This window comes from Ranitomeya imitator, chromosome 6 (genome assembly GCF_032444005.1).
Source record: "Ranitomeya imitator isolate aRanImi1 chromosome 6, aRanImi1.pri, whole genome shotgun sequence".
Classification (NCBI taxonomy): Eukaryota; Metazoa; Chordata; class Amphibia; order Anura; family Dendrobatidae; genus Ranitomeya; species Ranitomeya imitator.
Genome location: NC_091287.1, coordinates 493,964,726 through 495,118,158, shown reverse-complemented (window position 1 = coordinate 495,118,158; position 1,153,433 = coordinate 493,964,726). Strand labels below are relative to the sequence as shown.

Sequence of the window (1,153,433 nt, the reverse complement as noted above, 5' to 3'; positions counted from 1 at the left end):
ATGACGTACCTATACGTCATGTCGTGTATGTCGTGTACGTCATACCTATATATGTAACCCCTTTCTCATGTACAGCACCATGGAATTAATGGTGCTATATAAATAAATAATAATAATAATATGTTGTGAAGGGGTTAATGGTTGAAAATCCATTTGGCCATTATCAACAACTAAGAAATTTGCATTTAATTTCTAATTATACAGTGGAAAGATGCTGCAATTTGAATCCAACTGAATCACGATCATGTACCCCTGTGCAGTAATAACCCTGTTTGGTATAATAATAAATCACCAACCCCCTCATTATAATTTCACATTCAATTGCAGTGATCATCTGTAGTATATTAATCTGCTCCAACCAGGTTATTATAACATATTTCCCTGCAGTGCCAGTCATCTCTTCCCCCAGATTATAATCACACCCCCCGTAGTATAATATTTAATCACCAGGTAACTCTGATTACAACTATGGTAGCGCTCCATAATAGTAGATGTAGGAGAACCTCAGCAGATGACCGCACTGTTACTAGTAAAAATATCTATACAAAGAGTAACACTGATAATACTGACATATGGTGACATAATGGTAGACACCAGTCCTGCAGGACATGTGACTGATCACAGTACAGTTACAGATAATGACTTACCGCTGACGTTCTCTGATGGAATCGTTCACTTTTCCCGTCTTTTCCATCTGGCCCAGACCGACATGACAACTTCTCCAGCCAGGACTCATCTGCAGAGATTACAACAAAGACACATTTCACTTCTCAGATTTCAATCACCGTCCCCATCTATCCCCAACCTGCACAAACTCCACATCCTTCTAAAACCTCAAGCTGAGCCGCTGCTGCCTTATGTGTCCCCATTACTGCACCTGGTGTGTGCTACTGTGGGCCCCCCTATATGGTAAAACAAACGTCTAGAATATATTAGTGCCCTGTGAAAGTGCCCTAGAAAACAGTGCCCACATTTTGCCCCCTAGAAAGTAATAATTCCCTTTGTGCATCCTATTTGACAGTCACAATAATAACCAGAGTGCCCCTTGTGGTAGAGCAGCTCATTCATCTGGACACAGAGGTATAACCAGAACCCTGTCTCTTTAAGAAATTGCTTGGTTTATTGGAAACAGCAAAAACCAAGCTTGGGAAAATAAAGACGGCCCTCTGGGCAAAACAGCAAAACAAAGAAACCAAAAGAAACACAGTGCTTTTCCTAGCGGAGATGAGCACGCTCACAGGTAGCAATGTCCACAGTTCAGGTTTAGCACACACCTTCGTAGAGTGCTCCCTCTCCAGGCACACACTGAACACTGAAAGCTTTGGCAGTCAGCCATTTAGGTCCAGACTATGTGACTCCTCCATCATATAATTGATCACATGATCTTGACATCACGCAGGTCCTGTCAGGACAATGCAGGTAGCGATATGTGGACATTCTCCCTCCCGCTCTATGAATGTCCACTAACACAAGCTCATAATATAACTTTCAATAAACTGTCCCAACACGTATCTCCCCTTCATCACTTCACCAGTGACTCTGTCACACCCTATAAAAATAAGTGCCCACTTAAAATTTAATAATGTTCTGCGTCTCCCCCCTTCACAGCTCCCCTCTACACAGTATGATGCTCCCAAATACACGGTATAATTCTACCACACAGTATGCTGACCCCTTAGTAGCCTACAAACTGTTTGATGGCTCCAACACTGCATGATGGGCCCCCTCACTGTAATCCCCACACTGTATGATGTTCCCCTAAATAGCCTCCATATCGTATAATGCAGCCTATACTCCTCCATATAGTATTCTGCACTCCTCATATGTCTCTATATAGTACAATGCATTCCCTAAAGGCTTCCATTTAGTATAATGCATCCTATAGTCCTTCATAAAGTATAATGCACTCCCCATGGGCCTCCATATAGTATAATGCACTCCCCATAGACCTCCAAATAGTGTAATGCACTCCACATAGGCCTCCATACGGTATAATGCACTCCCCATAGGCCTCCATACAGTATAATGCACTCCCCATAGGCCTCCATATAGTATAATGTACTCTTCATAGGCCTTCATATAGTATAATACACTCCCCATAGGCCTCCGTATAGTATAATATTTTCCCATAGGCCTCCATATACTATAATGCACTCCCCATAGGCCTTATATAGTACTAGCTATTGAACCCGTTCTACGCCCGGGTGGCGAGCATTTATATTGGTATATGGTCTCCATCCTGGTATGTGCTGCTCCATCCTGCGTACCCATCCTGTCATGTGCTGCTCCATCCTGCGTCCCCATCCTGTCATGCGCTGCTCCCATCCTGCGTCCCCATCCTGTCATGCGCTGCTCCCATCCTGCGTCCCCATCCTGTGATGCGCTGCTCCCATCCTGTGATGCGCTGCTCCCATCCTGCGTCCCCATCCTGTCATGTGCTGCTCCATCCTGCGTCCCCATCCTGTCATGTGCTGCTCCATCCTGCGTCCCCATCCTGTCATGTGCTGCTCCATCCTGCGTCCCCATCCTGTCATGCGCTGCTCCATGCTGCGTCCCCATCCTGTCATGTGCTGCTCCATCCTGCGTCCCCATCCTGTCATGTGCTGCTCCATCCTGCGTCCCCATCCTTATGTGCTGCTCCATCCTGCATCCCCATCCTGTCATGCGCTGCTCCCATCCTGCGTCCCCATCCTGTGATGCGCTGCTCCCATCCTGTGATGCGCTGCTCCCATCCTGCGTCCCCATCCTGTCATGTGCTGCTCCCATCCTGCGTCCCCATCCTGTCATGTGCTGCTCCATCCTGCGTCCCCATCCTGTCATGTGCTGCTCCATCCTGCGTCCCCATCCTGTCATGCGCTGCTCCATCCTGTGTCCCCATCCTGTCATGTGCTGCTCCATCCTGCGTCCCCATCCTGTCATGTGCTGCTCCATCCTGCGTCCCCATCCTGTCATGTGCTGCTCCATCCTGCGTCCCCATCCTTATGTGCTGCTCCATCCTGCGTCCCCATCCTTATGTGCTGCTCCATCCTGCGTCCCCAATCCTTATGTGCTGCTCCATCCTGCGTCCCCATCCTTATGTGCTGCTCCATCCTGCGTCCCCATCCTTATGTGCTGCTCCCATCCTGCGTCCCCATCCTTATGTGCTGCTCCATCCTGCGTCCCCATCCTTATGTGCTGCTCCATCCTGCGTCCCCATCCTTATGTGCTGCTGCATCCTGCGTCTCCATCCTGCGTCCCCATCCTTATGTGCTGCTCCATCCTCCGTCCCCATACTGCCTCTGACCCGCTCGGCGCAGAGTGCTGGGGGTCTGAGCAGGCGGGGACACCGGCACGCTGTGGGGGTCAGGTGCCGGTATCACCGCCAGCTCAGGCCCCCCAGCACTTCCTATACTCACCTGTCTGTCCCGTTCCAGCGCTGCGCGCCGCCATCTTCCCGGTCTCCTGGCTGTGACTGTTCAGTCAGAGGGCGGCGCCGGCGCGCATTAAGCGCGTCAACGCGCCCTCTGAACTGAAGGTCACAGACCGAAGACCGGGAAGATGGCGGCGCTCAGCGGTGGAACGGGGACAGGTGAATATGGCCGATACTCACCCTCCTGGCGGTCCCTGCTTCTCTGTTGGAGATCACGGTGTGCGTCACTCTGTGAGGCCCAGACTGCGCCGGCGCAGTCTATAAAGGCTTCGGACAGAGTGACGCTCCCAGCGTTATATTATAGATAATGCACTCCCTATAGATTTCTATATAGTATAAAGCACTACATATATGCCTCCATACAGTATAATGCACACCTCATAGTCCTCCATATAGTATAATGCACTCCCTATTCGCCTCTATATAGTATAATGCACTCCTCATCGGCCTCCATATAGCATAATGAATTCCCCATAGGCTCTCTCTTAGTCCTCTGTATAGAGCACACATTGCTTCTTTCAGCCTCCAGTATAAACCGCACCCATCCTGCAGTTCATTGCTTCCCTCTGCACCCTATATAAACAGCCACCATCCCCTCTATATACTATCTCATCTGGCAATATATTGCTCCTCAGCCCCATCATGCAGCACATCACTTCCCCTCTACATACAGCTCCATCTCAAAGTATATCACTCTTCTCAGACCCTCAAATTAAAGCTCCATCCTGCACTTCTGTATACAGGTCCAATTACACAGCATGTCAATATATCACGAATCCCACAGTACATTGCTCCTCTAAGGCCTCTGTATATACAGCTCTCATCCTGCAGTATATTGCTCCTCTAAGGCCTCTGTATATACAGCTCCCATCCTGCAGTATATTGCTCCTCTAAGGCCTCTGTATATACAGCTCCCATCCTGCAGTATATTGCTCCTCTAAGGCCTCTGTATATATAGCTCCCATCCTGCAGTATATTGCTCCTCTAAGGCCTCTGTATATACAGCTCCCATCCTGCAGTAATCTGCTACTCTGGGTACACTACATATACAGTCCCCGGGAAGGGAGGGGGCATCTGCTTCTATACCCACCCTGTTCATAGGACAAGGGCCCTACATAACCGTGGATCTGGGGCCCTGCACTTTACCATGGTGTACACAAGAGGGCTGGGCACCAACCTGTTGAGGAATAGAAAGGGCACACTAAGGCCGGCGTCACACATGGCGTAAGACAATACGGAACGTATTATACGTCCGTACTACGCGTTCAATACGCCAAAATGTCCCCGTAATCTACTTCCGTAGTTAATGCGTTGCTTAGGTGTGGTCGCGTATTTTGCGCATGTGCTTGTGCGTGTGTAATCCGTATGTGATCCGTATGGCGTATTTTTCACGCACCATCACAAAATGGACATTTAAGGGTATGTGCACACGTCAGGTTTTTTTCCTGACAAAATCCTGAGAATTCTGCCAGAAATTCGCGTTTTTTTCAGCGCGGATTTCTCGCGGAATTTGCGCGTTTTTTGCGCGGTTTTTGTGCGGAGTTTTTGCGTTTTTTTTTTTTTTTCCTGAATGTCAGTTTTGCTATTAAATCCGCAAAAAATCCGCAAAAAGAATGAGCATGTCCATTCTTATTGCGGATTGCGTTTTTTTTGCGGAAAAAAACGCATACATCTGCACAAAAAATGCGGAATGCATTCTAAATGATAGAATGCATAACTTTAGCGTTTTTTATGTGGATTTATAGTGTTTTTATAGCGAAATTCCGCAAAAAAAAACGCTAAAAATCCGGACGTGTGCACATACCCTAACGGTTTTCAGGCCTGCAAATCATTTAAACCATCATTAACCACACTATTTAAGCCCTCTACAACAGGTGGACCCCTCCCATCTGCCCTATATGTTCTCTAGCATATTTTGGCTGTGTTGCTTTGACCGTACAAACATGTCTGACCCTGTGTATTTAACCCCTTCATGACCGGGGGATTTTTCGCTTTTCCGTGTTCGTTTTTCGCTCCCCTCCTTCCCAGAGCCATAACTTTTTTATTTTTCCATCAATTTGGCCATGTGAGGGCTTATTTTTTGCGGGACGAGTTGTACTTTTGAACGACATCATTGGTTTTAGCATGTCGTGTACTAGAAAACGGGAAAAAAATTCCAAGTGCGGTGAAATTGCAAAAAAAGTGCAATCCCACATTGGTTTTTTGTTTGGCTTTTTTGCTAGGTTCACTAAATGCTAAAAATGACCTGCCATTATGATTCTCCAGGTCATTACGAGTTCATAGACACCAAACATGACTAGGTTATTTTTTATCTAAGTGATGAAAAAAAATTCCAAACTTTGCTAAAAAAAAAAAAAAAATTGCGCCATTTTCCGATACTCGTAGCGTCTCCATTTTTCATCATCTGGGGTCGGTTGAGGGCTTATTTTTTGCGTGCCGAGATGACGTTTTTAATGATAGCATTTCGGTGCAGATACGTTCTTTTGATCGCCCGTTATTGCATTTTAATGCAATGTCGCGGCGACCAAAAAAACGTAATTCTGGCGTTTCGAGTTTTTTTCCTGCTACGCTGTTTAGCGATCAGGTTAATACTTTTTTTTATTTGATAGATCGGGCGATTCTGAGCGCGGCGATACCAAATATGCGTAGATTTGATATTTTTTTATTGATTTATTTTGATTGGGGCGAAAGGGGGGTGATTTAAACTTTTATGTTTTTTTTATTTTTTTCACATTTTTTTAAACTTTTTTTTTAAACTTTTGCCATGCTTCAATAGCCTCCATGAGAGGCTAGAAGCAGGCACAACCCGAACGGCTCTGCTACATAGCAGCGATCTGCTGATCGCTGCTATGTAGCAGAATTGCACGTGTGCTGTGAGCGCCGACCACAGGGTGGCGCTCACAGCGACGGGCAATCAGTAACCATAGAGGTCTCAAGGACCTCTATGGTTACAATATACAAGCATCGCCGACCCCCGATCATGTGACGGGGGTCGGTGATGACGTCATTTCCGGCCGCCCGGCCGGAAGCGGTAGTTAAATGCCGCTGTCTGCGTTTGACAGCGGCATTTAACTAGTTAATAGGTGCGGGCAGATCGCGATTCTGCCCGCGCCTATTACGGGCACATGTCAGCTGTTCAAAACAGCTGACATGTCCCGGCTTTGGTGCGGGCTCACCGCGGAGCCCTGCATCAAAGCAGGGGAGCCGGCATCGGACGGTATAGTACGTCCGATGCCGGTAAGGGGTTAAGCACAACTCAGCGGGTGTTGCTTCACTGGGTGTTGTCTCGTCGCTTTGGCCAGCCATATCCGGTCAATGTTGATCCGCGAAGGAGGAGACGAAGATTGTGGGTACATCCTCTATTGACCCAACGCCAGAGTAAAGGACATTTTCAGAGAATATATTCAGCTTTGAGGGCACATCCTGACAAGTTTTACCTGTATAGTCGCATGTCCATCAGGACTTTTGACATGTTGTTGGAGATCTTACGTCCTGGGATCACCTATCAGGACACCTGGATGAGAAAAGCCATCTCTGCTGAGGAGCGTCTGCTCCTAACCTTACGGTATGTATTCAACATTCGCACATACTGTTTTTTTTTTGTTTTTTTTTAAATGTGTTGTGTCCTACTATGTTTCATTAACTTTACTTGGACATGAAGCCACAAGCACATAAAAAAAAATGGTGTTAATATTCTAGTATAGTAAGAATGTTAAATGAACCTTTTTATATTGTAACTAATGTCATAGTAAAAGAAATATACACTTGTGCTTATTCATGTTTTCTTAGTCCTCATGTTAATGTTTTTTATTAATTTTTCTTGTATTTCAGCTTCCTGTCCACAGGCTTGTCCTATGCGGGTCTACACCTGGAGTTTCTGATTGGACGGTCGACTATTTCAGGCATTGTTAGGACAACCTGTTCCCAAATATGGCAGAAACTACAGGAAGTTGTGATGCCTGAGCCCAAACAGGAGGATTGGCTCAAAATCGCCACTGGTTTCAAAAATACTTGTGACTTCCCTAACTGCATTGGAGCTGTGGATGGGAAACATATCAGGGTGCATAAGCCGCCGAACTCTGGTTCCCAATTCTACAATTATAAGCAGTTTTTCTCTGTAGTTCTGTTAGCAGTTGCTGTCAGCAACTACAGGTTTATAATTGTAGACATTGGGGCCTATGGGCGAACTGGAGACTCTAGGGTCTTCAATTCGTCCATAATGGGTCGGCGGCTACGTGACAACCAGTTGAACCTCCCACCACCACAACAACTCCCAGGCTCCAATGCGGAAGCAGTGCCTTTTGTTTTGGTTGGAGATGAGGCCTTCCAACTGACGAGGCACGTCATGAGGCCTTACCCCAGGCGCAACCTTGACCACCGGCGGAGGGTCTTTAATTTGAGACTTTCCAGGGCACGGAGACTGGTTGAGTGCGCCTTTGGGATTCTTGTTGCCAAATGGCGGGTTCTTCAGTCTGCCATCCACCTGAGTGAGGCTACAATCAATGAAGTGATCAAAGCCTGTGTAATTCTACATAATTTCACCAGAATACATGATTGTTCATCTCCTAATTTAGAAGATCACCTCATGAGCAATGTTAGTAGGCCTACCCCATATGTCCCTCCTCCGCGTCGTCCACTTTCTGGTCTCAAAAATCGTGATGTCTTGACAAATTATTTTTTGACTCCTCAAGGTGCTACTCCCTGGCAAGACTATGCAATTTTGCATGTGTAATTAGTTAGATATATAAAGTTTGTGTTAACCAATTTTGAAACTAGGTCTGTTGTATTTAATTATTTCACATATGGTTATCAGCATATCATGTGTGTGTGATGTAAGAATGAATAGAGCGCATCCAGAGTTTGATTGTTATTAACGAAAATTTTACTTATGTAATTTTTTTGGGTGCTTGGTTATTGTTTTGGCATAAACATTTTTTTAAATCTAAATTCCACATTTTTTTGTGGCCAAACAAATTCTGAACAACATCCACATTCAAGATTGCTATGTAAGCACAAGCTAAAACAATATTGTGTATACAAATCAAAGATAAAAACAAAACAAAATTGTTAAATTAAAAATAAACAACCAAACAAAAAGAAAACAAAAAAAATGACAAGTCCTGGTAGGTAGGTGCGGGAGATGTAGATTGCTCAGGGTCAGCATCAGGTGGCCTTTGTAAGCCCAATTGTCCAGTACCCTGTGCGGATGTGGTAGTGGCCTGAGGATCATTAGGCCTGTTATGATGCTGGGCACTTTGAAGAGTGGGGAGAGGATTTTGGAGATACCCCTGATGTTGATGACCATATGGGCGGGAATCATACCCCAACCCAAAATGACTATATTGTCCAAACCCAGGTTGGGACCAGCCTCCAGCACTGGGTGTGGACAAGTGGCCATATTGGGATGGTTGCTGATATCCCGCCATATGGTGCTGAGGTTGCCATTGTGGGTTCATTGTGGGTTGGTGTTGAGGTGTTGGCTGACGTGGAGGGGGTGCTTCAGATCCTTGTTGAGCATGCATGCCTTGTAATCTCTGAGGCCGCAGAATATTTTCGGGTGACATCTGCCACTGTTCAATCATCTGCAAGAGATTGTATGGGTTATTTGGGGGGGTGCATGCGTCAATAAGGATCTGAAAACACCCTCTCACACGAAGCCTCAACTCCCGCTCTATGGACCATAAGTACTGGGCAAGGCTACGTGTAAATCCCTCCTCCCCATCATCCTGTCGAACCCGTGCCAAATAGTTCATGACCCCAGCATCAATGTTTCGCCGGCTTTGGATCAGCTCTGTGCTGCGGCGTGAACGCTGTGGTCTGACTGCAGCCTGTGGGGATCGCTCCAGGGCAACAGTTGGGCTGCTGCTATTTCCAGGGTCATCCTGGCTAGGTGGTGGTGCTGCTGCTGCTGATGATGCTGCAGATGCGAACTGTGGGGCCTCTTGCTGGTGTTCTGCTGCAGCTGGAGCTGGATGGCCAGATGAGGAGGATCCTGGAGGGATGGAGCCTGAGGGAGCAGCAGATGGACCAGCCACCTCTTCACCTTCACCAACTGGGTCAATGACCAGTTCTAAGTCAGACCCTGTCTCCCTGTCAGTGAGGTTAGACTGAGTTCTGAAAAAGAAAAATTTATTTAGTTTCAATTTTATTTGGAATCATTTCTCCAAATTAAAAAATTACAAAAGTTTGTGATGTTTTTACTTACCGCCTGAGGTCCATGCTGGGGTTCAGAAAGATTAGGCGGTCGAAATAGACGTATTTACGTTTTTTAGGAGGTGCCCCGGCTCCACTTCTCTCCCGCTGCTGCCTCTCCCTCCTATACTGGTCACGGATACTCCGCCACCTTGTTGTAACATCACCCACTGAAACCACAAAAAATTAAACACAATGATTAGCCCATTATGCAGATTGCTCACACAAGGTGTAATTGACTACACAGATTTAAGTGTAGCATAGAAATAGGCATTTGTGGAGCACATTTAGTCTAAAATTTGAAAAACTCACACAATTATGAAGCAAGGCCACAAGGACAGAGTCCGCTACCCTCTATCCCAGAAAGCACAATTACTGGGAAACACTGTTAGTAAGGGACACCTGTTCAAAACATTACTGAAATCCGTTTATCATGTACAACACCATGTATCTACTGGTGTGCTTTCTATTTCTTACATTAATAATTTAAAAATTCTTGTTTAGAAATTCAAAGTAGTACGGGCCTGCTGTTTAACAAGAACATTACATTTCAAACATGGGTGTACTTACTTATTTGTCGCTGTGCCTCACGTGGCTGCTGGTCATAATGTGGGAAGAGGGACCCACACGCGCTCCTCCATGCTGCCTCTTTTTGTGCCCTGTTGGCATAGTTTGGGTCTCTTTGGTTCCAGATTACAGGCCTCTCTTGGACCAAAATGATCAGCATGTCGACATTAAAGGGACACTGTCACCTGAATTTGGAGTGAACAATCTTCAGCCATGGAGGCGGGGTTTTTGGGTGTTTGATTCACCCTTTCCTTACCCGCTGGCTGCATGCTGGCTGCAATATTGGATTGAAGTTCATTCTCTGTCCTCCGTAGTACACGCCTGCACAAGGTGCAATCTTGCCTTGCGCAGGCGTGTACTATGGAGGACAGAGAATGAACTTCAATCCAATATTGCAGCCAGCATGCAGCCAGCGGGTAAGGAAAGGGTGAATCAAACACCCAAAAACCCCGCCTCCATGGCTGAAGATTGTTCCCTCCAAATTCAGGTGACAGTGTCCCTTTAATTATGCTGGCCATGCTGAATCTCACTCCGTGGAGGCGTGCAGCAGACTTCCGCGTACACTGTCTGGCTTTTTCAGCTAATTAGCATGTCTCACCTGCCTGATTGAGGCCTTTGGACATTTCCGGACATCTGCCAGTGAGTTGCGTATTTCTCGCAAGTCACACGCATGGTCCGTATGCATTCCATATTATACGCTCTCCCATAGACTTGCATTGGCGTATTTTTTGCGCAATACGCTGACAAACACAGCATGCTGCGATTTTGTGCGGCCGTAGAACGCTGTATATTACGGATCCGTAATATACGGCTGATAGGACTAGACCCATTGAGAATCATTGTGCCGTAAACCAGGGATTCAAGCTTCAGGAGGCTAATTTGCATATTCCAGGTGCCTTCTGGGAGAAGCGAAGTCTCCCTAAGCTAGAAGATCGTTGGGTACAGCCGGGACCAGCTGCTTCGAAAGCATCACCAAACCAGGGATTCAAGCTTCAGGAGGCTAATGTGCATATTCCAGGTGCCTTCTGGGAGAAGCGAAGTCTCCCTAAGCTAGAAGATCGTTGGGTACAGCCGGGACCAGCTGCTTCGAAAGCATCACCAAACCAGGGATTCAAGCTTCAGGAGGCTAATTTGCATATTCCAGGTGCCTTCTGGGAGAAGCGAAGTCTCCCTAAGCTAGAAGATCATTGGGTACAGCCGGGACCAGCTGCTTCGAAAGCATCACCAAACCAGGGATTCAAGCTTCAGGAGGCTAATTTGCATATTCCAGGTGCCTTCTGGGAGAAGCGAAGTCTCCCTAAGCTAGAAGATCGTTGGGTACAGCCGGGACCAGCTGCTTCGAAAGCATCACCAAACCGAGTGATTCAAGCTTCAGGAGGCTAATTTGCATATTCCAGGTGCCTTCTGGGAGAAGCGAAGTCTCCCTAAGCTAGAAGATCGTTGGGTACAGCCGGGACCAGCTGCTTCGAAAGCATCACCAAACCAGGGATTCAAGCTTCAGGAGGCTAATTTGCATATTCCAGGTGCCTTCTGGGAGAAGCGAAGTCTCCCTAAGCTAGAAGATCGTTGGGTACAGCCGGGACCAGCTGCTTCGAAAGCATCACCAAACCAGGGATTCAAGCTTCAGGAGGCTAATTTGCATATTCCAGGTGCCTTCTGGGAGAAGCGAAGTCTCCCTAAGCTAGAAGATCGTTGGGTACAGCCGGGACCAGCTGCTTCGAAAGCATCACCAAACCAGGGATTCAAGCTTCAGGAGGCTAATTTGCATATTCCAGGTGCCTTCTGGGAGAAGCGAAGTCTCCCTAAGCTAGAAGATCGTTGGGTACAGCCGGGACCAGCTGCTTCGAAAGCATCACCAAACCAGGGATTCAAGCTTCAGGAGGCTAATTTGCATATTCCAGGTGCCTTCTGGGAGAAGCGAAGTCTCCCTAAGCTAGAAGATCGTTGGGTACAGCCGGGACCAGCTGCTTCGAAAGCATCACCAAACCGCGCGCCGTAAGGTTTGCCTGTAGGACATTATTGCAAGAGAGCTTGGCTGAGTAGATTACACAAGAAGGAAAACACACAGCAAGTCAGCAGGATCTAGGAGCAACATGGCAGATGTGACAACCTACATGGTGAGCTGCAGCATGTGCTACATGTTCACAGATCGACCAGAAGAAGAATCCAATTTCACCTGTCAGAAGTGTAGACTAGTGGCCCTTTTAGAAGAAAAGGTGCGGGGTCTGGAAGAAAGAATAGCAACTTTGAAACTCATCAAAGAGAATGAAGACTTTCTAGACAGAACAGAAGCATCTCTACTGGTCACAGAAGGTGCAAAAAGTGTCAGAGAACCTCCAAAAGCAGATGAGTGGAAGCATGTGACCAAAAGAAGCAAGAAGACCATGGAGAAATCACCAACCACACAACTGAAGAACCGATATCAAATCTTTGTAGAGGATGAAGATGGCACACCTAAGAATGAAGCAATACCAGCAAGCAAAAAAGAAAAGGGCACACAGCAACAAGTGACAGCAAAAAGTACAGCCAAGAAGCAACGAAGAGTGGTGGTGGTGGGAGACTCACTACTGAGAGGCACAGAAGCAGCCATCTGCAGACCGGACATAACTGCAAGAGAAGTATGCTGCCTTCCAGGTGCGATGATCAAGGATGTGACCGATAGGATACCAAAGCTCTTCAGCTCCAAGGACGTCCACCCATTTCTTCTGATACATGTTGGCACCAATGACACGGCAAGGAAGGACCTACCGACAATCTGCAAGGACTTTGAAGAGTTGGGGAAGAAAGTAAAGGAACTGGATGCACAGGTAGTTTTTTCTTCTATCCTTCCAGTAGACGGGCATGGCACCAGGAGATGGAACAGGATCCTTGATGCAAACAACTGGCTAAGACGATGGTGCAGACAACAAGGATTTGGATTCCTGGACCACGGTGTGAATTACTGGTATGATGGACTCCTTGCCAGAGACGGACTACACCTCAACAAACCTGGGAAACACACATTCGCCAGAAGACTCGCTACACTCATCAGGAGGGCGTTAAACTAGAAGAAGAGGGGACGGGAAGAAAAACATTAGACTCGAACAAAGACGACCCAGGAAAACATACTCAGAAGGGAGGTAAGAACATTTCTAAAACAATCCACAGTGAGGAGATTGGAACAAAACAAAATCCTCTAAACTGCATGCTCGCAAACGCCAGAAGCCTGACAAACAAGATGGAAGAACTAGAAGCAGAAATATCTACAGGTAACTTTGACATAGTGGGAATAACCGAGACATGGTTAGATGAAAGCTATGACTGGGCAGTTAACTTACAGGGTTACAGTCTGTTTAGAAAGGATCGTAAAAATCGGAGAGGAGGAGGGGTTTGTCTCTATGTAAAGTCTTGTCTAAAGTCGACTTTAAGGGAGGATATTAGCGAAGGGAATGAGGATGTCGAGTCCATATGGGTTGAAATTCATGGAGGGAAAAATGGTAACAAAATTCTCATTGGGGTCTGTTACAAACCCCCAAATATAACAGAAAGCATGGAAAGTCTACTTCTAAAGCAGATAGATGAAGCTGCAACCCATAATGAGGTCCTGGTTATGGGGGACTTTAACTACCCGGATATTAACTGGGAAACAGAAACCTGTGAAACCCATAAAGGCAACAGGTTTCTGCTAATAACCAAGAAAAATTATCTTTCACAATTGGTGCAGAATCCAACCAGAGGAGCAGCACTTTTAGACCTAATACTATCTAATAGACCTGACAGAATAACAAATCTGCAGGTGGTCGGGCATCTAGGAAATAGCGACCACAATATTGTACAGTTTCACCTGTCTTTCGCTAGGGGGACTTGTCAGGGAGTCACAAAAACATTGAACTTTAGGAAGGCAAAGTTTGACCAGCTTAGAGATGCCCTTAATCTGGTAGACTGGGACAATATCCTCAGAACTAAGAATACAGATAATAAATGGGAAATGTTTAAGAACATCCTAAATAGGCACTGTAAGCGGTTTATACCTTGTGGGAATAAAAGGACTAGAAATAGGAAAAACCCAATGTGGCTAAACAAAGAAGTAAGACAGGCAATTAACAGTAAAAAGAAAGCATTTGCACTACTAAAGCAGGATGGCACCATTGAAGCTCTAAAAAACTATAGGGAGAAAAATACTTTATCTAAAAAACTAATTAAAGCTGCCAAAAAGGAAACAGAGAAGCACATTGCTAAGGAGAGTAAAACTAATCCCAAACTGTTCTTCAACTATATCAATAGTAAAAGAATAAAAACTGAAAATGTAGGCCCCTTAAAAAATAGTGAGGAAAGAATGGTTGTAGATGACGAGGAAAAAGCTAACATATTAAACACCTTCTTCTCCACGGTATTCACGGTGGAAAATGAAATGCTAGGTGAAATCCCAAGAAACAATGAAAACCCTATATTAAGGGTCACCAATCTAACCCAAGAAGAGGTGCGAAACCGGCTAAATAAGATTAAAATAGATAAATCTCCGGGTCCGGATGGCATACACCCACGAGTACTAAGAGAACTAAGTAATGTAATAGATAAACCATTATTTCTTATTTTTAGTGACTCTATAGCGACAGGGTCTGTTCCGCAGGACTGGCGCATAGCAAATGTGGTGCCAATATTCAAAAAGGGCTCTAAAAGTGAACCTGGAAATTATAGGCCAGTAAGTCTAACCTCTATTGTTGGTAAAATATTTGAAGGGTTTCTGAGGGATGTTATTCTGGATTATCTCAATGAGAATAACTGTTTAACTCCATATCAGCATGGGTTTATGAGAAATCGCTCCTGTCAAACCAATCTAATCAGTTTTTATGAAGAGGTAAGCTATAGGCTGGACCACGGTGAGTCATTGGACGTGGTATATCTCGATTTTTCCAAAGCGTTTGATACCGTGCCGCACAAGAGGTTGGTACACAAAATGAGAATGCTTGGTCTGGGGGAAAATGTGTGTAAATGGGTTAGTAACTGGCTTAGTGATAGAAAGCAGAGGGTGGTTATAAATGGTATAGTCTCTAACTGGGTCGCTGTGACCAGTGGGGTACCGCAGGGGTCAGTATTGGGACCTGTTCTCTTCAACATATTCATTAATGATCTGGTAGAAGGTTTACACAGTAAAATATCGATATTTGCAGATGATACAAAACTATGTAAAGCAGTTAATACAAGAGAAGATAGTATTCTGCTACAGATGGATCTGGATAAGTTGGAAACTTGGGCTGAAAGGTGGCAGATGAGGTTTAACAATGATAAATGTAAGGTTATACACATGGGAAGAAGGAATCAATGTCACCATTACACACTGAACGGGAAACCACTGGGTAAATCTGACAGGGAGAAGGACTTGGGGATCCTAGTTAATGATAAACTTACCTGGAGCAGCCAGTGCCAGGCAGCAGCTGCCAAGGCAAACAGGATCATGGGGTGCATTAAAAGAGGTCTGGATACACATGATGAGAGCATTATACTGCCTCTGTACAAATCCCTAGTTAGACCGCACATGGAGTACTGTGTCCAGTTTTGGGCACCGATGCTCAGGAAGGATATAATGGAACTAGAGAGAGTACAAAGGAGGGCAACAAAATTAATAAAGGGGATGGGAGAACTACAATACCCAGATAGATTAGCGAAATTAGGATTATTTAGTCTAGAAAAAAGACGACTGAGGGGCGATCTAATAACCATGTATAAGTATATAAGGGGACAATACAAATATCTCGCTGAGGATCTGTTTATACCAAGGAAGGTGACGGGCACAAGGGGGCATTCTTTGCGTCTGGAGGAGAGAAGGTTTTTCCACCAACATAGAAGAGGATTCTTTACTGTTAGGGCAGTGAGAATCTGGAATTGCTTGCCTGAGGAGGTGGTGATGGCGAACTCAGTCGAGGGGTTCAAGAGAGGCCTGGATGTCTTCCTGGAGCAGAACAATATTGTATCATACAATTATTAGGTTCTGTAGAAGGACGTAGATCTGGGTATTTATTATGATGGAATATAGGCTGAACTGGATGGACAAATGTCTTTTTTCGGCCTTACTAACTATGTTACTATGTTACTATGTATGTTATGCGAGTTTTACGCATGTAGTTTCTGCGCTCTTACGTACGTAAAACTCGCAAGTGTGACGGCGGCCTAAGGCAGGGGGAATCTTTTTTGCTGCCAAGGGCCATTTGGATATGTATACCATCCCTCGGGGACCGTACAAACTGCGCGCTAACTCTGCTCGCAAAGTACATACTGGCGCTGGCACTGGTGTCAGGATGTAATCTTTTATTGCATGCGTCCTTACAGAACCGCAGGTGGCAGTGAAACGCACGTTGAGGTGTGCAGCAGTAGGTCTCCTCTCTTCCACAATGGCCGCAAGAAATGCAAGGATTGCCTAACAGCCACGAGACATACAGGGATTGCCTAACAGCCACGAGACATGCAGGGATTGCCTAACAGCCACGAGACATACAGGGATTGCCTAACAGCCACGAGACATGCAGGGATTGCCTAACAGCCGCGAGACATGCAGGGATTGCCTAACAGCCGCGAGACATGCAGGGATTGCCTAACAGCCGCGAGACATGCAGGGATTGCCTAACAGCCGCGAGACATGCAGGGATTGCCTAACAGCCGCGAGACATGCCAGGATTGCCTAACAGCCGCGAGACATGCAGGGATTGCCTAACAGCCACGAGACATGCAAGGATTGCCTAACAGCCACGAGACATGCAGGGATTGCCTAACAGCCACGAGACATGCAGGGATTGCCTAACAGCCACGAGACATGCAGGGATTGCCTAACAGCCACGAGACATGCAAGGATTGCCTAACAGCCACGAGACATGCAGGGATTGCCTAACAGCCACGAGACATGCCGGGATTGCCTAACAGCCACGAGACATGCAAGGATTGCGTAACAGCCACGAGACATGCCGGGATTGCCTAACAGCCACGAGACATGCAGGGATTGCCTAACAGCCACGAGACATGTCGGGATTGCCTAACAGCCACGAGACATGCAAGGATTGCCTAACAGCCACGAGACATGCAAGGATTGCCTAACAGCCACGAGACATGCTGGGATTGCCTAACAGCCGCGAGACATGCCAGGATTGCCTAACAGCCACGAGACATGCAGGGATTGCCTAACAGCCACGAGACATGCAGGGATTGCCTAACAGCCGCGAGACATGCAGGGATTGCCTAACAGCCGCGAGACATGCCAGGATTGCCTAACAGCCGCGAGACATGCCAGGATTGCCTAACAGCCACGAGACATGCAGGGATTGCCTAACAGCCGCGAGATATGCAGGGATTGCCTAACAGCCACGAGACATGCAAGGATTGCCTAACAGCCACGAGACATGCAGGGATTGCCTAACAGCCACGAGACATGCAGGGATTGCCTAACAGCCACGAGACATGCAGGGATTGCCTAACAGCCACGAGACATGCCGGGATTGCCTAACAGCCGCTAGACATGCAGGGATTGCCTAACAGCCACGAGACATGCCAGGATTGCCTAACAGCCGCGAGACATGCCAGGATTGCCTAACAGCCACGAGACATGCAGGGATTGCCTAACAGCCGCGAGACATGCAAGGATTGCCTAACAGCCACGAGACATGCAGGGATTGCCTAACAGCCACGAGACATGCAGGGATTGCCTAACAGCCACGAGACATGCAGGGATTGCCTAACAGCCACGAGACATGCAGGGATTGCCTAACAGCCACGAGACATGCCGGGATTGCCTAACAGCCGCTAGACATGCAGGGATTGCCTAACAGCCGCGAGACATGCAGGGATTGCCTAACAGCCACGAGACATGCAGCAGCGGGGACTTGCACATATTTTTTGTGCACGCCAGAGTCACTTGATTACCACACGAGCATGCTCAGATAACACTTTATCTGAGCACGCTCGCTCATCATTAGTGGTGGTGACTAGAGTTGAGCGACCTTGACCTTTTTAGAGTCGAGCCGGGTTTCGCGAAACCCGACTATCTCAAAAGTCGGGTCGAGTGAAATCGGCCGATTATGACGTAAAGTCGGGATCGACCGAAACACGAAACCCAATGCAAGTCAATGGGGCAGCATAGTCGGCAGTGAGTGGGGGCCAGGAAAACACCTAGAGTGCCCATTTTAATGTCAAAACCATCCATTCTTCTTAATGAAGCTTGTCAAGCGTAATTTACCTTATAATAATTGGAAGGCATTTGAAATTGGGGGTCATTTGGCTAAAGTTGTGTGGGGTAGGGCTGGTTCAAGTAATTAGTGGGCCCAGGAAATCTGGACCACGTCACGGCAGTGGAGCAGGGAGAGGTAAGTATTTCAACTTTGCAAGTGCTGTGATCCTGAGCAAGCAGGGGGGGCCCACTTGTTGGCATTGGCACTGGCACAGGGCCCCTCAAAGTACAGCGGTGTGTTTGCACGGCGGGGGCGCCTCCCACCGGCAGCAACACTTTTGCGTACTATGAGAGGCCCTGTGCCAGTGACGTCGCCAACTAGTATTCCTCCCCCCACCTGATGAAGGAACCTGCACTTTCATCTGCACCTTCCTCTTTGTCCCCGTGTAAGGTGGTATGGAATGCGGGAAGAGCAACCTGACTTTCAGCAGGGTCACAATGTTGTTGTGTAGCATGCACGGGGAATGTTGCATTATGGGTCAATGTACCAGCAGACTCATCTATCACTGGCTGGGCAATGGGCACGATGAAGTGGAAACACAGATATAGGCCCAAAGAATAAAGTGGGCTAAATGCAGTTCAAAATTGGTAACACAGGAATAACCAGGGGGCATTGCAGTGGAGGACAACTGGAATGAGAGGCTGACACAGAGAGTAGGGCCAAATCAGTAAGTAGTCGAAATGCAGTTCAAAATTGGCAACCGTAGTAAACAGGCGGCACAGCTTTGTTCAGTGGAGGAGAACAGCAAGGAGTGGCAGACACCGATAGTAGGCCCCAACCCAACTAGTAGGCCAAATGCAGTCTAACATTAACAACTACTTAACGAGAGCCTGAAAATGGAATTTCAGGACAGGAAACCAGGAGAACAGCAAGGAGTGGCAGACACCGATAGTAGGCCCCAAACCAACTAGTACGCCAAATGCAGTTGTTCCATTTAACCACAATTTAATGAGAGCCTGAAGATAGAAGCTCAGGAAAGGCAACCTGGGGAACACCTTGGAGTGTAACACACCATCTCTCTCCACCCCATACCCATTTTGTAGGCCTAATGCAGTGTACTTTTCTACAACTACTAAACGAGAGTCGGAAGACCGAAGCAATGGCAAGGAAACCTGGGGAACACCTTGGAGTGTAACACACCATCTCTCTCCACCCCATACCCAATTTGTAGGCCTAATGCAGTGTAGTTTCCAAGAACTACTAAACGAGAGCCGGAAGATCGAAGCTCAGGAAAGGCAACCTGGGGAACACCTTGGAGTGTAACACACCCTCTCTCTACACCCCATACCCAATTTGAAGGCCTAATGCAGTGTAGTTTCCAAGAACTACTAAACGAGAGCCGGAAGATCGAAGCTCAGGAAAGGCAACCTGGGGAACACCTTGGAGTGGAACACACCATCTCTCTCCACCCCATACCCAATTTGTAGGCCTAATGCAGTGTAGTTTCCAAGAACTACTAAACGAGAGCCGGAAGATCGAAGCTCAGGAAAGGCAACCTGGGGAACACCTTGGAGTGTAACACACCCTCTCTCTACACCCCATACCCAATTTGAAGGCCTAATGCAGTGTAGTTTCCAAGAACTACTAAACGAGAGCCGGAAGATCGAAGCTCAGGAAAGGCAACCTGGGGAACACCTTGGAGTGTAACACACCCTCTCTCTACACCCCATACCCAATTTGAAGGCCTAATGCAGCGTAGTTTCCAACAACTACTAAACGAGAGCCGGAAGATCGAAGCTCAGGAAAGGCAACCTGGGGAACACCTTGGAGTGTAACAAACCCTCTCTCTACACCCCATACCCAATTTGTAGGCCTAATGCAGCGTAGTTTCCGACAACTACTAAACGAGAGCATGAAGATCAAAGCTCAGGAAAGGCAACCTGGGGAACACCTTGGAGTGTAACACACCCTCTCTCTACACCCCATACCCAATTTGAAGGCCTAATGCAGTGTAGTTTCCAAGAACTACTAAACGAGAGCCGGAAGATCGAAGCTCAGGAAAGGCAACCTGGGGAACACCTTGGAGTGGAACACACCATCTCTCTACACCCCATACCCAATTTGAAGGCCTAATGCAGCGTAGTTTCCAACAACTACTAAACGAGAGCCGGAAGATCGAAGCTCAGGAAAGGCAACCTGGGGAACACCTTGGAGTGTAACACAACGTCTCTCTACACCACGGAAGGGCTGATTCTTAGGAAGGAAGGCTGTTGGAAATAAGCATTGCGCGTCCGAGGGTGATTATATTCTTATTAATAATAATAATAATAATCTTTATTTTTATATAGCGCTAACATATTCCGCAGCGCTTTACATTTTGCACACATTATCATCACTGTCCCCGATGGAGCTCACAATCTAGAATCCCTATCAGTATGTCTTTGGAATGTGGGAGGAAACCGGAGTGCCCGGAGGAAACCCACGCAAACACAGAGAGAACATACAAACTCTTTGCAGATGTTGTCCCGGGTGGGATTCGAACCCAGGACCCCAGCGCTGCAAGGCTGCAGTGCTAACCACTACGCCACCGTGCTGCCCTGCTTCTTTATATTAGGTATATACTCACCCTCGGACGCGCCCTGCTTCTTTATTTGGAATAAATGTTTATTTGCAATGTGGTGTTGACTTTCTCTATTATTTTGGTAATTAATGATTTTATTATTTTCAATGTTTTGCATCTTCTCGGCAAAAATATAAAGAAGACGCGACAGGACAACACTCGGTGGATGCCATATCTGTGTTTTCAATTTAAAAAACCTTTCAGTTAACTACTTGCAGGAGAAAGTAATTGTAGCTGGTGGCCATTTTTAGTACTGTACCAGATTTTAGTTGTGTGTTTGTTTTTAATGTTAAAATGTCTGCATTTGATATCTCTCCAGTATTTTCTTTTTTATAAGCAAAATACTTATTTTTATATTTTCTGATGTTGGTTCCAGGGGTACACGGGCAGCAGTGGTGTGGTCAGTGGAGGCCTAGTGGAAGGAGTGACCGCAGACAGGCATCGAAGGCCTAAAATAATAACACATGGCTGTAGGCAATTTTAAATTGGTTCCAGGGGTACACGGGCAGCAGTGGTGTGGTCAGTGGAGGCCTAGTGGAAGGAGTGACCACAGACAGGCATCGAAGGCCTAAAATAATAACACATGGCTGTAGGCAATTTTAAATTGGTTCCAGGGGTACACGGGCAGCAGTGCCCTGGTCAGTGTAGTAGTAGTTGAAAGAATGGACCGCAGACAGGCATCGAAGGCCTAAAATAAAAAAATTGGGCTGGCTGTAGGCAATTTTAAATTGGTTCCAGGGGTACACGGGCAGCAGTGGTGTGGTCAGTGGAGGCCTAGTGGAAGGAGTGACCACAGACAGGCATCGAAGGCCTAAAATAATAACACATGGCTGTAGGCAATTTTAAATTGGTTCCAGGGGTACACGGGCAGCAGTGCCCTGGTCAGTGTAGTAGTAGTTGAAAGAATGGACCGCAGACAGGCATCGAAGGCCTAAAATAAAAAAATTGGGCTGGCTGTAGGCAATTTTAAATTGGTTCCAGGGGTACACGGGCAGCAGTGCCCTGGTCAGTGTAGTAGTAGTTGAAAGAATGGACCGCAGACAGGCATCGAAGGCCTAAAATAAAAAAATTGGGCTGGCTGTAGGCAATTTTAAATTGGTTCCAGGGGTACACGGGCAGCAGTGGTGTGGTCAGTAGAGGCCTAGTGGAAGGAGTGACCGCAGACAGGCATCGAAGGCCTAAAATAATAACACATGGCTGTAGGCAATTTTAAATTGGTTCCAGGGGTACACGGGCAGCAGTGGTGTGGTCAGTGGAGGCCTAGTGGAAGGAGTGACCGCAGACAGGCATCGAAGGCCTAAAATAATAACACATGGCTGTAGGCAATTTTAAATTGGTTCCAGGGGTACACGGGCAGCAGTGGTGTGGTCAGTGGAGGCCTAGTGGAAGGAGTGACCGCAGACAGGCATCGAAGGCCTAAAATAATAACACATGGCTGTAGGCAATTTTAAATTGGTTCCAGGGGTACACGGGCAGCAGTGGTGTGGTCAGTGGAGGCCTAGTGGAAGGAGTGACCGCAGACAGGCATCGAAGGCCTAAAATAATAACACATGGCTGTAGGCAATTTTAAATTGGTTCCAGGGGTACACGGGCAGCAGTGCCCTGGTCAGTGTAGTAGTAGTTGAAAGAATGGACCGCAGACAGGCATCGAAGGCCTAAAATAAAAAAATTGGGCTGGCTGTAGGCAATTTTAAATTGGTTCCAGGGGTACACTGGCAGCAGTGGTGTGGTCAGTAGAGGCCTAGTGGAAGGAGTGACCGCAGACAGGCATCGAAGGCCTAAAATAATAACACATGGCTGTAGGCAATTTTAAATTGGTTCCAGGGGTACACGGGCAGCAGTGGTGTGGTCAGTGGAGGCCTAGTGGAAGGAGGGACCACAGACAGGCATCGAAGGCCTAACATAACAAAAATGTCAATACAATGGTATTGTCAGTGGCAGGCATTGAAGGATGTCAGCGCATAGACTAAACATTGGTGGAGCTGTGAGATAATTTTGCAAGTGGTAGAGCACTGTTTGAGCTGGGGTGGGGGGAAACTGTCTTGTGGCCGGCGGTACAGGCCCAGGGCCCCTCATATTACAACGGTGTGTCTGACGTTGGGTGCGCACCACCACCGCCAGAGACACTTTATTGTACTAGGAGGGACCCAGTGGCAGTGCCGTCGACCAAAAGCGGGCTCACCCACCCCTTCAGACAAACTGCACTCTCACGGGTGCTGTCGCCAAGTGTCGATACCACGGCCCCGTGTGGGGAGTTTGGCCATTTAGTGAGGTGTAAACATGTCGTATGCTGGACAATCAGGTGCTGAAAATTACGAGATTGGAAAAGGCATTCAGAATAGTCCACAGGCAAGACCTTTTCATAGGAAAGCTAGGTGTCAGCCGGGCAAGGTGGGGCAAAAGATTTCGAAATCCAGTTGTGGTTCATTTTAATGAAGGTTAGATCATCTACATTTTGGGTAGCCAGACGAGTCCTTTTTTCTGTTAGTATTGAACCTGCAGCACTGAATACTCTTTCGGATAGGACACTAGCTGCCGGGCAAGCAAGCTCCTGCAATGCATATTCTGCCAATTCTGGCCAGGTGTCTAATTTTGATGCCCAGTAATCAAATGGGAATGACGGTTGAGGGAGAACATCGATAAGGGATGAAAAATAGTTTGTAACCATACTGGACAAATGTTGTCTCCTGTCACTTTGAATTGATGCTGCAGTACCTGTCCTGTCTGCGGTCATAGCAAAATCACTCCACAACCTGGTCAGAAAACCCCTCTGGCCAACGCCACTTCTGATTTCTGCCCCTCTAACTCCTCTGGTCTGCTGGCCCCTGCAGCTCGTGTGAGAACGATCATGGGCGCTGTGTGCAGGGAATGCCAGAAGCAAACGGTCAACAAGAGTTGATTGTTTGGTTGCTAATATTAGTTCCAAGTTCTCATGTGGCATTATATTTTGCAATTTGCCTTTATAGCGAGGATCAAGGAGGCAGGCCAACCAGTAATCGTCATCATTCATCATTTTAGTTATGCGTGTGTCCCTTTTGAGGATACGTAAGGCATAATCCGCCATGTGGGCCAAAGTTCCAGTTCTCAAATCTGCGGTTGTGCTTGGTTGAGGGGCAGTTTCAGGCAAATCAACGTCACTTGTGTCCCTCAAAAAACCAGAACCCGGCCTTGCCGCGCCACCAATTTCCAGTGGCCCCGGAAAAGCTTCCTCATTAAAAATATAATCATCCCCATCATCCTCCTCGTCCTCCTCCTCCTCTTCGCCCGCTACCTCGTCCTGTACACTGCCCTGGCCAGACAATGGCTGACTGTCATCAAGGCTTTCCTCTTCCTCAGCTGCAGACGCCTGATCCTTTATGTGCGTCAAACTTTGCATCAGCAGACGCATTAGGGGGATGCTCATGCTTATTATGGCGTTGTCTGCACTAACCAGCCGTGTGCATTCCTCAAGGACTTGACACATGTCTTGAATCTTCGACCACTGCACACCTGACAACTCCATGTCTGCCATCCTACTGCCTGCCCGTGTATGTGTATCCTCCCACAAAAACATAACAGCCCGCCTCTGTTCACACAGTCTCTGAAGCATGTGCAGTGTTGAGTTCCACCTTGTTGCAACGTCTATGATTAGGCGATGCTGGGGAAGGTTCAAAGAACGCTGATAGGTCTGCATACGGCTGGAGTGTACGGGCGAACGGCGGATATGTGAGCAAAGTCCACGCACTTTGAGGAGCAGGTCGGATAACCCCGGATAACTTTTCAGGAAGCACTGCACCACCAGGTTTAAGGTGTGAGCCAGGCAAGGAATGTGTTTCAGTTGGGAAAGGGAGATGGCAGCCATGAAATTCCTTCCGTTATCACTCACTACCTTGCCTGCCTCAAGATCTACAGTGCCCAGCCACGACTGCGTTTCTTTCTGCAAGAACTCGGACAGAACTTCCGCGGTGTGTCTGTTGTCGCCCAAACACTTCATAGCCAATACAGCCTGCTGACGTTTGCCAGTAGCTGCCCCATAATGGGAGACCTGGTGTGCAACAGTGGCAGCTGCGGATGGAGTGGTTGTGCGACTGCGGTCTGTGGACGAGCTCTCGCTTCTGCAGGAGGACGAAGAGGAGGAGGAGGGGGTGCGAACGGCTACAGCCAATTGTTTCCTAGACCGTGGGCTAGGCAGAACTGTCCCAAACTTGCTGTCCCCTGTGGACCCTGCATCCACCACATTTACCCAGTGTGCCGTGATGGACACGTAACGTCCCTGGCCATGCCTACTGGTCCATGCATCTGTTGTCAGGTGCACCTTTGTGCTCACAGATTGCCTGAGTGCATGGACGATGCGCTCTTTAACATGCTGGTGGAGGGCTGGGATGGCTTTTCTGGAAAAAAAGTGTCAACTGGGTAGCTCGTAGCGTGGTACAGCGTAGTCCATCAGGGCTTTGAAAGCTTCGCTTTCAACTAACCGGTAGGGCATCATCTCTAACGAGATTAGTCTAGCTATGTGTGCGTTCAAACCCTGTGTACGCGGATGCGAGGCTAAGTACTTCCTTTTTCTAACCATAGTCTCATGTAGGGTGAGCTGGACTGGAGAGCTGGAGATCGTGGAACTAGCGGGGGTGCCGGTGGACATGGCAGACTGAGAGACGGTGGGAGATGGTATTGTTGCCACCGGTGCCCTAGATGCAGTGTTTCCTACTACGAAACTGGTGATTCCCTGACCCTGACGGCATTGGCCTGGCAAAGAAACCTGCACAGATACTGCAGGTGGTGCGGAAAATGGTGGCCCTACACTGCCGGAAGGGATGTTGCGTTGCTGACTAGCTTCATTGGCCGAGGGTGCTACAACCTTAAGGGACGTTTGGTAGTTAGTCCAGGCTTGCAAATGCATGGTGGTTAAATGTCTATGCATGCAACTTGTATTGAGACTTTTCAGATTCTGTCCTCTGCTTAAGGTAGTTGAACATTTTTGACAGATGACTTTGCGCTGATCAATTGGATGTTGTTTAAAAAAATGCCAGACTGCACTCTTTCTAGCATCGGATACCTTTTCAGGCATTGCAGACTGAGCTTTAACCGGATGGCCACGCTGTCCTCCAACAGGTTTTAGCTTTGCCACGCGTTTTGGGCAAGATACGGGCCCGGCAGATGGAACCTGTTGCGATGTTGATGCCTGCTGCGGCCCCTCCTCCTCCGCTTCAGAACTGCTGCCGCCTGCACCCTGTTCCCCCAATGGCTGCCAATCGGGGTCAAGAACTGGGTCATCTATTACCTCTTCTTGTAGCTCGTGTGCAACTTCGTCTGTGTCACCGTGTCGGTCGGTGGTATAGCGTTCGTGATGGGGCAACATAGTCTCATCAGGGTCTGATTCTTGATCAGCACCCTGCGAGGGCAATGTTGTGGTCTGAGTCAAAGGACCAGGATAGTAGTCTGGCTGTGGCTGTGCATCAGTGCACTCCATGTCAGATTCAACTTGTAATGGGCATGGACTGTTAACTGCTTCACTTTCTAAGCCAGGGACGGTATGTGTAAAGAGCTCCATGGAGTAACCCGTTGTGTCGCCTGCTGCATTCTTCTCTGTTGTTGTTTTTGCTGAAGAGGACAAGGAAGCGACTTGTCCCTGACCGTGAACATCCACTAACGACGCGCTGCTTTGACATTTACCAGTTTCACGAGAGGAGGCAAAAGAGCTAGAGGCTGAGTCAGCAAGATAAGCCAAAACTTGCTCTTGCTGCTCCGGCTTTAAAAGCGGTTTTCCTACTCCCAGAAAAGGGAGCGTTCGAGGCCTTGTGTAGCCAGACGACGAACCTGGCTCCACAGCTCCAGACTTAGGTGCAATACTTTTTTTTCCCACGACCAGCTGATGCTCCACCACTACCACTACCCTCATTACCAGCTGACAATGAACGCCCCCGGCCACGACCTCTTCCACCAGACTTCCTCATTGTTTTAAAAACGTTACCAAACGAACGGTATTTGTTGCTGTCACACAACTTACACGGTGAGCTATAACTTCAGTATGATTTAGCTACCCCTTTACAGGTGAGTGAGACCACAACGAAAATCAGCCACAATGTTACACACTCTGTTGTTGGTGGCAACAAATGAGATGGCACACACGCAGGACTGTCACTGAAGCGCAAATGTAAATATTTATCTCCCACTGATTTGTGTTTGTTTTTTTTAAAAGGGAGACTTCAGAAAAAAAAAAATTATTTTTTACAGAAGAATTTATAAAACAAATAAAATGAAATGATTGTTTCAGGGAGAATTTAGGAAAAAAAAAAAAAAAAGGCTTTGTAGGGCCTTTGTAGGGAGTCAGGAGTGGCACACAAGCCCAGAGGCCAATATTAATCTCCCACCGATTGATTTAGTTATTTTTTTTGGTAGATTTTGGAACCCAAATCAAGCAAAAAAATTAATAGGCTTTCTATGGCCCACAATTGGGGAGAGAGAGATGGCACACCCAGGAGTCAAGACTGGCACACAAGCAGAAGGGGCAATATGAATCTCCCACAGATTTTTTTTTTTTTTTTTTCAGGGAGACTTGAGAGAGAAAAAAATACAAAAAAAATGATTTTTTTCAGGAATAATTTAGAAACCAAAGAAAATAAAATGATTGTTTCAGGGAGAATTTAGAAAACAAATAAAACAAAAAATAGGCTTTCTAGGGCCCACTGAGTGACAGATGATGCACACAGGAGTCAGGAGTGGCACACAAGCCCAGAGGCCAATATTAATCTCCCACTGATTGATTTAGTGATTTTTTTTGGTAGATTTTGGAACCCAAATCAAGCAAAAAAATTAATAGGCTTTCTATGGCCCACTATTTGTGAGAGAGATGGCACGCTCAGGACTGGCACACAAGCCCAGAGGCCAATATTAATCTCCCATTTTTTTTTTTTCCAGGGAAAATTTATAAACCCAATAAAAAAAATAATAATAAATAGGCTTTCTATGGCCCACTATCTGAGAGAGAGAGATGGCACGCTTAGGACTGGCACACAAGCCCAAAGGCCAATATTAATCTCCCACTGATTGATTGATTGATTGATTGATTGATTTTTTCAGGTAGAATTATGAACCCAAATCAACCAAAAAAATAAATAGGCTTTCTATGGCCCACTATTTGTGAGAGAGATGGCACGCTCAGGACTGGCACACAAGCCCAGAGGCCAATATTAATCTCCCACTTTTTTTTTTTTCCAGGGAAAATGTATAAACCCAATAAAATAATAAAAAAATAGGCTTTCTATGGCCCACTATCTGAGAGAGAGAGAGATGGCACGCTTAGGACTGGCACACAAGCCCAAAGGCCAATATTAATCTCCCACTGATTGATTTATTGATTTTTTCAGGTAGAATTTAGAACCCAAATCAAGCAAAAAAATAAATAGGCTTTCTATGGCCCACTGAGTGAGAGATGACACAGACAGAGATGGCACTCTAGCAGAAATGTCAATCTTAATCTCCCACAAAAAAAAAAAAAAAAAAAAAAAAGGAACTGTCCTTCAATTACTATCTCCCTGCAGTAATCTCAGCCAGGTATGGCAGGCAGCAATAAGGAGTGGACTGATGCACAAATTAAATAAAAAGTGTGGACAAACAAACAAGATAGCTGTGCAGAAAGGAAGGAACAAGAGGATTTGTGCTTTGAAAAAAGCAGTTGGTTTGCACAGCGGCGTACACACAGCAATGCAGCTATCAGGGAGCTTTCTAGGGCAGCCCAATGAGCTACAGCGCTGAGGAAAAAAAAAAAAATGTAGCTTCCACTGTCCCTGCACACCGAGGGTGGTGTTGGGCTGTGGAAATCGCTACAGCACAAGCGGTTTGGTGGTTAATAGACCCTGCCTAACGCTATCCCTGCTTCTGACGAAGCGGCAGCAACCTCTCCCTAAGCTCAGATCAGCAGCAGTAACATGGCGGTCGGCGGGAACTCCCCTTTATAGCCCCTGTGACGTCGCAGACAGCAAGCCAATCACTGCAATGCCCTTCTCTAAGATGGTGGGGACCAGGACCTATGTCATCACGCTGCCCACACTCTGCGTTCACCTTCATTGGCTGAGAAATGGCGCTTTTCGCGTCATTGAAACGCGACTTTGGCGCGAAAGTCGCGTACCGCATGGCCGACCACGCACAGGGGTCGGATCGGGTTGCATGAAACTCGACTTCGCCAAAAGTCGGCGACTTTTGAAAATGTTCGTCCCGTTTCGCTCAACCCTAGTGGTGACGTGTTTCTATAATTTTCCTGATTGTTCTGCTCCTGGTTTTGTCTTCCAAATACTGAGGTAAAATACTGACCAAATACTGAGTGGCCACACAAGGCACCAACTTTAGGGAATGGGCTTCGCACCAGCGGCTTTTTTAGTGCAAAGTTTGGCAGAAACATTGCTGAATCCTATTAGGTTGGTAGAGGTGGTCCTACGCCTGTACACGGTGCCCCCCATACCTGCCCCTTAGTGTTTTGCATGTGAATTTGTAATAAGAAAAGAAAGAACTGTGGATTGTAGTGACTGTATAGGAGGAGGAGGAGGAGGAGGGTCATGGAGGGAGCTGTGAGGAGGAATGTCACTTCCTGCGCTGCTCATTCTCCCGGGTTTTAACTAGGAGTCGCACTACTCCATCTACAGATCGCTGAGGAGACTGAGGGAGGAACAGACGGCAGCGGGAGCGGAGCCTCATTCTGCAGCCGCCGCACACTCCGGGGAGCGCGGGAGACGGCGCTGTGATAGCAGAGGGTGCGGTGCGGTGCGGTGTGATAGCAGAGGGTGCGGTGCGGTGCGGTGCGGTGCTGCAGCGCCCGGGCACACAGGAGGCAGCACACATTGCCGGGGAGTCCTACAGCAACAAGTGACAGAGCTGCACAACTTTCTCCTGGGTCTCCGGTGTCACCCGCTCAGCCTTACTGGGGAATCATGAGGAATATGTGGATACTACTAAGCTTTGCCTCGCTGGCGCTGGTGTCTGCGGAGACGGTGAGCTTCATGGGCGATTTACGCAAGATTATACAGTTTATAGTAACAGTGTGCACTACAAGTCCCAGGATGCAGGCTGACAAGGCATGCTGGGAGTTGTAGTTCAATAAATAACCCCCTGGGTGAAGTCTCAGCGGGTTAATGTGTAGACGAGAAGCAAATGCTGCGGAAAGTTTCCTGCTGCTTTTCTTTCCAATTCTTGAAGCTTTTAATGCATTTTGTAGACTCCTTATTAAATAAAAAAAAAGTAGTTTTTTTTTTTTTTATGAGTCCCATAGTAAAGTGCACAGCTAATTAGGAAAAGGAGGAAAGTGCAAAACACTTTGGTTTAAAGGGTCATTTCATATATTGCTGAGGTCTATAAAGTGCTGTATACAATAAATGGTTGTCAGGGATCATACAGCGGAGGTTTGGTGCTTGTATCTGATCGGCGAGGGATCATGTAATGAGATTCTATATTCTGATATTTTGGATTCTAAATGAATAGAATTTCACTTTTCCCACATTAAATCATTTTTATAAAAGGGTTTTAATTGCTCATGTGTAGTCAGTTTAGGTTTGTTTTACAGGATTTAATTTACATCCAATCATCTGCTTGGAATTTTTAGGATTGCCCCTGGACATGTCTGATCGGTTTGGGATTGTTATGGTTGCTCTTGGTCGGTTTGGGATTATTAGGGTTGCTCCTGGTCAGGTACGGTTTGGGATTATTTGGGTTGCTCTTGGTCGGCTTGGGATTGTTATGGTTGCTCTTGGTCGGTTTGGGATTATTAGGGTTGCTCCTGGTCGGTTTGGGATTATTAGGGTTGCTCCTGGTCAGGTACGGTTTGGCATTATTTGGGTTGCTCTTGGTCGGCTTGGGATTGTTATGGTTGCTCTTGGTCGGTTTGGGATTATTAGGGTTGCTCCTGGTCGGTTTGGGATTATTAGGGTTGCTCCTGGTCAGGTACGGTTTGGCATTATTTGGGTTGCTCTTGGTCGGTTTGGGATTATTTGGGTTGCTCTTGGTCGGTTTGGGATTGTTATGGTTGCTCTTGGTCGGTTTGGGATTATTTGGGTTGCTCTTGGTCGGCTTGGGATTGTTATGGTTGCTCTTGGTCGGTTTGGGATTATTAGGGTTGCTCTTGGTCGGTTTGGGATTATTTAGGTTGCTCTTGGTCGGTTTGGGATTATTTGGGTTGCTCTTGGTCGGTTTGGGATTGTTATGGTTGCTCTTGGTCGGTTTGGGATTATTTAGGTTGCTCCTGGTCGGTTTGGGATTATTAGGGTTGCTCCTGGTCAGGTACGGTTTGGGATTATTTGGGTTGCTCTTGGTCGGCTTGGGATTGTTATGGTTGCTCTTGGTCAGTTTGGGATTATTAGGGTTGCTCTTGGTCGGTTTGGGATTATTTAGGTTGCTCTTGGTCGGTTTGGGATTATTTGGGTTGCTCTTGGTCGGTTTGGGATTCTTTGGGTTGCTCTTGGTCGGTTTGGGATTATTTGGGTTGCTCTTGGTCGGTTTGGGATTATTTGGGTTGCTCTTGGTCGGTTTGGGATTATTTGGGTTGCTCTTGGTTGGTTTGGGATTATTTGGGTTGCTCTTGGTCGGTTTGGGATTATTTGGGTTGCTGTTGGTCAGGTACGATTTGGTTTGAGATTATTAGGATTGCACTTGAACACATCTGATACTTGAGGGATTAGGATTGCTCCTGTTCTCATACAATTGGTTGGAATCATATTTTGTTTTGTTTTCAGTTTATCTAATCACTTGAGGATCATATATGTTACAGGGATTACCGTAATCAAATTGATCCCGTCAGTAAAATTCCACTGATCAGATTCCTAAATGCAACAAACGTCATCTTCGCTCGTTACGTGTGACAAGTGACCCAACCCTAATGACAGATGAAAGTGGTTCTGTGACATCAGCCGGGGGAACAATAGCTGTAATTGGGCTAATTATGGTCTCATTTACTAAATATGGACTTTTCCAAACGGGAGTCTTAACGGCTAATTGGATCTCATCTACGTGTCTGTGGGTTTTCTTCTGATCGTAGGAAACGGATTCTCCCATCAATTCCCCAACCAAAGTGATCTGTATTAATGTAAAGTACATTGTGCGGACTGGTGCCCCCCATATCTCTAGGGACTGTGCAGCACACTGTATGATCAGAGCATGGAGTCGGGGGCACTTGATGCGTTACATTTAGCGACTGTCAGTCTGGTGGGATCTATAACCTGCGTCCATATAAAAAGTTGTTTCTTGCAGGGTTAATCGTTTCCACCATCATCCAAGTGATGGAATTGTAAAAGCCTAACGTTAGAAAATGCAGAAATGCCATTAGGATGTAACTCTCCTGGACTGGGCTGATGACTGATCCTGTGCACAGGCTTTCCACGGTATTGGAGGGGGGTCCCTTTAAGAGCTGCTAAAGTTTCAGTAACTTATTAATTGATGGCTGGAAGTATTAGCCCCCCTAGTGCTTCAGCTGTGTTTATGATCTCCAGCGCCCCTCCCCCACTTCCTGCTGGAGCTTCATCCCCTCCAGATCCCCCCCTTTGTTGACAGAGCCTGCAGACCAGTGAAAACTTCTTTGGAGAGTCCCAGTTTGCAATGGGAGGGGGGGTGGAATGCGCTGCAGCTTTTTGTGCTGTTGTCTTGTTTTTTTTTTTTTCCTGCAGATTTGGTTACAGATGCCCTGGATAGCCTGACATTGCTTGTGCTTACCAGAAGGAAATCAGATTAATTTTTTGCTGTTTTTAGTGGATGTCATCCGAGACCTCAGGGCACTTGTGAAAATTTTTCGACAAGCATAAATAATAAATCTTGAGATTTTTTTTTTTTCCACCCATTAGTTTATAGGAAAGAACAGCACAGATTGCAATCAGAATGTTGACTGCAGGGTCCTGCCCCGGAGTGCAGACTGTCTAGACTGCCGAGAGCTGGTGAAATCCCCACAAACTGCAGCTCTGGAGGAAAGTGCGCCTGTTCCATGCTTATTCTCCTAATCTGACCTACAGACCATACAGGATCCTGGATTATATTCTTCTATGGCTGCTCCCGGGTTACAGCGGCAACGTGTCATCCCTGTTTGCAGTTGGACTTGATCTAAAGATCCCGTACATATTAGATTAATAGCGTCCCATGTTTGTATATTGGGTGGGGAGCGTTAAAATTCAACATTTTTGATCCTGAGGGAAATACTCCTCCATCAGAGGTGCCTGACAGCTGCTTGCACCCCTTTTGCTATTGGAAACAGGTACACAATCATCCCAACTGAGCGTTCCTGTGTGCTTAGGAAGAACAGCTACCTGTCAATTTTGGCTGGACTGGGTGATGTAAAGTGTATGGGGTCCTCATGACTCCTGGTGGATCATGTTGGAGATGAGAAGGGTTGGACATATTGAATTTCAACTACAAATCATTGGGAATTTCTTCCCAGGGAGAATCCACAGCCAAAGGTGTGACATTATTTCCCTCCCCCGTTATACAGAACACATATGCCAAGCATGCATGTCTGTGTGGCATCAGAAGTAGTCGTGAGGTGGTGGTGTCAACAGCCACCCGCCAGATATCGACAGGTCTCGTAAATGTCCGATGTGTTCTTGCACCAATTCTGTTACCTATGCCTGCCAGATGGGCAGAAGACTAGCTCCTTTTTGTGTAGATTCTTGTTTTCTCCTGTTGCCCAGCCACCAATATTGGTATTTTACAGCAGGCCTGGACAAATCTTGTGAAATTCTCGGAGCCAGCCTCATATTTTAGAAGCCAACACCTGATTGTGCTCCTCTAACGTAAGGCCTCATTCAGACGCCGATGATTTTTCAAAGTATGCAAAAATTGGTCATCAGTGTTTTTAGTTAGTTTTTACCATCTGTAATTTTCATATATTGTAAGAAGACCTTAGACGCTGTCTTCTCTTTAGGCCAGAGCGACAAATACAGTATTTCTAGAAGACCATATAGCTGGCAAGAAGAACTGGGGTCCCGTGCCCCCTGTTTGAAAGAATGGCGACAGGCGATTGTTTGGACCCCCAGAGATCAGACCCTTATCAGCTACATTATTTCCGGGATTGTTGATTAGTGTTTATATATTACTTTTGTCCATAACTTTATAAAAGTTGGTATCTTTTCAAGGTTTAATTTTCTTGATTGAAGGAAAATTTACTAAGACACCCTCCCCTCCCCCCCCCCCCCCCAACTGAAGTGGTCTGTGACAATCTACAGAATTACTTTTCAGTCGAAATTAATTTTTCTGCTAGCGTTGGTTCATGTGAAACTTTTTTTTTTATGGTGTCTCATTGTATCCGCTTGTTGGCCTTTAGTCATGGAGTATCGATGTTGGACTATTAGGGGGCTTTTACACTTTGCTTGAGATTCGCCCCATAGAATTCAATGGATGCGGTTAAAAAAAATAAAGTACTTTAGAAACTGAATTAGGCTGTGCATTTTTTTTGGGTGGAGTTGATGTGGTGTGAATGTCTTCTTACTATGCGTAGAACAGAAATTCCGCTCCACTTCCATGGAATTTTAGTAAATCTGATATTTTTCAATATATAAAAGAAGTTATGTAGAAAATAAATCTGATTAACAAATCTCCATGTTCAAGAGTATGAAGGGGGGAATGTTGTTCTGCAACTTTAGTTGTGATATTTTTTTTTTTTTCTATTACCGTATTTTGTTTTAACAAAGGTTCTGGAAGCAATTGAGGGAAAATGAGATTCCTGAACAAAACCAGCTGCGCTCTTGGCCCCCATTCCTGAAAACTTCTATTGTCATCCACTGTAGAGACTTTTGTCTTCTCATATAGTATGAAGCTGGATCGTTGGGGACGGTGCAGCCAGAGCTCTGCCCACCGTGATGGCCAATTCCCAAACAACTTTGTTTCACAATCTTGTGGCCATTGGCCCCCATTGCAGGTGGGCGGAGGTTCAGTCATGCTCTTTGTCAGTTTTGCCTAAAATTCTCAATTTCACCTAAAGGTCTCCATACACATTGGACTAAAGTTGGCTCAATCGGCCGATTCCGTCAGGTTTTGCCAACCATCTGATATGTAAAGTCTTACCTAGAAGAAGACGATGGGGAGAGACAGTTTATATTTAACCTAATTAAATTTGTGCTCAGGAAGGATAAGCCGATGTCATCATGGGCCAACAGAGGGGTCATGAGAACTTTCGTTCCTGATCGCTGACTTGTGTAAACGTGGCAGCGATCAGATCACATGGGGAAGTTAGTACGTGGTGTGTGTATGTAGATGTCAATGGTCTATCTGCTCAAAAACTGCTCCACCCTTGTATAAAACTATATCTAGAATTCATCATAGCTAACAGACCGGACATTCAGCGTCTCCCACTCACACACCACCTCCTCACCTCGCCCCCTATCTGTCAGAGTCCCACAAGGTTCAGTCCTTGGGCCCCTGCACTTCTCCATTTACACCTTTTGGCCTGGGACAGCTCATAGAATCTCACGGCTTTCAGTATCACCTCTATACTGATGACACACAGATCTACATCTCTGGACCAGATATCACCTCCCTACTAACCAGAATCCCTCAATGTCTGTCCACTATTTCATCCTTCTCCGCTAGATTTCTGAAACTTAACATGGACAAAACAGAATTCATCATCTCTCCCCCATCTCACGCAAATCCCCCCCCCCCCCCCCAACGAACCTATCCATTACAGTAAATGGTTGCCCACTCTCCCCAGTCCCACAAGCTCGCTGCCTCGGGGTAATCCTTGACGCTGATCTCTCCTTCGAAACCACATATCCAAGCCCTTTCCACTTCCTGCCGACTTCAACTCAAAAATATTTCACGAATCTGTTCATTCCTCAACCAAGAATCTGCAAAAACCCTAGTCCATGCCCTCATCATCTTTTGCCTTGACTACTGCAACCTCCTGCTCTGTGGCCTCCCCTCGAACACTCTCCCACCCCTCCAATCTATTCTAAACTCTGCCTGACTAATCCACCTGTCCCCCTGCTATTTCCCGGCCTCTCCCCTCTGTCAATCCCTTTACTGGCTCCCCATTGCCCAGGGACTCCAATACAAAGCCCTAACCATGACGTACAAAGCCATCCGCAACCTGTCTCCTCCATACATCTGTGACCTCGTCTCCCGGTACTTACCTACACGCAACCTCCGATCCTCACAAGATCTTCTTCTCTACTCCCCTCTTATCTCCTCTTCCCACAATCGTATACAAGATTTCTCTCGCGTATCACCCCTACTCTGGAACCCTCTACCACAACACATCAGACTCTCGCCTACCATCAAAACCTTCAAAAAGAACCTGAAGACCCACCTCTTCCGACAAGCCTACAACCTGCAGTAACCACCGATCGACCAACCAAACCGCTGCATGACCAGCTCTATCCTCACCTTCTGTATTCTCACCCATCCCTTGTAGATTGTGAGCCCTCGCGGGCAGGGTCCTCTCTCCTCCTGTACCGGTTATGACTTGTATTGTTTAAGATTATTGTACTTGTTTTTATTATGTATACCCCTCCTCACATGTAAAGCGCCATGGAATAAATGGCGCTATAACAATAAATAATAACAATAATCTAGAATTGATGTTCATCCCCATTCAAGCGAGCAGAACTGTGTTCTGTGGGACGGACCGTGAATTCCCCGACTGACCACGGGTCTCCGGACCCAAACTCCACAGCCGCGTCCAGTCTGGGAACTCGCCCAAGTTCTGATACTCGGATGTCTGAATTCAGCACAAGGTTTCACTTACGTGGCTATATTACATTTTTCTTGATCAGATCCCACTAGAGGTTTGCATTTTTAACCTTTTTTAAACTATATTCACATGGTGCATTTTTGGTACTATGTTTTATGGTGCTATACTCTCTTATAGCCGATCATATCTTCACTTGTGCGGTGTAATGGGACCAATTATTCCAGCTAGGCACAAGCTTGGCAAGTGGGAAAACTACAGCCAGGAGCTCCAAAGTATGTTTCTTCCCAACATCATTTGTTTCTGGGTAGCTACAAAATGCCGATGACACCGTGCAGTTTTTTTTAATTTTTTATTTTTTTTAGGCTAGGAAAGAAAAACTGCACCGAACTGTCCATGTGAACCAGGCCATCTACCTATGTGTGAATGACATTAGTGGGTCTTTGGATAAGCTGCTTTTTTTTTTCTAATCTGTAGAGTTTAGGATTAATGGCCTTTTAAGGCTAGTGCTACTGTCTGACTTTTTTTTTTTTTTTTTTGACATATTGATTGGCATTTGACTTTTTCTATTTTCAGTTTTTCTTGCAGTTTTGATATTTTACAATTTTAATATTTCTGATGAATGAAGAAACAAAGCTCCCATTATTAGGAGTGGTTCCAGCTTGTTTAATTTACGGGGCTTTGACATCTGTTCAATTGCAGTGCAGTCGTCCCAGGCCAGATTAGTGTACCCGGTCCTCTCGGTCAACATTGCATTAGACAGTTTCCATGATGTGCAGTTTGTTTTGCAACAGTAGTTGCCTGTGACCAGTCTAAAGAAGCAATGATGGTGGAGATCGCAATGTAGCCTTGATGACCTAAACCTAAATCTTTAATGCTTAACCATGGTGGGCCCTGAAGTAGTAGTGAAAAGTATAATTCAGTCTGGAAAACTTGGATAGTTTCCCATCATGGTTGTCTTTAACGTGGTGTCCATGTGTGGTAACCCTATGCATTGCAACTTGGTCAGGTCACTTTGATCAGTGCCTCCAAAACATGGGCCTGTCAACAGGACGCCAGCACAGACGCTCCATGCCTTAGTATTTCATTGTCAGTACTGCCTTTAGTAGCAGAATGGGGGATCAAATCTACAAAACTGAGCAGAGGACCACTGGAGGGTTTGGGGAGTTTAGTTTAACCCCTTTACCCCCAAGGGTGGTTTGCACGTTAATGACCAGGCCAATTTTTACAATTCTGACCACTGTCCCTTTATGAGGTTATAACTCCGAAACGCTTCAACGGATCCTGGTGATTCTGACATTGTTTTCTCGTGACATATTGTACTTCATGATAGTGGTAAAATTTCTTTGATAGTACCTGCGTTTATTTGTGAAAAAAACGGAAATTTGGCGAAAATTTTGAAAATTTCGCAATTTTCAAACTTTGAATTTTTATGCAATTAAATCACAGATATATGTCACACAAAATACTTAATAAGTAACATTTCCCACATGTCTCCTTTACATCAGCATAATTTTGGAACCAATTTTTTTTTTTGTTAGGGAGTTATAAGGGTTAAAAGTTGACCAGCAATTTCTCATTTTTACAACACCATTTTTTTTTAGGGACCACGTCTCATTTGAAGTCATTTTGAGGGGTCTATATGATAGAAAATGCCCAAGTGTGACACCATTCTAAAAACTGCACCCCTCAAGGTGCTCAAAACCACATTCAAGAAGTTTATTAACCCTTCAGGTGTTTAATAGGAATTTTTGGAATGTTTAAATAAAAATGAACATTTAACTTTTTTACACAAAAAATTTACTTCAGCTCCAATTTGTTTTATTTTACCAAGGGTAACAGGAGAAATTGGACCCAAAAAGTTGTTGTCCAATTTGTCCTGAGTACGCTGATACCCCATATGTGGCAGTAAACCACTGTTTGGGCGCATGGGAGAGCTCGGAAGGGAAGGAGCGCTATTTGACTTTTCAATGCAAAATTGACAGGAATTGAGATGGGACGCCATGTTGCGTTTGGAGAGCCACTGATGTGCCTAAACATTGAAACCCCCCACAAGTGACACCATTTTGGAAAGTAGACCCCCTAAGGAACTTATCTGGATGTGTGGTGAGCACTTTGACCCACCAAGTGCTTCACAGAAGTTTATAATGCAGAACCGTAAAAATAAAAAATCATATTTTTTCACAAAAATTATATTTTTGCCCCCAATTTTTTATTTTTCCAAGGGTAAGAGAAGACATTGGACCTCAAAAGTTGTTGTCCAATTTGTCCTGAGTACGCTGATACCCCATATGTGGCAGTAAACCACTGTTTGGGCACATGGGAGAGCTCGGAAGGGAAGGAGCGCAGTTTGACTTTTCAATGCAAAATTGACAGAAATTGAGATGGGACGCCATGTTGCGTTTGGAGAGCCACTGATGTGCCTAAACATTGAAACCCCCCACAAGTGACACCATTTTGGAAAGTAGACCCCCTAAGGAACTTATCTGGATGTGTGGTGAGCACTTTGACCCACCAAGGGCTTCACAGAAGTTTATAATGCAGAGCCATAAAAATAAAACAAAATTTTTTTCCCACAAAAATTATTTTTTAGCCCCCAGTTTTGTATTTTCCCTAGGGTAACAGGAGAAATTGGACCCCAAAAGTTGTTGTCCAATTTGTCCTGAGTACGCTGATACCCCATATGTGGGGGGGAACCACCGTTTGGGCGCATGGGAGGGTTCGGAAGGGAAGGAGCGCCATTTGGAATGCAGACTTAGATGGAATGGTCTGCAGGCGTCACATTGCGTTTGCAGAGCCCCTAATGTACCTAAACAGTAGAAACCCCCCACAAGTGACCCCATATTGGAAACTAGACCCCTCAATGAACTTATCTAGATGTGTTGTGAGAACTTTGAACCCCCAAGTGTTTCACTACAGTTTATAACGCAGAGCCGTGAAAATAAAAAATCTTTTTGTTTTCCCACAAAAATTATTTTTTAGCCCCCAGTTTTGCATTTTCCCAAGGGTAACAGGAGAAATTGGTCCACAAAAGTTGTTGTCCAATTTGTCCTGAGTACGCTGATACCCCATATGTTGGGGTAAACCCCTGTTTGGGCACACAGGAGAGCTCGGAAGGGAAGGAGCACTGTTTTACTTTTTCAACGCAGAATTGGCTGGAATTGAGATCGGACGCCATGTCGTGTTTGGAGAGCCCCTGATGTGCCGAAACAGTGGAAACCCCCCAATTATAACTGAAACCCTAATCTAAACACACCCCTAACCCTAATTCCAACGGTAACCCTAACCACACCTCTAACCCAGACACACCCCTAACCCTAATCCCAACCCTATTCCCAACTGTAAATGTAATCTAAACCCTAACCCTAACTGTAGCCCCAACCCTAACCCTAGCCCTAACCCTAGCCCTAACCCTAGCCCTAACCCTAGCCCTAACCCTAACCCTAGCCCTAACCCTAGCCCTAACCCTAACCCTAGCCCTAACCCTAACCCTAGCCCTAACCCTAGCCCTAACCCTAGCCCTAACCGTAACCATAGCCCTAGCCCTAGCCCTAACCCTAACCCTAGCCCTAACCCTAGCCCTAACCCTAGCCCTAACCCTAGCCCTAACCCTAGCCCTAGCCCTAGCCCTAACCCTAGCCCTAATGGGAAAATGGAAATAAATACATTTTTTTTTATTTTTCCCTAACTAAGGGGGTGATGAAGGGGGGTTTGATTTACTTTTATAGCGAGTTTTTTAGCGGATTTTTATGATTGGCAGCCGTCACACACTGAAAGACCCTTTTTATTGCAAAAAATATTTTTTGCAATACCACATTTTGAGAGCTATAATTTTTCCATATTTTGGTCCACAGAGTCATGTGAGGTCTTGTTTTTTGCGGGACGAGTTGACGTTTTTATTGAAAACATTTTTGGGCACGTGACATTTTTTTATCGCTTTTTATTCCGATTTTTGTGAGGAAGAATGACCAAAAGCCAGCTATTCATGAATTTCTATTGGGGGAGGCGTTTATACCGTTCCGCGTTTGGTAAAATTGATAAATCAGTTTTATTCTTCGGGTCAGTACGATTACAGCGATACCTCATTTATATCATTTTTTTATGGTTTGGTGCTTTTATACGATAAAAACTATTTTACAGAAAAAATAATTATTTTTGCATCGCTTTATTCTCAGGACTATAACTTTTTTATTTTTTTGCTGATGATGCTGTATGGCGGCTCTTTTTTTGCGGGACAATATGACGCTTTCAGCGGTACCATGGTTATTTATATCTGTCCTTTTGATCGCGTGTTATTCCACTTTTTGTTCGGCGGTATGATAATAAAGCGTTGTTTTTTGCCTCGTTTTTTTTTTTTTTTTCTTACGGTGTTTACTGAAGGGGTTAACTAGTGGGACAGTTTTATAGGTCGGGTCGTTACGGACGCGGCGATACTAAATATGTGTACTTTTATTGGTTTTTTTTTTTTATTTAGATGAAGAAATGTATTTATGGGAATAATATTTTTTTTTTTTTTTCATTATTTTGGAATATTTTTTTTTATTTTTTTTACACATTTGGAAATTTTTTTTTTTACTTTTTTACTTTGTCCCAGGGGGGGACATCACAGATCAGTGATCTGACAGTGTGCACAGCACTCTGTCAGATCACTGATCTGACATGCAGCGCTGCAGCCTTCACAGTGCCTGCTCTAAGCAGGCTCTGTGAAGCCACCTCCCTCCCTGCAGGACCCGGATCCGCGGCCATCTTGGATCCGGGGCTCGAGCAGGGAGGGAGGTGAGGAGACCCTCGCAGCAACGCGATCACATCGCGTTGCTGCGGGGGGCTCAGGGAAGCCCGCAGGGAGCCCCCTCCCTACGCGGTGCTTCCCTGCACCGCCGGCACATCGCGATCATCTTTGATCGCGGTGTGCCAGGGGTTAATGTGCCGGGGGCGGTCCGTGACCGCTCCTGGCACATAGTGCCGGATGTCAGCTGCGATAAGCAGCTGACACCCGGCCGCGATCGGCCGCGCTCCCCCCGTGAGCGCGGCCGATCGGCTATGACGTACTATCCCGTCCAGGGTCAGATAAGCCCAGGGCACCTCGACGGGATAGTACGTCTAAGGTCACAGAGGGGTTAAGGCAAAAAAAAAATGAAATGATCAACATGCTCTGTTGAGATCAGAGATAATTTAACAAGTAGGAGGAATCGAAAAGAGTGCCAATCAAAGGCACACCGGTCACAGGGCGGAATCTGGTCAGCCAGGCTACTAAGGAACAAGTTTAATCTTATTTGGTCGGCCATTTTAAACATATTTGCGTGTCAGGTGATGATATGGGACAACCCCTATTAATGTTAACGTGATATTCTTTCTAAACAGAAGTTTTAGACCACGATTTGGGAACACGGCAATAGTTTTCAGGGAGAAAACGAGAGTGTGGCCCCATTCGAGTGAATGAGGCGGCCTACAGGCTAAAACCCTACCAGCATTGTGAACCTTTGGCGGATCCCTCAGGAATCATTGTGGCTGCTAGATGACAGACCACCACCGATCCTGGGCCGTTACTTAACAAAATGTGATTTCCTGTAGTCAGTTTATCAGGGACCCCTTTTTATAACAAAACAGAACGGACAACCAGTTTTGAGGGTCCCCCCTCAAAATAATCTCATTGCACCTTAAGCAGTGAGTACAGGACACCATCTTGTGTAGAATCATTTCTCGCTTTGCTCCCTACAACTACTTTCATGTCACGTTCACACGGCCGTTATCCCCGAGGTTTGCCTTTATGATTGCTTTTCGTTCCGTTTCCCCCTATTTTGTCCTTCACGCCTTCAAAGGGTCCCTGGTCCTCCAGGTCTCCACGTAATCCAGATGTCAATGATCTCACTGGGGAGGGGGTGGCCTAATGTCTTTGTGTAAGTCACAAGATGAATCCAGTCAAAAAAAAAAAAAGTGGAGTTTTATTTTCTTAGGTGTCTGCCTAATGGGAAGTGGTAAATTCTAGCTTACTATAAAGCCATGATGGATGGAAAGAAAACTCCTGCAGGCGATAGGGGCTGTTTATGAGACGCTATTACCTCAATTTAGTTCTCCCGTATGTTTTGGAACCTTTCTTTGCCAGCCTCTCCCTTCTCCGCTTGGTAGAAAAAAATATTTTCACCTATTTGCTTTTTTTTACTTCCCATGTTTCAGGGGATGAAAATTAGATATGTCTGTTTTGTCTGAGACTGTTTCTATTTAAAGGGGATGTGTGAAAAACATTACTGCCCCCTTTTAGTGACGGCACCCCTCCTGTCTATAGGATGAGTGCAATTGCAGTCGCTTAAATGAGGCTCATCTGCAATACCACAGGCCGCCCATGGGCTAGAGGCACTATACCATATTTGTTAATACACTTAAAGGGAATCTGTTGGCAGGTTTTTTGCTATTTAATCTGAGAGGGGGATAATGTAGAACAAGAAAGACTGATTGCAGTGATGTCACTTACTGGGCTGTGTGTTGTAGTTTCAATACAATCAGTGTTTTATAAGCAGGAGATTCACTGCTGGACTATGTCTCATGTGCACAGCAGTCCAGGCAATCTGTGTAACCCCGCCCCCACCACTGATTGGGCACAGGAAGCTGCGAATCAGAGGTGTGGGCGGGATTACACACAGCTCATCATTCTGACCACTGCGACATCTACAGTAGAGAAAGCGGATTCTAACAAAACTGCACAAAGCAGCCCAGTAAGTGATACATGCCTGGAATTAGGCTTTCTTGCTGTATATAAAGCTGCTTTCAGATTACATAACAAAAAAACTTCTGACAGATTCTCTTTAAATCTCAAAAATCAAAATCTTAAAAATGAGATATTAATCATTTCTCAATTCAAGAACAATTAGACCTAATATTTTGGTCACACTTAAGATTTGAACCTAGAGAATCCCTTTATCGTCCATAAAGTAACAAACTGAGCTTTGCCAGCACAGTACTGTGCACGATAGCCTTATAGCTTTGGGGCCCTGGGTTTAAATCCCACCACGTACAACACCTACAAGGAGTTTGTATGTTCTCCCCGTGTTTGCGTGGGTTTCCTCCAGATTCTCCGGTTTCCTCCCACACTCCAAAGACATACTGATGGAGGATGTAGATTGTGAGCCCCAATGGGGACAGCGATGATGTCTGTATATCGCTGCGGAATATATCTCGCCTATTCTACCATGGAAATTTTTCCTATTGAAGATGACTGATGGAAATTTTCTTCTGTTTTGGACACTTTAGCATCTTTGAATATGAGCTCCATGTGTTTTTATTTTTAGGCTTCTTTTACATTTTGCTACCCTCCTTCTATGGCTGAATACAAGCTGCCGATTATTTTAGGACATCTTGAAAGGCTTTTCAGAAGAAACCTTTTGTAATGATGAATGATGTTGGCTACGGTACATAATCCTCCAAACGTCTCACCTGTGGACACATTCTTGGTGGACAAAGCTCCTCTATTTAAGAAATGCAGGAGAGCGGTGTGTAGTCAGCTTACCGACACAGGATTTATACCATGTTATTGCAGCAGTTCATCAAAAAAGCTTAAAAAACAAAACACACCTCCTACCCCTTCATCTCTACAAAAATGCACAAAATCCCCATGCATCCGTTTTGGCTTCAAGGACTAGGAAGAGTTGCAGCCACGGAAGTCTCCTGAAACGTTCCGGAAACCAGTTGAAACTTTCTTATTCCCCAATGTCCATTTTCAAAAGTGTAGGCGTAAAAGGTTTTGAAGTGGGATATGGGGGCGCAGCATCTAAAAGTGGGTGTTACTATTTATTTCCCCTCCCCCAGTGAGACAATAAGGTGTTTACAAAGAATTTTTCTGGGGGGTGGACAAATTCTTTGAGTTTTTCAAGAGAAAACTGCTTTGGAAATTCATTTGTTTTGGGGCATGTTCACACAATTTTTTTTTTACAGGCAGATTTTGCCTGAAAAAGCCTTTTGCAAAGACCCTTGGAGAGAAGTTTAAGAAACTTTTTTTTTTTTTCTTTTCCTAAAGCTCACGAACCCATAAGGAAGTGGATTTGACTTAAAAATGAACTGGAAGATTTTTTCCATGAGGATTTTTAGGTGGAATTTTGGAGCAGAAGGAACAAAAAAACAAAAAAAAAAACTTATCTGAAAACTGTGTGAACATAGTCTTAATGAGGTATTCCCATCTCCAAGATCCTATCCCAATATGTAGGTGTAATATTAGTTAATAACTCCGATTAGAAATGTAGTCTAGGTTTTTCTGACTTGCGATGTCTCGTTCCTCATGTGCAGGACCTTAGGTATCCATGGTTACGACCACTAGCAACTAGCTGTCACTAGATCAGAGCGGTCAGGTTTCCATGGTTATAAGGTCCTGCAATGCCTGCACATGAGGAAAGAGACATGGCAAAAAAGAAAAAAAACTATACTACATTTCTAATTGGAGGTATTTGCTAATATTATTGCACCTACCACATTTTGGGATGAGATCTTGGAGATGGGAGTACCCTTTTAAATGGAAAAAACAAAACAAAACCCCAGCTTATTTTGGGAAACAGGTTGTGGGTGACCTTCTCACAGTTGTAATGCTGCGATTTGTTACTGTGACATTTGGGCAAGCAAAGGTCGACATGTAACCCTTCCCTATGTTTAAAGCATTCCTCATAGGAATTTTAAGCTTTGACGTGTGAAAGTCGCACCTGACGGAGTAATAATGGGGTAGGTTACAAGTATCGTCCTTCGGATCACATTGACCCAACCATTCCCCACCCTCCTGCTATCCATGCTTAGTAATGTGTGGAATGGTGCGGAGGGGTTGGACATGACCCTCTGGAGTAAGTCAGGTGCCACTGTAATTTGCATTTTTTTTTTTTTAAGGTGTGGGTTTTTTTTTTTTTTTTTTTTTTTTTTTTTTATGGCCACTTTGGGACCTGCAACACCTGGTTGGAAACTGAACTGAACCTGATTGGAAGACTGCTAATGGGAAGCAGAAAACATGAATGCGTTATAGATTCACGGGGCTGATGTGATCGCTGACAGCATTGGGGCGTTATGCAATCATCTGCATTTTATAAATGTTTCATTTGGTTGGAAATTAAAATTCTAATTTGACTTTGGCAGCGACTAAATGTTTATTTCTTCCGAAAGGCAGAATGTCACTAATTAAAGTTTTATTGCATGTAAACGCAATCATTGCGATGGATCTACTGATATAAATATTAGATCAGTTCAGTTCTCTTGTCGGTTTTTTTTCTCTTTGCTGATGGGATAATTGCTGTTTTTTTTTTTGTTTCTGTGTAAGGTCTCTCTTCTTGGATTCTCACCTACCTGCTGAATTGCAACTCTTCTATTGAATTTGGAAACTAGAGCCCCCGCCATACACATGAGATGGCTGTCGGCCAAACGGTGCTTCGGGCGATCGTTCGGATGGCAGCCATCTTTGCCGGCTCATTTTATTTATTTTTTTTCTTAATGTTCTTCAGCTCAATTTCGAGGCATGGTAACTTTAATGGATGAACGCTCTGTAGGAAGACTTGTGCAAGCCTAGATAGATCCACCAGGGTCTTGATAGTATCTCTCCATCGGGTTGCTGGTCTTCCTCTTCGCCTTCTTCCGTCTATTCTTTTGACCCTTCTTCAGTGACTGCCCTCTTTGTATGTTGTGTCCGAAGTAGACAAGTCGTAGCTTGGTGATCATGTCTGGCTGGATTTGTTCCAAAATAGTTTTTTGTTCTTCTTGCCATCCATGATATTGATAACCTCCTTCTCCAGCACATTTCTAAAGTGTCGATTCTTCTGTCTTGATTCTTTATTGTCCAGTTTTCACATCTGTACGTTACAGATGCGAGTGCCAAACTATGTCTTTGCCGTCAGTGAAATGTTCCTCGATTTTTGAAGATCTCTCCAATGACTTTATTGTTGACTTGTCCATAGCTATTCTCCTATCGACTTCCGGTGTTGTTGGTGCATCTTGAATAGAGGGCTTTAAGTTGAGGGATTTCTTATTTTATTTATTTTTTTCCCTTTTAATTGTATAAGATCGTAGCTGCAGTTGAGTTTTCAATTCTCTTTTGAACAAGTTGAAATATCGATATCCAACTGGTGGGGTTTTTGCACTTGGCACCACCAATTGGCTGATAACTAGTCTCGAGACAGCTGTACGCAGTTGTACCACTGTTATCTACTGCAGCTTAGCTACTATTCACTTTTATTAGACCCAACTGCACTTCCTGACACTGGCCACGTCGTAGTCTTTAGCAAGGTTCTGTGGTCTTCTGGCTGTTTTTGCTTTTGGCCACCACAGGGACTGCCAGCAGCTGACCGTTGCCAGTGCCGGTTGTCAAATCTCCGATTTATGAGCAGTCAGGATATGTTATCAGTATCATACTGCTTGGTATTTCCCATAAAAAAAAAAATGATCGTCAATAGTCCTTTAGACCAGGGGTCCCCAACTCCAGTCCTCAAGGCCCACCAACAGGTCATGTTTTCAGGATTTCCTTTGCATTGGACAGGTGATGCAATTATTACCTGGGCAAGACTAAGGAAATCCTGAAAACATGATATGTTGGTGGGCCTTGAGGACTGGAGTTGGGGACCCCTGCTTTAGACCACAAATTGAAAGAACGTCCACATGGAATTGTTTATTCTAAGGGGGGTGCAAAGTTTCTTTCTGAAGTAGGTTCATACTATACTATTGAACCAATTCAGAAATTGGTAATAAATGCGTAATATGTGAACTTGGGGTAAGGGGCCCAAAAAGGTCCCTCTGTCCTGTATGAGGTGATGAGTATTTGAATGGCACTGAATCCATATTACAGATTTCAGTGAAAGGATCCACGATGTGAACGGACGGCACGCTGAGGCCGTCGTCGCTGCATCCTGTGCTGTTACGAACACGCAACAATCGGTCCATGCACGCTATGCTAAATCTGGTTTTGCGCCCTCCCCACACCCCCGCCCTGCTTTTACGGAGATCTGTGCATTTGTCACCATCATTCGCTATGAAGTTAATACGTTGCTCCAGGCTTTTCATTTATCACCACCGTGCCTGGTGTATCGTGTGTAAGTAATAATGTCCCTCTAATGCAGTGTCTCGCTGCGTCCTCCTGCCTGCAGGTTCCAGTAGATGTAATTTTACGCCTCTAAGTTATCTTCCTCATCATCTTCCGGTGATCACGGTCTTAACAGCCTTTGGATTACCGTGTATAAAGATCTCATGAATGTATCCAGATGGGTGGCCAGACTGATTTAGGATCCGAATAGCTCCTCACGCAGTCATGCTTGGAAGCCATATTGCTTGGGTCGGGAATATGGCTTTTATTTCGTAGGTTTATGGCATATTTACCAGTTATTCTCGGATCTCCCATACACATGACTGGAGAGCGCCGCACATTCACTAAAACGTCTCTACACACAGTAGCATGTGATGGGTCCCCGATCTGGAGACTGGCGTAATCACCGTGCTTGGACACACTGGTGTCTTATGCAATGGATATGCCATAGGACTTCACCTTTCTAATGTTTCCGTGTACTTGTGTATGAAGATCCGACCTTTGGGAATAGAGTGGAACAGGCTGCCACTGAAGGTGGTGAGTTCTCCTTCAATGGAAGACTTCAAACAGAGGCTGGACAGACATCTGTCTGGGATGGTTTATTGAGTCCTGCATTGAGCAGGGGGTTGGACAGGATGACCCTGGAGGTCCCTTCCAACTATAAGGTTCTATGATCGCAGGTGTCAGAAGTGGGTCGCTCCATTTTCTGGAGAATACTTCTTCTTTTTGTTTCCTCCCTCCATTTACCTGTAAGTGAGCTGACACTCTTAAGTTTATTCTATTGTTTGGCTTCATAGTTGCTCATAACAACCCGGTGTGTTTGTTCTAGTCATTATCTGTTGCCTGTCTGGATACAAGGTCTTCTGCGTGCTGACTGCTTTCCATAGGATTCAATGATTAATCATCAGCCCGAGTATCTGTGTTTACACTGTACAGAGAAATCGGCTTGCATAGATCAGCAACTCTAAAGGGAATTTGTCATAAAAAATGACCTATTTCTGTGTTTTTTTTTTTTTAATGTATTTTTTTTCCCCCCCCTACATTACATTCTTTATTAAAGGAAAATAATGTGCAACTCTCACTCTGGCCACTAGGGCCATTTTAGACTTGTGATCCCTGTCCTTTCAGACAGCGTTTCCAGCACGCTCCTATACAGAACTGATAACACCGGATCCACCAATCACAATAGCCGATGTCACAGCTCACCCTCCCTGCACAATGACATTTGCATTGGCGTGCTGGTGCCAGTGTGTAGCCACTACTCCCGTTTTGTATTTCGATGGGGCCTTGAAGAGTCCTAATCTGTGCCAGCGGTCACAACCCCCTCTGATTTTTATAAAAAAAAAAATTAACTTATTTTTTTTAAATTCCTTCTCCTGTGAATCGGTGATAACTTTTAATGTTTAAAAAAAACCTTTTCTAGGAATAAAGGGGTATTCCCATCTCCAAGATCCTATCCCAATATGTAGTAGGTATAATAATAATATTCGCAAATGCCTCTAATTAGAAATGTATAGTTCTGATTCCCTATGTCTCTTACCCCATGTGCAGGGCATTGCAGGACCTTGGGTATCCATGGTTACAACCACTCATAGAGTACCAGATAGTTGCTAGTAGTTGTAACCATGGATACCTTAGCTACTGCAATGCCCTGCACATGGGGTAAGTGACATAGATAATTGGGAGAATTATGATAGATTTCTAATAGGAGGTATTTGATAAGCTCAGCTCCGTCTGCCCTATAACATGTCGCCCATGGATCGGACTATATACCCCCAATGCGACACGTTCCCTTTAAGGCCAGAACCAGCGCTAATCTACCCTGCATATCATATAATGATGGCTATCACTTATTGCCATCTGATCAGTGCTTAGTGAGGGGGTTTCATCTGTGATGGGGTGTCGGGGATTATAGTGAATCAATGAGTGCGCTCCCCACCTGCTGCTGCGGCTCAGCGTTTCCGTGCCTGTCACATTGTGACTTTCAGCATATCCCTGCTTTCTGTTCTGTCGCCTCAAGCTGAGTCATACCGAAAATATAATTCCCTCTTGGACATGTTAATTAAGCCGCACAAGATAAAATGTGGCGCAGCTTCTCTCCGGGGATCCAGGTTGGGCCCGCTCGCTCGGCCATGTGCTGTAAGGCTGACTTTATTCCATGTCCCCGGTCACATCTGACTTTCACCTAGGTCACATTCATGCTCCCTTAGCACCAGTCATTTTCTAAATTTAACCCTGCTATTTTAAGGATCAGGACCGCTCACTAGGCACCTCTTTATCTGCAGGCACAGTCACCAGTAATGCGCAGATGAAAGCCTCAAAGCTGGGCCAAGATCAAACCGTAACCGAATCCAGCCCGAGTATATCGCCCGCCACGGTGGAAGCCGCGAAAATGTGTTATAGAGCGATGGATAGAAACCAAAGCAACCTGCACCACAGAAACAAAGTGGGAGACAGGTTATCTGTGTGCGGGAGCTTTAATTGCTCCAAATAGTGGAATTTTCATAAAAGTAAAAAACATTTTTTTTTTTTATAGATAAAATAAAAAATGCGCTATATATATATATATATATATATATATATATATATATATATATATATATATATATATATATATTTTTTTTTTTTTATATTTTTATTTTTTTTTTTGCTATCCACCTACAGTCTCTGTCGCCATTTGTGTCAGAACTAATATTCTGGAAACCTGCATTACCTGTATTTTTTTCTTTTTTTTTTTTTCTTTACATTTTGTGGGCAGATTTGTTATTTAAAGACTCTTGACATGAAAAACATTAATTTTACCTATGTCTGTTACATATAGTTGATAAATTTAATTTTCTTTCCGAGCCTCCTGATATGGAGTGTGATCTAAGTTTCAGCTTTTCCCTTTGTGGGAGGAGTGTCCTCTCCCAGTAATACAGGCTGGATGTGCCGCTGTCTTCATCAGCTCCTATATCCGCACAGCTTCTATCCTCCGATCTCATTTTCATGTTTGTTCCTCCTTTTTGTTCCACACTATTTTCTTTGCCCTTCGTGAGATGGTTCCCTACCACCACCCGCCCATTCTGTGGCGACCTGCGTTTAACTCCATCCTTGCTGCTATCACTAAGAGCCCATCCAGATGTCCGCTTTTCACGTGCAAGTTCCATCCATGTTTTTTATTGATGGACTATGATGGGCACATATTCTAAGGGACTGTTCACAGACATACACAGTAGTTTTATTTGCTGACTGAGCAGTACGGACGAAAACATGAAGTCCAATTATGATCAGAATCACAGCTCAGTCTCTCCTATGGGAGTCTGGGTCTGTGGGGGGAAAAAAAGGATATTGCCTAAATCTATCCTGTCTGCTTGATAGAAGCTTTTGATTACTTCTGATCCGCAAACAAAAACATATGAATCACTGATCGTGAAAACTGACAGACTGAGCAAACACTGATGAACATCGTTCACATATTTTTTTATTTTTTTTTGCGTCCATGAAAATCACTGACATCTGAACCAAGCCTTAAAGGGAATGTCATTAGGTATTTGCTACCCCTCATTTGGAAGCAGAATGATGTAGGAGCAGAGACCCGGATTCCATTGATGTGTCACTTACAGGGCTGTTTGCTGCAGATTTTATTAAAAGCGGTTTTATCTGCTGCAGATCTAGCAGAGCTCTGAATGCTGAGCTCTGTATATACCCGCTTTCAGACTTGTAAGTAAACAGGAGGAAGTCAGAGCTGCGGCTGCTCCACCGCCTCTTGATTACATATACGTCTGAAGGCGAGGCGCGTGACAACAGCACTGATTGGGCGCAGGTCTCGCGTGACATAACAACCAACCTCACGTGAGCCGCGGGAACTCTAGCGCCGGCACTGCTGGAAAGGCGTCAGCACGGGATGCGAGTATAAATGCCAGACATTCAGATTGAGGAGGGTTTGTACTAATAGTGGACCATGCTTTCACGGATCATGAAATCTGAGACAGTGCATCCTTAAATTCCACTAACCAGAATCTCTAGTTTTAAGGTTAACTACTCCATTTCCACCCCCCCCCTCTTCAAAAAAGAAAAAGGAGGGGGGTGAAAGCATATGCACCAAAACCATTTATTAAGTGAAAATTGACTCCAATAAACCAAGAAAGATCGTGATCAGGCACAGTCAGATGGCCACACAGATTGGACCACAATGCACGGACTGGCTGCGGCTCTTTCGGCCTGTGCGACAGCTGCATAGTAATACATGAAGCTGTCACTCTCGGGGATGGAGAGCCACCAGCCAGCCTGTGCACTGCGTTACGACCTCAGTCCGATTTATACGGCCGTTTGACTGCGTCCTAATGTCCTACAACTGCTGCCAGAATCCCCTGTCCGTTGTAGGTTGCCCATACTTGCTCAACTTCTGCATATCTTCTCCTCCCAGCTGTGATTTCGGATGGGTCCTTGCAGCAGCACAGATTTATTTTTGTCACGTTCATATCAGGGCTGTGGAGCTGGGGTCGGTATAAAATGGGCCGACTCCTAAAATAAATATATAACACATTGGGTACGGTAGTACAATGCAGGATGTGCTGTAAATTGTTTCCTAAGAATTTAGGAAAGATATGAAATGTCCTATAAATGTCTGTTCTGTTCCTGATCTAAGGATCTGGACTTTTAGTTCAGATGAATCTGTGCTGCACTTTACGGGCAAGCTCATGAATCTGTGCTGCACTTTACGGGCAAGCTCATGAATCTGTGCTGCACTTTACGGGCATGCTCATGAATCTGTGCTGCACTGTACGAACATGCTCATGAATTTGTGCTGCACTTTACGGGCAAGCTCATGAATCTGTGCTGCACTTTATGAACATGCTCATGAATCTGTGCTGCACTTTACGAACATGCTCATGAATCTGTGCTGCACTTCATGGACATGCTCGTGAATCTGTGCTGCACTTTACGGACATGCTCGTGAATCTGTGCTGCACTTTACGGACATGCTCGTGAATCTGTGCTGCACTTTACGGACATGCTCGTGAATCTGTGCTGCACTTTACGGACATGCTCGTGAATCTGTGCTGCACTTTACGGACATGCTCGTGAATCTGTGCTGCACTTTACGGACATGCTCGTGAATCTGTGCTGCACTTTACGGACATGCTCGTGAATCTGTGCTGCACTTTACGGACATGCTCGTGAATCTGTGCTGCACTTTACGGACATGCTCCTGAATCTGTGCTGCACTTTACGGACATGCTCCTGAATCTGTGCTGCACTTTACGGACATGCTCATGAATCCGTGCTGCACTTTACGGACGTGCTCCTGAATCTGTGCTGCACTTTACGGACATGCTCATGAATCTGTGCTGCACTTTACGGACATGCTCATGAATCTGTGCTGCACTTTACGGACATGCTCATGAATCCGTGCTGCACTTTACGGACGTGCTCAGTACTGAGTCAGTGCTGTGGAATCGGGGAAGAAGATTTGGCTTACTGACTCCACAGCCATGGTTCATATGCTTTCCCCTTACTATGTAGCCTTTTATGTTTCTTACAAGACCCCTCATGCCCTCCTTGCTCTCATGCTGCCTTTAAGCTTTAACCCATACTCCTCCTGCCGCTGTAGAAGGGGCTTATATGGGACAGTGCGGACCAGACGGTTACATTGCTGCATTGGACTCATGATACATGATGGACTGGTGTTTACCATCCTGCAAGAAATAAAGCCTTGGGGAGAGTTAGCGCTCGCACAGTAGACAGAATCCGGCCATATTAGGAGATGATGTAACCAGCGTGTCCGTGCATGCAGCCTCCGAGCCGATGGCTGGGGAGCATTGTTGTGTAAGTGCAGAGGATGGCATGCTACCAGCCAGGTATGAATGGAGTATTGTGCAATGTCGCCCCACCTGCACGTGAAATCAGCTTTTGCTTTGTTACGAGATACCGGTGATGGGGAACAATCCGAATTACTTTGCGTACATTTTCATATCGACATCCCGTCACCTGGTGTATCTGCGTCTTCCATCTTCTGACCTTCTACCTGACGTACATCTCACAAGGTGCTATTTTAGACCCCGTTGACTTGGTCTGAGACACGATATTCTGGCAGAGGGTGGCTGCACTCCTTGTTGTTTTAGCAGAGGGGGCATCTTGTGTCCTCGGCGCTGATGTGTTTCTTTTGCATCCTCCTTGTTGTTACAGCCATCGCCCCAACATGTCCGTGTATTCAAGACTATTCACTAAAGGACGTCACTGTACAGACATACGCGTTGCTCTGAATTGCTTTTTGTGCCTCATGAATGGTAAATAATGATTGATTGAATGACAGGTGCCTCTGCGTATAACCGCAGAGACGACTGAACCTGTCCATTTCGGTAGGCCCAGTCCCAGTTTTCTTTTACAAGTGGCAGGAAAAATTGTTAAATTTCACCATGCCCCATTCTTTATTCTCACGGGAGATAAAAAACCTTTCCAGAGGTGTCAGCCAGATACATTTTTTTTTTTTTCCTTCTGATAAATCATGCCTGCTCGTCGGAGCGGAGCATGCATGTCAATGGAAAAGGTTTGGGTGGAACCGATCAGACCCCGCAGTTAGTGGAGGCGTACACTAATCTTTACTGTGAACTTTAAAATGCATGTGACAATTTTTTTTTTCTTTGTTTTTCCATCACGAGCGCTAGATGGGATTACCTCCACTTTTTTTTTTTTTTTTTTTTTATCTTAATTTTTTTAAAATTTTTAGTCATTTATGGGAATTTATAAGTTGTTGGCAATCCTTGTAGGCGACTGGGTCTAAAAATCCAATATACATTAAGGTTGGCCAAAACCACCCATTTTTTTGGAAGGACCAAATTATCTGATCTGTAAGGGGTGTCCTAAATCTCCCCTGACGGATGCCGCTGGGGAGGGTGAAATCCTTCGGTGTCTGGCCGTGCATTTGTCCCCATTGAAAATGCATAAAAGCTTGGCGAGTCACATGTATGGGGCAGTCTGAAGAGCTCTGCCCGTCTGTGTATGGGGCACCTTTTAAAAGCATTGGTAAGGTTTTTCCTCTGTAATCTGACTGATGTAGGGACAGAGATTCTGATTCCAGCAATTTATCACTTAGTTTACTGGGTTCAGCATTTGTGAAACAATCCATTTTCACTGCTGCAGAGCTCAGAATGCTGAGCTCTGTATAACCCCGCCCACACCGGTGATTGGCTGCTTTCAGTGTACATTGTGCATAGACAGCTGCCAATCAGTGATGAGGGCGTGGCTGGACTAGGAGATACCTAGTCCTGTAGTGATAATCTCCTGCTGATAAAACGCTGATTTTTATTGAAACAGCCTAGTAAGGGACGCCTTGCTGGAATCGGGGTCTCTGCCCCTACATCAGATTACATAATAAAAACCTGTTGATATATTCGCTTCAAGAGCTTTTATAATGTCCACACGTCATACCTGGACAGAGGCTGTTGATAATCCCTTTTTAAAGTCCGTGGATAACAAAAAAAAACAGCGGTGCCAATCTTAAATGTATATTTGCCCAATAGTATGACCTCTAGGGTGTGTGATTCTGTGCAAAATGCTGTTGACGCTATCAGGACCTGGTCTATAAGATGGAAATCACCGTGTCAGCCTTTGGGAAGAGTCCCAGCACGGGAACTCGATGTCTTCCAGATTTCCCCCGTGTCCCATCTGTACCTGTATTTATCACCCACATCGCTCTGCTGTCTGACGCCGCAGTATAGCGTCCGGAGCCGCGTGTCTGACTATGGGTTTTCCTGGGCTCGAAATGAAATTTTGTGCGGAGATTTATGGAGGCCGCGGATTACAGCGTGTCAGACTTATAAATGACCGCCGCTCGCCTGATCCCAGGTGCGCCGGGCCGCTGACTCCATTGTGGAAGGATATTGCTTCATGTATCACGGCCGCAGATTGTCCCCGCGCGCTGCCGTCTTATTGCCCATTTATACACTTCAGCCTCCGCTTGCACCAAGCTAATAATATCCCATACACGCGTCTGTCCGGGCTGCGGAAACAAATCTCCCTCGCCCCAGTTGGTGTAATATTATGACCGGCTTAATCGATCGCATAGATTCTGTTACCAGCAGTGATTAAACACATTGCAAGTGAATTATCCAGGGTGAGAACAGGTGTCTGCACCCGACCTGCGATATTGACGGGTGTCAGACGCCCGATACCATCCCTGCCGAAGAATTACCGCCTTCGCCACAGCTGCCTCTGCCCCCAATCTGTGGCTGCCTGGCGTCTGCATGCTGCGGAAAGTCATCCAGTCTGAGCGTGGGTCACAATTAAAGGGTTGGTCCACTCCTTTAAGGAGAACCAGTCACCAGCTCACAACTGGACAGTGTTTTGTTTTTTCTTGTGGTTGTGGTGTTTTGTTTTTTTTAAATCCGCCCTCCTACCGTTCCGGAGATGTAGGCCATTTTAATTTAGTGCACATTTTTATGCTCACAGAATAATCTGAAAAAGACCACCCCAGAGGATCCTGTGAGTTACACCCCCCCCTTGTTATACGACCATGAAAATGAACACAAAAGGCCTAGATCTCTGAAACTGCAAACTTAAAAAGACGAAAAAAAACAACAACAAAATCCTCATGGGAGCATAAAGAAAATAAAGTAAAGGCAAAAGCTATCCACTTGACTTGGTGATACCTCCTCTTTAAATGTGTTTATTTGGAACAAAAAAAAATCATTTTTACAATTGGGTTTCAATAAAAAAAAACAAAAAAAAAAACTTTGGTTGCAGAATGAGCTAACTGAGAATCCATCAGTGAGTTCTCCGTCTAAGGTGAGCGTTCATAACTCCTTTTATCGGTCTTTTCTGAGCACTTTTCACGTTGATTGAGTAGAGGCCACATCAAAGTTGAATATGCAGGGAAACACAATTAAAAAAGATAATTTAAGTAAAAAAAATAAAATAAATGTGGTATGTAAGTAGCGGTGTGCATAGTGGTAGTGGTTTTTTTTTTTTTTGGTTTTTTTTTCATAGATGATCTGGGGTCCTGTTTTTGTTTTTTTTTGTTTTGTTTTTTTTTTTAAATAAAATGAAGGTTCTTTTTATTGGCGTATGATTATATTTGCGGATCATTCAGTGGCTGGTGCTCTCTCGATCTGCACCGGCACACTTGATGATGGTACATTTTGAATTCTTCTTATGTTTGTTTTTTGGTTTGTTTTTTTTCCCCTATAAAGTAATACTTTAGCTTTAGCTGAGATTTTTTTTTTTATGTATATATATAATTTTTTTTTTTTTGCCTCTGAGGCTTAAAAAAAATGACGTAAGCGGATAACAAAACTAATGGAGAGGCCTTTAGATGCCAATTAGCAAATGCTGCATCTCCAATGAGACGCCTAAGAAGAATACGGCCTGTAGTGGCCGGCTAAGTGCGCCACCGTGTCTTCAGAGTGTTCACTTTACAAAAGAGAAAAAGTTTAAAAAAAAAAAAAAGCAGGAAATTGAGATTTTTTTTTTCTTCGCCTTTTGAATACTAATTACGGTACTTACCGTAAATGTGATTTTTAAAGAGGCACTTACATGACTTCCTGTGGGTTGAAGAGTTGTTTTTTTCCTTTGAACAGGAGAAAGGTGCTGCAGAATATTTTTGTGACCAGCAGTCTGTTGGATTTGAGAAGACCCTAATATTTTGGCCAGACTTTCCACTGCCTTTGAAAATAAAATTGTGCCCGTGCTCCATATTGACCACCCCTGATTGTTTCCGCCAGTTATCACTCGGTGGAAATGGCAGTGACCATAGTACACATGAAAATAAAGGTACCGTCACATTTAGCGACGCTGCAGCGATCCAGACAACGATCCGGATCGCTGCAGCGTCCCTGTGTGGTCGCTGGAGAGCTGTCACACAGACAGCTCTCCAGCGACCAACGATGTCGGTCCCCTGGTAACCAGGGTAAACATCGGGTTACTAAGCGCAGGGCTGCGCTTAGTAACCCAATGTTTACCCTGGTTACCAGCGTAAACGTAAAAAAAAAACACACTACATACTTACATTCCGGTGTCTGTCCCCCGGCGCTCTGCTTCTCTGCACTGTCAGCGCTGGCCAGCCGTAAAGCAGAGCGGTGACGTCACCCCTGTGCTTTACGGCTGGCCGGCGCTTACACAGTGCAGGAAGCAGAGCGCCGGGGGACAGACACCGGAATGTAAGTATGTAGTGTTTTTTTTTTTTTTTTTTTTTTTACGTTTACGCTGGTAACCAGGGTAAATATCGGGTTACTAAGCGCGGCCCTGCGCTTAGTAACCCGATGTTTACCCTGGCTACCAGTGAAGACATCGCTGAATCGGTGCCACACACGCCGATTCAGCGATGTCTGCGGGGAGTCCAGCGACGAAATAAAGTTCTGGACTTTCTGCTCCGACCAACGACATCACAGCAGGATCCAGATCGCTGCTGCGTGTCAAACTGAACGATATCGCTATCCAGGACGCTGCAACGTCACGGATCGCTAGCGATATCGTTCAGTGTGACGGTACCTTTAGAAACTTTAATTTACTCCTGTCACCTCGTGGACTGATTGTTCACTCAGTTTGTGTGTAAAATCTGTATTCAGTGAAGACCGATATAGAGAGAATTTTAAAGGCACCAATTGTCGTCATCTCCTATGGAAGGAGGCGCTGGAGGCAGAACCCAGACATTCTACGGCAAGTCCTCCTGTAAGGTGGTTCTCCATAGAACACTATGAGCACCAACTGTTCTCATATTTCAGTAAGGGGGAAAATATCCAGTCACTGGAAACTGATTTCACCTGAGAATTGATCATTTTGAAAATAAATGATCAATCCTCTCCATAGCTCCCATTGGGCGTGAAAACTCAGTATGCCACTTGGTGCCAGTCATGTACCCCCGGCGGGGTGCTGTGATGCATACTGTAGAGCCTAGCAAAGTAAGAAATGTCACAATTTCATGAGAAAATCGCCGTAAGATTTGGGCGCCACTAACCAGATTTCCAGAATCCAGCTGTTTGTCTAGGTCGGCCAAGGGTTTACGAACGCGGAAAGGGCTTGCCCGTTTATTTCCAGTCTGACTGTATTCTTAGTTCTCCATGTTTGTGCTGGTATAGAAGTTGTCATCATGGGGTTATTTTGTAGAATACCAGTTCTGATTTCTGAGCTGCTTTAATAATATTTATTTATTATTATTTATTTTATAGTATATTATTATTTTATAATATAATATTTATTTTATAATATATTTTATAATTTATTATAATTATTTATCTAGAATTATTATTTATAACATTTGCCAGGTTGAGATGCAGAATTTCGTAACTTTAGTAGGCTCTGTGGAGCTTAAAGGGAATCCGTCAGCAGGTTTTTACTGCCTCATTTGAGATCCACATAATGTAGGCAAACAGTAGCTGAATCCAACGATATATCACTTAGTTTACTGGGTGCAGCAGTTGTGACAGAATCAGTTTTTTAGATTTAGCATGCAGCAGAGCCAAGAAAGTTAACCCCGCTCACCCCAGGCTGTGTGTACATAGTCTATAGACAGTGAGCTGCTTATCATAGCAGTGTTTTCAACCTTTTCTCATGCTGTCCTCGGATTACAAAGCAAAAACCTGCTTGCCGATTCCCTTTTTTAAATGGGTTCTTCAGGCATATTGTATTGATGACCTATCTTTAGGTAGTCAATAACAGCTGATCAGTGGGGGTGTCGGACCACCACCAACCTGATAATGATGCCCTATCCTAGCAATAGGGTTTTCAATATCTTTCACTAGGAGAACCCCATTGAAGATGAATCTTGAATGTTTTAGTAAGTGCTGGTGGGTCTTAGGCGGCATTGTGACTTTTGTTGTTCCTCCTTGTGTCATTGGGACGCGTCCTCCCAGGGTCTGACACTATTGGCACAGATGTGACACATTTACTAACACAGTAATGGTAACGCTCAGTTATCCGTTTATATGAATATCTTTTCGGAAGGAATAACAGGAGCGCAGCGTTCCAGGTAATGATCCAGAATCATTTCATAGACATTACAAGTAAATACTAAGGCGGCCATGATGGCAGTGGGGACGGATCATGTCGGTAGTGGGGACGGATCCTCTTCTGTTGGCCCCAAGGAGGGATTAACTTGTGATTTGCATTGGGGTCTCCAACTCCTAAACTAATTACCGTGTGGAATTTGCCCCCTCCATGGAATAAGATGCATCGCATGCCTGCTTCATTGCCGCTTATTAAGCCACCCTTGGGCTGCTATTCATAGAGCGAAGCCAAGCTCGAGCTTCAGCTCACCATTAGATTGACAGATCCAGCTGACCCCGTCCTTGAGCGTACACTAGATACAACACGTGGTGGTCACACAGACCGAAGTGGAGGGAAGTATGGAAACGTTCCACAGGTAAACGACACTGACGCCTAGACTGGCTGACGGGTGCCTAAACTTTCCTGGCTTCTTCAGACACCTTGTGCCCAGATGTGGGTGAAGTTGGCCTCAAAAATCTTCCAATATAGGAAATGTGTAAAAAAAAAAAATAAATATTTTTTTTATATATATATACATACACACACACACACACACACACACACACACACACACACACACACACACTAGCTGAAGAGCCCGGTGTTGCCTGGGCATAGTAAATATCTGTGGTTAGTTACAGCACGTCACTTCTCTTATTTTCCCAATCACATCTTTAATTTTCCCCCTCACATCTCTCATTTTCTCCCTCACTCCTCTCATTCCCGCCTAACACTTGTCATTTCGACCTCACATCTGTCATTTTCCGATCACTACACTATTTTCCCTCACTCCTCTCATTTTGCACTCACACCTTTTCATTTTCACCTCACACCTCTCATTTTCACCTCAGTATATACATGTTTGTCATCTCCCTTATATATAGTATACACCTGTATGTCATCTCCTGTATATAGTATATACCTGTGTCATCTCCTGTATATAGTATATACCTGTATGTCATCTCCTCCTATATATAGTATATACCTGTATGTCTGTTATGTTTGCTAATGACAGGTGTTATGAAGGCAATCCAGAAACACCGTGTGCTTAGCGATCAGAGCGCACACAGTGATCTGACAAATACCCAAAAATACAAGAACGAGCTCTGAGACGTGGAAACTCTGTAGACTGCACACCTGATCCTATCCTAAACACAACTAAAAGCGGCTGTGGATTGCGCCTAACAACTACCTAGGCAACTCGGCACAGCCTAAGAAACTAGCTAGCCTGAAGATAGAAAAATAGGCCTGACTTGCCCCAGAGAAATTCCCCAAAGGAAAAGGCAGCCCCCCACATATAATGACTGTGAGTAAGATGAAAAGACAAAACGTAGGGATGAAATAGATTCAGCAAAGTGGGGCCCGATATTCTAGGACAGAGCGAGGACAGTAAAGCGAACTTTGCAGTCTACAAAAAACCCTAAAGCAAAACCACGCAAAGGGGGCAAAAAAAAAACCCACCGTGCCGAACTAACGGCACGGCGGTACACCCTTTGCGTCTCAGAGCTTCCAGCAAAACAAAAGACAAGCTGGACAGAAAAAAAGCAACAAAAAAGCAAAAAGCACTTAGCTATACAGAGCAGCAGGTCACAGGAACAACCAGGAGAAGCTCAGATCCAACACTGAAACATTGACAAGGAGCAAGGACAGCAGAATCAGGCGGAGTTAAGTAATGAAGCAGTTAACGAGCTCACCAGAACACCTGAGGGAGGAAGCTCAGAAGCTGCAGTACCACTTGTGACCACAGGAGTGAATTCAGCCACAGAATTCACAACATATGTCATCTCCTTCTATATATAGTATATACCTGTATGTCATCTCCCCTGTATATAGTATATATCTGTCATCTCCTCCTGTATATAGTATATACCTGTATGTCATCTTCTATATATAGCATATACCTGTATGTCATCTCCTCCTGTATATAGTATATACCTGTAGGTAATCTGCTCCTGTATATAGTATATACCTGTAGGTAATCTGCTCCTGTATATAGTATATACCTGTGTGTCATCTCCTCCTGTATATAGTATATACCTGTATGTCATCTCCTCCTCTATATAGTATATACCTGTGTGTCATCTCTCCTGTATATAGTATATATCTGTGTGTCATCTCCCCTGTATATAGTATATACCTGTGTGATCTCCTGTATTAGGCTTCGTTCACACGTTATTTGCTCAGTATTTTTACCTCAGTATTTGTAAGATAAATTGGCAGCCTGATAAATCCCCAGCCAACAGGAAGCCCTCCCCCTGGCAGTATATATTAGCTCACACATACACATAATAGACAGGTCATGTGACTGACAGTTGCTGTATTTCGTATATGGTACATTTGTTGCTCTTGTAGTTTGTCTGCTTATTAATCAGATTTTTATTTTTGAAGGCTAATACCAGACTTGTGTGTGTTTTAGGGCGAGTTTCGTTTGTCAAGTTGTGTGTGTTGAGTTGTGTGTGGCGACATGCATGTAGCAACTTTTTGTGTGTCGAGTTGCATGTGACAGGTTAGTGTAGCAAGTTGTGTGCAGCAAGTTTTGCGCATGGTGAGTTTGGCGCGTGGTGAGTTTTATGTGTGGTGCCTTTTGAGTATGTGCAAGTTTTGTGTGAGGCAACTTTTGCATGTGTTGCAAATTTTGTGCATGTGGCAATTTTTCCGCGTGTGCAAGTTTTGCGTGTGGCGAGTTTTCCATGAGGTGAGTTTTGCACTTGTGGCGAGTTTTGCGTGAGCCTAGTTTTTGCATGTGGCGAGTTTTGCGCGTGGTGAGTTTTGAGCGGCGACTTTTGTGTTTCGACTTTTATGTGGCGAGGTTGGTGTATGTGTGGTGAAATGTGTGCTGAGGGTAATATGTGTTCAAGCACATGGTAGTGTGTGGCGCATTTTGTGTGTGTGTGTTCATATCCCCGTGTGTGGTGAGTATCCCATGTCGGGGCCCCACCTTAGCAACTGTACGGTATATACTCTTTGGCGCCATCGCTCTCATTCTTTAAGTCCCCCTTGTTCACATCTGGCAGCTGTCAATTTGCCTCCAACACTTTTCCTTTCACTTTTCCCCATTATGTAGATAGGGGAAAAATAGTTTGGTGAATTGGAATGCGCGGGGTTAAAATTTCACCTCACAACGTAGCCTATGATGCTCTCAGGGTCCAGACGTGTGACTGTGCAAAATTTTGTGGCTGTAGCTGCGACGCCTACAACACTTTTCATTTCACTTTTTTCCCCATTATGTAGATAGGGGCAAAATTGTTTGGTAAATTGGAATGCGCGGGGTTAAAATTTCGCCTCACAACGTAGCCTATGACGCTCTCGGGGTCCAGACGTGTGACTGCAAAATTTTGTGGCTGTAGCTGCGACGGTGCAGATGCCAATCCCGGACATACACACATACATACATACACACATTCAGCTTTATATAGTAGATATATATATAATTTTTTTTTTTTTTTTTTCAAAAAAGTTTGGACACACCTTCTCATTTAAAGATTTTTCTGTGTTTTCATGACTCTGAAAATTGTACATTCACACTGAAGGCATCAAAACTATGAATTAACACATGTGGAATTATATACTTAACAAAAAAGTGTGAAACAACTGAAATTATGTCTTATATTCTAGGTTCTTCAAAGTAGCCACCTTTTGCATTGACTGCTTTGCACACTCTTGATGAGCTTTTAGAGGTAGTCACCGAGAATGGTTTTCACTTCACAGATGTGCCCTGTCAGGTTTAATAAGTGGGATTTCTTGCCTTTTTTTTTTTTTTTTTTGCGAATTCTCCATTTTTATCTATGGTCAGTCCTTGAAATCTTACTGCTATCTGATGTCATCCGAGTGCAGACCGATTGTTTCCACAGACTCATTGACTTGCATGGCCGAGTGCGATCTGAATATCGGATGAAACTGTCGTGCAGTGAGGAAAAACCCTGAAATATGCACGACATTAATCCGAGTGCGAACTGATCTTTCTTGTAAAGGAAAGTGGTTCCCATAAGGAGAAATGTAACCATGGAGACACACAGGTCTCCAGTAGAGCTGCATACACCAACTAGAAAGAAGAGGTTTGATTGAGTTTTTTTGCACAATTACTGTACTCATTTTAGTTGCATTAGAACAAAAAGTGCAAATGTTGGATGTTTTCTTTAACATTTCAACTAATTTCTGGCAGAAGTCAGTCTCCCACTGTGTTATCTGCAGGTTTTTCTTTTTAGTTCTTTTGTTTGTCGTCGTTTCTAGAGATTAATGGCCAGAGGAGAAAATGCTTTTGGTTCCTGCAATCTGCGAGGCACATGTTCAAATAAGAACATTGGTGATTCACCGATGTACAAGCGAGGAGCCGGGGTTTAGAGATTGCTTTTATTTTATTTTTTTCTTATTTTTTGGGGGGGTCCATGGTTGGTGCTCATAACATGGCTCCTGTGTATTGTATATTCCCAATTACCACCACATAATTACATTGCGGTAAAATATTTCATTATTAGCCATCATTGTAGCTAGAGGGATGAAAGACAACAATTAAGCTATACAGTGTGTGTGATAGAGATTATATATATATATATATATATATATATATATATATATATATATATATATTTTGATTCTCACGTGAGAGCTTTCATCAGTTAGTTAAAGGGACTCTGTTGGCACAGACTGACTGTCCAAACCAAGCACACGCACTTGGTTCATCATGGTGCGGCCAAATGTTTAAATGCGCCCTTCCACCTATTTATGTTCCTCCATCCTCTCCCCTCCTCTTCTTTGAGTGACAGCACTGGCTTCATAGCGCCAGAGGAAGGCCAAAGATAGATAGGAAACATGTAGGTGAGAAGGTGTACCTAAATGTTTGGCCCACCAAAGTGCATCGAGCGTCTGTGCTTGGTTTGAACAGTCATTCAGTCCTGACAGAAACCATTTCACTGGAACATCCGAGCACAACGGGAAATTGAGGACCAGTCGCCATCTTTCAGTCTGGGGCTTCCTGGCTCTCCCTGGACAGATGTAGCAGAGGGAGATGAGGATCAAATAGTTTATATTGTGCAATCCTTATGCCCTGCGGGCAGATAAACCACTGCAGATAAGTCTGACCTCCGCTTACTCTGCTCTCCCCATAGAAAACACATGAACGCTCGATGGACATCGGGTGTCTCTTCCAAACTGCACCTTCCAATCATAATTCTTAACATTGATGTATCCCGTTTAAAAGATGTGCGAATTAGTGACTGCAGTGCCACTTCTGAATGCAGAGGAGGATGAGCATGTGCACCACCGCTCAATTCATTGTCTGTTGGACCGCCAGAGAAAGCCTAGAGCTATACTCTCTAAGCCAGTCCCATAGAGAATGAATGGAGTAGCACTGGGAGTCCCTCACCGGTCGGACCCTCGGCGATCAGCAAGTTATCACCCACTCCCATTGATGGGTAAAAACTTTAAAACTTGGTACAACCCAACCCCTTCATTACTTCAGAATTTGAGGCCTCATTGCTGCCAAGCAGTTGTCAAAATGTGAGACCTTGAACGTCTGGTGACATTGCTGAATCCTCACTCTTCTGTATATGCTCAACATTAAGTCTGGGGCCAAATATTCCCACAGTCTACCAGTCCTGATGTTACACAACAGAAAGATGACGGCGGCCCCCAGCCCAGCACCGCACTTCTTGACCTTCATTTTGACCTTGGTGTCCTCGTACTGCCTAGATGCCGTCATATTACTCTGTTTAGTAAAATCTTTTCCAGTGTCTTTTGCCTTCTGATTCTGTGAAGAACTTCTGTAATGTGATTACAGGACTGATTAGATCTGAGGGATTCTTGCGCGGACTCTCGTGATCCTAATAGCGGTGGATCTCGAGGTAAACTGTTTATCTAACCAGAACAGATTGAGGTAGGAGCTAAGCAAGGATGACGGTAGTAATCTGGCCGCACTGTGTGGCTGCCGTCCCGGGTACGTTTTATGGTACACAGGGTATTGTGTGATTGCTGTGTCCATTGTATACTACAGCGCACCCATTGCCATTTGTGAAATTTGCCATTAAGTGCCTTTTTATCTACTTTTAGGCTCTGTTGAAGTTCACAATGTGCTTCTTCTGGTGCATTACTGCCCCTGTAATGTTTGATAATGGGTATAAACGAACAGACCCCTAATCATCTGATATTACTGTCCTATCTAAAGGATGGCTCATCAATGTAATCCCATATAAATGGTTTCTGTAAATGTCTCCATGACTTTAAGCAATTCTCACCCCCTGACAAAGCCGTGTGTGAAACGCTTCAGATTTGGTGGCTAAACCATGACCAGATACTACGTCCTTTCCCTGTTTTCAGAACAGTTACTTTACTTAGGGGAAATTACCCTCTGTTTCTCTATATGGTCAATGCGTAATATGGATTCTTGGGGTTTCAGCCCTATAACATATTTTGACTTTTATTCAATATATCGATCACTTATGGCTTTGTAGAGACGCTCCTATGTGGTACAACCACTTGGCTCAGCTGTGTAATATATATATATATATATATATATATATATATATATATATATATATATATATATATATATATAATTTTTATGCATGCTTTAATAGGTTATACAAATAAAAATTGTTCAATTTTTGATCCCACTTATCGACGTATTTTGGTCTTAGTTCTCAACATTTGCTGAAGTATAGTTTTGCAACTTGACCTTTTGAGAATTAGGAAAGTAGCGTCTACCCATGTTACCAAGGTGTGGCATATGGTGCCACCGTAATGCTTCCCAAATTCATTTTATGGCCTTTGAACTCAAGCCCTCAAAGCAATTATTACATACATGAGCCCGATATTTCATTCAAGGGCAAAAAAAAACTTTAGGAAAGACTTTACCAAGCTGACGAGGAGGAATCTGATCCACTTATTGGCCTAGGGTCCCAAGGGTGTCCGAGCTGCCAGAGGGATGCACCCGCATCGGTCCTGGTGCTCGTAAAGTCAGTCTGCTGACGTAAAGCCGATGTCCGCTTGCCGATAAAGTAGTAGATCATCTCATCCCAGACAGGTGGCAAAGCAGAACTTTGTTTTCGCGTCCTCAACAAATCTACTTCCTCAGTAGAAATGCAAGAATGAAATAACACGCTAATAACGTGTAAATCTATTCTATATGTTAATGTAGACTCGTTAACGCGTTGTCGGAGCACAGAATGTGGGTAGCGGGGAAGAAAAAATGGCTGCTGTAAAGGTGTAGAACCTCTGGGGGTTGTGGCACAAATGTGTACATTATTCTTCTTGATTTGTGGAAAATCTTTACTGAAAGGAGTGGAAGAAACCGCATCGATGTGATCTACTAATCGGTCAGGAAACTTTCAGGAATAATATTCCAGCGTCGAGAGTAAAGAAAAAGCATCCCCCATAAAACGCCTTTTCCAGTTAATTTGCCGATACGTTGTGATGTGTGAATCCAACTTTGTCAACTGGTGATGTGCAGTACTAGTCCATATTGTATAGATAAGCAGTGTGCCCATATGATACCCCTACATCCCTCCTGGATTATATGGTTGCACACTGATGTTGACATGATGACATAGTCCATTGTTTGCTGTTTTTATGGAGGTTTACTCCCCTCTTTCTTTTAATTATTCAGGGTCTCCATGCACACAGGGAAACATGGTGGCATCTGAACAAGCTGATATAGTTTCCTCTTTGCTGCAATCTGTAGATTGTCCCACCATCGTTGCTCATAGACGTTTATACATGAATGTGACATTTATACCAATGCTGATATTCTATATTTATGTACAGATGATGGCAGGACCATTATGTTTTTCGTCTCGCTATACAAGCTCGGCACTTGTAATCGATGAGGAGGATTTGGTGTTTCTTGTTGCTCTTCCCATGGGAATCTGACACACACGCTCCAGTTCGGCTCCTGTTTGTAGCTGTCTATTTTTATGACCTAGTTTCTCTGTCAACTCCTATTGTTCACCATTTCCTGAATCACCTGAGGCCTGGGCTGCGAGGAAGCCAGACGCAGCGATATTTATAGAACATTTATATTTCTTCACCTAATGCCAAGCAGCAAGCTGAATAAATATTCTTTTTACGTTCTATGATATTTGCTCACGGAGACAAGTCACATACTGGTCCCTGTGACTAGAAAAGCCCAGACTTGGAGGATCTGTTAGCTCTCGCGTCTAGATTTCTGAACACCTCCATCATTCATGTAATAACCATCCTGAAGCATCTTTTCTTACATCTTTGCATTGCTCGGTCCCTCTCTTATTCTTCCTAGAAAATGTATATATGTACAGTGTTATCAGAAGAAATGCTCTAGAATTATTACTTATAAGACCTGGGGAGAGGAGTGACTTGTCGTCTTATTCTACAGCTGATCTGTATATTTGTTAGCGGCTCTGTAAATACGTTCTTTTTTTTTTTATCCTGTACTATTTTTAGGTTTTGTCTCTTGTGTATAATTAAAGGTGTTTTCTGCTCCTTTCTCTAAGCCTATAAATGACTCCGGTCTGATATAAAAATAATAAACTGCAGAACTTACCTACTGATCATCCGCCGCACCTCCGTCCCACCGGCCTTGACTTCTGGCAGTTTCCTTCTCTTTCGACGTGGCTGCATTTGCTGGTCACGGTGGAAGAGAACAGGAGGCTGTCTGTGGACACGACCAGCCAACGGGGGAGGAATGGGGCATTGAGAGGGGAGTAAGAATGACCTCTTTAATTTTATAGAGCCAGAGAAGGGTGGCGATAGATGAGAAATTAGTAAGTGGGAAGGTGCACTGAAATTTTTGGCCACACCAAGGGTGCACCGAGCGCCTGTGCTTGGTTTGGACAGTCAAGTATATTCTTGCAGACTACAGAAGCCAGCTCAGTACAGATGTTACTCCAACAGCCTCTGGCTTTATCATGGGTGTGGGCCGGTGAGGCTTAAGTCACCACTCAATACATAGTGAGCAGCAGCTTGTAGCCACGCCCCAGCACTGACTGACAGCTTGTAGCCACGCCCCAGCCCGACTGCTTGTAGCCACGCCCCAGCACTGACGAGCAGCAGCTGTAGCCACGCCCCAGCACTGACTGACTGCTTGTAGCCACACCCCAGCACTGACTGCTTGTAGCCACGCCCCAGCACTGACTGACAGCTTGTAGCCACGCCCCAGCACTGACTGACAGCTTGTAGCCACGCCCCAGCACTGACAGCGTGTAGCCACGCCCCAGCACTGACGAGCAGCAGCTGTAGCCACGCCCCAGCACCTACTGACAGCTTGTAGCCACGCCCCAGCACTGACTGACAGCTTGTAGCCACACCCCAGCACTGACTGCTTGTAGCCACGCCCCAGCACTGACAGCTTGTAGCCACGCCCCAGCACTGACTGACAGCTTGTAGCCACACCCCAGCACTGACTGACTGCTTGTAGCCACACCCCAGCACTGACTGCTTGTAGCCACGCCCCAGCACTGACTGACAGCTTGTAGCCACGCCCCAGCACTGACAGCGTGTAGCCACGCCCCAGCACCTACTGACAGCTTGTAGCCACGCCCCAGCACCTACTGACAGCTTGTAGCCACGCCCCAGCACTGACTGACAGCTTGTAGCCACGCCCCAGCACTGACTGACAGCTTGTAGCCACGCCCCAGCACTGACTGACAGCTTGTAGCCACGCCCCAGCACTGACAGCGTGTAGCCACGCCCCAGCACTGACGAGCAGCAGCTGTAGCCACGCCCCAGCACCTACTGACAGCTTGTAGCCACGCCCCAGCACTGACTGACAGCTGGCTGAGAATTAGAGCTGGCTGTCAGTCAGTGCTGGGGGTGCAGTTACAGCCACCCTCAATGATCCAAGCGGTGACTGAAGTCGCGGCTGTCCACACCCACAACTGAAAGCCCGAGGTAGCCGGGAGAAAGTTATTTTCCTCCTGGCAGCGATGCTCTCAGTTTGCGTGCTGCTTCAGGACACTATTACCCTGCAGTTTAAACCCATATCTGAAGGTTAATATTGGGGGGGGGGGGTTTAATTTTTTTTTTTACATGACAGATTCCCCCTAAATGGTCACTGCTGCAGCAAACTTTGCATAAATCAATAGCACAAGCTAATAAAGGGAACTTTGGAATATATATTCATAATATGGATTCACAGCAACACTGTTCAATAACTTAATGTACGCCATGCTTCTATCTGTGTGCAATAACGAATAGCAGGGCCCTCTCATATCGGTTTACTGTGCATTTCAGTTGTCTCTAAGCTACTTTTCTCCCACTAGCTTAGAGACAACTGAAATGTTGACAAAACAGATGAAAAATGCAGAATTCAAGTGATAGAATGGCCAGAAAGTGTTATTTCTCATGTATTTCCGTGCCTACGTTACAAACTTGCCTGAAATGACGGGTACACTTTAACACTAATTGAATAAGGTCAATAAGGGTCAACCACTGAGACCCTCACTGACGCCTTGAAAATACATGATGTGTCACTTGGGAAAGTGGTATTTAAAGGGGTTTTCCAGATTCAGAAAACTCCTCTCAGCTGCGTATTTTTAAATAAAACAAACTGTGCCATAGCTTTGAGCAAAACCGCGGAGCTCCTAGATTGGCTGCAGCGCTGTCGACATGACGTCAGCACTGCAGACAATAGCAAACACTGGGAGCAGCGGATAGGACTTGGCGCCTGACCCAATGAGGGTGAAAAACAAATTTAAAAAAAACACAAAAAAAACTACATCGTGGGACAGTGGTTTCCAGAAAACTCCTTTTTTAGTGTTTGTTTTTGTTTTTTTTTTCCCCTCCAAAGTAATTATCCACTGACTCGGTGATCACTGGGGGCCCAATTACAAGAACAAAGGTCCAGACTCTTTCTCTAACCGTTGTAGAGCTGCAATGACCCCCATTTTGTACGGGGGACTGATGAGGGATGACTATCTCTGTGCTGCGCCGCAGTATGTGTTGTCGCTATGATCATAAAGGAAGACACAAAAACTGAATGATTCGCGAGCAGATGAGTTGCAGTGATGTCACTATTCTGCATTTTATTTTTCTGCCTCCCAGCAGGTTTGTGGAGGCCTTTTTCCATCCCATCATGGCGCTGGCATTCTTGAGTATTGTCTGCAGGAATGTGCGCAGATGTAGGGGAGCGCAGCGCTCGGGGGCCCCCCTCACTACAGCCAAAGTGGAGGGGAAGTCTGCCAAGCACTTTATGACCTCGTCATTGTTCTCCCACAGGAAATCCATTCTCATTTATTCTCTCCTTCATCCCACATGTGGCCCCCTCCCCCCATATCTCGCACACGTGCGTGGGTTAATCCTGCCCTGCTCTGGTTGTTATCGCTGTCCATGTAATGTTCTGCGTATCTTCCCTTTACCAAAATCGCTGCTCACAGCTGGTGCGACCATCTGTTGGGCGCAAAGCAGATTTCGCTCATGTTTGACTAACAAATCGTAGAGCGAGCCGCCCGGACCGGTAACACACCCTGGATATCTGTGAAGCCATGAATGTTGGGGTAGAACTAGAGCCTGGAGTGTAGGTGCACCCCCCGACCTGTGATTTGGGGCAATGCTTTATCCAAAACCTAATAAATCCATCCACGATTCAATTAAGACTGCAATGTCGTACGTTACTTCAGATCTTTAAGGCTTTATTCGTTCCCTCGAGCTTTTGGCGAGGGTTTGATATTACAGATTTTCTGCACCCATCAAATAAAAAAAAAAAAAAAAACTTGCCAAGAACTCATTGTGGGAACGTAGCCCTAAACTTTACTTGGGGTCTATTCTCGACGCTCGGTCATATGGTGGTTTTGCTGGATTTTCCAACTTTTTACAGTCTCAAATCTGATTAAAAAAAAAAAAATTGTTAAAAAAACAATTTGCATACGAAAAGCCAGCATCAAAATGCTACACACTGAGCTGCGCCAAGAGTTGTTAAAAGCTCAGTTTTCTCATCAGGTGGTGAAAAACTCAGACTGTTCCTACTATGGTAGTTAGCCGGGTCTCGGTGAGGTGTCCTAACTTAAAAAGAGGAAAACTACAGAGCATTATAAAAATTGGCGAGGGGGGATAACCCCTTTTGAAATTATCATTAGTGATGGGATAAGGTGTTCTCAGATCACGCTTGTGTACTAACAGAGGGTCTTCAGCGTGCTCGAAAAATATGTTCAAGTCCCGTGTGTGTTAGACAGCCATATCACATGGAGGGATTGCCGAACAGCAAGCGTCTCAGGGATTCGAACATATTTTTTTCTGCATGCTGAAGACCCTCTGTTGGCACTCGAGCACGCTCAGATAGCACCTTATCAAAGCACATTTGCTTATTACTAGTTCTACCAAGACGGCCCTTTCCAAAAACCATTCAGAACCCATGGACCCGCCATGGGTTCCTCCTCAAAGAGGCTGACTGGAGGGCTACTATTCAGAATCTGATCATTTGTTGGTCAGATTCTGGATAGTAGTCCTCCAGTCAGCCTAACAAATGGTCAGATTCTGGATAGTAGTCCTCCAGTCAGCCTATTTGTTAGGCTGACTGGAGGACTACTATCCAGAATCTGACCATTTGTTAACGGAGCATTCCGCCTCGGCTCCTGGGAGGACGTGTATAATACCTGCCCATTGGCCATCTTTTATGATTTCCTTTGATACTCCAGCACTCCAGATGGGACAGTGTGACTAGGGGCTCAGCTATTGTACACTGTAAATCTGAAGAACTAGATATGAGATAGTAGGGAATGTTATTTGCCTTCCAAAAGTGAGTGCACAACGTTTTGGTCATTGAAGAAGACCTTCATCGGGTGACAGATGTTTGTTTTTTCTCAGTCCAGTACGTCTGCTGCCTTCTGGATGGCAACTACATCTCCTAAGATCTCCTAACTAGTGCCTAGTTCTTTGGATTTACGGCCCTTGTTACATGGACCTGGTGGCTACCTATGAATAATTGTCTTATGCCATAGTAAATGTTAAGTTCCAGATTTTTTTATTTTTTTTGTTACCTTTTACTTACCATACTCATTTTCTCTTGGCTGACGCGTCATGGACTTGAGGTTCTGAGTTTCTGCATATTTTCCCTTTAACCTTGGAACTTTTTGCTTGAAATGCTTCCAGTCTTTGGGATCTGGAAAAAAAAAGTATTGTGTTTAACAAAACCTATAGTGTTCCTTCAGTTAGAGCCGGGGGCAACAATCTGTGTGCAGGGAACGTATCTGTGCCTTAAATAACGCCTGCATTGCCAGACTTTGTGACAATGATCTGTGCACATTAATATAATTCTATATATCCATTATCTTAAGCTTCTTCTAAAGAAAAGATGGGCGACCGCTGCAAATCCATCAGCAGTCACTGTTGGGGTTTCCTTTGTTTGGCTCCATGGTGGGTTATCGTTGGCCCTGGCTGTAGCCGCACCTTGTAGAGATGCACTTTAATTATTAATCTCCTTGTCATGCTTTATTACAGCAGACCATGACCCAGGTACAGGAGACCACACTACGTGCCCTGCTCACACAGGCTCATGGTGCCGAAGGAAAACATGGCGTTACTAGTAACAGACACTGGTACAGAGACCTCGACCTCCCAGCGAGCGGCATCGCAGCTTCTGTCAGCACCGTTCCTTCTCCTTAATCCATCCAATCTCAGACACACGGAGGTGCGGCACAGGCGGATAACCTGCGTGGATTCTCACATTTCCACCCACGCTTCAAAAATGCACAGGAAAAAAACCCACAATGAGCAGAATATACACGTCACATAAATGTGAATGTGACCGAGGACAATACACTGAAGGCCCTGCTGCAGAGCAACCGTGCTAACCCCTGTGTGACTGCTCCGCTGCTGCAGAGCAACCGTGCTAACCCCTGTGTGACTGCTCCGCTGCTGCAGAGCAACCGTGCTAACCCCTGTGTGACTGCTCCGCTGCTGCAGAGCAACCGTGCTAACCACTGTGTGACTGCTCCGCTGCTGCAGGGCAACCGTGCTAACCCCTGTGTGACTGCTCCGCTGCTGCAGAGCAACCGTGCTAACCCCTGTGTGACTGCTCCGCTGCTGCAGAGCAACCGTGCTAACCACTGTGTGACTGCTCCGCTGCTGCAGAGCAACCGTGCTAACCCCTGTGTGACTGCTCCGCTGCTGCAGAGCAACCGTGCTAACCCCTGTGTGACTGCTCCGCTGCTGCAGGACAACTATGCTAACCACTGTGTGACTGCTCCGCTGCTGCAGGGCAACCGTGCTAACCACTGTGTGACTGCTCCGCTGCTGCAGAGCAACCGTGCTAACCACTGTGTGACTGCTCCGCTGCTGCAGGGCAACCGTGCTAACCACTGTGTGACTGCTCCGCTGCTGCAGAGCAACCGTGCTAACCACTGTGTGACTGCTCCGCTGCTGCAGAGCAACCGTGCTAACCACTGTGTGACTGCTCCGCTGCTGCAGGACAACCGTGCTAACCCCTGTGTGACTGCTCCGCTGCTGCAGGGCAACCGTGCTAACCACTGTGTGACTGCTCCGCTGCTGCAGGGCAACCGTGCTAACCCCTGTGTGACTGCTCCGCTGCTGCAGAGCAACCGTGCTAACCACTGTGTGACTGCTCCGCTGCTGCAGGGCAACCGTGCTAACCACTGTGTGACTGTGCTCCGCTGCTGCAGAGCACCCGTGCTAACCACTGTGTGACTGCTCCGCTGCTGCAGAGCAACCGTGCTAACCACTGTGTGACTGCTCCGCTGCTGCAGGACAACTATGCTAACCACTGTGTGACTGGGCTCTGCTGCTGCAGAGCAACCGTGCTAACCACTGTGTGACTGCTCCGCTGCTGCAGGACAACTATGCTAACCACTGTGTGACTGGGCTCTGCTGCTGCAGAGCAACCGTGCTAACCACTGTGTGACACTGCTCCACTGCTGCAGAGCAACCGTGCTAACCACTGTGACTGGGCTCCGCTGCTGCAGAGCAACCGTGCTCACCACTGTGTGACACTGCTCCACTGCTGCAGAGCAACCGTGCTAACCCCTGTGTGACTGTGCTCCGCTGCTGCAGAGCAACCGTGCTAACCACTGTGTGACTGGGCTCTGCTGCTGCAGAGCAACCGTGCTAACCACTGTGTGACACTGCTCCACTGCTGCAGAGCAACCGTGCTAACCCCTGTGTGACTGTGCTCCGCTGCTGCAGAGCAACCGTGCTAACCACTGTGTGACTGTGCTCTGCTGCTGCAGAGCAACCGTGCTAACCACTGTGTGACACTGCTCCGCTGCTGCAGAGCAACCGTGCTAACCCCTGTGTGACTGGGCTCCGCTGCTGCAGGACAACCGTGCTCACCACTGTGTGACTGGGCTCCGCTGCTGCAGGACAACCGTGCTCACCACTGTGTGACTGTGCTCCGCTGCTGCAGAGCAACCGTGCTAACCACTGTGTGACTGTGCTCCGCTGCTGCAGAGCAACCGTGCTAACCACTGTGTGACTGTGCTCCGCTGCTGCAGAGCAACCGTGCTAACCACTGTGTGACTGTGCTCCGCTGCTGCAAAGCAACCGTGCTAACCACTGTGTGACTGTGCTCCGCTGCTGCAGAGCAACCGTGCTAACCACTGTGTGACTGTGCTCCGCTGCTGCAAAGCAACCGTGCTAACCACTGTGTGACTGTGCTCCGCTGCTGCAAAGCAACCGTGCTAACCCCTGTGTGACTGTGCTCCGCTGCTGCAGGACAACCGTGCTAACCCCTGTGTGACTGTGCTCCGCTGCTGCAGGACAACCGTGCTAACCACTGTGTGACTGGGCTCCGCTGCTGCAGGACAACCGTGCTAACCCCTGTGTGACTGTGCTCCGCTGCTGCAGGACAACCGTGCTAACCACTGTGTGACTGTGCTCCGCTGCTGCAGAGCAACCGTGCTAACCCCTGTGTGACTGTGCTCCGCTGCTGCAGGACAACCGTGCTAACCCCTGTGTGACTGTGCTCCGCTGCTGCAGGACAAAGTGTTGACAATGATGTGTGAGCAATGGGCCGTTTGTATGTTGTTTCATTGATTCGGAGGAATCTGCGTTCCTGGGTGCAATGCTCTGCAGGAGCGACACTCTGTAGGCCTCATTCAGATGTTGGTGAGTTTTCCTGTACACGTTACGAGTGTCATCAGTGTTTGGTCAGTGTCAGTTTTCACCATCGGTGTTTAATCAGTGCAAAAAGTAAATTGCAAAGTTTTTCCTGTTCCTTACAGAGTTAATCATGGACCGCACATGGATCACAGACTTACATGGGGGACCTTAATCTTTGTCAAATCATAAACTGATGTATCTGATCTTTTTTTTTTTTTTTTTCTTGTGGACATACAATCCAGAAAAACCATGGACTTGTCAATAACTCCATATCTAACGAGTCTCCTCCGCTCTGCATAGAATCCTATGAGCACCAACAGACCTCTCCTATATCAGTAATGGAAAAATCTGTCTTCGCTGAACACAGATTTTACCTGTCAATTGAAAGTGAAAGATCCGTCCAGGAGGAGAAAGGAGATTATTTTTTTTCTCATAAGTTTCGATATGAAGTTGCTTATAAAATCTTCATTTAAAACTACAGTTGCTCTTTAAAGTGGCCGTGTAAAATCTGCCTAAGGTGTGCACCCGGTGTCTTTAAGACGCTAGCAGAAATGTTTCAGGAAAGCGCCAGCTGTTAAGTTTCTTGAGTCTTCTGTCTGCTGTGCGGTGAGTGACGCCACCATCTTTGCGTCATTCCAAAACGAATCACCTATAGAAGGAACATAGTAACATAGTAACATAGTTAGTAAGGCCGAAAAAAGACATTTGTCCATCCAGTTCAGCCTATATTCCATCATAATAAATCCCCAGATCTACGTCCTTCTACAGAACCTAATTGTATGATACAATATTGTTCTGCTCCAGGAAGACATCCAGGCCTCTCTTGAACCCCTCGACTGAGTTCGCCATCACCACCTCCTCAGGCAAGCAATTCCAGATTCTCACTGCCCTAACAGTAAAGAATCCTCTTCTATGTTGGTGGAAAAACCTTCTCTCCTCCAGACGCAAAGAATGCCCCCTTGTGCCCGTCACCTTCCTTGGTATAAACAGATCCTCAGCGAGGATGTTACAGCTTTTAACTGCTCCAAAGTTTCCAAACTCCAAAGTGGTTAAAAGTATAGAAACATTCAACATGTGCCTAGAGGTGTCATTTTGCCATTGCTATGTTCATGTTTCGCTGTGCTTCTTCAGGCGGTATGCGCATACCCTCAGGCTGATTCTAACACACTTGTGCCATTTGTTTTAATCAGCTGTTTGTGTTTCTCTCCCCCAAGTCAATGGAAATGATCAGATAGTCTATAGGCACAACATTTTTTGTTTAGTGTTCTGGTACCTATTGTTTTTTTTGTTGTTGTTTTTTCAGTAGATGTCTGTGTAGGACTTTAGAACCGACAATAAAACCTTTCCATGTAACATCATAAAAACCTAATTCATAATACATACAATGCATAATAAAAAAAGGTAAAAACATAATACATACCGTTAATAAAAAAAAAGTCACCAATAAAGATGATTTTTTTTTAATTATTTTTATACAAGAACTTAGAAAACTTGTGTGTGCGGACATTACAATGATTTTTAGGCAAGAGAATAAGATGTCCTACTAAAGGATTAACCTGTCGCGCCCCGGCTAATGCGTCGTCTGATTAATCAGCACTTCTGGTACAGTATCGTTTTTTTTTTTTTTTTTTAACGGAGCCATTTGTAAATTAGCGTGAAGTCTCTCGTTTAGTTGTAGCGGTTGTTAATTTACCCTAAAAAGCAAATGTTTGTCGTGATTACTGTATTGTTGCCGCATGGAGGGAACAGATAATCTGCCGGACCGTGATCCATCTTTGTATCCGACTACTTTGCTTAAGCCGGGATAAAGCAAATGAAAATTCCTCGTGCTTCTTGAAGCATCCTTGCCTTTGTGAAGATCTAGTGTTTCTTCAATTCATTAAGCCGCTGAGTTCCTTGCTCCTGAATAAAAAGAATTGCTGGCATTTTAGGAATCTATGAATAGCAATATTGGCAATAAAAAGCCTGATCGGGAAGCGGCTTAGCTCTCCGGAGAACGTGTGTTCCTTCAGACAGACCGTCTTATTGTTGTCTTCCTGGTGGCTTCTCGATTATCTGGTGCTGCAAGTTTTCTTTATGAAGAGGAAAGGCCTTTAAATTAAGTTTTCAGAAAAGCTAAGTCACTGATGCCTCATCTGGCTTTAAAGGATACGATATTAATCCGCTAAAGACTGGGAGTTATTGGCGGCGGTGCTTAAGTGCTAATCCCGAAATCAAAACTCCGCTCAAGGAGGCATGGAGTGGTCTAAATTTGGTGGCGACATTGAAAAAATTGCATAGATATGATGTAGTCCGCCAGGATTTCTTCTCTTTTGTAATTTATTTATTTTTTTTGTGTTGAACAAAGGGTTCAGTTTTTGTATTGCAGAAACAGTGCCCCCTTGTCCGCTGGCTGAGCTTAGTATTGCAGCTCAATGAGACTGTTGTATCACGACTGGTTTTCTTTTAGAATACGTTGCTCATCCAGAATTTACAAACTTTCATCCCTAAACGGCGCCAAACCTGTCTGCAAGTTTGGATTACACATTGACGTCAATAGAGCTGATTGGCAATACCAAGAACAAACATGAGACAGGTGTCGCCTTATTTTTTGGGGGTGGGAAAAATGCAATTTTTTAATTAATTTGGTCAACCCCTTGTAAAGTCATGTTCTTTGTTCAGGAGTGCCCTGCTTTTCTCCCTCTGGATTCCTGCTTACTGGGGGTGGGGAGGATGGTGGGCTTCTGAATGATGGACAAATCGGGCTGGTGGCATTGGTGACCGGTTGACCCAGCACCAGAGGAGCAGACGTGCATGGATTTCGCCAGCTTTAGTAGTGATTGCAAGCTTTATGGGTGCCATCAGACGGCCTTATAAATCACACCGAGACTAACCGGCGGCTCCACCGACCTGAGCCTGACAGCCACATTGAAATGCATGAAGCTGTCGCGCTTGGGTCACACGAGCCGCCGGCCAGTCCGTGCACGGTGTTCCAATCTCTGTCTGAATTACGCAGCTGTCTGACTGCAACCCAAAAGCAAGGCGCTTACAAACCCAACCTCCTTAGGCACCTGTTACCACCCCTCTCTGCAGTAAAACCTAGGCAACAAACAGTAAACTGTAGGTTAAAAAATCCCGCCACTGTTCAGAACAGAGAGGGTTTTTAAAAAGAAGCAATTGCAAAGTTGCTTTTTTTTTTTTTGCATTTTATCCCATATTTTAACTAGATGCAACGACTCCTTTAACCAAAAAGCAAGGTTTGTTTGGAGTCTGACCTCTGGCCCTCCCCATTCTTGTTTGCCTTCCAAAAAGTTGACTTTAGAGAGTTGGAAACCTGTTGACCAGGATTGGAAAAACTTGTCTGCTTCCCTTTGCAAACAGTGCCACCCCTGACCCAATCCTGGACCATGAAGGTTGTGTGGAATTGCAGCCCAACTCCACTCACTTCCATGGAAATGAGCAGCAATACCCTACATTTTTTGGTCATGTAGGCAAAATACTACAGAATCCACCATAACAGAACCATATGGACCAGAAAGTTTCATGGGAAAAATTCTGGGGTTGTAATGGGTATGCGTATTGTAGTATAGTACCTGCTCCATTGTCTATTGGAGGAAATGGTGGACTAAAACCAATGTCTGGTGATCGTGCCGGGAAGATTCCAGCATACTGATGTCCATAACCTGATTCTGCTCCCTGCAGCACAATGTAATTTTTTTTTTTACCATGCATGAAGGACCTGCTCATTGACGGTACGTGGCAAAAGTCTCCAGTGTTTAGTTCTTGATTGATTTTGCACATTTGTTGTATGATGTTATTCATTTTTACATTTAAAAATGACTTGATGTGATGACTTGAGTATTCATAAAGTCTTCCATTGCTCCGTATAGGCTCAGAGGAGGAAGAATCATGAACGCTATCTGCACACATAGCTGACAGGTGGAGCAGATCACATGTCATCACTTTCCCCGATGTTGTACAAGCCTCTCCGGGAAGTAGACATTGAGTGGTTGTGATCCTATTTCCATCAAGCTAGAGAACTATGTCCATGGGGACAATGCACCGAGGACAGATCCTTCATTTTTGGAAATCAGGACTTACAGACTTTTTTTTGTTTTTCTTTTAATTCAGTTTTTAAAAGACCAGTAACCGATATAAGCAGTTGTAGTAAAGGACTGGTTAGCTGTCTATAAATGCACGCCTGTAGTTTTACCTTTTAGAATGGCTTATATGGTCTCTGAATTGACTTAAAGGGAATCTGTCAGTAGGGTCAACCCTCTATAAACCTTCTATATGGTCAACTTCGTTATACCAAGAAACAGAAAGATGATCGGCACAGAGCTTCACTATAGCGCAATTGGAGCTTTGCTTAAACGATCTGTTTCAGAAGGACAGATGAGGTCTCCCTTGCTGTGAGCTGCGGGTGGTGCTATAAATCATCAGAGTTTTGTACAAGACCATATAATGAGAAGAAAAATGATGCAGCACTCACCCTTGCGCTTCTTCCAAGTGTGCTCTTTATTCAGCAAAACATACTATGCATAGTATGAACCGGCATACGCAGTGATCTGTGAGGGAGCGGGAGTGAGGAGAGACCGGACGACGGCCGTTTCGCGCTACGGCGCTTCTACGGGTCCATCATGGACCCATCATCATCCAGCATGGACCCGTAGAAGCGCCGTAGCGCGAAACGGCCGTCGTCCGGTCTCTCCTCACTCCCGCTCCCTCACAGATCACTGCGTATGCCGGTTCATACTATGCATAGTATGTTTTGCTGAATAAAGAGCACACTTGGAAGAAGCGCAAGGGTGAGTGCTGCATCATTTTTCTTCTCATTATATGGTCTTCTATATGGTCACACCGGTCATAAAAAGTTGAATAAACTGATACATTGATTTTTGCGATCTGATGTCTTGTTCCCAAATAATTCACACTTTTCTTCATTTTAAAAGCTCTTTTACCTATTACTTGCCGGACATAAGATCTATGGGACTCAGGTTATTTTAAATGAAAGGGAGAGTTACCAGTGTGAGTCATGTAGATCAGGAGAGCAGACTCAGTCATTACATGGCTCACACTGGTAACTCCCCTTTCATTTAGAAGATCTTAGCAGCTAATTTACATATTAATAAAAATGTGAATGTCTCTGGAATAAAAAAAAAAGTAGGATTGCAGATTTCAAGGTATCATTTTATTCAACTTTATATGTGCATGTAGGTCATAGAGACGGTTTTAGAGGGTTGCTCCAACAACAGATTGCTCCAAAAGTGACCCAACCTCTTGTGCCGCAATTCTGCCTTGATTTTACATTTCTTTAAAGCATCCCTAAATGTCTATCGGGGGGGACATTTGGAGCTGAAGTCCCCATTGGATTCCCTCCTTTGGGATCTGTACGGTTTTTATGATACAGCCCTACTCTTTGCTTCCTATTTCCCAACTATTCAGTATCTGTGTCCGCATTAGACCCGAGATAATGGAATGAAGCCCCTTGCATTTAACTGTGTATACACTCTGCAAAAATAGTTAAAAAAAAAAAAAAAAAAAAAAAAAATGTTTTCTCCTAACAAAACAAAAAATATTGGCAAACCAGTACTAGTTCATAACCAGTCAGTCACTTGCTTCTGCTATAATCCCATTGATCTGACCTTGCATGTAGAAGATGCCTTTTTTCTGGTGGGCACTTTATCCTTTAGTGGATATAGCAGCATTTTAAGAAAGATAAACATTCTTACAGATCATTGGATCCATGAGTTAAAACGCCCACGGGCAAAAGCAATTCTTTATCTTTCGGGTCGGTGGGGAAAGTGGATTATTGCCTTATTGTTAACATTCGTGTGCCGTTTGTACGATATAATGTATGAAGCTTTCTCCAGTCCTCCATGCTCTCACCCTCAGGTGAACTCTTAATAGCTTTTTCTATAGCCATGCGGAGTCCACCGTGAGTTTTATGTATTTCTTTTTTTTTTTTTTTACCTCTGAAGGATTTGTGCAGCTTACTAACAAATTTGGAAACAAAAGCGGAGCACCGTCTGCAAGCTGTATATCAAGCATTATCTTGACAGCCTTTCCTTTCAGGAAGTAATTCTGCCAGGAGAATGTTGAACTTAAAACATTGGTGAACATATCAAATCCCATTCTTTGCAGCCTGAACATTCTGGCAGCAAATCAAGTTATTTGGTTTATTACCGTAATTTATTTTTCAGTGATTTAGTAATAACCTTTTTGCTCTTCAAGAACTTGATTTGTGGGAGTGTTGAACACTTTACATAGCTAGGAAGCTTGGAGGAGCAACTCCTTGGACAAGACTGATCAAGATAAGAGTTACATGGTCAATTGCTATGAGGATATATGAGCTTAGAAGGAAACCACTTCCTTCAGAGTCTGTATTCCCCCTCTCCTCCATCTCTCTAAAGAAATTATCCAACATCTATGTTCTTACCAACGTCTTTTCAGGCGAGCACAAGAAGCACAAATTGAGCCTAAAGTTTCATTCTTTGGACTACTTTGGTCTTCTACAACTCAGTGCTTTTGACAAAGGCATGTCCGAACCTCATTTTTCAGGCATTGACCCCGGGTGGCGGGAACAAGGCACTGCAAAACATAGTGTGAACAGCTCTCTTCTGTGACATTTGAGTAGACCGGTTAGCTTCTGCTCCTCACGTGCATCAACGAGCTTCTGGCATCCATGACTCCTTTGCCAATTCATAGGTTGACCTTTCTTGAACTACTTCTGCTAGGAACCAACCACTGAACACCCCAGAGGACCGGCTGTTTTGGAAATATTCTGATCCAGTATCCTCGCGATTAGGCAAACACCAGGAACCCGCCAAGAACCTTCTGTCTTTTGGAGATGCTTTGAAACAAGTCATCTAGCCATCATGATCCAAAATAAGAATCTATACGACTGACCCATTTTTCTGGTTTCTAACATTACCGTATATTAAGTTTAAGAATTGACTGTTTAATTTCTCACCATCATAATCCAGGCCCTTCATCACAAGATAATCAATGTTTTTCTCATCTGTGAGTACTCTTTTTATTGTATGGGTGACCAGTGTAAGTATGTGTGTATTTTATATATTGAGATGCTGCTTGGTTTGCATATTTGGTGGAAATCTCTTTTCTATGACTCCGAATTAAACCTTGGTCTAATTCATAATCGGGTGAGCAAGTTCTCCTTGTCAACAGAACAAATTGTGCATGGTGAATAGATGGCCAGTAATTCTTGTGACTTGTGTAACCTAACTGAAGTACCATACTTGATCCTTGATGCTAGTTTTCCTGCCATTTCACATGTCCTCTTTAAAGAAAATCTTAATGGAATTTTTCCCTAAAATATTAAAAACCGTTTTCGAAAAGTCTAGTGATACTCGTTTAGGGCCACATAACAGATTTACTGTCCTGGAGGTGGGAGAATCTGGCTAACGAACCCTGTGAGAGCTGTAAAAGTGGCAAAGTTGGTATCCACCCATCGTTCCCTGAAACATGGTCAATAAGACGTCCACGGAGGTACTCAAATGCGGCCCAGGACTGTCCATCAGTTAGATGAGGGCTGTCTGTTGCTCCCAGTGGACTAAAGAGAAATCTAGATGCTGCTTTCTTGATTTTGCTAGGAAATACTATTAATATTTTGACCTTCTTTCAGCCCTACGTGAGCTTTTTTTTTTTTTTTTTTCTCCTTCTGCATAATACACAGAGGTTGTTTGCATAGCACCATGATTAATTGCTTTACCCAAGTCTCCGAACAACGTGGTTGTTGATCTGTTACACGTCCATTTGTACACACTGACTTTCCTTCCAAGGGACATAAGAGGGGAAAGCAAATCTAAGCTACAGTGTCATTGCTTCTCGGAGGAGTTTACACCCAGGTGGTGATTGATTGGTATTTTGTTCTAGCCATGGATTCACAGCAGATGTGCTATGATCTAAGCACGTACGTCCTCTCCCACCACAAAAATGTTGCGTTAAATCGATGAGATCCTTTTTGTGAGAGGTGTTCTCATAAGTCTCTCCCAGACCACATTCTGGTGAAGTGAGCTGTCAGTTGATGCCAATGGTATGAGAAGCATTGGGCTGTATGAACAAATGCCCTTCTGTCTTGCTTGCATGCCTTCTGGTGAACATACGTGTACCTTTTTGGTCTGTTTATTGATTTTGAGGGAAAAACGCTACTCTTCTGCCCCTCTCCTTACAGTTCTCAACTGTTTTTATATTTGAGGAGGAGGTCTGAGTGGTGGAGGATACTTTGGAGCTCAGTGTTGGACAAAATGTCTTCTACAGATATCCTCGTTTTGTATCAAAAGTAGAAGGCCTGATTGGGCTTTGTATATTTTGTATATTTAAAAAAAATAAATAAATGGATATTTTTTTTAATTTTACCATACATACTAAAGTTATGTTAACACTGAGTTTGTGTCTGAGGTCCTGAAAAATGATTTTTAATGTTAGCGCTGACTGGGCCATTGGCTTTAATGATGGAGTCACTTTGTGTTGTTGGACATAATTTTTGGCAATATGAGTCTAGTTGGTGTTTCCACCAAAACTTCCAAAAATTATGTCTGACTGCGCACAAAAGTGACTGTACAGTAAATGTCCCCATCAACGCAAACATATGAATTCCACTTTTTTAGGGATTGTGACCTAAGCCCCAACAGAGCCATTTATTTGTGGCTAAAATGTGATGTGAACTCGGCCGAAGACCAATTTCAGACATTTGTAATAAGGATATCGTTATCATGCCATATGAACCAGACCTTGTGCACTGCGTAGGCTTTCAGATGAACCGCTGGTGCCGTTGTCCTTGATTGGGGCACAACTAAATGCTCCTACTACATTCTTAAAGCTGTTTTCATTTTGGTTGTATATTAACGCCTGTATTGTGGCTGGAAGACTTGAACCCCCCACAATTCTAGTTAAATTGACCATAGATCCCTACAGAACCCTGGTGGCAAAGAATATTCTACCCTAGGGCAAAAATCTTACTAGAGAATACCTTCATGTTGTGATGTCCAGTGAACCATGCCATAATGTGGAGGTTTATTAAGGTAGATCATTATAGACTTCTACGGGGGCTTTATTACGTCTGCATATTGCTCTGAGATGGTGCAGAGCCTTACACAGCTGTGTGCATGAGACCTATAGCTTGATTCACATAAACATATGAAAGGTCCATTTAAATCGCATATTTTATTAGATACTTGAGAATCGGGGAACCCTCACCTTTTTGGATAAATGTTGGTCAAACCAACTAATTTTAGTGGTACTGGTCGGTTATCTAACGTTCATGTTGGTGTCCTGATTTTTCCCACTTGGCGGTAGGTCTTGGTAAAGAAGGGCTGGACAACATTCCAAATTCTTCATCTGTCCAACGCATCTGGAAGCGGTTTATTCTCTTCTTTCTATTGAGGACACATGCTCGATCGGATGAGTCAGCCGGGGTATGGAGGAAGAGATGGCTAATCTAATGTGCTGGGCCATTTTTAATCCAGTATTCCTTAGCGACAAAGATCTGTTATGTTCTGCCACATTAGGGAAAGTGGAAACGCGTGCCTGATGCTTTTTATTTATTCTGATTGACTAAATGTGTTGTAGCGACTCCATAAAAGCTTCCATTAACCGGCTTAACCTCTTCCAGGACTATGTGCATGTTTATTATCGCTTTAAAACCCACGGTTGGTTTTATTTGATGGATTGAAGGGTCACTTTTTTTTTTTTTTTTTAAATACCTAGTTCCCAGGTTGGACTTTAAACATTAAAAAACAAGGGGCCTTTTGAAGCCGGGTTCTAGTCAATAAATTGTATTAGTCTCTGAACATCATTTTAAGGGTCCTGTTCAACTTGATCAAACCAAGCCGGACAGAGCATGGCTTGAGGGGGAGCCACTGATGGGACTTTTTATCCCTTGCATGCCTTTCTCAAACGGTTTTCTCAAAAATGCCATAGTGTTCCTGAGAAAAACCTACTTTATTGCTGCTCAACAGAATTGTATGCCGCCCGTGGTTAGGACAACATGACATTGATATAATAGTTGAAATGATGGCTGTGTCGTTCTGATCTTTAGTTGAAATTCATGTTAGGATTGTTGCTACTCGCTAAAACGTTTTAGGCATTGCATGTGTCCTTCAAAATATTATTTTATCTCCATTCCCTTAGGCTACAGGTTCCGGCTTGATGATCTTTGTCAGGATGATTCAATGGTGACCACTTTCCACCAGCTCTGTTGTTACCTATTGTATGATGATACCTCACGGGGAAACATACCACATACTTATCTCGCATAGCTTCCCTGGTCTCCTAAATGTAGCAGTATGAATTGCATGAGAGCCACATGCTTTGTTCCAGAAACTGGAACCAGTCCCATTAGAAAAGAGCACGGAAGCCATTCCCAAACGATCAGGTTCCCTGCCTTGTTCTGATGGGATCTGATTACTATTTCTGTTAAAAAAAAAAAAAAAAAGTACAGCTGTCATGAGGATGTAAAAATGAGGCTATAAAAAGTGAATCCATGATTCACAGTAGGGCTAGGTGCACTCTTTGCCTACAGTATACATTCGGAGATTTTCCGTAAAGTAACGTTGGCCATAAACCTAGCGTAGACCTAGTCTAAAGGACTGTGCCTAGAATCTCCACCGTTCCTACAAACTAGGGTATGGAGAATTAACCCAGTGTAATGTATGGAACAACCAGTAAGACTGCCTTATTAAATGTATTCTGGTCATATGATCTAGCCGGACATTAGCAATATGTCAATATCGTCCAGTATCCATGTGTCCGGCTTGTAGTATGAGGGCACGTTCCTCTAACGCTGTGGGAAGACATCCACACGCAAATTGAAATGCTTTGTAAATTTTATTTCCTCTGCTTGTCAATTCTTCCCACTTATTTCACTTTTTGCAGAGCGTAGGGTAAAATGGTCAAGTAAATTCTACTTAATTTAACCCACGCCCTACAGTTTACCTCACCTATTTACATCACACATGAAAATAATTTGTATGAAGTGCACAGTGTAATGTTTTCATGGAGCACAGAGGCCAAATGTCACGTTTATCCAGCTCCACATGAAGGGAGCCACAGTGGGTGGTAATGGGAAATGGCCGTTTTACAATCTTTCCAGTACCCGGGTCATAGGAAACGCAGCTTAATAGTAATGCGGTGATTATCCGAGCGTTGTGAGACCGCCCACCAACAGCAACCCGGAAAACACGGAGCGCCTGTTTCACATTGGATTCTTAGTTTGGCTGGTTTTCCTAAATTTCGATGTTACAAGAAGATTGCTGGAGAGGGATGTCGGATTTTTGGAATGTATCATGTAAACTTTTTAATTTAATTTTACGCCATTAATTTTACATTCAATCACTACTTTCCCCATTGGGGCTCACAATCTAAATTGCCTATCACCATGTCTTTACAGTGTGGGAAGAAACCCACGCAAACACGGGAAGAACATACAAATTCCTTGCAGATGTTTTCTTTGGTGGGATTTGAACCAAGGAACCCAATACTGCAAACTAACCGTGCTAACCACTGAGCCACCGTGCTGTGCATGGCTGCATAACTACGCCTCTGTAGGAGTCCTATATAATTCTCTGGGTCATACTGTTCATCTGTATCTGTGAGTTCATCATTGAATGTGAAGGCACATTTACTTTTTTCTATAGTATGAATGTATTCGTTCATCAGATCCACATTATGATGGTATAGTTCCTTTAAAGGAGTTATGTCGTGAGATATTGATAACATGCCTCATCAATCTCATCTGGCGCTCCCATCGGTCAGCTGTTGTTAGCTCCAGTGGCAGATAGATGTAAATGCATTGTACAGAATTGCAATGTTCAGCTCCATTTATTATGTAGCAGCCACTGCTAGGTACTGCAGAACATCTCCGGCTTTACACATTAAAGTCAGTGGCCAAATGTAAACGCCAATCCACCAAGACCGGTGTGTTGCACGTCTGTCTTGACGAAGAGTGCGCCGGATTAAGATATGTAAAATTGGAAAAATAGATGTGCTCCACTTAATTTGTCAAGCTTTTCAGTTGCTGTCCAGCATCCACATGTACTCTAGTCAGAAACTGGAGCACATTTATGGCGTAAATTTTGAAGAACTTGCTGTTCGCACTTGGCCATGCCACATCCCCATTAAACTCCATCAATTGGCGCTACAAGTTGTGCAAATAATGTGCTACCTCACAGTTGTGTCAAAAAAAGAGCTAAAATGGGCAGCCTAAAGTATTGTGTAGAGCCCACTGCTGGTTACTGCAGAACAGTTTGTATTCTCCTGAATGATGGGGCATCAATATTTTGTGATTGGACAATCCTTTTTATTACGGTGCCGTATAAAGGCGCTCTACATGGCAGCACATGGGGTGGCTATGGCTCCTTGGTACTCTGCTGCCTTGTGGATGAAGCCCCGCTCTACACCATGCCCATGGCAATCATAGACTACTGGAAAGGTTGAATGAAAACCTCTAGCGACCTTTCACGGTGGCCCAGAGACGTAACTAACAAATTGCTGACTAGAATTGAACGAACGATGGCTGTGGTAATTCTGGTTTGACTTTTCACTCCATGGGGCGCATCGGGACTAATACTGCTCGCGTTATTGGGCACATTTATACCAAAGTCTCTAGTGAGAGTGACGAATTGGTCTTTACTGGTGACCAGATGTTACGTTTACAATGTTTACTATAGCCGGCGGGTGATTGATACAACTGTCCATCTTCACAAATTGCAACATTGCCCACTACATAATATAATTTTTGGCTGTCCAGGGCATGCTGATACTTTTTGTCCAACCGAAGCTTAATACACTGGACATGGGCTAGGCAAATGTTGATATCCTGCTGTACTAGGGAGAGATACCTGGTCGGTCGGGTTTTGCCTAGAAACGTCTTTCTAAAACTCGACTTGTTGATCGTAGATCAGCATTTCCTTAACATAAAACCGTTCCCATGTGTTATGAGAATGCATGATGTTTTGCTTTTGGCGTGGAATTTTATTTTTTTTCCCTTGCAATCATTGTATAATACACCATTTGTTGATCAGGAAAAAAAAGTCAACTTTTTACTAGAAACAGAGCCACTCTTGTGTATAGGTTGTCTGCCATTGTTTTCATATTATCTACTAATAAAAAGTGGCTAGTATTGAAAACCATACAGAATTTATTTATTTTTTAACCCTTAAATCCTGCGATAAGTGACTGTGTTGGCTGACTTTATCTTAGCAACTTTTCTACCCTGAGAACAAAAGGTTTGAGCATTGAAAATCCCACAGCCCAATGATTCCTCCCACCCCACCAAGATGCAGCCGAGTGTAGTCAGGACATCTCTCTGGAGGTTAAAAGGGACTGAAAAGTGACTATACATCTCTCATGTATCACTGTACATGAGATGTCCTACCTGATGTCCTTGGTTTGCCTCATCGCGCCTTCTCTGCTCAGACCGGCCTGCATTTCCTACTGCTTCTAAGATGTCCACCGCAATGATGAGCCTAAACCATGCCTTACTTGTCCACCGCAGTGATGAGCCTAAACCATGCTTTACTTGTCCACCGCAGTGATGAGCCTAAACCATGCCTTACTTGTCCACCGCAGTGATGAGCCTAAACCATGCCTTACTTGTCCACCACAGTGATGAGCCTAAACCATGCTTTACTTGTCCACCGCAGTGATGAGCCTAAACCATGCCTTACTTGTCCACCACAGTGATGAGCCTAAACCATGCCTTACTTGTCCACCACAGTGATGAGCCTAAACCATGCCTTACTTGTCCACCACAGTGATGAGCCTAAACCATGCTTTACTTGTCCACCGCAGTGATGAGCCTAAACCATGCCTTACTTGTCCACCGCAGTGATGAGCCTAAACCATGCCTTACTTGTCCACCACAGTGATGAGCCTAAACCATGCCTTACTTGTCCACCGCAGTGATGAGCCTAAACCATGCCTTACTTGTCCACCGCAGTGATGAGCCTAAACCATGCCTTACTTGTCCACCGCAGTGATGAGCCTAAACCATGCCTTACTTGGCTTTTCTGTGTTGTGAGAAAGGAAAGGCAGGGGATGTGTGGTTTAGACTTATCACTACACCCTCATATGGAATTGTGGTGGCCATTGTGGAAGTAGGAAGAAATGCAGGCCAATTTGAGCAGAAGAGGCACTGGGAAAGAGGGAAGCACTTGGCTCAGTTTTTAGCAATGTTGGCCTTGCAGCGCTTTGGTCCTGGCTTCAAATCCCACCAAGGACAACACCTGTTAGGTGTATGTTCTCCCAGTGTTTGCGTAGGATTACTGCGGATCCTCTCACACTCCAAAGACATCCTGATTTAGCTTGTGAGCCCCAATGGGGACAGTGACGATAAAGCGCTGGGGAATTAATGGTGCTGAGGGCACCAGTTAGGGTGATGTGTAGTGTGTTTTTCACTAGAGGATGCTGGATATGCACCAATCAGGCTATGTTTAAAGCTTTGCCCCTTCAGTCAGTGAGGAGAAACCAAGCTGTAGTGTAGATATTACGATACACTTGAGGGAAATTATGGAGTTTGGGCACTGGAGATATTAGGGAGCCTTTACTCGCTGCAGATCTTTGTTGCTGAAATGTCTGCAATGCATAGGGTGACTTGTGTAACCTAGCACACCATTTAAGCAACCATTCTAAGGGTAAAATCCACGTGAGATCGGCAGCACGAATTCTGATGGTGTGGATATTCCCTGGTACAATCCTGGTAGTATCATACATGGTGGACTTTCCTTCTGGGGCACCTTGGGCGCTCTCTGTAGCTCCATACTTCTGTAAGGAGTCCTGGCACCATGGTACAGTACTGTCTGGATACCACGTATGGTCTCCTTCACACGTCCGTATAAAACGCGTACGAGAAAAACTGGTCCTGCTGCCATCAGTGTTTCATCCGTGTGTCCTTTTTATACCATTGGTGTTTTTTCGGTATGGATAAAAGAATTGAAGAGATAAAGCTGCTTCTGTAATATGCAATGTTAAGTACGGTCTGTAGACTGCTGCCATCCGTGTGCTGTACATGGTTTTCATGGACCCCTAGACTTGTATTGGCCCATGTCATCTTTGCTGATGGGGGGGGGAGACATGTCTCCGTGTGGTTTCCAAAGACACATGGTCCATGAAAAACACGGCCATAGGTTATAATGGTTACGTATGGTATCTGTGGAAAAAAAAAACCATGCCGGAAGGAGGAGGCCTAGAAGTAATGACATAGTTGGCATTCAGTGGAGCACTCTGGGGGGGTTTCACTGTTGGTTTCTGAAGAACATCTTGAACCCATTGGTTGCCAACAAGACCTCTTTGTTGTCCTGTTTTCGGTGCTTGTGTGTATTTCTTCTCCACCAGGATAATCATGTGGAAACTTTTACATTTGAGACCTTTTTTTAGTTTTGAGATACAAAAAGCAGATGTTTCAGAAGTGATGGCCATAACAGACAAATCTACATTTAGATGGAAGTCTTATTCTAGGACATTGAAGATCTCCATCTGCCTTTTGTACACGTAGTTTGGGCACTGGAGATAGCGGTACAGTTAAAGGTACCGTCACACTAGACGATTTTACAACGAGAACGACAACGATCCGACCAAAATAAGATCGCTGGAACGTCGCTGTTTAGGTCGCTGCAGAGATGCCAAACACACCAACCTACGAACGATGCTGGAGCGATATAGTGACGTAACAGCGACTCACAGATCGTCCTCGCTAGTCGTTTGCTCAGTGTCACACAGCAAGAGTGTAACGATCTAACGATGCAGACGTAGCCAGATAGGTGTGTTTTCTGCACAGGGAGACACCCAGGATGTGACGTTAGAAGCCCATCACCATCTTGGAGATAGTGGTACAGTTAAGAAGCCCATCACCATCTTGGAGATAGTGGTACAGTTAAGCCCATCACCATCTTGGAGATAGTGGTACAGTTAAGAAGCCCATCACCATCTTGGAGATAGTGGTACAGTTAAGAAGCCCATCACCATCTTGCCAAATGTATTTGTTTTTTAAATTCCATGCTTGGTTTTTGTTCTGCTTTGTTGTTAATTGAAGACGATGGGGAATCGACAAAATCAGGGCTATGAGTGGCACGCTCGTCAGATGTGCCATGGATCCAGGTTTCTTTGCATAATGTGTTGGGCAAAGGTAGTGAAAATGCCACGTATACAGTATATATGTGTAACAACTTGGGGTCCCCTCTGCCATGTTGGGGGCTTAATCTAATTTCTTTTTAGCTCTTGGATGTAAAATCAACGAACCAAAAATGAGAAATCTCTCTTCATTTCTTCTTCCGATTTGCTTTCATCTGGTTAAATACGATGTTCACATTAGGAGCAGCGGGAACATCCGGGATGTATGAAGCCGCTCCAGGAGCCGGCACTCATGCTTGCTTTTAGAAAAGGCCGTCTGCCATTATTTTGTTAGTATTGATCTGTATTACGCAGAACCAGATCGGTAAAAAGATTACACCTTTTTATGAAGGCATTTAACTTGCGTGGGCTCAGTGGCAAAACATTATGATGTGATTTCCTGGAGCAAATGAAAACATTTAGCAAGTTGTCAGATTAGATTAATGGATTTTTTTTCCTGCCGGTGTTAGTGCTTGTGTAGTAGGTTTTAAATGGATTTATGTTTGTCCTTTTTTTTTTTTTTTTTTTTTTTACAATTTTGTTGTGTTTAATACATTTAAAAAAAAAAAAAAAGAGGCACCCCATCTTTTTAATGTTTGACCTAAAATACATTTTTACTTTAAACCTTTTTGGCACTGCCGTCATAATGGTTCCTCCATAATGGTAAAAGCCCAAGTAAATGTTCCCTTGTCTCTTCCTCTACACGTGACTTTTAGCTATTTTTTTGACACGTAAATAACTGGGAGCCCAAGCAGCGCCCCACACTGGCCACCAGGCCCAGAACAAGCTAGTCGACAACACAGGAGAATGGTCACACGTGGCTTCAGCCCAGTAGGCTTCCTCAAGTGCCACTTGCAACTTCTTACAGTAAGGCTATGTGCACACGTTCAGGATTTCAATTCCTGAGAAAAAACAGACATTTTCTGCAAGAAATCCGCAAGAAAACCGCATGCGGTTTTGACGCGGTTTTTCCCGGACACTTCCCAATGCATTTTGTAGTGGGAAATCCGCAAAAAAAAAAAAGCAAAATTAATGAACATGCTGCGGTTTTTACCGCGATGCGTTTTTTCGCGGAAAAATACGCATCATGTGCACAAAACATGCGGAATTCATTCTAAATGATGGGATGCTGATTGTATGCGTTTTTTTGCGATTTTATAGTGTTTTTATCGGGAAAAAACCGCAACGTGTGCACACAGCCTAAAGGTCCTTGGCCGCTCTTCTAAACCGTTAGGCTATGTGCACACGTTTAGGATTTTTTGCGTTTTTTCGCTATAAAAACCCATAAACATGCATCCTATCATTTAGAATGCATTCCGCAATTTTTGAGCACATGTGTTTTTTTCCACGAAAAAAAACGCATCGCGGTAAAAAAAAAAGCCGCATGTTCATTAATTTTGCGGATTTTTCGTGTTTTTCCTGCAATTTAATGCATTGGGAAAGCTCTGGAAAAAAAACGCGAAAAATCTGCAAAAAAACCCCCAGAAAGCGCGTGTGAAACGCATGCGGATTTCTGGCAGAAATGTCTTGTTTTTGTCATGTGCACATACCTTTAGTCCTCATCGTTGCCCAGTGATCAGCCAACAAGAAGGCAAACTCTTGTTTGACAGCTGATATCATCCTTAGGGGGGTGGTCCGACACTAACATTTTATGTCAATCCTAAATGGCTGTCTGTCATCTTTTCTAATATACCCTCTACTGTTTTATTTATTTACTGTTTGAAGCTTTGTTTGAGAATCCCCAGTGCATGCTGGCAAGAGTGCACTGTCATCGCGCATTGTAAAGAGAAAACCCAATGAGCAGGAAAAGAGTCCCTTGCGAGTGCGGCGCTGGTCTCTGCTTTTTTTACACACCAGGTTTTCTGCTTATCATGCGCACTGACGGTTCGTAACTTTTCATCAAAGACGGTGAGCGAGCGCACTGTCACTTTGCCTGTTGCACTCATCCGAGAAAATCAGTTTTGTGCATGAGCCCAAAGATGAATATTTTGACACCAATTCTTATTGGAAATCATTATGACTTATGGCACCATTTTATAAAACTTTCTCAGAGTAGCTTTTTTTTTTTTTTCTTTTTTCTCTTTTCAAGTTTCAGTTGTACAAATTGTATTTTGTACTGTGAACTTACTCATTGTAGAACTATCTTGCTGTGACCAGTAGTTATATGGATGACCGAGTGGGACCAGAGTCTTAGAAGTGTACATCACCAAATAAACCAAATCACATGGCGCCATCATCAACATTACACAGAACTAAGGAAAGAAGAGACAAAAGCGACTTCAAAACAGGACAACAGCGGCTCTGCTGCAGCCGGCAGACCATGTGGAGATGAGAGGGATCTCTCTTCATTGTGCTCCTGGTTGGAGTCCTCTCTCCAGCAGTGAGAAGATAAAGAAAATAACGTGTTTCACATCAGAGCGGATTATTTTTGCAGATGAAATGCAACAGATTGAAGAAAACTTATATGGTTCACCCTAGGATTGTCGGGTGCGTTTTACATCTTTTTGTAATTTGTATGATTACAAGCTTTTTATTATTTTTTTTATTCTTTTTAAGACTGAATAAGTGTGGGTTCTTCTTTTTATGTTTTTTGTTTTGTTTTGTTTTTTAGTTTATTTTATGCATATAGGTAATTAGGTAATATTCTGCGGCGCTGTGTTAGAAAGAGACTTGTGGACCGATTTCCTTATCTCGAGAGCACCTGCCATGGGCGCCAATTTCATGCCAATTCCCATAGCCTCAAACATTGAATCCCCAATTTATTTTTCCAATGTTAGGACTTATTCACACAGATATGAGAAAAACGGACCGATTTATGTACATCAGAATGTGGTCTGAGCGTCATCAATTTTTTTAAGATCAGATCGTGATATGAAGAAAAAAAGTAAAAACTTTTTTTTCCTACGTATAAGACAAAAACTTGAGTTAAACAATAGGTCATTTTCTGACGATGGCTTCCTCATAAGGGTCTGTTCACAAATGAAGATAAGTTGGTAAATCGGAGATGCGATTGTCGGCATGTGGAATGTATGCATTTATGTGGAAGACTAGGATGACCGTCCGTCCGTCCTTCTTTGCTCCTGTCTCATCTACCGACGAGTATCAGATACCTGTTTACATCGGCAGAGAACACCAAAAAGCAATAATTTTTCGGCAGTTTTGAAAGGATGTTTTCCCCAGTGTTCTGATATTGTTGACCAATACATCGGCTATAGGTCATCATTATCCAATAGTTTGGTGGGGATCCAACACCAGTTACCCCTATTGGCTCTTTCCAGCTCCGGCACCAGGTTAATAAAAAATGAGGCCTGAATGTTCAGCAACACATCCCTAGTATAAACTGAAGTTCCAAATAACTGGACTGACTGTAAAAATCTCTTCAAGGGTTTTTCCAATACTATGATATTGACGACCTATCCCGAGGATCGGTCATCAGTGTCTAGGGCTCCGACACCCGTGCCGAGATCGGCTCTTTCCAGCACCAGTTGTAAGTCATGTAGAGAGGTGAACACCAGTAGTAAGAAAAAATGGCGTACACTCCTCAGTCACTTCTCTTCAGATGCATAGCCCGCTGCGCCGGCTGTCAGTCAGTGCTGGAGTGTGGTCGTTGTGCCCTGACCGGCGACTGAAGCCGCGCTGGCCGCACCTCTATGACTGAAAGCATGAGGCTCTAGGGAGGAATTTATTTATTTTCCTCCTGGCAGCGGGGCTTTCAGTGCCGGCGCTGGGCTGCTTCAGAACGCTATTAACCTTCAGACTAATCCCATATCTGGACGGTAATTTTTTTGTTTTTTATGTGAACGGTTCACTTTAATATCCAAAATTCTACCTATTGGCTTTTTGTACACATTTTTTTTATTGGATGATGTACTACAGTTACTAGTTTGATCGCCCACCGTTATTAAATCACAGCTGGCTGGGTCCAAATAATTATGGCCTGCCCAGTTACTTCATTCCATATGATCTGTAGTAGAGATCAGTCGGTTCACAGTAGTGGGGCATAACATCCAGTTAAAAGCAAAGGGAGTTTGTCACCAGGGATTTACCATTTAATCTGAGAGAATCATAATGTAGGGGCAGACACATTGATTCTAGCAATGTGTCACTTACTGCTTGCCGTAGTTTTATCAGCTGGAGATTATCACTAGAGGACTAGTAAACCTGCTGCCATGTAGTCCTCCATATTCATGTGCTCGGTGTAACCCCGCCCACACAACTGATTGGCAGCTTACTGCACCGTGAACACAGCTGCCAATCAGTTGTGTGGGCGGGGTTATGCAGAGGTCAGCAATCAGAACTGCTAAATCTGCAGCGGAGAAAGGAGGGATTTTATCCAAGCAGCCCAGTAAATGATACATCACTGGAATCTGCATCTCTGCCCTAATATTATGCTCAGATGGGGTAGCAAAAACCTGGTGACAGATTCCCTTTAATTTTGCTATAAAGATACAGGTTCCCCCACTTTGCATTTTGTTGGCAGCCGGGAGCTTGGAGAGTCTACTGATCAGGCTGCCCATCAGGGCCACCTGCTGGGGGAGCAGTGTACTGCAGGTGATGTACAGAGCCCAATATAGGGCTTCATTCACATTGTGCCTTGGCTGGTTGCTGATATATTTAGGACGTACCTTGCAAAGTGTCGATCTCCAATTTCTTGTTCCGGATCCGCAGCAGAAAATTCTACTGCAAATCCTGATATGTTGGCAGGAAAAACGCTGCGTAAATTAATCGCGTATTTTGCATGCGATTTTGTCGCTCGTTAGTACGGGTCAAATCTGCAGCAAAAAACAATTAAATCTGCAAGAAAAAACAAATAAGCAACGTGTGCATGAGGCTTCTGGATTCTCAGTCACTTTGCTGGTACTAGGAAATCCTTCAGGTTTTGTACCAAAACCGCACAGAAAACACAACATGTGCATTTACACTTGGCTTTTCTTTAAATCTTTCTCCGTGGGGCAGATCTGTTCTCCGTAGCCCTGTATCTCATGGTAAACTCTGCTGTGCAGTGATTACAGGGTTAAAAGCGATTTTACGGGGTTTGTAGGACGAGATTATTTAATTAAATTTTTTTTTTTAACCTCCAAACAGCGCCTCTGTTGTATGAAGGACGCATCGGGTATTGCAGTGCTACACCACTGAATTAGGATGGGTTACAATACTAGACACGGAATATGGACAAGAGGGCGGGGGATAGACGAGCGTCATACTCGGGGAAGGGACTTTGAAGAAATTTAAAAAAAACTTTTAACTCTTAAATAACTTAACAAAATCCTGAAAACACAACTAATATTCTTACATCAAAATCTTGGCTGTAAGAACCACTGGTTTATTAAGAATAAGGATTATTATAACCGGTAATGTAATAACTCGTCATTATTATTTTATTATAGCACCCTTTCTTGTATGGACTATACTTTGCAGCTGTTTTAAACTGGAAGTAAGCAAATACTCCTTTTCCCCAAAAAATCTTTTAGGGGGCCAACCACAATCACCTTGGTAAAAATTTAATAATTTCAGGCTAATAGATTTTATTTTGTGTGGATTGATAAAGTAATTTAAAACTAATCATTCCAAATACTTAATCTGTCAGCATGTTTTTGCTATATCATCTGAAGGTGGCATAATGTAGGGGCAGAGACCCTGATTCAAACGAGGTTATCATTTATTGGGCTACTTTTTGTAGTTTTTTTTTTTTCCTAAGATCCCTGTTTTATCAACTGCAGATCTATCAGTTCTCCAATGCTGAGCTCTATGCAGCCCCGCCCACACCTCTGATTGGCAGTTTTCTGTGTACACTGTGCGTAGGCAGAAAGATGCCAATCGGGTTTGTGGTGAGGTTACGCAGAGCTCATAAATATGGAGGACTATATTGCAGCAGGTTTACGAGTTCTCTGGTAATCATCTCCTGCTGATAAAACTGTGACTTTTAACTTAACAAAAGTACAGCGAGCAGCCCACTAAGTGATACATGGCTGCAATCCGTGTCTCTGGCTCTGTTATGCTGCTCTCCAATTGGGTGGCAAAAACATAAAAAAAAAATCAGTTTATATCAGTTTTTGGTGGAAATTAAGTCACAAAAAAAAAATTGAAAAGGCTGAAAAGAAAGTTGCAAAAAGTTCCACATTCTGCAATGTTTTCCCTTTCTGTAATATGCTCACCAAAACGTATGAAAGTATGAAGTGTGGAAAGTACGGTCGAACTTTTTAGGGTATGTGCATGCAATGTGTTTTTTTTTTTTTTTTTTAAGCAGCACAGCCGTCACAACAATTGAACAATTGTGCACAGCAAAATCAAAATGACATTGCTGTGTACATGTTCCATCTTGTTCTACTGCTTCAGGTTTCGTCAGTGGTTAAAAGAAGGAATTTGCTCGTTCTTCAGGCGGCCGTGTGAACATACACTTATATGCTGACTTCTTGAGATTAACTAAATTCACAATGATGACGAACAATTGGGTTCATTTTGTTGGCTTCTGTCAACCGCAGATGATGGGTCTTGGAACGGCACGATGACCTGACGGAGGATTCCCTAATCTGCAAAGCTCTGGCTTGGCTACAGCTGACACCTCCTTCCAGCACGGTTCTTAGGACTTTAGCACTAAAGACTCCCCTTCAACCCAATAAGTCTCAATTTGCCCCCTCTAAACACTCCCCGATGGAGCACCGATGATTGTAGCTTGACAAAAATCCAAGAACCTTATGGGTACGTGCACACGTTCAGGTTTTTTCGCGATAGGATGCATATGTATGCGTTTTTATCATTTAGAATGCATTCCACAATTTTTGTGCACATGTGTTTTTTTTCCACGGAAAAAAACGCATTGCGGTTAAAAAAAAGCAACATGATTAATTTTGCGGATTTTTCACATTTTTCCCACTATTTAATGCACTGGGATAAAACGCACAAACACGCAAAAAAACGCATGCGGATTTCTGTCAGAAATGTGCTGTTTTTGTCAGGAAATTTCTGCAAGAAATCCTGACGTGTGCACATAGCCTAAAAAGTCAGGTAGTATGTATTAGTCAAGACATTAGAGGTTGAATGTCTACTGATTGATCATCTATTGATGATGGAAGGCGCAGCTGCCTGGCCCACAGACCGCCCCGTGGTTTCATTTTGTGTGATAAAGTACTTTGCAGGCACTTTGTAAGGTGCATTTTATCATTTTCAGAATTTATTGGCCTGCGTGATGTTTAATCACAAAATGATGGCATGTTGAGAGCTCGGAACAAACCTCTGATTTACAGCCTTAACACTTGGCCGAGATCTCCTGATTAGCACCCAACTTATTCAATTACAGGAGTCAAACACCTCCTCTGTGGACTGGCTTATAAAGACAGACTGGCCGGGAAATAAAAATCGCATGTGAAAACGAGAGAGAAGGGAGAGAGGAACGGCAAAACAATGACTAAATCGTACACTATCTGCTTCCGAGAGGGAGCCAGTAGGTCTTGACGTGAGGACACAGTTGTCCTCTCTAGGAGAGACCACCTTCTGGTCGCTCCGTGTTTCTTGCATGTAGATATATGTATTGAATGTGATCCTTCTTTTTCCAGTTATCTGTCGTTGATGTACATTTTTGAGGCCCCTTAACATGATCAACCAACATTTTTTTAATGTGCCCTATACGGGACGTATTTGTTGTCAGATCTGGCCACCTTACACATTCACCGATGCCACCTAAGTTGGCTAGATCTACTAAAACATGTCTCCAGATCATGGCCAGAACAGACGCTGACAAAAAGTTATTTACTGTTCCACTGAAGACTACAGGTCCTTCTCAAAAAATTAGCATATAGTGTTAAATTTCATTATTTACCATAATGTAATGATTACAATTAAACTTTCATATATTATAGATTCATTATCCACCAACTGAAATTTGTCAGGTCTTTTATTGTTTTAATACTGATGATTTTGGCATACAACTCCTGATAACCCAAAAAACCTGTCTCAATAAATTAGCATATTTCACCCATCCAATCAAATAAAAGTGTTTTTTAATAACAAACAAAAAAACCATCAAATAATAATGTTCAGTTATGCACTCAATACTTGGTCGGGAATCCTTTGGCAGAAATGACTGCTTCAATGCGGCGTGGCATGGAGGCAATCAGCCTGTGACACTGCTGAGATGTTATGGAGGCCCAGGATGCTTCAATAGCGGCCTTAAGCTCATCCAGAGTGTTGGGTCTTGCGTCTCTCAACTTTCTCTTCACAATATCCCACAGATTCTCTATGGGGTTCAGGTCAGGAGAGTTGGCAGGCCAATTGAGCACAGTAATACCATGGTCAGTAAACCATTTACCAGTGGTTTTGGCACTGTGAGCAGGTGCCAGGTCGTGCTGAAAAATGAAATCTTCATCACCATAAAGCATTTCAGCCGATGGAAGCATGAAGTGCTCCAAAATCTCCTGATAGCTAGCTGCATTGACCCTGCCCTTGATGAAACACAGTGGACCAACACCAGCAGCTGACATGGCACCCCACACCATCACTGACTGTGGGTACTTGACACTGGACTTCAGGCATTTTGGCATTTCCTTCTCCCCAGTCTTCCTCCAGACTCTGGCACCTTGATTTCCGAATGACATGCAAAATTTGCTTTCATCAGAAAAAAGTACTTGGGACCACTTAGCAACAGTCCAGTGCTGCTTCTCTGTAGCTCAAAAGTGGCTTTACCTGGGGAATGCGGCACCTGTAGCCCATTTCCTGCACACGCCTGTGCACGGTGGCTCTGGATGTTTCCACACCAGGCTCAGTCCACTGCTTCCTCAGGTTCCCCAAGGTCTGGAATCGGTCCTTCTCCACAATCTTCCTCAGGGTCCGGTCTCCTCTTCTCGTTGTACAGCGTTTTCTGCCACATTGTTTCCTTCCAACAGACTTACCATTGAGGTGCCTTGATACAGCACTCTGGGAACAGCCTATTTGTTGAGAAATTTCTTTCTGGGTCTTACCCTCTTGCTTGAGGGTGTCAATGATGGCCTTCTTGACATCTGTCAGGTCGCTAGTCTTACCCATGATGGGGGTTTTGAGTAATGAACCAGGCAGGGAGTTTATAAAAGCCTCAGGTATCTTTTGCATGTGTTTAGAGTTAATTAGTTGATTCAGAAGATTAGGGTAATAGGTCGTTTAGAGAACCTTTTCTTGATATGCTAATTTATTGAGACAGGTTTTTTGGGTTATCAGGAGTTGTATGCCAAAATCATCAGTATTAAACAATAAAAGACCTGACAAATTTCAGTTGGTGGATAATGAATCTATAATATATGAAAGTTTAATTGTAATCATTACATTATGGTAAATAATGAAATTTAACACTATATGCTAATTTTTTGAGAAGGACCTGTATGAAAAGTGGGATCTATCTAGGGGACAAGATGGAGCAATAGGGTTTTATGCAGATAACAATGTTGGTCATATAAGGCTACGTTCACATTAGCGTTGCGCGCCGGTGCGTCGGCGACGCAACGCGTGACGCACCAAAAACGCGCGCAAAAACGCTGCGTTTTGCGACGCGTGCGTCGTTTTTTGACGAAAATCGGACACACGAAAAATGCAACTTGTTGCATTTTCGTGCGTCCGACGCTAGCGTCGAAAACGACGCACATGTCGAAAAACGCAAACAAAAAAACGCACGCGTCCCCTATGTTAAACATAGGGGTGCGTCGCCGCTGCGTCGTCGACGCAACAGCGACGCACATTAGCGTAACGCTAATGTGAACGTAGCCTAAGCAACTATATGCTCACCTGATGTGGTCGCGTGAAACACATCACTAAACTGGCATGGATATTGGTGATCCCAGCTGCGGAGGCACTTCAGGTTGGAGGATCCAACCTAATAGTAGATTTGTAGCAGAAAACTGGTATCCTGCGCTGCTGGTATCTATCCAATCAAAAATCCATTTAGCCATCAGTTTTATTTTCTACACTTTTTTTGAAGTTCTCCAACTTCTTCATGAAGAAATGGGCTTCTTGGTGTTTTTTCTTTTTCCTGAAGAAGTTGGATTACTTTCGAAACACATAGAAAATAAAACCATTAGCTTACTGGATTTTTTTTTTTACAGGATTGATACCAGCAGCGGAGGTTATTAGTTTCCCACACATTGAAAATAAAACCGTATTGCCAATGGCTAATTGATTTTTTTTTTTTATTGGAGCAATACCACAAGCGCAGGATAAGTGTTTTTCACTACTAAGCTGTAGACAATAAAACAGATTTATGGAAACTAGCAATTCATATCGCAAAAAAAATTGTTGGTGTACGCTTACATTGTGCAGGATTGAATGTGCAGGATTGAATGTCCATGATTTTCTGTAAGGTGCATGTCTCAATGTATCGGATGAGGCGCAAAGTGGTGTGTAATCGGCCACTTGCATAAGATTTGTAATATATAGAATGATACCGCTCATCATGAATTTGACAAGTGGGCGTCTCCATGCCTCCCGCCCTGCCCCAGTACTTTGTCCGAGTTGGATGAAAATAACATGAAACCGACAAGCCCATATTGAGCAGCATCGAAGTGCACACAAATGTTGGGACTTTTCGATGCTTTTTACACCAGTTCTCTGGCATAAACCCTGTGATGGATCAGGGCCATTCTTTGAATAAGCTTCCTATTGATTTCCAACTTTGTGGATTTTGCAGCAGTAACGGTTCCCAAATCCATGTAAGAAAATAAGTGTGAGCATATGTTACTGGAATATATGTTAATATCTATGTGACGTCACCTCTATTCTATGCATACAGCGTATTAATAAAGCATCGTATGCGGGTACAGGCAGTCTAGCAGACAATATGTGGCATTTGGCCCCGTTCCACAGTTTGTATTGGCTCGGAACAAGTCGAATCCTTGATAATGATCTCTTTGAAAAGTCAGGCTGTGTATGATGCCAACTCAACAGATTGCCATGAAGCCGGAGTTGATCTCTCCACATCTTTTGAGTTGACATTCTCTTAGATGCAGTGCACATGTACCACAATAAATTGTTCCCAAACTGTATACGGTAATTATTCTGGCCAAAATCGTACCTGCCATGTCTCCTTTACCATGTGCCATTTTATATTTTTTATATTTTTTTTGTTCCTTTTTTTTATTTTTTATATGGCTGAAGAGATTTTGGGTGCCCTCGCGCAGCGGGGCATGAGTGGAACAGCCATCTCTGTACTCCTCCTATAGCTTTGGCACCTGAGATAAGATAGTCTGTGATAATCAGCGATGGGGCTCGTTCAGACATTGGGTTTTTTTTTTCGTACGAGTTCTATCAGCGTTTTTCACGGATGTATCTCGTACCTATTCTAGTGACTGGTGCTGCTCCACGTATGCTTGCGGACTGAATGATCCTCACATAATCGCGGAGACTTGTTCCATCTTGATCCAAATCCCTGATCAAATTCATCAATACAAGTCTATGGGTCCGTGAAAAAAAAAAAAAAAAAATCAATGCCATCTGTGTGTTGTCCATTTTTCACGGATTGTGGTGAGAGAAGCTCAAGAAACCTCCATCAGTTTTGTTTTGTTTTTTTTCCAGACTGGAAAAACTGATGAAACTGACCAAACTGGTAAAAACGGACACTGGCCAAACGCTAAAGATAAAAAAATATATATATATATATATATATATATATATATATATATATTAAAAATCACCGACCTCTGAGGCTATAGTCACGTACAGCAGCGCTACACTGAGGTATTTTATTGTTTTGCCAACCACCTTTAATCTCTGCTGTTCTGAAAAAAAATGACATAAGATGCTGCTTTCTTTTTTTTTTAAATTTAATTGCATCAACTAGGCGTAATTGTTACACGCTCGCAGCACTGTAAGCAATAAATTAGCTGTTTGGTGTGAGATCACAAGATTACATGAAGCTGTAAATCACCGGATGACACAGGAATTAATTGTGCAACATGTGAAACTACATGGGTCAAACAAATACTGTTTGTCGGGGAAGACAGCCGTGAAATATTGATCCAGGTATTAAAGTTTCAGGGGAGACACTGATGTGAGAGCATAAGGGGATTAGATGACGACATTGTGTCCTGATGGATTACGTGGGATGTATATTCTCATCATACAGGTCTCTGGTTTTATCATGCAGCTGCAGAAAGATGGTCTCCACCGATGGTAGCATCCTTCTACATCACTGCCGGTAGTCTTCTGCTCCAGTGTGGGGGTCCAGTGGCTATCTTCTCCAGTCCTTGGGGCAAGAGTATTGGTGCTGTCTAAAAGTACTTTATATATTTTTCCAAGAAAAAAAATGTCCTGTGTAGTAGATGGCAGGCATAATCCACGATGTCTCAGGGTAATGTCCAGCCGTTCCCCTCTTCTTAAAGGGAACCTGTCACCCCAAAATCGAAGATGAGCTAAGCCCACCGGCATCAGGGGCTTATCTACAGCTTTCTGTAATCCTGTAGATAAGCCCCAGATGTATCCTGAAAGAGGAGAAAAAGAGGTTATACTCACCCAGGGGCGCTCCGGTCTGATGGGTGTCGCGGTCTGGTCCGGGGCCTCCTATCTTCTTACGATGACGTCCATTTCTTGTCTTCACGCTGTGGCTCCGGCGCAGGCGTACTTTGCCCTGTTGAGGGCAGAGCAAAGTAATGGAGTGCGCAGGCAACGGGAAAGGTCAGAGATGCCCGGCGCCTGCGCACTGCAGTATTTTACCCTGCCCTCAACAGGGCAAAGTACGCCTGTTATGGAGCCGCAGCATGAAGACAAGAAATGGACGTCCTCGTAAGAAGATAGGAGGCCCCGGACCGCGACGCCCATCGGATTGGATCGCCCCCCCAGGTGAGTATAATCTAACCTCTTTTTCTCATCTTTCAGGATACATCGGGGGCTTATCTACAGCATTACAGAATGAATTCCAGCATTCAGAAAAGCAAAGAAATCCAGCATACCTTCCTACTGTATCCTCAGGAATTATAATTCTGCAACACAATTGACTGGACTTTTTTTTTGGTGTCTTAGGCTACTTTCACACTTTTGACGGCCCGACGGACGTTATGCTAAATTTAGCATAACTTGGGCAGCGGATGCAGTTTTAAAACGCATCCGCTGCCCATTGTTATCGGGGAGGAGGAGGCGGAGTTTCGGCCACGCATGTGCGGTCAAAAATAGCAGACACGTCGCACAAAAAAAGTTACATTGAACTTTTTTTGTGCGTCGTGTCCGCCAGAACACGACGGATCCGTCGCACGACGGATGTGACGTGTGCCGATCCGTCGCTAATACAAGTCTATCGGCAAAAAACGCATCCAGCGAGCCCATTTGCAGGATGCATTTTTGCCCATAACGACGGATTGCGACGGAGCCCAGAAGACAGAAGTGTGAAAGTAGCCTTAAGGGCTCCACACTCAAGTACAGACTCAATGTAGCCTTAGGTTTAACAGCGTTGAGCTTGTTTGGCCAAATACTATAAGGGACAGGGAGCCAACCCACTGCCAAACCCCCTTTGTTTAGTCTATTGACCTCCCATACACTGGATGGTAGCCCGAGTCCCTGAAGTCATCAGATTCCGACATTTTCAACATTGTGAGCTTGTGAAGACCTCCCCATCGTGTGTATAGTTTTAGTTGATGATTTGGGCACTATCAAGTGACCATATGTATTCAATGTTCCTCCACCCGTTGTTGGGTGGAAGAACAGGAATGTTGAAATTTACCATGCATGATCCTTTGTTCCCACGGTATTTTTCAGTGCTTTAAGGCCTTTTTACATGGGCCAAAAATCTGCACAACCTGGCTTGGAAAAATGGTCATTCCCGAATACTAACCCAGTTAATCATGGCCACAATCTGCGAATGTTAATGTCGTTTTTTATGGAACTTTAACATTCGTTGCTGTCAGTAGCTCATCTCTCTGTGAGTGGTGGACGTGCTGCCGACAGTATGCAAACGGTATAAGGACTAATTAAAGTGTAATAAAACTTTGCTGTTTCCTTTTATGCTTTGTAGCCCCTCAAATTTCTTGTAAATCTGTGGGGGTCGAGGTTCTGAGACCCCCACAATCACTGAAAAGCACGAAGCTCAGGAGGCAGAAATGCTCACCAGCCGCCTGAGCGACGCACAGAGCACAGTATGGACCCAATGGAAAGCTTCATCGGACATGCAATTTTGAGAATTAAACAGCGGCATCGAACAGTTCTACGACCGCCGTGGCTCAGTCCCAGTGCATTTTTTTGTTTGTTTTTGGTCACAAGCGTTAACGGGTGACTGGTGTAAATATGCGCCAATGAAGATAGTAGTATATTGTCAATCCATGCTTGTTCTAGGCGGAATGTGCCTTCACACATTCCGAGCTCTTACACATGGCTGAATAGTGCATGCATGTATGTGGGGGGGGATCGGGAGAGAGGGACGTCCACATCTACTGAATGTGACAGCTGCCGATAGTAGTCCATTCTTTATTTTATTTTTGAGTGGAATAACTAGTAAAGGAGATGGATTGTTCTAATATTTTCAAAGCCTACCAGGATAAAGGCGTCCTGGTCGGGTCATTTCTGTGGAGTGATGGTTTGATGGTGAAGTAATGAGATAATGAAGGTAATGAATCCCATTTTGTCAGGTACTATCGCAGCTCTTTAATCCTCCGCTGTCTATTTTCTAGATGAAACGCCGGTTCTATTTTTGATTCTCCTTACATATGAGGATGGTAATTGTGCCTCGTGTGCTCTGGGGAGTACCAACAATTGTTGTGATCAGGACAATTACTAACTAATTTCACAGTTAAAGAATTTGTAGTAATTTAGTGCGTACACAAATGTTATGCAGTTTCTCATTGCATGGATCTTCTACTCTATTCCTTCGAGATAACAACTAAAGTCTTAATGACCATAGTAATATGAGCCGGTATTCCCCACCAGACCAAAAAAAACTAAAATTGGTGGTAGTTTTATAGCTTTAAGTGTTTAGCTGGCTCAACATTTTGGATGAAAGCCGGGATAGTCTGATGAGGGGATGTGTCAGACAGCAGATAATCTTGGCCACTCACCACTCCGGGGCATGCACATCTATGGGATAATTTAGACATGATGACTTTACTTCACATGATTAATGTTGGAGTTGGTGCACATTTATTTGACTATCCCAGTCTTTTGGCCACATTAATGGTCTGTGGCTGCTGGAACGGCTGAGGGATTTATGCCTCTTACCTACTGACAGCCACGACTCTTCTTCTGATTAGCCAGATTTGGTATGACGTCATCGTGACGCACAAGTGATATCGTGCCAGGCTGGCTAATCAAAAGAAGACGACCGCAAGTAACAGACAACACTGCCTCTCCAGTGCAGTGACCACTATCGTGGCCGATGGACTGAGAGGTGCGGATCGAATTGCCCCAACTTTTATATGTTGCAGATTTTACCTTCTACTTTTTTCTTTCAGGTTACTGTCCCAATTAGGCCCATGTCACATGCCACTTTTCGTTGGTGAAACATATCCATAAAGGGGTTGTCTAGTTTATAAACGCTCTCTGCATGAGATTTGGAGCCGATGGGGGAACCCAATTGAGGACCCTTAAATTCGGCTAACACAGACAGCCCAATGATTTTTATGGTTGAGACGTCATGTTGGAGACTGTTCTTTTCGAAAGGTGGCCCCTTGGTTGGCCCGGGTTTTCGGCTCTCCTGGTAACCCCAGCTGACAACTAATTTTGATGTAGAAGATGAATTGTAGTAATTACTATATGGTGGCTATTCAGATGAGTGAATGACCTTGAACTACAGGCGCTGACATATCTGCTAGTAGGGCAGCCGCTCATGCAAAGTGAGGCTCATATATGGTGGTCCCAAGAAGATCCCAGTCTTCCTCTTTCATTTTGTCTGTATGCTGTAATGGCGCACATGTACCAGGGCTTTCTTCATAGAATAAACCCTTTAAAGACGTAAAATATTGTAGGGAACATTTTCTTAACCTTAGAAAGTGTCATATGGTAGTGGTGCTTTACACAGTGATTCTCTATCTCAGTTGGGTATGTGGATGTATTAATGGACTGTATGGACGTAAGTGTATACAGACAACCGTACAGGTCGCAAGTTTCAGTCATGGAGGTTCTCGTATGTTAACAGACCAAGAGCTAACGCCAATTGTCCCAAGGTTTGTGTAGCTACGGTACATGGATACACAGGGATAGATGTTATTTCACCTATTTAGCCATATGAGAAAACTCTTTGCATTAACATTTATCACAGATTACAGTATATTTTTTAAGTAAAGCAGCTTTGCATAATTGAGAAATTTAAGTGTCTAGCAAAGTTTAGTAAGCAGTTAGCATTCTGGTACTTCTACGGGACCTATGCCGGGGCACATTAATCCATCGCCGCTCTCCGTGATTTCATTTTAATCTGTGTGATGACCACAGAGCCAATTTAATAGCAATGTGTAGACCTGGACATGAGCGGTAAATCCACATGGCCTCAATCCTAGCGATTTTTTTTTTTTTTTTTCCAGTGATGTAGGTCAGAGTTCTTGGTGTTTTTTTTATACACAATGTGGCAGCCAACAAAGTTGGGCTCCCCTGCTTTCCATTTTTTGATAACATTTCTTGATGATTTAGGCTCGCAGGATAGCTGTGCCACCATATAGTCCAAATACAATTAGGTGTTTTTTGTGCTTAAAGGGACATTCCAGCCTATACAAGTCCATTGGCTAGGTGAGAACTGTTAGGTCAATGTCGGTCCGCTGACTGCAAGAACAGAGGACTTGTATCATCTCGTTCTCTCCTTATTGCAAGGTAGGAACGGAGGAGTTGAATATTACGGCAGGTCGTGCATGCACCTCGACCCTCCATTACAGTATGTTATTGATGATACCTACAGATGGCTAGGCATTGTGCTGCTCTCTGTTCGGGTCATAGACTTAAATGAAGTGTCAAGACAACAAAGAACATCAAAACACTTAGCTATGGTCAGTGTCATACTTTAATGGAGCTTCAAGGTGCACATGTGAGTGGCCATAATATTCAGCTGCTCCTGGCTATGAAGGGAAGAATGGGGGACACAATCTTCCAGTTTTGGCAATCCGTGATTGTCTCCGGCGTAGCACCCACATTTAACAGGAAAGGTGGGTGATAACATTTTTAATGCCTCTTTAAATGGGTTGTCCGACCTGAGGCCACAAGTCTGCAGTCAGTCAATGGGACTGCAGACTTGTGAATCCTCACATTGCGCTGTCAGGATTCTCTTGTGCGGCGAGCGGGCGGTGATGTGACGGAAAGTGTCATTTGCATACTTCCAGCCGCACTCCTGACTAGACGTGTCCGGCCTCGCCCAATACACTTGCTGCGCCCATCTAGTCTGCATGTGACCGCATATCAGATCTATTGATGAGCGAACGTGCTCGGATAAGGTGTTGTCAAAATATGCTCGTGTGCTAAGTGTCTTCAACGTGCTTGAAAAATTATATTCGAGTCCCCGTAGCCACATGTCCGACGGCTGTTAGACAGCCGGAACACCTGCAGGGATTGCCTAACAGCCGTGAGACATGCAGTCGAGGGGACTCGAACATATTTTTCGTGCACGCCGAAGACAGTCGGTTAGCACACGAGTGTGCTCGGATAACGCCTTATTCGAGTACGTTTCCTCATCACTAATCACATCGCATACTCCGGTCATGCGCCCTCAACGTGAGTGTTCACAAGTCTGCAGACATATAAAGTGACTGCAGACTTGTAGCCTAAGACCGGACAACCCTTTTAAGGTTACTTACAGAACCTGGTTAACTTTGGTGAGACAATACCCCCTCCATGGTGTTCTTAACATTGGCAAAGATCTATGCCATCAGTGATGATCATACTCTCTGTAATCGCTGTGTCTTTATGGGTGGTGTACCTCTAAATATATGGTAAGAAGCGCGGATGCAAGATATACCGCTCCCACTTGTGTGACCTTACACTTAGAAACCTGAATTTGTGGGAAAAAATATAGGCGGGTCCCTCTAATAGTGTGTGAACTTTACAAGTGTTAACAGGTTTCTGGTGCTGTTGCATAGGAGTAGCCTGCGTTTTCTCTATAGATTCACTTTTAATTGGCACCTCTGGGCATAGCGCAGCTTTGTTTATATCTTGTTATAGCAGTCAGACCAGAGATTAAGAGGATTCTTAATTGATTCACAACAACATAAATCTGATTTCTTTTATTTATTTTTTTTTATTATTATTCTTACTCCTTTTAAATCTGCATAGGTGCTGAGGCTTGTCGGCCTTAATTATTTTCTGTGCTGTCACACAGCGTGACGTTTATAGATTCGTTTGTTTGATTGTGCCAATAACAAAGCAATTGCTACTTGCCAAAGTACAGCGAAAGATGAATGAAGTATTGTTCTGCCTCAGCAATTTCCAAAATGTGTTCATGTAAAAGACAAATGATTATGACTTGTACCTTGGGGCTCAACCAACGCCTTTTTTTATTTTTATATCTGACTTTAGTTTTGTTAACGTTTTTAAAGGTGTATTAGTCCTACCAGTATCCTAATTGTGGTACCTACAATATCCATGTCCGATCTTACAGATGGTGGCCACCACATCAGACAAAGACTTGTATATCGACAACACTTCGGTTGAAGAATCCTCCGGAGTAAACCCAATTGATGATGAGGACTACTCATCTGGTTCAGGATCAGGTACAGTGATGATCAATTACCATTTTTTAGTGCTAGGGTTGAAGGCAGCTTTTTGAATTGTGGTATAGTCCACATACTGGATGCTCTCCTGCCATTCTTGCTGTATTCTGAAGCCCCATTTACTTCTTCACAACCTGTCCACCATTGTCTTAGGAAGCCCGAGACCTGCCTCTTCTTCCAACAGAGTATGATTAAGTTGGCCCTGGTTCTATCAGAGGGCGGTGGAGGGATTGAGTCTTGGGAAGCCTAAGATCAATTTCCGTAGGGAATCTGAGAAAGCGGTGGCCAGTTTGTGAAGAAGACAACAGAGCTCCAACTGGGAGGAATGGTGTCCTGGAAGGATACCATGTATGATACCTGTTCCACGTATCTTCACAATTTATTTGTTTTTGTTAATAATCAGCATCCACAGTCTGCCTTAGTTTACTGGTTGGTTTTGTTTCGCTTCCCTCTAAGCCGAACCTACTTTACACTAAACTACACCTACATGGTTTTATGGCGATAGTCTCCATGACATGTAATCAATGTGGTACATGGAATACACACCAGGTCTTGGCATAAATCGGAGTCTGAATTCGGAGATATTTATCTTGTCAAATCTTCCCATTCAGTTCTGTTTTTTATAAACTCTGGGAGGAGGGTGAACGAGCACAGAACTAAGAATTATTGGGGTAGGTGCACACAGTTTTTAATTTTTAATGCAGGTTTGCTTAAAAAAAAAAAGCCTGAAAAATCATTTGACAATTCCCATTTTATTTCTATTGTAAAAACACTTGGCTGTTCATATATTCAGATTTTGGAGTGGTGTTTTTTTTTTTCTCTGCTTTTGTATTTTGAAAAACACTTGCTGGAGGGAAAATAAGAGTGCACGTCGCTTATGTTATTTGAAGCGGCTCCTGATGGAATCCACTCCAAACTAGGCACTGTCCAATCAGAAGGCTGCAAAAAAAAAACACTTCCAAAAATGCAGAGGAGTGTTTCCCAAAGCCGTTCATCCTAGAAAACTTTTGTCTTTGACCACCTCAAAAAAACAAACGAAAAACCTTGGGCATTGGGTGCATGTACCCTTATAATCCCCTCAAAATCCATGTATAAGTAAAGGGGCCATTATTACCTATTGATAATGGTGAGGACAAGATTGTAGCATTAGAACCATGATTATTGTGTTCATGAGACCATGTAGAAAAATTGTTCTGTAATTTTTTTGTACTAGATGTGTATCAATCACAAAATACGGTAGTTTTCAGAATGTTCATGGTAATGTTTTCCCAGGAGTTGTAGACATTGAAGACCAAGAGATGGCAGTAGAACTTACGACCCTTAAAGCACTTCCAGAAGATCTACCAACCAGTCGTGCTCCAGTAGTAGAGATGACCACGCCAAAGATGCAGACAAACTTGGTCGTAAATCCAGAGGTATGTCCGTACTTCAACACGATTCTTTTGGCCAATTGATCCAACAACATTATCTTAAAATATGGTAGGGGCAACTTATCAAAAGTGACCGATTCACTTTATATTTACACAGTAACATAGACTACCTCAAATTGAGTGGAAAAAATAAAAGCTTTGTCCTGGTATTTTTTAGGTTTTTTTGTAGCATAGATGTGTTGAAATATAAGTGGCTTGCCTAGGCACCTACCTGCCTTCACCAGGCTTCCTCTATCACGTATACAAACACTCAACATTTGGGCCCACTCAGTTTATTGTCCATGATGAGTTAAGGGATGACATTTTCGGGCCGGCCACTTACGTCACATTGTTGAATCTGTATGTAATTCTTATTTAGGAGCCTGTGGAAAAGAGTAATAAAGAACTATTAGAACGTAACGCTGAGGTGGAGGTGTACACAGAGAAGCAGTCAGAGAACCTATTCCACAGAACAGAAGTCCTTGCAGGTGAGCATTTGAAGTTGGGTATAAATGTGTTTATCGCGGAATTAAAACCCCCAATTTTTGACATGAATACAGTCAGTACAAATCTATTTTACTTTCCGAAAGTACATACCTCAAAGAGACTTGTGGCCAGATTAACATGCCGGTAGTAAGGGTAGGGTCAAACAAACGTTTTTGCCACATCTGAGAAAAAATCAACTTTAGTCTGATCAAGACTTTGATCAGAGTGGCATCTGTTTTTCTCAGACGTGGAGAGAAAAAAAAGTTTCTCCAATTTCAGCATTGGAGAAAACTTATAGAGAAATTACATTTTGAAAATGTGTAGCTCCATGACTAATAAAGAAGTCAGACGTAGAGTAAAACAAAAAGATTTGAAGGACCCTTATAAGGTGTCTACATCAGTCCTCCTCGGTAGCTGGACATTGAGGGGCATTGAGAACTGGAATGATTGGGACCTTTTATGAATACTGGCCCCCGTAATGTCATGATGTGTGTAGACCTCACACAAGATGGGGCAATAATCATACGAGATGTTCAGAATGCTGGCAAGAAGGTCCACCTGCCCCAGCGCCATGAATCATCTTCAGATTGCTCTCAGTGGGAAACACAACATAGTCTTGTAAATGTTACAAAGCAAGTTTTCAGGACTTTTTAGGTCTCTTCTTCAGGCATGGTATAACAAAATATCTGAAGAAATATATGTACAAAAAAAGTGTTTTGGTTTTGCTTGTTTTTTCGGGAAATATTTTTGTTTCTTCAGATACTTTTGTTATAACATGCCTGAGGAAGAAACCTAAAAAGTCTTGAAAGCTTGCTTTATAACATTTATTTTATTTTTGCTAGCCACCAACAAGTATCATAACTACAAGATTAACTTGTGTTCCCCACTGAGAGCAGCAATCTTTTTTTTCGACTGCCAAGCACGGTACCAAACCCTTTTCTGTTTTGTGTTTTTTTTTTTTTTATTCTTTTAACTAAATGGAAGCACGGGCATGAACACCAGACCAGGGTACCTGAATTGAATTGCTTAATTTTAGTCTGAACCATTCCACAAGTTGAATTTGAGCTAATGCCATTACAGAAAGAAACTTTTTCCTTTTTCAGTGTGAAATGGTGAATGAGGATCACATGACTCTGGTTTTCGTGTTATCTGACTTCACCATAGAATTCAGTAATGAGATGGCTGAAGGAATTATGGAAAGAAAACTCCACATCGATTTCTATAGAAGTAGCTGATGGCGTGAATTATGTGGACCGCTTTTTAGTCCTCTTGTTGGCTCCAAGTCCCACCTATTCCATTATCCCATTCTACCCTGGCGCCAAACTCTGCTGACAGAGACCGCTCCTGCCAGTGATTCTTCGGCTTCCGCCTACCTCCCGTTGACAGAGCATCGGCTACTCTTCTTCTCTGCTCTGCTAATGGGGTGTGACTACCAAGGTCATGCAGATTGAAATCTGGCTCCCTGCTGCCTAGCTGCGGGGAGCCAGCTGTCAATCAGCATGACATCAGCAGCAACACCCCATCAACAGAGCAACCCGGAGGAAGAAGAGCTGCTCTGTTGATGTGGAGCAGCTGAATCGCTGGCTGAAAAATTAGAACACTGATTGCATTCTCTAGCAATCTGTACATGAAGGATAACCATTCAGTGTAGCACTTGGAGCTCCGACCACAAGACTACTTCTAAGATAACACGCATCTAATCTTGTTTTGCAGCGGTCATTGCCGGCGGAGGTATCGGTTTCCTTTTTGCAGTTTTCTTAATCCTGCTGCTGGTTTACCGCATGAGAAAGAAGGATGAGGGCAGCTACGACCTTGGAGAACGAAAACCATCCAGTGCTGTCTACCAAAAGGCACCAACTAAAGAGTTTTATGCATAAAATCTACTATCGTGTCTCTCTTTTATGAGATCACTGAACTTCTTTTTTTTTTTTTTTTTTTTCCTTATAAATAAAGCTTTTGCATAGAATAATGATTTCATTTTTTTTTTTTTTTTTTTTTTAATTAAAGAGCCTCGGAGGCAACTTTATAATATGAGAAAAAAAAATCCCATTGTATTAAAAAAAAGAAAAAAATGAAAACACTTTTCATGTATTCCTTAATATAAAAAAAAATTAAAAACAAAAAAAAACCTGAATTTTGAGTTGGATAGCAGTGGCAGAGTATTATCTTCTAAGACCATTGGTTTTCACCAAGATGTCTCAGACCTTTATGCATAAACATGCAAATTAACCCCCTGAGAAAAAACGGTTTCTTTTCCCATAGTCGGGTCTATGGCAGGTTGTTGAATATTTTTAGCATGTCTCAGATCTTTCAAAATTTAGTTCTATTTCATTAATTTATCTGTTTCCAAATAAATGCCTTTAGTAGTTGTCATGGTGCAATTGTCTTAGAATTCAGATATACAGAATAATAGTGTAAATGTACTTTTTATTTTTTTCCTTCCTATGTAAACAAAGGAAATCTGTATAAATCTGTGTAATGATGATCATTTTTTTTTTTTTTTTTTACACTTCTGCTGTTTTGTTTTGTTTGTTTTTTTTCAGTGTACTTTCTGACCGATTTATGCTGACTAATATGTAAAAAGAGAAATGGAATAGCTGTATACAAGCGGTTACTTAAAGAAGTAAAGCTACTCTTTTAAAGGTGCATGTTCTCTTTAAGTGAAATTTGGATTTTGGATATTTTGGGAACCTCCTGCAGTACGCACGTTCTAACTGAGGTTTACAGGAGACAATTCGTTACATTTTTTTTTTTCACCTGTTCAAGTTCACAATACAATTTATTTTTATGTTTTTATTTTTTTGTTACAAAAAATAAAAAAAATTAAGATTTTTTTTTTCCTTGCAGGCTCAATAGTTTATGGCTATTCTGATATTTCCTGATTTTATATATATATATTTTTTTCTTATTTTCAGTACAGGAGTTGATAAAATGGAAGCTGTAGTTTCTATTCTTTTTGTTTACATTGTTTTATGTAGCAATATTTAGTTGTTGTATTTTTTTTTTTTTTTTGCATTTACTTTATGGTTTTCCAATTTAGTCACAGCATGTAAATGTCCAAAATTGGGACAAAAAAAAAAACATTGTTGGTGGGGAGAAGGATCTAGCAATTTTCTTTGGGCTCGATGGTAAATTTTCTCAAATTCCACTGTATCAAAACTTTCAAACAGTGTAAGACCCTATTCTGGTCAACCCAAAAAGTTTAGTTTTTCTTTTTTTTCTTTTTTTTTAATTGGAATACATTTTTTTGTTTTTGTTTTGCTTTGGTTTTTTTTTTTTTTTTTGGTTTTTTTTTTTTAAACCTGCTGGGCAGCCGGTAGTGTTAACAAGATTTTTTTTTTTTTTTTTTTTTTTTTTTTTTTCAGCTTGTAAAAATGAAAAAAATTAGGTCTAATTTTCAGAGAGGTACTTCAATTTTTGTCGGATTTATTTTTCGCTTATCTACAAAACATTTAAAGCCCGTTCCTTTCACAGGGCACGTTATAATTTTTAGGTTTGATATTGGCGTGAAAATGGGGGGAAAATGGAAACTTATTCTCTCCAATCCAAAGCCAAGCCTTAGAATATGATGTTCCCTTCATTTTTAGGAGTGGATGCACCTTTACCGACTCCTGCGCAGGAGCGGGCCGGTCATACATCGCATACAATGATGTGCGGGTGAATCTGGCTACTATGTATTACATGTGTGATGAACCAGAATGAGACAATAGGAGGCTCCTCAGGAGTCGGAAAGCCACAGGATGCTGAATCCTGGTATGGACAATGGGGAGGAGCCAAATCCAAAGACTATAACAGTATTCTGACAAAGTCCACGGCCACTGTACAAACTCCTTCCCATTAGATTTTCACTTTTTTCTGAAGGTACGACTAGGAGTTTCGAGAGCAATTTTTGTCGTTTTCACCATGCATTTAAGTTGTAAAGTCTTTTTAAGCCTTTAAAGTGCCTATGATTCCATGTAAATTGTCGCAGACTGTGTTACAGAGTGTATGACGGTAAACAAAAACAAAAAAAAAATGTTGGTATTTTATAAGCACAGAAAAAAAAAATATTGGTAATTTTGTAGTCTTACATCAATAGACAAAAAAATGTAACTTGGGAACATAAACACTACTAAATAATAATAAAAAAAAAACAAAAAACATGTGGCCTAACAGCGGCTGTTACGTGTCATTATTTCTCGCGGCTTTGTAATAACGAGCTGGAATTGGGTTTCTTTTGTAGTTTGCAGGCTTTTAGCAAATGCGTGTGTGAATTTTAAATCAAAGGTTGAAGAAAAGCATTCCCGCACTTAAGACATTCCAACTCTTCTGGAAACATTTGGTCACCTTTTAGGAAACGACTAGATGCAATGGCACAATGTGATTTCAGTGTTGCGTCACAAATGTCGCCAACGTAACCCTAGCCCGATTGTTACAGACCCTAAACCAGATGATCTTCAATAAAAAGGCTCTACGGGGAATCTGTCAGCAGGCTTTAGCTATGTAATCTGACAGCAGCATGATGTAGTGGAAGTGATCTATCGCTTGCTTTTTCAATTCGATCAGTGTTTTATCAGCAGGAGATTATCACTAAAGGACAAGCTGCCTCGTAGTCTAATCCTGCCCACCCCACACTGATTGGCTGCTTTCTGTCACTATATAACATACACAGAAAGCTGCCAATCAGTGGTGTGGGCGCGGTTATACAGAGATCAGCATTCTGAGAACTGCTAGATCTGCAGCAGAATCACAGTTTTCTCCATCACAACTGCTGCACCCAGTAAAGTCAGTGATGCATTCCTGGAATCAGGGTCTCTGTCCCTACATCATGCTGCTAAAATCTGCTGATAGATTCCCTTTTAAAAGCAGTGTGACAGCACAAAATGTTCAATCCTAGCATCGGTGCTTTGTGTACCCTTGGGTGGTCTGACGGTTCAGCGCACCTTCCCACTCCCTTGCTGTCCCTCTATCTCTGCCCTTCTCTGGATTATTTAAAGCCAGAGCTGCCAACCAGAGAGGAGAGAGCAGGTATATATGGAAACAGGTGAGCAGGTGTACTGAGCTCTTGTGCTTGGTTTGAACAGTCATTTTCTGCTGTCACTCCATTCATATCTAGCTTTCCAAGTACTATTTAACTTTAAAAAATTTTATTTATTTATTTTAGAAAAAATACTGCAAAAAGTTGAATTTTGGTTGCGTGCATCATCACCTGTGAAGGAGTATGATCGATTTCCAGAATTAACGACTCTTCTTATTCCACAGCTGGGGTCAGTTCACACACATTTTTTTTTTTTTTTTATCATCAGTGGTTGAGGCCGTCCCCATGAACATGTTGCACCTGTCACTAAAATGAATTATTGCACAGAGGTCCATCAATTAAAATAACCAATCTACTCAATCAAATATAGGGCACAGCAGACGGTTCAAAAACAAGACGAGCGCCAGACGATCCAGTGAAATTCAAGTGTTCTAATAACACCGAGAAGGAAACTGTTTTATTAAACATTATGCCTTTCTTTCAACCCAAGCATTCTTGATACTGCCAAGACAAAGTCTGCCATGCCCCTGCTAATATTCCATGGGTGCCGTTGACAGATGCCTACATTTTTCGCATTCTTTCACAATGTGAAGATGAAGTTTCCAATGGAACAAAAATTAAAACAGTTTAGTGCTGAAAAACATAATGGATTGTGGGGTCTGGAGGAAGATCATTAGCAACACCTATCGTCCTGAATGTGGATGCAGCAAGATGAATTAAAGGAATTTTCCATTTTACTATGAATATACAGTACAGACCAAAAGTTTGGACACACCTCATTTAAAGATTTTTCTGTATTTTCATGACTGAAAATTGTTCATTCACACTGAAGGCATCAAAACTATGAATTAATACATGTGGAATTATATACTTAACAAAAAAAGTGTGAGACAACTGAAATTATGTCTTATATTGTAGGTTCTTCAAAGTAGCCACCTTTTGCTTTGATGACTGCTTTGCACACTCTTGGCATTCTCTTGATGAGCTTCAAGAGGTTGTTGAGGGAGAATCTAAATTGATCCTTCACGGTTGACTCAGTGATTTCCAGTCTGTACGTCAAAGTCTCGTTGAACAAAACACCCTCAGTCTCATGTCCTGCCCAGATTGCAACAATCAAGTTCTCATAACAGCTGTGAACTTTAGCCTAGTAACAAAATTTATCTTAAAACAGCAAAATGTAGTCGAAAAGCACAAAATGGATGATCTTAATTTGTTCCTTCACATTCCCCCCTAGATAAATTTTGTTAACTAATATGCAGCATCAGAGGTACTATCCCGAGCTATAAGCTCGAGGGGTACGGTCTTTACATGACTGGTGCCATGTTACCAGCCATGTCTGTTGCGGCGCACCCGTCCCCCCTGTATACTAGAATTTACGAATAACAATTATTGATAACAGTGGTTTTGAAGACAGCCATGCACTTGGCTTCAACATCTTCATCAGGTAACTGTGAAATCGGTGTAGAGAAGAGAAGGGGTGGTAACGCTTTTGGTATCATTAGCTGTCCTAGTGCAGAATTTCCTAATACATACAGAAATACACCAAAGAACAAGTTTTAGTATTACATGCATGACAAGGATAAAGACAGCGATATGTAACAAACTTTGCAAGATTCCAGTTATCCAGCCCCAAATCCCTTAAACCAATTGGCTGGATTAAGAAAGGAGAAGGTGTCTGCCCACCAACTGTCCCTATTACGATCATTGTCTTTATTATATTGATCTCTGAGTCTTTAAATGTCTTCTAACTTTAGAGTACTATTGGGATCTATACTATGACAGAAAGCGGGTCCAATAACCTGACACATACCACCCGGTGCTGCTGTTAAGTAATCCAGAACTACAGTATGTTGATTAATGACTATGATAAGTTGGTTTTGGATGGCAACAGTAGTATTAAGTATATCCAATATATCCCAAACTTGATCATCTGGATAGGCTGTGGCCCTAACCAATTTATCCCACATTTGTGTAATCATAGGGTAAATGAAAATAGAACTGACAATTTTATTGGCTATAACCATCTGTACTACTAATCTTTCATGACATTGTACAAACTTATTATTCAAGGATATTGGGCAATTTAGGCTGTCCCATGCGGTTATCAATGTTATTATATGGAAAAACCAAAACATGATCCCTTATTTGCTACTAGTCTGTTTAACCAGCTTGCAGTGCGATGCATGGATCCACGTCGGCCTTCCTTCCAGTTTCACTGACGTAGGAGTGAGAAGAAGTACCTGCTAGGGACCGTCATACAAGAGTTCTAGTCCGTGTTTTCTGACATGCCTTTTCACGACCACAAAACCACCAGACTTTAAGTTGTGACAAGTGTCGATCTCTGCTGAATCTGGAAGGGAAGAAGAAACTAAAGCATGGGCGTTAGCAAGATTTTTACTAAGTTGAATAACATATTGAACAGTACAGTCAGTTTCCTCTGATAACTGCTGAGGCTGAAAATTTGCAAGTGGGGGCCTGGTACCAAACAATATATTGGGGACAGGCCATGTTTTGCAATAGGGGTAGTACAAATGTGGTACAGCACATTGGGTAGGAGCTCTGGCCATGGAGCATCATTTTGGTCAATTGTCCCTTCAGTGTGCCTCTCAACTTTCCCACTAGATTGTGGATGGTACAAAGTATGGAGGGCTACAGTGGATCCAAGCATTATCAAAACCTCCTGATACACAGAGAAGAAAAGGCCGGGCCTTGGTCACTTTCGACGACTTCTGGAACACCATATCTGCATATGACTTCCATCACCAGCTTCTTTGCTGTGGTTTTTGCAGTCATGTTGGAAACGGGGAATGCTTCTGGCCAACTGGAGAACATGTCGACAACCACCAGACAATATTCATACCTTCCAGACATAGGCAACGTGATGTGGTCCACCTGGAGCCTTTGGAAAGGATAGTCGGGCTTAGCAAGGAGCTTTGGTGGTACACGTTGAAGTTGACCAGGATTGCAGGTCTGACAGATATTACATGCACGGTTGATTGCTGTCAGGACTGTAGAAATACCTAGAGCCCAGTAGAATTTTTGTACCAGGGCTAGGGCCTGGTTTTTTTCCTCAATGTGTGGGCCCATGTGCCCACGTGGCAATAGCAGGGCACATTCGCTTAGGGAGACACACAAGTTGGTCCTCTTTCCAGAGACCATTGTCCATACATGCTCCATCAGCCTTCCACTGCTTCACGTCTTTCTCTGGAGACATTCTCCGCATCGTCATTAAGCGGTCTCGCGGGGTCCGGCAGAAGACCTCAGCCTGTCTTGGATCATCAGGTTCCTGTAGAGTCAGTATTTCTTGTAACTATTTACGCTGACAGCGTGTGGTCATCATAGTTGGTATGGTCAGTTCAACGGGTAGGAGAGCAGCAGCTTTTGCTTGCATATCCGTATAGGCGTTACCAACAGTCTGTGGACTGTTCCTAGGACCGTGCGCCTTTACTTTGATAATGGCCACCTGGGTAGGTAATTTGATTGAGTCCATGAGGGTTTTAACAGCTTCAGCATTCTTCACTGGAGTCCCGGCAGTAGTAACAAATCCTCGATTGGCCCATAGGGCACCGAAATCATGAGCAATACCAAATGCATACTGTGAGTCCGTGTATATATTAGCCTGCCTGTCTTTGGCCAGAACACATGCAGTAGACAGAGTCTGAAGTTCTACTTCTTGTGCTGACAGTGAGGGAGGGAGTGCAGCTCCGTGCACTACAGTGTCTTCCGTAGTAACATTGTATCCGGAGTGGAATCTGCCAAAATCATCAGCATATCTTGAACCGTCTTTCAGGGCATTGTAGAGAGGTTGCATTATGCGGGATGCGTCCAGTATCCACTGACGACAATAAGTACATAGTCCAAGAAAACGCTGGAGTTCAGTCTCATCTTTCGGAAAAGGAAGGGAACTGACGGCTATTTTTCTTTCTTTTGCGAGGTGTCTGACACCCTGAAGGAGACAGTGACCCAAAAAATGTCATTTTACCAAGGCAGAACTGAAGTTTCGAGGCCGAAACCCGACAGTTCAGATCTGCCAGATACTTGAGGAGGCTAACAGTGGCAGCAATGGCTTCCCACTCTGTTCTTGCACACAACAAAAGATCATCCACATACTGAAGCAGCGTGACAGGGGTGATCTAACTGCCAGGGTGAAAGACACTCGCCCATATTTTTTTTGCAAACTGATTGAGACTGTTTTGGGTCCCTTGTGGCATAACTGTCCACGTCAATTGTCGTCCCTGAGAAGTGAATGCAAACAGAAACTGGCAATCTGGGTGTAATGGAATGCTGAAGAAGGCATTGGCAAGGTCGATAACTGTGAACCAAGCAGCATCCTGAGATATCTGGGACAAAAGAGTATGTGGATTAGGCACCACCGGAGTTTCTAGAACAGTAGCTGCATTAACTGCCCGTAGATCTTGTACCATCCGGTACACAGGGGGTTGGCCGGGTGCGGTCATTTTCTTAATGGGAAACAAGGGCGTGTTACATGGGGAAAGACAGGGTACCAGGGCACCATTATCGAGTAACGTTTGTATTTGACCCTTGAGGCCCCGCTCCTGATCATGTTTCAAAGGGTATTGATGGACTTTGGGAAAAGGGGCACCAGGTTTGGGGCTATCAGGGCCATCATAATCATTGCACGCCCAACGCAAGTGTGCGCCTTACTTCCGGTAAGTGGACCGCACGATCAGGATCAATAGCGCATTTCCAGTGGCTGGAACGCACAGTGCCGGCACTGACACGCATGCGTCATGTCTGTCACTGGCACCCGTAATGTCGCGCTGTTTGGTCCTGGATGTTGCGAGGGCAACCATGCGATGGCAGGTCACCGTTGTTGGTCCCTATTCCCTAGAACTATGAGAAATTATGACCCCCATATCTAAAACTGGCAAGAATTGGACATGATAACAGGAACAAGATATAACAGTAGGCAGAACCCGTTCAAATCCTGTAAAGCCTAGCGCCGACTCCTAATTAGGTAAATCCGAAAAATCAGTGATCACAACAAGGTACATTCAGACAGTCACACACAAAAAAAACAGTAAGAGGCCAAATTGTTTTTTTGCTGTTTTTTTTTTTTTTTTCTTTTTTTTTTTAACCAAGCATATGGAAAAATTATGGAGTCACTCAATTCTGAGGAAAAAATTATGGAATCATGAAAAATGAACGAAAAAACACTCCACCACATCACTAGTATTTCGTTGCAGCACCTCTGGCTTTTATAACAGCTTGCAGTCTCTGAGGAATGGACTTAATGAGTGTCAAACAGTACTCTTCATCAATCTGGCTCCAACTTTCTCTGATTGCTGTTGCCAGATCAGCTTTGCAGGTTGGAGCCTTGTCATGGACCATTTTCTTCAACTTCCACCAAAGATTTTCAATTGGATTGAGATCCGGACTATTTGCAGGCCATGACATTGACCTAATGTGTCTTTTTTCAAGGAATGTTTTCACAATTTTTGCTCTATGGCAGGATGCATTATCTTGAAAAATGATTTCATCATCCCCAAACATCCTTTCAATTGATGGGATAAGAAAAGTGTCCAAAATATCAACATAAATTTGTGCATTTATTGAAGATGTAATGACAGCCATCTCCGCAGTGCCTTTACCTGGCATGCATTCCCATATCATCAATGACTGTGGAAATTTGCATGTTCTCTTCAGGCAGTCATCTTTATAAATCTCATTGGAACGGCACCAAACAAAAGTTCCAGCATCATCACCTTGCCCAATGCAGATTCGCGATTCATCACTGAATATGACTTTCATCCAGTCATCCACAGTCCACGATTGCTTTTCCTTAGCCCATTGTAACCTTGTTTTTTTCTGTTTGGGTGTTAATGATGGCTTTCGTTTAGCTTTTCTGTATGTAAATCCCATTTGCTTTAGGCGATTTCTTACAGTTCGGTCACAGACGTTGACTCCAGTTTCCACCCATTCATTCCTCATTTGTTTTGTTGTGCATTTCCTGTTTTGGAGACATATTGCTTTAAGTTTCCGGTCTTGACACTTTGAGGTCTTCCTTGGTCTACCAGTATGTTTGCCTTTAACAACCTTCCCATGTTGTTTGTATTTGGTCCAGATTTTAGACACAGCTGAATGTGAACAACCAACATCTTTTGCAACATTCTGTGATGATTTACCCTCTTTTAAGAGTTTGATAATCCTCTCCTTTGTTTCAATTGACATCTCTCGTGTTGGAGCCATGATTCATGTCAGTCCACTTGGTGCAACAGCTCTCCAAGGTGTGATCACTCCTTTTTAGATGCAGACTAACGAGCAGATCTAATTTGATGCAGGTGTTAGTTTTGGTTATGAAAATTTACAGGGTGATTCCATAATTTTTTCATCAGAATTGAGTGACTCCATAATTTTTCCCCTATGCATGGTGAAAAAAAGTAACCATTATTGACTACCACATTTTTTGTTCTTGATTTCTTTTAGTGTTTCTTAAAGCCAGAAAGTTGCCATTTGAAATTACTTTAGTTTTGTGCCATGTCTGTGATCTGCTTTTTTTTCTACTAAATTAAACAACTGAATGAACATCTTCCAAGGCCGGTGATTCCATAATAATTGCCAGGGTTTGTATTATATAAAAAAAAGAGTATGACAATGCAGAGTATTCAGAACACTTACAAAACATACATGTCAGGAGAGATTTTCCATACGCCTACAGGACCAATCTGCTGAATTATGCAGGGACGCATCATTCCCACCCAGCCCACCTACTAGTAGACACATTTGCTTTTCACTAGTCCATGGAAGCAGAAATGACGCTCATACCACCTGCAAAGCCAGCAAGCTGCAAGCTTTACCCAGAATATAGATATAAAGGAATGTCTAATAAAAGCCGTGTGATTTTAGTAGGAAAATATATGATCATTCAATGCTCGATTTCTTGCATATAATTTTGTAAATCTCATAACAATTGTATCAGTTGAACGCTTTATCTTTTTAACAGCATTGCACATAAAAGTTGCTCAAGGACTCGGGAGTAAAAGACTTTTGCATAATTTCTTTTACTTGGGTGACATTGATCTATATTCCTGATCATGTGAATAACGACCTTCACATTCCTCACTGGCGTGTAGGTGATATGTACTGAGCAGAAGTTAAAGATATCATGCTCATGTTACACGGAAATATAGGCCAGACGTATTTATAGATATCAGGGAGGGCCTGTTAGGTAATTCTATAAAAGAAAGCAGAAAAATCACCTTGTATAATTGTCAGCATAGTCATTGTATACAGTATGGAGCAGGGACACAGTAAATGGGCTTCTTAAAAGCCTCACAAGACTATGTGGTTCCAATCAATACATTAATGAACTATTAATTGCGGGCAGTGAAAATATGTAGTCACCTCAATCATTGTGCTGTCACATGAATAGATTTCCATAATAAAAGTTCTAACAACTTTTACTAAGATATATTTAATTAAAAAAAAGAGATTTGTATGATATACAGTACAAACCAAAATTTTGGACACACCTTCTCATTTAAAGATTTTTCTGTATTTTCATGACTATGAAAATTGTTCATTCACACTCAAGGCATCAAAACTATGAATTAACACATGTGGATTTATATACTTAACAAAAAAGTGTGAAACAACTGAAATGATGTCTTATATTATATTCTTATATTCTTCTTCAAAGTAGCCACCTTTTGCTTTGATGACTGCTTTGCACACTCTTGGCATTCTCTTGATGAGCTCCAAGAGGTAGTCACCGGGAATGGTCTTCCAACAATCTTGAAGGAGTTCTCAGAGATGCTTAGCACTTGTTGGCCCTTTTGCCTTCACTCTGCGGTCCAGCTCACCCCAAACCATCTCGATTGGGTTCAGGTCTGGTGACTGTGGAGGCCAGGTCATCTAGTGTAGCACCCCATCACTCTCCTTCTTGGTCAAATAGCCCTTACACAGCCTGGTGGTGTGTTTGGGGTCATTGTCCTGTTGAAAAATAAATGATGGTCCAACAAAACGCAAACCAGATGGAATAGCATGCCGCTGCAAGATGCTGTGGTAGCCATGCTGGTTCAGTATGCCTTCAATTTTGAATAAATCCCCAACAGTGTCACCAGCAAAGCACCCCCACACCATCACACCTCCTCCTACATGCTTCACGGTGGGAACTAGGCATGTAGAATCCATCCGTTCACCTTTTCTGCGTCGCACAAAGACATGGTGGTTGGAACCAAAGATCTCAAATTTGGACTCATCAGACCAAAGCACAGATTTCCACTGGTCTAATGTCCATTCCTTGTGTTCTTTAGCTCAAACAAGTCTCTTCTGCTTGTTGCCTGTCCTTAGCAGTGGTTTCCTAGCAGCTATTTTACCTTCAAGGCCTTCTGCACAAAGTCTCCTCTTAACAGTTGTTGTAGAGATGTGTCTGCTGCTAGAACTCTGTGTGGCATTGACCTGATCTCTAATCTGACCTGCTGCTAACCAGCGATTTCTGAGGCTGGTGACTCGGATAAACATATGTTCATAAGCAGAGGTGACTCTTGGTCTTCCTTTCCTGGGGTGGTCCTCATGTGAGCCAGTTTCTTTGTAGCGCTTGATGGTTTTTGCCACTGCACTCATATTTGAAGGAGCCTTCAAAAAGTAATTTTAAGATCTCTCCGCAGGTGTTCGATGGGATTGAGATCCGGACTCATTGCTGCCACTTCAGAACTCTCCAGCACTTTGTTTCCATCCTTTTCTGGGTGCTTCTTGAAGTATGTTTGTGCCATTGTCCTGCTGGAAGACCCATGACCTAGGACACAAACCCAGCTTTCTGACACTGGACACTACATTGCGAACCAAAATCCTATGGTAATCTTCAGATTTCATGATGCCTTGCACATAATCAAGGCACCCAGTGCCAGAGGTAGCAAAACATCCCAAAAACATATTTGAACCTCCACCATATTTGACTGCAAGTACTGTATTCTTTCCTTTTTAGGCCTCATTCCGTTTTCGGTAAACAGTAGAATGATGTGCTTTGCCAAAAAGTTCTATCTTGGTCTCATCTGTCCACAAGACTTTCCCAGAAGAATTTCGGCTTACGTACATTTTGGCATCCTGCAGTCTAGCTTATTTTATATGTCTCTGTGTCAGCAGTGGTGATCTCCTTGGTCTCCTGCCATAGCGCTTCATTTCATTCAAATGTCAAAGAATAGTTCGTGCTGACACTGAAGCACCCTGAGACTGCAGGACAGCTTGCATTTTTTGGGGAACTTGATTGAGGCTGTCTATTCACCATCCCAATCATCCTGCGTTGACATCCACATCCTGGGAGATTAGCTACAGTGCCATGGGTTGTAAATGTCTTGATTATGTTGCGCACGGTGGACAAAGCAACATTAAAATATCTGGAGATATACTTGCAACCTTGAGATTGTTGATATTTTTCAACAATTTGGTCCTCGTCCTCAGACTGTTCTCTTCTTCTCCATGCTAAGAGTGACACACAGACACACAATGCAAAGATTAAGTCAACTTCTCCCCTTTTTATATGATTTCAGATGTGATTTTCATATTGCCCGCACCTGTTACTTGCCACAGGTGAGTTTGAAAGAGCACCACGTGCGTGAAATAAAGTTGTTTACCCACAATTTTGTAAAGGTGCTAACAATTTTGTCTTGTGTTGTTTGTGATTTCCAATACACACAAAGGAAATTAACATATGTATAACAAAACATGTGTAATTGCAATAATTTTCTTTAAAAAAATACTTTATTTTCTGAATCAATTTCAAGGGTGCCAACACTTTTGGCGTGACTGTATATGGAATCCAGAGGGTGCAAATGCATTAAAAAATGATAAATGAATAGGGAGTCCACAGTTGTATTTTTCTGGAAAATAAGACAACTGACAAATATGTAATTTAGGAAGACATGTGTCTTCTTTGTAATGACAGCAACAACATAAAAAGATTTTAAGTTTATTGAACCCCCATAGAATTCCTCTTGGTATCAAGAACCTGCACTTTCGGTGGTGTTGCTTTGCTTTTTATCTCTCAAGTCCAACAAATTTGGCATGTCTTCTAATGTATATCCCTATTTAAGAGCTATCATCTGTCCAATGAGATGAATTATTATCTATAGACCAGGGGTGGGGAGTCATTTTGCCAAGGGCCATTTGGATATTTATACCATCCTTCGGGGGCCGCACAAACTCTGCCCACAAAGTACATCCTGACTCTGGCACTGATGTCAGGACGTAATCTTTCGTTGCATGCCCTTCAATGTTCAGTAGTGAACACTGCATGTGTGTGCTAACAAAGCAAGAAGAAATTAATGAGCTGGTGGCAGTCAAAAGACACCTCCCTGCCCAAGAATGCGGTACCTGAGAATCCTCTCCGGGGCCTGATAAAAGGTCTTCGAGGGCCGTAAATGGCCCTGGGGCCTGAGGTTCCCCACCACTGCTATAGACCATAACTTCTAGGATGAGAGTATTATTTCTGTTAATATTGCTTTTTAAAGGGAACCTGTCACCCCCAAAATCGATGGTGAGGTAAGCTCACCGTCATCAGGGGCTTATCTACAGCATTCGGTAATGTTGTAGATAAGCCCCGATGTAACCTGAAAATGGAGAAAAAGGTTAGATTATACTCAGGGGCGGTCCCCATGCGGTCCGGACAAATGGGTGTCTCAGGTCCACTCCGGCGCCTCCCATCTTCATTCCATGACGTCCTCTTCTGGTCTTCACGCCGCGGCTCAGACGCAGGCATACTTTGTCTGCCCTGTTGAGGGCAGAGCAAAGTACTGCAGTGCACAGGCGCCGGGCCTCTCTGACCTTTCCGGCGCCTGCGCACTGCAGTACTTTGCTCTGCCCTCAACAGGGCAGACAAAGTACGCCTGCGCCGGAGCTGCAGCGTGAAGACCCGAAGAGGACGTCATGGAATGAAGATGGGAGGCCCCGGACCTGAGACACCCATCGGAGCAGGACCGCCCCTGGGTGAGTATAATCTAACCTCTTTTTCTCCTCTTTGAGATAACATTGGTGGCTTATCTACAGCATTACAGAATGCTGTAGATAAGCCCCTGATGACGGTGAGCTTACCTCACCATCGATTTTGGGGGTGACAGGTTCCCTTTAACTATTTGGGGTTTTTTTTTTTTGTATCTTTGCAACTATGGATTTTTTTTACTGCTACTTTATTTTGTTTTCACAAGTAAAGATCTTTTTTTTATTATTATTTCTCCAGGACTTTCAGCATGAAAATTTCAAGGGATCTTAAATAATGTAGGCCACAAAATAACAGTGTCCACCTCATGCCAGTCACAAAGCTGCTATGACGGAAAATTTGCATAATTGTTTGTTAACCTTCCTTAACAAATGCTTGTAATTCCTGTCACATCCATGCGAGCTGAACATTCACAGTTTGATTTAAGGAGCCAAAAAGTTTCCTTTTCTTTTTCTTTTTACTTCTTTTGGAGATCAGTAATTGTGCTGCTATATACTCCAGTGAATGTGGGACAGTATTCAATGACGGGAAAAAAAGCAAAACACTGTGATTCCAACTACAGAGATGGATGTTTCACCATAAAAATGAAATAATATAAAAACGTCACATTTCCTGTTACATCCAAGTACACGGGGCAGGTTGGCATAATAATGTCCTGTGTGATAAACGACTGCAGCCCCCCAAAAAATCACATGTGAAAACGTAATGACAATTTTACACAGAAAACAAGGCTTCAGACTAATATGATATAATAAGGATAAAACTTATGGCGGCTTTGATAGTGCAGCCATAAATTGCCAGTGTCTCTGCTACATTGTAGCACGATAAAAGTAAATGGAGTCGAAATACACCCCCAAAGGACCAGAACAAGCAAGTAGCACAAAATTCAACCGGGTCCAATTTTTTGCGACTTGCTTGTTACGGTACCTTCAAGGTCACAATGTGACCCCATTCACTTGTATTGCACTGCGATGTAGCAGCGACACTTTGCCTAAGGCTGGTTTCACATTTGCGTTTTTTTTTTGCGTTTTTGCGCAAAAAACGCATGCGTTTTTTCCCCTATACTTAACATTAAAAACGCATGCGTTTTTTTGCATGTGTTTTGACGCGTTTTGACAACGCATGCGTTTTTTCTCTGCATGCATTGTGTTGCAGAAATGCAACATGTAGTAATTTTAGCAACTTTTTTGCCGCAAAAAAAACGTATTGATGTCTATGTAAACGCATGCGTTTTTAAGCACATGCGTTTGTATGCGTTTTTATAGAAAAACACAAGAATACACACTGAAAAGCCACCCCCCAACCCTAACCCTAACCTTAACCCTAAGGGATCCTAACCCTAACCCTGAGAGTTAGGGTTAGGATCCCTAGGGTTAGGGTTAGGATCCCTAGGGTTAGGGTCCCTAGGGTTAGGATTAGGGTCCCTAGGGTTAGGGTTAGGGTCCCTAGGGTTAGGGTCCCTAGGGTTAGGGTTAGAGTTTGTGTTAGAGTTTGTGTTAGAGTTTGTCTTAGAGTTAGGGTTAGAGTTTGTGTTAGAGTTTGTGTTAGAGTTTGTGTTAGAGTTAGGGTTAGAGTTTGTGTTTTAGGGTTAGAGTTTGTGTTTTAGAGTTAGGGTTAGAGTTTGTGTTAGAGTTTGTGTTAGGGTTAGGGTTAGAGTTTGTGTTAGAGTTTGTGTTAGGGTTAGAGTTTGTGTTAGGGTTAGAGTTTGTGTTAGGGTTAGAGTTTGTGTTAGAGTTAGGGTTAGGGTTAGAGTTAGGGTTAGAGTTTGTGTTAGAGTTTGTGTTAGAGTTTGTGTTAGGGTTTGTGTTAGGGTTACGGTTAGAGTTTGGGTTAGGGTTAGAGTTTGTGTTTTAGGGTTAGGGTTTGTGTTAGGATTAGGGTTAGAGTTTGTGTTAGAGTTTGTGTTAGAGTTTGTGTTAGAGTTTGTGTTAGGGTTAGAATTTGGGTTAGGGTTAGAGTTTGTGTTTTAGGGTTAGGGTTAGAGTTTGTGTTTTAGGGTTAAGGTTTTAGAGTTAGGATCCCTAGGGTTACTAGGGATCCTAACCCTAACCCTAGGTATTTCTGTTTATAGTGGGTTTTCTAGTTGATTTTGATGATTGGCAGCTGTCACACACTTCTCATCATGCGTTTCAAAAACGCAAACGCAGGAAAAAATGCATGTAAACGCGTCAAAACGCCACGTTTGTGTTAAAACATGCAAAAACGCATGCGCCTAAAAACCGCAGCGTTTAAACGCGTTTAAACGTGTTTTTTCACCAATGCGTTTGCGTTTAAAACGCTGCATTTTTAAACGCAAATGTGAAACCAGCCTGAGCGACCTGATAATCATCCTTTTTATGTGATGTCACTAGGTGCGTTGTCCTTGTTCTGTGATATCACTAGGTGTTTTCTTTGTTCTGTGATGTCACTAGGTGAGTTGTCCCTGATATTGCGTGAGGGAAGATATCGGGAGATTAGTTCAGAGATATATGGAGGAGACAGGTTATGGATGGCTATGTAGGTCAGTATTAGTAATTTGAACTGGATAGGCTGAGGGAATGGGAGCCAGTGAAGAGATTTGCAGAGGAAGGAAGCAGAGGAGTAGCAAGGAGAAAGAGATGAATTATTCGGGCAGCAGAGTAAAGGATGGACTGGAGAGGTGCAAGGGTGTTAGCAGGAAGGCCACAGAAAAGGATGTTGCAGTAGTTGAGGCGGGAGATGATGAGGGTGTGCACAAGCATTTTAGTAGATTGAGGTTGAGGAAAGGACAGATTCTGGAGATATTTTTGAGCTGGAGGAGACAGGAGGTGGAAAGAGCTTGGATGTGCGGTTTGAAGGACAGGGCAGAGTCAAGGGTTACTCCAAGGCAGCGGAAAAATCTGTTTTGTGATTCTTCTTTAATCACCATTTGAAGTTTTCTGAAGATTAGATTTTGGTGCACAGGGGCCGGACTGTTTACTGGGTCTTCTCCTCCAAGTCTGTGATTGGCTTCCTCAGCAGTGACCTGTAATTCACTGACCGGAGGCAGCGGAGGGGCCAGGGAATCACAGACACTTACTGTAGATACCCCTGTTAAATAACATTAAAACCAAAGGTCATGTTCACAGTGGATTATCCTTTTATTGTAACCAGCATTTTAATTTTGTGGCTAACTTTAAAGGGGTTGTCCAGTACTTTTATACTGATGATCTATCTTTGGACAGGTAATCAACACTAGATCGCTGGGGGTGCAACACCCAACAACCCCCACTGATCGGCTGTTCCTGGTGCCGTTGGCGGCCAGATGTGATCAGTTGAGGAGCTTCACAGTACAGCTTCATCATCTGCATAGTAGCCATGGCTGGGTCCTGCTCATTTTTAAATGCGAACACTATACAGTTAACGGAGCTGTGCTGTTCCGCTACACAAATAAGCACATTTGGCCGGCACTGGGAACAGCTAATTGTCAGGTTGTCAGGTAGTACACCCCCACCGATCTGGTATTGATGACCTTTCTCAAGGATAGGTCATCAATATAAAAGTTCCGGACAATCCTTTTAAGTTCAATCCGCTCACCAAGTTCTCATGCCCTATGAGAGGACTAAGATTATCAGTTTGGACAGTGCCAGAATCTACAAATATACGTGAAATGTGAAGGAGATATCCAAAATAGCTTTACTCTTTTTCCCTCTTGCACTTTCCATATTTTTATGAGAACATTTATGATATACCCTTTTGAAACAGAACCTCTTTGTGCTGTATAAAGATTACCAATAAGTGCATGCATGCTGTTTCCAAACTGTGCTAATTACTCGCTTCCCCCATCGTTAAGTTAATGTAAATATCCCCATGCTTTCCATTAAGACTAAATCCATTACTGGAACCTTGAGCTGTGAAAATATCATCGCGGACATAATGTCCAGATTCTCCATCTTGGGTCCGCGGGCGTTCTGCAGATGAACAATGTTATTTTAGGGGAATACGAGTTCACAAATCAGAATCAAACATTAGATGATTTGTTATTTTGTTTTAACTCGTCTGTAGAGCCAGACGCTGTATAGATTACATCATGTATCTGGGCCATCACTTTCGCTCTGTACATTTTGACACCAGACTTATAAATTATGTAGAAAGGTTGGAAACATGAATTCTTTTTTTCTTGTCCTCTTCATGTCAAGAAAAATGCAGCTTTTACCACCTGATGCACTGGTATTTTGGTCCAATAAGACAGACAGGACAATGGAAATCCCCCTCTTACTATGCAACTATTGTCCTAATGAATTGAGAAGAGCATTATATACCATGGTGACATGCAAAATACTCCATGGATGGTAAAACAAAAATATTCAAGACAAACTCTCCTGGTGCCCAAGGAAGGGGTTTCAGAATGCACCATTCTTCCCTTCCTGACATGCCGTATAACAGCTGCCATTTACTTAGTTACCCCATGCCCCTCGACTAATCCATAGCATTATTATTTACAAATCTCATTTACCACCATCCACCAATATAGCACAACCTTAAACCCATCTGCCTAAAATTTTGAAGGACCACATTTGAGCAGCTAACGACACTCAGATTCATTGAGGCTTGGACTCCTCAAGACCTCTGATCTCCTCAAGATCTCTACCATTGTCATGGAAGTTTTATAGTAAGTCCTCAATGGATTATACACTTTTTTTTAGCAGATACACAAATGGAATGAGACCTGGGGATTTGGAAGTTAAGTCATCACATTGAACTCTGCCATTATTACACACCTGTCCTGGGTCTGAGCTTTAGACCCCTCTCCCCGGTCCACTAAACTTTCTTGTCATCTACTTTGGCTTTGCAAGTAGCCCAGCGGGCTCCCATGTGATCAACTATCTAGGCGTCTAAAAAACAAAAGGAAAACATCGAACATATGGCCAAAAGAGAATCTGGAGCATAGGTTTAATTAATAAAAATCCTTTATTAGACAAACTATGGTTTAAGGAGGCAGTAAAGAAAACAAATGCCCTCACTTAGATAAAGAACAAAGTAATGTACAACAGTGATTAAAAGGTTAGTCTAGGACCACACAAGTCAAATACATATATGGATCCAATCAAATATATATACAATATTGGCTCACAAATGCCATCCATATGATGGATATAGCGGAGTACAATGGATTGACACAACACAAATAGAATTACTATATTAGAGATGGTAGCCCTCTATGCGAACACCTACTGCTGGAATGAAAAGCTATCTATGCCGTGAAACTACAATGAGGCTCACAATATGGAGAAAAGGTAGATGTGGATTATATACATGTCAAAAGGACTCACACAACGGTATAACTGGTAGTCACAGAAAAAAATACATACCACAAAGGCTCTAATCATAATCGGATGGTTGTACTCAGAGCAATGTACAGTTGACAGTGTAGATAAACATGCCTGAGATACATATGATGCAGGACTTGTTCCAAAACACGAGTCGGGGTGTGCGCCGCACTTGATCCGTGGACCACATAGGTAATCCATACACCTCTGTATGTTTGCCTCCTTTGTCTGCATTATAATGGCCATATTAACCACTTCTTTTGCTTCTCTCTTAAGGTACCGTTACACTAAACGATTTACCAACGATCACGACCAGTGATACGACCTGGCCGTGATCGTTGGTAAGTCGTTGTGTGGTCGCTGGGGAGCTGTCACACAGACAGCTCTCCAGCGACCAACGATGCTGAAGTCCCCGGGTAACCAGGGTAAACATCGTGTTACTAAGCGCAGGGCCGCGCTTAGTAACCCGATATTTACCCTGGTTACCATTGTAAATGTAAAAAAAAAAAAAACACTACATACTTACATTCCGGTGTCTGTCGCGTCCCCCGGCGTCAGCTTCCCTGCACTGTGTAAGCGCCGTCCGTAAAGCAGAGTGGTGATGTCACCGCTGTGCTCTGCTTTACGGCTGGCCGGCGCTGACACAGTGCAGGGAAGCTGACGCCGGGGGACGCGACAGACACTGGAATGTAAGTATGTAGTGTTTGTTTTTTTTTACATTTACAATGGTAACCAGGGTAAACATCGGGTTACTAAGCGCGGCCCTGTGCTTAGTAACCCAATGTTTACCCTGGTTACCAGTGAACACATCGCTGGATCGGCGTCACACACGCCGATCCAGCGATGACAGCGACCAAATAAAGGTCCTGATAATTCGCAGCGACCAACGATCACCCAACAGGGGCCTGATCGTTGGTCGCTGTCACGCATAACGATTTAGTTAACGATATCGTTGCTACGTCACAAAAAGCAATGATATCATTAACGAAATCGTTATGTGTGACCTTTACACCCATTGAGCACCTAGTTATCTCCTCTGCATCATATGTATCTCATAAGGGAACAGGGGTGAGCATAAGCACTCTGACCAGGATGCAGCCCCCACACACAGCAATCTGCAATGCTCAGTGAGTTCTGTCACCTTCACATCATAGGCTTGTGCTAGAGTGACTCTTTTGTTGGATTGGACCAACCAGTTAGTATTTGCTCCTCAAATCCCCCAACAAGCCTTTTTTTTACCCACGACTTAACTGTTAGTTTAAAACGTTACCCTTCCATGGGTCACTTTGGTAGATACTAAACCCACAAGAGCTATTGACCCAATCATAATACCATTATGATTAGGCCCTTGACAAAGTCGCTTGCACATTTTTTTCGACTTCAAAACCTGACTGTTCCCTTGCTAAATAATATCCATTGTCCCAGGATACTCAGATATTAATTCCTCCTGGACTTAATGCACGGCAGTGAGGCTTTCGCTCATGGCATTGCAAAAAAAGAAAGCCAGGAGATATGTCAAATGACTTTTCAATGAAGATGAAATAAAAGTTGAAGTTGTAATTTGTGGTGTTGGAATTCCTTTTTCTCATGAAAAACAAAACAAAACAAAGTATTTCCTGGTAATGGGAATTGGCATTGTTATGAGGTTTGGAAGGAATGTTGCCTTTAGTGGCAAGGCAAAAGAATTCATGTTCACACATACAATATACTGTGGAAAAATGCATAGCAAACAATAACAACATTTTTTTCATTAAATTCTATATCTTTCCACAATAGTGACAAATTCTTCTGTGCTGTCATAGCGCTCGAAATATGTAAAGTCCTTGTACTGAAGCTATTCATGTAAATGGAGGTAAAAAATTAAAGTAGTCACCACATGAAAGGAATTAGTTATCAGAGAATGGCCTATTGTTTAACTCATGTTTTTCTGATAAATGTATTGTAAGCATTTTTTATATTTTATAAAGTGATCTGTATTAAAAAAAACCTCTTGCCTTAAACCAGACTCATACTTAATAAAAAAAAATAATAAAAAAATCTTGCAATCTTGCCTTATGCCAGACTCATACTTAATGTTCTTTCATGAAAACCACATCCTGTCTGTGATGATAACGAAACTGCTGAAATGTCTTCTGTACAGAACAGGAGGTGTGAGTCTAGGGGACAGACTTTTCATTGTTTTTTTTTAAAGAGATTCTGACATTAAAAAATGTAAAAAAATTGTAAAGAATATATTGAAGAAAATAAATTTTACATAAAACAAGATTTAAACAGTGGGTCATTTTTCTGATTATATGTTCCCTTAAATTACTTTCTGTAGCCTAATTAAATAAGACTTACGGGAACCCTGCATACAGCAGCCAATATCTCTGCTTCCTGGACTCCTGGTCATATACGGTAACTTAAAGCGAACCTGTAAGCAGGATTTTGTTCATTAACCTACAGACATTGACAGGTTGGCAATGTTCAATCAACTGATTAAAATTATACTTCAGGTGAAGAAATCCATCGTGTGGTTCTGGTGTAATCAGTGTTAGACGTTTTCAGTTAATGATATGCGGTGTATCGGGGTGGGACTGTAGGCAGAGCCTTCTCTTCCTGATCTAAGCCTGAGAAACCAAGGAAAGACCCGTCCAGTCCCGCCACGATACTGTTGTGAATTCTGCTCTTGGACTCCCTCCGGTGGTTATGAGTGGTAGTGCTGCTGTCTTTGGATCGCAGCATTTATCATGTGTGTCCACTTATTGCAATTTGGACTGGGCTATTTAGTCTTGCTTGATCCTTTAGTCTGTGCCAGTTGTCCATTGTTTTTGGAGGATTCACATCCCTGACTGGTCTCTCCTGTTTTGCTGTTCTTTTCAACAAAGATAAGTTCTGGCTTTGTTTTTGCTGTCCACATGCTGTGGGCCTTATAGTTCTGTGCATTTTCATGTTTTGTCTTGTCCAGCTTTGTCTGTGTAAGGATTTTTTGCAGCCAAGCTGTATCTCTGGAGATGCAGATATACCCTCCATGTCTTTAGTCAGATGTGGAGATTTGTATTTTCTGTGGTGGATATTTTCTCTGTCCTATTCTTTCTTTTTAGCTAGAAAGGTGTTGTGAATTCTGTGGCAGAGCTCCCTCCTGTGGTCACAAGTGGTACTTCGGCTGATTCTCTCTGTGAGCTTCTGTTGGTGGAGGGAAGTGGTACTGCGGCTTCTGAGTTTCCTCCCTCAGGTGATCTGGTGAGGTCGTTTGGTGCTTCTCTACTTAACTCCACCTAATGCTTTGATCCTGGCTTCCTGTCAATGTTCCAGTGTTGGACTTGCTTTTCCTTGGATCATTCCTGTGGCCTGCTGCTCTGCATAGCTAAGTTCTTCTTTGCTATTTGTTTGCTATTTTTTCTGTCCAGCTTGTCTAATTTGTTGCTGGAAGCTCTGGGACGCAAAGGGTGTACCTCCGTGCCGTTAGTTCGGTACGGAGGGTCTTTTTGCCCCCTTTGCGTGGTTTTCTTTAGGGTTTTGTGTAGACCTCAAAGTTACCTTTTCTATCCTCGCTCTGTTAAGAAAGTCGGGCCTCACTTTGCTGAATCTATTTCATCTCTACGTTTGTCTTTTCATCTTAACTCACAGTCATTATATGTGGGGGGCTGCCTTTTCCTTTGGGGTATTTCTCTGAGGCAAGGTAGGCTTATTTTCTATCTTCAGGCTAGTTAGTTTCTCAGGCTGTGCCGAGTTGCATAGGCAGAGTTAGGCGCAATCCACGGCTGCCTCTAGTGTTGTTTGGAGAGGATTAGGGATTGCGGTCTGCAGAGTTCCCACGTCTCAGAGCTCGTTCTATGATTTTGGGTTATTGTCAGATCACTGTATGTGCTCTGACCGCTATGTCCATTGTGGTACTGAATTGCCTTTCATAACAGAAAGGCCTCCTTTGCTAAATCCTGATTTCAGTCTGCGTATGTCATTTCCCTCTCCTCTCACAGTCAATATTTGTGGGGGGCTGTCTATCCTTTGGGGATTTTCTCTGAGGCAAGATAGTTTTCCCGTTTCTATCTTTAGGGGAAGTTAGTCCTTAGGCTGTGTCGAGGTGTCTAGGGAGTGTTAGGTACATCCCACGGCTACTTCTAATTGCGGTGCTAAGTTCAGGGTCTGCGGTCAGTACAGGTACTACCTTCTCCAGAGTACGTCACATGCTGCTCCTAGGCCACCAGATCATAACAGATACACAGCATATCATTAGCTGAAAACCTCCAACACTGATTACACAAGAACCACAAGCCAGATTTCTTCACCTCAGGTATGATTTTAATCAGTTTAACAGCACCAACCTGCCAGTGTCTGTAGTTTACTTAACAAAATCCTGCAGACAGGTTCACTTTGAAGGGAGAAGGCTTAGTGATTAACATGAACTAAACTTGATTTGAAATTAAACGCAGGAATATATAAATAGGAATAAATTAAAATAATAAATAATGTCCTTGTGGCAATCTTTATTACAACCACATTTAGGCATCTATTACTTTCACCCTGAAATTTTAAGTAAAAAGACAATAACAATAATTATATACATTAACAAGTACCATTCCCTCCAAAATGAAAGGACGCCCCCTTTCTGGCACTCAAAAATGGCTATACATTATGTTCCGGAGTTACATTACCGTCCTTCTGCATTCAAGACTGCAGTGGCATAAGGAGCAGTGGTAAATCTGAACCATATCTCTGCAGTACAGATAATACAAGGTTGGCGTGGTCAAGGCCATGCATACTATTACACATAATGATGCCTTCCCCTGGGTCCACAGCCCTCTGCTGTGCTCCATATCGGGTTTTGCAGGTTGCCCCAAGTGGATGAGTGACATCATCTCCCTGGACCTAATGAAGGCCCATTGACACACACCTGTGTCTTGGGAGTAAGACTCCTATTCCTATGCTTGTGTGCTCCACCATGTGTGCTTGGTGTGTTTTGTGTTTGTGTTTGCATTTATCCTTGCTGGGTTCCACTTCATCCATTCTACTGCTCTTGAGATTCCAAGTTGTGAGTCTTTGCAGTCCTTGCTGCCCACATGCCTTCCTGCTTGCTGTATCAAAGCCCATCCAGACCTAAGGTTTAGATGATCCACCTCACCTAGTGAGCCTAACACTGGTCCACTGTTACTAATCACTGGCTTGTTTAACTGCACTCTAGATCACCTGTCTCTCCGTCCTATACTACTCTATAGGATTCTAGCTACTTGTTCTATTTGGCATTGCCTACAATAACCATTCTCCCAACTATTCCTCTTGCACTTATGTCTAGTGGTTGGTCAAGTACCTAATGTAGAACCAAAGCTGTAAGAAATAGGGTACTACAGGTAAATTGTGCCATCTGCCTGACCGGGTGTACACAGGGAACCATATCAATAGAGTATAGATACTAGGAAGACCGTCTAGTTTACCTTTGGTCATTTGGAAGTTGGTGTAGACCCCCATTAGCTGCTGGACCCCATGTGTTTTGCGGCATTTATGGTGGAATTATCTGATAACAATAAACCACCTTGATTGCTATAGGGTTTATAATCTGCATGTAGACGTCTTACGGGAAAAGGATAGTTGAATGCTAAACAGTCAATTTATCCCACAATAAGAAACGCGTCTGACAAGCCGAAATTACAGCAGATAAAGCAACCTATGTGACTGAACAGAATACGAAATTCACATTAACCTCCAACCCATAAATTAATGGCATTTTACTGAATGCAAGTTAAGCAACGTCTATCTCAGTCTAGAAAGCCGTCTGTATTCTTAGTCGAGACAGAGGTGGAAGCTCAGTAGGAAATTTGTTTGTACAAAGAAGCAAATAATGGCAATCTTTTACATCTCAGCAGGAGTTTTTATAATACAAATTAAAAGAGGCACAAATGATCAAAACACATTTGGCAACAATAGGAAAATAATGATTAAGATGTCTTTTGAAGAACACCACAACACCACGGGGGACCCCCTACTGGAAAACAAAATATCAAACTTTAAGATTAAACATATTTACAGTTTGATGTTGGTAAATGTCATAAATCCACTTCAACTTGTCTATTATCCATGAGTTATAAAGTACCAACACTCAACAAACAGAGGTCCCAGCTCTACAATAGTTGAGCTTTAACACTAGGACTACTGGTATAGTCATTTTGACTACTTGCACTTCAGTAGTCGGGGTCACGAGTCCAGTAGTCCTAGTGTTAAAGAATAGCTATCACAAGATCAAAAGTGCCCAGTTTTTGCTCTTATTTTATTGTCTTCTACCCTGAGAACTCTATTTTTTGTTGTTTTTAAATCTGTCGTACTGTTCTAGAGATGTGTGCCCTTTTATTTCGTATTACATTTTTTGGACTTTACAAGGGGCTCACAGGTTAGTAGTGCCAAGCAGCCTAAAGACATGCCCCAGAGGACCATGTGAGCCACACACCCTTAAAGACGATAAAAATTAGCACTAAATTAAAAAATTCTTGAACCATGTAGCATGAAGTTCCTGTACCCAAATGCAAAATTTCTACCTGCCCAATCCTTACACATCAAACCAATAGAAACATTATCTGAACTAAATTCTATCATGTCATTTAGGATCCATACACGAAATAAACATGAAGCCATCATTTATGTTCTGATGGACCAATATACCACTATAATACTACCATAACATTATCACTCATTTACTCTGCACATAATATGGGGGTAGTATGGTTGCCCCAGGGCACTATTTTGGAATACTATTATATTATGAAAGTCCTGTCATCTCTCTGGGAGCAATAAAGGGGACTGGTCTCACACCAGTTGCCCAAATGTGAACAAAATGTTGTCTCCCTAAAGAGAATCTATCAGCACGATTCTGTAATGTAAAGTATCGACATGGCTGAAATAGCGCTGTAATATAGATTACGTAGATACCTTTGGTGAAGAAATCCACTTTGTTGTTCTTCTGTAATTCCTATTTGAAGTTTTCTTATTGTTAGATTTCAATGCACAGGGGCCGGACTATGCACTGGGTCTCCTCCCCATGTCTGTGATTTTGTGACCCCTCCGCCTGCCTCCAGTCTGTGAATGACCTGCCTTCTTTGTTTGAAATCTCAGCACTGACCTGTCATTCACAGAATGGAGGCAGGCAGAAGGGTCGGGGAATCACAGACAGAGAGGGGAAGACCCAGTGCACAGTCCGGCCCCTGTGCACCGAAATCTGATATGCAGAAAACTTCTAACTGTGATTACAGAAGAACCACAAAGTGGATTTCCTTACCAAATGTATCAAGGTAATCAGTACCACAGCGCCATTATAGCCATGTCTTTAATATTATTACAAAACTGTGCTGACAGGTTCTCTTTAAAATGTGGGCCCCAAGGATGATTTTCACTGGGGCATCCGATGTATTCCAGTCCAACAGTTTTGGGGACTTTTTACCTTCTGGTAAACCATTACAACTAAATGTGAATGTTTGGTTTAAATGAGTATTAGTTGATTTAAAAAAAGGCTAATTTTCTTTTCATATAATTGTTGAGCTTTTCATTTTTCAGTTTTCCCAATCTTTTCACAACATGTGTACAGCGGCTTAATCTGAGAATAAAAATACTGAGCCAACGGAACCATCTGCTGACACAAACACTGACCTTTGGAGCTCAACTCTGCAAATTAATTATATCTGCTTTATGCTGGCAGCCAAGGATAAAGCGTTTAAATAAAATAAATTCACCTTTATATCAATAATGAGTAAAAATACAGCTGCTTGTTATCGGAGGAGGAAGGCAACGTAAGAAAAACACTGAGAAGTACAAGGGAAGGAGAAAAAGGAAAATCCGGTAAAGTTAGAATAAGTTTTGGTTACATTACACATGATCAAGGGCATCTTTGCTGTCCATGCATGGGGGAATAGCTCGAAGCTCAATGTAAACTCTCTAACAGGTGGCAATTATAAAACTGGCGTTTTCCTATGTAGCCGATGAGTCTTTGGGCCTCTCCCCATGAACCATGGCTTGTATTCAACTACAGTCCCCATAGATATGCTCCTGTCCAAAGGGCTAAAAATTCAAAAAGTGACATGATACCCATTCTATGGCCATTCGAAAAGTCAAGGTGTCATGTCGCCATAAACTTCAAGGGAGTCTTTCTGACGCTATAAAAATCGGATTTTTAGTATTCTAATCACTGACTCCAATACCATTGGCATGGTCAAGAGGCTCAGTGCATGACCCCTAACAGCTTTCTCGGCAGGCAGTGCTTACTCCAGGCAAACAAGTGCTGTCACTCACCAGTGAGGGAGGTGGGTGCAAGCAAAATCCATCTGCAGAATAGTGCGCTATGTTACAAACCGCAAGAAGGATGCGCCAAGCACACTAATTAGCACACTTGATTACACTTCAGGCTCTGGAGGCAGTGATTAGAATATTAAAGGGGCATTTTTGATTGAAGCTATATCCCCTAAATGGGCTTTGTGATTATTTTACACCATCAGTTTGGGCTGACAGAATCCCTTTATAGGGGCTGTCGATCTCTTTTTTTATTTTACAAATTGGCCCAGCGGAAAGTTAAAAAAGAACCATATACTCATCTACTCTTCTATACCACTGTGCAGATTTAGGTCTCCATGTTTCCATTCGGCAGGGACAGTATGTGATTGCGGCAGCTGTTTTTAATAATTAAATTTTACATCGAGTTAGGGGTCATTTGTTTTTCTCAGATCAGTTTTATTGATTTTCATATATAAAAGTTACAAACAGACAGCAAAAAGATAACGGCAAAAACAACAGTCCCAAATAATACAAAAAAAATAAAAGAAATCGACAAATCTAGTAATGTCCCACAGCCAAACCCATCCTCTAAGTATTGTACATGAATATGTATGCTAGGCTTAGCCACTTTAGGTTAAGACCCGACAACCCCTTTATTTGGTTGCGTTTGCGGTTCCCATCTTCATGAAAAGAATAGCGCTGCATCCTACAAACTGTTCTTGCTGACAAATGTGAAGGAACCCCTTGATAAATGTAGAAGTTTTTCTCTATTATCATTATTATTATTATTATTATACATTTTTATAACGCCATTTATTCCATGGTGCTTTACATGTGAATGGGGAAAATATAGACAAGTACAATAAACATGAGTAAAACAAGGCACACATAAGTACAGGAGGAGCGAGGACCCTGTGCGCGAGGGCTCACAGTCTACAGGGGATGGGTGAGGATGCACTAAGAGAGGGTAGAGTTGGTCATGTGGCGATTCAGCAGACAGAGGTCCGCTGCAGGTTGTAGGCTTTTTGGAAGAGATGGGTCTTCAGTTTCCTTTTGAAGGTTTCCGTGGCAGGCAAGAGTCTGATGTGTTGGGGTAGAGAGTTCAAGAGTATAGGGCAAGCAAGGGAGAAGCTATAAATTCTACTCTTCAACAGATCCACCATCAAGGTATTAATGTCCTTACTGGTGTATGGGGCGTGGTGAGCAGAATCAAGGAGGGGGCCCCTCTCTCTTTGCTTCTGCTCACCGGGCCCTGGGGCAGAAATCAACTGGTTCAGTAAAAGCACATGAATCATGGGACGTACAGTTAAAACTATTGCTGGGCAAGAAGCCACCAGTTTCTTGCACAGCAATAGTTAATAGATTCCAGCCAATCAGAGGCTGGCAGCGCCTTAAATGCATGAGAAAGAGGACACCGTTGGACCACAGCCAGGTAAAGAGAAACTTTTTTTTTACTTTTTTGTACTGAAAACAGAAATATGAGGCAGGATGGAAACATATGGGGGCAGGATGGAGACATATGAGGGCCAGAATGAGAGGACATATGGGGGCACGATGTTGACACATGGGGCCAGGATGTGAGGACATATGGGGGCAGCATGGAGACTTATGAGGCAAGGATGGGAGAAGATATGGGGGCAGTATGAGCATTCATGAGGCCAGGATGGGAGAACCTATGGGGGCAGGATGGGAGGACATGTGGGGCCAGAATGGGAGAACATATGGGGCCTGGATGGGAGAACATATGGGGTCAGGGTGGGAGAATATATGGGGCAAGATGAAGACACATGGGGCCAGAATGTGAGAACATATCGGGGCGGGATGGAGACATGGGTCCAGGATGGGAGGACATATGGGGACAAGTTGAAAACATATCGGGCCAAGATGGGATAACATATGGGGCCAGGATGGGAGGACATATAGGGCAGGATTTAGACATATGAGGCCATAATGGTAAGACATGTAGGGCCAAAATGGAGATATATGAGACCAGGATGCCAGAACATATGGGGGCAGCATGAAGAGAAATGGGGCCATGATTGAGACACAAGGGGCCAGGAATGACAAACAATGGCACCAGGAATGACACACAATGGGGCCAAGAATTGAGATAAAAGGGGGCCAGAATGAGACACAAAGGGGACAGGATGGGGGACGTTATTATGGGAAGAGGCTAGGATGTGGGACATTATTACTATATGGGCTCTTTAAGGGATATTATTTCTGCTGTGATGTATTTTATTTTTGGGGATACTATGTTGCTTTTTTTTCTTCAACTAGTGTAGAGTAGAAATTGGGGAAAATTGGGGAATGTGCTCTGGAAGCGGTGCTCTAGATAACTGTGTTATTTTCTGCAGTGACAAATCCTGGCTGGAAGAAGTGATGGAGGTCTGGGCTGAATGAAGAAGAAAAGCAAAGATGAAGTACTTCAACTAGAGCTGGTGAGTCAGTCTGTTACCTATACTCTTATACTATATACAGAGCTCCTATGTATAATGTCACTGGTGGTCACTTTTTTTTTACCTGTACACTATATACTATACACAGAGCTCCCATGTACAATGTCACTGGTGATCACTGCATTACTGACACTATATATAGAGCTCCTGTGTATGTCATTGGTGATCACTGTATTACCAGTACACTGACACTACTTACAGAATTCCTGGGTATAATGTCACCGGTGAATCACTGTATTACCTGTACACTTACACAATACACTAAATACTATGTACAGAGCTCTTGTATATAATGGCACTTATGATAATATTAATATTATGTTTTTTGCTAATGATCAGTATTGTCTAAACAATAATTAGTAAGCGCATCAAAAAAATGGGGTCGAGAGAAAACCACTCGTGTAACCCCCTTATTAATATTGCCCAGATGTCTCGGGTTATAAGGACAACTCCAATAAACATATAAAACCAAAGAAAGGAGTAAACTAGTCCCACAAAACATAATAAAAATCAATAATGCTTTATTATTACAGAAAATCATATCCACAAAAACACATACAACACATAAATCCAGTAAACTGCTGTCATAGCAAATAAGGAAGGAAATCAGGAAGGGAACATACCGGTAAGCTGGATAGCCTACAGGGGAACTAGTGCATCCACAGGGAAGCACATGGGAATGACGGATAAGTATAAAGTGCAAATGCCAATACAAAGTGCTTTAGCACACCATCAGTGCTGCCGACATGTAAGTTATATACTCATTCCCAAAAGCTTACCCATCATGTGAACGGATGGCTCCCCACGGCTCCCAGCTGCCCCTTAATTAATTATGTGGTTTTGATATGTGGTCTGGTCATGATGAGATGGTATTTGTTCCTTGTATGTGGTATTATTCTGTCACTATATGGTAGTAATATGTTGTCTGGTCATGGTGAACAGTATTTGTCCCTTGTATGGGATATTATTTGGTCACCATGTGGTGGTAATATGTGGTCCGGCCATGGTGTGATGGAAATTGTCCCTTGTATGTGGCATTATTGGTCATTTTAAAAAATGTATGTGACACAATCCCTTAAAGAAAAATAAACATATACCTAAAAATAGTATTGGGTATTTTAAGAAATGTTTAATTGGTAGAGTCTACCTTGCCTTGGTGGCAGGCTTAAAAATCTTTTGACCGAAACAAAAGCTGATGGCTATGCATGTGATATGGCGTTCAATGGGAACTGTTAATGCATGATTGGTGAGGATGTGGTGCAGAAGTGGTTTTTCCAAGAGTGGGAGGTAGGATTGTGGAAGGTTCGAGGGATGGAGGCAGAACTAGAGAGGGGCGTTGGCGGAGTCTCAAGGGGGCCTGAAAGTTTAGCCAGTGTGGGGCCCTGGAATTCCTGGTGGCAGCTCTGTCCTTCAATAGTACCCTGGTTAGATGTGTACCCCAATTGTCCCTTGAGCCAGCCCAGTGATAACATGCAGGTCTGACAAGGTCTAGGTTAGCTGCACAGTTCCCATAACTGGGATGTTATGGCAGCAAACAAAAAAAAATTAGGGTAAAATGGGAAAATTAAAAAATATTTTTGATATAGGCACAATACCACTGAGGGGTCTGCCAACTTGGCACTACAGTACAGCACATGCTTAGTCTTCTTATGAAGCATATAATGCAGCTACTAAACAATGCCAAGTTATTTTTTCTACTGCTTAAAACAATTCATACGTGTCAGTATAAAAGGCTAGGGAAATTGAATTTGGTGTTCCTGCTGAACACAATACGATTACGCCAGAAAAAAGGGCATTGATAAATGTTTCCGATAATGCTTCTTCATTTAAAGATGCACATATTACTAAAATGTGATTTTTGGAAGGATGGGCAACATTAAAATAGGGGGTCGCTTCATTTTAACTCATTCCAGACCTATGAAGAAAATGTACTTGATGGTCAGGTACTGGCTTTACAGGTTGATCTTGTGAGTGCTGTCAGTGCATCTGCAGGATCTTTCAGCTGCACTGGAGCTGTAATGCACAAAACCTGCTCCTGCTGAAACTGCCAGGAGTTTACCTGCTTAGATGCCATGGACAGCAGCGACAATTTAGGTCATTAGACAAATGGAGGGAGGCTCCCTCTTAACAAACCAGCACCCACTATTAACTGATTGCGGGAGGCTGAGCAGTGAATCGATTCGATGAGAATCAGCCACCGAAGGCTGACATAACCTCAGGAGCGATTGTGCAGGCTTCTCCATAATGTCTTGCATCTATCACGTGGAATATCACAGAGCTTGTATAAAAGCATAAGCAGGGAATGCAGAAGCCATTTGAGGGTGATTTAAGAAAATGAAGTAAGTTAGAGCTCAAAGTTCAGAGAGCAAGCCCTAAAACATTGAACAGATATGCCAGACACTAATATGTTGTGCAACCGCAGCACTGAAGATGAGTAGTAGTCTGAGAATAATCTAAAGACTCAATTGATAGGCGGAGATAGAGATAGAAAAGATGCCAACAGCAGCAGTGCCAGACTCAGTGTGATTGATCAGTGATATAGTGTAGCTGGCATTAATGCTGTTACATTTGAATTGCAATTACACATTTTTTTTCTTCATTCTTAGGGTATGTGTCCACCTTCAGGATGGCTAGCGCTTTGGACGGAGCCGAAAACTCGCTCCGCCCAAAGCCCCGCTCCCTTCTGGAGACGCGATGATGCCGGATGTGTTCATTGCACACATCCGGAATCATCGCACCCCACACATAGGGTCCTTGATTTACCTTGTGACGGTGCAGCGTCGCCGCAAGGTAAACGGACATGCTGCAATCTAAAAAGACGCGCCGTATGTCCGGAATCGCAGGGCCGCCGGATGCGTGTTACCATGCATAGTGGAGACGGGATTTCATAAAATCCCCTCCACTATGCTGTAACATCTGGACGCTGCGGATTGAACGCTGCGGCTCCACGCAGTGTTCAATCCGCAGCTAGTCCGGATGTAAAACGGCCCGTTTAGGCTACTTTCACACATCAGATTTTTTCATTCCGGCTGATTACGGCTCTTTTGTGAAAAAACGGAACCGGCGAAAATAAAAACTGGAACCGGTTTTTCCCCATTGATTTGTATTAGCGCCGGATTGCGGGGCATGGTCCAGCGTTCCTTATGTTTTTTTCCGGATCCGGCGAAAATTTTGATTCCGGTGTCTGGAAAAAACGTCTACTGTAACGTTTTTTGTCCGAAAAAGCAGGAAGGACCGGATCTGGCTCTTCCGGCTTTTCACTACAATGCATGTCTATGGACGCCGGAATGCACCGGATCCAGAAAAAAGCGGATCCGGCGGCCTGATCCGTTTTTTTAATCTGAGCATGCTCAGAACCTATAGGCCTGCCCCCAGGACACATATATAAAACTGCCTGCCAGCTAGAGCCTGCCTGCCTTCCAGCAAGAGCCTAGCCTGCCTTCCAGCAAGAGCCTGCCTGCCTGCTAGAGCCTGCCTGCCTGCAAGAGCCTGCCTGCCTGCCATCAGCCATGTCTTCTGGGAGCCCTCCCTCTCGTCGACAGCGCACTGAGGTAAATATGTTTTTTATATAATTTTTCGCTCTCGCGCTCTCTCTCTAGCGCTCTCTCTCACGCTCTCTCGCGCGCTCTAGCTCTGTCTAGCTCTCTCTCTCTGTCTAGCTCTCTCTCTGTCTATATATATTAATGTATTTCACCATCTTTCATTTTTGTAGGAAGCCTCTGCTGCAGCAGAAGAGGTGCTTCCGGAAGAAGACCGAAGGGGTGGAGAAAGACCTGGAGCGGGATCACAATTGGTATGTTTCTTTCATGCATCACGGAACCAAAAAAAAACACACTACACCCAACACATAAAAACAAAAGATCCTTACAGAAAGAACAATGCAGACAACACATAGAAACAGATCATTGGACACATCACACAACATAAACAGAATGATCATTATAGATATTAAAATGTACACAACACATAAAAAGGCTAACTACAAGCACATAATTTTTATGTTATTTTTCTTTTAGAGTTCGGATTCTGGTGCTCGATCCAGAGGTCCTCCGAGTGGCTCCCAGGGTCGTCGGCGTGAGAGTCGTGGCGTCCGTCATTGTGTAAGCAGCATTTTTTGTTTTTGTTTTTGGAATTTCTTTATGTTGTTTTGAATCTAAATTTATTTTTTTTGTCCTTTTTTATAACAGGCTTCACAGCGTGCTCCTGATTCGGATGGTGATGAGGTCGGCCTCAATATTGACCTCCTCATCGATCTGATCCGAGACAGGGAGCCGCTGTGGAACATGGGTGACCGCCGCCATGCTGATGTCATAGTGACCCGTCGACTCTGGGAGCAAATATGCCAACAGCTTATAGTAAAGTGGAAGGACCTCGATGTTCGGGCCAAGAATCAAGAACATAAGTATACACAGTTCAGTTATGTTGATGCATTCTAAGTATTGTATCTTAACCAATTTGTGTTTCTCTTTTTTTTACAGGTGAGAGGATTGTGAAGCGGTGGCGGTCTCTCAGGGATCGCATTAAGGAGTTCAACAAAGAGATGCAGGCCCCGAGTGGTTCTGGAGGATGCATTAGCAGACACAAATATGTCCAAGCCCTGTCGTTCCTCAGGTCAACTATGGTGACCCGAAGGTAAATATTACCCACCACATGTAATAACCAATGTTTTACATGTCTAACCCTCTTTTGCTGTTTCAGCAAGGACCATGCAATATCAGTATATTAATTAAATTTTTTTTCTCTTTGTTCCACAGTACTGTCGGGAGCACTTGGGAGCCTTCAGCTGAGTTGACCCCTTCAGGGGTGATCCCTCAGGAGTCCGCCACCGAGGGACACTTCGACAGTCCTGGCCCCTCTGCACCTTCCCAGCCTTCCCACCCATCTGATCCCTCGGTCCCATCCACCAGCACTGGAGCATCCTGGCCGGTTCCATTGCATGAATCTGCTGGTGAGGATATAGCTTTTCCTATACCCCACCCCTCTGCTCCTGCCACCTCTAGTACACCTGTGGCTTCGGGGTGCCAGCTGCAGAGGAGTCAGGTACAGAGCTATGTGCCCGAATTCTTGCACCTGAACGCATCCTTCCAGAACTGTCTCAAAGTTTTGTCCAAACAAATGGCTGCAGGTTTCAATTTAAATAAAAGCATACTCGAGTTGCATACACTTCTGCTAACAATGCGTTCAGAGGCAAGTCAGTCACCGAACCACACTTTTTTCTGGTCGGTACTCGAGCAAACGGAGAAGCTATCTACTGATCAGCAGATACAAGTAATGGAAGCCTGCCAGTCTACTCTTGCGCTCATTGCCTCCAAAGCCACCGCACTTGCCACCCCTCCTGCACCTGCCCCCCTTCACCCACTGTCCATCACTACAGCCACTACCATCCTCCTGACCCATACCATCAACCTGCCCGTGCCCCGTCCCACCAACCTCACCATTACCCACATCATGCCCATGCCCCGTCCCACCATCCAGACAACTACCAGCATCCCGCCCGTGCCCCTTCCCACCATCCACACCAGTATGAACATCCCTCCCCATACCAGTACCCAACAACATCCTCCGCGCCTCGTCTCCCTGCCCACTACCACCAGCCTCCTTCACCCGTCATCTCCCAACTCTCTTCTCCACCAATCTCCGCTTCTGCCTCCCAAACCATCAGCTACACCCCTCCATCATACCAAATTCCTAACCCAACTCCCAGTTTCCTGTCCACCCGTTCACTTGCTTTCTCCGCCCCTTAACCACTACCTATTGATCCTTCACCACCACCACCACATTCCTCTCTCCACACTCCCACTGTCAAAGTGTCCCTATCTGACAGCCCCTCCAGCACTATCTCCACCCCGACTTATTCAAACATCTAAGTTTTTAACGCAGCCAAATAAAGTTTATTTTTGTGTTGCTAAAGAGAAGCTTACTTTTGTTTTGTTAAAAAAAATTGTAATAAAACTGTGCTTTTAAAGCAAATTTGTATTTTCTTTAGAAGGTATAGTTAACACTTGGGTTAAACAAGGTTTATTGGTTAGAGGTAAAATACTTTGGGTGGAACCCAAACAGGTACACAACTTGGGTAAAAGAAGGTAATATACTTTGGGTAAAACCCAAACAGGTACACAGCTTGGGTAAAAGAAGATAATATACTTTGGGTAGAACCCAAACAGGTACACAACTTGGGTACAATATGGTAAAATACGGTTGTTCAAACTTTCTCATCCTGCCATAAAGTATTCTTCGAATTGGTCCCTAATTTGGGAAACTGTAACAGAACTTCTATACGTAATGTTGTTATAATCAGCCAAGGTGGTTTCTTCAGAGTGGTCCTCAATGGAAATCTGTTCCTTGGATATCACATAATTGTGCAGGACAACACAAGCTTTCACCACCTCATCAACAGTGTCTGTCTTCAAGTTTATAGATGGCAGTAGAACTCTCCATTTGGTGGTCAAAATCCTAAAAGCGCACTCCACCATTCTCCGAGCACGTGTGATGTGGTAGTTAAAGATTCTTTTAGTTTGGGTTAATCCACGGCTGGAGTAGGGTTTCAGCAGATGTTCTGACAGCTGGAAGGTTTTATCCCCAACACAAACAAAAGGCATTGGTGGCCCAGAGGTTTGAGGCAGTGGTCTTGGGGGGGGGAATTGAAAGGTGTTTCCATACAAATGACGCCCCATAGAAGACAGTTTGAAAACTTGGGAATCATTTGAGCAGCCATACGCCCCAATATTCACCGCTACAAATTTGGTACTCCGCATCGGCGATGGCCATCAGCACAATGGAAAAGTACTTTTTATAGTTAAAATATTCTGATCCCGAACCAGCCGGTTTAAAGGGACTCTGTCACCTGAATTTGGCGGGACTGGTTTTGGGTCATATGGGCGGAGTTTTCGGGTGTTTGATTCACCCTTTCCTTACCCGCTGGCTGCATGCTGGCTGCAATATTGGATTGAAGTTCACTCTCTGTCCTCCATAGTACACGCCTGCACAAGGCAAGATTGCTTTGCGCAGGCGTGTACTATGGAGGACAGAGAATGAACTTCAATCCAATATTGCAGCCAGCATGCAGCCAGCAGGTAAGGAAAGGGTGAATCAAACACCCGAAAACTCCGCCCATATGACCCAAAACCAGTCCCGCCAAATTCAGGTGACAGAGTCCCTTTAATGATACAGATAAGTTTCCCGTCCACCGCGCCCAAACAATAGGGAAACTGACACACTTGCTGGAATTTCTCGGCTACCTCCAACCAAATCTCCATTGTGGGATGTGGTATAAATTCATCATGCAAAGAGTCCCACAGTACACGGCAAGTGTGCTTTACAATTCCGGAGATGGTGGAAACTCCCAGTCTGAACTGGAAATGTAGTGACGAAAGGGATTCTCCAGTAGCAAGGAATCTGTGAACAAAACCTAGGCAGAAATTGCTACAAAATCAAATTGCAATCTATTAAAGTGTACTACAGGAGTACATACAATAAAAATGGCTTACCGAAGAGTGACCATCAGAAGCTTGGCCGGTGAAATAGAGAATCGGCAATACGTATCACTCCTTCGGATGAGATGTTCAATTTGGTCCACCAATAGATCAAAGTTCATCCGCACATATGAGAAAAATTTCTCTGGGTCTCCTCGTAGCTCCATGTGCAGTGAAGAAAAAACACCCCATGTGTCATTCTCTGTGCGGTGATGGGGTGGATCCACAAACGGCGTCGGCGCAGACGCATGATGCGTTGTCTCTCTCGCTCCTTCTCCAGAACAATTGCTTTCAAGCGATTCGCCTCTACAATGAAATCCACGTTGTTCTGCAGAATCTTCGCAATAACGATATCCATCTTTCTCTCAAAACACTGATGTGTGAAACTAGCCTAACTGCTCTAGAAAGCAACAGCAGGACACCGGAAAAAAAATTCTGAAATCAGTGTCAGAGACGGTGTACTTACTTGTTAAAAGTCACAGAAAAAAGCAGAGATGTTTTACCTGCTGAAGCCTCCAACTGAATGCATCAGCAGGGCGCAGCGGACCCGATAAATGATGGCAAACTCACAGGTGCAAAAAATACCGATGAAACAACCACTTTCAATCCAGTGTTGGCTGTTTGGCATTAGTGCACAAAAAGATAAGAGATACTAGTCTGTATATGGCATAATTCACACACGCAATGCAAGGCATCTGGTTTACAGCCTATTAGTAACGCACATACAGGCGGGCTGCCCAGTGCTACAAAATGCATGCTGTGTGAACAGTGGCCAATAGTTTACAGAGCCATCATGGTCCGACTGCGCCCTGCAAGATAAAGTGCAAAAAGAAAACCACATATCAATGTATGTAAGGTATTAGTTTATATTGGGGCCTCAATACGTAAGCTGGCAACCCACGTCAAGGGTCCTTACAATTTGCCAGTCCTAACGCTAAACATTGAGTAAAAGCTCACCGACACAAAAAGAGGACTTACAAATCCTCCAAAAAATTCAAAAAATAGGCTGTAAACCAGATGCCTTGCATTGCGTGTGTGAATTATGCCATACACAGACTAGTATCTCTTATCTTTTTGTGCACTAATGCCAAACAGCCAACACTGGATTGAAAGTGGTTGTTTCATCGGTATTTTTTGCACCTGTGTGTTTGCCATCATTTATCGGGTCCGCTGCGCCCTGCTGATGCATTCAGTTGGAGGCTTCAGCAGGTAAAACATCTCTGCTTTTTTCTGTGACTTTTTTGAATTTTTTGGAGGATTTGTAAGTCCTCTTTTTGTGTCGGTGAGCTTGTACTTACTTGTTACAACGATTGTACTGAGGTTTCACATTTCATGTGCAATCCTTTATTTTAAGGGAAAAATAATTGTTTTTTAAAATAGAAAAGAAAATTTCCCATAATACAGACATTTAACTGTGATGGCCTACCACACATAGTGTGCAAGTTGCCGATAATTTTTTTTTCACACTTGTGTTGCTAGATAAAGGCTTTCAGATTTTCAATAACCACCCCCTCCCTTCCTTTTTTGTGTTAAGAAGCATGACTGCCCTGGTTTTTCATCCCCCAGTCACTGTCTGGTAATGTTTGTTAGGCTACTTTCACACTTGCGTCGTGTGACATCCATCGCAATGCCTCGTTTTGGAGAAAAAACGCATCCTGCAAAGTTGCCCGCAGGATGCGTTTTTTCTCCATAGACTTGCATTAGCGACGCATTGCAACATATGGCCACACGTCGCATCCGTAGTGTGACGGATGCGTCGTGTTTTGGCGGACCGACGGCACAAAAAATGTACCATGTAACTTTTTTTGTGCGTCACGTCCACCATTTTCGACCGTGCATGTGCGGCCGAAACTCCGCCGCCGCCGCCGCCTCCTCCCCGGACTGCAGAATGGGCAGCGGATGCGTTGAAAAACTCCATCCGCTGCCCACGTCGTGCAGTTATTTTCACAACGTACGTCTGGCCGACGGTTTGCGACGGCCCCATACTGACGGAAGTGTGAAAGTAGCCTTACTCTGTTGCAGGTTTTGGCTTTTTAGACTTATTCCTGACTAGCATTTCTTTTTTTTTCCTCATTTTTGGGAAGAGGTTTACATTTTGTAAAAAAATATATATATTTTTTAAATGAAGACATTTACCTGTGCATGTCTATTTTTGCACACCTGGTTTACTAGTAAAATTTGACAACAGTACATGGCACACCTATACGGTGGCCAATTGCAATATTTTTTGCTTTCCATACGTTTACCTACATATTTAGCATTTTTTGTTATATCTTTATTGGCAAGGATTGAATAATTGGAGTTGATAAAATTGTCAAAAGATAATAAGAATATTGTACAAAATGTATGGTAAAAGAGGAAGAAGCAATGGCAATGGGCGGGGTATTGTAAGAGAAATAAAAAAAAACACACCATGGCTAAGACTATGCTAACATAGGTCACAATTAGTCTCCTTTGCCTCGGGCAACCATATTGGTGTGGAGGAAGTGAAGAGCGTCATGGAATTTATGGCACCTCACAGCAGAATGTTACCTCTGACAACGACATTATCAGTTTTGATTAATGTTCTCTAATGAATTGTTTGCCTCATCACACACAACTAAAAAGGATCATTTTTGGACTATTTTTTAATATAAAACTTGAAAAGTTTGTCAATATTATTAAATTGGCTGTTGGCTACTTCTGAGTTTCTATCTGTTTCTATGGCGAGGTCATTTTGACATTATTAAGGCTGTGTTTTTGTTAAAGAGCTTAAAATAGTTGGATAAAATCCTGGGACACCTTAGGCTACGTTCACATTAGCGTCATGCGACGCAGCGTCGCCGACGCAAGGCATGACGGATCGGAAACGCACGCAAAAACGCACCATTTTTGACGCATGCGTCGAACGGATGCGTCGTAAAACGCAGCATTTTTTGTGCGTTTTTGTTGCGTTTTCCCAAAAAACGCAGCGTTTTACGACGCATGCGTTGTCAAACAATGATGTTATCTTTCCACACAATTTAGTGTCTAGACACTAGATAACACCACCAATGAATAGAAGAGGGTGGGTCTAGTGTCTAGACACTAGATAATGCCACCAATGGGTAGATGAGGGTGGGTATTAATGTAATAGTGGTATATATACCCCGGCATAGATTATTTCCAACCATACAGCATCAGGATGGAGCGTACCATGGAGAGTATCTACCTCAATATTGAGCTGGAATTAGCACTTGCTATTGCTTATGCTATTGCCTGTCATGAACAGAGGAAAAGAGACAAACTACGGAGAAGGAGTCGTCGGCGTTTTTGGCTACACCCTATAGTGGAAGTCCGAGAGAGTCGTGGAGCCTACCATTGTCTGTTTGGCGAATTAAATGAGAACCAGGAGAAATACTTTGAATACACCAGGATGTCACAAAACAGCATCCGATATCTGCTGCGTCTGGTGGAAGGAACCATTTCCAGGCAGGACACGCAGCTCCGAAAATCGATTTCCCCCGAAGAACGTCTGCTGGTGACTCTACGGTACGTAATGCAATGTGAAGGATTTATATGTTCTTGCCATTTTTTAAAGTAACGTGTTTTGGTTTTGTGGGGTGGGGGATTGTAATTAAGAATGAAAAATTCTTTCATAACAATTTAATTAATTACATTTATTTCTTTTTCTACTTGTCAGTTTCCTTGCTACCGGAGAGACCTTGAGATCACTGCATTTCCAGTTTCGGATTGGAGTCTCCACACTGTCGGGTATTATTGCCGACACATGCCGCGCATTGTGGGACAACCTCCGTGAGGAATTTTTACCCATCCCTACAACAGAATTATGGCAGGCCAACGCCCAAAAATTCGAACAAGTGTGTTCTTTCCCTAACTGTATTGGAGCCGTGGATGGGAAGCACATTAGGATTACCAAGCCTTCCAGAAGTGGATCTCTGTTTTTTAATTATAAAAAATACTTTTCCACCATGCTCATGGCAATTGCAGGTGCGGACTGCAGGTTTCTCGCTGTGGACATTGGAGCGTTTGGCCGTGCAAATGATTCACGGACATTTAAGGAGTCTGATATGGGCCGAAGATTGTACGATAACAATTTTAATTTCCCCCAGCCACGACCTCTTCCCAACACCGAAGGCCCGGCCCTGCCATTTGTTGTGGTTGGGGATCAGGCTTTTCAAATGAGTGGCAACCTACTTAAACCGTACTCCAGTCGGGGGTTGGACCGCACCAAAAGTATATTTAATTATAGACTGTCCAGGGCCAGAAGAACTGTGGAGTGCGCCTTTGGAATCCTTGTCTCCAAATGGCGAATCTTAGGATCCGCTATAAATTTGAAAATTGAGACAGTGGATGAGGTGGTGAAGGCGTGTGTGGTTCTCCACAATTTTATTATTGATAAAGAGAGAGTCAACGTGGAACTCGATGAACCCATACCAAATCCATTGCCTGATTATCAAGATCATCCTCTGCGGACAACTGTGGAGATTGCTCATATGAGGGACCAATTTGCTGCATACTTTGTTTCAGATGTTGGCCGTGTTTCATGGCAAGATCAAATGGTTTAATTCATCTTGGTATTATGATGTCATGTAAACACTGTGGAGTCCATGTCATTTTACCATCCTATGTAATGTGATTGTTATAATGTCCCCTGATTTTCTAATGCGTTGTGTTTTGAAATAAAGTTCTTGTGCCTTTCCGTTTTCACAAAACAAATCTCCCATATGTTTTTCCATAGTAATCAAATTGTAAAATCCAATGTTATGTAAAGTAATGTGTGTCCCACAAAATTTATGTGAGCACCAGTACCCAAATGGACTGTGACAAAACAAAAAAATATTTCAGCCGTGTTTTCCATAGTTTTGACATAAACATGATCGGCTCCCACCTTGTCAACCATTTTTAATCCTGCAGACTATTTGCATAATGAACCTGGCTTGACAAGGACGGAGACGATCATGTTTGCAAAACTCTACAGAGTTAACACTATTGGACTCAGGATGCTAGAATTCGTCCAGAGTCAAATAGTGGCGACACTGTGAACATTGCTACCACCTCACCTGACCAATATTCTTAAGGTACCATAATAAAACTATTATCCAACGATACCGACCAGTGATACGACCGGACCGTGATCGTTGTTTAGTCGTCGCGTGGTTGCTGGAGAGCTGTCACATAGACAGCTCTCCAGCGACCAAAAAAGAGCAAGTCCCCGTGTAATCTGGGTAATGTTATGAAGCGCATGGCCGCACTCACGATGTTTTCCCTTTTAATGTAATTTAAAAAAATAAAAAAAACCTTACATTCCGGTGTGTGACACGTCCATCGCCGTCATCTTTCCGTACTGTGCCAGCCCTAAAGCACAGCGTTTATTAAGTCAACGGTGTGCTCTGCTTTACGGGCAGGAATCACAGTGTCAGTCACTGCGGAAAGATGATGGCGAGGGACGTTGTTGACACCTTTTTTTTACTTATATTTGAGTGTTAAAAACACTGCGCTAGTAACCCAATATTCCCGTGTGTAAAACAAAGACATCGCTGGATCGGTGTCAAACACGCAGATCCAACAATGACAGCGTGTGATCAGTTACCCCAAAAAATTCCTAATCATTCGCTGACACCAATAATCTCACAGCAGGGGTCTAATCGTTGTACGATTTCAGAAAAGATAACGTTGGTTACACACAAAAACCAACTATATCGTTACTGAAATAGTGGTGTGATGGTACATTTTAAACTTGATATATTGAGCAATGCTGTTTGTAACATCTCATAGTACAATGAGCGACAGCCCTTTAAAAAAATGAAAAAAAAAATTATAAAATATTGTCAGACATTGCACATCAGGTGTTACAAACACAATATTTGTGTATACGGCGCACGGTGTGATTTGGTGCAAACTTTATTTGAGACAATAAAAACTCAGTATTTTCAAAAAAAATAACAATTTATTAGGGACACAAAATAAAAGAAAAGGGAAATGTTAAGGGGTATCTATGTCAGCAATTAAGGGGGATTGATATACCCCACTTTGGGGGGGTGTTGAGGAGACCGAGGAGGAGGACGAGGGGGAGGAAGCAGCATAGTCTATGACACTAGACGGGATGCTGACATCAATCCAGCCAGTTGACGGTGGCGAGACTGCCAAAGCAGGAGGTGAGGGAGGAGGAGGGACGACCAGTGTCCTTGGCTGGCTACTCTGCTCCGGGTAGACCCAGGCTGTGTACTCCTTGTAGACCCAGGCTGGGTACTGGGTGTACTCCGTGTTGACCCAGGCTGGGTACTTGGAGTGCTCCGGGTCGACCCAGGCTGTGTACTGGTGGTTGTTTTGGGAGCAGCCATAGCCAAGGTCGTAGTGCTTGTCGTCGTCGTCTTCTTTTTTTTTTCCTCCTCTCTCCCTCTGGGTGTTGGTCGGCTTCCCGTCTGTGTGCCCTTGAAGGCCTGGCATGATCAGAACTTTGGGGCTGTGTTCTGTGGTGGCGGTGGCGGTGGCCCTCGGCACGCGGAGCTCTGTGGTGGTGCTCTGCAGCAGGAGTCGGAGTCATGGCAGCCAGCGATGGTACTGCGGGCACTGTAGTCGCTGACTGCATGACCCGAGCCTGCTGCAGAGCAGTGACATATGCGTTGTTGCAGCCCTGCATGACCGAAATCTGGAGTTCCGGCGTAAGATGTTCAACCATGCCCTTGTGAATGGCACTAAAAAAATGTTTGGCCGGCCTCGAGAGCTCCGATTCGATGTTTTCAAGACGCCGGTCGATATTGGACATTTTATCGCACAGCGCCTTGAAACCATTCTGAAATACGGTGCTCAAATGTAAAAATTCGGGCATGACCACCCTGTCCGAGGCCCGCTGACGCTGTCGGGAAGACCCGAAGGAAGGAGCGACAGAGGCCTCGGCCAGGGGAACATCTGATGGACCGGCTGCCGGTTCGCCAGATTGTGGTGGTGCAGACCTGCTCTCGCTGTGGGATGGCTGCGACGGTTCAGATGGCGCTTCACGAAGGACCGCTCCAGAGGGTCGGACAGTCTCGCGGGTGCTGCTGTGTGTTCTGTGAAAACATAAGGAAACCATTAGTATACTAAATATAACATTTCACATGCGTCATTAATTAACTTTACCGGCGGTATCCATTGCCGCCGTTAATATTAACCTATTTTTAATATTGACACTGCATATGCCGCATCAATCTTAAAATAAAAAATGCATTTATTGATTCCAAAATAGTCACCCATGGTTGCGGTTTGTAACGCCCGACAGTTACGCTTACCGTTGGAACTGCCATGACGTCACGGTCATGTGACCGAGACGTCATCACAGGTCCTGCGAGCTGAGCAACCATGGGAACATAACCTGCCTTGCAGTAGAAGGTATGCCGTGTCTATTATATTTTAAGTTTTTGTGTGTAAAAAAAACTGAGATACACCTGGATGGGCACTATACTACTCCACTATGAAATATTGCCCGGGCATGGCCAATCTACTATCTTTCTGTGTTCTGTATACTTCTGATTTCAGGGAAAGAAATAGTAAGTCAAGCTCACCATTGTAGTAATCCCAGAAGGCTCGGAGCACGGAGCCGCTGTGTCAAGCGTGAGAAGACCAGAAATTAATAAAAAATACGAGGTCACCGAGGCGTGAAAAGTAAAAACTAAATACTTTATTCACTTCAATCAGAAACAGAGGATGAAACATCAGCACAATACAATAAAAACACTATCTACGCGTTTCAGGTCTGATGTTCCCTGTCACCTGAAACGCGTAGATAGTGTCTATTGTATTGTGCTGATGTTTCATCCTCTGCTTATGATTGAAGTGGATAAAAGTATGTATTTTTTACTTTTCACGCCTCTGCGAGCTTGCATTTTTTTCTTCATTTCTATTCTTCGTACTTGCCAAAATAAATGGCTGGGCAATAAGCTACGTGGCTGGAATATAGTAGGTGAATATGCATGTTGTAAAAACTAGGTGTGTGCGTAGGTACTATACTTACTCTCTGCTTTCAAGGACCGGTCGCAAGAACTGCAATATACGGTTGTATTTGTACACAGAGGTCCTTGACGCTGCAGCACCACTACGGATCTGTCCCTCCTTTTTCAGGCCCCTCCTGAAACGGTCCTTCATGGAGCGCCATCTGGTCTTCAATTGTTTAACTGTGTATAAAAAAATAAGTTTTAGAGAATATATTGAAAACGATTACGCAACCGTGTGCAATCCCAATAGAAGACATCACAGACGGTTGTGTAATCCTGGCCTGATGGGTCACAGCAGCATTTTGGAAATACTTACGAAATTTAGCTTTGGCCACGGGGGAAGCGCTGTCGAAGCCATCCCACAGCAATTGTGCCACCTCTATCCACAAACGGCGCAATATGCCCTGGTCCGCGTGCCGGGGGTCACGGCTGTCCCACAACGGGCCCCGTTCCTCTATGGATGCCACCATCATGTCAATATCGAGTTGGTCATCATGGGCCCGTTGTGAAACCTAGAATAAATGTAAAATGTTAATGTTTGCAAGATAAACAATGTTGTCCCTATCTCCTCCACCGCCACCTACCACCTCCACCACCACCCCCCATACCCGCAAAAACAAAAAAATTTAAGAAAAAAAAAGGAATAGGTTTGACATAAAAACTTACTCGCCGTCCTGCAACCACAGCTTGGCCCCGTGGTCCCTGCTGCTGCTCCCTCTCTTCCTCCTGGTTCTCCTCCTCACTTGAAGAAGCCTGCAAAATAGTTTACCAAAAAGTTGAGTGACCCATCTACAAATGACAGCGAATAGTAAGCAATAGTTGATCATGTACTCACCGGACTCCTCAGCGGTGGGGTGTTGCTGGAATCGCTGGCCATAATGCAATTCTGAAATAAAGAACAAAATAACATTTGTCCTATGCTCCTTGGCACAATACAGCAATTTAAAAAAAAACAAAAAACATTTACATTTCAACCACAAAGAACATTGCACTCCAACTGAACTAACGCTGTGCAAACAACACTGCCACATTGATTAAAAGAAACAATGGCAGAGTAAACAAAAGCCTAAAGATAACAAAACAAAACAAAACAAATATACAACAGACCCAAGTGGTAATCACAAAAGAGAGTTTTTTTTTTTAAAAAAAAGGACAGTATGCACGGAGCAACCCAAAAAACACAATAGATTTTTGAAAGGAAAAAATTAACAACCCCCAAAAATTAAGGGCAGAAACGTTAATAACACACCATACTTTACAATAAAACCGACAGGGCCGGAGACAATAAAAGGCCATACAACGCCATACATCACAACCAGAAACATACAACAATGTCTTTACACAACCACAGTGCAGAAAAAAAAATACACAACTTGCAATATAAATTATTACATTTAATAAAAGTGCGCAGAATCATTCTATACTACCATACTTTACAATAAAACCGACAGGGCCGGAGACAATAAAATTCATATAACGCAAGAATAAAACATCACAACTGAATCCAAAAAACACCACCAAACCAATAAATGGAAAAGAAAAATCTATCCTGGAAAGAACAATAATCAAGGCCGGAGACAATGAAACGCCATCCTATACCACGCCATAAATCACAACGAGACTAAAAATACAACAATATCTTTAAACAACCACAGTGCAGAATATAATACACAACTTGCAAAAACAATTTTAAAAAACATGTAGAAAATGCAGAGAATCATTCTATACTTACATCTCTGGACAGCGGATGAAAAGACAGTCTGGTCTGATGTAGTCTGATGTGTAGCCTGCAGCAGAAGTGACAAACAATCCAACATTTTCTTTATATATGGGGGATGTTTTTATCACTGTTTGCACTGTCTAGACACTGTCTAGACACTTTTTTGTTTAATTTTATTTAACGACGCATGCGTCGCACGACGCACACACGCGACGCAAGTGCGTTGTCAATAGGTTTCAATGGGAAATTGTAACGCAATGACGACGCACGAGCGATGCAAGTGCGACGCGTGCGTTTTTTTGACGCTACAAAAATGCAACATGTAGCGTCTCCGACGCCACCCAGGTGCGGTGAAACGACGCATGCGTCGTGCGTTTTTCCGAAAACACACGACAACGCAACGCATGCGTCCCCAATGATAAAGATAGGGGCGCATGACGCATGCGTTGTCGTGCGTCGACGACGCTGCGTCGCATGACGCTAATGTGAACGTAGCCTTAGAATGTTACACACAACTTTTCAGGGCAGTTGGAGGCTTTTCATTATTGTGATTCATGGCAAAGCAATTTTTGGGGAAAAATCTGTTGAGCTTGGAAACTTCAAAATTCAATAGATTGGCTCATCTCTAGTTGCTATGACAGCTGGGGACCTAACAGTGGCCCCCATGGCAACCAGGTAATTATGTTAGAAGAATTATTATTATTATTATTTATTATTATAGCGCCATTTATTCCATGGCGCTTTACATGCGAGAATGGCCTAATAGATTGCCTGTGATTTTTACACTAAAATACTACAAGTGATCAAGCTCATACATGTTCGAGTCCCAAAGTGGGGCTAAAAATAAGATAAAAAGTTTAAAGTGAAAAAAAAAGCAAAAAAAAAAGCAAAATATTTTCCCTAATATAAATTAGTATATGACATTAAAAAAAGTAAGAAAAGCAAACACATACAGTATTCTTCGCACTATAGGATGCAGTTTACTATAAGAAACAACTTAGGTTATTTCCTAATATTTAGGGTATGTGCACGCGTCAGGATTTTCTCCTGACAAAATCCTGAGATTTCTGCCAGAAATCCGCGTTTTTTTGCGCGGTTTTCTCGTGGAAATTGCGCGTTTTTTGCGCTGATTTTTTGCGGAATTTTTACAGATTTTTTTTTTTCCGGAATGTCATTTTGGCTTAGAAATCCGCAAAAATTCCGGAAAAAGATAGAGCATGTCCGGATTTTTAGCGGTAAGCGGTTTTTTTGCGGAAAATCTGCACAAAAAATCCGGAATGCATTCTAAATGATAGGATGCATAATTTTAGCGTTTTTAATGCGGAATTATAGCGTTTTTATAGCGAAATTACGCAAAAAAAACGCTAAAAATCATGACGTGTGCACATACCCTTACCATAAAACTTCCCTCTTGGTGTAGAGAAGTTTAGGGGTCAAAATCACAAATTTCCATACTCTATTATAGAATAGGGAGGTAGTAGTTCTGTTAGTTTTTCTCTGCAGAATGTAAATTAGGCAAGGTTAACTCAACACTGTGGGTCTCCAGACACAAACCTACCACCACACACGTATCTATGAGACTGTAAGTTTAGGTAGGGAGACCCACTGTCTGTTGGGGCATTGCTCTCCGTATATATGGACCGTGAAATATGCTCAAGTGAACCCAGCTCTACAGCTCTTTCTGCAGCGTGCACACATATACACCACACTGCTGCATACACAGTACATGCAAACTCACTTCTAGTACTTTGGGGAAAATAAGCATTTTATACACTGCCGATTTTGCAAGTTTTCCCACCTACAAAAAGTGGAGAGGTCTGTAATTTTTTTCGTAGGTGCACTACAAGTGTGAGAGTCAGAATCTAAAAACAAAATAAAAAAACAGAAAATAACATTGATTTTTAAATAATTAAATTACATATTGCATGAAACAAGTATTTGATCACCTACCAACCAGCAAGAAGTCATGTTAGATTTTCTTTAAGAAGCCCTCCTACCTGTATTAATTGAACTCATTACTAGAAATAACCAAATATTTCAATATCCGGTTCGGATTACCGAACATGTTCATCGAACATAGCCGAACGCTATTGGAGTCAATGGGAGTACAGATGAGCGAGCATGTTTGGAAACGATCGTCAAACATAAATTCGGAACAAATATGGCACAAATATGGTAAATTCGTATTCAGTGATCCTTTTCTGAACATATTCGCCCATCTCTACACATTACTTGCTTAAAAGACATCTGTCCACACACTCAAGGACACCAGGGACAATATTGTAGACCTACACAAGGCTGGGATGGGCTACAGGACAATAGGCAAGCAGTTTGGGGAGATGGCAACAACTGTTGGCACAATTATTCCAAAATGGAAGAAACACAAGATGACTGCCAATCTTCCTCAGTCTGGGGCTTCATGCAAGATCTCGCCTCGTGGGGTAAGGAGGATTTTGAGAAAGATCAGGAATCAGCCCAGAACTACATGGGAGGACCTGGTCAATGACCTGAAGAGAGCTGGGACCACAGTCTAAAACATGACCGTTAGTAACACACTACACCGTCATGGATTAAAATCCTGCAGGGCACGCAAGGTCCTCCTGCTCACAGCAGAACATGACCAGGCCCGTTTGAAGTTCACCAGTGACCATCTGGATGATCCTGAGGAGGCATGGGAGAAGGTCATGTGGTAAGATGAGACCAAAATAGAACTTTTTGGTATCAAATCTACTCGCTATGTTTGGAGGAAGAAGAAGGATGATTACAACTCCAAGAACACAGTCCCAAATTTGAAGCATGGTGAGGGAAACCTCATACTTTGGGGATGCTTTTCTACAAAGGGGACAGAAAGACTGCACCGTATTATGGGAGGATAAATGGGGTCATGTATCGCAAGATACATGAGCATTGAAGACGGGTTGTGGCTGGGTCATCCAGCATGACAATGGCCTGAAACACACAGCCAGGGCAACTAAGGAGTGGCTCCATAAGAAGCATTTCAAGGTCCTGGATTGGCCTAGCCAGTCTACAGTCCTGAACCCAATAGAAATTCTTTGTAGGTAGCTGAAACTCAATTTTGCTCAGCAACAGCCCCGAAACATAAAAGATCTGGAGAAGATCTGTATAGAGGAGTGGGCCAAAATCACTGCTGCAGTATGTGCAAACTTGGTCAAGAACTACAGAAAATGTCTGACCTCTTTAATTGCAAACAAGTTGTGTTTTTCTATTGTATCAAATACTTATTTCATGCAATAAAGTGCTGATTAATTATGTAAACATCATACAATGGGATTTTCTGGATTTTATTTTTGATTCTGTCTCTCACAGTTGAAGTGTACCTATGATAAAAATGACAGACCTCTCCATTCTTTGTAGGTGCAAAATCGGCAGTGTATCAAATGTGTATTATCCCCACTGTATATGCACACGCAGCTTTTCTACATTTACATAAATAATTAAGCTACATACACAGCTCTGCTACATGTGCACACACATACTCCGCTACATCAACACATCCAATTTATGACCACATCAAATTTAAATTTGCGTAAGAGGAGACAGAAAAATAATAAGAGTTTCCAGAGTTCCAGATTCTCAGTTAACTCATTTTGTAGACCTCAATATACAATGCAACATGGAGCCTATAGAAGTCAAATGAGGAAAATATTTTCATGAAATCCAACAGCATTTTTTTTTTTGAGCCTCAAATACATGCATTTAAATAAAAAATAGTCCCTAAGGGTGGACAACCCCTTAAAAGGGAACCTGTCATGTCATTTTAGCATGTCAACTGTCACAAGTCTATTGTTAGTGATGCTATGTGCATCACTAACAAGTTTTTTCATTAAAACTTTTTTTGAACGTATACTTTGTACCTTGTGTTAGTCATGTCTTGTCACTGTGGTTTGTGCTTTTTTATTCATTTTAAAGGCTAAATTTTATATTCACTGTAAAGAATGGTGAGGAAGAATATTTTTTAATGTATTAATTCTTTTCTAGGGTCTTTTGTGTTACCATTTTTGCAGGTTACCATTTTTAATCAGATGTAAGAGTAATGCACCGCAGATAAAGAAGTCGTTCAGTCCAACAGATGATAGAACTATCAGTTCCAAGTCAACGGACAAGAATTCGTCAAAGACAATCAATAAAGATTAGTCAGCATTTCGTAGGTGTTCTTTACACGAGAAATACTGATTCCTAAAGAAAGTAATGTGTCAGAAGCCCTGAACCGAATGAAGATTATAGCAGAGCAATCAGTCACTTGTTACAGAAGCCCCCGTCCTTTTAAAGATGACTACAATGGAACTTGAGGATGGATTTTCTAAAACCGGCTATTTTATTATCTATTTTTTATTTAGTCCTTGAATACTTCAATATATAGGGAGTCTGATGGAGGAAGCCACTTTTTGATGCTGGGTTCATACAGAATCAAACAAAAAAAATCTGCATAATTCTATGTGAAATCGAATACAATTGGCGGAATAAGGCTATGGTCACACTATCGGTATTTAGTCAGTATTTTACATCAGTATTTGTAAGCCAAGATCAGGGTTAGGAACAATCAGAGGAATAGTATAGTAGAAACGTGTGCATCAATTCTGCATTTTTTTTGGCTTACAAATACTAATGTGAAATACTGACCAAATACTGCTAGTGTGACGGCAGCCTAAGGGAGTATATGGCAAATGGAGCCGTAATATTGTCATGTGCATGAGCGCCAAGTGTTCACGATGCTGAATATTTGCTCTGTGAATGTCTTTGAAGGGAATTCAGCAAAGAGAGAACAAGAGGAAAAGATCCAGCACGCCTTGCGGTGTTGCAGAAAACAAACTTTAATGGTGTAATTTAGATAAATAACGTTTCGGTCTAGTTTAGACCTTCATCAGGCAGATTACCAAGTATAAAAGTGGAGAGAATATAGTGATTCACTGAGTGAGAAACGCTCCTCCCTGGTGCATCTCAGCTCACCTGTCCCAGTCAGCGCTTGGTCTATAATAATCTCTTCACTTTTTACACAGTATTCTGTCTGATGAAAGTCTACAGTACATCGAAACGTTATTTTTCTGAATTGCACCATTAAAGATTAGGAGGTTGAGAAAAACAAGGAGCTCCGGATCTTTTTCTATTGCTTAATATGGGGTGGTTCAGCCCCCATCCTGCAGTATATTGCTCCTTTGTATATTCAGCCCCCGTCCTGCAGTATATTGCTCCTTTGTATATTCAGCCCCCGTCCTGCAGTATATTGCTCCTTTGTATATACAGCCCACATCCTGCAGTATATTGCTCCTTTGAGGTCCTTTGTATATACAGGTCCTTCTCAAAAAATTAGCATATAGTGTTAAATTTCATTATTTACCATAATGTAATGATTACAATTAAACTTTCATATATTATAGATTCATTATCCACCAACTGAAATTTGTCAGGTCTTTTATTGTTTTAATACTGATGATTTTGGCATACAACTCCTGATAACCCAAAAAACCTGTCTCAATAAATTAGCATATCAAGAAAAGGTTCTCTAAACGACCTATTACCCTAATCTTCTGAATCAACTAATTAACTCTAAACACATGCAAAAGATACCTGAGGCTTTTATAAACTCCCTGCCTGGTTCATTACTCAAAACCCCCATCATGGGTAAGACTAGCGACCTGACAGATGTCAAGAAGGCCATCATTGACACCCTCAAGCAAGAGGCTAGACCCAGAAAGAAATTTCTCAACAAATAGGCTGTTCCCAGAGTGCTGTATCAAGGCACCTCAATGGTAAGTCTGTTGGAAGGAAACAATGTGGCAGAAAACGCTGTACAACGAGAAGAGGAGACCGGACCCTGAGGAAGATTGTGGAGAAGGACCGATTCCAGAACTTGGGGAACCTGAGGAAGCAGTGGACTGAGTCTGGTGTGGAAACATCCAGAGCCACCGTGCACAGGCGTGTGCAGGAAATGGGCTACAGGTGCCGCATTCCCCAGGCAAAGCCACTTTTGAACCATAAACAGCGGCAGAGGCGCCTGACCTGGGCTACAGAGAAGCAGCACTGGACTGTTGCTAAGTGGTCCCAAGTACTTTTTTCTGATGAAAGCAAATTTTGCATGTCATTCGGAAATCAAAGTGCCAGAGTCTGGAGGAAGACTGGGGAGAAGGAAATGCCAAAATGCCTGAAGTCCAGTGTCAAGTACCCACAGTCAGTGATGGTGTGGGGTGCCATGTCAGCTGCTGGTGTTGGTCCACTGTGTTTCATCAAGGGCAGGGTCAATGCAGCTAGCTATCAGGAGATTTTGGAGCACTTCATGCTTCCATCGGCTGAAATGCTTTATGGAGATGAAGATTTCATTTTTCAGCACGACCTGGCACCTGCTCACAGTGCCAAAACCACTGGTAAATGGTTTACTGACCATGGTATTACTGTGCTCAATTGGCCTGCCAACTCTCCTGACCTGAACCCCATAGAGAATCTGTGGGATATTGTGAAGAGAAAGTTGAGAGACGCAAGACCCAACACTCTGGATGAGCTTAAGGCCGCTATTGAAGCATCCTGGGCCTCCATAACATCTCAGCAGTGTCACAGGCTGATTGCCTCCATGCCACGCCGCATTGAAGCAGTCATTTCTGCCAAAGGATTCCCGACCAAGTATTGAGTGCATAACTGAACATTATTATTTGTTGGTTTTTTTGTTTGTTATTAAAAAACACTTTTATTTGATTGGATGGGTGAAATATGCTAATTTATTGAGACAGGTTTTTTGGGTTATCAGGAGTTGTATGCCAAAATCATCAGTATTAAAACAATAAAAGACCTGACAAATTTCAGTTGGTGGATAATGAATCTATAATATATGAAAGTTTAATTGTAATCATTACATTATGGTAAATAATGAAATTTAACACTATATGCTAATTTTTTGAGAAGGACCTGTACAGCCCCCATGCTGCAGTATATTGCTCCTTTGTATATACAGCCACCATCCTGAAATATTGCTCCTTTGAGGCCCTTTGTATATGGAGCGCCCCCAGACACAGGGTCACAGGTTACTCAGTACCGGTCCTCTCTGTCTCAGTTCTGGGATTGTCACGGTGGCTGGACCCGGTCCGTGACCCTGCTAAGGGGCGTCCAATGAAAGGTGATAGGAGTCTGTCAAGGTTTCGTGACGCCACCTGTGGTGTTCGGTCAGGGTGACCGACGCTGCTTGGGGTCCACTGGGGTGATGTGATGGCAGCTAGATGGTATACCTTCCCACAGGTGAAGTATGTCCCCAGGGCTTCCCAGTAAGGTGGATGGTGATGGTGTGAGGTACAGACAATAACGAGGACACAAGGTTGCAGTCTCTTTACTGAAGACTTCAGGATCCTCAATCCAGAGCACAGTTAAAGGGATTCTGTCACCTGAATTTGGAGGGAACAATCTTCAGCTATAGGGGCGGGGTTTTCGGGTGTTTGATTCACCCTTTCCTTACCCAATGGCTGCATGCTGGCTGCAATATTGGATTGAAGTTCATTCTCTGTCCTCCATAGTACACACCGGCGCAAGGCAAGATTGCCTTATGCAGGCATGTACTATGGAGGACAGAGAATGAACTTCAATCCAATATTGCAGCCAGCATGCAGCCAGCGGGTAAGGAAAGGGTGAATTAAACACCCGAAAACCCCGCCCCTATGGCTGAAGATTGTTCCCTCCAAATTCAGGCGACAGAATCCCTTTAACAGGGCTGTCTGAGACCGGCCGGTCCGATGGCACATCCAGAGTTCCCTTTACAGGTGGAAATCGTTGCCTACCAATAGCGCCTGTGTGTTTTAGTGCTACCCTGCTGAGCATTCGGAAAAGTCCTCACAACTTTTGTTCTCGTTCGTTCTTTCTAGTTCTGATTCTTTCTCTTTCGTTCCAGATGTTTCTAGTTTCTCGTCCCCCAGGTATGTTATGGCTAGGACGCACCCGTATGACGGGAAGGCTCGGAGCTCTTCCGGGACCCTAGAGACGCCCCTCTCCACGCGTTGCCCCCTATGTCTGCGTAGGAAGTTTAAGGTAGACAGCCAACCTATAATTAACTGTCCTGCGGAGTTTGAAGTAAGGCATAGAGTCAGTTACTTCCTCGGTGTTCCGGCCACGCGCCTCAGTAGGATGTTGCCGTTCTCGGTGCACGACTCCTACTGGCTCTCCTTTGTGCTTGATCTCGTTTCTCACTGTTCCACAATATCCTTCGCTTCATGTCTCTTTCTTAGGATACCGCCGCAAGGTAGTGCAGGCGCGGTTCCGTAACGTTCTGTTCGCTAGGTACCTGCCAGGTTCCCACGCCTGATAGGGACCCCCCTGAATCTTCTCCCTGCAACACCCCCTGCCACGGGATGTTGCCTGAATCCAACCCAGTCAGCTTCTGAATAACTTCCTATCCAACCCCTAGTTTTACCAGTGTCAGGAGTGGCCTAGTAAATAAAACCTTTTGCTCCCCCTAGTGGCCAGAGTGTGAAGTGTAATGTGTGCTGGTGATACCTGGTCAGAAGAACTCCTTTAGTGCCATCAGATGTACCGCTGCTCCCCTTAGCGGCAGAGCGTCATACTGCAACGACCAGGTGTCTGGGGCACTGCATATACAGCCCACATCCTGCAGTATATTGCTCCTTTGTATATACAGCCACCATGCTGCAGTATATTGCTCCTTTGTATATACAGCCACCATCCTGCAGTATATTGCTCCTTTGAGGTCCTTTGTATATTCAGCCCCCATCCTGCAGTATATTGCTCCTTTGTATATACAGCCACCATCCTGCAGTATATTGCTCCTTTGAGGTCCTTTGTATATTCAGCCCCCATCCTGCAGTATATTGCTCCTTTGTATATTGTCACGCACGCGCCCAGACTGGTTGGCGCGGGCATACGGGGGTGTGGCCCCACTGGACCACAGACCAAACTTCCCTGGAAGGGGCGTAACTAAGTAGCTTCCTAGGTGTTCGCTGGAGCCTCTGATGGTGAGGTCAGACTTGTGCAATAGGAAGCTACCAGGTGCCACTCCAGGGTGATGTCTGGCTGTGGCTGCTGATCCCACAAAGGAATGGAGCGGGCACGGCTGGCACTCTGGCTGACAGGCGGGCACGGCTGGAACACAGGTAGGCAGACGGGTACAACAGAGACACTGGCGGGCAGGCGGACACGGCTGGCTCTCTGGTAGGCAGGCGGGTACGGCTGGAACATAGGAAGAACCGGTAGGGACCGGTCTGCAGGCAGGTATGAGAAACAGGTCGGAACCTGTTCAGACAGGAGGACCAAGTAACAAGTAGAAGGTGGAACTAAGAGAAGAGAAGGAGAAGGCAGAGCCAAGGGCGGAGCTGCAAGAGGCGGAGCCAAGGGCGGAGACGCTGGAGGCGGAGACGGAGCCAAGAGCGGAGACGCTGGAGGCGGAGCCAAGAGCGGAGACGCTGGAGGCAGAGCCAAGGGCGGAGACGCTGGAGGCGGAGCCAAGAGTGGAGACGCTGGAGGCGGAGCCAAGAGCGGAGACAGAGCCAAGTGCAGAAACACAGGAGGCGGAGCCAGATAGTACCGCAAAGAGCGGAGCCACAGAGCAAAGCCAGAGAGTGCGAAGCAAGGTCTGAGTGCAGAGCCGCAAGAGTGCGGAGTGTAAGCAGACAGAAAACAAGGAAAGAAAGCAGGGAAGGAAGCCACAGACCAGGAGACCGAGAAAAGACAAAGTACAGACAAGGCAATAGAACAAGACACAGGGACAAAGACACAGGGACCAGGATATTCTGCCTCCTGGAGGGCGGACTACAAGATCAAGGCAATAGCACAGAGAAAAGCTCAGAGGGAATAACACAGAGCAAGGCCAGGCAAACTCAGCAGCTAAACACTAACTGAGCTAACACATTGCACAGGCCCAGACCACAGGGTGGAGCTGCACTATATACAGGAGGCCTCTTGGTAATTGGTCAGGAACTGATTAAACAGATGCACCTGATTCCTATAAGAACCAGAGAGTTCAGGCGCCGGCCCCCTATACACATAGCCATGAGGCATGCAGAGAGCAAAGACACAGAACATGGAGCTGGCATTAAAGAGAAAGCACATCATGGCCTGGAGCAGTGGGTAAGATTGTGTGAGAGATGTGAGGCCATGCTGTGATGCCAGAGTTGTTACATATATACAGCCACCATCCTGCAGTATATTGCTCCTTTGAGGTCCTTTGTATATTCAGCCCCCATCCTGCAGTATATTGCTCCTTTGTATATACAGCCACCATCCTGAAATATTGCTCCTGAGGCCCGTTATATACAACCCACATCCTGCTACAGTATATTGCTCCTTTGAGGTCCTTTGCATATACAGCCCCCATCCTGCAGTATATTGCTCCTTTAAGGCCCTTTGTATATTCAGCTCCCATCCTGCAGTATATTGCTCCTTTGTATATACAGCCACCATCCTGAAATATTGCTCCTTTAAGGCCTGTTATATATACAGCCACCATCCTGCAGTATATTGCTCCTTTGTATATACAGCCACCATCCTGAAATATTGCTCCTTTGAGGCCTGTTATATATACAGCCACCATCCTGCAGTATATTGCTCCTTTGTATATACAGCCACCATCCTGCAGTATATTGCTCCTTTGTATATACAGCCACCATCCTGCAGTATATTGCTCCTTTGTATATACAGCCACCTTCCTGCAGTATATTGCTCCTTTGTATATACAGCCACCATCCTGCAGTATATTGCTCCTTTGTATATACAGCCACCATCCTGCAGTATATTGCTCCTTTGTATATACAGCCACCATCCTGCAGTATATTGCTCCTTTGTATATACAGCCACCATCCTGCAGTATATTGCTCCTTTAAGGCCCTTTGAATATTCAGCTCCCATCCTGCAGTATATTGCTCCTTTGTATATACAGCCACCATCCTGAAATATTGCTCCTTTGAGGCCCGTTATATATACAGCCACCATCCTGCAGTATATTGCTCCTTTGTATATACAGCCACCTTCCTGCAGTATATTGCTCCTTTGTGTATACAGCCACCATCCTGCAGTATATTGCTCCTTTGTATATACAGCCACCATGCTGCAGTATATTGCTCCTTTGTATATACAGCCACCATCCTGCAGTATATTGTTCCTTTGTATATACAGCCACCATCCTGCAGTATATTGCTCCTTTGTATATACAGCCACCATCCTGCAGTATATTGCTCCTTTGTATATACAGCCACCATGCTGCAGTATATTGCTCCTTTGAGGCCTCTTTTATATGCAGCCCACATCCTGTAGTATATTGCTCCTCTCACCCTCTTTATATAAAGCCCATTTGGCAGTATATAGATCAGGGGTGTCAAACTGCATTCCTCAAGGGCTGCAGCCAGGTCATGTTTTCAGGATTTCCTTGTACTGCGCAGGTGATAATTTAATCACCTACACACATAATGATTACAGCACCTTGTGCAAAGCTAAGGAAATCTTGAAAACACGCATGGTTTGCGGCCCTCGAGGAATGCAGTTTGACATCCCTGATGTACCTCAGAGACCTCCCTCTCCAACAGTAGCAAGAAGTTTCTACAGCTCCAGATTCTGTTTTTAGTCCATATACTTATAAAGCACAAAGACACAAAAACATGGGCAGCTGGATGGCTTTAACCCTTTAGTGACAGAGCCAATTTTTACAATTCTGACCACTGTCAATTTATGAGGTTATCACTCTGGAACGCTTTAACAGATCCTGCTGATTCAGAGACTGTTTTTTCGTGACATATTGTACTTCATGTTAGTGGTAACATTTCTTCGATATTGCAATTATTTATGAAAAAAAAAAACGGAAATATGGCGAAAATTTTTAAAATTTTGCAATTTTCAAACTTTGTATTTTTATGCCCTTAAATCAGAGAGATATGTCACAAAAAAATAGTTAATAAATAACATTTCCCACATGTCTACTTTACATCAGAACAATTTTGGAAACAAAATTTTTTTTTTGTTAGGGAGTTATAAGGGTTAAAAGTTGACAAGCGATTTCTCATTTTTACAACACCATTTTTTTTTTAGGGACCACATCTCATTTGAAGTCATTTTGAGGAGTCTATATGATAGAAAATAACCAAGTGTGACACCATTCTAAAAACTACACCCCTCAAGGTACTCAAAACCACATTCAATAAGTTTATTAACCCTTTATGTGCTTTACAGGAACTGAAACAATGTGGAAGGAAAAAATGAACATTTAACTTTTTTTTGCAAACATTTTACTTCAGAACCATTTTTTTTCTTTTCACAAGTGTAAAAACAGAAATTTAACCATAAATTTTGTTGTGTAATTTCTCCTGAATACGCCGATACCCCACATGTGGGGTAAACCACTGTTTGGGCGCACGGCAGAGCTTGGAAGAGAAGGAGCGCCGTTTGACTTTTTCAATCCAGAATTGGCTGGAATTGAGATCATAGTAACATAGTAACATAGTTAGTAAGGCCGAAAAAAGACATTTGTCCATCCAGTTCAGCCTATATTCCATCATAATAAATCCCCAGATCTACGTCCTTCTACAGAACCTAATAATTGATAGGGAGAGCCCCTGATGTGCCTAAACAGTAGAAACCCCCCACAAGTGACCCCATTTTGGAAACTAGACCCCTTAAGGAACTTATCTAGATGTGTGGTGAGCACTTTAAACCCCCAAGTGCTTCACAGATTTTTATAAAGTAGAGCCGTGAAAATAAAAAATCCTTTTTTTCTATTCGCCACGACAGCACCCACGAGAGAGGGGATCCGCCCCTAGGAACAGGAAACCTACAGAGAGATAAAAGGGGCGGCCCCCCTCGCTCCTCAGTTGGTTTCCTGTTCCTGGATGGGAACCCACAGAGAAGACTCTATGGAGTTGTTAAGAAGAGGAAAACTCGCCTGGATGCCGCCTGTGCGTCTCTGTTGAGCAACAGGGGGCTCCAGAGTGGGTAGACAGAGTCGGGAGTTCCTGCTGGCTCCCCCCTCATCTGCGGTGGCCTGCTGAGAGGCCTGAAGTTTAGCAACGATCTCCCTGATGGGACACCGTTGTAGGGGACGACCGACAAAGCAGCATGTACCTGGACCGACCCGGACCTCGGTCTGGTAGCGGTGGCCTCCGGGTGATGTGGAGCTTTCCCCAGTCCCTCAGGTATGATGGCGGCATGGTGGGTGTAGCGCTTCTGCCGGCAGACTGTGGGGACGCCGGCGCATGCGCGGTACAGGCGGTTTCCGGATGTAGTTCCCTGAACCTCTAAGGTCGGCGTTCCATTTCCGGGGGACCGCCATATTGGTACAGGCGGTTCTGGTTTTCCCTGACGCTACTGAAGGCCGTGCACAGGTAAAAAAAAAAAAAAAAAAACGGCAGGAAGGTGTGTGTGTCCTCCGGCGCTATAAATCACAGCTCAGCTGTGCAGAGGGTGCGTCACCATGTCGTCCCATGAGGAGGTCTGTGAGAGCCCTGTGGAGGAGGTGGTTGCACCCAGTGGCAATGTCAGAAAGAGAGGCAGTGGATTATCCAAAGTGAGCGACTCCACTGACAAGTCAGGAAGGAGGTCGTCCCATAGCACACCCCAGGCCGAGCAAAGGAGCCGAGTCCCGGTATACAAGTATACTTCAGGCTGAGTGTTTTATTTAGCTTCATGGAAGCTAAATGGGACGGGAAGAAAAACATTAGACTCGAACAAAGACGACCCAGGAAAACATACTCAGAAGGGAGGTAAGAACATTTCTAAAACAATCCACAGTGAGGAGATTGGAACAAAACAAAATCCTCTAAACTGCATGCTCGCAAACGCCAGAAGCCTGACAAACAAGATGGAAGAACTAGAAGCAGAAATATCTACAGGTAACTTTGACATAGTGGGAATAACCGAGACATGGTTAGATGAAAGCTATGACTGGGCAGTTAACTTACAGGGTTACAGTCTGTTTAGAAAGGATCGTAAAAATCGGAGAGGAGGAGGGGTTTGTCTCTATGTAAAGTCTTGTCTAAAGTCCACTTTAAGGGAGGATATTAGCGAAGGGAATGAGGATGTCGAGTCCATATGGGTTGAAATTCATGGAGGGAAAAATGGTAACAAAATTCTCATTGGGGTCTGTTACAAACCCCCAAATATAACAGAAAGCATGGAAAGTCTACTTCTAAAGCAGATAGATGAAGCTGCAACCCATAATGAGGTCCTGGTTATGGGGGACTTTAACTACCCGGATATTAACTGGGAAACAGAAACCTGTGAAACCCATAAAGGCAACAGGTTTCTGCTAATAACCAAGAAAAATTATCTTTCACAATTGGTGCAGAATCCAACCAGAGGAGCAGCACTTTTAGACCTAATACTATCTAATAGACCTGACAGAATAACAAATCTGCAGGTGGTTGGGCATTTAGGAAATAGCGACCACAATATTGTGCAGTTTCACCTGTCTTTCACTAGGGGGACTTGTCAGGGAGTCACAAAAACATTGAACTTTAGGAAGGCAAAGTTTGAACAGCTTAGAGATGCCCTTAATCTGGTAGACTGGGACAATATCCTCAGAAATGAGAATACAGATAATAAATGGGAAATGTTTAAGAACATCCTAAATAGGCAGTGTAAGCGGTTTATACCTTGTGGGAATAAAAGGACTAGAAATAGGAAAAACCCAATGTGGCTAAACAAAGAAGTAAGACAGGCAATTAACAGTAAAAAGAAAGCATTTGCACTACTAAAGCAGGATGGCACCATTGAAGCTCTAAAAAACTATAGGGAGAAAAATACTTTATCTAAAAAACTAATTAAAGCTGCCAAAAAGGAAACAGAGAAGCACATTGCTAAGGAGAGTAAAACTAATCCCAAACTGTTCTTCAACTATATCAATAGTAAAAGAATAAAAACTGAAAATGTAGGCCCCTTAAAAAATAGTGAGGAAAGAATGGTTGTAGATGACGAGGAAAAAGCTAACATATTAAACACCTTCTTCTCCACGGTATTCACGGTGGAAAATGAAATGCTAGGTGAAATCCCAAGAAACAATGAAAACCCTATATTAAGGGTCACCAATCTAACCCAAGAAGAGGTGCGAAACCGGCTAAATAAGATTAAAATAGATAAATCTCCGGGTCCGGATGGCATACACCCACGAGTACTAAGAGAACTAAGTAATGTAATAGATAAACCATTATTTCTTATTTTTAGGGACTCTATAGCGACAGGGTCTGTTCCGCAGGACTGGCGCATAGCAAATGTGGTGCCAATATTCAAAAAGGGCTCTAAAAGTGAACCTGGAAATTATAGGCCAGTAAGTCTAACCTCTATTGTTGGTAAAATATTTGAAGGGTTTCTGAGGGATGTTATTCTGGATTATCTCAATGAGAATAACTGTTTAACTCCATATCAGCATGGGTTTATGAGAAATCGCTCCTGTCAAACCAATCTAATCAGTTTTTATGAAGAGGTAAGCTATAGACTGGACCACGGTGAGTCATTGGACGTGGTATATCTCGATTTTTCCAAAGCGTTTGATACCGTGCCGCACAAGAGGTTGGTACACAAAATGAGAATGCTTGGTCTGGGGGAAAATGTGTGTAAATGGGTTAGTAACTGGCTTAGTGATAGAAAGCAGAGGGTGGTTATAAATGGTATAGTCTCTAACTGGGTCGCTGTGACCAGTGGGGTACCGCAGGGGTCAGTATTGGGACCTGTTCTCTTCAACATATTCATTAATGATCTGGTAGAAGGTTTACACAGTAAAATATCGATATTTGCAGATGATACAAAACTATGTAAAGCAGTTAATACAAGAGAAGATAGTATTCTGCTACAGATGGATCTGGATAAGTTGGAAACTTGGGCTGAAAGGTGGCAGATGAGGTTTAACAATGATAAATGTAAGGTTATACACATGGGAAGAGGGAATCAATATCACCATTACACACTGAACGGGAAACCACTGGGTAAATCTGACAGGGAGAAGGACTTGGGGATCCTAGTTAATGATAAACTTACCTGGAGCAGCCAGTGCCAGGCAGCAGCTGCCAAGGCAAACAGGATCATGGGGTGCATTAAAAGAGGTCTGGATACACATGATGAGAGCATTATACTGCCTCTGTACAAATCCCTAGTTAGACCGCACATGGAGTACTGTGTCCAGTTTTGGGCACCGGTGCTCAGGAAGGATATAATGGAACTAGAGAGAGTACAAAGGAGGGCAACAAAATTAATAAAGGGGATGGGAGAACTACAATACCCAGATAGATTAGCGAAATTAGGATTATTTAGTCTAGAAAAAAGACGACTGAGGGGCGATCTAATAACCATGTATAAGTATATAAGGGGACAATACAAATATCTCGCTGAGGATCTGTTTATACCAAGGAAGGTGACGGGCACAAGGGGGCATTCTTTGCGTCTGGAGGAGAGAAGGTTTTTCCACCAACATAGAAGAGGATTCTTTACTGTTAGGGCAGTGAGAATCTGGAATTGCTTGCCTGAGGAGGTGGTGATGGCGAACTCAGTCGAGGGGTTCAAGAGAGGCCTGGATGTCTTCCTGGAGCAGAACAATATTGTATCATACAATTATTAGGTTCTGTAGAAGGACGTAGATCTGGGTATTTATTATGATGGAATATAGGCTGAACTGGATGGACAAATGTCTTTTTTCGGCCTTACTAACTATGTTACTATGTTATGTTACTATGTTACTTATGTGGGTCTCCCCTCCTTATGTTTTAATAGGCGAAGAGGACTGGGAAGACTAAGCACAAGCAATGTGCAATATGTACTGAGCCCTTACCTGACTCATATAGTAAAAAACTATGTCAGGCTTTTATAGAGAACACCCTGCGGCAGGAAGAGTCCGTTAAAATGAATGAAATACGCCTTATGATTCGGGAGGAGCTTCAGAGTTTAAAAGGAAGTAGTCCATCCATAAATATTGAAAGGAGATTTAGCAGAGCATCCTCACCAAAAGCTGACACGTCGGCAGAAAGCGGGGAGGTCGAGTCAGATGTCTCTCAGTTATCGGGGTCATCAGATGAGGAGGACTATGTCTGTTTTCCTACGGATGGCATAAATAACCTGGTTAAGTCGGTGAAAAGTACTATGGGGGTTTTAGAATCAAAAAAACCCCAGACCCAGCAGGAGGTGATGTTCGCGGGTCTTTCTCAACGGAAGGGCCATGTGTTTCCAGTAAACCAGGCGATAAAAGACCTTGTCAAGAAAGAATGGAGTAAAGGTCAGAAGGGGTTTGTGCCAGTGTCCTGTAAAAGACGCTACCACTTTGATGACGAGGACTTGGCCTCCTCGGCTAAAGTTCCAAAAGTTGATGCAGCTGTAGCATCTACCGCTCGCCGCTCCTCTTTGCCAGTAGAGGATGCGGGTTCCTTGTCCGACCCAATGGACAGAAAGTCTGATGCGCTTCTCAAAAAATCATGGGAAGCCTGTGTTACTGCATTTAAGCCAGCAATTTCAGCTAAATGTACTAGTAGATCCATGTTGGTCTGGCTTGAACAACTAGATCAAGATATCAGGAGTGGCGTTTCCAGAGAGAAGTTGCGAGCCTCTATTCCATTGATTAAGGGGGCTGCGGCGTATATATCCGATGCATCAGTAGACTCACTCCGCCTGGCGGCTAGATCAGCTAACCTCTCTAATACGGCTCGTCGGGCATTATGGCTAAAGAACTGGAAGGGAGACCCCCAGTCCAGGTCTAAGTTGTGTGCCATACCCTGTCAGGGTGACTACCTCTTTGGAGCTGTCCTGGATGACATACTCACTAAGGCGGGCGAAAGGAAAAAAGGGTTTCCTAATCAATTTATTCCTTCCTACAGAAGGGCGTTCAGGAAGCCACCATTTGGAAAAAAAGGAGGCTTTAAAGACCGCTGGAGTAACAGGGAGTTCAGGCAGAAGGGCAATTTGTTCAATAAGCGGATAAGTTCCGTGAACCCTATTCCACCGGTGAGCGGTAGACTACTACAATTTGTTGAACAGTGGAAAAAGATAACGGCCAATACATGGGCCTTAAATTTAATTTTGTCAGGTCTCACCTTAGACCTTATCCGGACGCCTCCGGATTCTTTTCTTCTTACATCCCTAAAATTCGGGCTACAGCAAGAGGCACTGGAAACTGAAGTCAAGTCTCTTTTGTCCAAACGAGTATTAATAAAAGTTCCATCATCTGAAATAGGAAAGGGCTTTTATTCTCCCTTATTTCTAATAACTAAGCCTGATGGGTCCTTTAGAACTATATTTAATTTGAGGAAGTTGAACACCTTCATAAGACCTAAAGCCTTTAAAATGGAGTCCATTCGGTCAGCCATTAAAAATTTATTTCCCAATTGTTACATGGTGGTACTGGATCTTAAAGATGCTTACTACCATCTGCCTATACACCGGTTACACCAGCAGTTTCTTAGGGTAGCAGTTGTAATAGATGGTCAGGTTTGTCATCTGCAATACAGGGCAATGCCCTTTGGCCTATCATTGGCTCCGAGGGTGTTCACTAAATTATTGTTGGAAGTAATGTCATTTTTGCGGTTAAAGGACACACTAGCCATCCCGTATCTAGATGATCTACTAACAGTGTGAACAGAGATTACAGGAGGTAGTTTTTTTCCTTACAATCTCTTGGCTGGATTATTAACCCCTTCATGACCGGGGGATTTTTCATTTTTCCGTGTTCGTTTTTCACTCCCCTCCTTCCCAGAGCCATAACTTTTTTTATTTTTCCGTCAATTTGGCCATGTGAGGGCTTATTTTTTGCGGGACGAGTTGTACTTTTGAACGACATCATTGGTTTTAGCATGTCGTGTACTAGAAAACGGGAAAAAAATTCCAAGTGCGGTGAAATTGCAAAAAAAGTGCAATCCCACATTGTTTTTTTGTTTGGCTTTTTTGCTAGGGTCACTAAATGCTAAAACTGACCTGCCATTATGATTCTCCAGGTCAGTACGAGTTCATAGACACCAAACATGACTAGGTTATTTTTTATCTAAGTGGTGAAAAAAAATTCCAAACTTTGCTAAAAAAAAAAAAAAAATTGCGCCATTTTCCGATACTCGTAGCGTCTCCATTTTTCGTGCTCTGGGGTCGGTTGAGGGCTTATTTTTTGCGTGCCGAGATGACGTTTTTAATGATAGCATTTCGGTGCAGATACGTTCTTTTGATCGCCCGTTATTGCATTTTAATGCAATGTCGCGGCGACCAAAAAAACGTAATTCTGGCGTTTCGAGTTTTTTTCCCGCTACGCTGTTTAGCGATCAGGTTAATACTTTTTTTTATTTGATAGATCGGGCGATTCTGAGCGCGGCGATACCAAATATGCGTAGATTTGATATTTTTTTTATTGATTTATTTTGATTGGGGCGAAAGGGGGGTGATTTAAACTTTTATGTTTTTTTAATTTTTTTCACATTTTTTTAAACTTTTTTTTTTAACTTTTGCCATGCTTCAATAGCCTCCATGAGAGGCTAGAAGCAGGCACAACCCGATCGGCTCTGCTACATAGCAGCGATCTGCTGATCGCTGCTATGTAGCAGAATTGCACGTGTGCTGTGAGCGCCGACCACAGGGTGGCGCTCACAGCGACGGGCAATCAGTAACCACAGAGGTCTCAAGGACCTCTATGGTTACAATATACAAGCATCGCCGACCCCCGATCATGTGACGGGGGTCGGCGATGACGTCATTTCCGGCCGCCCGGCCGGAAGCGGTAGTTAAATGCCGCTGTCTGCGTTTGACAGCGGCATTTAACTAGTTAATAGGTGCGGGCAGATCACGATTCTGCCCGCGCCTATTACGGGCACATGTCAGCTGTTCAAAACAGCTGACATGTCCCGGCTTTGGTGCGGGCTCACCGCGGAGCCCTGCATCAAAGCAGGGGAGCCGGCATCGGACGGTATAGTACGTCCGATGCCGGTAAGGGGTTAATTGGGAGAAATCCAGACTCCGGCCTGTTACATGTCAGAAATTCCTTGGTCTCCTTTTGGATTCGGTGGATCAAGTATGTTGGCTGCCAGATAGTAAAAAAACCTCCATAATTGATAAAGTGGGCTTAGCAATCAATAGGCGTAGTATGACCTTGAAAAGTGCCATGTCATTGCTGGGGTCTTTAACTTCTTGTATTCCTGCAGTTGAGTGGGCACAATTTCATTCCAGGCAGCTGCAGAAATTTGTATTATAAGAGAGTATTAAAAATCAGGGCGTTTAGATCACATAGTTTTTCTACCGTCAGAAGTGGTACACTCCCTTACATGGTGGTTGGATTGGGGAAATCTGTCAAAAGGAGTCCTATGGGTAATCTCTCCTTCAAATATAGTCACCACGGATGCTAGTCCTGAAGGTTGGGGGGCACATTTTCGGGATCAAATGGTTCAGGGTCTCTGGTCCAAATCAGAGTATAATAATTCTTCTAATGTTAAAGAGTTAAGAGCTATATATTATTCCCTGCTCCACTTTCTTCCTCAGCTGCGAGGCTCTCACACAAGGGTCCTCTCCGACAACACCTCTGCGGTGGCCTATCTAAACCGTCAAGGAGGTACACGGTCAGACACTCTTATGTAGGTGGCATCAGACATCATGTTAGCTGAAAGTCATCTGTTGTCCTTGTCAGCGGTACAGAGGCGTAGCTAGAGCTTTTGCCGCCCGGGGCTGCTCCCGAGTTTGGCGCCCCCCCCCCCTGCTCAATACACACAAAGGTACCAAAAATAGTTTTCCTGTTTTGTAGAACTTAAACTGGGCCTAATGGTGTCACCCCCACATGCCAAACCTGTGACTTTTAAATAATTAAAATCAGAGAGAACAAATGACCGCCATACACAACAGAATCCACTATACCAAGACCAATAATATCACATACAGGAAGAAACACCACCACACCATGACCAGACCACATAGGGACCAAATAATACTATATACAAGGGACAAATACCGCCTCACCATGACCAGATCACATATTACCACCACTTGGTGACCAAATAGTACATACAAGGGACAAATACCACAACACCATTTCCAGACCACATATTACCACCACATAGTGACTGAATACTACAATACTGATCAGTAATAAAAAAAAAGCACCATACTATCACCATAAGTGCCATTATACACAGGAGATCTGTACTTAGTATGCAGTGTCTGTGTAGAGGTAATACTGAGATCACTGGTGATATTATACACAGGAGCTCTGCATATAATGTATAGGTACAGTGATCACTGGTGACATTGTACACAGGACCTTTGTATATAGTATACAGTATATAGTGTCAGTGTATAGGTAACACTGACTCACCAGTGACGTCTCTAGATGAAGTCCTTCATCTTTTATCCAGCACAGACCGCCATCATTTCTTCTAGCCAGGACTCGTTTCTGCAGGAAATAACACAGTTATCTCGAGCTCCGCTTGTAGAACACATTACTTAATTTTTAACAACTTCTACATTACACCACGAAGAAAAAAAGGCGATATAGTGTCACTCTGCACAGTAACAGGACCGCCCCCCATTTAAAACAGTATACTCAAAAAAAAAAATAAATACATCACTGCAGTAATAATATCCCTTAATTAGCCCCTATGGTAATATCCCCCATCCTGGCCCCGTTTATCTCATTCCTGGCTCCAGCCATATGTTCTCCCATCCTGCCCTCATGAGTATCCATTCTACCCCATATGATCTCCCCATCCTGCCCCATCAGTCTCCATCGTATCCATCCTGCCCCATGTCTTTCATTCTGCCCCGTGTCTCCAATCATGCCCCGTATCTACATTCTGCCCATGCCTCAAGTCCTGCCCCCAGTGTGTCCAGCATATTACCCCCATGTTGTCCAGCAATCTGCCCCAGTGTGTCCAGCAATCTGCCCCAGTGTGTCCAGCAATCTGCCCCAGTGTGTCCAGCAATCTGCCCCAGTGTGTCCAGCAATCTGCCCCAGTGTGTCCAGCATTGTCCCAGTGTGTCCAGCATTGCCGCCAGTGTGTCCAGCAATCTGCCCCAGTGTCCAGCATTGCCCAGTGTGTCCAGAAATCTGCCCCAGTCTGTCCAGAAATCTGCCCCAGTGTCCAGCATTGCCCAGTGTGTCCATAAATCTGCCCCAGTCTGTCCAGAAATCTGCCCCAGTGTCCAGCATTGCCCAGTGTGTCCAGAAATCTGCCCCAGTCTGTCCAGAAATCTGCCCCAGTGTCCAGCATTGCCCAGTGTGTCCAGAAATCTGCCCCAGTCTGTCCAGAAATCTGCCCCAGTGTCCAGCATTGCCCAGTGTGTCCAGAAATCTGCCCCAGTCTGTCCAGAAATCTGCCCCAGTGTCCAGCATTGCCCAGTGTGTCCATAAATCTGCCCCAGTCTGTCCAGAAATCTGCCCCAGTGTCCAGCATTGCCCAGTGTGTCCAGAAATCTGCCCCAGTCTGTCCAGAAATCTGCCCCAGTGTCCAGCATTGCCCAGTGTGTCCAGAAATCTGCCCCAGTCTGTCCAGAAATCTGCCCCAGTGTCCAGCATTGCCCAGTGTGTCCAGAAATCTGCCCCAGTCTGTCCAGAAATCTGCCCCAGTGTCCAGCATTGCCCAGTGTGTCCATAAATCTGCCCCAGTCTGTCCAGAAATCTGCCCCAGTGTCCAGCATTGCCCAGTGTGTCCATAAATCTGCCCCAGTCTGTCCAGAAATCTGCCCCAGTGTCCAGCATTGCCCAGTGTGTCCAGAAATCTGCCCCAGGGTCTCCAGCATTGCCCCCAGACAGACATAAAGAAAAAAAAAAAAAAGTAAAATCCTCACCTCTCCCGTTCCCAGTGCAGGTCCGGTGCAGTCAGCGTCTCTCCGGCTCTGCGACGATCAGGACAGAGAGGCTGAGCGCGCAGTGATGATACAATCGCACCCTCTGCCCTGAGACGTCGCAGAGTCAGAGGGCGCTGAAGACGCTGGCTGCAGCTACCGCGCAGCCGCAGGAACCAGGAGAGGTGAGTATTATTAGCGCTGGCACCGGGGGAAGGGGGCGGGCGCCCGAAGACTTAAAGGGCCCACGTTTTTTTTTTTTTCTCCTCCTTCTGCAGCGCCGGCCGACCCGCCCCCCGCAGTGTGCCGCCCGGGGCGGCCCGCCCCCCCCGCACCCCCCTTCCTACGCCACTGCAGCGGTACACATAAGAGGGATAGACAACTTTCAGGCCGATTTCCTCCGTCGTCACACGCTTCATCAAGGAGAATGGATGCTCAACAGGAGGATTTTCAAAATGATAACAGCTCGATGGGGCATGCCTCAAATAGACTTGTTCTCAACAAGATCCAACCGTCAGGTCAGAATGTTTGCCTCCCTATGCAGGCTAGACTATCCAGACATATTAGATGCCCTTCAGGTACCATGGACATTCGACCTGGCATACGCATTTCCCCCATGGAATCTATTGCCCATGGTGATAAGAAAGATAAGAGAGGAAGGAGCAAGAGTTCTGTTAATAGCCCCCTTTTGGCCCAAGAGGCCATGGTTTTCATGGCTCAGAGCCATGTCGATTACAGACCCGTGGATTCTGCCTCTGACCGACAACCTGCTGTCTCAAGGTCCGTTTTTTCATCCTCAGGTGAAAGGCATGAACTTAACTGCCTGGAATTTGAGAGGCAATTACTAAGTAGGAGGGGGTTTTCTAGTGGGTTGATAGATACCCTTATGAAGAGTAGAAAGCCTTCTACCACCAAAATTTATGTTAGGGTCTGGAAAAAATTTCTTCAGTTTCACACTACACAAATTTCTTCAGAGGTACCTATATTTTCAATATTAGAGTTTTTGCAAAAAGGACTAGAATTGGGACTTTCGGTTAATACTTTGAACGTTCAGGTTTCTGCGTTAGGGGCCCTCTTCAGTTATGATGTCGCAGGTGATAGATGGATATCCCGTTTTATATCTGCTTGTGAACGGTCAAAACCAATAAATATACCACAGGTGCCCCAGTGGGATCTATCTTTGGTCCTGGATGCATTGACACAAAGCCCATTTGAGCCTATTCATGCAGCCTCATTAAAGAACATCTTGTTGAAAGCGATATTATTAGTAGCTTTAGTATCAGCTAGAAGAGTGAGTGATCTGCAGGCGTTGTCAATCGATCCTCCATACTTATCTATAACACCTGATAGAATAGTTTTGAAAACAGACCCATGTTACCTACCTAAGGTGGCCACTAGTTTTCATAGATCCCAGGAGATCCTATTACCTACCTTTTATAAAGACCACTCGTCTCCAGAGGAAGTAAGACCTCATACCCTAGACGTTAAAAGGACTATTCTGGCCTATTTAGAGAGAACTAGGGACTGGAGGAAGAGTAGGGCCCTGTTTGTGTCTTTTCAGGATAAAACCAAAGGATCCAGAGTCAGGAAGGGGACGTTATCTCGTTGGATCAGAGAAGCCATAATCTTGGCTTATAGGGCCAAAGGAAGAGATCCTCCAATGCATGTGGGGGCGTATTCTACAAGGGCCTTGCCGACTTCCTGGGCAGAAAGGGCGAACGTGCCAATAGAGCTTATATGTAAGGCTGCAACTTGGGCTTCGCCTGGCACCTTTTATAGGCACTATAGATTAGACCTATCTGCTGCTTCTGATCTGACCTTTGGGGTTTCGGTTCTTGACTCAGTTAACCCACCCAATCTATAGTCTCTGTAATTCTCTCGTGGGTGCTGTCGTGGCGAATAGAAAATACCGGATTACTCACCGGTAATGCTCTTTTATAGAGCCCACGACAGCACCCATTCACATCCCTCCCTTTTCTTTATGTAGTTGCACGTGGTGCTTTTTGGTGAGGTGTAAATATTAGAAAGATATAGTATAAGGTTGTAAATATGTATATATATATATATATATGTACCTGAACCTATTAACTAAAACCTGGCGGCGGTTCCTCCTATTCTCTGTAAAACAACTGAGGAGCGAGGGGGGGCCGCCCCTTTTATCTCTCTGTAGGTTTCCTGTTCCTAGGAGCGGATCCCCTCTCTCGTGGGTGCTGTCGTGGGCTCTATAAAAGAGCATTACCGGTGAGTAATCCGGTATTTTTTCCTCAAAAATGATTTTTTAGTATGCAATTTTTTATTTTCTCAAGGGTAATAGGAGACATTGGACCCCAAAATCTGTTGACCAGTTTGTCCTGAGTATGCTGATACCCCATATGTGTGGGGGGGGCACTGTTTGGGCACCCATCGGGGCTCGGAAGGGAAGGAGCGCCGCTTGGAATGCAGACTTTGATGGGATCGTCTGCGGGCGTCATGTTGCTTTTGCAGAGCTCCTGATGTACCTAAACAGTAGAAACCCCCCACAAATGACTCCATTTTGGAAACTAGATCCCCCAAAGAGCTTATCTAGATGAGTGGTGAGCACTATGAACCCCCAACTGCTTCACAGAAGTTTATAATGTAGAGCCATGAAAATAAAAAAATCCTATTTTTTCCACAAAAATGATCTTTTCACCCCCAAATTTTTACTTTCACAAGGGTAACAGGAGAAATTGGACCCCAAAATTTATTGTGCAATTTATGCTGAGTAGGCTGATACCTCATATGTGGGGGGTCCACTGTTTGGGCGCATGGCAGAGCTCGGATGGGAAGGAGCGCCGTTTTGGAATGCAGACTTTGATAGAATGGTCTGCGGGCGTTATGTTGCATTTGCAGAGCCCCTGATGTACCTAAACAGTAGAAACCCCCCACAGATGACCCCATTTTGGAAACTAGACACCCCAAGGAACATATCTAGATGTGTAGTGAGAACTTTGAACCACCAAGTGCTTTACAGAAGTTTATAATGCAGAGTCGTGAAAATAAAAAATATTTTTTTTTCCACAAAAAAGATTTTTTAGCCCCTAAGTTTTTATTTTCAGAAGGGTAACAAGAGAAAATGGACCCCAAAAGTTGTTGGCCAATTTGTCCTGAGTATGCTGGTACTCCATGTGTGGGGGGGACCACTGTTTGGGTGCACGGCAGAGCTCGGAAGGGAAGGAGCGCCGTTTTGGAATGCAGACTTTGATAGAATGGTCTGTGGGCGTTATGTTGCGTTTGCAGGGCCCCTGATGTACCTAAACAGTAGAAACCCCCCACAAGTGACCCCATTTTGGAAACTAGACACCCCAAGGAACTTATCTAGATGTGTGGTGAGAACTTATCTAGATGTGCCCAAGTGCTTCACAGAAGTTTATGATGCAGAGTCGTGAAAATAAAAAATATTTTTTTTTCCACGAAAAAGATTTTGTAGCCCCCAAGTTTTTATTTTTACAAGGGTAACAGGAGAAATTGGACCCCAAAAGTTGTTTTCCAATTTATCCCGAGTACGCTGATGCCCCATATGTGGGGGTAAACCACTGTTTGGGTGCACAGCAGAGCTCAGAAGGGAGGGAGCACCATTTGACTTTTTGAGCGCAAAATTGGCTGTCGTGTTTGGAGACCCCTGATGTACCTAAACAGTGGAAACACCCCAATTCTAACTCCAACCCTAACCCCAACACACCCCTAACCCGAATCCCAACCCGATCCATAATCCTAATCACAACCCTAACGATAATCACAACCCTAACACCAAAACAACCCTAATCTCAACCCTAACCATAACCCTAATCAAAACCCTAAATCCAACACACCCCTAATCCTAATCTCAACCCTAACCTAAAACCTAACCCTAATCCCAATACACCCCTAACCCTAATCCCAACCCTAACCTTAACCCTAATTCCAAACCTAACCCTAATCCCAAACGTAACCCTAATGTCAACCCTAACCCTAATACCAACCCTAATCTAAACCCTAACCCTAATCCCAACTCTAACCCTAACTTTAGCCACAACCTAGCCCTAACTTTAGCCCCAACTCTAGCCCTAACCCTAACTTTAGCCCCAACCCTAACCCAAGCCATAACTTTAGTCCCAACCCTAACACTAGCCCAACCCTAACCCTAACTTTAGCCTCAACCCTAACCCTAAGGCTAATTTCACACTTGCGTCGTGTGGCATCTGTCACAATCCGTTGTTTTGGACAAAAAAACGGATCCTGCAAATGTGCCAGCAGGATGCGTTTTTTGCCAATTGACTTGTATTGCCGACGGATCGCGACGGATGGCCACACGTCGCGTCCCTCATGCACTGGATCCGTTGTGTTTTGGTGGACCATCGTCACAAAAAAGTTCAATGTAACTTTTTTTGTATGTCGTGTTCGCCATTTCCGACCGCGCATGCGTGGCCATAACTCCGCCCCCTCCTCCTTAGGACATAGACTGGGCAGCGGATGCGTTGAAAAACTGCATCTGCTGCCCACGTTGTACACAATTTTCACAACGTGCGTCGGTACGTTGGGCCGATGCATTGCGACGGCCCCGTACCGACCCAAGTGTGAAAGAAGCCTAACAGTAGCCCAAACCCAAAAATTAGCCCCAATCCTAACCCTAAATTTAGCCCCAACCCTAACATTAACCCCAACCCTAAATTTAGCCCCAACCCTAACCCTAAATCCGCAGGAAAAACCGCAGCGGTTTTGCACTGCGGATTTAAAAAAAATCTGCTGCAGAAAAATCCGCAGCCCTCACAGATACGTGTGCACATACCCTAACCCTAAATTTAGCCCCAACCCTAACCCTAAATTTAGCCCCAACTCCTCTCTCCTGCCGGCCGGCAGATGGCGGGCGCACTGCGCATGCGCCCGCCATTTTCTTACCAGATAAAGAAGCCGGTGGGCAGAAGAGGAAGCAGGAGGACCCAGGGACACCGATAAGTATTAACAGGGTCCCCGAATCCCCCTATTTCTCTGTCCTCTGATGTGCGATCACATCAGAGGACAGAGAATTACATCGCTTTTTTTTTTGCGGCCGCCAGTAAACAGTTAATTACCGTCGGTCGCAAAACAGGGGTCGGTAAAAACCGACCCCGATCATGTTGTTTTGGGTCTCGGCTACCCCCGGCAGCAGAGACCCCAAAGATCCCCCTAGTGCCGGCTGGCTGGCGCACTGCGCATGCGCCCGTCATTTTTTGGCCGGAGCAAGATGGCGGTGCCCATCGGGAGCCACAAGGAGCACCGGGGGAGACAGGTGAGTATCGGGGGGCTATCGGAGACCCCATTTCTCTGTCCTCTGATGTGCGATCACAGAGAAATTAAAAGGGATTTTTTTTTTTGCGATCGCCGGTAAACGGTTAATTGCCGGCGATCGCAACCCGGGGTTCGGTAAAAAAAACCCTGAATCATGTTCTCTGGGGTCTCGGCTACCCTCGGCAACAGAGACCCCAGAGAAAATCTGACTCTGGGGGGGCGCTATTCACTTTTTCCACAGCGCCGTTAATTAACGGTGCTGTGGTTTCAAGTACCCTTAACTGACGCCGTTAAAAGGCGTATCGGCGGTCGTTAAGGGGTTAAACAATTACTATCCTAGCAAATGTTTAAGGTCACCCGGCACTTTAGTAGCATTGTCCTTTGCTTTAAAGAAGCACTCCTCCTCCCATTAAAGTTTTTATCCTCTTAATATATTGCAGCCATCTTATTACAGTTGTGCCCAAAAGTTTACATACCTCGGCAGACTTTTTGCTTTCTTGGCCTTTTTTCATAGAATATGAATGATAACACCAAAACTTTTTCTCCACTCATGGTTAGTGGTTGGTTGAAGCCATTGATTGTCAAACTACTGTGTTTTCTCTTTTTAACCCCTTCATTACCTTGGGCGAAAGGGGGGTGATTTAAACTTTTATATTTTTTTTATTTTTTTCACTTTTTTTTTTTTTTTTTTTTACTTTTGCCATGCTTCAATAGCCTCCATGGGAGGCTAGAAGCTGGCACAACTCGATCGGCTCTGCTACATAGCAGCGATCACTAGATCGCTGCTATGCAGCAGAAATGCAGGTGTGCTATGAGCGCCGACCACAGGGGGGCGCTCACAGCAGGCCGGCACCAGTAACCATAGAGGTCTCAAGGACCTCTATGATTACCATCCTGATGCATCACTGACCCCCGATCATGTGACGGGATCGGCGATGCGCTCATTTCCGCCCGGCCGGAAGCACCGGTTAAATGTCGCTGTCAGCGTTTGACAGCGGCATTTAACTAGTTAATAGTGGCGGGTGAATCATGATTTCACCCGCCGCTATTGCGGGCACATGTCAGCTGTTCAAAACAGCTGACATGTCCCGGCTTTGATGCGGGCTCACCGCCGGAGCCCTGCATCAAAGTGCGGTATCTGTCCTCGGACGTACTATCCCGTCCGAGGTCAGAAAGAGGTTATATCATAATGACAGCCCAAAACATCCAAATGACTCTGATCAAAAGTTCACATACCCTGATGATTTTGGCCTGATAACATGTACAGAAATTGACACAAATGGGTTTGAATGGCTACTAAAGGTAACATCCTCACCTGTGACCTGTTTGCTTGTAATCAGTGTGTGCATAAAAGCTGAGTGAGTTTCTGGGATCCAGACAGACTCTTGCATCTTTCATCCAGTCACTGATGTTTCTAGATTGTGAGTCATGGGGAAAGCAAAAGAATTGTCAACGTGAAAAGGCAGTTGAACTATACAAAACAGGAAAGAGATACAGAAAGATATCCAAGGAATTGATAATGCCAGTCAGCAGCATTCAAACTGTGATTAACAAATGGAAAATTAGAGGCTCTGTAAAAACAAAACCACGGTCAGGTAGACCTACAAAATGTTTTGTCCACAACTGCCTGGAAAATTGCTCAGGATGGAAAGAAAAACCCACAATAACATCAGCTGAAATACTGGGCTCTCTGAAAACTAGAGGTGTGGCTAAATAAGGACAATAAGGAGGCACTTGAAGAAATACCGGATTACTCACCGGTAATGCTCTTTTATAGAGCCCACGACAGCACCCACTAGAGAGAGGGGATCTGCCCCTAGGAACAGGAAACCTACAGAGAGATAAAAGGGGCGGCCCCCCCTCGCTCCTCAGTTGTTTTACAGAGAATAGGAGGAACCGCCGCCAGGTTTTAGTTAACAGGTTCAGGTATATCCATATATATATATATATATATACATATTTACAACCTCATGCTACACCTTTCTAATATTTACACCTCACCAAAAAAGCACCATGTGCAACTATATACAGAAAAGGGAGGGATGTGAACGGGTGCTGTCGTGGGCTCTATAAAAGAGCATTACCGGTGAGTAATCCAGTATTTTCTATTCGCCACGACAGCACCCACTAGAGAGAATTACAGAGACTATAGACTGGGTGGGTTTACTGAGTCAAGGACCGATACACCAAAGGTTAGATCAGAAGTAGAGGATAGATCTAATCTATAATGTTTATAGAAGGTATTAGGTGAAGACCAAGTTGCAGCCTTACATATAAGGTCTATTGGCACATTCGCCCTTTCTGCCCAGGAAGTCGACAAGGCTCTTGTAGAGTGTGCTCCTACATGCATTGGAGGATCTCTTCCTCCAGCTTTATACGCCAAGATTATGGCCTCTCTGATCCAGCGAGATAATGTGTTCTTTGTGACTCTGGCACCCTTGGTTTTACCCTGGAAAGACACAAAGAGAGCCCTACTCTTCCTCCAGTCCCTAGTTCTCTCTAAATAGGCTAGGACAGACCTTTTTACATCTAGGGTGTGAAGTCTTTCTTCTTCTGGAGTTGAGTGGTTCTCATAAAAGGTGGGTAACAAGATCTCCTGGGATCTATGAAAGGTAGAGGCCACCTTAGGGAGATAACAAGGATCTGTTTTTAAAAGTATCCTATCTGATGTCACCGCTAAAAAGGGAGGATCTATAGATAAAGCATGAAGATCACTTACTCTTCTAGCAGAAACTAACGCCACTAATAATACAGTCTTCAAAGAAATATTTTTTAGTGAGGCTGCATGGAGAGGCTCAAAAGGTGGTTGTGTCAATGCATTTAGAACTATCGATAGATCCCACTGAGGAACCTGTGGTATGCTAATTGGTCTCGATCTTTCACAAGCAGATATAAACCGGGATATCCATTTATTACCCGCAACATCATAATTAAAAAGAGCTCCTAAGGCTGAAACCTGAACCTTCAGAGTGCTTACGGAGAGTCCTAATTCCAGACCTTTTTGTAGAAATTCTAACATTGGAAATATAGGAACTTCAGAGGAAAGTTGTGTAGTATGAAACTGAAAAAATTTCCTCCAAATTTTAACGTAAATCCTGGTAGTTGAAGGTTTTCTGCTCTTCATAAGAGTATTGATTAACCCATTAGAAAACCCCCTGAGATTTAGTAACCGCCTCTCAAACTCCATGCAGTCAAGTTCATGCCCTTTGCCTGAGGATGGAGGAATGGACCCTGAGAGAGCAAGTCCTTGGACTGAGGCAGAATCCATGGATCTGATACTGACATCGCCCTCAGCCATGAGAACCATGGCCTTTTGGGCCAGAATGGGGCTATTAATAGAACTCTTGCGCCTTCCTCCCTTATTTTTCTTATTACTATAGGTAATAGGTTCCATTGGGGAAAAGCATAAGCCAGGTCGAATGTCCATGGTATCTGGAGGGCATCGAGTATGTCCGGCTTGTCCTCCCTGCATAGAGAGGCAAACACCTTGACCTGCCGGTTGGCTCTTGTGGCAAACAAGTCTATTTGAGGAACACCCCATCGGGCTGTTATCAATTTGAAAATTTTTCTGTTTAGCATCCATTCCCCCTGATGAAGAGTGTGACGGCTGAGGAAATCGCACGAAAGTTGTCTGTGCCTCTGATGTGCACTGCTGACAGGGATAGCAGATGACCTTCGGCTAACTCCATGATGTCTGATGCCACCTCCCTGAGTTTGTCCGACCGTGTACCTCCTTGATTTTTCAGATAAGCCACCGCAGTGGTGTTGTCGGAGAATACTCTTGTATGAGAGCCGCTGAGCTGAGGAAGAAAGTGAAGTAGGGAATAATAAATAGCCCTCAACTCTTTGACATTCGAGGAACTATTAAGTTCTGAGCTGGACCAAAGATCCTGAACCCACTGATCCTGAAAATGTGCCCCCCAGCCTTCAGGACTAGCATCTGTGGTCACTATACTAGAAGGGGTGATTACCCATAGAACCCCCTTTGAAAGATTTTCCTGATCCAACCACCACTTAAGGGAGTGTAATACTTTTGACGTTAGGAAAACTGTTTTATCCAGACATCCTCTATTTTTAATGTCCTCCTCCAATACAAATTTTTGTAGCTGCCTAGTATGGAACTGTGCCCACTGGACCGCCGGAATGCACGATGTTAGAGAACCTAGTAATGACATGACCTGTCTTAGTGACATACTACGCTTTTTTATTGCTAAGGATACCTTATCAACTATGGAAATTTTCTTATCCTCGGGCAGCTTACAAATCTGGTCAACCAAATCCAGAAGGAGCCCAAGGAATTTCTGACACGTTACAGGCTGAAGTCTAGATTTTTCCCAATTTACCAGCCAACCCAGGGATTGTAAGGACAACACTACCTCCTGTAACCTCTGCTCACACTGTAGGGGTTTTTTACCTACAATCAATAGGTCATCTAGATATGGAATGACCAAAGTATCCTTTACCCGTAAAAAAGACATTACTTCCAACAGTAATTTTGTAAAAACCCTTGGGGCCATAGATAACCCGAAGGGCATTGCCCTGTACTGTAGATGACGAATTTGCCCTTCTATACAAACTGCTACCCAAAGAAACTGCTGGTGTAAATGATGTATAGGAATATGGTAGTAAGCATCCTTAAGATCCAATACTACCATGTAACAGTTTGGAAATAGATTCTTTATAGCTGAACGAATGGAGTCCATTTTGAATGTTTTAGGTCTTATAAAGGAATTCAGCTTTCTTAAATTAATTATAGTTCTGAAAGAGCCATCCGGCTTACTAATCAGAAACAAGGGAGAGTAAAATCCCCTCCCTATCTGGGAAGATGGAACCTCCACTAGGACTTGTTTGCGTAGGAGGGTTTTAACCTCTGTTTCAAGTGCCTCTTGCTGAGGCCTGGATCTTAAGGTGGTAAGAAGGAAAGAATCCGGAGGAGTTCTAATAAAGTCTAATGTGAGGCCTGAAGATATTAATTCAATAGCCCATGGATTAGTTGTTATTTCTTTCCATTGTTGACTAAATTGTTTTAGTCTTCCACCCACCGGAGAAATATCATAACGGAATTTATCTGCTGGCTTGAAGGACGTTTATTAAACAAATTTCCTTTTTGTTTAAAATCATTACTATTCCATCTGTCTCTGAAGCCTCCCCTCCTTCCAAATGGTGGCTTCCTGAACACCCTTCTGTAAAACGGAATAAAGGGATTAGGAAATCCTTTCTTCCTTTCGCCCGCCTTAGTGAGTATATCATCAAGGACTGTTCCAAAAAGGTACTCACCCTGACAGGGTATGGCACATAATTTGGATCTAGACTGGGCATCCCCCTTCCAGTTTTTTAGCCATAAAGCACGTCGAGCCGTATTGGAGAGATTAGCTGTTCTGGCCACCAGGTGGAGGGAATCAATTGAGGCATCCGATATAAAAGCCACAGCACCCTTAAAGGGATAGATGCTCGTAATTTCTCCCTGGATACGCCACTTTTAATATTTTGATCCAGCTGATCCAGCCAGACTAGCATTGATCTGCCAGTACACGTGGCTGAAATTGCTGGCTTGAATGCCGTGACACAGGCTTCCCACGATTTTTTAAGGAGTGCGTCTGATTTTCGGTCCATGGGATCTGATAAGGAACCTGCATCCTCCACGGGTAAGGAGAAACGGCGAGATGTAGACGCAACTGCCGCATCAACTTTTGATATTTTGGCCCAGGTATTCAAATCTTCGTCATCGAAGGGGTAGCGCCTCTTACAGGATATTGGCACAAACCCCTTTTGACCTCTACTCCATTCTTTTTTAACGAGGTCTTTTATGGCCTGGTTTATCGGAAATACGTGGCCTTTCCTCTGAGAAAGACCAGCGAACATGACTTCCTGTGGTGTTTGGGGTTCTTTTGACTCAGATACCCCCATCGTATTTCTCACTGATTTAACTAAGTTGTTTATGCCCTCAGTTGGAAAACAGACAAAGTCTTCTTCCTCTGAAGAATTGGACAGCTGAGAGATATCCGAGTCGACCTCCCCACTCTCTGCTGACGTGACAGCTTTAGGTGAGGATACTCTTCTCCTTCTTTTCCCAATATTTACTGAAGAACCACCTCCCAACGACTGAAGTTCTTCCCGAATTATAAGCCGTATGTCATTCATTTTAACCAACTCCTCCTGCCGTAAGGTGTTATCTATACATGCCTGACATAGATTTTTAAGATAGGAGTCAGGTAGGGGTTCGGTACATATAGCACATTGTTTGTGCTTGCTCTTCCCCGTCCTCTTTGCCTAGAAACAATATAAGCAAAGGAATCAATATAAGCTTCAGTGAAGCTATATATACACTCACCCAGCGTATTATTTTATACCGGCTGCGGGGTTGCCTTAGCTTGGGATGTGGAACGGGACGATTTCCTTCCTGATTTGTCAGTGGAGTCACTTATTTTAGAGTGTCCACTACTCCTTTTTCTGGCTTCACCACTAGGAACTAATGGCTCTTCCATAGGGTGCACACAGACCTCCTCTTGGGACGACATAATGGCACACTGACTGCACTACTGACTCCACTTTATAGTGCAGTAACTCCCTGTACACACCCCCTTTCTTTTTTTTTTTTTTTTACTCACAAGTCCGGTGTCAGGGTAATGGCACCGCATGGAGGAATCCAATATGGCGGTTCCCCCGGAAATGATACTCCAACCCCGTGACCCCGGAAGTTCAAGTCCTCCATTTCCGGGACGCCGACGCTACCGCGCATGCGCCCGCGTCTCTGCTGTACACCGGAAGACGCCGCAAGTGCTTCCCCTACCACCATATCGCCTATTACCTTGGAGGGACAGGAGGGAAACCCGGACCGAGGAGTCATCACCCCGCCGCTCAGTTCACATACCGGAGGGCGTCATCTACCTGCTCCAGGCCCGGCCAGACAAGGTACCCGCACTGTCAGCACCTCACACAACGGTGTCCCAGCAGGGAGACCGTTGGTTACCTTCAGGCTGCATGTCAGCCACTCCAGATGAGGGGGGAGCCTGCAGGATCATTCCCCCGACGCTGTCTACCTGCTCTGGGACCCCTGTCGCTCAGCAGAGTCGTACAGGCGGTAGTCCAGGCAGGTCTTCCTCTTCTTAGATCCATAGAGTCTTCTCTGTGGGTTCCCATCTAGGAACAGGAAACCAACTGAGGAGCGAGGGGGGGCCGCCCCTTTTATCTCTCTGTAGGTTTCCTGTTCCTAGGGGCGGATCCCCTCTCTCTAGTGGGTGCTGTCGTGGCGAATAGAAAAAATGGGCTTCATGGTCGAGTCGCCAGAAGAAAGCCATTACTGGGCAAATGCCACAAAGTATCTCGCCTACAATATGCAAAAGAGCACTGAGGCAAGCCTCAAAACTTCTGGAACAAGGTAATTTGGAGTGATGAGACCAAAATTGAACTTGGCCACAACCATAAACGTTACATGATGAAAGGAACACCATTCCTACTGTAAAGCACGGAGGTGGATCAGTGATGTTTTGGGGATGTGTGAGCTACAAAGGCACAAGAAACTTGGTAAAAGTTGAAGGAAAGATGAATGAAGCATGTTATCAGCAACTACTGGAGGCAAATTTGCAATCAGGAGCCCAGAAGCAGCGTATGGGACATACTTGGACGTTCCAACATGACAACGATCCAAGACACAAGGCCAAGTCGACCTGTCATTGGCTACAGCAGACAAAGTGAAGGTTGTGAAGAGGCCATCTCAGTCTCCTGACTTCAATATGATTGAGCCACTCTGGGGAGATCTCAAGCGCGCAGTTCATGCTAGACAGCCCAGGAATTTACAGGAACTGGAGCCTTTTTGCCAAGAGTCGGCAAAAAATAAAGAACCTCATCCACAACTACCGCAAAAGTTTTCAAGCTGTCATTGATGTTAGTGGGGGCAATACACGGTATTAAGAAATGGTGTATGTAAAATTTTGATCAGGGTCATTTGGATGTTTTGGGTTGTTATTATGATTTAAAAAGAGAAAAGACAGTAGTTTGCCAATAGATGGCTTCACCCAACCACTAAGCATGACTGGAGAAAAAGTTTTGGTGTTATCATTCATATTCTCTGAAAACAGGCCAAGAAAGCAAAAAATCTGCCGGGGTATGTAAACATTTGAGCACAACTGTATATAGCACTATGCACTTACAATTGCTGATTTTGCCTTTCTACCCAATAAATTATTCTCTTTTCTCTGCGCTATGTAGTGTAGAAACAGGAAGTCTCTTTTCCCTGCAGAAATCATTCCCCTCTTCAACTCCTGACCCAGCTGTTCCCTTGACCCCCTTGACTCCCCGAGGTCATTCATCCTTATGTATATAGTCCTTTTACTAGGCACTGCTCCTAATAGCCAGTTTCCTATTCCACACTGATGAGGGGCAAATACCCCGAAACAGCTGTCTGTGGATGGATACCATGTTTTGGCATAGGTGGTTTTCCTTTTTGGATGCTGCCCTTCCCGTGGTTGTTCCTTCCCGGTGAAAGACCTGGCTATTTATTGCTTGCGTTGAGAAACACGTGATGGTGTCTCCGCGGCTTTTCTACATAGAGGGAAAATTGACCTGTTTCCCCGGTGATGTAAATGTAAATGCTGTTATGGTCCGGTGACCTTGGAGCTGCATGAGAACTTTCACTGGAGAAAGTGGCCACTATACTGACCGCAACCCTGAACTTAACACCGCAACTAGAAGTAGCCGTGGAGTGTACCTAACACACCTAGACACCTCGTCACAGCTGGAAGACTAAATACCCCTAAAGATGGAAATCAGAATACTATCTTGCCTCAGAGAAAACCCCCAAAGGATAGACAGCCCCCTCACAAATATTGGCGGTGAGTCGGAGAGGAAAAAACATACACAGGCAGAAAAATCAGGATTTAGCACAGGAGGCCACTCTAGCTAGATAGGACAGAATAGGACAGAGTTCTGTGCGGTCAGTATTAAAACCCTTCAAAAAATCCACAGCAGAGTATACAAAAAACTTCCTACATCCAACTAAAGATGTAGGAGCGTATATCCGCAACTCCAGTGAAACCAACCAGACTGAGAAAACATAGACACAGTCTAATCTGGACAAAAGAAAAACAAACGAACAGTACTGAAAATAAGCACACTGCATGTGTGCCACAGGAAAAGAAACAGACACTCATCTTTGCTGAACTGGCAGATAAGCAGGAGAGGCCAGGCAGAGATCCAACACTTCCAAAGAAACATTGACAACTGTCAAGGGCTAAAGGATTCTGCACACCTAAATATCCCAGTCAAAATTGTAATTATCCGATACACCTGGCCAGGACTGCGAGTCAGAGACAACAGCATTCCCACCAACAACCACTGGAGGGAACCCAAGAGCAGAATTCACAACAGTACCCCCCCTTGAGGAGGGGTCACCAAACCCTCACCAGGGCCCCCAGGACGATCAGGACGAGCCAGATGAAAGGCATGGACCAAATCAGCAGCATGGACATCAGAGGCAAAAACCCAAGAATTATCCTCCTGGCCATAACCCTTCCATTTGACCAGGTACTGAAGCTTCCGCCTCGAAAAACGGGAATCCAAAATCTTCTCAACAACATATTCCAACTCCCCATCAACCAACACAGGGGCCGGAGGATCATCAGAGGGAACAACAGGCTCCACATATTTCCGCAACAAGGATCTATGGAAAACATTATGGATAGCAAAAGAGGCCGGAAGCGCCAGTCGAAAAGACACCGGATTAATAATCTCAGAAATCCTATAAGGACCAATACACCGAGGTTTAAACTTAGGAGAAGAAACCTTCATAGGAACATGACGGGAAGACAACCAGACCAGATCCCCAACCCGAAGCAGAGAACCAACACACCGACGACAATTAGCAAAACGTTGAGCCTCCTCTTGAGACAACACCAACTTGTCCACCACATGAGCCCAAATCTGCTGCAACCTGTCCACCACAGAATCCACACCAGGACAGTCAGAAGGCTCAACCTGCCCAGAAGAAAAACGAGGATGAAAACCAAAATTACAAAAGAAAGGCGAAACCAAGGTAGCAGAACTAGCCCGATTATTAAGGGCAAACTCGGCCAATTGCAAGAAGGCCACCCAATCATCCTGATCAGCAGACACAAAGCATCTCAAATAAGTCTCCAAGGTCTGATTAGTACGCTCGGTCTGGCCATTAGTCTGAGGATGAAATGCAGAAAAAAAAAGACAAATCAATGCCCAGCCTAGCACAAAAGGCCCGCCAAAACCTAGAAACAAACTGGGAACCTCTGTCGGACACAATATTCTCTGGAATACCATGCAAACGAACCACATGCTGAAAGAACAACGGAACCAAATCAGAAGAGGAAGGCAATTTAGGTAAGGGCACCAATTGAACCATCTTAGAGAACCGGTCACAAACAACCCAGATAACAGACATCCTCTGGGAGACCGGAAGATCAGAAATAAAATCCATCGAAATATGCGTCCAGGGCCTCTCAGGGACTGGCAATGGCAAAAGCAACCCACTAGCACGGGAGCAACAAGGCTTGGCCCGCGCACAAGTCCCACAGGACTGCACAAAAGAACGCTCATCACCTGACAATGAAGGCCACCTAAAGGACCTACCAACCAAATCTCTGGTACCAAAAATGTCAGGATGACCGGCCAACACGGAACAGTGAACCTCAGAAATCACTCTACTAGTCCATCTGTCAGGAACAAACAATTTCCCCACAGGACAGCGGTCAGGATTGTCAACCTGAAATTCCTGAAGAACCCGTCGTAAATCAGGGGAAATGGCCGAAAGGACCAACCCCTCTTTCAGAATACCAACTGGCTCTAAGACCTCAGGAGAATCAGGCAAAAAACTCCTAGAGAGGGCATCAGCCTTAATATTCTTAGAGCCCGGAAGGTACGAGACCACGAAATCAAAACGGGAAAAAAACAAGGACCATCGAGCCTGTCTAGGATTCAGCCATTTAGCAGACTCGAGGTAAATCAAATTCTTATGATCGGTCAAGACCACAATACGGTGCTTAGCTCCCTCAAGCCAATGTCGCCACTCCTCAAACGCCCACTTCATAGCCAACAACTCCCGATTGCCGACATTATAATTGCGTTTAGCAGGCGAAAACTTACGAGAAAAGAAGGCACACGGTTTCGTTAAGGAACCAACATGATCCCTATGAGACAAAACGGCCCCTGCCCCAATCTCAGAAGCGTCATCCTCAACCTGAAATGGAAGAGAAACATCCGGTTGGCGCAACACTGGAGCAGAAGTAAATCGACGTTTAAGCTCCTGAAAGGCAGAGACAGCCGCAGAGGACCAATTCGCCACATCAGCGCCCTTCTTCGTCAAATCGGTCAAGGGTTTAACCACGCTGGAAAAATTAGCAATGAAACGGCGATAAAAATTTGCAAAACCCAAAAATTTCTGAAGGCTCTTCACGGATGTGGGCTTAATCCAATCATCAATGGCCTGAACCTTAACCGGATCCATATCTATAGACGAAGGAGAAAAAAATGAAGCCCAAAAAAGAGACTTTCTGCACCCCAAAGAGACACTTAGACCCTTTCACAAACAGGGCATTGTCACGAAGGATTTGAAATACCATCCTGACCTGTTGCACATGAGACTCCCAATCATCGGAAAAAAACAAAATATCGTCCAAATATGCAATCAAGAATTTATCAAGATAAGTCCTGAAGATATCATGCATGAAGGACTGAAAAACAGATGGAGCATTAGAGAGTCCGAATGGCATCACAAGGTATTCAAAATGGCCTTCGGGCGTGTTAAATGCAGTTTTCCATTCAGCACCCTGCTTAATACGAATAAGATTATATGCCCCTCGAAGGTCAATCTTGGTAAACCAACTAGCTCCCTTAATCCTAGCAAACAAATCGGAAAGCAAAGGTAAAGGGTATTGAAACTTGACCGTGATTTTATTCAAGAGGCGATAATCTATACAGGGTCTCAAGGAACCATCTTTTTTAGCAACAAAAAAGAACCCCGCACCCAACGGTGAAGAAGATGGCCGAATATGCCCTATTTCCAAAGACTCCTTAATATAGCTCCGCATGGCGGTATGTTCAGGCACAGATAGATTAAAAAGTCGACCCTTAGGAAACTTACAGCCTGGAATCAAGTCAATAGCACAATCACAGTCCCTGTGCGGTGGAAGAAAACTGGACTTGGGCTCATCGAATACATCCTGAAAATCAGACAAAAACTCTGGAATCTCAGAAGGTGAAGAAGAGGAGATTGACATTAAAGGAACATCATTATGAACCCCCTGACAACCCCAACTAGTCACAGACATGGACTTCCAGTCCAACACAGGATTATGTACCTGCAACCATGGAAAACCCAGCACGATAACATCATGCAAGTTATGCAACACCAGAAATCGACAATCTTCCTGATGGGCTAGCGCCATGCGCATGGTTACCTGAGTCCAAAACTGGGGCTTATCTCTAGCCAAGGGTGTAGCATCAATGCCTCTTAAAGGAATAGGGTTCTGCAAAGGCTGCAAGGGAAAACCACAACACTTGGCAAACTCTAAATCCATTAAATTCAAGGCGGTGCCTGAATCCACAAACGCCATGACAGAAAATGATGACAATGAGCAGATCAAGGACACAGATAACAGAAATTTAGGTTGTACAGTACTGATGGTAATAGAACTGGAGATCCTCTTTGTCCGCTTAGGGCAGACAGAAATGACATGAGAAGCGTCGCCACAATAATAACACAACCTATTTTGACGTCTGAAACCTTGTCGTTCCGTTCTAGACAGAATTCTATCACATTGCATAGGCTCAGAAATTTGCTCTGAGGATAACGCCACAGCGCGCACAGTTCTGCGCTCCCGCAGGCGTCGGTCAATCTGAATGGCCAGAGACATAGAATCACTCAGACCGGAAGGCGTGGGAAACCCCACCATAACATCTTTAACGGATTCAGAAAGCCCCCTTCTGAAAATTGCCGCCAAAGCATCATTATTCCATTTAGTCAATACAGACCATTTTCTGAATTTCTGACAATACAATTCTGCCGCCTCTTGACCCTGAGACAGGGCCAACAAGGTCTTCTCAGCTTGATCCACAGAATTAGGTTCATCATATAATAGTCCTAAAGCCTGAAAAAAGGAATCAATATTAAGCAAAGCCGGATTCCCAGATTCCAGGGAAAACGCCCAATCCTGCGGGTCAACACGCAGCAGGGAGATTACGATCTTTACCTGCTGAATGGAATCACTAGAGGATCGAGGTCTCAGGTCAAAAAACAGTTTACAGTTGTTTTTAAAACTCAAAAATTTAGACCCGTCACCAGAAAACAAATCAGGAGTAGGAATCTTCGGTTCTAAAGCAGGAGTCTGAACAATATAATCAGAAATACCTTGCACCCTAGCAGCAAGCTGGTCTACACGAGAAGCTAATTCCTGAACACTCATGCTTGCACCAGGCTCCTCAGCCACCCAGATATTAAGAGGGAAGAGAACACAAAACAGACTTGAGAAAAAAATGGCTCAAGAGCTTCCTTCCCTTCTTCTGAGATGCATTTAACTCATTGTTGGCCAGTTGTACTGTTATGGTCCGGTGACCTTGGAGCTGCATGAGAACTTTCACTGGAGAAAGTGGCCACTATACTGACCGCAACCCTGAACTTAACACCGCAACTAGAAGTAGCCGTGGAGTGTACCTAACACACCTAGACACCTCGTCACAGCCGGAAGACTAAATACCCCTAAAGATGGAAATCGGAATACTATCTTGCCTCAGAGAAAATCCCCAAAGGATAGACAGCCCCCCACAAATATTGGCGGTGAGTCGGAGAGGAAAAAACATACACAGGCGGAAAAAACAGGATTTAGCACAGGAGGCCACTCTAGCTAGATAGGACAGAATAGGACAGAGTTCTGTGCGGTCAGTATTAAAACCTTTCAAAAAATCTACAGCAGGATATACAAAAAACTTCCTACATCCAACTAAAGATGTAGGAGCATATATCTGCAACTCCAGTGAAACCAACCAGACTGAGAAAACATAGACACAGTCTAATCTGGACAAAAGAAAAACAAACGAACAGTACTGAAAATAAGCACACTGCATGTGTGCCACAGGAAAAGAAACAGACACTTATCTTTGCTGAACTGGCAGATAAGCAGGAGAGGCCAGGCAGAGATCCAACACTTCCAAAGAAACATTGACAACTGGCAAGGGTTAAAGGATTCTGCACACTTAAATATCCCAGTCAGAATTGTAATTATCCGATACACCTAGCCAGGACTGCGAGTCAGAGACAACAGCATTCCCACCAACAACCACTGGAGGGAACCCAAGAGCAGAATTCACAACAAAATGCTACTAAATGACCCATGGCCTGGTTGCTTTAAACAGTTACTAGGGTACCAGCTCGGGGGACATCTGACACTCTGTTCCCCGTCCCAACCTACCCCTGGTTGGAATTCTGACATTACACTGTGCTGGAAACCACTGGCTAACACAGACAGAAAAGTGCCCATGTGCAAGAACAATATATTGGCCCTTTCCAGCCCAAGAGCTCCTAGAAATGCCAATTTTTCACCTGCGTAGGAGGTAGAAATGGGCCTCGTTACTATTTGGGCCCCTGTGGGGCCATACAGGTTGCGTCAATGATATGTCCGCCTCTGCTGGGAACCATCTCTGGGCCTCATCTCTGTCATTTTGTAGATACGGCTCTGTTATATAAATCCAGTATGGCAAACTCAGCTCTATTACATCAGTTCCACATCACTTTGTCAATTCTGCTACATCATAGTGCCTACTCCGCATCATCGTGGATTCCAGCTCAGATACTCTCTCGTTGCTGATGTTCCACCTCTACCACTACTGCCATGGTTGTTCAAACTTGGGCCCACTGCTGCGCCAGCGCCAGCTGTCCGTGCCACGTTAGAGCTGCCCATCCAAACTTAGGGTTAGAAGATCCACATCAGCAGGTGAGATGTAACATTTTATCATTGGGGGATTGCTAATGGAGGAGAATACAGCGCTGCACAAAACACCAGTACCTACCAGTGATTCCTTCGAGAGACTATATAACGAAGTAATAGGATCACCAAATAGAATGATCGCACTTATTATGTAAATTCGGAGATACAGAAAGATAACACAGGTTTCCATTCCCACATTTACAGTGTAGTAACATCAGACGGGCTGTACAATCACTGACATCAGTCAGACAGAAGTTACAAATTGTCATTGCACAGAACCGTTTTTGATTTGCTCGGAACCTATTGAATAACCACAGGACAAAATTCCCTTTCCTATCAATGGGTATATTACCATTTGACCTTCATTTTGTTGCTCATCTGATTGAAGTCCACTCTGCATGATATCAGCGCTATAAAATGACTTACTGAAAGTGGCTTTCAGATGATATGAATTGAAGTGTTCTGGAGATAAGAGATTTTCTCTTACCAATAGGCAGAGAAGTGCGCAGAACAAAATTCATCCTCTAATATTTCCAGACGCTGGAGCTGGCAAGCAGCTATTATAGACGCTTATCGCTGATTTTTCAGGAAATATCGTAAATGCAGCCAGCATGAAAGGGATTAAGCTATGAAAATCAAGCTGCTTGGACTTGAGAAGTGATTCAGCTTATTATTCAGGAGTTCCACACTACATGACTTGTTCTATGTAGCTGGTAACAGCTTGTAATATGGTGCCAGTAGCTCACGGGGTGTCTGTTGTTACATCCATACCGATGAGGGCAAAAGCTAAAAAAATCATATAATTAAAGGGAGTCTGTCAGCCCAAAATGACTGCTCAAACCAAGCATAGGTACTCGGTGCACCCTTGGTGTGGCCGAACAGTTCAGCGCGCCTTCCCAACTACTCACTTTTCATCTATCTCCATCCTTGATGGACAGCTCTGACGTCACAGGAGCCAGAGGAGTGTAGAGATAGATGTATAACAAGTAGAGTGCTTGGTTTGAACAGTCAAACAGTCATTTTGTGATGTCAGACTCCCTTTAAAGGAAGAGCACTATGACTCCCTTTAAATCTGAGAGCACTATGATGTAGAACCACAGACCCCGATTCCAGTGATGTGTAACTTACTAGAATTTGTTTTATCAATAGGAGATTATCAATACAGGACTAGGTGTCTTGTGCAGCCTGGTCCAAACCCGTCCCCCAGCACTGATTAGCAGCTTTCTGTTAATGTACAGTGTGCACAGAAAGCAGCTAATCAGTGGTGTGGTTGGGGTTATACCGGGTTCAGCATTCAGAGATCAGCTACATCTGCAGTAAAGAAAACTGTGATTATATCACAACTGCTGCAACCAGTAAACTAAGTGACACATCACTGGAATCAAGTCTCTGTCCTTACACCATGCTGTTGTCACATCACACAACTAAAATCTGCAGACATATTCCCTATAAAGTGATTTCCATTATGTTTTATAGCTGCACACACATTTCATGCATTTGCTTTCAAATTTCCAGGAACTTTCAAAGATCTGGAGAAAGATCTTTCAACAGTGTCTGGTCAGTGTTCACACCAAAGATCCGTGTAACATATATACAGCGTGCACTAGCCTGATCTGGTTTTTGGTTAAGACTCGCCTAATAAACTTAGATGATGGGTGCCATATGCAGGGCTGCCACTAGAAGTTTCGGGGCCCCATACTGGCAAAATTTTCGGGGCCCCCTTGAGACTCCGCCCAGGCTCCACCCCAGCCCCGCCTCCAGGCTCCACCCCAGCGCCGTCTCCAGGCTTGACCCCTCGGACTGTCCACAGTCCCACCGCTCTCTCTTGGAAAAACTCCACTTCTCACCTATCACACATTGACAGTTCCCATCACCAGATCACATACATAGCTGGCAGCTTTTGTTTTGGCCAAAATATTTTTTAAGCCGCCACCATAACAAGGTAGACACTTTTGGCCGGGCCCTACTCTGCTGTAACCTATTAAATATTTGTTAAAATATGCAATACAATTTAGGTATATTTTTATTTATTTTTCAATTTTTAAAAGGAAGGAAGGAACAAATACCACAACACCATGACCAGATGACATATTACAACCACAGGGATCGAATAATATCACATACAAGGAACAAATACCACAACACCATGACCAGACCACATATTACCACCACATAGTGACTGAATACTACAATTCTGATCAGTAATTTAAAAAAAAGCACCATACTATCACCATAAGTGCCATTATACACAGGAGATCTGTAATTAGTAAGCAGTGTCTGTGTACAGATAATATAGTGATCACTAGTGAAATTATACACAGGAGCTCTGTATACAGTATACAGTGTATAGTGTCAGTGTATAGGTAACACACTGACTCACCAGTGACGTCTCTAGGTGAAGTCCTTCATCTTTCATCCAGCACAGACCGCCATCATTTCATCCAGCCAGGACTTCTCTCTGCAGGAAATAACACAGTTATCTCGAGCTCCGCTTGCAGAACACATTACTTAATTTTTCACAACTTCTACATTACACCACATGAAGAAGGCGACATAGTATCACTCTATACAGTAACAGGACCGCCCCCCATTTAAAACAGTATACTCAAAAAATAAAATAAATACATCACTGCAGTAATAATATCCCTAAATTAGCCCCTATGGTATTAATATCCCCCATCCTGGCCCTGTGTGTCTCATTCCTGGCGTCAGCCAGATTTTTTCCCATCCTGCCCTCATGAGTATCCATTCTGCCCCATATGATCTCCCCATCCTGCCCCATATGATCACCCCATGTGATCTCTCCATCCGGTCCCATCTGTCTCCATCATATCCATTCTGCCCCATGATCCTGCACGCTCTGTCTCCAATCATGCCCCATGTCTCCATTCTGCCCCCTATGTCTCCAACCATGCCCCCATGTCTGCAATCCTGACACTTGTCTCCAATCATGCCCCCTGTGTCTCCATTCTGCCCCATCTGTCTCCAATCCTGCCCCATCTGTCTCCAGTCATGCCCCATCTGTCTCCAGTCATGCCCCCATGTCTTTCATCCTGCCCCGTGTCTCCAATCATGCCCCGTATCTCCATTCTGCCCCGTGTCTCGCATTCTGCCCCAATGTCCAGCATTCTGCCCCTGGGTCTCAGTCTGCCCCTGTGTCCAGCATTCTGCCCGTCACTGTGTCCAGCATTCTGCCCCTGTCACTGTGTCCAGCATTCTGCCCCACTGTGTCCAGCATTTCTGCCCCTGTCTCCAGCATTTTGCCCCTGTCACTGTCTCCAGCATTCTGCCCCACTGTCTCCAACATTCTGCCCCACTGTGTCCAACATTCTGCCCCACTGTGTCCAACATTCTGCCCCACTGTGTCCAACATTCTGCCCCACTGTGTCCAGCATTCTGCCCCACTGTGTCCAGCATTTCTGCCCCACTGTGTCCAGCATTTCTGCCCCACTGTGTGTCCAGCATTTCTGCCCCAATGTGTGTCCAGCATTCTGCCCCACTGTGTCCAGCATTTCTGCCCCTGTGTGTCCAGCATTTCTGCCCCACTGTGTGTCCAGCATTCTGCCCCACTGTGTGTCCAGCATTCTGCCCCACTGTGTGTCCAGCATTCTGCCCCACTGTGTGTCCAGCATTCTGCCCCACTGTGTGTCCAGCATTCTGCCCCACTGTGTGTCCAGCATTCTGCCCCACTGTGTGTCCAGCATTCTGCCCCACTGTGTGTCCAGCATTCTGCCCCACTGTGTGTCCAGCATTCTGCCCCACTGTGTGTCCAGCATTCTGCCCCACTGTGTCCAGCATTTCTGCCCCTGTGTGTCCAGCATTCTGCCCCCCGGGCCCCCCTGGATGCCGCTCTCAGAAAAAAAAAAAAACACGACTTCTTACCTGGCCATGCTCCAGCGCCGGGCGAAGATCCCCCCAGGCTCCACACAGACGCACTCGCCGGGCCCGGCGGCTGACAATGACGTCAGACACCGGCGAGTGCGCACTGCGGCCGGGGCCCTATTCAGCTGCCAGCCTCAGACTGGCTGGCAGCTGTTAACTATTGACGTGCGGGCGCGGGCCCGCACGTCAATAGTGTGCCGCCCGCAGCGCCTGCAGGGGGGGCCCGGTGAGCAGATGAGACGGGGCCCGATGCGGGCCCCCTCTGCTCACCGGGCCCCATACGCCAGTCACGGCTGTCATGCCCTGATGGCGGCCCTGGCCATATGGACACCATGTACTTGACATCCATTTTTACAGATCTGTCACAATTAATAACAGGGAACTGTATGTGGGCAAATATATTTTAAATTGTTGTCACACAAAAATGAACATACGGTTGATAAACTGATGGCATCCAGATGACAATATGGATGTCAAATCACTCTTTATCTGGATGATTAAAAACGGATTTTCATATGCTCATCTGAACTCGACTGCAATGCCTGCTGCCATGCAGTAGCACACAACCTCCACCAGGGGGTGTGGTTGAAGGAAAACAGGTACACTCACAGAGAAATCACAGAGCAGCAGGCAGAAGCCACTTGGTGGCAAAAGAGTAGTCAGAAAAAGACGTCTCAGCAACACAGAGGGAATGATGTACAAGAGGTCACAGTAATACACGTAGTCAGAAACAAGCCAAAAAGTCAGAGCCGATCGGGAGCAGGAAAACCAGAGACACAAGACAGTCAAACAGGACAGAGGACAGCCAAGTCAAATATCAAGGGGTCACAACACTGAGAGCGAGTACTACAACGAGCGAAGTCACAGGGGAACACAGGAACGGGACCTAGGTAAACGGGCAAATCAGGGTATAACGGGTCAGCTGCTCAAGCCAGAGACAGGAACTATAACTGACACTGCTTGCAGGTAACAGCAGATTGAAATAGCCAGACAGATCCCAAAATGAGGCAAGGAAGATTAACCCCCGCTTGACCATCCCAGGGAGAGAATAATCAGAAACAAACCCCAGACTGGATCATGACATTGACTTTAGTATTGAGGCAATTTTAAGCCATTAACATGCCTTGTTTTTCCCTTTTGCATTGGGAAATGGAAAAAAAAACCAGTACATTGATTGCTATTCCAATAAACGGGAGCCTCGCTGAATAGGAAAGTTTATGAGATTGAGAAGCACAAACAGTAAGTAAATCTGCTCTATTTTTGTTATAGGGACTAATGGTAAAACTGCAACCAGGAATTATAGAGAAAAATTATAATTGAAAGATTGACCCTTGTTCTGCATTGCATGACCACAGGAGAAATGAATTATTGCACAGTCACTTGTGGTATCATAAAGTTTCCAGGTCCTCCAGAGACAGGACGCTCCTTGGAGGTTCCCTCTCCATTCTGGATACATAGTCTCCTCTTGACACCCATGTTCTGGAGATAAGTGCAGGTCCCACAGGTGACATTCATGGCACATCCAAAGCAAATGCCACAGATTGTTATGAGATAACCCATTTAAGTTGCTTTTTTTTACCTGAACATTTTCCAGGACTACATCAACCTCATGCTCGGCATGTTGGCACATATGTCCCAAGATACAAATGGCCATTGTGTTCTACAAAGTGTACTGGAATATGAGCTTTATGTCATCAGGCAGAATAATGTTCTGGTGGTTTTCAGGTACTTGTCACAACACGTTAGACTGAACAATACACACGGCGTTCACATTTTTCTTCTTTGAAGACACAATATAGCTACATATTATGGCTTGACACATCACTTAGACTCCAGCTCCTTCTTTCAGGCAGGAAATTGTGCCGCATCCTACGGCTTTTGTTTGGAATAACTTTGTCCAGCTGCTGTGGAAGGTGAAATAGAACCATCGGATCCTGTCAAATATAAGCGCTAATAATTATTACATAAAATAAGCTGCCATTTCACTTCATTTGACTCATTGTTGGTTCATTGGGTTTGATTACTTGACATTTTACATGTGTATTATCTCTCTAATTGTAAAGCTGCAGAATATGTGGTGTGCAGTCCATCAACGTAAAGGGAACATGTCAGATTGGATAATGATATTACCCTACAGATATAGGGTTAATCTGCAGGTTAATAGTGTTATGAAGGTTCCTGGCCACTGTACTGAAAGTGCGGCACCTGGGAGAAAATTAACTTTATTCCTCCCGGGAGCCGCCGGCTTTCAGTCATACAGGAGCGCCAGAGAGACTTGAGTCATCACTCACAACACTGAGAGTAACAGCTGTAAACATGTCCTGGCACACTGACTGAAAGCTGGCTCAGAAGTGCATCAGTGCAGAGGATGGTGGTTTCAACTGGCCCACAATGACCAATCCACTTTCCTGGAAACTGTTCATGTAGGAATGCTCAGACCTGACACCCATAATGTGGTGGTGCACCATCTTACTAGAAGAACTCAGGAAACGTGCCATCTTCAGGGCAACACATCATCATGATGGTCATTGTGGGCCAGTTGAATGGCCACCAAGGTCTCCCAATCTGACCACCTTAGACTGAGACTTAGGCAATAGTCTATGCTGTGAAGATACAATATGTGCAGCATCTGAAACAACGGATAATGGAAGCCTGTGCTAGCATTTCTTCCTGTTGCTATCAGTGTGTCAAGAGTGGGAGAAGAGGGTTGCATTGACAATCCAACACAATGGGCAGCACTTCGAACACATTTTATAAGTGGTAATAAACTTGTAAATAACTCATGAAAGAATAAAGTTATGTTAATACCAAGCACACCACTGTTTTTCTTGTGAAATTCTCAATAAGTTTGATGTGTCACATGACCCCTCTTCCCATTGGAAAAAATAAAGTTGGATCCAAAATGTCTGACTTCAAAATGGCCGCCATGGTCACCACCCATCTTGAAAAGTTTTCCCCCTCCCATATACTAATGTGCCACAAACAGGAAGTTGATGTCACCAACCATTCCCATTATATTTAGGTGTGTCCCCATAAATGGCCCACCCTGTAGTGTGTAATTCCTGGATAATTAAAGGGTGATTCCCAAGACATTAAGATTGCGGATGACTTACTGATTCTTGAAGGTCTGACTGCTTGGACCGCTAGTAATCCAGAGACCGGGGCTTTGGAAAACAGTAACCAGGTTTTGCTGAACAATGTCTTGATGTAATGTCGGAGCATATTTTCCTCCATTCTCTATGGGACTGTGGGAGGAAGTCGAGCACAGCAATCCTTTATTTCCAGCAGTGCCATAGACAATAAAAGCAGTGGTCGAGCATGCACTCCATTCCAGACGGGACTCTGCAGAACTTGGTTCATGGATTCCAGAGCCCCATCCTAGGGATCGCTGGGGGGTTGTCCGATATCCTATCTTGTGAATAACCCTTTAAATTACAAAGGGTGAAATCGGTAATGAAATTAGCACAAAAGATTGACGTGCTGAGGATTTTAATCTGCACAGCATGATAACTTCCATGTGAAATCTTTCTGCATGTTTAGAGGAGATATTAAAAAAATCTTCTCCATGTTGCAGAAACTGTATTCCACTGTGGGTTTCCTGCTTGCTAAAACTTGTGGAAAATATGCAACAAATACACTTCATGTGCCTGCAGCTTAAACACTTCAGTCCTGATGAACGCAATGCCAAGGTGTGAAAAAGGGAGCCCCCTCTCTTTGCAATAATCGGAACCTGAATCGTTAGCAATATGGAAAAGATTAACCCGCCAGTATTGACGTTTCTTTGATTGCAACCATTAACACTGGAGGGGGACTGTCAATTAGTTGTCTTAACAGTGATTGACCGTCATGGACACAAAAGTTGTCATTTTCACCATCACATACATGGACATTGGTCTACGGGAATTGGCCCCTTACCACACTGTTGTAACGTACCTGCCCTGGGTATACCTGGCTCTACTTCCTTCACCATGGGCCACTGCTCTCTGTTGTGCTCCACGTCGGGTTTTGCAGGTTGTCCAGCATGGCTCAGTGATGTCACCTCCCTAATTCCTTTTCAGACCCATTAGGACACACACCTGTGTCTTAGGATTGAGACTCTAGGCTTCTGTTGGGTGTGCTCCACCTTCTATGCAGACTGTACTTTACTTGATTCATCCCTGCGGGGTTCTACTTGATCCTGAGATTTCTGAACATGCCAAGTCCTTGTTTCCCACGTGTCTTCCTGCACCAAAGCCCAGGGTCCGGTTTCCCACCCAGACCTAAAGGTACATTCACACACAACGATTTCGTTAACGATATCGTTGCTTTTTGTGACGTAGCAACGATATCGTTAACGAAATCGTTATGCGTGACAGCGACCAACGATCAGGCCCCTGCTGGGAGATCGTTGGTCGTTGGGGAATGATCAGGACCTTTTTTTTGGTCGATGATCACCCGCTGTCATCGCTGGATCGGCGTGTGTGACGCCGATCCAGCGATGTGTTCACTGGTAACCAGGGTAAATATCGGGTTACTAAGCGCAGGGCCGCGCTTAGTAACCCGATGTTTACCCTGGTTACCATTGTAAAAGTTAAAAAAAACAAACAGTACATACTTACATTCCGGTGTCTGTCCCCCGGCGTCAGCTTCCCTGCACTGTGTCAGCGCCGGCCGGCGTCACCACTGTGCTCTGCTTTACGGCCGGCCGGCGCTGACACAGTCAGTGCGGGAAGCTGACGCCGTGGGACAGACACCGGAATGTAAGTATGTACTGTTTGTTTTTTTTTAACTTTTACAATGGTAACCAGGGTAAACATCGGGTTACTAAGCGCGGCCCTGCGCTTAGTAACCCGATGTTTACCCTGGTTACCCGGGGACTTCGGCATCGTTGGTCGCTGGAGAGCTTTCTGTGTGACAGCTCTCCAGCGACCAAACAGCGACCTAAACAGCAACACTGCAGCGATCGGCATCGTTGTCTATATCGCTGCAGCGTCGCTAAATGTGACGGTACCTTAAGGCTTAGAGGATCCACCTCACCAGGAGATCCTAAACAACTGGACATGTATGTGATACTATGGAAAGGGGATAAGACACCTGAAAGGTAGTAGATCCAAATAGTTTGCATTATAGACTACAGAATGTTCCCCTGGGTGCTGGAAAATGTTCCTAAAGAAGACATTAGGTTCTCTCTATAATTTACTAGAACAAAATATAAATATATTGGGAAAGAATTGACCCATAATATAGTTATAAAACCCCCGCCCTTTCCATTTATCTGTATTATCCTCATATTAGATTATCTGTAAGACTCGTGACATTGTAGAAATACCACATTGATGGTCGTTAACGTAATGCCCATTGTCCAAGCTAAATCAAATCAGCGCCTGACGCAGGGTCAAATGAATTGGATTTATCCAAAGAAACAAACCATGCTGCCGGCCTTGCCGGGAAAGTGGCGATTAGGTGAAAGCCTATTCTTCAAGCCATAAACAGGGGCTAATGTAATCAGCGAGAGTACAGCGAACAACATACACGGAGCGGTCTGTCGCTGAGTGCGCGGGACATATCCACCATCACAGCCGGCAATTCTGTACACGGGAAAAGTCTTATCTCCAGCTGAGGCAATCAATAAAGACATTCTCCCGTGATTTTCTTATGTTTATGTAGAGCTCAGTTTTCGGTGTCTGGAGCCACATGGTTTCTGGGCAAAATAACTCCATTTCTTTATGATTCAATTTTCAAGCATTTCCATTTTATCTGTAATATTAAATCTTAGAATCAGTATATATTATATACCGTACATATATTATCATCCAATATGATCATTATTAATTGTTATTAATTGCATGTATTACATGACGTACATAATAATATATTGCGCCTGTGTGTAATATTTAACTTGAATAATGGTTGTAGGGGAACCTGCATGTTGTATGTCCCCCTACAACCATTATTGTTGTAGAGAAGGACGAGCTGAACAGATTAATATATAGTTTTCTAAAGAAAGATTCAGCATAATTTCAGCATTGCCACTTTTGTGATTAGGAGTCCAGTAGGCGGTCCTATCCGTTGACTGACTCTCAAAGTGCAGGCTGTAAAATCACTAAGAACGACCAGTGTTAGCAAGAAATACAAGTCATGAATCATTCTCCATAAATTGAATTCTTACCTCCGCCTGTTCTGTACCATTCTGCTGGCAGTTTGCACACCATGCTTAACATGACAGGTTCTCTTTAATTCGGTAAAGGGGTTGTCCGGTGCTTTAATACTGACGGCCTATCATTAGGATAGGTCATCAGTATGGGGGTGTGACAGCGGGAATCCCCGCCGATCAGCTGTGATCAGTTGCAGTGCGGAACAGCACAGCTCCCTCATCTGCATAGTGGCCGCAGTGAGGTACTGCACACCTGCCTTTATTCATATGAATAGGAGTGGATCTGCAGCAGTTATTTTTATTTTTTTATTTTACTCCATTAATTCCCCAGCGCTTTACAGACATTATCACCACTGTCCCCATTGGGGCTCACAATCTAGAATCCCTATCAGTATGTGTTTGGAGTGTGGGAGGAAACCGGAGAACCTGGAGGAAACCCACAGAAACATGGGGAGAACTTATAGACTCCATAGGCATAGGGGGCTGTGAACGCTGCCAAACTGTATATAGTGGGCTGTGGGGGACATGACACTGTGTGTAAAGAGCTATGGGGCACATCATACTGTATTTAGGGAGCTGAGGGTGGAACCCACGCCAGGGCAGCAGGGCACTCGGTACCGGGTCCTGTACTTAAAGGGATGTGTGACGGCAGTGCGACCCGGTCCGTGGCCCTGGGCGCCCATGTAAAAGGGTAAAGTCTTTAAAGGGGTTTTGAGAATAAAGGTTGTTTGTGACGCCACCTGTGGTTGTCGGTCAGAGGTGACCGACGCTGCTTAAAGGGGTCCTCTGGGGTGGTGTTATGGCAGCTGAGATGGTATGGCTTCCCACAGGTGAAGAGGTGAAGCTGGGTCCCCAGGGCTCCCGGTGTGTAGATGAAGATGGTGAATGGTGCAGTAAGACACGGAGGACACAGGTTTGCAGTCTCTTTACCTGGTTTACTGAAGACTTCAGGCAGCCACAGTCCAGGGCACCAGATCACAGGTACAGGCAGGGTCCGGCCGGCTTGGAAGCGAGTTCAGAGTCCCCTCTACCAGGTGGAGTTAGAAGCCTTCCTACCAGCGCTGTGGTTGTGGTGTAGTCCCTTGTTGCCTGTGGCTTCTGTCCAGGTCCTCACTGTTCTGTCTCTATCCTCCTTAAAGGGTAGGACACTAAGGCTACTTTCACATTTCCGTTTTTTTTAATCCATCACAATGCGTAGTTTTGGGAAAAAACTCATCCTGCAAATTTGCCCGCAGGATACGATTTTTCCCATAGACTTGTATTGCCGACGGATCTCGACGTATCGCCACACGTTGCGTCCGTCGTGCACTGGTTGCGTTCAAGGGATCGTTTTTCTGTACGTCGCATCCAGTGTTTCAGATTGCGCATGCCCAGCAGGAAATATCGCTCTCACGATCTTTCCTCACACTGCAGTCTGACAGAAATGTGAAAGCACACACTTCCGTCGGTACGTTGCGCCGACGCTTCATGACGGCCCGGTACCGACGGAAATGTGAAAGAAGCCTTACCCGTATGACAGGTGGCTCAAGCCTTTTTACAGGGCCTCTATTACAACCCGGGCTCTATGCGCCACGGTGTCTCCAGGTATTAGGGCGGACAGGTGACGTGTAGTCCAGCTGTCCTGCCGGTTTCTGCTGTGCTTCTTGGAGTCGACACAACCTCAGTCGTCCGGCTACCGGTATCTGCGCTCAATCGCAGCTATTCTCCCCAGTTCTCACTCTCCTGTACTTCGCTCTCCTCCACGCTCACTACAAGCTGGCCTTCTTTCTGTGTTATCTCTGTCCAGGAGCTGCAGTACCTTCGTGGCTGCACTGCCCCTCAGTCTCCCATGTCTGCTCAGCTGCACTCCTCTCTTACCAATTACGCTTAAGCTGATGTTTCTCGACAAGCTCCCCTTTAGCAATCTCTGTCTAGCCCCCTCTGACAGGGAGCTCCTTCTTAGCACATCTTTCTGCTTCACTGTCCTCTCACAACCTGACTACTTTCCCTCCAGATCAGAATATATATAGGGGAGCCACCCATAAGCTGGATCAGAGCTCCCCCTTCTGGCCTCGAGTGTGAACATGTTGCATGCTTGTGTTTACCTGATAAAAGAATTTCCCTTGCTTCCAAGCATGACATCACTTTCCCCGTGAGGAAAGCAATGCCACTTGTTGTGAATTCTGTGGCAGAGTTCACTCCTGTGGTCACAAGTGGTACTTCGGCTGATTCTCTCTGGGATCTTCCGTTTGTGGAGGAAAGTGGTACTGCAGCTTCTGAGTTTCCTCCCTCAGGTGATCTGGTGAGCTCGTTAGCTTCTTCTCTACTTAACTCCACCTGATGCTTTGATCCATGCTTCCTGTCAATGTTCCAGTGTAGGACTTGTTTTTTCCCTGGATCATTCCTGTGGCCTGCTGCTCTGCAAAGCTAAGTTTTGCTTATGTTATTTTGTTGTTATTTTTCTGTCCAGCTTGCTTTATTGGTTTTTCTCGCCTGCTGGAAGCTCTGAGACGCAGAGGGACCACCTCCGTACCGTTAGTCGGTGCGGAGGGTCTTTTTGTCCCCTCTGCGTGGTTATTTATAGGTTTTTGTGCTGACCGCAAAGTTATCTTCCCTATCCTCGTTCTGTTCAGCTAGTCGGGCCTCACTTTGCTAAATCTGTTTCATCTCTATGTTTGTGTTTTCATCTTACTCACAGTCATTATATGTGGGGGGCTGCCTTTTCCTTTGGGGAATTTCTCTGAGGCAAGGTAGGCTTATTTTTCTATCTTCAGGACTAGCTAGTTTCTCAGGCTGTGACGAGGCGCCTAGGTTCTGGTCAGGAGCGCTCCACGGCTACCTTTAGTGTGGTTTGATAGGATTAGGGATTGCGGTCTGCAGAGTTCCCACGTCTCAGAGCTCGTTCTATTATTTTGGGTTATTGTCAGATCACTGTATGTGCTCTGACCTCCATGTCCATTGTGATTCTGAATTGCCTTTCATAACAGTACAGGAAGACAAAAGTGCTAATGATTCTCAATAGAGGGAAAAAAGAAGTTCTGAGACCATTTTTTTTTCTTTGCACTGTGTTTTGTCTTTTTTTCCCCTAGACATTTGGGTGGTTCAGGACACAGGTGTAGCAATGGACATTAAAGGTCTGTCTTCATGTGTGGATCAGCTCACGGCAAGAGTTCAAAATATTCAAGATTTTGTGGTTCAGAATTCTTTGCTAGAACCGAGAATTCCTATTCCAGATTTGTTTTTTGGAGATAGAACTAAATTTCTGAGTTTAAAAAATAATTGTAAACTATTTCTGGCTTTGAAACCTCGCTCTTCTGGTGACCCAATTCAACAGGTTAGGATCGTCATTTCTTTTTTGCGCGGCGACCCTCAGGACTGGGCGTTTTCTCTTGCGTCAGGAGATCCTGCATTGAGTAATATCGATGCGTTTTTCCTGGCGCTTGGGTTGCTGTACGATGAGCCTAATTCATTGGATCAGGCAGAAAAAAATTTGCTGGCTCTTTGTCAGGCTCAGGATGAGATAGAGGTATATTGTCAGAAATTTAGAAAGTGGTCAGTGCTCACTCAATGGAATGAATCTGCGCTGGCAGCAATATTCAGAAAGGGTCTCTCTGAAGCCCTTAAGGATGTCATGGTGGGATTTCCTATGCCTGCTGGTTTGAATGAGTCTATGTCTTTGGCCATTCAGATCGGTCGACGCTTGCGTGAGCGTAAATCTGTGCACCATTTGGCGGTATTACCTGAGCTTAAACCTGAGCCTATGCAGTGTGATAGGACCTTGACCAGAGTTGAACGGCAAGAACATAGACGTCTGAATGGTCTGTGTTTCTACTGTGGTGATTCCACTCATGCTATCTCTTATTGTCCTAAGCGCACTAAGCGGTTCGCTAGGTCTGCCACCATTGGTACTGTACAGTCAAAATTTCTTCTGTCCGTTACCTTGATCTGCTCTTTGTCATCGTATTCTGTCATGGCATTTGTGGATTCGGGCGCTGCCCTGAATTTGATGGACTTGGAATATGCTAAGCATTGTGGGTTTTTCTTGGAGCCCTTGCAGTGTCCTATTCCATTGAGAGGAATTGATGCTACGCCTTTGGCCAAGAATAAGCCTCAATACTGGACCCAGCTGACCATGTGCATGGCTCCTGCACATCAGGAGGTTATTCGCTTTCTGGTGTTGCATAATCTGCATGATGTAGTCGTGTTGGGGTTGCCATGGCTACAAGCCCATAATCCAGTATTAGATTGGAAATCCATGTCGGTGTCCAGCTGGGGTTGTCAGGGGGTACATGGTGATGTTCCATTTCTGTCAATTTCGTCATCCACCCCTTCTGAGGTCCCAAAGTTCTTGTCTGATTACCGGGATGTATTTGATGAGCCCAAGTCCAATACCCTACCTCCGCATAGGGATTGTGATTGTGCTATCAATTTGATTCCTGGTAGTAAATTCCCAAAAGGTCGATTGTTTAATTTGTCCGTGCCTGAGCACACCGCTATGCGCAGTTATGTGAAGGAATCCCTGGAGAAGGGGCATATTCGCCCGTCATCGTCGCCATTAGGAGCAGGGTTCTTTTTTGTAGCCAAGAAGGATGGTTCGCTGAGACCTTGTATAGATTACCGCCTTCTTAATAAGATCACGGTTAAACTTCAGTACCCCTTGCCATTGTTATCTGATCTGTTTGCTCGGATTAAGGGGGCTAGTTGGTTCACAAAGATAGATCTTCGTGGTGCGTATAATCTGGTGCGAATTAAGCAAGGCGATGAATGGAAAACTGCATTTAATACGCCCGAGGGTCATTTTGAGTATCTCGTGATGCCGTTCGGACTTGCCAATGCTCCATCAGTGTTTCAGTCCTTTATGCATGACATCTTCCGAGAGTACCTGGATAAATTCCAGATTGTGTACTTGGATGACATTTTGATCTTCTCGGATGATTGGGAGTCTCATGTGAAGCAGGTCAGAACGGTTTTTCAGGTCCTGCGTGCTAATTCTTTGTTTGTGAAGGGATCAAAGTGTCTCTTTGGTGTGCAGAAGGTTTCATTTTTGGGGTTCATCTTTTCCCCTTCTACTATCGAGATGGATCCTGTTAAGGTCCAAGCCATCCATGATTGGACTCAGCCGACATCTCTGAAAAGTCTGCAAAAGTTCCTGGGCTTTGCTAATTTTTATCGTCGCTTCATCTGCAATTTTTTTAGTATTGCTAAACCATTGACCGATTTGACCAAGAAGGGTGCTGATGTGGTCAATTGGTCTTCTGCTGCTGTGGAAGCTTTTCAAGAGTTGAAGCGTCGTTTTTCTTCTGCCCCTGTGTTGTGTCAACCAGATGTTTCTCTTCCGTTCCAGGTCGAGGTTGATGCTTCTGAGATTGGAGCAGGGGCTGTTTTGTCACAGAGAGGTTCTGGTTGCTCAGTGATGAAACCATGCGCTTTCTTTTCCAGGAAGTTTTCGCCTGCTGAGCGAAATTATGATGTGGGCAACCGAGAGTTGCTGGCCATGAAGTGGGCATTCGAGGAGTGGCGTCATTGGCTTGAAGGAGCTAAGCATCGCGTGGTGGTATTGACTGATCATAGGAACTTGACTTATCTCGAGTCTGCCAAGCGCTTGAATCCTAGACAAGCTCGTTGGTAGTTGTTTTTTGCCCGTTTTGACTTTGTGATTTCGTACCTTCCGGGCTCTAAAAATGTGAAGGCGGATGCTCTGTCTAGGAGTTTTGTACCCGACTCTCCGGGTTTGTCTGAGCCGGTGGGCATCCTCAAGGAAGGAGTAATTGTGTCTGCCATCTCCCCTGATTTGCGGCGGGTGCTGCAAAAATTTCAGGCTAATAAACCTGATCGTTGCCCAGCGGAGAAACTGTTTGTCCCTGATAGGTGGACGAATAGAGTTATCTCTGAACTTCATTGTTCGGTGTTGGCTGGTCATCCTGGAATCTTTGGTACCAGAGAGTTAGTGGCTAGATCCTTTTGGTGGCCCTCTCTGTCGCGGGATGTGCTTACTTTTGTGCAGTCCTGTGGGATTTGTGCTCGGGCTAAGCCCTGCTGTTCTCGTGCCAGTGGGTTGCTTTTGCCCTTGCCGGTCCCGAAGAGGCCTTGGACACATATCTCTATGGATTTTATTTCTGACCTTCCCGTTTCTCAAAAGATGTCAGTCATTTGGGTGGTCTGTGATCGCTTTTCTAAGATGGTCCATCTGGTACCCTTGTCTAAATTGCCTTCCTCCTCTGATTTAGTAACATAGTAACATAGTTAGTAAGGCCGAAAAAAGACATTTGTCCATCCAGTTCAGCCTATATTCCATCATAATAAATACCCAGATCTACGTCCTTCTACAGAACCTAATAATTGTATGATACAATATTGTTCTGCTCCAGGAAGACATCCAGGCCTCTCTTGAACCCCTCGACTGAGTTCGCCATCACCACCTCCTCAGGCAAGCAATTCCAGATTCTCACTGCCCTAACAGTAAAGAATCCTCTTCTATGTTGGTGGAAAAACCTTCTCTCCTCCAGACGCAAAGAATGCCCCCTTGTGCCCGTCACCTTCCTTGGTATAAACAGATCCTCAGCGAGATATTTGTATTGTCCCCTTATATACTTATACATGGTTATTAGATCGCCCCTCAGTCGTCTTTTTTCTAGACTAAATAATCCTAATTTCGCTAATCTATCTGGGTATTGTAGTTCTCCCATCCCCTTTATTAATTTTGTTGCCCTCCTTTGTACTCTCTCAAGTTCCATTATATCCTTCCTGAGCACCGGTGCCCAAAACTGGACACAGTACTCCATGTGCGGTCTAACTAGGGATTTGTACAGAGGCAGTATAATGCTCTCATCATGTGTATCCAGACCTCTTTTAATGCACCCCATGATCCTGTTTGCCTTGGCAGCTGCTGCCTGGCACTGGCTGCTCCAGGTAAGTTTATCATTAACTAGGATCCCCAAGTCCTTCTCCCTGTCAGATTTACCCAGTGGTTTCCCGTTCAGTGTGTAATGGTGATATTGATTCCCTCTTCCCATGTGTATAACCTTACATTTATCATTGTTAAACCTCATCTGCCACCTTTCAGCCCAAGTTTCCAACTTATCCAGATCCATCTGTAGCAGAATACTATCTTCTCTTGTATTAACTGCTTTACATAGTTTTGTATCATCTGCAAATATCGATATTTTACTGTGTAAACCTTTTACCAGATCATTAATGAATATGTTGAAGAGAACAGGTCCCAATACTGACCCCTGCGGTACCCCACTGGTCACAGCGACCCAGTTAGAGACTATACCATTTATAACCACCCTCTGCTTTCTATCACTAAGCCAGTTACTAACCCATTTACACACATGTTCCCCCAGACCAAGCATTCTCATTTTGTGTACCAACCTCTTGTGCGGCACGGTATCAAACGCTTTGGAAAAATCGAGATATACCACGTCCAATGACTCACCGTGGTCCAGCCTATAGCTTACCTCTTCATAAAAACTGATTAGATTGGTTTGACAGGAGCGATTTCTCATAAACCCATGCTGATATGGAGTTAAACAGTTATTCTCATTGAGATAATCCAGAATAACATCCCTTAGAAACCCTTCAAATATTTTACCAACAATAGAGGTTAGACTTACTGGCCTATAATTTCCAGGTTCACTTTTAGAGCCCTTTTTGAATATTGGCACCACATTTGCTATGCGCCAGTCCTGCGGAACAGACCCTGTCGCTATAGAGTCACTAAAAATAAGAAATAATGGTTTATCTATTACATTACTTAGTTCTCTTAGTACTCGTGGGTGTATGCCATCCGGACCCGGAGATTTATCTATTTTAATCTTATTTAGCCGGTTTCGCACCTCTTCTTGGGTTAGATTGGTGACCCTTAATATAGGGTTTTCATTGTTTCTTGGGATTTCACCTAGCATTTCATTTTCCACCGTGAATACCGTGGAGAAGAAGGTGTTTAATATGTTAGCTTTTTCCTCGTCATCTACAACCATTCTTTCCTCACTATTTTTTAATGGGCCTACATTTTCAGTTTTTATTCTTTTACTATTGATATAGTTGAAGAACAGTTTGGGATTAGTTTTACTCTCCTTAGCAATGTGCTTCTCTGTTTCCTTTTTGGCAGCTTTAATTAGTTTTTTAGATAAAGTATTTTTCTCCCTATAGTTTTTTAGAGCTTCAATGGTGCCATCCTGCTTTAGTAGTGCAAATGCTTTCTTTTTACTGTTAATTGCCTGTCTTACTTCTTTGTTTAGCCACATTGGGTTTTTCCTATTTCTAGTCCTTTTATTCCCACAAGGTATAAACCGCTTACACTGCCTATTTAGGATGTTCTTAAACATTTCCCATTTATTATCTGTATTCTTATTTCTGAGGATATTGTCCCAGTCTACCAGATTAAGGGCATCTCTAAGCTGTTCAAACTTTGCCTTCCTAAAGTTCAATGTTTTTGTGACTCCCTGACAAGTCCCCCTAGTGAAAGACAGGTGAAACTGCACAATATTGTGGTCGCTATTTCCTAAATGCCCGACCACCTGCAGATTTGTTATTCTGTCAGGTCTATTAGATAGTATTAGGTCTAAAAGTGCTGCTCCTCTGGTTGGATTCTGCACCAATTGTGAAAGATAATTTTTCTTGGTTATTAGCAGAAACCTGTTGCCTTTATGGGTTTCACAGGTTTCTGTTTCCCAGTTAATATCCGGGTAGTTAAAGTCCCCCATAACCAGGACCTCATTATGGGTTGCAGCTTCATCTATCTGCTTGATTTGGTGCCTTTGTTCTTCCAGCATGTGGTTCGTTTGCATGGCATTCCAGAGAATATTGTTTCTGACAGAGGTTCCCAGTTTGTTTCGAGGTTTTGGCGAGCCTTTTGTGGTAGGATGGGCATTGACTTGTCTTTTTCCTCGGCTTTCCATCCTCAGACTAATGGCCAGACCGAGCGAACCAATCAGACCTTGGAAACATATCTGAGGTGCTTTGTTTCTGCTGATCAGGATGACTGGGTGTCCTTTTTGCCTTTGGCTGAGTTCGCCCTTAATAATCGGGCCAGCTCGGCTACCTTGGTTTCACCGTTTTTCTGCAATTCTGGGTTCCATCCTCGTTTCTCTTCTGGACAGGTTGAGTCTTCGGACTGTCCTGGTGTGGATACTGTGGCGGACAGGTTGCAGCAGATTTGGACTCAGGTAGTGGACAATTTGACCTTGTCCCAGGAGAAGGCTCAACTTTTCGCTAATCGCAGACGCCGTGTGGGTCCCCGACTTCGTGTTGGGGATCTGGTTTGGTTATCTTCCCGTCATATTCCTATGAAGGTTTCCTCTCCTAAGTTTAAACCTCGTTTATTGGTCCGTATAGGATTTCTGAGGTTCTTAATCCTGTGTCTTTTCGTCTGACCCTTCCAGATTCTTTTTCCATACATAACGTATTCCATAGGTCATTGTTGCGGAGATACGTGGCACCTATGGTTCCATCTGTTGAGCCTCCTGCCCCGGTTTTGGTGGAGGGGGAATTGGAGTATATTTTGGAGAAGATTTTGGATTCTCGTGTTTCAAGACGGAAACTCCAGTATCTGGTTAAATGGAAGGGTTATGCTCAGGAAGATAATTCCTGGGTTTTTGCCTCTGATGTCCATGCTCCCGATCTTGTTCGTGCCTTTCATGTGGCTCATCCTGGTCGGCCTGGGGGCTCTGGTGAGGGTTCGGTGACCCCTCCTCAAGGGGGGGGGGGTACTGTTGTGAATTCTGTGGCAGAGTTCACTCCTGTGGTCACAAGTGGTACTTCGGCTGATTCTCTCTGGGATCTTCCGTTTGTGGAGGAAAGTGGTACTGCAGCTTCTGAGTTTCCTCCCTCAGGTGATCTGGTGAGCTCGTTAGCTTCTTCTCTACTTAACTCCACCTGATGCTTTGATCCATGCTTCCTGTCAATGTTCCAGTGTAGGACTTGTTTTTTCCCTGGATCATTCCTATGGCCTGCTGCTCTGCAAAGCTAAGTTTTGCTTATGTTATTTTGTTGCTATTTTTCTGTCCAGCTTGCTTTATTGGTTTTTCTCGCCTGCTGGAAGCTCTGAGACGCAGAGGGACCACCTCCGTACCGTTAGTCGGTGCGGAGGGTCTTTTTGTCCCCTCTGCGTGGTTATTTATAGGTTTTTGTGCTGACCGCAAAGTTATCTTCCCTATCCTCGTTCTGTTCAGCTAGTCGGGCCTCACTTTGCTAAATCTGTTTCATCTCTATGTTTGTGTTTTCATCTTACTCACAGTCATTATATGTGGGGGGGCTGCCTTTTCCTTTGGGGAATTTCTCTGAGGCAAGGTAGGCTTATTTTTCTATCTTCAGGACTAGCTAGTTTCTCAGGCTGTGACGAGGCGCCTAGGTTCTGGTCAGGAGCGCTCCACGGCTACCTTTAGTGTGGTTTGATAGGATTAGGGATTGCGGTCTGCAAAGTTCCCACGTCTCAGAGCTCGTTCTATTATTTTGGGTTATTGTCAGATCACTGTATGTGCTCTGACCTCCATGTCCATTGTGATTCTGAATTGCCTTTCATAACAGCCACTGTAACAACCAGGACCCTGGGGTGTTACATGGGGACACCATACTGTGTGGAAGACACAGTGGGGGCATCATGCTGTGTGTGGAGTACAGATGTTATGTCATTGTACTGTGTGGTAGGAGCTATAGGGCCTATTATTCTGGGCTGGGGGGTCTGCATGACAGTGTGTGGGTCCTGTCTGGACATTATAATGTAGGGGTGGGGGTGAATGTTGGGGACATGACAGTGGTCACATACTGTGCGAAAACACTCATAGGCTTTACTAGAATACTTTAGGTTGGGCGCATACACCGGACCGGGTGAGGTTAGGGTACTGACTGATAGAATTTGCTCATGGGTGCGATACTTAAAACTGTGTCCTTCTATCATATGTGTAAAAGTTGTGAGGTAAATTTACAAGGACTTTTCTCCTGGGCAGATGAAGAATGGGCACGTATGAAGCAATATGGTGGCATTTCTGATGTCGCCAGCGACTATTGGGAAGAGCTGAGGAACATGATGCTGATCACAGTGTGTGGCTGAATGTTAGTAGTAGGGGGGATGGCGGCCATGTTAGTGGAGCAGTGTGTATGTGATGTGACCAGCGTCTCTCGAGCTGCTGCTCCTGCTTCCTCACTTAGGCTACTTTCACACTAGCGTCGGAATCTCCCCGTCGCAATGCGTCGGGGAGAGATTCTGACGCTAGCGTTTAACGCACTGCACAACGGAGGCAGCGGATGCATTTCTCCGGCGCATCCGCTGCCCCATTGTGAGGTGGGGGGCGGAGTTCCGGCTGCGCATGCGCGGTCGGAAAAAGCGGTCCGTCAGGAGCAAAAAACGTTACATGTAGCGTTTTTTGCTCCCGACGGTCCGCCAAAGCACGACGCATCCGTCTCACGACGGATGCGACGTGTGGCAATCCGTCGCAATGCGTCGTCATTACAAGTCTATGGGGAAAAAACGCATCCTGCAAGCACTTTTGCAGGATGCGTTTTTTTCTGCAAAACGACGCATTGTGACGGATTGCAGTTAACGCTAGTGTGAAAGTAGCCTTACTGACAAGTATCAGAAATGTGTGTTTTGAGAACTGTGTCCCTCAGGACCGTACCACTTTATAATAGGGGTGTTTAAAGAAAAGAGATTCAGGATGTAATAAGAAAACCTTTACCCCCCAGTATCGTCACATTGAGAAACCTCACAGTCTCCTGCGTGTGACGTGTGAGCCGCTATTACCACGCACGTCATGTTGTCATTAGGGTAACACTGGTCTGGATAAACACTTCCCCCCTTTCTGGCACTTGGGACGGCCGGTTCAGGAAGTAAACGAAACGTAGTCTGAAATTAAAGGGAAATATTTGTTAGATTACTGGAGCACGGGAATGTCCTGCACTGTATGACGTAAAGCTTGGGTGACGGCCATTTTACTGGAGTCCAAAACTGATGCAGTGAGTGAGCAGCAGCAGCGCCGGTGCTGGAGACTCAGAAGTTACAGTCAGTGCGGCCTCTTGTGGCAGAGGGACACTTGAATGGTTCTTGGTAAGTTTTTGGGGTGGTCACGTAGTAATGGGGGGTTATTGGGTATAAAGATCTGCTGTGGGAGCTCAGGGCATTCTGGAACTTGTGGTGAACTGTTAATATCTTACATTTCTGGCGTAAAGGTGTAGATGTGATTTACTTTCACTTACATTTGCATAATCTAATCTAATGATTTAAGGGATTTTCTAGGACTTTTTTTTTTAATTTGGCCAAAAGTTGAGACAGTTAATGAATTGAGCATTACTTATAGCATCAATTCCTGATGCTCTGGGACGGCCGTTTCTATGGAAGTGATGACATCCGTCCATCAGTCGCCTGACCGCTGCAACCAGTCACATGCATACACCGCAAAGACACGTGATTGGCTGCAAGGATCAGGTGACTGGCACATGCTGATATCCAATACCAGTGCAGAGCAGGGTGTCGGGGTGCCGGAGCATTGGGGGAAGGAGATTGCTGGATTTTCGGTCAGTTACTTTTTTGTTTAAATTAGAGGGGTAATAACAAAATTATCATGGAATTACGAAATGACAAATACCAACAGCGACAGACAGACCCCATTGACTGTAATAGGGATCAATTGGGGTTTTAATAATTTTGTCCGGTGTTTTGAGCAAAATCTGCAACGGGTGCTGCAAGCAAGGACTCCAACACGGGTGTGAACCGAGCCTTATCTGCTGTGCAGTCCGGTGTGCTCTACTGTACTCTGTTATCAGCCACAACACGCAGTCATTCTCACGCAGGCATATATTTGGTCAGTGTTTCCTATCAGTACCTGTACAGTTGTGTTTACATCGATTTTGGAACCGACATGACAGAACCCAAATGAAGCCCACCATAGTCATCACGTAGGTGTCCGTCCTATTATGGATTCAAGACTGCCGCTGTTTCCATCTTTTTTTTTTTTAAAGCCGCAACTTTAAAGGGTTTTTTGCTACTCGGACAAACAACCTTCTCAATCCCTATATTATTCTCCAGTAACATAATATCACTTATACTCACCTCCAGTAGCAGCGCCTTTCTAGCAGTGCCAGATTTTCCTGGGATTGCATGACATAATAATTAGTGATGAGCGAGTACTCGTTGCTCGGGTTTTCCTGAGCACGCTCGGGTGGTCTCCGAGTATTTATGACTGCTCGGAGATTTAGTTTTAAAGGCGGCAGCTGAACGATTTCCAGCTACTAGCCAGCCTGAGTACATGTGGGGGTTGCCTGGTTGCTAGGGAATCCCCACATGTAATCAAGCTGTCTAGTAGCTGTAAATCATGTAGCTGCATCAACAAAAACTAAATCTCCGAGCAGTCATAAATACTCAGAGGTCACCCGAGCGTGCTCTGGAAAACCCGAGCAACGAGTAAACTCGCTCATCACTAATAATAATCCCTGCGGCATATGATAATGTCGCGTGATCCCCGGGAGAGACATAGCTGGAACAGCGCAGGCATCGGAGGTGAACATAAGGCCGGTGTCACACTACCGTAGAATTCGGCAACTGCTATGCGAGAAAATGACACATAGCACTGGACCCAGTGCTAATCTATGGGGCAGCTCACATCACTGTTTATTTTCTTAGGCGTATTCGACGTGCGTGTAAAATCGCAGCATGCGGCAATTGTCACCGAGACTCGGCCAATGCAAGCCTATGGGTGCGAGAAAAATATCTCTCAGCACTCAGACCATGCGAGTGCTGTCTGATTTTTACGCACCGGTGTCCTTTGAAAAGCCGGCAATTCATGTGCGGTGTACAGTAAATTCACAGAGTGACAGGTTAGAATAGATATATACCAATAGAATATATAGATATATAGATGTCAGTGACACACACATATATCTGTATATATGTATTTATATTACATACATAGACGGAAAGCCGGTAATTCTGCAGCCGCGTAGTGTAAAATCACAGCAGGAACCGACAGGATAGAAGAGATGGATTACATACAGTATATACACATAGAATAGGTAGATATACAGATGTCTGTGACATACACGATTAGTACAAGATAAATAATAAAATTATTAATAAAAGATTATTTTTCAGAAAAATGGCGTGGGCTCCCGCTTAATTTTCTTAACCAGCAGAGGGAAAGCCGATGGCTGGGGCCCAATGCTTATAGCCTGGGAAGAAGGGGGTAATACCCATGGAGCTTCCAGGCTGTTAATATCAGCTCACAACTGTATACTTAGCCTTTACTAGCTATTAACATGGGGGACCCTAAAAAAAATGACGTTGGGTCCCCCTATAATTAATTACCAGCAAAGGCTATGCAGACAGCTTTGGCTGATATTAATAGCCTAGATAGGGGTCATGGATACTTCTTCCCCCCAGGCTAAAAACATCAGCTCTCAGCCGCCTCAGAAAAGGTGCATCTCTAAGATGTGCTGTTTCTGGCACGTAGCCTCGCTTTTCCCACTTGCCCTGTAGCGGTGGCAAGTGGGGTGATAGTTGTGGGGTTGATGTCACCTTTGTATTATCTGGTGATATCAAGCCCCGAAGATAGTAAGGTTAGTAATGAAGATGCGTCTATAAGACGCTCCCATTACTAACCCCATAGTCACATTGTATAAAAACACAGACACACACACACAGAAAAAAGTCCTTCAATTGAAAGAATGACACCGACTCCTTTTAATAAATCTTAATTAAACCATACTTACCACCTCGCCCATTCCCCCAATGCCATTGTCATCTGCAAAAGAGTTAAAAAACAAACAACAATATTCCTCACCTTTCCACAGAGAAGATAATCCATTTGTCCCACGACTGGTTCAGCTCTGCTACATCTAGATGGCAGGCTGCATGGTTGCATGATTTGACCATACAGCCTGTCATCTAGCAGAGACACTGAGCAGCGAGTGCCCAGTGTCTCCATGTGAACGCCTATTACCTGTCTGACGGCACCCAGAGCGTGAGAAAGTTCTCCTGCTCACGGTGCTGTCAGACAGGTCCTGTGAGTTCACAGCCAATTAACTCACTTCACCTATGTGACGTCAGCGCGAGTACGGTGGGAAATTTTACCTCAGGATAGGTCATCAATGTCTGATTTGGTAGTGGACAACCTCTTTAATCACATCAGATTTTTAGCACAAAAAATGTAATGGAAGAAATATGGCATTTGTGCCTCTTGGGAACATGGCCTTACTCCTATGATGGTACAGAAAATCAGAAATGTTTAGTGCAGATGTGAACATAACCTAAGCCAGTGTTCCCCAACTCCGGTCCTCAAGAGCCACCAACAGGACAGGTTTTCAGGATTTCCTTAGTATTGCCCAGGTGATAATTGCATTACCTGGAAAGGCATTAATTACATCACAATACTAAAGGTACTGTCACACTAGACGATATCGCTAGCGATCCGTGACGTTGCAGCGTCCTCGCTAGCGATATCGTCCAGTGTGACAGGCAGCAGCGATCAGGATCCTGCTCTGCCATCGCTGGTCGGGGAAGAAAGTCCAGAACTTTATTTCGTCGCTGGACTCCCCGTAGACATCGCTGAATCGGCGTGTGTGACACCGATTCAGCGATGTCTTCACTGGTAACCAGGGTAAACATCGGGTAACTAAGCGCAGGGCCGCGCTTAGTAACCCGATGTTTACCCTGGTTACCAGCGTAAAAAAACAAACAGTACATACTTACATTCAGCTGTCTGTCCCTTGCCGTCTGGTTCCTGCACTGACTGCTGGCCGTAAAGTGAAAGCAGAGCATAGCCACAGCGGTGAGTCACCGCTGTGTGACTCACCGCTGTGCTGTGCTTTCACTTTCACTTTACGGCCAGCAGTCAGTGCAGGAACCAGACGGCAAGGGACAGACAGCTGAATGTAAGTATGTACTGTTTGTTTTTTTACGCTGGTAACCAGGGTAAACATCGGGTTACTAAGCGCGGCCCTGCGCTTAGTTACCCGATGTTTTCCCTGGTTACCGGGGACCTCGGGATCGTTGGTCGCTGGAGAGCTGTCTGTGTGACAGCTCACCAGCGACCAAACAGCGACGCTGCAGCGATCCGGATCGTTGTCGGTATCGCTGCAGCGTCGCTAAGTGTGACGGTACCTTAAGGAAATCCTGAATATGTCACCTGTTGGTGGCTCTTGAGGACCGGAGTTGGGGAGCACTGACCTAAGCTATAAGTGTGAAGGAGGTCATAAACTGTGAGTATCCCAGCCATAGCTTCCCAGAGATATATTGTTTAAGATTATTGTACTTGTTTTTATTATGTATACCCCTCCTCACATGTAAAGCGCCAGGGAATAAATGGCGCTATAACAATAAATAATAATAATAGATATTCTGATGGTGTCTCTGTCGGAAGCTGCAGATTTGTTGCAGAAATTACAGGGACTGATCAATGTGCTTGCAACCACAACAAACCAGTTTACCAGTATGGATCTGATACTTAGTTGCAGAGATTTCTGCTATACGTGAACTGGCCTATAGTCAGGATAGCTCATCGATATTTTACTGATGGGATTCGGACATCCTGAACCTGTACAAATGAGATGTTATCACCTCCAGCAGCTGCATCTAAACAATATACTGCTCTGCAGTACTCGGCAGTGGCCACTACACAGAATTGTAAAGTGCAGCCCCATTAAATGTTTACATGTGGCCACCACCGGAGCTAATAACAGCTGATTAGTAGGGATGTCTGACCTCCATCTATCTGATACTGACACCCTATCGTATGGATCAGGCCCCATTCATTCATCCATCCTAGTTTATTGTATGAGTGTTATAGGTAGTTTTCATGGGTAGCACTCGTACCTGTGATAGTTTATGGGGTTGTTCACGGAAAATGTCGGAGACATGTTCGATTTTGATCCAAGCGTCGGATCTAAATCGGCAATGCTAGTCGTAATACACAGACGAATAACTGAGGCTTAGGAGATTGTGCTCATGCGTCTTGTTTCACAAGGAAACCCTGGTAACCTGGAACTGTGTTTTTGTTTTTTTCTTGTCAATGTTGGCTGACATGCCATTGTTAGTAGTATTTTACCTGATGAAGTCATGGTGAAATAAGGGCACTGGGGAATCTTGTAAACTTGTGATCTTTCTTTAGCTTAATTGTTGGATCTGCATACCATTATTTTTTATGAATTCATGCCTACACCTTGATTTGTCCCATCATTTTTCAAAAGTTTCTTTAACCGTTGTGCTTTATATTTGTTTTGGAGCTTTGGACCTCTTTTAATACCTTGCTTGTAGTTAGATGGCCTATGTGCTTTCAGACATCTTGATTTTATGTGAGAAATAAACTATCTGTTAATCACTATTTAAAGGGTACATTGTCTTAACCCTGAGAAGCAGCCGGAAATGACTAGGTGTCTCATTCCCTTATAACTTGCTGTTCACTGCCTATTGTCAAGTATAATCTGTCTCTAGCAGCAGAGACAAAGTACAGAAAGTGGGGCTTTATCCGTCCACTCCTACTCTACTGTTTGTCCGCTCCTGCTCTCCTGTCTGTCTGCTCCTGCTCTCCTGTCTGTCCACTCCTGCTCTCCTGTCTGTCCGCTCCTGCTCTCCTGTCTGTCCGCTCCTGCTCTCCTGTCTGTCCGCTCCTGCTCTCCTGTCTGTCCGCTCCTGTCTGTCCGCTCCTGCTCTCCTGTTTGTCCGCTCCTGCTCTCCTGTCTGTCCGCTTCTGCTCTTCAGTCTGTCCGCTCCTGCTGTCCTGTCTGTCCGCTCCTGCACTCCTGTCTGTCCACTCCTGCACTCCTGTCTGCCCACTCCTGCAATCCTGCCTGCCCACTCCTGCAATCCTGCCTGCCCTGCTGTCTGTCCGCTCCTGCTCTCCTGTCTGTCCGCTCCTGCTCTCCTCTTTGTCCGCTCCTGCTCTCCTGTCTGTCCACTCCTGCTCTCCTGTCTGTCCCCTCCTGCTCTCCTGTCTGTCCGCTCCTGCTTTCCTGTCTGTCCGCTCCTGCTCTCCTGTCTGTCTGATGCTCTCCTGTCTGTCCGCTCCTGCTCTCCTGCCTGTCTGCTGCTGCTCTTCTATCAGACCTGCATTACCATCAAATGGCCACTATAAAAAAGCTGTAAACAGCTGATAGGTGAAGGTGTCACCTGTCGTACCCAACTGATCTGATGTAGATGACTTGTAATAAGGGTAGGTTCACACTACAGATGTCTCCACATCTGTGAAAAACGATCCGATTATTCTGATCAGTGTCATCAGTTTTTCTAGGAAGTGGAGAGAAAAAAAAAGTTTCTCGTTTCGGTCAGTCCATGAAAATTGTCTCGTACTCAGATCTCATCTGAGTACGGTCTGATTTTTTTCACGGACCTATAGACTTGCATTTCCAATTTTCATCCAATACTTGGATTAAGATTGGACATGTGTTTGAATTTTTCCTAGGGACAGCTCCATAGAACATCATACATACGAGTGCTATCCTTGAAAACCGCTGGGTAGCACTGGTCCCAAAAAAATTGGTTGTGTACACTAACCCTAAGAATAGGTCATTAATATCTAATTTCGTGTTTTCAAGTTTACATGTTTTAGCGCTGCAGTGTGCTGCCTTATTTACTTAACTATATACGAGTTGGCGACTCTAGGTTCAGCACCTGTTCACACTTAGTCTATGTTTGGATGTGCAGGTCAGGTTTTTGAAATGTATTCTTTAGCCTTCTGATCGTGCACTCCGCCTCCTAGCTTCAGGTGTTTTAATTACAGCAGGCCCAATACCCCTCCACAGAGAGAGAGAATTTTAGTCTAAGAAGAGGTTTCACATGCACCCATTCAGATGGAGACGTTTATTCTCAGCGAGGTAAGGCAAGTTTTAGGACCTGGTATAAGAGAGATGCCGTAAAGGGGCTACCAGGTACACATAAAATTGGCCATTTTTATGCGCTAAAAGCTCTCATTTTTCATATTTCTAGTGCAGTAATGCAGTTCAATTTTCGTATTTCATGTTTGCATGTTTCAGCGCTGCAGTGTGCTGCCTTATTTACTTAACTATATACGAGTTGGCGACTCTAGGTTCAGCACCTGTTCACACTTAGTCTATGTTTGGATGTGCCAGTCAGGTTTTTGAAATGAATTAATATCTAAGTCTTGAACAACATTAACCTTGTATTTTTCAAGTAGCCTGGTACAAAAGTCACGGCATTTAGTGACGGTTGCCACCACATTGACGATGTGATGGGTTATGTGATTGCATCAGACTGTAACATCAGGATCTCATGACTGATGATCACAGGGTCTTTCATGGACAAACATCACATTGCTCTCATTTCCCTGAGCCCCGTTTTCCAGGACTCTCCCTAATGAGAGTCTGAATGCTGTTATTTTCATGTGGGAGAAGTTGCGGTTTGCAGCTAATGAGGGCTTATTACAATCAGCTGGTGCAATAATCATAATCGTCTATTCATGGGAAAAAATACATTCAGACAAAAATTTCAAGAACAATTTAGCAGATGAGATTCTGTGCCGTCCTCACAGCTCCTTTTAGTCTATTGTCAATTTAATCATTTGGTTTAAGATCCCATCTGCATTTTTACTGGAGCTTGAAAATCTACATAGGAAATATATTCAAACCCAAAATGGAATATAAGCTGAAATTTTAGGAAACTGATATGTAGAAACAGCATAAAAGTGGAAGGCTGGAAAGTTTCAGCAAGTTTTAGCTTAAAGGGGTATTTAAGCTAAACTGGCACAATCAGTTCTCAATCAAGAAATCACTTAAGTAGCACCTGCCTGGCAGTGTGATGTAGACCAAAAGATCCTCAAAAGCTAGACATCAAGAAATTTTGGGACAAATGAGAAACAAAGTAATTAAGATCTATCAGTCTGGGAAAGGTCATAAAGGCATTTGTCAAGCCTTGGGACACCCGCAAACCACAGTGAAAGCCATTATACACAAATGGTGAAAACATGAAACAGTGATAAACCTTCTCAGGAGTGGCCAGCCAACCAAAATTAACCTAAGAGTTCAGCGACGACTCATCCAAGAGGTCACAAAAGACCCCACAAGAACATCCAAAGAACTGCAGGCCTGACTTGCCACAGTTAAGGTCAATGTTCATGACTCCACCAGGTTCCCTTTAAGCTTCACACACCTATCGTTACTTCCAAAGAGAGAGTTTATAAGAGGCTGTTAAGAGTACAAAGGATCAGTCATATTGAAATCCAGCATGCACTATCGTAGATTTCTCCATACAGTAGAGGTTGTGGACAATTAGACTGCCCCCATAAAGTAATTGTTCGGTTAAAATAAGCCACAGGATAAATTGCTGATCGGTGGGTGTCCCACCGCTAGGACCCACACTGATCTCTAGAACAGGGAATTTTGATCTCTAATAGGGGAACTTTTCTCTCTATTGCAAGATGCCTTGACAAGTCAGATGCCGATCACCGGCTTCCCTTTACGTCTCCACACTGGAAGCGGCTTCTTACCCAATGGCTAAATTCTTGTAAGCAATATGCTGAAGGCGGAGGACGGTGTTGTAAGAGATCTGGGTACTTCTTGCAATATTACACTTTCTGAATGTGATCGTGTCCCTTTACACCCGTAGTGATCTGTCCACGTCAGGCATGTGTGGCCCCCGGAGCACTGACATAATGACAGACAGTAGCTGGGAGCTTTCTAGTCATAGTGACATTGAAAATGTTCTAATATGAAGCTTTAAATATCCGTGTGATATTGATCCTAAGTGAAAGGGTTGATATTTTCATGTTCCCGCTGTCCTTATTTCAGCTGAAAAGTGCAGCCATTATCCAAAGCTGGAAATTCAAAGTTGTCCTTTTTCGCTCCATGGCAGACAGTAATCGTGTGTATATTTCTTATTGTCTGATGAACGATGCTTTGGCCGACAGCCATCTTGGCCATCTCTTCCATACACAGGAGCGTTCACTTGTCCGAGCTTCCTTGTATCCGCTATGATAAAGCCACTGACAGACCTCTTTGCTGGCGGTTTATCTCCGAGAGAACAATATGATGGGGATTTCATCAATGGGTTTACATCATACACGTTGAATATGTTTGTACAACACATACAGCTCTTGCGAAAGTATTCACCCTCCTTGGCTGGTTACCTACAACCTGTGTTTAAATATTTTTGTAATCCGATTTGTGTGTGATGCATCAGCGCTAAATAGTCTAAGATGGTGAAGTGAGAAAAATAAAGGTATAAATTAAATTTCTGAGATCAAATAATGAAAAATTGGTATGTATTCAGCCATTTTGCTATGTCACATTGGCAGTGCCCCTGACCTGCCACAACAGCAGAACCCCCCATAAGTGACCCCATTTTTCAACCTAAACCTCTCAATGAATTCATCTAGGGGTGCAATGATTTTATTGGGCAGTATGGTGGCTCAGTGGTTAGCACAGAAGCCTTGCAGCGCTGGAGTCCTGGGATCAAATCCCACAAAGGACGACATCTGCAAAGAGTTTGCATGTTCTCTCCGTGTTTGCGTGGGTTTCCTCCAGGTTCTCCGGTTTCCTCCCACATTCCAAAGACATACTGATAGGGAATTTAGATTGTGAGCCCCATCGGAGACAACGATGATAATGTATGCAAACTGTAAAGCGTTGCGGAATATATTAGTGCTATATAAAAAAAAAAAAAAATAAAGATTATTATTATTATTGACACCATAGGTGTATCACAGACTTTTATACCATTGGGCAGTGAATTTTTATCACCAAAATTGTGTGGTAGCCCCAGATTTTATATTTTCATACTGGGAAATGGGTACAAATGGCACCAGAATATGTCCCACTTCTGCTGAATGTAGAAATACTCCATATGTGGCTGTACTGTACTACTTAGCCATACGGCGAAACTCAGGAGGGATAGAGAGCTATTTGCCTCCTGGAGCACAGATTTTCCTACAATAGTTTGCAGAGTCCATATACAGAGCCCCTAAGTGCTAGAAAAGCAGAATCCCCCCTCAAATAACCCCATTTTGGAAATGATACCCCTTTGGGAATTTATCTACAGGTGTAATGATGATTTTGACTCCAATTGGTGTTTTCCAAAAGCAGGCAGCAGTGGATGTTGCTGAGTGAAATTTGCAAACTGCCTGTGTGGTGACCAGTACGTTGTAGTGATCAATACGTTGTAGTGACCAGCACATTATGCCCAGCCCGTGCTTCTGGAGACACGCACCCGTAAATTAGGTGGGCTCTCCTCACTACAGAAATGACAAACATGTGGACGCTGAATGTTGTTTAGACACTCTGGGGCTCAGAAGGGAGGGGGGGCATCTGGATTTGGGAGCAGAGAATTTGCTGAATTTCTGTTTCTTTCCAGAGCCTTTTAGCCACCAGTAATGTGGAAGCCCCCTATATTTCCGATAACAGATGAAGGTCCTGAGTGGGGACTTGCTTTTTTGGGGGGATTGAGCTGAAGCTTTTATTGGAAACATTTTACGTGACTTTCGGGATCACATTTATCCAGCACTCCACGTTGAGCACTTACTTTGTGCTTTCCATCTAAATCTCCGAGTGACATGATTCAAATGAAAACCCCGTGGGATCCATTTACTATAATGAGGCAACAGAATTACTGTGGCCTCCGTCTGACCTCTGTTCAGAGTTGTCATTCTTTTCAGAAGTCCACAAAACTGTGGCCAATGGCACTTTTATACAATCCTAAAAAGACAAAACATCGCCAGATCACAGGTCAGACGGCATCCACAGTCATTTTCTGCCAAAGGTTCGACTGAATCACGCGTTTCAGAGATTCACACGTAAGCGCTCAGCGCAGAGCACAGGATAAATGAGCGCCGAGCCTTACTGTGATCTTTGGGAGGCAGAATTAAAAAATCAACAGCAGATGAAGAATTGGTTTTATTTATTTTTTACGCTGTTCCTCGTGCGGTATAAGTGATTAGATGACTTTATTCTACGGGTCGGTGTGATTACAGCCATACCAGATTTATTTGGGGTTTCTATGTTTAGCTGCTGTCAAACACTAAAAGTCGCATCCCCATATTTAGAGAGCTAGTCATGAGAGGTGTTGTTTTTTTGCGGAAGAGTTGACATTTTTATTGGTGCCATTTTTAGGCACATGACATTTTTTGATCACTTTCTATTCCGATTTTTTGGAGGTAAAATAAACAAAAACCTGCAATTCAGAAAATGTTTTTTTTTAATACCGTTATACTTGTGGTAAAATTCTTTGGGTCAGTACGACTACAGCAATACCCGATTTTACAGAAAAAAAATATTTTTTTATTTTTCTGCTGATGGAGCTGTAGGGCAGCTTTTTTGTTGCCGGACAAATGACGTTTTTAGAGGTGCCATTTTTATTTACATTTGATTGCGTGTTATCACACTTTTCATTCGGCAGTATGATGATAAAGCATTGTTTTTTGTGTCTTTTTTATGTTGTTCACTGAAGGGGTTAACAAGTGGGATAGTTTTATAGAGCGGGTCGTTAAGGAATCGGCGATGCAAAATATGTGTACTTTTTTTTTTTAAATAAATGTATTTATTGTAATAATATTTGTTTCTTTTTTGGGGGGAATTTGTAAAAGTATTTTGACACTTTAATAACTTTTTTTTTAAACTTTTTAGATTGGCCCAGGATGGGACATCACTGCACAGTGACAGAACGCTGATCTGATACCCTGCAATACTTCTGTACTGCGGAGCATCAGATCAGCATCTGACAGGCAGGGAAGCAGGTGTGTCAGGTCTTGCTCTGAGCAGGCACTGACAGGCCATCTTCCCTGTAGGACCCTGAAGGACCTCGCAGCCATCTTCCGCCCAGAGGTCTCCATGGAGACCATCAGACCATCGTGTTGTTCTGATGGGAGCACACAGAGAACCCCCTCCCTGCATGATGCTCCTCAATGTCGCTGTCACGACTGACAGCGGTATCAGAAGGGTTAATGGCGCGTGATTGTTGCTTGCACTGATTGTGGGCATTGTTGCAGGGTCTCGACTCTCACATAGCGCTGACACCCGCACCTGATTGCCGCAGCGCTCAGCGTGAAGCTGCGCTATCAATGCTCCGTGTATATACTGCTCTTTGTGGGAACGATAGCATCATAGTGTCGGGTCAGAGACCCTGATTTCAGTGACGTGTCACTTACTGGGCTGCTTGGTGCAGTTATGATAGAATCCCTGTTTTCTCTACTGTAGATGTAGCAGTGGTCAGAATGCTGAGCTGGGTATAACTCCGCCCACACCCCTGATTGGCAGCTTGCTGACAGTGTATACTGGAAGTTGCCAATCAGTGGTGGGGGGTGGGGTTTCACAGACTAGCTGGACTGTTTACATGCAACCCCTAAAGTACCTTCACACTGGCCAACTTAACAACGATATCGCTAGCGATCCGTGATGTTGCAGCGTCCTGGATAGTGATATCATTGTGTTTGACACTCAGCAGCGATCAGGATCCCGCTGTGACATCGCTGGTCGGGGCAGAAAGTCCAGAACTTTATTTAGTTGCTGGATCTCCCGCAGACATCGCTGAATCGGCGTGTGTGACGCCGATCCAGCGATGTGTTCACTGGTAACCAGGGTAAACATCGGGTTACTAAGCGCAGGGCCGCGCTTAGTAACCCGATGTTTACCCTGGCTACCATTGTAAATGTAAAAAAAAAAAAAACTCTACATACTCACATTCCGGTGTCTGTCCCCCGGCGTCAGCTTCCCGCACTGACTGTGAGCGCCGGCCGGCCGTAAAGCAGAGCACAGCGGTGACGTCACCGCTCTGCTTTACGGCCGGCCGGCGCTGAGACAGTGCAGGGAAGCTGAGGCCGGGGGACAGACACCGGAAGGTAAGTATGTAGTGTTTTTTTTTTTACGTTTACGCTGGTAACCAGGGTAAACATCGGGTTACTAAGCGCGGCCCTGCGCTTAGTAACCCGATGTTTACCCTGGTTACCCGGGGACTTCGGCATCGTTGGTCGCTGGAGAGCTGTCTGTGTGACAGCTCTCCAGCGACCACACAGAGACGAAGCAGCGACGCTGCAGCGATCGGCATCGTTGCCTATATCGCTGTAGCGTCGCTTAATGTGACGGTACCTCTAGTCCTGCCATAATAATCTCCTGCTGATAAAACACTGATTGTATTGAAACTACAGCGAAAAGCCTGATAAGTGACACATGCCTGGAATCAGGCTTTATCCACTACATTATGCTACTCTCTGATTAAATATAGCAAACATTTTCCAACAGATTCCCTTTAAGTTACTCCTTTATGTCACGTATATTAGCAAGCTGCTTTTTTTGACAGCACTTGTATAAAGTCATGTGACCTGTAGAACGGGTTTTTCTTTTCTTCAAGGATTCTGCTTGCACTTTTGTGCTTACTCAAGTGGGTACATAGGCAGACAAGTGTCCAAGAAGAAGTGACCACTACCCACCTCACCCCCCAGCCATCTATATATATATATATACCGGTATATAGTTTCTCGCATGTTGAATCATCAAGTTTATAACACGACGGCAGAGCTCCGGTGATCCTCATAGTGGTCGGTAAGCGTCTGTAATCATTGTATAAATCTTCATCTGAAATGTGCAGAAAAAGCAAAACTAGTGGTAATTGGAGAGGAAGGAAGTCTGCGGCCCGATAGGTTGATTTTCTCTTGTGATACATCCACACAGGACTGATACACAAGTTTTCCACAGCAAAAAAAAAAAAATCTGCACCAATTTACCCAAGTTCTTGTTACAGATTTTTTTTTTTTTTGCAGAAATGCTACTGATTTTTTGCAGATTTAACTCTTTGCATTGTAAAGTGAGAAATGGACTGTTGTGTGTGTGTGTTTTTTTTTTTAATCTGATCGGTGTGGTTTTGGACATTTTTGATGATTAAAGGGAATCTGTCACCTGAATTTGGCGGGACTGGTTTTGGGTCATATGGGCGGAGTTTTTGGGTGTTTGATTCACCCTTTCCTTACCCGCTGGCTGCAATATTGGATTGAAGTTCATTCTCTGTCCTCCATAGTACATGCCTGCGCAAGGTAACATTACTTTGTGCAGGCATGTACTACGGAGGACAGAGAATGAACTTCAATCCAATATTTCAGCCAGCATGCAGCCAGCAGGTAAGGAAAGGGTGAATCAAACACCCGAAAACTCCGCCCATATGACCCAAAACCAGTCCCGCCAAATTCAGGTTACAGGTTCCCTTTAAGAGGGAGGAGAAGGCAGAAGATTTTACTAGATTACATAGTAGAATGGTAAAAACTGTGAGTTCAGCCCTTTATTAAATATCGGTGTTGACCAATGTAGTAAAGTGTGCTGTATAAAATATTTGGTTTTGATAAAAATGTCAGATTTCTTTATTTGTGGGTTGGATATAAATGCCGGTCCTTGCAGATAGAGCCCATCGCTGACCGGTAACATTAGACATGAAGGAAACTGAAATCGTAGGAAGCTGAGGGTCCAACGGCAGAATTATTCTATGTATAATTCTAATTAATGTAACAAGTAGCTGCTGATATTTGCTAACATTAATTAGTCCTAGGTTCTTTTGTCTCGGCGCTGTTTGACAGCCTCAACACATGCAGAAATTCCCTGTTAGACAATCCCTGCATGTGTTGCAGCTGTCTAACAGCCGTGAGACATGCAGCCGCAGGGACTCGAACATAGTATTCGAGCACGCCGAAGTCACTCTGTTAGCACCCGAGCATGATCAAATAACGCCTTATCCCAGCACGCTCGCTCAACACTAATAATAACCAAATTGACGTCATCGTGCAGAGGTAATGCACACAGTAATGTCACCTAGAAATGATAATTAACTCAATTAAGGTTTGGCTTAAAAGGGTTGTTCCATCTCAGATAATGTTCAGTTCTGGCTGAAGTTCTTTATCTATATATAACAAACTTTCCTCTACCCGCTGTCTCTGGGTCCACCGGCAAGTCTCCACCGGCAAGTCTCCACCGGCAAGTCTCCACCAGCAAGTCTCCACCGGCAAGTCTCCACCGGCAAGTCTCCTCTGGCAAGTCTCCACCAGCAAGTCTCCACCAGCAAGTCTCCACCGGCAAGTCTCCACCAGCAAGTCTCCTCTGGCAAGTCTCCTCTGGCAAGTCTCCACCAACAAGTCTCCACCAGCAAGTCTCCACCGGCAAGTCTCCACCAGCAAGTCTCCACCAGCAAGTCTCCACCAGCAAGTCTCCTCTGGCAAGTCTCCACCGGCAAGTCTCCACCAGCAAGTCTCCTCCGGCAAGTCTCCACCAGCAAGTCTCCATTGGCAAGTCTCTATCGCTGCTACTGATGTCTGACATTGACTGCTTCTCCTGAGCGGAAGCAACTGAGCTCACTGACTTGCTGCTGCCCTGTCAATGTGACGTCTGCGCCACAGCCAATACCAGATGCCAGGAGCAACAGCAGAGACTCACCGGGGGACCTTGGGAAGGTGAGTACAGGACAGTTTATTTTTAAAAAATTGCAGCTGGGGCTGAACAATTAACTGATTGGGAACAACCCTTTTAAGCCAAACCTTCATGGAGTTAATTGTAATTTATAGATGACATTATTGTGTGCATTCTCTCTGCACAGTGACACCATTACTTGAAAGGTAACAACCCCTTTAAGAATACTGCAAACAGTGATGTTACAGCACAGAGGTACTGTCACAGTAAGTCCACGTTCAGTATGTGGTCAGTATTTTACCTCAGTATTTGTAAGCCAAAACCAGGTGTTAGTGATAAATACAGAAGTGGGGACGTGTTTCCATTATACTTTTCCTCTGATTGTTGCACTCCTGATTTTGACTTGCAAGTACAGAGGTAAAATACTGACCAAATACTGACCATGTGACCGTGGCCTTACAAATACTGATGTAAAATACTGAGCAAATACTGAACGTGTGATTGTGGCCTTAAAAGGACAAATAACTAAAGCTGGTCATACACATCTATATACATAATTGTCTAAGGGTCACTTCCGTCTGTCTGTCCTTCTGTCACGGTTATTCGTTCGCTGATTGGTCTCTGCAGCTGCCTGTCATGGCTGCCGCGACCAATCAGCGACGCGCACAGTCCGGAAGAAAATGGCCGCTCCTTACTCCCTGCACTCACTGCCCAGCGCCCGCATACACCCCTCCAGTCTGTCCTCACACAGGGTTAATGGCAGCGGTAACGGACCGCGGTGTCATGCAGCCTATGCAGCGTCAATAGTAAAAACATCGAATGTTAAAAATAATTAAAAAAATAAAAAATTATTATATACTCACCTACGCCGCCTTTCCCGCTCCTCGCGGCGATGCAACCCACACGCTCCGGTCGCACGGATGGTCTGGCAGAAGGACCTGCCATGACGTCACGGTCATGTGACCGCGATGTCATCACAAGTCCTGTGCGCCTGCGCGAAAAGGACCTGCCGTGAAGTCACGGCCATGTGACCGCGACACGGTCACGTGACCGCGATGTCAGCACACCCTCGGACCGGAAGATGCCGCCTGCACCCCACAGAGGCGACAGTGCTACAACGCGCCTGCGGAAGGTGAGTATGTTTATTTTTTATTTATTTTAACCTGTGTTATACGTGGCTGGGCAAAATACTTCATGGGCTGTGCAATATGCTACGTGGCTCTGTGCTGTATACTACGTCACTGGCCAATATACTACGTCACTGGGCAATATACTATGTGGCTCTGTGCTGTATACTACGTCGCTGGGCAATATACTACGTGATTGAGCAATATACTACGTGGCTGGACAATATACTACGTGGCTCTGCTATATACTACATAGCTTGGCAATATACTACGTGGCTGAGCAATCTACTACGTGGCTGGGCACTATACTACGTAACTAGCCAATATACTACGTTACTGGGCAATATACTACTTGTTAATATAAAACATAGCTTGGCAATATACTACGTGGCTGCACAATATACTACGTGGCTGGGCAATATACTACGTGGCTGGGCAATATACTACGTGGCTGGGCAATATACTACTTGGCTGGGCAATATACTACGTGAACATACATATTCTAGAATACCCGATGCGTTAGAATCGGACCACCATCTAGTCTACTATATAATTGTCTAAGGGTCACTTCCGTCTTTCCTTCTTTCTGTCATGGATATTCATTGGTCGCGGCCTCTGTCTGTCATGGAATCCAAGTCGCTGATTGGTCTCGCCAGCTGCCTGTCATGGTTGCCGCGACCAATCAGCGACGGGCACAGTCCGATTAGTCCCTCCCTACTCCCCTGCAGTCAGTGCCCGGCGCCCGCTCCATACTCCCCGCAGTCACCGCTCACACAGGGTTAATGCCAGCGGTAACGGACCGCGTTATGCCACGGGTAACTCACTCCGTTACCACCGCTATTAACCCTGTGTGACCAAGTTTTTACTATTGATGCTGCCTATGCAGCGTCAATAGTAAAATGATCTAATTTTAAAAATAATAAAAAAAAATAAAAATCATTATGTACTCACCTTCCGCCGCCTTTCCCGCTCCTCGCGACGATCCGGTAACCGCTCCATGCAAGCGGCAGGTTTCGGTGGCAAGGATGGTATGCGACAAGGACCTGCCATGACGTCACGGTCATGTGACTGCGATCTCATCACAGGGCCTGCGCGAGAAGGACCTGCCATGACGTCACGGTCATGTGACCATGACGTGATCATGGGTCCTGCGCTACAAACCCTGGGACAGGAAGCTGCCAAGTGCACGGCACACAGGCGACATGACTACAAGGGCTCCCTCGGAAGGTGAGTATATGTTTATTTTTTAACCTGTGGCTGGGCAATATACTACGTGGCTCTGTGCTGTATACTACGTCGCTGTGCAATATACTACGTGGCTCTGTGCTGTATACTACGTCACTGGGCAATATACTACGTGACTGGGCAAAATACTACGTGACTGGGCAATATACTATGTGGCTGGGCAGTATACTATGTGGCTGGGCAATATACTATGTGGCTGGGCAATATACTGTGTGGCTGGGCAATATACTACGTGGCTGGGCAAAATACTACGTGACTGGGCAATATACTATGTGGCTGGGCAGTATACTATGTGGCTGGGCAATATACTATGTGGCTGGGCAATATACTGTGTGGCTGGGCAATATACTACGTGGCTGGGCAATATACTACGTGGCTGGGCAATATACTACGTGGCTGGGCAATATACTACATAACTGGGCAATATACCATGTGGCTGGGCAATATACTACATAACTGGGCAATATACTACGTGGCTGGGCAATATATTATGTGGCTGGGTAATATACTACGTGACTGGGCAATATGCTACGTGAATGGGCAATATACTACGTGGCTGGGCAATATACTACGTGGGCTGTGCAATATACTACGTGGACATGCATATTCTAGAGTACCCGATGCGTTAGAATCGGGCCACCATCTAGTTACATGTAACAGTCATTTTTACTGACTCCATATGAGGGCGCCAATGCTAGAGTCATCTGTCAAACATCAGGTGATCAAAGCTCAACCGTCTGCTCTTTGTGTCCTTCTTAATCTGTCAAGGGACAATCTGGAGGCCCTTATACACATCAGATTATCAGCAGATCACGTTGACTTTGGCGGGTTCGTACAACTTTTTTCTAATGTGGCCTTAAGTTTCGGTGTTATGCACACAGTAATGTCAGCACAAAAATAATATGCATGATAATGTGACCCAATGGCTTTATCTGAACACCCAGCCCAAACACCGGGTCTCCTGACCTGAACGCACTGCTTCATTGGCATGAATGAGGCAATTAGCTAAAGCCAGGCTGGGTATTCCCCATCTGAGCATTGGACCATTTTTGATATGTGAACTTAGCCTCACTCAATGATGTTTTAGGTTTAGGTATTGTGCACACAGTGATGTCACAGAGCTCATTGCTCTGCAGTAATTCATACAGTTATGTCACAACATTAAGATAATTCTCATAGCAAAGTTACAGAGCAAGGATTAATTGAAAATAATGTCACCATGCAAGTATAATACACACAGTGATGTCATAGCACAGGGATAAGGCGAACATAGTACCACAGTTAAAGCAGTTGCTTTGTTGGTATTTGCTGACCTCTGCTTTGTTAGTATTCACATAGATAAAATTCAGAATAAATGGCATACGAGTTTCAGAAGATTACTAAATGTTCTGGATTTAAAGGGAACCTGTTGTGTAAAAAACTTAACCGGCAAATTAACTCAATTTCTGCAGGTTAATAGCGCTCTACTGCCGTACAGACACCACACTGGAAGCCTGGCTACAAGGAGGAAATCAACTTTATTCCGCTAAGCAGCCTTGGGCTTTCAGTCACGGGTGCGGCACCGGCACAGCTTCAGTCACCACTAGGTATACACTGAGCAGCAGCTGTAACGGCACCCCGACACTGATTGACAGCCGGCTCTATACTGATGCATTGCTGAGCCAGTTGTCAGCCAATCCCGTTGTGCCTGTACAGCCGCCGCTCATTGTATATCGAGTTGTAACTGAAGCCACGCCTCTATGACTGAAAGCCACAGGCTGTCGGGGGGGAATACATTTAATTTCTTCCAGGCAGCGGGGCTTTCAGTGCTGCGGCAGCACAGCTTCAGAATGCTGTTAACCTGAAGATTAACCTCATATCTACAAGTTAGTAGCGTTTTGGGATAGGACTGGTTCCTTTTAACCTTCTGAGAAGAATTGAAGCTGTAAAGGTCTCTCTGTAGAATCCACCTCTGGTTTTCTGAGTCTCACAATTGTTTGATCACTCTTTTGCCTCTGATCTATCTATCTATCTATCTATCTATCTATCTATCTATCTATCTATCTATCTATCTATCTATCTATCATCTATCTATTGTAGTGCAGCGGTAGCCACATTGTGCAGTGATGAGGCAGTGACCCAACAAAGTTCAAACAAAAGTCTCTTTAATGTTCAACTCACAAAATCACAGCACACGATCGCAGCCAGCAATCATATCCTCTAGATTGCAGCCAATCCACCTCCGTGACCAGTTACCGTGGGCGACTGCACCGCCGTGTACAATGTTTCTTTAATGTTCAACTCACAAAACACAGCACACGATATCCTCTGGATTGCAGCCAATAAACACGCCAGTCCACCTTCATGACCTGCCGTGGGCGACTGCACCGCCGTGTTAATGTTCAACTCACAGCACTACACAGTACACGATATCCTCCGGATCGCAGCCGGGAACCATATCCTCAAGATTGCAGCCAATATACACACCAGTCCACCTCCTGAGACCAGTTGCCGTGGGTGACTGCACCGCTGTGTACGCTGTGTGTGCCAGGCTTTCCAGATGCCTTGGCTGTTTGGCTCCTCTTGCCTGTGTTGCCTCACACAGGTGGAGCTCTGCAGAGCTTTCTGCTCTGTACTCCTCCAAACTGACACTGAACCTGACACAATCAAACCCTTTACTGCAGGGATTTTAAGTGGAATCTGTGGCCTTGGCCACATGGAAAACTTGGGCTGGGAATGAAACGGACTGCCCACTACCATCCTTTAGTCCGTTTAAAAAACATATCTATTATCTATCAATCTATCTATCATCTATATATCCATCCATCCATCTGTTCTTTTTCCTGTATGCTTTAGAAAGTTTGTTTTACAATATTGCTTTCCGATAGCCGGAGCAGACTGATGAGCTGCAGTCCCACCATGTCTGGGGGGCTGGAGGCTGCTTACGTCTGATATACGCTCCCCATATCTAGACATGGCTCCTTTCATTACTCATTAACAAGTAATTTCCTGCTGTGTGATTACACAGTGCCAGTAATAACTAGAAGTCATTTTGCTCTACAGAAGCCAGTGAATCAGAGAAACAAATGTGACTGTGACTCAAAGTTGATCGCTACTCCTTCAGCCCGAACAGTAGACGTCGTCTTATGACTTTCATGCCAAGAGTGTTGTTTTCCCAGAACCCCCCTCTCTGTAGTTCCAGAACCCCCCTGTGTTTTGGGGGAATTCTGGGCATGCAGACTTTTATCTCCTTCTCGGCAGCAGCAGCCGCTCACGTTGCCAGTAAAGTTTAGCGGCTTGTATTTGCATTTGTTCCATTGACATTACATTTTGGAATTGTAGTCTTCGCTCCGAGTTCATATCTTACCAGCACAGACTCAAAGGTTGACAGCTGCTGGATTCCCACGTAAGGACACTAACCCAGTTTTGGTGGGAAACAATAAAGCAAACAGCTCATATGGGAGCGATGCTTAGTAATGGAGGGGATTACACTAAGTGATGCCGGCTACATGCTGAGAATTACGACTAACACCAGTAAACTGCATAGGACATTTGTGCAATGCTTTGTGTCATTGTTTCTAGCTTTTAATATTCTTAAAAAATCTTTATCCACTTTTCTGTGTTTTCTGCCGATTCTCTTGACAATGCAGTATGACTGCGAAACGCACTGGCTATCTAACGGAACACTAGTGAATACTACTTCCCCCTCCATATAACAACTTATTAATGAGAAATTTGGGTTTCATAGCTGTATAAAACTGATTAAAAAGTGGTCTGCTGACATCTGCTTTGTCTCCATCACATACTTCATCAATGATAACCGATGAGAAGAATATGAAACTCACCAGAGGAAGAAAACAGGGTCTATAGTGCTACCTAATAGAAGAAGCAAGCCTTTAAAGGGAATACAGTGGGTATGGAAAGTATTTAGACCCCTATACATTTTTCACTTTGTTTTATTTCAGCCATTTGGTACATTCAAAAAAGTTAATTAATTTCTCATTAATGTACCCCATTTGACTGAAAAAAAAGTAGAAATTTTTGCGAATTTAATAAAAAAACCAAACTGAAATATCACATGGTCATAAGTATTCAGGCCCTTTGCTCAAACACTCATATTTAAGTCACATGCTGTCTATTTCCTTGTGATCCTCCTTGAGATGGTTCTTCTCCTTCGTTGGAGACCAGCTGTGTTTAATTAAACTGATAGGACTTGATTTGGAAAGGCGCACACCTGTCTATAGAAGACCTCACAGCTCACAGTGCATGTCAGACCAAATGAGAATCATGAGGTCAAAGGAACTGGCCAAGGAGCTCAGAGACAGAATTGTGGCAAGGCACAGATCTGGCCAAGGTTACAACAGAATTTCTGCAGTGCTCAAGGTTCCTAAGAGCACAGTGTCCTCCATAGTCCTTAAGTGGAAGAAGTTTGGGACCAACAGAAGTCTTCCTAGATCTCACTGTCCAGCCAAACTGAGCAATCGTGGGAGAAGAGCCTTGGTGAGAGAGGTAAAGAAGAACCCCAAGATCACTGTGGCTGAGCTCCAGAGATGCAGTAAGGAGATGGGAGAAAGTTCCACAAAGTCAACTATCACTGCAGCCCTCCACCAGTCGGGCCTTTATGGCAGAGTGGCCAGACGGAAGCCTCTCCTCAGTGCAAGACATATGAAAGCCCGCATAGAGTTTGCTAAAAAAAACATATGAAGGACTCCCAGACTATGAGAAATAAGATTCTCTGGTCTGATGAGAGGAAGATAGACCTTTTTAGTGACAATTCTAAGGTATGTGTGGAGTAAACCAGGCACTGCTCATCACCTGTCCAATACAATCCCAACAGTGAAACATGGTGGTGACAGCATTATGCTATAGGGTGTTTTTCAGCTATAGGGACAGGATGACTGGTTGTCATTGAAGGAAACATGAATGCGGCCAAGTTCAGTCAAGATGGGGTGCAGAGTGTACATTAATGTGAAAAAATGAACGTTTTTGAATTTACCAAATGGCTGCAATGAAACATAGAGTAAAAAATTTAAAGGGGTCTGAATACTTTCCGTATCCACTGTATGTCAGCAGATTTTTGCTATGTAATTCAACAGCAGCATGATGTAGTGTCAGAGACCCTGGTTCCAGCGATGTAACACTTAGTTTACTGGGTGCAGCAGTCGTGATAGAATCATAGTTTTCTCTGCTGCAGATCTAGCAGAACTCTGAATGCTGAGCTGTGTATAACCCCGCCCACACCACTGATTGGCTACTTTCTGTGTACTTTGTATATTGACAGAAAGCTGCTAATCAGTGGTGGGGGTGTGGTTGGACACGTAGTCCTATAGTGATAATGTCCTGGTGATAAAACACTGATTGTATTGAAACCTCAAAACACAACCAAATAAGTGACACATTGCTGGTATCAGGGTCTCTGTTGTGGATTCTGTTTTTGGGCTCCCTCTGGTGGTTACAGATGGTACTGGGTGACTTGTGTTCTCTGCGGTCTCTGGTGTCCACCTGTTCTATCAGGACATGGGAGTTTCCTATTTAACCTGGCTTTCTTGTCATTTCCTCGCCGGCTATCAATGTAATCAGTGTGTCTTGTTACCTCTGCTTCCCGCTTCTGTATTCTTCAGGACAAGCTAAGTTTTTGATTTTCCTGTTCCACGTTTTGCTTAATTTTTGTCTTAGTCCAGCTTGCAGATATGTGATTCCTTTTTGCTGGTTGCTCTAGTGGGCTGATATTACTCCTCATGTTCCATGAGTTGGAACATGAGTTCAAGTAATTTCAGGATGGTTTTTTGTAGGGTTTTTCGCTGACCGCGCAGTTCACTTTTGTATCCTCTGCTATCTAGCTTTAGCGGGCCTCATTTTGCTGAATCTGTTTTCATAACTACGTATGTGCTTTCCTCTCATTTCACCGTCATTACATGTGGGGGGCTGCTATTTCTGTGGGGTGTTTCTCTGGAGGCAAGAGAGGTCTGTGTTTCTTCTAATAGGGAAAGTTAGTTCTTCGGCTGGCGTGAGACGTCTAGAATCATCGTAGGCACGTTCCCCGGCTACAGCTAGTTGTGTGTTGAGGTTCAGGATCGCGGTCAGCTCAGTTTCCATCACCCTAGAGCTTGTTTTGTTTTTTGTGCTTGTCCTTTTGTGATCCCCTGCCATTGGGATCATGACAGGTCTCCATGCCTACATCATGCTGCATTTAGATTACATATCAATAACCTGCTGACAGATTTCATATAAGGAGCCTTGCCACATGACTTAGGATACACAGCCAAAGCAAAGTCTCAATTTGCATACCCCTGTTTTGGTGATTTTGTTTCTTAACAGTGCAAAGAAACCTTAGTTGGGTAAGAAGCTGTCGATGGGGGTCTAAGTGTTGCATAGTTTGGTCACAGAAGAAACTTTTGAGAGTAGATTATATGGAGTAATTCAACTTTTGTCTTCACAGAACATGAGGTACATGCATCAGCTTCTTAATACAGCATAACAGGAAGTGTGGAGGACATTTTACCAGAGAGAAAGTGAAACCAAAGTACAACAAGTATATGCATTACATTTAACTAAACATATGACAGTAACATGCGGACAGTAAGGTTCTATCTGAAGAGACTGCCAAACTGGGGTTTGGAAATTTGAACGCCATGTAATGCATCCCCTGGGAAATAAAATTTGGAAATAGCAGTTTCATAGAGGAAGAGAACATGGAATCTAGTGCCGCCTATTGGAAGTAGCACGAAAAGTCAGTATGAACAGTGGTATAAGCCTTGCCTCTACGTTCTGCAAGTTCGTGTTGACCATTTGCAGAGCCGGCTATAAAGCCCGACCAGAATCTCCATTTGCACACTGCAACACTATTTTTCCTACTAAATTAAAGGGTCGCTTCACTATTTTCCTGAGCGTAGGAACTTAATCTCCGATCGGTGGTGGTCTGCCATCTGGTACCCCATCGATCAGCTGTTATGGTGGCTGGATGTTGGCTGTTGTGGAGTTGAACAGCACAGTTCTGTCAGATGTGTAGTGGCCGCAGCAGGGTACTGCAGAGCTGGCTCTGTCCGGATGAATAACTGTGGATCTGCAGGGGCCGCTACACAGTTGATGGCGCCATGCTGTTCAGCTCAGGAACTGCTATCACTCGGCTGCCGCGGGTAATTTTGAGATGTCATAGAGCATTTATTTGTAGCCACAGTATATAAATCATCATCATGGAGTCCGTCTGGCTTTTTTCCTATTTGCGATACTATTCTGTTACTCAGTAATGACAAGTATATTTGGCTTTATTTTGTAATTATTGCTATTTTTCTGTTGGCTTTGCCCATAGTGATAAGTATCAGTATGGCAGTGAACATTATGCGTCTAGAAGAAGGAAGCAATTTGCCGTCCTGTAGCGCGCTGCTTATAGTAAATGAAGGTTGCGTTTGAAATAACACAATTTCAGAGCTTCAATGTCACTTTTATTACATTATATGGGAAATAATGGAATATAATAACATGCACTCTAAGACAAGCTTCAAGTGTGTGGACATAATACTGTGATCCCCTGATCCTCCAGAAATGCAAGCTTCTCCCTGCGGTGTCACAGCACTATCTGTGCGCTAATGTCATCCTCCATATCCGGGGAAATCTAAACGCTAAATGGAAAATTTTAGAGTCCAATGTTATTAGCGATGTTCGTCTTATTTAAATGAATAATCTTCCGGATATTTGAGGTAATGTCCTTTCACTTATCAGAAAAGCTTCAAAATTTTCCATATTAAAGATAATTTACTCTGATATGAAATTTAAAAAAAAAATCATCATTAAATATAAGCCACTGCATAGAAATGTAGCTTAAAAGGGGTATTTACATTTTAGGCTTACACACTGCTCAAAAAAATAAAGGGAACACTAAAATGCCACATCCTATTCATTGCATAGTGGAATGTGTTCAGAACAATAAAACATAACAATTATCAATGTAAACCAAAATGAATATCCCATGGATGTCTGGATTTGGAATGATAGTAAAGGGTAAGACGTGCACTCTCGCTATAGGTGGTGCAGACTGAACATGGAGGGGTTCTCCAAACTATCGTCTTGGATAACAACAGTCGCACTCAAAACAGAAAGTCTTGAAATTTCTTTGCCAAAAAAACGTGGTTTTTTATTGTAGTAAGTGAACACCAATTTAAGAAATATCACCGCAGTATTTACAGAGTGTTTCAAAGTTTTCAGGGTAACGTTTCGACCCACCGGGTCTTTTTCAAACCCCACTTAAAGAAGAAATCATGAAGGGCACAGATCCCTGGAGGATAGCAGGAGTCCCGTTAGGGACTAGATTACGGCTGCAGCAGGTTTCTGCGGTGGTGGTGCACCACCGCAGAAACCTGCTGCAGCCGTAATCTAGCCCCTAACGGGACTCCTGCTACCCTCCAGGGATCTGTGCCCTTCATGATTTCTTCTTTAAGTCGGGTTTGAAAAAGACCCGGTGGGTCGAAACGTTACCCTGAAAACTTTGAAACACTCTGTAAATACTGCGGTGATATTTCTTAAATTGGTGTTCACTTCAATAAAAAACCACTTTTTTTGGCAAAGAAATTTCAAGACTTTCTGTTTTGAGTGCGACGGTTGGATTTGGAATGATGCTCAAAATCAAAGAGGAAAATCAAATTACAGGCTGATCCAACTTCAGTGGAAATGCCTTATCACAAGGAAAAGATGCTCAGTATTGTGTGTGGCATCCATGTACCTGTATGACATCCCTACTGTACAACTCCTGGGCATGCTCCTGATGAGGCGGCGGATGGTCTCCTGAGGGATCTCCTCCCAGACCTGGACTAAAGCATCTGCGCATCCGCCAACTCTTGGACACTCTGTGGTGCAACATGACGTTGGTGGATGGAGCGAGACATGATGTCCCAGATGTGCTCAATCGGATTCAGGTCTGGTGAACGGCGGGCCAGTCCATAGCTTCAATGTCTTCATCTTGCAGGAACTGCTGACACACTCCAGCAATATGAGGTCTGGCATTGTCCTGCATTAGGAGGAACCCAGGTCCAACCGCAACAGCATATGGTCTCACAAGGAGTCTGAGGATTTCATCTCGGTATCTAATGGCAGTCAGGCTACCTCTGGCGAGCACATGGAGGGTTGTGCGCCCCTCCAAAGAAATGCCACCCCACACCATTACTGACCCACTGCCAAACCGGTCATGCTGAAGGATGTTGCAGGCAGCAGATCGCTCTCCACGGCGTCTCCAGACTCTGTCATGTCTGTCACATGTGCTCAGTGTGAACCTGCTTTCATCTGTGAAGAGCACAGGCCGCCAGGTGTGAATTTGCCAATCCTGATGTTCTGTGGCAAATGCCAAGTGTCCTGCATGGTGTTGGGCTCTGAGCACAACCCCCATATGTGGATGTCGGGCACTCCTCATGGAGTCTGTTCCTAACTGTGCAGAGACATGAACATTTGTGGCCTGCTGGAGGTCATTTTGCAGGGCTCTGACAGTGCTCCTCCTGTTCCTCCTTGCACAAAGGCGGAGATAGCGATCCTGCTGCTCGGTTGTTGCTCTCCTACAGCCCCCTCCACATCTCCTGGTGTACTAGCCTGTCTCATGGTAGCGCCTTCAGCCTCTGGACACTACGCTGACAGACCCAACAAACCTTCTTGCCACAGCTCGCATTGATGTGCTATCCTGGATGAGCTGCACTACCTGAGCCACTTGTGAGGGTTGTAGAGTCCGTCTCATGCTACCACGAGTGTGAAAAAACAACCAACATTCAAAAATTACCAAAACATCAGCCAGAAAGCATTGGTACTGAGATGTGGTCTGTGGTCTCCACCTGCAGAACCACTCCTTTATTGAGGGTGTCTTGATAATTGCCAATAATTTCCATCTGTTGTCTATTCCATTTGCACAACAGCATGTGAGATTGATTGTCAATCAGTGTTGCTTCCTAAGTGGACAGTTTGATTTCACAGAAGTTTGATTTACTTGGAGTTATATTCTGTTTGTGTTCCCTTTTTTGAGCAGTGTATATTCACAAGATATACCTTAAAAGCCTGTTATTTACTGGCCCCATTTAGGTATATTTTCCTATCTGGTGAATGAGGTCTACTGTCCACTGCCAATGTCCAGCCACTGGTTCTTCATACACTTCACTAGAGAAGTGTCCATGTTGCTCTTTTGTTAGGTCTGTCAGAGTCTGTTCTATAATGGAACTAGAGAGAGTACAAAGGAGGGCAACAAAATTAATAAAGGGGATGGGAGAACTACAATACCCAGATAGATTAATAACCATGAATAAGTATATAACGGGACAATACAAATATCTCTGAGGATCTGTTTATACCAAGGAAGGTGACGGGCACAATGGGGCATTCTTTGCGTCTGGAGGAGAGAAGGTTTTTCCACCAACATAGAAGAGGATTCTTTACTGTTAGGGCGGTAAGAATCTGGAATTGCTTGCCTGAGGAGTTGGTGATGGCGAACTCAATCGACGGGTTCAAGAGAGGCCTGGATGTCTTCCTGGAGCAGAACAATATTGTATCATACAATTATTAGGTTCTGTAGAAGGACATAGATCTGGGTATTTATTATGATGGAATATAGGCTGAACTGGATGGACAAATGTCTTTTTTCGGCCTTACTAACTATGTTACTATGTTAGATCAAAATAGCGACCTCATTCAGATTTGGCACCGGCCCCTCACTAGCAGATTTCAGCAGAAATCTCAGCCTTCCCCTTTAGCCCTTATACAGGAATTTGGACGTAGAAACGGGTCCCCTGGGTTGCTTCCACAGAGTGGCTTCTGGCTCGAAGAGCAAGTCTGAGGCAAGAGAAGCCTAGCTAACAAAGTCCGTAACTGGAGTGAAAACACAGAAAGAAAGCCAAATTCAGAAGTATAGTTGTGGTCAGTTGCCAGGTAATCAGCCAGAACAAAGTTAAACAGGCCTAGGTTGGGATAGATGAATTAACAGAAATAGATTTAGGGCTTATGCACACAACCGTAAAAATCGGGCGAGTGCTATCTGCGGTTTTGAGGGATAGCACTTGTATCCATGATATTCTATAGAGCTGTGCAGATGTCCAATTTTTTTTTTTTTGGACTGCGGGGTACAATGAAAAAAATCACAGCATGAACAATTTGCCGCCGAGAATTGGATGGAACTTTCCCGTTTGAGTCTATGAGTCTGATTAATAGATCCCCCTCTGATTAAACTCTGAGTCTGAGAAGCATACGGGACTGTTTTTTTCGGATGGAGAGAAAATGGTTGTGTGACCCTCAGGGTACACACCGAGTCTATGACAGGAATCGAGAACAACTAAACACCAGCTTTCAGACACAATATCTGGCAACGTCACCAGTGTGCTCAGAGTTTAAACAGGGTGTGCTACTTTCTCATTGGCTTCTCATGGAGGTGATTAGTCCTGCTGGACTGCACACACACCTATTAACCTGGCCGACTAATCCCTGGCTGGACGGTGTCTGTACTGTCCAGAGATGCAGGTTATGACGCCTATTCTATTACCAGCGCTACCCATATAGTGAATATGGTAGCGACTGAAGCAGACTCTGAGCAGTTCCAAGTAGAGATGTGACATCTCTCCATTAAAGTCTGTAGGAGCTGTAGAAACAGCCTAGCACCGCTGCTGATTTTTTTCCTCAAATGTTTGTAGACTTCAATAGAGAGTACACATACTTATGGACCCCATACTTCCGATACAGAAGTGTCTCAAAACAAAAAAGCAACAGAATACTCAAGGGAGCAGCGGGAATAAAATTACAGCAAACATGGGAGACTTTTAGCCTTTTAAGCAGAAGACATCTATAAGCTTGGTGACATCTTGCTTGGTAGCACGTTGTAGCATGTCCCTATTTTATTTTACTTCTCTGTTTGACATCAAGACCAGACCTGATAGAGGACAGATCCATCATTGCTAATATTTTCACATTACTGACTCTTTTTAAAGAAATTTTTTAGTGTGTACTGCCTATCTCCTAGAGTCATTAAAAAAATACCCAAACTTTATTGTTTAAAGGGAACCTGTCAGCAGGATTGTGCACAGTAACCTACAGACAGTGTCAGGTCGGCGCCGTTATACTGATTAACATGATGCCTGGTGATGAAATCCGACTTGTGGTTGTTTAATCTTTATTTTCAGTTTTATGTTAATGAGATTCTCGTGCTCCGGGGCGGCCTGTAGGTGGTTCTTTCTGTGGTGCTCTGATTAGATATTCATAATGCAGCCTGCCGACAGGTCACTGAACCCTCACAGACCTGTCCCCTAGATTGCATAATGAACATCACGGATTTCATCAACCAAGGTATCATTTTAAAAAGGAACAGCGCCGACCTGACCCTGTGTGTAGGTTACTGTGAACAATCCTGCTGACAGGTTCCCTTTAAATCATCAATACGGTTCCAGAGATATGGGCCTTTCCTTTGTATCTAGTGCTAAGTTTTCTGGTCTTTAGCAAGGGGGCGTAGCTCAGAGGATCCTCAGGGGCGTGTCTTTAGTCTGCTCCGCATTATTAACATGTGAGCCACGCCCCTTGTAAAAAAACTGAGTACTAAATTTAAACTTGTGCCTGCAAATGGAGAAAAAAGGAGACACATCTGATTTGGATCTTAGTCACAAATCAGTATTGCAGATTCAAGTTTATCGGTCCTTGAAAAACTCAAATTCCACTCAGCTGCCATCCTAGTTGCATCCTAGTGCTGTCCATATTCACGGACTGTTTGATAGTAAACTCTTGAGAAACATCTGTTGATTTTTGTTGAACAATAGAAAAATTGTTGAATCTCTGATGATAAAGAAGCCTAAATCGGACTTCAGTGGAGAGGCATAAAATTCAAATTTTTTTTTAAACTATATGAAATGTTATATCTTTATTTTAGATGCATCTGAAAAATAAACAATTATTGTGTTTATGTATTATCCTATAAAGTCTGTGTAAACCCTTATGGACACTGAATGTCTGTGGTTTTCTATCACAGAGGCGTAGGCCATCTATGTGTCGCTATACAGCGCCTCCATATGGCACCAGGAGGTAGAGTTCCTTTTTGATATACCGGTAACATGATTTAGAACATTTTCTCATGAATAAGGAGGAATACAAAAGTATGGGCCCATGGATTTCTATACGTGCCAATTATCTGGTGCGTATAACAAGGTCTCTAGGCCTAAAACAATACAGTTGTCATGATCCAGTTCAGGTTTTTTTTTCTGCCATCATCTCTCTGGACTGGTCATGCGGGCATTAATCCCCTCGGACTCATTTTGGAGCTGGCTGGGCTTTTTCAGTCCTCTGCAATAATTGGAATAATTTGGCTAGCGTCAGTGATAGTTCATGCTTCCAGGCTAGAGTAGCTGACCCCGGTGATCCTTCTGCCTCTGACTTCTCGTATTTCTATTAGACCCATTCCCTATCCCTGATTTAGTGTTCGTCTGGTTGTTTCCCTACAGTGTATCCAAATTTCTGAACCCCGCCTCTTGTTTTCCATCTCTGATACCACGTTCCCCGACCGGCTTTAACTCTCTGGCTTGTACCCCGACTTCGTCTTACATCTCACGTTTTGGATACCGCACTCCTGTTTGGCTCTGACTTCTGGCTTGTCTCTGACTACGTGCATTGCTGCTACTTCTGGTACTTCTACTCCTGATAGGTTCTGACTCAGCCCGTCTGACCACTCTTTTATTATCTGTGACTCCTGTGCGGCTGCTCAGTGTTGCTGCGCTGTTAGGCTGCTGTCACACTAGCAGTATTTGGTCAGTATTTTACATCAGTATGTGTAAGCCAAAACCAGGAGTGGGTGATAAGTGCAGAAGTGGTGCATATGTTTCTATTATACTTTTCCTCTATTTGTTCCACTCCTGGTTTTAGCTTACAAATACTGATGTAAAATACTGACCAAATACTGCCAGTGTGACGGCAGCCTTAGTGTGTGGTCTCTCTTCCCTTGCCAGCACCCAGTGGTGGAGATTGCGCTGCACTGTACTGCAGCCGCATCACAATAGTAAGACTACTACCTCCCTTCAGTAAGGCCAGGACCAGATGGTCGTATTGCAAGTCAGGCCAGTTGTGACCGTAAATTGTGGACGTGACTGGCTCCGTGTGCGGCATCGGGTGGACGGCTGCCGGAGCTGTCATTCGTTGCACGCGTAATTAGGGTCCATGAAAAAGATCAAAGTCGAGCATGCTGCAATGTTTTTCCACACTTCCCATCGGTTTTCCTGAAAATCGTCCAAAAAACTACTACGGAAATACAGTGTGTTCCAAATTATTATGCAAATTGGATATAAGTGGGCAGCACGGTGGCGCAGTGGTTAGCACAGCAGCCTTGCAGCGCTGGAGTCCTGGGTTCTAATCCCACCTTGGACAACATCTGCAAAGAGTTTGTATGTTCTCTCCGTGTTTGCGTGGGTTTCCTCCGGGCACTCCGGTTTCCTCCCACATTCCAAAGGCATACTGATAGGGAATTTAGATTGTGAGCCCCATCGGGGACAGCGATGATAATGTGTGCAAACTGTAAAGCGCTGCGTAATAGGTTAGCGCTATATAAAAATAAAGATTATTATTATTATAAAGATTATTATAAGTGTCAGAAATATTTGTTTTGTTTGTCAAATAAACTCGTGGATGGCATAGTGTCTCAGGGCTCAATGGATCAATGAAATCAATGTTAAACACGTGATAATTAGTTTTCCAGGTGATTCTAATTAAAGGAAAACTACATAAAAATGATGTTCCACATTATTAAGCAGGCCACAGGTTTCAAGCAATATAGCAAATAAAAAGTATCTCTCTGCTGCTGAAAAGCGTTATATAGATCAGTGCCTTGGACAAGGTATGAAAACATTAGATATTCCACGAAAACTTAAGGGTGATCATCATACTGTGAAGAGATTTGTGACTGAAACAGAGCACAGACAGAGTTCATGCAGATAAAGGTATAACGAGGAAGGTTTCTGCCAGACAAATTCATTGGATTAAGAGAACAGCTGCAAAAATACCATTACAAAGCAACAAACAGTTATTTGAAGCTGCTGGTGCCTCTGGAGTTCCTCGAACTCAAGGTGTGGGATCCATCAAAGGCTTGTTGTGGTGCATAAACCTGCTATTCGGCCACCCCTAAACAGTGTACACAAGCAGAAATGGTTGCAGTGGTCCCAGACATACATGAAGATTAATTTTCAAACAGTATTGTTTACTGATGAGTGTCGAGCAACCCTGGATGGAGTAGTGGATGGTTGGTGGATGGCCACCATGTCCCAACAAGGCTGCAACGTCAGCGAGGAGGTGGAGGAGTCATGTTTTGGGCTGGAAACATTGGAAAACAGCTGGTAGGGCCCTCTAAGGTTCCTGAAGGTTTGAAAATGACCTCTGCAAAGTATTTAGAGTTTCTGACCGACAACTTCTTTCCATGGTATAAAAAGCAGAAACGTGCCTTCAGGGGCAAAATCATCTTCATGCTGACAATGCACCATCTCATGCTGCAAAGAATACCTCTGAGTCATTGGCTGCTATGGGCATAAAAGGAGATAAACTCATGGTGTGGCCACCATCTTCCCCTGACCTCAACCGTACAGAGAACCTTTGGAGTATCATCAAGCAAAAGATCTATGAGGGTGGGAGGCAGTTCACATCAAAAGAGCAGCTCTGGGAGGCGATTCTGACTTCATGCAAAGAAATACAATCAGAAACTCTCCAAAAACTCACAAGTCCAATGGATGCAAGGATTATGAAGGTGATATCAAAGAAGGGCTCCTATGTTAACATGTATCTTGGCCTGTTAGGATGTTTTGGAGTTAAATAGCTTTTTTTGTTCAGTGAATGTGACCTCCTAATGCTGCAAATTCCACAAATGAGCATTTTCAGTTCTTTAAAACATATCAAATGTTTAGAAATTCTACTGTGCCTAATAATTTTGAACAGTGCATTTTGAGTTTTTGTTCTTTTTGGAGATTATACTGTTACTAGATGGTGGCCCAATTCTAACGCATCGGGTATTCTAGAATATGCATGTCCACGTAGTATATTGCCCGTCCACGTAGTATATTGCCCAGTCACGTAGTATATTGCCCAGCCACGTACTATATTGCCCAGCCACGTACTATATTGCCCAGCCACGTAGTATATTGCCCAGCCACGTACTATATTGCCCAGCCACGTACTATATTGCCCAGCCACGTAGTATATTGCCCAGCCACGTAGTATATTGCCCAGCCACGTACTATATTGCCCAGCCACGTAGTATATTGCCCAGCCACGTAGTATATTGCCCAGTCACGTAGTATATTGCACAGACACGTAGTATATTGCCCAGCCACGTACTATATTGCCCAGCCACTTAGTATATTTCCCAGTCACGTAGTATATTGCCCAGTCACGTAGTATATTGCCCAGTCACGTAGTATATTGCCCAGCCACGTACTATATTGCCCAGCCACATAGTATATTTCCCAGTCACGTAGTATATTGCCCAGTCATGTAGTATATTGCCCAGCCACGTGGTATATTGCCCAGCAACGTAGTATATTGCCCAGTCACGTAGTATATTGCCCAGCCACGTACTATATTGCCCAGCCACATAGTATATTTCCCAGTCACGTAGTATATTGCCCAGTCATGTAGTATATTGCCCAGCCACGTGGTATATTGCCCAGCAACGTAGTATATTGCCCAGTCACGTAGTATATTGCCCAGTCACGTAGTATATTGCCCAGCCACATAGTATATAGCAGAGCCACGTAGTATATTGCCCAGTCACGTAGTATATTGCCCAGCCACGTAGTATATTGCCCAGCCACGTAGTATATAGCAGACCCACGTAGTATATTGCCCAGTCACGTAGTATATTGCCCAGTCACGTAGTATATTGCCCAGCCACGTAGTATATTGCCCAGTCACGTATATTGCCCAGTCACGTATATTGCCCAGCCACGTAGAATATTGCCCAGCAACGTAGTATATAGCACAGCCACGTAGTATATTGCACAGCCACGTAGTATGTAGTATATTGGTCAGCTACATAGTATATTGCCCAGTCACGTAGTATATTGCCCAGTCACGTAGTATATTGCCCAGTCACGTAGTATATTGCCCAGCCACGTAGTATATTGCACAGCCACGTAGTATGTAGTATATTGGTCAGCTATGTAGTATATTGCCCAGTCACGTAGTATATTGCCCAGCCACGTAGTATATTGCACAGCCACGTAGTATGTAGTATATTGGTCAGCATTGTAGTATATTGCCCAGTAATGTAGTATATTGGCCAGTGACATAAAATAAAAAATAAACATACTCACCTTAGTCCTGGCTCCTGTGTACGGTGCACGCGGCAGCTTCCGGTGCCAGGGTTGATATGACTGAGCGCAGGACCTGTGATGACGTCGCGGTCACATGACCGTGACGTCATGGCAGGTCCTTCTCGCGCAGGCACGCAGGACCTGTGATGATGACGCGGTCACATGACCGTGACGTCATGACAGGTCTTCTCCCATAGCATCCTTAGCACCGGAACCTGCCGGCGGACAGGACGTGACGTCGGAGGGTGAGAATAACTTTTTTTTTAAAATTATTATTATTTGTAATATTAGATTGTTTTACTATTGATGCTGCATACGCAGCATCAATAGTAAAAAGTTGGTCACACAGGGTTAATAGCTGCGTAATCGGAGTGCGTTACACCGCGCTCCGGTAACGCTGGCATTAACCCTGTGTGAGGGCTGACTGGATGACTGGAGGGGAGTATGGAGCGGGCACTAGTGCGGGGAGGAAAGAGCGGCCATATTGCCGCCTGACTGTGGCCGTCGCTGATTGGTTGTGGGCGTTTTGCCACGACCAATCAGCGACTTGGATTCCATGACAGACAGAGGCCGCGACCAATGAATATCCGTGACAGAAAGACAGACGGAAGTGACCCTTAGACAATTATATAGTAGGATCATTGTGAGGTTTCTTCAACAAAATTCAATGTATAGTCTAATGGGTGATGACTTTTATTAGACTGACTGTCATTTGCACCGACCATTTACGAAAATCCGAGAAAAATGTAATTTGCATAATAATTTGGAACATGGTGTATGTGTTCTTTGTGTGTGGCCTGGACTAAATATAACTTTGTCTGAACAAGCCCTAAAATGTCTATCTAGTGCAGCATTATTTTTACTTCTAATCCAGTAGGGAGTTAAAGCAATGAAAGCTGCACGGTCGGCCCCTCCTGTGACATACATGTGTTTTTGTCTACGTCTCTAAGCCCCTTAAACCTCCATAGTATCAGATAGAAAATGCAATCTCAACGACGACATTCTTGTCGAGGTAAAGTGATATTAACAGAATGTGCTCCATTAAATGGACAATATCCCATTATATAAGACCCTGGGTTGTAATCACTTTCCAGCTTTATAAACTGTAATCCCGTGTCCTCACGGTTTAGGAATTCACATAAATGTGGTCGATGTATCTGCGCTCCAATTTCACGCTTTTCGCGTCCATTTTTCTCATTCCTTCTTCGTGCAATCATGGAAATAAATATCTGACACTTTGTAATGCCTTGTCCCTACTTATAAACACAGCCGTAAGTGATCTGCAAAGGTTTCCGTGCTGTTCTAGCTGCTGTGCAATTCTGATTCTGACAAAGCCGATTGACACAGTATGGCCACCACTGTTTTCTTTAACGGTCTTTTCACATACTGTTTTTTTAGAAACCGGCACACCCGCTGAGTGTTACAAGAGGAAGACACCCCAAAAAATGATTGGAGCTTCTTTTTATACTGTAATTTAGTTTTTTTGTTTGTTTCTTTAGCTGTTTTTTGGGGGGCAGGGGAACATTTTGATAAAAACGATTCATAGGTTTTCAAGGCCTTAAGAATGGGCAGGTCACAGTTTTTTAAGCGCGTTAAACAAGCTAAAAAAAACGCTGAACATATGCACAATAGGTCATTTTGACATTGCAGAGCATATAGTGCATTCCTTTTATCCTTTTTCAGGTGGGATCCTGTGCTGGAAAAGTCCACAAAAAAGAAGTCGTGTGCAAATGCCCCTAAGGGGTTTTCTCAGACTGGAGTTCTTCAGCCGATCTTCCAGAAATAGGTTGAAATAATAGTAGTAGTTGTTCCCCTGTACAGCTCTGCCTCTCTGCTGCTGTTCCTCCACCACACTTGCTTGGCTGGCTCGGCTGAGCATTCATGTATATTCCAGAAAGATGCTGGTATCGGGCAGCGGCCTATCCTTGTAGAGCGCTATAGGATTGGGCAATGAAATTCAAGAAGCCTATCCTTCTCCCCAAAATCGTTTGTCAGGACTGAGTCCAGATGCCTCTCATGCACTTCAAATGGTTAGTCAATCTTGCTGACAACAATGCATTTATCTGACTTTTTCTTTAATGTTTATGGGGCCTATAGGCGTTGGGCACATTACTTAAAGTGAACCTGTCAGCAGGATTTTGCTAAGTAAACTACAGGCAATATCAACTTGGCGCTGTTATACTGATTACAATGATACCTAAGGTAAAGAAATCCGTCTTGTGGTTCTTGTGTAATCAGGATTAGAAATTTTCAGTTAATGTGATGCCTGTGCTCCAGGGCAGGACTGTAGGCAGAGTCTTATCTTCCTGCTCTAAAACAGAGAAACCAAGGAAAGATCTCCCGAAAGGCCACCCCGAAGCACAAACATGTTCCTCTTCATAGAGAGAGAGAGACACAGACTGTGCTTCGGGGTGACCTGTGGGCAGATCTTTCCTTGGTTTCTCTGGCTTAGAGCAGGAAGATAAGACTCTGCTTACAGTCCTGGAGCACGGGCATCTCATTAACTGAAAACTTCTAACACTGATTACACAAGAACCACAAGAAGGATTTCTTCATCCCAGGTATCATTTTAATCAGTATAACAGCACCAACCTGATAATACCTGTAGTTTACTTAGCAAAATCCTGCTGACAGGTTCACTTAAAAGGTATTTTTCTCAAAATCGCGAATTACTTCATAATATTGAGTAACTTGTTAATCACTGGGGGTCCAATTGCTTTGAACGCAGCTCCGGAAACCCCTTGAGCAGGGTTCTTAATTGGAGTTGAGCTCAGGGCTGTGGAGTCGGTAAGCTACAGTTGCGACTCCGACTCCTACTCCTGGATTTTATCAGGTTCCGACTCCGACTCCGGCTCCGACTCCTTCATAAATGGCCAATTGGTAACAATAAATTTACTGTTGTCAAATATTAACATTGTGCTTATTCTGTTTCTCACCATCATATAAGTAATCAGACCACTTAGAGCAAAAACTATATTTATAAGGGTATGTGCACACGATGCAGATTTAGTGCAGAACTGCAGCAGATTTTTCTGCAGCAGAAACGCTGCAGAACTGCACTGTGATTTACAGTACAATGTAAATCAATGTGAAAAAAAAAGCTGTGCACATGGTGCAGAAAAATCTGCGCAGAAACGCTGCAGATATGAAAGAAGTGCATGCCACTTCTTTTGTGCAGTTCTGCAGCGTTTCTGCACCCTCCATAATAGAAATCCATTGGTAAAAAAACGCATAAAAAATGCATCAAAAACGCACCTGCGGATTCTGACAGGAGATGCAGATTTAGTGCAGATTTTATGCAGAAAATTCTGCACCAAATCTACATCGTGTGCACACAGCCTTAGAATACAATTGGAATATAGCAAATAACTTTTATAAACTTTTCTAAACTCTTGTAAGTAAATATGCAATAAACACTGTTATGCAGTTAATAAGAAGAAATCTATAAATTTGTCCTCAGAAAAAGTATTGCCTCTGTCAGATCCTCCTTCATGGATGCCCTGAAATCTGATCTAATTATTTTGAGAGCAGAGAACAACCTCTCTACACTAACTTGGGTTGGTGGCAAAGCAGTAACCACATGGGCAACATCTCTGACAATGTCTAGATACAGAGGAATCGCTTGTTGCACTGTTATTTTTTGATGAACGGTCAAATTTCTCAATTTCTTTTAGTGCACATGAAAAATTCTGCTGAAATGTACTGGCTGTGTTCTTTGATGGGGATGATTCTTCTATGCGGGAACGCTTTGCACGGTCCTTGTGATCCAAATATTTTTTTAAATTAAATTCTTCATCAGTTGATGAGGGTGAAGATGTGGCAGGACGACCAAATTCTTCTTGTTCCTCCTGACTGTTCTGCAACCCTATCATTCTTACTGCTATTTCAAACAGAGCTTCTTTTCCTTTAGTTAGCTGTTGATCATCTAGAAGAATCCGATGCATTGGGTCTACATAAACAGCTGCCAAAAGAATGTTATTTTGTAATAGTAGCTCCTCTCTCCGTTTCATTGATGTAGCAATGCCACTTGCAATTAACCCTCCTCTTTGGGACAGGCGAAACATCAGGTTCTTCCACTCCTTTAAGAAAATACCTGGAGTTAAGTCCTCTGCTTGTAATTTTTTAGTCACTGTAAATGGGTGCTCTAGCAATTTTTCCAGCTCAGTCACCTGATTCCACTGACTTTCATTTAGCGTCAGTTGATGGTTAGCCATGTCTACAAGAAAGGTTTTCAGTTCAACCAAGCGCTGAATCATTAAGTAAGTACTGCCCCATCGTGTGGCTTGATCAATAATTGCCCCTTTTCCAGCACATCTCTTCAAAATTGAGTCAACTTTAGGGGTTCTGGCAACAGTAGCCAATTTTCTCACCTTGCCAATCAGTGTAGCAGCATGTCCTTCTTGCAGACTGTCTCTTATAGCCAGCTGTAGCGTATGCATAACACAGCGCATGTGATGAATGAAAGAACGTATTGACACAGTTTCAACAAGATCATCTAAACTATCATGTTGCTGTTCACCTGAAGCAACTTCAGTTTGCTCCTCAGTTACAATACTGTGTTCCTCTATTTCAAACATTTCTGTGTCTTTCGACCCTGAATGTTCTTCTGGCTGCTGGTCACCATCATTACTCTCATTCATTAGCTTAATAGTACTTATCATATTTGAAGCATTGTCAGTTACGACAGAAAAAACTTGCTCTTTATTAAGTTCATAGTCTTGCAGAACCTTTTCCACCAAGACCTGGAGAAACTCACTGGTGTGATGAGCTTTGGTATCTTTTTTTTCTGCCAAGGTCTTGGTAACTATTTCATTTTTGTCACAAACAAATCGGACATTGATGGCAAAATAGTTCACTCTGTGACCCGTGCAGGCATCCATTTTAAGAACCAGAAAGCGTCCCTTGAGAGTTTTTTTAAGTTCTTCCTTTTGTTTAAAAGCTTCTTCGATTACTAATTTTCTAATACTCTCTCTCTCCCGAGAAACACCAAGCTTGCGGGCCATTTCCCCATTCAGACACATAAAAGCTGGTCGTGAAAATAATGAAATAGGCACACTATCCTTTACAACAAGCTCTATGATCTGTTTTTTTTTAAATATCTACTGTCATTGTCACAGTAAATTTGTCACTGACAAAATATCTTGCAACTGATGGCTGCAAAGTTCTCTGCTCCTTTGTTTGGCTGGAAGAACTGGGCACTGGTTCATTGGTTTGGATGCAGTCTTTCTCATCCACTGCTTTCAGTACTTCTGGATGAAAGCGCTGTAAATGTCTCTTTAGATTAGAAGCTCTGGTAGGAGCATTTTCATCTTTGCCTGAATATGCACTGATCTTGGCTTCACAGCATTTGTTTTCATCTGGATCATTTGTCATACAGTGACAGACATAATGTTTTCTATCTTGAGTGATGGTGAAATGTTCAAATACAGCTGATTTAATGTGACGCTTCTTTGACATTCTCAGGTTTTTAATTCTGCATTCACAATCCAAATGACAATTGTTTTTCCTAAAAACAAATGTACAAAATTATTGCCAGGTCGTACAACTGATATAGTGGTCAGTAATACTGTTATTCCTCATGTACTCACAGTTAACTGATGCAAAGTTTGTTGAAAGGATAATACTTCTTACAGTCTTCCTCTTCTGAGTAGCAGCTGTGAGATGCTTGGAAGACACACACCAAACATCTAGTCTAGAGGAGGAGCTTTACTACTGAGAATTTGCAACACATTTTCACTTTCAGTTTCATACATTGTAAGTAGGGGGGATGCGGCAGCATGAGGTTAACCAAGTATAAGATTAGATAAGGGCAGTGGAGAACAGTGACACACAAGAAGTAAGAAATGTCTCTATCTCCAGCAGAACTGCTTATCACTGTTGTTCATAGTTTGATAGAACATATATATTTGAGTAAAATTTATAAAATTCATATGAAAGTTCAATTATGAAATATTAATACATTTTCTTTAAAGCTGGAGTCGGTACATTTCTACCGACTCCGACTCCAACCAAAACTAACTCTGACTCCACGACTCCGACTCCACAGCCCTGGTTGAGCTATGCATCCTTGGCTTTCGCTCTGTTTGTTGTTAATTGGACTGATGGAAATAGCCGAGCTCTGTACTTGGCTTTCTCTGGCAGTCCCAGGCAATGAATGAAGCGAGGGTTGAGCACGTGCACCTATAATTCTCAACAAATTACACAATTTATATCAGCAAAGATTTTCAAGTTTGAAGTTGAAAATCTTTGCTCATATAAATTGTGTAATTTGTTGAGAATTGAGAAAGAGTCAAACTTTAATTCTTCAAGACACAGTTCAACCCCTCCCTGATATTGGAGGTAGCGGTACGTCCTATATTGTGAAAGCAAATGGCGTAGATGATGCATGGGCTTCATAGCTATGCCAGGAGTGATCAATAGGAACCACTGCATCTAGCTGATTGTGTGGGGGAGTGCTCGCCCTCTTTAACCCCTTCAGTGTAAAACTGACAAGGATAATACGCTGCAATACATGGCTATTCTGTTGAAGTCTGTACAAAAGGTGAAATAAAACTTGATAAAAAAGACATATGTAAAGAAAAATGGTATCATAAAAAATGTCAACTCATCCTGCAAAAAAGCCCCCACTCCAATCTATCATATGTTAATAGAAAATAAGGGGTTTCCATTTTATTGGTAGCTCTGGAAAAGCGACATGACATCCAAAAAATATCCGTGCTTGCGAAGCCAAATTCTCTTCTTAGTTCCTGCTCAAACTACAGTTAGCGTCCACGTGTTTGGCATTGCTGTAGCAGGGTGAACACCCGTAACAATTTACAGAGTGTATGTGTCCAGAAGCACAAGCTAGACACAATATTTTGGGAACTGCAATGTATTGGGCACTACAGTGTATTGGGCACTACAATGTCATATATGCAATTTTACGCATTGAAATATTTCTATTACTAGAAAGCACTTGCGGTGTCAAAATAGTTTTTATACCTGTAGATGAATTCCCATAGGGGTGTAATTTCCAAAATAAGGTCACTTTTGAGGCTACCGTGTTTTTAGAGGGTGTTTGCACAAGGCACCTGCAAACTATTACATAAAATCTGAACTTTACATAGTAACATAGTAACATAGTAAGGCCGAAAAAAGACATTTGTCCATCCAGTTCAGCCTATATTCCATCATAATAAATCCCCAGATCTACGTCCTTCTACAGAACCTAATAATTGTATGATACAATATTGTTCTGCTCCAGGAAGACATCCAGGCCTCTCTTGAACCCCTTGACTGAGTTCGCGATCACCACCTCCTCAGGCAAGCAATTCCAGATTCTCACTGCCCTAACAGTTAGAATAAGAATTTGAAAGTCAAAAAACATTATTTCCTTTCCTAGACCTACCATGCACCCAAAAAGTAGATTTTGACTGGATAATGGGGTACTACTAATTCCAAGAGAAGTTGTGTAACAAATTGTGGGGCCCATTTTCTCAAATTGCACCTTAAAAAACTGAAAAATCTAGAGCTAAACCAACATCTTCATGGCCTAATGGTGTAAAATTCTGTGAAACACCTGCAAAGTCAAAATGCTCACTGCACCGCTAGATTAATTCCATGCAGGTTTTGTAAAATGAGGTCATTTTTTGGGGGGGGGGTGGAGGGTGGGATGTTTGCTGTTATGGCAACTCAAAGAGTCTACGAATGTGACATGGTACCTGCAAACCTTTTCTGCAAAATCTGAACTCTAAACTGACACTTACTGACTTATAGGCCCCTCAAAGTCTCTTCAGAAGTAAAGTGGAGCCTAAAAAACAGGGTTTTTTAAATTTTGTTGTACAAAAAAACCCTGCTGTTAAACATTTAAGCCTTCTAGTATCTTAACAAAATGAAAGGACATTCGTAAATGATGCTGACATAAACATTTGGTAAATGTTATTGATTTACTGTTTTTGTGCTATGACTGCCTGATTTAAATGCACAATGACTTCAAATTTTAATAATTGATAATCACAGACGGTGATTCTTCATTGTAAGAGCGGCAACATGAGACTCCGAATTCCTTATTGTAAGAGCAGTTGGACTATGGACCTCTTTGCCATGTGATGTTTATTCACTAAGCAAGTTCACAGAAGGCTTTATGGATACTAGATTTCTGGATTTAGGACATTGATCCAGAGATTTATTCTGATTTGATATTTAGAGTCGAATAGTCTTTTTTCTCTTAACATGGGGCACTTCGCATCTACTGCATTGGGTTTTTGGCTTTTTTTTATCAACATAATAGGACTATCGGTTGAGCTTGATGTGGACCCATACATCCTTGTAAAATGCCCATGTGCTGTCATCGGACACCAGATTGACCAATAGAGTTGAAAGCATCCATTCACACATCTATAAAAATCAATGATCCGAGAGCGAGATCCGTGAAACTAAGAGTATATCCTTTTCTGTTCCATGTGTGTGGATCAGACGCAGCCATACAAATTAGCAGGGATACATAAAACTCCAGAATGCTTCCGATTCGCATCTGTTATGAATTGGAATAAGAGAAGAGAGTCAATTGGCCATATAACTCCGACAGGGATCGCATTGCAAAGCTCGGACTGGCTGGCAGCTTTCCTGACCCAACCATTGTAGCATGTATATCTAGGCAGGTGACATGATCGGGTCAGGAGTGCCGCCGGCCAGTCCAAGGATTACATTGCGATCCCCGTCCAAGTTTTACGGCCATCTGATTCTTCCTTAAAAGGCAACTTTCCAGGGGTCCGTTTGTTTACTTGGAAAGAAGCACATCTATTTAGTGAGAAAAAAAATCTAGAATAGAATAAAAACGGAAGCAACTATTATAACCCCTAGGAAAAAAAAATCAATCCATGTCTCTTGGCTGTGGGAATGCAGCTGGGTTCACACAAACCTTTTGTCTGTTTTGTTTTAGAACCCAACAAACGGAATTCATGTTCAAAACGATTCTGTTGCCCAACTGATGCAAACAACAGCAAGAACTGCTGCGTTGATTAGTACCGAGTCCGTCTGGGTTCATTTTCCTTTTGTCGGAAAGAAAATCTGATCTATTTCAAACTTGAATTCTGTTTGTCTGATCCTGGAACGGAAAAGACAAATGAAATCCCCGAACGCGGATGTCAACCCGACCTTACAGAGTGTTTGACCATCTTCACGGTACAACATCATAGATGGCGGAGTAATGCAACCCAGACCATTTGCTATTTCAGTTTTCCAGTCTCTGCTGATGTGGCAGGCGTTTTGTATCCAACTGACTGATTAAATACTTCAGCCATTCGTTACCATCCTGTTACAGTTTGTCTATCTGGTTCAGTTGTTTTCGTTCACTAAGTCTGATTAATAGTCTGATTAATATCTAACAGGGAGAATATGTGCGGATCAGCAGATTATCTTTCCACTGAATTTACTTACAAAGAATGAGTTTCCTGGTTATAGATGTAGACGACAGATACTCGGCCGGTGGTAGGGAAGTGTGTGTGATCCCTGAATAACATAGCTAAACATTTTATATTTCTAGAAATGGTGTAGAAATGGAATAGAATTTCTAGAAATGGTGTTACAGAACTGATACTAAGCATTGACATCCTTGTCCTGCATCCGCAGATTTTTTTTTAGACGTCTTATGAGTGGGTTCCGTTCTGTAAATAATCAGAAAAAGCGCTCAGAAAAAGTTTAAAAGACTATTCATTTTATTGTTAAACAACTTGCTGTTCATATATTCAGAGATTTGAGGTTTTTTTTTACCACTTCAGGTTTCCAAGTGATAAACCAAGTGACCTGACCGTTCCTAAGGCTACTTTCACAATAGCGTGGTACTTGGGCCGTCGCAGTGCGTCGGGCCGACGTACCGACGCATACTGTGGAAGCGCCGCACAACGGGGGCAGCAGATGCATTTTTCCAACGCATCCGCTGTCCCATTCTGAGCTGCGGGGAGGAGGGGGCGGAGTTCCGGCCACGCATGCGTGGTCGGAAATGGCAGGCACAACGCACCAAAAAACGTTACATGCAATGTTTTTTGGTGCCGATGGTCCACCACAACACGACGCAACCGTCGCACGACGATTGCGATGTGTGGCAAAGCATCGCAATGTGTCGCTAATGTTAGTCTATGGAGAAAAAACGCATCCTACAAGCAATTTTGCAGGATGTGTTTTTTCTCCAAAACGACGCATTGCGACGTGCGTCGTACGACGCTAATGTGAAAGTAGCCTAATTCATTTCCAGCTGCGAAGCCACTCCATGATTTACAAAAGAAATTAATGAGATGGCGAAAAAAAAATCCATGAGGTTCATGTAAGCGATTTTCCTTAAAGAGAATGCTAGCATTTTATTTATTGCTTAACGGATTTTAAAAAAAAGTTAACAGAAAACACCCAACAAAAACATTAACAAAACGCTACAAGAAATACTAAGCCAGTCACAAAAATACTTTGGGCCAAACAAAAAAAAATCCCAGCATTTCATATAGCGCTTACAAAATGTATTGTTTTTCACCATTGGAAAAAAAACGTAATTTGAACGTATCCTAAATTTCCAATAAAATTTAGCTGCAACAGGATTTCAGAAAAAAATTCCAAAAGTGGCCCAGGATAAAGAAAAATTAAAAAAAAAAAAAAAATAGCAAAAACTGTAATAGGGTAAAAGAAAAGCTATGCAGTACTCACCTGTTTTGTATACTTATCTTATGTGCCCCAAAATGATATTAATAAAAATATCTTGTCGCCAAACAGGCCCTCATACATGTTCATTGCCAAAAAAAGGTACAGCTCTCAGAAAATAGCCACACAAAACAAACTTTTTTTTACAGAGTTATACTTGTTGGTTTTCACTAATAAAATATATAAAAATCTTTTACAAGTTTGGTATCGACGTTATCATATTGAGCTGAAGAATCATATTGACAGGTCATTGTTTTCATACATTGAATGCCATAAAAACAGAAACCTCAAAAAACAATGGAAGAATTGCTATTTTTTCACCATTTCATGGCTCTTGGCATTTTGTTCCTGTTTTTATTAAATTATATGGTAAGAGGTTAAGCTGGGCATACAAATATCAAGGAACCTTCGTTCAGCAGAATTCTCTCTTACCAGTCACTTTTATTTCACTAGGGTTGTCAGGGTTCCCCCTGGCTGAAGTGTAATTCGTGAATCTTAAACACCGGGGTCACTGAGCGTGTGCACATGTGATTGCCTCAATTGCTATCACTCCCAGACTGCACGCGGCCATATTATGGAGCAAGTCGTGGCCTTTTGTTGTCATGAAAAATGAGCTACACCTTATTAATAAAATAAACTCTTGCCTACTTGATCTTAGAACTACAACAGGTAGTAGGTAAAACACTTGAATTCGTCATCTGCATTACATTACAGAGGTACAAACATTTTGGTTACGGACAGCGGCACTTAACTTGTGAAGAACATTGCTGAAGAACAACAGGGTAAGCTAAGGACCTACATCTTGCCAGCACAGGGCCAGATAGATGTATTTTGCTGGGCCCACTGCACCCAGTACTACACTATGTGGACTATATTAGGGAGCTCTTTCGACTTCTATACCGTAGGGATTTGTCCCAGCCTGGTTGATCCAATATTCCTTTATTAATACCTCCAGGTCTGGCAAACGCTAAAATTTGTGCTTAAAAGTGTCTTTCACTATGAACCCAACTTGCCTGCTACTGAAGAACTGCCCCCACTCTTACTTGAAGGGCTTTTTTCCATTTGCGAGGAACACGTCCGTGTCTCGCATGTAGAAACCGAGCTGTGGCGCCGGCACTCCAGAGCGGAGCGTGCAGCCGCATAGCAACACATGGAGCCGCACGTTCCGCTCCCACGTGCCGGCGCCAGAGCTTGGTTTTCACATGGGAGACACGGACGTGTTTCTCGCAAATGGAAAAGAGCCCGAACTTGAACTTCTGTAAGTCTGCTCTGTTTCCATACAGCTGTCACTGCTGAGAGCATCTTCCATCTCTGAAGCGGAACGTGAATTGGCTATAAAAACAGGAACTAAGCTCCTAGTGCCCACTTACACTTCTCCAAACAGGCTGGCCTTACAGTTAACCCTGTCAACCCTGAACACAAGAAAACTGCAGCCTACATGAGGATAGCAGACACAATAAAATACAGGTCACACAATACATAAAAAGTCTTCAGAGAGGGTGTTCAACATCTTCCCCACCTTTACAGGGAGAGAAAAATGCCTTAAAAATTGCTAATGTCAACATTTTCTTAGATTTCGCATCCACACATAATTTTAGAAAATTCAGACATAGAGTTGAATTGCAGCAGTAAGAATAGTCGGCTCTGTTGCTGAACATACAGATTTCATACTGTCTTCCATGCATAATGTTGACTTATGGAGAAAATGATGTGAAGAATTTCTTTATAACACAGAATCTTGTCTTCAGTCGCAGCCAAGGTGTCAGGAATAAACTTGTTTCCCAGAGATGAAATGCAAAGTTCTATTTACGTCTGAATATAGTTATATTATTAATATGAGAAGTTCTTCTTGAATGAGGAATCTAAAAGAAGGTTTGATTTATTGTCTTGTATATTCAGCCGCTGTGTTATTTCCTACCTGGAGGGATGAGGCTAGATTTTACTTATTTAGGGCAGTGTCGTGATTACTGTGTGAGGGACACACGGGTCAAGATGGAGCGCTGCCAACATAGTGACCAGTGAAACGGGGCTCTGGGTGTGTTTGTGTGTTGATGTCTCCTTTCATGATTTTACTCTCAGACCATAAGGCAATAACCTCATAAGGAAGGAGTCACTCAGGGATAGAAGAATAAACTGTTGTGTGCTGAACATGTGGGTGGAACATACAGTATATGTAATAGACAGCAGGAATCAAGCTTGATTTTAGCATCTTTTACACAATACAGAGGTTCTCGCTTTATGGTTTAAGCTGGAGGCACTCGTGAACATCTTTGCAGTCATACAGTAGACTGGGGGAAAATGTGTGTAAATGGGTTAGTAACTGGCTTAGTGATAGAAAGCAGAGGGTGGTTATAAATGGTATAGTCTCTAACTGGGTCGCTGTGACCAGTGGGGTACCGCAGGGGTCGGTATTGGGACCTGTTCTCTTCAACATATTCATTAATGATCTGGTAGAAGGTTTACACAGTAAAATATCAATATTTGCAGATGATACAAAACTATGTAAAGCAGTTAATACAAGAGAAGATAGTATTCTGCTACAGATGGATCTGGATAAGTTGGAAACTTGGGCTGAAAGGTGGCAGATGAGGTTTAACAATGATAAATGTAAGGTTATACACATGGGAAGAAGGAATCAATGTCACCATTACACACTGAATGGGAAACCACTGGGTAAATCTGACAGGGAGAAGGACTTGGGGATCCTAGTTAATGATAAACTTACCTGGAGCAGCCAGTGCCAGGCAGCAGCTGCCAAGGCAAACAGGATCATGGGGTGCATTAAAAGAGGTCTGGATACACATGATGAGAGCATTATACTGCCTCTGTACAAATCCCTAGTTAGACCGCACATGGAGTACTGTGTCCAGTTTTGGGCATCGGTGCTCAGGAAGGATATAATGGAACTAGAGAGAGTACAAAGGAGGGCAACAAAATTAATAAAGGGGATGGGAGAACTACAATACCCAGATAGATTAGCGAAATTAGGATTATTTAGTCTAGAAAAAAGACGACTGAGGGGCGATCTAATAACCATGTATAAGTATATAAGGGGACAATACAAATATCTCGCTGAGGATCTGTTTATACCAAGGAAGGTGACGGGCACAAGGGGGCATTCTTTGCGTCTGGAGGAGAGAAGGTTTTTCCACCAACATAGAAGAGGATTCTTTACTGTTAGGGCAGTGAGAATCTGGAATTGCTTGCCTGAGGAGGTGGTGATGGCGAACTCAGTCGGGGGGTTCAAGAGAGGCCTGGATGTCTTCCTGGAGCAGAACAATATTGTATCATACAATTAGGTTCTGTAGAAGGACGTAGATCTGGGGATTTATTATGATGGAATATAGGCTGAACTGGATGGACAAATGTCTTTTTTCGGCCTTACTAACTATGTTACTATGTTACTATGTTAGACAATTTACAGGCAGTATTTACTTTTAATTTATAATCATAAAGCCTTTCATTTTTTTGTAATCATTTTGTCCAGCATGGAAAGTTATGAACCTTTACAAATCACTTTATTAGGGTCACTGCCAGCATCTGTACTCCAAGTGAGAACATTCTGATATCCATGCAGCCAAAACTAGGCAAATAGACGAGGAAAAGCAGGCGTTTGGAAGCCACTTACGGTACATGCCATTTTATTTTTTACAGGAATGATGGCAAATCCCTTAATAAGGTGATTTGTAAAGTTTCATAGCTTTCAATGATGGTCAAAATTATTAAAATAAAAAGCGGTCCGTCAGGAGCAAAAAACGTTACATGTACCGTTCTTTGCTCCCGACGGTCCGCCAAAGCACGACGCATCCGTCGCACGAAAGATACGATGTGTGGCAATCCGTCGCAATGCGTCGTCAATACAAGTCTATGGGGAAAAAACGCATCCTGCAAGCACTTTTGCGTTTTTTCTGCAAAACGACGCATTGTGACGGATTGCAGTTATCGCTAGTGTGAAAGTAGCCTAATGGCTACAGAGTTGTAAACTCAGACCATATGATCATTGGCACTGTGTCGGTGGGGATTTTCACCCCTCCCCAAAATCCATGTCGGGAGCTTTGAGTGGTTTCAGGGGCTGAACTCGCTCCACACATGGTATATGGTGGTCATATTTACGGCCAGCACCGACCATTAATAGCAGAAGCTGTTGCTATCAGCCCCTTTAATTCATGCAATCAACCAATCACTGACAGAGACCTTTAAGGGTGGCACGTAGATTTGGTGATGGCCTTTTCCATATAGCTGCCAGCTTTGTGCTATCTGGATCACCATTGTGTCTACTTACTGCAATACTATACTTTTCTGGTTTAAAATAAATATTATTAATAAGATTAACTGAAAAAAAATTAAACATCTTTTTTTCCCAATTAAATGTAAAAAAATAAAAAAAAATGTTATATCACAATATAAAATTATTTAACCTGTATGATAAAGAATATTAAGCAAAAAAATTACCCGTTTTTCTATCACTGGTTACAAAAAAAAAGCAATAAAAGTCTTTCAAAATGTTTTACGTATCCCAAAATGGAATCAATAAAAACACCACCTCACCAGGCAAGAAACAAGCTCCACAAAGGAAAAATAAAATACTGTAGTTGCTAGTCTCAATGGCGGCAAAAACAAATTATTTATTTATTTTTTTCAAATTTCTGAACCGAAAAAACAATAACGGAACTGTGTTTTTTTTTTCCCCACAACTTCACCTCCACTTGGAAATTTAATTGCGTTTTTCAGTACATGATATGTTAAGATAAATGGTGTCATCCAAAACTACAGCTCATCCAACAAAGCCTTTACATGGTTGTGTTGCACAAAAAAAAAAGTTATGGCTCTTGGAAGAAGGGGAGGAAAAAAAAAAAAGAAAAAGAAAAATTATCCAAGGTTGGACGGGGTTAAAAGTTTGTATGTGAACTACTATAAGCAGCTACCAGAATGTTTTTTTACAGCTGGAAACCTCCTATAATTCAGTGTAGTAATGTAATTACTTCATTATTTTTTCGGAGACTAATTTAGCCAATTCTACTTTTCTTCTCCCCTAGGGGCTCCGTCATTGGAAGCGGTAGGATGAAGCCTTCTGTATTGACTAGTGGGCTTATGCTCTATATTCTGTATATATGTGTAGAGATCGGCAATCAACAAAAGGTCAGCCCAAGAAAGTTAAAACAGATAAAAAAGGAGGTTGCCAACTATAGAGATATCGCTAAATCCATTATCGACCTTGCCGTCTATGGCAGTGCCCAGAACAGATCCTACGAGAGGTTGGCACTCTTTGTTGACACCATTGGGAACAGAGTCAGTGGCTCTGATAATCTCAAAAATGCAATTAAGTACATGTATAATGCCCTGCAAGACGACAAGTTACAGAATGTGTCACTAGAGCCTGTCAAAATCCCACACTGGGAACGTGGAAAAGAGTTGGCCATGATGATCCAGCCACGGAAGAAAAATCTGGCTATACTTGGACTTGGAGGCAGTGTCGGAACTCCAGTGGAAGGTAGGACACATGTTTGCACTAGATCAGATTCATGTTCCATCCCCTGGCTTCACATCAAAATTACATGATCTAGATTTATAACATATGGCTTACAGGGGATCTGGCATGAGGTCAAGAGTGACCAGGTTTTGTTTTTATTTTATTCCCGCTGCTCCTTTGAGTATTACATTTTTTGATTTTTTCAAAATCTGCTACAAAGTTCCAGAGATTTAGGCCTTTTAGTTAGTTCTAATTGTTATGATGTTTTTCAAGAGGCGTGGATCACAAGGTAGTTATGCAGATAAACCTAAAGACACCCCTACAGAATATCGTTAGGACCGCCCTCTTAGTGAAGACCATGTAAATAAACACTAAATAAAAAGGCCCAAATCTCTGGAACTGTATGGTGGATTTTGAAAAAACTAAAGGAAAACTCAGGGGGGAAATGAGAATAAAACAAGAGTAAAAACTGACCACTTTGACTCGGTGATTGGTCCCAGTAATGCGATGCACCTGTGCTGAGAAATTGTGTACTGAAGCTACATGCACTTACACCGCCATACAAGTAGTTGCAACGTTACTACAAGAGTGGTCTCAATTTTATTGAGCGCTTCTACAAGAGTGGTCTCCTTTTTATTGATTGTTACTACAAGAATGGTCTCAATTTTATTGAGCATTACTACAAGAGTGGTCTCAATTTCATTGAGCGTTACTACAAGGGTGGTCTCAATTTTATTGAGTGCTACTACAAGAGTGGTCTCATTTTTAGTGAGCGTTACTACAAGAATGGTCTCATTTTTATTGAGCGTTACTACAAGAATGGTCTCATATTTATTGAGCTTTACTACAAGAGTGGTCTCATTTTTATTGAGCATTACTACACGAGTGGTCTCAATTTTATTGATCGCTACTACAAGAGTTGTCTCCTTTTTATTGATCGTTACTACAAGAGTGGTCTCATTTTTATTGAGCATTACTACAAGAGTGGTCTCATTTTTATTGAGCGTTACTACAAGAGTGGTCTCAATGTTATTGAGCATTACTACAAGAGTGGTCTCATTTTTAGTGAGCGCTACTACAAGAGTGGTCTCATTTTTATTGAGCGTTACTACAAGAGTGGTCTCCTTTTTATTGAGCACTACTTCAAGAGTCGTCTCCTTTTTATTGAGCGCTGCTACAAGAGTGGTCTCATTTTTATTGAGTCTTACTACAAGAGTGGTCTCAATTTTATTGAGCGTTACTACAAGAGTGGTCTCAATTTTATTGAGCATTACTACAAGAGTGGTCTCATTTTTAGTGAGCGCTACTACAAGAGTGGTCTCATTTTTATTGAGTGTTACTACAAGAGTGGTCTCAATTTTATTGAGCATTACTACAAGAGTGGTCTCATTTTTATTGAGCACTACTACAAGAGTGGTCTCATTTTTATTGAGCGTTACTACAAGAGTGGTCTCATTTTTATTGAGCGCTACTACAAGAGTGGTCTCAATTTTATTGAGCATTACTACAAGAGTGGTCTCATTTTTAGTGAGCGCTACTACAAGAGTGGTCTCATTTTTATTGAGTGTTACTACAAGAGTGGTCTCAATTTTATTGAGCATTACTACAAGAGTGGTCTCATTTTTATTGAGTGCTACTACAAGAGTGGTCTCATTTTTATTGAGCGTTACTACAAGAGTGGTCTCACTTTTATTGAGCGCTACTACAAGAGTGGTCTCATTTTTATTGAGCGTTACTACAAGAGTGGTCTCAATTTTATTGAGCATTACTACAAGAGTGGTCTCAATTTTATTGAACGTTACTACAAGAGTGGTCTCATTTTTATGGCGCATTACTACAAGAGTGGTCTCATTTTTATTGAGCGTTACTACAAGAGTGGTCTCATTTTTATTGTATTGTTGTATTGGGAACGATACAGCCATAACGCCAGGTATAATTGTTAAAGCCTCCTGACAGATTATTTTTAAGGGTATGGTCACTTATAATTTATAAGCTGCCGATCTTCGGTCTCGATTTGCATGCAGGAGTCTGCTGCATTCTGCATTAACCCAACGGAGAGAAATGACTTGGAGTACACGTTGGTATACATTCAACGTGTAAGAGCATGTTCACACTGGCTCTTAAACAGACAAAACCTAAGATACTTCTACTCCCGTTCATTTTGCCTTAGGTTTTCACACTCAGTGCACACTTTCTTTAAGCTAGACATTACGTTATTTAGCTTCTCATTGCTGGGTGTCCACAGTTAGACCTCGTTCCTGCTTGGCCCTCATTTGCATTGAGGTCATTTTTGACACATGTTAAAGTTTTAATACTAGCGGTTAGGACTATCCCGATTTGGGTACACCTTGTCGCTGTTATGATGGCTTTACTCTGGAGCAAAAGCTATTTGCAAAAAGTGTTTTTTTTCCCTCAGGAGTTGCAGATTACCCCCAGATCTGCACTATCAACCATTCCTAAAAAGTGCACTTTTTTTGCAAAGTTTAACCCCTTTACCCCCAACGGTGGTTTGCACGTTATGGACCGGGCCAATTTTTACAATTCTGACCACTGTCCCTTTATGAGGTTATAACTCTGGAACGCTTCAACGGATCCCGGTGATTCTGACATTGTTTTCTCGTGACATATTGTACTTCATGATAGTGGTAAAATTTCTTTGATATTACCTGCGTTTATTTGTGAAAAAAACGGAAACATGGCGAAAATTTTGAAAATTTTGCAATTTTCCAACTTTGAATTTTTATGCAATTAAATCAGAGATACGGTATGTCACACAAAATACTTAATAAGTAACATTTCCCACATGTCTACTTTACATCAGCACAATATTGGAACCAAATTTTTTTTTTGTTAGGGAGTTATAAGGGTTAAAAGTTGACCAGCAATTTCTCATTTTTACAACACCATTTTATTTTAGGGACCACATCTCATTTGAAGTAATTTTGAGGGGTCTATATGATAGAAAATACCCAAGTGTGACACCATTCTAAAAGCTGCACCCCTCAAGGTTCTCAAAACCACATTCAAGAAGTTTATTAACCCTTCAGGTGTTTCACAGGAATTTTTGGAACGTTTAAATAAAAATTAACATTTAACTTTTTTTCACAAAAAATTTACTTCAGCTCCAATTTGTTTTATTTTGCCAAGAGTTACAGGAGAAAATGGACCCCAAACCTTGTTGTACAATTTGTCCTGAGTACGCCGATACCCCATAAGTGGAGGTAAACCACTGTTTGGGCGCATGACAGAGCTTGGAAGCGAAGGAGCGCCATTTGACTTTTTAATGCAAAATTGACTGGAATTGAGATGGGACACCATGTTGCGTTTGGAGAGCCACTGATGTGCCTAAACATTGAAACCCCCCACAAGTGACATCATTTTGGAAAGTAGACCCCCTAAGGAACTTATCTAGAGGTGTGGTGAGCACTTTGACCCACCAAGTGCTTCACAGAAGTTTATAATGCAGAACCGTAAAAATAAAAAATAATTTTTGTGAAAAAAAATTGATCTTTTCGCCCCCGATTTTTTATTTTTCCAATGGTAAGAGAAGAAATTGGAACCAAAAAGTTGTTGTACAATTTGTCCTGAGTACGCTGATACCCCATATGTGGGGGTAAACCACTGTTTAGGCGCATGGGAGAGCTCGGAAGGGAAGGAGCGCCGTTTGACTTTTCAATGCAAAATTCACAGGAATTGAGATGAGACGCCATGTTGCGTTTGGAGAGCCACTGATGTGCCTAAATATTGAAACCCCCCACAAGTGACACCATTTTGGAAAGTAGACCCCCTCAGGAACTTATCTAGATGTGTGGTGAGCACTTTGACCCACCAAGAGCTTCACAGAAGTTTATAATGCAGAGCCGTAAAAATAAAACAAAAATTTTTTCCCACAAATATTATTTTTTAGCCCCCAGTTTTGTATTTTCCCAAGGGTAACAGGAGAAATTGGACCCCAAAATTTGTTGTGCAATTTGTCCTGAGTGCGCTGATACCCCATATGTGGGGGGGGAACCACCGTTTGGGCGCATGGGAAGGCTCGGAAGGGAAGGAGCGCCATTTGAAATACAGACTTAGATGGACTGGTCTGCAGGCGTCACATTGCGTTTGCAGAGCCCCTAATGTACCTAAACAGTAGAAACCCCCCACAAATGACCCCATTTTGGAAACTAGACCCCCAAAGGAACTTATCTAGATGTGTTGTGAGAACTTTGAGCCCACAAGTGTTTCACTACAGTTTCTAACGCAGAGCTGTGAAAATAAAAAAAAAATTCCCCCCAAAATTATTTTTTAGCCCCCAGTTTTGTATTTTCTCGAGGGTAACAGGAGAAATTGGACCCCAAAATTTGTTGTCCAATTTGTCCTGAGTGCGCTGATACCCCATATGTGGGGGGAACCACTGTTTGGGCGCATGGGAGGGCTCGGAAGGAAAGGAGCTCTATTTGGAATGCAGACTTAGATGGAATGGTCTGCAGGCGTCACATTGCGTTTGCAGAGCCCCTAATGTACCTAAACAGTAGAAACCCCCCACATGTGACCCCATATTGGAAACTAGACCCCCCCACGAACTTATCTAGATGTGTTGTGAGAACTTTGAGCCCCCAAGTGTTTCACTACAGTTTATAATGCAGAGCCGAGAAAATTAAAAAATCTTTTTTTTCCCACAAAACTTATTTTTTAGCCCACAGTTTTGTATTTTCCCAAGGATAACAGGAGAAATTGGACCCCAAAAGTTGTTGTCCAATTTGTCCTGAGTACGCTGATACCCCATATGTTGGGGTAAACTCCTGTTTGGGCACACGGGAGAGCTCGGAAGGGAAGGAGCACTGTTTTACTTTTTCAACGCAGAATAGGCTGGAATTGAGATCGGACGTCATGTCGCGTTTGGAGAGCCCCTGATGTGTCTAAACAGTGGAAACCCCCCAATTATAACTGAAACCCTAATCCAAACACACCCCTAACCCTAATTCCAACGGTAACCCTAACCACACCTCTAACCCAGACACACCCCTAACCCTAATCCCAACCCTATTCCCAACCGCAAATGTAATCCAAACCCTAACCCTAACTTTAGCCCCAACCCTAACTGTAGCCTTAACCCTAACTGTAGCCTTAAGCCTAACTGTAGCCTTAACCCTAACTGTAGCCTTAACCCTAACTGTAGCCTTTACCCTAACTGTAGCCTTAACCCTAGCCCTAACCATAACCCTAGCACTAACCCTAGCCCTAACCCTAGCCCTAACCCTAGCCCTAGTCCTAACCCTAGCCCTAACCCTAGCCCTAACCCTAACCCTAACCTTAACCCTAACCCTAGCCCTAACCTTAACCCTAACCCTAGCCCTAACCCTAACCCTAGCCCTAACCCTAAAGGGAAAATGGAAATAAATACATTTTTTAAATTTTTTTTATTTTTCCCTAACTAAGGGGGTAATGAAGTGGGGTTTGATTTACTTTTATAGCGGGTTTTTTAGCGGATTTTTATGATTGGCAGCCATCACTCACTGAAAGACGCTTTTTATTGCAAAAAATATTTTGAGAGCTATAATTTTTCCATATTTGAGTCCACAGAGTCATGTGAGGTCTTGTTTTTTGCGGGACGAGTTGACGTTTTTATTGGTAACACTTTCGGGCACGTGACATTTTTTGATCGCTTTTTATTCCGATTTTTGTGAGGCAGAATTAGCAAAAACCAGCTATTCATGAATTTCTTTTGGGGGAGGCGTTTATACCGTTCTGCGTTAGGTAAAATTGATAAAGCAGTTTTATTCTTCGGGTCAGTACGATTACAGCGACACCTCATTTATAGCATTTTTTTTAATGTTTTGGCGCTTTTATACGATAAAAACTATTTTATAGAAAAAATAATTATTTTTCCATCGCTTTATTCTGAGGACTATAACTTTTTTATTTTTTTGCTGATGTTGCTGTATGGCGGCTCGTTTTTTGCGGGACAAGATGACGCTTTCAACGGTACCATGGTTATTTATATCCGTCTTTTTGATCGCGTGTTATTCCACTTTTTGTTTGGCGGTATGATAATAAAGCGTTGTTTTTTGCCTCGTTTTTTTTTTTTTTTTCTCTTACGGTGTTTACTGAAGGGGTTAACTAGTGGGCCAGTTTTATAGGTCGGGTCGTTACGGACGCGGCGATACTAAATATGTGTACTTTTATTGTTTTGTTTTTTTTTATTTAGATAAAGAAATGTATTTATGGGAATAATATATATATTTTTTTCATTATTTAGGATTTTTTTTTTTTTTTTACACACTTGTAAAATTTTTTTTTAACTTTTTTACTTAGTCCCGGGGGGGGGGGGGGGGGGGGACAATACAGATCGGTGATCTGCCAGTTTACACAGCACTCTGACAGATCACCGATCTGTCAAACAGCGCTGCAGCGTTACCAAGTGCCTGCTCTGACCAGGCACTTGGTAAGCCACCTCCCACCCTGCAGGACCCGGATCCGTGGCCATCTTGGATCCGGGACTTGCTGCAAGGAGGAAGGTAGGAGACCCCCGGAGCAACGCGATCACATCGCGTTGCTGCGGGGGTCTCAGGGAAGCACGCAAGGAGCCCCCTCCCTGCGCGATGCTTCCCTGCACCGCCGGCACATCGCGATCATGTTTGATCGCGGTGTGCCGGGGATAATGTGCCGGGGGCGGTCCGTGACCGCGGGCGATCGCCTATGACGTACTATTCCGTCCTTGGGAAGTAAAGCCCACCCCACATGGACGGAATAGTACGTCTAATGGCAGAAAGGGGTTAACATAAGAGTTGACTACACAGATCCCCGTGCACTTTCGCGCTCCCTAGCTTCATTTCTAGCCTCTGTCTGTATAATTTGGCCTCTTGTGATCGTGTCTCTTCCAATGTGACTGCTGCAGCCAATCACAGGCATTTTTTTTTTCATTTTTGCCATATTTGCGCAAGGTGAACTTTAGACCAATCTTTGGAAAAAGTTGTATGAATAAATGTGTGTTTCTTGCTGTGGATGTCTCCACAGGTTCTAGCTTACTTGCTGCAGGAATTCTGACCCGTGTGACTGAACCATAAAATGGTGACCTGTTGCTGAAACCCTCTGTCCATACAGATCTTACTTTTAAGTTGCAGTCCAAACATAAAGACGACCCAACACTTGTCATAAATATATCATTTTGTTACCTGGTGATAAATAAATCCGCCATTGTTTTTCTTTTGTTCTTGCTCCTTTCCGTTCCTGAGATAGTTCCTCCTCTTCCTTGTATGCAAATCTAGTCTTGTTAGCCAAGTGGGTGTGTTACTCGACTGTTCTCTGTTTGAGTCTTCTTGAAGAACATGCCCAATTGGTTAAAATACTTTTTATATACTGGAAATAGAGGGCCATATCTCAGGAATATAGAGGCACAGGAAGAAAAGGAAAACAACGCCAGAGTCAGCGGGATTTATACCAGGTAGAAAAATGACTGGTCCGATTTAAAGGCCTCATGAACATGGCAGAGTTGGGGTCAGTAAGACAGAGCATGTTGTACAATGCAATTCCATCCTTTCTGCGTCACCATATGGCTCTCTGTGTGATGCTTCTAGGGGATTGTGGCTTTGTAATATGTCATGTAAGAGAATATATCATACATTTTTTAGTTGGATTTCTTATGAATCAGATTAAAAAATGTAAAAACTCAGTATACTTCAGTATGAAGTTGGGGGAATGTTGAGGTACAAAAGTGTGTAGGTGACCCATTATGGCTCCATACAACTCTTAACTTTGTACATAGCAGTAATACAACCATGCAAGTTTTCCAAAATATCTATTAATTGTAATTATATTTGACTATATAATTAATAATTACTAGAAGTCATTGAAGCTAACCAGTTACAAGTATTCAACAACCAAGTCCATATTTTCATCATATGAAAGACTGCACTAAAATCGGTTCCCAAATCTCAGATAAGCGGGAGTGGTAAGAGCACAGCAGCCCAATAGTGGCCGCTGACTGGCTGCAGGGTTCATGTGGCATAAGAATGTCACGCGAGCTTCAGGAGCCGACATCACCAGTGCAGGAATGAGTATAAGGTGTTATTATTTTACAAGGGGGACTACTTTATTTGGAAAAGGGGTTGTCCACGTAGTGGACAACCCCCTTAAATGCCCCTGTCATTGGTGGGGACCAAAAGGTCCTTTTGGCCCATATGAGAAGACCAATACTATTATAGACCCTTGATAGTTGAAGACCCTGTTGGACATTTTGAATTGGTGCCCACTAATTTCAAGTTACACCACTGGCCACTTCAAAAACCAAAAATCTTCATTTGGTGGCTATGGGTACACGGATTGTAATGCTGAAAATGTGAACACAATTAGGTACACAGATGAAATGCAGCGGTTCTGGGCACTGTTAACAGGTTATGGGCGCGAGTATTGTTTTTTTAGGGTTCTGGTTTTTCTGTGGCCCACCGTGTATTGACAATGTTAGGGCTGCAGACCAAACCCTAAGCTGCTCCCATTATTGGGATCCACCCACTATCCTTGATAGATTACCAAGGCATTGATGGAAAACTGATGGAAAAATGTGAACATACGCCCTTAAATTCAACAGAAATCTCATGAATGATGAATAGTTGGGGGTGCATCGTACATAGACTCTATATTGCGAGGTCTAACATTGAAACAAATATTTGCCTAGTGCCGTAAATATCTTGTAAAAAATTAAAGTATAGAAACAAAATCAGGGAAAATCAGGTAACAGTGCTGCTATTGTTCCAACTACAAAAGTGAGAAGTGCATTGTAGCAGCCCCAGGCAGGGCTCACATGTAAAGAAAGCATATTAGCAATAAAAATAGAAAATAAAGCATGGATGACAAAATGAACCCTTTGGGGGTGACGAATGTTTCTAAATCATTTGAGCGTTCACAGAAGACAGGCAGCGCTTACTCCCCTGACAGCTAATTTAGACAGAACTCAAGCTAAGGTGACAAAACCAAAACAAGCGTTACCCAGTATTGTTCTCGGCACACAATGCAGGATTATACAAGGCTGCATATCGTGGCTTATTGTGAAGTTCTACTGTTATACATGTTCTTTTTTATCTTGAGTCTGACTTTCTCAAATATTCCGTGTTCCATCATTTTATATAGCCTCTGTCGGTGACCTGCTTGAAATTATTTAAAATATATGGTGACTATAATGCATACTTCTATGTACAGTAAATGGGTTCTCCAGGAAAAAAAACACATAAATAACTAAAAGTAATGTTGTTTTAAATAAGCTTCTAAATACATCTAAGTAGCAATTGTATTGTCTAAGGAAGTTATTAAAATAGAATAAAAATGGTTGCCAACTTGTTACCCTGACAAAAACCTGTCTCAGAATGATTATAGTCCGGGTGCATGTGAGCAAGTGTAGTAGGAAGCACTTCCTAGTAATACTGGAAATACCATAAGTGCTGAGGTAAGTAGATGCTGCTCACACTGCTGTCCACCTTGTTTGATCTAACACTGGAGATACCAGAGGTGCTGAGGTAAGAAGATGCTGCTCACACTGCTGTCCACCCTGTCCATCTAATCTAACGCTGGAGATACCACAAATACAAAGATAAGAAGAGGCAGCTCATAGTGCTGTCCACCCTATCTGATCTACTGTAATACTGGAGATACCAGGAGTGCTGAGGTAAGAAGATGCTGCTCACACTGCTGTCCACCCTGTCCATCTAATCTAATGCTGGAGATACCAGAAATGCTGAGATAAGAAGAGGCAGCTCATAGTGCTGTCCACCCTATCTGATCTACTGTAATACTGGAGATACCAGGAGTGCTGAGGTAAGAAGAGGCTCCTGTAAGATTGTAGTAGCATCATACGCAGTGAAGAGGCAGTGACCCACAAAGTTCAAACACAAAAGTCTCTTTTAATGTGTTTCCTCTCAGCATTAAAGTCCAATTCACATAAATGCACATAACTTCAGTGTATATTATCAGTATTCAGTTTACACCAGTTCATAGCAATACAAATCATATGGCTTTAGATTGCGGTCCCTAAACAGGCCAGACTTCCCTTGTCCAGTTTCCCTGGGTGACCGCACGCCATATTACAGTCTCCATACGTCTCCATACCCACAGCCTCATATGTTGCAGACACTACACACGCCAGCCCTCCTCTGACTAGTTCTCGTGAGTGTCCTGCATTGATGTATCACAGTCTCTTTACTCACACAGTCGTACACAGTCCAGCATATCCTCCGGATAGCAGCCGGGCACCATATCCACCTATTTGCAATCATTACACATGCTAGTCCTCCCTCGGGCACAGGACATCCACCTCCGGGCACAGGACTTGTCCACATCCGAGACCAGTACCATGGACGACTTGCATGACTGTATACTCTGTGGGTGCCAGGCTATTCAGCTTCCCTGGGTGCTTGCTCTGCTGGCCTTTGCCTCCATGCACTTAGCTAGCGCTCTGCAGGCCTCTGCTCTGCACACCAGCGCACACCAGACTGGCACTGACGTGCACCTCACACACCTGACACTTGACACACCCATACCCCTTACTGCTGGGCTTTTAACACACACAAACCTGTGGCTTTCAGCCACATGGAGAACCCGGATCGGAAATCCGTGGCTCCCATGCACACCTATGGACTTCATCCTTCTGCATGCACATTCTGGGGAGCACAAACAGCGCCCCCTAGCTGTAACAGAGGCCACAGCTTCACACTGCTCACACTGCTGTCTGCCCTGTTTGATCTAATCCTGGAGATACCAGAGGTCCTGAGGTAAGAAGATGCTGGTCACACTGCTGCCCACCCAGTCCATCTGATCTAATACTGGAGATACCATGAATGCAGAGTAAAGAGAAGTTGGTTACTTAAGCTGCTGCCATCGTATCTGATCTACTACTGAAGACATCATGAGTGCTGAGGTAAAAAGAGGCTGCTCACACTGCTATCCACCCTGTATTTTTGATCTACTGCCGGAGATACCACGGTTGCTGAGGTAAGGAGAGGCTACTCACACTGCTGTACACCTTATTTAACCTAATACTGGAGATACCAGGGATACTGAGGTATGAAGAAGGTACTCATGCTACTGTCCACCTTACCTTACCTAATACGGAAGATACCAGAGATACTGAGGTAAGAAGAGTCTGCTCATGTTGCTGTCCACCCTATCTATTAGAAATTTCTAATGACATTTCCTTTAGTTATTTTTTTTCTATATAGCAGACATTTAGAGGGGGTTACCCTTCAACAGGATAGATAATAAATGTATGATCAGTGGGGGGTCTGATCAATCCTGGGAAGAGAGGTCCCAAAGTCTTGTATGACTAGAGGGGTAGTCTATATGCGTGACTATTTCTCCAGACACTTCTCTGTGAGTAATAGTGTTCATGGGTGACTGTCACTTCCATAGATGGTAAATACAACGGTAGTCACACGTGTGTGTTACACCGCCCTTCACAAATTTGAACACATGACTCGCGTTCTAGTAATTAATGGGGGTCCCAGTTGTTGGATGTCCACTCATCCATTCTGTGGATAGGTGAGCAGTGTTGTTAGTTGGTTGACCACTGTGAGGCCTTTTTAGCCCTTCTTGCCCTAATCTTCCTACTTACTGTGGATTTGTAATACCTAGTAATGTTAAGAGTCCACCTACTCCCAAGGGCAATGCAACGACTTCTGCTGTAAGTAGACACCAGATTTTGGTAGCCAAAGATGTGGCCAGTCAGGAATATCCCTTTCATTGGCCAATAGATGGGACATGGATTGGATGGTTGAATTGTTGTCCATATAATACATCTCGAGTTTGCCAGAACCAAAGCCGCTCATAGATCCTAATAAAGGGCCTTCCTCTATGCATCCATGAGACCTAAATAGTCTGTAGGGAAACAAAAATAAAAGAACGCGCTTTATAGGACAACACTGTATGGATTTGAAATATGTGTGTGAATATCTATGATGAGAGTCATCTTTTCAGGTTATGATGGGATCATAACATCCAGACAAGCTTGTAGTTAGAGGACAGATAGCTGCCAAGTCTCTCCTCACTGATTACTCAGTCGGGGTTTGGTATTCAATAGCATTTATTGGGGTAAAAAATAATGTGTTTTGGTGTCTTATCAATAAAAAGGATCTTAATTGTATAGCTCATGAAGAGGGTGTTTTTTCCTGAAATGTGTTGTTTTTACACCCTCAATAATGGACACATCCATAACTTTTATTTAAAGGGAACCTGTCACCCCGAAAATCGCGGGTGAGGTAAGCCCACCGGCATCAGGGGCTTATCTACAGCATTCTGTAATGCTGTAGATAAGCCCCCGATGTTACCTGAAAGAGGAGAAAAAGACGTTAGATTATACTCACCCAGGGGCGGTCCCGCTGCTGGTCCGGTCGGATGGGCGTCTCTGGCGCCTCCCATCTTCATTCCAAGACATCCTCTTCTGATCTTCAGCCACATCTTTTTCTCCTCTTTCAGGTAACATCGGGGACTTATCTACAGCATTACAGAATGCTGTACATAAGCCCCTGATGCCGGTGGGATTACCTCACTCGCGATTTTCGGGGTGACAGGTTCCCTTTAAGATCCTCTTAATTGGATAAGGTGACCTGAAAAACCTTAATTAGCTACGATTTTGTATGACCTAGATGGACATATGCACCATACCTCCACTTACTATGATGGGGAAACCCTTTAGGGTATGTGCACATGTGCACACATCAGGATTTCTTGCAGAAATTTTCCAAAACCGGACATTTCTGCCAGAAATCCGCATCCGTTTTTACCGCGATTTTACCGCGATTTTGACACGTTTTTACGTGTTTTTGGTGCGTTTTTTTGTGCGTTTTTTCCCAAATGCATAGAATTGCGGGAAAAATGCAGAAAATCTGCAAAAATAATGAACATGCTCATTTTTTTTTACCGCGATGCGTTTTTTTCGCGGAAAAAAACGCATCCATGTGCACATAACATGCAGAATGCATTCTAAATGATAGAATGCATAATGTATGCGTTTTTAATGAGTTTTTATAGCGTTTTTACTGCGAAAAAACACGAAAAAAAAAAAAACACAAAAAAACCTGAACGTGTGCACATAGCCTTACATGGATTTTAGTCTCTTAGGCTACGTTCACATTGGCGTTCCGCCAATGTGCGTCGCTGTTGCGCCGGCGACGCAGCCGCGACGCAGCGGCGACGCGCCCCTATGTTTAACATAGGGGACGCGTGCGTCGTTTTGGTGGCGTTTTTCGCCACGTGCGTCGTTTCCGACGCTAGCGTCGGACGCAAGAAAACGCTACATGTAGCATTTTCTGTGCGTCCGATTTTCGTCGGAAAACGACGCACGCGTCGCAAAACGCGCGCGTTTTTGCGCGCGTTTGCGCGCGTTTTAGTGTGCGTCGCGCGTTGCGTCGCCGACGCACGGCGGCGCAACGCTAATGTGAACGTAGCCTTAGGCTGTTGAAAATGATCAGTTTTTCCTGAAGCGTTTTGCTGTTTTCATGTTTGATGCTTTGTATTGCACAGAAAGAATAGACAATAGTCCCCTGCACTGACGGGAGGGAGAGAACATTATTCAGACATGAAATATAAGAGGTAGGAATAAAAGAGTCAATTATAATATGATACAAAAGCACCGATGTTTCTGCAAGAAAATTACCATGAATATTTTTTTGTAAGAAACCAGCAGCATAACTGGTTTGTGGCACTTAAAACAAAAATAGTGATATATACATACGTTCTCGATTAGGCAGATGTAATTTCCATTCTTTAGTTCAACGATTGCAAATAGGGATTTTCTGGGCACATAGATTATTAAAGCTTTGTAAGGCTGCAGATGATCATATTAAAATTGTCTGCTTTTCATCCAGAAATAGATGAACAGTTTTGAATGGTTTTTCATCCATGTCTCCATTTTTTACATCCATATGGCATCAAATTCTATACAGTGCCTTGCGAAAGTATTCGGCTCCCTTGAACTTTTCAACCTTTTGCCACATATCATGCTTCAAACATAAAGATACCAAATGTAAACTTCTGGTGAAGAATCAAAAAGTGGAACACAATTGTGAAGTTGAACGAAATTTATTGGTTATTTTAATTTTTTGTTGAAAATCAAAAACTGAAAAGTGGGGCGTGCAATATTATTCGGCCCCTTTAACTTAATACTTTGTTGCGCCACCTTTTGCTGCGATTACAGCTGCAAGTCGCTTGGGGTATGTCTCTATCAGTTTTGTACATCGAGAGACTGAAATTCTTGCCCATTCTTCCTTGGCAAACAGCTCGAGCTCAGTGAGGTTTGATGGAGATCGTTTGTGATCAGCAGTTTTCAGCTTTCCACAGATTCTCGATTGGATTGAGGTCTGGACTTTGACTTGGCCATTCTAACCCCTGGATATGTTTATTTGTGAACCATTCCATTGTAGATTTTGCTTTATGTTTGGGATCATTGTCTTGTTGGAAGATAAATCTCCGTCCCAGTCTCAGGTCTTTTGCAGACTCCAACAGGTTTTCTTCAAGAATGATCCTGTATTTGGCTTCTTCCATCTTCCCATCAATTTTAACCATCTTCCCTGTCTCTGCTGAAGAAAAGCAAGCCCAAACCATGATGCTGCCACCACCATGTTTGACAGTAGGGATAGTGTGTTCAGGGTGATGAGCTGTGTTGCCTTTACGCCAAACATATCGTTTGGCATTGTTGCCAAAAAGTTCGATTTTGGTTTCATCTGACGAGAGCACCTTCTTCCTTATGTTTCGTGTGTCTCCCAGGTGGCTTGTTGCAAATTTCAAACAACACTTTTTATGGATATCTTTGAGAAATGGCTTTCTTCTTGCCACTCTTCCATAAAGGCTGAAGACACAAAAGAGAATAGTAAAACCAAAAACACTCGGTTTGAAAAAATGTTGCAGTAATCCATAAAGACCAGATTTGTGCAGTGTACGACTGATTGTTGTACAGACTGTCCCACCTCAGCTATAGATCTCTGCAGTTCATCAAGAGTGATCATGGGCCTCTTGGCTGCATCTCTTATCAGTCTTCTCCTTGTTTGAGATGAAAGTTTAGAGGGACGGCCGGGTCTTGGTAGATTCGCAGTGGTATGATACTCCTTCCATTTCAATATGATCGCTTGCACAGTGCTCCTTGGGATGTTTAAAGTTTTGGAAATCATGTTGTATCCAAATCCGGCTTTAAACTTCTACACAACAGTATCACGGACCTGCCTGTTGTGATCCTTGGTCTTCATGATGCTCTCTGTGCTTCAAACAGAGCCCTGAGACTATCACAGAGCAGGTGCATTTATACGGAGACTTGATTACACACAGGTGGATTATATTTATCATCATTAGGCATTTAGGACAACACTGGATCATTCAGAGATCCACAATGAACTTCTGGAGTGAGTTTGCTGCACTGAAAGTAAAGGGGCCGAATAATATTGCAAGCCCCACTTTTCCGTTTTTGAATGTCCACAAAAATTTAAAATAACAAATTTAATTTAACTTCACAATTGTGTTCCACTTGTTGTTGATTCTTCACCAAAAATTTACATTTGGTATCTTTATGTTTGAAGCATGATATGTGGGAAAAGGTTAAAAATTTCCAGGGTGCCGAATGCTTTCGCAAGGTACTGTACATCAACATTTATTAAAATGTACAAAGCCGAAAACAGTTTCCTATTATTTACGTGCTTATATAATTCTGTTGTGTTTCTGAGCTGTTGTATGTAGTCATGTAACCACAAGCCTCTTCCTGGTACAGTCAGTTCTAAGCACAGAGTACAGAGATTTCCTGTCTGTGCTTTGAACGGAACATAGCATGCAGGAGGCAGGACTCAGCCAGTAGCTGTCAGATCAGTGTGCGGTCAATGGTGATATCATGGGAGTATGGCCATATGAACCCTCTGCAAATTGTGAGTGACTGGGGATATGCACATGGAGTGAGAGCATAGAGGCAGTGCAGGCTCCACAGAGAATAGTAATCTTATCAACTAGTGACTTTGGCCAAAGGGTGCGGTGCTGGGTGTTCCTGAGTGCTAGATTACATTATAATATGTGTTCAAGTGCTTCTCACTACATTAGAATATCATCAGAAAGTGAATTTATGTCAGTTCTGCAATACAAAAAGTTAATCTCATATATTATATAATCTTTTAACTATTTATTTCTGTTAATGTTGATGATTATGGCTTACAGCCAATGAAAATGTCATGATCCAGGCCAGAGTTTGTGTCTTATTTTTCTCTCCCTGGTCTGGTCATGCGGGGGTTAACCTTCTTTGCCTCGTTTTGGGTTCTGTGGGGCTATTTCAGTCTGCTGTGGCCTGCAGACCAATGTCAGTGATAGTTCATGCTACCAGGCTAGAGCAGCTGACCCCTTGATACCGTGTTTTATCCTCTGCCCGTTAACTCTGTTCCCATGATTTCCCTTTACTTACACCCCGATTGTCTTAGTGTTCACTCCCTTTGCTTGGACCTCTTGGTATGTGACCTGGCTTGTCTTCTGACCTGTTTTACTGTCTCACGTCACCTTTGCTCCCGTATGGCTCTGACTTCTAGCTTGTATTATACACATGTATTGCTGTGACCTCTGTTACTCATTGGCCTGACTGTTTCTGACTCAGCTCTTCTGACCATTCTCTTGCCACTTGGTGGCGCCTGTGCTGCTACTCAGTGGTGCTACACTGTGTGTGCAACCTCTTTTCCCTCACCAGCATCCCCTGGTGGAGGTTGCGCTATACTGCACTGCAGCAGCATTACAGAAAACCCAAAAGTCATTATCTCAGTAAATTAGAATAATTAGCAAAAAACACCTGCAAAGGCTTCCTAAGTGTTTAAAAATGTCCCTTAGTCTGTTTCAGTAAGCTGAACAATCATGGGGAAGACTGCTGACTTGACACACTCCAAAAGGAGGGTAAGCCACAAAAGGTCCTTTTAAAAAAGCTGGCTGTTCACACAGTGCTGTATCCAAGCATAATAATGGAAAGTTAAGTGGAAGGAAAAAGTGTGGTAGAAAAAGGTGCACAAGCAACCGGGATAACCACAGCCTTGAAAGGATTGTTAAGAAAAGGCCATTCAAAAATTTTGTTGAGATTCACAAGGAGTGGACTGCTGCTGTAGTCATTGCTTCAAGACCACCACACACAGACGTATCCAGGACATGGGCTACAAGTGTCACATTCCTTGTGTCAAGCCACTCATGACCAATAGACAACGCCAGAAGCGTCTTACCTGGGCCAAGGAGAAAAAGAACTGGACTTTTGCTTAGTGGTCCAAGGTTTTGTTTTCAGATAAAATTAACTTTTGCATTTCATTTGGAAATCAAGGTCTCAGAGTCTGGAGGAAGAGTGGAGAGGTCACAATCCAAGCTGCTGGAGGTCTAATGTGAAGTTTCCACAATCAGTGATGGTTTGGGGAGCCATGTCATCTGCTGGTGTAGGTTCACTGTGTTTTATCAAGACCAAAGTCAGCACAGCCATCTACCAGGAAATTTTAGAGCACTTCATGCTTCCCTTTGCCGACAAGCTTTTTGGAGAAAGAAATTTAATTTTCCAGCAGGACTTAGCACCTGTCCACACTGCCGAAAGCACCAATACCTGGTTTAAAAATGGCAGTATCACTGTGCTTGATTGGCCATCAAACTCGCCTGACCTTAACCCCATAGAGAATGTGTGGGGTATTGTCAAGAAGAAGATGAGAGACACCAGACCCAACAATGCAGATGATCTGAAGGCTGCTATCAAAGCAACCTGGGCTTCCATAACACCTCAGCAGTGCCACAGGCTGATTGCCTCCATGCCACGCCGCATTGATGCAGTAATTGATGCAAAAGGAGCCCGGACCAAGTATTGAGTGCATTTACTGAACATACATTTCAGTAGGCCAACATTTTGGATTTTAAAATAATTTTTCAAGCTGGTGTTATAAAGTATTCTAATTTACTGAGATAATGACCTTTGGGTTTTAATTGGCTGTAAGCCATAATCATCAACATTAACAGAAATAAACACTTGAAATAGATTACTCTGTTTGTAATGACTCTATATAATATAGGGGTTTCACTTTTTGTGTTGAAGAACTGAAACAAATTAAGTTTTTGATGATATTCTAATTTAGTGAGAAGCACCTGTATATACATATACATTTCTTTCCTGCCATACATTGAGCCTGTGTGGTACCAGTGCCAACATCTGTAATATTGAATGCAGGAGATCATTAGGCTAGCATACACTAGTTGAAGTGGGAGGAATGTGATGAGGACTATGTGTGCTGCAATTTTTCCATATTGAGACTGTATAGGAGTCTCAGATTGGTACTTTGCAGTGCCTATGCAGTAAAGATGTAAATTAGCTAAAAAAATGAGACTTTTTAGAAAGTTGAAATGGTCAATTAGACTAACACATCTAGAATTTGTCAATCACACCGACAAACAGTAAAGAAAAGTGTCAAATGCATAAACCGGATAACAGCTAAGCTCCGTAGTATAACTGTGTTTGGTCCTAGGCTTTTACCTTGTGCTATTGTACATTTATGGTGTGGGATTAAAGATGATCTTTCATCAGTTTGAGCATGTTAAAGGGAACCTGTCACCTGAATTTGATGGGACCGCAATCTTGATAGCCTTGCGCAGGCGTGTGCTACGGAGGACAGAGAATGAACTTCAATCCAATATTGCGGCCAGCATGCAGCCAGCGGGTAAGGAAAGGGTGAATCAAACACCCGAAAATTCCGCCCATATGACCGAAAACCGGTCCCACTAAATTCAGGTGACAGGTTCCCATTAAAGTGACGAAATCAAGGAATTTTGGCTTAAAAAAAAACAAAACAGGTTTTATTTTTTAATTTCTCTCTTGTGGAGATTTTCGCTTGCAAAATTTAGGTTATAATTTATGATATGCTCTACGGGGCATAATGAGAATGTGTCTTTGGGGGCGTGTACTGCTTCTCCTGCATGTAGTTGACCAATCATAAAGAGGCAGCAATACACAGGAGAAAGAAGAACACACCCCCACAATAGATTAGAGAAGGTGTAATGGCAGTCAAATTCAACGATGCATCGCCCACAAAGTCGTCTATGTATTCCAATATAGAGACATCTTGCAATACAAAAATATACTAAACCGTGTACATTTGGCAGTCTGTGAGCGTCATATGTGCATGTATTGGAATTATCCTGTTGTGCACCCCGAGCGTAAATCAGAAACGCGTTGTGAATAGACACAGTAATTTGGGCGGTCATAGTTTATTGTAGACTTTATATTCCTTTATCGTGTGGTGTTTTTTTTTTCCTTCATGGATGAAGACTCTCACTTTATGCGCACTTCTCTCCCTGTCAAGCTTCAGGCACTTATTGATTAATGATTTATACTATTTGAGCAGCATATTTTCTATGCGCACTTTGATTACTGCGTGAACCTCAGGATATTAACACTAAACCACCACACACATCACTTTCAAGGCTTGTGTGATGTGCGGGGGAGTCAGGGACGCACATATGCTTGTGATGATTTGTGTTTACTGGAAACCGTAAATCCTCTGTGTGATCTAAAGGATTATTAGACTCTTCTCTAAAAGTGATTTAATCTCTAATCAAAAGACCTGCAGCTCGGATTGGAACCCATGTTCCTGGCGTTGCGTCTGGTGCCTATGGGGAGAGGTCCCTCTGGTCACAGATGGAGACAGGACCTTTCAGTCACGGAGCTTGATGTTCAGCAACAGGTTCATTGTACAGTATTTGTGTCACGCTGATTTGGCAGATATTGCACATTGTGAATGTCTCTAGTTGCTTACTCTCACTTTTAATACAAATTAGTTCTCCTCATTGTAAGCAAAGGAAACTATCCTGCTAGTGCCACTTTGTAAATCTTTGTTTTTGCTTTGACATTTAAGATCAATGTCAAAAAGTTTAGAAGAAATTCTTTGTTCTTTTACAATAAAACTGGAAGAAAGGAAATGAGGAGCCACTTTCCATATCACCTAAATAAAAAAAAACTCATGCCGCGTAATATTTGACAGGTAGCTAGAACAGAAAGACTCCTCATCAGTTTGATTTGTGAAGCACCGTGACCCGGGTCATGCTCTCCAGGTGTTTGACGTGACTTTGCCAAGGATTTCTATGTTGCAACCTGATAAAGAATTGACACTGTTCCCTCAACTTATAACAATTTCTGGATGTCCATTGTAGCTTGAAATTTGTAACTCTGTGAAAAAAAAAATAGAAATTAATGCGGAAGCTAATAAATATGCAATTAAAAGATTAATTATAGCTACACCGCTTCTGTATGCAGATGGATATGGAGAGATCCTAAATTATTCCATTGACTTATAATAGAGTGCTGGTGCAAAGTGCACTGTCAGAAGTATCTATATACATAATTGTCTAAGGGGTACTTCCGTCTGTCTGTCCTTCTGTAACGGTTATTCATTCGCTGATTGGTCTCGCCAGCTGGCTGTCATGGCTGCCGCGACCAATCAGCGACGGCCACAGTCCGATTAGTCCCTCCCTACTCCACTGCACTCACTGCCCGACGCCCGCTCCGTAATCCCCTCCACTCACCGCTCACACAGGGTTAATGACAGCGGTAACGGCCCGCGGTGTAACGCACTCCGTTACCGCTGCTATTAACCCTTTGTGACCAAGTTTTTTTTACTATTGACGCGGCCTATGCAGCGCCAATAGTAAAAACATCTAATGTTAAAAATAATTAAAAAAATAAAAAACGATTATATACTCACCTACGCCGCCTTTCCCGCTCCTCGTGATGCAACCGCCACGTTCTGTTGGCACAGATGGTCTGGCAGAAGGACCTGCCATGACGTCACGGTCACGTGACCGCGACGTCATCACAGGCCCTGCACGTCTGCGTGAGCAGGACGTGCCGTGACGTCACGGTCATATGACCGCGACGTCATCACAGGCCCTGCGTGCCTGCGTGAGCAGGCTGGGACCGGAAGCTGCCGCCTGTATCTCGCACAGGTGACAGAACTACAAGTATGGTGAGTATGTTACAACTACAAGGGGCCCTCGGATCGGAAGGTGAGTGTTTATTTTTTATTTTTTTAACCTGTGACATACGTGGCTAGCCAATATACTATGTGGCTGGGCAATATATTACGTAGCTCTGTGCTGTATACTACATCGCTGTGCAATATACTGCGTGGCTCTGTGCTGTATGCTGCATCACTGGGCAATATATTACGTCGCTGGGCAATATACTACATGGCTGGGCAATATACTACGTGGCTGGGCAATATACTACGTGGCTGGGCAATATACTATGTCGCTGGGCAATATACTACGTGGGCAATATACTACGTCACTGGGCAATATACTACGTCGCTGGGCAATATACTACGTGGCTGGGCAATATACTACGTGGCTGGGCAATATACTATGCGGCTGGTCAATATACTACGTGGCTGGGCAATATACTACGTGGCTGGGCATTATACTACGTGGCTGGGCAATATACTACGTGTCTGGGCAATATACTACGTGGCTGGCCAATATACTACGTGACTGGGCAATATACTACGTGGACATGCATATTCTAGAACACCCGATGCGTTAGAATCGGGCCACCATCTAGTCTACTATATTATTGTCTAAGGGTCATTTCCGTCTTTCTGTCTGTCCTTCTGTCACGGTTATTCATTTGCTGATTGGTCTCGCCAGCTGCCTGTCATGGCTGCCGGGACCAATCAGCGACGGACACAGTCCGGAAGAAAATGGCCAGTCCTTACTCCCCGTAGTCAGTGCCTGTCGCCTGCATACGGTCACCGCTAACACAGGGTTAATGCCGGCGGTAACGGACCGCGTTATGCTGCGGGTAACGCACTCCGTTACTGCCGCTATTAACCCTGTGTGTCCCCAACTTTTTACGATTGACGCTGCCTATGCGGCATCAATAGTAAAAAATATAATGTTAAAAATTATATAAAAAAAAAAAACCTGCTATACTCACCCTCCGTAGTCCGCTGATCCGCTCCCGCCGGCCGCCATCTTCCACTGCACTTTCCGGTGGCAAAGTTGGTATGGCAGAAGGACCTGCCATGGTGTCACGGTCATGTGACTGCAACGTCATCACAGGCCCTGCGCGACAAGGACCTGCCATGACATCACGGTCATATGAACGCGACGTCATCACAGGCCCTGCGCGCCTGCGCTAGAAAGACCTGCCATGAAGTCACGGTCATGTGACCGCGACGTCATCACAGGTCCTGCGCCCACACCAACGCTGGGACTGGAAGCTGCCGTGAACTACAAGGGGCCTTCGGAAAGGTGAGTATATGTTTATTTTTTATTTTTTCACCTGTGACAAACCTGACTGGGCAATATACTACATAGCTGGGCAATATACTACGTAACTGGCCAATATACTACGTGGCTCTGTGCTGTATACTACGTTGCTGTGCGATATACTACATCACTGGGCAATATACTACGTAACTGGGCAATATACTACATGAATGCGCAATATACTACGTGGCTGCGCAATATACTACGTGACTGGCCAATATACTACGTAACTGGCCAATATACCACGTGGCTGCGCAATATACTACGTGACTGGCCAATATACTACGTGGCTGGGCAATATACTATGTGGCTGGGCAACATATTACGTGACTGGGCAATATACTACGTGGCTGGGCAACATACTACGTGGCTGGGCAATATACTACGTGGCTGGGCAATATACTACGTGGCTGGGCAATATACTACATCACTGGGCAATATACTACGTGGCTGGGCAATATACTACGTAACTGGTCAATATACTATGTGGCTGGGCAATATACTACGTGGCTGGGCAATATACTACATCACTGGGCAATATACTACGTGGCTGGGCAATATACTATGTGGCTGGGCAACATATTACGTGACTGGGCAATATACTACGTGGCTGGGCAACATACTACGTGGCTGGGCAATATACTACGTGGCTGGGCAATATACTACGTGGCTGGGCAATATACTACATCACTGGGCAATATACTACGTGGCTGGGCAATATACTACGTAACTGGTCAATATACTATGTGGCTGGGCAATATACTACGTGGCTGGGCAATATACTACGTGGACATGCATATTCTAGAATACCCGATGCGTTAGAATCGGGCCACCATCTAGTCAATAATAATGATGGAAATTAAACTATTCAAGAGTGAAAGAAGCTAAAAAAAAGGCTCTAACATAAAGAAGCAGAAACGGAAGCTGTGACCCGCGTGCCACCTTATACGTTGAAAACAGGCGCTGCCATATATAATATACAAGTATATTAATAGTGTCCAGTTGAGCACCTACAGAGGTAAATAACAAGGGCACCGTTCTCTTCTGGTTCTCCTCCTACCTCTCACCACTCCATCACTGTACCTTTTGCTGGCTCCTCTTACTCTCCTTTTCCCCTTACTGTCATAGTTCCTCAGGGTTCAGTCTTAGGCCTTAGAGCAGGGGTGGGGAACCTCAGGCCCCAGGGTCATTTCCGGCCCTCGATGACCTTTTTTCAGGCCCCCGGGCAGATTCTCAGGGACCTCATTCTTGGGCAGGGAGCTGTATATTGATTGCCACCAGCTCATTAATTTTTTCTTGCTCTGTTAGCACACACACAGTGTTCACTACTGAACACTGAAGGGCATGCAATGAAAGATTTCGTCCTGAAACCAGAGCCAGAGTCAGGATGTACTTTGTGGGTGGAGTTTGTTCGGCCACCGAAGGATGGTATAAATATCCAAATGTTCCATGGCGGTAAAAAGTTTCCCCACCCCTGTCTTAGAGCTTAGACTAACATCCTCAATAATGTAAGCCTCCCACTCCGATCTCTAAGACTTCTTTTGAGCTGCACCAATTCTCTAAATTCTCTAGAATACACTACCCATAACTATTTGATTTTTTTCCCAATACAGTTTTTAGTGTGCCCTAAAAATATGCTTCTTTAGGCTGAGCTATTTCTTTATGTCACTGATTCTTGTTTTTCACTTCCAGATTTTTCTTCCAAAACAGGACCCTTGTAGCATCTGTTCACACCCCCTCCATGCAGTTAATAGCCCTTTGTGTCTGTACTTATACAGACACTGGCTGGAGACCGGTTCATGCAGCTTTATGTGAACACCTTATTTACAATGCAAGCACTTATCACTATTTACCTCCATATATTTCGGTACTAATCTCAATATCTTCCCTCACGTAATCTCCAGTCCTCCCAAGACCTCCTTCTCTCCTCCACGCTTATTCGCTCCTCACCCAACCGCCTCCAAGACTTCTCCCGAATATCCCCCATCATCTGGAATTCTGTGCCCCAACACGTCCAGTTATCCACCACATTTTAATCCTTCAAATGGAACCTGAAAACCCATCTGTTCAAAGAAGCTTACAACCTGTAATGACCACACCTCAACACCATCGGAGCTACCGCAACCCCCGACCTACTGTCTCCATCCCCACCATCCTGTAGAATGTAAGCCCACAGGGCAGGGTCCTCTCCCCTCTGTATGAGTCTGTCATTGTTAGTTTTGTTTACTGTAAGTGATATCTGTATTTTGATGTAACCCTGTCTCTTGTACAGCATGGAATCAATGGTGCTATATAAATATAATAATAATAATAATGTAGTACAGGTAGACAGTGGTGCACCATATTATGGGTGTCAGGTCCGAGCATTCCTACATGATCAGTTTCCTGGAAAGTGGATTGGTTGTTGTGGGCCAGTTGAATGGCCACCAAGGTCTCCTGCTCTGACCCCTTAGACTTTTATCTTTGGGGTCATCTGAAGTCAATTGTCTATGCTGTGAAGATACAAGATGTGCAGCATCTGAAACAACGGATCCTGGAAGCCTGTGCTAGCATTTCTCCAGCAGTGTTGCTATCAGTGTGTCAAGAGTCGGAGAAGAGGGTTGCACAGAGCACCCAACACAGAGCGCACAGCACAGAGCACTCAGCATAGAGCACACAGCACTCAGCATAGAGCACACAACACAGAGCGCACAGCACAGAGCATAGAGCACCCAACATAGAGCACTCAGCATAGAGCACCCAACACAGATCGCAGAGCACTCAGCATAAAGCACACAGCACTCAGCATAGAACATACAACACAGATCGCACAGCACAGACCACTCAGCATAGATGGCACAGCACTCAGCATAGAGCACACAACACAGATCGCACAGCACAGAGCACTCAGCATAGAGGGCACAGCTCTCAGCATAGAGCACCCAACACAGAGCGCACATCACAGAACACTCAGCATAGAGCACACAACACAGATCGCACAGAGCACTCAGCATAGATGGCACAGCACTCTGCATAGAGCACCCAACACAGAGCACTCAGCATAAAGCGCACAGCACTCAGCATAGAGCACACAACACAGTACTCAGCATAGAGCACACAGCACTTATCATAGAGCGCACAGCACTCATCATAGAGCACCCAACACAGAGCGCACAGCACAGCACTCAGCATAGAGGGCACAGCTCTCAGCATAGAGCACCCAACACAGAGCGCACAGCACAGAGCACTCAGCATAGAGCACACAGCACTCAGCATAGAGCACACAACACAGATCACACAGCACAGAGCACTCAGCATAGATGGCACAACACTCAGCATAGAGCACCCAACACAGAGCACTCAGCATAAAGCGCACAGCACTCAGTATAGAGCACACAACACAGAGCGCACAGCACAGAGCACTCAGCATAGAGCACACAGCACTCAGCATAGAGCACACAACACAGATCACACAGCACAGAGCACTCAGCATCGATGGCACAGCTCTCAGCATAGAGCACCCAAAACAGAGCGCACAGCACAGAACACTCAGCATAGAGCGCACAGCACTCAGCATAGAGCACACAACACAGATCGCACAGAGCACTCAGCATAGAGCACCCAACACAGAGCACTCAGCATAGAGTGCACAGCACTCAGCATAGAGCACACAACACAGAGTGCACAACACAGAGCACTCCGCATACAGCATAGAGCACACAACACAGAGCGCACAGCACTCAGCATAGAGCACCCAACACAGAGCACTCAGTATAGAGTGCACAGCACTCATCAGAGCGCACAGCACAGATCATTCGGCATAGAGCGCACAGCACTTAGCATAGAGCACCCAACACAGCGCACAGCACAGAGCACTCAGCAATGAGCGCACAGCACTCAGCATAGAGCACACAACACAGATCGCACAGAGCACTCAGCATAGATGGCACAGCACTCAGCATAGAGCACTCAGCATAAAGCGCACAGCACTCAGTATAGAGCACACAACACAGCACAGAGCACTCAGCATAGAGCACACAGCACTCAGCATAGAGCACACAACACAGATCACACAGCACAGAGCACTCAGCATCGATGGCACAGCTCTCAGCATAGAGCACCCAAAACAGAGCGCACAGCACAGAACACTCAGCATAGAGTGCACAGCACTCAGCATAGAGCACACAATACAGAGTGCACAGCACAGAGCAATCCGCATACAGCATAGAGCACACAACACAGAGCGCACAGCACTCATCATAGAGCACCCAACACAGAGCGCACAGCACAGAGCACTCAGCATAGAGCACACAGCACTCAGCATAGAGCACACAACACAGATCACACAGCACAGAGCACTCAGCATCGATGGCACAGCTCTCAGTATAGAGCACCCAAAACAGAGCGCACAGCACAGAACACTCAGCATAGAGCGTACAGCACTCAGCATAGAGCACACAACACAGATCGCACAGAGCACTCAGCATAGAGCACCCAACACAGAGCACTCAGCATAGAGTGCACAGCACTCAGCATAGAGCACACAACACAGAGTGCACAGCACAGAGCACTCCGCATACAGCATAGAGCACACAACACAGAGCGCACAGCACTCAGCATAGAGCACCCAACACAGAGCACTCAGTATAGAGTGCACAGCACTCATCAGAGCGCACAGCACAGATCACTCGGCATAGAGCGCACAGCACTTAGCATAGAGCACCCAGCACAGCACAGAGCACTCAGCATAGAGCGCACAGCACTCAGCATAGAGCACACAACACAGATCGCACATCACAGAACACTCAGCAATGAGCGCACAGCACTCAGCATAGAGCACACAACACAGATCACACAGAGCACTCAGCATAGATGGCACAGCACTCAGCATAGAGCACCCAACACAGAGCACTCAGCATAAAGCGCACAGCACTCAGTATAGAGCACACAACTCAGAGTACTCAGCATAGAGCACCCAACACAGAGTATTCAGCATAGAGCGCACAGCACTCATCATAGAGCACCCAACACAGAGCGCACAGCACAGAGCACTCAGCATAGAGCACACACAGAGCGCACAGCACAGAGCACTCTGCATACAGCACTCAGCATAGAGCACACAACACAGAGCGCACATCACTGAGCATAGAGCACTCAACACATCGCACAGAGCACTCAGCATAGAGCACCCAACACAAAGCGCACAGCACAGAGCACACAACATCCAGTATACAGTACAGAGCATCCACCATAGAGCACTCAGCATGGAGCACAACCCACACAGCACAGAGCACCCAGTGTACAGCGCAGAGCACACAGCACCAGTATACAGCACAGAGCTCACAGCATAGAGCACAGAGCATCCAGTATACAGTACAGAACATCCACCATAGATCACTCAGCATACAGCATACAGTATAGAGCACACAGCACCCAGTATACAGCACAGAGCACACATTACTGAGTACACAGCACAGGGCTGACTTGTGCACTTTTTAAAACTGCAAAATCAGTTTCAGCTCTAAAATGTGGTGAGTAGTTGAAATAATAATGGAATTTATGATCTACATGACATTGATCCTGTTTGGAGTGTTGATTATATTTTCTTAAAATTTATACGAATGTTGAAAAGAAAATATTCTTTAATAGACATTTCATAGAAAATCTATGGATTGTGATACTGTGAATTAAACCAAAATGTACCTTAAATTAAAAGTCAATACAAATAGTTTGAAATGAAAAAGTGTTACTGTAAATTATATGTATAACTTCAAAACTAATACAACCTCCCCTTGGGCATTTCTCGAAGTTTATTACATGTGGCACAACCAGAAATGTGTATCTTGCAGTTTTTGAGTACTTATTTTCCTCCATTGGTTTCTTTAATATACACATTCATCTGTCAGCAGAATTTTGCTATGTAATCTGACATCAGCATGAGGTAGGGACAGAGACCCTGATTCCAGTGATGTGTCACTTACTTTACTGGGTGCAGCAGCTGTGATAAAATCACAGTTGTCTCTGCTGCAGATCTAGCAGAGCTCAGAATGCTGAGCTGTGTATATGCCGCCCACAACACTGACTATCAGTGTTGTGTGTACTTTTATATTCCCAGCTGATAATCAGTGATTGGAGCAGGGTTGAACTAGTAGCCATAAGACACCTAGTTCTCTAGTGATAATCTCCTGCTGATAAAACACTGATTTCATTGAAACAGCAAAACACTGGATAGTAAGTAATGATCGCTGGAATCAGGATCTCTGCCCTTACATCATGCTGCTCACAGATTACACACCAAAGATCTGCTGTCAGATTCCCTTTCATACTTGCAGAGCAGGTGGTGTCAGACCTGTGCACTGAGATGTCCCCTTACACCCAGACCATCACTGGGCTACAAGATGCTGTTGCTGCTTTGATCTTTTTCCCAATTTTTCATTTTCTGTTTGTTTTTTTTCCTTCATTTTTTTCGAAGACCAGTGAGTTTTCTGAACATTAAAGGCTTATTCCAGCCCCAGCATTAAATGGCTGATTCAGGAATAACTATGAGTACATGATGTGGGGCTACATCACTTCTTTATACATTTACAGTATCAGAATTACATAAATGGTTATTCTCACATTCAGTCTTCAGGAGCGCACTGCTCCCCAGCCCCCGGCGCTTCACTCCTGGGGACTGACAGTTTGGACCAGGGGCATCACTGTGTCACTGGCCCAAACTGTGCACTCGTCAATGCTGCAAGCAGAGGCAGCTTTAAGTCTGCGACATCAGAGTAGCGCAGGTGGACTGAAGCCAGCCACATAGAGCCAGCCTCCGAGCAGCACGGGCAAGCTCTATATCACAGATCCTGCCAGCCACATAGAGCCAGCCTCCGAGCAGCACGGGCAAACTCTATATCACAGAGCCTGCCAGCCACATAGAGCCAGCCTCCGAGCAGCACGGGCAAGCTCTATATCACAGAGCCTGCCAGCCACATAGAGCCAGCCTCCGAGCAGCACGGGCAAACTCTATATCACAGAGCCTGCCAGCCACATAGAGCCAGCCTCCGAGCAGCACGGGCAAGCTCTATATCACAGAACCTGCCAGCCACATAGAGCCAGCCTCCGAGCAGCACGGGCAAGCTCTATATCACAGAACCTGCCAGCCACATAGAGCCAGCCTCCGAGCAGCATGGGCAAGCTCTATATCACAGATCCTGCCAGCCACATAGAGCCAGCCTCCGAGCAGCACGGGCAAACTCTATATCACAGAGCCTGCCAGCCACATAGAGACAGCCTCCGAGCAGCACGGGCAAGCTCTATATCACAGAACCTGCCAGCCACATAGAGCCAGCCTCCGAGCAGCACGGGCAAGCTCTATATCACAGAGCCTGCCAGCCACATAGAGCCAGCCTCCGAGCAGCACGGGCAAGCTCTATATCACAGAACCTGCCAGCCACATAGAGCCAGCCTCCGAGCAGCACGGGCAAGCTCTATATCACAGAGCCTGCCAGCCACATAGAGCCGGCCTCCGAGCAGCACGGGCAAGCTCTATATCACAGAGCCTGCCAGCCACATAGAGCCGGCCTCCGAGCAGCACGGGCAAGCTCTATATCACAGAGCCTGCCAGCCACATAGAGCCAGCGTCCGAGCAGCACGGGCAAGCTCTATATCACAGAGCCTGCCAGCCACATAGAGCCAGCCTCCAAGCAGCACGGGCAAGCTCTATATCACAGAACCTGCCAGCCACATAGAGCCAGCCTCCGAGCAGCACGGGCAAGCTCTATATCACAGAGCCTGCCAGCCACATAGAGCCAGCCTCCGAGCAGCACGGGCAAGCTCTATATCACAGAGCCTACCAGCCACATAGAGCCAGCCTCCGAGCAGCACGGGCAAGCTCTATATCAGAGCCTGCCAGCCACATAGAGCCAGCCTCCGAGCAGCACGGGCAAGCTCTATATCACAGAGCCTGCCAGCCACATAGAGCCAGCCTCCGAGCAGCAAGGGCAAGCTCTATATCACAGAGCCTGCCAGCCACATAGAGCCAGCCTCCGAGCAGCACGGGCAAGCTCTATATCACAGATCCTGCCAGCCACATAGAGCCGGCCTCCGAGCAGCACGGGCAAGCTCTATATGACAGAGCCTGCCAGCCACATAGAGCCAGCCTCAGCAGCACGGGCAAGCTCTATATGACAGAGCCTGCCAGCCACCTAGAGCCAGCCTCCGAGCAGCACGGGCAAGCTCTATATCACAGAGCCTGCCAGCCACATAGAGCCAGCCTCCGAGCAGCACGGGCAAGCTCTATATCACAGATCCTGCCAGCCACATAGAGCCAGCCTCAGCAGCACAGGCAAGCTATATATGACAGAGCCTGCCAGCCACATAGAGCCAGCCTCCGAGCAGCACGGGCAAGCTCTATATCACAGAGCCTGCCAGCCACGTAGAGCTAGCCTCCGAGCAGCACGGGCAAGCTCTATATCACAGATCCTGCCAGCCACATAGAGCCAGCATCCGAGCAGCAAGGGCAAGCTCTATATCACAGAGCCTGCCAGCCACATAGAGCCAGCCTCCGAGCAGCACGGGCAAGCTCTATATCACAGATCCTGCCAGCCACATAGAGCCGGCCTCCGAGCAGCACAGGCAAGGTCTATATCACAGAGCCTGCCAGCCACATAGAGCCGTCCTCCGAGCAGCACGGGCAAGCTCTATATCACAGAGCCTGCCAGCCACATAGAGCCAGCCTCAGCAGCACGGGCAAGCTCTATATCACAGAGCCTGCCAGCCACGTAGAGCCAGCCTCCGAGCAGCACGGGCAAGCTCTATATCACAGATCCTGCCAGCCACATAGAGCCGGCCTCTGAGCAGCACAGGCAAGCTCTATATCACAGAGCCTGCCAGCCACATAGAGCCAGCCTCAGCAGCACGGGCAAGCTCTATATGACAGAGCCTGCCAGCCACATAGAGCCAGCCTCAGCAGCACGGGCAAGCTCTATATGACAGAGCCTGCCAGCCACATAGAGCCAGCCTCCAAGCAGCACGGGCAAGCTCTATATCACAGAGCCTGGAGACGAGCCACATAGAGCCAGCCTCCGAGCAGCACGGGCAAGCTCTATATCACAGAGCCTGGAGACGAGCCACGGCTAACAGCCTGCAGAGGTGGCCGGTAATCAAGGTAACAAGCAGTAAACTGTGGAATTAAAAATTCTTCAGTCCTTGTGAGCAGGATTAATTTTTAACAAAAAATAAACTTGAAAGTTACAAGCACTTTGCAATTTTACCCATGTAAAGAGGACAGGTCACCATCTAAAAAAATGAGCTCTAAATTTATTCCTACTGTTCTCCTGAGTATTCCATTTTTATTATATGGTTCCAGAGATACGGGCACTTTTTATTTAGTGCAACACAATTATGGTCTTTACGCTGGCGGACGTGCTCACAGGATCCTCATGGGCGTGTCTTTAGGCTGACAGTCACCATAAAATGCAGTACTGTATAAAAAAGGTCCATGGTTTTGGAACCATATGGTGGATTTAAAAAAAAAAAAAAAAAAATGGAACACAGAGAAGAACAGCAGGAATAAGATAAGATCCTAAAATGGCCTCTTTTCACTCACCAACAAGGTAGCGAGGCAGTGACTCTGGTAAGCAGGTAACGTCCATATTCAGTTCTGCACCGTATCCGTATGTACCTGCACTGCTATAGTAATCCTTATTGTGGCGTCGGCTTTACCCAGGACTCGGGCACCGGTCTGTGTTCAAATTTTGTTTGAATGCAGATTGCACATTTTCTGTTAGTACAATAAACCTCATTTCAAGGCAGAAACATTAATGTGTCCAACAGTTATTAGATATATGAAACTGAAATAGCTGTTGCAAAAAAACAAATTTTTATAAAACATTAAGCTTAAGATTAATAGGGGTGCCCAAACTTTTTCATATAACTGTGTATATATATATATATATATATATATATATATATATATATACAGTTAGGTCCATATATATTTGGACAGAGACAACATTTTTCTAATTTTGGTTATAGACATTACCACAATGTATTTTAAACAAAACAATTCGGATGCTGCTGAAGTTCAGACTTTTCGCTTTCATTTGAGGGTATCCACATTAAAATTGGATGAAGGGTTTAGGAGTTTCAGCTCCTTAACATGTGCCACCCTGCTTTTAAAGGGACCAAAAATAATTGGACAATTGACTCCAAGGCTATTTCATGGACAGGTGTAGGCAATCCCTTCGTTATGTCATTCTCAATTAAGCAGATAAAAGGCCTGGAGTTGATTTGAGGTGTGGTGCTTGCATTTGGAAGGTTTTGCTGTGAAGTAAACATGCGGTCAAAGGAGCTCTCCATGCAGGTGAAACAAGCCATTCTCAAGCTGCGAAAACAGAAAAAACTAATCTGAGAAATTGCTACAATATTAGGAGTGGCAAAATCTACAGTTTGGTACATCCTGAGAAAGAAAGAAAGCACTGGTGAACTCATCAATGCAAAAACACCTGGGTGCCCACGGAAGACAACAGTGGTGGATGATCACAGAATAATCTCCATGGTGAAGAGAAACCCCTTCACAACAGCCATCCAAGTGAACAACACTCTCCAGGAGGTCGGCGATCAATATCCAAATCTACCATAGAGAGAAGACTGCATGAAAGTAAATACAGAGGGTTCACTGCACAGTGCAAGCCACTCATAAGCATCAAGAATAAAAAGGCTCGACTGGACTTTGCTAAAAAACATCTAAAAAAGCCAGCACAGTTCTGGAAGAACATTCTTTGGACAGAAGAAACCAAGATCAACCTCTACCAGAATGATGGAAAGAGAAAAGTATGGCGAAGGCGTGGTACAGCTCATGATCCAAAGCATACCACATCATCTGTAAAACACGGTGGAGGCAGTGTGATGGCTTGGGCATGCATGGCTGCCAGTGGCACTGGGTCACTAGTGTTTATTGATGATGTGACACAGGACAGTAGCAGCTGAATGAATTCTGAGGTATTCAGAGACATACTGTGTGCTCAGATCCAGCCAAATGCAGCCAAACTGATTGGTCGTCATTTCACACTACAGATGGACAATGACCCAAAACATAAAGCCAAAACAACCCAGGAGTTTATTAAAGCAAAGAAGTGGAATATTCTTGAATGGCCAAGTCAGTCACCTGATGTCAACCCAATTGAGCAGCATTTCACTTGTTATAGAGTAAACTTCAGACAGAAAAGCCCACAAACAAACAGCAACTGAAAACCACCGTAGTGAAGGCCTGGCAGAGCATCAAAAAGGAGGAAACAGCGTCTGGTGATGTCCATGAGTTCAAGACTTCAGGCAGTCATTGCCAACAAAGGGTTTTCAGCCAAGTACTAGAAATAAACATTTTATTTAAAATTATTGAATCTGTCCAATTACTTTTGGTCCCTTTAAAAACAGAGTGGCACATGTTAAGGAGCTGAAACTCCTAAACCCTTCATCCAATTTTAATGTGGATACCCTCTAATGAAAGCTGAAAGTCTGAACTTCAACTGCATCTGAATTGTTTTGTTTAAAATTCATTGTGGTAATGTCTATAACCAAAATTAGAAAAATGTTGTCTCTGTCCAAATATATATGGACCTAACTGTATATATATATCTATATATATAATTGCCTAAGGGTTTTTCCGTCTGTCTGTCTGTCTTTCTGTCTGTCTGTCTGTCTTTCTGTCTGTCTGTCTGTCCTGGAAATCCCGGCTCTCTGATTGGTCGAGGCCGCCAGGCCTCGACCAATCAGAGACCGGCACAGCATCGACGTAGAAATCCCGCGTCTCTGATTGGTCGAGGCCGCCAGGCCTCGACCAATCAGCGACGGGCACAGCGACGATGATGTCATAAAGGACGTAGACATCCCGCGTCTCTGGTCGGGCACAGCGACGATGCTGATTGGTCGAGGCCGCCATGGCGACGATGATGTCATAAAGGTTGCCTCGACCAATCAGCGACGGGCACAGTCTGCCGCGAATTCTGGAATCATCATTGTCCATATACTACGGGGACATGTATATTCTAGAATACCCGATGCGTTAGAATCGGGCGACAATCTAGTATATATATATATATATATATATATATATATATATATATATATATATATATATACTGTATGGTATTTGTGTTTAGTTTATTTATGTGTATACTATGCATACATGAGATATATATATATATATATATATATCTCATGTATGCATAGTATACACATAAGTAAACTGAACACAAATACCATTGAAATGCAAGAAGCAGCAGATACTTCAATTTGGCCATAAGAATTTCTAGCAAAATTCCGTGTTGAAATAAGTGTTCAAAACATCCTGTAATCCTAATCAGTTGTAGTCGTTTAATTACCATAAAAAAGATTGATGCTTTGATGCAGTTGAAACGCATGTTTCCCATCAGTTCTGCCTCTGAGCTCTCAGACAGAGTGACATCAGAGGAAACTTGCTTGAAATGTAACCGAAAGAAACAAAGGCGAGATAATGGAACAACCTGTAAACAATTAACACAAATGCTTCATCCAAGAAGAGACAGGAATGAAAATGTATTGTTTGGTGGTTCAATTCATATGATTCATTACCCTTGTGGACTTAAAAAAAGGAATCTGTCAGCAGGTTTTTGGCCACCAAATGTCAGAGCAGCATGATATAGAGTCAGAGACCCTGATTCCAGTGATGTGTCACCTACTGGGCTTCTTAGTGTAGTTTTGATTAAATCACTACTTTATCAGGTGGAGATTCACTCTAAGACTATTAGATCTGCTGCCATGTAGTCCTGCACATTCATGAGCTTTCTTTAACCCTGCCCCCATCACTGATTGACAGCCTTCTGCCTATGCACAGTGTACACAGAAAGCTGCCAATTAGTGGTGCAGGTTATACAGAGCTCAGCATTCAGAGAACTGATACATTTTCAGCAGATAAAGCAGGGATTTCTTCAAAGCTTCAATAATCAGCTTAGTAAGTGATACATCAGTAGAATCAGGGTCTCTAGACTTACATCATCCTGCTCTCAGATGCAGTAGTGATACCCTGGTGACAGATTCCCTTTAAGGGTTATTATTAGTGATCAGCGAACGTGCGTGGATACGGCGTTATCCGGGATCCGCGGGTGCTAACCGAGTGACGTCAGCGTGCTCGAAACATATGTTCTGATTGGCTGCAGGGCTCATGAGATCAGTGCCGTTATTGCTGGAGCGGCGCTGGAAATGGAGGTGACTATAGGCTGATTTTGTTTTATAAGGGAGAATAGAGCAATTTAGAAGGGGTTGTCTGAATAGTGGACAACCCCTTTAAAGAGAGTCTGGCTGCACAAAATGACTGTTCAAACCAAGCACATGTACAAAAAATAATTAGTTTTCTGAAATACACAGCCCGTCAGATTTATAGTTTAGTAACAATTTAAAAAGTTTCCAGTCGACAAATGTTTGTTGTCACAGTGACCGGAGTTTTATTTGCTTTCCAGTTACAAACTATCCTTTATCAGTGACATTTTGTAACAGTGAAACGTGTCAGATCCGCTCTTCCCATTTGTAGCGATGTCTAGGAAGTCTTCTGTCACAATGTTTTTCTTTGTATGTGTTTTTCTAAATTACCTGGATTTTAGCACCTCACGCTCACAAGAAAGCGAGGAAAGACAAGTTATTGTTACAAGAATTGATAAACCTTGTTTTTTGTAATGTTAAATATATTTTTGCTTAAAGGGCTTGCCTCTAGTGATGAGCGAACGTGCTCGAATAAGGTGTTATCTACCATGCTCGGGTGCTAACCAAGTGACCTTGGCGTGCTCTTAAAATGTGTTCAAGTCTCCACGGCTGCATGTCTCGCGGCTGTTTGACAGTTCAGGGATTGCCTAACAAACAGGTAATCCCTGCATATGTTTCTGCTCTGCTGTGTTGATACCTATCTCCCCTCACTTAGGCTACGTTCACATTAGCGTTGCGCCGCTGTTGCGTCGGCGACGCAGCGGCGACGCAGCGGCGACGCGCCCCTATGTTTAACATAGGGGACGCGTGCGTTTTTTGGGTGGCGTTTTTCGCCACGTGCGTCGTTTCCGACGCTAGCGTCGGACGCAAGAAAATGCAACAAGTTGCATTTTCTGTGCGTCCGATTTTTGTCAAAAACGACGCACGCGTCGCAAAACGCGCGCGTTTTTGCGCGCGTTTGCGCGCGTTTTAACATGCGTCGCGCGTTGCGTCGCCGACGCAGGGCGGCGCAACGCTAATGTGAACGTAGCCTTACATTGCCAGTGACCCTGTCACATTCCCCCTCTCTGCCTAAAGCAGGTGGTTGTGGCACCTTCAGACACCAAACAGGGAATTCGGGAGAGGGCATCCGTGTTACCGTGTAACTTCCCAGGTCTATGCTCTACTTGGAAACTAAAGTCATGGAGGCTTAAGAACCACCTAGTCACCTGGACATTCTTACCCTTCTTTTCCCTTAACCATCTCATAGATGCATGGTCTGACACTAGTTTGACCTTATATCCTAGTAGGTAATACTTCAGCATATCCACGGCTCAGTTTATGGCTATGCAGCACCCCAGGTAACCGCTTGATGCAGTGATGTTGCCTTCCTTTCGGAGAGGGTGATATTACGCTTGGAGGCAAGGAGGATTCTCTTGATCAGGTAAGGCATCCACATTCAACATATTCCGAATCCTGGCCAGAAGGGGGAGCTCAGGACCCGGATTCAGGGGAGTTCCCTTAGATTATATGTGTTCTGGTCTGGAGGAGGAGTTAGATCAGTCTGGAGGAGACAGTGAGGAGAGAGGAGTGAGAGCAGAGAGTGCAAAGCCGTGCAGCCAAGACTGAGCTGCAGATCTGGGAAAGGTACAGAACCCGAGGGGTTGAATGGTAGAGGAGCTTAGAGGAAAGGGGAACAGCGGCAGGACACTCTCAGAGCCAGAGCGTAGTAACCGGGCACCGGGAGCCCGAGGTCATGTTCTCCAGGAGGCGTGACAGAACCGGAGGGCATAGGACTGTATGTCAATTGTCCATACCAAGTCTGAGGTGATGCAGTAACCTGAGAGCCTGGGTTGTGATAGAGACCCTGTAAAATGGCTCACACTGCCTATTGTACAGACATCTGTCTCAGGACAGGAGAGAGAGGACTCTGTCAGCAAGCTACAAGCAGCAGGGACCTCACCATCTAGTGCATGTAGGAAAGGCTTACGGACCTCACCTGGGACAGAGACCCTCTATTGCCTCCAAGCCGGCCGGACCACAGCTTCCCTTCACCTGGTATCCTGGACTGTGGACTGTTGCCATCAGTAAACCAGGTAAAGTCTACAACTCTGTGTCATCCATTATTTCCCAGCATACAACATCTTGCCATACACCTTGGGAGCCCTGGGGACCTACTTCACCTGTGGGAAGTTACACCATCTAGCTGCCATACCATCACCCCAGAGGACCCCTTTAAGCAGCGTCGGTCCCTACTGATCGAATTCCACAGGTGGCATCACGAACAATAGACTTTATTCACATGTCTCCTTGAAAGACCATTCCCCTTTAATTGAGCACCCAGGGCCACGGACTGGGTCACAGCCACCGTGACATCCCCTTTAAGTACCGGACCCGGTACTGAGTACCCCACGGCCCAGGAGGGCAACTCAGCTATATATTCTTTCTTGACAATGGTATAATTTTTCTCGTGGGAAGAGAGCTTCTGGCTCAGATACAGGATGGGATGTTCTTCACCATTTATCTCTTGAGACAGCTCTGCTCCTAAACCGACTTCTGAAGCATCTGTCTGGACCAGGAATTCAGCTGCTCCTCGATTTCTCCTCCCCTCAGTTTAGTCACCTCATACAATACCTCCTCATTAATTGCAAAGACTGGGAACCTGGTGTCTGACTCCGGCTCTTCAGCAACTCCGTTACTGATGGAAACATTGTCAAATGCCCCCTTTAAGGTAAGGTCTCTACTTTGGGCAGTCCCAAAGTTCTCTCCAGACACCCTCAAATCAGGGAGGGTAGCCTCCTCGGACACTGTCTTGTTCACTCCAGATCTGCCGAGAGAAAAGCTTCCACATCATCCCTTGGGATCATCTCCTGCAAGGCCCGTCCTACCGCCTTCTGGACGTCGGTGTTGTGACCTGACCTTGGTGGAGGATCGGTTCCTCTGCTGCGGACATTCCCTGCCAGGATAATTAATTATAGTAGAAACTCCGGCACTCAATAAAGAAGAAATTATTCACTTGTTCACGAATTTTTTATTTCGAAGAAAAATATTAATGTTGGTGGGATTCCACATGCAAATTCTCTGTAGATTTTTTGATAAACAGTTTGTGTACAATTTTCATTTGTGTACAATTCTCAACGTTTCGGCTTATTAAAAAGCCTTTCTCAAGAGATCACTGTCTGCAATACATACAAAAACGTATAAATGAAAAAAGTGTACAATTAAGATATACAAATAAACAATATAAGAGATATGAGATACTGCAGTGCTCCCTAGAATCAGGGATGTGCCAAATGTGCTCCATTTTATAACTGTAGGCACTTATTGGATCCACCAACTCTACTGTCATATCAGAAGACTGAGAAAAATAAGGTTATATTAGTAATAACAGTAAAGAACGAAACAGCAAAACTCCTCATAAATATCAAGAGAAGCAAAAAAGGAATGCTACATGACCCCAAACGAGGGGGAAATCCAAGAATAAAAATAAAAAGTGATCACAGGCCAAAATCCTGAAAAGATGCATACAGTTCAAAAATGAGCAATACCAAAGAGTCATAACTCCATTAGTCTCAGGGAATATCCAGTACCGTAAATCTAATAGCGCTAATATATGTGAAAACGAGCACTTAATATATGTGAAAAAATAATACTGAGTACGCTACCGCAGAGATATACTATATAGAGGCCATATAGTGAATTCGCATACCTTGATGGAAAGTGCAAATGCCCACCTCTAACTATAAATACTGGCATCACATAGTGTGCAAACAAAAAGAAAAGGAGAAAAGCAAAAGAAAGAGGGAAGGACATTACTTATCAGCATATGGAACAGGGGTGGAACCCCACTGTAAAAAATAAAAGATAAAGAGAGGACATGTAATAACAGCTTAGCTTGCAACAAATTAAAGGAAGAAGCTGGTGAGAGGTGTACCTTCAAGACAAATGCCGCAAGAGTATCCGGTATGGAGGTCCGGGAGGCTGTGACCGCTTGGTATGGAGGTGAGTGATATCTGGCGTATCGGCTTTTTATCCGATGCAGTGAGCGTGCGAGTCTAAGTATTTCCGGGTTAAAAATTGACCCCATTGTGTGGAGCGCAAGATAGTGAGTGTGTCACGGCTCGGAAGAGCCGAATGCCGCCGAACAAAGCCGAAGCCGAAGAACCGCGCATGCGCTGAAGTAGTGGCGCTCTAGTTTTAGCTCCCGCCTGTATGCTGCAAGAAAGAAGAAAAGGAGAAGAAAATATAAGATAAATTTGTACAAATTATAAAATTAATGATTATTAAGTAACTATCTCATTGCGGTAGGACTATAAATGTACCAATAAAAGAAAATGAAGAATAAATGACTGTTATTACATGTCCTCTCTTTATCTTTTATTTTTTACAGTGGGGTTCCACCCCTGTTCCATATGCTGATAAGTAATGTCCTTCCCTCTTTCTTTTGCTTTTCTCCTTTTCTTTTTGTTTGCACACTATGTGATGCCAGTATTTATAGTTAGAGGTGGGCATTTGCACTTTCCATCAAGGTATGGGAATTCACTATATGGCCTCTATATAGTATATCTCTGCGGTAGCGTACTCAGTATTATTTTTTCACATATATTAAGTGCTCGTTTTCACATATATTAGCGCTATTAGATTTACGGTACTGGATATTCCCTGAGACTAATGGAGTTATGACTCTTTGGTATTGCTCATTTTTGAACTGTATGCATCTTTTCAGGATTTTGGCCTGTGATCACTTTTTATTTTTATTCTTGGATTTCCCCCTCGTTTGGGGTCATGTATCATTCCTTTTTTGCTTCTCTTGATATTTATGAGGAGTTTTGCTGTTTCGTTCTTTACTGTTATTACTAATATAACCTTATTTTTCTCAGTCTTCTGATATGACAGTAGAGTTGGTGGATCCAATAAGTGCCTACAGTTATAAAATGGAGCACATTTGGCACATCCCTGATTCTAGGGAGCACTGCAGTATCTCATATCTCTATATTGTTCATTTGTATATCTTAATTGTACACTTTTTTCATTTATACGTTTTTGTATGTATTGCAGACAGTGATCTCTTGAGAAAGGCTTTTTAATAAGCCGAAACGTTGAGAATTGTACACAAATGAAAATTGTACACAAACTGTTTATCAAAAAATCTACAGAGAATTTGCATGTGGAATCCCACCAACATTAATATTTTTCTTCGAAATACAAAATTTGTGAACAAGTGAATAATTTCTTCTTTATTGAGTGCCGGAGTTTCTACTGTAATTAAAATTGGACTATTTTTCTCCTGGCAACTACACTGCAACAGTTGAGCACCCTCTTTAACCGTTAATATTCCCTGCCAGGAATTCTATCTGCTGCATCAGGACTTTATCTCCTGCTGGGCCTGCTGCTTCTCTCGGTGCTGCTGCTCTTGGCCCTGCTGGTGCTCTTGGTGCTGCTGGAGCTGTTGCTGGCTTAGGATCAGGCGCTTGATCAGTTCCTCCATTTTATATGACCACTGTTCCATCCCTGTAGCCACCTTTATCCAGTACATGCAGGTTCCTGTAGCCGCTACATGTGTTCCTGGAACGTTGCCCGCATTCGAAATACCAACTGTGGTAATGTGACTCACTCAGCTGCTCACAGAGGTAGACACAGGGACATTTCTTCTGCTGGTTTATTCAAACACGGCTTAAACCAGTGCAGGGTTCAACAACACAAACCTGGCATTTTCTGGCAAAACAGGAAAACAAAAGATAACGTATCGTACAGTCCTTAGGCCTGCAGAGATCTGTCCGCTCAGGGTACAATCAACAGAGTCCAGTGCAGTTGTACATGGAACACTTCACTGGAGCTTCCTGCCTCTAGACATCACAGTGGTCAGACATTTAACTTTTGGAACCACGCCCTTCTAGTGGAGATATGGTGAGTTGCCGGCCCGCCCATATCTTACAGCCACTCACAAAAACGCCCATTCCCAAGGCTGATTAACCCCTCTCAGCACATAACATGCTGGACCAAAACTTCTGGGTTTTTACATCACAGAAAATAGCAATCTTCGTGATACATATCTCCCCTCCAGTGACCCTGTCACAATATGCTTTAGGTAGGTCTAGTGAAATCTGTGTGTGTCCTAGTGAACAGAATATCTGACTAGCTAGCCTATGAACTGTAGTTATAGAGGAGATGGCACTGAGTCAGTACTAATATCAGATTAATCATTGCACTACTGTATATAGCTCCTCGAGACTTAATGCTATAGTAATACATACCAGTGTTAGGAGACTTATAAGCCATGCAATGCTTTTCTGAGAAGTAAAAATAGACAAATTGTCTCTTCAGAGAGGAAGAGGAATGGAACACGTATGCCAACTATTGGAAGTAGCAATCTTAAAAGTCAATGTTGACTCTTCAATGTGTCTTGCTACATGACTTATGACTGACTTTTATCCTGTCATATATGGCAAGGCTCGTTAAAGGGTCAATATTGACTTTTGAGATCGTAATTTTCAATAGTTGGCAATGGAGTTCAAGTTCTCTTCCTCTCTGAAGAGAGAATTTGCGTATAAACTGTGCGGGAAAACATTCCCCAACTGATGCTTGCAGAAATACATCTACTTCATGCCAAACCAACCTTATTCAGAATGGAACTGAGTTTCATTTGCAGAAATTTCTGCAACAGAATCTGCAGTGTACCAATCCAGCCTTTAACGAAGCACGCCCATCAAAGTTTGTATCCTCTTAATATATTGCAAGTACATGAGACTGTGTACTTACAATTGCTCATTTGCCTTTCTATCCAGTAAATTCTCTTTTCTCTGCTCTAAGTAGAAACAGGAAGTCTGTTGTCCCTGCAAATATCGTTCCCCTCTTCACCTCCTGACCCAGCTGCTTCCTATTCCCACCTTTCCAGGGACTTTTGCAGTGACTTATGGCTTATACAGGGAAAATTGACCTCCTGTTTCTACATAGAGTTTAGAAGGATTCATAGTCAATTTTTAATTACGTGATGTCACAGACCTGTGCCAGTACAGGGGTAGCACTGCTGCAGCCAGGCATGTCCTCTGAAAGCCGGAGGAGTGACTGCTCCAGTAAGGAGGGAAATAGGAGAGCAGGGCAGGCCAGACAGGTGCTGGTAGTGGGGGACTCAATTATTAGGGGAACAGATAGGGCAATCTGTCACAAAGACAGGGATTGTCGAACGGTGTGCTGCCTACCTGGCGCTCGAGTCCGACACATCGCTGATCGGGTGGACAGATTATTGGGAGGGGCTGGTGAGGACCCAGCGGTCATGGTGCACATTGGCACTAATGACAAAGTTAGAGGTAGGTGGAAGGTCCTTAAAGATGATTTCAGGGAATTAGGCTGCAAGCTGAAAGCAAGGACCTCCAACGTGGTATTTTCCGAAATACTGCCGGTACCACGTGCCACGCCAGAGAGGCAACGGGAGATTAGGGAGGTTAATAAGTGGCTCAAGAATTGGTGTAGGAAAGAGGGGTTTGGGTTCCTGCAGAACTGGGCCGACTTCTCAGTTGGCTACAGGCTCTACGCTAGGGACGGGCTGCACCTCAATGGGGAGGGTGCAGCTGTGCTGGGGGAGAGAATGGCTAGAAGGTTGGAGGAGTGTTTAAACTAGGAATTGGGGGGGAGGGTATTCATTTTATAGGAGGGGAAGATAGTGCAGACAGAGACCTGGGCACAAATAAGGAAGTTGGGGGTGGCGGTGGCATGGGGGTTGGGGTCAGAACAGTTAATAATTTAAGAAATAGAAGTACAGAGAGGAACATAAAGTGCATGTATACTAATGCCAGAAGCCTCGCCAACAAAATGGACGAATTAGAACTAATGTTGTTGGAGCATAATTATGACATGGTGGGGATATCTGAAACGTGGCTGGATGAGAGCCATGACTGGGCTGTTAACTTGCAGGGCTACAGCCTGTTCAGAAATGACCGTACAGATAAGCGAGGGGGAGGGGTGTGTCTATATGTAAAATCATCCTTAAAACCCATTCTGCGCGATAATATAGGTGAATTTAATGAAAATGTAGAATCCCTGTGGGTGGAGATAAGGGGAGGGGGAAAAAATAATAAATTACTGATAGGGGTTTGTTATAAATCTCCAAAAATAATGGAAGCAATGGAGAATATCCTCGTAAAGCAAATAGATGAAGCTGCGACTCAAGGAGAAGTCATTATTATGGGGGACTTCAACTACCCTGAAATAGATTGGGGAACAGAAACCTGCAGTTCCAGCAAAGGTAATCGGTTTTTGACAATTATGAGAGACAATTACCTTTCACAACTGGTTCAGGACCCAACAAGAAGGGGGGCACTGCTAGACCTAATATTAACCAACAGGCCAGACCGCATATCAAATATAAGGGTTGGGGGTCACTTGGGAAATAGCGATCATAAAATAATAAGTTTTCAAGTATCCTTTAAAAAGATGTGTAGTAGAGGGGTTACAAGGACACTAAACTTCAGGAGGGCAAATTTCCAACGGATGAGAGAGGATCTTGGTGCAATTAACTGGGACGATATCCTGAGACACAAAAATACACAAAGAAAATGGGAGACGTTTATTAGCATCCTGGATAGGACCTGTGCACAGTATATACCGTATGGGAATAAACATACTAGAAATAGGAGGAAACCAATATGGCTAAATAGAGCTGTAAGGGGCGCAATAAGTGACAAAAAGAAAGCATTTAGAGAATTAAAGGAAGTAGGTAGTGAGGAGGCATTAAATAAATACAGAAAATTAAATAAATTCTGTAAAAAGCAAATCAAGGCAGCAAAGATTGAGACAGAGAGACTCATTGCCAGAGAGAGTAAAAATAATCCTAAAATATTCTTTAACTACATAAATAGTAAGAAACTAAAAAATGATAGTGTTGGCCCCCTTAAAAATAGTCTGGGTGAGATGGTGGATGAGGATGAGGAAAAAGCCAATATGCTAAATGACTTTTTTTCATCAGTATTTACACAAGAAAATCCCATGGCAGACAAAATGTCTAGTGATAAAAATTCCCAATTAAATGTCACCTGCTTAACCCAGCAGGAAGTGCGGCGGCGTCTAAAAATCACTAAAATTGACAAATCTCCGGGCCCGGATGGGATACACCCTCGAGTACTGCAGGAATTAAGTACAGTCATTGATAGACCATTATTTTTAATCTTTAAAGACTCCATAATAACAGGGTCTGTGCCACAGGACTGGCGTATAGCAAATGTGGTGCCAATATTCAAAAAGGGGACAAAAACTGAACTCGGAAATTATAGGCCAGTAAGCTTAACCTCTACTGTGGGTAAAATACTGGAGGGCATTCTAAGGGATGCTATACTGGAGTATCTGAAGAGGAATAACCTCATGACCCAGTATCAGCACGGGTTTACTAGGGACCGTTCATGTCAGACTAATTTGATCAGTTTCTATGAAGAGGTAAGTTCCAGATTGGACCAAGGGAACCCAGTGGATGTAGTGTATATGGACTTTTCAAAAGCTTTTGATACGGTGCCACACAAAAGGTTGATACATAAAATGAGAATAATGGGGATAGGGGAAAATATGTGCAAGTGGGTTGAGAGCTGGCTCAGGGATAGGAAACAAAGGGTGGTTATTAATGGAGCACACTCGGACTGGGTAGCGGTTAGCAGTGGGGTACCACAGGGGTCAGTATTGGGCCCTCTTCTTTTTAACATATTTATTAATGACCTTGTAGGGGGCATTCAGAGTAGAATTTCAATATTTGCAGATGACACTAAACTCTGCAGGGTAATCAATACAGAGGAGGACAATTTTATATTACAGGATGATTTATGTAAACTAGAAGCTTGGGCTGATAAATGGCAAATGAGCTTTAATGGGGATAAATGTAAGGTCATGCACTTGGGTAGAAGTAATAAGATGTATAATTATGTGCTTAATTCTAAAACTCTGGGCAAAACCGTCAATGAAAAAGACCTGGGTGTATGGGTGGATGACAAACTTAAATTCAGTGGCCAGTGTCAGGCAGCTGCTACAAAGGCAAATAAAATAATGGGATGCATTAAAAGAGGCATAGATGCTCATGAGGAGAACATAATTTTACCTCTATACAAGTCACTAGTTCGACCACACTTAGAATACTGTGCACAGTTCTGGTCTCCGGTGTTTAAGAAAGACATAGCTGAACTGGAGCGGGTGCAGAGAAGAGCGACCAAGGTTATTAGAGGACTGGGGGGTCTGCAATACCAAGATAGGTTATTACACTTGGGGCTATTTAGTTTGGAAAAACGAAGACTAAGGGGTGATCTTATTTTAATGTATAAATATATGAGGGGACAGTACAAAGACCTTTCTGATGATCTTTTTAATCATAGACCTGAAACAGGGACAAGGGGGCATCCTCTGCGGTTGGAGGAAAAAAGGTTTAAGCATAATAACAGACGCGGATTCTTTACTGTAAGAGCAGTGAGACTATGGAACTCTCTGCCGTATGATGTTGTAATGAGTGATTCATTACTTAAATTTAAGAGGGGACTGGATACCTTTCTGGAAAAGTATAATGTTACAGGGTATATACACTAGATTCCTTGATAGGGCGTTGATCCAGGGAACTAGTCTGATTGCCGTATGTGGAGTCGGGAAGGAATTTTTTTCCCCAATGTGGAGCTTACTCTTTGCACATGGGGTTTTTTTGCCTTCCTCTGGATCAACATGTTAGGTTAGGCTATGGGTTGAACTAGATGGACATATAGTCTTCCTTCAACCTTAATAACTATGTAACTATGTAACTATGTAATGGAAAAGAGAAGAATTATCTGATAGAAAGGCAAAATGAGCAATTGTAAGTACATAGTGTTGTATAATATGATGACTGCAATATATTAAGAGGATAAAAATGGTGGGGGAGGAGTAGTAGTAGAGGATTCTTCCTCATTTTCTTATGCGCATAAGATCCCATCAGATTTCGGTGCCAGAGACCGAGTTTACTATGTTCCCCACCTTCCTCAGACTCTAAAGTTCGAGAGTTTACTTGCTTCCCTATTCACTTCCCATTATCCTACATGCACAGCTCTCATTTCAGTGCTTCTTGGCCACCTTATTAAATATCTGTTAGGGTAGCATATAGTCACACATGCTAGATTATTCACAGAATTTTCAACACCCAAAATTAGTCCCATTCATGGAAATTAGGTCTTTCTACAGCTTGTAAATAAATTTCTGCAATCCCTAGATCTGTCATGTATGAATATATCTTTATTCCCTTCCTGATATATGACCTACTGGTACATCATATGTCAGGATCCCATGTATAGAGCAGATTTGAACCGGGATCGTATCCAGCGGATGCTGGCTGTGATATACAGCCAACATCTTCAGGTGACATCAACAGATGGAGCACGCGTTGATTGCTGCTGTTTAACCCTTTAATCTGTACCTGCCCCATTAGCCAACCAGGTACGCTATAGCGGGTGTTCGATGGGTTGACACAGCAGCGGGGACTTGCTGTTGCCATCTTTGTCTACCTATAAAGCTTAACCTGTGGGTGGTCTTCATAGCAGAACAATAGTTTGTCTATATAAAGAGCAAGCAATCAGATGACTAATAGCTGTTAATGCAACCCAAGACAGATTTCCAGTGGGCCGCACTGTTTAAATGTGTGGTCGCTGTGAGATCAGTTTTTTATCTGCCGACCCTTTAATTTTTGTGGAGAGAACTGTGCGTGCTCATGTAGCATTCTGTACTGAACACCGTCGCGCACAGGAGACTTCCGGTACCAGCTTCAGGACATTCTTTGTGGGTGGAATTAGCACGCTTTTCCCTCACGTCCTGCTACCATCATCGCAGCTCTGTAGCTTCATAGCTTTGCATCTCCAGGGTCTCGGTGAGTTTATATATGGCAGTCTCTGTATGGTATTATCCTATGTAATGTATATACATTTCCCCCACCCCAAAAGGGAACACTAAAATACCACATCCTAGATATCACTGAATGAAATATTTCAGAACAATAAAACATAAAAATAATCAATGTAAATCAAAATTAATATCCCATGGAGGTCTGGAGTTGGAATGATGCTCAAAATCAGAGTGGAAAATCAAATTACAAGCTGATCCAACTTCAGTGGAAATGCCTCAAGACAAAGAAATGATGCTCAGTAGTGTGTGTGACCTCCACGTGCCTGTATGACATCCGTACAATGCCTGGGCATGGTCCTGATGAGGTGACAGATATTCTCCTGAGGGATCTCCTCCCATACCTGGATTAAAGCATCAGTCACCTACTGGACAGTCTGTGATGGAACGAGACATGATGTCTCAGATCTGCTTGATTGGATTCAGGTGTGGTGAACGGGTAGGCCAGACCATAGCATCAATGCCTTAATCATGCAGGAATTGCTGACACACTTCATCCACATGAGGCCTAGCATTGCCATGCATCAGAACGAACCCAGGGCCCAGAGCACCTGCCTATGGTCTCACATAGGGTCCGAGAATCTCTTCTCGGTACCTAATGGCAGTCAGGGTACCTCTGGCTAGCACATGTAGGGCTGTGTGGCCTGCAAAGAAATGCCTCCCCACACCATTGCTGACCCACAGCCAAACTGGTCATGCTGAAGGATGTTGCAGGATGCAGAACATTCTCTACTGCGTCTCAAGACTGTCATGTCTGTCACATGTGCTCAGTGTGAACCTGCTCTTATCCGTGAAGAGCACAGGGCGCCAATGTCAAATCTTCCAATCTTGGTTTCTCTGGAAAATGTAAATCGACCTGCACTGTGCTGGGCTGTAAGCACAACACCCACTTGTGGATGTTGGGCCCTCAAATAACCCTCATGGAGTCTGTTTCTGACAATTTGAGCAGACACGTGGTTGTTAGTGGCCGGCTGGAAGTCATTTTGCAGGGCTCTGGCACTGCTTCTCCTGTTCCTCCTTGCACAAGGGAGAAGGTGGAGGTCCTGCTGCTGGGTTCTTGCCCTCCTACAGACCTTTCCACGTCTCCTCGTGTACCGGCCTGTCTCCTGGTATCTACTCCATACTGTGGACACTATCCTTCTAGTCACAGGCCGCATTGATGTGCCATCCTGGATGAGCTGTGCTACCTGAGCAATTTCTGTGGGTTGTACTGTAGGCACCGCCTCATGCTACTGTACCTTTAGGGGTGAGTGCAATGACAAAATGAAAAAGTGACCAAAACAACAGCCAAAAATGATGACAACACAGAAATTGCCTGTGGTCACCACCTGCAGAATTACTCCTTTATAGTGGTGATCTTGTTAATTGCCTATCATTTCTACCTGTTGTCTGTTGCACAGCAGCTGGAGAAATTGATTCACAATCAGTGTTGCTTCATAACTGGACAGGTTCATTTCACAGAAGTGTGATTGACTTGAAGTTACATCACATTGTATTGTTTAAAGGTACCGTTACACTAAACGACTAACCAACAATCACGACCAGCGATACGACCTGGCCGTGATCGTTGGTAAGTCGTTGTGTGGTCGCTGGGGAGCTGTCACACAGACAGCTCTCACCAGCGACCAACGATCAGGGGAAAGACTTCGGCATCGTTGAAACTGTCTTCAACGATGCCGAAGTCCCCGGGTAACCGCGCTTAGTAACCTGATATTTACCCTGGTTACCATTGTAAAAGTAAAAAAAAAAAAAACTACATACTCACATTCCGATGTCTGTCACGTCCCCCGCCGTCAGCTTCCCGCACTGACTGTGTCAGCAGTGTACATCACATAGGATACACAAAGACTGCTGTATATACATCATAGTATACACTTACAGCAGTCTCAGTATCTCCTAAGTGTTGTATAAAGTAACCTCCGTGTCTCTTATTTGATGTACTTTTCGGATTATAATGCGCGCTTTTTCCCAAAAAATTTGGGAGGAAAATGGGGGGTGTCTTATATTCGGAATGTAGCTTACCATCAGTGGCACCCGAGATCTGAATTATGCATGTGCCACCTCCTGCGGCATTTACCCGAAGCCCACTGCAGGAAAATCAATGGGAATGTAATGGATATACAGCAGTCTCATGCCTCCTATGGGATGTATATACAGCAGTTTCCCATCTCCATTGTGATGTAGAAAGCTGTCTCATATATCTTATGTGATGTACACATCAGACTCAGTGTCTCCTATATGATGTATATAGTAACATATAGTAACATAGTAACATAGTTAGTAAGGCCGAAAAAAGACATTTGTCCATCCAGTTCAGCCTATATTCCATCATAATAAATCCCCAGATCTACGTCCTTCTACAGAACCTAATAATTGCATGATACAATATTGTTCTGCTCCAGGAAGACATCCAGGCCTCTCTTGAACCCCTCGACTGAGTTCGCCATCACCACCTCCTCAGGCAAGCAATTCCAGATTCTCACCGCCCTAACAGTAAAGAATCCTCTTCTATGTTGGTGGAAAAACCTTCTCTCCTCCAGACGCAAAGAATGCCCCCTTGTGCCCGTCACCTTCCTTGGTATAAACAGATCCTCAGCGAGATATTTGTATTGTCCCCTTATATACTTATACATGGTTATTAGATCGCCCCTCAGTCGTCTTTTTTCTAGACTAAATAATCCTAATTTCGCTAATCTATCTGGGTATTGTAGTTCTCCCATCCCCTTTATTAATTTTGTTGCCCTCCTTTGTACTCTCTCTAGTTCCATTATATCCTTCCTGAGCATCGGTGCCCAAAACTGGACACCGTACTCCATGTGCGGTCTAACTAGGGATTTGTACAGAGGCAGTATAATGCTCTCATCATGTGTATCCAGACCTCTTTTAATGCACCCCATGATCCTGTTTGCCTTGGCAGCTGCTGCCTGGCACTGGCTGCTCCAGGTAAGTTTATCATTAACTAGGATCCCCAAGTCCTTCTCCCTGTCAGATTTACCCAGTGGTTTCCCATTCAGTGTGTAATGGTGATATTGATTCCTTCTTCCCATGTGTATAACCTTACATTTATCATTGTTAAACCTCATCTGCCACCTTTCAGCCCAAGTTTCCAAATTATCCAGATCCATCTGTAGCAGAATACTATCTTCTCTTGTATTGTATGTAAAACAGTGTTATGTCTCCTATGTGATGCATATACACCTGTCTTATTTTTCCTATGTGATGTTTATAGCATTTTCAGTATATTTTATGTGATGCATATATATGTATACAGCAGCCTCATCGTAGCCTATGTGATGTACAGTGGGGAAAATAAGTATTTGATACACTGCCAATTTTGCAAGCTTTCCCTCCTACAAAGAATGGAGAGGTCTGTAATTTTTATCTTAGGTACACTTTAACTGTAAGAGACAGAATCTAAAAAAAAAATCCAGAAAGTCACATTGTATGATTTCTACATAATTAATTTGCATTTTATTGCATGAAATAATTATTTGATATAATAGAAAAACAGAACTTAATATTTGGTACAGAAACCTTTGTATACAATTACAGTGGTCAAACGTTTCCTGTAGTTCTTGACCAAGTTTGCACACACTGCAGCAGGGATTTTGTCCTACTCCTCCATACAGATCTTCTCCAGATCTTTCACATTTCAGGGCTGTCACTGAGCAACATTGAGTTTCAGCTCTCTCCAAAGATTTTCTATTGGGTTCAGGTCTGTAGACTGGTTAGGGCACTCCAGGACATTGAAATGCTTCTTACGGAGCCACAACTGAGTTGCCCTGGCTGTGTATTTTGGGTCATTGTCTTGTTGGAAGCCATGACCCATGTTCAATGCTCTTACTGAGGGAAGGAGGTGTTGGCCATAATCTTGCCATACATGACCCCTTCAATACTGTGCAGTCGTCTAGATGCCTTTGCGGAAAAGCACCCGCAAAGTATGATGTTTCCTCAACCTTGCTTCACGGTTGGGTCGTGTTTTTCGGGTTGTACTCATCGTTCGTCTTTTTCCAAACACGGCGAGTGGAGTTGATGCCAAAAAGATCTATTTTGGTCTTATTTTACACATGATCTTCTCCCATGCCTGCTGTGGACTATCCAGAAAGTCATCGGTGAACTTCAAACTAGCCTGGACATTTGCTGGTGTGAGAAGAGAGACCTTGTGAGCCCTGCAGGATTTTAATCCATGACGGCGTAGTGTGTTACTAACGGTAATGTTTGAGACTGTGGTTCCAGCTCTCTTCAGGTCATTGACCAGGTCCTCCCGTGTAGTTTTGGGGTGATTCCTGACCTTTCTCAGAATCATCCTTACCCAACCAGGCAAGATCTTCCAGATTGAGGATGATTGACAGTTATTTTATGGTTTTTCCATTTTCCAATCATTGTGCCAACGGTTGTTGCCTTCTCGCCAAGGTGCTTACCTATTGTCCTTTAGCCCATCTCAGCTTTTGTTCAGGTCTACAGTTTTGTCTCTGGTGTCCTTAGACAGCTCTTTGGCCTTGTCCATGGTGGAGAGGTTGGATTGTGATTGGTTGAGTGCAGGGCCGGCGTCAGCACCCGGCACAGCGGGCAAATGCCGGGGCCTTGGGAAGAAAGGGGGGCCCACTAGCAGCTGGGAGAGCAGAGCAGGAGATAACATGCTCTCTCCGCCCACAAAGTCACTGCTGGCTGCGTTCTCTTAACCCCTATGTGCCAGCTCTGACACAAGCATCTTATCACTCAGTCAGTGCAGCCCGGCAGGCACACATAGGGGTTAAGAGAAGGCAGCCAGCGTGACTGTTTGTGGGCGGAGAGAGCAGTTCTCTGCTCTGGCCCCTGGCTGGCTGCAGACAGTGCTGCTGAGCTGAACTTATCAGGAAGATTCCGGAGGAGCTCCTACCAGAGTGCAAAGGTATCCAGCAATAATTGCAGTTGGTCCTGTGGCTCAGTCTGCTGCTGTCTGTCTCTGCTGCCTAAAAATGTGGGTGATGTCTGGAGGAGCAGCTGGTGGGGTGCAGCCTGCAGCCACCCAGCTCTCCCAGAACCCCAGATTACATGCATGCTGCACCAAACCTGCACCAGTGGGGTAGGAAGAAGCTTAACCCCTTCCCATCTGTATGAAGGTTATTGCTAAACCTTAAATATAACAATCTGACCCGCATAAATGGGGTTAACCAGATGCCAGGAGGAAGGGGAGCTGCTGCCATGTGGGCTGTAGGTTGGGGCCACGTGGCCCCATGCTGGTGACTGGAGGGACTCTGCCCAGTGCTGGCATGTGGGTGATTTCTGCTCCGGAGTCTCAGCTTCTCTCCTCCAGGTCACACTGTGCAGTCACAGCAACATTGGTTGTGTCTGTCCAGGTCCCAGCAGCTGCCACTGCTCCCACCAAGGACATGGCATAACTTAACCCTTCCCCTGCAGCCACCGGCAACAAATCCACATTATTCCTTGATTAAATCAGGTTCCAACCCAATAGAGGAGCAGACATTTCCTGCTGCCATTAGGGTCCGGGAGGGGGTGACATTGGCTGCCCTGCTACTCTGTAGTGGGGGTTGACAAGTGTAACATGGGGTAACGATGAAGGAGAAATGCACAGGATAATAGTGAGCGCGACAGAGGGCAGTGTATGGTATGGAGCAGTCAGGGGGTGGGCTGCAGGATCCCCCCATACTGTACATGACTGCTCGGGACAGAGAGGCGTTTAATGAGATTCTAATGACGGGGCACTAATTGGGTCATTAGGGTTTGTGGAAAGGATTCAGCATCAGGTCCCTCATTAATGCCCGAGCGATGTTACTTTGTAGCACAGATCTGTTAGGGCCGCAAAACCAAACAACGTTGTTTATGTAGAAAAGTCTTTGTTTCATAGAAAAACTCAAAACAGAAAAGATTTTCTGATACAACAACGCCCTGCTCACGACACTGCACAGCACCTCTCCTGTATATATACACTGCACAGCACCTTTCCCCCTGTATATATACACTGCACAGCACCTTTCCTCCTGTATGTATACATTGCACAGCACCTCTCCTGTATATATACACTGCACAGCACCTTTCCTCCTGTATATATACACTGCACAGTACCACTCCTCCTGTCCTGTATATATACACTGCAGAATTTACAATAGCTGTCACTCATGTAAGAAGTGAAATCTGGCATTGTACTATACATTTCTCTGCCATATCTGTGCATCATAAATCGGGTATGTGTTAAAGGGGGGGGCCCACTGAGACTCTTTCGCCCGGGGCCCTCAAAAACCTGGAGCCGGCCCTGGTTGAATGTGTGGACAGGTGTCTTTTACACAGGTAACAAGTTCAAACAGGTGCTCACCAAGTTCTCATGCATTGTGAGAGGTCTAAGATTATCAGTCTGGACAGTGCCAAAATCCAAATAAGGCTAGGTTCACACCGCATTAGGGCATTCCTTTTAACGGATCCGCTGACGATATGTCCTAAATTGTCTTTATTTTTGCGATCGCACTAATGCATGCTTTAATATATGGTTGCATTGCGTCAGCAATAGAGTTCTATGCACAGCGAACGCTTCTGTTCGCTGTGCATTCGCCGTAACGGACCCGAAAACGCGGTAGTCCGCATTCGAAGGTGCGTCACAAAGTAACGGACCATCGCTAATGCATGCCGACTTTGACATGCATTAGGATGCTTTACGCTAATTGAAGTATGTGGGCACGTTAACGGATCCGTTACATAGCGTTAGTGCCGCTTAGAAACCGATCCATTAAACGGATTTCCCTAACGCGATGTGAACCTAGCGTAAGCCTGCGTGAAATGTGAAGATAATATCCACAATAGTATTTTTGTTTTTCCCTCTTGCACTCTCCATATTTTTATGAGAAAATTTATTATATAACTTTTTACACAGAACCTCCTTGTACTGTGTAAAGATGTACATAGATGAAATGCTGTTTCCAAACTGTTAATTACTCACTTGTCCCATCGTTAAGTTAATATACTTACTTATTTTCCCCACTGTAGAGGCAGCAATCTCATATCTCCTTTGTGATATATGTATACCGCAGTCTCAGTGTTTCATATGTGATGCATATGCAGCAATTTCATATCTCCTACGTAATGTATATACAGCAGTTCTAGTGTATCCTATGTGATTTATATACAGCAATCTTTTGTCTAGTATGTGATGTGTAAACTGCAGTCTCGGCGTATCCTATGTGATGCATTAACAGCAGTGTCTCCAAGGTCATGTATACAGCAGAATCAATGTAGCGTGATGTATACAGCAGAATCAATGTAGCATTTTATCCAACATTTTTTATATTAGTGATTACAATCTTGCTCGTCGATTTTGAAACACTGTCTGAATGGTCTGCAGCATAATTAGAATTATTGTCATGCTTTTTTTGCTTATCTGTGGTGGCAGAAATCACAAAAGTTATGCATGGACCTTTTATGTTGCTCATCAGTTTTCGTTAGTATTTGTGTATTTAATGTGTGTCCCAAGACAACTCTTCTTCTTCCCATGTGCACATAAACACCAAAAGGTTGGACAATCCTGGGTTAACGCATCTGCTATCCTAATTCTATTCCTTGCTCCACCCGACACTGCCTGAAGTCAGCTTCTTCTCATTGGAGAGAAGCATTAACTGGTTACAATATGTGCCTCTAAAATATTCAGGTGTGACAAATGCCATTCCTTCTCTAGTGCACTAAATGGAAGCTCTCTTCAGACCCTATCACTGATGTCACAACTCAGCTGTTGGGTGACCTGGGACCAGGGGCACTTTTCCTGTCCCTAACACTAGGGTGTGCCCTAACTTGCCCTATTCCCCAGGATACTTCTGAAGTTGAAGGAAACATGTAGAAAGAGCGGCAACACTCACCATCCTTGTACTGTCTGAATCCTTTATTGAAAAGCGCGGTACAACACCAACATCTTCACGGCTCGGGATAGTGCAGGAAGGGAGGAGGTGAGCAGGACAGGGAGGGAAGGGAATTATCACGCTTACAAACCGACACAACAGTCACAAATAACTCCTCCAAATTTCTTCTCATACTAAGCACTAAAACACCTCTCCTCCGAGTCATGCAGCATTAGCTAGCTCTGACAATGTGTTTGAATCAGGACCCAGATTATATATGAGAATGGAGTGGCTATCCGAACTTGGCTAAGAGCGCAGACTCCCAGAGCTTTCAATATGGCAAATTAACCCCTGTTATGCCAAAAGAAATCAGCACCATTTATAAAGAAGGTGAAGTGCTGCTTTTCATTTCAGCGCAGGAGTAGAACCAATCAGATGCTGCGGTTTTCGGACTCCTCTCTGTTGCGGTAACCCCGCGACGGCTTCTTTCACACTTCCGTAGAGAGAGAGAGGGAGAGAGTTCCCTGACTTGAAAATTCGTCGCTGGATTCCAGTGTTTGACGGTCAGCGATGGATTCTGCGTCCATAAGCTTCCATTACAGCGTACGACGGACCGCTATTTTCCAACGGATCCAGTGCACGACGAATGAAACGCATGGCCATCCATCACAATCCGTCGCTAATACAAGTCTATGGGAAAAAACAGGATCCTGCAGAAACATTTGCAGGATCCTGTTTTTTCAAAAGTCGACGGATTGCGACGGGAGGAAAAAGACGGGAGTGTGAAAGAGGCCTAATCAGGAGCTCAAACATAGCAACCATTGTTAATAATCCATAATTTAGTACATTCTACCCATCCTCATCCCTTCTGGCTTTGTCTTAGATCAATAGTAGCATGAAGCTAGATGACAGAACTGTTGGATCTCCTGGGGGAATCCATAGGCATTAATTTGGCGTTGGACCCTCTGCAATTATAATACCGCATGTGTTTAAGAATTTTGCTTTGTGCACAGGGGCACATTCATGGGGTGCTGAAAAGGGTAATTCACAAACTGTTCCCAAAAAACTTGGATGCGACAATTGTCCAAAATGTCTTGAAACCTTTTTTTTTTAAATGGACCCTTTATGCAAAACTTTACACAAACACATTCATGAGCAAACCTTCCCTTAGTCTTGCTTTCTCATTCTTAGTATTCTAAAGCATGATCTCATTCCATCATATCACAAGAATTTTCTTTCCTTCTGTACATTAACCCTGTGCTCCAGGGATGACAGCAACACATATTTTCTGTCTAAGAGCAGCATTTCACATATGTACTGACTTATCCTCCAGGATGCTTCAAGCATATAAAAAGTGTAAGCCAGGAATTACAACGTTCCTGTCATCAATTTTTTTTCGATGACTTAACATATCATACATGTAACCAGTGGGTTATTTAACAATGACAACCTTGAAACAAGATCTAATAACATGTCTGTACTTAGCCATGAAGTCTACTACTAATGAGATCAATTTAAAGGAAGTCTACAGAGAGAACGAAATTATAAAATACTGGACTGATTAAATCAATGCCGAATGTTAAATGGAACATTGGGCTCAGTTCCAGGTACAATGTCTCCCACACCCAAATAGTCAAAAGTTTGTCTGTGAAACTGGAGGTCTATTGTTCACATTCCTTGACCTAGGAGTGCATTTGTCAGGATTCCCAGATACTGAGAATTATCGGGGCGAAAAATATGAAATACACATAAAAATATGAAACTCTAACCAGTGAGAACGAAATCTTAAATTGCAAATTATGAATTTCTAGGCAGTTTGCTTTTCCGTAAATGTTGGCTACTTCAGACAGACATAATTGTGTATGTTTAAGACACCACATAGAAACTTAGAGGTTGATTCCTCACGACTGGAGTTTTGTACACTAGCCTTGATTTATGGTACACTGCTTCCTCCTCTCTTTTCTCTGTGTTAGGGAATGTTCCCAGTCAGTAAATGCTGCGGATTGGACGATGCCTACATCCGCAGCGTCCAACCCGCAGCGGCCAGATGTTACAGCATAGTGGATGGGATTTGAAGAAATCCCATTTCCACTCTGCGTGCATCGGCACCCTCAGCTTTCCTACGGAGACGCACATGCAACGTGTCTTTCCAGACTGCAGCATGTCAATTTATCTTCTGGAGACGCTCAGTCTCTGCAAGATAAATGTACAGTTCAATGAACACATTCGGAATCACCTACGTTCAAAAGCTGGCAGCGCTTTAGACGGAGAGGAAATGTGCTGTGTCCAAAGCGCTGACGGAGGGAGTTGTACACAGATCCACAGTGGACTTCTAAAGGAGGGCAAATAAAAATCTATATATATAATTGTCTAAGGGGTACTTCCGTCTGTCTGCAACTTCTGTCACGGAAATCCCACGTCGCTGATTGTTCTCGCCAGCTGCCTGTCCTGGCTGCCGCGACCAATCAGTGATGGCCACAGTCCGGCCGAGAATTAGTCCCTCCCTACTTCCGTCCAGTCAGTGCCCAACGCCCGCTCCATACTCCCCTCCAGTCAGCGCTCACACAGGGTTAATAACAGTGTTAACGGACCGCATTATGCCGCGGGTAACGCACTTCGTTAACGCTGCTGTTAACCCTGTGTGACCAACTTTTTACTATTGATGCTGCCTATGCAGCATCAATAGTAAAAAGATCTAATGTTAAAAATAAAAAACAAAAAACCTGCTATTCTCACCTTCCGTTGTCCGCCGAGGCACGCGTGGCTGCCGCCAGTTTCCGTTCCCAGAGATGCCTTGCGAAATTACCCAGAAGACTTAGCGGTCTCGCGAGACCACTAAGTAATCTGGGTAATTTCGCAATGCATCCTGGGAACGGAAGCTGGTGGCAGCCACGCGTGCACCGAGAAATCTTCGCTGGACACCGGCGGGTGAGTATAGAACTATTTTTTATTTTAATTATTTTTTTTAACAGGGATATGGTGCCCACACTGCCATATACTACGTGGGCTGTGTTATATACTGCGTGGCTGCTATTTACTACGTGGCCAGTGTTAGATACTGCATGGGCTGTGTTATATACTATGTGGGCTGTATTATATACTGCGCGGGCTGTGCTATATATTATGTGGGCAGTGTTATATATTGCGTGGCCTGTGTTATATACTGCGTGGGCTGTGTTATATACTGCGTGGGCTGTGCTATGTACTACGTGGGCTGTTATATACTGCGTGGCTGCTATATACTACGTGAGCAGTGTTATATACTACGTAGGCAATGTTATATACTGCGTGTTATGTACTGTTTGGTACGTGGCCTGTGCTATATACTATGTAGCTGCTATATACATACAGTCTTGGCCAAAAATATTGACACCCCTGCAATTCTGTCAGATAATACTCATTTTCTTCCTGAAAATGATTGCAAGCACAAATTATTTGGTATTATTATCTTCATTTAATTTGTCTTAAATGAAAAAACACAAAAAGAATTGTCCTAAAGCCAAATTGGATATAATTCCACACCAAACATGAAAAAGGGGGTGGACAAAAGTATTGGCACTGTTCGAAAAATCATGTGATGCTTCTCTAATTTGTGTAATTAACAGCACCTGTAACTTACCTGTGGCACCTAACAGTTATTGTGAATAACTAAATCACACTTGCAGCCAGTTGACATGTAATAAAGTTGACTCAACCTCTGTCCTGTGTCCTTGTTTGTACCACATTGAGCATGGAGAAAAGAAAGAAGACCACAGAACTGTCTGAGGACTTGAGAAACCAAATTGTGAGGAAGCATGAGCAATCTCAAGGCTACAAGTCCATCTCCAAAGACCTGAATGTTCCTGTGTCTACCGTGCGCAGTGTCATCAAGAAGTTTAAAGCCCATGGCACTGTGGCTAACCTACCTAGATGTGGACGGAAAAGAAAAATTAACAAGATATTTCAACGCAAGATTGTGCGGATGTTGGATAAAGAACCTCGACTATTATCCAAACAAGTTCAAACTGCCCTGCAGTCCGAGGGTACAACAGTGTCAACCCGTACTATCCATCAGCATCTGAATGAAGAGGGACTGTATGGTAGGAGACCCAGGCTGACCCCACTTCTTACCCCAAGACATAAAAAAGCCAGGCAGGAGTTTGCCAAAACTTACCTGAAAAAGCCTAAAACGTTTTGGAAGAATGTTCTCTGGTCAGATGAGACAAAAGTAGAGCTTTTTGGGCAAAGTCATCAACATAGAGTTTACAGGAGAAAAAAAGAGGCATTCAAAGAAAAGAACACGGTCCCTACAGTCAAATATGGTGGAGGTTCCATGATGTTTTGGGGTTGCTTTGCTGCCTCTGGCACTGGACTGCTTGACTGTGTGCATGGCATTATGAAGTCTGAAGACTACCAACAAATTTTGCAGCATAATGTAGGGCCCAGTGTAAGAAAGCTGGGTCTCCCTCAGAGGTCATGGGTCTTCCTGCAGGACAATTACCCAAAACACACTTCAAAAAGCACTAGAAAATGGTTTGAGAGAAAGCACTGGAGACTTCTAAGGTGGCCAGCAATGAGTCCAGACCTGAATCCCATAGAACACCTGTGGAGAGATCTAAAAATGGCAGTTTGGAGAAGGCACCCTTCAAATATCAGGGACCTGGAGCAGTTTGCCAAAGAAGAATGGTCTAAAATTCCAGTAGAGCTTTGTAAGAAACTCATTGATGGTTACCGGAAGCGGTTGGTCGCAGTTATTTTGGCTAAAGGTTGTGCAACCAAGTATTAGGCTGAGGGTGCCAATACTTTTGTCTGGCCTATTTTTGGAGTTTTGTGTGAAATGATCAATGTTTTGCTTTTTGCTTCATTCTCTTGTGTTTTTTCATTTAAGACAAATTAAATGAAGATAATAATACCAAATAATTTGTGTTTGCAATCATTTTCAGGAAGAAAATGAGTATTATCTGACAGAATTGCAGGAGTGACAATACTTTTGGCCATGACTGTACATACATATTCTAGAATACCCGATGTGTTAGATTCGGGCCACCATCTAGTAGAATATAAAAAAGAAGGTGTAATACCATTACCGGTATCCTTGCATGGCGCCCTTCCCTTCTTCCCGCAGGGATGCTGACTAACTCACTGTCCCGGCCACTCTCCAGCTTCCTCTGCTGCTCCTAGGTCTCGAGACTTGCGCATGCCGCACAGGTTTCTGGCAGCATGCTGAGGATGTGTTCTCCCTGCCTCTTACAGGGGTAGTGTGTGGACTCTTGAGTTGTCCCCAGCCAATAGCTGGGAGAAACTGGGTACTTAAAGGGTTGTCCACTACTAGGACAACCCCTTCTTAAACTAAATGTTTGGCCCCGATAAAATAATAAAGCTTATACTCACCTTCTGTGTGGACTCCATTCCAGTGGTGTCAGCACTCGCAGTTCTGGGGCTGTGATGCGTTGGAATTACACGTGATTTCTGGCGCCCAATCATTGCTGCCATCACTTTCTACGCCTTCTGACAAACTGTACATGAAGAGGAAGTCCAGGATGAGTTGCAGTGTGTGTGTGTATATATATATATATATATATATATATATATATATATATATACAGTGGGGCAAAAAAGTATTTAGTCAGTCAGCAATAGTGCAAGTTCCACCACTTAAAAAGATGAGAGGCGTCTGTAATTTACATCATAGGTAGACCTCAACTATGGGAGACAAACTGAGAAAAAAAAATCCAGAAAATCACATTGTCTGTTTTTTTAACATTTTATTTGCATATTATGGTGGAAAATAAGTATTTGGTCAGAAACAAAATTTCATCTCAATACTTTGTAATATATCCTTTGTTGGCAATGACAGAGGTCAAACGTTTTCTGTAAGTCTTCACAAGGTTGCCACACACTGTTGTTGGTATGTTGGCCCATTCCTCCATGCAGATCTCCTCTAGAGCAGTGATGTTTTTGGCTTTTCGCTTGGCAACACGGACTTTCAACTCCCTCCAAAGGTTTTCTATAGGGTTGAGATCTGGAGACTGGCTAGGCCACTCCAGGACCTTGAAATGCTTCTTACGAAGCCACTCCTTTGTTGCCCTGGCGGTGTGCTTTGGATCATTGTCATGTTGAAAGACCCAGCCACGTTTCATCTTCAATGCCCTTGCTGATGGAAGGAGGTTTGCACTCAAAATCTCACGATACATGGCCCCATTCATTCTTTCATGTACCCGGATCAGTCGTCCTGGCCCCTTTGCAGAGAAACAGCCCCAAAGCATGATGTTTCCACCACCATGCTTTACAGTAGGTATGGTGTTTGATGGATGCAACTCAGTATTCTTTTTCCTCCAAACACGACAAGTTGTGTTTCTACCAAACAGTTCCAGTTTGGTTTCATCAGACCATAGGACATTCTCCCAAAACTCCTCTGGATCATCCAAATGCTCTCTAGCAAACTTCAGACGGGCCCAGACATGTACTGGCTTAAGCAGTGGGACACGTCTGGCACTGCAGGATCTGAGTCCATGGTGGCGTAGTGTGTTACTTATGGTAGGCCTTGTTACATTGGTCCCAGCTCTCTGCAGTTCATTCACTAGGTCCCCCCGCGTGGTTCTGGGATTTTTGCTCACCGTTCTTGTGATCATTCTGACCCCACGGGGTGGGATTTTGCGTGGAGCCCCAGATCGAGGGAGATTATCAGTGGTCTTGTATGTCTTCCATTTTCTAATTATTGCTCCCACTGTTGATTTCTTCACTCCAAGCTGGTTGGCTATTGCAGATTCAGTCTTCCCAGCCTGGTGCAGGGCTACAATTTTGTTTCTGGTGTCCTTTGACAGCTCTTTGGTCTTCACCATAGTGGAGTTTGGAGTCAGACTGTTTGAGGGTGTGCACAGGTGTCTTTTTATACTGATAACAAGTTTAAACAGGTGCCATTACTACAGGTAATGAGTGGAGGAAAGAGGAGACTCTTAAAGAAGAAGTTACAGGTCTGTGAGAGCCAGAAATCTTGATTGTTTGTTTCTGACCAAATACTTATTTTCCACCATAATATGCAAAAAAAATGATAAAAAAAACAGACAATGTGATTTTCTGGATTTTTTTTTCTCAGTTTGTCTCCCATAGTTGAGGTCTACCTATGATGTAAATTACAGACGCCTCTCATCTTTTTAAGTGGTGGAACTTGCACTATTGCTGACTGACTAAATACTTTTTTGCCCCACTGTATATATATATATATATATATATATATATATATACTTGGCACACTCCAGTTGATGTGATGAAAGATTTAAAATGTGAAATACATACAGTAGTCACAAGTACAAACGTTTTGGTTTGTGAAGACCTTCATCAGTGTACTAATAGAAGTAGTAAATGGGTATGGAGCTTCTAGCCCGCCAATAAAGATGATGTTCAAATAGCGCAAGATGAGCTGATGATCAGGAGCCAGATATAGGCAAGTCAAGTAGTTAGGGGTGGAGATGTGACCATCGACGCAGTATCCACATCAACTGGAGTGTGCCAAGTATATATATACACACTATAATTTAAGGTTTGGGAACCTACTGTCGGCACCTCCTCCAATGGCAGTGCTAAGCAGTTTGCTTTGCAGGATGAGTAGCAGACCTAACTTTTTCTTCATGTTCAGTTTGTCCAAAGTCGAGGACAGTGACGCCAGTGCTGATTGGGTGCCGATGTCACATGTCACAACAACTGCATGGGAGCCCCGGGGAGAGTGAGTGCCATCATCGCGGGAATGGCGCTGGCATGGGAGTTGAGTATAAGCTCATTATTTTATCGGGGTCGAACATTTAGTTTATGAAGGGGTTATCCTTGTAGTTGACAACCCATTTAAGGCACCTTTCTCTGTTGGGAGGTCCCTGAGCAACAATTTTGTTTAGTCAGTCTGCTTGCTGCTATCCTGTTGTCAGGTTCCTGAACCATAGAATCTTAGAATGTTAGCATTGGAAGGGACCTCCAGGGTCATTGTGTCCAACCCCATACTCAATACAGGATTTACTAAGCCTTTTCATATGTCTGTCCAGCCTCTGAAGACTTCCATTGAAGGAGAACTCACCACCTCTCGTGGCAGCCTGTTCAACTCATTGATCATGTCCACTGTTAAAAAATGTTTTTCTAATATCTAATCTGTATCTTCCCCTTTTCAATTTTATTGCATTGTTTGTTGTGTTTCCATGTACAAATGAGAATAAAAATGACCCCTCTACACTGTGACATCCCTTCAGATATTTGTAGACAGCTATTAAGTCTCATTTTTTGCAAGCTAAACATTCCCAGATCCTTTAACCGTTCCCCATAGAACATACTTTGCAGTCCGTTCACCATCCTGGTATTTCTTCTCTGAACTTGCTCCAGTTTTTCAGTGTCTTTTTTTTTTTTTAACCCCTTTCTGACATCGGACGTACTATCCCGTCCATGTGGGGTGGGCCCCTATGACCATGGACGGGATAGTACATCCAGCGCGATCGGCGGCGCTCACGGGGGGAGCGCTGCCGATCGCGGCCGGGTGTCAGCTGCCTATCGCAGCTGACATCCGTCACTATGTGCCAGGAGCGGTCACGGACCGCCCCCGGCACATTAACCCCTGGCACACCGCGATCAAAGATGATCGCGATGTGCCGGCGGTGCAGGGAAGCACCGCGCAGGGAGGGGGCTCCCTGCGGGCTTCCCTGAGCCCCCCGCAGCAACGCGATGTGATCGCGTTGCTGCGAGGGTCTTACCTCCCTCCCTCCCTGCTCGAGCCCCGGATCCAAGATGGCCGCGGATCCGGGTCCTGCAGGGAGGGAGGTGGCTTCACAGAGCCTGCTCAGAGCAGCCACTGTGAAGCCTGCAGCGCTGCATGTCAGATCAGTGATCTGACAGAGTGCTGTGCAAACTGTCAGATCACTGATCTGTGATGTCCCCCCCTGGGACAAAGTAAAAAAGTAAAAAAAAAAATTTTCAAATGTGTAAAAAAAAATAAAAAAAAATATTCCAAAATAATGAAAAAAAAAAAAAATATTATTCCCATAAATACATTTCTTTATCTAAATAAAAAAAACAAAACAATAAAAGTACACATATTTAGTATCGCCGCGTCCGTAACGGCCCGACCTATAAAACTGGCCCACTAGTTAACCCCTTCAGTAAACACCTTAAGAAAAAAAAAAAAAAAAAACGAGGCAAAAAACAACGCTTTATTATCATACCGCCGAACAAAAAGTGGAATAACACGCGATCAAAAAGACAGATATAAATAACCATGATACCGCTGAAAACGTCATCTTGTCCCGCAAAAAACGAGCCGCCATACAGCATCATCAGCAAAAAATTAAAAAAGTTATAGTCCTGAGAATAAAGCGATGCCAAAATAATTATTTTTTCTATAAAATAGTTTTTATCGTATAAAAGCGCCAAAATATAAAAAAATGTTATGAATGAGGTGTCGCTGTAATCGTACTGACCTGAAGAATAAAACTGCTTTATCAATTTTACCAAACGCGGAACGGTATAAACGCCTCCCCCAAAAGAAATTCATGAATAGCTGGTTTTTGGTCATTCTGCCTCACAAAAATCGGAATAAAAAGCGATCAAAAAATGTCACGTGCCCGAAAATGTTACCAATAAAAACGTCAACTCGTCCCGCAAAAAACAAGACCTCACATGACTCTGTGGACCAAAATATAGAAAAATTATAGCTCTCAAAATGTGGTAACGCAAAAAATATTTTTTGCAATAAAAAGCGTCTTTCAGTGTGTGACGGCTGCCAATCATAAAAATCCGCTAAAAAACCCGCTATAAAAGTAAATCAAACCCCCCTTCATCACCCCCTTAGTTAGGGAAAAATTAAAAAAATGTATTTATTTCCATTTTCCCGTTAGGGCTAGGGTTAGGGCTAGGGTTAGGGCTAGGGTTAGGGTTAGGGTTAGGGCTAGGGTTAGGGCTAGGGTTAGGGCTAGGGTTAGGGCTAGGGTTAGGGTTAGGGCTAGGGTTAGGGCTACAGTTTGGGTTGGGGCTAAAGTTACAGTTAGGGTTTAGATTACATTTACGGTTGGGAATAGGGTTGGGATTAGGGTTAGGGGTGTGTCTGGGTTAGAGGTGTGGTTAGGGTTACTGTTGGGATTAGGGTTAGGGGTGTGTTTGGATTAGGGTTTCAGTTATAATTGGGGGGTTTCCACTGTTTAGGCACATCAGGGGCTCTCCAAATGCGACATGGCGTCCGATCTCAATTTCAGCCAATTCTGCGTTGAAAAAGTAAAACAGTGCTTCTCCCCTTCCGAGCTCTCCCGTGTGCCCAAACAGGGGTTTACCCCAACATATGGGGTATCAGCGTACTCAGAACAAATAGGACAACAACTTTTGGGGTCCAATTTCTCCTGTTACCCTTGGGAAAATACAAAACTCGGGGCTAAAACATATTTTTTGTGGGAAAAAAAAAGATTTTTTATTTTCACGGCTCTGCGTTATAAACTGTAGTGAAACACTTGGGGGTTCAAAGTTCTCACAACACATCTAGATTAGTTCCCTGGGGGGTCTAGTTTCCAATATGGGGTCACTTGTGGGGGGTTTCTACTGTTTAGGTACATTAGGGGTTCTGCAAACGCAATGTGACGTCTGCAGACCATTCCATCTAAGTCTGCATTCCAAATGGCGCTCCTTCCCTTCTGAGCTCTGCCATGCGCTAAAACGGTGGTTTCCCCCAACATACGGGGTATCAGCGTACTCAGGACAAATTGGACAACAACTTTTGGGGTCGAATTTCTCCTCTTACCCTCGGGAAAATACAAAACTGGGGGCTAAAAAATAATTTTTGGGGGAAAGATTTTAATTTTTTAATTTTCACGGCTCTGCGTTACAAACTGTAGTGAAACACTTGGGGGTTCAAAGCTATCACAACACATCTAGATGAGTTCCTTAGGGGGTCTAGTTTCCAAAATGGTGTCACTTGTGGGAGGATTCTACTGTTTAGGTACATTAGGGGCTCTGCAAATGCAATGTGACACCTGCAGACCATTCCATCTAAGTCCTCATTCCAAATGGAGCTCCTTCCCTTCCGAGCCCTCCCATGCGCCCAAACAGTGGTTCCCCCCCACATATGGGGTATCAGCGCACTCAGGACAAATTGGACAACAAATTGTGGGGTTGAATTTCTCCTGTTACCCTCGGGAAAATACAAAACTGGGGGCTAAAAAATAATTTTTGTGGGAAAAAATTTTTGTTTTATTTTTACGGCTCTCCATTATAAACTTCTGTGAAGCCCTTGGTGGGTCAAAGCGCTCAGCACACATCTAGATAAGTTCCTAAGGGGGTCTACTTTCCAAAATGGTGTCACTTGTGGGGGGTTTCTACTGTTTAGGTACATTAGGGGCTCTGCAAACGCAATGTGACACCTGCAGACCATTCCATCTAAGTCTGCATTCAAATGGCACTCCTTCCCTTCTGAGCCCTCCCATGTGCCCAAACAGTGGTTCCCCCCACATATGGTGTATCATCGCACTCAGGACAAATTGGGCAACAAATTTTGGGGTCCAATTTCTCCTGTTACCCTCAGGAAAATACAAAACTGGGGGCTAAAAAAATAATTTTTGTGGGAAAAAAATTTTGTTTTATTTTTACGGCTCTGCATTATAAACTTCTGTGAAGCACTTGGTGGGTCAAAGTGCTCACCACACCTCTAGATAAGTTCCTTAGGGGGTCTACTTTCCAAAATGGTGTCACTTGTGGGGGGTTTCAATGTTTAGGCACATCAGTAGCTCTTCAAACGCAACATGGTGTCCCATCTCAATTCCTGTCAATTTTGCATTGAAAAGTCAAACGGCGCTCCTTCCCTTCCGAGCTCTCCCATCCGCCCAAACAGTGGTTTACCCCCACATATGGGCTATCAGCGTACTCAGGACAAATTGTACAACAACTTTTGGGGTCCAATTTCTTCTCTTACCCTTGGGAAAATAAAAAATTGGGGGCGAAAAGATAATTTTTGTGAAAAAATATGATTTTTTATTTTTACGGTTCTACATTATAAACTTCTGTGAAGCATTTGGTGGGTCAAAGTGCTCACCACACCTCTAGATAAGTTCCTTAGGGGGTTTACTTTCCAAAATGGTGTCACTTGTGGGGGGTTTCAATGTTTAGCCACATCAGGGGCTCTCCAAACGAAACATGGCGTCCCATCTCAATTCCAGTCAATTTTGCATTGAAAAGTCAAATGGCACTCCTTCGCTTCCGAGCTCTGCCATGCGCCCAAACAGTGGTTTACCCCCACATGTGGGGTATTGGCATACTCAGGACAAATTGTACAACAATGTTTGGGGTCCATTTTCTCCTGTTACCCTTGGTAAAATAAAATAAATTGGAGCTGAATTAAATTTTTTGTGAAAAAAAGTTAAATGTTCATTTTTATTTAAACATTCAAAAAATTCCTGTGAAGCCCCAGAAGGGTTAATAAACTTCTTGAATGTGGTTTTGAGCACCTTGAGGGGTGTAGTTTTTAGAATGGTGTCACACTTGGGTATTTTCTATCATATAGACCCCTCAAAATGACTTCAAATGAGATGTGGTCCCTAAAATAAAATGGTGTTGTAGAAATGAGAACTTGCTGGTCAACTTTTAACCCTTATAACTCCCTAACAAAAAAAAATTTTGGTTCCAAAATTGTGCTGATGTAAGGTAGACATGTGGGAAATGTTACTTATTAAGTATTTTGTGTGACATATCTCTGTGATTTAATTGCATAAAAATTCAAAGTTGGAAAATTGCGAAATTTTCATAATTTTCGCCAAATTTCCGTTTTTTTCACAAATAAACGCAGGTACTATCAAAGAATTTTTACCATTGTCATGAAGTACAATATGTCACGAGAAAACAATGTCAGAATCACTGGGATCCGTTGAAGCGTACCAGAGTTATAACCTCACAAAGGGACAGTGGTCAGAATTGTAAAAATTGGCCCGGTCATTAACGTGCAAACCACCCTTGGGGGTAAAGGGGTTAAATGTGGTGCCCAAAACTGTACATAGTATTTCAGATGAGGCCTGACCAAGGAGGAGTAGTTGGGGGTCTAATAATTTCACATGATCTGGACTCTATGATTCTTTTAATGCATCCTAGAATGTGTTTTCCTTCTTTGCTGCTGCATAACACTGTTGACTCATGTGCAGACTGTGATCTATTAGTATACCCAAGTTTTTTTCTCACGTGCTGTTGCTTAGTTCTGTTCCATTCTGTAGATGTAATTTTCATTTTTCTTGCCCAGATGTAGAATCTTGCATTTCTCCCTCTTAAGTCCCATCCTATTAGTCGCTGCCCTTTGTTCAAGCTTGAGCCCTCTGAAGCCTCTGTCTTCTCTAGTGTTCGCGATCCCTCCTATCTTTGAATCATCTGCAAATTTGATTAGTTTACCTTCAGTTCCCGTATCTAGATCATTTATAAAAATGTTGAACAACATGAAACAGTCTTCCAATTGGATGTGCAACCATTTATTACCACTCTTTGAATGCATCTAACCGTAGCCTTGTCAATCCCATACTTGGTCATTTTTTCAATAAGGATAGTATGAGATACTTTACCAAATGCTTTTCTGAAGTTGAGATATACTATATCTACTGCCTTTCCCTGATCCATTCAGTCAGTTTTTTCATCATAGAAAGATATTAGATTAGTCTGGCATGACTTGTTTGCTACACACCCATGCTGGCTCTGGTTAATTACTGTACTCTTATCCAAGTATTTACATACCTGCTGTTTAATAATTTGTTCAAAGATATTTCCTGGTATAGAAGTAAGGCTCACTGGCCTGTAATTTTCTGACTCCATCTTTTTTCCTTTTTTGAAGATAGGGATAACATTAGCCCTTCTCCAATCTTGTGGGACTTCTCCTGTTCTCCAGGATTTTTCAAATATTCTAGCTCCTGGTTCTGAAATTTCCTCTGCTATCTCCTTCAGTACCCAAAGACGTAATTCATCTGAACCAGGAGATTTAAGTTAATTTAAATTAGCTACGTGTTCCCTCACTATCTCTCTGTTTATAGATGGTGTGGATTCTTTTATTCCTTCCATTGCACCATGAAAATCAGTTGATGTTACAATTGCTTTCTTACAAAGATGCAAAATCAGAATTTAAAAGTTTGGCCTTGTCAACATCATTTTTTACCACTTCACCCTTTTCATCCTGTAAAAATTCTATAGCAACCTTGACTTTTATTTGCTTTTGACATACCCCTAAATTCTTTTTTACTGTTTTTGGTCTCCCTTGCAAGCCTTACTGGCTTCTTACGCTTGTCCCGCATTCCCTGCAGACAGCATTATATTCTTCTTTAACCCCTTCCCGACCTGTGACACAGCGTATGCGTCATGAAAGTCGGTGCCAATCCGACCTGTGACGCATATGCTGTGTCACAGAAAGATTAACTCCCATTTCACCCGATCTGCAGGGACAGGGGGAGTGGTAGTTTAGCCCAGGGGGGTGGCTTCACGACCTCGTGGCTACGATCGCTCTGATTGGCTGTTAAAAGTGAAACTGCCAATCAGAGCGATTTGTAATATTTCACCTAAAAAACTGGTGAAATATTACAAACCAGCCATGGCCGATGCTGCAATATCATCGGCCATGGCTGGAAACACTTATGTGCCCCCACCCCACCCCACCGATCGCCCCCCCAGCCCCCCGATCTGTGGTCCGCTCCCGTCCGTCCTGTGCTCCGCTCCCCCGTCCTCCTGTCCGCTCTCCCCGTGCTCCAATCACCCCCCCGTGCTCCAATCAAACCCCCCCGCACTCCGATCACCCCCCCGCACAGCGATCCCCCCCGTGCTCCGATCCACCCCCCTGCACAGCGATCCCCCACCCCGTGCTCAAATCCACCCCCCATGCTCCGATCCACCCCCCGTGCTCCGATCCACCCCCCCCCCCCGTTCTCCGACCCCCCCCCCCCCCCGTGCCCTGATCTCCCCCCCCCCTTATACTTACCCGGCCTCCCGGGATCCGTCCGTCTAATTTCCTGGGCGCCGCCATCTTCCAAAATGGCGGGCGCATGTGCAGTGCGCCCGCCGAATCTGCCGGCCGGCAGATTCATTCCAGAGTGAGTTTTGATCACTGAGATATAACCTATCTCAGTGATCAAAATAAAAAAAATAGTAAATGCCTCTCCCCCCCCCCCTTTGTCACCCCCATAGGTAGGGACAATAATAAAAAAAAATATATATATTTTTTTTCCACTAAGGTTGGGGTAAGAACTAGGGTTAGGGGTAGGGGTAGGGTTAGGGTTAGGGTTAGGGGTAGGGGTAGGGTTAGGGTTTCGGTATGTGCACACGTATTCTGTTCCTCTGCGGATTTTTCCGCTGCGGATTTGATAAATCCGCAGTGCTAAACCGCTGTGGATTTATCGCGGATTTACCGCGGTTTTTCTGCGCATTTCACTACGGTTTTACAACTGCGATTTTCTATTGGAGCAGTTGTAAAACCGCTGCGGAATCCGCAGAAAGAAGTGACATGCTGCGGAATGTAAACCGCTGCGTTTCCGTGCAGTTTTTCAGCAGCATGTGTACAGCGATTTTTGTTTCCCATAGGTTTACATTGAACTGTAAACTCATGGGAAACTGCTGCGGATCCGCAGCGTTTTCCGCAGCGTGTGCACATACCTTTAGAATTAGGCTATGTGCACACGGTGCGGATTTGGCTGCGGATCCGCAGCAGTGTTCCATCAGGTGTACAGTACCATGTAAACATATGGAAACCAAATCCGCTGTGCCCATGGTGCGGAAAATACCACGCGGAAACGCTGCGTTGTATTTTCCGCAGCATGTCAATTCTTTGTGCGGATTCCGCAGCGTTTTACACCTGTTCCTCAATAGGAATCCGCAGGTGAAAACCGAACAAAAAACACTGGAATTCCACGGTAAATCCGCAGGTAAAACACAGTGCCCTTTACCCGCGGATTTTTCAAAAATGATGCTGAAAAATCTCACACGAATCCGCAACGTGGGCACATAGCCTTAGGGTTAGGGTTGGAATTAGGGTTGTGGTTAGGGTTAGGGGTGTGTTGGGGTTAGGGTTGTGGTTAGGGGTGTGTTGGGGTTAGGGTTGTGATTAGGGTTATGGCTACAGTTGGGATTAGGGTTAGGGGTGTGTTGGGGTTAGTGTTGGAGGTAGAATTGAGGGGTTTCCACTGTTTAGGCACATCAGGGGTCTCCAAACGCAACATGGCGCCACCATTGATTCCAGCCAATCTTGTATTCATAAAGTCAAATGGTGCTCCCTCACTTCCGAGCCCTGACGTGCGCCCAAACAGTGGTTTACCCCCACATATGGGGTACCAGCATACTCAGGACAAACTACGCAACAATTACTGGGGTCCAATTTCTCCTGTTACCCTTGTGAAAATAAAACATTGCTTGCTAAAACATCATTTTTGAGGAAAGAAAAATGATTTTTTATTTTCACGGCTCTGCGTTGTAAACGTCTGTGAAGCACTTGGGGGTTCAAAGTGCTCACCACATATCTAGATAAGTTCCTTGGGGGGTCTAGTTTCCAAAATGGCGTCACTTGTGGGGGGTTTCTACTGTTTAGGCACACCAGGGGCTCTGCAAACGCAACGTGACGTCCGCAGACCATTCCATCAAAGTCTGCATTTCAAAATTCACTACTTCCCCTCTGAGCCCCGACGTGTGCCCAAACAGTGGTTTACCCCCACACATGGGGTATCAGCGTACTCAGGAGAAACTGGACAACAACTTTTGGGGTCCAATTTCTCCTGTAACCCTTGGGAAAATAAAAAATTCTGGGCTAAATAATTATTTTTGAGGAAAGAAAACGTATTTATTATTTTCACTGCTCTGTGTTATGAACTTCTGTGAAGCACTTGGGGGTTCAAAGTGCTCACCTCACATCTAGATAAGTTCCTTTCGGGGTCTAGTTTCCAAAATGGGGTCACTTGTGGGGGGTTTCTACTGTTTAGCCACATCAGGGGCTCTGCAAACGCAACGTGACGCCCGCAGAGCATTCCATCAAAGTCTGCATTTCAAAACGTCACTACTTCACTTCCGAGCCCCAGCATGTGCCTAAACAGTGGTTTACCCCCACATATGGGGTATCAGCGTACTCAGGAGAAACTGGACAACAACGTTTGGGGTCAAATTTCTCCTGTTACCCTTGGGAAAATAAAAAATAGCGGGCTAAAAAATCATTTTTGAGAAAATAAATTTTTTTTTTTAATTTTCATGGCTCTGCGTTATAAACTTCTGTGAAGCACTTGAGGGTTCAAAGTGCTCACCACACATCTAGATTAGTTCCTTTGGGGGTCTAGTTTCCAAAATGGGGTCATTTGTGGGGGATCTCCAATGTTTAGGCACACAGGGGCTCTCCAAACGCGACATGGTGTCCGCTAATGATTGGAGCTAATTTTCCATTTAAAAAGCCAAATGGCGTGCCTTCCCTTCTGAGTCCTGCCGTGCGCCCAAACAGTGGTTTACCCCCACATATGGGGTATCTGCGTACTCAGGACAAACTGGACAACAACATTTGTGGTCCAGTTTCTCATATTACCCTTGGCAAAATAGGAAATTCCAGGCTAAAAAATCATTTTTGAGAAAAGAAAAATTATTTTTTATTTTCATGGCTCTGCATTATAAACTTCTGTGAAGCACCTGGGGGTTTAAAGTGCTCAGTATGCATCTAGATAAGTTCCTTGGGGGGTCTAGTTTCCAAAATGGGGTCACTTGTGGGGGAGCTTCAATGCATAGGCACACAATGGGCTCTCCAAACGCGACATGGTGTCCGCTAACAATTGGAGCTAATTTTCCATTCAAAAAGTCAAAAGGCGCGCCTTCCCTTCCGAGCCCTGCCGTGTGCCCAAACAGTGGTTTACCCCCACATATGAGGTATCGGCGTACTCGGGAGAAATTGCTCAACAAATTTTAGGATCCATTTTATCCTGTTGTCCATGTGAAAATGAAAAAATTGAGGCTAAAAGAATTTTTTAGTGAAAAAAAAGTACTTTTTCATTTTTACGGATTAATTTGTGAAGCACCTGGGGGTTTAAAGGGCTCACTATGCATGTAGATAAGTTCCTTGGGGCGTCTAGTTTCCAAAATGGGGTCACTTGTGGGTGAGCTCCAATTTTTAGGCACACGGGGGCTCTCCAAACGTGACATGGTGTCCGCTAAAGAGTGCAGCCAATTTTTCATTCAAAAAGTCAAATGGCGCTCCTTCCCTTCCAAGCCCTGCCGTGCGCCCAAACAGTGGTTTACCCCTACATATGAGGTATCGGCGTACTCAGGACAAATTGGACAACAACTTTCGTGGTTCAGTTTCTCCTTTTACCATTGGGAAAATAAAAAAATTGTTGCTGAAAAATCATTTTTGTGACTAAAAAGTTAAATGTTCATTTTTTCCTTCCATGTTGCTTCTGCTGCTGTGAAGCACCTGAAGGGTTAATAAACTTCTTGAATGTGGTTTTGAGTACCTTGAGGAGTGCAGTTTTTAGAATGGTGTCACTTTTGGGTATTTTCAGCCATATAGACCCCTCAAACTGACTTCAAATGTGAGGTGGTCCCTAAAAAAAATGGTTTTGTAAATTTCGTTGTAAAAATGAGAAATCGCTGGTCAAATTTTAACCCTTATAACTTCCTAGCAAAAAAAATTTTTTTTTCCAAAATTGTGCTGATGTAAAGTATACATGTGGGAAATGTTATTTATTAACTATTTTGTGTCACATAACTCTCTGGTTTAACAGAATAAAAATTCAAAATGTGAAAATTGCGAAATTTTCAAAATTTTCGCCAAATTTCCATTTTTATCACAAATAAACACAGAATTTATTGACCTAAATTTACCACTAACATGAAGCCCAATATGTCACGAAAAAACAGTCTCAGAACCGCTAGGATCCATTGAAGCGTTCCTGAGTTATTACCTCATAAAGGGACACTGGTCAGAATTGCAAAAAACGGCAAGGTCTTTAAGGTCCAAATAGGCTGGGTCATGAAGGGGTTAAGAAGGCATTTAATATACAGTACATTTCTTTTTTCCTTTTTATCAAGTGTTTAAGCTCGTGTTCAACCATCCCGGTCTCTTTATATGCTTCCAATTCTTTTTTCTTTTCTGGATTGTTACTGATAGTGCAGTGAGAATTTCATTTAACAAAATCTCTCATACGTCTTGGACATTTCTGTCCTTTAGAACATCCAGCTGTTGGACCTTTCCTACCATCTTTCTGAGTCCATTAAAATCTGCCTTTCTGAAGTCCAACCTTAAAGTCTGAGTCCTCGCTGGTCTTACTTCTCCTGTAATCCAAAATTCAAGGATAGCATGATATCTGTCCCAAGTACCTGTGCCAGTCTTGTCTGAATCTGTAAATGAATCTGAAACTGCACCTGTGGTACCTGAGCCTGAAACCTCTCCAGCAGTAACTGAACCTGTAACCGCACCTGTGGTATCTGAACCCGAAACTGTATCGGCGGTATCTGAACCTGAAACCGCTCTGGCTGTACCTGTACCTAAACCGCACCTGCGATAACTGAAACTGCTTTGACAGTATCTGAGCCTGAAACCGCTCCGGCGTTACTGGAACTAGAAACTGCTCTGACAGCACCTGAACCAGTCCCACCTTGGACTTCTAGTCTGCTGTCCTGACTCTTGGGGTCAGCTGCTGCGTTACCGGGATCTGGCGTCCACCTGTGACTCAAGTCTAACCACACCATCAGGGGCTCTAGTGAAAACGCAGTTGGTCGCTTTGTTACATATCCAGACTGTAGCGCAGTAAGTTCACGATCCAGTAGCGTGACAGAAAGAAAGAGTATTTTTATATACAAATGACTTTAATTTGTATGGGGGACTTTAAAGAAGTCATTTTGTGGCTTAAGATGCTGTTACTCACCATTAAAGCTGTATATGGGTGTTCCAACTTTCGCTCAATGAATATTGTTTGAGGGAAAAAAGGATTGTGCTGTTGGATTTCACCATGCATAATCCTTTTGTTCTCTGGGCAGATACGCCGCACCCAGATCACCTGGCAGCTTCTTTCTTCCGTCTCCTAATTGACAACACATGTAAGCTCGGCTGAACCTTCATGTGTATGGGGGTCCAGAGGAATAACTGTTAGCCAATGGATCATCGATATCTATCTAAAGTGTATGATTAGTGTTAGAGAATATTTCCAGTGTGTGTTAGGTTGAAGAGTTATTTACAGCTCCTGTTCATATGGTTTATTAGACCATAGAGACATCTTGAATATCATAGGAATGGCTGGCATGTAACACTACACGTACGTCCAGCCATGGCTTCATACAGCAATAACAGCTAATTGCTGAGGATTACAAAAGCCAGGACTGTGGTGATCAGTTGACTCAGAGGTGTCTGTCTTTCATGGATGGGTTATTTTTATAAGAAAGCTCCTGTATGTTTAAATGATTTGCTTTATCGTGGTGCTCTTACTCGAATCTGAAATAAATCAAGATATTTGGAAAAATTTGTTTCGATTTTTTTCTTAAGATTAACATTTCATTAACATGTCTGTTGATCTTGCAATCTCCATAATTCCACGACTTTTCCTTCTTGGTGTTGCAATTCCAATGTGTAGGAGTTGTGGTGCGGTAACCCATGTTACAGCCAGGGGGCGCTGTGTGTGTGTTTCAGGATGCGCTTGGAGGCATAATTATGGTGATGATACAAAGTCCGGCTGGATTGTAAATGGCCTATATGTGTCGCAGAGCTGCTCTACGCTGTAAGCCCAAAATGATATGGTTATGCTGGGACTTATAGTTCCACAAGAGTTTGTTGTGTTTACTTATAAGGGCGGGCTCATAGGGTTAGCTGATGAGCTGGGCGGGACTGGCTAACCAAACACGCTCCCATCTAGGGGAGTGGTTACAACCATACAATGTGACTGAGGTCTGGTCACTTGGTCAGAGTGTATGGATCTGTATGGTCCATGTGCAAGGTCCTGAACGGTCGGTGTTGGAAGCTCCTGTGAGTGGAGTCTTCCTGGAAACACCTGAGAGACCGTGGACCTGGTGGTCTGTGTTGGAAGCTCCTGTGAGTGGAGACTTCCTGGAAGCACCTGAGAGACCATGAACCTGAATGCTCAGAGTGTTGTGATTGTTCGGGGATGGACTGGAGTCCTGCAAGCACCTGGTGAGAGTGTGAGTCCTGGAATGGTCAGGGTGTTGGATTGTGCTGGGATGGACTGGAGTCCTGCAAGCACCTGTAAGACCATGGACTGATGGCCTGTGTGTTGGAAGTGCCTGTGATTGGACTTCCTGGAAGCGCATGGAGAGGCTGCATCTACAGAGCCTGAGACGGTTTCTGTGTTGGGGAAGCTACAGTTCCTACTGTGGGTCTGGACTATCCGAGGTGCCCTGGTCACAAGGACGTTGATCCCAGTGAGGCAGCTTTCCCTTGAGAACCAGCATTGACAGGAGTCAGTGTGTGGAGCCGGAACTCCTGTAAGGTAACTCCAGGTACCAAGAGGTTACGGGCAGACACGGATCTGCCATTGGAACAGTCTGTCGATGGTAAATGTGTTCCGTTGATCTATGTAATGAACTGTTTGTGATGCGGTTTATGATGACTAATAAACCGAATAAGACTGTTTATGTGGAGAAATCATGCCTGAGTGTCTAAATCCCGTGCCAAGCAAGTGTTCCCCAACCCACTCAGGTAGCGTTTCACCACAGAGTGTACACACTATGTGCACAATTATTAGGCAAGGGAGTATTTTGACCATATCATCATTTTTATGCAGACTTTCCAACTTCAAGCTGTGTAACCTTCAATGCTTATTGGATGAAGCAGATCAGGTGATGTATATTTGAGTAATGAGGGATACTGCTGCCTAAGGTTTCCAAACAAGGTGTATAGAATTATTAGGCAGCTTGTTCTCCTCAGGCAAAATGGGCTAAAAAAGAGATTTACCCGACTCTGAAAAGCAAAAATTGTTAAAAGTTTTACAGAGGGATGCAGAACTTTTGGAACTGCTAAGATATTAGTGTATAATCTCAGAATAAGCAAAAGTTTTGTTGCAAATAGTCAACAGGGTCGCAGAAATGTGTTGAAAATAAAGCTGCACATTAATTTCCAAAGTTTTGAGAAGCATCAAATGTGAAACAACCAGGAAGCCATTATCCTCCAATGCTGTCATATTCCAGAACTACAACCTCTCTGGAGGCCTAGAAGTCCAAGGTGTTCAGAGATATGGCCGAGGTAAGGAAGGCTGAAACCCAACCACCACTGAACAAGACACAGAAGGTGAACTGAAGACAGGTTCTTCAAAGGTTTTTTTTGACTGTTGAGATGAGAGTGACTCTTGATGGATCAGGTGCTTGGGCCCATGGCTGTATCAGTAATGGTCACAGACCTCCACTTAAAATCAAATGTCAGCAAAGCGGGGATCGGATACTGTTATGGGCTGGTATTACTAAAGATGAACTAGTTGGACTTTTTGAGGTTGAAGATGGACTCAAAACTGGCTCTCAAACCTACTGCTAGTTTTTAGAAAACACTTTCTTCAAGCAGTGGTGGTGGAAAAAGTCTGCATCTTTCAAGAAAACCATGATTATTATACAAGACAATGCTCTATCTCCGCATCGCAGTCTCCACTACTGGGCTGTAAAGACCTTAAAGATTAACTAATAATGATATGGCCCCTGCCTTACTTGACGTAAACCCTATATAGAACTTGTAAGCACTTTTTAAATGGGAGATTTACAGTGAACTGTGACTTGGAAGGCTGTGGTTGGTGCTGCCCAAAAAGTTCCATAGATGGAGCCGATGACTGTTATTGAAAAGAACGGCGCAATGACTGTTATTGAGAAGAAAGGCGGCTATATTGGTCTCTGATATTTTTTATGGAAATGTAGAAATGTATTTTTGTACATTTTGAGCTGTTTGGTTATTATTCTCACTTTGACAGATGAAAATTAACGTTTTTCATTTATTTGCATAATACTTCTGCACACAGAGATATTCTAAGAAAGACAGAACTTCACTTTTACCATCTTAAATATTCAGGTTTATAAACCTTTTGGACTGACCGACAGCACTGGAGTTGTTCAATAATAAAATTGATCATCAAAAATACATATTGCTTAATGATTGTGAACACAGTATATAGACAGTGGTGATTGAAAGTTTGTGAACACTACAGAATATTTCCCCATAAAGTTGGAAGAAAACTACAACGTATTTTCACACGACTCCTAGAAATAAATAAAGAGAACTAACTCAAACAAATGAGTCAAAAATATTAGATTTTTTTTGGGCACCACTGTGAATATGCTATATACTGACATTACTCCTACACTTTCATTACTTTTTGAGAAACTCATTTTGCTTTTTTACGTGACACTCCGTGTACTTTAACAACATGCACGGCCTTTAGTTACATGTGATCATTCAAAAAATAAGAAGAAGAATTGTAGATAATTTATTTTTATAATCGATGGCTTACATGCCATAGAGGCAGGTTATATGGCTGTTATAGGGGCTTCGAGATAGAAGACTCAACCCCATTTTGTCATATATAGAGATGGGCGGACACCTGGATGTTCGGGTCCAGCAGGTTCAACCGAACAGTTACAAAAAGTTCAGGTTTGGGTACTATAACAGTGCCCGGACCCCAACCCAAACCCGGACCCCATTCAATTAAATTGGGGGTCCGACCATTCAGTGTTTGCAAACACCACTTCTGATCGGCGGTAAAATCATCACCGCTGGTCAGACAACCGCGCTTCCCACGCTGTCATTTGAGAGCGCAGCTGTGATCGGAGGTATAAAGTTTACCTCCAGTCACTGGTGTCAGCTGATTAAGGGCCCCCTAACCCCTTAGTGGGGTCGTTATGTCATTGCCAACAATAAATTACTGAAAAAGACAAATTATTTCGGGACATTATTTTCTCGTCTTCTCATTGCCAACAATGAGGGAGACAAACGATTTCAGGACATTTTTATTTACTTAAATTGCCCTGACGTTGAGTTGACCTCCTCCATACGTAAGTGCTCTTAATGTATTGTCTCCTTTTTCCATTTTCTCCAAATTTTCCTGATTACCAGAGGAAACAAAGCAAACGTCCAATGTCATTTAGGTTTCTAAAGCACTTAGCAGATGTCTACCTTAATCCTCCGGGGAGAAGACGTCTAGTTTTGTTCTCTTGCATTATAATTTTGAACAATTTTTCTAAATATGCAATGTGTATATCACATCCTCGCAACGTCCCTGCATTCTCTTTCAGCAAGTACAATATATCATTTGAGCGGAATGTAAAAATATAATTTAATATAGTTTTTTTCCTTTTTTTATAGCTATGCTGTAATTACACGTTTCTCTCCTGTGTAATTATTTTGCAGAGTCTCTGAAAGTGCTTTTAAAGAGAAAAAATGTAATGGATTACAAAAGTATTGGCATTTATAACATCATAATGGATAATACAGAAATGTAACAGTGCGAGCCAGGGTTACTGGATGGCAACGTGTCAGAACATTTGCAATTATGGCCCCAGTCTCTAGAGAAAATGATATAAATTGCGAAAAGCACAATGATCGACTTTAATATATATGATGCTGGGCAGACAGTCAAATGGCCCACTTTGTTATGTAACTTCAGAACTGTGTTTAAAATCCTATTTTAGTGTATAGGAGTTTACAGCAGCGTTATAAGAGAGGTCTGTAATCTTCTAGTATGGGCTCGTTCCCACAGCTATAAAATGACAAATGAATGCTCAATGTAGATGCTAAAAACTCTTGAGTAGCCATGACACATAGCTCTCATCCAGATGTCTGTTTTTCATAAATAAAATAGGTACCCATTTGTTGCGGTCAAGGCTGGGCCGATTTGACTGTTATGCCCAGCTATTGCACATGTGGATTTGTGGACCCACTGTACCACAGGGCCGGGCTTACCCAGGAAGGGTCATAACACAACTAAGCGGCTGCTTTGGTGTTCACTGGAGTCTCCAGTGGTGAGGTCAGGCTTGTGCTGCAGGTAGTGGCCAGGTGCCTCTTCTGGGCAGAACCCGGTTCTGACACTACATTAGGGCTTAGTTCAGACATGCACTGGCCGCACCAGGACAATTGGACTATGGGCATTGAAGTGGCCACACTGGGACCAAGGGTTGACGGTCAGGCTCTGGCCACACTGGGATCAGGGAACCTCACAACTCAATAGCAGTACACCTGACGAATAGTGATGAGCGAATATACTCGTTGCTCGGGTTTTCCTGAGCACGCTCGGGTGACCTCCGAGTATTTGTTAGTGTTCGTAGATACGGTTTTCATTGCCTCAGCTGAATGATTTACAGCTATTAGCCAGATTGAATACATGTGGGGATTCCCTAGTAACCAGGCAACCCCCACATGTACTCAGCCTGGCTTATAGCTGTAAATCATTCAACTGAGGCGATGAAAACGAAATCTCCAAACACTAACAAATACTCGGAGATCAACCGAGCATGCTCGGGAAAACCCGAGCAACGAGTACACTCGCTCATCACTACTTGCGAACTAATGATTCAATGCCTTGCTTGATGACTCCCTGGGGAGAGATAGTGTCTTATACAAGATGCCTCCCTGCTATCGACTGGGAGCCATCTTGCAGGTGTACTACTTATGCTAAATGCCTCTCAGCAAAAGGCTGAGCATTTAGCATAATGCGCGCTGCACCGTTAAGAACTGGGAAGCACAGACACACATGTGTTAGGTGAGCTGCCACACTGCGGATCCCTCCCCCCAAATCAGGATATAGCGGATGGATACGCCAAGAGACAATGCCGCTGGGCTGGGGCGGTGAGTAAGCTGCGTCCCTGCATGGAGGGCGAAGGTAACACCAAGAAGGTTGCTGGCAGTGGCGTTACACCTTTATAATCCATGTGGGCGTTTACGTGTTCATGTTTTTTGTGGAATGAGTGAAAAAAGAATTTTAAAAAAAGAACCGAGATGTGTCCGTTTTTGATCCGAGTTACTGATCAAACTTCCTAATCTAAGGCTAGGTTCACACTAGCGTTTCTGTGCGCAGCGTATCATCTGCATGCGCAAACGCATGCTTATGCCTCCACATCATCTTACCCATGACACACAAAAAAACGCTGCGTGTGCATGCTTTTAAATGCGTTTGTGTTTTTTATGCACATGGTGGAGTTGGTGACATAATTTCCTGGACATGCACAGTCAAAGGAAGTACGCATGCATATCGAACGCATGCGTACACATCTCCTTAATAATAATAATAATCTTTATTTTTATATAGCGCTAACATATTTAGCAGAGCTTTACATTTTGCACACATTATCGTTGCTGTCCCCATTGGGGCTCACAATCTAAATTCCCTATCAGTATGTCTTTGGAATGTGGGAGGAAACCGGAGAACCCGGAGGAAACCCACGCAAACACGGAGAGAACATACAAACTCTTTGCAGATGTTGTCCTTAGTGGGGCTTGAACCCAGGACTCCAGCGCTGCAAGGCTGCTGTGCTATCCACTGCGCCACCGTGCTGCCCCTACTTGCATGCCAATGTGTTTTCATAGACAGTAATGTGTTTTTTTTAAGCACTCATCCGCAATCATCTGCATATGCACTATTGCACAATATTTAACGCCTCAAAAAATGCAACATGTTGCATTCGCTGGACCCCGCAGCAGACCGCGAAACGATGCATGCAATCGCATCCACAAGCAAACTCATGCAAACGCATGTCCCTGCTTACAGCATGTTAAAGATATGTACGCATGACACATGCGGATGTATGCGGTAGCTAGTGCGACCGGCCCGGCTGTAAACTACTGGGGAATGAATGAGAAGCTGCCGGCGTCAGCATCAGTGACGTCAGACAGCCTCCCAGTCTGACCTGAGATGAACTCGGCAGCGTGGAAGAATAAACTGTCACTTTCCCACGCTCAACAGTTCACTTCGGGTCAGGCTGGGAGGCTGCTCTGACATCACTGATGCTGACGCCGGTGCACCATCTTGGGTGTCACGTCCGAGCATTCTTACATGAACAGTTTCCTGGAAAGTGGATTGGTCATCGTGGGCCAGTTGAGTGGCCACCAAGGTGTCCCGATCTGGCCCCCTTAGACTTTTATCTTTGGGGTCATCTGAAGGTAATTGTCTATGCTGTGAAGATACAAGATGTGCAGCATCTGAAACAATGGATACTGGAAGCCTGTGCTAGCATTTATTCTGCGGTATTGCTATCAGTGTGTCAAGAGTGGGACAGCACTTTGAACACATTTTATAATTGGTCATAAACGTGTAAATAACTAATAAAATAATAAAGTTACGTTAAAACCAAGCACACCATTGTTGTTCTTGTGAAATTGTCATTAAGTTTGATGTGTCACATGACCCTCTTCCCATTGAAAAAATAAAGTTGGATCCAAAATGGCCGACTGCAAAATGGCCACCATGGTCACCACCCATCTTGCAAAGTCTTCCCCCTCCCATATATTAATGTGCCACAAACAGGAAGTTGATATAACCAACCATTCCCATTTTTTTTATGTGTATCCGTATAAATGGCCCACCCTGTAGTTTCAGAGTACACATAATACAGTGATCACTAGTGACATTATACACAGAAGCTCTGTATATAGTGTCAGTGTACAGGTAATACATTGACTTATCAGTGACATTATACACAGGAGCTCTGTACATAGTATACAGTGTACAGTCTCAGTGTACAGGTAATACAGTGCCTCACGAGTGACATTATACACAGGACCTCTATATATAGTTTCAGTGTACACATGATACAGTGATTACCAGTGACATTATACACAGGAACTCTGTATATAGTGGTAGTGTACAGGTAATACAGTGATCACCAGTGACATTATACAGATGAGCTCTGTATATACAGTATTGTATAGACAATACAGGGATCATTGGTGACATTATACACTAGAGCTCTGTACAGTTGTGGGCAAAAGTATTGACACCCCTGCAATTCTGTCAGATAATACTCAGTTTCTTCCTGAAATTGCAATCACAAATTCTTTGGTATTGTTATCTTCATTTAATTTGTCTTAAATGAAAATACGCAAAAGAGAATGAAGCAAAAAGCAAAACATTGATCATTTCACACAAAACTCCAAAAATGGGCCAGACAAAAGTATTGGCACCCTCAGGCTAATACTTGGTTGCACAACCTTTAGCCAAAATAACTGCGACCAACCGCTTCCGGTAACCATCAATGAGTTTCTTACAACGCTCTGCTGGAATTTTAGACCATTCTTCTTTGGCAAACTGCTCCAGGTCCCTGATATTTGAAGGGTGCCTTCTCCAAACTGCCATTTTTAGATCTCTCCACGGGTGTTCTATGGGATTCAGGTCTGGACTCATTGCTGGCCACCTTAGAAGTCTCCAGTGCTTTCTCCCAAACCATTTTCTAGTGCTTTTTGAAGTGTGTTTTGGGTCATTGTCCTGCTGGAAGACCCATGACCTCTGAGGGAGACCCAGCTTTCTCACACTGGGCCCTACATTATGCTGCAAAATTTGTTGGTAGTCTTCAGACTTCATAATGCCATGCACACGGTCAAGCAGTCCAGAGGCAGCAAAGCAACCCCAAAACATCACCGTGTTCTTTTCCTTGAATGCCTATTTTTTTCTCCTGTAAACTCTATGTTGATGCCTTTGCCCAAAAAGCTCTACTTTTGTCTCATCTGACCAGAGAACATTCTTCCAAAACGTTTTAGGCTTTTTCAGGTAAGTTTTGGCAAACTCCAGCCTGGCTTTTTTATGTCTCGGGGTAAGAAATGGGGTCTTCCTGGGTCTCGTACCATACAGTCCCTTTTCATTCAGACGCCGACGGATAGTACGGGTTGACACTGTTGTACCCTTGGACTGCAGGGCAGCTTGAACTTGTTTGGATGTTAGTCGAGGTTCTTTATCCAACATCGCACAATCTTCCGTTGAAATCTCTTGGCAAGTTTTCTTTTCCGTCCACATCTAGGAAGGTTAGCCACAGTGCCATGGGCTTTAAACTTCTTGATGACACTGCGCACGGTAGAAACAGGAACATTCAGGTCTTTGGAGATGGACTTGTAGCCTTCAGATTGCTCATGCTTCCTCACAATTTGGTTTCTCAAGTCCTCAGACAGTTCTGTGGTCTTCTTTCTTTTCTCCATGCTCAATGTGGTACACACAAGGACACAGGACAGAGGTTGAGTCAACTTTAATCCATGTCAACTGGCTGCAAGTGTGATTTAGTTATTGCCAACACCTGTTAGGTGCCACAGGTAAGTTACAGGTGCTGTTAATTACACAAATTAGAGAAGCATCACATGATTTTTCGAACAGTGCCAATACTTTTGTCCACCCCCTTTTTTATGTTTGGTGTGGAATTATATCCAATTTGGCTTTAGGACAATTCTTTTTGTGTTTTTTCATTTAAGACAAATTAAATGAAGATAATAATAACAAAGAATTTGTGCTTGCAATCATTTTCAAGAAGAAACTGAGTATTATCTGACAGAATTGCAAGGGTGTCAATATTTTTGGCCACAACTGTACATAATATACAGTGTATAGTGTAAGTGTACAGGTAATACACTGACTCATCGGTGACGTCTCTAGTTGAAGTCCTTCATCTTCGCTTTTCTTCTTTATCCAGCACAGACCACCATCACTTTTTCCAGCTAGGACTCATTTCTGCAGAAAATAACAGTTATCTAGAGCACTTTTGCAGAGCATATTACTTAATTTTTTGCTTCTACTTCTACACTATACCAGATGAAGAAAAAAAGGTGACAGTGTCGCCCTGCACAGTACCAGCACCCCCCCCCCATTGAAGAAGCATTCTCCAAAATAAAATACATCACTGCAGTAATAATATCCCTTAAATCCCTTAATTAGCCCCATACGGTAATAATGTCCCCCATCCTGGCCTCCTTATGCCTCGTTCCTGGCTCCAGCCATGTGTTCTCCCGTCCTGCCCTCATGTGTCTCCATTCTGCCCCCATGTGATGTCCCATCCTGCCCCATATGATCTACCATACTGCCCCATATTTTTAAGGCTATACAGAGATTTAGTTTGCTGTTTTTTAAGGTCTGTTCATGAAAGTATGTCTGGTTTTCAGTACTGACCAGCTGTAATATGTAACTTCTCATTTGTCATATGCCAGATTCAGATTAGATTAAATCTTGTAAAATTTTGCTAAGTGGACTTTGCATTGGTCTTTACCTGAATGGGATTCACATTGCTTTACATCATAGCAGATGCTCAGATTTCACTTTTTAGCAGTCTTCTTTAGTAAAATGAATGGAAGCTTACCGTAATACATTACGCTTACATAACATTACAGAAATGTCTCAAAAATATAGCTGCCAACTGATCCTTATTCCATCATGATGTCTCATGTGCCAGAGCCTGTCTATGGAAAGTTCCTACCTATTAAAACACTCACTTTTTAGTAATGTGTCTTGGTCAGAGAATTCCAAATTCCCACCAACATACATTAAGCATTTAGGATGAATATAAAACTTTTACATTCAGAAATACTTGTGGCATTGGCATTACAATATATATATACTGTAGAAATTATATATGTATTGAACCTACCGAGGACCTGACACTCGGCTCTTGCCCCAACCTACTCTGTGAGGTCCTGCAAAGTTCATGTTGGAATTATCGTAAATCTTTTATAGTGGGTTAGTGGACCCAAAGTCTCATCTCATAAGGATAATTTATAATAGATTGTTATATATTGTCAACTGATTGCTAAGGGAATGTTATCTTGGATTATTTATGTCTTCAGCACATGGCTGAGTGGGCCCTGGGCATGGATGTTGGGCTATGTATGGGCTTGTGTTGGAACCTTTCTTAGGAGGCTCCGACTCAAGTTCTGCCAATTTTGCCATAGTAAAGGCACAGCATACTCCACAGTAAAATGACGGCCAGCTACACTGACACCATTATAGGTATGTGGGATCTGTCTGGCTCCATTTAACTCTTTCATAAGATGGACCTTCAAACACAAGATTGATCCCTACCTAGACAGTTCAAATATTTTTTGCAGTAACTGCGCGTCACAATTCTCAGATTAATATTTTTTTAAATAATTAGAAAACCATGCATCACTTCCTTTACACTTCTCAAATACTTGCTACTTAGTGTTGGTATATCACATAAAATCCAAATAAAATACATTTATGTTTGTGGGTGTAACATGAAAAAACGTGTGTGGCTTGGTTCCCATTGCGTTAATGGGAAAGCGCTAACGGACAGCGTTGCACGGCGAAATTAACGCCGTGCAACGCGTCCGTTAGCGCGCCCATTCACGGCAATGGGAACGCACAGCAGTTCGGTGTTTCCTGGCGCGCCGCGGACGCTGCTTGCTTCCGAGGCGCGCCCGCGGTCCGTTCCCCGCTCTCGCAGATCGGGGATCTGCGAGAGCGGGGACGTTACCGCGACCCCGGGACGCGGCCCCATTAAAAACATTGCGTTAGCGCAACCCGCTAGCGCTAAACGGGTTGCACTAACGCAATATGAACCTAGCCTAATAGGGAGGAGGAGGAGAGGAAGTCAACTTCCTGTTGTCCGCTGAACTCTGCTTAGATGATGATCTCCTCATGGAGCCGCCCTGGTCTGGGATGCCTAAAATGAACGAGGAAAGGATAAAAATCTCCAGCATTGCATATATAAGTAAAACTTTACATTTATTTATTGTTCATAAAAGTTTACCACTAGTAATCGGATAGACTGACCGACGCGTTTTAATTTTAACAGTCTTAATCCTGGTCTGAAGTCGAAACGCGTTGGTCAGTCTATCGGATTATTAGTGGTATGCCAGTATGAAACTTTTATGAAAAAAATAGGGGGTATGAATACTTTTTTAATTCGTTGTTTTGCAACTTTTTTTTATTTTCATGTATTCTAATGATTTACATTTTAAAAAGTAAAACATTTACTCTTTAAAAAGCATCTTAGTCTGCTTTTCCACATACGATAACTATAGTAAATAGGTTCCAGATGGTGTAATACTACCAGATATTGCAGGCAAGGACGGAACAAAGAATACGCACTGTAATTATACGCCGGCATTTCGAAAATGGAGTTTTGAAAGTTTGCCAACGCATTCCACTATAAAAGTACCATCATAATTCCGCACAAGTCACTCACTGCATTGTATCAGGACTCAGGTGAATGTCTACCTTGTGCTCATGTGTGACCACCAGACTTATCGCTCATTTCACAAATATCCCCTCGTGCTTTAACAAGAATCCATCTGTTTCTGGCAAGAATCTGATTTGGCAAACGTTGCTTACTGGCACTTCAGAGCAGCAGATCTCTTGCAAGATGAACAAATGCTTCAATGACTTCAATATACGACTCAAATTATATTGCTTTGCTAAATCCTAACAGTCTGTTGTGTTCGTGAACAGTTCGAATACACAGGCAGCAGATAACCAGATGCTTTTCTCCTTACTCACACAAACACTCGCAATATGTTAACGCTCACAACCGTGCAGATTCAGAATAACATTTGTAGAGATTTTCACCCACCAATATACCGTACTTGTATGGGTAATTTTCATCCATGACTTGGATCAAAAAATGTCATGTAGCCATGATTTTTGGTGAACTGATGGTTTACCAAAAACACAAATGTGTGAACCGCACCATAGAATATTATATTAGAGGTACGAGTGCAATCAGTGAAAACCAGGGATGGCATTCGTACGTGAAAACTGGAAGGTTAGCGAGCCCTTAGGCTTCATTCAGATGTCCGTTTTTCACAGATAAAATACATAATAGTTAGTGATGAGTGAGTATACTCGTTTCTCGAGATTTCCCGAGCACGCTCAGGTGATCTCCGAGTATTGTTAGTGTTCGGAGATTTAATTTTCATCGCCTCAGGCTGAATACATGTGAGGAAAGCCTGTATGTTAGGGAATTCCCACCCGAGCAATGAGTATACTTTCTCATCACTAGTAATAGTCTGTGGGACTGTTCACATTTCTTGGATATTATTTTTGTGGACATGTAGACGTGTCACTGATGAATATTACCCTTACAAGTCTACAGGTCTGAGAAAATATCAGACAGCTCGCGGATGGCATCAGTGAGCGCTCCGTGTCAGCATGATCAGCATGGCGAAAAATAGGGGAAGCTTTATCATTTATTTTTGCATTTATGAAAATCACTGATGGTATAAAACTGACACTAACCAAAAACACATGAAAATCGGATGAAAAACACTGATGACACTGCTACTCTTTTTTTAGCAAATAGGAAAAATCACTTATCTGAATGATGCCAAAAAGGTGATAGCAACCGTAGCTCAAAGCTTTGGGCTATGATCATATGTGGCAGATTTGCTGTGGATTTTTCATCGGTGGATCTGGAGCGCGTCTGCATGTGTTACAAGAGGATTTTGCTCTGGAAATCTGCATGTGTTACAAGAGGATTTTGCTCTGGATTTACTGCAGATTTCACCGTTTACTTTGCAAAGTGTGACATTTTCATTGAATTCTGGATAAAGACTTGACTTTCTTCAGTCTTCTCTACATGATAATTTCACTGAATACATTTTCAGTAATGTGTATATGTGATTTGTTCAAGTTTTCTGCTAAATCAGCAGCAAAAACGCAGCATGTGAACATGTCTCTAAAGGCAGTTTTTGGGCTAACAAAGACCCCAGTTATTTGCTTGATGTATGCCCTAACAAATAATTGCCTGCACATCTTATATGGACAGGCTATATGCATTGGAATATGTAAGTACTCCATACAGAATAATACATTAAAAGTAACTTTCATTGACAGAAAGAAAGATTGAAGAGTGGTTTGACTGGAGCGATCATTTAAAAACAAAATGTAAACCTTTCTGAACCCACACAGATGTTTAGGTGGTCTCTGCAAGGACCAGAAGTGATGACGCTCCACCTATACAGTCACGAGACAGTTAAGGCCCTTGGCTTCAGAGTCAGATGACTGAGGAGTTGGCCACCTTTCCAAAGGAAGTGACATCATGTTCATCACTCACCTGACTGAGACCTTCAGTGCATTGGGTCTGGAGAGGTAACCATTACAAGGTTTTGGTCTTGTGCTAATCCCCTTCTTCTCCTACTTTGGTTTTTCCCCATCCTCCACTCCCAGGTACATCCCTCTGTTATATGTGTGAACATATTTGTATGTTTGGTATTTTCCTTTATCCCTGTTCGTCGTACCTTGTTAGTCTGGTTGGTGTATTACTGTACACTACTATTCCCCTTTTCCCTGGGTGGGGGAAGGGTACGGACTGAGGGTGGATTCAGGAGCTAAGGCAAGGTACGTGGCCTAGGCATTTTCACCATCAGAAGTAATTTGGTAAACAGGGCAAGCTAAGGTGCCCCTAGTGTTAATGACAGTGAAGGAGCCCCTGGTCCTGGGATACCCGACAACAGAGTCGTGAAAATATGACAATAAAAACATTAATTAAAAAATGTGAAAAAAAATTTTTTTTTTTGTAAAAAAGAAAAAGGCATTTTAAGGCTAATTTGACATGAGCATTAATTGGGGCTTTTTCTGCACCCCTGAATTGCAGCCTCAAATCCCAACGTCACTGTGAGTCTGAATCCTGCATATAGTCTACTCACCCAAACTAACATGGTCAAGGGCTTATGATTCGTCAGCCAAAATACGGGAGCAGAATTCCCTCTATATTACACTCATGTAAAATTAGTTTCATTTGGGCTCTATCTGGCAGTAGAGTTTTTGACCTAAATGTTTGTAACTGAACTTCTTAGGCCATGTTCCCACAATGAATATTTGCCCTAGTTATTGATGTTGCACATTTTCTGCACCTATGAGCTAAATTAAGTTATTTGCATTTTTTTCATTGTGTTTTTGAGTGCATCTTTTTTAAATACTTTTTTTATCGTGTGTCTGATGCTGTAGTTTTTGTCTTTTTTTGAATGTTATGTTTTAAATAAAGCTGCTTTGTTTCGATAGCTCTTGGTATTTAGCTTTGACAAAACCTTATTGATACTGTTATGTGTGGATTACACGTGGTTTTATTGCTTTTATGCAGCAGAAATACACTAAAAACGCATCTGCCTTTTTTACCTGCGGATTTTCCTCCTCTAATACAAGTCTGGGCAAAATCTGCACCTAAACCTCTGCGTACCTGCTAGAGAAATTAACATGTTCCAGATTTGAAACACACCGCAAGTCAGGTTACTCTGTGTAAGTAGAAAGCACAGAGGGCAGGGGATTTAATACACTGCGTGTTTGCACAGCAAAAATACGCAGCATCAAAAACTTACCAAAAAGTCATCATGGTAACAAGTGATGAGCGAGTGTGCTCATTACTCGAGATTTCTTAGCATGCTTGGGTGTTCTCTGAGTATTTTGGGCGTGTTCGGAGATATTTATTATAATTGTCAGACCTGAAATAACAAGCACTTTTCACCTATTGTGTCCCCCCATTTCCTTGTAGATTGTAAGCTTGCGAGCAGGGACCTCACTCCTAATGTCACTGTTTAAATTGTCTTAACTTGTACTGAATTTATTGTCTGTACATGTCCCCGCTTATTGTAAAGTGCTGCGGAATTTGTTGGCGCTATATAAATAAAAAAAAATATTATTATGTTTGAGTCGCCGCAGCTGCATAATTTGCGGCTGCTAAACAGCCTGAATACATGTGAGGAATGCCTGTTTGTTAGGGAATCCCCATATGTATTCAGGCTGTCTAGCAGCCGCAAATCATGCAGCTGCGTTGACTCAAACACAATCTCCGAGCACGCCCAACATACTCAGAGAACACGCGAGCGTGCTCGGGAAATCTCGAGTAACGAGCACACTCACTCATCACTAATGGTAGCTTGACTAAATGGAATCCTGTCATGTAAAATAATGCTATTTACATGCAGATATGAGGTTAATCTGCAGGTTAATAGCATTCTGACACCATGCAACGCCAGCACTGATAGCCCCGGAAGGAAATTAACATTATTCCTCCAGTCACGGGTGACACCGACACGGTTTCAGTCCCCACTCTGTGTATGGTAAGAGAAGGCTGTGACCACGCTCCTGGCACTGAAGGCAGGTTATCATTAGGGTCAACTGTCAGTTAGTGCTGGAGGCATGGTTACATCTGCCAATATCTATTTACAGAGCGGTGACTGAAATCTTGTCGGTGACACCCCTGTGACTGAAAGCCGGACAATGCTGGGGGAATAAATTTCTTTTCCTTCTGGCAGCGGGCTCTCAGTGTGTGCACCGCATGGTGTCAGAACGTGACATACCTTCAGATGAACCCAAAATAAGCAGGTAAATAGCATTATTTTACATAAGGGGTTCCCTGTAATTGTGTTTTGTTCTGTAGAACTAAACTATTCCTGTAAAATTTTAGGAAACTTGAAAATATTACGAATAGTGTAGTAGTTAGAGGGATTTCCATGAATGACATATGGCCTAACTGTAGGTTTGGTCATCAATATGAGATCTGTGTAGGTAGGATACCCGGGACTCCCACTGTTGATATCTGCCCCGGCAGCGGGCGGGTGTAAGCAATGTAATACATATCAGAAAAGAGGCACTAACACAATCAAAATACTAAAAGTGAAAAACTTTTTTGGAGTAACAATAAAACACATAATGTCAAAACATAGAAAAAGTGACATGGAGATGACAATGGTAAGCCAAAACAATGATAGAACCACAGTAATGGATCAGGCAAACAGAACCACAGGCAGAGTAAACAATTGTAAACATGTAGGTCCGCTCAAAAGTGCAAGTGCATTGTGCAACAGAGTATACTATTAACCCCTTCCCAACCTTTGTCGCAGCATATGCGTCATGAAAACCTGTGCCAATCCGACCTGTGACGCAGCATGTGCGTCATGGTCGAATCGCGCTCCTGCAGGTCGGGTGAAAGGGTTAACTGTAATTTCCCCCCACCTACAGGGGCAGGTGGAGTGGTACTTAAGCCCAGGGGGGGGGGCTTTGCCCCCCCCCCCCCATGGATATGATCGCTCTGATTGGCTGTTAAAAGTGACGTTTCACTTTCACTTTCAATCAGAGCGATAGTAATATTTCACCAATGAAAATAGCATCAGCCATGGCTGGAGACCGCGATCTGCCACCGCCACCGATCTCCTCCCCTCCGTCCTGTCATCTGCTGTCCTCCGCTCCCCTCCATCCTCCTATCAGCTCCCACCGCAGTCCTATCCCACCTCCACATACTTACCGGTGTCGTCCGTCTTCTCCATGGGCGCCACTATCTTCCAAAATGGTGGGCGCATGCACAGTGCGCCCGCCGAATCGGCCGGCAGATTCGTTACAGGTACATTTTGATCGCTGTGATAGGTTCTATCACAGCGATCAAAATAAAAAAAAAATAGCCCCTCCCTTTATCACCCCCATAGGTAGGGACAATAATAAATAAAGAAAATATATTTACTTTTATTTTTCCACTAGGGTTAGGGTTAGGTTAGAACTAGGGTTAGGGTTAGGGTTAGAACTAGGGCTAGGGTTAAGGCTAGGGTTAGAACTAGGGTTAGGGCTAGGGTTAGGGCTAGGGTTAGGGTTAGAACTAGGGTTAGAGTTAGGGTTAGAATTAGGGTTAGGGTTGCAATTAAGGTTAGGGTTGCAATTAGGGTTAGGGTTAGAATTAGGCTATGTGCACACGATGCGGATTTGGCTGCAAATCCGCAGCGGATTGGCCGCTGCGGATTCTTAGCAGTTTTCCTTCACGTTTACAGTACCATGTAAACCTATGGAAAACCCAATCCCCTGTGTCTATGGTGCGGAAAATACTGCACGGAAATGCTGCATTGTATTTTCCACAGCATCTCAATTCTTTGTGCGGATTCTGCAGCGTTTTACACCTGTTCCTCAATAGGAATCCACAGGTGAAATCCCCACAAAAAACACTGGAAATCCGTGGTAAATCCGCATGTAAAATGCACTGCGTTTTACCTGCGGATTTTTCAAAAACTGTGCGGAAAAATCCTCACACGAATCTGCAACGTGGGCACATAGACTTAGGGTTAGGGTTGGAATTAGAGTTAGGGTTGGAATTAGGGTTAGGGTTGGAAATAGGGTTAAGATTAGGGTTAGGCTTGTGGTTAGGGTTATGGTTAGGGTTGGGATTAGGGTTAGGGGTGTGTTGGGGTTAGGGCTGTGGTTAGGGTTGGGATTAGGTTTAGGGGTGGGTTGGGGTTAGAGTTGTGGTTAGGGGTGTGTTTGGGTTAGGGCTGTGATTAGTTTTATGGGTAGAGTTGGGATTAAGGTTAGGGGTGTGTTGGGGTTAGTGTTGTTGTAGAGTTAGAATTGAGGAGTTTCCACGGTTTAGGCACATCAGGGGTCTCCAAACATGACATTAATTCCAGCCAATCTTGCGTTCAAAAAGTCAAATGGTGTTCCCTCCCTTCCGAGTCCCAACGTGCCCCCAAACAGTGGTTTACCCAAACATATTGTTATCTGCGTACTCAGGAAAAATTGCACAACAACTTGGGGGTCTAATTTCTCCAGTTACCCTTGAGAAAATAAAAAAATTGGGACTAAAATCTTATTTTTGTGGAAAAAAAATGATTTTTTATTTTCATGGCTCTGCGTTATAAATTTCTGTGAAGCACTTGGGGGTTCAAAGTGCTCAACACACATCTAGATAAGTTCCTTGGGGGGTCTAGGTTCCAAAATGGGGTCACTTGTGGGGGGTTTCTACTGTTTAGATACATCAGGGCCTCTGCAAATGTAACATGACAAAAAAAAACACAAAAATTGAGCTTAACTTGAGTTGGTACACATGCAGAGGTTAAACGCATGTTCACATTGGCCACAAAACATTAAAACCTACAAGAGAAAAAAGTAAGCAAAAACCCTGATGTAACTAAGTAAAAAAGCAAAAGTGCATTTAAATAACACAGTTTTTAGTAATACTGTTTTTTGATCAAAAAATAGCAAAAAAAAGCCATCCCACCGCGTCAAGGTAACTCTGATAGGGACAGTCCTACACTGTCTAATATTAAAACCTTACCATGTGTCAATGTTGACCTCAGTGTGAATAAGGGCAGACAAAAGGACTGGGCCCAACCAGTGAAACACCAGACTGGGGAAGCCTTATATATATAGTCTCTAGCTCAGAAACAGGGAGCCCACACCCCAGCTTGCACAGAATGCAACAATACAGAGAAAAAAAACACAAAAATTGAGCTTCACTTGAGTTGGTACACATGCAGAGGTTAAACGCATGTTCACATTGGCCACAAAACATTAAAACCTACAAGAGAAAAAAGTAAGCAAAAACCCTGATGTAACTAAGTAAAAAAGCAAAAGTGCTTACTTTTTTCTCTTGTAGGTTTAAATGTAACATGTGTGCCCAAACAGTTCTTTACTTCCACATATGGGTTATCAGCATACTCAGGACAATCTGGACAACAACTTTTGTGGTCCAATTTCTCCTGTTACCCTTGTGAAAATAAAAAATTGCAGGCTAAAAAATAATTTTGGAGGAAAAAAATGATTTTTTATTTTCACGGCTCTGCGTTATAAACTTCTGTGAAGCACTTGGGGGTTCAAAGTGCTCCTCGCACATCTAGATTAGTTCCTTGGGGGACATGGTGTCCGCTAACGATTGGAGCTAATTTTTCATTCAAAAATTAAAGTGGTGCTCTTTTCCTTCTGAGCCCTGCTGTACGCCCACACAGTGGTTTCTGACCACATATGAGATATCGGGGTACTCAGAAGAAATTGCCCAACAAATTTTAGGATCCATTTTATCCTGTTGCTCATGTAAAAATGAAAAAATTGAGGCTAAAAGAAATTTTTTGTGAAAAAAAAAGTACTTTTTCATTTTTACGGAGCAATTTGTGAAGCACCTGGGGGTTCAAAGTGCTCACTATACATCTAGATAAGTTCCTTGGGAGTTCTAGTTTCCAAAATGGGGTCACTTGTGGGGGAGCTCCAATATTTAGGCACACAGGGGCTCTCCAAACGTGACATGGTGTCCGCTAAAGATTGGAGCCAATTTTTCATTCAAAAAGTCAAATGGTGATCCTTCCCTTCCGAGCCCTGTTGTGCGCCCAAACAGTGGTTCCTCCCCACATATGGAGTATCGGCGTACTCAGGACAAATTGTACAATAAATTTCGGGGTCCAGTTTCTCCTTTTACCCTTGGGAAAATAAAAAAAAAATTGTTGCTAAAAGATCATTTTTGTGTCTAAAAAAGTTAAATGTTCATTTTTTCCTTCCATGTTGCTTCTGCTGCTGTGAAGCACCTGAAGGGTTAATAGACTTCTTGAATGTGGTTTTGAGCACCTTGAGAGGTGCAGTTTTTAGAGTGGTGTCACTTTTGGGTATTTTCAGCCATATAGACCCCTCAACCTAACTTCAAATGTGAGGTGGTCCCTAAAAAAAATGGTTTTGTAAATTTTGTTGTAAAAATGAGAAATCGCTGGTCAAATTTTAACCCTTATAACTTCCTAGCAAAAAAAAAATTTGTTTCCAAAATTGTGCTGATGTAAAGTAGACTTACTTCCATTTAGCTTGACTAAATGGAATCCTGTCATGTAAAATAATGCTATTTACATGCAGATATGAGGTTAATCTGCAGGTTAATAGCATTCTGACACCATGCAACGCCAGCACTGATAGCCCCGGAAGGAAATTAACATTATTCCTCCAGTCACGGGTGACACCGACACGGTTTCAGTCCCCACTCTGTGTATGGTAAGAGAAGGCTGTGACCACGCTCCTGGCACTGAAGGCAGGTTATCATTAGGGTCAACTGTCAGTTAGTGCTGGAGGCATGGTTACATCTGCCAATATCTATTTACAGAGCGGTGACTGAAATCTTGTCGGTGACACCCCTGTGACTGAAAGCCAAACAATGCTGGGGGAATAAATTTCTTTTCCTTCTGGCAGCGGGCTCTCAGTGTGTGCACCGCATGGTGTCAGAACGTGACATACCTTCAGATGAACCCAAAATAAGCAGGTAAATAGCATTATTTTACATAAGGGGTTCCCTGTAATTGTGTTTTGTTCTGTAGAACTAAACTATTCCTGTAAAATTTTAGGAAACTTGAAAATATTACGAATAGTGTAGTAGTTAGAGGGATTTCCATGAATGACATATGGCCTAACTGTAGGTTTGGTCATCAATATGAGATCTGTGTAGGTAGGATACCCGGGACTCCCACTGTTGATATCTGCCCCGGCAGCGGGCGGGTGTAAGCAATGTAATACATATCAGAAAAGAGGCACTAACACAATCAAAATACTAAAAGTGAAAAACTTTTTTGGAGTAACAATAAAACACATAATGTCAAAACATAGAAAAAGTGACATGGAGATGACAATGGTAAGCCAAAACAATGATAGAACCACAGTAATGGATCAGGCAAACAGAACCACAGGCAGAGTAAACAATTGTAAACATGTAGGTCCGCTCAAAAGTGCAAGTGCATTGTGCAACAGAGTATACTATTAACCCCTTCCCGACCTTTGTCGCAGCGTATGCGTCATGAAAACCTGTGCCAATCCGACCTGTGACGCAGCATGTGCGTCATGGTCGAATCGCGCTCCTGCAGGTCAGGTGAAAGGGTTAACTGTAATTTCCCCCCACCTGCAGGGGCAGGTGGAGTGGTACTTAAGCCCGGGGGGGGGGGGGGCTCCGCCCCCCCCCCTTGGATATGATCGCTCTGATTGGCTGTTAAAAGTGACGTTTCACTTTCAATCAGAGCGATAGTAATATTTCACCAATGAAAATAGCATCAGCCATGGCTGGAGACCGCGATCTGCCACCGCCACCGATCTCCTCCCCTCCGTCCTGTCATCTGCTGTCCTCCGCTCCCCTCCATCCTCCTATCAGCTCCCACCGCAGTCCTATCCCACCTCCACATACTTACCGGTGTCGTCCGTCTTCTCCATGGGCGCCACTATCTTCCAAAATGGTGGGCGCATGCACAGTGCGCCCGCCGAATCGGCCGGCAGATTCGTTACAGGTACATTTTGATCGCTGTGATAGGTTCTATCACAGCGATCAAAATAAAAAAAAATAGCCCCTCCCTTTATCACCCCCATAGGTAGGGACAATAATAAATAAAGAAAATATATTTACTTTTATTTTTCCATTAGGGTTAGGTTAGAACTAGGGTTAGGGCTAGGGTTAGGGTTAGAACTAGGGCTAGGGTTAAGGCTAGGGTTAGAACTAGGGTTAGGGCTAGAGTTAGGGTTAGAACTAGGGTTAGAGTTAGGGTTAGAATTAGGGTTAGGGTTTCAATTAAGGTTAGGGTTGCAATTAGGGTTAGGGTTAGAATTAGGCTATGTGCACACGATGCGGATTTGGCTGCAAATCCGCAGCGGATTGGCCGCTGCGGATTCTTAGCAGTTTTCCTTCACGTTTACAGTACCATGTAAACCTATGGAAAACCCAATCCCCTGTGCCCACGGTGCGGAAAATACTGCACGGAAATGCTGCATTGTATTTTCCACAGCATCTCAATTCTTTGTGCGGATTCTGCAGCGTTTTACACCTGTTCCTCAATAGGAATCCACAGGTGAAATCCCCACAAAAAACACTGGAAATCCGTGGTAAATCCGCATGTAAAATGCACTGCGTTTTACCTGCGGATTTTTCAAAAACTGTGCGGAAAAATCCTCACACGAATCTGCAACGTGGGCACATAGACTTAGGGTTAGGGTTGGAATTAGAGTTAGGGTTGGAATTAGGGTTAGGGTTGGAAATAGGGTTAAGATTAGGGTTAGGCTTGTGGTTAGGGTTATGGTTAGGGTTGGGATTAGGGTTAGGGGTGTGTTGGGGTTAGGGCTGTGGTTAGGGTTGGGATTAGGGTTAGGGGTGGGTTGGGGTTAGAGTTGTGGTTAGGGGTGTGTTTGGGTTAGGGCTGTGATTAGTTTTATGGGTAGAGTTGGGATTAAGGTTAGGGGTGTGTTGGGGTTAGTGTTGTTGTAGAGTTAGAATTGAGGAGTTTCCACTGTTTAGGCACATCAGGGGTCTCCAAACATGACATTAATTCCAGCCAATCTTGCGTTCAAAAAGTCAAATGGTGTTCCCTTCCTTCCGAGTCCCAACGTGCCCCCAAACAGTGGTTTACCCAAACATATTGTTATCTGCGTACTCAGGAAAAATTGCACAACAACTTTGGGGGTCTAATTTCTCCAGTTACCCTTGAGAAAATAAAAAAATTGGGACTAAAATCTTATTTTTGTGGAAAAAAAATGATTTTTTATTTTCATGGCTCTGCGTTATAAATTTCTGTGAAGCACTTGGGTGTTCAAAGTGCTCAACACACATCTAGATAAGTTCCTTGGGGGGTCTAGGTTCCAAAATGGGGTCACGTGTGGGGGTTTCTACTGTCTAGGCACATCAGGGGCTCTGCAAACGCAATGTGACGCCTGCAGACCATTCCATCAAAGTCTGCATTTCAAAACGTCACTACTTCCCTTCCGAGCCCTGACGTGTGCCCAAACAGTGGTTCCTCCCCACATATGGGGTATCAGCGTACTCAGGACAAACTGGACTACAACTTTTGTGGTCCAATTTCTCCTGTTACCCTTGTGAAAATAAAAAATTGCTTGCTAAAAAATAATTTTTTAGGAAAGAAAAATGATTTTTTATTTTCATGGCTCTGCGTTATAAACTTCTGTGAAGCACTTGGGGGTTCAAAGTGCTCACCACACATCTAGATAAGTTCCTTGGGGGGACTAGTTTCCAAAATGGGGTCACTTGTGGGGGGTTTCTACTGTTTAGGCACATCAGGGGCTCTGCAAACGCATCGTAATGCCCGCAGACCATTCCATCAAATTCTGCATTCAAAAACATCACTACTTCCTTTCTGAGCCCTGACGCATGCCCAAACCGTGGTTTACCTCCACATATGAGGTATCAGCGTACTCAGGAGAAACTGGACAACTTTTGGGGTCCAATTTCTCCTGGTACCCTTGTGTAAATAAAAATTGCTTGCTAAAAAATAATTTTTGATGAAATAAAAATTAATTTTTATTTTCACGGCTCTGAGTTATAAACTTCTGTGAAGCACTTGAGGGTTCAAAGTGCTCACCACACATCTAGATAAGTTCCTTGGGGGGTCTAGTTTCCAAAATGGGGTCACTTGTGGGGGGTTTCTACTGTTTAGATACATCAGGGCCTCTGCAAATGTAACATGACAAAAAAAAACACAAAAATTGAGCTTAACTTGAGTTGGTACACATGCAGAGGTTAAACGCATGTTCACATTGGCCACAAAACATTAAAACCTACAAGAGAAAAAAGTAAGCAAAAACCCTGATGTAACTAAGTAAAAAAGCAAAAGTGCATTTAAATAACACAGTTTTTAGTAATACTGTTTTTTGATCAAAAAATAGCACAAAAAGCCATCCCACCGCGTCAAGGTAACTCTGATAGGGACAGTCCTACACTGTCTAATATTAAAACCTTACCATGTGTCAATGTTGACCTCAGTGTGAATAAGGGCAGACAAAAGGACTGGGCCCAACCAGTGAAACACCAGACTGGGGAAGCCTTATATATATATAGTCTCTAGCTCAGAAACAGGGAGCCCACACCCCAGCTTGCACAGAATGCAACAATACAGAGAAAAAAAACACAAAAATTGAGCTTCACTTGAGTTGGTACACATGCAGAGGTTAAACGCATGTTCACATTGGCCACAAAACATTAAAACCTACAAGAGAAAAAAGTAAGCAAAAACCCTGATGTAACTAAGTAAAAAAGCAAAAGTGCTTACTTTTTTCTCTTGTAGGTTTAAATGTAACATGTGTGCCCAAACAGTTCTTTACCTCCACATATGGGTTATCAGCATACTCAGGACAATCTGGACAACAACTTTTGTGGTCCAATTTCTCCTGTTACCCTTGTGAAAATAAAAAATTGCAGGCTAAAAAATAATTTTGGAGGAAAGAAAAATGATTTTTTATTTTCACGGCTCTGCGTTATAAACTTCTGTGAAACACTTGGGGGTTCAAAGTGCTCCTCGCACATCTAGATTAGTTCCTTGGGGGACATGGTGTCCGCTAACGATTGGAGCTAATTTTTCATTCAAAAATTAAAGTGGTGCTCTTTTCCTTCTGAGCCCTGCTGTACGCCCACACAGTGGTTTCTGACCACATATGAGATATCGGGGTACTCAGAAGAAATTGCCCAACAAATTTTAGGATCCATTTTATCCTGTTGCCCATGTAAAAATGAAAAAATTGAGGCTAAAAGAAATTTTTTGTGAAAAAAAAAGTACTTTTTCATTTTTACGGAGCAATTTGTGAAGCACCTGGGGGTTCAAAGTGCTCACTATACATCTAGATAAGTTCCTTGGGAGTTCTAGTTTCCAAAATGGGGTCACTTGTGGGGGAGCTCCAATATTTAGGCACACAGGGGCTCTCCAAACGTGACATGGTGTCCGCTAAAGATTGGAGCCAATTTTTCATTCAAAAAGTCAAATGGTGTGCCTTCCCTTCCAAGCCCTGCCGTGCGTCCAAACAGTGGTTCCTCCCCACATATGGAGTATCGGCGTACTCAGGACAAATTGTACAATAACTTTCGGGGTCCAGTTTCTCCTTTTACCCTTGGGAAAATAAAAAAAAATTGTTGCTAAAAGATCATTTTTGTGTCTAAAAAAGTTAAATGATCATTTTTTCCTTCCATGTTGCTTCTGCTGCTGTGAAGCACCTGAAGGGTTAATAGACTTCTTGAATGTGGTTTTGAGCACCTTGAGAGGTGCAGTTTTTAGAGTGGTGTCACTTTTGGGTATTTTCAGCCATATAGACCCCTCAACCTAACTCCAAATGTGAGGTGGTCCCTAAAAAAAATGGTTTTGTAAATTTTGTTGTAAAAATGAGAAATCGCTGGTCAAATTTCAACCCTTATAACTTCCTAGCAAAAAAAAAATTTGTTTCCAAAATTGTGCTGATGTAAAGTAGACTTACTTCCATTTAGCTTGACTAAATGGAATCCTGTCATGTAAAATAATGCTATTTACATGCAGATATGAGGTTAATCTGCAGGTTAATAGCATTCTGACACCATGCAACGCCAGCACTGATAGCCCCGGAAGGAAATTAACATTATTCCTCCAGTCACGGGTGACACCGACACGGTTTCAGTCCCCACTCTGTGTATGGTAAGAGAAGGCTGTGACCACGCTCCTGGCACTGAAGGCAGGTTATCATTAGGGTCAACTGTCAGTTAGTGCTGGAGGCATGGTTACATCTGCCAATATCTATTTACAGAGCGGTGACTGAAATCTTGTCGGTGACACCCCTGTGACTGAAAGCCAAACAATGCTGGGGGAATAAATTTCTTTTCCTTCTGGCAGCGGGCTCTCAGTGTGTGCACCGCATGGTGTCAGAACGTGACATACCTTCAGATGAACCCAAAATAAGCAGGTAAATAGCATTATTTTACATAAGGGGTTCCCTGTAATTGTGTTTTTTTCTGTAGAACTAAACTATTCCTGTAAAATTTTAGGAAACTTGAAAATATTACGAATAGTGTAGTAGTTAGAGGGATTTCCATGAATGACATATGGCCTAACTGTAGGTTTGGTCATCAATATGAGATCTGTGTAGGTAGGATACCCGGGACTCCCACTGTTGATATCTGCCCCGGCAGCGGGCGGGTGTAAGCAATGTAATACATATCAGAAAAGAGGCACTAACACAATCAAAATACTAAAAGTGAAAAACTTTTTTGGAGTAACAATAAAACACATAATGTCAAAACATAGAAAAAGTGACATGGAGATGACAATGGTAAGCCAAAACAATGATAGAACCACAGTAATGGATCAGGCAAACAGAACCACAGGCAGAGTAAACAATTGTAAACATGTAGGTCCGCTCAAAAGTGCAAGTGCATTGTGCAACAGAGTATACTATTAACCCCTTCCCGACCTTTGTCGCAGCGTATGCGTCATGAAAACCTGTGCCAATCCGACCTGTGACGCAGCATGTGCGTCATGGTCGAATCGCGCTCCTGCAGGTCAGGTGAAAGGGTTAACTGTAATTTCCCCCCACCTGCAGGGGCAGGTGGAGTGGTACTTAAGCCCAGGGGGGGAGGCTTCGCCCCCCCCCCCTTGGATATGATCGCTCTGATTGGCTGTTAAAAGTGACGTTTCACTTTCAATCAGAGCGATAGTAATATTTCACCAATGAAAATAGCATCAGCCATGGCTGGAGACCGCGATCTGCCACCGCCACCGATCTCCTCCCCTCCGTCCTGTCATCTGCTGTCCTCCGCTCCCCTCCATCCTCCTATCAGCTCCCACCGCAGTCCTATCCCACCTCCACATACTTACCGGTGTCGTCCGTCTTCTCCATGGGCGCCACTATCTTCCAAAATGGTGGGCGCATGCACAGTGCGCCCGCCGAATCGGCCGGCAGATTCGTTACAGGTACATTTTGATCGCTGTGATAGGTTCTATCACAGCGATCAAAATAAAAAAAAATAGCCCCTCCCTTTATCACCCCCATAGGTAGGGACAATAATAAATAAAGAAAATATATTTACTTTTATTTTTCCACTAGGGTTAGGGTTAGGTTAGAACTAGGGTTAGGGCTAGGGTTAGGGTTAGAACTAGGGCTAGGGTTAAGGCTAGGGTTAGAACTAGGGTTAGGGCTAGGGTTAGGGTTAGAACTAGGGTTAGAGTTAGGGTTAGAATTAGGGTTAGGGTTTCAATTAAGGTTAGGGTTGCAATTAGGGTTAGGGTTAGAATTAGGCTATGTGCACACGATGCGGATTTGGCTGCAAATCCGCAGCGGATTGGCCGCTGCGGATTCTTAGCAGTTTTCCTTCACGTTTACAGTACCATGTAAACCTATGGAAAACCCAATCCCCTGTGCCCACGGTGCGGAAAATGCTGCATTGTATTTTCCACAGCATCTCAATTCTTTGTGCGGATTCTGCAGCGTTTTACACCTGTTCCTCAATAGGAATCCACAGGTGAAATCCCCACAAAAAACACTGGAAATTCGTGGTAAATCCGCATGTAAAATGCACTGCGTTTTACCTGCGGATTTTTCAAAAACTGTGCGGAAAAATCCTCACGAATCTGCAACGTGGGCACATAGACTTAGGGTTAGGGTTGGAATTAGAGTTAGGGTTGGAATTAGGGTTAGGGTTGGAAATAGGGTTAAGATTAGGGTTAGGCTTGTGGTTAGGGTTATGGTTAGGGTTGGGATTAGGGTTAGGGGTGTGTTGGGGTTAGGGCTGTGGTTAGGGTTGGGATTAGGGTTAGGGGTGGGTTGGGGTTAGAGTTGTGGTTAGGAGTGTGTTTGGGTTAGGGCTGTGATTAGTTTTATGGGTAGAGTTGGGATTAAGGTTAGGGGTGTGTTGGGGTTAGTGTTGTTGTAGAGTTAGAATTGAGGAGTTTCCACTGTTTAGGCACATCAGGGGTCTCCAAACATGACATTAATTCCAGCCAATCTTGCGTTCAAAAAGTCAAATGGTGTTCCCTTCCTTCCGAGTCCCAACGTGCCCCCAAACAGTGGTTTACCCAAACATATTGTTATCTGCGTACTCAGGAAAAATTGCACAACAACTTTGGGGGTCTAATTTCTCCAGTTACCCTTGAGAAAATAAAAAAATTGGGACTAAAATCTTATTTTTGTGGAAAAAAAATGATTTTTTATTTTCATGGCTCTGCGTTATAAATTTCTGTGAAGCACTTGGGGGTTCAAAGTGCTCAACACACATCTAGATAAGTTCCTTGGGGGGTCTAGGTTCCAAAATGGGGTCACGTGTGGGGGTTTCTACTGTCTAGGCACATCAGGGGCTCTGCAAACGCAATGTGACGCCTGCAGACCATTCCATCAAAGTCTGCATTTCAAAACGTCACTACTTCCCTTCCGAGCCCTGACGTGTGCCCAAACAGTGGTTCCTCCCCACATATGGGGTATCAGCGTACTCAGGACAAACTGGACTACAACTTTTGTGGTCCAATTTCTCCTGTTACCCTTGTGAAAATAAAAAATTGCTTGCTAAAAAATAATTTTTTAGGAAAGAAAAATGATTTTTTATTTTCATGGCTCTGCGTTATAAACTTCTGTGAAGCACTTGGGGGTTCAAAGTGCTCACCACACATCTAGATAAGTTCCTTGGGGGGTCTAGTTTCCAAAATGGGGTCACTTGTGGGGGGTTTCTACTGTTTAGGCACATCAGGGGCTCTGCAAACGCATCGTAATGCCCGCAGACCATTCCATCAAATTCTGCATTCAAAAACATCACTACTTCCTTTCTGAGCCCTGACGCATGCCCAAACCGTGGTTTACCTCCACATATGGGGTATCAGCGTACTCAGGAGAAACTGGACAACTTTTGGGGTCCAATTTCTCCTGGTACCCTTGTGAAAATAAAAATTGCTTGCTAAAAAATAATTTTTTAGGAAAGAAAAATGATTTTTTATTTTCATGGCTCTGCGTTATAAACTTCTGTGAAGCACTTGGGGGTTCAAAGTGCTCACCACACATCTAGATAAGTTCCTTGGGGGGTCTAGTTTCCAAAATGGGGTCACTTGTGGGGGGTTTCTACTGTTTAGATACATCAGGGCCTCTGCAAATGTAACATGACAAAAAAAAACACAAAAATTGAGCTTAACTTGAGTTGGTACACATGCAGAGGTTAAACGCATGTTCACATTGGCCACAAAACATTAAAACCTACAAGAGAAAAAAGTAAGCAAAAACCCTGATGTAACTAAGTAAAAAAGCAAAAGTGCATTTAAATAACACAGTTTTTAGTAATACTGTTTTTTGATCAAAAAATAGCACAAAAAGCCATCCCACCGCGTCAAGGTAACTCTGATAGGGACAGTCCTACACTGTCTAATATTAAAACCTTACCATGTGTCAATGTTGACCTCAGTGTGAATAAGGGCAGACAAAAGGACTGGGCCCAACCAGTGAAACACCAGACTGGGGAAGCCTTATATATATAGTCTCTAGCTCAGAAACAGGGAGCCCACACCCCAGCTTGCACAGAATGCAACAATACAGAGAAAAAAAACACAAAAATTGAGCTTCACTTGAGTTGGTACACATGCAGAGGTTAAACGCATGTTCACATTGGCCACAAAACATTAAAACCTACAAGAGAAAAAAGTAAGCAAAAACCCTGATGTAACTAAGTAAAAAAGCAAAAGTGCTTACTTTTTTCTCTTGTAGGTTTAAATGTAACATGTGTGCCCAAACAGTTCTTTACCTCCACATATGGGTTATCAGCATACTCAGGACAATCTGGACAACAACTTTTGTGGTCCAATTTCTCCTGTTACCCTTGTGAAAATAAAAAATTGCAGGCTAAAAAATAATTTTGGAGGAAAGAAAAATGATTTTTTATTTTCACGGCTCTGCGTTATAAACTTCTGTGAAGCACTTGGGGGTTCAAAGTGCTCCTCGCACATCTAGATTAGTTCCTTGGGGGACATGGTGTCCGCTAACGATTGGAGCTAATTTTTCATTCAAAAATTAAAGTGGTGCTCTTTTCCTTCTGAGCCCTGCTGTACGCCCACACAGTGGTTTCTGACCACATATGAGTTATCGGGGTACTCAGAAGAAATTGCCCAACAAATTTTAGGATCCATTTTATCCTGTTGCCCATGTAAAAATGAAAAAATTGAGGCTAAAAGAAATTTTTTGTGAAAAGAAAAAGTACTTTTTCATTTTTACGGAGCAATTTGTGAAGCACCTGGGGGTTCAAAGTGCTCACTATACATCTAGATAAGTTCCTTGGGAGTTCTAGTTTCCAAAATGGGGTCACTTGTGGGGGAGCTCCAATATTTAGGCACACAGGGGCTCTCCAAACGTGACATGGTGTCCGCTAAAGATTGGAGCCAATTTTTCATTCAAAAAGTCAAATGGTGATCCTTCCCTTCCGAGCCCTGTTGTGCGCCCAAACAGTGGTTCCTCCCCACATATGGAGTATCGGCGTACTCAGGACAAATTGTACAATAACTTTCGGGGTCCAGTTTCTCCTTTTACCCTTGGGAAAATAAAAAAAAATTGTTGCTAAAAGATCATTTTTGTGTCTAAAAAAGTTAAATGTTCATTTTTTCCTTCCATGTTGCTTCTGCTGCTGTGAAGCACCTGAAGGGTTAATAGACTGCTTGAATGTGGTTTTGAGCACCTTGAGAGGTGCAGTTTTTAGAGTGGTGTCACTTTTGGGTATTTTCAGCCATATAGACCCCTCAACCTAACTTCAAATGTGAGGTGGTCCCTAAAAAAAATGGTTTTGTAAATTTTGTTGTAAAAATGAGAAATCGCTGGTCAAATTTTAACCCTTATAACTTCCTAGCAAAAAAAAAATTTGTTTCCAAAATTGTGCTGATGTAAAGTAGACTTACTTCCATTTAGCTTGACTAAATGGAATCCTGTCATGTAAAATAATGCTATTTACATGCAGATATGAGGTTAATCTGCAGGTTAATAGCATTCTGACACCATGCAACGCCAGCACTGATAGCCCCGGAAGGAAATTAACATTATTCCTCCAGTCACGGGTGACACCGACACGGTTTCTGTCCCCACTCTGTGTATGGTAAGAGAAGGCTGTGACCACGCTCCTGGCACTGAAGGCAGGTTATCATTAGGGTCAACTGTCAGTTAGTGCTGGAGGCATGGTTACATCTGCCAATATCTATTTACAGAGCGGTGACTGAAATCTTGTCGGTGACACCCCTGTGACTGAAAGCCAAACAATGCTGGGGGAATAAATTTCTTTTCCTTCTGGCAGCGGGCTCTCAGTGTGTGCACCGCATGGTGTCAGAACGTGACATACCTTCAGATGAACCCAAAATAAGCAGGTAAATAGCATTATTTTACATAAGGGGTTCCCTGTAATTGTGTTTTGTTCTGTAGAACTAAACTATTCCTGTAAAATTTTAGGAAACTTGAAAATATTACGAATAGTGTAGTAGTTAGAGGGATTTCCATGAATGACATATGGCCTAACTGTAGGTTTGGTCATCAATATGAGATCTGTGTAGGTAGGATACCCGGGACTCCCACTGTTGATATCTGCCCCGGCAGCGGGCGGGTGTAAGCAATGTAATACATATCAGAAAAGAGGCACTAACACAATCAAAATACTAAAAGTGAAAAACTTTTTTGGAGTAACAATAAAACACATAATGTCAAAACATAGAAAAAGTGACATGGAGATGACAATGGTAAGCCAAAACAATGATAGAACCACAGTAATGGATCAGGCAAACAGAACCACAGGCAGAGTAAACAATTGTAAACATGTAGGTCCGCTCAAAAGTGCAAGTGCATTGTGCAACAGAGTATACTATTAACCCCTTCCCGACCTTTGTCGCAGCGTATGCGTCATGAAAACCTGTGCCAATCCGACCTGTGACGCAGCATGTGCGTCATGGTCGAATCGCGCTCCTGCAGGTCAGGTGAAAGGGTTAACTGTAATTTCCCCCCACCTGCAGAGGCAGGTGAAGTGGTACTTAAGCCCAAGGGGGGGGGGGCTTCGCCCCCCCCCCCTTGGATATGATCGCTCTGATTGGCTGTTAAAAGTGACGTTTCACTTTCACTTTCAATCAGAGCGATAGTAATATTTCACCAATGAAAATAGCATCAGCCATGGCTGGAGACCGCGATCTGCCACCGCCACCGATCTCCTCCCCTCCGTCCTGTCATCTGCTGTCCTCCGCTCCCCTCCATCCTCCTATCAGCTCCCACCGCAGTCCTATCCTACCTCCACATACTTACCGGTGTCGTCCGTCTTCTCCATGGGCGCCACTATCTTCCAAAATGGTGGGCGCATGCACAGTGCGCCCGCCGAATCGGCCGGCAGATTCGTTACAGGTACATTTTGATCGCTGTGATAGGTTCTATCACAGCGATCAAAATAAAAAAAAATAGCCCCTCCCTTTATCACCCCCATAGGTAGGGACAATAATAAATAAAGAAAATATATTTACTTTTATTTTTCCACTAGGGTTAGGGTTAGGTTAGAACTAGGGTTAGGGCTAGGGTTAGGGTTAGAACTAGGGCTAGGGTTAAGGCTAGGGTTAGAACTAGGGTTAGGGCTAGGGTTAGGGTTAGAACTAGGGTTAGAGTTAGGGTTAGAATTAGGGTTAGGGTTTCAATTAAGGTTAGGGTTGCAATTAGGGTTAGGGTTAGAATTAGGCTATGTGCACACGATGCGGATTTGGCTGCAAATCCGCAGCGGATTGGCCGCTGCGGATTCTTAGCAGTTTTCCTTCACGTTTACAGTACCATGTAAACCTATGGAAAACCCAATCCCCTGTGCCCACGGTGCGGAAAATGCTGCATTGTATTTTCCACAGCATCTCAATTCTTTGTGCGGATTCTGCAGCGTTTTACACCTGTTCCTCAATAGGAATCCACAGGTGAAATCCCCACAAAAAACACTGGAAATCCGTGGTAAATCCGCATGTAAAATGCACTGCGTTTTACCTGCGGATTTTTCAAAAACTGTGCGGAAAAATCCTCACGAATCTGCAACGTGGGCACATAGACTTAGGGTTAGGGTTGGAATTAGAGTTAGGGTTGGAATTAGGGTTAGGGTTGGAAATAGGGTTAAGATTAGGGTTAGGCTTGTGGTTAGGGTTATGGTTAGGGTTGGGATTAGGGTTAGGGGTGTGTTGGGGTTAGGGCTGTGGTTAGGGTTGGGATTAGGGTTAGGGGTGGGTTGGGGTTAGAGTTGTGGTTAGGAGTGTGTTTGGGTTAGGGCTGTGATTAGTTTTATGGGTAGAGTTGGGATTAAGGTTAGGGGTGTGTTGGGGTTAGTGTTGTTGTAGAGTTAGAATTGAGGAGTTTCCACTGTTTAGGCACATCAGGGGTCTCCAAACATGACATTAATTCCAGCCAATCTTGCGTTCAAAAAGTCAAATGGTGTTCCCTTCCTTCCGAGTCCCAACGTGCCCCCAAACAGTGGTTTACCCAAACATATTGTTATCTGCGTACTCAGGAAAAATTGCACAACAACTTTGGGGGTCTAATTTCTCCAGTTACCCTTGAGAAAATAAAAAAATTGGGACTAAAATCTTATTTTTGTGGAAAAAAAATGATTTTTTATTTTCATGGCTCTGCGTTATAAATTTCTGTGAAGCACTTGGGGGTTCAAAGTGCTCAACACACATCTAGATAAGTTCCTTGGGGGGTCTAGGTTCCAAAATGGGGTCACGTGTGGGGGTTTCTACTGTCTAGGCACATCAGGGGCTCTGCAAACGCAATGTGACGCCTGCAGACCATTCCATCAAAGTCTGCATTTCAAAACGTCACTACTTCCCTTCCGAGCCCTGACGTGTGCCCAAACAGTGGTTCCTCCCCACATATGGGGTATCAGCGTACTCAGGACAAACTGGACTACAACTTTTGTGGTCCAATTTCTCCTGTTACCCTTGTGAAAATAAAAAATTGCTTGCTAAAAAATAATTTTTTAGGAAAGAAAAATGATTTTTTATTTTCATGGCTCTGCGTTATAAACTTCTGTGAAGCACTTGGGGGTTCAAAGTGCTCACCACACATCTAGATAAGTTCCTTGGGGGGTCTAGTTTCCAAAATGGGGTCACTTGTGGGGGGTTTCTACTGTTTAGGCACATCAGGGGCTCTGCAAACGCATCGTAATGCCCACAGACCATTCCATCAAATTCTGCATTCAAAAACATCACTACTTCCTTTCTGAGCCCTGACGCATGCCCAAACCGTGGTTTACCTCCACATATGGGGTATCAGCGTACTCAGGAGAAACTGGACAACTTTTGGGGTCCAATTTCTCCTGGTACCCTTGTGAAAATAAAAATTGCTTGCTAAAAAATAATTTTTGATGAAATAAAAATTAATTTTTATTTTCACGGCTCTGAGTTATAAACTTCTGTGAAGCACTTGAGGGTTCAAAGTGCTCACCACACATCTAGATAAGTTCCTTGGGGGGTCTAGTTTCCAAAATGGGGTCACTTGTGGGGGGTTTCTACTGTTTAGATACATCAGGGCCTCTGCAAATGTAACATGACAAAAAAAAACACAAAAATTGAGCTTAACTTGAGTTGGTACACATGCAGAGGTTAAACGCATGTTCACATTGGCCACAAAACATTAAAACCTACAAGAGAAAAAAGTAAGCAAAAACCCTGATGTAACTAAGTAAAAAAGCAAAAGTGCATTTAAATAACACAGTTTTTAGTAATACTGTTTTTTGATCAAAAAATAGCACAAAAAGCCATCCCACCGCGTCAAGGTAACTCTGATAGGGACAGTCCTACACTGTCTAATATTAAAACCTTACCATGTGTCAATGTTGACCTCAGTGTGAATAAGGGCAGACAAAAGGACTGGGCCCAACCAGTGAAACACCAGACTGGGGAAGCCTTATATATATAGTCTCTAGCTCAGAAACAGGGAGCCCACACCCCAGCTTGCACAGAATGCAACAATACAGAGAAAAAAAACACAAAAATTGAGCTTCACTTGAGTTGGTACACATGCAGAGGTTAAACGCATGTTCACATTGGCCACAAAACATTAAAACCTACAAGAGAAAAAAGTAAGCAAAAACCCTGATGTAACTAAGTAAAAAAGCAAAAGTGCTTACTTTTTTCTCTTGTAGGTTTAAATGTAACATGTGTGCCCAAACAGTTCTTTACCTCCACATATGGGTTATCAGCATACTCAGGACAATCTGGACAACAACTTTTGTGGTCCAATTTCTCCTGTTACCCTTGTGAAAATAAAAAATTGCAGGCTAAAAAATAATTTTGGAGGAAAGAAAAATGATTTTTTATTTTCACGGCTCTGCGTTATAAACTTCTGTGAAGCACTTGGGGGTTCAAAGTGCTCCTCGCACATCTAGATTAGTTCCTTGGGGGACATGGTGTCCGCTAATGATTGGAGCTAATTTTTCATTCAAAAATTAAAGTGGTGCTCTTTTCCTTCTGAGCCCTGCTGTACGCCCACACAGTGGTTTCTGACCACATATGAGATATCGGGGTACTCAGAAGAAATTGCCCAACAAATTTTAGGATCCATTTTATCCTGTTGCCCATGTAAAAATGAAAAAATTGAGGCTAAAAGAAATTTTTTGTGAAAAAAAAAGTACTTTTTCATTTTTACGGAGCAATTTGTGAAGCACCTGGGGGTTCAAAGTGCTCACTATACATCTAGATAAGTTCCTTGGGAGTTCTAGTTTCCAAAATGGGGTCACTTGTGGGGGAGCTCCAATATTTAGGCACACAGGGGCTCTCCAAACGTGACATGGTGTCCGCTAAAGATTGGAGCCAATTTTTCATTCAAAAAGTCAAATGGTGATCCTTCCCTTCCGAGCCCTGTTGTGCGCCCAAACAGTGGTTCCTCCCCACATATGGAGTATCGGCGTACTCAGGACAAATTGTACAATAACTTTCGGGGTCCAGTTTCTCCTTTTACCCTTGGGAAAATAAAAAAAAATTGTTGCTAAAAGATCATTTTTGTGTCTAAAAAAGTTAAATGTTCATTTTTTCCTTCCATGTTGCTTCTGCTGCTGTGAAGCACCTGAAGGGTTAATAGACTTCTTGAATGTGGTTTTGAGCACCTTGAGAGGTGCAGTTTTTAGAGTGGTGTCACTTTTGGGTATTTTCAGCCATATAGACCCCTCAACCTAACTTCAAATGTGAGGTGGTCCCTAAAAAAAATGGTTTTGTAAATTTTGTTGTAAAAATGAGAAATCGCTGGTCAAATTTTAACCCTTATAACTTCCTAGCAAAAAAAAAATTTGTTTCCAAAATTTTGCTGATGTAAAGTAGACATGTGGGTAATGTTGTTTATTAATTATTTTGTGTCACATAACTCTCTGGTTTAACAAAATAAAAATTCAAAATGTGAAAATTGCAAACTTTTCAAAATTTTCGCCAAATTTCTGAATTTTTTCACAAATAAACGCAAAAATTATTGACCTAAATTTACTACTAACATGAAGCCCGATATGTCACGAAAAAACATTCTCTGAATCGCTAGGATCCGTTGAAGCGTTCCTGAGTTATTACCTCATAAAGGGACACTGGTTAGAATTGCAAAAAATGGCCAGGTCATTAAGGTCAAAATAGGCTGGGTCATGAAGGGGTTAAGGGTAATATAGATGAAGAGTATATCCAAAGTAAAGGTACACACAGAAAAAAAAACCATGGAGGCTAACAGCCAAAATCAGGGAAAGAGTCCAAAGACCTTAGACAAAGTGTACATGTAAGCCTGAGGAGTTACCTGGGCCGTGGCACCACGCACCCCAACGCGCGTTTCTGCATAGTGCAATGTATAGAGATGGCCACCACAGTTCTGTATGTTGATTAGTGGCCGCTGATTTGGAGGTAAACTGCTGTACTCGGCACATATTGATGACCCATCCTGTGGACATTCCCTTTAATAACATGTACTGATAGGTGACATTTCATGAGTTTACCAGTGCAGTGACAAGTAATATTAGGATTGTTTAGTAACAATGCATTTTAGTGATATTTGCTGCACAAATTATAATGCCATATCAATATTTCCCTGCAAAATATTACCTTTCACAGCTGGTTCAGGACCCAACAAGAAAGGGGGCACTGCTAGACCTAATATTAACCAACAGGCCAGACCGCATATCAAATATAAGGGTTGGGGGTCACTTGGGAAATAGCGATCACAAAATAATAAGTTTTCATGTATCTTTTAAAAAGATGTGTAGTAGAGGGGTTACAAGGACACTAAACTTCAGGAGGGTAAATTTTCAACGGATGAGAGAGGATCTTGGTGCAATTAACTGGGACGATATCCTGAGACACAAAAATACACAAAGAAAATGGGAGACGTTTATTAGCATCCTGGATAGGACCTGTGCACAGTATATACCGTATGGGAATAAACATACTAGAAATAGGAGGAAACCAATATGGTTAAATAGAGCTGTAAGGGGCGCAATAAGTGACAAAAAGAAAGCATTTAGAGAATTAAAGGAAGTAGGTAGTGATGAGGCATTAAATAAATACAGAAAATTAAATAAATTCTGTAAAAAGCAAATCAAGGCAGCAAAGATTGAGACAGAGAGACTCATTGCCAGAGAGAGTAAAAATAATCCTAAAATATTCTTTAACTACATAAATAGTAAGAAACTAAAAAATGATAGTGTTGGCCCCCTTAAAAATAGTCTGGGTGAGATGGTGGATGAGGATGAGGAAAAAGCCAATATGCTAAATGACTTTTTTTTCATCAGTATTTACACAAGTAAATCTCATGGCAGACAAAATGTCTAGTGATAAAAATTCCCAATTAAATGTCACCTGCTTATCCCAGCAGGAAGTGCGGCGGCGTCTAAAAATCACTAAAATTGACAAATCTCCGGGCCCGGATGGGATACACCCTCGAGTACTACAGGAATTAAGTACAGTCATTGATAGACCATTATTTTTAATCTTTAAAGATTCCATAATAACAGGGTCTGTGCCACAGGACTGGCGTACAGCAAATGTGGTGCCAATATTCAAAAAGGGAACAAAAACTGAACTCGGAAATTATAGGCCAGTAAGCTTAACCTCTACTGTGGGTAAAATCCTGGAGGGCATTCTAAGGGATGCTATGCTGGAGTATCTGAAGAGGAATAACCTCATGACCCAGTATCAGCACGGGTTTACTAGGGACCGTTCATGTCAGACTAATTTGATCAGTTTCTATGAAGAGGTAAGTTCCGGATTGGACCAAGGGAACCCAGTGGATGTAGTGTATATGGACTTTTCAAAAGCTTTTGATACGGTGCCACACAAAAGGTTAATATATAAAATGAGAATAATGGGGATAGGGGAAAATATGTGCAAGTGGGTTGAGAGCTGGCTCAGGGATAGGAAACAAAGGGTGGTTATTAATGGAGCACACTCGGACTGGGTAGCGGTTAGCAGTGGGGTACCACAGGGGTCCGTATTGGGCCCTCTTCTTTTTAACATATTTATTAATGACCTTGTAGGGGGCATTCAGAGTAGAATTTCAATATTTGCAGATGACACTAAACTCTGCAGGTTAATCAATACAGAGGAGGACAATTTTATATTACAGGATGATTTATGTAAACTAGAAGCTTGGGCTGATAAATGGCAAATGAGCTTTAATAGGGATAAATGTAAGGTCATGCACTTGGGTAGAAGTAATAAGATGTATAATTATGTGCTTAATTCTAAAACTCTGGGCAAAACCGTCAATGAAAAAGACCTGGGTGTATGGGTGGATGACAAACTCATATTCAGGGGCCAGTGTCAGGCAGCTGCTACAAAGGCAAATAAAATAATGGGATGCATTAAAAGAGGCATAGATGCTCATGAGGAGAATATAATTTTACCTCTATACAAGTCACTAGTTCGACCACACTTAGAATACTGTGCACAGTTCTGGTCTCCGGTGTTTAAGAAAGACATAGCTGAACTGGAGCGGGTGCAGAGAAGAGCGACCAAGGTTATTAGAGGACTGGGGGGTCTGCAATACCAAGATAGGTTATTACACTTGGGGCTATTTAGTTTGGAAAAACGAAGACTAAGGGGTGATCTTATTTTAATGTATAAATATATGAGGGGACCTTTCTGATGATCTTTTTAATCATAGACCTGAAACAGGGACAAGGGGGCATCCTCTGCGTTTGGAGGAAAAAAGGTTTAAGCATAATAACAGACGCGGATTCTTTACTGTAAGAGCAGTGAGACTATGGAACTCTCTGCCGTATGATGTTGTAATGAGTGATTCATTACTTAAATGTAAGAGGGGACTGGATACCTTTCTGGAAAAGTATAATGTTACAGGGTATATACACTAGATTCCTTGATAGGGCGTTGATCCAGGGAACTAGTCTGATTGCCGTATGTGGAGTCGGGAAGGAATTTTTTTCCCCAATGTGGAGCTTACTCTTTGCCACATGGGTTTTTTTTGCCTTCCTCTGGATCAACATGTTAGGGCATGTTAGGTTAGGCTATGGGTTGAACTAGATGGACATATAGTCTTCCTTCAACCTTAATAACTATGAAGACACAAAAGAGAATAGTAAAACCAAAAACACTCAGTTTGAAAAAATGTTGCAGTAATCCGCAAGTGCTAGTAAAAGATGTAAAAAACAGGGTATTTGGTTGATACGTTTTTTGCAAAAAATGTATACTAAGCTGCTCTACCAATCTTCACGGTATACCCTTATCAGAGCAGTCCTAACTAATGTATGCAATCCCTATCTGATGTATTTAAAAACCTGATCATCTGTATATAACCTGTGTGAACAGGGTTCAGAGAGGAAAAATCCATGTGTGCATACAGGGTAGAACCTTAATAACTATGTAACTATGATTTTGTGCAATCTCCTGTATGACAATTGTCACGATATGGTATGAAATATCATATAAGTTTAGTTGCTCTTCAGCTCATGAGGTGGGCTAAACCCCCCCTTCCCTAGCTGACTCTCCTTGTTTCTCTCTGGGCTACAGACTGTATGCTAGAAGGGGGTTTTATTGCCCTGGGGTCGTAAATTCCAGGCTCGGAGGAAAGTCCCTCACCCCTCCCACCTACACTAGTTAGAACTGGAAAAGTGGCTCCAACATTCATGAAAGATTCTTTGTTTAGTTTTTTTAGATATTAGGCAAACGATTTAAGCTAGAAATACGAAAATATATATTCTTATTCTCACTCGGTGTATCTACTCATCCCTTGAAACTCGGGCTTCTAACTCCGTCTGGTAAAGAAGTAGGGTTTTCTCTGTAAATATGTATCCCAGATAGGACATATTTGATCTCATTAGAATGCTCACGTTAATCCGAGATGAATGATAGGTTTGGTCTGACTCTGTCATGTGTTGTAGCGAAGTTATAGCAAGTAGATAAATTTAAGATTGAAGTACTCAGAAGGTAGAGAGAGGAGGGTCTGGATAAGCCAGCCTTTCTGTGATGTCACAGCCTTGAAGTTATAACTGGCTGCACACATCCCCAGCTCACTCTCTCTGCTTGATTTCTTCTTCTGGACTTCTTGTCTTCTCCTGAAGCCAGCAGCCCGTCCTAATGAGCTGGGACATATGGAAAACTCCACTAGCCTGCTTGCCTGCAATGTTTTGAACATGTGAGTGTTATCTTTTCTCATTTATTCCCTTTATGTTATCATTACCCTTGTACATATTTGCAATTGTCTCATTTGTAACATCTTTACAAAATATTTTTGATAAAGCACTGCCTAATTTTTTTAATGGGATATACTATTATATGTTAGTTCATTCTCCTGTTCTAAACCGTACCCTAAGTCTTCTGAAGTGAAATACGCTACTGTTACTACTGTGTTGGGTTAGCTTCGGACCCGTTTAATCGAAGCTGGTGGCAGTGATACCGATAGTGTGCAGACTTTTGGGTTATGTTGTAGCGGCTGCGGCGTTAATAATTATTGTTCCTGCCTGAGTGGGAGTAGTTATCGCGTCGCTGCAGCGTGCCCAATAGCCAGTACATAGCAGGCAGCCTTTCTGGCGACTAATTACCCAGGGTGCAGTACCTAATCTGACCTGAGAGTAAGGGGGCGCCAGAGAGCTGCAAGTGTTAAGTGGAACTGTAAGCGGGATATACATAAATCCCTGCAGTTCATGGTATATAGCAAAGCAGTGGGATACCTAGAATAAGCCCCTGCTGTAAACAAAGAGGTCAATAGCCTTGTGTGTGTTTTCTCATCACATTGTTAGCAGTGGAGGGACAACTAAGATAAGCCCCCCTGCACATGTGATAGCCGTCTGTTGGCCTAAAGTCACCCCAACCCGTGACGTAGGGGTGACGGTCACGGTGTGAATCCTGACCAATTGGTGACAGCGGTCAGGGGAATCGTGACAACAATGCTCTGTATTATTATGGTAATACCGTGGAGGAAGCTGGTGTATGACACATTGTGTGAGGCTCTAAGCCGCTTTCCATGCCTTTGGCAGATGATGCTAATATCTTGCCTTTAAGGCGCTCGCACATTACATTTGACATTATAATGGGAGCTGAGCTGTAGTCAGAGGAGCTGAACTCCAGTCTTAATGCTCCATAATGATAATGATGTATTGGATGCATTATTTAATACACCTTGAAACGCGTCATTAACTTCTTGACCAGCGCTGATTTGTGACTCCACTTTGCATTACCAGCAAACACCTTAGATTATTATCAGTAGTCACAAGCTGCCCAGGATTTATCGGTGTGATGACAGTATGGATTCATGATCTCTTGCCATGGTCTGAGTCTTGTGTGCCTCCTTCCTGGTGAACGCTTCATTCAGGGGGCTGAATATCTTCGAATCGAATATCTTCGTATTGATCCTAATGACACTTTTTAGGAATTTGTCAGAATTTTATCAGAGCTGGAGTACATAAGCCTACAGGAAATATCCCCAGTGTATCCACCCTCTAGGGTCCTGAACCAGTCTCATCTCTTTTGTTCTTAAGATTTAAGTTAGGTTGTGTAAGGCAGCAGCTTCCTCATTAGTACGGTAAAGAGGCAGTGACCCAAGAAAGTGTAACGTACATGCATTTATTTGCGAACTTACTAAATAAATTCAAACATCATCCGGAACGTCCGTATCAGTCTGATGCCGTGGGCATCTTCACCACCATATAACTCGTGGGTGCGGTAATGGCTTTTCTCAAGTTTCTAGCTCTGGTCTGTGTTCAGTCTCACACAGCCAGGCATACACAGAGCCTCCTGCTCTGCTGCTTCAAAACCAACACTAACACACCCAAACCCTTACCTGTAGGGTTAAATGTGAATCATTGCCATGGGCCACTTGTAATGGAGGGAGAGATGTGTCCCACTACCTTGCTACAGATCTCTCAAAAAACAAAAGCCATGTCAGGATTTTCGAAATCTGACTTGGTCAAATAGCTTGACCCAGTCTTTGCTTAAATTTACTTTGTGTTGTAAGCACAGCTGTGGCTGTAATTGCAACACTCTCCAGCGGGTTCAGTATGTTGCCATTCACATCCTGAGAGACATGTAAAGACCCTCTTATATGATTCCCATCACTGCCTCACAGTTGGCACTAGAAAAATTCTAATAAGGTTGCAGTTTTAAAAAAAAGTGACATTGGAGATAAGTAGGCCGTATGCCTCCCGCTTTTTTTTCCTTCAATTTATTAAAGGGAATCTGTCAGAAAGATCAACCTCCCCCTCCCAAACTGCACATGTGGGCATGTAGGTCTTTGAAAAATCCTTTGACACCTTTATGTCTTCTGTCTGTTGCAGCATTCCCAAGAAGTTAGATTATTAATTAGTATGCAAATTATAATTTAAGCATTTTCTGAGCCTTTGCCTCCTCATGTTGTTTCCTCTGTGGTAGATTGTCTCACTCAGCTGCTCACAGAAGTAGATGTGGGAATGCTTTCTGTTTAAATCTTCCACTGGTTTAAAAACGTGTAGCATAAACCAGTGCAAAGTTAACTAAAATAAACACGGCCCTTTTGGCATAACGGGAAAACAAAAATAGCATACAGTACAGTCTGTGTAGCGGCGGGGATTCGCCGGCTCAGGATAACAAAACACACAGTTGAGAAGGCTGCCTATTTATCTTCTGGACCACACCCTGTGGTGGAGATATGGTGATCAGTCTCCCACCCACTTTTCAGCTGTCCACAAAAACCTAGCCCTTAAAATGGCCGATTAATGCCTCTCAGCACTTAGTGTGATGGAGCATTTTTCCAGGTTCATATCACTGAAGCTAACAACCTCAGTGACACTTATCTCCCCTCCAGTTTTTTAACAGTGACCTTGTCACACTTGCTTTAACTTGATTGATAGCTCACTGTTTGATTTTCTTGCCTGACATGACACAAATAGCAAGCCATCAATTAAGCTGACATGGCTGGTGCTAAACAGGGAAACAACCAGGAAGTGCTCTGTCATGCCCAGAGCACCTAATGTCTCATTGAAATGTGAATTAAAATGCTGATTCCTCGAACATGCAGCAACAAATAGAAGATATAAAAGTGTTAATGGATTTCTCCTTAAAAGACCTGCATGCCTATAAGTGCTATTTGGGGAGGGGGTAGTGGAGTTGATCTTACTCTTGATTCCCATTAAGTTGCAAAATACCTTCTTAACTTTTTTGCATTCATGCAAGTCAAACATGTTCTATATAGGTTCTTTCTCAGGCTTCTTTTTATGTGAGGATTTAATTTTCTGGGGAATTGATCTTAAACATTTGCTTCTGTCTTAGTTCTTGCCATCAAGAAGGACGAGATGTGTGCAGTCATATAAACTCAAGCTTCAAAATTTCTTATTTATATTTTTAAGATTTTTCCGTTGGATTCATTTGCATGACAAGCATATGCTAATCCTGTGCAAATCTCCGTCGCTTTTCTGAGGTCTCTGTACTCTTAGACTATTATTTTTTTTCTGCACTTATTGAAGGGTGATGATCAGTTATGCGAGAAAAAAAACGTATTTGCCTCCATTGATGAGCAATCAGTAACATATTGCATGTCATTACATTTCTTCGTATGGTGCCTGAGTTAAGGATTGGGCTAAATGAGACACCGCAGTAATCCCTCTTTCATCTGTTATGAGAAGTGATATGAAATGTAGATTGCACTGCCAGCCTGCTGGGACATTGGGTTTCTAATGGAATATGAAATTTTCAAGCAATCTGGCTGTTTTTCCAATGGCGTGGATCCAGGCTCACGAATTATCTTGTCATTGGGACATTCCTTAGGTAGAGTATTGAACATGGTGTTCATTTCAGGCAGCTGCAACCTATCAGCACTATTTCTATTTACCTGCATGCCAAGAATATCTCCACTTTGGTGTCTACGCCGCTCGCTGTTCCTTATTCCACTGACAGCAGGTAATTATGCACAATAAACAGAGGGGCTGATTCATCAAGGATTCCGAGGCGCACATTCACGCTATGCCAGTCTTGCTGGAATAGAAGGCATTGAGTTCATTAAGAAGGGCACGCCACTTAGTGAATTTTGTCATCTCTTCTGAGTGGTGTGGGCCGCTACTCCAGTCGGGGACAAAACTCCGTCCCTTTGGATGAATTTGACAGGCGGTTGTAGCCACGTCTCTGTTCCTCCTCAGCTTCACCGATTTTAGTTGATTCAAACCAGTACAAAACCGCCAAGAATTTAATATTTTTTCCTGCTCAGTTCTCCAATATATCAAAGCTTTGATGCCAGTTTTCTGACTTAAATTCTTTTATGAATCATCCCTTAAAAAGGGTTGTCTGACCTAAGGGTACAAGTCTGCAGTTACTGTATGTGACTGCAGACTTGTGAATCCTGACATCTCACACACCGCACTGCGAGGATTCGATGGTGCCAGAGCCTGGCATGCATACGCCATACTTCCGATCACATTCCAACTAGACTTGTGTGGCCTCGCTCTACACACACATTGAGTGAGGTCGCACCCAACTAGTAGGCAAGTGACCATATGTATGCAGATCGCATACATGCAGTCACGCTCCCGACACTGAAGAATCCTCATGGCTCGCAGTGGTTAGCAGTGTTGCCTTGCAGCGCTGGTGTCCTGGGTTCAAATCCCATCAAGGACATCTACAAGCAGTTTGTATGTTTGGGTTTAATCCATGATCTCCGATTTCTTCCCACAATCCAAAGACATACTGATAGGGAATGTATATTGTGAGCCCCAGTGGGGACAGTGCCGATAATGTCTGTAAAGTGCTGTGGAATTAATAGCACTATATACAGTAAAATAAATAAGAAAACCTTGCTGGCTCTTTTTTTCATACAGCCTACAATATGTTGCCACTGATTATGGCAGATGAAGGGCACCCCTTTTGGCACTGATTAGATGAGTCTTTTTACTGACACTGTTTTCTATTATTATTATAGCGCCATTTATTTCAAGGCGCTTTACATGTGAGGAGGGGTATACATAAGAAAAAACAAGTACAATAATCTTGAACAAAATGGGTCACTGACTGGTACAGGAGCAGAGAGGACCTTTCCCGCGAGGGCTCACAATCTACAAGGGATCGATGAGGATATAGGAGGTGAGGGTAGAGCTGGTCATGCAGCGGTTTGGCGGATCAGTGGTTACTGCAGGTTGTACGCTTGTCGGAAGAGGTACGTATTCAGGTTCCTTTTGAAGGTTACCACGGTAGGCGAGAGTCTGATGTCTGATATGTTGGGATCGAGAGTTCCGGAATAGAGGAAATGCATGGGAAAAATCTTGTACGCGATTGTGGGAAGAAAGGATAAGAAGGAGAGAAGGAGATCTTGTGAGGATCAGAGGTTGTGTGCAGATAAATACCAGGAAACTAGGTCACAGATGTATGGAGGAGACAGGTTGTGGATGGCTTTGTATGCCATGGTTAGGGTTTTGAACTGGAGTTTCAATTGGGAACCAGTGAAGGGATTGACAGAGAGGAAAGGCCAGGCAATAGCGGGGGGACAGGTATATTAGCCGAACAACGGATTTTAGGAAAGATTGGATGGGTGCCAGAGTGTTAGAGGGGAGACCACAAAGCAGGAGGTTCCTGTAGTCAAGGCGGGAGATGATGAGGGCATGCACTAGTGTTTTTACAGAATCTTGGTTGAGGAATGTCCGGATCCGGGAGATGTTTTTGAATTGGAGTGGAAAGGGCATGGATGTGTGATTTGAAAGACAGATCAGAGTTAAAGATTACCCAGAAGTAGCCAGCTTGTGGGTCTGGGGAGAGTAGGCAGCCTTTGACTTTGATGGATAGGGCTGTTGGGGGGTTGAATGAGATGGTGGAAAGATGATGAATTCTGTTTTATCCATGTTGAGTTGAAGGCAGATGACAGGTCCAGGAGGAGGATGACAGAGTAGTGTCATTTGGACTTTGCAGTTAGTAGGTTATTGGCGACTTTAATCAGGGCAGTTTCAGTAGAGTGATGTGGTCGGAAGCCAGATTGTAAGCAGTGGAAGAGGGAGCTGGAGGAGAGATGGGAGGACAGTTCAGAATGGACGTGTTGTTCCAGTAGTTTTGAGACATAGGGGAGAAGTGATATGGGGTGAAAGCTAGACAGAGAGGATCGGTCAAGGGAGGGCTTTTTGAGGATGGGTGCGATTGAGGCATGTTTGAAGCATGAGGGGAAGACACCATTTGTTAGTGATCTCTGGAAGAGATGAATTAGGGTTGAGATGAAGACTGTAGTGAGGTATGGGGAGAGGTGAGATGGGATTGAGTCAAGTTCTATACATTCTATAGGCTGTTGGCATTATTAGAGTTACTCTGGATTTGCGCACTTACTATCTTTATGGGCTGGATTTATGAATCAAAAAAAGTGTAGTAAGTTTAGTATTTTTAATTTTGGTGTGGAATTAGCACGTACTTGGCTCCATAAAAACACCAACAAATGAATCTAATTGTTTTACACGCATCCCGTTGTTTACAAAACGGCTTTAACACTGCATTAGGTGTAATAGGCCTGACAGGCACAACTCACACATTTTTGTTTCCCCCCTTCTCTCCAAGGAGGCAGGGGATCCTGTTATGATCTGGTGATTAAGGAGCGACATGCGTCTAGCTCTGAGCAGGTGGCAACTATACTGACCGCAGTCCCTAAGCTCAACACAACACTAGAAGTAGCCGTGGAATGCTCCTAACTCGGCCTAGGCATCTCGTCACAGCCTAAGAGCTAACTACCCCTAAAGATAGAAGCAGGAAAACTATCTTGCCTCAGAGAAAATCCCCAAAGGATAGATTAGCCCCCCACAAATAATGACTGTGAGAAGAGAAGGAAATGACATACGTAGTATGAAACAAGATTTAGCACAGGAGGCCACTTCTAGCTAAATAGAAATAGTACAGAACAGAACGCTGTGCGGTCAGTAAAAAAAAAACTAGAAAAAGTCCACCGCAGAGAAATGCAAAAATCTCCACACCTGACTAAAGGTGTGGAGGGCAAACTCTGCTGCCCAGAGCTTCCAGCTTAACTGAATAGATCCATACAGAAACGCTGGACAAATGAACAAAAACAAAGAAAGTGCTGAACAACAAAGTCCACAACAAGAGAACCGCAAAAGGACAAACAAGGACTTAGCTTTGATGAACTGGTCAGAGTGTCAGGAAAGTCCTAAGAGCAATGACTCCAGGCAGGAACAATTGACAACTGGCATTGAATGAGGGATAAGGCCAGACTAATATAGCCGAGCCAGAAAGACGATCAGTGAAAACAGCTGCTGAAGCTAAATCCAAGAAGCAGCCATACTACTAAAAACCACAGGAGGGAGCCAAAGAGCAGAACTCACATAAAAGCCACTTACAACCACCGGAGGGAGCCCAAAAGCGGAATTCACAACAGTACCCTACCCTTAAGGAGGGGTCACCGAACCCTCACCAGAGCCCCCAGGCCGATCAGGATGAGCCAAATGAAAAGCACGAACCAAATCGGCGGCATGAACATCGGAGGCAACAACCCAAGAATTATCCTCCTGGCCATAACCCTTCCACTTGACAAGATACTGAAGCTTCCGCCTCAAAAAACAAGAATTCAAAATTTTCTCAACCACATATTCCAACTCCCCCTAAACCAACACCGGGGCAGGAGGATCAACAGATGGAACAGCGGGCACCACATATCTCCGCAACAAAGAACTATGGAAAACATTGTGGATGGCAAAAGAGGCTGGAAGGGCCAAACGAAAAGACACAGGATTGATAATCTCAGAAATCTTATAAGGACCAATAAACCGAGGCTTGAACTTAGGGGAAGAAACCTTCATAGGAACATGACGAGAGGACAACCAAACCAAATCCCCCACACGAATCCGAGGACCAACACACCGACGGCGGTTAGCAAAACGCTGAGCCTTTTCCTGGGACAACATCAAATTGTCTACCACATGAGCCCAAATCCGCTTTAACCTGTCCATCACAGAATCAACACCAGGACTATCAGAAGGCTCAACCTGCCCTGAAGAAAAACGAGGATGGAAACCAAAATTACAAAAGAAAGGCGAAACCAAAGTAGCCGAACTGGCCCGATTATTAAGGGCAAACTCGGCCAACGGCAAGAAAGCCACCCAATCATACTGATCAGCAGACATAAAGCATCTCAAATAGGTTTCCAAGGTCTGATTAGTTCGCTCAGTTTGGCCATTGGTCTGAGGATGGAACGCCGAAGAAAAAGACAAATCAATACCTATCCTAGCACAAAAGGCCCGCCAAAACCTGGAAACAAACTGGGAACCTCTGTCAGACACAATATTCTCCGGACTGCCATGCAAACGAACCACATGCTGAAAAAACAATGGAACCAAATCAGAGGAGGAAGGCAATTTAGGCAAAGGTACCAAATGGACCATTTTAGAGAACCCGTCAAAAACCACCCAGATAACAGACATCCTCTGGGACACAGGAAGATCCGAAATAAAATCCATGGAAATATGCGTCCAAGGCCTCTCCGGGATGGGCAAAGGCAAAAGCAACCCACTAGCGCGGGAACAGCAAGGCTTGGCAAGTCCCACAGGACTGCACAAAAGCACGGACATCACGCGACAAGGAAGGCCACCAAAAGGACCTAGCAACCAAATCTCTGGTACCAAAAATCCCAGGATGACCAGCCAACACTGAACAATGGACCTCAGAAATCACCTTACTCGTCCATCTATCAGGAACAAACAGCTTCCCCACAGGACAGCGGTCAGGCCTATCAGCCTGAAATTCCTGAAGCACCCGCCGCAAATCAGGGGAGATGGCAGAAAGAATCACCCCTTCCTTCAGAATGCCAACCGGCTCAAGGACTCCAGGAGAATCCAGCAAAAAACTCCTAGAGAGGGCATCCGCCTTAACATTCTTAGATCCTGGAAGATATGAAACCACAAAATCAAAACGGGAGAAAAACAGAGACCACCGAGCCTGTCTAGGGTTCAGCCGCTTGGCCGACTCAAGGTAAATCAAATTCTTATGATCGGTCAAGACCACAATGCTGTGCTTGGCTCTCTCAAGCCAATGTCGCCACTCCTCAAATGCCCACTTCATAGCCAACAACTCCCGATTGCCGACATCATAATTGCGTTCCGCAGGTGAAAACTTTCGGGAAAAGAAGGCACATGGCTTCATCAAGGAACCATCAGAATTCCTCTGTGACAAAACGGCCCCTGCCCCAATCTCAGAAGCGTCAACCTCAACCTGAAAAGGAAGAGAAACATCCGGTTGATGCAACACAGGGGCAGAAGTAAATCGACATTTAAGCTCCTGAAAGGCCTCAACAGCCTCAGAGGACCAATTAGTCACATCAGCGCCTTTCTTCGTCAAATCGGTCAGGGGTCCAACCACACTAGAGAAGTTGGCATTGAAACGGCGATAAAAATTAGCAAAGCCCAAAAATTTCTGAAGGCTCTTCACAGATGGGGGTTGAATCCAGTCATGAATGGCTTGGACCTTAACAGGATCCATTTCTATAGACGAAGGAGAAAAAATAAACCCCAAAAAAGAGATCTTCTGAACTCCAAATAGGCACTTAGACCCCTTCACAAATAGAGCATTATCACGAAGGATCTGGAATACCATCCTGACCTGCTTCACATGAGACTCCCAATCATTGGAAAAAATCTAAATATCATTCAAATACACAATCATGAATTTGTCAAGATAATTGCGGAAAATATCATGCATGAAAGACTGGAACACAGATGGAGCATTAGAGAGCCCAAATGGCATCACAAGGTATTCAAAATGGCCTTCGGGCGTATTAAATGCAGTCTTCCATTCGTCACCCTGTTTAATACGAACAAGATTATATGCCCCTCGAAGGTCAATCTTGGTAAACCAACTAGCCCCCTTAATCCTAGCAAACAAATCAGAGAGCAAAGGTAAAGGGTATTGGAATTTGACCGTGATCTTATTAAGAAGGCGATAATCAATACAGGGTCTTAAGGAGCCATCCTTCTTGGCAACAAAAAAGAATCCCGCTCCCAATGGTGACGAAGACGGCTGAATATGCCCCTTCTGTAAAGACTCCTTAACATAGCTCCGCATGGCGGCATGCTCTGGCACAGACAGGTTGAAAAGTCGGCCCTTCGGGAACTTACAGCCAGAAATCAAGTCAATAGCACAATCACAGTCCCTGTGTGGTGGAAGGGAACTGGACTTGGGCTCATCCAATACATCCTGGAAATCTAACAAAAATTCAGGAACATCAGAAGAGGGGAAGAGGAAATTGACATCAAAGGAACGTCACTATGTACCCTTTGACAACCCCAACTAGTCACAGACATTGATTTCCAATCCAGCACTGGATTGTGTACTTGTAACCATGGAAAACCCAGTACAACAACATCATGTAAATTATGCAACACCAGAAAACGGCAATCTTCCTGATGTGCAGGAGCCGTGTACATAGTCATCTGCGTCCAGTACTGAGGTTTATTCTTGGCCAATGGTGTCGCATCAATACCCCTCAAGGGTATGGGACTCTGCAAAGGCTGTAAAGAAAAACCACAGCGCCTAGCGAATTCTAAGTCCATTAAGTTTAGAGCAGCGCCTGAATCCACAAATGCCATGACAGAAAAGGATGACAATGAGCAAATCAGGGTCACAGACAGGAGAAACTTAGGCTGCACAGTACTAATGGTAACAGATCTAGCGACCCTCTTAATACGCTTAGGGCAATCAGAAATAGTATGAACAGAATCACCACAGTAAAAACACAGCCTATTCTGATGTCTGTATCCCCTCTGTTCCGCTCTAGTCAAAATCCTATCACATTGCATGGGCTCAGGACTTTGCTTAGAGGACACTGCCATATGGTGCACCACTTTGCGTTCGCGCAGGCGCCGATCAATCTGAATGGCCAGAGACATAGATTCGCTCAAACCAACAGGCGTGGGAAACCCCACCATAACATCTTTAAGGGCTTCAGAAAGACCCTTTCTGAAAATTGCTGCCAGAGCGTCCTCATTCCATTTAGTGAGCACAGACCATTTTCTAAATTTCTGGCAGTATAATTCTGCCGCTTCCTGACCCTGACACAGGGCCAACAGTGTTTTCTCAGCATGCTCTACAGAGTTAGGTTCATACAATAATCCGAGCGATTGAAAAAATGCATCTACATTAAGCAATGCCGGATTCCCTGACTCAAGTGAGAATGCCCAGTCCTGAGGGTCGCCACGCAGTAGAGAAATAACTATCTTTACTTGCTGAACGGGGTCACCAGAGGAACGGGGTTTCAGAGCAACAAACTATTTGCAGTTATTTTTAAAGTTCAAAAACTTAGATCTATCCCCGTAAAACAAATCCGGAGTAGGAATTCTAGGCTCTAAGGCCGGAGTCTGAACCACATAATCTTGAATACTCTGTAGTCTTGCAGCAAGCTGATCCACACGAGAAAATAAACCCTGAACATCCATGCCTGCATCCAAATCCCGAATCACCCAGAGATCAAGAGGAAGGAAAAAGACAAAACAAACTAAAGAAAAAAAAAATGGCTCAGAACTCTTTTTCTCTTCCTTCTTTTGAGAGGCATTCAGCTCATTTTTGGCCAGTTGTACCGGTATGATCTGGTGATTAAGGAGAGACATGCGTCTAGCTCTGAGCAGGTGGCAACTATACTGACCGCAGTCCCTAAGCTCAACACAACACTAGAAGTAGCCGTGGAATGCTCCTAACTCGGCCTAGGCATCTCGTCACATCCTAAGAACTAACTACCCCTAAAGATAGAAGCAGGAAAACTATCTTGCCTCAGAGAAAATCCCCAAAGGATAGATTAGCCCCCCACAAATAATGACTGTGAGAGGAGAAGGAAATGACATACGTAGTATGAAGCAAGATTTAGCACAGGAGGCCACTTCTAGCTAAATAGAAATAGTACAGAGCAGAACGCTGTGCGGTCAGTAAAAAAAAAACCTAGAAAAAGTCCACCGCAGAGAAATGCAAAAATCTCCACACCTGACTAAAGGTGTGAAGGGCAAACTCTGCTGCCCAGAGCTTCCAGCTCCACAACAAGAGAACCGCAAAAGGAAAAGCAAGGACTTAGCTTTGATGAACTGGTCAGAGTGTCAGGAAAGTCCTAAGAGCAATGACTCCAGGCAGGAACAATTGACAACTGGCATTGAATGAGGGATAAGGCCAGACTAATATAGCCGAGCCAGAAAGACGATCAGTGAAAACAGCTGCTGAAGCTAAATCCAAGAAGCAGCCATACCACTAAAAACCACAGGAGGGAGCCAAAGAGCAGAACTCACAAAAAAGCTACTTACAACCACCGGAGGGAGCCCAAAAGCGGAATTCACAACAGGATCCCTCCCCTCTCAGTACTTTTCTATCTTTAGGCGCTGCTTCAAACCCCTCCTGCTCAATTTTACCGCCATCATTGCGGAGAGCAGGCGTGACCTCCATGTTCTCTCAGGCTCATTTTCATTGCGCCTGAAGGTTTTCACTTTTGAAGATTCATACTTTTTGGTTTTTTTTCATCACTATTGTTTATTTTGTTTGTTTTATAAATGAATAATGCAACGTTTATGAATATTTAGTAGAAATAAGTAGGGTTTTCCAACAATTAAGAGAGATTTTTTAGAAATGGCCTTTCAGGCACATTGTGCCCAAACACATAATAATAATCTCTGATATGATATACAGTAATATGGCATGATATGATAATATGATCTGCCAACCTTGCTTTACTCTCTGCCAATGTGTTTCTTCTGCTGAACTTTTAACTTTGGAGTCTGAGTGAATATGACTCCAGTAGCATCTAACTGCCTTACAATTACTGTAAGTTTTTTTTCCTACAATATATATATATATATGTATATATATATATATATATTTTAATACAAAGGATATGCTATTACCTCCTTTTATGGGTGAGGTTCATATTTTTACCGAAATCCACTTTTTCGAATGGATAGATCTGCGCTTTGCAAACCCATAAATTTACTCTTCAAAGTTTAGGTAGGCCGATTCAGAGCATATCCTCAGTTTTTTCAGTTCTTTTAATTCTGTAATTACATGTAATTGTAGAAAGGTTGTTTACGTCTAACATGTTGGGAGTAGACTAGTGATTTTGCAGCTGCAATTTTCCAATTTTCCTCAGTAGGAAATTGCTCATATATTTCATACAACAGCCATTCAATCCTAATTGAGCAAAGATTTTGCAGCTGCTTTAGAGAAATCAGTTGGAGGACTCTGCGAGTTATTCCAGAGCAATTCTAGCTCGAATTATTCAAAATTCAGACTTTCATATTGTATCTTGAGAATTTAAAGGGCAAGTTTTTTCATTAATTGCAGAGTGAATTGTCCTAAGAACTAGGTCTAGACTGAAGACAAGCAATAAAGACTTTCATCAACAATATAAAGAGCACCTTTCACCAGATTTTTCATGTTGAGCTGGACACAGGATGTAAAAATGGTTGCAGAGCATAATATAACATTTTTATTTGTTTTTAATTTCGCCTCTCCGTCGCGGAGATATTAGCAATCAAAGTATTTGGCACCTAATGAGTTAACTTTAGTTAAGTGCTAGTGGGTGTTATCACTGGGGGAGGTCACTTCTTCCCCCTGTATGAGTCTTATAACACCCACCCGGACTTAAGAAAAGTTAACTCATTGGGTGACAAATACTTTGCTTGCTAATATCTCTGTAACGGAGGAGAGAAATAAAAACAGTTTTATTCCGCTCTGCAGCCATTATTACATTGTGTGTCCAGTTCAAGATAAAGATGTTGTCATGGTTTGGACAGGGTTAATGCCTTGCCCTCTCAGGGTTAATTGTTGTGGCCTCCTTTTGGATCTGGGAGGGATATTTATACCCACTCTGGGCTAGGATTCTCTGTCAGTTATACTCTCATTTTGTCTTTGTGCCTGACCCCCTGGTGTGCGTGTGTATACTTTGTTGTTTGCTCTCTGTGTTCGATCTGGTCTGTTTTGATTCTCTCGGCTTTCTGACCCCTGGCTTCAACCTTGCTATTTTTCTGTCTCACCCTCGTGTACCTCGCTTATCTCCCGGTTATTGACCTCGGCACGTTTGACTACTCTCCGGCGCTGTTCGCCCCCTTTGCACCACGTCGCCTGGTTCCGCCCCTGGCCATTCCCCTTCTGTCACATTGTTCAGGTCCTGCTTGCTACCCAGTGAGTTCTCCGCTGTTCTGCTCTGGGCTCCCTTACTGCGGTAAGTAGCCTCCCAGCAGTAGTTACACCCGGGATCCTTGACAGATGTTAGGAGGTCCTCTTTCAATTAAAAAATCGCAAGAAAGCAGGAAAAGGCTATAAGAAGATAGCAAAGCGTTTTAATGTTGCTCTTTACTCAGATTGAAGTGTAAGAAAAGGCAGTTAACAGGAACAGTGGAGGTCAAGATAAGGTCTGGAAAACCAAGCAAAAATTCAATGAAAGAGAGAAGCTGGTAGGATTGATAGAGAGGCAAATAAGAAGCCCCACTTGACTGCAAAAGACTTTCAGAAAGATTTAGCAGACTCTGGAGTTGTGGTACAATGTTCTACTGTTCAGAGGCACCTGCACAAATATGGCCTTCATGGAGGAGTCATCAGAAGAAAACCTCTCCTGCAACCTGACCTTACAATTTAGCATCAGAGATATTAAAAAGAACATGTAAACAAGCCTGATGCATTTTGGAAACACATCCTGTGGCCACAATGATAAAAGATATGTGTAGAGAAAAAAGAGAACAGAATTTCTGGAAAAACAACATCTCGCCAACCATTAAACATGTGGGTGGTTCAATCATGCTGTGGGGTTCTGTGTCAGTCAATGAGATGGGGGACATTTCACAGGTAGAGTGAAGAATGGATTCAATGAAGTTTCTGCAAATTCTTGATGGAAACATAACACCATCTGTTAAAGAGCTGAATTGAAAACAGGATGGCTTCTATAAATTGTGGTAGATTGGCCAACTTAGCTGCACAGAGAGGTAAACACAGGAACGCTGTCTGTTTGAATCTTCCTCTGGTTTATTAACCCCTTAGCGACCGCCGATACGCCTTTTAACGGCGGCCGCTAAGGGTACTTAAACCACAGCGCCGTTAATTAACGGCGCTGTGGAAAAAGTACATAGCGCCCACCAGAGGCCGATTTTCTCTGGGGTCTCGGCTGCCGTGGGTAGCCGAGACCCCAGAGAACATGATTCGGGTTTTTTTTAACCCTCCCCGCATTTGCGATCGCCGGTACTTAACCGTTTACCGGCGATCGCAAAAAAAAAAAAAAGCGATCTCTTTTTAATTTCTCTGTCCTCCGATGTGATCGCACATCGGAGGACAGAGAAAAGGGGTCCCAGGTGGCCCCCCAATACTCACCTAGCTCCCCCGATGCTCCTCGTGTCTCCCGGTGGGCGCCGCCATCTTCAAAATGGCGGGCGCATGCGCAGTGCGCCCGCCGGCCGGCACCGGGAGAATCTTTGGGGTCTCGGCTGCCGGGGGTAGCCGAGACCCCAAAGAGCATGATCGGGGTCGGTATTACCGACCCCGGTTTTGCGATCGCCGGTAATTAACTGTTTACCGGCGACCGCAAAAAAAAAAAAAAGTAAAGTGTAATTCTCTGTCCTCTGATGTGATCGCACATCAGAGGACAGAGAAATAGGGGGATTCGGGGACCCTAGCATACTCACCTAGGTCCCTGGATCCTCTTGCTGCTCCTCCTGGCTGCCGGCAGAAGAAAATGGCGGGCGCATGCCCAGTGCGCCCGCCATCTGTCTGCATCTGCCGGCCGGCAGGAGAACAGCAGTTGGTGCTAAAATTAGGGGTAGGGGTAGGGTTAGGGGTAGGGTTAGGGGTAGGGTTAGGGTTAGGGGTAGGGTTAGGGTAGGGGTATGGTTAGGGTTAAGGGTAGGGTTAGGGGTAGGGTTAGGGGTAGGGTTAGGGGTAGGGCTAGGGTTGGGGCTAAATTTAGGGTTAGGGTTTTGCGATCGCCGGTAATTAACTGTTTACCGGCGACCGCAAAAAAAAAAAAAAAAGTAAAGTGTAATTCTCTGTCCTCTGATGTGATCGCACATCAGAGGACAGAGAAATAGGGGGATTCGGGGACCCTAGCATACTCACCTAGGTCCCTGGATCCTCTTGCTGCTCCTCCTGGCTGCCGGCAGAAGAAAATGGTGGGCGCATGCCCAGTGCGCCCGCCATCTGTCTGCATCTGCCGGCCGGCAGGAGAACAGCAGTTGGTGCTAAAATTAGGGGTAGGGGTAGGGTTAGGGTTAGGGGTAGGGTTAGGGGTAGGGTTAGGGGTAGGGTTAGGGTAGGGGTATGGTTAGGGTTAAGGGTAGGGTTAGGGGTAGGGTTAGGGGTAGGGTTAGGGGTAGGGCTAGGGTTGGGGCTAAATTTAGGGTTAGGGTTGGGGCTAAATTTAGGGTTAGGGTTGGGGCTAAATTTAGGGTTAGGCTTCTTTCACACTTACGTCGGTACGAAGCCGTCGCAATGTGTCGGCCCGACATACCGACGCACGTTGTGAAAATTGTGCACAACGTGGGCAGCAGCTGTAGTTTTTCAAAGCATCCGCTGCCCAATCTATGTCCTGGGGAGGAGGGGGCGGAGTTACGGCCACGCATGCGTGGTCAGAAATGGCGGATGCGACGTACAAAAAAACGTTTCATTGAACGTTTTTTTGTGCCGACGGTCCGCCAAAACACAACTGATCCAGTGCACGACGGACGCGACGTGTGGCCATCCGTCACGATCCGTCGGCAATACAAGTCTATGGGCAAAAAACGCATCCTGCGGGCACATTTGCAGGATCCGTTTCTTGTCCAAAACGACGGATTGCGACGGAATGCCAAACGACGCAAGTGTGAAAGTAGCCTTAGGGCTAGGGTTAGGGTTGGGGCTAAAGTTAGGGTTAGAGCTGGGATTAGGGTTAGGGTTTGGATTAGGGTTGGTATTAGGGTTAGGGTTGGCATTAGGGTTATGCTTGGGATTAGGGTTAGGTTTGGGATTAGGGTTAAGGTTAGGGTTGTGATTAGGGGTGTATTGGGATTAGGGTTAGGTTTGAGGTTAGGGTTGAGATTAGGATTAGGGGTGTGTTGGATTTAGGGTTTTGATTAGGGTTATGGTTAGGGTTGACATTAGGGTTGTTTTGGGGTAAGGGTTGTGATTATGGTTAGGGTTAGTGATTAGGATTATGGATCAGGTTGGGATTAGGGTTAGGGGTGTGTTGGGGTTAGGGTTGGAGCTAGAATTGGGGGGTTTCCACTGTTTAGGTACATCAGGGGGTCTCCAAACACGACAGCCAATTTTGCGCTCAAAAAGTCAAATGGTGCTCCCTCCCTTCTGAGCTCTGCCGTGCGCCCAAACAGTGGGTTACCCCCACATATGGGGCATCAGCGTACTCGGGATAAATTGGACAACAACTTCTGGGGTCCAATTTCTCTTGTTACCCTTGTGAAAATAAAAACTTGGGGGCTACAATATCTTTTTTGTGGAAAAAAAAATATTTTTTATTTTCACGACTCTGCATTCTAAACTTCTGTGAAGCACTTGGGCATTCAAAGTTCTCACCACACATCTAGATAAGTTCCTTGGGGGGTCTAGTTTCCAAAATGGGGTCACTTGTGGGGGGTTACTACAGTTTAGGTACATCAGGGGCTCTGCAATCGCAACATAATGCCCACAGACCATTCTATCAAAGTCTGCATTCCAAAAAGGCGCTCCTTCCCTTCCGAGCTCTGCCATGCGCCCAAACAGTGGTTTATCCCCACATATGGCGCATCAGCGTACTCGGGATAAATTGGACAATAACTATTGCAGTCCAATTTCTCCTGTTACCCTTGTGAAAATAAAAACTTGGGGGCTACAATATCTTTTTTGTGGAAAAAAAAATATTTTTTATTTTCACGACTCTGCATTCTAAACTTCTGTGAAGCACTTGGGCATTCAAAGTTCTCACCACACATCTAGATAAGTTCCTTGGGGGGTCTAGTTTCCAAAATGGGGTCACTTGCGGGGGGTTACTACAGTTTAGGTACATCAGGGGCTCTGCAATCACAACATAATGCCCACAGACCATTCTATCAAAGTCTGCATTCCAAAAAGGCGCTCCTTCCCTTCCGAGCTCTGCCGTGCCCCAAACAGTGGTTTAGCCCCACATATGGCGCATCAGCGTACTCGGGATAAATTGGACAATAACTATTGCAGTCCAATTTCTCCTGTTACCCTTGTGAAAATAAAAACTTGGGTGCTACAATATATTTTTCGTGGAAAAATTTTTTTTTTTAATTTTCACGACTCTGCATTCTAAACTTCTGTGAAGCACTTGGGCATTCAAAGTTCTCACCACACATCTAGATAAGTTCCTTGGGGGGTCTAATTTCCAAAATGGGGTCACTTGTGGAGGGTTTCTACTGGTTAGGTACATCAGGGGCTCTGCAAACGCAACATAATACCCACAGACCATTCTATCAAAGTCTGCATTCCAAAACGGCGCTCCTTCCTTCCGAGCTCTGCCGTGCGCCCAAACAGTGGTTTACCCCCACATATGGGGTACCAGCATACTCAGGACAAATTGGACAACAACTTTTGGGGTCCAATTTCTCTTGTTACCCTTGTGAAAATAAAAACTTGGGGGCTAAAAAATCTTTTTTGTGGAAAAAAAAATATTTTTTATTTTCACGGCTCTGCATTATAAACTTCTGTGAAGCACTTGGGCATTCAAGGTTCTCACCACACATCTAGATAAGTTCCATGGGGGGTCTAGTTTCCAAAATGGGGTCACTTGTGGGGGATTTCTACTGTTTAGGCACTGCGGTGCGCCCAAACAGTGGTTTACCCCCACATATTGGGTATCGACGTACTCAGGAGAAATTGCACAACAACTTTTGTGGTCTAATTTCTCCTGTTACCCTTGTGAAAATAAAAATTTGTGGGCAAAAAGATCATTTTTGTAGAAAAAAATGCAATTTTTTTTATTCACGGCTCTACGTTATAAACTTCTGTGAAGCACATGGGGGTTCAAAGTGCTCGCCACACATCTAGATAAGTTCCTTAAGGGGTCTAGTTTCCAAAATGGTGTCACTTGTGGGGGGTTTCCACTGTTTAGGCACATCAGGGGCTCTCCAAACGCGACATGGCGTCCAATCTCAATTCCAGCCAATTCTACATTGAAAAAGTAAAACGGCACTCCTTCACTTCCAAGCTCTGCGGTGCGCCCAAACAGTGGTTTACCCCCACATATGGGGTATTGTCGTATTCAGGAGAAATTGCATAACAAAATTTATTGTTACATTTCTGTTTTTACACTTGTGAAAATAAAAAAAATGGTTCTGAATTAAGATGTTTGCAAAAAAAAGTTAAATGTTCATTTTTTCCTTCCACATTGTTTCAGTTCCTGTGAAGCACGTAAAGGGTTAATAAACTTCTTGAATGTGGTTTTGAGAACCTTGAGGGGTGTAGTTTTTAGAATGGTGTCACACTTCGTTATTTTCTATCATATAGACCCCTCAAAATGACTTCAAATGTGATGTGGTCCCTAAAAAAAAATGGTGTTGTAAAAATGAGAAATTGCTGGTCAACTTTTAACCCTTATAACTCCCTAACAAAAAAAAATTTTGTTTCCAAAATTGTGCTGATGTAAAGTAGACATGTGGGAAATGTTATTTATTAACTATTTTTCGTGACATATCTCTCTGATTTAAGGGCATAAAAATACAAAGTTTGAAAATTGCAAAATTTTAAAAATTTTCGCCATATTTCCATTTTTTTCATAAATAATCGCAAGAAATATCGAAGAAATGTTACCACTAACATGAAGTACAATATGTCACGAAAAAACAATCTCAGAATCAGCGGGATCCGTTGAAGCGTTCCAGAGTTATAACCTCATAAAGTGACAGTGGTCAGAATTGCAAAAATTGGCCTGGTCATTAAGTACCAAATTGGCTCTGTCACTAAGGGGTTAAAGGTACTGCATACACCAGTGCAGTGTTTATGGCCTAACAATAAAAACTAAAATTTTACATATGGCACAGTCCGTGTTACTGCGGGGATCTGCCCGCTCAGAAACAAACATCAAGAGCTTCAGCTTTCCTTATCATGAAAACATAGCTCTGGAACTTGCACCTCCAGGCACACATAGCTTTAAATGAGCCAGAAGGCTGTGTATTTATCTTCTGGACTTCACCCTGGGGTGTAGATATGGTGAACAACCTCCCACCCATTCTGCACTGTTCAATCAACCTAACCCAAAACATGGCTGATTAGCCGCTCTCAACACTTAGTGTGCTCAAGCATTTTCCTAGGTTCATATCACTGAAGCTAACATCCTTAGTGATACATATTTCCCCTTCAGTACTTTGCCAGTGACTTTGTCACAAAGTGGATAATGATCTTGAACACAAGTCAACATCCACAATAGACTACCTCAAAAGGCAAAATTGGAAGAATTTACAATGGCCCTCAAAGTCCCCTGATCTGAAAATCATTGAAAATCTGTGGCTTGACCCCAAGTAGCACTGCATGCAAGGCGACCCAGGAATCTCACAGAACTGGAAGAATTTTCCAAGGAAGAATGGATGAAAATCCCTCATCAAGAGCTGAAAGACTCTTATCTGGCTTCAAAAAGCATTTACAAGCTGTGATACTTGCAAAAGGGGGTACTACTAGGTACTAACCATGCAGGGTGCCCAATCGTTTGCATTGAACCATTTTCCTTTTTGTAATTTTTAAAATCTAAAAAATTACAATATATACAGTATATTTTTTCCCAAAATACAAAGGAAATGTGTCATCCTTAACGTTATAGAGATCATTTCACAATAACAGTCATTTTGACCAAGGGTGCCCAAACTTTTACATGCCACTGTATGTATGGACAGAATGTAAATCTTTGTAATGATCTTTTTACATCTTTGCTGAGGAACCATCCTCTTTGTTCAGAGGGAAGAAACTTTAACCTTCCTTACATTCAGCGATTCTTCATTCAGGTTTTTGCAATGTTATCGGAGAGCAGCATAATCTAGAGAAAGAGACCCTGATTCCAGCGATGAATCATATAGTTTTTTGAGCGCACCAGTTGTGATACAGTCAGAGTTTTCAGATGTAGCGTGCAGCTCAGAAAGCTAAACCCTCCCACACTACTGATTTCTGTGTACATTGTATATTGAAATTAAGCTGCTAATTAGTGATGGGGGTGGAGTCGGACCATGCTGCCCACAGATTACATAGCAAAAACCTGATGACAGATTCCTTTAAGGCCTACTTACAAACTTCTTGATCATCAAGATGTTTAAATATGCCACTGATCAGCCTACTGGCAATCACAAAACTTATGGGGTCCCTGTGAAAACACAATATATGGGCCCTTTGCAGCTCAATAGCTCATCATAATGATCAATTCCACCTGATTTGGAGGTGGAAATGGACCCCCAGATCTCTGGGACCCTTGAGCGCTGCACAGGTTGCACTAATGATATGTGCGCGTGTGGATCAGTCCATGAACACATAAAACGCTGATTGGATTGTTTATACTGTCACAAAAATACATGTTGTCGGAAGTATATTACCTATGCAAACGGGATGTGTCAACTACACTGGGATATCTGGATGTGTTTGGAATGATACATAACTCAGCGCTGCTGTATCTCAACTGTAGCTGCAGAGAGAGATCAGTGAGAAGAAGAGGGCGTGTTCTGTTCTCCCCTACATGATGCCTTTTGCTTATGATTGGTCAACCTCATACAGAGGAAGAAGTACACACCCCCAGAGGCAAATCTCAACCAATGCCCAGGTGAACTTCCATGATGTGGACAGTTTACCATTCTCAGACTATTGAAAAGTGCTCTTTAAATAGCCGGAACTGGAGTTATCTCTGATCTCGGCAGTTGTGCATGCGTCAACTATCATAAAGAACTGAACTTACATATTCTTGTGCCTAACGTGTTCTCACTAGATGCTACATGTAGCGCTACCTTCATATTGCCAACTGCTTAAATGTAACATGCATATCACCAAGAGTTTAGTCATGCTATTATATATCATGATCGACTAGTGGGCTTAGTTATACAGAGACACAGGACTTAGGGCTGTCTGATCTAGAGCTGTATTGGCTACAAATGGATGTCACCTGTCTTCAACAGAAACAGATATAAGACACCAAAAGGCCAAGCTAGTCATCACCTCCTAACAAAGTGAAATACATTAAATGGGCAGGTGCAAATCTGCTGTGACTGCTATGCAAAAGCAAACTAATGCAAAGGTGCAGCAGCACACTGGCTTTTAGTACTTGCAAACAAACCCTATTTTTTATAGTATTACGACAATAATCTTGCAAAATCTTCTCCACCAGACTTTTTTTTGCATACAAGAAAACCTGATGAAACGGAACTGTGAAAAACTATCACACTGATCGAATGTTGTTGAAAATGTTATTCCAAACAGTGATGGTAATTGCTTGTTTTTTACATACCGTACTAGAGGAATCAATCAAATAGAAATGAGGCCATAAAGAAGTTGTCCACAACATGGACAAGCCCTTCTCTTACCCCAAGCTTGGCCCCAAGAAAATAAAAAAGCTTATACTCACTTCTCGTACCTTCACCGTTCCAGCAGTCTCGGCACTTGCATTCCCGGGGCATCGAGAGGAAATCAGGGCTGCGGCTGCTCTCTCACTTCCTCTTGATGTTCAATTTGTCAAAAGGCCGAGACAGTGACACCAGTGCTGATTGGGCGCCAGGCTCACGTGTCATAACACCCGTGCGAAAGCCCGGGGAACATGAGTGCAAACACTGCTCAAATGGTGCCATGAGCTTTTTTTCTTTTATCAGCGCCAAGCATTTAGAGGACGAAAGGGTTGTCCTGGTTGTGGACAACCCCTTTGACCTGACATGTATAGCGCACTGCAATAATGAAGTATTGCAGTGCGTTATACCAGTAATCAGACCATAGCATGTGCAAAAACAATAGTGGGACTATGGTAAGGTGAAAAGGAGATATAGAAAAAAATGTCTCCCCTTACTATAGTAGTGTAAGTGTTGAGAAAAATATATAAATATATTCATAATTAATATTGCAGATGCATGTTAGGTATGTGCTAGATGTATGTTAGGTGTGTGCCAGGTGTATGTTAGGTATGTGCCAGGTGTATGTTAGGTGTGTGCCAGGTGTTATGATCCGGTGACCTTGGAGCAGCATGAGAACTTTCACTGGAGAAGGTGGTAACTATACTGACCGCAAACCCTGATCTTATCACCGCAACTAGAAGTAGCCGTGGGGTGTACCTAACGAAACCTAGACACCTCGACACAGCCGGAGGACTAAACACCCCTATAGATGGAAATAGGAATTTTTACCTTGCCTCAGAGCAGAACCCCAAAGGATAGGCAGCCCCCCACAAATATTGACTGTGAGTAGTAGAGGAAAAGACACACGTAGGCAGAAAACAGGATTTAGCAAATGAGGCACACACTAGCTAAATAGGAAAGGATAGGACAGGATACTAAGCGGTCAGTATTAAAAATCCTTCCAAAAATATCCACAGCAGAAAATACAAAAACTCCACCATCTAACTAAAGATGTGGAGCGTATATCTGCATCTCCAGAGAATCCAACAAGACCGGGAAAACACTGACACAGTCTAAGCTGGACAAGAGAAAAACAAATGTATAGCACAGAATATAAGCACACTGCATGTGTGCCACAGGAACAAAAACCAGACACTTATCTTTGCTGAATTGACAGCTGAGCAGGAGAAGCCAGAAAGTGATCCAACACTTCAGAAGAAACATTGACAACTGACAAGGGCTAATTAATCCTGCACACTTATATATCCCAGTCAGAACAGCAATTAGCAGATACACCTGGCCAGGACTGTGACTCAGAGACAACTGCATTCCCACCTACAACCACTGGAGGGAACCCAAGAGCAGAATTCACAACAGTACCCCCCCCTTGAAGAGGGGTCACCAAACCCTCACCAGGGCCTCCAGGACGATCAGGATGAGCCAGATGAAAGGCACGGACCAAATCAGCAGCATAGACATCAGAGGCAAAAACCCAAGAATTATCCTCCTGGCTATAACCCTTCCATTTGACAAGGTACTGAAGCCTCCGCCTCGAAAAACGAGAATCCAAAATCTTCTCAACCACATACTCCAACTCACCATCAACCAACACAGGGGCCGGAGGATCAACAGAGGGAACAACGGGCACCACATATTTCCGCAATAAAGATCTATGGAAGACATTATGGATAGGAAAAGAGGCCGGAAGCGCCAAATGAAAAGACACTGGATTAATAATCTCAGAAATCTTATAAGGACCAATAAACCGAGGCTTAAACTTAGGGGAAGAAACCTTCATAGGAACATGATGGGAAGACAACCAGACCAGATCCCCAACCCGAAGCCGGGAACCAACACACCGACGACGGTTAGCAAAACGTTGAGCCTCTTCCTGAGACAATACCAAATTGTCCACCACATGAGCCCAAATCTGCTGCAACCTGTCAACCACAGAATCCACACCAGGACAGTCAGAAGGCTCAACCTGCCCAGAAGAAAAACGAGGATGAAAACCAAAATTACAAAAAAAAGGCGAAACCAAAGTAGCCGAACTAGCCCGATTATTAAGGGCAAACTCGGCCAATGGCAAGAAGGCCACCCAATCATCCTGATCAGCAGACACAAAGCATCTCAAATAAGTTTCCAAAGTCTGATTAGTTCGCTCGGTCTGGCCATTTGTCTGAGGATGAAATGCAGAAGAAAAAGACAAATCAATGCCCATCCTAGCACAAAAGGCCCGCCAAAACCTAGAAACAAACTGGGAACCTCCGTCGGACACAATATTCTCCAGAATCCCATGCAAACGAACCACATGCTGAAAAAACAACGGAACCAAATCTGAAGAGGAAGGCAATTTAGGCAAAGGCACCAAATGAACCATCTTAGAGAACCGGTCACAAACAACCCAGATAACAGACATTTTCTGGGAGACCGGAAGATCAGAAATAAAATCCATCGAAATATGCGTCCAGGGCCTCTCAGGGACTGACAATGGCAAAAGCAACCCACTAGCACGGGAACAACAAGGCTTGGCCCGCGTACAAGTCCCACAGGACTGCACAAAAAAAACGCACATCACGCGACAAAAGGCCACCAAAAGGACCTACCAACCAAGTCTCTGGTACCAAAAATGCCAGGATGACCAGCCAACACGGAACAGTGAACCTCAGAAATCACTCTACTAGTCCGTCTGTCAGGAACAAACAGTTTCCCCACAGGACAGCGGTCAGGTTTGTCAGCCTGAAATTCCTGAAGAACCCGTCGTAAATCAGGGGAAATGGCAGAAAGGACCACCCCTTCTTTCAGAATACCGACCTGTTCTAAGACCTCAGGAGAATCAGGCAAAAAACTCCTAGAGAGGGCATCAGCCTTAATATTCTTAGAACCCGGAAGGTACGAGACCACGAAATCAAAACGGGAAAAAAACAAGGACCATCGATCCTTTCTAGGATTCAGCCGTTTGGCAGACTCGAGGTAAATAAGATTCTTATGATCGGTCAAGACCACAATACGGTGCTTAGCTTCCTCAAGCCAATGTCGCCACTCCTCAAATGCCCACTTCATAGCCAACAACTCCCGATTGCCGACATCATAATTGCGTTCAGCAGGCGAAAACTTATGGGAAAAGAAGGCACACGGTTTCATCAAGGAACCAACAGGATCCCTCTGAGACAAAACGGCCCCTGCCCCAATCTCAGAAGCGTCAACCTCAACCTGAAATGGAAGAGAAACATCCGGTTGGTACAACATCGGAGCAGAAGTAAATCGATGTTTAAGCTCCTGAAAGGCAGAGACAGCCACAGAGGACCAATTCGCCACATCAGCGCCTTTCTTCGTCAAATCGGTCAAGGGTTTAACCACACTGGAAAAATTAGCAATGAAACGGCGATAAAAATTTGCAAAACCCAAAAATTTCTGAAGGCTCTTCACGGATGTGGGCTGAATCCAATCATGAATGGCCTGATCCTTAACCGGATCCATCTCTATAGACGAAGGAGAAAAAATAAAGCCCAAAAAAGAAATCTTCTGCACCCCAAAAAGACACTTAGACCCTTTCACAAACAAAGCATTGTCACGAAGGATCTGAAATACCATCCTGACCTGTTGCACATGAGACTCCCAATCATCTGAAAAAATCAAAATATCGTCCAAATATACAATCAAGAATTTATCAAGATAAGTCCGGAAGATATCATGCATGAAGAACTGAAAAACAGATGGAGCATTAGAGAGTCCGAATGGCATCACAAGGTATTCAAAATGGCCTTCGGGCGTGTTAAACGCAGTTTTCCATTCATCACCCTGCTTAATACGAACAAGATTATATGCCCCTCGAAGGTCAATCTTAGTAAACCAACTAGCTCCGTTAATCCTAGCAAACAAATCGGAAAGCAAAGGTAAAGGGTATTGAAACTTGACCGTGATCTTATTCAAGAGGAGATAATCAATACAGGGTCTCAAGGAACCATCTTTTTTAGCAACAAAAAAGAACCCCGCTCCCAACGGTGAAGAAGATGGCCGAATATGCCCTTTCTACAAAGACTCCTTAATATAGCTCCGCATGGCGGTATGTTCAGGCACAGACAGGTTGAAAAGTCGACCCTTAGGAAACTTACAGCCTGGAATCAAGTCAATAGCACAATCGCAGTCCCTGGTCGGTGGAAGGAAACTGGACTTGGGCTCATCGAATACATCCTGAAAATCAGACAAAAACTCTGGAATTTCAGAAGAGGAAGAAGAGGAGATTGACATCAAAGGAACATCATTATGAACCCCCTGACAACCCCAACTAGTCACAGACATGGACTTCCAATCCAACACAGGATTATGTACCTGCAACCATGGATAACCCAGCATGATAGCATCATGCAATTTATGCAACACCAGAAATCGACACTCTTCCTCATGGACTGGCGCCATGCGCATGGTAAAATGTGTCCAAAACTGGGGTTTATTTTTAGCCAAGGGTGTAGCATCAATGCCCCTTAAAGGAATAGGGTTCTGCAAAGGCTGCAAGGGAAAACCACAACGCTTGGCAAACTCGAAGTCCATTAAGTTCAAGGCGGCGCCTGAATCCACAAACGCCATGACAGAAAATGATGACAATGAGCAGATCAAGGACACAGATAATAAAAATTTAGATTGTACAGTACTGATGGTAATTGAACTGGCGATCCTCTTTGTCCGCTTAGGACAGACAGAAATGACATGAGGAGCGTCGCCACAATAATAACACAACCTATTCTGACGTCTGAAACCTTGTCGTTCCGTTCTAGACAAAATCCTATCACACTGCATTGGCTCAGGAATTTGCTCTGAGGATAACGCCACAGCGCGCACAGTTCTGCGCTCCCGCAAGCGCCGGTCAATCTGAATGGCCAGAGACATAGAATCACTCAGACCGGAAGGCGTGGAAAACCCCACCATAACATCTTTAACGGATTCAGAAAGACCCTTTCTGAAAATTGCCGCCAAAGCATCATTATTCCATTTAGTCAACACCGACCATTTTCTGAATTTCTGACAATACAATTCTGCCGCCTCTTGACCCTGAGACAGGGCCAACAAGGTCTTCTCAGCTTGATCCACAGAATTAGGTTCATCATATAACAATCCCAAGGCCTGAAAAAAGGAGTCTACATCAAGCAAAGCCGGATTCCCAGATTCCAGGGAAAATGCCCAATCCTGCGGGTCGCCACGCAGCAGGGAAATGACAATTTTTACTTGCTGAATGGAATCACCGGAGGATCGAGGTCTCAAAGCAAAAAACAGTTTACAGTTGTTTTTAAAACTCAAAAATTTGGACCTGTCACCAAAAAACAAATCAGGAGTAGGAATCTTCGGTTCTAAAACAGGAGTCTGAACAATATAATCAGAAATATCCTGTACCCGAGCAGCAAGCTGGTCTACACGAGAAGCTAATTCCTGAACATTCATGCTAGCACAAGGCTCTTCAGCCACCCAGAGATAAAGAGGGAGAAGACAAAGTAGACTGAAGAAAAAAAAATCACTCAAGACCTTTCTTCCCTTCTTCTGAGATGCATTTAACTCATTATGGGCCAGTTGTACTGTTATGATCCGGTGACCTTGGAGCAGCATGCGAACTTTCACTGGAGAAGGTGGTAACTATACTGACCGCAAACCCTGATCTTATCACCGCAACTAGAAGTAGCCGTGGGGTGTACCTAACATAACCTAGACACCTCGACACAGCCGGAGGACTAAATACACCTATAGATGGAAATAGGAATTTCTACCTTGCCTCAGAGCAGAACCCCAAAGGATAGGCAGCCCCCCACAAATATTGACTGTGAGTAGTAGAGGAAAAGACACACATAGGCAGAAAACAGGATTTAGCAAATGAGGCACACACTAGCTAAATAGGAAAGGATAGGACAGGATACTAAGCGGTCAGTATTAAAAATCCTTCCAAAAATATCCACAGCAGAAAATACAAAAACTCCACCATCTAACTAAAGATGTGGAGCGTATATCTGCATCTCCAGAGAATCCAACAAGACCGAGAAAACACTGACACAGTCTAAGCTGGACAAGAGAAAAACAAATGAATAGCACAGAATATAAGCACACTGCATGTGTGCCACAGGAACAAAAAACAGACACTTATCTTTGCTGAATTGACAGCTGAGCAGGAGAAGCCAGAAAGTGATCCAACACTTCAGAAGAAACATTGACAACTGGCAAAGGCTAATGAATCCTGCACACTTAAATATCCCAGTCAGAACAGCAATTAGCATATACACCTGGCCAGGACTGTGACTCAGAGACAACGTTACGTGTGTGCCAGGTGTATGGTAGGTGTGTGCCAGGTGTATGGTAGGTGTGTGCCAGATGTATGTTAGGTGTGTGCCAGGTGTATGTTAGATGTGTGCCAGATGTATGTTAGGTGTGTGCCAGATGTATGTTAGGTGTGTGCCAGATGTATGTTAGGTGTGGGCCAGACGTATGTTAGGTGTGTGCCAGGTGTATGTTAGGTTTGTGCCAGGTGTATGTTAGTTGTGTGCCATATGTATGTTAGATGTGTGCCAGTTGTATGTTAGGTGTGTGCCAGGTATATGGTAGATGTGTGCCAGGTGTATGTTAGGTGTGTGCCAGATGTATTGTAGGTTTGTGCCAGGTGTATGTTAGGTGTGTGCCAGGTGTATGTTAGGTGTGTGCCAGGTGTATGTTAGGTGTGTGCCAGATGTATGGTAGGTGCGTGCCAGCTGTATGGTAGGTGTGTGCCAGAAGTATGTTATGTGTGTGCCAGGTGTATGTTAGGTGTGTGCCAGACGTATGTTAGGTGTGTGCCAGGTGTATGTTAGGTTTGTGCCAGGTGTTTGTTTGGTGTGTGCCAGGTGTATGGTAGATGTGTGCCAGGTGTATGTTAGGTGTGTGCCAGGTGTATGGTAGATGTGTGCCATATGTATGTTAGATGTGTGCCAGGTGTATGTTAGGTGTGTGCCAGGTGTTTGTTAGGTGTGTGCCAGGTGTATGGTAGATGTGTGCCAGGTGTATGTTAGGTGTGTGCCAGGTGTATGTTAGGTGTGTGCCAGGTGTATGTTAGGTGTGTGCCAGGTGTATGGTAGATGTGTGCCATGTGTATGTTAGGTGTGTGCCAGGTGTATGGTAGATGTGTGCCAGGTGTATTTTAGATGTGTGCCAGATGTATGTTAGGTGTGTGCCAGGTGTATGGTAGGTGTGTGCCAGGTGTATGGTAGGTGTGTTCCAGGTGTATGTTAGGTGTGTGCCAGGTGTATGTTAGGTGTGTGCCAGGTGTATGGTAGATGTGTGCCAGGTGTATGGTAGATTTGGCCAGGTGTATGTTAGATGTGTGCCAGGTATATGTTAGGTGTGTGCCAGGTGTATGATAGGTGTGTTCCAGATGTAAGGTGTGTGCCAGGTGTATGTTAGTTGTGTGCCAGGTGTATGTTAGGTGTGTGCCAGGTGTATGGTAGGTGCGTGCCAGATGTATGTTAGGTGTGTGCCAGACGTATGTTAGGTGTGTGCCAGGTGTATGTTAGGTTTGTGCCAGGTGTATGTTAGGTGTGTGCCATATGTATGTTAGATGTGTGCCTGGTGTATGTTAGGTGTGTGTTAGGTGTATGTTAGGTGTGTGCCAGGTGTATGTTAGGTGTGTGCCAGATGTATGTTAGGTGTGTGCCAGGTGTATGTTAGGTGTGTGCCATGTGTATGTTAGGTGTGTGCCAGGTGTATGGTAGATGTGTACCAGGTGTATGTTAGGTGTGTGCCAGATGTATGTTAGGTGTGTGCCAGATGTATATTAGGTGTGTGCCAGATGTATGTTACGTGTGTTCTAGGTGTATGGTAGGTGTGTGCCAGGTGTATGGTAGGTGTGTGCCAGATGTATGTTAGGTGTGTGCCAGACGTATGTTAGGTGTGTGCCAGACGTATGTTAGATGTGTTACAGGTGTATGTTAGGTTTGTGCCAGGTGTATGTTAGGTGTGTGCCATATGTATGTTAGATGTGTGCCAGGTGTATGTTAGGTGTGTGCCAGGTGTTTGTTAGGTGTGTGCCAGGTGTATGGTAGATGTGTGCCAGGTGTATGTTAGGTGTGTGCCAGGTGTGTGTTAGGTGTGTGCCAGGTGTATGTTAGGTGTGTGCCAGGTGTATGGTAGATGTGTGCCATGTGTATGTTAGGTGTGTGCCAGGTATATGGTAGATGTGTGCCAGGTGTATGTTAGGTGTGTGCCAGATGTATGTTAGGTTTGTGCCAGGTGTATGTTAGGTGTGTGCCAGGTGTATGGTAGATTTGGCCAGGTGTATGTTAGATGTGTGTCAGGTATATGTTAGGTGTGTGCCAGGTGTATGATAGGTGTGTTCCAGATGTAAGGTGTGTGCCAGGTGTATGTTAGTTGTGTGCCAGGTGTATGTTAGGTGTGTGCCAGGTGTATGGTAGATGTGTGCCAGGTATATGTTAAGTGTGTGCCAGGTGTATGGTAGGAGTGTGCCAGATGTATGTTAGGTGTGTGCCAGGTGTATGTTAGGTATGTGCAAGGTGTATGTTAGGTATGTGCCAGGTGTATGTTAGGTGTGTGCCAGGTGTATGGTAGGTGTGTGCCAGGTGTATGGTAGGTGTGTGCCAGGTGTATGGTAGGTGTGTGCCAGGTGCATGGTAGGTGTGTGCCAGGTGTATGTTAGGTGTGTGCCAGGTGTACGGTATGTGTCTGCCAGGTGTATGGTAGGCTTGTACCAGATGTATGTTAGATGTGTGCCAGATGTATGTTAGGTGTGTGCCAGGTGTATGTTAGGTGTGTGCCAGATGTATGGTAGGTGTGTGCCAGGTGTATGGTAGGTGTGTGCCAGATGTATGGTAGGTGTGTGCCAGATTTATGGTAGGTGTGTGCCAGGTGTATGGTACGTGTGTGCTAGGTGTATGGTAGGTGTGTGCCAGGTGTATGGTAGGAGTGTGCCAGATGTATGTTAGGTGTGTGCCAGGTGTATGTTAGGTATGTGCAAGGTGTATGTTAGGTGTGTGCCAGGTGTATGTTAGGTGTGTGCCAGGTGTATGGTAGGTGTGTGCCAGGTGTATGTTAGGTGTGTGCCAGGTGTATGTTAGGTGTGTGCCAGGTGTATGGTAGGTGCGTGCCAGCTGTATGGTAGGTGTGTGCCAGAAGTATGTTAGGTGTGTGCTAGGTGTATGGTAGGTGTGTGCCAGATGTATGTTAGGTGTGTGCCAGGTGTATGTTAGGTGTGTGCCAGGTGTATGTAAGGTGTGTGCCAGGTGTATGGTAGATGTGTGCCAGGTGTATGTTAGGTGTGTGCCAGGTGTGTTAGGTGTGTGCCATATGTATGTTAGGTGTGTGCCAGATGTATGTTAGGTGTGTGCCAGGTGTATGTTAGGTTGGTGCCAGGTGTACGGTATGTGTCTGCCAGGTGTATGTTAGATGTGTGCCAGGTGTATGTTAGGTGTGTGCCACGTGTATGGTAGGTATGTGCCAGATGTATGTTAGGTGTGTGCCAGGTGTATGTTAGGTGTATGCCAGGTGTATGTTAGGTGTGTGCCAGGTGTACGGTATGTGTCTGCCAGGTGTGTGGTAGGCGTGTACCAGATGTATGTTAGATGTGTGCCAGGTGTATGTTAGGTGTGTGCCAGGTATATGTTAGGTGTGTGTCAGGTGTATGGTAGGTGTGTGCCAGATGTATGGTAGGTGTGTGCCAGGTGTATGGTAGGTGTGTGCCAGATGTGTGGTAGGTGTGTGCCAGATTTATGGTAGGTGTGTGCCAGGTGTATGGTAGGTGTGTGCTAGGTGTATGGTAGGTGTGTGCCAGGTGTATGGTAGGTGTGTGCTAGGTGTATGTTAGGTTTGTGCCAGGTGTACGGTATGTGTCTGCCAGGTGTATGTTAGGTGTGTGCCACGTGTATGGTAGGTATGTGCCAGATGTATGTTTGGTGTGTGCCAGGTGTATGTTAGGTGTGTGCCAGGTGTATGTTAGGTGTGTGCAAGGTGTATGGTAGGTGCGTGCCAGCTGTATGGTAGGTGTGTGCCAGATGTATGTTAGGTGTGTGCCAGATGTATGTTAGGTCTGTGCCAGGTGTATGTTAGGTTTGTGCCAGGTGTACGGTATGTGTCTGCCAGGTGTATGTTAGATGTGTGCCAGGTGTATGTTAGGTGTGTGCCACGTGTATGGTAGGTATGTGCCAGATGTATGTTAGGTGTGTGCCAGGTGTATGTTAGGTGTATGCCAGGTGTATGTTAGGTGTGTGCCAGGTGTATGGTAGATGTGTACCAGGTGTATGTTAGGTGTGTGCCAGATGTATGTTAGGTGTGTGCCAGATGTATGTTAGGTGTGTGCCAGATGTATGTTACGTGTGTTCTAGGTGTATGGTAGGTGTGTGCCAGGTGTATGGTAGGTGTGTGCCAGATGTATGTTAGGTGTGTGCCAGACGTATGTTAGGTGTGTGCCAGACGTATGTTAGGTGTGTTACAGGTGTATGTTAGGTTTGTGCCAGGTGTATGTTAGCTGTGTGCCATATGTATGTTAGATGTGTGCCTGGTGTATGTTAGGTGTGTGCCAGGTGTATGTTAGGTGTGTGCCAGGTGTATGGTACATGTGTGCCATGTGTATGTTAGGTGTGTGCCAGGTATATGGTAGATGTGTGCCAGGTATATGTTAGGTGTGTGCCAGATGTATGTTAGGTTTGTGCCAGGTGTATGTTAGGTGTGTGCCAGGTGTATTTTAGGTGTGTGCCAGGTGTATGTTAGGTGTGTGCCAGGTGTATGTTAGCTGTGTGCCAGGTGTATGGTAGATTTGGCCAGGTGTATGTTAGATGTGTGCCAGGTATATGTTAGGTGTGTGCCAGGTGTATGATAGGTGTGTTCCAGATGTAAGGTGTGTGCCAGGTGTATGTTAGGTGTGTGCCAGGTGTATGGTAGATGTGTGCCAGGTATATGTTAGGTGTGTGCCAGGTGTATGTTCGGTATGTGCCAGGTGTATGTTAGGTGTGTGCCAGGTGTATGGTAGGTGTGTGCCAGGTGTATGGTAGGTGTGTGCCAGGTGTATGGTAGGTGTGTGCCAGGTGTATGGTAGGTGTGTGCCAGGTGTATGTTAGGTGTGTGCCAGGTGTACGGTATGTGTCTGCCAGGTGTATGTTAGGTGTGTGCCAGGTGTATGGTAGGTGTGTGCCATGTGTATGTTAGATGTGTGCCAGGTGTATGTTAGGTGTGTGCCATGTGTATGTTAGGTGTGTGTCAGGTGTATGGTAGATGTGTGCCAGGTGTATGTTAGATGTGTGCCAGATTTATGTTAGGTGTGTGCCAGGTGTATGGTAGGTGTGTGCCAGGCGTATGTTAGGTGTGTGCCAGGTGTATGATAGATGTGTGCCAGGTGTATGGTAGATTTGGCCAGGTGTATGTTAGATGTGTGCCAGGTATATGTTAAGTGTGTGCCAGGTGTATGATAGGTGTGTTCCAGATGTAAGGTGTGTGCCAGGTGTATGTTAGTTGTGTGCCAGGTGTATGTTAGGTGTGTGCCAGGTATGGTAGATGTATGCCAGATGTAAGGTGTGTGCCAGGTGTATGTTAGGTGTGTGCCAGGTGTATGGTAGATGTGTGCCAGGTATATGTTAGGTGTGTGCCAGGTGTATGTTAGTTGTGTGCCAGGTGTATGTTAGGTGTGTGCCAGGTGTATGATAGGTGTGTTCCAGATGTAAGGTGTGTGCCAGGTGTATGTTAGTTGTGTGCCAGGTGTATGTTAGGTGTGTGCCAGGTGTATGGTAGGTGCGTGCCAGATGTATGTTAGGTGTGTGCCAGACGTATGTTAGGTGTGTGCCAGGTGTATGTTAGGTTTGTGCCAGGTGTATGTTAGGTGTGTGCCATATGTATGTTAGATGTGTGCCTGGTGTATGTTAGGTGTGTGTTAGGTGTATGTTAGGTGTGTGCCAGGTGTATGTTAGGTGTGTGCCAGATGTATGTTAGGTGTGTGCCAGGTGTATGTTAGGTGTGTGCCATGTGTATGTTAGGCGTGTGCCAGGTGTATGGTAGATGTGTACCAGGTGTATGTTAGGTGTGTGCCAGATGTATGTTAGGTGTGTGCCAGATGTATATTAGGTGTGTGCCAGATGTATGTTACGTGTGTTCTAGGTGTATGGTAGGTGTGTGCCAGGTGTATGGTAGGTGTGTGCCAGATGTATGTTAGGTGTGTGCCAGACGTATGTTAGGTGTGTGCCAGACGTATGTTAGATGTGTTACAGGTGTATGTTAGGTTTGTGCCAGGTGTATGTTAGGTGTGTGCCATATGTATGTTAGATGTGTGCCAGGTGTATGTTAGGTGTGTGCCAGGTGTTTGTTAGGTGTGTGCCAGGTGTATGGTAGATGTGTGCCAGGTGTATGTTAGGTGTGTGCCAGGTGTGTGTTAGGTGTGTGCCAGGTGTATGTTAGGTGTGTGCCAGGTGTATGGTAGATGTGTGCCATGTGTATGTTAGGTGTGTGCCAGGTATATGGTAGATGTGTGCCAGGTGTATGTTAGGTGTGTGCCAGATGTATGTTAGGTTTGTGCCAGGTGTATGTTAGGTGTGTGCCAGGTGTATGGTAGATTTGGCCAGGTGTATGTTAGATGTGTGTCAGGTATATGTTAGGTGTGTGCCAGGTGTATGATAGGTGTGTTCCAGATGTAAGGTGTGTGCCAGGTGTATGTTAGTTGTGTGCCAGGTGTATGTTAGGTGTGTGCCAGGTGTATGGTAGATGTGTGCCAGGTATATGTTAAGTGTGTGCCAGGTGTATGGTAGGAGTGTGCCAGATGTATGTTAGGTGTGTGCCAGGTGTATGTTAGGTATGTGCAAGGTGTATGTTAGGTATGTGCCAGGTGTATGGTAGGTGTGTGCCAGGTGTATGGTAGGTGTGTGCCAGGTGTATGGTAGGTGTGTGCCAGGTGTATGGTAGGTGTGTGCCAGGTGCATGGTAGGTGTGTGCCAGGTGTATGTTAGGTGTGTGCCAGGTGTACGGTATGTGTCTGCCAGGTGTATGGTAGGCTTGTACCAGATGTATGTTAGATGTGTGCCAGATGTATGTTAGGTGTGTGCCAGGTGTATGTTAGGTGTGTGCCAGATGTATGGTAGGTGTGTGCCAGGTGTATGGTAGGTGTGTGCCAGATGTATGGTAGGTGTGTGCCAGATTTATGGTAGGTGTGTGCCAGGTGTATGGTACGTGTGTGCTAGGTGTATGGTAGGTGTGTGCCAGGTGTATGGTAGGAGTGTGCCAGATGTATGTTAGGTGTGTGCCAGGTGTATGTTAGGTATGTGCAAGGTGTATGTTAGGTGTGTGCCAGGTGTATGTTAGGTGTGTGCCAGGTGTATGGTAGGTGTGTGCCAGGTGTATGTTAGGTGTGTGCCAGGTGTATGTTAGGTGTGTGCCAGGTGTATGGTAGGTGCGTGCCAGCTGTATGGTAGGTGTGTGCCAGAAGTATGTTAGGTGTGTGCTAGGTGTATGGTAGGTGTGTGCCAGATGTATGTTAGGTGTGTGCCAGGTGTATGTTAGGTGTGTGCCAGGTGTATGTAAGGTGTGTGCCAGGTGTATGGTAGATGTGTGCCAGGTGTATGTTAGGTGTGTGCCAGGTGTGTTAGGTGTGTGCCATATGTATGTTAGGTGTGTGCCAGATGTATGTTAGGTGTGTGCCAGGTGTATGTTAGGTTGGTGCCAGGTGTACGGTATGTGTCTGCCAGGTGTATGTTAGATGTGTGCCAGGTGTATGTTAGGTGTGTGCCACGTGTATGGTAGGTATGTGCCAGATGTATGTTAGGTGTGTGCCAGGTGTATGTTAGGTGTATGCCAGGTGTATGTTAGGTGTGTGCCAGGTGTACGGTATGTGTCTGCCAGGTGTGTGGTAGGCGTGTACCAGATGTATGTTAGATGTGTGCCAGGTGTATGTTAGGTGTGTGCCAGGTATATGTTAGGTGTGTGTCAGGTGTATGGTAGGTGTGTGCCAGATGTATGGTAGGTGTGTGCCAGGTGTATGGTAGGTGTGTGCCAGATGTGTGGTAGGTGTGTGCCAGATTTATGGTAGGTGTGTGCCAGGTGTATGGTAGGTGTGTGCTAGGTGTATGGTAGGTGTGTGCCAGGTGTATGGTATGTGTCTGCCAGGTGTATGTTAGGTGTGTGCCACGTGTATGGTAGGTATGTGCCAGATGTATGTTTGGTGTGTGCCAGGTGTATGTTAGGTGTGTGCCAGGTGTATGTTAGGTGTGTGCCAGGTGTATGGTAGGTGCGTGCCAGCTGTATGGTAGGTGTGTGCCAGATGTATGTTAGGTGTGTGCCAGATGTATGTTAGGTCTGTGCCAGGTGTATGTTAGGTTTGTGCCAGGTGTACGGTATGTGTCTGCCAGGTGTATGTTAGATGTGTGCCAGGTGTATGTTAGGTGTGTGCCACGTGTATGGTAGGTATGTGCCAGATGTATGTTAGGTGTGTGCCAGGTGTATGTTAGGTGTATGCCAGGTGTATGTTAGGTCTGTGCCAGGTGTATGGTAGATGTGTACCAGGTGTATGTTAGGTGTGTGCCAGATGTATGTTAGGTGTGTGCCAGATGTATGTTAGGTGTGTGCCAGATGTATGTTACGTGTGTTCTAGGTGTATGGTAGGTGTGTGCCAGGTGTATGGTAGGTGTGTGCCAGATGTATGTTAGGTGTGTGCCAGACGTATGTTAGGTGTGTGCCAGACGTATGTTAGGTGTGTTACAGGTGTATGTTAGGTTTGTGCCAGGTGTATGTTAGCTGTGTGCCATATGTATGTTAGATGTGTGCCTGGTGTATGTTAGGTGTGTGCCAGGTGTATGTTAGGTGTGTGCCAGGTGTATGGTACATGTGTGCCATGTGTATGTTAGGTGTGTGCCAGGTATATGGTAGATGTGTGCCAGGTATATGTTAGGTGTGTGCCAGATGTATGTTAGGTTTGTGCCAGGTGTATGTTAGGTGTGTGCCAGGTGTATTTTAGGTGTGTGCCAGGTGTATGTTAGGTGTGTGCCAGGTGTATGTTAGCTGTGTGCCAGGTGTATGGTAGATTTGGCCAGGTGTATGTTAGATGTGTGCCAGGTATATGTTAGGTGTGTGCCAGGTGTATGATAGGTGTGTTCCAGATGTAAGGTGTGTGCCAGGTGTATGTTAGGTGTGTGCCAGGTGTATGGTAGATGTGTGCCAGGTATATGTTAGGTGTGTGCCAGGTGTATGTTCGGTATGTGCCAGGTGTATGTTAGGTGTGTGCCAGGTGTATGGTAGGTGTGTGCCAGGTGTATGGTAGGTGTGTGCCAGGTGTATGGTAGGTGTGTGCCAGGTGTATGGTAGGTGTGTGCCAGGTGTATGTTAGGTGTGTGCCAGGTGTACGGTATGTGTCTGCCAGGTGTATGTTAGGTGTGTGCCAGGTGTATGGTAGGTGTGTGCCATGTGTATGTTAGATGTGTGCCAGGTGTATGTTAGGTGTGTGCCATGTGTATGTTAGGTGTGTGTCAGGTGTATGGTAGATGTGTGCCAGGTGTATGTTAGATGTGTGCCAGATTTATGTTAGGTGTGTGCCAGGTGTATGGTAGGTGTGTGCCAGGCGTATGTTAGGTGTGTGCCAGGTGTATGATAGATGTGTGCCAGGTGTATGGTAGATTTGGCCAGGTGTATGTTAGATGTGTGCCAGGTATATGTTAAGTGTGTGCCAGGTGTATGATAGGTGTGTTCCAGATGTAAGGTGTGTGCCAGGTGTATGTTAGTTGTGTGCCAGGTGTATGTTAGGTGTGTGCCAGGTATGGTAGATGTATGCCAGATGTAAGGTGTGTGCCAGGTGTATGTTAGGTGTGTGCCAGGTGTATGGTAGATGTGTGCCAGGTATATGTTAGGTGTGTGCCAGGTGTATGTTAGTTGTGTGCCAGGTGTATGTTAGGTGTGTGCCAGGTGTTTGGTAGTTGTGTGCCAGGTTTATGTTAGGTGTGTGCCAGGTGTATGGTAGATGTGTGCCAGATGTAAGGTGTGTGCCAGGTGTATGTTAGGTGTGTGCCAGGTGTATGGTAGATGTGTGCCAGGTGTATGTTAGATGTGTGCCAGGTGTATGTTAGGTGTGTGCCACGTGTATGGTAGGTATGTGCCAGATGTATGTTAGGTGTGTGCCAGGTGTATGTTAGGTGTATGCCAGGTGTATGTTAGGTGTGTGCCAGGTTTACGGTATGTGTCTGCCAGGTGTGTGGTAGGCGTGTACCAGATGTATGTTAGATGTGTGCCAGGTGTATGTTAGGTGTGTGCCAGGTATATGTTAGGTGTGTGTCAGGTGTATGGTAGGTGTGTGCCAGATGTATGGTAGGTGTGTGCCAGGTGTATGGTAGGTGTGTGCCAGATGTGTGGTAGGTGTGTGCCAGATTTATGGTAGGTGTGTGCCAGGTGTATGGTAGGTGTGTGCTAGGTGTATGGTAGGTGTGTGCCAGGTGTATGGTAGGTGTGTGCCAGGTGTATGTTAGGTGTGTGCCAGGTGTATGTTAGGTGTGTGCCAGGTGTATGGTAGGTGCGTGCCAGCTGTATGGTAGGTGTGTGCCAGATGTATGTTAGGTGTGTGCCAGATGTATGTTAGGTCTGTGCCAGGTGTATGTTAGGTTTGTGCCAGGTGTACGGTATGTGTCTGCCAGGTGTATGTTAGATGTGTGCCAGGTGTATGTTAGGTGTGTGCCACGTGTATGGTAGGTATGTGCCAGATGTATGTTAGGTGTGTGCCAGGTGTATGTTAGGTGTATGCCAGGTGTATGTTAGGTGTGTGCCAGGTGTATGGTAGATGTGTACCAGGTGTATGTTAGGTGTGTGCCAGATGTATGTTAGGTGTGTGCCAGATGTATGTTAGGTGTGTGCCAGATGTATGTTACGTGTGTTCTAGGTGTATGGTAGGTGTGTGCCAGGTGTATGGTAGGTGTGTGCCAGATGTATGTTAGGTGTGTGCCAGACGTATGTTAGGTGTGTGCCAGACGTATGTTAGGTGTGTTACAGGTGTATGTTAGGTTTGTGCCAGGTGTATGTTAGCTGTGTGCCATATGTATGTTAGATGTGTGCCTGGTGTATGTTAGGTGTGTGCCAGGTGTATGTTAGGTGTGTGCCAGGTGTATGGTACATGTGTGCCATGTGTATGTTAGGTGTGTGCCAGGTATATGGTAGATGTGTGCCAGGTATATGTTAGGTGTGTGCCAGATGTACGTTAGGTTTGTGCCAGGTGTATGTTAGGTGTGTGCCAGGTGTATGTTAGGTGTGTGCCAGGTGTATGTTAGGTGTGTGCCAGGTGTATGTTAGCTGTGTGCCAGGTGTATGGTAGATTTGGCCAGGTGTATGTTAGATGTGTGCCAGGTATATGTTAGGTGTGTGCCAGGTGTATGATAGGTGTGTTCCAGATGTAAGGTGTGTGCCAGGTGTATGTTAGGTGTGTGCCAGGTGTATGGTAGATGTGTGCCAGGTATATGTTAGGTGTGTGCCAGGTGTATGTTCGGTATGTGCCAGGTGTATGTTAGGTGTGTGCCAGGTGTATGGTAGGTGTGTGCCAGGTGTATGGTAGGTGTGTGCCAGGTGTATGGTAGGTGTGTGCCAGGTGTATGGTAGGTGTGTGCCAGGTGTATGTTAGGTGTGTGCCAGGTGTACGGTATGTGTCTGCCAGGTGTATGTTAGGTGTGTGCCAGGTGTATGGTAGGTGTGTGCCATGTGTATGTTAGATGTGTGCCAGGTGTATGTTAGGTGTGTGCCATGTGTATGTTAGGTGTGTGTCAGGTGTATGGTAGATGTGTGCCAGGTGTATGTTAGATGTGTGCCAGATTTATGTTAGGTGTGTGCCAGGTGTATGGTAGGTGTGTGCCAGGCGTATGTTAGGTGTGTGCCAGGTGTATGATAGATGTGTGCCAGGTGTATGGTAGATTTGGCCAGGTGTATGTTAGATGTGTGCCAGGTATATGTTAAGTGTGTGCCAGGTGTATGATAGGTGTGTTCCAGATGTAAGGTGTGTGCCAGGTGTATGTTAGTTGTGTGCCAGGTGTATGTTAGGTGTGTGCCAGGTATGGTAGATGTATGCCAGATGTAAGGTGTGTGCCAGGTGTATGTTAGGTGTGTGCCAGGTGTATGGTAGATGTGTGCCAGGTATATGTTAGGTGTGTGCCAGGTGTATGTTAGTTGTGTGCCAGGTGTATGTTAGGTGTGTGCCAGGTGTTTGGTAGATGTGTGCCAGGTTTATGTTAGGTGTGTGCCAGGTGTATGGTAGATGTGTGCCAGATGTAAGGTGTGTGCCAGGTGTATGTTAGGTGTGTGCCAGGTGTATGGTAGATGTGTGCCAGGTGTATGTTAGGTGTGTGCCAGGTGTATGGTAGATGTGTGCCAGGTGTATGTTAGGTGTATTATAAACAAAAAAAGTTGCACTCTGCAGTGCTAAAGCATGTCAATATGAAATATAAGAAGAGCAATCCTGCTTCTAGATACTAGGAAAAAATTAGACACTTAGCAGATAAATTGGCCAATTCATGCATACCCAACAACCAACGACAAGGAGGTCTCAAAACTGCTGGGTGCTGACGTGTCTAGTGTGAATACCTCTCTAAGACTGAAATCTGAATTCCGGGGTGGATGTGAATACCTATCTTCCAAGTCTGATGTTATGGGTAGGTAGGAACCTGTGGCAATTAAAATCCACCACATGCTGAAGGGCGGAGTGCTCGGTCAGAGAGCTAATATAAAGTGACAAAGAAACTGACTGGTATTCCAAGCTAATGCGAACAGGTGCAAACTAGGAGCAGCTACCTCCATATACAATAAACAAAAAAGTTTCACTCAGTAGCGCTAAAGCATGTCAATATGAAATATATGAAATATGAATAGCAATACTGCTGCTAGATCCTAGGAAAAAATGAGACACTTAGCACATAATTTTGCCAGTTCATGCATGCCCAACAAAAAGGTGGTTTCAAAAAACTTTTTTTGTCATCGTCATATATTAGGTGTATGTAGGTGTGTGTTGTATGTTGCTAGTAGTATGAAAGGTGTGTATTGCTGTGTGTTACATGTATTAGGTGTGTGCCAGGTGTATGTTAGATGTGTGTTATGTGTATATTGTTAGGAGTATGTAAGGTGTTCGTTAGCTGTGTGTTAGCTGTGACATTTTCATAGGATATTACATAATTGTATCGTATATCCTGTTCCCCAATGTGACCTGCTTCTATCTCGAGCATAGGGCCCCATTCATGCTGCTGTCAGAGGATTTTTTAAAATCACATTCTTTATTAAAAATCAAGGTTAGTAACCTTGCAAATTTTACACTGCCCACTAGGGCTTTTTTTTAGTCTTCTGGCACTTTTAGGAAGAGATTACAGGAGTTTCCATACGCAGCTGATAACACAGGATCCACCAATCACAATAGGTGATGTAACAGCTCTCCTGCTCCCCCTCCCTACACAGCGACTTTTCTACGCGCTCATTGCTCATGCTTCTTTGCAACGATAGGGTCTGACCTTTGTGACTAATGTGCATGTGAGTTTTCCTGGGGGGGGGGAGAGAGAGATAGGTACAGGTTTTAACAAAAAGAGTCAGTGGCCAGTGTGAAAAGTTCAAGATTTCCAATTAAGTATTTTGTAATAAGCAAAAAAAAAAAGCTAACTAAAAAAAAGTTAAGCACAAAAACTGGATTTAATCAAAAGGTAATTTTCAGATGTGCCATGTACAGTAGGACAACTACTATCCAGCACAAAGCGATAAAAGCCGATCACCGTGCAGCATGGGCAGGCTTGAACTGGCCCACTGGAGAACAGTAGAATCCTCCGGTGGGTCGTCATTCTCTTAAATGAGCAGTGCTTGGCACAATATTCTTGAATCACTATGTACAGACACAGACAGCATCTTATTTATTTCACAATCTACCCAGATCATTGCTATAGAAATTTGTTAGTGAAGTTAAGTCACATTTGCATGTAGCATGGGCGGGCTTGGACTGGCCCACTGGAGAACAGTAGAATCCTCCGGTGGGCCGTCATTCTCTTAAATGAGCAGTGCTTGGCACAATATTCTTGAATCTCTGTGTACAGACACAGACAGCATCTTATTTATTTCACAGTCTATCCAGATCATTGTTATAGAATTTGTTAGTGAAGTTAAGTCACATTTGCATGTATCTAAAACGTGGGGCGGTGCAATTGGTGACTGGTCGGCCATTGGCACTCCAGTCCGACACTGAGCACGGGACTGGCACACAGTACAAAAGTAGAAATGTTTCCAGACTCCCAGGCATTACATGAACATAGCGGAGCCACCGTCCCTCCAGAAAGCATATTTCCATGTAACAAACCGGCCAAATCACGACAGCTCTGGCTGACAGATCTTATAACGTAAATCACTGCGAACTGTAAATAGAAACTAGCAGGCGTAAATCTCACTGGAGACCCGGCGGCAGAACCAGGCGGCTTGTATAACAGGTGAGAAATTGGAAGAGAGATGCATTTCCCAGTCTGCCTTGTGAATGCAATCAGCGGAGAGGCTCTTGTGTCATCTCTCTAAGGGCGGCCGCCGCTTTACACAACAAAAAAACCCAGGGAAAGGCCGTGAATAATGTAAAGAGACACATGAGCGCGTCATCTGAGCCCATATTCCCTATACGTCCTCTTGGGTCTTTATATGACAATTTTACTGGAAAATCAAATTAAGTCTTATTGTCTTTGAAACTTATTGGATTACACACGATTTTCAGTCTTTAACCCTTATTGACCAGAATATGATTTTTTTTTCTAAAGGAAGGTCCATCTTTGTTGCCGCACATTAGAATAGCAGATTCATAAATATTTGTCCCCCCCTCCATTTATGAGAAGCCAATAACTAATTACAGAATCTAATGTACAATTACAATTGCACACAAGTCACTAAAGGAATAATGCAAGTAATCAGCCGCCAAGAATATGACCATCTTAGGGACCTTGTTACCGGACCCTTTTGATATGTTTTGGCATTAATTTTCATATTTCTTTTAGGTGCATCTTCAAGGGATTGTCCATATTTTTTTTTTTACTTAAATGAGCGTCTTGGGGGTTAAAAATCATTTTTGCAATTGGGTTTCTGCCTTTAAAATTTTGCACAATTTTGCTCTTACAAGCACTCAATTTCCCTGCAACTTCAACTTTGATGAGGTCTTTATACAAAGAAAGGTTGCACTCTATCGTGCCAATGCCAGTCGAATATGAAATACATGAAACATAAATAGCAAAATGGCTTTTTGAATATTAGGAAAAATATTTGAGACGCTTTGCACAGAATTTGGCCAAATAGTGTGAGCCCATCAACCATCGTCAAGGTGGTGCACCTATTCACACTAGTTTGGATGTGCCAGTCGTTTTTCTGTCATTTTGATGTGGTCTTTAGTCATAACTCAGCTGAGAGGAGCTAAGTAAAAAAAAAAAACAGATAAAAGAAATGCAACCTCCCCATCAGACTGTCATAAGGAACTCATTGACGGATTTTCATTCAACTCATTCTGTGGCCAGGATCGGACTGCAACACAGAGGCTTTAGAAGGCAAACGGTGCAGGATTTGTAATGCAACCCAATAGCAAAAATGAATTTTAGCCCCAAATACATGCATTTAAGTAAGAAGAAAAAAATGTCTCCAAAATTAGACAGTCCCTTTAAGTTAGGTCTAGTGATGAGTGAACGTGCTCGGATAAGGTGTTATCCGCCATGCTCATGTGCTAACCGAGTGTCTTCAGCGTGCTTGAAAAATATGTTCGCATCTGCATGTCCCACGGCTGATCGACAGCCACAACATATCCAGGAATTGCCTGTTCGTTAGGCAATTAGTTGAAGTAGTTTTCCGCTACTGAACCCTTCCTCAGTTACAATATTCCCTCATGTATGATAAACATCTTATACTCCCCTCCGATGTTGCTGACCAGAATCCTGTGATGTTATGTCACATGAGCCCTACAGCCAATCAGCGGCTGCTTCATTATCATTTATTTCGGACTGGCATCTGGAAGACGTGAGAAAGCAGTCAAGAGTTCTGATGTCAGGAAGCAAGAGTGAAGCGGCCGATGATTGGCTGCAGGGCTCGCGTGACATAACAAAGCCGGCATCGGAGGTGAGTATGTAGTGTGTTTTTATCCTATATGTGGGGAATATTGTAATTGGAAGGGTGTTGTCCGAGTAGTAGACAAACCCCTTAAGACAATTACTAGGAAGTGCATTTGATCATGACAATGCACTTCCATGCCTCAGTTTCCTGACTATACCTCACCACCTTCTTCTACTTGTTGAAAGGTAACTTCCTTCACAGCCACATGAACACAATTCGAAGGCCAACGATCTGTCAGTCAAGGCCAAATAGGGCCAAAAACTCAAGATGGAGGAAGAACTCAACCCATTATTCATGGGAGATGCTTGGAGTAGAAACAAAGTCCAGGCACCCGATGTCCTTGGTGTGACTTCTGGAGACTTATTTAGATCTTGACCGTAGGGCTCCTGTCTTCTGTATTTTCCATTGATCGTTTCCAGTTCTTCAAAGGATCAACATGTAAGAATAAATATGTAATAACAAGAAATAGTTATACTTGAAGCATTGAGCGTCTGATGAAAGTAAGCACATTACATCTAGAAGCGTCCTTAATCTGAGGGTCCTTATTTGTGTGCGGAAACAGACACTTATGTATGAAGACAATAATTTCCTACTAGAGCAGGAGATGATTAGAATAATTGGATTATTTATTTCTCTCCATGATTTTTAGTAGTGACTGGTGGTGATATATAACATCTCATCAAATGTATTACTCTAAACTATAGCAGCAATTATTGTAATCTAACGCATCTCTTATTTCTGGTTTGATTAAAAAAAAAGAGTTTTTCCCATTAGATTTAAAGGGGCTCCTCAGTTTAGGAAAACGTCTTATATGCCCCATTTGTGAAGTCTTTGTTAGTAGAGGAGGGTCTTCTGTTCAGGATTCTCATCACCTGATCAGAAAGGAGAGAAGTTGCACCTTGTGTCCCTCTCTGGAAAACCTAGTCTTTCATAGACAGGCTATTGATTTAAAGGGTTTGTCCATACTTTCTTTTTTCTACAGCACAGCATGGCCAAAAAATTAAATTATGCTCACCTAACGATCGCCTGCTAGCCTGAACAGATATGTGACCTCTGCAGCCAATTAATGGCCATTGCTGTATCTTCATATATACCTATTCCATCTAAAGGGATATTTTCAAGTTTGGAGGTTTTCCCCTATTCAGTGGATGGGGGATAACTTTCCAATCGCTAGGGTTCAACTACTGTGACCCCCACCGATCTCAAGAAACAGATCTCTGAAGAGCCTCATGTGAATGGAGTGGTGCCCTATCATGTGTAGTACCACTCCATTCATTGTTATGGGAGTGCCGAACATAGCCAAGAGCTGCACTCAGGTACGGTATCTTCCCTTAAGTGGATGCAAGTGATTGACCACCAATTTGAAAAGTCCCGTTTCTCAGCATTGGTTGGAGTCCTAGCAGTCAGACCCCCATTGATCGGGATCAGATAAATAAAGGATAACTTTAAAACTTGAGCATACCCATTTAAGAGCCCACATAATGCATATACCACTTATAGCAGTCCCTGTTCCCTGAGAGTATCAGGCGTGAACATTACTCTTGGGCAAAGTCAATGTGCATCAAATAAGTGTAATGAACGCTCATTTATTTTGCAGGAATAACGGCGGAAGTTCTTGTGGTGTCTTCTTTTGACGAACTACAAAGGAGATCAGTGGAGGCCAAAGGAAAGATTGTGGTTTACAACCAGCCATTCATTAGTTATGGGGAGACTGTGCAGTATAGGTCAAGGGGAGCCTCCGAAGCTGCGAAAGTCGGGGCCGTGGCTTCTTTGATCAGATCAATAGCGTCGTTCTCCATTAACAGGTAAGGCTTGTATGCAATCTCCAGTAACATCTGTAGCAACTTCTAAACCTGCAATCATGGTGTCCAGAGCAATATGTACGGTACCTTTCAAGGTTTTTCAGGATAAAATTATATGCATAAGTTAAAAGGTTATTTCTATTCTAAACATTTATCACATATTCTACACTGTATGATAGGTGCAAGCTGTCGGGTCCAGATTCCCTATGTAAGTAAAAGTAGAGCATGTTAGAGGTACTTCATAAGATCTCCTTCCTTTACCCCATAGTCATCCTGCAAAGTATAATGCACCCCCTTAGTCATCCTATAAAGTATAATGGACCCCATAGTCATCCATAGTATGGCCGCTGATTTATTTATTTATTAGAATAAGTTCTCACCGTTCCTTCACTCCCGCACCACGCGCGTCCTCTTGTGAAGCCAGCAGCTGGCTTTGGCCGACGTCAGCTGCTGACCTCTGATTGGCCGACAGTGTGTATTGTGGCTTGCGGACCTGCACGTCGCAATACACTTCAACTATATGTGTGTTTGAGGACGTACATCCAGTTGTAGCTTTTGCTAGCGTTGCCGGGCCCCTGACCCACTAGGCCCAATCGTGGTGGCAACTGATGCAACCGCGGTCATAACGCCGCTGGTTGTACTTGTATTTTATATATTACTAGATGGTGGCCCTATTCTAACGCATCGGGTATTCTAGAATATGTATGTAGTTTATTTATGAAGTTTGCAGAATAATGCAATTTATACACAGGATTCAGCCAGCCTGGCAACCAATTAGCGAAGCGTGGTTCAAATTCCGCACCAATTCGTGGCCGGACTGCGCCTGTTGCTGATTGTTCGTGTCTGGCCGGAAGTGACCAATCAGTGAAGCCAGGGCCAGATCCATGTTTTTGAGGGCCCCGGGCAAAAGAGTCTCAGTGGGCCCCACTCTTTAACACATACCACGATTCATGATGCACAGATACATCAGAGAAATATAACACAGCCCACATAGTATATATAACAGCCCACGTAGCATATAGCACAGCCACGTAGCATATAGCACAGGCCACGTAGTATATAGCACAGGCCACATAGTATATAACACAGCCCACGTAGCATATAGCACAGCCCACGTAGCATATAACACAGCCACATAGCATATAGCACAGCCACGTAGTATATAGCACAGCCCACGTAGTATATAGCACAGTCCACGTAGTATATAGCACAGCCCATACAGTATATAGCACAGCCCACACAGTGTATAACACAGCCCACGTAGTATATAGCACAGCCCATGCAGTGTAAAAACACAGCCCATGTAGTATTTAGCACAGCCCACGTAGTATATAACAGCCCATGCAGTGTATAACAGCCCACGTAATATATAGCAAAGCCCACGCAGTGTATAACACAGCCCACCCAGTTTATAGCACAGCCCACGTAGTATATAACACAGCCCACGTAGTATATAACACAGGCCACGTAGTATATAACACATCCCACGTAGTATATAACACATCCCACGTAGTATATAGCACAGCCACGTAGTATATTGCCCAGCCATGTATATTCCACAGCTACATAGTATATAGCACAGCCCACGTAGTATATAACACAGCCATGTAGTATATAGCACAGCTCACGTAGTATATATCCCAGCTCATGCAGTATATAAAACAGCCACGTAGTATATTGCCCAGCCACGTAATATATTGCACAGCTACGTAGTATATAGCACAGCTCATGTAGTATATAGCACAGCTCACATAGTATATAGCACAGCTCATGCAGTATATAACTCAGCCACGTAGTATATTGCCCAGCCACGTAATATATTACACAGCCCACGCAGTATATAGCTCGGCGATGTAGTTTATAGCACAGCCCACGTAGTATGTAGCACAGAGACATAGTATATAACACAGCCCACGCAGTACATAACACAGCCCACGTAGTATATAACACAGCCCACGTAGTATATAGCAATGTGGGCACCATATCCCTGTTGAAAAAAAAGAATTTAAATGAAAATAGTTATGTACTCACCTTCCGGCGGCCCCCGGATCCAGGCGAGGCATATAGCGATGCTCCTCACGACGCTCCGGTCCCAAGAATGCATTGCAGTCTCGCGAGATGATGACGTAGCAGTCTCGCAAGACTGCTACGTCATCATATCGCGAGACCGCAATGCATGGCCCGGAGCGTCGCGAGGAGCGGGAAAGGCACCAGAAGGTGAGTATGTAATGATTTTTTTTTTAATTATTTTTAACATTAGATCTTTTTACTATTTATGCTGCATAGGCAGCATCAGTAGTAAATAGTTGGTCACACAGGGTTAATAGCAGCGTTAACGGACTGCGTTACACCGTGGCATAGCGCGGTGTAATGCAGCCATTAACCCTGTGTGAGCGCTGACTGGAGGGGAGTATGGAGGGGGCACTGACAGAGAGTAGGAAGGGGCGAATTAGCGGCCAGACTGCGGGATTTCCGTGACAGACAAACAGACAGACAGACGGAAGTGACCCTTGGACGATTATATAGCTAGATATGTATGGAAACCCTCTTCACATGTGCAGCTGTCACGGGAGTACTGGGTAGACAAAGGCTGGTTACCCGAGCCCCTGTGATATCCCTCAGGCCAGGAAAACCCTGTCTGACCCTCTCCCAGAAGTTACACTAAAGGTGTGCATGTCTGGGCCGCCAGGCCTGACCCTGTCTCCTGTTTCAGCCCTAAGCTGAAACCACCTCCCGCCACCCAGTGAAGAGACCACACACCAATCCCCACAGAAAGCACAGACAGGGAAAACTGAAAAACGCACCACGCCGCAATCACACAGGAATACACGAAAATGTGCACAGGGCAAAACAAATACAAATATAGGAAGGAGAAATATGACAAAGGATAATACACCACCAGATACGATATTCCTTCTCCTAGACCACCACTCCAGACCGAGATCACCAGGCACAAGACACAAGCATCGGCGACGCCCAAAGTTCAGCAGAACTATTTAAAGGCAGAGGGCGTGACCCAGCCTCCAACCAGATTACCAGCCAGATTAACCCTGGACAACCTAGACAAAATCTAGACGGCGCCACTGAGCGCATAGTGGACGAATGCGGAATTACTGCTGTCTGTCGGACGCCCTAGTGTGAATAGCGTCCGACATGACAGCAGCACCCTGAAACTAATGGTGCTTTAATATAATTAATAATTTTAGCATCCAGAGAATGTACAGCAGTCAGAGGTGAAAGTAGAAAATGTCATAATGGCTCAGCTCTCTACTTCATTCCAGTTAGGCTTCTTTCACTCTTAAGTCAGCAGGCGGCCGTCAGAATGCGTCGATGCGACATATCGACGGATGTTTTAAAAATGAGAGAGAGAGAGATTCCCCTGGCTACAAAATCCTTCCAGGCATGCTCAGCATACAATAACGGGATACGTCGCTGGATTCCTGTTTTTGACAGTCAGCGACGGATCCTGCGCCCATAGGCTTCCATTATAGCCAACGACGGGCAGCGCAGGACCCGTCGCTGACAGAATTTCCTATGTGCAGAAAAAAAATTCTTCTGAACGTTGTCTCCGCCCAACGGACAGCAATTTTCCAACGGATCCAGTGCACGACGGATGAAACGGATGGCCATCCGTCACGATCTGTCGCTAATACAAGTCTATGGGAAAATACAGGATCCTGCAGAAAAATTTGCAGGATCCTGTTTTTTAAAAAATCGACGGATTTCGACGGGAGCTAAAAGACGGAAGTGTGAAAGAGGCCTTATCGGGGTAGGGCACAGCATGTACCAGTCACAGCTTTCATTAATCATACCCACTGTTGCTTGATGTTCTGCTTAGCTAGTGATTATGCTGAGTGGGATATCAATCAACTGAATAGTGGGCATGATCAGACAACAGCCATGACTTCTCCAGGCTGTGTCCCACCTCGATAACTGGAACAGAGCAGAGCACAGTGTGATTATAGCTTTGCTTTCTGTGTCCATCTATCAATGTTACCTGTGAGAGACACATGCTCTTGATGCTAATTATCACCTCTAAAATGCTCTTCTTCTACTGACATAGGGAATCCAGCCCTGAAAGAGGAGCTTGCACCACGTTTAGCATGTTAAACTGGCCACATCATAGTATAGTAGCTGCAGAGCTGAGTAAAATGTTTTTCTTTCTAATTTCTCCACCTCACTAAGGTATTGGCTCGTAAATGCATTCTAACAAGGTGGCTCTTTTAGTTTTTGGTGCGGCCACCCACCTTGGTAATCCCAGCCCCGCAGTGTGTTTTGCATTATGCACAGTGCGGGGCTGGGATTCATAGGCAGGGCGGCCGCACAGGCGCAGTCTGCATGCCTGGCTCTGACGTCAGACGGCCAGAGCTCTTTGCACCTGCCCCACACAGTAGTACACAGCGCAGGCGCCGGATTTCAAGCGAAAACAGCGCGGAGGGGCCGGCGCCCGGAGCCCCTGAATATTTGAGTGATGGCAGAGTGGCGGTTCAAGCAGGGGGGTGAGGACCTGCCTACCTAGATAAAGACAGGTATTTTGGATAAGTTTGAAAACGCTTTATTTTGGGAATACATGAACCAAAAACTAAAAGAGCCACCTTGTTAGAATGCAGCATTACTGCTGCACAAGGTGGCTCTTTTAGTGTATAACGGCTGGAGGGGGTGACAGTGGCCCTTTAAGTTATAATTTATATAATGATTCAACTGGGCATTACCAGAGATTTGTTTCTGGGGTGTGTGTAATTCTTCCTCTGCATGAGGTTGACCAGTGATAAGCAGGCAGCAACATACAGCGTGAAAAAGAGCATGCCCTCTTTTCCTCACGGATATCTTCAGCTACTGTGTAGAGATACAGCAATGCTGACTAATATATCATTACAAACACTTCCAAATGTCATCTCACAGCAGTCAGTGTGGGAGAAGGGTGAGAGCTAACAACACTTTGATGTTAGTTCTGTTTGTAATGATACATAACTCAACTCTGTATCTCTACTCAGTGTCTGCAGCGATCAGTGAAGAGAGGAAGGCGTGTTCTTTTCCACCCTGCATGGCGCTCTCTGCTTATGATTGGTTAAACTCATGTAGGGGAAGTAGTACACGCCCCCCAAAGACAAATCTCTGGTAAAACTCAGTCAAACTACAAAATGTAACCTAAGCTTTACAAGTTAATATCTTTTCAACAGAGAAGAGAAAAAAATAAAAAGGATATTTTACTCAGCTGAAATGCTAACAATACTTCTATTCATTTATTATGCAGCTGGCAGCTTTTCAAGTATATTTTGTGATCTCCTATAGTTTATGCCACTTTTATAATGAAATGTCTCTAAAGTCATTTTCTACAGTAGGCAAATCCTTTACAAAAATACAATTCTCTTGCCACATGAGAAATAGTAATTTCCTTTTTCTCTGATTATTTAGTCTTTAGTTAAATCTAAATTAACCTCCAGAACAGATAAATATTTAATTTGGTTTGATTAGAAAATACCTCAGTGAGCATATATTGATTCTGTATGTGTGCTCAAGAAATGGGAAGCATTTATATATATAAATATCGGTTAACTAACCTTTTATGTGAAGTAATGTTCATAGTGATTATACAGCACACGAAGGGGCAATAATACATCCATTATATAGCAAAACAGGAGTAAGAAATAATTAGAAAAGACATTTTACAACTTTTCAGAAAAGCCATAATCAAGGACTTGCCAGGATATGCAAGAACGTTTTTGCTGTTTTTTTATTGGATTTTTCTTTGCTGTACAAGAATCACAGTAGATGTAGCCTAACAATCAGGGGTGCAAATAAAGGTGGTCACTTACAAACTGAAAATTTATTATCTCACATTATATAGAAATATAAGTAAACTAATTGTCACGAACACTGCCCATGCGCTTCACATGTGACTTCAATCTGACTGTAAAGAGGGACTCTGCTTACCACACTCACTCATCCACTCACAATAGGCTGCCAATCAGCGAGGTGCACACCACAGCCAGTTCACTTATCCACACCGCTCTTTTTGCTTCTACCATTCGCCGTTTTCTTAAGGTACCGTCACACTAGACGATATCGCTAGCGATCTGTGACGTTGCAGCGTCCTGGCTAGCGATATCGTCCAGTGTGACAGGCAGCAGCGATCAGGCCTCTGCTGTGATATCGCTGGTCGGGGAAGAAAGTCCAGAACTTTGTTTCGTCGCTGGATCTCCCGCTGACATCGCTGAATCGGCGTGTGTGACGCCGATTCAGCGATGTCTTCGCTGGTAACCAGGGTAAACATCGGGTAACTAAGCGCAGGGCCGCGCTTAGTAACCCGATGTTTACCCTGGTTACCATCGTTAAAGTAAAAAAAACAACCACTACATACTTACCTACTGCTGTCTGTCCCCGGCGTTCTGCTTCTCTGCCCTGTGTAAGCACAGCGGCCGGAAAGCAGAGCGGTGACATCACCGCTCTGCTTTCCGGCTGCCCGGCGCTCACAGCCAGAGCAGAGAAGCCCAGCGCCGGGGACAGACAGCGGTAGGTAAGTATGTAGTGGTTGTTTTTTTTTACTTTAACGATGGTAACCAGGGTAAACATCGGGTTACTAAGCGCGGCCCTGCGCTTAGTAACCCGATGTTTACCCTGGTTACCGGCATCGTTGGTCGCTGGAGAGCTGTCTGTGTGACAGCTCTCCAGCGACCAAACAGCGACGCTGCAGCGATCCGGATCGTTGTCGGTATCGCTGCAGCGTCGCTTAGTGTGACGGTACCTTAATTCCAGTGACACATTTGCCCTAGGTAACACGCTAATAAACCCCCACCTCCACTTTCCCAAGCACCTGACAGGTACACTTCTGGCACTCTGTCATACACACTACCAGGCTATACTTTCCTCCTTCTTCAAGGTTGTGGGTACGTTTAGAGCATGCACACTACCAGGCTATACTTTCCTTCTTCAAGGTTGTGGGTACGTTTAGAGCAGGTACACTACCAGGCTATACTTTCCTTCTTCAAGGTTGTGGGTACATTTAGAGCAGGCACACTACCAGGCTATACTTTCCTTCTTCAAGGTTGTGGGTACGTTTAGAGCAGGTACACTACCAGGCTATACTTTCCTTCTTCAAGGTTGTGGGTACGTTTAGAGCAGGCACACTACCAGGCTAAATTTTCCTTCTTCAAGGTTGTGGGTACGTTTAGAGCAGGCACACTACCAGGCTAAACTTTCCTTCTTCAAGGTTGTGGGTACGTTTAGAGCATACATACTACCAGGCTAAACTTTCCTCCTTCTTCAACGTTGTGGGTACGTTTAGAGCATACATACTACCAGGCTAAACTTTCCTCCTTCTTCAACGTTGTGGGTACGTTTAGAGCATACACACTACCAGGCTAAACTTTCCTTCTTCAAGGTTGTGGGTACATTTAGAGCATACACACTACCAGGCTAAACTTTCCTTCTTAAAGGTTGTGGGTACGTTTAGAGCATGCACACTACCAGGCTAAACTTTCCTTCTTCAAGGTTGTGGGTACGTTTAGAGCATACACACTACCAGGCTAAACTTTCCTCCTTCTTCAAGGTTGTGGGTACGTTTAGAGCTTACACACTACCAGGCTAAACTTTCCTTCTTCAAGGTTGTGGGTACATTTAGAGCAGGCACACTACCAGGCTATACTTTCCTTCTTCTTCAAGGTTGTGGGTTAGTTTAGAGCATGCACACTACCTGGCTATATTTTCTTTCTTCAAGGTTGTGGGTACGTTTAGAGCATACACACTACCAGGCTATACTTTCCTCCTTCTTCAAGGTTGTGGGTACGTTTAGAGCATGCACACTACCAGGCTAAACTTTCCTTCTTCAAGGTTGTGGGTACGTTTAGAGCAGGCACACTACCAGGCTAAACTTTCCTTCTTCAAGGTTGTGGGTACGTTTAGAGCATACACACTACCAGGCTATACTTTCCTCCTTCTTCAAGGTTGTGGGTACGTTTAGAGCTTACACACTACCAGGCTATACTTTCCTCCTTCTTCAAGGTTGTGGGTACGTTTAGAGCATGCACACTACCAGGCTATACTTTCCTTCTTCAAGGTTGTGGGTACGTTTAGAGCGTAGACACTACCAGGCTATACTTTCCTCCTTCTTCAAGGTTGTGGGTACGTTTAGAGCATACACACTACCACGCTAAACTTTCCTTCTTCAAGGTTGTGGGTACATTTAGAGCATACACACTTCCAGGCTAAACTTTCCTCCTTCTTCAACATTGTGGGTACGTTTAGAGCATACACACTACCAGGCTAAACTTTCCTTCTTCAAGGTTGTGGTACATTTAGAGCATACACACTACCAGGCTAAACTTTCCGTCTTAAAGGTTGTGGGTACGTTTAGAGCATACACACTACCAGGCTAAACTTTCCTTCTTAAAGGTTGTGGGTACGTTTAGAGCATACACACTACCAGGCTATACTTTCCTCCTTCTTCAAGATTGTGGGTACGTTTAGAGCATACACACTACCACGCTAAACTTTCCTTCTTCAAGGTTGTGGGTACGTTTAGAGCATACACACTACCAGGCTAAACTTTCCTCCTTCTTCAACGTTGTGGGTACGTTTAGAGCATACACACTACCAGGCTAAACTTTCCTTCTTCAAGGTTGTGGGTACATTTAGAGCATACACACTACCGGGCTATACTTTCCGTGTTAAAGGTTGTGGGTACATTTAGAGCATACACACTACCAGGCTAAACTTTCCTTCTTCAAGGTTGTGGGTACGTTTAGAGCTTACACACTACCAGGCTATACTTTCCTCCTTCTTCAAGGTTGTGGGTACGTTTAGAGCATACACACTACCAGGCTATACTTTCCTTCTTCAAGGTTGTGGGTACGTTTAGAGCATACACACTACCACGCTAAACTTTCCTTCTTCAAGGTTGTGGGTACGTTTAGAGCATACACACTACCAGGCTAAACTTTCCTCCTTCTTCAACGTTGTGGGTACGTTTAGAGCATACACACTACCAGGCTAAACTTTCCTTCTTCAAGGTTGTGGGTACATTTAGAGCATACACACTACCGGGCTATACTTTCCGTCTTAAAGGTTGTGGGTACATTTAGAGCATACACACTACCAGGCTAAACTTTCCTTCTTCAAGGTTGTGGGTACATTTAGAGCATACACACTACCGGGCTATACTTTCCTTCTTCAAGGTTGTGGGTACGTTTAGAGCTTACACACTACCAGGCTAAACTTTCCTTCTTCAAGGTTGTGGGTACGTTTAGAGCTTACACACTACCAGGCTATACTTTCCTTCTTCAAGGTTGTGGGAACGTTTAGAGCAACAAGGAACAAGCTTATAAAATATTAGATTTTGTATATGAAAACAGTACAGTGCTAACGAAAATTATATAAAAAGATTTTATAATATAAACACATGCACACGAGGCAAAAACAGCACAAAAATAACCAGGATAGCGATAGGACATGTCTTACGAAGTAAGACATTCTAGAAGAGCAATCACCATTGAAATTTGGACTGATCTACGATACTCTGGATGATATATTATAGAGGGTCTCATCCACACCCCTCCATCTGGTCAGGTGAGAGGGAGATGGTTAATTGTATACAAGGAAAGATGGGGGCAGGATATAATTCTAATATATATCATATTTTCCTATGTGAACATTCTAGTGGAATACTATGAGCGCCACACAAAACAGGACTATGATACTATGATATACACATAATTTAGGTTGCTATTACATTTACGCGGTTTGTAAGGCGCTTTGAAGCACAGAAGCAGTTATATCCCCCTGATCACAGATAACTCTGAGGATTGTGATGACAGCAGATTATTAGTGACATGGCGCAGAAGTGGCTCATTTCCATTGTGCCCTAGTATGGAGAGGAGATGTTCAGTCTACCCTAGGGACAGCTATCTTTCCTGTAGATAATACAAGCACTTGGTCTTACTGAAGAATGTCTTGCTCATTTAATTATAGCAGAGTAGATGCTACCAGGTGTCCACGGACATCACATTTTTATCTGTCCAGTCCATAACAAATATCATTATTTTTTATTGTCATACTGTTATTTTAGGTCAAACGTTGTGTGTTGGTTTCTTAATATATCATATAGAGGCCAGCACAACTTATTGTCTGATACAGAGTCTGAAAGCCCAAGAGTTGTGGTATGATCAGTCCATGTGAACTCCTGCACGGTCAGACACGGCCTTTACACAGTACACCGCAGGGACACATTTATAAGATTATCTCAGCACAGGAACATTTTATTTACACTCATCCAATTGTGGAAATTATTATTATTATTCCTATATCTATTGATTAAAATCAACTTTGGTTTGCGGGAAAACCCCTTTAAATGCTTTTATGCATGTAAAATAGCAAACACAGATAATACTCGCCCTCCCCAGCACTGTAGTGCTTTCTGTATTTTGGCTGCTGAAGTGATGTCACAGCTGCAGTCAATCACTGAGCTCAGAAGCTTGTGCTGTGTACATCACCAGAGCTACTGAGCTCAGTGATTGGCTGCAGTGGTATTGCGCTCGGTAGTCTTGATACCACTGCTGCAGCCAGCACTGAATAGAGACAGGAGTAGCAGTGCTGCAGAGCCAGCACTGGATCCTAAGAGGGGTAGCATTCGTTGTATACATATAAGAGCTGTTGAAGACCAGTTTTGGTTAAGTATAAATCCCCTTTAAGTTCCTTTTTTTTTTGTTCCTTTTGGTTTGTAATAATAAGTCTAGGGTTCCATCTGGGCTGGATGAACAATGTTCTGTAGATTGATCTAATGATGGGAAATTAGATACCTTTGGTGAAGCACAAGACAAATTTATCCAACATTGACTGAGAAAAGATAATCTAATGTTCTAGAAGGTGATATAATAATAATAATAATAGTAATAATAATAATAAAATGTTCCCCTTTATCGTGGAAATTGTTACATTTACTTTAAGAGTTAAACATAATAGTAAACCATTAAAATAAATAACCTCATAAAAAAATAACTCAGAGGATTTAGAAATGTTTTTCTTAAACACGCACAAGGAGAGACCTGTCAATAAAAGGGAGCAGGGCGGGAAGAACCCAGCACGGATCCGCCTCTGTGACTAGTCATCCTAGTCCGCTTTTCCCAGCCGCTGTCTTAAAGTATGTCTGTTCTGTAATGCCGCAGCTTCTCAAAGTAAAATACACAGTAAATGTCTGCCATAATGGAAACCAAACTCTGATTCATACTGCCTCTGGTTTTGACTAAGCCAATCAGCTGACATGTTCAATTTAAAGGGAATCCGTCAGCAGTTTGTTGCTATATATTCTGACAGCAGCATGATGTAGGGACAGAGACCCTGAATCCTGCGATGTATCACTTAGTTTACTGGGTGCAGTCGTTGTGATAGAATCACAGTTTTCTTTGCTGCAGATCTAGCAGAGCTGGAATGCTGAGCTGTGTGTAACCCCGCCCACACCTCTGATTGGTGGCTTTTGTGTACACTGTATATTGACAGAAAGCTGCTAATTCGTGTTGCGGTCTGGGCTGGACCAAGAGGCACAAGACACCTATTCCTGTAGTGATAATCTCCTGCTGATAAAACACTGACAATAAAACACAGCCCAGTAAGTTATACATCACTGGAATTAGTGTCTCTGCCCCTACATCATAATGCTCTAAAGTTACTTAGCAAAAACCTCCTGTCAGATTCCCTTTAAAACTATTTGCTCAGCTATGCAGGGAAACTACTTTTTCTTAATTGTCTTGTTTATGTAATAAGGGATTGGAGAATGGCTGTGTTCACACTTTGTGGTCAAGCTGCGTGTTTTTTTTTAATGTAATCACACCAAGTTTCATTGTGTGAATACAGCCTATGGATCAAAGTAGGGAAGCCTATGTCCACTGTATATTATTTAGTAGGAAAATGAAAAACTAATTATAAGAGGCTTTATGTTATTATGGCATTTCATGGGTTTTGGTGGTTTAGGTAGAAAGCGAGAAGGATTTTGGGAAATGTCCAACTAACACACAGGGAAGATTTTGTCAAAAAATATCCAAGTCTCCAGCGTTCATCTCTTTGTGCAGTGTATTAAATGAAAAGAATTGCCAGTAAAGATTCTGACAAGTGTATAAGGGACAAAATGGGATCTCCTACATTTGCTGTACGGATGCACAAAGCTGTTTTGGCCATAGTCAGACGTTTCTGAGAAAAATTAGAAATATTTTGTGGTATAATGAATCCGATCCTATTGTGTGTTGCTGGGAGAGGACACTGAGATGCAGGGATAAAGAGCGTAAATGCTGGTGCTTTGTATATTGCCTGGAAAAAACATTGTTGAAACTATTCATTACACAAAAGAGCAGCTTCTAGATATGGGGAACCCGCAGAGAAATGGAAAAATTAGATGTCAATTTTTTTTTGAGGTTTCTGAAAGTTCACATAGAGGTGAATACTTTGACTCTATCATATCATATTAGAAGAATAATCGGTAAACTTCAATTTATTTCTGTGTGTGTGCTCGTGAAGAGGCAGCGTTGCATTTGCACACAATGGTTCAGTCACTGGAAGACATTGGTGAACAGTATTCTAAAGTACGGCAGAGAAAATGATGTGTGTATTACAGTGGCATGTAAAAGTTTAGGCACCCCTGGTCAAAATTATTGTTATTGTGAACAGTTAAAGTTGAAGATGAAGTGATCTCTAAAAGGCCTAAAGTTAAAGATGACTAATTATCTTTGATATTTAGGACAATATATATATACAGTGGGGCAAAAAAGTATTTAGTCAGTCAGCAATAGTGCAAGTTCCACCACTTAAAAAGATGAGAGGCGTCTGTAATTAACATCATAGGTAGACCTCAACTATGGGAGACAAACTGAGAAAAAAAAATCCAGAAAATCACATTGTCTGTTTTTTTATCATTTTTTTTGCATATTATGGTGGAAAATAAGTATTTGGTCAGAAACAAACAATCAAGATTTCTGGCTCTCACAGACCTGTAACTTCTTCTTTAAGAGTCTCCTCTTTCCTCCATTCATTACCTGTAGTAATGGCACCTGTTTAAACTTGTTATCAGTATAAAAAGACACCTGTGCACACCCTCAAACAGTCTGACTCCAAACTCCACTATGGTGAAGACCAAAGAGCTGTCAAAGGACACCAGAAACAAAATTGTAGCCCTTCACCAGGCTGGGAAGACTGAATCTGCAATAGCCAACCAGCTTGGAGTGAAGAAATCAACAGTGGGAGCAATAATTAGAAAATGGAAGACATACAAGACCACTGATAATCTCCCTCGATCTGGGGCTCCACGCAAAATCCCACCCTGTGGGGTCAGAATGATCACAAGAACGGTGAGCAAAAATCCCAGAACCACGCGGGGGGACCTAGTGAATGAACTGCAGAGAGCTGGGACCAATGTAACAAGGCCTACCATAAGTAACACACTACGCCACCATGGACTCAGATCCTGCAGTGCCAGACATGTCCCACTGCTTAAGCCAGTACATGTCCGGGCCCGTCTGAAGTTTGCTAGAGAGCATTTGGATGATCCAGAGGAGTTTTGGGAGAATGTCCTATGGTCTGATGAAACCAAACTGGAACTGTTTGGTAGAAACACAACTTGTCGTGTTTGGAGGAAAAAGAATACTGAGTTGCATCCATCAAACACCATACCTACTGTAAAGCATGGTGGTGGAAACATCATGCTTTGGGGCTGTTTCTCTGCAAAGGGGCCAGGACGACTGATCCGGGTACATGAAAGAATGAATGGGGCCATGTATCGTGAGATTTTGAGTGCAAACCTCCTTCCATCAGCAAGGGCATTGAAGATGAAACGTGGCTGGGTCTTTCAACATGACAATGATCCAAAGCACACCGCCAGGGCAACGAAGGAGTGGCTTCGTAAGAAGCATTTCAAGGTCCTGGAGTGGCCTAGCCAGTCTCCAGATCTCAACCCTATAGAAAACCTTTGGAGGGAGTTGAAAGTCCGTGTTGCCAAGCGAAAAGCCAAAAACATCACTGCTCTAGAGGAGATCTGCATGGAGGAATGGGCCAACATACCAACAACAGTGTGTTGCAACCTTGTGAAGACTTACAGAAAACGTTTGACCTCTGTCATTGCCAACAAAGGATATATTACAAAGTATTGAGATGAAATTTTGTTTCTGACCAAATACTTATTTTCCACCATAATATGCAAATAAAATGTTAAAAAAACAGACAATGTGATTTTCTGGATTTTTTTTTCTCAGTTTGTCTCCCATAGTTGAGGTCTACCTATGATGTAAATTACAGACGCCTCTCATCTTTTTAAGTGGTGGAACTTGCACTATTGCTGACTGACTAAATACTTTTTTGCCCCACTGTATATCTATATATATATATAGATATATATATATATATATAGATATATATATATATATATATCTATATATATATATATATATATATATATATATATATATATATATATATTACATTTTAAAAATTACAGAAAGGAAAATTGGCCTATGCAAAAGTTTGGGCACCCTGCATGGTTGGTACCTAGTAGCACACCCTTTGGAAAGTATCACAGCTCGTAAACAATTTTTTCAGCCAGCCAAGAGTCGTTCAATTCTTGTTTGAGGGATTTTCATCCATTCTTCCTCGGTAAATTCTTCCATTTCTGTGAGATTCCTGGGTCGTCTTCCATCCTCTGCTATTTTGAGGTCTAGCCACAAATTTTCAATGATGTTGAGATCAGGGGACTGTGAGGGCCATTGTAAAACCTTCAGCTTTGTGGATTTTGATGTGTGCTTAGGATCATTATCAATTTGTGGAAGCCATTCTCTTTTTGGCTTCAGCTTTTTACAGATGGTGTTATGTTTGCATCAAGAATATGTTGAAATTGATTTTAATCCATTTTTTCCATGAAATGTTCCCTGTGTCATTGGCTGCAACACAACCCCAAAGCATGATTGATCCACCACAATGCTTAACGGTTGGCGAGATGTTTTTTTCCTGAAATTCTGTGCCCTTTTTTCTCCACACATACCTTTGATAATTGTGGCCAAAGAGTTCTATTTTAACCTCATTGGTCCACAGGACTTGTTTCCACAATGTATCAGGCTTGTTTATATTTTCTTTTGCATACTTCTGTCCCTGAATTTTATAGTAAGGATGCAGGAGAGGTTTTCTTCTGATGACTCTTCCATGAAGGCCATACTTGTGCAGGTGTCTCTGAACAGTAGAACAATGTACCCCACAACTTAAGAGTCTGCTAAATCTTTCTGAAGATTTTCTGATTTTACCTCTCTAGCAATCCTAGCAGCAACATCTTATAATCTTTTTTACTTAAAATACTTTTTTGTGCTTCACGTACAATCTAGCTATGGATAGTAGAAAATGTGATGCTTTCTGGAATAGATATGTGCAGTACTTGTTGTTGTGCATGTTGCGGCTGTCCATTACTACAGCATTTATGTCCTGTGTGTATTGACTTATGATTAGTGTATACCAGTGTCTAGTGATTTTTAGTGATGAGTGCAAGAGCTCGTTACTCTAGTTTGCCTAGGGTGCTCGAGTATGGATCAAGTATCGCTGGTGCTCGAGTGACATGTTCGAGTCCCCGCGGCCTCATGTTTCACGGCTGTTAGACAGCTACAAAACATGCGCGGATTGCCCGTGTATGTCAGACAATCCCCACATGTTTTGTGGCTGTCTAACAGCCGGGGGGGAGGGGATGGGAACATGTCAACCGAGCACCCACGATTCTCTGTGCATAGCCAGGCATCCTCAGCAAACTGGAGTAACGAGCTCTTGCGCTCATCACTATTGCTTATTGTTACCGTACTTCGTTAAAGGGTTTTTTTCCGATCAAAAAATTTGCCAACTAGTCTGAAGGCTTTGTATACATTAACAGACACTTAAAGCTATTATTTTTTGTTTGTTCCCAGATGCCCCGATGTAGTAGCCACAAACTGTATGTTCACATCCTGCACTTCCAGACTCTCAGCATCTCACAGCACCCAAGGTTGCAGTATAGTTCCGGTGGTGCGAAACTGTAATCAGAAGTAGATGTGTACTCAATAGAATGTTGAAAAGACGGATCCTGTGCAGATTGTAAAAAACTGATGCACTGGATCCGTTTTTTGATGGATCCGTCGAGGCAGTTGCCAGAATTTAAGGCTATATGCACACACAACCCATTGAATTCAATGGGATACTCACCTTCTGGCGGCCCCCGAAGCCTTCCCATGGCCCCCGAAGCCTTCCCGCAGCATTCCCGCAGCCCCTGCAGCCTTCCCACCACTCGCAATGCTCCCGGCAGCTCCCGTTCCCAGTGATGCCTTGCGACCAGCATCAATAGTAAAAAGAGAGAGAGTGCGAGAGATAATTTCCCTGACTGGAAATTCTTCCGCGCATGCTCAGTTTCGAAAGACTGAATCTGTCACTAGATTCCGTCTTTTGACGGACAGCGACGGATCCTGCGTCCATAGGCTTCCATTATACCCAACGACGAACGCTGCAGGATCCGTCTCTGTCTGACTTTTCGACATATAAAAAAAAATTCCACTGTGTGTTGCCCCCGCCCGACGGACAGCGATTTTACGACGGATCCAACGCACGACGGACGAAACGGAAGGCCATCTGTCACAATCCGTCGCTAATACAAGTCTATGAGAAAAAAAACGGATCCACCAGAAACATTTGCTGGATCCGTTTTTTTCTGAAAACAACGGATTGTGACTGATAGCAAAAAACGGACGTGTGAATGAGGCCTAAAACATCAATTATCATGTCTCGTTCGTTCAAACGTAAGACATTATGGGATGGATCTACTACAGGCGGAGGAGTTGGTGAGCCAAACGTTCCGATTCCAACTCTACACTCCAAAATTTCTCAACTTTTCTAAATTCTTATAAGAGTAAATATCCAAGAAATGTTGCATTTCCTGTGTTAAATGTATTTAAACCATATAGTAATAATAGTAACTAATATATAATACTTTTATTTTGAAGCCAGAGTAGGTGTCGGAATATTTCTTCTGACTCCGCCGCCCTGTTTAATAGGTGATCAGAAATAGGAAGCAGCACAGAAGTATATCGCAAACTTACATTTACTACATCGGTTAACGTTTGTTTTTGAGCTTAGAAAACCCTTTTAAAGGGTTTCTCCAAGCAAATAATATTAAATGATCAAAAGCATGTCCATGGGAAATAAGTTTCTTCCTACTTCTTTTGAAGTTTGCATTCCTAGATGTTTGTATCAAATATTCCTCAATAACTCTGCCCCAATAACGGCAAGAACAGTGCCGAAATGCAGCCAATAACGGCTTTTTGATATTTTCTAGGTGAAAAGAGATTACCTCTACGCTAGCATAGCAAAAGTAAACCAAATAATGTATAAATTGGCAACAATGTATCACAAAGATGCTATATTTTGCATCAGCGGACTTTTTTAGCCAATGTTAATCAATGGAGAAATTTCATGTTATCTATGACTGTGGATGGAAAAGGAGTATACGGTATCAAGAAGAGTTATTTATACACTGTACAGTAGAAAAACATTATATACCGTATATACTCGAGTATAAGCCGACCCCCCTAATTTTGCCACAAAAAACTGGGAAAACTTATTGACTCGAGTATAAGCCTAGGGTGGAAATGCAGCATTTAGCGGTGAATTTCAAAAATAAAAATAGATCATTATTTCCCCATATCTGTGCCATATAGTGCTCTACACCGTTCATTATTTCCCCATAGCTGTGCCCCATATAGTGCTCTGCACCGTTCATTGTGCCCCATAGCTGTGCCATATACGGTGCTCTGCACCGTTCATTGTGCCCCATTGCTGTGCCATATACAGTGCTCTGCACCGTTCATTGTGCCCCATTGCTGTGCCATATACAGTGCTCTGCACCGTTCATTGTGCCCCATTGCTGTGCCATATAGTGCTCTACACCGTTCATTATTTCCCCATAGCTGTGCCCCATATAGTGCTCTGCACCGTTCATTGTGCCCCATAGCTGTGCCATATACGGTGCTCTGCACCGTTCATTGTGCCCCATTGCTGTGCCATATACGGTGCTCTGCACCGTTCATTGTGCCCCATTGCTGTGCCATATACAGTGCTCTGCACCGTTCATTGTGCCCCATAGCTGTGCCATATACGGTGCTCTGCACCGTTCATTGTGCCCCATAGCTGTGCCATATACGGTGCTCTGCACCGTTCATTGTGCCCCATTGCTGTGCCATATACAGTGCTCTGCACCGTTCATTGTGCCCCATTGCTGTGCCATATACAGTGCTCTGCACCGTTCATTGTGCCCCATTGCTGTGCCATATACGGTGCTCTGCACCGTTCATTGTGCCCCATTGCTGTGCCATATACGGTGCTCTGCACCGTTCATTGTGCCCCATTGCTGTGCCATATACGGTGCTCTGCACCGTTCATTGTGCCCCATTGCTGTGCCATATACAGTGCTCTGCACCGTTCATTGTGCCCCATTGCTGTGCCATATACGGTGCTCTGCACCGTTCATTGTGCCCCATTGCTGTGCCATATACGGTGCTCTGCACCGTTCATTGTGCCCCATTGCTGTGCCATATACAGTGCTCTGCACCGTTCATTGTGCCCCATTGCTGTGCCATATACGGTGCTCTGCATCGTTCATTGTGCCCCATTGCTGTGCCATATACGGTGCTCTGCACCGTTCATTGTGCCCCATTGCTGTGCCATATACAGTGCTCTGCACCGTTCATTGTGCCCCATATCTGTGCCCATATACGGTGCTCTGCTCCGTTCATTGTGCCCCATTGCTGTGCCATATACGGTGCTCTGCACCGTTCATTGTGCCCCATTGCTGTGCCATATACGGTGCTCTGCACCGTTCATTGTGCCCCATATCTGTGCCCATATACGGTGCTCTGCTCCGTTCATTGTGCCCCATTGCTGTGCCATATACGGTGCTCTGCACCGTTCATTGTGCCCCATTGCTGTGCCATATACAGTGCTCTGCACCGTTCATTGTGCCCCATATCTGTGCCCATATACGGTGCTCTGCTCCGTTCATTGTGCCCCATTGCTGTGCCATATACGGTGCTCTGCACCGTTCATTGTGCCCCATATCTGTGCCCATATACGGTGCTCTGCTCCGTTCATTGTGCCCCATTGCTGTGCCATATACGGTGCTCTGCACCGTTCATTGTGCCCCATTGCTGTGCCATATACGGTGCTCTGCACCGTTCATTGTGCCCCATATCTGTGCCCATATACGGTGCTCTGCTCTGTTCATTGTGCCCCATTGCTGTGCCATATACGGTGCTCTGCACCGTTCATTGTGCCCCATATCTGTGCCCATATACGGTGCACTGCACCGTTCATTGTGCCCCATTGCTGTGCCATATACGGTGCTCTGCACCGTTCACTGTGCCCCATATCTGTGCCCATATACGGTGGTCTGCACCGTTCATTGTGCCCCATATCTGTATATCTGTGCCCATATACGGTGCTCTGCACCGTTCATTGTGCCCCATTGCTGTGCCATATACGGTGCTTTGCACCGTTCATTGTGCCCCATTGCTGTGCCATATACGGTGCTCTGCACCGTTCATTGTGCCCCATAGAAATCTCTGCCGCCGCTGCTGCAATAAAAAAAAAAAACCACATACTCACCTCCCTTGATTGCAGCTCCCGACGTCTCGTTCCGGCGCCTCCATCTTCCCGGCGTCTCTGCTCTGACTGATCAGGCAGAGGGCGCCGCACACACTGTATGCGTCATCGCGCCCTCTGCCTGAACAGTCAGAGCGCAGACGCCGGGAAGATGGAGGCGCCGGCCGGGAAGATGGAGCGGCGCCCGGCGGCTGGAACGAGGACAGGTGAATATGCTATACTTACCTAGTCCTGGCGATCCTCGCGCTGTCCCTCTGCCTGGTCTTCGGTGCCGCAGCTCTTCCTGTCAGCGGTCACCGGCACCGCTGATTAGAGGAATGAATAGGCGGCTCCGCCCCTATGGGAGGTGGAGCCGCTTATTCATATCTCTAATGAGCGGTCCCACGTGACTGCTGAAGAGGGGAAGAAGCTGCAGCACAGAAGCCCGTGGGACGGCAGGGACAGCGCGAGGATCGCTGGGACTAGGTAAGTATACCTCAGCGCCCTCACCCCCTCACCCGCCGACCCTGCCACCCACATTGACTCGAGTATAAGCCGAGAGGGGCACTTTCAGCCCAAAAATTTGGGCTGAAAATCTCGGCTTATACTCGAGTATATACGGTAATAACTATTCTAGACTTGAAGAAATAGGATTGAGATTGAGGACCTCTTTGAAGGAAAGTTCCTCTTGGAATAGAGAAAATTTAAGAGAAGAAAGAAGAGTTAAAGAGGTTGAAATGGCTTAAAACAGAAAAAATAAGTCATACTACCTCCTCTAACCTCCATAGATCCAATGGGGGCCGCTCCGGTGGTCACGTCCAATGACATGCTGTTCCAAGTCACCTAAACGCTGCTGTCAATCACATTCCTTGGCGGTCAGGTAACATAGTAACATAGTTAGTAAGGCCGAAAAAAGACATTTGTCCATCCAGTTCAGCCTATATTCCATTATAATAAATACCCAGATCTACGTCCTTCTACAGAACCTAATAATTGTATGATACAATATTGTTCTGCTCCAGGAAGACATCCAGGCCTCTCTTGAACCCCTCGACTGAGTTCGCCATCACCACCTCCTCAGGCAAGCAATTCCAGATTCTCACTGCCCTAACAGTAAAGAATCCTCTTCTATGTTGGTGGAAAAACCTTCTCTCCTCCAGACGCAAAGAATGCCCCCTTGTGCCCATCACCTTCCTTGGTATAAACAGATCCTCAGCGAGATATTTGTATTGTCCCCTTATATACTTATACATGGTTATTAGATCGCCCCTCAGTCGTCTTTTTTCTAGACTAAATAATCCTAATTTCGCTAATCTATCTGGGTATTGTAGTTCTCCCATCCCCTTTATTAATTTTGTTGCCCTCCTTTGTACTCTCTCTAGTTCCATTATATCCTTCCTGAGCACCGGTGCCCAAAACTGGACACAGTACTCCATGTGCGGTCTAACTAGGGATTTGTACAGAGGCAGTATAATGCTCTCATCATGTGTATCCAGACCTCTTTTAATGCACCCCATGATCCTGTTTGCCTTGGCAGCTGCTGCCTGGCACTGGCTGCTCCAGGTAAGTTTATCATTAACTAGGATCCCCAAGTCCTTCTCCCTGTCAGATTTACCCAGTGGTTTCCCGTTCAGTGTGTAATGGTGATATTGATTCCCTCTTCCCATGTGTATAACCTTACATTTATCATTGTTAAACCTCATCTGCCACCTTTCAGCCCAAGTTTCCAACTTATCCAGATCCATCTGTAGCAGAATACTATCTTCTCTTGTATTAACTGCTTTACATAGTTTTGTATCATCTGCAAATATCGATATTTTACTGTGTAAACCTTCTACCAGATCATTAATGAATATGTTGAAGAGAACAGGTCCCAATACCGACCCCTGCGGTACCCCACTGGTCACAGCGACCCAGTTAGAGACTATACCATTTATAACCACCCTCTGCTTTCTATCACTAAGCCAGTTACTAACCCATTTACACACATTTTCCCCCAGACCAAGCATTCTCATTTTGTGTACCAACCTCTTGTGCGGCACGGTATCAAACGCTTTGGAAAAATCGAGATAGACCACGTCCAATGACTCACCGTGGTCCAGCCTATAGCTTACCTCTTCATAAAAACTGATTAGATTGGTTTGACAGGAGCGATTTCTCATAAACCCATGCTGATATGGAGTTAAACAGTTATTCTCATTGAGATAATCCAGAATAACATCCCTCAGAAACCCTTCAAATATTTTAGAATGGGCTGTCCTTGGATCCACGGTGGCGTGCCTTCGATCCAAGGAGGTGAGAACAGGGGAGGATGGCTTGTTTTATTATTTTTAATCCTTCCCTACCACTTTTATATTTTGCGTAGAGGCCCGACAACCCCTTTAACCCTGCTGTTCTGTTCGGTCTGGGGAGACCTATTTTGAACTTTGGTATTTTTTGGGGTGTTCAAGATGCGGTTCTGAAACTTGTGGTTGATTGACTTAAATGAGGATGGGTCGGTCGGCCACGGGTTTCAGAGCCACATCTTGAATATTTTAAAGAATATTGAAGTTCAAAGTCGGTCATTTTTGACCAACAGAACAGCAGGGTTAAGTGCTTGACACACTTGGGTCGCCTCTTCCAATGGTCGATCTCCTGCTGAAGCAACAGGTGCAGAAGACCTGCCCCATCTTTCTCCGAACACCTGAGGTCAGTGGCCTTCATATAATAGTAATTGTTGGGTTCGGAGAACTGTGCCTCCTTACAAGGTCCTCGGTCTTCCTGATGATCCCCCCAGCCCCTCTTACTGGCCTGAGCCTTGTTCCTATTTTCCTGGCTGATGCTCAAACATGATGAAACTCTGAATATGCTTTTTATGTTCATACTGTGCACCGTTCAAGTCATTAAAACGTGAGGATTTATTTTAGGCCATGGATGTGTTTGATGGAGCAGTTATTCATCCCCGGCTCGCAATTAGGATTTTATAATTGTGATTTAAGCCAACGTTCCACAGTTGACAGAAGATAAATCTTCTATCAATATTTGTGTGTAAAAAAATATCACGTCTTTTCATTGACTCCAACTTTAACCACCTTAGTGGACAAATATCCAGTGCTGTGCGTTTATTTTAACACTTCGAGTCAGTGAGATAATAGATGAGAGTTGAAATTAAAGAGGTTGTCCCTTTTTCAATTAACCCCTTTACCCCCAAGGGTGGTTTGCACGTTAATGACCGGGCCAATTTTTACAATTCTGACCACTGTCCCTTTATGAGGTTATAACTCTGGAACGCTTCAATGGATCCTGGTGATTCTGACATTGTTTTCTCGTGACATATTGTACTTCATGACAATGGTAAAAATTATTTGATAGTACCTGCGTTTATTTGTGAAAAAAACGGAAATTTGGCGAAAATTATGAAAATTTTGCAATTTTCCAACTTTGAATTTTTATGCAATTAAATCACAGAGATATGTCACACAAAATACTTAATAAGTAACATTTCCCACATGTCTACTTTACATCAGCACAATTTTGGAACCAAAATTTTTTTTTGTTAGGGAGTTATAAGGGTTAAAAGTTGACCAGCAATTTCTCATTTCTACAACACCATTTTATTTTAGGGACCACATCTCATTTGAAGTCATTTTGAGGGGTCTATATGATAGAAAATAACCAAGTGTGACACCATTCTAAAAACTACACCCCTCAAGGTGCTCAAAACCATATTCAAGAAGTTTATTAACCCTTCTGGTGCTTCACAGGAATTTTTTGAATGTTTAAATAAAAATGAACATTTAACTTTTTTTCACAAAAAATTTAATTCAGCTCCAATTTGTTTTATTTTACCAAGGGTAACAGGAGAAAATGGACCCCAAACATTGTTGTACAATTTGTCCTGAGTATGCCAATACCCCACATGTGGGGGTAAACCACTGTTTGGGCGCATGGCAGAGCTCGGAAGCGAAGGAGTGCCATTTGACTTTTCAATGCAAAATTGACTGGAATTGAGATGGGACGCCATGTTTCGTTTGGAGAGCCCCTGATGTGGCTAAACATTGAAACCCCCCACAAGTGACACCATTTTGAAAAGTAGACCCCCTAAGGAACTTATCTAGAGGTGTGGTGAGCACTTTGACCCAACAAGTGCTTCACAGAAGTTTATAATGTAGAACCGTAAAAACAAAAAATCATATTTTTTCACAAAAATTATCTTTTCGCCCCCAATTTTTTATTTTCCCAAGGATAAGAGAAGAAATTGGACCCCAAAAGTTGTTGTACAATTTGTCCTGAGTACGCTGATAGCCCATATGTGGGGGTAAACCACTGTTTGGGCGGATGGGAGAGCTCGGAAGGGAAGGAGCGCCGTTTGACTTTTCAATGCAAAATTGACAGGAATTGAGATGGGACGTCATGTTGCGTTTGAAGAGCCACTGATGTGCCTAAACATTGAAACCCCCCACAAGTGACACCATTTTGGAAAGTAGACCCCCTAAGGAACTTATCTAGAGGTGTGGTGAGCACTTTGACCCACCAAGTGCTTCACAGAAGTTTATAATGTAGAACCGTAAAAATAAAAAATCATATTTTTTCACAAAAATTATCTTTTTGCCCCCAATTTTTTATTTTCCCAAGGGTAAGAGAAGAAATTGGACCCCAAAAGTTGTTGTACAATTTGTCCTGAGTACGCGGATACCACGTATGTGGGGGTAAACCACTGTTTGGGTGAATGGGAGAGCTCGGAAGGGAAGGAGCGCCGTTTGACTTTTCAAAGCAAAATTGACAGGAATTGAGATGGGACGCCATGTTGCGTTTGAAGAGCCACTGATGTGCCTAAATATTGAAACCCCCCACAAATGACACCATTTTGGAAAGTAGACCCCCTAAGGAACTTATCTAGAGGTGTGGTGAGCACTTTGACCCACCAAGTGCTTCACAGAAGTTTATAATGCAGAGCCGTAAAAATAAAACAAAATTTTTTTCCCACAAAAATTATTTTTTTAGCCCCCAATTTTGTATTTTCCTGAGGGTAACAGGAGAAATTGGACCCCAAAATTTGTTGCCCAATTTGTCCTGAGTGCGATGATACACCATATGTGGGGGGAACCACTGTTTGGGCACATGGGAGGGCTCAGAAGGGAAGGAGTGCCATTTGAATGCAGACTTAGATGGAATGGTCTGCAGGTGTCACATTGCGTTTGCAGAGCCCCTAATGTACCTGAACAGTAGAAACCCCCCACAAGTGACACCATTTTGGAAAGTAGACCCCCTTAGGAACTTATCTAGATGTGTGCTGAGCACTTTGACCCACCAAGGGCTTCACAGAAGTTTATAATGGAGAGCCGTAAAAATAAAACAAAAATTTTTTCCCACAAAAATTATTTTTTAGCCCCCAGTTTTGTATTTTCCCGAGGGTAAAAGGAGAAATTCGACCCCACAATTTGTTGTCCAATTTGTCCTGAGTGCGCTGATACCCCATATGTGGGGGGGAACCACTGTTTGGGCGCATGGGAGGGCTCGGAAGGGAAGGAGCTCCATTTGGAATGAGGACTTAGATGGAATGGTCTGCAGGTGTCACATTGCATTTGCAGAGCCCCTAATGTACCTAAACAGTAGAAACCTCCCACAAGTGACACCATTTTGGAAACTAGACCCCCTAAGGAACTCATCTAGATGTGTTGTGATAGCTTTGAACCCCCAAGTGTTTCACTACAGTTTGTAACGCAGAGCCGTGAAAATTAAAAAAAAAAATCTTTCCCCCCAAAATTATTTTTTAGCCCCCAGTTTTGTATTTTCCCGAGGGTAAGAGGAGAAATTCGACCCCAAAAGTTGTTGTCCAATTTGTCCTGAGTACGCTGATACCCCGTATGTTGGGGGAAACCAACGTTTGAGCGCATGGCAGAGCTCGGAAGGGAAGGAGCGCCATTTGGAATGCAGACTTAGATGGAATGGTCTGCAGACGTCACATTGCGTTTGCAGAACCCCTAATGTACCTAAACAGTAGAAACCCCCCACAAGTGACCCCATATTGGAAACTAGACCCCCCAGGGAACTAATCTAGATGTGTTGTGAAAACTTTGAACCCCCAAGTGTTTCACTACAGTTTATAACGCAGATCCGTGAAAATAAAAAATCTTTTTTTTTTCCCACAAAAAATATGTTTTAGCCCCGTGTTTTGTATTTTCCCAAGGGTAGCAGGAGAAATTGGACCCCAAAAGTTGTTGTCCTATTTGTCCTGAGTACGCTGATACCCCATATGTTGGGGTAAACTCCTGTTTGGGCACACGGGAGAGCTCGGAAGGGAAGAAGCACTGTTTTACTTTTTCAACGCAGAATTGGCTGGAATTGAGATCGGACGCCATGTCGCGTTTGGAGAGCCCCTGATGTGCCTAAACAGTGGAAACCCCCCAATTATAACTGAAACCCTAATCCAAACACATCCCTAACCCTAATCCCAACAGTAACCCTAACCACACCTCTAACCCTGACACACCCCTAACCCTAATCCCAACCCTATTCCCAACCGTAAATGTAATCTAAACCCTAACTGTAACTTTAGCCCCAACCCAAACTGTAGCCCTAACCCTAGCCCTAACCCTAATCCTAACCCTAGCCCTAACCCTAGCCCTAACCCTAGCCCTAACCCTAACCCTAGCCCTAACCCTAGCCCTAACCCTAGCCCTAACCCTAGCCCTAACCCTAGCCCTAACCCTAACCCTAGCCCTAACCCTAGCCCTAACCCTAGCCCTAACCCTAGCCCTAACTCTAACCCTAGCCCTAATGGGAAAATGGAAATAAATACATTTTTTTAATTTTTCCCTAACTAAGGGGGTGATGAAGGGGGGTTTGATTTACTTTTATAGCGGGTTTTTTAGCGGATTTTTATGATTGGCAGCCGTCACACACTGAAAGACGCTTTTTATTGCAAAAAATATTTTTTGCGTTACCACATTTTGAGAGCTATAATTTTTCTATATTCTGGTCCACAGAGTCATGTGAGGTCTTGTTTTTTGCGGGACGAGTTGATGTTTTTATTGGTAACATTTTCGGGCACGTGACATTTTTTGATCGCTTTTTATTCCGATTTTTGTGAGGCAGAATGACCAAAAACCAGCTATTCATGAATTTCTTTTGGGGGAGGCGTTTATACCGTTCCGCGTTTGGTAAAATTGATGAAGCAGTTTTATTCTTCGGGTCAGTACGATTACAGCGACACCTCATTTATATCATTTTTTTATGTTTTGGCGCTTTTATACGATAAAAACTATTTTATAGAAAAAATAATTATTTTTGCATCGCTTTATTCTCAGGACTATAACTTTTTTATTTTTTTGCTGATGATGCTGTATGGCGGCTCGTTTTTTGCAGGACAAGATGACGTTTTCAGCGGTACCATGGTTAGTTATATCTGTCTTTTTGATCGCGTGTTATTCCACTTTTTGTTCCGCGGTATGATAATAAAGCGTTGTTTTTTGCCTCGTTTTTTTTTTTTTTCTTACGGTGTTTACTGAAGGGGTTAACTAGTGGGCCAGTTTTATAGGTCGGGCCGTTACGGACGCGGCGATACTAAATATGTGTACTTTTATTGTTTTTTTTTTTTTATTTAGATAAAGAAATGTATTTATGGGAATAATATTTTTATTTTTTTTTTCATTATTTTGGAATATTTTTTTTTATTTTTTTTTACACATTTGAAATTTTTTTTTTTAACTTTTTTACTTTGTCCCAGGGGGGGACATCACAGATCAGTGATCTGACAGTTTGCACAGCACTCTGTCAGATCACTGATCTGATAGGAGTGCAGGCTGCTTCACAGTGCCTGCTCTGAGCAGGCTCTGTGAAGCCACCTCCCTCCCTGCAGGACCCGGATCCGCGGCCATCTTGGATCCGGGGCTGGAGGGAGCAGGGAGGGAGGTGAGACCCTCGCAGCAACGCGATCACATCGCGTTGCTGCGGGGGGCTCAGGGAAGTCCGCAGGGAGCCCCCTCCCTGCGCGGTGCTTCCCTGTACCGCCGGCACATCGCGATCATCTTTGATCGCGGTGTGCCGGGGGTTAATGTGCCGGGGGCGGTCCGTGACCGCTCCTGGCACATAGTGCCGGATGTCAGCTGCGATAAACAGCTGACACCCGGCCGCGATCGGCGGCGCTTTCCCCGTGAGCGCTGCCGATCGCATATGACGTACTATTGCGTCCTTGGGAAGTAAAGCCCACCCCACATGGACGCAATAGTACGTCTAATGGCAGAAAGGGGTTAAAGGCAATCTATCACCAGGTTTTTTGTTACCCCCATCTGAGAGCATCATGATCTAAAGGCAGAGACTCTGATTCCAGCAATGTGTCGCTTTGAATAAAAGCTATATTCTCTGCTGCAGATCTAGCAGTTCTCTGAATGCTGAGCTCTGTATAACCCTTCCCCCACCCCCGATTGGCAGCTTTCTGTATACACTGTTCCAATCACTGGTGGGGGTGCGACACATCACTGGAATCAGGGTTTCTTTCCCTACATTATGTTGCTTTCAGATTAGGTAGCAAGAATATAGTGATTCCTTTTAAGTTTCTACCCTGGATGCATTTTATTGTAAAACAACAAACTGCGCTCTACTCCCCTTCCCAGGGACCACCGGTGAGTCCCCGCCGCTGTTCTCGGTGTTTGGCATTGGCTGCAGCACTGATGTCACTTTGCTAGTGAGCTCAGTGGGTCTGCCTGTGTAGACTGCTGAACTCACTTATTGGCTGCCATGCTGTCGGCGCAACATCATATCGACAGAGCTGCCGCCAATCAGTGAGCTCACCAGCGCCTACCTATTTTGCACAGATGACTTTTCAGAAGTCTCGTTATCATCACTGACACCATCACCCTGACTGGTAACATCTGTATACAGTAGATAACTCAGGATCCACCATTCCTTTGCCCAGGTTGGAGCTTGTTCGATACGGTTTCTATACCCTACGTGCAAAGAAGTTTTGAGTCAGTCTATTGCTGCGAATGTCCATGTTCAAAACAAGAAGTAAGTAGGAGACTGACATTAGGCCTAGTGGCTTGTGTGAAAATTGCAGGATTTTTTTTTAAATATAGATAAATAAAAAATAAATATCAAAATGTGTAAATAATGTATTTAACATAACATTCGCTTTCCGAAGCAACGCTCACTTTAATTACTGACTTCTGTGATTGCAGCACGATCAGTACTCGGTACATAGACACAGCGGCCCCAGTTCATCAAACAATTTTCGCTGCAATTCTGGCCTAAAACTGTTTGAAAAGATTTTTGCCCAACTCTTAGTTGCACTCAAAGTTGCAACTTTTGGTGCATTTACACCAGATCCTTCCAGCTTCACCCAATTTCTGAAAAGGAGGCTGAGCTTTATGGAAGGGGGCATGACCGGCAAATTTATTGTAATGTACACCCCAGCATGTGTCAGAGCCTAAGTATTACGCTAAAGGGGTCTTTCTCAACTATGTAGTGTATATGCACTGAAGCTGTATGTACTTTTTTTGGCTTATTTACATAGCATCATTAACTCCCCAATGTTATACAGACTGTTATGACCTGGTGGTCAGGACAATAATGGACCTGGTGGTTAAGAGCACACGGAATGACCTGACAGTTACTGATAATATAGGACGAGCTCTGGGACGTGGGAACTCTGCTGACCGCAATCCCTAATCCTATCAACCACACTAGAAATAGCCGTGGATTGCTCCTAACGCTCCCTATGCAACTCGGCACAGCCTAAGGAACTAGCTAGCCCTAAAGATAGAAAAATAAAGCCTACCTTGCCTCAGAGAAATTCCCCAAAGGAAAAGGCAGCCCCCCACATATAATGACTGTGAGTAAATATGAAAATACAAACACAGAGATGAAATAGATTAAGCAAAGTGAGGCCCGACTTACTGAACAGACTGAAGATAGGAAAGGTAGCTTTGCGGTCAGCACAAAAACCTACAAAAAGACCACGCAGAGGGCGCAAAAAGACCCTCCGCACCGACTCACGGTGCGGAGGCGCTCCCTCTGCGTCCCAGAGCTTCCAGCAAGCAAGACAACAATCAAAATAGCAAGCTGGACAGAAAAATAGCAAACCAGAGAAAAACAAGCAGTCACTTAGCTTCTGCTGGGAAGACAGGTCACAAGAACGATCCAGGAGTGAACTAGACCAATACTGGAACATTGACAGGTGGCATGGAGCAAAGATCTAAGTGGAGTTGAACGAATTAACCTCGTCACCTGTGGAAGGAAACTCAGAAACACCCACAGCCACCAGAGAAAGTCCATGGACAGAACCAGCCGAAGTACCATTCATGACCACAGGAGGGAGCCCGACAACAGAATTCACAACAACAGACATTATGACTGTCCCCACTGGGGCTCACAATCTAAATCCCCTTTCAGTATCTCTGTGGAGGGTGGGAGGAAACTGGAGTACCCGGAGGAAACCCACGCAAACACAGAGAGAACATACAAACTCTTTGCAGATGTCCTTGGTGGGGCTTGAACCCAGGACTCCAGTGCTGCAAAGCAAAAGTGCCAAGCACTGAGCCACCATACAGTACCTACCACTGAGCTACCATACAGTGCTAACCAATGAGCTACCATACAGTGCTATCCACTGAGCCACCATACAGTGCTAACCACTGAGCTACCATACAGTGCTAACCACTGAGCTACCATACAGTGGTAACCACTGACTCACCATGCAGTGCTAACCACTGAGCTTCAATACAGTGCCAACCATTGAGCTACCATACAGTGCTAACCACTGAGCCACCATACAGTGCTAACCACTGAGCTAAAATACAGTGCTAACCGCTGAGCCACAAAACAGAGCTAACCACTGAGCTTCAATACAGTGCCAACCACTGAGCTACCATACAGTGCCAACCACTGAGCTACCACACAGTGCTAACCACTGAGATTCAACACAGTGCCAACCACTGAGCCACCATACAGTGCCAATCACTGAGCTACCATACAGTGCTAACCACTGAACTACCATACAGTGCCTATCACTGAACTACCATACAGTGCTAATCACTGAGCTACCATACAGTGCTATCCACTGAACCACCATACAGTGCTAACCACTGAGCTTCAATACAGTGCTAACCACTGACTCGCCATACAGTGCTAACCACTGAGCTACCATACAGCGGTAACCACTGAGCTATCATACAGTGCTAACCACTGAGCTATCATACAGTGCTAATCACTGAACTACCGTACAGTGCTAACTGTTGTGAATTCTGCTCTTGGGTTCCCTCCAGTGGTTGTAGGTGGGAATGCAGTTGTCTCTGAGTCACAGACCTGGCCAGGTGTATTGGATGATTACAATTCTGACTGGGATATTTAAGTGGGCAGGATCCTTTAGCCCTTGCCAGTAGCCAATGTTCCTTGTGAAGTGTTGGATCACTTTCTGGCTTCTCCTGCTCGCTGCCTATTTCAGCAAAGATAAGTGTTTGGTTTTTGTTTCGTGGCACACTGCCAGTGTGCTTGTTTCAGTTTTATTCCTGCTCTGATTGTAGGATTCACTGGAGTTGCAGATTTACGCTCCTACGTCTTTTAGTAAAGATGTAGGAAGTTTTTGTATATTCTGCTGTGAATGTTTTGAAGGGTTTTTATACTGACCGCACAGAACTCTGTCCTATCCTGTCCTATCTAGCTAGAGTGGCCTCCTGTGCTAATCCTGTTTTTCTGCCTGTGTATGTTTTTTCCTCTCCGACTCACCGCCAATATTTGTGGGGGGCTGTCTATCCTTTGGGGATTTTCTCTGAGGCAAGATAGTATACCTATTTCCATCTTTAGGGGTATTTAGTTCTCCGCCTGTGACGAGGTGTCTAGGTGTGTTAGGTACACTCCACGGCTATTTCTAGTTGCGGTGTTAAGTTCAGGATTGCGGTCAGTACAGTGGCCACCTTCTCCAGTGAATGTTCTCATGCAGCTCCTAGGTCACCGGATCATAACAGTACTACTGGCCAACAATGAGTTAAATGCATCTCAGAAGAAGGGAAGGAAGCTCTTGAGCCATTTTCTTCTCTCCAGTCTGTTTTGTCTTAACATAGTAACATAGTAACATAGTTAGTAAGGCCGAAAAAAGACATTTGTCCATCCAGTTCAGTCTATGTCTTCTCCTCCCTCTTTATCTCTGGGTGCCTGAGGAGCCTGGTGCAAGCATGAATGTTCATGAATTAGTTTCTCGTGTAGACCAGCTTGCTGCTAGGGTGCAAGGTATTTCTGATTATATTGTTCAAACTCCTGCTTTAGAACCGAAGATTCATATTCCTGATTTGTTTTCTGGTGACAGGTCTAAATTTTTGAGTTTTAAAAACAACTGTAAACTGTTTTTTGACCTGAGACCTAGATCATCTGGTGATTCCATTCAGCAGGTAAAAATCGTAATCTCCCTGCTGCGTGGCGACCTGTTGTGAATTCTGTGGCAGAGCTCCCTCCTGTGGTCACAAGTGGTACTTCGGCTGATTCTCTCTGTGAGCTTCCGTTGGTGGAGGAAAGTGGTACTGCGGCTTCTGAGTTTCCTTCCTCAGGTGATGTGGTGAAGTCGTTAGGTGCTGCTCTATTTAACTCCACCTAGGGCTTTGATCCTGGCGTCCAGTCAATGTTCTAGTATTGGACCTGTTTCCTCCTGGGTCGTTCCTGTGGCCTGCTGCTCTGCATAGCTAAGTTCTGCTTTGCTATTTTGTTTGCTGTTTTTTTCTGTCCAGCTTGTCTATTTGTTTTTTTCCTGCTTGCTGGAAGCTCTGGGACGCAGAGGGTGTACCTCCGTGCCGTTAGTTCGGTACGGAGGGTCTTTTTGCCCCCTTTGCGTGGTTTTTGTAGGGTTTTGTGTTGACCGCAAAGTTACCTTTCCTATCCTCGCTCTGTTCAGAAAGTCGGGCCTCACTTTGCTAAATCTATTTCATCTCTACGTTTGTCTTTTCATCTTAACTCACAGTCATTATATGTGGGGGCTGCCTTTTCCTTTGGGGTATTTCTCTGAGGCAAGGTAGGCTTATTTTCTATCTTCAGGCTAGCTAGTTTCTCAGGCTGTGCCGAGTTGCATAGGGAGCGTTAGGCGCAATCCACGGCTGCCTCTAGTGTGGTTGGAGAGGATTAGGGATTGCGGTCAGCAGAGTTCCCACGTCTCAGAGCTCGTTCTATGTTTTTGGGTTATTGTCAGGTCACTGTATGTGCTCTGACCTCTATGTCCATTGTGGTACTGAATTACCTTATCATAACAGTACTGGAGGCCCAAAGTACTAATGATTCTCAATAGAGGGAAAAAAGAAGTTCTGAGACCATTTTTTTTTCTCTGCACTGTGTTTTGCCTTTTTTTTCCCCTAGACATTTGGGTGGTTCAGGACACAGGTGTAGCGATGGACATTAAAGGTCTGTCTTCATGTGTGGATCAGCTCACGGCAAGAGTACAAAATATTCAAGACTTTGTGGTTCAGAATTCTATGTTAGAACCGAGAATTCCTATTCCTGATTTGTTTTTTGGAGATAGAACTAAATTTCTGAGTTTCAAAAATAATTGTAAACTATTTCTGGCTTTGAAACCTCGCTCCTCTGGTGACCCAGTTCAACAAGTTAGGATCATTATTTCTTTTTTACGTGGCGACCCTCAGGACTGGGCATTTTCTCTTGCGTCAGGAGATCCTGCATTAAGTAATATCGATGCGTTTTTCCTGGCGCTCGGATTGCTGTACGATGAACCTAATTCAGTGGATCAGGCAGAGAAAAACTTGCTGGCTCTGTGTCAGGGTCAGGAGGAGATAGAGGTATATTGTCAGAAATTTAGAAAGTGGTCCGTACTCACTCAATGGAATGAAGGTGCACTCGCTGCTATTTTCAGAAAAGGTCTCTCTGAAACCCTTAAGGATGTCATGGTGGGATTTCCTATGCCTGCTGGTCTGAATGAGTCTATGTCTTTGGCCATTCAGATCGGTCGACGCTTGCGTGAGCGTAAATCTGTGCACCATTTGGCGGTATTACCTGAGCTTAAACCTGAGCCTGTGCAGTGCGATAGGACTTTGACCAGAGTTGAACGGCAAGAACACAGACGTCTGAATGGGCTGTGTTTCTACTGTGGTGATTCCACTCATGCTATCTCTGATTGTCCTAAGCGCACTAAGCGGTTCGCTAGGTCTGCCACCATTGGTACGGTACAGTCAAAATTTCTTCTGTCCGTTACCTTGATCTGCTCTTTGTCATCGTATTCTGTCATGGCATTTCTGGATTCAGGCGCTGCCCTGAATTTGATGGACTTGGAGTATGCTAGGCGTTGTGGGTTCTTCTTAGAGCCCTTGCAGTGTCCTATTCCATTGAGAGGAATTGATGCTACGCCTTTGGCCAAGAATAAGCCTCAGTACTGGACCCAGCTGACCATGTGCATGGCTCCTGCACATCAGGAGGTTATTCGCTTTTTGGTGTTGCATAATTTGCATGATGTGGTCGTGTTGGGGTTGCCATGGCTACAAGTCCATAATCCAGTATTAGATTGGAAATCCATGTCTGTGTCCAGCTGGGGTTGTCAGGGGGTACATGGTGATGTCCCATTTATGACTATTTCGTTATCCACCCCTTCTGAGGTTCCAGAGTTCTTGTCTGATTACCGGGATGTATTTGATGAGCCCAGGTCCGATACCCTACCTCCGCATAGGAATTGTGATTGTGCTATCGATTTGATTCCTGGTAGTAAATTCCCAAAAGGTCGACTGTTTAATTTATCTGTGCCTGAGCACGCCGCTATGCGGAGTTATGTGAAGGAGTCTTTGGAGAAGGGGCATATTCGCCCGTCATCGTTGCCATTAGGAACAGGGTTCTTTTTTGTAGCCAAGAAGGATGGTTCACTGAGACCTTGTATAGATTACCGCCTTCTAAATAAGATCACGGTTAAATTTCAGTACCCCTTGCCGTTGTTATCTGATTTGTTTGCTCGGATTAAGGGGGCTAGTTGGTTCACCAAGATAGATCTTCGTGGTGCGTATAATCTTGTGCGTATTAAGTGAGGCGATGAATAGAAAACTGCATTTAATACGCCCGAGGGCCATTTTGAGTATCTAGTAATGCCATTCGGATTTGCCAATGCTCCATCAGTGTTTCAGTCCTTTATGCATGACATCTTCCGAGAGTACCTGGATAAATTCCTGATTGTGTACTTGGATGACATTTTGATCTTCTCGGATGATTGGGAGTCTCATGTGAAGCAGGTCAGAACGGTGTTTCAGGTCCTGCGTGCTAATTCTTTGTTTGTGAAGGGATCAAAGTGTCTCTTTGGTGTTCAGAAGGTTTCATTTTTGGGGTTCATCTTTTCCCCTTCTACTATCGAGATGGACCCTGTTAGGGTCCAAGCCATCCATGATTGGACTCAGCCGACATCTCTGAAAAGTCTGCAAAAGTTCCTGGGTTTTGCTAATTTTTATCATCGCTTCATCTGCAATTTTTCTAGTATTGCTAAACCATTGACCGATTTGACCAAGAAGGGTGCTGATGTGGTCAATTGGTCTTCTGCTGCTGTGGAAGCTTTTCAAGAGTTGAAGCGTCGTTTTTCTTCTGCCCCTGTGTTGTGTCAACCAGATGTTTCGCTTCCGTTCCAGGTCGAGGTTGATGCTTCTGAGATTGGAGCAGGGGCTGTTTTGTCGCAGAGAGGTTCTGATTGCTCGGTGATGAAACCATGCGCCTTCTTTTCCAGGAAGTTTTCGCCTGCTGAGCGAAATTATGATGTGGGCAATCGAGAGTTGCTGGCCATGAAGTGGGCATTCGAGGAGTGGCGTCATTGGCTTGAAGGAGCTAAGCATTGCGTGGTGGTCTTGACTGATCACAAGAACTTGACTTATCTCGAGTCTGCCAAGCGGTTGAATCCTAGACAGGCTCGTTGGTCGCTGTTTTTTGCCCGTTTTGACTTTGTGATTTCGTACCTTCCGGGCTCTAAAAATGTGAAGGCGGATGCTCTGTCTAGGAGTTTTGTGCCCGACTCTCCGGGTTTATCTGAGCCGGCGGGTATCCACAAAGAGGGAGTAATTGTGTCTGCCATCTCCCCTTATTTGCGGCGGGTGCTGCAAAAATTTCAGGCTAATAAACCTGATCGTTGCCCAGCGGAGAAACTGTTTGTCCCTGATAGGTGGACGAATAAAGTTATCTCTGAGGTTCATTGTTCGGTGTTGGCCGGTCATCCTGGAATCTTTGGTACCAGAGAGTTAGTGGCTAGATCCTTTTGGTGGCCATCTCTGTCGCGGGATGTGCGTTCTTTTGTGCAGTCCTGTGGGATTTGTGCTCGGGCTAAGCCCGGCTGTTCTCGTGCCAGTGGGTTGCTTTTGCCCTTGCCGGTCCCGAAGAGGCCTTGGACACATATCTCTATGGATTTTATTTCAGATCTTCCCGTCTCTCAAAAGATGTCAGTCATTTGGGTGGTCTGTGATCGCTTCTCTAAGATGGTCCATTTGGTACCCTTATCTAAATTACCTTCCTCCTCTGATTTGGTGCCATTGTTCTTCCAGCATGTGGTTCGTTTACATGGCATTCCAGAGAATATCGTTTCTGACAGAGGTTCCCAGTTTGTTTCGAGGTTTTGGCGAGCCTTTTGTGGTAGGATGGGCATTGACTTGTCTTTTTCCTCGGCTTTCCATCCTCAGACTAATGGCCAGACCGAACGAACCAATCAGACCTTGGAAACATATCTGAGATGCTTTGTTTCTGCTGATCAGGATGACTGGGTGTCCTTTTTGCCTTTGGCTAAGTTCGCCCTTAATAATCGGGCCAGCTTGGCTACCTTGGTTTCGCCGTTTTTCTGCAACTCTGGGTTCCATCCTCGTTTCTCTTCAGGGCAGGTTGAGTCTTCGGACTGTCCTGGTGTGGATGCTGTGGTGGAAAGGTTGCAGCAGATTTGGACTCATGTAGTGGACAATTTGACCTTGTCCCAGGAGAAGGCTCAACGTTTCGCTAATCGCAGACGCTTTGTGGGTCCCCGACTTCGTGTTGGGGATTTGGTTTGGTAATCTTCTCGTCATATTCCTATGAAGGTTTCCTCTCCTAAGTTTAAACCTCGTTTCATTGGTCCGTATAGGATTTCTGAGGTTCTTAATCCTGTGTCTTTTCGTCTGACCCTTCCAGATTCTTTTTCCATACATAACGTATTCCATAGGTCATTGTTGCGGAGATACGTGGCACCTATGGTTCCATCTGTTGATCCTTCTGCCCCGGTTTTGGTGGAGGGGGAGTTGGAGTATATTGTGGAGAAGATTTTGGATTCTCGTGTTTCAAGACGGAAACTCCAGTATCTGGTTAAGTGGAAGGGTTATGCTCAGGAAGATAATTCCTGGGTCTTTGCCTCTGATGTCCATGCTCCCGATCTTGTTCGTGCCTTTCATATGGCTCATCCTGGTCGTCCTGGGGGCTCTGGTGAGGGTTCGGTGACCCCTCCTCAAGGGGGGGTACTGTTGTGAATTCTGTGGCAGAGCTCCCTCCTGTGGTCACAAGTAGTACTTCGGCTGATTCTCTCTGTGAGCTTCCGTTGGTGGAGGAAAGTGGTACTGCAGCTTCTGAGTTTCCTTCCTCAGGTGATGTGGTGAAGTCGTTAGGTGCTGCTCTATTTAACTCCACCTAGGGCTTTGATCCTGGCGTCCAGTCAATGTTCTAGTATTGGACCTGTTTCCTCCTGGATCGTTCCTGTGGCCTGCTGCTCTGCATAGCTAAGTTCTGCTTTGCTATTTTGTTTGCTGTTTTTTTCTGTCCAGCTTGTCTATTTGTTTTTTTCCTGCTTGCTGGAAGCTCTGGGACGCAGAGGGTGTACCTCCATGCCGTTAGTTCGGTACGGAGGGTCTTTTTGCCCCCTTTGCGTGGTTTTTGTAGGGATTTGTGTTGACCGCAAAGTTACCTTTCCTATCCTCGCTCTGTTCAGAAAGTCGGGCCTCACTTTGCTAAATCTATTTCATCTCTACGTTTGTCTTTTCATCTTAACTCACAGTCATTATATGTGGGGGCTGCCTTTTCCTTTGGGGTATTTCTCTGAGGCAAGGTAGGCTTATTTTCTATCTTCAGGCTAGCTAGTTTCTCAGGCTGTGCCGAGTTGCATAGGGAGCGTTAGGCGCAATCCACGGCTGCCTCTAGTGTGGTTGGAGAGGATTATGGATTGCGGTCAGCAGAGTTACCACGTCTCAGAGCTCGTTCTATGTTTTTGGGTTATTGTCAGGTCACTGTATGTGCTCTGACCTCTATGTCCATTGTGGTACTAAATTACCTTATCATAACAGCGACCCGACTGATTGGGCGTTTTCCCTGGAATCTGGGAATCCGGCTTTGCTTAATATTGACTCCTTTTTTCAGGCTTTAGGACTATTATATGATGAACCTAATTCTGTGGATCAAGCTGAGAAAACCTTGTTGGCCCTGTCTCAGGGTCAAGAGGCGGCAGAATTGTATTGTCAGAAATTCAGAAAATGGTCTGTGTTGACTAAATGGAATAATGATGCTTTGGCGGCAATTTTCAGAAGGGGGCTTTCTGAATCTGTTAAAGATGTTATGGTGAGTGATTCTATGTCTCTGGCCATTCAGATTGACCGACGCCTGCGGGAGCGCAGAACTGTGCGCGCTGTGGCGTTCTCCTCAGAGCAAATTTCTGAGCCTATGCAATGTGATATAATTCTGTCTAGAACGGAATGACAAGGTTTCAGGCGTCAAAATAGGTTGTGTTATTATTGTGGCGACGCTTCTCATGTCATTTCTGTCTGCCCTAAGCGGACAAAGAGGATCGCCAGTTCAATTAACATCAGTACTGTACAACCTATATTTCTGTTATCTGTGTCCTTGATCTGCTCATTGTCATCATTTTCTGTCATGGCGTTTGTGGATTCAGGTGCCGCCTTGAATTTAATGGATTTTGAGTTTGCCAAGCGTTGTGGTTTTCCCTTGCAGCCTTTGCAGAACCCTATTCCTTTAAGAGGCATTGATGCTACACCCTTGGCTAAAAATAAGCCCCAGTTTTGGACACAGGTGACCATGCGCATGGCGCCAGCCCATCAGGAAGATTGTCGATTCCTGGTGTTGCATAACTTGCATGATGCTATCGTGCTGGGTTTTCCATGGTTGCAGGTACTTAATCCTGTTTTGGACTGGAAGTCCATGTCTGTGACTAGTTGGGGTTGTCAGGGGGTTCATAATGATGTTCCTTTGATGTCAATCTCCTCTTCTTCACCTTCTGAAATTCCAGAGTTTTTGTCTAATTTTCAGGATGTATTCGATGAGCCCAAGTCCAGTTTCCTTCCACCGCACAGGGACTGCGATTGTGCTATTGACTTGATTCCAGGCTGTAAGTTTCCTAAGGGTCGACTTTTTTATCTATCTGTGCCTGAACATACCGCCATGCGGAGCTATATTAAGGAGTCTTTGGAGAAAGGGCATATTCGGCCATCTTCTTCACCATTGGGAGCGGGGTTCTTTTTTGCTGCTAAAAAAGATGGTTACTTGTGACCCTGTATAGATTATCGCCTCTTGAATAAAATCACGGTCAAGTTTCAATACCCTTTACCTTTGCTTTCCGATTTGTTTGCTAGGATTAAGGGAGCTAGTTGGTTTACGAAGATTGACCTTCGGGGGACATATAATCTTGTTCGTATTAAGCAGGGTGATGAATGGAAAACTGCGTTTAATACGCCTGAAGGCCATTTTGAATACCTTGTGATGCCATTCGGACTCTCTAATGCTCCATCTGTTTTTCAGTCCTTCATGCATGATATCTTCCGGACTTATCTTGATAAATTCTTGATTGTATATTTGGACAATATTTTGATTTTTTCCGATGATTGGGAGTCTCATGTGCAACAGGTCAGGATGGTATTTCAGACCCTTCGTGACAATGCCCTGTTTGTGAAAGGGTCTAAGTGTCTCTTTGGGGTGCAGAAAGTCTCTTTTTTGGGCTTCATTTTTTCTCCTTTGTCTATAGAGATGGATCTGGTTAAGGTTCAGGCCATTCAGCCCACATCTGTGAAGAGCCTTCAGAAATTTTTGGGTTTTGCAAATTTTTATCGCCGTTTCATTGCTAATTTTTCCAGCGTGGTTAAACCCTTGACCGATTTGACGAAGAAAGGCGCTGATGTGGCGAATTGGTCCTCTGCGGCAGTCTCTGCCTTTCAGGAGCTTAAACGTCGATTTACTTCTGCTCCAGTGTTGCGCCAACCGGATGTTTCTCTTCCGTTTCAGGTTGAGGTTGACCCTTCTGAGATTGGGGCAGGGGCCGTTTTGTCTCAGAGGGATCCTGTTGGTTCCTTAATGAAACCGTGTGCCTTCTTTTCCCGTAAGTTTTCGCCTGCTGAACGCAATTATGATGTCGGCAATCGGGAGTTGTTGGCTATGAAGTGGGCGTTTGAGGAGTGGCGACATTGGCTTGAGGGAGCTAAGCACCGTATTGTGGTCTTGACCGATCATAAGAATTTGATTTACCTCGAGTCTGCTAAACAGCTGAATACTAGACAGGCTCGATGGTCCTTGTTTTTTTCCTGTTTTGATTTAGTGGTCTCGTACCTTCCGGGTTCTAAGAATATTAAGGCTGATGCCCTCTCTAGGAGTTTTTTGCCTGATTCTCCTGAGGTCTTAGAGCCGGTCGGTATTCTGAAAGAGGGGGTGGTCCTTTCTTCCATTTCCCCTGATTTACGACGGGTTCTTCAGGAATTTCAAGCTGACAAACTTGACTGCTGTCCTGTGGGGAAATTGTTTGTTCCTGACAGATGGACTAGTAGAGTGATTTCTGAGGTTCACTGTTCCGTGTTGGCCGGCCATCCTGGCATTTTTGGTACCAGAGATTTGGTTGGTAGGTCCTTTTGGTGGCCTTCATTGTCACTTGATGTGCGTTCTTTTGTGCAGTCCTGTGGGACTTGTGCGCGGGCCAAGCCTTGTTGTTCCCGTGCTAGTGGGTTGCTTTTGCCATTGCCAGTCCCTGAGAGGCCCTGGACGCATATTTCGATGGATTTTATTTCTGATCTTCCGGTCTCCCAGAAGATGTCTGTTATCTGGGTTGTTTGTGACCGGTTCTCTAAGATGGTTCATTTGGTGCCCTTACCTAAATTGCCTTCCTCTTCAGATTTGGTTCCGTTGTTCTTTCAGCATGTGGTTCGTTTGCATGGTATTCCGGAGAATATTGTGTCCGACAGAGGTTCCCAGTTTGTTTCTAGGTTTTGGGGGGCCTTTTGTGCTAAGCTGGGCATTGATTTGTCTTTTTCTTCTGCGTTTCATCCTCAGACAAATGGCCAGACCGAGCGAACTAATCAGACCTTGGAGACTTATTTGAGATGCTTTGTGTCTGCTGATCAGGATGATTGGGTGGCCTTCTTGCCATTGGCCGAGTTTGCCCTTAATAATCGGGCTAGTTCTGCTACCTTGGTTTCGCCATTCTTTTGTAATTTTGGTTTTCATCCTCGTTTTTCTTCTGGGCAGGTGGAGGCTTCTGACTATCCTGGTGTGGATTCTGTGGTGGACAGGTTGCAGCAGATTTGGGCTCATGTGGTGTGTTAAGAACAGGTAATTCAGAACCACAAATACCTGACAAATACCAAAAACAAAGGACGAGCTCTGAGACGTGGATACTCTGCTGACCGCAATCCCTAATCCTAACACACACACTAGAGGTAGCCGTGGATTGCGCCTAACGCTCCCTATGCAACTCGGCACAGCCTGAGAAACTAACTAGCCCTGTACCAATGGTGGCAGACCTAGCGAACCGCTTAGTGCGCTTAGGACAATCGGAGATAGCATGAGTGGAATCACCACAGTAGAAACACAGCCCATTCTGACGTCTGTGTTCCTGCCTTTCAGCTCTGGTCAAAGTCCTATCGCACTGCATAGGCTCAGGTTCATGCTCAGATAATACCGCCAAATGGTGCACAGATTTACGCTCGCGCAAGCGTCGACCGATCTGAATGGCCAAAGACATAGACTCATTCAGACCAGCAGGCATAGGAAATCCCACCATGACATCCTTAAGGGCTTCAGAGAGACCCTTTCTGAAAATAGCTGCCAGCGCACATTCATTCCATTGAGTGAGCACGGACCACTTTCTAAACTTCTGACAATAAATCTCTATCTCATCCTGACCCTGACACAGAGCCAGCAAATTTTTCTCTGCCTGAGCCACTGAATTTGGTTCGTCGTACAGCAATTTGAGCGCCAGAAAAAACGCATCAATATTACATAATGCAGGATCTCCTGGCGCAAGGGAAAATGCCCAGTCTTGAGGGTCGCCACGTAATAAAGAAATAATGATCTTAACTTGTTGAACTGGGTCACCAGAGGAGCGGGGTTTCAAAGCCAGAAATAGTTTACAATTATTTTTAAAATTCAAAAACTTAGCTCTATCTCCAGAAAATAACTCAGGAATAGGAATTTTAGGTTCTAACATAGGATTCTGAACCACTAAATCTTGAATATTCTGTACATTTATAGCGAGATTATCCATCAAAGAGAACAGACCTTGAATGTCCATGTCCACACCTGTGTTCTGAACCACCCTGATGTAAAGGGGAAAAGAAAGACAGAACACAGTGCAAAGAGAAAAAAAAAGGTCTCAGAACTTCTCTTTTCCCTCTATTGAGAAGCATTAGTACTTTGGGCCTCCAGTACTGTTATGAACAGATAATTCAGAACCACAATGGACATTGAAGTTCAGAGCACACAAAGTGACCTGACAAATACCAAAAACAAAGGACAAGCTCTGAGACGTGGAAACTCTGCTGACCGCAATCCCTAATCCTAACACACCACACTAGAGGTAGCCGTGGATTGCGCCTAACGCTCCCTATGCAACTCGGCACAGCCTGAGAAACCAACTAGCCCTGAAGATAGAAAAAATAAGCCTACCTTGCCTCAGAGAAATTCCCCAAAGGAAAAGGCAGCCCCCCACATATAATGACTGTGAGTAAGATGAAAATACAAACACAGAGATGAAATAGATTTAGCAAAGTGAGGCCCGACTTACTGAATAGACCGAGGATAGGAAAGATTGCTTTGCGGTCAACACAAAACCTACAAACAACCACGCAGAGGGGCAAAAAGACCCTCCGCACCGACTAACGGTACGGAGGTGCTCCCTCTGCGTCTCAGAGCTTCCAGCAAGCAAGAAAAACCAATATAGCAAGCTGGACAGAAAAAATAGCAAACAAATAATAACACAAGCAAAACTTAGCTTACGCAGGATAGACAGGCCACAGGAACGATCCAGGAGGAAGCAAGACCAATACTAGAACATTGACTGGAGGCCAGGATCAAAGCACCAGGTGGAGTTAAATAGAGCAGCACCTAACGACTTAACCTCATCACCTGAGGAAGGAAACTCAGAAGCCGCAGTACCACTCTCATCCACAGGAGGGAGCTTGGCCACAGAATTCACAACAGTGGTGGACAAGTTGGTGTTGTCTCAAGAGGAGGCTCAACGTTTTGCTAATCGTCGGTGTGTTGGTTCCCGGCTTCGGGTTGGGGATCTGGTCTGGTTGTCTTCCCGTCATGTTCCTATGAAGGTTTCTTGTCCTAAGTTTAAGCCTCGGGTTATTGGTCCTTATAGGATTTCTGAGATTATTAATCCGGTGTCTTTTCGACTGGCGCTTCCGGCCTCTTTTGCTATCCATAATGTCTTCCATAGATCTTTGTTGCGGAAATATGTGGAGCCCGTTGTTCCCTCTGTTGATTCTCCGGCCCCTGTGTTGGTTGATGGGGAGTTGGAATATGTTGTTGAGAAGATTTTGGATTCCCGTTTTTCAAGGTGGAAGCTCCAGTACCTGGTCAAATGGAAGGGTTATGGCCAGGAGGATAATTCTTGGGTTTTTGCCTCTGATGTCCATGCTGCTGATTTGGTCCATGCCTTTCATCTGGCTCGTCCTGATCGCCCTGGGGGCCCTGGTGAGGGTTCGGTGACCCCTCCTCAAGGGGGGGTACTGTTGTGAATTCTGCTCTTGGGTTCCCTCCAGTGGTTGTAGGTGGGAATGCAGTTGTCTCTGAGTCACAGACCTGGCCAGGTGTATCGGATGATTACAATTCTGACTGGGATATTTAAGTGGGCAGGATCCTTTAGCCCTTGCCAGTAGCCAATGTTCCTTGTGAAGTGTTGGATCACTTTCTGGCTTCTCCTGCTCGCTGCCTATTTCAGCAAAGATAAGTGTTTGGTTTTTGTTTCTGTGGCACACTGCCAGTGTGCTTGCTTCAGTTTTATTCCTGCTCTGATTGTAGGATTCACTGGAGTTGCAGATTGACGCTCCTACATCTTTTAGTAAAGATGCAGGAAGTTTTTGTATATTCTGCTGTGGATGTTTTGAAGGGTTTTTATACTGACCGCACAGAACTCTGTCCTATCCTGTCCTATCTAGCTAGAGTGGCCTCCTGTGCTAATCCTGTTTTTCTGCCTGTGTATGTTTTTTCCTCTCCGACTCACCACCAATATTTGTGGGGGGCTGTCTATCCTTTGGGTATTTTCTCTGAGGCAAGATAGTATTCCTATTTCCATCTTTAGGGGTATTTAGTTCTCCGGCTGTGATGAGGTGTCTAGGTGTATTAGGTACACTCCACGGCTACTTCTAGTTGCGGTGTTAAGTACAGGATTGCGGTCAGTACAGTGGCCACTTTCTCCAGTGAATGTTCTCATGCAGCTCCTAGGTCACCGGATCATAACAGCTAACCACTGAGCTATCATACAGTGCTAACCAATGAGCTACCATACAGTGCTAGCCACTGAGCCACCATACAGTTGTAACCACTCGGCTACCATACAGTGCTAACCACTGAGCCACAATACAGTGCTAACCACTGAGCTACCATACAGTGCTAATCACTTAGCTACCATACAATGCTAACCATTGAGTAACCATACAGTGCTATCCATTGAGCTAACCATACAGGGCTAACCACTGAGCCACCATGCTCTGGTTGAAGCCTCTGGGTGAAACCACTGAGCTACCATATAGTGCTAACCACTGAGCTACCATACAATGCTAACCACCGAGTCACCATACAGTGCTAACCACTGAGCCACCATGCTCTGGGTGAAGCCTCTGGGTAAAACGTTTTTGGGGCAGGTGGACCAGGACGCATGTACCAGACCCCCCTATTCACTGACACACCATCTTTTGTGTACTTCCCTTTGCATTTTTTCACTATACTATTTAGTACCCATCATAAAACTTGTTGGTTGACTTGAATTATTATGTTGATGGGCTTCTTTGTCCTATTTGGAATCTGTCTCTTACTTTGTACATGTTACTGGTGCTACTTCTAGGAACATTCTGTTTTGGTACGTCTATGTCTTTTGCATTTAAATCTTTTTTAAGTGTATTTAGTAAATTGTTAGCTTTTATGAGACCGTAGTGTGGACTCGTTTTCATATGTATTTTGGTAGTTTAAAGAAAATACAAACCATATCCTGGCTTTATCGAAGCATGATGAAGATACATGCTAAACCTCATACTCTTTGTGACAGCTACAAATCAGAAAAACGGCTGGAAGTATTTACGGTATGTTGAGACTGCTCAAAATACCTTCTAGGCACCTTTTTAATTTTCTTTTTAACATAAGAATGGTGACTGCATATTTCATAGTTATAAGATAGTATAAAACTGGAGAAATTTGTGGATATCACCTGCTCTGCTGTACAAATCACGATCCACACGGTTGTAAGAAAGAATTGACGGTTTATTCACTCACTCAACGCGTTTCGAAGTCATTATGACTTCTTCAGGTATTTGTACAGCAGCGCAGGTGATATCCACAAATTTCTCAATTTTTATACTACTTTCTTTGGTCATCGGATCCTTTGACCAGTGGATCTGCAACAGATGTCAACTCTGATGAGTTTCCACGGATTCGGATAGGACCGTATTTGCGCTATTTTTCTCTCCTATAGTTATAAGATAGTTATAATAGTTATAAGATAAACTGATCGCTGACTCAGATATACAATACAAGTTTCATTCATATTCCTAACGTAAAGCCTATGCACACCTTTGCACAATTTTTATTTTTAATTCATTTGTTTTTTAAATGCGAAGTTAAATAATTTTCTATATAGTCTTCATTGAAAATGTTCTACCATATTGCTTTGGCATATTGTCAGTAAGTCCTTTATTTAACTGAGTGCTATACAAAAATGTTACAAGTCCTTTAGAGCTCTTGATTCTTTCTCTTCTCAGCTGTACCCCCTGTGGAGAGGTGAGAAAGTCTCTCATAGAGTGTAGAGAAAATGATTAATAGAAAAAAAAGGAAAACACAAAAGAAGGAAATAAGTGCAGCATAGAAGCTGTACAGATAGATGAGCAGCATCCTGAATACACATCGACCTCACATCCAGCCTGTATTACTGGGAGGAAGACTCCCACAAGAGGAAAATCTACAGATAGCATAAGACTGTAACTGCATATTGGAGTTGTAGACTTAAACTCAGTACAATGTAGGTAACCACTAGCATATATCTAAAAAAAACTTTTTTTTCATTGTAAAGGTGTCCATAGCCTTTAACGCTGTCAATTTATGGTTTCACCAACAGTCCACAGAACATTAATTTCCAGAATAAATATTTTTTTCAAAAGAAAAACTTGAGACATCAAATGAAATTGCAATAAATGATTATGCAAATTCTTCAGACATGGGGCAGATCAAGATTAAGGCCAAGATTCATTAGATTCATATGTACAAAACACTGGAGAAAGATGCGCCCAATTCATCAGGAGTTGTGTGCCATTCGCCACCACCAGAACAGAAACTGGAGTCAATTTCTGTTGTAATGCATGCAATTTTTTTTGCCATGAATTATGATAAATTTGTAGGCCATGCCTCTCTCAATTAAAAAAGAAGAAATGGTAAGTGCCGATGTAAAAAATGTCAAAAGTTATAACTTTTTTACCCAATAACAATGTCAGTAGAAAATGTTGACATTTCAACAGTTTTACATCCAGAAAACCAGCAAACACTACTTGATAATGGTTCCATAGTAGAATGCCATCTCCGGTAAGGCATTTGAGCTGAGCTTGTCACCGGTGCAGTTTATCAGTTTATCATCACTGGTCTTGATGAGGAGTCATGTTGAAGTCAGACATATCTGATTCATTATGTGGAGCTCGCCGCCTCCTGATGAATTGGGAGCATTTCACAAGTGGCGAGTGCCTCCATGAACCTCATCAGAAATCTTCCTTCAGTCACTGAATAGACTAAGATATCTGGAATAGGGAACACCACAGCTCGTCATGAATGAACCTAGCTGTAGCGTCTCACCCCGATTCCCGAAAAACTGGTGTGAAAACGCCAAGAGTTGCAAAATTTTTGTGCAACTCCAACTTGTTCAGAATTTTTGCACTTTTCAAAACAGAAGTCAGAATTCTGGCGAAATTGCTTTGATTAATCATGGCCAATATAGATTCCACATACGTCATTGTACTAGACGTCTGAGCTCGGTGGCACACAGAGATCCTGGCATTCCATATTGGAGAGTTGCAGGCGATTCATCAGTGCTTTTACGCTAGAAAAATGTTGTAAATTGCTTTGAAAAGTCACAAAATTTTTGCATAACACAGAGTTTCAGGACAAGTTTGCAAATTTTGTCAATCTGAAGCGACTGCACCAAAACGGGTGGAGCTTGGGAGGCGCTGAGGCAGGACTGGGTGTGGCTATTCCCGCTTATCAAATTCATTAAAAGCACTGGCGTTATTTACTCCTTAAATGCTACTCTGTTACCTGACTCTTAATGAATTTGGCGCATCATTCTCTAACATGTTCCATGCCATTTTTAATGAATTAGCCCCTCAGTGTGAAAACAATTGGTAAGTCTCTAATATGGAAATACTTTTTTTCTATTAAGTTCATATGGATAAAGAACTCTATGTAATACCAGAGGCAATGGAGGTAGATTATAGATTCATACTGGGCTGTAGACTCCTCATCGTGGACCCAAATGAGTATCTGTGATATGGCTCTATGCAGAATCCCTAAAGCTTTAATCCTTTGTTCACTTTAGTACCTTTTATTTTTAAAAACAGGGCCCTTTGCTTAGCATTTTACATGTCTTACGTTTGGAACTTCCAGGAAAGTTGCTATATTTTCTTTGCAAATAAAACACGGCCTGGACGTGTTCTTTTAGGAATTAAAACATATTTAGAGGCTTGGCTTCATAGTCCATAAAATGCGCTAACTGGTATCAAATGTACATGTGAAGTTCATTATCTCTAATGCTGTGCCAGAAAAACACTTGGAGCCAATGAAAACGCAGGAAGCGGTTGTTAGAGACAGAATCAGTCTACGTTTAGGAGAGATTTTTAAGATAAAGTTATTTTACAGAGGCTATAAAAAAAACACCAGTAAATAATGAATGCACTGTGCTGACTTTTTGGGGAGTAAATTGCCTTAGATGAAAATTAAAAATAGTATAAATACTTAAAAAAAAAAATCTGCACTCTCATGATTAAATTGGGAGTATTAATTGGACCCAGTATTTCAACAGAATAAACCGACTAAATGGAACAAAACCAGCTCACTAATAAACTGGCCACAATGTTCATCCGCTGCAATATTACTAAAAGCGCCCACACAGTTAAAACTGAACGTAAAGTTTTATAGAATTCTCTCGATACCGGCAACGTAGTTGAATTATGGTAAATAAAGCACTTAATGCGCTCATCTGGGGTCAAGTGTCCAAATGTTTGAGAGGGGTATACTATGATTTATAATTCAGATAGGTCTGCTCAAAGTGTGACAACTCCTATTGTCTCCTCATCCTCTGAACGGAAGCCCTCTGGGTGACAAGGTTGCTCGAAAAGTGAAAGCACAGGACTCACTGTTAAGTTTTGTGATATCAAGCTATATTATAAAATGTTCAAGATGGAAGGGACCTCCAGGGTCATCGTGTCCAACCCCCTGCTCAATGCATCTCAGACAGATGTCTGTCCCACATATGGAAAGTACATACGGACCCACTTTATCCAACGCGTTTCAGAAGATTTGTCCTCCTTTGTCAGGGTTCAAGAGTGTTCGGATAATAGCTGTTTAAATTGAAGCCTAGTCTTTTATTTAAACACAAATTATTTAAGTGCTCCTCATACCTGATGAACGAGGCTGAATCGTCTAAAACGCGTTTTAAAAAAGTGTGCCCATATGCATCCAGAGAAGCCCGTTTTCAAGTTAAACAGCCATTCTCTGGACACCTCTCATTCCTGACAAAGGAAGATGAATCTTCTGAAACGCGTTGGTAAATTGTGTCCATATGTACTTTTTGTACAAAGCATGACATCGTAGAAGCTAGTAGAAAGTCCTGGATTTTAACTTTCAGTGCGTTATCAGCCAGAGCACCTCAGGTTCACAATGTGATAAAATGTGGTAACATGGCAGCAGATAAGCATTGTTACCAGTTAGTGAACTGATTCCGTAGTCAGGTTATGGGTATATAGGCTTGTTTAAAGGGAATCTGTTACCCCAAAATGTACCTATAAGCTAAGGCCACCACCATCAGGGGCTTATCTACAGCATTACAGCATTCTGTAATGCTGTAGATAAGCCCCTGATGTAACCTGAAAGGTAAGAAAAACACGTAATATTATACTCACCCAGGGGCGGTCCCGGTCCGGTGGGTGTCGCGGTCCGGGTCCAACGCCTCCCAACAGGGCAGACAAGGTACGCCTGCGCCGGAGCCACGGCAGGAAGACAAGAAGAGGACATCATCGTATGAATATGGGAGGCGCTGGACCGGACCGCGATGTCCATCGGACCGCAGCGGGACCGCCCCTGGGTGAGTATAATCTAACCTCTTTTTCTCATCTCAATGCATTACAGAATGCTGTAGATAAGCCCCCTGATGCCGGTGGGCTTAGCTTATAGGCAAATTTTGGGGTGACAGATTCCCTTTAAGTTCCATTGAGAAATTCTGTCCTCCTCCTTCTCCCACTTTTTATATGTGAGCATAGAATTTTATAGTTTTATTTATATAACTTTTTTTCAGTGCCTTGGGCAGAAATCTCAGCTATCTACAGCTGCTACAGATGTTCTGTGTTTTGTATATTAGCACCAGTGACTCCAATTTTGTATATATCAGTTGTACCTATTATCAGATTTATTTTTGTATACGACACAGTGCTTAGCATAAGTGAGTACACCCCCTTTGAAAAAAAGAATGCTTTAACTCCTTTACGACCTTGGACATATCCATAAATCCAGGCTGGGAAGTACTTCCCGACCTTTGATGTATGCTTATAACCAGGCGATTTTGTGCCACAGGAGCTGCGCACACACAGTCGCCGCCAGGTGTTCAGCTGACATGACAGCTGATACCCGGCACACAATTTAACCCTCTAAATGCTGCAATCAATATCAATCCCAGCATTTAGAAGACAGGAAGAGGGAAGGAGCTCTCTCTGCCCTCCCACTGGCGTCCCCGCATCATCATTGCAAGGGGCCGATCGTTGCGCTGGTTAGATCATGCGCAGTGCATTTTAAGTACAATCAGAGTGCTGAAAGTGAAAGTCCCATAGTGGGACTAAGTAAAAAAGTAAAGTAAGTAAAAAAAAAGTTGTAAATATATATTTTTTTTAAATCACAAAATATTAAAAAATAAAAGTATATTGTCCCCATAAATACATATTTTTTATGAAGAAAAAAAATTATGCACATTTGGTATCGCTGCGTCCGGAGCGACCCGACCTATAAAACCCTTCAGTGAACACCTTAAAAAAAGTAAATAAAAAATGAGACAAAAAAACTGCTTTTTCATTATACTGCCAAACAAAAAAGGGAATAAAACGCGATCAAAAAGACAATTGTAAATAAAAACGGTATAGCTGAAAACGTCTTGTCCCGCAAAGAGCAAGCTGCCATACAGCTCCATCAGCCAAAAACTAAAAAAGTTATAGCTCTCAGTATAAAGCGATGCAAAAATTATAATTTTTTTTCTACAAAATAGTTTTTGTGTAAAAGTGGCAAAGCTGTAATCCTACTGACCGAAAGAATGAAGCTGCCTTATAATTTTACCACACGCGTAACAGCATGAAAAACCCCCCAAGAATTACTGAATTACTGTTTTTTTTATTCATTCTGCCTCCCAAAAATTGAAATAAGTGATCAAAAGATGTCATGTGCCCGAAAATGGTACCATTAGAAACATCAACTCATCATCCCACAAAAAACAAGCCCTCACATGACTCAGTCAGATGAAATATGGAAAAATTATAGCTATCAAAATATGGCGATGTTTTTGCAATAAAAAGTGTTACTTAGTGACAGCAGCCAAACATAAAAACCTGATATAAATCTGGTATCGCTGTAATGGCACCAACTCGAAGAATAAAATTGTCTAGTCGCTTATACCGCACGAGGAATGGCGTCAAAAATAAATAAAACCAATTCTTCACCTGCTGTTAATATTTTCATTCTACCTCCCAAAGATCTCAGTGAGGCTCAGCTCACATTTATCCTGCGCTCTACGCTGTGTGCTTATACCGGAGTTTTCGTGTAATCCTCTGAAAAACGTTATTCAGACGGAACCCCCGGCAAAAGATTCCCTATAATAAGGCAGATTGCGGTGTCCGTCTTTGTAGGCGTGCATAAAAGCGCGATCCACTACAGTTTTGTGCACCTCTGAAAAAAAGGATAGCGCTGAATAGAGGCCAGACTGAGTCCAGAGTAACATTATAGTCAATGGATCTCTCGGTTCTCATCTGTATCCCGTCACTCAGAGATTTAGATGTAAAGCTCAATTTATATGCTCAGCGTAGAGCGCCGGATAAAAGTGATCCCAAATGTTATGTAAAATGTTTCCTACAAAAATATCCACAAAAAAAGCCAGTCCCCGCTCAGTAACGTCATCTGTTAATGGAAATATAGGGTAGTTCCACGTTACTGGTAGCACAAAGGCTCTGGAAAAGCGCTATAGCTCCTCGCCCCACAAAAGAAATTGTGCAAATTCTGCACTCCCAAATCCCCCCTAACTTCTGAGCACCACAGTTTTTCTAAACCACTGTTGGTGTCAACATGTTTGGCATTTCTGAAGCGATGAGAGCCTGCCTAATTTACAGGTACATGTCTCCAGAAGCATGAACTGGGCACCACAACGTACTGAGCACTACAACATACTGGTCACTACAACGTACTGGTCATTACAATGGCGGTTTGCAATTTTCACTCAGCAACATCCACTGCTGCTTGTCTCTGGAAAACACCCATGGTGTCAAAATCATCACTACACCTGTAGATATATTCCCAAAGGGATATAATTTCCAAAATGGGGTAACTTGAGGGGTTATTCTGCTCTTCTAACTTTTAGGTGTTCTGTATATAGAGTCATTGATAGTTACATAGGTTGAAAAATTACCTAGGTCCATCAAGTTCAACTTTTATCCACCAACTATTAATTTTGTCACTAAATTAACTATAACCCGCAATGTTTTGTGTATTGAGGAAATCATCCAGCCCTTTTAAAAAGCTATAAGTTATAGTGTTTGCTATTACTACCTCTTGTGGTCGGGCATTCCTCATTCTGACTGCTCTAACTGTAAAGAACCCTTTCCTATTTAGCTATCGGAATCGACTTTCTTCCACTCGTAATGAGGCCTCCTTCTCCTAAGTATGGTCCTTGAATGGAATAAGTTATTTGCCAGTCCTTTGTACTGACCGCACATACTGTATATTTATACTTGTAAATTAGATCCCCACCTAGGCGTCTTTTTTATAAGCTAAACAAGCCCAACTTTTCCAACCTCTCATCATATGAGAGGCCTTCCATCCCTTGCAACAATCTAGTTGCCCGCATTTGAACTGACTCTTAATTTCTGAATATCTTTTTTTTATGTGGAGCACAAAACTGGATTCCATATTCTAGATGTGGCCTCACATGATGAGTCTGCAAACTATTGTAGCAAAATCTGCGCTACAGGATGAAAATAGCGCTCCTTCCCTCCTGAGTCTAACCGTGTGGCTTAGCAGTACTGTACAGCCACGTACGGGGTATTTTTACAATCAGTAGAGATTGTATGACACATTTTGGTCCCATTTTTGTACCCATTTCCCAATGTTAGAATGTAAAATATGGGCCTAAAACAAAAATTTTAGTGGTAAAAATGTAATTATTTTTTCTTCACCGCTTAATGGTATAAAATTCTGTGACACACCTGTGGTGTTAATATGATCACTGCACTCGTACATGAATTCATTGAGAGGTTTAGTTTGTCACTTATGCGTGGTTCTGCTATTCTGACACTTCAGGGGCTCTACTAATATGACATGGCACCCTCAAACCAGTCTGACAAAATCTGAACTCCAGTATGGTGCTTTTGCTCTTCTGAGCTTTGAACTGTGCCTCAAAAGTAGTTTTTGGCCACACATAGGGTATTGGTGTACTCAGGAGAAATTGCACAACAAATTTCGGGGTCCATTTTTCCGTTAACCTTGTGAAAATAAAAATTTTGGTGGTAAAAAACATTTTTTGTGGGAAAAATTTATTTGATTTTTATTATTTTCATGGCTCAATGTTAATAACTTCTGTGAAACACCTGGGGGTTCAAACTGCTCCCCACACATCTAGATAAATTCCTTGAGGGGTCTAGTTTCCAAAATGCTGTCACATATGGAGGTTTCCATTGTTTAAGCACATCAAGGGCTCTCCAAATGCGACATGACACCAACAGAACATTCCATAAAAATCTACATTCTAAAACGTAACCCCATCCTTTCTAAGCACTGCCATGTGCCCAAACTGTAGCCCCCCCCCCCCCCCCCTCATACGGGGTATCTGCATACTCAGGAGAAATTGCACAACAACTTGGGGGGGTCCATTTTTTCCAGTTAACCTTTTGAATATAAAAACTTGTGGCTAAAAAATATTTTTGTGTGGTAAATGTGATTTTTTTTATTTTATTTTCCACACTCAACATCATAAATGAAGCACCTGGGAGTTCAAGGTTCTCACCACACACCTAGATAAGTTCCTTGAGAGGTCTAGTTTCTAAAATGATGTCTCTTGTGGGGGGGTCACCACTGTTTAGGCACATAAGGGGCTCTCCAAACTCAAGATTGTATCCCCTAATGATTGCAGCAAATTTCTCATTCAAAAATTCAAATGGCACTCCTTCAATTTTGAGCCTTGCCGTTGCACAAACAGTAGTTTTCCTCTACATTTTGGGTATCGGCATACGCGGGAGAAATTGCAGAACAAATTTTATGGTGCATTTTCTCCTGTTACCCTTCTGAAAAGAAAAAAAAAATAGCTAAAATAAAAAACAGTTTTGTGTGAAAAATGCGATTTTTTATTTTCACATCTCAGCATAATAAACTTCTGTGCATCACCTGAGGGTTCATGGTGCTCACCACTAGTGTTGAGCGATACTTTCCGATATTAGGAAATATCGGATTGGATTGGATCGGACCGATACCCAAAAAATATCGGATATCGACGATTCCGATACCGGAAATCAATGCAAGTCAATGGGGCACAAATATCGGAATGAAAATAAACCCTTAATTTCCTTGTAGGTTCATTCTACATGAAGGAAAACAACTAAGAACAATGTAGAATGTATTGGGGGAGGGGGAGGAGACATTAAAGGCATAGAGGTTTAGCTGAATCAAATGGAATAGCAAGAATTAATTTTTTTTTAAGACGTTCGGAGTTGCAAAGATATTGACTATGTTAAGCTTTTTTATATTTTGTCAGATATTTATGTTTCACTACTTGCTCTTCACCTTCTTTTTTTACTTCTCCCACACTTTCTGCTTCATAATCCTCAGCAGCAGCATATTTTTCATAAACCTCTTGTTCACCTTATTGATCTTCTTCTTCACCTTCTTCCTATTATTCTTTTTTTTTACATTCTTCATATTCTTCTTATTCAACTATTATTCTTCTTCATTTTCTACTTCTTCATCTTCTTCATATTCTTCTCCTTCATCATATTCTTATTTGTGACAGGCATTCCTGTAGTTGTTATCTATGAAAGTTTGAAGATTACACCTTCTGTTCTGCCTGTCACAAAAGATTTACAACAGGGTCATCTTCTTGGTCTTCTTCGGGGTGGTCTTCAGGGTCGTTGTCCTCGGGGTCGTCGTCTTCTTCGAGGTGGTCTTCAGGGTCGTCGTCTTCTTCGGGGTGGTTTTCAGGGCCGTCGTCTACAGGGTCATCGTCTTCTTCGGGGTGGTCTTCAGGGTCGTTGTCTTCAGGGTCATCGTCAGGGAGATCCAGAGTGATTACCAAAAACCATTTCAAAAAGCTTGAACTTGGAAATGTAGCAGAAGGTACAAAAAGGCTGAGGAACTGCCGAGAACCAGCTGACGGTACTGGAACCCGGATGGGTAGCAGAAAGTACAAGAGCCAATGGAACTACCGAGGACCATCTGATGGTACTGGAACCCGGTTACTAAGCAGGAGGTACCTGTGCCAGAAAGCACTACCAAGGACCAGCAGACGTTGGTGGAACTCAGATACCGAGAAGGAGGCACCTAAGCCAAAGGCTCTGCCTGGAACCAGCTGACATTACTGGAACCTAAGGGGACATATTCAAGATTGACTTCCAAAGAACCAGCTAATGGTACTGAAACTCAGATAGGCAGCAAAAGGTGCACATGAAAAACAAAGTTGCAAGGCCGTGAGCCGGCTGGAGTTACCAAAACCCACAGTCCTAGAGGGGGAGTTGTCCTATTGGCATTACGGAACCAGCCTTCATTGCCAGATCCCGCAGCCCACATAGGAAGCACCTAAACTGCAGGCACCATAGAGTCGGCTAACCTGACCGCAACACGACAGGACAGCGTATTGGAGGCAAAGTTATGTTGACACTACCCGGAAACAGCAGGCGTGCTGGAACCAGGCTGGGTAGGAGGGAGTACCCGTGCCAAAGGCACTACCAAGAACCAGCTGACGGTACTGGAACCCGGATGGGTAGCAGAAGGTACAAAAGCCAAAGACACTGCCGAGAACCAGCTGACGGTACTGGAACCCGGATGGGTAGCAGAAGCTACAAGAGCCAAAGACACTGCCAAGAACCAGCTGACGGTACTGGAACCTGGATGGGTAGCAAAAGCTACAAGAGCCAAAGACACTGCCGAGAACCAGCTGATGGTACTGGAACCCGGATGGGTAGCAGAAGCTACAAGAGCCAAAGACACTGCCAAGAACCAGCTGACGGTACTGGAACCCGGATGTGTAGCAGAAGGTACAAGAGCCAAAGACACTGCCGAGAACCAGCTGACGGTACTGGAACCCGGATGGGTAGCAGAAGGTACAAGAGCCAATGGAACTACCGAGGACCAGCTGATGGTACTGGAACCCGGTTACTAAGCAGGAGGTACCTGTGCCAGAAAGCTCTACTAAGGACCAGCAGACGTTGGTGGAACTCGGATACCGAGAAGGAGGCACCTAAGCCAAAGGCTCTGCCTGGAACCAGCTGACGTTACTGGAACCCAGGGGGACATATTTAAGATTGACTTCCAAAGAACCAGCTAATGGTACTGAAACTCAGATAGGCAGCAGAAGATACACATGAAAAAAAAAGTTGCAAGGCCACGAGCCGGCCGGAGTTACCAAAACCCACAGTCCTACAAAGGGAGCTTGTCCTATTGGCACTACGGAACCAGCCTTCATTGCCAGATCCCGCAGCCCACATGGGAAGCACCTAAACTGCAGGCACCATAGAGTCGGCTAACCTGACCGCAACACGACAGGACAACGTATTGGAGGCAAAGTTATGTTGACACTACCCGGAAACAGCAGGCGTGCTGGAACCAGGCTGGGTAGGAGGGAGTACCCGTGCCAAAGACACTTGTGAGCAGCAACTGGCGGTGTTGGAGCCCAGGGTAAATACTAGAAACAGAATGGAGGCAGAGGCCTAATTGGAGCAAGTTTAAAATCAGTAGTAGTGTGAATGTGGACAGAGCAGGCGAAATTGCCGGACACACATCAGGGGATCAGCGGACGTTACTGAACCCCAATAACACTGGAGCATGTGTTGACTGTGCAGACGGCACTTCTGAGCAGCAACTGGCGGTGTTGAAGCCCAGGAATTAAAGGAGAAACAGAGTGTAGCCAGAGGCCTAATTGGAGCAAGTTTAATATCTGTAGTAGTGTGAATGTGGACGGAGCAAGAGAAATTGTCGGACACACAGAAGGTTATCAGCTGACGTTACTGAACCCCAATAACACAGGAGCAAGTGCTGACTGTGCAGACGGCACTTCTGAGCAGCAACTGGCGGTGTTGGAGCCAAGGGTAAATACTAGAAACAGAATGGAGGCAGAGGCCTAATTGGAGCAAGTTTAAAACCAGTAGTAGTGTGAATGTGGACAGAGTAGGTGAAATTGCTGGACACACATCAGGGGATCAGCTGACGTTACTGAACCCCAATAACACTGGAGCATGTGTTGACTGTGCAGACGGCACTTCTGAGCAGCAACTGGCAGTGTTGGAGCCCAGGAATTACAGGAGAAACAGAGTGTAGCCAGAGGCCTAATTGGAGCAAGTTTAATATCTGTAGTAGTGTGAGTGTGGATGGAGCAGGAGAAATTGTCGGACATACAGCAGGGGATCAGCTGACGTAACTGAACCCCAAAAACACAGGAGCAAGTGTTGACTGTGCAGATGGCACTTCTGAGCAGCAACTGACAGTGTTGTAGCCCAGGGTCAATGCTAGAAACAGAGTGTAGCCAGAGGCCTAATTGGAGCAAGTTTAAACTCAGTAGTAGTGTGAGTTTGGATGAAGCAGGAAAAATTGCCGGACACACAGCAGGGGATCAGCTGACGTTACTGAACCCCAATACCACTGGAGCATGTGTTGACTGTGCAGATGGCACTTCTGAGCAGCAACTGGACGTGTATTTGAGCACAGGGATTACAGTTCAGGTGGTATAAACATGAACACAACAGGAGACCTGGATACTGTTTCCAACCAATTATTTCATCTGGAAGAGGACTGGCAAATTCCTGCGAGATCCAGACCTTGTTCATTTTAAGGAAAGTAAGCCGGTCAATGTTATCGGAGGATAGTCGCATGCGACGGTCTGTTAGTACACCACCTGCGGCACTAAAGACGCGTTCCGATTAGACACTAGCAGCAGGGCAAGCCAGCACCTCCAATGCATACTGGCTAAGCTCTGGCCATGTATCCAGCTTAGAGACCCAAAACTTGAAGGGGGAAGAGCCGTGTGGGAGAACACTGAGAGGTAAAGACATGTAGTCTGTCACCATCTGACAGAAACATTGCCTCCTGCTGACTGGAGCCGTCTGTGATGGTGTAGACATTTGTGGCGGGGACACAAAACTTTGCCATATTTGGGCCATACTGGTCTTGCCTTGTGCTGAGGCGCTGCTTCTGCTCCCTCTTTGTGCAGAGCTTCCTCCACTGCCTCGACCCACTGAGCTGCTTCGTAAAGCTCTAGCAGCACTGCTCTCAGGTGGAATGGAGACCATGATGGAATGCAACAGTGTGTCTTGGTACTCCCACATTTTACGCTCCCGGTTCAACGGTGTTATGAGGCTTTGTAAGTTGTCCCGGTAGCGAGGATCTAGGAGGGTGTACACCCAATAATCAGCCGTGTTGAGAATGTGGGCGATGCGGCGGTCATTTCTCAGGCACTGCAGCACGAAATCAACCATGTGCTGCAGACTGCCAACTGGCCAAGAAACGCTGTCCCCTGCTTGAGGCGTCATCTCTGCCTGCTCTGCATCACCCCACCCTTACTCTACATACTGACTAATAGAGCATTGTGTACCTCCCTCCTCTGGACAGATGTCTTCCTCCTCCATTGACTCCTTCTCATCCTCTTCACAAAGTGTCCCCTGCCTAGGCCTTTGTGAGGAACCATGTTGCGCAGACTGTCCAGAAGCAGATGGCATTTGTGACTCCTCATCCTCCACCTCTTACACAACCTCCTCCTTTAGCGCTTGCAGTGTTTTTTCAAGCAGGCAGATAAAGGGGATAGTCATGCTAAATAGAGCATCATTTGCACTAGCCATTCACGTGGAATCATCGAAGGCACGCAAAACGTGGCAGATGTCCTTCATAGAGGCCCACTCAGTGGTGGTGAAGTGTGAACGGCGCGCAGTGCGACTTGTTTGCGCCTGATGCAGCTGGTGCTCCATTACTGCTGTCTGCTGCTCACACAACCTCTCCAACATATGTAACGTTGAATTCCACCTGGTGCGTAGGTCACATATGATGCAAAGTTCCAGAAGGCGGAATCGGCGCTGCAGAGCTGCAATGTGCAATCTTGCCATGCTGTAACGCCGCAAGTGAGCGCACTCTATGAGGACCTTGTGCTGCAGTGCATCAAGATCCGAATAGTCCCTCAAAAAACTCTGCACGACCAAGTTGAGCACATATGCCAGACATGGGATGTGAGTGAGATTGCCTAGGCCCAGAGCTGCTACCAGATTTCGGCCATTGTCACACACTACCATGCCTAGCTGGAGATTCGCTGGCTCAAGCCACATGTCGCTGTGCTGCTTCATGGCATTCCAGGGCTCCTGCACTGTGTGGCTTCGATTCCCCAAAGAAATTAATTTCAATACGGCCTGTTGACGTTTGGCCACGGCTGTGCTGATATCGGTCATAACAGGTAAGCGTTCACGGGTCCATATGGAGGTAGACTATGACGGCTCCTGCAGCGCTGATTCAGAGGAACTGGATTATGAGGAGGAGTCAATGTGTACAGACTGGATTCCTGCAATCCTTGGAGTTGGCAGAACATGTACAGCGCCACTCTCAAGATCTGTACCCGGCTCCACAACATTTACCCAATGGGCAGTGAGGGAAAGATATCGTCCCTGTCCATGGTTAGTGGTCCACGCATCGGTGGTCAGGTGGACCTTGCTACTGGCACTTGTTTAATTTTTCCCTCCACATGCTTTTGCAGGGCAGGGATGGCTTGCCTGCTGAAATAAAAGCAGCTGTGCACGTTGTATTGTGGGACTGCCAATGCCATGAAGTTACGGAAGGTGTCAGTCTCCACCAGCCTGAATGAGAGCATTTCAAGGGACAGTAGTTTTGCAGTGCCAGAATTCAGAACCTGTGCTCGGGGGTGGTTTGCCGAGTATGGGTGCCTTTTCTCCCATTCCTGTGCTACCGATGGCTGTAGACCGGCCTGGGAGTGTGAGGATGACAGGGAACGTGGTGCTGTGGGTGGAATGACACTGTGTCTCTGTACAACAGTGCCAGAGGTTCTTCCTTGGCGATCCTGTGAGGAAGCCGAACCAGCTGTGTGTGAGCTGGAGGAAGAGGCTACAACACGAGCTGAAGAGGTGGTAGGTGGCGCTGTAGGTTGGTCTAGGTCTTCAGTGTGTCTTTGTAACTCCACCATGTGCTTGGTCCGCACATGTTTCCACATATTTGTGGTGTTGAGGTTACTGACACTTTTCCCTCTTTTCACTTTCTGATTACACAGCTTACATTTGACAAAGCAAATGTCATCTACAACTGTGTCAAAAAAGGACCAGGCACTGCAAGTCTTGGGAGTGTCCATTTTGGGTTTTGGAAGAGGCATGCTCCTAATGGGTGCCGAAGTGGAGGCTACAGGCAACTGAGTCTGCCCCCTCCCTCTCTCTCCTTTTTTGGCCATTCGGGGAATCTCTTCCTCAGAGCTGCTCCCACCACCTTCCTGTACCTCACGCCATGATGGATCAAGGACCTCATCATCTACACTACCCTCTTCAAACGACTTCTTCTCCTGGGTAGTCTCGACAGCACAGTACCCACCAGAAAGTGGTGCCTGAGTCTCATCATCAGATGCGTACTGAGGTGTGCTGACCATAGGCACTGGCCCTCCCGCCTCTTCAGATTCAGGGAGACAAAGCTGTTGCGCATCACTGCATACTACCTCTTCTTCAAATTCTCGAATGCTGCTTGGCTGGCCCCCTCTATCCAAGCCAACAGATTCTGAGATCAGAAGTAGAAATGGCTCCTGTCCAGGGCTCTCTGACTGCCTGGGCAATTTGGCAGGTGGTGAAGAGACAGATGGGTGCTCTTCAGTGCTCTGGACCTGAGAGGATCTGGAACTAATTGAAGTCGATGCGTTAGCTGCCATCCATCTGACAACGGCTTCAATTTGTTCGTCTCACAGCAGTGGGGTACGGCGAGCTCCTACAAAGCTGCGCATAAAGGACTGTTCCCTGGTAAAACTGGGGGATGCTGAGTCACTGGTGCCCACAGCAGGCACAGAATTTCCACATCCTCTCCCTGCAGAAACTCCATGCCCACGACCACGTGCCTTACTCCCTGCCTTCTTCATCTTGGTTGACTGATAAAGATAGGCAGAAAAGTACTAAGGGCTTAGTGTGCTTATTCCTGAACAGCTGCTAACAGGTATAAGAAACACTAATTTTATAAAGTGTGGACTAGACTTTAATATGTGCTAATGTGGCCTACACAATTGTAAAGTGGAGTGTTTGGTGAACTTTATTAACTTTTTTTTTTTCACAAAAAGACACTGGATGTGCCCAAAGATGTAAACCGATAGTATCACAAACTTTTTGTAGCTATTACAATGCAGGAAGGTAACCTACAATGCAATAGATGAGGCTCCAAAGATAGGCTAATAATAATCTGGCTGGGGCTACAGGGCACAAGCCAGCAGAAAGGCTCCTCTATCTACTCCTAAATAGTGTTTGCAAGCAATCTTGCTGGATACAGATGGAACCACACTAATAGGAGAAATCAGGAAAAATGAACAGCACTAATGCAAAAAAGGACAATGTATGAGGCAGTGACGCACGCTGAGCGGACTACAACCGGAGGTGGCTGCAGAGCACACTACAGCGTGAGCTGCACTCACACACAGAGACCTCGCAGACAGCTGTGAACAGCGTTGCAAGGCTGCAGAAAAGCTCCTCTATCTACTCCTATATAGTGTTTTCAAGCAATCTAGCTGGATACTGATAGATCCACACTAATAGGAGAAATCAGGAAAAATGAGCTGCACTAATGCAAAAAAGGACAATGTATGAGGCAGTGACTCACGCTGAGCGGACTACAACCAGAGGTGGCTGCAGAGCACACTACAGCTTGAGCTGCACTCACACACAGAGACCTCGCAGACAGCCGTGAACAGCGTTGCAAGGCTGCAGAAAAGGTCCCCTATCTACTCCTATATAGTGTTTTCAAGCAATCTAGCTGGATGCGGATGGATCCACACTAATAGGAGAAATCAGGAAAAATGAGCTGCAATAATGCAAAAAAAGACAATGTATGAGGCAGTGACGCACGCTGAGCGGATTACAACCGGAGGTGGCTGCAGAACACACTACAGGGTGAGCTGCACTCACACACAGAGACCTCGCAGACAGCCGTGAACAGCGCTGCAAGGCAAAAGAAAGCTTCTCACACAGCGGTTGCTAAAGTAGCCTAGATAAAGCACAATAAAGCAAATCGCTAGCTCAAACTGTCCCTCAGAGTAAGAACAGCAGCGTCCTGTCCCTAAGTAAATTCACAGCAGAGTGAACCAAAAATGGCGGCGGCGGCTTTTATAGTGCATCATGACATCATTTCAGCAGCCAATCACAGCCATGCCATTAGTTAACATGCCTAACATGCATAACAGGATGTGCCCACACTTCTTAGGATTCCTCATTGGCTGAATAAAATCAAACTGGCTCATTGCATTATGGGAACTTCCGATTCTGGTATTCGATATTCGAAAAATATCAGAACTCAGTATCGGAACTCGCAAATATCGGCCGATACCGGATATTGCAGTATCGGAATGCTCAACACTACTCACCACACATTTAAATACGTTTACTGATGGGTCTAGTTTTCAAAATGGTCTCACTTGTGAATGGTTTCCACTGTTTAGGGAATGCAACATGTTGTCCGCTAATTATTCCGTCAAATTTTACATTCAAAAAGTCAAATGGTGCTCGTTCTCTTCTAAACTCTGCTGTGTGCCAAAACAGTAGTTTTCCCCCACATATGAGGAATCGGCGTACTCAGGAGAAATTGCATTCCTGTTATCCTTTTAAAAATGCAAAATTTGGGGCTAAAAAACATTTTTGTGTGAAAAATGTGATTTTTCCAATTTAAAGGCTCAATGTGATGTCACTTGTGAGTGATTTCCACTGTGATTTAGGCACATCAGGGGCTCCCCAAGCGCCACATGGTGTCTGATAATTATTCCAGCAAATTTAGCATTCAAAAAGTCAAATTGCGCTTCTTCCCTACTGAGCTCTCCTATGTGCCCAAACAGTGGTTTTCCACCACATATGGGGTATCGGCATACTCAAGAGAAATTGCACAACAAATTGGGGGTACATTTTTTCCTATTACCTTTGCGAAAATAAAAAACATTTTGGTGTAAAATAAAATTATTGTGAAAAAAAGTTAAATGTTCATTTTTTTCCTTCCACATTCCATTAATTCCTGAGAAGCACCTGAAGTTTTAATAAACACCTTGAGGGGTGCAGTTTTTAAAATGGTGTCACGTTTGGGTATTTTCTGTCATACAGTCCCCTCAAAGTCACTTCAAATGTGATGTTGTCCCTAAAAAAATGGTTTTGCAAATTTTGTTGGAAAAATGAGAAATGGCTAGTCAACTTTTAACCATTATAATGTCCTAACAAAAAAAATTACATTTCAAAAATTGTGCTGATGCAAAGTACACATGTGGGAAATGATATTTATGAATTTGTTAGCTATTTTGTGGGACATAACCATAACCACTATCATGAAGTACAATATGTCACGATAAAACATTGTCATGGTCAGTGAGATTGGCTGAAGCGTTCAAGAGTTATAACCACCTAAATTGACACTGATCACAATTGTAAAATTTGGCTTGGTCAAGAAGGTGAAAACAGTCTTTGTGGTGAAAGGGTTGACTTGATTGTTCTAACAATTTTGTCTTGCCCATTTTGGGGGTTTTGTGTGAAATTATATTAATTTGTCTTCCTTTTCAGTTTTTTTTTGTGGTGTTCCAATACACACAAAGGAAATAATCATGTGTATAACAAGACATGTTTAATTGCAATAATTTGCTGGGAGAAATACTTCATTTTCAGGAAAAATTTATTTCAAGGGTGCCAACACCTTTGGCCATGACTATATACAATATACTGTATATATATATGTATATATATATATATATATATAAATTTTTTTTGAGTGATAAGTACCCTGTCTACATGATTCATTAAGATATATGACCATATAGAAGACGTTCCTCTACCTAGGTCTCCAAAAATAAAGTTTTGCTGTGAGAGCATTGGAACTAAGTATTGCTATCTTTTGGACCGCTAATCATGAATGGCTTCCATCTGAAAGTCACAAAAGTCCAGTTACGAAATAATAGGAGATATGTGGTTGGACAAATGATTGCCATTTTTTGTGAGGATGCCAGAAGAGAAATCTGTGGCCAAAAGTGGTTTTCTCTGAAAGGTATCGATCGTCACCCACAAGGCGTCAGATAGAAGATGTGCATTCAGTTGCGGCATAATCCTTTTTTGTCACCCAACCTAGATTATTATGCCTTTTACATTATGATTTTCATGTCATGACCACAGGTACAATATGTAATAATAAATCACTTGGCACTCAGAGGGTTTTTGTCAAGATGAAAGGTGAACATCCCATTTATTTGTGCATCCAGTTCAAAGATTTAAACGTTTTCGGTCAAATCACAAGACCTTCATCAGAAATATCTTGAACAAAACTGGAAGCAATAAAGCGAGGGGGTATGTAAGCCTAAGTAGCCCGGGATGGAGGGTGCACCTGGAGCGTCTCAAGGATCCTGGAGTGAAGGCTTGAGGGAGAGCGCTTAGAGAAAAGGCGTACGTTCGCCGCTATAGAAGGCGCTTGAATTGCAAGGTCCGTGGCGCTGTGTCCGGTGCTCCCGGGGGCCGCCCGGTACAATATGGTTCTCTAGGAAAAGCTCTATATGGTGCCATATGGACCTGTATCCCAGTCTAATCCTACTTGTAATTATTCGGCAGCACAAATGGAATGTACAAATGTCAAGATTAAAATGGGGCCTCCGCCTGTTGCAGATTGATGGATTTGCGTATGGGTTTTTTCTGACCTTTTTAGATGTTCCTTATTTCAGGTAGAACAGTGAATGGGAACTGCGCAGCAATTTGAATTCCTCCTTATAGTTTGCAGAAAATTGCCCTTCTCTATGTGCCAGCCGTCTGTCATCGATATCATCTGTAGTATCTGTAGTCTCAACCTGGATGTACGACTCTTCCAGAAGAATTTAATGAGCCATCTGGTAATATTTTTCAATCTTTTGTACAGAATCTTCAGAAAGAGGATAAAACCATCATGTTTTCTTTGGATCACAAGCCGAAATGTTTACTTCTGTGCCTCAAGACTATGTCATTAACACTTCAGACATATTTTCTGCTGAGCGCAATCTTCACACACATTTTCTAAGGGAAGCGATGGCATGACATCAAAACCGACACAAAATAGACTCTAGTGCTGTCAGATTGCATCGTATGTTTTTGTCTATGATGTCTAATGTTGGCATTACAAACCTGAGGAATGAACGCACAGCAGGAAAAAGTTGTTGTATCAGTGAAACTTTATTGTGACAAATCATTTGCAAGTTACAAAGGGTTGGGGGGGGGGGGGGTAGAAACAATTTTATTTATTTATTTTATGATGTCACCCATTTGTGAAATCCATATTCAGAAATGTATGCATATGAACAGATTCAACAAAGGATATTAAAGAAGTACTCCCTCCAAAGTTTGTATCCTCTTGATATTTTGCAGTCATCATATTATACAGCACTGTGTACTTACAATTGCTCATTTTGCCTTTCTACCCAGTTAATTCTTCTCTTGTCCATTAGATCTATGACATCACGTGATTAAAACTGACTATGAATCCTTCTCTGCTCTATGCAGAAGCAGGAAGTCTCTTTTCCCTGCATAAGTCATTCCCCTCTTCAACTTCTGACCCAACTATCCCCTCCTCCTTCCTGCCAGCGATTTTGCAGTGATGTAGAATTGTAATTCTAAGGATGTATCATTCAGCTTAGAAGGATTCATGGTTTGTTTTTAATCACATGAAGTCATAGACCTAAAGGAAAAGAGAACAATTAACTGGGTAGAAAGGCAAAATGAGCAATTGTAAGTAGACTGTGCTGTATAATATGATCATTGCAATATATTAAAAGGAGAAAAATTTTGATGGGAGGAGGGCTTCTTTAAGGGCTTCACCTAAATCAGACCGACTTGGGGCACACAGTTAGGATCCCAGTCATTCCATGTCAGACAGCAGTGGCATCACTGTCACCTATGACTTTGGGACATTGGATTGTAGACTGGTATTAACCTTCTTATGCTGGTTTCACACACACTTCCAACAGTTGTAGTCTTAAAGGAGTTGTGCCACAAACAAAAGTAAATTTTAATCAACAGATCTTGGAATAAAAATAAACTCCACAATTGGATGTGTTTAAAAATCATATTCCTGTGCTGAGAAAATCTTATAAATGTGCCCCTGCTGTGTACTGTGTAATGGCTGTGTCTGACCCTGCAGGAACATGGACTGATCGTACCACAGCTCCCGGGCAGGGGGGTGGATGCAAAAGAGAGTATACAGATAGCATAGCAGAGAATCACAGCTGATGATGATCAGACCATGTTCTGTACGGTCAGACACAGCCATTGCACAGTACACAGCAGGGGCACATTTATAAGATAACATCAGCGCAGGAACATTTTTTAAAACACATCCAATTGTGGAGTTTATTTTTATTCCAATATCTGTTGATTAAACTAGACTTTTGTTTGTGGCACAACCACCTTAAGTACAGACCATAATGACCAGACCATACGCAGGTCTACTAAGGCTACTTTCACACATCAGGTGTTTGCCTTCAGGCTAAATCCGGCTACTTTTGGAAAAAAACGGATCCATTGCAAATTGTGAAAAACTGATGCTACGTTTTTTTTTTGCCGGATCCGACTAGCCGATATCCGGTCACTAGCTGGTCCGGAGAGAGAGAGATGGAAAATGCTTCTATGGGGCATGCTCAATTGGAAAAAAAATGAATCCGTTGCCGGATTCATCATTTCATGGATCCGGTGACATAGGCTTTCATTATAGCAAACTCCGGACGGCGCCGGAGTCATTGCTGTCCAGTTTTTTGACGACAAATAAAATGTAACTATGTCCGTTTTCTCCTGCCGCCAGAAAACAAATTTTCTACGGATCCGGTGAAAAACGGATGAAACGTGAGGCTATCCATCACAATCCGGCGCTAACACAAGTCGATGAGAAAAGATGGATCCGGCAAAAGTTCGCCGGATTAAGACTGACGGCAAAATCCTGATGTGTGAAAGTAGCCTAACCCAAACCCAACAGCCTCAGACATGCCTGTAGTATGAGGTGTTTCATTTCACACCAGGAGACCCATGGACGATCCCAACATAACGATCCATACTGGGACTGTCCACAAGTTTGGTGTTAACTGTTATTATTTTGTGAGGGTCTAACCATTCATATTCCAAACAATCTTGATATCAGGGTTCCCAAATTCTCCTGCATGAGTGGAACAGTGGTGCGAATGCTTGACCTCTTAGGCATCACCGGCTGTGGGAGTGACAGAACAGCTATTTTCTGCCTTCTGGAGAAGTGGAGATCCCAACAGTTATGACCCTCAGGGGCCTTTTATTTACCACTGATCCCATGTATAGGTAGGTGACACATGTATTTAGGTAGAAGCCCCTACAATATACCGTTAGGCAGACAATGCAAGTTGTTACATTGGACTTATGACCTCCTGGAGAATTTAAAAAAGTGAAAAGAGACTACACTATCAAACACTTCTCATCACTAGTAATATTAACCCCTTTACCCCCCAAGGGTGGTTTGCACTTTATGGATTTTTACAATTCTGACCACTGTCCCTTTATGAGGTTATAACTCTGGAATGCTTCAACGGATCCCAGTGATTCTGACATTGTTTTCTCATGACATATTGTACTTCATGATAGTGGTAACATTTCTTTGATATTACCTGCGTTTATTTGTGAAAAAAACGCAAATTTGGCGAAAATTTTGAAAATTTTGCAATTTTCCAAATTTGAATTTTTATGCAATTAAATCACAGAGATATGTTACACAAAATACTTAATAAGTAACATTTCCCACATGTCTACTTTCCATGAGCACAATTTTGGAACCAAATTTTTTTTTGTTAGGGAGTTATAAGGGTTAAAAGTTGACCAGCAATTTCTCATTTTTACGCCATTTTTTTTAGGGACCACATCTCATTTGAAGTCATTTTGAGGGGTCTATATGATAGAAAATACCCAAGTGTGACACCATTCTAAAATCTACACCCCTCAAGGTGCTCAAAACCACATTCAAGAAGTTTATTAACCCTTCAGGTGTTTCACAGGAATTTTTGGAATGTTTAAATAAAAATGAACATTTAACTTTTTTTCACAAAAAATTTACTTCAGCTCCAATTTGTTTTATTTTACCAAGGGTAACAGGAGAAAATGGACACCAAACGTTGTACAATTTGTCCTGAGTACGCCGATACCCCACATGTGGGGGTAAACCACTGTTTGGGCGCATGACAGAGCTCGGAAGCGAAGGAGCGCCATTTGACTTTTCAATTGACACCACAAGTGACACCATTTTGGAAAGTAGACCCCCTAAGGAACTTATTTAGAGGTGTGGTGAGCACTTTGACCCACCAAGTGCTTCACAGAAGTTTATAATGCAGAACTGTAAAAATAAAAAATATTTTTTTCACAAAAATTATCTTTTCGCCCCCAATTTTTTATTTTCCCAAGGGTAAGAGAAGAAATTGGACCCCAAAAGTTGTTGTACAATTTGTCCTGAGTACGCTGATACCCCATATGTGGGAGTAAACCACTGTTTGGGCGCATGGGAGAGCTCGAAAGGGAAGAAGCGCTGTTTGACTTTTCAATGCAAAATTGACAGGAATTGAGATGGGACACCATGTTGCGTTTGGAGAGCCACTGATGTGCCTAAACATTGAAACCCCCCACAAGTGACACCATTTTGGAAAGTAGACCCACTAAGGAACTTATCTAGATGTGTGGTGAGCACTTTGACCCACCAAGGGCTTCACAGAAGTTTATAATGCAGAGCCGTAAAAATAAAACAAAAATGTTTTCCCACAAAAAATTATTTTTTAGCCCCCAGTTTTGTATTTTCCCGAGGGTAACAGGAGAAATTGGACCCCAAAAGTTGTTGTCCAATTTGTCCTGAGTGTGCTGATACCCCATATGTGGGGGGGAACCACCGTTTGGGCACATGGGAGGGCTCGGAAGGGAAGGAGCGCCATTTGGAATGCAGACTTAGATGGAATCGTCTGCAGGCGTCACATTGCGTTTGCAGAGCCCCTAATGTACCTAAACAGTAGAAACCCCCCACAAGTGACACCATTTTGGAAAGTAGACCCCCTAAGGAACTCATCTAGATGTGATGTGAGAGCTTTGAACCCCCAAGTGTTTCACTACAGTTTATAACGCAGAGCCGCGCAAATAAAAAATATTTTTTTTTCCACAAAAATTATTTTTTAGCCCCCAGTTTTGTATTTTTCCAAGGGTAACAGGAGAAATTGGACCCTAAATATTGTTGTCCAATTTGTCCTGAGTACGCTGATACCAGATATGTGGGGGGGAACCACCGTTTGAGCGCATGGCAGAGCTTGGAAGGGAAGGAGCATCATTTGGAATGCAGACTTAGATGGATTGGTCTGCAGGCGTCACATTGCGTTTGCAGAGCTCCTAATGTACCTAAACAGTAGAAACCCCCACAAGTGACCCCATATTGGAAACTAGACCCCCTAAGGAACTTATCTAGATGTGTTATGAGAACTTTGAACCCCCAAGTGTTTCACTATAGTTTATAACGCAGAGCCATGAAAATAAAAAATTTCCCCCCAAAATTATTTTTTAGCCCCTAGTTTTGTGTTTTCCCGAGGGTAACAGGAGAAATTGGATCCCGAAAGTTATTGTCCAACTTGTCCTGAGTACGCTGATACCACATATGTGGGGGGGAACCACCGTTTGGGCGCATGGAAGGGCTCAGAATGGAAGGAGCGCCGTTCGGAATGCAGACTTAGATGGAATGGTCTGCATGCGTCACATTGCGTTTGCAGAGCCCCTAATGTACCTAAACAGTAGAAACCCCCCACAAGTGACCTCATATTGGAAACTAGACCCCACAAGGAACTTACCTAGATATGTTGTGAGAACTTTGAACCCCCAAGTGTTTCACTACAGTTTATAACGCAGAGCCATGAAAATAAAAAATCCTTTTTTTTTCCACAAAAATTATTTTTTAGCCCCCAGTTTTGTATTTTCCCAAGGGTAACAGGAGAAATTGGACCACAAAAGTTGTTGTCCAATTTGTCCTGAGTACGCTGATACCCCATATGTTGGAGTAAACCCCTGTTTGGGCACACGGGAGAGCTCGGAAGGGAAGGAGCACTGTTTTACTTTTTCAACGCAGAAGTGGCTGGAATTGAGATCAGATGCCATGTCGCATTTGAAGAGCCCCTGATGTGCCTAAACAGTGGAAACCCCCCAATTATAACTGAAACCCTAATCCAAACACACCCCCAACCCTAATCCCAACGGTAAGCCTAACCACACCCCTAACCCTAATCCCAACCCTATTCCCAACCGTAAATGTAATCCAAACCCTAACCCTAACTTTAGCCCCAACCCTAACTGTAGCCTTAACCCTAGCCCCAACCCTAGCCCCAACCCTAGCCCTAACCCTAGCCCTAACCCTAGCCCCAACCCTAACCCTAGCCCTAACCCTAACCCTATTAAGAAAATGGAAATTAATACATTTTTACATTTTTTAAATTTTTCTCTAACTAAGGGGGTGATGAAGGGGGGTTTGATTTACTTTTATAGTGGGTTTTTTAGCGGATTTTTATGATTGGTAGCCGTCACACACTAAAAGACGCTTTTTATTACAAAAAATATTTTTTGCATTGCCACATTTTGAGAGCTATAATTTTTCCATATTTTGGTCCACAGAGTCATGTGAGGTCTTGTTTTTTGCGGAACGAGTTGACGTTTTTATTGGTAACATTTTCGGGCACGTGACGTTTTTTGATCGCTTTTTATTCTGATTTTTGTGAGGCAGAATGACCAAAAACCAGCTATTCATGAATTTCTTTTGGGGGAGGCGTTTATACCGTTCCGCGTTTGGTAAAATTGATAAAGCAGTTTTATTCTTCGGGTCTTTACGATTACAGCGATACTTCATTTATATCATTTTTTTATGTTTTTGGTGCTTTTATATGATAAAAACTATTTTATAGAAAAAATAATTATTTTTGCATCGCTTTATTCTGAGGACTATAACTTTTTTATTTTTTTGCTGATGATGCTGTATGGTGGCTCGTTTTTTGCGGGACAAGATGATGCTTTCAGCGGTACCATGGTTATTTATATCTGACTTTTTGATCGCGTGTTATTCCACTTTTTGTTCGGAGGTATGATAATAAAGCGTTGTTTTTTGCCTCGTTTATTTTTTTTCTTACGGTGTTTACTGAAGGGGTTAACTAGTGGTACAGTTTTATAGGTTGGGTCGTTACGGACGCGGCGATACTAAATATGTCTACTTTTATTGTTTGTTTTTTTTATTTAGATAAAGAAATGAATTTATGGGAATAATATATATATATTTTTTCATTATTTAGTAACATAGTTAGTAACATACATAGTAACATAGTAACATAGTTAGTAAGGCCGAAAAAAGACATTTGTCCATCCAGTTCAGCCTATATTCCATCATGATAAATCCCCAGATCTACGTCCTTCTACAGAACCTAATAATTGTATGATACAATATTGTTCTGCTCCAGGAAGACATCCAGGCCTCTCTTGAACCCCTCGACTGAGTTCGCCATCACCACCTCCTCAGGCAAGCAATTCCAGATTCTCACTGCCCTAACAGTAAAGAATCCTCTTCTATGTTGGTGGAAAAACCTTCTCTCCTCCAGACGCAAAGAATGCCCCCTTGTGCCCGTCACCTTCCTTGGTATAAACAGATTCTCAGCGAGATATTTGTATTGTCCCCTTATATACTTATACATGGTTATTAGATCGCCCCTCAGTCGTCTTTTTTCTACACTAAATAATCCTAATTTCGCTAATCTATCTGGGTATTGTAGTTCTCCCATCCCCTTTATTAATTTTGTTGCCCTTCTTTGTACTCTCTCTAGTTCCATTATATCCTTCCTGAGCACCGGTGCCCAAAACTGGACACAGTACTCCATGTGCGGTCTAACTAGGGATTTGTACAGAGGCAGTATAATGCTCTCATCATGTGTATCCAGACCTCTTTTAATGCACCCCATGATCCTGTTTGCCTTGGCAGCTGCTGCCTGGCACTGGCTGCTCCAGGTAAGTTTATCATTAACTAGGATCCCCAAGTCCTTCTCCTTGTCAGATTTACCCAGTGGTTTCCCATTCAGTGTGTAATGGTGATATTGATTCCTTCTTCCCATGTGTATAACCTTACATTTATCATTGTTAAACCTCATCTGCCACCTTTCAGCCCAAGTTTCCAACTTATCCAGATCCATCTGTAGCAGAATACTATCTTCTCTTGTATTAACTGCTTTACATAGTTTTGTATCATCTGCAAATATCGATATTTTACTGTGTAAACCTTCTACCAGATCATTAATGAATATGTTGAAGAGAACAGGTCCCAATACCGACCCCTGCGGTACCCCACTGGTCACAGCGACCCAGTTAGAGACTATACCATTTATAACCACCCTCTGCTTTCTATCACTAAGCCAGTTACTAACCCATTTACACACATTTTCCCCCAGACCAAGCATTCTCATTTTGTGTACCAACCTCTTGTGCGACACGGTATCAAACGCTTTAGGATTTTTTTATTTTTTTTTACACGTGTGGAAATTTTGTTTTAAATTTTTTACTTTTTACAGTTTGCACATCACTCTGTCAGATCACCGATCTGACTTACAGTGCTGCAGGCTTACCAAGCCCTGCTCTAAGCAGGCACTTGGTAAGCCACCTCCCTCCCTGTAGGAACCGGATGCCGTGGCCATCTTGGATCCGGGCCTGGAGCAGGGAGGGAGGTAAGGAGACCCTCGCTGCAACGAGACCCTCCCTGCGCGATGCTTCCCTGCACCGCCGGCACACCGCGATCATGTTTGATCGCGGTGTGCCGGGGGTTAATGTGCCGCGGGCGGTCCGTGACCGCTCCTGGCACATAGTGCCGGATGTCAGCTGCGATAGGCAGCTGACAAACGGCCGCGATTGGCCGCGCTCCCCCCGTGAGTGTGGCCAATCGCGCTGGACGTACTATTCCATCCTTGGGAAGTAGGGCCCACCCCACATGGACGGAATAGTACGTCCATTGGCAGAAAGGGGTTAAACACAATCTATTATTTGGTAGGAGTCTGGAAACAGCTGAAGTTTGGCTTTTTACTGTCTCACTAGAGTGACTGTTTTGTAAGATGTCCTGTATCTCAGCTAGGACATACCATTATATTGATGAAGTCAGCTACATGTATAAAGAGGCAAGACGTATGCTGTTATTTGTTATGCTACATTATACGTGTAATGGTCAAAAGTGTTGGCACCCTTGAAATTGTTCCAAAATATGAGGTATTTCTCCCAGAAAATTATTGCAATTACACAAGTTCTCTTCTCTTTTTGTTTGCTATGCTTAATGTAGAACACAGACACAATGCAAAAAATAGTCAACTTCTCCACTTTTTATCTGGTTTCAGGTGTGATTTTCGTATTGCCTACACCTTTTACTTGCCACAGGTCAGTTTGAACAATGCTTCAAAACAAAGTTGTTTACGCACAATTTTGGAATGGTGCCAACAATTTTGTTCTGCCCAGTTTTGGGGTTTTGCTCTGAAATTATGTTCAATTTACCTTTTTTGTTCTTCAGGTTTTTTTGTGTTGTTCCAATAAACACAAAGGAAATAAACATGTGTATAACAAAACATGTGTAATTGCAATAATTTTCTGGGAGAAGTACTTCATTTTATGGAACAGTTTCAAAGGTGCCAACACTTTCTGCCATGACAGTATATAAGAAGCAATGTGAGATGGATTACTGTGTATCATGGAGTAGCAGTGGGAGTATCAAGCTCAAATAAATAACCATAGAGATCAATATGCTCCCTACATTGTGGCTAGCTCCTACATAGAAAAAAATGCATATACAGTACAGACCAAAAGTTTGAACACGCCTTCTCATTTAAAGATTTTTCTGTATTTTCATAACTATGAAAATTATACATTCACACTGAAGGCATCAAAACTATGAATTAACACATGTGGAATTATATACTTAACAAAAAAGTGTGAAGTAACTGAAATTAAGTCTTATATTCTAGGTTCTTCAAAGTAGCCACCTTTTGCTTTGATGACTGCTATACACACTCTTGGCATTCTCTTGATGAGCTTCAAGAGGTAGTCACCGGGAATGGTTTTCACTTCACAGGTGTGCCCTGTTAGGTTTAATAAGTGGGATTTCTTGCCTTATAAATGGGGTTGGGACCATCAGTTGTGTTGTGCAGAAGTCTGGTGGATACACAGCTGATAGTCCTACTGAATAGACTGTTAAAATTTGTATTATGGCAAGAAAAAAGTAGCCACGTAAAGAAAAACGAGTGGCCGTCATTACTTTAAGAAATGAAGGTCAGTCAGTCCGAAAAATTGGGAAAACTTTGAAAGTGTCCCCAACTGCAGTGGCAAAAACCATCAAGCACTACAAAGAAACTGGCTCACATGAGGACCGCCCCAGGAAAGGAAGACCAAGAGTCACCTCTGCTTCTGAGGATAAGTTTATCCGAGTCACCAGCCTCAGAAATTGCAGGTGAACAGCAGCTCAGATTAGAGACCAGGTCAATGCCACACAGAGTTCTAGCAGCAGACACATCTCTGCAACAACTGTTAAGAGGAGACTTTGTGCAGCAGGCCTTCATGGTAAATAAAATAGCTGCTAGGAAACCACTGCTAAGGACAGGCAACAAGCAGAAGATACTTGTTTGGGCTAAAGAACACAAGGAATGGACATTAGACCAGTGGAATCTGTGCTTTGGTCTGATGAGTCCAAATTTGAGCTCTTTGGTTCCAACCACCGTGTCTTTGAAAAGGTGAACGGATGGACTCTACATGCCTGGTTCTGGCCGTGAAGCATGGAGGAGGAGGTGTTATGGTATGGGGGTGCTTTGCTGGTGACACTGTTGGGGATTTATTCAAAATTGAAGGCATACTGAACCAGCATGGATACCACAGCATCTTGCAGCAGCATGCTATTCCATCTGGTTTGCGTTTAGTTAGACCATCATTTATTTTTCAACAGGACAATGACCCCAAACACACCTCCAGGCTGTGTAAGGGCTATTTGACCAAGAAGGAGAGTGATGGGGCGCTACGCCAGATGACCTGGCCTCCACAGTCACCAGACCTGAACCCAGTCGAGATTGTTAGGGGTGAGCTGGACCGCAGAGTAAAGGCAAAAGGGCCCACAAGTGCTAAGCATCTCTGGGAACTCCTTCAAGATTGTTGGAAGACTATTTCTCGGTGACTATCTGTTGAAGCTCATCAAAAGAATGCCAAGAGTGTGCAAAGCAGTCATCAAACCAAAAGGTGGCTACTTTGAAGAACCTACAATATAAGATATAATTTCAGTTTTTTCACACTTTTTTGTTAAGTATATAATTCCACGTGTGGTAATTAATAGTTTTGATGCCTTCAGTGTGAATTTACAATTTTCATAGTCATGAAAATACAGAAAAATCTTTAAATGAGAAAGTGTGTCCAAACTTTTGGTCTGTACTGTATAGAGAGGTAAAGAACATCAGTCTTTATTACATAACAACATTACATGCAGCCATAATAAAAAAACAATGAAACAGTGAGTTACTCAAATGGAATGATCGACACGACACAGGAGGTGAAATTGTCCAAATTATAAAAGTACTAATATTTACATATTAATTATTTTTAAAATACATATCCCATATATAAGCGGAATCAAAAGTACTGTATATATAAAGAGAGCAGACTAGGTTGAGTTGTGTGCAAATATAGAAAGAAATTTCCATCAGTGGGATAATAGTAAAGGTATATTATTTATGCCAAATCCTCCCGTGAGAGTGACGTTCACCCCAACGCGGGTTTCAGGGCTAGCATTCTTCCAGGGGTGGTGTCACATTAAGCAAAGCGCCTCTGTTAAACTATCCATAAGACAGTCAGTATAAAGAGCTAATTTGTAGCTGGTGAATCATAGCCATCTTGCTGCACATGAAGTGTTTGCAACAAAGACGCCGACGTATAACAATAATGCCTATGGGGTGCGACCCGAGTCACGATCATGTAGTAATATACATATGTTCCATAAACAAAAGTAAAATAAAGATAAAAATTATAGGACGACAATTTCATCAAATCTGTCATCCATAAGTTACAGAGTGTGAAATGTTAAAAGTGCTCCCAGATCCATATCCCAGCATGGTATCCAATTTCCCATCTGAGATAAACCAGTCAGTGACACAAATATTCATCAGGTAAGTATGAACATTCCGACATCTAGGATGTATGTGTGAATATAAACTGAAATCAAACAATGAATAACATATAAAAAAGAATAAATCAAAAAGTATAGATTCTAATCTTAAGAGGTGACACTAGGTAGGAGATGATCAGAGATATAGGCAAAACTAAGTGATTCTTGTGGCTGCTAAAGGCTATGAGTATATCTAGTGGGAGATTCAGATTAACAATGTAGAAGCAGCTATGTCCTCTTCCTTTGGGCTATGAGTATATCTAGTGGAAGACTCAAATTAACCATGTAGAAGCAGCTATGTCCTCTTCTTTTGGGCTATGAGTATATCTAGTGGAAGACTCAGATTAACCATGTAGAAGCAGCTATGTCCTCTTCTTTTGGGCTATGAGTATATCTAATGGAAGACTCAGATTAACTATGTAGAAGCAGGTATGTCCTCTTCTTTTGGGCTATGAGTATATCTAGTGGAAGACTCAGATTAACCATGTAGAAGCAGCTATGTCTGTTATGATGCGGTGGTCTAGGAGCAACATGGAACGAGCTCTGAGGGAAGTGGTAACTGTACTGACCGCAGACCCTAAGCTCAACACAACACTAGAAGCAGCCGTGGAATGCTCCTAACTCTCCCTATGCATCTCGTCACAGCCTAAGAGCTAACTACCCCTGAAGACAGAAGCAGGAAAACTCTCTTGCCTCAGAGAAAATCCCCAAAGGATAGATTAGCCCCCCACAAATAATGACTGTGAGTGGAGAGGAAAAAGACATACACAGAATGAAACCAGGATGAGCACAGGAGGCCAGTCTAGCTTGATAGATAGGACAGGATGGAACACTGTGCGGTCAGTATAAAACACTACAAAAATCCACGCAGAGTAAACAAAAAATCTCCACACCTGACTAAAGGTGTGGAGGGTCACTCTGCTTCCCAGAGCTTCCAGCAAGACAGAAAACAATTCAAACTGAAAATGCTGGACAAACAAAGAAAGCACAGAATGGATAAGTCCACAAACTATGGACAGAAAAAGTAAGCAAAAACTTAGCTTTGCTGAACTGGTCAGGATGACTGGGAACTCCAAAGAGATGTGAATCCAACCAGGAACCATTTACAAGTGGCACTAGCTGAAGGAACAGCCAGGCTTAAATAGGCGAGAGAGGAGACGATAAGTGGAAGCAGCTGAATACAGCTAACTCCAAGGAGCAGCCATACCACTTGAAACCACAAGAGGGAGCCCAAGAGCAGAACTCACAAAAGTGCCACTTACAACCACCGGAGGGAGCCCAGGAGCAGAATTCACAACATTACGCCCCCTTGAGGAGGGGTCACCGAACTTTCACCAGAGCCCCCAGGCCGATCAGGACGAGCCAAATGAAAAGCACGAACCAAATCAGTGGCATGGACATCGGAGGCAACAACCCAAGTATTATCCTCCTGGCCATACCCCTTCCACTTGACAAGATACTGAAGCCTCCGCCTCAAAAAACGAGAATCCAAAATCTTCTCAACCTCATATTCCAACTTCCCCTCAACCAACACCGGGGCAAGAGGGTCAACCGAGGGAACAACGGGCACCACATATCTCCGTAACAAAGATCTATGGAAAACATTATGAATGGCAAAAGAGGCTGGAAGAGCCAAACGAAAAGACACCGGATTAATAATTTCAGAAATTTTATAAGGACCAATAAACCGAGGCTTAAACTTAGGGGAGGAAACCTTCATAGGAACATGACGAGAAGACAACCAAACCAAATCCCCCACACGAAGCCGGGGAACAACACACCAACGGCGGTTAGCAAAACGTTGAGCCCTTTCCTGAGACAACGTCAAATTGTCCACCACATGAGTCCAAATCCGCTGCAGCCTGTTCACCACAGAATCAACACCAGGACAATCAGAAGGCTCAAGCTGCCCAGAAGAAAAACGAGGATGAAAACCAAAATTACAAAAGAAAGGTGAAACCAAAGTAGCCGAACTAGCCCGATTATTAAGGGCAAACTCGGCCAATGGCAAGAAAGCCACCCAATCATCCTGATCAGCAGACACAAAGCATCTCAAATAGGTCTCCAAGGTCTGATTTGTTCGCTCAGTTTGGCCATTAGTCTGAGGATGAAACGCCGAAGAAAAAGACAAATCAATGCCCATCCTAGCACAAAAGGCCCGCCACAATCTAGAGACAAACTGAGAACCTCTGTCAGAGACAATATTCTCCGGAATGCCATGCAAACGAACCACATGCTGAAAAAATAATGGAACCAGATCCGAGGAGGAAGGCAACTTAGGCAAAGGTACCAGATGGACCATTTTAGAGAACCGGTCACAAACAACCCAGATAACAGACATCTTCTGGGAAACAGGAAGATCCGAAATAAAATCCATGGAAATATGCGTCCAGGGCCTCTCAGGGAGCGGCAAAGGCAAAAGCAACCCACTAGCGCGGGAACAGCAAGGCTTGGCCTGGGCGCAAGTCCCACAGGACTGCACAAAAGCACGCACATCGCGCGACAAGGAAGGCCACCAAAAGGACCTACCAACCAAATCTCTGGTACCAAAAATCCCAGGATGACCAGCCAACACTGAACAATGAACCTCAGAAATAACCTTACTTGTCCATCTATCAGGAACGAACAGCTTCCCCACTGGACAGCGGTCAGGCCTATCAGCCTGAAATTCCTGAAGCACCCGCCGCAAATCAGGGGAGATAGCAGAAAGAATCACCCCCTCCTTAAGAATGCCAACCGGCTCAAGGACTCCAGGAGAATCAGGCGAAAAACTCCTAAAGAGGGCATCAGCCTTAACATTCTTAGATCCCGGAAGATACGAGACCACAAAATCAAAACGGGAGAAAAACAGGGACCATCGAGCCTGTCTAGGATTCAGCCGCTTGGCCGACTCGAGGTAAATCAGATTCTTATGATCGGTCAGGACCACAACGCGGTGTTTAGCACCCTCAAGCCAATGTCGCCACTCCTCAAACGCCCACTTCATAGCCAACAACTCCCGATTGCCGACATCATAATTGCGTTCCGCAGGCGAAAACTTTCTGGAAAAAAAAGCACACGGTTTCATCAAAGAACTTTCAGATTCCCTCTGAGACAAAACAGCCCCTGCCCCAATCTCAGAAGCGTCGACCTCAACCTGAAAAGGAAGAGAAACATCCGGCTGACGCAACACAGGGGCAGAAGTAAATCGGCGTTTAAGCTCCTGAAAGGCCTCAACAGCTCTGAGGACCAATTCGTTACATCAGCGCCTTTCTTTGTCAAATCAGTAAGGGGCTTAACCACACTAAAAAAGTTGGCAATGAAACGGCGATAAAAATTAGCAAAGCCCAAAAATTTTTGAAGGCCCTTCACAGATGTGGGTTTGATCCAGTCATGAATAGCTTGGACCTTAACAGGATCCATTTCTATAGACGAGGGAGAAAAAATAAAACCCAAAAAAGAGACCTTCTGAACTCCGAATAGGCACTTAGACCCCTTCACAAATAAAGCATTATCACGAAGGATCTGGAACACCATCCTGACCTGCTTCACATGAGACTCCCAATCATCGGAAAAAATCAAAATATCATCCAAATATACGACCATAAATTTATCAAGATAATTGCGGAAAATATCATGCATGAAAGACTGGAACACAGGTGGAGCATTAGAAAGCCCAAATGGCATCACAAGATATTCAAAATGGCCTTCGGGCATATTAAATGCAGTTTTCCATTCGTCACCCTGTTTAATACGAACAAGATTATATGCCCCTCGGAGGTCAATCTTAGTAAACCACCTAGCCCCCTTAATCTGAGCAAACAAATCCGTAAGCAAGGGCAAGGGGTATTGGAATTTGACTATGATTTTATTAAGAAGACGATAATCAATACAGTGTCTCAAGGAGCCATCCTTCTTAGCAACAAAAAAGAAACCCGCTCCCAAAGGTGACGAAGAGGGCCGAATATGCCCCTTCTCCAAAGACTCCTTAACATAACTCCGCATGGCGGCATGCTTCGGCACAGACAGATTGAAAAGCCGGCCCTTAGGGAACTTGCAACCAGGAATCAAGTTAATAGCACAATCACAGTCCCTATGAGGAGGAAGGGAACTGGACTTGGGCTCATCAAATACATCCAGGAAATCTGACAAAAACTCAGGAACCTCAGGAGAGGGGGAAGAGGAAATTGACATCAAAGTAACGTCACTATGTACCCCTTGACAACCCCAACTAGTCACCGACATAGTTTTCCAATCCAGCACCGGATTATGTTCCTGTAACCATGGGAAACCTAGTACAACAACATCATGCAGGTTATGCAACACCAGAAAACGGCAATCTTCCTGATGTGCTGGAGCCATGTACATAGTCATCTGTGTCCAGTACTGAGGTTTATTCTTGGCCAGGGGTGTAGCATCAATACCCCTCAAGGGAATAGGGCTTTGCAAAGGCTGTAAGGAAAAACCACAGCGCCTGGCGAATTCTAAGTCCATTAAGTTCAGGGCAGCACCTGAATCCACAAAAGCCATGACAGAAAAGGACGACAATGAGCAAATCAGGGTTACAGATAAGAGAAATTTAGGCTGTATAGTACTAATGGTAACAGACCTAGCGACTCTCTTAGTACGCTTAGGGCAATCAGAGATAACATGAGCAGAATCACCACAGTAGAAACACAGCCTATTCTGACGTCTGAGTTCCTGCCGTTCTATTCTAGTCAAAATCCTATCACATTGCATAGGTTCAGGACTTTGCTCAGAGGATACTGCCATATGGTGCACAGCTTTGCGCTCGCGCAGACGCCGATCGATCTGAATGGCTAGAGACATAGATTCGCTCAAACCGGCAGGCGTAGGAAAGCCCACCATAACATCTTTAAGGGCTTCAGAAAGACCCTTTCTGAAAATAGCAGCCAGAGCCTCTTCATTCCATTTAGTGAGCACAGACCATTTTCTAAATTTCTGGCAGTATAACTCTGCCTCTTCCTGACCTTGACACAGGGCTAACAGGGTCTTTTCTGCATGATCCACAGAATTAGGTTCGTCGTACAATAATCCGAGCGCTTGAAAAAATGCATCAACATTCAAGCGGGATCCCCCGCTTCAAGAGAAAAAGCCCAGTCTTGAGGGTCACCACGCAGCAAGGATATGATGATTTTTACCTGTTGAATTGGATCACCAGAAGAACGGGGTTTCAAAGCAAAAAACAGTCTGCAGTTATTTTTAAAGTTCAAAAACTTGGATCTGTCCCCAAAAAACAAATCAGGAGTAGGAATTCTAGGCTCTAAAGCCGGAGTCTGGACAACATAGTCCTGGATGCTCTGTACTCTTGCAGGAAGTTGATCCACACGAGAAAACAAACCTTGAACATCCATGCCAAAGCATATATCCTGAACCACCCAGATATCAAGAGGAAAAAAAAAGACCAACAAGAGCACAGAAAAAAAAAATGGTTCAGAACTTTCTTTTCCTTCTTTTGAGATGCAATTAATTCATTTTTGGCCACTTGTACTGTTATGATGCCGTGGTCTAGGAGCAACATGGAACGAGCTCTGAGGGAAGTGGTAACTGTACTGACCGGAGACCCTAAGCTCAACACAACACTAGAAGCAGCCGTGGAATGCTCCTAACTCTCCCTATGCATCTCGTCACAGCCTAAGAGCTAACTACCCCTGAAGACAGAAGCAGGAAAACTATCTTGCCTCAGAGAAAATCCCCAAAGGATAGATTAGCCCCCCACAAATAATGACTGTGAGTGGAGAGGAAAAAGACATACACAGAATGAAACCAGGATGAGCACAGGAGGCCAGTCTAGCTTGATAGATAGGACAGGATGGAACATTGTGCGGTCAGTATAAAACACTACAAAAATCAACGCAGAGTAAACAAAAAATCTCCACACCTGACTAAAGGTGTGGAGGGTCACTCTGCTTCCCAGAGCTTCCAGCAAGACAGAAAACAATTCAAACTGAAAATGCTGGACAAACAAAGAAAGCACAGAATGGATAAGTCCACAAACTATGGACAGAAAAAGTAAGCAAAAACTTAGCTTTGCTGAACTGGTCAGGATAACAGGGAACTCCAAAGAGATGTGAATCCAACCAGGAACCATTTACAAGTGGCACTTGCTGAAGGAACAGCCAGGCTTAAATAGGCGAGAGAGGAGACGATAAGTGGAAGCAGCTGAATACAGCTAACTCCAAGGAGCAGCCATACCACTTGAAACCACAAGAGGGAGCCCAAGAGCAGAACTCACAAAAGTGCCACTTACAACCACCGGAGGGAGCCCAGGAGCAGAATTCACAACATATGTCCTCTTCTTTTGGGCTATGAGTATATCTAGTGGAAGACTCAGATTACCCATGTAGAAGCAGCTATGTCCTCTTCCTTTGGGCTATGAGTATATCTAGCTGAAGACTCAGAATAACCATGTAGAAGCAGCTATGTCCTCTTCTTTTGGGTTATGAGTATATCTAGTAGAAGACTCAGATTAACCATGTAGAAGCAGCTATGTCCTCTTCTTTTGGGCTATGAGTATATCTAGTGGAAGACTCAGATTAACTATGTAGAAGTAGCTATGTCCTCTTCCTTTGGGCTATGAGTATATCTAGTGGAAGACTCAGATTAACCATGTAGAAGCAGCTATGTTCTCTTCTTTTGGGCTATGAGTATATCTAGTGGAAGACTCAGATTAACCATGTAGAAGCAGCTATGTCCTCTTCTTTTGGGCTATGAGTATATCTAATGGAAGACTCAGATTAACCATGTAGAAGCAGCTATGTCCTCTTCTTTTGCTGGGATGCATAATGTACAGGGACATCTTATTACATGGCTAATAAATAGTAATATTTGAATAAGTCTTCAATAGCAAATCCGACACTCTATACCCTTACCCATCTTCTGCTATTTGCTCTGCCGACAGTCACTGCAAGGTACTGAGTATTAACTCCTATTCTTCAGAGCAGTGCAGCTCTGTCCAATATTCACAGTTGATGGGGTGGACTGCCAGGATCTGATATGTTCAGTTATGATCCCCTTCCTGCGATTCACTGATGTTTAGCTTAAAAATACACATAATAGAACTTCTTTCTCCTTACATTATTTGATCCGGCATTGAACGTCTTGGAAAAGTGCCAGGTGTCTACTTTTCAGAAAATATATGGGTATGGCGGTCTAATACGATTTTTAAAAATGATAGGTTATTTTTAGTTTGTCAAAAATGTGAAAACTGTCCTTGTCAGGGTTAAATCTATCACATGCACCAAGTATAAGTCAGACAGTCTCTGCACGGGAAAGTAGTTTGGTGATGTTCTGTAACTTGACAATTTTTCAATTAATTTTCCTTTAATGGGATATTATTTTGCAGGAACACATTGCATCTATTAGCTCAGTCAGGATTCTTCTACAGTAAACTGTTTTATAATGAAATTTTCCCAGAGTAATGCCTGCCTTCAATTAGCTTACTAAATATCAATTCACAAATTGCCTGCTCTGTTTTTTTTTTAACTCGGCTCATCTTGTGAGGATTCACGTCCTTATGGATGAACGCTGTTATGCTGATTTCTTTCTTGTCTCCTTAATGGAGTCACTCGGAAATGTAGAAAGGACTATAGATGTTTGTCCTGTTACGTTACATTATATATTTATTTTTTTTCCTATTTAGGATGATTTCCTGCCTTAATATTATGTATATATGACTCATTATACAAGAGTTACTTTGTGATAATATCTCGTTTTATTACTTTTACTTTAAAAGCCCTTTAGTCCATTATTAAATTATAGATCTTGGGAGATTATACAGTTTTCTGAAAAGATGAACAATATTACAAAACGTAGAGAAGGAGAGGAGTAAGAGGAGAGAACATCCAAAATATCCCCCTTCATTTTTAAAAGGGGTGATAACAGGAGGACAAGTCCCTTTCGCTGCTCCTGGGGTCACTCTACAGTCTCATCTTTCTTTCTGTTTCCATTTACAGCTTTCACCCATTCTTTACACTTAAAAATAAGGTGTCTTAATTCCATATCATTTCCAAAATTGGTTATTCCCCCTTTATTTTCTTTTGGGAGTGTGTAAGATTCCGGATTATTTCTTGCCGTTCTAGAACAGAAGCAATTGCCAGTGTGTCATCATTTTCGGAATGTTTGATGATGGATTGTAGAAGTTGTATTGTGTTGCTGTTGTATTGTTATTCATAGTTTGATAGCTCAAGTCCATCAATTTCAACCTATAGCCTAACATGTCACATCCAGAGGAAGGCAAAAGCCCCATGAGGCAGATGCTAATTGCCTCATCTTAGAGGAAATCTGTCACCCGGTTTTTGCTATCCCATCTAAGAACAACATAATATCGGGGCAGTGACCCTGATTCCAGTGATGTGTCACTTATTGGGCGGCTTGATATCATTTTGATAAAATCCCTCTTTTATCTGCTGCAGATCTAGCAGTGCTCTATAACAGTGATTTTCAACCTTTTTTGAGCCGCGGCACACTTTTTATACTTAAAAAATCCCGAGGCACACCACCAACCAAAATGGCACAAAATGGTGCGTCCAGGTTTGAGATGAAAGTCTGCAGTCATTCTATGTGACTGCAGGCTTCTGAATTCTCACAGCGCAAGCACTGCACACTTTCAGGATTCTCCCTTGCCGGTGGCCAGAGTGGACGGTCATGACAGCACAAGTATGTGATTTGGATACTTCTGGCCACATTCTAACTAGACGTGTCCGGCCTCAGTCAATTCATTTTCATTGAATGAGGCCACACATGTCTAGTCAGCACGTGACCGCATGTATGTAAATCACCAACATCAGAGAATTATGATAGCAGTGTGCACTGTGAGAATTCAGAAGTCTGCAGTCACATAGTATGACTGCAGACTCATCACAACCTTGGACATCCCCTTTAATGTTCCTAACAAATAAAAATGAGAATTAGTATCACAAAAAAACCACATTTACATCCAGGTACCTGATAGATGACGTTGTTTGTGGAGTCGCCTCTTTCTTTTCATCTTCACCTTGTCCAGATGCCATGATGACTCTTCTCATCCACCGGCAGAGCTCGTTTCTGCAGACTTCCATCTTCTCCTGTCTTCTGCAGCACATCCCGACACAACACCCTTAAAGATAGCAGTGTTATTATAATGCTCCGGAATAACAATATCTGCCCTAGGCTGAGCCCCTGAGTAAATAATTGCCCCTCACTTTATTCCCAGCACATAATATGACCCTCACTGTCCCTCTTATGGTACATGCCATCCACACTACCCTCACTCTCTTTTCTATACTTCACACTGCCTTCTCATACGGTGTCCCTCATAGAGAGCCCAGTCTCTCTACTGTGCCCCTTCATTACACTCCTCCTACTTGGCATACTGTCTCCTCCTGGCTGTTACCCTCACACTACTCAGTATCTATTATGTGTCCACTCACACTTTCATCCCCCCATACTGTCTGCACACATTTCTAATAGCCTCCTCCTGGACATCCCCCCCTGCTAACATACCCCTTTGCTCTCTCCATATTTCCTCCTCACACATTCCCCCCTCACACATTCCCCCGACTCCCCATACTGTCCTCACACATCCCATCACCGTTGCTCCCAGTACTGTCAGCACACATTTTTCCCCTCGCTACTGTGTCCACCCCCATCTCCCCACTCACCCCCACAGAATATATCCACTCCCCTTCCGATAGAATAAATCCATCCCCTTCCACACAGAATAAATGCACCCTGCCCCACACATGCTAAATAAATTCCAGCCCCCCCCCACGTACACACTGAATAAATCCCCCCCACACACTGAATAAATCCCCCCCCACACTGAATAAATCCCCCCACACACTGAATAAATCCCCCCCACACACACTGAATAAATCCCCCCCACACACTGAATAAATCCCCCCCACACACTGAATAAATCCCCCCACACACTGAATAAATCCCCCCCACACACTGAATAAATCCCCCCACACACTGAATAAATCCCCCCACACACTGAATAAATCCCCCCCACACACTGAATAAATCCCCCCACACACTGAATAAATCCCCCCCACACACACTGAATAAATCCCCCCCACACACTGAATAAATCCCCCCCACACACTGAATAAATCCCCCCACACACTGAATAAATCCCCCCCACACACTGAATAAATCCCCCCACACACTGAATAAATCCCCCCACACACTGAATAAATCCCCCCCACACACTGAATAAATCCCCCCACACACTGAATAAATCCCCCCCACACACTGAATAAATCCCCCCCACACACTGAATAAATCCCCCCACACACTGAATAAATCCCCCCACACACTGAATAAATCCCCCTCACACACTGAATAAATCCCCCCATACACTGAATAAATCCCCCCCCCACACTGAATAAATCCCCCCCACACACTGAATAAATCCCCCCCCACACTGAATAAATCCCCCCACACACTGAATAAATCCCCTCCCCACACTTACTAAATCCCCCCACACACTTAATAAATCCCCCCACACACTGAATAAATCCCCCCACACACTGAATAAATCCCCCCACACACTGAATAAATCCCCCCACACACTGAATAAATCCCCCCCACACACTGAATAAATCCCCCCACACACTGAATAAATCCCCCCACACACTGAATAAATCCCCCCCCACACTGAATAAATCCCCCCCACACACTGAATAAATCCCCCCACACACTGAATAAATCCCCCCCACACACTGAATAAATCCCCCCCAGACACTGAATAAATCCCCCCACACACTGAATAAATCCCCCCCCACACTGAATAAATCCCCCACACACTTAATAAATCCCCCCACACACTGAATAAATCCCCCCACACACTGAATAAATCCCCCCCACACACTGAATAAATCCCCCCACACACTGAATAAATCCCCCCCACACACTGAATAAATCCCCCCCACACACTGAATAAATCCCCCCCCCACACTGAATAAATCCCCCACACACTTAATAAATCCCCCCACACACTTAATAAATTCCCCCACACACTTAATAAATCCCCCCACACACTTAATAAATCCCCCCACACACTTAATAAATCCCCCCACACACTGAATAAATCCCCCCACACACTGAATAAATCCCCCCCACACACTGAATAAATCCCCCCACACACTGAATAAATCCCCCCCACACACTGAATAAATCCCCCCCACACACTGAATAAATCCCCCACACACTTAATAAATCCCCCCCACACACTGAATAAATCCCCCCACACACTGAATAAATCCCCCCACACACTTAATAAATCCCCCCACACACTTAATAAATCCTCCCACACACTTAATAAATCCCCCCACACACTTAATAAATCCCCCCACAAACTCCCCATAAACCCACCCCACGCTGAATCTTCGGTGTCTTCAGCTCCACAGCACAGGAGCACTTACCACCAAGTGTCTTCTGTCCCCTGCGCGCCGGATAGTGACGTCGGCAGCGTGATCACATGACTTGATCACGCTGCTGGCGTCGCTCTGACCCAGCGGTCAGAGCCTCAATTGTACTCGCAGCTGGTAGATGTCTGCGAGTACAATTGATCTCCGGGAGCCGGCGCGCTGCAGCTTCTCTGTGCCGGCTGTCAGCTTGACAGTCGGCACAGAACAGCTGACTCCCGTTCCCCGCGGCACACCCGACCATGTGTCGCGGCACACTAGTGTGCCACGGCACACTGGTTGAAAAACACTGCTCTATAATGCTGAGCTCTATATAATCCCGCCCCCATAACTGATTGGCTGCTTTCAGCCTATGTGCAGTGTACTGTTATGTTTGCTAATGACAGGTGTTATGAAGGCAATCCAGAGACACAGTGTGCTTAGCGATCAGAGCGCACACAGTGATCTGACAAATACCCAAAAATACAAGAACGAGCTCTGAGACGTGGAAACTCTGTAGACTGCACACCTGATCCTATCCTAAACACAACTAAAAGCGGCTGTGGATTGCGCCTAACAACTACCTAGGCAACTCGGCACAGCCTAAGAAACTAGCTAGCCTGAAGATAGAAAAATAGGCCTGACTTGCCCCAGAGAAATTCCCCAAAGGAAAAGGCAGCCCCCCACATATAATGACTGTGAGTAAGATGAAAAGACAAAACGTAGGGATGAAATAGATTCAGCAAAGTGGGGCCCGATATTCTAGGACAGAGCGAGGACAGTAAAGCGAACTTTGCAGTCTACAAAAAACCCTAAAGCAAAACCACGCAAAGGGGGCAAAAAAAACCCACCATGCCGAACTAACGGCACGGCGGTACACCCTTTGCGTCTCAGAGCTTCCAGCAAAACAAAAGACAAGCTGGACAGAAAAAAAGCAACAAAAAAGCAAAAGGCACTTAGCTATACAGAGCAGCAGGTCACAGGAACAATCAGGAGAAGCTCAGATCCAACACTGAAACACTGACAAGGAGCAAGGATAGCAGCATCAGGCGGAGTTAAGTAATGAAGCAGTTAACGAGCTCACCAGAACACCTGAGGGAGGAAGCTCAGAAGCTGCAGTACCACTTGTGACCACAGGAGTGAATTCAGCCACAGAATTCACAACAGTGTACGCAGAAAGCTGCCAATCAGTGGTGGGGGCGGGGTTATACAGAGCTCATGAATATGGAGGACTACATGGCAGTAGGTTTAATAGTCCTCTAGTGATAATCTCCTGCTGATAAAACATTGATTATATCAGAACTACACTAATTACAGCCCATTAAGAGGCACATCAATGGAAATCTTCAGCTGAGGCTGGACAGATATCTGGCTGAGATGGTTTAGTGAATCCTGCATTGAGCAGGGGGATGGACACGATGACCCTGGAGGCCCCTTCTAACACTAATATTCTATGATGCTACACTGGAATCAGGGTCTCTGTCTTTACTTTATGCTGTTCTCAGTGTAGATGGCAAAAATCTAGTGGCAGATTCCCTTTCAGGGAAAAATTCCTTCCAGACTCCATCATTTCTGGTTTTCTGGATTAACAGCCTATCACAGAATCTACTTCCCATACCCTGTAACAGTAGTACCTGTAGCTTGTAATATTATATACTGTATATCATGTGGTTGTTAAATTGATGCAGATGAGCAGACGACTATTTCTCTTGCAGCCCGCACACAGGATGGCAGGATTATGAGAGCGGTGTCCCGAAGATCCCCACCGCCTGCATTACAATTGAAGATGCTGAACTCATGGCCCGCCTGGCCGCCCGCCGTGTTAGAATTGTTGTCAGTCTCAATATGGGAGCCGTCCAGCATCCAGACGCCGATTCATTCAACACAGTGGCAGAAATTGTTGGGAGCAAATATCCGGAGCAGGTATGTGAGTAGGCGAGCAAGGAATACAAAAGTCGGATCTCGCACTCTGCCGTCTCATCTTCTGTGCAGAAAAGGGTTTATTTTTTGCCTGATAAGAAAATTTTGGATGCAACTTTAACTCCTCGGTTTGATATAATATCTGATATATAAAATATCCGACAGCTACATTTACAGTTCTGCACAACCCCTGAGATACATATTCACAGCGTTTGGGGTCTTACAACCACAGACCTCTGATTCATACAGAGTCGTTGGGGAAAGAATAGGAGCCATGTTTCAATGCCATTTTGGCCCCATAAGATCCGTGTGGTCTGTCTTCATTGTAGGCACACCACTGATTGTCTTCTTTTTGTGGAAGAAAATCTCTGTAATACAGGAGCGTACAGCAGCTCCATATGGCAGCATTACATAATATGGAGACATAGTGGCGCAATACAGGCACTGTGCACACAGATCTATCATGTGCATGAGGTCTATGCATAGTCTTCTCCTTTTTATGCTATATGTAAGAATAGTTTCCATTAATTCAATATTAATTTGGAAGGCTACCATCACGTGTCCTTCTGATCTAGCAGGCTGCCATGTTTGGGGATTCTCATTCCGAGCGATAAGTCGCCTCGCCTTTGTGCGATAATCCCATCTGACACCGTGTGGACATAGGGCCCATAGTTTAATAGTGTTTAAGGTTGAAGGTAGACTTAAAGGGTTATTCCCATCTACAAGATCCTATCCCAATATGTAGTAGCTGTAATAATAATAATTATATTAGCAAATGTAGTATAGTTTCTCTGATTCGCTACAGTTGTGCTCGAAAGTTTACATACACCGGCAGAATCTTTGCTTTCTTGGCCTTTTTTCAGCCATGCAAACCCATTTGTGTCAACGTCTGTGCATGTTATCAGGCCAAAATCACCAGGGAATGTGAACCTTAGATCAGGGTCATTTGGATGTTTTGGGCTGTCATTATCATTTAAAAAGAGAAAACACAGTAGTTTGACAATAAATGGCTTCACCCGACCACTAACCATGAGTGGAGAAAAAGTTTTGGTGTTATCATTCATATTCTCTGAAAAAAGGCCAAGAAAGCAAAAATTCTGCCGGGGTATGTAAAGTTTTGAGCACAACTGTATGTCTCTTCCTCATGTGCAGGCATTGCAGGACCTTGGGAATAGATGGATATGACTAGGGTTGAGCGACTTTTACTTTTTTAGGGTCGAGTCGGGTTTCGCGAAACCCGACTATCTCAAAAGTCGAGTCGAGTGAAATCGGCCGATTATGGCAAAAAGTCGGGGATTGACCGAAACGCGAAACCCAATGCAAAGTCAATGGGAAATCTCTCTCTCTCCCTCTCTCTCTCTCTTCCCGTCCCTGAACAGAAAATCTGGTGTTACACATTGCAAATCGCTACAGCGCACAAGCGAGAAGATGGCGATAGGTGTCCACGCCCCTAACACCTATGTCATCACTCTGCCCATGGTCCATCATTGGCTGAAAAAATGGCGCCAAACGCGTCATACAAAACGCGACTTTGGCGCGAAGATCGCCGACCGCATGGCCGATTCCACACTAGGATCGGGTCGGGTTTCATGAAACCCGACTTTGCCAAAAGTCGGCGACTTTTGAATTTGTCCGATCCGTTTCGCTCAAGCCTAGTTATGACCACTAGCAACTAGATAATTACCTGTCACTTTATCAGTGGTCGTAATCATGGATAGGCAAGGTCCTGCGGAAAGAGACATAGCGAACCATCTCCAATATCCTATGCCAATATGTAGTAGGTGTAAGCATTGCAGGACCTTATGTGTCCATGGTTACGACCACTAGCAACTAACTAATTGTCACTATATCAGTGGTCGTAACCATGGATACCTAAGGTCCTGCAATACCTGCACATGAGGAAAGAGACATCACGAATCAGAAAACTATTAGTGATGAGTAGTGATGAGCAAATACACTCGTTACTCGAGATTTCCTGCTTGAGGGTCCTCCGAGTATTTTTTAGTGCTCAGAGATTTAGTTTTTATCGCCTCAGCTGAATGCTTTACATCTGTTAGCCAGCATAAATACATGTGGGGATTCCCTAGCAACCAGGTAACCCCCACATGTACTTATGCTGGCTAACAGATGTAAAGCATTCAGCTGCGGCGATGAAAACTAAATTTCCGAGCACTAAAAAATACTCGGAGGACCCCCGAGCATGCTCGGGAAATCTCGAGCAACGAGTGTATTCGCTCATCACTAAAAACTATACTACATTTCTAATGAGAGGTATTTGCTAATATTATTATTATTACACCTACTACATATCGGGATAGGATCTCAGAGATGGGAAAACCACTTTAAGTCTATTGAGTTCAACCTATAGCCAAACAGGTCAATTCAGAAGAAGTCAAGAACCCCATGGGGCAGACACTAATAGCTCCATATTAAGGGAAATATTCCTTCCTGACGCCATCTACCATGGAGTAATATAAACAAACAAAAAATACAGATCTGAAGAGAAAAGAGTGAATATTAGGAAATGTCCTTCCATGGATGTATGGAGGAGGTGGGTAATCGGAGGACCAAATCTCTTTTTTTCTTAACTGTTCAAAACTGAGTATAATGACAACTTTCTTCCCCCAATTACGGTAGGAAGAGCCGCTGCTCAAATAAGTGAAGTTCTGTACAACTGTTGAAAAACATATACAGTGTTCATGGAGGCTGCCTTTGGGGACATTTGTTTTCTTACTTAAATGCATGCAATTGGGGCTAAAGAAAAAATGTTTGCAATTGGGTTTGATTAAAATTGTTCCACCATTTGCCTCCTATAGCCTCTGCATTAGGCCGGGGTCACACTAGCGTATTGCATCTGATGCGAGATCATCGGATGCGATATGCTAATGACCCTCGGCTCCTGCTCGCAGCAGAGCAGGAGCCGAGTGTCATGCGTCTGTGCTCCGATTCTCTCGCACAGGGAGGATTGGAGCACAGCTGCGGAGGAGGCGGAGAAATGAATTTCTCCATCTCCTCCATTGCTGGGGTCCGCTTATAGCGCACATCACTCGGATGATATCCGAGTGGTGTGCGCTGTCTCACTCGCACCCATAGGCTTATATGGGTGCGAGTGAGCCGAGAATTTTCCTCGGTCCGAGACAATCGCAGCATGCTGCGATTGTCTCGGACCGAGGAAAACAGCCGACAAAAAGTCGGCTGGTGGGAGCTGCCCCATATGGTAACATTGGTCCGAGTGCAATGCGATTATTACGGTCTAGTGTGACCCCGGGCTTACACTGACTGTTGCTGGCTGCAGAATGAAGTAACTGGGTTGGCCACATATCTTTATTTGAACAGATGTGTTTTTGTGGCACTTACGATAATATCGGTATGACAGGTTCTCCTCCTTCTCTGGTTCCTCACAGACTGCACAGCTCCCCAGTCCATACAATGGCTGCTGTTGGTGGCCCATGTGACCAGACCTAAATTTTGTCGTGACATAATAAAACAATGTATGCTTTAGCGCTCCACCACCGCTCCTCCTGTAACGCTGCCCCGTTCCGGTGCCTGTATATCCTGTTCTGGCCAGACGGATCTCTGTTGCTGCAGTCAGTCGCTGCCCATGGCGGCACATGTCTGGAAGAAGGAAGCCTATAGACCGGTGAGCGACTTGGGCGGCATTGGATGAGGAGCGGAGGTGGAGGGGGTATGGTGAGCGACCTGGGCGGCATTGGATGAGGAGCGGAGGTGGAGGGGGTATGGTGAGCGACCTGGGCGGCATTGGATGAGGAGCGGAGGTGGAGGGGGTATGGTGAGCGACCTGGGCGGCAATAGATGAGGAGCGGAGGTGGAGGGGGTATGGTGAGTAAGTGTGTACTTTGTGTTTTTATTTTAGATGTTGGATGTTTTCGTTTAGGACGACATTGTATCTCTATTTGTGAACTGATCGTTATACTGATGACATTACTGTTGTATCAGTAGGAGCAGAGTTTTGGTTGGCATGTGACCGGGGATTTTCTTCCAATCAGACTACAAATCTTTTCCTTATTTTTTTGGGTGGGAGGAGGGGGATACTTATCTGGTCTTTTACTCTTTGGATCAAGTCTCCTTTCATTCCTAGCACTTGATCTGCCAAACCTATAATTATGTCGCACCTTGAGTGGAGCAGAATACTTTTGCCTTCACGCTTATTAGAGGCGTTTTCATGCTTCTCCCTGTGTCTTGTATGCTGTCGTAGCCTCATGCTATTTTCTGAGATCAGAAGTCTCCTATTTTGTGTTTTAGACCTTCTACGATATGTCCTCTTCCTGTGGCTACTGAGGTATCGTGCTGACTGCATGCGTCTTCCCGAGAGATCCCTATTTCGTATCTGTGCTTTCATTAGCACAGGTGCCTGTATCACACTGGGTTCTCCTGTGATGACCCGAGTGGATGGAGGAGTTTGAGGACAGTTGGGTCCCAGCATGATATAATGAGACGCGTTTATAATAAGCTGCACTGTCTCGCTTGCTTGTACACCATCTTAAACTTTACGGTGACAGAAGATCAATAAAACTTGCTTTAGAAAATCTTGCAGTTTCTTCTATTGGAGTCGGCGGCTAAATAAGACATTTTCTTGTAAAAAGTTGAAACACAATGAAATACAATGCAGCATTTGGCAATAAAGGTTTGTCCTGGGAACAAGGTCACTCGATAATATCTGCCGCAGGAGCTCGGGCAGATCTATAGTTTATAAAATTCTTACAAACAAATCATATACCAAGAAAGTTCTAACTAAAGAGTTCGACCTTGTATTTCCATATCATTAAAGCTTAAAGAGTAACTGTTTTTTTTTACCTAATTCATCAATAGTGCACATGGAAATAAGCAACTATGTAATATAGCTTCTCAGAGAAATCCGCTTCTTTCTCCTCCTGGATTGATCATTCATTCTTACAATTCTCAGTTCATGGGTACAATCCGTATGCTGTGAAGGGGGAATGTTACCTTACTGAAATAGGGGATGGCAGTTGGTGCCCAGAAGGTTCTATGTAGACTAAAGGGGGTAGAAGGGAGGAGCTCTGTCTCTAGCTCCTCCTGCTCCTTCCCCCTTGTCTTCTCCGTAGGACTTTATGAGTACCAACTGTCATCTCCTATCTCAGTAATAGGAAAGTCTGTATTCATTGAAAACAGGTTTTAGCCGTGAATTGAGAATTTTGAAAATTATCAATCGATTCAGGAGGCGAAAGAAGCAGATTTTCTATGATAAGATGTATTTCAAAGTTTCTTATTCTCATGTACACTATTGATTTATGAAAAAAATTCAAACGACTGTTATACTTTAAAATGTATCCATTGTAGCAAAGTCAGGTAGGATTGGGTTAAAACCTAGCGCCGCAGTCCTTGATTATATCTACCTGATTAGCTTTGACTAAGAACCAGAGCATGTGGTCACTAAGTGTTTCAGTTTGCTGGATGTTGAGCAGAATCGAGTGTGCTGCTGGTGAGTGACCAGCAAAATGTGAGCTATAGTTGGGAGAGAGAGAGACATGCCAGGGTCTCTTTCTGAATGGAGATTGCAGGGGTCAGCTAGGAAAGCTGAGCAGTCTTGGTGTTGGAGCAGCAGAGAACCATGTGGAAGTTGCAGCCTGTTCAGTGTGAACTCTACCTGGAGATGAACACTTCTGTTTGATTCTGGAAGCTGCTGGAGCTCGGGCTGAAGGGGATACCAACACTTTTGTGTACGAAGTTTGCTCTGGGAGAAAGTACTGTAATCTGTTCAGATGAGCCTGCACGGACATATGTGCCCTGCTAAATGAACTGTTTATTTGCTGTTATACCTTTGTGCCCAGAAGAGGCTGTTTTTGGTTGAGTTTTATGAAATCAATCAAACTGCATATGTTTGAACCAAACTACATTGCCTGTGTGAAGGCTACCTACTGCCTATCTGAGAGCATCCCTACAATGTTTTTTCATAAAAAAACAGCTTTTGGTGCATATACCTGTATAAGAAGTCAAGGAACTGTCCCAATTTTCATGTTCTGCAACTTGCCATCCACTCTTTTCAAGTGATCAGGTACCTGTCATTCATCTATGTTTCTGCTGATAGAGGTGGATTACTCTTGACAACAGGCAGTGGGCAGCAAGTTAAACAGAAGGGAGATACATAGTGGATGGAAGTTTTTATTGTAAATTATTATCTTTTTGTGAATAATGCTAAAGAAGTAGAGTAATACCACGCTGACTATAAGCACCAAGATGGAGTGGTGGTCAAAGTTAGGTAAGCAAGATGTTGTTCACTCATTTATATATATATAATGTGATAACTATATCACACAGGAATAGATAACTGAATCAATCCGGGTATACAAGATCTATGTGATCTCATTAGTATAGCTCTTAGTTACTTGTCCTATGAAGCCTGTGGTTGTGGTTTCCATAGACGCTACCCGATGCTCCCGATTTACTAACCAAAATCATGGCATACAGGACTTTGGAGGAAATCTTCATACTGATTACCCACTAGACTTTGGCTTGTTACATCCATCTTTAGCCTGGACACTGCTATTAATATTCCTCTACCACAATCACTAAGTTGGATTTTATCCATTTCCATGGTTTAGACCCATCAGCTTCATAGAAGGAGCAACAACAGTTACTACATCTGAGTCAACCTAGATATACAATTAATTTATCGATGTTTGGGGGTTCAATCATCAATTTATATATGTGAGTGGACATGCTCTTGTTTTCCTAACTTTAACCACCGCTCCATCTTGGCACTTATAGTCAGCGCGGTGTTAGTCTACATCTCTAGCATTGTTTACAAATTATAGCAAGAACTCACAGGGCTCATGTAAGATCACCAGCAGCTGCTAAAATTTTACATATTTTGGCGCTAGTGTATATGGTATAGTTTTTCAAAGTATTATTTTTTGCATTTTTTTAGTTTATGAATTGGCCATCACGTCATAGAAACAGTAGTGACCTTTTAATATGTAAGATTTGAAAATCCCTCTTAATCGAAATCGAGTGACTACGTTCATACCTAGAGACAACTCTGCTAAAAGGGTTCATTAGTGTTAGCATTTAGTGTTTTTGCTAAGAGCAAAATCAATAATGTGAAAGACTGAAGTAGCCTATCTATCATATATTTCTATCTCATATCTATCTATTATCTATCTATCCAACGTCGGACTGGAGCACCTTGGGCCCACCAGGGAAAATCATTCTTGGGGCCCACTATGTAGCTTCATAAGGAATAAATACAAGACCACCAATTGTTTGGTAAAATGCACTAATATCAGAGTATAATATAAGGTAGTACACGTCTTAATTATGTAGCAGGGGTTGGGGTAGCACCCTCATAGAATATAATGTAGCCCCCTCATTAAGTATAACACAGTCTCCTCATATAGTATAATGCAGCCCACCTCATATAGTATAATGCAGCCCCCTCATAGGTTATAATGCAGCCTCCTTCATAGGGTATAATGCAGCCCCCCACCTCCATCATTGTTCTCCCCCTCCACCCCATCATTATCCTCATCACCACCTCCATCATTGCCTTCTCACCCACCACTCCTATCATTGCCCTTTCCACCATCTCCATCATTGCTTTCTCCCCCACTACCTTTATCATTGTCCATTCCACCATCATTGCCTCCTCCCCTACCACCATGCCCATGGAGGCATGGGGAAGCACGAATATTCATTTCTCTTTAGCAGCGGGGACATGCTCCTGTTTCCAGCTGCTGCTCCGCTGGCACAGGGCGAGCCCCCCTGACTCAAGGACTCCATAGAAGCTGGTTTGCTACTGTTAGCGACACGCTACTGCCTGGGGGCCCCTGAAGCAGCGGGGGCCCTAGGCAGCTGCCGGCCCTATATGCCAGCAGGTGTAAGTGCCTGGGTGAGCCAACCAGAGAATCCTCCAGTTCTCCAGTGGGCCACTCCGACTTTGTATCTATCTATATATCTATCATCTATCTATCTCATATCTATTATTATTATTTATATATTTATATATCTATCTCATATCTATCTATCTATCTATCTATCTATCTATCTATCTATCTATCTATCTATCTATCTATCTATCTATCTATCTATCATCTATTGTCTATCTATCTCATATCTATTATTATTGTTATTATTTACAAGACTATAACTACTATAATACTGCTCCTATGTAGAAGAACATAACTGCTATAATACTGCAACAATCCACAAAGTGTAACAATGACACACAAACCTTTTTGTGCTCTTGCTTTCCTTTATGGAAAGTGACACCTTAGTTTCTCCGCTTTACCCCTTTTGAGAAGTGTTACTGGGACTCTATATTAGATACCAGCTGCAGATAATGTCCACAGGCGCTGAAGAACTATAAAATGTTTAATGCTCTGCTGCTGTCACGGATTTGACCGACATGACATTCTGGGACTTGAAGTTGATCGGCAGCCGCCAAACCACATGTTAGCTACATATGGAGTGGATTTGGATTCTAGTTTGCAGTGTACACAGGTATATAGTGATTCTGACATGTCTGCCGATTTATCGAGGAGCCTATGATTCGGCGCAGTGCCCTGCAGTAACACAATGAGGGGACGCGTAACATTTCTCCATTATATGTATAGGGCAGAACTACGGGGGCCCCAATTTCATGACGGGGGGACGCTAGCGAGATGTAATGTGCACAGTATTCTGCTCCTGTGGGTGGAGAGGGGGCCGTGCCAAATTTCACCCAAATCGGGCGAGAACTGTGGATTTGTATAGAGCGGGCTACTAGAGATTTTTAGTTTTATCTATATACATAATTGTCTAAGGGGTACTTCCGTCTGTCTGTCTGTCCTGTCACGGATATTCATTGGTCCTGGCCTCTGTCTATCATGGAAATCCAAGTCGCTGATTGGTCGCCGCAAAACAGCCACGACCAATCAGCGACGGGCACAGTCTGGAAGAAAATGGCCACTCCATACTCCCTGCAGTCACTGGCCGGCGCCCGCTCCCCGCAGTCACTGTCCCCAGCGCTCTGCAGTCAGTCCCCGGCACTCCGCTCCCCGCAGTCAGTGGCTGGCGCCCACTCCCCGCACTGTGTCCCCGGCGCTCCGCTCCCCGCCCTGTGTCCCCGAAACTCCGCTCCCCGTAGTCACTGTCCCCGGCGCTCCACTCCCCGCACTGTGTCCCCAGCGCTCCGCTTCCCGCATGCTCCATACTCCCCTCCGGTCACCGCTAACACAGGGTTAATGTCGGCAGTAACGCATTCCGTTACTGCCGCTATTAACCCTGTGTGTCCCCAACCTTTTACTATTGATGCTGCCTATGCGGCATCAATAGTAAAAGAAAGTAATGTTACAAATAGTACAAAAACAAAAAAAATGCTATACTCACCCTCCGTTGTCCGCTGAGCCGCTGCCGTCCGCCGCCATCTTCCTTTGCCACCGATGCTTTGCGAAATTACCCATAAGACCTAGCGGTCTCGCGAGACCGCTACGTTATATGGGTAATTTTGCAAAGCATCCTGGGAACACAAGATGGCGGCAGCCGCGCGCCCATCTGCACAGAATCCCAGCAGGCGGAGAGACGGCACGCAGAGGAGCAGCGATGAGAATGGTGAGTATGTTCCACTACAAGGGGCCCTCGGATCGTTAGGTGAGTATGTTTATTTTTTATTTTTTGAACCTGTGACATACTTGGCTCGGGAATAGAGTACGTCACTGTGCAATATCCTACGTGGCTCTGTGCTGTATACTACAAGGCTGGGCAATATACTACGTGGCTCTGTGCTGTATACTACGTGGCTGGGCAATATACTACGTCGCTGTGCCATATACTACGTGGCTGGGCAATATACTACGTGGCTCTGTGCTGTATACTACGTGGCTGGGCAATATACTACGTCGCTGTGCCATATACTACGTGGCTGGGCAATATACTACGTGGCTCTGTGCTGTATACTACGTGGCTCAGCAATATACTATGTAAATGGCCAATATACTACGTGGCTACGTGACTGGGAATATACTACGTGGCTGGGCAATATACTACATGGCCATGCATATTCTAGAATGCCCGATGCATTAGAATCGGGCCACCATCTAGTATATATAGATTTATCTATCTGTTATCTATCTCATATCTATCTATTATCTATCTATCTATTTTCTATCATCTATCTATCATCTATCTTATCTATCTCATATCTATATAGTCTATATATCTATTTTCTATCTATATATCTATTGTCTATCGATCATCTATTATCTATCTATTATCTATCGTCTATCTATTATCTATCTATCTATCTCATGTCTATCTGTCTATCTATTATCTATCATCTATTTATCATCTATCTATTATCTATCTCATAGCTATCTATCTATCTATCTATCTATCTATCTATCTATCTATCTATCTATCTATCTATCTATCTATCTATCTATCTATCTATCTATCTATCTGTCTGTCTAGCCATCTTTTAGAATTAGGTGAGATCCTGACTTCTGCCTTATCCATTTCTGAACCCTGTAGGAGGGTTTGTTCCATTTGGGTCTCACATGGCTATTTTCTTATCACTTTACCACAAACCATCTTATTCCCAGCAAGGATACTGTGAGTTTCAAGGGCATCTGATATAAGAGATAACACTTTAGTATTACATTCAGTCCAAAGAACAAAGCTCCCATCTTCTCTTCCCTAGAAGTTCTGTACATGGAAGCAAGCAATGTTCCCTGTCATTTACGAATTGAGCAGATTTAGTGAATTTAAGAGTTTGTCTTGTACATCTTGAACAGATCTGACAGAGGACAAGATATTGACTTTGCCGAGGACTCATCACCAGGCTGACATTGCACACATGTTACACTATGTCATTTATGAGGTCTCTGCATATTGAGGTCTATCTATCTTTGGTACATAAGTACTGCCTACACCATTTCATTGTCTTATTGGGGCAAGACATTCTGTTGAAGATCAAACTTAAAAGTGTTGTGCACTATTTTGATATTGTCGATTTATCCTACAGCAGCCATATGTAAACAGTATATGGAACAGCACATCTTTGTACACCCTCTTTTTTTTAATAGTCTTTAGCTCGATCTTGAGCAAAGGTGACTTACCAGGGTCTTCTCTGCCGTTATCTTGATAGTGTCAAACCATTGAGCTGCTGGTCGTCTCCTTCCCCTTGTTCCTTCTATTCTTCTGACTATGATGTCCTTCTCCAGTGATTGCTCTCTTCGTGGCATGTGTCCTAAGTCGTAGGTTGGTGATCCTTGCTTTGAGTGACGTGTCTAGCTTGATTTGTAAACCATTTAGTGTCTAAAAATGGAGCTCAGCTCATGTTCATTTGGAGAGTGTATGGAGTTGAGGTGTTGTCCATATACTGTTTACATCCATCTGCCACAAGCGCTGATAACATCAGATCATGGGGGTGATGAGCAATGGAACCCCACCGGTCTGATATTAATGACCTGTTGAATTAGCCACAGTGGAATATTTCCTTTTTCATAGAATCATAGAATGTTAGGGTTGGAAGGGACCTCCAGGGTCATCTTGTCCAGCTTCCTACTCAATGCAGGATTCACTAAACCATCTCAGACAGATGTCTGTCCAGCCTCTGCTTGAAGACTTCCAATGAAGGAGAACTCACCACCTCTCATGGCACCTCTAAGACTCGACATGTCTGTGAATAGTAAAACAAGCAACTTAGCACTTGTTCTTAAAAATTCTCTCTGTTCTGAAGAATTGAAAGATTTTTAATTTCATTATTTGCTGTTCATTGCCTAGATTACTGGCCACCTCAGGCAAGCAGCTCCATGCTCACTCACAAGCTCTTTTCTATTGAGTTTAGCGTTATTCTGAATTTGGCTGGATCTGTTTTTATCAGCACCACTGGCTTTTGCGGTGCTGTGAAGACAATACTGCCTCTGCTCACAGTTCCAGGGAGTGCACAATTTGGGCCAGTGGTGCAACAATGCTGCTGGACCAAACTGTCAGTCAACCTGGAGCGCACTTGTCCTGAATGATGATGTTGAGGCAACCCTTTATAGTGGGCACTGTGTAAAGCTTCATTTTCCCAACGTTGACGTCGCAGTAAATTTGAACATTTTCTGCAAGTTACCCTGCAGCTAAGGAGGTATGAACAGCAAGGCTAAGTTCACATATGCTGCAGATAAGCCCCTGATGCCGGTGGGCTTACCTCACCCGCGATTTTCGGGGTGACAGGTTCCCTTTAAAAATAAACACTGTTTTCATAAAGGTCTAATAAGGAGGAAAAAATTGTGAAAGCACATCATTATCAAATAGTGTACACAGATAAAGCATAAATCACATCAAGTTCTGTTTTTATGATAATGCAGAGAGTAAATACCAGAAAGATCCATTGGGATGGAGCAATCTCTGTGTCGCTTTTACACCTAAGTATCCATATCCTAAAATCTAATCAATAGTGGTATGAGAATTAAGGCCAAATGCATTGCTTACCGATGATATGCAGAAATTGATGTACCCTGTTATGACCTGGTGGTAAGGACAATAATGGACCTGGTGGTTAAGAGCACACGGAATGACCTGATAGTTACAAATAATATAGGACGAGCTCTGAGACGTGGGAACTCTGCTGACCGCAATCCTTAATCCTATCACACACACTAGAAATAGCCGTGGATTGCTCCTAACGCTCCCTATGCAACTCGACACAGCCTAAGGAACTAGCTAGCCCTGAAGATAGAAAAATAAGCCTACCTTGCCTCAGAGAAATTCCCCAAAGGAAAAGGCAGCCCCCCACATATAATGACTGTGAGTAAAGATGAAAATACAAACACAGAGATGAAATAGATTTAGCAAAGTGAGGCCCGACTTACTGAACAGACTGAGGATAGGAAAGGTAACTTTGCGGTCAGCACAAAAAACTACAAAAAGACCACGCAGAGGGCGCAAAAGACCCTCCGCACCGACTCACGGTGCAGAGGCGCTCCCTCTGCGTCCCAGAGCTTCCAGCAAGCAAGACAAAAATCAAAATAGCAAGCTGGACAGAAAAATAGCAAACTAAAGAAAAACAAGCAGGAACTTAGCTTCTGCTGGGAAGACAGGTCACAAGAACGATCCAGGAGTGAACTAGACCAATACTGGAACATTGACAGGTGGCATGGAGCAATGATCTAAGTGGAGTTAAATAGAGCAGCCAGCTAACGAATTAACCTTGTCACCTGTGGAAGGAACCTCAGAAGCCGCAGCCCCACTCACAACCAACAGAGGCAGCCCATGGACAGAACCAGCCGAAGTACCATTCATGACCACAGGAGGGAGCTTGACAACAGAATTCACAACAGTACCCACCACGCTGCCCCGACGCGCGTTTTGCGTGATTGCTTTCTCAAAGGGAAGTGTGAACTTCAGAGCCTTTAAAAGGAACCTGTTACATCCAGAAATGTTATTTACCTGCAGATATAGGGTTTATCTGCTGCTATATAGTGTTAGAAATCCTTTGTAGCCCCCTTACTGGGGCAGGAACAGCAGCAGAGAGAAAATTGGGGCTTCCAGCCATCGGGGTGATGCAGAGATCAGCTACAGTCACCGGTAACTGTAAAGTGAGCTCATTATAATCACTCCCCGACACATTGATCAACAGTATTGTCTGCACACAAATGCTGCACACACACTCTACAGAGCTGGTTGTCAATCAAAGTGCTGGGGAGCAATCAGATCAATCACTGTGCAGTGAGTGGTGGCTATAACCTCTCCCATCACTGCCTTAATGATTGAAAGTGAGCGGCTACTGGGGGCATAAAACTTTATTTTCTCCCTGCAGCCACTGCTCCAGTAAGAAGAATACAATGGGGTTTAAATGCTATTTCCCTGAAGATTACCACTTTCAGGGATTCTTTGGCAGTGGTTTCTGGTAGGCACAAAGACTTTTCGTGTAAATGAAATAGATTTATTTCAGTCCATATATCTCTGCAATACAAACAGAAAATAAACGTGACTCAGCACAGAGGAACAAAATAAACAAAGGAACACAATATATGTGAAAACAGGCATTGCAAACCTAGGCCGTCTCTTGCAGAGATGTCTAGTATGTATAAGGTGTTTCCACCTCAACTCCCAGCACTAAAAGAGACCGGTGAACTAGTTTTTATAGCGCGTTCCAAATCTTGGACCTGGATGAAAGGGAACAGCCAGTCCCACCCAGCTTTTTAGCCATTCCAAAAACCTGGACCCATTAAAGAACACCTCTCAGCACTATACACGCTGGGGCCAGCTTCTTCAAGTCCTACATCACCAAGGCTTGCCACCTCGGTGACACATACCTCCTGTCCAGGACCTATCTAACTGCCACCTTACACACTATACCTACAGGTATAAATAGCAATTCTAGATACGACCGGTTCCCTTTAAGCTGTGAACTTGTTATTCCCTTTTACGATGTACATGATTTAAGTGAACAAGACGGCCCCCACACACTTTTATCCTGCCTTGTCTTCGCAGCTCAAAGCACTCCATTGCTCAACCTACATATCAGAATATTTATTGAAGGTTCACATCTTAAAGCGGGTTTTTAACAGAACAAAGAAGTCAAGCATCACAGATCATTTGAAAGGATTTCTGCTTTTTCTTTTTTTTCCCCAGCTTCCTCTCTCCACATTTATTTCTTAGGTTTGATACACAGCTCTGTCATGCATCCCTCTAGGATGTTTTTCATGGATTCTATTTTATAGCTTTTTTTATTCCATGTCTGAAGATGGTATTTACATCTTTCTGAAAAAAAAAAGGAAAATGAAAATGCACAGTTGGACTCGGGTCATTGAGGACGCTTCATTACATTGCAGAACTCTTTTATCATAAGTAACTGGAGCTCCTCGCTGTCTGAGCGACTGATATTTCTCTTGTTATAACTATATTCAGATGTTGCAGAAATGTAACCATAACTAATTATACCATGATACTGTACATAGAGGCGGCAATACACAAGGTATGGTCTATATATTAGTAACTTATTTAAATTCATCTAAGCATTTTCTGCAAAATATGTCTGTTGCCAGCACTGAAATAACATTATTATTAGCCTAGTCATACATGGAGCTCACAGCAATGCAGCAGTGACAACCACGGAGGTCCACATCAGATCCTGGGTTTTCATGCCAACCCATCGACGTCCCGCCCTCATCTGACACAGGCACTGATTGGCTGGGTTAGTGACGCGCTTCCGTCACGGCCATGTTAAATGCCGCTTTCGGAGATTGACAGCAGCATTTGACATGTTAATAGCCGCGGGCGGATCGTGATTCCACCTGCGGCTGTTAGGGGCACATGTCAGCTGACTAAATCAGATTACATATGCCGGAAAACAGGCGGGCTCATTGCCAAAGCCTGCATGGGGTGCAGGGACATGAACTATGCATAGGTCGTAAAAGGGTTACAAATTTAATGTTTGTTTTTTTCATATCTCTGTATTTAAAAAAAGAAATCTTACCATTTTCACACTGACCACTAGGTCTAATGTTAGACTCCTAATTCCAGTTTGGCGCATAGACATCAGCAGCAATGGTTATTTCATATAGAAGAATATTCATGGCACTCACCAGGATTATTTCCATCCACGAGACCCATTTATCTACATAAGGTTCAGACAGGATAAAATGCAGTAGAGAACCATGCCACAGCAGCGCCGATAGTTTCACTTGCTCAGATGCTTTCATAGAAGGGATATCCGGGACTTTGTAAAATAAAAATGTGCCTTTGCACTAACAGGTACTACCTACCTGCCTCCTGTGCCCGGCAGCGTTCTTTGCCGGCACAGAGCGATTGCAGTACAAAAAAAAATAGGCACGCTTACAAAATAGACTTCAAAACGGGCGCAAACGCAAAGGTGAATATGGAGCAGACAAAGAAGGCGCAAAATAATAAACACCTGTCAAAAACAGGCACAAATGTAATTATGTTTGTCTTTTAATTCCTGCTCCTTCGATGCCTGCTACTGTCGCTAGGTGCCGAATTATTCATTGAGCGGGCAGCGCTGGTGATAGAAAAGACGTGGAACCAGAAACTCTGGACGGCGCTGGCTCTGTCCAGCCTCTATGATTAGGGTGGCTGGGACCGGCAGTGCTGTAAAAAACATCACAGAAAAAAGATACAGCCTAACCAACAGTCAGATTACTAATACGCTAGCAGGATGCAGCAGACCCCCAGGGGCAGCACAGGTGCAAAATACTGGCTCAGAGAGCCACTCACAGACCTACCAATTCATGGAGGGGTGGCTGTGGAGTATGAAACATGGACCAAGATGGATCTTGCATAGGACACCAGTGTGATGCATAGTGTCTGGCTTACAGCCTATTAATGAAGACCATACTGTTAGATCACGCGGTCTGTCCAGCAGTATGTAAGTGCACCCCACAAGGACAGACACCCCAATAACCAAACCAACACTGAAGGGCCTGGATGCAACCTGCATAAAAATGGAAAAAAAAGTGCAATAATCTATTGTAATGATTTTCTGGGATTTTTTTTTAAATTCTGTTCTCTGTTGACCTGCAGTGCTGTCCAGTTTGGCCGCCTGGCTGTGTGCTGTCAGGCTGGAGTTATCAGCTCCCTGCTCCAACCAATTGGCGAGCACCACACCCTACTTAAGCTTCCCGCTGGAAGCTGACAGATATAGCCTTGTGCTCCTCGGGTTTTACTTTGGCTTGTTTATTGGCATTTCTTTTGCCTTACGATTTTGTACCTTCTCTGCCCTCTTGGTTTTGTCCCACCTATCAGACCACTCTCATGTCTTGTTTGCTCCACCGGACAGCAGACCTTCCTTGGAAGCAATCCAGTGGACCCCGTTCCCTGTTATAAGACCAGATGTCTGTACGTGGGTTAAATGGTTCGTCTGGTATCTGCCGGACGGAGTGGCTTGCGCCAAGTCTGTCTGCGGAAGCCTTTTTGGTCTTTTGACCTCTGACAGACGTAAAAGAACAAGTAGGAACCAGAAAACATATTGCATTTCCCTATCTTTTATTGTACTGTAATAATATTTTTTGCATTATTATAAAGCCAAGACTTTTCACGTGCTGCGCCAATTCTTTGGAATGCACTACCCAGGTTAATACAATTAATCCCCAATCCCCACAGTTTTAAGCGTGCCCTAAAAACACACTTGTTCAGACTGGCCTACCGCCTCAACACATTAACCTAATTATCCCTGTGTGGCCATTCAACAGTTTTACCATAATCGGGTTCCTTGCGTCATGTTCTCATACACTTTATGCAGTTAATAGCCCTCTGTGTCTGTACTGCTACATACATAGGCAGTTAACTGGTTCCAGCAGCTTTACATGAACACCCGAGCCTTACACTATGGCCGGACCGAATAACTAAAGCAATTGTTACCATCCACCTCTCGTGTCTCCCCTTTTCCTCATAGATTGTAAGCTTGCCAGCAGGGCCCTCATTCCTCCTGGTATCTGTTTTGATCTATGTGTTTATTGTTATGCTGTAATGTCTATTGTCTGTACAAGTCCTCTCTATAATGTAAAGCGCTGCGGAATATGTTGGCGCTATATAAATAAAATTATTATTATTATTATTAAAGCTGTATTGGGATACTGTGTACTGTTGCCCTCTTATTCCTCCTGAAAATGTATGAGTAAATTGACAGCTGGGTTACGCACCCTGGCACTGAACACTTCATTGACTAGAAAAATTGGTAACACAGAAGGGTTTTAGGAAGAATTGATGTATTAGCGGAAAAGCAAGTGCCCCATTCCTGGATCGTTGCCCTGGATGGATTATCCTATTACCCAGTCATGCTGTTTATTTCTTTTTTTTTCAAGTTCCACCAGATAATTTATAGCTTTTTTATAGCCGTCTGAATAATAATTTTTGGGTTCCGACTTTTTGACCTCAAGAGAGACAACTTTTAGAATAAACAAGGTCTCCATTCTAGGACTGGGCTCTCGGTATGATGGCGTCGGAGCCGGCCGTTTGAGTTCTTTTACTCAGAAATCTATAGTTACATTGGTGTCATGTGAAGTATTCCTGTAATTTTTACTGCAGAGGTATAAAACATGGGACAAAGTGCTTTTTAAGCCTGATTTAATGCAGCTGTTAAGTTCCCAGCTCTTAAATACCAAATACCACACTTTTATGTTTTTGACCTTCCGTACACGGAGATGTCTTAAAATAATTTTCTCCTCTTTTATTGAAATAAAAAATTCGGATAAACATCTCGTTTTTATTAAGTAATGAAACCTCAATGCCACCATGAACGGGATCTCTAAGAACTTCAACGTGATCTCAAATGTTTGACAAGCAGGTTCCTTACATTTTCCCCATTAGTGCTGTCTTTTAATTTCTGGCACGACGCAGGTTGCTATTTTTTGTAAAAGTTTTTTTTAGGTAACTAAACATCATTTTTTTTTAGATTGTAAAAAAATAAACTTGGTATGGCAAAACATTCTTTAAGAAAAAAAGGGTGAAGTGCAATCATCATTTTGTATCTACAGTTCCTTTGCAGACCTGTGTTTCTCCATGGTAACAGACTACAATCGGATTCTGTAGTCTTACCCGGCAGTCATGTTCCTTGCGTTCAGCAAATTTCCATTGAAATAGATAACAGATAATTACGATGTGACCACAGGAGTTGTTTGTACTGTTCCTATGAACATTCACAGGTCTGTATAATGCTGGACTTGCACATCTCTGTGTTAAGTCTGTATGCTGCACATTTTTTTTTCTCGGACAGCACACAGACCCATAGGAAACAATTAAAGGGAATCTGTCACCTCATTTTTCGCCTATAAGCTGCAGCCACCGCCATTAGGGGCTTATCTACAGCATTCTGTAATCCTGTAGATAAGTCCCCGATGTTACCTGAAGGATAAGAAAAACAAGTTAGATTATACTCACCCAGGGGCGGTCCGATGCGGTCCGGTCCGATGGGCGTCGCAGTCCGTGTCCAGCGCCTCCCATCTTCATGCGATGACGTCCTCTTCTTTGCTTCCTGTCGCGGCTCCTGCGCAGGCGTAATTCTCTGCCCTGTTGAGGGCAGAACAAAGTACTGCAGTGCACAGGCCCTGGGAAAGGTCAGAGAGGCCCGATGCCTGCACACTGCAGTACTTTGCTCTGCCCTCAACAGGGAAAATCAGAACGCCTGCGCCGGAGCCGCAACATGAAGCAAGGAAGAGGACGTCATCGCATGAAGATGGGAGGCGCTGGACCCGGACCTGCAACGCCCATCGAACTTGAACCGAACCGGGACCACCCCTGGGTGAGTATAATCTAACTTGTTTTTCGTATCTTTCAGGTTACATTGGGGGCTTATCTACAGCATTACAGAATGCTATAGATAAGCCCCTAATGGCGGTTGCTGCAGCTTCAAGTCACTGCAGTGCATAAAAGCTTGGATTGATAAAATCCCTGTTTTATCTGCTGCAGATCTAGCAGTGCTCTAAAATGCTGAGCTTTGTATAATCCCTCCCACAACACTGATTGGCTGCTTTCTGCCCATGTACCGTGTACACAGAAAGCTGCCAATCAGTGGTGGGGGCGGGGTTATTCAGCGCTTATGAATATGGAGGGCTAGGACTGCATGGTAGTAGGTTTACAAGTCCTCTAGCGATAATCTCTTGCTGATAAAACACTTAATATATCAGAACTACACTAAGTACAGCCCAGTAAGAGACACATCAATGGAAGCCTACTGTCAGAGATGGTTTAGTGAATCCTGCATTGAGCAGTGGGTTGGACACGATGACCCTGTAGGTCCCTTCAAACTCTAACATTCTATGATTCTATGAGTCTATGATCAGACTTGAACATTAAAGTCTATGGGGATCATTTAAAAATTGCTGAGAGTCAGTGCATAAATAGAAGTTGAAACAGTCCATCTGCTTCAGTTTTTAAAAACGGATGAGGAAAAAAATGTATGCAAAATGGAAGACACATGGAAGAACAGTCTGTTTTTCATGTACAAGTGCTTCTCACTAAATTAAAATATTATCAAAAAGTGAATTTATTTAAGTTCTTCAATACAGCAAAGTGAAACTCATATACATTACAAACAGTGATCTATTTCAAGTGTTTATTTCTGTTAATGTTGATGATTATGGCTTGCAGTCAATGAAAACCCAAAAGTCATTATCTCAGTAAATTAGAATACTTTATAACATCAGCTTGAAAAATGATTGTAAAATCCGAAATGTTGGCCTACTGAAATGTATGTTCAGTAAATGCATTCAATACTTGGTCACTGCTCCTTTTGCATTAATTACTGCATCAAAGCGGTGCGGCATGGAGGCGATCAGCCTGTGGCACTGCTGAGGGGTTATGGAAGCCCAGGTTGCTTTGATAGAAGCCTTCAGCTCCTCTGCATTGTTGGGTCTGGTGTCTCTCATCTTCCTCCTGACAATACCCCACAGATTTTCTATGGGGTTAAGGTCAGGTGAGTTTGCTGCCAATCCAGCACAGTGATACTGTTGTTTTTACACCAGGTATTGGTACTTTTGGCAGTGTGGACAGGTGTCAGGTCCTGCTGGAGAATAACATTTCCATCTCCAAAAAGCTTGTCGGCAGAGGGAAGCATGAAATGCTCTAAAATTTCCTGGTAGACGGCTGTGCTGACTTGTCTTGATAAAACCCAGTGGACCTATACCAGCAGATGACATGGCTCCCCAAACCATCACTGATTGTGGAAACTTCACACTAGACCTTCAGCAGCTTGGATTGTGGCCTCTCCACTCTTCCTCCAGACTCTGGGACCTTGATTTCCAAATGAAATGCAAAATTTACTTTAATCTGAAAACACCTTGGACCACTAAGCAACAGTCCAGTTCTTTTTGTCCTTGGCCCAGGTAAGACGCTTCTGGCGTTGTCTATCGGTTATTAGTGGCTTGACACAAGAATGTGACACTTGTAGCCCGTGTCCTGGATACGTCTGTGTGTGGTGGTCTTGAAGCAATGACTCCAGCAGCAGTCCAGTCCTTGTGAATCTCCCCAAAATGTTTCAATGGCCTTTCTTAACAGTCCTTTCAAGGCTGCGGTTATCCCAGTTACTTATGCACCTTTTTCTACCACACTTTTTCCTTCCACTCAACTTTCCATTAATATGCTTGGATGCAGCACTCTGTGAACAGCCAGCTTCTTTAGCAATGACCTTTCGTGGCTTACCCTCCTTGTGGAGTGTGTCGATGACTGCCTTCTGGACATCTGTCTGGTCAGCAATCTTCCCCATGATTGTGGAACCTACTGAAACAGACTAAGGGGCCTTTTTAAACACTTAGAAAGCCTTTGCAGCTGTTTTTTTCTTAATTATTCTAATTTACTGAGATAATGACTTTGGGGTTTTCATTGGCTGTTAGCCATAATTATCAACATAAACAGAAATAAAAACTTGAAATAGATCACTCTGTTTATAATAACTCTATAATATATGAGTTTCACTTTTTGTATTGAAGAAGTGAAATAAATTAACTTTTTGATGATATTCTAATTTAGTGAGATGCACTTGTATATAAAACTGGAAATGGATCCGTGAATGCAGCCTTAGAGATGTAGACACTAAATGTTAGGAGATTTGTAATTTATGATTAGCAAAGCTGCTTCAATTTTCATTATAAATGCAGTGGAACAATAAGAACAGAATATCTTTGTGAACATAGAACTTCCATGGAAAGGGCTCTTTTCTGTTTCAAGTTTGCCTATTTCTGTGTCTTATCTTGTGCTCGACTTTTGTCCCCTCCTGTAATGTCTAAGTGCCAGGTTTGGCTTGTGTTAGGCCTAATTCAGACGTTCGTGTTACACGTACGTGTGGTTTCCGTTTTTTTTCATATCCATTATAACCTATGGTGGTGTTCATATGCCTGTGTTTTTGATGGACTGTGTGCCCTTGCAAAACTCATGGTGACATGTCCATTTTTCTCTGGCATCACAGACGAAAAGTGCCAATAAAAGTCTATGGGTTCACGAAAACATGTGCAGCATATAAATGGCATCGGCGTACAATCCATGTGCTGTCCGTATACACATCAGAGTCTAACTCTTCGCTTGGCCATCTATCTATTGCCAGCTTATCTGTCCTTGACTTACGGACTCTCCTGAGAACTTTCTTGTCTGCTCCAACATTGTACTATACTCTTCCTTTGCCCAGTATTTTATTGGTTTCTGCTTGTTGGAGATACACTCTGACTTTAAATATCTTTTTTTGTGGAAAGTCCTCAGTTAAAAATGATGGGACTTTTTGAAAGCAAACCTTTACAACTAGTACTAGAATAAAACCTTCATAGTGCACAACATGATAAGGCTATGTGCACACAGAGTTTTTTTTTTGTTAGGCCACGTGCACACGTTGGGTATTTGGTGAGTTTTTTTTTACCTTAGTACAAGGGGGCGTTCATTAAAGATTTCCCCTGACCCACTTCCTGTGGACTGAGATCAATGAAACTTGTCACAGTTATTAGTCCTTCTCTACATAGGTGCCACCTAGGGACACACACATCTCCCATCTCTTAACGCAACTGTAAACACCTCGCTTGTAGAAGTCAACATGTTGCTCCAAAAGCAAAAAACGTTGTGACTTCGGAAGTCAGAGTCTCATAATCTGGAATATGCTTGTGTTTCAAAAATAAATTCATTGTTGGAAAGAGGTGGAAGTCCGATGGTGCGAGGTCTGGTGGATAAGGAGGATGCCGTAGAATTTCAAAGCCATTTGGGCAACATGTGAGTTGTGAACTGGTGCATTGTCTTGCAGAAGGTCGATACCTTTGGTGAGCATGCTACGTCTCTTGACTTTGACGGCCTCCCACAATTTCCACAGCAGTGAAGCATATGCCCCAGTGATCATGGTACCTTTTGCTAGGAACTCCATCAATACTACGCCGTGCTGGTCCCAAAATACTGTGAGCATGACCTTGCCTGCTGAGGGTTGGCACATACCTTTTTTGTAGGCGGTGAGTCATGATGCTTTCCTTGCATTGACTGGACTTTAGTCTCAGAGTATGAAGCAGCTCCGTAGTGGAAAACGCCTAAAGAATGGTCTGTTGCTTCTTTTTCATTTGTGGTGTTTTTGGAAACCTGAAATTAAAGAAAATTATTCTAAAGCCTGAACATATGAACAACAAAGTCATTTAGAAATGACTAGAAAGATTATTTTCAAGCTTTTTTAACATGCAAATTGTTTCTTCAGAGAAGAAGAGGACTAGAACTAGAGGACTAGAACTCTAGAGGACTAGAGCTAGGGGACTAGAACTAGAGGGCTAGAACTAGAGGACTACAACTAGAGAATTAGAACTAGAGGACTACAATTCTAGAGGACTAGAAATAGAGAACTAGAACGAAAGGGCTAGAACTCTAGAGAACTAGAAATAGAGAATTAGAACAAGAGGGCTAGAACTAGAGGAATAGAACTCTAGCGTTCTAGGCCTCCTCCTCTCTGAAAAGACAATTTGCATATTTAATTTCCCAGAGGAGCATACATGGCTTTATAAGTCTCCACACGCTGGCACGCCAGGCTTGGCTTGTCACTGTCCATAAGGATAAATGTTACCTCTTAGACCCCAAGCTTTTTTTAAGCAAATTTTGGGTGCAGATCCCCTCCAAATGTCTCCTTTAAAAAAACATCTTGTGCACATACCCTAAAAAGTAAATTTGTCCCTGTAAAAGATTCTACTGTAACCCCATATTAAAATGTTTTCTACTTGGAAAGGACCACACTTTTTATATGAGTATAAAGAGTCCGTATGGAATGTAAGACTGATGAGAACAAAAATTAGTTTTGTAGATGTGCAGAGAAGTTTACAGATGTATAAGTCCATATATTATGCTGTCTAGTGCTATTTGGTCATCTCTGCTGTCCCAGTGGAGCTTTCAATCTAATCCTGCAGTACAGACACATGATCGCACCCTAGGGCCACTTTACGAGGAAGTCAGTTAACTTGTCACTATGTTTCTGGATTCTGAGAAGAAAGTAAATTTGCTACAAGAATACCATGTGAACACAAGGGAAAAACATATAAATCCCATGCAGATGGTTGAACGCAAGCCCATGCCCCAGTCTTACAGAGTGGCAGAGTTAATCATCATGCCATCCAAAGCACTTAGCTCTCTGGCAGGAGAAATCCCTGACAGATCTGTGCTCTCTTCTTTGGCTGATACATCTCTCGTTAGACTCATTTTAATTAGTCTTTCAATGTCCTTCATTTTTCACAAGAACCAACAGATTCTCTGCAATTCTTGTTGCTAAGACATTGCCACTGCTGCATTGTAGGATGAGTGACATTTTCCATGTGGAGGATCTGTCGTAGTTACTGAGCCTTGTAAATACAAAACACACGTTTCCCCAAATCCCAGTGGTTGATTACCTCAGATTATACATTTATTCATTATTGCAAATTAGTCAAGAACACTGACACAAATGGGGCACACCCACCGAGTACGGGCGCCGCAGGGAATTAAGGAACCATCGAGGAGTTATAAAAGTGTTTCCTAGGCTACGGCTTCCAAACAATATTATCAATTAAATCACAGAAAACACATATTCGATGAAAATTAATGTTCTCCCAATGTGCCGCAGCATAGGTGACCTTAGGGTACCGTCACACAGTGGCATTTTGATCGCTACGACGGCACGATTTGTGACGTTCCAGCGATATATCCGTGACGTTCCAGCGATCTCGTTGTGTCTGACACGCTCCTGCGATCAGGGACCCCGCTGAGAATCGTACGTCGTAGCAGATCGTTTGAAACTTTCTTTTGTCGTCTAATGTCCCGCTGTGGCGGCATGATCGCATGGTGTAACAAAGGTGTGCACGATATTGTATACGATGTGCGCATAGTAACCAACGGCTTCTACATCGCAAATACGTCATGAAATTATCGCTCCAGCGTCGTACATTGCAAAGTGTGACAGCAGTCTACGACGCTGGAGCGATATTGTTACGATGCTGGAGCGTCACGGATCGTGCCGTCGTAGCGATCAAAATGCCACTGTGTGACGGTACCCATAGTCCTCACTAAAAATAGATTTCTTTTATTTAAGTATGCACTAATTATTCCGAAATGGATGCCATCCATATCCAGGCTTCTAGCGAACGCTGTGAAAAATGGAGAATTCACAGTGCTCTTATATAGGAAATACCCCTGTGACATACGGTACTTTTTCTTCAAATATCTGCACCAAGGAATATCCGGACAGTCTGTAAAAATATAGTACTTTTTGCCCTTATCTGTAAAAGAAATGTAAGATGTCTGTGATTTTTAAAAAAAAACTTCTACAGATTATTTTGACTGTAATTATCACCATTTTATAGTTTACAGTGAATTCAGTTGATCTCGTCATATCAGAATTATGGGCTGTAGACAAAAATCACTTATAATTTGTGATGAGCGCAAGTGCTCGTTTCTTGAGATTTCCTAGTGTGATCGGGTATGGACCGAGTATCATGGGTGCTCAAGTGATCTGTGGGCGTCGGTGCATGCATAGTGGACATGAGATTTCCTAGGGTGGTCGGGTATTCACAGAGTATCGCGGGTGCTCAAGTGATCTGTGGGCGTCGGTGCATGCATAGTGGACATGAGATTTCCTAGGGTGGTCGGGTATTCACCGAGTATCGCGGGTGCTCAAGTGATCTGTGGGCGTCGGTGCATGCATAGTGGACATGAGATTTCCTAGGGTGGTCGGGTATTCACCGAGTATCACGGGTGCTCAAGTGATCTGTGGGCGTCGGTGCATGCATAGTGGACATGAGATTTCCTAGGGTGGTCGGGTATTCACCGAGTATCGCGGGTGCTCAAGTGATCTGTGGGCGTCGGTGCATGCATAGTGGACATGAGATTTCCTAGGGTGGTCGGGTATTCACCGAGTATCACGGGTGCTCAAGTGACATGTACGAGTCCCCGCTGCCGCATGTTTGGTGGCATGCGGGGATTCTGTGTTTGTCAAGCAATCCCCCTATGTCTTGTAGCTATCTAACAGCCGTCAAACTTGCGGCCGCGGGGACTTGAACATGTAACTTGAGCACCTGCGATACACGATGCATACCCAAGCACACTAGGCAAACTCAAGAAACGAGCTCTTGCACTCAGCACTACTTATAATAATAATGATTTATTATGGTTTTATAATGTGTCCGTAAAAAATATTGTATGTCCTTGATTTTTTGATAACTTGTCCAGAAGAAAAAGTCGGCAACCATAGTCAGCACAGAAATGTCTTTCTTCCTTATTCACTAAACAAAAGTTATAATCTGTCATATTACAGATAGAGCTGGGCTGCAGTCCGGTCACCCGATCACTGGCTCTGCAAGCTGTCAGCTCAGGTTTCTGTTATCCATGCTCAGACCTCCTCTTACCTCTCCGTTATCTCTGCTCAGACCTCCTCTTACCTCTCTTCCTTATCGCCATTCAGACCTCCTCTTACCTCTCTCCGTTATCCCCGCTCAGACCTCCTCTTACTCCTCTCTGTTATCCCCGCTCAGACTTCCTCTTACTTCTCTCCGTTATCCCCTTTCAGACCTCCTCTTACCTCTCTCCGTTATCCCCACTCAGACCTCCTCTTACTTCTCTCCGTTATCCCCGCTCAGACCTCTTCTTACCTCTCTCCCTTATCCCCATTCAAACCTCCTATTACCTCTCTCTGTTATCCCTGCTCAGACCTCCTCATCTCTCCGTTATCCCCGCTCAGATCTCCTCTTACCTCTCTCCATTATCCCCATTTAGGCCTCCTCTTACCTCTCTCTGTTATTTCTGTTCAAACCTCCTCTTACATCTCTCTGTTATGCCCACTCAGACCTCCTCTTACCTCCCTCCATTATCCCTGCTCAAACCTCCTCTTACCTCTCTCTCCGTTATCCCATCTCAGACCTTCTCTTACCACTCTGTTTTCCCTGCTCATACCTCTTCTTACCTCTCTCCATTATCCCTGCTTAGACCTTCTCTTCTCTCTCTCCGTTATCCCCCCTCAGACCTCCTCTTACCTCTCTTCGTTATCCCCACTCAGACCTCCTCTTACCTCTCTCCGTTATCCCCGCTCAGACCTCCTCTTACCTCTCTCCGTTATCCCCGCTCAGACCTTCTCTTAGCTCTCTCTGTTATCCCCGCTCAGACCTTCTCTTAGCTCTCTCTGTTATCCCCGCTCAGACCTCCTCTTACCTCTCTCCGTTATCCCCGCTCAGACCTCCTCTTACTCCTCTCTGTTATCCCCGCTCAGACCTCCTCTTACTTCTCTCCGTTATCCCCTTTCAGACCTCCTTTTACCTCTCTCCGTTATCCCCGCTCAGACCTCCTCTTACTTCTCTCCGTTATCCCCGCTCAGACCTCTTCTTACCTCTCTCCCTTATCCCCATTCAAACCTCCTATTACCTCTCTCTGTTATCCCTGCTCAGACCTCCTCATCTCTCCGTTATCCCCGCTCAGATCTCCTCTTACCTCTCTCCATTATCCCCATTTAGGCCTCCTCTTACCTCTCTCTGTTATCTCTGTTCAAACCTCCTCTTACATCTCTCTGTTATGCCCACTCAGACCTCCTCTTACCTCCCTCCATTATCCCTGCTCAGACCTCCTCTTACCTCTCTCTCCGTTATCCCATCTCAGACCTTCTCTTACCACTCTGTTTTCCCTGCTCATACCTCTTCTTACCTCTCTCCATTATCCCTGCTTAGACCTTCTCTTATCTCTCCATTATCCCCGCTCAGACCTCCTCTTAAATCTCCCTGTTATCTCTGCTCAGACCTCCTCTTAGCTCTTTCTGTTATCCCCGCTCAGACCTCCTCTTACATCTCCCTGTTATCTCTGCTCAGACCTCCTCTTACCTCTCTCCGTTATCCCCGCTCAGACCTCCTCTTACCTCTTTCCATTATCCCTGCTCAGACCTCCTCTTACATCTCCCTGTTATCTCTGCTCATACCTCCTCTTACCTCTCTCCGTTATCCCCGCTCAGACCTCCTCTTACCTCTTTCCATTATCCCTGCTCAGACCTTCTCTTACCTCTCTCCGTTATCCCCGCTCAGACCTTCTCTTAGCTCTCTCTGTTATCCCCGCTCAGACCTCCTCTTACCTCTCTTCGTTATCCCCGCTCAGACCTCCTCTTACCTCTCTCCTTTATCCCCGCTCAGACCTCCTCTTACCTCTCTCCGTTATCCCCGCTCAGACCTCCTCTTCTCTCTCTCTGTTATCCCCGCTCAGACCTCCTCTTACTTCTCTCCGTTATCCCCATTCAGACCTCCTCTTACCTCTCTCCGTTATCCCCGCTCAGACCTCCTCTTACTTCTCTCCGTTATCCCTGCTCAGACCTCTTCTTACCTCTCTCCCTTATCCCCATTCAAACCTCCTATTACCTCTCTCTGTTATCCCTGCTCAGACCTCCTCTTCTCTCCGTTATCCCCGCTCAGATCTCCTCTTACCTCTCTCCATTATCCCCATTTAGGCCTCCTCTTACCTCTCTCTGTTATCTCTGTTCAAACCTCCTCTTACATATCTCTCTTATGCCCACTCAGACCTCCTCTTACCTATCTCCATTATCCCTGCTCAGACCTCCTCTTACCTCTCTCTCCGTTATCCCATCTCAGACCTTCTCTTACCACTCTGTTTTCCATGCTCATACCTCTTCTTACCTCTCTCCATTATCCCTGCTTAGACCTTCTCTTATCTCTCCATTATCCCCGCTCAGACCTCCTCTTACATCTCCCTGTTATCTCTGCTCAGACCTCCTCTTAGCTCTTTCTGTTATCCCCGCTCAGACCTCCTCTTACATCTCCCTGTTATCTCTGCTCAGACCTCCTCTTACCTCTCTCCGTTATCCGCGCTCAGACCTCCTCTTACCTCTTTCCATTATCCCTGCTCAGACCTTCTCTTCTCTCTCTCCGTTATCCCCGCTCAGACCTCCTCTTACCTCTCTTCGTTATCCCCACTCAGACCTCCTCTTACCTCTCTCCGTTATCCCCGCTCAGACCTCCTCTTACCTCTCTCCGTTATCCCCGCTCAGACCTTCTCTTAGCTCTCTCTGTTATCCCCGCTCAGACCTTCTCTTAGCTCTCTCTGTTATCCCCGCTCAGACCTCCTCTTACCTCTCTCCGTTATCCCCGCTCAGACCTCCTCTTAGCTCTCTCTGTTATCCCCGCTCAGACCTCCTCTTACCTCTCTTCGTTATCCCCGCTCAGACCTCCTCTTACCTCTCTCCGTTATCCCCGCTCAGACCTCCTCTTACCTCTCTGCGTTATCCCCGCTCAGACCTCCTCTTCTCTCTCTGTTATCACCATTCAGACCTCCTCTTACCTCTCTCCGTTATCCCCGCTCAGACCTCCTCTTACCTCTCTCCGTTATCCCCGCTCAGACCTCCTCTTACCTCTCTGCGTTATCCCCGCTCAGACCTACTCTTCTCTCTCTCTGTTATCCCCATTCAGACCTCCTCTTACCTCTCTGCGTTATCCCCGCTCAGACCTCCTCTTCTCTCTCTCTGTTATCCCCGCTCAGACCTCCTCTTACCTCTTTCCATTATCCCCGCTCAGACCTCCTCTTACCTCTCTCCGTTATCCCCGCTCAGACCTCCTCTTAGCTCTCTCTGTTATCCCCGCTCAGACCTCCTCTTACCTCTCTTCGTTATCCCCGCTCAGACCTCCTCTTACCTCTCTCCGTTATCCCCGCTCAGACCTCCTCTTACCTCTCTGCGTTATCCCCGCTCAGACCTCCTCTTCTCTCTCTGTTATCACCATTCAGACCTCCTCTTACCTCTCTCCGTTATCCCCGCTCAGACCTCCTCTTACCTCTCTCCGTTATCCCCGCTCAGACCTCCTCTTACCTCTCTGCGTTATCCCCGCTCAGACCTACTCTTCTCTCTCTCTGTTATCCCCATTCAGACCTCCTCTTACCTCTCTGCGTTATCCCCGCTCAGACCTCCTCTTCTCTCTCTCTGTTATCCCCGCTCAGACCTCCTCTTACCTCTTTCCATTATCCCCGCTCAGACCTCCTCTTACCTCTCTCCGTTATCCCCGCTCAGACCTCCTCTTACCTCTCTCCGTTATCCGCGCTCAGACCTCCTCTTACCTCTTTCCATTATCCCTGCTCAGACCTTCTCTTCTCTCTCTCCGTTATCCCCGCTCAGACCTCCTCTTACCTCTCTTCGTTATCCCCACTCAGACCTCCTCTTACCTCTCTCCGTTATCCCCGCTCAGACCTCCTCTTACCTCTCTCCGTTATCCCCGCTCAGACCTTCTCTTAGCTCTCTCTGTTATCCCCGCTCAGACCTTCTCTTAGCTCTCTCTGTTATCCCCGCTCAGACCTCCTCTTACCTCTCTCCGTTATCCCCGCTCAGACCTCCTCTTAGCTCTCTCTGTTATCCCCGCTCAGACCTCCTCTTACCTCTCTTCGTTATCCCCGCTCAGACCTCCTCTTACCTCTCTCCGTTATCCCCGCTCAGACCTCCTCTTACCTCTCTGCGTTATCCCCGCTCAGACCTCCTCTTCTCTCTCTGTTATCACCATTCAGACCTCCTCTTACCTCTCTCCGTTATCCCCGCTCAGACCTCCTCTTACCTCTCTCCGTTATCCCCGCTCAGACCTCCTCTTACCTCTCTGCGTTATCCCCGCTCAGACCTACTCTTCTCTCTCTCTGTTATCCCCATTCAGACCTCCTCTTACCTCTCTGCGTTATCCCCGCTCAGACCTCCTCTTCTCTCTCTCTGTTATCCCCGCTCAGACCTCCTCTTACCTCTTTCCATTATCCCCGCTCAGACCTCCTCTTACCTCTCTCCGTTATCCCCGCTCAGACCTCCTCTTAGCTCTCTCTGTTATCCCCGCTCAGACCTCCTCTTACCTCTCTTCGTTATCCCCGCTCAGACCTCCTCTTCTCTCTCTCTGTTATCCCCGCTCAGACCTCCTCTTCTCTCTCTCTGTTATCCCCCGCTCAGACCTCTTCTTACCCCTCTGAAACTCTGATAAAAATCCATAAATGAGCAAGATCTGTTTTTTTCGGACATGGAAAAAAATCATACGTATGTGAATGAGGCTGTAGTGCTGATTATATTGTGATCACAGGACTTGTTGGGGACAGATAAGATGTTTTGCACAACATTTGTCCCTATAGGCACTTGTCCTGCTTTAGCCCCTCTCTTAAAGATGACCTGCCACCAGTTAGTTCTTATTTTAATCCTGCTCTCAGTAATCTGTTTTTTTTTCTGTTTTTTTTCAACCGCCATATGGATCAAAATATATGGGTCTATTTATGCTAGTTTTTATGGTTTATACCATAAGGGCATTGCTCACAGGGTAATTATGCAGAGCAGCCTAAAGACACGGCCCTAGAGAATCCTGTGATCCACACATAAGACCATACAAATTTGCACTAAATAAAAACACGCATGTCTTTGGAACCATATGGCATATCATATAAATAATACTATCATACCTTGACCAGTTATTTCCACATCATGAATAAATACCCCTCTACTACTATTGAATAATTCTAATTTAGCAAGAATAAATAATACTGCTATACTATAGCCTTGCCAATTTTCACCATGCCACTATTGAATTTTCACCATGCCATGATTTCAGTAACCTTTTATGAAAGACTTAAATAGATTTTTGACAGCACCACTGATATGATCCATTAGGTCAACCAAACCAGACCATCAATCCCCCACCACTGTTTTTTGGGGAATCGGGATGTAATAATCACTTTTGATGTTATTTTTTGTCTCTTTTGTGTTACTTTTTTCAGCAAGGCTTTGGCCGCTTTGTCTACTGTGTCAGTGTCTTGTTATTATATGTATAATATATCTCTGATTAATTGCCTATGAATATAATGTGAATACTATGTGGGTCCAGTAATTCAATGAACAATTTATGGCAGAAATTTTTGGAGTTTTATGTCAGAGACTTTAGGCATTTTTATGCCATCTCTTTAGCAGAAAAAGTGTTGCCCAGCACACCCCGACAGATTTACTGTACTTCACACCCAACAGTGGCATAAATATTGGAGAAATGTATTCCTGTCCATGACTGCTGGACATTTTATGACACTGACAATTCTTTAAGAGGCCTGCCACTCATAAAGCACCAGTCCAGTAGTTTTTTGTTTTACCACTGGAGTGGTGTCACTAACCTAAATTCTCTTCCCCTAGTAATATACTTACCAGTCACCATCTTCTTCTGCTGTTGGCGCTATTCCGGTTAAGGTACTGTCACACTAAGCGACGCTGCAGCGATACCGACAACGATGTCGATCGCTGCAGCGTCGCTGTTTGGTCGCTGGAGAGCTGTCACACAGACAGCTCTCCAGCGACCAACGATCCTGAAGTCCTCGGGTAACCAGGGTAAACATCGGGTTACTAAGCGCAGGGCCGCGCTTAGTAACCCGATGTTTACCCTGGTTACTGTTGTAAATGTAAAAAAACAAACACTACATACTTACATTCCCGGTGTCTGGTCATGTCCCTCGCCTTCAGCTTCCAGCACTGACTGAGCGCCGGCCGTAAAGTACAGCGGTGACGTCACCGCTGTGCTTTGCTTTACGGCTGGCCGGCGCTCACCAGTCAGTGCGGGAAGCTGACGGCGGGGGACATGACCAGACACCGGGAATGTAAGTATGTAGTGTTTGTTTTTTTACATTTACAACGGTAACCAGGGTAAACATCGGGTTACTAAGCGCGGCCCTGCGCTTAGTAACCCGATGTTTACCCTGGTTACCAGTGACGACATCGCTGAATCGGCGTCACACATGCCGATTCAGCGATGTCAGTGGGAGATCCAGCGACTAAATAAAGTGCTGGACTTTCCCCAGCGACCAACGATCTCCCAGCAGGGGCCTGATCGTTGGTCGCTGTCACACATAACGATTTAGTTAACAATATCGTTGCTACGTCACAAAAAGCAGCGATATCGTTAACGATATCGTTCAGTGTGACGGTACCTTTAGTCTCCGGCAGTTTGTGACCTGTCAGATTGCTGAACAATCCGGCAGTCACACCTCAATTTAAGTTTATGAGAGCCAATATGAGGTCAGAAGGAGGGTCTCATAGACTTACTCTGAGAGCTTGTGACTGTTACCTCTGACTTCCGGTTAGTCAGAAGTTGCAGTCACAAAATGATGGCACTGGACCACAGTGGCACTGGGAAGAGCTGAAGATGGCGTCTAGTAAGTGTAATACCAGGGTAAGAGACCTTATATTACAGGCTCCTCTCCAATGCTGAAATTTAATAAAAAACAAAACACTGTAGTGGTGCCTTAAAGGGAATTGTCATCAGAAAAAAATTCCTAAAATCAAGTTTTTGTTTTAATGTAAATTTATTTTTTTAACCATTATTTATTTTCCATATCACAATCTTTTTTGGAATACAAATTAGAAATCCTTTAAGTGCCATACTTTTTTTATACTCTAACTTCCTATTGTTTCAGGAAACAACACATGTACATCAGCCACAATGATCAGATCCGGACCCTACATTTGTACTAAAGCAGCTAATGAGCATGTGCAAATGTCATTGTGAAAGTTGGGTGAGCTGTGACATCACCAACAGTGGGGAAAATAAGTATTTGATACGCTGCCAATTTTGCAAGTTTTCCCACCTACAAAGAATGGAGAGGTCTGTAATGTTTATCATTGGTACACTTCAACCATGAGAGACAGAATCTAAAAATAAAGACCAGGAAATCACATTCATTATGTAAAAATTATACCATGTGATTTTCTGGGTGATTTTTTTTTTAAGATTCTGTCTCTCACAATTGAAGTGTACCTACGATAAAAATTAAAGACCTCTCCATTCTTTGTAGGTGGAAAATGGTAGCGTATCAATTACTTATTTTACCTGCTGTATTGTGATTGGAGGATCCTGTGTTATCAGCTATGTCATTTTAATCCTGCCTCTGATGATAATGAGCCTGCTGAAAACTCTTTTTGTAAAGACAAGATGTATGAGTCAAAAATAATCTCAGTGGTCAGCATAAAAATCGTAAGATTATTATTTTTTTTTTTAAATAAAGATCATGATATGAAAAAAATTAACACAAAAAACTGATTTAAGCAATAAGTCATTTTTCAATGACACATTCCCGTCAATGAATTTGGGGTATGTTGCTCCAGCAGACTTCTAATAAAAATTGGCGCATAAATCCTCAGTTTTGATGAATTTCCCCCTTTGTTTGTTCCTCAATCATCAAACTAGCCAAGTTGTGTCGGCTGCTTTCAGAACAGCGGTAAATGATTATTTACGAGTACATAATAATATCGTATTACTAATTGTCTGCATTTAGAGGAGGCTAATGAATTCCGATAAATTTTTCCTTAATTGCCCGAGATGGCATCGGAGCAGTAAGTCATGGCGCGGCCTTATAGCTCTGCCACCCCTTCTTGATCGCTCGGCATTTTATTGTAATCTGGAGGTTTTGTTATTCAGATCACTTGTCAGCTGTATATTTTCTCGAATCCTGCCATGTGCAATAAATGTGGGTGGTCTACTTAGTCATGCCCCCATGGGAATTGTAATGATTGCCATCTTGATTCATAAACTGTAAGATCCATCTCCTTAATTGCTCAAGAAACTATCTGCCATTAATCTCTACATAAAGACGTTGGAATTCCAGAAGTGCGGTAGAAATAGAAACGATTTCCTATTAATATTTCAGTATTGCGCCCACACCACGGAGGTTTAGTTGTCTTGTTTATAAAGAATTCCATTTCGCCTTGAATGTTAAACATGATCGTTCTTTATATGAGAAAGTCAACACGTGTTAATACAATGCCGCACGGCTCAAAAGCAATATTGTCCATTTCCTCTGTGGTAGCGGGCTGCTTGCCTCTTTAGCAAGACTAAATTATACCTGCATTATAACATAATTTACGGTACATACAGATTCGCTTTCTAGAATTGTCTACAGTTCTGTTGACTTTATAAAGAATAGTCCAGTCCTGATTATTTTGTCTTTTATGAACAGAATGGAGCTGAACTGCGAAATCAAACACAACCCATGGGCAAGTGATACCTTTTCTGGAAGATTCATGCTCTCCAATTATTGATGAGTGAACATTCTCGGATAGCGTCTTATCCGATCATGGTCGGGTGTTATCCAAGCATCTGGGCGTGCTCGTATATTATGTTTGAGTCCGTGCGGTTGCATGATTTGTGGCTGTTAGACAGCCTGAACACATAAGGGGATTGTCTGTTTACTAGGCAATCCCCACTAACAGCAACAATACATGCAGCCGCAGGGACTCAAACATAATATTCAAGCACGCCCAGATGCTCGGATAAGGGTGGTTTCACACTTGCGTTTTTGTCTGCAGCGTTTTTTTTCAAAAAAACGCATGCGTTTTTTTTCCCTATCTTTAACATTGAAAACGCATGCGTTTTTTTGTGTACGCGTTTGGTCGCGTTTTTTGACGCATGCGTTTTTTTACTGCATGCGTTCATTTTCTGAAATGCTACTTGTAGTATTTTTAGAAGCGTTTTTTGGACCAAAAAAAACCGCATGCGTTTTCATGCGTTTTTTTGGGGTCAAAAAATACATTGGAGTCAATGGGGACGCATGCGTTTTTTGGTGCATGCGTTTTTTTATTAAAAAACCAGAAAACACACTGATATGCCACCCCCCAACATAAAGGTGATAAAGGGAACCTAACCCTACCCCTAACCCTACCCCTAACCCTAAACCTACCCCTAACCCTACCCCTAATCCCTTTATGGTTAGGGTTAGGGGTAGGGTTAGGGTTAGGGGTAGGGTTAGGGTTAGGATCCCTTAGGGTTAGGGTTAGGGGTAGGGTTAGGGTTAGGATCCCTTAGGGTTAGGGTTAGGGGTAGGGTTAGGGGTAGGGTTAGGGTTAGGGTTAGGATCCCTTAGGGTTAGGGTTAGGGGTAGGGTTAGGGTTAGGATCCCTTAGGGTTAGGGGTAGGGTTAGGGTTAGGGGTAGGGTTAGGGTTAGGATCCCTTAGGGTTAGGGGTAGGGTTAGGGGTAGGGTTAGGATCCCTTAGGGTTAGGGTTAGGGGTAGGGTTAGGGGTAGGATCCCTTTAGGGTTAGGGTTAGGGTTATGATCCCTACCCCTAACCCTAACTGTTTCTGTTTATAGTGGGTTTTTTACTTTTTTTTGATGATTGGCAGCTGTCACACATTTCTCAGCATGCATTTAAAAAACGCAAACGCATGTAAAAACGCATGTAAACGCGTCAAAACGCCGCGTTTTTTTTACCACATGCAAAAACGCATGCGTCAAAAAAACGCAGCGTTTACACGCGTTTACATGCGTTTTTTCACCATGCGTTTTTTTGCGTTTTTTACCGCAAAAACGCACCCCAAAAAACGCCAATGTGAAACCAGCCTAACACCCGACCATGATCGGATAGGACATTACCTGAGCATGTTCGTTGATCACTTTCTCCAATCACTTGCAACCCCGTTGCTAACCGCTCGTGGTTCTAAAGATCTCTGCTTGCTGTTATTATTTGCTTCCCAGGGATAAAAATGTGTGTGTCCTTGTCTTATGATGGACACAGAAGGTGTAGGGGTTGTTGTTACATTTTCAGACACCAACACCTATCATCACATGTCCAGGATGACAATGATAAAATGACAGCAAAACTTTGGCCCCGATTCATCAAGTCCGGTATTGTTCACATCAGCCTGGATGAGGGGCCATTCAGGGGTGATAGGCGCCTTATTCAATTATAGGTGAACGTCACTTAATGAATCAGGTTTATCTTAAACATGACATGTGCCTCTTTATTCTTCTCCACAAGTATTACTCCAGTGACTGGAGTAAGTGTTACAAAACTATCCCGGGTATCCCTGGCTCTGCTTCCTTCACCTCGGTCTGCTGCCCTCTGTTGTGCTGCACGGTGGATTCTGCAGGTTGCCCGCCTTTACTCAGTGAGGTTTTCGCCCAGTTTAACACCCATTATGACACACACCCATATTTTAGGAATATGACTCTAGTGTTTTGAGTCCACATCTTATCTGGAACATACAGTATGTTTGTTTTCGTGTATTGATTTGCATGGTCAGATGAGGCACCACAATGTCAGGGATCATCCACTGGGTCCAGGTACAGGTACAACAATAGGTACTAAAAGTCCAACATAAGATAACCCCCTTCTCAGAGGAAAAGCTTGCCAGTCTATGTGATCGCCGGCTGCTGACAGTCCAGTGCAGTCAGCATCGGGAAGTAATGTCATTGCGCCACCTGACATCCTCTGAATAACCCCATCCTCTAGTAGGCTGCGAGCCTGATACAGCCTGGGTCCAGCCATAGTCTCTCAACTTTGCCATAGTTTTTTCTGCTCACCCAAGTGATTCACTGTTGGAGCAGCCCATCTGGCATTTGCCGAAACAGCTAGATAGACAGTCTGGTCCTGGCACACTCAATAGTGACAGCGACAAAGTAAAAAAAGAATGCATTCTGGGAGTCAAATAGCAAAATTCATGACAGCGCTCATCAGAAGTTATAGAAAAAGTAAAAAGAACTATTTATTCCTCCATAAACATGTGACAAAGTAGAAGCAACGTTTACACTTTTATGGTCTGTATCTAGCCTGATAAAGAAGACCATAAGGGCCTGTGCACACAATGCAGATTCGTATCATTTTTTTTGCAAAACCGTGAGGATTTCCTTATGCCAGCAGATCATTTGACGGTTATTATTCTATCTATCTATCTATCCATCTATCTATCTATCTATCTATCTATCTATCTATCTATCTATCTATCTATCTATCTATCTACCTATCTAGAAAAGACAGATAGCAGCACAAACTTGAGCAGATTTTGGGTGCAATACTTCCTGAATAATGCGGTTGTCCAATGCAAAATATAAATATAAAAAACTCAGGCAGTACTCCAGTTCAAGAAAAAATTGTGGGCTTTAATCCAGCACCAAGTGGTGCAACGTTTCAACCTCACATCACGGTCTTAGTCAAGTATCTATCTATCTATCTATCTATCTATCTATCTATCTATCTATCTATCTATCTATCTATTATATACACTCAAAAAAATAAAGGGAACACTAAAATACCACATCCTAGATATCTCTAAATGAAATATTCCAGTTGCAAATTTTTATTCATTGCATTTTGGAATGTGTTCAGAATAATAAAACAACAGTTATCAATGCAAATCAAAATGAATATCCCATGGAGGTCTGGATTTTGAATGATACTCAAAATCAAAGTGGAAAATCAAATTACAGACTCATCCAACTTCACTGGAAATGCCTCATCACAAGGAAAAGATGCTCAGTATTGTGTATGGCCTCCACGTGCCTGTATGACCTCCCTACTGTACAACGCCTGCGCATGCTCCTGATGAGGTGGCGGATGATCTCCTAAGGGATCTCCTCCCAGATCTGGACTAAAGCATCCGCCAACTCCTTGACAGTCTGTGGTGCAACGTGACTTTGGTGGATGGAGCGAGACATGATGTCCCAGATGTGCTCAATCGGATTCAGGTCTGTCCATAGCTGTTCATGGCCAGTCCATAGCTTCAGTGCCTTCATCTTGCATTGTCCTGCATTAGGAGGAACTCAGGGCCAACCGCACCAGCATATGGTCTCACAAAGGGTCTGAGGATCGCATGTCGGAACCTAATGGCAGTCAGGCTACCTCTGGGGAGCACATGGAGGGCTGTGCGGCCCTCCAAAGAAATGCCACCCCACACCGTTACTGACCCACTGCCAAACCGGTCATGCTGAAGGATGTTGCAGGCAGCAGATCGCTCTCCACGGCATCTCCAGACTCTGTCACATGTGCTCAGTGTGAACCTACTTTCATCTGTGAAGAGCACAGGGCGCCAGTGGAGCATTTGCCAATCCTGGTGTTCTGTGGCAAATGCCAAGCGTCCTGCACAGTGTTGGGCTCTCACAGCCCCTATCTGTGGATATCGGGCACTCAGACCATCCTCATGGGGTCAGTTTCTAACTGTTTGTGCAGACACATGTACATTTGTGGCCTGCTGGAGGTCATTTTGTAGGCAGTGCAGAGGTAGTGGTCCTGCTGCTGGGTTGCTGCCCTCCTACAGCCCCCTCCACATTTTGTGGTGTACTGGCCTGTCTCCTGGCAGCACCTCCAGCCTCTGGACACTACGCTGACAGACACAGCAAACCTTCTTGCCACAGCTCCCATTGATGTGCCATCCTGGATGAGCTACACTATCTGATCCACTTGTGTGGGTTATAGAGTCCGTCTCATGCGAAAACACAGCCAACATTCAAAAGTGACTAAAACATCAGCCAGAAAGCATTAGTACTGAGATGTGGTCTATGGTCCCCACCTGCAGAACCACTCCTTTATTGAGGGTATCTTGATAATTGCCAATAATTTCCATCTGTTGTCTATTCCATTTGCACAACAGCATGTGAAATTGATTGTCAAACAGTGTTGCTTCGTAAGTGGACAGTTTGATTTCACAGAAGTTTGATTTACTTGGACTTATATTCTGTTGTTGTTTAAGTGTTTCCTTTCTTTTTTAGAGCAGTATATATATATATATATATATATATATATATATTGTAGCATGGCTAAAGGGTGTGTAGTCGATGGGAGGTATGTGCCACATAAGTGCCTTGTTGCTGTAATGTAGCCCGGAATATTGCGTTGTTTTATATAACCATATGTTTGTGTTTCAGGACCTGTGGTGATGTCAGACCACATGGCTAATCATGTGATAGATTACTGGGTGTGGTTAGTCCTATATAAGACTGGCTAATCCTTTACACAGCAGATATGTGTGGAGGTGAAACCCTCCTGGGTGTGTTCGGCTTCAGGACTGAGCCGGATGAACTGGACACTTGTTTTCCTTTGCCTGAACCAAAGGCTATTTTGCTTTCTGTTGTTTTGCCACATGGTTTATGAAGCAATAAACCCAGTGAACTTTAAAGGAACACGTCTCCTGTGTGTCAGCCGTCGCAGCTGAGTGAGTGAAATCGCTACAATTGGTGGAGACCTGCGAGCAGCGTTCCCAGCGGAGACGTGAGTTTATTTTTGAATGGCCTGGGTCAAGGCTGTTTCAAGCCAGCAAGCATTGCCAGAGAAAATGGAGGACCTGCTGAAACACTTGGTCCAGCAGGAGCAAAGGCAGCAAGAGACCAACAGGCTGTTGATGCAGCAGATACAACAGAGCCAGCAGCAGATACAACAGAGCCAGCAGGAGCAACGGCAGCAGTTACAACAGAGCCAGCAGCAGATGCAGCAAAGCCAGCAGGAGCAACGGCAGCAGTTACAACAGAGCCAGCAGGAGCATCAGCAGCAGATGCAGCTTCTGGCAACCGCCATCCAGGGCAAGGCGAGCGCCCCAACCCCAGGTTTGGCTGATGACACCCACGTCCGGAAGACGGTAAGACGTGCATTGCAGAAAATGACTCCCGGGGATGATGTTGAGGCCTTCCTGACGGTGTTTGAGAGGGTCGCTGAGAGGGAAAAACTTCCGCCAGAGCAGTGGGCAGAGGTACTTGCGCCATACCTGACGGGAGAACCCCAGAAGGCGTACTATGATTTGACCTTGCAGGATGCCAAAGAGTATCACAAATTGAAAGCCGAGATTCTCGCACGTCTGGGGGTGACACTGACTGTCAGGGCACAGCGAGTTCACTCCTGGGGCTATCACCGGGACAAACCACCTCGTTCCCAAATGTTTGATCTGTTGCACCTGGTCCAGAAATGGCTGCAGCCAGAATCCTCTGCGCCTGCACAGATGGTAGAACGGGTGATGATGGATCGGTTTGTCCATTCCCTCCCGAGGCCTATACAGTCTTGGGTTGCCCAGGGTGATCCCCAGAATGCCGACGAGCTGATCGGGCTGGTTGAGAGATACCAAGGGTTGGAAGGCTCCTTCGGGAGGCAGCCCATGCCGTACTGGGGGTCCCAGAGGGCAGCTGAGTCCCAAAAAGGGGTGGTGCGTCCAAGGTCACAAAGGGCGGGGGAGGTGGTGCCCAAGGTCCCCACGGGTGATGTTATTTGTTGGAGGTGCCACAAGCCAGGACATATAGCTGCCCGTTGTTCCCAAGCCACTGAGCAGATGGACTGCAGCATGGGACGCCGTTGTTCATACTATGCGTATCCAGTCTGTAGTGTGAACTCTCCATCCAACGAGGGACCTCAAGCGTGTCCCGTAAAGGTGAACGGTCGAGCAGTAACGGCACTGTTAGACTCGGGGAGCCTAGTGACCCTGGTGAGGGCCACTTTTCCTCTTCATCTGCTCCCAGGAAAGAAGGTCGGAGTGCGGTGCATACATGGTGATGCAAAGGACTACCCTATGGCCAGGGTGGACATTGAAACGGCATGTGGCACTGAATCCCACATAGTCGGCGTAGTTCAGGACTTGTTGCACCCTATAATTATTGGCCGGGATTTCTGTTTGTTTTGGGATTTGTGGGGAAAGGGTTCTGAGCTCCCTGGCAGGGAACCAGTGAACCCTGGAACGGTATCGCCACACCCAGAGGCAGACAGCTTTCCTTTTTGTGTTCTGGTTGGGGATGAGGAGGAAGTATCCCCTACATCTGACATTCTGGAGTTAGAGGTTACCGGTGAAAATTTTGGGACTGCCCAACATAGGGACCCCACTCTGAGGGAAGCCTTTAATAATGTCACAGTTATTGACGGGGTGGTACAGGAGCCGGGGGCAGACACAAGATTTCCCCATTTTCTGTTGAGGGGGGAATTGTTGTACCGGGTCACGAAAATAAGGGAGGAGTTGGTAGAGCAGTTGATAGTGCCGGGTCCGTATAGACGGAAAGTGTTGGACATGGCCCATTCACACATCTTGGGTGGACACCTAGGGGTGGAAAAAACGCAGGAACGGGTTGTGCAGAGGTTCTATTGGCCTGGGTGTCACCGGGAAATAGTGAACTATTGCAGGTCCTGCCCTACATGTCAGCTAACTGCTCCTACTCCTCATTTCCGGAACCCCCTTGTGCCACTGCCCATTATTGAGGTACCGTTCGAGAGAATTGCCATGGACTTGGTCGGTCCCTTAGTTAAATCAGCTCGGGGCCATCAGTATATATTAGTCATCCTGGACTATGCCACACGCTATCCTGAGGCAATTCCCTTGAGGAATTCTTCCTCAAAGAGCATAGCCCGCGAGTTGGTCCATGTCTTTTCCCGGACAGGTCTGCCAAAGGAGATCCTGACTGACCAGGGTACACCTTTCATGAGCAAGGTGATGAGGGAGTTATGCAAAGCCCTGAAGATCTCCCAGTTGAGGACCTCGGTGTACCATCCCCAGTCAGATGGTCTTGTTGAGAGGTTTAACAAGACTCTAAAGAGCATGCTGAGAAAAGCTATAGAGAAAGACGGTAGAGACTGGGATTGTCTCTTACCCTATCTGATGTTTTCCATTCGTGAAGTTCCACAGGCCTCCACAGGGTTCTCACCGTTTGAGCTTCTATATGGCCGACATCCACGAGGACTCCTGGATATAGCCAAGGAAACCTGGGAAGCCGAAGTCACGCCCCACAGAAGCGTCATTGAGCATGTGGCCCTGATGCAGCAGAGGATTGCAAAGGTGATGCCTATCGTGAAAGAACACCTTCTCCAAGCACAAGAAGCTCAAGCCAGGGTCTACAACCGGTCTGCAAGAGTGAGGCAGTTCAATTCGGGAGACCGAGTTCTGGTGTTAGTTCCAACGGTGGAAAGCAAGTTCTTGGCCAAATGGCAAGGGCCATATGAGGTTGTCGAGAAACTTGGTGAGGTAAATTATAAAATTCACCAACCAGGAAGACGGAAACCATTCCAAGTTTACCATGTCAACCTCATCAAGCCATGGCAAGATAGAGAGCCGACAGTTACTCCGTCATTGTTAAGCAACCCAGAAGGTGAGGTTGGAGCGGTTACTATAGCAGAGACGCTATCGAAAACCCAGAAACAGCAGTGCCGGGAGTTACTCCAGAAAAACAGGGACCTGTTTTCAGAATTGCCAGGATACACGAAGGTCATAGAGCACGAGGTCCTAACAGAGCCCCATGTGCAGGTGAATGTGAAACCTTATCGTATTCCTGAGGCTCGTCGAGAAGTTATCTCCAAGGAAGTGGAGCGTATGTTGAGGCTTGGAGTCATTGAGGAATCCAAGAGCGGTTGGTCAAGCCCAATTGTCCTGGTCCCAAAACCTGATGGAGAGTGGAGGTTTTGCAACGACTATCGGAAGTTGAATGAGGTCTCCAAGTTCGACGCTTATCCCATGCCCCGTATTGATGAGCTCATCGAAAGGCTTGGGCACGCCAGATATATATCCACCTTGGATCTGACAAAGGGGTATTGGCAGATCCCCATGGCGCAGGAAGCCAAGGAGAAGACAGCCTTTTCGACACCTGATGGATGCTTCCAGTATGCCCGGATGCCGTTTGGCCTACAGGGAGCTCCGGCGACCTTCCAGAGGGCTATGGATAGAGTTCTTGCACCCCATAAGGCCTACGCTGCTGCGTACCTAGATGATATCGTCATCTTTAGCCCGGACTGGGAGAGTCATCTGGAGAAAGTCCAAGCGGTGTTGGATGCTATAAGAGAGGCCGGATTTACTATAAACCCAAAGAAGTGTGCCTTGGGTAAAGAAGAAGCTAAGTACCTTGGATACATAGTGGGTCACGGAGAAATAAAACCCCAAATCAGTAAAGTGGAGGCAATTCAAACGTGGCCAAAACCAGTTTCCAAGAAGCAAGTTAAAGCCTTCCTGGGAATCGTGGGATATTACAGGAGGTTCATCCCAAACTTCGCCACGATGGCTGCGCCTCTGACTGACCTGCTAAAAGGGACAAAACCAGTAATGGTTAAGTGGTCCGAAGAAACAGAGTCAGCCTTCCAAGAAATGAAAAACGCTTTGTGTAAGCAACCCGTTCTGATGGCCCCAAACTTCAAGAAAGAGTTTATTCTTCAGACAGATGCCTCAGATGTTGGGGTGGGAGCAGTCCTTTCCCAAGAACTACATGGGGAGGAGCATCCTGTTCTCTATCTGAGTAGGAAGCTGTCCTCATCTGAAAAGAACTACTCAGTCGTTGAGAAGGAGTGCTTGGCCATAAAATGGGCAGTGGACACATTACGGTACTATCTGCTGGGACGTAAATTTAGACTGATATCCGACCATGCCCCACTTAGGTGGATGAGGGAAACGAAGGGTAGAAATGCTAGGGTCACCCGTTGGTTCTTATCCCTGCAGGACTTCAGTTTCCATGTGGAACATCGGGCCGGAAAGCTGCACGGTAATGCGGATGCCCTATCAAGAATCCCTTGTTTAGTGGGAGAAAGTGCCAAGCCCCACGGCTTTAGGCAGAGGGGGGAGGTATGTAGCATGGCTAAAGGGTGTGTAGTCGATGGGAGGTATGTGCCACATAAGTGCCTTGTTGCTGTAATGTAGCCCGGAATATTGCGTTGTTTTATATAACCATATGTTTGTGTTTCAGGACCTGTGGTGATGTCAGACCACATGGCTAATCATGTGATAGATTACTGGGTGTGGTTAGTCCTATATAAGACTGGCTAATCCTTTACACAGGAGATATGTGTGGAGGTGAAACCCTCCTGAGTGTGTTCGGCTTCAGGACTGAGCCGGATGAACTGGACACTTGTTTTCCTTTGCCTGAACCAAAGGCTATTTTGCTTTCTGTTGTTTTGCCACATGGTTTATGAAGCAATAAACCCAGTGAACTTTAAAGGAACACGTCTCCTGTGTGTCAGCCGTCGCAGCTGAGTGAGTGAAATCGCTACAATATATATATAGTATATTTTGATGAATATTTTTAAAATGATGTGTAAATGACTTAGAGAATTTCTCTATGTAAAAGCTCATGTTAAAATCGCATTGCAGTCTGATATAAATCGGATACTAGGTGTGAAAAATCGGATTGTACTCGCACAAAAAACGCATGACACTCGCATCACAATTGCATTGCACTTGTCTGACTCTCCTGCATCATAATCGGACCAATTTTTAAATCGCTAGTGTGTCTCCAGCATAACTCCTGACGAACACTGTCATGATTTTTGCTATTTGTCAGCTCTATGAATATTCGACGTGGAGTATCTTTTGCTAGAAATAATTAAAAACCTTACGGCCGTAATTTACTGTTCCGTATAATGTGTTTTTGAGTTCAAGAAAAAATGTTACGTCCCAAACTAATAACACTTCCCTACGGGAAGTTGCATAAATTGGCAACGCAGGTGCTGATCTACGGATCCTACTGACCACATGTGCTTTTATAAGGGAAGGGACCGTGGCTGTGTCCAATTTATTTAGGCTAGTTTTTTACATCTGTTTACCGTCTCAGCCATGTGTCAGGTGTTGGCATCGTCACATTTAGTTTTGCCTTTAGTTTAATGGGCTATTAAATTGTATCAGGTGAAGCACATTGAATACAAATGGGTAAATTCAATCACGTGCAGCTCGGCTCCCACACAAGTTCCATTGGTTCTTATTTCTGTCATGTTCATGATTACATTTAACATGAATAGTCAGGGTGAGTTTTTACAGTTTGATGTAACTTTTCTGGAACTGTAGGATCCATTAAATAAGCCAATCCATACTCTATCGACATGTGGCAGAGACGACCATTTTCAGGGCAAATCGATAATGTCTATCAGGCGTATCCTTCTTCTCATCGCATTTCCTAAACCTAAATGTGGACAAACCGAACTCATCATATTCCCTCTATCCCACATTACACCCCTACCTGATATATCTATCACAATAAATGTACCAGACGTCCGCTGCCTCGGAGTAACCCTTGACTCTGCCCTGTCCTTCAAACCGCACATCCAAGCTCTTACCACCTCCAAATCAAAAATATTTTCAGAATCCGACCTTTCCTCAACACTGTATCTACTAAAATGTTACTCCATGCCCTCATAATCTCCCGCGTCGACTACTGCAACATCCTTGTCTGTGGCCTCTCTGCTAACACTGTCACACCTCTCCAGTCCATCTTAAGTGTACTCTCACTCTGCTGTATAGGCTCTCTTACGAGAGAATTAGACCAATTATGCCATTATCTGTGCGTGTATATCAAACCGCACTTGGATAAGATCCGAACGCAGTTAAATGTCTCACACGCGCCCATAGATTTGTATGGTTTGCACGTAATCCGAATATTGGAATATTGGAGATCTGCACTGCCCCGTAGTATAGCATTGAGCCAAGTGCTATCCGATAAAAAATCAGATAGCACTTGGCCATTTTATACGGCAGTGCGAGTGAGCCCTATCTTTGCTGCTCAACTGATCCATCTCTCTCCTTACTACTTCTCTGCAAATCTCTCCATCGGATCCCAATTCCCCATAATCCAGTTACAAAAATACTAACACTAACAGCAGAAAATGTCCTGATATCTTCCCACTCCTAATCCCTGGTCCTCCCAAGACCGCCTTCTTTCCTCCACACTCGTACATTTCTCACCTAATCACCTGCAAGACTATCTCCCAACTTCTGGAATTCTGTGGCCCAACATGCCCAATTATCCGCCACATTTGGAACTTTCAGACGGAACTTGAAAACCCATCGCTACAAGAAAGCGTACAGCTTTCGATAACCCAACGAAGCTGCCGCAGTCAGCCAACATACTGTCTCCTTCCCCATTACCTTGTAGACCGTAAGCCTGCAAGGGCAGGTTCCTCTCCCCTCTGTACTAGTCTGTCTTAGTATGCTCACTGTAATTTATATTTGTGTTTTGTGTGAACCCCTTCTCATGTACAGGACCATAGAATCAACTGTGCTCCAAAAATAAAGAATAGTATATTTAGAACTAGTAATGACAACCTGCTCCATTGGGTACATACTACTAAAGTCCACATACTGTAATTGCCAAAATTGTGCATGCACTTGCATTATGGATCAAATAGACACAGGATAAAAACCAGGTATTATTTATGAAGAGAAGTGGCTAAAATTAAAAAAAGATACACCCATAAGCTAATATCAATAAAAATACCAGTCACCACCTGTGTCGAAGCAATATAGTGAAACCACTAAAAGGACAAAAAGAACGTGCACCAAATGTGGACTAAAAATCCGTAATAAAAATGATGATGGCAGGGGTACATATCACCACACATTGGCGGTCCTGGAAGCATTTTCCCCAGCCTTATAAGTAAGTGATATCAGATCAGACTGGATCATATGCTCAAATAGCACGTTCCTTTCGGTGTGGGTACAGCACGGCACGCATGATAAGCTGCCTGTTATTTAGTTATTGCACAAGATTTTTTCCTTAGCACCTATTGTAGGTACTTTTACACAAGTCCTCCATTGTTATGTGACACACATTACTTATATATAGTCTATATGGTTTATTCATATACGCACATATAGACATATATCTTTTGTATTTTATTTATTTTTTATTATTTTTTTGGTTCCACATATTCTGTTTTTGGTATCATTTTTTGACATATGGTCTCTCTTTTTTTGGTACTTATATATATATATTCGGTCCACTGGGGTATCCAGAGCATATACATTTTTTGACCTGCCATGTGCTAATTTTATATTGCATTAATTATATGGTGTGTGATATGTGCATATAGATAAGAATGTAAAAAAATATACATATACACAGTTGTTTTATCTCTTTTATTTTTAATGCTGTTGCTATATATAATAATAAAAATCATTTTTTTAAATATTATTCCCTGCCATCATCATTTTTCTTACGGATTTTTAGTCCACATTTGGTGCACGTTCTACTTGCATTATGGAGTAGCGTTTTCCAACTGGCAAAAAATGAGAATGAGTCCCACCTACAAGGGGAAACTTCTGAAGGAAGCTTATTAAAATATATTTTATTCTCCCTACTTTGGGTTGCATTTTAACATGGTCTCAATCCCTCCTTTGCAGCCATCACCACCAGCTCCTTCTTCAGCATTACTTAGTAAGTTCCGTAACATTTTTAAAGATAAACTGTCATGTGAAAAACCGCTATTAACCTACATACATGCAGTTAACCTGCAGGTTAATAGCGCCCAGAAAGCTAAATGATCTTTATTCTTCCCCGCAGCCTCAGGCTTTTAGTCACAGGGCTCGTACAGATGACTGTATTTTCGGTCTGAGTGTGATTTGACAAAACATCAGATTGCACTCAGACCAATGTTATTCTAGGGCCCATGCACATGACTGACTTGTTCCTTGCACAGTGCCAGTCCGAGGAAAAAAATCGCAGTATAACCGATTTTTATACGATATTCGGATCAGTGAGTCCATGGGAAAAATTGGACCGCACTCGGATGACATCTAAGGGCAGTCCAATTGTCACAGGCTGACAGACTGGAGAAGAAGAATTTTTTTTCTCCATCTTCTCCTTATCTGAGAGAATTGGATCACAATCTGATCAAACTCTGATCAGAGTGTGATTAGCATAATCATAAGATTTTCTCAGATGAGGGAAAATATAGTTGTGTGATCTTAGCCACAGAAGCGTGGGCAGTGGGTGTCACGGTGTGACAGTCTTCAGTAAGGAAAGGGGGCCTTATACTTTACCTGGGACCCTAACTATACCGGTTCCGGGGTACCCTTGATGGTAGAGTGGCCCGAGTCTCCAACCTTACTATGCTCCTGATATGCCCTAAGCTGTCCCCTCCCCCGGAGGCCTGGGACAGATATGTTAGTGTATAAACACAGAAGACAAATAGAGATAACAAAAAGCAACTTATATACAAAAACACTCATCAAAGGTAAAGAGGACTATACGGAAGGATAGGAAGGTACTAACCAAATGGGAATAGGATAATGGAAAGAGCAAACACCCAAAAACAGTAAACAATGTCCAGCAGCAACTCCAACTTTAGCACACCAACTCTAGAAAGCTAGGAAGTAAAATTTCACAGGCAGGGATGAGAAGGTCAGGCCAGGTTTCAAAGAGGGAGAAAACAAGCAGGTCAGAAGCAGCTGCGAGATGGAACATCATGTCTCTAACCAGCATACAAAGAATCGTTAACCTCATTAGCGCCAAAGGAAATAAAATCCATTTAATGAGGAACATAACACACAGGCTAAATTGTAGACTTGTGATTCCCAATGCATAATTATTGCCTAACCCCAGATCTCCCAGGAGGATGTGACAGTCACTTCTCAGTACATTTTGAGGGATGGCTATAACCACGCCCCACATTATGACTGACAGTACCTGGGTGCAGTTTTCAGCCACCGCTCACTACGCACTGAACAATGACTAACGAGACCGAGGCTGCCGGGAAGATTAAAGTTAATTTTTCTGCCAGTAGCTGGACTTTCAGTGCATTGGAAACGTGGCTGCAAAACACTGTTAACCTGCAGATTAACCCCATATCTGCAGGTTAATAGCATTTTTTTCACATGACAGGTTCCCTTTAAGCATTTTTCTGTGTGGTAAAAAAGTTTGAGAACTCCTGCTCAATAAAAAAAAGTCCCACACAAACTATAAAAAAGCTCACAAGATCAAGCTTCTGATATAAACTGCCCTCCTTAACATGACCACAAACGTGTAATTTTGCTTCCAATTTTACATAAATGTCATTGCTATTTCGGCTTTGAGCAGTGGCCAGAGAACGTGATGTCCACATTACTGTACATCACAGGGTTTTCTTCTGTTTAGATTTCTTCTACTCGGCTAGTTTTCTGCACAATTGCCTGGGACATATGATATTCGCACATTATTCACCGCTTTCTCACCCGGCATAGCAGCCTATATTTATACATGACCTCTGGACAAGTTGGGATGCTCTCGGAACATACTGTCCGGGTGGCTTTCTGTTTCGTCCACATATAGTGAGGTCACCCTCTGATCGGCAGTATCTAATAGTGGAGAAATTGTGATTTCCTTGTTTCCTCGGCAGCTTCTCCATGTGGATCTGATCAGAGGTGACCCAGCTGTTCTAGGGAGTGTCACTGTAACACATAATTTAGAACATGCCCAGTGGAAAAATAAGGAAAGACTTCAGAGTCACAAAATAAAATGTTTATATTCAGCTATTTCTATATCTCTAATATAACTTGTGATATCCGCTTCGCTCCAACTTGGCCATAGATATAAAGAATTCCCCCAGTCTGATAAGTGTTCACCATTTTTTTCCAAGTCATGACAGTTGTATCTACAGTCCTGATCATGAGTTTTGAGACAGACAATTTTCGGCATTTCATAAGTTTTCTACACTTTTATTGACAAATACATCAAGTTTATACAAAGGCTCAATATTTCCAGTATTGACCCTTATTTTTCAAGACGTCTGCCCTTCGTCCTGGCCGGTAGATATCCGCTGCTGCTTCTGATGACCGTCCATTCTTGCCTAATCAATGCTTGGAGTTTATCACAATTTTATTAATCCACCCACCATTTGAAGTTTGATCACAGGTTCTCAATGGGATTGAGATCTGGGGGTGTTTCTTGCCATGGACCAAAAATGTCAATATTTTCATTACGGATCCACTTGTTTATCAATTTTAGGCTACTTTCACAGTAGCGTTAACTGCAATCCGTCACAATGCCTCATTTTGCAGAAAAAACGCATCCTGCAAAAGTGCTTGCAGGATGCGTTTTTTCCCCATAGACTTGTATTGACGACGCATTGCGACGGATTGCCACACGTTGCATCCGTCGTGCGACGGATGCGTCGTGCTTTGGCGGACCGTCGGGAGCAAAAAACGCTACATGTAACGTTTTTTGCTGCCGACGGACCGCTTTTTCTGACCGCGCATGCGCGGCCGGAACTCCTCCCCCACCTCCCAGCACCTCACAATGGGGCAGCGGATGCCATGAAAATCTGCATCCGCTGCACCCGTTGTTCGGCGCTTACAACGCTACCGTCGGTAACCTCGGCCCGACGCACTGTGTGATGTTTGGGACAAGTTGCTCTTAGAGGAGGTTTAGATCTCATTCTTTATTCATATCAGTGTTCTTAGACCAAATTGTGATTTTTCTCTCATGAAGCCCCTTCAGACTTTTGTATATCTCAAATAATCCGAGAAGACAAGATGAGTCCTGTGTCATGCCAACAGTAAAGCCTCCTGAGACCATTTATGTGTGGGGTTGCTTTTCATCCAAGTGATTGTGTTCACTCACAATTTTGTCAGGATTCAGTCACGATTTGTCGCAGAAGCTGATTTCGAGTGGAGATTTTGACAAATAAAGGTCAACACTTTAAAAGGGTATTCCAATTTCCAAGATCATATCTGTTATGAACTGGTGATTCAGAACCACAATGGACCTAGTGGTTAAGAGCACACAAAGTGACCTGATAGTTACTAACATAGGACGAGCTCTGAGACGTGGGAACTCTGCTGACCGCAATCCCTAATCCTATCATACCACACTAGAGGTAGCCGTGGAGCACTCCTGACCAGACCTAGGCGCCTCAGGCACAGCCTGAGAAACTAGCTAGCCCTGAAGATAGAAAAATAAGCCTACCTTGCCTCAGAGAAATTCCCCAAAGGAAAAGGCAGCCCCCCACATATAATGACTGTGAGTAAAGATGAAAATACAAACACAGAGATGAAATAGATTTTAGCAAAGTGAGGCCCGACTTACTGAATAGACCGAGGATAGGAAAGATAACTTTGCGGTCAGCACAAAAACCTACAAACAACCACGCAGAGGGCGCAAAAAGACCCTCCGCACCGACTAACGGTACGTAGGTGCTCCCTCTGCGTCTCAGAGCTTCCAGCAAGCAAGAAAAACCAATATAGCAAGCTGGACAGAAAATATAGCAAACAAAAGTAACACAAGCAAAACTTAGCTTATGCAGGGCAGACAGGCCACAAGAACGATCCAGGAGAGAGCAAGACCAATACTGGAACATTGACTGGAGGCCAGGAATAAAGAACTAGGTGGAGTTAAATAGAGCAGCACCTAACGACTTAACCTCGTCACCTGAGGAAGGAAACTCAGAAGCCGCAGCCCCACTCACATCCACCAGAGGAAGCTCATAGACAGAACCAGCCGGAGTACCACTCATGACCACAGGAGGGAGCTTGACCACAGAATTCACAACACATATCCCAATATGTAGTAGGTGTAATAATAATAATAATAATAATAGCAAATGCCTCCAATTAAAAATGTAGTATAGTTCTTTTGATTAGCTATGTTGCTTACCCCATGTGCAGGACATTGCCATAGCTTACATATCCATAGCTACGGCCATTCACATAGTAAGAGTTATTTAGTTAGTGGTTATAACTATGGATACAGTGGGGCAAAAAAGTATTTAGTCAGTCAGCAATAGTGCAAGTTCCACCACTTAAAAAGATGAGAGGCGTCTGTAATTTACATCATAGGTAGACCTCAACTATGGGAGACAAACTGAGAAAAAAAAATCCAGAAAATCACATTGTCTGTTTTTTTATCATTTTTTTTGCATATTATGGCGGAAAATAAGTATTTGGTCAGAAACAAACAATCAAGATTTCTGGCTCTCACAGACCTGTAACTTCTTCTTTAAGAGTCTCCTCTTTCCTCCACTCATTACCTGTAGTAATGGCACCTGTTTAAACTTGTTATCAGTATAAAAAGACACCTGTGCACACCCTCAAACAGTCTGACTCCAAACTCCACTATGGTGAAGACCAAAGAGCTGTCAAAGGACACCAGAAACAAAATTGTAGCCTTGCACCAGGCTGGGAAGACTGAATCTGCAATAGCCAACCAGCTAGGAGTGAAAAAATCAACAGCGGGAGCAATAATTAGAAAATGGAAGACATACAAGACCACTGATAATCTCCCTCGATCTGGGGCTCCACGCAAAATCCCACCCCGTGGGGTCAGAATGATCACAAGAACGGTGAGCAAAAATCCCAGAACCACGCGGGGGCACCTAGTGAATGAACTGCAGAGAGCTGGGACCAATGTAACAAGGTCTACCATAAGTAACACGCTACGCCACCATGGACTCAGATCCTGCAGTGCCAGACGTGTCCCACTGCTTAAGCCAGTACATGTCCGGGCCCGTCTGAAGTTTGCTAGAGAGCATTTGGATGATCCAGAGGAGTTTTGGGAGAATGTCCTATGGTCTGATGAAACCAAACCGGAACTGTTTGGTAGAAACACAACTTGTTGTGTTTGGAGGAAAAAGAATACTGAGTTGCATCCATCAAACACCATACCTACTGTAAAGCATGGTGGTGGAAACATCATGCTTTGGGGCTGTTTCTCTGCAAAGGGGCCAGGACGACTGATCCGGGTACATGAAAGAATGAATGGGGCCATGTATCGTGAGATTTTGAGTGCAAACCTCCTTCCATCAGCAAGGGCATTGAAGAGGAAACGTGGCTGGGTCTTTCAACATGACAATGATCCAAAGCACACCGCCAGGGCAACGAAGGAGTGGCTTAGTAAGAAGCATTTCAAGGTTCTGGAGTGGCCTAGCCAGTCTCCAGATCTCAACCCTATAGAAAACCTTTGGAGGGAGTTGAAAGTCCGTGTTGCCAAACGAAAAGCCAAAAACATCACTGCTCTAGAGGAGATCTGCATGGAGGAATGGGCCAACATACCAACAACAATGTGTGGCAACCTTGTGAAGACTTACAGAAAACGTTTGACCTCTGTCATTGCCAACAAAGGATATATTACAGAGTATTGAGATGAAATTTTGTTTTTGACCAAATACTTATTTTCCACCATAATATGCAAAAAAATGATAAAAAAACAGACAATGTGATTTTCTGGATTTTTTTTTCTCAGTTTGTCTCCCATAGTTGAGGTCTACCTATGATGTAAATTACAGACGCCTCTCATCTTTTTAAGTGGTGGAACTTGCACTATTGCTGACTGACTAAATACTTTTTTGCCCCACTGTATCTAAGCTACTGCAATGCCCTGCACATGGGGTAAATTACATAGCAGAAGTATACTACATTTCAACATTTCTGATTGGGGGTGTTTGCTAATATTATTATTGTTACACCTACTATATTGGGATAGGATATTGGAGAAGGAAACACCCCTTCAAATATAGTGTCTTTACATAGACTTGATGTATTTTTCAAAAAAAGTGTAAAAACTTCTGAGACTTCGTACTGCCTGGATGTGCCTTAGGGCTATGTTCCCATGGGGCAATTCTGCATTTTCACTGCAAATCATGCTTAATGAGCCCAGCAGCATGACTAAAGGCCCACATACACATTACACTAACGTCAGGTGAACCCACTGATATCTATGGGCTCGGCCAATGGTCTAACGCGTATGGGTGTTCCGGCCAACTGATGGTCCGGAGAGGTGTTGATTGGGCAGGTCTGATTTCCTGACATAAGACGCCAGCCAATGTGTCATTCCACGGCTTTCTTATAGAGAATACAGGACCGCTTACCCGAGCAAGTGCTCCTGTATAGGGGAGAGTTAGCTACGGGAGAGTTGTTTGGCCAACAGATATCTGATGTGTTTGGCCAACCTAGGGATATGAGCCAAACCAGAGTCTCCTCCAAAAGAAATAGCCTCGTATCTGAGTACTTACAGGCTCAGCAATTTTTCCTGGCTTGGCCTATGTCCTTATTCATGTCGCAAGGCTTCGTAAGCCATCATACAATACCTTAAAGGCAATGGCATAAGTAAATTTGTGGAGCAAATGCAAAATCTCCATGTCCTTAATATAATTGGTTCTCTCATATGAGTAACTTGTTTCCCCCTAGGCTCCAGGCTCCAATGCAACTCCTGCACCGATCATAGTTACACTCCTTCTTAACAGGTACCTACCTCTAATCAATGGCAGTAGTGAGACTTTCTTATTTTCGGGAGGAGAGCTAATTTGCACGTGTAGGTTAACACCTTAGCAGTCATGGCATGTACCCAATAGCGACCATTTTGACTTTTCAGGATCAACAATTGTACAGTTTCAGTAATACATTGGTCATGCTCCAACAATTAGGTCCCAGAACCCTATGTCAGAGGATAGGTGTGCATACTGTTATCCATTATAAGGTCACAGTTATTATAACGTGGCAGCACGGTGGCTCAGTGGTTAGTAGTGTGACTTTCCAGCGCTGGAGTCCTGGGTTTAAATCCCACCAAGGACAACACCTGCAAGGAGTTTGCATGTTCTCCTTGTGTTTGCGTGGGTTTCCTCCGGGTTCTCCGGTTTCTTCCCACTCTCCAAGGACATACTGATAGGGGATCTAGATTGTGAGCCCCAATGGGGACAATGATGAGATTAATACTGTGGGAATAATAGGGTTATGTAAGTAAAATAAGTAAAAAAATAAATAAACCCACTAGTCCACTGAAAATTACAACTTTGCATTTTGTCTTTTGCTCCAAGTAATGGCATAATATTAACAAAATACGATATTAGGATGTATTATAGTTGGTAATATTGCTGTAACACTTGTAGAGATGTATAGTTGTAATCTCCATTTTTTGCAGAAAGGTGTATGGGCAAGAGCTGTTTAATTAAATGTTGTCGCAGCAGGAAGCTTATATGATTATCCTATGGGCATCAGTGCAGAGTTCTGGCAGTAAGAGCAATCATTATAGCAAAACACTTATCTGCTCTTTCAGACAAGGAAGAGTGATTTGCTAATAGGGATCAAGGGAGCAAAAAAGTTTTCCTTTGTGTTTTATTATTGTACACTTGTTCTTATCTTTTAATGAGACATTGAGGAACACTCCTTGTTGGATTTTCTAGAATTTTCAGCTTCCGAAATACCAAATTCTAAATATATATACAGTGAAAATTTTTTGGGCACCCCTGGTCAGAATTACTGTTATTGTGAATAGTTAAGGCTACAATCACATTTGCGGTGCGTCGGGCGCAACTGCGGCGACGCATGCGTCATGCGCCCCTATATTTAACATGGGGGCGCATGGACATGCATTGTCTTGCGTTTTGTGACGCATGCGTCTTTTTTGGTGCAAGCATCAGGGCGCAGAGGATGCAGCAAGTTGCATTTTTTTTGCGTCCAAAATCGGCCAAAAATGGACGCATGCGTCACAAAACTATACGTTTTTGCATGCGTTGTGCGCAGACGCAACACACAACAACGCAAATGTGAATGTAGCCTAAGCAAGTTGAAGATGAAATTATCTCTGAAAGGCCTAAAGTTTAAGATGACATATTTTTTGTATATTTTCGGCAGAAAAATAACATATATTGCCGTTTTTTTACATTTTAAAAATTACAAAGAGGAAAATGGGCCAATGTAAAATTTTGGGCACTCTTGGAGATTCGTGTGCTCAGATAACTGTGAGCAATGTCTGTTAGGGTTATGACTTGTTCACTATCATTGTTAGGAAAGGCCAGGTGATGCAAATTTTCCAGCTTTATAAAAAAACAGCCTTCTCTAGTCTTATGCTATAAAATATCACCAATGGGCCTTCTAAGCAACTGCCTTGCAGAAAATGATGGTGACTTACAAAGTAGGAACAGGCCATAAGATAGCAAAGCATTTTCAAGTTGCCCTTGCCTCAGTTCGAAATGTAATTTAAGAAATGACAGGCAACAGGAACAGTGGAGGTCAAGATATGGTTTGGAAGACCAAGAAAAATTTCAGTGAGAGCTGCTCGTAGGATTGCTAGAGAAGCAAATCAGAACCCCCTTCTTTACTGCAAAAAAACCTTCAGAAAGATTTAGCAGACTCTGGAGTTGTGGTACATAGTTCTACTGTTCAGAAGCACCTGCACAAATATGTCCTTCATGGAAGAGTCATTAGAAGAAAACCTCTCCTGCATCATCACCATGAAATTCAGTGTCATAAATATGCAAAAGAGCATCTAAACAAAACTGATTCACTTTGGAAACAAGACCTGTCCACTGAACATAGAACTCTTTGGCCACAATGATCAAATTTATATGTGGAGAAAAAATATCATAGAATTTGAGGAAAAAAACATCTCACCAACCATTAAGCATGGGGGTGGATCGATCATGCTTTGAGGGTGTTGCAGCCAATGGCACAGGGAACATTTCAGGGGTAGAGGGACGAATGGATTCAATTAAATTTCAACAAATTCTTGCTGAAAAGATAACACCATCTGTAAAAAATTTGAAGTTCAAAAGAGGATGGCTTCTACAAATGGATAATGATCCTAAACACATGAAAATCCACAATATACTACCTCAAAGTGTGTGCTGTTTTCCCTAACTGTGAAGGGTTTATCACTAAGAGATTAACATTACCGGACTTGTCCGGAAAGTAATCACGTCACTGTCTATGGACTTTGTCCATGGAGATCCTGGTGTGGGCGGGGTTCGCTTTCTCAGCTCTGCGTCATTCTAAATCGCAAAGCTCTGATTGTATCAAAACCACTGCACCCAGTAAACTAAGTGATATTTCGTTGGATTCAGCTTTTCTTTGCCGACATCATGCTGATCTCAGATGAGGTAGCAAAAACCTGCTGACTGATTCCCTATAAGCCTTTCTCAGAAAGGCTCCATTGAGAGAGCTGTCTCTACGGGTGAATAATGGATCCTCATTTCTACTTGATATAAGTAAAGTGATCTCTAGAATATTTGTTGAATATTACAAACCCCAAACTTTTTCCTGCAGTGCCACCTGAAAGGTAATGAAACATTGCACATTTCTCATTGACGTCAGTGTTATGAACATATGTGCTGGGTCTTCTACTGAGACAAGTTGCTGTTTGAGGCTTAGAATCCCCTTTTATTATGGATCAGGGAGCCACTAATAAGCTGCAGATTTCACTCTTTTGGATTTGAAGTCATTGAGTAAAAATTTATCTGCATGGCCATGGCATAGCTGTAATTCTACATCGGCCGGAGAAATGTGTAGATGACTAAACTTACCCCAGTAGTTTGCCGGCAGTATGTGTGTGGTGAGACAACACTTTAATAGGAATCTGTCAGCAGGTTTTTGCTAAATAATTTGAGATCATGATGTAGGGGCTGAGACCCTGATTCCAGTGATGGGTCGTTTACTAGGCTGTGTATTGCTGTTTAAATAAAATCAATGTTTTATCAGCAGGTGATTATCACTACAGGACTAGGAGTCTTGTGCATCCTAGACAACTTCTCTGTATAACCACTCCCCCAACAGAGATTGATAGCTTTCTGTTTACACTGTACATTGACAGAAAGGTGCTAATCAGTGGTGGGGGCAGGGTTACACAGCGCAGTTGACTAGGAGGCACAAGAAACCTAGTCCTGTAGTGATAATCTGCTAAAAAAAAGTGACACATCATGGAAATCAGGGTTTCAGCCTCTACATCATGCTGCTTTCAGATTACGTAACAAAAACCTGCTGCTGCCAAATTCCCTTTAACTATTTAATTCACCAATATTTTTGAGTTTTCGGTCCTTGGCACAGCTCTCTCTTCCTCCCTCCCAGTAGGAAGTCACAAGCACAAACCTGCCTCTTTGAGGGTGAGGAAGCTCAGGCCAGTGATTTCTACCTACACCTCAAAGAAAGCAATGATGTTGTAGAAAGCAATCTAAAAGTATTTCGGCTCCCTGGAACTTTTCAACCTTTTCCCACATATCATGCTTCAAACATAAAGATACCAAATGTAACTTTTTGGTGAAGAATCAACAAGTGGAACACAATTGTGAAGTTGAATGAAATTTCTTGGTTATTTTAAATTTTTGTGGAAATTCAAAAGCTGAAAAGTGGGGCGTGCAATATTATTCGGCCCCTTTAACTTAATACTTTGTTGCGCCACCTTTTGCTGCAATTACAGCTGCAAGTTGCTTGGGGTTTATCTCTATCAGTTTTGTACATCAAGAGACTGAAATTCTTGCCCATTCTTCCTTGGCAAACAGCTCGAGCTCAGCGAGGTTTGATGGAGATCGTTTGTGAACAGCAGTTTTCAGCTCTTTCCACGGATTCGCGATTGGATTGAGGTCTGGACTTTGACTTGGCCATTCTAACACCTGGATACGTTTATTTGTGAACCATTCCATTGTAGATTTTGCTTTATGTTTGGGATCATTGTCTTGTTGGAAGACAAATCTCCGTCCCAGTCTCAGGTCTTTTGCAGACTCCAACAGGTTTTCTTCAAGAATGGTCCTGTATTTGGCTCCATCCATCTTCCCATCAATTTTAACCATCTTCCCTGTCCCTGCTGAAGAAAAGATGGCCCAAACCATGATGCTGCCACCACCATGTTTGACAGTGGGGATGGTGTGTTCAGGGTGATGAGCTGTGTTGCCTTTACGCCAAACAAATCGTTTGGCATTGTTGCCAAAAAGTTTGATTTTGGTTTCATCTGACCAGAGCACCTTCTTTCATATGTTTGGTGTCTCCCAGGTGGCTTGTTGCAAACTTTAAACAACACTTTTTATGGATATCTTTGAGAAATGGCTTTCTTCTTGCCACTCGTCCATAAAGGCCAGATTTGTGCAGTGAACGACTGATTGTTGTCCTATCGACAGACTGTCCCACCTCAGCTGTAGATCTCTGCAGTTCATCCAGCGTGATCATGGGCCTCTTGGCTGCATCTCTGATCAGTCTTCTCCTTGTTTGAGATGAAAGTTTTTTTTGGGAGTGCCGGGTCTTGGTAGATTTGCAGTGGTATGATACTCCTTCCTTTTCAATATGATCGCTTGCACATTGCTTCTTGGGAAGTTTAAAGTTTTGGAAATCATTTTGTATCCAAATCCGGCTTTAAACTTCTCCACAACAGTATCACAGACCTGCCTGTTGTGTTCCTTGGTCTTCATGATGCTCTCTGTGCTTCAAACAGAACCCTGAGACTATCACAGAGCAGGTGCATTTATACGGAGACTTGATTACACACAGGTGGATTATATTTATCATCATTAGGCATTTAGGACAACATTGGATCATTCAGAGATCCACAATGAACTTCTGGAATGAGTTTGCTGCACTGAAAGTAAAGGGGCCGAATAATATTGCACGCCCCACTTTTCAGTTTTTGAATTTCCATAAAAATTTTAAATAAACCAATAAATTTCATTCAACTTTACAATTGTGTTCCACTTGTTGTTGATTCTTCGCCAAAAATTTACATTTGGTATCTTTATGTTTGAAGCATGATATGTGGGAAATGGTTGAAAAGTTCCAGGGAGCCGAATACTTTCGCAAGGCACTGTATGAGTAGAAGGAATGTTATGGTTTACGCGGCTTCCGATAATCCATCAAGAACGTATTTACAATCTTCCAAAGTAAATGTTTATATCCCGGTGGATTTCTGCATCCCTATATTAAAATGAAGGAATTTTTTGTCGAAGGTTCGGCCATATTTCATAGCTGTAATTCGCAAGTTAATGCCAATGAATCATAAATTTTCATTAATTTCCTGCTTCGGCAGCTTTCCCTAATACAAATATGTCTTGCCAAGCTGCATACTCTACAGTAACATAGCTGCCAGCCTTTAATATACTTTCTTGGACACCTCACTGCTAAAACAGTATATCATGGGGAGCCAGCCACACAACACGACATTCCCCATTGTGATATTACTACAGTGTTTTTATTAGAGCGCATTGTTCGCATTCCTTATATTCATGTGATACACGTTTTAATTTAAAATGTCAACTGAAAATGAATTGAGGTTTAGACTCTTACATTAAGAAAAAGAGTTTTCTTTTTGCAAAGTTGCCATTTACTTGTATTGTGCATATACTTTTAAGGTCGAAGATTATTTACTTTAGCTGGACTTAAAGGGGATGTGTCATCAGAAAATGACCTTTTGTTTAAATCAGGTTTTTCTTTAACATGTATATTTGAAAGAATTTTGGCAATTTTTCTTTATCCTATCACAATCTGTGTTATTAAAAAACTAAGTTAATAAATGTGCAATTTTTCCAATGGCCCCTAGTGCTCTTCTTTCAGTAGTAGCTTTCAACAGGCTAATTATCATCAGAGGCAGGAGTGGAATGACAGGTACCACCATGGCCTGGCTGGCAAATTCTGGCTTTGGGAGCAAGCAGACAGCAGTGGGCCATGAGCAGCGGCCCATCCTTATTATGGTTACAATATGAAATTCACCACTGAGTGGGCTTTACAGAATCAGCGAAAGACCCAAACCTATGACACAGATATGGTATCAACACCAAGCTTAGGGTAGACGCACAACTTCTTTTTCAGGTGGATTGCTCCTAAGAAAGAGCTACAAAAGCTCCATTAAAAAATAGTCATAATGCACAGCAATGTATAAATGACATTGCTGTGCACATGTTCTGTGTTTTCTAACCTTGTTTTAACCACTTCAGGGATTGGAACCGTGAAGAGGTTAAAAGAAGCGACCTGTTCATTCTATGCTGAAGTCACTCACCACTATTGTGTAAAATGAAAAGAAAAGACGCCAGTGGCAGGGCCACCACAGAACACTGCAGTAAAGACCACCAGCTTTTTCCTGGAGCATCTTTGCCTAGAAAAACATATCATCACAAGTTTACCGCGACAGAGAAGAGCCAGAAGACCGCAGCTTCTGATTTCTCCTACTCCTGCACTGATTAGAAGCACTTCACCTTCATATTAAACGATGTAAGTTTCTTCTGGCAGTGCAGGGGTTAATCTCAGTTGGGAGCTCCTGGATTATTAAGACTTTCAGCTGTGCCGGTTAGCCACTTCCATCTCCTATATAATCTGGGTCCTGGCAAGCACTAAAATCAGAGAAAGCTTTTGCTGCATGGCTGGAAGTTGTTACTGGTTGTTATTGGGGAAGGCATTTGGTGGATTCATCTGTGACTGTTGCTAGGTTTTGAGTGTGTGATAATTCCCGTTCTTCTTCTTTAGTTTAACTCCATCCTGCACTCCCCCGTATGTTTGTATGTTTGGTATTTTTTGTTACCCCTGTTCGTATTACCTTGTTAGTCTGGTTGGTGTATTACAATACACTACTACTCCCCTCTTCTCCGGGTGGGAAAAGGGTACAGACTGAGGGCAGATTCAGGAGCTAAGGCAAGGTACGTGGCCCTGGCATCTTCACGATCAGAAGTAATCCATGGAGCAGGGTGAGCTAGGGCTCCCCTAGCGTTAGGGACAGGGAGGGAGCCCCTGTTCCCGGGACACCCAACAACAGAGCCTTGTCACTTAGCTGACCAGAAGTTGTGTGCACATACCCTGAAAGATGTTTTCGGAAACACTGCCAGTATGAGCGGGCCGTCTAGTCATCCCAGGTATGTGATTTTCATAGTGCGGTCAAATGCCGACTAGATTTTCATCCGTTTCTCTCAATGTTCTACTGAGAGTAGCAGCTGAGATTCTAGTCAACACGTGACTGCAAGTATGAAAATCACATACCTAGGATCACTAGACCGCCGCCCGCTCACGCTGGGAATAGAGAGGAATCGTAACAGTGTATGCGTATCACACTATCGTGGCTCAGCAATCTGCAGTGACAGAGGGACTACAGAAATATGTCTGTATTGTTTGGAAAATCCCTTTAACCTAAAGAGGCAGAAACAGATTCAGGTGTGCTCCACAGAACAAAGTTTACTACTACTACTTGCTTTACTACTCTTAGATACTATGCACAATTAATATTAGTCTTTGTTTAACAAATATTATTAAAACATAAGCAAATCATGTAGAAATAAATACTAAATCAGACACTGCAATGCCATGTAATAGTCTGAGTCTTCATTACATATTTTGCCTTAAATAAAATCCTATGATAAGCCTATTTGATCAGAGTAAAAAAAATACTTTACAAAATATAAGGTGCTGCTGCATAGCATGCATGTATAATGCAGTACAAATTGTAATTGTAGGACTTACATAGGAGGACAAGTTATGATGAGGGTACTCCTGCCACCCCAACGCACGTTTTATGTAGGTCACTTCCTCCTGCTCTCTCCGCATCTCAGTCACGTAACCCCCATGCAGACTCTTCGGGTCACACTGTGCCCTTCATGACGTGGCAGTGGTTTTTTCAATGTAAGTCTATGGTGCGTTACAACAAGGCGCTTTATACTCACATTGTAAAAGAAACTTCTGGCTTACACATAGACCATCACCTGATGTAGACTGCCGTGTGATGTAGACTGCCATCTGATCTAGACCGCTGTCTGATCTAGACCGCCGTGTGATCTAGACCGCCATGTGATCTAGACTGTCATGGGATCTGGACCGTCATGTTATCTGGATGGCCTGAATTGCCGTCATGTAACTTAAAAGAGGAATAGAGCGTCTCTGGATACCAGAGAAGACAGCGATAGGTGAATATATTAACACACTGATACTACGCTACATACATATATACCAATGTTTAGGAATAGAAAAAAAATTCTACTTTTGCATATATAAAGTAAATGTGAACATAATACAGTGCTACATTTTACAGTCTCTGCTCAGTACAATAAGTTGTGTTGAGAAACAGTAATTTCCCTTGATTGGTTACCAGGATGGGCATAAGTAATGTTTTCATTCCCTTAGCCTCACACATAAAACGCCTGTTCCTTCCTCTGCATTCCTCCAGTTATTTTCTTTTCTTAAGACATATTAGTTCCTCTATCTTTCTCTTTCGTTTTTCCCCCAAGGGTACATCCTGATAAGTACATTCTTCCAGAACCTTTTGAAGCACCATAATTCACCCGAATGTTTCTCACAAAGACGACATCCTAGACATCTTGCTTTCATAAGATCAAAATTAGGAATGCTAAAATGAAATGTTTTAGCGGAACCAGCAGAAGTTGAAATAATTGTGGATACTTAAAAGCTCGGGGGCACGTCGCTATTGTTTACCAGTCAGGACTTTATTATACTCTTATTACAAATTCACAGGAGATACTTTTAGTGTCTCTAATATTGAAGAACATCCACATGATCTGCATCATTATTACACAATTAATCATCGGTCTCCCCACCACTGTCATTCTCCCCGGCCACGTATACCTCTAGGAGTCATTGTTTGGTTATGCCTCCTACTGCCCGTGTAATGAAGAACCTGTCTATAGTCTTAATAAGTTGTTGCTCGTTTAATCAATTGGTAAAGCTACAAAAACATGAGTCAGGACGGCAGAAATTCTTCAACAAATCAAGTTGGTCAATGAATCCATGGTGTGTGTTACGGAACTGCAGCACAGAACTAGAATAGAAGGGGGGGAAACTGACCCTGCACTGAGACTAGGCTGATACCCTACCATGGAGTGGGCTACCCATTCCTTGTGAATAGACCACCGACGATCCTAGGTTAAACTCAAGTGAAGACCTATAGACAGGGGGAAGGAGGTCCCTGAAAGATCTAAGGACTGGGTATTAAAACAGGTCAACTCCTAATAGAAAACACATAGACATTTGCAGAAACCAACTGAAAACAGAAACTAAAGATAGCAGAACCAAAGATCCCAGAACTGCACAATATCAAACAGAGAAAGCTATCAAAGCACCTAGCCAGAACTCTAGCGGAAAAACTCTATTGTCCAGCAAGGAATGGGAGGCAGGTGCTGGGTGATAAAGGGTGATACAATCACCCGACCTAAGGCAACCCACACCAGGGGAAAAAGACCAGCAGCCAGAAAACCACAACAAGATGGCGGATGGTCAAAAAACAAAACATATTCTAACAGTACCTCCCCTTTTACGAGGATCCTCCAGATCCTCTTGGCCGAGCCTTATTCGGAAATGTCCTGTGAAAAGCCTTAATCAGCCTTGAGGCCGAGACGTCCTCAGCTTTCATCCAGGAATTATCCTCGAGACCGAAACCCTTCCCAGACACAAGATACTGCAAACCTTCCTCTGTGCCACCTGGAATCTAAAATGCGTGAAATCTCAAACTCGCTGTCCTCATCAACTGGAGGAACAGTTGGCATTGCCTCCTTATCTGATGTGTCAACTTTCTTCAGTAAAGATACATGATATGGTAGATATTCCGACCACATCTCCTGATTGTCTGCTACAAAACATCTCAGAAACTGCTCGACATCCTGGTTCTTCCTTTCAGTCTGTCCATTGGACTCCGGATGATAACCTGACGAAAATGACCCTTTAATCTGTCACAAAAAGCACGCCATAAGCCGAGACTCATGACATTCAGCAAGCAAAGCTCTACGCAAGGCTCTAGGCACAAATAATTTACCATACTGAGTGTTATTTGGTGCAGCATGCTGGGCCTCTAGGATGCTACTCTCCAACTCAGAACCCAATGCTACCACCACTACCCCCTCTGCAAAATACATTCCTCCTTCTCAGTATTAACTGCTGGAGAGAAACTACGAGACAAAGCATCCGCTTTAACATTCTTCGTCCCAGGGATATATGTTACGGAGAAATGAAACCGGGCAAAACACAGTGCCCACCTAGCTTGACGGGTATTCAAACGTTTAGCAGCTTCCAGATATATCAGATTCTTATGATCAGTAAAAACCTGTCTCGGATGTCTAACCCCCTCCAAAAAATGTCACCAATGCTCAAACGCGAGTTTAATAGCCAGCAACTCTCTATTCCCAACATCATAGTTGAGCTCAGTCTCCGAAATTTTTTTTTAGAAAAGAAAGCACAGGGATACACCCCTTCCTCTCCCTCTTGGGCCAGAACTGCCCCCACCCCTACTTAAGAGGCATCAACCTCTACCAGATATGGCTTGGTCTCACCTGTCTGGATCAAAACAGGAGCAGAGCTAAACCTCTCCTTGAGATGCTCAAAAGCCTTAACAGCCTGAGAGGACCATTGGACAGTATTGGAACCCTTCTTGGTGACCTCAGTTATAGGTTTAGCGATCACAGAAAAATTCTTTATGAATTTTCTGTAATAATTAGCAAACCCTAAAAATCTCTGACCCGACTTCAAACATTCAGCTCTAGGCCACTCCAGCACTACCTGAACCTTCACCGGGTCCATCTTAAACCCATCACTGGAGACAAGGTACCCCAAAAAACTAATTTTCTGTACCGCAAACTCGCACTTCCCCAATTTAGCAAAGAGTGAGTTTTCGCTCAAAATCTGTAGAACTTTGCGGACTCTCTGCCAATGCGACTCCAGATCAGTTGAAAAGATCAAAATATCATCCAAATAAACAATAAAACTCCTACCGATCAACGACCTCAGAATGTCATTAATGAAATTTTGAAAAAACGCAGGCGCATTAGTAAGGCCAAAAGGCATCACCAGACACTCAAAATGACCTTCCGGAGTATTAAAGGCTATCTTCTATTCATCGCCCTCCTTCACCTACAGCAAATTATATGCCCCACGAAAGTCAATCTTAGGGAACCACTTCGCTCTGGTTAGTTGGTTAAACAAATCTGGAACCAACGGCAACGGGTAAGGATTGCGCACAGTGATCTTATTAATCTCTCAAAAATCCAGACACTGCCTAAGGCACCCATTCTTCTTTTTGACAAAAAAGAATCCGACAGCCACAGGGGACTTATAGGGTCTTATATGATCTGCAGCTAAACTAGTCTGTAGGTATTCCTTTAAGGCCTCCCTCTCGGGAATCATCAGATTAAATAAACAACACCTGGGATGAACTCAATAGCGCAGTCGTAATCTCTATGGGGTGGTAGAGCTTGCGACTCAACCTCCGAAAATACCCTCCAGAAATCCCGAATGGCTTCAGGTAGCTCCTTCTTCACAACAGCAACAATGTGAACATTACAACAATTACCATAACACCCCTGACCCCAGGAGCTTATAGTACTAGATGACCAGGCCAGCAATGGATTGTGCATTTTTAACCAGGATAAACCCAAGATGGCAGGGCACGGTAATTTAGCAAGGACAAACAAGTCTATATACTCCTGATGTTCCATATTCATAATAAGTGGGAACGCAGTAACCTTTCGAGAAATACACCCATGTTCCAGAGGAGTGTTATCAATAGCCACAACAGGAATAGGAGATGACAATGGTTCAGAATCAAACTTATATTTGTCTGAGAATTGTTGATCAATCAAATTAAGTGCAGAACCACAATCCACCATTACCTGAAAATCAATGGAATGACCATGATATGTGGTATTACCAGAAAAAAAAACTCCTGCAGACCGTAAAAACGCAATAAGAACTGGAGTGTTACTCCTACTGACCTTTTTTTTTTCTTTCCTTATGCGAACCTCACATTGCTTAATAAAATGGTCAGCCTTACCACAATACAAGCATAGCCCTACAGAAAACCTCTTCTCCCACTCCTGGGAAGGAGAGGACATCGCCCCAAGTTGCATCGGTTCCCTGCAGTCGACGGGGCTATCCTGAGAGATGGGGTTCAGCATTATAAGAGCCTTTTCTTTATTCTGTCTGCCTCTCAATCTTCTATCCATACGGATAGCTAACTGCATAGCAGTTTCCAAAGTATCAAGTGCAGGATATGCAATGAGCAAATCTTTAATTCTTTCACTCAAACCTGCTAAAAACTGACTTTTGAGCGCTAGGTCATTCCACCTGACTTCTGCGGACCATCGTCTGAACTGGGTGCAATACCTCTCAGCATACCTCTCAGAACCCTGTTTAAGCCATCTGAGCTCTGCCATCAGGATCATCATATAACAACCCCATAGCAGAAAAAAATGCTTCTACTGATGTCAAACAAGTATCTTCAGGATGTAATGAAAATGCCCAGATTTGGGGATCATTTCGCAATAAAGACATAATAATCCCCACACGCTGTATTTCACTCCTAGAGGATCTGTGTCTAAGCCGAAAATATAATAAACATGCATTTTAAAAAGTAAAAAATTCCTGGCATTTACCAGAAAAACTTAGGTAATCCTACCTTAGGTTCTTCAGACCATGTTCCAGAGTAATTACTCACGTGCTGTTGCAGGTCGGCTACTTCCAAAGTTAACCCTTGCAAGCGTTGAGCAAGTTCTTGGACGCTGCTCATATTGAAGGAATCCGGGAGATAATTTTTTTTGTTCTTTATATGTGTGGCTGGACAAACTTTTACGGAACTGCAACAATATTGAAGAACATCCACATGATCTGCATCATTATTACACAATTAATCATCGGTCTCCCCACCACTGTCATTCTCCCCGGCCACGTATACCTCTAGGAGTCATTGTTTGGTTATGCCTCCTACTGCCCGTGTAATGAAGAACCTGTCTATAGTCTTAATAAGTTGTTGCTCGTTTAATCAATTGGTAAAGCTACAAAAACGTGAGTCAGGACGGCAGAAATTCTTCAACAAATCAAGTTGGTCAATGAATCCATGGTGTGTGTTACAGAACTGCAGCACAGAACTAGAATAGAAGGGGGGAAAACTGACCCTGCACTGAGACTAGGCTGATACCCTATCATGGAGTGGGTGACCCATTCCTTGCGAATAGACCCACCGATGATCCTAGGTTAAACTCAAGTAAAGACCTATAGACAGGGGGAAGGAGGTCCCTAAAAGATCTAAGGACTGGGTATAAAAACAGGTCACCTCCTAATAGAAAACACAGAGACGATTGCAGAAACCAACTGAAAACAGAAACTAAGGATAATCACATGCGACTTGTGAGCAACAAAAGAAAATCCAGTTTGTCTGCTATTTGGCTAGGGTTTTTTTTACAGCAAAGTCATAGCACTAAAATTGTAGCACAACAGCAAGTCACACACAAGTTGCACAAATGTTTTTAGCTTCGTGACTTGTCTCAGAATTGATGCCACACAACACATTTCACCATGTAGCCCCAGTCTAAATTTCAACTGCTAATTTTATTGTCCAGCATGTAATACTACATTTCCCTCCAAAGACATACTGATAGAGAAATTATATTGTGAGACCAAAAGGTGACAGTGATGATGATGTCTGTCAAGCACTGTAGAAATTAATGAATGACGCTATATAAGTGAGTTAAATAAAATATATATGAGGTGTAAGGCAGCACTGGGCACCGTATGCAGTGAAACGGCAGTGACCCAAGCAAGTTCAAAACAAAAACATTCCTTTAATGTGTTACTTCACACAGTCCATTTGAATACATAGTACACAGCTTTAGTTTGCAGTCCCTAAACAGGCCGGACTTCCCTTTGCCCAGTTTCCCTGGGCGAGCTCACGCTGGGACCAAGTCTCTTTACTCACGCAGTGCAAAGCACGCTGTATCCTCAGGATTGCAGGCGGGTAAACAAAAGACAGCCTGAGACGCAGGGTGTCAGTCTCTTTGGTTCCTCTTGCTCCTGTGTTGCCTCACACAGGGAGTGCTCTGCAGACAACTGCTCTGCCTGCTTCCCAGACCAACGCTGACACAGCTCCCCCTATACTACATGGGCTTTTAATCAGTCACTGCTTCACCATTCTAATCACAGCTACACCTGTAACCGCAATATGCCCTCATGGCCTCACTATGCCTCCGTATGCATTCTGGAGAGCACAAACAGCACTCCCTAGCTGTAACAGGGGTCACTGCCTCACATATCCTCCCCCCCTATTCATACCTGTGGGGTTGAACATTTGTTACCCGATATGGGCGCTAGACAGGGCATCTGCATGGCCATGTGACATCCCGGCCCACAGTACACTAAGAAACCAAAGTAGGGACCAAAACCATCGATCGGCACATGCATCCCTTCCCTTTGCGTTTCTCCTCCATACTTCCTTATGGGACCACCCACCCTGTTCTCCATTGCAGAAGTCTAGCCCTCTTTTCTGATTAACCATAAATTTGGGCCAGTTTTGGTTGGTTTCGACCTTGTATATTTCGGGTTCACTAACCCCGCATGTCACCCTGTCACCTAAGTACCAGCCTTCGGGCCCTTGGTATCGTTTACTCCGTACCCTTACCCTTGCTCTGGTGACTATGTCTGTATTGCGTTCCCCTGAACCTGAGCCTCCCGTCCCTGCTGTATAATGAGCGCTCTATTTAATTTACCCTGACCCCCAGCCACATCCTTAGGCGGTGCCAGAGGGTTCCTCGTGCGCACATCCTCAGTCGCCTCCACGATCATACACTCCCGGCTCTTCTCATAGCTGCGTTTTTTAATCCTGCGTCTCTGCGTGGGACCCTTGATCTGAACTGTCCTGAACTTACCAGGGGACATTTCCTGCTCTTGGTTAAATGGGATCTCCACATCCTCTACTGCCATAGCCTCTAGGGGGAGCCTATCGGGGTTACACTCTGTCCCTAAGTTGGCGACCCCTGTGGCAGATATTATGTTTGTATAATGTACTGTGTATCTATTTGTCTATGCTCAGGTTTTCCCAGCCTGGATTCATATAGGTTCTGTCAGTAGTTCCGACCCTCAGTTCTTCCTGGATTATCAAAGGACCTCCACACAGCTCCAGTCTCACATATGGCCATCTCGCATGTGGTACAACCAGGAAGACATATAGGATCTTCCTGATGTAATAGGAGCACACCCTTTGGGAGGTATATGGTTAACCAGTCCCACTCATCACTTTCTGGTTAACACTTAAATCCAGCCCTTTACTAAAATACAGGTTTGTGGGACTACAAGACCCAGCAACCTGCCCTGGATTCAGATCGCTGCAGACCTCTGTCTGTGCGATACATACCTGTCTCTCAGTAGATCACTAATTGGTTCATCACAATATATATGTATATATATATATATATATATATATATATATATACAGTGGGGCAAAAAAGTATTTTGTCAGTCAGCAATAGTGCAAGTTCCACCACTTAAAAAGATGAGAGGCGTCTGTAATTTACATCATAGGTAGACCTCAACTATGGGAGACAAACGGAGTAAATAAAATCCAGAAAATCACATTGTCTGTTTTTTTAACATTTTATTTGCATATTATGGTGGAAAATAAGTATTTGGTCAGAAACAAACAATCAAGATTTCTGGCTCTCACAGACCTGTAACTTCTTCTTTAAGAGTCTCCTCTTTCCTCCACTCATTACCTGTAGTAATGGCACCTGTTTAAACTTGTTATCAGTATAAAAAGACACCTGTGCACACCCTCAAACAGTCTGACTCCAAACTCCACTATGGTGAAGACCAAAGAGCTGTCAAAGGACAGCAGAAACAAAATTGTAGCCCTGCACCAGGCTGGGAAGACTGAATCTGCAATAACCAACCAGCTTGGAGTGAAGAAATCAACAGTGGGAGCAATAATTAGAAAATGGAAGACATACAAGACCACTGATAATCTCCCTCGATCTGGGGCTCCACGCAAAATCCCACCCCGTGGGGTCAGAATGATCACAAGAACGGTGAGCAAAAATCCCAGAACCACGCGGGGGGACCTAGTGAATGAACTGCAGAGATCTGGGACCAATGTAACAAGGCCTACCATAAGTAACACACTACGCCACCATGGACTCAGATCCTGCAGTGCCAGACGTGTCCCACTGCTTAAGCCAGTACATGTCCGGGCCCGTCTGAAGTTTGCTAGAGAGCATTTGGATGATCCAGAGGAGTTTTGGGAGAATGTCCTATGGTCTGATGAAACCAAACTGGAACTGTTTGGTAGAAACACAACTTGTCGTGTTTGGAGGAAAAAGAATACTGAGTTGCATCCATCAAACACCATACCTACTGTAAAGCATGGTGGTGGAAACATCATGCTTTGGGGCTGTTTCTCTGCAAAGGGGCCAGGACGACTCATCCAGGTACATGAAAGAATGAATGGGGCCATGTATCGTGAGATTTTGAGTGCAAACCTCCTTCCATCAGCAAGGGCATTGAAGATGAAGCGTGGCTGGGTCTTTCAACATGACAATGATCCAAAGCACACCACCAGGGCAACGAAGGAGTGGCTTCGTAAGAAGCATTTCAAGGTCCTGAAGTGGCTTAGCCAGTCTCCAGATCTCAACCCTATAGAAAACCTTTGGAGGGAGTTGAAAGTCCGTGTTGCCAAGCGAAAAGCCAAAAACATCAGTGCTCTAGAGGAGATCTGCATGGAGGAATGGGCCAACATACCAACAACAGTGTGTGGCAACCTTGTGAAGACTTACAGAAAACGTTTGACCTCTGTCATTGCCAACAAAGGATATATTACAAAGTATTGATATGAAATTTTGTTTCTGACCAAATACTTATTTTCCACCATAATATGCAAATAAAATGTTAAAAAAAACAGACAATGTGATTTTCTGGATTTTTTTTCTCAGTTTGTCTCCCATAGTTGAGGTCTACCTATGATGTAAATTACAGACGCCTCTCATCTTTTTAAGTGGTGGAACTTGCACTATTGCTGACTGACTAAATACTTTTTTGCCCCACTGTATATTGTGGTGCAGTGACCCACGTTACAGCCAGGGGGCGCTGTGTGTGCGCTTCAAGATGCGCTTGGAGGCATAAATGTGATGAGACAAAGTCCGGCAGGAGTGTAAATGGCCGGTGTGTGTGTTGCAGAGGAAGACACTCTGCGCTGTCAGTCTGAAGTTAAGTTGGTTTGCTGGGACCTGTAGTCCCACAAGTAATTGTGTAATGCTAATGGGAGACTGGCAGAGCTAGTTATGAGAGATGGGAGGGTCAAACTAGCCACACACACCAACACTCCCACCCAGGGGAGTGGTTACAGCTTTGTAATGTGACCAGGGTGTGGGTCACATGGTTCCTGTGTCTGGATCCGTTTGGTCCATGTGCAAGGTCCTGGAGTCTTCCTGGAAGCACCTGAGACCATGGACCTAGTGGACGGTCAGTGTTGGAGTCTCCTGTAAGCACTGAAGAGAGTGAGTCCTGTAATTGCCTGTGTGTTGGATTGTCCTGAAGTGGGCTGGAGTCTTGGAAGCACTGCTGAGGCTATGGACTGAATGCTCGAGGGTGTTGGATTGTCCTGGGATGGACTGGAGTCCTGCAAGCACCTGGTAAGAGTGTGAGTCCTGGAATGGTCAGAGTGTTGGATTGTCCTGGGATGGACTGGAGTCCTGTAAGCACCTGGTAAGATCATGGACTGATGGTCTGTGTGTTGGAAGTACCTGTGACTGGACTTCGTGGAAGCGTATGGAAAGGCTGCATCTACAGAGCCTAGGACAGTTTCTGTGTTGGGAAAGCTACAGTTCCTACTGTGGGTCTGGACTGTCCGAGGTGCCCTGGTCACAAGGACAGTGATCACAGTGAGGCAGTTTCCCTGTGAACCAGCACTGGCAGGAGTCAGTGTGTGGAGCCGAAGCTCCTGAGAGGTAACCCCTGGTATGGGATGAAACCTGTAATATACGGCAGAGACGTAGCTGCATTTGGAACAGAGTGCTGGCGGTTAATATGTTCCGTTGATACATGCAATGAACTGTAATGAACTGTGCAGTCACCTGGTGACTTAAGAGTTAAGGCGTGGCTATGGAATGCTTTGTAAAGCCACACGTGTTAAAGTAACAGACGATGTGTAAGCTGGTGACGTGTAACCTGGGTAACCGTGCGGTTTAGGATGCTTTAATAAACCGGAATGGACTTAATTTGTGGAAAAATCGTGCCTGTATGCGTTATTCCTGTGCAAAGCGAGTGTCCCCCAAGACCCGAAGTAAGGGAAACACTACAATATATATACATACATATATACCTGTAATATTTAGGTGTCATGTACATGTTTGTAATTCCGCAAGTTGACACTGACATGCTGAATCCTAAACGTGTGTACTTTGCGCTTTGTTAGAATTTTGCTCTATTTGCTGATTTGAGTGGTCATCACGTGATCGCTCACATGCGATTTCCAGACTGGTAGTCATTTACCGACTGTTGTCTCCTCCTGCTCCTCTCAATTGAAAATTAGAACTATGAGATAAGCGGGAGAAAACATCGGTCGTCACATGACAACTATTCTCCAAATCACATGCAAGTGATCACGTGACAACTCTACAAATCAGCAAGTAAAGCGAAATCCTAACAGAGCGCATATTACACACCTTTAGAATTGAGCATGTCAGTGTGCAGAATTACAAACACAGGGGGGACACCCAGTCTAGGGGAGCAAAGCAGGGAAAAACTACTGGGAACCAAGCTTTTGAGCTAGTCATCATAGGGGCTGGACAGATATTAAATGTATGATTTACCTGAAACGTGGTAGTGTAAATCATACACGACTGCAATAAGAGAGCTAATGTCTGATTCATGCGGCCTGGGGGTCGTGCATTAGGAATTGCTGTCAGGTTCCTTATCTTCTGGTAAAATAACAATGGAAACCTTGGCTCATACCTTACATACTGCTATCTGCAGATCACGCATAATGGTTCAATGTGGAAATAAAAGCTCAATTTAATTCAATTATACCAGATAAGATGTATTATGAGGTTCTGCTGCAGCTGAGATGTGTATTATGATGTTCTGCAGCAGTTGAGGTATGTAGTGTGAGGTACTGCAGCAGCCGATGTGTGTATTATGAGGTTCTGCAGTAGCTGAGGTGTATAGTGTGTGGTTCTGCAGCAGCTGAGGTGTGTATTATGAGGTTCTGCAGCAGCTGAGTTGAGTATTGTGAGGTTCTGCAGCAGCTCAGGTGTGTATTTTGAGGTTTTGCAGCAGCTGAGGGTATGTATTATTCTGTTCTGCAGCAATTGAGATGTATACAGTCATGGCCGAAAGTGTTGGGATCGTTGTAATTGTTCTTGAAAATGAATTATTTCTCCCAGAAAATTATTGCAATTACACGTTTTGTTATGCACTTGTTTATTTCCTTTGTGTGTATTGGAACAACACAAAAAAACTGAAAAAAAAGGCAAATTGAACGTAGTTCAAAACCCCCCAAAATTGACCAGGCAAAATTGTTGGCACTTTTCCTAAATTGTGGATAAACATACATGTGGCAAGTAACAGGTGTGGGAAATATGAAAATCATACCTGAAACCAGATACAAAGGGGAGAAGCTCACTCAAGCTTTGTATGGAGAACAGAAAGAGAAGAGGAAAAGAGGATTGTCTGGGGAATAGAGAACCAAAATTGTTGAAAAATATCAACAATATCAAGGTTACAAGTCCATCTCCAGAGATCTCGATGCTCATTTGTTCACGGTACACAACATAGGATGTTTATAACCCATGGAACTGTAGCCAATCTCCCTGGATGACAGAAAAATATTGATGAAAGGCTGCAATGCAGGATAGTCTGGTGGATAAGCAGTCCCAAACAAGTTCTAAAGAAATGCACACTGTCCTGCAGGCTCCGGGTGCATCAGTGTCAACGCAAACTACCCGTCCACATCTGAATGAAATGAAACGCTATGGCAGGAGACCCAGGAGGATCCCTGTGCTGTGATCTTCACGGATGAGAGCAGGTTCACAATGAGCACATGAGACAGACTTGATCGAGTCTGGAGACGCCGTAGAGAATGGTCTGCTGCCTGCAACATCCTCCAGAATGACCGGTTTGGAAGTGGGCCTGCAATGGTGTGGAGAGGCATTTCTTTGCAGGGCCACACAGCCCTCTTTGTGCTCTGCTCACCAGAGGTAGCCTTACTGCCATTAGGTACCGAGATGAGATCCTCAGACCCATTGTGAGACCATATGAAGGTCCAGTGGGCCCGGGGTTCCTTCTGATGAATGACAATGCTACGTCTCATGTAGCTGAAGAGTGTCATCAATTCCCGCATGATAAACACATTGATGCTATGGACTGGCCCGCCCATTCCCCAGACCTAAATCCAATCGAGCACATCTGGGACATCATATCTCCTTTCATCTACAAACACCATGTTGCTTCGTAGACTGTCCAGAAGTTGATTGATGCTTTAATCCAGGTCTGGGAGGAGATCCCTCAGGAAAACATCCATTGCCTCATCAGGACCATGCCCAGGCATTGTACGGAGGTTGTGCAGGCATGTGGAGGCCACACACACTACTGAGCATCATTTCCTTATCTTGAGACCACTGTGGATGTGATTGGGGTCATGTGATGGCTCTGTCACCACTGTGGATGTGATGTGGGGACATGTGACGGCTCTGTCACCACTGTGGATTTGATGTGGGGACATGTGACGGCTCTGTCACCACTGTGGATGTATTGCGGAGTCATGTGATGCTCTGTCACCACTGTGGATGTGATGTGGGGTCATGTGATGGCTCTGTCACCACTGTGGATGTGATGTGGTGTCATGTGATGGCTCTGTCACCACTGTGGATGTGATGTGGGGTCATGTGATGGCTCTGTCACCACTGTGGATGTGATGTGGGGTCATGTGATGGCTCTGTCACCACTGTGGATGTGATGTGGGGTCATGTGATGGCTCTGTCACCACTGTGGATGTGATGTGAGGACATGTGATGGCTCTGTCACCACTGTGGATGTATTGCGGGGTCATGTGATGCTCTGTCACCATTGTGGATGTGATGTGGGGTCATGTGATGGCTCTGTCACCACTGTGGATGTATTGCGGGGTCATGTGACTGCTCTGTCACCACGGTGGATGTATTGCGGGGTCATGTGATGCTCTGTCACCACTGTGGATGTGATGTGGGGTCATGTGATGGCTCTGTCACCACTGTGGATGTGATGTGAGGACATGTGATGGCTCTGTCACCACTGTGGATGTATTGCGGGGTCATGTGATGCTCTGTCACCACTGTGGATGTGATGTGGGGTCATGTGATGCTCTGTCACCACTGTGGATGTGATGTGGGGTCATGTGATGGCTCTGTCACCACTGTGGATGTGATGTGGGGTCATGTGATGCTCTGTCACCACTGTGGATGTGATGTGGTGTCATGTGATGGCTCTGTCACCACTGTGGATGTGATGTGGGGTCATGTGATGGCTCTGTCACCACTGTGGATGTATTGCGGGGTCATGTGACTGTTCTGTCACCACTGTGGATGTGATGTGGGGACATGTGATGCTCTGTCACCACTGTGGATGTGATGTGGGGTCATGTGACGGCTCTGTCACCACGGTGGATGTGTTGTGAGGTCATGTGATGCTCTGTCACCACGGTGGATGTATTGCGGGGTCATGTGATGCTCTGTCACCACGGTGGATGTATTGCGGGGTCATGTGATGGCTCTGTCACCACGGTGGATGTATTGCGGGGTCATGTGATGCTCTATCACCACGGTGGATGTATTGCGGGGTCATGTGATGCTCTGTCACCACTGTGGATGTATTGCGGGGTCATGTGATGGCTCTGTCACCACTGTGGATGTATTGCGGGGTCATGTGATGGCTCTGTCACCATTGTGGATGTGATGTGGGGTCATGTGATGCTCTGTCACCACTGTGGATGTGATGTGGGGTCATGTGACGGCTCTGTCACCACGGTGGATGTGTTGTGAGGTCATGTGATGCTCTGTCACCACGGTGGATGTATTGCGGGGTCATGTGATGCTCTGTCACCACGGTGGATGTATTGCGGGGTCATGTGATGGCTCTGTCACCACGGTGGATGTATTGTGGGGTCATGTGATGCTCTGTCACCACTGTGGATGTATTGCGGGGTCATGTGATGCTCTGTCACCACTGTGGATGTATTGCGGGGTCATGTGATGGCTCTGTCACCATTGTGGATGTGATGTGGGGTCATGTGATGCTCTGTCACCACTGTGGATGTGATGTGGGGTCATGTGACGGCTCTGTCACCACGGTGGATGTGTTGTGAGGTAAATTATTGCACTACAGATGAGGACACAGGATCGCTCCTCTATCACTTCCAATACTTGAATGAATGACAGGTCAGTGCTCTGGCCGATACTAGCAGCCAATGAGTGTGTAGTGGGCGGGCAGAGGGTGCGGACAGTGAGGATGGCGGTGTGGATACCTCTGGCAATGAGCTTAGAAATAAAAACCGCAGGAAGCTGCCTGGTCTGCACGAGGTGCATGTGAGGAGAAACTAAAGGTAGAAACCAAAACAAAATGTATAGGGGTCTTGTATATTATGTATCTTACAATACAGCACGAATTAGCTAAAAAATAAATTTGTATTTTGGGGTCAGGCAACCTCTTTAATGGGAATCTGTCACCAGGTTTTTGCCTCCTAATCTGAGTACAGCATAATGTAGGGGCAGAGACCCTGAGTCCACTCATGTGTCATTTAGGCTGTTTGCAGTAGTTTTGATAAAATCACAGTTTTATTAGCAGTCGATAATCACTAGAGGACTAGTAAACCTGATGCCATGTAGTTCTCCATATTCATGATCTCTGTATAACCCCGCCCCCACCACTGATAGGCAGATTTCTACCTGTGCACAGTGTACACAGAAAGCAGCCAATCAGTGTTGTGGGCGGGGTTAAACAGAGCCCAGCTCAGTAAGTGCTGGAATCAGACTCTCTGCCCCTACACCATTCCGCTCTGGGGAAGTGAAAACCTTGTAACAGATTCTCTTTAGGACAGAAGATATTTACACAGAAGTCAAGATCAGAGTTGATTTAATGTTCTCAAAAGTAACTGTCAGGGCTGGCTTCAGTACCCGGTGCACTCGGGCAAGTGTCGGGGCCCTGGCAAGACGGGGGGCCCATTCACGGTACAGACAGTGCTGGTGTTTGGGGCAGGCAGCTGCCTAGGGCCCCCGCTCCCCAGGGGTCCTCAGCTAGCGGCACATCACGCAGCTGCTATGGGGCCCCTGTGAGGCAGGGGGCCTGTCTGCCACCAGCGCCGACTCCCCCGCCGCATTGAACTATACCGGTGTCTGCCGGTATAGTTCAAAGCAATGATGGAGGAGGGAGTGTCAGATGACGCTCCCTCTCCCATCATTCCCCGCTGTGCCTCTGACACTGCGGGTACGCAATGACGTCATCGCGCACTGACTGTGTGCCAGACAGTGCAGCGGCAGCCCCCAAGACTGGAGCAGTGAGCAGCGCGGGCACGAGGAGAGGTGAGGAGTGTGTTTTTTTTTTTACTATAACACTGAGTACTGGACTGTGGGGACTTTTTGGGGGGGATGGGGGAGAGAGATGTGGGCTGTGCTATATACTACATGGACTGTGCAATATAAAACGTGGGCTGTGCTATATACTACATGGACTGTGCAATATGCTATGTGGGCTGTGCTGTATACTACATGACTCTGCTATATACTTCATGGCTCTGTTATATACTATGTGGGCTGTGCTATATACTACGTGGGCTGTGCTATATACTATGTAGGCTGTGTTATGTACTACGTGGCTCTGCTATATACTATGTGGCTGTGTTATATACTACATGGCTGTGTTATATACTACGTGGGCTGTTATATACTACGTGGCTGTGTTATATACTATGTGGGCTGTTATATACTACATGGGCTGTGTTATATACTATGTGGCTATGCTAGTGGCTATGCTATATAGTGGCTGTGTTATATGCTATCTGGGCTTTGTTATATACTACGTGGCTGTGCTGTACACTCCGTGCAGAATTATTAGGCACGTTGTATTTTAGAGGATTATTTTTATTATTGATCAACAACTATGTTCTCAATCAACCAAAAAGACTCATAAATATCAAAGCCCCCTTCAAGTCGCGGCCCTTTTTCATTTTTGCGTTTTCGTTTTTCGCTCCCCTCTTTCCCTGAGCCATAACTTTTTTATTTTTCCGTCAATATGGTCATGTGAGGGCTTATTTTTTGCGGGACAAGTTGTACTTTTGAACGACACCATTGGTTTTACCATGTCTTTTACTAGAAAACGGGAAAAAAATTCCAAGTGCGGTGAAATTGCAAAAAAAGTGCAGTCCCACACTTGTTTTTTGTTTGGCTTTTTTGCTAGGTTCACTAAATGCTAAAACTAACCTGCCATTATGATTCTCTAGGTCATTACGAGTTCATAGACACCTAACATGACTAGGTTATTTTTTATCTAAATGGTGAAAAAAAATTCCAAACTTTGCTAAAAAAAAAAAAAAAAAAGTGCCATTTTCCGATACCCGTAGCGTCTCCATTTTTCGTGATCTGGAGTCGGGTGAGGGCTTATTTTTTGCGTGCCGAGCTGATGTTTTTAATGATACCATTTTTGCGCAGATACATTCTTTTGCTCGCCCGTTATTGCATTTTAATGCAATGTCGCAGCGACCAAAAAACGTAATTCTGGCGTTTCGGATTTTTTTCTCGCTACGCCGTTTAGCGATCAGGTTAATGCTTTTTTTTAATTGATAGAACGGGCGATTCTGAACACGGCGATACCAAATACGTGTAGGTTTGTTTTTTTTTTATTGTTTTATTTAGGATGGGGCGAAAGGGGGGTGATTTAAACTTTTATATTTTTTATATTTTTTTCATATTTTTAAAAACATTTTTTTTTTACTTGTGCCATGCTTCAATAGCCTCCATGGGAGGCTAGAAGCTGGCATAGCCTGATCGGCTCTGCTACATAGCAGCGATCATCAGATCGCTGCTATGTAGCAGAAATGGAGGTGTGCTGTGAGCGCCGACCACAGGGGGGCGCTCACAGCCACCGGTGATCAGTAACCATAGAGGTCTCAAGGACCTCTATGGTTACCTTCCTGATGCATCGCCGACCCCCGATCATGTGACGGGGGTCGGCGATGACGTCATATTCGGCCGCCCGGCTGGATGCGGTAGTTAAATGCTGCTGTCTGTGTTTGACAGCGGCATTTAACAGGTTAATAGCGGCGGGTGAATAGCGATTTCACCCGCCGCTATTGCGCGCACATGTCAGCTGTACAAAACAGCTGACATGTCGCGACTTTGATGTGGGCTCACCGCCGGAGCCCACATCAAAGGGGGTGACACGATTTGAGCAGTACATGTACTGCTCATGTCATGAAGGGGTTAATATTTTTAGAAGTTGGAGTGTTTTTTTTTTTTAGATTTGGCTATCTTAGGAGGATATCTGTTTGTGCAGGTAACTATTACTGTGCAGAATTATTAGGCAACTTAATAAAATCCAAATATATTCCCATCTCACTTGTTTATTTTCACCAAGTAAACCAATATAACTGCTCAAAATTTAGAAATAAACATTTCTGACATGCAAAAACAAAACCAAAAAAAATGAGTGACCAATATAGCCACCATTCTTTATGATGACACTCAGCAGCCTTCCATCCATAGATTCTGTCAGTTGCTTGATCTGTTTACGACCAACATTGTGTGCAGCAGCCACCACAGCCTCCAGACACTGTTCCGAGAGGTGTACTGTTTTCCCTCCCTGTAGATCTCACATTTTATGAGGGACCACAGGTTCTCTATGGGGTTCAGATCAGGTGAACCTGACCTTTACTGGCCAGCCACACTGTGGAGTAGTTGGAGGCATGTGATGGAGCATTGACCTGCATGAAAATCATGTTTTTATTGAACAATACTGACTTCTTCCTGTACCACTGCTTGAAGAAGTTGTCTTCCAGAAATTTGGCAGTAGGGCTGGGAGATGAGCTTCACTCCATCCTCAACCCGAAAAGATCCCACAAGTTCATCTTTGATGATACCAGCCCATACCAGTACCCCACCTCCACCTTGCTGGCGTCTGAGTCGGAGTGGAGCTCACTGCCCTTTACTGATCCAGCCTCTGGCCCATCCATCTGGCCCATCAAGAGTCACTCTCATTTCATCAGTCCATGAAACCTTTGAAAAGTCAGTCTTAAGATATTTCTTGGCCAAATCTTGATGTTTTATCTTATGTTTCTTGTTCAAAGGTGGACATTTTTCAGCCTTCCTTACCTTTGCCATGTCCCTGAGTATCGCACACCTTGTGCTTTTTGTTACTCCAGTAACGTTGCAGCTCTGAAATATGGCAAAACTGGTGGCAAATGGCATCTTGGCAGCTTCACGCTTGATTTTCCTCAATTCATGGGCAGTTATTTCCACACAGCTCTGCAGTGACATGAGGGCAGTGAAGTTTCATGCATTTCATGCCTCAGACTGTTAACACTTTCTTTCATTTAAAATAAGCTCTGGAGGAAGATTCTCACAGCGATCTATGTCCGGCCCATAGATCTTAACAATTCATTTACCTGTACATATTAAGGAAAATGTGGATTTTTCTGTGATAAGACATTGGATCGCAGATATCAAGGTATCATTTTTTTCAACTTGCAATTTGAGAATGAAACCGCTATAATTTTCCTATATCCTGGACTCTCTGGATATTTCTTATTTCATACTGACCACTTATGGACCCCCCAACTTATGGATCAGCTTTCTCACAACAATTCCAGGTGAACACTGCTACATCACCATATAATGCTATTGTCTGGATAACAATCTATTTCGCTGTGTGTGCCCCCATCCGCCTCCTGTTCAATTCAGGCGGATGTGCAGTAACAAGCCCCGGCGACTACAAGTAGACGGCCAAGCTCCACCTGTAAGTACTCCACCGCCGACGTCGATGATAGCTGATAGCTGGGATACCGAGTGTCGGTCCTGACCGATCACACATTGATGCCATATCCTAAGAAGAGAACATCAATGTAAAAGTAGTGGACAACCTCTTTAAGGGGTTAATGTAAATTTGTGCGTCAGGATTGCTAAAAGGTTATAGCTATGTTACCAAGTGCCAGCCATCAGGGCATTAATGCAGGGGGCTACCATCACTCTATGCAATAGCACAATGATTAATTTGAGGCGTATATTACTAGACGACACAGGAGCTTATTAAATAAACATCTCACTGAGGAGGATGTATGTCCAATTAATGATTTCGTTTGGCGAAGTAAAGTTGGTTTAATAAATGACATTACAATCTAATTAGAAGTTGATTGCATCCATTACTTCACTCTTGGCACAAGCCCTTCATTGTCATTCATTGTTTCTTTTCCATATTGTGAAATAAGATAACTTACATTCTGCAAAAGATTAATCAGTGCCTCAGTCAATGTGAATCGTTTCTAAAAGCAACGTTAACTGTAAAGGCATTGGATTAAAGGGAATCTGTTGGTTGGATCAACCTTCAAGCTGCTTATACGGGCATGCAGGTCATAGGAAGCGGAATAAAATGATACCTTGATATCTGTGATCCGATGTTTTATTCCAAAGAAATACCCGTTTTTCTTAATATGTAAATGAGCTGTTAAGATCTATGAGCTGGAGATAGATCTCCCTGAGAATCTGCCTCCAGAGCTTATTTTAAATGAAAGGGGGTGTTACCAATGTGCAACGTGTAATGACTGACACTTTCGTCTCCCGATCTCACTGCAGAGCTGTGTGTGATGACAACTAACACAGTTCAACAGAGATGAACTTTATCCCATTGCAAACATATCTCATCTGAAGCTCTCTTCTCACAATTCTCTCAGCTCTGCTGTACAGCCTCTTTCCTCACACTGTCTGCCTGTGAGATGGAAGCGTAAGCACTATGAGAGAACAACTTCAGCTGCAAATGTGTTTGTAATGAGACAAAGGTCAGCTCTGCTGTACTGAGCTAGTTGTAATCATACTTATGTCTGCTCTTCTTCTCCAGGCACTTTGTAATCATGCTCTCCAGTGAGATCAGGAGAGCAGACTGTCAGTCATTACATTTCTCACACTGGTAACGCTCCTTTCTTTTATAATAAGCTCTGGAGGCAGATTCTCAGTGAGATCTATGTCCCGCCCATAGAGCTTAACAACTCATTTACATATTAAGAAAAACTTGGATTTCTTTGAAATGAGATATCGGATCGCAGATATCAAGATTTTATTTTAATAAATATTCTACGAACTGCATGACCATATTGATGGCTTAAGATGGTTGATCCTATTGACAGATTAGCTTCAAAAGCAAAGATTTGACAACTCTTGGTCATCATGAGTTGTGTGGGGTGTTTGTAGCTATAGAAAGAGAAAGAGCTATTGAAAATATTATTTGATAGACTATAGAAAAGTAGCTGCAACAGTGTGTTATCACCCTCTTTCTGTATCTCGTTGTGTCTCATGAGGTACTATGAAGAATAAAAAAAACGTATATTTCTATATTTTATTTTTTGTCTCTTTCAACAAATTTTCAACTGGTAGTCCATTGCATGAGAAACAATAATTTTGAGCAAAGATATTTTGTTGGAATTAACAGTTTTTAAGAAAAAAAAATACTGCTAGGTCATCCTTGTAGATTAAGACATTCATGGGTGATCGATGGGGTTCTCTGGATGAATGAGAATAAGCGGTGGTACCAATGTAAATGAGCCACAACTGCTGAGGGTGGGACATTGCACTCGCAGCTCTACTGCCCTCTCTTCCAATCCGTCAGTGTGTGGAGGGCTGAAAATTCAACTCGGGCAGCGCTCCAAAGCGGGCATTGTCAGTAAGCCTAAGGGGAGAGGCTAAGAATTGTAATTGAGGGGGTGTAACAGTGCGTTGAGCTCTCGGCCACTCCAGACATGCACCGAGAAACCCTCATAGACATATCTAAAATAACCCTCATTTCCGATCCTAAAATTTTAAATCTGTACCTTAAGGATGATTTTTATAGGCGCTAAGCCCCTTACATGAATACATAATTTGAGTTTTGATGTTTTTGGAGCTAGCAGAAAGTTGTGCCGACTTAAAAACAAGTTGCATTGTCCCTTTTTTTTGGTAGATGTTTTTTTCTAACCGAGTCACTAAATTTTAATTAAGTAAAATTAGATAAACTTTCCTGCTGTTGCTCTCTGCCAGCATCCATTTCCCAAAAAGCCCTTACCTAAATATTTGTCGGAGCTCGGAACAGACAGAACGTCCTTTAGTGCTCGGTGATTTTGTAAGATTATTTTACATCTCATTGCGAAGACACGTCATGTTCCCAATTTCCTTGCTTCCTGGCTTGTCTAAGTGCTTACTGTTGTGACCTGTGTACTTCAAGTGTTCGTAAGAAAAAAAAACAAGAAAGCGCTTAGTGTTTTAGCTGAAATCCATGATAAAAGTGCAGAGTCTTTCTGTTTTTCTAGGTTGTTGTCTTGTGTACTGAGATGTGGCTGTTAGTTTAGGAGACTGAACAAACGATCTCAGTGCAACCATAACATGATTTCCTTTGCAGGTCGGTCTTAATTCTCCCACTCTGCAACAAATCTTGTCTTTTACATACAACATGACATGTTATAGACATGTTGTCCCAGTAGGAATGCATGGAAAATGAACAGAACCGCACACATAAAAGTAAACCTTTGTATGGCTGCAATGATTTGTTTTGCGGCATAATCTTGGGAATGAACAGAGCTGAGGACTAAAAAATGCTGTCATTCGTGCTGGCGGCTCTGTGACATTTGCATGGTTTAATAATTTTTGTTGAGGCTGCTGTTCATATACTACTAATATTGACATTAACAGAACAGTAAATTTCATGATGTTAAGCTATAGTCAATGGGTTATTAAAGGCCACCTCCATTTTTTCTAATTTTGCACTTCTGCCTCTTCACCCTGAGGCTAAGAAATACATATCTGTAATGAAACCATCAGGTCATAATAAGCATCGAAAGTCAGGTGTGGCGCAGACCACTTTTTTTTATCAGAGTCTAATCCTACAGCCAGCCTGTTTACAATTATAATGATCTTTACTTCCTTTGCTCCAAAATATTATTCAGCACTTGATATTTTAGAAGGGGCATGCACAAACAATATTAGACATTACGTAGCAATACATAATTCACCAACTACCAAGAGGAATGAGGGTCTTCCTCACAAGCTTACAAGGAGTACACATACAAAGTGCTACTGAGGGCATGGACGATGAGGAAACAGGTGATACAAGGGACCAGATTTCTAAAAAAATATAAGGAAGGTAGAACAGGCAATAGTTAGAGAGGTGAGGTTGTTGTCATGGTTAGGACATGGTTAATGTCCTGTTCTCTCAGGGTTAATTTTGCTGGCCTCCCCTTCGATCTGGGAGGGGTATTTATACTCACTCCAGACTAGGATTCCCTGTCAGCTATACTTTCTGTTCTGGTCTGTGTGCCTGACCCCTGGAGTGTGTGCCCGGTTTGAAATTGTTTTTCTTGCTCTCCGTGTGTCACTCTGTGGATTTCTGGCCTCTGGCTTCACTTCTGACAAACCCCTGTCTCACCCCTTTGGTACTTCGTGATCTCCTGGCTCCGATCTTAGCTTGTTCGACTACTCTCTTGTGTTTATCCTTTTTCTGTTCCCCGGCGTCTGGCTCCGACCCCTATCACCTCCCACTCTGTCACATGGTTCAGGTCCTGTTTGTACCTGGTTAGTAACCCGGCACTTTGCTCAGCTCCCTTGTTACTGTGTGCAGCGTTTCCCACAGCAGTATTACCCGGGAGCCATGACAGGTGTAAGCCGGTCTAAAGAAATGTGTTTTTAGAGCACGCTTAACCCTTTCGCCCCAAAACCTGTTTACACCTTCCTGACCAGGCCAATTTTTACAATTTTGACCACTGTGACTTTATGAGGTCATAACTCTGGAACGTCAACGGATCCCGGTGATTCTGAGACTGCTTTCTTGCGACATATTGTACTTCATGATAGTGGTAAAATTTATTTGACATGACTTGTGTTTATTTGTGAAAAAAACAGAAATTTGCCAATTCGCACAAGATAGTTAATAAATACCATTTCCCACATGTCTACTTTACATCAGCACAATTTTTGAAACATAATTTTTTTGTTAGGAAGTTATAGGGGATAAAAGTTGACCAACGATTTCTCATTTTTACAACAAAATTTGCAAAACCATTTTTTTAGGGACCACCTCACATTTGAAGTGAGTTTGAGGGGCCTATATGACAAAAAATACCCAAAACTGACACCATTCTATAAAATGCACCCCTGAAGGTGCTCAAAACCACACTCAAGTTTATTAACCCTTCAGGTGCTTCACAGGAATTTTTGGAATGTGGAGGGAAAAAATAAACATTTACTTAACTTTCACAAAAATTTTCCGTTAGAGCTTTTTTTTTTTTTTTCTTTTACTTTCGCAAGGGTAACAGGAGAAAATGGGACTATACAATTTGTTGTGCAATTTCTCCTGAGCATGCCGATACCCCACATGTTGGGGAAATCTGCTGTTTGGGTTCACGACAGGGCTTGGAAGGGAAGAAGCGCCATTTGACTTTTTGAATGTAAAATATGCTGGAATAATTAGCGGTTGTCATGTCATGTTTGGAGAGCCCCTGACGTGCCTAAACAGTGGAAACCCCCCACAAGTAACACCGTTTTGGAAAGTAGAGCCCTGAGGGAACTTATCTAGATGTGTATTAAGCACCTTGAACCCACAGGTGCTTCAAAAAAGTTTTTTACGTTAAGCCGTGAAAATAAAAAACAAATCACATTTTCCTGCAAAAATCTTTTTTAGCTCCAAACTTTGTATTTTCACAAGGGTAACAGGAGAAAATGGACCCCAAACTTTGTTGTGCAATTTCTCCTGAGTTCACCGATATCCCAAATGTTGTTGAAAACTACTTTTGAGGCAGATTGCAGAGCTCAGAAGGGAGGAAACACCATATTAGGCCGGCGTCACACACAGCGTATGAAAATACGGTCCGTATATTACGGCCGTAATACGGTGAAAAGTCCCGAAAATAGTGGTCCGTAGCTCCTCCGTAGGCAGGGTGTGTCAGCGTATTTTGCGCATGGCATCCTCCGTATGTAATCCGTATGGCAGCCGTAATGCGTGTTTTTATCGCAGGCTTGCAAAACCGACATACGGCTATACAAGGGATCCATGTGTAAAAAAAAAAAAAACCCATATATACTGTATATATATATAATTCTCATATTGTGCTGCAAGTGCAGGATCCATAACCACTTCTGGTGGTGCAAGAGCAGGCATGGCTACAAATTCAAGGTTGGGATCACCTATCAGTTTTCTGGCAAGCCAAAGGAATGGCTTTTCAAAGTTGTAGTTACTCTTTGCAGAAATATCGTAGTACTGAAGATTCTTCTTCCTATGGAACACGATGGACTTTGCTTTAACTTTTCTGTCCTTAATGTCCACTTTGTTGCCACACAAGACTATGGGGATATTTTCACATACTCGTACAAGATCTCTATGCCAGTTAGGTACATTCTTGTATGTGACTCTTGACGTAACATCAAACATGATAATGGCACATTGAGCCTGAATGTAATAACCATCACGAAGACCACCAAACTTCTCCTGACCAGCAGTATCCCATACGTTGAATTTAATAGGACCTCTGTTGGTATGGAACACCAGTGGGTGGACTTCAACACCAAGTGTGGCTACATATTTCTTCTCAAATTCACCAGTCAAGTGACGTTTTACAAAGGTTGTTTTGCCTGTACCACCATCACCAACCAGAACAAGCTTAAACTGAACTTGAGGCTCTCCTTGGGCCGCCATAGTTTATACCAACGGAAATCCCTCCAACGGGGGAGGGATTTCCGTTGGTATAAACTATGGCGGCCCAAGGAGAGCCTCAAGTTCAGTTTAAGCTTGTTCTGGTTGGTGATGGTGGTACAGGCAAAACAACCTTTGTAAAACGTCACTTGACTGGTGAATTTGAGAAGAAATATGTAGCCACACTTGGTGTTGAAGTCCACCCACTGGTGTTCCATACCAACAGAGGTCCTATTAAATTCAACGTATGGGATACTGCTGGTCAGGAGAAGTTTGGTGGTCTTCGTGATGGTTATTACATTCAGGCTCAATGTGCCATTATCATGTTTGATGTTACGTCAAGAGTCACATACAAGAATGTACCTAACTGGCATAGAGATCTTGTACGAGTATGTGAAAATATCCCCATAGTCTTGTGTGGCAACAAAGTGGACATTAAGGACAGAAAAGTTAAAGCAAAGTCCATCGTGTTCCATAGGAAGAAGAATCTTCAGTACTACGATATTTCTGCAAAGAGTAACTACAACTTTGAAAAGCCATTCCTTTGGCTTGCCAGAAAACTGATAGGTGATCCCAACCTTGAATTTGTAGCCATGCCTGCTCTTGCACCACCAGAAGTGGTTATGGATCCTGCACTTGCAGCACAATATGAGAATGATTTACAGATTGCCCAGACCACAGCACTGCCAGATGAAGATGATGATCTGCGAGGTGTATAAAGTGGGAGCCCAGAGTCAGAAGTCTAGTTTTATAGGCAACTGTCCGGTGATGTGATGCGATGCATATTTAGCTGTTTGGGACTGCAAATATTCCCTAAAATTTCCAAAATAAGTTAAGACTGCTACAGTCACATCACAATATTCAGTGGTGAATCTTGTATATATATATATATATATATATATATATATATATATATATATATATATATATATATATATGTCAGTAGACACATATATGTATATATATTAATATTTCGTCCAGCGCGATATAGCAGAAAGCCGGTAATTCAATTACCGGCTTTTGCTTTCTCCTTCCTAAACCCGACATGATATGAGACATGATTACATACAATAAACCATCTCATATCACCATTTTTTTTGCATATTCCACACTACTAATGTTAGTAGTGTGTATATGCAAAATTTGGCCGTTCTACCTAGTAAATTAAGGGGTTAAATGGCGGAAAAAATTGGCGTGGGCTCCCGCACAATTTTCTCCGCCAGAGTAGTAAAGCCAGTGACTGAGGGCAGATATTAATAGCCTGGAGAGGGTCCATGGTTATTGCCCCCCCCCCCCCTGGCTAAAAATATCTGCCCCCAGCCACCCCAGAAAAGGCACATCTGGAAGATGCGCCTATTCTGGCACTTGGCCACTCTCTTCCCATTCCCGTGTAGCGGTGGGATATGGGGTAATGAAGGGTTAATGCCACCTTGCTATTGTAAAGTGACATTAAGCCAAATTAATAATGGAGAGGCGTCAATTATGACACCTATCCATTATTAATCCAATACTAGTAAAGGGTTAAAAAAAAACCACACACATTATTAAAAATTAATTTAATGGAAAAAACACAAAGGTTGTTGTATTAATTTATTCTACTCTCAATCCACTCACTGAAGACCCTCGATCTGTAAATATATACATACCTTCCGAGGATCTGTAAGGTCCAACGATGTAAATCCATCTGAAGGGGTTAAAATATTTTGCAGGCAGGAGTTCTGTTAATGCAGCGCTGCTGCTGCCTGCAAAACCCCGGCGAATAAAGGTAAAGTAGGTCAATGACCTATATTTAGCTTCATTTGCGGTGAGGCGCCCTCTGCTGGCTGTTGCTAGATCGTGGGAACTTTCCTAGAAAGCTCCCTGGCTCGAGTTCATATGAGGACAACCAGCAGAGGGCGCCTCTTATGAACTCGAGCCAGGGAGCTTTCTAGGAAAGTTACTAAGGTAGAACGGCCAAATTTTGCATAGACACACTACTAACATTAGTAGTGTGGAATATGCAAAAAAAATGGGGATATGAGATGGTTTACTGTATGTAAACCATGTCTCATATTATGTGGGGTTTAGGAAGGAGAAAGCAAAAGCCGGTAATTGAATTACCGGCTTTCTGCTATATCGCGCTGGATGAAATATTAATATATATATATATGTGTCTCACTGACATATATATATATACACCTATTCTATGTGTACACATTTATTCTACCTATTCTACTGTAAACTGTCAGTGTGATTTTACTGTACACCGCACTGAATTACCGGCTTTTCTCGCTAACACCGCTGCGTATTTCTCGCAAGTCACACTGCTTGTCCGTGTGTAATCCGTATTTTTGGGGCTTCCATAGACTTTCATTGACGTTTTATTTGCGCAATACGGTGACAAACGCAGCATGCTGCGATTTTGTACAGCCGTAGAAAGCCGTATAATACTGATCAGTTTAATACGGCAGATAGGAGCAGGGGCATAGAGAATAATTGTGCCGTTTTTTTTGCAAGTTTTACGGACGTAGTTTCTGCGCTCTTATGTCCGTAAAACTCGCAAGTGTGACGCCGGCCTTACAGTTCAGATTTTGCTGCACTTGTTTGAGGGTAAATTTGATCACAATCTCATAGATTTGAGAGCCAAAAAATCCACTAATCAATATGTATAACACACAACCTCAGGTAGATAACATGAGGAAAAAAGGCGGTTAGATTGCAAATGGTAAAAAAATAAATCTTTATTCTGATAATTTAAAAAAAAAATTGTAAAAATTCCTGACCGAGAAGTATGCTAACACTTGGATCACATTTTTATGATGACAATGTCCTATCCACAATTTGTAATTAAATGAGATTCAAGGCAGATATGGTATACTAATTACAAGTGCAATCAGAAGGTTATCTTAAAATGGGTTGCGCCATTGCTGTGCATACAGAAAGGTAACATATACTAAAGTGCTTAGTGCATATAAAACATAATTGATCCCTGTAGTAGGAGATAAAAATCTGTTTTAGCAAGGGCACAAATCTTTTTGTTCAGAAATAGTATATCTATCAGTGATATGTTTTTAACCCCTTCACCCCTGGAGCTTTTTCCGTTTTTTTCATTTTCGTTTTTCGCTCCCCTCCTTCCCAGAGCCATAACTTTTTCATTTTTCTGTCAATATGGCCATGTGAGGGCTTATTTTTTGCGGGACGAGATTTACTTTTGAACGATACCATTGGATTTACCATGTCATGTAACAGAAAACGGGAAAAAATTCCAAGTGTGATGAAATTGCAAAAAAAGTGCAATCTCACACTTGTTTTTTGTTTGGCTTTTTTGCTAGGTTCACCAAATGCTAAAACTGACCTGACATTATGATTCTCCAGGTCATTACGAGTTCATAGACACCTAACATGTCTAGGTTATTTTTTTATCTAAGTGGTGAAAAAAAATTCCAAAGTTTGCTGAAAAAAAAAACATTGCACGATTTTCCGATACTTGTAGCGTCTCCAATTTTCGTGATCTGGGGTCAGGTGAGGGCTTATTTTTTGCGTGCCAAGCTGGCGTTTTTAATGATACCATTTTGGTGTAGATACGTTCTTTTGATCGCCCATTATTACATTTTAATGCAATGTCGCGGCGACCAAAAAAACGTAATTTTGGCGTTTTGATTTTTTTTCTCGATATGCCATTTAACGGTCAGGTTAATCATTTGTATTTATTGATAGATTGGGCGATTATGAATGCGGCGATAACAAATATGTGTATGTTTGATTTTTTTTTAATTGTTTTATTTTGATTGGGGCGAAAGAGGGGGCGATTTGAACTTTTATATATTTTTTATTTTTTTAATATTTTTAAACACTTTTTTTAAATTTTGGCATGCTTCAATAGCCTCCATAGGAGGCTAGAAGCATGCACTACACGATCGCCTCTGCTACATAGATGTGAAGTACAGATCACCTCTATGTAGCAGAAATGCGGGTGTACTTTGAACGCCGACCACAGGGTGGCGCTCCAAGCAATCGGCCATCAACAACCATAGAGGTCTCAAGGAGACCTCTGGTTGCTTTGGCAATGCACCGCTGACCCCCGATCATGTGACGGGGGTCAGCGGTGCGAGCACTCCCGGCTGCGCGGCCGGGAGCGCTAGATAAGTGCCGCTGTCAGCGCTTGATGGCTGCATTTACCTAGTTAATGGGCGCGGGCGGATTGCGATTCCGCTCGCGCTCATTGCGCGCACATGTCAGCTGTACAAAACAGCTGACATGTTGCGGCTTTGAGGTGGGCTCACCGCCGGAGCCCACCTCAAAGCAGGGGATCTGCCAGCTGACGTACTATTCCGTCAGCTGGCAGAAAGGGGTTAAACAGTCGTATCTGCAGAGAAAAACATTGTATTAGACTGTGAGCCCTCGCAGGCAGGGTCCTCTCTCCTTCAGTACCTGTTAGTGCCTTTTTTTTGCTCATGTTTATTGTATTTGTCTATATTTGCCATGGAATAAATGGCGCTATAAAAAATTTATAATAATAATATTACTACAAAGAGGAAAAGTTTCCTCAAGATTCAGAGCAAGTACTCACAAAGTGACATGTGCATAGTCTCCATGTGCTGCGTGCTCCTACCTCGACACCGCCGTTTCGTATATATGTGCTGGAAGAAGCAAATATGTGTACTATTTTTCTGTACATAAAATAATTATTTATGGGTACGCGAGCATTGCTGTGTTTTGTAAACTTTCAGTACCGCACTGACATATAAGCTTGATGCACCATGCTCTGAGCTTGGTGTAATAAGTTTGCTAGCTCTGGTGACCTGGATGTAGCAACATCGCGGGGGCGCCAATCGGAGGGCAGAGGGGTCTCCCTCCCCCTGTCTGCCTACCATATGCTGCAATCAATATTGATCTCAACATTTAGTGGGTTAAACTGTCAGAAGCGGTGAGGGCACTGCTCCTGGCAGTGAGTGTCAGCGGTCATATCAGCTGAATACCCAGCGGTGATCGACCTTCCACAGCCTCCTGTATGTGGGCGATCGCCATGATTTATTCATACTTCATCAGTTGGGAAGTGCACCATGACGTGTATATACTGCAAAACTCGGAAAGAGGTTACCCGGCCATCCTGATTGACTGGTCAGTTTAGCCTCAACACTCACTCATTTTCATTGTGTGGCCAAGCGCATTGCACATGTGCCACCAAGTACCTCTGCCGGCACTGCTGAGAATATCAGAGGCTTTTTTTGTGATGTGACAACTACTGCTTCCTATTATTTTATGGGCCATGGTAGTGATCATTATGTGGCACAGCCTGCAATCCCTGTGGAAGTATGTTTTAAACAGAAAACAGTATAGTTTTTAAATCGCTTTTCAATCCTTACAATACTTACCTTCTCTGATTCTGACACTGTTTAGGTTCGTGTTATATTTGTTCACATAGTTGTATGCTGATGTGTCACGTCGTGTTTGGCGGGCTCTGTTGCATGACATGTCACGACTATGGGCAAAGAAGTATAACCTATAAAATGGTTGGCCAGCAGAGCAAAAATGTTTTTTTTCTCTCTATGGGCTTAGGCTGGTTTAACATTTGTGGATGGAGGTGCTGCGGAAGGCGGTGTACGTCCTCCATGAAGCTCCACCCACCACTGCACCTCCTCCGATCAGCTCCGCCTACATCGACATGTAGCGTGCGTACCCTATCTTTACCATTAGGTACACAGGTCATGCCGATGTATGCAGATGCCTCCGCATGCGTCGTTTTGACGGTTAGGCGGCTGCACCAAATTGCAACTCGTTGTGTTCGGCACAGGTCATCGCACCATCAAAACGACGCATGCGGGGGGCATCCACATACATCAGCATGGCCTGTGTACCTAATGGTAAAGATAGGGTGCGCACGCCGACGTAGGCGGAGCTGACCGGAGAAGGTGCGGCGGTGGGCAGAGCTTCACGGAGGACGTGCGTAGACCTCTGCAGCACCTCCATCTGCAAATATGAAACCAGCCTTAGACTGGTTGGAAAAAAATTAAAGCTTCTCTGATTCTGTGCAGCTCCCAATGCATCGCTTGCCCTTTCCCTACTGCTTTCTGATTCCTGGTTGAATGTTTTTTTACACAGGAAAAGCCCACTCAGTTAATCACTGTTATAGTCAATGATTGGTTGTGGTGGGTGTTTTTCTTGACTGACATATCTGACTAGCATATAAATAGAAAATTAAATTAATCGTGTGACATTAAGGATAGAAAACCAATAGTGCGAAACACTGTTTCATGGTAAATCGTTATTGAATCTACATAACATATAACAAGACAAATAACAAATGGAACTCTCAACAGGGAAAAAGATTGAGGGAGCCGGCGGGGTAACAGTGTGATACAAAAAATGTTTTCATAGATAAATAAAAGAGCACGATATAAGAATGGAACAGCCCACAGTATGTGTAGAAAATGACATCAATACATAATATATAATTAAAAATCAATGTAGAAATATAGTACAGGGTGGGATTCCTATCAATAAATATTTATTTAATATGAAATTATGTTTCACACTATTGGTTTTCTAACAGATCTGACTGTTGTAGCTTTCAGGCTGCATAAAAAAAATTAAGAGGTTATTCATTCGGTATTAAACAATCTAAAAAAAAATGTAAAACCACATTTGTGCCAAAACTTTGCCTATTTCTGCCTCTTTGCGCCAGCTCTGATGCTTTTCTTAAAAGTGGGAGTGACTTAGCAGAAAAGGAAGGGGTGGGCCTATTGAATCCGTAGGGCTGGACCACACGTTGTGACTGGCTATAAGGTAGAAGCTCCTCCCACCCAATAGACCAATGACTGCGCGTTTGTGAAGCAAAACATGTGGCAGTTGGGCATCATGATGGGTTGAGGTCGTGCAAGCTGTCGGGTGTGGTCTCACTCACAAGGCCCTCCATATATATCAGACTAAAGTCAAACATACTGACCAATATCTCCAGGATCAGCCAACAATCTAATACATATGGGGGAATGCCTCCCAACAAATCATTCCTGGGAAGAGAAGGATTCGGTACGCTGGATCCTTATATTTGTCATGGAGATAAGCCTCTGCCAGAGGAATGCTGGCGGCCCTCTCCAAGAGAGCAGAGAAGGGCTGTGGTCGGTCTAATGTTCCTGTATATGGAGGAGTTGGGAAGCCGACAGCTATCTAATGTGTATGAACCCAATAGTGTTTATTCATCTACACTTTGTAATTGTACTTTTGTTTATATAGATATTAGTGCATTCGTTTTCCACTTTTTGAGTCTAAGCAAGAATTTTCTGTAATTTCAAAAAAGGTTATTTTTGCAATCACGTTTTCACATTTTCACAATCACGTTTTCTTCTTCTTTTTGTCTTGATTTTAGTTTCACCTCAGAAAACCCAATTCGGTTTAGTTTTGTATCACACTGTAGTATTTTTTGTTCCAAATTCAATTAAAAAATCCAATAGAAAAAACACCACAGAAGATAAATGGAGCTTTACAGCGGGACACATCCCGAGGAATAAGGAGCACCCCTCAGACCTATACTTGTAAATCAAATTACAGTATATTTACACCTTTCTCTGCCCAGAGTCAATGATTTACTGCAGGCGCTGAGGTTTGAGCACAAAGGAGTACACATAAAATATCCAGTGACTTCTGCTCTTTTCATGTCTCTTTTCCCTGCAGGTTAGTCAGTGATGCAGTGCAGAAATTCTTCTGGGAAGCAAAACTCCACTGTTGAATGGCATCTTCATTATCATTTTTACATATTATATCTCACTTTTACTTTGCGTGTGTTTGTTATTAGGACACCATCAGAAAGCAGGACAGCTGTTTTTCAATCAGTTTATTTTTCTTTTGACTAGTTTCTTGTGTGATTGATCACCTAATGATGAATGAATTATTGCAGGCGTGAGAGGGAAGTGACTTATTGCCAGAAGCCCAAGAATTTTTTTTTTTCGTTATGAGAAACGTCCAGTGAGTCCGATTTACAGTACAATAATACTGCTAAGAAATTTAACTAAAGTCCAACAAACACATTAGACTAATGTTGGCCGAACCTGCTACCGTAATAGACTGTAGGCCCAACCCGTTGCTAACGTGTCTGGGGGAGCTGGATAAGTTATTAAGGGAGTTAAGGACCCTGTATGTCGAATTTTGGTCTGCTAATACATTTGTTCTGGAGATAATCCGCCTTCAGAGATGTCTGACAGACGCAAATAGAGGCCACAGGAGCACCCAACAGAAAGAGCGCTCCTGTGTATGGCAGAGCCTGCTGAGATGACTGCTGGCTGGGCTATCGTTTGGCTGACAGCCAACTAATGTGAAATGGTGACGTAAGGTGGCCGCCAGACCGGACCTTGATAGCCTCTACATTATTCACTAAAAATAGCCAATGTTGCTTCATATAGGTTACTGTAAGTATACTGTTGTACGTAATAGTGTTGTTTATTTAGTTATTACATACTGGTACTTTATTTTTGGCTATATATCAACATCTATATAGCATCTATATCAGGAGCTTTTAATAACTACTGTACGTATGCTAGAATCTCCTGAGCTCCCCCTAGTGGTTGCTTTAGGCAGCCAAAATTTTATCTATGGCTGTTTGAAGTTAAAGGGAACCTGTCACCCCCAAAATCGAAGATGAGCTAAGCCCACCGGCATCAGGGGCTTGTCTACAGCATTCTGGAATGCTGTAGATAATCCCCCGATGTAACCTGAAAGAGGAGAAAAAGACGTTAGATTTTACTCACCTGGGTGGGTGGTCCAATCCCATGGGCGTCGCGGTTCGGTCCGGGGCCTCCCATCTTCATCAGATGACATCGTCTTCTTGTCTTCACACTGCGGCACCAGCACAGGCATACTTTGTCTATTGAGGGCAGAGCAAAGTACTGCAGTGCGCAGGCGCTGGGCCTCTCTGACCTTTCCCGGCGCCTGCGCACTGCAGTACTTTGCTCTGTCCTCAACAGTGCAGACGTAAAGTACGCCTGTGCCGGAGCCGCAGCATGAAGACAAGAGGACGTCAGCGTAAGAAGATGGGAGGCCCCGGATCGGACCACGACACCCATCGGACCGGACCACAGCGGGAACGCCCATGGGTGAGTATAATCTAACCTCTTTTTCTTATCTTTCAGGATACATCGGGGGCTTATCTACAGCATTACAGAACGCTGTACATAAGCCCCTGATGCTGGTTGGCTTAGCTCATCTTCGATTTTGGGGGTGACAGGTTCCCTTTAAGCAAAGAATATGGAGCTTTGTATCAGAAAAATGGATCCCAATTGCATAGTCATCTTATCTGTTTTACATTGAGCATACCAATAAAAGGGAATGTGCATAACTGGGAAGTTTCACTGCTCGAGTGAATAAGGTCACAGTACAGCTGGATTCTGAGACTGTTTGTGCCTTAAAACTGGAACTGGCTATTTTTTTCTAATATATTTACATGTGGGTTTTGTACGCTACAAATTTTCCACAACTAAGTCAGCTTACACATTGCATGATGATGATTGCATGTCCTAAAAACACTCACTTCGTGACCACATTCTGTGAGCTGGGTTTTATTTTGGAGTAAAAACTTGGGGTAAACATATTTAGCGAATTTCCTTTTTAAAAAGGAAGTAATTATATTGGTTCAGTTACAGTAGAGTCAACAGTTTCCATTATTTACTTTCCACCGGACCTGGAGGTTGGAGTAGGCTCTAGTGATACTGATAGAAAAACCTTGTGTCCATCTCCAAGACAGATCTAATGAAAGAAACAGCTTTTATTAATATCTGCTGGTAATTATTTCCACAGATTTAGGCATCACCATTGTGGTTGCAATATTTTTTTTTTAATAAAAGGTATTACATTTTCAGACCACGGCATGGATTTCAGTCTCTTGTAAAATCTTGCATAAAAACAAGGCAATATAATGTGATGTTTAAGAGTCAATCGTCAAGTAAAAGTGTAAATTGAAAATACACAATATAGTGTAAGCGATCAAATGCAAGTTCAATTCCCCTAGGGGGTTGGGCTAAAATGTAAATAACATAGTATAAAAATGTAAAAAAAAATAATTTTGAAATCATCCCCTTCTTGTAATAAAAAAAAATTGCATATTTGGAACTGCTGCTTCGGTAAAAGTACAATTTTTCCAAATATAAAATTTATGAACCTCTACTATAAATACAATAAAGAAAATAATCAAAACACTAAAAGTGAAAAGTTGCATTTTGTAAGTCTTTTCAGCGCCTCAAAAAATGGGAATAAAAGGCGATCAAAAAGTAATTTATGCCCTAACAGGGTGCTGCTAGAAATGTCGGCTCAGCCCCCCCTTCCACCGCCCCAAAAATATAAATACATAAGCCTTTACATAGCTTCGTCAATGGAAACTTTTTAAAATAAGTTATAGGTTTTAGAAAATGGCAGCACAATCCAAAATATTAAAAACTATGAATTTGGTATCTCTGTGATCGTACTGGAGGAACACATTGCCAGGATGTAGAAACGAAACCCCAAAAAACAATGACAGATTTATTTTTCACAATTTTATCCTACTTAGAATTATTATTCTTTTTTTCTGGTACATTATATTATAAAGTGTATTCAAAACTGCACCAATACTTTTGGTGGATAATAGTTGGGGGTTTAACTGCTAGGACCCTATTACTAGTCTCTGAAATTCCCAGTCGGAATGAAATTGTGACCACACATGCACGTCACCAGTCTCTTCATTGTCCATGGAACTATCTTCAGAGGTCCAAGTGATCGGACCCACTCCAATTTTCAAATTATCATCTGTCTAGTAGATAGTCGATAGTTTTAAAAATTGAGAATCGTGACCCTTTAACATAACTTTTGCTTCCTCTCTGTTACAATTCAAGCCTCACTTTCTGCTTCTTATACTCATGAACTACAAAGGATCAAGCTCTTCGCATTACTCTGGTGGCCAACATATTTGACATTGATGAGTATCTCCATGGTTCTCTCTTTGTTAAGGAACGTTAACTATCTATGGAAGTCAGCCATTGTGGCTAATACAGATGTGCTGGAGTGGAACAAAAAAGTCCACAAATCGGGTGAAGTCCTAATGGGAGGTAACAGAGAGGCATCGGATACCTGTGTGTTATGACCTGGTGGTTAGGACAATAATGGACCTGGTGGTTAAGAGCACACGGAATGACCTGATAGTTACTAATAATATAGGACAAGCTCTGAGACGTGGGAACTCTGCTGACCGCAATCCCTAATCCTATCACACACACTAGAAATAGCCGTGGATTGCTCCTAACGCTCCCTATGCAACTCGTCACAGCCTAAGAAACTAGCTAGCCCTAAAGATAGAAATATAAAGCCTACCTTGCCTCAGAGAAATTCCCCAAAGGAAAAGGCAGCCCCCCACATATAATCACTGTGAGTAAAGATGAAAATACACAGAGATGAAATAGATTTAGCAAAGTGAGGCCCGACTTACTGAACAGACTGAGGATAGGAAAGGTAACTTTGCGGTCAGCACAAAAAACTACAAAAAGACCACGCAGAGGGCGCAAAAGACCCTCCGCACCGACTCATGGTGCGGAGGCGCTCCCTCTGCGTCCCAGAGCTTCCAGCAAGCAAGACAAAAATCAAAATAGCAAGCTGGACAGAAAAATAGCAAACAGAGAAAAACAAGCAGGAACTTCGCTTCTGCTGGGAAGACAGGTCACAAGAACGATCCAGGAGTGAACTAGACCAATACTGGAACATTGACAGGTGGCATGGAGCAATGATCTAAGTGGAGTTAAATAGAGCAGCCAGCTAACGAATTAACCTCGTCACCTGTGGAAGGAAACTCAGAAGCCGCAGCTCCACTCACAACCACCAGAGGAAGCCCATGGACAGAACCAGCCGAAGTACCATTCATGACACAGGAGGGAGCTTGACAACAGAATTCACAACACCTGTGCTCACCTAGAGATGTTGTAAGTCCTGTAAAGATTTTTGGTCCAGCTGCTGCTGCTGCTCCTTGACTTGGAGAGGTAAATCTCCAAGGTATATTGCAGAAATAGAGGGGCTGCCTTCTGGAATGAAAGTTCTTCAGACAAGATAACAGGAAGGTTTTTATTGCCAACACATTTTGGTGCTGTACCTGCACCTTTTTGAAGACAAAAATATCTAGTTTTAGTCTTGAAAAAAGTTGTCGTTCTGGCACCGAAACGTGTAGGAAGTAAAAACCTTACTGTTATCTCGATCGAAGAACTTTTGTTCCAGCCCATCCAGCCGTGCTTTATCCATTGTGGCTAATGAGGCACATACTATGATCCAGAGTCACCTGAGATAATGACCTGTACATAGGAAATGACCATTAGAAGACTGAATCTGATGCTTACTAATGATCTCCCCCAAGGACTGATCGAATTTCACAGGTACGAGAATGGGCTGAGATAAAGGTGAGGACACGTCTCATTCTGCCTGGACTTCTATCCTTATTGTCTTCCGTATGTTTTCTGCATGTGAAATATTCGTTAATGACCTGGACCCGGTGGTACATTGTGCGTAAAGAGCATCTGCTATGATTTATCATAATAAGGTATCATTATAACGGGTATAATAAAGGTTGAGGTCTCTGTAGGTTATGGAAAGGCATGCGATTGACAGTTGCCAAACTTTTGCAATTATGCATAAATAATTGGATAACTTTTTGTATTATTTCATGGTACAGTTATGTTCTCTGCTACCATTGTTTTGTATGGAAAAGTCCTAGACCCTCTGTTATGTACTTATTTGTTATGGTGGGTCAGTTGCAAGCATTGTGACTTTTCTAATTGCAATTGCTGATAGTATTAGAGGTTTGCTAATACCAAAGCAAAGAAATATGCAACTGAATAAACCACTTACCAATATTAATTTATTATGCTTTACTTATGTAGTGCCATTAAGCCCTCAATGCTTTACAGAATCATCACTGTCCCCATTCAGGCTAAATTCCTTATCACTATTTCTTCAGAGGGTGGGAGGAAACTGTAGAACCCATAGGAAACCCACGCAAATACGGGGAGAACATATAAACTCCTTGCAAATGTTCTTGGTGGGATTTGAACCCTGAGCCACCATGCTGTCCTACCAATAACAGAGCAGCATTAAAGGGTCTGTTTGTTATATGCAGGCTACTGCCTCTGATTGGCTGAAGCTGTCGCAGGACCTTAGTTATGCCATGAGACCGGTGGGTTACACAGGACTCAGTGCAGAGGAGCGGTGCCGTTTAAGGAGATAAGAATACATTTTCTCTGTTTTATGTAGCACTCTTTAAATGCCTTTTAAATACTTTAGAGCATTTATTTAGTTTATCTGCTTTTTCTTATACAGCTCTGGCAAAAATTAAGAGACCACTGCAAAATATTCAGTTTCTCTGATTTTTCTCTTTATAGGTATATTTTTGAGTAAAATGTAAATTGTTCTTTTATTCAATAAATGTCTGACAACATGTCTCTGAATTTCCAAGCAATAAATTTTGTATTTTTTTTCTGACAAAGAAAAATGATCAAAATAAAAAAAAACCATAGCGTTTCAAACCTCAAATATGCAAAGAAAACAAGTTCATAATCATTTAGAAACAACAATACTAATGTTTTCACTCAGGAAGAGTTCAGAAATCAATATTTTGTGGAATAACCATGATTTTTAATCACAGCTTTCATGCGTCTTGGCATGCTTTCCACCAGCCTTTCACATTGCTCCTTGCACAAAAATGTAAGCAGTTCTTCTTTGTTTGATGGCTTGTGACTATCCATCATCCTCTTGATTACATTCCAGAGATTTTCAATGGGGTTCAGGTCTGGAGATTGGGCTGCCCATGACAGGGTTTTGATGTGGTGGTCTCTTAATATTTGCCAGAGCTGTATATTGCTTAAATATTCTGCATCTCAGCACAGATATTGTCATAATATACATCAGTCTTTGTACCCATTGTGGGTTGGACATTCTAATTTATCAATGTCAAGCACCCCAACGGCCATTTTTATAGGAAGCCAATATGTTTTTGGATTGTGGGAGCAAGCCTACACAATGACGTAAAGATCATAAGAACACTGAGTGATTTGTCTTGTCAGGATCTAAGACTGTGATATCACACATAAAGGTACCGTCACACTGAACGATATCGTTAACGATATCGTTGCTTTTTGTGACGTAGCAACGATATCGTTAACTAAATCGTTATGTGTGGCAGCGACCAACGATCATGCCCCTGCTGGGAGATCGTTGGTCGCTGGGGAAAGTCCAGCACTTTATTTTGTCGCTGGATCTCCCGCTGACATCGCTGAATCGGCGTGTGTGACGCCGATTCAGCGATGTCTTCACTGGTAACCAGGGTAAACATCGGGTTATTAAGCGCAGGGCCGCGCTTAGTAACCCGATGTTTACCCTGGTTACCGTTGTAAATGTAAAAAAACAAACACTACATACTTACATTCCCGGTGTCTGGTCATGTCCCTCGCCTTCAGCTTCCCGCACTGACTGGTGAGCGCCGGCCAGCCGTAAAGCAAAGCACAGCGGTGACGTCACCGCTGTACTTTACGGCCGGCGCTCAGTCAGTGCTGGAAGCTGAAGGCGAGGGACATGACCAGACACCGGGAATGTAAGTATGTAGTGTTTGTTTTTTTACATTTACAACGGTAACCAGGGTAAACATCGGGTTACTAAGCGCGGCTCTGCGCTTAGTAACCCGATGTTTACCCTGGTTACCCGGGGACTTCGGGATCGTTGGTCGCTGGAGAGCTGTCTGTGTGACAGCTCTCCAGCGACCAAACAGCGACGCTGCAGCGATCGACATCATTGTCGGTATCGCTGCAGCTTCGCTTAGTGTGACGGTACCTTAAGAGTCATTTTCTTAGATAGGTTTTTCTTCCATTGTCACACTGGTTCAGTTTGCTGCCCTAACTCTATATCCAGGTTCCCGGGCACAGTAATGGGCACCTTTCTCCTCCCACAGGTTTTTAACAGAGGCCCTGCTACAAAATGTTTAATGTTAGTAGAAGGCACATGAGACCTGGAATTTAGCCCCCTTTCTATAATTTAGCCCTCCTATTAGATTCATTATTTTATGGTGCTGTATTGGGCACTCTGTATTGTTATCATTTGGACACAATTTGCTGATATTAACTTAGGCACTCTGCAGCATTGTTATTTTGCAGTGTACGGTGGGGACGTCACTGACGACATTGTTCTTTAGGTAAATTGTTTGACATTATGTATACAATAGGGTACCAACAGAAAGTATTTTAGCGGGCAATATCTAGTGACTATGCCTTTGCAGATTTTGACTCTGTGTAATATGAGGTATGGAGCAATAGCACATCTGTATGCATGGTTTACATTAAAGGGATTGTTTCAAAATCAAAACATCACCTATCCGTGGAATAGGAGCCACATGTTTGATCGCTTCTTGTTCTAACCTCTGGGACCTCCACTGATCATGAGTAAGTGGGGTCTCCAAATTGCCTCTGTGAATGGAGATCAGGTTGCACCTGCTTCCTGCCACGCCATTCATTTTCTTATAAATCTATATATCAGAGCTACTGTGTAAGACTATTCTATCATGTATCAACAGGATTCAATTTTGAGAAAACCCCTTTAAGCAGATCTAAAGCTGTAATAAAAAATGAACAATCAGGAGAGTTTTGTTATAACAAGGCTGATTCCACATTTCCCATCTAAGCAGCGACTTTTCTGCTAAAACCCCTGTATGTGCCGGTCACAAAGAGCTGTAAATAATCATTTATTTTAATTTGTCCAATTTTGGAGGTGAGAAAACCTCATTGAGCTCCATCGTGCTTTCATTAGTTAATAAATTCCGCAGAAATGCTTTCAATCTAGGAAAGAATAAAATATGCATTAGGCTGAATCTTTTTTTTTTTATGCTGGCATAAGTACGGAATTTACCATGTGTAACCAATATTGCTTTATCTAATACACAGCCGGATATACTTCAGTGAAGCTGAAATTTCACTTTTTCTCTACAAAGTAAAATAATTTATCCTATCTGAAGCGGTTATTTGCAGAATCGGTATAGGGCCTTTATCGTTGTACAAATAGAATATCCTCTATCGAGAATCGTTATTATCCAGCAGCTTATTGCGCTCTATAGATTTCATAACCTGAGAAAATATTAGCAAATTGCTTGCATATTTTTTTGCTCCCCACCACAAACTCCCCAACAAAAATAATTATATTGTGTGTAATATAAGTTTCTGTACATCCAAGCTAATGGAATGTATATAAAGGCGCTTTTAGTCAGTGTAAATTCTCACCTTGCTTTTTGTAGAAATCTGTTTTTTTTCTATTATAGAGAAATCCATAGTTAAAATTGTATAATAATGAGATGCAAGTACAATGGGCGGACATTAGGGTATGTGCACACGTCAGGATTTCTTGCAGAAATTTTCTTGACAAAAACCGGACATTTCTGCCAGAAATCCGCATGCGTTTTTTTCGCGTTTTTCATGCGTTTTTGACGCGTTTTTGGTGCGTTTTTTCCCAAATGCATAGAATAGCGGGAAAAACATGGAAAATCCACATCATGTGCACAAAACATGCAGAATGCATTCTAAATGATAGGATGCATAATGTATGCGTTTTAAATGAGTTTTTATAGTGTTTTTATCGTGAAAAAACGCGAAAAAAATGCGAGAAAACCTGAACGTGTACACATACCCTTACACTAATATGTTTCCTGCCTCTCTCTATATTTCTCAACCGCTGCCTGCCTCCTGTGTTTGAAAAATGAGTGACCTATCAGTCAAGACTATGTTGGCTGCTATTAGAGGCAGATGATGACTGTCTACCATCAGCTGCCGGAAATGATGCAGCCTCAGCTCCTGAGCCTGCATCAAAGAGAGGGACCTGACATATGACGTACTATTATGTCATATGACTAGTAAGAGTTAAAGCTAGAAAGCAATCAGGGCTGTGGAGGTGGAGTCGGAGTCAGAATTTGAGCACATTTTGGTGGAGTCAGAGTCGGAGTTGGATTCGATATAAAATGGACCGACTCCGACCCTTAAAATATATAATAAATTAGGTACAGTAGTTCAATGCAGTTTGTGGGGAATATTTTTATCATAAGAATTTGGAAAAGTTATGAAATATCCTATAAATGTCTGTCCTATTCCTGATCTAAGGTCTAGACTTTTAGCTGAGATATATCTGTGCTGCAGCTTATGTTCATGATAAGTAGTGAAGCTCCTCCTCTACAGATGAGGGGAAAAATAACAAACACACACAGAAGGAATGCCTGCATTTATCTCAGAACTTCTGGAGTGAACTGGAAAGCAGGATTAAGGCAAGTGCTTCTTAAAGCATAGCTAAACTTTCAATAAACTGTGCATAAATCAATAGTCCAGTATATGTTGTCTCTGTATGCTTGATGTTTTAATTTGTTTTTCCTATTAGCTCATGTTTGGAGAAATTAGCTGCCCTGATGACTTTTATACATTATACATAGAATATAAGGGGAAAAACTGTTTTCTAACATCTCAAATTCAGAAATACAGTAACAGGATCAATGAGGACATATATATTTGTGTGTGTGTGTGTGTTCTGCAATATGATTCAGCACAAACATGCTCCCTGACTCCTCCCGTCATCATAGACTGTGAACGAATATGATGTGAAGCATTTAGTGAGCTGTACCCTGAGACAAGCCTGACATTGAAAGTTCAGCATAAAGCTATCTAACATATTTTACAAACTTTATACTTATCATCTGTCCTATTGATTTATGCAAATATTTTTTTATTTATATCCTAAATTATACAGTGCATGATTCCCTATTCTTGCAAGAATTACAATGTACCTTATTTTTTTACAGGACAAAATTATTTTGAGAGCGAATTTACATAATTACAAAATGTCTAAAAAGCATCTTATGAAGTCAGCTGTATTTGAGCATTTTACTGTGACTCAAGATAAAAAAAAACATTTTGTGTTTAAGTGTATAAGTGACCCAGATGAAAACAAATGCTGTGATGCCAAAATCAGGCAGTGATAAAATTGCTCCTTCAAGAGATTCCAATCTAAGAAGACATTTACAACGCTGCCACCCAGAAGTTTACAAAGCTGTGATTGAAAATGATCACAGCAGCACCAAGAAACCAGAGACCAGCACTTCCCGCCAGGCAAAGGAGGAGGAGAGAGCATCTCAAACGTCAGTTACAAGATATTTTGTAAGTGACAGTTACTGTAACAATGACAGAACATGTGTTTAAAAGACAGCTCATCGAGGTTGTTGGGAAGGACATCATCATTATTTGCATGACCAGCTTTTACAGCTCTTAATGGAGAAATGGCCCACAAACTTGGTATTTCTCTTGAAAGAGAAAGTATTAGAAAATTAGTGATTGAAGAAGCCCTTAACCAAAAGGAAGATCTTAAAAAGACTCTTAAGAGACACTTTGTGTTTCTTAAAATGGATGCCTGCACATGTCACAGAGTGAACTATTTTGCTATCAACGTTCGATATGTTTGTGACAACAAAAAAATGGTTACTAAGATGCTGGCAGTAAGATACATTACAGTAGCCCATTACAGTAGCCAGTTTCTCCAGACCTTAGTGGAAAAAGTTCTGCAAGATTATGAGCTCAAAAAAGAACAGGTTGTTGCTATTGTAACTGATAATGCTGCAAACATGATAAGTACAATTGAACTGATGAATGAGAATAATGAAGGTTAACAGCAGCTAGAAGAACATTTCACATTCAGTATGTTGGAGATGGAAGGCCACAGTCCTGTTCCCATAACAGAGGAACAAACAGATATTACTACAGAACAACAGCAAAATGATTCTTTATAATTAGATAATCTTGCACTGTGTTGTGCACATGCTGCAGCTGGCAATAAGAGATAGTCTGCAAGAGGGACATGCTGAAACTCTGAATTGCAAAGTGAAGAATTTGGCTATTGCTGCCAGAACCCCTAAAATTGATTCTATCTTGAAGAGACGTGCTGGAAAAGGGGCAATTGTGGATCAAGCCTCTCGGTGGGGCAGCACCTATTTAATGATTGAGCGATTGCTTGAGCTGAAACCCTTCCTTGTAGATATAGCCGACCCTCAGGTAACACTACATGAAGGTCAATGGACACAGGTGGCTGAATTGAAAGAATTTCTTCATCGCCCATTTTACAGTGACTAAAAAGTTACAAGCTGAGATTTAACTCCTGGCATTTTAATAAAGGAGTGGACGAACTTGTTGTTTTGCCTGTCCCAAAGAGGAGGTTTAATCGCAGATGGCATTGCTGCTTCAATGAAACGGAGAGAGACAGTGCTGTTAGAAGATAAAATTCTTCTGGCAGCTGTTTATGTGGACCCGAGTCATCGTATATTGCTGGATGATCAACAGCTTACTAAAGGAAAAGAAGCTTTGATTGAGATTGCAGTTAGGATCAGTGGGCTTCAAGATGGCCAAGAGCAAGAGGACCCGGGTCCTGCCAGTGCTTCTGCTGCCGTTCCTTCATCCTCATCAGATGAGGAGTTTGATTTTGACAAGTATTTGGACGACATGGAGCAGGCAAAGCATTGCCGCAGGGAAAAAGATTCAACTCCCATAGAAAACAGATTGACCATCTTTCAGCAACATTTTTCACTTGCTCTCAAAGTAGAAGAGTTCAATCCTTCATCAAAACTGACTGTGCACGAGGCAATTCCTTTATACCCTGAAATTGTTAAAGGTGTCACCTGTTGTGAATTCCGTTCTTGGGCTCCCTCCGGTGGTTGTAAATAGCACTTTTGTGAATTCTGCCCTTGGGCTCCCTCTGGTGGTTTTGAGTGGAACTGCCGCTCCTTGGGTTTAGCTTTAGCAGCTGCTTTCACTAATCGTCTCTCTTGGCTCTGCTATTTAACCTGGCTCTAGTCTTCAGCCTATGCCACTTGTCAATGTTCTCTGGCTGGATTCACATCTCTGCTTGGATTCTCCTGGTTTCCTGACCAGTTCTGCAAAGATAAGTTCTGGCTTTGCTCATTTCAGTCCACATGTTGTGGACTTATTGTTCTGTGCATTCTATTTTTGTCCAGCTTGTCATTATGGATTTTTTCTGTTAGCTGGAAGCTCTGGGAAGCAGATTTACCCTCCACACCTTTAGTCAGGTGTGGAGATTTTGTAAACTCTGTGTGGATTGTTTTGTAGTTTTTATACTGACCGCACAGTATCCTTTCCTGTCCTATCTATCAAGCTAGACTGGCCTCCTATGCTAAAATCTGATTTCATCTCTGCGTATGTTATTTTCCCCTCCTCTCACCGTCAATATTTGTGGGGGGCTATCTTTCCTTTGGGGATTTTCTCTGAGGCAAGATAGGTTTCCTGTTTCCATCTTTAGGGGAAGTTAGATCTTGGGCTGTGCCGAGGGGTCTAGGGAGCGTCAGGTACCCCCCACGGCTACTTCTAGTTGCGCTGCTAGGTTCAGGGTCTGCGGTCAGTACAGATACCACCTCCTTCAGAGCTTGTCTCATGTTGTTCCTAAACCACCAGATCATAACAGTCACCCATGTGGTTACTGCTTTGCCACCAACCCAAGTTTGTGCAGAGAGGTTGTTCTCTAGCCTTAAAAAAATTAGGTCAGATTTGAGGTAATCTAAAAAGGAGGATCTGATGCAGGTGATATTATTTCTCAGAACAAATTCATAGACTGTACAAATGTTATTCAGTAAGTTTTTGTTGAAAAGTTTTTCTTCACTTAGTGCAGAGTGTATAATAAATTGTAAATATAAAAAAGTTTTTGTTCTAAAGTTGCATTCCAATAAATATATTGTATGTTCTATCTAAATAGCTTGATTATTGTATCATACTAATGATTAAAAGCCTGATGTCACCATTATACCACAGTAAATTTGTCACTTAAAATTAACCCCTTAATCCCATATAACGTATTATTCCATCGAGGTGACCTGGGACTTAATTCCCAGGGACGGGATAGTACCTCATAGGCGATCAGCCGCGCTCACGGGGGAAGCGCGACCGATCGCCGCTGGGTGTCAGCTGATTATCACAGCTGACATCCTGCAATATGTGCCAGGAGTGGCCATGGACTCCTCCCGGCACATTAACCCCCAGAACACTGTGATCAAACTTGATTGCGGCGTTGCGGTGGCATAGGGAAGCATCGCGCAGGGAGGGGGCTCCCTGCGTGATTCCCTGAGACCCTCAGAACAACGCGATGTGATCGCGTTGTTCAGAGGGCCTCCTACGTCCTCCTCCCTGCAGGCCCCAGATCCAAAATTGCCGCAGGGCTACTTCCAGGTCCTGCAGGGAGGTGGATTGCAAGCGTCTGCTCAGAGCAGGCATCGGCAAGCCTGCAGCGCTACCTGTCAGATCGCTGATCTGACACAGTGCTGTGCAAAGTGTCAGATCTGTTGTGAATTCTGTGGCAGAGCTCCCTCCTGTGGTCACAAGTGGTACTTCGGCTGATTCTCTCTGTGAGCTTCTGTTGGTGGAGGGAAGTGGTACTGCGGCTTCTGAGTTTCCTCCCTCAGGTGATCTGGTGAGGTCGTTAGGTGCTTCTCTACTTAACTCCACCTAATGCTTTGATCCTGGCTTCCTGTCAATGTTCCAGTGTTGGACTTGCTTTTCCCTGGATCATTCCTGTGGCCTGCTGCTCTGCATAGCTAAGTTCTTCTTTGCTATTTGTTTGCTATTTTTTCTGTCCAGCTTGTCTAATTTGTTGCTGGAAGCTCTGGGACGCAAAGGGTGTACCTCCGTGCCGTTAGTTCGGTACGGAGGGTCTTTTTGCCCCCTTTGCGTGGTTTTCTTTAGGGTTTTGTGTGGACCGCAAAGTTGCCTTTTCTATCCTCGCTCTGTTAAGAAAGTCGGGCCTCACTTTGCTGAATCTATTTCATCTCTACGTTTGTCTTTTCATCTTACTCACAGTCATTATATGTGGGGGGCTGCCTTTTCCTTTGGGGTATTTCTCTGAGGCAAGGTAGGCTTATTTTCTATCTTCAGGCTAGTTAGTTTCTCAGGCTGTGCCGAGTTGCATAGGCAGAGTTAGGCGCAATCCACGGCTGCCTCTAGTGTTGTTTGGAGAGGATTAGGGATTGCGGTCTGCAGAGTTCCCACGTCTCAGAGCTCGTTCTATGATTTTGGGTTATTGTCAGATCACTGTATGTGCTCTGACTGCTATGTCCATTGTGGTACTGAATTGCCTTTCATAACAGTACAGGAAGCCCAAAGTACTAATGATTCTCAATAGAGGGAAAGGAGAAGTTCTGAGACCATTTTTTTTTCTTTGCACTGTGTTTTGCCTTTTTTTCCCCCTAGACATTTGGGTGATTCAGTACACAGGTGTAGCGATGGACATTAGAAGTCTGTCTTCATTTGTGGATCAGCTCTCGGCAAGAGTACAAAAGATTCAAGACACTATTGATCAGAAATCTATGTTAGAACCAAGAATTCCTATTCCTGATTTGTTTTTTGGAGATAGAACTAAGTTTCTGAGTTTCAAAAATAATTGTAAATTATTTCTGGCCTTGAAACCTCGCTCCTCTGGTGATCCAGTTCAACAGGTTTTGATTGTTATTTCTTTTTTGTGCGGCGACCCTGAGGACTGGGCATTTTCTCTTGCACCAGGAGATCCTGCATTGAGTAATATCGATGCGTTTTTCCTGGCGCTCGGATTGCTGTACGATGAACCTAATTCAGTGGATCAGGCAGAGAAAAATTTGCTGGCTCTTTGTCAGGGTCAGGATGAGATAGAGGTATATTGTCAGAAATTTAGAAAGTGGTCCGTGCTCACTCAATGGAATGAATCTGCGCTGGCAGCTATGTTCAGAAAGGGTCTCTCTGAAGTCCTTAAGGATGTCATGGTGGGATTTCCTATGCCTGCTGGTTTGAATGAGTCTATGTCTTTGGCCATTCAGATCGGTCGACGCTTGCGTGAGCGTAAATCTGTGCACCATTTGGCGGTATTACCTGAGCTTAAACCTGAGCCTATGCAGTGCGATAGGACTTTGACCAGAGTTGAACGGCAAGAACACAGACGTCTGAATGGGCTGTGTTTCTACTGTGGTGATTCCACTCATGCTATCTCTGATTGTCCTAAGCGCACTAAGCGGTTCGCTAGGTCTGCCACCATTGGTACAGTACAGTCAAAATTTCTTCTGTCCGTTACCTTGATCTGTTCTTTGTCATCGTATTCTGTCATGGCATTTGTGGATTCAGGCGCTGCCCTGAATTTGATGGACTTGGAGTATGCTAAGCGTTGTGGGTTTCTCTTAGAGCCCTTGCAGTGTCCTATTCCATTGAGAGGAATTGATGCCACGCCTTTGGCCAAGAATAAGCCTCAATACTGGACCCAGCTGACCATGTGCATGGCTCCTGCACATCAGGATGTTATTCGCTTTCTGGTGTTGCATAATCTGCATGATGTGGTCGTGTTGGGGTTGCCATGGCTACAAGCCCATAATCCAGTATTAGATTGGAAATCCATGTCGGTGTCCAGCTGGGGTTGTCAGGGGGTACATGGTGATGTTCCATTTCTGTCAATTTCGTCATCCACCCCTTCTGAGGTTCCAGAGTTCTTGTCTGATTACCGGGATGTATTTGATGAGCCCAAGTCCGATGCCCTACCTCCGCATAGGGATTGTGATTGTGCTATCAATTTGATTCCTGGTAGTAAATTCCCAAAAGGTCGACTGTTTAATTTATCCGTGCCTGAGCACGCCGCTATGCGCAGTTATGTGAAGGAATCCCTGGAGAAGGGGCATATTCGCCCGTCATCGTCACCATTAGGAGCAGGGTTCTTTTTTGTAGCCAAGAAGGATGGTTCGCTGAGACCTTGTATAGATTACCGCCTTCTAAATAAGATCACGGTTAAATTTCAGTACCCCTTGCCATTGTTATCTGATTTGTTTGCTCGGATTAAGGGGGCTAGTTGGTTCACCAAGATAGATCTTCGTGGTGCGTATAATCTGGTGCGAATCAGGCGAGGAGATGAATGGAAAACTGCATTTAATACGCCCGAGGGTCATTTTGAGTATCTAGTGATGCCATTCGGACTTGCCAATGCTCCATCAGTGTTTCAGTCCTTTATGCATGACATCTTCCGAGAGTACCTGGATAAATTCCTGATTGTGTACTTGGATGACATTTTGATCTTCTCGGATGATTGGGAGTCTCATGTGAAGCAGGTCAGAACGGTTTTTCAGGTCCTGCGTGCTAATTCTTTGTTTGCGAAGGGATCAAAGTGTCTCTTTGGTGTGCAGAAGGTTTCATTTTTGGGGTTCATCTTTTCCCCTTCTACTATCGAGATGGATCCTGTTAAGGTCCAAGCCATCCATGATTGGACTCAGCCGACATCTCTGAAAAGTCTGCAAAAGTTCCTGGGCTTTGCTAATTTTTATCGTCGCTTCATCTGCAATTTTTCTAGTATTGCCAAACCATTGACCGATTTGACCAAGAAGCGTGCTGATTTGGTCAATTGGTCTTCTGCTGCTGTGGAAGCTTTTCAAGAGTTGAAGCGTCGTTTTTCTTCTGCCCCTGTGTTGTGTCAACCAGATGTTTCTCTTGCGTTCCAGGTTGAGGTTGATGCTTCTGAGATTGGAGCAGGGGCTGTTTTGTCGCAGAGAGGTTCTGATTGCTCAGTGATGAAACCATGCATTTTTTTTTTTCCAGGAAGTTTTCACCTGCTGAGCGAAATTATGATGTGGGCAACCGAGAGTTGCTGGCCATGAAGTGGGCATTCGAGGAGTGGCGTCATTGGCTTGAAGGAGCTAAGCATCGCGTGGTGGTATTGACTGATCATAAGAACTTGACTTATCTTGAGTCTTCTAAGCGGTTGAATCCTAGACAGGCTCGTTGGTCGCTGTTTTTTGCCCATTTTGACTTTGTGATTTCGTACCTTCCGGGCTCTAAAAATGTGAAGGCGGATGCTCTGTCTAGGAGTTTTGTGCCCGACTCTCCGGGTTTGTCTGAGCCGGCGGGTATCCTCAAGGAAGGAGTAATTGTGTCTGCCATCTCCCCTGATTTTCGGCGGGTGCTGCAAAAATTTCAGGCTAATAAACCTGATCGTTGTCCAGCGGAGAGACTGTTTGTCCCTGATAGGTGGACCAATAAAGTTATCTCTGAGGTTCATTGTTCGGTGTTGGCTGGTCATCCTGGAATCTTTGGTACCAGAGAGTTAGTGGCTAGATCCTTTTGGTGGCCGTCTCTGTCGCGGGATGTGCGTGCTTTTGTGCAGTCCTGTGGGATTTGTGCTCGGGCTAAGCCCTGCTGTTCTCGTGCCAGTGGGTTGCTTTTGCCCTTGCCGGTCCCGAAGAGGCCTTGGACACATATCTCTATGGATTTTATTTCTGATCTTACCATTTCTCAAAAGATGTCAGTCATTTGGGTGGTCTGTGATCGCTTTTCTAAGATGGTCCATCTGGTACCCTTGTCTAAATTGCCTTCCTCCTCTGATTTGGTGCCATTGTTCTTCCAGCATGTGGTTCGTTTACATGGTATTCCAGAGAATATCGTTTCTGACAGAGGTTCCCAGTTTGTTTCAAGGTTTTGGCGAGCCTTTTGTGGTAGGATGGGCATTGACTTGTCTTTTTCCTCGGCTTTCCATCCTCAGACTAATGGCCAGACCGAACGAACCAATCAGACCTTGGAAACATATCTGAGATGCTTTGTTTCTGCCGATCAGGATGACTGGGTGTCCTTTTTGCCTTTGGGCTGAGTTCGCCCTTAATAATCGGGCCAGCTCGGCTACCTTGGTTTCGCCATTTTTCTGTAATTCTGGGTTCCATCCTCGTTTCTCTTCAGGACAGGTTTCTCTTCAGGACAGGTTGAGTCTTCGGACTGTCCTGGTGTGGATACTGTGGTGGACAGGTTGCAGCAGATTTGGACTCATGTAGTGGACAATTTGACCTTGTCCCAGGAGAAAGCTCAATGTTTCGCTAATCGCAGACGCCGTGTGGGTCCCCGACTTCGTGTTGGGGATCTGGTTTGGTTATCTTCTCGTCATATTCCTATGAAGGTTTCCTCTCCTAAGTTTAAACCTCGTTTCATTGGTCCGTATAGGATTTCTGAGGTTCTTAATCCTGTGTCTTTTCGTCTGACCCTTCCAGATTCTTTTTCCATACATAACGTATTCCATAGGTCATTGTTGCGGAGATACGTGGCACCTGTCGTTCCATCTGTTGATCCTCCTGCCCCGGTTTTGGTGGAGGGGGAATTGGAGTATATTGTGGAGAAGATTTTGGATTCTCGTGTTTCTAGACGGAAACTCCAGTATCTGGTTAAATGGAAGGGTTATGCTCAGGAAGATAATTCCTGGGTTTTTGCCTCTGATGTCCATGCTCCCGATCTTGTTCGTGCCTTTCATGTGGCTCATCCTGGTCGGCCTGGGGGCTCTGGTGAGGGTTCGGTGACCCCTCCTCAAGGGGGGGTACTGTTGTGAATTCTGTGGCAGAGCTCCCTCCTGTGGTCACAAGTGGTACTTCGGCTGATTCTCTCTGTGAGCTTCTGTTGGTGGAGGGACGTGGTACTGCGGCTTCTGAGTTTCCTCCCTCAGGTGATCTGGTGAGGTCGTTAGGTGCTTCTCTACTTAACTCCACCTAATGCTTTGATCCTGGCTTCCTGTCAATGTTCCAGTGTTGGACTTGCTTTTCCCTAGATCATTCCTGTGGCCTGCTGCTCTGCATAGCTAAGTTCTTCTTTGCTATTTGTTTGCTATTTTTTCTGTCCAGCTTGTCTAATTTGTTGCTGGAAGCTCTGGGACGCAAAGGGTGTACCTCCGTGCTGTTAGTTCGGTACGGAGGGTCTTTTTGCCCCCTTTGCGTGGTTTTCTTTAGGGTTTTGTGTGGACCGCAAAGTTGCCTTTTCTATCCTCGCTCTGTTAAGAAAGTCGGGCCTCACTTTGCTGAATCTATTTCATCTCTACGTTTGTCTTTTCATCTTAACTCACAGTCATTATATGTGGGGGGCTGCCTTTTCCTTTGAGGTATTTCTCTGAGGCAAGGTAGGCTTATTTTCTATCTTCAGGCTAGTTAGTTTCTCAGGCTGTGCCGAGTTGCATAGGCAGAGTTAGGCGCAATCCACGGCTGCCTCTAGTGTTGTTTGGAGAGGATTAGGGATTGCGGTCTGCAGAGTTCCCACGTCTCAGAGCTCGTTCTCTGACCGCTATGTCCATTGTAGTACTGAATTGCCTTTCATAACACAGATCAGCGATCTGACACTATAACATGATGTCCCACACTGGGACAAAGTAAAAAAGTAAAAAAAATATATTTACATGTGAAAAAAAAATAATTCCTAAATAATGAAAAAAAAATATTGTTCCAATAAATACATTTCTTTATCTTAATTAAAAAAAGCGATAAAAGTACACATATTTAGTATCGCCGCGTCTGTAACGACCCGGCCTATAAAACTGTCCCACTAGTTAACTCCTTCAGTGAACACCGTAAGGAAAAAAAAAACTGAGGCAAAAAACAACGGTTTATTATCATACCACCGAACAAAATGTGGAATAACGCGATCAAAAAAACGGATATAAATAACCATGGTACTGCTGAAAACATCGTCTTGTCCCGCAAAAAACGAGCCTCCATACAGCATCATCAGCGAAAAAATAAAAAAGTTATATCATAGTCCTCAGAATAAAGCGATGCAAAAATAATTATATCTTATTTAAAATAGTTTTTATTGTATAAAAGCACCAAAACATAAAAAATGATATAAATGAGGTGTCACTGTAATCATACTGACCCGAAGAATAAAACTGCTTTATCAATTTTATCAAACGTGGAACGGTATAAACGCCCCCCCCCAAAAAAAAAAAAACAACAGAAATTCATGAATAGCTGGTTTTTGGTCATTCTGCCTCACAAAAATCGGAATAAAAAGCGATCAATAAATGTCACGTGCCCGAAAATGGTACCGATAAAAACGTCAACTCGTCCTGTTAAAAAATCCGCTACAATAGTAAATCAAACCCCCCTCATCACCCCCTTAGTAGGGGAAAAATAATAAAATTAAAAAAAGTATTTATTTCCATTTTCCCATTAGGGTTAGGGTTAGGGTTGGGGCTAAAGATAGGGTTAGGGTTGGGGCTAAAGTTAGGGCTGGGGCTAAAGTTAGGGTTAGGGTTGGGGCTAAGGTTAGGGTTAGTGTTGAGATCTAAAGTTAGGGTGGGGGCTAAAGTTATTGTTAGGGCTACAGTTATGGTTGGGGCTACAGTTAGGGTTGGGGCTAGGGTTAGGGTTGGGGCTAAAGATAGGGTTGGGGCTACAGTTAGGGTTGGGGCTAGGGTTAGGGTTGGGGCTAAAGCTAGGGTTAGGGTTAGGGCTAAAGTTAGTGTTGGGGCTAAAGTTAGGGTTAGGGATTGGATTACATTTACGGTTGGGATAAGGGTTAGGGGTGTGTCAGGGTTATGGTTGGGATTAGGGTTAGGGTTAGGGTTGGGGCTAAAGATAGGGTTAGGGTTGGGGCTACAGTTAGGGTTGGGGCTAGGGTTAGGGTTGGGGCTAAAGTTAGGGTTGGGGCTACAGTTAGGGTTGGGGCTAGGGTTAGGGTTGGGGCTAAAGCTAGGGTTAGGGTTAGGGCTAAAGTTAGGGTTATGGTTGGGGCTAAAGTTAGTGTTGGGGCTAAAGTTAGGGTTAGGGATTGGATTACATTTACGGTTGGGATAAGGGTTAGGGGTGTGTCAGGGTTATGGTTGGGATTAGGGTTAGGGATGTGTTGGTGTTAGGGGTATGGTTAGGGTTGGGATTAGGGTTAGGGGTGTGTTGGGGTTATGGGTGTGGTTGGGATTTGGGTTAGGGGCATGCTCAGGTTAGGGGTGTGGTTAGGGTTATGGTTAAGGTTGGGATTAGGGTTATGGGTGTGTTTTGTTTAGGGTTTTAGTTAGAATTGGGGGGTGTCCACTGTTTAGGCACATCAGGGGCTCTCCAAACGCGACATGGTGTCCGATCTCAATTCCAGCGAATTCTGCGTTGAAAAAGTAAAACAGTGCTCCTTCCCTTCTGAGCTCTCCCGTGCGCCAAAACAGGGGTTTACCCCAATATATGGGTATCAGCATACTCAGGACAACTTTTGGGGTCCAATTTCCTTGGGAAAATAAAAATTTGGGGGGCAAAAAAATCATTTTTGTGGGAAAAAATGATTTTGTATTTTCACAGCTCTGCATTATAAACTGTAGTGAAACACTTGGAGGTTCAAAGTTCTCACAACACAAGTTCCTTGGGGGTCTAGTTTCCAATATGGGGTCATTTATGGGGGGTTTCTACTGTTTAGGTACATCAGGGGCTCTGCAAATGCAACTTGACGCCTGCAGACCAATCCATCTAAGTCTGCATTCCAAACGGCACTCCTTCCCTTCCGAGCTCTGCCATGCGCTTAAACAGTGGTTTACCCCCACATATGGGGTATCAGTGTACTCAGGACAAATTGCACAGCAATTTTTTGGGGTCCAATTTCTTCTGTTACCCTTGGGAAAATAAAAAATTGGGGGCTAAAAGATCATTTTTGTGAAAAAAATATGATTTTTTTTTTTTTACAGCTCTACATTATAAACTTCTGTGAAGCACTTGGTGTGTCAAAGTGATCACTACATATCTAGAAAAGTTCCTTAGGGGTCTACTTTCCAAAATGGTGTCCCTTGTGGGGGTTTCAATGTTTAGGGACATCAGGGGCTCTCCAAACGTGACATGGCGTCCCATATCCAATCCAGTCAATTTTGCATTGAAAAGTCAAATGGCGCTCCTTCTCTTCCGAGCTCTGCCATGCACCCAAACAGTAGTTTACCCCCACATATGGGGTATCAGCATACTCAGAACAAATTGTACAACAACTTTTGGGGTCCAATTTCTCCTATTACCCTTGGTAAAATAGTGCAGGCATGTACTATGGAGGACAGAGAATGAACTTCAATCCAATATTTCAGCCAGCATGCAGCCAGCGGGTAAGGAAAGGTTGAATCAAACACCCGAAAACCCCACCCCTATGGCTGAAGATTGTTCCCTCCAAATTCAGGTGACAGAGTCCCTTTAAAGATGTCGGAACAATTTTTCTAGCAGAGATACATATCCCCTGCATAGCGATGGATGTAAAATTTTGGATGCAACCATCCACACTGTATAACGATTTATAATTAATTGGTTGCTGTACTTGTAGGAACTCAATCAACTTAATAGATATGTGATTCACAATATACAGATCCCTTCATTTCAAAATGATCTTGTTTCCCACCCCCTCCCCACAAATAAAATTACTTACTCCAACCGACCCTACTTGTATCTCTTATGTCTAACTTGCTGTGCACTGCCTGTTGTTAAGTGTAATCTATCTCTAGAAACAGATACCCTGAGATGGATTATAGGAAATGGATATTGGTCTTGTTTCTCTTCTGTTCTTTGTCTGTGACACTGCGTAAAGGCTTAGAGAGAGAAGGCTTCCAGTTCAGGTCATTGGACAATGACACGAGTAATGCATGCCGAAAAGTGAGGGGAACAAATCCCTGTACATGTAATGCTAGCAGAATGATAATAAAAATGAACCATCCATTCAAAAATAAGAATGTCACAAATCATGAGAATCAGGATAGCCGCTATACATACACTGCTCAAAAAAATAAAGGGAACACTTAAACAACAGAATATCACTCCAAGAAAATCAAACTTCTGTGAAATCAAACTGTCCACTTAGGAAGCAACATCACTGTTTGACAATCAATTTCACATGCTGTTGTGCAAGTGGACTAGACAACAGATGGAAATTATTGGCAATTATCAAGACACACTCAATAGAGGAGTGGTTCTGCAGGTGGGGACCACAGACCACATCTCAGTACCAGTGCTCTCTGGCTGATGTTTTGGTCACTTTTTGAATGTTGGCTGTGCTTCCACACTCATGGTAGCATGAGATGGACTCCACAACCCACACAAGTGGCTCATGTATTGCAGCTCATCCAGGATGGCACATCAATGCGAGCTGTGGCAATAAGGTTTTCTGTGTCTGTCAGCGTAGTGTCCAGAGGCTGGAGGCGCTATCAGGAAACAGGCCAGTACACCAGGAGATGTGGAGGGCAACAAACCAGCAGCAGGACCGCTACCTGAACCTTTGTGCAAGGAGGAACAGGTGGACCACTGCCAGAGCCTTGCAAAAGGCCCCCAGCAGGCCACAAATGTGCATGTGTCTGCACAAACGGTTAGAAACCGACTCCATGAGGATGGTCTGAGTGCCCGACGTCCACAGATGGGGGTTGTGCTCACTGCCCAGCACCGTGCAGGACGCTTGGCATTTGCCACAGCACACCAAGATTGGCAAATTCGCCACTTGTGCCCTGTGCTCTTCACAGATGAGAGCAGGTTCACACTGACCACATGTGACAGACGTGACAGAGTCTGGAGACGCCGTGGATTGTGATCTGCTGCCTGCAACATCCTTCAGCATGACCGGTTAGGCAGTGGGTCAGTAATGTTGTGGGGTAGCATTTCTTAGGAGGGTCGCACAGCTCTCCATGTGCTTGCCAGAAGTAGCCTGATTGCCATTAGGTACCGAGATGAGATCCTCAGACCTCTTGTGGGACCATATGCTGGTGCAGTTGGCCCTGGGTTCCTCCTAATGCAGGACAATGCCAGACCTCATATGGCTGGAGTGTGTCAGCAGATCCTGTAAGATGAAGGCATTGAAGATATAGACTGGCCCGCACATTCCCCAGACCTAAATCCGATTGAACACATCTGGGACATCATGTCTTGCACCATCCACCAGCGTCATGTTGAACCACAGTCTGTCCAGGAGTTGGCGGATCCTTTAGTCCAGATCTGGGAGGAGATCCCTCAGGAAACCTTCTGCCGCCTTATCAGGAGCATGCTCAGGCATTGTTAGGGAGATCATACAGGCACATGGAGGCCACACACACTACTGAGCATCATTTCCTTGTCTTGAGGTATTTCCACTGAAGTTGGATAAGCCTGTAACTTAATTTTCAACTTTGATTTTGAGCATCATTCCAACTCCAGACATCCGTGGGATATTAGTTGTGATTTATGTTGATCATTTTTAAGTTTTATTGTTCTCAACACATTCCACTATGTAATGAATAAAGATTTACAATTGGAATATTTCGTTCAGTGATATCTAGGATGTGGGATTTTAGTGATCCCTTTATTTTTTTGAGCAGTGTATTAGACTGGTGTGTACACAAAAGACAGTGTTAGCTAGTTGGGGGGTGAGGACAGCAAGACCATGCTTTTCTAGAGGTGTAGAAAGAACAGATAGTTGATCCCCTGTTTCTGCAGGGGAGTGGTAACGTTGTTAAAGAAAACTAAGCCCCATACAGGAATCAATCAACACAGAATTCAATAAAATATAACAGAATGGTATTTTAGTATGGACTTTAAACATTTTTTGTTATCAAAAGAAAGAGATGGTTATACAAGAATCTTTTCACTATCTTTAACTCCCATTAGAGATGAGTGAGATCAGTGTTACCTGGCAGTGTTACAGGAGGCCAGCAAATATCTTACCTTCCGGCATCCCTGGCGCACAGCTTATGTCATGCCAGCCCCGACAAATTAAATATACAAACTCTGGAAGGTACACACACACATTGTCAAAATTGTTGGTACCCCTCGTTTAATGACAGAAAAACCCACAATGGTCACAAAAATAACTTGAATCTGACAAAAGAATAATAAATAAAAGATCTATGAAAATGAACACGTGAAAGTCAGACATTGCCTTTCAACCATGCTTCCACAGAATAAAAAATAAATAAAACTCAAGAAATAGGCCTGGACAGAAATCATGGTACTCTAAATATTTTGTTGTACAACCTTTTGAGGCACTTACTGCAATCAAACTATTCCTGTAACTGTCAATGAGACTTCTGCCCCTCTCGACAGGTATTTTGGCCCACTCCTCAAGAGCAAAATGCTCCAGTTGTGTCGTGTTTGAAGGTTGCCTCTTCCAGACGGCATGTTTCAGCTCTTTTCAAAGATGCTCAATAGGATTTAGGTCAGGGCTCATAGAAGGCCACTTCAGAATAGTCCAACGTTTTCCCCTTAGCCATTCTTGAATGTTTTTAGCTGTGTGTTTTGGGTCATTATCCTGTTGCAAGACCCGTGACCTGTGACCGAGACCAAGGTTTCTGACCCTGGGCAGCACATTTCTCTCTAGAATCCCTTGATAGTCTTGAGATTTCATTGTACCCTGCAGATTCTAGACCCCTGTGCCAGATGCAAAGCAGCCCCAGAACATAACAGAGCCTTCTCTATGTTTCACAGTAGGGACAGTGTTCTTTTCTTGATATGCTTCATTTTTCCATCTGTGAACATAGAGCTGATGTGTCTTGCCAGAAAGTTCAATTTTTGTCTTAAATGTCCATAGTAAAAACCAAAATTCACTGCACTCTCCATATGTTTCTTATGCAAAAATTTGGTATAAATTTATTATACATAATCTGGGAGCGTAACAGAATATTACAGCATATGTGATCTTTGTACAACGTTTCGGCTCAACCAGAGCCTTTGTCATGTAATCGCTTGTTCCAGATAAGATAGTGGTGTGTAGAAAAGGGAAAAGTCCCAGTGGTGATATATATATATATGCACTATTGTAATCTAATTGTCCGCATGCGGATGTTCGTGTCCAATAACGTGGATCTGCAGTGTTTGCTGTGGAAAGCGGCGCTCCAGCGCCTCGCTAAAGACCGGCGTGTGCAGAGACTCTACCTTTTAACATGTTTGTCTATAATTTTCTTTTTGGTCCATGTTGAGTGTGATACACACCCTGTCACCAAACAGCACAGTGAGTATCTGTAACACTATATGTTCTCTCCATGTTTGCGTGGGTTTCCTCCGGGTACCCCGGTTTCCTCCCACATTCCAAAGAAATAGCTCCCATAGTTCCAGTAGAGGTCTTTAGTCACCTGATTGCTACGGCCTGAGATTGGCTGCAGCGATCAGTTGTCTGAAGAACATCACTTCCTGTTCCGCCAGAGGCCAACATATATCTTCTCTAATTATTTTTCCTTCTGAATTTTGTTTTTTTAAATGTCACACAACCCCTTTAAACTTTACTTCTGAATCTATGGAAGAATCAATAGGATCTCACTACCAGTGCTCTGATTCAACAAATAAAGCTGAGTAGATTTTTCACATCGTTTTTGAACCTGTTATTTGGTTGCTTTTCGATGAGCTGTGTGTGCAATTACTCAAACATTTATTGACTGGTATATATTCTAATAAAATATTGTGACTGCTCCGATTCTCAGACGGGTAATTTCCTGACAGACATCAAGTGTAATCAGTGCACTGCTGAGCTGATTTCTAGCCAAGTTAATTGCCCGGCATATGCAAGCGCATCGCTATGTTTTCTCTTCTACCTATTCGAGGATTCTGTTTATTATTAGAAGACATTCTTTGAATGATTACAATCCCCATGTGAGCCGTGTATATGTCTCATCACAGAAAATGTTTTCTTTGTACCAAAGGTCAGTACAGTTCCCCAGTGTTGATGCAGACAGTGCGCTCGTTTTTCAGTCTTCTGCTCCTCTTTTCTTTGTTTTTGGCCTCTCGTTTACTCATCATTTTTTTTAGAGAGTAAACAATTTTGGAATTTTTCATGCAGCTTACATTTTTATTTATTTTTTTGTATATGCATATATTAATGATAACATATAAAATAGTAACCCAAAAAATTGATGCTATTGAAACACTAAAACTAGAATGCCTGTTTTGGTTTACTTTGTATCAGGTTCTCCTTGAATCGTTAGTTTTTCCCTAAAGCGTCAGAAGAAAGGAGTCAGGGACGAGAACACACATTGACAGACAGACGCTGACAGCATTCAACCAGTGCTTGCTCTGGGAATGGTCAATCAGAAAGGATAGAATGGCCAGAATATGCAAATGAGGTGGCATAATGGTGCCCCAAACTCTTGGTCACTCCAACTTTCCCTCTATTCTGAGGCTGTGTGCAGCAGGTGGTCCTATGTCTATGTAAGGGCAGCATCATTGTAAGGACATGACTTCACTTCTTGTAATACTTTCTGCTTATCTGTAACTGTAGATGGATCAGTCTTGACAACAGGCAGCAGGGAGTACGTTGCAAGAAAAATAGACACCTAGTGGCTATAACTTTAAAATCATTTTTCATAAAAAAAAACAACAACACACTTTTTGCTACTGCCTACATTGGGAATCTAATAAGCATCAATGACCATTTCATATTGATGTGCTAATACTCATGGACCATTCAATCGCTTAGAGTTTGGCCACCATAGTATAAAAATGTTCTAAAATACAGTTGTTATCTCACAGATGTCTCCTGTCCACATTTTTGGGCTGAAAAATCAAATTCTTTTTTTAAGCAGTAGCAAAGCAGATGAGCATTCTGCAGATATTTTCCTTTGAGAAATTGATTTGCGGTATTGATTTTTCATCTGCCGCTTGTAAACTTAGTGTATAAATATGTGCTTTTACCATCGAAGGTGCCACAGCAAAATCTAAGAATCTGTAAAAGAAAAACGTTAAAAAAGCAAACAATATATTTTAAACTTTCCTTGTTCCTATCAGTGTTTTCATGTGGTGACATTTTGTCCCATGGACATTTCCAAAGCCCACGGTGTGCTACATTTCTATGCCAATCTGAAAACATCTCAACTTTCAGAAAAAAAGTACAAATGGAGTTGATTTGAACTCCGTTTGTGTTTTCACCGTCTATGGTCCCATTCCTGTTTTTAGGGGATATTAGGTGAAACTGCATAACGCACCACAGAAACGAAATGTAAACAGGGCCTTAGTGTTGGGAAGTATGATTTTAAGTCAGGTCTTGGTATAGATAGCTAATTAAACAGTATCCAATATTTATTCTACTACCGGCATCATATTCGACAGCACTGTCCTGTTGTGAATTCTGTGGCAGAGCTCCCTCCTGTGGTCACAAGTGGTACTTTGGCTGATTCTCTCTGTAAGCTTCCGTTGGTGGAGGGAAGTGGTACTGCGGCTTCTGAGTTTCCTCCCTCAGGTGATGTGGTGAGGTCGTTAGGTGCTGCTCTACTTAACTCCACCTAGTGCTTTGATCCTGGCTTCCTGTCAATGTTCCAGTATTGGACTTGTTTTCCTCCTGGATCGTTCCTGTGGCCTGCTGCTCTGCATAGCTAAGTTTTCCTTTGCTATTTTGTTTGCTTTTCTTCTGTCCAGCTTATCTATTTGTTTGCTGGAAGCTCTGGGACGCAGAGGGTGTACCTCCGTGCCGTTAGTTCGGTACGGAGGGTCTTTTTGCCACCTTTGCGTGGTTTTTAGGGTTTTGTGTTGACCGCAAAGTTACCTTTCCTATCCTCGCTCTGTTCAGAAAGTCGGGCCTCACTTTGCTAAATCTATTTCATCTCTACGTTTGTCTTTTCATCTTACTCACAGTCATTATATGTGGGGGGCTGCCTTTTCCTTTGGGGTATTTCTCTGAGGCAAGGTAGGCTTATTTTCTATCTTCAGGCTAGCTAGTTTCTCAGGCTGTGCCGAGTTGCATAGGTAGCGTTAGGCGCAATCCACGGCTGCCTCTAGTGTTGTTGGATAGGATTAGGGATTGCGGTCAACAGAGTTCCCACGTCTCAGAGCTCGTTCTATGTTTTTGGATTATTGTCTGATCACTGTATATGCTCTGACCTCTATGTTCACTGTGGTACTGAATTGCCTAAACATAACACTGTCCCCATTGGGGCTCACGATCTACATCCCCTATCAATATGTCTTTGGAGTGTAGAAGGAAGCTGGAGAAAAACCCACGCAAACATGGGAACATACAAACTCCTGAAAGGTGTTGTCCTTGGTGGGTTTCGAACCCAGGACCCCAGCGCTGTAATGCTATAGTGTTAACCACTGAGCCACCGTGCTGCCCAAATACATGTTAGCTTGGGATTACATTATGATTTTTCTCAGAAACATAAACTTCAGTGCTACGATGATCTCATACTTGGAACGGCTAAAGAGATAACCCCATGTATATGGTCACTGCTTGATGTAGGTCCTTTTAATATGGCACCATATTTTTGATGAAAAAAGTAAAGGAAGCCTGTATTAAATGAAAGATAATCCACCACCTGAAAAATTATCCTACCACATGAGACTGAGCACAGTGGAAACCAGTGTAATTATGTTTTTCAACCAGCCATAATGATATTTTTACAGCACTTCAGGAATCTGGTGATGTCATAGTATTTTGAAGCCTATATTTTGCGGTCTTCCTTTCAGCACTGTTCAACAGTTTTACGTATTAAAATAATAATAATTTTCCTTTGCTTGGAAATCATTCCTGGAATAATCAGGCAGAGATCTCGTATTCTCATGGATGAAATGTGGTTAAATGTGTTTTTCCAGACATTTCCCCTGTTCTGGGGATTGATGACGTTAGTTCGTGGATGAAAAACACTGCAAACTTCACACATTACTGAGGATTGGGGTGTCATTTGTGTTCCACCCAATGAAGCTACCCTTTTTTCCCTACTTTTGTTATTTTGCATGTGATTGTGTAACTGTATATACGTTTCTGATGAACCATATATGTTGTAGAAATAGAGGTCCATAAATAGGCAGCCAACCAGCTAAGTCATGTTCCATACCACCAATAATGGGGACCATTAATCCATTCTGCCTTTCCCCACACTTTGGAATGTTTGCAAAAAATGTAAGAACCTACCAGTGTACTAAAGATATACTACCCCACTCAAAAACTGGGATAAGTTGTGCAGACTCAGGTTCTTCTGAGGGACAAAGGTGGTTGCTTGAAAGTTTGCTTGGAGAAAGGTCACAATTTGAGTTTCCCCTTTCTTTCAACCTATGGTTTCCTGTTATGGGCCTGGTGGTTAGGAGCACCCGGAATGACCTGATAGTTAAACTAACACAGGACAAGCTCTGGGAAGTGGGAGCTCTGCTGACCGCAACCCCTAATCCTATCACACAACTAGAAATAGCCGTGGAGCATACCTAACTCTACCTAACCCTCACCAGAACCCCCAGGCCGATCAGGACAAGCCAAATGAAAGGCACGAACCAGATCGGCAGCATGAACATCAGAGGCAACAACCCAGGAATTATCTTCCTGACCATAACCCTTCCACTTGACCAGGTACTGGAGTTTCCGTCTCGAAATATGAGAATCTGAAATCTTCTCCACCACATACTCCAACTCCCCCTCGACCAACACCGGGGCAGGAGGGTCAACGGAGGGAACCATAGGCACCACGTATCTCCGCAATAACGACCTATGGAACACATTATGGATGGCAAAAGAAGCTGGAAGGGCCAAACGAAATGACACAGGATTGAGAACTTCAGAAATCTTATATGGACCAATGAAACGAGGCTTAAACTTAGTAGAGGAAACCTTCATAGGAACATAACGAGACGACAACCAAACCAAATCCCCAACACGAAGTCGGGGACCAACACAGTGCCAGCGGTTAGCAAAACGTTGAGCCTTCTCCTGGGACAATGTCAAATTGTCCACCACATGAGTCCAAATCTGCTGCAACCTGTCCACCACAGAATCCACACCAGGACAGTCCGAAGGCTCAACCTGCCCTAAAGAGAAATGAGGATGGAAACCAGAATTACAGAAAAAAGGCGAAACCAAAGTAGCCGAGCTGGCCCGATTATTAAGGGCGAACTCAGCCAAAGGCAAGAAGGACACCCAATTATCCTGATCAGCAGAAACAAAGCATCTCAGATATGTTTCCAAAGTCTGATTAGTTCGTTCGGTTTGGCCATTTGTCTGAGGATGGAAAGCCGAAGAAAAAGACAAATCAATGCCCATCTTAGCACAAAAGGATCGCCAACACCTCAAAACAAACTGGGAACCTCTGTCCGAGACGATGTTCTCCGGAATGCCATGCAAACGAACCACATGCTGGAAAAACAATGGCACCAAATCAGAGGAGGAAGGCAATTTAGACAAGGGTACCAAATGGACCATCTTAGAGAAGCGATCACAAACCACCCAAATAACCGACATCTTTTGAGAGACAGGGAAATCTGAAATAAAATCCATGGAAATATGCGTCCAGGGCCTCTTCGGGACCGGCAAGGGCAAAAGCAACCCACTGGCACGAGAACAGCAGGGCTTAGCCCCAGCACAAGTCTCACAGGACTGCACAAAAGAACGCACATCCCATGACAAAGAAGGCCACCAAAAGGATCTAGCCACCAAATCTCTGGTACCAAAGATTCCAGGATGACCAGCCAATACTGAACAATGAACCTCAGAGATAACTCTACTAGTCCATCTATCAGGGACAAACAGTTTCTCCGCTGGACAACGGTCAGGTCTATCAGCCTGAAACTTCTGCAGCACCCGCCGCAAATCAGGGGAGATGGCAGACAAAATTACCCCCTCTTTGAGAATACCCGCCGGCTCAGGAACACCCGGAGAGTCAGGCACAAAACTCCTTGACAGGGCATCAGCCTTCACATTCTTAGAGCCCGGAAGGTACGAAACCACAAAATCAAAACGGGAGAAAAACAGCGACCATCGAGCCTGTCTAGGATTCAACCGTTTGGCAGACTTGAGATAAGTCAAATTCTTGTGATCCGTCAAGACCACCACGCGATGCTTGGCTCCTTCAAGCCAATGACGCCACTCCTCGAATGCCCACTTTATGGCCAACAACTCTCGATTGCCAACATCATAATTGCGCTCAGCAGGCCAGAATTTTCTAGAAAAGAAGGCACATGGTTTCATCACCGAGCCATCAGAACTTCTTTGCGACAAAACAGCCCCTGCTCCAATCTCAGAAGCATCAACCTCGACCTGAAACGGGAGCAAAACATCTGGCTGGCACAACACAGGGGCAGAAGAAAAACAACGCTTCAACTCCTGAAAAGCCTCTACAGCCGCAGAGAACCAATTGACCACATCAGCACCTTTCTTGGTCAAATCAGTCAACGGTTTAGCAACACTAGAAAAATTAGCGATGAAGCGACGGTAAAAATTAGCAAAGCCCAGGAACTTTTGCAGGCTCTTCACAGATGTCGGCTGAGTCCAATCATAAATGGCCTGAACTTTAACAGGGTCCATCTCGATAGTAGAAGGGGAAAAAATGAAACCCAAAAATGAAACCTGAACTCCAAAGAGACATTTTGACCCCTTCACAAACAAGGAATTCGCACGAAGGACTTGGAACACCATTCTGACCTGCCTCACATGAGACTCCCAATCATCCGAAAAGACCAAAATATCATCCAAATATACAATCATGAATCTATCCAGGTACTTTCGGAAGATGTCATGCATAAAGGACTGAAACACAGATGGAGCATTAGAAAGCCCGAATGGCATAACCAGGTACTCAAAATGGCCCTCGGGCGTATTAAATGCTGTTTTCCATTCATCGCCCTGTTTAATTCGCACAAGATTATATGCCCCTTGAAGATCTATCTTGGTGAACCAACTAGCCCCCTTAATCTGAGCAAACAAATCAGACAGCAGCGGCAAAGGGTACTGAAATTTGACTGTGATCTTATTAAGAAGGCGGTAATCAATACAAGGTATCAAAGAACCATCCTTCTTGGCCACAAAAAAGAACCCTGCTCCCAACGGTGATGATGACGGGCGAATATGACCTTTCTCCAAGGATTCCTTTATATAACTCTGCATAGCAGCGTGCTCTGGCACAGATAAATTAAACAGTCGGCCCTTAGGAAACTTACTACCAGGAATCAAATTAATAGCACAATCGCAGTCCCTATGAGGAGGTAGGGCACTGGATTTGGGCTCATCAAATACATCCCGGTAATCTGACAAAAACTCAGGGACTTCAGAAGGAGTGGAAGGCGAAATTGACAGCAATGGAACATCACCATGTACCCCCTGACAACCCCGGCCGGACACAGACATAGATTTCCAATCCAATACTGGATTATGGACCTGTAGCCATGGCAACCCCAAAACGACCACATCATGCAGATTATGCAACACCAAAAAGCGAATATCCTCCTGATGTGCAGAAGCCATGCACATGGTCAATTGAGTCCAGTACTGAGGCTTATTCTTGGCCAAAGGCGTAGCATCAATTCCTCTCAATTGAATAGGATACTGCAAGGGTTCCAAGAAAAAACCACAGCGCCTGGCAAACTCCAAGTCCATCAAATTCAGGGCAGCGCCTGAATCCACAAATGCCATAACAGAATAGGACGACAAAGAGCAAATCAGAGTAACGGACAAAAGAAATTTAGACTGTACCGTACCAATGGTGGCAGACCTAGCGAACCGCTTAGTGCGCTTAGGACAATCGGAGATAGCATGAGTGGAATCACCACAGTAAAAACACAGCCCATTCCGACGTCTGTGTTCTTGCCGTTCAGCTCTGGTCAAAGTCCTATCACATTGCATAGGCTCAGGCCTATGCTCAGAGAATACCGCCAAATGGTGCACAGCTTTGCGCTCACGCAAGCGCCGATCGATCTGAATGGCCAAGGACATAGACTCATTCAGACCAGCAGGCGTGGGAAATCCCACCATGACATCCTTAAGGGATTCAGAAAGACCCTTTCTGAAAATTGCCGCCAGGGCACACTCATTCCACTGAGTAAGCACAGACCACTTTCTAAACTTCTGACAATACACCTCCGCTTCATGCTGACCCTGACACAAAGCCAGCAAGATTTTCTCTGCCTGATCCACTGAATTTGGTTCATCATAAAGCAATCCAAGCGCCAGAAAAAACGCATCTACATCACGCAATACAGGATCTCCTGGCGCAAGGGAAAATTCCCAGTCTTGAGGGTCACCACGCAACAAAGAAATAATGATTTTTACTTGTTGAACGGGGTCACCAGAGGAGCGGGGTTTCAAAGCTAGAAACAGTTTACAATTATTTTTGAAATTCAGGAACTTAGATCTATCCCCAGAAAACAAATCAGGAATTGGAATTCTAGGCTCTAACATCGGATTCTGAACCACAAAATCTTGAATGTTTTGTACCCTTGCAGTGAGATGATCCACACAAGAGGACAGACCTTGAATGTCCATATCTACACCTGTGTCCTGAACCACCCAGAGGTTAAGGGGAAAAGAAAGACAAAACACAGTGCAAAGAAAAAAAAATGGTCTCAGAACTTCTCTTATCCCTCTATTGAGATGCATTAATACTTTGGGCCAGCTGTACTGTTATGGACCTGGTGTTTAGGAGCACCCGGAACGACCTGATAGTTAAACTAACACAGGACAAGCTCTGGGAAGTGGGAGCTCTGCTGACCGCAACCCCTAATCCTATCACACAACTAGAAATAGCCGTGGAGCGTACCTAACTCTACCTAGACGCCTCTTCACAGCCTAAGAGCTAACTAGCCCTAGAGATAGAAAATAAAGCCTACCTTGCCTCAGAGAAATTCCCCAAAGGAAAAGGCAACACCCCACATATATTGACTGTGAGTTAAGATGAAAGTCAAAAACACAGAAATGAAACAGGTTTCAGCAAAGGGAGGCCAGACTTACTAAACAGACTGAGGATAGGAAAGGTATCTTTGCGGTCAGCACAAAAAACTACAAAAAGACCATGCAGAGTGTGCAAAAAGACCTCCGCACCGACTCACGGTGCGGAGGTGCCACTCTGCATCCCAGAGCTTCCAGCTAGCAAGGCAAAATCATGATAGCAAGCTGGACAAGGAAACAATGAACAAATAATAAACTAGCAGGGACTTAGCTTCTGCTGGAGTAGACAGGTCACCAGAAAGATCCAAGAGCGAACTGAACCAGTACAAGAACATTGACAGCTGGCATGGAGTAACGATCAGAGTGGAGTTAAATAGAGCAGCCAGCCTAAGAATAAACTAGATCACCTGTGGAAGGAACCTCAGAACCAGCAGCTCCACTCACAGCCACCAGAGGGAGTCCATGGACAGAACTCGCCGAAGTACCATTCATGACCACAGGAGGGAGTTCGATAACAGAATTCACAACAGTTTCCTTTCTGTATACTATCATAGCTTTACTTGTCAGCTGTCTCCTTCAGACATCTCTGACCTCCCCACACTTAATTTCCGATCCTCACACGACCTCTATCTTTGCTCTGTTGTTTGCTCCTCAGAGAAACTGCTCCCAGGATTTCTCCAGTGCATGAACATTCTCTGAAAATTTGTAGCACAACCGGTCAAACTACTGAAGACCAGTGTAACCTAATATAGCCCTGCAGATTCTATACTAACCTATGAGCCACCTTTAAGCTGACCATACACATTAGATGGCCATCGGATGAACAATGCCTCTGCCGACAGCCATCTCGGTCCACTCTCCCTCACATAGGAGTGATCGATCGACTGATCGTTCCTGTGTTCTCTGTGAGAAATCCGGCGCCTGACATGTCTTCTGCTAGCTTATCTTGAGGAGAACAATGTAGTCCAAAATAGATCATCCATGATCGACATCCTCCCTGACCATCAGTCGGCTGGTGCCCCCAAACACATTAGGCCGTCTGTCAAAATTGTGTATGGGGGCCATTACTCTTACCTTTCACTTTTCCCTTTCCATTGTAGATTGTAAGCACTCAACACAGGGAAGCCTATCTCTATTCCAGTGAACTAGTCAGAAGACATTTCTATAGGCTAAAATACCAGTAGTTTTGTATTGAAAGATTACAGCCGAGCTTTTCGTTTGATGCAAAAACCAACACTTCCCACTGCACCAAGCCAAATGTTGGCCTAAAGTTGCCATACTATTATTTTATTGCACTTGATGTATACAGTATTTACCAGCTTAGTGCACAATATCAATGCTTGCATAGTTACAATCCCAATTCCGAAAAAGTTTGGACGTTGTGTAAAATGTAAAGAGAGCAAGAATGCAGTGATTTGGAAATCCCTTATAGCCATAACTTATTCACAGCAGTACATAGAACATGGATTGGAAGATGAAAATTGGACATTATCTATATTATTTGAACACATTCACTCATTTAGAATTTTATGGCAGCAACACATCTCAAAAAAGTTGGGACAAGGCCACGTCTTACAGACTATTTTTACAAGTTTGTAAGTCTGTAAACGTCTGGGAAGTCAGGGGAACAATTGCTGGCGTTTTGGTAGAGGAAAGTCATCCCATTCTTGTCTGACGTAGGATTCATGCTGCTCAACAGTCTTGTGTCTTCTTTGCTGGATTTTTCATTTCATAATGCATTAATTGTTTTCCGTTGGTGAAAGATCTGAACTGCAGGCGGACATTTCATCACCTGAACTTTTCTTCTGTGATGCCATGCTGTCGCGATGGATGCAGCATGTGGTTTAGCATTGTCTGAAATATGTAAGGGCATCTCTAAAATATATGATGTCAGCATGGGAGCATATGTTGTTCTAAGAACTCGATATAAGACTCACCATTAGTAGTGCCTTTCAAGATGTGTAAGCTGCCCATGCCATAAGCTGGATGGTCCCTCTCCTCTTAAGTCCATTGGACACTGTGTCCGTAGTTTCCATAAAAAGTTTTGCATTTGGAGTCATGGCACCATTGAAGCTCTAAAACACTATAGGGAGAAAAATACTTTATCTAAAAAACTAATTAAAGCTGCCAAAAAGGAAACAGAGAAGCACATTGCTAAGGAGAGTAAAACTAATCCCAAACTGTTCTTCAACTATATCAATAGTAAAAGTATAAAAACTGAAAATGTAGGCCCCTTAAAAAATAGTGAGGAAAGAATGGTTGTAGATGACGAGGAAAAAGCTAACATATTAAACACCTTCTTCTCCACGGTATTCACGGTGGAAAATGAAATGCTAGGTGAAATCCCAAGAAACAATGAAAACCCTATATTAAGGGTCACCAATCTAACCCAAGAAGAGGTGCGAAACCGGCTAAATAAGATTAAAATAGATAAATCTCCGGGTCCGGATGGCATACACCCACGAGAACTAAGAGAACTAAGTAATGTAATAGATAAACCATTATTTCTTATTTTTAGGGACTCTATAGCGACAGGGTCTGTTCCGCAGGACTGGCGCATAGCAAATGTGGTGCCAATATTCAAAAAGGGGCTCTAAAAGTGAACCTGGAAATTATAGGCCAGTAAGTCTAACCTCTATTGTTGGTAAAATATTTGAAGGGTTTCTGAGGAATGTTATTCTGGATTATCTCAATGAGAATAACTGTTTAACTCCATATCAGCATGGGTTTATGAGAAATCGCTCCTGTCAAACCAATCTAATCAGTTTTTATGAAGAGGTAAGCTATAGGCTGGACCACGGTGAGTCATTGGACGTGGTATATCTCGATTTTTCCAAAGCGTTTGATACCGTGCCGCACAAGAGGTTGGTACACAAAATGAGAATGCTTGGTCTGGGGGAAAATGTGTGTAAATGGGTTAGTAACTGGCTTAGTGATAGAAAGCAGAGGGTGGTTATAAATGGTATAGTCTCTAACTGGGTCGCTGTGACCAGTGGGGTACCGCAGGGGTCGGTATTGGGACCTGTTCTCTTCAACATATTCATTAATGATCTGGTAGAAGGTTTACACAGTAAAATATCGATATTTGCAGATGATACAAAACTATGTAAAGCAGTTAATACAAGAGAAGATAGTATTCTGCTACAGATGGATCTGGATAAGTTGGAAACTTGGGCTGAAAGGTGGCAGATGAGGTTTAACAATGATAAATGTAAGGTTATGCACATGGGAAGAAGGAATCAATATCACCATTACACACTGAATGGGAAACCACTGGGTAAATCTGACAGGGAGAAGGACTTGGGGATCCTAGTTAATGATAAACTTACCTGGAGCAGCCAGTGCCAGGCAGCAGCTGCCAAGGCAAACAGGATCATGGGGTGCATTAAAAGAGGTCTGGATACACATGATGAGAGCATTATACTGCCTCTGTACAAATCCCTAGTTAGACCGCACATGGAGTACTGTGTCCAGTTTTGGGCACCGGTGCTCAGGAAGGATATAATGGAACTAGAGAGAGTACAAAGGAGGGCAACAAAATTAATAAAGGGAATGGGAGAACTACAATACCCAGATAGATTAGCGAAATTAGGATTATTTAGTCTAGAAAAAAGACGACTGAGGGGCGATCTAATAACCATGTATAAGTATATAAGGGGACAATACAAATATCTCGCTGAGGATCTGTTTATACCAAGGAAGGTGACGGGCACAAGGGGGCATTCTTTGCGTCTGGAGGAGAGAAGGTTTTTCCACCAACATAGAAGAGGATTCTTTACTGTTAGGGCAGTGAGAATCTGGAATTGCTTGCCCGAGAAGGTGGTGATGGCGAACTCAGTCGAGGGGGAGCCGCCTATTCATTTTTCTAATGAGCGGTACCACGTGACCGCTGAAGAGGGGAAGAACTGCAGCACCGAAGACCGTGGGACTGCAGGGGGAGTGCCAGGATCGCCGGGACTAGGTAAGTATGCCTCGGCGCCCTCTCCCCCTCACCCGCCGACCATGCCACCCACCTTGACTCGAGTATAAGCCGAGAGGGGCACTTTCAGCCCAAAAATTTGGGCTGAAAATCTCGGCTTATACTCGAGTATATACGGTAAATCTGTTCCTGAAAATATAACTATTGACTTAAAGCAACTAAAAAAAAATATGCAAACTACTGTATCATCGGTTGGTAGGGTTTGGATGGCGCAGCTGGCACTTCCACCAACAATGATTGGTACAGATTGTGGCATTTGTAACACTTCAAGTGACGATGTTGAAAAGAGCTTTAAAATTTGGGTTGTAATTTTCTCCTTATCACCCTGCTGTGGATAGGATTTACTTATAAGAGCCATATTAATTAATTTGTTCATGCATACGTTTAACAAACACACAAAAAAGAGCCCAGCGTAATTAATTTAAATTAAGAATAAAATTACCTTCCAAGTATGTATAAGTGATTCCCGGTTTGAATATGCAAAAACGAAATGTCATAGTTATAATTAGTCATTTTCATACAACCGAATATAAGTGGATTAGTGACTCTTACAGCTTTAAAGGGTCAGTAGCTACAACAAATGAAAGCCCTACACGCAGGCAGTTTACATTATTTGGGGAATTTCGCAGCTACATTTGTTACAAGTACTTGTAATGGATCAGACATGTTTATAGCAGCATTCCCTCTCCTGGTTGTGGGAAATGGCAAAATAATGTCTCTTATTAGACAAGAGAACTCAAGATTTTTTTACTCCCCAGTCCGGTTAGCAGCCACTTGGTCTTTTGGATGTACCCTGCTAATTACTATGTTCCTTATCTTCTTTGTCCACTACTAGGACAACCCCTTCTTGATGAAAATAATACCGCTTATACTGCTCTCCCATGTCCACGGTGTCAGCACTTGCTCTCCCGGGGCTTTGGTGCGGTTGTTGTGACATGTAACCTCGGCGCCCAATCAGCTCTGGCGTCAATGTCCCTGCCTGCGGAGAAATCGAACATGAAGAGGAAATCTGGTCTGCAGCTGACCGCAGACTTCTTCTTCTTCATGCTCAATTCGACAGGAGGTGGGAACAGTGACGCCAAGGCTGATTGGGCACCAGTGTCACGTGTCACAACAACAGCACAGGAGAGTGTCAATACCGCGGGAACAGTGCCAACACGGGAGGTGAGTATAAGCTTTATTATTTTATGGGGACCAAGCATGGGGTATGAGAAGAAGTTATCCGAGTAGTGGACAACTTCTTTAACTCCTTCCGGACAATTTTCCCTTTTTGCGTTTTCATTTTTTCCTCTTCTTCCAAAAGCCATAACCTTTTTTATTTTTCTGTCAAAATAGACTTGAAGGCTTGTATTTTGCAGGATGAGTTGTTGTATTTTTAATTACACCATTCATTTTATCATGTGATGCACTAGAAAGCAAGAAAAAAATTAAAAGTGCATTTCAACAATTCAACAATTGTTTTTTTTACCATGTTCAATATACAGTAAATATGACTTATCAATATGATTTTCCATTAATAAGATACTCAACATGTAAAATTTTTTTCCAATTTTAATGGCAAAAACAATTTGTAAATTTATAAAAAGAAAGAAAAATTTTTGCTTTAGATGCCATTTTCCAAGACCCGTAACGGTTTAAATTTTGGGGTGATGTGGCTGTGACAGCTTTTTTTTTAATGCCCTGAGCTGATGGTGTTATTGTTATAATTTTGGTAAAATATGTTTCGATCGCCTCTTAATATAATTTTTTTATTGGAGTCTTGCTGTGTGCAGAAAATAATTCTATCTTTTAGATTTTTTCTTTCTGATTACACAGTTTACAAATTAGGCAAATTAATTTTATATTTTTATATATCAAACTTCAACAGATGTGGTGATACCAGATATGTGTATTTTTTAAAATGTATTTATTCCATACTTTTAAAAACATTTCTTTTCACTCTTTACTGTATTTATTAGTCCCCTTAGGGGACTTAAACCTGCAATTCTCATTTTTCCAACAAAACTTACACAACCGATTTTATTTAGGGACCACATCAAGTTTGAAGTGATTTTGAGGGGCCTATTTGACAGGAAATACCCTAAAATTACACCATTCTAAAATATGCACCCCTCAAGATGCTCAAAACAACATTCAATTTGTTTATTAACCCTTCAGATGCCTCCAGAATATCCCCCATCCTCTGGAATTCTGTGCCCCAACACATCCGGTTAGCCACCACATCCTTTAGACGGAACCTGAAAACCCATATCTTCAAAAAAGCTTACAACCTGCAAGGACCACGCAGCCAACTCAACACCATCGGAGCTACTGCAACCCCCGACCTACTGTCTCCTTCCCCATAATCCTGTAGAATGTAAGTCCTCAAGGACAGGGTCCTCTTCCCTCTGTACCAGTCTGCCATTGTAAAAATTGTTTAAACGATATCTATAACTCTGTATGTAACCCCTTCTCTTGTACAGCACCATGGAATCAATGGTGCTATATGAATAAATAATAATAATAATGCTGCACAGGAATTAAAGCAATGTGGGGAAAAAATGAAAATGTTACCTTGGAACACACAGGTGCTGCAAAGAATTTTATAAAGTTGAACCGTGAAAATGAATAGATATATTTTTGCTAGAAAAGTGTTTTTTTCCCTATTTTTTATTTTTCCAAGGATATCAGAAGAAAATGGACCATACAATTTGCTGTGCAATCTTTCCTGAGTACACTGATAATTACTGCTACTAAACTACTGTTTGGGCACATGGCAGGGCTTGTAAGGGAAGGAACGCCAATTAAATTATGGAGCGCAAAATTGGCTGGACTAGATAGTGGACGCCATGTTGCATTTGCAGAGCCCCTGACATGCCAAAACAGCAGTAACCCCCATATCCCATTTTGGAAACTACACCTTTTGAGGAATTTATCTAGTGGTGTAGTGACCAATTTTAACCCTCAGGCGATAAACAGAATTGTATATCGTTGGGCTGACTCAATGGAAAATTGGAGTTCAGATTTTGTTAGAATGGTTTGACGGTGCAATGTCACATTGACAGAGCCCCTGAGGTGCCAGAACAGCAGAACCCCCTTAAAGGGAACCTGTCACCTCATCTTTTGCATATAAGCTGAGGCCACCGCCATTAGGGGCTTATCTACAGCATTCTGTAATGCTGTAGATAAGCCCCGATGTAATCTGAAAGATAAGAAAAACAACTTAGATTATACTCACCCAGGGGCGGTCCGGTGCGGTCCAGGTCCGATGGGCGTCGCAAATCCGGGCCTGCACCCGGACCTTCATGTGATGACGTCTTCTTACTTGCTTCTGTCACGGCTCCTGCACAGGCCTAATTCTCTGCCCTGTTGAGGGCAGATCGAAGTACTGCAGTGCGTAGGCGCCGGGAAAGCTCAGAGGATTTTCATTTGGGGGCGAAGAGCCATATAGTTCTTTTTCAAGAGCCTTTGTGCTACCAGTAAATTGGAAGCCCCCTAAGTTTTCATGAACAGATGACGAACCTGAGTGGGGGGGGTTTGTGGATTGAGTTGAAGCTTTTATCTAATACTAGATGGCAGCCCGATTCTAAAGAATCGGGAGTCTAGAATCCATATATACTTTATTTATTCAAATGTAAGAATAATACAATTAATAAATAATAGTAAGAAAGAACAAAAATAATAGGCAGTATATGGAGAAAACACCAAACAAAAGTTCAAAATTGGTGTGAAAATGTCACTGAACCACTTCACAACTAAATATATATAGTTTTGGTAAATGGTATTATCATTTTTTTGACGAAATTCGGCAGGAGCTTGAAGAGCAACGTCACTGGGCCCGCCTCCACGCAGTAGAAACTTGCTGTGAGGTAAAAATTCAAAAATCACACCAAAATGGCGGCGGAGTGTGTCACAGTACGGCACGTTTCTGATTGGTCGCTCGCAGCAGGCAGCAACCAATCAGAAACTGGACACTGTTGACGTCACTTATCTCCGGACATTAGCTCCGGACATTAGCTCCGGACATTATCTCTGCACATTAGCTCCGGACATTAGCTCTGGACAAAGCCACGGAAGTTAGCACCAATTGCAGGAAGTAGTATTCTAGGCAATTAATCTCCGGACATTAGCTCCGGACATTAGCTCCGGACAAAGCCACGGAAGTTGGCACAAATTGCAGGAAGTAGTATTCTAGGCAATTATATTATAGATATAAAGCTGAATGTGTGTGTGTGTGTGTGTGTGTATGTGTGTATGTCCGGGATTGGCATCTGCACCGTCGCAGCTACAGCCACAAAATTTTGCACAGTCACACGTCTGGACCCAGGTAGCGTCATAGGCTATGTTGTGAGGTGACATTTTAACCCCGCACTTTCCAATTCACCAAACAATTTTGCACCTATCTACATAATGGGGAAAAAGTGAAAGGAAAAGTGTTGGAGGCGCCATAGCTACAGCCACAAAATTTTGCACAGTCACACGTCTGGACCCCGAGAGCGTCATAGGCTATGTTGTGAGGTGAAATTTTAACCCTGCGCTTTCCAATTCACCAAACAATTTTGCCCCTATCTACATAATGGGGAAAAGTGAAAGGAAAAGTGTTGGAGGCAAATTGACAGCTGCCAGATGTGAACAAGGGGGACTTAAAGAATGAGAGCGATGGCGCCAAAGAGTATATACCGTACAGTTGCTAAGGTGGGGCCCCGACATGGGATACTCACCACACACGGGGATATGAACACACACACAAAATGCGCCACACACTACCATGTGCTTGAACACATATACAACCCTCAGCACACGTTTCACCACACATACACCAACCTTGCCACATAAAAGTCGAAACACAAAAGTTGCTGCACAAAACTCGCCACGCGCAAAACTCGCCACATGCAAAACTAGGCTCACGCAAAACTCGCCACACGTGCAAAACAAAAAAGTCGAATCACAAAACTCGCCACGCGCAAAACTCGCCACGCGCAAAACTCGCCACATGCAAAACTAGGCTCACGCAAAACTCGCCACACGTGCAAAACTAACCTCATGGAAAACTCGCCACACGCAAAACTTGCACATGCGGAAAAATTGCCACATGCACAAAAGTTGCAACACATGCAAAAGTTGCCTCACACAAAACTTGCACATACTCAAAAGGTACCACACATAAAACTCGCCATCCGCAAAACTCACCATGCGCAAAACTTGCTGCACACAACTTGCTACACTAACCTGTCACATGCAACTCAACACACAAAAAGTTGCTACACGCATGTCGTCACACAAAACTCATCTCACAAAAGTCGCTACATGCATGTAGCCACACGCAACTCAACACCCACAGCTTGACACATTAAACTCGCCCTAAAACACACACAAGTCTGGTATTATCCTTCAAAAATAAAAATATGATTAATAAGCAGACAAACCACAAGATCAACAAATGTACCATAGAGGAAATACGGCAGCTGTCAGTCACATGACCTGTCTATTATCTGTATGTGTGAGCTAATATATACTGCCAGGGGGAGGAGGGCTTCCTGTTGGCTAGGGATTTATCAGGCTGCCAATTTAGCTTACAAATACTGAGGTAAAAATACTGACCAAATAACGTGTGAACGCGGTCTAATACAGGAGGAGATGACATACAGATATATACTATGTACAGGGGAGATGACACACAGGTATATACTATATACAGGAGGAGATGACACACAGATATATACTATATACAAGAGGAGATGACATACAGGTACATACTATATACAGGAGGAGATGACAAACAGGTATATACTATATACAGGAGGAGATGACACACAGGTATATACTATATACAGGAGCAGATGACCTACAGGTATTTACTATATACAGGAGGAGATGACATACAGGTATATGCTATATATAGGAGGAGATGACATACAGGTATATACTATATACAGGAGATGACACACAGATATGTACTATATACAGGGGAGATGACACACGTATATACTATATACAGGAGGAGATGACATACAGGTATATACAATAAATAGGAGGAGATGACATACAGGTATATACTATATACAGGGGAGATGACACACAGCAGGTATATACTATATACAGGGGAGATGACATACAGGTGTATACTATATATAAGGGAGATGACAGACATGTATATACTGAGGTGAAAATGAGAGGTGTGAGGTGAAAATGAAAAGGTGTGTGAGTGCAAAATGAGAGGAGTGAGGGAAAATAGTGGAGTGATCGGAAAATGACAGATGTGATGTCAAAATGACAAGTGTTAGGGGGAATGAGAGGAGTGAGGGGGAAAATAAGAGAAGTGAGGGGGAAAATGAGAGACGTGAGGGGGAAAATGAAAGATGTGATGGGGAAAATGAGAGGCGTGATGGGAAAATAAGAGAAGTGAGGCGCTATAACTAACCATAGATATTTACTATGCCCAGGCAACGCCGGGCTCTTCAGCTAGTTGGGAATATTTTACATAACATTTTGAATCACATTTATCTGGCGCTCTACGCTGAGCACTTATGTTAGGGTTTTCATCTAAATTTCCAAATGACGTGATTCAGGTGAAACTCCTGCACAAAACTGTGGCCTTCCTCATATTTATGCAAGCTAAAAAGAGGAACATCACTGGATCATAGGCCAGACACAGTCCACAGTGCCTCCATCTGTCTCTTTATAGGGAATCTTCTGCTGTCGGTTTTGTCTGAATCATGTATTACAGAGATTTACCCCGGAGTAAGTGCTCAGCACAGAGTGCAGGATAAATGTGATCCAAGCTTTACTGCGATCTTTGGGTGGGACAATGAACAAATCAACAGCAGGTCAAGAATTGGTTTTATTTATTTTTTATGCCATTGCTTGTGTGATTTAAGTGATTAGGTGACTTTACTCTTATTCTTATATTTTATACTTTAACCCCCTTCCCGACCTTTGACGCCACGTAGGCGTCATGAAAGTCGGTGCCAATCCGACCCATGACGCCTATGTGGCGTCATGGAAAGATCGCGTCCCTGCAGATTGGGTGAAAGGGTTAACTCCCATTTCACCCGATCTGCAGGGACAGGGGGAGTGGTAGTTTAGCCCAGGGGGGGTGGCTTCACCCCCTCGTGGCTAAGATCGCTCTGATTGGCTGTTGAAAGTGAAACTGCCAATCAGAGCGATTTGTAATATTTCACCTATTATAACTGGTGAAATATTACAATCCAGCCATGGCCGATGCTGCAATATCATCGGCCATAGCTGGAAACACTAATGTGCCCCCACCCCACCCCACCGATCGCCCCCCCAGCCCTCCGATCTGTCCGGTACACTGCTCCGGCTCCCCTCGGCCTGTGCTCCTCTCCCCCCGTGCTCTTGTCCGCTCCCCCGTGCTCCAATCACCCTCCCCGTGCTCCAATCACCCCCCTGCACTCCGATCCACCGCCCTCCGTGCTCCGTTCCACCCCCCCGTGCTCCGTTCCACTCCCCGTGCTCCGTTCCACCCTCCCGTGCTCCGTTCCACCCCTCCTGCACTCCGATTCACCCACCCCATGCTCCGATCCCCCCCCCGTGCTCCCCCCCCACCCCATCATACTTACCGATCCTGCCGGGGTCCGTCCGTCTTCTCCCCGGGCGCCGCCATCTTCCAAAATGGCGGGCGCATGCGCAGTGCGCCCGCCGAATCTGCCGCCCGGCAGATTCGTTCCAAAGTGCATTTTGATCACTGAGATAGATTATATCTCAGTGATCAAAATAAAAAAAATAATAAATGACCCCCCCCCCTTTGTCACCCCCATAGGTAGGGACAATTAAAAAATAAAGAATTTTTTTTTTCCACTAATGTTAGAATAGGGTTAGGGTTAGGGCTAGGGTTAGGGTTAGGGCTAGGGTTAGGGCTAGGGTTAGGGGTAGGGTTAGGGGTAGGGTTAGGGGTAGGGGTAGGGTTAGGGGTAGGGCTAGGGTTAGGGGTAGGGCTAGGGGTAGGGTTAGGGCTAGGGTTAGGGCTAGGGTTAGAGTTAGAGCTAGGGTTAGGGTTAGGGCTAGGGTTAGGGTTTCGGTATGTGCACACGTATTCTGGTCCTCTGCGGATTTTTCCGCTGCGGATTTGATAAATCCGCAGTGCTAAACCGCTGCGGATTTATGGCGGATTTACCGCGTTTTTTCTGCGCATTTCACTGCGGTTTTACAACTGCGATTTTCTATTTGAGCAGTTGTAAAACCGCTGCGGAATCCGCACAAAGAAGTGACATGCTGCGGAATGTAAACCGCTGCGTTTCCGTGCAGTTTTTCATGTGTACAGCGATTTTTGTTTCCCATATGTTTACATTGAACTGTAAACTCATGGAAAACTGCTGCGGATCCGCAGCGTTTTCCGCAGCGTGTGCACATACCTTTAGAATTAGGCTATGTGCACACGGTGCGGATTTGGCTGCGGATCCGCAGCAGTGTTCCATCAGGTTTACAGTACCATGTAAACATATGGAAACCAAATCCGCTGTGCCCATGGTGCGGAAAATACCACGCGGAAACGCTGCGTTGTATTTTCCGCAGCATGTCAATTCTTTGTGCGGATTCCGCAGCGTTTTACACCTGTTCCTCAATAGGAATCCGCAGGTGAAATCCGCACAAAAAACACTGGAAAACGCAGTGCCTTTTACCCGCGGATTTTTCAAAAATGGTGCTGAAAAATCTCACACGAATCCGCAACGTGGGCACATAGCCTTAGGGCTAGGGTTGGAATTAGGGTTGTGGTTAGGGTTAGGGGTGTGTTGGGGTTAGGGTTGTGATTAGGGTTATGGCTACAGTTGGGATTAGAGTTAGGGGTGTGTTGGGGTTAGTGTTGGAGGTAGAATTGAGGGGTTACCACTGTTTAGGCACATCAGGGGTCTCCAAACGCAACATGGCGCCACCATTGATTCCAGCCAATCTCGTATTCAAAAAGTCAAATGGTGCTCCCTCAATTCCGAGCCCTGACGTGTGCCCAAACAGTGGTTTACCCCCACATATGGGGTACCAGCATACTCAGGATAAACTTCACAACAATTACTGGGGTCCAATTTATCCTGTTACCCTTGTGAAAATAAAAAAATGCTTGCTAAAACATCATTTTTGAGGAAGCAAAAATGATTTTTTATTTTCACTGCTCTGCCTTGTAAACGTCTGTGAAGCACTTGGGGGATCAAAGTGCTCACCACATATCTAGATAAGTTCCTTGGGGGGTCTAGTTTCTAAAATGGGGTCACTTGTGGGGGGTTTCTACTGTTTAGGCACACCAGGGGCTCTGCAAATGCAACGTGATGGCCCGCAGACCATTCCATCAAAGTCTGCATTTCAAAAGTCACTACTTCCCTTCTGAGCCCCGACTTGTGCCCAAACAGTGGTTTACCTCCACACATGGGGTATCAGCGTACTCAGGAGAAACTGAACAACAACTTTTGGGGTCCAATTTCTCCTGTAACCCTTGGGAAAATAAAAAATTCTGGGCTAAATAATTATTTTTGAGGAAAGAAAACGTATTTATTATTTTCACGGCTCTGCATTATAAACTTCTATGAAGCACTTGGGGGTTCAAAGTGCTCACCACACATCTAGATAAGTTCCTTTCGGGGTCTAGTTTCCAAAATGGGGTCACTTGTGGGGGGTTTCTACTGTTAAGCCACATCAGGGGCTCTGCAAACGCAACGTGACACCCACAGAGCATTCCATCAAAGTCTGCATTTCAAAACGTCACTACTTCACTTCCGAGCCCCGGCATGTGCCCAGACAGTGGTTTACCCCCACATATGGGGTATCAGCGTACTCAGGAGAAACTGGACAACATCTTTTGGGGTCAAAGTTCTCCTGATACCCTTGGGAAAATAAAAAATTGCAGGCTAAAAATCATTTTTGAGAAAATATTTTTTTTTTTTATTTTCATGGCTCTGCGTTATAAACTTCTGTGAAGCACTTGGGGGTTCAAAGTCCTCACCACACATCTAGATTAGTTCCTTTGCTGGACTAGTTTCCAAAATGGGGTCATTTCTGGGGGATCTCCAATGTTTAGGCACACAGGGGCTCTCCAAACGTGACATGGTGTCCGCTAATGATTGGAGCTAATTTTCCATTTAAATGGCGTGCCTTCCCTTCCGAGCCATGCCGTGCGCCCAAACAGTGGTTTACCCCCACATATGGGGTATCAGCGTACTCAGGACAAACTGGACAACAACATTTGGGGTCCAATTTCTCCTATTACCCTTGGCAAAATAGGAAATTCCAGGCTAAAAAAATCATTTTTGAGGAAAGAAAAATTATTTTTTATTTTCATGGCTCTGCGTTATAAACTTCTGTGAAGCACCTGGGGGTTTAAAGTGCTCACTAGGCATCTAAATAAGTTCCTTGGGGGGGTCTAGTTTCCAAAATGGGGTCACTTGTGGGGGAGCGCCAATGTTTAGGCACACAGGAGCTCTCCAAACGCGACATGGTGTCCGCTAACGATGGAGATAATTTTTCATTCAAAAAGTCAAATGGCGCTCCTTCCCTTCCGAGCCTTACCATGTGCCCAAACAGTGGTTTACCCCCACATATGAGGTATCAGCGTACTCAGTGTGCCCAACAAATTTTAGGATCCATTTTATCCTGTTGCCCATGTGAAAATGAAAAAATTGAGGCTAAAAGAATTTTTTTGTGAAAAAAAAGTACTTTTTCATTTTTACGGATCAATTTGTGAAGCACCTGGGGGTTCAAAGTGCTCACTATGCATCTAGATAAGTTCCTTGGGGCGTCTAGTTTCCAAAATGGGGTCACTTGTGGGGGAGCTCCAATTTTTAGGCACACGGGGGCTCTCCAAACGTGACATGGTGTCCGCTAAAGAGTGGAGCCAATTTTTTATTCAAAAAGTCAAATGTCGCTCCTTCCCTTCCAAGCCCTGCCGTGCGCCCAAACAGTGGTTTACCCCCACATATGAGGTATCAGCGTACTCAGGACAAATTGGACAACAACTTTCGTGGTTCAGTTTCTCCTTTTACCATTGGGAAAATAAAAAAATTGTTGCTAAAAATAATTTTTGTGACTAAAAAGTTAAATGTTCATTTTTTCCTTCCATGTTGCTTCTGCTGCTGTGAAGCACCTGAAGGGTTAATAAACTTCTTGAATGTGGTTTTGAGTACCTTGAGGGGTGCAGTTTTTAGAATGGTGTCACTTTTGGGTATTTTCAGCCATATAGACCCCTCAAACTGACTTCAAATGTGAGGTGGTCCCTAAAAAAATGGTTTTGTAAATTTCGTTGTAAAAATGAGAAATCGCTGGTCAAATTTTAACCCTTATAACTTCCTAGCAAAAAAAAATTTTGTTTCCAAAATTGTGCTGATGTAAACTAAACCTTTGGGAAATGTTATTTATTAACTATTTTGTGTCACATAACTCTCTGGTTTAACAGAATAAAAATTCAAAATGTGAAAATTGCAAAATTTTCGCCAAATTTCCGTTTTTATCACAAATAAACGCAGAATTTATTGACCTAAATTTACCACTAACATGAAGCCCAATATGTCACGAAAAAACAATCTCAGAACCGCTAGGATCCGTTGAAGCGTTCCTGAGTTATTACCTCATAAAGGGACACTGGTCAGAATTGCAAAAAACGGCAAGGTCTTTAAGGTCAAAATAGGCTGGCTCATGAAGGGGTTAAACCATATATAAATTTTATTACAGTATTCATATAAAATAGCAATAAGGTAAGTGACAAGATGCATAGACAGACGCAGAACACACGATCAAGAATCACTGTGAACATCCATAGTAAATAGAACAATACATGCACAATAGTAACTTCCTGTTCAGATCTGTCCCTATACGTGAGAAGTGCATAGTAGCAAGTAAATACACATCGGTGGTAAATATGGGAGAGGGGTAGAGCTTACGAGGGACAGATGGGTGACCCTGAGGCAGATGGAAAGACGACTAGATTTATATAGTTTTTTTTATGTTTGGCTGCTGTCACACACTAAAAGATGCATTTTATTGCACAAACAAGTTTTTGCATCCTTATATTTTGTAGCTATAAATATTCCTTATTTCATCCGACAGAGTCATGTAATGGCATGTTCTTTGTGGGACGAGTTATGGTTTTATTGGTACCATTTTTGAGCACATGACATTTTTTGATAGTTTTTATTCTGATTTTTGGGAGGCAGAATGAACAAAAGCCAGCAATTCAGGAATTGGTTTTGTGTTTTTTTTTTATGCTGACCCGCGTGTGGTAAAATTAATAAAGCAGATTTACTCTTTGGGTCAGTCCGATTGCAGCGATACCACATTTATATTGTTTTTTTATATATTGGCGCTTTCACACAATAAATACTATTTTATATAGATAATTATTTTTGCATCGCTTTATTGTAACAGCTTTAGCTATTTAATTTTTCTGCTGACGTAGCAGCATTTAGCGGGTTAAACTGCCAGGAGCAGTTTAACCCGCATACACCAGAATGCGCTTCGGTCTTCAGGGCCCCCGACAACCTTCCAGAGAGCAATGGATCAGATCCCGGCTCCGCATAAGAAGTATGCCGCAGCGTACCTCGATGACATTGTGGTCTTTAGCCCTGTCTGGGCTAGTCATCTGCCAAAGGTACAGGTGGTTCTGAATGCTTTAAGAAATGCGGGGTTCACAATCATTTCGAAAAAGTATGCCATAGGGAAGTAAGAGGCCAAGTACCTAGGCTATGCCGTTGAGAAGGGCTAAATTAGGTCACAAATAAACAAGATCGAGGCGATTCAAGAGTGGCCGCAACCGTTTTTCAAGAAGCAAGTGAGGGCTTTTCTTGAAATTGTGGGGTATTATCAGAGATTAATTCCACGTTTCGCCATAATCGCCCACACAGATCTTCTTAAAGGCACCAAATTGATGATAGTTAACTGGACTGATGACACAGAGATGGCGTTCCACGAGCTGAAGCAGGCTCTGTGTAAACATCCGGTTCGGGTCACAGCAGACTTCAGCAAAGAGTTTTTGGTCCAGACGGATGCGTCAAAAGTCGGCTTGGGAGCCGTGCTGTCTCAAGAAATAAATGGAGAAGAATATCCCATCCTGTACTTGAGCCGGAAGCTCTCGTCATGTGAAAAGAACTATGCCATCTTCGAGAAGGAGTCTCTAGCCATAAAATGGGCCGTGGATACATTGAAGTATTATTTTTTAGGCCGGAGGGTCAAACTTGTGTCCGATCATGTCCCTCTGACATGGTTAAGGGAGAAAAAGGGTACTAGGTGTTTCTTAGGCCTCCAGAATTTTAAGTTCCACGTAGAATACAGGCCCAGGAAGTTACGTGGAAATGCAGATGCCCTCTCCTGGATTCACTGTTTGGTGTCTGAAGGTGCTAAAGCCCCCCGAGTAAAGGGGTGGGAATATGTGACAGGGTTACTGGCACCGTACGTGAAGGGAGTTATGTGTCGCAAAGGTTGCTTTCCTGCGTGATTTAAAAGCCATAAGTTTTTCCTCCAGCATGATATGTGCTGAGAGCAATCAAGTCACTATATGGATCTGGCTTTCATGGTGGATAGGTCAGAGATGGGTGGGACACCTACCCACCATCCATATACTGAAGAGAAAAAAGGGTGGCACTCAGTTTCTAAAATCCAATCTTTATTGTGACAAATTAAAACATCTTCAGCAGGGGGGGTAGAACGGGAAGAAAAAAATCAGACCTACCCACCATATCTCCACCTCCAGGGTGTGGCTGGAGGGAGTTAAAATGTCCAACCAGTTTTTTTTCTCTGCCTGTGTTGTGTGGAGGAAGGAAGCCTTCAGATTGAAGCTCCTGTGAGAGCTGCCATATGTGTTGTCCCAGGAGGCGGAAGCCATACTGGGAAGGAATTTATATGAACTTTTTACTTTCATTTGAGCTAGAAAGGCTGTTTTCTGTTACCAGTTTGGGCTTATTGGTTTATGACGCAATAAACCACCCAGAGACTTTAACCAAACTTGTTCCTGTGTCTACCTTGAAGCGCAGCTAAGTGAGCCGACCTTCCACAGTAAATACAGCAAATGTAGCGAAGGGGTTAATAAATATTGTAATTTAATTTTTTCTTTTTACATTTTAAACTAAAACATATGGGAGAGACCTGTAAATTAATAAGACCACTGCAAGGTGAAGCCTGAAGTGTTAGAGCTGGACTAGTTTTGTCTCTCCCTACGGATCTTTAAACCATGCCTTCTCTGAAATGTCGGTAATAACATACATGAGAGCAATGGCACAGTCAGGCTTTGATTTCTGCTGCCCATAGTTTGGCAGGATGAACCGACTTACAGGTTCCCTTTAAAGGGAACCTGTCACCTGAATTTGGCGGGACTGGTTTTGGGTCATATGGGCGGAGTTTTTGGGTGTTTGATTCACCCTTTCCTTACCCGCTGGCTGCATGCTGGCTGCAATATTGGATTGAAGTTCATTTTCTGTCCTCCATAGTACACGCCTGCACAAGGCAAGATTGCTTTGCGCAGGCGTGTACTATGGAGGACAGAGAATGAACTTCAATCCAATATTGCAGCCAGCATGCAGCCAGCGGGTAAGGAAAGGGTGAATCAAACACCCAAAAACTCCGCCCATATGACCCAAAACCAGTCCTGCCAAATTCAGGTGACAGAGTCCCTTTAAAACCTGTCTAAGAAAGACAGGTGGATAACAGTGCATGGCCCAATCTGCAATGCAAAAAATACACAAAAAATATATTGCTCTAGTATTAAATTAATGCACAGGTGCAGCACGTAAAACCTGGCCAATATACACACATAAATGCTAACAAAATGCATTTACTCACTGCAATCATTTCATACATAAAATTTAAATTCCTCACATTTGTAAAAGGGAAAGCAAAAGTAGAAATGAAGCATTCCTTGATTGTGATGAACTGATGCATTAGAATTTATGTTTGTATATTGGAAAAGCCATATGTGCACCTGTGCATCAATTTAATACGAAAAGAGGTAATGGCCTTTTCCATATACTTTTTGCATGATGTGCTGAGGTGTGTGGCCCTCTCTTGGGTCGTACCCCCTTATCCACCTTTGTCAGGCAAGTTTTAATTAAAGCTAAGCCAGACCCTCTTCCTCACTACATATGAGGGCTTGGGGCATAGAAAGAAGTGAGTCAGGAGGGCTAGGGTCAATCCACGAGGTCCATTTTGTGGCTAGTGTAGAGCACCAGATAAATGTAATCCCAAACATTATGTAAAATGTTCCCAGTAGAAAATAAAAGCTTCATCTCAATCCACAAAAAAAGCAAGTCCCCACTCAGGTCCATCTTCTATTAAAAAAACTATAGGGGGTTTCCACTTTACTGGTAGTAATGGCTAAAAAACATTTTTGTGGGAAAATGTGATTTTTTTTTTCCCAGTGTTACATGTAAATACCTGGGGTTTGAAGGTGCTCACTTCACATCTAAGTAAATGTCTTGGGGGTCTGGTGTCAGAATTGGGGTCACTTGTAGTGGTTTTCCACTGTTTAGGAACATCAGAGGCTCTCTAAACACAACATGGCGTCCGCTAATGATTCCAGCAAATTGTGCATTCAAAAAGTCAAATGGCCCTGCTTCCATTCCAAGCCCTGTCATGCTCTCAAACATTAGTTTTCCCCCACATAAGGGGTATCGGCGTACTCTGGAGACATTGCACAACAAATTGTATAGTGCAATTTCTCCTATTACTCTTATGAAAATGCTAAATTAGGGGTTAAAAGAACATTTTTATGGGAAAAAAATATTTTTTATGTTCACAACTCTGTTATAAACTTCTGTGAAGCACCTTGGGTGGTCTAGTTTCCAGAATGGGGTAAATTATAGAGGGTTTCCACTGTTTAGGTACATCAGGGGCTCTCCAAACGTGACATGGCATCAGCTAATGATTCCAGCAAATTTTGCATTCAAAAAGTGAAATGTCACTCCTTTCCTTCCGAGCCCATAAAGGGTGTCGGCATGCTCAGGAGAAATTGCACAACAAATTTAGGGGCCCATTTTCTCCTGTTACCCTTGTGAAAATGAAAAAAATTGAATCTAAAGTTAAATGTTTGTGAAAAAAAGTTAAACGTTAATTTTTTCCTTCCACATTTCCTCATTTCCTGTAAAACATCTAAAAGGTTAATACATTTATTGATGTGGTTTTGATCAACATAAGTGGTGCAGTTTTTAGAATGGTGTCACTTTTGGTATTTTCTGTCATATAAACCCCCCAAAGTCACTTAAAATGTGATGAGGTCACCAAAAAACTGATTTTGTAAATCTTGGTGTAAACATGAGAAATCGCTGGTCAAGGTTAAATTCTAACTTCCTAACAAACAAAAAATCATGTTTTTACATAATTACACCAATATCCCATACATGGAATAAAACCACTGTTGGGGTGCAATATTGGCTGATGTGCCTAAATACTGGAAACCCAACACATGTGACCCTATTTTGGACACTAGACCCCCCAAGGAATGTATCTAAATGTGTGGTGAGCACCTTGAACCCCCAGGTGCTTCACAGAAATGTATAATGTTGAGCCGTGAAAGTAAAAAAAAAAAACTAATTTATTTCACAAAAAATGTTTTTTTAGTTCCAATATTTTTATTTTCACAAGGGTAACAGGAGAAAATTGTTGTGCAATTTCCCCTGAGTACGCCAATACCTCTTATGTGGTGGAAAACTACTGTGTGGGCGCACAGCAGGGCTTGGAAGGGAAGGAGTGACATTTTTGAGTGTAGACCTTGTTGGAATGGTCTGCACGCACCATGTCACGTTTGGAGAGCCACTGATGGTCCTAAATAGTGAGAATCTGCCACAAGTGACCCCATTTTGGAAGCTGCATCTCTCCAGGAATTATATAGAGGCATAATTATAGTAATGATAAGAATGCTTTTGATTTTACTGGTGTATGAATTTATAATGTGGTGGTATGTGTAAGTTGTGTGGAATACATCAGATTATAAAAGTGTCTTGTGTCAACAGGGTAAAAACAAATTATATTAATTTGTGGACGTGTGGTATGCTTTGAAGCAATCATTAATGTAAATGCCTGGTTTCTCAGAGCATATTTCACAATGTTAAATTGTTTCTTTTTTGATTCCCCTCTTGGAGTATACTCTGAACCATTTTTGTGATCTTCCCTTCTTCACTCTTTGGAGAACCTCTGCTGGAAAATGTTGACCTGGTACAATACACTTTCACTGGTTTACCGCGACATAGAGGAGCCAGAAGACTGCAGTGTCTGATTTCTCCTACTCCTGCACTGATTAGAATCACTTCACCTTCACATTAAATGGCATAAATTTCTTTTAGCAGTGCAGGGATTAATCTGCTCAGTTGGGAGCTCCTGGAAGCTTTCCTGTGTTAAGGCTCTCAGCTGTGCACTATTAGCCACTCCCATCTCCTATATAAACTGGCTCCTGGCTAGTACTTATTGTCAGAGAAAGCTTGTGCTGCATGGTTGTTGATTGTGGTTGTTATTGGAAAAGGTGTTTAGTAGATTTATCTGTGACTCTTGCTAGGTTTTAAGTGTGTGATAATTCCCTTTCTTCTCCTACTTTGGTTTCACCCCATCCTCCATTCCCGGTGTTTACCTTTGTTGTTTATGTGTGTATATTTGTATGATTGGTATTTTTCTTTATCCCTCTTTGTATTACCTTGTTAGTCTGGTTGGTGTATTATGGTACACTACTACTCCCCTCTTCCCTGGGTGGAGGAAGGGTAAAGTCAGAGAGCGGATTCAAGAGCTAAGGCAAGGTACGTGGGCTCTGCGTTTTCACCATTAGAAGTAATCTGGAGAACATTGCGAACTAGGGTGCCCCTAGCGATACGGAAAGGGAAGGAGCCCATGGTCCTGGGACACCCAACAGAGTCGTGACTGGCACCATCAATTTCTGAAGTACAGGGACCCTCGCCTTCCTGAGTGCCAAACATTAGGGCCTTGATAAATAAATCACACTAAATATCAATATCAGAAAGTAATGGTCAGTTTTGAAGTTGATGTGTTGGAAACTGTACAAATGAGGGCCATAAAAGTTTCTCCGTTCACATTGCCAGAGACATAATGTCGTAAGTCAATGTCATATACCGGTTCTAAATGATTTCTCCATTAACAATGCATCCTTGCAGTGGCGTAATTAGAGTCCGATGTGCAAAATTTGGACCTGGCCCTCTCCCGCTTTTCCCGTCCCATCCAGCCCCGCATGTTGGGCAGATGTTTGGGCCCTTGTAGCATTCTAAATCCTATAAGGATTTGCACCTCCTCCCCCATTCTGAGTTCCTTCCTGATATATACTGTATGTCCCTCATCCTGGCCCCATTCTGGCATATATATATGTCCTCCATCCTGGTTTATATATGTCCTCCATCCCAGGCACATCCTGGTAGGTATCTCCTGCATCCTAATATAACCGTCCTTTACCCTGGGCCCCATCCTGGTATACCTATCCCCCATCCTGGCATATGCCTCCATTCTGCCTTTGTTTTTTATTGCATAGAAAAAAAATCCTTCCGCTGACCCACAATGTCTTCTTCTGACTTCAGCGTGCAAGTGACGAGATTGCATGACATCACTGCTATGCGCCCCCAGTCACATGGACGTGACGTCAGCTGCCAGCCTCTGATTGGCCTGCAGCATGCATGGCAGCGCAAGGACCTTTCGCCGCAATACACTTCAACTGAATGTGCATCCGAGGATGGACATCTAGTTGAAGTTTGTGCTAGTGGCGGCCAGCCCCTCACCTGCCTGGGCCCGGTTGTCGTCACGGCGTCTGCGACCACAATCTTTGTACCCCTGCATCCTTGTCATGTTTTCTAATCTCTCTAGGCATATTTTTACAATGGTTGGATTTAAAGCGCAATTCCAAATTCTGAAGGAAGACATTAAATGGATCACATCTGGAAATGTCAGCAGTGATCCAGACAGTAATATAATGCATAAGGATCTAGGCTTTTAATTCGAGCCAAGACTGACCCATCCACCCATAGTCCAACATTCTGTATTATTAATGGAACTGTGTCAGGTCGATGTATTAAAATTTGCAAGACAAGATGAGTGAAGTGATTTAGTCATGTAATCCCGTCTTTCCAAAAGAAAAGCTTAGGCTGCTTAGGAGGCCACTTCAGTGTTATTATTGGATGTAACAGAAGAGTGCACTCACATTCATTGTTTATGACCATCTAATCAGAATGACTTTTGGTAACTGTGGTGACGATTGGGTTCAGTCCAGGATCCCAGAGTTATGAAAAACAGTATCTAAGACACATTCTTTTTCAGTGTGTTCTTAGACGTGACTACAGATCACACCCAGACAATCCCTAAAATGCCTTGAAAAAACTTCGGCAGGATGAGCTAAGCACTTCGGCAGCTATCCGAGAAGTGGAGATAATGGAAAATAATAATGATGCGTAGCTGCCGTGAGAATGGGTTTTCTGAAATTTGCACACAATTCGTGTTATTTCAAAGGGTTCACTGGTGGAGAAAACTTATTTTCAAATTTTAATGAATAAAAGGGAATGTTCATTCAGGACTTTCATCTACTAGCCAGATTAAAGAGAGGCCTCAAATGTTGTCTCTCACTCTGGAGGACTTGGCTCGTCCATGCATTATATGGACAGTCTACTGATGTTATTATGAATTATGCAATGCTACATTTCCCATGTGGTGGCGCTACATGAGAACTAAACATTTACCGCTGGGTTCCTCTACAGATTGCAGTTGAGCAGTGGAAACCCAGAAGAAAGGCATTCAATAATCATATTCTCCCTGGGCTCTTTTTAAAGTATTCTTTAGAGCAGTGTTTCTTAACTCCAGTCCTCAAGAAGACCCACCAATAGGTCATGTTTTCAGGAGTTCCTTAGTATTGCACAGGTGACAGAATTAATGCTTGGGCCGGTGATGAAATTATCACCTGTGCAATACTAAGGATATCCTGAAAACATGACCTGTTAGTGGGTCTTGAGGACTGGAGTTGAGAAACACTGCTTTAGAGAGAATCTGTCACCTGAAAATAGCGTTGTAAACCTGCCCAGCACTTAGACCCCCGCTGCCAGTAGGAAATTAACTTTATTCCCCCTGACAGTGTTCAGCGTTCAGTCACAGAAGCAAGGCCAGCACAGGTTTAGCCATCACTCTGTGTATAGTGAGCGGCGGCTGTAACCACACCCTCAGCATTGACTGACAGCCGGCCCTAGTGTTGAGCTGCTGTCAGTCAGTGTCAGGGGCATGGTTACAGCCACCGCTGACTATACACAGATCGGTGATTGAACACTGCCAGACGGAATAAAGTTAATTTCCTTCTCAGTAGTGGGGGTCTAAGTGCTGGCAACGGGCAGGTTCACAACGCTATTAACCTGCAGATTAACCCCATATATGCAGGTTAATAGCATTTTTTCAGGTGACAGGTTCCCTTTAAGCTAACCCCTTAAAAAGGTTGTCTGGCCTTGGAGTACAAGTCTGCAGTCACTCTATGTGACACTGCATGCTGTGAGGATTCTCCGTTGCCGGGAGTGGGCGGTCATGTGACCAGACGTGTTTAGACTAGTTCACACTAGCGTTTTGAGAAGCTGCGGAGGGCTGCGGACTTCCTCCGTGAAGCCCTGCCCTCGTCCGCTAGCTCCGCCTACTTCTGCATGCGGCCGGCGTACCTATCTTTAACATTAGGTACGCAGGTCGTGCGGCAGTAGGCGGATGCTTCCGCATGCGTCGTTTTGACGATGCGGAGAAAAAAAATTGCTACAAGCTGCGTCCTACGCTGGTTGCCGCATTGTCAAAACGACGCATGCGGAAGTAAGGCGGAGCTATCGGCGGTGGTGCGGCTGATGGCGGAGCTTCATGGAGGAAGTTCACAGCCGTCCGCAGCTCCTCAAAACGCTAATGTGAAACCGGCCTTAGCCTCACTCAATTCACTTGTATTGAGGAAGGCCGCGCACATTTAGTCAGCATATGACCGCATATATGAAAATCACATACTTGCGGTCACATATCTGCCTGCTCCTGGGGCGGGCAGCGGAGAATCTTGACAGCGTGCACTGTGAGGATGCTCCGTTGCCGAGAGCGGGCGGTCATGTGACCAGACATGTTTGGCTTCACTCAATTCACTTGTATTGAGCAAGGCCCCACACATCTAGTTGGCAGAGGATCGCATGTATGCAAATCACAAAATTTTGGTCATGCACCCACCCGTTCCTGGCGCCGGCACCAGAGAATCCTGACTGTGCACACTGCGAGTATTCACAAGTCTGCAGTCAAATAGACTGACTGCAGTCTTTTACCCTGAGGCGGGACAAACCCTATAATGATCCATAACTAAAGCATACGCCATAATTTGGTGCAAGATCCCACACTCTGACATACATTTTCATCATGTTGATCTCCAAGTGTTGTCAGTGCACTGATTGTAGGTTGTCATCACCAATCATTTCTTCAGGCCAATTGTATCTACTTGGCATATTTAGGGAATGTATTCAGTTTTGATGAACTTGACACACATAATGTCTCTTCCATCCATCACATATGAAATCATACATGTATTCATACATTCTGGTTCATAAAATAGGATATGCTATAACATTTCCACACTTCATTATTCACGCATCTGCATGGTAGTGACATCGAGCACATTAACCTCTGCTAATGTATATTACAGTCTTATGTGGATCTTTTATTCATCAAAACAAATGAATGGAATCTTCAAATCGTTTACTTCACTGTTCACTATCTCTGAAGCAAAAACCAAACAGCCCCGTGTGTTGAGACTGCAGCCATTGTGTGTGTTCTTTCTAGTCGTGCCAACGAGTCACACATCGCTGAGTCTATTATTTAGCATAACATGACCCTCAACTCTTACAGTCTATGTCCCAAACCACAATCTAGTCTCCATACTTTGTCTTACTTGTTCTCTCTTATACTGTAATCTGTCATTTGAGAAGAAAGTGAAGGTGAAACTTTATGGGCTGCTTGACAAATCGTAAGACTATATTTCATTGTGGAATAAAAAAAACCTTGATATCTACAGCTTTATAATAAGCATGTCCTTGCAAATTTGATGTGGTTAGGCATGTCAGACATTAAATAGGGAAAAAAAGTAATGTAATGGCTACCAGGTCACATTGATGATGTCCCTTAAACTATGTATCTTCAAGGTGATATCAAAGTGACATCTTCAAGGTGACCATTTTGGGGAGCTTAAAAGTATTTAGTGATCTAGAATAGCTTCTTGTAATCTGTAGTGATTTTATAGTTAATTTTTTTTAAACACTGGTTGTTAAGGCTGGTATAGAGGTAAGTGATAATTATGGTAGTCAAAATTGGTTAAAAAATAACTGTACTTTTAAATAAGTTTTCAAAATAAGCTGTTACATGTGTGTAAATGAGGAATAATTATTTGACTGCTATATGACTTGTATCATCAGTGTTCACATGTTTGCAGACTGTGTCTCCTAATTTGCAATTGACTCTGAGCTGGTGGGTGGTACCTAGATGCTAAGATGTCTCCCATACAGAGCACATTACGCAGGTATGAATTGCTGTTGTTCATTTCTTAGTGAGCACATGGAGCAAAGCAGCATGGATGACATTATACAGCAGTACTGAGCTGTGTAGTTGTGAATCCAGCTCTGGGGTGAGGTAAAAGACTTGAAAGGAAGCTCATCAAAAATCTTTTTGAGTCTACCTCTGCCTGATCTGATTCCTCATTCTAATCGTCATTACTCCTCCCCATTTCCTCCCCTTACAGTGCAATAGGCTGTGCAAGCTGACACCTTGCTGTGCTAGCAGTCCATTTTGTCTTATGCAAGATAGAGTTAAGCTGTTTGGTGTTTTTTTTTGAGTGAATGGAGAATTCAGGTGGAGGTGGGAGAGGTGTCTCATAAGTGGATAAAGAAGTGGGTAAGATATATCACAGAGTTTCTTATATTCACATGTACTTTTCCCTTAAAGATAGTAATATCACAAGTGGTCTAAGTTGGGAAAAGGGTTATTTTTAATAGTCTATACACATAAGGTGAAAGTCATCTACAGATTTTGATCATTTTGGTTGATGATTGTTTGGAAATGATGGGGTTAAATTTGTTCAGTTGTCAGTGGAAACCACAAGTGTATGACATGACTTGTCATTGATAATGGCCCATCATTTGCAACTTTTCTCAAGCCCACACTGTTGTGTTTTTTTTAAGCATCACTCCAGTATTTTTTTTATTGCATCGCTAGAGTGGTGCTGTTAATCTAAGTACCCTGCCCCTAGTATTATACTTACCAGCCATCGTATTCATCTTTTATAGGCGCTGCTCTGTTCGGTCACCAGCAGTTTGTGACTTGCTGGATTACTGAAGTGTTTGCTGGACATTCTGAAAATCACAACTCAATGTAAGTCTATGAGAGGCAGAACAAAGCCAGAACGAGGCTCTCATAGACTTACAATGATCTTTACCTCTAACTTCCGATCAGTCAGAAGTTGCCTTTACAAGGTGGCGGCATGGGACCATAGAGGCACAGACTGGTGCTTTAAACTCCATGATCTGCCATTATGGTCTGGTACATTAATGTTTAAAATGATTCAACATAAAATTATCGTCTGCATTCTGAAAGTGTATGACCATGTTATGGTTCATGATAGGAGCCCTAATGATTTAAAGCCGTAAGACGATTTATAGAAACGATGTTCATGGGCTACGATAGTGACGGAATGATTGTTTATACCAAGTTTTCTGCAAGTTACGGTACTTACCTTTCCAATCTCCAGAGCTTTCTTGCTGTGCCTGACAGGTATTTAACTCCATTGACATGCAAACCACACAATGCAAGTCTTCTTCACCTTTACACCACTATGTGCTTTCTTTACAGCATGCTAGTCCAAACAACTCCATTAGTACACCTTCAGAAAGTGCTAACCAAAGTGTATCCCCACATCCTCCTTGGCCAGCAACATCACACCCTACTTGTCAACCACAAAGCCCCCCTTTGTATTATATTACTCCTAATGTCAGTAAGAATGCGTCAAGTTTCAGCAGGAGTCTCAAGACATACTTATGACTCCTCCATACACACGAGAGGTCCCCAGTTTCCAGGTACTGGAGTCCCCTCTACCCTTCTCTAAGGTTTCTGATCAGCGCCTGTCAACATTTCTGTTCCTTCTCCTGCTTGAGAGATTGACACGGTAGAGAAGAGACCCTCAGCAGGATCAGTTTCTGGTAGATTACTCACCTTTTGTAGGATCACTCATTTCAGTAAAATTGTCACAATGTGATGTCGAAACACACATATTCTTATAATTATTTATTTATATAGCACCATTAATTCCATGGTGCTGTACATGAGACGGGGTTACACCAAAATACAGATATCACTTACAGTAAACAAAACTAACAATGACAGACCGGTACAGCGGGAAGAGGACCCTGCCCTTGTGGGCTTACATTCTACAGGATTGTGGGGAAGGAGACAGTAGGTCGGGGGTTGCGGTAGCCCCGATGGTGTTGAGGTGGTCGTGTGGTTATTACAGGTTGTAAGCTTCTTTGAAGAGATGGGTTTTCAGGTTCCATTTGAAGGATCCGAATGTGGTGGATAACTGGACGTGTTGAGGCACAGAATTCCAGATGATGGGGGATATTCGGGAGAAGTCTTGGAGGCGATTGGGTGAGGAGCGAATTAGCGTGGAGGAGAGAAGGAGGTCAACAATTTCCATTATAAATTTGAATTTGAAATTAATGTTAGATGAGGAAACTGAGAACTTTTAGATTAGAATCTCGCAGACATCTGATTCAGTCTTGTGCTCACATAATTTCTTCTCAATGTGTAAACTGCTGATGCTGGCTCAATATTCCCGGCATGAATGCTGCAATAGGCAGAAGCTTCCGGATGTTCGCAGCCTTGGTAAACTTTCCTCTGAAGTTTTAAACACTGAATTCAATTTAAGCTCAAGAGACTGTGACTGGTGCATAGTTCTGTGGAGCTTCTTGTACGTGGAGGACTTTGTATTACTGTCTGCTAAACACATAAAAGATACTGAAAAGAGACCAGACCCGTGAATAATAGAAGATCGTGCTGTAACATATCGTAGATTTACTGGAAAAGACATCGGGGCGAATCTTAAAGAATTAAAGTGGGTGTGTGTTTTGAACAATCCATTTTTGTTAGTGGGTATCTCAGAAATATGCTGAACAAGTTTTGTCCCACTGGTATCAGCTGTAATCTGTAGGGTAACATGGGAGCTAATGTTTAATTGACTTGCAGTTCTACCACAGCAGTGTGTCATATGTATGAATGCCTGCCTCTGCTTCTGTCACCAGGCAGCGCCACACTCTCGTTGCAGGTGATGCGGGCAGACACAGAGTGCTGGGGCTGCAAGCTATTTAAGATCCTGAAATCCTTCTGTCCACCACAAGTTATAGTCTGACCTGCTTCTGTGTAATTTGTTTTGCTATTCTCCCTGTAGACAGTCCTCACTTTTGACCTCAGCTTGCTTTTTGACTATTCTCCTTCTTTACAATTTTGTCCCTACTCCTACCTCTAGCAGCGTACATCTTCTCAGACCTGATGATCAATGCATCATCTGCTGTAAGCATTACGATCTGTTTCACAGAAAATATTCACATTGCAATTTAATCAACTCTGCAAACTCCTCTGTGGTTTACACAACCATGCAACTACATCCTGGTTCAGACCTACTATTTGTCTACACTCTTGGCTTTTTAGCTGTCATTTGGCCTGATCCTCTTGTTCGCTTGCAATTCATCATCTCCCACTGTCCAGGTCGTCACTGTTCACAGATATCACACAAAACATCCTGACGTACAGATGGTTGATATTTTATTTTCTTTTTATCTCTCCTGTTATATCCATCCAGTATATCTTTAATTTAGGGCAGCAGTATAATAGTTGCATTAAGTCTTGCCTTATCCAATCCAGGTTCGGGGCATATCTCTACCCTTCTTTTAATGTGAAAGTATAGCTTGGTTGTGTTGTATGCTAGTCTTATTGTAACTACCGTAAGTCTTCTCTAAATTGTTTTCACATTGTGTTATTTACCATCTATTTTTCATTTATCGTGTCTTATATAATTTTGAGATATAAGCTTTTAACATTGGGACACTGTATAAAATGGAAAGAAAACCAAAAGACAATGATTTGGCAATCTTTATAGCCATATTTTATTCGCAATAGAACATAGATCAGAAGTTGAACTTTCAACATTTTTCAATTTCATTTGAAAAAATTAACTTATTTAGAAATTGATGTAGGAAGCACATCTCAAAGAAATTGGGTCTCGCCTATCTCTGTTCCCAGGCAGGATTCAACTGAAACAGGGAAGAGTTAAGAAGAAATAGGAAACAGACTTGGCTCGTAATCAAACCTTTTTGGGAAAGATGGATAGATAAGTGTGGACAGCCAAGGAGGGGACCACCTCCCAAATACAAACTACAAAATGAACAAAATTATGACCCCTTAAGTATTAAATATTCTGTGGCCATTATACAAACATACATACAGTGTGCAAAAGTGGTGGCTAATGAATACATGAACTCTTCATTCCTGACATATGGCTCCTTCTTCCTTGCATATAAATCAAGTCTAGGTAGGCAAGTGGGTATGGTTCTCCTATCTCTTAGTTTTTAGGACCATGCCCAGTTGGCTAATTAGAGTAGATTTTCACATAAGGTGGAAGCAGCCATATCTTAGGAATGGAATGATGTAGGAGCAAAAAATAGCGGCATCTACATCAGATAATTGCATATTTAGAGAGGACACAGCTTCTCTTTAAGTGCATCAATTCATTGATAATATCTAAATTTGTGGATTATTGTAAGTGCATAACTTAACTGTTTCCCCATTGCTTACTTGCAGTAGGAAAAAAAGAGGAAAAAATGAAACTTTACTGAATAATAATAAAATAAATTATATGGCAAGATGGCTGAGAGTGGAATGATACATCACAAAAACCAAGTTTTTGCAGGCAACATTGGCTGGAAGTAAACAAAGACAGAATCATAATGATTATCCCCTTAGTGACCAAGCAAATTTTGACCGTAATGACCAAGCCAATTATTAGAATTCTGGCCACTGTCACTTTATGTGGTTATAACTCTGCAACGCTTCAACGGATTCCACTGGTTCTGAGACTGTTTTTCCGTGACATATTGTACTTCATGATGGTGGTAAAATTTATTCGATATGACTTGCCTTTATTTATGAAAAAAAAATGAAATTTGGCTAAAAAAAAATAATTTTTCAATTTTCAAACTTTTAATTTTTGTGCCCTTAAATCAGAAAGTGGTGTCACACAAAATATTTAATAAATAACATTTCCCACATGTCACCTTTACATCAGCACAATTTTGGAAACATAACTTTTTTTAGGATGTTATAAGGGTTGACCAATGATGTCTCATTTTTGGAACAAAATTTTCAAAACCATTGTTTTAGGAACCACCACACATTTGAAGTTAGTTTGGGGGGTCAATGTGACAGAAAATATCCAAACGTGACACCATTCTAAAAACTGCACCCCTCAAGATGCTCAAAACCACACTTAAGAAGTTTATTAACCCTTCAGGTGCTTCACGAGAACTAAAGCAATATGGAAGAAAAAAATTAACATTTTACTTTTTTCACAGCTAATTTCTATTAGACCCAAACTTTTTTATTTTCACAAGGGTATCAGGAGAAAATGGACCACAAAATTTATTGTGCAATTTCTCCTGAGTACACCGATACTCTGTATGGGGGGGAAAGCCACATGTCGTGTTTGTAAACCCCCGATGTACCTAAACAGTGGAAACCCCCCCGAATTCTAACTTTAAACCTAACACAGCCCTAACCCCAACCCTAACCGCGACCCACCCCTAACCCTAATCCCAACCATAACCCTAACCCCAACACCCCCCTCACCCCAACACCACCCTAAACCAAAACCACAAACGTTACCCCAACTCTAACCCCAACACAACCCTACCCCAACACATCCCTAACCTCCAACCCTAGCCCCAACCCTAACCCTAGCTTTAACCCCAACCCTAACCTTAGCCCCACTGTAACCCTAGCCCATCCCTAACTCTAGCTCTAACCCTAACCCTGCAAAGAATGGAAAAAAATACATTTTTTTAAATTTTGTATTATTTTTATCTAAGTGATTGATAAAGCTGTTAAGATTTACAATAGTTTTTTATTTAGAGTCTATCACAGTGATCAAAATGAACCAACACGAAAAATCTCCTATTGTTGCTGGGTACTGGCTGGCAGATCTCAGCGGGCACACTGCGCATGTGCCCGCCATTTTCTTCCATGAAGAGATGCGGAGGGCCGGGGGATGGATAAGGAGAGTCTAGGAATGGCAGAGGTACCAGGGGATCTCGGAGGACCCCACTTCTCTCTCCTCTGATATGCGTGATCATATCAGAAGGGATTCTGATAAATAAATGGGAAATCTGACTTTTTTTTTGCGATCGCCATTATTCGGTGAATAACAGCCATCACAAGACTGGGGACGGTAAAATCCGACCCAAGTTATGTTTTCTGGAGTCTCAGCTACCCCTGTAGCCAAGACCTCAGAGATTTTAGCACCGTTAAAAAGCGGCACTGAGGAATAAGGCCCCTTAGCTGCCATCGTTAAAAGGCGTATCAACGGTCTTTAAGGGGTTAAATACCCTGCAAAAAAATAAAGAAACAGCAGTAGTGCATAAAAATGATATATAGTACTTAGCTAACATGTTTTTATTTAAAAAAATGTGAAAGTCATCCCACCACTTCACGTTGACCCTATTTGGTACAGTCCTAACCCTAATATTAGGGTCAGCCTTACCGTTTGTCAAGTGACAGGCATGTGGATAAGTGCCGAGATGGACTGGGCCCAGCTAGTGGACACATAGATATGGGAGACCACATCAATAATGCCCAGCTCAAAGGAAAGGCAGACCACACCATTATATGCTCATGATGCAAACAGACTAAAAAAAAAATCCAGCTTTGAACTGGGATATACACTGGTGTGCATGCAGCATGTAAGCGCACGTTCACACTGGCCACTGAACAGAAAAAAAAGACAGAAACATAATGATTAACCCCTTAACGTCCAATGACGAACAGAGTCTGTCCTTGGACGCCTCCCCCCGTTTTGATCCGGGCTCCGGCGATGAGCCCCCGCACCTTTTCCGGCACATGACAGCTGATTTGATCAGCAGACATGTGCCCGAAACAGCCTTGGATGGAATCGCGATTCACCCGCGGCTGTTAACATTTTAAATGCCCCTGTCAAACTCTTGACAGCTATAAAGGCACAGATGATTTGCCTCGGGGAGACCAAAACATCCAACACCATCACGTGTTTCTCAACGCAGTGATTCCAGAACACTGCCCCCATCCCTTATGGGAAATATGCAGATGCATGTAAAGAAGCTGCGGAGACACCATCACGTGTTTCTCGACGCAAGCAGTGAATAGCCAGGCCTTTCTCCGGGAAGGAACAACCACGGGAAGGGCAGCATCCTATGAAGGAAAGCCACCTATGCCAAGCATGGTATCCATCCACAGACAGCTGTTTCGAGGTTTTTGCCCCTCATCAGTGTGGAGTAGCAATCTGGCTATTAGGAGCAGTGCCTAGTAAAAAGGCTATAAAGGCACAGATGATTGGCCTCGGGGAGACCAAAACATCCAACACCGCGGAGACACCATCACGTGTTTCTCAACGCAGTGATTCCAGAACACTGCCCCCATCCCTTATGGGAAATATGCAGATGCATGTAAAGAAGCTGCTGAGACACCATCACGTGTTTCTTGACGCAAGCAGTGAATAGCCAGGCCTTTCCCCGGGAAGGAACAACCACGGGAAGGGCAGCATCCTATGAAGGAAAGCCACCTATGCCAAGCATGGTATCCATCCACAGACAGCTGATTTGGGGGTTTTGCCCCTCATCAGTGTGGAGTAGGAATCTGGCTATTAGGAGCAGTGCCTAGTAAAAAGGCTATAAAGGCACAGATGATTGGCCTCGGGGAGACCAAAACATCCAACACCGCGGAGACACCATCACGTGTTTCTCGACGCAAGCAGTGAATAGCCAGGTCTTTCCCCGGGAAGGAACAACCACGGGAAGGGCAGCATCCTATGAAGGAAAGCCACCTATGCCAAGCATGGTATCCATCCACAGACAGCTGTTTCGGGGTTTTTGCCCCTCATCAGTGTGGAGTAGGAATCTGGCTATTAGGAGCAGTGCCTAGTAAAAAGGCTATAAAGGCACAGATGATTGGCCTCGAGGAGACCAAAACATCCAACACCGCGGAGACACCATCACGTGGTATCCATCCACAGAACAGCTGTCTGTGGATGGATACCATGCATATTTCCCATAAGGGATGGGGGCAGTGTTCTGGAATCACTGCGTTGAGAAACACGTGATGGTGTCTCCACGGTGTTGGATGTTTTGGTCAATAAGGGCAATCTACACGGATTGCACATATTAGAGATTTTTCACAGACTTGTATGGATAACTTTGATCCATGACTCAGATCACATCTCTATTAATTTTTTTTCGGACACGTGGTCTACAAAAATACTTGGATATATAAAGAGTTCTATAGATGATAATAGTCATGTGATCTATCCACTGATGGAACCCGTACGCCAATCACAGACGTCTGAATGAGGTCTGAGACAGACCAGTTGTTTAGTCACTTTACCAGATAGGGTTAAAACATACTCATATACCTCCAATTAACTGCAGCTATTCCAAGGTGGAGAGGTTGGGGAGAGACTTGTTAGTGATGTCACCAACTATGACATTACATGGACTATGCAGGTTCCATAACATGACTCAATTTCTCAAAAATGATTTTTTAGCCTGGAATTTCCTATTTTGCCAATGGTAATAGGAGAAATTGGACCACAAATGTTGTTGTCCAGTTTGTCCTGAGTACGCAGATACCCCATATGTGGGGGTAAACCACTGTTTGGGCGCACGGCAGGGCTCAGAAGGGAAGGCACGCCATTTTGCTTTTTAAATGGAAAATTAGCTCCAATCATTAGCGGACACCATGTCGCGTTTGGAGAGCCCCTGTGTGCCCAAACATTGGAGATCCCCCACAAATGACCTCATTTTGGAAACTAGACCCCCAAAGGAACTAATCTAGATGTGTGGTGAGCACTTTGAACCCTCAAGTGCTTCACAGAAGTTTATAACGCAGAGCCATGAAAATTAAAAAAAAAAATTCTTTTCTCAAAAATGATTTTTTAGCCCGCTATTTTTTATTTTCCCAAGGGTAACAGGAGAAATTTGACCCCAAAAGTTGTTGTCCAGTTTCTCCTGAGTACGCTGATACCCCATATGTGGGGGTAAACCACTGTTTAGGCACATGCTGGGGCTCGGAAGTGAAGTAGTGACGTTTTGAAATGCAGACTTTGATGGAATGGTCTGCGGGCGCCACGTTGCGTTTGCAGAGCCCCTGGTGTGCCTAAACAGTAGAAACCCCCCACAAGTGACCCCATTTTGGAAACTAGACCCCCAAAGGAACTTATCTAGATATGTGGTGAGCACTTTCAACCCCCAAGTGCTTTACAGAAGTTTATAACACAGAGCCGTGAAAATAATAAATACGTTTTCTTTCCTCAAAAATAATTATTTAGCCCAGAATTTTTTATTTTCTCAAGGGTTACAGGAGAAATTAGACCACAAAAGTTGTTGTCCAGTTTCTCCTGAGTACGCTGATACCCCATGTGTGGGGGTAAACCACTGTTTGGGCACACGTCGGGGCTCAGAAGGGAAGTAGTGACTTTTGAAATGCAGACTTTGATGGAATGGTCTGCGGACGTCACGTTGCGTTTGCAGAGCCCCTGGTATGCCTAAACAGTAGAAACCCCCCACAAGTGACCCTATTTTGGAAACTAGACCCCCAAAGGAACTTATCTAGATATGTGGTGAGCACTTTCAACCCCCAAGTGCTTTACAGAAGTTTATAACACAGAGCCGTGAAAATAATAAATACGTTTTCTTTCCTCAAAAATAATTATTTAGCCCAGAATTTTTTATTTTCCCAAGGGTTACAGGAGAAATTGGACCACAAAAGTTGTTGTCCAGTTTCTCCTGAGTACGCTGATACCCCATGTGTGGGGGTAAACCACTGTTTGGGCACACGTCGGGGCTCAGAAGGGAAGTAGTGACTTTTGAAATGCAGACTTTGATGGAATGGTCTGCGGACGTCACGTTGCGTTTGCAGAGCCCCTGGTGTGCCTAAACAGTAGAAACCCCCCACAAGTGACCCCATTTTGGAAACTAGACCCCAAAGGAACTTATCTAGATATGTGGTGAGCACTTTCAACCCCCAAGTGCTTTACAGAAGTTTATAACACAGAGCCGTAAAAATAATAAATACATTTTCTTTCCTCAAAAATAATTATTTAGCCCAGAATTTTTTATTTTCCCAAGGGTTACAGGAGAAATTGGACCACAAAAGTTGTTGTCCAGTTTCTCCTGAGTACGCTGATACCCCATGTGTGGGGGTAAACCACTGTTTGGGCACACGTCGGGGCTCAGAAGGGAAGTAGTGACTTTTGAAATGCAGACTTTGATGGAATGGTCTGCGGACGTCATATTGCGTTTGCAGAGCCCCTGGTGTGCCTAAACAGTAGAAACCCCCCACAAGTGACCCCATTTTAGAAACTAGACCCCGCAAGGAACTTATCTAGATATGTGATGAGCACTTTGAACTCCCAAGTGTTTCACAGACGTTTACAACGCAGAGCCGTGAAAATAAAAAATAATTTTTCTTTCCTCAAAAATGATGTTTTAGCAAGCATTTTTTTATTTTCACAAGGGTAACAGGAGAAATTGGACCCCAGTAATTGTTGCGCAGTTTGTCCTGAGTATGCTGGTACCCCATATGTGGGGGTAAACCACTGTTTGGGCGCACGTCGGGGCTCGGAATTGAGGGAGCACCATTTGACTTTATGAATACAAGATTGGCTGGAATCAATGGTGGCGCCATGTTGCGTTTGGAGACCCCTGATGTGCCTAAACAGTGGAAACCCCTCAATTCTAACTCCAACACTAACCCCAAAACACCCCTAACCCTAATCCCAACTGTAGCCATAACCCTAATCACACCCCTAACCCTAACCACAACCCTAATTCCAACCCTAACCCTAAGGCTATGTGCCCACGTTGCGGATTCGTGTGAGATTTTTCAGCATCATTTTTGAAAAATCCGCGGGTAAAGGGCACTGCGTTTTACCTGCGGATTTACCGTGGATTTCCAGTGTTTTTTGTGCGGATTTCACCTGTGGATTCCTATTGAGGAACAGGTGTAAAACGCTGCGGAATCCGCACAAAGAATTGACATGCTGCGGAAAATACAACGCAGCATTTCCGCGTGGTATTTTCCGCACCATGGGCACAGCGGATTTGGTTTTCCATATGTTTACATGGAACTGTAAACCTGATGGAACACTGCTGCGAATCCGCAGCGGCCAATCCGCTGCAGATCCGCAGCAAAATCCGCACCGTGTGCACATAGCCTAATTCTAAAGGTATGTGCACACGCTGCGGAAAACGCTGCAGATCCGCAGCAGTTTCCCATGAGTATACAGTTCAATGTAAACCTATGGGAAACAAAAATCGCTGTGCACATGCTGCGGAAAAACTGCACGGAAACGCAGCGGTTTACATTCCACAGCATGTCACTTCTTTCTGCGGATTCCGCAGCGGTTTTACAACTGCTCCAATAGAAAATCGCAGTTGTAAAACCGCAGTGAAATGCGCAGAAAAACCACGGTAAATCCGCGATAAATCCACAGCGGTTTAGCACTGCGGATTTATCAAATCCGCAGCGGAAAAATCCGCAGAGGAACAGAATACGTGTGCACATACCGAAACCCTAACCCTACCCCTAACCCTAGCCCTAACCCTAGCCCTAACCCTAAACCTACCCCTAATCCTACCGCTAACCCTAACCCTACCCCTAACCCTTTTCTAACCTTAGTGTAAAAAAAAAAAAAATTATTTATTTTTTTATTGTCCCTACCTATGGGGGTGACAAAGGGGGGGGGGTCATTTACTATTTTTTTTATTTTGATCACTGAGGTTATATCTCAGTGATCAAAACTCACTTTGGAACGAATCTGCCGGCCGGCAGATTCGGCGGGCGCACTGCACATGCGCCCGCCATTTTGGAAGATGAAAGGAAAGAAGACGGACGGATCCCGGGAGGTAAGTATAAGGGGGGGGGGGAGATCAGGGCACGGGGGGAGCGTCGGAGCACGGGGGGGTGGATCGGAGCATGGGGGGGTGGATCGGAACACGGGGGGGTGGATTGGAGCACGGGGTGGGGGATCGCTGTGCAGGGGGGTGGATCGGAGCACGGGGGGGAATCGGAGCACGGGGGAGGGATCGCTGTGCGGGGGGGTGATCGGAGTGCGGGGGGGTTTGATTGGAGCACGGGGGGTGTGATTGGAGCACGGGGGGAGCGGACAGGAGGACGGGGGAGCGGAGCACAGGACGGAGGGGAGCGGACCACAGATCGGGGGGCTGGGGGGGCGATCGGTGGGGTGGGTGCACATAAGTGTTTCCAGCCATGGCCGATGATATTGCAGCATCGGCCATGGCTGGATTGTAATATTTCACCAGTTTTTTAGGTGAAATATTACAAATCGCTCTGATTGGCAGTTTCACTTTCAACAGCCAATCAGAGCGATCGTAGCCACGGGGGGGTGAAGCCACCCCCCTGGGCTAAACTACCACTCCCCCTGTCCCTGCAGGCCGGGTGAAATTGGAGTTAACCCTTTCACCCGGCCTGCAGGAACGCGATCTTTCTGTGACACAGCATATGCGTCACAGGTCGGATTGGCACCGACTTTCATGACGCATACGCTATGTCACAGGTCGGGAAGGGGTTAAATTTAAGTAATGAATCACTCATTACAACATCATACGGCAGAGAGTTCCATAGTCTCACTGCTCTTACAGTAAAGAATCCGCGTCTGTTATTATGCTTAAACCTTTTTTCCTCCAAACGCAGAGGATGCCCCCTTGTCCCTGTTTCAGGTCTATGATTAAAAAGATCATCAGAAAGGTCTTTGTACTGTCCCCCTCATATATTTATACATTAAAATAAGATCACCTCTTAGTCTTCGTTTTTCCAAACTAAATAGCCCCAAGTGTAATAACCTATCTTGGTATTGCAGACCCCCCAGTCCTCTAATAACCTTGGTCGCTCTTCTCTGCACCCGCTCCAGTTCAGCTATGTCTTTCTTATACACCTGAGACCAGAACTGTGCACAGTATTCTAAGTGTGGTCGAACTAGTGACTTGTATAGAGGTAAAATTATGTTCTCCTCATGAGCATCTATGCCTCTTTTAATGCATCCCATTATTTAATTTGCCTTTGAAGCAGCTGCCTGACACTGGCCACTGAATATGAGTTTGTCATCCACCCATACTGCCAAGTCTTTTTCATTGACGGTTTTGTCCAGAGTTTTAGAAAAAAGCACATAATTATACTGTACATCTTATTACTTCTACCCAAGTGCTTGACCTTACATTTATCCCCATTAAAGCTCATTTGCCATTTTTCAGCCCAAGCTTCTAGTTTACATAAATCATCCTGTAATATAATATTGTCCTCCTCTGTATTCATTACCCTGCAGAGTTTAGTGTCATCTGCAAATATTGAAATTCTACTCTGAATGCCCCCTACAAGGTCATTAATAAATATGTTAAAAAGAAGAGGGCCCAATACTGACCCCGGTGGTACCCCACTGCTAACCGCGACCCAGTCCGAGTGTGCTCCATTAATAACCACCCTTTGTTTCCTATCCCTGAGCCAGCTCTTAACCCACTTACACATATTTTCCCCTATCCCCATTATTTTCATTTTATGTATCAACCTTTTGTGTGGCACCGTATCAAAAGCTTTTGAAAAGTCCATAAACAGTACGTCCACTGGGTTCCCTTGGTCCAGTCCGGAACTTACCTCTTCATAGAAACTGATCAGATTAGTCTGACATGAACGGTCCCTAGTAAACCCGTGCTGATACTGGGTCATGAGGTTATTCCTCTTCAGATACTCCAGTATAGCATCCCTTAGAATGCCCTCCAGGATTTTACCCACAGTAGAGGTTATACTTACTGGCCTATAATTTCCGAGTTCAGTTTTTTCCCCCTTTTTGAATATTGGCACCACATTTGCTATACGCCAGTCCTGTGGTACAGACCCTGTTATTATTGAGTCTTTAAAGATTAAAAATAATGGTCTATCAATGACTGTACTTAATTCCTGCAGTACTCGAGGGTGTATCCCATCCGGGCCCGGAGATTTGTCAATTTTAGTGATTTTTAGACGCCGCCGTACTTCCTGCTGGGTTAAGCAGGTGACATTTAATGGGGAATTTTTATCTCAATTATATTGTCTGCCATGGGATTTTCTTTTGTAAATACTGATGAAAAAAAGTCATTTAGCATATTGGCTTTTTCCTCATCCTCATCCACCATTTCACCCAGACTATTTTTAAGGGGGCCAACATTATCATTTTTTAGTTTCTTACTATTTATGTAGTTAAAGAGTATTTTGGGATTATTTTTACTCTCTCTGGCAATGAGTCTCTCTGTCTCAATCTTTGCTGCCTTGATTTGCTTTTTACAGAATTTATTTAATTTTCTGTATTTATTTAATGCCTCATCACTACCTACTTCCTTTAATTCTCTAAATGCTTTCTTTTTGTCACTTATTGCGCCCCTTACAGCTTTATTTAGCCATATTGGTTTCCTCCTATTTCTAGTATGTTTATTCCCATACGGTATATACTGTGCACAGGTCCTATCCAGGATGCTAATAAACGTCTCCCATTTTCTTTGTGTATTTTTGTGTCTCAGGATATCGTCCCAGTTAATTGCACCAGGATCCTCTCTCATCCTTTGGAAATTTGCCCTCCTGAAGTTTAGTGTCCTTGTAACCCCTCTATTACACATCTTTTTAAAGGATACATGAAAACTTATTATTCTGTGATCACTATTCCCCAAGTGACCCCCAACCCTTATATTTGATATGCGGTCTGGCCTGTTGGTTAATCTTAGGTTTAGCAGTGCCCCCCTTCTTGTTGGGTCCTGAACCAGTTGTTAAAGGTAATTGTCTCTCATAGTTGTCAAAAACCGATTGCCTTTGCTGGAACTGCAGGTTTCTGTTCCCCAATCTATTTCAGGGTAGTTGAAGTCCCCCATAATAATGACTTCTCCTTGAGTCGCAGCTTCATCTATTTGCTTTACGAGGATATTCTCCAATGCTTCCATTATGTTTGGAGATTTATAACAAACCCCTAACAGTAATTTATTATTTTTCCCCCTCCCCTTATCTCCACCCACAGGGATTCTACATTTTCATTAAATTCACTTATATTATCACGCAGGATGGGTTTTAAGGACAATTTTACATATAGACACACACCTCCCCCTCGCTTATCTGTACGGTCATTTCTGAACAGGCTCTAGCCCTGCAAGTTAACAGCCCAGTCATGGCTCTCATCCAGCCATGTTTCAGATATCCCCACTATGTCATAATTATGCTCCAACAACATTAGTTATAATTCGTCCATTTTGTTGGCGAGGCTTCTAGCATTAGTATACATGCACTTATGTTTATAGAGTCTTCAAAAAGTTTTGTTTCAGGGCCTGGATTATTATGGAGTGACAGGTAGTGTGGTAGTGGCCTATCACTTACAGAGAGGAATTAACTAAACAGGAATAGAGGCAAGGAGATAAACTCACTCGTACTACAGCCAAAAACAGATCACCATTACTACTACTACTACTACAGCTACTACTACAACTCCGACTCCAACTACTCAGCATTAGCACTTTGCACAGGAAGACAAATCTTTCATCTGCAAGGACCAAATGCCCAGAGCCAGTGTATATAGAGGGAGTAAATGATAAGCAATTGCAGCGGAGAACAACCAGGCTGTATGGTCAGCCAGCTTGGAAAGAGTCCTTAACCCTCTCCGCACTGAAGGAAAGGAAATCCATTTAAAACAGGACATGAATCACACCATCTCTAAAGAGGGCCTGTGATTCATTACCTGACTTGACCTGCTAACTCCAGGTTTTTCAGGGGGACATGACACCCTCATAACACTGCATGGCTGAAGCCTGATATGTTTTGATGTTTTGTTCTGAAACGCTGCAGTGTTCCAGGGTATGCATACATTAAAAAGCCAATCAATGACTACGTACCTCTGACTGTTCAATGCTGTTCCCGGTTGGCTTCTCCCTACTTTATTTCACTGATAAGTCTCTTACTATGTTTTTAAATAAACAAAAATACATTTCCTCACCTTTAGGGTAGGTTCACATGACCGATTTCTCCACATATGTGAAAAACTGACCAAGGGGATTAGAGAGAGGACAAATCAACCAGGGACCTTGTCATACTAGTCATCCGAAACATATAGTCTCTGACCTAATTTTCAAAGTATTCTTACTGTGAAAAGCGCAGCCAGTGTCTGATTCATGCTATCGATGGTTCAAGCAGTATTACTCTTTTGACTGATTCCCTTTAGAGGGGTTGTCCACTACTTGGACAACTTCTTCTCATTTCTCATGTTTGCCCAGGTTAAAATAAAAACACCTATACTCACCTTTGGTGCCAGTGCCGTTCCAGCAGTGTCGGAACTCATGTTCCTGGGGCTTAAGTGAGGTTATGTCACTAGAGTCTTGCATCCAATGAGCGCTGGTTTCTCTGTCTCCTCTTTCGAACAAATTGAACATCAAGAGGAAGTTAGAGAGCAGCCACAGCCCTGACTTCCTCTTGATGTTCAATACACCCAAAGGCATGGATAGTGAAGCTGGTGCTGATTGAGTGCAGGGCTTGTGTGACGTAACAACCTCACGTGAGACCCAGGAACTGGCACCCAAGGTAAATATAGGTGTTTTTATTTTTAGGGTGCCAAACAAGGAATGAGAATGGGTTTTCAAGTAGTGGACAACCCTTTGTAATGGACTATTTAGGTTCAGCTTCTGCGAGAACGCGGAGTGAAACCTGACCCACTAAATGTTTTGTTGTTACCTGCTAGGGCTCGTGCACACCACCGATTTTTTTTTTTCATACGAGTGCTATGAGTACTATCTATGGTTTTCGTGGATAGTACTCGGAGCTATGGGGCTGTGCAAATGTCTGAGCTTTTCCTCGGACCAAGTGGTTGATGAAAAAATCAGAGACATGTCTGATTTTGATCCGAGAGGTCGGATCAAAATCAGCAATGCTAGTTTTTGGGTCCATGATGAAATTTGGACTGTACTCTTAGACATCCAAGTGCTGTCCGATTTTCAAGGACTGACAGGAAAGAGAGGGTGTAGAAACATTTTTTATTCTCTACTTACGAGAAAAGTGATTCCACTCTTCTCATTCTTTGATCAAAGTCTGATCAGAATAATTTGTCAGTTTTCTACGTATGTGGGGAAATCGGTCATGTGAACCTATCCTAAAGGTGAGGAAATGTATTTGATACCTTGTTTGATGAAATCCGTCTTGTGGTTGTTGTTTAATCTTTATTTTTAGTTAATGATATGCTAGGGCTTCAGGGCAGCCTGTGTGGTTCTTCATGTGGCGTTCTGCTTAGGTGTTGATAATGCAGACTGCTGACAGGTCACTGATCCCTCAGTGACTTGCCCCCTAGTATGCAAAATGAATACTTGTACATACCAAAGAAGAAAAAAAAAATCCTTCTGCAGGCAGGTGTCAACCGAGGTCACGGCAGTTCAGCCCGACTGGGAATGCAGCCTCAGTGACCAGAGGTAACATTGATGACATCACCACTGGTCACTGAGGCTGCGCTTGCAGCAGTTCAGTCACCAGTGGTTCTCAGCCTGGACGGTCACATCTTAGCACCTTTTTTTTGTTTTATTACAGGAGACGAGGGCTTCAGTGGAATAGGCATTAGGTCAGTACAACTATGTTTGTTATTTTTAAATAAAAAAGTAAAACTCTGTTTTGTTTTATTTCAAATAAAATACTTTATTCTGGCAATGTGTTTATTTACCTGTGAGGCAATGACCAGTTTCACATGTGAGGGTCGTTGTGTGTTCCCCTCAGGATGCACACAGAGGCATATTGAGGATATGGGTGTGCATTGCAGTCACAGGTGTAGCTGTAATTGCAATGCAGAATAAAAGTAACTTTTGTGAAGCAACACAGGCAAGCGGAGCCAAAAAGCCAAAGGAGCTGAAAGGCCTGTCACCCACCGCGTACACGGCGGTGCCGTTGCCTACGGCAACTCGTCTCGGAGGTGGACTGGCGTGTTTATTGGCTACAATCTGGAGGATATGTTTCCCGGCTGTGACCTGGAGCCATTAGCAAGGCTGGTTGTCAAACATGCTGGGGCACTGTCACATTTACTGCACAGTGTGGATACCGCTGCACTACATATGGTTGGAGAATGCGGGCAGTGTGAACTGAGGCATACCGCAAAGCATGCAGCATGTAGGTAAGCAAGCCTGTTGGAAAAATGGAGGAGCTTTTAAAACGGGTGGTTCTCATTCAGCAGCATCTGGAGCTACTGTGCCAGCAGCAGCAAAGGCACTGAGTTCCAGCAGCAGCAAGAGGTGCTGCAGTTGAAGTGGCAGCAGCAGGATCATGAGCGGTGTAAAGAGTAGACCCCTAAGGTGAGGGCTGAAAAGCGGTGTCAAGAAGAGACCCTAAAATTAGGGTCGATCAGAGGGTGTACCAGTGGTCCTTTGCGTAGACTCGTCCTGCCAGGTCTCAGGTGTATGACCTATTGCAGTTGGTATAGGAATGGCTCCAGCCTGGGACTTTGACCCCGGTCCAGATGGTAGAGAGGGTGGTGGTCGATTGGCTGGTGAGGGCCTTGCCGGCTACCATGCAGTGTTGGGTGAGGCAAGGGGACATGGGCACTCTGGACCAGCTGATAAGTTGGATTGAGCGGTATACAGTTACTTAGGACTTTGTACTGGAGCATTGTAAAAGTCCACAAACCACTGTTGAGGCTAACCAGGACCGAGCCCGTGATGAGGGGGCAACCCGAAGTGAGGGTGACAAAAGTTCGGTTTTCCCTAAAGCGGCTCCAAGGTATAGTCGTGCCGCTGTGATCAAGTTTTGGCAGTGCTGAGGGCCCAGACGTGGCTGCCAACTGCCCCCTGATATCTGAACCCATGGACTGCGGGTATACTCGCTGTGTGTCTATGTATATCCAGCCAGTTTGTACCGCCACTGCAGGCCCTGCCGACAGAAAACACCAGCTGTGCCAGGTACTCGTGAACGGGTACCAAACAGAGGCTCTTCTGGACTTGGGGAGCATAGTGACTTTGGTCCATGGGTCCCTTGTTGCTGGTGACCACCCCAAAGGACAAAATGAGGAGGTGATGGGTTTCCATGGGGAAATCCGGGAGTACCAGACCATGGAGGTTAATTTTTCCACACCATGTGGGGACATTAAACATGTGGTGGGAGTGGTGAAGAGCCTTCCATTATGGGACAGTGTTAGGAAGAGACTTGCCCCTGTTCTGGTCCCTGTGGGAGACTAGGGTTGACCCTCTCAAGGTAAATGCTATTCCAGGCATGGAACCCAAAGATCCCGAGTCAGGGATACCTGCCATAGGGGTCGCCAACCTAGGGACAGAGTGTAACCCCGATAAGTTCCCCCTAGAGGTTGTGGCAGGTGAGGTTGAGTAGACCCCACCGAAGCCCGAGCTGGAAATGTCTCCTGTTAAGTTCGGGACAGTTCAGTTCCACGGTCCCACGCAGAGATGCACATATAAAAGAAAGCCTGGAGGAACCGGGAATGTGTGGTCACGAAGGTGACTAGGGATGTATGCACGAGGAACCCTCTGTGACCGGCCCATGATGTGGCCAGGGGTCAGAGTAAAATGGATTGGGCCAACAGCGTCGGGAGGCTTGGATTCGGATGCGACGTGGTACAGATGTATGCCTGTTGTTGCAGGGTGGGCCTCTGCACCGAGGCATAGGTAAGGGGAAATGGTACCAAGTGCCTGAAGGCAGGTACTTAGGTTACGAGATGAGGTGCGGGGTTAGTGAACCCCAAATAAACCGAGTCAAGGCAACCAGAAACTGGCCAAAGTCTACTGTCAGTCAGGAAAGGGGCATATCGTCTGCAATGGAGAACGGGGAGGTGGTTGTTTGGGTAACAAAGTATGTACGAGAAGCGCAAAGGAGAGCGATGCTTGCGTCAACCAATGGTTTCGGTCCCTACTTTGGTTTCTCAATACAATGTCAGGTGGGGTGTCACAGGATCATGCGAATGCCGTCATGCACCCATGTGGGATGACAAGTGTTCAACCCCACAGGTTTGAACATATGTGAGGCAGTGATCAGTGTCACATGTGAGTGTCGCTGTGTGTTCCCCCCAGGATGCGCACGGAGGCTTATTGAGGCCTTGGGAGTACATTGCAGTCACAGGCGTAGCTGTGATTGCAAGGCAGACTGAAAGTAAGTGATAGTCTTGGACAAGCTATTTGTCCAGGGCAGATTTAAGAAAACCTGCTGGGCTTTTATTTTTTAAATGGACTACAGGATGGTAGTGGGGCAGTTTGTTTCCTTCCTGGCCGGGTTTTCCATGTGCCTGAAGGCCACAGGTTGCTTATAAAAACCCCTGAACCAGAGGATTGGGTGTGTATTTATATCTGTCTTTTTGATCGCGTGTTATTCCACTTTTTGTTTGGTGGTATGATAATAAAATGTTGTTTTTTGCCTCTTTTTTTTACGGTGTTCACTGAAGGGGTTAACTAGTGGGACAGTTTTATAGGTCGGGTCATTACGGACGCGGCAATACTAAGTATGTGTACTTTTATTGTTTTTTTTTTATTTAGATAAAGAAATATATTTATGGGAACAATATATATATATATTTTTTTTCTTTATTTAGGATTTTTTTTTTCACATATCAATATATATTTTTTTACACTATAACATTGCCCCAGGGCAGGGACATCATGTTATAGAGTCAGCTCACTAATCTGACACTTTGCACAGCACAGTGTCAGATCAGCGATCTGACAGGCAGGTCTGCAGGTTTATCAGCACCTGCTCTGAGCAGGTGCTGGTAAGCCACCTCCCTGCAGGACCCGGAAGCAGCCCCACGGTCATTTTGGATCTGGGGCCTGCAGGGAGAAGGAGGTAGGAGACCCTCGGAGCAATGCGTTGCTCCAAGGGTCTCAGGGAAGCACGCAGGGAGTCCCCTCCCTGCACGATGCTTCCCAAATACCGTTGGAACACTGCGATCATGTTTGATTGCGGTGTTCCGGGGGTTAATGTGCCAGGAACGGTCTGTGACTGCTCCTGGCACATAGTGCCGGATGTCAGCTGCGATAGTCAGCTGACACCCGGCTGCGATCGGCCGCGCCCCCCCGCGAGAGTGGCCGATCGCATATGACGTACTATCCCGTCGGTGGTCATATGGGCCCAACCCACCTCGTCGAGATAGTACATCATATGTCAGAAAGGAGTTAAAGAGACTTTTATTTTGGAACTTTCCTGAGTCACTTGCCTCATCACTGCACAGTGTGGATAACGCTGTACTACATACCATACAACTATAGGATTAGTAATGGATAGGTGTCTTATAGATGCCTCTCCATTACTAATCTGTGGACATGATGTCACCGGACAATACAAAGGTGACATCAACCCCACAAATATGAACCCCACTTGACACCGTTACAGGGCAGGTGCGAAGAGCCGTGCAAAGCACCAGAATTGCTGCATCTAATAGATGTGCCTATTTTAGGTGGCTGCGGGCTGCTATTTTTAGGCTGTGGGGGGCCAATATCCATGCCCCCTTATCATCCTGAGAATACCACCCCCCAGCTGTCTGCTTTAGCAAGGCTGGTTGTCAAAAATGCAAGGCACCCCATGCCATTTTTTAAAATGATTTATTTAAATTATTTAAAAAATTGGCGTGGGGACCCCTCTATTCTTGATAACTAGCCTTGCTGAAGTTGTCAGCTGAAGGTTGCAGCCCCCAGCTGTGAATTTTGCATGGCTGGTTATCAAAAATACAAGGAAATCCCCGCCCTTTTTTAAATGTTATTATTTATTTACAGCGCAGGAGCCGGCCAATGAATACTTCCATCAGCCGCTCCCGCTCTCGCTGTTATTAGCAGCAGCAGGCGTTGGATGATGTGAGCAGTAGTCAGCTGACGCCAGTGACCGGAGGTGAACTTTATACCTCCGATCACAGGTGAGCGCTCATTTGATGTTGTCTTTTGACAGCATGGGAAACGCGACTGTCTGACCGGCGTGGATGATTTCACCGCCGATCAGAAGCAGTGTTTGCCGCATGCACATGACAGCATGGCAATCACTGGATGTTCAGATGCCCCATTCAAGTGAATGGGGTCTGGGATCGGGTCCGGGTACGGTTCTGGAACCTGAACTTTTTGTAACTGTTCGGCCGAACCCGATTATCCAAGTGTCTGCCCATCTCTAGTGATGAGTGATTGAAGAACTCATATAAATTCATAGCGGGCAGATATAAAATATGTTGTCGTCTTAGCAGGGGAGACACACAAATGCATCTGCCTTTGCATACAGTCATTTTAATGGAACTATTGAAATTCATTATGTATTATACTAGATGAAAAGGTAATCGGTGCGCCCTGTCATCTTATCAGGAAAGGAATTCTTTAAGATCACAGAAAGGTAGAAGCTTCCTCTTAAATAAGACAAAAATTTGTCATTTGAAATAACCTGTAAGATGCATCTCCATAGTCCAAGAGCACAAGTGGCTTCATTGTGATGCGCCAGTAAATTAGTTGTGAATTATTCAACTGTGTAAAAGGTAAAAAAAAAGAATTGTTCAGATACGCACAGGAATAGCCAACAGAATTATGCAGACAGTTCGAGATTAAAGGAGGATTTTAAACTACTTTTTTCAAAAAAATGCAATTTAAAGTGTCTGTCCAGACGTAAGTTAAACATTATTTCTAAGTCAGTCCAGAGAGCTAATAATTACTTTCTAATTATTGGCCACTTGGCTCTTTCCTGCTCAGTTGCATTAAATAAACCAGAGAAAAACGCACGGAGTATATGTCCAATTTGAAAAAGTATAAATACACGTTTTTATTCATAGAAAAGTCATATACATAAATTAGAAAAAAATAATCATTGCATACAAAATATAGACAGCAGGGGAAACCTGAGGAAAACACAGTATAAATCTATACGGTGGCAGCCCCTGCACAAATCTGCTTATATTGCTTCCTAAAGTGCCAATAGTGCATGTTGCGGCAAGAAACTTAAATGGACCGGGTAATCGATCACAATATCAACATGAATCCCACAGTGGGGTACCGATCACAATCAGGCACATTAAAAGCCCATCCCGTTTCCATAGATCTTACCCATTTTACAGATATTCAGGGGTCACCACGGGAGCCCCAACGCGCGTTTCGCGTCGGCTTCGTCAGGGGGCAGTACTGAGACACACCCCCTGCCTGGTTATTGGTTCAAGCCACTGCTCTCTTCCTTCCCCTGCAGATCTGCCTTATCTTACTGTCCGCTTTACATAAACACAAACCCAATACAGGCTGACCAGCAGGAGCATACACAATAATGGTGGGGCCCCATAGGAAAACTCTCAATGGGCCCCACAGAGATCTACGACAGAATATGAAACAGAATGGCATAGCGGGCCATATTAAGTACAACCGGCTGTGAGTCTGCCTCTGTGGTGAGTACACCACTGCTTGCCAAGAAATTGGTGCAATTAAAAATGATTTTTATTATGCAAATTATAGCTCCATTCATTCTTTTTTTAATTGGTGATAATGCAGGAATAATTTTTTTTTCATCCCCAATTGAATTGTATCGACTCGGATTCTGTTTCCTATTCTGATAATTTTTATAGTACAATAAACCCCACAAACCATAGTCCGTTGTGTGGCATTGTGGGTAATTAGGGAAAATGGACAGAGTCCAACATTTTCTGCGTTCTGTATATTGTTGTATGCTCCCTACAAAAGAACAGCAAGAGCTGGCAGCATTGCTGTAGGGATTACAAACAGTAATCTATTTCAAGTGTTTATTTCTGTCTAATGACTATATATAATACTAGATGGCAGCCCGATTCTAAAGAATCAGGAGTCTAGAATCCATATATACTTTATTTATTCAAATTTAAGAATAATACAATTAATAAATAATAGTAAGAAAGAACAAAAATAATAGGCAGTATATGGAGAAAACACCAAACAAAAGTTCAAAATTGGTGTGAAAATGTCACTGAACCACTTCACAACTAAATATATATAGTTTTGGTAAATGGTATTATCATTTTTTTGACGAAATTCGGCAGGAGCTTGAAGAGCAACGTCACTGGGCCCGCCTCCACGCAGTAGAAACTTGCTGTGAGGTAAAAATTCAAAAATCACACCAAAATGGCGGGCGGAGTGTGTCACAGTACGGCACGTTTCTGATTGGTCGCTCGCAGCAGGCGGCAACCAATCAGACACTGGACACTGTTGACATCACTTATCTCCGGACATTAGCTCCGGACATTAGCTCCGGACATTAGCTCCGGACAGGAAGTTGGCACAAATTGCAGGAAGTAGTATTCTAGGCAATTATATATTAGATATGAGTTTCACTTTTTGTATTGAAGAACTGAAATAAATTAACTTTTTGATGACATTCTAATTTTGTGAGAAGCACTTGTATATGGGGCACTCACAGTATAAACCACCCAGAGTCCATACATTCTAGGCTAAACCACATCAAGGAGGCACACACAGACAGAAACACACACACGTCCATTCACATAATTGGGCTGTCTGTGTCATACAGAATGGTGTCATACAGATGCTTTTTATAACCATTTATTCTTTGACCAAGAGATAAGGATTTGAGCACAGGAGTCCTTATATTAATTAAGAATTACTTAAAAATGTGTAATAAAATAGGTTTAACAAACTGGAGAGTCAGTAAGAAGAATGTTTTCATTGGATCATCTACTTACGGTAAGTAAAATTTGTATTATTAAGCACCATCCTGGTGTTCCCAAATCCATATGACAACACTTCCTGTCTTGCAATGTCATGGGGTCATTAGGGTGGTCACTAGTGGAAATGTTGAACTTAATGCCTTTTAAGTTCTGCCTGCTTGAAAAATGTATAGACCAGATGCCCCCAACCTTTCCGACCTTGAGAGCCTCTTTTTAGCTATGAAAGAGAGTCACAAGCCACATTCTTCTTCTCTGAGAGAGGGTCGTGAGCCATATCCAGCTCCTGTCCCACTCACAGTAGTGACACCCAGAGCCCCCATTACTGATATAGTGACAGTCAAAGCCTTTCCACTGAAATCACACCAGGGCAGTATGCCAAGCTCCAGGGTTTCCTATCTTGCCCTCATACAGATCTGCTCTTTTCTGGAGGGCTGCACACAAAAATCGCCATATAGAGAGGTCTGCACTTAATAGCTATTTGCTGCATCTGGTGTTAATGCACCGAGCTGGCACACAACCGAGAGCCACTCATCACGGGATCGCAAGCCACACATAGTGGGGAAATAAAGTATTAAGTCAGCCACCAATTGTGCAAGTTCTCCCACTTAAAAAGATGAGAGAGGCCTGTAAATGACATCATAGGTAGACCACAACTATGAGAGTCAACATGAGAAAACAAATCCAGAAAATCACCTTGTTTTAAACCCTTCACGAACTTTGACGTATCCACGCGTATGGGCATGCAATATCTTTAATGCAGCACCGCAACTGTGAGTGCATTAAGGTGCATGCTGAATCTTACAGCAGGACATGGGGAGTCGTCGTCACCGGGGGGGAAACCCTGGAATTACTGGATAACAGGGCTTCCCAGGTTCAGCCACTGTGTAGCAGGGGCACCACATCTGCTGACGAGTAGGGTGCCAACCTCCGCTGTATAGACAGGGTTCAGCGTAGGTACAGTTCCGAGTGCTTTATCTATAACACACTTGTTTATATATATGCATAATCATAAAGCACCATGAAAGTATATAACTCTCCCCAGACACCTCAAGGATATCCACTCAAATGGACAACTCCAGATAGATGAGACCAAAGAAAAATGGAGTAAAAAAGTCCCAAACACCATAATTAAAAAACAAGTACAAAGTTTATTTATCAATAACACATAACAACTATGTACTGTATGTATACCTGCTGTATGCAGTGTATACCAAACAGGAAGGTATGGTAGAGGAAACATAACGGTACATCGAGTTACATGTGGGACATTTCATCCCTTGGATACAAGCAATCAATGTCTATATATGAATCAAAGGGTCCCAAAAATAATAGGGTACCTTGGCCATACAGCCATACACATATCACAATATCCCCATAATGGTAACCCAAAGGCGTTTTTCAATCATGCATGCTTACCCATAGGTGGATCAGGGGAGCCGACCACACTACACCCGAGAGCCCCGGACACGCGTTTCGCGGTTAGCTTTTTCAACAGGGGTTAATATTATGTCTATTAGGTGTGCCTATATATAAGCAAAACCGGAAGTGTAACCGGGACATGGCACATGCGTGTCAGCGATCTGCGTGCGTCTCCTCTGTGGCCGTCATAACGAAGCGCACATGTGGACGAAAATCCACCTTGTGACGTCATGTGACATACGCGCAACGTTTGTGCAGACAGCCACTAAGATAGGGCGGACGTCAGGGTCGACAAACACGCATGCGCTCACCGGCAACCATTTTAAAGAAGACCAGGAGCGCAGCCATATTTGGAAGAGCAGTATTATCACAAACTGTGCTGCCGTGATCGACGTGGCAGCGGTGAGTGCATGCCGGTGAGCGCATGCGTGTTTGTCTCTTCCCCTACATCATGCTGCTCACAGGTTAGGTAATAATAATAATAATAATTTTATTTATATAGCGCCAACATATTCCGCAGCACTATACATTATAGAGGGGATTTGTACAGACAGTAGACATTACAGCATAACAATAAACACAGTTCAAACCAGATACCAAGAGGAATGAGGGCCCTGCTCGCAAGCTTACAGACTATAAGGAAAAAGGGGAGACACGAGAGGTGGATGGTAACAATTGTTTTCGTTGTTCGGACCAGCCATAGTGTAAGAATCAGGTGTTCATGTAAAGCTGCATGAACCAGTTAACTGCCTAAGTACTGTATGTAACAGTGCAGAGACAGATGGCTATTAAATGGATAAAGTGTATGAGAACATGATGCGAGGAACCTGATTATGGTTAAAGTTTTTTGAATGGGCCACACTGGGATAGTTAGGTTAATGCGTTGAGGCGGTAGGCCAATCTGAACAAGTGCGTTTTTAGGGCACGCTTAAAACTGGGGATTGGGGATAAATCATATTATCCTGGGTAGTGCATTCCAGAGAATTGGCACAGCACGTGAAAAGTCTTGGAGACGGGAGTGGGAGGGTCTGATTATTGAGGATGTTAACCTCAGGTCATTAGCAGAGCGGAGGGTACGGGTAGGGTGGTAGGCTGAGACCAGGGAGGAGATGTAGGGAGGTGCTGAGCCATGGAGTGCTTTGTGGATGAGGATAATAGTTTGTACTGGATTCTGGAGTAGATGGGTAGCCAGTGTAATGACTGGCACAAACAAGGTAGAGGCATCGGAATAATGATTGGTGATGAATATGATCCTGGCTGCAGCATTCAGGACAGATTGGAGAGGGGAACGTTTAGTAAGAGGGATGCCGATTTGTAGAGAGTTACAATAGTCCAGACGAGAATGAATAAGAGAAACAGTGAGAGTTGTTGCAGAGTCGAAAGTAAGAAATGTGCGAATTCTAGAAATGTTTTTGAGATGCAGATAAGAAGAGCGAGCCAGTGATCGGATGTGGGTGGTGAATGAAAGCTCAGAATCAAGTATGATCCCAAGGCAGCGGGCATGTTGCTTGGGAGTAATGGTGGAACCACACATGGAGATGGCAATGTCAGGCAAAGGTAGGTTAGTAGAGGAAGAGAACACGAGGAGTTCAGTTTTCGACAGGTTCAGTTTCAGATAGAGGGAGGACATGATGTTAGAGACAGCGGTAAGACAATCACTGGTGTTTTCTAAATAGGCAGGCGTGATATCAGGAAAAGAAGTGTATAATTGGGTGTCGTCAGCATAGAGATGGTACTGGAACCCAAATCTACTGATTCTTTCTCCAATAGTTGCAGTATACAAAGAGAAGAGGAGGGGGCCTAGGACTGATCCTTGAGGAACACCAACAGTAAGGGGAAGGTGAGAGGAGGAGGAACCAGCAAAAGATACAGTGAAAGAGCGGTCAGAGAGATAGGAGGAGAACCAGGAGAGAACGGTGTCCTTGAGGCCAATGGAGTGTAGCATAGTGAGGAGGAGCTGATGATCCACAGTATTAAATGCTGCGGAGAAAGCCAAGCGAATTAGCATGGAGTAGTGACCATTAGATTTAGCTGTTAGTAGATCATTAGAGACTTTAGCGAGGGAGGTTTCAGTAGAGTGTAAAGAGTGGAAACCAAATTGAAGAGGGTCGAAAAATCTAGTGACAGATTCCTTTTAAAGTTTTTAAAAACAAATAAGTAAACTTTTTCTTAACGTTGTCTACCTTTGAAATCCACTGGGGAACTTCTGTAATCAGATAACCCCTTTATAAAAGTTGACAGAGTTTGAGAAGGGACTGTGTGAAATTCACCTCTAGTACATCGCTATTATCAAGAAATAGAGAAAATGTTGCTTGGTTCGGCTGTTTTGCACTTTACTAATGACCTTCAATGCCCTCTTTTCCTATTACTAACCTTGTGGTTTTCCCCTGGGCCTCTGGGAACAGATTTGACTCTGTGCGCTGATAAACAGAGCAGGTACAAACCACCACTCATGGTGCTGTGGCATTCCTTATAGTGACGAGAAGACGCCTTCAACAGCCTCTGAAGCATGTCGGTGTTTAGCTTATGCACAGAGAGGCCTTCGTTTTTCGGGAATGAAATGTTCTAAAAAGACACAACTGTGTTCTTCATCACTGAGGTTGTTGGATTGTTGCCAGAGTTAAAAGAGAGAGAAAAACAGAGGCGCCAGTATTAGTGGCAGCAGAGGATTCATAAACATTGCTGCCTCTCGAAAACAGTTGTGGAAGGGGCATGTTTGTGCACAGAGTCTGGATTCACCTTTTGATGATTCTGTAGCAAGTTTGGCGTCAGGAGCCGTGAATCCTGGTTTGTCCAATTGCCCGTGAAATGATTAAGGCAACTTGTAGTCATCTGTCGCTGCCTTGTCTCCGAGGAAAGACTCTGACTTTTTTTCTATATTATGCTTCGTATAACTAAAGACGACGCTGGAAAGTGATTGCCACGTTTCGCCATCTTTCTTTTATGACTAGATGAAACAACAGCTGCAGTGATGTAATAATTCACATGTAACGTCGTCTTGTACAGCTGAAAGGTAGACTTTAATTAGTCACATTGAATTAGCTGTAAAGTGAACCATTTTGGATCTCATTCTCTGTCATCTTAATGACTATTTTCCCAACTTGCTTAGATTTACTACTTCCATATATCTGAGCATTAAACCCTAAACGTTCAAACAATGTAAATTTTCTCACAGTCGTAACCAACGTATCTTTTTTGGGGCTGTAGGAAGTTATTTATTTGTACTAAAGGGGTGTCCAAGATAATCCAAATGCTGAACACATCGGAAATAATAAAATGTATGCTCATTCTTTTACGTCCCGCTGTTCCAGCTCTGCTCTCCCAATGCTCCCCTCTGATCTTCTTCTCATCTTGGGGAAGACCATAACGTGTATCCAGCACTGCAGAGAAAATGTAGTATTCCTTGCAGGTCATGACTGCAGCCGCTACACAGGATTTAGAGTATAACCATAGACACAGAAAAACGTTGTCCATATACTTTAGTCTAAAATGTATTAAAATGGGCCACTGGAACCAAAAACTTTAGATTGTTGGGTGAAATTGTAATAAGTCTTTTTTGCTGACCTTTGACAAACATTCATCGCTTGAAAAAGAGTCGACCATTTTTAATATATTCATGCATTAGCTGTTTGTCCATGGGTGATCTCTGAAAGAATGTTCCTATATAGATAATTTGTCCTTCACTCAGTGTCACCCAACATGTACAGTATATCCAGTCTAAATAACTGTAAAGTACAGGGTGATTCACTCGCTACTTTACCCGGAAAAATTGCTGTAACTTCTGAAAGAGACTGTCGGCCGTACTGAAATTTGGCCTATACCTTGGTTCATGACAAGTGAGAGTGCAATGAACCTAAGCGACAAGAAACCTTCTCGCACCGAGTGGTATCGCTGACTTGTCGCCCTGCCGGTCGGCTCCACTAGGGTATAGGCCTGCTGCACCACCTTTCTGCGTGTCGGTAGTTTGTGTGTGGTGCTTGCATTTCACTCCTGCTGAATTACTTCTTCATTTGCTAGCAGATACAGTTTGGAGGAGCATGTTTTTATTGTGAAAACTTATTGGGAAGCTGAGTCCTGAACCCCTTTCTGACGTTGGACAGGATAGAATGTTAGATGTCAGAAGCCCCGCTATTGTGCCCGCAATAGGCGCGGGCGGATTCGCGATCCGCCTGTGCCTATGAACTAGTTAAATGCCGCTGTCAAATTCTGACAGTGGCATTTAACGTGCGCTTCTGGCCATCGGGCCGGAAATACGCACACCACTGATCCCCATCATGTGATTGGGGGTCAACGGTGCGTCAGCATTACAACCAGAGGTCACCTTGATGCCGGTTGTTGATGCCGGATTGCTGTGAGCCACCCTTTGGTCAGCGCTCATAGCAATGCAGTAATTCTGCTACATAGGGGCGATCTGAGCGTCGCATCTATGTTGCAGAACGGATCAAGTTATGGCATCTTCTAGCCTCCCATAAAGGCTATTGAAGCATGCCAAAGGTAAAAAAAAGTGATTAAAAAATATGAAAAAAATACAAAAAATATGAAAATTGAAATCACCCACAGCATGGGCTGTGTTATGTACTGCATGGGCTGTGCTATATATTACGTGGCCACTGTTATATACTGCGTAGGCAGTGTTATATACTACATTGCTGCTATATACTGCGTGGGCAGTGTTATATACTACGTGGCTGCTATATACTGCGTGGGTTGTGCTATATATTACGTGGCCAGTGTTATATACTGCGTGGCTTGTGTTATATATTATGTGGCCAGTGTTATATACTGCGTGGCCTGTGTTATATACTATGTCGCCTGTGTTATATACTGCGTGGCCACTGTTATATATTGCGTGGCCTGTATTAACGCATCGGGTATTCTACAATATGTATGTATATAGCAGCCACATAGTATATAGCACAGGCCACATAGTATTTGTCTGCTATATACTACATGGCTCCTATATTCTACGTGGCCTGTGCTATATACTATGTGGCTGCTATATACATACATAAATACATATTCTAGAATACCCGATGCATTAGAATCGGGCCACCATCTAGTAAGAAATATAAGCTGATGTTTAATATATAACACTGGATATTCCAGATCTGGAACTCTGTCAAAATGAATTCTGTAATAACTGTATATTTGTTTCCTGATGCTATAACATATACATCAGCACATTACAGACTATATTTTGTCACATCACTTTACAAGGTGAATCTTATATCTCGTGCTATAAGATTACTGATCTGTAAAGTACGGAAATGAGTAATAAATGTAAATTCATTAATCTGCATTAATGGTTTCCACTTCGTTGAAATTTGGACATTAGTGGAAAACCAGTATTAGCCTCGTCTCATATACAGAAACTATTAGGCAGGAAATATACAGTGGCAAAGCGAGTTTTTACACTTATTTGTGCCAGAACAGGCCTTTAATTCAACACTCGGAGACACGGATGCTTTAGCTATGGATCCATGCCAAGGTAAACCATTGCTAAATTTATACAAAGAGGCAACACAGACTGCGAGGAGAACTTCAGTTATGAAGCGCGATTGTTGATGGACATCATGAGTCTGAGACAGTCTGTCCAGTGTGTATGACTTGTGTGATGTCGGGCAGAACACCCAGATGTCTCTTTCTTATAACAGATTCGCATAGCTCTTCCAGAGGGCAGATCCCCTAGGGGATGCCTGCTATGGGTAATACTTGTTTGTTAGAAGGATCACGTGGAGATCAGATATTCACCGGATGTCCTCCTGCTGTAACCTGCCGCTATCAACTGTTATCTAGCAAACATTCAATTTCCCCAACATCGCCAATTACAGGGAGGCATTATATGAAGTTTCCAGCCAAAACAAATATTGAAGGCAGTAAATGTGACAAAAAGAAGAATAACTAGTACTCACCTGATAGATCACCCTCCTCTCCAGTGGCACTTCTCCGGTGATCCTGTTGATCTTTGTTGTTCTACAGTGATCACTTGCTCATTATCTAGGGAGCAACATGTAACCGCTGTTGTTAGCAGTGATGACACCTTGTATGGCACAAGACCGCTCAGTACAGCGATCATGAGCACATGGTCGGCATGTCATTAGTGCGGAAAAAATAGGTAAAGGTGCATTTAGACAGGCCAAGAATTGGTGTTCACATCAGTCTTCTTTGGCCCATTTATACAGTCCAGTAACTGAGTGCTGACCATCTTGTGAATAGTTGTTAAGCTCTCATTAATGCGTCAAGATTGGCTCACGTAAAAGGGGTGATCCAGTACCTAAAATGTCCTTTCTAAATATCTATCTTTACACCCTAAGCACTTTTATAAATTCCCTACACTTCTCCATATTTAGCCAATCCCTATTTGTGTTTTTTTACTGCATTTACTGTGAAGTTTCGTTTGAGAGGAGTCTCAAACAGGACGTCACAGGAAGCTAGGGCTGCACTCGCTTCCCTGCAGCATATTTTGCATCTCCTGGACAGGACGTCATCAGGGGGTGGCACTGCAGCTACCTTAGTTTCTTGTATCGTCGCCCTCTGAAGACGTCATGGATCTATGGTGATAGAAACTGCTGGAGAGGTGAGTGCAGCACACTCACTTTGTTTCTATCGCCACCGCCACTGCATTTTCTAACTGTGAAACAAGACGTTGTCGGGGCGGAGATAGAGGCAGTGAGTGACACCAGCGACTTCCCTTGATGGCAATTTGTTGCTGTTACTCACTGCTTCTATCTCTGCCCCCTGATGACGTCTCCTTTCACAGTAAGGCTAGGGTCACATTGCGTTATGTGACCGCGTTTAACGGACTATGTTACACCGCGGCATAACGCGGTGTAACGTTGTCCGTTAATGCCGCCATTGCCTGTAAGGGCGAACGCATCGCTAGCGCACGCCCACATTGGGCATGCGCTAGCGATGTACCGTCATTTGAGTTCGCGGTCCGTTCCTCGCTAGCGCAGATCGGGGATTTGCGCTAGCGGGATCGGCTAACGCGATCCCTTTTTGGGACATTGCGTTAGCACAGTCCGTAGCGCTAAACGGACTGCCCTAACGCAATGTGACCCTAGCCTTAGGCTAAGTTCACATTGCGACTTTTTGCTGAATTTTTTTATGCCTTTTTGTATGCCAATTTTCTGCTGAATTTTACAGTACCAGTAAAATTTATAAGATTTCAGAAATCTCATGCACACAGACTTTTTTGTCATCAGTATTTTGTGCTTTACATGTTTTTTTGGACATAGAGCATTTCACTTTTTTCAGTGTTTTTCAGCGTTTTTCACCCATTGACTTGACTGGGTGGTGAAAAACTGCTGAAAAAATGCACCAATAATGCAGGTATCATGTTTTGCTGCCTTTTTTGTGGCAAAACCTGATTCTATGGAATATGACTTTTTTTTCAGCACTAAACTTTATCCGCATGCACAAGAAACAAATCTAACATGCAAAATCGCCACAAAAACATAAGGAAAACATGCTTTTTTTCTGCAGTTTCTTTTTTTTGAAAAGAGATCAGGTTTTGCTGCAGAAGAAATGCATGAAACAAAAAACGCATGAAAAAAAAACACCCACTGTGAACTTACCCTTAAAAGATGCAGCAGCGGAGATAGAAGCAGAGAGTCAGCGCTGCATTCTCCTCTCCCATAGGATCTATCAGCATGGATCCAGAACTTCTTCTGAGGGCGGCAATGCAAGAAACTGTAGGAACTGCAACTCTTCTGCCTGGTAACGTCCTGTTCCAGGAGGGCGATGGACGCTGCAGGGAAGTGACTGCATTTTCAGCTTCCTGTTCCACCATGTTTGAGACTTTTCTCAAATGAAACATCACAGGAAGTGCAGTTAAATAAAGACACATTTAGGGATTAGCTAGATAGGGAGATGTATGGGACATTTTAGTTGACGGACCAGCAGTTTAAGAATTAAACCAGCCAAACCATTGATTTACCAAATGGGACATGATGGGGGCAGTTAAATGGAACCTTTCACATAGAAAAACGCTATTTGCCTGCAGACATAGTTATTGTCTGCAGGCGAATAGCATTTAAATCATGATTGGAAGCATGATTATAGAGAGAAAACAAAGTTTTGTTCTCCCTGCAGCTGCTTGCTTTCAGTCATCAGGGCTGTGAGCAGGGCTGTAACATTAACTGCTCACGACACGGTGAGCACAATATAATCACTTCCCTCCACCTTGACTGACAGCTGACTCTGCATACATACTCTGCACTCATGCTGCGGAGCAGACTGTCAGTCAAGGTGCAGGGGAAGGGATTGTGTAGTGAGCATTGGCTATAATAGCTCCCTGTACCGCCCCAATGACTGGACCTGCGATGGGCCAGAGCTAGCAGTCATATTACGAGCTTGTAAATGTTTATGTAATACACTCATCTGAAATTGGCCTTGGGCTGCCTCAAACTACTGAAGGTGGGTAGCGCCATTTTTTGGGTTGTCTTCTTTATTATCCCCTGTATGAGCCAAATTTGAGAACCATGTGATTCCAGCCCCCATTCTGTTGGGTTTGTGCCATTTACTAACTACGTAGATGCCTAACCACCTGGCTGTCATTTAATATTACATTTTAATACTGTGTTTTTTCAGCAGACTCTACAAGGTAAGGTCTGGCTGGCTCAGGCTTACCCGTACAAAACTTGTGTTTGCTAGAGGTGCCAAGGTGGCTCCAAAGTAAAAAGGAGTTGCCTCAGATAAGACATTATTTAAATTGCTAATGAAAATACAAACTAATTGAATATATCTGTATATTCAAATAAAAGAGTCAATTTGCTTATTTAATTTTGCAGAAGAGCATTGGACATCCTTTAAGCCTCTTTACCCTGTCGCGTCAGGCATGTCACTCTCCACAAGGAGAAACGTTATCCGTTACGCCCCAGTCAGAGGCTTTTCATGCAGCCAAATAAGATCTCATGCTTTGCACTGAGGAGGGGCAACACCCCCAAACACATGTATCTACAAATTGAGCTTCTGGTTTGGCTTCTTATTCTAAGTCATTTGGCAAGGCTCATTAAAGGGTCGATATTGACTTTTAGGATTGCTACTTCCAATAGGTGACTACAGAGTTCAAGTCCTCTTCATCTCTGAAGAGATAATTAGCATTTTAAATAAGTAATCAAAATACAACTGATTGAATATATCTGTATAATCTGATAAATGAGCCACAAATGCAAAATGTGAATTGTTGACCTTGCTTGTCTTGTCTTTGCAGTAAGACAAAACGCAAATTCATTTCAGAATACATTCCTCACCATATTTCAAACAAAGGAACTCTCTTCCCACCAAACAAAAAAAAAAAAGAAATGAAAAATCTGCTACCTAAGGACTTAACATTATATAGAAACATTTCCAAAAATAGGTCATTTTCTTCTGGTAAAGAAGTGAAGTTATTTCATGATCTCATGAAGCTCCTCGTTGAAATTTTGTGTCCAAATGTCTTTCACAGCCCTATTAGGAATTACACCCACATTGAGACACTTTGTTTCCGGCTCTTGCAATATCTGTTCCCATTCCAGAATGAACATGTCATCCCGTTATGAAACAGCCACACACTTTTCCTGCCAGGAATCTTGTACAAGCGTATTGTAAAGTATCCAAAGACAATGATACAGATTCATCTATTACATTCATGTTTGCCCTGATTTTTCTACATGGAACGGACGTGTCTTGCGGAACTTAACCAATGAAGACATAAGTGAAACTTGTACAATATTTTGATATATTTACTCCTCGTTGTAGGTGGTGATTGTCAGTGGACATCTGGACAGCTGGGATGTTGGGCAAGGAGCCATGGATGATGGTGGTGGAGCCTTTATCTCCTGGGAAGCGCTGTCCCTCATTAGAGATCTTGGTAAATATTTATAAATGGAGTCATCTACCCTTAATTTAGCTTAATAGTTGCTGATAGTCATGCCTTTGGTGTTTCAGTTTCCTCTGTTCCTATTTTCACATTTCCTTATTGATCTCATGAGTTTCTTGTTATAGTGATGATACCATGGTTGACCCTTGTATAAATTTGGATCAGTGTCTAATTTTTATATTCAAATGAAAAGGAAATGGGGGCGCACCAATATCCTATGTAAGTTAATAAGCATAAGGGGGTGCAAAACCGAGTCTGTATGCCACAACAGGTCAAGAGCCGAGAAAAGGACAGACTCATATGGTATGCACAACCACACGAAAAAGTGAAAAAGCCATATATATATATATAAACGTCAAAACCTTTATTACACCTCAAAAAAACATATTAAAAACATTTAAAACAGGATATACAAATCTATACATACACCATACCCCAAGGCAAGTAGAAGCCTAATAAATGTGCCAATGGCATAGTAAATACCTCCAAATCAATCTATATACTCCATATGAAGGATCCCACATGGAAAGACCCTAAAGGCTGACCCCACTGACTTATCTGTCACACACCAAATAAGGTGTGTCTGAACAAGCCGTCCGTGCAGGACAGGTGCCCTTACTGCCCATATATATACACAGCGTGGTGAGGCTTGGTGATAATACCCAGGGCCATCAAAATATATACAACCTGTCGATGGTCAGATGGCGGCATGAATAAAGCTGATAGAAAGGAGCAACATTGGTGGTACAGGGTAATCAGCCAAAATTATGTCTCCATGTGGCAAGTGGAGGAATCGGTAAGATAGCCCAAAGAGATACAGGGGGTATGGTGAGAGCAGGCCCCACGCGTATCGCTGCCGCAGCAGCTTCGTCAGGGGAGACTTAATTTTGGCTGACTACCCTGATGTTTGTAAAGTGCTACGGAATATGATAGCACTATGTAAGTAATGGGGGCAACAATGATGTTTGTAAAGTGCTACGGAATATGATAGCACTATAAAAGTAATGGGGGCAACGATGATGTTTGTAAAGTGCTACGGAATATGATAGCACTATATAAGTAATGGGTAACGGGGCAACGATGATGTTTGTAAAGTGCTATGGAATATGATTGCACTATATAAGTAATGGGGGCAACGATGATTTTTGTAAAGTGCTATGGAATATGAGAGCACTATATAAGTAATGAGGGCAACGATGATGTTTGTAAAGTGCTATGGAATATGATAGCACTATATAAGTAATGGGGGCGACGATGATGTTTGTAAAGTGCTACAGAATATGATAGCACTATATAAGTAATGGGTAATGGGGGCAACGATGATGTTTGTAAAGTGCTATGGAATATAATAGCACTATATAAGTAATGGGGGCAACGATGATGTTTGTAAAGTGCTACGGAATATGATAGCACTATAAAAGTAATGGGGGCAACAATGATGTTTGTAAAGTGCTACGGAATATGATAGCACTATAAAAGTAATGGGGGCAACGATGATGTTTGTAAAGTGCTACGGAATATGATAGCACTATATAAGTAATGGGTAACGGGGCAACGATGATGTTTGTAAAGTGCTATGGAATATAATAGCACTATATAAGTAATGGGGGCAACGATTATGTTTGTAAAGTGCTACGGAATATGATAGCACTATATAAGTAATGGGGCAACGATGATGTTTGTAAAGTGCTACGGAATATGATAGCACTATATAAGTAATGGATGCAAGGATGATGTTTGTAAAGTGCTACGGAATATGATAGCACTATATAAGTAATGGATGCAAGGATGATGTTTGTAAAGTGCTATGGAATATGATGGCGCTATGTAAGTAAAATATGGTAAATAAAATTAATATTGTTAACAAAAGCTTTCAGCGGAAAATAATTCCGTAATATGTGTCCTATAAAGCACTATGTGGTGGCACAAGTAGTCATTATTCCTCATTACTGCAGAGCTGCCAGAATTCCTTTGCCGCTTTTCAACATGCCAGTTATGAAATAGTTTTGCAAAGCTCCGACATTTTTGCATCAGTTTTGGAAAAATTTAGCACCAAAACATTTTGCTTGAACACATCCTCGCAGAACCAATATATTGCGTGGATCGAGTAACAAAAACGATAACAACGACTAAGATAAATTATATTTCAGTTGTGACCTTCAAACTGGGCTTCTGTAATTGGGAAATATTTGCGTTTACCAATTTTCTGGACATTCGCCGGACATGTATATCGTATGGCTTTAATAATGTTTTAGAAGGGGTGTAACGACATGTACAGTACAGTCATATATAACATTTTTCCTTCAATCCTTGGCACACTGTGCTGCTACTCTTTTTATTACGGTAACTGTTTTGTGCAAATATGGATGCTTCGCATATTAAAATTCAAGATAAATGATTACACAAACAACTGGTAGGACTGATGTCTCTGGAGTCGCACTAACCGCCTTAATTGAGTTGAAATATGTTCCGTAAATAACAGCCTTCTGCAAACACATGGACATCAGCGTGAGGATAGGAACGCAGGTTTTTTTTAGCGCTCTTACTGATTTTATTAAGTGTTAATGCAACTTGACTTGTTTTTCACTTATTTTTATAATTTGAAAGAACTCTTCCTAGAAATTCCTTACTATTGTAGTCATGGAGGAAACACTTAAAAACAATTTAAAAAAATAATTTAAAACAGTTTTTTCAACTATTTATAACAAACCTTTCCCTTCCAATTGAAACTGGGTGGCGCATGTGCCATATGCTTTGCCGCCCAACAAATGAAAATGACAACAGTACTGGCAAATCAGGGAATCCGACTGATTGACCGATTGAGCTCTTTAGATTCATACCCCACAATCAGTACCTTCTTCTTTTGTTCAGATCTGCCGACGTCTTCCTATCGAGGTTTTTGACCCACATCTTGCTTTACAGTCAGTGACTACATTGTGGACGCAACCTGGGAGCCTTGCATCAAAGCTCCGACCCCTGTATTTTTCAAAGCGAAATATGATGGACTTCCTTGGACTTTGCTAAACTGAGTGGCCAGAGCAAAGTTTGACTGCAGGAGCCCATTTTTGAGCCGACATATCTGTTACAGACTTCTTAAGTTAATAGACAAGGGTCTGTTGTTCAGGTTCTCAGCGCAAAGCCGAACGTCACTCACTCCTGAGGACCCAACATATCCTTGCCACGAATGGACAGCCCAGTAGTGGAAATGGTAAATTGTGTAATGCTTCATTTACTCATTGGTGGCGCTGCTGGACAATTGAACGCTTACTGCCAGTTCTTCCACAGATTACATCTGATTGTTGAGGGTCCCAGCAGACGGATGACTATCAAGAGATTCTTCATCACGAAGCACAAAAAGTTAAATCCTTGATATTATCAGCATGCAGTATACTCTCAGTCTTGTACTGATTGTTTCCATGGCAGTTTTTTTTGTATGCAAATCCTCTACAACTCTCAAAAAAGAACATAAAGAAGATCACTGAAAAAAGGCAGCCATATTTGCCATCATCAAGACCCGATATTAATGCACTGCACGATGCAGCAGCCACATGATAAAGACTGAAAAGCACAGGTACAAAAAACTGATGAATCAGCCACTCTCATGTCTACTATTCATGGAGGGGGTATTTGCCTAGTATTACATATGCAAACAGGTAAAGCTTGCATAGGGCGCCAGTCACAGTCATAAGTGTAATGGACAGTGTCTGGCTTACAGCCTATTAGTGACTCCCATACTATTAGATCAGGTGGGCTGCCCAGCACCCCACAAAAACAGACCAATTCCCCAAGCCAACCCTTAAAGGCCTGGCTGCACCTTGCATGAAAAATGTGCAACAAAAACCGAAAACGATGTATAAAATGCATGAGGTATTGGTCCGTATTTTGGCCAAAATACCCAAGCTGGCAACGCACATCAACCCACGTCAAGGGCCATCATTGTCATTGGGACAAATCCTCTACAAGTGATCATAATTTGAATGAATTTTACTGTAATTTTTTTGTGTGGAGTTTTTAGCCCAAATCCATACTAAATATTCTTAACAAATCATCCATATTCGGACATGTCCTTAGAAAGCTTTGATGATCATTCGCTGATTAGAGGAGGACTATTCAAGATTTCTCTCAGATTAGTAATCACTTAGCAAATGTGAAAACCCCTAAATATCTATGTCACTATTTATATTCACTGCTTTTACTGTGTCATCCCTCAATTCTACTTTTGAAAGGAGGAAATATAGCATATGGAAGGCGATAATACACAGGAAGACCAGCAGGACGTGTGGAAATTGTAATGGCTGCCATATCCCTAGTATTTGTCATCAATGTTGGTGATCACAACATATCATAAATAGCTGAATTTAATGCAAAACAAAATAAAATAATTTACGTAAATGGTATTATGAAATGTAGAAAATGCAAAATTGTGATTAAAAAATCACAGTTTTTTTTACTTTTGTGTACTTATTGATAACATAAAGCATCTGATTGTTTCTATGGTGCATCCACATTTTAGATTCATAACTTCACTATGATGCGTAAGTTCCACAACCTCATCACTGACTGGCATTACAAGAAGGGTCTGTGGGACGAACCTGTGGAGATATTAGGACATTTCCCAATTATGTCCATATATGAGATTCAAAGGGAAAAGATGACAGAATAGGAAACATTCCATTACTTCACATGGTCAGCAAAAATGCTCCATATTTCGTTGAAAGTCTTAGAAAATAGTCTCGATGTTCTCGCTGTGCTCAAAATCTAAAATTTTAGTTCTAAATGCTGTGTTAAAAAACTTTTTTTATCAATAAATCAATAAATGACAAAAAAAAGCATTTAGAGTAATAAATCAAGAGAATAGTGCTGAGGCATTAAATAATTATAAAAAAAAATTGTGTAAAAGAGAAATAAAAAACAGGACATCAAAGATTGAGACAGAGAGACTTGTTGCCAAAGTAAGTAAAAAATAATCAAAAAATATTTTTTAACTGCACAAAAAGTAAGAAACCCAGAAATGATAGTGTTGGCCCCTTCAAAAATAGTATGGGTGAAATAGTGGAAGAGGATGAGAGAAATTCCAATCTACTAAACGCCGTTTTCTCTACAGTATTCATACATGAAAATCCCATGACAGACGACATGATCAGATACTAGAAATTCTTCACTAAATGTCAACTGCTTAACCCGGCAGGAAGGAAGGCTCTGACTCAAAATCACTAAAGGAGACAAATCACCGAGCACGGATGGCATACAAACCCAAGTACTGAAGGAATTAAAGAGGTTGTAGGACCCTGATATTTTTGTTAAACTCATCTGTGCTGTATTATAATATACAACACCCCGATACATTTTGTTTTCTGTTTTCATCCTTTCTTCCTCCTGAATTTCACTTCACTTTGTCTACCTGCTGCTCTACCAAACTTGACAGCTCCCTGTGTTTTATTATCTAACCTCACAGTCAGAGCTGGCACCGCCGGGCCTCATTGTCCACCACCGCCCTCTGCACACACATTGGCTGTCAGTAATCTGCCCCTGCGCTGACCGCTGTCATCACTCCAGGACTGGAAATAACAGAGCAGTGGTCCTGTGTCCTCAACTGTGGAAAGTAGCACAAACACGCCACACCACATCCATAGTGGTGACAGAGCTTCACTTGTCTCCACATGACCCCTGACATATGAGTACTGGGAAGTGAAAAGTCTATGCTGATGTGTGTGTGCAAGAGCGTACATGTGTGTGTGTGTACACGGCCGCCATCAGGGCATTACTGCCCTTACTGCTGTATGGGGCCCGGTGAGCAGCAGTACACAGAGGGGTCTGCAGGTCCGGGGCCCCGCTTATGCGCTTCTGCTCCCTGGGCCCAATTGTGCATTTAAGTGGTGCGCGCTGCGGCGCACTCATCGGCGCTGAAGCCCGGGAGCTTTCTCGGAGCTGTGCACAGTCTTTTAACCTTGATGGCTGCGCAGCTCCCGCAGCCTCCCTCCGTCTTCTGTGTACTTCCTATATGTGACAAAACCTGGCACTCAACTTAATGTCTGAAGAGATATTTTATTAATCAGCAACAAAACGTTTCGGTCCCAAACAAAATGGGCCTTCATCAGTCACTGAGAATATAAATAATATACAAGATAATGCAAAAACAAAAAACAAGAAACGAAAATAAAGTATATACATAGAAAGACATCTAACAGATGGCAAGTTGTAAACAGTATATTGACGCAATAACCTAATGGAACCGTCCAAATAGAGGCACAATGCTACTATAATAAATAAGTGGATAGGCAGGTTAAGAAAGTGGTAACATACCGTGCTATTTGGCGTGTGTTTTATAAAGGATGTGCTCCTATAAATAGGCAAGATATCTGTAATAGGAAGGAAATCATGAGGGTGATGAATGGAGAGATTGGTAGTGTGAAACCTAATTGTACATACCAAAGTGGCTGCAAACAGCGTATCGTCTAGCTGTAAGGGCAATGTCCTATCTGGATATAGAAATGCTGGGGTTATAACGTAAACACTAAACTTGGCCCCATAAGTCTAAAGAACGCTGAGCGTGAATATCTTACCCTGTGGAGGTAGCCATAAAGACGCGGTGTCCACCGCTAGTCCAGACTCTGTACTGGGAGAGCGCCAGGGCTAATGTACGGTCACAGCGGTAAATACGCCGCTGACCGGAAGTGGGCGTGTCCAGCGTGCACTCGCACGAGGATTACTACGTCACCTCAGTAATGGTGGTGCGTTCCAAAAGGCAAACCCGTGCGTCTCACGCTGCGGGGTGTGTCCGGCCTGTGTGGGAGGAGTGTCCACTCCACCGTTGTGACCAATCAAGAGGGTTTTAAGTGTTATATCAGTATGTATTAAGAGCACATGTTAAGAATAACATGGTGAGACATTAGAGGGTTATGGACCGATATAGGTTAGATGGAAAGGTCTCATGCAAATGTGGTGATACTATAGTTTGTGAATTGTGATGTCTAGGAATACGTGGATACGAGGACCTAGGCCAGAACACATCTATGCAGCAGATTTAGTAGAGCCAAGTACGTGAAAGGCCGTGACTAGAGGCAGAGAGACATTTGCTTAAGTTGTAGTCGTGCTGATGATTAAAGGGTGAGCCCTCACTTTAGAAAGAGTGCCACATAGGAGGAGTCAATACAGGCGGTTCTAAAATGAGCAAACAAAGAAAATGATTAGTATAGTATACAACAAGAGTATAACCTAACAGTAATAACTAGTACAGTGATTCAAATGAATGCCAACAAATCATAGTCCCTGTTTAACCCTTTTGGTGTCAGGGTATCCAGCGTGTGTATCCAAAATGCCTCACGCTTTTTCAAAAGCGTGACACGGTCACCCCCCCATCGTTGTGGTGGAATCGAATCGATGACCTGATATCTTAATTGGGAGATGGTATGACTCTGAGTTGAGAAGTGATGGGGAACTGGGAGAAGGAGATTGCTACAACGGATGGTGGATTTGTGCTTCGATATCCTATCGTGTACTGGTTGGGTTGTTTCCCCGACGTATAATAGGCCACATGGGCATTTTATAAGGTAAATAACAAATGATGATTGGCATGTATAGTAGTTTTTTATTTCAAAACTCTTACCAGTATGCGGATGCTGGAAAGTATGGCCTTTTTGCACATTCCCACACTGTACGCAGTGTAGGCACGGGAATGTGCCCATCTTTGGCTGTGATAGGAATCTGGATTTCGTTGTTCGTGTGGACCCAAAATCTGCTTTAACCAGTGTGTCCCTAATGTTCTGTGGTCTCTTGTAGCATGGCAGAAAAGGAAGTCTAAATTCTGGTACTGTAGGATATGCGGCTGAAAGTAATGGCCAGTGTTTTCTTATATGCTTATGGAGAATGGCGGTTACTGGGTGGTAGGTGTGTATGAAGGGGACCCTTTTACCCTGATCACTTTGTCGTGTCCGGGGTAAAGGGTTTTTTTGTTCCTCCAGAATGTGTTTAGGGTACCCCCGTTGATGAAATTTGGTGGTCATATCTTGCAGACGTTGCTCACATTTGTCATGGTCGGAGACAATGCGGCGCACACGTTGAAAATGTGATTTTGGAATACAACGTTTGACTGCTGGGGGATGGAAGCTATCAAAGTGTAGAACACTATTGCGGTCAGTGGGTTTTATGTGTAAGTCGGTAGTAAGATGACCCTCCTGGTTTTCCAGAACTGTACTGTCCAGAAAGCTTACCGAATTGGTATCGTGGGTGATGGTAAACCCTATTCCTGGCCAAGCTTCATTTAGAAATGTAAAAAATGTTTCCAGGGATTCCAACGTGCCCCCCATATGCAAAAAATGTCATCTATATAACGCGTCCAGTATAGGACATGTGTAATAAAGAGATGATGTCTATAGATAACGGACTCCTCGAAGTGTGCCATATAGGCATTAGCGTAGGGGGGCGCAACGTTGGAACCCATGGCGGTCCCACGTACCTGGAGAAAAAACTGATCCTGGAAGAAAAAGTGGTTATTAAATAGTATCAAAGAGAGAAGGTCCATACACAGGTTTATCTGTTCCGAACCCAGGCCTGCAGGCGTCAGTAGATAGTGAACTGAATTAATACCCTCTATGTGGGGGATTGAAGTATACAGGTCCTTCACATCCATAGTGACTAAAATAGTCTGTGGAGATATGGTGCCCATATTATGTATTTTATTAAGGAATGCCCCAGTATCCAAGAGAAAAGATGGAGTATTCTGAATAAGGGGCGTGAGAATTTTTTCAAGATAGATTGATAGAGGGGATAATATAGATTCGGTAGAGGCCACTATCGGTCTGCCAGGCGGATTTTGCATACTTTTGTGGACCTTGGGCAAAATATAAAAAACCGGTATGACCGGGTTTCTTTTTGTCAGGAAATCAGTAGTTTTGTGGTCAAGGATCCCTAGACTAGAATATTTATGCAATACTGTCTCTATCTTGGTTTGGATGTCACTAGTGGGATCTCTATCCAATTTAGTTGAAGTTGGGGGGGTTAAAGGGGGCTGCACATGATGAAGTGGGGGTGGGGGTGGGGACTGCACATGATGGAGTGGGGGTAAAGTGGGCTGCACATAATGAAGTTGAGGAGAAAAGGGGACTGCACATGATGAAATGGGGGTTAAAGGGGACTGCACATGATGAAATGGGGAGTTAAAGGGGACTGCAAATGATGAAGTGGGGGGTTAATGGGGATTGCACATAATGAAGTGGGGGTTAAAAGGAGACTGCACATGATGAAATGGGGGGTTAAAGGTGACTGCACATGATTAAATGGGGAGTTAAAGGGGACTGCACATGATGAAGTTGGGGGTTAATGGGGATTGCACATGATAAAGTGGGTTGTTAAAGGGGACTGCACATAATGAGATGGGGGTTAAAATGGACTGCACTTTTAGACCTAATATTATCTAATAGACCTGACAGAATAACAAATCTGCAGGTGGTTGGGCATCTAGGAAATAGCGACCACAATATTGTGCAGTTTCACCTGTCTTTCACTAGGGGGACTTGTCAGGGAGTCACAAAAACACTGAACTTTAGGAAGGCAAAGTTTGACCAGCTTAGAGATGCCCTTAATCTGGTAGAGTGGGACAATATCCTCAGAAATAAGAATACAGATAATAAATGGGAAATGTTTAAGAACATCCTAAATAGGCAGTGTAAGCGGTTTATACCTTGTGGGAATAAAAGGACTAGAAATAGGAAAAACCCAATGTGGCTAAACAAAGAAGTAAGACAGGCAATTAACAGTAAAAAGAAAGCATTTGCACTACTAAAGCAGGATGGCACAATTGAAGCTCTAAAAAACTATAGGGAGAAAAATACTTTATCTAAAAAACTAATTAAAGCTGCCAAAAAGGAAACAGAGAAGCACATTGCTAAGGAGAGTAAAACTAATCCCAAACTGTTCTTCAACTATATCAATAGTAAAAGAATAAAAACTGAAAATGTAGGCCCCTTAAAAAATAGTGAGGAAAGAATGGTTGTAGATGACGAGGAAAAAGCTAACATATTAAACACCTTCTTCTCCACGGTATTCACGGTGGAAAATGAAATGCTAGGTGAAATCCCAAGAAACAATGAAAACCCTATATTAAGGGTCACCAATCTAACCCAAGAAGAGGTGCGAAATCGGCTAAATAAGATTAAAATAGATAAATCTCCGGGTCCGGATGGCATACACCCACGAGTACTAAGAGAACTAAGTAATGTAATAGATAAACCATTATTTCTTATTTTTAGGGACTCTATAGCGACAGGGTCTGTTCCGCAGGACTGGCGCATAGCAAATGTGGTGCCAATATTCAAAAAGGGCTCTAAAAGTGAACCTGGAAATTATAGGCCAGTAAGTCTAACCTCTATTGTTGGTAAAATATTTGAAGGGTTTCTGAGGGATGTTATTCTGGATTATCTCAATGAGAATAACTGTTTAACTCCATATCAGCATGGGTTTATGAGAAATCGCTCCTGTCAAACCAATCTAATCAGTTTTTATGAAGAGGTAAGCTATAGGCTGGACCACGGTGAGTCATTGGACGTGGTATATCTCGATTTTTCCAAAGCGTTTGATACCGTGCCGCACAAGAGGTTGGTACACAAAATGAGAATGCTTGGTCTGGGGGAAAATGTGTGTAAATGGGTTAGTAACTGGCTTAGTGATAGAAAGCAGAGGGTGGTTATAAATGGTATAGTCTCTAACTGGGTCGCTGTGACCAGTGGGGTACCGCAGGGGTCAGTATTGGGACCTGTTCTCTTCAACATATTCATTAATGATCTGGTAGAAGGTTTACACAGTAAAATATCGATATTTGCAGATGATACAAAACTATGTAAAGCAGTTAATACAAGAGAAGATAGTATTCTGCTACAGATGGATCTGGATAAGTTGGAAACTTGGGCTGAAAGGTGGCAGATGAGGTTTAGCAATGATAAATGTAAGGTTATACACATGGGAAGAAGGAATCAATATCACCATTACACACTGAATGGGAAACCACTGGGTAAATCTGACAGGGAGAAGGACTTGGGGATCCTAGTTAATGATAAACTTACCTGGAGCAGCCAGTGCCAGGCAGCAGCTGCCAAGGCAAACAGGATCATGGGGTGCATTAAAAGAGGTCTGGATACACATGATGAGAGCATTATACTGCCTCTGTACAAATCCCTAGTTAGACCGCACATGGAGTACTGTGTCCAGTTTTGGGCACCGGTGCTCAGGAAGGATATAATGGAACTAGAGAGAGTACAAAGGAGGGCAACAAAATTAATAAAGGGGATGGGAGAACTACAATACCCAGATAGATTAGCGAAATTAGGATTATTTAGTCTAGAAAAAAGACGACTGAGGGGCGATCTAATAACCATGTATAAGTATATAAGGGGACAATACAAATATCTCGCTGAGGATCTGTTTATACCAAGGAAGGTGACTGGCACAAGGGGGCATTCTTTGCGTCTGGAGGAGAGAAGGTTTTTCCACCAACATAGAAGAGGATTCTTTACTGTTAGGGCAGTGAGAATCTGGAATTGCTTGCCTGAGGAGGTGGTGATGGCGAACTCAGTCGAGGGGTTCAAGAGAGGCCTGGATGTCTTCCTGGAGCAGAACAATATTGTAACATACAATTATTAGGTTCTGTAGAAGGACTTAGATCTGGGGATTTATTATGATGGAATATAGGCTGAACTGGATGGACAAATGTCTTTTTTTCGGCCTTACTAACTATGTTACTATGTTACTATGTTACTATGATGAAGTGGGGGGTAAAGGGGATTACACATGATGAAGTTGGTGAGTTAAAGGGGACTGCAAATGATGAAGTGGGGGGTAAAGGGGACTTCGCATGTTGAAGTTGGGGGGTTAAAGGGGACTGCACATGATGAAATGGAGGTTAAAGGGGACTGCACATGTTGAAATGGGGGGGGTTAAAGGGGACTGCACATGATGAGGTGGGGGTTAAAGAAGACTGCAAATGATGAAGATGGGGTTAAAGGGGACTGCACATGATAAAGTGGTGTGTTAAAGGGGACTGCACATGATGAAGAGGGGGGAAGGGGGATTGCAGATAATGAAGTGGAGGGGTAAAGGGGACTGCACATGATGAAGTGGGGGGACAGGGACTGCACATGATGACGTTGGGGAGAGGGACTGCCCATGATGAAGTGTGGGGAGGGGGCAGGAGACTGCAAATGATCAATTGAGTGTGAGGGATGGGGACAGCAATTTAATTGAAGGTGGAGAGAGCAAATGATGATCTGGGGAGAGCAAATAATGAATTTTGAGGGTGGGGGAGTAAATGATATATTGAATGTGGGGGAGAGCTGTTGATAATGAATAGAGCGTGGGAGAGAGAGAAGATATGACAATGAATTGGGTGGAAGGGGCATGTAAATATAATGAATTGAGGGAGTGGGAGATACATAGTTGGGGGCGTTGAGTATGCAGTGACTGGTAATGAATTGGGGGAAAGAGTACAGGTGCTAATTAATTTATATATTTATTAGGTTGGGAAAGTGGCTATGTATAGTTAGTTGGGGCATAATGGCGGATTATAATTTATATTTGGAATGGTGGGTTGCATAATAGCCAATTATATATTAATGGTGGGTGCATATCTGTATTCAGATGTGTAGTGTAGATGAAAGGGAAAAAGTGGGGAATGTGCTCTGGAAGTCGTGATCTAGGTAACTATGTGTTGTTTTATGCAGAGATGAGTCCTGGCTGGAAGACATGATGGCAATCTGTGCTGCATAAAAAAGAAATGCAAAGATGAAGGACTTCATCCAGCGACGTCACTGGTGAGTCAGTGTTTTAACTGTACACTGACGCTATACACTGTATACTATATACAAAGGTCCTGTGTATAATGTCACTAGTAATCGCTGTATTATGTGTACACTGACACTGCATACTACATACAGAGCTCCTGTATATAATGTCACTGGTGATCACTGTATATTGCCTGTACACTGACAATGTATACAGAGATCCTGTGTATAATGTGTTATGACCTGGTGGTTAGGAGCACCCGGAATGACCTGATGGTTAAACTCACAGGACAAGCTCTGGGAATTGGGAACTTTGCTGACCGCAATCCCTAATCCTGTCACACACACTAGAAATAGCCGTGGAGCGTACCTAACAGGCCTAGATGCCTCGGCACAGCCTTAAGAACTAGCTAGCCCTAGAGAAGAAAATAAAGCCTACCTTGCCTCAGAGAAATTTCCCCAAAGGAAAAGGCAGCCCCCCACAAATATTAACTGTGAGTTAAGATGAAGTCACAAACACAGAAATGAAACAGGGTTAGCAAAGGGAGGCCAGACTAACTAAACAGACAGAGGATAGGAAAGGTATCTTTGCGGTCAGCACAAAACTACAAAAGACCACGCAGAGTGTGCAAAAAGACCCCCGCACCGACTCACGGTGCGCAGGCGCCACCCTGCATCCCAGAGCTTCCAGCTAGCAAGACAAAATCATGAAAGCAAGCTGGACTAGAAAACCATGAACAGAAAATAACAAACGGGGACTTAGCTTCTTGCAGGAAGAGACTGGTCTCCAGAAGATCCAAGAGCGAACTGAACCAGCACAGGAACATTGACAGCTGGCATGGAGTAACGATCTGAGTGGAGTTAAATAGAGCAGCCAACCAAAGGATAAACCACGTCACCTGTGTAAGGAACCTCAGAAGCAGCAGCTTCACTCACAGCCACCAGAGGGAGTCCATGGACAGAACTCGCCGAAGTACCATTCACGACCACAGGAGGGAGTTCGACAACAGAATTCACAACAATAATGTCACTCGTGATCCCTGTATTACCTATACAATGACACTATATACAGAACACCTGTGTATAATATCAATGGTGATGCCTGTATTATCTGTACACTGACACTGTATACAGAGGTCCTGTGTATAATGTCACTAGTGATCACTGTATTATGTGTACAATGATGCTGTATACTATACACAGAGCTCCAGTATATAATGTCACTGGTGATCACTGTATTACCTGTACACGGACACTGTATACAGAGGTCCTGTGTATAATGTCACTGGTAGTGATAAGCGAATATACTCGTTACTTGAGATTTCCCGAGCACGCTCAGGTGTCCTCCGAGTATTTTTTAGTGCTCGGAAATTTAGTTTTCATCGTCGCAGCTGAATGATCTACATCTGTTAGCCAGCATAAATACATGTGGGGGGTTGCCTGGTTGCTACGGAATCCCCACATGTAATCAAGCTGGCTAACAGATGTAAATGTAAATCATTCAGCTGCAGTGAGGAAAACTAAATCTCCGAGCACTGGTGGCGGCTTAAAAATTCTTTTGGCCAGAACAAAAGCTACTGGCTATGTATGTGATCTGGTGTTTGATGGGAACTGTTAATATCTGATTATTGAGGAAGTGGTGAAGTTGAGTTTTTCAACAGTGGGTGGTGGGACTGTGAAAGGTTCAAAGGGAGGAGGTGCAGCTGGGGTGGAGCCTCAGCAGAGTCTCAAGGGGGCCCAAATATTTTGCCAGTATGGGACCACGAAATTCTTAGTGGCAGCCCTGTGTGTTTATTTCTACATATATCCCCCAGATGAAGGTCTGGTACAGTCCAAAACGTGCGTCGGAGTTTGGCGCCGCAATCCTCAACACAACACAACCTCCTGATATGTACCCTCATTATGCTATGCAACACACATACGCTAGTCTCTTGGCTTTCACTATAGGCTTCCCACTGATAGGATACATTTTCTGTGTCAACCTTTCTATGTATTACATATACTTGTAGTAATTACACTACAGGTTTTACAACCATGAATGCTATACCTTTTTGATTACCTAGAAGTTGTAAACCAGTAAACATCTCAGTTTGGCATTTACACCTCTATGCTAGATTTTTTACTATTATTCTTGTGCTTTGCATTTTCTGTATATGGGTACTTATGTGTTTTTCAGCTGCTGCTGGCACTTTGCACTTTATATGCTGCTTTTTGACACATAAGTCCATATTTTGTGAACTAATATACATTACTCTTACTACTGTGTGGTCACCCGTGTATTTTTCAACTGCTGCTGCCACTTTATACTTTATTGACATTATTATGGGTACAGTGTAATTTTCCAATAATCTGCGGCTGTGTGTTCATCTGTATCAGATTTCCATTTTAAATTTTTTTTATTCTTTATGAGCGCCTTCTGTGCCACCACTCATCCACTATTTAATAAAGGCTATTTTAGTCAACATATTCCCCTGTTGTCCTGGCATTTTGAATTCATTGTTTAACTCGTTTTTTTCTCTGTTGGTTTCCTCATATATTCCTCATAATACACTACAGCTGCTGGAGAACCTCATTCTATAGTGAGAGGTGTGTTCACATGAGTGTTAATGTGTGTGTATATCTACATACAGGTGCTTCTCAAAAAAATTAGAATATCATCAAAAACTTAATTTATTTCAGTTCTTCAGTACAAAAAATGAAACTCATATATTATATAGAGTCATTACACACATAGTGATCTATTTCAAGTGTTTATTTCTTTTAATGTTGATGATTATGCTTTCAGCCAATGAAAACCCAAAAGTCATTATCTCAGTAAATTAGAATAACAAAATACACCTGCAAAGGCTTCCTAAGCATTTTAAAAGGTCCCTTATTCTGTTTCAGTAGCTCCACAATCATGGAAAAACTGCTGACTTGCAGATGTCCAGAAGGCAGTCATTGACACACTCCACAAGAAGGGAAAGCCACAAAAGGTCATTGCTAAAGAAGCTGGCTGTTCACAGAGTGCTGTATCCAAGCATATTAATGGAAAGTTGAGTGGAAGGAAAAAGTGTGGTAGAAAAAGGAGCACAAGCAACCGGGATAACCGCAGCCTTGAAAGGATTGTTAAGAAAAGGCCATTCAAAAATTTTGGGGAGATTCACAAGGTGTGGACTGCTGCTGGAGTCATTGCTTCAAGAGCCACCACACTCAGACGTACCCAGGACATGGGCTACAAGTGTCACATTCTTGTGTCAAGCCACTCATGACCAATAGACAACGCCAGAAGTGTCTCACCTGGGCCAAGGAGAAAACGAACTGGACTGCTGCTCAGAGATCCAAGGTGCTGTTTTCAGATTAAAGTAAATTTTGCATTTCATTTGGAAATCAAGGTTCCAGAGTCTGGAGGAAGAGTGGAGAGGCCACAATCCAAGCTGCTTGAGGTCTAGTCCACAATCAGTGATGGTTTGGGGAGCCATGTCATCTGCTGGTGTAGGTCCACTGGGTTTTATCAAGACCAAAGTCAGCACAGCCGTCTACCAAGAACTTTTAGAGCACTTAATGATTCCCTCTGCCGACAAGCTTTTTAGAGATGAAAATTTAATTCTCCGGTAGGACTTGGCACCTGTCCACACTGCCAGAAGTACCAATACCAGGTTTAAAAACAACAGTATCACTGTGCTTGATAGGCAAGCAAACTTGTCTGACCTTAACCCCATAAAGAACCTATGGGGTATTGTCAAGAAGAAGATGAGAGACATCAGAGCCAACAATGCAGACGAGCTGAAGGGTGCTGTCAAACCAACCTGGGCTTCCATAACACCTCAGCAGTGCCACAGGCTGATCGCCTCCATGCCACGCCTCATTGTTGCAGTAATTGATGCAAAAGGAGCCCTGACCAAGTATTGAGTGCATTTACTGAACATACATTTCAGTAGGCCAACATTTTAGATGTTAAAATCATTTTTCCCAACTGGTGTTATAAAGTTCAGTTAAAAACATAAATACGTGAAACACCGTCTCAACCCCACATCAATATCCAGATAGATGATAATATATGATTACCTCGGTCCTTTAATGGGAAATAATGTGGGCACAACTCGCTAGTGGTGCTCAAGTAGGTGCCCAAACCGTGCTAGTGTTGGCACACACAGAACGTCGATGCGGTGAAATTTAATGAGGTAACAGTACATACAGTAGACGTTTCGTTCAATTTATGACCTTCATCAATGTACTAAATAGACAAAAAGTAAAAAAAAATATATATATTTATATATAATATAAACAAGGTACATACAAAATATACCGGCAAACTGCATGTCACCATTGCTGTACGCTGTGTAAGGATTAAGCCTTATAGCTGCTCATTATCCTTTTAACCACAGTGCCACAGTGTCACTACAGCATTTCCGGCTAATACTATTGGGTAGGTACGCTACCACTGTCCATATCACTGCCCATCCGCACTTTGCACATATAGTTCATTAGGAGTAATACTCTGGTTCCATTCCTATTAGGAATTCTCCCATGTATGACCCCGAGACTTTCTACAAGGCCGGAGCCACACATGCGAGAAACACGTCCGTGTCTCGCATGTGAACAGCAAGCTCTGGTGCTGGCACTTCAGACCGGAGCGTGGGCCGTATAGCAACACATGGAGCCGCACGCTCCGCTCCGAAGTGCCGGCGCCAGAGCTTGCTGTTAACATGCGAGACACGGACGTGTTTCTCGCATGTGTGACTCCGGCCTAATAGTAAGAGGGTAGGTTCATCTTATGTTTTTTCTTATTTCTTTTTTCCTTTTATATATCTCACAGTCTATATCACCTAGGGCACATGCCTGTCTATACTTATTTATTATCATTGGTATCCTCACCACTGCAAGTTATTCTGCCATGTTGCTGGCTTTTCTACTATGATTGCTCTATAATGGATGTGACCAGGGACGGCTTCTGTATATTTATCCATATAAATATACCACGCTATCCTACACCTTCCTCAGGGAACTGAATTTTTTAGCGCAAATATTTTAGATATTCCTTTTTATTTTGTTTATTTTCTGGACGAATAGAGTGGTTTCGTCCTTATATTTGCTGCAATTAATTTCAGGTTATAGTGCAGAGCTTTCTGGTTCACTTTATATTGGTGTTATAAAGTATTCTATTTTACTGAGATAATGACTTTTGGGTTTTCATTGGCTGCAAGCCATAATCATTAACAGAAATAAACACTTGAAATAGACCACTCTGTTTATAATGACTCTATCTAATATACGAGTTTCGCTTTTTATATTGAAGAACTGCAATAAATAAACTTTTTGTTGATATTCTAATTTTGTGAGATGCACCTGCATCCATCCAGTGTTTTGCTTTTCCCATAGGGGTTGAATTTTGGACATGTAAACCAGATAAGAGATGGAGTATTTAGTTCTTGATTGCATTTCAAAGAAATAGTAGAGAAAGCTTTGTCAATTTTATGTAGAATATCAGGCATTTTTTTATTATGTAGAGATAAGTTCATGATTAAGTTCCACTGATCTAGCCATCTTTAGAGCAGCACTTGCAAGCTGTTGGCAAAGAGCTTGTAAGTGCTGTGCTCCTTACCTAGAAAGCTGGTGACCACTGATACACTGGAGAAGTAGATGGTATCCTAAGCAAAGACCCATAAACTATAACATTATGAATCTCTCCGTTCTTGAGAACGGTGAGGATTTTTAGTGAAAAAATGTACATGTTCTCTGAATAATATTGTCATCTATATTATTATTCATGGTGAGGGATGGACAATGTTTTATCTTTGTTTCAAAAAAAGGTTCCACTGGGTGCCTTTGAACATCGAGAGTGCTTCTTACTTAGTAACTTTGTCACTCTCATCTATATATAAACCATGAACGTTTGTCCTAGCAGTAGGCTTTTCAACATCAAAGATGTGCAAATAATTCCAGAAATGCCTTCCCTTGGCTAAAAGAGTTAAGATAACATACACTGATGTTATTTCTAAAGACTATCAGGATTGGAGATACTTTGTGTTGAGACTTCTATAGTGACCTATGAGGTGGAGAACTTTTCCAGACACACAGATTTTTATGATCCCTTACAGAGACTCCTTGACTATTTCCCCTACTTATTGTTTTAGCAACTGACAAGGAGAAATTGTCCGCTGTCCCTTGTGTCTGCCTCGCCCTTATATATTACAGAAACCAGACTTCAGTAGTACATAATTCATGGAATATGACACGAGAGACAAGTAACAATTCATATTTTGAGCAAAATTTCTTCTTTAGTAAAAGATGAAGACATCAGCATCATTAATTAGTTACTGTGACATAATTATGGTTGGCATCAACCTCCCATTAAGGACAATGCCATCTCACATGCTAGGAACCTGTCCACTTACATGTAAATCTCAAACACCTCAACTTACAATGACTCTTGGAGTCCCTTCTCCCTCTTACAGACATAACCTCCCTTCATGACACAGATGCTGCTGCCACTTTTTATAACACCACAATAACAGCAACACTCGATTTGGCCGCCCCCCTAATGCATAGCAAAACTCATACACTCAACAGGCAGCCCTGGCTGACCAGCCTGACTAAAGAACAGAGACGGGCCTCTAGGATCGCACAGCGGAGATGGAAGCGATCCTGCTCTGCCGACCACTTCACTGCATACAAGCAGTCCCTCACCAGCTTCAAGTCCATGCTCACTGCCGCAAAACAAACTTACTTCTCAACTCTCATATCCTCCCTGTCTCACAACTCTAAACAGCTTTTCAACACTTTCAATTCTCTACTCCGTCCCCCCGCACCTCCTCCCTCCCCTCTCATTTCTGGTGAAGACTTTGCCTCTTTCTTTAAACAGAAGATCGATACGATCAGAGAAAGCTTCAGCCCATGGCGCCCAATGCCCCTCTTAGCTGCTCAACCCTGTTCCCCCAAAACCAGCTTCTCCACCATGGCAGAAGATCAGCTCTCCACCCTCCTGTCAAGATCAAACCTCACCACTTGCACGCTTGACCCGCTCCCGCCCCACCTCATCCCTAACCTTGCCACGGTAATAATCCCAACCCTAACGCACCTCTTCAACCTCTCACTCACAACAGGTGTCTTCCTCTCATCCTTCAAGCATGCCAAGATCACACCTATTCTCAAAAAGCCCTCCCTCGACCCATACTCTGTGTCTAGCTATCGCCCGATATCTCTTCTTCCTTATGCCTCCAAATTACTGGACCAACATGTCCATCTTGAACTGTCCTCCCACCTCTCCTCCTGCTCCCTCTTTGACCGGTTACAATCTGGCTTCCGACCCCATCACTCAACTGAAACTGCCCTAACTAAAGTCACCAATTAACTACTAACTGCCAAAAGCAAGCGACACTACTCTGTTCTCCTTCTCCTAAAACCTGTCTTCTGCCTTTGACACTGTGGACCACTCCCTTCTCCTACAAATCCTCTCATCTCTTGGCATCACAGACTTGGCCCTATCCTGGATCTCGTCATATCTGACAGACCGAACATTCAGTGTCTCCCTCCCCCACACCACCTCCTCAATTTGCCCCTTGTCTGTCGGTGTTCCTCAAGGCTCTGTTCTAGGACCCCTACACTTCTCCATCTACACCTTCGGCATGGGACAGCTCATATAATCCCATGGTTTGCAGTACCATCTCTACACCGATGACACGCAGATCTACATATCTGGACCTGACCTCACCTCCTTACTTACCAAAATCCCACACTGTCTGTCTGCTATCTCGGCCTTCTTTTCTGCTCGCTTTCTAAAACTGAACATGGATGTTACAGAACCCCCCAGCACCAAGAATGTTATGCAGTATATGTATGTATAATAGTTTCCATGTGAATGCATCAGTCCACAGGCTGTGCCCCTGGACAAGATATTCTCTTTCTGACCTCCCCCCACCTTTGTAATTCCCACAGTAAATATTGGCAGGCTCCGGCCCCCTGCGGCTATTGTAATGTAGGTCTGGCCTGCTGTGTTCCTATTGGCTTGCCCTGTGTATCTGTGTTATATATTCTGTGCGCTGTAAATAAAGGTTGTTCTTAGACTGGAAATATGTGAGGTAGCAGTAAGCTTTTATATGCTCTCATGTAATCAAGAAATTCCTGCCAGCGTCCTTCATTCAGAATCTACATTAAAAGCAGAGTGGACTTCCTGAAACATGGGGTGGTACTGAAAGAGGTACCCCAGCTTGGTAGACCCCGTTACAATGGACAAAACAGAATTAATCGTCTTTCCCCATTTCACTCTACTCCTCCACCAGACCTATCCATCAATGTTAATGGCTGCTTACTTTCCCCAGTCCTACATGCCCGATGCCTTGGGGTGATCCTCGACTCTGCCCTTGGCATGCCCTTATCATCTCCCACCTTGGCTACTGCAACCTCCTACTCTCTGGCCTCCCTTCTAGCACTCTGGCACCACTCCAATCCATCCTACACTCTGCTGCCCGACTAATCTACCTGTCTACCCGCTATTCCCCAGCCTCTGCATTATGCCAAGCCCTTCACTGGCTTCCTATTGCCCAGAGACTCCAGTTCAAAACCCTTACAATGACATACAAATCCATCCACAACCTGTCTCCTCCATACATCTGTGACATGGTCTCCTGGTACTTACCTACACGCAACCTCCGATCCTCTCAAGATCTCCTTCTCTACTCCCCTCTCATGTCTTCTTCCCATAACTGCGTCCAAGACTTCTCCCTTGCTTCTCCTATACTCTGGAACTCTCTATCCCAACACCTCAGACTCTTGCCTACCATAGAAACCTTCAAAAAGAAGTGAAGACTCACCTCACTAGATATTAAAGAAGCAAAACCAAAGAAATTAGCCTGAGCACATGTTAGTATAAATGCAATATCTAGATACACATTGACCCTGTGGCCATTTTTCGGACAAACCCTACGATATGCGCAAATACCCTGCAATAGATAAACAAATCGTAATAGTACATGAAAATAACAGGCTACTTAGTGGACTCTATTCTGATCAAAAGAGCAAAAAAGCCATCCCTTCGCAAAAAGGTTTACCAAATCAGGATGGGCCTTAAGTCTTGTATTTGACCTCGCCATGTGTATTCTATCCTCAAAATAGACTGGGGCAGAGCAGGATCCAGACCTGACTGTTTTGCACCTACCCATGGAAAGATATATAGACAAAATGCATAGCTAAAAAAGGTGAAGCTACGCCCTTGTATGTACAGAGTACAAAAAGCTAAAGCAAAACCTATGAAATGGTATAATTGCAATGTGTACGTGCACATTCACACTATGGCCAGTTAACAGACAAATCCTAGGATAAAAATAAAATGAGAAAATACCCTGTAGGAAGTAAATACATAAATAGTAATAGTATATGTAAATAATATAGGGTAATATTGCTGCTCTTCTTGACACTGGGCCAGCTTCTAAAATCCTTTGTCTGTGTGTGTAGATGCACTGACACCTGCCAGTTGCCATTCCTGAGCAATCTCTGCGCTGGTGTTGAACTGATCCCATAGCTGAATCCTTTTTAGTAGATGGTCCTGCCACTTCCTTGTCTTTCTTGGGCATCCTAGAGCTTTCTTCCAGGAATTTAATCTCTCTCTTTAAAGTTCTTGATAATCCCATAGCTGGTTGATTTAGGGTCAACCTTATAAGCAGCAATGCTCTTGCCTCTAAATTCCTTCTATTGCAAAGCAATGATGACTGCACATTGTTCTTTGGAGGTAATCATGGTTAACAGAAGACGGTAATGATTTAAAGCAGCAGCCCATTATTAACAACCAGTCTGCTCTTGTAATTCAATGGGAAAGACAGAGTCAAATCAGCTGCCTTGTCCTCGTTAACGCTTTCTCGTCAGCTAAATAGATCACTGAAATTATGTAAGCAGGTCAATCTGTAAAATTGAAGAAAAGCGGTGAAAATTGACTTCATGTGATTAAGTTAATTTAACCCCTTAGCGACCGCCGATACGCCTTTTAACGGCGGCCGCTAAGGGTACTTAAACCACAGCGCCGTTAATTAACGGCGCTGTGGAAAAAGTGAATAGCGCCCTTCAGAGGCCGATTTTCTCCAGGGTCTCGGCTGCCGGGGGTAGCCGAGACCCCAGAGAACATGATTCGGGTTTTTTTTAACCCACCCCGCATTTGCGATCGCCGGTAATTAACCGTTTACCGGCGATCGCAAAAAAAAAAACGCGATCTCTTTTTAATTTCTCTGTCCTCCCATGTGATCGTACATCGGAGGACAGAGAAAAGGGGTCCCAGGTGGCCCCCCAATACTCACCTATCTCCCCCGATGCTCCTAGTGTCTCCCGGTGGGCGCCGCCATCTTCAAAATGGCGGGCGCATGCGCAGTGCGCCCGCCGGCCGGCCCCGCGAGAATCTTTGGGGTCTCGGCTGCCAGGGGTAGCCGAGACCCCAAAGAGCATGATCGGGGTCGGTTTTACCGACCCCTGTTTTGCGATCGCCGGTAATTAACTGTTTACCGGCGACCACAAAAAAAAAGAAAGTAAAGTGTAATTCTCTGTCCTCTGATGTGATCGCACATCAGAGGACAGAGAAATAGGGGGATTCGGGGACCCTACAATACTCACCTGTGTCCCTGGATCCTCTTGCTGCTCCTCCTGGCCGCCGGCAGAAGAAAATGGCGGGCGCATGCGCAGTGCGCCCGCCATCTGTCTCCATCTGCCGGCCGGCAGGAGAACAGCAGTTGGGGCTAAAATTAGGGGTAGGGTTAGGGTTAGGGGTAGGGTTAGTGGTAGGGTTAGGGGTAGGGTTAGGGTTAGGGGTAGGGTTAGGGGTAGGGGTAGGGTTAGGGGTAGGGGTAGGGTTAGGGGTAGGGTTAGGGCTAGGGTTAGGGCTAGGGCTAGGGTTAGGGCTAGGGTTGGGGCTAAATTTAGGGTTAGGGTTGGGGCTAAATTTAGGGTTAGGGTTGGGGCTAAATTTAGGGTTAGGCTTCTTTCACACTTACGTCGGTACGGGGCCGTCGCAATGCGTCGGCCCGACATACCGACGCACGTTGTGAAAATTGTGCACAACGTGGGCAGCAGCTGTAGTTTTTCAACGCATCCGCTGCCCAATCTATGTCCTGGGGAGGAGGGGGCGGAGTTACGGCCACGCATGCGCGGTCAGAAATGGCGGATGCGACGTACAAAAAAACGTTTCATTGAACGTTTTTTTGTGCCGACGGTCCGCCAAAACACAACTGATCCAGTGCACGACGGACGCGACGTGTGGCCATCCGTCACGATCCGTCGGCAATACAAGTCTATGGGCAAAAAACGCATCCTGCGGGCACATTTGCAGGATCCGTTTCTTGTCCAAAACGACGGATTGCAACGGAATGCCAAACGACGCAAGTGTGAAAGTAGCCTTAGGGCTAGGGTTAGGGTTGGGGCTAAAGTTAGGGCTAGGGTTGGGGCTAAAGTTAGGGTTAGAGCTGGGATTAGGGTTAGGGTTTGGAGTAGGGTTGGTATTAGGGTTAGGGTTGGCATTAGGGTTACGCTTGGGATTAGGGTTAGGTTTGGGATTAGGGTTAAGGTTAGGGTTGTGATTAGGGGTGTATTGGGATTAGGGTTAGGTTTGAGGTTAGGGTTGAGATTAGGATTAGGGGTGTGTTGGATTTAGGGTTTTGATTAGGGTTATGGTTAGGGTTGACATTAGGGTTGTTTTGGGGTAAGGGTTGAGATTATGGTTAGGGATAGTGATTAGGATTATGGATCAGGTTGGGATTAGGGTTAGGGGTGTGTTGGGGTTAGGGTTGGAGCTAGAATTGGGGGGTTTCCACTGTTTAGGTACATCAGGGGCTCTGCAATCGCAACATAATGCCCACAGACCATTCTATCAAAGTCTGCATTCCAAAAAGGCGCTCCTTCCCTTCCGAGCTCTGCCGTGCGCCCAAACAGTGGTTTACCCCCACATATGGCGCATCAGCGTACTCTGGATAAATTGGACAACAACTTCTGGGGTCCAATTTCTCTTGTTACCCTTGTGAAAATAAAAACTTGGGGGCTACAATATCTTTTTTGTGGAAAAAAAAATATTTTTTATTTTCACGACTCTGCATTCTAAACTTCTGTGAAGCACTTGGGCATTCAAAGTTCTCACCACACATCTAGATAAGTTCCTTGGGGGGTCTAGTTTCCAAAATGGGGTCACTTGTGGGGGGTTACCACAGTTTAGGTACATCAGGGGCTCTGCAATCACAACATAATGCCCACAGACCATTCTATCAAAGTCTGCATTCCAAAAAGGCGCTCCTTCCCTTCCGAGCTCTGCCGTGCGCCCAAACAGTGGTTTACCCCACATATGGCGCATCAGCGTACTTGGGATAAATTGGACAACAACTATTGCAGTCCAATTTCTCCTGTTACCCTTGTGAAAATAAAAACTTGGGGGCTACAATATCTTTTTTGTGGAAAAAAAAATATTTTTTATTTTCACGACTCTGCATTCTAAACTTCTGTGAAGCACTTGGGCATTCAAAGTTCTCACCACACATCTAGATAAGTTCCTTGGGGGGTCTAGTTTCCAAAATGGGGTCACTTGTGGGGGGTTACCACAGTTTAGGTACATCAGGGGCTCTGCAATCGCAACATAATGCCCACAGACCATTCTATCAAAGTCTGCATTCCAAAAAGGCGCTCCTTCCCTTCCGAGCTCTGCCGTGCGCCCAAACAGTGGTTTACCCCCACATATGGCGCATCAGCGTACTCGGGATAAATTGGACAACAACTATTGCAGTCCAATTTCTCCTGTTACCCTTGTGAAAATAAAAACTTGGGGGCTACAATATCTTTTTTGTGGAAAAAAAAAAAAATTATTTTCACGACTCTGCATTCTAAACTTCTGTGAAGCACTTGGGCATTCAAAGTTCTCACCACACATCTAGATAAGTTCCTTGGGGGGTCTAGTTTCCAAAATGGGGTCACTTGTGGAGGGTTTCTACTGGTTAGGTACATCAGGGGCTCTGCAAACGCAACATAATACCCGCAGACCATTCTATCAAAGTCTGCATTCCAAAACGGCGCTCCTTCCTTCCGAGCTCTGCCGTGCGCCCAAACAGTGGTTTACCCCCACATATGGGGTACCAGCATACTCAGGACAAATTGGGCAACAACTTTTGGGGTCCAATTTCTCTTGTTACCTTTGTGAAAATAAAAACTTGGGGGCTAAAAAATCTTTTTTGTGGAAAAAAAAAATATTTTTTATTTTCACGGCTCTGCATTATAAACTTCTGTGAAGCACTTGGGCATTCAAGGTTCTCACCACACATCTAGATAAGTTCCATGGGGGGTCTAGTTTCCAAAATGGGGTCACTTGTGGGGGATTTCTACTGTTTAGGCACATCAGGGGCTCTCCAAACGCGACATGGCGTCCGATCTCAATTCCAGCCAATTCTACATTGAAAAAGTAAAACGGCACTCTTTCTCTTCCAAGCTCTGCGGTGCGCCCAAACAGTGGTTTACCCCCACATTTTGGGTATCGACGTACTCAGGAGAAATTGCACAACAACTTTAGTGGTCTAATTTCTCCTGTTACCCTTGTGAAAATAAATATTTGTGGGCAAAAAGATCATTTTTGTAGAAAAAATTCAAATTTTTTTTTTCACGGCTCTACGTTATAAACTTCTGTGAAGCACATGGGGGTTCAAAGTGCTCGCCACACATCTAGATAAGTTCCTAAAGGGGTCTAGTTTCCAAAATGGTGTCACTTGTGGGGGGTTTCCACTGTTTAGGCACATCAGGGGCTCTCCAAACGCGACATGGCGTCCAATCTCAATTCCAGCCAATTCTACATTGAAAAAGTTAAACGGCACTCCTTCTCTTCCAAGCTCTGCGGTGCGCCCTAACAGTGGTTTACCCCCACATATTGGGTATCAGCGTACTCAGGAGAAATTGCACAACAACTTTTGTGGTCTAATTTCTCCTGTTACCCTTGTGAAAATAAAAATTTGTGGGCAAAAAGATCATTTTTGTAGAAAAGCAATTTTTTTTTTCACGGCTCTACATTATAAACTTCTGTGAAGCACATGGGGGTTCAAAGTGCTCACCACACATCTAGATATGTTCCTTAAGGGGTCTAGTTTCCAAAATGGGGTCACTTGTGGGGGGTTTCCACTGTTTAGGCACATCAGAGGCTCTCCAAACGCGACATGGCGTCCAATCTCAATTCCAGCCAATTCTACATTGAAAAAGTACAACGGCGCTCCTTCACTTCCAAGCTCTGCCAAGCTCTGCGGTGCGCCCAAACAGTGGTTTACCCTCACATATGGGGTATCGACGTATTCAGGAGAAATCGCACAACAACTTTTGTGGTCTAATTTCTCCTGTTACCCTTGTGAAAATAAGAATTTGTGGGCGAAAAGATCATTTTTGTGTAAACAAAAGCGATTTTTTATTTTCACGGCTCTACGTTATAAACTTCTGTGAAGCACTTGGGGGTTCAAAGTGCTCACCACACATCTAGATAAGTGCCTTAAGGGGTCTAGTTTCCAAAATGGTGTCACTTGTGGGGAGTTTCCACTGTTTAGGCACATCAGGGGCTCTCTAAACGTGACATGCCGTCCGATCTCAATTCCAGCCAATTCTGCATTGAAAAAGTCAAACGGCGCTCCTTCACTTCTAAGTTCTGCGGTGCGCCCAAAAAGTGGTTTACCCCCACATATGGGGTATTGGCGTATTCAGGAGAAATTGCATAACAAAATTTATGGTTACATTTCTGTTTTTACACTTGTGAAAATAAAAAAAATGGTTCTGAATTAAGATGTTTGCAAAAAAAAGTTAAATGTTCATTTTTTCCTTCCACATTGTTTCAGTTCCTGTGAAGCACGTAAAGGGTTAATAAACTTCTTGAATGTGGTTTTGAGAACCTTGAGGGGTGTAGTTTTTAGAATGGTGTCACACTTCATTATTTTCTATCATACAGACCCCTCAAAATGACTTCAAATGTGATGTGGTCCCTAAAAAAATGATGTTGTAAAAATGAGAAATTGCTGGTCAACTTTTAACCCTTATAACTCCCTAACAAAAAAAATTTTGTTTCCAAAATTGTGCTGATGTAAAGTAGACATGTGGGAAATGTTATTTATTAACTATTTTTCGTGACATATCTCTCTGATTTAAGGGCATAAAAATACAAAGTTTGAAAATTGCAAAATTTTAAAAATTTTCGCCATATTTCCGTTTTTTTCATAAATAATTGCAAGTAATATCGAAGAAATGTTACCATTAACATGAAGTACAATATGTCACGAAAAAACAATCTCAGAATCAGCGGGATCCGTTGAAGCGTTCCAGAGTTATAACCTCATAAAGTGACAGTGGTCAGAATTGCAAAAATTGGCCTGGTCATTAAGTACCAAATTGGCTCTGTCACTAAGGGGTTAAATAACAAGGAATGACTGCAATTTTTTGCAATTCATCTCATCACTGTTCATAACAATATAGAGTTATGCAAATTGTCACTATAAAAACTGAAGCAGCAAACTTTGTGAAAACCAAAATTTGTCATTCTCAAAACTTTTTGACTGTCCAGTATTAAGTCTAGTGCATGATCCACGTGCCATCCAGCATATTCAGCTCTACTGATTTTTGCTGCTCCATGAATTGTCTGGCTTGTCCAACTCAGCTGCATTGACGGTTTTGGTCCGTGCTGCTCACTCTGACCTGCGGCTTAGCGAATCCACCTCACCAGGGTGAGCCCTTAACACATTGGACCTGTTGGTAATTACATACCTGGTAGTTAATATAAGTAGTCAGATTGAAATACAGACACTGCCTCTATGGGGACTTCACACACAGATTCATAAAAACTGTATTTTTTCATCTTTTTTCACTTGTTTTATTTTTCAGGCAGTTTTGGTCATTTTTCCACCACACTTCCATTGATTTTTTTTAAACTTATGTGTTAATTGTGCTTTAGTTGCTTTTCTGTTGCATCCTGAAATCATATGAATTCTGAATCACATATAATGTTAAAAACACAGCTAAAATAACATAGGCATATTTTAAAACTCATTTATTTAAAAAAAAGGCAAAAAAAAAAGCTATTAAAAATGCATGTGAAGGATTCGTTAAGCAGTTTTCAGATCAGATTATTGCTATATTTTCCAGTTACACTTTTGTGGTTGTGGTGTTTGTTGTGAGCTATTTTTGTCTTACAACTTGTACATTGACTTTCATAATTTTTTCCTCCATTCATCTTATTGTTTGTTATGCTGTATAATTTATACTTATATAATGCTTGTCAAAACTTTGCCACTCTGTTCTTGTTTTCTTTGCTCTCTCTAACATTCAATTAATGAAAATCATTTCCTAAATAATAGGTTTTTGTCTGTTCACTTAGAGAAGAACATTGCACAGAACGATTCTTCAAAGAGGATATTCTGTGCCAGTGAATGTGAGCCTGGTATCCGCTCCTACTTATAATATAAAGTGCTTTATGACTGTTATTTCTCCTTGAAAAAAAAATTATCTATTAAGCTCATTTAGGCTGTGTATTTTTCTGCAGCCAAACCTGGTCTATTGGCTGGAAAAATTCTGGTTTGGCTTTTATCCTAAGTCATATGGCAACACATATTAAAAGGTCGATAGTGACTTTTAGGATTGCTACTTCTAATAGGGGCACTAGATTTTAGGTCCTCTTCCTCTCTGAAGAGGAAATTTGCATATTTAATTTCCCAGAGGAGCATTGCATGGCTTATAAGCCTCCTCATATTGGAATGCCAGGCTAGGGATGCCACTCTCCACAAGGAGAAACCCCTGTAAATTGAGATTCTGGTTTGACTTTTATCTTAAGTTATGTGGCAAGACTCGTTAACAGTCGATAGCGACTTTTAGGATTGCTATTTTCAATAGGTAGCTCTAGAGTTCAAGTCCTCTTCCTCACTATAGAGGCAATTTGAATATTTAATTTCCCAGAAGAGCATTTCATGGCTTATAAATCTCCTCACATTGGCATGCCAGGCTAGGCATGTCACTCTCCACAAGGAAAAATGTTATTCCTGTAAATTGAGATTCTGGTTTGGCTTTTATTCCAAATCATGTGGCAAGGCTCGTTAAAAGTTGATAGTGACTTTTAGGATTGCTATTTTCAATAGGTAACCCTAGAGTTCAAGTCCTCTTCCTCACTACAGTGGCAATTTGAATATTTAATTTTCCAGAAGATCATTACATGTCTTATACGTCTCCTCACATTGGCATGCTAGTCTAGGCATGTCACTCTCTACAAGGAGCATCATTACCCCTTAGATCCCACATGTATGAATAAGCACTGTGCAATGCATAGTTTCCTCTGGGGTGGTGCTACAGGAACATTGAGCATGTACTATCAGGTTTCCCACATATTAGCAGTTCATCGCGGGGGGTCCCAGCAGCAGGACCCTTTATAATCATCTGATTGTCAAGGGATTCTTCCTACAAGCAGAAATTGTCCTAAGCAGAGAACCCCTTACAGTCCCAAATGAAATACTTGATCCAAACATTTGCACAGCTGCTTGGAATCAGCCCTTTGCCAACATTTATGATTTTTATAATGATGCTTGTTTTAATATATTTATATAGTAAAAATAAATCTTTTTGTTCTATGATAGTTATTAGAAATAACTAAAGTTTCCACAAGTGCACACGGTTCACAAACATTTTGCTTACAACTCAGGGTAGAGTTTCATCCAGTTTGATGGCTGAGAGGTTGCAGGATGTCTTGTGTTTTATTTTTTATCTTGGAAGTCTATACAAATGTAAATGCGGTCTATTGTGTTCACACTACATTATACTGTTAATGAAAGCAGGAGAACTCCAGGCAAATAACAACAACAACAAGAACATATCCAGGGGGAAGAAGACAACTATGAACATTCTCTATCTGATTCTCATTAACTAGCCATACGTGGGGAGATTAGTTCACATCTTGGGCTAAATAATCCAATATGTGTTTTCTCCTCTTAACAATGGCTCATTGCACTAGACCACCACACGGCATCAACTTGTTTTCTTCTTTGTTTTTTTTCTTCAACATGATTTTGCATTTTCATTACTGATTTTTCGACCTCACACAGTCACAGATATCAAACCAATCTAACGTGGTTCGTATGGAAGCCTACAGGCAATGATAAAAAGATTTATTAATGACCAAATGCATGCGTAAATATGGCCACCACCCACGATGTGCAGAACCAAAGTTCCAAAAACATACAAAATCTGTATAACTTTGAAGGCAAGCTTAAACTTTATGAACTCTCTCGTAAAGCCCCTCTGTATAACTTGGAGGTTGTATGGAGCCTCTGTGCTCACAGTAAGCTTTCTTTAGGAGTTTTCAGATCAATCAAAACTCAACATTTTTATCTACTCTTGCTTTTTGGAGAGTTTCTACTCCAGAATTCCCTCATATACCATATATATATACATATATATTGTAAATCTGCAGTAGCATCATGCGCGGTGAAGAAGCAGTGACCCACAAATTCAAACACAAAAGTCTCTTTTAATGTGTTTCTTCACAGCATTAAAGTCAATTCAATTCAATTCAAATGAGCTTTATTGGCAGGACTAAGTACATGTTAGCATTGCCAAAGCATATGGTAAAAATAAGGGGGTGGGGGAGGGGGGTGTAAGACTCATGCTGGTGTGGTAGATGGAGGCAGGTATATCTCGCCCAGGTGTTTGTCCTATGTGAATTAGGCCACTCAGTATCTTCAGGGTGCTAATGGGTTAATGATTGCAGGAATAAAAGATGACCAGCTGGGTGTTTCCAGTGTCTGCCTGGGGCACACAGATTGCCTGCCTGTGTGAGACAAACGTGAGTGAAGAGCTCTGCTCAAGATCTGTATGATGTTAGCTGGGTGGGAGAAGCCCCCCCAGTTGTTGAGATAGCAACGTATTTGTTTAGTTAGTGCCGGACAGGCTAGGATTTATTTTTATGTTTTGTTTTTTGTGTTGCTTTCACGTTAATAAATCTGACCTGAGGTCAGCCTGCTCAGAAACCTGCTGTACGCCTCAGATTCAATGCACAAACCACGTGTCCTTTGACCCCAGCAAAGGCGATCCCAGAGTGTTTTGTCACATTGTGGTGGAGAACGCGGGCATACCGTGGCACAGGCGACAGCATGGAAGACGTGGTGAAAGCCTTAGTACAGTCCACTGCCGTACAGCAGCAGGCCACTGCCGCACAGCACGAAGCTAATCGCTTGATGGCCGCACAGCTGAAGGAGTTACTGGACATGACGGTTGCAGACCGCCAACTTCTCCAACAGGTGGCGCAGCGCCTGGTGAGCATGCCTGACGCTGACCCGGAAGCAGAGTCCAGAAGGATCCATGTGAGTCGATACTGGCAAAAGCTGACTGCAGAAGATGACGTCGAGGCATACCTGACAACGTTTGAGCGGACGGCATTGAGAGAGAAGTGGCCGAAGGCACGATGGGCCGATTTGATTGCCCCGTTTCTCTCCGGCGAGGCCCAAAAAGCTTACCATGATTTGGACCTGGAGGTCGCTCAGGACTTTGAGAAGCTGAACGCTGAGATCCTGGCCCGGCTGGGTGTGACGACGGCTGTCCGTGCACAGAGGGTACATCAGTGGACATACCAGCAAGATAAACCAGCGCGGTCTCAGATGTTCGACCTGATCTACTTGACAAAGAAATGGCTGCAACCCGAGGTACTGACAATACCCGAAATAATCCAGCGGGTTGTCCTGGACAAGTACCTGAGAGTACTACCCCCAGCGCTGAAAAGGTGGGTAAGCCAAGGAAATCCCACGAGCGGATCAACTTGTGGAGTTGGTCGAGCGTTATTCCGTGGCAGAAGGACTTCCCGACGACACCGCCAAACCCCGGTCTGTGCCTCCTCCTCGTGGAACCGGTAAGACTGTTCCAGGGACCACGGGTGAAGGAAAATCGCTTAAAACTGTGGGGGAGGAGTCCGGGACTGCTCGCACTCCGAGACCAAGAGTATTGGACGGTGGTCTCAGTAGGGGACCTGTTAGGTGTTTCCGCTGCCATGAGAAGGGTCATGTTTCTGCGAACTGTCCTGTTACCGCTGAACCCATGCAGTGCGACGTTATAGACTCTAGAAAACGCATGTCTTTGGTTACACAGCTAGTGAGTGTGAATGCGGGTCAAAATGATACAGTGAAACACCTGTGTGAATTATCTGTTGATGGGAAAAATGTTGTGGCATTACTAGACTCTGGAAGTGTGGTGACTCTGGTGAAAGCTAGTCTAGTGGCACTTCCGTCTGGTCCGTCTGTCAAGTTTTCTGTGACGTGTGTGCATGGTGACACCCGCTCGTACTTAACAGCGGTCATATGGATTTCTACTCCCTATGGGTCAGTGCAGCACAAAGTGGGACTCGTTCCCGCATTGTTACATGATGTAATCCTGGGCAGGGATTTTCCCTATTTCTGGCAGTTGTGGGAGAATCAGTTGCTCCTTCACGGTAGCTGTACCCGTGAATCTTCTCCCATGCCATCTGGAGGTCCCGAGTCCCTAGAGGAGACCCCACAGGAAGATGTTGCTGGGGAGGTTAGTGAATCTAACCTTCAGTACCCCTTCTCCGTCATGGCGGGGGAAACAGAGGAAACTGAGGAACTTCAGCGAGAGGCGGAGGCAGACAGCCATCCGGCACCCTGCCTGCCAGATTTGGGAGTCCAGGTGGATGACTTCCACAGCGAGCAAATGAAAGATCCTACCCTGACTCCGGCTAGGAAAAATGTAAAAATGATAGATGGGGTACCCGTAGAACCTGACACTAGGCTAGCGTACCCATATATGGTTCTTGAAAATGATTTGCTCTACCAGGTAGAAAAAAAAGGGGAAGACACAGTGCAACGGTTAGTGGTACCCAAACCTTATCGGCGGAAGGTACTGGATTTGGCCCACGGACATATAATGGGGGGACATCTGGGGGTACAGAAAACCACAGAAAGGATATTGCATTGTTTTGTGTGGCCTGGAATACATTGTGATGTGCGTAACTATTGTGAGTCCTGTCCAGAGTGCCAAATCGCGGCCCCTAAATCTCAGTTCCGTAGCCCTTTGGTACCCCTTCCTATCATCGGGGTCCCTTTTGAGAGAATTGGGATGGATTTGGTTGGGCCCCTTCCCCGATCCGCACGTGGGCACCAACATATCCTCGTCATCGTGGACTATGCCACTCGTTACCCGGAAGCCGTCCCTTTGCGTAACACAGCTACCAAGACGATCGCCAAGGAATTGGTACAAGTGTTTAGTCGGGTGGGAATTCCAAAACAGATACTCACCAACCAGGGGACTCCCTTTATGTCGAGGGTAATGAAGGAGCTCTGCAGGCTCTTACAAATAGACCCGTTGCGTACGTCTGTCTATCACCCTCAAACAGATGGCCTGGTTGAGCGCTTCAACAAAACCTTAAAACAGATGCTCCGGAAGGCGATAGACAAAGATGGGAAGAACTGGGATTACTTGTTACCCTATTTGCTGTTTGCCATTAGGGAAGTTCCCCAGTCTTCCACAGGATTTTCGCCTTTCGAACTGTTGTACGCCCGTCGTCCCCGGGGACTGCTGGACGTCGCAAAAGAAACCTGGGAAGGTCAAGTCACTCCCTTTAAAACGGTGATCGACCATGTAACACAAATGCAGGATCGTATTGCCGCTGTCATGCCCATTGTTAGGGACCATATGTTACAGGCCCAGGGAGCCCAGAGGCAAAGTTACGATAGAGGCGCTAAGGTCCGTACATTTGCACCCGGCGATAGGGTGTTGGTCCTAATCCCTACGGTGGATAGTAAATTCCTGGCGAAATGGCAGGGCCCATTTGAGGTCCGAGAAAGAGTTGGTGAAGTGAACTATAAAGTGTACCAGCCGGGTAAGAGAAAACCGGAACAGATTTATCATGTGAATCTGATAAAATCCTGGAAAGACCGCTCTGCCCTAACGGTGGATCTGCGCCGTCCGGTTTGTTCACCTACTATACCAGAGGTGCAGGTTGCTGAGACTCTCTCAGAACGACAAAAATCTGAGGTTAAGCAATTTTTGTTACAGAACCGACAGTTTTTCTCCGAAAAACCTGGCCGGACTAAGTTGGTGAAACATGAGATTGTCACAGAGCCTGGCGTCACTGTTCATGTGAAGCCCTACCGGATTCCGGAAGCCCGCCGTGAAGCCGTCTCCCGGGAAGTGATGGCAATGTTGGACTTAGGAGTCATTGAGGAGTCACACAGCGCCTGGTCCAGTCCAATTGTGTTGATACCTAAACCGGATGGCTCCATCCGGTTTTGTAATGTAAGTAAAGTATGTCTATATGTAGTAATGTAAAGTATGTCTATATGCCGTTTGGACTTCACGGAGCTCCCGCAACGTTCCAGAGATTGATGGATCGAGTCTTGAGGCCTCACAGACAGTACGCTTCTGCCTACCTGGATGACATCGTAATTTACAGCATGGACTGGGAAACTCATCTCCAGAAGGTACAAGCGGTGATTGATGACCTGCGAGATGCAGGTTTAACGGCAAACCCCAAGAAATGCCACATCGGGCTTGAAGAAGCCCGATACTTGGGCTACGTGATTGGCAGAGGAGTGGTTAAACCCCAGATCGACAAAATACAGGCAATTCAGGGCTGGCCACAACCAGTGAACAAGAAACAAGTGCAGGCTTTCCTGGGGATTGCCGGCTATTATCGCCGGTTCATACCCAATTTTGCAGCCATGGCTACTCCCTTGACGGATCTTACCAAGGGGAAGGGTTCCGTCATGGTAAAATGGACCTCAGCTGCTGAAGAGGCCTTCCACAGCCTGAAACGGGCTTTGTGCTCTCAGCCCGTACTAGTGACTCCTGATTTCAGCAGCGAGTTTGTGGTACAAACTGATGCCTCTGATACTGGTGTCGGAGCTGTACTTTCCCAGGTGAGGGACGGAGTCGAACACCCGGTCCTCTATCTCAGTCGGAAACTGAATGTACATGAGCAGAGATATGCGGTGGTTGAAAAAGAGTGCCTAGCCATTAAATGGGCTCTCGACTCCCTCAAGTATTACCTGGCTGGTAGGAAGTTTAGGCTGGTCACCGACCATGCCCCTCTCAAGTGGATGCACCTCCACAAGGACCGTAATAGTCGGGTAACCCGGTGGTTCCTTGCCCTGCAGGCTTACTCTTTTACGGTGGAACACCGACCTGGGGTGCAGATGGGGAACGCCGATGCCCTATCCCGAGTGCACTGTTTCAAAAGTGTTCTTGCTCGACCGGAGTGGTCTGAGCAAGGGGGGGGGATATGTAAGACTCATGCTGGTGTGGTAGATGGAGGCAGGTATATCTCGCCCAGGTGTTTGTCCTATGTGAATTAGGCCACTCAGTATCTTCAGGGTGCTAATGGGTTAATGATTGCAGGAATAAAAGATGACCAGCCTGGGTGTTTCCAGTGTCTGCCTGGGGCACACAGATTGCCTGCCTGTGTGAGACAAACGTGAGTGAAGAGCTCTGCTCAAGATCTGTATGATGTTAGCTGGGTGGGAGAAGCCCCCCCGGTTGTTGAGATAGCAACGTATTTGTTTAGTTAGTGCCGGACAGGCTAGGATTTATTTTTATGTTTTGTTTTTTGTGTTGCTTTCACGTTAATAAATCTGACCTGAGGTCAGCCTGCTCAGAAACCTGCTGTACGCCTCAGATTCAATGCACAAACCACGTGTCCTTTGACCCCAGCAAAGGCGATCCCAGAGTGTTTTGTCACATTGGGTATAGAGGTCCAAGGAATATCAAATTCCTTTTAGAGGATAGGGGATGTTTCCAGGGTGGGGTATAGGAGTCCATGACATATCAGGCTCTTTAGTGGGGGGATAGGGACATGTCCAGGGTGGGGTATAGGAGTCCATGACATATCAGGCTCTTTAGTCGGGGGATAGGGACGTGTCCAGTGTTGGGATACAGGAGTCCATGACATATCAGGCTCCTCTTAGTCTGTGGCAGGCACTGACATATTCCGCTGCTACGGCCACTGCACTTTCCTCTTCCCCCAGTATTATCGGCAGTTTTTCTTCCTCCTCCTTGGAGGTGAAGTCTGGGAGGAGATCAGACAGTCTCTTGAAGTGAGTGTCCCTCACTGCGGAGTATTTGGGGCACCTCAGCAGGAAGTGGGCCTCATCCTCCACGGCCTCCTGGGGGCACTGCTGGCAGAGTCTGTTCTCTCGAGGCTTGTAGTTCTGTCGGTGCCGCCCGGATTCGATGAGTAGGCTGTGGGCGCTCAGTCTGTACCGGCTCAGGATCTGTCGATCTTTGGGGTTTTCTAGTTTCTCTAGATATGGGGCCAGTTTGTACTCCTTCTGTAGATTCCGGTATATTGTCAGTTTCTGGGATTTGTTTATGTCGTTCCTCCAGATGCTGAGATATTCCGGAGGAACGACATAAACAAATCCCAGAAACTGACAAAGTTTCCAAAGTCCAATTCACATAAATGCATATAGCTTCAGTGGATATTATCAGTGACCAGTTTACACCGGTTCAAAGCAATACATATCACATGGCTTTAGATTTGCAGTCCCTAAACAGGCCAGACTTCCCTTGTCCAGTTTCCCTGGGCGACCGCACGCCATATCACAGTCTCTATACGTCTCCATACACACAGCCTCATATGTTGCAGACACTACACACGCAAGCCCTCCTCTGACTAGTTCTCGTGGGTGTCCTGCATCGCTGTATCACAGTCTCTTTACAGACTCTTTACTCACCCAGTCGTACACAGTTCAGGATATCCTCCGGATAGCAGCCGGGCACCATATCCACCTGTTTGCAATCGTTGCACATGCTAGTCCTCTTTCGGGCACAGGACATCCACCTCCGGGCACAGGACTGTCCACATCCGACTCCTTCGGGCACAGGGCATCCACCTCTGGGCACACGACTGTCCACATCCGACTCCTTCGGGCACAGGGCATCCACCTCTGGGCACACGACTGTCCACATCCGACTCCTTCGGGTACAGGACATCCACCTCCGGGCACAGGACTGTCCACATCCGAGACCAGTACCATGGACGACTTGCATCTCTGTGTACACTGCGGGTGCCAGGCTATTCAGCTGCCCTGGGTGCTGGCTCTGCTGGCCTGTGCCTCCATGCACTCTGCAGACCAGCACACACCAGACTGACACTGATGTGCACCTCGCACACCTGACCTGACACCTGACACACCCATACCCCTTACTACAGAGTTTTTAAACACACACAAACCTGTGGCCTTCAGCCACCTGGAAAACCCCGAACGGAAATCCGTGACTCTCATGCACACCAATGGACTTCATCCGTCAGCATGCACATTCTGGGGAGAACAAACAGCGGCCCCTAGCTGTATCAGAGGCCACAGCCTCACAATATATATATATATCTCACCCTCAACAATGTGCATAACAATAAGATGTAAAGCATACAAAATAAACAAAAGACAATTTACATATAAAGTATGAGAAGTGTTTAACATTTTCAGAAGATTGATGTTGGACAAATGGATTTCATTGGGATTCTGAAGGCCATCCTACATCCATCCATATATGTACACTTTCACTTTTAATTGTGTCATAAACTATTATTTTCTCCCACACACAGGACATATTAGCAATAATATCTAATAGGTTATTGTGAATCAGTTTACAATTAATCCTAGTGGCAGGTGATTGGCTCCAAAAGGGGTTGTTGCCTACTGGACCTCGGGGCATTATTGTGTCAGAAACTAGGCCTACCGGAAGATCCTCTGATGCTCTTGTGGACCAGTGTCTGTCCCTGCATAAATGTCCCATCTGTGTCATTTTCTGAAAACTATTGGCCAGGTGTTATAGGACCTAGGCTTAAACAGTGTGGATACACGACTTAAGGTAGTATATGCTTTGGCAAAGACACACGAACTCTCATCTTGTGCTTAACATGTAACACCATATATGATTGTAGATTTCACTTGCGTGTGTATATTTAGCTTAGAAATATTGCCATACTTTATTTATGAAGAATTCACAGAAACACCAAGCTCTCAAAATTCATAAACTTGAGATGTGTTTATTAAGTATTCCACAAAGAAATGAACAAGACACTGGTGTAGAAATGCAACGCGTTTCAGATCACTTATGTTCCTTCTTCATAGCAGAAAGCATACTCAGAAAATGCAGTTTAAATATATACTACCCTTCATGTTCATTGGACATCTAAACCAGGTGTGGATTTAAAGGTCAGAGAGGCCCGGCGCCTGCGCACTGCAGTACTTTGCTCTGCCCTCAACAGGGTAGACAAAGTACGCCTGCACAGGAGCTGCGGCAGGAAGACAAGAAGAGGACGTCATCGTTTGAAGATGGGAGGCGCCGGACCGGACCGAGACACCCATCTGACCGGACTGCACTGGGACCGCCCCTGGGTGAGTATAATATAACTTGTTTTTCTTATCTTTCAGGATACATCGGGGGCTTATCTACAACTTTACAGAAGCTGCAGCTTATAGGCGAATGTTGGGGTGACAGACTCCCTGTAATGAACAATTTCAGGGAGGGAGGTGTATACACATAATATAATGACAAATCATTTTCTATGTATGCTATATTCTTTGCAGAAAGATCATGGGTGATCTGAAATGCATTGCATTTCTTCACCCATGCATTGTTCTTATCTTTGTTAAAAAGATATAGAGTAGAGTATATATAACATCATTCACTATATTTTGTTAGCCATTAAAAGGTATCACACCCACAAGATTCCTATTTTGTTTCTCCCACTGCTCTATATCTTTTTTTCTACTGGCTAACACGGTACCAAACCACCTTTTTTCTTATCTTTGTGGAATACTGGAAGTCATCTCCATTTTATGGATTGTGTAAGGCTGCTTTCACACATCAATTTTTTTACCGTCAGTCACAATCCGGCGAATTTTGAAAAAAAACGGATCCGGCAAAAGTTGCCGCCGGATCCGATTTTTTCTCATAGAGTTGTATTATTGTTTATCCGGCAGCTGGAGAAAATAGACATAGTAACTTTTTTTGTGTCCGTCGAAAAAACAGACAGCGACGGATCCATCACCATCCGTCATTTGCTGGAATGGAAGCCTATGGCGCCGGATCCGTCAAATGACGGAATCCGTTTTATTAACTGAGCATGCTCTGATTTTTTTAGGATTCAATTAGCTGGATCAGCTAGTCGTATCCGGTGAAAAAACAGATCCGTCGCATCAGTTTTTCACAATCTGCGACGGATGTTTTTTTTTCAAAATTTTACGAATTGTGACTGATGGCAAAAAACTTATGTGTGAAAGCAGCCTAATCTGGATGTTTCTTCGATTGTCTTCATATTAAACTCAGACCGAGCTCTGTGGACCAGGTGGTGAATTAGCTGGACTGTTTTTCATTATTTCATTTATGCAAACTCTTCGAAAAAAGGGGAACCTCCCAAACTCCTGAAGAAGATGGCAAATCACCTGATAGCCACTGCAATTCCCAGAAAACAGTATTTCTGGAAGCTTTCTTCTATAGAGGCAGCTTGGAAATAGAGTGAAATGGTGCATGGAAGAGGTGTTGAGGGTTGTAGACTTAAAATAGGTATTGAGTAAGGGGAAAATTTTCGGACCCAGTGTTTTGCACGCTGCCTGCTCTTTCTTCCCAAAACTGTTAAAATAAAAGTTGGTAAGTATGTTTATGTTGTTTTTTAATTTCGGTTTATTATTGTCATTGTTTTTAAATGACCCTTTTGGGTTTTCAGCAATCAGGAGCTTATTCAATGGATTTCAAACCAATGTTTTTGTGAAGAGACATCTGGCAATTGTACTGATGCAGGCCCATGACGCAATGTATACTTTACATGAGGGTTTAGAATAGTTAGTTGTATTGTTGCTGCGAATATACACAATATACTGTCTGAGCCATTCTGCTTTTTCCGCATTTCAGAAGTACCAGCATTGTTTTGTTTTGGCTACAGCGGATTACTAAACAGGGTGATCATTCAGACTCTAAATATTGGCCAACATCTGTCTGACATCCGTTGCCTGACTTGGATCTCGGCATGTCCTTGCCACATATATAACAGCATATGCTGCGTTAATTGCCCACATGTATTCGCGCTCCGTCTGCAGCTGTTCCTATGGTTGCTGTCCTCGTATTCTTTACCAGCCTGGATGTCTATTATTCCTTGTACGCTTCGCTTCTCGCCGATGTGTCCAGCTGTAATTCATGATCTCACTGTACGATATTATAAAAAAGACTCCTCAGGAGGGATCTTAATCTCGTGGTGTTACGTATTATTATTTTCTTTTCGTTTTGCAGCATAAATAGGGACGAAGAAAATCTTTTAGTATAATGTAGCAATCTGCATTTACCAAATCAATTTCTGTAGACCACTAATGTAGAATTCCAAACATTTTTTTATTTATAATTTTTTTTATAGTCTTTTTGCCTATTTAGTTAAGATTATATCAGTTGCATGTTTAAAGGTGTTGTCCGTTCTTCCAATAAAAGTCTGCAGTCACTCTTCACGACTGCAAACTTCTGAATCCTCGCAGCATACATTGTGGACACTCAGGATTCTTCGGTATTTCCGGCAAGAGCAGGTGGTCACTTGACCACAAATATATGATTTGCATATGTGCAACCAATTCACTTGTATTGAGAGAGGAAGTGCACGTTTATTAGGAATGTGGTCAGAAGAGTGCAAATCGCAAAACTTGAAGTAACGTGACCATTCTCTCTCGCTGGCGGTATCGGAGAATCCTGAGCTCAAGCTGTAAGGGTTCAGAAGTCTAGAGTCGCAAGGAGTGCAGACTTTTATCAGAAGACCAGATAACCCCTTTAATAAATGCATCTATTAAATTGAAACCAAACAGAGACGCCCTTCTATTCCATGCCACATAACATTGCAGCCCTAACAAATATTTATTTTCTGTTGCTTATATCACACCAATATAGTTTACAGTGCTGTACGGAGAATGTCACCATTCACATCAGTCCCAGTCCTCAATGGTCACAGTCTAATTTCTCAAACACACAGACAAAGGCCAGTTTCATGGGAAGCCAATTAATCAGTATGTTTATGTCAGAAACCGGAGATCCTGGAAAAAATCCATGCAAACACAGGGGGAACATACAAACTCCATGTAGAGTTTGATACTTATCGTTTTTCTTTTGCTTATATGGCACCAAGATATTCTGCAACACGATGCAAAGATTTTCACCATTCACATTTGTCCAGACCCCAATGGGGAGCTATTTTCCGCTGTTTTAGATAAACACACGAGTTAGATATGAGTGAATCGATTTGCAATTAATTACGTTAATTCCGTATTTCCTAAAAGTTCTTGATTTATATACATTTTCCTGGATTGTTTTCAGGGCTTAGAAGGGCTTGCAAAACATTAAAAGACCCATACACTCACCTGGTTCTCCAATATTTGGCACCTGATCCTCCACTAGGTTTTGATCGGTCTTTGACTTTTCAGTCTTGAGATTGGTCTACAATCTCGATCTCCCAGTGCTGAGTAGGCCACATACGGTCATGTGAAGCCAAGTCAGCATTAGAAGATCCGGACTGAACACTGAAATGGAGACCAAAGACCGTTCTGAAGACCACTTGATTGGAAGACCAGGTTGCAGGACAGGTGAATATATTGTTCTTTCACTCCTTTCTAGCCCCATGTTTATTATTTATTGGACTCGGCAGACCTCAGGGTACAATAGACTTTTTGGGGGGGCTGATTCGATTCAGATCTAATAGAATGTGTTAGACGATTTGAGCGCATCTTCCCCAGATTTTTCTCATCTATAGCAGGAGTCGATTTCATAGGAAGGAATAGAGGAAAAACAGCTCCAAGTAGAAAGGATCTGTTCGCTCTTCGCTATAATGTCTCCACCACCGCATGGTCCAGAGATCCAGTAAGCTCGTCAGTCAGGGGAGACATACAAAGTCCAGTTAAAAGAAAAAACTAGCATCTCTGGTAAAACTTTCTAAATTTCTTAAATTACCAGTAAAAAGACTGTTTTAACAGAAGAGTATTCAGATCCTGAGGCGTTTCGAAAAACCCCTAAGAGTTTTGAAAATATTTGCATTATTTAATAAACATTAAGTTAGAAAAAACTAATAACTACGAAACGTTTTCATGATAAAGCAGCTTAAAAAGCATAAGAATATTGGCTATCACACCAATGGTCTTAGATGAGTGGTAAATTGTTGGTGGTGTTAATTAAGAGGCCAGCACCATTTTATTTGGGCTGATTAGTTCCAACTTAATTTCAGAGAAATATTTAGAATTGAGAGTCCTCAGTGGTTGATGCCTTTTAATGGCTAACTGAAAAGATGGTAACAAATTACAAGCTTTCGAGACTAGTCAGGTCCCTTCATCAGGCATAGACTAATACAAATTCTGAAGAATCACATATTTATGCACAATACAGCCCAGAAATAATGCCATAGATAAGACAGGTGACGTGAAGCTGAACTACCATTATGTGAGAGTGATAAACAGTTTTGTCCATAAATATTAGAACAGTTCATAGATAAGGAGTGCGAATGTTTTATTGTCCTCTGATTGGGGTCTGGTTCTGTGTTGTGATGCTCCCACATGGTCTAAGGAGCAAATTCCTTAATTGATGTAAAAAGACATAATTCCATGCAACACATTCATTCCTGCACTGTGTGTGTCAAAGGTCGTCATCAGTTTATGTTCCAAAACTCTTCTGTCTCTCTGAGATTTGAAATGATACTTTAATACAAGTAATCTCATGTCCATGGTGCTATGATCAGGGAGACAAAAATGTTTTGCCACAGGTACATCTATTTTTTCTCTTATTGTGTGGCGATGAGAGTTCATCCTTGTTCTCAGTGTTTGCCCTGTCTCCTCTACATACAGACTCCCATTTGGACATTTAGTACAAATAATTAGGTACACCACATTAGATGTGATGCAGCTGAAAGTACCTGGGAACTTGTAGTCTAATCTCAATAATTTACAGATTAATAGTATTCTATCCTACCAATTCATTCCCAGTTCCTCCTCTTATAAACTGCTTTATGTTGCAATCAAAATTTAAAAAAAATTTAACGAGTGTTTCCCAGGAGCTAGATTGGACTGGCCCACGGGAGAACAGGTGAATCTCCCGGTGGACCCCCATACAGAAATAAGCCACTAACCTCCCCAGCATGAGCAATAGTTGGCACAATACACTTGATTCACTGTGGACAGATGAAGCAGAATCTCATCATTCCATCAACAAACTACCCAGTGTATTAGAATGTTGATGCATAAGCAAATTTATGAAAGAATGTAATGTAATTTTTGCATGTAGCTGAACAGTGGGTCCCCAGAGTCAATGTTACTGGTGGGCCCTTGCCATCTCAGTCCAACACTGCCCAGGAGATCAGCTGTTCTTCCGTTCTCACAAACCTCAAACCAGGCCCTAACTGTAAGGCAATGAGCTGCCACAGGAGCCCTCCTACACTCTTCTTACTGCAATAGGAGGCCAAACCTGCTTATCAATGTGAACATGTGAAAACAAGAAGATGTCTTAAGCCGGCTATGCACATTAGATGGCTGTTGGCCGAATGATCTCAACAGACTCTCCCATACACAGGAGCACTTGTTTGGCTAAGTACTCCTGTGTTTTCTATGAGAAAGTCACTGATTGACACTTGGCCGTCTGATAGTGGACATGCCTGATCGACATCACTTTTGACTATCTTTTGGTGCCCCTATACACATTAGACCATAGCAAAAACTCGTCGATATCGGCTAACCTAAGCCTACTGTATATGGCCAGCTTTAAGTCTTTTCACACAAGTTGATGATTGGCTGAACTACTATTCACAAGAATACACGTTCTTGATCTCTGACCCATGTAAGCATGCAGCTGATCAGCCAGCAAACAGTTCTGTTTGGCTGGTAAATGGATGGGCTATAAGTTTTCATTGTCAGTAGCACATCATGTTGCGAAAACAAGGTTATCCTGCCAATATATGAGGCATTGAGAGCCATTTGGCTTGTATCGAGCCATTAGCCTCCTAGTCTTTCAGTTTCAAAAGCTAAATTGTTCTATAAATATATAAAGTTCTTACCAGCACAAATCAACAATAAAAAATTTAGGCAATGCCATCCAATGCAGCAATACAATCAATCTGATTTGAGGCAGTTGTTGATTATATGGTTACTGGCCAATATTACCCTACTGGTGGTTTTTAGCATTATGTTACTACAGGTGCATCCAGTATACCATGCCATAGAAATAGTCTATCATAACATTTTGAAGCTTTCTTCTTGCTTAATGAAAAACATATTGTAACACGTGTTTATAAATTTCAGACGCTGCGTTCCTACTCCCATTACCATGTAGAACCCCGGATGACCTTGTTAGCACAATACACACAGCTGCTGAGTTTCTTGGCCATTTGTGGATGTTGTTCAAGTCATCTTACAATTTTTTATCCAATATACTGCAATGTGACTTTACTTTTATCCATTCTTTGAAATCTATTTTCAGTTGTTCTGTAAGGATTGTGTATTAGTCTAACAACTGGCTAAAATGGCCAAAAAAAAACTCATTGCCAACATCTGCCCTTTATTATTTCAATGAATTAAGCTGAATAATCAGTTATGGAGTTCTATCATTCACGTTATAATAGTCACAATAACTATCCAAAGGGCCCGAGAAAACTGTCCAGATGAATCTCCGAAGTGCTTTGGATGAGTTGAAGCAAACATGGAGAATTTAAAGGGAAGTGGCCATCATGTAAAACTGCAATAGAGTTGTTAGACTATCTCTTGCCCAAGCTCACTATTAGAGAGCATCCAACATCCGAAGGTTTAGTGTGATGGCTGTTGATTAGACTATCATTGAATTAATTGATCTCCATCATACATATTTCTCATTAATGTCTAGTGTCGCTTTCCTAATCCCTTCTTGATCAAGCGATTTTCCGTTTTTGCCCCTTTTGTTTTTTTCTCCCCTTCGATTTTGTTTTTCCATCTACATAACTGTATGAGGACATGCCATGGTACCTGTTATGAACAGGTAATTCAGAACCACAATGGACCTTGAAGTTCAGAGCACACAAGTGACCTGACAATTACCAAAAACATAGGACGAGCTCTGAGACGTGGGAACTCTGCTGACCGCAATCCCTAATCCTATCACACCACACTAGCGAGGAGCAAATTTAGTGGACTCAACTCGCAGCCTGATGTTACGGGCGGAGAGCCACACCAAGTCGCCAGGAGCAAAGGTCGGAGCGGGGCACCGATGAGCATCGGCGGAGGACCTCATTCTCTCCTTAGAGGCCCGAATGGCATCCTGAGTGCAGTCCCAAATATCCCGTGCCTCCACAGCCCAGTCTGCCACCCTGGAGTCTGCGGAAGACACGGGCATAGGCACAGGTACCCGTGGATGCTGACCATAGTTGAGGAGGAATGGGGTTTGTCCAGTGGAGTCGGCTACGGCGTTGTTCAGCGCAAACTCTGCCCATGATAGCAAGGATGCCCAGTCATCCTGCCTGGCTGAAACAAAATGTCGCTGGTATGTGACCAAGGTCTGGTTGGCCCTCTCTACCAACCCATTCGTCTCGGGATGATAAGCGGAAGAGAGATTCAACTCAATACTGAGAAGACGACATAGCTCTCTCCAGAACCGAGACGCAAACTGGGGACCCCGGTCACTGACAATTTTGTCAGGCATACCATGTAGGCGGAAGATGTGCTTAATGAACAACGCAGCCAAGGCCCGTGCAGAAGGTAACCGTGGTAGCGGCACCAAATGCACCATTTTCGAGAAATGATCGGTGATGACCCAAATGATGGTACAGCCGCGAGACTTGGGCAAACCCACGACAAAGTCCATCCCGACCATCTCCCAGGGCCTATCTGCCACCGGCAAGGGATAGAGCAACCCAGCTGGCCTTTGACGCAGAGATTTATTTTTGGCGCAGGAGACACACGCCAGAATATAATCCCTGACATCCCGGACCATATGCGGCCACCAGTACGTCCTCGCCAGTAGCTCAGATGTCCTCTTTGTCCCAAAGTGTCCACCCACTCTGGACGAATGAGCCCAAGAGAGAACCTCCGGTCGCAAATTAATGGGCACAAAAGTCTTGCCCGGAGGCACAGACTCAAGCGAAACTGGCGCTACGGTTCTCAGGCTCTCAGAAGGAACAATAAGCCGAGGCTCCTCTTCCTCCTCTTCAGTTGACATAAGGGAGCGAGAGAGAGCATCAGCACGAATATTCTTCTCCCCGGCGAGAAAATGAAAAGAAAAGTGGAACCGGGAAAAGAACAAGGACCATCTGGCTTGGCGAGAATTTAGCCGCTGGGCTGTTTGTAAGTAGACCAAATTTTTGTGGTCAGTGTAAACCTGGAAGGGAAACCGCGCACCTTCCAGAAGATGTCTCCACTCTGAAAAGGCCAACTTCATTGCTAGCAGCTCCCTATCCCCGATGGAGTAGTTTCTCTCCGCTGGCGAGAAGGTCTTAGAGAAGAAGAAGCATGGATGCTTCCGACCTTGAGCATCCTTCTGATAGAGGACTGCTCCAGCACCAATGGATGAGGCATCCACCTCCATTAGGAATGGCTTATCCACATCGGGACGATGTAAGATGGGAGCGCTAGCAAAGTGGGACTTAATAGAAGTGAAGGCCTTGGAGAGCTCTTCCGACCACAATTTAGGATTCGCTCCCTTCTTGGTGAGGGCTACCAAGGGAGCTACCAGAGTTGAGAAGTGGGGAATGAACTGGCGGTAATAGTTAATGAACCCCATAAAGCGCTGCACTGCTTTAAGAGAATGGGGCTCTTGCCAGTCCATCACAGCCTGTAGTTTGGCAGGATCCATAGCCAATCCCTGGGCGGAGATGATATAGCCCAGGAACGGCAAAGACTCCTGCTCAAACATACACTTCTCCAACTTAGCGTAAAGAGAGTTTGCCCGTAGGAGGTCGAAGACTCTGCCAACATCTCTCCGGTGGGAGTCAATATCTGGAGAAAAGATGAGAATATCATCCAGATAGACTACAACTGAGGTGGAAAGCATATCCCGGAAGATGTCGTTGACAAAGTCTTGAAAAACGGCTGGGGCATTACAGAGCCCGAAGGGCATCACCAGATACTCATAGTGCCCATCTCTGGTGTTAAACGCCGTTTTCCATTCGTCCCCCTCACGGATGCGAATCAGGTTGTAAGCACCCCGCAGATCTAATTTAGTAAACACTCTAGCTCCCCGAAGCCTATCGAAGAGCTCGGATATCAAGGGCAAAGGATACTTGTTCTTAACGGTGATAGCGTTAAGACCCCTATAGTCTATGCATGGACGTAGTTCCCCATTCTTCTTCTGCACGAAGAAGAACCCTGCCCCAGCAGGTGACACTGACTTCCTGATAAACCCTCTTGCCAGATTCTCTTGAATGTACTGAGACATGGCCTCCATCTCCAGGAGAGATAATGGATAAACTCGACCCCGGGGAGGCTCCGCACCAGGCAAGAGATCGATAGGACAGTCATAGGGGCGATGGGGCGGAAGGGTCTCCGCCACCTTTTTGGAGAACACGTCTGCGTAAGACCAATATTGCTTGGGGAGAGAGGATAGATCTGCGGGTACCTCAATAGTAGCAACCTGAACGCACTCTCGGTGACACCTACCCCCACATGATTCACCCCATCCCAGAATTCTGCCTGAGGACCACTCGATGTGAGGAGAGTGATACCGTAGCCAAGGTATCCCCAACAGGACCTCATCAATACCCTCAGGAATGATGAGCAGAGAAATAATCTCCTGATGGGATGGCGACATGGACAGAGTAACAGGGATGGTCTGATGTGTTATCTGTGCGGGGAGTGTCGACCCATTCACCACTCGTACCGTTACTGGTTGAGATAGCATAACCAGGGGTATTGCGTGACGTTGGGCAAAGGCAGAAGACATAAAATTGCCCTCCGCCCCAGAATCCACGCAGAGGTCTACCGAGTGGGAGGATGAGCCAAAGGTAATTGTCCCCTTAAAGGACAATTTGGAGGCAAACGTCGCAGTGTCTAGTGCACCTCCACCTACTACCACTAGACGCTGAGGTTTCCTCGACCGCTGATGACATCTGGTGGCAAGATGTCCTGACTGTTGGCATACATGGCAACCCTGGAGTGCACGAGCGGTCTGGGACTTATATCCCGCTCGTGACACCACCTTAGGTTCCTGGAACTCAGGAGCCTGCACTGGAGATTCCAAAGGTTTGGCGAAGGTGGGAGCCAGCCGAAACCTCTGCCTACACTGGGCTCGCTCTAACCTCCGCTCGTGAAAACGGAGGTCGATGCGAGTAGATACTGTTATTAACTCTTCCAGTGTGGCGGGAATCTCCCTAGTGGCCAGAGCATCCTTAACGTGGTCAGCCAGCCCCCTCCAAAATATAGGGATAAGGGCTTTATCCGACCACTCCAGCTCAGATGCTAGAGTGCGGAAATGGACGGCAAAAAGGCTGACCAAGGACGAGCCCTGAGTCAGTGCCAACAGTTGGAGCGCCGTGTCATGGGTGACACGAGGTCCTAGAAAGACCTGTTTCAGAGTGCTCAGGAATAACGGAGCACTCTGCACCACATGATCGCCACGCTCCCACAGCGGCGTAGCCCACTGCAACGCCCTGTCCGACAATAAGGAAATTATAAAGCCCACCTTAGCCCGCTCTGTAGGGAAACAAGAGGCCAGAAGCTCGAGATGTATTGAGCACTGACTCACGAAACCCTTACAGGACTTACTGTCACCAGAAAATTTCTCTGGTAGCGGGAGGCGAGATAGCGTCGGTACAGGGGCGGCAGTGGACAAGGTAGCTGCAGCCACACTTGCAGCCTGAACAGCGACAGCAGTAACATCCACAGCTGAGGTTGAACGCTCAAGAGCCGCCAACCTTCCCTCCAGCTGCTGGATGTACCGCTGTAAACGCTGGTCGTCCGCCATTTTACTAGCCAGACCCTGGCGCTAGTATTCTGTTAGGACTGGCGGAACGCACCAAGACAGATGGTATAGATGCGTTCGCAGTCCGGGGTCCACCGTGCAGGTGAAAACCTGCTGCTAGCAATTAGCAGACTATATGGCGGTACACTAAAGTATACACGCGTGGGTTGACCTCACCCAGCGTGAAAGAAGCAATCCTGTTAAGGCACAGGACCGCGGTACCGCACCTAAAGCGCGAGCAAGTAGTCAGCGAACTCAACCCCAACTAGGATTAAAGTCCGATTAGACCCTTGCTGGCACTACACCGCAACTGGGTGTGTAAGGAAACTGAAGAGCAATATTAAGGCACAAGAGTGCATGCAGTGCCGCACTGACGAACGCCACTAACCACCCAGGCTTGGGTAAGGAAAGCACAGAGGAAGTGCACGGCGCCGTACTGGCGGTCACAGCAACTGGACGCTATAATGTGTGACTAGTGCTGTAGGATAAGTCGGGCGCTAGGTAGCAGCCATACACCTTCCGTGAACAGTCATTCAATAGGGTAGGGGTATCCAAGGACGACTTGCACTCACAACATACACACATTAGCGATTGAAAGACAATACTAGCGCATGGCCGTGCGGTCATGCGCAGTTTATATAGCAGCAGCACAGGAAGTGGCCACAGCACCTTTGCCCTTCCAAGACCTGCCAAGAGGACCAATGGAATGTGCTGCAGAGCCTGAGCACATGACCCTCGATCTCCAACGGGAGATCTTACCCTGGGCATGCTCAGTACGTGCAGACAAGGACTTAGTCCCAGAGAAGTCCGCTCGCTGCTGACCAGCACTGACTTTAATGGCAGAGACTGGAGAAGCAACAGTAACTCTCAGAACAGAGTGAGAATGAGCAAAACGCTGGGACCGACGTCTTTGCTGAGCAGACTCCACTGTGGCTGGACAAGAATGGGAGACCGCAGCGGAGGTGGCTCGAGATTCCCCCTGTGCAGAAGCGGGAACTCGACCCCTAACAGCGGTCAACACAAAAACCTACAAACAACCACGCAGAGGGGCAAAAAGACCCTCCGCACTGACTAACGGTACGGAGGTGCTCCCTCTGCGTCTCAGAGCTTCCAGCAAGCAAGAAAAACCAATATAGCAAGCTGGACAGAAAAAATAGCAAACAAAAGTAACACAAGCAGAACTTAGCTTATGCAGGATAGACAGGCCACAGGAACGATCCAGGAGGAAGCAAGACCAATACTAGAACATTGACTGGAGGCCAGGATCAAAGCACCAGGTGGAGTTAAATAGAGCAGCACCTAACGACTTAACCTCACCACCTGAGGAAGGAAACTCAGAAGCCGCAGTACCACTCTCATCCACCAAAGGAAGCTCATAGACAGAACCAGCCGAAGTACCACTCACGACCACAGGAGGGAGCTTGGCCACAGAAATCACAACAGGTACCCTATTGGCACGCAGTATTCACATTATGAACTATAGGGGTACAATAGAAGCCAATGTGTCTGCACACCAGTAATAATACCAATTAAATGCCGCTGTTAATTTTTTTTTTCAACAGCACCTATGTGACTGGCATACATATGACATAATTCTATGTTATGTGCTTGTGAAGGGTTCTGTCATTCTCCTATCAGAGTTCCCTTGTGAAGGCCTCTTCTTGGAATTGCCCATGTGGTTTCTAGATAGAGACTGAAGTCTGAAATGGAACAATAGAGGCGGGAACGGAGGTCTGTCCTCTTCAGAGTTCTGATTTTGTTTTGGATGCAATGCTAGCCAGAGATTGGTGTGGAGATCATGTGGGCAAGGCCATGAGGAGGCTTTCACAAGGGAACGTCACTTCGGTTCTACTCCCGGGATTATGTATGTAATGTTGCCAGACCTCTCTAGTCTTCACCTTAGGGACACTGCCAGGTTGGTGTTGCATTGATTTTATTGTGGAACCAGTGATAGTCACTTCTCCAAAGTGTTCCAGGAGCTGCTTTTAAACACGACAACGCCATGCCACATGTTGATCGTGTTACTGTGAGCAGCCTTCGGGGCATAAACATGCTACCATGGCCTGCAACATCTCCAGACTGCAGCTGTCAGCAGAGGATCTTGATGATTTGTGTGCCCAAGTGCATTCAGCATGGCAAAACAACAATTAATAACCTTATTGATAGCTGATAAGGCATATAAGAGTTGAAATTTATATGGCGCTAAACTCGATATTGAATAAATCAAGATGTTTGGAAATTGTTTTTCCATCTTTTCATTTGCACATCATTAACCTGTCTATCAATGTTGTGATTTCCATAAATCCATGACTTTTTGTTCTTGATGTTGCAATTTCAATATTGAGAACTGTATATACAGTACCATTTTTGACACACCTGTCCATGCTGTGATTTTCCTTGTTCTTATTGGAATGTGCACATTGTAGATTCAGACAAAAGGCAGCAAAGCCAAGAAGAAACATATAGAAACAAGGAATAAAGAAACACGTATGAAACAAGCCAGAATATATGTTAAAAATTATATTTTCTCAAAATACCTAATTGTACTCTGATGATAACTCTATACCCTATAACTCTTGGCATCGTTTCAACCAGGAACATCACATAGTCACCTGGAATTTCTTCCCAGTATTCTTAAATTCACAGAGGTGCCGAGCACTTGTTGGCTGCTTAGACCCCACTTGGCTGTCCAACTTATCCAAAATCATATCAGATGGGTTGATGTTGGTGATTGTGGAGACCATGTAATTTGTTGCAGGACTCCATCTCTCTGCTTCTTGGTTGCAAAGCCCTTACATAGCCTGAAACATATTTGAATTATTGTCTTGTTGCAACACATATGATTGTCCCACTAAGTGCAAACCAGATATGATGGTAGACCATTGAAGTGTGCCTTGAATTTGGAATGAATCAGCAGTGTCACCCACACCTTCCTCTCTATGCTTCATGATGGGCACCACATATATAGAAACCATCTGCTCACCTTTTCTGCTTTTCACAAAAAAATGTTGGTTCTCAAATTTTGACTGTTAAGACCACAGTACAAATTACCACTGAGATAATGTCCAATCCTTGTGGCCCAAACAATTTTCTTCTTCTTGTCTTCAGTAGCGGTTTCTTTGCAGCAATTTGACCACAGAATTACTAATCTCGTAGTCTCTTCTGGACTGTTGATGTGACGGTGTATCTGCAACTTGTTGTCTGGGAATTATTTAACATGACGATTGTCTGAGGTTTTCAGTTTCGGAGGTTGGTAGCTCTGATGAACTTATCATCTTTCCTGGGCAGTCCTCATGAAAGTTAGTTACATCATAGCTATTTATGGTTTTCATGACTGCTTTTGAAGATGCCTTCAAGGTTCTAGCAATATTACGGATTGAGTGAGCTTCAAGTCTTAAAGTAATGATGAACTGTCATTTTTCTTTACTTATTTGAGTGGTTCTTGCCCTAGTATGACATATCGGTTGTGGAATAGGGCTCAGTACTGTCTACAACTGTGTGCCAACACGTTCTTTAAGCCAGTAAATCCACTAATGAACTCTTGACAATACACACCTGGTTATTTGAAGCCATTCCCGGTGACGACCTGATGAAGCCATTTGAGAAAATGCCAAGTGGGTGTAAAACTGTCATCAAAGTAAAATGGGATACTTTGAGGAAGGCTTAGTATATCTTCAGTTTTATTTTATGCTGAATTCCTTACTGCGTGTTCCCATATGTGTTCCTGCATGGTTTTGCTGCCTTCAGTCTGAATCTACTTTGTTCACATTGCAATAAGAAAAAGGAAAACCATTACATGAACAAGTGTGTCTAAACATTCGACCAGTACTACATATCTCTAGAAATCTTTTGAAGGTGCAAAAAAACATATACAAATTGACCTTCTAACCCCAAACTTCCCTAATTGCCATTTTGATTGGATGGTAAAATGCTTTTAAAACCTAGATCCACTGGGCTTTGGAATAACCGAATTTGAGATACTAATATTGTAATAATAAGTAAATTAACTAAAACAGTGTTTGTCATCTCCTAATAATGGTGCATAGTTTGGCAATATGATCAGAATGAACTTTGACAACCTGATATTTTTCCAGGATCGGTGATACTTGATGTTCATGAGTTTGTTTGACTCCAAAAACTTAAATACTGAGACCTGAGACCTTTGATTAGACTGAAGACCCGACATACAGTGCTGATATGGCAAAACATGCAGCACCTCCGAGGCTTTAAGTGTCCAACAAGAGACACTCTAGAAGATTTAGTATTAAAAGAGATTACTCACTTTGCATCCTCTTTACATATACAACATACATTCAAACTTCATATTAACATAAAACACCACTTACCATATAAAGCTATTTGAGAAAACGGCAAAAATATTAAAATTCACAGTTTTTCAGAGCTAATATATAATAAACGAGACATTATTCTAGCAATATATGTTTCTTTATCAAAATGATAAACAAAAATTCAGATTCTTCAAGTTTTGCAGATCAAGTAGTATTGTCTGTGATATTATAAAGTAATACATCAAATCTGACATTGGGTCTCGTCTATTATTGACCCTAATTTTTCATCTTTTGCATGACTGGAACATTTTATTTCATACATTGATGAAATACGATGCTGTGAAAAAGTGTTTACCCTATTTTCATGCGTCTATCACGCTGAACACTTTTTGACTAATTTATTAGTTTGTGAAGTATCACTACATATATTTAAGGAGAAAAATAAAGGTATTAAATAGCAACATTACAACGCTCACAATAAATATAAATATATATGTTGCCGTATAATGGATAAATTCGTGACCCAGTCGTATGCAACTAAATAGATAGGGAGTGTGGAAACCACAGAAAAACGACCAATATGGGTAATATGCGTATAGAAAACTTTATTCATAACAAATACATTACAGTCATAAAAAAGCCATAATAGACTTAGGACAACAGAGCTACGAGGTGAAATACTGGTGATGATAGCGCCAACCAGTCACCACCATACAAAAAATGACGTGCAGATCGGAAAAACTCAGGCTATCACAAAGGACATGTATAATAATGTGATATATGCACCGGTACATCAGGTCGCTACATACATTATGAGATGACAAAGTCCATATTCACACAAAAATATATCTATATATATGCCACATTGGGATAATAGTATAATATAATAGTCCACGCCCCCTGACGAAGGAGCTTCCGCTCCGAAACGCACGTCGGGCGCACGTGTAGGACCGGACCTGGCTATCTCTGATTCCCCCCTGTGACAGGTAACTGTTAGATGCATTCACGGTGGCTAGCCCTGGTACTCACCGGGCAGTCTTATTGCGGGTCTTATGGTCGCATATGACCAAGGGGGAGGGACAGATATATGTGACAGCCCTTATATACATCTAGAGCGATGCTGTTGGCCACACACCGCTGTACTACCATTAAGGTTGCTATATTGCTTTATACTATTACCCCAATGTGGCATATATATAGATATATTTTTGTGTGAATATGGACTTTGTCATCTCATAATGTATGTAGCGACCTGATGTGCCGGTGCATATATCACATTATTATACATGTCCTTTGTGATAGCCTGAGTTTTTCCGATCCGCACGTCATTTTTTGTATGGTGGTGACTGGTTGGCGCTATCATCACCAGTATTTCACCTCGTAGCTCTGTTGTCCTAAGTCTATTATGGCTTTTTTATGACTGTAATGTATTTGTTATGAATAAAGTTTTCTATACGTATATTACCCATATTGGTCGTTTTTCTGTGGTTTCCACACTCCCTATATATTTAAGGAGTTAGATATTTAGCACCTTCATGTACGGTAACTAATCTGGTAAGATGTTGGTTCCTCTAGACTAGTCCTGCCTCGGATCCTCTAATCATACTTACCTGATGTGTGTGGTTGATATCCTCCATACGCGTCCTACCATTGCGGCGATGGTAGAGGATATCATAGTAAAAAAGAGGGAGAAGCCAGCGCTGCTTATGGTCAGAACACAAAACGCAAAAAAAAGTGCACATGCACATATTGATTTCTAACTGTATTTCAAAAATGAGACATTTAGCAAACAATTGATCAGTTCTTTGAGCCACCCCGCCACGTCACAGCATTCTCATAATGGGGCATGGGAGTGATTCAGAAATGCTTCAAGTACAGCTTGCATTTAATGTGGTCTTGCTTTTTAGAGGCCGTAATGGCACAGCGAATATAAAAAATGTAGAGTAGGACTGCCCCATTATGAGAATGCCGTGACGTGGCGGGGTGGCTCAAAGAATTGATCAATTGTTTGCTAAATGTCTTATTTTTTAAATACAGTTAGAAATCAATATGTGCATGTGCACTTTATGTTTTGCGTTCTCACCATAAGCAGCGCTGGCTTCTCCCCCTTTTTTACTTAGAGGATATCATGCATGGATCGGGGAGGTGTAACTGGAGGATTGGAGGCAGGACTACTCTTGGTTGTACGAACATCTCATCAGACTAGTCCTGCCTTGGATCCTCTATTCATGCCTCCCTGACGTGTGGTTGATACCCTCCGTACTCTGTGTGCTAACGGTCCTACCATTGTGGTGATGGTATAGAGGATATCAGGCACGGATCGGGGAGGTGTAATTAGAGGATTGGAGGCAGGACTACTCTTGGTTGTACCAACATCTCATCGGACTAGTCCTAACTTGGATCCTCTATTCATGCCTCCCTGACATGTGATTGATACCCTCCATACTCGGTGTGCTAACGGTTTTACTATTGTGGCCATGGTATAGAGGATATCAGGCACGGATCGAGGAGGTGAAACTACAAGATTGGAGGCAGGGCTACTGTTGGTTGTAGCAACATGTCATTGGACTAGTCCTGACTCATTAGAATATCCAGAGCAGCAGAATAAAGGTTCATTTTAAGGGTATGTGTGCACAGATTTTTTTAGGAATCTTTTGCAGCAGATCCACTCGAAAAATATGCCAAAAAAGGTTCAGAAAGTGCTTGAGAGACTTTTCATATTCATTTCTATTATAAACCCCCTTTGTTCATATGTTTAGTCTTTTGAGCATTTTTCTTCCTCTTCAGATTTTGAAAAACACCTGGTGGGAGAAAATAAAATGGATCTCACTGCTTTGAGACATCTTCTAATAAAAAAAGCCTCAAACTAGGCACTGTCCAATCAGAAGGCTGCAAAAAAAAAAAGCTTCAGGGCAGAAAAAAAAACTTTTCAGGAAACCGAAAAAATTCTCAAATAACCCCCAATGGAGCATGTGTTGAAGCTATTTCCACTAGAAAACTTGTTTTTTTACTGCCTCAAAAAATTAAGTTTGCACTAAGCCTTTTTTCTGGCTTTTTGGAGTAGAAACTGAGTGGAAACGCCATGTTTTTGAGATTTTTTTTGCATTTTCTGGTGAGTTTTCAATCATTGGCTATGTGTATGCGATGTTTCTAATCCAATGGCGAAGCCTCCGAAGTTTTCTTTCACAAACTGCTTCAGGAAAAAGCTGATGGATTTTTTCCTGAAGTGTATCTGCCGACATTTTAGCACTCGTTTTTGCATCTTTTGCCCATATCTTCTATTAGGCCGGGGTCACAGTTGCGAGTGCAATATGAGAAACTTGCGTGAGTCTCTTGCCTGAATACCCAGTACTGCCACCAGCATTCGGACCGGACTGTGCGGCTGCATGTATTACTATGCAGCTGAACGCTCCGGTCCCGAGTGTCGGCGGCAGCGCCGGGTATTGAGGCGAGAGACTCGTGCGAGTTTCTTGCATTGCACTCGTAAGTGTGACCCCGGCCTTACACAGAGAATGAACATGTTATTTCTTTTAACCGATCCAGGCTTTCTGAACCCTGAAGCTGTTTAAAAAAGTTAAAAAAAATACTGAACATTCACACAGCAATGTTGTTTTGAAAGTGCTGCACATTATGTCCATTTCTGGCAGCAGTTTTTTGGCTTTTTTTCAAAGCGGAATCCACGTGAAAAAAGACAGTGTGCACATAGCCAGTTTCTGCTGCAAAACCTCCCAAAAAATCAGCAAAAAGACATACCCTAACTGTGAAACAAAAAGTGCCTGCCACTTGTATGAAGCATCGCCAGGTGGAAAACATTTTAAACTAGTCACTGTATAATCAAAGTGCTGCAAAAAAATGCTACAGGAAAAAAAATGGAAGACTTTTGAAAAACTCTTCAAAACCGTTTTAGCAAACAAAAAACTCCTCCAAGCGCAAAGAAGGAGGGTTTCCAGAAGCAGGTTTCACTAGAAAACCCTTTGTTTTTGGCTGCTTAAAATAAATACTCCCAGAGGACATATTCTAAAAGATCTCACTTGTGTGCAACATAAGTGACCTTATTAGAGAACAGTAATCACCACATATAACACTGCATTGACAGTTTGGAGCAACTCGGGAAGCTGACAGGTTCTCTTTAAGATGAGAAATGTTTTTTTTTTTTCATTTTTAAAAAATCATTTATATTATCAAATATTGTAATACCGGAATAAGGACATCATAACTTTCTTCATAATTTGGAGAATCTGAGAAAATTTTAAAAAAAAATTTTTTTTAGAACTCATTAAATATAAAGAGCTTTTTCAGATGGTTCACACCTCAAGGCAAGATCTTTAGACTTCAGAAAACGATTTATTCTTTATATCTTTAAAATGTGACCTCCTGAAATTCTCTTCAAACGGCTGGAAAAAGTAAATATCACATTGACGTGGCATTTTTGGGACATGCAGGAGAAGTTTATTTGGTGAAAAATTCTCACATCACATCACATCACTCAACATGTACTTTGGTTTATTTTGCTTTGTGGAAATAAGGGTGTTTATGTTGCCATTCATTTTTTTGTGATGGTTCACATATTTATATAATCTATATAACTGAGTGACCATATCTCAACTGGGATCAAATAAACTATATAAAAAAAATAATCCTGATATATTGCAGTTTTTACACCAGTCATTGAGCTCTCATCACTTGTACTGTGTACTGTGTGGGCAGGCTCAGCATTACATCACAATCTTTACAGGACATGATAACAATGAAGGACAGCACCTCTGTATAAAGCTAAAATCTTTCAATGGACAAGTCCCCATCTCTGCACAGTGACCTCTGCACATGTCACAGAGCATCACCTTGTTTTCTTACCGATCTCAATAGGTTGTGTAGAGCTGCTGTTGCCGCTGCTGAAGCGCAATGACTACCCTCATAAATATGCAAGAAAAGAAAAATAATAAAACATGTAAGTAGTGGAGAGTGATGATTTATTTCATCACCCTTGATGTAATTTATTAAAGGGAACCTGTCACCCCCAAAATCGAAGGTGAGCTAAGCCCACCAGCATCAGGGGCTTATCTACAGCATTCTGTAATGCTGTAGATAAGCCCCCGATGTATACTGAAAGATGAGAAAAAGAGGTTAGATTATACTCACCCAGGAGCGGTCCCGGTCCGGTTCTGGTCCGATGGGCGTCGCTGTCCGGGACCTCCCATCTTCTTACGATGATGTCCTCTTCTCTTCACACTGCGGCGCAGGCGTACTTTGCCCTGTTGAGGGCAGAGCAAAGTACTGCAGTGCGCAGGCGCTAGGCCTCTCTGACCTTTCCCGGCGCCTGTGCACTGCAGTACTTTGCTCTGCCCTCAAAAGGGCAGACACAGTACGCCTGCACCAGAGGCGCAGCGTGAAGACAAGAAGAGGACGTCATCGTAAGAAGATGGTAGGCTCCGGACCGCGACGCCCATCGGACCAGAACCGGACCAGGACCGCCCCTGGGTGAGTATAATCTAACCTCTTTTTCTCCTCTTTCAGGATGCATCAGGGGCTTATCTACAGCATTACAGAATGCATTACAGAATGATGTAGATAAGCCCCTGATGCTGGTGGGCTTAGCTCACCTTCGATTTTGGGGGTGACAAGTTCCCTTTAATGTGGGTCTCTGGATAATTTTTGGGCCCAGTTGCCTAAATGGTCATGGTGAGCTTGTGTAGTTTAGTGCGGGCATACCTTGTATGGCAGAGTGACCGGGCTAATAAGGTCATGTGCTAAGTAGTTGTCCTGATGTAAAGTGAAGAAATATTTTCACGCCTTTAAAGAGTGATGTAGCGAGCTAAGGCTTGGTTCCTATTGCGTTATGTGAAAGCGCTAACGGACAGCGTTGCACGGCGAAATTAACGCCGTGCAACGCGTCCGTTAGCGCGCCCATTCACGGCAATGGGAACACGCAGCCCTAGCGCGTGCCATGTTCGGCACGCGCTAGCGACGCGCCGGTGTTTCCTGGCGCGCCGCGGACGCTGCGAGCAGCGTCCGAGGCGCGCCCGCGGTCCGTTCCCCGCTCTCGCAGATCGGGGATCTGTGAGAGCGGGGACGTTACCGCGACCCCGGGACGCGGCCACATTAAAAACATTGCGTTAGCACAACCCGCTAGCCCTAAACGGGTTACACTAACGCAATGTGACCCTAGCCTTATAAGCAGACATCATTTTGCACATGTATCTGTGGGGGTGCCTGTAGCAGTGACTCCTTAAAAGTCTCAAAATAGACCAGGTCCTGTTACGTGTAAATCCACATGGATGTGTGAATTGGTGGATTGAGATAAAAGAGCAGCCCATGGTTAAATTATATATTTAATTGTCTTAAGGGAACACTAGACAATACACTATATACACAATGGTTATACACATATACAATGGTCAGATATGCATATACAGGTGAAGTACAAAATATATATAAGCAAATGTATCATGTTAATTACCAGTTTGATGTTCAACCATGTGTGCTGGGCTGCATGGGGGCATGAGCTGCCAGCTGGTTCCCATTCCTTCATAGCACTTCACTCAACGTGGCTCTCCATTTAGAAGTGGACAGCAAGCATGACAAAGATAGTTAGCCCATGGCCTTACGCAAGCCTTTTTCCCCTTGGTCAGTCACTCATTTTGGTCCCCAGCAGGGGCCTTATCCCCCTCTCCTGGTTATTTGCAGCTAAAACTCTCAAAACCTATGAACGATCATAGCTTTCCAACTGAAGGTCATAAGATGGCAGTTCTGGTGCCATCAGATCCGTCCGAGCCCCCGTTACGCCTGGAGACCTAAAACGGCTTTGGTACCTGGCTTCTACTAGCCGTTCTGTGTTCTCCCCATCCTGAGATGCTAGAACAGATCGAGACCCTGGAAAACATTCGGCCCATTCCAGAAATCTGAAAAATGTAACTGGTATGTGTCTAGGATGTATGATAACTCAATGTTCTCCTTAAATCTCCTCATGAAATCCTATCTTGCATCGACAAAGCAGTTAACACAGCGTGGACTCCACAGGGGGTCACCATGTATGAGCTTGGATACTAGCTGATGTGGCTGGAACACCTGCAGTCCTGTTATAGCTACGGATGCTGAAAGAGGATTGTAGGCTGCCATTAAATCCATCCATATTCTTCACAATGAGTATTACATTGTTATTATAGTGTTTCTTCTGCCCATATGTAATTATGATTGGCTGATTGGCTGCAGCAGTCATGTGACAAAATGTCAGGAAATTGGTGGTGGGCAAAGTTCAGAGATCAGAAGAGCGGTGCCGGTTCAAGATGTAATTATGACGCCTACAGCCATGGCTGATTGGCTGCAGAAGTCATGAGGCATTATGGCAAGAGACTGGTGGTGGAGAGAGTCCAAAGATCAGAGGAGTGGTGCCGGTTCAGGAGGTAAGTATAGATTTTTTTTTAATTTATGTAGCACACATAAGAGAACCCATCAGGATGATTTTACAAATGGAAGTTGTGGTATGACCAGTAGGTGCTTGTCCCTTTTTTGTAAAGATTTGTTGTACTAGTCATGAGAAATTTAGTGTAGAAGCACATCAGTCTGGAAGTGCACTGTGGGCGTGCTCTGGTGGAAATGCATTGGCACACCCCCAGTGCTCTTCAACCTTATTTGCATATGGCTTCTACACTTGATTTTTGATGACTTGCACATCGGATCTCTACAAAAAGTGCATCATTTTTATTGGGGGTTAAGCATCTTTAGAGCCATACCACTCCTTCCATATGTAAAGACATGGTTGCCTTTAAGAAACAGTTCTTCAAGATGGAGACAATTATGCACGTATACCATGCCATAAGATTACATTTACTCTACTCGTCCTCATTTCTTTGCCCAATAGCCCTAAAATTATATTTTGTGTTTCATTTAGAAATGTGTATTGTGCATATAACTGCAGTATTTCTTTGCCGTATGTGCCGCATTGTGCTTGGAATCCTCCGATTCTGTAACCTGCTGCTCCTATTGTGCTCACGCGTCCATATATTGTCCACAGGATAGAACAACATCTCATTATGTTGGATTATACCTGCACGTGTCGGCTTAGTTCAAAATACTGTTATGTGCGGCCAACATGGAGCTCGGTGCAGGGGAGCCTGCGCTAAAACATATCTTCTTACTGCGGTCTCTAAGATACTTCAAGTATGTCTTTATTTCCATCAATGGTTAAGGCAAAGAAATACCGTTCATCAGTTATTAGTGCAAAAATGTCGAGCGTCTAGGAACAATGCCGTCTATTATATACCATAAGTCCTGAAGATTTATACAGCACAATTTCCATCATATTGTTATTCCATATGTTATGACTGTAGGGTCTGATATTGTTTATAACTGAATATTTGCCATGCCTCCTTCAAAGGAGCTCTATTCTTGCCCTTTGGTGAACCCCTGCGTCTTCCATCTTTGCATTTGTCACAATGCCAAGCGACCAATATCCAAAAAGCGACGCTCACTATGCTGCTTTGTAGATATAAGATAAAGTATCAGGCCATTTTGTTGGCAATGTTTTAATTAAAATTGACCTGCTACCCTGATATAAAACTTCAGTGGTGCCTTGAAAACATCAAATAAGAAATGGCCTTGTTAAAAATGTAGAATCTTGCTATTATATGTCATTCTTTACATTCCATTGTGAAGGGGCAAAGGGCAGACATTTTTCCTTTGCAAGCTTAATTCTTTCCACAATTGAGACACATGAGGATCTCATTATTACATATTGTATTTCAGGAGAATATTTTTCTCTTCGGGGTGCTGAGGAGTAAATTGAGTTTGAGAAATCCTGACCACGGCCTTTACACAGTATCATACTAGGCCATACACTGTATCTATAGAGATGGGCAGACCAGAGCAGTAAAGTTCATTCAGCTTCCGTACTGAACACATATTTTTCAGGCACAGACACCGGAAACGGACTTCACCAGGAAGTCTGTGTTACTTTTCGGGTTCGGCCCCCGAACACCTGGTGTTTGTCGCACTGATGTTCATGTTATCCATGGCCCCTTACCAGCCTAAGAATACCATCCTCCAGCTGTCTACTGGTTGTCAAATATGGGGGACGCCGCATGCCATTTTTAAAAATTATTTATTTACATAATTTAAAAAAATAGCATGGGGACGCCTCCATTCTTAATAACCAGCTTTGCTAATGCTGACAGCTGAGGGTTGCCCACAGCTGTCAGTTTTGCCCGGCTGGTTGTCAGAAGTACAGAGGAAACCACACCGCTTTTTTATTTATTTATTTAGAGCGCATGCGCCGGCTGATGAATACTCCCATCAGCCACTTCCTGCTCTTCCTGATGGGAGCAGAAATCCCATCAGATGCCAGTGACCGAAGGTAATTTTATTTTACCTCCGATCACAGCTGTGGGCTCATGCTGTCATTTGATAGCGTAGGAACTGCCGCTGTCTGACAGGTGGTAATGATTTTATGCACATGACAGCATGGAAAACACTGGATGTTCGGGCCCTCCATTCAAGTGAATGGGGTTCGTGTTCTGGTCTGGGTAATGTTTTGGTGCACAAACCAAATTTTTTTTAAGTGTTCAGTCAAACTTATCTGACCCAAACATCCAGGGATCACCCCATCTCTACTTATCTACGATCAGCCAGGACTCAGCACATAAAACTGAGGCCAGATTGGGAATAAACACCAACCCTGGCTGATAATTGTCAAATGCCCACTAAAGGTTGTTTCAACTTCTTAAATGGGTAAAATTGCAAAGTGCTTGTAAAAACAAACAACTTTTCAATTTATTTCTTAATAAAAAAATACTTTCATTTCTCAAGAATGGAAGAATTTTTAATTGTATCGTTTACTGCCTAGGTTACCGACCACTGCTGCACTTCATCAGAGTTGGCTAAAAAAGGAATGCAGCATATAGTGGCTCTGTGCTATAGAGTTTGTGAGTACTGCTCTGAAGCAGGCAGGATTGCTGATGCTGTAGAGACAAAGCTGCCTCCGCTTTCAGCATTCGAGAGCACACAGTTCAGGCCAGCGGCTCAGCCATGCTGTTTGGTCTGAACTATCAATCATCAGGAGTTCACCATCCCCCAGTAAGCAATAACCTGGGCAGCAGAGGAGCAGTGAACTACTGAAAACACATCATTCGCCAACCCATTTAAAAGAACATGTCATGTGAAAGAAAACACTATTACCTGCAGGTATGGGGTATGACCACAAACAGGATATCATTATTATTATTATTATTATTATTATTTTTATAGTGCCATTTATTCTTTGGCGCTTTACATGTGAGGAGGGATATACATAGTGAAAAACAAGTACAGTAATCTTAAACAATATAAGTCATGACTGGTACAGGAGGAGAGAGGACCCTGCCCGCGAGGGCTCACAATCTACAAGGGATGGGTGAAGATACATTAGGTGAGGGTAGTGCTGGTCGGGCAGCGGTTTGGTGGATCGATGGTTACTGCAGGTTGTAGGCTTGTCAGAAGAGGTGGGTTTTCAGGTTCTTTTTGAAGGTTTCCATGGTAGGCGAGAGTCTGATATGTTGTGGTAGAGAGTTCCAGAGTAGGGGTGATGGGTGGGAGAAATCTTGTATGCAATTGTGGGAAGAGGAGATAAGAAGGGAGTAGAGAAAGAGATCTTGTGAGGATCGGAGGTTGCATGTAGGTAGGTACTGGGTGACGAGGTCACAGATGTATGGAGGACACAGGTTGTGAATGGCTTTGTGTGCCATGGTTAGGGTTTTGAACCGAAGTCTTTGGGTAATGGGGAGCCAGTGCAGGGATTGACAGAGGGGAGAGGTCAGGGAATAGCGGGTTGGACAGGTGGATTAGTCGGGCAGCAGAGTTTAGAATAGATTTATAGGGGTGCAAGAGTGTTAGAGGGGAGGCCACAGAGCAGGAGGTTGCAGTAGTCAAGGTAGGAGATGATGAGGGCATGGACTAGGGTTTTTGCAGATTCTTGGTTGAGGAATGTATGGATCTGTGAAAATTTTTTGAATTGAAGTCAGCAGGAAGTGAAAAGGGCTTGAATATATGGTTTGAAGGAGAGATCAGTGTCAAGGATTACCCCCAAGGCAGCGAGCTTGTGGGACTGGGGTAAGTGGGCAGCCATTTACTTTAATAGATAGGTCCGTTGGGGGTTCAAGTGAGATGGGGGAAAGATGATGAATTCTGTTTTGTCCATATTAAGTTTTAGAAATCTAGTGGAAAATAAGGATGAAATAGCAGACAGACATTGTGGGATTCTGGTTAGTAGGGAGGTGATATCTGGTCCAGAGATGTAGATCTGTGTGTCATCAGCATAGAGGTGATACTGAAAGCCGTGAGATTCTATGAGCTGTCCGAGGCTGAAGGTGTAAATGGAGATGAGTAGGGGCCCTAGGACTGAACCTTGTGGGACTCTGACAGATAGGGGGCGAGGTGAGGAGGTGGAATGCGATTGGGAGACGCTGAATGTTCGGTCTGTTAGGTATGACGAGATCCAAGATAGGGCCAAGTCTGTGATGCCAAGAGACGAGAAGTTCTGTAGTTCTAGGGAATGGTCCACTGTGTCAAAGGCAGAGGACAGGTCCAGGAGGAGGAGGAGGACAGATTAGTGCCGGTTTGCCTTGGCGGTTAATAGGTCATTGGTGTCCTTAGTTAGGGCAGTTTCAGGGGAGTGATGCGGCCAGAAGCCAGATTGTAAACGGTCGAAGAGGGAGCAAGAAGAGAGGTTTGGCAATAACTATTCCTTTTTCCAGATCCCAGGGTTTGCCCTGTCCTTCACCCTTTAACTCCTATACAGGGATCCGGACTTAAAAGGGACCCTTACGCTGAGACCATGGAGTTAGCTGCTGGCTGGCGGTGCAAGCTGAATAGAAGAATGGTTTGCTAGCTGGGTTAGAAGCAGGAAATCAATGCAGGGACAAAATCGTAAGGCAGGAGAGTAGTCAAAAAATGAGCTGAGGTTAAAATCACAAATGGCTACTGTGAAGCAAAGCATGATACGAAGATGTTAACTGGATCTAGTTTATTTATAACTGGCAGTGGACAGCAGGCTTTTAGGAGATTAAATAGCTAGCAGTCCCACCCAAGTCGTACAGGAGGAAGCAAAGGTGTGGACATATAAGGTTTCATTCTCATTTCTTGTATATCCTATAGAACATTTGCCATTGTGTATCTTGTAGCATGGCTAAAGCTTGTATAGTCGATGGGAGGTATGTATCACAGAGAAGGCTTGCCGCTGTGATGTAACCCGGAGTGTTTTGTTTAATACACATAAGGCAATAAGGAATTGTTTAGGATGTTTGGGTCCGGGTTACGGGTAGCTATGAGAGATGGGAGGGTCTGGCTACCCATATACCTCACCCCTGGGTAAGGGGCATAACCATGCCTATTTATGTTTGTTTCAGGACCTGTGGTGATGTCATAGCCACATGTCTAATCATGTGACGTTACTTCACCAATGGGTGTGGTTTCAGGCTACTTAATGGAGATGTGTAGCACATGGTGAGAGAGTGTGTTTGGAAGTCTGCCAGGGTGGACACACTTCCATGTGTCCTGGCTGGACACTGCATAGTGGCCTGTGTGTTGGACGGTTCCAAGTGGGGACAGACGTCCTGAACAACACACAGAGACCATCTTTAGGCTGGAGAGCCTACGTGCTGGACATAGCACGGCCTGTATGCCCACAGACGTGAGAGAGAGCGGAGCTCTATTATGGACATTGAGGAAACATCGATCTGAAGTAAGACTGTTTACCTGTTGTTCCTGTCTTGCTGGTTTATGGAGCAATAAACCTGAGAACTTTTAAAGAAACGTGTCTCCTGAGTGTCACCCGCCGCACCTAAGCGAGTGTCCCCTAGACCCGTAGCGGGTGAAACGCTACAATTGGTGTTTTAGACTGCGGGCAACGATCCAAGGAGCACATGTTGCAGCGCTGGCTGGTCTGAGCCAGAGGAGTGGACGGTCTTGAAAACCGTGAGTAAATACTGATCGGGATCAGTGAGAACTGTTGTTTTGGGATACCTCTGAGGAGAAGAGGGATCCGGGAAACTGTGTGGCCGGCACCAACAGGTAACGGACAGGTGTCCGTGTGTACTGACCGGGGTCAGACTGGAAGAAAACAGAGACAGTGCGTCTGGGCATCTCTGAGGCTGAGGGGTGTTCAGGAGCCCGTGAAGTTGCCAACGGGTAACGGTCTAAAAACCGTGTGATACTGACTGGAGTCAGTGAAAATTGTATTTTGGGCTGTAAAGCCGGGTGTGAAACAGACCAGTGTCTGTGTTGTTCTGACCAGCGTCAGTGAAAGACTGTGAAGTTTTTTTTCCTGAAAGTCAGCTTGCTGTGGCTCGGTGAGGTCACGAAGTTTGTGTTGTAACTCGGAGGGGTTACGAAGGTGACAAGCGTCTTGCTGTAACTCGGCGGGGTTACGAAGGTGACAAGGGGCTTGCGGTGGATCGGCGGGTCCACGAAGTCTGCGGTGGAGCTGTACAGAGCATTGTGGAGTGCGGCTGCAGTTGCAGCAAGAGGTTCAGCAGAAGCGGCTTGTGATTGCCAGCAGGAGCTGGTGAAGTGTTGAAGAAAAAAAAAAAAAAACATTTTTTTTTCTCTTTGCAGACTCTTAAAGGGCCAGTACAGGCCCAGAGACTAAGTGGTGTACTGTGCGAACTGGGGCCTGAGTGCCGTGGGGAAGTCCACAGAGTGTACCCCAGGGAAGGGAGTGTCCCTAAAAGTGGGCGGGGACCCAAACGGGGATGGTTGCCCAAAAGGGGGTGGAGTCCCAAAAAGGGGCGGTAACCCAGATAGGGGTAGTAGCCCAAAAAGGGGTGGAATCCCAAATGGGGGCTGTAACCCGAACAGGGGTGGTGTCAAAAAATAGAGCACTTGCCCAAAAGGGGGCGGAACCAAAAAAAGGGGAGCCGATCAGTGACGAGTCACGACTGTGTCTTTTTTGGCTGGATGGAGAGCGTGTGCGGGGGTTGTTAGACCCGGGGAGGGAAGCGTCTTTGCTGAGGACCCTTCCAGGAAGTTCTGTGTCACCTGGGACAAAGGCGAAAATAAGTGGCATAAGTGGGGACGCTAAAGGTCTTCAGGTAGCCACTCTCTACATTGTCGCAGCTGATGTTTCCACATACCATGAGGTGGCTGTAGTCCCGAACTTGCCGTGTCCTATGGTAATAGGACAAGATTTGGAAGCACTGTGGGACTGGTGGGAAAAAGGTGAAGTGTTTGTGGAAATTATGTGTATGGGAGGTAGTAATGTTGTGAATGCGCCCCCTAGTGTGGACAGACCTAAGCTGGACATGCCCAAAGAAAATGGTGAACGGGCCCAACTTGGTGAGACAACATTGGCAGAAACACCTCCCAACACTGATGGGTCAGGTATAAGGGCGACCAGAGGAAACCGTGCGTCTGCCGAACTTACTGACCTGACGTCACCTGAAGTGTGCGACAGTGTGACTGGTAATGAACTGGTAGATAAGGATGTGGTGGTTAAACAGAGTGGAGCTGACACCCAGTTAGAGTGTGACTTGGGGGGTCGCCTTATTGTGGGGTGTGACACAGACTCCAAGGGTGACTGTGACATGACAAGGCCAGTAACAAGTGCTACAACTGAGTATGATGTACCGGTATCAGAAATACTGACACAGGGGAACGACAGGGCTCCACAGGGTGAAGACAGGATGGCAGTGACAGCCATGCCAGAAATTGTGACCTGTTTAAGTGGGGACTGTCGGTTCCAGGAAGACCAATTGGGTGGTGGTGACTTCCATTCAGATGATGACACCAGTGGAAAAGAGTGCAGTAAGGCTGACTCAGGTTCCGCTGGCAAGTCTTCCTCCCGTCGCCGGAGACGTAGAAAAGGCAAAGGGGCTGAACCAGTTGCACCTTGTGAAGATGTGACGGAAGAGGGTGAAGGCTCCAGAAAATCTGGTGCTGAGGACTTGAAGTGTCTGGAGTACTTTAAAGTCCCAGGGGAACGGGACGAACCTAAGGATGTCACCGCTAAGACCCCAGAGAGGGTTGACGCTGACAGTGCAAAGTCTGAGGGTGCAGAAGTGGAGGTGGCCACCAAAGAAGTGGTGCCTGAATTAGATACCTCCTCAAGTGATGCATGCTCCACCAATCCGGAGGATGGGAGAAGCGAGATAGAGCTGCTCAAAGAGTCTCTCAAACAAGAAAAGGCCCTGAGACAAATGGCGGAGCACAGGTTGGATGAGATGGAGAAGGAGGTCTCTGAGCTCAGAGGTCACCTGACAGTGTGGCACAGTGAGAATAAGGCCTTAGGCGAAAATGTGGTAGTGCTCCGAGAAGCAGTAAGAAGTCTTCTGTCAGAGGAGAAGTTACGGGTCCGAGACGTACAGCAGTCATCCCCGAGTGATAACAAGGCGGAGCTGCCGATACCCATCCTGGCAAAGGTTGTTGAGAAGGGTAAAACTGAGGAAGAGCTCGCGGTAAAGGCAGAACAAGACAGTCACCCGGTCATGGCAGATGTCTTAATGGAAAGGTCCAAAGAAGAACCGGAGCCGTCCGTCCATGAAGAGAGTGAGACCCCGCTCTTCAAGAGTGTGATAGATGTACCCGAGGATGTGCAAGAAGCCTGTACCGGTGAAGGTGTGCATGAGGCCTTTAGAAAAGCGGTGGAAGCATGTAGTGTGCACTGGGCACCAGAGACTAAACAGTTGGTGATACTGTCGACTATGGAAGTCACAGTGAAGCGGGTGGCTGTCCTGAGGGATATGCACCTACACTGCCTCCGTACAAAGCAGAAGATCATTTTGAAGAATGATGAAGCCATTCGACGTTTGGAGCGTGAAAGGAAAGCTCTTAGTCGGCTGGGCTTAGTGGAAGACACAGTCCAAGTACCTAAAGGTCTGGTGGCGAAAGTCATTGGGAAACTTGGGAGAGTGATGCAGGAGATGGTGGATAAATCCGGTCTGAAGAGACTGAGGATACCCGCTGATGAAGAGGTCCAGGTCTTGGGTGAAGATGGGATGGTTCCGTTCCTGGTTGTCGGATCCAGAGAGAGTCTCAGGAATATCCGCATGCTCCTGGAATATCGCATGGCATACCTAAGGGAGGTAGAGCAGCTGAGACTTGAGAGATGGCAAGTTAATAGACAGCTGCCAGAGATGCGAAGAAGTTTGCGTAAGACCAGAAGTCCTCAAGCGGAAGCTAGCAGGGGACATAGAGAAAAGTGGATGGATTGCTCTCCAGGCAATAAAAACCATGGGAGAAGGTGGCCTGATGAAACGGGTAGAAGCAGTGATGCCTCAGTTAGCTCAGGGTTAAGTGACCTAAGCAGGAGATCCTGTAGCAGACGAGATGACAAGGGGTCATCGTTATTAAGGGATCTGACCGAAAGGGATGACGAATGCTGACGAAGGGGTTCAATGACAGGCCCTGACTTAAACGGACGGTTTGACTGTCAGGGACGACTGAGAGGGGTCTCTAGTCGGTTTAGGACAAGTGCCAAGCCCCACGGCTTTAGGCAGAGGGGGGAGGTATGTAGCATGGCTAAAGCTTGTATAGTCGATGGGAGGTATGTATCACAGAGAAGGCTTGCCGCTGTGATGTAACCCGGAGTGTTTTGTTTAATACACATAAGGCAATAAGGAATTGTTTAGGATGTTTGGGTCCGGGTTACGGGTAGCTATGAGAGATGGGAGGGTCTGGCTACCCATATACCTCACCCCTGGGTAAGGGGCATAACCATGCCTATTTATGTTTGTTTCAGGACCTGTGGTGATGTCATAGCCACGTGTCTAATCATGTGACGTTACTTCACCAATGGGTGTGGTTTCAGGCTACTTAATGGAGATGTGTAGCACATGGTGAGAGAGTGTGTTTGGAAGTCTGCCAGGGTGGACACACTTCCATGTGTCCTGGCTGGACACTGCATAGTGGCCTGTGTGTTGGACGGTTCCAAGTGGGGACAGACGTCCTGAACAACACACAGAGACCATCTTTAGGCTGGAGAGCCTACGTGCTGGACATAGCACGGCCTGTGTGCCCACAGACGTGAGAGAGAGCGGAGCTCTATTATGGACATTGAGGAAACATCGATCTGAAGTAAGACTGTTTACCTGTTGTTCCTGTCTTGCTGGTTTATGGAGCAATAAACCTGAGAACTTTTAAAGAAACGTGTCTCCTGAGTGTCACCCGCCGCACCTAAGCGAGTGTCCCCTAGACCCGTAGCGGGTGAAACGCTACAATCTATACAGTTGCATATATTTCCCATATCAAAAGAATAAATACATTTTTATTGTATAACCTCATGATTCCAAAAAAGTTGGGATGTTGTGTAAAATGTAAAGAAAGCAAGAATGCAATGAAATGGAAATTTCTTATAGCCATATTTTATTCACAACATAATCATTGCATTTGTGTATCCTTTAAATTTTTCACGGCGTCCCAACTTTTTGGGGGAATTGGGGTTGTATTTTTCTGCAAGTAATTACATAGTCAACTACACTATTTCGTACAGCTGATGCATATCAGCCTTGTATATACCAAAATGACATTTTTGTTGGGCTCCATTGATACATTTGGCATACCTAATGGGAGCTTTCTTGTGCCTATGCACAATGCTTTATACAAATGAGTGTCTCTGTAATGGTTGATATCCCTAGTAATGTTTTCATATATACATATGGTACTGTGCAAGAGTTTTAGGTGTGGAACAAATGCTGCAAAGTAAGAATGCTTAAATAGTTGGTGTGGACTGACCCTTTGTCTTCAAAACAGCATCAATTCTTCTTGGTACACATTTTTGAAGGAACTCAGCAGAGAGGTTTTTCCAAACATCTTGGAGAACTACCCACAGATCTTCTGAACTGCCTTTTTGTACAACCAAACATTTTACATTTTGACTCATCAGTGTAAAGCTCTTGCCACCATTTTTCATTTTTGTGCATAGTTGAGTCGCATGTCCTTGTTTCCATGTCGAAAATATAACTTTTTTGCCAAAATTCTTTCATAACAACTCCATCTGGCCAGATTTCTACTTATCCAAACAATAGATGGGTCTAGCTGTGTCCCACTGGTTACTGCTAGATCTTAGCTGATGGCACTGCTGGACATCTTATGATTTTAAAGGGAGGCATGCATTATTCTGCAGCAGGACAACAACCCCAAACATATAGCCAATGTGATTAATGTAATTAGTGGAAAGAAAAACAAGAAGTCCTCGAAGTAATGATATGACCCCCACAGAGCCCTGATCTCAACATCATCGAGCCTCTGTGGGACTACATGAAGTTTCTGCACAAGCCTACATCCACGGATCTGTGGTTAGTTCTCCAAGATGTTTGGTACAACCTGCCTGCCGAGTTCCTTCAAAAACTATGTGCAAGTGTACCTAAATAAACTTATGAAAGCAAAAGGCGGCCATGACAATTATTGATGTGATATAGATTTATCTTTTGTTCATTCATTTTGCATTTTGTTAATTGATAAAATCAAACTTTTAGCTCTGCTATTGTCGAACACCATCTCACTTTATGCATTTTTTCCACATCTGTCTAAAACCTTTGCACAGTGCTGTACCCAGAGAGCATTGCCGTTTAGAATCTGTACATAAGCCGACTGCCCGCAGGGAGGGAAAATACCTTCCAAGATACTGTGGGTATAACACATGCACCAAAAATTGGTTACTCATCACATCGTGCCGGAGTCCAGCATCAGTCACCCCAAATAAAGTTTCCAAAGATTTTATTAATAAATCCATTATTTCTTTAAATTCTCAGGTCTTCATCCTAAAAGAACAATTCGTCTTGTGCTATGGACTGGTGAAGAACAAGGAGGAGTTGGGGCCAGTCAGTATTACGATATGCACAAGGTAAGGAGCCATTTTAGTTCATCTTGCACCCATTGCTCGTTGTTGTCAGTGCAGAGATGGTCAGAATTCCTGATCATTTATATGAGAATTATGACCACCTCTTTACTGCTGTAGCAAACAAAGAGTCCCTTCTCTCAAGGTACATGCTGGTCCTATTGGAGAGACCCACATCTACTTATGGATCATCTTGAGGAAATGGCATAAATGTACAAGATTGAAGTACTCGTTTAAACTCTGTGGGACTGATGGACACAGTCGAGCGACGCCATAGACCTCATCAGTCACTAGTAAATGGCATAAAGGTCATCTTCTAATGTGGTTGTCTTCTTCTAGACCTTTGGAGCCCACAACTAGGTTGGAGTTTGGATCCACTGTATGATCTTCTGGTTCCCTGGATGACCAAACCAACCCTGTTGATGACCACTTACTGTAGATATTGCGCCCCCAGAAATTAAATGACTCATGGGTTGTCATCCCAAATAATAAATTATGGTTCAAGCTAAAAATTGTCTTCAAGAATATTGAACTTAGATATATTCCTTGTCTTATTGCTGTAGCGTTTGAGTAGATTGAAAAAGCATTACGGAAATAAGGCAATCATATTTATCAACATTAAGATAAAATATTAATGCACTGCAGGATGCAAAAGGCCCCCATTATAGAGGTGCAGGAATCACAGGTGCAAAATACTGATGAAACAATCACTCGCATGCCTACCATTCATGGAAGGGTGGTTGCCTAGTATTATTAATGCACACGGCTAAGGCTTGTATAGGGCATCGGTCACACAGATATGTGTGATGCACAGTGTCTGGCTTGCAGCCTATTAGTGACGCTCATACATACTATTAGATAATGTTGGTTAAAACACACTATACAGTATAAGTGCTCCCCACAAGAACAGACACCTCAATTCCTCAAGCCAACACTGAAAAGCCTAGATGCACCCTGCGAAAGATGAAGAATGTACGACAAAAAAAAGATGGAAAAATGTATAAAATACATGAGATATTGGTCAATGTTTTGGTCATAATACACAAACTTGCAATCAACATTGGCATCCTCATTGTCTTATGAGTTCCTAGACTATATGTTCCTTTTCCGTCAGCTGCTTTGATTTTGAGTGAATTGAGCTGTATTTGGTGAGAGGTTTATTTGTCAGTTGATGAAGCTCAGTGGAGTTAATAAGAGCACAAATCAACACAAATAACTGAAATTATCCCAAAATAATAGCTACCGGTAATTAAATAAACCTCAAGTTGAGTAATGTAGCAAAAAAGGCATGAAGCAGGGTCAGATTTCTTTCCAGTGTAGGAATGTTGTTGGCTGCACATTTTGGGTGGTGTTAGTGCCATGTTGTTCATCAGCAAAAAGTAGTTATGGGGGAAACTTGCTGTTTCTAAGAAATGTGATGTACACAGAAATGAAAGTGTAAGTAGTCTTGTATAGATCACAGACTGTTTGTAAGAGTACACAAGACGTTTTGAGAAGAGTTTAACAACTTAATGTACGGAATGTCAAACATCTTCAGAACCATGGAGTAAGTGCGAGCTCGAATGTGGACATGTTAACGTTTTGATCTTAGCGATTCCCTTTTAACAGAAATTAATCACATTTTTCTTTATTATCGTTCCTCATTTGCTGTTCATGTAAGAATAAAAGAGCAGGATAAAAACAATGGGTTCTAATTAGTGATGAGCGAATATACTCGTTACTCGAGATTTCCCGAGCATGCTCGGGTGTCCTCCGAGTATTTTTTAGTGCTCGGAAATTTAGTTTTTATTGCCACAGCTGAATGATTTACATCTGTTAGCCAGCATAAGTACATGTGGGGATTCCCTAGCAACCAGGCAACCCCCACCTGTACTTATGCTGGCTAACAGATGTAAATCATTCAGCTGTGGCAATAAAAACTAAATTTCCGAGCACTAAAAAATACCCGGAGGTCACCTAGTATATTCGCTGAACACTAGTTCTAATGGTTTCCTAGACAAGGAACCCACAAAACTTACGAATAGAATATTGTATTTAGTGTAGAGTTATTATAAGGTGATGCCATTAGCTGTGCCTTTTGCAGCTAAAATCCTTCTACTTGAATTAACTCCACTTTCACGTTTTTCATAGGAAGAAGCAACATGTTAAGAGTTTTTCTCACACAAAAAACATTTATCACCTATCCTTTGACTGGGAGTCCCAGCAATCACTAGCATGGAGACCCGATCACCCATTCCTTTTCATTTAGGTTTTTATTGAATGGAGCAGCATAGTTGTGCATGACTGCTGCTCTATGTAATGTCTATGGGACTGATGGCTATCTTTATGAGTCCTGTTGACATGAATGGAGCAACAGAGGTTCTATGCCAGCTTGCCATTCCATTCAATTCCATCCACAGTGATTAGCTTCAGGAGATCAAGACCCCTAGTCAAGAGATTGGTGGTGTTACCAGCTGCATAAATTATAATTGTCTTTTATGGGAAAACCCTTTAAGGGGACAAGCATGTCAACTGTTGGTGCTTAGTCTATCTATGAATATCTTTTAATATTTGAAGCTTATCAGAACTGAGCAACACAGTTCCTTGGTTCCTTGGTTCATTTCTGAAGGTGTTTGTTTTCTATTTTGGATTTGACCCAGATCCTGCCTTTGGGTCAATTCCATTCTTGAGGTCTATCTGACTATTGTGATGAATAAACTCTAAATGTAGTCAATCAGAAACTACTGTTGAAGACAACTCCGAGGGCATGATCTGGGGATCTTCTGGATTTTCTATACCCTCATGAACAACATATTCACTGCTCCCAGTTTGGCGCTAAACAAAATCTAATAATGACACAGTGGAGCCATGCTCCTATGCAGAAGCCTGACCATTACATATATTATATTTTATGGTTTATTAAATTGCAATCTGTTCTAGAACTAGTGACTTAGATTCTCTGCATAGTCAGTGTTATAAGGCTTTCCAGCTTCAGCTAATGCTAGAGATGATATAGATACTTTCTGCCGATACCAGATCAATCAGAACAGCAGTCAACGGTTGGGTCATCTATATATAAGTGGCTAAGAGTTTTCCCGTCTGTCTCTCTGTCTGTCTGTCCTGGAAATCCCGCATCTCTGATTGGTCGAGGCCGCAGCGACGATGATGTAATAAAGAACCTAGATATCCCACGTTTCTGATTCAGCGACGGGCACAGTATCGACGTAGATGTCATAATGGTTGCCATGGCGACGATGATGTCATAAAGGTTGCGTCGACCAATCAGCGACGGGCACAGTCTGCCGCGAATTCTGGAATCATCATTGTCCATATACTACGGGGACATGCATATTCTAGAATACCCGATGCGTTAGAATCGGGCCACAATCTAGTCTATATATATAATTGTCTAAGGGTTTTTCCGTCTGTCTGTCTGTCCTGGAAATCCCGCGTCTCTGGTCGAGGCCGCCAGGCCTCCACCAATCAGCGACGGGCACATCATGGCAATGATGATGTCATAAAGGTTGCCTCGACCAATCAGCGACGGGCACAGTCTGCCACGAATTCGCCTCGACCAATCAGCGATGGGCACAGTATCGACGTAGATGTCATAATGGTTGCCATGGCGACGATGATGTCATAAAGGTTGCCTCGACCAATCATTGACGGGCACAGTCTGCCGCAAATTCTGGAATCATCATTGTCCATATACTACGGGGACATGCATATTCTAGAATACCCGATGCGTTAGAATCGGGCCACAATCTAGTAACTCTATAATTGGCTATACACAAGAGATGGCTGTTGCATGAACACTAGTGTAAGCAGTAGTTATTACAACTTTACCATAGTCAATGGAAGAATTGAAAAAAACACTGCCAGACAATAAAGATTTAAACAAGTTGAAAGGGAGGGACTTTACCAAACCTTTCATGAAATATGTGGTGTATATAGAGGAAACAGTATGATTATTATTATAAGCTTCAGGAGTCTTTATTAGGTAGAGAACATTTTGTTTAGGCTATGTCCACATGGCCATACAAAAAACTCAGGTGAATTTACGTTTCTAAATTGCAAAGTGGACGGGTGCAGAACTGGACCAGCCTAGTGCATGCTACGATTTTGTTCACACGGACTATCGGTAAAAATGAAAAATCACTGTTGTGTGCACAATAATAACACCAGTTATTAATGGATCATCGTGCTGTCTGTTGAGCAGACAGACAACACACCGACTGGTAGTAGAGCTGGTCAGTCTAATAAAAATGTAAAATGGCTAAAAAGTAGGAAAAGAATTTGTGATTACAAATAAGATAACTATGTACCACATTTTCTTTTCACGGTCACTTTATGGGGGGCACAGGAACCATAGGTTAATATGCAGCTGCCGGTAGACTGGCACTAAGAATACTCCTCACCAAGCTACACCACTAGGGGCAGCACCGGCAGGTAGCGTAGTCAGGAATAACCAGAAGTCGGTACACAGAAGCAGCAGTATAGTTGGGAGGATAAGCAGGTCGCGTAGTCAGAAGTAGCCAGAGGTCGGTACACAGTAGCAGCAGTATAATCTTGAGGATAAGCAGCAGGTGGAAAGAAGCTTGACTAAAGGCTGAGAGCTCAATAATATCACAAGGAAAGAAGTGCACTGCCAGGTTTTAGTTGCATGTTCAATCAGTAGATCACAGGGTTGAACCAATCAGGAACTTAGGCTGGAGACAATCAGGAAAAACACAGGTACTAGTATCTGGGTTAGCAAGGAACTATCCAGTGAGCCGAATAGCTCAGAGGGAAGAACTGGTGCACAAGAGCTGCTGGGTTCGAGTCCTGTCAAGGTGTCTAATGTTCTATTCCATATGGCCTCTTTTTGATATTCTGGGCACATCATTGTGGAGCTCTTACCTTTGCGTCTAGGAATGAAAGTCTTATCAAAAGGGTAATACAAGCAATAGTTGCTTGTGTAGTAACCTAATGGATTGTTATTATGCCTTCTGCAGTACTGATATTAGTTTTCAAACTAAGTACTAAGTACATTTAATTACAAGAATAAAAAGGTTATTTTGTGCTATACAAACAAAAAAAGAAGCCCAGATACAACCATAGCACTATGCCAGATGGAGTTCACAAAAATTGTCAAATTGCATAAAATATATTTGTAAAAAGGCAAATTCAATTTAAGGATGTAGCTGCACGGCTAATTTTGAAACTCCCATAAAACAAGTTGACTCCTCCTGTCTTTACGTAGATGCATCAGGCAACGACTGTTACATAAAGCCAGATGGGATTTAGAGAAATGGCATTCTCGATATAGGTGTGGTTGTTGAGGGGAGAACCACACCTATCAGACATTTCTGGCATATCCACATGATATAAATGTCTAGGGTGGAAATACCCCTTTACAGAGAGTCTGTCTATCACAGGAATACCGCGACAGAGCGGCATCAGAAGATTGCGGCGTCTGGTTGCATGAACTCCTAAACTTATTGTTCTATTAAACAGTGCAGGTTTCCTTGTTTTCATGGCAAGGGTTAATCAGTTCAGTTGATCTTTTGGAGCTCTCCTTCCTGAATTGTCTCAGCTGTTCAGTCTTGGCCACTTCCCTCTGGTATATATGCTCCCCACTGGCACTTGGGAATTGCCAGTGATAGTTCTACTTCCTGCTTTGGTGGTAAAGAAAAAAGTTCAGTGTTTGGAGTTGGCAGTTGGAGAGTTTTTCTGGAGATTGCTGTTTGGAGTTGGGTTGCGAGTTTTTCCTTATCCTCTCAAATTTGTTTTCCCCTTCCTATACCTCCTCTATTTCCCACTGTCTTGTTTCATGAATGTATTTGTATAATTGTAGTTTTCTTTTATTCCTGCCTGTTAACCCTATCTGTCTGATTAGAGTGTTCCTATACACATCCCTTCTCTGGGAGGGGGAGGGATAAGATAAGGGTTAAGGAAGGAGCATAGATAGGTACAAGAACCTGGCATCTCCACTTTTAGGAGTAATTTGGGGGACAGGGATAGACTAGGACACCCCTAGTTTAAGGGATCAGTCTCTTGACACCACGTGACACTGTCAGTGTGAAGTGACTTTTCATACCAAGCATAGTTGCTCGGTACACCCTTGGCATAGCCAAATAGATCAGTGCTCCTTACCACCTACTTGTTTTCCATCATTCTTCCTTTATTTTTTTTCTGTAAATCCAAAACTGTCAATCAAAGAAGAGGAGTGCAAAGATAGATGCAAAACAAGCATTGAACTGGAACTGTTTGGCCATGCCAAGGGTGCACAGAGTGCCTTTGCTTGGTTAGGACAATTGTTTTGTACTGACAGAATCTGTTAGGGATACACAGCCGAGGGCATCACGTAGATCCGACCAATGTTACCACTTTGTCACAGACGACACCAGAGAGATCACACTGATCCCACCGCTGCCACAAGTATATCAAGGGAACGCAATTCTGCTGCTTCCAATCGTCAGGACAATTACACAATTGGCTGATGAGTGGTGGACAAGACCACGGCTGCTTGCGCTACTAGCCTGGTTATTGGGGAACTAACAATGAACATATGGTATGTACACCTCCATTTCCAACGCATGGAATATATTTATATACCCCCCATACGATCACTGACAGCTCTGCAATAGCAAATTAACTAATAGCTGCCACCACCAATCGTTTATACTGGCCAATTGGACACACATTACAGGTAATGTATGGCTTCAGGGGTGCGGTTTACAGAGCTAGAGGAACAGCGCTATTACATTTTATATACAATATTTAATCCAGAAAGATAGGCAGTGTTTATAAAAAAAAAATATACAAGATGGTGCAAAATGGGAAAAAAATATGGTTATATATAATTACATGTTGTAAAAAGGAATAATGAAAGAAAGCTACTAAATCTGGTCATGGGAATGGCTCAGAGCTTAGCAGAGGGAAGCACTCTGATTGGCAAAATGGCCAGAGCCCACAGCGAACTGTGTCTTCCAAGGACTGACAAATGGCCCAGACCCAAATACTGCTTTTTATAAACTCAGGGTTGCACCCACATAACTCCTCTTGATGAGCTCATGTGGAGGCAGATTGTGGGATGTGCTGAGTCTGTTAGAATTTTATGAGATCCCCAACTTACGGGATATCTTCGCCGCTGAACGTTCCAGGCAGTAAAAATTGATGTCATATTCCTTTTCATGATTTTACCTTTACATAGAGATCAAACATGTCCTGGTTCGCATCATCTATTGCACCGTTATTAAGTTGGAGGGGTTCTACTGGCCCCACGGCGATGTGAGTGAATACATCATGTCCATCCCTTTGCTGCAACAATGAAAATCTATATCTAATAAATATCATTTCAATACAAAACCTCAATTTTCATATCTGGACAAAAGAGACCCAAAGTCTGGAACACTCTTAGAGAAATGCTTTGAACCCAGAATGCTAAATTCTTTGGAACAAAGGCAGCCCCTGCACTTGTCCTCCTCTGCGTGAATAAATCTTAGCCTCGTTGTCTGTTTCCCAGATAATTTTCCTGCTATAACCATTTGGTCACCGCAGGAGATCTCTGCTTCAATAAGGTGAGTTGTTAGTCTCACTTCACATGAGGTTGGCGTGTCATCTCGTCTCCAGTTGTAAGTTTTTTTTCCCTCTTTCCCATATGTTTAGTGTGAGGGGGACATGTCTCCTCCCTGGAGATGTCTTCTGTATTTCAAGTTTCCTCTGTGACAGACTCCTTAGGGGAGCAATTGCTTAGATATTTTGTATTTTTTTTGTTTATTTTCTATGTTTAATAATCCTTTAATAATTTCGGCTTTTCTCAGAACAGATAAGTTTGGAGGAGCAAAGTTGTTTTTACTTCTAGAATTACTGCTATATAATGGCATTTTCACTTATTGTCAGTTGGGTCCTGTCTAGTGTCCAAGAATTGTACAATTTGGTTGACATTACTTGATTTTCAATTAACTTGAACTGCTTGAAGATTTATGATAGTGACCTATGCTAGAAAATAATTTTTGGAACGTTTCATCCTGTAACTGCTGTGAGAGAAGATGGTTAGGTGCATTGTGATTTACATCCATGAGTTCATTTTGTTTTTCTGTTCGGCCCTGCAGTACTCTTCTATGGGGAAGTCTCAAAATAATCGCAAAAAAAAAACAAAAACATTGGTTTTGAAAAAATAGCAGAGGTTTCCAAAGGAATATATAATCAACTGAGGTTTTTACATTTTCAATGCATGTAGATATATCAATATTTGATTTTCATTGAAACGGCATAGAATGGCAAAGGCGGTAGAATTATGCAAAAATAAACCTATGCTAGATTAACTTGTTAAACTTATTTATCAAAAAATTTGCAGACACGCAATTTTCTTCTCTGGTAGGAATAAGTATTATGACACATATTTTGGTGATATTTCAAAATTGTTAAATCGCTATCGATATTAAGAAAATGAAAGTTGACAAATTTCAGAATTAGGTGAACGTTTCCTGTCCCGTACAGATCACTTTTTATCGATCATCTCATCATCATCACAGGCAGTATTAGGTTAGGTTCTCATGTGCTTTCGATTCTCCATTACAGGTAGATTCTGTTGTTTTTATCGAAGAAGTAGTGAAGCGAGCGGTGATATTTTTTCCAGGAAAATGACAAACACAAGTCAATGGGAGCCATCTGACATTGATGATGTACGTCGTGTGATGGATCCGTCCTTGGCATAAGTCCAGTTTTTCTATTCCTAATACGGGAAAGACTAACAGGATCAGTGTCAGATAGAGTTGGCAAAGGTTCACTAATAACATTAATTCTTGGGGTCCATTGGTCAGCTACTTTAATTAGATAATTAGACCTGACAGAATAACAAATCTGCAGGTGGTCGGGCATCTAGGAAATGGCGACCACAATATTGTACAGTTTCACCTGTATTTCACTAGGGGGACTTGTCAGGGAGTCACAAAAAACACTGAACTTTAGGAAGGCAAAGTTTGACCAGCTTAGAGATGCCCTTAATCTGGTAGACTGGGACAATATCCTCAGAAATAAGAATACAGATAATAAATGGGAAATGTTTAAGAACATCCTAAATAGGCAGTGTAAGCGGTTTATACCTTGTGGGAATAAAAGGACTAGAAATAGGAAAAACCCAATGTGGCTAAACAAAGAAGTAAGACAGGCAATTAACAGTAAAAAGAAAGCATTTGCAGGATGGCACCATTGAAGCTCTAAAAAACTATAGGGAGAAAAATACTTTATCTAAAAAACTAATTAAAGCTGCCAAAAAGGAAACAGAGAAGCACATTCCTAAGGAGAGTAAAACTAATCCCAAACTGTTCTTCAACTATATCAATAGTAAAAGAATAAAAACTGAAAATGTAGGCCCCTTAAAAAATAGTGAGGAAAGAATGGTTGTAGATGACGAGGAAAAAGCTAACATATTAAACACCTTCTTCTCCACGGTATTCACGGTGGAAAATGAAATGCTAGGTGAAATCCCAAGAAACAATGAAAACCCTATATTAAGGGTCACCAATCTAACCCAAGAAGAGGTGCGAAACCGGCTAAATAAGATTAAAATAGATAAATCTCCGGGTCCGGATGGCATACACCCACGAGTACTAAGAGAACTAAGTAATGTAATAGATAAACCATTATTTCTTATTTTTAGGGACTCTATAGCGACAGGGTCTGTTCCGCAGGATTGGCGCATAGCAAATGTGGTGCCAATATTCAAAAAGGGCTCTAAAAGTGAACCTGGAAATTATAGGCCAGCAAGTCTAACCTCTATTGTTGGTAAAATATTTGAAGGGTTTCTGAGGGATGTTATTCTGGATTATCTCAATGAAAATAACTGTTTAACTCCATATCAGCATGGGTTTATGAGAAATCGCTCCTGTCAAACCAATCTAATCAGTTTTTATGAAGAGGTAAGCTATAGGCTGGACCACGGTGAGTCATTGGACGTGGTATATCTCGATTTTTTCCAAAGCGTTTGATACCGTGCCACACAAGAGGTTGGTACACAAAATGAGAATGCTTGGTCTGGGGGAAATTGTGTGTAAATGGGTTAGTAACTGGCTTAGTGATAGAAAGCAAAGAGTGGTTATAAATGGTATAGTCTCTAACTGGGTCGCTGTGACCAGTGGGGTACCGCAGGGGTCGGTATTGGGACTTGTTCTCTTCAACATATTCATTAATGATCTGGTAGAAGGTTTACACAGTAAAATATCGATATTTGCAGATGATACAAAACTATGTAAAGCAGTTAATACAAGAGAAGATAGTATTCTGCTACAGATGGATCTGGATAAGTTGGAAACTTGGGCTGAAAGGTGGCAGATGAGGTTTAACAATGATAAATGTAAGGTTATACACATGGGAAGAAGGAATCAATATCACCATTACACACTGAATGGGAAACCATTGGGTAAATCTGACAGGGAGAAGGACTTGGGGATCCTAGTTAATGATAAACTTACCTGGAGCAGCCAGTGCCAGGCAGCAACTGCCAAGGCAAACAGGATCATGGGGTGCATTAAAAGAGGTCTGGATACACATGATGAGAGCATTATACTGCCTCTGTACAAATCCCTAGTTAGACCGCACATGGAGTACTGTGTCCAGTTTTGGGCACCGGTGCTCAGAAGGGTTTTATAATGGAACTAGAGAGTACAAAGGAGGGCAACAAAATTAATAAAGGGGATGGGAGAACTACAATACCCAGATAGATTAGCGAAATTAGGATTATTTAGTCTAGAAAAAAGACGACTGAGGGGCGATCTAATAACCATGTATAAGTATATAAGGGGACAATACAAATATCTCGCTGAGGATCTGTTTATACCAAGGAAGGTGACGGGCACAAAGGGGCATTCTTTGCGTCTGGAGGAGAGAAGGTTTTTCCACCAACATAGAAGAGGATTCTTTACTGTTAGGGCAGTGAGAATCTGGAATTGCTTGCCTGAGGAGGTGGTGATGGCGAACTCAGTCGAGGGGTTCAAGAGAGGCCTGGATGTCTTCCTGGAGCAGAACAATATTGTATCATACAATTAGGTTCTGTAGAAGGACGTAGATCTGGGGATTTATTATGATGGAATATAGGCTGAACTGGATGGACAAATGTCTTTTTTCGGCCTTACTAACTATGTTACTATGTTACTATGTTACTTGCAAAAATAACCTGACCTTGGTATACACATTTACCATTGCTTTTTTTGTAATATTAACTTGGCTAGCTTATTACGTGAATGATTAGATTATACCTTTTTTTTGAAAATTGTTAATCAAGTGTAATACCAATGCTCATCAGCACTCCTTCACAGGGGTCTACCGGAGGAAACCTGTTGCCCTGTGGGCCAGTCTGAGCTTGAACAAAATGTAAGGTATCACCAATAAATGGATAACACAGGAACCACCATTGACAATAGGTAACGGCCACAGCTCACCTCCTCTCCCTCTCTGCACAGGTCACAGAGCATGCCTAGAAAACTCTCAAATAGAACATCTGAAGACTGTTGAACCCTTCTTTTCTTATTTTTCAGCTAAATCACTTTGGATTTAGTGGTATGTTCACAATCACTCTTATGTTGCATGTCTTACTTCTGACTGAGGTTCAGTCTTCTGACAGATAATCAGCATTCAGTAATCTCTTAAAGAGGACCTGCCAACTGTCATAAATGTTATTTTTTACCTGAATCTGGCATCGTTATTGTTTTGTTTCTTTGTCTGTGCTTCTTTTTTCCTGTATAAAAAAACATTTTTTTTTTAAAGTTAAGTGGGCGTGCTCCTCAATGCTTCCTTGTGGGCGTTTCTTATAGATCACACCGATTTGACTAAATAGGTTACACTTACACTCACGGAAGAGGGGGCCATATTTCAAGAATAAAGAGGAGCAGGACCAAAAAAATAAACAATGCCAGATTCAAGAGAACAGCCGCATTTACAACAGGTTAAAAAAAAAAAATATTCATGGACAGTGACAGATCTTTTTCTAAGCACCCTCTAAAAAAAGACCCTGTGAGGGGCATATTAGATGTTCACTATTATGCCATACTAATGTGAACCTACTGTTTCACGTTCTCATTTATTTAACAAAACCTATCCAAGAAATGTTTTGTCCTTACCTTGTGATAACTTAAGACCGATGTTGACGACTCTCGTGCATGTGCATTGGCTCCTTATACCTTTTAATTTGTTCTGGTCTTAGGTGCAAACGTTTTGCCAAATATCACACTAAACCCTGGACAAACGTACTGTTATTTTATGATGTGTCTGGGTAATCCGCCTAATGACAGTTCCAGTGGCGCAGCCAGTGAGTCACGTAATTAAACCTCTCACCGATGTCATTTGTGTCTTAAGACGTTGACTGTCTAATGTCACACGGAGTGATCTGCGCAAATATCCCCTGTTAATTATTCCTGGCAAAGGTCACGCTATAGAGACTGTTTGCCACTTTTGTTAGCAGCATGAATGACTATTTTGGAGAAATCCTGTGATCTCGCATAATAATCTGAGCCCGATACTATATCCAGATCATAATACTGCACCACATTATCTGACCGTCTGTTTATTTAAGAGTCACCAGATTAATCTTCAGACAAGAACGTGGAATTACATAGAGTATTGGATTGTATGCCTGCCCTGGATCTCTTAAAATGCTACCTTGAGATTTAGGATTACCAGACATCAGACAGGCTCAGGGTTCAGCTCAGAAATTCTGTCTCCAAAGTTGTTTTTAATGGATTATTATTACTGTGTTCAGTATAGATTGATTAGGCATTGGTAGGCACTAATAATTTTTTTTTTTAAAGAAGTTATTCTTATAGAAAGCCAAATTAGACTCTTAAAGGAGTATTCCAAAAATAGTAAATTTTCCCCATGTGTTGGTTAGAGGAAATCTTACAATACTGATTGCTGGGTGTCTGACTGCTGGTACTACCAGTTATCCTGAGACTGAGGCTGTGTATCCAGAGAATCTTGCCTTGAGCAGAGCAGAAGTGCACATGTTCTACCTTTGCTCCATTCATTGTCTAGGGCAGTGGTTCTAAAACTGTGGGGCACCACCTAGTTGTTGGTGAGGCGCAGCAGATAAGGCAGTTTTCATAAAATGGATTTATATGCTGTTATGTGACTGCAGCAATATTTAGTTTAACTTTTTAGGTATTGTAAAAAGAGTAGAACTTAGGACATAGTTTTTTTTATTATGGCCTTCAACTACATATTGTGAGGGCTGGATATCATATTGGTCTGTCTGTTGTGGCCTTGTCAGGAAATAGGAAGAAATTCTGATTACTTTAGTTACACATACAGAGCTCTCAGCTGTAGTTTCCTGTGCCTGCCAGCAGAAGGCTGGAATTCTACGCCTGCAGGCAGCTCCCTCCCCCCTGCTATATAATTGTAATGTGAGCTCAGCATGCCAACACTGGGATGGCTGAGGAATTTATATGGCTCTGTGCTGCAAAAGCCGTCTCTCCCTAAATCCCTCATTCCCCCCTCCCACCTAATACCTGCCAAAACTGGTACACCCCATTCCAGAAGGCATGGGACTCTGTTGTTCTTTGAAAGTTATGTACATTTTGGCAACGATCCGGGCTAGAGATATAAGGAATATATATTCCGGATGTCCATCGAGAGATCTATAGCTCACGGAAATCACTAGGAGCTAAACCCAACGAGTGCAAGGAGTGGGTTTCTCCGTAAGCGGGTCATAACTACGCCGTATTTACACTTAAAACAATCCCCCCAATGTTTTGCACATCCTGATCATTGTGTCATTCGTATGCAAGGTTCATACAGCGAGCTATGTATAATAATGGTTTGTCCCAGCTCTAAAAAAAGGGAGGATTCAGCCTCTGAGTGAGGTCACCACAGGGGGAGTGCCTTGGTTTTAGGCTGGGAAATAAGTGAGTGAAGCAGCAGTCTTCGCATGTCTTTTTGTCCGGGGTCTAGCTGATAGACAGATGTGTGGTATGCATCTAGATGTGTCCCCTGTGCACATGGTAAGCCAGGAGATGAAATGATCTGAAGAAAATGTAAGTGTCTTTTCAACTTTAATCCCATTTTATTTGTAATTGTACAGTACATACAACTTAACTACTTTTATAATATTCTTTTACCTTTTGTAAACACTGCCTACCTTTTTTGGAGTAAAATATATAAAATTACTAGCTTTGTCTCTCCTTGCTCTATAATGAACTGTCACGTCCTCTGAAGTGAATTACGCTACTAATTTGGGTTGGCTCCGGACCCGTTATAAATTAAGAAATCAGAGCTGGTGGCAGCGGATTTGTCCTGTGCGTTTGGGAGGCTTTGTAGTGACGGCGGCGTTGATAATTATGGTTCCTGCTTGAGTGGGATTAGTTATATTGCCCTGGTTGCAGTATGCCCATTAGCCAGTACAAAGTAAGGCAGCCTTTCTGGCAACTAATTATCCTAGGTGCAGTACCCAGTCTGACCTGAGGGTAAGGGGGGCACCAGAGAGCTGCAAATTCCAAACCGGAACTGGGAAATGGGATATAGATAAATCCCCTTCAGAAAAGAACTGGGCAACCAAACAACCCCGGTTCATGACAAATTAGTGTGAGCGGCAGGGATGATAAAGGTATCCTCCCCGTGAACCGTGACAGGCCTCAATAGGAAAGGATTGAGAAACCCTAGTTTATGGAATTGCCAGAAATGGTATAGCTGTGTGCTTGGCTTTCTCCGTCTGTCCCATAGACAGTAAATGTAATGGATTTCAAGCATGTGCGTCTCCACTCCATTCAAGGCAAGGCTCTGCAGCAGGGCCAGGTTCCGTTCTTGAAATTGCTGGGGGGTCCCAATGATTGGACACCCAGTTATCAGTGAGTTATCCATAGGATATGCACAGTTTAGGGAACAATATCCTACTTTGGGAAACCTTTATAAGTTATTTCCACAATTTAAAATCATGCAGATTTTAGTTCAAACATTATTTGCCTAGTGATTTTTAATATGTTTTTATTAAAATTGAAGCTGAGACTTTCTGATATAGAGCACTGGATAGTGGCAATATACTATTCTGACTGACAGCAGTCTCCTGTAGAAGGAACCTAGTGCCTGCTGTATTGTTATACAGCATAATGGGATTGACCAGTCAAAAATGACAAGTCTGCAGTAACTCCATGTGACTGCAGACTTATGAATCTTCACACACAGCCATGGCTGCCATCAGGACATTACTTACGGGTCAGGTGACAGTGCGTACACGGTGACCTCATTGCGCACACACAGACATGTACCGGACGCTGAAGGCAGAGCCGCGCTCCTGGGGATCGTTTGTGAGGTAGGTATGTAAAACGTTTTTGTTTTCTTTATAAAATGAATTGAATGAGTGAGGGTAACTGCAAGTGATGAAGTGGGGAGTGTAAGGCTAGGTTCACATTGCGTCAAGTACATGGCATTAAACGGATCCGTTAAACGCATGTACAGAAAAGGAGCCAAATTTGTGTAAAAATCGTTGTCACGGTAACGCTTGCGTTAACGCATGTAATCGCATTTTTCTCATTTGGATGTCCGTTAGCGAAGTATCCGTTTGTCTGTGTTTGTCACTGTGAATAAAGTTGTTCTTTTTTTTTTTCCTTTTGTCAGCGTCGGGTGTGGCTGCATACACATTCTCCATTTTGAAAGCATTGAGTGAACTTCTGCTAGCAAGATGTTTGTGTCTGAGCTCGTTAGATTTCGCTAGATGCAGTTGCGACTTCGGCAGAGAAAGTGTAGTTCGCTAAGGAGATATTGGATCCACGAAGTGAATTTCTTGCAGAATACATATGGTGCCTTTCACACCCTGTATGTTCAGCTTCGGGATCATCCCTTCAAATTCCAACGCTATCTACGGTGGGATAGTCCTCCTTTAATGGCCGAAATCAGATTTCCTGTCACATGACCACATGGACCACCCTCAAACGCTAATAAAACGTGTGGTTCTATTTGGAAATTTTTCATGATTTGCGTCTGGCTGCGTTTGCCATAGCCTTCTATGGCAGAATGAACGCTTCCGTTAGTATTGCGTTAGCTTGGCCGGACCCAAAAACGCTGCAGGCCGCGTTCCAAGGTCCGTCAGAAAAAAACGTTATGTGACAAACGCATGCCAATTTTGGCATGCGTCATGATGTGTCAGACAATGCAAGTCTATGGGCGCGTTAGTATGTGCGTTATATTGCGTTTTCAGCACTTCAGTACTGGGGCAGCACGGTGGTGCAGTGGTTAGCACTGCAGCCTTGCAGCGCTGGGGTCCTGGGTTCTAATCCCACCCAGGACAACATCTGCAAAGAGTTTGTATGTTCTCTTCGTGTTTGCGTGGGTTTCCTCCAGGCACTCCGGTTTCCTCCCACATTCCAAAGACATACAGATAGGGATTCTAGATTGTGAGCCCCATCGGGGACAGTGATGATAATGTGTGCAAAACTGTAAAGCGCTGCGGAATATGTTAGCGCTATATAAAAATAAAGATTATTATTATTATATATATATATTACTTAAAAACGTGTCCGTTAGACAGACTCACCTAGCGCAATGTGAACCGAGCCTAAGGGGGACTGTACATGATGAATTCAGTGTGAGGGACGGGTACAGCAATTTAATTGAAGGTGGGGAAAGCAAATGATGAATTGAAGGTGTGGGTGGGGAGAGAAAATGATCTAGGGTGAGAAAAAATAATGAATTTTGAGGGTGGGGGAGTGAATGATGTATTGAATGTGGGGTAGAGCAGTTGATAATGAATAGAGGGTGGGAGAGAAAGACATGACAATGAATTGGGGTGGGAGGGTCATGTAAATATAATGAATCGTGGTTAGAGTTAGAGTGGGAGGTACATAGTGGGGGGCGTTAAGGTTGAAGTGACTGGTAATGAATTGGAGGAAAGAGTGCAGGGACTAATTAATTTATATATTAAATGGGGAAAGTGGCTATTTATAGCACAGTCTGATATTGAGAAAAATGGTCCAGAGCAGAGGTGTCAAACTGCATTCCTCGAGGGCTGCAAACAGGTCATGTTTTCAGGATTTCCTTGTGTTGCACAGGTGATAATTTAATCACCTGCACAGAATGATTCCATCACCTGTGCAATATTAAGGAAATCCTGAAAACATGACCTGTTTGCAGCCCTCGAGGAATGCAGTTTGACACTTCTGGTCCAGAGTATAAGTTAGTATACATGCAACGTATAGGAGTATGTTCACACAGACAAAACCTGATAGAAACAAAATGTAACCTCCCCTGGGGTGTTGGCCAATTGCTAATTTATCCCAAATAAGGACCCACAATCCCTCTCACCTGATCCTTTACTCAGTCCTATAAATTTAGTAGCATCTTAAGGGGTGCACGTGTGTGGAGTCAGGCACGCACATCCCTGCAGCAAAGCGTCACGCAGCTAAACATACAGATGCCACAGTTATTTCAACAGCAGTTAGTCATGGCAGGAGTCAGGACCCAACTCTATGTCGCTGTCTCTTTTGGGTATGTCTGCTGAATAAGCACTTCTAATTACTTGGACCTAGTTTTTCTATTAACCCATCTTACTCCTTCACCATGTTTACATGTGCCCTTACAGTGTTTGCTCCACTAATCCTCTCTCTCCTTCGCTATCTACAAACCCCAGCACCCTCTAACCAAATAATCATCTCCACTGCACTCTTACTTCCCCACCTGTCCTCCTCAGCTGACCTGCTCCTCAACCTCAAATCTGTCCTAATAAAACACAAAACAACCCGGCCACTCTCCTTCTCCCACCTGCTCTCCCTTTCTTCTTCTCCTCACTGCTGGCGACATATCTCCCAACCCTTGACCCCCACAGCTCATACCTCCCATGACTACCCCCTCCTACTGCTCCCTATCTAATATGAACTACCGCAATCTTTCCAACATAAAACCCGTGCCCCTGACGCCCACCCCCCTGCTCCCTCTCTCTGGAGCACTCTGGAATGCCCGTTCAATCTGCAATAAGCTTCATGTGATTGATCACCTTTTTCTCTCACAAGCTTGCCTTCCTTGGCCTCGCAGAAACATGGCTAACACCCACTGACACTGCCTCCCCTTCTGTGCTGTGTTACGGCAGCCTCCACTTCACCCACACCCTTCGCCCCGGCAACAGACATGGTGGAGGAGTGGGTCTTCTTCTTTCTTCTAACTGCACCTTTATCCCAATCCCACCTCTACCCTCCCTTATCCTCCCCTCTTTTGAAGTCCACTCTGTCCGCATCTACTCTCCCTCCAACCTCCAAGTGGCAGTCATATACCGACCTCCAGGCCCAGCCACTGCCTTTATTAACCAATTCTCCACCTGGCTTCTTCACTTTCTCTCTGCTGATATTCCCACCATCATCATGGGCGACTTCAACATCCCCACTGATACCCCTCAGTCAACAGCCTCCAAACTTCTGTCCCTTACTTCATCTTTTGGACTTACTCAGTGGTCCTCCGCAGCCACTCACACAGATGGACATACATTAGACCTGGTCTTCACCCGTCTCTGCTCTCTATCTAACTTCAAAACCTCCCCTCTTCCTCTATCCGACCACCATCTGCTCACTTTCTCATCCCTTTCCTCCTCACCGGTCAACCTTGTCGAGCAACATGCACATCCCCACAGAAACCTTGCACACCTAGACTCCCACACCCTCTCTGACTCTATCCTACCACTGACATCCATATCCTCACTCCACGGCTCAGACACTGCCACTGCTTTCTACAATGCCACTCTCGCATCAGCTATTGACACGGTCGCCACTCTCGTTCATGGCAGAGTGCGACGTATCAATAGACAACCCTGGCACAGTAACACCACTAAAAAACTCCGGCAACTGTCCAGGGTTGCAGAGCGGCATTGGAAGAAAACACATTCGCAAGATGACTTCACTGCATTCAAACAGGCCACACTCGCTTTTAAATCTGCTCTCACCTGTGCTAAATAGGCCTACTTCACAACCCTCGTATCCTCCTTATCCTACACCCCCAAACAGTTATTCTAAACCTTTAACTCCCTCCTCCGCCCCCACTGCCCCTCCAACCTCCCTCATCTCTGCTGAGGACTTTGCCATACATATTAAAAATAAGATCGACCAAACAAGGCAAGTCTTCATTGTTCAATCACCACAACCCCTTTGTATACCAGACCAATGCCCAAACCCCATAACCTCCCTATCCAACATCACTGAAGGGGGGCTTAATTGTCTCCTCTCCAAATCGCACCTCACCACCTGTGCACTTGAACCCCATCCCACCTCCTCCCCAACTTCACCACCACACTTATCCCATCCCTAACCCACCTCTTCAACCTATCACTAACTTCTGGCACCTTCCCTTCTGCTTTCAAACATGCCACAATCACGCCTATCCTTAAAAAGCCAACCCTCGACCCAACTGCTATGTCCAGCTATCTCCCAATATCGCTTCTCCCGTTCGCTTCTTAACTCCTGGAGCAGCACGTCCACGCTGAACTTTCCTCCCACCTCTCATCTAACTTGCTCTTTAACAATCTACAATCTGGTTTCCACCCCCATCACTCAACTGAGACAGCCCTGACCAAAATCACTAATGACCTACTTACAGCTAAAGCTAACGGACAATACTCTGTACTCCTCCTTCTAGACCTGTCCTCTGCTTTTGAACAAAATAGAAGAGAAAATCCAGCTTCCAAAAATATCCAATTTATTAAAGTTAAAATCCAAGGTCCAAAAACATGGTTCACAGGAGAGGAGATGGCAGCATGCTACGCGTTTCGAACACTAGGTTCTTTTTCAAAGCTGCCTACTATGCACCAGAATGAGGTTTAAATAGCAACTGTGACCAATCACAGTGAATTAATCCACACCTGATACATCAGTAATTATATACAATAAAAACGCAATAATATTGCAAAAGAGAAAAACAAAGAAAATATATAATACAGACATATAAAAAACATATAATATAACTAAACAGCATTGATCTCTCAGTAATGAAACATGATTTCCTTGCGAGCATTTAAACCCATGGGATAGCAAGTGTTAAGGCAAAACATCCAGTAGGCTTCACGCGTCATTAAGCGTCTTTTCAGATCTCCTCCTCTGGCTGTTATCAGAAGCTTTTCAATGCCGACAACCCGAAGGAATGCAGTATCTCTTTGATGACTGATAATAAAATGCTTAGAGGCGTGAGACATAGAGCGATTATTATTAGTAGAAACAACAATGTCAGTGATATGTTCAGAAATACGCGTCTTTAACATGCGAGTAGTGCAACCTATATAACTTAAATTACATTTAATGCATGTTATCATATAAACTACATTCTTACTATTGCAGTTAATAAATTGCTGAATTTTGTGTTCTTGTCTGTTACTACTATCAGTAAAGGAATGCATAACAATGGAATGCGCACATGTGCGACATTTAGAAGCACCACAATGATAAAAGCCTTTATGATGTAACCATGTGTGGGAGACCTTGCTAGATTTAAATAGGCTGGGTGAAAGAATATCAGACAAAGTGGTAGCCTTTTTTGCAATCACCTGACAGCCTGAAGACAGAATTTTGGAGAGAATCTCATCCTCATAAAGAATAGGAATGTTTTTCAAAATAAGAGATTTGATGTTATTGTATTGAGGACTGTATTTAATGGAGCAGAAATTTTTTTGGTTTTGATGCAATTTACTCTTATTTTTAGATAACAGCATGTCACTGCGTTTTTTATGTTGTACTATATTTTTGGCTCTATCCAGAGACCAATTAGAGTAGCCTCTTTTTTCTAATTTTTTACAACACAAATCAGTCTCTTGCTTTAAAATGCTAGCATCACTACAATTTCTGGTTATTCTAGTCAGCTCACCCACTGGTATAGACTTTATTGTATGTCCAGGATGACTGCTGGACGCATGTAAAATACTATTACCAGATAAAGGTTTATGAAATGTGGAAGTGGCAATACCAGAGCCAACAGTACTATGCAGCATCAAGTCCAAAAAGGAAATCATGTGTGAATTATGGCTGCATGTAAAACAAAGATTAAATTCATTAGAATTGAGATAACTGAGGAACTCCGGTATGGTAGATTCATCGCCACTCCATATGAGGAGCAAATCATCGATATATCTACCATACCAGAATATGTCCATCAAAAATGGATTACGATCCGAATAAAGAAATAATTCCTCCCAATATGACATTACCAAATTAGCAACGGATGGTGAATGTTTGCCTCCCATAGAAACTCCTTTACATTGGAGAAAAAACTGCTGATCAAAGAAAAAATAATTGTGAGTCATTAAAAAAACAATAACCTGCAAGATATAATTGCACAAATCAATGGTGTAATTACTGTACTTATGCAAATGAAATTCAAGTGCTTGAATAACAATATTTTGTGGAATGCAGGTGTACAGAGAGATGACATCACAACTTATCCATTGAAATCCATCACACCATACAATATTAGAGAGCTGATGTGTCTTTTTGCACATAATGTATCTTTGAATCGCGATGTAAATCAAGCTGATCAATTCATAACAAAAAATCCATCATTCTACCCCATTCATTCGAGGGTAGACTGCATGGACAGATTCCAGGCTGTCATGGAACGAGATTTAAGATCTTTGGATACATATGTCCAGCAAGAAACTCACAAAGGTAATTTAAATTGGAAGCAGCGCAGAGCTCTCCATGAAATTAAAAAAATGGACGAGATCACTATAAAAAAGGCAGACAAAGGTGGCCTAATTGTGGTGATGGACACATTGGTCTACAAAGAACAAATGAATGATCTCCTAAATGACAGCACCACGTATAGAAAATTACTCTCAGATCCTACATCTTCTTACAAAAAGGAATTGTTCAGTTTGATTGATGATGGTGCAGCTCTGGGTGTTCTTACTAGAACACATGCTGAATACCTAAAGGTTGACTGCCCCATTATACCTACAATATATGGCTTACCCAAGGTACATAAAGGTGTTACACCTCCACCAATGCGCCCTATATTATCAGGGATGGGCTCTCTAACAGAACATCTTAGTCAATGGGTAGATTCCCTCTTACAGCCATTGGTTACGAGAGTTCCAGGATTCTTGAGAGATTCGAGAGATGTTTTACATCAGCTCTCTAATATTGTATGGTGTGATGGATTTCAATGGATAAGTTGTGATGTCATCTCTCTGTACACCTGCATTCCACAAAATATTGTTATTCAAGCACTTGAATTTCATTTGCATAAGTACAGTAATTACACCATTGATTTGTGCAATTATATCTTGCAGGTTATTGTTTTTTTAATGACTCACAATTATTTTTTCTTTGATCAGCAGTTTTTTCTCCAATGTAAAGGAGTTTCTATGGGAGGCAAACATTCACCATCCGTTGCTAATTTGGTAATGTCATATTGGGAGGAATTATTTCTTTATTCGGATCGTAATCCATTTTTGATGGACATATTCTGGTATGGTAGATATATCGATGATTTGCTCCTCATATGGAGTGGCGATGAATCTACCATACCGGAGTTCCTCAGTTATCTCAATTCTAATGAATTTAATCTTTGTTTTACATGCAGCCATAATTCACACATGATTTCCTTTTTGGACTTGATGCTGCATAGTACTGTTGGCTCTGGTATTGCCACTTCCACATTTCATAAACCTTTATCTGGTAATAGTATTTTACATGCGTCCAGCAGTCATCCTGGACATACAATAAAGTCTATACCAGTGGGTGAGCTGACTAGAATAACCAGAAATTGTAGTGATGCTAGCATTTTAAAGCAAGAGACTGATTTGTGTTGTAAAAAATTAGAAAAAAGAGGCTACTCTAATTGGTCTCTGGATAGAGCCAAAAATATAGTACAACATAAAAAACGCAGTGACATGCTGTTATCTAAAAATAAGAGTAAATTGCATCAAAACCAAAAAAATTTCTGCTCCATTAAATACAGTCCTCAATACAATAACATCAAATCTCTTATTTTGAAAAACATTCCTATTCTTTATGAGGATGAGATTCTCTCCAAAATTCTGTCTTCAGGCTGTCAGGTGATTGCAAAAAAGGCTACTACTTTGTCTGATATTCTTTCACCCAGCCTATTTAAATCTAGCAAGGTCTCCCACACATGGTTACATCATAAAGGCTTTTATCATTGTGGTGCTTCTAAATGTCGCACATGTGCGCATTCCATTGTTATGCATTCCTTTACTGATAGTAGTAACAGACAAGAACACAAAATTCAGCAATTTATTAACTGCAATAGTAAGAATGTAGTTTATATGATAACATGCATTAAATGTAATTTAAGTTATATAGGTTGCACTACTCGCATGTTAAAGACGCGTATTTCTGAACATATCACTGACATTGTTGTTTCTACTAATAATAATCGCTCTATGTCTCACGCCTCTAAGCATTTTATTATCAGTCATCAAAGAGATACTGCATTCCTTCGGGTTGTCGGCATTGAAAAGCTTCTGATAACAGCCAGAGGAGGAGATCTGAAAAGACGCTTAATGACGCGTGAAGCCTACTGGATGTTTTGCCTTAACACTTGCTATCCCATGGGTTTAAATGCTCGCAAGGAAATCATGTTTCATTACTGAGAGATCAATGCTGTTTAGTTATATTATATGTTTTTTATATGTCTGTATTATATATTTTCTTTGTTTTTCTCTTTTGCAATATTATTGCGTTTTTATTGTATATAATTACTGATGTATCAGGTGTGGATTAATTCACTGTGATTGGTCACAGTTGCTATTTAAACCTCATTCTGGTGCATAGTAGGCAGCTTTGAAAAAGAACCTAGTGTTCGAAACGCGTAGCATGCTGCTATCTCCTCTCCTGTGAACCATGTTTTTGGACCTTGGATTTTAACTTTAATAAATTGGATATTTTTGGAAGCTGGATTTTCTCTTCTATTTTGTTCTATTGTTTCACGTGAAGACTGCACGGCATCCGGGCTTCCCCCACAACAAATGCCTAGTAGGTGAGCTGGTTTCTCTCCATTTTTTTTTTTTTTTCCTCTGCTTTTGACACAGTTGACCACTGCCTCCTACTACAGATCTTCTCCTCCTTTGGCATCAAAGACCTCTCCCTATCCTGGATCTCCTCATACCTTTCCAACCGCACATTCAGAGTCTCCCACTCCCACACTACCTCTTCATCCCACCCTCTCTCTGTTGGAGTCCCCCAAGGCTCTGTTCTAGGACCCCTACTCTTCTCAATCTATACACTTGGCTTGGGACAACTCATAAAGTCCCATGGATTCCAGTAGCACCTTTATGCTGATGACACTCAGATCTACCTTTCTGGACCAGACGTCACTTCTTTGCTGTCCAGAATCCCGCATTGTCTATCAGCCGTGTCCTCCTTCTCCTCTCGCTTTCTCAAACTCAATGTGGACAAATCTGAACTCATCATCTTTCCTCCATCTCATAGATCTTCCATACCTGACCTTTCAATAGCAATTAACGACATCACGCTTTCCCCCGTACCGGAAGTCCACTACCTCGGAGTAACCCTTGACTCTGCCCTGTCATTCAAACCACACATCCAAGCTCTCTCCACCTCCAGCACAAAAATATCTCCAGAATCCGTCCTTTCCTCAACCGTCAATCTACTAAAATGCTTGTGCATGCCCTCATCATCTCCCTCCTTGACTACTGCAACATCCTTTTCTGTGGCCTCCCTGCTAACACCCTTGCACCTCTCCAGTCCATCCTTAACTCTGCTGCCCGACTAATTCATCTCTCTCCTCGCTACTCCTCCGGTTCCTGTCTCTGCAAATCTCTTCACTGGCTCCCATTCCCTCAGCATATCCAGTTCAAATTACTAATACTGACCTACAAAGCCATCCATAACCTGTCTCCTCCATATATCTCTGAACTAATCTCCCGATATCTTCCCTCACGTAATCTCCGGTCCTCCCAAGACCTCCTTCTTTCCTCCACACTTATCCGCTCCTCACCCAACCGCCTCCAAGACTTCTCCAGAATATCCCCATCCTCTGGAATTTTTTGCCCTAACACATCCGACTATCAACCACATTCGGATCCTTCAGACGGAACCTGAAAACCCACCTCTTCAGGAAAGGCTACAGCCTTCACTGACCCCACTGCCTCCTCACCACTACTGAAGCTACCGCCTCACCAACGTCGGTGCTCCTACAACCCTCAACCTATTGTCTCCATCCCCGCCATCCTGTAGAATGTAAGCCTGCAAGGGCAGCGTCTTTGCCCCTCTATATCAGTCTGTCATTGTTAGTTTGCTTACTGTAAGTGATATCTGTAATTTGTATGTAAGCCCTTCTCATGTACAGCACCATGGAATCAATGGTGCTATATAAATAAATAAATAATAATAATGTGTAAATATCCTACTGTAAGTAAGTAAAAAGCAATAGCTCATATAAGTGGTTCTTAGTAAACACTGTTTTTAATAAAAAAAAAACATAAAAGCTATCCCACCGCGTCAAGGTGTAACCCAAATCGGGAAGGTCCTGTACTGTCTCTTATATTAAAACCTTATCATGTGTCAAAAATACCCTCAATGTGAATAAGGGCAGAGCAGGACTGAGGCCCGACTTTGGACACCTAGCAATGGGAAGCTTTATAAATGCAATAACCAGCTCAAAGAAAAGGATGCCACACCTTTGTTTGTACTGAGTGCAAAAACCAAAAGAAAAACTGAGAAAAATGAGTCAGAGTATAAGTTTGTATGCATGCAACATATAGGAGTATGTTCACACTGGACATTGAACAGACAAAGCCTAAGACAGATACAAAATGAGAAAATACCATGTTGTAAGTAAGTAAAAAGGAAAAGTGCATATAAATAACATAGGGTACTTGGTAAAGACTGTTTATAGTGAGCCGTGACTATAGTGAGCCTTGACTGAAGCCACTTTGTGTACACTCCATCACTGAAACCCAGCAGCTCCCTGTAGGAAATAAGCTAATTTTCTCCCAGTAGCCGCAGTTTAGTACAGCTTGGCAACTTTGTAGCATTACTTACCTGCATATGAACACTACATCTGCAGACAAATAGCATTTTCTGAGGATAGGTACCCTTTGAGGACACTTGATCTATATTGTGTATATATAAGACAAATGCTTGAATAAATCGACAACTGGGCGTTGCTATTTCCCAGCATAGGTCCCTACGCAGTCTGATATTGACAGCACTGATTGGCAGACTGTACGCAAACAAAACCTATTGACATTAGGAACCCACACTTTTATGCAATGGCAAAAACAATGTTTCTTTGTGGTCTACATCATGCATTCAAATATTAGCTTTTGGTAACATGTGAAAGGTTATTCTCTTTTTTTATATAACTTACTTCCAGAGCTGTTGCAAGAGTTTATTTTTTATAAGGAATGTTTCCATTCTAAACTATATTCTGTATATTTATTCTTATCTGCCAGCTAAGCTATAGATATTAATGGTTTTTGGTTTTTCTTGGCATGCATCAGATGTTGAATTCTCTGGGTGCCGGGTGGCTTGGAATGTTTAAGCCATTAAATGGACCCTGGGAAAAGAAGCCAAAGCTGGAAGCCACAAAAGCATAAAAACAGCCTCTCGGCCAATTGTGTAAGGAGTGCCAGTGGTTGCTTCAATGTTGAAAGACCTGAACTTATAAAAGCATTAGGCAAGATTCATTAGAAACAGCTGGGCCAAGAGTCAGTCTATTTATAAGATGTTTACAATGTAATCTTATTTTACTTGAGCTACTTACAAGAGTGAAAAGCCATGCTAGCCTATATTTGATAAGCCCTACCGGCCTTTTTAATCTGTGCTTGTCAAAATAATGTCCATGATGGTTTTGTATGTTTTCCAGCAGGCGGTACACTAGATTTGTGCATATTTATACATACTAAACTTGGCAATGCATGATTTTAATATTAATTTCTCCTTGAAGGAGAACTACCTATATAAAAGCTAATTTTGCTGAACATTAAAGGTTTCTGTTGAGCAGGATTTAAAAAACAAAAAAAAAAATTTGGACTCCTTTTTCAGAAATCACACCCCACTTGCCTTTGGTTGTTTGGTACTTTTCGAAGAGAAAGCAGCAATGTTTTTCTAATCTGGTACAACTTTTTTTTACTGTGTTGTGGAGAACAGATACAGAGGTAGGGATTCAACACAGTGAGCGGAAAACATATCTAAGTTGACCCGTAAAGCTGGCCATATATATTAGGTGGCTGTCGGCCGAAAGATTGTTCGGCAGGCAGCAGTCTCTGTTGACTCTCCTGAACACAGGAGCACTATTTTGGCTGAGAGCTCCTATGTTCTCTATGTGAAAGCCGTGGACTGACACGTTGGCTGGCAACTTATCTCAGGGAGAACAATTTGTTTGGCATTCCACAAACAGACATGCCTATTTAACATCACTCCACACCATCAGTCAGCCGGTGCCCCCACACACATTAGTCTGGTGGCCGAACTCATCAGTATTGGTGAGTTCGGTCTATATAAGTCCAATGTGTATGGCCAGTTTAATCCAAGCTACTGCTCAAAAATCACTATACAAAGACCAAAACTGATCTTACCGCTTTCAGTGACCATATAGTGATAGCGACCAGTTCCTCAGACCATATAAGCGATTACAGTACTGATCTATATAGGTGACGCTCTTTCTGATGGAAGTCATTCAATTTTCCCTTCTTTTCAGCCTGATCCAACCCTCTATGACAACTTATTCCAGCCATGACTCATCAGCAGAGCTAGTGACACAGGCATTTCACTTATCACAGTTTAAGCACTGTGACGAATCCGCACCTCGCCACCCCGCCTGACTTCACTATTACGTTAGAAGGATCATGTAATGTGGTATCCCCACTATCACCATGACATTCCACACCCCCTGGGGACACGTAAGGTCAGCTTGGTACAGTTTTATACAGATATTCTCTGTCCACACGTTCCCAGGGAGGCACAGGGAGTGAAAGGATGTGGTCCACGTAGTCACTGGTGTAACACCACACTCGCTCACAACCCTGACAGAATGAGAGGCCCCTTTCACTAGCACCAGTGAACTATGGCATGGTCAGCCTGGTAGGGCTACCACCAGTTCCCTGTTAGATATAAGCCCGGTCCATTTACTGGATTATATCAGGCCAGAAACCAGCCCTGGTAGCATGGAAAGTTAAGTCAAGAAACAGACTTTTTGATTTGTGAATTGAGATAAAAGTGCAGCCCAAAGTTAAATTATTTATTTAACCACCTTAAGGGCACACTAGATAATACACTATATACACAATGTTTATACATATACAATTGTCAGATATGCAATTATTGGTGAAGTACATTAGATAGAAGCTTTGATATAAGCAGATGGGTCATGTCAATTACCGGATTGATATCCGACCATGTGTGTACTTGCCGACAGGGGACATGGGCTGCCAGCTGGTTCCTAGTTCCTTCATAGCACGTTACTAGAGGTGGCCTCCGCTTTCAAAGTGAACCGCAAGCATAGCAGAGAGAGACATCACATTGCCTTACACTAGCCTTTATCCCCTTTGGGTCACTCCCCGATTGCCTTCTGGGCTGAACCTAAATCCCCTCCCCTTGCCTCAAGCAGCTAAAAACTCCAAATCCTAAGATGGGCTATAATTCCTTAATGAATGGTCCTAGGGAGGCGGTTTTGGTGCCATCGGATCAGGCTAGGCCCCTGCTACGCATTGAGACCAAACACAGCTTTACTACCTAGCTCCTACTAACCATTCTATGTATCTCCCCACCCTGTGGTGCTAGAACGGATAGAGACCATGGGAGGCTTTGGTCTGGTCCAGAGATCTCGAAAATGGAACAAGTGTGTGACCAGGATGTATGATAAGTTCATATTCTCTTTATGAAATCATAGCTGACTCAGCAAAGCATTTACACTACATGGTATCTAGTTTGCATGCAAGCCTTTTGTTCTGAGATTAGCTGGCTCAAGGTGTGAAATCTGTCACGCACAGCCTTTTAAAGGCCCCTTCACATTTAGCGACGCTGCAGCGATACCGACAACGATCCGGATCGCTGCAGCGTCGCTGTTTGGTCGCTGGAGAGCTGTCACACAGACCGCTCTCCAGCGACCAACGATGCCGGTAACCAGGGTAAACATCGGGTAACTAAGCGCAGGGCCGCGCTTAGTAACCCGATGTTTACCCTGGTTACCATGCTAAAAGTAAAAAAAAACAAACACTACATACTTACCTACCGCTGTCTGTCCTCCAGCGCTGCGCTCTGCTTCTCTGCTCTCCTCTTGTACTGTCTGGGAGCCGGAAAGCAGAGCGGTGACGTCACCACTCTGCTTTCCGGCTCACAGACAGTACAGGAGGAGTGCAGAGCACAGCGCTGGAGGACAGACAGCGGTAGGTAAGTATGTAGTGTTTGTTTGTTTTTACTTTTAGCATGGTAACCAGGGTAAACATCGGGTTACTAAGCGCGGCCCTGCGCTTAGTTACCCGATGTTTACCCTGGTTACCAGTGAAGACATCGCTGGATCGGTGTCACACACGCCGATCCAGCGATGTCTCCAGGGAGTCCAGCGACGAAATAAAGTTCTGGACTTTCTTCAGCGACCAACGATCTCCCAGCAGGGGCCTGATCGTTGGTCGCTGTCACACATAACGATTTCATTAACGATATCGTTGCTACGTCACAAATAGCAACGATATCGTTAACAATATCGTTATGTGTGAAGGTACCTTAAGGCTTGAATCCCCTGCTGAGCTAGGTGTCCTGTTACAGCTGCACCTGGGAAGGGGGTTTTATTATCCAATGACAAATAGGATACAAATGATTGACATGAAATTATAACTCAAATATTCTTCACAAGCCCCAATTCCCACCTATTTCAAAGCTACATAAACTGCCTATCATTTTGTTATTTCTGAGCCTGTTGCTGCCTTATTTGTCCCTATAATTACATCTGCAGTGCTAATATTAGTGTTCCACATAATAATTATTCCATCACTGTATATAGTAATAATTCCCCATTGATCACCCAAGAAAGTAATATTGACTTCTTTTTGATATTTAGAAAATAATAATGACCCATATGTGCCCCTTTGAGTGTCATTATATCCTAAGTACTCCTATAAAGTAATAATTTCCCTTTTGTGCCTACTTAGAAGGGTTGTCTTTTACTGTACAAGCACTGAAGAATTGCTCCAAGGTGCTTCACAGATAAAAAAATAAACCCTATAGATACCTTCTGAACCAAAGCCACAGCTCCAGTATCAGCAAAGAGTCCTGTGTTGGTCTTCTGACAAAAAAAATGTCAAGTGACTATTGGGGTACTTAGCTCAAATCCCGCCAAGGGAAACATCTGCAAGGAATTTGTATGTTTTCCCTGTGTTTGCGTGGGTTTGATCCGGGTTCTCCGGGATCCTCCCACACTTCAAAGACATACTGATAGGGAATGTAGATTCTGAGGGACAGTGATGACAATATCTGTAAAATTCTGTGGAATTAATGGCACTGTATAAGTAAGCATAATAAATAATAATAAGTATGTGATTTGCGTATATGGGGTCACATGCTGACTAGATGTGCGTTGCCTCGCTTATCGCAAGTCTATTGAGTGAGGCCGGACAAGTCTAGTTGGAATGTGGCAGAACGTATGCACAATGCATACTTGTAGTCACATGACCGACTTCTCCTGGCATAGGCGCCAGAAAATCCCCACAGTGTGCTCATTGTGAGGATTCACAAGTCTGCAGTCACATAGAGTGACTGCAGACTTGTAGCATAGGGCTGGTCAACCTCTTTGACAAAAGTCGCAAAATCTTTGCAGAGACTTGAGCAAAAATTTTTGCAAATTTTCGAAGATTTTACCGCAGAATTCTGACTTAAAAGGTGTTATGAATCGGGGCCAAATGTTTTCTAATAACACTGCGATGAAGGACTTGCTCAGTCAAACATATAGTACGAGTACTATCCAATGTTTTATCGGATAGCCCTCAGGCCAATGTTGTTCTATGGAGCAGTGCAGACTTGCGTGCTGTTCTCCGGACTGATTCAGGCTGTAGAAATAATCTCAGCATCCTGCAAGTGGCTGCACAATTCAGAACACGCATTCCCATTCAAGTCTATGGGTGCGTTTGAAACATGGGACTGCACTCTGTTGTATGACATCCGCAAACTCAGACAATGGAGAAGATGGAGAAATGTAGTTCTCCATCTTCTCCACACTTGTGATATGATTGTTGCATGCGAGAGAATCTTATCACACTAAGCTGACACTCTGATTAAATTTTGAGACGAGTGTCATTAACATTATCGAGTCCATTATCTCTCATGAGAGAACATACGCTTGTCTGAAGGAGGATTACACATTATTTTTCTATAGCTTTTTTTTGCGTTTTTACTAAAGGGACCTTTTACATTTTCTCTGTTATGTCTCGCTTGGAATGCAGTAAATTAAAAGCTGCTTTTATATTGTGTGCCTGGAAGTTCTCTTTGATAGATGGCTCAGGTTGTAGCTCTCTGACTTGTGCCCTTTGCAAATGTTTAATTGTGCTCCATAAACACTTGCCAGGCATGACTTTTAGGCATTATTATAACTTCATTCTTGAACTATAGTTTCTTCTTGTGTTAGTTACTAGGTGGTGTCAGAAGGATGAAAGAATGGATCAGAAAGCCCTTTACTGCATCCAATGTCTAATTACAGATACAATATCTGTTTTAATTTTAGATAATGAATAATTAAATTTTTGTTTTAAACCAAAATGATATTCAGTACAGTGCATTGTTTTAGACAGGTGTGCAAAAAAATGCTATGAAGTAAGAATGCTTTAACGATAGACATATTAATAGTTTATTTTTAATCATTAACAAAATGGAAAGTGATTTAAAAATAGAGAAATGTAAATCAGCTCTATATCTGACTCTACCTCTACTGTGGTCACACTGGACATTTTCTTAAGGAAGCAAGCAAGTCATCAGGAAATGCCTAAGTCTGGGTGATTGTTGAGGGAGTCACCCAGACTTCCAGGAGTATTTTTACCCCTCAAATAAAGTACTAATAAACATGGAACTACTTTTCAAGTACCAAATGTTAGAACCAGTTGTTATCATCGTTGGCTTTCATTGACTACGAGTCTGTGGCCTACTTTCTTGAGTCAGGACTAGTGATGAGCGAATATACTCGTTGCTGAGGTTTTCCCGAGCACGCTCGGGTGATCTCCGAGTATTTGTTACTGTTCGGAGATTAAGGTGAATGATTTACATCTATTAGCCAGCTTGATTACATGACCAACGAGTAAATTCGCTCATCACTAGTCAGGACTGGTTCTGAAATTAGGATTAGGGACAGTTAGGTTGAAGACATTGTGACTTCAGAATCTTGCCCTATTGCTAATGGTAGAGTTCACTCTGCGAGTGTGAACACTTCACTCCCAGTCCATCTCCTGCTGTGTCTTGGATAAAATTTACGTAATGGGTTAGTATTTAGGTTTCCATGGCTGCTTGTTCACAATCTTGTTTTTGATTGGTTTTGGAAGGATATTGTTAAGTGGAACCTTAATTGTCTTAAGAGATGTCTTAGTTCTGTACAAATTTGCTTCGTTATTCTGGAGGATCTGTGCCTGGGTACATGAAAGACATTAGATATGTGTTTTCAGAAAAAGAGGCAGAGATATTACCTCCTTACCGTACTTGTGCTATTAATCTTGTCCCTAATTCCAAATTGCCTAAATCTTGCCTGTACAATTTTTCTGGGCCTAAATGTACCACCATGAAAGATTATGTAAACAAAAGTTTAAGGAAGGGTCATAGCCGTCCTTCCTCCTCCTTTGTAATTGCAGGGTTTTTCTTTGTTAAATATCGGGGGTCTCCCTCCTTGCCTCAATTTGCATGAATTAAATATAATTACGGTGAAGAATACATACCCACTTCGACTCATCCTTATGTTGGCTAAATGGTGTTCTAAACTTGAAGTTAGAGAGGCTTATAATTTGATACGCCTCCAGAAGAATGCGGAATGGAAAACGGGGTTTTAACATCTGAAGGTCTATTTGAAAATCGTGTCATGCCTTTTGAGTCAACCAATGCACCAGCAGTATTTCAAAACTTTACCTTTTTGATTGCATTGGAAGGTTTATTGTGGTAGACTTAGATGATATTTTCTAAGGTTTGGTCGCTGGGGCTTTTAAAAAATTGAGTGTTTCATGTCTGCTCCAGTTATAATTCAGCACAACCTACAGGACCTGTTCATTGTGGAGATGGATGCTTCGGAGGTCGGGGTAGGGACTGTATTATCTCAAGGTCCCCAAACTCTGACCAACTTGCAACCATGTGCATTTTATTCTAGGAAATTTTCTCGTTTGCTGAAAGAAATTATGATGTTGGAAATCGTGATCTTCTCACTATCAAATTAGTTGTTTAAGAATGGAGTCATTTTTTAGATTGGGAAGTTCATTAAGTCACTGTGGGGACGGATCATAAGAATTTATGGTAACTTATATTGAATCTGTTAAATAGTGAACCCCCAAAACAGACCAGATGGTCCTTATTTTTTCTAGATTCAGTATTTCTATCATGTTCAGGGCAACGTCCAAGAATATAAGGGCTGACACACAGCTTTGATTCTGTTTCTCCTGTAGACCCTCCTGCCTCCATTCTACCTCAATCCGTAGGGGTTTCCATGTTCTCTTCAGAGTTCGAAGCAGAGATACGGAGAGTCCAGTCTTTGGCCCGTTCTGCTTCCCGGGGTCTACATTATTTGTACCTGTGTACCTAAGATTGCATCTTTTACAAGAGTTTCATGATTCCATCCTGTGCCGTCACCCTGGGGTCACAGCTACGTGAAACCATTGCTAGGCTTTTTTGGTGGCCATTAATATATAATGATAGTTCAAATTTGGTTTCCACCTGGGAAGTTTAAATAAAAATGGAGAACTGTGTTTTGTTTTATTTCAAATAAAATACTTTATTCTGGCTTTGTCTTTATTTACAATACAACTATAGGATTAGTAATGGAGAGGTGTCTTATAGATGCCTCTCCATTACTAATCCATGCGCTTGATGTCACCTGAAAATACAATGGTGACATCAACCCCACAAATATGAACCCCACTTGCTAAAGCTACAGGGCAAGTGGGAAGAGCCGGGTAAAATGCCAGAGTTGGCACATCCAATAAATGTGCCTTTTCTGGGCAGATGCGGGCTGCTAGTTTTAGGCTGTGGGGCCAATATCCAGGGGAACCCATGCCATTTTTAAAAAAAAAATATTAATTTGCAGCGCAGGTGCAGGCTGATGAATACTCACATCAGCCGCTCCTGCTCTCACTGTTATTAGCGGCAGCGGGCATCGGCTGATGGAAGCAGTAGTCCCATCAGGCAACATCAGTGACCGGAGGTAAATTTTATAGCTCCGTTCACAGCTGCCGGCTCACGCTGTCTTTTGACAGTGTTGGAACTGTGGTTGTCTGACCATCGGTGATGGTTTTACTGCCGATCAGAAGCAGTGTTTGCCACGCTCTCTTGCACATGACAGCGTGGCAAACACTGGATGTTTGGGCCCCCCATTCAAGTGAATGTGGTCCAGGTTCGAGTCCGGGTAATTTCTGGTACCCGAACCCAAACTTTTTGCAACTGTTCGGCTGTACCCACCGGACCCGAACATCCAGGTGTCTGCCCATCTCTAGTCACTGTATGGTGTATATGTTGTGTTTAGTACTTCCCTGTTGATTACCCTCCACCATCTGCTACTGTGTTTTGCCAGAAATGACAAATAGGTGTTAGAAGATACTTATGAAAATAAGTTTTTTTTGTTTAAAAAAAAAAAAGGGTATACTATTTGCTGGCCAATAACACTTATTATCAGTTAACTGGATAAGAGACAGCCACCAATCACAGGAATTTGGAACACCTCTGAGAAACACAAGAAGTTACATGGACCGCTAAAAGCTCATCAAGAGTCTTTTAATATATGTTGATGTACATTCTAAGGGCATACAGTATGGTAGAGGGGAACCCATAGTGAAATGAAGACGTAGCCCACCTTCTGACCTCTCTTTGAAGCAGCCAGTGGGAGCTCAGCAGTGCTATGCAGTCCATGCAGGATGATTTAGTTTTAACTAGTAATTCATGTTTCCAAATCAATAACCTCTAGAAAAGTTTATACTGAAATATTGCAGTGGTTTATATGGTATGGGAACCATACATTTTATTAGGAATGTGATTTTGTATTATGTGGGTGGCTCAATATTAAAAGCACATGCTGGTATGTTATAAATAGTATGTGCAGGCTGCAGCTGCCTTACACTTTCTTGGGCAGAAATACAATGTATGTTTGTAAACCTGCACATTATATTCCAGACAGATACTTTATATAAGTGGTACTTTTTACTGAGTTTTTCCTGTTTTTCACCCAAGATCCAATGGCTTCTTCAGAGAGGAAGAGAACAGGAACACTGGTGTCACCTATTGAAAGTTCCATTGCTACTTCCAGAAGGGGGCACTGCAGTTCCTTTTCTCTTTTGTCTAATAGGTGGCACTAGAGTTACTTTTCTCTTTCAATAGGTGGCACTAGAGTTACTTTTCTCTTTCAATAGGTGGCACTAGAGTTACTTTTCTCTTTCAATAGGTGGCACTAGAGTTACTTTTCTCTTTTAATAGGTGGCACTAGAGTTACTTTCTTTTTTCTACCAATGACATGTAAATGTTTGGGCACCCTTAGTTGAAGCCACAACACTAGCAGACTAATTAAGGTCTGAACCTTGGTCATAGTTATCTGAGCACACAAATGTCCAAGAGTGGCCAAACTTTTGCATCAGCCCATTTTCCTCTTTGTAATTTTTAAAATGTAAAAAAATGACAATATATATATTTTTTTAGCTAAAATACAAGCCGATTGTGTGATCTTTAGCTTTAGGCTTTTTAGAGATCATTTCATCTTTAACTTGGTTAACTGTTCACAACAACAGTAATTTTGAGGAGGGGTGCCCAACATTTTACATGCCACTGTAAGTAGCATTAGAGTTCTTTTTTATTCCAGTAGGTGGCACTAGAGTTCCTTTTCTTTTTCTTTCAATAGGTAGTACTAAAGTTCCCTTTCTCTTATTTCCAATAGGTGGCACGAGAATTCCCTTTTTCCCAATAGATGGCACTAGAGTTCCTTTTGTTTTTCTTCCAGTAGATGGCACTAGAGATTATTTTCTTTCTTCCAGTAAGTGGCACTAGTTATTTTTTCTTTCTCTTAGTAGGTGGCACTACAGATCCTTTTTTCTCTTCCTCTCTGAAGAGGCTATTTGTATAATTCAATTCCCATGGGAACATTGCATTGCATGTAAGTCTCCCTACATTATCGTAGCTCTCACCTGCGAGTATGACACCATATTAGCCAGCCTGAATTGCTACTGTGGAGACATGGGGGGTCGGCGAGCGCCCCAGGGTCTGCTAGGCGGAACCGCATGGACCAGGGATCTTCTGCCCAACACCTGCTCTTCAGTTAACGTGGGAATAATGCTACTCAGACAACACAGGGTGAGGGTAAAACAGTATGGCGATTATTGAACCACAATACAAGCTGATAACACATAGAACAGTCCCAGCAAAGTTCCCAAAGATGGTGCACATTGCAGAGTCTCACCCTTCCGCTGACCCGCCGGGATAATGGCAGATGTTACGTCAGAGCTCCCAGGGTTGGCTACCCCACCTGTGGTACACACACAGAGAGGAGGTAGCGACAAGCTTAGAAAGATGACAGTCCATTGAGTCCATACGAGATACAAGGTCAGCTGACACGAGAGTCAACATCTGGCTTATCCAAACATCTCCATGGAGCCAGGCGACCAGCGGGTCCCAATCCTGGCTTTCTTCAAACGTATCCATGGTCCAGCGATGGTCAATGGAGCAGATCTGTATTCTTCCAACTGGAGCCAAAAACCCCTAGGTTGTCTCCTGTAGAATGATAGATCCGTGTCCCACGTGATGGTGCCATGATATTGGCTGCTGCCCTGTCTCTGGTCCATTGGATGTATATGTCTTGGCTAAATCTCTAGCTGTCTCTCTCCCCATCTCTCTGTCTCTGAGTCTCTTAATACAGAAGTATGCAACCTATTTCTAGATTTACCCAGTGTCCTTCAGTCCAGCATCAAGATAAAGGGAAGAATGGTGATGAGATCAAGTAGCATTACTTGATTATTTAATCTATTTGCATAGTTTTTCCATCTCTGCTTTCAAAGTCAACAAACTGGTTCCATAATACAATGCATAATTAGCATATCAGCAAACATCACTAGTCATCAAAGATAAGCGCACACCATGTTATATGAAATATCAGCTTACAAGTCCTTATTACAGGTTTACACAAGCAAAAGTATAGATAACAGCATATTCTTCTTGGTATTCTATAAATAGTCATCTGGGTAATTAAGCTCTTATCCGGTTTCTTCACAGCTACCATGCCTCATACTTTGTATAAAACAATATAATTACGGCAATGAGGTGGTAGAGACGGGCGGGGGAAACCCTTAAATTGTGATGACATGATGTCTATAGCGGCTTTTACTCGACTACAGTGATGTTACTCTCTACCAAAACCTCTTACCATACCAAACAGAGGGCACATTATGGAATCTGTGTGGGATTGGTGATGGAAGTCTTTGTTTCCATCTGTTGTTTTTTTTTCACCTCTAATATGGCACTAAGACACCTGATGACAGAACTGATCCCATAGATTTTTATAGTATTCTTCCTGGCCTCCATTGCACCAGTTGTTCTAGACTGGTTCTAGATCAAAGTGCTGTCTTCAACATTTCCTTTTACCCGGAAATTGACATTTGACCAATGCACAATAATATCAGCTCAAACATAAAACAGACCAGACATAACTTATATATGGGAACACAATGAGTTCTCCAGTTTGAACAATACCTTTTTGTTATCGGGGTCTTTTGTAAAACATACAACATATGGAACATACAGTCTCCTGGTGCCCAGTTTAATCAGGGCACGTGCTGGAGATGACAGCAGGTAGGAGCAGGATTGCAAGGCTCAGGTCCATTGGACACAAATGTCTGACAGCTCCAGGGTCTTGCCAATCAATTTTCTCAATTCTAATCAGCAGCAACAACTTTTAAGAATTAAGAAATAAATAGACAATAATCTGCACACGCTTCTCTAGCTCCAAAAAGATCCTGTTTTATGGACAGTTCATGATTATTAAGATGTTTGGCGACCAACTGTGATTTGATGAAGAATCTAGTAACATAGTAACATAGTTAGTAAGGCTGAACAAAGACATTTGTCCATCCAGTTCAGCCTATATTCCATCATAATAAATCCCCAGATCTACGTCCTTCTATAGAACCTAATAATTGTATGATACAATATTGTTCTGCTCCAGGAAGACATCCAGGCCTCTCCTGAACCCCTCGACTGAGTTCGCCATCACCACCTCCTCAGGCAAGCAATTCCAGATTCTCACTGCCCTAACAGTAAAGAATCCTCTTCTATGTTGGTGGAAAAACCTTCTCTCCTCCAGACGCAAAGAATGCCCCCTTGTGCCCGTCACCTTCCTTGGTATAAACAGATCCTCAGCGAGATATTTGTATTGTCCCCTTATATACTTATACATGGTTATTAGATCGCCCCTCAGTCGTCTTTTTTCTAGACTAAATAATCCTAATTTTGCTAATCTATCTGGGTATTGTAGTTCTCCCATCCCCTTTATTAATTTTGTTGCCCTCCTTTGTACTCTCTCTAGTTCCATTATATCCTTCCTGAGCACCGGTGCCCAAAACTGGACACAGTACTCCATGTGCGGTGTAACTAGGGATTTGTACAGAGGCAGTATAATGCTCTCATCATGTGTATCCAGACCTCTTTTAATGCACCCCATGATCCTGTTTGCCTAACAAGTAACAAGAGCTTTTTTCCATGCAGCACAACTACAGGGAAAATGAGGTATTACATGACGTCAGTTGGGTTGAATGGGCTGTTGTTGTTACTCAGAAAAATACTGGGTCTTCCAGACTTCTCACACATAGAGATTACGATTGTGTGACTTTATAAAATCGTGTAAAGAAACAAAAAGGATTAGACTAGGAAGCACTCAGGGAGCAAAAGGTTCTCATATTAAACTTATGTGTATACAAAGTAAAATAGATATTCACTAACAGAGTTGACAAGGTGAAGATCTCTTTCAACTCAACCTCACTGTCCGGGATATTTTTAGTTGAAAGGGTTATCCAGGACTAAATTATTTTTTTTTACTATGAGCCAAAAAACTAATTGGCAGGTAGCTACTAACTAGTTATCAACTACCTGCCTTTTCTATCCGGCGCTCCTGCCGGCGATTCAGCTGCTCTACGTCAACAGAGCAGCTCTTCATCCAGGCTGCTCTGTTGTGTATGCGGCTGCCGGCATCATACTGATTGGCATCGGAATAGGCAGGTAGTTAGCAAGTACCTGCCTGTTAGCTCTTAGGCCCACAATAAAACATTATCTTAGCCCCTTTAAATCCATAGTGAAAAGTTAAAGAGTAACCGTTGTTTTCATATCTATTTATATTATTGCCTTGTAATGTTTTCATTTCCTGTTCTGTCCAGATGTCACCGTATCCCAGAATTCCAAGCGGAGGAAGTTCACTGACCACCATACTGGGACACCCAAGTGATGGGTGTCTCACTATGGAAACTGCTGCTGGTACCAACCTATTGCGCGGTACCACCAGCGGAACACCGTCGCACCACACACACACTCTATACACCGTACGCACCACACCCACACTCATACTCACAATCTCACACTCACTCACACACACTCACACACACTCTCACGCTCAAACACACATTCACACTCACTCACACACTCTCACGCAGCCTCTTGCACGGTACCACCAGCGGAACACCGTCAAGAACATGCCGCCGCCGGGATCAGCCGAATGATTCACTCACTGCTGCCATCTTTGTACAGGAGGAGCGCATGCGCAGTTTTAATGTGACCGCCGCTGTCTGCACAAAGATGGCAGCAGTGTGATTTACTGCGCCTGTGCAAATTACGTGCTGGTGCAGTGAATCATTCAGCTGATCCCGGCGGCAGATGCGCGACGTGTCTACAGGCAGAGGAAGCCGGTCACATTAAAGGGGTTTTCCTACGAACGGAAGTTCATTTTAAAAATTGACTGTGTCTGACCGTGTACGGAGCATACCACATCTCCTGGGCAGGGGAGGAAGCAAAAGACAATACTGACATTACAGCAGGGGATCACAGAGGATTCATTTTGTGAGGTAAAATATTTCACTGACTGTTTTTAAAAAATATTTTACCTCACAAAATGTATCCTCTGCTATCTCCTGTGAGGGGAGAACACAGCACAGGAAGGAGACGGGGGGGGGGGGATATCACATGGGGTAGACAGGTCAAAGAAAAGAGCACAGATGGGAAAAGTCAGCACATGGGGAAAGAGATAGTGGATAGGTGGGTTGCACATGGGGGGAGAGATTCTCAACACTGCAAAGCCTGCCCCCATTGCGACATTACCGCCCTCCTGATGCGATATCATCGAGCCTCCATCTAGTTTATTTAATAAATCAATACTAAACATGAAAATATGCAACTTTGTAATATATTTTATCAGAGAAATCTCCTTCTTTCTCATCCTGGATTAATTGATGGGTAATATCTGTTTTCAGTGAAGACAAATTTTCCCATTACTGAGATCAAAGATAACAGTTGGTGCTTTTAAAATTCTATGGAGGGGAGGAGCTAGAGGTGGAGACATATATTCTGCTGCATGTTCTCCTAAAATGACAGTTACAGTTCTCCATAGAACCTTGGAAGCACCAACTGTCATCTCCTATCTCAGTAATAGGAAAATCTGTATTCACTGAAGACAAGTTTTACCTGTGAATTGGAAATTTGGAGATTTTTTTTTTATTTTCACTTGTACTAAAACATTGGTTCCTCTTTAAATTCCCACAAAGTACATGAGTGAGTATATGCGTGATTCTAACTTTTTATGCACATAGGTGTAATATGAGCACCTAAATATTTCTTAATAGCCCTTTAGTCTCCTACTGTCATGATATATAAAGCGGTTGGCGGACGCCAAGACACACAACGAGATGGTAAAGAGGTGAGGAAGGCCCTACCAATAGGGAAATGAAGAATGGTCACCTCCTGCTCAAACCTGAGCCTGTCCCTGCACTCCCCTAATGCCCTAAGTGGGTCCTTCCCCCTACCGCCGTCAAGAACCTCGTCTCTCGCTGTCACCTTACACTGCCCTGGCTAGTGCACTGGCCGGCAATGGGCGCTAGGCTCACCACTGGAGATAGTACAACACAAGGGACAGTAACAAACGATATTAACCCCCGCTGGTCTTGAAAGGAAAAAACTTCATTTAAATCATAGCGGAATCAGAGCTGACACGAATCCAAAAATGGATTGTGGCACCTACTTTTCTGTATCTTTAGATACATTTTTGTATGTGGTCATCTGCAAACCATTTTTTATAGGATTTGGAGTGACAAGATGATTGATCCAACCCTCTGAGATGTTATTGTAGTTCGTCTAAGTTTAGTGTGATATCAACTAGCACCACACATCTGGCTGGAAGCTAACATTGTTTGTCCTTTTCCTTAATTTCCTTCTTCTCCAATTTCGAGATTGTTTTCTTTTTGTGCTTATTTGACTATATAAAATGTTTTTCCTAATCCCGACACCCTTCTATTAATACAGAAACCCCCTGTATTACATTCTGATAAGGACTTGCTGAAATCCAGTACGTTCTTACAAGTTACATGATGCCGCTATATGGCCGCGTGCAGACCCAGATCGGATATATTGTCATAATCTCTTGTGGAGAACATAATTCATGGCTGAACTGGGACATGATGTAGAGATTTAGCTCCAAATTACAGACTGACATGACATCCAGAGGGTTTTATTCTTGTAGTAAGGATAGGTTAGAGGAGCAATCACAGAGACGAATAGGTGGATAAGACTGCCAGGGAAGTGGAGAGGGTAATGATAGAGGAGACTAACGTCCTTGTCATTAGCAGACTCTGGACGGAGACGAGGTTCTGACACCTTCTCTCTTTTTTTTTTCCATTTTCCAAGTACAAGTTGAACCTGGCGACTTTGTGGCCTTATTAGCCAGCAGTGGCGAGAGAAGAGGAAAAAAAACTGCTTAAACGAAGATATTTTTTTTTCCTGGTAATTAATAGTATACAAGAACCTGGCTAGAATCTGTAAGAATCCTTTAATTAAACCAGACCCACTTTTTCTGTAAGAAAATATTATACAACATTTGTAAAAAAAAAAAAAAAAAAGAAGAACACGGTCTTTCTGCCCTCACAACCCACAACAAATTAAACTTCTCTTAGCATTCTGTCAGCACTATAGGTGCTGAAACTAGCTTTCTCCTCACATCCAAGCATGCATTGCTCCTGTCAATGGCTTTAAAGCCTCCCTCTCTGATATGCCTGTTTGCAGTGTGACAGACGGGAAGCAGAAACCTAGATTTTTTTTATGAGAGTGGTGCAAATCTATTTGCAATACCCGGTCCAATAGCCAGTGTAATGATCTGTGACTGTAGGACACAAGCTCTGATAACCGTCACTTACATTTCCACATATGTAGCTCATTTTTTTAATTAGCTGACGTGGAGTAACGCCATTGTTGCAGTGTGACGCGTATGTGATGTTGCTCCCGTCCAGCAAATCAACAGGAACGCCGCAGATCTCAGGAGGTAAGAGACTGTTCGAAGGACTGTCATCTGATGGCAACAGATCGCCTGCAAATTGATTCTCAAAAACTCTATTTCCAGCAATAAGTACATTTATGGACGTTCTGAAAAAACAAAACTATTTTTATTTTCTGCCTTTTAAATTGTCTAACAGCAAAAACCACTGGGACTTTTTAGATTTGCATTACACTTGTGCTAAAACACCCCCTGCCCATTGAAAAGCTCTCCATTCTGTCAGTCCGTGAAAATTGCACCGCACTCAGATGTCATCCGAATGCGGTCTGATTTTTTTCCACGGATCCATAGACACGAATGTCTGAGAGTGATCCGATAATTATCAGAGGCAACTCATGCATGCTGTTTTTTTTTCCCTTGGATTGACTCGCTGCAGTAACCCACATCTTTGTTAACAGATTTCAGATCCATCCCATCATTTTTTTTAACAACATTTATTATAATAAATTCAACTTCAACACATCATACACTAAAAAAAAAGAAAAAAATATTATTTTTTTTACACATGTAATTATGCATGTTGCCCCCTAAATTCCATCATATTATGTCAGGAACTATGTTGGAATATTTTCATCAACTGTGATTTCTCAAAATTAGAATATCATTAAAAAGTTACAGTAATTTATTTCAGTTCTTCAATACAAAAAATGAAATGCATATTTTATATAGAAACATCTACTATATAATTGTCTAAGGGTCACTTCCGTCTGTTTGTCTTTCTGTCTGTCTGTAATGGATATTCATTGATCGCGGCCTCTGTCTGTCATGGAAATCCAAGTCGCTGATTGGTCGCGGCAAAACAGCCATGACCAATCAGCGACGGGCACAGTCCTGAAGAAAATGGCCGCTCCTTACTCCCCGCAGTCAGTGCCCGGCGCCCGCATACTCCCCTCTAGTCACCGCTCACACACGGTTAATGCCGGTGGTAACGGACCGCGTTATACCACGGGTAACGCACTCCATTACCGCTGCTATTAACCCTGTGTGTCCCCAATTTTTTACTATTGATGCTGCCTATGCGCCAACAATAGTAAAAAAATGTAATGATAATAATAATAAAAAAAAACTGCTATACTCACCGTGGCCACTGTTATATACTGCGTGGGCAGTGTTATATACTACGTGACTGGGCAATATACTACGTGGCTCTGTGCTGTATAATACGTGACTGGGCAATATACTACGTGGCTCTGTGCTGTATACTATGTGGCTCTGTGCTGTATACTACGTCGCTGCACAATATACTACGTGACTGGGCAATATACTATGTGACTGGGCAATATACTACGTAGCTGGGCAATATACTACGTGGCTGGGCAATATACTATGTGGGCTGTGCAATATACTACGTGGACATGCATATTCTAGAATACCCGATGCGTTAGAATTGGGCCACCATCTAGTATATTTATATAGAGTTATCTATTTCAAGTTGTCACTAGTCACTAGTTGTCACTAGTGATGAGCGAGTATGCTCGTTACTCAAGTTTCTCCGAGCATGGTCTGGTGGTCTCCGATTATTTCGGCGTGCGCGGAGATTTAGTTTATGTCGACGCAGCTTCATGATTTGCATTTGCAACGTAACTGGGCAATATACTACATGACTGGGCAATATACTACGTGGCTGGGCAATATACTACGTAGCTGGGCAATATACTACGTAGCTGGGCAATATACTACGTGGCTGGGCAATATACTACATGTCTGTGCTGTATACTACGTGGCTCTGTGCTGTATACTATGTCGCTGTGCAATATACTACGTAGCTCTGTGCTGTATACTATGTCACTGGGCAATATACTACGTAACTGGGCAATATACTACATGACTGGGCAATATACTACGTGGCTGGGCAATATACTACGTAGCTGGGCAATATACTACGTGACTGGGCAATATACTACGTGGGCTGTGCAATATACTACGTGGACATGCATATTCTAGAATACCCGATGCGTTAGAATTGGGCCACCATCTAGTATATTTATATAGAGTTATCTATTTCAAGTTGTCACTAGTCACTAGTTGTCACTAGTGATGAGCGAGTATGCTCGTTACTCAAGTTTCTCCGAGCATGGTCTGGTGGTCTCCGATTATTTCGGCGTGCGCGGAGATTTAGTTTATGTCGACGCAGCTTCATGATTTGCATCTGCTAGACAGCTTGAATACTTGCGAGGATTGCCTGTTTGTTAGGGAATCCCCACATGTATTCAAGCTGTCTAGCAGCCACAAATCATGCAGCTGTGTCGACATAAACTAAACCTCCGAGCACGCCGAAATACTCAGAGACCACCCGAGCATGCTCAGAGAAACTCGAGTAATGAGCATACTCGCTCATCACTAGTTGTCACGGTTCTACCCCTCAGTGTGTCTGGGATGCAGTTACTGACAACTCAGCCATCCAATCTGGTACAGGGGCATGCTGAGCTGTCAGTGTGTTGATTAAAAGCTTGACTATCCAATCTGAGACTGTAATGCGTCGGCTGTCTCCAAGTGTTGATTATTCCAGATAATTGCCATGCTACTTAACTGAGCTGTGTCTTCCAGAACTCTACATTCAACTTGTTCTCCTGTGTCTTGAGTTCTGTATGCTTGATCTGTTGCCTGACCTTGGACTTCGTTCTGACCATCCTCTTTTTTTGACCCCTTCAGCTTTGATCCGTTATCCTCCCGGTATCTCGGAACTTTACTTGACTAGGGTTTTGCCTCTTTCTTTTGTTTATGACATACCCTCCTGGCTTCTGACCTTTGACTCCTCGACCATTCTGACTCACGGCTTGGCCGTGAGCAGTGACTAGCGTCACACAAGTGTTTATTTCTGTTATTGTTGATGATTATGGCTTACAGCCAGTGAAATACCAAAAGTCATTATCTGAGTAAATTAGAATACTTTATAACACCAGCTTGAAAAATGATTTTAAAATCCAAAATCTTGGCCTATTGAAATGTATAGTAAATGTACTCAATACTTGGTCGGGGCTCATTTTGCATCACTTACTGCATCAATGTGGCGTGGCATGGAGGCAATCAGCCTGTGGCACTGCTGAGGTGTTATGGAAGCCCAGGTTATTTTGATTTGATAGTAGCCTTCAACTCGCCTGCATTGTTGGGTCTGGTGTCTCTCTTCTTTCTCTTGACAATACCCCATAGATTCTCTATGGGGTTAAGGTCAGGTGAGTTTGCTGCCAATCAAGCACAGTGATACTGTTGTTTTTAAACCCGGTATTGTTTTTACACTAGACCTTAAGCAGCTTGGATTGTGGCCTCTCCACTCTTCTTCCAGACTCTGGGACCTTGATTTCCAGGGTCTAGTGTGAAGTTTCCACAATCAATGATGGTTTCAGGAGCCATGTCATCTGCTGGTGTAGGTCCACTGTGTTTTATCAAGACCAAAGTCAGCGCAGTCGTCTACCAAGAAATTTTAGAGCAGTTCATGCTTTCCTCTGCTGACAAGCTTATTGGAAATGGAAATTTCAGTCATTGGCACGTATGTCTTGCTGCATACATAGAGATCCAAAGCGTTAACTGCAGAATGATTGTATACCTCGGATCAGTGCTATAGGTCCCCAAACTACAGGGGATTCTGATGCTATTTATTAATTGTCTGATAGGTGGATAGGTGGAGACGTAGCTTGCAGGTGATGATATATTGCAGGATTTTTAGTATCTTATACTGTATTATACTGTATACAATATTAATGCATAAATGTTATTACTGTTGTATTTTCCTATATATTTTTTTAACAGAAAGACATTGCCAATATGGACTTGGTCATGGAGACAGACATGGGTACTTTTATGCCACTGGGTATGGAGTTTTCCGGCAAGCCAGAAGCCAAAGCCATAATGTCGGAAATAATGCAGCTTCTAGAACCCATCAACATAACCAAACTGTATGACCATGCTGATGGAACAGACATTAGTTTTTGGATGGAAGCCGGCGTCCCAGGTGAGTAGATACTGCTCCTTGGTTCGGTAGTTGCAGTAGTTGTAGCAAAGTGCCTTTACATGAAGAACAAAGTTTCCATTGTATGTCCTAACCCTGAATATACTCAGTCAAGGCAAAGTGGTTTGTTGACTCCTCTTTTGAAACAAAATTCCAGGCCACTGACCACATCGGACCCTCTCCCTCCAACTAGCTGCACCAAGATGAGGCCATTAAGATTGGACTGTTGGTCAGTTTTGTCTTCCAGATGGAAATTAAGGTTCTGTACCTGCTCGAAGTCCGCCAGGAAAATTAAATGCGAAGCATGGACACAATCACAGACATTAGCGAGCCAATTAAATTGCAATTCATTTACGTTAGTGAAAACGAGTGACATATCTCAGCAACCATGCAAGAAATATATATTTGCATTCTTCGCCTCAGATCTATGATTTTATGTTCATATTAAGCCATTTTCATTAGTTTAATGTAGCAGAAAATAACTCCTTTTTATACCACTGTCTACGAAGTCTCTGCGCCCACGGAGACTATTTTCTGCCAAGTTTTATGAGGTATAATTAAAGATTATTTCCAGGAATGATAGGGTCAGCGCATTTTGCTATGTTGTAAGGTAGAATAGCACGTGAGTGACAGATGGGAACACAAAGTGCAGTCTTGCAATAAATAAGTTGTCACATTTGCACCTATCTCATGACGGAGAGTCGATGTAATGGAATTGTGTGACTGACGGCACAAAACCACTCGGCGTCGGTCTAATAAAACAATACGCCGAAAAGCGAAGACTTCTCATTGTGAAAGGCAAAAGCGTCATTGAAGGATGTGACTAATGTTCATGGAAGAACATCTACAGGAGCTCTTACCTAGGGAGCTGTCACATATTGTTTTCACCTACGCTCGGTGGCTTAAGTCCGAACCTCCCACAAAGCGGGATTCAGGCATATGGGCCATTGACTATAATGGTGCAGACAGAGTCCCCTTTTGCTCTGTCATGCATCATGTTCAGCTGTGAATGCTTATTGAATGCAAGGGCTAGATATAGATATAGTAGACTATATCTTGGTGTCCACCACCGATAGGCTTTATGACCGAAAATTATGCACGACAGAGCACCCTGGGACTCCATTTGCATCATTGTAGTTAATGGCCCCGTCGGCTCACGCGCCCTAAACCCATGTTTTTTAAATTTTGTAGGGGGTTCGGATGTAAGCCTTGACAGGGCTAACAAACGTGTGAAAGGGTCCTTAGACTCGTCTATGTCTTATGTCCTTATGTTGCAGATTTCAGCTTAAAATGGAATGATTCAGCATATATTGTGGGAGAATGATCTGTGTTACTTGGGAATTTAGGACATAGAGCGACCATTATCTGCATCATCTCATGGAGAAACTAAGATTAACAAACCAGAGAGGTCATAGAATACAGGATAGAAAGGAATTAGGCTAATATCAACAGTAAACAAAGTGCCATTTGCTGTTTGTTTTAAATACTACATTAGCATAATCCTGCAGCTGTTGTGTGCTTCAATGCACACTACAAAACTGTAGGTACTCCATGTTCTACCTTATGGTTACAGAATACACCAAAATTTTAGATGACAGCACCTCGGCAATGCAGCATTAGTTAAGACATAGCACGTAACCAGTGGTGTAACTTGAAACTCATGGGCCACGATGAGAAAGCTCCAATGGGGCCCCCAAATATTTTAAATCTTTAATAGCAATAGACTTTTTCTATAGGCCAAAGGGATTTTTAGGGCCCCCTAGGCTCCAGGGCCCGGGTGCGATTTCAACCCCTGCACTTGTTGTAGTTACACCCCTGCACGTAACGAATCAGGCCTATAGATGTTCTGCAGTACACGTAGAAGCCTAAGGGTGCCATATTAGAGCTATATACCTAACTAGCTGAAGAGCCCGGCGTTGCCTGGGCATAGTAAATATCTGTGGTTAGTTATAGCACCTCACTTCTCTTATTTTCCCATCACGCCTCTCATTTTCCCAATCACATCTTTCATTTTCCCCCTCACATCTCTCATTTTCTCCCTCACACCTCTCATTTTCTCCCTCACTCCTCTCATTCCCCCCTAACACTTGTCATTTCAACCTCACATCTGTCATTTTCTGATCACTCCACTATTTTTCCTCACTACTCTCATTTTGCACTCACACCTTTTCATTTTCACCTCACACCTCTCATTTTCACCTCATTACCTCAGTATATACATGTTTGTCATTTCCCTTATATATAGTATACATCTGTATGTCATCTCCTGTCTATAGTATATACCTGTATGTCATCTCCCCTGTATATAGTATATACCTGCTGTGTGTCATCTCCCCTATATATAGTATATACCTGAATGTCATCTCCTTCTATATATAGTATATACCTGTATGTCATCTCCTCCTGTATATAGTATATACCTGTGTCATCTCCCCTGTATATAGTATATATATGTGTGTCATCTCCTTCTGTATATAGTATATACCTGTGGGTCATCTGCTCCTGTATATAGTATATACCTGTGTGTCATCTCCTCCTGTATATACTATATACCTGTATGTCATTTCCTCCTGTATATATATATATATGTACCTGTATGTCATCTCCTCCTCTATATAGTATATACCTGTGTGTCATCTCTAGTGTATATAGTATATATCTTTGTGTCATCTCCTCCTATATATAGTATATACCTGTGTGTCATCTCCTCCTGTATATAGTATATACCTGTATGTCATCTCCTCCTGTATATAGTATGTACCTGTGTGTTATCTCTCCTGTATATAGTATATACCTGTATGTCATCTCCTCCTGTATATAGTATGTACCTGTGTGTTATCTCCCCTGCACATAGTATATATCTGTATGTCATCTCCTCCTGTATTAGACCTCGTTCACACGTTATTTGGTCAGTATTTTTACCTCAGTATTTGTAAGCTAAATTGGCAGCCTGATAAATCCCCAGCCAACAGGAATCCCTCCCCCTGGCAGTATATATTAGCTCACACATACACATAATAGACAGGTCATGTGACTGACAGTTGCCATATTTCCTATATGGTACATTTGTTGTAGTTTGCTTATTAATCAGATTTTTGTTTTTGATGGATAATACCAGACTTGTGTGTGTTTTAGGGCGAGTTTCGTTTGTCAAGTTGTGTGTGTTGAGTTGCGTGTGGCGACATGCATGTAGCGACTTTTGTGAGATGAGTTTTGTGTGGCAACATGCGTGTAGCAACTTTGTGTGTCGAGTTGCATGTGACAGGTTAGTGTAGCAAGTTGTGTGCAGCAAGTTTTGCGCATGGCGAGTTTTGCGCGTGGCGTGTTTTATGTGTGGTGCCTTTTGAGTATGTGCAAGTTTTGTGTGAGGTAACTTTTGCATGTGTTGCAACTTTTGTGCATGTGGCAATTTTTCCGCGTGTGCAAGTTTTGCGTGTGGCGAGTTTTCCATGAGATGAGTTTTGCACTTGCGGCGAGTTTTGCAAGAGCCTAGTTTTTGCATGTGGCGAGTTCTGTGCGTGGCGAGTTTTGAGTGGCGACTTTTGTGTTTCGACTTTTATGTGGCGAGGTTGGTGTATTTGTGGTGAAATGTGTGCTGAGGGTAATATGTGTTCAAGCACGTGGTAGTGTGTGGCACATTTTGTGTGTGTGTTCATATCCCCGTGTGGTGAGTATCCCATGTCGGGGCCCCACCTTAGCAACTGTATGGTATATACTCTTTGGCGCCATCGCTCTCATTCTTTAAGTCCCCCTTGTTCACATCTGGCAGCTGTCAATTTGCCTCCTACACTTTTCCTTTCATTTTTTCCCATTATGTAGATAGGGGCAAAATTATTTGGTGAATTGGAAAGCGCGGGGTTAAAATTTCACCTCACAACATAGCCTATGACGCTCTCGGGGTCCAGACGTGTGACTGTGCAAAATTTTGTGGCTGTAGCTGCGACGCCTCCAACACTTTTCCTTTCACTTTTTCCCCATTATGTAGTAAGGGGCAAAATTGTTTGGTGAATTGGAAAGCACGGGGTTAAAATTTCACCTCACAACATAGCCTATGACACTCTCGGGGTCCAGGCGTGTGACTGTGCAAAATTTTGTGGCTGCAGCTGCGACGCCTCCAACACTTTTCCTTTCACTTTTTCCCCCATTATGTAGATAGGGGCAAAATTGTTTGGTGAATTGGAACGCGCGGGGTTAAAATTTCGCCTCACAACATAGCCTATGACGCTCTTGGGGTCCAGATGTGTGACTGTGCAAAATTTTGTGGCTGTAGCTGTGACGGTGCAGATGCCAATCCCGGACATACATACACACATACACACATTCAGCTTTATATATTAGATATGTGGTATATCTTTTTCAATGTCGCTCTGTGACTTAGTAGTTAAGCAGGTGATCGGGAAATCTACTCTAGATCTATTTAGCTGGTAACTACCCTCTCGGATTTGTGGGCAGCGAGTTATTTGCTTTAATGCTCCTGCTCAAACGTTGAAACCCAAAAGCAGTCAGATGGCGATATTTGCATGGTCACCTAGAAAGCAGGAACAAAATGAAAGGCATATGATGGCCGTTTGCATATTTCAGAGCTTTAGAGGATTTATGGAAAGAGTCCAGCACGGTTTGTTCAGATCTTTCCGTAACTCCTACAGCGTTTATAGAGAACCTGCCCTGAGGAGTCTCCTGTCTGTCCCTGATCACTAATATAGCAAAATGCTTGGAGATTTCTTTATTTTCATAAGGTCTTTTCTACGCCTTGATAATCCTTTAAAAAATGTAGTTTTATTCAGCAGCATTGCATATGCTAATGAAAGAGAACTAGTTTGACAGAGCGTCTCTTCCTCCAGACTAGTCCTGCCTTGGATCCTGTAATTATACTTGCCTGGGTGTGATTGGCAGCTTCACTTAATTCTTGTAATGACGAATCCCCACATGGTATGATGTCGATATACAACCCCCACCCAGTTTGACATCCCCACAAACCCCCCACACACAATATGTTTCCCGGTGGCTCCCACACATTATGACATCCCCACAAAGCCCCTCACATAGTATGATGTCCCCATGAGGCCCCTTACCCACTATGACATCCCACACATAGCCCCTCACATAGTATGATGTCCCCATGAGGCCCCCCACCCACTATGACATCCCCCACAAAGCCCCTCACAAAGTGTAATGTCCCCATGGGGCCCCCCACCCACTATGACATCTCTCACAAAGCCCCTCACATAGTATGATGTCCCCATGAGGCCCCCCCACCCACTATGACATCCCACACATAGCCCCTCAAATAGTATGATGTCCCCATGAGGCCCTCCAACCACTATGACATCCCCCACAAAGCCCCTCACATAGTATGATGTCCCCATGAGGCCCCCCACCCACTATGACATCCCACACAAAGCCCCCCACATAGTATGATGTTCCCATGCGGCCCCTCACACAGAATAACTACCTACAAAGCCTATGACATCCCCCACAAAGCCCCTCACATAGTATGATGTCCCCATGAGGCCCCCCACCCACTGACATTCCCCACAAAGCCCCTCACATAGTATGATGTTCCCATGAGGCCTCCCACACAGAATAACTACCTACAAAGCCCCTCACATAGTTTGATGTCCCCATGAGGCCCCCCCACCCACTATGACATCCCACACATAGCCCCTCACATAGTATGATGTCCCCATGAGGCCCCCCACCCACTATGACATCCCACACAAAGCCCCCCACATAGTATGATGTTCCCATGCGGCCCCCCACACAGAATAACTACCTACAAAGCCCTTCATATAGTATGATCTCCCCACAAATCCCATTACACAGTATGATGTCCCAACAAAGACCGTCCCCACACAGACCCTCGTAATACGCGAGTTATACTTTGGCTATGTCTGCTACACGGGATGCAAATGGCTAACAAGCTTTGTAGAACTGACAAGTGACATAAATTGGCCTATATGGATATTAACAAGTATTTCTGTAGATAGCGTTTGTTTCTGTGCCTAAATAAGTACACAGCATTGTTACTTGGCAGCTTTTTATACCTAAATTCTTTGCACTTAATGGAAATCAGATGGGAATTTCTACACAGCACAATGCGACGCTTGGAAGGTAATTTTGCGGGTAGAATATTTTAATAGTTTCAAAAAGTCTTTGAATCAAGAGAAAATCTTTGCATCTGTGATTAGCATGAAAACTGTAACTTCCTTTGTTGTTTTAGTATTTACTAAGGAGGCCTACCCATATGTGTGCGCTGTCCCAACAGTCATTAAAATAATCCCATCTGAAATAATGAAACGTGACAGGGTTGTCATTGCAATTTTTTGGTCTGTTTTTGAAATGCTTGTGAGAAATCCACCCAACATCTGCATTAAATAAAACGTTTTTTAAAGAGCTTTTCCGAGAATTGGTATCTTCCAAGAGAAAGTACATACAACATCTCGCCCAGCCAACGAGAATCTTACGGTACCAGAGAAGCAGGAACTCGGAACACCCTGCTGGGTACAGATAGGTGTCTCCAGTTTGGTGTTTCATGTAATTAATGCATCTTTGCTGACTTTTTTTCATTGAAATTAATTTATTCAACAGATAAAATTTCCTGATGACTTTGAACCATGGAAAAAATCAGATGCTTTACATAAAAATAAAATGGCTTTACAAAATTATAAAGTTTGTCACCGTGAGGTTTCCAACCAAGGGTCAGAATGAGGCCTTAGAGTTTACTCAACTGTCAGCTAATACCTGAGTCTGGCGCTCCGCTCCTGGCCCCACAGCGACTCCATAAAACCCGCATATCTGGTAGACCTTCTCCGAGCTCCCAGCGGTTCCAAGCTTGCTAGATCAAGAGCCCGTAGCAGTCCCTCTTCCTCGTCCAAATAACTATCCGGCAAGTCTTAACTAATCCAAGATTTGGTGTAACTTTATATTTGTGTTCTATTCTTCCGTATCCCACTCCGAAAACATTTCCACCTATATTTTATAGTCCCTCTATTCAACCCGCCAAGCATAGGAAGTGGGTATCAATAACGTCCACATCATCTCCAATACGGCACCCAAGATGGATTTTCCTCAGTGCTATTTAGGTTCAAAAGAACGTTCAATGGGACAAAAAAAAGGGATGGAAGAATAAGTGAAACAAGGTAGAATGGACAATGTAGAAACATTTATCCGGATGATCATGCACTTATCATCGTGCAATGGGGAATGTAAGTAAAGCTGCATGAGCCGGGCACACGGGGGGTATATGTGCCAACACAGGTGTACACTTCAGACTGATGCCGTGAGGTCAGGGTTAGGGTTAGGGCTCTGATATGGTCCCTGCCATATGTATAACCACTTTGTGTTGTGGATGTGAGGACATTTGCAGTAGAAAGTGTGGGTGAATTCATTTCTCGGAGCGTTTTCTATCATTCCGATCTTATGCGTCTCAGTCACTTGTGTATTTGAGTTTCTCTTTAATAACGATTTGGATTATTTTCCTAGAAAATAAACAAAATCTCTTCTAAGCTTTAGGTTTTATATTAATCCCCCCTTGGCCAATGTATAAAAATAGCGGGGGATTCCTGACAAAGGTCAGATCGGTTCATATGCAAAATTATATATCCCTCCAATTTTTTTCTTCTTTCAGAAACAGTGTTAAAGTTTCTTAGTATTAAATGTATATACAAATTATCTGTATTAAGCCTTAAAGAGAAACCGTCACATTGACAATACAGTGTGATCTGTGGACAGCATAGAAGAGAGGAGGAACTAAGTAGCATGATATGGGACTTTAGAAGAAACTGGAGGGAAAGATGTAGCGAGTAAACATGAAAAAATTTAATAAATAATACACATTGAAAACAGCTTATGGAACAAAAAAGTACAAAAAAGTGTGTGAGGCAAGACAAAGATGGACAAACGAGATACGAGCCATGAGTCATTCCATCATCTTAGGTAAGATTGCAAAAGAGTATGAATGGGTGAAAAGAGGTGCATCCACATCAATATAGTCAGGGTCTACAAGGCAAGTGGGGCTGCTAGTAAATGCGCACTAGTAGGGAGATGCCTCTGACCCGACAGGTGACGGGAGACTCCGGCTGGAATACATTTGCACAAAAGTTTTGAGATTTTTTTAACAAGTCGTAATTGATGAATCATCTGAAAAAATCTGCAAACCTCAAATCCTGCTCACAATGCCGAACGTAAAAAAACAACCGAACACATGTAAAATTCACTTTATAAAAGGTGCAGATTAAAAAAAATAAGGCGCAAAAGTAAAAAAGGCAAAAAATTATGCAAAAAAAAAAAAAAAAAGTTCAAATGTAATAAAGAATCCGGACCATTTTGTTTTCCTATACAGGGAACAGGGATTTTTGATCGTCACGTAACATCATAGGGCCTGATTCATCAAGATTGCTGTTTTTTATGCTGGTCTTGATGAGGATGTGTACTGGAGTCAGAAGCTCCTGATTAATGAAAAGAATCAAGAGCACCGGACGAGTGGCGTACACCTCCTACTACAATGCATGGATTTGTGGTGTAGTGAATGCCGTCATGAATTTGACGAGCTGAAGTTGCCACACCACTTCCAGCCTCAGCTTCACCCATTTTTGGCAGAGTTGGAAGAAACTGGCGTGAAGACAGCAGAAGTCTCAAAATTTAGGCACAGCTCCGAGTTGCGCCTAAATGAAAGCTTTGATGACTCTAACCCATAGTGTTAGATGTTCTTTAGAAGGGTTGTGCCAAGATTATATGTTTCCTCTACCCATTGGTAAGGAGGTAACTTACTGATCACTGAAGATGTGACTGTTGAAATGCTCACTGGTCCAAAAAACAGAGGACTGAAGAACTCGATCTAAATGGAGCAGAGGTTGAGCAGGCTGGGTTTCCACCGGTCTCTACTACTGGGTAGGTCCCATCACGGCACACTGGAAATGGCAGGTAATGCCAGCTCATCCAATTACTGGCCAACATGTTGACCTTTACTTAGATAGTATTTGGCTAAGTGGTATTTTGACCATTTTTGGTGGGACCAGGAAATAGAGACTGTCTGGGACTCGGGAAGTGTGAAACATGGCACGCAATCATGGAAGGCTCACTCTTTGCTTTAGCGAAATAAATGTCCGACCAGACAATTCATTTAAGGGGTTAATGAAATTGTTCTAGAATAACTTTTTCCTTGACCCTGTCAATACATTCCCAGAGCTATGACATATTCATTATCACCTTCTGTAAGCAGTGGAAATATTCTATTTTTTAAATGTACAATGTCCTAATATATCAATAGAAACAATGGTTGACTTCGTTAAAATTTGTATTATTTTTGTTGCGTTATTTTTCTCTAATTGAAGCTATTTCTAGCATGTTCTATTTATTTCTGACAGTTTTATAATTAGAAAAGTATGTGTTGACTCGTAATGATGGAGCTGGAGTCAAAACTGCTGTTTTTTTTTTTCCATTCCAATAATATTTTGTTTCTCGTGGTTACAGAAGAGAATACATTAAAATAAGCATTACTGGCTAATTGTGTCTGAAAGTCGGGATTCAAAGGTAGCGCAAAAAGTTTTCTCTTAAAGGGATTGTTTGTAATTTTTTTTATTAAATAGTTTAAGACCAGGAAATGTTTTAGATTGATAAATTAACCACAAGGTTTGTGAACCAGGTATGTAATGGTTCACTGCCTCTAAACAGAAACAGCGTTATCATTCACTGACAGTAGAAAGAATACTTTGTAAATGGTGATTGATTAAAACATTAAGGTAGTTTAACCTTTAAAATGAAGGATGATGATATTTCTGTCCTTTTTATGGATTGTTTCCTGCTTTTTTTAGCGTTTTTCTATTTGTCTGTTTTTCATGAGCTTCACACTCTGTTGAGTGGCTACTGGTGGTCTCCCATACTGTGTGCATGGAGAGAAGTGGAGTTCCTGCTCTCCTCTCCTCACATGAGCAGTGCTGGCCAATCCAAGAGTAGGGGCGTGTCTTAAACTACCCAATCAGAGTGTGAATTGGTTAGTAAGAGAAGTGTGGCCACCATCCGGAAAAGATTTAAAAAAAAAACACAGAGAATCTGTGAATCGGCAGCAGAGTGAATGAAAAAGAGAGCTCCAGTGAAATTTATTCATAATTTCTTTGCTAAAGTTATATTTTTATGTTAGATGGTAGGAGCTCTTTAAGTCTTCCTTAAACAGAGAGTGATCATAGCTGCATCCTAATGTAACAGAGCTTAAAGGGAATCTGTATCTCGGTTTTAGCTACCTAAACTGAGAGCAGCATGAAATGGGGGCAGAAATCCTGATTCCAGTGATTCACTATCTGGATTGTTTGCTGTAGTTTTTCAAAATCACAGTTTTATCAGAGATTATCACTGGTAAACCTGCTGCCATGTGGTTCTTCATATTGATGATCACTGTATAACCCGAACCCTGATTGGCAGTTTTCTGCCTATGCACAGTTTTATCAGGAAGCTGCCAATCAGTGGTGAGGATGAGGCTATACAGAACTCCGCAGATAAAACAGGGATTTTATCAAAACTGCAGAAACCAGCCCATTAAGTGATATTTTGCTGGAATCAGTCCCTACTCCTATATCATGTTGATCTCAGATGGGATAGAAAAAAAAAACCTAATGACAGATTAGATTTCCTTTTAGGGCTCATGCAAAAGACTGTATTTTTGGTCCGAGTGCTAAAAATGGACAGCACTCTGACCAATGTTATTCAATGGAGTGGTGCAGATTTTGCGATTTTTTTTTTTTTTTTTTTTTTTTTTTTTTTTTCACTGACCAAATCTGCGTGTGAAAAAAATCGCAGTATGCGCTCGTTTCGTCCGTTAATTAGATACTCATCATTTCAAGTCTAAGGGTGCGCAAAAATAATCGGATGCCATACGGAGCCACAGTGCAGCATTACAGATTTTTACACGGATTGTATACACGTGACAAGTGAGAAGAAAATCGTCCAAGTTTTATGGATGAAACTCTGAACGATTTGTTTATATGCTCGTGTGAACCTACACTAAAGGGATGGGTGAAAAATCCAGAAGTGGTGACGAGGTTCTATTCTACTGTCCCTCTGATTGTTCCACTGCCTAGTCATGGATTACAAATACCGATATGAAATACTGACCTAATACTGATCGTGTGAACATGGCCTTAACGTGATCTTCCCGTTTCCAGCTATCATTTGGATAGGTGATAACTTGTGGATCAGTTGGACTCCAGCCGCTTGGCCCTAAACTGATCCCACCAGTGGGGCTCTGCAGAATGGAGTGTACACACGCGCATCAATGCTTAATTCATTATTTATTGAAATGCTAGAAAAAGCTGAGCACTGTTCTTGGTAGCCTCAAAGTGAATGAATTAGCCACGTGGCACTCTTGCTCAACCACAGCATTTTCCAATGGGGGATTTTAGAGCCCCATTTTCACGATCGGTTGAACATCCACCGATAAGAAGATCATGATATATCCTGTTAATAGGCGATAACTTTCACTGATAGGAATACCCTATAAGAGCAGATAAGACAAGGTAGAGGTAAGGAATACCCAACGTTTGTGAGTGCTATATAATATGTCGTGGCTGCAGATCCGATCTAAACAACGTCTGAATTTTACAGACTAGTTACAATTCTGAACTAAACTTTGGGCCCCATCATTTACAATTTTTTTTTTAAGTTAACTACTTTAGTTTTTTGTCTTGTGGCATTCGCTAATGTTTTTTTTATGCCAAATTCATCAATATGATGCGTGTCGTGATTTTTGAGCCAGTTAAAATTAAGCTCCTTATTTTAACTAATTTGTAGTGATAAGTAGTGATGAGCAAATATACTCGTTACTCGAGATTTCTCGAGCATGCTCGGTTGACCTCCGAGTATTTTTTAGTGCTTGGAGATTTAGTTTTCTTCGCCACAGTTGAATGATTTACATCTGTTAGCCAGCATAAGTACATGTGGGTTTGCCTGGTTGCTAGGGAATCCCCACATGTGCTTATGCTAGCTAACAGATGTAAATCATTCAGCTGCGGCGATGAAAACTAAATCTCCAAGCACTTAAAAATACTCGGAGGACCCCCGAGCGTGCTCGAGAAATCTCGAGTAACGAGTATATTCGCTCATCACTAGTGATGAGTGTACGCGTTAGGATAAGGTGTTATCCGAGCATACTGAGGAGCTAACCGATTGACTTTGGGGTGCTCGATTAATATGTTCAAGTCCCTGCGCCTGCATGTGTCGAACAACCGCGAGACATGCGGCCGCGGTGACTGGAACATATTTTTCAAGCACACCAAAGACACTCCCGAGCATGCTTGAATAACACAACACGTTCTCTCATCACTACGCTTTTTGTGACTATTTAGCTTAAAAAGTCACACGTTTCACTTAACAGTGGAAATTTGCCCCTCAAAGAACTGTCATGTACAAAATCACTACAGTGGAACACTGGAGTACATTTGCACCAATTTTGCTTCTTTTTTTCTTAAATTGCAATTGATAAAACAGCCGAAAACATTTGGAAAACAAAAACTGTGCCCAGTATGGCAAACACACAAAAAAAAGACAAAAAAGGGCAAACACAGGTAATATAGTCAATTAAAATTCAGGCAAATTAAATTATGAATTAGGTGAACATGTAAAACAGGCGACAAACACCCCAAAAGGTGCAAATACAATAATGATTTGTGTCTTTAGCATCTACAGTATTATGCAGATATTGTGCGAAAACCTGTTAGTGGGTCATTACCGCTGTACTCAGGCTTCTCCTGCTGTGATAATGTAATGTAGAATTTTATGAATTCATGAAATGCTTTTATAAATCCTTCAGTTCTTTGTATTTTAAAGTTAACGTCTTGTATTGTAATTTAGAGATGTTATTTGACTCTTCTAATATTGTAACGCAGCAGAATAATTATCACATAATATAGAAAGGATGGACATTATTTCATACAATAACCCTATTTACATGTCGTATAATTGCCTTATTAGCGAGGTAGAGATATCCTGTGTCTTATTCTGCCACATTATCATTTAAATCACCTGATCTAATAAGGAAAAAATAAGAACACAAACTAAGCAGAAAAAAATTGCCATGTTGAAAGTGAACCTTTAAAAGTGTTCCCCTTTCTAATCTGCTGCCTCCTTTACTTTTTTGGTGCCTTATGTAAATCAGCAGCAGTCAGCCCGATAGGCATGCCTGGACCATCCTCTGCGCATGTTGTCAGCCTCAGAATTCAGCCTCTGGCACCCCTTAAATCATCTACGCAAAGGTGCCCTGCGATCAAAGATGTGGCAGCAGCAGTTGTAATAACCCATAGGATATAGTTAACATCAAAGTACTTCTCATAAGTTTTTTCCATTCCTCCCCCCAAAATAAGATTACCCTAGCAAATAAATTGTGTTCCCTAAAATGGCACTAATAAAAGTACAACCATTCCTACAATGGGCCCCTCATCCAGCTGTCACTGCGACCAAAACCCTGCCCATCACAGGTACACCAGTGGCCATATTATTGTCTGTGCATGTAACCTTTGGTATATGTGCCATAACAAGGAAACTTGACCAATATGCCGAGTCTTACACAGTATGTATGGGACAGAGCTAGTGGCACCATGGTTGCTCAGAATAGTTTGGTCAGTTGTAGATCAGGTCCTCTTGGATGGCTTTACAGTTGGCTAAAAGATATAAAAGATAATACACATTCAAGATCAGTCCCTTGTTGTAGCTTCTCTTGAAGATTTGCTGACTACACTGCTTCATCTGTGACGAAGAGAGACTTAAAGGGAACCTGTCACCCCCATAATCGAAGGTGAGCTAAGCCCACCGGCATCAGGGGCTTATCTACAGCATTCTGTAATGCTGTAGATAAGCCCCCGATGTATCCTGAAAGATGAGAAAAAGAGGTTAGATTACACTGGTCAACGCAATTTTTCTGGCAAAAGGTTTTAAAACATATTTTAGGTCAATTTTGGCTGCTGATTACGAATATGAACTCCGTTTTTGGCTATCACATCAGGATTTCGAGATATTTTCAATTTTTGATGAAAATTACTTCTATCTAATGTTTTATGATAAAAACACATGATTTTCTCTACTACATTGTACATTTTTAATCAAGGAATAACAAAGATTACAAAGTCTATGTACAGCAAATCAAATATACTTACATAATTAAAGTACAAAATATAAAAACACATATATATGGCACACAGATGAATGACAAATGGCAGTTATTTGAACTTTCTTTTCTTGGCTGATCTGTGATGTACAGCTTCTGGGTTGTCTCTCATCAAGCTCCAGCAATAGTCAGCCATCATATGTGAGTCCCATCGGCCTTGATACTGTTCTTTCATTGTTTTAATGTCCTGATGAAAACGCTCCCCTTGTTCCTTGCTCATATCCCCAAGGTTCTCTGGAAAAAAGTCCAAATGGCTGTGAATCTTGATACTCATTCTACATCCAAGATTTCGCAGACTCATCAGTACCTCTTCCACAATCTCTTCATAGTTGTCTGCTTTCTTATTCCCTAGAAAATTCTGCACCACATTACAAAATGCATTCCAGCTCTTTCTTCTGTCTCATTCATTGATGTGATAAAATTTGGGTCTCTCATAAGTGTTCTTATTTGAGGTCCATCAAATATTCCAGCCTTTTTCTTCTCTTCACTAAGACCAGGAAAGTTGAACATATATAGTTAAAGCATTCTCCGCTGTGATTGAGAGCTTTGACGAACTGCTTCATCAATCCAAGTTTTATGTGTAAGGGAGGAAAGACAATGTCCTTCCTATCCACTAGAGGATCATGGATGACATTCTTATCGCCAGATGCCAAACTCTGTCGCTGAGGCCATTCAGTTTTCACCCAATGCTCTGCTGTAGCTCTACTGTCCCAGTAGCAGAGAAAACAAGGGTGTTATCATAACAAATGGGAATTATGCATGTTCAAATAAAGCAAAGATATTCTCACATTTATTGGGAGACTAAATGAAAACTAAATTTACCTTAGTGAACCGTATAAACCGACACTTTTCATACACTACTTATATTTATCATGGAATTCTTGAAAATGGGCTATATACCTGTAGCGCAAAAACGTGTTGTGATAAATTATAAGATCAGATTTGAATTCAGCACCCTCAAATTAGTCTAAAACTGTTCTTAAAGTCCATGCCAGAAAATTTTCTTTTTTTTGTAGACCAGTGTTATACTCACCCAGGGGCATTCCCGCTGCGGTCCGGTCCGATGGGTGTTGCGGTCAGGTCCGGGGCTTCCCATCTTCTTACGATGATGTTCTCTTCTTGTCTTCAAGCTGCGGCTCCGGGCAGGCGTACTTTGTCTACCCTGTTGAGGGCAGAGCAAAGTACTGCAGTGCGCAGGCGCCGTGCCACTCTGACCTTTCCCGGCACCTGCGCACTGCAGTACTTTGCTCTGCCCTCCACAGGGCAGACAAAGTATGCCTGCACCGGAGCCGCAGCATGAAGACAAGAAGAGGATGTCATCATAAGATGGGAGGCCCTCGGACCGCGACGCCCATCGGATCGGACCGCCCAAGTGAGTATAATCTAACCTCTTTTTCTCATCTTTCAGGTTACATCGGGAACTTATCTTCAGCATTTCAGAATGCTGTAGATAAGCCCCTGATGGCAGTGGGCTTAGCTCAACCTCCATTTTGGGGGTGACAGGTTCTCTTTAACAAGGGTTTAAAGGGGTTGACCACTACTAGGACCACCCCTCCTCATGTTTGGGCCCATTAAAAATGACACCTATGCTCACCTCGGGTGCTTGCGCCGTTCCAGTGGTGTCGGCACATTCCCAGGGCTCATGCATACATCACACGAACCCGGCACCCAATAAGCTCTGGCTTCACTGTCCCTGCCATCAGATTTATTGAGCATGAATGGGAAATAAGGGCTGCAGTTGTTCTCTCAATGACCTCTTGATTTCGATATTTCTGAAGGAGGGAACAGATATGCCAGCCCTGATTGGTCGTACGGCTCACTTGACGTAACAACCTCATTTGAGTCCCAGAAAGGCAAATGCCGACACTGGTGGGATGGTGTTGGCACTGGGGGGTGAGTACAGGTATTTTTATTTTAACAGGCCAAACATGAGGAATGAGAAAGGGTTGTCCAAGTAGTGGATAACCCCTTTGTTTATTTTGTCTTGCCTCCACAAGGGAAACAAAGCATTACACAGAACCCATGCAGATCAGTGTAATATCCAGATATGTCATGTCCTTGAGTAGTAGATTTCAAAATGATACAGGTCCTTCAAATTAATCCTTTCTCCACCAGTTATACATATGGCATTTTTATAACCTTGAAGCCATTTTGTGTGAGAAAAGCTTCCAGCCTTTTGATGAGTGCCCCCTGGTCCTTTGTAAAGCATTTGGGAGGAATAAGTCATGCGCCAGTTCTTTCTATTGACCATACCTATATTGATACATATAAATGAGATCTCCTCTGGGGTGTCTTTTTTTAAGGTAAACAAGCTTAACTTTTTAGCCTCTGATTGAGAGCAGCCCACCCATTTTATGCAAGAATCTAATTATCTGACTTTGACTTTCCATTATCATTATTTGAACAAGGAGCCCAAAACTGTACCCAATTTTAAAGATGTGACTTTACAATGGATTCATAAAAGGGTAACAATAAAAGGGTAACAATACGTTGGTATCACAGGAATTTATCTCTCTTTTTATACAACCTAAAATCTTATTTGCTTTTGCAGCTGCTGCTTGACATTGAGTATTCAAACTTACGGTAGCTATGTTGTGACCAGAAAGTCAAAGTCCTTTTTCGGTCCTGTTATCCCGACCTCCAAGAGAAGTGTTGCACAACACTTCCCGTTCTATGCAAGACCGTAGATAAGGGTCCTGATGTGCAACTCAACTCAGAAATTCTTAATACAGTATTTGAAACCAGACCCCACCCACGCCTCATTACCTTGAATGTCAAATTTCTTATATAATGAGCTTTACTGATGCATCTGTTCCTCGTTAATATCATAATATCAATGTCTTCACCACACTTCTATTTCTGGGTTCTTTCGAAAAACAGCATTTAATTTGGAATTAAAAATAGTATTTAAATGCTGGCTGATATTTTATTAGCTTTTTAACACTGTACCAATTCCAAGTCGATCTATGTGGAGCTATGATATTTACACAGTCTGAAATTTATTACATCCCCAGCTGTTCACAAGCAAATATACAGACACAGATTAAATAGAAATCACATATTTCTTTCTCACCTTGTTTTTTTCTGATAAAAGTAGTCACATAGAACTTTAACCATGTACTGTATAATGTGCCATCTAAATATCAAGCACACTTTACACTATGTGAATCTCCCCTTGTCGGGCGTATAGACAAGCCCTGGGCAGATATCGACCGCAGAGAGCCATTGTGCATGAACATTATAATGGCCTCTGGCCTCTTGTTTTCCTATTATTGAATCAAAGGGGCTTGTCTTACAGAAGCATATCATCCATTGATGAATCAAAACGTCTTCAATGGTGTACCAATCTACCAGTGGGCACCATTAGATTCTATGAAAGTGTATAGTTAACAGCGCCCACTCTTGGAACCTAGTACCAGGTGCCCATGCCATCCTCATCTACTCTTGGGTTAGGAATCAAAGATCCAGGTTGTAGGTTTATTAGCACTGAATTATAGGTTTATTTGTCCCTGCATCTACTGGTGATAAGGAAGTAAAAATGTCACCTCTGAATTTCTTTAATTGTCAACATTTTCAAGAAAATGTCTAATTTGAAGGCTAAATTATCTATTTGTCTGGGATCTTTGAAGTGACATCCAAAATTGAGCTATCAGTGGTAAGACAAAAAGTTTAAAGGGAACCTGTGGCATCCAGAAATGTAATTTTTTCCTGTAGATATAGAGGTAAACAGCAGGTAAATAGTGTATAATTCCTGCTTAGCCATCTAACTGGTGAACCAGCTACTGGTAGAAAATGAAATGTTATTCTCCCTGCAGCCACTTGCTTCCAGTCATTGGTGCTTACTATCACTGCTCTCTAACCAGTGAATTCTCTGTGATCACTCTCCAGCACACTGATTGACAGCCTGCACTGCAGTGAGTGTGTGCAGCGTGCAGGCTGTCAATAAATGCCAGGGCGTGACTAAAGTGCCACACTGTATATTGAAGAGTGACTGTAACCAATCCCTGTACAGCTCCATGGCTGTAAGTGAGCGGCTGCAGGGAGAATAAAGCTTAATTTTCTCCCTATAGCTGCTGCTTCATTAAGGTGGGTATGTGAGATTTAAAGCTATATTCCTGCAGCTTGTTGCTATATCTGCAGGTAAATAGCATTCCTGGACCTGACAGGTTCCCTTTGAAGAGGTTGTTTCACAATCACTATTTCCTGATGTAAAAAAATGGCTAAGAAAAAGTTTTAAAATGTGATTGATACTTATTTTTAAGCAAATGCCTTTGGATCATGGCGAATGCATGTCATAAGCAATGAGTGCACATTTTCACCTTATGTTTGATGTATTATGTGTTACTTACCTTATTATCTTCCTACATCTGCCTCCCACATCTGACCGATCTCCATAATATAGTTTATCCTAAATCTGTACTTTTTGGCTCACTCTGATGGAGGGCAACGCCTTCTGTCCCAGAAATGATATATTGTCTTCCTGGTCTATGTGAGCGTAATAATTCATCTCATTAAATAGCAGGAAAAAAAATTGCTCAATTTCTTATAACAAGCTTAAAAATACTGCGGAAAGTTGATTCATTGCAGTTTGGTCATTCCAATTATCCAGACCTCTGCCTATAATTTATTTAAAAACTAAATTATGCATGAACGGTGTCTCGCTAATTATGGCAAAGAAGGAAAATGTAATTTACATTCTTGATAAGAAATTTGTGCTTTAAAAAAATATGTAAAACACGATGAAGTAGCGAGTTACTTCAGTTATTAGCATGGTAATTTAGCACAGGTCAGGGCTGAGAGATGACGACTGAGTTGTTTCTGTACTACATTTAGTTGTTACATTCTGGATAGGGGATTGAAGAAAAACTGTGGTAGGCAAAAATGGAAAATGTCATGTATAAGTATATTCTAATTTATCCTGAATGCAACAGCCAGGCTCATATTTGTGCCAACCTACTACTCTGATGCCTCCACCCTGTGCCAGCCATTGCACTGGTTGCCCATCCAGTACAGAATACAAGATAATCTTATCACACTCAACAACAAAACTCTCCATGATGCTGCATCACCTTACATCTTCTCCATCATCTGTCTACCATTCTTCCCATGATCTCTATTCTGCTACTGACCTAAGACTACCATCCGCCATACTCCGAACCTCCCACTCCCGTCTCCAAGACTTCTCGAGCATTTCTCAGCTTTTTCTTTTCAACATTTATACTCACAATGTGGTCCCTTATATCATCTATTTCTAAACACTCCATGCCCTCAGCAGCACTTTTCTCCCAACTCCAAAATCTGCCATTCCTGTTATTTCACCTTAATATTTATCAATGAATTGACTACTGGTTGTTACTATTCCTTTTGTCAAAAGGATGTGTTCCTACAAGACTACAATTGCCAACTTTGACTTGCGTTACCTCCAACCTCACCTCCAATAGTTCTCATTTTTTCCTAAAATAAGGAGGATGAATAAGTGATGAACAGCACAATGCATTTATAAGAAAAAAAATGCTCCTAATACCCCTGTACTATCCCTCCAGCGTGTTAGCATTTTTGGTCCCTTTAAGAGATAATGAATGGGTGACAATGTAATATTACAGTGCTTGTGGGTGCCTGGCCCCATATCGCTTCTTTAGATAAAATAGCAGATGCCTGAAGGTTAGAAAAGCAGGACCAGCATCGGTCAGCTAATTTGAGGACAGCTTCATCTGCAGATGAGGAAAGGCCTTGAAATAAGAAGAAATGACTAAGAATTGGACATTAAGATATATTTAGTTACCAATTTCCCAATACTTTAAAAACACGAACCAGCACAGATTTTGTACTTTTACAGATTTGTAACCTTTCCAATTGACTTGTTTTTAACGACATATTGGGCCACAAAAACCCATTTAACTGATAAAAATAGGAAAACATGATTGGAAATGATCAACTGAGGCTCAATATCCCTTTGCAATGCTTGACCTTTATGTCACCAGCCTGACATCAATCCATAGCAATTCACCGGATGTTTCCACATTCATATATCTTTTAATATGTATCAGAAACTATGTGAATGGAATGGTTTTTGTCGATGCATCTCATCTTTATCCAGCCCGGATACAGGTTCCTTTTCATTAGAATACAATTTCTTTGTAATATAACAGTGATTCAAAACTTGCAGGCATCGTACAGAAGTGGTAACCTTTAATGCAAGCAATCCTATCTAGTAGTAAACCCAATCAGAGCAAGCACGAGACAGAATATGCAAAGCTCTATCCACTGCTGTCGCTGTTTAAATGGGGCGCTAATTATAACTTATATGGATGTTCCCCATTCTATTAATTATCATTATCGTCAAGGGGTTGTCAAAGAAGATTGCAATGGGCACCGAGTGGTTTGAAATAAAAAGGGTTGATCCCTGTGACTCTCACTCTGATGCTTAACAGGTTCCCGCTGATCTTCTCTTCCTGATCCTGTCTCAACACCCAGAAAATGCCATCGTGGAAAGTCACTGTGGATCATCTGATCTTCAATAGATTTCGGCTGACTGGAGTACAGAGTTAATAGGGCTTGTCCGGGACTTTTAACATTTTTGCGTATGAGACTAAGAATTAACAGGCAGGTAGTTGCTACCTACCTTACTTTTCAACCTGGTGCCTGTCTCTGCTAGCTCAGATTGGTCACGGACCACTGCTGCCGGTGATTCTGCGATTCCACTGAAGTCATGTCAACAGAGCAGTCTCCATTCTTCCACTCAGCCATAGACGCCCCATCAACAGAGCAATGTCACATTGATTTATTGGCTGTCTCCCCACTGCCAAACTGCAGTGAGTTGGCTGTCAATCGGCAAGATATTTGCAGCGACGTCTCGCCGACAGTGCAGACCGGAAGAGAAGGTAGTGCTCTGTTTACTATGTGTGAAATGAAGCAGGGGAATCATTAGTTGAGCCGGCATAGATCATCATAAAAGCCCTGGATAACCCCCTTAAGGAATGTCTCTGTTCTTCATACTTACCCTATGCAACCCTATGCAAGAAGGTATGCAGTTTCCTGGTTTGCAGTATCCAGAATAGTCACCGATTGCTGGAGTGCTGAAACAGAGAAATTGTAGATAAGTCAGGAATGTAGTGAGGGGTCATCAGCTGGATATAATTCAGGAGTAGAGGTAGAGGTGAGCAAATCTCCTGAAATTTGGTTAAGGGGAGATTTGCTCCATTCGGCCAGCAGATTTGATTTGGTTTTAATAAAATCGACCAGAGTCAAAAGTGTCCAAATTGCCATTGAAATACATTTTTTTTATGCTCTGAGCTTACTCCAAACCTCAAGACACAATAAATGGAGGGGAGGAAAAGAGCTAAAAAATAATCTACTATATAATTGTCTAAGGGTCATTTCCGTCTTTCTGTCTGTCTGTCTGTCCTTTCTGTCACGGTTATCCATTCGCTGATTGGTCTCGGCAGCTGCCTGTCATAGCTGCCGCGACCATTCAGCGACGGGCACAGTCCAAAAGAAAATGGCCGCTCCTTCCTCCCTGCAGTCAGTGCCCGGCGCCCGCATACTCCCCTCCGGTCAGCGCTCACACAAGGTTAATGGCAGCGTTGACCGCGGTGTAACACACTCGGTTAGCGCTGCTATTAACCCTGTGTGACCACCTTTTTACTATTCATGCTGCCTATGCAGCATGAATAGTAAAAATATCTAATGTTAAAAATAATAAATAAAATAAAAAATAGTTACATATTCACCCTCCGGTGGCCCCCCCGAATCAGCAACCGGCCTTTCCCGCTCCGCGCGACGCCCCGGTGACCTCTGCATGCATTGCGGTCTCGTGAGATGATGTACGGTCTCGCGAGACCGCTACGTCATCATCTCGCGAGACCGCAATGCAATCTTCAGACCGGAGCGCGCGACAAGCATCGGGAACCGGCCGCTTCGATCCGGAGGCTCCAGGAGGTAGATAACTATTAGGTAACTATTTTTTATTTTAATTCTTTTTTTTAACAGGGATATAGTGCATACTACGTGACTGGCCAATATACTACGTGATTGGGCAGTATACTACGTGGCTCTGTGCTGTATACTACGTGACTGGGCAGTATACTACGTGCCTCTGTGCTGTATACTACGTGACTGGGCAGTATACTACGTGCCTCTGTGCTGTATACTACGTGACTGGGCAATATACTATGTGGCTGGGCAATATACTACGTGACTGGGCAATATACTATGTGGCTCTGTGCTGTATACTACGTGGCTCTGTGCTGTATACTATGTGGCTCTGTGCTGTATAATTCGGGGCTCTGTGCTGTATACTACGTGGCTCTGTGCTGTATACTACGCGGCTCTGTGCAATATACTATGTGACTGGGCAAGCTGGGCAATATACTATGTGACTGGGCAATATACTACGTGACTGGGCAATATACTACGTGACTGGGCAATATACTACGTGACTGGGCAATATACTACGTGAACTACGTGGCTGGGCAATATACTACGTGGCTGGGCAATATACTACGTGAACTACGTGGCTGGGCAATATACTACGTGGCTGGGCAATATACTACGTGGCTGGGCAATATACTACGTGGTTGGGCAATATACTACGTGGCTGGGCAATATACTACGTGGCTGGGCAATATACTACGTGGACATGCATATTCTAGAATACCCGATGCGTTAGAATCGGGCCACCATCTAGTATACTATATTCACCTTCCCTCGTCCTTTGTCTGTCCTTTTGCCACCGCGGCTGCTCTTTGGTCCGCCACATCAGTTTTTGTTTTTTCTGTTTTTCTCTTCAGGCTCTGAGGTCAGAGATTAGACTCACACTGTCATGTGTGAGGTGAGATGCACTTCATTACGTCACCGTACACGTGACTGTGAGTGATGGAAAATAGATGTGGAGGACTGGAAATTGGCAATGAGGGACATTTTGCTGGATTTGTGTGAATTGAATGCCACAATTTCTGGATACAACAAAATCCATAACAAATTATATTTTGGATCGATGTGTTTCTCTAGTTAGGATGCAAAAGGCTGCTAGGGTCAAATCAGATTTGGGATGCAAGCAATGAGTTGAGAATATTAGGAATGGAACCACAGTAATCTGGGGACAATCCAAAGGTCAAGGTGGGAGCTTAATCCAATATTATAAATGGCACATGGTTGCATGGTGCTTGCACCCTGCTACAGACTTTGCTCTGGGGCCCAGGCATTAGAAATTACGTCGGTGTAGTTAGGAGAAGGGGTGACTATTCTTATTAGAGATGTGCACCTCACATCTCATAGATCATATAACTGTTTAACCCAATCTTATTAGCCCTCTCATTTATCCTGCTGAAGTGTAAATCTATCCACATTTCCTTCTTTTCTCTAAACGTCACCAATTTAATAACCTCTATTTCCCTCGTCCCCATTTCAGCACTCTCTTTATTTGCACGCCTACAGTTCCAATCTAATTCCCTTTTGCATCACATTGTGCAAAGTTTCCTCATCTTCCTATTCGTACAGAAATGCATTTCCAACTGTCATATTTAATACATTTCTTTCTCTTTTTTTTCAATCAGGGTCAATATAAATGAGTTTTCTTTAAGCCACCGTGATTACAGTCAGTATTATATTACATAAGACCTTTACTAGATAATTCATTAAACTTTGAAGTGGGTGTTCAAGTTTAATTAACTGCCACTTTACTAAAGGTAGCGAATGGTTTCCATTGGTGGCAAAGTAATTATTATCACAAGATAAGAGTGGAGATGGCAAGTTCTTAGAAAAGAAATCAAAATGTAAATTCAGCTCACGGAGCAAGGAAGGGAAATGTAAGTAATTGAGGTTTTCTAAAGGGGAAGAAATACACTGTGAAAATGCATCTCTTTTTCTTTGTCTTGCCTCGTTGTAATGTGCGGATGTAGAGGCTAGCTTAGACTTACACTAAATGGACACATCATTCACTCGTGAAAACTCAAAAGACTCTCTTCGGTATTGAAAAAGGGTTTGTCTAATTAATATCTGATCTATTCTTTAAGTTGGGGGGTAAAAATAGAGGTTCATCTTGTTCATAAGATAACAAATGTTCTATAAAGGGTATGTATACTGTATTTGTACAACTCGATATGTTATTCCCCAAATGCAACTATTACGCTCCTAGGTGGCAAACATGGAGGGCATGACTAAGCAGCTACCTTGGTGTTCCCTGGAGCCTTTAGTGGTGAGGTCAGACTTGTGGGGCAAGTAGCTGCCAGGTGCCACTCCAGGTCAACGTCCAGCAGTAGCTGTTGACCCCAAAAGGCAGAGACATTACTTCAGATTCTCAGATAAAGCAGGACAGCCACTTGGGACAAGTTCAGACAGGACGGCCTCTTGGGACGATTTCTGACAGGACGGCCACTTGGAACAAGTTTGCACTGTGCAGACAGGACGGCCACTGGGACAGGTTCTCCCTGTGCAGACAGGGCAGCCACAGGGACAGATTCACACTGTGCAGACTGGATTCCGACAGGGATAAGTTCACTGTTCTGGCCTGGGTATGCAGCTCCCAAGGTGGCAGACCGATACCGCTTATGCGATCATGGGGTACAGGTACCGCAGACACGGTTAAGGGATTCAGACACCGCTGAAGGAGTAACAGGAAACAAAGGCTAACTATGGCAGACTAACACACAGGATACTAACAGACTAAGGAAAGGGGAGCTGGCAACATACAGTTACCACCAAACCACCTAACATAACTATAACTAGTTGCTCAGGCACCTTCCAGAACTGGAGGGTGCCTTTTATGCAAGATGATTCCCAGCTATTGGCTGGCAAACACCTTGCAGGTGTATACACATTAAACTAAATGCCTCCCAGCTGGGAACATTTACCATGTGTGCGCAGCCTGTTGTGAATTCTGTGATTAAGCTCCCTCCTGTGGTCACGAGTGGTACTGCGGCTTCTGAGTTTCCTTCCTCAGGTGATGAGGTTAAGTCGTTAGGTGCTGCTCTATTTAACTCCACCTAGTGCTTTGATCCTAGCCTCCAGTCAATGTTCTAGTATTGGTCTTGCTTCCTCCTGGATCGTTCCTGTGGCCTGTCTGCTCAGCATAAGCTAAGTTCTGCTTGTGTTACTTTTGTTGCTTATTTTCTGTCCAGCTTGCTTTTTTGGTTTTGCTTGCTTGCTGGAAGCTCTGAGACGCAGAGGGAGCACCTCCGTACCGTTAGTCGGTGCGGAGGGTCTTTTTGCCCCTCTGCGTGGTTGTTAGTAGGTTTTTGTGTTGACCGCAAAGCTATCTTTCCTATCCTCGGTCTATTCAGTAAGTCGGGCCTCACTTTGCTAAATCTATTTCATCTCTGTGTTTGTATTTTCATCTTAACTCACAGTCATTATATGTGGGGGGCTGCCTTTTCCTTTGGGGAATTTCTCTGAGGCAAGGTAGGCTTATTTTTCTATCTTCAGGACTAGCTAGTTTCTCAGGCTGTGCCGAGTTGCATAGGGAGTGTTAGGCGCAATCCACGGCTACCTCTAGTGTGGTTTGATAGGTTTAGGGATTGCGGTCAGCAGAGTTTCCACGTCTCAGAGCTCGTCCTATGTTTTGTGGTTTTTGTCAGGTCACTTGTGTGCTCTGAACTTCAAGGTCCATTGTGGTTCTGAATTACCTATTCATAACAGTACTGGAGGCCCAAAGTACTATGCTTCTCAATAGAGGGAAAAAAGAAGTTCTGAGACCATTTTTTTTTTCTTTGTGTTTTGCCTTTTTTTCCCCTAGACATTTGGGTGGTTCAGGACACAGGTGTGGTGATGGACATTAAAGGTCTGTCTTCATGTGTGGATCTTCTCACTGCAAGAGTACAAAATATTCAAGACTTTGTGGCTCAGAATTCTATGTTAGAACCAAGAATTCCTATTCCTGATTTGTTTTCTGGAGATAGAGCTAAATTTCTGAGTTTCAAAAATAATTGCAAACTGTTTCTGGCGTTGAAACCTCGCTCCTCTGGTGACCCAGTTCAACAAGTTAAGATCATTATTTATTTATTACGTGGCGACCCTCAAGACTGGGCATTTTCCCTTGCGCCAGGAGATCCTGCATTATGTAATATTGATGCGTTTTTTCTGGCGCTCGGATTACTGTACGATGAACCTAAATCAGTGGATCAGGCAGAGAAAAATTTGCTGGCTCTGTGTCAGGGTCAGGATGAGATAGAGATTTATTGTCAGAAGTTTAGAAAGTGGTCTGTGCTCACTCAATGGAATGAATGTGCTTTGGCAGCAATCTTCAGAAAGGGTCTCTCTGAAGCCCTTAAGGATGTCATGGTGGGATTTCCTATGCCTGCTGGTCTGAATGAGTCTATGCCTTTGGCCATTCAGATCGGTCGACGCTTGCGTGAGCGTAAATCTGTGCACCATTTGGCGGTATTATCTGAGCATAAACCTGAGTCTATGCAGTGCTATAGGACTTTGACCAGAGCTGAAAGGCAAGAACACAGACGTCAGAATGGGCTGTGTTTCTACTGTGGTGATTCCACTCATGCTATCTCCGATTGTCCTAAGCGCACTAAGCGGTTCGCTAAGTCTGCCACCATTGGTACGGTACAGTCGAAATTTCTTTTGTCCGTTACTTTGATATGCTCTTTGTCTTCCTATTCTGTCATGGCATTTGTGGATTCAGGCGCTGCCCTGAATTTGATGGACTTGGAGTTTGCTAGGCGCTGTGGGTTTGTCTTGGAGCCCTTGCAGTGTCTTATTCCATTGAGAGGAATTGATGCTACGCCTTTGGCCAAGAATAAGCCTCAGTATTGGACCCAGCTGACCATGTGCATGGCTCCTGCGCACCAGGAGGATATTTGCTTTCTGGTGTTGCAAAATCTGCATGATGTGGTCGTGTTGGGGTTGCCATGGCTACAAGTCCATAACCCAGTATTAGATTGGAAATCAATGTCTGTGTCCAGCTGGGGTTGTCAGGGGGTACATGGTGATGTTCCATTTCTGTCTATCTCATCATCCACCCCTTCTGAGGTCCCAGAGTTCTTGTCTGATTACCGGGATGTATTCGATGAGCCCAAGTCCAATGCCCTACCTGCGCATAGGGATTGTGATTGTGCTATCGAGTTGATTCCTGGTAGTAAGTTTCCTAAGGGTCGACTGTTTAATTTATCTGTACCTGAGCACGCCGCTATGCGGAGTTATGTAAAAGAATCCTTGGAGAAGGGTCATATTCGGCCGTCGTCGTCGCCATTGGGAGCAGGGTTCTTTTTTGTGGCCAAGAAGGATGGTTCGCTGAGACCTTGTATTGATTACCGCCTTCTAAATAAAATCACGGTCAAATTTCAGTACCCCTTGCCGCTGCTATCTGATTTGTTTGCTCGGATTAAGGGGGCTAGTTGGTTCACCAAGATAGATCTTCGTGGTGCATATAATCTTGTGCGTATTAAACGGGGCGATGAATGGAAAACTGCATTTAATACGCCCGAGGGCCATTTTGAGTACCTAGTTATGCCATTCGGACTTGCCAATGCTCCATCAGTATTTCAGTCCTTTATGCATGACATCTTCCGAGAGTACCTGGATAAATTCCTGATTGTATACTTGGATGATATTTTGGTCTTCTCGGATGATTGGGAGTCTCATGTGAAGCAGGTCAGAATGGTGTTCCAGGTCCTGCGTGCTAATTCTTTGTTTGTGAAGGGATCAAAGTGTCTCTTTGGTGTTCAGAAGGTTTCATTTTTGGGGTTCATTTTTTCCCCTTCTACCATCGAGATGGACCTTGTTAAGGTCCAGGCCATTTATGATTGGACTCAGCCGACATCTCTGAAGAGTCTGCAAAAGTTCCTTGGCTTTGCTAATTTTTATCGTCGCTTCATCTGTAATTTTTCTAGTATTGCTAAACCATTGACCGATTTGACCAAGAAGGATGCTGATGTGGTCAATTGGTCTTCTGCTGCTGTGGAAGCTTTTCAAGAGTTAAAGCGTCGTTTTTCTTCTGCCCCTGTGTTGTCAACCAGATGTTTCGCTTCCGTTCCAGGTTGAGGTTGATGCTTCTGAAATTGGAGCGGGGGCTGTTTTGTCGCAAAGAGGTGCTGATTACTCGCTGATGAAGCCATGCGCCTTCTTTTCCAGGAAGTTTTCGCCTGCTGAGCGAAATTATGATGTTGGCAATCGAGAGTTGCTGGCCATGAAGTGGGCATTTGAGGAGTGGTGTCATTGGCTTGAAGGAACTAAGCATCACGTGGTGGTCTTGACTGATCACAAGAACTTGACTTATCTCGAGTCTGCCAAACGGTTGAATCCTAGACAGGCTCGTTGGTCGCTGTTTTTCTCCTGTTTTGACTTTGTGGTTTCGTACCTTCCGGGCTCTAAAAATGTGAAGGCGGATGCCCTGTCTAGGAGTTTTGTGCCCGACTCTCCGGGTTTGCCTGAGCCGGCGGGTATTCTCAAAGAGGGAGTAATTGTGTCTGCGATCTCCCCTGATTTGCGGCGGGTTCTGCAAAAATTTCAGGCTAATAAACCTGATCGTTGCCCAGCAGAGAAACTGTTTGTCCCTGATAGGTGGACGAATAAAGTTATCTCTGAGGTTCATTGTTCGGTGTTGGCTGGTCATCCTGGAATCTTTGGTACCAGAGATTTGGTGGCTAGATCCTTTTGGTGGCCGTCTCCGTCGCGGGATGTGCGTTCTTTTGTGCAGTCCTGTGGGATTTGTGCTCGGGCTAAGCCCTGCTGTTCTCGTGCCAGTGGGTTGCTTTTGCCCTTGACGATCCCGAAGAGGCCTTGGACACATATCTCTATGGATTTTATTTCGGATCTCCCCGTCTCTCAAAAAATGTCGGTCATTTGGGTAGTTTGTGATCGCTTCTCTAAGATGATCCATTTGGTACCCTTGTCTAAATTACCTTCCTCCTCTGATTTGGTGCTATTGTTCTTCCAGCATGTGGTTCGTTTACATGGCATTCCAGAGAACATCGTTTCTGACAGAGGTTCCCAGTTTGTTTCGAGGTTTTGGCGAGCCTTTTGTGCTAGGATGGGCATTGATTTGTCTTTTTCCTCGGCTTTCCATCCTCAGACAAATGGCCAGACTGAACGAACCAATCAGACCTTGGAAACATATCTGAGATGTTTTGTTTCTGCTGATCAGGATGATTGGGTGTCCTTTTTGCCGTTGGCTGAGTTCGCTCTTAATAATCGGGCCAGCTCGGCTACCTTGGTTTCACCGTTTTTCTGCAATTCTGGGTTCCATCCTCGTTTCTCTTCAGGGCAGGTTGAGTCTTCGGACTGTCCTGGTGTGGATACTGTGGTGGACAGGTTGCAGCGGATTTGGACTCATGTAGTGGACAATTTGACCTTGTCCCAGGAGAAGGCTCAACGTTTCGCTAATCGCAGACGCTGTGTGGGTCCCCGACTTCGTGTTGGGGATTTGGTTTGGTTGTCATCTCGTTATATTCCTATGAAGGTTTCCTCTCCTAAGTATAAGCCTCGTTTCATTGGTCCGTATAGGATTTCTGAGGTTCTTATTCCTGTGTCTTTTCGTTTGACCCTTCCAGATTCTTTTTCCATCCAAAACGTATTCCATAGGTCATTGTTGCGGAGATACGTGGCGCCTGTGGTTCCATCTGTTGATCCTCCTGCCCCGGTTTTGGTGGAGGGGGAGTTGGAGTATATAGTGGAGAAGATTTTGGATTCTCGTGTTTCGAGACGGAAACTCCAGTATCTGGTTAAGTGGAAGGGTTATGGTCAGGAAGATAATTCCTGGGTCTTTGCCTCTGATGTCCATGCTGCCGATCTTGTTCGTGCCTTTCATATGGCTCATCCTGGTCGGCCTGGGGGCTCTGGTGAGGGTTCGGTGACCCCTCCTCAAGGGGGGGTACTGTTGTGAATTCTGTGATTAAGCTCCCTCCTGTGGTCACGAGTGGTACTGCGGCTTCTGAGTTTCCTTCCTCAGGTGATGAGGTTAAGTCGTTAGGTGCTGCTCTATTTAACTCCACCTAGTGCTTTGATCCTGGCCTCCAGTCAATGTTCTAGTATTGGTCTTGCTTCCTCCTGGATCTTTCCTGTGGCCTGTCTGCTCAGCATAAGCTAAGTTCTGCTTGTGTTACTCTTGTTGCTTATTTTCTGTCCAGCTTGCTTTTTTGGTTTTGCTTGCTTGCTGGAAGCTCTGAGACGCAGAGGGAGCACCTCCGTACCGTTAGTCGGTGCAGAGGGTCTTTTTGCCCCTCTGCGTGGTTGTTAGTAGGTTTTTGTGTTGACCGCAAAGCTATCTTTCCTATCCTCGGTCTATTCAGTAAGTCGGGCCTCACTTTGCTAAAATCTATTTCATCTCTGTGTTTGTATTTTCATCTTTACTCACAGTCATTATATGTGGGGGGCTGCCTTTTCCTTTGGGGAATTTCTCTGAGGCAAGGTAGGCTTATTTTTCTATCTTCAGGACTAGCTAGTTTCTCAGGCTGTGCCGAGTTGCATAGGGAGCATTAGGCGCAATCCACGGCTACCTCTAGTGTGGTTTGATAGGTTTAGGGATTGCGGTCAGCAGAGTTTCCACGTCTCAGAGCTCGTCCTATGTTTTGTGGTTTTTGTCAGGTCACTTGTGTGCTCTGAACTTCAAGGTCCATTGTGGTTCTGAATTACCTATTCATAACAGCAGCCCCTTTAAGAACAGGGGAGTGTGCGCACCCGTGCCCTAGGCACGCTGCTGAGACAGTGTGGCATCCACAGAGGAGGATGTAGGCAGGAACAAGAGCATGCCAGGTATAGCACCACTGGCTGGGGTGGTGAGTAGGCCGGCATCCCTGCATGGTAGCAGAACAGGACACCATGCAGAGGCGCTTGGCATAACATTACAGCAACTACTATAAAATGCAACTGCACCTTCAACCCAATCTCACCTCTACCCTCCCTTATCCTCCATTCTTTTGAAGTGCACTCTGTCGGTATCCATGTAATAGGCTGGCTGGTGGAACCACTGTGCCGGAGTCCAAGGAAGACTTGGAGGGATGTGACAAGTATCCTCACCCAATCTGACCACGGATCACCAGCAACATATGATACTGAGATCCGAGGAGAGATGAGGGAGGTGGTCCAGGTGCTACTCGAGGACTGACCTTGGGTAAATGGTAGCTGACCCCCTAGGAACAGGTAGCTGGGGTGGCCAGAGGGACATCCCTCATTTCTGTTGAGAACTTTGCCACACACTCCAAAAATAAGATCGACCAAAAATGCAAGTCCTTATTGTTAAACCACCACAACCCCTTTGTATACCAGATCAATGCCCTTCCTCCATAACCTCCCATTTCTTCAACCCATCTCAAACTTCTGGTACCTTCCCTTCTGCTTTCAAACATGCCACATTCATACCTATCCTCAGGAAGCCATCCCTCAACTCAACTATATTGTTGCTCCCATTCGCTTCCAAACTCATTGAGCAGCACGTTCATGCCAAACTTTCCTCCCACCTTTCATCTAACTCACTCTTCGACACTCTACAATCTGTCTTCTGTCCCCATCATTCCACTGAAACTGCTATGACCAAAATTGCTAACGACTTACAACCAAAGCTAACAGATAATTCTCTATACTCCTCCTTCCAGACCTGTCCACTGCTTTCGATACAGTTGACCACTGCCTCCTACTACAGATCCTCTCTTTCTTTGATGTCAAAGACCTAGCCCTATCCTGGATCTCCTCATACCTATTCAGCCACACATTTAGTGTCTCCCACTCCCACACTACCTTTTCATCCCGCCCACTCTCATTTTAATTTCCTCAAGGCTCTGTCCTAGGACTCCTACTCTTCTACATCTATCCCCCCCGCCTGGGACAGCTCCTAAAGTCCCATGGCTTCTAGTACAATCTATACATTGATGACACTCAGATCTACCTCTCTGGTCCACAGGTCACCTCTCTGCTGCTCAGATTCCCGGAGTAACCCTTGACTCTGCCCTGTCCTTCAAACTGCACATCCAAGCTCTCTCCACCTCCTGTCACCTGCAGCTCAAAAATATTTCCATAATCTGTCCTTTCCTCGACCGTCACTCTAATAAAATGTTTGTGCATGCTCTCATCATCTGGCGCCTTGACAACAACATTCTCCTCTGTGGCCTACTTGCTAACACTCTCGCTCCTCTCCAGTTTGTCCTTAACTCTGCTGCCCGACTAATTCATCTCTCTCCTAAACACTCCTCTGCTTCTCCACTTTGCAAATCCTTTAATTGTCTCCCAACTCCCCAGCGTTTCAAGTTCAAACTACTAACACTAACCTACAAACCATCCATAACCTGTCTCCTCCATATACCTCCGAACTAATCTTATCTTCCCTCACGTAATCTCTGGTTCTCCTGAAATAACCACTCTGTTAACTCAGCACCATCGGAGCTACTATATACAAAATCTCAGGAACAGAAACCGTTATCAAGTAGTCATAAAGTAGTAAACCCAAACTAATATGGGCTATAGCCCTGTGGAGCTCCCTCCAGACATGATAACAAAATGCTTGGAGCAAATAGACCACATAAAGATAGTAATTAAAAAATTAAGGGTGGGCCATGTATATGGATACACCAAAATAAAATGGGAATGGTTGGTGATATCAACTTCCTGTTTGTGGCACATTAGTATATGGGAGGGGGAAAATGTTTCAAGATGGGTGGTGACCATGTTGGCCATTTTGAAGTCGGACATTTTGGATCCAACTTTATTTTTTCCAATGGGAAGAGGGGTCATGTGACACATCAAACTTATTGAGAATTTCACAAAAAAATCAATGGTTGCTTGGTTTTAACGTAACTTTATTATTTCATGAGTTATTTACAAGTTTCTCTTTGTTTAGACATGTCGCAGAGGTTAACACGTGAGGAGCGGATAGAAATTGTGTTGATGTCTGGTAAACGCAGTACCCGGGTCATTGCAGCAGATTTCAATGCAAGACACCCTACGCAAGAAAACTGTCACCATTCCCATGTTATTTAGGTGTATCCATATAAATGGCCCACCCAAAAAAGTTTGCCTCATCACTGAACATAATGTTCTGTGTAAACTGAGGGTCCTGTTCCAATTTTTGTTTTGCCCATTCTGCAAATTCAGCCCGCCGATTTGGGTCATCGTCGTTGAGATACTACAGCAGCTGGATTTTATATGGGTGCCATTTGTGAGTAGTTAATATCCACCAAAGGGATGTTCGACTGATGCCAGATCGGCAAAGGCTCAGCCAATGATCAGCTCCAGGATGATCAAAAACAGTCTCAAGTTACCTGTGAGTACTGTGATAGTTAGAAGATGCCTGCATGAACCTAATCTCTTAGTAAGAATTCCTCGCAAAGTCCCAGTGTTTAAAAAAAAAAACACGTACTGAAGTGGATACAATTTGCCAAAGAACACATCAACTGGCCTAAAAAGAAATGGAGAAACATTTTGTGGACTGATGAAAGTAAAATTGTTCTTTTTGGGCCGCAGGCAGTTCATCAGACAACACCAAAACTCAGCAGTCAAGCCACAGTACTCTCCGTAGACAGTGAAGCATGGTGGTGCAAGCATCATGATATGGGGATGTTTCTCTTACTGGTGCCGGACCTATTATATACCAGGGATCATAGACCAGTCTGCATATATTAAAATACTTGAGGCCATGTTGCCTGACGCTGAAGAGGATATGCCCTTGAAATGGGTGTTTCAACAAAGCAACGACCCTAAATACACCAGTAAACGAGCATAATCTTGGTTCCAGTCGAACAAAACTGACGGTATGGAGTGACCAACGCAATCCCCGTACCTTAATCCGATAGAACACTTGTGTGGTGACATTAAAAATGATGTATCTTAGGCAAAGCCAACAAATGCCAAAAAATTGTAGAATGTAGTCAAAGCATGCTTGGCTGGAACAACAGGTGCCAGAAGTTGGTTGACTCTATGCAACATAGATGTGAAGCGGTTCTAAAAAACCTGTGGGTATACAACTAAATATTAGGTTGGTGATTCACAGGAATGCTAAATCATCATAAAAAATACATATTGTGAGTTTGTAAAGACAAATGCAGACACTGCTATTTTTTATCCCAATTTTTTTTGTTTATTTTTTTTTTTCTGTAAAGTAGTTAAATATTCTCTACATTTCTCTTCATGTTTTGAATTAGAAAACAGTGTGCAATGTTCCCAATGCATGGAAATAATAACTAATAAAAAGATTTTGTGATTAACTCGTGTTTAACACACTGCTATTATTTTGAACACTACTGTGTGTATATATACGGTATATGTAATCTCCTACCATCATTAATAGCATTGTATAATTTATGTTGTAGGTGCAAGTCTCCTTGATGATATAAGTAAATATTTCTGGTTCCATCACTCGGAAGGAGACACAATGACCGTTCAGAACCCGGTCTGGATGAACCTCTGTGCTGCTATCTGGACTGTTGTTGCTTACGTGGTTGCTGATTTGGAGGAAATGTTGCCACGATAACAATAAAAAGAACGCCTGAAGGATGATCTTACAATGGGAATGGTTACTCGTCTGCTGCCTCATTATAGCATCTGAGCATGCTGTTATATTGTACCGTATATTTTAGATCAGGAGATGAAATGTGATTATTTCTCTCCTCTCTGTGGATATTTTTTTTTGTTTGTAATTTTAATTGTTGAATCTTCCTAAAAGACAGGTATTGGCAGCTATAGTCTATATTTCTAATTCTTGATCATTTGCAACGTTTTGACGTTTTTGCAGCTTCTGATGTTTTCTGAAAATTGTTTGCCTCAGGGCATGGTCCGATATAAGTAATCTTTCTTGGAAAAAAATTGATTTTTCAGCAACCAGGTTTTCTGTGTCTTTATTTAATTGGCAAAGCACCAATGAAATCCATCATTTTTTGTCATTAAGCTCTTTAAAAACAATTAATACTCAGGAATACACAGATATTTGCTGTGCTTAATAATCAGTACACGTGAATTTGTAATCTATGCCGAAATATATATAATTCCAAAGGATTTATTTAATTATTTTTCCAAGTATATTGCTATGGTATATGGTAGTGTGCACTTCCATTATTTTACTTCAGTGTAGTAATATCTACCCCTATTACATTACTATCAGATATTAGTATCCAGTCCACTGCTTTTTTCTTACAACAGTGTATTATTATTAGATCTATTCCTGTTATTTTACTATAGTGTATTATTATTAGATCTTTTAATTTTATATTACTATATCAGTGACTGTTCAGGCAGGCAGATGGCGCACACTAAACACGTCATCGCGCCCTCTGACCTGAACGTCACAACCAGAGGATGCAGAAGACAGAGCCCGGCGGTGGAACGGGGACAGGTGAATATCGCATGGCTCACCCTCCCCCGTTATACTCAACCCTCCTGGCACAGTCTGCACTTCCCTGCTTCTCCGATGGCCGGCAGCTTCTTCCTGTGTTCAGCGGTCACTGGTACCGCTCATTAAAGTAATGAATATGCGCTCCACGCCTATGGGAGTGGAGGTGTGTCCATATTCATTACTTTAATGAGCGGTACCACGTGATCGCTGAACACAGGAAGAGCTGCGGGCACCAGAGACCATCTGAGAAGCAGGGACTTGCAGAGACCGCACCGGGAGCAGGTGAGTATGATGTGATAGCCGCCACTCCTGCTGCTCCCCCTCCCCCGCTGAGCCCCTGGCACAATCACTCGAGTATAAGCCAAGAGGGGCACTTTCAGCCTAAAAAAATGGGCTGAAAATCTTGGCTTATACTCAAGTATATACAGTAGATCTATTCCTTTTATATTGCTATATTGTATTATTATTAAATATATTCCTTTTATATTATTGTAGTGTATCAGGTCTATTCCTTTTAGATTACTACAGTGTATTATTATTAGATATATTCCTTTTATATTGCTATTGAGTAATATTATTAGATATATTCCTTTTTATATTATTGTAGTGTATCAGATCTATTCCTTTTATATTACTATAGTGTATTATTGTTAGAGCTATTCCTTTTTATATTACTATTGAGTATTATTATTAGATATATTCTTTTATATTATTGTAGTGTATCAGATCTATTTCTTTTATATTACTATAGTGTATTATTATTAGATCTATTCCTTTTATATTACTATAGTGTATTATTATCAGATCTGTTTTTTTTATGTTTCTGTAGTTTACCACTATCCAGTCCACTATTGTCTGATGTTTTGTTATAAGCACACACTTTTGCAGCGTAGAGTTATTCACTTTATGGGTTTTTATACCAAACCTTCCTCTGAACCTTATGCACATCGTTATTTAATACAATCTTTCTTTATTTCTCCTTCTTTTCTGTCTTTGTGTTGCAGCCATTGAATCATTAGTATAATGGAGCGGAGCCGAGGATATTAAAGAAAAATGTGAATCTTATTTTCTGTCTTTTTGCACCTTTTTTGCTGTGAATAATTTCAGCAAAGATTAAGTATAACATGAATACGATTAAATATGTGTCAATAATTGACACACAAAAAACAGACTAGCATATTCAAAGGTTTATTTTGCAAAGACAAAAGATAACTTTTTATCTAGGATCCCTGTTAGCTTATTGGGGAACTGTTTTTTTGCCAAGAGCCGATTACATATTTATACTATCACTCGGGGACCGTACAAAATTATCAACTTGAAAATTATCCTGCTATATTAGTTCAAACATTTAATTAACTCACCCCTAATGTGAAGGCTGGAGCTGCTTTTCTTTGGAATTTCTGTTATGTTAGATGGTATGGATGATCTTGCTACTCGTAACTGCTTTTACAGGTTTGTGCCAGTCTGAAGCATCAGTGACTCTTTGTGATATGTTTTGTAAAGAACTTGCTGCAGTAACTCATACCAAACACATATATGTATTACACTGCATGTCTCCTCACAGTGGGACATTTATCACTATTCATGTAACATATATTAAACTAAATAAATAGGAGATCTGCAGTATACATAACACAGGAGACACTGAGACTGCTGTACATACATCACATAGGAGACACCGAGACTGCTGTACATACATCACATCGGACACTCCGAGACTACTGTATGCACATCACATTTGTGATAAAGAGAGAGCTTTATACATTACATAGGAGAGACCAAGACTGCAGTATATAAATCACATAGGAGACACTGAGACTGCTGTATACATCCTATAGAAAACACCAAGACTGCTGTATATGCAACATATAAGAGACATCGAGACTACTGTGCATACATCACATAGGAAACACTGAGACTACTGTATACATCACATAGGAGTCACTCCAGCTGGAGTATATACATCATGTATGATACACTGGGGCTAGAGTATATACAATAGCGATCAAAAGTTTGGGATTTTTTTTAAAGTGTGATTACTTCTGTCTGGTTGTTGTGATGCCATTTTCCTAATGATTTTAGGAAACAGGAAGCAAATGGTTGTCAGATTTAAGGATGAAAATTGTGTTTGACATTGTTTTATCCATTTATGTGTTAGTTTTCCACATTTGTTGGGCCAAATGTTTTGCATATTTTGTCATGGGTAGTCAAACTTTTTTTTTTGTTTATGTGTCTTTATGTTAATACGAGTGATTGCGCGCCCGAAGTGTAACCACGCAGCAGACTGACCTCACAATGGGGTGTACCCACGCACCAGACTGGCGTTTGTGCAGACTAACAGCAAACATAAATACCTGGTGTACCTCTTTTGAGGTGAACTCCGATGTCCCTATTAAATGGGGGTTCACCCATTGCATTTTGATAAATTATAGCTACTTTATTGTACCTTGGTGCATTGTAGCGCATCTGGTCATCATTGTAGTCATTTATAATTGACATTGTTATTTCGAGTGGATCGCGATTTTCTAATTCAGCAATCCTCTCTTCTTCTATTTCAAATTCCCTCATCATTGTGAAGGCTTTTGCGAGTGGGTTAATTGCTTTCACTTTCTCTCCAAGAGATGATAGCAGTGCTGGGAGGCTCTTATTTGCTTGACTTCTTGTACTTAATGCTTCTACACTGTCCAAGATATAAATCTCGGTAAAGTTGGGAGTCCTACCCACAGCGGGATGCATTGGGGCAGTTCTGTGGTAAATTTGTCCATGAATTCGAAAACAGTATGGACCATGCTCAGGAGGTGGCGCTTCTTGTGCTCCCATTGATGCCAAAGCAAGCGAGCTATTGTATTGCCTTATATTAGCCATAAAGTTATTGGAGTGCTGATTCTCTCCTTTTATCAACTTGACTAATTGATCATCCATAGGAATGGGATGTAATTGGATGCGCCCTATCTTGCAGCGGGAAGGGAATGTTTTGTCAATCACCATTTCGTCTTTGAATTTTTTAGATTGGCAGAACTGACATTGAAATGTCAGTTCGCCAGCATAGTGTTCTTCAATACGTGTCTCATCAATTTGATTGAGAAGTCCTCTAGCGGCAAATGTAACTTGCCATTGTCGAGTGGCTCTTGCATTTTGGACACGTATTCTATCTTGTTCTCTTTTTTATGAAATATGTGTATCACTTTGTGCATTGCGTGTTGCTTGTTGTCGTGCAGCATTAGATGCTCTACATGATTCAGTCACTTCATTTGTTTCTCTTGCTCTGGCCTCTTCAACAATTTCGTTCGTCTTCTGTTACTGTTCAGCTGTGGATGACTCATTGTGCACAGGAAAGAAATATATCTTGGTACCGTGTTAGCCAGTAGATAGAAAACTATTTAGAACTGAGAGTCCTCAGTGGTTGATACCTTTTAATGGCTAACTGGAAAGATGGTAACAAATTGCAAGCTTTCGAGACTACACAGGTCTCTTCATCAGGCAAAGACTAAAAGAAATTCTAAAGAATCACATATTTATGCACAACATAGCATAAAAAAAAAACATGGATAAGACAGGTGACATGAAGCAGAATTACCATGAGTGATCAACAGATCCAGAGTCCTTTGGGAATTAGATTCTCCTTTTTGCATTTATCACTCATGGTTAGTGTTGAGCGATACCGTCCGATACTTGAAAGTATCGGTATCGGATAGTATCGGCCGATACCCGAAAAATATCGGATATCGCCGATACCGATATCCGATACCAATACAAGTCAATGGGACACCAAGTATCGGAAGGTATTCTCATGGTTCCCAGGGTCTGAAGGAGAGGAAACTCTCCTTCAGGCCCTGGGATCCATAGGGATGTGTAAAATAAAGAATTAAAATAAAAAATATTGATATATTCACCTCTCCGGCGGCCCCTCACGCTGGTAACCGGCAGGCTTTTTTGTTTAAAATGAGCGCCTTTAGGACCTGCGAATGACGTTGCGGCTTCTGATTGGTCGCGTGCCGCTCATGTGACCGCCACGCGACCAATCAGAAGCCGCGACGTCATTCGCAGGTCCTTAATTCCTAGAATTAGGAGTTTAGTGCCTGAGAATGACGTCGCGGCTTCTGATTGGTCGCGTGGCGGTCACATGGGCGGCACGCGACCAATCAGAAGCCGCGACGTCATTCGCAGGTCCTAAAGGCGCTCATTTTAAACAAAGAAGCCTTCCGGTTACCAGCGTGATGTCCAGGGGCCGCCGGAGAGGTGAATATATCAATATTTTTTATTTTAATTCTTTATTTTACACATCCCTATGGAACCGATACCGATACCCGATACCACAAAAGTATCGGATCTCGGTATCGGAATTCCGATACCGCAAGTATCGGCCGATACCCGATACTTGCGGTATCGGAATACTCAACACTACTCATGGTAATTCTGCTTCATGTCACCTGACTTATCCATGGTTTTTCCTTTTTTTTCTATGCTATGTTGTGCATAAATATGTGATTCTTCAGAATTTATTTTAGTCTTTGTCTGATGAAGAGACCTGTGTAGTCTCGAAAGCTTGCAATTTGTTACCATCTTTTCAGTTAGCCATTAACAGGTATCAACCACTGAGGACTCTCAATTCTAAATAGTTTTCATTGTGCACAGACACACGGACACGTCCAAATTAGGTATATTGATATGGCAAAGACAAATCCAAATTTATCACCAGATGTCAGGAAGCTTATTTTTCTGAGAGTGAAGTCAAGCAAACGCCATAAAAAGGTAGCTATGAATTCAACTGCTCTCAGAGTCAAGTGTCACGTATTATAAAGAAAGAAAAAGAAGGTTATCTAACACCTGACAAACCTATAAGAAATTCAATGGCCGGCTCCTGTCAAAATTCAGCTGAAGACCCAAGCACTGCGGGAACCTGCCCGAGGGCCAGAGAAAAGGTCATTAAGGGCAGTAAATGGCTCAGGGGCCTGAGATTCCTCATTACTGGCTTATTTGGACATCAAAAAGGAGAGATCTTAGGATTCATGAGTATGGAAAGAGCCACAAACAGTCACACTGGCAAATTTCAGGTGTATGGCAGATCTGAGGCGCGCATGGTCAACGTGTAACTCTGCAATTTCCTTGTTTCATCTGTGTCTAATTGTGCTCCTTCTACCTCGACCTTGGTCATTAAGCAGAGCAACACTAAGGCTATGTTCACACGCAGTGTTTTTTTTTTTTACTCTGCAGCCAAAACCTGGTCTCTTGGCAATAAAAACGCGGCATTCAAAATTCTCGTTTTCCAGCATTTTTTGCTTTCCTTTTGCTGCTTTTTTGTTACTATTTTTTGGTGTGGATTACATGTTTGCTTTGTCTACAGTACATGATTGACAAAGTTAGTTTTATGCACCAAAAACACTTAAAAAATGATACACCTTTTTATGGTGGGATGGCTTTCAGGCTTTTTTGATCAAAATACTGTTAAGTAAATACCCTATGATATTTCCACATACTATTACTACTTACTGCAAGGTATTTGCTCAATTTGTTTTGTCCTAGGTTATGTTTGACACTAGCCACAATGTGAATGTGCACCTACACGTTGCACTTATACCAAGATGTATTCCTGCTCATTTCTTTGGTTTTGCTTTAGTTTTTTGTACTTTGTTGAAGCAGGGGCATTGTTTCCCCTTTTTGGGCTGTGCATTTTTTCTACATAGCTTTCCATGGGTAGTTGTTTAAACAGTCAGACTTTTGTCCTGCTCTGCCTCCATCTATTGAGGCCTGCTGGTACATGGAGAGGTTTAATACTAGCGATAGGACCATCCCGATTGGGTACACCTTGTCGCGGTGGAATGGCTTTTACACTTTTTGATCAAAGTAGTGTTAACAAAGTTCTCAATGTTATTTAGATGTACTATGACTACTTACAGCACGATATTTGTGATTTATTGTTATCATAGGTTAGATTTAAAAACTCTGCAGTTTTCCAATTCTGTTGGGTAAAAAAAAACAAGCGTGTGCATGAGATTTCTGAAATCCCATAGCTTTTTCTGGTACTGTTAAAAGCAACTTTTAATTTGCATAAGAAAATGCGGCAAAAAAAAGCAGCAAAAAACAACTTGTGTACATAGCCTAACAATACGAATAACATTGGGTGACACCACCGTGTTTCAATGAAACTTTAGTATTGCTGGGTTGCATCATTCCTCCTGCAGTTTACTTGAGTTTTACTGCAGGGAGCTGAGATATAATTAGCTGTTAACTCACATCTCCTATATATATATTTTTTTTTTTGGTAGACTTATTGTTCCCAAAATAATAAAAATCCAGACATGTCTGTTTTTGATCTACGGTAATTTGCAGATCAAACTCTCCCATTCAATTGAAAAGAACAGAGAGCACTCGGGTGCCACACGTTTGATATCTAAGTGTTGTCCGATTTTTACTTTTTAATCAGTAGATGTTTGCTGCACATGAGAAAAACTACTGATGGTTAAAATATACAAAAATGGCTGAAAATTGGTCCCAGCACAACTATAAAAAACAGACCAAAAAAATATTTCTTACAGTGATCAAATTTCCATTTCCATGATTCTAGACATGTTCCTTTAAAATACCTGTTTCACACTTTACTACAGAATCTGCATACATTTTTCAAGGCGTTAAGAAAGTGTACGTCTCCTAATAAGCACTGTCACAAAGCTAATGGCAGCTATATGAATATGACACCCAGAACTGAGCAGCGTAATAAATGAGCTCAGTATTATTGCCACAGGCTTTAATACCAGCAAGCTGACGTTAATTGATGGCGGATAGGATAAGCACATTCGATTATAACGACTCATTGAAGCCCTATGGCAAGAATTTGATATTCTGCGTCTTCAACTCAATAATGTATGCCCCAGATTAATGCTCATTGATGCAAAATTAAGATATAATCATCAGTCACCGAAATTTACTGAACAGTTCATTCCATAGTATAATGTATTTAGGTCATGTACTTCCATATTCCTTCCCAGTACTATTAAATCCAAAGACATTATAGTGACTATTGGAGATGTGAAAATTAATTTGTGTGGAACTGAATTCTATTTGAATTTTACAAAAATTTGCATTTGTCAAAATGTGAATTTTTTAGTAATTCGCTTTCCTGAACCGTAAAGGGTCATGAAAAGGTTAAAAAATAAAAAAAATCTTTATACTCTTCTTACTGCTCATCTCTCCAGTCCCTCTGCTCCTCACCATCACTCGTATGGTCCTCGTCACATCTTGTGACCGTCGACTCTTGCACTGAAATCCCCAAGCCTCACACAATGAGCCGCAACTTCTGGCTCTGATGAGGCCTTGGACATTTCTGCGCATGCTCGACAGGTTGAGAACACAAGTCGTAATGTTGCAACCTTTCACATGCTTACACAGAACCCTCCTGGGCCTCTTCAGAGCGGGAAATACCAGCTCAGCATGAGATGTCAGCTCAAGCGGCATCAATATGATGAGGACTGGACAGATGACAGTGAGGAGCGGAGGAGCTGGACAGGTGAGCGGTGAGGTGAGTATAAGATTTAGTTTTTTTTATCAAACTTTGTTTATTATGCTCTGAGATCTATAGAGTTGCAGAAGCATACTAAGGGACAATAGCTGAAAATAACTTCTCAGCAAATTGAATTTTTTGAAAAAAAAAAAGAAAAACAACCAGGCAAATTTCAATTTTGATTGATCCACTCATCTCTAGTGAATATGAATATATCAGGGCTAAATGATGACCGCAGAGTGCCTGTTGTAAGCAAATCACATGGACTCTTGCCACTGGTGGACACAATCAAGGGAGGGGACCTTTCTGCAAGAACAAGATATGGGCCCTCTGTAGCCCAATAGCTCATCATACTGTACAATTCCACAAGCTTTGGAAGTAGAAATGGGCCCCCTTACTTTTGGGCCCCTATGCAACCCACACAGGTTGCAGAAATGATAAATCTACTTCTGACTGTAGCGCAAGCATCCCGGTGTGTGTCCGGTCCCTCTCCTCTGCGGATGCCCCGCCGCACTCCCCGTGTCCCGAACGCTCCCCGCTCACATACCTCGGGTTCGGCACTCCTGCACTGTTCCAGGCACGTTCGCCGACTCTCCGGGGCTTCTGGCCCTGGTCCCACGCTTCCCTCTTCTGCTGGTGCCTCCTGGTTCCAGCGGGTGCCGCATGTCTCCAGGCATGGCTGTAAGGGTGCGCACGCTCTTCCGGTCTCTTAAAGAGACAGCGCACCATTTCTTTGTAAGAGTCTCAACCAATGGCCCAGTGACGCATGCTATTTCAGGCATCTATGCCCTAAGGGAGGTGCCTGAGCAACAATTGTTTTCTTGTTAGCTCTCAGTTCCGTCGTACCAGCATGCCTGTGCTTTGTCTGCTTTCCGCTAATTCTGGTTTGTCTCCCAAGAGTATCTGCCATGCCTTTCCACATCCTCCAGGACTAAGCCAGTACCTCGCGCTTTGCCCATGCCAGGTGCTACCTGCTGTTCGCTTCGCCTAACTATCCTCTGTCAAGTTCCATATTTCTTGCAGTTCCAAGTTCCAGCCAGCCTGCCTGTTCCGCCAAGTCAGCTCCCACGTGTCTGGGGTCTAACTGAAGGTAGCACCTTGCGTCTCCCGGGCTTCCCAATCTGGCCCTGTTTGATGGGTCTTACTACAGGAGTTTGGGGCTCACTTAGTTACACCCCCTTCGGAGCCCCCCAGGGTATTGGTCACGTGGTTCTACGAAAATGTCATTAAACGAATGTTCACTACAACATCTGTGCCTCCGTTTCCATTTGTTACACTGACTCTTGCCTACACTGTGGTATGTAAAAGTTTGGGCGCCCCTGGTCAAACTTACTGTTATTGTGAATAGTTAAGTAAGTTGAAGATGAAATGATCTCTAAAAAGCTTAAAGTTAAACATGACACATTTCCTTGGTATTTTAGGCAGAAAAAAAAAGTTTGGGCACGCTTGGAGATTTATGAGCTCAGATAGTTTGACCAAGGTTTTATACCTTAGTTAGCTTGTTAGGTTTATGGCTTGTTAACCATTGTCATTGGGAAAGGCCAGGTGATGCAAATGTCCCAGCATTATAAAAACCCAGCCTCCTCTACCCATGTGCCAAAAATGGCAGCCATGGGTTCTTCTAAGCAGCTGCCTAGCACGCTGAAAATGAAAATGGTTGAGACCCAGAAAGCAGGAGAAAGCTATAAGGAGATGGCAAAGCGTTTTCAAGTTACCCTTTCCTCATTTCAAAATGTAATTAAGAAATGGAATTTAACCGGAACAGTGGAGGTCAAGATAAGGTCTGGAAGACCCCGCAAAATGTCAGTGAGAGCTGCTCATAGGATGGCTAGAGAGACAAAACCAGAAATCTTGCTTGACTGCAAAAGACCTTGTTCTACTGCTCAGAAACACTTGCAGAAATATTGCCTATATGGAAGAGTAATCAGAAGAAAACCTCTCCTGCATCTTCACTATAAAATTCAGCATCAGAAGTATGCAAAACAAAATCTAAACAAGCCTGATGCATTTGGAAACAAGTTCTGTTGACCGATGAGATTAAAATTGAACTCTTTGGCCACATTGATCTAAAGGTATGTGTGGAGTAAAAAGGGCACAGAATTTCAAGAAAAATAACTCCTCTCCAACCATTAAGCATGGGGGTGGATCAATCATGCTTTGAGGTTGTGTTACAGCCAATAGCATGGGGGAACATTTCACGGGTAGAGGGGAGAATGGATTCAATGAAATTTCAACAAATTCTTGATGCAAACATAACACCATCTGTATAAAAGCTGAAGTTGAAAAGAGGATGGCTTCTACAAATGGATAAAGATCCTAACTACACGTCGAAATCCAGAATTGTCTACCCCAAAAAGCGCAAGCTGAAGGTTTTACAATGGCCCTCACAGTCCCCTGATCTGAACATCATGCCCTTGATAAAGCTGACATACTAAAAAGCGAAACGTACATTGGGGCGCTCTTGGATGCGATCTAGTGCCACTTCCCCATCTATCCTTTGGTGAGTGTTGTTCCTGCTGCATATTTGCACATTTTTGAACACTTGGTCAGAACATAGATATTTTTTTTTTCCCCCATCTATCCTTTGGTGAGTGTTGTTCCTGCTGCATATTTGCACATTTTTGACCACTTGGTCAGAACATAGATATTTTTTTTTTTGGAACATACTTTCCCCTTTACCTCTCACTATGTATTATGTACCATTGGGGCATAGGTGGTGATCTGGCACATCATCCGGTTTTAGTATCACTTTTTGGAATATATTTATATGACTTGATATGTTTTTGTAATAAAGCTTACTATTTTTTAACCCTAAATACTCCTGTTTCCTCCGATCTATCATTGAAAATCTGTGGCTTGAACTCAAAATAGCAGTGCATGTAAGACGACAGAGGAATCTCACAGAACTGGAAGAATGTTCTAAGGAAGAATGGATTAAAACCCCTTTAAAAAGAATTGAAAGACTCTTGTCTGGCTACTAAAAGCATTTTCAAGCTATCATACTTTCAGAAGAGGGTACTATACTATAGCCATGCAAGGTGTCCAAATTTTTGAAATTGGCCCATTTTCCTTTTTGTAATTTTTTAAATGTAAAAGATGATTATACTGTATATATACTGTATATATACATACTGCTCAAAAAAATAAAGGAACACTAATATCCCATATCCTAGAAATCACTGAATGAAATATTCCAGTTGTAAATCTTTATTCATTACATAGTGGAATGTGTTGAGAACAATAAAACCTAAAAATTATCAACATCAATCACAACTAATATCCCACAGAGGTCTGGTGTTGGAATGATGCTCAAAATCAAAGTGGAAAATGAAGTTACAGGCTTATCCAACTTCACTGGAAATGCCTCAAGACAAGGAAATGATGCTCAGTAGTGTGTGTGGCCTACACGTGCCTATATGATCTCCCTGCAATGCCTGGGCATGCTCCTGATGAGGTGGCGGATGGTCTCCTGAGGGATCTACTCCCAGACCTGGACTAAAGCATCCACCAACTCCTGGACAGTCTGTGGTGCAATGTGACATTGGTGGATGGTGCGAGACATGATGTCCCAGATGTGTTCAATCGGATTCAGGTCTGTGGAACGGGCGGGCCAGTCCATAGCTTCAATGCCTTCATCTTGCAGGAACTGCTGACACACTCCAGCCACATGAGGTCTGGCATTGTCCTGCATTAGGAGGAACCCAAGGCCAACCGCACCAGCATATGGTCTCACAAGAGGTCTGAGGATATCATCTCGGTACCTAATGGCAGTCAGGCTACCTCTGGCAAGCACATGGAGGGCTGTGTGGCCCTCCAAAGAAATGCCATCCCACACCATTACTGACCCACTCCCAAACCGGTCATGCTGAAGGATGTTGCAGGCAGCAGATTGCTCTCCACGGCGTCTCCAGACTCTGTCACGTCTGTCACATGTGCTCAGTGTGAACTTGCTTTCATCTGTGAAGAGCACAGGGCGCCAGTGGCGAATTTGCCAATCCAGGTGTTTTGTGGCAAATGCCAATCGTCCTGCACGGTGTTGGACTGTGAGCACAACCCCCATCTGTGGACGTCGGGCATTCAGACCATCCTCATGGAGTCGGTTTGTAACCGTTTGTGCAGACACATGCACATTTGTGGCCTGCTGGAGGTCATTTTGCAGGGCTCTGGCAGTGCTCCTCCTGTTCCTCCTTGCACAAAGGCTGAGGTAGTGGTCCTGCTGCTGGGTTATTGCCCTCCTACGGCCCCCTCCACGTCTTCTGGTGTACTGGCCTGTCTCCTGATAACGCCTTCAGCCTCTGGACACTACGCTGACAGACACAGCAAACCTTCTTGCCACAGCTCACACTGATGTGCCATTGTCATGCCCTCAGCTGCAGGTCTGGTCTCTGCTGCGAAGGGAGACCGACACCTTTCATGCAGCTCCATTGGTACTACTCACCATGTCTGTTGGTCCAGACGATCAGCGGCTTCTTTCTCTGCTAAGAACCTGCATCCTCTTGGCAGGTCTCCTGGAAATGCTCTTAGGAGGCGCGCCCCGCTTCCTGCACATACTTAAAACAGCAGAGCACCTGTTCTCTATTAAGGCTCCCTGTGCTATGATGCTCTGTGCATAAAAGGCATCCTCCCATTATGGGAGGTGCCTGGGCAATGTGTTCATTCTGTTGTTTGTGGCCTTCTGCTCAGGCCACACTCTGCTGTGCTCTGCTCTGCAAAGTGTAGTTTGTTACTTTTGGTTTTCTAATCCCTCTGTCTCCTCAGTATCCTCCGCTTGCAGTTCCCTATTCTGGATCCTTCAGGACTCTCTGGTTTCCATTCCAGGCTGACTAAGCTGCTCCTCACAGAACCTTCCAGATATTGCTGCCGGCTGGATCAGCCTTTCCAAAACTACACAGAGCTTCCAGGATTCTCTTCACTGTTAGAGCTTGAATACCACCATCTTGTTATTACGGTCTGTATGGGTCGTCCCTCTGGTCACGGGTACTGCAGCATTTAGGCCATCTGGTGTTGTGATGGGGGAATCCCTGTATAGGGGTTCACCTTGCCTGGTGCTCCACTACGTGGTTCAGTGTTGTGGCCCAGGGGGTTCTTCTCTCAGGCACCTCTTTGTTTGTTTAAGCTTCATTTAAATAAATACCATTGCTTTTGGAAGTTATTCTCCTGTCTCTTGTGTACCGGGTATACAGCTACCACTGCTCCATCATTGGTCTAGTGAGTCCACTATATTTCCCCATGCCCTGTGGGCATAACAGCCATCCTGGATGAGCTGCACTACCTGAGCCACTTGTGTGGGGTGTAGAGTGTGTCTCATGCTACGACGAGTGTGAAAGCACAACCAACATTCAAAAGTAACCAAAACATCAGCCAGAAAGCATTGGTACTGAGATGTGGTCTGTGGTTCCCACCTGCAGAACCACTCCTTTGAGTGTCTCTTGATAATTGCCAATAATTTCCATCTGTTGTCTATTCCATTTGCACAACATCATGTGAAATTGATTGTTAGCTGTGTTGCTTCCTAAATGGACAGTTTGATTTTACAGAAGTTTGATTTACTTGAAGTTATATTCTGTTGCTTAAGTGTTCCCTTTATTTTTTGGTGCAGTTAGGTGCAGTCAGGAGCATGCCCAGGCATTGTAGGAAGACCATACAGGCACGTGGAGGCCACACACACTGCTGAGCATCATTTCCTTGTCATGAGGCATTTCCATTGAAGTTGGGTCAGCCTGTAACTTCATTTTCCACTTTGATTTTGAGCATCATTCCAACTCCAGCCCTCCGTGGAATATTAGTTGTGATTTAAATTGATCATTTTTAGGTTTTATTGTTCTCAACACATTCCACTATGTAATGAATAAAGATTTACAACTGGAATATTTCATTCAGTGATATCTAGGATGTGAGATTTTAGTGTTCCCTTTATTTTTTTGAGCAGTGTATATGTATTTATTTGCTTGAATACAAATAAAATGTGACATCTTTAACTTTTGCCCTTTTAGGGATCATTTCATCTTCAACTTGCTTAACTTTTCACAATAACAGTAATTTTGATCAGGGGTGTCCAAACTTTTACATGCAACTGTAAGTGCCAAAAGTAAGGTAATCGTCATAGAGCATTGTCTTCATGATTCCCTAGGAGAACTATCTATGATGTGTTACTACATGGAGAATGCAAGCATTTACTAAGACATGTCAGGAATTGTGACCAAGACTTTTATTTTAGGGTAAATTTATTTGTGTTTGTTAACATTAGTACGAAAAGAAAACAAATGAAGGAAATGAAAAAAAGCATAGATATGACAAAAAAAACAAATATTCCAGAAAAGCATAGATATGACAAAAAAAAAACAAATATTCCAGAATGTTTGTTATTGAAGAAACTTCCTATGAATACTTTGTCTTTCCAGGAGTATCTGTTTTTCCTTGGTGTTAATGAGGAATGAATTGGATACTACTGAGTGTTGAATGCACTGGGAATATGGTAGTAGAGACCGGCATAAGGATTCTTCCTCTGCTCTTCTGCGCCTCCCCTGTTGCCATTTCTGCAGCTGCTTATATGATGAGTTCATACGACTCCTAAAAGTTCTTGAACAGAAAACGCCAAGTAAAATGTTCTGGGATTTTCTTGGAACTGCAGCATGGAATACATCACAGAAACAAAAAAAACAATCTTTGGCCATCGGAGGCTTCTCTTATCCTGCAGTTGTGGAGTCTGTGCTGGAAGAAGTTCCTGGTGAAAGGTTTTCAGATATTAGGAGGAAGTGGCTTTCTGGAGGAAGATATCCTTAGAGCAAGAGATTAGGTATGGAATAACAATAAGTACAGTAATTAGACTGAAGTACTGCGTAAATGCCAGGTCCCAGAATTCAGATCAGGAGGGGTCATTTCTTTAAAAATATCACAAGTTTTAGTCTTAGAGCAAATCTGCCGCTAGATTTCTTAATGCACACTGCATTCATTATTGAATTCTTCTGACCGTATGAAGCTGGTTTCCTTACTGAAAATCCACCATAATGGCTGTATAAATTTATTTGAAAATTTAATCTCAATCTTGAAGCTTGAGTGATATCTTCTCAATGCCCCTCCTCCCTGCTGCTGATGAGATCTCACACTGCTCAGCACAAGCTGCAGGTTTCAGTAAGGCTGGATGGGAGGAGATTGAATTCACTTGGACTTTTTCCAGCACAAACAAATAACAAAACAGTCCTTCCACTGGGTAAGCAAAGTATTTCAAAATGGTCTCACCCAATTAGTTTTATATCCACCTCTCAGGCTCTTGCAGAGACTGTCCACTATTAACGGTCTTTTGCCTCTCCACACACCACAGACACTGGTGAGCTAGTACTGCTGCCTGTTATTAGATGAGCAAACCCTTTTGGTCATTCCGAAATCTCTGGCTCAAAATCTGGTCCACTAAAAAATATCCTCTCTGTAACCTGTTGTTTCTGGGGTACTTTCTTCTGGGACTTGCATCACCGAGGCCAGCCACCTTGGTGACACATACCTGCCTTCCATTACTTTACCACCTACTTCCCTACACACTGTTTTGCTGGCCTTATAAATTGTTTTAATATCACGATTACTCTGAAATTGATTTTCAAAGTAAGTACACCAGCCTCATTGTGTCTCAGAGAGCTAGTCAATAATATACAGTGGGGCAAAAAAGTATTTAGTCAGTCAGCAATAGTGCAAGTTCCACCACTTAAAAAGATGAGAGGCGTCTGTAACTTACATCATAGGTAGACCTCAACTATGGGAGACAAACTGAGAAAAAAAAATCCAGAAAATCACATTGTCTGTTTTTTTAACATTTTATTTGCATATTATGGTGGAAAATAAGTATTTGGTCAGAAACAAACAATCAAGATTTCTGGCTCTCACAGACCTGTAACTTCTTCTTTAAGAGTCTCCTCTTTCCTCCACTCATTACCTGTAGTAATGGCACCTGTTTAAACTTGTTATCAATATAAAAAGACACCTGTGCACACCCTCAAACAGTCTGACTCCAAACTCCGCTATGGTGAAGACCAAAGAGCTGTCAAAGGACACCAGAAACAAAATTGTAGCCCTGCACCAGGCTGGGAAGACTGAATCTGCAATAGCCAACCAGCTTGGAGTGAAGAAATCAACAGTGGGAGCAATAATTAGAAAATGGAAGACATACAAGACCACTGATAATCTCCCTCAATCTGGGGCTCCACGCAAAATCCCACCCCGTGGGGTCAGAATGATCACAAGAACGGTGAGCAAAAATCCCAGAACCACGCGGGGGGACCTAGTGAATGAACTGCAGAGAGCTGGGACCAATGTAACAAGGCCTACCATAAGTAACACACTACGCCACCATGGACTCAGATCCTGCAGTGCCAGACGTGTCCCACTGCTTAAGCCAGTACATGTCCGGGCCCGTCTGAAGTTTGCTAGAGAGTATTTGGATGATCCAGAGGAGTTTTGGGAGAATGTCCTATGGTCTGATGAAACCAAACTGGAACTGTTTGGTAGAAACACAACTTGTCATGTTTGGAGGAAAAAGAATACTGAGTTGCATCCATCAAACACCATACCTACTGTAAAGCATGGTGGTGGAAACATCATGCTTTGGGGCTGTTTCTCTGCAAAGGGGCCAGGATGACTGATCCGGGTACATGAAAGAATGAATGGGGCCATGTATCATGAGATTTTGAGTGCAAACCTCCTTCCATCAGCAAGGGCATTGAAGATGAAACGTGGCTGGGTCTTTCAACATGACAATGATCCAAAGCACACCGCCAGGGCAACGAAGGAGTGGCTTCGTAAGAAGCATTTCAAGGTCCTGGAGTGGCCTAGCCAGTCTCCAGATCTCAACCCTATAGAAAACCTTTGGAGGGAGTTGAAAGTCCGTGTTGCCAAGCGAAAAGCCAAAAACATCACTGCTCTAGAGGAGATCTGCATGGAGGAATGGGCCAACATACCAACAACAGTGTGTGGCAACCTTGTGAAGACTTACAGAAAACTTTTGACCTCTGTCATTGCCAACAAAGGATATATTACAAAGTATTGAGATGAAATTTTGTTTCTGACCAAATACTTATTTTCCACCATAATATGCAAATAAAATGTTAAAAAAACAGACAATGTGATTTTCTGGATTTTTTTTTCTCACTTTGTCTCCCATAGTTGAGGTCTACCTATGATGTAAATTACAGACGCCTCTCATCTTTTTAAGTGGTGGAACTTGCACTATTGCTGACTGACTAAATACTTTTTTGCCCCACTGTATGCTGTTTATGTTGTGAAATCTGGAGGCAGATTCCGTTTAAGAACAAGAAAGGCTTTGTAGAAAGGAGTTAAGTTGATCTAAGGAAAAAAAATGCTGTTTGGCAATTGATTCATAAAAGTGACCGACTAGCAATCGGGGGCTAAACGAATAATAAATGATGTTAGTCTGAAACCCATATGAATCACAGAAGGATTATGAAAAAAGTTTAATCTTTAATACTTCTTTTTAAATCTCAAACCATTTCCCATCAACAGCAGCAAATGGAATTAAAAGACAGAAAAATTAATCAATAGTATAATTAGCTATAATCAAATGATAAAGAATAAAGGCAGCAAATATCAGAAAACTCACCTGGTGATTCTAAATAAAAGAAAGTCATTAAAGAATTTTTAAACTTCTGTTTTTCATTCATCCTCCAGGCATTGAAAAGTTGTGAATTTTTGTAACATACTTCATTACGTTATTTTGCTTTTCTGTCTCCCAAACACTATGCTGCATTGCTGTTTCAATACCAATTTTATGCTGCTTTAAATGCTCCTTTTAATTGCTGCTCTGTATGATCCATACACTATATTCAAAAAGTGTGTATATGAGATGTCCCCTGCCTGAGTCTATCTGTCCCCACCCCCCAAGAATGCAGACACAAAACATAACCTTTCAATGCCTGGAAGAGAATTACTTGATGTACTAATACTACTGTATAGTCAGAGATCCTGATTCCAGTGATGTATCATTTACAGGCCTGCTTACATCAGTTTTGATAAAAATCCCTCATTTATCTTCTGCAGATCTAGATGCTGAGCTCTGTATAACCACGCCGACACCACTGTTTGGCTTTCAGTATAAACTGTGCATAGGCAGAAAGCTTTCAATCAGTGGTGAGGGCCGGTTTATACAGAGGAATTTGCATATGAATATGGAGAACTACTTGGCACCAGACTTTCTGGTCCTCTAGTAAGAATCTGCAGCTGATAAAACTGTGGTTTTATCAAAACCACAGCAAGTAACCCAGTAAGTGACGCATCACTGGAATCAGGGTCTTTGACTCTACATTATGCTTTCTGTAGATTGGGAAGCAAAAAACTGATGACAGATTCTTTTAAAATGTAAGATTTATAGAATATATTAAAGACAAAAAAAGTGTGTTCTGCTAACTTTTCCATAGTATAACAGGGATCACCATCCATAACTATAATCACAGTTCTGGACACGAATGACCAGCTGACCCGTCATCAAGCATTTCATATTTGTCAGCCGGGGCCTGTAGGTTAAGAGTTTGATATTCTATGTGTAAATACTATTTCCCGGATAAAGTGTAATGCGGGTGTAGTAAATCAAATACATGTGCATTATACGTTAGAGCGAGTCCGGGATGACCGATGGGTCCGACACTGTCAGTTTGTCAGTCTGAAGGCATGACTAACAACTGGAAAACAGTTACATCATCGCAGTGCAAGCAAAATAAGCCATAAATTACCAGCCACGCTCACATTCTGCAGCGGAGTACCGGAGAACACATTTACTGTGTAAAACTAGCGGAAAATAAAAATCTTTCAAGCTGATGACTGCATGCATAAATAATTGACGGCGAGGTGCCAAACGTGATACTTTCTCAAAGTTTCATGAGCAACCTGTAGCGTAATATTCACATGAAGGATTGCCGAGCGCTAATGGGTTTGTATCCTCCTGACAGATGATATCGGGTTTAATCTAAAGTGAAATATTTATTGTGGACATACTCTTACATTGGTCCAATATTTTACATAATTTGTGCACGTCAAAGCCAGGATTGCTGCGGAAAATTTTTAACCTTTCCGTTTGAAGTAATATAGATGGCTGCAGTAAGACGAAACTTTTTTTTTTTCACGAAATATATACAGAATTTCATTCTTTTCTATTCGCCATAGTGGTAGCAAAAACTTTCCGACAGCACCGTTCTATCTAATCTAGCGGAGATGTCATTCAGAGAAGAATCCGCGATAAGCGATAACTCACAAACTCTGCAAATGAGGACTTTTCACAAAGGGAGCTGCTGGACCATTTGATCCCGTATAGACTAATTCAGATGTCCATGTATCATGGTCCAAGTAGGGACAATGACTTCAGAGCTGACTGCGCGTCTCCTAACCTGAACTCAACAGCCTCATATATGTCTGAATGCTAACGGTCTATACTAGGACTGTAATATATTAATGTCTAAATTCAACCTAGTTGTAAGCCCCTATACCCGCTGAATCAATTATCAAAGACTGGTATTGTTGAGAAGAGGACACTGCTCTCATGGGCTTATAGTCTATAGGGTAATGAGGAAAGAGACCGTAGGTCAGGAGATGCAGCAGGTTATGAGGTAGTTGTCAAGGCAATGCCGGGTCCACTGCCGCTTCAGCTCATACTTAAAAAGTCGAGAGGCAAAACTCTCTTTTTGGTGGATTGGAAGGGTTTTGGTCCCGAGGAGAGGTCTTTGAAGTCCCGTGAGAACATACAAGCTCCACAGATTTTATCCAGGTTTCTGTCTGGTCTTAGAAAAGGGGGGAGTAAGCCTCTGCTGCCGGGTCCACCGCTGCTTCAGCTCATACTCAGCCCATTTTTTTTTTCAAATCTGACATTTACCACTTTTTGTGACAAAAACTCTGAAATCTTTCAACATTTCTCAGTGACTTTGAAATCTGCTTCTTTTTCCTTCTGGGCTGACCGATCATTTTCAAAATTCTCTATTCACAAGTAAAATGTGTCTTCAGTTAATAGAGATTTCCCTATTACTGAGATCTGCAGATAGATCCACATTAAAGGGAACCTGTCACCATTTTTGTGCCATACCAGCTAAAAATATCATCTTAGTGTCTGCTGTGCATTCCCTAAATACTTATGTTAACCCCCTGACTCCCCCTGTATAGCCCTGAAAAAACATTTAGATTTTTCCCGGGCTGTATTCTAATCAGGTCCGGTCCGATGGGCGTGGCTTCGGATGACTCCACCCCTCCCCACGGCTGCTGCTCGCCGTCCTTAAAGTGGATGAAGCATCCTGTGTCATCCTCATCGCTGTGAGAAATTTTGCATCTGCGCAGTCAAATCGCTTCTCACTCTTGCACAGTATGCTTTCTCCATCTGCTGGCAAAGCCCAAAAGCAGAAGTGCACATGCGCCGGCAAACGTATTTCCGGTACATGGAAGTAGTTCTGGTACATGAGTTGGAAATACGTTTGCCGGCACTTCTGCTTTTTGGCTTTGCTCGCAGTTGGGCATAGCATACTACGCACACGATTTTACGGCGATGAGGATGACGCAAGAGGTGTCATCCACATCCAGGATGGTGAGGAGTAGCCGGGGAAGGGATGAAGTGGCCCAAAGCCTTGCCCATCGGACCGGACGGATATGATTAGAATACAGTGCCGGAGAAATCCAAAAGGTTTTTCAGGGCTATACAGGGGGAGTCAGGGAGTTACATAAGAATTTTGGGGATGCATATCAGAGGCTGAGTAAGATGACATTTTTAGCTGGTATGACACAAAAATGGTGACAGGTTCCCTTTAAGTAGTCCTAATAATTAAAGATAATTAAAGTAACTCTAAAAGGTGATATGCGCACAATCCATGAGAAAACCCCGGCTATGGCTCTCCTCATTCTCCTGATATCAATGCACCATTACGTTGGCATCATTTGTATGATTTCCCATTAGACGTGTGTCGATTGCTTCCTGTCCACTGAAGCATTTACCTCATTAATGTCAAGTTGGCTTTGTTCAGGCGCTATCATAGCTGTAGCTTATGGCTAATTGAATGCACTGATCACTTATTGTTTTATCACACGTGTCCAATAAGTGCTACTCCAGAGATGAATCTTTCCGCACTAGGGTTATTATCCGTGCCTACAAGTAGCCAATTTATATGTATGACATCCTTGATCTTTAATATTCAGTGAAGTAATCCCATTTCCTTTCTATGACAGACTTAACATCTTTATGTTGCGGCAAACGAGGAATGCTCCCGAGAGCCAAAAATAGGTTTTATCTAGATATAAATAACGAATGGAAATGGAAAACAGATTTGCTGTATTGGGAGTCCCAAAGAATTACATATTTACCTCATAAAAATTCAATGTTTCCTGGAGCCATAAAATCTATTGTTTCAGCCATTTTGCCGTCAGGCAGCTTGTGTCCCAGTAGGGAGATGATGACTATGTTTCTCTGATTAGTAACTACATTGCTGAAGAATTATTTGGTTCAGACATAATGGCCATAGAGCTAAGCTTCCCCACACCTTTTGCAATGCCGTAACTTCTGGTAAGCTTCGGCTCCCAGAATATTAGAGTTGTAGTAGTTTGCAAACAACTGGAGTGCAACAGGGTGGAGACCAACTTCAGCTGTTCATGAACCAATGCCAGCATGCTACACTACACTCACTTGGTGTCTGGACGTTAACACAAATCCTGATGGCACATGCCAGGCGGGAAATCAAGGAGGCAAATTGAGCTTACTAATGCATCATGCCACATGCCAAGCATGGCATCAATGGAGGCAGAATGAGCGTGCTAATGCCTGATGGCACAAGCCAGGTAGGGAATCAAGAGTAACAGAAAGAATGTACTAAAGACTGGTGGCACATGTCAGGTGGGACATTAATGGAAGCATAGTGAGTGTGCTATTGCCTGATGAAACATGCCAGGCGGGACATCTATGGAGGCAGATTGAGCTTGCTAATGCCACATGACATCCATGGCATCAACGGAGGCAGAGTGAGCATGCTAATGCCTGATGGCACAAGCCAGGTAGGGAATCAAGAGTAACAGAAAGAATGTACTAAAGACTGGTGGCACATGTCAGGTGGGACATTAATGGAAGCATAGTGAGTGTGCTATTGCCTGATGAAACATGCCAGGCAGGACATCTATGGAGGCAGATTGAGCTTGCTAATGCCACATGACAACCATGGCATCAACGGAGGCAGAGTGAGCATGCTAATGCCTGATGGCACAAGCCAGGTGGGCAATCAAGAGTAACAGAGTGAATGTGCTAAAGATTGGTGGCACGTGTGTAAGAGGGTGGTTCTGTTATGGACAGTAAGGAACACGCTGTCACTTTAAGAGGCTGCACCCCCTTGTCTGGTGTGATGGAATGTTCTGCTTCTCCCCTGCGATAATCATTGTAATGAGCTAATCTGTGCAGGTGTGGAGCTGGAGCAGTGTGTGTGAGCTGAGGCTACTGGAGAGAGGACTTGTTGTGCTGAAAGAGAGAAGAACTGTGTCCTGATATAGCTGCAAGAGAGCCACGAAGATACAGAGAAAGGGATTTACAGTTTCCAGGAGCATCCCTAGGATCCAGAAGCAAGGAGAAGACCACGTTTCACAGAGCTGACAGAAAGCCGTGCGCACCACCGTATTGGACTGCTGGGGGCCCCCTGGGACTGGACCTGATTCTCCAACATCATCGTGAGTCTGTTCCTGTTTGGTGCACCTGTTAGGGCCTAGTGTAGGCTTCAATAGTCAGTACACGGGAGCCGTGTGGCCTACTTAGTAAAGGCCAGGGAGGTTATACGTAGAGTAGCTTCATCACTTGTTTATTGTTTATATTTGCTTGTTAGACATATTTTGAGTCTGTTATAGTTGTAGCACCGTGCTATTTTATGGAAAAGATAAAGTTTATTAGTCTTGTAAATTGTCTGTTACCATTGTATACCCCTGTTTGCATCTTCCTCATTCCCTTCATTCCTTGCCTTCCAATAAATCTACCCTTTGTTGTTTGCACCTCATCTTGTGTACAGTAGTCTTCCTGCACTGTGGTGGTCCCCGGCCATCGCTTCACGTGTCAGGTGGGAAATTAATGCCTGATGAAAAATGCCAGGCAGGGGATCAATTGAGGCAGAATGTACAAACCAATGCCTGATGGCCCATACCAGGTGGGGTATCAGTGGTGGCAGAGTTAACATGCTAATGCCAGATGGCACATGTTAGGTGAGACATCAGTAGAGTAAGCAGAGTGAGCGTGCTAATGCCTGATGGTACATTCCAGGCAGAACATCAATTGAGGCAGTGATCGCGTGCTGATGCCTGATGGCACATGCCAGGTAGGACATCATTGGAGGCAGAGTTAGCTTGCTAAGGCCCAATGGCACATGGCAGATGAGACATCAGTGGAGGAAGCAGCGTAGGACATCAATGGAGGCAAAATGAATGTTCTAATGATTGATGGCGCATACACGTCAGGTGGGACATCAATGGAGGCAGACAGTACATGCTAATGCCTGATGGCACATGCCAGGTGGAAAGATCAATGGAGGCAGACAGTACATGCTAATGCCTGATGGCACATGCCAGGTGGAAAGATCAATGGAGGCAGACAGTACATGCTAATGCCTGATGGCAAATGCCTGGCGGGACATCACTTTGGTCAAAGTGATTGTACCAATGCTTGATGGCACATGATAGCCAGCACTTCAGTCGATGCAAAGTGAGTGAGCTAATACCTGTTGGCACATGCCAGGTGGGACATCAATGGAGGCAAAGACAGGGTGCTAATGTCTGATGGTAGATGCCAGGCGAAACGACAATGGAGGCAGAGAGAGTGTGCTAATGTCTGATGGCACAGACATGCCAGACAGTTCATCATTGGAGACAGAGATAGCGTGCTAGTGCCTGATGGCAGATGCCAGGTGGGACATGAATGGAGGCAGAGTGAGCGTGCTTATGCCTGATTGCACATGCCAGGAGGGACATCAATGAGAATGAGTGTGCTAATGGGGAAGAGACCCTGACTATTCTCCTCTGCAGCATGGATCTTCAGAGCGTATTATTAATATCAGCCTCTAGCTGCCTGCTTTGCTTTAGCTGGGAATGAAAAATAAGGGGGAACCCACGTAATTTTTTTTAGGGTCCCGCCATTTTTAGTTTCCTTTTTATTTTTATTATTTTATATATATATACTATTTTTTAGGCTGCTCACATGTGGCCTAATTGCAGCCCGTTTGGTACATAACATATACAGAGTTTTACAGTACTAGCAAAATGAATGAGATTTCTGAAATGCTGCTTATTTTTCCTTGCAAATATTAATCGTCATTGTGTTTTTTTCGAATCTGCAGCATGTCAATTGTTTTTTGCAAACTTTTTCCCCCATTTCAATTGACTAGGGAAAAAAACACAAGTAAAAATGCATAAAAAATGCACGTAATGTGCACAGTGCTTTTCCTACCAGTAGTCTGTTTTTTTGGCTAAAAAAAAATCTGCTGCAACTATGCGCCACATATGAACATACCCTTACGCTACTGCTTCTGCAGCTGACTCTTTTGTAGGAGCAGGTTTACTTACAGTCCTGAGATACCGCACCGTGCCATCATGGAACATTGTGCCAAATTACAAACCTGGCTCTGATCTATTCACATACTCAACTCAGCTACATCCCTACATCTGTTATAGGAATGTAGATATGGACTTATTACAGCTTATGCATCTGCCAGTAAGATATATGATGGTCAGATACTATGGGATATTTTGTTATCATCGTCGGCCAAAATCTCAAGGTGAAATGAAATGTGATGAATTTCAGATCAGTTATTGTGCGGGACCTCTGGCTGACTGCGGCTGGATGGAGTCCGGCCATCACTATATGCAGAACTCACAGCCACAAAACTGATGTAATGCAACAGGCTTGTAATTGTCATATATTAGGGCCTCATGGGTCATTGGGGAACAATAAACTACAGCTCTGAGCTGGGGAGAAGGGTCACAGTCAGCCTAACGATTACTAGCCGAAATCCATTACATGTAATGTGGGCTTCAATTAATCAGTCCAACGAGGACCAAGAGCTGTCACTTTTATAGTAGATCCAGCAGCTGTCACTTTTACCGTGGATCTAGTAGTTGTCACTTTTACAGTTGATTTAGTAGCTGTCACTTTTACAGTAGATCCAATAGCTGTCACTTTTATAGTAGGTCCAGTATTTCTCACTTTTACAGTGCGTCCATTAGCTGTCACTTTTACAGTAGATCCAGTAGCTGTCACATTTACAGTACATCCAGTATCTCACTTTTACAGGAGATCCTGTAGCTGTCACTTTTACAGTAGATCCAGTAGTTGTCACTTTAACAGTAGATCCAGTAGCTGTCACTTTTACAGTAGATCCAATAGCTGTCACTTTTATAGTGCATCCATTAGCTGTCACTTTTACAGTAGATCCAGTAGCTGTCACATTTACAGTACATCCAGTATCTCACTTTTACAGTAGATCCTGTAGCTGTCACTTTTACAGTGGATTTAGTAGCTGTCACTTTTACAGTAGATCCAGTAGCTGTCACTTTTACAGTAGATCCAGTAGCTGTCACTTTTACAGTAGATCCAATAGCTGTCACTTTTATAGTAGGTCCAGTATTTGTCACTTTTACAGTGCATCCATTAGCTGTCACTTTTACAGTAGACCAGTAGCTGTCACATTTACATTACATCTAGTATCTCACTTTTACAGTAGATCCTTTAGCTGTCACTTTTACAGTGGATTTAGTAGCTGTCACTTTTACAGTAGATCCAGTAGCTGTCACTTTTACAGTAGATCCAGTAGCTGTCACTTTTACAGTAGATCCAATAGCTGTCACTTTTATAGTAGGTCCAGTATTTGTCACTTTTACAGTGCATCCATTAGCTGTCACTTTTACAGTAGACCAGTAGCTGTCACATTTACATTACATCTAGTATCTCACTTTTACAGTAGATCCTTTAGCTGTTACTTTTACAGTAGATCCAGTATTTGTCACTTTTACAGTAGATCCAGTAGCTGTCACTTTTACAGTAGATCCAATAGCTGTCACTTTTATAGTAGGTCCAGTATTTGTCACTTTTATAGTGCATCCGTTAGCTGTCACTTTTACAGTAGATCCAGTAGCTGTCACATTTACAGTACATCCAGTATCTCACTTTTACAGTAGATCCTGGAGCTGTCACTTTTACAGTAGATTTAGTAGCTGTCACTTTTACAGTAGATCCAGTAGCTGTCACTTTTAGTGATCCTCCAGTGTTAACTTTCAGAGGAAAATTGATAGTACCAAGAACTGTTACTTTTATCAATAGGGATGCAATTTTTACACCTGTCTCTGGGGCTTTTTTAGATTCATGTATCCTGTTGTTTCATAAAACAACACATCCACAGAGCAAAAAAGTAGAGAAAATGTGATAAACCCCAAGCACTGATTAGACAAGAATTGTGTCGTCATCAGTCTGGATTTGGGCCAGATGCTGTTATCCAGCTGTCAGGGTGAAGGAGCAGAAATCTTTAAAAACAATGGATAACGTTGGGAATACTGAGTCTTTCCATAAACTTCATGTTTTTGTCAATAAAAGTGTAAAAACTTATGAAATGCTGAGAATTGTACTTCAGAAACATCTGACTCAAGGAGCTAAAAACACTGAAGCAGCAAACTATGAAAACGTAAATTTATGTCAGTCTCAAAATTTATGGCCACAACTGTAGGCATATAACCATGATCCCACAAAAGAAGAGTCCATGTATAAGGCAAAAATGTGTGCATAGACCCTGAATGCCTATGTTATAAGTGTCACTATTTCAGCAGTAGGTGTGGACCCACTGTGCCACTGGCAGGGCTTCCCCTGGAGGGGCGTGACTAAGTGGCTACCTGGTCTTCACTGGTGCCTCTGATGGTGAGGATATTCTTGGGCCACAAGGTAGTCACCAGGTGTCACTCCATGGCAGTGTCCTTCAGCAGCTGACCAGGGAATCAAGTCAGAGATATGTGACATGAATGCCACAAGGAGAGACTTAGTCAGACAGTTCAATGTTGTGGCAGACAGAATAGTCAGCACAGGTCCAGAATTCAAAGCCGAGGTCAGGTGCTGATAGGTTAGACTGAATGGTTATGCAAGCTGGGTTGGTAACAAAACAGGAAAACACCTAGGCAGGAAACTAGAAGCGGCCGGCAAACCAGAACCTAAGCTCAGGGAAGGACTGGAGGGAGGAGCTGCCTAATATATCCCCTGTTGGCAGGTGATAGGCTAGGGAATCAGAACTCTGCAGGACAGAGCAGGGTTAACTTCCTGCAAATAGCCAGGTGAAAACGGTAGGAAGTTACAGCAGTGCTGAGAGTGCTGCATGAGGCAACTCAGTGAGACAGCCTGACACGAGGAGAAGCAGAGCGGAGACTGCAGTGAGTAGGAGACCGTGTGCAAATTACTGTCGTGACAGTCACCATATAGTGCCTCTGAGCGGTACTGTATTCTCTACGCAAGAAGAGTTGAAACTATGGGAATTAAAACCCTCTATTATGTCATCAAATGTAAGATTACACTTTTTTTGTCTTTAGAATTACATATGGACCTGGAGGGGCACACAGAGGTGCATTGGAGACTCAATGTTTTGTGCACAGCAAGTATACGTAATAAGCACAAGGGCACAAACCCTTCCATTTTAGGCACTTGTTACCTTTGAAACTCAGGGGTAATGGACTCTTCACCCTTAATGCTTCCCATAACAGATGAAATCTCAAGCATCTGTTTTCTTTTTTCTTGTAGCAGCTGCTTTCCTGTATGTTCTGTATGTGTGCATCCCTGTCAAGGACTCTTCTGCTCCAGATTAGGGACACATTCGGGCTGAAATCCAAATTACATTTCCAAATACACTGAAAGTCACAGTAAACCTAGATGAGTTAATAGAGAAAAATATCAGGGAAAATATTTACATTTGCCAGCCCAGAACATTTCACTTTTAAGTTAACAAGGTCATCCTTGCCAGCCAAATCATTAGCTGGATCTGAGCCCTGATTGCTAATGTAATAAGATGAAATTTTAAAAGAAAATGACATCCCCGTGTATTGAGAATGGATTAAGGGCAGGCTCATCCCCGCTCCACCATGAATAATTTAGTTTTTGGAACAGATAATTAGGAGTCATTTCTCACCGAACACTTTGAAGTCAATGATATGTCAAAAAAATTCATAGGTTGCTTCCTCTTTTGGCTCGATGAATCATTTACCTTCTTCTCCTATCTTTCCCCGAGTACAATTAGCAACTATTGGACCTTTTCAAGATGTATAATTAATATTAACTACTTGAAAATAGCGCCCTAGCACATTTTGGACTCTATACTTTTGATCATTTATTTTTCGTCAATGAGCACATAGTACTATTTCTTACCTGCCCTATTATTACACCATTATAATGTGTTGATGATCTTTCATCCCTTTTTCTCTTGAATGCTTTATTTAGAATTAGTAAGTAAGGAACTTATAACCTAACTTGACCTATTATGCAAATGCACAAACAAATACTAACTGAAAGGGTTGTCTAGATTAAAATTAAAAGTGCATTTAGCCTTTTACAACTTTCTGACCAATGTACCTTTTTTGAATATCTAGCAATCAGGGTGGAGAACATCAACAAAGGAAATCTCTCGTTGGAGTACTCAGCATATTCATTCATTATATCAACAGCCCATTGATTTCAGTAGGGCCCTTGCAATGTTATTGTCATGACCCAACAAGGGTCGGTCCAGTGGACGTCACAACACACACACAACAATAGGGAATAAGGGATGGGACACCTCCTAACACAGTGTGTGCCGCCTATCCCTAAGCTCCCCTATCACCCTATGCGGGTCCTTCCCCTCACCACCGTCACGTGCCTAGTCCCTAGTTGTCACCTCACTAAACCCTGGCTAGTGCACTGGCCGGCAAGGACGCTAGCATCACCACTGCTGATGGTGTAAACACAGGTGGTAGTGACAAGCACAAAACAGACAAGGAGAGAAACAACAAAAACTTAGCTTGTGCTGCAGCTGCAAGCTCCACACAGCAGAGGATATGGAACCAGGACCTCAAGCAGCTGATACCCTGCTGGCACCAGAGAGCTCCTTGCTCCAAGGCTGGTCTTCAGAGACAAACTCTATTACCAAGAGTCAGCTGATGCGCCATGTGACTATTTAAAGGATGGTGGGAGTGATCACTACCCACATCAGCTGACCAGCAACACAGCAGCTGCCAGCAAGGAAGCAGACATTAACCCTTGCTAACCTGAAAGGAAAAACTATATCTAAATTATAGCGGAACCAGAACTGCCACGAATCCAAAAATGAATAGTGACAGTTATATTTATCCTCTGGGTGTGCAGGGCAAGTGAACACTTACTGAAGGGAACACTTTGTTACCGGCTTATTTATAGAGACCCTTTATTAACCCCTTATTGACCGAGCCAATTTTGACTTTAATGATCAAGCCAATTTTAACAATTCTGACTACTCTCACTTTATGAGGTTATATACAGTCATGGCCAAAAGTATTGACACCCCTGCAATTCTGTCAGATAATACTCATTTTCTTCCTGAAAATGATTGCAAACACAAATTATTTGGTATTATTATCTTCATTTAATTTGTCTTAAATGAAAAAACACAAAAAGAATTGTCCTAAAGCCAAATTGGATATAATTACACACCAAACATAAAAAGGGGTAGACAAAAGTATTGGCACTGTTCGAAAAATCATGTGATGCTTCTCTAATTTGTGTAATTAACAGCACCTGTGTTACGACCTGGTGGTCAGGACAACAATGGACCTGGTGGTTAAGAGCATACGGAATGACCTGATAGTTACTGATAATATAGGACGAGCTCTGGGACGTGGGAACTCTGCTGACCGCAATCCCTAATCCTATCAACCACACTAGAAATAGCCGTGGATTGCTCCTAACGCTCCCTATGCAACTCGGCACAGCCTAAGGAACTAGCTAGCCCTAAAGATAGAAAAATAAAGCCTACCTTGCCTCAGAGAAATTCCCCAAAGGAAAAGGCAGCCCCCCACATATAATGACTGTGAGTAAAGATGAAAATACAAACACAGAGATGAAATAGATTAAGCAAAGTGAGGCCTGACTTACTGAACAGAGTGAGGATAGGAAAGGTAGCTTTGCGGTCAGCACAAAAACCTACAAAAAGACCACGCAGAGGGCGCAAAAAGACGTGAGTCGGTGCGGAGGCGCTCCCTCTGCGTCCCAGAGCTTCCAGCAAGCAAGACAACAATCAAAATAGCAAGCTGCACAGAAAAATAGCAAACCAGAGAAAAGCAAGCAGTCACTTAGCTTCTGCTGGGAAGACAGGTAACAAGAACGATCCAGGAGCGAACTAGACCAATACTGGAACATTGACAGGTGGCATGGAGCAAAGATCTAAGTGGAGTTAAATAGAGCAGCCAGCTAACGAATTAACCTCGTCACCTGTGGAAGGAAACTCAGAAACATCCACAGCCACCAGAGAAAGTTCATGGACAGAACCAGCCGAAGTACCATTCATGACCACAGGAGGGAGCCCGACAACAGAATTCACAACACACCTGTAACTTACCTGTGATCAATAGCACATATAAAAAAGTGGAAGGAATACTGTTGTGAATTCTGTGGTCAAGCTCCCTCCTGTGGTCATGAGTGGTACTTCGGCTGGTTCTGTCCATGAGCTTCCTCTGGTGGATGTGAGTGGGGCTGCGGCTTCTGAGTTTCCTTCCTCAGGTGACGAGGTTAAGTCGTTAGGTGCTGCTCTATTTAACTCCACCTAGTTCTTTGTTCCTGGCCTCCAGTCAATGTTCCAGTATTGGTCTTGCTCTCTCCTGGATCGTTCTTGTGACTTGTCTTCCCTGCATAAGCTAAGTTCTGCTTGTGTTACTTTTGTTTGCTATTTTTTCTGTCCAGCTTGCTATATTGGTTTGTCTTGCTTGCTGGAAGCTCTGGGACGCAGAGAGAGCACCTCCGTACTGTTAGTCGGTGCGGAGGGTCTTTTTGCGCCCTCTGCGTGGTTGTTTGTAGGTTTTTGTGCTGACCGCAAAGCTATCTTTCCTATCCTCGGTCTATTCAGTATGTCGGGCCTCACTTTGCTAAAATCTATTTCATCTCTGTGTTTGTATTTTCATCTTTACTCACAGTCATTATATGTGGGGGGCTGCCTTTTCCTTTGGGGAATTTCTCTGAGGCAAGGTAGGCTTATTTTTCTATCTTCAGGGCTAGCTAGTTTCTCAGGCTGTGCCGAGGCGCCTAGGTCTGGTCAGGAGCGCTCCACGGCTACTTCTAGTGTGGTGTTATAGGATTAGGGATTGCGGTCAGCAGAGTTCCCACGTCTCAGAGCTCGTCCTATATTATTAGTAACTTTCAGGTCATTTTGTGTGCTCTTAACCACCAGGTCCATTGTGGTTCTAAATCACCAGTTCATAACAGAATACCCTATAAATGGTCTAGTGTGACCCTACCTTGCTGCGGAGGTTGGGACCCTACAGCTGCGCACTGGCAGCCCCACTTGGATGTTGACTCTCCCTGTCTGACCCTGTCAGACCCTACAAAGGGAGATAAAATGAGGAATGACAGACAGTTACAACAACTTCAAAAAAACAATTTTATGGTTGTATCCTAATTCAAGATAGGAGGAAATCATCATAAAAATAGAAGGCAGGCATGGCTGAAAAACAGGCAGGCATGGCTAAGAGGGTGATAGGTATGGCTAATAGACAGGCAGGTGGGCACTGATTGAAGACAGGTAGGTACACTGGGATAAGAGCATTGGGACCTGACAACTTACAAGCGTCTTTTAGAACCAGACTAACAACGTTGCGCAGGCACCTCCCATCAGGTGGAGGTGCCTTAAATAATAAGTGTCTCCCAGCCATTGGCTGGGGACACTTTAGGATTGCACGCATCCTAAGCACAGTGTCTGGGGATCTGCAAGTCATGCACAGACCCCAGGCAATAGCAGCGCAGAAAGAGGAAGTGCGGGGCCATGGCAGTGAGTGATTCGGCGTCCCTGTCGGGGAAGCGGGTATGGTGCAGGGACGTTGACGCTAGAGTCTGTACAGAAATTACCAGGATCAGTTGTAGATTTTTTTAGTGTGATACCTATTTTCCAGAGTAAGTTGTTACACTATCATAACAGCAGGAGGGTAAGATACCAGGACCTGCCCATCACTAAAGTTTCACTGATGTTGCAGGTCCTGATTAGCTGAAGGTCCATCCAAGGCATATATTTAGTCACATGCATAAAAGGATATTCAAAATGTGGAAGTGTATATGCAGTGTATAGGCTGCAGTAGAGGTATGTGTTAATGTAGCAAAGCAGTGTATGTGTGTGTGTTAATGTACCAGAGCTTTGTGTACAGTACAGACCAAAAAAGTTTGGACACACCATTCAAAACTAGGAATTAACACATGTGGAATTATATACTTAACAAAAAAGTGTGAAACAACTGAAACTCCCGGTGACTACCTCTTGAAGATCATCAAGAGAATGCCAAGAGTGTGCAAAGCAGTCATCAAAGCAAAAGGTGGCTACTTTGAAGAACCTAGAATATAAGACATAATTTCAGTTGTTTCACACTTTTTTATTAAGTATATAATTCCACATGTGTTAATTCATAGTTTTGATGCCTTCAGTGTGAATGTACAATTTTCATAGTCATGAAAATACAGAAAAATCTTTAAATGAGAAAGTGTGTCCAAACATTTGGTCTGTACTGTATGTAAGAGAGTTGTGTGTTTATGTAGCAGAGCTTTGTATGTGTATGTAGCAGAACTGAGAGTGTGTGCGTAATATAGCAGAGCTTTGTGTCTATGTGTTTATTCTGCAGAGGTGAGTGTGCATGTACTATACACACAGCAATGTTATGATGTTATGTATATGTATGCATTGAAGAGAGTGCACATAATATGCTTTCTGTAAAGGTACATGTCTATAATATAAAGACTGCAGTGAAATACTAACAATAGCTCTATTACCTCACTATTATTCCATTAAAATTAGTGATATTGACTCCTCCATACCTTTACGCCATCATGGAAGTTTTAATTAGAAGGAAATATGTTTTTTCCTATGTTCTGCTGTTGGAACCTGGGGTGCGTCTTATGGTAAGGTGCTTTCTATGGTCTGAAAAATACAGTAAGTAAAAAAAATTGTTGTTACTCTTTAAGGGGTATTGTTTCTCCTTATGGAGAGTGGCATACCATCTCTGGCTTGTCAAGGTAAGGAGGTTTATTAGCCGTGCAATGCTCCTCTGGGAAATATAATATGCAAATTGCCTCTTCTGAGAAAAAGAGGACTTAAACTCTATAGCGCCACCTGTTGGAAGTAGCGATCCTACAAGTCACAATTAACCCTTTACCGAGTCGTGCAATATGACTTAGAATAAAAGCCAAATCAGTATCTCAATTCGCAGACACGGTGTTTCGGGCTGTTGGCCCTCATCAGTGCGAAGCATGAGAACTGATTTGGCTAAGTGAGAGGCTCTGGACTGGGGTCTAAGGGGTATCGTTTCTCCTTATGGAGAGTGACATACCATCTTTGGCTTGTCAAGGTAAGGAGGCTTATTCGCCGTGCAATGCTCCTCTGGGAAATATAATATGCAAATTGCCTCTTCTGAGCTTCGCACTGACGAGGGCCAACAGCCCGAAACACCGTGTCTGCGAATTGAGATACTGATTTGGCTTTTATCCTAAGTCATATTGCACGACTCGTTAAAGGGTTAATTGTGACTTGTAGGATCGCTACTTCCAACAGGTGGCGCTATAGAGTTTAAGTCCTCTTTTTCTCAGAAGAGGCAATTTGCATTTTACTCTTTAAGTAATCCTATGGTAATTACAATGAAAATCTTGTAAGGATGAAATTTCTTCTAAATGTGAGAACATAAAGGTGTTTAACAACACTTGTCTAGACGATAGTTTATAGGCTCTGAGTCTGGATGGTGACAAGAAGTATCTGGTAAAGTCTTCAGAGCAGACGCATTGTTTTGATGTTCTGGGATGCGCTCTTGAATCCCACCTAGGGAAATCAGGACATTTCTCCCCAACTCGATCATTTTGCCAGGTCACATCTGCATGATCGATCATTATCTGCCGCTTTGTGGTTTCGCTGGACGGAAAAGAATTCTCTGTAGAGTTATTATTGTGAGTCTGACTTTCAGCTGCTGCAGAATCGGGCTGAAAATGGACGTTAAATGAATGTGTCATATGCTCATAAGCAGCATATGACAACAGTGGTGTTAACGCACCCGCCATAAGGTGCAATAATGACAATACACAGCGCTGAGTCCAGGGTGAACGCGATCAATATATGTCCTAGGATCCCAGACGGCTGTGAAGAAGTGGCAGCTAACATTGCACATCTTACCCTAGAGGCTTCATACGGGTGTGCTATATGTATATAATCACTTTATCCTGTGTTACATGTCATTTTATAGTCTGTTCAGTGCCAGTGTCCACCCTTCCAAATTGTCAAAAAAATGCAACAACATTGAGCAGCACTTGTGAAGTCATCGTAGCCTCCGCATTGCGATCTTGAACATGGTGTCATGCTCTCCTTCATTGACCGTGTCACTATTTCTCATCACATATTGTCTTGGACCAGTGGGTTGAAGATGACATTATTTCCTCTGATATCTACACTTCGTATATTAATGTGGTTGAAAATGTGCTACTTAATGTTGCGCAGCGCATACCGGTAATACGACATTTCGGTGCTTACATTTACCATTTTGCTTATGAAGAAAGATGTTCCTCTGCTACAAGGAAAAAGAGGGGAATGACAAGAAACTGGTGGCTCAATGGTTAGCGCTAATTTCTTAACCACTAGGCTCAGAAATCTGAATTTTCACAGAGGAGCATATGCATGTCAACTCTGCTGTTATCACAATTCGATCATTCCCTTATAAAATGCAATGGTTTCCATTACAGAAGTATTTTAATTAAAGTGTCTCTTTCTGTACTTGGACGAGAAGCCGGTGACGACGGCGTGGTTCCGCTAAGCAAATTAGGCAGAGAGGCACGATAATTAGAATACAACGGATGCTTTTATGGTGCTGTTCAGCGGTCGCAATACATGTTACATGTATTATTAAAACTTTATTATAGGTTTTCTTTAACTTCAAGATTAATGACCTAGTCTTAAAATAGGCCATCAATATTTCATTGCATGGAGTCCAATGTCACACGCCTGCTGGCTTCATGATTGGCAGTATTGTATATTTGAAACAAATAGTTTACACTGGCGCTACCCACCTAGGAGGGATAAGATGGGGGCCTCAGATGTAGCTGGTGATAAAACAAGTTCTGTGCAAGTTCCTGTTGGTAAGCTCTGCGAGTAATTTACTAGCACTATACTGAGGTTAAAAATGTGAATTGTTCACAAAAAAATTATTAAAATTGTCATGTACTTATGCTAATGCTGCTGTTGTTATGTGTTTGTGAGATCAATGAGTATAGGACTTTTTCTTCAGCTGTTGGATGATGCTGATAAAATAATAGACATACAAGATCAATGTACTGATTTTGGGTGGCAAGCAAATATATAGATGCCGGAGTTGTTGATTGTTACACTTACTTGTGCGAGTGAGCAGTCTGCCCATAGACCAGTGCGAGGTAGAACTGGTGGTATAAGTAGTGAGTAAAGAGCCGAGATTAAGAGTCAAATGAGGTGCTGCGGTAGGCAGCGCTGGTAGGAGATTAAATAAAATCCTATTGATCAGCTACTGAAGAGGTTGACAAAGTCTGCATACATACAGTAGCATGTCAAATGTCACTTACTTGTTCAGATAGGGATGATATGTTGTGTAAGCAGGAAAAGGGTGAAACTCGGTCAAAGGAGCGCCGAAAGGAAACTCTGACACCAAAATGGGGTTTAAGCCACAACATGTTTCAATGGAAGTACCATCTTCATCAGGTGGATGAAGATGGTACTTCTGTTGAAACGCGTTGTGGCTTAAACCCAATTTTGGTGTCAGAGTTTCCTTTCGGCGCTCCTTTGACCGTGTTTCACCCTTTTCCTGTTTCTGTCCTCCTTCGGAGGTGTTCGGCTGGAGCTGCGGGGGGACTGTGCGCCCTTCCCTCACTAGGGCTACCTATTCAGCGCTCCTAAAGAATCCGCCTGTTACTGACTATGTTGTGTAAGCAGGCACAGAAAGCCATGATCAATCGTTGGATAAAGTACTGTGATCTGCAGTACTAGGTAGAATAGTAGTTACTAACCTTTGTGTACGGTAGAAAGGTTATGTACCTCTAGGTTATAAGCTAGGGATCGCTAGCTGTTATCAAAGTGCACTTATTTGTGCTAGAAATGGTGGTGCAGTGTATTAGTGGCTGAGATAGTACTGGAGTCCATGGTCCTTGTGTGGAGCTGTAACAGCGAGTAACAGAGACGCCAGCACCTCATGTGCTCCGACCAGAAGCAACGCTGAGGACGCGGAGTGGAGAGGGGGCAGAGCTAGTGTGACGTCACAAATTATAAGGACGGGATCACAGGAGAGACAGATTGCCAACACGTTTCGAGGGGTATCTACCCTCTTCGTCAGGGTTATGTCCCTGACTAGATCGCCCATCCTGATTGGTGGAGGTGCCGGGTGTGGGACTCCCACTGATCTGATATTGATGACCTATCTATGGATAACTCATCAGTATCATATGCCCAGAGAACTCCTCCCATTTAAGGCAGTAATAAGACAATAGTAGTCTATTTTGGGTCAAGGACAGGATTGGTTCTGATCAAGACAAACCAGGGAAAACTTTTACAAAGAATATGTTTTGTAAGGATTCCCCTGCTTTGTGATGAAGGGACCAATCTCATTCTTGGTGTTAAAGTCTGCCATTGATAAGCAAGCTGGGAAGATCCAGAGTGGAGCGTACCGTCCCAGGTGATTATAAATAAAACTTAATGTTTAATTGTTCATTTTAAAAACTCCAGAAGTAATAATCACTTGTAAAATAGCAAGTAAAAATGCAGGTGTCAGGCCGAAACAATTGAATAGTATAATGAGGAGAAAAGAGAGTCCCTTTATGCCATTAGAAATTTAATACTAAATTTGATTGACATGAATGTTACAAAATTTGTTAAGCATGTAAAGTAATGCAATGGATACATATAGGTCTCTACAAGTGTGACCCAAGGTAAAACAAAGACAGGGCAGGGCAAGATAATATATGTCCAAGGCCACGTTCACACGTTCAGTATTTGGTCAGTATTTGATATCAGTATTTGTAAGCCAAAACCAGGAGTGGCACAGTCAGAGGAAAAGTATAATAGAAACACGTCACCACTTCTGTATTTATCACCCACTCCTGGTTTTGGCTTACAAATACTGAGGTAAAATACTGACCAAATACTGAAAGTGTGAATATGGCCTAAATCTGTATAAATTACTGTAAGGCCAGGGTCACACTTGCGAGTGTGTTGCGAGAAACTCTTGCGAGTCTCTCGCAATAGACGAGCTACTAGCAATGCATTCAAAATTATGAAATAATAAATATGCAATTTTTCTATAAGCCCATATAAAAGGGGTCATAAGAAATTACAAACTCCTCTGGAACTTTAAAATTAGAGCCAATCATCAAATGTAAGCAACATATTCGTTTTCAACACCACAAAATTAATTGAGTTCAACTCTTTTTGTCTCTGAACCAATTTGGCTGTAGAACAGAATCAGCCCAATTCCCTAAGAAGAGAGAAAATACTGTTGCGTGACCCTAGCCGTAGAATAGGTCGTCAATATCAGATCAGTGGGGGTCTGACACGCTCTAAGGGAAATGTATAACGTCAGTAGAGTAATCTTAGTGAAGGCTGCATGGACCGTCTCTACATAAACAACATGGAACCCAGAACAAAGAATCCAGAACTAAAAATTTTTTTACTGAGAATACTGATGTGTCAGTCATGACACCTCAGCCTGGTGAGCCAAGCTTCAAAGAGTGGGCAGATGATTATTGTATTTCCTATTTACTACATGGAGGGGTAGGGAGTTGGAGACACAAAGTATTAAAAATGCAAGGTGCTTGCCCCTAAATGAACCCACGGTCCACTTAAAGAGCAGCAATTTTAATATTATTAAGTAGCCCATCCTGGAAATGTGAGCCCAGAACCAAGTGTATAAAAAGATGGGCGACACAACAAGAAAGTGTTCATATGTGGGGGTCAACTGCTGTTTAGTTATGATACATAATTTGTTTCTCCTTCCCTCAAGGAAACAGAAGAATAACTTTAGACAGAAAGTTTAGGTATTTCTATTATTTTCCCTTTTTATTTTAACCCCTTAGTGACAGAGCCAATTTGGTACTTAATGACCAGGCCAATTTTTGCAATTCTGACCACTGTCACTTTATGAGGTTATAACTCTGGAACGCTTCAACGGATCCCGCTGATTCTGAGATTGTTTTTTCGTGACATATTGTACTTCATGTTAGTGGTAACATTTCTTCGATATTACTTGCGATTATTTATGAAAAAAATGGAAATATGGCGAAAATTTTTAAAATTTTGCAGTTTTCAAACTTTGTATTTTTATGCCCTTAAATCAGAGAGATATGTCATAAAAAATAGTTAATAAATAACATTTCCCACATGGCTACTTTACATCAGCACAATTTTGGAAACAAAATTTTTTTTTGTTAGGGAGTTATAAGGGTTAAAAGTTGACCAGCAATTTCTCATTTTTACAACACCATTTTTTTTTAGGGACCACATCACATTTGAAGTCATTTTGAGGGGTCTATATGATAGAAAATAATGAAGTGTGACACCATTCTAAAAACTACACCCCTCAAGGCTCTCAAAACCACATTCAAGAAGTTTATTAACCCTTTACGTGCTTCACAGGAACTGAAACAATGTGGAAGGAAAAAATGAACATTTAACTTTTTTTTGCAAACATCTTAATTCAGAACCATTTTTTTTATTTTCACAAGTGTAAAAACAGAAATGTAACCATAAATTTTGTTATGCAATTTCTCCTGAATACGCCAATACCCCATATGTGGGGGTAAACCACTGTTAGGGCGCACCGCAGAACTTAGAAGTGAAGGAGCGCCGTTTGACTTTTTCAATGCAGAATTGGCTGGAATTGAGATCGGACACCATGTCACATTTAGAGAGCCCCTGATGTACCTAAACAGTGGAAACTCCCCACAAGTGACACCATATTGGAAACTAGACCCCTTAAGGAACTTATCTAGATGTGTGGTGAGCACTTTGAACCCCCAAGTGCTTCACAGAAGTTTATAACGTAGAGCCGTGAAAATAAAAAATCGCTTTTGTTTACACAAAAATGATCTTTTTGCCCACAAATTCTTATTTTCACAAGGGTAACAGGAGAAATTAGACCACAACAGTTGTTGTGCAATTTCTCCTGAGTACGCTGATACCCAATATGTGGGGGTAAACAACTGTTAGGGCGCACCGCAGAGCTTGGAAGAGAAGGAGTGCCGTTTTACTTTTTCAATGTAGAATTGGCTGGAATTGAGATTGGACGCCATGTCGCGTTTGGAGAGCCCCTGATGTGCCTAAACAGTGGAAACCCCCCACAAGTGACACCATTTTGGAAACTAGACCCCTTAAGGAACTTATCTAGATGTGTGGCGAGCACTTTGAACCCCCATGTGCTTCACAGAAGTTAATAACGTAGAGCCGTGAAAAAAAAAATTGCATTTTTTCTACAAAAATGATCTTTTTGCCCACAAATTTTTATTTTCACAAGGGTAACAGGAGAAATTAGACCACAAAAGTTGTTGTGCAATTTCTCCTGAGTACGTCGATACCCAATATGTGGGGGTAAACCACTGTTTGGGCGCACCGCAGAGCTTGGAAGAGAAAGAGTGCCGTTTTACTTTTTCAATGTAGAATTGGCTGGAATTGAGATCGGACGCCATGTCGCGTTTGGAGAGCCCCTGATGTGCCTAAACAGTAGAAATCCCCCACAAGTGACCCCATTTTGGAAACTAGACCCCCCATGGAACTTATCTAGATGTGTGGTGAGAACCTTGAATGCCCAAGTGCTTCACAGAGCCGTGAAAATAAAAAATATTTTCCACAAAAAAGATTTTTTAGCCACCAAATTTTTATTTTCACAAGGGTAACAAGAGAAACTGGACCCCAAAAGTTGTTGTCCAATTTGTCCTGAGTATGCTGGTACCCCATATGTGGGGGTAAACCACAGTTTGGGCGCACGGCAGAGCTCGGAAGGAAGGAGCGCCGTTTTGGAATGCAGACTTTGATAGAATGGTCTGCGGGTATTATGTTGCGTTTGCAGAGCCCCTGATGTACCTAACCAGTAGAAACCCTCCACAAGTGACCCCATTTTGGAAACTAGACCCCCCAAGGAACTTATCTAGATGTGTGGTGAGAACTTTGAATGCCCAAGTGCTTCACAGAAGTTTAGAATGCAGAGTCGTGAAAATAAAAAATATTTTTTTTTCCACAAAAAAGATATTGTAGCCCCCAAGTTTTTATTTTCACAAGGGTAACAGGAGAAATTGGACTGCAATAGTTGTTGTCCAATTTATCCCGAGTACGCTGATGCGCCATATGTGGCGGTAAACCACTGTTTGGGCGCACGGCAGAGCTCGGAAGGGAAGGAGCACCTTTTTGGAATGCAGACTTTGATAGAATGGTCTGTGGGCATTATGTTGCGATTGCAGAGCCCCTGATGTACCTAAACTGTAGTAACCCCCCACAAGTGACCCCATTTTGGAAACTAGACCCCCCAAGGAACTTATCTAGATGTGTGGTGAGAACTTTGAATGCCCAAGTGCTTCACAGAAGTTTAGAATGCAGAGTCGTGAAAATAAAAAAAATTTTTTTTTCACAAAAAAGATTTTGTAGCCCCCAAGTTTTTATTTTCACAAGGGTAACAAGAGAAATTGGACCCCAGAAGTTGTTGTCCAATTTATCCCGAGTACGCTGATGCCCCATATGTGGGGGTAACCCACTGTTTGGGCGCACGGCAGAGCTCAGAAGGGAGGGAGCACCATTTGACTTTTTGAGCGCAAAATTGGCTGTCGTGTTTGGAGACCCCCTGATGTACCTAAACAGTGGAAACCCCCCAATTCTAGCTCCAACCCTAACCCCAACACACCCCTAACCCTAATCCCAACCTCATCCATAATCCTAATCACTAACCCTAACCATAATCACAACCCTTACCCCAAAACAACCCTAATGTCAACCCTAACCATAACCCTAATCAAAACCCTAAATCCAACACACCCCTAATCCTAATCTCAACCCTAACCTCAAACCTAACCCTAATCCCAATACACCCCTAATCACAACCCTAACCTTAACCCTAATCCCAAACCTAACCCTAATCCCAAGCGTAACCCTAATGCCAACCCTAACCCTAATACGAACCCTAATCCAAACCCTAACCCTAATCCCAGCTCTAACCCTAACTTTAGCCCCAACCCTAGCCCTAACTTTAGCCCCAACCCTAACCCTAGCCCTAGGGCTACTTTCACACTTGCGTCGTTTGGCATTCCGTCGCAATCCGTCGTTTTGGACAAGAAACGGATCCTGCAAATGTGCCCGCAGGATGCGTTTTTTGCCCATAGACTTGTATTGCCGACGGATCGTGACGGATGGCCACACGTCGCGTCCGTCGTGCACTGGATCAGTTGTGTTTTGGCAGAGCGTCGGCACAAAAAAAGTTCAATGAAACGTTTTTTTGTACGTCGCATCCGCCATTTCTGACCGCGCATGCGTGGCCGTAACTCCGCCCCCTCCTCCCCAGGACATAGATTGGGCAGCGGATGTGTTGAAAAACTACAGCTGCTGCCCATGTTGTGCACAATTTTCACAACGTGCGTCGGTATGTCGGGCCGACGCATTGCGACGGCCCCGTACCGACGTAAGTGTGAAAGAAGCCTAACCCTAAGTTTAGCCCCAACCCTAACCCTAAATTTAGCCCCAACCCTAACCCTAAATTTAGCCCCAACCCTAGCCCTACCCCTAACCTAACCCTACCCCTATCCCTAACCTAACCCTACCCCTAACCCTACCCCTAACCTAACCCTAACCTAACCCTACCCCTAACCCTAACCCTACCCCTAACCCTAACCTAACCCTACCCCTAACCCTACCCCTAACCTAACCCTACCCCTAACCTAACCCTACCCCTAACCCTACCCCTAACCCTACCCCTAACCTAACCCTACCCCTAACCCTACCCCTAACCCTAACCTAACCCTACCCCTAACCCTACCCCTAACCTAACCCTACCCCTAACCCTACCCCTAACCTAACCCTAACCCTACCCCTAACCCTACCCCTAACCCTAACCTAACCCTACCCCTAACCCTAACCTAACCCTACCCCTAACCCTACCCCTAACCTAACCCTAACCTAACCCTACCCCTAACCCTACCCCTAACCCTACCCCTAACCCTACCCCTAATTTTAGCCCCAACTGCTGTTCTCCTGCCGGCCGGCAGATGGAGACAGATGGCGGGCGCACTGGGCATGCGTCCGCCATGTTCTGCTGCCGGCGGCCAGGAGGAGCAGCAAGAGGATCCAGGGACCTAGGTGAGTATGCTAGGGTCCCCGAATCCCCCTATTTCTCTGTCCTCTGATGTGCGATCACATCAGAGGACAGAGAATTACACTTTACTTTTTTTTTTTTTTTGCGGTCGCCGGTAAACAGTTAATTACCGGCGATCGCAAAACAGGGGTCGGTAATACCGACCCCGATCGTGCTCTTTGGGGTCTCGGCTACCTCCGGCAGCCGAGACCCCAAAGATTCTCCCGGTGCTGGCCGGCGGGCGCACTGCGCATGCGCCCGCCATTTTGAAGATGGCGGCGCCCACCGGGAGACACGAGGAGCATCGAGGGAGCTAGGTGAGTATTGGGGGGCCTCCTGGGACCCCTTTTCTCTGTCCTCCGATGTGCGATCACATCGGAGGACAGAGAAATTAAAAAGAGATCGCTTTTTTTTTTTTATTTTTGCGATCGCCGGTAAACGGTTAATTACCGGCGATCGCAAATGCGGGGTGGGTTAAAAACCACCCGAATCATGTTCTCTGGGGTCTCGGCTACCCTCGGCAGCCGAGACCCCGGAGAAAATCGGCCTCTGGGGGGCGCTATGGACTTTTTCCACAGCGCCGTTAATTAACGGCGCTGTGGTTTAAGTACCCTTAGCGGCCGCCGTTAAAAGGCGTATCGGCGGTCGCTAAGGGGTTAAATCTGTTTTGCAGATTTGTGTGTCGTTTATTTTGATCTTTTATACCTTTTCTTGTAAATACAGTATTTTTTTTTATATTAATGCTTAGAACTTTAGTAAGTTTGTTCCTTTTATGCTCTAAGGAATCCATAGCCTTTCAAAGAACGTGTAACCTTTTTTTTTCTTGTCAGACAATAGCATATTTCAGGGACTCATCACCACGTGTGTTGATGAGTGGTGTCAGCGTGTTGTGTATTTAGAGTGTGTGAACTGGGTCGGGGTGTGACTTGTGCTCACTTTATAAGGCTGCCGTCACACTAGCAGTATTTGGTCAGTAGTTTACATCAGTATTTGTAAGCCAAAACCAGGAGTGGAACAATTAGAGGAAAAGTATAATAGAAACATATGCATCACTTCTGCATTTATCACCCACTCCTGGTTTTGGCTTACAAATACTGATGTAAAATACTGACGAAATACTGCTAGTGTGATGGCAGCCTTACAGAGGTTGAGTGCTGGATTGAGTGAGAAGAGATAAATTAACCCTTGCTGATAAGTGTGTACTTGACATAACCGATCAGTTGGTTGAAGATCCGGTGGAGCAACAGAAGTAGCTGGGAGAAATTAAACTCTTAGAACGCCCTTGTAATTTATACAAAAAATGTACAGTGTACGAAAAAAGGTTTTGAATATTTTATACTACTTGGTTTACTGGGTCTAATTTTCTCATCTTGTTCTTCCAATATATATTTAGACTAAACATATAGAAAAAAAACAGCACATAAGGTTTGTAACATAATACTAACTCAATTGTAATATGTTAAATATAGGAGGACTAGAGTTTTTAGTATTAAAAATATCATTTATTAAATACAAAAAATATAAAAATACAGAGAACTATAAAGTATCACATACGATAATATAGCATGAAAATATAATAGATAGTGTGATCCCTGTAGTGCGAAAACGCAAAGGGGTCGTAATCCTGGACTAAAAATAGGTGGTAGCAATGCACAATATAACAATGCAATGAATGGCATGGAATTTGTACTACACGAATGCTAGTAGCGAAGATAATCTCTTTCCTCATATAATTACAAATGATTCCAGCCGTGCATGACTACCACAAGGGGGCTTGAGGAAGCGAGATCCTTTCTCGCGAAACGCGCGTCGGGGAGAGAGGTCGTGTCCTGGACGGCACTACACATACCATGGGTAATTAACCCCTTATCATGCATTTTTTGTTTCTGGGCAATAATTGCCTTTTAGGATATACGTGGTAGTCATGCACGGCTGGAATCATTTGTAATTATATGAGGAAAGAGATTATCTTCGCTACTAGCATTCGTGTAGTACAAATTCCATGCCATTCATTGCATTGTTATATTGTGCATTGCTACCACCTATTTTTAGTCCAGGATTACGACCCCTTTGCGTTTTCGCACTACAGGGATCACACTATCCATTATATTTTCATGCTATATTATCGTATGTGATACTTTATAGTTCTCTGTATTTTTATATTTTTTGTATTTAATAAATGATATTTTTAATACTAAAAACTCTAGTCCTCGTATATTTAACATATATTTAGACTGTGCAGATGTACATAATATGTCTGAATATCATTGTTTGGCACTGCTGGAGGTATTCCACATTTTGGCAGGACATTTTCTTAATTTAGGTCCAGTTAGTTGGAGAGACAGCTGTCTCCAGACCCTCCAGCTTCGTTCTGTGTCTGATTACCAAACAAGATACAAAGTTTCGTAAGTCAAGATAGACTGTTGAAAAAGCCATTCGTGACCATGTAGGATGTGCAAGGTGCTGACTCAAAAAAGTAAAAGGTAAAAAATTAATTATTAATTAAAAAGAGTTTTATTTAATTATAGACAGAAGGTTTTGAAGTAATTTAAATGAGCTGATATCTTTAGCTTCAGTTCTTACCGCTATGAGTCAAAATTTCCTGGCAGACTGTGAACAACAATATTTCTTCCAAAACATAAGACTTGAGATGATTTAAATAATCTATGTTACATCACTAGATTAATACATGTTACAAGTATAAAACATGCGTTCTCCTGTTATTCACTTTGAGGATCGAAAATGAGCGTGAATTGTGATCACGTTTCTGCTATCAGTTCTATAAAATGAGAACAGGAATATAATGGACACTTGGAGGAAACAAAAACACAGATTTTTTTATCCTATCTTTAAAGTTTAGTGAATTTTCAACCCTTTCCCACTGAAGCCACTTAATTTTTGGCTGTTGTGTCTTGTGTTTAACCCCTTTCTGACATCGGCCGTAATAATCTGTCCATATGACCTAGGTCTCTCTGACTAGGGGCGGATTATTATGTCTGCGAGATCGTCTGCGCTCATGGGGGGTGCGCAGGCGATCGCCGCCGGGTGTCAGCTGATTCTGGTAGCTGACACCCAGCACTAAGTGCCAGGAGCGGTCACGCACTGCTCCCGGCACTTTAACCCCCGGAATGATGCGATCGATTGAGACTGCAGCATTCTGGGAGCCAGCAGAGGGCTAACAGCCACTCTGCCTTTGGATCAGAGACCCTGCGGCGTGACGCAGGGTCCCGATTGTTGTCATGGTGACCTGATGTCATCATGACGACATCCGGGTCCAGGGCCGGCGTCAGCACCCGGCGCACCTGGGCAAATGCCGGGGCCCTGGGGAGAGAGGGGGGCCCACTCATGCTGTCATAGATACAGCTGGGAGAGCAGAGCAGGAGATAACATGCTCTCTCCGCCCACAAAGTCACTGCTGGCTGCGTTCTCTTAACCCCTATGTGCCAGCTCTGACACAAGCATCTTCTCACTCAGTCAGTGCAGCCAGGCAGGCACACATAGGGGTTAAGAGAAGTCAGCCAGTGTGACATTGTTTGTGGGCGGAGAGAGCACGTTCTCTGCTCTGATCTCCGCCCCTGGCTGGCTGCCGTGCTGCTGAAGTTATGAGGCAGATTCAGGAGGAGCTCCTAGTCCTACCAGTGCCTGAGTGAGTAGCGCTGCTATATACTACGTGGGCTGCGCTGCTATATACTACGTGGGCTGCGCTGCTATATACTACGTGGGCTGCTATATACTACGTGGGCTGCGCTGCTATATACTACGTGGGCTGCTATATACTACGTGGGCTGCGCTGCTATATACTACGTGGGCTGTGCTATATACTACATGGGCTGCTATATGCTACGTGGGCTGCTATATACTACATGGGCTGCTAGATACTACGTGGGCAGTGTTATATACTACATGGCTGTGTTTATATGCGATCATGAATCGGGGTATGTGTTAAAGGGGGGGCCCACTGAGACTCTTTCGCCCGGGGCCCTCAAAAACATGGAGCCGGCCCTGTCCGGGTCACTAGATCTGGGAAGCTTGCTGATCATGTGCAGTGCATGATCAGCAAGTTTCTCTGTCAGTACAGAGCTGACAGTTTCTAAAGCACGGGTATGCTGATGCTTCGCCATGCTTTAGAAGTGATCAGCCTGCAAAAAAAGATAGTCCCATAGTGGGACTAAATAAAAAAGTTAAAAAGAGTAAAACTTTAAAAAAAAAATAATTGTAAAAATATTTTAAAAATATCTATGTATCTATAAATAAATGTTTGAATGAAAAAATATATAAACAATAAAAGTACACAAATTTGTTTTGCCGCTTCCGCAACACCACGACCTATAAAATTGTCCCAGTAGTTAACCCCTTTAGTGAAAACCATAAAAAATAAATAAAAAACAAAGCAAAAACAATGCTTTATCATCATACTGCCGAACAAAAAGTAGAAAAAAAGGCGATTAAAAAGACAGGCATAAATAAACATGGTACCGCTGAAAACATCCTCTGGTCCCGCAAAAAAAACAAGTTGTCACACAGCTCCATCAGCGAAAAAATAAAAAAGTTATTGCTCTCAGGATAAAGTGATGCAAAAATAATGATTTTGTCTATAAAATAGTTTTTACTGTGTAAAAATGTCAAAACATGAAAAACTATATAAATGAGGTATCGCTGTAATCGAACTGACCCAAAGAAAAAAACTGCTTTATCAATTTTACCACACACGGAACGGCATAAACCCCTCCCCCCCCCCCCAAAAGAATCCTGAATTGTTGTTTTTTGTTCCTTCCGCTCCCAAAAATCGGAACAGAAAGCGATCAAAAAATGCAATTTGCCCGAAAATGATACCAATAAAAACGTCAACTCGTACCTCAAGAAACAAGCCCTCACATGATTCTGTGGGCCAAACTATGGAAAAATTATAGCTCTCAAAATATGGTGATGCAAAAACTATTTTTGGGCAATAAAAAGCGTCTTTCAGTGACAGCAGCCAAACATAAAGACCCAATATATATCTGGTATCGCTGTAATCGTACCGACACGAAGAATAAAGTCGCCTAACCACTTATACCACACGAGGAACGGCGTAAAAAATAAATAAAAAATAAATAAAACCAATTCTTCACATGCTGTTGATTTTTTTCATTCTGCATCTCAAAGATCGCAGTAAGGTTCAGCAGACATTTATCCTGTGCTTGTATCGTGGTTTCCATGTAAATCTCTGAAATACGTGATTCAGATAGAACCTGTGGTGGAAGAATCCCTATAAAGAGGCAGATGGAGGCACTGTGGATGGCGTCTGACCTGTAATCTGGTGGTATCCGTCTTCTTAGGATTGCACAAAAGTGCCGTTGGCCACAGTTTCGTGCACTTCTGAAAAGAAGGACACCGCTGAACAGAGGCCAGACGGAGTCCAGAGTAACTCTGCTGCCTCATTGTAGTGAATGGATGCTTTGGGCATTTCAACTGAATCACGTCACTAAGAGATTTAGATGGAAACCCCAAAGTAAGTGTTCAGCGTCGAAAGCCACATAACTGTGATCCAAAACGTTATGTAAAATGTTCCCAATAAAAGCTTCAACTCAATCCACAAAAAAAGCAAGTCTTCACTCAGGTCTATCATCTGTTAACGGAAATATAGGGGGCTTTCACGTTACTGGTAGCACAAAGGCTCTGGAAAAGAAAAATATCTCCTCACCCGCCAAAAGAAATTCAGCAAATTTTCGCTCTCAAATCCAAATGCCTCCTCCCTTATGAGCCCCACAGTGTACCTAAACCACATATTGCGTCTACGTTTGGCATCTCTGAAGCATTGAGAGCCTGTCTAACTTACGGGTGCATGCCTCCAGAAGCATGAGCTGGGCATAACGTACTGATCACTACAACGTACTGGTCACTACAACGGCAGTTTGCAATTTTTACTTGGAAACATTCATCGCTGCTTGTTTCTGGAAAATACCCATGCAGTCAAAATCATCACTACACCAGTAGATAAATTCCCCAAGGGGTATAGTTTCCAAAATGGGGTCACTTGAGGGGGGATTCTGCTCTTCTAGCAATTAGGGGCTCTATATATTGAGTCCACAAACTGTTCTAGGAAAATCTGTGCAAATATAAAATCTGGGGCTAAAACAAAATTTTGGTGGTAAAAATGCAGTTATTTTTTCTTCACTGCCCAATGGTAGAAAATTCTGTGACATACCTGTGGTGTGAATATGATCACTGCACCCCTAGATTAATTCATTGAAGAGTGTAGTTTGTAAAATGAGTTCACATATAGGGGGTTTCTGTTGTTTTGACACCTCAGGGGCTCTGCCAATGTGACATGGCACCATCAAACCATTCCAGCAAAATCTGAACTCCAATGTGGCGCCTCTTCCCTTCTGAGCTTTGCACTGTGCCTCAAAAGTAGTATGCCCCCACATATGGAGCATCGGTGTACTCAGGAGAAATTGCACTAGAAATTGTATGGTGCAATTTCTACTGTTACCTTTATGAAAATGCAAAATTTGGAGCTAAAATATCATGTTTGTTAGGAAAATGTAATTATATTATTTTCATGGCTCAGCGTTATAAACTTTTGTGAAGCACCTGGGAGCTTAAGGTGCTCATCACGCATCAAACAACATTCACTGAGGGGTCTGGTTTCCAAAACGTGGTCATTTTGGGGGGATTTACACTGTTTAGGCACATCAGGGGCTCTTCAAATAGGATATGACGTCTGTTAATGATTCCAAGAAATTTTACATTCAAACGGTGAAATGACTCTCCTTCCCTTCCAAGCCCTGCTGTGCGCCCAAACAGTAGTTTTCTCCCTCATATGGGGTACTCAGGAGAAATTGCATGACAAATTGCTTGGTGCAATTTCTCCTGTTAGGCCGATGTCACACATGCGTGTGCAATGCGAGAAACTCGCATGAGTCTCTCGCATCAATACACGGCACTGCCGCCGGCACTCGGGACCAGAGTGTGCAGCTGCATGTATTTCTATGCAGCTGAACGCTCCGGTCTGAACCGCCGGCGGCAGTGCCAGGTATTGATGCGAGAGGCTCGTGCGAATTTCTCACATTGCACACGTAAGTGTGACACCGGCCTTACCCTTATTAAAATGTAATATTTTGTGCTAAAAACATATTTGCGGGGAAAAGATATTTTTTAACTTTGACGGCTCAAAGTTATAAAGTTATGTGAAGTGTTATGATCTGGTGGCCTTGGAGCCACATGTAACTTTCTCAGGAGTTGGTGGAAACTATACTGACCGCAATTCCTGAACTTAACACCGCAACTAGAAGTAGCTGCGGGGTGTGCCTAAGAAATCCTAGACACCTCGACACAGCCGGAGGACTAAATACCCCTATAGATGGAAGTAGGAAATCTACCTTGCCTCAGAGCAGAACCCCAAAGCATAGGCAGCCCCCCACAAATATTGACTGTGAGTAGTAGAGGAAAGACACACGCAGGCAGGAAACAGGATTTAGCAAAAGAGGCCACTTCTAGCTAAATAGGAAAGGATAGGACAGAATACTAAGCGGTCAGTATTAAAACCCTTCCAAAAAATAACCACAGCAGATGTTACAAAAAATTCCACCATCTAACTAAAGATGTGGAACGTATATCTGCAACTCCTGAGAATCCAACAAGACTGAGAAACACTGACACAATCTAAGCTGGACAAGAGAAAATAAATGAATAGCACAAAATAATAAGCACACAGCTTGTGTGCCACAGGAAAAAACAAACAAACACTTATCGTTGCTGAATTGGCAGCAAGGCTGGAGGAACCAGACACAAATCCAAAACCTCCCTGAACCATGGACAACTGGCAAGGACTAATGAATCCTGCACACCTAAATAGCCCAGTCAGAACTGCAATCAGCAGATACACCTGACCATGACTGCAACTCCTGGACAACTGCATTACCACCTACAACCACTGGAGGGAACCCAAAAGCAGATTTCACAACAGTGAAGCACCTGAGGGTTCAATGTGCCACACATCTAGATCAGTTCTGTCAGGGGTCTAGTTTCCAAAATGGTGTCAATTGTGGGGGATTTTCCTTGTTTAGGCATAACAGAGGCTCTCTAAACGCGACACGGCATCCGTGAATTGTTCCAGCAAATTTTGCATTCAAAAAGTCAAGTGGCTCTCCTTCCCTTCCAAGCTCTGCTGTGTGCCCAAACAGTGGGTTTCTCCCTTGTATGGGGTATCTGCATGCTAAGGAGAAATTACACAACAAATTTTGCTGTCAATTTTTTCCTGTTACCCTTGTCAAATTAAAATAAAATTGTATCTGAAGTCATTTTTTTGTGAAAAAAAGTTAAATGTTAATTTTTTTTTTCAAAAAATTCCTGTGACACATCTAAATAATAATAATCTTTATTTTTATATAGCGCTAACATATTCCGCAGCGCTTTACAGCTTTCACACATCATCTAAAGGGTTAATAAACTTCTTGAATGTGTTTTGAGCACCTTGAGGGTGCAGTTTTTAGAATGGTGTATATATATATAGAACTCAAAGTGACTTCAAATGTGGTCCCTAAAAAAAGGGTTTTGTAAATTTTGCTGAACAAATGAAAAAAATGCTGGTCAAATTTTAACCCTTATAACTTCCTAACAAAAAAAAAAAATTTGGTTTAAAAATTGTGCTGATGTAAAGTAGAAATGTGAGAAATGTTATATATTAACTATTTTGTGTGACATATCTCTGTGATTTAAGGGCATGAAAAGTTGGAAAATTACAAAATTTTCACCAAATTTCCGTTTTTTTTTTCACAAATAAACGCAAGTCATACCGAAGAAATTTTACCACTATCATAAAGTACTCTATGTCACAAAAAAAATCTCAGAATCACCAGGATCCGTTGAAGCGTTCCAGAGTTATTACCTCATAAAGTGACAGTGGTCAGAATTATAAAAATTGGCCGGTCATTAACGTGTAAACCACCTTCGTAGGTAAAGGGGTTAAGAAAATAAAGAAAAAGTTGAATTTTTGCCCTTAACTCTCAGTCACGCCCACAAAATAGTTAACAAATAACATTTATCTTCTATCTACTTTAAGCATAATTTTACTTTACTTTTGAAGTGACTTATATGCCAAAAAACAAACAAATGAGACCACATCTTTAAAACTGAACCCTTCCAGTATTCAAAAATCAGATCTAAGAAGTTAGTTAACTTTTCAGGTGTTTCACAAAAATTAACACAAAGTAGTACACAGTAGCGCTCACAAGGAAAAATATTCTCTATGAAAAAGCAGCTGGCTGACATGTCAACCAGTGGCTAATCTCCTAGAAAACAATGCGTTCAACAGTTCAATATTGGATATGACTGACTGACATCTTCTCCAATGAACAGTTGGCCATCACTTACATACAGTATGTAATGCCAGTGATGCTTTACTTTGCCATAGGCCACGCACCATGTGTTGAGCGGATGTTACCACCTCGCTATGGCAGGAACAAAAGTAAAAGAAAATGTAGTTTGTGATGCCAGGTGCACTGTATTCACGTCTGTTTCCTGGTAGTGTTGTAGGGAGGTGTACCAAGTCAGCGGTCCCTCTTGCTTGTCTGGGTCGGAACAGTCGGGACTGTCACCAATATTCCAGGGGGAAGAGGTTCCTGACTGCAACAGTTCTGAACACCTGACTGGTAGGGGGCGGGTTCGACATAAATAGCAGTGTGAGCAGGAAGACAGGACACTTGGCTGGAGACGAGCTTGTGAGCAGTGAGATGGTTGACTCCCTCTCAACGGACCCACGCCAGCTAGCTGTGCCTGTATTCCCGGCTAGCAAGACTGCCGACACGTTCTACCCTCAGCCCAGAGAGACATCCGCACCAGGTAGTGACCAGTATAGAGTGCATACATGGGCTCCGCTCACCACCGCAGAGGAACCACTTAGCCCTATCCTTGCGGTGCCTGCCAATGACTGGCCCGTGCCTGTGGCTGTGTCCACTGGACTGTGTGCTTCTGCTGCGGCCTTGTCTACTGAACTTTCTGCTTCTTCCACTGTGCCGCCGACCATCACCTCTACCCCACCGTGTGCCCGGATCAGGAGATCACGTGATGAAGGACCCGGAGGATTCGTCATTGCAAGGAGACAGTGCATCGCCCTTCTGCGGGACCAGATCGGAGACATCTCGCGCCGCCTGTGGTGCCACCGAGGGATCTTCCAGCCACCTTCCTTCACCGCACACAGACTGATAAGTTAACATGTTATTATCTTCTGCATTTGACTTTCCCCATCCGCAACTTCACATCCTTTACCCCCCTGCTTGTACTATCACTGTTTGATATAAAGAACCTGTTAACCCTTGCTCTGCCTCCTGTGTGTCACTGCATCCTACGCACCTGCTAACATCTTAAGGTACCGTCACACTGAACGATATCGCTAGCGATCCGTGACGTTGCAGCGTCCTGGCTAGCGATATCATTCAGTTTGACAGGCAGCAGCGATCTGGATCCTGCTGTGCCATCGTTGGTCGGAGCAGAAAGTCCAGCACTTTATTTTGTCGCTGGATCTCCCGCAGACATCGCTGAATCGGCGTGTGTGACATAATCGTAAAAAAAAACAAACACTACATACTCACATTCCGGTGTCTGTCCCCTGGTGCTGTGCTTTCCTGCACTGTGTGCTGTGAGCGCCGGCCAGCCGTAAAGCACAGCGGTGACGTCACCGCTCTGCTTTACGGCTGGCCGGCGCTGACAGTGCAGGAAAGCACAGCGCCAGAGGACAGACACCGGAATGTAAGTATGTAGTGTTTGTTTTTTTTTACGTTTACGCTGGTAACCAGGGTAAACATCGGGTTACTAAGCGCGGCCCTGCGCTTAGTAACCCGATGTTTACCCTGGTTACAGGGGACCGGCATCGTTGGTCGCTGGAGAGCTGTCTGTGTGACAGCTCTCCAGCAACCACACAGCGATGCTGCAGCGATCGGGATCGTTGTCTAGATTGCTGCAGCGTCGCTAAATGTGAAGGTACCTTTACAGTGTGATGACATGTAATGCACCTGATTGTCCAGAAACACAGAGAGGCCTATAGGCTGTAGATAAGCTTTACTTGTTGCATAAAAACACAGGTAAATCCAGACAAAGGCTGATTCAGCAGATTCAGTTCCAATGCAGCAAGCACAGCTATTTTCCAGTATAGTAATGCACATACATAAATGGTGCAGTGAGTCCTGAGTGCTATCTGCTGCTTATATGCACAGTCTCTCACACAACTGTCTCCAGCTCAGGCGGTGGTCTCTCAGGAGCACAGATTTTCTGGATTCTAAGGTACATTATCTGCAAAGGAAATGTGAACATTGTACAAACATAATGAGGTGGCTGCAAGCTCTGCTACATCGTAAAGGTACATACACAACAACTTTGGGGCATTGCACATACATTTTAGGGTGTCAGCAAAACCCGTTGATATAATCCGTTTAAGCTGGCATTAGCCCAATGTGTATGGGGGGATTCATCATTGTAAGTGCTGTATATGGGATCTTCTTTTTTTATATAGTTTGGATTGCTTGTCCTTTTTTTGACATTTATTGGATATGCAGTAATGTTAGCCTACCCACCATTATCTCCTTGTTTCATTTGCAGATTCCTGTTTTTGGAGGGTTCTGTGCTTCGGTGATTGAGTCATTTTGATGGCACTATTAATGCAATGCATTTGGGTTGCATTATGGCAGCAATGTGCATTGTCTCTCAAACACTACTAAATTCTATTACAAAAATACCCTAAAATGCAGGTACTAACAAAAATATCTAAAAAAAAAAAAAAAAAAAAATATAAAGAGACACTAAAAAAAAAAAAAAATTTCAGACCACTCTTACATTCCCTGGATTTATATTCTGATAATTACAGTGGAATAATATTGTAACTTACATGAGAAGTGATGTTCCAAGTGTGATGCATATAACAAAGGTAGAGGCCATGTTTCCAATGAAGGACTAAACATTCAAGACTTTATTAGATTTGTTGCTTTGGGCAACTGCTCAAGTTTACGTTTGCACCATTTTCCTATAGTCAGTATTAAAGGAATTTTCTGTCCCTGAGAACATTGAATCCTCTCCTAATTATCACATTTGTCATTGTTCTCCCTTTGTATTCAGGTTTCTGGATAAGACAGACTCATTTACCGAGAATAATTATAATACTACATTGCAATCTGATAGCAGAGAAATCTTATATAAAATGGTAATTCTTATTATTAGAAAATGGAAGCCCAGGTCCATAGCAAGTCAGACTAACCATACCGGATAGGATTACATGTAAAAAAAAAAAAGATAATAACAAATATTTAAGATAAGCCTTCCATTTATTTCTTTGGTTCGACAATGGTTATCTGCTGCAGAATAGTCCAGTGTTATTTCCCTGCGCTCTAATCTTTTCACCGTCTCTATCTCATTCGGTTCCAGGTTTATAGACTTGTTCAGTGATTATAAATTTTAATAGATTCCGTGCACAGGACTGTGCTCTTTCAGGATGAACTGCCCTTTATCTGTGTGCATATTTAATGCTGATGTAAGATAGCAAATGTGAGGTTTTATCACCTTTCCTGCAAAAGGCAATTGGTAAAATCTACATTGTATGTAAAGCAGCTGCCGATGTGCAAAACAACAGTAAATGTCATCTATGCTGTTATTTACATCTACTGCTCACCCCAAACGCAGGACCACCAGATGGGAGAGAATGGCTGCAGGGCAGCATACAATCTATGGAGCAAATCAAAGGCTTCCTAGAATGGAAAATAGAGCAGTGAAGAGCCTTGGTTTGGATACCAAGGATATGTGCCCATCAGTAGTGGACAGACAGGAGAGGGCCCCTGTGCAAGAACAGTATATGGGCCCTTTGCAGTACAATTTTTCTATGTATGAGAGAAGCTGCTTGTTGCTTTGGAGGTGACATTAAGTCCCCTTACGTCTTTGGCCCCTGTGAGGCTGCACAAGCTTCACCAATGATATGTCCGCAGCGGTGCAAACAAAGCAGTACAGTTTCCAAGAGGAAGACGCTTCAAGGCGGGTTTGCAATTTTGGGGGTCATTTCTAGAGATGAGCCGATCGATTCACGAGAATCCGGTCCATCATCCAGGTCAGCGGTTGCTGGCAGCTAGACAGGAGGCCCAGGAATCTCTTACCTTCTGATGACCCCGGTGCTGCATTTAATTTAGGTGGGATGGCAAAACCTCGTCGATGCAACATGATGCAGAGATGATGTCGCCGCCAGCCCTGGCTAGTCAAATGCCATGCTGGAGACACCGGAAGGCAGGAGATTCACAGGCTTCCTGTCTAGCCGCCAGGTGCCACTGACCTGGACAAGCGATCAAATTCCCTTAAATCGATCTACTCATCGTTAGACATTTCCAGATCACTTGTTTGTCATTTTTCACAGCTGGCAATTTTTTTATGAGCATTTTGCCATCATTTTTGGGTTGTTTTTTGCAGCAGTATTTTCAGGTCTTTGTTTTCCTATATTTAAAAAATGAAGAAACTAGCTATTCGTTTTTGAAACAATAGCGCTGCAAAAATGCTCAAAAATACTCCTTTCAAGTATTCACCTTGACTTGTATTGTAAAGTATGGACGTTTTCAGAGAGGAAGCTGCTTGAGGAATGGTCAGGTCTCTTCTTTTAGCCGCTTAGACTCTTTTGGTATCTGAAATAAGTAAAAGATGCTCAAAGTCTGAATATGTCTTTCATTGTTTAAAGTGCATTGCTAAGGCGTCTGGCCACTGCTGCTGTCTAGGAGTTGTGGCCAAACATATGGGATCGATGTAGCGTGTTGTTTTCCCGGGATACCAGTTACCTCTTTTATGCCCTGCTGTGTTTTTGATGCTCAATACAATATCATCAAAGCAGAAATAATTATCACCCAATTAATTGAAAGAAATGATCCTATGTCTCTGTGGTGCCCCTGGGGTCCAGTTGCCACATAGATACTGCACCTCATCCAGAGGTGTGGCATTCTGCTCTCAGGTAAGGAGAGGTGTTATGATTAGGTAATTCAGAACCACAATGGACCTTGAAGTTCAGAGCACACAAGTGACCTGACAAAACCCACAAAACATAGGACGAGCTCTGAGACGTGGAAACTCTGCTGACCGCAATCCCTAATCCTATCATACCACACTAGAGGTAGCCGTGGAGCGCTCCTGACCAGACCTAGGCGCCTCGGGCACAGCCAGAGAAACTAGCTAGCCCTGAAGGAAGAAAAATAAGCCTACCTTGCCTCAGAGAAATTCCCCAAAGGAAAAGGCAGCCCCCCACATATAATGACTGTGAGTAAGATGAAAATACAAACACAGAGATGAAATAGATCAAGCAAAGTGAGGCCCGACTTACTGAATAGATCGAGGATAGGAAAGATAGCTTTGCGGTCAACACAAAAACCTGCAAACAACCACGCAGAGGGGCAAAAAGACCCTCCGCACCGACTAACGGTACGGAGGTGCTCCCTCTGCGTCTCAGAGCTTCCAGCAAGCAAGCAAAACCCAAAAAGCAAGCTGGACAGAAAATATAGCAACAAAATAAACACAAGCAGAACTTAGCTTATGCTGAGCAGACAGGCCACAGGAACGATCCAGGAGGAAGCAAGACCAATACTAGAACATTGACTGGCGGCCAGGAGCAAAGCACTAGGTGGAGTTAAATAGAGCAGCACCTAACGACTTCACCACATCACCTGAGGAAGGAAACTCAGAAGCCGCAGTACCACTTGTGACCACAGGAGGGAGCTCTGCCACAGAATTCACAACAGTACCCCCCCCTTGAGGAGGGGTCACCGAACCCTCACCAGAGCCCCCAGGCCGACCAGGATGAGCCACATGAAAGGCACGAACAAGATCGGCAGCATGGACATCAGAGGCAAAGACCCAGGAATAGTGTTGAGCATTCCGATACCGCAAGTATCGGGTATCGGCCGATACTTGCGGTATCGGAATTCCGATACCGAGATCCGATACTTTTGTGGTATTGGGTATCGGTATCGGATACATAGAGATGTGTAAAATAAAGAATTAAAATAAAAAATATTGATATATTTACCTCTCCGGCGGCCCCTGGACTCAGCGCGGGTAACCGGCAGGCTTCGTTGTTCAAAATCAGCGCTTTTAGGACCTGAGAATCACGTCCCGGCTTCTGATTGGTCGCGGGCCGCCCATGTGACCGCCACGCGACCAATCACAAGCCGCGACGTCACCGCAAGCTATTAACGCGCTCATTTTTAAAAATGAGCGCGTTAATGGCTTTCAAAGACGTAGCGGCTTGTGATTGGTCGCGTGGCCGCGACCAATCACAAGCCGCGACGTCACCGCAAGCTATTAACGCGCTCATTTTTAAAAATGAGCGCGTTAATGACTTTCAAAGACGTAGCGGCTTGTGATTGGTCGCGGCCACGCGACCAATCACAAGCCGCTACTTCTTTGAAAGTCATTAACGCGCTCATTTTTAAAAATGAGCGCGTTAATAGCTTGCGGTGACGTCCCGGCTTGTGATTGGTCGCGTGGCGGTCACATGGGCGGCCCGCGACCAATCAGAAGCCGGGACGTGATTCTCAGGTCCTAAAAGCGCTGATTTTGAACAAAGAAGCCTGCCGGTTACCCGCGCTGAGTTCAGGGGCCGCCGGAGAGGTAAATATATCAATATTTTTTATTTTAATTCTTTATTTTACACATCCCTATGGATCCCAGGGCCTGAAGGAGAGTTTCCTCTCCTTCAGACCCTGGGAACCATGAGAATACCTTCCGATACTTGATGTCCCATTGACTTGTATTGGTATCGGATATCGGTATCGGCGATATCCGATATTTTTCGGGTATCGGCCGATACTATCCGATACCGATACTTTCAAGTATCGGACGGTATCACTCAACACTACCCAGGAATTATCTTCCTGACCATAACCCTTCCACTTAACCAGATACTGGAGTTTCCGTCTCGAAACACGAGAATCCAAAATCTTCTCCACAATATACTCCAACTCCCCCTCCACCAAAATCGGGGCAGGAGGATCAACAGATGGAACCATAGGTGCCACGTATCTCCGCAACAATGATCTATGGAATACGTTATGGATGGAAAAAGAATCTGGAAGGGTCAAACGAAAAGACACAGGATTAAGAACCTCAGAAATCCTATACGGACCAATGAAACGAGGCTTAAACTTAGGAGAGGAAACCTTCATAGGAATATGACGAGATGACAACCAAACCAAATCCCCAACACGAAGTCGGGGACCCACACAGCGTCTGCGATTAGCGAAACGTTGAGCCTTCTCCTGGGACAAGGTCAAATTGTCCACCACATGAGTCCAAATCTGCTGTAACCTGTCCACCACCGTATCCACACCAGGACAGTCCGAAGACTCAACCTGCCCTGAAGAGAAACGAGGATGGAACCCAGAGTTGCAGAAAAACGGCGAAACCAAGGTAGCCGAGCTGGCCCGATTATTAAGGGCGAACTCAGCCAATGAAAAAAAGGACACCCAATCATCCTGATTAGCAGAAACAAAGCATCTCAGATATGTTTCCAAGGTCTGATTGGTTCGTTCAGTCTGGCCATTAGTCTGAGGATGGAAAGCCGAGGAAAAAGACAAATCAATGCCCATCCTAGCACAAAAAGCTCGCCAAAACCTCGAAACAAAATGGGAACCTCTGTCAGAAACGATGTTCTCTGGAATGCCATGTAAACGAACCACATGCTGGAAGAACAATGGCACCAAATCAGAGGAGGAAGGTAATTTAGACAAGGGTACCAAATGGATCATCTTAGAGAAGCGATCACAAACCACCCAAATGACCAACATTTTTTGAGAGACTGGGAGATCCGAAATAAAATCCATAGAGATATGTGTCCAAGGCCTCTTCGGGACCGGCAAGGGCAAAAGCAACCCACTGGCACGAGAACAGCAGGGCTTAGCCCGAGCACAAATCCCACAGGACTACACAAAAGAACGCACATCCCGCGACAGAGACGGCCACCAAAAGGATCTAGCCACTAAATCTCTGGTACCAAAGATTCCAGGATGACCAGCCAACACCGAACAATGAACCTCAGAGATAACTTTATTCGTCCACCTATCAGGGACAAACAGTTTCTCCGCTGGGCAACGATCAGGTTTATTAGCCTGAAATTTTTGCAGCACCCGCCGCAAATCAGGGGAGATGGCAGACACAATTACTCCCTCTTTGAGAATACCCGCCGGCTCAGACAAACCCGGAGAGTCAGGCACAAAACTCCTAGACAGGGCATCCGCCTTCACATTTTTAGAGCCCGGAAGGTACGAAACCACAAAGTCAAAACGGGAGAAAAACACCGACCATCGAGCCTGTCTAGGATTCAACCGTTTGGCAGACTCGAGATAAGTCAAGTTCTTGTGATCAGTCAAGACCACCACGCGATGCTTAGCTCCTTCAAGCCAATGACGCCACTCCTCGAATGCCCACTTCATGGCCAGCAACTCTCGATTGCCAACATCATAATTTCGCTCAGCAGGCGAAAACTTCCTGGAAAAGAAGGCACATGGTTTCATCACCGAGCACTCAGTAATTCTCTGCGACAAAACAGCCCCCGCTCCAATTTCAGAAGCATCAACCTCGACCTGGAACGGAAGCGAAACATCTGGTTGACACAACACAGGGGCAGAAGAAAAACAACGCTTTAACTCTTGAAAAGCTTCCACAGCAGCAGAAGACCAATTGACCACATCAGCACCCTTCTTGGTCAAATCGGTCAATGGTTTAGCAATACTAGAAAAATTACAGATGAAGCGACGATAAAAATTAGCAAAGCCCAGGAACTTTTGCAGACTCTTCAGAGATGTCGGCTGAGTCCAATCATAGATGGCCTGGACCTTAACAGGATCCATCTCGATAGTAGAAGGGGAAAAAATGAACCCCAAAAATGAAACCTTCTGAACACCAAAGAGACACTTTGATCCCTTCACAAACAAAGAATTAGCACGCAGAACCTGGAACACCATTCTGACCTGCTTCACATGAGAATCCCAATCATCCGAGAAGACCAAAATATCATCCAAGTATACAATCAGGAATTTATCCAGGTACTCTCGGAAGATGTCATGCATAAAGAACTGAAACACCGATGGAGCATTGGCAAGTCCGAAAGGCATAACTAGGTACTCAAAATGGCCCTCGGGCGTATTAAATGCAGTTTTCCATTCATCGCCCCGCTTAATACACACAAGATTATACGCATCACGAAGATCTATCTTGGTGAACCAACTAGCCCCCTTGATCCGAGCAAACAAATCAGATAGCAGCGGCAAGGGGTACTGAAATTTGACCGTGATTTTATTTAGAAGGCGGTAATCTATACAAGGTCTCAGTGAACCATCCTTCTTGGCCACAAAAAAGAACCCCGCTCCCAATGGCGACGATGACGGGCGAATATGACCCTTCTCCAAGGACTCCTTCACGTAACTCCGCATAGCGGCGTGCTCAGGTACAGATAAATTAAACAGTCGACCTTTAGGAAACTTACTACCAGGAATCAAATCGATAGCACAATCACAATCCCTATGCGGAGGTAGGGCATTGGACTTGGGCTCATCAAATACATCCCGGTAATCAGACAAGAACTCTGGGACCTCAGAAGGGGTGGATGACGAAATAGACAGAAATGGAACATCACCATGTACCCCCTGACAACCCCAGCTGGACACCGACATGGATTTCCAATCTAATACTGGGTTATGGACTTGTAGCCATGGCAACCCCAACACGACCACATCATGCAGATTATGCAACACCAGAAAGCGAATATCCTCCTGATGTGCAGGAGCCATGCACATGGTCAGCTGGGTCCAGTACTGAGGCTTATTCTTGGCCAAAGGCGTAGCATCAATTCCTCTCAATGGAATAGGACACTGCAAGGGCTCCAAGAAAAACCCACAACGCCTAGCATACTCCAAGTCCATCAAATTCAGGGCAGCGCCTGAATCCACAAATGCCATGACAGAATAAGATGACAAAGAGCACATCAAAGTAATGGACAAAAGAAATTTTGACTGTACCGTACCAATGGTGGCAGACCTAGCGAACCGCTTAGTGCGCTTAGGACAATCGGAGATAGCATGAGTGGAATCACCACAGTAGAAACACAGCCCATTCTGACGTCTGTGTTCTTGCCGTTCAACTCTGGTCAAAGTCCTATCACACTGCATAGGCTCAGGTTTATGCTCGGATAATACCGCCAAATGGTGCACAGATTTACGCTCACGCAAGCGTCGACCGATCTGAATGGCTAGAGACATAGACTCATTCAGACCAGCAGGCATGGGAAATCCCACCATGACATCCTTAAGGGCTTCAGAGAGACCCTTTCTGAAGATAGCTGCCAGCGCTCCTTCATTCCATTGAGTGAGCACGGACCACTTTCTAAACTTCTGACAATAAATCTCTATCTCATCCTGACCCTGACACAGAGCCAGCAAATTTTTCTCTGCCTGATCCACCGAATTAGGTTCATCGTACAGCAATCCGAGCGCCAGAAAAAACGCATCAATATTACATAATGCAGGATCTCCTGGCGCAAGGGAAAATGCCCAGTCTTGAGGGTCGCCACGTAATAAAGAAATAATGATCTTAACTTGTTGAACTGGGTCACCAGAGGAGCGAGGTTTCAAAGCCAGAAACAGTTTACAATTATTTTTAAAACTCAGAAATTTTGCTCCATCTCCAGAAAACAAATCAGGAATAGGAATTCTTGGTTCTAACATAGAATTCTGAACCACAAAGTCTTGAATATTTTGTACTCTTGCAGTGAGATGATCCACACATGAAGACAGACCTTTAATGTCCATCACTACACCTGTGTCCTGAACTACCCAAATGTCTAGGGGAAAAAAAGGCAAAACACAGTGCAAAGAAAAAAAAATGGTCTCAGAACTTCTTTTTTCCCTCTATTGAGAAGCATTAGTACTTTGGGCCTCCAGTACTGTTATGATTAGGTAATTCAGAACCACAATGGACCTTGAAGTTCAGAGCACACAAGTGACCTGACAAAACCCACAAAACATAGGACGAGCTCTGAGACGTGGAAACTCTGCTGACCGCAATCCCTAATCCTATCATACCACACTAGAGGTAGCCGTGAAGCGCTCCTGACCAGACCTAGGCGCCTAGGGCACAGCCAGAGAAACTAGCTAGCCCTGAAGGAAGAAAAATAAGCCTACCTTGCCTCAGAGAAATTCCCCAAAGGAAAAGGCAGCCCCCCACATATAATGACTGTGAGTAAGATGAAAATACAAACACAGAGATGAAATAGATCAAGCAAAGTGAGGCCCGACTTACTGAATAGATCGAGGATAGGAAAGATAGCTTTGCGGTCAACACAAAAACCTGCAAACAACCACGCAGAGGGGCAAAAAGATCCTCCGCACCGACTAACGGTACGGAGGTGCTCCCTCTGCGTCTCAGAGCTTCCAGCAAGCAAGCAAAACCCAAAAAGCAAGCTGGACAGAAAATATAGCAACAAAATAAACACAAGCAGAACTTAGCTTATGCTGAGCAGACAGGCCACAGGAACGATCCAGGAGGAAGCAAGACCAATACTAGAACATTGACTGGAGGCCAGGAGCAAAGCACTAGGTGGAGTTAAATAGAGCAGCACCTAACGACTTCACCACATCACCTGAGGAAGGAAACTCAGAAGCCGCAGTACCACTTGTGACCACAGGAGGGAGCTCTGCCACAGAATTCACAACAGAGAGGGCACTGCACAGAACCCTAACACCTGCATCCAACACCAGACATTTCAGTCAGGGCACATGGGCTTACCCTAAGGGAGGATGGCCTCATCCCAGGCTGAGGGGGTATATAGGTAGAGGGTGTGGGTGGAGTCAGAGGGTCTGCAAGGAGAAAGAAAGGAGAACAGACGTGAGAGAGAGGAAGAAAGCAGAAAGACTGAAACAGACAGAAAGAAGATCCCTGTCAGAGGGAGCTAGAGAGATAAAAAAAAGCTGAAAGAAAGTGAAAGTACAGAAGGAAGAGAAGGAAGGGGTCCTAGAGGCACGGGTAGTGAGAAGTCCAACCGTGGGGCTCGTATTCACGCCGACCAGAGTCAGGTAGAGGGACCAGGTCGCAGTTAGGGGACCGGCCCCATTCTAGTGGAGAAACTAAGGACTCAGCTAGATAACCGGAGGCTGTGGCTTTTGCAAGAAGCACAGTCATATCTGCACACATTCGCTGAAAAGGTAGCCAGATAGGATCCACGGGGACTAGAGACAAGATCCGTGGCTGCTGATTTGGGACACTGTGTCGCAGGCACAGGGCAGGAGAGGCTAAGCCAGTGCAGAGAGATGGCCAGGCAAGGACATAAGAATGGGGGTTCAGGAAAGTGCACCCAATTTGCTTCAGAGCTGGCTGGACCATTAACCCGGAGGACACAGCACCCTGGCTGGGGCAACTTATAACTGTGAGTAAAGCATTGGAAACTGCACCCTGCTGTGTCCTCACACTTATTTACTGCGCCATCCCCCCTGCACCACATCCACTATCAACATCTTCATCTTTTACAACCTGGGACTAAAGCTCTGCATGTGGAGCGCTGTACCAACTCTGCTGCCTCACCATCAGCCCCAGTGGTCTCTTTAAGCAGTGTTGGCTAACATCACCTTTATTACCGAATACCACAGGTGGCGTCACGAACATTTTACCCCATAAACTTTATTCCCCTTTCATCATCTTTTATTGGATGCCCAGGGCCACGGACCGGGTCACTGCTGCCGTGACACGTCCCCTTTAAGGATCATCCTGGCACCGGGTATGCCATGCCCCTGGCAGGGTGTTCCATCTCCATAGCAAGACCAACAAAGCAATAAGTATACGGACACGCTTATAAAGGATGCATACACAAAAATTGGAGTATATAGTCCAAAATGAGATATAAAAGTATTTTATTCATAATTAGACATACAAGGCAACAATTAATATAAAATACGTATCTAAGGACAAAGTAATTCAAATCGGAGAGTGGGTACCAAAAAAGAGAGAACGTGAGTATCACAAATATGGTTTTAGGACAGGGAGAGCATAGAAAACAGCTTGAAGTCTTATATAAAGTGACAGTGCAGCATACTAATAATGATTGGTAAATTAAGTGTGTAATCTCTCATATGGTCTGCAGGATTGGTATGTACCACTATAAGGTCACTGTATGGCGGTAATATCAGTGTTGGTCTTTGGATAATGATTTACTTTCATTAGGAACCTGGTCATCTGTTGATGTTCCCCTATACCCATTATTAAGGGGCGCCAATGTAGCTGTAATCGGGGTTACCTGGTTAGGAGCCCATTCAGAAGTTTTGCTCCTCTGAGCTGAACCCCTAGCTACGCTTCTGGACCTACCACTTTCTAATGTGGATGGGGTCCTCACAACTCTCCTACATTATGGCCTTTTTCTACTTACAAAATGTGTTTGTTATAAACTTTATACACTTTCCAAATAAAAGATGAGAAACATGAATTTATCCTAAAACTCATTAATGAATCTCATATGATTTGACTGATTTGAAGATGCTATGGGTACACTTAGCAGTTGTGTTGGCCACTTCTATGGTATGTGGCCCATTAGCAAAGGAGCAGAAATCAGGTGGCACCAGCCTTCTCCTCCTGGAGAAGGTGCTTCTTCTGAGCAGCAATATCAATATGAAGAAATAAGGAAAGGAGAATACTTTTTGTACTGAAGGACATAAGCAGCTTGATAAAAAAAAATCACTAGATTGCCCAGTAACCAGAATGGGATCTGAAACGACACTAGAAGGTGGCCTCATTTGACATCTGTTAATGGACTCACTCTTCGCTACAGGCCACCAATCTACTAAACAGCCGGGGTGCTGTACAGAGAAAAAAATCTAAATTCACATGCCGCAGGTGCCAGCTAATGGATCTACAGGAAATTTGTGGCCTGCCTATAATGCACAACCCCACTATTATAGCATGTTCTCCTTCAAAGCAGAAGTGTACTTTATGGTCAATGGAACAGGGATCGAACAACCAATGCAAAAATGTGATACAATGCCTTGCGAAAGTATTCGGCCCCCTGGAACTTTTCAACCTTTTTCCACATATCATGCTTCAAACATAAAGATACCAAATGTAAATTTTTTGTGAAGAATCAGCAACAAGTGGAACACGATTGTGAAGTTGAACAAAATGTATTGGTTATTTTAAATTTTTGTGGAAATTCAAAAACTGAAAAGTGGGGCTTGCAATATTATTCGGCCCCTTTACTTTCAGTGCAGCAAACTCACTCCAGAAGTTCATTGTGGATCTCTGAATGATCCAATGTTGTCCTAAATGCCTAATGATGATAAATATAATCCACCTGTGTGTAATCAAGTCTCCGTATAAATGCACCTGCACTGTGATAGTCTCAGGGTTCTGTTTGAAGCACAGAGAGCATCATGAAGACCAAGGAACACAACAGGCAGGTCTGTGATACTGTTGTGGAGAAATTTAAAGATGGATTTGGATACAAAATGATTTCCAATACTTTAAACATCCCAAGGAGCACTGTGCAAGCGATCATATTGAAAAGGAAGGAGTATCATACCACTGCAAATCTATCAAGACTCGACCGTCCCTCTAAACTTTCATCTCAAACAAGGAGAAGACTTGTCAGAGATGCAGCCAAGAGGCCCATGATCACTCTGGATGAACTGCCGAGATCTACAGCTGAGGTGGGACAGTCTGTCCATAGGACAGCAATCATTTGTACACTGCACATATCTGGCCTTTATGGATGAGTGGCAAGAAGAAAGCCATTTCTCAAAGATATCCATAAAAAGTGTTGTTTAAAGTTTGTAAAAAGCCACCTGGGAGACACACCAAACATGTGGAAGAAGGTGCTCTGGTCAGATGAAACCAAAATCATAGTAACATAGTAACATAGTTAGTAAGGCCGAAAAAAGACATTTGTCCATCCAGTTCAGCCTATATTCCATCATAATAAATCCCCAGATCTACGTCCTTCTACAGAACCTAATTGTATGATACAATATTGTTCTGCTCCAGGAAGACATCCAGGCCTCTCTTGAACCCCTCGACTGAGTTCGCCATCACCACCTCCTCAGGCAAGCAATTCCAGATTCTCACTGCCCTAACAGTAAAGAATCCTCTTCTATGTTGGTGGAAAAACCTTCTCTCCTCCAGACGCAAAGAATGCCCCCTTGTGCCCGTCACCTTCCTTGGTATAAACAGATCCTCAGCGAGATATTTGTATTGTCCCCTTATATACTTATACATGGTTATTAGATCGCCTCTCAGTCGTCTTTTTTCTAGACTAAATAATCCTAATTTCGCTAATCTATCTGGGTATTGTAGTTCTCCCATCCCCTTTATTAATTTTTAACTTTTTGACAACAATGCCAAATGATGTGTTTGGCGTAAAGGCAACGCAGATCATCACCCTGAACACACCATCCCCACTGTCAAATGTGGTGGTGGCAGCATCATGGTTTGGGCCTGCTTTTCTTCAGCGGGTACAGGGAAGATGGTTAAAATTGATGGGAAGATGGATGGAGCCAAATACAGGACCATTCTTGAAGAAAACCTGTTGGAGTCTGCAAAAGACCTGAGACTGGGACGGAGATTTGTCGTCCAACAAGACAATGATCCCAAACATAAAGCAAAATCTACAATGGAATGGTTCACAAATAAATGTATCCAGGTGTTAGAATGGCCAAGTCAAAGTCCAGACCTCAATCCAATCGAGAATCTGTGGAAAGAGCTGAAAACTGCTGTTCACAAATGATCTCCATCAAACCTCACTGAGCTCGAGCTGTTTGCCAAGGAAGAATGGGTAAGAATTTCAGTCTCTCGATGTACAAAACTGATAGAGACATACCCCAAGCGACTTGTAGCTGTAATCGCAGCGAAAGGTGGCGCAACAAAGTATTAAGTTAAAGGGGCCGAATAATATTGCACGCCCCACTTTTCAGTTTTTGAATTTCCACAAAAATTTAAAATAGCCAATAAATTTCGTTCAACTTCACAATTGTGTTCCACTTGTTGTTTATTCTTCATCAAAAATTTACATTTGGTATCTTTATGTTTGAAGCATGATATGTGGGAAAAGGTTGAAAAGATCCAGGGGTCCGAATACTTTCGCAAGGCACTGTATGTAGTCTTATCTTGGGGCTACATTACAGCGGGCATGTTAACTGAGCGGCTATAACTGTTACCCTGGAAATAGCTGCTCACTCATCCTCCGATATAAAGATTTTAGGATTATTAATAGAAAATGAATAAAATAAATCTAAAACTGCACAAGCCTTATTTTCTGCATAATTGAATACACGCTGAAGCTTTATTAAAAATTGTCCCAGCGTGCAAAGTTTTTATTAGTATTTGACAACCTTTAGCTACTGTGGGCAATTATTGCTGTCCACTGCGCTGGAAGCAGAAGAATAATCTTCCATAAAGGCCTTTTATTACATGTTGATAACAAGAAGCACATTATCTTAGTCAACTGATTCCTCAAATGATTTCTAGGGCCAGAACATATGAATCGCAAATTTGTGTTGTAGATCTAGGTTTTCATTTTCACTTGACCCTGACAATATAACGTTGTCATAAAGATAAGGGTCTATTCACATTTGCATTTTTAGGTTTCCATTAGTGGTATTTTTGATGGTAGTGTGTAGGGCTGATCTGGTAGATCATTTTTCTGTATCTCATGTTTTGCCCTTAGAAGGGGCAGTACCCCCACCATACCCCACCCCGAAAAATGTGTCTGCTAAGTGAGATTCTGGTTTAGCTTTTATCCTAGGTCATGTAGCAAGGTTGGTTAAAGGGTCGATATTGACTTTTAAGATTGCTACATACTTCCAATAGGTGGTACTAAAGTTCATGTCATCTTCATCTCTGAAGAGGCAATTTGCATATTTAGTTTCCGATATTTAATGGCCTATAAGTCTCCTTACCCTGGCATGTCAGACATATTCATAAGGAGAAATTTTAACATGGAAATATAGTAGAAGTGAACATATGAAACACCCCTCCATTGGGGTATAGATAGGTGATATAATTTCATAGGGTATGACTTGGCCGTTTCACTTTTATTCTTCCCAAATCTTTGGCAGTTAATGTGCATCTTTTTTTCTCAACACATTTTTTGCAACCCTGTCGACTATTTTCTACAAAACTTTTGATGATTCTGGGATTTTAGCAATTTCAAGAGTGTTGTTTCCCTCTATAAGACTTCAAAAACACTGGAGAAGGCTTAAAAAGACACAGACAGTATAAATTAGATATATGTTATAGAAAAAACACCAGAAAGATTAAAGCACTCAGCACACCATTTACTTTGTATAATGACCATTATATAGGTAATGGATGAGGACAATTTTCTTGTGAATATCCACAAGAAAAAAAAAAAAGGATGAATCCCTCTTTTAAATAAATCAAGGCCCTTTCGTAAGTAATGTTCACAAATTGCCACCTGGGAAATTCCCATACATGTCCACCAGTTCTCTAAGGCATTATATCAGTTAGATGTGCCCAACATGGTGGGCATAGAGGGGAGAGGGTAGGGAAAGAAAAAGAAAATCTCTTGAATGCTCACTGAACGCACCCCGACGCACGTTTTGCCGCTGTCAGCCTTGCTTTCTCAAGGGGAGGTATGGCTTGACTCAGCTTGAGGACCTTAAGTATCCATGAATACTATTCACATGGGTATCACATGACCCAGCCGACTCATGGTTGCGTAAACATGCGTGCGCCGCCACCCACGACACACCACCCCGCCTGGTCGCATCCCAACGCACACACGAGCGGGTGCATGCAGCGGGACAGTGCCGGACAAAGGGGGCAGCCGCAAGTGACCAACACACGCACGTGCACTACAGCCATGGTAGGCATAACTTAAGGCAGTAATATAATGAGGCAATATGTCCTCAAAAGCAGATTATAATGCGAAATCAATAATCAAAACAGTGATATAGCACATAAAGATTATTTTCCGTCCATGCATCAGCAGAACATAATAGTTCATTCCTCATTTCACGGCATAATTCTTCATGTGCACATTAAGAATGATCCAGTCCCAAAAAGAAAAAACTGTAATGAATGAAATGATCCAATAAGAACCTATATGAAACATATCAAAAGACCAAAAAGTTTTTAAAATCAAGCACACACAAATCAGTAAAAAAATACAAATGAGAAGGGTCATCAAAGGTCCTAAAAATTCCTAGATATTAATATCATAAGAAGGGGCCAAAGTTAAGGGACTCATTAAAGGGAACCTGTCACCCTGAAAATCGCGGGTGAGGTAAGCCCACTGGCATCAGGGGCTTATCTGCAGCATTCTGTAATGCTGTAGACAAGCCCCCGATGTTACCTGAAAAAGGAGAAAAAGACGTTATATTATACTCACCCAGGGGCGGTCCCGCTGCTGGTCAGGTCGGATGGGCGTCTCTGGTCCGCTCCGGCACCTCCCATCTTCATTACAAGACGTCCTCTTCTGATCTTCAGCCATGGCTCCGGCGCAAGCGTACTTTGCTCTGCCCTGTTGAGGGCAGACAAAGTACTGCATTGCGCAGGCGCCGGGCCTCTGACCTTTCCGGCACCTGCGCACTGCAGTACTATCCTCTGCCCTCAAGAGGGCAGAGCAAAGTACGCCTGCGCCGGAGCCGTGGCTGAAGATCAGAAGAGGACGTCTTGTAATGAAGATGGGAGGCGCCGCAGCGGACCAGAGACGCCCATCCGACCTGACCAGCAGCGGGACCTCCCCTGGGTGAGTATAATATAACGTCTTTTTCTCCTTTTTCAGGTAACATCGGGGGCTTATCTACAGCATTACAGAATGCTGCAGATAAGCCCCTGATGCCGGTGGGCTTACCTCACCCGCGATTTTCGGGGTGACAGGTTCCCTTTAAGGCCAGCAGGTTTTATGATCCCCAACGTCACAATCCACTTCAACTCCCGTTGTGCTAAGAGTTTTTTTATGTTTCCCCCCTAATTCCAACATGTACCACATCTATTCCCCTGACCTTAAAATCTTTTGGATTACAATTGTGGGCGAACCTAAAATGTTTTGGGATGGTCTTAAGAGTCGACATATCTTCCACCGCCTTAGCTGCACCAATGTCGCGTACGTGCTCTCTTATTCAAACCCTCAATTCACGTGATGTATATGAGGACAGCTACATGTAGCATAGTAGATTACATTGCTTGTATTGCAAGAGATGTACTCTCTAATTTCGAATACTTTGTTACCGTCTACTGAGCAAAAAGATGATGTACGAAGAAGATTGTTGCAAGCCAGACAATGGCCACACTTGAAGGAACCCTTCATTGGTCTTGTCATGCCAAATGGATTTGCACTCGGTGCCACATAATGGCTTGATGTGAGTAGGCCCCTGAGATTATTATTATTATTTATTGTTATGGCGCCTTTTATTCCATGGCGCTTTACATGTGAGGAGGTGTATACATAATAAAAACAAGTACAATAATCTTAAACAATACAAGTCATAACTGGTACAGGAGGAGTGAGGGCCCTGCCCGCAAAGGCTCACAATCTACAACGGATGGGTGAGAATACAGTAGGTGAGGATAGAGCTGGTCATGCAGCGGTTTGGTCAATCAGTGGTTACTGCAGGTTGTAGGCTTGTCGGAAGAGGTGGGTCTTCAGGTTCTTTTTGAAGGTTTCGAGGTAGGCGAGAGTCTGATGTTTTGTGGTAGAGGATTCCAGAGTAGGGGTGATACGCGAGAGAAATCTTGTATGGGAAGAGGAGATAAGAGGGGAGTAGAGAAGGAGATCTTGTGAGGATCGTAGGTTGCGTGTAGGTAAGTACCGGGAGACGAGGTCACAGATGTATGGAGGAGACAGGTTGTGGATGGCTTTGTACGTCATGGTTAGAGTTTTGTACTGGAGTCTCTGGGCAATGGGGAGCCAGTGAAGGGATTGACAGAGGGGAGAGGCCGGGGAATAGCGGGGGGACAGGTGGATTAGTCGGGCAGCAGAGTTTAGAATAGATTGGAGGGGTGCAAGAGTGTTCAAGGGGAGGCCACAGAGCAGGAGGTTGCAGTACTCAAGGCGAGAGATGATCAGGGCATGGACTAGGGTTTTTGCAGATTCTTGGTTGAGGAATGAACGGATTCGTGAAATATTTTTGAGTTGAAGTCAGCAGGAAATGGAAAGGGCTTGGATATGTGGTTTGAAGGAGAGATCAGCGTCAAGGATTACCCCGAGGCAGCGAGCTTGTGGGACTGGGGAGAGTGGGCAGCCATTTACTGAGATTTTTAGATCTACGGGGGGTCATTAATGGTCAGTAAGAAAAGGTCCCAGGGAGGGTTCAGCACTAAGAATGGGCCAATGTTTGGTTAAAATGGCCCGCATACTATCCCATTGATGGTTGAATACAGAGATAAACAGTATGGTCTCGTCCTTCTTCTCTCTTTTGGTGCTACTATATAACACCTAATCTCGCGACACCGACCTTGCTTTATTGTAACTATTTTTGACACATCTCCTACTATAACCCCATGTTGTTTGAATCTTTCCCTTAAATCAAGGGCCTGTGTCTCAAATCTCTGATTTGTCGAGCAGATCCGCCTCACCCTCAAGAACTGTCCAACCGGGACAGCCCTGATGGTGGCATGGCTGTGTGCAGAACCAGCATGTATTAGCGCATTCACAGATGTTGTTTTAAGAAAAACATCAGTCTGGATGGATGATGATGAGTCGACCTGCAAAAAGATGTCCAAAGAGTCAATTTTAATCAAATCATACCTATAGGTAAGTATAATATTTGGAGTGTTAGTATTCAATGCAGCCATGAAGTCATCCAACTGCTGCACCGTCCCTTGCCAGAATAACAACATATAATCAATATAGCGCAGCCAACACAGCACGTGGTCGGCGGCCCCTGCCCCCAAGTCACCAAACACCAATCTCTCCCAGTACCCCAGGAAAAGGTTGGCATACGTGGGGGCACAGACCGCACCCATGGCTGCGCTGCACTTCTGTTGATAAAACTGATCCGTAAAGGTAAACAAATTATGCGTCTGGACAAAGTTCAGCAGTTCAAGGATGAGCTCTATAAGACTTGTAACAATTTTTGACTTTTCACAGTTAGTTAATAGTGATGAGCGAACGTGCTCGAATATGGTGTTATCCGACATGCTCGTGTGCTAACCGAGTGACTTCGGTGTGCTCGAAAAATATGTTCGAGTCCACTCAGCTGCAGGCCTCGCAAATGTTCGAAAGCCGCAAAAATTGCATGGCTTGCCTAAAAAACAGGGAATCCCTGCTTGTGTTGCGTCTGTCGAACAGCCACAACATGCAGTCGTGTGGACTCAAAACACTCTGTAGACACTCGGTTAGCACATGAGCATGCTCGAATAACACCTTATCCGAGCACGTTTGCTCATCACTATTAGTTAAATCTCTTTTCGGGCCCATTTGGCCTGAGGAAATTCACATAACCTGATCTTCTTCATCCAGTAGAGTATTCAAGTTTATACAAAATGGAGTTGGAAAAATCTGCATAAAAGTGACAATATGGTCAAAATACTCACTGCCTAATAATTGCCCACATAGTGTAGACTAAAAACCTGTCAGTGTATCTGAGTGGGCAGGGAGAATCCAGCAGATACACACTTCTTTGACTAGTCGCCTCTCACCCAGCTGCACTCTGAACTATGTTGTGGGTTTTCAGAGTAAAATATACATGTTTGCAGTGGATGAACCAGTATCTGATTCATGATTTTCGTGGTCCAGGCAGCATGAGTCATGTGGCAGTGGCAGGTTCCCTTTATGACTTGCATATGAAAAGGAGACTGCTTGACCCTCACATGGAGGATACTACTAGATGAGGTTTTGTCTGCCACTGCAGAATACCTTCATGAACCTGGACATTCTTTCAGTCCCCTGATGAACCCCCATAACGGGGAGGGAAACGCGTCGGGAAGAAAAAAGGAAGTATAAGACGATACATTATCCAGGGTGGCTATATTTTCCAATGGGCTTCATTTAAACAGGCTCAAACTTGGGAACTGCCCTTGTCAGGGCGGGAGACTTATTCACGGGGCACGACAGGGGAGATAGGTTTCAACCCCCACCCCCTCCACTTCGTCTCCCCCTTGAGGGGAAAAGGTTTACTTGTCTCTCCCCTACGCCGTGCTCTGGAAAAGCACAGAAATCTATAAGAAGGAGAGAAACGGCGTTTGGTGAGATCAAACTATTTTTTGTCTAGTGCACTGGTACGCATGAGCACCTAATTATAATTTTAAACATAAGATATTGTTTTAGAAGTATACATATTAAATGTTAAGTTTTAAAATTTAGTGGCTGGCTTTGCTGTTTTGTGTTTTGCATATGAAAAGCCAGACTTCATACATTCTGTATAAATGAGCAGGCGCATAGGATGAATTTAATACAGACGATGTGAAGCACACACTCTGAAATGTAGGTGATAATGAGGGTTTAGCTTGCTCTCAGCTTGTTTGGTTGTTATAATATGAAACCTAGTGGAGTGAAAACATACTTTTCTGCTGCGGATTGCTTCCTTGCCATGCGTATCCCTTTGAAAGCCAACACTGTTGCCAACTTGAGTTATAATTCCATTGAAAGTATTTGCAAATCTCTTACTGATGTTTTTATCTTGTGAGCTGTCAAGATGTGCAAGTATGTGAGCAGATTGCTATCATTCTGCTAGAACTGACAATGACCTGTCTACCATTCATGACTTTTGACAAATAAAGCACATTTTTACAAGTACTGTATCTCGATCCTGATAACCACTGGTTTAGACTTTGATATTATTTAGCTTATACGGTTTGTCGTGCACTTTTATATTGATGGCCTAGAATAGGATAGGTAATGAATAGGGTTGAGCGACCTTGACTTTTTTAGAGTCGAATCGGGTTTCGTGAAACCCGACTATCTCAAAAGTCGAGTCGAGTGGAATCGGCCGATTATCGCAAAAAGGCGGGGATCGACCGAAACACGAAACCCAATGCAAGTCAATGGGGGAGCATAGTCGGCAGTGAGTGGAGGCCAGGAAAACACCTACAGTGCCCATTTTAATGGCAAAAAACATACATTCTTGTTACTGAAGCTTGTCAATCTAAATTTACCTTATAATAATAGTAAGGCATTGGAAATTGGGGGTCATTTGGCTAAAGTTGTGGGGGGTAGGGCTGGTTCAAGTATTTAGTGGGCCCAGGAAATCTGGACCACGTCACGGCAGTGGAGCAGGGAGAGGTAAGTATTTCAACTTTGCAAGTGCTGTGATCCTGAGCAAGCAGGGGGGGCCCACTCGTTGGCATTGGCACTGGCACAGGGCCCCTCAAAGTACAGCGGTGTGTTTGCACGGCGGGGGCGCCTCCCACCGGCAGCCAGTGACGTCGCCAATGAGTATTCCTCCCCCCACCTGATGAAGGAACCTGCACCTTCATCTGCACCTTCCTCTTTGTCCCCGTGTAAGGTGGTATGGTATGCGGGAAGGGGAATCTGACTTTAAGCAGGGTCACAATCTTGCAGTGTAGCGTGCACGGGGAATGTTGCGTTATGGGTCAATGTACCAGCAGACTCATCTATCACTGGCTGGGCAATGGGCAGGATGAGGGGGAAACAGATATGGGCCCAAAGAATAAAGTGGGCTAAATGCAGTTCAAAATTGGTAACAGGACTAACCAGGGGGCATTGCTTTGTTCAGTGGAGGACAACTGGAATGAGAGGCTGACACAGAGAGTAGGCCCAAATCAGTAAGTAGTCTAAATGCAGTTCAAAATTGGCAACAGTAGTAAACGGGCGGCACAGCTTTGTTCACTGGAGAACAGCAAGGAGCGGCAGACACCGATAGAAGGCCCCAACCCAACTAGTAGGACCACTGCAGTTTTAAAATTCCGATAGGCTGAAAACCAGATAATTGTAGGTCATTTTTTGTAAAGAGGACAGCTGTATTGAGTGGCGCAGCCAGACACTACAAGTAGGCCTTACACCACAAAGTTGGCTCGACGCAGGTTTAAAAAAGGTTACATGGGTACACGGTCTGCATTGGTGTGCTCAGTGGAGGACAATTGGAAGGAGGGACCGCAGAAAGACTTAGTAGGCGTAAAATAACAAAATAGGCTCTATGCAGCTTCGATTATGTGGCAACCTGGAGAACACCTTGGAGCGGCAGACACCGTCTCTACGACCCAGACCCAACTTGTAGGCCTAATGTAGTGTTGTTTCAACAACTACTTAAGACGAGCATGAAGATTGAAGCAATGGAGAGGCAACCTGGAGAACACCTTGGAGCGGCAGACACCGTCTCTACGACCCAGACCCAACTTGAAGGCCTAATGTAGTGTTGTTTCAACAACTACTTAAGACGATCATGAAGATTGAAGCAATGGAGAGGCAACCTGGAGAACACCTTGGAGCGGCAGACACCGTCTCTACGACCCAGACCCAACTTGTAGGCCTAATGTAGTGTTGTTTCAACAACTACTTAACACGAGCATGAAGATTGAAGCTATGGAGAGGCAACCTGGAGAACACCTTGGAGCGGCAGACACCGTCTCTACGACCCAGACCCAACTTGTAGGCCTAATGTACTGTTGTTTCAACAACTACTTAACACGAGCATGAAGATTGAAGCTATGGAGAGGCAACCTGGAGAACACCTTGGAGCGGCAGACACAGTTAGTAGGCCCTAACGAAGTAGTAGCCCCAATGCAGTTTTCAAATTCCTATAGGCTGAAAACCAGACTATTGACGCTCAGCTTTTTTCAGAGGAGGACAGCTGTATTGAGTGGCGCAGACAGACACAGGTAGTAGGCCTTAAACACTAAATTTGGCTCAATGCAGTTTAAAAAAGGTTACAGGGGTACACAGGCAGCATTGGTCTGTTCAGTGGAGGACAATTTCAATTATGGACCGCAGACAGACTTAGTACGCCTACAATTAAAAATAGGATGCTCTATGCAATTTTAAAATAGGTTCCAGGGGTACACGGACAGCATTGGTCTGGTCAGTGGAGGACTATTGGAAGGAGGGACCGCAGACAGGCTTAGTAGGCCTAACATAACAAAAGTAGGCTGTAGGCACTTTAAAATAGGTTCCAGGGGTACACAGGCAGCAGTGGTCTGGTCAGTGGAGGACTAGTGGAAGGAGGGACCGCAGCCAGGCTTAGTAGGCCTAACATAACAAAAGTAGGCTGTAGGCACTTTAAAATAGGTTCCAGGGGTACACGGGCAGCAGTGGTCTGGTCAGTGGAGGACTATTGGAAGGAGGGACCGAAGACAGGCTTAGTAGGCCTAACTGTAATGGACCTGGTGGTTAGGAGCACCCGGAACGACCTGATAGTTAAACTCACACAGGACAAGCTCTGGGATGTGGGAGCTCTGCTGACCGCAACCCCTAATCCTATCACAACAACTAGAAACAGCCGTGGAGCGTTCCTGACACTCCCTAGACGCCTCTTCACAGCCTAAGAGCTAACTAGCCCTAGAGATAGAAAATAAAGCCTACCTTGCCTCAGAGAAATTCCCCAAAGGAAAAGGCAGCCCCCCACATATATTGACTGTGAGTAAAGATGAAAGTCACAAACGCAGAAATGAAACAGGTTTCAGCAAAGGGAGGCCAGACTTACTAAACAGACAGAAAATAGGAAAGGTATCTTTGCGTTCAGCACAAAAAAACTACAAAAGACCACGCAGAGTGTGCAAAAAGACCTCCGCACCAACTAACGGTGCGAAGATGCCACTCTGCATCCCAGAGCTTCCAGCTAGCAAGGCAAAATCATGATATCCAGCTGGACAAGGAAACAATGAACAAATAATAACTAGCAGGGACTTAGCTTCTGCTGGAGTAGACAGGTCACCAGAAAGATCCAAGAGCGAACTGAACCAATGCAGGAACATTGACAGCTGGCATGGAGTAACGATCTGAGTGGAGTTAAATAGAGCAGCCAGCCAAAGGATAAACCACGTCAGCTGTGGAAGGAACCTCAGAAGCAGCAGCTCCACTCACAGCCACCAGAGGGAGTCCATGGACAGAACTCGCCGAAGTACCATTCATGACCACAGGAGGGAGTTCGATAACAGAATTCACAACAGTACCCCCTCCTTGAGGAGGGGACACTGAACCCTCACCAGAGCCCCCAGGCCAATCAGGATGAGCCAAATGAAAGGCACGAACTAGATCGGCAGCATAAACATCAGAGGCAAAAACCCAGGAATTATCTTCCTGACCATAACCCTTCCACTTGACCAGGTACTGGAGTTTCCGTCTCGAAACATGAGTATCCAAAATCTTCTCCACCACATACTCCAACTCCCCCTCGACCAACACCGGGGCAGGAGGATCAACGGAGGGAACCATAGGCGCCACGTATCTCCGCAATAACGACCTATGGAACACATTATGGATGGCAAAAGAAGCTGGAAGGGCCAAACGAAATGACACAGGATTGAGAACTTCAGAAATCTTATACGGACCAATGAAACGAGGCTTAAACTTAGGAGAGGAAACCTTCATAGGAACATAACAAGACGACAACCAAACCAAATCTCCAACACAAAGTCGGGGACCAACACAACGCCGGCGGTTAGCGAAACGTTGAGCCCTCTCCTGGGACAATGTCAAATTGTCCACCACATGAGTCCAAATCTGCTGCAACCTGTCCACCACAGTATCCACACCAGGACAGTCCGAAGGCTCAACCTGCCCTGAAGAGAAATGAGGATGGAAACCAGAATTACAGAAAAAAGGAGAAACCAAAGTAGCCGAGCTGGCCCGATTATTAAGGGCGAACTCAGCCAAAGGCAAGAAGGACTCCCAATCATCCTGATCAGCAGAAACAAAGCATCTCAGATATGTTTCCAAAGTCTGATTAGTTCGTTCGGTTTGGCCATTAGTCTGAGGATGGAAAGCCGAAGAAAAAGACAAATCAATGCCCATCTTAGCACAAAAGGACAGCCAAAACCTCGAAACAAACTGGGAACCTCTGTCCGAGACGATGTTCTCCGGAATGCCATGCAAACGAGCCACATGCTGGAAAAACAATGGCACCAAATCAGAGGAGGAAGGCAATTTAGACAAGGGTACCAAATGGACCATCTTAGAGAAGCGATCACAAACCACCCAAATGACCGACATCCTTTGAGAGACAGGGAGATCAGAAATAAAATCCATGGAAATATGCGTCCAGGGCCTCTTCGGGACCGGAAAGGGCAAAAGCAACCCACTGGCACGAGAACAGCAGGGCTTAGCCCGAGCACAAGTCCCACAGGACTGCACAAAAGAACGCACATCCCGTGACAAAGAAGGCCACCAAAAGGATCTAGCCACCAAATCTCTGGTACCAAAGATTCCAGGATGACCCGCCAACACCGAACAATGAACCTCAGAGATAACTCTACTAGTTCATCTATCAGGGACAAACAGTTTCTCCGCTGGACAACGGTCAGGTCTATCAGCCTGAAACTTCTGCAGCACGCGCCGCAAATCAGGGGAGATGGCAGACAAAATTACCCCCTCTTTGAGAATACCCGCCGGCTCCGGAACACCCGGAGAGTCAGGCACAAAACTCCTTGACAGGGCATCAGCCTTCACATTCTTAGATCCCGGAAGGTAAGAAACCACAAAATCAAAACGGGAGAAAAAGAGCGACCATCGAGCCTGTCTAGGATTCAACCGTTTGGCAGACTCGAGATAAGTCAAATTCTTGTGATCCGTCAAGACCACCACGCGATGTTTAGCTCCTTCCAGCCAATGTCGCCACTCCTCGAATGCCCACTTCATGGCCAACAACTCTCGATTGCCAACATCATAATTGCGCTCAGCAGGTGAGAATTTTCTAGAAAAGAAGGCACATGGTTTCATCACCGAGCCATCAGAACTTCTTTGCGACAAAACAGCCCCTGCTCCAATCTCAGAAGCATCAACCTCGTCCTGAAACGGGAGCGAAACATCTGGCTGGCACAACACAGGGGCAGAAGAAAAACGACGCTTCAACTCCTGAAAAGCCTCTACAGCCGCAGAGGACCAATTGACCACATCAGCACCTTTCTTGGTCAAATCAGTCAATGGTTTAGCAATACTAGAAAAATTAGCGATGAAGCGACGGTAAAAATTAGCAAAGCCCAGGAACTTCTGCAGGCTCTTCACAGATGTCGGCTGAGTCCAATCATAAATGGCCTGAACTTTAACAGGGTCCATCTCGATAGTAGAATGGGAAAAAATGAAACCCAAAAATGAAACCTTCTGAACTCCAAAGAGACACTTTGACCCCTTCACAAACAAGGAATTCGCATGAAGGACCTGGAACACCATTCTGACCTGCTTCACATGAGACTCCCAATCATCCGAAAAGACCAAAATGTCATCCAAATATACAATCATGAATCTATCCAGGTACTCTCGGAAGATGTCATGCATAAAGGACTGAAACACAGATGGAGCATTAGAAAGCCCAAATGGCATAACCAGGTACTCAAAATGGCCCTCGGGCGTATTAAATGCTGTTTTCCATTCATCGCCCTGTTTAATTCTCACAAGATTATACGCCACTCGAAGATCTATCTTGGTGAACCAACTAGCCCCCTTAATCCGAGCAAACAAATCAGACAGCAGCGGCAAAGGGTACTGAAATTTGACTGTGATCTTATTAAGAAGGCGGTAATCAATACAAGGTCTCAAAGAGCCATCCTTCTTGGCCACAAAAAAGAACCCTGCTCCCAATGGTGACGACGACGGGCGAATATGACCCTTCTCCAAGGATTCCTTTATATAACTCCGCACAGCGGCGTGCTCTGGCACAGATAAATTAAACAGTCGGCCCTTAGGAAACTTACTACCAGGAATCAAATTAATAGCACAATCGCAATCCCTATGAGGAGGTAGGGCACCGGATTTGGGCTCTTCAAATACATCCCTGTAATCTGATAAAAACTCAGGGACTTCAGAAGGAGTGGAAGGCGAAATTGACAACAATGGAACATCACCATGTACCCCCTGACAACCCCAGCCGGACACAGACATAGATTTCCAATCCAACACTGGATTATGGACCTGTAGCCATGGCAACCCCAAAACGACCACATCATGCAGATTATGCAACACCAAAAAGCGAATATCCTCCTGATGTGCAGGAGCCATGCACATGGTCAATTGAGTCCAGTACTGAGGCTTATTCTTGGCCAAAGGCGTAGCATCAATTCCTCTCAATGGAATAGGATACTGCAAGGGCTCCAAGAAAAAACACAGCGCCTGGCAAACTCCAAGTCCATCAAATTCAGGGCAGCGCCTGAATCCACAAATGCCATAACAGAATAGGACGACAGAGAGCAAATCAGAGTAATGGACAAAAGAAATTTAGACTGTACCGTACCAATGGTGGCAGACCTAGCGAACCGCTTAGTGCGCTTAGCACAATCGGAGATAGCATGAGTGGAATCACCACAGTAAAAACACAGCCCATTCCGACGTCTGTGTTCTTGCCGTTCCGCTCTGGTCAAAGTCCTATCACATTGCATAGGCTCAGGCCTATGCTCAGAGAATACCGCCAAATGGTGCACAGCTTTGCGCTCACGCAAGCGCCGATCGACCTGAATGGCCAAGGACATAGACTCATTCAGACCAGCAGGCGTGGGAAATCCCACCATGACATCCTTAAGGGATTCAGAAAGACCCTTTCTGAAAATTGCCGCCAGGGCACACTCATTCCACTGAGTAAGCACAGACCACTTTCTAAACTTCTGACAGTACACCTCCGCTTCATCCTGACCCTGACACAAAGCCAGCAAGATTTTCTCTGCCTGATCCACTGAATTTGGTTCATCATAAAGCAATCCAAGCGCCAGAAAAAACGGATCAACATCACGCAATGCAGGATCTCCTGGCGCAAGGGAAAATGCCCAGTCTTGAGGGTGTTGTGAATTCTGTTGTCGAACTCCCTCCTGTGGTCGTCAATGGTACTTCGGTGAGTTCTGTCCATGGACTCCCTCTGGTGGCTGTGAGTGGAGCTGCTGCTTCTGAGGTTCCTTACACAGGTGACGTGGTTTATCCTTTGGCTGGCTGCTCTATTTAACTCCACTTAGATTGTTACTCCGTGCCAGCTGTCAATGTTTCTGCATTGGTTCAGTTCGCTCTTGGATCTTTCTGGTGACCTGTCTACTCCAGCAGAAGCTAAGTTCCTGATAGTATCTAATTCGTTCATTGTTTTCTTGTCCAGCTGGATATCATGATTTTGTCTTGCTAGCTGGAAGCTCTTGGATGCAGAGTGGCATCTCCGCACCGTTAGTCGGTGCAGAGGTCTTTTTGCACACTCTGCGTGGTCTTTTGTAGTTTTTTGTGCTGACCGCAAAGATACCTTTCCTATCCTTTGTCTGTTTAGTAAGTCTGGCCTCCCTTTGCTGAAACCTGTTTCATTTCTGCGTTTGTGACTTTCATCTTTACTCACAGTCAATATATGTGGGGGGCTGCCTTTTCCTTTGGGGAATTTCTCTGAGGCAAGGTAGGCTTTATTTTCTATCTCTAGGGCTAGTTAGCTCTTAGGTTGTGAAGAGGCGTCTAGGGAGTGTCAGGAACGCTCCACGGCTATTTCTAGTTGTTGTGATAGGATTAGGGGTTGCGGTCAGCAGAGCTCCCACATCCCGGAGCTTGTACTGTGTGAGTTTAACTATCAGGTCGTTCCGGGTGCTCCTAACCACCAGGTCATAACAGTACAGCTGGCCCAAAGTATTAATGCATCTCAATAGAGGGATAAGAGAAGTTCTGAGACCATTTTTTTTTCTTTGCACTGTGTTTTGTCTTTCTTTTCCCCTAAACCTTTGGGTGGTTCAGGACACAGGTGTAGATATGGACATTCAAGGTCTGTCCTCTTGTGTGGATCATCTCACTGCAAGGGTACAAAACATTCAAGATTTTGTGGTTCAGAGTCCGATGTTAGAGCCTAGAATTCCTATTCCTGATTTATTTTCTGGGAATAGATCTAAGTTTCTGAATTTCAAAAATTTTTGTAAACTGTTTCTAGCTTTGAAACCCCGCTCCTCTGGTGACCCCGCTCAACAAGTAAAAATCCTTATTTCTTTGTTGCGTGGTGACCCTCAAGACTGGGCATTTTCCCTTGCGCCAGGAGATCCTGCATTGCGTGATGTTGATGCGTTTTTTCTGGCGCTTGGATTGCTTTATGATGAACCAAATTCAGTGGATCAGGCAGAGAAAATCTTGCTGGCTTTGTGTCAGGGTCAGGATGAAGCGGAGGTGTACTGTCAGAAGTTTAGAAAGTGGTCTGTGCTTACTCAGTGGAATGAATGTGCCCTGGCGGCAATTTTCAGAAAGGGTCTTTCTGAAGCCCTTAAGGATGTCATGGTGGGATTTCCCACGCCTGCTGGTCTGAATGAGTCTATGTCCTTGGCCATTCAGATCGATCGGCACTTGCGTGAGCGCAAAGATGTGCAACATTTGGCGGTGTTCTCTGAGAATAGGCCTGAGCCTATACAGTGTGATAGGACTTTGACCAGAGCTGAACGGCAAGAACACAGACGTCGGAATGGGCTGTGTTTTTACTGTGGTGAATCCACTCATGCTATCTCCGATTGTCCTAAGCGCACTAAGCGGTTCGCTAGGTCTGCCACCATTGGTACGGTACAGTCTAAATTTCTTTTGTCCGTTACTCTGATTTGCTCTCTGTCGTATATTCTGTCATGGCATTTGTGGATTCAGGCGCTGCCCTGAATTTGATGGACTTGGAGTTTGCCAGGCGCTGTGGTTTTTCCTTGGAGCCCTTGCAGCATCCTATTCTATTGAGAGGAATTGATGCAACGCCTTTGGCCAAGAATAAGCCTCAGTACTGGACTTAATTGACCATGTGCATGGCTCCTGCACATCAGGAGGATATTCGCTTTTTGGTGTTGCATAATCTGCATGATGTGGTCGTTTTGGGGTTGCCATGGCTACAGGTCCATAATCCAGTATTGGATTGGAAATCTATGTCTGTGTCCAGCTGGGGTTGTCAAGGGGTACATGGTGATGTTCCATTGTTGTCAATTTCGCCTTCCACTCCTTCTGAAGTCCCTGAGTTTTTATCAGATTACCGGGATGTATTTGAGGAGCCCAAATCCAGTGCCCTACCTCCTCATAGGGATTGCGATTGTGCTATTAATTTGATTCCCGGTAGTAAGTTTCCTAAGGGCCGACTGTTTAATTTATCTGTGCCAGAGCACGCTGCTATGCGGAGTTATATAAAGGAATCCTTGGAGAAGGGTCATATTCGCCCGTCGTCGTCACCATTGGGAGCAGGGTTCTTTTTTGTGGCCAAGAAGGATGGCTCTTTAAGACCTTGTATTGATTACTGCCTTCTTTTCTAGAAAATTCTCGCCTGCTGAGCGCAATTATGATGTTGGCAATCGAGAGTTGTTGGCCATGAAGTGGGCATTCGAGGAGTGGCGACATTGGCTGGAAGGAGCTAAACATCGCGTGGTGGTCTTGACGGATCACAAGAATTTGACTTATCTCGAGTCTGCCAAACGGTTGAATCCTAGACAGGCTCGATTGTCGCTCTTTTTCTCCCGTTTTGATTTTGTGGTTTCTTACCTTCCGGGATCTAAGAATGTGAAGGCTGATGCCCTGTCGAGGAGTTTTGTGCCTGACTTTCCGGGTGTTCCGGAGCCGGCGGGTATTCTTAAAGAGGGGGTAATTTTGTCTGCCATCTCCCCTGATTTGCGGCGCGTGCTGCAGAAGTTTCAGGCTGATAGACCTGACCGTTGTCCAACGGAGAAACTGTTTGTCCCTGATAGATGGACTAGTAGAGTTATCTCTGAGGTTCATTGTTCGGTGTTGGCTGGTCATCCTGGAATCTTTGGTACCAGAGATTTGGTGGCTAGATCCTTTTGGTGGCCTTCTTTGTCACGGGATGTGCGTTCTTTTGTGCAGTCCTGTGGGACTTGTGCTCGGGCTAAGCCCTGCTGTTCTCGTGCCAGTGGGTTGCTTTTGCCCTTGCCGGTCCCGAAGAGGCCCTGGACGCATATTTCCATGGATTTTATTTCTGATCTCCCTGTTTCTCAAAGGATGTCGGTCATTTGGGTGGTTTGTGATCGCTTCTCTAAGATGGTCCATTTGGTACCCTTGTCTAAATTGCCTTCCTCCTCTGATTTGGTGCCATTGTTTTTCCAGCATGTGGTTCGTTTGCATGGCATTATTATTATTATTATACATTTTTATAGCGCCATTTATTCCATGGCGCTTTACATGTGAATACGGGGCAAATATAGACAAATACATTAAACATGAGCAGATAACAAGGCACACGAGTACATAAGGAGGGAGGACAGTCTGCAGGGGGTGGGTGAGGATACACTAGGAGAGGGAAGAGCTGGCTGTGCGGCTGTTCAGTAGGTTGAGGATCACTGCAGGCTGTAGGCTTGTCGGAAGAGATGAGTCTTCAGGTTCTTTTTGAAGGTTTCTATGGTAGGCGCAAGTCTGATGTGTTGGGGTAGAGAGTTCCAGAGTATGGGGGAAGCACGGGAGAAGTCTTGGATGCGGTTATGGGAAGAAGAGATGAGAGGGGAGTAGAGAAGGAGGTCTTGGGAGGATCGGAGAACATTCCGGAGAACATCGTCTCGGACAGAGGTTCCCAGTTTGTTTCAAGGTTTTGGCGGTCCTTTTGTGCTAAGATGGGCATTGATTTGTCTTTTTCTTCGGCTTTCCATCCTCAGACTAATGGCTAAACTGAACGAACTAATCAGACTTTGGAAACATATCTGAGATGCTTTGTTTCTGCTGATCAGGATGATTGGGTGTCCTTCTTACCTCTGGCTGAGTTCGCCCTTAATAATCGGGCCAGCTCGGCTACTTTGGTTTCTCCTTTTTTCTGTAATTCTGGTTTCCATCCTTGTTTCTCTTCAGGGCAGGTTGAGCCTTCGGACTGTCCTGGTGTGGATACTGTGGTGGACAGGTTGCAGCAGATTTGGACTCATGTGGTGGACAATTTGACATTGTCCCAGGAAAAGGCTCAACGTTTCGCTAACCGCCGGCGCTGTGTTGGTCCCCGACTTCGGGTTGGGGATTTGGTTTGGTTGTCATCTCGTCATGTTCCTATGAAGGTTTCCTCTCCTAAGTTTAAGCCTCGTTTCATTGGGCCATATAAGATTTCTGAAGTTCTTAATCCTGTGTCATTTCGTTTGGACCTTCCAGCTTCTTTTGCTATCCATAATGTGTTCCACAGGTCGTTGTTGCGGAGATACGTGGCGCCTATGGTTCCCTCCGTTGATCCTCCTGCCCCGGTGTTGGTCGAGGGGGAGTTGGAGTATGTGGTGGAGAAGATTTTGGATTCTCGTGTTTCAAGACGGAAACTCCAGTACCTGGTCAAGTGGAAGGGTTATGGTCAGGAAGATAATTCCTGGGTTTTTGCCTCTGATGTTCATGCTGCCGATCTAGTTCATAGTTACATAGTTATTAAGGTTGAAGGAAGACTATATGTCCATCTAGTTCAACCCATAGCCTAACCTAACATGCCCTAACATGTTGATCCAGAGGAAGGCAAAAAAAACCCATGTGGCAAAGAGTAAGCTCCACATTGGGGAAAAAAATTTCTTCCCGACTCCACATAGGGCAATCAGACTAGTTCCCTGGATCAACGACCTATCAAGGAATCTAGTGTATATACCCTGTAACATTATACTTTTCCAGAAAGGTATCCAGTCCCCTCTTAAATTTTAGCAATGAATCACTCATTACAACATCATACGGCAGAGAGTTCCATAGTCTCACTGCTCTTACAGTAAAGAATCCGCGTCTGTTATTATGCTTAAACCTTTTTTCCTCCAAACGCAGAGGATGCCCCCTTGTCCCTGTTTCAGGTCTATGATTAAAAAGATCATCAGAAAGGTCTTTGTACTGTCCCCTCATATATTTATACATTAAAATAAGATCACCCCTTAGTCTTCGTTTTTCCAAACTAAATAGCCCCAAGTGTAATAACCTATCTTGGTATTGCAGACCCCCCAGTCCTCTAATAACCTTGGTCGCTCTTCTCTGCACCCGCTCCAGTTCAGCTATGTCTTTCTTAAACACCGGAGACCAGAACTGTGCACAGTATTCTAAGTGTGGTCGAACTAGTGACTTGTATAGAGGTAAAATTATATTCTCCTCATGAGCATCTATGCCTCTTTTAATGCATCCCATTATTTTATTTGCCTTTGTAGCAGCTGCCTGACACTGGCCCCTGAATATGAGTTTGTCATCCACCCATACACCCAGGTCTTTTTCATTGATGGTTTTGCCCAGAGTTTTAGAATTAAGCACATAATTATACATCTTATTACTTCTACCCAAGTGCATGACCTTACATTTATCCCCATTAAAGCTCATTTGCCATTTATCAGCCCAAGCTTCTAGTTTACATAAATCATCCTGTAATATAAAATTGTCCTCCTCTGTATTGATTACCCTGCAGAGTTTAGTGTCATCTGCAAATACTGAAATTCTACTCTGAATGCCCCCTACAAGGTCATTAATAAATATGTTAAAAAGAAGAGGGCCCAATACTGACCCCTGTGGTACCCCACTGCTAACCGCTACCCAGTCCGAGTGTGCTCCATTAATAACCACCCTTTGTTTCCTATCCCTGAGCCAGCTCTCAACCCACTTGCACATATTTTCCCCTATCCCCATTATTCTCATTTTATGTATCGTGCCTTTCATTTGGCTCATCCTGATCGGCCTGGGGGCTCTGGTGAGGGTTCGGTGACCCCTCCTCAAGGGGGGGGTACTGTTGTGAATTCTGTTGTCGAACTCCCTCCTGTGGTCGTGAATGGTACTTCGGTGAGTTCTGTCCATAAACTCCCTCTGGTGGCTGTGAGTGGAGCTGCTGCTTCTGAGGTTCCTTACACAGGTGACGTGGTTTATCCTTTGGCTGGCTGCTCTATTTAACTCCACTTAGATCGTTACTCCGTGCCAGCTGTCAATGTTTCTGCATTGGTTCAGTTTGCTCTTGGATCTTTCTGGTGACCTGTCTACTCCAGCAGAAGCTAAGTTCCTGATAGTATCTAATTCGTTCATTGTTTTCTTGTCCAGCTGGATATCATGATTTTGTCTTGCTAGCTGGAAGCTCTGGGATGCAGAGTGGCATCTCCGCACCGTTAGTCGGGGCGGAGGCCTTTTTGCACACTCTGCGTGGTCTTTTGTAGTTTTTTGTGCTGATCGCAAAGTTACCTTTCCTATCCTCTGTCTATTTAGTAAGTGTGGCCTCCCTTTGCTGAAACCTGTTTCATTTCTGCATTTGTGACTTTCATCTTTACTCACAGTCAATATATGTGGGGGACTGCCTTTTCCTTTGGGGAATTTCTCTGAGGCAAGGTAGGCTTTATTTTCTATCTCTAGGGCTAGCTAGCTCTTAGGCTGTGACGAGGCGTCTAGGTAGAGTCAGGAGCGCTCCACGGCTATTTCTAGTGTGTGTGATAGGATTAGGGATTGCGGTCAGCAGAGTTCCCACATCCCAGAACTTGTCCTGTGTGAGTTTTAACTATCAGGTCATTCCGGGTGCTCCTAACCACCAGGTCATAACAGTGGGTCACCACGCAACAAAGAAATAATGATTTTCACTTGTTGAACGGGGTCACCAGAGGAGCGGGGTTTCAAAGCTAGAAACAGTTTACAATTATTTTTGAAATTCAGGAACTTAGATCTATCCCCAGAAAATAAATCAGGAATAGGAATTCTAGGCTCTAACATCGGATTCTGAACCACAAAATCTTGAATGTTTTGTACCCTTGCAGTGAGATGATCCACACAAGAGGACAGACCTTGAATGTCCATATCTACACCTGTGTCCTGAACCACCCAGAGGTTAAGGGGAAAAGAAAGGCAAAACACAGTGCAAAGAAAAAAAAATGGTCTCAGAACTTCTCTTATCCCTCTATTGAGATGCATTAATACTTTGGGCCAGCTGTACTGTTATGGACCTGGTGGTTAGGAGCACCCGGAACGACCTGATAGTTAAACTCACACAGGACAAGCTCTGGGATGTGGGAGCTCTGCTGACCGCAACCCCTAATCCTATCACAACAACTAGAAATAGCCGTGGAGCGTTCCTGACACTCCCTAGACGCCTCTTCACAGCCTAAGAGCTAACTAGCCCTAGAGATAGAAAATAAAGCCTACCTTGCCTCAGAGAAATTCCCCAAAGGAAAAGGCAGCCCCCCACATATATTGACTGTGAGTAAAGATGAAAGTCACAAACGCAGAAATGAAACAGGTTTCAGCAAAGGGAGGCCAGACTTACTAAACAGACAAAGGATAGGAAAGGTATCTTTGCGGTCAGCACAAAAAACTGCAAAAGACCACACAGAGTGTGCAAAAAGACCTCCGCACCAACTAACGGTGCGGAGATGCCACTCTGCATCCCAGAGCTTCCAGCTAGCAAGGCAAAATCATGATATCCAGCTGGACAAGGAAACAATGAACAAATAATAACTAGCAGGAACTTAGCTTCTGCTGGAGTAGACAGGTCACCAGAAAGATCCAAGAGCGAACTGAACCAATGCAGGAACATTGACAGCTGGAATGGAATAACGATCTGAGTGGAGTTAAATAGAGCAGCCAGCCAAAGGATAAACCACGTCACCTGTGGAAGGAACCTCAGAAGCAGCAGCTCCACTCACAGCCACCAGAGGGAGTCCATGGACAGAACTCACCGAAGTACCATTCATGACCACAGGAGGCAGTTCAATAACAGAATTCACAACTCCTAACATAACAAAAGTGGGCTGTAGGCACTTTAAAATAGCTTCCAGGGGTACACGGTCAGCAGTGGTGTGGTCAGTGGAGGACTAGTGGAAGGAAGGACCGCAGACAGGCTTAGTATGCCTAACATAACAAAAGTAGGCTGTAGGCACTTTTAAAATAGGTTCCAGGGGTAAACGGGCAGCAGTGGTGTGGTCAGTGGAGGACTAGTGGAAGGAGGGACTGCAGACAGGCTTAGTAGGCCTAACATAACAAAAGCAGGCTGTAGGCACTTTTAAAATAGGTTCCAGGGGTACACGGGCAGCAGTGGTGTGGTCAGTGGAGGACTAGTGGAAGGAGGGACCGCAGACAGGCTTAGTAGGCCTAACATAACAAAAGTAGGCTGTAGGCACTTTTACAATAGGTTCCAGGGGTACACGGGCAGCAGTGGTCTGGTCAGTGAAGGACAATTTCTATAATGGACCGCAGACAGGCTTAGTAGACCTAACATAACCAAAGTAGGCTGTAGGCACTTTAAAATAGGTTCCAGGGGTACACGGGCAGCAGTGGTCTGGTCAGCGGAGGACTAGTGGAAGGAGGGACCGCAATCAGGCTTAGTAGGCCTAACATAACAAAAGTGGGCTGTAGGCACTTTAAAATAGCTTCCAGGGGTACACGGGCAGCAGTGGTGTGGTCAGTGGAGGACTAGTGGAAGGAGGGACCGCAGACAGGCTTAGTAGGCCTAACATAACAAAAGTAGGCTGTAGGCACTTTAAAATAGGTTCCAGGGGTACACGGGCAGCAGTGGTGTGGTCAGTGGAGGACTAGTGGAAGGAGCGACCGCAGACAGGCTTAGTAGGCCTAACATAACAAAAGTAGGCTGTAGGCACTTTAAAATAGGTTCCAGGGGTACACGGGCAGCAGTGGTCTGGTCAGTGGAGGACTATTGGAAGGAGGGACCGCAGACAGGCTTAGTAGGCCTAACATAACAAAAGTGGGCTGTAGGCACTTTAAAATAGCTTCCAGGGGTACACGGGCAGCAGTGGTGTGGTCAGTGGAGGACTAGTGGAAGGAGGGACCGCAGACAGGCTTAGTAGGCCTAACATAACAAAAGTAGGCTGTAGGCACTTTTAAAATAGGTTCCAGGGGTACACGGGCAGCAGTGGTCTGGTCAGTGGAGGACTAGTGGAAGGAGGGACCGCAGACAGGTTTAGTAGGCCTAACATAACAAAAGTAGGCTGTAGGCACTTTTAAAATAGGTTCCAGGGGTACACGTGCAGCAGTGGTCTGGTCAGTGGAGGACTAGTGGAAGGAGGGACCGCAGACAGGCTTAGTAGGCCTAACATAACCAAAGTAGGCTGTAGGCACTTTTACAATAGGTTCCAGGGGTACACAGGCAACAGTGGTCTGGTCAGTGAAGGACAATTTCTATAATGGACCGCAGACAGGCTTAGTAGACCTAACATAACCAAAGTAGGCTGTAGGCACTTTAAAATAGGTTCCAGGGGTACACGGACAGCAGTGGTCTGGTCAGTGGAGGACTAGTGGAAGGAGGGACCGCAGACAGGCTTAGTAGGCCTAACATAACAAAAGTGGGCTGTAGGCACTTTAAAATAGCTTCCAGGGGTATACGGGCAGCAGTGGTCTGGTCAGTGGAGGACTAGTGGAAGGAGGGACCGCAGACAGGCTTAGTAGGCCTAACATAACAAAAGTGGGCTGTAGGCACTTTAACCCCTTCCCGACCTGTGACACAGCGTATGCGTCATGAAAGTCGGTGCCAATCCGACCTGTGACGCATATGCTGTGTCACAGAAAGATCGCGTCCCTGCAGATCGGGTGAAAGGGTTAACTCCCATTTCACCCGATCTGCAGGGACAGGGGGAGTGGTAGTTTAGCCCAGGGGGGGTGGCTTCACCCCCTCGTGGCTACGATCGCTCTGATTGGCTGTTGAAAGTGAAACTGCCAATCAGAGCGATTTGTAATATTTCACCTAAAAAAATGGTGAAATATTACAATCCAGCCATGGCCGATGCTGCAATATCATCGGCCATGGCTGGAAATACTAATGTGCCCCCACCCCACCCCTCCGATCGCCCCCCCAGCCCCCCGATCTGTGGCCCGCTCCCCTCCGTCCTGTGCTCCGCTCCCCCGTCCTCCTGTCCGCTCCCCCGTGCTCCAATCACACCCCCCCGTGCTCCAATCAAACCCCCCCGCACTCCGATCCCCCCCCGTGCTCCGAACCACCCCCCCTGCGCACCGATCCACCCCCCCTGCACACCGATCCACCCGCCCGCACACCGATCACTCTCCCCCATGCTCCGATCCCTCCCCCCCCGTGCTCCGACGCCCCCCCGTGCCCTGATCTCCCCCCCCTGTGCCCTGATCTTCCCCCCCTGTGCCCTGATCTCCCCCCCTTATACTTACCGATCCTGGCGGGGTCCGTCCGTCTTCTTCCCCGAGCGCCGCCATGTTCCAAAATGGCGGGCGCATGCGCAGTGCGCCCGCCGAATCTGCCGGCCGGCAGATTCGTTCCAATGTGAATTTTGATCACTGTGATATAATCTATCACAGTGGTCAAAATAAAAAAACAGTAAATGACCCCCCCCATTTGTCCCCCATAGATAGGGACAATAATAAAATAAAGAATTTTTTTTTTTTTTCACTAAGGTTGGAGTTAGAACTAGGGTTAGGGTTAGGGGTAGGGTTAGGGGTAGGGGTAGGGTTAGGGTTAGGGGTAGGGTTAGGGGTAGGGTTAGGGGTAGGGGTAGGGTTAGGGGTAGGGTTAGGGGTAGGGTTAGGGGTAGGGTTAGGGTTTCGGTATGTGCACACGTATTCTGGTCCTCTGCGGATTTTTCCGCAGCGGATTTGATAAATCCGCAGTGCTAAACCGCTGCGGATTTATGGCAGATTTACCGCGGTTTTTCTGCGCATTTCACTGCGGTTTTACAACTGCGATTTTCTATTGGAGCAGTTGTAAAACCGCTGTGGAATCCGCAGAAAGAAGTGACATGCTGCGGAATGTAAACCGCTGCGTTTCCGTGCAGTTTTTCCGCAGCATGTGTACAGCGATTTTTGTTTCCCATAGGTTTACATTGAAATGTAAACTCATGGGAAACTGCTGCGGATCCGCAGCGTTTTCCGAAGCGTGTGCACATACCTTTAGAATTAGGCTATGTGCACACGGTGCGGATTTGGCTGCGGATCCGCAGCGGATTGGCCGCTGCGGATCCGCAGCAGTGTTCCATCAGGTTTACAGTACCATGTAAACCTATGGAAAACCAAATCCGCTGTGCCCATGGTGCGGAAAATACCGCACGGAAACGCTGCGTTGTATTTTCCGCAGCATGTCAATTCTTTGTGCGGATTCCGCAGCGTTTTACACCTATTCCTCAATAGGAATCCGCAGGTGAAATCCGCAGTAAATCCGCAGGTAAAACGCAGTGCCTTTTACCCGCGGATTTTTCAAAAATGGTGCGGAAAAATCTCACACGAATCCGCAACGTGGGTACATAGCCTTAGGGTTAGGGTTGGGTTGGAATTAGGGTTGTGGTTAGGGTTAGGGGTGTGTTGGGATTAGGGTTGTGGTTAGGGGTGTGTTGCGGTTAGGGTTGTGGTTAGGGTTACGGCTACAGTTGGGATAAGGGTTAGGGGTGTGTTGGCGTTAGAATTGAGGGGTTTCCACTGTTTAGGCACATCAGGGGGTCTCCAAACGCAACATGGCGCCACCATTGATTCCAGCCAATCTTTTATTCAAAAAGTCAAATGGTGCTCCTTCCCTTCCGAGCCCCGACGTGTGCCCAAACAGTGGTTTACCCCCACATATGGGGTATCAGTGTACTCAGGACAAACTGGGCAACAATTACTGGGGTCCAATTTCTCCTGTTACCCTTGAGAAAATAAAAAATTGCTTGCTAAAACATCATTTTTGAGGAAAGTAAAATGATTTTTTATTTTCACGGCTCTGCGTTGTAAACGTCTGTGAAGCACTTGGGGGTTCAAAGTGCTCACCACATATCTAGATAAGTTCCTTGGGGGGTCTAGTTTCCAAAATGGGGTCACTTGTGGGGGGTTTCTACTGTTTAGGCACACCAGGGGCTCTGCAAACGCAACGTGACGCCCGCAGACCATTCCATCAAAGTCTGCATTTCAAAAGTCACTACTTCCCTTCTGAGCCCCGACGTGTGCCCAAACAGTGGTTTACCCCCACATATGGGGTATCAGCGTACTCAGGACAAACTGGGCAACAATTACTGGGGTCCAATTTCTCCTGTTACCCTTGAGAAAATAAAAAATTGCTTGCTAAAACATCATTTTTGAGGAAAGAAAAATGATTTTTTATTTTCACGGCTCTGCGTTGTAAACGTCTGTGAAGCACTTGGGGGTTCAAAGTGCTCACCACATATCTAGATAAGTTCCTTGGGGGGTCTAGTTTCCAAAATGGGGTCACTTGTGGGGGGTTTCTACTGTTTAGGCACACCAGGGGCTCTGCAAACGCAACATGACGCCCGCAGACCATTCCATCAAAGTCTGCATTTCAAAAGTCACTACTTCCCTTCTGAGCCCCGACGTGTGCCCAAACAGTGGTTTACCCCCACATATGGGGTATCAGCGTACTCAGGAGAAACTGGACAACAACTTTTGGGGTCCAATTTCTCCTGTAACCCTTGGGAAAATAAAAAATTCTGGGCTAAAAAATTATTTTTGAGGAAAGAAAACGTATTTATTATTTTCACTGCTCTGTGTTATAAACTTCTGTGAAGCACTTGGGGGTTCAAAGTGCTCACCTCACATCTAGATAAGTTCCTTTCGGGGTCTAGTTTCTAAAATGGGGTCACTTGTGGGGGGTTTCTACTGTTTAGCCACATCAGGGGCTCTGCAAACGCAACGTAACGCCCGCAGAGCATTCCATCAAAGTCTGCATTTCAAAATGTCACTACTTGACTTCCGAGCCCCGACATGTGCCCAAACTGTGGTTTACCCCCACATATGGGGTATCAGCGTACTCAGGAGAAACTGTACAACAACTTTTGGGGTCAAATTTCTCCTGTTACCCTTGGGAAAATAATAAATTGCAGGCTAAAAAATCATTTTAGAGAAAATAAAATTTTTATTTTATTTTCATGGCTCTGCGTTATAAACTTCTGTGAAGCACTTGGAAGTTCAAAGTCCTCACCACACATCTAGATTAGTTCCTTTGGGGGTCTAGTTTCCAAAATGGGGTCATATGTGGGGGATCTCCAATGTTTAGGCACACAGGGGCTCTCCAAACGTGACATGGTGTCCGCTAATGATTGGAGCTAATTTTCCATTTAAAAAGCCAATTGGCGTGCCTTCCCTTCCGAGCCCTGCCGTGCGCCCAAACAGTGGTTTACCCCCACATATGGGGTATCAGCGTACTCAGGACAAACTGGACAACAACATTTGCGGTCCAATTTCTCCTATTACCCTTGGCAAAATAGGAAATTCCAGGCTAAAAATCATTTTTGAGGAAAGAAAAATTATTTTTTATTTTCATGGCTCTGCATTATAAACTTCTGTGAAGCACCTGGGGGTTTAAAGTGCTCAATATGCATCTAGATAAGTTCCTTGGGGGGTCTAGTTTCCAAAATGGGGTCACTTGTGGGGGAGCTCCAATGCATAGACACACAGGGGCTCTCTAAACGCGACATGGTGTCCGCTAACAATTGGAGCTAATTTTCCATTCAAAAAGTCAAATGGCGCGCCTTCCCTTCCGAGCCCTGCCGTGTGCCCAAACAGTGGTTTACCCCCACATATGAGGTATCGGCGTACTCGGGAGAAATTGCCCAACAAATTTTAGGATTCATTTTATCCTATTGCCCATGTGAAAATGAAAAACTGAGGCGAAAAGAATTTTTTTGTGAAAAAAAAAGTACTTTTTCATTTTTACAGATCAATTTGTGAAGCACCTGAGGGTTTAAAGTGCTCAATATGCATCTAGATAAGTTCCTTGGGGGGTCTAGTTTCCAAAATGGGGTCATTTGTGGGGGAGCTCCAATGTTTAGGCACACGGGGGCTCTCCAAACACGACATGGTGTCCGCTAACGATGGAGATAATTTTTCATTCAAAAAGTCAAATGGCGCTCCTTCCCTTCCGAACCTTACCATGTGCCCAAACAGTGGTTTACCCCCACATGTGAGGTATCGGTGTACTCATGAGAAATTGCCCAACAAATTTTAGGATCCATTTTATCCTGTTGCCCATGTGAAAATGAAAAAAATTGAGGCTAAAAGAATTTTTTTGTGAAAAAAAAGTACTTTTTCATTTTTACGGATCAATTTGTGAAGCCCCCGGGGGTTCAAAGTTCTCACTATGCATCTAGATAAGTTCCTTGGGGCGTCTAGTTTCCAAAATGGGGTCACGTGTGGGGGAGCTCCAATTTTTAGGCACACGGGGGCTCTCCAAACGTGACATGGTGTCCGCTAAAGAGTGGAGCCAATTTTTCATTCAAAAAGTCAAATGGCGCTCCTTCCCTTCCAAGCCCTGCCGTGCGCCCAAACAGTGGTTTACCCCCACATATGAGGTATCAGCGTACTCAGGACAAATTGGACAACAACTTTCGTGGTTCAGTTTCTCCTTGTACCATTGGGAAAATAAAAAAAATGTTGCTAAAAGATAATTTTTGTGACTAAAAAGTTAAATGTTCATTTTTTCCTTCCATGTTGCTTCTGCTGCTGTGAAGCACCTGAAGGGTTAAAAAACTTCTTGAATGTGGTTTTGAGTACCTTGAGGGGTGCAGTTTTTAGAATGGTGTCACTTTTGGGTATTTTCAGCCATATAGACACCTCAAACTGACTTCAAATGTGAGGTGGTCCCTAAAAAAAATGGTTTTGTAAATTTCGTTGTAAAAATGAGAAATCGCTGGTCAAATTTTAACTCTTATAACTTCCTAGCAAAAAAAAATGTTGTTTCCAAAATTGTGCTGGTGTAAAGTAGACATGTGGGAAATGTTATTTATTAACTATTTTGTGTCACATAACTCTCTGGTTTAACAGAATAAAAATTCAAAATGTGAAAATTGCGAAATTTTCAAAATTTTCGCCAAATTTCCGTTTTTATCACAAATAAACGCAGAATTTATTGACCTAAATTTACCACTAACATGAAGCCCAATATGTCATGAAAAAACAATCTCAGAACCGCTAGGATCCGTTGAAGCGTTCCTGAGTTATTACCTCATAAAGGGACACTGGTCAGAATTGCAAAAAACGGCCAGGTCATTAAGGTCAAAATAGGCTGGGTCATGAAGGGGTTAAAATAGCTTCCAGGGGTACACGGGCAGCAGTGGTCTGGTCAGTGGAGGACTAGTGGAAGGAGGGACCGCAGACAGGCTTAGTAGGCTTAACATAACAAAAGTAGGCTGTAGGCACTTTAAAATAGGTTCCAGGGGTACACGGGCAGCAGTGGTCTGGTCAGTGGAGGACTATTGGAAGGAGGGACCGCAGACAGGCTTAGTAGGCCTAACATAACAAAAGTGGGCTGTAGGCACTTTAAAATAGCTTCCATGGGTACACGGGCAGCAGTGGTGTGGTCAGTGGAGGACTAGTGGAAGGAGGGACCGCAGACAGGCTTAGTAGGCCTAACATAACAAAAGTAGGCTGTAGGCACTTTAAAATATGTTCCAGGGGTACATGGGCAGCAGTGGTGTGGTCAGTGGAGGACTAGTGGAAGGAGGGACCGCAGACAGGCTTAGTAGGCCTAACATAACAAAAGTGGGCTGTAGGCACTTTAAAATAGCTTCCAGGGGTACAAGGGCAGCAGTGGTCTTGTCAGTGGAGGACTAGTGGAAGGAGGGACCGCAGACAGGCTTAGTAGACCTAACATAACAAAAGTAGGCTGTAGCCACTTTTAAAATAGGTTCCAGGGGTACACGGGCAGCAGTGGTCTGGTCAGTGAAGGACAATTTCTATAATGGACCGCAGACAGGCTTAGTAGGCCTAACATAACAAAAGTAGGCTGTAGACAGTTGGAATTATCTTGCAGGGGTACACAGGCAGCATTGGTGTTGTCAGCGGAGGCCGATTGTAATGAGTGTCTGACAGTTAGTACTCACCAAAAATATATAGATGTTAATGTCTCGCAATACAACAAAACCAAAACACAAAAGGGTGGCATACTTAGGTACAGGGGTGGGCTCCTCTGCTGAGTTTCAGACCTAGTAATTTGGCGCTAAGTATTTACTGGTGTCAATATAGGACACTGGCCCTGACTATTTTAAGTAGTATCATACATGTCAACACATTGGTATTGTCAGTGCCAGGCATTGAAGGATGTCAGCGCATAGACTAAACATTGGTGGAGCTGTGAGAGATAATTTTGCAAGTGGTAGAGCACTGTTTGAGCTGGAGGGGGAACTCTCTTGTGGCCGGCGGTACAGGCCCAGGGCCCCTCATGTTACAACGGTATGTCTGACGTTGGGTGCGCACCACCACCGCCAGAGACACTTTATTGTACTATGAGGGACCCAGTGGCAGTGCCGTCGACCAAAAGCGTGCACACCCACCTCTTCAGACAAACGGCCATCTCACGGGTGCTTGCGCCAAGTGGCGAGACCAAACAAATTACGAGATTGGAAAAGTCAGTCAGAGCAGTCCACAAGCAAGACCTTTTCATAGGAAAGCTAGGTGTCAGCCGGGAAAGGTGGGGCAAAAGAATTCGAAATCCAGTTGTGGTTCATTTTAATGAAGGTTAGATCATCAACATTTTGGGTAGCCAGACGAGTCCTTTTTTCTGTTAGTATTGAACCTGCAGCACTGAATACTCTTTCTGATAGCACACTAGCTGCTGGGCAAGCAAGCTCCTGCAATGCATATTCTGCCAATTCTGGCCAGTTGTCTAATTTGGATGCCCAGTAATCAAATGGGAATGACGGTTGAGTGAGAACATTGATAAGGGATGAAAAATAGTTAGTAACCATACTGGACAAATGTTGTCTCCTGTCACTTTGAATTGATGCTGTCCTGTCTGCGGTCATAGCAAAATCACTCCACAACCTGGTCAGAAAACCCCTCTGTCCAATGTCACTTCTGATTTGTGCACCTCTAACACCTCTCGCCTGCTGCCCCCTGCAGCTCGTGTGATAACGCTCACTGTTGCTGTGTGCTGGGAATGCCTGAATCAAACGGTCAACAAGAGTTGATTGTTTGGTTGCTAATATTTGTTCCAGGTTCTCATGTGGCATAATATTTTGCAATTTGCCTTTATAGCGAGGATCAAGGAGGCAGGCTAACCAGTAATCGTCATCGGTCATCATTTTAATAATGCACGGGTCCCTTTTGAGGATACGTAAGGCATAATCCGCCATGTGGGCCAAAGTTCCAGTTGTCAAATCTGCGGTCGTGCTGGGTTGAGGGGCAGTTTCAGGCAAATCTACGTCACTTGTCTCCCTAAAAAAAAAACTGAACCCGGCCTTGCAACGCCACCAGTTGCTATTGGCCCCGGAGAAGCTTCCTCATTAAAAAAATACTCATCCCCATCGTCCTCCTCGTCCTCCTCCTCCTCCTGTTCGCCCGCTACCTCGTCCTGTACACTGCCCTGACCAGACAATGGCTGACTGTCATCAAGGCTTTCCTCTTCCTCTGCTGCAGACGCCTGCTCCTTTATGTGCGTCAAACTTTGCATCAGCAGACGCATTAGGGGGATGCTCATGCTTATTATGGCGTTGTCTGCACTAACCAGGCGTGTGCATTCCTCAAAACACTGAAGGACTTGACACATGTCTTGTACCTTCGACCACTGCACACCTGACAACTCCATGTCTGCCATCCTACTGCCTTCCCGTGTATGTGTATCCTCCCACAAAAACATAACAGCACGCCTCTGTTCGCACAGTCTCTGAAGCATGTGCAGTGTTGAGTTCCACCTTGTTGCAACGTCGATGATTAGGCGATGCTGGGGAAGGTTCAAAGACCGCTGATAGGTCTGCATACGGCTGGAGTGTACGGGCGAACGGCGGATATGCGAGCAAAGTCCGCGCACTTTGAGGAGCAGGTTGGATAACCCCGGATAACTTTTCAGGAAGCACTGCACCACCAGGTTTAAGGTGTGAGCCAGGCAAGGAATGTGTTTCAGTTGGGAAAGGGAGATGGCAGCTATGAAATTCCTTCCGTTATCACTCACTACCTTGCCTGCCTCAAGATCTACAGTGCCCAGCCACGACTGCGTTTCTTTCTGCAAGAACTCGGACAGAACTTCCGCGGTGTGTCTGTTGTCGCCCAAACACTTCATAGCCAATACAGCCTGCTGACGCTTGCCAGTAGCTGCCCCATAATGGGACACCTGGTGTGCAACAGTGGCAGCTGCGGATGGAGTGGTTGTGCGACTGCGGTCTGTGTACGAGCTCTCGCTTCTGCAGGAGGACGAGGATGAGGAGGATGGGGTGCGAACGGCTACAGCCAACTGTTTCCTAGACCGTGGGCTAGGCAGAACTGTCCCAAAATTGCTGTCCCCTGTGGACCCTGCATCCACCACATTCACCCAGTGTGCCGTGATGGACACGTAACGTCCCTGGCCATGCCTACTGGTCCATGCATCTGTTGTCAGGTGCACCTTTGTACTCACAGATTGCCTGAGTGCATGGACGATGCGCTCTTTAACATGCTGGTGGAGGGCTGGGATGGCTTTTCTCGAAAAGAAGTGTCGACTGGGTAGCTCGTAGCGTGGTACAGCGTAGTCCATCAGGGCTTTGAAAGCTTCGCTTTCAACTAACCGGTAGGGCATCATCTCTAACGAGATTAGTCTAGCTATGTGGGCGTTCAAACCCTGTGTACGCGGATGCGAGGCTAAGTACTTCCTTTTTCTAATGAGAGTCTCATGTAGGGTGAGCTGGACTGGAGAGCTGGAGATCGTGGAACTAGCGGGGGTGCCGGTGGACATGGCAGACTGAGAGACGGTTGGAGACGGTATTCTTGCCGGTGCCCTACATGCAGTGTTTCCAACTACGAAACTGGTGATTCCCTGACCCTGACTGCTTTGGCCTGGCAACGAAACCTGCACAGATACTGCAGGTGGTGCGGAAAATGGTGGCCTTACAGTGACGGAAGGGATGTAGCGTTGCTGACTAGCTTCATTGGCCGAGGGTGCTACAACCTTAAGGGACGTTTGGTAGTTAGTCCAGGCTTGCAAATGCATGGTGGTTAAATGTCTATGCATGCAACTTGTATTTAGACTTTTCAGATTCTGACCTCTGCTTAAGGTAGTTGAACATTTTTGACAGATGACTTTGCGCTGATCAATTGGATGTTGTTTAAAAAAAATGCCAGACTGCACTCTTTCTAGCATCAGATACCTTTTCAGGCATTACAGACTGAGCTTTAACTGGATGGCCACGCTGTCCTCCAAAAGGTTTTGGCTTTGCCACGCATTTTGTGCCAGATACGGACCCGGCAGATGGAACCTGTTGCGATGTTGATGCCTGCTGCGGCCCCTCCTCCTCCGCTTCAGAACTACTGCCACCTGCCTGTTCTCCCAATGGTTGACAATCGGGGTCAACAGCTGGGTCATCTATGACCTCCTCTTCTATCTCGTGTGCAACTTCGTCTGTGTCACCGTGTAAGCCGGTGGTATAGTGTTCGTGATGGGGCACCATAGTCTCATCAGGGTCTGATTCTGGATCAGTACACTGCGAGGGCAATGTTGTGGTCTGAGTCAAAGGAACAGCATAGTAATCTGGCTGTGGCTGTGCATCTGTGCACTCCATGTCCGATTCAACTTGTAATGGGCATGGCCTGATAACTGTTTCACTTTCTAACCCAGGAACGGTATGTGTAAAGAGCTCCATGGAGTAACCCGTTGTGTCGCCTGACGCATCCTTCTCTGTTGTTGTTTTGGCTGAAGAGGACAAGGAAGCGACTTGTCCCTGACCGTGAACATCCACTAACGACGCGCTGCTTTTACATTTACCAGTTTTAGAAGAGGAGGCAAAAGAGCTAGAGGCTGAATCAGCAAGGAAAGCCAAAACTTGCTCTTGCTGCTCCGGCTTTAAAAGCGGTTTTCCTACTCCCAGAAAAGGGAGCGTTCGAGGCCTTGTGTAGCCAGACGACGAACCTGGCTCCACAGCTCGAGACTTAGGTGCTATATTGTTTTTCCCATGACCACCTGATGCTCCACCACCACTACCATCATTACCAGCTGGCAATGAACGCTCACGGCCATGACCTCTTCCACCAGACTTCCTCATTGTTTTAAAAACGTAACCAAAGTAACGGTATTTGTTACTGTTAAACAACTTACAAGGTGAACTCAAACTTCTGTAGGATTTAGATATCCCTTTATAGGTGGGTGAGACTGCAAGGAAAATCAGGCACAATGTTACACACTCGGTTTTCTGTGGCGCAAAATGAGAGAGATGCCACACACGCAGGACTGTCACTCAAGCACAAATGCCCATATTAATCTCCCACTATTTTTTTTTTTTTCAGGGAGAATTTAAAAACCAAAATAAAAAAAAACAGACACTAGGCTTTCTGTGGCCCACAATTTGAGAGAGATGGCACACAGGACTGGCACAGAAGCACAAAGGCCAATATTAATTTCCCACTATTTTTTTTTTTCAGGGAGAATTTAAAAACCAAAAAAAAAAAAAACAGACACTAGGCTTTTTGTGGCCCACAATTTGAGAGAGATGGCACACAGGACTGGCACAGAAGCACAAAGTCCAATATTAATCTCCCACTATTTATTTTTTTTTTCAGGGAGAATTTAAAAACCAAAATAAAAAAAAACAGACACTAGGCTTTCTGTGGCCCACAATTTGAGAGAGATGGCACACAGGACTGGCACAGAAGCACAAAGGCCAATATTAATCTCCCACTATTTATTTTTTTTTCAGGGAGAATTTAAAAACCAAAAAAAAAAAAAAACAGACACTAGGCTTTCTGTGGCCCACAATTTGAGAGAGATGGCACACGCAGGACTGGCACAGAAGCACAAAGGCCAATATTAATCTCTCACTATTTTTTTTTTTCAGGGAGAATTTAAAAACCAAAATAACCAAAAACAGACACTAGGCTTTCTGTGGCCCACAATTTGAGAGAGATGGCACACAGGACTGGCACAGAAGCACAAAGGCCAATATTAATCTCCCACTATTTATTTTTTTTTCAGGGAGAATTTAAAAACCAAAATAACCAAAAACAGACACTAGGCTTTCTGTGGCCCACAATTTGAGAGAGATGGCACACAGGACTGGCACAGAAGCACAAAGGCCAATATTAATCTCCCACTATTTTTTTTCAGGGAGAATTTAAAAACCAAAATAACCAAAAACAGACACTAGGCTTTGTGTGGCCCACAATTTGAGAGAGATGGCACACAGGACTGGCACAGAAGCACAAAGGCCAATATTAATCTCCCACTATTTATTTTTTTTTCAGGGAGAATTTAAAAACAAAATAACCAAAAACAGACACTAGGCTTTCTGTGGCCCACAATTTGAGAGAGATGGCACACAGGACTGGCACAGAAGCACAAAGGCCAATATTAATCTCCCACTATTTATTTATTTTTCAGGGAGAATTTAAAAACCAAAATAACCAAAAACAGACACTAGTCTTTCTGTGGCCCACAATTTGAGAGAGATGGCACACACAGGACTGGCACTCTAGCAGAAATGCCAATCTTAATCTCCCACTACTTTTTTTGGTTAGGGAGAATTGCCAAGAAATCAGGGCCAGTATTACACACTAGGCTTTCTGTGCCCCAAAATTGGAGAGAGATGGCACACACAGGATTGGCACTCTAGCAGAAATGCCAATCTTAACCTCCCACTATTTTTTTTTTTAGGGAGAATTAAAAAAAAAAAAAAAAAAAGGATTATAGACACTAGGCTTTCTGTGCCCCACAATTGGAGAGAGATGGCACACACGACTGGCACTCAAGCACAAATGCCAGATTAATCTCCCACTATTTATTTTTTGTCAGGGAGAATTTAAAAAAAAAAAAAAAAAACAGGGACTGTCCTACAATTACTATCTCCCTTCAGTAATCTCAGCCAGGTATGGCAGGCAGCAATAACAAGGAGTGGACTGCTGCACAAATTACATCAAAAGTGTGGACAAACAAACAAGATAGCTGTGCAGAAAGGAAGGAACAAGAGGATTTGTGCTTTGAAAAAAGCAGTTGGTTTGCACAGCGGCGTACACACAGCAATGCAGCTATCAGGGAGCCTTCTAGGGCAGCCCAATGAGCTACAGCGCTGAGGAAAAAAATGTAGCTTCCACTGTCCCTGCAAACAAAACGTGGTGTTGGACAGTGGAAATCGCTACAGCACAAGCGGTTTGGGGGTTAATGGACCCTGCCTAATGCTATCCCTGCTTCTGACGAAGCGGCAGCAACCTCTCCCTATGCTCAGATCAGCAGCAGTAAGATGGCGGTCGGCGGGAACGCCCCTTTATAGCCCCTGTGACGCCGCAGACAGCAAGCCAATCACTGCAATGCCCTTCTCTAAGATGGTGGGGACCAGGACCTATATCATCACGCTGCCCACACTCTGCGTCCACCTTCATTGGCTGAGAAATAGCTCTTTTCGCATCATTGAAACGCGACTTTGGAGCGAAAGTCGCGTACCGCATGGCCGACCCCACACAGGGATCGGGTCGGGTTTCATGAAACCCGACTGTGGCAAAAGTCGGCGACTTTTGAAAATGAACGATCCGTTTCGCTCAACCCTAGTAATGAATATCCAATCAGTGGTGGTGTGACGCCCGACACCTCAGCCAATCAGTGGTGGTGTGACGCCCAACACATTAGCCGATCAGTGGTGGTGTGATGCCCAATACCTCAGCCGATCAGTGGTGGTGTGACGCCTGACACCGCAGCCGATCAGTGGTGGTGTGATGCCCGACACCTCGGCCGATCATTGGTGGTGTGACTCCCCACATCTTGGTCGATCAGTGGTGGTTTGACTCCCGTCACCTCTGCCAATCAGTTCTTCCTGGAGCCTGGGGCTGCTGGATGTTGTCAGTTAAGGGACTGGACAACACAGCTCCATCAACTATATAGTGGCCATGACAGAGGTGTAAAGGGATGGAGTAATTTTGCTGTTATATTGCGGTACTGCTACATAAACCCATGTATTACCATTAGTGTTAAATGTATATTGTTGTTCACTATATAAGTATAGGGAAAGTGTAGTGTGTAGGATTGGCCACTAGATGGGGGGCATCCTAGCACACATAATTCACAGTTAGTGGAAAGAGCTAGCATAGGGTTAATTACGTAGGAGGGGCTGCTGTGTGGTAAGAGTAGAACATTTCCTGTTTTCTAGTGAGTCAGGGCTAGGGAGGCTATAGAGCCTGAAGGGCCTAGTACCCTGGGGCGATGCAGTGACAAGCAGGGACAGTGGTAGCAGAAGCTTGAGCTACAGTAGAAGTCACAGTAGTACAGAGTAGGACCTAGGTGCCCGAAGCGTCCACATGGGCACTAAGCCTAGGACACACCAGCAGCACACAACGTTTGAAGGGGAGCACAGCATTTGGAGTCCTGTGGCGACAAAAGAGACAGCGTGCAACAGCAGATCCACAACAGTCTGGGAAACTAATGAGAGAAGCGACCCAGAAAGTACAGGGCACAGAAGGTTCAAGATGTGGCAGCTCATTGCATGGGCGAGTACTCTTAAATCCGAGGCAAAGCAGATGAAGGAAACCCCTGAAATAGTGAGTCTGGACAAGGAGAACGCTGTGGTACCACCTCAGGCGTTATTACCCCGTAATGTACTGGATGGCGTAGAACTGAATGCTGTTTCTGACAAGAATGTGCTGCAAGGTATTCTAAGTAAAGTTCTTTGTTCTGCAATGGAAATGGACTGTGTCTCAGTTTTTGTGCCAGAGTATCCAACACACCGCAGAGGAGTCCCTGATAGTGTGGAGAAAGAAGACGCAGGTATGCTGACAAAGGAATGTTATTTTTCTGTGAGGGAAGGCCAGGACACCAAAGCTCTCATGTCCTCTGCCATGACTATGGGCCTTGCCGACTCTTACAGGGGTACTGCAGATATACCCTGTGGTGCAGTGACCAATGTTACAGCCAGGGGGCGCTGTGTGTGCACTTCAAGATGCACTTGGAGGCATAATTGTGATGAGACAAAGTCCGGCAGAATTGTAGATGGCCGGTATGTGTGTCGCAGAGGAGGACACTCTGTGCTGTCAGTCTGAAGTTATGTTGTGGTCTGGGACCTGTAGTCCCACAAGTAAATGTGTAGTTCTAATGGGAGACTGGCAGGGCTAGTTATGAGAGATGGGAGGGTCAAACTAGCCACACACACCCACACTCCCACCTGGGGGAGTGGTTACACCTAGATAATGTGACCAGGGTGTGAGTCACATGGTGAGAGTGTTTCGACCTGAATGGTCCGTGCTGAAGATCCTTGAGAGCCCATGTGTTCGGAGTGCTATCTCCCTGAAGAGCTCGTGGTGGGGCTTTGGACCTGGCACATGCCAGTGGTGTGGAACGGTCTGATAACCATGGGTAATGCTGACTGGGGTTAGTGAGAACGTCTGAAGGATACCTCTGTAGAGGAGAGGTATCCAAGAACCTGTGCGGCACCAACAGGTAATGGAAAGGGATCCGTGTTATGTTGACCGGGGTCAGAGTAGAGATACATTGTGCATGGGGCACCTCTGAGGCCAAGAGGTGTCCAGGAACCTGTGAAGGTCGCCAACAGGTAACAGACGAGGTCCGTGTGTTATGCTGATTGGGGTCAGTGACGGACTGTGGTGAAGTTGAATATATACAGACGGTGTTCAAGCTGTTACCAAGTTCATGAGGATGTGGTTTATGCTGATGTGAAATAAACCTAAGAGACTGTGTTTTATGAGAAATCTGTGCCTGAGTGCGTTAATCCCGTGCCAAGCGAGTGTCCCCCAAGACACGTAGTAGGTGAAATGCTACAACCCTTTCTTATTTTATTAGAGCCAGATGTGCATTACCTGGCTGCAGCCATTATACAATTCATGGAGCTGTGATGTTCAGTTCTGCTTCTACATCTGGCTGCTGCCCACATCGGGGACAGCTGATCGGTGGGCGCACTGGGTGCGTTAATCCCGTGCCAAGCGAGTGTCCTCCAAGACACGTAGTAGGTGAAACGCTACAATTGGTGCTCGAATACGGGCAAAACGGTGAGAAAATGTGTCAAGCGTCTTGCTGTGGATCGGCGGGTCCATGAAGGTGACAAGCGTCTTGCTGTGGATCAGAGGGTCCACGAAGTCTGCGGTAGAGCCTTGCGGAGTGTAGCCGCGGTTGCAGCCAGAGGTTCTGCAGCAGCAGGATCTGCAGTGGCGGCAGCAGCTACTTGTAATCAGCACCCGGAGGTGCCAGTGATTTGTGACCGCAGCAGGAGCTGTAGCAGTGCCAGCAGGAACTGGTGAAGTGTTGAAAAAAAAATTGTGCTCCAGGTTGTGCAGACTCTTAAAGGGCCAGTGCAAGCCCAGGGACATTCTGGGGTACGCTGCGAACTGGGGCCTGAGAGTACCGTTGGGTGTACCCCGGAGAAGGGATGGTTGCCAAAAAAAGGGGTGGAGTCCCAATGGGGGTGGTATCCCAAAAGGTAGTGGTTGCAATAAAAGGGGCGGAGTCCCAAAGGGGGTGGTGTTGTGAATTCTGCTTTTGGGTTCCCTCCAGTGGTTGTAGGTGGTAATGCAGTTGTCCCTGAGTTGCAGTCCTGGTCAGGTGTTTCTGCTGATTGCAGTTCTGACTGGGGTATTTAGGTGTGCAGGATTCATTAGTCCTTGCCAGTTGTCCATGGTTCTGGGAGGTTTTGGATCTTTGTCTGGTCCCTCCTGCCTTGCTGCCAATTCAGCAAAGATAAGTGTCTGGTTTTTGTTTCTGTGGCACACATGCTGTGTGCTTAATAATTCTGTGCTAATCATTTGTTTTCTCTTGTCCAGCTTAGACTGTGTCAGTGTTTTCTCAGTCTTGTTGGATTCTTTGGAGTTGCAGATATGCGCTCCACATCTTTAGTTAGATGGTGGAATTTTTTGTATTTTCTGCTGTGGATATTTTTGGAAGGATTTTAATACTGACCGCTTAGTATTCTGTCCTATCCTTTCCTATTTTAGCTAGAGTGGCCTCTTTTGCTAAATCCTGTTTCCTGCCTGCGTGTGTCTTTCCTCTACTACTCACAGTCAATATTTGTGGGGGGCTGCCTATCCTTTGGGGTTCTGCTCTGAGGCAAGGTAGAATTCCTATTTCCATCTATAGGGGTATTTAGTCCTCCGGCTGTGTCGAGGTGTCTAGGATTTGTTAGGCACACCCCACGGCTACTTCTAGTTGCGGTGTTTAGTTCAGGATTTGCCGTCAGTACAGTTTACTCCAACTCCAGAGAAAGTTCCATGCGGCTCCAAGGTCACCGGATCATAACAGTACAACTGGCCAATAATGAGTTAAATGCATCTCAGAAGAAGGGAAGAAAGGTGTTGAGCCATTTTTTTTTCTGCACTCTGTTTTGTCTTTTCTTCCCTCTTTTTCTCTGGGTGGCTGAGGAGTCTTGTGCTAGTATGGATATTCAGGAATTAGCTTCTCTAGTTTGCTGCTAGGGTACAGGGTATTTCTGATTATATTGTTCAGACTCCTGTTTTAGAGCCGAAGATTCCTACTCCTGATTTGGTCTTTGGTGACAGGTCCAAATTTTGGAGTTTTAAAAACAACTGTAAACTGTTTTTTGCTCTGAGACCTCGATCCTCCAGTGATTCCATTCAGCAGGTTAAAATCATCATCTCCCTGCTGCGTGGCGATCCACAGGATTGGGCATTTTCCCTGGAATCTGGGAATCCGGCTTTGCTTAATGTAGACTCCTTTTTTCAGGCTTTAGGTTTACTATATGATGAACCTAATTCTGTGGATCAAGCGGAGAAGACCTTGTTGGCCCTGTCTCAGGGTCAAGAGGCGGCAGAATTGTATTGTCAGAAATTTAGAAAATGGTCTGTGTTGACTAAATGGAATGATGATGCTTTGGTGGCAATTTTCAGAAAGGGTCTTTCTGAATCCGTTAAAGATGTTATGGTGGGGTTTCCCACGCCTTTCGGTCTGAGTGATTCTATGTCTCTGGCCATTCAGATTGATCGGCGCTTGCAGGAGCGCAGAACTGTGTGCGCTGTGGCGTTGTCCTCAGAGCAAATTCCTGAGCCAATGCAGTGTGATAGAATTCTGTCTAGAACGGAACGACAAGGTTTCAGACGTCAGAATAAATTGTGTTATTATTGTGGCGACGCTTCCCATGTCATTTCTGTCTGCCCTAAGCGGACAAAGAGGATCGCCAGTTCATTTACCATCAGTACTGTACAACCTAAATTTCTGTTATCTGTGTCCTTGATCTGCTCATTGTCATCATTTTCTGTCATGGCATTTGTGGATTCAGGCGCCGCCTTGAACTTAATGGACTTTGAGTTTGCCAGGCGTTGTGGTTTTCCCTTGCAGCCTTTGCAGAACCCTATTCCTTTAAGGGGCATTGATGCTACACCTTTGGCAAAAAATATGCCCCAGTCACAGGTGACCATGCGCATGGCGCCAGCCCATCAGGAAGATTGTCGATTTCTGGTGTTGCATAATTTGCATGATGCTATCGTGCTGGGTTTTCCGTGGTTGCAGGTACATAATCCTGTGTTGGACTGGAAGTCTATGTCTGTGACTAGTTGGGGTTGTCAGGGGATTCATAATGATGTTCCTTTGATATCAATCTCCTCTTCTTCCTCTTCTGAAATTCCTAAGTTTTTGTCTGATTTTCAGGATGTATTCGATGAGCCCAAGTCCAGTTCCCTTCCACCGCACAGGGATTGTGATTGTGCTATTGACTTGATTCCAGGCTGTAAGTTTCCTAAGGGCCGACTTTTCAACCTGTCTGTGCCTGAACATACCGCCATGCGAAATTATATTAAGGAGTCTTTGGCGAAAGGGCATATTCGGCCATCTTCTTCACCGTTGGGAGCAGGATTTTTTTTTGTTGCTAAGAAGGATGGCTCCTTGAGACCCTGTATTGATTATCACCTCTTGAATATGATCACGGTCAAGTTTCAATACCCTTTACCTTTGGTTTCTGCTTTGTTTGCTAGGATTAAGGGGGCTAGTTGGTTTACTAAGATTGACCTTCGGGGGGCATATAATCTTGTTCGTATTAAGCAGGGTGATGAATGGAAAACTGCGTTTAATACACTCGAAGGTCATTTTGAATATCTTGTGATGCCATTCGGGCTCACTAATGCTCCATCTGTTTTTCAGTCCTTCATGCATGATATCTTCCGGACTTATCTTGATAAATTCTTGATTGTATATTTGGACGATATTTTGATTTTTTCCGATGATTGGGAGTCTCATGTGCAACAGGTCAGGATGGTATTTCAGATCCTTCGTGACAATGCTTTGTTTGTGAAGGGGTCTAAGTGTCTCTTTGGGGTGCAGAAGGTTTCTTTTTTGGGCTTCATTTTTTCTCCCTCATCTATGGAGATGGATCCGGTTAAGGTTCAGGCCATTCATGATTGGATTCAACCCACATCCGTGAAGAGCCTTCAGAAATTTTTGGGTTTTGCAAATTTTTATTGCCGTTTCATTGCTAACTTCTCTAGCGTGGTTAAACCCTTGACCGATTTGACGAAGAAAGGCGCTGATTTGGTGAATTGGTCCTCTGCGGCTGTCGCTGCCTTTCAGGAGCTTAAACGCCGATTTACTTCTGCTCCGGTGTTGCGCCAACTGGATGTTTCTCTTCCGTTTCAGGTTGAGATTGACGCTTCTGAGATTGGGGCAGGGGCCGTTTTGTCTCAGAGGAATCCTGTTGGTTCCTTGATGAAACCGTGTGCCTTCTTTTCCCATAAGTTTTCGCCTGCTGAAGTACAGGTCACTTGCCCACCCTAACACCTGAAGACACAGTGGCGTATAGAACCCGGGTCATGATAGAGACCCTGTAAAAAGGCTCAAGCCACCTGTCATACAGGTTAGTGCCCCACTTACGCAAAGGACAGAAAACTCATGAGGACCTTGTTGGACAGCTACAGGCAGCAAGGAACTACACCACAGCGCTAAAGGGAAGGCTTCTAACCCCACCTGGTAAGGGGGAAATCCCAAATTGCTTCCAAGCCGGCCAGACCACCACCAGCACCTATGATCCGATACCCTGGACTGTGGCTGCCTGAATTGCTTCAGTAAAGAGGTAAAGAGACTGCGGCCTTGTGCCCTCTGTTTCTTATTAGACCATCTCCATCTACACATGGGATCCCTGGGGACCTACTTCACCTGTGGGAAGTTATACCATCTGGCTGCCATAACATCACATCAGAGGGCCCCTTTAAGCAGCGTCGGTCACCCCTGACTGAATGCCACAGGTGGCGTCACGAACATTCCTTTATTTCAAAAACCCTTTAAAGACCGTCCCTTTAACATGGGCGCCCAGTGCCAAGGACCAGGTCGCCACCGCCATGACACATCCCTTTCAGTACCAGACCCGAGTACCCCACGGCCCTGGTGGGTGCACCATGAAACTCATACTGGCTGTTGGCTATCCTGACCTGAGCATGATAGCTGCATAGCAATCCATGATGCTGTCATGCTCGGGTCAGGAGAGATGCCGGCTAGTCCGTGCAGTGTGATGCGATTATCACATGAGTTATACGGCAGTGTGACTCCAGCCTAAGTGATAGAAACTGACAAAGGCTAAGGGAGGAGGTGCCAAATAAAGGTTCAAAGTGGGGAAACATTAGTTACTACTGGGGCCTCTGAAACAGCAAGAAAGCAGCAGCAGGAGGAAGGCGGAGGGTAGCAGGAGCTTTTTACTGGACACTGGAAGACACTAAGTTCCCGATTTGCATTTATTTTAATCCACTTTTGTTTTAGACTTGTGGTATATGTTTCTGTATTTTGCACCAAATTCTTTTAAATGGCCTACATGATTTTTGCACAATGTAAAAAATCATCTACATTTTTGCCTTGCCGTTTAACCTTTTTGGTGACTTTTTAGCTTAAAAAATTGCTCGATTTGCAAAGTGATGCAAAAATTGTGCAGTAGTTTTGTGGTGTACATACATTTACTCCATAAGGGACTGAAATAAATTGGCGACAAACTGTTCAAAAAGACGAAATTGATGTATCAGACAAAAACATGCAAACCTTAAACTGTGCCGACAATTGCGAGCATAAGGGTATGTGCATACGTAGGAAAAGAGGTGCAGAATTTTCTGCACAAAATCCGCATCTCCTGGCAGAATCCGCAGCCGTGGATTTGCAGTGGTTTTTATGCAGACTTTGTGCGGTTTTTATGCGGAATTGATGCAGATTTTGTGCGGATTTTCAGCGTTTTTGGCCAACTGCGGAATTTTAACATGGAGGGGTACAGAACCGTTGCAGATCCGCACAAAAGAAGTGCCATGCTCTTCTTTGAAATCCGCAGCAATTCCGCACTCATTTTTCTACACAGCTTTTTTTCCCACAGACTAACATTATACTGTACATCACAGTGCGGATATGCAGCGTTTCTGAGCGGTAAGATCCGCAGCAAATCCGCATCATGTGCACATAGCCTTAAAGAAAAAAACAGTCGAACACATGTAACATATTCTTTAAAAAAAGTGCAAGTTAAAAGGAGAATTAGACGTGAATGAATAAGAGGCAAAAAACAACAAAAACTAGACCAAGAAAAGGCACAAATGCAATAATGGATCAGGGATGAAGATATAGAACAGTAGGTAATAGTACTGCTTGTGCAACTGCATTACTCACAGTAATTTAGCATTTTCATATTCATATTGGATTTCAATATAAAGTTAACATTAGCTAAAAAAATAAAAATGAAATCTAATAGAGCCTGCACGGCACCCTAGAGCCCAGAGGCGGTGTGGGTTTTCAAGAGATGCTAGAAAACACGTACGGAGGTTATAAACTGTGATGCAGTCTGTTTGATCTTCACCTTTGAAGAATGGAGCAGCTCTTTGTGTTGTGGCTTCTTATCAAGGTTGTATGAAATATGTGATATTGCGGCCCGATTATGAAAAAGAGCAAATGTCGCAGAGTAGAAAGTGTCAATTAACTGATTCTCGTGTGCAGGTAACACTAGGCTAGATTAACCCCTTCACAACTTTGCCCTTTTCCGTTTTTGCGTTCTCGTTTTTCACTCCCCTCTTTCCCAGAGCTATAGCTTCTGTATTTTTCCGTCAATATGGCCATGTGAGGGCTTGTTTTTTGCGGGAGAAGTTGCACTTTTCAACGACATTATTGGGAACAAAAATTCCAAGCGCGGTGATATTGCAAAAAAAGTGCAATCCCACACTTGTTTTTTGTATGGCTTTTTTACTAGGTTCACTACATGCTAAAATTGACCTGCCATTTTGATTCTCCATGTCATTACGAGTTCGTAGACACCAAACATGACTAGGTTACGTTTTATCTAAGTGGTAAAAAAAAATTCCAAACTTTGCTAAAAAAAAATAAAAAATTGTGCAATTTTCCGTTACCCGTAGCGTCTCTATTTTTCGTGATCTGGGGTCAGGCAATGGCTTATTTTTTGCATGCCGAGCTGGTGTTTTTAATGATACCACTTTTGTGCAGATACGTTCTTTTGATCGCCTGTTATTACATTTTAATGCAATGTCGCTGCGACCATAAAACTGTAATTCTGGTGTTTCGATTTTTTTTCTAGCTACGCCGTTTAGCGATCAAGTTAAGCCATTATTTATTGATAGATCGGGCGATTCTGAACGCGGCAATACTAAGTATGTGTAGGTTTGATTTTTTTTTATTGTTTTATTTTGAATGGGGTGAAAGGGGGGTGATTTAAACGTTTATATATTTTTAATTTTTTTCATATTTTTTAAAACATTTTTTTTTACTTTTGCCATACTTCAATAGCCTCCATGGGAGGCTAGAAGCTGGCATAGCCTGATCGGATCTGCTACATCGCAGCGATTTCACCCACCACTATTGTGGCCACATGTCAGCTGTTTTGCTCAGCGCCGAACCCACATCAAAGTAGGGGACCCGACCTCCGCCGTAATAGTACGGTGGAGGTCAGGAAGGGGTTAAGCTCATTGGTGCATGAGAGTTATAGCAAGAAGTTGGAACTCCCCCAGACACAGGGCCACGCGTTTCAGTACCGGGCCTCTCTGGTTCGGTTCTGAGGCTGTCACGGTGGCTAGACCCGGTCCGCGACCCTGCTAAGGGGCGTCCAATGAAAGTAGTGGAACAGTCTGTCAGGGGTTCGTGATGCCACCTGAGGTGTTCGGTCAGGGTGACCGACGCTGCTATGGGGTCCGCTGGGGTGATGGAATGGCAGCCGGATGGTATAACTTCGCACAGGTGAAGTATGTCCCCAGGGCTTCCCAGTGCTGTAGGTGGCGATGGTGTGAGGTGCAGTCAATAATGAGGACACAAGGTTGCAGTCTCTTTACCTCTTTACTGAAGGCTTCAGGATCCTCTATCCAGAGTACATTTAACAGGGCTCTCAGAGACCGGCCGGTCCGATGGGCACATCCAGAGTTTCCTTCACAGATTGAAATCGTTGCCTACCAATAGCGCCTGTGTGTTGTAGTCCTATCCTGCTGAGCATTCGGAATAGTCCTCACAACTGCTGTTCTCGTTCGTTCTCTACAGCTCTCTCTCTCGTTCTTTGGTTCCAGATGTTACTAATTTCTAACTTCCCCCAGGTATGTTATGGCTAGGACGCCACCCGTATGACGGGAAGGCTTGGAGGTCTTCCGGGACCCTAGAGATGCCCCTCTCCCAATGTTGCCCCCTATGTGTAGTAAGGTAGACAGCCAACCTATGACTAGCTATTCAGCGGAGTTTGAAGTAAGGCCTGAAGTCAGTTACTCCTACGGTGTTCCGGCCACCGACTACGCGCCTCAGTAAGATGTTGCCTCTCTCTCTCTCGGCACGACTCTTACTGGCTCTCCTTTGTGCTTGATCTCGTTTACACGGTTCCACAATATCCTTCCCTTCGTGTCTCTTTCTTAGGCTACCGCCGCAGGGTATGCAGGCGCGGTTCCGTTACATTCTGTTCTGTTCGCTAGGCACCTGCCAGGTTCCCACGCCCGACAGGGGCCCCCCTGTGCCTTCTCCCTGCAACACCCCCTGCCACGGGATGTTGCCTGGTTCCAACCCAGTCAGCTTCTGACTAACTTCCTCCCCAGCCCCTAGTTTTACCAGTGTGAGGAGTGGCCCAATAAATAAAGCCTTTTTCTCCCCCTAGTGGCCGGAGTGTGAAGTGTAATGTGTTCTGGTGATACCTGGTCAGGAGAACTCCTTAGTGCCATCAGACGTACCGCCACTCCCCTTAGCGGCAGAGTGCCATACTGCAACGACCAGGTCTCTGGGGCACTGCACTCCCCTCCGGTTAAATCCAGTACTCCTGGACTGGGAAGAAGAACAACAATATAATACAGCAAAAGACATACAAATTTTTGGAATGCTTAGAACAAGTAAATAGAAAAGGTGCTTCCCTTTATGGGAGGTAAGGGCACTTGAACGTTACAAACAAAAACAAGGTTAAATATTTTTAAATAACATTTTGACTATAAATAACTCTCAGTACCCAGCCGGGTATTCTACTAAGTGCAAACTCTTGAACAATAAGTTAACTTTCCTTTAAGGGCGTATACGCTGAACCCACTAAAGGCCTACCATAAAATACTAAATAACTCAACTTCTCTTTCCGTTCTAACTTCCCCAATGCAGGACCGCCTAGCTCCTTGGCTGGGCCTACTGCCATTGTGCCGACCATCTTTCTACATCTCTCAGGAGGACTCTCTCTCTAACCCCTACGGGTTCACTTCAAGCTTTCCTGTCCTCAATCTTTATTAACATTATCAAACTTTTATTAGAGTCATCATGTAATCATTCCCTTTAAGAGGGTCCCAAGTCTCTAGTGCAGATTCTCTGTCTGCCTGTCCACCGAAAGCAAGACCTTCTGCATCATATCTGGAAGCATCATCTTCGCAAAGTCTTCTCTCGCTTGTAAAACCAGTAGGGAGCACCTTTAAGAAGGTGCAAACTATATACAAAAACAGTTTTGAATCATTGACCGTCCATGATCCGGCAGACTTTTAAACAGTGATAAACTTGTGCAAACGTAGAAAAGAAATAGAAAACATTAGGGATCCCGGGTAAACAAAGGGATCCCTAGGAGGTAACCCTGGTCGGGTTTAAAGCAGCAAAACAGGAAACAGTTAACTATTTACATCTGTCGGGGTTTTGAGGTTTGTTACTGTAAGTCAGTGGGTAGCACCGATCGGAGTAGCCCAGCTGCATACTGGCGGCTACCAGGCGCCACGTAAGGGGCTCCCTCACTCCAGAAGAGGGTCTTATGGCTTTGCATATCTCTTTTCTCATCCGATGCGGTATCAATGTCACTAATCGGTTCTTCAGGCATCATCTGGGTTCGAATGTCAATTTTGGCAGCAGGTTCAGTAGCGGCAATAATGCCCACTGTGGCAGTAGTATTAGGACTTGTCAGTTCAGAGTTAGTCTCAGTCATGGCAGCAGGTGGCGCTGCTACGAAGCTTATCAACAGGTCTTCTGTCACTGGGGCAGGGTCGTTCTTCATGCCTGCTTCAGATGTGGTCCCCCCGGTGCCGGCCTGCTCCGTCTCCACTGGGATCTGGAACGCTGACTGCGGGGCCTTGCGCTGTGGTGTCGTCATCTCTGTTTGCAGTATCTCGCTTTTCGGCACGGCCTTGCTTTCTGGCTTCGTAGCGCAGGAACTTCTTTCTTGCTCCGGGCCAGACAAGGCCGCCGACTGACGTCTGGTGAGACCCCCGGTAACGATCTCCTTCCACCCGGCCTCAGTGCTCAGCTGCGTCCGCCGGAGTCGGTCACTGAGCTCGTCCACTCCGGCCTGCAGGAAGTCGGGGCTCATGGGTGACGCCTGGCTGCGGTATCTCTCTGGGTAGCTGGGGGAGTCCTCGGCTCCGACCCCACGCTCCGATCCCGGGCGGCTGGCCATGGCGTCTCCCACGTGGTTCAGTTCTCCCTCCTTGTCCTTTTCCCGCTCTCTCCTTCGTGGGTGGTTTCGTTTCTTGTTCCTCCGCCGTCCATTGAGGATCAGGAGGCGGATCTCTGCTGCTGATGGACCCGCCCTCAGGATACAGCAATACTTAGACTGGGCGGCCATTATCTTTCGCGCTCTCCACCTTACTCACGCCCACTTCCACACCCTTCTTCATCTCCTGCGCTCCTCGTGGCGCGGCAATGGCGGCGGTTTTGGCGGGAATCTCGCGGCAGATAGCAATACACAGTCCTTGCAGTAAATCACAGTCCAAAACATTTCAATCACAGTTCCAAGGCACACATGACCCAATTCTTCAGGCTTAAGTACGATCCTGTTTGTGACGGCAAGTTGGAGCGCCCCCAGACACAGGGCCACGCGTTTCGGTACCGGGCCTCTCTGGTTCGGTTCTGAGGCTGTCACGGTGGCTAGACCTGGTCCGCGACCCTGCTAAGGGGCGTCCAATGAAAGTAGCGGAACAGTCTGTCAGGGGTTCGTGATGCCACCCGTGGTGTTCGGTCAGGGTGACCGACGCTGCTATGGGGTCCGCTGGGGTGATGGAATGGCAGCTGGATGGTATAACTTCCCACAGGTGAAGTATGTCACCAGGGCTTCCCAGTGGTGTAGGTGGCGACGGTGTGAGGTGCAGTCAATAATGAGGACACAAGGTTGCAGTCTCTTTACCTCTTTACTGAAGGCTTCAGGATCCTCTATCCAGAGTACGTTTAACAGGGCTCTCAGAGACCGGCCGGTCCGATGGGCACATCCAGAGTTTCCTTCACAGATGGAAATCGTTGCCTACCAATAGCGCCTGTCTGTTGTAGTCCTATCCTGCTGAGCATTCGGAATAGTCCTCACAACTGCTGTTCTCGTTCGTTCTCTACAGCTCTCTCTCTCATTCTTTGGTTCCAGATGTTACTAGTTTCTAACGTCCCCCAGGTATGTTATGGCTAGGACGCCACCCGTATGACGGGAGGGCTTGGAGGTCTTCCGGGACCCTAGAGACGCCCCTCTCCCAATGTTGCCCTCTATGTCTTCGTAGGTGTAGTAAGGTAGACAGCCAACCTATGACTAGCTGTCCAGCGGAGTTTGAAGTAAGGCCTGAAGTCAGTTACTCCTACGGTGTTCCGGCCACCGACTATGCGCCTCAGTAAGATGTTGCCTCTCTCTCTCTCTCTCGGCATAACTCTTACTAGTTCTCCTTTGTGCTTGATCTCGTTTACACGGTTCCACAATATCCTTCCCTTCGTGTTTCTTAGGCTACCGCCGCAGGGTGTGCAGGTGCGGTTCCATTACGTTCTGTTCTGTTCGCTAGGCACCTGCCAGGTTCCCACGCCCGACAGGGGCCCCCCTGTGCCTTCTCCCTGCAACACCCCCTGCCACGGGATGTTGCCTGGTTCCAACCCAGTCAGCTTCTGACTAACTTCCTCCCCAGCCCCTAGTTTTACCAGTGTGAGGAGTGGCCCAATAAATAAAGCCTTTTTCTCCCCCTAGTGGCCGGAGTGTGAAGTGTAATGTGTTCTGGTGTTTTCTGGTCAGGAGAACTCCTTAGTGCCATCAGACGTACCGCTACTCCCCTTAGCGGCAGAGTGCCATACTGCAACGACCAGGTATCTGGGGCGCTGCACATTAACATCCATTTCTCAATGTAATTGTGCTAATAGCATTTGTTTAAAAATACTTTTGGTAAATATAAGAATAGATGCCAGCTTAGAATACATAGAAAATAGTGTGGCAGAGAACTGGTGGCTGCATGTGCCTGTAAGAAGGTCAAAATTGGTCCCCTAGCCTCTAACAAAAGTTAGGTCTGTAATCTGAATGAACCCCACTATCATTATGGACTATAGAATAGAGTGCAATGCATTTGGGTGCTATGGATAACTGCTGACCCAAATCGCAGTAGAGATACCACCATTGCTTTGTAGGGCACGAGCGTGCACAACTTATCGGAAAGCTACAGCAGAACTGTCACGGGGTTACCATGACAGAGAGGAGATAGAAGACTGCAGCATCTGATTGTTCCTACTCCTGCACTGAAAAGTAGCACTTCACATTCTTTTTAAACTTTGTAAGTTTCTTTTGGCAGTACAGGGGTTAATCAGCCATGTTGAGAGCTCTTGGAGTTATGGGCTCTCAGCTGAGCATGGTTAGCTACTCCTATCCTCTATATGCTCTGGGTCCTCACTGACACGCATCGTCAGAGCTAGCTTATGCAGCGTGGCTGAGAGGATGGGAGTTAGTGGTTATGTGAGAAGGATTCTGGTGGATTTATCTGTGACTGTTGCTTGGTTTAGTAAGTGTGATAATTTTCTTTCCTTCTTCTACTTTGGTTTTTCCCCATTTTCCACTCCCCAGTCCATTCCTTTGTTGTATGTGAGTAAATATTTGTATGCCTGGTATTTTCAGATGCTCCTGCTCGTGTTGCCTTATTTGTCAGGTTGGTGTACTGTGGTTCACAGCTCCTCCCCTCTTCCGTCGGGGGGAAGGGTACAGATGGAGGGTGGATACAGGAGATAAGATAATGTTTGTGGCCCTGGCATCTTCACCTTCAGAAGTAACCCAGGGAATTGGGCGAGCTAGGGCGCCTCTAGGGTTAGGGATGGGAAGGAGCACCTGGTCCTAGGTCACCTGACAACCAAGTCATGACAGGGACATTGTGTTGAGAGCTGCATAAACAGTGACAAGGGAGACTGTTCCTTAGTGAAGGAGATGCTGCTGCAGACAGTGCAAGCAGACTGCCAACAGTGTAAAAACAAAAACTTGTAAGTGTCAGTCCAATATTAAATTTATTTATCTTGGTATAAGACAAAAGTAGTACACTTTGTGAGACTGTTGAAAACACTAAACTAGTTTTCCTCATGTAAGACTTTGTAACCATCAAACTTGTATAAAATTGTTGAACTGTCATAACCTGTGTGTATCTGCTTTTATTCTGCCATCCCTGACGGGGGAAGCACTCTATCATTATTACTATAGCCTATTTTACATTTAAAGGGATATACGCAGTCAATTTTGAAACAGAATGTAAGGAAGAGGAGCTGCAGAGAATTAGAAATAAATTGATAACATTTATTCTACTTTGTAGGGAGCCAAACTGTCATTGAAGAGGTTGGACACTCACTTGAAAAATAAGATGAAAATTCCAACCAGCCACATCTTTTTTAATTTTGAAATTCTCCCTTGAGCTCCTCGGTATGCCAGCGCTCATAAAAGACAAGCGAATGAATTCTTTGCTACGTAATTAAATGCACTATGGAGCAATGAAAAGTAAAATTGTAAAATTATTTTACTGCAAGTAATACATAGATGGGGTGAAAAATTTATCAACAACCAAGTACATGATACTGTAAACGAATGACCTCATCGTGGCAAGTCGACCATAATTTCCTTCTTGAATTTATTCGTCAACTTTCTTTAAGTTCTCTTGCAGTTTATTTCTGTGCTTTTTCATGCTGGCATTATTAAGATTTTATGTACTTTCTAGTTACTTGCGGCATTAATAATCTACAAATGCAAAATGTTACTCTGTCCACCTGCTAAGCTCATTGTTTACAACCGAAAACAGGTTTGGCATTTTGCGAAGCAAATGGAGAGAAAGAAATGTCTTGGGGACATTAAATAAGCTGACAGAAGTAAGTGGGTTGACTGTAATTCTGAAGGCTATCACGCGTCTCCGGCCTCCAGGGAAAGTGCAATTTGTATTTGTACAGAAATACAAACTTGACAGCGGGGTCACTGCCGAAAGCCCAAATGGCTTGATGTATGTTTTGGTTTTCAGAAGAGTTCAGTAATACATGCTGGGAAACAGATTACCAGTTTCACAGAAAGAAAAATGAAATACAACTGAACTGTATGAATCATTTCTCGCTTTATTGAGCAAATTAGATCCAAGGTTTAATCAGGATTGGACGACCGTTTCTAAGAGATGAATTCCAGTGTTTTTAGTACTTAATGTAGTTGTTAATTGTCATAACAATATAGAGACATAAATGTAAACCTTTACTTTGGAATTGGGATAAAAGAAAGCTAACAATTAAATGTTTTACCTGGCATCACTGCAAATAAGGGATAAACGAAAAAATAAAGAAAATAAATGTCATTATAAATATATTCATAAAGACCCTTAATTACCAAATCACATCTGTTTTGTCTAGAGGAGTAATCACTATAATGCAGTACATAAAAATGTCCATCATCTTGTTTCACCGTGAGAAACCTGTCCAAGCATGTGCAGTAGAAAGTGATGCCTCTCTTTACATGTAGGTAAATGTCCTCACAGTGGATATTCTTATTTAATTCTGGAGATACTACGCATTCTGAGGTAAGAAGAGGCTGCTCACATTGCTGTCCACCCTCTCTGATCTAATACTGGAGATACCAGGAATGTTGAGGTAAGAAGAGACTGCTCAAACTGCGGTATATCCTATATATCTGATCTAATACTGGAGGAAGAAAATTAGAGCAGCACAAAGAAAGAGTCTGGGTGCAGAACCCCCTAGGCAAATACCAAACCTCAATTATAAAAATCCAGAAAAATTGGAGGCAGCACACCATTTGTAGTGAAAAGGAGCTATTTAATCAGCCCAGAAGGCGACGTTTCGGTCCCAACCTTGAGAAAGGTTCCTGTTGGGACCGAAACGTCGCCTTCTGGGCTGATTAAATAGCTCCTTTTCACCACAAACGGTGTGCTGCCTCCAATTTTTCTGGATTGATCTTTTACTGGAGAATACGAGAAGTGCTGAGGTAAGAGGAGGCTGCTCACACCCCTGTCCATCCTGTCTCTATGATCTAATACTGGCAATAACAGAGCTGCTGTGGTAAGAAGAGGTGCCTCACAATGCTGTCCTCCCTATTTATCTGATCTAATGCTGGAGATACCATGGTTGCTGAGGTAAGAAGAGACTGTTCACGCTGCTGTTCATCCTGTCTATCTGATATAATACTGAAGATACTGTGCCAGGGGTGCTGAGGTAAGAAAATGCTGCTCATACTGCTGTCCACCCTGTATTTCTGACCTAATGCTATAGATACCAGGAGGGTTGAGTTATGAAGATCACATTGCTGTCCATCCTGTATCTGATTTAATACTGGAGATACGGTGGATGCTAAGGTAAGAAGAGGTTGCTAACACTGCTATCCACCCTGTTTGTCTGATCTAATACTGGAGATATCAAGGGTGCTGAGGTAAGAAGAGGAGCTGCTCACACTGCTGTCCATCCTGTCTGTCTGATCTAATGCTGGAGATACCAGGGGTACTGAGGTAAGAAAAGGCTGCTCACACTGTTGTCTACCCTATCTGATCTAAAACTGAGATACCAGTGGTTCTGAGATAAGACGAGACTGCTCACACTGCTGTCCACCCTGTTTGTCTGATCTAATACTGGAGATATCAGGGGTGCTAAGATAAGAAGACATTACTCATACCGCTGTCCAAACCAAAGAGTACAGCAATACACTGTATGCGCTCAGATATATGCAAACAATGAATATATGAAAATTAACCTGTACTACTGCTATATAGAATATGCACTATGGCATTGTAAAAATCTGTTTTGCCATTTCTGAGAAATCTAATGTTTAATTAATATGCAAATGAGCCATAAGTGCTTTGGGTGGGACACTGCACTTGCAGCATTCCTGCCCTCCATCCTTATTCCCCACCCACTGCCTGTCTTCTGTGACTGACAGTTCACTCTTATTTCAGTGACTTACCTCCCCTGACCTGATGTTGCCACTTCACTGCTGCTTGTTCCCACACCAGTCTTGTTCTCAGGTGCATGTACAGATTGATACATAGGGTTTAGTGACATCTAGAGGACCTTACTGCGTATGCCTCCCCTTCAGACACTGACGGCCCTTGTGCAAGATCTTGGTTAAGGGAGGCAGGTCACTGAAATAAGAATGACCTGTCCATCAGATATAGGAGGCAGGTGACTTGGGGACATGATTTCAAAGCTGGGTTTCTCAGAAAAAAATAAACAGATTTCAAAGTATGGATTTAATTAACATAAGAGCTCCTGTGCATGCATGTCCTTAGTTTGAAGATTATCCTCATGACAAGTTACTTTTAACCCCTTACCGACATCGGGCACACATCAACGCCGATGTCGGTCTCCCTCCCTTTGATGTGGGCTCCGGCGGTGAGCCCACATCTTTCAGGGGATATGTCAGCTGTTTTGAATAGCTGACATGTGCACGCAATAGCTGTGGGTGAAATTTCGATCCACCCGCTCCTATTAACTAGTTAAATGCAGCTGTCAAACTCTGACAGCAGCGTTTAATAATGCTTCCGGCCATCGGGTCGGAAATACGCACACCGGTGACCGCCGTCACGTGATCGTGGGTCACCGGTGTATTGGAATGAAATCCTGAGGTCTCCTGGAGACCTCTATGGTTGTCAGTGCCGGCTTGCTGTGAGCACCACCCAGTGGTCGGTGCTCATAGCAAGTCAGTAAATCTGCTATATAGAGGCGATCTGAACATCGCCCCTATGTAGCAAAACTGATTGGGCTAAGGCAGCTTCTAGTCTCCTATGGATACTATTGAAGCATGCAAAAGTAAAAAAAGTTTTTAAAAATATAAAAAAATTAAAAAAAATATTAAAGTTCCATGCACCCCCCCTTTCGCCCCATTCAAAATAAAACATTAAAAATAAAATCAAACATACACATATTTGGTATCGCCGCATTCAGAATCGCCCGATCTATCAACAAAAATAGGATTAATCTGATTGCTAAACGGCGTAGTGAGAGAAAAAGTAAAAACACCAAAATTAAGGGTTTTTTGGTTGTCGCGACATTGCATTAAAATGCAATAACGGGCGATCAAAAGATCATATCTGCACCAAAATGGTATCTTTAAAAATTTCAGCTCGGCACATAAAAAATAAGCCCTCACCATCCAAAGATCACAAACAATGGAGACGCCATGGGTATCGGAAAATGGCGCTATTTTTTTTAACAAAGTTTGGAATTTTTTTTCACCACTTAGATAAAAAAGAACCTAGACATGTTTGGTGTCTATGAACTCATAATGATCAGGGGAATCATAATAGCAGGTCAGTTTTAGTATTTAGTGAGCATAGTAAAAAATCCAAAAAGAAAACCAGTGTGGGATTGCACTTTTTTTGCAATTCCACCGCACTTTGATTTTTTTCCCCCATTTTCTAGTACATGACATGGTAAAACCAATGGTGCTGTTCAAAAGTCCCGTGAAAAAAAGCCTCACATGGCCATATTGATGGAAAAACAAAACAGTTATGGCTCTGGGAACAAGGGGAGTGAAAAACAAAATCACAAAACCAAAAAAAGCTCAGGGGGTTAAGGGGTTAAGAAAAGCATATCCATTGTTTGAGCATCATGAAAGAAACTATGTAGTATAATGTTAAAAATCACCAATAGAAATAGAGGACAACTCCAGATGGAATATCCATTTATAAATAGCTGAAGAAAATTTTTTTTTTTTTGGGGGGGCGAATAATTTTTTTTTTTAATGAGACTAACAGACTGGACGAGCAGTTGGTTTGCCTTTGCTCTGTACGTCTTAGTTTATCTACTCAATGAACCATACAAAGTTCTTGTGAAACCTTTGTGCTGAATGTAATACTGCTGAAAAGAGCTGATCTAGTCATTTAAATATTAATATTATATTGTAATTATATCTTCTCTCACAAAGTGTCTTTATTGTTTCCCAAAAAAAGATTCTTTGCATAAGTAAAATGAAGAATTTTAGATGACGTAGAATTCTACTGACAGTCGTGATAATAGGGCAGTTGCCAAAAAGTAGTTGAGAAAAGAATAATGGGAAACTAGAAAAATATACAGCTCTGGCAAAAATTAAGAGACCACTGCAAAATGTTCAGAGTCTCTGATTTTTCTCTTTATAGGTATATTTTTGAGTAAAATGTAAATTGTTCTTTTAGTCTATAAACTTCTGACAACATGACTCCGAATTTCCAAGCAATACATTTTGCATTTTTTTCTGAAATGGAGAAATGGTCAAAATTTAAAAAAAAAAACATTGCTTTCAGACCTCAAATAATGCAAAGAAAACAAGTTCATAATCATTTAGAAACAACAATACTAATGTTTTAACTCAGGAAGAGTTCAGAAATCAATATTTTGTGGAATAACCATGATTTGTAATCACAGCTTTCATGCGTCTTGGCATGCCGTCCACCAGTCTTTCACACTGCACAAAAATGTAAGCAGTTCTTCTTCATTTGATGGCTTGTGACTATCCATCATACACTTGATTATATTCCAGAGGTTTTCAATAGGGTTCAGGTTTGGAGATTGGGCAGCCCACGACAGGGTTTTGATGTGGTGGTCTCTTCATTTTTGCCAGAGCTGTGTATCCTTTGAAGTGGTGGTGAAATCAGCTCATCTGCAAGAGAGATTTTCACCACTGGTAAGAGAAGGCAAGAATAGTCATCAGAGAGGGTAGAAGAGAGGCACAATCCTGTGAGTGATCTCGACCCTGGTGGGAAGTACAGCTTTATAATATCAATATTAGCCTGAACAAAGGGGAGCAAAATGGCATAATTCTGACTGTCGGTTACCACAACAGAGTTATCTGAGTGTTGATACCTTTATGTGAAGGGGGTTGCCACTCCTGAGAAGAAAAAGTTTGCAATATTAACAGGTTTGTGTTGCTGTCAAGGGGGTGTCAGAACTTATCAGGTGAGGTGGATATTCTAAGTGCTAGGTCCAGGAACATAGACCTCGGGCATAGATGCAGCAAGCTGGAAGCACCATGGGGAATGAGGACTTGGCACACTTAGGAATCTCAAGAGCAGCAGTATGGATAAAGCAGAACCCAGCAGGGATGGAAGTAAGTAAAGCAGAGTATGCACAGAAGGTGGACACACCAAAAAAGAGGTCTAGAAACTCAATCCCAAGAGACAGGTGTGTGTCAATGGGCCTTAAATATGTCTTGGGGGATGATGTTATTGATCCAAGCCAGGCAACCTGCAAAACCCAATGTGGAGCACAACAGAAGACAGCGGACCCAGGAGAAGGGGGCGAAACCTGCAATACCTGAGACAGGTGTGTTATAAGGGGGATAATTTCAGTACTGACAGAAAGTGTGCTGTGATTTATTCAGAGTGATGTAGACGATGTGATGAAAGAGCTGCTGAGGAATTTGCCAGCAGATAACGGTAATGGTTAAAAAGCCATTACTGTATTCCTTAACTTCAGGATATTGTACATACCATACTTTTCTGACTATAAGATGCATCCCAAATTTTAAGAAAGAAAATAAGAAAAAAGATTAATGCGCCAAATAGGGGTCCGTCTTACAGTCTGAATTCAGCTTACCCTTGGTGGATCTGCAGTGCTGGTGGAGCGGGATCATGGAGGTGTTCCATGGTCCGGCGAATATATGAAACATAATTTCCTATAAAAACAATATTTTTAATTTTAATTATTGATAACCTGTCACATCCCTATGCTACCTGCTGACCCTACCTAACAGTGGAGGTTGGCACCCTAAAAACGATTTTTGGCGCCCCCAATCCGCGACGGCTGTCCGAGACTAGCCCTGATATATCCTGAAGAATATTACAGGTGGGAAAACAAAAAACAGAAAGGTATGAAATGAAGGGATAGTACTTAACAATAAAAACAGGCTATTTTGAAATAAACAGGCTATTAACTTATGCTGTATACTAAGTGCACTGGGTAAGGCGATTTTTAACAAATTAAAAATAAAAATATTGTTTTTATGGGAATATATGTTTCACAAAGTTAAAAAAAAAATTCCCCTTGGTCTTTTAGACCTTTTTCCGGCGAATATGTGACCCTGACTGGTGCCTCAGGTTTGGTGGTGCTCGGCAGTGCGGGGGCTCTTCAGACATTTTGTGAAAGCTTGGAGCCCCGCACTTCCATTGCCTCGCTCTGGTCTCTGGGAAATCCCATGCCAGGCTGGTGAGACAGGTTCGTCAGTGCTCGGTGGTGCGGGGGCTCCACCGACATTTTGTGAAAGTCTGGAATCCCCACACTTCCATTCCCTTGATGCTATCGCCTCCGGGAAAATGGCTGCCGGATGCGCCGCGTGCGCAGATTGAGCTCTCGGCAACTTCTCGGGAGACGAGATCTCAGTGCCGAGATCTCAATCTGAGCACGTGCTGACTCTGGCGGCCACTTTCCCACAGGCCACAGCAATGGAAGTGCGTGGGCTCCAGGCTTTCACAAAATGTTGGCGGATCCCCCGCACCACCGAGCACCGCCGAATACTGCTGCACCAGCCTGGGAAGGGAGTGTGATCATAGCCCTGCAACCCCATTTTACCCCCAAATTTGGAAGGAGAAAAGTCTTATAGTCCAAAAAATATGGTATAGTCTCTGGAACCAAAGCATCATGGAAAGAAAAGTACCAAAAATACAGAATCCAGTTGTACAGCAGCACATGGAACAGCATAGATATGTGCATGAGATCAAGACCAACTTTTAGGCTCATGTAATGATTAATAGTTAGCATGACATTAATGTGTTTGGCCAGTAAGCAAAAATATATATATATAGTAATGCAATGTTGTATATGTAATACCATTCTAAATGACAATAAATATTGTTTTATATGAAATGTCATATAGAGTATTTTTATGGAAAGTCAAAGTAAAACATGAAAAATACCTTTCAAATGTAAATTTCAACTTACTACAAAGAAACCCTGGAGGGAATTAGCAAAGCCGCAGGTAAATTATTTCTAAAAAAAAAAATATATATTTTCATATTTACCTGTGACTGTCTCAGCATGAGGTTCCAAATTACCCATCAAAATGTCAGAAGCTGCATTTAACAAGTCAGGAATACATGCTAAGGGTGAAATGGAAAACCAAGAAAGCTGTTGTGGATGGGGTTAGTATCTTAAAGCTATAAATTATCATAGTATATATTAGACTGCAATTTATAATATTTATTTTAGCAACTTTGCCATCATATTGCAGTATCCCACCCCCTTATTTAAACTATATATAGTGTTTGCTGGATTTTACATACACAACCATTTTTGAGGGAGGAGCAGCTATGTGGTCACATTTACAGCAGCGAGAGAGGGAATCCCAATTCTCAAGGTAAGTGCAGGTTCTAGAGGTAAGACTTGCATGAATCAGACAAAGTACAGTATATCCCGTGGATATGAAATACATGTCTGAGATGGGAACACCCCCATAAAGGTGAGACTTAAAAGTGTTTTGTTTGGCCTTTCTACAGCTCTGGGAAAAAATTAGAGACCACTGCAAAATGTTTAGTTTCCCTGATTTTTCTCTTTATAGGTATATTTTTGAGTAAAATGTAAATTGTTCCTTAAGTCTATAAACTTCTGACAATATGTATTCCGAATTTCCAAGCAATACATTTTGTGTTTTTTTTCTGAAAAAGAGAAATGGTAAAAATAAAAAAAACAGTGCTTTTAGACCTCAAATAATGCAAAAAATGTAAGCAGTTCTTCTTTGATGGCTTGTGACTATCCATCATCCTCTTGATTACATTCCAGAGGTTTTCAATGGGGTTCAGGTCTGGAGATTGGGCTGCCCATGACAGGGTTTTGATGTGGTGGTCTCTTAATTTTTTTGCCAGAGCTGTTTAGTTTGGCCTTTGTATTTGCCAGGAACTGGGCCTACATTTTTGCCTTAGAAGATGGCTGTGATATTCAGCTACATTCCATCTCTAACAGGCACACGTGGAGTTCCACCCACGGCTGTTAACTGCATTTGTCAGTCTGACAGTGGCATTTACAGCGCACCAGCATGGGGGCATGTCATTTTCCACCCATTGGCACTCCGGTGATGCTATCATGGGGCACTGATGAGTTATAAAGATGGCTGGGGATTTGCTGAAGGTCCCCAGTGCCCGTTATGATGGTACTGTGAATGCCCGTTTCTGGATCATGTTCATAGAAGACCGTGATTTTTTGCTATATGCATGAATACTGTAGTATTGCTGGATATAAGACGAGCAAGCTGATGATTGCACGTTCAAGTCCCCTATGGGGACTAATAAATGCAGGGAAAATACAACAAAAAATGTTTTTAAAAATATAAAAAAAAGTATAAAAGTCAATAGCACCCCTCTTTTCTTACAATAAAATAAATATATAAATTAAAAAAACATATGAGGTCTTGCTACATCCATAAAATTCTGACATATCAAAATAAAAAAATAATTAATCTAATCAGTAAATGGTGCAATGAGAAAACGTAAAATGTAAACGCCAGAATCATGTCTTTTTGGCCTCCGCAACAACTGCAAACAAAGGGGCGATAAAAACATTGTTTCTACCCAAAAATGGTGTCAATACAAATGTTGGCTCAGGGCACAAAGAACAAACCTTGATCCAGCCCCATCAACTGAAAATGGAAACATTATGGGTCTCTGAATATGGCAACACTCATTTTTTTATATAAAGTTTAGAATTTTTTTACTACTTAAATAAAGAACCATGAATGTTTGGTATCTGTGTACTCGTACTGCTATGGAGAATCATATTGCTTGGTACATTTTTACCATATAGTGAACACTGTATAAATAATAAATACATAAAGTCAAGAAACAATTGTGGAATTGCATTTTTTTACACTATTTATTTTTGCGCATTACATGATAAAATTAATGGCGCCCTTAAGGTGGTAATGTTTTTTTTTTTTCTAACAACTTGTACTTCAGAAAAAAACAGTAGTATTGTTTTATCAATGCCCTTACATTAAAAGAACTGTAAGAGGAGACGCAAGTCTTTATTCTATTATACCCTGACACCTTTACATCTGAGCTGTGTGGGGAACAATTTGGGATCTGTAGCTAAACTGTAGTAACACCAGAATATAATCCCTGAAGCAGAGGCGTAGCTAGGGTTTGGTTCAAGGGGGGCGAAGCTTCTGAGTGGGCCTCTAACCAGGTAACCTTGATTACAACTCCGTGACACGCCCTAATACTGGAGGAGAACCCCAGCAGATGATCACGCTGTTACTGAAGATAATCTCTATATATAGACCAATATGGATATTACCGCCATATGGTCAGTGGTACTGTAGATACCAGCCCTACAGAACATATAAGAGATCACAGCACAGTTACAGATAATGTCTTACCTCTGACGTCCTTTCTGATGGAATCGTTAATTTTTCCCATCTTTTCCATCTGGCCCAGACCGACAGGACAACTTCCAGCTACAACTCGTCTGCAGAGAATACAACAAAGACACATTTCACTTCTCATATTCCAGCCCCATCACCATCTATTCCCAACCTGCACAAACTCCTTAACCTGCTGATATCCCAATGCTGCTGCTGTGTGTGTCCCTATTACTGCCCCTGATACCCCAATACTGAGCCGCTGCAGCCGTATGTGTCCCTATTACTGCACCTGATACCCCAATACTGAGCCACTGCTGCCGTATGTGTCCCTATTACTGCCCCTGATTCCCCAAGACTGAATCGCTGCTGCCGTATGTGTCCCTATTACTGCACCCGATACCCCAATACTGAGCCACTGCTGCCGTATGTGTTCCTATTACTGCACCTGATTCCCCAAGACTGAATTGCTGCTGCCGTATGTGTCCCTATTACTGCACCCGATACCCCAATACTGAGCCACTGCTGCCGTATGTGTCCCTATTACTGCACCTGATTCCCCAAGACTGAATCGCTGCTGCCGCATGTGTCCCTATTACTGCCCCTGATACCTCAATACTGAGGCGCTGCTGCCGTATGTGTCCCTATTACTGCCCCTGATACCCCAATACTGAGCCTCTGCTGCCATATGTGTACCTATTACTGCACCTGATTCCCAAATACTGAATCGCTGCTGCCGTATGTGTCCCTATTACTGCCCCTGATACCTCAATACTGAGCCGCTGCTGCCGTATGTGTCCCTATTACTGCCCCTGATTCCCCAATACTGAGCCACTGCTGCCATATGTGTTGTGAATTCTGTGGTCGAGCTCCCTCCTGTGGTCATGAGTGGTACTTCGGCTGGTTCTGTTTATGAGCTTCCTCTGGTGGATGTGAGTGGGGCTGCGGCTTCTGAGTTTCCTTCCTCAGGTGACGAGGTTAAGTCGTTAGGTGCTGCTCTATTTAACTCCACCTAGTTCTTTGTTCCTTGCCTCCAGTCAATGTTCCAGTATTGGTCTTGCTCTCTCCTGGATTGTCTTGTGGCCTGTCTGCCCTGCATAAGCTAAGTTCTGCTTGTGTTACTTGTTGTGGTTTTTCTTGCTTGCTGGAAGCTCTGGGACGCAGAGGAAGCACCTCCGTGCCATTAGTCGGTACGGAGGGTCTATTTGCGCCCTCTGCGTGGTTGTTTGTAGGTTTTTGTGCTGACCGCAAAGCTATCTTTACTATCCTCGGTCTATTCAGTAAGTCGGGCCTCACTTTACTAAAACCTATTTCATCTCTGTGTTTGTATTTTCATCTTTACTCACAGTCATTATATGTGGGGGGCTGCCTTTTCCTTTGGGGAATTTCTCTGAGGCAAGGTAGGCTTATTTTTCTATCTTCAGGGCTAGCTAGTTTCTCAGGCTGTGCCCGAGGCGCCTAGGTCTGGTCAGGAGCGCTCCACGGCTACCTCTAGTGTGGTGTGATAGGATTAGGGATTGCGGTCAACAGAGTTCCCACGTCTCAGAGCCCGTCCTATGTTATTAGTAACTATCAGGTCACTTTGTGTTCTCTTAACCACCAGGTCCATTGTGTTTCTGAATCACCAGTTCATAACAGTACTGGAGGCCCAAAGTACTAATGCTTCTCAATAGAGGGAAAAGAGAAGTTCTGAGACCATTTTTTTTTTCTCTGCACTGTGTTTTGTCTTTCTATTCCCCTAGACATTTGGGTGGTTCAGGACACAGGTGTAGTGATGGACATTAAAGGTCTGTTTTCTTGTGTGGATCATCTCGCTGCAAGAGTACAAAATATTCAAGACATTGTGGTTCAGAAATCTATGTTAGAACCTAGAATTCCTATTCCTGACTTATTTTCTGGAGATAGAGCTAAGTTTCTGAATTTCAAAAATAATTGTAAACTGTTTCTGGCTTTGAAACCCCGCTCCTCTGGTGACGCAGTTCAACAAGTTAAGATCATTATTTCTTTATTACGTGGCGACCCTCAAGACTGGGCATTTTCCCTTGCGCCAGGAGATCCTGCATTATGCGATATTGATGCGTTTTTTCTGGCGCACGGATTGCTGTATGATGAACCTAATTCAGTGGATCAGGCAGAGAAAAATTTGCTGGCTCTGTGTCAGGGTCAGGATGAGGTAGAGATATATTGTCAGAAGTTTAGGAAGTGGTCTGTGCTCACTCAATGGAATGAATGTGCGCTGGCAGCAATTTTCAGAAAGGGTCTCTCTGAAGCCCTTAAGGATGTCATGGTGGGATTTCCTATGCCTGCTGGTCTGAATGAGTTTATGTCTTTGGCCATTCAGATCGATCGACGCTTACGTGAGCGTAAAAATGTGCACCATTTGGCGGTATTATCTGAGCATAAACCTGAGCCTATGCAATGTGATAGGACTTTGACCAGAGCTGAACAGCAAGAACACAGACGTCGGAATGGGCTGTGTTTTTATTGTGGTGATTCCACTCATGCTATCTCCGATTGTCCTAAGCGCACTAAGCGGTTCGCTAGGTCTGTGTTATGTTTGCTAATGACAGGTGTTATGAAGGCAATCCAGAAACACAGTGTGCTTAGCGATCAGAGCGCACACAGTGATCTGACAAATACCCAAAAATACAAGAACGAGCTCTGAGACGTGGAAACTCTGTAGACTGCACACCTGATCCTATCCTAAACACAACTAAAAGCGGCTGTGGATTGCGCCTAACAACTACCTAGGCAACTCGGCACAGCCTAAGAAACTAGCTAGCCTGAAGATAGAAAAATAGGCCTGACTTGCCCCAGGGAAATTCCCCAAAGGAAAAGGCAGCCCCCCACATATAATGACTGTGAGTAAGATGAAAAGACAAAACGTAGGGATGAAATAGATTCAGCAAAGTGGGGCCCGATATTCTAGGACAGAGCGAGGACAGTAAAGCGAACTTTGCAGTCTACAAAAAACCCTAAAGCAAAACCACGCAAAGGGGGCAAAAAAAAACCACCGTGCCGAACTAACGGCACGGCGGTACACCCTTTGCGTCTCAGAGCTTCCAGCAAAACAAAAGACAAGCTGGACAGAAAAAAAGCAACAAAAAAGCAAAAATCACTTAGCTATACAGAGCAGCAGGTCACAGGAACAATCAGGAGAAGCTCAGATCCAACACTGAAACATTGAAAAGGAGCAAGGATAGCAGCATCAGGCGGAGTTAAGTAATGAAGCAGTTAACGAGCTCACCAGAACACCTGAGGGAGGAAGCTCAGAAGCTGCAGTACCACTTCTGACCACAGGAGTGAATTCAGCCACAGAATTCACAACAGTACCCCCCCTTGAGGAGGGGTCACCGAACCCTCACCAGAGCCCCCAGGCCGACCAGTATGAGCCGCATGAAAGGCACGAACAAGATCGGAAGCATGAACATCAGAGGCAAAAACCCAGGAATTATCTTCCTGAGCATAACCCTTCCATTTAACCAGATACTGGAGTTTCCGTCTAGAAACACGAGAATCCAAAATCTTCTCCACAATATACTCCAATTCCCCCTCCACCAAAACCGGGGCAGGAGGCTCAACAGATGGAACCATAGGTGCCACGTATCTCCGCAACAATGACCTATGGAATACATTATGTATGGAAAAGGAGTCTGGGAGGGTGAAACGAAAAGACACAGGATTGAGAACCTCAGAAATCCTATACGGACCAATAAAACGAGGTTTAAATTTAGGAGAGGAAACCTTCATAGGAATATGACGAGAAGATAACCAAACCAGATCCCCAATACGAAGTCGGGGACCCACACGGCGTCTGCGATTAGCGAAAAGTTGAGCTTTCTCCTGGGACAAGATCAAATTGTCCACTACCTGAGTCCAGATCTGCTGCAACCTATCCACCACAGAATCCACACCAGGACAGTCCGAAGACTCAACCTGTCCTGAAGAGAAACGAGGATGGAACCCAGAATTGCAAAAAAATGGAGAAACCAAGGTAGCCGAGCTGGCCCGATTATTAAGGGCGAACTCAGCCAACGGCAAAAAGGACACCCAATCATCCTGGTCTGCAGAAACAAAACATCTCAGATGTTTCCAAGGTCTGATTGGTTCGTTCGGTCTGGCCATTAGTCTGAGGATGGAAAGCCGAGGAAAAGGACAGGTCAATGCCCATCCTACCACAAAAGGCTCGCCAAAACCTTGAAACAAACTGGGAACCTCTGTCAGAAACAATATTCTCAGGAATGCCATGCAACCGAACCACATGCTGAAAGAACAAAGGTACCAAATCAGAGGAGAAAGGCGAGGAAGGGCACCAGATGGACCATTTTAGAAAAGCGATCACAGACCACCCAAATGACTGACATCTTTTGAGAAACGGGAAGGTCAGAAATGAAATCCATCGAAATATGTGTCCAAGGCCTCTTTGGGACCGGCAAGGGCAAAAGCAACCCACTGGCACGAGAACAGCAGGGCTTAGCCCTAGCACAAATCCCTCAGGACTGCACAAAAGTACGTACATCCCGTGACAGAGATGGCCACCAGAAGGATCTAGCCACTAACTCTCTGGTACCAAAGATTCCAGGATGACCAGCCAACACCGAACAATGAAGTTCAGAGATAAGTTTATTAGTCCACCTATCAGGGACGAACAGTTTCTCTGCTGGACAACGATCAGGTTTATTCGCCTGAAATTTTTGCAGCACCCGCCGCAAATCAGGGGAGATGGCAGACACAATGACTCCTTCCTTGAGGATACCCGCTGGCTCAGATAAACCCGGAGAGTCGGGCACAAAACTCCTAGACAGAGCATCCGCCTTCATATTTTTAGAGCCCGGAAGGTACGAAATCACAAAGTCGAAGCGGGCAAAAAATAACGACCAACGGGCCTGTCTAGGATTCAAGCGCTTGGCAGACTCGAGATAAGTCAAGTTCTTATGATCAGTCAATACCACCACACGATGCTTAGCTCCTTCAAGCCAATGACGCCACTCCTCGAATGCCCACTTCATGGCCAGCAACTCTCGATTGCCCACATCATAATTACGCTCAGCGGGCGAAAACTTCCTGGAAAAGAAAGCACATGGTTTCATCACTGAGCAATCAGAACCTCTCTGTGACAAAACCGCCCCTGCTCCAATCTCAGAAGCATCAACCTCGACCTGGAACGGAAGAGAAACATCTGGCTGACACAACACAGGGGCAGAACAAAAACGAAGCTTCAACTCCTGAAAAGCTTCCACAGCAGCAGAAGACCAATTAAACAAATCAGCACCCTTCTTGGTCAAATCGGTCAATGGTTTGGCAATGCTAGAAAAATTACAGATGAAGCGACGATAAAAATTAGCAAAGCCCAGGAACTTTTGCAGACTTTTCAGAGATGTCGGCTGAATCCAATCCTGGATGGCTTGGACCTTAACTGGATCCATCTCGATAGTAGAAGGGGTAAAGATGAACCCCAAAAATGAAACTTTCTGCACACCGAAGAGACACTTTGATCCCTTCACAAACAAAGAGTTAGCACGCAGGACCTGAAAAACCATTCTGACCTGCTTCACATGAGACTCCCAATCATCTGAGAAGATCAAAATGTCATCCAAGTAAACAATCAGGAATTTATCCAGATACTCACGGAAGATGTCATGCATAAAAGACTGAAACACAGATGGAGCATTGGCAAGTCCGAACGGCATCACTAGATACTCAAAATGACCCTCGGGCGTATTGAATGCAGTTTTCCATTCATCTCCTTGCCTGATTCTCACCAGATTATACGCACCACGAAGATCTATCTTAGTGAACCAACTAGCCCCCTTAATCCGAGCAAACAAGTCAGATAACAATGGCAAGGGATACTGAAATTTAACAGTGATCTTATTAAGAAGGCGGTAATCAATACACGGTCTCAGCGAACCATCCTTCTTGGCTACAAAGAAGAACCCTGCTCCCAGTGGTGATGACGATGGGCGAATATGTCCCTTCTCCAGGGATTCCTTCACATAACTGCGCATAGCGGCGTGTTCGGGCACGGATAAATTAAATAATCGACCTTTAGGGAATTTACTACCAGGAATCAAATTGATAGCACAATCACAATCCCTATGCGGAGGTAGAGCATCGGACTTGGGCTCTTCAAATACATCCTGATAATCAGACAAGAACTCTGGGACCTCAGAAGGGGTGGATGACGAAATCGACAAAAATGGAACATCACCATGTACCCCCTGACAACCCCAGCTGGATACCGACATGGAATTCCAATCCAATACTGGATTATGGGTTTGTAGCCATGGCAACCCCAACACGACCACATCATGCAGATTATGCAACACCAGAAAGCGAATAACTTCCTGATGTGCAGGAGCCATGCACATGGTCAGCTGGGCCCAGTATTGAGGTTTATTCTTGGCCAAAGGTGTAGCATCAATTCCTCTCAATGGAATAGGACACCGCAAAGGCTCCAAGAAAAACCCACAACGTTTAGCATAATCCAAATCCATCAGATTCAGGGCAGCGCCCGAATCCACAAACGCCATGACAGAAAACGATGACAAAGAGCATATCAAGGTAATGGACAGAAGGAATTTGGACTGTACAGTACCAATGACGGCAGACCTAGCGGACCGCTTAGTGCGCTTAGGACAATCAGAAATAGCATGAGTGGAATCACCACAGTAGAAACACAGACCATTCAGACGTCTGTATTCCTGCCGTTCAACTCTAGTCATAGTCCTATCGCACTGCATAGGCTCAGGTTTAACCTCAGGCAGTACCGCCAAATGGTGCACAGATTTACGCTCGCGCAAGCGTCGACCGATCTGAATGGCCAAAGACAAAGACTCATTCAAACCAGCAGGCATAGGAAATCCCACCATGACATCCTTAAGAGCCTCAGAGAGACCCTTTCTGAACAAAGCTGCCAGCGCAGATTCATTCCACTGAGTGAGTACTGACCATTTCCTAAATTTCTGACAATATACTTCTATATCATCCTGACCCTGGCACAAAGCCAGCAAATTTTTCTCAGCCTGATCCACTGAATTAGGCTCATCGTACAGCAATCCGAGCGCCAGGAAAAACGCATCGACACTACTCAATGCAGGGTCTCCTGGCGCAAGAGAAAATGCCCAGTCTTGAGGGTCGCCGCGCAAAAAAGAAATAATAATCAAAACCTGTTGAATAGGATTACCAGAAGAATGAGGTTTCAAGGCCAGAAATAGCTTACAATTATTTTTGAAACTTAGAAACTTAGTTCTATCTCCAAAAAACAAATCAGGAATAGGAATTCTTGGTTCTAACATAGATTTCTGATCAATAGTATCTTGAATTTTTTGTACATTTATAACGAGATTATCCATTGAAGAGCACAGACCCTGAATATCCATGTCCACACCTGTGTCCAGAATCACCCAAATGTCTAGGGGAAAAAAAAAGTGAACACAGAGCAGAAAAAAAAAAATGATGTCAGAACTTTTTCTTTCCCTCTATTGAGAATCATTAGTTTGGCTCCCTGTACTGTTATGTTTGCTAATGACAGGTGTTATGAAGGCAATCCAGAAACACAGTGTGCTTAGCGATCAGAGCACACACAGTGATCTGACAAATACCCAAAAATACAAGAACGAGCTCTGAGACGTGGAAACTCTGTAGACTGCACACCTGATCCTATCCTAAACACAACTAAAAGCGGCTGTGGATTGCGCCTAACAACTACCTAGGCAACTCGGCACAGCCTAAGAAACTAGCTAGCCTGAAGATAGAAAAATAGGCCTGACTTGCCCCAGAGAAATTCCCCAAAGGAAAAGGCAGCCCCCCACATATAATGACTGTGAGTAAGATGAAAAGACAAAACGTAGGGATGAAATAGATTCAGCAAAGTGGGGCCCGATATTCTAGGACAGAGCGAGGACAGTAAAGCGAACTTTGCAGTCTACAAAAAACCCTAAAGCAAAACCACGCAAAGGGGGCAAAAAAAACCCACCGTGCCGAACTAACGGCACGGCGGTACACCCTTTGCGTCTCAGAGCTTCCAGCAAAACAAAAGACAAGCTGGACAGAAAAAAAGCAACAAAAAAGCAAAAAGCACTTAGCTATACAGAGCAGCAGGTCACAGGAACAATCAGGAGAAGCTCAGATCCAACACTGAAACATTGACAAGGAGCAAGGATAGCAGCATCAGGCGGAGTTAAGTAATGAAGCAGTTAACGAGCTCACCAGAACACCTGAGGGAGGAAGCTCAGAAGCTGCAGTACCACTTGTGACCACAGGAGTGAATTCAGCCACAGAATTCACAACAGGTCTGCCACCATTGGTACGGTACAGTCGAAATTTCTTTTGTCCGTTACTTTGATCTGCTCTTTGTCATCCTATTCTGTCATGGCATTTGTGGATTCAGGCGCTGCCCTGAATTTGATGGACTTGGACTTTGCTAGGCGCTGTGGGTTTTTCTTGGAGCCCTTGCAGTATCCTATTCCATTGAGAGGAATTGATGCTACGCCTTTGGCCAAGAATAAGCCTCAGTACTGGACCCAACTGACCATGTGCATGGCTCCTGCGCATCAGGAGGATATTTGCTTTTTGCCGTTGCATAATCTGCATGATGTGGTCGTGTTGGGGTTGCCATGGCTACAGGTCCACAACCCAGTATTGGATTGGAAATCTATGTCTGTGTCCAGCTGGGGTTGTCAGGGGGTACATGGTGATGTTCCAGTTCTGTCTATTTCATCATCCATCCCTTCTGAGGTCCCAGAGTTCTTGTCGGATTACCGGGATGTATTTGATGAGCTCAAGTCCAGTGCCCTACCTCCGCATAGGGATTGCGATTGTGCTATCGATTTGATTCCTGGTAGTAAGTTTCCTAAGGGTTGACTGTTTAATTTGTCTGTGCCTGAGCACGCCGCTAAGCGTAGTTACGTAAAGGAATCCTTGGAGAAGGGTCATATTCGCCCGTCGTCGTCGCCATTGGGAGCAGGGTTCTTTTTTGTGGCCAAGAAGGATGGTTCGTTGAGACCTTGTATTGATTACCGCCTTCTAAATAAAATCACAGTCAAATTTCAGTACCCCTTGCCGCTACTGTCTGATTTGTTTCCTCGAATTAAGGGGGCTAGTTGGTTCACCAAGATAGATCTTCGTGGTGCGTATAATCTTGTGCGTATTAAACAGGGCGATGAATGGAAAACAGCATTTAATACGCCCGAGGGCCATTTTGAGTACCTGGTTATGCCATTCGGGCTTTCCAATGCTCCATCAGTATTTCAGTCCTTTATGCATGACATCTTCCGAGAGTACCTGGATAAATTCCTGATTGTATACTTGGATGATATTTTGGTCTTCTCGGATGATTGGGAGTCTCACGTGAAGCAGGTTAGAATGGTGTTCCAGGTCCTGCATGCGAATTCTTTGTTTGTGAAGGGGTCAAAGTGTCTCTTTGGTGTTCAGAAGGTTTCATTTTTGGGTTTCATTTTTTCCCCTTCTACTGTCGAGATGGACCCTGTTAAAGTTCAGGCCATATAAGATTGAACTCAGCCGACATCTCTGAAGAGTCTGCAAAAGTTCCTGGGCTTTGCTAATTTTTATCGTCGCTTCATCAATAATTTTTCGAGTATTGCTAAACCGTTGACTGATTTGACCAAGAAGGGTGCTGATGTGGTCAATTGGTCTTCTGCTGCTGTGGAAGCTTTTCAGGAGTTGAAGCGTCATTTTTCTTCTGCCCCTGTGTTGTGCCAGCCAGATGTTTCGCTCCCGTTCCAGGTCGAGGTTGATGCTTCTGAGATTGGAGCAGGGGCTGTTTTGTCGCAAAGAAGTTCTGATGGCTCGGTGATGAAACCATGTGCCTTCTTTTCCAGGAAGTTTTCGCCTGCTGAGCGTAATTATGATGTTGGCAATCGAGAGTTGTTGGCCATGAAGTGGGCATTCGAGGAGTGGCGTCATTGGCTTGAAGGAGCTAAGCATCGCGTGGTGGTCTTGACTGATCACAAGAACTTGACTTATCTCGAGTCTGCCAAACGGTTGAATCCTAGACAGGCTCGTTGGTCGCTGTTTTTCTCCCGTTTTGACTTTGTGGTTTCGTACCTTCCGGGCTCTAAGAATGTGAAGGCGGATGCCCTGTCTAGGAGTTTTGTGCCCGACTCTCCGGGTTTGCCTGAGCCGGCGGGTATTCTCAAAGAGGGGGTAATTTTGTCTGCCATCTCCCCTGATTTGCGGCGGGTGCTGCAAAAATTTCAGGCTAATAGACCTGACCGTTGCCCAGCGGAGAAACTGTTTGTCCCTGATAAATGGACGAGTAGAGTTATCTCTGAGGTTCATTGTTCGGTGTTGGCTGGTCATCCTGGAATCTTTGGTACCAGAGATTTGGTGGCTAGATCCTTTTGGTGGCCGTCTCTGTCGCGGGATGTGCATTCGTTTGTGCAGTCCTGTGGGATTTGTGCTCGGGCTAAGCCCTGCTGTTCTCGTGCCAGTGGGTTGCTTTTGCCCTTGCCAGTCCCGAAGAGGCCCTGGACACATATCTCTATGGATTTTATTTCGGATCTCCCCGTCTCTCAAAAGATGTTGGTCATTTGGGTGGTTTGTGATCGCTTCTCTAAGATGGTCCATTTGGTACCCTTGTCTAAATTGCCTTCCTCCTCTGATTTGGTGCCATTGTTTTTCCAGCATGTGGTTCGTTTACATGGCATTCCGGAGAACATCGTTTCTGACAGAGGTTCCCAGTTTGTTTCGAGGTTTTGGCGAGCCTTTTGTGCTAGGATGGGCATTGATTTGTCTTTTTCCTCGGCTTTCCATCCTCAGACAAATGGCCAAACTGAACGAACCAATCAGACCTTGGAAACATATCTGAGATGTTTTGTTTCTGCTGATCAGGATGATTGGGTGTCCTTTTTGCCTTTGGCTGAGTTCGCCCTTAATAATCGGGCCAGCTCGGCTACTTTGGTTTCGCCGTTTTTCTGCAATTCTGGTTTCCATCCTCGTTTCTCTTCAGGGCAGGTTGAGTCTTCGGACTGTCCTGGTGTGGATACTGTGGTGGATAGGTTGCAGCAGATTTGGACTCATGTAGTGGACAATTTGATATTGTCCCAGGAGAAGGCTCAACGTTTCGCTAACCGTAGGCGCTGTGTGGGTCCCCGACTTCGTGTTGGGGATTTGGTTTGGTTGTCGTCTCATTATATTCCTATGAAAGTTTCCTCTCCTAAGTTTAAGCCTCGTTTCATTGGTCCGTATAGGATTTCTGAGGTTCTTAATCCTGTGTCTTTTCGTTTGACCCTTCCAGCTTCTTTTTCCATCCATAATGTATTCCATAGGTCATTGTTGCGGAGATACGTGGCACCTGTGGTTCCATCCGTTGATCCTCCTGCCCCGGTTTTGGTTGAGGGGGAGTTGGAGTATATAGTGGAGAAGATTTTGGATTCTCGTATTTCGAGACGGAAACTCCAGTACCTGGTTAAGTGGAAGGGTTATGGTCAGGAAGATAATTCCTGGGTCTTTGCCTCTGATGTTCATGCTGCCGATCTGGTTCGTGCCTTTCATTTGGCTCATCCTGGTCGGCCTGGGGGCTCTGGTGAGGGTTCGGTGACCCCTCCTCAAGGGGGGGTACTGTTGTGAATTCTGTGGTCGAGCTCCCTCCTGTGGTCATGAGTGGTACTTCGGCTGGTTCTGTTTATGAGCTTCCTCTGGTGGATGTGAGTGGGGCTGCGGCTTCTGAGTTTCCTTCCTCAGGTGACGAGGTTAAGTCGTTAGGTGCTGCTCTATTTAACTCCACCTAGTTCTTTGTTCCTTGCCTCCAGTCAATGTTCCAGTATTGGTCTTGCTCTCTCCTGGATCGTCTTGTGGCCTGTCTGCCCTGCATAAGCTAAGTTCTGCTTGTGTTACTTTTGTTTGCTATTTTTTCTGTCCAGCTTGCTATATTGGTTTGTCTTGCTTGCTGGAAGTTCTGGGACGCAGAGGAAGCACCTCCGTGCCGTTAGTCGGTACGGAGGGTCTTTTAGCGCCCTCTGCGTGGTTGTTTGTAGGTTTTTGTGCTGACCGTAAAGCTATCTTTACTATCCTCGGTCTATTCAGTAAGTCGGGCCTCACTTTGCTAAAACCTATTTCATCTCTGTGATTGTATTTTCATCTTTACTCACAGTCATTATATGTGGGGGGCTGCCTTTTCCTTTGGGGAATTTCTCTGAGGCAAGGTAGGCTTATTTTTCTATCTTCAGGGCTAGCTAGTTTCTCAGGCTGTGCCTGAGGCGCCTAGGTCTGGTCATGAGCGCTCCACGGCTACCTCTAGTGTGATAGGATTAGGGATTGCGGTCAGCAGAGTTCCCACGTCTCAGAGCTCGTCCTATGTTATTAGTAACTATCAGGTCACTTTGTGTTCTCTTAACCACCAGGTCCATTGTGTTTCTGAATCACCAGTTCATAACACATATGTGACCCTATTACTGCCCCTGATACCTCAATACTGAGCCCCTGCTGCCGTATGTGTCCCTATTACTGCCCCTGACACCCCAATACTGAGCCGCTGCTGCCGTATGTGTCCCTATTACTGCACCTGATACCCCAATACTGAGCTGCTGCTGCCGTATGTGTCCCTATTACTGCACCTGATACCCCAATACTGAGCCGCTGCTGCCGTATGTGTCCCTATTACTGCCCCTGACACCCCAATACTGAGCCGCTGCTGCCGTATGTGTCCCTATTACTGCACCTGATACCCCAATACTGAGCTGCTGCTGCCGTATGTGTCCCTATTACTGCACCTGATACCCCAATACTGAGCCGCTGCTGCCGTATGAGTCCCTATTACTGCACCTGATACCCCAATACAGAGCCGCTGCTGCCGTATGTGTCCCTATTACTGCACCTGATACCCCAATACTGAGTCGCTGCTGCCGTATGTGTCCCTATTACTGCCCCTGATACCCCAATACTGAGCCGCTGCTGCCGTATTTGTCCCTATTACAGCACCTAATACCCCAATACTGAGCCGCTGCTGCCGTATGTGTCCCTATTACTGCACCTGATACCCCAATACTGAGCCGCTGCTGCCGTATGTGTCCCTATTACTGCACCTGATACCCCAATACTGAGCCGCTGCTGCCGTATGTGTCCCTATTACTGCATCTGATACCCCAATACTGAGCCGCTGCTGCCGTATGTGTCCCTATTACTGCACCTGATACCCCAATACTGAGCCGCTGCTGCCGTATGTGTCCCTATTACTACACCTGATACCCCAACACTGAGCCGCTGCTGCCATATGTGTCCCTATTTATTACTGCCCCTGATACCCCAATACTGAGCCGCTGCTGCTATATGTGTCCCTATTACTGCACCTGATACCCCAATACTGAGCCGCTGCGGCCATATGTGACCCTATTACTGCATCTGATACCCCAATACTGAGCCGCTGCTGCCGTATGTGTCCCTATTACTGCATCTGATACCCCAATACTGAGCCGCTGCTGCCGTATGTGTCCCTATTACTGCATCTGATACCCCAATACTGAGCCACTGCTGCCATATGTGACCCTATTACTGCATCTGATACCCCAATACTGATCCACTGCTGCCGTATGTGTCCCTATTACTGCATCTGATACCCCAATACTGAGCCTCTGCTGCAGTATGTGTCCCTATTACTGCACCTGATACCTCAATACTGAGCCGCTGCTGCCGTATGTGTCCCTATTCCTGCATCTGATACCCCAATACTAAGCCTCTGCTGCCGTATGTGTCCCTATTACTGCACCTGGTACCCCAATACTGAGCCGCTGCTGCCGAATGTGTCCCTATTACTGCACCTGATGCCCCAATACTGAGCCGCTGCTGCCGTATGTGTCCCTATTACTGCACCTGATACCCTAATACTGAGCCGCTGCTGCCATATGCGTCCCTATTACTACACCTGATACCCCAATACTGAGCCGCTGCTGCCATATGTGTCCCTATTCCTGCACCTGATACCCTAATACTGAGCCGCTGCTGCCATATGTGACCCTATTACTGCACCTGATATCCCAATACTGAGCCGCTGCTGCCATATGTGACCCTATTACTGCACCTGATACCCCAATACTGAGCCGCTGCTGCCGTATGTGTCCCTATTACTGCACCTGATACCCCAATACTGAGCCGCTGCTGCCGTATGTGTCCCTATTACTGCACCTGATATCCCAATACTGAGCCACTGCTGCCGTATGTGTCCCTATTACTGCACCTGATACCCCAATACTGAGCCGCTGCTGCCACATGTGACCCTATTACTGCATCTGATACCCCAATACTGAGCCGCTGCTGCCATATGTGACCCTATTACTGCATCTGATACTTCAATACTGAGCCACTGCTGCCATATGTGACCCTATTACTGCCCCTGATACCCCAATACTGAGCCGCTGCTGCCATATGGACCCTATTACTGCACCTGATAACCCAATACTGAGCCACTGCTGCCGTATGTTACCCTATTACTGCATCTGATACCCCAATACTGAGCCACTGCTGCCGTATGTGTCCCTATTACTGCATCTGATACTTCAATACTGAGCCACTGCTGCCATATGGACCCTATTACTGCACCTGATACCCCAATACTGAGCCGCTGCTGCCACATGTGACCCTATTACTGCATCTGATACCCCAATACTGAGCCGCTGCTGCCATATGTGACCCTATTACTGCATCTGACACTTCAATACTGAGCCGCTGCTGCCATATGTGACCCTATTACTGCATCAGATACTTCAATACTGAGCCACTGCTGCCATATGGACCCTATTACTGCACCTGATACCCCAATACTGAGCCACTGCTGCCGTATGTGACCCTATTACTGCACCTGATACCCCAATACTGAGCTGCTGCTGCCGTATGTGTCCCTATTACTACACCTGATACCCCAATACTGAGCCACTGCTGCCGTATGTGTCCCTATTACTGCACCTGATACCCCAATACTGAGCCGCAGCTGCCGTATGTGACCCTATTACTGCACCTGATACCCCAATACTGAGCCGCTGCTGCCGTATGTGTCCCTATTACTGCACCTGATACCCCAATACTGAGCCGCTGCTGCCGTATGTGTCCCTATTACTGCACCTGATACCCCAATACTGAGCCGCTGCTGCCGTATGTGTCCCTATTACTGCACCTGATACCCCAATACTGAGCTGCTGCTGCCGTATGTGTCCCTATTACTACACCTGATACCCCAATACTGAGCCGCTGCTGCTGTATGTGTCCCTATTACTGCACCTGTTGTGTGATTCTCTGTGCCCTCTAAATTCTAAAGCACCCCTCTATAATATAGTAATACTGGGTGCAAGTGCCCTAGAAAACAGTGCCCATATTTTGCCCTCTAGAAAGCAATATTGCCCTGTGTGCCCCTTCGATAGCCACAGTAGCCTGAGTTTCCTTATAACAATAAGTCCCCACTTTCCGTTTAATAATGTCCTGAGTCTCCCCCTGTACAGCTCCCATATATACAGCATGATGCTCTCTTATACACAGTATAATGCCCCCTCACTGTATAGTACCACCCACACAGTATACTGACTCCTTAGTAGCCCCAAACTGTTTGATGGCTCCAACAATGTATAATGACCCCCACACTGTAATCTCCATACTGTATGATGGCCCCCTAGATAGCCTCCATATACAGTAGCATAATGCACCAAATAGTCCACAATATAGTATAATGCACTCCCCATAGGCAGACACTGTAATAAGACAGCACCCCCATATAGGCAGACACTGTAATAAGGCAGTACCCCATAGGCAGACCATATAATAAGGCAGCACCCCCATATAGGCAGACCCTGTAATAAGGCAGCACCCCCATAGGAAGACCCTGTAATAAGGCGGCACCCCCATAGGCAGACCATGTCATAAAGCAGCAGACCCTGTAATAAGGCAGCACCCTCATAGGCAGACCCTATAATAAGGCAGCACCCCCATAGTCAGGCTCTGTAATAAGGCAGCACCCCCATAGTCAGACCCTCTAATAAGGCAGCACCCCCATAGTCAGACCCTGTAATAAGGCAGCCCCTATAATAAGGCAGCACCCCCATAGTCAGACCCTGTAATAAGGCAGCCCCCATATTCAGACCCTGTAATGAGGCGGCAGACCCTGTAATAAGGCAGTGCCCCCATAGTCAGACCCTGTAATAAGGCAGCCTCCATAGTCAGACCCTGTAATAAGGCAGCACCCCCATAGTCCATAGTCGGACCCTGTAATAAGGCAGCCCCCATAGTCAGACCCTGTAATAAGGCAGCACCCCTATAGTCAGACCCTGTAAAAAGGCAGCACCCCCATAGTCAGACCCTGTAATGAGGCAGCACCCCTATAGTCAGACCCTGTAATAAGGCAGCCCCCACAGTCAGACCCTGTAATAAGGCATCCCCCATAGTCAGACCCTGTAATGAGGCGGCAGACCCTGTAATAAGGCAGCCCCCCATAGTCAGACTTTGTAATAAGGCAGCACCCCCATAGTCAGACCCTGTAATAAGGCAGCCTCCATAGTCAGACCCTGTGATAAGGCAGCCCCCCCATAGTCAGACCCTGTAATGAGGCGGCACCCCCCATAGTCAGACCCTGTAATGAGGCAGCACCCCTATAGTCAGACCCTGTAATAAGGCAGCACCCCCATAGTCAGACCCTGTAATAAGGCAGCACCCGTATAGGTAGACCCTGTAATAAGGCAGCCCCCCATAGTCAGACTCTGTAATAAGGCAGCACCCCCATAGTCAGACCCTGTAATAAGGCAGCCTCCATAGTCAGACCCTGTAATAAGGCAGCACCCCTATCGTCAGACCCTGTAATAAGGCAGCACCCCTATAGTCAGACCCTGTAATAAGGAAGCCCCCATAGTCATAGTCAGACCCTGTAATAAGGCAGCCCCTATAGTCACAGTCAGACTCTGTAATAAGGCAGCAGCACCCATAAATAAATACTCACCTCTCTTCTTCCTGGTTCCTGCGCTGCTCCCGCTGATCTCCTGACAGCGGGCGCCAGGCAGTGACATCATCGCGCCCGCTGTCAGTGTCGGTGACGTCAGACGCCGACACTGACAGGGGGATGATGGGAGAAGGAGAGCAGCGCTCCTTCTCCCATCAATGCGATCAGCTGTATCGGCTAAATGCCGGTACAGCTGATTGTCTGATGACAGCGGAGGGCCAATAGCGGCCGGGCGGCAGAGCAGGGAGATCGATTCTCCCTGCTCTGACGCAGAAGGTAACTGTATCGCCGATACAGTTACAGTAGCGTAGCTCCGGGTGGGCCCCCTCTGAGCTCCGGGCCTGGGGCCCTGGCACCCTCTGCCCTCCCCCCCGGTAGCTACGCTACTGCCCTGAAGGGTTTATGGTAGAGAAAATGAAGCAATATGAGGGGCACCAATATAACATCAATAGAGTATTATACTCCTTAACTCTTTAATCTTGGAAATAATTTCCCCTACTCCCATGAAGACAATCACATTCATTCCAGTCCATTTATTTTAACGGTGGAGCAGAAGACAAGAGAAAAATGGTTCAGCTCCTCAGTGAGTCCATAAAATATGCAACTGCTAACTGGAATGAAATATCAAATCATTTCTGAATTCTTTCTAGGACTTATTTCTCATTTACCCCCAAAATCCAAATAAATAGCTTTTTTAGACTGAAAATCTTTGGTAAAGAACACACTAATCAATCATCATGTATAATATACGAGGACCATTAGGCGCTCACCGGACTGTATCTGACATCCTGAATGGCGCGTTCTTATGATTATAGCCGTATTGTAATCACATATTCCTATACAGAATTACGTTTCTGTTTTTTTTAATACAAAGATAAGTATTTTTTATGTGTAAAGTTAAACTTAATTTTAAATAATGCTTAAAATATATTGATTTAGCAAGTTTAATTTATTCTTTAAACCCTTCCCGATGCAGCCAATATTTATTTTTAATCTCTCGCTTTATCCTTTACCTTCTTGCAAGAGCCATAACTCATTTATTTTTCTATCTACAAGGTGTAGTTTTGAATAACAATATTCATTTTACCATACAACTTACCAGAAAGAGGAAAATGGGTAAAGTAATTACAAGTGCATTAAAATGGTGAAAAAGACACAATTCACCCAATTAATTTTTTGCAGCATTTGTTTCATTCATTGTAAGGTAACCTTTATCTGACATTAAGACTTTCCAGGTCATCATGATTATGGTGATACCAGACTTTCATATACAATCTTAGTTAAAAAAAAAAGTTTGGGTGAAAATTTCTGAGGTCTGTAACTTTTTTAAATTTTTACCTCGATGTGTGAGAGTTTGTTTTACATGTGGCAAGCTGTAGTTTTTATTGATATCATTTTGGGCGACCTACGAGGTATAATCACTTTTTGTTGCATTTTTTGGGAGGCGGTGTGGTGACCAAAAAATGGCTGTTTAACATTGATGCCTACAAGGATGCACTGCAAAAGCTGGCAGGTGCTGCCTATAACCACAAAGTCATAGTTGCAATAGGTCTGTGACATTTTATTAACAAGACAAGTAGTGTGGGAGGCTGTTGGGGCTCATTGTTAGCACAAATGCCCTCTGCAGTCTCTGTCTGCTCTTGTATAATGTTGTATCTGTCTTTCTTTCCTTTCTTCCTTCCCTATCCTTTGTTCCCTTCCTTCCCTTCCCTGAAGACAGAATTTCCCATTACTGATATAGGAGATGGCAGTTGCTACAGATACAATTCTATATGGACGGAAGGAAGGAGGCAGAAGCTAGAGACAGAGCTCTTCTCTCCTTCCCTCTTCCTCTCCCACCTATCTACATAGAATATTATCAGAACCAACTGTCATCTCCTATCTCAGTAATGGGAAAGTCGGTCTTCACTGAATACAGATTTTACCTTAGATTTGAGAACTTTGTTGAAGACTGATCAGTTTTGTCAGAGAAAGAAGCTACCGTATATAGTCGAGTATAAGCCGACCCGAGTATAAGCCGACCCCCTAATTTTGCCACAAAAAACTGGGAAAACTTAATGACTCGAGTATAAGCCTAGGGTGGGAAATGCAGCAGCTACCGGTAAATTTCAAAAATAAAAATAGATACCAATAAAAGTAAAATTAATTGAGACATCAGTAGGTTAAGTATTTTTGAACATCCATATTGAATCAGGAGCCCCATATAGTGCTCCATACAATTCATGATGGGCCCCATATAATGCTCCATACAATTCATGATGGCCCCATAAGATGCTACATACAAATATGCCCCATATAATGCTCCATACATTTTATGATGAGCTCCATAAGGTGGCCCATATTAAAATATGCCCCATATAATGCTGCACAAATGTTGATTATGACTCCACAAGATGCTCCATACAGACATTTGCCCCATACAATGCTGCACAAATGCTGATTATGGCTCCATAAGATACTCAATAGACACATTTGTCCCCATATAATGCTGCACATGGCCCCATAAGATGCTCCATAGAGAAATATGCCCCCATATAATGCTGGACATGGCCCCATAAGATACTCCATAGAGATATTTGCCCAATATAATGCTTCACATGGCCCCATAAGATGCTCCATACAGATATTCGCCCCATATAATGCTGCATATGGCCCCATAAGATGCTCCATACAGATATTTGCCCTATATAATGCTGCACATTGCCCCATACAGATATTTGTTCCATATAATGCTGCACATGGCCCCATAAGATGCTCCATACAGATAATTGCCGCATATAATGCTGCACATGGCCCCATAAGATGCTCCATACAGATAATTGCCCCATATAATGCTGCATATGGCCCCATAAGATGTTCCATACAGATAATTGCCCTATATAATGCTGCACATAGCCCCATAAAATGCTCCATACAGATATTTGCCCCATATAATTCTGCACATGGCCCCATACAGATATTTGTCCCATATAATGCTGCACATGGCCCCATAAGATGCTCCATACAGATATTTGCCCCATATAATGCTGCACATGGCCCCATAAGATGCTCCATACAGATATTTCCCCCATATGCTGTTGCTGTGATTAAAAAAATAAAAAATCACATACTCACCTCTCAGGCCCCCGGCACTTGTTATACTCACCTTTCCCGTTCCACCTCTGAGTGCTGCTGTGTCTTCTGCGTCCTCTGCACTGACGTTCAGGCAGAGGGCGGCGCGCACTAATTGCGTCATTGCGCCCTCTGACCTGAGCGTCACTGCCGAGGATGCGAAAGACGCAGCGGCGCTGACTGTGGAATGGGGAGCAGGTGAATATCGAGCACTGAGTTATACTCACCTGCTCCTGGCGCGGTCCCTGCACGTCTTTTCTCCAGCGCCGGCAGCTTCTTCCTGTAGTGAGCGGTCACATGGTACCGCTCATTACAGTAATGAATATGCAGCCCCACCCCTATGGGAGTGGAGTCGGGTCCATATTCATTACTGTAATGAGCGGTACCATGTGACTGCTCACTACAGGAAGAAGCTGCTGGTGCCAGGGAAAAGACGTGCAGGGACCGCACCAGGAGCAGGTGAGTATGATTACACAGCTCCGCTCCCCCTCCCCTGCCAACCCCTTGGTATGACTCGAGCATAAGCCGATGAGAGGGTTACTTTCAGCCCAAAAAAGTGGGCTGAAAATCTCGGCTTATATTCGAGTATATACGGTAATGTTTCTGATAAGATATTTTACAAAGTTGCTTATTTTCATGTGTACTATTGATTCACAAAATAAAAATTAACACAACAGTTATTATTTATGCAGCCAATAAACACTAAATAGCTGTCTGCAGAATAGTCATTTCGCCAACTGCTGTCAGGATTCCAATCTAGCAGCTCTTGTGCACCAGGCGCCTGCTCTCCCCTCTGAGCTATTCAGCTCGCTGGACAGTTCCTTGCTAAATCAGATACTAGTACCTGTGTTGTTCCTGATGTCTCCAACCTGAGTTACTGATGTTTCCACCCAAAGTTCCTGATTGGCTCACCCTGTGATCTCCTGATTGAACACCCTAATTAAACCTGGCAGTGCACTTCCTTCATTGCGAGATTTTTGCCCTGGCAGCCTTTGGTCTAGATTCTTCTCACCTGCTGCTTATCCTCAAGATCCTACTGCTGCTCCGTGTACCGACCTCTGACTATATCCTTACTATGTTACCTGCTTATCCTCCCAACTACACTGCTGCTCCGTGTACTGAGCTCTGGCTATATCCTGACTAAGATTCCTGCTTATCCCTAAGATCCTACTGCTGCTCCGTGTACCGACCTCTAACTATATCCTGACTATGTTACCTGCTTATCCTCCCAACTATACTGCTGCTCCATGTACCGAGCTCTGGCTATATCCTGACTATGATTCCCGCTTATCCCCAAGATCCTACTGCTGCTCCGTGTACCGACCTCTAACTATATCTTGACTATGTTACCTGCTTATCCTCCCAACTATACTGCTGCTCCATGTACCGAGCTCTGGCTATATCCTGACTATGATTCCCGCTTATCCCCAAGATCCTACTGCTGCTCCGTGTACCGACCTCTAACTATATCCTGACTATGTTACCTGCTTATCCTCCCAACTACACTGCTGCTCCGTGTACCGTCCACTGCCCATATCTTGACAATGCTACCTGTTGCCCTAGTAGTTGCAATACTCGAACTCAGGTCAGTCCTTAATAACAGCTATATCTCCTGACTTTCCCCTGCACAGCATCACTTTGTTCAGCAAAGCACTTCTGTGTTTTCCATGAGACAGACTTTGACAGACTCTTAGATATGTCATAGACATTTTGGGATTGAATTTGGTCCAAGAAAACAATGTTTGGCTTATCTGACTACAATCAGGTATGTTTGGAGTAACCATTTCCAAATGTAAGCTGTCAACAGATTAAAGAGGTTATCCCGTACCAACACTTTTTTCATAAATTCTGCTACTATATGCCTTCAATACATCCATTATGTTATTTTAGCAATATTACTTTTTATAATGGTCTGCAGCATGTTCTGTGACAGCCTACAGCTTTAAAGGGGTTAATCGACAACTTTCCTTTCTCTCGGATTCCTGTGTTCTATTACTACAAGTTCCATTATGTATTGCAGTAGCCTGTAAGCCACATCTTATGCTACATCTTATTGTGACACAGGGGGCAAGCACAGACTGCTGATGAGAAGAATAAGAGATCACATGAGTGTCACAAACACCAGCACTGCACAACCAGATCAATAAAACTTTTATTTCTTCCTCTTTTGGATATATTTCATAGTATATTTATTTTAGTATACAACATATATAACATAGAGAGATCTTACTCTACATATATATGCTCACTGCTCAGTTCTGACTGACCCCAGCAGAAAGTCAGGTGCCTTTTCCAGGCACCTGGGCTTGCAGGGGCCGGTGTGATAGTCACAGTGGGGCACAGTCCCATACGAAGTCCTGGGTGGTCACACAACTCTCGCCAACGCTGTATGACAACTGGCAAAGTTTGCACCAACCAGTCGACTACTACCCTCTCTACCATCTGGGCTGGGCTCAAGGTCTGAAGCCATATTTTCACTAGCTGCAAGAAGTCAAATACCTGTATACTCCTTGGTACATATGTATTAACCCAAGTCAATCAAGGATCTCACCTTGGAGTTTCTCATAGTTCTGGGCTGAGGTCAGAGTAAGGATTCTGGGCATCCCTCATCAGGAATGGGGCCATCACTTCAGCCCACTGGGTAATTGACAAACTCTCCCGCACCACTATGCATTCAAACACGGTGAGGAAAGCTTCCATGTCATTGTCCAGACTCATCTTTGACAGTGCTGACCTTGCTTTGCCCTGAGCCTCAGGACAAACCGAGGTTGGTGGGGACGTCTGTCACAGGGCGTCAATCTGTTACAGAATCAGATTGTAGGTCTGCTGCTGCTCCTGCTGTTGCCGCTGAAACTGCAGCTGCTGCTGGTGCTGCTCCTGCTGTTGCCACTCCTGCTGCTGGTCTGCTCCTGCTGGTACCATTGCAACTGCAGCTGCTGCTTCCGGTTGAAGGAAAACTACTTTAGTAGCTCCTCCATGTTGTTTATGGGCCTGATTTGTAATTTTGCAGGCTTAATCGCTGATATTATTCAATACACAGGTTATAGAGACATGAAATAGGTTAGGAACATCATGATATTGCAACATGTGGCCCCCATTCAGTTTTCCCAGGTGTGGGTTACATATTGGATATGTCATTAAAGTAATATTCATTAAAGATGTGAGAGCATTAGAATGCTCGTTACTTGAATCAAGCCATATCTAATGCTCAAGTGTTCGTTTCAAGTAACAAGTATAATGTGAGTCAATGGGAAATCCGACCATATTTCCAGCAGACTCTATAAGGAGGTCTATGGGGCAGTAAAAATGTTCAAATGGATGGAAAAAGTGCTGAATGGAAGTAGAACACCATGGGGAAGGCCCCTGGAAGCATTTCAGACTCCCTGATGGCTGCTGAGAGCAATGGTGTCACACTTTTACTCCACTTTAAGGACTAACAATAAATCATTCAAAATTGACAAGAAATTGGACTTTACATGAAAAAACGTTAAGAAACATTCCTTTTCGTTATAACGACTTTTATATAAGGCAAAATTTTTAAAGAATTTAAAAAAATAAAAATTTAAGTAAACGAAAATTTAAATTGTTAGTAAAAAATTGGAAATTTCAGTGTAATTAATGAAGGAAGCAAGAAGTGACAAAAATTACTCAGATGCAACCTGTATTAGCCTCATGCACATTCTGTTCAAATTGTCATATAGTGGTACTGCTAGACTCATAAATGCTATGCAATAAATGCAAATCCTGACCGAAATTACAAGCAAGGTCATCGATTCACCATTGAAGGCACCAACTGTAGTGACTCAATGAATTATTGTGAACAAAGTGTAGCTGTAGTACTCTAAGGCTGCTGTCACACTAGTAGTATTTGGTCAGTATTTTACCTCAGTATTTGTAGCCAAAACTAGGAGTGGAACAAATAGAGGAAAAGTATAATAGAAACATATGCACCACTTCTGGATATATCACCCACTCCTGGTTTTGGCTTACAGATACGGTTGTAAAATACTGACCAAATACTGCTAGTGTGATGGCAGCCTTACACTCATAAAAGCTCTGCACACAGTACAATACCTTCCAATAATTACAAGCAGGGTCATCCATATACCTTTGAAAGCACCTCATAATTAAAATTAAGAAAGTGTAGTTGTGGTAGTTCTACACTCATAAAGGCTTTACATGAAGCACAAAGCCAGGGAAAATATATAAGTAGAGTCATAAGGTAACAACTGGTGGGCCTCATTCAAATATTGAAAATTAAAACACTTTGTTTGCTGCTGTCATCTGGTGGCATAGAAAAGTTGGGTCTAATCCAGGCTTTGGTTAATGTTATTACAGTGAGCCTTTCAGCATTTTTTGTTGATAGGCTAAAGTATTTGTCTGTTATGACCCCTCCCACCAGTGGCACTAAAAACCTGCAAGGAACTTTTTCAACTTATTTTCCACAATGGCTTTCTGGTATAGCACTATTTTAGAAGACCTCTCTGCCTCAGGAAGAAGAGTTGCAAAGTACTCCTTGTAGCGTGGGTCTAGCAGTGTTAACAACTAGTGCTCTTTTGTGCAAGATGAATGTAACGTGAGGATCACGGGAAAGGCAGCAGTACATTAAGTCTGCCATATGTGCCAAGACCCCTACAGCCAACAATTCCCTATGTCCATCATAATGACTACTCTCCATATCCTCTTCCATATCATCCTCCTCATTCTTCATTCCCCTTCTCAACCCATACATGTAGGAAAGAAGGGACGAAGTTTGTGTGGGTACTAGCCTCTTTTGCGTTATCAGACAGCTCCTCCTCCTCTTCCTCAGCTTACACCTCCTTATGGTTAACTAATCCGTGCTAAGCACTTGAGATGAGGCTGAGCTGGGTAGTATCTCCCTGTCTCAGGTTTATTGATGATGTTTTAATTTTGTGGGACAGCAAGACTGATATTTTTTTGGACTTCTTTTCAATCCTAAATGATCAAATAGGGATGTTTTGTACCTATGAAATAGGTTTGAAAAGGATTAACTTTATAGATTTGTCAATTCATATCAATGGTACTTGTTGTGTACATACTGATGTATATAGAAAACCAACATCCACCAATAATCTCCTCCACTGGCCAGTAATTTTGTGTCAAGCGTAATTGCTCTGATAAGACCTCCTTTTTCAGGGAGAGTAGAAATCTGCTCTCAAGATTTACAGAAAGGCCGACAATAGAGCTAGTTGTCCAATAGCGAGTCCTTGATAAGTTCAAACAGGATTGTACCACTAGAAAAGATAATCAGATGCATACGTACTTATCATGAGTCATGATCAGTCCAGTATAATATATATAATCATGCAGAAATACTGGCCCATATTCTTAGCAGCCCCAGATTGGAGGGAAATTGTTGGTGGACATCCGGAGATTGCCTTTTGAAGGGGAAATAATCTGAGAGACTATTTCACATATAGTCACTTTCATAGAGAAAGAGTGGAGAGACCAAGGAATTGGCTAGAAGAACATCAAGGTGGTTTGAATCCCTGTGGTGGGTGTTCTTTCTGTCGGTATCTACCTAGGGAGAAAGAATTAACAAATCCACTGGACAGTCAAAACTGCTATATTAAGGACGAGAATAAATGTAGATCCAGGGGAGTTGTGTTATGATCTGGTGGCCTAGGAGCAGCATGTGACGTACTCTGGAGAAGGTGGTACCTGTACTGACCGCAGAACCTGAACCTATCACCGCAACTAGAAGTAGCCGTGGGATGTACCTAACGCTCTCTAGACACCTCGACACGGCCTAAGGACTAACTTCCCCTAAAGATAGAAACGGGAAATCTATCTTGCCTCAGAGAAAATCCCCAAAGGATAGACAGCCCCCCACAAATATTGACTGTGAGAGGAGAGGGAAATGACATACGCAGACTGAAATCAGGATTTAGCAAAGGAGGCCTTTCTAGCTAAAAAGAAAGAAAAGGACAGAGTACTATGCGGTCAGTATTAAAACACTAGAAAATATCCACCTCAGAAAATACAAATCTCCACATCTGACTAAAGACATGGAGGGTATATCTGCATCTCCAGAGATACAGCTTGGCTGCAAAAATTCCTTACACAGACAAAGCTGGAAAAGACAAAACATGAAAATGCACAGAACTATAAGGCCCACAGCATGTGGACAGGAAAAACAAAGCCAGAACTTATCTTTGATGAAAAGAACATCAAACAGGAGAGACCAGTCAGGGATGTGAATCCTCCAAAAATAATGGACAACTGGCACTGACTAAAGGATCAAGCAAGACTAAAATAGCCCAGTCCAAATTGCAATAAGTGGACACACCTGACAAATGCTGCGATCCAAAGACAGCAGCACTACCACTCATAACCACTGGAGGGAGCCCAAGAGCAGAATTCACAACAGTACCCCCCCTTGAGGAGGGGTCACCGAACCCTCACCAGAGCCCCCAGGCCAATCAGGACGAGCCAAATGAAAGGCACGAACCAAATCGTCAGCTTGAACATCGGAGGCAACAACCCAAGAATTATCCTCCTGGCCATAACCCTTCCATTTGACAAGATACTGAAGCTTCCGCCTTGAAAAACGAGAATCCAAAATCTTCTCAACCACATACTCCAACTCCCCATCAATCAACACCGGGGCCGGAGGATCAACAGAGGGAACAACGGGCACCACATACTTCCGCAACAAAGATCTGTGGAAAACATTATGGATGGAAAATGAGGCTGGAAGGGCCAAACGAAAAGACACAGGATTGATAATCTCAGAAATCCTATAAGGACCAATAAACCGAGGCTTGAACTTAGGGGAAGAAACCTTCATAGGAACATGACGGGAAGACAACCAGACCAAATCCCCAACCCGAAGCCGGGAACCAACACACCGACGACGGTTAGCAAAACGCTGAGCCTACTCCTGAGACAACACCAAATTGTCCACCACATGAGCCCAAATTTGCTGCAGCCTGTCAACCACAGAATCCACACCAGGACAATCAGAAGGCTCAACCTGCCCTGAAGAAAAACAAGGATGAAAACCAAAATTACAAAAAAAAGGCGAAACCAAGGTAGCAGAACTAGCCCGATTATTAAGGGCAAACTCGGCCAATGGCAAAAAAACCACCCAATCATCCTGATCAGCAGAGACAAAGCATCTCAAATAGGTCTCCAACGTCTGATTAGTTCGCTCGGTTTGGCCATTTGTCTGAGGATGAAATGCGGAAGAAAAAGACAAATCAATGCCCAGCCTAGCACAAAAGGCCCGCCAAAACCTAGAAACAAACTGGGAACCTCTATCGGACACAATATTCTCCGGAATGCCATGCAAACAAACCACATGCTGAAAAAACAATGGAACCAAATCAGAAGAGGAAGGCAATTTAGGCAAAGGTACCAAATGAACCATCTTAGAAAACCGATCACAAACCACCCAGATAACCGACATCCTCTGGGAAACCGGAAGATCTGAAATAAAATCCATAGAAATATGCGTCCAAGGCCTCTCAGGGACCGGCAAAGGCAGAAGCAACCCACTAGCACGGGAACAACAAGGCTTGGCCCGCGCACAAGTCCCACAGGACTGCACAATCCCGCGACAAAGAAGGCCACCAAAAGGACCTACCAACCAAATCTCTGGTACCAAAAATCCCAGGATGGCCAACCAACACAGAACAATGAACCTCAGAAATCACTTTACTAGTCCATCTATCAGGAACAAACAGTTTCCCCACTGGACAGCGGTCAGGTTTATCAGCCTGAAATTCTTGAAGAACCCGTCGTAAATCAGGGAAGATGGCAGAAAGAATCACCCCTTCCTTCAGAATGCCGACCGGCTCAAGGACCCCAGGAGAATCAGGCAAAAAACTCCTAGAGAGGGCATTAGCCTTAACATTCTTAGAACCCGGAAGGTACGAGACCACAAAATCAAAACGGGAGAAAAACAGGGACCAACAAGCCTCTCTAGGGGTCAGTCGTTTGGCAGACTCGAGGTAAATCAGATTTTTATGATCGGTCAGGACCACAATACGGTGCTTGGCCCCCTCAAGCCAATGTCGCCACTCCTCAAATGCCCACTTCATAGCCAACAACTCCCGATTGCCGACATCATAATTGCGTTCCGCAGGCGAAAACTTCCGAGAAAAGAAGGCACACGGTTTCATTAAGGAACCATCAGAATTCCTCTGAGACAAAACGGCCTCTGCCCCAATTTCAGACGCGTCAACCTCAACCTGAAATGGAAGAGAAACATCCCGCTGACGCAACACAGGGGCAGAAGTAAATCGGCGTTTAAGCTCCTGAAAGGCAGAAACAGCCGCGGTGGACCAATTCGTCACATCAGCGCCTTTCTTCGTTAAATCGGTCAAAGGTCAGAGGTTTAACCACACTGGAGAAGTTGGCAATGAAACGACGATAAAAATTAGCAAAGCCCAAAAATTTCTGAAGGCTCTTCACAGATGTGGGCTGAATCCAATCATGAATGGCCTGAACCTTAACCGGATCCATTTCTATAGATGAGGGAGAAAAAATGAAGCCCAAAAAAAAAACCTTCTGTACTCCAAAGAGGCACTTAGACCCCTTCACAAATGAAGCATTATCACGGAGGATCTGAAATACCATCCTAACCTGTTTCACATGAGACTCCCAATCATCGGAAAAAATCAAAATATCATCCAAATATACAATCATGAATTTATCAAGATAACTCCGAAAGATATCATGCATGAAGGACTGGAACACAGATGGGGCATTAGAGAGTCCGAATGGCATCACAAGGTATTCAAAATGGCCTTCGGGCGTATTAAATGCAGTTTTCCATTTGTCACCCTGCTTAATACGAACAAGATTATATGCCCCTCGAAGGTCAATCTTAGTAAACCAACTAGCCCCCTTAATCATAGCAAAGAAATCAGTAAGCAAAGGAAAAGGGTATTGAAATTTGACCGTGATCTTATTCAAGAGGCGATAATCAATACAGGGTCTCAAGGAGCCATCCTTCTTGGCAACAAAAAAAAAACCTGCTCCCAATGGTGACGAAGATGGCTGAATATGCCCCTTCTCCAAAGACTCCTTAATATAGCTCGGCATGGCGGCATGTTCTGGCACAGACAGGTTGAAAAGTCGGCCCTTAGGGAACTTACACCCTGGAATCAAGTCAATAGCACAATCACAGTCCCTATGTGGTGGAAGGGAACTGTATTTGGGCTCATCGAATACATCCTGGAAATCAGACAAAAACTCAGGAATTTCGGAAGAGGGGGAAGAGGAAATTGACATCAGAGGAACGTGACCATGAATCCCCTGACAACCCCAACTAGTCACAGACATAGATTTCCAATCTAACACCGGATTATGTACCTGTAACCATGGAAAACCCAGCACAATAGCATCATGCAAATTATGCAACACCAGAAAACGACAATCTTCCTGATGGGCTGGCACCATGCGCATGGTCAGCTGTGTCCAAAACTGAGGTTTATTTTTAGCCAACGGTGTAGCATCAATACCCCTTAAAGGAATAGGGTTCTTCAAAGGCTGCAAGGGGAAACCACAACGTCTGACAAATTCTAAGTCCATTAAGTTCAGAGCGGTGCCTGAATCCACAAATGCCATGACAGAAAATGACGATAATGAGCAGATCAAGGTCACAGATAACAGAAATTTAGGTTGTACAGTACTGATGGTAACAGAACTAGCGATTCTCTTTGTATGCTTAGGGCAATCAGAAATAACATGAGCAGAATCGCCGCAGTAAAAACACAACCTATTCTGACACCTGAATCTTTGTCGTCCAGCACTAGACAAAATCCTATCACACTGCATAGGCTCAGGGCTCTGCTCGGAAGACAATGCCACAGTGTGCACAACTCTGCGCTCGCGCAAGCGCCAATCAATCTGAATGGCCAGAGACATAGACTCACTCAGACCAGCAGGCGTGGGGAACCCCACCATAACATCTTTAACGGATTCAGAAAGACCCTTTCTGAAAATTGCCGCCAAGGCATCCTCATTCCATTTAGTCAATACAGACCATTTTCTAAATTTCTGGCAATACGATTCTGCTGCTTCTTGACCCTGACACAGGGCCAACAAGGTCTTCTCTGCAAGATCCACTGAATTAGGTTCATCATACAATAGCCCTAGCGCCTGAAAAAAGGTGTCTACATTAAGCAAAGCAGGATTCCCAGATTCCAGGGAAAATGCCCAATCCTGAGGATCACCACGCAGCAGGGAAATAACAATTTTAACCTGCTGAATGGGGTCACCAGAAGAACGTGGTTTCAGAGCAAAAAACAGTTTACAGTTATTTTTAAAGCTCAAAAATTTGGACTTGTCCCCAAAAACCAAATCAGGAGTAGGAATTCTAGGCTCTAAAACCGGAGTCTGAACGATATAATCGGAAATACCCTGTACTCTAGCAGCAAGTTGATCCACACGAGAAACCAATTCCTGAACCTCCATGCCAGCGCCTAACTCCAGAGCCACCCAGAGGGAAAGAGGGAAGAAAAGACAAAACAGACTACAGAAAAAAAATGGCTCAGCACTTTTCTTCCCTTCTTCTGAGATGTGTTTAACTCATTGTTGGCCAGTTGTACTGTTATGATCTGGTGGCCTAGGAGCAGCATGTGACCTACTTTGGAGAAGGTGGTACCTGTACTGACCGCAGACCCTGAACCTATCACCGCAACTAGAAGTAGCCGTGGGATGTACCTAACGCTCCCTAGACACCTTGACACGGTCTAAAGACTAACTTCCCCTAAAGATAGAAACGGGAAATCTATCTTGCCTCAGAGAAAATCCCCAAAGGATAGACAGCCCCCCACAAATATTGACTGTGAGAGGAGAGGGAAATGACATACGCAGACTGAAATCAGGATTTAGCAAAGGAGGCCTTTCTAGCTAAAAAGAAAGAATAGGACAGAGTACTATGCGGTCAGTATTAAAACACTAGAAAATATCCACCACAGAAAATACAAATCTCCACATCTGACTAAAGACATGGAGGGTATATCTGCATCTCCAGAGATACAGCTTGGCTGCAAAAATTCCTTACACAGACAAAGCTGGAAAAGACAAAACATGAAAATGCACAGAACTATAAGGCCCACAGCATGTGGACAGGAAAAACACAGCCAGAACTTATCTTTGATGAAAAGAACAGCAAACAGGAGAGACCAATCTGGGATGTGAATCCTCCAAAAACAATGGACAACTGGCACTGACTAAAGGATCAAGGAAGACTAAAATAGCCCAGTCCAAATTGCAATAAGTGGACACACCTGACAAATGCTGCGATCCAAAGACAGCAGCACTACCACTCATAACCACCGGAGGGAGCCCAAGAGCAGAATTCACAACAGAGTTGGTTATGTAGCTAAGTGTCCCTGTCAGAAATTACATGTAGGGAGGAAGACCATCCAAGAATTTAGAAGGATAATCTCGAAACATCTAGGTTCAATTAATACAGGAACGGAAACTTATTATCCAGACATACAGTATAAGAGGTCTAGATCTGGAATTCAGGAGTAGTCGAAAATTGAATTTAGGTCCGAGGAAGGGCAATCTCAATCAACTCCTATTACTCCTATTACAGCAGTGGGCCAAGTGGATCTACAAATTAAATTCACAAAGCCCCTATGGCATTAATGATGGATTCAGCTATAGTGCCTTTCTGTACGATGTTTCCACTTTGCAGTGAGAAATGGAAATTGTAATATATATAAAAAGTTGAATAACTTGTATCCTGCCAACTCATAGACTTATAAAGGTATATTAAGTAATTGTGGTCATCACATAGTATATGGAGATTATACTGACTTATTGTAATTTATTCAAACTAAGTCAAATAGGACCACTTATGCAACCTTTTGGGTTTTCTAGTGGCTTAAGTGTTAACAATATAGTCTTGTATTTGATTGTTTTGATGTAATACTCACACCAGCAAAATAGCAATAGTATAACTGAGTTCGATGATAACCATGAAGGATTTTTGAAGTTGGAAAAATCTTATATATTCAATATATTTGACCAATATTCTACACAGGAAGCCACAATTCATTGTGAATTACCAATGAACAAGTAGGTAAACAAATTACGAGATTGTGCCTGTGCAGACGGAGATGTCTACGGCTTATTGCCATTGGTGAGGCAGTAACGTATTACAGGTACTTCTCACAAAATTAGAATATCATCAAAAAGTTAATTTATTTCAGTTCTTCAATACAAAAAGTGAAACTCATATATTATAAAGAGTCATTTTTAACAGAGAGATCTATTTCAAGTGTTTTTTTTTTCTGTTAATGTTGATGATTACTCATGTTGGCGCTCAGATCTACCTCTCTGGCCCAGATGTCACCGCTCTGCTCTCCAGAATCCCAGAATGTCTATCAGCCATATCCTCCTTCTTCTCCTCCTCTCGCTTCCTATTCTGTTCCCGGGGCCTGTGGCTGCAAATATGGCTCTGTGAGATGCTGAATCTCTTCACCCTACTTACAATTGGTGACGTTCGCAGATAGCTTAACTCAGCTGCAGGCACATGTTATGAAGAATCCAGAAGAGACTTTGATTTCTTTAAGAATTCTTGTTGAATGCACATGTGCCTCTAATGAAGCCAAGATGGAGACTGAGACACAGGGAGAAGAAGAAGGAAGTGACATGACACCCAGCAAAGGGAGACAGGGAGACAGAAGGGACAAACTTCATAGAAAGGGAGGATTTCAGCTATGCAAAACACAGGAACACATAGCAACAATAATCAATATGAGAGACTGCAATACAGCATGTAAAATGTACAGGATACTCTGTAAAATGTCTCATTCACGGAACACAACACTACCTCAAACTCAATGTGGACAAAACCGAACTAATTATCTTTCCTCCATCTCGTACACCTTCCCTACCTGATCTATCTAACACAATAAATGAATTCACACTTTCCCCGTCCTGGTAATCCACTGCCTAGGAGTATCCCTTGACTCTGCCCTATCCCTTAAACTGCACATCCAAGCTCTAACCACCTCCTGTCACCTCCAGCTCAAAAATATTTCCAGAATCCATCCTCAACCCTCACTCTACCAAAATGCTTGTGCATGCCCTAATCATCTCCCACCTCGACTATTGCAACATCCTCCTTTTTGGCCTACCCTCTAACACTCTCGCACCCCTCCAGTCCATCCTTAACTCTGCTGCCTGACTAATCTCTCTCTTCACTACACTCCTGCTTCCCCTCTTTGCAAATCCATTCACTGGCTCCCAGTTTCCCAATGTATCCAGTTTAAACTACTAACACTGACCTACAAAGCCATCCATAACCTTTCTCCTCCGTATATTTCCGAAATAATCTCTCAATATCTTCCCTCACGTAATCTTCGGTCCTCCCAAGACCTTCTCTCCTCCATGATTATTTGCTCCTCACCCAATCGCCTCCAAGACTTCTCCCGAATATCCCCCATCATCTGAAATTCTGTGCCCCAACACGTCCGGTAATCCACCACACTTGGATCCTTCAAACGGAACATGAAAATACTTCTCTTCAAAGAAGCTTAAAACCTGTAATGACCACACGACCACCTCAACACCATTGGATCTACGGCAACCCACGACCTACTGTCTCCTTTCCCACAATCCTGTAGACTGTAAGGGTCATCTCTCCTCTGTATCAGTCTGTCATTGTTAGTTTTGTTTACTGTAAGTGATATTTGCATTTTGATGCAACCCCGTCTTATGTAGAGCACCATGGAATTAATGGTGCTATATAAATAAATAATAATAATAATGATTATGGCTTACAGCCTGTTCTGCCAATTTATGCTCAGTAAGAGAATGTATTGGCAGTTTGACACTTGTTTCAACCCGTAAGAGGTGATACAGTGCCTTGCAAAAGTATTTGGCTCCCTAGAACTTTTCAACCTTTTCCCACATATCATGCTTCAAACATAAAGATACCAAACGTAAATTTTTGGTGAAGAATCAACAACAAGTGGAACACAATTGTGAAGTTGAGCGAAATTTATTGGTTATTTTAAATTTTTGTGTGATGTCCTTATATGATGTTTAAATATGTTTAGCACAATCTGGCAGCATTCTTACAGATGCTGGTGTCTTCCCCTTTAGGTTCAGTGTGCTTGTGGGTTTGACCCCTGCTCCTTTGAGGTGTAGTAGACATGTTTTCAGACAAGCCCGGACTCTAGGCAGACAAGACATATGTCTCTTGCTTCTGCTCACTGCTGTATTCACGTATATTTTGACATCTAGTGATGACGCTGTCAGTGTGTGACGCTGAAAATCTGAATTGGATCCAAGTCTTGTTTAACCAACACGTGATCTTGCCATACTACTAAAGTGTCATCAATTTCCCCAGAGTACAAATCATATAATAGGCCTCTGACACCACTTCGACTACAGGCAACCCATCTGATGGAGACACAACTTGGAGTCTCCACATTTCCCAAAAATATTGTCACACACTACTAAAGTGGCATCAATTTCCCCAGAGTCGAAATGGTGCTCTGAGACCACATCCACTGCCGCCAACCCACCAGATGGAGACCCAATTTGGAGTCTCCACATTTCAAAACAATATTGTTACACAATACTAAAGTGGCATCAATTTCCCCAGATTAGAAATAGTATAATGGTGCTCTGAGACCAATTCCACTACAGGCAACCCACCAGATGGAGACCCAATTTGGCATCTCCACATTTCAAAAAATGATTGCTACACACCACTAAGGCTATGTGCACACGTTGCGGTTTTTACCGCGGAACTGTGGCGATTTTGATGCTGCGGGTTCGCAGCATTTTCCATTGCATTTGCAGTAAACATGTAAACCAATGGGAAACCGCAAACCGCTGTGCACATGCTGCGGGAAAAACCGCGCAGAAACGCAGCGGTCTACAACCCGCAGCATGTCACTTCTTTGTGCTGAATCGCAGCGATTCTGCACACATAGAAATGCATTGATCTGCTTACTTCCTGCATGGGGCTGTGCCCACCATGCGGGAAGTAAGCGGATAATGTGTGGGTGGTACCCGGGGTGAAGGAGAGGAGACTCTCCTCCAGGCCCCGGGAACCATATTTGTGGTTAAAAAAAAAGAATTAAAATAAAAAATAATGATATACTCACCTCTCAGCGCTGCACGCGGCCGTCCGGTCTCAGGTTGCTATGCGAGCAGGGCCTGCGGTGACGTCGTGGTCACATGACCGTGACGTCACGAAGGTCCTTCGCGCACAGCATCTTTGGAACCGGACCGCCGCCTGCAGCGCCGAGGAGATCGGGACGTCAGAGGGTGAGTATATAACCATTTATTTTTTTATTTTTAACATTACTATTGATGCTGCATATTGCTGCATATGCAGCATCAATAGTAGGAGTAAATCCCGCAGCGGAAACCGCAGGACAAAACGTGATAAATCTGCAGGGATAACCGCAGCGGTTTTGCCCTGCAGATTTATCAAATCCGCTGCGGGAGAACCCGCAAGGACCCAACCCTACGTGTGAACATGGCCTAAAGTGTCTTTAATTACCCCAGAGTAGAAATAGTAAAAGGGCCTCTGACACCCCTTCAACTCCAGGTAATCCACCAGATGGAGGCCCAATTGGAGTCTCCACATTTAAAAAAAATTGTTTGTAACATCAGTAGCAGTAGCAACAGCAGGCACAGAAGCCACGACAAAGGTGTCACAGACTGCAATAACATCAATGCATCACACTAAAAACTACACCATCGCCTTGTCTGGCCAGTCTGGGATTGGGGTGCAAAGTCATTGGAGTCCATGACTTGTTGATCTTAATGAAAGTTAGGCGGTCTACATTTTTAGGGGAAAACTGGATGTGCTTATCCATCAGGATACCACCATCAGCGCCCCGAAGAAGAAGTCCCCCCACAGGCCACCCAGAAGCACGAGCGTATCATTAACTGAAAACGGAAAATAAAAATTAAACAACAGCCACAAGACGGATTTCATCAACCAAGGTATATTAACCAGTATAACGGCGCCAGCTGACAGTGTCTGTAGGTTACTGTGCACAATCCTGCTGACAGGATTTAAACAACACACTTTTTTCAGCAGGACTTCATTACAGTATAGAACAGCTCCTTCACCATTACCTCCTGAAGAACCCGGTGGATGTGTTTTATCTACAGGACACCTGTCCTTTTGAATGCAATGCTATCTAAGGTGCTGTTATTTCCTCACAAAGAAACTCCTCACTTTCTGTAGAGGGATGGTCCCTGCTTTGAATGATTATTATGTGTAGTTTTAGACGAATACTTATATCCTATCCCTAGGAGTCTCCCCTGTTACTAGATAGGTAAGGTAAGCTGTTGATGAGCGGCGGCGCCATTATCGTGATTCAAGAGTGCCAACCTCCACTGTCAAGCAGGGATGTTAACTAGAGTCAGTTTCTCACCCATGAATCTAGTCTAGTGTGACCATCCTTCTTTTAGCGAGAGGTGTACTAGATTGGAGGAGTCCTAGGTATATTTTTCAAAAGATGATTTTGTATCTGCAACATCATTGTACATTTTGTGTGTTGTATCAGCTCTAAAACTACAAGAGCTAAAATTCCCCCCCAGGGTCCTGGTCGTCGCAGTTGTATTGCTGTCCTCTCGAAGAGAGTGATGCTATGTTTGGAGGCAATGAAGGATAACTGCATCCAGGTAACAATACATGCCACATGTTCACACTCCAGACCAGAAGGGGGAGCTCTAAGCCAGTTTAAAGGTGAACTCTCCTATAAGAACATCCTGATCTGGAGGGAAAGGGTTCAGTTCCTGTCAGGGAGACAAAGGGAAAGGAAGCAGAGGAGCCGTGTAGCCTGAAGTGCTACAGCTCCTGGGAAGAGACACTCAGAAGGCAGAACTGTACTGCAGTGAGCATGAAGGAAGTCAAAGCAAAGGAGAGGATACCAGAAGGGGACCAGCCCAGTCCTTTTGAGGCGCAGAATCCCGGCAGCCGGAACCCCGAGGGAGTAAGGACCCTTATGCTTTACTCCAGAGACCGTCAGGACAGCTAATTGCAAGTTACCTGTCTGCACCTACACCCAGGAGGCACGGTGGCATCCCTCAGAGGCTGGGGCGTGCTAGAGTCCCTACAAACAGCCTCAAGCCACCAGTCATACGGGTTTTTTCCTATCCGACTATGGGGGATAGAGAGAGAGACACCACATCTGTGAGACCCTTAGGTGAAGCAATAGGCAGTAAGGCACTACACCACTACAGCGCAAGGGAAGGCTATTGATTTCCACCTGGACAAGGGCATTCTGGACTTGCCTCCAAACCGGCCGGACTCTGCCTGCCCTGTGATCTGGTGCCCTGGACTGTGAATGCTGAAGTCTTCAGTAAAGGTAAAGAGACTGAAACCTTGTGTCCTCGTTCTTCTTTGCGCCTCTCACCATCCACCATCTACACACCGGGAGCCCTGACGACATACCATATATGCCATCTATACCATCTAGCTGCCATAACATCACCCCAGCGGACCCCTTAAAGCAGCGTCGGTCACCCTGACCTAATACCACAGGTGGCGTCACGAACACAAACTCTATCCCTTTAAAGACCTTTCCCTTTTACACTGACGTCCCAGGGCCATGGACCAGGTCAGCCACCATGACATCCCCCTGTGAACCGCAGGACCCGGTACCGAGTACCCCACGGCCCCATGGGGGCGATCCATATTTATTAATTTCCCTTCTTTTTCCTGACACCAAACATGTAAAACAATGATAGGGATTGTCGACGTTGAGCAGGGGCACCACTGTTGTGACCCTAGGGTGCTAACCTCCATGGCTCAGACAGGGATCATGAAGTAGGGACAGATCCTTCCTATAAGACCCACACAGGTACTGTGACCTCTCAGTTCAATTGGGTCCTGATTCTGATGAATAGGATCTATGATTATGTTTTAACATTTGTATCTAATATTCTGTGTTCACAAAGGGTAATTTTTTGAACACATGCAAAATAAAGATAATGCTTTAAGGGGAATTTATAAAAACTAATTTTCATGTCCTCTCACTGAATCAACTCTAACTAAAATAACGCATAGCAATGCATCTATTTTATGCATTTAATGATCAGCTTATGAATTTTAAAGGATTTTATACAACAGAGAGAATGGTTAGTGTAAAGATACTTTAAAAAAAAAAGTCACTTTTTTATATTGCTACAAATGGAGTCCAATGACAAAAATAGCTCTGCAGCTTCTGACAAAATCAGCTCTGATACATATACTTCCCTAATGGCCTTGACCTAACCAATGGAAAAGTCAAAGCAAAATGCAGTTTGTAACTATATAATCAACATTTCGCTTTTCCTCATCTTACAGCCGGCAGGAAAGTATGGAATTAGATGTTGTTGCATAAAAGAGCCTAATGGATGAATCACAATACCTTATGTCGATATACTCCTACTTGTATTTGTGTGAAATAACTCTCTACAACTCAGCAATCGAGGGCAAGGACTTGACAATGCTTCCTACATTACACGTGACATATATCATAATTGTAGTCTGTTCATGAAAGGTATTGCCAACATGACTAGATTGTGAAAAATACATTAAGCAGCCATGAAAGGTAATATTTACATTCAATTAAATTATGGGTAAGAAAAAAAAGACAAGAACAAATCAGAAATATTTGTCATCCAAACAACAGTATTTCTCATCAACAAAGTAAAGTTCTGGTAATCTGGAACCCTTTATTTTCTGCTTTTAGGAACAATTCACAGTCAACCACTATCTACTCTGAACTATGAGGGGCAAGGACCCAGAAAAAAAACTGATGGCTGAGGGAGGTCTTTACTTTTTGGTTTGGCTTCACAATCAATGTTAGGCTTGTTCTAGGAACAACATCGAATTATAAAATGGCATTAGAGAGACAGCTTTTTTCCTCTTGTAAGATGGCTAATTTGCATGCCTGGACTATAAAAATGTTATGGCAAATGCACATTTGATTTATATTCTCTTACGCCTCTTTCACATTTCCATTTTTACACTCTGCACAGGATCCGTCAAAATGTTGAAATGACGGATCCTGTGCAGATTGTAAAACCCGGGTGCACTGGGCCCAGTTTTTCTGAAGGACACATCGAGGCTATGTGCACCTGTTGTGTATGCGTCTTTGAAGTCGTTTTCTGCTGCAAAAACGCATACACAACACAACCCATGTTAAAAATAAAAAACAAAATTAAAAAAATCGCAATATTCTCACCTTTCGGCGTCCTGCGCAGCATTACGTATGCTCGCGATGCTCCCGGCAGCTGGCGTTCCCAGTAATGTCTTGCGTTACAATGACCTATGATGACGTAGCGGTCTCGCGAGACCGCGACGTCATCAGATCATTTCGCAAGGCATTACTGGGAACGGCAGCTGCTGGGAGCATCGGGAGCATTGGTAACGCTGCGCGGGACGCCGGATAGTGAGAATATTGCGATTTTTTTTTTAACATTATATCTTTTTACTATTGATGCTGCATAGGCAGCATCAATAGTAAAAAGAGAAAGAGAGAGCGAGCGAGAGAGAATTTCCCTGACAGGAAATTCTTCCGCGCATGCTCAGTTTGAAAGGACTGCACCCATCGCTGGATTACTGCTTTTCACAGTCTCCGCCCGATGGACAGCAATTTTATGATGGATCCTGTGCATGATGAAACATGTGGCCATCCGTCACAATCTGTCGCTAATACAAGTCTATGAGAAAAAAAACGCATCCTGCGGGCAAAATTGCAGGATCCGTTTTTTTTTACAAAACAACACATTATGATGGGGGATGAAAGACGGAAGTGTGAAAGAGGTCTTACAGCTAAGTACCATGTTATCTATCTATCTATCTTTCTACAGTGGGGCAAAAAAGTATTTAGTCAGTCAGCAATAGTGCAAGTTCCACCACTTAAAAAGATGAGAGGCGTCTGTAATTTACATCATAGGTAGACCTCAACTATGGGAGACAAACTGAGAAAAAAAATCCAGAAAATCACATTGTCTGTTTTTTTAACAATTTATTTGCATATTATGGTGGAAAATAAGTATTTGGTCAGAAACAAAATTTCATCTCAATACTTTGTAATATATCCTTTTTTGGCAATGACAGAGGTCAAACGTTATCTGTAAGTCTTCACAAGGTTGCCACACACTGTTGTTGGTATGTTGGCCCATTCCTCCATGCAGATCTCCTCTAGAGCAGTGATGTTTTTGGCTTTTCGCTTGGCAACACGGACTTTCAAATCCCTCCAAAGGTTTTCTATAGGGTTGAGATCTGGAGACTGGCTAGGCCACTCCAGGACCTTGCAATGCTTCTTACGAAGCCACTCCTTCGTTGCCCTGACGGTGTGCTTTGGATCATTGTCATGTTGAAAGACCCAGCCACGTTTCATCTTCAATGCCCTTGCTGATGGAAGGAGGTTTGCCCTCAAAATCTCACGATACATGGCCCCATTCATTCTTTCATGTACCTGGATCAGTTGTCCTGGCCCCTTTGCAGAGAAACAGCCCCAAAGCATGATGTTTCCACCACCATGCTTTACAGTAGGTATGGTGTTTGATGGATGCAACTCAGTATTCTTTTTCCTCCAAACACGACAAGTTGTGTTTCTACCAAACAGTTCCAGTTTGGTTTCATCAGACCATAGGACATTCTCCCAAAACTCCTCTGGATCATCCAAATGCTCTCTAGCAAATGGGTCAGACGGGCCCGGACATGTACTGGCTTAAGCAGTGGGACACGTCTGGCACTGCAGGATCTAAGTCCATGGTGGCGTAGTGTGTTACTTATGGTAGGCCTTGTTACATTGGTCCCAGCTCTCTGCAGTTCATTCACTAGGTCCCCCCGCGTGGTTCTGGGATTTTTGCTCACCGCTCTTGTGATCATTCTGACCCCACGGGGTGGGATTTTGCGTGGAGCCCCAGATCGAGGGAGATTATCAGTGGTCTTGTATGTCTTCCATTTTCTAATTATTGCTCCCACTGTTGATTTCTTCACTCCAAGCTGGTTGGCTATTGCAGATTCAGTCTTCCCAGCCTGGTGCAGGGCTACAATTTTGTTTCTGGTGTCCTTTGACAGCTCTTTGGTCTTCACCATAGTGGAGTTTGGAGTCAGACTGTTTGAGGGTGTGCACATGTGTCTTTTTATACTGATAACAAGTTTAAACAGGCGCCATTACTACAGGTAATGAGTGGAGGAAAGAGGAGACTCTTAAAGAAGAAGTTACAGGTCTGTGAGAGCCAGAAATCTTGATTGTTTGTTTCTGACCAAATACTTATTTTCCACCATAATATGCAATTAAATTGTTAAAAAAACAGACAATGTGATTTTCTGGATTTTTTTTTCTCAGTTTGTCTCCCATAGTTGAGGTCTACCTATGATGTAAATTACAGACGCCTCTCACCTTTTTAAGTGGTGGAACTTGCACTATTGCTGACTGACTAAATACTTTTTTACCCCACTGTATATATATATATCTATTTATATAATTTCCTTGCAATGTTTTCATTTCCTGTTCTGTCCAGATGTCACCGTATCCCAGAATTCCAGCTCACCGACCGCCATATTGGGACACCCAAGTGATGGGTGTCTCAATATGGAAACTGCTGCTCGTACCAATCTATTGCGCGGTACAACTGGCGGAACACCGTCGCACCACACACACACACTCTATGCGCCCACACACTCTGACGCACCACACACTCACACACTCACACTCCCACACTTACACAGCCTCTTGCGTGGTATCACCAGCGGTAGACTGTTGCGAACACTCCGCCGCCGGGATCAGCCAAAAGAATCACTGACTGCCACCATCTTTGTACAGGAGGAGAGCATGCACAGTTTTAATGTGACTGATGCTATCTGTCTGCACAAAGATGGCGGCGGTCTGATTTACTGCACCTGCGCGAATTACGCACAGGTGCAGTGAATCATTCGGCTGATCTCGGCAGCAGATGCTCGATGTGTCTACAGGCAGAGGAAGCTGGCTACATTAAAGGGGTTTTCCACGAACGAAAGTTCATTTTAAAAATTGATTGTGTCTGACCTTGTACGGAGCATACCACATCTCCTGGGCAAGGGAGGAAGCAAAAGACAATACTGACATTACAGCAGGGGATCACAGTGGATTTATTTTATGAGGTAAAATATTTCACTGACTGTTTTTAAAAAATATTTTACCTCACAAAATGTATCTTCTGTGATCTCCTGCTGTAATGTCAGTATTCTCTTTTGCTTCCTCCCCTGCCCAGGAACTGTGCTGTGTTCGGTACACGGTCAGACACAGACAATTTTTAAAATGAACTTTTGTTTGTGTGAAAACCCCTTTAAAAAGCAAATATCAACGCCAACATGGCTCCTCCTAAAAAGTACACCAATGACAATGAAAGGAAAGCAGCAAAGGCGCAAGGTCGAAGACAATAAAGGGCAAATGAGACTCTTGAAGAGCAACAGCATTGCTGGGACAAAAACAATGCATATAAGCGTAGGCATCAAGCACATGAGTCCCCTGATGCAAAAGTCATTAGATTATCACAGGATGCCATTAGCCAACAACAGCGCCGCATGCCTGCCCCCATTGTGACATTACTGCCTTCCCGATGCGATAGCATCGGGTCTCCATCTAGCCTACTATATAATTGTCTAAGGGTCACTTCTGTCTGTCTGTCTTTCTGTCTGTCACAGATATTCATTGGTCGCGGCCTCTGTCTGTCATGGAAATCCAAGTCGCTGATTGGTCACGGCAAAACAGTCACGACCAATCTGTGATGGGCACAGTCCGGAAGAAAATGGCCGCTCCTTCCTCCCAGCAGTCAGTGCCCAGCACCCGCATTCCCCCCTCCGGTCAGCGCTCACACAGGGTTAATGGCAGCGTTGACCGCGGTGTAAAGCACTCGGTTTGCGCTGCTATTAACCCTGTGTGACCAAGGTTTTACTATTCATGCTGCCTATGCAGCATGAATAGGAAAAAGATCTAATGTTAAAAATAATAAAAAAAAATAAAAAAAATAGTTATATACTCAGCCTCCGTTGGCCCCCGGATCGAAGCGGCCGGTTACCGATGCTCCTCGCGACGCCCCGGTGACCGCTCCATGCATTGCTGTCTCGTGAGATGATGATGTGCGGTCTCGCGAGACCGCTACGTCATTATCTCACGAGACCGCAATGCACTCTTCAGACCGGAGCGCGCGAGGAGCATCGGTAATCGGCCGCTTCGATCTGGGGGCTCCGGAAGGTGAGTATGTAACTATTTTTTATTTTACTTCTTTTTTTTAACAGAGATATGGTGCTTACTACGTGACTGGCCAATATACTACGTGACTGGCCAATATACTACGTGACTGGGCAGTATACTACGTGGCTCTGTGCTGTATACTACGTGACTGGGCAATATACTATGTGGCTGGGCAATATACTATGTGGCTGGGCAATATACTATGTGGCTGGGCAATATACTACGTGGCTGGGCAATATACTACGTGACTAGGCAATATACTACGTGGCTGGTCAATATACTATGTGGCTGGGAAATATACTATGTCGCTGGGCAATATACTATGTGGCTGGGCAATATACTACATGACTGGGCAATATACTACATGACTGGGCAATATACTACATGTCTGTGCTGTATACTACGTGGTTCTGTGCTGTATACTATGTGACTGCGCAATATACTATGGCTGGGCAGTATACTATGTGGCTGGGCAATATACTACGTGGTTGGGCAATATATTGCGTGACTGGGCAATATACTACGTGGTTGAGCAATATACTACGTGGGCTGTGCAATATACTACGTGGACATGCATATTCTAGAATACCCGATGCATTAGAATCGGGCCACCATCTAGTATATACAGTGTATATATATATATATATATATATATATATATAAATATATACTGTATATATACAGTATATGTGTATACTAGTTAAATACGTTTTTTCATAAAAGCAACAAGAGAGAGTGTTGGCTTTAAAAAACCTGCTGAAGACATTTAGACTCAGTTTAAATTGGATCCTGGGGGTAGTTAGCAGAATCAATGACCTACATCTTTTGTTCTGATAATTTACATAGCTTTTTTGGTAATGTATTGAAACTCCCCTCTCTATGTGAGTACAATAAAAACTTCAAATACGATCAAATAACTAGTTATACACAAGAACTAGGAAGAAACTGATTTGAAATGTGTAATGCTCCCACCTCTCTGTATAATTCTGTGTATTTGATTGTATCCCTTATTGATGTTTAATTTATATTTTTTTAACCTTTTTGAAAAAAAAGTAGATTTTATTGGAAATTATCAAAGTGCCAGAACCTCCATTCTGTCCACTGAGCGTGTATGCTGAACATGGCATAGACCACTGGACACACTGGTGGACGCAGACGGAGAAGGGACCCTGTGCAAGAACAATATATGGGCCCCGTGCAGTCCAATAGCCCAGCGTATTGCACAATTCCACCTGCTTTTGAGTTGGAATTGGACCCCGTTCCCTCTAGGGCCCCTGCGTGGTTGCACAGGTTGCACCAATGATATGTCCACTCCTGTCTGGACAGTGAAAAAAAATGCAACTTCCCAAAAGTGTTTTTACTTTGTGATCTGACCTATATAACAGTGTCTGGGTATAAATCAGCTCAACAGTCCCAAAGTTGCGATAATATATTTTTTTAATACAAGTATTGTTTTCTCTTAAACGTATATTAACACATCCTTTGGTAAATTGACCCTAGATATTGAACTTTCAGGAATGCTATTATCTTCAATACGAGAGGCTGTGTTAACTATGTCCTTACTTTCGGAGCTCAGAAAGTTCCCAAAGTGGGTTTAATGCTGTTTTAGAGCTCCCGTAATGTGTTCTAAAAGGCATTGTAATAAAGACTCCTGACAAGATGTGGCTCTTGGGCAATGCCGAACACTGGAAATGGACCTCTAATGTCACATAAATTGTGTCCGGAAAGACAAACCAATGTGCAATTTCATCATCATTATTTTTTTCCTGTTCAGAAAATGAACAATCAGTCTTACTTGTTATATGGAAAGGATACAGGTACTGGAGAGGGATAAAAGCGCATTAGACAAGAACAGTGCAGACTGTTTTTTTTTTTAAAGAAGTTTTTGACCCAAAGAGACTGAAGCAATGGATTTACACTAGTTCGCATTTAAAGGGACACTAAACTAGACTCTCTGCATCTTTCAGGCTAAACAGCCTAGATCAGTTTTTTCTTGTTCTGAGCAAATTTACTGATTTCCGGTTATCAATCACAGACAATGCACTTATGGAGGACTGCACTGGTTCAACACCTGTAACTGTGTGATAATAAATCCTTAAAACATTAGCATAGCGCTCCCCCACCTCTCTATAAACATGCACAATTAGCTCTGCTTTGCTTGCATGTTTATTTTAAAAAGTGCCAGGCACCACTGGCATTGGCAACTAAGGTACAGAAGGAAAGGTGCTAACTCATGCCTAGACTAGACAGCTGTTATGCAAATTGCCTCTTCAGAGAAGAAGAAGACTAGAACTCAATAGCGCCACCTGTTGGAAGCAGCGATCCTACAAGTCACTATCGACCCTTTAACGACTCTTGCAATATGACGGGATTAAAGCCAAATCAGAATCTCAATATGCAGACATGTGTTTCGGCATATTACCCCTCATCAGTGCAAAGTATGAGAACTGATTTGGCTAGGTGAGAGGCTCTGGACTGAGGTCTAAGGGGTAACATTGTAACATTTCTACTTGTGGAGAGTGACAGATATAGAAAGTTGTTATAATTAAAGGGGTTGTCCTTTGTGTGACTGCAGACTTGTGAATCCTACCAGCATACTCACTCTGCATTACGAGGATTCGCAGGTGTCTCTGCCGGGAATGGTGGACAATTATGTGATATGCATACTCCTGGCCAGTGAGCGTGGTCTTGTTCAATACAAGTTTGCTGCAGATGTTTGTTCCAGAAATGCAACTTACTTGGGTTCTAAAGTTGCGCTACGATTTATCATCCAACAGATCCAGAACCAGGTTGAACTTGGCACCAAAATGTTGATACATTGCACCATGACTGCAACTACTTATCTCGTGGATGTACTGAGGTGTGGTCTCTGGCATGCATGATCTCTGCACACAATCTCTACTCAGACCTGCGCTTACAGGAGCAGTTCTACACACCCTTTTCCTGTCTGGGCAATATCTCTTTCCCTGGGCGTTTTAAGGATCTGACATCCTCTGCTGTGTTACAAAGGTACATGGAATCTGGAGTTCACAGCAGCTTGCGTATGTGCCATCTGCAATCAATGAACAGCCACAAATCCTCACTGGATTTTTAGACATTGTAGGGCGGCACAGTGGCTCATTGGTTACTGTTGCTTTGCAGAACTGGGGTCCAGAGTTCAAATCCCACCAATGACAACATCTACAAGAAGTTTGTATGCTTTCCCCTTGTTTGTGGGCTTTCCTCCTGGTACTCTGGTTTCCTTCCACACTCCAAAGACATCCTGAAAAGGAATTAAGATTGTGACCCCAATGGGGACAGTGATGATAATGACTGCAAAGTACTGTGAAATTAATGGTGGTATGTAAGCAAAGTGTAAGGAGGTGGCGGAGGACCTCTGCGCTCCCTCTCTCCTTTCCATGTGGCCTCCGTGCATTTTATGAAAAGATGTCATGTTTCATGTGCTAACTATGTGCTGTCATATGTCAATATGTTATCCTACTATGTAGTATACTGCATTATGACTGTATTTAGGTGTTGTGGGGAGTTCCCCTTTAATTGCTGTTGAACTGTATTGTGTTACCCTGTACATGTTAGAGGCAGAGACAGGAAAGGTTAATTTGGTGGGCTGGGCTAGCAGCCTCTAAGGAGCAGGAAGCTCCTGCTTCCAGTTAGTCGCCTGGGCACGTTTGCAATGGGCAGGAGCTGAGCAACGACCGGGACATTGCCAGACGCCAGGAGGGGACAGAATCTGCTGCCCCGGACCCACGGGCAGTGAGGTGGGCACAGGACTGTGTGAGTGCCCCGCTGAAGGGACTAGAAGCATCTAGATTCCGGCGAGTGAAGTTTCACTTCCTTTGATTGTAAACGGTGACCGCTGCTGTGGCTGATGGACGGCAGTGAATAAGAGAAGGGACCACCTTGTTACAAAAGCATAATCTAATATATAATTGCCTAGAATACTACTTCCTGCAATTTGTGCCAACTTCCGTGGCTTTGTCCGGAGCTAATGTCCGGAGCTAATGTCCGGAGCTAATGTCCGGAGCTAATGTCCGGAGATAAGTGACGTCAACAGTGTCCAGTGTCTGATTGGTTGCCGCCTGCTGCGAGCGACCAATCAGAAACATGCCGTACTGTGACACACTCCGCCCGCCATTTTGGTGTGATTTTTGAATTTTTACCTCACAGCAAGTTTCTACTGCGTGGAGGCGGGCCCAGTGACGTTGCTCTTCAAGCTCCTGCCGAATTTCGTCAAAAAAATGATAATACCATTTACCAAAACTATATATATTTAGTTGTGAAGTGGTTCAGTGACATTTTCACACCAATTTTGAACTTTTGTTTGGTGTTTTCTCCATATACTGCCTATTATTTTTGTTCTTTCTTACTATTATTTATTAATTGTATTATTCTTACATTTGAATAAATAAAGTATATATGGATTCTAGACTCCCGATTCTTTAGAATCGGGCTGCCATCTAGTAAATAATAATTGTCAAATATAGCAATGACTTCCAAATGGTTGTTACTAGAGGTATAATTTGAAGCTTCTAGAACCCAACTCAAAATCTCTGAGAGAGCCCCACCTATGACATGCTATTTAATACATGGGTGTTATCTATAAGAGGGACTTTTGTCTTTCAGATGACACTATGACCACAAGTGTAACTACTATCTCTGCACCCCATACAGATTTGTCATTGATCGGGATATTACATATCTGCTAGTAACTGCGTCTACGACTGCAAAAGAGGCTGACACAGCTAATTTCCTTCTTGGTGCTGTCCTCAGCAGAACTAATGAAGTGCTTTGCAGTCCCTCTGGAGGTCCAGTTATGTTATCGTGCTGTAACAACTGTATTATTTTACTGCTAAACACTTGGTTCTTTTTTTCTGTGATATTTCTGTGAGAGCTTTGGGATAAAACCTGAGTGTTTTTTAGATTAGAACTTGGTTATGCTTAGTTAATCATGTCGTGCTGTGAATGAGTGAAAGAACTTGTACGACTCCACAAAATAAGTGAGGAAAATCAGCAGGAAGATTATATATTGTGAGAAGAAAGTGCTGAATTCATAATAACCTATATGCGGAACCTCAGATCCATTAATGTCTTTCTGAAGCAATTTTACATTACTGCCATTTGTAAGTTTTTGCGACAGCTACAAATGCACCGTTCTATTTAGTTTTATTGGATGAATTAAAAATTTTATTTTTGTGGCGTAGATTGAAAGCCTTGTTTAAGGTATGGTATAGCGCAGTGGTGTGATTGAATGGCATGTGTGCCAGTGGGGGCACGCAAAGGCCCTCCGTGTGGGTACACGTGCCATCGCCGTTCCGCATCAGTGGACCAGGCCCAGCGGGTGAGGAGCCAGGCGACGCCAGCCCCTTTGTCAGTTTGATGTACATCCTTGGACACACATCCGGCTGAAGTATGTTGTAGCGCACGAACTTGCCGGGTCCGTGAGCCATAATGCACATTGGTGTCCAATCAGAGGCCAGCAGCTGACATCAGCATGCACGCAACTGTATATGCCACCGTCGCTTGGATGCTGAATTAAGCTACCAGCTTTAGAAGACGACGCCGCAGGGGAGAGGAAAGAAGGTGAGTAGCAGTGTTTATTGTGGTTTTTTTTTCCTATGCGTTACACAGTGGCACCGTCAGGATGGAGAACATATACAAGGATATATATCAGGATGAAAGGCATACACCAGGATGGAGGAGCATATATACCAAGATGGGTTAGCATACAGTGGGCATGGAAAGTATTCAGACCTCTTTAAATTTTTCACTGTTTCATTGCAGCCATTTGGTAAATTCAAAAAAGTTCATTTTTTCACATTAATACTCTGCACCCCATCTTGACTGAAAAAAAAAACACAGAAATGTAGAAATGTTTGCAAATTTAATAAAAAAGAAAAACTGAAACATCACATGGTCATAATTAAAAAAAACTTGTGAAAAACTTGTTGCATCATTCCCAAGCAAGAAGACTCATGGCTGTACTAGCTCAAAAGGGTCTAAATACTTATTATGACCATGTGATATTTAATTTTTTTTTTTATAAATTTGCAAAAATTATTACATTTCTGATTTTTTTTCAGTCAAGATGGTGTGCAGAGTGTACATTAACGAGAGAAAAATGAACTTTTTTGAATTTACCAAATGACTGCAATGACACAAAGAGTGAAAAATGTAACGGGGTATGAATACTTTCCTTACCCACTGTACCTGGATTTTGGGGGTATATACAAGGATAGGGAGGCATATACCTGGATGGGGGCATATACTAGGATGGGTTCATATAAGTGCATTGGGGGAACATGTACCAGGATGGGGGGCATATACATGGATTGGGGACACATACATGGATGGGGACATATTCTAGGATGGAGGAGCATATACTAGGATTGGTGGATCAAATACATGGATGGGGGCATATATATGGATTGGGGAAGCATATACAAGGGTGGGGGTGAGCATATACCAGGAAGGAGGAGCATATTCCATGATGTGGTCCATATACTAGGATGGGGGCATGTATACCAGGATGGGGTGCATATACTAGGATGGGGGCATGTATACCAGGATGTGGGACATATACCAGAATGAAGGGCATATACCAGGATAAAGGCCATATACCAGGATGGGGGCATATACCAGGATGAAGGTAATATACTAATATGGGGGCAAATACATGGATTGGGGGATCATATACCTGGATGGGGGCATATTCATGGATTGGAGGAGCATATACAAGGAAGGGGGAACATATACCCGGATGGGGGCATAAACAAGGATGAGGGAACATGTATCAGGATGAGGAGCATATACATGGATTGGGGGAGCATATACAAGGATGGGGAACATATACAAGGATGGGGGATATACTAGGATTAGGGAAGCATATACATGGAATGGGGCATATACATGGTTTGGTGAAATATACATAGATGGGGCATATACTATGATCGGGGAGCATATACTAGGATTGGGGGGTAAATACATGGATGGGGCATTTACATGGATTGAGGAAGCATGTACAAGGGTGGGGGGCATATACCAGGATGTGGTGCATATACTAGGATGAGGGCATGTATACCAGGATGGGGGACATATACAAGAATGAAGGGCATATACCGGGATGGGGGCATATACCAGGATGAAAGCCATATACCAGGATGGGGCATATACCAGGATGAAAGCCATATACCAGGATGGAGGGAATATAACATAGTTTTAAGGTTGAAGGAAGACTTTAAGTCCATCTAGTTCAACTCGTAGCCTAACCTAACATGCCCTAACATGTTGATCCAGAGGAAGGCAAAAAAAACCCATGTGGCAAAGAGTAAGCTCCACATTGGGGAAAAACATTCCTTCCCGACTCCACATACGGCAATCAGACTAGTTCCCTGGATCAACGCCCTATCAAGGAATCTAGTGTATATACCCTGTAACATTATACTTTTCAAGAATAGTAACATAGTTTTTAAGGTTGAAGGAAGGACTTTAAGTCCATCTAGTTCAACCCATAGCCTAACCTAACATAATAAATATACTAAGATGGGGACATATACATGGATTGGGGGAGCATATACCAGGATGGGGGCATATTCATGGATTGGAGAAGCATATACGAGGATGGGGAACATATAACAGGATGGGGAGCCTATACTAGGATGAGGGCATATACATTGATTGGGATAGTATATACAAGGATGAGGGGACAAACCAGGATTGGGGGAACATATACATGGATGGGGGCATATACATGGATTGGGGGACCATATATATGAATTGGAAGCATACACATGGATTTGGGAAGCATATACATGGATTGGGGAGCATGCACAAGGATGGCGGACCATATACTTGGATGGGGAGCTTATACAAGATAGGGGAGCATATACAAAGATAGGGAGCTTATAAGTGGATGGGAGTATATACATGGATTGGAGAGCATATGCAAGGATGGAAAAGCATATTCTATGATGTGGATCGTATACATGGATGGGGCATATACATGGACATGAACATATATATGGATGGAAGAGCATATACATTGATTGGGGGAGCATATACATGGGTTTTGGAGCATGTATAAGGATGGCAGAGCATATACAAGGATGGAGAGCATTTACATGGATGGAAACATATGCATGGATTGGGGGAGCATACAGTGGGTACAGAAAGTATTCAGACCCATTTAAATTTTTCACTCTTTGCTTCATTGCAGACACATGGTAAATTCCAAGAAGTTCATTTTTTTTTTCATTAATGGACACTCTGCACCCCATCTTGACTGAAAAAAACAGAAATGTAGTAATTTTTGCAAATTTATTTTATAAAGAAAACCTGAAATATTACATGGTCATGACTCATAAGTATTCAGACCTTTTGCCCAGTATTGAGTAGAAGCACCCTTTTGAGCTAGTACAGCCATGAGTCTTCTTGGGAATGATGCAACAAGTTTTTCACATCTGCCATTCTTACTTGTAGATCCTCTCCAGTTCCGTCAGGTTGGATGCTGAACGTTGGTGGACAGCCATTTTCAGGTTTCTCCAGACATGCTCAAATGGGCTTATGTCAGGGCTCTGGCTGGGTCAGTCAAGAATGGTCACAGAGTTGTTCTGAAGCCACTCCTTTGTTATTTTAGCTGTGTGCTTAGAGTCATTGTCTTGTTGGAAGGTGAACCTTCGGCCAAGTCTGAGGTCCAGAGCACTCTGGAAGAGGTTTTCATCCAGGATATCTCTGTACTTGTCCCCCTTGATGTTTGCTTCAATGACAACCAGTCATCCTGTCCCTGCAGCTGAAGAACACCCCCATAGCATGATGCTGCCACCACCATGTTTCACTGTTAGGATTATATTGGGCAGGTGATGAGTAGTGACTGGTTGTCTCCACACATACCGATTAGAATTATCACCAAAAAGGTCTTTGTTTCATCAGACCAGAGAATGTTATTTCTCTGGGAGCCCTTCATGTGTTTTTTAGCAAACTCTATGCAGGCTTTCATATGTCTTGCACTGAGGAGAGGCTTCCGTCAGGCCACTCTGCCATAAAGTTGGAGGGTTGAAGTGATAGTTGACTTTGTAGAACTTGCTCTCATCTCCGTACAGCATCTTTGGAGCTCAGACACAGTGATCTTGGGGTTCTTCTTTACCTCTCTCACCAAGGCTCTTCTCCCACGATTGCTCAGTTTTAGTGATGAGCGAGTATACTCATTGCTCGGGTTTTCCCAAGCACACTCGGGTGTTCTCCGAGTATATGTTAGTGTTCGGAGATTTTGTTTTCATCCCCTCAGCTGAATGATTTATAGCTACTAGCTAGGCTGAGTACATGTGGGGTTGCCTGGTTGCTAGGGAATCGCCACATGTAATCAAGCTGGCTAATAGCTGTAAATCATTCAGCTGAGGCGATGAAAACTATATCTCCGAACACTAACAAATACTCGGAGACCACCCCACAGCGTGCTTGGGAAAACCCGAGCAATGAGTATATTCACTCATCACTACTCAGTTTGGCTGGACGGCCAGGTCTAGGAAGACTTTTGGTGGTCCCAAACTTCTTCCATTTAAGGATTATGGAGGCCACTGTGCTCTTAAGAACCTTTAGTAGTGCAGAAATTCTGTTGTGACCTTGGCCAGATCTGTGCCTTGCCACAATTCTGTCTCTGAACTCCTTGGCCAGTTCCTTTGGCCTCATGATTCTCATTTGGTCTGACATGCACTGTGAGCTGTGAGGTCTTATATAGACAGGTGTGCGCCTTTCCAAATCAAGTCCTATCAGTTTAATTAAACACAGCTGGACTCCAATAAAGGAGTAGAATCATCTCAAGGAGGATCATAAGGAAATGGACAGCATGTGACTTAAATATGAGTGTCTGAGCAAAGGGTCTGAATACTTATGACCATGTGGTATTTCAGTTTTTCTTTTTTAATACATTTGCTAAAATTTCTACATTTCTGTTTTTTTCAGTCAAGATAGGGTACAGAGTGTACATTAATGAGAAAAAATGAACTTTTTTGAATTTACCAAATGGCTGCAAAGAAACAAAGAGTGAACATTTTAAAGGGGTCTGAATACTTTCCGTACCCACTGTATACAAGGATGGGGGAGCTCATACAAGGATGTGGATCATATACATGGATGGGGGCATATACATGGATTGGGGAGCATGTACAAGGATGGGGAGCATATACATGGATTGGGGAGTATATACAAGGATGGGGGAGCATATACAATGATGAGGCATATACTATTATGTGGAGCATATACATGGATAGGGAGAGCATATACAAGGATAGGGAAGCATATACTATTATGTGGAAGCCATACACGGATGGGTCATATACATGGATAGGGGAAACATATATAAGAATGGGGAGCATATAAATTGATTGGGGAGCGCATACATGAATTTTGAAGCATGTATAAGGATGGCAGAGCATATACATGGATGGGATGAAGGGCATATACCAGGATGAAGGACAATCATGTGGTCCCCATTTTGATCCTGGGAAGTGGAACAGGCAGAGGGAGAGATTACCTGCAGTGGGTATGGGTGGGAGCCCAAGTAGATATTTACCCTGGTATACAGTTGTATTTGGAGTGGCTATCTCACTCTCCTGACCCCAATATCATTGAGCCACTCTGGGGAGATCTCAAGCATGCAGACAATGTAAGACAGTCCAGGAATTTTCATGGACCGGAGGCTTTTTGCCAAGAAAAGTGGGCAGCTTTACTATCTGAGAAAATAAAGAACTTCATCCACAACTACCACAAAAGACTTCAAGCTGTCATTGATGTTAGATGGGGCAATACACGGTATTAAAAAATGGGGTATGTGAACTTTTGATCAGGGTCATTTTGATGTTTCGGTTTGTCATTATGATTTAAACACAGAAAACACAGTAGTTTGACCATAAATGGCTTCACCAAACCACTAACCATGAGAGGAGAAAAAGTTGTGGTGTTATCATTCATAATCTCTGAAAAAAGGCCAAGAAAGCAAAAATTCTGCCGGGGTATGCATACTTTTGAGCAGAACTGTATATGTTCCACATTCTTGTATGTTTCCCTCATCCTGTTATATGACCTTCATCCTTTTATATATGCCCCCATCCTGGTATATATGCTCCCCCATCCTGGCATATGCCATTCATCCTGGTATATATGCCCCCATCCTTGTATATGTTCCCCATCTTTCTGGTGCTGTGGTTCAACGCACAGAAAAAATGGTAACCCTGAGACAGCACGGGGAAGTGGAGCCAAAGAGGCAATGTTTAGCCCAGACTTTGAGAGTCTTTGTGAAATAATACTGGACTTGCCAGGTTGGTTGCATGGTTATTGCACAGAAGAGGGCTGTAATCAGTGAAGGACAGATATAAAGAATGGAGTATTCAAGTCAAGCATGCCATATTGCTGAACTGTTGTTGCTAACAAGTGATGTGCCACCCTGTGAAACCAATATGTCTGTGAAAATTGAAGAAAATTGAAGAAGATATGAAAACCAAGTTTTGTACCTGCAAACTACTATATTTATTTTTTATCAGTTTCAACAGGAAAGTTCACTTTATTTTGATAAAGTGGACTGAATACTTCTTTGCTAATACATTGCCTCTGGGATCCTGTGTCATCTGAGGGTATGTAGCCTGAGAGGAAACATCTGTGGGGAACAATAACATATACAGAGTAACCCATGTCACCTCAGCCCGTGCAACCCTTAAACCATTATAAATATTAACTTTCATCTAAAATGTATGGGGACCTTAACACTATTAAGGTCCGCTATATTCCATCACAACAAACTTCTGCACTGACGGGATTCTGAATCTACAGCCAATCAGTGAGTATTGTCAAGTAACCGCTGGGAAGCAACAGTGCCAGAATTGGAGGAATGGCGTCAATCGTGGAGATAAGTACCGTATACATTTTTTTCAAATTTCATGTAGGTCAGTAGAACTGTTAAGAAGGAGATGTCCTGTAGTGGACAACCACTTTAATGCTCTCAGCCCCATGATATTTCACATTTAGTTCCATTTATTGAAGAAGGGATTTTTTTTTCCAGATCTTTCAACTGTTGTAGAAAGTATAGATTTATTTTTAAAAAAAACAAACACATTTTGCATTGAAATTCTCCACAAAGAGTCTATTATGACCTTGCACAGCTTTTGTAATGCTTTCTACTTTGTGATAATTAAATTTCAATGTTAATTGAGTTTCTTTTTAAATAAGTATTTACATGTGATTCATTAGGCTGAGATAAGCTTCAAAAGTTAATTTCCTCTGACAACATTTTTTCGATTTGCGACACCTGCTGCTGTCTTTGTTGTGTCTGCATAGTGATAAGTACACGGTGCGCCATTAGTTTTTTGCTGCATTGCTGTATGAGATTGCGATATGGTGCTAGGAAAATCTAAAAAGATACAGAATTGGAAAAAGAATAATAGGCTGATGCAATTCCAGCAAGATAAGGTTTTGGGAAGGCAGTATTATGGCCAAACGCTATATGTATCCATCATACTGTGCCCCAGAGTCCCTCTGAGTGGGGCATCAACCCAAGCTACCATGTTTACAACCGTGGAGGTGCCCGCTAATCATAGTGGGTAAAGGAGAACCTCAGCAGATGACTATGCTGTTACTGGAAAAAAAAATCTTTATATATAGTTGATATTACCACCATAAAATCACCATTTACTAGTCCTGCAGAACATACAAGTGATTACAGTACAGCTATAAATATTGATTTACAGCTGACGTTCCTTCTGATGGAGTCGATAATGTTGCCTGTGTTTTCCATCTGGCCCAGATCGCTATTATGACTTCTTCCAGCCACGAATCATCTGCAGAGTTTACAACAAAGACACATTTGGCTTCTCTCACATTTCCACCACTGCCCTCATTTATTCGCAACATGAGGAAATCTTCATCCTACGGTCACCCCAATACTGAGCCGCTGCTGGCGTATGTGTCCCAATGACTGCACCCACTGTGTGGCACAGAACTCCTCTTAATGCCCCACATAGTAATGATACCCAACATTGTGCCCCTTTCTGTATCAGATCTTTTTTATTGAGAAAAGAAAATATGCATACAACGTTGTTACAGAAATCAAATGAGCAGGTAAATTTCCATCGTTGCGTGTTGCTGTACAGAATTATGACATATCTCTAGCTCATACATAACTAATTTCATTTTTTACATATACTGAATTTTTATTCAGTTTCCCAAGAAATGGAAATTAACCCCCATACCCGCTCTATTAACACTCCAGAGATGACTATATTCACCCTATTTACAAAAGGCCAATAATTTGTAATGACTGTCACATAATCAGAACAAACACTATATATATATATATGCTACACAATTGTAATAAAGTCACTTTCATGGAACGGTGAACCCCTCAACATCCCTCAAGAGACCAATAGTTACAATACCTTGTCTCTCAGCCAAACTCCAGAAGGTAATCCTCGAATGTCTATCCAAGGCACCTAAATGTTATCAAATTTCTTAATTGCATTTCTATTTTCCTATTTAACCCCTTTTCCAACCAGATGGTATAATTTGGTTTGTTTATTAACTCGTTAATTGATGGAGGCGGGGCATACAGCCAGTGTAAGCGCTATGAGTTTATGTGCCTGACCAATAACCAATGGAAATTCCAGTTCTACTGAGTCACCCTGGTACCCCAATATACAGGTTTTAGGATCTACTTGAACATGCACCCCAAATACTCTACTTATAGGAGACAATACATTCTTCCAGTATTGACCCAGCCTGTTAAATTCCCAGAACTTGTGCATTATATGCACATCTTCTAATTCACATCTAGGGCGGTCTGCATTTGGGCGAACTCCAATTCTGCAGAGAAAACTCAGCGTTCTGTATACCATGTAGATTTGTGAAAGTCTCTGTGATTCACAAAGGGATTGTCTAGGGATAAGTTGCAGCACCTCTTTCTACTGCTCTTCGGAAATTGGGCCTAAATCTGCCTCCCACTTGAACCTGACTACAAGCGGGTGTTCGCTAAAGCGGGACTGCATAAGTGTTTTATTAATCAGACCATTCGTATATTTTGCAAAAGCAATTAAACGGGTTGTCTGGTCCAAATCGATAAATCTATAGTCACTCTGTGTGACTGACCAACATTGCAAAGCTGACATCAATCCCATAAATCATTATCTCGATTGCCACCACTCCAGTACAAGTAGAAAGAGCTGAGGATAACAGAAAAATATGGCAGGTACCACAAAAATATTGAATCGGATGCAACTTACTGCTTGCGAACAAGATACAATATACAGATCTGGCAAAAATTAAGAGACCACTGCAAAATGTTCAGTTTGTCTGATTTTTCTCTTTATAGGTATATTTTTGCATAAAATGTAAATTGTTCTTTTATTCTATAAACTTCTGACAACAAGTCTCTGAATTTCCAAGCAATAAATTTTGTATTTTGCTCTGACAAAGAAAAATGGTGAAAATTAAAACAAACAATGCTTTCAGACATCAAATAATGCAAAGAAAACAAGTTCATAATCATTTAGAAACAACAAAACTAATGTTTTAACCCATGATTTTTAATCACAGCTTTCATGCGTATTGGCATGCTTTCCACCAGTCTTTCACACTGCTCCTGGCGCAAAAATTTAACAGTTCTTCTTTGTTTGATGGCTTGTGACTAGGGTTGAGTGACTTTTACTTTTTTAGGGTCGAGTCAGGTTTCGCGAAACCCGACTATCTCTAAAGTCGAGTCGAGTGAAATCGGCCGATTATGGCGTAAAGTCGGGGATCGACCGAAACACGAAACCCAATGCAAAGTCAATGGGATTTACACATTTCAAATCGCTACAGCGCACAAGCGACAAGATGACGATAGGCGTCCACGCCCCTAAGACCTATGTCATCACTCTGCCCACGCTCCTTCATTGGCTGAAAAAATGGTGCCAAGCGCGTCATATGAAACGCGACTTTGGCGCGAAAGTCGCGTACCGCATGGCCGACCCCACACAGGGGTCGGGTTGGGTTTCATGAAACCCGACTTTGCCAAAAGTCGGCGACTTTTGAAAATGAACGATCCGTTTCGCTCAACCCTACTTGTGACTATCCATCATCATGTTTATTACATATCAGAGGTTTTCAATGGGGTTTAGGTCTGGAGATTGGGTTGCCCATAACAGGGTTTTGATGTGGTGGCCTCTTAACTTTTGCCAGAGCTGTATAATAAAGAAATGCTATGATGTAGCAGTATCAGAGTCAACATTATAAACTTCTGTGAAGCACCTGTGGGTTCAAGGTGCTCAATACACATCTAGATAAATTCCATAAAGGGTCTAGTTTCCAAAATGGTGTCACCTGTTGAGGGTTTCTACTGTTTAGGCACATCAGGGGCTCTTCAAACGTACATGGAACCGCTAATTATTCCAGCATATCTTATATTCAAAAAGTGAAATGGTGTTCCTTCTCTTTCAAGCCCTGCCGTGTGCCCGAACAGTAGATTTCCCCCGCTTATGGGATATCGACGTACTCAGAAGAAATTGCACAACAAATTGTATGGTTATCGACGTACTCAGAAGAAATTGCACAACAAATTGTATGGTCCATTTTCTCCTGTTACTCTTGGAAAAGTAAAAAAAAAAATAGGTCTAAAGGAATTTTTTTGTGAAAGAAAAGCAAATGTTTATTTTTTTCTTCCACAATCCAAAAATTCCTGTCAAGCACCTGAAGGGTTAATAAACTTCTTGAATGTGGTTTTGAGCACCTTGAGGGGTGTAGTTTTTAGAATGGTGTCACTTTGGGGTGTTAAACAGCATGCAAACGCATGCAAACCCAGCGTTTTTAGATGCGTAAGGTAGCGCATGCGGTTAAAAAACCGCTGCGTTTTCACACTTTTTCATGCGCTTTGCGTTTTCTGTGCGCATGGTGGAAAATTTAACAGGAGAAAAATCTAGATGAGCAGACACCGCCAATGGGACTACAGTGTGCGTGTATTATGGGATATCTTTATATAGACCCTTGGACTGCTGAAATCTACAGATATTGCTACTGTATACTGTGTCATGATGGATCTTCGCATGGAGAGCTTTTATTTCAACTTGGATTTAAGTATCAAGCTGTTTCTTGCCTGTGCATTTGCTTGGGAGCAACAAAGAAATAGAGAACAACAGAGAAGGACACATCATAGGCAATTTTGGAGACACCCCATTTTTGAACTCCGGGAGAGCCGTGGAGCCTATCACACGCTATATGGCGAGCTTAATGCCAACCCGGACAAATTCCCGGAATATACCAGGATGTCTCAAATCAAGAGTCTTTTCTGGATTTGCTTGGTAGTGTCCAAGGAGCCATCCGGAGACAGGAGACCCAGCTCCGTAGAGCGATTCCTGCAGAGGAACGTCTCCTGGTCACATTAAGGTTCGTAATAATTCTAAACAAATGCCAGTCATAATTATTGTTGGTCTGCCATGTATTCTTTGTATTTCCCTTTATGTCTTTAGCTAAACACCACCATAAATAGAATTGTTTGTAATTTTTTTATATTATTTTATTTCAGATTCCTGGCTACCGGTGAGAGCTTAACATCGCTCCACTTTCAGTACTGGCTTGGAATTTCCACCTTGTCTGGAATAGTTGTGGACACCTGCCAGGCTGGGTGGAACGTTCTCTGGGATGAATTTATCCCCCTACCCACCGCGGACATGTGGATGGAAATTGCAGAAAAATTCTGGAGTGTGTGTGATTTCCCCATTTGGGAGCGGTGGATGGAAAGCACATACGCATTATCAAACCTGCCAGAACTGGATCGGAGTACTTCAAATATAAAAAAATATTTTTCTGTAGTGCTCATGGCAATAGTAGATGCGGACTGTTGCTTCATCGCCGTGGACATTGGAGCTTTTGGCCATGGCAATGACTCACAGACTTTCAAGAACTCTGATATGGACCGACGTGTGTATGGCAAAAATTTTCATTTTCTCCTGCCATGACCTCTCCCCAACACTCAAGGCCCACAGATGCCATTTGTTATGGTTGGGGATGAGGCTTTTCAGATGTGTGAAAACCTATTGAAGCCATATTCCAGTCGGAACTTGAACCACACTAAAAGGATTTATAACTACAGACTGACCAGGGCCCGAAGAACAGTAGAGTGTACCTTTGGGATTCTTGTCTCAAAATGGTGCATTCTAGCGACAACCATTAATCTAAAAATGGAGAGAGTCAATGAGGTGGTCAAAGCCTGTGTGGTTCTCCATAATTACATAATGGCTAAGGAGCAACCCAACATTGAACTGGATGAACCAGTTGCAAACCCATTGCCAGATTACCAGCATCACCCGCTGCAGTCAACTGTTGAAGTTGGCCACATGCGGGACCAATTTGCTGCCTATTTTGATTCTGATATTGGGCGTGTGGCATGGCAAGATAGTATTGTGTAAAATGTGCTGTTGGGTTTGGGTCTGTACCAGTTATGTTTTAAATGTTACAAATATTTTTTGTTAATAAACTACGTGTTTTGATATCTTTACCGAGTCTCCTATGTATTTCCTCTAAAAACAACTTATGTTGTTAGTTGTAAGGTAGTTGATGTCATTACATCCTAATTCTGTTCTGCAGTATCTATTGGACGCAAACTGAAGAGACGATGGAGGTATAATACAAAGCAGATCTATACTCACCAAGTCATGTGTGAGAAATAATGACTTCATGAGCACAAAATCTAGCCTCATGAATTCACTATTTCTGACACCTGTCCAGGTGAGTATAGATATGCCTTGTATGACCTCCATCATCTCTTCAGTTTGTGTGAAATAGATTACGTAGACTGAAGAGAAAATGGAGGTTATACAAGGCTGTTCTCTACTCACCAGGTCAGGTGTCATAACTAATGAGTTTTTTGACACATGACTTGTTGAGTAGAGTTCTGCTTTGTATTACTGCCATTGTCTCTTCAGTCTGCAACACAGATTAAGCAGACTGAAGAGATTATGGAGAAAATACAAGTATTATTTTTTTTGACAACTCATAGCTCCATACCAAACACACAAAGCTGCAGTATTGTACTTAATAACTACTGGAGCTATGAGGTGACAAAAAATCAAAGTGTACGGCGAAGTGTGTTTATTCGGTGCACGGTGTGTGTTGCCGGCAGCGAAATTCACAAATAACCAAACAGTATTGGGGCAAAAAAATTAACATTTATTTTTAAACATAAAAAAAAAATAACTGCACCTGCTTGGGGTAGAGTAACGGAACTGGGGTGTGTGTAGCTGTGAGGCATGGCTAACTGTGAACTACATAGGGGTGGCAGGAGAAGGGGCAATTAAAGTAGTGGGGTCTGGGAAATCAGGGAAGGGTGTTTGACGCATGAGAGGGCAGAGACACACTGGAAGGGTGAGACAAACCTGACATTACAGACACATTGGGAGGTGAGGGGGAAGGGATAGCGATAGTCCGCTGTTTCTTTTTCCCTTTCCCTTTATGAGATCGGCGCTGCAGTCTGGAGAGCCTCAGTGGGCTCATTTCTTGCGGCCTGGTTATGGTGGCCGACCTGTCAGGGTCCGTGTGTCGCTGCTGCTGCATGGTTGTAGTGGTGGGGAAGGCCATGCCAGGGTCTGGCTGCCGCTGCATAATCGTGGTGGCAGAGCAGAAGGCCATGCCAGGGTCCTGCTGCTGCATGGTGATGGGGAAGGCCATGCCAGGGTCCTGCTGCTGCTGCATCATGGTGGTAGAGCGGAAGGTCATGCCAGGGTCCTGCTGCTGCATGGTGGTGGTGGGGAAGGCCATGCCTGGGTCCTGCTGCTGCACCGTGGTGGTAGAGCGGAAGGCCATGCCAGGGTCCTGCTGCTGCTGCATGGTGGTGGCAGTGGAGGAGGTCCAAGTAGGAGCAGCAGTTGTCATGGTGGTGGTGGTGGGTTGTCCAACAGCACTCGGCATGGTGGTGGTGCTGTAGTGGTGTCCAGAAGTGCTTGGAATGGTGGTGGATGTGCAGTGGTATGCAGCAGAGCTCAGCATTGAGGTCAAGCGTGACAGTGTTGGCACAGGTGGAAATGCCACCAGTGGCTGCTGAAAATACCGACTCTGCTGCATAGCCTGCACGTAAGCAGCACTGCAGACCTGCATGACACTAAGCTGGAGATCAGGAGTAAGGTGTTCCGACATGCCCTTCTTTATTTGATGAAAAAAATTATGTGCTGGCCTCTGGAGGTTGGCTTTCACTTGCTCAAGGCTTTTGGTTACATCCTGGATAAGTGTATTCATATGGTTATTGGCACTATCCAGTCGGTCATCCATCGCCTTGAGTGCATCATCAAAGACCGAGCTCAAGTGCAAAAACGCAGGCATGAGTGACCTGTCCGAGGCCCTGAGCCCCCCAAAAAAGAGGCAGAGGCAGAGGACTGGGACAGGGGAACACCTGATGGACCAGCTTCCTGGTCTCCAGTCTGTGTTGCAGGCCCACTTGCTGCAGCGCTGCTGGATGGCTGGGATGGGTCCGTGGCTGATTAATGAAGGACCGCTCCAGAAACAGGGTCAAGAGTGCTGCTCCATGTGCTGTGAAAAAAAAACCAAAACATTAGTACCAAACACAATAGTAAAGCGCCAACTCCTGTGGAATATAAAAATACAGATTAGACAATACAACACAACCCAATACACCAAAAAAAATACTTACCGTAAGTTCTTTGGGTAAGGACCGGTCTCAAAAATGCAAGGATGCGGTGATATTTATATTTGCGGATCCTTGCTCTCTTGACGAAGGTCTTTGTTGAAGCAATCCTTCATCGAACGCCAATGTGTTTTGACTTTGAGCACTGTTGAAAAAAATAAATAATGATTAGACAATGCACTTTTGACCATGGTCACACAACTGTGTGTGATGAGAGAAACTCTCAGGAGTTTCTCTCATCACACACAGTTGTGTGATCCTGGCCAAGGTCACTGCTACAGCACACCGCATTGCAATACTTACAAATGCATTTCGGACCCGAGTCGGGGCATTGTCCCAGTCATCCAACATCGCTTTGGCCACCTCATTCCACAGCCGCCGGATCGTCACGTTGTCCGAGTGCTGCGGAACCCGGGTGTCCCACAACTGGACTCGCTCATTGAGCAGGGAGATTAGGATGTCATTGTCATTGAGGTCCTCATCCCATTCTGGAACTTAAAAAATAAATAAAGACATTAATGTTGGAGACATTAACATAAGGAAAAGAAAAAAAACAACAGAGACAGAAAACTGGCATGAATATTCAAAGTCAAGGGAAAAAAAGGAGTCAAGAAGAAAAAGGTAAAGAGGAAAGTAACGAAATGCACATTCAAGAATAGTAAAGTCAGGATACAATAAACAGTCAGCCAGGTATGCTTACACGCTGCCACCTGACCATGTCCACGCTGCTCCTGTTCAGCCTCTGCCACAGTGGAAGAACTGCTCTAAAAGAAGGGGAAAAAAAAAATGTGTAGATATGACAGAGAATACTTATCAATCTGAAGAAGTGAGTACTCACTTCACTTTCAATTCCATCTTGTGCAGGCCCAAGCCGTTGTTCCTCTGAAGATGACATTCTGATGCATGCAGCAAGAAAAAAAGACAAATTAGGACATATAGAGACAGAAAATAGAAAATAAAGACATTAGCTTTGATACTCACATTGTTCAGAGTGTTGATTCCTCCCAGGTTCCTGCATCTGTCTGCTCTTGTTCCCAGTCTGCTGAGTTGTGAACTGCAAATGCCCACTCCCTCTTTTCATCAGTTTGTATGTAGGGGGTGGCTAATCAGTGTCTAGACATGTTTTCCTGTGGTACAACGCATGCGTTCACAAACGCAAGCAAACGCATGTGCTTGCGAACCCATGCGTTCACATAGACCGTAATGCGTTTTTTGCCGCATTCCTTCCGCTAACAACCGCATACGTTTTGAGGCAGCAAATTGACGCCTCTGAAATTACTGCATGTAGCGTTTACCACGCCAAACCGCAGACAATGAAACGTTGCATGCGTTGTCAAATGCGGCAAAACGCAACCAATCGCAGGCACCTGCGTCCCTAATGTTAAAGATAGGAATACACGACACATGTGGAAAATTGCGGCACAAACGCTGCAGACACAACCGCAAATGTGAAACCAGCCTTAGGATGGTGAAAACAGACTTCAGGGCGAAACGGTTAAAGGGAATCTGTCAGCAGGTTTATGCTATGTAATCTGAGGACACCATTAGGTAGGGGCCGGACATTGAATTCAATGATGTGTCACATATCCTGCTGTGTAGTGTTGCTTACTTAAGCTTTAGTCACACTAAACGACTTACCAACGATCACGACCAGCGATACGACCTGGCCGTGATCGTTGGTAAGTCGTTGTGTGGTCGCTGGGGAGCTGTCACACAGACAGCTCTCTCCAGCGACCAACGATCAGGGGAACGACTTTGGCATCGTTGAAACTGTCTTCAACGATGCCGAAGTCCCCCTGCAGCACCCGGGTAACCAGGGTAAACATCGGGTTACTAAGTGCAGGGCAGCGCTTAGTAACCCGATATTTACCCTGGTTACCATTGTAAAAGTAAAAAAAAAACACTACATACTCACATTCTGATGTCTGTCATGTCCCCCGCCGGCGTCCACAGGGTTAAAACTGCTTTCGGCAAAAGCGCTGCTAATGCACGTGCTGCTGCCGAGAGCTTCCCTGCACTGACTGTGTCAGTGCCGGCCACAGTCAGTGCAGGGAAGCTCTCGGCCGGAGCATGTGCATTAGCAGCACTCCTGCCGAAAGCAGTTTTAACCCTGTGGACGCCGGGGGACGTGACAGACATCAGAATGTGAGTATGTACTTTTTTTTTAACTTTTACAATGGTAACCAGGGTAAATATCGGGTTACTAAGCGCAGTCCTGCGCTTAGTAACCCGATATTTACCCTGGTTACAAGTGAACACATCGCTGGATCGGCGTTACACACGCCGATCCAGCGATGACAGCGGGTGATCAGGGACCAAAAAATGGTCCTGATCATTCCCCAACGACCAACGATCTCCCAGCAGGGGCCTGATCGTTGGTCGCTGTCACACATAACGAGATCGTTAGCGGGATCTTTGTTTTGTCACCAAAAGCATGACGTTGCAATGATATTGTTAACGATATCGTTATGTGTGACTCCAGCTTTAGGCCGGCGTCACACTTGCGAGTTTTACGGACGTAAGAGCGCAGAAACTACGTCCGTAAAACTCGCAAACAATACGGCACAATTATTCTCTATGCCCCTGCTCCTATCTGCCGTATTTTACTGATCAGTATTATACGGCTTTCTACGGCCGTACAAAATCGCACCATGCTGCGTTTGTCACCGTACTGCGCAAGAAATACGCCAATGATAGTCTATGGAAGCGTGAAAAATATGGATTACACACGGACAAGCAGTGTGACTTGCGAGAAATACGCAGCGCTGTTAGAGAGAAAAGCCGGCAATTCAGTGCGGTGTACAGTAAAATCACACTGACAGCTTACAGTCCAATAGGTAGAATAAATGTGTACACATAGAATAGGTATATATATATATATATATGTCAGTGAGACACATATATGTATATATATTAATATTTATTCCAGCGCTATACAGCTTGAAAGCCGGTAATTCAATTACCGGCTTTTTCTTTCTCCTTCCTAAACCCGACATGATTTGCGACATGGTTTACATACAGTAAACCATGTCTTCTCTCCATTTTTTTTGCAGATTCCACACTACTAATGTCAGTAGTGTGTTTCTGCAAAATTTGGCCGTTCTATCTACTAAATTGAAGGGTTAAATGGCGGAAAAAATTGGCGTGGGCTCCCGCACAATTTTCTCCACCAGAGTAGTAAAACCAGTGACTGAGGGCAGATATTAATAGCCTGGAGAGGGTCCATGGTTATTGGCCCCCCCCTGGCTAAAAACATCTGCCCCCAGCCACCCCAGAAAAGGCACATCTGGAAGATGCGCCTATTCTGGCACTTGGCCACTCTCTTCCCATTCCCGTGTAGCGGTGGGATATGTGGTAATGAAGGGTTAATGCCACCTTGCTATTGTAAGGTGACATTAAGCCTAATTAATAATGGAGAGGCGTCAATTATGACACCTATCCATTATTAATCCAAATGAATGAAAGGGTTAAAAAAAAACACACACCAATTATTATTTAAATTATTTTAATGAAATAAAACCAAAGGTTGTTGTAATATTTTATTTAACGCCCAATCCAATCACTGAAGACCCTCGTTCTGTGAAAGAAAAAACATAATAAACCAACAATATACTTGCATTCCGCAGATCTGTAAAGTCCAACGATGTAAATCCTTCTGAAGGGGTTAAAACATTTTGCAGCAAGGATTTCCGCTAATGCAGGCTGCTCCTTGCTGCAAAACCCCGGGAATGAAGCTAAATATAGGTCACTGATCTATATTTAGCTTCGTTTGCGGTGAGGCGCCCTCTGCTGGCTGTTCATAGATCGTGGGAACTTTCCTAGAAAGCCTGGGAGCTTTCTCCAGGCTATTAATATCTGCCCTCAGTCACTGGCTTTACTATTCTGGCGGAGAAAATTGTGTGGGAGCCCACGCCAATTTTTTCCGCCATTTAACCCTTTATATTAAGAGCTAGAACGGCCAAATTTTGCAGATACACACTACTAACATTAGTAGTGTGGATTATGCAAAAAAATGGTGATATGAGATGGTTTACTGTATGTAAACCAGGTCTCATATCATAAAATAAATAGAGATAGCGGCGCTGATGCAGATGGAAATGAGACGCAGCAGGTAATATTCTGTACCACACACAGAGAGAATTGGATAAATGTATAAAATAAATAAAAAACCTGCGCTGTCTGCTATATATACAGAAATCAAACAATCACAGTACAAAATTACCTGTCAGATGAGGAACATTAATCGTATTGAAATGCATACATGTACTCAAACTCAGATAGATGCACTTAGTAGCTATAATAGAAAAAAAGGAAAAAGAAAAAGGAGAGCAATATTAGTAAATGATTCCTATTTTTAAAGGGGTAAGGATACTACTATAATGTGTATAAATATTATCGGGAGTGCATAAATAATATTCCCGAAAATACCAGGATAATAAAAAAAGAAGAGAATAAAAATATAATAAAATAATATACTCCTGTGGTTTAAACGTTGTTAATAAAGCACCCGTTCCTGCCTGGAAATAGAGTCAATATAGCAGCAAACAAGTACTCGTATATAGATCAATGAAGGCGCCGTGGTTGCGCACACAGTCTCAGTACAGTACCTGTAATGTAGATAGGCGCTTTAAGGATCTCCGTGGTAGCTGTAGATGAATGCTGCTAAATAATCAGCTGATGGATGCGGGCGTTACAATCTTCCAAGCGGCTTATGCGAGCGCTGTCCCGGCCGGTGACAAGCGCCTGCATGGCCGCTACTTGAACGTCCTAGTACGATGCTTCGCAGGACCTGCAGTGACGTTCGGGTCACGTGTTCTTGAGTCACGTGGTGCCCCTGGAGACACTACGGATCGCAGTGGGAGCCAAAAACCAACGCGTTTCGGAATGACGCGGATTCCTTCATCAGGGTGAAGGAATCCGCGTCATTCCGAAACGCGTTGGTTTTTGGCTCCCACTGCGATCCGTAGTGTCTCCAGGGGCACCACGTGACTCAAGAACACGTGACCCGAACGTCACTGCAGGTCCTGCGAAGCATCGTATTAGGACGTTCAAGTAGCGGCCGTGCAGGCGCTTGTCACCGGCCGGGACAGCGCTCGCATAAGCCGCTTGGAAGATTGTAACGCCCGCATCCATCAGCTGATTATTTAGCAGCATTCATCTACAGCTACCACGGAGATCCTTAAAGCGCCTATCTACATTACAGGTACTGTACTGAGACTGTGTGCGCAACCACGGCGCCTTCATTGATCTATATACGAGTACTTGTTTGCTGCTATATTGACTCTATTTCCAGGCAGGAACGGGTGCTTTATTAACAACGTTTAAACCACAGGAGTATATTATTTTATTATATTTTTATTCTCTTCTTTTTTTATTATCCTGGTATTTTCGGGAATATTATTTATGCACTCCCGATAATATTTATACACATTATAGTAGTATCCTTACCCCTTTAAAAATAGGAATCATTTACTAATATTGCTCTCCTTTTTCTTTTTCCTTTTTTTCTATTATAGCTACTAAGTGCATCTATCTGAGTTTGAGTACATGTATGCATTTCAATACGATTAATGTTCCTCATCTGACAGGTAATTTTGTACTGTGATTGTTTGATTTCTGTATATATAGCAGACAGCGCAGGTTTTTTATTTATTTTATACAGGTCTCATATCATGTCGGGTTTTAGGAAGGAGAAAGCAAAAGCCGGTAATTGAATTACCGGCTTTTTGCTATATCGCGGCTGTATGAAGTAATAATATATATACATATATGTGTCTACTGACATATACAGTGGGGCAAAAAAAGTATTTAGTCAGTCAGCAATAGTGCAAGTTCCACCACTTAAAAAGATGAGAGGCGTCTGTAATTTACATCATAGGTAGACCTCAACTATGGGAGACAAACTGAGAAAAAAAAATCCAGAAAATCACATTGTCTGTTTTTTTAACATTTTATTTGCATATTATGGTGGAAAATAAGTATTTGGTCAGAAACAAACAATCAAGATTTCTGGCTCTCACAGACCTGTAACTTCTTCTTTAAGAGTCTCCTCTTTCCTCCACTCATTACCTGTAGTAATGGCACCTGTTTAAACTTGTTATCAGCATAAAAAGACACCTGTGCACACCCTCAAACAGTCTGACTCCAAAATCCACTATGGTGAAGACCAAAGAGCTGTCAAAGGACACCAGAAACAAAATTGTAGCCCTGCACCAGGCTGGGAAGACTGAATCTGCAATAGCCAACCAGCTTGGAGTGAAGAAATCAACAGTGGGAGCAATAATTAGAAAATGGAAGACATACAAGACCACTGATAGTCTCCCTCGATCTGGGGCTCCACGCAAAATCCCACCCCGTGGGGTCAGAATGATCACAAGAACGGTGAGCAAAAATCCCAGAACCACGCGGGGGGACCTAGTGAATGAACTGCAGAGAGCTGGGACCAATGTAACAAGGCCTACCATAAGTAACACACTACGCCACCATGGACTCAGATCCTGCAGTGCCAGACGTGTCCCACTGCTTAAGCCAGTACATGTCCGGGCCGTCTGAAGTTTGCTAGAGAGCATTTGGATGATCCAGAGGAGTTTTGGGAGAATGTCCTATGGTCTGATGAAACCAATCTGGAACTGTTTGGTAGAAACACAACTTGTCATGTTTGGAGGAAAAAGAATACTGAGTTGCATCCATCAAACACCATACCTACTGTAAAGCATGGTGGTGGAAACATCATGTTTTGGGGCTGTTTCTCTGCAAAGGGGCCTGGACGACTGATCCGGGTACATGAAAGAATGAATGGGGCCATATATCGTGAGATTTTGAGTGCAAACCTCCTTCCATTAGCAAGGGCATTGAAGATGAAACGTGGCTGGGTCTTTCAACATAACAATGATCCAAAGCACACCGCCAGGGCAACGAAGGAGTGGCTTCGTAAGAAGCATTTCAAGGTCCTGGAGTGGCCTAGCCAGTCTCCAGATCTCAACCCTATAGAAAACCTTTGGAGGGAGTTGAAAGTCCGTGTTGCCAAGCGAAAAGCCAAAAACATCACTGCTCCAGAGGAGATCTGCATGGAGGAATGGGCCAACATGCCAACAACAGTGTGTGGCAACCTTGTGAAGACTTACAGAAAACGTTTGACCTCTGTCATTGCCAACAAAGGATATATTACAAAGTATTGAGATGAAATTTTGTTTCTGACCAAATACTTATTTTCCACCATAATATGCAAATAAAATGTTAAAAAAACAGACAATGTGATTTTCTGGATTTTTTTTTCTCAGTTTGTCTCCCATAGTTGAGGTCTACCTATGATGTAAATTACAGACGCCTCTCATCTTTTTAAGTGGTGGAACTTGCACTATTGCTGACTGACTAAATACTTTTTTGCCCCACTGTATATATATATATATATACATATATATATATATAGACAGTATATATGTTTTTATTTTTTTTTAAACACATGGATCCCTTGTATAGGCGTATGTCGGTTTGACAAGCCTGCGATAAAAACACACAGTACGGCTGCCATACGGATTACATACGGAGGATGCCATGCGCAAAAAACGGTGACAGACCCTGCCTACGGAGGAGCTACGGACCACTATTTTCGGGACTTTTCAGCGTATTACGGCCGTAATATACGGACCGTATTTGCATACGCTGTGTGTGACGCCGGCCTTAGACTGAAGCTTTAATCACCTACTAATTAACATTGCTGTGACTAGCTGGTCTTGTAAGCCCTGATCCGCCTCCACCTTCTTATGTGAGAAGCACTTCACTGTCTATAGCTGTGTACACTGAGAGCCTGGTGTGGGCCGGCTTAGCTGTAGTGTGGGTGGGTTAGCTGTATTGTGGGTAGGCTTAGCTTTCTCAGCTTTGCTGTATTGCTAAATCTAAAAACTCTGATTTTGTCAGAACTGCTGCACCCAGTAAACTAAGTGATGCATCGTTGCCTACAGGGTCTCTTTTCCTAAATTATGTTGCTCTTAGATGAAATAGCAAAAACTGCTGCTGAAAGATTCCCTTCAAGTAAAAATAATTTGAACTTTTCAGCTGGTCTGAATCCAAAAGTAATGGATCAAGGCAATAAATAAGAGAGAGTGATCCAACTCATCCAAGTTAAACTAGCCAGCTTGCATGAAAAAAACACTTCTGCTCAGTTTGTAGCAATAGGAAAAGATCCTGATATCCAGTCGTTTTTTGGATAAAAAATGTCAAAACAATTTTATTAGTGGGATTCAATAAAAACAGAACATTACCACTACTACTAAAAAAAGTGACACTTTCCTCAAAATGTTTTTTTTTTTATTAAAATCTACTAATACAATTTTTTAAATAATTTTTTATCCAAAAACAGCTGGATATCCCTAACTTTTTCAATGGATCAAGACACCTTCCAAATTGGATATGTTGATTATTAACCTCTAAATTATAATATTACAAAAGGATCTAGAAAAGATTCCTCCAAGGCCAAACACATGGCAGATGAAATGTAATGTTAATTAATGTAGAGTAATGCACCGCTACGGGAGTAATCATACTGCTGCATATAGATTAAATGTCAATATATTACAGATTACAAAACAGGAGAAGGACTTGGGTATTCTCATTAGGCCGGGATCACACACAGCGAGATACGGCCGAGTCTCGCAGGTTAAAACCAAGCTCTGGCACCAACACTCTGGAGCGGAGCGTGCAGCCGCATAGCAATACATGGAGCCGCACGCTCCGCTCCGGAGTGCCGGTGCCAGAGCTTGGTTTTAACCAGCGAGACTCAGCCGTATCTCGCTGTAGTGTGACTCCGGCCTTACAAGTAAACTGAGCAGCAGCACTCAATATCAGTTAGCAGCTGCAAAAGCAGACAAGATTTTAGGATGTATACACAGAGGGATAAAATACTGTGATCCAAATGTATTATTACCCCTCTATAAATCACTTGTAAGGTCACATCTTGGAATCCAATTTGGGCTACACATTTTAAAAATGATATTTGAAATTTAGAGTTAGTTCAAAGGCGGAAACTAGATTATTACATTATTACAAGATCTAATTTATATGTATAATACATATGTGGTCAATGCATAGTACTGGCACAGGACTTATCACTTTCCCAGACCTTGTTACATGTTGATGAATGTCAGTTCTGGCAGCTAAATTGGAAAGGGTTCTTTCTAGTTAGAGCATTCAGACTGTCGAACGAGTGAATGAGTCGGAGGTTGTGCCATTTTCAATGTCATGTGAATTTAAATAAAGTTGAAAACGTTTGACACCTAATTGCACCGCTTCGTGTATTTGTTTTGTATGCTTTGTTTTATACCGTAGTTGGGGTCCTTCATATATCTGGAGCGCCTGCTAGGTACTCGGTACCGGGTCCAGTGGTCGTTAAAGGGGTAGTCACGGTGGCAGCGACCCGGTCCGTGGCCCTGGGCATCCAAGATAAAGGGAAGGTTTTTAAAGGGGTTGTTTCAAGCTTGAGGAGGATAATTTGCATATTCCAGGTGCCTTCTGGGAAAAGCGAAGAGTCTCCCTAAGCAAGAAGATCGTTGGGTACAGCCGGGACCAGCTGCTTGGAAAGCATCACCAAACCAGGGATTCAAGCTTGAGGAGGATAATTTGCATATTCCAGGTGCCTTCTGGGAAAAGCGAAGAGTCTCCCTAAGCAAGAAGATCGTTGGGTACAGCCGGGACCAGCTGCTTGGAAAGCATCACCAAACCGCGCGCCTTACGGCGCGCAAATTTTTGCCTGTAGGACATTATTGCAAGAAAGCTTGGCTGAGTAGATTACACAAGAAGGAAAACACACAGCAAGTCAGCAGGATCTAGGAGCAACATGGCAGATGTGACAACCTACATGGTGATCTGCAGTATGTGCTACATGTTCACAGATCGACCAGAAGAAGAATCCAATTTCACCTGTCAGAAGTGTAGACTAGTGGCCCTTTTAGAAGAAAAGGTGCGGGGTCTGGAAGAAAGAATAGCAACTTTGAAACTCATCAAAGAGAATGAAGACTTTCTAGACAGAACAGAAGCATCTCTACTGGTCACAGAAGGTGAAAAAAGTGTCAGAGAACCTCCAAAAGCAGATGAGTGGAAGCATGTGACCAAAAGAAGCAAGAAGACCATGGAGAAATCACCAACCACACAACTGAAGAACCGATATCAAATCTTTGTAGAGGATGAAGATGGCACACCTAAGGATGAAGCAATACCAGCAAGCAAAAAAGAAAAGGGCACACAGCAACAAGTGACAGCAAAAAGTACAGCCAAGAAGCAACGAAGAGTGGTGGTGGTGGGAGACTCACTACTGAGAGGCACAGAAGCAGCCATCTGCAGACCGGACATAACCGCAAGAGAAGTATGCTGCCTTCCAGGTGCGATGATCAAGGATGTGACCGATAGGATACCAAAGCTCTTCAGCTCCAAGGACGTCCACACATTTCTTCTGATACATGTTGGCACCAATGACACGGCAAGGAAGGACCTACCGACAATCTGCAAGGACTTTGAAGAGTTGGGGAAGAAAGTAAAGGAACTGGATGCACAGGTAGTTTTTTCTTCTATCCTTCCAGTAGACGGGCATGGCACCAGGAGATGGAACAGGATCCTTGATGCGAACAACTGGCTAAGACGATGGTGCAGACAACAAGGATTCGGATTCCTGGACCACGGTGTGAATTACTTGTACGATGGACTCCTCGCCAGAGACGGACTACACCTCAACAAACCTGGGAAACACACATTCGCCAGAAGACTTGCTACACTCATCAGGAGGGCGTTAAACTAGAAGAAGAGGGGACGGGAAGAAAAACATTAGACTCGAACAAAGAAGACCCAGGAAAACATACTCAGAAGGGAGGTAAGAACATTTCTAAAACAATCCACAGCGAGGAGATTGGAACAAAATAAAAATCCTCTAAACTGCATGCTCGCAAACGCCAGAAGCCTGACAAACAAGATGGAAGAACTAGAAGCAGAAATATCTACAGGTAACTTTGACATAGTGGGAATAACCGAGACATGGTTAGATGAAAGCTATGACTGGGCAGTTAACTTACAGGGTTACAGTCTGTTTAGAAAGGATCGTAAAAATCGGAGAGGAGGAGGGGTTTGTCTCTATGTAAAGTCTTGTCTAAAGTCCACTTTAAGGGAGGATATTAGCGAAGGGAATGAGGATGTCGAGTCCATATGGGTCGAAATTCATGGAGGGAAAAATGGTAACAAAATTCTCATTGGGGTCTGTTACAAACCCCCAAATATAACAGAAATCATGGAAAGTCTACTTCTAAAGCAGATAGATGAAGCTGCAACCCATAATGAGGTCCTGGTTATGGGGGACTTTAACTACCCGGATATTAACTGGGAAACAGAAACCTGTGAAACCCATAAAGGCAACAGGTTTCTGCTAATAACCAAGAAAAATTATCTTTCTCAATTGGTGCAGAATCCAACCAGAGGAGCAGCACTTTTAGACCTAATACTATCTAATAGACCTGACAGAATAACAAATCTGCAGGTGGTCGGGCATCTAGGAAATAGCGACCACAATATTGTACAGTTTCACCTGTATTTCACTAGGGGGACTTGTCAGGGAGTCACAAAAACACTGAACTTTAGGAAGGCAAAGTTTGACCAGCTTAGAGATGCCCTTAATCTGGTAGACTGGGACAATATCCTCAGAAACAAGAATACAGATATTAAATGGAAAATGTTTAAGAACATCCTAAATAGGCACTGTAAGCGGTTTATACCTTGTGGGAATAAAAGGACTAGAAATAGGAAAAACCCAATGTGGCTAAACAAAGAAGTAAGACAGGCAATTAACAGTAAAAAGAAAGCATTTGCACTACTAAAGCAGGATGGCACCATTGAAGCTCTAAAAAACTATAGGGAGAAAAATACTTTATCTAAAAAACTAATTAAAGCTGCCAAAAAGGAAACAGAGAAGCACATTGCTAAAGAGAGTAAAACTAATCCCAAACTGTTCTTCAACTATATCAATAGTAAAAGAATAAAAACTGAAAATGTAGGCCCCTTAAAAAATAGTGAGGAAAGAATGGTTGTAGATGACGAGGAAAAAGCTAACATATTAAACACCTTCTTCTCCACGGAATTCACGGCGGAAAATGAAATGCTAGGTGAAATCCCAAGAAACAATGAAAACCCTATATTAAGGGTCACCAATCTAACCCAAGAAGAGGTGCGAAACCGGCTAAATAAGATCAAAATAGATAAATCTCCGGGTCCGGATGGCATACACCCACGAGTACTAAGAGAACTAAGTAATGTAATAGATAAACCATTATTTCTTATTTTTAGGGACTCTATAGCGACAGGGTCTGTTCCGCAGGACTGGCGCATAGCAAATGTGGGTTTCTGAAGGATGTTATTCTGGATTATCTCAATGAGAATAACTGTTTAACTCCATATCAGCATGGGTTTATGAGAAATCGCTTCTGTCAAACCAATCTAATCAGTTTTTATGAAGAGGTAAGCTATAGGCTGGACAACGGTGAGTCATTGGACGTGGTATATCTCGATTTTTCCAAAGCGTTTGATACAGTGCCGCACAAGAGGTTGGTACACAAAATGAGAATGCTTGGTCTGGGGAAAAATGTGTGTAAATGGGTTAGTAACTGGCTTAGTGATAGAAAGCAGAGGGTGGTTATAAATGGTATAGTCTCTAACTGGGTCGCTGTGACCAGTGGGGTACCGCAGGGGTCGGTATTGGGACCTGTTCTCTTCAACATATTCATTAATGATCTGGTAGAAGGTTTACACAGTAAAATATCGATATTTGCAGATGATACAAAACTATGTAAAGCAGTTAATACACGAGAAGATAGTATTCTGCTACAGATGGATCTGGATAAGTTGGAAACTTGGGCTGAAAGGTGGCAGATGAGGTTTAACAATGACAAATGTAAGGTTATACACATGGGAAGAAGGAATCAATATCACCATTACACACTGAACGGGAAACCACTGGGTAAATCTGACAGGGAGAAGGACTTGGGGATCCTAGTTAATGATAAACTTACCTGGAGCAGCCAGTGCCAGGCAGCAGCTGCCAAGGCAAACAGGATCATGGGGTGCATTAAAAGAGGTCTGGATACACATGATGAGAGCATTATACTGCCTCTGTACAAATCCCTAGTTAGACCGCACATGGAGTACTGTGTCCAGTTTTGGGCACCGGTGCTCAGGAAGGATATAATGGAACTAGAGAGAGTACAAAGGAAGGCAACAAAATTAATAAAGGGGATGGGAGAACTACAATACCTAGATAGATTAGCGAAATTAGGATTATTTAGTCTAGAAAAAAGACGACTGAGGGGCGATCTAATAACCATGTATAAGTATATAAGGGGACAATACAAATATCTCGCTGAGGATCTGTTTATACCAAGGAAGGTGACGGGCACAAGGGGGCATTCTTTGCGTCTGGAGGAGAGAAGGTTTTTCCACCAACATAGAAGAGGATTCTTTACTGTTAGGGCAGTGAGAATCTGGAATTGCTTGCCTGAGGAGGTGGTGATGGCGAACTCAGTCGAGGGGTTCAAGAGAGGCCTGGATGTCTTCCTGGAGCAGAACAATATTGTATCATACAATTATTAGGTTCTGTAGAAGGACGTAAATCTGGGGATTTATTATGATGGAATATAGGCTGAACTGGATGGACAAATGTCTTTTTTCGGCCTTACTAACTATGTTACTATGTTTTGAATAAAGAATGTTCGTGACGCCACCTGTGGTATTCGATCAGGGATGACCGACGCTGCTTAAAGGGGTCCACTGGGGATGATGTTATTGCAGCAGGGATGGTATGGCATCCCACAGGTGAAACTTAGTCCCCAGGGCTCCTGGTGTAGTAGGCAAAGATGACAGATGGTGTAGTACCGGAAAGAATTGGAGGGCACAAAGTTGCAGTCTCTTTACCATTTACAGGTAGTATGCAGGCACAGTCCAGGGTACGGATCACAGGTGATGGTGAGGTCCGGCCAGCCTAGAAACGATTCGGAATCCCCCTAGCCAGGTGGGGTTGGAAGCCTTCCTTACTGCGCTGTGTTGTAGTCCCTTGCTGCCTAAGGCTTCACACAAAGGTCCTCACTTTCTCACTGTCCTATTAATAGGACAATATCCATATGGCAGGCAACTGGAGCCTTTTTACAGGTGTCCCTACTTGCGGCAACTCCGGGCTCTATATGCTGCTGTGCCTTCGGATGTAATGGTGGAAAGGCGACTTGAAATCCCCTGCCTGTTTCTGCTGTGGGGCATACAGTTATCCCCACAACATCGGAATTCCAGCCTCCGGTATTCTACGCTGATTCTGGAGTGGGCCCTCTCGCAGTTCCACTCCCAGTATCTTTCCTCTCCTTCGCCTCCTTTCCCCTCACAGTCTCTCACAGACTGTCCTGTCATGAGCCGCAGAACCACGTGTCTGCACGGCTCCAGCTCTTCTCTAAAACTCTCTCCTCACTCCTCTCTCTCAGACTGAACTTCTAACTCCTCCTCCAGCCAGAATATATAGGGAAGTTACCCACAAACTGGATCAGAGCTCCCCCTTCTGGCCTGGAGTCAGAACAGTGTTGTGTGTACGTGTCACCTGTTAAAAGGATTCCTCCTCGCTTCCAGGCATGACATCACCCTCCCTGTGAGGAAGGCAATACCACTGTAACAAGCGGCTTCCTGGGGTATTACACTTTCCCCCACTCCTCGCTCCTCTCTCTCAGACTGAACTCCCACATTCCAAAAATTCCTGTGAAGCACCTAAATGGTTATAAACTTCTTGGTTTTGAGCACCTTGAAGGGTGCAGTTTTTAGAATTGTGTCACTTTCGGGGATTTTCTGTCATATAAACGCCTCAAAGTCACTTCAAATATAATATGGTCCCTAAGAAAACAATGGTTTTGTATATTTTGTTGGATAAATGAGAACTCGCAAATTTTAACCCTTATAACTTCTTAACAACAAGAAAAAAATATTGAAAAAAATGTGCTGATGTAAAGTAGACATGTGGGAAATGTTTGTGAAATGACATGACTCTCTTATATTTAAGGGCACAAGAAATAAAAATTTGAAAATTGCTAAATTTTCCAAATTTTTGCCAAATTTCATTTCTTTTTCCATAGATAAGTGCAAATCATATCGAAGAAATGTTACCACTATCATAAAGTACAATATGTCATGAAAACAGTCTCAGAATCAGTGGGATCCATTGTAGAGTTCCAGAGTTATCACCTCACAAAATGACATTGGTCAGAATTATAAAAATTGGCCAGGTCATTAATATGCAAACTTCTTTGGGAGGTAAAGGGGTTAAATAATAATACTGGATGCTAGTCATTGATTTTCATGGTTCTAAGCATGCATTAACATAGTAACATAGTAACATAGTTAGTAAGGCCGAAAAAAGACATTTGTCCATCCAGTTCAGCCTATATTCCATCATAATAAATCCCCAGATCTACGTCCTTCTACAGAACCCAATAATTGCACGATACAACACTGTTCTGCTCCAGGAAGACATCCAGGCCTCTCTTGAACCCCTCGACTGAGTTCGCCATCACCACCTCCTCAGGCAAGCAATTCCAGATTCTCACTGCCCTAACAGTAAAGAATCCTCTTCTATGTTGGTGGAAAAACCTTCTCTCCTCCAGACGCAAAGAATGCCCCCTTGTGCCCGTCACCTTCCTTGGTATAAACAGATCCTCAGCGAGATATTTGTATTGTCCCCTTATATACTTATACATGGTTATTAGATCGCCCCTCAGTCGTCTTTTTTCTAGACTAAATAATCCTAATTTCGCTAATCTATCTGGGTATTGTAGTTCTCCCATCCCCTTTATTAATTTTGTTGCCCTCCTTTGTACTCTCTCTAGTTCCATTATATCCTTCCTGAGCACCGGTGCCCAAAACTGGACACAGTACTCCATGTGCGGTCTAACTAGGGATTTGTACAGAGGCAGTATAATGCTCTCATCATGTGTATCCAGACCTCTTTTAATGCACCCCATGATCCTGTTTGCCTTGGCAGCTGCTGCCTGGCACTGGCTGCTCCAGGTAAGTTTATCATTAACTAGGATCCCCAAGTCCTTCTCCCTGTCAGATTTACCCAGTGGTTTCCCATTCAGTGTGTAATGGTGATATTGATTCCTTCTTCCCATGTGTATAACCTTACATTTATCATTGTTAAACCTCATCTGCCACCTTTCAGCCCAAGTTTCCAACTTATCCAGATCCATCTGTAGCAGAATACTATCTTCTCTTGTATTAACTGCTTTACATAGTTTTGTATCATCTGCAAATATCGATATTTTACTGTGTAAACCTTCTACCAGATCATTAATGAATATGTTGAAGAGAACAGGTCCCAATACTGACCCCTGCGGTACCCCACTGGTCACAGCGACCCAGTTAGAGACTATACCATTTATAACCACCCTCTGCTTTCTATCACTTAGCCAGTTACTAACCCATTTACACACATTTTCCCCCAGACCAAGCATTCTCATTTTGTGTACCAACCTCTTGTGCGGCACGGTATCAAACGCTTTGGAAAAATCGAGATATACCACGTCCAATGACTCACCGTGGTCCAGCCTATAGCTTACCTCTTCATAAAAACTGATTAGATTGGTTTGACAGGAGCGATTTCTCATAAACCCATGCTGATATGGAGTTAAACAGTTATTCTCATTGAGATAATCCAGAATAACATCCCTCAGAAACCCTTCAAATATTTTACCAACAATAGAGGTTAGACTTACTGGCCTATAATTTTCAGGTTCACTTTTGGAGCCCTTTTTGAATATTGGCTAAGCTTACGCATTATCTGCTTGTTACAGTTCCATATTTCCTATTGATTCTAATTTACTGTTAATATTATAAGTCACTCCTTAGCATTGATGGAAATAAAAAAAAAATTAAGAACTGATTCAGTTCACAAATCGGAAGAGAATTTTGTGTGACATTCACTTAATGAACATCTCAAAAGATTGCTGTCAATATTTTCATCTGCGAGAAACAGCTCAGAGAATCAGATAAAAAGCACTGAAGTGACTATGAGATTAGATTTTCTCTTAAGCCATTGAAAGTAAATAAACTATTCTGATAATCGTTATCGACGTGATCTGAGAAAGCTCAAGATAATCTTCATTCCGGTTCAAGGAAATAGACTTCTAATCTTCTACAGCATCGACTGTGATAGAGAAGAAAGTACTTGACAAAATATTAACAGTTTATTGAAATGTGTAAATCTCAAAGCAAAACTGGAAATAAACACAGCTGCCATTTACATTTTTGGCTTTGTGAGCGATTTATCAAGGCAGAGGAGAACATGGCAAAAATCAGTCATTCTATTTTTTTTTAGATTCATACATATACTATTGCAGCGCCCAGTGTCCTGGTCGTTGCAGTAATATCGCTCTGCCACTAAGGGGAGTGATGTTATGTCTGATTGCACTAAAGGAGTTCACCTGACCAGGTATCACAGTCACACATTACACTTCACACTCCGGCCACTAGGGGGAGCAAAAGGCACTATGTATTAGGCCACTCTTCACACTGGTAAAACTAGGGGTCGGATAGAAAGTTAGAACAGAACGCAGCCTGGGAGAGCTCCAGGGAGGACCTGCCAGGGGTGGGATCCTGGCAGGGACCTAGCAGAAAGGACAGAACGCTACGGAGCCACGCCTGCACTACCTTGCGGCGGCATCCTAAGAAAGGACACGAAGAGAAGGATATTGTGGAGAAGTGAGAAACGAGATCAAAGCACAAATGAGAGCCAGTAGTAGTCGTGCACCGAGGACGGCAACATCCTACTGAGGCGCGTAGCCGGTGACCAGAACACCGAGGAAGTAACTGACTTTATGCCTTACTTCAAATACCGCAGGACAGGTAATTATAGGTTGGCTGTCTACCATACATCACCTAAGAAGACATAGGGGGCAAGCGTGGAGAGGGGCGTCTCTAGGGTCCCAGAATAGCTCCAAGCCTTCCCGTCAAACGAGTGCGTCCTATCCAGATAAACTTGGGGGACGGAGAGAGAGAGAAAGAGAAAGAACGAGAACAGAAGTTGTGAGGACTATCCCGAATGCTCAGCAGGGAAGAACTACAACACACAGGCGCTAGTGGTAGGCACTGATTTCCACCTGCAAAGGGAACTCTGGATGTGCCTTCGGACCGGCCGGTCTCAGACAGCCCTGATAACAGTGCTCTGGATTGAGGATCCTGAAGTCTTCAGTAAAAGGTAAAGAGACTGCAACCCTGTGTCCTCGTTAATAACTGCGCCTCACACCATCGCCACCTACACTACTGGGAAGCCCTGGGGATATACTTCACCTGTGGGAAGGTAAACCATCTAGCTGCCATCACATCACCCCAGTGGGTCCCAAGCAGCGTCGGTCGACCTGACCTGACCGAATACCACAGGTGGCGTCACGAAACTTCAGCCGAATTTCATCACCCCTTTTATTGGACGCCCCTTAGCAGGGTCACGGACCGGGTCCAGCCACCGTGACAACCCTAGAACTGAGACAGAGAGGACCGGTACCGAGTAACCCACGGCCCTGCGTCTGGGGGTGCTCCACTATATACAAGGGTATAATTATTCCCATAGCCGGGACACCTATGGGTCCACATGAGTCCATCATTAGTAATATTTTGGCTAGAAAACCTTAGGCTCCGTGCCGCATTATTTACTCGTCTAGGCCACAAGGCTGGTTTAGGAGTGCATTCTGCAAAGCGATGCTGCATTCTGCTGATTAGATATTATAAAAAACTTTTGACAGTGAGGGTGATCAAAGAGTGGAGCAGGCTGCCATGAGAGGTGGTGAGTTCTCCTCCAATGGAAGTCTTCAAACATAGGCTGGACAGACATCTGTTTGGGATGGTTTAGCGAATCCTGCATTGACCAGGGGTTTGGACATGATGACCCTTGAGGTCCCTACTAATTCTAACATTCTATGATAATACATGAGTGGCCCAGTGCAGAGAGAAGGTCCAAAATCATAGTGGGAACAGGGTTTGGGTGAGTATAAAGGTTCATTTAGACTGAAAGATAATCCTTAAAGAGCATTGCTAGTTACGCTCATTTCATGATAATTTTGCAGTGTAAATTGCCTGCCTATGAGAAAAACGCTGGTTCATAAGGTGAAATGATCTTTTCCCATGCCCAAAAGACCATCATTCTGGGCAGCACATCCATCCTATGTAATCCGGACTTGTGCTGCCAATAACAATGGCAGCCTATGTCCACCAGAGTTGCCAAATTGACTTTTTTATTTTTTCTGGACGTCTTATCAAAAAATCACAGACAGACAATATTTTTTTACGGGTACATTGGAAAACCATAATAAATCATTATGATTGTAAGTGATCCATGGCTACAGTCCATAATTCTGACATGTAGACATCAGTTGCATTAATAATAATAATCTTTATTTATATATCTTTTTTATATAGCGCTAACATATTCCGCAGCGCTTTACAGGTTGCACACATTATCGTTGCTTTCCCCGTTGGGGCTCACAATCTAAATTCCCTATCAGTATGTCTTTGGAATGTGGGAGGAAACCGGAGAACCCGGAGGAAACCCACGCAAACACGGAGAGAACATACAAACTCTTTGCAGATGCTGTCCTTAGTGGAATTTGAATCCAGGACTCCAGCGCTGCAGTGCTATCCACTGCGCCACCGTGCTGCCCATTAATTGTAAGTTATAAAATAATGACAATTACTAACAAAATAATCTGTATAAATTCCTTCAGATTCAAAAAAAATCACAGACGACTTACTTTTTTTTTTTTAAGGACAAAATAATAAAGTGCCGTATATTTATGAACCGTCCTGGTTTTGTATGTACTGTATTTACCGATCGGTTGTCGTATAACGCCGCCATTGGTTTAAGTTATCAAACCTTTAGTTCCTTATTTTTGAGATGTGCAAAGACTATTAATTGGAAGGGGTCGGTAATAAGGGTGAACAAAAAACGACTTCTAAAGGAACACCGAGAGGAATACTACTACTGCTGAGTAGAGAAATAAATAATAAAAATAATCTTTATTTTTATATAGCGCTAACATATTCCGCAGCGCTTTACAGTTTAGCACACATTATCATGTAATCATGTATCATTGTATCATTATCAAATAATGGCCATATAGCCCAAAGGGAGTGTAAAAATAAGTATACAAGTGGGGGCAGGGCCGTATTTAGAGTTTCTGCTGCCCTAGGCACTCTTAGTGCTGCCTCCCCCATTGGTGAGTATGACACTATCCGCAGTGACTTTGGCAAGAATCGCTGTTGTGAAAGTCGCCTTTTGCAGCAGATCGGGCAGTTTTTCTGCATCTGCCACGTAACGGATCACTTATGGCAACATTGCGTTTGGTTTCATTCATTCCCTATGGGATTTGTGGTACTTGCTGTGATCTGGGAAATGCGGTACCATACCTCCCAACCTTTGAAGAAGGGAAAAAGGTGAAAGTTTGCGGCACACGTAGTGCGCCGCAGCAAATTTTAGGCCACGCCTCTGACCACACCCATTTCACAACTAATCACACCCATATCCACGTCCCAACCACACCCATTTAGCACTGCTGATCACACTGTTTCATATACAATATTTAAAACCAAAAAAATATGGCCACGCAGTGCTCCATACTGTATAATGGCTACGCAGTGCTCCACATACTGTATAATGGCCCTACATGATGCTCCATACTGTATAACGGCCACACATGATGCTCAATACTGTATAATGGCCACATATGATGCTCAATACTGTATAATGGCCACACAGTGCTCCATACTGTATAATGGCCACACATGATGCTCAATACTGTATAATGGCCACATATGATGCTCAATACTGTATAATGGCCACACAGTGCTCCATACTGTATAATGACCACACATGATGCTCCATACTGTATGATGGCCACACAGTGCTCCATACTGTATAAAGGCCACACATGATGCTTCATACTGTATAATGGCCACACATGATGCTCAATACTGTATAATAGCCACATATGATGCTCAATACTGTATAATGGCCACATATGATGCTCCATGCATACTGTATAATGGCCACACATGATGCTCCATACTGTATGATGGCCACACATGATGCTCCATACTGTATGATGGCCACACATGATGCTCCATACTGTATGATGGCCACACATGATGCTCCATACTGTATAAAGGCCACACATGATGCTCCATACTGTATAAAGGCCACACATGATGCTCAATACTGTATAATGACCACATATGATGCTCCATGCATACTGTATAATGGCCAACCCCCCCCTCCCATCATGTATGCATGGCTCATCTCCCCCTCCCTGTATGCATAGGTGGCTCATCTTCCCCTCCCCTGTATGTGTGGCTCATCTCCCCCTCCCTGTATGCATGGGTGGCTCAGGCACTGGCTCATCTCCCATCCCCCCCCCCTGTATGCGTGGCTAATCTCCCCCTCCCTGTATGCATGGGTGGTTCAGGCACTGGCTCATCCCCCCCCGTATGCGTGGCTCATCTCCCCCTCCCTGTATGCATAGGTGGCTGAGGCTCAGGCACTGGCTTATCCCCCCCCCTGTATGCGTGGCTCATCTCCCCCTCCCTGTATGCATGGGTGGCTCAGCACTGGCTCATCCCCCCCATGCGTGGCTCATCTCCCCCTCCCTGTATGTATGCATGGGTGGCTCAGCACTGGCTCATCCCCCCCCTATGCGTGGCTCATCTCCCCCTCCCTGCTGTATGTATGCATGGGTGGCTCAGCACTGGCTCATCCCCCCCTATGCGTGGCTCATCTCCCCCTCCCTGTATGTATGCATGGGTGGCTCAGCACTGGCTCATCCCCCCCCCTATGCGTGGCTCATCTCCCCCTCCCTGCTGTATGTATGCATGGGTGGCTCAGCACTGGCTCATCCCCCCCTATGCGTGGCTCATCTCCCCCTCCCTGCAGTATGTATGCATGGGTGGCTCAGCACTGGCTCATCCCCCCCCCTATGCGTGGCTCATCTCCCCCTCCCTGCTGTATGTATGCATGGGTGGCTCAGCACTGGCTCATCCCCCCCCCTATGCGTGGCTCATCTCCCCCTCCCTGCTGTATGTATGCAGCATGGGTGGCTCAGCACTGGCTCATCCCCCCCCCTATGCGTGGCTCATCTCCCCCTCCCTGCTGTATGTATGCAGCATGGGTGGCTCTGCACTGGCTCATCCCCCCCCCTATGCGTGGCTCATCTCCCCCTCCCTGCTGTATGTATGCAGCATGGGTGGCTCTGCACTGGCTCATCACCCCCCCTATGCGTGCACTGCCTCTGGCTCATCTCCCATCCTATCCCCAACACCCCCCCACGGGCCCCGCCGTATGCTTGGCTGGCTCGTCATCTCCCCCCTGCCCTGGGCCTGGCTGTATGCGTGGGTGGCTCCATCATCGGCTCCTCGACGCGACGCTCCCATCTTGTATGGCTCGTCGCCGTCGTCGGCTCCCCGTCCACCACGGTCCTCCTTCATCCTCCCCAGCTCCCCCCGTCCTCCCTGGCTGGCTGTCATCAGTAAAGTTACCTCACACACGCACCGTGGACCGCGCAGAGGAACGGAATCCTCCACCTCTGTGCTCTGTCCCACTCCCTGCGCAGCACTGTCCCTCGTCCTGTGTGAGCGCCGCGGTCAGGTGGTACCGCCTGATTAAGGTGATGAATATGCATGCATATTCATCACCTTAATCAGGCGGTACCACCTGACCGCGGCTCACTCAGGGCGAGTTGCAGTCGCTGAGAGCAGACCAGCCAGCACCGCTGTCTGTATGTCTTCAAGGGGGGGGCTGACTGAGCCAGCAAGGAGGCGCCGGGGGGGTGGGGTGTTGATGGGGGCGGGGTCTTCTTAAGGTAACCACGGCCAAAGCCCAAACCGGACTTTATAATAATTAAAAAAAAATAAAAAAATCTGCTCAGGTGCCGCCCCCCCTGCATTGCCCCGCCCTAGGCACGTGCCTAGTGGCAAATACGGCCCTGAGTGGGGGCATAACAGGACTTACATTTAGGGAAACAACACTCATGGTAAAAAAAAATGTGCTGACAAGATGAACACATTTGTATGAGAAACTATAACCCATAGAAAAGTATAGCAATTTAGACATTTCATTATTTGGCCTCTTTTTCTAAACTGGATGTGACGGTGAAATGGTTAATAATTTTAAATATTTCATTCAACAAGAGATATTACTATTTTCTATCCACAATGGGATTTGTAACAGAAATGTATGCAATGGCTAATAGCTTCCATTGTACACATGGCACAAGCCGACTGATTATTTTTATGCCGCAGCATTTAGCATTGTCCCCGATACGCTGCTGTGCATGGATCAGCTGCGTCGTACACCTTATCAATAATGCACCATGTGCCATTAAAGCTGTAAAATATATTTGTTGATTGTTCCCTATTCATCCTGTGATACTCTGTCTCCTTCTTCTTCTCCATGAATATGCAAATCCTTAGTGGAATTCATCTGAATGAAGCTAGAATAATAGTCATAGATGGGAATTATAAAGATGTTAATAGATTATGCATATCTCATATTTAGGCAGGCAGAGATTTTCATTTTCACTTTTACGGATCCACGGGAACTGATCATCAATTACTTGATATCTGACCATTGCAAAATGCATCATAAAATGATTACTACACATTGACACTGAGTAATATCAAACGAGCCAGTGTTCATGTAATCGATTTGTATGGATAGTGAACTATGAGACCCCCATGAATTTGCAGCCTGATTGGCGAGTATGAGAGATTTTTGTATGAAGCCAAAGGCTACGTATTGCCAACAAGCATCATTGCAGTCCCAAGTTCAGCATTGCATTATGACTGGTTGATAGTGATGAGCGAACGTGCTCGGATAAGGTGTTTTCTGAGCATGCTTGGGTGCTAACCGAGCGTCTTCGTCGTGCTCGAAAAATATGTTCGAATCCCCGTCGCTACATGTATTGTGGCTGTTTGACAACCTGTTTGTAAGGCTAGGGTCACATTGCGTTAGTGCAATCCGTTTAGCACTAGCGCTAGCAGATTGCGCTAACGCAATGTTTTTACCGGGGCCGCGTTCCGGGGTTGCGGTAACGTCCCCGCTCTCGCAGATCCCCGATCTGCGAGAGCGGGGAACGGACCGCGGGCACGCAAGCAGCGTCCGCGGCGTGCCACAAATCACCGGCACGTCGCTAGCGCGTGCCGAACATTGCACGCGCTAGTGCTGCGCGCTCCCATTTCGCTGTGCAACGCTGTCCGTTAGCGCGTTTCCATTAACGCAATGGGAACCTAGCCTTAGGCAATCCCTGTATCTGTTGTGGCTGTCTAACAGCTGCGAGACATTTAGGAGAGGGGACCAAAAAAAAACGTAATTCTGTCATTTTGATTTTATTTTCTTGGTGCGCCGTTTACCGATCTGATTAATTGGCATCTCTGAATGCAGTGATATCAAATATGTATTTTTTTTTTATTATTATTATTTATTAATTTTAAAAATATTTTTTAAAACTTTGTTTTACACTTTTTACTTGCTCCAATAGTCTCCTTCTGATCTCATGTGCTAAATTTCTATGTGTAGGAAATTGATCATCTGCTATGAGTGCCAATCACGGGCGACGCTCATAGCAGATCGGCAATGCAGACCCTGAGTGGTTATGTCAACCCATTGGAGCCCTGCGGTCATGTGACAGGGGCGCTGACGGGTGGAGCTAGTGATGCACTTCCGGCATGGTCATGTTAAAATGCCACTGTCAGAGATTGACAGTGGCATGCATTTAACAGGTTAACAGCCATGGGTGGATCGTGATTCCACCCACGGCTGTTAGGGGCACAAACAAATAAATGCATCATATGTTGTGAAGGAGTTAAACAAATTAAAGTGATACCGTTAAAGCGTTATTCTGATCTTATAAGATCGGTAAAAACAAAGCAACTTTCCAATTTACTTCTTATTAAAATTATGTCACATTCCCCTGATAATTGTATTCTTTTCTATTGAGCTCGTAAGTAATGATTATTGAGCACTAAAATACTCAAGAGCTTGGTACTCAAATCGAGCAGGTTGGACGCTTAGACATGATCGATTCGAATACAGAATATAATGGAAGTCATTGGGAAACTCAAGCATTTTTCCGGTAGACCCTAACAGGAGTGTTGAGGAGGCAGGAAAATTGCTGAAATGGATGGAAACCATGCTCAAATGGAATGAGAAAAGCATGGGAGATGCGTGGATGCATCTCTGACTCTCAGGTCACTGCTGGAACCAATGTTTTCACGGACTGTCAATAAAACAAACAAAACCAAAGATAAAATGGATTTTACAGGATCCTTTTCTGTATAATGACCTGCATATAAGGCAAAATTAAAAGAGAAAAAAAACCTCCCCTCCTCCACCCATTAATAGCCAGCCTTCTCTCACCGTATCTCCCCATCGTCTATGACTACAGTAGATAACATAGTAGAGAGGAAAATAAAACTACACACATCGGTAAATGTCATTTTTACATTTTTCTACCTTATTTAGGCGTGTGGTGAGTTCCTAAGGGCTCGCTCACATGAGCATATAAATCGGAAGAGTTCAATGTAAGAAAAACATTACATTGCACTCTGACCAATGTTATTCAATGAGGCAGTGCTCATCAGCGAGTTTTTCGAACCAGATTGATGAAAAAATTGCAGTACGCGAGTATCGGATCACACTTACCAATGCAAGTCAATAGATGTGAAAAAAAAATTGGACTACACACGGACCCATGCGTATGAGGTCCGATTTTTACGCACACATCACAAAGGAAACACCAAATTTAGGCAAGTCTCATAAAGGGCAGTGTGACACGGCGTATTTGATTAGTGGTAAAGTTACTGACGTCAACTCTGTTAAGAGCCACCAGGTCTCATTGAAGCCGACACATCTGATTAGCAGTGAGAATAGTACACGGCATCTGTGAATAACAGTTTCGTTCCTGCTATTCACAGTCGCCAGCACTGGATTCAAGGAACACTGGAGAACGGAGTGATTTTTTTAATGATTGAATGACTCCAGCCTTATGCATTTTAAATTAGGTATATAATATATGTCTGGAAACATTCCTGTATTAATAGGGAAAAGAAAATATTTAGGCCTTAAAAGGACTTCTGTTTTTAGGTAGCAGCAGTATACCTGTATGTAGGACAGTATGTAGACCTGATGACACGCTACGGCCGGCCAATCACAAAAATACCAGTAGCCAACATGGCTACTGCATTACCGTGTATGGTAGGCAATCCCAGCATGTCTATTGGCTGTTTTACAGTTGAAGCATCCACGGTACTCGATCGAGTAGGGAGCGTACGTGAGAACCTTGATGATCAAGTATTGAGGAGTGGTGAGCATGCTCGCTCATCACTACTCATAAGTACTGCTCTGAAGCTGTCTGGGATCTCTGGCACATGCTATTAGCTTCTGATCCTGGCCAGCTTCAAGGCAAAGCTATCTCATATAGCAATACCTGAGAGCATACAGTTTGGGCCCTCGGCACAGCCATGTCGCCTGCACAAGCTCTCAATCATTCAGAAGCACCTTTCCCCCTCTCCATTTGCAGGAAGCTTGGAGGCTGCGGAGCAGTGAACTCCTGAACAGACAATGTGGGACTAACCCTTTCAGAGGTGAAATAGATTGCAAAAAAGCGGGAGCCTTGATATAATATCAGATTTTTAAGAACATTTTTTGTGTGCTTTCCTGTTTCATTTGATCAGATTTGCAGACCAAAGTATGTTTAAGCTTTTCATATATGTTAAATAGCTGTGAGACAGACAACTTGCAGCTACATCGCCCAACTGTCCAATAGTAGAGGTACCGTCACACTCAGCAACTTTGCAACGACCACAATCCGTGACGTTGCAGCGTCCTGGATAGCGATCTCGTTGAGTTTGACACGCAGCAGCGATCTGGATCCCGCTGTGCCATCGCTGATCGGAGCTAGAAGTCCAGAACTTTATTTGGTCGTCAGGTCGGCATGTATCGTCATGTTTGACATCAAAAGCAATGATGCCAGCAACGTTTTACATGGAGCTAACAACCAGCGAGAACGATAAGTGAGTCGCCGTTACGTCACAGGATCGGTCCTGCATCGTTCTGGTGTTGCCGTGTTTGACGTCTCTACAGCAACCTAAACAGCGACGCTGCAGCGATCGGCTCGTTGTCTATATCGCTGCAGCGTCACTGAGTGTGACGGTACCTTAGGTCATATGCCAACTAGATTCATCCAGCTTTTCACAATAAAAATGAATTAAGAGAAGCTAAGTGAGACAAGATGGCGCATTACCGTAAGTAGGCAAATCGCATACGTGCGTCACATGATCACTGACCAGCACAGGGAATACCAGGAAATTGTGACTGAGTGTCTCTGAAGAATTGTCGGCACCACTTCTGAAAACCTTCTGAAAACATTTTCTATTGACTGCAATGCATTGACCTGTTGATATATGGCTTTATATATATATTGGTTATGCAGTAGTTTATTAAGCCTGTGGATAGGATTAACAGTCAGAAGACAGCCCAGGTTGGGAGGAGTAACATGGGCACATAGGAAGCTGGTTCCTAGTTGTTAGGCAGTTAGAGAGAAGCTACTGAAGAATACAGAAGTGCTAGATATTGCTGTTTAGGAGGAAGGCCACAAGTTGGAGGTTGTGTTTAGTGACAGAAGATTTACGGATAGCAAGTTCCAGAACAAGTTCTACAGCAAATGTTTTCTATACGGCCGTAGTGTAGAGATTGAGGCTATGTGCACACGTTCAGGTTTTTCTGGCAGAAATGTCTGGTTTTTGTCAGGAAAATTTCTGCAAGAAATCCTGACATGTGCACATAGCCTGGGAGAGTAACAAGAAGGTTCTTTTTCACCCACAATGAGTTCAGCCGTAGCATAACAGAACTGAGGGAGGTGTAATTCCCCTAGGCAGTGGGCTACAAAAGGCATCGTGTTAGCCAGTTCTGGAGGTTTAGAGAATTCCCATTCCAACCTGGAAGAGACACGTAGTATACCTGTGGTGGAGGGTAAGTGAAGGCCAGAGCTAGCAAGCTTGAGAAGTACTCTGTCACTCACAAATAATACCGATACCATTGAAATGCCGTGTGTGTAAAACATGAGAAAGCCTCTGTATGAAATAAGATGTATGTACTGAAAGTACTGATATTATTGTGCCTGCGATTGTTTCTTAAAGTTCTATTTAAGAAATTCCAGTAAAGAAGTTTTTATCTTTTTACAACGGATTCTGATCTGTCAAGTATTTTTAAAGTCACTGTACAATCAAACCACTTGCGACCTGTATAGGGGTAGTCAGTAACCCTTTACATCTCTTACTCATGCTCAGGGGTACCGTAACCAGGTGCTTTTTGACCGCTAAGCAATCCTCACCACAGAGGGTCCCTTACAAGCGTACACTGCATGCTGTCATGTTTCGCCAGTCATGTAGACTGACAGTAAACGATTGTCCCCAGCCCGGTAAACCCCAGCAACTAAGAGGTTGTATGTAAAAAGAAAAAGTTTTTTTTAAACAATATCACCATTACATAAAGGTTCTGTTTGGTATTGCAGCTCACTTATGGAAATACCCGGCATTTTTTTTTTTAATAAATGATAACCCCTACAAGAACTGTGTTCTCTGATCAAAATTGGAAAAAAAAAAAAGTAAAACTGATTTGTATGGTGTCTAACGGATTACACTTTGCACAGATACACCAGCTACTTACATACTTATAGCCTGCACCTTGTTAGATGGAACTGGTTTATTCAGTGTGAGGTGACTACATGAACTTGTAACATGAATTCTGCAATTAATAACCAAAACATTGAACACCTCAATCTCCAAAAGATGCCTCAGTGTATTTCCCTTTTCCTACGCTATCACTTCATGCCCATCCATTCATTCTTGATTTCTTTTACTCAGGCCCATCCTTCTGTTTTCTCTTCAGTAACTGTCTTCTTTACATCTTTTACTGTAGCTGACGATCAGAGTCTGGAAACCCGTCAATACATTTCCTCGTCTGCCACGTTGCAATGACAGTAGTATGTCAGAGACCAGATGTGAGCAGGGAAGAAGTCACAGTACATCTGGGTACTGAATGTAGGCTGATTCCACTCTCTGGAAAAAAAATACTGGCATAGAAGTCCATCCAAGCAACACACATCTGGAAGCTGTTAACTTAGAGAAAGATGTCATGGGATTACTGGTGCTTAAAACTCCATTTTTTTTAATTGCTGCAAATGAAAACATCATACATTCAGCCGTCAGTACCAGGCCAGATGACCTGTAATAACACTCCATATGATCTAAACAGTGTCTGTCCAGAGAAGACAAGTCATGCTAGAGGTATTTCCAAATGTCTGCTGTATAGCATAGTTACAAATGGTTTCTTACACACAAATGTTTTGCAATAGACAGAAAACATATCTAATGTCCAATAGTAACAAATAAAACAGTATTTTCCAGCGTGTTCAAAAGTAGCAGGTTTATCTTTGTAACATTTACCGTGCCTTGATAAAGTATTTATACACTGTGAAATTTTCCACACTTATTCACGTTATATCCACAAACTTAAATGTATTCTATTAAGATTTTATGTGAAAAAAAACACAATCTAGCAAGTATTTGTGAAGTATAAATAAAATGATATATGCTTCTCTAATTATTTTAAAAATATAAATCTGAAAATTGTGGCATGCATTTGTAATCAGCCCCCTGTAGCCTGATACCCCTAAATAAAATCCTGAGTGACCAATTGCTTCTAGAAGTCACATAATTAGTACTTTCAGTCCACCTGTGTATAATCTTTTCTCAGTATAACTACAGCTGTTCTGTGAATGCCTCAGAGGTTTGTTTGAGAACATTAGGGAGTAAACAAGATCATGAAAACCAAGGAACACACCTGACAGGTCAGGGATAAAGTTGTGGAAAAGACTAAAGAAGGGTTAGGTTGTAAAAAAAAATAGCCCAAGCTCTGATCATCTCACTGTTCAATCCCTCATCCAAAAATGGCACAACTGTGAACCTACCAAGACATTGCTGTCCACCGAGACTGACATCCCCAGAAAGGAGAGCACTAATTAGAGAAGTAGCCAAGGAGCCCATGGTCAGTCTAGAGTCGGGATGAACTATAGATCAAAGTTGAGTTCGGTATTTGAACTTGAATAGACCAAGAGTTTGGACACACCTTCTCATTTAAAGATTTTTCTGTATTTTCATGGCTATGAAAATTGTAAATTCACACTGAAGGCATCAAAACTATGAATTAACACATGTGGAATTATATACTTAGCAAAAAATTGTGAAACAACTGAAAATATGTCTTATATTCTAGGTTCTTCAAAGTAGCCACCTTTTGCTTTGATGACTGTTTTGCACACTCTTGGCATTCTCTTGATGAGCTTCAAGAGGTAGTCACCGGGAATGGTCTTCCAACAATCTTGAAGGAGCTCCCAGAGATGCTTAGCACATGTTGGCCCTTTTGCCTTCACTCTGCGGTCCAGCTCGCCCCAAACCATGTCGATAGGGTTCAGGTCTGGTGACTATGGAGGCCAGGTCATCTGGCGTAGCACCCCATCACTCTCCTTCTTGGTCAAGTAGCCCTTACACAGCCTGTAGGTGTGTTTGGGGTCATTGTCATGTTGAAAAATAAATGATGGTCCAACTAAATGCAAACCCTAATGGAATAGCATGCCGCTGCAAGATGCTGTGGTAGCCATGCTGGTTCAGTATGCCTTCAATTTTGAATAAATCCCCAATAGTGTCACCAGCAAAGCACCCCCACACCATCACACCTCCTCCTCCATGCTTCATGGTGGGAACCAGGCATGTAGAGTCCATCCGTTCACCTTTTCTGCATCGCACAAGACACGGTGGTTGGAATCAAAGATCTCAAATTTGGACTCATCAGACCAAAGCACAGATTTCCACTGGTCTAATGTCCATTCCTTGTGTTCTTAAGCCCAAACAAGTCTCTTCTGCTTGTTGCCTGTCCTTAGCAGTGGTTTCCTAGCAGCTATTTTACCATGAAGGACTGCTGCACAAATTCTCCCCTTAACAGTTGTTGTAGAGATGTGTCTGCTGCTAGAACTCTGTGGAATTGACCTGGTCTCTAATCTGAGCTGCTGTTAACCTGCGATTTCTGAGGCTGGTGACTCGGATAAACTTATCCTCAGAAGCAGAGGTGACTCTTGGTCTTCCTTTCCTGGTGCGGTTTCATGTGAGCCAGTTTCTTTGTGGCGCTTGATGGTTTTTGCCACTGCACTTGGGAACACTTTCAAAGTTTTCCCAATTTTTCGGACTGACCTTCATTTCTTAAAGTAATGATGGCCACTCGTTTTTCTTTACTTAGCTGCTTTTTTCTTGCCATAATACAAATTCAAACAGTCTATTCAGTAGGACTATCAGCTGTGTCTCCACCCGACTTCTGCACAACACAACTGATGGTCCCAACCCCATTTATAAGGCAAGAAATCCCACTTAATAAACCTGACAGGGCACACCTGTGAAGTGAAAACCATTCCCGGTAACTACCTCTTGAAGCTCATCAAGTGAATGCCAAGAGTGTGCAAAGCATTCATCAAAGCAAAATTTGGCTACTTTGAAGAACCTAGAATATGAGACATATTTTCAGTTGTTTCACACTTTTTTGTTAAGTATATAATTCCACATGTGTTAATTCATAATTTTGATGCCTTCAGTGTGAATGTACAATTTTCATAGTCATGAAAATACAGAAAAATCTTTAAATGAGAAGGTGTGTCCAAACTTTTGGTCTGTACTGTGTATAAAATCATGCAGTTATTACAACTTCCTGTGTAAATAAAAACATAAATCCATGTAAGAGGTTTTTTGTTCAATTCCTGCTTTGAAATGAAAATTCTAAGGAAAAATAAAAGATAATGGGTAATTTAAATATCTTATTCATATGTATATATTTAATATATGTATTTAATGTTATTCTATGTATTATTACTGCAGTAAATTTTAATTATTTCACTATACATATAAAAATATAGTTATACAATCTATAATTATACAAATATACTATTTAATGTATACTGGATGAATATATATCTATAAAAACTATAGAACTACAGAATTATACTGTTTAAAATAATTACAAATTACTAAATAATACATTGTATAACACTTTTACACAACATATAATTATAATTAAATTTTTAACCAATTCCTAAACTAAATCTTATCTCTCTGTCGATATTGTCCTGAAAAGCTCTATTTAAAATTGCCATTTTTAAATTTACGGATTCTTTGAAGAGCTCCAATAATGGAGTCTTCAGCTTTCCTCAAATGATGTGCCTATGTGAGGCCACCTGCTCCTGTCTGTCAATTTCCACCATTTGTCGTTTTACAGAGAGATCCGAACCTTCAGTTTTTAACTCTTTCAGTGCAACTTTTTCAGTGGACTCTTAGATATTTTGGTAGGGCTTATAACAAATATGTAATTTTCTTCGTACTTCATAAATTTGATTTTGGGGATAACTCAGTTTTGGAGATTTTGATTTTGGCTTCTGATAAGATTTTACTCTGTTTTCAAAAACTTAGCATGATTTATTTTCCTTTCAAGATTTTCATGTTTTCTAGAAAAATCAAGGGATTGCGCACATTCAAATAAATATCTTTTTGGGATGCAATAACACGAGATACAGAATTTAGGAATCCAAAATTGTTTACAAAACATTTTATCATTGATTATGTATTGACATTTTTAAAGACAGTTTTGTACAACCTTTCAAATATGGACATGAATGTAAAAGTACATTCTTTCCTGCCAAAGCTTAATTTTAGAGGAATATCAATATCTAGATAATTTTTTTTTAATCCACAGAATATCAGAATTCTTAATCTTTCTATATCGGTTAAATCTCTACATCAGTCGGTATCGTAAGACATTTTTAATGATAACCTTCTGGAAAAAGTTGCAGGAAGCCACATTTTAAACAACTGATTCTTCTCCTCATTAGTGAAATAAAACTTATCAGCAAAACTCTCAAATATCTCTGAATTTCTGCACACATGGATTTTGTTGTCATATGCAATAATGATTTTGCATAATTTTAACAAGTTTTTCCTAACTTTAATTTGGAGTTGGGCCTCTGACACGTCTTCTATTTTTAGTGGCCCTTGTATACAGTATCTGTCCTTAGTACATCATCTTCGTCAGTTCTCATGTCTCCTCCCACGTGTTAGGGGTCGAGTTCCCGCCTCTGCACAGGGGGAATCTCGGGCCATCTCCGCTGCAGTCTCCCATTCTTCTCCTGCCGCAGTGGAGCCTGCTCAGCGGAGACGTCAGTCCCAGCATCTTGCTCAGTCTGACTCTGTACAAAGACTTACTGCTGCTTTTCCTGCTTCTGCCATTGAAGCCAGTGCTGGGCAGCGGCGAGCAGACGCTTCTAGGATGTCCTGCTTTTCTCATTCTGAGCATGCCCAGAGTAAGATCTCTCAGTGGAGATCGAGGGTCACATGTTCAGATAACTGCAGCTAGAACCATTGGTCCTCCAGGAAGGTCCTGTAGGTGCTCAGGCTCTGTAGCAGCCTCTCATTGGTCCTTCTAGGAAGGTCCTGTACTTGCTGCAACTCTTTAAGGCTCGCATGGCCGCACGGCCATGCGCTAGTATCTTTCTAAGTTATGTGCTTTGTGCCAGTTTGGTCATGTAAGATTGTGTTCAGGGACCCGGCTGAAATAAGCCCCTAGAATGCTGGCACCTCTGGCAAGGAGTTTTGTGTGCATGCGTGACCACTGACTGCTCTCTGTTGGGCAGTTAGCCTGTGCCTCTGTGAAGTCTAACAGGGCGCAGTGCTTTGCTTTTACGGCTACTCTGTGAAATAACAGAGCTAGTTCATACCGCCATATAGTGCCGCCATTGCTAGCAGCAGGTTCTCCTGCACGGTGGACCCCGGGCTGCGAACGCATCAATTACAATAAAACATCTATATTTACTCAGTGCATTCCGCTAGCCCTAACAGAACACTAGTGCAGCGCCCCAGAGTCCTGGTCGTTGCAGTAATGTTGTTCTTCCACCAGGGGGAGCGATGTTACGTCTGATGGCACCAAAGGAGTTCACCCTGCCAGGTATCACAGCCATACACACACTTCACACGCTGGCCACCAAGGGGAGCAAAAGGTTCTATCTATTAGGCCACTCCTCACACTTGGGTAAAACTGGGGGTTGGTTAGGAAGTTAGAGAGTTGGAGCCAGGAGGAGAGGAGAGGAGCAGACTGGGCTCGGCCCAGGAAAGGGAAAGAAGGACACGGAGCTGCGCCTGCAACCCATGCGGCAGCCTCCTAAGAAAGGACAAGAAAGGAAGTGTGCCGTTGTGAGTGAGCACAGAAGTCATAGCAACAGGAGTAAAACATCAGTGGGAGACCAGCTAGAAGCAGGCTGCCTCCCACTGAGCGCAGATCCGGTGGACAAGACACCGAGGTAGTAATAGACTCTACGCTTTACTTCAGAGACCAGCAGGGCAGTCGATTCCAAGTTGGCTGTCCATCCTAAGAACCTAAGCAGACAAGGTGGCAACGCGGAGGAGGGGCGATGCTAGGGTCCCAATAAAATAGCCTCAGGCCACCACCGTCATACGGGTTATGTCCTATCCATCTGGGGGACAGAGAGAGAAGTAACAAGAGAGAGGACCTTATGGTAGCTAATGCAAGTAAGGACCTACTACGTTACGGTGCGCAAGGGGAAGGCTACTGATTTCCACCTGAATAAGGGAATTCTGGAATTGCCATCAGACCGGCCGGACTCTGCCTACCCTGTCATCCGGCACCCTGGACCTTCAGTAAAGGTAAAGAGACTGCACCCATTGTGTCCTCCTTATTCACCGCGCCTTGCACCACCAACCATTACCATCTACACTTCTGGGAAGCCCTGGGGATATACTTCACCCGTGGGAAGGTATAGCATCTAGCTGTCATTCCATCACCCCAGCGGACCGCTAAGCAGCGTCGGTCACCCTGACCGAATACCACAGGTGGCGTCACGAACACTATCGTTATCTACAAACTCTACCCTTTTATTGGGCGCCCCTCATAGGGCCACGGTCCGGGTCGGGCCACCGTGACATCCCCGCCGAGGGAACTGAAGGACCTGGTACCGAGTACCCCATTGCCCTTACGTGGGATCCACTAGCACCAGGGTCTGACTAGTAAATGGCGGACATACAGCAGTCCTTGCGGTATATCCAGCAGCAGGAGGGTAGGTTGGCGCTCTCGAGAGCGCAACCACAGCTGTGGATGTTACTGCAGTTGCTGTACAGGCTGCTAGCGTGGCTGCAGCAACCTTGTCCACTGCCATGCCTGTACCGACATTATCTCGCCTCCCGCTGCCAGAAAAATTTTCTGGAGATAGTAAATCTTGTAGGGGTTTCATGAGTCAGTGCTCTATTTACCTCAAGCTCCTGGCTGCATGTTTTCCCACAGAGCGGGAAAAAGTGGGATTTATTGTGTCTCTCTTGTCGGACAGGGCGCTGGAATGGGCTACGCCGCTGTGGGAACGTGGCGATCATGTGGTGCAGAGTGCTCCGCTGTTCCTGAGCACTCTGAAACAGGTCTTTTTAGGACCTTGAGTTACCCATGACATGGCTCTCCAACTGCTGGCATTGACTCAAGGTTTGTCCTTGGTCAGCCATTTTGCCATCCACTTCCGTACCCTAGCATCTGAGCTGGAGTGGTCGGATAAAGCCCTTATCCCCATATTTTGGAGGGGGCTGGCTGATCACGTTAAGGACGCTCTGGCCACTAGGGAGATTCCTGCCACACTGGAGGAGTTAATAGCTGTTTCTACTCGTATTGATCTCCGTTTTAACGAGCGGAGGTTAGAGCGAGCCCAGTGTAGGCAGAGGTTTCGGCTGGCTCCCACCTTCGCCAAACCTCTGGAATCTCCGGTCCTGGTCCCTGAGTCACATGAGGCCATGGAAGAGTCACAAGCGGAATCTAAGTCCCGGACCGCTAGTGCACTCAAGGTTTGTCATGTTTACCAGCAGTCAGGACATCTTGCCACCAGATGTCCCCAGCGGTCGAGGAAACGACAGCGTCTAGTGGTAGTAGGTGGAGGTACACTAGACACGGCGACGTTTGCCTCCAAATTGTCCTTTAAGGGGACAATTACTATAGGCTCTTGCACCCACTCGGTAGAGCTCTGCGTGGATTCTGGGGCGGAGGGCAATTTTATGTCTTCTGCCTTCGCCCAACGTCACGCAATACCCCTGGTAATGCTAGCTCAACCAGTAACGGTACGAGTGGTGAATGGGTCGACACTGCCCTCACAGATAACACACCAGACCATCCCTTTTACTCTGTCCATGTCGCCATCCCATCAGGAGATTATTTCTCTGCTCGTCATTCCTGAGGGAATTGATGAGGTCCTGTTGGGGATACCCTGGCCACGGTACCACTCTCCTCATATCGAGTGGTCGTCAGGCAGAATTCTGGGATGGGGTGAATCTTGCGGGGGTAGGTGTCAGAGGGAGTGCGTTCAGGTTGCTACTACTGAGGTACCCGCAGATCTATCCTCTCTCCCCAAGCAACATTGGTCCTATGCGGACGTGTTCTCCAAAAAGGCGGCGGAGACCCTTCCGCCCCACCATCCCTATGACTGTCCTATTGATCTCTTGCCTGGTGCTGAGCCTCCCCGGGGTCGAGTCTATCCGTTATCTCTCCCAGAGACAGAGGCAATGTCTCAGTACATTCAAGAGAATCTGGCAAGAGGATTAATCAGGAAGTCAGTGTCACCTGTTGGGGCTGGGTTCTTTTTCGTGCAGAAGAAGAATGGGGAACTACGTCAATGCATAGATTACAGGGGTCTTAACGCCATCACCGTTAAGAATAAGTATCCTTTGCCCCTGATATCTGAGCTTTTTGATAGGCTTCGGGGAGCAAGGGTATTTACTAAATTAGATCTGCGGGGTGCTTACAACCTGATTCGCATCCATGAGGGGGACGAATGGAAGATGGCTTTTAACACCAGGGATGGGCACTATGAATATCTGGTGATGCCCTTTGGGCTCTGTAATGCCCCAGCCGTTTTCCAAGACTTTGTGAACGACATCTTCCCGGATATGCTTTCCACCTCGGTCGTACTCTATCTGGATGATATTCTCATCTACTCTCCAGATATTGACTCCCACCAGAGAGATGTTAGGAACGTCTTCGACCTCCTACGGGCAAACTCCCTCTATGCCAAGTTGGAGAAGTGTGTGTTTGAGCAGGAGTACTTACCTTTCCTAGGCTATATCATCTCCGCCCAGGGATTGACTATGGATCCTGCCAAACTACAGGCTGTGATGGACTGGCAGGAACCCCATTCTCTTAAAGTGGTGCAGCGCTTTATGGGGCTCATTAATTACTATTGCCAGTTCATTCCACACTTCTCAACTTTGGTAGCTCCCTTGGTTGCCCTCACCAAGAAGGGAGCAAATCCCAAATTGTGGTCTGAGGAGGTCTCCAAGGCCTTTAACTCCATTAAGTCACACTTCGCTAGCGCTCCCATCCTACATCGCCCCGATGTAGATAAACCATTTATAATGGAGGTGGATGTCTCATCTGTTGGTGCTGGAGCAGTCCTTTTCCAAAAGGATGCTCAAGGTCGGAAGCATCCTTGCTTCTGCTTCTCTAAGACCTTCTCACCAGCAGAGAGGAATTATTCCATCGGGGACAGGGAGTTGCTAGCCATGAAGTTGGCTTTCTCGGAGTGGAGACATCTCTTGGAGGGAGCTTGTTTTCCCTTCCAAGTCTTCACATATCACAAGAATTTGGTATACCTGCAGACAGCCCAGCAGTTAAATTCTCGCCAGGCCAGATGGTCCTTGTTCTTCTCCCACTTTCATTTCACCCTCCATTTTCTTTCTGGGGAGAAGAATATTTGTGCCGACACTCTCTCTCGCTCCGTTGTATCATCTGTGGAAGAGGAAGAGGAGCCTCGGCTTATTGTCCCCACCGAGAGTCTGGGAACTGTGGCCCTGGTTTCGCTAGAGTCTGTGCCTCCGGGCAAGACTTTTGTACCATCCAGTTTGTGACTGGAGGTTCTCTCTTAGGCTCACTCGTCCAGGGTGGGTGGACATTTTGGTTCCAAAAGGACATCTGAGTTACTGGCGAGGACATACTGGTGGCCGCATATGGCTCGTGATGTCGCAGACTATGTTCGGGCGTGTGTCTCTTGTGCCAAGAACAAGTCTCCTCAGCAACGGCCAGCTGGGCTGCTTTACCCCCCGCTGGTAGCGGACAGGCCCTGGGAGATGGTCGGGATGGACTTTGTGGTAGGCTTACCCAAGTCTCGTAGCTGCACCATTATCTGGGTGATCACCGACCATTTTTTCAAAATGGTTCACTTGGTGCCTCTTCCACGGCTACCTTCTGCACAGGCTCTGGCTGCGTTGTTCATCAAGCATATCTTTCGTTTACACTGTATGCCGGACAAGATTGTCAGTGACCGGGGTCCCCAGTTTGCATCTCGATTCTGGAGAGAGCTTTGTCGTCTACTCAGTATTGAGTTGAATCTCTCCTCGGCTTATCATCCCGAGACGAATGGGTTGGTTGAGAGGGCCAATCAGACCCTGGTCACATATTTACAACATTTTGTTTCTGCCAGGCAGGATTATTGGGCATCCTTGTTACAGTGGGCAGAGTTTGCGCTTAACAACGCTGTAGCCGACTCCACTAGTCAGACTCCTTTCCTCCTTAATTACGGCCAGCATCCGCGGGTTCCTGTGCCTATGCCCGTGTCTTCTGCGGACTCCAGGGTGGCAGACTGGGCAGTGGAGGCACGGGAGATTTGGGACCGCACTCAAGATGCCATCCGGGCCTCCAAGGAGAGAATGAGGTCCTCCGCCGATGCACATCGGCGCCCTGCCCCGACCTTTGCTCCTGGCGACTTAGTGTGGCTCTCCGCCCATAACATCAGGCTGCATGTTGAGTCTACTAAGTTTGCACCTCGCTACTTGGGTCCCTTCAAGGTCCTCGAACAGGTTAATCCTGTGGTCTACTGTCTGGCCCTTCCTCCATGCCTAGGTATCACCAACACCTTTCATGTGTGCCTCCTTAAGCCCGTATACATGTCCTGGTTTTCTGAGTCATCTGCTGGGACATCGGGTTCGTCTACGGACGATTACGAGGTGAATGCTATTTTGGGGTGCAAGGTGGTACATGGCAAAAAATTTTATTTGGTGGACTGGAAGGGTTATGTTCATGAGGACAGGTCCTTGGAGCCTGCTGAGCACATTCAGGCTCCGCAGCTCATTGCTGCCTTCGAGTGTAGCAAGGCCCAAGGACGGTGGGGCCCTAGGAGGGGGGGTAATGGTAGGGTTCGAGTTCCCACATCTGCACAGGGGGAATCTCAGGCCATCTCCGCTGCGGTCTCCCATTTTTCTCTTGCCGCAGTGGAGCCTGCTCAGCGGAGACGTCAGTCCCAGCGTCTTGCTCAGTCTGACTCTGTACAAAGACTTACTGCTGCTTTTCCTGCTTCTGCCATTGAAGCCAGTGCGGGGCAGCAGCGAGCAGACGCTTCTAGGACTAAGTCCTGCTTTTCTCGTTCTGAGCATGCCCAGAGTAAGATCTCTCAGTGGAGATCGAGGGTCACATGTTCAGATAACTGCAGCTAGATCCATTGGTCCTCCAGGAAGGTCCTGTAGGTGCTCAGGCTCTGTAGCAGCCTCTCATTGGTCCTTCTAGGAAGGTCCTGTACTTGCTGCAACTCTTTAAGGCTCGCATGGCCGCACGGCCATGCGCTAGTATCTTTCTAAGTTTTGTGCTTTGCGCCAGTGTGGTCATGTAAGATTGTGTTCAGGGACACGGCTGAAATAAGCTCCTAGAATGCTGGCACCTCCGGCGAGGAGATTGTGTGTTTATATGTATTCAGGGACCTGGCTGAAATAAGCCCCTAGAATGTTGGCACCTCTGGCAAGGAGTTTTGTGTGCATGCATGACCACTGACTGCTCTCTGTTGGGCAGTTAGCCTGTGCCTCTGTGAAGTCTAACAGGGCGCAGTGCTTTGCTTTGACAGCTACTCTGTGAAATAACAGAGCTAGTTCATACCGCCATATAGTGCCACCATTGCTAGCAGCAGGTTCTCCTGCACGGTGGACCCCGGGCTGCGAACGCATCAATTACAATAAAACATCTATATTTACTCGGTGCGTTCCGCTAGCCCTAACACCACATTTCTTTCATCTTTTTTTACATCATGAGACACAAGGTCACCTTGAGTAGCCATTACAGACATGTGTCTCACATCTTGTTCACTCTCCACTCTTTCTACACAGTCTTTTTTGGATTTCTCTGACACAAAATTGTGAAAATCGTCAACCAGATGTAAAATATTTTTCTATTTTTCTTTTTCTCTATTGTATGACATTAGCTTAGAATCTATCTTTAAATTTGCTATCTTGCATTCTGCATATAAGCTCAGCCAAAAGACTTCTACATTTTTAGACTTTTCATTTAAAGATATAAATTTCAATTGACTTGACTTAAAATACGAATTAATTAAATCTATTTTTCTTACCTTGAAATATCGCAGCTTGTAGTTCCTTTGTTAGACAAATGGGGCTCTGGACATCAGCACATCTATCTTCAGTACGTCTGGCACTTGTAGTACTTCTAGTACTTGTCAATCCATCTGGCACCTGTTAGTCTCACTCCTAAGTTCTGTGTCTGATCCTTGTGACTAGAAGTATCATAGTGGAATTCCTGAAAACTTGCACAATTGACGTTTAGCGAAGCTCTTCTCTCTCCCCCCTTCCGCGTGTGCAAGTAGAAGGAAATCCACAAAAATAGCACAAAAAATCAGGTCTGTTAATAATATTTAATATGCTTATTTTGCACATTTATTTAATCAGGACTCTTTACCAGATGCCTCATAAAAATTTTTGTGGTTTATTGGATGGTCCATCAAAAAACATAATTTCAGGAAACATAAAATAGGTAAAATAGTTACAAAGAGATTGTCCATTTGTTCCCCATCTTTCCTGAGATTCTGAATGGTAAATGGCGTCTGTCTCTGTCATGGAGTATGGTACAAGTCATCATGAACACATAGCTACCAGCTGATCATTCTATCTGTGTGGAGTCTGTATCCGTAAAGAGTGAAGGAGAAAGCAGGTGGAGGCCCCAAGTGACCGCCCCCCTTCCTAAAAGCCACGATTATATATACAGTGGTGTTCAAAAGTCCTGCATAGGCGTGAAGAAAACTATATGTTTCATACTTCTGCATCTCTACAGTGAAACTGGTGGAACAGATATGTTTTTGTAATCCCTGATTGTATGCCATATTCATTTTTGAATGTCCCAAGTGTATAAAATGTTATGGTATGTGCATTTTTGATAATTTTTTTTACAGCATAACCATACCTACACTAGTACAGTGTGTAGAATGGTGAACAGGTTTCTAAGTTCACTAACTTCCAATGCAAGTTCACACAGACTTAAATTTTACTTTTTAAGATTTATTATTTTTTATTTAATTCAGAGTGTTGAGCAGAAGGCAGCATTTTCTTATTAAGGATGTCTATGTATTTTTTTGCATTAACCATACCCTCCACAATATGAAGCCTTCCAACACCATTGGCTGCCATACAGCCCCAGACCATTACTTTCATCGGATGTTTCACAGAGGAGCTCAAACACTTTGGCTTGTACGCTTCATGTGGGAACCTTCTCACATAAGACTTGCCATCATTTCCTAAAATGCAAAAAGTGCTTTCATCACTAAATAGCACTTTTTCCCACTCCTCCTTCCTCCATTTTAACTATTTCAATGCCCACAGTTTTCGCCTTAGTCTTTGTATGGCTGTCATCAATGGCTTCTTTCGGGCCTTGCACCCTCTCAATCCTGCTTCCAAACATCTCTTCCTAACAGTTGATGTTGCTACCTCAATATTGCACTTTTCTTGCCATTCTCACAGAAGCTGAGGAGAGGTGAGCTTTCGATTGGCAAGGGATGTTCTTATCAGTAATCTATCCTCCCTTTTAGTTGACTTTCTGGGCCGACCAGATCTGGGCCTGTCCTGGGTGATTCCAAGCTGCTTATGTTTCTATCTCTAAACAGCAAAAGCACAAAAAAGAGGATTCAGAGATCCTCCAAAAATTAGAAAAAACAGCAAAAACACGGCAGAGGTTTTTAGCCATTAGTTTAGTAGCTGGTGAGTGGCTGCGTCATCGGTTATGCTGCACCTGTGTTTCTATTTTGCCACATGGGTCCACTGCATCCTGTTAGTGCATTTGTTTGGAGGCCTAGGCAGGTAAGAACCTCTGCCGTGTTTTTGCTGTTTTTTCTAATTTTTGGAGGATCTCTGAATCCTCTTTTTTGTGCTTTTGCTGTTTAGAGATAGGACTCATAAGCGTGAGGACCCTTGACGTGGGTTATGAGCTTGCATATTTTGGCCAGAATATAAACCAATACCTCACATAATATTTTTTTTATGTGTTTTTTGCCCTTTTTTCGGGGTGCAGTTGGGCCCATTGTCTGCTTGTAAACTGTGGTGTCTGTGCACATGGGGTGCATTTGGATAGCGCTGGGCAGGCCCGCCTGATCTAATAGAAGGGTGTCACTACTAGGCCTGCCTGGATGCTGTGCATCTCCATTGTGTGAACAGCGCCACATACAAGTTTTTATGTGCAGCTATGTGCCAAGCAGCCACCCCCTCCATTAGTTTGGTAGCTGGTGAGTGGCTGCGTCATCGGTTATGCTGCACCTGTGTTTCTATTTTACCACATGGGTCCACTGCATCCTGTTAGTGCATTTGTTTGGAGGCCTAGGCAGGTAAGAACCTCTGCCGTGTTTTTGCTGTTTTTTCTCATTTTTGGATGATCTCTGAATCCTCTTTTTTGTGCTTTTGCTGTTTAGAGATAGGACTCATAAGCGTGAGGACCCTTGACGTGAGTTATGAGCTTGCATATTTTGGCCAGAATATAAACCAATACCTTACATAATATTTTTTTATGTGTTTTTTGCCCTTTTTTTTGGGGTGCAGTTGGGCCCATTGTCTGCTTGTAAACTGTGGTGTCTGTGCACATGGGGTGCATTTGGATAGCGCTGGGCAGGCCCGCCTGATCTAATAGAAGGGTGTCACTACTAGGCCTGCCTGGATGCTGTGCATCTCCATTGTGTGAACAGCGCCACATACAAGTTTTTATGTGCAGCTATGTGCCAAGCAGCCACCCCCTCCATTAGTTTGGTAGCTGGTGAGTGGCTGCGTCATCGGTTATGCTGCACCTGTGTTTCTATTTTACCACATGGGTCCACTGCATCCTGTTAGTGCATTTGTTTGGAGGCCTAGGCAGGTAAGAACCTCTGCCGTGTTTTTGCTGTTTTTTCTGCTTATGTTTCTGCAAAATTCTTACGACTGTACTCTGATTACAGCCGACCTTCCTTGCAATCTGGGGTCCAGTATAACCCTCTTCATGTAGCACCACAACTCGCACACGATCCTCCGCTGGCAAAAATCTGAAGGCTCCCATCATAAAACTCTACAGTATGATTCACTAGATAGACCAACAGATAAAACAAACAAACAAACAAAGCAGCAGATGTGATGTAATGTGATTGGCTGCCATATCCCGGTTATGATGGTCACAAGAACCTCATCTGTGATTGGCTAATTTTGGATCTGAAGCTGTACAATGTTTAGTTCTGCTTTCAATTCCAATATTGTTGCAATAATTTCAGGCAAAACTGCTTCAAAAGCTAAAAATATTACAGGGAAAGAATGCAAAATCATATTCTGAACAAAACGATATATAATATGTCATATTTGCATCGAAAATATTCGACAGAAAACGTTTAAAACTTGAAAAATCAATCAATTTATCCTATGCAGGACTTTTGAACACCACTGTATGTCCCATAGAGCACATGTTCTCTCTATATGGTGTTAACTTTTACTCTGAGCTAAATACACAGAAATAGCTTTTGTAATGTCAGCCAACCTTCCACGAGGCTCAGTACAAAATTGAGTATAATAATAATTCAATTAATAATTAATATTTAACATTCCGCCTCTGCCTTGTTCTTTAACTGAGCCCCCACTGTCAGGTGGAAAAGCTGTCAATAGTTTTTTCATCAGTGTGCGCTGTTATTCACACATTTTGTGATCCCCCAACAGTGGTGGAAGTATTGATGATACTGATGATTGTTCTTGTAGCTGGGATCCAGTGCAGGGTGGCCACTGGTAACAATACAGGCAACTCGGCTGATGTTCTGCAGGCACAGCAGCATGTATTGGCTCATGTGTGCCTGGCTGCCCAGAGGCAACAACAAGCTGTCTTTGGTGATCTGTGTATCGTCCGGGTCATCTGTTTCCACCCAGTCACGCCCCAGTGATGCCCGTGAGTTGCTTTGAATGCCAAACTGCTGTTAACACAGTTGTTCCTCCTTCTCCTCCAAATCTGTCACCTGGCTAGACAGTTGTGTACATGGCCTCTGTTGGAACAGTAAGCAACCCTCTAAGCCTAAGCCATGTGTGGACGACAGGCCCAATAACGGTGTGAATTGACCCTGCTCCTCTTCCTCCTGTGCCAGCACCTCATCCAGTATAGCCCAAATAGTTTTTTTTCCAGCAGGCATAGAAGTGGTATAGTAACACTAATGATGGCCATATTGGTGGAGTATTCGAAGCAGCGCAACATGGCACCCATGTCCCACATGGAGACCTACTCATTGGTGGTAAAGTGGTGTTGTTCTGCAGAGCAACTCAGCCACGCGTGCTGCAGATGAAACTCCACTATTTCCTGCTCTCCAGCATATGCAAGGTGGAGGATTTGTTGTTACGTTGCATATGAGGCCGTGAGCGAGAACGCACTTTCAGCAGCAACTCTGCGCAGTATGGGATTTGTCCTCCAAACAGATGAGTTTCAGAACCTGCTGTCGTTTCCGCATGGCTGATGTTGGTGGTGCAGGTCTTTCTGTGACCAGATGAGGAAGCGGCAAAGGAAGTGGAGTAGCAAGAGTAGGCAACCTGGACAGAGAAACGTACATCAGTTCTCGGTGGTGGTTGGATATGCGTTAGAATGCCTTGTGCCTTTGTCCAAGGTAACACTACATTTACCCAGAGCCCCATAAGCTTTTGATTGTATGCTGGAATATCATAGCATTTCATTATGTACTGAAATCATGTTACTCCAATGAAACATAACCTGTGGAGGACCTACAGTATATGGCAGTTACAGGGGCCTTTAGCGGGCTTCTGGCTTCAATGATATCCCACGCATTTCCATAAGATTGACTGCAGCATTTAAACAGTTAAACTGCAAGTTCTGATTGCTGCAATTACAGGCAGATGCCAGTTATGTAGCACATCCAGCATCTGCATTGTATGAACCAGGATCAGCTCATGAGGCAGCTTCATTCTTCCCTTAGTGACCTATGACAAAAATGTATATGCAGCTCTGGCAAAAATTAAGAGACCACTGCAAAATGTTCATTTTGTCTGATTTTTCTCTTTATAGGTATATTTTTGAGTAAAATGTAAATTGTTCTTTTAGTCTATAAACGTTTGACAACATGTCTCTGAATTTCCAAGCAATAAATGTATTTTTTTCTGAAAATGAGAAATGGTAAAAATAAAAAATAAAAACCCAGTGGTTTCAGGCCTCAAATAACGGAAATAAAATAAGTTCATAATCATTTAGAAACAACAGTACTAATGTTTTAACTCAGGAAGAGTTCAGAAATCAATATTTTGTGGAATAACCATGATTATTAATCACAGCTTTCATGCGTCTTGGCATGCTTTCCACCAGTCTTTCACACTGCTTCTGGTGCAAAAGATTAAGCAGTTCTTCTTTCTTTGATGGCTTGTGACTATCCATCATCCTCTTGATTACATTCCAGTGGTTTTCAATGGGGTTCAGGTCTGGAGATTGGGCTGCCCATGACAGGGTTTTGATGTGTTGGTCGCGTAATTTTTGCCAGAGCTGTAATTGATCATTAAATAGTTAAAAAAACATATTGGTCAAAAATACCCCACTGCAAATATATTAATATCTTCAAAAAATAAAAGGCAATAACCTATGAAAATAAATGTGTGTGGTCCTAAAGATATATTCACATGGTTTCTTTTTTCAGGCAGCTCCGCTCAAGAACCCACCTAAAACGTATTAAAAAATGGTAAAAAAGGATGAACATATGCAGTGCAATGTCAAAATAGCTTGCTATGAACATGTTCCATCTTTTTGAGCTTCTTTTAACTGCTTGAAAAGCTGACTGTTCTTCAGTTTGGAAACCTCACACTATTTTTTATGTACAGTTAAGAAAAAAGGTGAACTGCATAGCCGCAAAGAAAAATGTCACGAAAGACTCCAAAGAAGATGCTTCAGGAAAAACAGCTTGCATTTTCTTTAAGCATCTTCCTCTGGTAACAATCAGCGCGTACCCCAACGAGTGCAAATACACTGAAGGAAAAATAGCACAGGCCTCAAGATGAGTGAAAGAGCATTGAAACCCAGCTTTAGGTCATTCAGACATCCATTTTTCACATACAGGCTGGAACTGGCCGACTAAAGAACAGGAGAATCCTCTGGTGGGCCGCTGTGCAAGAGTAGGTCACCACTCTCTTATACACATGTGGTCAAAATTGTTGGTACCCCTCGTTTAATGACAGAAAAACCCACAATGGTCACAGAATTAACTTGAATCTAATAATAAAGATCTATGAAAATAAACAAATGAAAGTCAGACATTGCTTTTCAACCATGCTTCCACAGAACTGAAAAAAAAATAAAACGCATGAAATAGGCCTAGACAGAATTGATGGTACACCTGAAAATAATGTGACAAAAGGGACATGTTAAATCAAGATGTGTCCACTAACTAGCATCACAGGTGTCTACTATCTTGGAATCAGTGAGTGGCCTGTATATAGGGCTACAGATGCTCACTGTGCTGTTTGGTGACACGGTGTGTATCACACTCAACATGGACCAGAGGAAGCAAAGGAAAGAGTTGTCTCAGGAGATTAGAAAGAAAATTATCGACAAACATGTTAAATGTAAAAATTATGAGACCCTCTCCAAGCAGCTTGATGTTCCTGTGACTACAGTTGCACATATTATTCTGAAATTTAAGATCCATGGGACTGTAGCCAACCTCCCTGGACGTGGCTGCAGGAGGAAAATTGATGACAAATCAAAGAGATGGATAATACGAATGGTAACAAAAGAGCCCAGAAAAACTTCTAAATAGATTAAAGGTGAACTTCACGCTCAAGGAACATCAGTGTCAGCTTGCACCATCCTTCGTTGTATGAGCCAAAGTGACTTCATGGGAGACGACCAAGGAGGACACCATTGTTGAAAAAAAGTCATAAAAAAGCCAGACTGGAATTTGCCACATGTTAACAAGCTGCAAGGCTTCTGGGAGAATGCCCTCTGGACAGATGAGACAATAATGGAACTTTTTGGCAAGGCACATCAGCTCTATGTTCACAGATGGAAAAATGAAGCATATCAAGAAAAGAACACTGTCCCTACTGTGAAACATGGAGGAGGCTCTGTTATGTTTGGGGCTGTTTTGCTGCATCTGGCACAGGGTGTCTAGAATCTGTGCAGGGTACAATGAAATCTCAAGACTATCAAGGGAATCTAGAGAGAAATGTGCTGCCTAGTGTCAGAAAGCTTGGTCTAATGCGCAGGTCATGGGTCTTGCAACAGGATAATGACCCAAAACACTCAGCTAAAAACACCCAAGAATGGCTAAGAAGAAAACATTGGACTATTCTGAAGTGGCCTTCTATGAGCCCTGACCTAAATCTTATTGAGCATCTTTGAAAAGAGCTGGAACATTCCATCTGGAAAAGGCAACCTTCAAATATGAGACACCTTGAGCAGTTTGCTCTTGAGGAGTGGGCCAAAAATACCTGTCGAGAGGTGCAGAAGTCTCATTGACAGTTACAGAAATCGTTTGATTGCAGTGATCGCCTCAAAAGGTTGTGCAACAAAATATTAAGTTAAGGGTACCATCATTTCTGTCCAGGCCTATTTCATGAGTTTTTTTTTTTTTTTAATTCAGAGGAAACATGGTTGAAAAGCAATGTCTGACTTTCATTTGTTCATTTTCATAGATTTTTTTAATTTATTATTACTTTTGTTAGATTCAAGTTATTTCTGTGACTATTGTGGGTTTTTCTGTCATTAAACGAGGGGTACCAACAATTTTGACCACGTGTGTATGAGCAGTACTTGGCACAATAAACTGTATTCTCTGTATAGACAAAGGCACCATCTTATTCATTTAACAATCTACCCAGCTCATTGTTATATAAATGTGAGATTGAGGAGAATGCCACATTTGCATTCAGCTGAAAAGTGGGGCCATGGAGTAAAGTTGGTTACTGGTGGGCCCTTGACACTGTATGTGGTCTTTTCATTTTTATTTCACATACCATTTATAGCATATCGGAATGTCCATTTTTGACCCAATTTGCAGATCAAACCAAAATAGAATCCTTGCATCATTCAAGTGCTGTCTGTTTTCACTGTTTGAGAGGAGAAGCCTGAATATTGTTGCCATAGTTTTTTTTCTCAACATGTTATGAAGTTTCTTGCATCATAATGATATAGGAGTAAGGTACCACTTAGTCAGAATGGTATAGTCATTTTACTGTGACACAGAGGGCAAAAAAATTGTCATTCTTTATAACGGTGGTGATGAAAAAGGGATGTAGAGTATGTGTTTTAATAAAGGAATTCATATCTCAAAGATGAACAATAACTTGTTTTTCATGACCTGGAATGTGGTAGGCAACAAACAATGTTGAAAATGTTTAAATGTGAAGATGATTCATATAATAAAAAAACATACAATGGATATTACCAGGTAGAAAATTATTTACAACTTCTGCAATAGTATTGGAAAGTGAATAATGTTAATGTTCTAAAAAGAAGCAAAAAGAAGTATAAGACCATAACTTTTAATATTGTTGTAATGATGTTTTAAAGATCACTGTGAAAATGTATGTGCACACAATGTCTTTTTCAGGTGGAACCACTTGGTAACCCACCTGAAAAAGCACAAAATGGATGCTAAAAAGAATGAACAGATACACTGCGATGTCAAAATGAGTTGCTGTGCATATTGTCAAATTTTAAGCTTCTTTTAACCCCCGCATGCCATGGCTATTTTCCATTTTTTTCATTTTTGTATTTTCCTCCCCTGCTTTCACGACACATAACTTTTTTATTTTTTCGTCCATATAACCGTATGAGGGCTTTTTTTTTTATGGATGAGTTGTACTTTTAATTGATTCATTCTACCACATAGTGTATTGAAAAGCTGGAAATAAATTCCAAGTGCGTTTAAGTTGAAAAAAAAGTTAAAATTCCGCAATTGATCCTCCAGGTCAGTACGAGTACGCAGATATTAAACAGGTAAAGTTTTTTGTTTCAATTTACGAGGTAAAAGTAATTTGGAAATTTGTAAAAAAAAAATTTTGGTAGTGTTGCAATTTTCTGAGACATTTTCATTTTTCGTGGTATGGGGCTATGGAAGAGTTGATTTTTTTTTTCTGCGACCTGAGAGGATGTTTTTACTGATACCATTTTAGAGTAGATACAATGTTTTAATCACCTGTTATTGCACTTTATTGTAATGTTGCAGCGGCTCCACCCAGACTGTTAGACATAGATATAGGCTGAATAATTCAACCATGGCTGGTCCGAACAATGAAAGCAATTGTTACCATCCACCTCTCGTGTCTCCCCTTTTCCTCATAGTTTGTAAGCTTGCGAGCAGGGCCCTCATTACTCTTGGTATCTATTTTGATCTGTGTTTATTGTTATGCTGTAATGTCTATTGTCTGTACAAATCCCCTCTATAATGTAAAGCGCTGCGGAACATATTAGCGCTATATAAATAAAATTATTATTATTATTATTATTACTATAATAATACTATACTATAGGCTGAACTGGATGGACAAATGTCTTTTTTCGGCCTTACCAACTATGTTACTATGTTACTATGTTACTATCATTTTCAGGGAAAATGCAGGTTTGGTGTTCGATCCTTCATAAAAGGCAGAGACTCAATATATGACATAAGTTTACATCACTTGTCGTGAAGGGGTTAACAGCTTCAAGATGACACAGACGAAAGAAAAGTAGAGACCTAACAATTCTTCAGGTGGCTTCAGCTGCTCACAAGTTTATTCAATACAACTTTAAATAAAAAAAAAAAACCCGTCGGCCAAAGATGACCAGAAAGATGTAAAAAAAAGGAGCTACAGGACAAAATATGCCGGCATGTTCTGAAGCATCTCACAATTCCCACTCATCTAAAAGACGTTGAGCGCTCTTACCCAGTGATGGTCTTTCAGAGTGGTAATCCAATCAAATTGAAAGGCTAAAGGTCAATATGCATGTGATATACCGTATATACCCAAGTTTAAGCCGATCCGAGTTTAAGCCGAGGCATCTAATTTTACCACAAAAAACTGGGAAAACTTATTGACTCGAGTATAAGCTGGGTATGCATGGCCCTCTCATTCCTATCCTTGTATGCACAGCCTTCTCATCCCCATCCTTGTATGCATGGTCCCCTCATCCCCTTCCTTGTATGCATGGCCCCCTCATCCCTATCCTGGTATGCATGGCTCCCTCATCCCCATCCTGGTATGCATGGCTCCCTCATCCCCATCCTGGTATGCATGGCCTCCTCATCCCTATCCTGGTATGCATGGCTCCCTCATCCCCATCCTGGTATGCACGGCCTCCTCATCCATTCCTTGTATGCATGGCCCCCTCATCCCTATCCTGGTCTGCATGGTTCCTCATCCCTATCCTGGTATGCATGACTGCTCATCCCTATGCTGGTATGCATGGCTCCTCATCTCTATCCTTGTATGCATGGTTCCTCATTCCTATCCTGGTATGCATGGCTCTCCCTATCATGGTCTGCATGGTTCCTCATCCCTATCCAGGTATGCATTGCCTCCTTATCCCTATCCTGGTATGCATGGCTCCTCATTCCTATCCTGGTATGCATGGGTCTCCCTAATCTGGTATGCATGGCCCCCTCATCCCTATCCTGGTATGCATGGCTCCCTCATTCCTGTCCTGGTATGCACAGACTCATCATCCATTCCTTGTATGCATTGCCCCCTCATCCCTATCCTGATATACATGACTACTCACCTCTATCCTGGTATGCATGGCTCCTCATCCCCATCCTGGTCTACATTGCTCCTCATCCCTATCCTTGTATGAATGGCTCCTCATCCCTATCCTGGTCTGCATGGTTCCTCATCCCTATCCTGGTATGCATGACCCCTCATCCCTATCCTGGTATGCATGGCACCCTCATCCCTATCTTGTTCTGCATGGCTTCTCATCCCTATCCTGGTATGCATTGCCTCCTCATCCCTATCCTGGTATGCATAGCTCCTCATCCCTATCCTTGTATGCATGGCTCCTCATTCCTATCCTGATATACATGGCTCTCTTTATCCTGGTATGCATGACCCCCTCATCCCTATCCTGGTATGCATGGCCCCCTCATCCCTATTCTGGTATGCATAGCTCCTCATCCCTATCCTTGTATGCATGGCTCCTCATTCCTATCCTGATATACATGGCTCTCCCTATCCTGGTATGCATGGCCCCCTCATCCCTATTCTGGTATGCATAGCTCCTCATCAGAAAAACATTAAAAAATCCATCCCTGCTCTCCCTCACAACATCTTGTTCCAATGCCAGCAGATACGGCGGCCGGGCAATCACTTGTGCCCAATGCCAAAGAGAAATTAATATTCACTGTGATGGCAGTGAATATTCATTCTCTTAAGTAGCCTGCACACATGACCACCTGGCAGCGGCTGGTAGCTGGCAGCTGCCATTACTCTGCCCACTATTAAAAAGAAATGAATATTCATTGCAAGCATAGGGAATATTAATTTCTCTTTAGCAGTGGGCACAGGCTTTAGCCGCAGCAGCCGGCTCCTGCCTCCTGTGACCCGCTGCTCTGCCACTGATGCTTCCTCTCCATCTTGTGGGACCCTCATTCGAGTATAGGCCGAGGGGGCATTTTCAGCACAAAAAAATGTGCTGAGAAATTCGGCTTATATTCGATTATATACGGTATATGAGTGAATTGAAAATTTATCACAGAAAATCTGATGTACCTGAGGGTGATCTATTTAACATTGTGTTTCCTGTAGAATTTCCACTTTGTTATTTATCATTATCATTATAGATTAATTGATCTTTTGAAATACAAATTTGCGTGCTTTGCCAAATTTTTTAAATAAAATTGAATTGTGGTGAATTTATTCTCAATACTGCAAAGCCTCTAATCGCCCGGAAAATACATTTATAATACTCAGAAGTCTCCTAGGACTGTGCCAAACCTCTTTTGAGCTTTTTAATGCAAATCCAGCCTTAGTAAAGTCAAAGTAACTTCATTCTATCTGACTAAGAGAATACAGATGGTAATGGGCTACTCAAGTTGTAAAGATGGTCCAAAAATTATCCTTTTTTTTTAGACAAAATACCCGACATTCTGTTGGTGAGTACAAGTCTAATATTGGAAAGTTTACAAAAAATATTTTTTTTGCACCACACAGACTTTTGTGAAGTAGACAGTTACGTTTACATTTATGGAATTTAAAAATGTTTTTTTTTTTGTCTTGAAAAATAAATAAAAACTATGTATTAAACATATCACAAGCCAGGAAGAACACTATCTCTTACACACAAGACTTGGTTTCAGGATTTTTCTTCAGTGCCAAAATTAGGACAGTGGGCTATTAAACTGCCCTTCTAGTGCAGTGTGTGAAGAATATAAAATAATTATGCCAGTAAGGTGTTGTTACTGCAGTATATTACGTATAAATCAATTCACAGACACTCTGACTCTGCAGGTCCAGCACATACCTATCTCCCTTGAATCTTAGGATTATTATTCACAGACTGAGACTACTACACTCAATTTTAGGCCTTTTTCTATTCCTATGTGGAATGAACTGTTTTCCTGACTGTCCTCTATAGCAAGTAAAATCCTAAAATGGCTGTTCTTGACTATCTCTCATCGTTTATAGTGGATGTGATAGCCCCCCTGATTGACCATGTTAAACCATGTGATAGCAGCAATGCACCTGATGTCATTAGCCCTCTCTCTGGTTGCTGCAGTCTTCAGCACTGTGCAAAATGGCGCCAGATATTTTTTATTATGAATCAAATTGTAATTCGTTCAATTTGGAGGAGACCAGAGAATTTCTGGATCAACACCCCTTCTCTAATCATCATTAAAAATAAGTGTATAAATTTGCAGAACACTGATCAAGTGACCCAGTTAGTATTCCGTAGCCACGGGATGGGAGCCCTGAGAACTTCCTCACACCTTCATTTTGGGATCCTCTTTTGATTACCTAGCTTGGCAATAAATATCAATCAGGCAAGTTAATCAAAAGGGGAGCCAGCCGTGGTAGTTAGAAGCTGGCTTACAAGGCTCCCATCTAATGGCCACAGAATACTGACCTGGTTGCTAGACTAGAGACCTGCAAATCGACTTGTTTATTTCCAGTCATTTTCTTGTTGAGTCTGGCCTGATTGTTGCACTCGGGTAAAGCAGAGATACCCTGGATCAGTCAAAAAGTGTACACTCAGAAATAAAACTGACTTAATTACCGTAATTAAATATTCATGTGGGCACCACAGCAGAAAATTCTTCAGCATTCAAAGTACAAAATTAAACTTCAGTTGTTGAAAAAAGAAAGTGAATTCTCCTTCACTACTACAGAATGCGTTTTGTCAATAACTTTTTAATTTTTCCATCCACATGGCTGTATAAGGGATTGATTTTGCAGAACAAGCTGTAGGTGTGAATGACAGCATTTTACCACACAATGTACTGAAAAATATTTAAAAAATCCAAGTGGGAAAATGGTGAAACAAAATTAATTCTGGCATTTTTGGTTTGTATTGACATTTTTTGAGACACATAACTTTTTTATTTTTCCATTGATAACCCTTTTTTTTTTATTTCCATGTTGACATTTTTATTGATACCATTGTGAGATACATGACGTTTTGATCACTTTTTATACAATTTTTGGTGAAAGTGTGGCAACCAAAAACAATCACATATCTGGCATTTAAATTTTTTATTCTTCTCGGAGCTTAATGTATCATTTACATAATTTTATATTTTAGATTTATCAGACTTCTACAGACATGACAATACTATTTTTTTTATTATTATTATTACTTTGAACTGTGAAAAGAGGTTGGAATAAACTTTTATATTTTTTACTTTTGTAATATTTTTAAAACTTTTTTTTAACTTTATTTGTTAGCTTCCTTACAAGTCTTTGTTCTGTCTTCTTACACGTTCTCACGGGATGCACTCTGACATACAGCATAAACCTTCTCTGTCTTCCAAAATAAGCAGACCGTTCTCAGGAGTGTAACTTGTTTATTGGTCAACAGGTTTATAGAATCATAGAATGTAAGAGTTGGAATGAACCTGCAGGGTCAGCGTGTTCAAACCCCTGCTCAAGGCAGCGCAGGATTCACTAAACCATCTCAGACACATGTTTCTCTAGCCTCTATTTGAATAACTCCATTGAAGAAGAACTCACCACCTCTCGTGCAAGCCTGTTCTACTCATTGATCACCCTCAGTGTCAAAAAATTTTTTCTGATATCTAATTTGTATATTTTCCCTTTCAGGTTTATTCCATTGCTTATAAAACAAAAAAAACGGATTATATAGATCCCAATACACATATTTAAAAATATACGTTTTTGAAAAAGCAGACCGCGAAACGTGCGTCAGGGGGGCTGCGTGTGGAACTTGGAAAGACATCCATACACGATGGGTAAGCTGCTTGGTACTTATGAATGGTAATATCTTTGCACTGTGACACTTTAACTAATAATTTAACTATGGGAGATGGTGGCATTTGTCACATGAAATACTTATACTAGTGATCTTGTACTAGCAGCCCCAGAGATGTGATATATACTTTTCTTTCTGTTTCGCCGCTACCATCTGTTTCCTCCTCACTTTATCCTGTGCTATATAGGTATTTACTGATGTAATGTTTTCAGAATATTGTTGATTAATAAAAAACGTATATTTTTAAATATGTGTATTGGGATCTATATACTCCGTTTTTTTGTTTTATATATATTGGGGAGTATCCTAGGCTGTCCCAGAGATTTGGGCAAAAATATTGGGAGAGATATATTTATTTTCTCTCGGCCAAAAATTTATGTTAATTTTTGTGAGTTTTGTGTGGAGTCTATTATTCCATTGCTTCTTGTGTTTCCATGTTCAAATGAGAATAAGGATGATACTTCTACACTGTGACATCCCTCATCAGATATTTGTAGACAGCTATTAAGTCTCCTCTTAGCCTTCGTTTTTGCAACCTAAACATTCCCAGATCCTTTGACCGTTCCTCGTAGGACATACTTTGCAGTCCGCACACCATCCTCGTTGCTCTTCTTTGAACTTGCTCCAGTTTTACTATGTCTTTTTTAAAATATGGTGCCCAGAACTGGACACAGTATTGCAGATGAGGCCTGACCAATGAAGAGTAGATGGGGGTAATTGCTTTACGTGATCTAGACTCTAAGCTTCTCTTAATACATCCTAGAACTGTGTTTACCATTTTTGCTGCTGCATCACACTGCAGACTGCACATGAGTCAACAATCTATTAGTATGCCTAAGTCTTTTTCGCATGTGCAGTTGCTTAGTTCTATTCCTCCCATTCTGTAGATGTAATTTTTGTTTTTCTTGCCCAGATGTAGAATCTTGCACTTCTCCCTGTTAAAGACCATTCCATTAGCTGCTGCCCAATGTTACAGATTATCTATAACCTTCTGAATCCTTTCTGTCTTCTGTAGTGTTAGTTATCCCTTCTAACTTTGCATCATCTGCAAATTTGATTAGTTTACCTTATTTATAAAAATGTTGAACAGCACTGGGGCCAGGACAGAGTCTTGTGGTACTACACTTGAAATACTCTTCCAATTAGATGTGTAACCATTTAGCACCACTCTTTGAGTACGATCACTGATCCAGTTATGAATAAAATATATAAATATATATAAATATATAGTGGTGAATACTAATACCTTGATAGATTTCAGTAACAGAATCACTGTGGCATACCTGTCCATTCCTTTTTTGAAGATAGGGACAACATTTGCTCTTCTTCAATCTTCTATGACTTCTCCTGTTCTCCAGGATTTTTCAAAGATTCTGTGAAGTGGTTATGCATATTCCTCTGCTAACACTTTCAGTACCCTAGGACGTAATTCATCTGGACCTGGAGATTTAAATTAATTTAAATTAGCTAAGTGGTCCCTCATCTTCTCTCTGTTTATAAATGGTGTGGATTCTTTTACTAATTCGATAGCACCATGTAGATCAATTGAAGTTCAGCCTTCTCAACATCATGTTTGACCACTTCACCCTTTTCATCCTGTAAAAATCCTATAGCATCTTTGGCTTTTGTTTTGCTTTTGACATACTTCCAAAATTGTTTTATTGCGTTTGGTCTCCCTTGCAAGCCTCACTTCATTACTGGCTTTAGCTCTTCTAACATTTTCCCTGCCTTCTCTGCATACAACATTATATTCTTCTTTAGATAGGCCCCCTCTTTCTATTTAATATGCATTTCAGTTTTCCTTTTTAACAAGTGTTTAAGTTATGTGTTCATCCAGCCTGGTCACTTTAAATGCTTCCAACTCTTCCTTCTCTTCAGGATTTTTACTGATTGTGCAGTGATAGATTCATTTAGCAAAATGTCCCATCCTTCTTGGACATGTCTGTCCTAAAGAACATCCAGCCATTGGACCTTCCTACCCTCTATCTGAGTCCATTAAAATCTGCCTTTCTGAAGTGCAACCTTAAAGTCTGAATCGTTGCTTGTCTTCCTCATCTTGTAATCCAAAATTTTGAGTATAGCATGATCGCTGCCGCCAAAATTCCCAGCCACCTTTCCTTCCACAATCATTTATTCCCTGTTGGTAAGAATTAGGTCCAAGATTGCAGATCCTCTTGTTCTCTCTTCTACCAAATACTCTCTCCTGAGATTCAAACTCATGATCTCAGGGTTATCAGACAGTGGCTTTAACCCACTAAGCTACAGGAACATGACCACAGGTTGCTTTATATGAATCAAAATGTATGTGGTAAAACTACAGGAATAAAAATAACAGGTATAAGTATTGAGCTTAGAATATCACATAACTATGACATTTACAATTAACAGTGAAAGCACACAGTAAGATTTAGCTTGTACATGTGAACACATGACTTAGTAGCAATAACCATCTGGTGTAACAACAGTTCTAAACACACAAAACCATAAAACAGTGATTGTTCCCTTACTAGATATAACTTATCCAAGATAATGGAGTTTTAGTAATATAATGCAGGAGAAAGTTTTACACAACTGTTCTGCTAGACTGCTTCTTACAAAATGACTGCTTCACCAGGACCTTCTTACCCAAAATGCATTTTCCCCACAATGCAATTGACAGCTATACGGAAAAACAACTTGCAATACAATTAAACGTAACCAGATGGTGAGAAGGTGCTATTACCACATTAGACGTCACTAACAGAGTATTGCAGCTTATTAAAGCGGAAACAGTAATTTTAACCTCATATTTTTCCCTAATGGGAAGAACAGTCTTGAAACTGAGATCAATTGATTACTTATACTATAAACTGTAATACTGCAGTAAATAGTTAAATTGACAGCTACCTTATAAGGTACCTGTGTTACAGTGCAGAGTCATGTCACATACTTCAGGCAAGGACAGTGAACTTCTGCGTATGTGACACTACTTGCTGGCTCATCACTATAACAAAGTAGCGCATCGCATCTGTTGAGATCACAGAGGTCAATCAGTCAGATTTCAAGCCTGCACGGAGTGACCTCAGGGCAGTGGCACTCAGGCAGAAGTTCACTGTGCATGCCCGAAGTCATGGTAGCCATTGCCTATTTGTATGATTAGGCAAACAGGACAGAGGCGGAGGGGCACTGCAGAGAATGCAACCGTGTCTCCGTGATGTCGCCTGGTTGGGTTGCTCAGTGCTAAGTGCACACCTTTCCAAATAGTCTAACCAATTAGAATATGCGGCCTTTCAAGATTGCTGATCTTACACTGATGTTGGCAACTTTGCCTTCACATTAGGTTGCTAGAAAACAGTGTTAAATGAGGAATGCAGCTTAATGGTTGTAGATCCTGCTGTCAGGTTCCCTTTACATCATTGACGTTTGAGGTCAGTGATTTCTGCACAGCATCTCAGTGGCATTGAGGACTAGATTGTGACTTTGTGAGGTGCGCACTGGCCGAGACACATAGCGGCATCCAAACACACCAGTGATAAACATACGTGTGGGTGTGTTATTACTGTCGTCATGATGGCTGCTTGTTCTGGCATGGTGACTATTACTCTCAAAGGCACAGGAGGGGCCATAATGTTAAAATCTGATTTTTCTTTATAAGAACTTGAACAGAAAAAGACACAACTGATAGCAGGTACAGATCTTTGCATTCACAACGTCTGTCGCAGACAAAGCTGACGGCTTAATGATTTCAAGTGGCAGCACACGGATTAACACACGTGGCGCATACATTTTACTGTAACTGTGGAATAAAGAAGTATTGTTCCAACAGCTTCTTTGCCAGTGACTCTGTTAGGCAATTCTTAGTTTTCTTTCATTAACCTTTCTCAAAAAAGGCTAACACTTTTCAGAAGTTCCTTAGCCTTGTTCCTATGGATTCTACTAGGTATAAAATACCTTCCAGTCTGCTCTCAGTAGCCTTTTTATGTCAATTCCTCCTCAGTCTCCTGTAGGGGGCATACAGATGCCTCCACTTTTTTCTCCCAGTTATTCCTCTCTAACAGCTTCTGCCACCAAATCAATTCAATTATCAGAGCTTCTCTTCTCCAGCTCCATCTTCATCAAGGCAGGACAGGAACAACATGCCATCACTGTTCTCTTTCATACAACCAAGGTTATCTGAACAGTAACAATGCTCAGGGGCCTATTTATAACCTCAACCTCTCCTCTTCTTCCAGATTCCTTTTCATACTCAATCAAAAAGACAGCTACTGTAGCCACCAATGGTGGTGCTTATCGTAATATCTCTGGTATTGTAACTCTATATATACAAAGCAATGGGTGTGGCAATAAAATTTAACCATTAATGCATATATATAGCAAAAGAGCCATGCTCAGAAACACAAGTAGATATAAAACTGTGCACAATTTAACTTCATGGCATATTGACATATAAGTGCCCACAATGGAAACTGTGCAATTAAAAAAGCCGGGAAGATCTCACCAGTGTTCTGAGAAAGCCCATAAAGTAGAGGTAGGGGAGAAGGTAATTGTGACAAGCCTAGAATCCCCTGTTATACCCATGCAAGAGCTTTTGCCCTAACAAGAGAAGTACCCTAGTGTAGACTCTAAGTAGATGACCACCGAGGTCCCTCCTTATGCATTTCGGCCTTGATATAAAGGCCTCATCAGGGGAGTGCAATAACAGGGGGAGAACCAGAACACAAGGTTAAAAAAAATAGGTCCTTAGAAAGGCCGTGCAGTGGCTGTACCTTCTTGAAGGCATGTTGAGGTTATGCCTAAAATGTGTCTAATAGCCTCAAAATCATGTGTTCCATGATTAATGGCTATTAGGCATTTTAGGCAGTCTGTGCATCGTATGTTGTTAAAATGCACAGTTTTATATCTACTTGTATTTCTGAGCATGGTATGTGTATTAAAGAATAAGTTTGTTGGCACACTCATTGCTTTGTATATATTCATACTCAGTTAAAGCTAAGTCAATGCCCAGTATATAAAGCTAAAACTGCTCTGTAGTGCCCAGCAAAGAGAATATGCACTACAATTGCAATGTAGACTCTATATACACTACAATTTGTACCAAAGCAAATGAACTCTTTCAGACATGACGTACCGTACAATTTACATTAATACATGTGATGCGCATGAACATTTCTTTTGCAGTACAAAGCACTTTCACTCACACATCTTTTCTCTGTAGTCTACTCCAGGGCCGGTGAAGCAAACTATTTCGACCTACTTACGCTACCTACAACCCAGCTTCTATGTCATAGTCCTGTTCAGCAAATCTCTTTACTCGCTCTGCAACCTATTTATTCCCCTACTGGCGCTCTGGACCCACTGCTCGGGACCCCCACCAGTCCAATTAACTGTTTAAATCCATTACCTTCGGATGCATGGAGAGCCTGTTTGTTGTGACCGTCACATTGGCAGCTGTGGTGCTGGACACCTGATTATCGGAACGCTCCAGGTATCGAGGCTCCCGCTGCAGCTTCTTTGGTAAGCGCTATAGCTTGCCGAATAAGGTGGGAGCTGAAGATATTCGCTCATGTCTGTACGGTATGCACCAGCAAAATTTTATTCTACTGTGCCCTCCACTCTATTCCTTTATCCTAACTTTATCTATCACTTTATCTTAATCCTATACTCAAGTCCTAACTTTACACTGTCCCTATCCTATTACAATACCGCATTATAATACCATTAAAACACGTTTGAGTCACCGTTATCAGAATACATATGAGACACCACAACATTAATGTAAAAACATTCTATAGCATTATTCACATCTAAGCAAAAGCGCACCCATTTCACTAGGAAGGGATGAAGAGTATGCTCGTCCCTGGCACACTCTTACATCTTAACCACCTGAAGCATATGCCAGCTGTAATATACAGTCGACATCTGCTGCAATGCATAAAAATGTTGATAACCCTGATCCTCGTTGTTTAATTTTTTAACTGCATGGTCAATAGCAATTGGGCATGTAAGACGTTTAAAATATTTAGGGCTTTCCTCTGTTACCCTTTTGACATCCTCATAATGTGATTAAAAAAACAAGCGTGTGTATGAGATTTCTGAAATCTCATGGCTTTTTCTTGTACTGTAAACAGAGCCTGTAATTTCCATTAAAAAAAAAACACTGCAAAAATGCTGCTTGTGAACATAGTTTTAGTATTCTAATTGCTGTCAATGTTCTGCAGGAACTGAAGTTTAAGCAAATATGCTAATTAGGAAGCTCGGTGTACCCTTGGTGCGACCTAGATGCTCATTATGCCCCCTGGTTTCGCATGCCCCAGCCTCCCTCACTAGTGATTGCATTCTGCTGCTGATGTACATAGGAGAGGTGTGTCTAAGGCTACTTTCACACTTGTGTCGGTACGGGCCCGTCGCCATGCGTCGGGCCGACGTACCAACGCACGTTGTGAATTAATTGAACAATGTGGGCAGTGGATGCAGTTTTTCAACGCATCCGCTGCACCATTGTAATGTCCGGGGAGGAGGGGGCGGAGTTCCGGCTGCGCATGTGCGGTCGAAAATGGTGGACGCGACGCACAAAAAAGTTCCATGTAACTTTTTTTGTGCCGAGGGTCTGCCAAAACATGACGCATCCGTCACACGATGGGCAACTTTGCAGGATGCGTTTTTTCCCCAAAACGACACATTGCGACGTACGTCACACACCGCAAGTGTGAATGTAGTCTAAGAGATGTGAGCACGGATCTCTGTATTAACAATGACAGTTAGTGTTACTCGCTGCCCTTTCCTCCTATGCTTGACAAACTGTACGTGGTAATTCTAGAAGGACGATACAACGATGGGCTTTAACATATTTTATTCACGTTAGCTTGGTAAGATGAGGTAAGATGTCAGAAAAGATGAAGGGTTGAAGAGGAGGTAGAATATGGAGGGTGGAGGATAGAGGTAATAGGGGAATCCTCTCTTGAGTCCCGATGCACATGCAGCGAAGATGGCAAAGACCTGAAAGAAAGGATGTGAGGACACAAGATAGGAGAAGTTGCAGAGAGAGAGAGGTATTATGGGAAATCACCGCTATAATACACGAACAACATATTATAACAGTAGCCAATTGATGGCAGCAAAGTACAACAAACACTGCACCATCATATCTATATGTCATAAATGAATGAATTAAGACATATAACATTAGGAAACTGTTCCTGTAATGGCTGAAAACCTTTGCAGACGATTCGCTGAACAGCACGGATTGACAGCGTTGGCTTGTCTGAAGTCCTCAAATAATATAACAAAAAAATCAAGCCCCCGTAATGACTTTTAGCTGAAAAAGTGAAAAATGAAATTAAAAAATCTCTCAGATTACAATTACAACTAAATTAAAAAATAAAACCTCCTGAAGGCCTATGATTGGCTAGCCCTGCAAGAATTAATGCTGGTGGGTTACTTATTTTATTTCACTTGGTTTCTAAATATTGGTCTACACTTTTCAAAACATAATGACAAATTAAAATCTGTTGTTTTCGTTTTGTTGATGACCCACATATTGGTAATTCAGGCCCCGTGTTAAATACAAACATCAAATTTTTCCATGACTATAAGAATTCCCCAAACAACATAATTCTCAGTTTGTTCTAGAGCTTATCAGAGGTGGAAAATCATATCAGACATAAATATTTATATACATAATTTCTGCACATAACAATGGATCCCTGGCTGACATTGATGTACCGAGATTCAACATCTGAATTTCTAAGGACTTGTAAATTACTTTTCAAACAGATAAAACTCACAGTAATAATGTCTTATAATGAGGACAGATAAGCACATTGGAAAATGCTAATTTTCTCTAGAAACTATTCTATCGAACAGAGATTGCGTTCTCTCATATCTATTATAATAAGCAGGTTCCAATGGCTGAAATACTGACCTCATATCCACTCAGCAAAATGATGCAAACCCTTCTAAATCACGAACTTATTGCTTCATGTTGGTACACCCTGCAGAGTGCCCTCAACATCTTACTTATACCATCAGTGATTTACTAGGTTAATATGTTGGAATATTTTCAGAAATTATTCTGCAACTTTCCATCTCTATTGAAAAATGCATTTTTGCAACCAATATTTTTCTTTTCGCACAGATGTCAAACTCTGGCCCACTGACCAAATCTGGCCTCTAGGTTGAGTGTATTTTGCCCGCGCCGCAGGCATTTCACTTTCAACTATATTGGCATCCTAGATGCTGATACAGATAAAAACAATGATGGAGGAAAGAGTGTGAGCTGAAGCTCTCTCTCCCATGATTCCCCTCTGAGTCTGACGTCTCAGCGCAGTGGGTGCAATTACATCATTACAATGTGCCCGCTGTACCGAGATATGCAGAAGATCTGAAAATACCATGAAGAGACCGGAGCAGTGGGGAAACGGGTAGAGGTGAATATTTTTTTTTTTTAATGTGGGGCCTATTATGCTGTATGAAGCTCTTTGTGGGACCGTTATACTGTATGGAGGGCTATGTGAGGCCCATTACAATGTATGGAGCACTATGTGGGTGTCACAACACAGCTGTCGGGTGGCCCGGGACCAAGGGCTACTTCCCTGTCCCAAACACTAGGGGGTGCCCTAGCTCGCCCACTTCCCTGGGATACTTCTGAAGTAGAAGATGCCGGGGCCTTCACCCTTGCCTTATCTTCTGAGTGAGCCCTCCATCTGTTCTCCTCCTCCACCCAGGGAAGAGGGCGCTACTGTTCACTGTAGTACACCAACCCGACAAACAAGGCAACACAAACAAGGTTTAACAGAAAACTCGAGGCATTCAAAATATTCACTCACATATAACAGAGGAATGCACCAGGGAGTGGAGGTAGGGGAATAAACCAAAATAGAGGATAGGGAATTACCACACTTACAAACCAAGCAACAATCACAGATAACTCCTCCAACACTCCTTCTCATATGAACACCTCTTCCTCCTGAAGCCATGCAGCGAATGCTAGCTCTGACAAGGATTAGCATCAGATCCCAGGGTTTGGTTAACTGAGATCAGCTGTAAGCTATAAGATTTCCAACATGGCTGATTAACCCCTGTACTGCCAGAAGGAATAAACACCATTAAAATGAAGGAAAAGTGCTTTTTCTCAGCACCAGAGTAGGAGCAATCAGACACTGCTGTCTTTTGACTCCACACTGTTGCAGTAACCCCGTGACAGTGGGGCCAGTACACTGTGTGGAACACTATGTGAGGCCATTATACTGTATAAAGCAGCATATGGTGCCCATTATATTGTATGGAGGACTGTGTGGGAGTATTATACCGTAGGGAGCACAATGTGGGGAGCATTATACTGTATGGAGCACTATGTGGAGCTATTATACTGTATAGAGCACTTTTTGTGGCGATTATACTGTATGGAGCACTATGTGGGGCATTATATTGAAATGCAGGACCTCGATATACTGTATGGAGGACTATGTGGGCTCACTGTACTGTACAGAGCATTTTTTGTGGCCATTATACTGTATAGAGGGGCTGTGTAGGGATTACAGTTGAAGAATCACACTGTGATGGGGGTCACCATTCCTTATTAGGGGATTAAGAGAGGGGGATTCACTGTGTGCATAAGATACTGTGCTTGGAGGCATTTTTGTTTGCATCATAATTTATTATCTGTACTATTCAAGTTTTTTTTATTATCCTATGTTAATACATATTTAAATTAGGCCATTGGACCAAATGCTTTTTACTGATCTTAACATAAGATATAATACCTGGGGTGGAGAACCTTTTTTCTGCCAAGGGCCTTTGAATACTTATAGCATCTTTTGAGGACCGTGCAAATCACGTATTAACTTCTCCCACAAAGTACGTCCTGATGCTGACACTGGTGTCAGGGCATAATCTTTCATTGCATCCTCCTCAGCATTCAGTAGAAAATGGTGCAAGCGCATGATCACAGAGCAAGAAGAAATTAAAGGGCTGGCGGCCATCAAACACAGCTGCTTGCCCAAGCACTTCAGTCCCCGTAAATCTGCTCGGGGACCAAGGAAAAGGTTATCGAGGGTCATAAATGTCCTGCAAACCTCAGGTTTCCTTCCACTCTACTATACTTTTCCAATATTTGATTCTAAAATCTATTAATTAAAATGTACTTTGTTTGTAGGACAACCCCTTTAAGTTTGTTTCCAATATATAATTATATTTGATGATAAGGAAAAACTTCCCCAATTGTAGATTTTTTTTAAATAAATATCAAGTTTGGCCTGCGGCTTTGTCTTTGGCCCTCTGCATCTGTGAGTTTTACATCCCTGCTCTAGAGCATAATTTTGAATAGTTTTTAACACAGATAAGTAGTTTTTGAGAAGACAATACCCCATGCAAGGATCCCCAAGATCCTCAGAATGAAAGGGATATACAGTGGCATGTAAAAGTTTGGACGCCCCTGGTCAAAATTACTGTTATTGTGAAGAGTTAAGCAAGTTGAATATGAAATGATCTCTAAAAGGTCTAAAGTTAAAGATGACACATTTCCTTGGTATTTTAGGCAAAAAAAATACGGTCATTATTTCCATTTTTAAAATTAAAAAAAGGAAAATTGGCCAATGCAAAGTTTGGGCACCCTGTATGGTTAGTACCTAGTAGCTTGTAAATGCTTTTTGTAGCCAGCCAAGTCTTTAATTCCTTTTTCAGGGATTTTCAGCCATTCTTCCTTGTAAAATTTTTCCAGTTCGGTGAGATTCCTGGGTTGTCTTAAATGCACTGCTATTTTGAGGTTTTGCCACAGATTTTAAATGATGTTCAGATTAGGAGACTGTGAGGGCTATTGTAAAACCTCCAGCTCGCGCCTTATGAGGTAGTCTATTGTGGATTTTGATATGTGCTTAGGATCATTATCCATTTGCAGAAGACATCCTCCTTTCAAATTCAGCCTTTTTATTGATGGTGCTATGTTTGCATCAATAATTTGTTGAAATTTCATTGAATCCATTCTTCCCTCTACCCTTGAAATGTTACCCTTGCCATTGGTTGCAACACAACCCCAAAACATGATTTATCCACCCCCATGCTTAATGGTTGGTGAGATGTTCTTTTCCTGAAATTCAGTGTCATTTTTTCTCCACATATACCTTTGATCATTGTGGCCAAAGAGTTCTATTTTAACCTCAACGGACCATAGGACTTGTTTCCAAAATTCATCAGGCTTGTTTAAATGTTCTTTTGCATATTATATGGTGAGGATGCAGGAGAGGTTTTCTTCTGATTACTCTTCCATGAAGGCCATATTTGTGCAGGTGTTTCTAAATAGTTGAACAATGTACCACAATTCCAGAGTCTGTTAAATCTTTCTAAAGGTCTTTTGCAGTCAAGCGGGGGTTCTCATTTGCCTCTCTAGCAATCCTACTAGAAGTTCTCACTGAAATATTGCTTGGTCTTCCAGACCTTATCTTGACCTCCACTGCTTCTGTTAACTGCCATTTCTTAATTACATTTTGACTGAGGAAAGAGTAACTTGAAAACTCTTTGCTATCTTCTTATAGCCTTCTCCTGCTTTATATGCCTACACCTTTTTTCATTTTCAGAATGCTAAATAGCTATTTAGAAGAACCCATGTCTGCTGTTTTTTGGCAGAAGGTTGGAGGAGGCTGTATTTTTATAAAGCTTGGAAATTTGCATAACCTGGTTTAACCTGGCCTAAGTTATTTGAGCACACAAACCTCACAGGATGCTCAGACTTGCATTGGCCTATTTTTCTTTTTGTAATTTTAAAAATGTAAAAAATGAAATATTTATATATCTATCTATATATACACTGCTCAAAAATATAAAGGGAACACTAAAATCCCACATCCTAGATATCACTGAATGAAGTATTCCAGTTGTAAATCTTTATTCATTACATAGTGGAATGTGTTGAGAACAATAAAACCTAAAAATTATCAATGTAAATTACAACTAATATCCCACGGAGGTCTGGAGTTGGAATGATGCTCAAAATCAAAGTGGGAAATTAAGTTACAGGCTGATCCAACTTCAGTGGAAATGCCTCAAGACAAGGAAATGATGCTCAGTAGTGTGTGTGGCCTCCATGTGCCTGTATGATCTCCCTACAATGCCTGGGCATGCTCCTGATGAGGCAGCGGATTATCTCCTGAGGGATCTCTTCCAAGACCTGGACGAAAGCATCCGCCAACTCCTGGACAGTCTGTGGTGCAATGTGACGTTGATGTATGGAGCGAGACATATTGTCCCAGATGTGCTCAATCGGATTCAGGTCTGGGGAACAGGCGGGCCAGTCCATAACTTCAATGCCTTCATCTTGCAGGAACTGCTGACACACTCCAGCCACATGAGGTCTGGCATTGTCCTGCATTAGGAGGAGCCCAGGGCCAACCGCACCAGCATATGGTCTCACAAGGGGTCTGAGGATCATATCTCAGTACCTAATGGCAGTCAGGCTACCTCTGGCGAGCAAATGGAGGGCTGTGCGGCCCTCCAAAGAAATGCCACCCCACACCATTACTGACCCACTGCCAAACCGGTCATGCTGAAGGATGTTGCAGGCAGATGATCGCTCTCCACAGCGCCTCCAGACTCTGTCACGTCTGTCACATGTGCTCAGTGTGAACCTGCTTTCATCTGTGAAGATCACAGGGTGCCAGTGGCGAATTTGCCAATCCCGGTGTTCCGTGGCAAATGCCAAGCATCCTGCATGGAGTCAGTTTCTAACCATTTGTGCAGACACATGCACACTTGTGGCCTGCTGGAGGTCATTTTGCAGGGCTCTGGCAGGGCTCGTCCTGTTCCTCCTTGCACAAAGGCTGAGTTAGCGGTCCTGCTGCTGGGTTGTTGCCCTCCTACGGCCCCCTCCATGTCTCCTGGTGTACTGGCCTGTCTCCTGGTAGCACTTCCAGCCTCTGTATACTACGCTGACAGACACAGCAAACTTTCTTGCCACAGGTCGCATTGATGTGCCATCCTTTTTTGCAGGGCTCTGGCAGTGCTCCTCCTGTTCCTCCTTGCACAAAGGCTGAGGTAGCGGTCCTGCTGCTAGCCTCTGGACATTACGCTGACAGACACAGCAAACCTTCTTGCCACAGCTCGCATTGATGTGCCATCCTGGATGAGCTGCACTACGTGAGTCACTTGTGTGGGCTGTAGAGTCCGTCTCATGCTACCACGAGTGTGAAAGCACAACCAACATTGAAAAGTGACCAAAACATCAGCCAGAAAGCATTGGTACTGAGATGTGGTCTGTGGACCCCATCTGCAGAACCACTCCTTTATTGAGGGTGTCTTGATAATTGCCAATAATTTCCATCTCTTGTCTATTCCATTTGCACAACAGCATGTGAAATTGATTGTCAAACAGTGTTGCTTCCTAAGTGGACAGTTTGATTTCACAGAAGTGTTTATTTACTTGGAGTTATATTCTGTCGTTTAAGTGTTCCCTTTTCTTTTTTGAGCAATGTGTGTATATATATATATATACAGTTAGGGCCAGAAATATTTGGACAGTGACACAAGTTTTGTTATTTTAGCTGTTTACAAAAACATGTTCAGAAATACAATTATATATACAGTGGGGCAAAAAAGTATTTAGTCAGTCAGCAATAGTGCAAGTTCCACCTCTTAAAAAGATGAGAGGCGTCTGTAATTTACATCATAGGTAGACCTCAACTATGGGAGACAAACTGAGAAAAAAAAATCCAGAAAATCACATTGTCTGTTTTTTTTAACATTTTATTTGCATATTATGGTGGAAAATAAGTATTTGGTCAGAAACAAAATTTCATCACAATACTTTGTAATATATCCTTTGTTGGCAATGACAGAGGTCAAACGTTTTCTGTAAGTCTTCACAGGGTTGCCACACACTGTTGTTGGTATGTTGGCCCATTCCTCCATGCAGATCTCCTCTAGAGCAGTGATGTTTTTGGCTTTTTGCTTGGCAACATGGACTTTCAACTCCCTCCAAAGGTTTTCTATAGGGTTGAGATCTGGAGACTGGCTAGGCCACTCCAGGACCTTGAAATGCTTCTTACGAAGCCACTCCTTCGTTGCCCTGGCGGTGTGCTTTGGATCATTGTCATGTTGAAAGACCCAGCCACGTTTCATCTTCAATGCCCTTGCTGATGGAAGGAGGTTTGCACTCAAAATCTCACGATAAATGGCGCCATTCATTCTTTCATGTACCCGGATCAGTCGTCCTGGCCCCTTTGCAGAGAAACAGCCCCAAAGCATGATGTTTCCACCACCATGCTTTACAGTAGGTATGGTGTTTGATGGATGCAACTCAGTATTCTTTTTCCTCCAAACACGACAAGTTGTGTTTCTACCAAACAGTTCCAGTTTGGTTTCATCAGACCATAGGACATTCTCCCAAAACTCCTCTGGATCATCCAAATGCGCTCTAGCAAACTTCAGACGGGCCCGGACATGTACTGGCTTAAGCAGTGGGACACGTCTGGCACTGCAGGATCTGAGTCCATGGTGGTGTAGTGTGTTACTTATGGTAGGCCTTGTTACATTGGTCCCAGCTCTCTGCAGTTCATTCACTAGGTCCCCCCGCGTGGTTCTGGGATTTTTGCTCACCGTTCTTGTGATCATTCTGACCCAACGGGGTGGGATTTTGCGTGGAGCCCCAGATCGAGGGAGATTATCAGTGGTCTTGTATGTCTTCTATTTTCTAATTATTGCTCCCACTGTTGATTTCTTCACTCCAAGCTGGTTGGCTATTGCAGATTCAGTCTTCCCAGCCTGGTGCAGGGCTACAATTTTGTTTCTGGTGTCCTTTGACAGCTCTTTGGTCTTCACCATAGTGGAGTTTGGAGTCAGACTGTTTGAGGGTGTGCACAAGTGTCTTTTTATACTGATAACAAGTTTACACAGGTGCCATTACTACAGGTAATGAGTGGAGGAAAGAGGAGACTCTTAAAGAAGAAGTTACAGGTCTGTGAGAGCCAGAAATCTTGATTGTTTGTTTCTGACCAAATACTTATTTTCCACCATAATATGCAAAAAAAATGATAAAAAAACAGACAATGTGATTTTCTGGATTTTTTTTTCTCAGTTTGTCTCCCATAGTTGAGGTCTACCTATGATGTAAATTACAGACGCCTCTCATCTTTTTAAGTGGTGGAACTTGCACTATTGCTGACTGACTAAATACTTTTTTGCCCCACTGTATAATATGGGCTGAAAGTGCACACTCCCAGCTGCAATGTGATAGTTTCCACATCCAAATCGGAGAAAGGCTTTAGGAATCATAGCTCTGTAATGCATAGCGTCCTCTTTTTCAAGGGACCAAAAGTAATTGGACAATGGACTCTAAGGCCTGCAATTAACTCTGAAGGCGTCTCCCTCGTTAACCTGTAATCAATGAAGTAGTTAAAAGGTCAGGGGTGGATTCCATGTGTGTGGTTTTGCATTTGGAAGCTGTTGCTGTGAGCAGACAACATGCGGTCAAAGGAACTCTCAATTGAGGTGAAGCAGAACATCCTGAGGCTGAAAAAAAAGAAAAAATCCATCAGAGAGATAGCAGACATGCTTGGAGTAGCAAAATCAACAGTTGGGTACATTCTGAGAAAAAAGGAATTGACTGGTGAGCTTGGGAACTTAAAAAGGCCTGGGCGTCCACGGATGACAACAGTGGTGGATGATCGCCGCATACTTAATTTGGTGAAGAAGAACCCGTTCACAACATCAACTGAAGTCCAGAACACTCTCAGTGAAGTAGGTGTATCTGTCTCTAAGTCAACAGTAAAGAGAAGACTCCATGACAGTAAATACAAAGGGTTCACATCTAGATGCAAACCATTCATCAATACCAAAAATAGACAGTCCAGAGTTAAATTTGCAGAAAAACACCTCAAGAAGCCAGCTCAGTTCTGGAAAAGTATTCTATGGACAGATGAGACAAAGATCAACCTGCACCAGAATGATGGGAAGAAAAAAGTTTGGAGAAGAAAGGGAACAACACATGATCCAAGGCACACCACATCCTCTGTAAAACATGGCGGAGGCAACGTGATGGCATGGGCATGCATGGCTTTCAATGGCACTGGGTCACTTGTGTTTATTGATGACATAAGAGCAGACAAGAGTAGCCGGATGAATTCTGAAGTGTACCGGGATATACTTTCAGCCCAGATTCAGCCAAATGCTGCAAAGTTGATTGGACGGCGCTTCATAGTACAGATGGACAATGACCCCAAGCATACAGCCAAAGCTACCCAGGAGTTCATGAGTGCCAAAAAGTGGAACATTCTGCAATGGCCAAGTCAATCTCCAGATCTAAACCCAATTGAGCATGCATTTCACTTGCTGAAATCCAGACTTAAGACGGAAAGACCCACAAACAAGCAAGACCTGAAGGCTGCGGCTGTAAAGGCCTGGCAAAGCATTAAGAAGGAGGAAACCCAGCGTTTGGTGATGTCCATGGGTTCCAGACTTAAGGCAGTGATTGCCTCCAAAGGATTTGCAACAAAATATTGAAAATAAAAATATTTTGTTTGGGTTATGTTTATTTGTCCAATTACTTTTGACCTCCTAAAATGTGGAGTGTTTGTAAAGAAATGTGTACAATTCCTACATTTTCTATCAGATATTTTTGTTCAACCCTTCAAATTAAACGTTACAATCTGCACTTGAATTCTGTTGTAGAGGTTTCATTTCAAATCCAATGTGGTGGCATGCAGAGCCCAACTCACGAAAATTGTGTCACTGTCCAAATATTTCTGGCCCTAACTGTATATATATATATATATATATATATATATATATATATATATATATATATGTGTGTGTGTGTGTGTGTTTTGTTTTTGTTTTTTTTGTGCCTAAAATACAAAGGAAATGTGTCGTCTTTAAGTTTAGTCCTTTTAGAGATCATTTAATCTTCAAATTGCTTAACTGCTCACAATAATAGTAATTTTGACTAGGGGTCCCAAACTTTTCCATTCCACGGTACTCCGCACCTTTATTCCTCGCCCAGTTTTATGCTTTCTATACAGCCATTTCAGTGTCATTTAAAGGGGTTGTCCAAGCTTGGGGTAAGAGTCTGCAGTCACTCTATATGACTACAGTGACAGTGCGAGGAGGGTGAGTAGGATGGGGGTGTGGGCCATGCATACAATGATGGAATGGGGGGTGAGCCATGTGGGACCGAGGGAGCCATGCATATAACAGGGGGAGCCACACATACCAGGACAGGATGGGGGCAATCCACACATAGCAGGACAGGATGGGTGAGCCAAACATACCAGGACAGGACAAGGGAGCCACACATACCAGGACAGGACAGGGGAGGCACACACAGCAGGACAGGATGGGGAGCCACACATACCAGGACAGGACAAGGGAGCCACACATACCAGGAAAGGACAGGGGAGCCACACACAGCAGGACAGGATGGGGAGCCACACATACCAGGACAGGACAAGGGAGCCACACATACCAGGACAGGACATGGGAGCCACACACAGTAGGATAGGATGGGGAGCCACACATACCAGAACAAAACAGGGGAGCCACATACCAGGACAGAAAAGGGGAGCCACATACAAGGGCAGCGGGGAGAGCCACACATAGCAGGACACTACAAAGAACCGTTTGCACAACTAGTGATGAAGGTGCACAAGTAGGTTCCCAAACCCTCAATAATTGTAAAGATTACATGGCACACTGCAGGACAGGGATGAGGGGACAATGCATACCCGGCTTATACTCGAGTCAATAAGCTTACCCAGTTTTCAGTGGCAAAATTAGGTGCCTCGGCTTATACTCGGGTCAGCTTATACTCGAGTATCTATAATATAACGGTGGGAGCATCACTCTGTCCGAAGCCTTTATAGACCTGCGCAGCCAGGACCCCACAGAGTGACGCAGCCGGGGACCCACACAACAACTTCCTTATCCTCCCCCAATATACCGGCCATGGGGGCTCTGTGCTCCCCTGCATACCCGCAAGATACCGGTCATGGGGGGCTCCTCACACCCCTGTATCCCTCCCAATATACCGGCCATGGGGGCTCCGTGCTCTGCAGCTCCGTGCTCTGCAGCTCCAGGACCTTCGATGATGTCACCACCATGTGACGAGTGTGGGCAGAGTCAGCCCTCCACTGTGCTGGCTTCAAACGTGCTGTATCTAATATAGCCACACTCAGGCTGTAAGTATAACCGCCCTCAGGCAGCACAGGCAGACACGCTCCGCACAGCCGCCCTCAGGCAGCACAGGCAGGCACGCTCCGCACAGCCGCCCTCAGGCAGCACAGGCAGGCACGCTCCGCACAGCAGCCCTCAGGCAGCACAGGCAGGCACGCTCCACACAGCCGCCCTCAGGCAGCACAGGCAGGCACGCTCCGCACAGCCGCACTCAGGCAGGCATGCTCCGCACTCAGGCAATGCAGGCACGCTCGTTATAGCCGCACTCACGCAGCACAGCCGCACTCAGACAGTAGAGCAGGAGAGAGAGAGATGGGAGCAGAACATGACAGAATGGGGGCGCAGGATGGGAGCAGCACATAACAGAATGGGGGTGCAGGATGGGTGCAGCACATGACAGAATGGGGGTGCAGGATGGGTGCAGCACATGACAGAATGGGGGCGCAGGATGGGTGCAGCACATGACAGAATGGGGGCGCAGGATGGGTGCAGCACATGACAGGATGAGGCGCAGGATGAGAGCAGCACATTACAGAATGGGGGTGCAGGGTGGGAGCAGCACATGACAGAATGGAGGCGCCCGGTGGGAGCAGCACATGACAGGATGGGGTCCAGGATGGGACCACCATATGACAGGATGGGGGCGCAGGATGGGAGCACTACATGACAGGATGGGGGTGCTGGATGGGAGCACATGACAGGATGAGGGAACCAGAAGAGTAGCACATGACAAGATGGAGGTGCAAAAAACAGGATGAGGGTGCAGGATGGGGGCTGCACATGACAGGAAGGTGGCGCATGATGGGAGCAGCACATACCAGGATGGAGACCATATACCAATATAAATGCTCGCCACCTGGGCGTAGAACGGGTTTAATAGCTAGTATATGGTATAAGAAGACAATGATGGGAACTGTAATCATTAGTGGTTGTCAAGTCAGTAAAACTACAATCATTTAGGAAAAGAAAACACAGAAACATCTGAATTGCATGTTATAGAAAATAAGACAATTCGGAATCTTAAACTAAGACTTTTTTAAATTGTATTTTTAACATCACAACACGAGTCACTTCTAATGGACAAGCAATGAGTTAGGGAGGTCAAGGAGTACGAAGTAAAGAGAAAAGAGGGTATGTCATAAACAAAGGTAAGAGACAAAGGCATAGTCAGGTCACAGCGTGGGGTCAGAATTCCAAGGACACAGTGCATCAAAGCAAAGGGGTAATACAAACAGGCAGTCAAAAGGCAAATCCAAGGTCCAGCAACAAAAGATCAGAATGTCTGAGTTCAGATCACAGAGAAAACACACCACTAAGCTGAAAGCTACAACTGGCAGGTGTATGGGACTGACAGCATAGCTAAAAACTGGGTAATCTCTAAGAACAGGGAACACCTGGAGGAAGCTCAGCACCACCCAGTCTCAGATTGGATGGCTGAGCTGTCTATCAAAATATCAACAACTCAGCATGACCCTGCACTAGATTGGATGACTGAACTGTCAATCAAAGTACCCAATACGCCTCTCCACTAGACTGAACATCTGAGCTGTCACTTACCATATTGACAGCTCAGCACGACCCTTATTCCATATGGCAGCAAAACAGTCACTCACTGTGTACAAGACACAAAGAATGGAGGAATAGTGACAATGTGAATCTTCAGAGAGGAAGAGGTCTTTAACTCTAGTGCCACCTATTGAAAGTCTCCAAACACAGTCATGTACTGTCGACAAGGAGAGATGTTGCGCTTTATGTAGAGAGCTGGACAAGAGAGACTGAGTAACTGTAAGAGAACACCACCATCTGCTGGACAAAGCTGAAAGTGAAAGTAAAAAAAGAAAGAATTGTGTTAGCAGCAGGAATCAAGAAGGAAGTACAGTACATGGTCCCAACTCCCAAGAGGAAGAATTTTAAGGATGACACAGGTTAAAAGGCCTGGCCAGGCAAAGACGAGGTAGTTGGCACCAAAGGAAGTAACAGTTGGTTCTGCTGCAGCTCCAGCAACCATTAAAGTTTGGCAACAGCTGTGTTTATGTAGAACTTGCAGGAACGCGGGATGTCGTCACGGACAGGAGGCAGATCAAGAGTTAACAGTTTTATTTAACGACAAATCACACTCCACGCAGAGAGTGATAGGTGGCAGGGTAATGACGGGTTGGAGGGTAGTGGCAGGAAGTGGTACGGGATTGGGGAAAGGCAAATCAGAATAGGGACGAACATTAATACAATAACTAGAAAGAGGGTGAAATAAATTAAACATCCAAAACCAATATGGTAAAAATATAAAAAAAAATTATTAAATAATGTTAAAAAACATATTTAAAAAAGGGGGAAACACAAAGCATCAAGACAATACAGAAAAATCCCCATAGTGCGATCATTAGAGTGGGCTCAAAGACATAATAGTTCACAAATCAGAGGGTAAAAAAGAAAAATAAATCCTCTAGCAAATAGCCAACATTTCCTTTGCAAACATGCATTCAAAAAATTTTTTTTGCAAAAGAAGAGGAATAAAATAACATAAATACCCTATAGCATAGAACAGTCCATACCCAGTATTATCCTGCTGACTCCAACGCACGTTTCACCTGGACGTGGCTTTTTCAAGGAGTGGCACTCCTGTTTTTTAACATTATTTAATAAAAATTTATATATTTTTACCATATTGGTTTTGGATGTTTAATTAATTTCACCCTTTTTGTGAGGAGGTATTATTAGTTATCATGGGTGATATTTGATTTTGCTTTTGTATGATTTATTGTAGGAGTTGTATTCAATAACTAGAGAGATTAAACTTATCGGACTGTATGGTGTCTCGGTTCCAATGATGGCACTGACAAAAGCGGCATGTGATGTCTCAAGGTCATCTGTGATGAGCGGTGATCCAACGATGGCACCGACAACAGTGGCACATGTTGTCTTGGCGTAGTCTTTCTGGAAGCAGTCCCTTTCCAAGGCCAACGTATGTCTGGCACGGTGCTAAGTCCAACATACGAGACTGCCGGAGTGAGACTTCACTCTGCGGCATACACTGGTCCGGAGTGACAGTGCTCAGGCCTAATCGCCTGCCTCTCTCTGTGTCGCACTCCTATCAGGTCCCCGATGTCAAGGCTAACCCTCCTTCAGTAACGGAGGGTGGCGGAGGTCTGTCACCTAGTAGTACATCTGCTGTGGGCCTGTGTGGAGGAGTACTGTCAGGTCAGGCTGTATGTATGGCACGCTCTGCTCTGTCAGCAGAAACTGCCCTCGACTCACCGATCAGCTTTCCTGCCCCGGGACTCAGTCTTTTCCCGCGCGCTGCGCTACTTATATCAGCCCCACCTACTACAGTCACATGCAAGGGTCCATCCCGGAAAGAATGTCTTCCCTCTGCAACATGGGTGACAGCCACAGCAGTTGCAGAGCCGGCATGGGAAAGGTACCCCTGTACTGGTTCTTCCTCTTACATTTAACAGCAAGTCCTAGACTCAGACTACGCTGTCAAGCACCAAACATTCGAACGAGACACTGGTCCAGGCTCCTGACCCAGCCATGGGCCAGCCCTCATTGATACGAACCAAGGGGACACTCATCAGTGGTCAAGTATCCTGAGGATACTCAGCCAGAGATCTGAGCCTGAAACTGATGACAAGGAGTAGACATGTGGGACAGGCTATTACTTTCAGCAGAGACTTATGGTACTGAGTGTGGGCAGGGTAGAGACTGCAGATGAGATGGGATCCTGCTGACACAAAAGCGGACCAGAAAAAGTTATTAGACTTTGTCAGGGCCCGGAAAGGTGCAAAGGTGCCCTATAGACTGCTCCCGTTAAATATGGCGTTTGTTCGGAGTGGAGAGAGAAGGTCCACCCATTGCAGAGTGACCACAGAGGATGGACAGAGACATGGAGTAAAGAGAATAGTGAGCAAAGGTAAGCCTCACCAGAGCAAGGTGAAGCCGTGTCACAGGAAGCTGAAAATCAGGTGACTTAGTGGAGGAGGTCACTTGGAGGAGAGCCAAACGTTGAAATTCCGCATAAGGTTCCTGATGTTCTGAGTACTCCTGACAGGAAAATTCAAGAAGGCTCTTGAAGACCTTAGCGTGTCCAGGCTGGCATCCAGTCCATGAGATATGCGCAGAATGATTTCCTCTGGCAAAACATAGGGTAAGAGATGCAGGAATGGGTGCAAAAACTGGGGGCATCTGGCCCGCCTCCGAAGAACATTAAGGGGCACAAAGACTCTTCTCCCTGAGGACTGGTGAGTTTAAAGAAGGGAGGAATGTAGAAACAAGTATAAGAGAGACTGAGTAACTATAAGCGAACAATGCCATCTGCTGGATAAAACTGAAAGTGAAAGCAAAAAATAAAGAATTGTGTTAGCAGGAACAAAGAAAAGAGTACATGGTCCCCAGGAGAGTACAAAGAACAACACCAGGTCAGTTGACACCTGTGTCCTAGTGTCTAAATACAAAAGGCCTGGCCAGTCCGAGTAGAGGCGCTTGATGCCTAAGGAAGTGACCTTGTTTCTGCAGCAGCTCAAGCAACCGTTAGTTTGCCCACATCCGTGTGTATAAGCACGGCCCAGTCTCAAACAACGATCGTCAAGCATTGAAGACCAGAACGACACCAGTCAAGGCTCCTGATCCAGACGATGCCGTTATACAACAGAGGACCAGCCGCCATCAATACGAACCAAGGAGATAATGTCTCCCTACACTGGCATGTCAGGCATGTCACTCTCCACAAGGAGAAATATTACCCCTTAGAACCCATTATGTTACTCTAAAATTTCTCATAGAATTTAATGGGTTGTAATGTAAAAAACATAACAGGAAAAAGACACATACAAATATGCACAAAGAAGGAAAAATAATAATCAAAGTCTATGTGATGTGGTAGTTCGGCTGCACATGGAGGTAGACACAAGAAAAATTCAGCAGGAAGGATGCACTTGGTATTAAATACGGCACAAACCAAGGATGAAGCACAAAATAATCATGCCCCTTTGTGCAAAACAGCAAAGCAAAACAAAACAATAGCTCTAGGCACAGTCCTTGTAGCAGCGGGTTCAGCCCACTCAGGGTTAGAGCGACCCACTTCTCTGGAGTATTCCTCTCCAGACACTCAACAACCCAGACTGCCTCTGGAGCCCAGCTTTATAGGCTCAGACCATGTGACTCCTCAATCATGTGACTAATCACATGAATGTGACATCACAGAGATCCTGTCAGCACATGGCGGTGCTGACGAAAAGGTGGAGAAAAGGTGGACATTCTCCCAACCGCTCTATGAATGTCCACATAAAAACAGCCCATTTATGCAACTATAGCTTAAGGCTCACAACATTTTAATGTGCTGGAGTAAAAACTCTGGCTTTATATAACTGATGCCAGTAAGTGTAGTGATACATATCTCCCCTCCAGTACATTACCAGTGACTTGGTCACATATCCCCCTTCGCCCAAAACTGGGGTTTTTGGCACCTTCACTGGCTAAGCAGGGGACTCTGAACGGGGCATTTGTGTTCCCATGCAACTTCCCTGGCCTGTGGTACACATGAAAAGTAAAGTCCTGGAGCGCCAGAAAATAGAGATGGGCGGACACCTGGATGTTCGGATCCGGCAGATTTGGCCGAACAGTTACAAAAAGTTCGGGTACCAGAACAGTACCTGGACCGGAACACGAACCCAGACCCCTTTCACTTAAATGGGGGGCCCAAACATCCAGTGTTTGCTGCTCTGTCATGTGCATGATAGCGCGGCAAACACTGCTTCTGATTGGCGGGGATTGTCAGAGAGCCACGGTTCCCACGTTGTCAGAAGACAGTGTGAGCGCACAACTGTGATCAGAAGTATAAAGTTTACCTCCGGTCACTGGTGTCAGCTGATGGGACAGCTGCTCCCATCATCCGACACCTGCTGCCGCTAATAACAGCGAGAGCAGGAGCGGTGGATGGGAGTATTCACCTGCCGCTCTTGTGCTGTAAATAACTTTAAAAAAAAACGGCGTGGGTTCCTCTTTATTTTTGTTAACCAGCCAGGCAAAACTCACAGCTGGGGGCTGCAACCCTCAGCTGTCAGCTCAGCTTCAGCAAGGCTAGTTATCAAGAAGAGAGGGGTCCCCACGCCGTATTTTTTAATTATTTAAATAAATAATTAAAAAAACTGCATGGGGTCCCTCCCTTTTTTGACAACCAGCCTTGCTAAAGCAGACAGCTGGTGGCTGGTATTCTCAGGCTGGTAAGGTGCCATGGATATTGGCCTCCAGCCTAAAAATAGCAGCCCGCAGCTAACCATGGGCCAATTCTGGCGCTTTGCCCTGCTCTTCCCACTTGCCCTGAAGTGGGGTTCATATTTGTGGGGTTGATGTCACCTTTGTATTGTCAGGAGACATCAAGCCCACGGCTTAGTAATGGAGAGGCGTCTATAAGAGGCGTCTATAATAAGTTGTATTATAAATAAAGACACAGCCAGAATAAAGTCCTTTAATTGAAACAATGACAGACTCCTTTAATAATCTCAAATAAACCATACTTACAACCTTGCCTAAATCCACCGAAACCCTCGTTTTCCTGTAATAAACCAAAAGTAATAAAACAACAATATACCATACATGTCCGTTTTTCTGTCCCATGCCATAATCCATGTCTGGGGGAAAAACAGTTTTCAACCTGGATGGTGCCAAGGTGCAACCGTCCAGGCTGAGAACCACTGGAGAATGAATTGCTGCGAGTGCAGCCTCAGTGACTGGAGGTGACGTCATCGAGGCTACCTACAGTCATTGAGGCTCTGTTCCCAGCTGGGCTGAACTGCGGTGACCTCGGTAACATCCCCACTAGCACGGTGAGAAAAACTAAACTGGCTTCTGGCTGCAACCATTTTTGCGCAAAATGCAATAAGTCAAACATCTGGGATCAACACGGTCTGTCCCCATAATATACCCAGTGGTGAACCCTTTGGGCTCTGACAGACATAGTCACCAAAATTTAGATTTTTTATTTGGCATATTCCTGCACATCCTGCAATGCGAAATCATAATAGGCCTTCAGTGGCTCACCAGTTAAATAGGGGGCCAGCACCTCCCCTCACTGCTCTGGTGGTAGCTTCTCACTCTCTGCCACCCGCTCGAACACAGACAAAAATGCCTCCACATCATCACCCGGGGTCATTTTATGCATGGCTAGTCTTACTGCCTTCTGGACTTACGTGTCTTCACCTGGACTTAGGGTAGGGGCTGCTGGCCTTCCATGATCTGTCTCTGCAAGCAATCTGCTTCTGGTACTGCTGCTGCATCTGCTGTATAAGCAGCTTACTTATCATGTGTTGCTGTTGTACTTGTTGCTGGTGTTGTAGTTGCTGTTGCTGCTGTGTTTGTACCATATGTTTGAGCAGGTTGTCCATCTTGCCTGATGTCGTACACTGGCTTGTGGCTGTCACATGTGTTGCTGCCCACACTTTAAACACCACCTGTGGTACATGGACTCACTCGGCTGCACATGGAGGTAGATACAGGAATACTGCAGCTTGAAGGATGCACTTGGTTTATTAAACATGGCATAAACCAAGGGTTAAGCACAAAATCAACACAGCCCCCTGGTCAAAACAGCAAAGCAAAACAAAACAATAGGTACAGTACTTGTAGTTAGCACAACCCACTTCTCTGGAGTATTCCTCTCCAGACACTCAACAACCTAGACTGCCTCTGGAGCCCAGCTTTATAGGCTCAGACCATGTGACTACTCACCCATGTGACTGATCACATGATCCTGTCAGCACACGGCTCCACCAGCGATTTTTTATCTTCAGGCGCAAGCGATCCAGGAAGCGCAACAGAAGAGGTCGCCGAAAATCAACTAAATGTAAAGAAAAGGGGACGGAGGTACCAAACTTGGTCTCCGACCTACAAGAGATCACTGAGGCACAACAGGAAGAAGTAGCCTCAAGGACTGACACTAATGATACAGGTAATTTGCAGATCATTAATTTATCGAGTTACGTCCTAACAGATGAGGAAAAACGTGTTTTGGCACTAGGTTTGTCTTTTTCTCCTATGAATAGGCTAGATAAATTTACCCTCATAAAGGATGTCTATTTATTTTGCAGAAAGCTGGTATTTAAACTCATGTATCATCAGCCCTCGATTGTTGATTCTTTGCCACTGGATGAGAGACAGGTTTTTAGTGATCTTGTACAACTTTTGGAGGAAAATGAATGCCCTGACACCCGGGATGGCCAGAAGTCTTGGCATTTACCCTCGCAAATCACGCCATCGTTCGCAGTATCTCCAACTATCCAAATCTTCCACGACATGGTAAGTCAGGATGTGGCTAGACTCCAGCTCAACAAACATCAAGGTGAAAACCTGGGAGTAGGAGACAGACAGATCTTGACCAGACTTAAAGAGAATCCGTCCTTTATTATAAAGGAGGCGGATAAGGGTGGGAACATTGTTCTTTGGCCTGTTGACATGTACCTGAAAGAGGCTAGGCACCAACTTAGCGATACCAAATGCTATCAAGTCTTACCTTCTGATCCCACAGGTACTTTCAAGAAGAAATTGGATCGCCTTCTCTCCTCTGCTAAGTACAATAACATCTTGGACAACAAAGAATTTAAGTTCCTGACCACGGTATCTCCGGTTGTTCCCACCCTATATTTCCTACCGAAGATTCATAAATCAATTCAGGAACCTCCGGGTAGGCCAATTGTGGCGGGCATTGGCGGTCTGTATGAGAGGCCTTGTATCTATTTGGATCATTTTTTGCAACCGCTTGTTTTTCATTTAGGCTCCTACATCCAGGATACATCCCACCTGATTCGACAACTGCATGATCTGACGGTTCCAGACAATACCATTCTTGTCACGATGGATGTCACATCGCTATACACCTGTATTGGACATACGTTGGGCATTGAGGCGGTCTCATTCTTTTTGAATCAGCAGATCACAGGTGACCGTAGACATCAATCCTTTATTTTGGATCTTTTGTCCTTCGTTTTATCCAACAGTTATTTTGTATTCGACAGAATATTTTATAAACTAATCGTTGGCACAGCAATGGGCGCTCGCTGTGTGCCCTCCTACGCCAACCTTTTTATGGGTTGGTGGGAGGAAACACAGGTGCGCCCTCTACCAGATTTCAATAGCTACGTTTTGCGTTGGTTCAGATATATCGATGACTTGCTGTTCCTCTGGACGGGCTCGGAAACTGACTGCAGGAACTTTATTACTACATTGAACAGTAATGGATTAAATATCTCCCTAACAGCTTGTCTATCTACAGCATCGGTTGATTTTTTGGACCTGAAGGTTATGAAGGTTGGCAACCGGATTCAAACTAAGATTTTTCGCAAGACCACAGCTACGAACAACTTCCTTCACTTCTCAAGTTTTCACCCTCAGCATTTACGGGATAATCTTCCAAAAGGTCAATTTCTGAGGGTAAGGCGTAACTGTAGTTCTGATTTGGATTTTCGCGAGGGGGCACATGACCTTACCACTCGTTTGTCTAAGAGAGGTTACCCGCGTAAGACCATAGCACGTGCCTTTGAGCATTCACGAAACAGCAATAGATTGAGACTTCTAGAGCCTAAAGCCCCTAAGAATATGCCAACCATTAATCTTATCACTGCTTATAATAATCAGTGGCAGGATGTTCACAATATTCTTGGAAAGCATTGGGGGATACTGTTGAATGAGGCCAGGTTGAGGCCTTTCCTCTCAGATAAACCGAGAATCATTGCCAGGAGGGCCAAGAACCTCAAAGATGTTCTCACTACCAGCCATTTTAAAAGGCCCACTGTGAGATTGGGTTCAGGACACAGGATGAAGGGAACTTTCCCATGTGGAAACTGTAACGTGTGCTCATACATGGTTGCCACTGATTCTCTAACTCTGTCAATTTTTCCAGGAGAACTGAAAACAAAGACATACTCCAACTGCAGATCGAGGAATGTGGTCTACGTACTGATTTGTTCCTGTCCGAGGTTGTATGTCGGACAGACGACCCAGGAGGTCAGACGGAGGGTCCAACAGCATATGTCAAACATTGCAAATGCTAAGGCGGATATTGCAAAAACAAAAACTATTTCATCTGTTGCTTCCCATTTCATGGAACATCACAATAGCAGGCATCATGGAATGCGGATCATGGTGGTGGACCAAGTCCTGGGCAATATTCGTGGGGGGGATCTTACTAAGGAACTCCTACGACGAGAGTCACGTTGGATCTATAACCTGAAAAGCATATCGCCAAATGGTCTGAATGAAGAACTTTTATTTACTGGCTTTTATGCCTAATCCATATTCAGGACTGGAAGATTATTCAGTTGTCTTTGACGGTTGGCATCCATCATTATAAAGTAGAATGTACTGTCTGCTATGTACTTAGGATGATTAGTATATATATCGAGTGGTTTAGTCTATATCACAGTACCATATGGCATTCAGTGGTCTCAGGGCTCTGACACATATTTGTTACGTTATCTTCTTGTTTATTTTTCTTTTTTCTTTATTGACATAGTTTCTATATGATATACTTTTCACTGTGGTCTTGTTATATTATATTGATTGAATAGGAGGTACATCATAGTACCCTATAGTACTAAGTACCTTTTTTTCATTTTTTCATATTTTCTTATATTTTTTCAGATTTTTGATTTTTTATATTTTTCCACACTTTTTCATTCTTTTTCATTTTTTCATATTGTTCATTTTTAGTGTTGCTTGTTATTTTGCCTTATTCATCTAGCCAACATCAACAAGCATTTATGTGGACGCATGCACATTGGGGTTTTGTATGTGATGATGTTCATATTGTATTTATAATAAATATAGGCGATATTTAGGTTATATTTATTCTTTATTATGTCTCATCAACTTCTATGATTGTTCCCCGTATTTTTTATTCCCTGAGTTATCACAGTTATCTTGCTTATTTAGCATATTCAGAGAGCTCTTTACAGTTTATATACAACGGCAGTGGCTAGTTGCCACAGCTGGGACTATATTGTTCAAAATCATGTCGGTGCCGTTTCGCCTTATCTTGTTATGTTTGGGTCTGGTGGACTTCAGTACGCCAGCGTCGCTCCTTTGTTATGCGCATGCGTGATTCTACCTAAAAATGTGACTTCATTAAAAACATAGCCTGACATCATAAGTGTGCTATCGAACTTAGTACAGTAATTTATTTTGGGACCGCCTTTTTTAATAGGTGTGTAATTTCTTGTGCTGCATTGTTATAGAACGCAAGCGCACTTTAACTTATTATCGGTCTGTCAGTCACAGGTGCGCTTGCGCAGGTTTGCGGCGCCCAGTACGCATGCTCGGGTCTGGTCATCACACAACTTCATGTGTTATGCGCCGTTACCCATGATTACCAGGTCGCAGCTTCACGGCGCCCAGTGCGCATGCTCGGGTCATCACACAACTTTATTTGCTATGCGCCGTCATCTAGAATTAACAACATGGCCGCAACCATCTGGCTCCATGTGCTCCTTCGCTGCCGCTCTGTAACAGGTGAACACCATTTAATTTCATTACGAATGCATATATGCTTCTGTCTAGTGCTTCACACAATCTGCATTTTTTTCCCTGAGGAAGCCGCCATAGTTGCGGCGATACGCGTGGGTTTGCACCCCACATCCCCCTTTCCCTCTCCTGTCTCTCTCCCTCATTCAGCTTGCTTTAGACCTGGATGTATCGCATGTAAGCGGCTCCTTCTAGGCGTAGGTATATGCTGGATTCAGGCATATTTATGACCACCACGTCTAGTGCTTTTTGCATGTGCATTTGCATTTGTGTGTCATAAGTCTTTTTAGCAGCCGCTCAGGTATTGATTGTTATATGCCTGCTACCATCATCTTTTTTCTTGGCTTTATATTTCTTTAAAACTATATGGTACTGTGATATCAGTAGGTCTATGTATATGCTTACACTGCACTTTGTCAGTGGGGGTTAGAGAGTATTACACAGGAATTTTTTGCACTGTTTATATTGCCTATATTGCATATGGATATATGGCCTCGCTATAGGCCATTACGTTGTGTATATTTATCTCTATTTTTGGGAGGGGTAAGGGATGTGGTCAGTCATTTTCCCCATATTAGGATATGACTACTGTGTACGTTTGTTTCATGCACATTGCATTTTTAAATGTTTTTAGTCTTGTTTGTGTGTGATGCATTATTGTTATATTTATCAATAAAAACTTTGCTATTTTTTGGTATTTGTCTGTGGTGCTCCCATTCTTGTGGACTTGATCTTTTCTCTTTTTTTTGGTATTATTGTACCATATGTTTGAGCAGGTTGTCCATCTTGCCTGATGTCGTACACTGGCTTGTGGCTGTCACATGTGTTGCTGCCCACACTTTAAACACCACCTGTGGTACATGGACTCACTCGGCTGCACATGGAGGTAGATACAGGAATACTGCAGCTTGAAGGATGCACTTGGTTTATTAAACATGGCATAAACCAAGGGTTAAGCACAAAATCAACACAGCCCCCTGGTCAAAACAGCAAAGCAAAACAAAACAATAGGTACAGTACTTGTAGTTAGCACAACCCACTTCTCTGGAGTATTCCTCTCCAGACACTCAACAACCTAGACTGCCTCTGGAGCCCAGCTTTATAGGCTCAGACCATGTGACTACTCACCCATGTGACTGATCACATGATCCTGTCAGCACACGGCGGTGCCAACTCCCATGGGCTCTGTGAATGTCCACATAAAACTAGCCCATTTATACAACTTTAGCTTAAGCCTCACAACACTTTAGTGTGCTGGAGGAAAATACTCAGGCTTTATATCACTGATGCCATTAAGCTTAGTGACACATATCTCCCCTCCAGTCCTTTACCAATGACTTTGTCACAGTGAGAAAAAAATCCATAAAATGGTAGAAAAAATGCTATACTTAGATCAGGCTGCATTTTTGAAAAAAACTCCTGCAATTATACTGTAGACTGAAAAAGTTGAGTCTGTAACGCTTTCTGCAATTTCTAATTGACTTCCAGACAACATCCGATTGTAGTGTTTTTGACACCCCTTAAAAACAGTGC

General features: G+C 43.7%; 3 protein-coding genes and 1 pseudogene across 5 annotated transcripts; 3 read left to right on the top strand and 1 right to left on the bottom strand.

Moving 5' to 3' along the window:
• Positions 1-29,419: 29,419 nt before the first annotated feature.
• Positions 29,420-116,338, top strand: SDC2 (syndecan 2). Its single transcript, XM_069731671.1, has 5 exons — positions 29,420-29,883; positions 110,180-110,291; positions 111,564-111,706; positions 112,080-112,188; positions 113,900-116,338. Exons 1-5 carry the CDS (start codon positions 29,824-29,826, stop codon positions 114,061-114,063), a joined length of 588 nt encoding a protein of 195 aa, XP_069587772.1. The 5' UTR covers positions 29,420-29,823; the 3' UTR covers positions 114,064-116,338.
• Positions 116,339-226,079: 109,741 nt separating this feature from the next.
• On the top strand, positions 226,080-875,239 carry CPQ (carboxypeptidase Q). Of its 3 annotated transcripts, none has more exons than XM_069731668.1 (8): positions 226,080-226,219; positions 276,826-277,280; positions 439,314-439,521; positions 528,698-528,905; positions 720,912-721,023; positions 793,678-793,769; positions 840,141-840,342; positions 874,732-875,239. In XM_069731668.1, exons 2-8 carry the CDS (start codon positions 276,851-276,853, stop codon positions 874,890-874,892), a joined length of 1,413 nt encoding a protein of 470 aa, XP_069587769.1. In that variant the 5' UTR covers positions 226,080-226,219; positions 276,826-276,850; the 3' UTR covers positions 874,893-875,239. The 3 variants fall into 3 exon arrangements, with proteins under 3 accessions (XP_069587769.1, XP_069587771.1, XP_069587770.1); XM_069731670.1 differs by lacking the exon at positions 226,080-226,219 and adding an exon at positions 239,463-239,643; XM_069731669.1 differs by lacking the exon at positions 226,080-226,219 and adding an exon at positions 270,094-270,286.
• LOC138642290 (GTP-binding nuclear protein Ran-like) lies at positions 613,938-616,595 on the bottom strand. The gene is made up of 2 exons (XM_069730372.1): positions 615,966-616,595; positions 613,938-614,013 (listed from the first exon to the last, which is right to left on the bottom strand). Exons 1-2 carry the CDS (start codon positions 616,574-616,576, stop codon positions 613,938-613,940), a joined length of 687 nt encoding a protein of 228 aa, XP_069586473.1. The 5' UTR covers positions 616,577-616,595.
• LOC138643002 (GTP-binding nuclear protein Ran pseudogene) lies at positions 616,613-617,445 on the top strand (annotated as a pseudogene).
• Positions 875,240-1,153,433: the final 278,194 nt, after the last annotated feature.

Coding starts and splice junctions, on each gene's coding strand:
- SDC2 (XM_069731671.1), top strand. CDS start 29,824: ATGAGGAATATGTGGATACTACTAAGCTTTGCCTCGCTGGCGCTGGTG. Junction 29,884..110,179: donor CGCTGGTGTCTGCGGAGACG/GTGAGCTTCATG, acceptor CCGATCTTACAG/ATGGTGGCCACCACATCAGA. Junction 111,707..112,079: donor ACTTGGTCGTAAATCCAGAG/GTATGTCCGTAC, acceptor ATTCTTATTTAG/GAGCCTGTGGAAAAGAGTAA.
- CPQ (XM_069731668.1), top strand. CDS start 276,851: ATGAAGCCTTCTGTATTGACTAGTGGGCTTATGCTCTATATTCTGTAT. Junction 439,522..528,697: donor GCGTCGTTCTCCATTAACAG/GTAAGGCTTGTA, acceptor TTTCTCTTGCAG/CCCGCACACAGGATGGCAGG. Junction 793,770..840,140: donor AGTATTACGATATGCACAAG/GTAAGGAGCCAT, acceptor TTTTTTTAACAG/AAAGACATTGCCAATATGGA.
- LOC138642290 (XM_069730372.1), bottom strand. CDS start 616,576: ATGGCGGCCCAAGGAGAGCCTCAAGTTCAGTTTAAGCTTGTTCTGGTT. Junction 614,014..615,965: donor GAGAATTATATATATATACA/GTATATATGGGT, acceptor ATATTTTTTTAG/AAATCTGGTCCCTTGTATCA.